At 37.7% G+C, this 851962-nt stretch overlaps 112 protein-coding genes, 5 long non-coding RNA genes, 1 other non-coding gene and 1 pseudogene across 235 annotated transcripts; 59 read left to right on the forward strand and 60 right to left on the reverse strand.

The window, feature by feature from the left end:
* Positions 1–640: 640 nt before the first annotated feature.
* LOC122395570 (roundabout homolog 2-like) lies at positions 641–26425 on the forward strand. The gene is made up of 10 exons (XM_043393243.1): positions 641–2016; positions 8206–8514; positions 19045–19198; positions 19287–19417; positions 19550–19816; positions 19905–20713; positions 20808–21038; positions 21117–21455; positions 21573–23712; positions 23817–26425. Exons 1-10 carry the CDS (start codon positions 1956–1958, stop codon positions 23993–23995), a joined length of 4620 nt encoding a protein of 1539 aa, XP_043249178.1. The 5' UTR covers positions 641–1955; the 3' UTR covers positions 23996–26425.
* Positions 26426–26562: 137 nt separating this feature from the next.
* LOC122395578 lies at positions 26563–29219 on the reverse strand. Of its 2 annotated transcripts, XR_006258983.1 has the most exons (6): positions 29040–29219; positions 28392–28535; positions 28188–28291; positions 27914–28040; positions 27677–27834; positions 26563–27587 (listed from the first exon to the last, which is right to left on the reverse strand). XR_006258983.1 is itself a non-coding variant. In XM_043393263.1 (5 exons), the coding sequence occupies exons 1-5, from the start codon at positions 29056–29058 to the stop codon at positions 27752–27754; spliced, it is 477 nt and encodes a 158-aa protein (XP_043249198.1). In that variant the 5' UTR covers positions 29059–29219; the 3' UTR covers positions 26563–27751. The 2 variants fall into 2 exon arrangements, 1 of the variants encoding a protein (XP_043249198.1); XM_043393263.1 differs by having other exon boundaries at positions 26563–27834.
* Positions 29220–29974: 755 nt separating this feature from the next.
* LOC122395572 (scavenger receptor class B member 1-like) lies at positions 29975–38916 on the forward strand. The gene is made up of 5 exons (XM_043393249.1): positions 29975–29985; positions 36230–37653; positions 37747–38021; positions 38193–38445; positions 38526–38916. Exons 2-5 carry the CDS (start codon positions 36994–36996, stop codon positions 38907–38909), a joined length of 1572 nt encoding a protein of 523 aa, XP_043249184.1. The 5' UTR covers positions 29975–29985; positions 36230–36993; the 3' UTR covers positions 38910–38916.
* LOC122395571 (kanadaptin) lies at positions 30469–35168 on the reverse strand. Of its 4 annotated transcripts, none has more exons than XM_043393245.1 (9): positions 33998–35168; positions 33704–33839; positions 33476–33621; positions 32544–33386; positions 32181–32449; positions 31954–32096; positions 31619–31779; positions 31156–31521; positions 30469–31062 (listed from the first exon to the last, which is right to left on the reverse strand). In XM_043393245.1, the coding sequence occupies exons 4-9, from the start codon at positions 33315–33317 to the stop codon at positions 30604–30606; spliced, it is 2172 nt and encodes a 723-aa protein (XP_043249180.1). In that variant the 5' UTR covers positions 33318–33386; positions 33476–33621; positions 33704–33839; positions 33998–35168; the 3' UTR covers positions 30469–30603. The 4 variants fall into 4 exon arrangements, with proteins under 4 accessions (XP_043249180.1, XP_043249182.1, XP_043249179.1 ...); XM_043393247.1 differs by having other exon boundaries at positions 33574–33638; XM_043393244.1 differs by having other exon boundaries at positions 33476–33638.
* A 1596-nt stretch (positions 38917–40512) lies between the features above and the next one.
* On the reverse strand, positions 40513–49910 carry LOC122395573 (scavenger receptor class B member 1). 3 transcript variants are annotated; one of them, XM_043393250.1, is made up of 6 exons: positions 48768–49910; positions 43141–43478; positions 41932–42429; positions 41660–41858; positions 40959–41167; positions 40513–40770 (listed from the first exon to the last, which is right to left on the reverse strand). In XM_043393250.1, the coding sequence occupies exons 1-6, from the start codon at positions 48823–48825 to the stop codon at positions 40513–40515; spliced, it is 1560 nt and encodes a 519-aa protein (XP_043249185.1). In that variant the 5' UTR covers positions 48826–49910. The 3 variants fall into 3 exon arrangements, with proteins under 3 accessions (XP_043249185.1, XP_043249188.1, XP_043249187.1); XM_043393253.1 differs by lacking the exon at positions 48768–49910 and adding an exon at positions 47560–47893; XM_043393252.1 differs by lacking the exon at positions 48768–49910 and adding an exon at positions 44079–44100.
* A 1928-nt stretch (positions 49911–51838) lies between these two features.
* On the reverse strand, positions 51839–54173 carry LOC122395574 (NADH-ubiquinone oxidoreductase 49 kDa subunit). 4 transcript variants are annotated; one of them, XM_043393255.1, is made up of 6 exons: positions 54055–54173; positions 53889–53985; positions 53597–53810; positions 53041–53471; positions 52467–52938; positions 51839–52369 (listed from the first exon to the last, which is right to left on the reverse strand). In XM_043393255.1, the coding sequence occupies exons 3-6, from the start codon at positions 53710–53712 to the stop codon at positions 51964–51966; spliced, it is 1425 nt and encodes a 474-aa protein (XP_043249190.1). In that variant the 5' UTR covers positions 53713–53810; positions 53889–53985; positions 54055–54173; the 3' UTR covers positions 51839–51963. The 4 variants fall into 4 exon arrangements, with proteins under 4 accessions (XP_043249190.1, XP_043249189.1, XP_043249191.1 ...); XM_043393254.1 differs by having other exon boundaries at positions 53889–54121; XM_043393256.1 differs by lacking the exons at positions 53889–53985; positions 54055–54173 and having other exon boundaries at positions 53597–53813.
* A 9383-nt stretch (positions 54174–63556) lies between these two features.
* LOC122395576 (ankyrin repeat and protein kinase domain-containing protein 1-like) lies at positions 63557–67729 on the reverse strand. 3 transcript variants are annotated; one of them, XM_043393258.1, is made up of 5 exons: positions 67453–67729; positions 66188–66531; positions 65677–65917; positions 65359–65602; positions 63557–65284 (listed from the first exon to the last, which is right to left on the reverse strand). In XM_043393258.1, exons 1-5 carry the CDS (start codon positions 67477–67479, stop codon positions 64731–64733), a joined length of 1410 nt encoding a protein of 469 aa, XP_043249193.1. In that variant the 5' UTR covers positions 67480–67729; the 3' UTR covers positions 63557–64730. The 3 variants fall into 3 exon arrangements, with proteins under 3 accessions (XP_043249193.1, XP_043249194.1, XP_043249195.1); XM_043393259.1 differs by lacking the exon at positions 67453–67729 and adding an exon at positions 67217–67335; XM_043393260.1 differs by lacking the exon at positions 67453–67729 and adding an exon at positions 67092–67174.
* Positions 67730–73739: 6010 nt separating this feature from the next.
* Positions 73740–76852, reverse strand: LOC122395577 (broad-complex core protein isoforms 1/2/3/4/5-like). Its single transcript, XM_043393262.1, has 4 exons — positions 76750–76852; positions 75182–75582; positions 74643–75099; positions 73740–74402 (listed from the first exon to the last, which is right to left on the reverse strand). Exons 2-4 carry the CDS (start codon positions 75554–75556, stop codon positions 74125–74127), a joined length of 1110 nt encoding a protein of 369 aa, XP_043249197.1. The 5' UTR covers positions 75557–75582; positions 76750–76852; the 3' UTR covers positions 73740–74124.
* Positions 75506–79429, forward strand: LOC122395579 (DNA-directed RNA polymerase II subunit RPB9). Of its 2 annotated transcripts, none has more exons than XM_043393265.1 (5): positions 75506–75530; positions 78160–78271; positions 78653–78852; positions 78931–79004; positions 79154–79429. In XM_043393265.1, the coding sequence occupies exons 3-5, from the start codon at positions 78724–78726 to the stop codon at positions 79341–79343; spliced, it is 393 nt and encodes a 130-aa protein (XP_043249200.1). In that variant the 5' UTR covers positions 75506–75530; positions 78160–78271; positions 78653–78723; the 3' UTR covers positions 79344–79429. The 2 variants fall into 2 exon arrangements, with proteins under 2 accessions (XP_043249200.1, XP_043249199.1); XM_043393264.1 differs by lacking the exon at positions 75506–75530 and adding an exon at positions 77468–77667.
* Positions 79430–79834: 405 nt separating this feature from the next.
* Positions 79835–82846, forward strand: LOC122395715 (hsp70-binding protein 1). Of its 2 annotated transcripts, XM_043393512.1 has the most exons (8): positions 79835–79891; positions 80029–80165; positions 80256–80328; positions 80479–80628; positions 80717–80957; positions 81146–81548; positions 81629–81866; positions 81934–82846. In XM_043393512.1, exons 4-8 carry the CDS (start codon positions 80585–80587, stop codon positions 82142–82144), a joined length of 1137 nt encoding a protein of 378 aa, XP_043249447.1. In that variant the 5' UTR covers positions 79835–79891; positions 80029–80165; positions 80256–80328; positions 80479–80584; the 3' UTR covers positions 82145–82846. The 2 variants fall into 2 exon arrangements, with proteins under 2 accessions (XP_043249447.1, XP_043249448.1); XM_043393513.1 differs by lacking the exons at positions 79835–79891; positions 80029–80165; positions 80256–80328 and adding an exon at positions 79960–80008 and having other exon boundaries at positions 80489–80628.
* Positions 82847–82988: 142 nt separating this feature from the next.
* LOC122395931 (peroxisomal biogenesis factor 19) lies at positions 82989–85355 on the forward strand. The gene is made up of 5 exons (XM_043393869.1): positions 82989–83474; positions 83775–83957; positions 84013–84188; positions 84271–84501; positions 84609–85355. Exons 1-5 carry the CDS (start codon positions 83414–83416, stop codon positions 84834–84836), a joined length of 879 nt encoding a protein of 292 aa, XP_043249804.1. The 5' UTR covers positions 82989–83413; the 3' UTR covers positions 84837–85355.
* A 128-nt stretch (positions 85356–85483) lies between these two features.
* Positions 85484–87748, reverse strand: LOC122395930 (phosphoglycerate kinase). The gene is made up of 5 exons (XM_043393868.1): positions 87491–87748; positions 86990–87338; positions 86559–86897; positions 86267–86486; positions 85484–86177 (listed from the first exon to the last, which is right to left on the reverse strand). The coding sequence occupies exons 1-5, from the start codon at positions 87550–87552 to the stop codon at positions 85900–85902; spliced, it is 1248 nt and encodes a 415-aa protein (XP_043249803.1). The 5' UTR covers positions 87553–87748; the 3' UTR covers positions 85484–85899.
* A 1842-nt stretch (positions 87749–89590) lies between these two features.
* LOC122395929 (tau-tubulin kinase homolog Asator) lies at positions 89591–102673 on the forward strand. 8 transcript variants are annotated; one of them, XM_043393866.1, is made up of 15 exons: positions 89591–89779; positions 92595–92727; positions 92848–92995; positions 93150–93364; positions 93587–93856; positions 93956–94042; positions 94184–94456; positions 94603–94789; positions 94897–95072; positions 95306–95602; positions 96846–97133; positions 97257–97524; positions 97646–98020; positions 98821–99235; positions 99318–102673. In XM_043393866.1, the coding sequence occupies exons 1-15, from the start codon at positions 89772–89774 to the stop codon at positions 99370–99372; spliced, it is 3195 nt and encodes a 1064-aa protein (XP_043249801.1). In that variant the 5' UTR covers positions 89591–89771; the 3' UTR covers positions 99373–102673. The 8 variants fall into 8 exon arrangements, with proteins under 8 accessions (XP_043249801.1, XP_043249799.1, XP_043249794.1 ...); XM_043393864.1 differs by having other exon boundaries at positions 89592–89779; positions 92533–92727; positions 94897–95225; XM_043393859.1 differs by having other exon boundaries at positions 89592–89779; positions 94897–95225.
* Positions 102674–104665: 1992 nt separating this feature from the next.
* On the forward strand, positions 104666–108382 carry LOC122395932 (protein germ cell-less). Of its 2 annotated transcripts, XM_043393871.1 has the most exons (9): positions 104666–105040; positions 105143–105266; positions 105351–105447; positions 105537–105906; positions 105986–106255; positions 106376–106435; positions 106554–106772; positions 106853–106943; positions 107024–108382. In XM_043393871.1, the coding sequence occupies exons 1-9, from the start codon at positions 104895–104897 to the stop codon at positions 107153–107155; spliced, it is 1509 nt and encodes a 502-aa protein (XP_043249806.1). In that variant the 5' UTR covers positions 104666–104894; the 3' UTR covers positions 107156–108382. The 2 variants fall into 2 exon arrangements, with proteins under 2 accessions (XP_043249806.1, XP_043249807.1); XM_043393872.1 differs by lacking the exon at positions 106376–106435 and having other exon boundaries at positions 104667–105040; positions 107024–108379.
* A 2494-nt stretch (positions 108383–110876) lies between these two features.
* LOC122395529 lies at positions 110877–116305 on the reverse strand. Its single transcript, XM_043393169.1, has 3 exons — positions 115893–116305; positions 112110–112271; positions 110877–111558 (listed from the first exon to the last, which is right to left on the reverse strand). The coding sequence occupies exons 1-3, from the start codon at positions 115960–115962 to the stop codon at positions 111287–111289; spliced, it is 504 nt and encodes a 167-aa protein (XP_043249104.1). The 5' UTR covers positions 115963–116305; the 3' UTR covers positions 110877–111286.
* A 1471-nt stretch (positions 116306–117776) lies between these two features.
* Positions 117777–122373, reverse strand: LOC122395721 (zinc finger protein 2 homolog). Of its 3 annotated transcripts, XM_043393537.1 has the most exons (10): positions 121540–122373; positions 120970–121412; positions 120614–120892; positions 120325–120523; positions 120002–120256; positions 119684–119923; positions 119257–119607; positions 119019–119182; positions 118801–118813; positions 117777–118062 (listed from the first exon to the last, which is right to left on the reverse strand). In XM_043393537.1, exons 1-10 carry the CDS (start codon positions 121864–121866, stop codon positions 118018–118020), a joined length of 2316 nt encoding a protein of 771 aa, XP_043249472.1. In that variant the 5' UTR covers positions 121867–122373; the 3' UTR covers positions 117777–118017. The 3 variants fall into 3 exon arrangements, with proteins under 3 accessions (XP_043249472.1, XP_043249471.1, XP_043249473.1); XM_043393536.1 differs by having other exon boundaries at positions 117777–118813; XM_043393538.1 differs by having other exon boundaries at positions 117777–118813; positions 120970–121474; positions 121540–121591.
* Positions 122374–122916: 543 nt separating this feature from the next.
* LOC122395739 (protein dopey-1 homolog) lies at positions 122917–138309 on the reverse strand. Of its 3 annotated transcripts, none has more exons than XM_043393575.1 (25): positions 138047–138309; positions 137187–137421; positions 136727–137004; positions 136496–136661; positions 136243–136432; positions 135999–136174; positions 135648–135923; positions 133948–135505; positions 133616–133878; positions 131932–133498; positions 131551–131861; positions 131252–131453; positions 130763–131164; positions 130544–130680; positions 130313–130469; positions 129855–130226; positions 129639–129777; positions 129323–129494; positions 129039–129250; positions 128808–128960; positions 128507–128702; positions 128017–128028; positions 127457–127624; positions 127274–127385; positions 122917–125173 (listed from the first exon to the last, which is right to left on the reverse strand). In XM_043393575.1, exons 2-25 carry the CDS (start codon positions 137240–137242, stop codon positions 124970–124972), a joined length of 7479 nt encoding a protein of 2492 aa, XP_043249510.1. In that variant the 5' UTR covers positions 137243–137421; positions 138047–138309; the 3' UTR covers positions 122917–124969. The 3 variants fall into 3 exon arrangements, with proteins under 3 accessions (XP_043249510.1, XP_043249511.1, XP_043249512.1); XM_043393576.1 differs by lacking the exon at positions 138047–138309 and adding an exon at positions 137878–138009; XM_043393577.1 differs by lacking the exon at positions 128017–128028 and having other exon boundaries at positions 138047–138308.
* LOC122395743 lies at positions 125660–127248 on the forward strand. Its single transcript, XM_043393581.1, has 2 exons — positions 125660–126001; positions 126595–127248. Exons 1-2 carry the CDS (start codon positions 125935–125937, stop codon positions 127131–127133), a joined length of 606 nt encoding a protein of 201 aa, XP_043249516.1. The 5' UTR covers positions 125660–125934; the 3' UTR covers positions 127134–127248.
* A 22-nt stretch (positions 138310–138331) lies between the features above and the next one.
* Positions 138332–146197, forward strand: LOC122395742. The gene is made up of 7 exons (XM_043393580.1): positions 138332–138368; positions 142187–142824; positions 142926–143218; positions 143333–143476; positions 143552–143666; positions 143757–143934; positions 144010–146197. Exons 2-7 carry the CDS (start codon positions 142612–142614, stop codon positions 144141–144143), a joined length of 1077 nt encoding a protein of 358 aa, XP_043249515.1. The 5' UTR covers positions 138332–138368; positions 142187–142611; the 3' UTR covers positions 144144–146197.
* Positions 146198–149527: 3330 nt separating this feature from the next.
* LOC122395740 (acetylcholine receptor subunit alpha-like) lies at positions 149528–193369 on the reverse strand. 3 transcript variants are annotated; one of them, XM_043393579.1, is made up of 14 exons: positions 192966–193369; positions 183624–183667; positions 161350–161467; positions 159638–159777; positions 159453–159497; positions 158177–158286; positions 157865–158045; positions 155334–155449; positions 155085–155253; positions 152921–153057; positions 152531–152650; positions 151155–151337; positions 150867–151080; positions 149528–150661 (listed from the first exon to the last, which is right to left on the reverse strand). In XM_043393579.1, the coding sequence occupies exons 3-14, from the start codon at positions 161399–161401 to the stop codon at positions 150464–150466; spliced, it is 1665 nt and encodes a 554-aa protein (XP_043249514.1). In that variant the 5' UTR covers positions 161402–161467; positions 183624–183667; positions 192966–193369; the 3' UTR covers positions 149528–150463. The 3 variants fall into 3 exon arrangements, 2 of the variants coding, with proteins under 2 accessions (XP_043249514.1, XP_043249513.1); XM_043393578.1 differs by having other exon boundaries at positions 152492–152650; XR_006258994.1 differs by lacking the exons at positions 149528–150661; positions 150867–151080; positions 151155–151337 and having other exon boundaries at positions 152512–152650; positions 152921–153116.
* Trnan-guu lies at positions 174895–174968 on the forward strand. The gene has a single exon. It is a non-coding gene; the product is annotated as a tRNA-Asn (tRNA).
* A 1768-nt stretch (positions 193370–195137) lies between the features above and the next one.
* Positions 195138–197413, forward strand: LOC122395845 (dynein regulatory complex protein 9). Its single transcript, XM_043393743.1, has 6 exons — positions 195138–195298; positions 195366–195467; positions 195557–195827; positions 196061–196267; positions 196328–196459; positions 197213–197413. The coding sequence occupies exons 1-6, from the start codon at positions 195138–195140 to the stop codon at positions 197411–197413; spliced, it is 1074 nt and encodes a 357-aa protein (XP_043249678.1).
* Positions 197414–200298: 2885 nt separating this feature from the next.
* LOC122395639 (GA-binding protein subunit beta-2) lies at positions 200299–203679 on the forward strand. 2 transcript variants are annotated; one of them, XM_043393388.1, is made up of 8 exons: positions 200299–200517; positions 200912–201014; positions 201097–201255; positions 201337–201534; positions 201602–201938; positions 202033–202305; positions 202380–202657; positions 202743–203679. In XM_043393388.1, the coding sequence occupies exons 2-8, from the start codon at positions 200952–200954 to the stop codon at positions 202998–203000; spliced, it is 1566 nt and encodes a 521-aa protein (XP_043249323.1). In that variant the 5' UTR covers positions 200299–200517; positions 200912–200951; the 3' UTR covers positions 203001–203679. The 2 variants fall into 2 exon arrangements, with proteins under 2 accessions (XP_043249323.1, XP_043249324.1); XM_043393389.1 differs by having other exon boundaries at positions 202425–202657.
* A 3162-nt stretch (positions 203680–206841) lies between these two features.
* LOC122395587 lies at positions 206842–222230 on the forward strand. 4 transcript variants are annotated; one of them, XM_043393274.1, is made up of 17 exons: positions 206842–207781; positions 208778–208962; positions 209092–209288; positions 209381–216315; positions 216410–216627; positions 216702–217005; positions 217097–217275; positions 217351–217537; positions 217627–217859; positions 217936–218338; positions 218434–218542; positions 218612–218948; positions 219015–219059; positions 219126–219242; positions 219312–219414; positions 219985–220890; positions 221035–222230. In XM_043393274.1, exons 1-17 carry the CDS (start codon positions 207637–207639, stop codon positions 222066–222068), a joined length of 11637 nt encoding a protein of 3878 aa, XP_043249209.1. In that variant the 5' UTR covers positions 206842–207636; the 3' UTR covers positions 222069–222230. The 4 variants fall into 4 exon arrangements, with proteins under 4 accessions (XP_043249209.1, XP_043249210.1, XP_043249207.1 ...); XM_043393275.1 differs by lacking the exon at positions 221035–222230 and having other exon boundaries at positions 219985–220088; positions 220288–220430; XM_043393272.1 differs by having other exon boundaries at positions 219985–222230.
* A 3180-nt stretch (positions 222231–225410) lies between these two features.
* LOC122395681 (SAP domain-containing ribonucleoprotein) lies at positions 225411–227453 on the reverse strand. 2 transcript variants are annotated; one of them, XM_043393465.1, is made up of 7 exons: positions 227028–227453; positions 226700–226796; positions 226554–226615; positions 226185–226418; positions 225974–226102; positions 225823–225894; positions 225411–225685 (listed from the first exon to the last, which is right to left on the reverse strand). In XM_043393465.1, exons 1-7 carry the CDS (start codon positions 227076–227078, stop codon positions 225584–225586), a joined length of 747 nt encoding a protein of 248 aa, XP_043249400.1. In that variant the 5' UTR covers positions 227079–227453; the 3' UTR covers positions 225411–225583. The 2 variants fall into 2 exon arrangements, with proteins under 2 accessions (XP_043249400.1, XP_043249401.1); XM_043393466.1 differs by having other exon boundaries at positions 225412–225685; positions 226703–226796.
* A 2581-nt stretch (positions 227454–230034) lies between these two features.
* LOC122395627 (ribosomal biogenesis protein LAS1L) lies at positions 230035–232939 on the forward strand. Its single transcript, XM_043393362.1, has 6 exons — positions 230035–230274; positions 230623–230715; positions 230794–231127; positions 231240–231427; positions 231499–232493; positions 232572–232939. Exons 1-6 carry the CDS (start codon positions 230222–230224, stop codon positions 232853–232855), a joined length of 1947 nt encoding a protein of 648 aa, XP_043249297.1. The 5' UTR covers positions 230035–230221; the 3' UTR covers positions 232856–232939.
* Positions 232940–233286: 347 nt separating this feature from the next.
* On the reverse strand, positions 233287–236871 carry LOC122395646 (transmembrane protein 135-like). 2 transcript variants are annotated; one of them, XM_043393405.1, is made up of 9 exons: positions 236321–236871; positions 235737–235867; positions 235132–235258; positions 234875–235029; positions 234540–234795; positions 234285–234452; positions 234076–234216; positions 233817–233983; positions 233287–233633 (listed from the first exon to the last, which is right to left on the reverse strand). In XM_043393405.1, exons 1-9 carry the CDS (start codon positions 236465–236467, stop codon positions 233519–233521), a joined length of 1407 nt encoding a protein of 468 aa, XP_043249340.1. In that variant the 5' UTR covers positions 236468–236871; the 3' UTR covers positions 233287–233518. The 2 variants fall into 2 exon arrangements, with proteins under 2 accessions (XP_043249340.1, XP_043249341.1); XM_043393406.1 differs by lacking the exon at positions 236321–236871 and adding an exon at positions 236009–236130.
* A 2358-nt stretch (positions 236872–239229) lies between these two features.
* LOC122395670 lies at positions 239230–240684 on the forward strand. Its single transcript, XM_043393452.1, has 2 exons — positions 239230–239708; positions 239868–240684. The coding sequence occupies exons 1-2, from the start codon at positions 239541–239543 to the stop codon at positions 240642–240644; spliced, it is 945 nt and encodes a 314-aa protein (XP_043249387.1). The 5' UTR covers positions 239230–239540; the 3' UTR covers positions 240645–240684.
* Positions 240685–241027: 343 nt separating this feature from the next.
* On the reverse strand, positions 241028–242173 carry LOC122395687 (protein SGT1 homolog). Its single transcript, XM_043393478.1, has 5 exons — positions 242046–242173; positions 241849–241959; positions 241535–241736; positions 241251–241450; positions 241028–241168 (listed from the first exon to the last, which is right to left on the reverse strand). The coding sequence occupies exons 1-5, from the start codon at positions 242085–242087 to the stop codon at positions 241061–241063; spliced, it is 663 nt and encodes a 220-aa protein (XP_043249413.1). The 5' UTR covers positions 242088–242173; the 3' UTR covers positions 241028–241060.
* Positions 242174–245485: 3312 nt separating this feature from the next.
* LOC122395697 (protein asteroid-like) lies at positions 245486–247233 on the forward strand. The gene is made up of 4 exons (XM_043393492.1): positions 245486–245545; positions 246017–246196; positions 246274–246499; positions 246593–247233. The coding sequence occupies exons 2-4, from the start codon at positions 246132–246134 to the stop codon at positions 246785–246787; spliced, it is 486 nt and encodes a 161-aa protein (XP_043249427.1). The 5' UTR covers positions 245486–245545; positions 246017–246131; the 3' UTR covers positions 246788–247233.
* A 2876-nt stretch (positions 247234–250109) lies between these two features.
* Positions 250110–251571, reverse strand: LOC122395689 (protein asteroid-like). Its single transcript, XM_043393480.1, has 3 exons — positions 251459–251571; positions 250907–251389; positions 250110–250813 (listed from the first exon to the last, which is right to left on the reverse strand). The coding sequence occupies exons 2-3, from the start codon at positions 251369–251371 to the stop codon at positions 250619–250621; spliced, it is 660 nt and encodes a 219-aa protein (XP_043249415.1). The 5' UTR covers positions 251372–251389; positions 251459–251571; the 3' UTR covers positions 250110–250618.
* Positions 251572–255097: 3526 nt separating this feature from the next.
* Positions 255098–256846, reverse strand: LOC122395692 (protein asteroid-like). The gene is made up of 5 exons (XM_043393485.1): positions 256787–256846; positions 256136–256315; positions 255832–256057; positions 255592–255738; positions 255098–255511 (listed from the first exon to the last, which is right to left on the reverse strand). Exons 2-5 carry the CDS (start codon positions 256198–256200, stop codon positions 255431–255433), a joined length of 519 nt encoding a protein of 172 aa, XP_043249420.1. The 5' UTR covers positions 256201–256315; positions 256787–256846; the 3' UTR covers positions 255098–255430.
* A 2645-nt stretch (positions 256847–259491) lies between these two features.
* LOC122395659 lies at positions 259492–261321 on the forward strand. The gene is made up of 5 exons (XM_043393431.1): positions 259492–259684; positions 259938–260339; positions 260418–260622; positions 260705–260920; positions 260993–261321. The coding sequence occupies exons 1-5, from the start codon at positions 259615–259617 to the stop codon at positions 261240–261242; spliced, it is 1143 nt and encodes a 380-aa protein (XP_043249366.1). The 5' UTR covers positions 259492–259614; the 3' UTR covers positions 261243–261321.
* A 4915-nt stretch (positions 261322–266236) lies between these two features.
* On the forward strand, positions 266237–271454 carry LOC122395603. Its single transcript, XM_043393300.1, has one exon. The coding sequence runs from the start codon at positions 266580–266582 to the stop codon at positions 270471–270473; it is 3894 nt and encodes a 1297-aa protein (XP_043249235.1). The 5' UTR covers positions 266237–266579; the 3' UTR covers positions 270474–271454.
* A 9-nt stretch (positions 271455–271463) lies between these two features.
* On the reverse strand, positions 271464–288115 carry LOC122395595 (intersectin-1). 2 transcript variants are annotated; one of them, XM_043393288.1, is made up of 37 exons: positions 287808–288115; positions 287633–287688; positions 287246–287399; positions 287019–287167; positions 286706–286933; positions 285173–285271; positions 284579–284749; positions 284418–284441; positions 283863–284027; positions 283384–283744; positions 283088–283301; positions 282865–283016; positions 282669–282791; positions 282453–282591; positions 282051–282365; positions 281605–281970; positions 281368–281537; positions 281087–281288; positions 280586–280870; positions 280308–280418; positions 280029–280124; positions 279896–279904; positions 279578–279715; positions 279370–279493; positions 279073–279237; positions 274760–274890; positions 274559–274665; positions 274419–274491; positions 274139–274345; positions 273983–274066; positions 273757–273912; positions 273529–273675; positions 273212–273452; positions 272951–273025; positions 272647–272721; positions 272200–272373; positions 271464–272120 (listed from the first exon to the last, which is right to left on the reverse strand). In XM_043393288.1, exons 2-37 carry the CDS (start codon positions 287652–287654, stop codon positions 271969–271971), a joined length of 5604 nt encoding a protein of 1867 aa, XP_043249223.1. In that variant the 5' UTR covers positions 287655–287688; positions 287808–288115; the 3' UTR covers positions 271464–271968. The 2 variants fall into 2 exon arrangements, with proteins under 2 accessions (XP_043249223.1, XP_043249224.1); XM_043393289.1 differs by lacking the exon at positions 285173–285271.
* A 1658-nt stretch (positions 288116–289773) lies between these two features.
* Positions 289774–309030, forward strand: LOC122395634 (organic cation transporter protein). 4 transcript variants are annotated; one of them, XM_043393372.1, is made up of 11 exons: positions 289774–289909; positions 289982–290107; positions 304737–305427; positions 305531–305834; positions 306042–306300; positions 306540–306708; positions 306794–307027; positions 307437–307651; positions 307749–307930; positions 308256–308392; positions 308468–309030. In XM_043393372.1, exons 3-11 carry the CDS (start codon positions 305285–305287, stop codon positions 308583–308585), a joined length of 1761 nt encoding a protein of 586 aa, XP_043249307.1. In that variant the 5' UTR covers positions 289774–289909; positions 289982–290107; positions 304737–305284; the 3' UTR covers positions 308586–309030. The 4 variants fall into 4 exon arrangements, with proteins under 4 accessions (XP_043249307.1, XP_043249310.1, XP_043249311.1 ...); XM_043393375.1 differs by lacking the exons at positions 289774–289909; positions 289982–290107 and adding an exon at positions 291932–292135; XM_043393376.1 differs by lacking the exons at positions 289774–289909; positions 289982–290107 and adding an exon at positions 300158–300236.
* Positions 309031–309329: 299 nt separating this feature from the next.
* On the forward strand, positions 309330–312934 carry LOC122395618 (DNA replication licensing factor Mcm3). 4 transcript variants are annotated; one of them, XM_043393335.1, is made up of 12 exons: positions 309330–309556; positions 309620–309732; positions 309846–310054; positions 310303–310433; positions 310511–310749; positions 310872–311114; positions 311193–311556; positions 311641–311945; positions 312015–312165; positions 312244–312538; positions 312650–312677; positions 312736–312934. In XM_043393335.1, the coding sequence occupies exons 1-12, from the start codon at positions 309485–309487 to the stop codon at positions 312932–312934; spliced, it is 2349 nt and encodes a 782-aa protein (XP_043249270.1). In that variant the 5' UTR covers positions 309330–309484. The 4 variants fall into 4 exon arrangements, with proteins under 4 accessions (XP_043249270.1, XP_043249268.1, XP_043249269.1 ...); XM_043393333.1 differs by having other exon boundaries at positions 312244–312677; XM_043393334.1 differs by having other exon boundaries at positions 309846–310018; positions 312244–312677.
* A 349-nt stretch (positions 312935–313283) lies between these two features.
* Positions 313284–323010, reverse strand: LOC122395596 (sodium leak channel non-selective protein). The gene is made up of 29 exons (XM_043393290.1): positions 322776–323010; positions 322326–322459; positions 322060–322245; positions 321762–321985; positions 321417–321691; positions 321092–321339; positions 320611–321000; positions 320284–320475; positions 320089–320226; positions 319804–320010; positions 319527–319723; positions 319281–319403; positions 319048–319221; positions 318779–318958; positions 318418–318670; positions 318169–318336; positions 317829–318037; positions 317626–317746; positions 317437–317570; positions 317193–317358; positions 316740–316934; positions 316425–316642; positions 316090–316313; positions 315864–316000; positions 315647–315783; positions 315414–315570; positions 315222–315341; positions 314985–315159; positions 313284–314894 (listed from the first exon to the last, which is right to left on the reverse strand). The coding sequence occupies exons 2-29, from the start codon at positions 322428–322430 to the stop codon at positions 314716–314718; spliced, it is 5232 nt and encodes a 1743-aa protein (XP_043249225.1). The 5' UTR covers positions 322431–322459; positions 322776–323010; the 3' UTR covers positions 313284–314715.
* On the forward strand, positions 316914–318778 carry LOC122395705. Its single transcript, XR_006258990.1, has 3 exons — positions 316914–317311; positions 317483–317583; positions 318378–318778. It is a non-coding gene; the product is annotated as an uncharacterized LOC122395705 (long non-coding RNA).
* Positions 323011–323286: 276 nt separating the features above from the next.
* Positions 323287–331955, reverse strand: LOC122395601 (multidrug resistance-associated protein 5-like). 2 transcript variants are annotated; one of them, XM_043393296.1, is made up of 24 exons: positions 331463–331955; positions 330631–330725; positions 330422–330571; positions 330196–330354; positions 329981–330128; positions 329649–329882; positions 329391–329564; positions 329160–329307; positions 328924–329072; positions 327917–328027; positions 327286–327428; positions 326753–327211; positions 326549–326675; positions 326334–326479; positions 326120–326247; positions 325873–326060; positions 325501–325777; positions 325255–325408; positions 325049–325177; positions 324678–324954; positions 324437–324602; positions 324107–324290; positions 323831–324023; positions 323287–323746 (listed from the first exon to the last, which is right to left on the reverse strand). In XM_043393296.1, the coding sequence occupies exons 2-24, from the start codon at positions 330708–330710 to the stop codon at positions 323480–323482; spliced, it is 4191 nt and encodes a 1396-aa protein (XP_043249231.1). In that variant the 5' UTR covers positions 330711–330725; positions 331463–331955; the 3' UTR covers positions 323287–323479. The 2 variants fall into 2 exon arrangements, with proteins under 2 accessions (XP_043249231.1, XP_043249230.1); XM_043393295.1 differs by lacking the exon at positions 327917–328027 and adding an exon at positions 328435–328545.
* An 802-nt stretch (positions 331956–332757) lies between these two features.
* Positions 332758–338590, reverse strand: LOC122395653 (heterogeneous nuclear ribonucleoprotein H2-like). 2 transcript variants are annotated; one of them, XM_043393420.1, is made up of 9 exons: positions 338052–338173; positions 337327–337594; positions 337072–337215; positions 336140–336278; positions 334818–334990; positions 334533–334726; positions 334300–334419; positions 334114–334213; positions 332758–334028 (listed from the first exon to the last, which is right to left on the reverse strand). In XM_043393420.1, the coding sequence occupies exons 2-9, from the start codon at positions 337583–337585 to the stop codon at positions 333943–333945; spliced, it is 1215 nt and encodes a 404-aa protein (XP_043249355.1). In that variant the 5' UTR covers positions 337586–337594; positions 338052–338173; the 3' UTR covers positions 332758–333942. The 2 variants fall into 2 exon arrangements, with proteins under 2 accessions (XP_043249355.1, XP_043249354.1); XM_043393419.1 differs by lacking the exon at positions 338052–338173 and adding an exon at positions 338503–338590 and having other exon boundaries at positions 332759–334028.
* A 183-nt stretch (positions 338591–338773) lies between these two features.
* Positions 338774–346131, forward strand: LOC122395690 (MOB kinase activator-like 1). Of its 2 annotated transcripts, XM_043393482.1 has the most exons (6): positions 338774–338974; positions 339637–340009; positions 340895–341061; positions 341131–341358; positions 341429–341592; positions 341667–346131. In XM_043393482.1, the coding sequence occupies exons 2-6, from the start codon at positions 339996–339998 to the stop codon at positions 341745–341747; spliced, it is 654 nt and encodes a 217-aa protein (XP_043249417.1). In that variant the 5' UTR covers positions 338774–338974; positions 339637–339995; the 3' UTR covers positions 341748–346131. The 2 variants fall into 2 exon arrangements, with proteins under 2 accessions (XP_043249417.1, XP_043249418.1); XM_043393483.1 differs by lacking the exons at positions 338774–338974; positions 339637–340009 and having other exon boundaries at positions 340881–341061.
* A 157-nt stretch (positions 346132–346288) lies between these two features.
* On the forward strand, positions 346289–347493 carry LOC122395707. The gene is made up of 3 exons (XR_006258992.1): positions 346289–346397; positions 346879–346984; positions 347378–347493. It is a non-coding gene; the product is annotated as an uncharacterized LOC122395707 (long non-coding RNA).
* Positions 347494–348270: 777 nt separating this feature from the next.
* On the forward strand, positions 348271–359531 carry LOC122395625 (fatty-acid amide hydrolase 2-B-like). Of its 5 annotated transcripts, XM_043393358.1 has the most exons (13): positions 348274–348402; positions 348474–348586; positions 351374–351556; positions 354985–355164; positions 355467–355686; positions 355942–356159; positions 356269–356380; positions 356451–356608; positions 356743–356880; positions 356960–357055; positions 357137–357304; positions 357415–357597; positions 357666–359531. In XM_043393358.1, exons 4-13 carry the CDS (start codon positions 354991–354993, stop codon positions 357780–357782), a joined length of 1584 nt encoding a protein of 527 aa, XP_043249293.1. In that variant the 5' UTR covers positions 348274–348402; positions 348474–348586; positions 351374–351556; positions 354985–354990; the 3' UTR covers positions 357783–359531. The 5 variants fall into 5 exon arrangements, with proteins under 5 accessions (XP_043249291.1, XP_043249293.1, XP_043249292.1 ...); XM_043393356.1 differs by lacking the exon at positions 351374–351556 and having other exon boundaries at positions 348271–348402; XM_043393354.1 differs by lacking the exons at positions 348274–348402; positions 348474–348586; positions 351374–351556 and adding exons at positions 352805–353094; positions 353707–353874.
* Positions 359532–359633: 102 nt separating this feature from the next.
* On the forward strand, positions 359634–370778 carry LOC122395643 (fatty-acid amide hydrolase 2-A-like). The gene is made up of 10 exons (XM_043393393.1): positions 359634–359876; positions 362865–363037; positions 363393–363612; positions 368872–369089; positions 369173–369284; positions 369356–369654; positions 369768–369866; positions 369933–370100; positions 370176–370358; positions 370419–370778. The coding sequence occupies exons 2-10, from the start codon at positions 362870–362872 to the stop codon at positions 370509–370511; spliced, it is 1560 nt and encodes a 519-aa protein (XP_043249328.1). The 5' UTR covers positions 359634–359876; positions 362865–362869; the 3' UTR covers positions 370512–370778.
* Positions 362877–363393, reverse strand: LOC122395704. The gene is made up of 3 exons (XR_006258989.1): positions 363272–363393; positions 363054–363178; positions 362877–362986 (listed from the first exon to the last, which is right to left on the reverse strand). It is a non-coding gene; the product is annotated as an uncharacterized LOC122395704 (long non-coding RNA).
* Positions 370779–370940: 162 nt separating the features above from the next.
* LOC122395641 (fatty-acid amide hydrolase 2-B-like) lies at positions 370941–374288 on the forward strand. Its single transcript, XM_043393392.1, has 10 exons — positions 370941–371123; positions 371663–371838; positions 371976–372195; positions 372555–372772; positions 372858–372969; positions 373035–373333; positions 373429–373527; positions 373594–373761; positions 373833–374015; positions 374086–374288. Exons 2-10 carry the CDS (start codon positions 371671–371673, stop codon positions 374176–374178), a joined length of 1560 nt encoding a protein of 519 aa, XP_043249327.1. The 5' UTR covers positions 370941–371123; positions 371663–371670; the 3' UTR covers positions 374179–374288.
* Positions 374289–374644: 356 nt separating this feature from the next.
* Positions 374645–385035, forward strand: LOC122395640 (fatty-acid amide hydrolase 2-B-like). Of its 2 annotated transcripts, XM_043393390.1 has the most exons (11): positions 374645–374919; positions 380559–380751; positions 381155–381327; positions 381778–381997; positions 382568–382785; positions 383118–383229; positions 383293–383594; positions 383764–383862; positions 383935–384102; positions 384167–384349; positions 384551–385035. In XM_043393390.1, exons 3-11 carry the CDS (start codon positions 381160–381162, stop codon positions 384641–384643), a joined length of 1563 nt encoding a protein of 520 aa, XP_043249325.1. In that variant the 5' UTR covers positions 374645–374919; positions 380559–380751; positions 381155–381159; the 3' UTR covers positions 384644–385035. The 2 variants fall into 2 exon arrangements, with proteins under 2 accessions (XP_043249325.1, XP_043249326.1); XM_043393391.1 differs by lacking the exon at positions 374645–374919 and having other exon boundaries at positions 380421–380751.
* A 195-nt stretch (positions 385036–385230) lies between these two features.
* Positions 385231–400432, reverse strand: LOC122395605 (myosin heavy chain 95F). 4 transcript variants are annotated; one of them, XM_043393303.1, is made up of 20 exons: positions 400312–400356; positions 399736–399904; positions 391999–392192; positions 391154–391227; positions 390841–390970; positions 390604–390768; positions 389939–390351; positions 389782–389793; positions 389350–389609; positions 389123–389280; positions 388897–389061; positions 388472–388695; positions 388182–388373; positions 387106–388089; positions 386896–387035; positions 386769–386804; positions 386548–386668; positions 386355–386472; positions 386058–386273; positions 385231–385722 (listed from the first exon to the last, which is right to left on the reverse strand). In XM_043393303.1, the coding sequence occupies exons 2-20, from the start codon at positions 399762–399764 to the stop codon at positions 385571–385573; spliced, it is 3783 nt and encodes a 1260-aa protein (XP_043249238.1). In that variant the 5' UTR covers positions 399765–399904; positions 400312–400356; the 3' UTR covers positions 385231–385570. The 4 variants fall into 4 exon arrangements, with proteins under 4 accessions (XP_043249238.1, XP_043249237.1, XP_043249240.1 ...); XM_043393302.1 differs by having other exon boundaries at positions 386760–386804; XM_043393305.1 differs by lacking the exon at positions 399736–399904 and having other exon boundaries at positions 386760–386804; positions 400312–400432.
* Positions 400433–403407: 2975 nt separating this feature from the next.
* LOC122395644 (zinc transporter ZIP3-like) lies at positions 403408–421749 on the forward strand. Of its 9 annotated transcripts, none has more exons than XM_043393399.1 (8): positions 403408–403839; positions 407803–408057; positions 408463–408630; positions 409033–409194; positions 409271–409435; positions 409548–409755; positions 409901–410027; positions 420272–421749. In XM_043393399.1, exons 2-8 carry the CDS (start codon positions 407831–407833, stop codon positions 420547–420549), a joined length of 1335 nt encoding a protein of 444 aa, XP_043249334.1. In that variant the 5' UTR covers positions 403408–403839; positions 407803–407830; the 3' UTR covers positions 420550–421749. The 9 variants fall into 9 exon arrangements, with proteins under 9 accessions (XP_043249334.1, XP_043249338.1, XP_043249332.1 ...); XM_043393403.1 differs by lacking the exons at positions 403408–403839; positions 420272–421749 and adding exons at positions 403857–404019; positions 415164–415595; XM_043393397.1 differs by lacking the exon at positions 403408–403839 and adding an exon at positions 403860–404019.
* Positions 421750–421884: 135 nt separating this feature from the next.
* On the reverse strand, positions 421885–424589 carry LOC122395698. The gene is made up of 3 exons (XM_043393493.1): positions 424268–424589; positions 423460–423582; positions 421885–423374 (listed from the first exon to the last, which is right to left on the reverse strand). Exons 1-3 carry the CDS (start codon positions 424426–424428, stop codon positions 423197–423199), a joined length of 462 nt encoding a protein of 153 aa, XP_043249428.1. The 5' UTR covers positions 424429–424589; the 3' UTR covers positions 421885–423196.
* A 505-nt stretch (positions 424590–425094) lies between these two features.
* LOC122395655 (probable pyruvate dehydrogenase E1 component subunit alpha, mitochondrial) lies at positions 425095–427781 on the reverse strand. 2 transcript variants are annotated; one of them, XM_043393421.1, is made up of 7 exons: positions 427570–427781; positions 427387–427404; positions 426787–427023; positions 426490–426708; positions 426172–426420; positions 425841–426089; positions 425095–425762 (listed from the first exon to the last, which is right to left on the reverse strand). In XM_043393421.1, the coding sequence occupies exons 1-7, from the start codon at positions 427618–427620 to the stop codon at positions 425577–425579; spliced, it is 1209 nt and encodes a 402-aa protein (XP_043249356.1). In that variant the 5' UTR covers positions 427621–427781; the 3' UTR covers positions 425095–425576. The 2 variants fall into 2 exon arrangements, with proteins under 2 accessions (XP_043249356.1, XP_043249357.1); XM_043393422.1 differs by lacking the exon at positions 427387–427404 and having other exon boundaries at positions 425096–425762.
* A 427-nt stretch (positions 427782–428208) lies between these two features.
* LOC122395636 (amino acid transporter AVT1B) lies at positions 428209–431573 on the reverse strand. Of its 2 annotated transcripts, XM_043393383.1 has the most exons (8): positions 431431–431573; positions 430507–430627; positions 430334–430446; positions 430117–430249; positions 429881–430015; positions 429714–429823; positions 429409–429615; positions 428209–429323 (listed from the first exon to the last, which is right to left on the reverse strand). In XM_043393383.1, the coding sequence occupies exons 1-8, from the start codon at positions 431567–431569 to the stop codon at positions 428620–428622; spliced, it is 1662 nt and encodes a 553-aa protein (XP_043249318.1). In that variant the 5' UTR covers positions 431570–431573; the 3' UTR covers positions 428209–428619. The 2 variants fall into 2 exon arrangements, with proteins under 2 accessions (XP_043249318.1, XP_043249320.1); XM_043393385.1 differs by lacking the exon at positions 430507–430627 and having other exon boundaries at positions 431431–431543.
* Positions 431574–432331: 758 nt separating this feature from the next.
* LOC122395594 (DNA-directed RNA polymerase II subunit RPB1) lies at positions 432332–439315 on the reverse strand. Its single transcript, XM_043393287.1, has 9 exons — positions 439176–439315; positions 438325–438594; positions 435581–438242; positions 435304–435509; positions 434553–435212; positions 434095–434483; positions 433896–434014; positions 433617–433805; positions 432332–433502 (listed from the first exon to the last, which is right to left on the reverse strand). The coding sequence occupies exons 1-9, from the start codon at positions 439251–439253 to the stop codon at positions 432361–432363; spliced, it is 5715 nt and encodes a 1904-aa protein (XP_043249222.1). The 5' UTR covers positions 439254–439315; the 3' UTR covers positions 432332–432360.
* A 263-nt stretch (positions 439316–439578) lies between these two features.
* On the forward strand, positions 439579–441088 carry LOC122395651 (pre-mRNA-splicing factor RBM22). The gene is made up of 3 exons (XM_043393417.1): positions 439579–439718; positions 439798–439851; positions 439926–441088. Exons 1-3 carry the CDS (start codon positions 439665–439667, stop codon positions 441051–441053), a joined length of 1236 nt encoding a protein of 411 aa, XP_043249352.1. The 5' UTR covers positions 439579–439664; the 3' UTR covers positions 441054–441088.
* A 775-nt stretch (positions 441089–441863) lies between these two features.
* On the forward strand, positions 441864–444264 carry LOC122395649 (histone acetyltransferase KAT8). 2 transcript variants are annotated; one of them, XM_043393414.1, is made up of 7 exons: positions 441864–442189; positions 442684–442943; positions 443025–443115; positions 443197–443324; positions 443408–443638; positions 443718–443962; positions 444037–444264. In XM_043393414.1, exons 1-7 carry the CDS (start codon positions 441997–441999, stop codon positions 444254–444256), a joined length of 1368 nt encoding a protein of 455 aa, XP_043249349.1. In that variant the 5' UTR covers positions 441864–441996; the 3' UTR covers positions 444257–444264. The 2 variants fall into 2 exon arrangements, with proteins under 2 accessions (XP_043249349.1, XP_043249350.1); XM_043393415.1 differs by having other exon boundaries at positions 442008–442056.
* Positions 444265–445062: 798 nt separating this feature from the next.
* LOC122395668 (D-aspartate oxidase) lies at positions 445063–446749 on the reverse strand. Of its 2 annotated transcripts, XM_043393450.1 has the most exons (7): positions 446492–446749; positions 446300–446423; positions 446063–446208; positions 445835–445991; positions 445481–445765; positions 445279–445403; positions 445063–445198 (listed from the first exon to the last, which is right to left on the reverse strand). In XM_043393450.1, exons 1-6 carry the CDS (start codon positions 446674–446676, stop codon positions 445290–445292), a joined length of 1011 nt encoding a protein of 336 aa, XP_043249385.1. In that variant the 5' UTR covers positions 446677–446749; the 3' UTR covers positions 445063–445198; positions 445279–445289. The 2 variants fall into 2 exon arrangements, with proteins under 2 accessions (XP_043249385.1, XP_043249384.1); XM_043393449.1 differs by lacking the exon at positions 445063–445198 and having other exon boundaries at positions 445276–445403.
* A 226-nt stretch (positions 446750–446975) lies between these two features.
* On the reverse strand, positions 446976–459142 carry LOC122395589 (trichohyalin-like). Of its 3 annotated transcripts, none has more exons than XM_043393278.1 (18): positions 458975–459142; positions 458220–458356; positions 457704–458132; positions 457338–457418; positions 457123–457273; positions 456536–457015; positions 456180–456449; positions 455898–456115; positions 453140–455820; positions 451711–453067; positions 451223–451592; positions 450750–451142; positions 450332–450670; positions 450033–450177; positions 449520–449952; positions 448797–449418; positions 448307–448709; positions 446976–448216 (listed from the first exon to the last, which is right to left on the reverse strand). In XM_043393278.1, the coding sequence occupies exons 2-18, from the start codon at positions 458254–458256 to the stop codon at positions 447917–447919; spliced, it is 8709 nt and encodes a 2902-aa protein (XP_043249213.1). In that variant the 5' UTR covers positions 458257–458356; positions 458975–459142; the 3' UTR covers positions 446976–447916. The 3 variants fall into 3 exon arrangements, with proteins under 3 accessions (XP_043249213.1, XP_043249212.1, XP_043249214.1); XM_043393277.1 differs by having other exon boundaries at positions 457704–458135; XM_043393279.1 differs by lacking the exons at positions 456536–457015; positions 457123–457273; positions 457338–457418; ... (1 more) ...; positions 458220–458356; positions 458975–459142 and having other exon boundaries at positions 455898–456101; positions 456180–456274.
* A 153-nt stretch (positions 459143–459295) lies between these two features.
* LOC122395677 (alpha- and gamma-adaptin-binding protein p34-like) lies at positions 459296–461060 on the reverse strand. Its single transcript, XM_043393457.1, has 6 exons — positions 460707–461060; positions 460378–460547; positions 460197–460311; positions 459971–460126; positions 459766–459882; positions 459296–459703 (listed from the first exon to the last, which is right to left on the reverse strand). Exons 1-6 carry the CDS (start codon positions 460768–460770, stop codon positions 459528–459530), a joined length of 798 nt encoding a protein of 265 aa, XP_043249392.1. The 5' UTR covers positions 460771–461060; the 3' UTR covers positions 459296–459527.
* A 246-nt stretch (positions 461061–461306) lies between these two features.
* LOC122395650 (26S proteasome regulatory subunit 6B) lies at positions 461307–463491 on the reverse strand. Its single transcript, XM_043393416.1, has 6 exons — positions 463226–463491; positions 462946–463038; positions 462439–462772; positions 462170–462373; positions 461832–462096; positions 461307–461757 (listed from the first exon to the last, which is right to left on the reverse strand). Exons 1-6 carry the CDS (start codon positions 463256–463258, stop codon positions 461439–461441), a joined length of 1248 nt encoding a protein of 415 aa, XP_043249351.1. The 5' UTR covers positions 463259–463491; the 3' UTR covers positions 461307–461438.
* A 2499-nt stretch (positions 463492–465990) lies between these two features.
* On the reverse strand, positions 465991–468230 carry LOC122395867 (protein aurora borealis). The gene is made up of 7 exons (XM_043393776.1): positions 468062–468230; positions 467682–467967; positions 467329–467626; positions 467184–467269; positions 466903–467100; positions 466605–466824; positions 465991–466520 (listed from the first exon to the last, which is right to left on the reverse strand). The coding sequence occupies exons 2-7, from the start codon at positions 467955–467957 to the stop codon at positions 465991–465993; spliced, it is 1608 nt and encodes a 535-aa protein (XP_043249711.1). The 5' UTR covers positions 467958–467967; positions 468062–468230.
* A 3368-nt stretch (positions 468231–471598) lies between these two features.
* Positions 471599–473122, forward strand: LOC122395695 (protein asteroid-like). The gene is made up of 4 exons (XM_043393490.1): positions 471599–471658; positions 472130–472309; positions 472387–472612; positions 472706–473122. Exons 2-4 carry the CDS (start codon positions 472245–472247, stop codon positions 472898–472900), a joined length of 486 nt encoding a protein of 161 aa, XP_043249425.1. The 5' UTR covers positions 471599–471658; positions 472130–472244; the 3' UTR covers positions 472901–473122.
* Positions 473123–476558: 3436 nt separating this feature from the next.
* Positions 476559–478084, reverse strand: LOC122395696 (protein asteroid-like). The gene is made up of 4 exons (XM_043393491.1): positions 478025–478084; positions 477374–477553; positions 477071–477296; positions 476559–476977 (listed from the first exon to the last, which is right to left on the reverse strand). Exons 2-4 carry the CDS (start codon positions 477436–477438, stop codon positions 476783–476785), a joined length of 486 nt encoding a protein of 161 aa, XP_043249426.1. The 5' UTR covers positions 477439–477553; positions 478025–478084; the 3' UTR covers positions 476559–476782.
* Positions 478085–480674: 2590 nt separating this feature from the next.
* Positions 480675–502221, reverse strand: LOC122395611 (lutropin-choriogonadotropic hormone receptor). 4 transcript variants are annotated; one of them, XM_043393315.1, is made up of 13 exons: positions 501825–502221; positions 487743–487814; positions 487572–487643; positions 487309–487377; positions 486726–486869; positions 486354–486494; positions 486214–486279; positions 485905–486048; positions 485754–485825; positions 485247–485539; positions 484818–484934; positions 484540–484734; positions 480675–484352 (listed from the first exon to the last, which is right to left on the reverse strand). In XM_043393315.1, the coding sequence occupies exons 1-13, from the start codon at positions 502058–502060 to the stop codon at positions 482956–482958; spliced, it is 3018 nt and encodes a 1005-aa protein (XP_043249250.1). In that variant the 5' UTR covers positions 502061–502221; the 3' UTR covers positions 480675–482955. The 4 variants fall into 4 exon arrangements, with proteins under 4 accessions (XP_043249250.1, XP_043249249.1, XP_043249251.1 ...); XM_043393314.1 differs by having other exon boundaries at positions 484818–484994; XM_043393316.1 differs by lacking the exon at positions 487309–487377 and having other exon boundaries at positions 484818–484994.
* Positions 502222–503757: 1536 nt separating this feature from the next.
* Positions 503758–513166, forward strand: LOC122395600 (tyrosine-protein phosphatase 69D-like). 2 transcript variants are annotated; one of them, XM_043393293.1, is made up of 11 exons: positions 503758–504075; positions 505866–506171; positions 506257–506844; positions 506922–507215; positions 507293–507552; positions 507631–508378; positions 508457–508703; positions 508789–509800; positions 509859–510146; positions 510540–510968; positions 511050–513166. In XM_043393293.1, the coding sequence occupies exons 1-11, from the start codon at positions 503985–503987 to the stop codon at positions 511128–511130; spliced, it is 4344 nt and encodes a 1447-aa protein (XP_043249228.1). In that variant the 5' UTR covers positions 503758–503984; the 3' UTR covers positions 511131–513166. The 2 variants fall into 2 exon arrangements, with proteins under 2 accessions (XP_043249228.1, XP_043249229.1); XM_043393294.1 differs by having other exon boundaries at positions 508801–509800.
* Positions 513167–520004: 6838 nt separating this feature from the next.
* On the forward strand, positions 520005–521843 carry LOC122395671. The gene is made up of 3 exons (XM_043393453.1): positions 520005–520999; positions 521130–521399; positions 521571–521843. The coding sequence occupies exons 1-3, from the start codon at positions 520643–520645 to the stop codon at positions 521841–521843; spliced, it is 900 nt and encodes a 299-aa protein (XP_043249388.1). The 5' UTR covers positions 520005–520642.
* Positions 521844–522228: 385 nt separating this feature from the next.
* On the reverse strand, positions 522229–525080 carry LOC122395664 (TBC1 domain family member 10A). 3 transcript variants are annotated; one of them, XM_043393442.1, is made up of 5 exons: positions 525035–525080; positions 523751–523880; positions 523090–523663; positions 522747–523016; positions 522229–522673 (listed from the first exon to the last, which is right to left on the reverse strand). In XM_043393442.1, exons 2-5 carry the CDS (start codon positions 523861–523863, stop codon positions 522560–522562), a joined length of 1071 nt encoding a protein of 356 aa, XP_043249377.1. In that variant the 5' UTR covers positions 523864–523880; positions 525035–525080; the 3' UTR covers positions 522229–522559. The 3 variants fall into 3 exon arrangements, with proteins under 3 accessions (XP_043249377.1, XP_043249376.1, XP_043249375.1); XM_043393441.1 differs by lacking the exon at positions 525035–525080 and adding an exon at positions 524583–524992; XM_043393440.1 differs by lacking the exon at positions 525035–525080 and adding an exon at positions 524264–524574.
* Positions 525081–525105: 25 nt separating this feature from the next.
* On the forward strand, positions 525106–528392 carry LOC122395616 (metacaspase-2). Of its 2 annotated transcripts, XM_043393331.1 has the most exons (7): positions 525106–525373; positions 525467–525595; positions 525693–526032; positions 526113–526931; positions 527017–527262; positions 527842–528176; positions 528251–528392. In XM_043393331.1, the coding sequence occupies exons 2-7, from the start codon at positions 525555–525557 to the stop codon at positions 528390–528392; spliced, it is 1923 nt and encodes a 640-aa protein (XP_043249266.1). In that variant the 5' UTR covers positions 525106–525373; positions 525467–525554. The 2 variants fall into 2 exon arrangements, with proteins under 2 accessions (XP_043249266.1, XP_043249265.1); XM_043393330.1 differs by having other exon boundaries at positions 525110–525373; positions 527017–528176.
* A 232-nt stretch (positions 528393–528624) lies between these two features.
* Positions 528625–538264, reverse strand: LOC122395621 (eukaryotic translation initiation factor 2 subunit 3, Y-linked-like). Of its 4 annotated transcripts, XM_043393345.1 has the most exons (9): positions 538095–538264; positions 537092–537155; positions 536871–536981; positions 530130–530363; positions 529877–530035; positions 529553–529782; positions 529326–529470; positions 529062–529231; positions 528625–528989 (listed from the first exon to the last, which is right to left on the reverse strand). In XM_043393345.1, exons 1-9 carry the CDS (start codon positions 538164–538166, stop codon positions 528753–528755), a joined length of 1422 nt encoding a protein of 473 aa, XP_043249280.1. In that variant the 5' UTR covers positions 538167–538264; the 3' UTR covers positions 528625–528752. The 4 variants fall into 4 exon arrangements, with proteins under 4 accessions (XP_043249280.1, XP_043249277.1, XP_043249278.1 ...); XM_043393342.1 differs by lacking the exons at positions 528625–528989; positions 529062–529231; positions 529326–529470; ... (1 more) ...; positions 529877–530035; positions 530130–530363 and adding an exon at positions 532820–534805; XM_043393343.1 differs by lacking the exons at positions 528625–528989; positions 529062–529231; positions 529326–529470; ... (4 more) ...; positions 537092–537155; positions 538095–538264 and adding exons at positions 532820–534805; positions 536353–536474.
* An 856-nt stretch (positions 538265–539120) lies between these two features.
* LOC122395620 (dihydroxyacetone phosphate acyltransferase) lies at positions 539121–541997 on the forward strand. Of its 2 annotated transcripts, none has more exons than XM_043393340.1 (6): positions 539121–539590; positions 539713–540123; positions 540210–540717; positions 540790–541088; positions 541190–541443; positions 541539–541997. In XM_043393340.1, the coding sequence occupies exons 1-6, from the start codon at positions 539299–539301 to the stop codon at positions 541863–541865; spliced, it is 2091 nt and encodes a 696-aa protein (XP_043249275.1). In that variant the 5' UTR covers positions 539121–539298; the 3' UTR covers positions 541866–541997. The 2 variants fall into 2 exon arrangements, with proteins under 2 accessions (XP_043249275.1, XP_043249276.1); XM_043393341.1 differs by having other exon boundaries at positions 540082–540123.
* Positions 541878–543538, reverse strand: LOC122395672. The gene is made up of 5 exons (XM_043393454.1): positions 543094–543538; positions 542765–543014; positions 542514–542697; positions 542284–542453; positions 541878–542199 (listed from the first exon to the last, which is right to left on the reverse strand). Exons 1-5 carry the CDS (start codon positions 543213–543215, stop codon positions 542053–542055), a joined length of 873 nt encoding a protein of 290 aa, XP_043249389.1. The 5' UTR covers positions 543216–543538; the 3' UTR covers positions 541878–542052.
* A 2092-nt stretch (positions 543539–545630) lies between these two features.
* Positions 545631–550548, reverse strand: LOC122395617 (serine/threonine-protein kinase D3). The gene is made up of 13 exons (XM_043393332.1): positions 550047–550548; positions 549409–549690; positions 549171–549302; positions 548867–549072; positions 548508–548787; positions 548279–548436; positions 548107–548168; positions 547919–548048; positions 547712–547844; positions 547464–547646; positions 546648–547394; positions 546479–546564; positions 545631–546418 (listed from the first exon to the last, which is right to left on the reverse strand). Exons 2-13 carry the CDS (start codon positions 549671–549673, stop codon positions 546305–546307), a joined length of 2496 nt encoding a protein of 831 aa, XP_043249267.1. The 5' UTR covers positions 549674–549690; positions 550047–550548; the 3' UTR covers positions 545631–546304.
* A 325-nt stretch (positions 550549–550873) lies between these two features.
* On the forward strand, positions 550874–557191 carry LOC122395598 (bifunctional glutamate/proline--tRNA ligase). The gene is made up of 13 exons (XM_043393292.1): positions 550874–551025; positions 551394–551576; positions 551661–552073; positions 552154–552505; positions 552590–552761; positions 552853–553254; positions 553327–553780; positions 553863–554108; positions 554196–555458; positions 555718–556119; positions 556194–556585; positions 556680–556823; positions 556925–557191. The coding sequence occupies exons 1-13, from the start codon at positions 550983–550985 to the stop codon at positions 557088–557090; spliced, it is 4632 nt and encodes a 1543-aa protein (XP_043249227.1). The 5' UTR covers positions 550874–550982; the 3' UTR covers positions 557091–557191.
* Positions 557192–558143: 952 nt separating this feature from the next.
* Positions 558144–565147, reverse strand: LOC122395872 (reticulocyte-binding protein 2-like). The gene is made up of 15 exons (XM_043393783.1): positions 564534–565147; positions 564316–564449; positions 564110–564211; positions 563900–564024; positions 563636–563819; positions 563451–563554; positions 563257–563373; positions 562926–563041; positions 562770–562818; positions 562435–562617; positions 562097–562346; positions 560965–561978; positions 559804–559970; positions 559421–559580; positions 558144–559310 (listed from the first exon to the last, which is right to left on the reverse strand). The coding sequence occupies exons 1-15, from the start codon at positions 564628–564630 to the stop codon at positions 558144–558146; spliced, it is 3969 nt and encodes a 1322-aa protein (XP_043249718.1). The 5' UTR covers positions 564631–565147.
* Positions 565148–566290: 1143 nt separating this feature from the next.
* LOC122395590 (DNA polymerase zeta catalytic subunit) lies at positions 566291–574330 on the reverse strand. The gene is made up of 19 exons (XM_043393280.1): positions 574017–574330; positions 573760–573907; positions 573494–573680; positions 573336–573429; positions 572777–573256; positions 572476–572707; positions 571222–572385; positions 571097–571160; positions 569713–571024; positions 569469–569619; positions 569038–569400; positions 568775–568963; positions 568375–568687; positions 567976–568294; positions 567638–567886; positions 567441–567554; positions 566958–567376; positions 566651–566879; positions 566291–566580 (listed from the first exon to the last, which is right to left on the reverse strand). Exons 2-19 carry the CDS (start codon positions 573896–573898, stop codon positions 566407–566409), a joined length of 6192 nt encoding a protein of 2063 aa, XP_043249215.1. The 5' UTR covers positions 573899–573907; positions 574017–574330; the 3' UTR covers positions 566291–566406.
* A 375-nt stretch (positions 574331–574705) lies between these two features.
* LOC122395700 (guanine nucleotide-binding protein subunit gamma-1) lies at positions 574706–575711 on the reverse strand. 2 transcript variants are annotated; one of them, XM_043393496.1, is made up of 2 exons: positions 575551–575711; positions 574706–575457 (listed from the first exon to the last, which is right to left on the reverse strand). In XM_043393496.1, exon 2 carries the CDS (start codon positions 575418–575420, stop codon positions 575208–575210), a length of 213 nt encoding a protein of 70 aa, XP_043249431.1. In that variant the 5' UTR covers positions 575421–575457; positions 575551–575711; the 3' UTR covers positions 574706–575207. The 2 variants fall into 2 exon arrangements, with proteins under 2 accessions (XP_043249431.1, XP_043249432.1); XM_043393497.1 differs by having other exon boundaries at positions 574706–575444; positions 575551–575690.
* Positions 575712–575890: 179 nt separating this feature from the next.
* On the forward strand, positions 575891–578624 carry LOC122395637 (T-complex protein 1 subunit theta). The gene is made up of 6 exons (XM_043393386.1): positions 575891–575953; positions 576020–576231; positions 576561–576863; positions 576971–577615; positions 577701–578141; positions 578247–578624. The coding sequence occupies exons 2-6, from the start codon at positions 576172–576174 to the stop codon at positions 578433–578435; spliced, it is 1638 nt and encodes a 545-aa protein (XP_043249321.1). The 5' UTR covers positions 575891–575953; positions 576020–576171; the 3' UTR covers positions 578436–578624.
* A 239-nt stretch (positions 578625–578863) lies between these two features.
* Positions 578864–580442, forward strand: LOC122395678 (putative hydroxypyruvate isomerase). The gene is made up of 6 exons (XM_043393459.1): positions 578864–578955; positions 579180–579415; positions 579503–579614; positions 579695–579867; positions 579949–580068; positions 580130–580442. Exons 2-6 carry the CDS (start codon positions 579217–579219, stop codon positions 580315–580317), a joined length of 792 nt encoding a protein of 263 aa, XP_043249394.1. The 5' UTR covers positions 578864–578955; positions 579180–579216; the 3' UTR covers positions 580318–580442.
* Positions 580443–581701: 1259 nt separating this feature from the next.
* On the reverse strand, positions 581702–588248 carry LOC122395660 (palmitoyltransferase ZDHHC2). 3 transcript variants are annotated; one of them, XM_043393432.1, is made up of 10 exons: positions 587519–588247; positions 586977–587003; positions 586786–586880; positions 586591–586711; positions 586298–586521; positions 586015–586144; positions 585785–585911; positions 585052–585138; positions 583722–583852; positions 581702–581939 (listed from the first exon to the last, which is right to left on the reverse strand). In XM_043393432.1, the coding sequence occupies exons 1-10, from the start codon at positions 587664–587666 to the stop codon at positions 581929–581931; spliced, it is 1101 nt and encodes a 366-aa protein (XP_043249367.1). In that variant the 5' UTR covers positions 587667–588247; the 3' UTR covers positions 581702–581928. The 3 variants fall into 3 exon arrangements, with proteins under 3 accessions (XP_043249367.1, XP_043249369.1, XP_043249368.1); XM_043393434.1 differs by lacking the exon at positions 585052–585138 and having other exon boundaries at positions 587519–588248; XM_043393433.1 differs by lacking the exon at positions 581702–581939 and having other exon boundaries at positions 583711–583852.
* Positions 588249–589332: 1084 nt separating this feature from the next.
* Positions 589333–592002, reverse strand: LOC122395663 (sphingolipid delta(4)-desaturase DES1). Of its 3 annotated transcripts, none has more exons than XM_043393436.1 (7): positions 591723–592002; positions 591250–591331; positions 590857–591033; positions 590295–590434; positions 590003–590216; positions 589632–589843; positions 589333–589572 (listed from the first exon to the last, which is right to left on the reverse strand). In XM_043393436.1, the coding sequence occupies exons 1-7, from the start codon at positions 591834–591836 to the stop codon at positions 589432–589434; spliced, it is 1080 nt and encodes a 359-aa protein (XP_043249371.1). In that variant the 5' UTR covers positions 591837–592002; the 3' UTR covers positions 589333–589431. The 3 variants fall into 3 exon arrangements, with proteins under 3 accessions (XP_043249371.1, XP_043249373.1, XP_043249374.1); XM_043393438.1 differs by having other exon boundaries at positions 591250–591400; positions 591723–591847; XM_043393439.1 differs by lacking the exon at positions 591723–592002 and adding an exon at positions 591413–591440.
* Positions 592003–592681: 679 nt separating this feature from the next.
* LOC122395630 (tyrosine-protein phosphatase corkscrew-like) lies at positions 592682–598129 on the forward strand. Its single transcript, XM_043393365.1, has 12 exons — positions 592682–592859; positions 593614–593736; positions 593852–594046; positions 594207–594369; positions 594473–594585; positions 594699–594970; positions 595049–595128; positions 595205–595372; positions 595435–595611; positions 595694–595910; positions 595999–596150; positions 596234–598129. Exons 1-12 carry the CDS (start codon positions 592846–592848, stop codon positions 596399–596401), a joined length of 1842 nt encoding a protein of 613 aa, XP_043249300.1. The 5' UTR covers positions 592682–592845; the 3' UTR covers positions 596402–598129.
* A 1229-nt stretch (positions 598130–599358) lies between these two features.
* Positions 599359–600740, forward strand: LOC122395662 (arginine-hydroxylase NDUFAF5, mitochondrial). The gene is made up of 3 exons (XM_043393435.1): positions 599359–600109; positions 600181–600365; positions 600454–600740. The coding sequence occupies exons 1-3, from the start codon at positions 599496–599498 to the stop codon at positions 600738–600740; spliced, it is 1086 nt and encodes a 361-aa protein (XP_043249370.1). The 5' UTR covers positions 599359–599495.
* An 88-nt stretch (positions 600741–600828) lies between these two features.
* On the reverse strand, positions 600829–601811 carry LOC122395693 (ubiquitin-fold modifier-conjugating enzyme 1). 2 transcript variants are annotated; one of them, XM_043393486.1, is made up of 4 exons: positions 601542–601811; positions 601283–601414; positions 601037–601204; positions 600829–600965 (listed from the first exon to the last, which is right to left on the reverse strand). In XM_043393486.1, the coding sequence occupies exons 1-4, from the start codon at positions 601662–601664 to the stop codon at positions 600888–600890; spliced, it is 501 nt and encodes a 166-aa protein (XP_043249421.1). In that variant the 5' UTR covers positions 601665–601811; the 3' UTR covers positions 600829–600887. The 2 variants fall into 2 exon arrangements, with proteins under 2 accessions (XP_043249421.1, XP_043249422.1); XM_043393487.1 differs by having other exon boundaries at positions 601487–601626.
* A 2357-nt stretch (positions 601812–604168) lies between these two features.
* On the reverse strand, positions 604169–605113 carry LOC122395703. Its single transcript, XR_006258988.1, has 4 exons — positions 604975–605113; positions 604819–604875; positions 604649–604755; positions 604169–604571 (listed from the first exon to the last, which is right to left on the reverse strand). It is a non-coding gene; the product is annotated as an uncharacterized LOC122395703 (long non-coding RNA).
* Positions 605114–605256: 143 nt separating this feature from the next.
* On the forward strand, positions 605257–606685 carry LOC122395679 (haloacid dehalogenase-like hydrolase domain-containing protein 2). The gene is made up of 4 exons (XM_043393460.1): positions 605257–605392; positions 605633–605932; positions 605993–606203; positions 606433–606685. The coding sequence occupies exons 1-4, from the start codon at positions 605298–605300 to the stop codon at positions 606598–606600; spliced, it is 774 nt and encodes a 257-aa protein (XP_043249395.1). The 5' UTR covers positions 605257–605297; the 3' UTR covers positions 606601–606685.
* A 2743-nt stretch (positions 606686–609428) lies between these two features.
* LOC122395622 (WD repeat-containing protein 48) lies at positions 609429–614576 on the reverse strand. Of its 5 annotated transcripts, none has more exons than XM_043393350.1 (13): positions 614498–614576; positions 613366–613630; positions 612290–612506; positions 611963–612175; positions 611590–611885; positions 611333–611518; positions 610935–611252; positions 610748–610850; positions 610513–610678; positions 610203–610394; positions 609847–610114; positions 609633–609757; positions 609429–609562 (listed from the first exon to the last, which is right to left on the reverse strand). In XM_043393350.1, the coding sequence occupies exons 2-12, from the start codon at positions 613411–613413 to the stop codon at positions 609695–609697; spliced, it is 2070 nt and encodes a 689-aa protein (XP_043249285.1). In that variant the 5' UTR covers positions 613414–613630; positions 614498–614576; the 3' UTR covers positions 609429–609562; positions 609633–609694. The 5 variants fall into 5 exon arrangements, with proteins under 5 accessions (XP_043249285.1, XP_043249284.1, XP_043249283.1 ...); XM_043393349.1 differs by lacking the exon at positions 614498–614576 and adding an exon at positions 614219–614264; XM_043393348.1 differs by lacking the exon at positions 614498–614576 and adding an exon at positions 613695–613867.
* Positions 614577–614823: 247 nt separating this feature from the next.
* LOC122395629 (splicing factor 1-like) lies at positions 614824–622575 on the forward strand. Its single transcript, XM_043393364.1, has 9 exons — positions 614824–615160; positions 615457–615609; positions 616154–616229; positions 618141–618293; positions 618366–618472; positions 618535–618701; positions 618776–618934; positions 619018–619295; positions 619377–622575. Exons 1-9 carry the CDS (start codon positions 614959–614961, stop codon positions 619930–619932), a joined length of 1851 nt encoding a protein of 616 aa, XP_043249299.1. The 5' UTR covers positions 614824–614958; the 3' UTR covers positions 619933–622575.
* On the reverse strand, positions 617440–641909 carry LOC122395624 (stromal interaction molecule homolog). 3 transcript variants are annotated; one of them, XR_006258985.1, is made up of 13 exons: positions 636430–637163; positions 635297–635436; positions 635109–635228; positions 634909–635021; positions 634722–634837; positions 634478–634647; positions 634248–634391; positions 634002–634169; positions 633651–633915; positions 633397–633471; positions 626801–627795; positions 623308–623313; positions 617440–617450 (listed from the first exon to the last, which is right to left on the reverse strand). XR_006258985.1 is itself a non-coding variant. In XM_043393353.1 (12 exons), exons 2-12 carry the CDS (start codon positions 636635–636637, stop codon positions 627305–627307), a joined length of 2010 nt encoding a protein of 669 aa, XP_043249288.1. In that variant the 5' UTR covers positions 636638–636691; positions 641803–641909; the 3' UTR covers positions 622711–627304. The 3 variants fall into 3 exon arrangements, 2 of the variants coding, with proteins under 2 accessions (XP_043249288.1, XP_043249286.1); XM_043393353.1 differs by lacking the exon at positions 617440–617450 and adding an exon at positions 641803–641909 and having other exon boundaries at positions 622711–627795; positions 636430–636691; XM_043393351.1 differs by lacking the exon at positions 617440–617450 and having other exon boundaries at positions 622711–627795.
* LOC122395619 (protein cramped) lies at positions 636799–641215 on the forward strand. Its single transcript, XM_043393339.1, has 11 exons — positions 636799–636900; positions 637780–638288; positions 638416–638679; positions 638749–638952; positions 639031–639221; positions 639319–639816; positions 639880–640041; positions 640122–640265; positions 640345–640674; positions 640758–640868; positions 640941–641215. Exons 2-11 carry the CDS (start codon positions 638078–638080, stop codon positions 641043–641045), a joined length of 2220 nt encoding a protein of 739 aa, XP_043249274.1. The 5' UTR covers positions 636799–636900; positions 637780–638077; the 3' UTR covers positions 641046–641215.
* Positions 641910–645198: 3289 nt separating the features above from the next.
* Positions 645199–650416, forward strand: LOC122395673 (ETS-related transcription factor Elf-5-like). The gene is made up of 7 exons (XM_043393455.1): positions 645199–645654; positions 646994–647102; positions 647399–647656; positions 648349–648393; positions 648467–648538; positions 648607–648802; positions 648865–650416. Exons 1-7 carry the CDS (start codon positions 645613–645615, stop codon positions 648974–648976), a joined length of 834 nt encoding a protein of 277 aa, XP_043249390.1. The 5' UTR covers positions 645199–645612; the 3' UTR covers positions 648977–650416.
* Positions 650139–653194, reverse strand: LOC122395638 (protein arginine N-methyltransferase 3). 2 transcript variants are annotated; one of them, XR_006258986.1, is made up of 9 exons: positions 653083–653194; positions 652494–652847; positions 652265–652434; positions 652038–652196; positions 651787–651974; positions 651486–651712; positions 651011–651370; positions 650708–650927; positions 650139–650275 (listed from the first exon to the last, which is right to left on the reverse strand). XR_006258986.1 is itself a non-coding variant. In XM_043393387.1 (8 exons), the coding sequence occupies exons 1-8, from the start codon at positions 653093–653095 to the stop codon at positions 650818–650820; spliced, it is 1581 nt and encodes a 526-aa protein (XP_043249322.1). In that variant the 5' UTR covers positions 653096–653194; the 3' UTR covers positions 650614–650817. The 2 variants fall into 2 exon arrangements, 1 of the variants encoding a protein (XP_043249322.1); XM_043393387.1 differs by lacking the exon at positions 650139–650275 and having other exon boundaries at positions 650614–650927.
* A 43-nt stretch (positions 653195–653237) lies between these two features.
* Positions 653238–659320, reverse strand: LOC122395626 (fidgetin-like protein 1). Of its 2 annotated transcripts, XM_043393359.1 has the most exons (5): positions 659205–659320; positions 658877–658957; positions 658203–658258; positions 657974–658130; positions 655961–657901 (listed from the first exon to the last, which is right to left on the reverse strand). In XM_043393359.1, the coding sequence occupies exons 4-5, from the start codon at positions 658117–658119 to the stop codon at positions 656098–656100; spliced, it is 1950 nt and encodes a 649-aa protein (XP_043249294.1). In that variant the 5' UTR covers positions 658120–658130; positions 658203–658258; positions 658877–658957; positions 659205–659320; the 3' UTR covers positions 655961–656097. The 2 variants fall into 2 exon arrangements, with proteins under 2 accessions (XP_043249295.1, XP_043249294.1); XM_043393360.1 differs by lacking the exons at positions 658877–658957; positions 659205–659320 and adding an exon at positions 653238–653306 and having other exon boundaries at positions 656098–657901; positions 658203–658536.
* Positions 653494–655880, forward strand: LOC122395873. The gene is made up of 9 exons (XM_043393784.1): positions 653494–653525; positions 653885–654036; positions 654227–654479; positions 654548–654676; positions 654893–654995; positions 655072–655195; positions 655268–655418; positions 655493–655621; positions 655705–655880. The coding sequence occupies exons 2-9, from the start codon at positions 653920–653922 to the stop codon at positions 655878–655880; spliced, it is 1182 nt and encodes a 393-aa protein (XP_043249719.1). The 5' UTR covers positions 653494–653525; positions 653885–653919.
* A 73-nt stretch (positions 659321–659393) lies between the features above and the next one.
* Positions 659394–660665, forward strand: LOC122395699 (cytochrome b5-like). 2 transcript variants are annotated; one of them, XM_043393494.1, is made up of 4 exons: positions 659394–659679; positions 659837–659965; positions 660037–660091; positions 660180–660665. In XM_043393494.1, the coding sequence occupies exons 1-4, from the start codon at positions 659560–659562 to the stop codon at positions 660245–660247; spliced, it is 372 nt and encodes a 123-aa protein (XP_043249429.1). In that variant the 5' UTR covers positions 659394–659559; the 3' UTR covers positions 660248–660665. The 2 variants fall into 2 exon arrangements, with proteins under 2 accessions (XP_043249429.1, XP_043249430.1); XM_043393495.1 differs by having other exon boundaries at positions 659399–659679; positions 660037–660095.
* Positions 660666–660802: 137 nt separating this feature from the next.
* Positions 660803–669367, reverse strand: LOC122395609 (transient receptor potential protein). The gene is made up of 18 exons (XM_043393310.1): positions 669238–669367; positions 668225–668450; positions 667510–667654; positions 667234–667329; positions 666934–667076; positions 666389–666590; positions 666104–666274; positions 665560–665794; positions 665155–665307; positions 664755–664900; positions 664427–664533; positions 664136–664269; positions 663795–663924; positions 663511–663706; positions 663225–663389; positions 662912–663134; positions 661747–662166; positions 660803–661649 (listed from the first exon to the last, which is right to left on the reverse strand). The coding sequence occupies exons 2-18, from the start codon at positions 668377–668379 to the stop codon at positions 661072–661074; spliced, it is 3399 nt and encodes a 1132-aa protein (XP_043249245.1). The 5' UTR covers positions 668380–668450; positions 669238–669367; the 3' UTR covers positions 660803–661071.
* Positions 669368–673027: 3660 nt separating this feature from the next.
* LOC122395691 (FMRFamide-related peptides-like) lies at positions 673028–676672 on the reverse strand. The gene is made up of 3 exons (XM_043393484.1): positions 676609–676672; positions 673697–674100; positions 673028–673634 (listed from the first exon to the last, which is right to left on the reverse strand). The coding sequence occupies exons 1-3, from the start codon at positions 676609–676611 to the stop codon at positions 673475–673477; spliced, it is 567 nt and encodes a 188-aa protein (XP_043249419.1). The 5' UTR covers positions 676612–676672; the 3' UTR covers positions 673028–673474.
* A 3870-nt stretch (positions 676673–680542) lies between these two features.
* On the reverse strand, positions 680543–683565 carry LOC122395680 (dehydrodolichyl diphosphate synthase complex subunit Nus1). 4 transcript variants are annotated; one of them, XM_043393462.1, is made up of 5 exons: positions 683437–683565; positions 682964–683284; positions 681750–681869; positions 681402–681651; positions 680543–681287 (listed from the first exon to the last, which is right to left on the reverse strand). In XM_043393462.1, exons 2-5 carry the CDS (start codon positions 683256–683258, stop codon positions 681197–681199), a joined length of 756 nt encoding a protein of 251 aa, XP_043249397.1. In that variant the 5' UTR covers positions 683259–683284; positions 683437–683565; the 3' UTR covers positions 680543–681196. The 4 variants fall into 4 exon arrangements, with proteins under 4 accessions (XP_043249397.1, XP_043249398.1, XP_043249399.1 ...); XM_043393463.1 differs by lacking the exon at positions 683437–683565 and having other exon boundaries at positions 680543–681077; positions 681174–681287; positions 682964–683417; XM_043393464.1 differs by lacking the exon at positions 683437–683565 and having other exon boundaries at positions 682997–683417.
* Positions 683566–685318: 1753 nt separating this feature from the next.
* LOC122395592 lies at positions 685319–694390 on the forward strand. 3 transcript variants are annotated; one of them, XM_043393282.1, is made up of 3 exons: positions 685319–691485; positions 691965–692014; positions 692516–694390. In XM_043393282.1, exons 1-3 carry the CDS (start codon positions 685741–685743, stop codon positions 692589–692591), a joined length of 5871 nt encoding a protein of 1956 aa, XP_043249217.1. In that variant the 5' UTR covers positions 685319–685740; the 3' UTR covers positions 692592–694390. The 3 variants fall into 3 exon arrangements, with proteins under 3 accessions (XP_043249217.1, XP_043249218.1, XP_043249216.1); XM_043393283.1 differs by having other exon boundaries at positions 685319–686900; positions 687297–691485; positions 691965–694390; XM_043393281.1 differs by having other exon boundaries at positions 691965–694390.
* Positions 694391–696239: 1849 nt separating this feature from the next.
* On the reverse strand, positions 696240–712590 carry LOC122395614 (high-affinity choline transporter 1-like). Its single transcript, XM_043393326.1, has 14 exons — positions 712351–712590; positions 709553–709634; positions 707861–708079; positions 705290–705397; positions 704485–704713; positions 703850–704078; positions 703401–703638; positions 702597–702703; positions 702420–702523; positions 702220–702350; positions 701883–702160; positions 701109–701753; positions 700430–700626; positions 696240–700235 (listed from the first exon to the last, which is right to left on the reverse strand). The coding sequence occupies exons 3-14, from the start codon at positions 708030–708032 to the stop codon at positions 699959–699961; spliced, it is 2715 nt and encodes a 904-aa protein (XP_043249261.1). The 5' UTR covers positions 708033–708079; positions 709553–709634; positions 712351–712590; the 3' UTR covers positions 696240–699958.
* LOC122395706 lies at positions 700642–701192 on the forward strand. The gene is made up of 3 exons (XR_006258991.1): positions 700642–700839; positions 700916–700977; positions 701085–701192. It is a non-coding gene; the product is annotated as an uncharacterized LOC122395706 (long non-coding RNA).
* Positions 712591–718244: 5654 nt separating the features above from the next.
* LOC122395874 lies at positions 718245–728828 on the reverse strand. The gene is given in 11 exon segments (XM_043393785.1): positions 718245–719067; positions 719162–719352; positions 719577–719755; positions 719867–720111; positions 720662–720783; positions 726814–726902; positions 726977–727172; positions 727324–727618; positions 727700–727860; positions 728124–728323; positions 728586–728828. Coding segments are annotated over 11 exon segments (2049 nt in total). The 5' UTR covers positions 728653–728828; the 3' UTR covers positions 718245–718763.
* On the forward strand, positions 723199–726762 carry LOC122395635 (heparan-alpha-glucosaminide N-acetyltransferase-like). 6 transcript variants are annotated; one of them, XM_043393378.1, is made up of 13 exons: positions 723409–723499; positions 723651–723751; positions 723903–724092; positions 724166–724293; positions 724449–724555; positions 724633–724742; positions 724808–724905; positions 724979–725086; positions 725207–725480; positions 725559–725856; positions 725926–726050; positions 726147–726330; positions 726414–726761. In XM_043393378.1, the coding sequence occupies exons 3-13, from the start codon at positions 723961–723963 to the stop codon at positions 726590–726592; spliced, it is 1743 nt and encodes a 580-aa protein (XP_043249313.1). In that variant the 5' UTR covers positions 723409–723499; positions 723651–723751; positions 723903–723960; the 3' UTR covers positions 726593–726761. The 6 variants fall into 6 exon arrangements, with proteins under 6 accessions (XP_043249315.1, XP_043249314.1, XP_043249316.1 ...); XM_043393380.1 differs by lacking the exons at positions 723409–723499; positions 723651–723751 and adding an exon at positions 723199–723270; XM_043393379.1 differs by lacking the exons at positions 723409–723499; positions 723651–723751 and adding an exon at positions 723291–723357.
* Positions 728829–730782: 1954 nt separating the features above from the next.
* Positions 730783–734544, reverse strand: LOC122395665 (uncharacterized protein C630.12). Of its 3 annotated transcripts, none has more exons than XM_043393443.1 (8): positions 734409–734544; positions 733506–733655; positions 733085–733294; positions 732814–732976; positions 732602–732733; positions 732400–732534; positions 732091–732322; positions 730783–732019 (listed from the first exon to the last, which is right to left on the reverse strand). In XM_043393443.1, exons 2-8 carry the CDS (start codon positions 733520–733522, stop codon positions 731847–731849), a joined length of 1062 nt encoding a protein of 353 aa, XP_043249378.1. In that variant the 5' UTR covers positions 733523–733655; positions 734409–734544; the 3' UTR covers positions 730783–731846. The 3 variants fall into 3 exon arrangements, with proteins under 3 accessions (XP_043249378.1, XP_043249379.1, XP_043249380.1); XM_043393444.1 differs by having other exon boundaries at positions 733506–733638; positions 734409–734522; XM_043393445.1 differs by lacking the exon at positions 734409–734544 and adding an exon at positions 734025–734294.
* Positions 734545–734605: 61 nt separating this feature from the next.
* Positions 734606–739554, forward strand: LOC122395633 (transmembrane 9 superfamily member 3). The gene is made up of 10 exons (XM_043393371.1): positions 734606–735033; positions 735279–735474; positions 735563–735685; positions 735766–736010; positions 736101–736340; positions 736476–736760; positions 736882–737090; positions 737166–737312; positions 737397–737480; positions 737565–739554. Exons 1-10 carry the CDS (start codon positions 734947–734949, stop codon positions 737707–737709), a joined length of 1761 nt encoding a protein of 586 aa, XP_043249306.1. The 5' UTR covers positions 734606–734946; the 3' UTR covers positions 737710–739554.
* A 621-nt stretch (positions 739555–740175) lies between these two features.
* Positions 740176–741771, forward strand: LOC122395702 (stress-associated endoplasmic reticulum protein 2). Its single transcript, XM_043393498.1, has 3 exons — positions 740176–740457; positions 740901–740973; positions 741064–741771. Exons 1-3 carry the CDS (start codon positions 740374–740376, stop codon positions 741099–741101), a joined length of 195 nt encoding a protein of 64 aa, XP_043249433.1. The 5' UTR covers positions 740176–740373; the 3' UTR covers positions 741102–741771.
* Positions 741772–741951: 180 nt separating this feature from the next.
* LOC122395682 lies at positions 741952–743335 on the forward strand. Its single transcript, XM_043393468.1, has 5 exons — positions 741952–742208; positions 742333–742589; positions 742650–742821; positions 742901–742999; positions 743158–743335. Exons 1-5 carry the CDS (start codon positions 742160–742162, stop codon positions 743277–743279), a joined length of 699 nt encoding a protein of 232 aa, XP_043249403.1. The 5' UTR covers positions 741952–742159; the 3' UTR covers positions 743280–743335.
* Positions 743336–743582: 247 nt separating this feature from the next.
* LOC122395875 (putative malate dehydrogenase 1B) lies at positions 743583–745754 on the forward strand. The gene is made up of 6 exons (XM_043393786.1): positions 743583–743729; positions 744073–744386; positions 744484–744773; positions 744849–745036; positions 745117–745252; positions 745311–745754. Exons 1-6 carry the CDS (start codon positions 743583–743585, stop codon positions 745508–745510), a joined length of 1275 nt encoding a protein of 424 aa, XP_043249721.1. The 3' UTR covers positions 745511–745754.
* A 414-nt stretch (positions 745755–746168) lies between these two features.
* On the reverse strand, positions 746169–749334 carry LOC122395669 (eukaryotic translation initiation factor 2 subunit 2). The gene is made up of 6 exons (XM_043393451.1): positions 749154–749334; positions 748290–748550; positions 748050–748206; positions 747335–747522; positions 746966–747250; positions 746169–746857 (listed from the first exon to the last, which is right to left on the reverse strand). The coding sequence occupies exons 1-6, from the start codon at positions 749169–749171 to the stop codon at positions 746813–746815; spliced, it is 954 nt and encodes a 317-aa protein (XP_043249386.1). The 5' UTR covers positions 749172–749334; the 3' UTR covers positions 746169–746812.
* A 640-nt stretch (positions 749335–749974) lies between these two features.
* On the forward strand, positions 749975–764800 carry LOC122395612 (protein spire). Of its 3 annotated transcripts, none has more exons than XM_043393318.1 (15): positions 749975–750225; positions 752289–752621; positions 753865–753896; positions 753979–754102; positions 754225–754382; positions 754467–754688; positions 754960–754989; positions 755461–755724; positions 755873–756014; positions 760192–760328; positions 760410–760668; positions 760782–761092; positions 761179–761427; positions 761489–761775; positions 762090–764800. In XM_043393318.1, the coding sequence occupies exons 2-15, from the start codon at positions 752294–752296 to the stop codon at positions 762331–762333; spliced, it is 2787 nt and encodes a 928-aa protein (XP_043249253.1). In that variant the 5' UTR covers positions 749975–750225; positions 752289–752293; the 3' UTR covers positions 762334–764800. The 3 variants fall into 3 exon arrangements, with proteins under 3 accessions (XP_043249253.1, XP_043249256.1, XP_043249255.1); XM_043393320.1 differs by lacking the exon at positions 749975–750225 and adding an exon at positions 751470–751634; XM_043393321.1 differs by lacking the exon at positions 754960–754989.
* A 1426-nt stretch (positions 764801–766226) lies between these two features.
* On the reverse strand, positions 766227–774508 carry LOC122395608 (polycomb protein Asx-like). 2 transcript variants are annotated; one of them, XM_043393308.1, is made up of 8 exons: positions 774217–774508; positions 773953–774137; positions 773535–773794; positions 772302–773423; positions 771934–772215; positions 770917–771738; positions 770461–770700; positions 766227–768909 (listed from the first exon to the last, which is right to left on the reverse strand). In XM_043393308.1, the coding sequence occupies exons 2-8, from the start codon at positions 774134–774136 to the stop codon at positions 768493–768495; spliced, it is 3327 nt and encodes a 1108-aa protein (XP_043249243.1). In that variant the 5' UTR covers position 774137; positions 774217–774508; the 3' UTR covers positions 766227–768492. The 2 variants fall into 2 exon arrangements, with proteins under 2 accessions (XP_043249243.1, XP_043249242.1); XM_043393307.1 differs by having other exon boundaries at positions 773953–774508.
* Positions 774509–775458: 950 nt separating this feature from the next.
* Positions 775459–781322, forward strand: LOC122395610 (retinoblastoma-like protein 1). 3 transcript variants are annotated; one of them, XM_043393311.1, is made up of 8 exons: positions 775459–775626; positions 776159–776690; positions 776775–777071; positions 777608–777706; positions 777864–777961; positions 778033–778416; positions 778545–779930; positions 780114–781322. In XM_043393311.1, exons 1-8 carry the CDS (start codon positions 775489–775491, stop codon positions 780297–780299), a joined length of 3120 nt encoding a protein of 1039 aa, XP_043249246.1. In that variant the 5' UTR covers positions 775459–775488; the 3' UTR covers positions 780300–781322. The 3 variants fall into 3 exon arrangements, with proteins under 3 accessions (XP_043249246.1, XP_043249247.1, XP_043249248.1); XM_043393312.1 differs by having other exon boundaries at positions 778036–778416; XM_043393313.1 differs by lacking the exon at positions 777608–777706.
* Positions 781323–783817: 2495 nt separating this feature from the next.
* Positions 783818–785097, forward strand: LOC122395666. 2 transcript variants are annotated; one of them, XM_043393447.1, is made up of 4 exons: positions 783818–783861; positions 783938–784012; positions 784136–784721; positions 784786–785097. In XM_043393447.1, exons 1-4 carry the CDS (start codon positions 783851–783853, stop codon positions 785080–785082), a joined length of 969 nt encoding a protein of 322 aa, XP_043249382.1. In that variant the 5' UTR covers positions 783818–783850; the 3' UTR covers positions 785083–785097. The 2 variants fall into 2 exon arrangements, with proteins under 2 accessions (XP_043249382.1, XP_043249381.1); XM_043393446.1 differs by having other exon boundaries at positions 783818–784012.
* Positions 785098–785185: 88 nt separating this feature from the next.
* Positions 785186–789048, reverse strand: LOC122395657 ((Lyso)-N-acylphosphatidylethanolamine lipase). Of its 5 annotated transcripts, none has more exons than XM_043393430.1 (8): positions 788850–789048; positions 788419–788616; positions 787954–788030; positions 787649–787855; positions 786632–786961; positions 786437–786554; positions 786164–786350; positions 785186–786092 (listed from the first exon to the last, which is right to left on the reverse strand). In XM_043393430.1, exons 3-8 carry the CDS (start codon positions 787985–787987, stop codon positions 785856–785858), a joined length of 1113 nt encoding a protein of 370 aa, XP_043249365.1. In that variant the 5' UTR covers positions 787988–788030; positions 788419–788616; positions 788850–789048; the 3' UTR covers positions 785186–785855. The 5 variants fall into 5 exon arrangements, with proteins under 5 accessions (XP_043249365.1, XP_043249364.1, XP_043249363.1 ...); XM_043393429.1 differs by having other exon boundaries at positions 788415–788616; XM_043393428.1 differs by having other exon boundaries at positions 788411–788616.
* A 2477-nt stretch (positions 789049–791525) lies between these two features.
* On the forward strand, positions 791526–823194 carry LOC122395645 (synaptic vesicle membrane protein VAT-1 homolog-like). Its single transcript, XM_043393404.1, has 7 exons — positions 791526–792638; positions 809423–809552; positions 813541–813756; positions 819368–819516; positions 819587–819746; positions 820160–820586; positions 820719–823194. Exons 1-7 carry the CDS (start codon positions 792334–792336, stop codon positions 820742–820744), a joined length of 1413 nt encoding a protein of 470 aa, XP_043249339.1. The 5' UTR covers positions 791526–792333; the 3' UTR covers positions 820745–823194.
* A 1863-nt stretch (positions 823195–825057) lies between these two features.
* On the reverse strand, positions 825058–832440 carry LOC122395597 (CD109 antigen). Its single transcript, XM_043393291.1, has 5 exons — positions 832279–832440; positions 831938–832110; positions 827490–831716; positions 827132–827412; positions 825058–827039 (listed from the first exon to the last, which is right to left on the reverse strand). Exons 2-5 carry the CDS (start codon positions 832105–832107, stop codon positions 826837–826839), a joined length of 4881 nt encoding a protein of 1626 aa, XP_043249226.1. The 5' UTR covers positions 832108–832110; positions 832279–832440; the 3' UTR covers positions 825058–826836.
* Positions 832441–832566: 126 nt separating this feature from the next.
* LOC122395631 (la-related protein 7) lies at positions 832567–835226 on the forward strand. Of its 5 annotated transcripts, none has more exons than XM_043393366.1 (6): positions 832567–832696; positions 833002–833308; positions 833390–833736; positions 833825–834712; positions 834781–834925; positions 834991–835226. In XM_043393366.1, the coding sequence occupies exons 2-6, from the start codon at positions 833068–833070 to the stop codon at positions 835140–835142; spliced, it is 1773 nt and encodes a 590-aa protein (XP_043249301.1). In that variant the 5' UTR covers positions 832567–832696; positions 833002–833067; the 3' UTR covers positions 835143–835226. The 5 variants fall into 5 exon arrangements, with proteins under 5 accessions (XP_043249301.1, XP_043249302.1, XP_043249303.1 ...); XM_043393367.1 differs by having other exon boundaries at positions 832680–832735; XM_043393368.1 differs by having other exon boundaries at positions 832691–832725.
* LOC122395688 (H/ACA ribonucleoprotein complex subunit 1) lies at positions 835222–836232 on the reverse strand. Its single transcript, XM_043393479.1, has 3 exons — positions 836093–836232; positions 835770–836010; positions 835222–835691 (listed from the first exon to the last, which is right to left on the reverse strand). Exons 1-3 carry the CDS (start codon positions 836230–836232, stop codon positions 835410–835412), a joined length of 663 nt encoding a protein of 220 aa, XP_043249414.1. The 3' UTR covers positions 835222–835409.
* Positions 836233–842794: 6562 nt separating this feature from the next.
* Positions 842795–844296, forward strand: LOC122395694 (protein asteroid-like). The gene is made up of 4 exons (XM_043393488.1): positions 842795–842854; positions 843326–843505; positions 843583–843808; positions 843902–844296. The coding sequence occupies exons 2-4, from the start codon at positions 843441–843443 to the stop codon at positions 844094–844096; spliced, it is 486 nt and encodes a 161-aa protein (XP_043249423.1). The 5' UTR covers positions 842795–842854; positions 843326–843440; the 3' UTR covers positions 844097–844296.
* A 3763-nt stretch (positions 844297–848059) lies between these two features.
* Positions 848060–849094, reverse strand: LOC122395674 (annotated as a pseudogene).
* Positions 849095–851962: the final 2868 nt, after the last annotated feature.

The following is an 851962-nucleotide window of genomic DNA, read 5'->3' on the forward strand; positions in this document are numbered from 1 at the left end:
TCAGGAGTGGACATGGCTGTGTATCTTCTCTTTATTCCCTTCATACGTATTTTCCCTCCCGTTTCCCTACCCTATTATTGTTGTCTTGTACATTCTCTTTTAAATTGGCTGCTACATCGAGATACCTTTCGTATCGAAAAGCTCGCGTTCGCTTTTCATTATTTCTCTATTTCTCTACGTAATCGTCTCTTTTAATTAGAAACCACTTGACAGCGCGAGCACTGTAGGCTCCCACTAAATCAAAGTTAGAACGGCTACTACCATAATGGATGTGCGCGCAAGATGTAAATCATCAAAATCTGCAAAACTGTAGAAGGCGATTTTAAAAAATCTCATACCAATGGATTTGGAATAAAATGCTCGTCATTTTTTAGAAGTTCATTGTGAGACCGAGACCGAGACCGAGACCGAGACCGAGGCCGAGGCCGAGTCCGACTCGACTTGGGCCGCCGAAAGCCGAACCGAAGTTGAAGCGTAGCCGAAGCAAAGTCGAAGCGTAGCCGAAGCGTAGCCGAAGCGTAGCCGAAGCGTAGCCGAAGCAAAGCCGAGAACGAACGAGGATACTCGAACGTAACCGAAGGGCCGCGTGGTGTTCGAAAAGAATAGCTGCACCCACAGTCGTGACTTGACCGTCGCGTTGGTCGGACTTGACGATGGTGGAACGGTCGTTTGGTTAAAATTTCATTTATATTCGATTGCAGAGGCACGCAGGCAGGCAAGCAGGCAGGCAGGCAGGCAGGCAGGCACGCACTCACGATCCTCCTATTATTTACGATAATAAAAGTGTGTTGGTTGATAGAAAAAAATGGCAATTACAAGGACAAGTAGGAATAGCTTTCGTTGGATAAACCGAGAAGCGACTCGTATCGTAACGATCGGTCAGCAAGCGATCGATTTTCGAAGAAATGCTGTTGTACGAAGAAACGGAAGAACCGATGGCCCGATTACTGACTCGACGGTATAAGAAAGAAAACGAGACCGACAGATACAGGCGTAGATTGCAAAACGTATTAACCGCCTCGAGTCAGCAGTGGTCGTAGTTACGTTTGTCGGTGGCAATGAGGACGCGCGGCTTGGATCGATGAAAAAATTAGAATAGCCAGTGTTCGTTGGTAAAGAGGATGAAAGTATGCTGCTAGAAGCAGGACGTCGTTCGGTGCGTTGGTGCTGATCTCCGCCCGCCGTCTTCTTCCTCCTATCGATATGTGCCTACGTGCATGTATGCGTGTTCTGGTCGTGCGCGTACTTTTCTACACGCGCGTATAAACGTTATTTCGAATACGTAGAGGCGGGTGTTGGTGCGCGGTGCGTGTGCGTGGATGCCTGCGTGCGTGCGTGCGTGCGCGCGGCCAGGGCTCGGCGATGTCAGAAGTTCGTCTTACAAAAGCGCTCGTCGTCAGTTTTGTCCGATAAGAATGGGATTGGTGGTGATTGGCCGACAGCCAGTGCATTGACGCTACATTACTTTACGCGAGAATATACGCGAATACATAGTGAAACGTGTACGCATACACGCGTACCTATTCTACGTACACACGGTGGCATGTAGGTGGTGCGTGCGCGTGGGTGGCTATGTATTCGGTATGATGTAGGTATGGGTGCGCGTGTCTTGTACATACGTACGTGTAGTTTGTGGTAACGTGTAATGGCATGGAAATGAGGCGCTCGCGAGTGTCACCCCGAAAGATACGCCTCTCGCCTGGAAAGCTACTCTGCTGTGCTCCAAACTCGAAAGGAGAATCCTCTCGCGAGTGCTCGCTCTTACCGGTTTAACCTCACCACCGGCATCCTCGACGTGCGTGCTTTCTTTCATTCCGTTAACCCTTATTTGGTCTTGGCCGAGCAACTTTCCATCAATCTTCGACAACATGCGATAACATCCAATTACAAATAATCGAAAAGGGTCTCGTTCGTGATTCACGACATCCCGGAATCTTTGGATAGCGGAAAGAAAAATGCGCAACGAGTGGCTAAGAAACTTGATCGCGATAGCAGTTTTCGCCCTTATGGTTCATGGTAAGTACACGCTCTCTCTCTCTCTCTCTCTCTCTCTCTCTCTCTCTCTCTCTCTCTCTCTCTCTCTCACACTCTCTCACTCTCTCTCTCTGCCTTTCATTTCCTAACGCTCCTTACCACGTTTCGACTAACATCGAAACTTTCAACCTTCCTTCCCTCCTTCCATCGACGATTCTGCTCTTTCTTTCTTTCTTTCTTTCTTTCTTTCCCCGTTCTTCCATCATCTTTATTCTCTCCTTCCTCTGTTCTCTCTACCCTAATCGCTATAGACAGCTGACTGACATAAAGCGACAAAGAAACCGGCGATTACGTTTCATTTGCTTTTTAATAACTGGATGATAGCGACATCGATTAGCGACATTGGCCATTGTCGGTTTTACCGACAGTCGTCTTGCAATATTTTATTTTTATCTTTTATGGAACAGCCGCAATAGGGTATTTTTTCCCCCCGATTAATCGATACGTTCGAGGTTTACCGTAAACGAGTCCCACGAACGGATATAAGCGACAACGAATAAACTGACGCGTACGGTTCCAACTATCGTAACAATGAATCTTCCGTTCGCGAGCTGAACTCGTTGGTACGGACTTGAAGACAAAAATCGTATATGTACAGTCAGGACAACAGCGATTAACAGCAATAACAACCAAACTTGTTATTTATCGACGTTGTTCGCTTAAAAAGTGACACGTTGTCTAAGAAACAGTTAAATATTACATACTTACGTTTACACGAATGTACACGGTTGTGAAAATTGGTTCCTCGACGTTTAATTCCCTGGTCTCTCTACAATAAACAGAGAAGAAACAAGGCTGTGTTAGCTTGCGACGATTCAAAGGATATCGTCGTTTATTCTTCTATAACTTGAAAAGTACGAGAATGTGTCAATTTACCGCATTATTTTCATTGAAAATAGAACGATACCATCATCAAGTACTTAACATTTCTTCTTTTTTTTCTGTCTCCATTTAACATCGACAGCGGCGGGATCATTAGCGACAAGTTTAACGAAAAGAAACTAATCGAACCGCCTGGAGTCAACGATTCCTCGTCATTCGGGATAAAAATGTTCAACAAAAAAAAACGAAGAAAGAAAGAAACGTCGGTGGATGTATACGTTATGTTGATGTCTTTCAGCGAATGCAAACCTTGTAATGCATAGGTACATACTTGTAATACGTCAAATAGAATAACCGATACATCTTATTTTTTCTATCTTTAAATCGAACAAGCACGCGATAAACGTCTACAAAACATCCATTAGTGCACTTTACCTTATTAAGTATTCGCTCTAGTCATTGAAATTTTGAATATGTATGTATGTTATTGAAACGGGAGTTAAAGATGCTTCCGTACATTGTTGTACACTTTTTAATATCAGAAAAACAATATATGCGTCTTGATGTTAAAAGAAATGTGTGCGTGTGTATTTCTGCGAGAAAAAGAATACGTAGATACACATGCGCTCGCGTTAGCAAGTAATATGTATAGCGCTAAGATAACTGAGATTTGTCCGTTTGTACAGTGTGATATGTAATTGAAGGTGTAGTTACTACGCGTGATAGAAAATTATAAAAAATATTAGTAATCCGTTTAAATACTACCATTGCTGTAACTTGGAGGCCATCTTAGTAAACGGAAGATGCAAGAGAACATGATCGTTATGAATGTTAGGTTGCATAAAATTGAAAATCGTAAACATTCGGTCCTCTCGGGAGAAACTTCGAGTTGGTTGTCCCTTGGGGAAAAAGCACAAACGGCCGTTAGACATTGGTTGGTCTATTTTCGTGGATGGAAAGTCTTGCGAAGATAACCGAGTTTGGCCGACGTTAAACGAAACTATTAGGTTATATGCGATGCTGTGCAATGAAGCGGGCATGTCTGTGTATGTGCTTCTAGAATGCTTCGAGTTAAATTTATTTAAAAAAGCCTCGTTCGATTACAAACAATACGAGTAAAATGCACTAAACTCTCTTTCGTTGTACTGTTTCGATGAAATTTTTTTACGAAACTCTGCAATAATATTCGATCAACCACCAACAAGGAAACACTTTCATTGAAACTCGAATGAATAGATTCTACCATATCGTGGGATAAACATTGGATCTATATTTCTATGTAAAGAAATAGAAAAATAAAAAAAATTCTACACACTTTTCGTTAGTAGAATCAACGAATTAAAGAATCATATATTGAAAGAATAAAACAAGTAGTAAATACCTAGCTTTGTTTCAAATTCGTTACAGATTATTTGTACATTTCCATTTTTGGTAAATTGGACTCGGTTCTAACGTCGATCGTATTAATATTCTATCAATTTATTAGCAGGTTTCTCACAGTTCATTACGAAACGCAAATATCGGTATATCGGAGATTTATTTCAGTATCGAGGATGCTTTTTTTTATTGTTGATCGACTCTTTGTACAAATGTTTTAACGGTTAAAGCGATAGTATCTTTCATCGAGGAGAAAAGAAGTTACAAACGAACAAAAGAAAGATCGTAAAATGTTTTTAAATTCCACATCTGTCGGCGATCATCTTTCTCCTTCTTTGTCAGAAAATTCGACTAGGATGCCACGTTGTGGCGTATGGTATCGTACCATACCGACATCGTGCAGTGCTGTGCGCGGCACTCGCAGGGGTGAAACTGGACGATCGATAGCCTCCGTTCGCAAGACAATTTCTCCTGAGCTCGGGAGAGAGAGAGAGAGAGAGAGTGAGCGAAAGAAGGGGGATGAGGGAGGGAGGGAGGGAGAGTGAGAGAGAGAGAGAGAGAGAGAGAGAGAGAGAGAGAGAGAGAGAGAGAGAGCACGCTAAGTAAGGATTCCTCCGTTAGGTATAGCTATTTTTGGTCAAGTCTATAGCCCGAGACAAATAAAGAGGAGAAATAAAAGTAAAGGAAAAAATTAGTCGAAGCAGAAATAGAAATAAATGATCGATTTTTTCCGATTTACGGAAAGCTGCCCTCGATACGTTGCGATCGTTTTTATTTTATTTTTACTGTATACGAGTTTGGACAGTCCTGCTGGGAAAGAACTAGCAGGGTGTGTCGGTCGAACCCTATTCGAGGGTTCTGTGCGTCTTATGTTTCCCCTACGTCTCAAGGAATTCAATGGTTATTCCCGTTTCGTCTTCTACCTTCCCCTCTTACAGGAATATCCTTCTTAGGGATAGAATGTAATGAAACTGTTCCTTTCTCCGTGGTCCCTCCCATTTCCCCTTCTTTCTTCCACCGTTTCTTTCTCACTCTCTCCATCCCCCTTCCTTCTCCCTTTCCCCTGTCCCCTGTCCCCCGTCCCCCGTCTCCCGTCTCCCTTCATCCAGTTGTCAATTACTTGTGTTGCATATGCAACGTATAGTTTGCGGAAGGAACTCGTAAGCACGTTTGTCTACGCATACACTTGGTGTTAGTATACATGTAAAGAAACAATGACAAGAGTATACATATTATAACGTAAAGATCGAAAGATACCATGATCGTTTCCGTAGCTAGAAAGATCGAACGGTAGCAGATCGAGACACGATCCGCGTGATCCTTGGTTGATTTTTCAAACCGTAGTCGGCTCGGAATATTTGCGCGAAACAGTTGCGTTAGTTATGGACGGTTGTATTGCGTGCTAATCGATTATAAATAGTGACGAAGAAACCACATTTTCAGAGTCAGAGAGTGAAAATGATAGTCCACGGCACGATAATGGTTTTAGAATAGGACGATTCTCGCGACGGTTTGCTGTGGTATGCTTTTGGAAACTCGCCAAATGCAGTTTGGTAGTTCGTAATATGTATGTACTCTTGGAACTGTACTCGGTTCTCCTTCGCGCTGTTCTTTCCATTCGTTTCTGGTTCCTTCGACCTTCGTACACATTCTTAAACTGTTTAAATATACGTGTACTTGTGTATATTCCGTCTCTCGTTTCCATATTCCGTGCTTTGTCGTTTCGAACTTTCGTAAAGGAGAATCGAGAACTCGTCCAAGGAAATCGTACACGTGGTATTTCTATCGACGTTAATTATTCCTTAGGTCGGATCTATTATTGTTGGATCGTTATCGAGGAGTAGGTAGTATCGTCCGGGCTAAGACGAATATAGGGAAAATGCATGGGAATAACGTGCGTGCGGTAGAGAAGAAAGAAAGAAGAGAATACATTTGGGAAGCAGCGAGGAAAGAACAGTAGACAAGTTTAAAGGATAGTAAAAGAAAGCAAAGAAACCAAGGATAAGAGATTCAAGCAAAGGGAAAGAAAATAGAAAAGAAGAGGAAGGAGAAAACGGCAGAACTGGTAGAGCCAGCCACTAAGGGCAGCGGAACCAGCAGAACCAACCAACAGAGTCGAAGCAACAGCGGCAAATCAATACTCGCGTCGCAATCGCGAAGCCGTATGCCAAGTCATCGTGCATTCGAGCTTTCTACGCTTCTTTAATCTCGCTGTATTATCTTTATCTTCTATTCGCTGTTTTGAAATTAACGATCGAAAAATCAAGTATGTATGATCTCAGACGGTATCTCGTCTACGGCAGCATGCAAACAATCTACAAAACACTACGATTATCGCAAAACACACTGTACGACGCGTGTAGCGGTATAGCTATTTATTTTTATTTTAGAGGAAAATTCGAAATACGTTGTAAGACTTATCGAATCGAATATATAGCGTATATGTAATTGTTTGGCGCAAAGTGTGACAATGAGGAACCGAGAGCGGTAAAGTTAAGAGGCCGCGCGCTCTTTGGCTTTTCAACGTAGACGTGGCTGACGGAACTTAGGGCCGCGGTTAAACTGTAAGCGATAGCCAGTAAGTACGCTCGACTGTGACGCTTTCACTGTGACCACAAGGCTTCAGGCTGCAACAAAGATACACTGCTCTGCTCGACTTTAAACGCGTTAAGCATTCTCGTTTGCCCGTGAAAAATAATATTTATTAAATGGGATAAAGAAAGGTTTGTTTTATTTCAAATATTTCTGTTCCGGACACGTTCGATGAAACCGGAATAGCGCCGTTTAATAGAAAGTGGAACAGAATTGTAAGGAAGAAGAAGAAGTTTAATGAGCGAACGAAGGAGGCCAAAATACAAGAATCACTGAGCGAAGAAACGGTACAAGCAGTGAATATGATGGAATACAAAAGGAACGAGAGTGACAAGGCGAGTTGGGAAAGCTGGTTGCCGAGATAGCTTGATTCGGAGGAGGTTAGGACTGAAATGAAACGAGGATGCCTCGGGCCTACGGAGCGCAAGAACAGCGCGTTCGTCCGAGCTTGCCGAGTCTGTTCAACAGCGAAATATGAAAACTCCGGAGGCGATTTTAATTTAGCCACAGCGTCTATTGTTTCTGAGCGCTGAGTCGGGAGCACAAAAGAAAACTGTATGGATACGTGTGCGCGTTCAGTTTTCTCCATCTCTCTCAACGAAAGATCATGGGAGATATGTATTTTAGAGGATGCCTAAAACATTAAATAGAGAGACAGAACGAACTCTCTCCATTGAACGAAACACATGCTCGCTCTCTCTCTCTCTCTCTCTCTCTCTCTCTCTCTCTCTCTCTCTCTCTCTATCCTCGGATTCTCGAGCAAGTTTCGTCGATCGATTTACCTACGAAAGTATAGAATATTCGTTGGAAATACTCTACATATATGCGCACGCACCGTTCGGAATGCCGAGTAGCTATATCTACGTTCTTACAGACGCGAAACATTTCTCGAGTGCTTTTGCTTCGGACGTCCGAGTCCGAATGGGATTTGCAGACTGCGCGAAGCGATCGTAGACAATCGTGGTTTATCGGTCGTACCACCTATACCTATACCCATTCCACAATCCCCATAGCTATATCGGAATAGTTGAAATACCTTGGCGTCCGAGCGCGAACACTGAAGCTGTTTATGTCGCCGGCGCGTCTATCTTCGTCGCCGCCGCGTACTCAAACATCTAAAAATGGCTATATGGTACAACGTAGAATCGTGGCATAGAACATGTAGGAGGTGTATATGTATACCTAGTACATATTCGCAAACAAAGTCGCGCGCAAAAGGTTAAGTACGAAACGGAAATGAAATTAAAATAAAGAGAAATTTAAAGATAGAGACGTAAAGTAAAATCGTATCGGAGGAGCCCGTAGCGCAGCTACTACATATCTTCCCACAATGGCTATGATCATACTCGAGATACGAATCGCTTGGAATTATTTTTTCAGGGCAATTGAGATCACCGCGCATAACGGAACATCCGTCGGATATAATTGTGGCGAAGCACGAACCGGTAACGTTGAATTGCAAGGCGGAAGGTAAACCCCAACCAGTGATCGAATGGTACAAGGACGGCGAACTGGTTCAAACGTCACCGGCAGATCTCAAATCCCGTCGTGTTCTTCTTCCTACGGGCTCTCTTTTCTTCTTACGGGTGATGCACGGAAAAAAGGAGCAAGATGGCGGAGTTTATTGGTGCGTTGCGAGGAATCAAGCTGGCTCCGTTCCGAGTCGAAACGCTACCCTCACTGTTGCAGGTAAGCTAACCAACCCAACCTATTACTTTATTTATCTGTTACTCTATTTCACTGCTTGAATCCTTCGATCCGGGCACGATGTTTCGCGAAATAAACACCACAAGTGCCGAGCGTGTAACTGACGATTCGCCGATCGACTAAAAACTCGAATCCACGATTTAACGAACCGACTCTGGTATACGTAGATAGATTCGCTCTACGATACGGACGGTATGCACGCATTCTATCCATACCGCAAGTCGAACTACTTTTCATTCGTACAAAATGGGAAACGAGTAAACCACGTTCGGGCAAACGGAGCCGAGTTTGTTTAGGGCCGATCGATATTCCCGCTGGAGTAGCACACCGAGAACAGAGAGATGCGAACTCTCTTCAACGTTAAGCACACCTACCTACGCATCATCTTAACGAATCGATCGGTTCGATTCGAATTTTTAACACGGTATGCCTTTTCACAAATTTTACATAATGTGCGATTTTAATAGAACGTCGCGATCAAAAGTTATTTTATTATTCAGATATTTAATCATATAATGTATATATTATTATAACGTTTACTTAATACCGATCTCTGATCCTTCCCCAGTGGTAGTCCCAATCGGGATCAGGACCGCCAGATTTCACGTTTAAAGTTCCGCCCGTACTGAATATTTTTTCTCATTTCGGGGGTATGTGTATTCACCAAAAATGATTCTAATTGATCTTCGCGACCAAACACAATTTTTTCCCGAATGATTTGATATTTTTTAATAACTGTTTAACGAAGCCACGGTCAAGAAATTGATATTCTTCATTTTCGTCTAATTTCCCTCTCTAGAATCTCCCATTAAAATGTTTCCCAGGGTTGGCCGAACAAACGCTCCGTATACTCGCGATCGCGATTTCTGTTTCGATATAGCAGTTTATTGTTCCGATATAGTTGTAAGTATTACATGGAGTCGCTTTTATCAGGAAAGCTTCACCGACCCACTTGTAAAACTTTCACGAAGAATAAGAGTTTTTAGTTTGCGTTGGTAGCCGTTACACCGATATACGCGTATCGCACGCCTTTGAAATTCGGCCAGCGGGTTTTTTAATTGCAAAGCTGTCGGTCGTGTCGACGACGGCCGCACGAGCCCAAGAACCAATAGTCGAGGAAATGGTTATGTCGCGATGGAATATTGCAGATATATGAAAAATCGTTAAGGAAAAGAGAAATATGCTGGGAGGAAGATCGAAGAGGAAAAAAGAATGTAGGTACTGTAAGAGAATGAAATGAATGAAACGGACGGAAAGAGCATTGGTCCGAATTTTGCCGCCTATCCCTGCGATATACGCGCTCGCGCTCGCGCTCGCGCGCGACTACACCTACCTATACACCCATACACACCTATGCCTATGGTATGTGTGAGGAAGAGTGAGACGAGAAGGGGGAAGCGAAGGAGAATAGAAATCGATACGGAGCTGTATCTACGTGGAGCGTATGCTCGGCCAACATGGTGCTGTGTTGCGCGACGCGATGCGGATATATGTATGTATACCTTGCCATCGTGCGTATTAACCCAATATCTATACCTCTCTCTATCTGGCTTATCACATGTACACGCATTCCTATAAACACACTGTTCAATAAAATCATCTCCGACGATTATTCGTTTGGTAATTGGTGAAAAAATGGAAATGTCGACCGAAACGGTAGTCGATTTCCCGACAAGCCTATCGTTTGCCGCGACGTTTCTCGACGATCATCATGCTTTCCTCACCTTTTTTATCCTACTCGTATTTTCTCGAAATTAACAATCTCGTATACCTGATATTTAAATCGTATTTTATAATTAATATTTTCCTTTTTCCACTTATCGTCTTTGTAGTTTGTTAAGAAAAACTACGTTTTACTCGACCGAGGTTGAATTATTTGCATTATTTCCATAGGACGCGACGAGCCGCGTTACGTCCTCTTCCCTATACGTATGTATGCGCGTATGTCTCCTTTTTCATCGCATTTTCATGGTTCATGGTTCATGGTTCATGGTTCTTCTATCTATCCGATTAGATTTTTCCCTTTTTTCGTGAAGAAGAAGTATTGGCGCGCAACAGATAAAGATCGTGCGATTTAATCGCGTGTTTCGGTACAACTACATACACGTTCCGAAACACCTTCCGAAAACTAGACGTGTTTACGTTTCACACACGTTTCTAGTTATCGCGTTCTTGTTACGCGGTACATATTTACCGTTCATCTTCGCTACTCTGTTAATACTTGTCGTTCGTACTGTGATCGACTTGTCGGTAAAGATGGCGATAGCAATGGCGGTAGACTCAAACGGCAGTTATGGCCGACTACTATGAATAAGCCTTTGTGCAACGGGCACGCCGTTCCACGACCAACTTGTACCGAAATAACCTCGTTGAGAATAAAAAAAGTAGAAAAAAGAAGAAAAAGAAAGAGGAAAGAGGAAAGAGGAAAGAAAGATCGTAAGTGAAAAATAGTGAGAGGAAATACATCAGACGTAAAAGTAAAAAGAAAAGTATGTACAAGGATTATTCTCTGGCATTGTAATCCATGTACGTATTTAGTTGGAAGCAGAGAGAACCGCATCGCGAACCGCATCGCGAACCGCATCGCGAACCGAATATTACAGAAATATGAGAATGAAAAATGATAAATTGTAAACCGCTTGAAATGGAATCGATTAAGATTCGTCGGCTAATTTTTCCGTAGACTATCGGAAGATAATACGAGTCGAGGAGAATGTGTGTTGAATTGGTTGGACAGATTCGAGTTGCTTGGGTACCAATCCGGCGTTTCTCTTTTCTTCGATTCTCTCCTCTGCCAAATAACACCTATCCATCGTTTACTTTGAACCCTCAGCTATCCGGGAGCCCATTCGGGTCCCTCGTTCGCTCCATCCACCGCGTATCGATTAGCTGGACGGCATAGTACACCGCTGGGCTGTGCCAGGGTTACTTCGCATGGCTTTTAGAGGAAAAGAGAGGAAGAAAATGGGAGCCCGAGGGTTAGACGAGTTAAGAGACCGAGGGGTGCATAGAATGAGACGGATCTAGACCGAACAGAGAGAAAAGACAAAGGCGTTATAGCTTTTAATCCCAATGGAGGATGACGAAAACGAAGACGACCACGACCACGACCACGACGCAATGATGTTGCTCTATACCAACGGATTTCTTCGTACAAACTACCGACACAATAAACGTTTCCACTTATTCGCATTCGACAAAGAAAGACAACAACGGTCAACCGATACGTAGGTGTAGTCGTTTTCCGTTTAATGCTTACGTATCTATGTACGTACTTGCATACATATATGATAGTTGGTTCGCGCGTTATTATACAGTATGAAAGGAAACCACCAACTCTGACCCGTGTCTTTCTCTTTCTGTGTGCACGAGCGTAGCTACTCTATCTTACCATTACCATTACTTTTTTAAACATTATCCTGTTGAATAATATGCATCTCGAGAGATGAAAAATAATACTAATATATTATACTAGCCAATATCTTGCTTGTGTTAAATGTTTAATCAACCTCGTGTTCGTTTCATAGGACTAGATTCAAGTAGTACCCTTTGTTCCTATTAAATACAAAAGAACGAGACCTTTTCACATCGTATATACTACATATGTATATGTATGTATACGTACAGCAATCCAACTTCCGTTCCCATTCTTCCTCGCATTCCGAAGAGAAACATATAGTTTTGTCCATGGACGTATCAGAAAATGTGCATGCTCCACGAACGCGGCTAAAACTCTACAGACGTACAGATTATATGTATATTATAAGAAGATTATAAGAAGAAATTTACTTAAATATTCTTGGTTCCTCTACGCACAAATTTCTACAGAGCATAGAAAAACAGCATCGATAATCGCAAACTATAATCGCAAAGTATAAGATGGTATATTTTTATCTTTTTTTGTTTGCAATTGTGCGTGGTAAGAGTGGTTGCGTTAGGAATCGGTGGCACTGTTAAGACCCGTTATGCAATGTCGGGCAAGTCACGCTGCCGACCAGTCGCCGACGACGCGACTAAGGTACAAGCTACAAGAGAATACAATATGGATTCGTACGCATCTGGTCGCCGGCGCAGCGCACCGCGGCGCCGGGCGCCGAACGTCGAACGCCGGGCGACGCGGCGCGGCGCGGCGCGGCGCGGCGCAGCGCAGCGCCGAGACTGACTTGATCCTGATCGCTGGTCAACTTGTCGCCGGCAACCACGTGCATATGAACCCATACACGTATTCTCTTGTACTTTCTGTACAACAATTTCTATAAACATCCGTCCTATGTGAACTGTATAATATACGTATACTCGAAACGACCACCTTCGGCTTGAATGAAAGCCAGCAGAGTTAAAAAATAAGCAGTGATCGGGATGGGTGACGCGAGTAAGTACCTACATCGGTGGTTACAACGTTGTAACCAAGTTACTTATTTACAGGCTTTAATTTACGAATAAAAGAATGAAAGTTTATCGGTCCCCGTCGAGTAAGAGAAAATATGTAGTGAATAGGATCGATAGGAAGTTATTCCTTTCGCAACCAACTCTTTCGACGAGTCTGGCCGTGCCGTGCAGTAAGGAACAAACGCTGTCGAAACAACGGCTCCATTCAATCCCAATGGTGTACCTAAGTACATAGTAGGTATTTCCGGCGTGGACAGCCAAGTTTGCAAGACATAGTCTGAGGGTCGCGGCGCATACAAACGTTTATCGCAAGATGCAATCTACGAGCAACGATAGATATCGAACAGCCGTGTACTCATTCATATTCGTATTCGCATACGCATTAGCATTCCTATATCGCATTCGCATTCGCATTCGTATTCGCATTTTCGTTCAGTTTCAACACTAACATCTTTTAACGACACTGTGCAATTTTTTCTAATTTTTCTAATTTTCTTCACCATCGATACAACATTTTTTTGCAAAACAATACCTTTTAATACCATGCATGGTTTTCGCGACGATTCCATGTAAACGGCAAAAAACTTTTAAACGAACGATCGATTCGAAACTCTTTCTTCTCCCGATCGTATATTGATTTTCTAGTAGTTTCATGGAAGAAAAACGAAGACGGCGTTCTAGGTAAACACAGTATAGCAGATATCATTGAGGGAGTATGCGGTAAGCGCATTTATTTCTCCGTTCGCGTATGCACCACGTACAAATCTCGTTTCTGTCTAGTGCGCGATGTTCCACGGTGATATATGTGCGTGAGTACGTCCAACTGCCACGCCTACCGACACTACGGTTTAATTGAGTAATCGAGTACCCTTGCGACGATGCCTGAACGGGGAGGAGAGTCACTTCCAACCCTCCCTGATCTCGTTCCATCGTATACCGTTCTCACCACCACCACCACCACCACCACCACCATCCTTCCTTTTCTCTTTGGCTCATCGCGTACCTTTCACGACGAATATTTTTCGAAAGACAACAATCAGATTGATCTTTTTATTTAAAAGCTTCGCCCCGATCGCGAAATCGAGCTGCTTACTCTAAACGGGCTATTCGAATACTTGTTTTCGGATCTTTCCTTTTCGATCCGTCGAATTAGCGGACATTCTAGTGTGTATGTGTGTGTGCGCGTGTGCATGTGGAGGGGGGGGAGACACGTATATCGGAAAGCGAGGATTGCTCATCCGTCGTTTGTAAGCTGAACGTAACGAAACGAAACGAAACGAAACGAAACGAAACGAAACGATGCGAAAAAGAAAGAAGGATATCCGAACGTAGAGAGCAGTTGAAGAGAAAAAGTCAAGGGAAATGTCGAGTGTAAGACCAAGAAGGAGCGTATGGATGGCGTGAGTTACACCGCTCGTGTCCGGTTTAGGGGAATCAGAGACTCGATACGACATAAACCAGACAGAAACAATGTAATTTAAATGGTAAGCGAACAGTCTATGGTATCATCGTATAGGTAGGAGGTATACATACGTACATAGGATACACCCTATGTAACGCATATTTTACCAAGGTACAGACGGTCTGCGTGTTAACGGAATTTCGTGAATTAAAATACGACGGATAAATCGAATCTGCTGCGCTCCCGTGTTCCTTGACGCGACTTTCGACAAACACAAACGCAAAGCGATGATTATACGATGCGAAGATTAGGTAATTATTAACAAACTGTAAAGAAAAAAAGAAGGGAAGAAAGAAAGAAAGAAAGAAAGAAAAGCAACAACTGCAAAGTACAACTCTATTAATAGTAGATGAGAGAGTGAAAAATGAAGAGTAAAAAAACGAAACGAAACGAAACGAAACGAAAGATGCGTTAACGTGTGCCCTATACATATAATATGGATACATGTAAGATGTACGTATCGTACCCGTATCGCACGCGTAGATAGATAAGTGTTGAACTGCTCGACTAGAAGGCAACTTTGACCATCCACAGCAATGGTTGCCTATCGAATAGTAGTCGCACGGGGGAACGAACGCCGCACGCTCGCGTCTATTTATATCGAATCCGTGGGCATACCGGACCAGACTGGCGCGTCGCAGCGACTCTGGTGCGCCGACAATTCCTGCGACAACATAGCCACTCTTAACCGCCTAAAGCACAGGATAAACTTATCGCGTTACCTACTAAAAATCCTTAATAAATTTATCATCGTTGTGAAATTTATATGCGTCTTGGTATTTTATCCTAGTATGCTGATCGTTGACTCACTTTCCAATGCGACTCTTTCTACGTGTATGTGTCTACTTTAATAGGTAGATGGATGTAAGTAGAATGTAGCGTGCATCTACGAGAAGATGGCCAGGGAGTATGTATACGTATACTCGCTTCTCTCCGACTGACCCCACGATTTTTACGCTCTGGCAGTTCTTGCCTATGGGTTCTCATTAGCACGTGTCACGCGACCGAATGCTGCGCCAAGCCGCGCCAAGCCGCGCCAAGCAGCGCCAAGCCGCGCCAAGCAGCGCCAAGCCGAATCACGCCGAATCACGCCGTTTCGGCCAATAGCAGAAACATCGCGTCATACAAGAGCTGAAATTATTAGACTTTGCTCTAGAGTAGAGACTTTGACACCAATCGCCTGCATTCCTTTCTCTAGATCATCTAGTCTGTCCCAAAGTCACGGTGTATTCGATTGGAGGAATAACATTAGAGAAATGTTAGATTATAGCAATTCGGAGTCATACCACCGATCCGAACGCTGTAGACGCGGCTTGAAACAGATTCAATGTTCCCGCATGTACATCGTGTATCGCGAGTAACAGTTTATTCCGATTCCCATAGATAAATGTAACAAACCGAACGAAGAAAATAAACGATAAGAGAATCAAGAGGAATATAAGATGGACGCAGATTGCTCGCATCATCGATCGGTCTAATCCGCGAGCTAAATGGATCGGCTGGATATAAATAATAGCCGATTAAAATACAAATGGCCACAACCTGGTAAACATTTTTGCTCTTGTCAACGAGAATGTGCGTTTAGTAGATAATATGGTTGGAATAAAAGAGAATGATCTTTGTACACAGGCTAAATCGAAATTGGAGAGCCACGCGATAAATGTACCAACTACTCGTAGCTACTTTTACGGCTACCTTTGTATGGATTCGCGATCGACCACCCGTATACGGATATACCTACTCTCCGTATAGTTACACATCTATATATATATATATATATATGTATATATATATGTATATATGCATATATGCGTATATGTGTGTATATGTATATGGGTACACAGACAGCGGTCAGTTCAGTTAAAACCCGCGGCAAGGCATCGAGCGGCCGAGCGTGCAACATGTAAGCAGGCTAACGTACACCCATACGGAGATATTATATCCCTGTGGGCATTTGCATTCAATGCTCTTACCTACCGAGCGAGTATCCCATCTACGTAGCCACTGCCACTGCTGCGCCACTGCTGCGCCACTGCTTCTCGCCCTTTCTAACCGGTCCTTGTACCATTGTGTTTATTTATGCACTTTAATTATATCGAATATGGTACTCTGAGAACACTAACGCCAGAAATTTATCCCTCTCTCTCTCTCTCTCTTACTCCCTCTCTGTGCGCGTGTGCGTGTGTTTCTTACACATCGTCGACGCGCAAACGCCTACACGCATACGATTTCTTCTTATCAATACTACATCGAATCGATTCCACTGGAACTGTAAACGCAACTAGGTGCATGTAAGTACTCGTACATTATAGGAGAAACAATCGAATTCTTACGTTTAATCGAAGAACCTTCCAAACATTTCTTTCTCTTCGTCGTGTCGAATGTTTATTATTTTCGGACCATGATACCGAAACGCGTATTTGATTTTACATCTTACGTATTCCTTTATTTTTACTCTCGCGTTGCTCTTTGGTTAGTAAGTACATATTTATCGAGAACGATACAAATACTCTTGCGCGAGTTAGTGAACGTGTGTTGCACGATTCGCATTGCGATAACATTCCACGGTTTAACCACATTTTCTTCAACGTTCGACAAACTGCAATAGTATATGCAACGATACGATGTTGAAACAACTATTATCGCTGGAGCTGAAACACGTTATTATATGTTTACTCGAGCACACCTACTTTTCGATAAGTTCGTATTATCTAGAAACAGAGTTTGCAACGAGTCGTTGGGCGATAGGAATATTATTAATAATATTCTTTCGAGTGTTGATAAAGTTAAAGAATATTATTGTTGCGTTGGATCTGTATCCGTGTTGCGACAAGAGGTATCCCGTTTTTCAAGGACTCGTCTCGCGCAGATGGTGCTACTCCCGCACGGTCTAACAGCCATAGCCGTTTGTCTGTTCCATGGACGCGTAGCGCGCGAAGGGTGCACGCGTGCAATCTGCTGTGCCGTGGCGTGGCGTGGCGTGGCGTGGCGTGGCGTGGCGTGGCGTGGCGTAGCGTGGCATAGCATGCCATGGCGCGCGGCTGCTGCTCTCATTAGTTGGTTCCTGCGGCTCGCGAAAACCCCCGGGGGGGGGTCTACGCCCGACAAGGGTGAGAATGGTAAAAAAGACGAAAGGGGCGAGACGGGAGATCCAAGAACCCTTCAATTCTTTCGCTCCAGATCTAGCGTCCGTTAATTGGAGGTTGTTTGACTACGCACCAGCTTCACCCCTATTCTTCCTTTTCAAGCCCCCACTTTTTTCGCCCCATCTCTCTCCCCCTTTGATCCAAGATTTTCAAGTACCTACTAGCCGTTGTCGTCGTCGTCGTCGTCGTCGTCGTCGTCGTCGTCGTCGTCGTCGTCGTCTCGTTAAAAAAAGAAAGAGGAAAATCGACCTCAGATTAGGCCGCTTATCGTATTTCGTTGCTGGTAAAAAGCGTAGCAACGATCAAGCAAGCAGACATCGAACAAAGTGAAATATTACGGAGAGAGGACAACTAACACGAGCTGATAATAAACCCATGTATTCAACACCTATCGTATACTCTGTAAGTAATACATAGGCGGTGTGCACACGCATACCTACAACGCACGATCGATCGGTTAGTTTCGATCAGGGGTCTTTTGTTCGAGGATAAAACACTGTATGGATGCGAGTCGAAGAGTTAAACGAGGTATTCGCATTCCAGGATTTGGAATTTCTTTTGAAAATGTAATGATGAAAAGCCGTTCGTTCGAGACCCTACCACACACACGAGCTACAACTGTGTTTGCACGACGCTAACGATGAGCAAACAGAGCGGAACGGCTTCGCCGATAGACTGCCTAGTCGTGTGACTCATCATTCGACCGGAGACCGAAGAGATCAAAGAAAAAGGACTACATAGGACGAATTTGCTCTTGCTGTTTCAAGATTTACCCTCGTTCTAATAACGAAACCCACTCTGATGACAAACGTTCCGGTATTAACACGCCTCGCACATTGCATCACCAACTACCACTTGTACACGCATACACTATACCGTACATGAAAAATTAGTAATTTCTAAATTAGTAAATTTTCGAACAAACACTCTTAATAACTTGATACCCTGAGAAATGTTTAACCGTACAAGTTTTATATGAAAATCCCAATGTTATTATCAACGAAACTGAAAACGACCAGAAGAACGCTCCTATTATTTTTATTGTAGAAAAAGTACCGGTAGCGAAACGGATGGCCAATTTCCCGTTTCCCGTTTCCCGTTCCCCGTTCCCCGTCTCTTCCCTTTCTCATCGATTTCTCATCGATTTCTCAAGGAATATGTAGTTGATTCCGTATTTCCATTCGCATCTTTTAGAAACATTCTTGTAACTTTAAACGCGCACTAATTTTCTTTCCAACCGTGGTGGTGGTGGTGGTGGTGGTGGTGGTGGTGGTGGTGGTGGTGGTGGTGGTGGTTGTTGGTTACCGCATATTCCCCGACACGAATGATCTTTATCGCTTAGGAAAAGGATATAGGATACTTGGTAAGCTTTTTCTCGTTGAAAAAGTCTATCTCGCAGTTACTAAAAATAAAAACGTTCCTCGTGGTTTGGTGAGCGGTGATACGTGATACGTTTGGAAAAATGTTAATCGATCGGTTGCTAGTAATATTTCATCAAACGTGTCTCTGTTGCAGTGCTAAGGGACGAATTTCGAGCAGAACCGCAAAATACTAGAGTCGCGGCTGGAGAGACCGCTTTGTTAGAGTGCGGACCACCCCGGGGTCATCCTGAACCGACGCTGCATTGGAAAAAGAACGATCACATGATAGATTTGGATGCTACGAAACGGTAGGAATAGAAACACGTTCCGATAAGATTTTCAAAAATTTCGATATCGAAATGGCGGCAAAATGTCTGATAATGAAATCTGTTGTAGAATCAGTTTGGTAGACGGTGGTAATTTGATGATCTCGGATGTCAGACAAACGGACCAGGGAAAGTATCAGTGCGTTGCCGAGAACATGGTGGGCGTAAAAGAATCCGCAGTAGCAACTTTGACAGTTCACGGTAAGAGAGTTGTACGTATACGTATGTGCAGGCGTTGTGAGAGCGTGGACGAGGAGGAGGAGGAGGAGGAGGAGGAGGAGGAGGAGGAGGAGGAGGAGGAAATATTAAAAATATTTTTCATTGGTTCGTTAGTGAAACCGTTCTTCTTATCGACGCCCGGCAATCAAACGATTCTAACGGATCAGACGGCTGAATTTGCTTGCCGCGTAGGCGGCGATCCTCCACCCGAGATACTTTGGCGACGAAACTACGGGAAAATGCCGATCGGCCGAGCGCATATTTTGGACGACAAGAGCTTGCGTATAGAGAAAGCGACGTCGCAAGATCAGGGCACGTATATTTGCGACGCTAAGAACGGCGTGGGTGCGATATCGGCTAGCGCAACTTTGACGGTACATTGTGAGTAAGAATCGGTAAAATTTGCGAGCGTTTCTCGTGCCATCGAACCACCAGACATCTTTTCACACTGATTGTTTTTGATCGTTAGCGAGACCAGTGTTCACGAATTTTCCAAAGGACGAGGTGGCTGGTATCGGATCGAACGTATCGTTTTCCTGCGCGGCCCGCGGTACGCCTAAACCTTCCGTCTTTTGGACGCGCGAAGGCTCTCAGGAACTAATGTTCCCTGGAAACGAGTATCAGGGACGTTATAAAGTTACGGAAGAGGGAAACCTGCACGTGAGAGGAGTCGTCGGGAAAGACGAGGGGCACTACGTGTGCAGCGCGATAAGCCAAGCCGGTGCCAGTACGGCGACCGTTTTCCTTCAGGTGTCGTCCGTCGAAGAGGCCCCGCCACCCATTATCGAGATAGGCGCGACCAATCAGACATTGGCTCCGAAAAGTGAAACTTGGTTACCGTGTCGCGCGTTTGGAAGACCGGTACCAAAGATCCGCTGGTACAAAGACGACCAATTGGTGCGAGTCGATGCCGGGGATCGATTGACAGTCGCGAGCAACGGGACGCTTTCGATAAAGAATCTTCAATCGAGCGACAACGGAGTGTACAGTTGCGTCGCTTGGTCCGAGTCCGGGAACGCGTCGTGGACCGCGAGCTTGACGGTTAGCCCGGAAGCGAGTCATCAGGCCGGTATCGCGGTGCCAGATGTATCGAGTTTACCCGAAAACCCGAGCAAACCGAGAATAGTGAACGCTACCAGTAACACGGTTACGCTTACGTGGAGTCCGGGTCACGAGGGTGCTAGCAAGATAATCGACTACACCGTCGAATATTATGCGACCAATCCAAAAACCGGCTGGATCGTTGCCGCGACCGGAATTACCGACGACATCTACACCGTAAGCATACCTCTCTCTTATTTAACAAATCACCATCGCCTCTACCAACCAACTATCTACATACATCGTGTTCGGATACCTTTTTCTTTGCAAGGTAACCAATCTGAAGCCTGACACGAGTTACGCGTTCCTGGTTCGTGCTAGAAACGGTCATGGTATTTCGTTTCCCGGTCCTCTTTCGGACGTTGCGCGTACGACTAGCCTCGACCAACAAACGATTCCACAGACCGAACTGATTCGAGCTAGAGATCGACTCAACAGCGAGATTCTCTACTTGAAGGAGGTTCAACCTTTGAGCAGTACCAGCGTCAAGATCATATGGGACGTAAGTAGAAATTAATCTTTCGAAACGTTTACGATAGACGCGAGGCGAGTCTTGTTACTTCATCTCCTCTTACTTTAGATTCTTGGAGCTGCCGATTTAGTCGAGGGTCTCTATATAAGGTACCGACAAATGTCCGAGAAACCAGAATATCGAATGGTTACGGTACCGAATGCCGGCGCAACCAGCTACGTTTTAACCAACCTAAACAAGTATACGCGGTACGAGTTCTTTCTAGTTCCGTTTTTCAAAACCATCGAAGGGAGACCGAGTAACGTAAAGTTGGCCACCACGTTGGAGGACGTACCCTCCGGTGCGCCCGAAAACGTTCACGTTGGAATGATAAACGTCACCTCGGCGTTCGTTCGTTGGTCTCCGCCGCCGAAAAGCACGCAAAACGGCCAGCTGATTGGATACAAGGTAAAACGATCCTCCGACCGACCGACCGACCGACCGACCGACCGACCGATCGATCGATCGATCGATCGATCGATCGCATATGCGCGCTACTATACTATTATCCCTATTCCGTTTCAGATTCAAATCAAGAGCAACAGCAGTAACAAGATTTTGGGTCAAATGTCGTTGAACGCATCGACGACGTCGGTGATCATCAACACCTTCACGACCGGTGGTCTGTACACGGCACGCGTCGCCGGATTAACGCGCGAAGGTCTCGGCCCGTTTTCCGCACCGACCGTTTTAAACATGGATCCGGGACAACTCGCACAGTTGCCACCGCGAACAGATCCGAGTCAAGGGAGTGCTTCGGTCGTCGGTGAAACTTGGTTTTTAATTTTGATGATAGCGGTTGCGTTGACCGTTATCGCCACCTTGCTGGGTGCTTTTTACGTACGACGGAGACAAACGATGAGCAAACAACTCGGACATTTGAACGTTCCCGTTGGTACAGCCAACGACATTTGTCAATTGAACAAAGACACTCTGTGGCTGGAACGCGGATGGAGACCGAGCAATACTCTTCAGGCTTCCGCCACCGACAAAGACTGCGAGACGAAGCTTCTTAGCAATCAGAATCAAATCGGACTGCCACCCGGAATCGTCGGAATGACGGGCTCGGAATACGCCGAAGTAAATTTAACGACCTTTTATAACACGAGAAAACAACTGCAGGCTCCGCCGGAGCCCTATGCCACGACCACGCTTTGTATGCCGACCCGTAGTCCGGACTCGATAGAAACTAGCGGCCGAAAGTCCAATTCGAGCGATTCCTGTCTCAAGCCTGACTACTCGAGTTTGGATTCCAATTTGGACCGAAACAAATCGACCGTTTCCCCGTGCAGCGACAACGCCAGCAGTGTTTACAATGCGGACGATACCGCGGAACCGCACAGAAGAACTCATCAGTACAGAATGCCGTTACCCAGTGAAAATCAACCACCGAATTGGTGCGATATGATACCGCCCCCGCCAGAGCATCCATCCTCGTTCGAAGGATCGCTTGGTTCGGTCAGAACGCATTCGCATTCCCATCAGCATCAACACCAACACCAACCTCAACATCAATACCAGTACCACCACCACCATCACCATCATCATCATCAACAACAACAACAGCAACAACAACAACAGCAGCAGCAGCAGCAGCTTCAATATCAGTACCAACATCAACACCATTACCAGCAACAGCAACAGCAACAGCAACCACAACAATCGCAACAATCGCAACAATCGCAACAATCGCAACAATCGCAACAATATCAAACTGCATTTAGCCCGCATCTAGGGAAAAGAAGCATCAACAGACAAAACGATTTAGACCTGATGACCGGTTCTGGATTAGCTTTGGGACTAGGTTTGGGTTTAAGTTCCAATTCGGGTTCCGGATCTGGTTCTGGTTCTGGGTCTGGGTCTGGGTCTGGGTCTGGGTCTGGGTCTGGGTCCGGTTCCGGATCAGGTTGCGGCTCTGGTCCCGGATCGGGTAATTCTCAAAGTCCACCGAGTCCACCTGTTAGAACAGCAAACAATTTAGGAGGCTCGGGAACAGTTTGGAACGGTTCGAGTCAGCAACAGCAACAACCGTTCGACGGTTCCGTTCAACAAACCGGTAACGTTCATCCACAAAGCAGATATACCAGTTTACCGCCGCAAACGAATCCGCCGCCGACGTTGCCAGCCCTTCCGCAAGGATTCGATCGTTACGAGTACAAGACTAATCAAGAAAATGAATACGAGAGCGGTTCCCTTTTGTACGCCCAACGGAACGGCTCGCCGTTGGAAGACTACGATTCCACGTATTGTCGCGTGAACCGAACCGATTCTCGTTCCGAACAATCGATCGCGAACGAGGATATCTATCGACGAACCGATCAAGACGCCTATCCACCGGAGAACCTTTATCAGCCCGAGAACGAGGATTGGGATAGAAAGTCCTGCGATTCGAACGCGCACTCGGACATTTGTTGCTCCTGTTCCGAGTCTAGTTGCCTTTACGAAAACGCGCTCGAGTACAACGATCAATTTACTTCGACGTCGGCAAATTGTTTACACGACAAAGCCGGCTCTCGAAGCAGAAGCGGTAGAAGTCCACGCAGAAGAAATGCTAGAACCTCGTCGCCCACTTACAGCAGCGGCGATAGCAATTACTCTTGTATTCCCACCAGACAATCCGGAAGTATCAGCTCGCAAGAAAGGTTGAGGCATAACCGCGGTAAAGGTCAGCATACCAATATCCTTTTCTACTTTCTTCGATACAACCTTCTCTCTTTTAAATATACCTTATTTTCACTCTATCTCTCTCTCTCTTTCTTTTTCCGTCAGACAAAGTGCCTAGCTTCTCGAGAATCGCCGGCTATCCTCAACATAATTCCACGGGATCGAATACCGTCAGCAGTGCCGGCAGTCAAAGGTACAACAAGCTAAACAATGTCTTCGTAGGTGGTGGCAACTCGAGTACTCCAGCAGAGTGTAGTCGGCCGGCCGACCTTCGCGATGGCTGATATCACGTGTTCTCAAAGCGGAGAATCGCTGCTGAACAACCTCTAACGTCGAAATAATTTACTTCGATCGCAACGAATAGAGTCGTTTTGTTGCGATACTCGAATATCGCGGACGCGTGTACTACAAAGTACCTATCGATCGCGTCCTCGACATCTTCAACGTTGAACCGTTGACCTCGGTACCACCATCCGATTCCATTTCGATTCCCATTTCTTTCGTCTCTCCTTTCCGACACACTTTCAAACCTTCTATTCACAATTTTATCTTTTTCGCTAACCCCCTTGCCCCCTTGCCCCCTTGCCCCCTTCCCCCCTTCCTATTGTGCTTTTGTTTCTTTTTTTTCCTTCGGTTAAGACTTTAATCGGTCGATTCGCACCACCCCCTATCACGATCATACGATAAAAGATTCTTTTCTTTTACTCGGCACACTCACTGCCCTCCCCCCTCGAATAAAAAGGATACAAGGATAGAGATAAAAGAGAAGAGTGCGCGAAAGTCGGGAAGCGAGAATGTTTTAAACGATGGACCGTACGAACAAAATGTGTGGGTTTAAAAACATTGGAAACATCCAAGTGTAGATAGTTTTTTGCCAACGAGTTTTCAATTATAGGTGATCTGCGTGGACGTGCGCTAGTTAGAGCTTCGATCCAACGTGACATTTATTTTTCAATAGATTATGCGTTCTCGCCACCAAGTTCCGTACATATATTGCTTTTTAACGATATAACGTTCCTAAACTTTAAGGAAAAGTCTCAATGTGTTTATCGCGAAACAGAGAGAGAGAGAGAGAGAGAGAGAGAGAGAGAGAGAGAGAGAGAGAGAGAGAGAGAGAGAGAGAGAGAGAGAAACAATTGACGCGCGAATCTCCTAAAACGCGCCTCTTTATAACGATACGTGCGATCGACTATACACGTAAGTAGTATTAACATCGTATCGAACAATGTTTTACAAGCTGTACGCGCAGTGTTCTTTCTGTCGAGTTTAAGTAGCCGTAACCGCTGATTTACGTCTTTTGGCGCGAACCTCGCAAATATGTACTACCAGACCCGCCCGCCCTCCCTTTCCTCGACTTCGATTCGATTCGATTCGTTTCATCGTAACGAAACGTCGAATGACGGGCAAATGTTCATTTTTTTACGATAGCCAACGCCAACGGAATTACGGCAGCTTAACGAGATACGCACACGGATAAAGGTTCGAGTAATTTCGAAATCGTATGAAAATTGAACCTGATCGAACGTAGAATCTTTAAATCACTAAGTGTGTTCTCGATGTAGCGAGACGACGAGTTCTCGAGCCAAGAATCAATCCCACCAGCGAACGATACGCGAACGAAGTAAACGGGATGACAACAACAAGTTAAGCAACAAGCAAGTCGAGTCAACGACACTCGCCGCTATAATCGCTATAATCGCTCAAATTTCTTGTAATTAGTGGAAAACGTTTTAAAGAAGAAAAGGAAAGCGACAGGGATAATTGCCTGGTTAGATGTCGTTACTACATATTTAGCGAAACAGTAGTTGGTTATCGATGTGGTTAGGCGTGAAACGACGCGACTGACGGACGTCGAAAACACTGCCGGGAGGGAATTATCGATTCCGAAATATTTCGTCAAAGAATATAAAGATAAATGAAACTGTAAATCAGCCACGAGTGTAAAAGTTCGAAGAAGATAAATTAAACAAAATGAAGAAATTTTCATGAATCCGTAGCGTGTATAGATACAAGTGTAATCCATCCAGACGGGCGAGAAGTGAAAAATTTAATTAATTGATAAGGGAGTTCGGTTTTGTAGCGTGTTTAGACTAGAACTCGATTCGGTCAACTATAGCCACGTAGAACATACATATATATATATATATATATATATATATATATATATATATATATATATATATTTTAAGTAACATTCACCGTAACAATATCCCAACTATCTCTCCATATATTATACATACATAGGTCTATATTTCGACTGTACGCTGAATTTGCCAAACTTCGTTCAACATTAATGACGTAAGTGGCCGTTAGAGAAATACCTATACATATATGTAGGTTCTTCGGGAGAGTGAACGCCCCTAAATCTGTACATAGAGAGTTGCACTTCTTCATTCTTCATGGTATGGAAGAACGGTATGAATCGATAGTAGTTACATACTTAGGTACTGAAAATAATCCGTTCGAGGTCGAGAGCTCACGGTATTTTCGTTACGCGAGAGAACGAACCTTCGTCACTTTACGCCGAACCATCCTACTAATTTGCGAGAAAAAAGTAATACGTTATTTTTATAGTTTATCATCCTCGCACAATTCTTACGATGGTTCGCGGCGCCATTTGTATCATATAACGCGTAACGTCGTAATTCCTCCAGGTTTAACAGAAATAAAACGCCGCGTAAGCATTTATTTACGCGATAGTTCTTTTCCCATATCTTCATTTTTATTTACCATTATTTATATACCACTCTCGATCCCACGCGTATCATGATGCCTGCCCGCCTCTTACCTTCTAACCACCTCATCACCCACTCTATCCAAACTGATCCTTATTCTTTGCCCGTATGTTATGGGGCACTTGGTTGTTCGCCAACCGGACGATATCTAATTAACCACCCATTAAGAATTGGAACGGGGAACAGAGTACAACGAGAAACGTCGATATTCTTCCGTTTGTCAAACTGCCAAATTATACATATATGTATGTATAACCCAGACTGATTCGTATCCTTAGAAATAAATTAAACGATCAATTTGACGGGCGACACGCGACGCTTCGCAAGCGATTTCATTAACGTGTCTATCGGTCTTGCCAATAGCGACTAACTAAATCTCTTACGAAGAGACTATCGCGAGATAGATCAACATTTTCCGTTCGTTCGCCGAGAACGTTACCGATATCGTAGACATGTCGGAATATGTTACAGCTACGACATTAGCTACGATCATTATCGTCATATCATTAACTTTCGAATCAAACGATCCATGTGGATAAAACGTTCCGCGCACTACGAGTCGTCGATAAGTTACAATTTTAGTTGCATCTTTTAGCTCCTAAGTCGATATCTAAATACGAAGGCTGACGAGTGATTTAGCTTAAATCTTCTTTACATTTTGTAAATAAAGCGCATAAGAAAGAAAGGAAGAAACGTTTATCGATAAACGTTTTCATAGGCAATAACTTATTTATTATTAGACAAACACGGATAATTGTCCAGTTTTAACGTCGATCAATTAATACAAATCAGTAATATACGCATACACGCAGAGACACGCGCGCACAAGTGTAGATAATTTTTAAAATAACGATCATTATTGTCAACTACCGCATATACATATAAGGCGTACAAGATATACGGAGACGTTACGTAATATAGTATCGGTAACGATTATTAATAAAAAATAACGTTAAAACCTTGACCATTCTACCAATTCTACCAATTCTACAAATTCTACTTCTACCAATTTTACCTTCCGCTAAAATATTCAAACGGTTTTCGATGAAATCGCTGCTACCGCTGATGATTACCTTTTCACTTTCTTTCGTTGTGTGTTGATCGCGCGTTGCCCGATCGAAAAAATAAAACGAGAATACATCTACAGAAAATTGTTCGATACAAGGTAATGTTCAAATCCTATCAACAACTTCTCTACAAGTATAGAATTTTATTGTAACAAAGGATTACCTTTTCACAATAATTATCGATGCTATCGACATACAGTTACAAAAGAAAATGATTCGAGTTTCGGAATAGTTTTAATTATCCGCACCCACCGTTCCCGCAGCAGCTGCGCTTTGGCGGTCGATACCCTCTGGAACCGTCTCCCATTAACGGATTATAGTCTACAAAAATTACATACTGTACTCTATAACATCTATACCGCTTCGACGTTGCCATCTTACGATTCCCTCGCCTATGTACCTTTTTTTACCGATTTAGCTTTATTATTACCAACGGGGAACCGATCGTTCGACTTGTTCTCTAGTCCTTGACCCGCCGCCAAATTGATATCTATTAATCTAGATTGTCCATTCTGTTCTTTTTTACACTGAAAGAACAAATTTCTTTTTTTTTTTTCTTTTCTTCTTCTTCTTTCCCCTAACTGTTTCGCTCTGATAAATTCGATTGCGCTCGGCGACCTTAACATTTTTTTAATTTCCTTCTAAATCCAAGGTATATGTAGTTTCTAAATTACCTCTTTTTCTGCTAGCGCAGCCATACGTTTCTCGTAATAATTCTGTTGCATTCTTTGCCTCGAAGCTTCCAAAGCCGACAATCTTTCTTGATAAAGATCTGTATCTACGTACGTACGTACAAATAAATTAATATTTTCATACGCCGCGTAAAATAAACGATACAATAAAATACTACAAAGGATTGGCGTGTCCGGTTTGCTTACTCTTATGATACTTTGCGGCATAATCCTGTTCGTCCTTTCTTAGTTTCCAATTTCTATATTTTTCCCAAATGTATGGAGAAGCGTACCAAAAGGAAATTGCAATTGCTGTCACGTACCATCCCACAGGCGCGATATAAGCCCATGCTGTCCAATATTTCAGATAAAATTATATTACGCGCAATAAAACCATTCCTATCTAGCAAAAAACGTTAAACAAACGAATCAAACCATCGAGTTTATACCATTGTACCCCTTTCACACACGTTACATGTACAGATCGATCGCTTTACAGAATCTTCAAATATACCGTCTCGATAAGAGAAAATCCGACAAATAACCAATACTTTTTCAACTCTTTACTTCCCAAAGTAATATCAAACGAAAGAAGAATGCCACGTCCATAACCTACTATAAACCAGAAAAGTACAAAACGTAAACACCCTACGCTATAAATATCCCAACAAGAGTTCATTCAAATGTAAAGAAACTTAATTTGTTAAAATAACGTCTCTCTGGTAACGTCCAAACATTTTTAGGTTATACGTTTTGCGTTTGTTCCTCTGACATATACATACACATATTATATATATATATATATATATATACACACACATATACTCATCCCTGAATAAGATATTTCAAACTGACCATCACTGATGTAATCCATCTTCTAACTTTATCGTTTTTAAGTAAAATCAAAAATATCTGATACGAAAATGCATCGAGTGCTCAAACTGAAAATACAAATATTAGGAATGACTTGACTGATCAAGTGTTCCCAGATGTAGCACCATTTTCGCGCACGCGCGTTCGAAAACGTTTGCGTCTTTCATGCATAAGCTATGCAGCATAATCGGTATTACGACCATTAATAATTGCGTAGTTTCTATGTTCTACGCAACTTGCATCGAAACCTGTACAGATATGTAATTGTAACAATTCGTAGCGATAAGTTTTTTAAAACGTTTATAAATATTTCATACTCGGAAATATGTAACCGCAATTGAAACGCAAAATATATTAAAAATTTATATGTGTCGCTTATTATAATAAATATACTTTACCAATCCTTATTGGCCCATTCCAAGTTGACGCGTTTTGAATTCTTCCAATTGCAATGGCGTTGATTGCGTGCCGCCAACTTCTCGTCTTCCATTCCAATTCCAATCAGAGAGAGAGAGAGAGAGAGAGAGAGAGAGAGAGAGAGAGAGAGAGAGAGAGAGAGAGAGAGAGACTCCAACAGAAATAAAATGCAAATTAAAATCAAATGCATTATAGTAAACATACCTAATCATAATTAAAGAATAATTCGACTTGAAATAATATGTACGAGATATGGAATGTTGTTTAAAGAGATACGATGAATCGACGCCGGTTAGATATCGAAGAAAACGCGCGAAACCCGATTCCGTTTTTCTCACAATTCCAACACAATTTCCAGTGGACATTTATTAATATTAGACAAAGACGCCATCAGAGTGTAATGGAAAGTACATAATAGTGGTGATGAAAAAGCGTTTAGATATGAAAGACAAATGAAACGTAAGTACGTAAGTACTTACTTTATTAGTCGAGAAACTATTGTGATACGTCCGTTACGCCGAAATCCACAGACAGAACGAATAACGACGATCTTGAACAATTAGCAGCGACATCGCGAGAATTCGGCGGTGGGTGGAGAAAGGTCCGATTGCTGCGATGCTGCGATGCTGCGATACATTTCATGTTTTTCCAAAGGAAACCTTAAACCTCGAGTCTCGAATAATATTCTTGATACTTGTGCTCGAGGTTGCCTCGGGTACAAACTACCACTCTAAAATATTCCAGACGAAAATTTAATTAGAGGTAGTGTGACCGGACATCGGCATCGACAAGTTTATTTTCAGTTCAAGTGTTTTCCCGGAGTTACCGTCCTTCCCGAAACCACAACCGTCGCTCGTCTCTTAAGTACTACCGAAAGTAGACAAGATCAGGTGTAAGATTTACTCGTATACCTCGTCTGTGGTAGTATCGTGGTCACAAGTCTCTTGGTACACTACACATATACATATATATTTCGTTTGCTTCTTTTTTTCTCTTTTATTACAATATTGTAGATATCACGAGAAATATTAATCAAAATATTACTAACTATGTATATAATTAACATAAGGGGAATACATTGTATAAACGAAGGATATTTACAATATGTATTGTAAAATTGATTTTCGTTTCAATAACCGTATTTTTCGTTAAGATTTGTTTTTCCATCACCTAATTGATCTTTCGGCGGAACCCACATCGAGTAATTATCCGCGTAAATCTCGTCTTGATGGCAATTCGCTGCTTGTCGGCGTTTCTTCGTTGTTTCGCCTTCATGCTTTTCTAGTTTTTCGTTTCTTCTCGGAGATTTATTTATAGTAATGGTGGTAGTACTAGCTGCAATATTTGTAACAGCAGTAGCATCGACAGTACTAGAAATAGGGGTAACAACAGTAGTATTACTAATAGTAGAAGCCTGTGATTCGGGGCTTTCCTTATCGATCAAACAGGAAGAATTAAATAATAGCTCGTCTTTCTCATCAACGTCCGAGTCTCCTTCAGATTCAATTTCCATTTCTCTGCCCGAGATTGTACCAGATACTGGCAAGTTATTATCTGTATCTGTTATTTTAACACTTCCTTCTTTCGTCTACGCAATATGCAATGAAATTTCGGAATAGGATTATACGTTTCAAACGGAATGTTTAACAACGATGAAACTTTGAAACTCATTATTGCTTACCTTTCTACAGTGTTGAATTCCGCTTGCTTTCGATGACGTTCCTTGCGAAAGATTCGACCTTCTTTCCCCTTCATGTATCGTTTCATCTTCGGTTATATCATGATAAATAAGAGCTGGTAAATTTGCCGGTCGTGTCAAGTTTAATAATTTAATTAATCCCGCTTCCTCTTTACGAAGAGTTTGTAATTCCAGTTTCATCTTGGCAATATCGTTTTTCGTTAAAGCAAACGAATTTAAGCTTGACATAAAAACATCCAACGCGTCCTCCTCTGTTGTTTCTTTCTTTGCATTATTTTCATTTTGCCAAGTTTTTATTAAATTTGACAAATGTGAGATTCGTTTCGTCACTTTTGTATGTTTTTCAAGCTGGAAAAATACGAACACGAATAACATTTCTATTTGAATTTCGATCTTTGTAACAGATAAATGATAAAATGGACAGAAAATTTAATCATCGACTCACCAACGAATCGTACGTTTCGACTTTTTCTTCCAATTTACCAGCCAGTCGCATTCTCTGCTCGCGTTTTTTTTCTATCGATCCTGTCCTATCCAAATAATTATCTTCGTCCGAATCGTAATAATCTTCTGCTTCCCAATTTCTTGTTTTCCTTTTCCTCGCTTCTATACACAATTATAATTATGAAATTAACGATCCATATTTATGTTCCGCGTGAAAATGCTGTCCAACAATCTCTAATAACTTTCTAATAAACTTTTCAAAGATCTACGTTTCTATAAAGTCTTTTCGTTGTTCAGAGGGCGTAAAATATACTAGTTTTTAGATCTCGGCCTTACCATGGTTTGCTTGCCTTAACAATCCATACTTGTCTAAGATTTTACAGGCTTCCAGCGCGCACTGCACAACAGATTCTTTTTTTTTGCCTTTGACAAGAGCTTCTGCTCTCACCGAACGTCCGATAACTTCTTCCATCGGAAGACTATAGTTTGTTTCCATGAAGAGATTACATATTAAAAATACATATACATATACTATACGACGTATCGTAACGATCTATACTTACTCCACCCAACATAAAAATTGCCCAGGTCCTTTCTCTTCGGTTTTATATTGCAAATCGTATCCTTCTCTTTCGAACCAGCCTCTTAGAGTTTTCTTAGGATCCTCCAAAACTAAATTCTCGTCGACGATGCAGGCATAAGGATTTTCTTGTAAATCTGTTTCTTCGTCCGCATCCTCTCCCATACCCCAATCAATACCATCGCCCTCTTTTTCATCTACGGATGCTTCCCCGTTCGTACCCCGTTTTTCTAATTCCAACGCTTTCATTTCCTGAAATGTAATTTCTCCTTATTGGAAAGACAGCCGGTAAATTAAACAGACGTTGAATGTTGAAAAAATAATATAGAAAAAAATTAAAAAATACTTTTAATTCTGAAACGGTATATCGAGATTCTTCCTCTTGATCGTCCGGTGGTGCTTTTAAAATGTATTTCCTTTGACTACAACCAAACCTAAGCATATGACCACCCCGTACCCTTACGTAAACATAAGGTTTTATAAGATTTCCGTTCCAATATGTGCCATGAGTACTTCCCAAATCATAAACGTAAAATCCTTTCGAATCATCCTGGTCTTCGGTGGATCTATATTGCAAAACAGCATGATATCTCGAAATGGTTGGATGTGCTAGGGATACGTGACAAGAAGGCAACCGTCCGACGATGTAGAAATTTTGTTCGGCGAGCGAAATTGTCTCTAGGATGACTCCAGATTTTAATACCTCCATTTCATAAACCTTTTCCGGTTCTCCACCCCAGGAGGGTTCTACGTATGGAAATGGAGAATCGTTGGAATGTTCTTGAGGTATCGAAACATGGTCCGGGCAACGAATGGTAGTTTCATCTATCGAAAGTAATGATGTTTTCGAAATTTTACCTACTGGCCGAGAACGTTTGGGACTGATAAGTACGGTCGGCTTTTTGAATGTAGCGGTATTAACCGTATTGTTTGTATCCTCCGACGAATCGTTTGTATAATTCTCGGTAGAATTGACAATGTTTTCACATTTCGACGCTTTATCGGTATTTATTTTACATTCCACTTGACTTTTATTTTCGTCGTTCGAACGATCTTCCGAAGGAAATTTCTTCTGTTTCGATTCTACCGCTAATTCCTCGATGTTTATTTTCGTTTCCATGATTATCGCCGTAACTTTTAAGAAGAAGAGTAGAATGCTGCTTTCCAATGATCCAAGGAATTCTTGTTACTTGAAATACGTAAAAATTCTTTAAAAGAAACTTTCTACCAAACAACCTAGATGATAACATGAATAGAATAGAAACAATGTCCACTAACCTCACTTATACTTGTCAAAATCATGTATACAGTAGAGTAGATGGATCGTATTACTAGATGGGTCGTGTGTGAACAGTAAGTAAGTATGTAGTATGTACCTTGATCGAGCAAAAATGAATATCGTACGGTCCCCGGCCCCTGATTGGCTGTTTTCGAAAATTCTCTAGAAATTTGATGAAAATGAATAATGAATAATGAAATGAAAGGAAGCTAAAGTGTAAAACGTACCTAGATCCTGATGACAGGTAAGAAAAAGAACAGGTAAACCGACTCGATTCGTCGCATGTCAATTTGCAGATTATTGAGAGTTGGTGTGTATGACGCGCATCAAGCGCGCATCAAGCGCGCACCACGCGATACATTTCTTAAACAAATAAATAAATATTATGAGAATGTAGATGAAAAATAATAAATTATTTTTATTTGACACCCAATTGGTCACACTTGTCTGTGATTATTAATCATTTATACAAATTTGTTTGGTTTATTTTGTAGCAGATACATATGTAGGTACCTACTTACTCTTTATAGGTTATTCATTCATATTGGTGATAACGAGTGTTGTAATCTTGTACGTATTATAGGATATACATATCTTACAAGTCGTGTGCAATTCTCGTCACGTTAAGCGCATTTAATTCAATAATAAGAAAATGCGAGAGATACTGCTATTTCTGTCTGCCGTATAACTTGTTCGTTTACAGTTTACAGAGTAACAAAGACTAGATTTCTTCACACGTTGTTACAATCAATTGCAATGCAATTGCAGTTTACCAATGCAGCAGGAATCTAGGGATCGAGCATTCTCTCTATTCACTCTGTAATAGTTTTCTAACTTGTGTTTTCAATAGACAATATTATGGATACGCAAGTATATGTATTATCGATGATAAATTAAAAAAAAAAAAAAAAAAAAAAAAATTAGAATAAACGATTTGTGTCGAAAGCTGTAAAAAAAGTAGTATTGAAAAAAAGAATTGTTGCAGTGCAAAGGATTAAAGTTATCCGAAGAGATGACGAGAAAAAAAGAAAAGGATGAGTTTGGTAAAAAATCGGTGTTTTGAAAAACACTAATGGATAAATAATTCGTAAGTTTGTTAAAAATTGGCCAGTCCCGGGCCTGAAAATTCTTAAATCCGTTACTGCGACGATCGTCCACGTCGAGGCGCCGCAGGCTAGCAATAGGCGTGACGATATGGCGCATCGTTTGAAAATCCGTCACTTGGGTGTTGGGTGTTGGGTGTTGGGTGGTGGGCGTTTTGGGAAATAGAGATATCGGGAGGAAAGGAACTAGTTGGCGTATATCTCGAATAAACGCGAGTTAACGTTGCTCGTAGCTTGTAAAACGATCGGAGAAACGGAGGTATTCCGGTTTAACGAGTTTCAAATTATACGTACTTGTGTATGTAAGTACACGTATCGTACGTAAGTTTTTCGACTCTCTGGTTTCTATAGCAGACTGAAAATCGCTTGAACGAGTTCCTTGCGTAACCGTAGCACAGCGAATAAGAAACGCAGTTACAGAGCCTCGTATCTATCATACGACTCGTTACGTCTGCGCGTAAAAGGCAAACGACAAACAGCAGAGAACGCGCGGCATGTCAGCGTAGAAGCAAGCGGGTGAAAAGGGCATCTGCCAGTCACAACATCGAACGGTCTCGATAAAATCGGATCACAGGCGTTGGAGCGCATCGAGACGAGATGAAACGAGCGCGCGCGCGCGAGCGCACGAGCGCACGAGCGACGCGACATGCGTCCCCTAACACTGACTTCCTACTTGGAGATTTCTATCGACACGATAGACGTTCGTCGCGAATCAACGAGATCTTTCTGTCGAAAAGACTGGCAAAAAAGATTGGAAAGAATTTTTCAATATGGCATGAATATTACCGATATAAGCATAGAGGTTTCTGCGACCGTCGATTTGAAATTTGAAATATAAATTTGATAATTCAAAATGGCGAATCCAATATGACCGATTTGTATAGTAAACACTTTAAATCGTTCCATGAAAATTAATAGAGGATATAAGGTTTGTTTTCGCTGCAATGCCACTGTGAAGGTATTAAATGATCGATAGAGAAAAGTGTGAAAGGATCCAGGCGAATTTGTAACAAGTAGCCGGTAGATAAAAAAAAACTATCGAAGAAAGTAAATTTTGTAAAAGGTTGTATCGGAAAATTTCAGAAAGCTTGTAAAAGAGCTAGAAATAGGTAATAACCATGGAACGAAAAAATAAATAGATTTTTCGGGAATTTTATTTACAACAGCTAATATATGTATATGTAAAAAGGTATATAAATTATTTATCACTGGCATCGCTGTAAGTCTTGCTTGTACTTGAATCTCTCGACGAAGCGAAGAGAACCAAAGCCACATCTTTTGCGTAAATAGGTGCGAAATGTTTGAAAATATCCGAAAAGATGGTTCGAAGGTTTGATCTCCTCGATCGAAGAATGGGTTACACTTTTGTATACCAAGTTTCATGCAACTCTAATAAACGTACAGAATCGGTCATACTGGATGAAGCGTTTTATATTGAAAAATGTTTATGTTAGATTGGCAAACGGTTGCCTTAATAAGCCCGATGGAAAAATTTTTTATGGAACTCTGGAAACTCGTTTTTATTTTTGGCCAGCTTTTGTTATTTCGTCTTACGGATTCTGGGATAGTTGTAATTAGTTTGAAAATATTCGATGGAAATAGTAGTAATACGCATAATAGGTAAACTGTAAAATTAAAAATGAATTTCAGTGTTTGAGAAGCCTGTTACGATAACCGATCGAACGTTAACTATGTTGGCTATGGTGAAAACACACAGCACGGTAGGTAGGTAGGTAGGTAGGTAGGTAGGTAGGTAGGTAGGTAGATAGATGCGTCGACTGTAATGTCCAAGTTTAAAGGAATTGTCAAGTTGAAAGAACTACTTTTGGTCACCGTTTCGCTGGAAGCACAGTTATCTACTATAAAGAAATGGTTGTTTGGTAAAAAATGAGCAATAAACGTCTGAACGGCGCGGCGCGGCGCGGCGCGGCGCGGCGCGGTGGGCGGCAAGACGATACTGTCGGTCTCGTCGTTGGCATTTTTCCGTCCCGGAACGATAAAATGAGCGATCGAATCGCGTACGCGCGAGGTACATATGTGGAATCGTGTGTTTTCGTACGATCTGCGAATCCCGAAGGGCACGGGAACGGCCACGGTATTATAGAAAAAGGGGAAGAAGTGAGCGGCTGTAATGTCGGGGGGAGAAAGAGGAAATAAAAGAGGAGGTCGCGACGAACAAGAGGATTGCCAGAGTGTCCTAAGTTTGGTGGCGAACGAGGGTCATCGCCGCGGCGGCGAGGTTATCGACGAATCGAGAAAAGGTGGGGAGATTTTTGTGCGTCGTGGACGTATTCGATGGAGATTGAGTAGTAGGCCGAGGAAAAGGCAAAGGAACGCGATCGGAGGTGGTGGTATTTGGTGAAAATAATAGTAAGCGATAGGCGCGCACGTCTCGTATCGAGTCCCCGTGTAAGATGGAGAAGAAGAGGTTGGCGCGTGCGATTCGGATCGGTTTGGACGGAGCGAAGAAGAGGCGGGTTCGTTGGTCGTACGGGCTGGCCGCGATAACGAGCATCGTGGTGTTCGTGGTGTTTTGGTTCACGAACGTGTTCCGTGACGCGATTCTCTCAAATTTGGAGCTACGAAACGGTACCCCGGCATTTTTGCTGTGGCAACGACCGCCCGTCGGACTCGCGTTCCACGTCTACGTGTTCAATTACACAAACTTGCCAGAGTTTGAGAGCGGTAACGCGAGCAAGCTTCGAGTGCAAGAAGTCGGTCCGTTCGTCTATCGGGAGACTCTGAACCGTTTAAACGTGGTGTTGGAGGATAACGGTACGGTGACGTATCAAGAGAAAAGAAGTTATCGATGGATGTCCGGCAAGTCGGAAAACGAAACGGTGATCGTGCCGAACGTGCTGTTGATGTCGACGCTCGCTTTCTCGCGAAATCTACCGTACGCGGTGCAGCTCGCGTTGACGATGTTCTTGTCGGGTTTGCGGTCGAAAACGTTCCTCGAGCTACCGGTAGGCGAGTACCTCTGGGGTTACGAGGACAAGCTGTTTCAGGTGGCCAAGCCGTTTGCCTCGCTCAAGCATCATTTGCCCTTTGACGAATTCGGCATTCTCGCATTCGTACGTATCGGACGGTTTGCTTTTCTACCGGCACGCCGCGGACCATTCTTCGCTCGCTCGCTCGCTCACTCACTCGATCTGACTGGATTTCAGAGAAACGGCGTCAACGAGGACCGTATCACGATGAACACGGGCGTCCAGGATCTTGGAAACATTGGGATCGTCGAGCGCGTAAACGGAGAGAAGGATCGTAAAATCTGGGGGGACGTGAGATGCGACAGAGTGTACGGAACCGACGGCAGCATGTTTCCACCCCGGTGGATCGAGCCTCCGTACGCGGATATCTACGTTTACGCGAAAGACATGTGCAGGCAGATTCCTTTCAGTTACGAGCGCCGCGAATTTTCCAACGGCATTCCCACATTGAGGTAACCGCAACTACACATACTTTATGATTTCCCTCTTTCTCTCTTTCTCTTCGCTTTCTCTCCGCTTTCTCTCGTTTCCACCGACCCGGAGACGAAAGAAAGAAAGAAAGAAAGAAAGGAGGAAAGCTGCGTGTCGTTGATGGAAACGTTTCATCAGTTCGATGACCATAGGTACAAAATATCGAGCAACGTTTTTACGTCGCCTCGCAACAAAGACTCGTGTTTTTGCCCGAAGGAATCGTACGATTCGATCACCGGAAGATGTCCCCCGCTCGGGACGTTCAACATTTCCACTTGTAAATCCGGTGCTCCGTTTATCGTCTCGTTCCCGCACTTTTGTTCGGGCGACGAGTCCCTGTTCCAGGCTGTCGAGGGACTCACGCCTCGACCGGAACACCGCGACAGCTTCATCGATCTCCATCCGGTACGTATTATTTGTTACGCGGACCGAGGTACGCGATATCAAGCTGTGCTCTACTCACGATGTGCCGTTACCGATTTTAGAGATTGGCCGTTACGGTCGCCACCAGAATCAAGTTTCAGTTGAATCTCGAAGTACGGAAAGCGACCGGCGTGCCGTTTGCCGGTAATCTGCAAGACGGCTCGATTCTTCCTTTGATCTGGATAGATTCCGGAATAGAGGAGCTACCCGAATCTGTGCAGGATATTCTCTATCGCGGCCATTACCTCGTAAACGCCGTCGAAGCTGGATTTCAGTGGTGCAGCTTGGTCGGCGTGATTCTCTCTTGCGGAGCGTTCGTTGCCGCGTTCAAGAGAGAGGAAGAAACCGAGGGTAAAGCGGAATCGTCGCAGCATCAGCAGAACCAGCCAATCGGCCAAATCGAATTCGTTCGAACGCGACATTTTTCCGACACGCTTCCTCGTTAACGAGCCTAAAGAAAACGCACGCGCGACTTTACCATTCCGTCGTTGGACGCAACAAGACAAGAGTGGTAAATTGATACGAAGCTGAAGAACCAGCGTAACCGTTATCGGGCTAGTCGGAGCAACCAGAGGGACGACATTAATCGCGTCGGTCGATGTGTACGCGATTATCGAGCCACGTGGCTGAATTACGTTTACGTTTACGTTTACGTACGCGTACGCGCACGCGTACTTACGCCGTACGACTACTTATCGAGACAAGAATCTCGACGTCTTGGATCGAACGCAACAACGCAACCACGTACATACATGGACGAATAGACCGTTTCGCGATGTTTCTTTTTACCAAGACTGATAACCTTACGTTGCATCCAACTACATTTTACAACATACCAGATAACCAACACCTTTTTTCTTTCCTTAATCGCGCCGCGTATCACGAATAACGCAAACGATTCGACTGGCCCGTTCGGACTAGGGCCTGGCGGCCAGACCGCATCAAAAACAACGACCAGATACCTGTCCGACTTTTTTATTAATTTCAAAAAAATCCTTTTAAATAGACCCGAATTACGCCCGATTTCCAAACTATTTCGCTATTTTCCTAACTTTGTTCGCTTCGTCGTAGAAAACTAAATTTTTCCAACAACCTAACCGTGATCTATCTCTAGTAACGCATTTATAACGAGATACATGTACAGAAACGGATAATGGATAACAATAATATCTCGCGATCGCTGTCGGATTCGTCGAGGTTCGCGCGCGCAATCGAGTACACGCATGTACTTGTATATACATATACGTATCTGTCTGCTGTCTGCTGTCTGCTGTCCGTCTGTCTGCCTGCTGACTCTGCGCGCGCGCGCGTGTGCGTGCGTGTTCGTGTGCGCGTGTATGCGTGTGCGTGTGTCTGCATGTATATATACATTTATATAAATATACGTGCACGTATGCACGTATTGGACGGAACGATTTTGTTGGCTACTCTACTTGGCGAGCAAATATGTACAGCGCATCGGTCCTTGGAACCCGATCACCACCTCGCCTTGACCACCGTGCGCAATACTCGAAATTTATTAAAACTCGTTCGCCAACTGTTATTATATCGTCTACTATCTTTTCCCAATAATCTTTCGTCTCGTAACTTGCAGGTGAATATATCGAGGCGTCCGAGGATCGCGAGGATCGCGAGGATCGCGAGGATCGCGAGGATCGCGAGGGTCGCGAGGGACGCGATCGTAAGCTCGAGAAACGAAAAGAAAACGGAAATAAAAGTGAAATAAAAGCGAAACTGAAGAGATGCGTGGTCGCGTAAGTTTATTGCCGTTACGCGCAACAAACGTTGGCGTCGACTCGTTTTTCACCGCATGTTTATTGAAAGTTCGCATCGATTGTTGGTCGTGAACCGTGAATCGAAAGACCAAGAATCTATCGTGTATCGCCGCGCGATATTCGCGTTTCCTACCCTTGTCGAGATCAACGGGAGAGAAAGGTACGCACGCGTGCACTACCCTTATCGAGACGCGTTTCGTCGCGAAGCGCACCGGTCGAGGCGGAACGTGGACTTGCGTTCACGATCGGAAGCACCGCCGCTCGATCGTGCATGCTACTTGGAACCCGAGGAATTCTGGAAAGCTGGATTCAGTTGACCGGTTTTGCCAGCGTTCGCGTTCGACGGTAACGGATTGCTGAGGTGGAGTTTCTCCTGGCGCTTGGCAGCGCGGGCCAAACACACGAGCGCGCCTATCAGAACGATCGCGCCAATCGCTGCCAGAGCTCCGGATACTGCCGCTCGAGCTATCGGTGGTACGTCCACGGCCATCTTCATCAGGCTACGCATCTCGACGGGAAGCTCGTCGATGCCCTGTAAACACGTTGCAGAACACACGCACGATGGAACGTGCCGTTAATAATATGGGGCTAACCGCGGGAGAACGGTGTCGACTGTCGCGCGAATTTTTTACACTTTTACCGATACGAGGTAAAGATAATACACGAGATAATAGCTAAGAGTAAAGTAGAACTGTTGTAGAAGCAGGGTGCAATACTCACGTCTTCGAACCACATTATAGGGAAAACGATATCCGGAAACGAGGCAACCTGTTTGATATCGCGTACTTGGCTAACCGCCAAATTAATCTGAATCCTCGCCTTGGCCCTCAACGCCGTACCCATCATCGGTTGAACATCGATGTAAAACTGATGCTTTTCCTCGATCGGTGCCGATATCCCGGTTACCGCCTCGCGGAGAGCAGGATCCGCTGAAAGGTAGTTTCCTCGTTACGTTTTTCTCCATATAGCCCTTCTAAGGGAATCGCAAGGGTACGGTGGACCGAGATACGTATTTGAAACGAATCGAAAATCTTTTAAAAGCTTCGACGCGAAAACGAAGATTTTCCTACGACCGTGATTGTGACAAGTTGTCGTGGTTGGTTTGCGAAAGCGTGAATCGCATAGTCGCGTATTCTCAACGAGGACGATTTCGCCGGTGGAAAAGTTCTCACGACTAGCGTGAGCACCACCGCAGGCCGTTGGAATACGTGGGAAACGATATTCGAAATCTACGGACCGTTCCGTTCCGTTCCGTTCCGTTCCGTTCCGTTCCGTTCCGTTCCGTTCCGTTCCGTTCCGTTCCGTTCCGTTCCGTTCCGTTCCGTTCCCCGTTTCCTATTATCCCTTGTAAAATGTTATCAGAGAGTGCGTGCGATGAAACCAACAACCGGACGATATCACGTTATACGTGTGTACGTTACCGAGGTAAAAGTGCGGGAAGCTGATCAAGACCGGTGATTCGTATTGGCACAGAGAGGCGTTGAAGGTTCCCTCGGGAGCGCAGGGTGGTCCCGCCGGGCAAAAACATCGCTGAGATTCGACCCTGCTCGGGGAGCCGAAAGCATCCTTGGAAGGGACGAATCTGTATCCAGGAACTCCACCGGGTGTGGTCACTTCCTCCTGAGAATTTAAGAGAATATCGTTTCGAACCGCGATTCGGATACCAGAGAGAATTTCATCCATCATCGATTACCTTGAAGACCAGAGGCAAAGCTCTGCAGAGATCCTTGTCAAAGACTTTGAGCACCGTTTGTTGGTTAATGCGCGGAGGGAATATACTGCCGTCGCTGCCGGCGATGCTGTCGCATTCCGGAGTGGTCCAATGACCAAGGCTGCCCTTTCCGTTCCATTTGTCGAGAATTCCATACTTGGTGATGTCCCTTTGGCCGGTGAAAATGGTAAACCGATCGGGCATCGTCGCGTTTTTCCCGTACAGCAATCCGAATTGATCGTAAGGAAGTTTTTGTTCCTTCGGCACAACGTCCTTGGCCAACTTTAACAACGGATCCTCGTAGCCCCAGAGCAACTGACCGATCGATACTTCGACGAACGGCTTTATCCTCAGAATGTCCATTATCGAAGCCATCGCCAGTCGGAGAAAACGCGCCGCGTGCTTCGACTGGCTGGTCGCCGATAGCATCGGCACGTTTGGCACTACCACCAAATCTTCCTCCGAGCCGATCGATTTTTCCTGCAATTATCATCCTAAGTGTCATCCACACACGGTCGGCTAAATCGATCCATGGTCGCCGATGTAATCGAATAGCAAGACAAACAGACAGATACATAGATAGATATTTAGCTGGAGGAGCACGCGTGCTTATCGGCGCGACGCACACCGTGCTAGCTACAACCTAGTATCCGATCGTTTGCGCTCTCGTTCGACCCACATTGTTTCTCGTAACAATACTGGGAACGAGGTGTCGCGGCGTCGCGCGTCTCTCGGAGAATCGTGCCACGTTGGCCAAACTCTATTCTACAGCTTTACTTTTAATTCACGGAAGCGCGTTGCTCCGCTATTACGATATTACTCAACTCGCGTATCGTTACCTAGCACCGTTGCACCGTTGCACCGTTGCACCGTTGCACCGTTGCATCGTTGCGTCATACCGCGGCAACAGAATTGTTGCTCCCCAAGCTTTTGGGTCACTCCGTGCCAACACTCTTTCGAGCAACATTCTCGCTCGCACGACGTTTCCATAAACGTATCTCGCTGCTGTCGTAGCAATTTATCGTACGTAACAGTGTGAAGCGCGGCGACGATCGTTGAATCGATTTCCAAGTTTCAACTGGCACGCAAATCGAGAAATTGTTGAAGGAAGAGTCGAAAGGAAAGGGGAGAAATAAGCAAAACGTAAACTAGTAGAACGACCAAGTAAATGGAAAAAGTCGAAACGCTTACCGGCGAAAAGGCGAACCGTTTCTTCACTTTGTACGACACCGTATCGTTCTCGTTGAATTTCACCTCGACCTTTTCCCACTGTTGCGAGTAGACGTAAGGGCCGAGCTCCATCAGCACCGGTTTCTCGCCATCGTTTAAAAATTCATCGGCATTCGTTACATTGTAAATGTAGACGCTCAGCTGAGGCGAGAGAGGAGGCTCTCTCCACCAGTCGAACGTACGACCACCCTCGCGGAGAGCTATTTCTCTGTTCATCAGAACGTCGACAAGTTTTGGAAACACTGCCGCTAAAATTGCAGCCACGATGATCATCAGAGCTCCAACGGCTACCGCTGCCCCTATAAACAGACAAAAACTGTACCTCTGTGTCGAACGACGACAAAAACGGCTCTATCGCTCCGGTGCTTACATACGTATCAATTTAGAAATACATAATGCTATCCACACCGAAAATCGGAAAATGTACAGATTTTTTTGTCGACTTTTGTCAACTTCCTCCTCACCACCACTCTACGTTTTCCAACCATATTATTACTATTATTCTTGTTATCGTTATTATTACTAATGTTTGTATCGCGCCGCATCGCAACGGAGCGCGCGCGCAAACACGCAACGAAAGAAAGTTGCCGTCGCGATCGCGTTTGCTTTCTATCGTGTCGCGTTTGTTCGCTTCCGGAAGAATCCTTACGTTTCACGTTTCGACCAAGCTTTTCCCTCCTACTATTCGCTATTTGCTTCTCTCTGCGTCTATGCTCTCTTTCTCTCTCTCTATCTATCCATCCATCTTTCTCTTTGGTCCACTTTTGTTCTATTTTCTATAAATTGTCATAATACCGAACAACCAGCAACAAAAGTACCCTTTGTCGATCTAGACGATCGAAACGTCTAATTTTACTCTCTCGTTGTTGGTATTAATCAGAGAGCGAATTGTTTCTTACCACCCATTGCGGTGCATCGAGTCTCGGATCCAGAAATACGAAGAAACCCGTTCGAAAACGTTGCCCTTCTTGATAAACTTGCCAGCAACGCACGCAACGCACGCAACGCACGCAACGCACGCAACGCACGCAACGCACGCAACGCACGCAACGATTACGAAACATCGATACCTCGAAATGTCCGTGTCGTCCGAGGCTCGATTGTTCTCGTATTACGCTCGTAGGTACTAGGCTCGCGCTCTCTGCACAGAGTTCGATGCAAAGAAATTCGAGCAACGACTATACCGGCGATTAATTTTTCGATCACGTAGTTTCAAATACTCGTACGCCTCACCGTTCACGAGTAATCGACCTTCGTAACGAGCGATCTTACTTTTTCAAGTCCGACGAAGGCTTCGAAAGTGGTAACCTAGACCGCGTTTAGACCGACTCGAGCGACGATCCGTCGTCGTGTCGTCACGAAGATTTTCGGTTCGCTCGTCCGTCGCAATCACGGCGAATTATCTGCCCGTTCCATGTCCCTACGCACACAATTTTCCAAGCATTGAAATTCGATGCAAATAGCGCACGAGCTTGAAGAAAAACCGACGACACGACGCGATCCGATCGAGAATGCAAAGCACGATTTATCCAGCCGCAAACGTCACGCGGCCGACCTTACAAAATCCTTCGAGCCGGTGTCGCGACCTCGAAGCTACAACTTTCCACGAGCGCGACGCACGGCCAAACAAATCCGTCCCCGTCCGACGACTCAATTTGCAAAATGTCCAGTTTCGCGTCGAACGAGACAACGATTTCGTTTCGTAGATTACGAATCGAGGTAAGTGAGTAAAGACCAGTGAGCCGACCGACCGACCGACCGACCGACCGACCGACCGACTATCGATTACGTCGCGAAATTCGCCCGGATGAAACGCATTCGTCCAACGATAGAATCGTTTCGAAACGTCGATTATCCGAAAGGCGTGTCGCAAGTAACGCTAACGTCGCGTATGCATTCGTCGTGCAGGGCAATGCGTCGTCAGCCGATGTGGAAATTCCAACGAGACGGGTCAATAACGATTTCCCGCGTCGCGCAACCATGCTCGCCGATCGGACAAATTTTTATCGCTGGCTCGGTATCGGCAACGACAGTTGCCGTTCATCCTCTACAAACGATCCACCGTTAGCGGCGTCGGCGTCGGCTCGGACATTCGTCCGTCGAACTCGCTCGCCGATTATCGCCAATCAGAAATGGAACGTCCAACAATCATCGAGCAGTCGGTCGTCGAATAATAACCGGCGAACCCGAATAAATAAAAAAACCGGTCGCCCATGAATATCTCGTAATCGTAGCCGGTTGTTGGATAGCGTCAGAGGACACGGTAGATGATTGCAACGAGCGAACCGCTGCGCTGCTTTCAAGTACAAGCGCTGTTTACGGATAAAAGGATCGCGCGCGGCGATGCCTTCTCTGCCTTCTCTGCCTTTTCCATACTCGACGCGCAAAACCAAATTTACCAACTACATATGTACATATTTCTATCAACGGTCAATATTTACCACAATTTTATCTTTCATTCCAATTCTCTATATCGAAAATGTTGCAATTTTTTTATATCCTTGATTGAACTATGACATTTATCTATGTTACAGGACACTGGAACATCGTAGCTATCTCTATGTATATTCCATAGAGATATGTAACGGAAGGAAAAAGAAAAGAAAAGAAACCGAGAGCGACGATAGTTTGTTTAGTTCGGTTTGAAATGATTGGCGAGGATAAAATTCGTAAAGGATAAAGAGGTGCGCGCGCGAGGCATGAGAAACAGCAAGGCATCGCGGCACGACGACGGTCGATCGGTCGGTCGGTCGGTCGGTCGGTTTGCGGTCAACGAAGAAAGAGGGCCGACCGGACAGCCAGCCACGAGCGGGTTGGTTCGAACGGTCGGTCGGTCGCGCGTTTCAAACTCGCGCGTCACTAGCCTCCTTACGTAACAATCGATTTCGATGGAGAGACAAATTACGGTTTCCGTGCTATTTCGTGAAAAATTGGAACCAAATCGAAACGAAGGAACCAATCCGTCGATTCGAAAGAAATCTTCGCGGCGAGTTTCGCGCGGAACACACAACTTTCGTCGCGCTCCCGTTCTCACAATCGTCCGAACAAGAGCTGCAGCTGCTGCGGCTGCGGCTGCGGCTGCGGCTGCGGCTGCGGCTGTTCCAACTATAAGGCTGAATCGCGCAACCGAGTTCGTTGGATCGTTGTCGACGACGCGAAACATCTTACGCGAGGAGAACCGTCCAACAATTTGTAGCGGGTAACGGCACGCGTACGCAGGCCGCGCGTATATGCGCGGTACTACGCCTTTCCTCGGACTTTCGAACGCGCATCTTGCCAAGAGGAACAAACCGCATTTATGTTCTTCTTGGACGATTTTGCGTCGGGACACCGATACACCGACACTTTTAAATCTTACCAGCTTCCCTTTCGCGAACCGATTACGTTGTTACGACACAAGCTAATTCGTCCACGAAACAGAGTACCGATAGGTGAAAGCGCAATGGCCGCGAATTACCGGTCACGACAGTCTTCTACCCTCGTCAAAAGACCCGAAAAAATTTTGTTTGCTCGGTTCGCGTTCCCGTTCCCATTCCCGTTCCTGTTCCCGTTCGTTTACGCGTAAAATCTCGGCGAGAATGGAATTTTGTACGGCACATTCCAAGAGAGCGAGCGGCGGTTCACCTTCGCCGTAACACGGCCAATAAATTATACCATCGACCGGACAGAAAAGACCGTTTGGCCAGCACTCTTCTCGGCACGCGGCGGCTCGAATAATTCGCCAACGACTAAGAAATTCGGTTTTTTCCTACAATGGGAACGGACGTTGCAAATTGAAAGTAAATTCGTCGGAATGGTTGCAGGATTCGGCAACAGGTGTTCGCGTACCCGAAAACGCTTATCCTCCTGTTAAGCAAGTAAACGCGCACGACCACCACCGTTGCTCCGATATTCGACTCGAGAGGAATGCAACGTTCCTTCGATAATCCGTATCACGATATGTTGCGCGCGTGGAACTTGGTACGAGCCTCGTTAGAGCGAAAACCTGCCTCGGCAGTTTACCACGTTGCCACGTACCTACACCTATTCTCTTTCTCTTCCCTTCTTTTCCATTCCGTTACCTTTCTTTTATTCTTCTCCTTCGCCTCGACGACATTTTTCATCTATTATACTTTGCTCGCCACCCCCTCTCTCTATCTCCTCTATATCGTACACGCCGTACGCGATTTACGCGATTCCTATTCTATAGTAAAGGGAGGTAATCTTCTCTAGTCTTCTACGAAGATCAACGATCGATCGATCGATCGATCGATCGATCGATCGGAAACGGTTTAAATATTAACCACGCGTATCGTAAATTTCCCAACAAGTTACTCGAATGCATGGTTCCGCGGAGCGTGCGTTTCATTCGACTTGGAAATACCGAACCTACATACCTACCTACGCGTACTTGTCAGCAATTACCTACTCGTTATTATATAAGGCTACGCTTCCTGCTCTTACTCGGAAGGTACTTGGCGTCTAGCAAACGAAACAACCTCCACTCCGATCACCGATCGCCGATCGCCGATCGCCAATCGCCGATTCGAATCAATCCCAACGAATCTGCGGTATTAAACGTCGGGATTCCGGGTTTCTTTTCCAAACCTGACCATCCATTTGTTGTAACTGGTGCGAGAATATTTACGTGGTCGCGTTCGAGTATCGAGAAAGAACCGCGACGGTAGAACGAGACTCGTCCCGCGACTTTCCAGCTGCTCGATGCGAATCAGCGTCAAAAAGTTGCGCAACCGGTACAAACGACCAAAGAAAAATCTTGACGATAATAATTCTGGAATCACAGGTATCCTCTTGCTCGATCGTTTCTCATAATAGTATCAAAGTTCGCTTTCTGACGCGCCAACAATATCCGGAGGCTATGCAATTACGTGCGCGCACTACATTAACTCTCCTAAAAATGCTACGTCGCGTCGTTGCGACACTCACGCGACAATTATTTTTCTCGCTATTCTAATCACATAGTTTTCCTCGATCGGGAGCCGCCACGTCATTCGATACATGGAAATTGTACGTGGACACTTTATGCGTTAAAAATTAGCTGCTCGGTGGATACAGACAGCAGCAGCGTGCCACGCCGCACCGGCTAATTTCGTATCGCTCGATCGCGTTAGCTTTCGCGCGCATCGTCGTTCGGACAATACCTTCGATAGATATCTGGATACGTAACAGAGAGAAAAAATCGGTGCGTTTACGCTCGAGAATCGCAAACTCAAAGTGAAAGTAACAAAGACACTGGCCTCGTAAATGTTTGCCTTTTCGTCGGGAGGATAAGCTCTGGCTCGAGTTGCGATCGAGAACGTCAACGAGTCGTCGTCGGTTGATCGTTACGTAGCGACGGTGATTCATCGAGTGGGCATACGAGATGACACGTTCATCAAATCGAATTAACAGCGTACCAAGTGTGACGGTTCTGGCGCCGGTAACTGCGTTAATCATCTCGTTAATCTACCCTTCGACTCGACTCGACTCGACTCGACTCGACTCGACTCGACTCGACTCGACGACGTTATCCGATCGCTCGAAAAAACTACGTATCTACGTACCGCGTACGGTATATGATCTTTGTTACATTTTTGCATTTTACTCACACCATCGTCTGAGGAAGCCGCCTTGCAGTTTCGCGCAAATCCCACGATGTACCCTCATCTTGATCAATCACCGCGGCGTATACGCGTCCACGTATTCTTCTCGCTACCGTTCGCACACGCTCCGCGCCCCTCTCTTCTTTCACCCAAACGACTGCACGCGTTTCCTGCAACTCCTCTCTCTCTCTCTCTCTCTCTCTACTTTATATTACACGTTCGCGCCTTTATAGCGCTTTTTCTTCTTGACGATTAGTATTTGCACTTTTCCTCGTCGTCCTCGTCGTCGTCCTCGTCGTCGTCCTCGTCGTCGTCCTCGTCGTCGTCGTGATCGTCGTCTTTGAGTCGATCGTCGTTATCGCCGTACAACTCAAACTTCCCGACCGCGTTTATTCCCGCGGAAGAACGAAGCGACAGGGGCGGTGGTACGAGGAACGACGAGAAGGAGAAAGTCTATTCTCCTTTCCAAGCGACAAGTGTGCCACTGGTAATACGTCGACGAGGAACCAACGATACACGCTCGATGCACGATACGCGTTCCAACCACGAAACCTAACACGGCCAAACGAAACGGTTTACTTTTATCCACAGATGAAGAAACTATCGAAACCGTTTTTAGCCGCGTAGACGCACACGCGTCTGAAACGAGCACGGCGCCGAGCCGACTCTCTGACCACCTTGGTTATGCTTTCCGCCAACAATCCGCTCGGTCCTCGCATGCGCCCACGCGATCAAAACACCAACGATCCGTAACAAGAAAAAATACGCGGCAATTACTCGCGGATTTCCGATTAAACTTTCAAACCGATCGAACAACGATCCGTCGCGTCGGACCAGAGAAAACCAACCATCTAACGTCGAACCGGGCGAAAAAGGAACGCGAGCGAAAGCTGATCTCCTCGCGAAGAAACGTATACAACGGAATGGAATGGAATGGAATGGAAAGGAAAAGAAAAGAAAGGAAAGAAATTAAACGAAACGAAACCAAACGAAATGAAACGAAGCGAAGCGAAGCGAAACGAAACGAAACGAAACGAAACGAAACGAAACGAAACGAAACGGAGCAGAACAAAGAGAAACAATCGCGACGACGTTAGCTAAAACACTGCGCGACGATGACCAAACGAACGCTACTCCGTTCCCGCACCACTACAGTTCAGGTGAACGATTTATTATTACCCCCACTCGCCGCGCGTTACTTCCAACTTGTACGCTCCGAACGTTTCATCGGTTATCCGTTCCACCGGTTCCTTCTATTCTTCGCGTTATAACCTTCGCCTCCTCCCTCCCACCTTCGCACCACGTACTTACACTTTGCCACTGCCTAACCGACCACGCCGCGACAACTATGTATCTAGCTACTCCTTTCCTCCTCCTTCCTTGTTTCTCTTTCCTTTCCTTTCCTTTCCGTACCCTGGCTTCTCCCTACTCTGCTACCGTTATTGCCATTTCCTATTCTCCTTTTATTTCACCTCCTATCCCTACCCACCTTCATCCTCACCACCTCGCCACCTCCCTCGATCCTGCCCCCTCCCACCGCAGAACCTACACAGTTCATCCTCTCCTTCTCCTCACCCTCCCATTACCTCTGTTTCACCTTTTCCTAACATTATTCTCCGTCCATCTTTCCTTTTAACCGTCGCGTCACCTCGCGTCGCGTCGCCCCGCCTCGCCTCGCCTCGCCTCGCTTCCAATTCATTCCCTTCCTACTTTTTCTTATTTTACATTTCAAATATTTCTTCTGCCTCTGACATTCTTTCAATCCATCGTCTTCGCCTCGCCTCGCCTCGCCTCGCCTCGCCTCGCTTTTAACCAGGCAGAAATTCATTTAAACGCCAACAAACCTTTACAACTATATGTATAATACATATACATATACGTGACAATACCTAATAATTCATCAAATATTTCTTTTACGAAAACATTCTTTAAACATAACTTTTCTATATTAAATTTTATTACGCTTTACCAACACCTAACGAGAAACGTTGGGCATTCCACTGAAAAGATTCAAAGTGACTCCATAAAAATGTTCGTATAACAAATACTTAATAAATTACTTCGTGTCGTTACGTTACGAAACTCAGTCTGTGTGTAACGTATTGCGAGAAAAAACGACAAAAAAAACAATTTAAAATTCTTTATCCGATTCTCGTCTCATGACTTGGTCGTCACGTGTCTCTCATCCGTGTTTGCACGGATTGTTCCGAAAGCCCCCGAAATTACTGCCGAAAGAGCAACATAGTGCGTACACCCACGCGTCATTTCACCACAGATGATACACCTTTCCGAATTATTTTACCTCTGATTCGAATCGAAACGAATATAATGGGAACGATAATCTACGTCAGCCGGGAGGGTTGAGGGTTGAGGGTTGAGGGTTGAGGGTTGAGGGTTGAGGGTTGAGGGTGGGGCAGGAAGAAACGCGCCAAACTGTTACAGCAGCGATTTCAACGGGGGCGAAACCAAACGACGCGTTCGTTGGCGCAAACAAACACGCAATTGCCGTCGTGTAATTGTGTAACGAATGCACTGCCCTTGCTCGAGACACGACAGGATTACGGATAACGACGAGAGCCTTGACCTCTTAATTGGAACCTAATCCCTGTAATTTCGTGACACGAAAACACATTTACAGACAATTTTATCAGTCTAGACTCGATCGCGGTAATATCATATTAGACGTAATATTCGTGATTGTACAAATATTACGCAAGGACCGCCGTTTAATCCCGTTGACTCCGAGAATGGCATCATTATCGTTACGAACCTTTTTGCTACCGATACGCCGATACGCTGGTACGCGTGAGAAAAATACCCGTCCCTCGACAACTCATCCTTAATAAATGCAACCCCGCCGTCCACTTACCGCCAACCAGCCCTTTAAACAAATTCAAATTAATCCCCGATCACCGACTCACCGACTCACCAACCTTTTCCCCCACAAAATACCACCATCGCGACCATACCGCGACCATACCGCGACCATACCGCGACCATAAAGAATCGATTACGCGGTCAGAGCATTGCTCGCTCGTCTGCTCGTTAACGTGACTTTTAAATTAATACATTTCACGCAAGGAAAGAAATACATTTTATTTCGATTTTTATCCTCAGCGCATTAAAACTGCTCTGTACAAAAACGAATTACTACAGAAGGATAAACTCGTCTCGTCGATATTATTGTCTCGGGGATATTTGTTCATCTATCGATTTCACCGAATACTACATCCAGGGTACCGATAATAGCTACCACGTCGGCGAGAAACCCACCGGGACCAATGTGACGCAACGCGGATAAATGAGCAAAACCCGGAGCTTTGATTTTACACCTGTAAGGCTTACTGCTACCATCGCTGACCAGATAAACTCCAAATTCACCCTTTGGCGCTTCGATCGCTGTATAAGTCGCACCTGGTGGAACTTGAAACCCTTGCGTATATAATTTGAAATGATGAATCAGTGCCTCCATACTGTTTTTCATTTCTTCCCGTCTCGGGGGTACTATCTTCGCATCGTCGATCCTTACTTCACCCGGAGGCATCTGATTCAGACACTGATAAATTATTCGCAAAGACTGTCGCATTTCTTCCACGCGACAAAGGTATCTAAAATAAAAGAACCGCGACCGGTTAACAACACGCACACCATTAACTACCAACCAAACGGATGGATACGTCCGTTCGGTTCGATAACGATCCTTACCTATCGAAGCAATCCCCGTTTTGACCAATCGGAACGTCAAACTCGACGAGATCGTACGCGTCGTAAGGCGTCACTTTCCTCAAATCCCATTTCAATCCCGAACCTCTCAACATCACGCCGCTGAAACCCCAATCCAACGCCTGTTCGACCGTTACCACGCCAATGTTTTTCGTACGACTGGTCCACACTCTGTTCGATGTCAACAAATCCTCGACTTCGTCCAGCCGTTCGGCGTATTTCGAAGCCCATTCGTATATATCGTCCATCAAACCCAACGGTATGTCCAACGAAACACCACCAGGACGTATGTAAGCAGCGTGCATTCGCGCGCCGCTTACCCGTTCGTAGAATTCCATTAATTTCTCCCGTTCCTCGAACAGCCAGAAAAATGGCGTCAGAGCGCCAATGTCCAATGCGTGCGTTCCAATTCCCATTATATGATTCAAGATTCTTGTAATTTCAGCAAACAGAGCTAGAAATTTAAAGAACCGTCCCAACCGCTAAATACCAATCCCAAAACCAATATCGTACTACACCGACCACCACCGATACAAACCACTTATACTTTACTTACTTCTGATATACTTTGCACGCAGAGGTACCTCGATGTTTAGCAACTTTTCGATAGCCATGGAAAAGCATTGCTCGTTGCACATCATGGAAACATAGTCCAAACGATCGAAATAAGGTAATGCTTGCATATACGTCTTATATTCTATCAACTTTTCGGTACCACGATGCAAAAGACCTATATGCGGATCGGCACGAAGCACCATTTCTCCGTTCAATTCGAGGATCAGTCGTAACACACCGTGCGCAGCAGGATGTTGCGGCCCAAAATTTACAGTAATGTTTTTAATGTATGACACATCGTCCGGAATAGGTTCGACTGTATTTGGAAATAGCCACTGATTCTTGCTATCGCTGTAATATATTTCCATACTCTTCAACGCCCCCGCCATGTACTCGGGATCAGGCATCCATTGGTGTCCATTGCGCTGCTGACTGTAACGTTCGTACCATTTACTTCGAGATACCGTCTTTTCTAGGTTAGGACACGATTATGTAATCGAGTATCTACATCGCGCAATTACATTTGATAGCTCCGAAACTCGTTACGTTAACATCACCTTCCGACGCTTAGCGGAGTTCCGGTCCTGCCAGCACCGACAAGTCCTTTTTCCTTCCATAATCCAACGAATCCTCTTCCGGATCGTGATACAGACGTCAATAGTCTGGCGGCCATCGCGGACGATCAGAGCTTGTTATACCCACTTACGACCACAACGTACCCGTCGATCGCAACGCTATTTTCCTCTTCCTCTTCCTCTTCCTCTTCCTCTTCTTTTCGTTGTTATTATTAATTATTCCTATTATTAGTATATAGCCAACAGCTAACGATTCAACAAACACATTACTTACCCCGCTTACCCCGCTTTTCCCTACCGTTGCGTCATCGACGGACGACCCTTTTCTAGTTTCACTACCAGTCAACTGTTATTCCTCTTTCTTATCGATTCTGCACCATAGAAAAACCAACCTTAGCTACGTATTTCAAAGATGGTGCAGTGGCGCTGACGGCACTCACTGAGATCACACCATTCCCCGCGTTTCGATTCTTTCGATTCTCGCCCTCCAGAGACAAGCTACATAGAAGAGTAAGTACTTACTTAGACGTGTAACACCTTATGGAATTACCTAGCCCAATCTGACTGCCATACCGACCTGAACATTCCGAGGAGATTTTAGCGTCCTCTTCTCACGGATAGCGGTCAGTTGAGAAACTATTCACTGAATCGGATCAACAGCCATCTACCGACGGCTGCCTAGATCAGAATTTTTAGCACAGACGCGGTACATATACACGAGTAAGTAGGTACACCTTTCACCACAGACGAGCTATACGAATAGACCAACTAACCCAGCCCCCCTTTCACCTAATGGAATTTTTCGGCCCGAGTTTATGGGCTCCCCCCGGGACCCCATTACCATTTTCCTGTCACTCGCAACGTTATCAACAGATTTAGAAATTAACACAAGAGGAAGCGAGACAGAAAATAAAATTACATAAATTTTATTATTTTTGAACGGAATGAAAGCTGTATGGTCCAGAATTGAGCATCGATCGATTAATTTCATCGGAATAACCAATCGATCGAGATTATTTAAAGATTTCAAAATTATTAAAATACGTAAGGATCTCATTGATAAATACATACACCGGAAATCCTCTATTATTTATTTTCAATTCTAATATATTATTTATTTAAAAACTAACTCGGCAAGAAACGTATTTGCGACTCGAAATCAGTGTTATCGGACCGCACACCAGCACGAACAAGCTATGCGCAACTATAAGAAGAACGCAGCCATTAGCTCATATTATTTCCTATCTAATTAATAATTCTATTAATTACATAGTAAATAATATGACCCAGGTCTCACCACGAGGAGGTTGCTGCGACTGGGAGACCCGCCCTAGCCTCGCCCCAACCACCCTTCCTTTGGCGAGGAATTCGAATACCTATCGAATACCTATCGAATACCTATCGAATACCTATCTAAGGGAGAAGCTATCGAAGAGTTCGAAACGAGCTAGAAAAGTCGAGTTCTTAAAAGAACTGCCCAATCAAGGGACGAAGAACCTAACAAAATGTCAATACATGTCAGATGATACACATGTTTCCTAACAAACGAAATTTAAATGTGCAACTGCACCTACGAACTCTGATGAAGAGATCGAAAACCTAACAAAATGTTGATACATGTGAAATAATCCAACACATGTTTTTTTTAGAAAGAAAATTGGTGATGTGCAACCGCACGTACGAATCCTGATTAATAAAGTACCTATATGTATGTACTTTATTATTAATTGTTCCTTCTTAATTATGACAGTGCACATAAGAAGACACTCAAGACCCAACCAGAAATGTGCAACTGCACGTATGGACCTTGCACATTAAAATACTAATATGTACCTTAATATTAATCATCCCCACTTAAATTTACGCACGCGTTTCAGTAGTATAAGTATAGTAATAAAACGCTGGAGAACGCTTATATCTACATATACATATACATTTCTACTTATATTCTAACGCAATATGTGGAAACGAAAAAAATACGAGGAAATATTTTCTTCTTTATGTCTTCGTCAATCCCACGATGTTTTTCTAAAACATACACTCATATACAATAAATATAATATTTTCTTCTTGGTGTTTTCGACAATCCCATGATCCCATTATCCTGAAACAAAAACTCATATCCAATAAAATATATGTATAACTCATATAAAACAGAGAAATACGACAAGATATTTTCTTCATGGTGTCTTGGTTAATCCCACGATGTTTCCCTGAAACATAAATCAGACAATATATGTATAGAATTGTATGAAATATTTCTCTAAAAACTATCAAGATGGAATCCGTGTATAATTTTCAATTCCATTCTTCGATAATTATACATATGTATATCCTGTAACAAGAACTTGTTCAAAGGATTAATAGCTGAAATGAAAGTGTATTAGTGAAGAGAAAAAAAATGAAATTAATATTTCAACTAAAACTTCCACGAGTAAACATTGATATAAAAAAGTTTAAAAACATAAATATTACGTGCAATTGAATGAAAATTCGTCTCGATGTTAAGATAAATATGAAATATATTGAAAATTTTATTCATTCGTTACCGTAGACTTTATTTTTCGTTTTCTTTATGAAATAAACAATTTTTCAAGACGTACATGTACATTGCAATAATTATATTTCACTGTATTAAAAACTAAATTAGGTTCATAGAGAAAAGCAATAGCGAACGAAAATGTCGATTCTACGCGGCAATTAACTCTCAATATGAAATATCCAATTGCAATTTGCATTACCCTTTTGATACAAGCATTCTATTTTCCATCGATTAATTGTTCAATGATCGCGAACAAACTTTCATTTATGCAAAGAATACAGAATCTTTATAAAAAAATCCACTATTTATAAATAACAATTAGGTTGAAAAGGTTATTATATCCCGTAAAAATGATCAACTCTGATAATGAATAATTGGTGATACATATACCTACATATATTATGAATCATGAATTTAATCTACGACATAAAAATATATATTAATCAAATAGACAGGTTTTAACACGTTCTGAAAAAAGAAATAATTGGTCTATTTACCCCAGTACTTTCAAGCAGTATTTTCATTGGCAAACATATCAAGAAAAGGATATATTTCACATAGTTGGGGTATATTTTCCACTCATAAATTAAAAAAAACAACCCGTGAGTGGACCTTTCTTTCGCAACGCTAATTTATAAAATATAAAAGTATACGCGAGTGGTGCTTATTATTCGTAAAATGAACCACGCAGGGTTCCTTTATTAATTAAATCGCGTGCACCCGTATTCAATCATGCGCAACACTAATTTTAATAATGACGTTGAGCCATTCGAGGCTTTGCAGAATCCCAGGTTGCTTCTTGATGATCCTGGTGCAGTGTGCAGCGTTTTGGCCAGCTTTTGGCCATTGGAACGCAACTCTAATTAATCAAAAACGCGACAAGTAAAGATCGCAACGCTAATTTATAATATAGAAAAATTCCAAACGCGATTTCTAACGATAAAAGCAACCGCGAATGGTGATTATTCGCAACGCTACCCTGAAAAGTAAACGCGAAAAATAGTAATTCGCAACGCTAAGAGCAAACCGATCGGTTAATTCGCAACGCTATTCTTAAATAACGATAAAAGCAATCACGTATGGAATTCGCAACGCTAACCTGAAAAGGAAACGCGAAAAATAGGGATTCGCAACTCTACGAGCAAACGCGATTATTGTATATCCGCGACTCTATCTTTAATGGAAATATATTTATGTTTCGCAACGCTAATGCAAATCGCGTTGCCCAAAAACGCTGGATCAGGTGCTGGCGTGTTCGGTTGTAGCTAGAAACATACATGCACACGATAATCTAACTACATCGAGCTACTTCAAACTACGATAGAGTGGCACATATGGGGATGATGTTAGACGTTTTAAATATCGCAACACTACGGGACAACAACGCGATAAATCAACAATCGCAACGCTAATTTATAATAGAAAAATTCCAAACGCGACTTGCAAGTATAAAAGCAACCCGCGAATGGTAATTATTCGCAACGCTACCCTGAAAAGCAAACGCGAAAAATAGTAATTCGCTACTCTAACAGCAATCGCGTTTACTAATATGTACTTCGCAACGCTATTTTTAAAGCAAACGCCCGGTTCCTAGGTTTGCACAAAGACAATCGCGAATCGTATTTATTCGCAACACTGATATATCAACGCGATAAATATTTGTTCGCGACTCTACGAGCAAACACGAACATTGTGTATTATTCGCAACTCTAACTTGAATCAGGGGCTATTGGTACATGTACATAGACATGTACTGGCCACAAAATAAACTAACTACTGCTAGTACTACGATTGGGGTAGAATTTCGGCATTGAAAATATCGCAACTCTAAAGAAAAAATCGCACGATTGATCAAGATCGCAACGCTAATTTATAGTATGAAAATTGCAAACGCGGTTGATGTCCATTATATGTATGTATGTATAAAAGAGTAAAAAAGCAACGCGAATCGTGATTGTTCGCAACGCTACCCTGAAAAGGAAACGCGAAAAATGGTGATTCGCAACTCTACGAGCAATCGCGTTTATCGATAATTCGCAACGCTACTTTTAAAGCAAACTCCCGGTACATAAGTTTGCATGAAAAGAATCGCGAATGGTAATTATTCGCAACACTACCCTGAAAAGGAAACGCGAAAAATAACAATTCGCAACTCTAAAAGCAAACGCGATTATTGGATATTCGCAACTCTATGTATATCATAACCGCGAGTTATGGGGAGGGATGGCTGGCATGTATGGTGCAATCGTGTACCATCAGGTACATGCATACGTGAGCCAGTCAGAAAAATAAACAAACTACAACTACGGACGAGTTAAGTGACAAAGTAGCAATAGGAATGACTTTCCATCCTCATCCGAGGATGAAGATGAAAAGCCATTTGTTGTAGCCCACTCTTGAAACTGTTTGTCAGGGCCTCTTCGGCTCATCGAGAGCCTTTTCTTTCTTCGGCGGTCCTGCCGATGCCTGAAACTTACGAAAGACCGGGCTCGAGATTTCGTGCGATACGTAGTCTTCCAACAATATACGAATCGTTGAAAGAGCAAACGTGGTCATCTCGAGCGGGACGAACGTTTCGAAAGGGACCTGATCGCGAGCGCGAGCGCGAGCGCGAGCGCGAGCGCGAGAGAGCGACTTTAAGAGTCGCGCGATTCGAGGAGTCGAAAATAAAGCCGAAACAAACAGCACAAGTGCGCAACACCGTTTGAATCAGCAAAATTTTATACTCTCGAAATCGTAACTACAGGAACAGAACTGCCACGCGAAAACGCGCCTACCCGATCTACGTATAACTAATGTGGACAGTCCTGCCCTGACCCTACCTACTTAGATTAAGCACACACACCAGAGAATAAGTTACCTACCTACCTAACCCTATATTTAAAAAATTCCAAAACTCAGTCTCTCAAACAAACACTCCACGGTTCTCATTCACAATGTCCGGGCGCGACCTAAACTAGAGAGGACTCCCCGGGGTTCCTCCGACACCCGGACATAACACTTCATTCATACTCTAAATGTACGTACCATTTCTGGAATCGACTGACAAAGCTAGTGCCCATTGCGTACTTTTATTATTTATGTAAAACATTTTAATATATCTGATATAGTCTTTATTAAAATATACTCTATATGTATATGATCATATAAGATCGAAAAGCTAATTCATTATGCATTTTACAATATCATTGTCGTGTATGCAATACAAACAATTGCCAAGTAAATAATAACTATAAGTTATCGAATGTTAAAAAATTCTGTATCTGAATTGTAATGAACTTTTGAAACGATGCACTTCCACATCCTAACCACAAACACACATATGTGGACGGTACATCGTGCACGATACACTAGCATTGTCAGTCGCACGGATAAATTATTATTAGAAATGTTAGAAACTAAGTCATCGTGCCCCGTTGCCTTCGCTCGTGCAAATAACACTTGGGCATGTGCACGAACTTGGGCAACGAACACGGAAAAGTATCCTGAAAATCCTCACTAGAAAAACTGGTTATTAGTAATTAACTAAACGGTATCTATTCTCAATTAAAATGACTCGACTTGTTATATGTGATATATCAACAACAGAGTACGTTAATATTGAAAAATATTATTATTCAAGACAAATTTCTAACTGAAATTGAATTGTTCAAAATGGAAGACTTTAATAAAGATATCATAATAAAATAATTTACTTTGGAAATTGAAATAAGTTTGTTAAATTATTATTAAAAATATTCAATTATCCCTGGTCGTTTCTGTCGTCAAAGTAAATTTTTTAAAAGATGAAACTAACATGCATGTTCGTTTGATTTGAGAAACGACCAGTCGCGAAATGCCTTCTTGCACGTATTAATTCGTATTCTACTCAATTATATAATTCATATCAAGTTGTGTAACATTTATTGGTAACATTAAAAAACGCGAGTGCAAGAAGACCCTAGCCTACACTAGAAAAATATAACAATTGATGTTGCTACTCGCGGGTATTTTTCATACCCGCGGTCACTTGACTCGTCAAACATACCAAGTATACAACTGGTCACCCGTGTTGATTCGGATCTTTCATCCTACAACATGATTGGGTACCAGAGGAACACAAATAGCATGCGACTCACCAGTGATGAACTTGTGCCTCTGGGATCACTGCATAATGATTGCTGCTGCTGCTGCTGCTGCTGCTGCTGCTGCTGCTGCTGCTGCTGCTGCTGCTGCTGCTGCTGCTGCTGCTGCTGCTGCTGCTGCTGCTGCCCACAGCATGGAAGTCATCAAAGCCCCCTGCATGCTCCTGCTATAAAGAATAACAAAGCAATTATAATCTATTGTTGAAATTACAGAGATTTTTAATTAACAAATTTATAAGTATAAATTTATACTTACGTTGTTCGCTCGTGGTCCACCGCCCGATACTCCCCGAGTGCTGCTGCTGCATACCAAGATCATGTTCAGAAACTGTAAGAAAACTGTAAGAAAACAATTAGAATCTATTGTCAAAACTGTAGAGATTTTTAATTGACAAATTTATAAGTATAAATTTATACTTACATTGTTTGCTCGTGGAGCATCGGCCAATAGTCCTCTTCGGTGATGCACCGACTCTAATTCCGGTAACGAAGAGTTTAAATTTCAAATTGAAAAAATAATTCATTTGATTGGAAAGTATTAAATTAGATTACCGCGGCCGAAGATTCAAATCGGCGAACAAATGATTCTATTATCGCGATTCAGAAAACAAAAAGAGCCACGATGCTCCGTAAATAATTTAATACTACGTAAGAAACACTGCTTCTATTCTCGCGTTTGCCTAACACCGTGAACGATAACGAGCTTGGGGTCACTTTGCCCCGAGAAACAAACTTGTTGCTACGTACGATCACTGAATCTACCGGCCGCATTGCGCGCGGCCAACAAATTTCCTGGAAAGAAAACAGCTGAAAAGAAAGGGAGAGGAGACAAGAAATACAACGAGCACATCTGTGCTTTGCCTATCGATTTTCTTTTTTCTTCTTACTAGAGTTCGTCAACGAAAACACTGCTTGACTTACAACTGCTGTATACATAGTTTGTCCCGTACAAGATCAATGCCACGAAGGCGAAATATTCTCAATGAGAATTTCAACGATAAAATATTATTTACCAAAATAATTATTCAATTTATAAATATATCACCAAGTTTCATAGTTAGAGTTGTAAACATGATCATGTTTACTTTACCGAACGTTACAATATCCCGTAATTTTTATAAATATTCCGATATTTGCAAGAATTAAAGTTCGTTGGTTATTTGTGCTCGAATAGCATATTTCAACGCCGCGGTTACTACATTTCCTTAAACTTGCATCGAAATATATGTATATGCAAATTGCAATTACAACGATTCATAAAGAAATATAAACGATCGATTAAATAAATAACACTCGGAAATATTAAATCGCGATCAGAATACAGTTAAATATAAACTATGTATTCCAATTTATCGTCGATATCTACCGACGCCATTTCTCTATACTTCGATATACATACATATATCGAAGTGGATAAAAAGTTTGTCAAAGATTTTCATAATTTATCTTAACAATGGCCGATTAAAAAATTAAAATCATGCTAGCAACAAATAATGTAACAAAGCAACAATAAAAATGTATAAATATTAATATGAATGTTAATTTTTGTTATAATTGTTTAAATGTTACCAATATACATATGTACCCTCAAAAATTTCTCGACTCGTCTGCCATCTGTTATATGGTGTCGTTTACGCGCCAATGAAACTTCCCATGGCCTCGAATTTCAATCAGAGACTGCAACAGAAATGAAATAGAAATTAAATCGTAATTAAACAATAATCGATAATAACGAAGAAATATTAAAAGGTTAGAAAGACGTATGTACCTCGTTGGTCGCGAAACGCCGACACGTCTTAGCAGGTTCCAACAAGTCTTATTATTTCTTCATTTCGAGTTCCAATATGAGACTGTAACAGAAACGAAATAACGATGCATTAAAGTACGGAAACGATTATTAGAATAAAGTTATGATTAAATCGAAACCGTATTGCAAGAGATCGTAAGTAGTAATACGCGAGTAGTAATAGAGGAAGGATAAACAGGTTAGAAATACGCACCACGGCCGCGAAACGCCGATACGTCTCGACACGTCTTGCTACGTTTATTTTCAAAGTATCAATGATGGCCGTCCGCTATGCTCGGCAACGCTCGCGAATTACGCGGCGGAGTGGGGGAAGCTCCGATGTCTCGCGAAGCTTGCATTACGAACCCGACCGATGCCTGAGACAGACACCGCGGATAGAGTGATTTTAGCTAATTATTTACAACTTTAGCTAGTCAAGGAAACGCGAATAATTAATTCGTACTTTGAAACTCGTATGCATTTACACGCAACTAGTCTGCTGCCCTTTCACACTGATTCAGTGAGTTTCTCAACTGACCGCCATCCATGAAAAGAGGCCGCTAAAATCAGCTCGGAATTTTCAGGTCGGTATGGCAGTCAGATTCGGCCACGAAAGTCGATAAGATGAAAGATCTACTCGTATACCTCGTCTGTGTTTTTAGTAGCCTGTCGAATGTGGTGGAATTTTCAAACGACCATAACTCGTACAATAATGAATGTATTTGGTTGAAATATATTTATCAAGTAGAGCTGATGCACATACCTAGAGAAATCTATTAGACAACATTTCCGTACAGCGTGAAACAAATTTATTAGAAATAAAAAGCGGAATTTTTCCGAAAAATCGACAAGGCGTAGGTGCTGAAATTTTTCAGCGGAAAAAAAATGTTGAAATCGTTCTGGAAAAATTATTTTTGGCTGCGAGGGTGAATCATTTTACAATAATTTTTGGTCAATACACATACCCCATAGCGATATGCACTTTCGTTCGAGATGTCTTTTAAAATCTTGACAAATATTAGAATAATTTTGTTACGAGAATATCAATCGCTGCATGTGAACTCCATACAGAGTACTTGAACAATTCTAAATAAAACTCGGCATTGTTTAACATTCGAACGCAATAGTTTGAACAATTCTTAATAATACGTGGTATATAAATAACAAAAGGGCTCATCAGTATGCGTAAATAATAATTTTTCGCGAAATAATTTGTCCAGCGGACGGGTTGAGTGGACGGGCTCATGTGGTGACTTGTATATCTCATTCTCACGGGGGACTCGAAGGGTGGCGGGACTTCCGGGATCATCCTAGGCTGACCAGGGGCAACCAGTACCGATCACTGCTAGCTACTACTGGCCAGTTCTGACTAGCGCTCGTACCACTATGTACTGACCCCGCTCTGCACGTATCTCGTTCCTTGCGCCGATCGCTGCTGATCGACATCGCGTCGTATCGCGTCGTATCGCGTCGTATCGCGTCGTATCGCGTCGTATCGCGTCGTATCGCGTCGTATCGCGTCTCCCTCGATTTACCTTCATCCATTTTTAAACGAAATAATTACTTTGTACGAGTAAAAGATCGAAGGAACATTGGTTCCTTCTAGTTTAGTAATCTAGCTTGTAAGAATGTAAAAGGGAGATCGATGGGGAAGTTTGATTCTTCCATCTATCTCGCTTCGGGTTCTCCACTCGCAGCTACCTCCTCGTGGTGAGAGCTGGTAATCGGTGTCGGCCACGATTACCAGAAAAGTTATTCTTCGTGGGTGAGACCGAGCTACGATAATGGCTGCGAATTTCCAATTGTTTCTGTTGTTATATACATATAATAAACGAATTGAAATTTATAGTTGGCCAGGCGTTTGGTTAACCATTATGTTAGGCAGGTTATTTTTATTTAAAGAGAAATTCTTTTTAAAATTCTTTCCCACTCTGTTCGTTGGTTGTGCATCTTTCATTGGTTGCAGTTTCCGTAACGGGATGGGTACGGATGGATACGATAAATCTGTATAAAGCATTCGAAGGAACCTGATCGAACATTGTTCGAGTGATTGTTTAGGTCGAATAAAATGTTGTTTCGAAATTGGCATGGGCAAGAAACCGCACCGACATACGTGCTCGCAAAGTATTTACAATTTCCTCACGTGTACAATGATTGGCAATGATTTGACGCGGGTCACCGTATCGAGGCTGCTATTTCGAGGATAGAGAATAAGGTAGGGTGAGACGAGATAGTTGAGAATGAATCGACGTCACTCTCGCGAACCAGCATACCAGTGATTGTAATTTCGTACCGTTGGTATGCGCCAACGTATTATAATCGAGGCTGACAATAGATAGATAGATAGATAGATGGTAAAAGTTGGTCCGATTTTTCTCTGTTGTTATCCTGGCTGACATTAATAATAATAATAATAATAATAATAAGAAAAGTGAAATGGTCGGTTTATTTAGACCTGTTGGACAGTTGGACCATACGAACGCGTGTCTATGCGTAGAGATAGTTGTAAGTAAAGGTAGAAAAGTACCGGTTTAATAATATGTATAGAATAACGCGATAAGATAACTGGTGGGTGGGTGGGTGAGTCGGTGGTTACGGTGTTGATCCCGCGAACGGACACGTTTAAAAAAATGTTGCGTGTCCCTGTTTCGTTGAAAATGTTCGTTAATGAAAATCGTAAAGAAGGTAACGGTGCAGCGACTGAGGTAATTGAAGGTTACGAACAATTTTTGGTAACTTGGTGCCGCATAACTTCCGGACTATTAATCTGGCTTGATGAGTCAAGGGCAAGGGGGTTCTCGCCGCTTCCATGACCATCGCTTTCTGTGCGTCCGTCAGACTGCTCGATCTTCGTATCATACAAGGGTCGAAACTTTCGGCTGCTTCCAGCAACGCCTTGAGCAGTCTTGGCTTGTCCGCGGTGTTTTGCAGAGAGTTTAGTATACCGTGTGGATCACGGAACTGCGTCTTGATGACAACTCGTGCGCCGTATTTGAGCAACAGAGCCACCACTTGTACCGACGGGTTCTCGTTCGAAGCTACATACTCGGCGAGCACTGGACGCAACGCAGGGCCTTCGTCGCTGCGTATCACCAAGTTGGGATCCGCACCTCGTTCCAGCAGCATCGAGAGGATCTTGAGTCTGTTTGGAATGTTGTCCGCGCAAGCGACGTGAAGAGGCGAACCGATGATCGGCGAGGTCGCGTTCACGTCCGCTCCTAAATTCGAAATAGTCGATCGAGTAACGTTCGCGTCGAGTCGAGTCGAGTCGATGACCCGAAAATCAACTTACCCGACATCAAGAGCATTTGGACGATCGAAGGATCCCCCTTCAAAATAGCGAGATCGAGAGCGGTGGGTTTTTGATAGTCGGCCCCGAGGTCGAGGCGAGCGCCTTGCTTCAGAAGCAGCTCGATCACCGCCGGATCTCCGCCGAGGATCGCGTAATGTAGAACCGTCCGATAGTCGTGTCTCGCATCTGCCATCGAATTAACATCCGCACCGTAGCTCAGTAACAGCAACACAGAAGATATACCCTAACGAACATGTATGTACATGTAGATATGTAGATATAGTATAGGTAGAGTATTTGTAAAATATTTTCATTTACCTGAGGTAGTCTCGCGGCTTTCATCAACGGCGTGAGTCCCGCGCGATCTCTCGTGTTTGGTTGAGCTCCAAACGCCAACAACAGTTCCATACACTGCAGGTCCAACGGCGAAACCAAATTTATCTCCGATCCGAAAAAGTACCTTTTATTCGGATTCGCGCCAGCTTCCAGCAATATTCTAGCTACGTCGACGTGCCGGTTTCTCAGGGCGAGTCGCAGCGGTTCGTCGCACAACGTCGTCCTAAGCATATCTATCGTTGTTAATCGCGATCGATCCGATCGTTGCTCGTTCGTCCGGCCGGCCATTCGATTTCTCTACACCGTAGTAATTTATAACACAGCCCGGAAGATCCTTGATACGTAAGTACTAGTTGGCAATCGAATGTTGCAGGCAACGCGCGATCAAGATCGAACGATAGAAAATTTGGTGTCTGGTTGCATGAAATAATATAATAAAAGGGAGATGGAATGTTCGGAGATCGATAGCCGGGGTGATGGATGGCTGGCGTACCTGGGAAAAAGCTCGCCGGTTTCTTGTCGATGGTCGACTCTGGCACCGTGCTCGAGCAACAGCTTTACCAAATCCAAGTAACCGTGCTCGGCGGCAAGGTGCAACGCCGAGTATCCGCACTCGTCGGTTGCGTTTATGTCCGCGCCGCGCACCAACAACAGCTGGGCCGCCTCCGTGTACCTCTGCCACACCGCGTAATGCAATGGCCTCAAACCCTGAGTGACGGGCTCGTTCGCCTTTGCCCCGCATGCCAGCAGGATACGAATCTCGTCGAGCGGTTGCAAACGTATTATAGAGTCGGCTAGTTCCCGTTGCAACGGGCTGGCAGTGCATTCGGATGGCATCTAAACGTCGGGAACGAACCACGTGAAACGAAAACAAACGTGACAAACGTGACAAACGTGACAAACGTGACGATCGTTACGATTACAATTATTATTCCCTGTAAGCTCGAGGAAACGCGACACAGTATACTCGGTCGGAAAGAAACATGAACAAGTAATTGTTCTAATCTACAGACAGTTTGTTTATCGTTTAATAGAATTTTAGCTATTGCCGATTTTATCCTGTATATCGAGAGTTCCGATGGAAACGGTAAGTTATCTACATGTTTATTCTATCCAAGTATACAGGCGCTCGCTCGCTCGCTCGATGACGAATTTCCATGGAATCGTCAAACTCGCGTCGCGTAGCGTAGCGTCGCGTCACGTTACTTCGTAGAGTCGAGATCTCGATTGAAACCGCGTCGAGAAGCCTGCCAAGGCAGCGACACAATTTTGGCGATGATATCGGAACCGCGGCCGATCGAGAACCGTCGAACTGGCCTATTCTCTTTTACAAACGATCCAATAGATCTACAAATGTTCCCCGTCTCTGGTTAGTAGATACTTTTCTTCCCACTTTCCTTTCTTTCGAAGAATGTTGGCCAAGTTTAGTAAACGACGATCCTACGATTCGAAATTGTTCGCAACGATAGTTGTAAACGCATCGTCGTCGCGTACAGATGTACTCTCGCGCGGAAACTCGTACGAGTGTCTGGTGCGGTCCGTTGGAATCTCGAAGCCGTTAAACAGAAGCAGAACACGCGAGATTCTACTCGATACGTTACGAGGAAAGAAAACGCGTGCCGTGCGCGCGACCGACCTAGTTCGTTTTCAACAAGTTCCGATTCATCCAACAATTGTCCCCGATCCTAACATTTTTCCGGATGAAAAATGACGTTTGACGTTTCTCGACACGCTCACTGTTCATCGTTGTTTACTCACGGCGAATAATCTGCGATGCTCCAACATATAGAACCGGTTGCGTTCAGAACTGTCTTGTTCGTCGGAAACTCGGTCCTATTTAAAGCTTCGAACGGCGATTCCGCCCGAAAATAACACAAAGGGAACGCGCGGGAGTGTGCGCACCAAATCACCCGCTCGCGACAACTGCGCAATTTTCGCATCGAGTCGACGCAACGTACATACGTTTGCTTAGCGCGCGCCGCGCAGCGCCTACCCCGCCTCGCCTCGCCTCGCCTCGCCTCGCCGCGCCCCGCCTCGCCTCGCCACGGCCCTTCACTCTTTGTATTCCCAATTTGCTTAAAAATCGCTGCGCAACAATGGACTTTTGATCCAATGGCTTGAAAAGATGCAATCGTTTACCGGCGAAGCGCCGCATGCGAATTCCGCCTACGCGGACACAATCGACTAAAGTTTCTTGCGCGTCTGAATCAACTGCGAATCCAGAATACGAGAATCTCGCCCCTCTCGTGATTCACTCTCGGCTTACGTTCTACATATACATACATACATATACTATGCTAACATAATCATCTTTATTTTTATATTTTTTTTACTAGTACTGGTAGTATTTCATTGATAAATATACACGGATCATTATTCGATCAAATTGAAATATCTTTATTTATTATTGTATACTTTTTCATGTGATCGCACGTACGCATCGACGATGACAAGGATAAACCAAACTGGTTTTTTAAAAGAATCAAACGCGTTCCTGTTTTTGGAAGTACTTTTATTAAGAAATACTTTGCACTTAATAAATGCCTTATACTCTTAATTCACTTTAATTATAATAATAATTATTGTTATAGCATTGTCCTATCTTTCTACTTAGAAGCATGCTTCGCTAACACACGTTACACGACCCTAAAATTATAAGCAATTTTTTTTTTTCTTAACGTACAGCTTATACGTAAATCAAACAACAATACTTTAATTTCACGAAGCCGACAAGTGCAGAGTTTTCAATGGAAATCTTCGCAACCTACGAAAAATTCTGTACATAAGTGCATATATGTTGCGACTCGAAGAAACATCGAACGCGTTACTGTTGCTGCTGTGACGTTGATTACCGAATCATCTCGCGCAAGTAAATCGACCTATACTCTGGATATTATCGTAAGCTTCCTCTCGAAATTCGATCGGTAATCGCTGAAACAACGACGCTCGACGCCCGCCGCCCGCCGCCCGCCGTTTACCTATACCTTTCACGTTCTGCGCGTCTTTATCCTTTCGGTGCCGTGACAAATAATCGTACAAACAGATCGTAATAAGAAAAATAAATACAATTCGATACATTATTTTTCCTTTCCTGCGTGCGTGCGTGCGTGCGTGCGTCGCATTATCGCGGTTCAACCGAACAACACCATGCAGGGCTTCGCAGGACATCATATTATTTACCTATATCTGATGCTAACTGTTAATTTATCCATCTACCTGCGACGCGTATATGCGTATGTTGATCGTGCGTACATTTCCGACGTCTATCGCATCAAATGGTGCCGTCTTTCGAGCGGAAAGACGCTCGTCGCGGCTCCTCCTTTTAATATCATTCGTATCAAACACGTCTATCGAAAGACGGCTCTCGCTCGAGACGATATTACATAGTTCGTACGTAAGTACACGCAACCGCCTCTTAACGGTCACGTTCAATTTGTTAGTCTTAAGGAACCTACGTTTATAGAAAATTGGACTTTTCATAGGTTTCTGATTTCGTCGAAAAATATCTATAGAACGTTCTCCACGATTCTAACCCGAACAAGGAACCGGATCGATCGGTCGATTACTTTGGTACGAAAAAGATCGACCAAAACCGTCATATATGAATATATGTAGTATGAATCAATTTTTTCCGCTCTCTTCTACTATCGTTACACATTCATGCACCCACTCGTTCACGCGCGCGCGCACACGGACACACGGACACACGGACACACGGACACACGGACACACGGACACACACACACACACTCTCTCCCTCTCTCTCTCTCTCGCAAGCATTATATTTTATCATACAAAAATGAAACATTTTATACATAAGCGTGAAACGAATGCACAATGCCAGAATACGTTCAAGTAAAATTGTTCAATTTTATAGATTCTGTTTGAGAATAAAAAAAAAAAGGAATCAGAAAAATATTAGAAAAGACAAAAGACAAAAGCCACGTCGCAGAGTGGATAAAACATTAGAACCGATCGATCGTGTTCCCTGCTATTCGCAGAATAGATTTGATCTCGGTAACTGTAAAAAGAAATCTTAATTATAGTGATCGATCGATCATCGTAATAGGTATAGTCGCAAATTCTATCTACAAATAATAATACCGCTTTAAAAGTGTAGTCCGAAGCGATAACCTAATTAAATATAACATAAACTGCCTCGAAATGGCTACGATCTACGTATTCCTAAGAAAACGGCTATAGTAATAATAGTCGTCAAGTGTCGTCCATGCTTCTTTGATTGTTATTTAGTTACATATTTTAAGGGCATTATAATTCACGTGAGTATGACACGGATTTCCACTAAAAATATTGTTACATACGCTGAGCATTACTGACTTAAGCACTGTACTAAGTTCACGTAAAATGTATCGTTATTATTAGAAAACTAATTATTCTTCATTGGTTTGAAATACTGGTTTTTAATAGATCTGTATAAAACCTTTGTCAACTGGAACTCTTTGAACGATGATTCGCGCGATACGAATTTTCAAGCAACAACGCTGTACACCGGTGAAAAAATTACCTCTCGTCGCTTTATTCGTTATTTCGGCAAAATTCTAACTGCACGCGCAACGCTCGTTCGTTTATGATTTTTTTCTTTTTCTTTATCTTTCTCTCTCTCTCTTTCGCGCTCTCTTTCTCTCTCTCTCTCTCTCTCTCAACTTGCTTGCAAAATCTCTCGACGACCAAACGACGAATACGATAAATGATTAGCAGAAAATTGGAAGGCAGACGTAAATGGGATCAGGGCAAAGAAAGAAATGTGAAAAACGGTCAACAACGCAGTAAGGAGACGGGAGATAAATGACCGAAAAGGAACAAAGGGAAAGTAAGAAAACCGCATAGCAAAGGATATTTGTACGATCTATGCGATCTTACACGGATTAAATGGAGAATCAGGAAACACGTCCGTGAGTCAACTGTTCTAATCTGTCTGCTGCGATGCGAATTCGCGCGAACGAGGTGGAATTTTTAGACTCACTGTGTACCGCGAGAAATCAAAAGTTCATTAAGTTTCCTAACCTAATTTAGTCATTCTTTTACACGGTATCCTGTATATTGTCAAGTACAAATAAAGTCAGGATTTATCACGAGGCCAGAATAAAAGGCAGATACCTTATAAATGGTAGGACATCGTCTGTACAACGGTTTACATCGATTACGTCCATTACTCTTCTCCTTTTTTCCATTCTTTTGTTTTTTTTTTTTTTGGGTTTTTTTTTTTTTTTTTTTTTTTTTTATCTGGCACTCTCCTATTTTAGGCTGTTTCACGATTACGGTAATTTGTTTTGCTGGTTTATTGCATTGCATGGAAAAATATGGCTTTATCCGAATGCTATTTAACAAAGGCAATACACTGTACGATTACGTTACATTTCTGTGTTTGTGTTTGTGTGCGTGTGTGTGTTCGTGTGTATGCGCGCGCGTATAAATATACTACACGTAAGTACGCGCGCTGGTGTATATGCGCCGTTCATCTCAATATCTAATCATATAATCTTTCAAAAAGGCAGATCCAGTATTCATAAAATTACCGAACCCCGTATTTCATAGCTTTTATGAAAACTGGTGAATTTATACGATCGATTATAAATGTTCTTTCTATGTAACTAGCATGTAAAAAGCATTACGTTACGTGTGTGTCTTGACCGTTTCTTTCCGGCATAGTCTTTGATCAAGCTAAATTGTCAGTTTTTTAACGAGCACCGGCTCTTCGAATATCGAGTGGCGAGTGGCGAGTGTCGAATGTCGAATAGTCGAATGTCGAATGTCGAGTGTCGAGTGTCGAGTGTCGAATGTTGTCGAATGTCGTCGAATATGGCGAGTCGGGTATTATAGAGTCTCGAGTTACCGATATATGTATACATATTCGTATACAGTAATCCTCGTTTGTATATCACCAATTTTTACCCATGCTCGGCAACGGGAATCATCCCCTACGCTCTTTTTCTTTATTCAACCTAACCACCACCACCACCACCCAACATACGCGATCTACAATTTTTATCCATTATTGAAAATGATTATTTTTAGATTTATCATTATATTTCCCATTTACGATATTATCGACGGATTGGTTTTCCTCTACAATGAAAATTCTATTTTAAATTTAACTTATTTCCAACGTGTTTTAATTATACGTTATTCGAAACGTTTCGGAAAAACTTCCTATTACGTATAATTTTAAAATCGATTCAAGTTCGTGTTTCGACTCACTTCCATTGAGGAGGGGGGGGGTAAACCTTGTCAATAATTTCCTAAAGATGCAACGAAAAATATAGAAATTCAAAGTTTCGTTACTGGGTAACTCGTCATGCGCCCAAGTCTTACCGCTCTCGACTGTCGACCGCAGAGACTCATTCCTTCTTAGTCTATCTAGCTGACGTTACGTCCCGTTCACTCGCGCGATCCCTGATCTCAGCTCGAGAGAGAAAAAAAAAAGAGCTTTAGAACTGGACAAAAAAATTGCTACCTTTTACGAATTTATTATATATATATATATATATATATATATATGGAAACAAGTGAATCCGACTCAGTGGGATACACGCAAGGATTACTGTACTACACGGTGCATATTGAAATATGTGCGTGTATACGCATCGATAACTTACTTACATACTCGCATACTCGTCTGTATACGCACGCACATACAGACGCGTATATGTGTGTGTATATACATGTATGGATAAATATATAGACACACACACATAATAAAGGCAGATAGAAGACACTTTACACGACAAAGTAATCCTCTGTGTAACAGATCCAGATTTACAGTATAATATAAGATTCAACGCGATTGCGGATCAATCGCGTGTTACCAGTCTTGAACGTAGTGATTAATATTCATTCGCGGACCAAGCCTACGATTTCAACGTAGTTATCATAAGTATTTCGACCGCAAATTTCAATTCTGTCGTTTCCGTCAATTTCCCGTTGAATAAAAATAAACAAATCTGCACACGGCGTAATACATTCTATTCGAGTTTCATAAGGAAAGACCAAAAATTGATACTCGAAATTCTGGATTGATTATAGATTATACCACGGGTTCATCGAACGAGTAACTTAACAAATACATACACGTTATACTGGTCTGTCTATGTCTATGTCTATGTCTATGTCTATGTCTATGTCTATGTCTATGTCTATGTCTATGTCTATGTCTATGTCTATGTCTATGTCTATGTCTATGTCTATGTCATGTTATGTCCTATGTCTATGTCTATGTCTATGTCTATGTCTATGTCTATGTCTATGTCTATGTCTATGTCTATGTCTATGTCTATGTCTATGTCCATGCTATGCATATGTGTACGTGTGCGTGCGCGTGCGCGTGGTGTGTACTTGTACGTTGTGTGTTTGCGCGCGCGCGCGCAAATGTGTATATGTAATGCGGTTTTATTTTTTCTTTTTTCATTTTGTTTAGTAAGTAGACGTTGGTGGCACATATTTGTGTGGGTCTATGTGTCTGTCTATATATATACACATACATACGTGCATACATACATATATATGTGTGTGTGTATATATATATATATATATATATACACATATACGACGTAATAAAAAAGAACCTACCCTACGGATACGCATTATCAAAAGATTTTCGAGCGGTCGTAAAAATATGCTTCGCGTGACGCGTTCAATCTTCTCTATGAACCGTGTTATGTAAATCTGTTGTAGCAATCTGTGTATAGGACTCAAAAAAATACCTCTCACGCTATCCATGTACGCAAGGTGTATGTGTCACTAAGTAGAAGAACGGAACACGGCCCAAAACTGAACCGTACGAGTGACATTCGAGCGCCGCATCGACACTTGTTGCCTTTTCTCTTTTCTGCCCCCGCACACACACACCATGTCGCGATAGAAAAGAAATGAAACGAAAATTAATCCAATGTTACTCGTTTAAAATGAAATAACGGAATAAAAAAGAAATTCAATTCTCTCGACGTCGAGCAATAATCTCAAAACATTGTGAGATTCTGTTCGTACTCTCTCTCTCTCTCTCTCTCTCTCTCTCTCTCTCTCTCTCTCTCTTTTCTTCTCTGCTCTTCTCTGTTCGTCTCGATGCTGCGTTCGAAAGTTAGCGTATGGCGCTTATATACACGGAGCCGAGCTGTTCGAGACTAAAATATCGTGTCTATCGTGTACGATACGTACACATTGTCAATTATTTTCTATTAAATTACTATCTTCTGTAAATGCAATAAATGTATATAGAGTACAATAGAGCAGCGAAAACGCACTCGCAGTGGATATGCGTGTTTCGCGAGTTGTGAATGATCCAACGAAAAGCGGATAACTCGGTGCGAGTCGATAAGGATGGGAAGAATGACAGTCTGGAACAGCTCCGATACGGCAATAAAAAATTTGTTCGATTCAACTCAAGTCTAAAAACTCGCTATCCCTCGTACAGCACTACGGTAGGCTGGAGTTTAGGCTCTCTGGCAAACGATAATTCATCATATGATATGGTGGACTCGCGGGACTTCCCGGTTGACTGTTCATGCCAAGATTACTTGAACCGCGACCGCGTTTTCGCCTTTGCAATATACCTTTTCTAACCATATAGAATCGAATCGTACTTATCGGAATTTTGTACTTTTCCGAAGCAACTTGAAACGTCATACCGCGTGCCACCATATCCGAAGCTTGTTTCAATTCTTCTTCCGAACGTCTTTGCCGTCTCTGGTAACCTGGAAACGAAACGCACAACCACCGATCAACAAATCGTTTCCACTTGTTCGATTCTTACCCGGTTTCATTCATGGAATTTATATCGTTCGAATCATGTCCGATGGAATCATGTTCTATGTCTCTTGTCTAAAGTAGACAAATAATAGAGGAAATTTCTACTTTATACTCGAAACAAATATTTTCCAATTTCGTTCGTCTCGCATTTTTTTACCCAACCTCGACCCCGTTTTGTTTCTTACCTTCGATTGCAGGAAATGGACTACTAGGGTTACAATTACTGCTTGGTACCATACTGATCGAGTATGGCTTGACACCCTGTTGTTGAGTAAATTGCTCGTCCGGTTCCATCTTAACCATGCCCTGAGTTTCGGTTAAAGTTGCTTCGCAAGCGCTAAGTGCTTTTTCCAAATGTTGCAATGCTTCGCTGTGCTCCATAAAATTTGAAGAGTTCGGATTTTGCGAAACAGGCGTTGCGCTGTGCGATGGAGCGCTTGCCGTGCTAGATGCAGCAATCGTCGTAGCCTCGAGAAAATTAGTATTTGAACCACCATCGTCCGACTGAGTTTCCTCGCATATGAAAGAGGGCTTATCCTGTTGCGAAGTTGTCGACGGGGTAACCGGAGTATTAGAGTCGCACTGCTGTGAGCTACTTTCGCTTAATGAGTTATCGTTTCCTTGGGTGGACAAACCACGGATCTGGCAATCAAGTTGTTTTGTAACGATTAATTAAAATTAAACTCGTCTTCTCTCTGATTCGGAACAATCATTTATTTCGTACCTGCAATACTTCGGCAGCCTGCATTAGTTTACCCAGTTGCTGTTGCTCCACGTATACTTCTCCACGATACATAAATTCCACCAAAGCTTGAAGTTCCCACATTCTCATGTCTCTCAAAAAGATAATAGGATGGGTGCATGGTATTTCTAGTAATAAACGTTCCAAATAATCGCTACAAGCCGACAATACCACTTTGTGACACTTTATTGACCCTCCGTCGCATGCCAAAGTGACATCGACGAATTGTTCTGAACTTAAAAGTTTTGGAAACGCGCTGTGCATATTTGATTGATGAGAATTCCAGGAAACGCAAAACTGCTGCCGATCCCCGCCAGGATAATTACCCGGGGTATGTAAGATACTTCCACTTTCCATAATAGTATCGTTTTAGAACAATTTTCCTGTCAATATCAATACATAGTTCCATTAGATTTTAGCCACAATAAAATATCTAGTTTTAAACGATCAAATAAGAAAAGCCAAGTCACGGCGACCACCTGGTGCCGATAAAACTATCGATTGTACGTGCACCGCGTATAAGATTAAATTTCATTCGTTACCACCCACCCAAATATTTTTATTCTACCGCCGAGTAATAGATTCGTGGTACAAGTTGGTTCGCGCGATAGCTAAAATATGGTAGAAACCATTCTTTATGTATAATTTTAATGCACTACCAAACTCTCTACTTTTTTCATATACGATTAACTGGTCGTTAAACTGACAATGCTTGTTACCGTTAGAAAATTATCTTCCATAAAAATTTTATAATATGTACATTTAAATTTCCATGCAACAAAGGAATGCTAAATGCACGGATCCAACTACCGTGTTAAACTGTCATCTATCGACAAACAAAAGGTTTCTGGTTCCATTCGAGGTAATATTCCAAGAAAGCAGAGAGAAATAATGACAGAAATCATTCAAGAATAATGATATTAAGCAATAAACAGAATGGTAAAAAAATTCTAATTAAATGGAAAAATGAAACTCGATTGAAGAAACGAATATCAAATTCGTATAAAATAATATACAATATGGCTGTGTTGTCTACGAAAATTTAGTATTAACGATACGCATTCGAGTACGCGTGGAGATACATTAATTGTATAGAGAAATTGGTAATTTCATCCTAGTTAAGTGCGATTACAACGCAAAAAATTAACACGAAAAAGACTTGAAAAGAATTTCATAGCATTATAGAAGAGCGAACGTGCAACAAAACAAATCTGTCGTACGTAATGTTTAAGTGAATTCTTCGATAAAAAAGTTCGAATACAAACTCTAGTTACGCGGCGTTTATCGTAATCACGTGTTCAAAGCGTACCAGCCGACAGGTTAACCAAAAAATATTCGATATACGCGGAGATGTATAAAATTTTTTTGTCAATAGAAAAATGGTGAAATCTTTGTGGGAGACGCTGTCGGCGTGAATGCCATCACCCCCCAGGAACGCCTTGAACACAAGTTTGCTCTTTCTTCTTACTTTACGAAACCGAATCCTACAAACTTCAAGATTCCGGGAATAGAATGATAGCACAAATTTTACGATAAATCATTTCACTTACGAATATTCAGCTCCGTCGACTCCTCTTAGATTTTCGCGTCGCTTTCGGGAAGAATCCCTTAAGAAAACATTCATCCGCCGAGATTTGCACTAGCTAGGGGAGCTCAAACGGAAGGGTGGGGGTAGTAAGGCTGGGGGTAGCTTAGTGAACACTAGCGCACCTCTTGTCTTTCCTGAAAACTCTTACGAACGTTAAACTCCCCGATTCCATACCAAAAACCCTTCCATCTATACCCAACTGTTATCTATACAAATCTCTATTATTACAAACCGCAAACCCACAATTCACTTCACATTTTCCAATTCTGATCAAATAAATAAATAAATAAATAAATAAATAAATAAAATACTTTGATTCTTCAACGTTTTACAAAAATTTTCATTTTTTTCCTTCACATGATAAAACTAACGACAACCACAACCCCATTCATAGTTTCCACCGGATTTAATTGGAAACAAAGAACAATAATTTTCGACAAATTTATACCTTTTCCATTTATATCTTTATCTTTCTCATTCCCTTACCGACTTTTTAGCAAAATGCAGTGAAAGTACACGCACAACGATTATAACAGGAAATCCTTTTCTCAGTTTTCATGTAAACGTACCAAAAATTTTAACCGTTATTCGTTCAACAATAAAGATAGACTGCGTGTAAATAGAATCGTATGATTGCGACAAGTGCTTATTGCCAGGGGAATGTTCACCGAATAACTTTTTTACACAAATTATTAGTATGTATATAAAAAAATACAGTCATAAACTCTTGCAACAATTTTTTAATGGAAGTAGTTTTTCGACCATTTGTCGAATTTTTGTCTTGTTCTGACATTACGTCAACTTGCTGCTATACATGTAACAAAATATCCTTATTTGGCTAGGTGATGTTGACACAGTGGACGTATTAGAAGCACGTGAGGTAATTTATTTACATTCACTTTATCTTTAAGTCGAACGGACAAAGGTTAAGTTAGTCTTAACCTTCTATTAACGTTTGTCTCGAAAAAATGGACATGGAAAGTTTATCAGACCTCTTTTCATTGAACTTTCGAATATTTCGTTTCAACCTTTTAAACCTTCTCAAGCTTAAATAACTATCTTAAAAGACAGTTCGTTCCGACACGCGTCTATATAACTGTGTAGTTAAAGCATGTTAAAAATTAAAATATTTCATTGCATATATATATATAATCTTTTTGCATGCACAAGTAGTACATAAAGTTTACTGGTTTTATATAATTCGCAGCTAGTGGCGACAGAATTACAATTTTGTTAATTTCATTTTTCCACCATAATTAGTTTACGGTCGATTTTCTCACATTTGGATAAATTACCGATTATCCAGTCCGTCGACTAAATATTCTTTGCCAGATAGCGGCACTAGTGAGTGACTATACTATGATGTTGCCAGATGAGTCGGGCTTTTTCACGCATGCACGATGAAAACAGTAACGTACATATTCAACGTTATGGAAACCAATCGACTGTTTTGGCGGGCTTTCACGCATGCTAGCGACAGACAGGTAAGATCTGTCAAAAATATTTAAAGTTCCCAAGTATTATTCTTCTTATTCCTTTCCTGCTTTACCTTTTTCTTTATATGCTTATTTTATATAAATCATAGTAATGTTTCACGTAATTTTACAAGTAAAAAATAATCATTTAATGAGAAAATTTGCACACGTTCCGTCTGGTAGCATTGCTTCCCGCGCCAGTCGTAGCACATTATTTTTCCCATCACGAGTGATTATAAATTGTGTATTTGTGCGTGTTCGTTCGCCGCGGTGTTGTTAGAAGCGACAGGTTACGACCTACGACTTACGATTGGAAAAATCTGATTTAAGTTAAGCTAACAGAACTGATTTGTCGACGGTTTTCCTACCTATTTCTGTTATTACCTACAGAACACTCGAAAAACCATTAAAAATTTGTTGAACGTTGTAAATAAGAAACAAAACTAACACACGTGTCAAGTATGTCGAAAATAACTGGATACGATACGCACGACGATGGACCAGGTTTCGTTGGGATCAGATTTTGTCAAGAATGCAATAACATGTTATATCCCAAAGAAGATAAAGAAAACAAAGTATTGATGTACGCTGTAAGTATAGTATATCATTTATACTTTAAATTTAACCATAATCTTGAATATTCTCTAATACTCTAATATTCGTTTCAGTGCAGAAATTGTGATTTCAAGCAGCTAGCTGACAGCAATTGCATTTATGTAAACAAGATTATGCACGAAATCGAGTAAGTGCACACGACACGTAAAAACATATCTATATAGATTTAAATATAAGAAAGAGAGTTTACAGCATTCTCATTTTGAGAGCTTGCGCGAATAGACCTTAGCAATGCGAAATTAGCATTTATCATTGTTTTCGTCGTTATGATTTCAGCGAATTAACGCACATTGTAGCAGACGTTATATCAGATCCTACTCTACCAAGAACCGAAGAACATCCTTGTCCAAAGTGTAACCATAGAGAAGCGGTATTTTTTCAAGCACAGACCAGACGAGCGGAAGAGGAAATGAGGTTATATTATGTGTGTACTAATCAGCATTGTTCTCATAGGTGGACGGAATAAACCTTGAAAAGCAGTTGACACATTTTTTTTAAATCGTATAGATTTCAAATAAAATAAAGAAAAAATGTACCATAACGAAAGGAGAAGCGCAATAAAATATGAATATTTTTATATACACATTTCGGTTCTTTAGCAATTATTATAATAACACAATATGGCTACATAATAAGATATTAAAGTTCAAAAATTTAGATCTATGTAAATAATATTGTAATTTTATAATCATCAAATTTTTCAGAGATTTTTACCGTTATGCATACTTTACGGTGCCTAAACCGAATTAACCGTTTTTCGAATCTTTTCTCTATTCATTCGTTTGTTGTTTGTACGTTTCGCGTTATTTAAAAGTTCACTAAACAAATTTTCCATAAATTACCATTATTCTGTTTTGTGTATACTATATTAGGCAACAACAAAATAAACTATTTATCGTCGAACCTACCCTAAATGGGGGGAAACAATTATAAATAAACCGTAGTTGTGTTTGTCCGTTTGTTACTATTGCGTCATAGAAAAATGACTGGAGGCTTTTCGATGAAATTTTAAACGTATGTCCAAAGTATACTAATTTCAACTAACATAATATAATAATGATAATATCGTAAAATGCCTGTCGAAAGGGATTGCCAGGAACACCAACTATAAAATCTAAATTTTACATATATGTACATACTTGTTTTCACAGGAAAAACATTTGTGACATAGTTTGTTGGAATTTAAATTTAAAGACTGTTTTGTTGCATACTGATCTTCGATACACAGAACAAACTTCACCTAAGGAAACTATTGCCAGGAAAAGTTTAAATGCTGACGAAATCGCGGGTAATATGTAGTATTGAAATGGTTAAAAGTAAAATACTTTTCTTTCTTCGCCGTTTAAATGCTTATTGTGTAAATATAAATTTGTTGTAGTTGATTTCCGTTAACGATTCCGTCCATAATCAATTGCTGTGTGTTACACCTATCGCTTATTTGAAGGTTATAGGTACGTAAGTAAGTAAGTAAGTATGTATGTATGTACGTATGTACGTACGCGTGTGAAGAGAAGTCGTTTACGTCACTAATCGCTAATTTTTCTTTACTTATTCTTCGACGTATCATAATTTTTTACCATTAATTTTCTTATTTCGAAAAGAACGGATCAGGTAATAGAAGTTGATGGTGAATACGGGTCGAATTCCATAATGCATTTTTGTTATCGCATCGGGTGTACGTTTGCTTGAGGAAGGTTTATCTGATTAATGGGTGCATCGCTTACTACAAAAGTTGCAAAAAGAATGGAAAGGTACGAGAAACTTGTTTACAATCTGGGGACTTGCCATTATTGACAATTGAGATTAATTCCAAGTTATATATTTACAAAATTATTTCAGCTCTCGACGTTTGGACACACGGGACAGAACAGAGGAACAATCGCGTGCAAGCAGCAGCGCGAGACCATTATCGATCGAAGGACCTAGAAACGCAAACAATACCGAAATGCAAGCACTTGTACCAATACCGAACCAACCTAGACAGCCAAGAAATTTACAGGGACTACTTCGGTTTGCTATGGAAACGAGCGATTCTCAAGGTTCCGCCAATGCTACTACTTTTAATCCAATGGACAAAGAAGTAAATATCGCTGCTACGATCGGGCACTTTCTATATACAGCATGATAAAAGTAAAGAGTGTATAACTTTTACGATAGATGGTATTTGTCGAACAAAAGCAAAAAATACCTAAAAGTTATGAACCCCTTTCTTTTATCCTCCTGTGTATCCTTGTATATTTTTTTATCATAATCGATACATATTTACAGAAACGACAATTTCTGGAAAATATGTTCTCCTCGTTATCTTGTAACGTGACAGAGGAATTGCAAAAAAACATTAAAATTTTATCGAATGTTGTTGACCTTGGGCCAGACGATGATACATCGCAATATGAAATTGCTTTGGAGAGCATTGCAGATTATGTAGATAATACAGATATTGCTAATGACTTTTATAAAATAGGAGGCTTTTCTATATTTGGTCCATGTTTAAATTCTCCGCATAGTAGCATCAGATGGAGAACTGCAGATGTAATAGCCGAATTAGCTCAAAATAATCCCTTTTGTCAAGAAAAACTTTTGGAAACTGATCTGTTTCCAATATTGTTGACAATGATAGACACAGATCCGGCAGAAGCTGCCAGAATCAAAGCTCTGTACGCTATATCTTGTAAGTAGATACTTTTCACTCTTGGAAGATTTCTAATTATCTATAGTTTATAAGATCTGTAACTTGTGTATCGTATATAGGTATAGTTCGTGGGCATCTCGTATCCTTAAAATACATGGATATAAATGACGGTTATTCTGTTCTTTTGAGAGCTATGCAAAGTCCAGTGAAAAAACTACAAATTAAATCCGCTTTTTTTTTATGTTCTCTTTGTAACAAGGAAAACATGAACGATTTAAAACTTACTTTGGTGAATATGGGTTTAGTTGAACAAGCAACTGGTTTGCTAGCTACAGATGGTCTACTTCCAGAAATTAGGTACATATGTCTCATTCTGTTCCATGCAATGGATCGAAATATAAAAAAGTATTATTTGTTGTTTCAGAGATCAACTGTTGAATATTCTCGATGGCTTAACCAATGACGATTTTCACCCTGCCTTGAAAGAATGTAGACGTCCGGAACTTTACCTGCAATCCACATTAGATCATTGTATAGAAGATTTACAACAAGAGGAGAATTCTGATCAAATAGATACATGTTATCGGGTGTTGAGGAAAGTCTTTCCCGAACAAGATACAAATCAGGAAAGATAATTCAAGTTTATAACAATACTGTCAAACATTTCTCTAATATTTTTAATATCATCGATAGCTTTGAAAATATTCAATCGAGTCAATTTAAATGAAACATCCTGTATAAGCTTCATAAATTAATTGGTATTTACATTTTGTGTAGAAAAAATGCAAAAAAGTCATCCATCCAAATTCCAGAAACAAAGAAATCTCCTCTTCTCTTTAACGAGTATACATATTCAACGTGTCTAACATGATACCCGCGTTACCGATTATAATTTTTTTGCCGTTGGATTTTCTGTACAGCAAAACATGAAAGAAGCTGGTAATTGGAATTTTGTAGAATAGGGAGCTTTTGATGCAATAACAAATCCTGGTATTACCATTTTCTCTTTTTCTTTATTGAAATTATATTTCTAGATTAATGTGTTTTCTTGTGTTCAATTCTTGTCACACCCTACTCAATCTAGGTATCAAAAAAAAAAAATCCAAGTAAATCTAAAGAAATTTAGGAAGTTAGAAATAATTATCTACAGTGAAAGTTAGTTGATTTCATGCATGTTGGAATGTTCATCTGTCATTGTTAGACAACTCATTTAGAGACACTTTTTTCATTATGGGTACTTTGCTTATGTGCGCCTACATAGGTCGGAAAGTAAAAATGCCTGGGCAGAGTCGAGAATCCAAATCGTATGCCGTTGACGGGAGGTCGGATTTCAGTTGTGTGGGAGCGAGAAGGCAAATGTCACCCTTTCTCTCTCGACTCTCACGAACCGGTCCGAAATTACTTCGGGCAGCTTCGGAGAATCGAGAAAGGGGGCATGCGTCTGGTTGCCTTTGTCGTCTTTACGAAACTCCACGAGCTCACGTATGTACGCGTATCTGGCATTGAAGAGTGTGCACCTCTGGGTGCTTTTCTGGCATCACTGGTGGAATAGTTTGATGTGTTCTCGAAATTTCATAAACTTTATAATGAAAGATGTTGTGTGAAAAATACAGTATTGACTAAATGCAAATACTATTCTTATTATACAGAATAATGTGTTAATTCCATTGATCGATATTATGTGTTTATTTTGCGAAAATTTAAACAAAATAACAAAACGTTGAAGATTACAAACGATAAATTGTAATTTAGATACGTGGAAAATAAAGATTTTGTTTGGTTATTTTCTTCTAAATATATATAAATAAAGACACAGATATATGGTAATAAACGCATAGTGTTTTGATGCGTGACTTTTGTATCGTGTTTAAAGTTATTGAGATTAAAATAAGAAAACGATAGATATGGCCGACGAAAAACTTTCGAATCAAGTAGAAGATCAGGAATTAAATGATTTATTGGATAGTAAGTAACTATTACATTGTACGATGTATAATGTGATAAAAGCATTTGGGGAATTTTAACCTTAAACTCAAACGTACAGTATTATAAAATGTTTTCCTTCTTTTTATTTTCCAGCATACTTATTAAATGAGATTTACATAATTTCTTCATAAAATTGGGAAAATGGGAGAGTACAGTTATTTTAAGATGTTTTATAAAAATACGTCAATGATTTGCATAACCATTTCCATTACATAATCCAGAGGAGATTTGTTTTGACAAAAAAACAAGATTATTCTACATGTAATTATAATATTTTAGGTGCTTTAAAAGATTTTATCAAAGAACAACAAGTAAATAAGGATGATGCTAGCAAAATAGATACTTTAGAGTCTACGACAGAAAATAATTCCGTTGAAACTGTAGAGGATGATTGGACTACAAATTTCATGAAAGATACAGCGGAGCAATTTGAGGAGCATCTACAGAATTTAATTAAAAATGGTAAAAAGTTTAGAAATATTAGAAAGAAAGTGTTACTTAAAGTTTTATTTATTAGGAAATGAAAGCGAATTTGGAGAATTTGTTGAAAATTCTTGTCGAAGAGTGGCGCAAACAATTGCAAGCGCGATGACGGACGAAAAGAACGCCGATAAGGATAGCGTGAGTACAGATTTTCAATCTGCCATTACACGAGCATTGAACGATCTGTCGGCAACATCTGAAAATTTACAGGTAGTTAAAAATTTGTATGGAGCTTTGTTTAATTTAATTACTCGTGTGTTTTATGGATTCTTTTATAATAATATAATAATAGAGCGAAGCTGATTTATCTGAAATGCTTGGACAAGCATCTTTGGAGGATAATCCTGGTGCTATTTTTTCAATTATGCAAGGGATGCTGCAACATTTGTTATCAAAAGAAATTTTGTATCCGTCATTGAAGGCATTAACGGATAAGTATAGAGAATGGTTCGAAGAAAAGAAAACAACTATATCGTCCGGTGATCTAAAAAGGTTTAAGAAACAGTTAGAATTGATGCAACAGGTAAGTAATGGTAACAATTGTAAAAAAAGGTTCTCTTTTATTGAAATTTTATTTTAGAACTAACAATTAGTACTATTATTAAATGCAAGTTTCTCTTTTTACGTTAGATATGCTCTGAACTCGAAAAAGAGAAAGACGAAGACACGGAAGAAACAAAAAAAAATCGTTTCGAAATGGTGGTATCGCTTGTGCAAGAGTTGTTAGGGTATGGACGATTACCAAAAGAACTTGAAGGAGAGCATGCAATGCCTTTTCAAACTGATGCTGAAGGCGACCCTATTATTCCCGCGTTACTTCGTGGTATGGAGTCGCCACAAAATTGTCGTTTGATGTGAATCAATTTTCGTAATTATTTAACTCGCGGGAAGAAATTGTACATTCTTATTGTATGTGAATTTGATAAGCGGGAAACTAATACATTATTATTCTGAACACTGTTATTGTCGAAAAGAAATTGTGTTTGTGTGTATGTCTATACATGTATATATATATATATATATATATATATGTGTGTGCGTGTATATTTATTTTCTGCCTCAACGGCTAAGACAAGGATTTGGTTTTATACATATTTAAACATATCTACTTGCTTACCTCATTCTATTCTCACCCATCGTATATTACACTTGCGTAGATTTCACACCAACTTATTATACATTAATAACTTCACGAAATTGAATTTGTAAATAGAAACGGACTTTCTACACGGATTTGTGTAATCGTGCACATATTTATCTATATGTTATACAATGCATATATACATATATTCAACCATACGTATACATGTATAAATGGATATACATACTATATATAAATGTTATTAGAATGGTATTATTTCTAGATCCATTTTTTGTATTCGTACGTTCGGACACAATACGATACCTACCGTTGTTACATGCGGAGAAAAAACATTTTGTCGTTTTGAGTAGAAATTTAATGAATGCAAACTTGCAGAAAATTTGCAATAACAATTCTTTTTAAGTATTTAAATAATTACACTGAATACTTTATTGCAGAAGGTATGTTTACATTGTATCGCCTATGCATAATATGTTACTCATATAATTATTGGTAGATACTTGGTCATTACGATTTTCTTCTTTTCACGGTTCAACTATTTAATTGTACGGTACAGTTTGAAAATATTACACAATGGGGTTTTGATACAATTTGATTAGAAAAAAATTCAATGGCAAGTAATTGTACGAAAAGGTAGCGTGTGGTAGCATTCGTTATTTCGATGCAAAATCAGAAACTACTTTTTTTTTACTTATCTACGTCACTGTAGAATTATTATTAGATATAAATACCAGCCTGATAATTGAACATAGTAAACGTTTTTAAAGTCTAGATATCAAGTAAATTTTCGGAATCCAGACGTTGCTAGTTTGATTCGAATTACAGCGAAGAAAGTGCCGCGACTCCCGGTAAAACTTTTCCTTCGAGAAGTTCTAAGCTCGCACCGCCGCCAGTGCTTACGTGGCTTACTTTATCCTCAGTTTTCCATTTAGCAGCGCACGTAGCTGTGTCACCACCTCCAATTATGGTAATAGCACCTCGTGTGGTTGCCTCTACAACATTATCCATGAGGCTTTTTGTACCTTTACTAAAGTTCTCAAATTCAAACACGCCTGCTGGACCATTCCATACAATCACTTTTGCTCTCTTGATTGGTTCTGCAAATTGTAGAAGAAAAAATATTCTTGCAATTGTATCGAAATTGTCTAAAATACATTTCAGGAAATAAAAGAATGCCGAGACTCGCCGCTAAATAATTCTCTCGATTTTGGTCCAACGTCTAAGCCCATCCAACCGTCAGGAATGCCGTTTTCTAAGTCAGCCGAACCGACAACTGCATTTTCCGCAAATTTATCCGCAGTAACAAAATCGACAGGTAGGTGAATTTGAACCTTATTCTTTTCAGCTTTCAATAATAAATCATTAACGATTTTTGAGCCCTCTTCGTCAAATAACGAATTACCGATCTAACGTGGTAAACATTGCACATTAAATTTTAGCATTATGAGCGAAACAAGATATCGGTGTGTTACGCGTACCTTCATATTTTTCGATATTTTTAAAAAAGTATATGCCATTCCACCACCTATGATCATTTCGTCAACTTTATCCAGCAAATTGTTAATCAGTTGTATTTTATCCGCGACCTTTGCACCTCCTAGTATCGCCAAAAATGGTTTTTCCGGATTATCCAATGCTTTAGCAAAATACTCTAATTCCTTTTTCAAAAGGAAACCACTTGCTCTTGTTTCGTACCCTTCTCCGAGCATAGAACTGTGAGCACGATGGGCAGTACCAAAGGCATCGTTAACATATACGTCCCCTAATTTCCTTAATGATTTTCTAAATTCTGATACTTTGTCTTTATCTGCTTTTATCTAGAAGAAAAAGAGTTTACAAGTTATAACAGAATCTAAAAATATATCCATTTGTACAGATATAGAACAAAAGGATTATACAAATTGCTTACTTTACTCCCATCGGGTCCGACTCCCTTGCCTTCTTCTTCCACGTGAAACCTTAAATTTTCAAGCAAAATAATAGTACCGGATGCAGGATTCGCACAAGCTGCTTCAACCTCGGGTCCAACGCAATCGTTCAAAAATAAAATCTCTTTTCCTAGTAAAGATTTTAATTCCTCCGCGATTGGCTTTAAGGTATATTTCATGTCCGGTTTCCCATCAGGACGTCCCAGATGAGACATTAAAACAATCGACTTTGCTTTTTTTTCAAGAGCATATTTCACTGTATCTAATGCAGCAACGATTCTCTGATTATTTGTTATTTTGCCATCTTTCAATGGCACATTGAAATCCACCCTGCAATGCCAATACGAATATCAACTTTTTCTTTTTGTTTCTGCTTCTTACGTATCGTTTGTAAATTGATGATTCATCGTCAGTTTTTTAACACTCTATCTTATTTTAAAGTTAAATTGACATTTTCAAAAGTACAATTAAAAAAGATGTACCGTATGAGAACACGTTTATCCGTAAGATCCACTTTATCGATGCTGAGCTTATTCAACGCCATGGCTTTGAAATTTAAATATATTGACCTTGTTTCTATTTCACCTTTAATTTCCAATACATCAATAACGTTCCCTAAATGTAATGGACCGTGTTTGGCGTACGACCTAGTCACAGAATTCTTGACTACCTTTCTAAATCTTGTATCATCGATATGCTTCAACTCGACAAAGTCAAAGTAAGGTCGACGAATGTAGCGACCTCCTATAAATTTTCGAGCCGCGCGCATCGAACAGCTGTTCTATACATACACGTAACTATCTACCTAAGTACCTACTTACATACTTGCACTTTATCTCGTTAGAGCGCGGAGTGGATACTCATACTTACCTATGTATGTACATTTAGTGAATTTAGCAAACGATTAGCTATTTTCTATTAAATGATACGTAGAAGCAGTGAAGCAAGGAAAGAGAAAAAGAAACAAATGAAAAATACGATGTCGTGAATTTCGAGTGTGCGTATGCATACTTATGTATGTATACACGTATAGAAAAGAATCTGTGCGAATACATATGAATTATACGTACATATATGTATATTGTAGTTTTGTTTTGTATATCAGGCTTAGTTAAATTACGCCATTACTACATTCATTTCCCTACATTTTCATTAATTTTAACTATTTTAAAAAAGCAAACTGAAATACATAAGTACACGTATATGTGTATTGTTCATGAAGATTTTATTTGAATTTTACAAATGTATGATGGTGTAACGAATAGAAGAACATTGATGTCACGAATACAATAATCGCACGATCTGTTTTTAGGCATATCATCGTCTGTACAAATATGGACTATATTCCATAAACAGTATGTATTCGTTCAAACGTCTGGTATTCCGGTATTTCGTCTGACCGATGCTATTCTCGATTCTGGCGCAGTCGTGCTATCGTTTATCTGATCTTAACGGTAAGGCGGAGTAGATGTAACCGACAAGCATGAAACGAAGGTGAAAATTATTAACTTGCATGTAATCGGTGCAAGTAGTGCAATCTAGCTACCTGTCGCTTTCTTACTTTTTAATTATATGACTTTTCAATATTCCGACAGATGAGTAGAAAAGCTTTCCTGATCCTGATTTCATTGTAAAGTTGTCACATCGTCAACCTGTATGAATCAAGTGGCTGAATAAGTATATCCGAGGCTACTTTAACCGATGCCGTACCGAAATAACATAACTTTGCTGAACGCGAAGGCGGGATACGGAAAATATAGCCATGTACATATACATACGTAGTTACTTACATACATGTATATTCTCCTGCGAGAATTTCGCGACAATCATCTCACTTTTAGAACTCGAGATTAATCACCTCTGACTGCGACCCTTGATTTTTCTAGACGCTGTAGTATACCAAGAATTTCAACAATTAACCTAACTGAACGAAATTGTTGTCGAACGTATCGAAGATGGACGCAAAGGCGTTAGTAAACCGAGGAAGAGACAAGGAGTGGACAATTGAGGGTGATCGGGTGGCAGTGTAACGCGGTAAGGTAAGAACCAAGGTCTGAAACGTGCGTACAATGTTTTTTGTACAGGGACCGCGATCGGTTCGGTTGAACGAGATCGGGCGGTTAGTGGAGGGAGACGATCGAGAGAGAGAGAGAGAGAGAGAGAGAGAGAGAGAGAGAGAGAAGGAGGCGATGGAAGAAAAGGAACATCACGCTGGTCGTGTCAGTCCAATGCAAGTGGAACGCGACGACTCCCCGTGTTCTTGCTCTGGCTCGTTCGAGAGAACTTCTTGGGTTACCGGTTCGTTTACCAATCCGTCTTGTTCTTTTTTGGATCGGGAACTAAATTTTACTCGATCGTTGTTTATTGTGTCCTGCATGGGAGGGATCGTGGAATCGTCCACGATAGTATACCTATATCGATTTTCTCCACCTTATCGAACCGTTCGTTCGTACCTTGTGTTCGATCTTGATCGACGCGCCGATTCACCACCATCACCACCGCCGTTGCTACCAGCACCACCTTTGTTGCCGCCGCCGCCGCCGCCACCACCACCACCACCACCACCACCACCACCACCGCCACCGCCACCGCCCACCGCCACCGCCACCGCCACCGCCACCGCCACTGCCACTGCTACCGCCACCGCTACCGCAGTCGCCGTAATCATTCTACTCTACGTCATCTTCGTGTAACCATCTTCCTACTCGGCACGATCTTTTCATTGCCTCTAATTATCGTCCAGTCCCTCTCTTGTTCGGAACAATGAAATGGTACGTGATGATTATCTTTTTCGAGACATTTATAGTCCATGATTCGACTTTCCAATCCTGCCTTTTTCTCTCTCTTTGCGATTGCTACCTTTAACTCGTTTCTTCTTTCTACTTATCTATTCATTCATAATTTTCGTAAAAACAACGCATGCCGAATTGTGCATGCAATTTTAATACACTGCACAACGTACTTACACGAGTGTGCACCAATATTATATGCCTATACATGTTTCTTTTTAGGCCCTTATCTCGTAAAGAGTTTGTCGGTAATAGAGGAAATACGAGTCGAAAGTGCCCGTTTATTGACATTCGGTCGATCGATTCAGGAATAATTCGCACAACTGCTAAAAAGTTACGGGGCAACGGTGCTACTTAGAAAAGTATGTACCTACCTTGGCGCGGAGAAAGATGTTACTTTGCGTATTATATGTATACACATACAGAGTGGGGTCGTTTAAAAATAGATGTTTAAACTTAAATTATGCCCTCTGGCGAATAGAGTTAGTAATTTAAGCATTTCGAAATTTCATTACCCATCACTTATACAACCTATTCTCATCGAATATACTATGTATAAACGAAAAGTACGGCTAGCCATTACCGATTCGAATTAATATCCGTCTATGCAATTTTAAATCAAAACTATCGTTGTACATATTTCAATCATGTCGTAGATAAATATTAATGGGTTCAAGTTAATTAACGCGTTGGGAATCAAGTATAGTAGAAACTTTAAGAAGCGTTTCTACATACCGACAAATAAGACGAAAATCAAGAATTACGAAATTCCGTTTCTTCTTTTTTATAATTTGCAACAATTATAGTAATCATTCCAATGCAAAGCCTAAAATGCAATTTCATCATTCGTGATTTTCAATGTCTTACAGACTATCAAGAAACATTCTCTTTGTAAGAATAATATCGTCGCGTTTTTACGCAAATACTGTACTATAAAACTGTATTTGAACGTAAAACACGACTCTGACTGTAACGATCTGAAGCTTTAATAAACAGATCTATTAAGAAAGTTTAAGTTTACTGCATTTTATCGATTCTGTTAGTCGCGTTGGTAGCTGATAATTGCTATAGATATTTCAATGTTTCGCTATGTCGATACTTGACGATTTCGTCGAAATTATAACAAATTTCAAATTGTACCAACAATGAAAGTGAATAATCGCGATTGCTCGCCATACCATTAATGCGCGTGATGATAGAGTATACTAAATATTCATACGATGTGTGTGATGTGGAAATTTTCGTAATTTTATTTAATAACAAAGTGTCGTGTTGAACGTGTCAAGACGGCGAATGAACCTGATCAAATATACATACATATGTATAAGAAAACAAAGTGACGGAAGAGTCGAGGACAACGAAATATGTAGGGTACCTATCGAATGCTTCTGGCTACAACGCTTGCATCTAACTGATTAGACCGTGAAGTATTTCAGATGTTGGTGTGAAAAGAGAGAAAGGTAGGCATCGATCGAGCATTCAGGTCGCTATCTTGCGGCGATTACAGGCATTACGAGTGTCATGGTACGAAATCGAAAAATGGCTGTTCGTTCCATCGGTGTTTGACGTGAAGTAGTACAGCTCCCACGGATATTTTTCAATACGTCTTAGTCGTCGCGAAGAAAGTGATCACGGAGGTAAAACGAGCAGTGGGAATAGAAACACAGAAACAGTAAAATTACGAACAATCATAGTAGCGCGCAGGAGAGAGAAATAGTTGAAAAGAGGGGTAAGGTTTGGCGGCGAGGGAGGGAGTAGCGTTTGGCGTGCGGCGAGGGGCGAGGGGCGTGGGGCGTGGGGCGGGGGCGGCTGGGTTGGGGGAGAAGGGTAAGGTTGGTTGTGAGCGGGAGAGGGTGAGCAAAGGAAAGGAGAGAAAGAATGACGGAAAGGTGAGGAGAAGATAGAGTTAAACTAGCTGGAAGGGGAAAGAATAGTGATACGAAGTATCGGAGAAAAAGGGGAAAATGAGAGATGCGAACGGAAAGTGCGCGATCGTGACGGAACTACGCGCTGTCTGAGAGAAGATCACATCGTGAAGGAACGCCATCAACGATTAGCGAACGGCATTGTTAGTAAAAAAATCAAATATTATTTATGTGGAACGGGTCAGTGTGCGTGCGAGGATTTAGGAAATACTGCACAAATATGATGAAAAGTTGCAATTACAGCAAGTATCGAAACCAAAAGAGCAGAGCTATTTTTTTCTTTAGCGATGCTTTCTCTCTTGGTTCAATTGCTTGGCTCGGCCTTGTTCGGTTGCGCTCGTGTTGATTAACGCGAGTTACCGCAGGTTAGCGACTCGAAACTATTCAGGGTGCGAATATTAAGAATAAACTCGCGAAAGAAGAGATAACGAAATGTGACACTTGGTGGCGCGGGTCAAACATCGTTTAACGATGGATAGAGCAGACAGACACTCGTCCCCTTCGTACCAATTGCACCCTTCGCTCGCACGCAATCATGGCTGCCTAACACAGGGCGTCCAGTATCGACCAATTTGCTATCGCAATACCGCTTTAGGTTAAAAACCTAACCTATCTCAGATTCGGGGCGTGTCGCTTGTCTCACGTTGACAGCTAGTAAGCTCGTTGTGCCGGGTCGCTTTCTCACTCTGTTTACTAACGTTGCCATGATTTAATTCACTCGTTCTTCTACCTTCGTACCAGTTCTTGTTCGATCCTGTCCTCGTTTCTCGTATACCAACAAGAACCCAATAGAGGCTTAAACATTTTCAGAATGCGAGTAATTTTTCCAAGTTTCGACGAGCCTCGTATAAGTGATCGCTCGCGCTTTTCAGGCATCCCGATCATTCTACCAATTTGCTGTCGAGGAATGTAGGCGACGAAAGTACGGACCAGAACAATAATATAACTATGACGAGTGAGGATTTGTTACAGCCTGGCCATGTGGTCAAAGAACGCTGGAAAGTTGTGAGTCGGTTTTACCGTTTTAAATTTTATACTTTTTCTGTTTCATTCCTAGTAAGTTTAAGTGAATGTTTTTCGAAAATGAATCAATCAGTTGTGCAACTAATCCTTGTTATTTCGTAGGTTAGAAAAATAGGAGGCGGTGGATTCGGTGAGATTTACGAAGGCCTAGATTTAATGACAAGGGAACAAGTCGCGTTGAAAGTTGAATCGGCTCGTCAACCGAAGCAGGTTCTTAAGATGGAAGTAGCGGTATTGAAAAAACTTCAGGGTTTGTTAAAATTTTGTTTCATTAGATAAGAAAATATGGTAAAATTATGGTACTTGGTTTACACTAGCGTATTATCTATGAATCGATTTAAGAAAGAGAAATTTATTCAAAGTACTTGTGCTTTTTCATTGATAAATGTATTCGTTTGTTGCAGGTAAGGAGCATGTGTGTCGATTCATTGGTTGTGGTCGCAACGATCGATTCAATTACGTTGTAATGCAATTGCAAGGCAAAAATCTTGCCGAGTTACGTCGTGCCCAGCCACGAGGTGCTTTCTCACTGTCCACTACTCTTCGTTTAGGAGTTCAAATTCTTAGAGCAATAGAAAGTATACATCAAGTAGGCTTTCTTCACAGAGATATTAAACCAGTAAGTGTACTCTGCTTCATGATTTTTCTTTGTGCTAACCGATTCTCAGGAAACGTCAGGTTATAAAAAATAGTGTAATTTGTGTCCTTTTCACCCGTTAGTTACGTCGTTAAGTCGCGCCTATTATTTAACAGCAGATATCGACGTTGCGTAAAGATAGAATTGATAAATTAATCGCGTAACTGTTAACGGCTCGTTTCAGAGACGATATTATATTTGCAGTCAAATTTTTCGATCGGACGACTTCCACATAATTCGAGACTAGTATACATGTTAGACTTTGGTCTAGCTCGTCAATTTACAACAGGCACCGGTGAAGTGCGACCTCCTCGCAGTGCAGCAGGATTCAGAGGCACCGTACGTTATGCATCTGTGAATGCACATAAAAACAAAGAAATGGGCAGGCACGATGATTTATGGTCATTATTTTATATGTTAGTGGAATTTGTCAATGGTCAACTTCCGTGGCGAAAAATAAAGGACAAAGAGCAGGTAGATACGTAATTGAGCGACTCACAATTATTTGATAACGTCTGTTTGGTAATAAGAAAATTGAATCGAGACGATAATACATTGTATTCTTTGATGTAGGTGGGCCTTATGAAAGAGAAGTACGACCATCGTTTACTTTTGAAGCATCTTCCGTCAGACCTTCGAGTTTTTTTGGACCATATTCAGGTATGCGACTGCGAAATAACGTAAAAGTAATATTTCATTGAAACTTGTTAACATTAACGTAGGCAACGTTTAAATAAAAAATTCTCTCGAATCGATTCATCCGAGTAGGTAGTAAACTTTTTTTCTAAATGTTCTTTTTAGAGTTTGGAATATGCGGCTGAACCGGACTACGCAATGCTAGCTGGCTTGTTCGAGCGGTGTATGAAACGGAGAGGCGTGAAAACTAACGATCCTTACGATTGGGAAAGACCATTGATGGCCAACGAAAGTTTACCGACTACGAGATCTTTACCTACGGTTACTGCACCTCCGATGTTGACCACAGCGACCACGATCAATCAACCACCGACTACACCAAACGTTGACACAAACAATCAAGAAAACGTCGAACCCGACAACAGAAAGGAGTTAGATGTAAGACGAGATAACGGTAACAGTGCACAGGACCGACAATTGCGTAGAGATTACTTGTTGGTGTATAAACTGCGTACGCTGGACGTATTACGATGCATCTAGAACGATCGGTTATTTAGTATTATCACGTTGTTTCTTTTTTTCAGGCACAAATGGATTACGAAAGTATATGCAGAAGAAACAAACAACGTGGGGTGGAAGGTTCTGCAGTGCCGTTTACATCAGCCATCAGCAATCATGGACGAGATAAAAATTGTAATGCCACGATACCTACGATGGATAATACTCATCAACAAACAGGACAGCAAACTGTTGTTCCACCAACGACGCAAGGTTATCATTTTCTTTTTCCTTTCCCTTTCTTTACGTGAATTTTCAAATATTTTTTATGCTTGTTCTTCTTTGACTTGGTTTTATCTTGGTTGTTGACGTATATGCAGGTTCGCCTAAAAAAAGGCGTGCAGTTTCGATGGCTGCGGAACCGCAAACGGGTGTGGTGACAACGGAAAAGCCAGTCGACAATGAAGGGGACGCATTGATGGCATCTGCTCGTTCTGCTTCAGAAGTTCCTCGCAATAAAATTGGTGCGAATGCTGGAGCGCCATTAAGGAAATCGGCAAGTGGTGCAACATTTGCTCGATTACGGGTAACGCCTGCCCCGGAACTAACACCCGGCGAACCACCCAGTCCTCGCGTACAGACCGAAGTCGATGCTTCTTATTGTTCCTACGACGTTACTAACACAAAATACGTTGGGAATCAAAGCCCTGTACGTGCGAAAATTGGATTTACCCGATCGAATCAGTGTAGAATAATTTAGTTGGAAAAATGGTTTTTATCTCATAACAGGTCACGGAGCAAAGAGAACCACTGAAAAGAGAACCACGAAGAAGGACAGACGGACGGCAGCAGGCAAGAGCTAGTCGTGCTGCGATAAAAGACTGCTCTATCACCCAATTTGCGCAGATAGATGACGATAATGTATCGGCGTTACAACAAGTAACTAAAGGCGGAGGTGGGTTGACATTGGCCTCTCAGTGGAAGTCACAATTCGACGAATCCGAGGAGACCGACAATGAATGGAAAGGGGAGAACTTGCAGAGTCCCGAGCACAAAGGATCCAACTTGCCAGCTATAATTCCGCAGGTAAGCATTTCAAGTAGTCGCAACGATCGTTTTTCATAGTGATGGAGAGAAAGAGAGGCGGCAGAGGAAAGGGGGAGGGGGGGGTCAAGTCGAATCTTTTGAGAATATCTTTAAATTTTTGATGAGGTGTAAATCCGGTGATATACATACGTATAATTCTATTTCATTCCCTTGATTCGACGTGCACGCGCGCGCGCGCGCACGTGTGTATTGGAATGGTTCTTATTTTATTCGACCTCGGAATATTTTTGTTCTCTCCCCAGAATTGTTCCAATGTTTAGAAGAAGATAATTTCTGTACACAGGCAGGATGACATCGAAATAGGTGGTTCCATTTTGGCAACGTATTATACTAATCCTAAGGATGAAAAAAGGTCATAAGGTACTTACATACGTAGTTGGGAAAATTAATTTTTCCGATATACGTTTAAACACGCATTTAAAAAGAAAGAAATTACTGTAAATTATTTACTCTTGTAACAATACAGGCTTCGCATTTACGTTTTATACATATGTATAATACTAATTTATTTATTATTCATGTTTGAACGACTCTTAAAAAAAATATTAATATAAAATTTGTCTTATCGATTATCGTAACATCGATCTAGCAGAATCATCCGAGGTAGGTAGGTAGATAGATAGATAGACGTGCGCGGCGTGCGTGTGTACGTGTACGTAATAAATTAAGAAACTTGTCGGAATCATCTGGAATGCAGAAAACTTACGAATATGTTTGATATTCTAGCCACATCTGGCCAGTATCGATGTCCTCGTTTGATGCGCCTGTTACCTGCCACAGAACCAAATCGACCTCCTTATCTATCGTCGTTACAAACTTTCTACATTTTTCTGTATTTTCTATTGTTATTTTTGTCCATTTTCTGTCTCTGGTGCTCTGTGAAATGTTTAGTTTCAAGTAGAAATTAATTCTAGACTGCCTCCCGAAGTTGCGAAACGTCGCGCGACAAAAATTTGGCGAGGCACATGTATTTAGATGAGATGATATCTTCCAATTAATTGATCGTAGTTGTTAGAAAACGCATGCTTTATGCTGTTTGAAAATAAAATTAAAAGGATCGATCGCGGACAATCGAAAATAACACTTGTGTAATAACACTTTGTTGTTCGGTGATCAGGTTCGACGATTTTCAAATATCTTTCCGTCCGAGTTGAATGGCGAACACACACCTTGACACACCTTGAAAAAAAAGATACAGGATGTATACAAAATTTCTATACAGTCGACAGTTGTCAGTGATGCTGTGACAACCGCATCTTCAGTGCCTGCGTCTATCGATGCGAAAACAATGGTGGTTCAGTCTGCCGCGTCGGTTGTGTCTCATCAGCACTCAGTAATACCGACTGCCCTATCTCGAATAAGCGAAGATTCTCCGAAGCCTACGGTTCTTCACAGATGTTTAAACATCGCCGGTATTGAGAAATATCCCGAGCTTCAGGGAGCACTCCCGCGTGCTTGGAGCGTTCCAGCTTTGGCTCCGCATGTTCGTGCTTACCTTGAAGCACCGTTGGTTCGTAAATAATCAATCTGTTCACATAATATTAATATTTCGATCGAACGAAGAATAAAAATGTATCGCGAACGGCGCATCGGTATTTATCGGAATGTCGAATGCGTGGATTTTGATTAACAGGTTCAACAAGCGGCGTTTGACGATTTGTTGTACGAAGTGGATGTGATGAGAAACATTGCTACGCGTTACGACGAACCAAGAGAAAGTCCTCCGCCGCGGCGAGCCAGTGTACCGGCAGTTGCTTTCTCGCCACCTAATACAATGCCTAGTACGCCTGGAGGAGAGGAAGAAGAAGAAGCAGTAGCGGGAAGATTGGAGATAAGGGTAGTAGATGCGACAGGTGGTGCTACTGTTGTTCAAACCACCGCCGATAGGGAACCGTTGCAAAGTAGGTATCAATTATTTAAAATATTCCATAATAACAGCATCGTTGCAACTATCCGTTCTAAATAAAAGGTTTCTCTTTCTATGGGATACTACTGATACATAATACTAATCTGATTTAATAGAAAAAATGACAAACGGTACAGCGGATAGTCCAGCTAGTCCTAATCCAGGATTGGAGGAACCATCGATATACGATGATGCCGTTGAAAATCGGGTACCTGTCGATGGTGCCGGGCATAAGGGGAACAGTACTATCACTGCCTCGACCACTATATCGAATATAGTACCACTTCGTGAATATAAGGACAATAAAGAAAAGGATGGTTCTTGTAGGACTTATAATACTATCAGTAAAATACCGATTCCGGTTAAAAGTCCTAGATGTTCGCTATCAGAGTCCACTCCGGAAACGAATACTCAGAATACCAGGACTTGCTTGGGAAACGAAATAGAAAAATCGTCCACACCCGCGGCTATAACCAGGGAAAAAGATGCTAGTTAGTAAGATTTTTTTAGCTTAAACAGTAAACGTTACGATTCTCCCTTGAATCCTTATGCGGCGTTTAACATTGTACCATTTCTGTTCGACGAGTTCCAAAAATTTCACAATTTTTTGGAACTGATAAAATTCAAGCAAACAAAGTACGATCTATCTTCCGATGGTCGTTATTCGGAATCGTTACGATGTGAAATTTTAACAAAATAAGAGCAACGTTCCAACCGAACGGTATTTCGCGCGTAACGTTATGAATCTTCGTGAATCGTAACTTGAACAAAATCATTCCACAAAGAGATTAGAAAATATAACACTGTGCAGGCAAGTAATATCACGATACCGTTCGAATTATATGATAAAAGATTAATATATCGATATCGTTACTTTCAACTTGTCATACAGTGTTTGGTTTCTTTTATAGTACATACACGTAAACGTACACATGGACACGTGCATACGTGCACGCATACATGCATACGTACTTACATACACACATACGTACACACACACATACGTACATACATACATGCATACATACATACATACATACATACAGCATAAAAAATACAAGATAAATTTTTCGATAAAAATGTCAACGCAGTAATGTCCATGAAGTAGAGTAGTATTCTTACGATTATAACCGATGAGAATAGAAAAAAGAGAAAAAGGGGGAGGAAAAAATGGGAAGCCAGCAGGTGTTTTGCGCTTCTTCGTTTTATCGTATATTTATTTTGGAAGCTGATTTGTCGCGATTGATGCCGGTTATAGCTTCGTAGCAATACTAACATTGGCAAATTTTAGCTATCAAAGGCAAACCCTTGACAGTGCATTGGGAGGCCCGGGAACTACGACGCTGCGCAACTTTGCCCGACGCACGACCGACCTTTTCACCTCTAACGTCCTCTAATCTGACGGAAGATGAAAATTTAACCGGATGCACGCCCGCATTACGTCGTCGAAGACAAAGCGAGAAATACGTAACGGATACTAGTCAACTGAATTTGCGATTCCAAAGACCGCAACGCAGAATCAGGCCGAATTCCGAAGTACTGTCTAGATTTTCACCTAGAGGCGTACCTTCGCATCTGTTGGGAGATGCGGCTAAACGAACGGAAGAGAGCAGCGATAACGATTCCGATAGCAGTGGCCCTCCGAATGCTCAACCTCCGCCACCTCCCAGCTCCTTGCCACCTCACGTTGCAGAAAACAATGCTAGGTAATTCAACATTTTTTTTTTATGGATAATCTCGCCTCGCCAACTGTCGTATACGTATGTACATGTATAATTGCAACTACAGATGTCGCAGATTTCGACCCATACCGGATACTACAATAGCCAGCAGAGAATCGTGAGGTACAGCACTTATGGGAAGGAAAACAAGTGTTCGTTTCGATTACGATCTGCAGAGTTTCGTAATCTGCTCGTTCGAATCTTATTACTTCTTTCTACGTAGGTGAAAGAAAGTATCAGTTTATCGGCGAATCAAGTGTAAGCCACAGCATAAAAACTTGTTGAAACTTTGGTCAAGAGAAACTAGGAAAAGTCTTGACGCGCGAGAAACCGTTGTTGCAATACCGGTTGCGGTAAGATATTACACGTTTAGGGAAAATTACTACGTCTTTACGAGATACGATCAATTTTCATCCTTTTTCCGCGTCCCATAATCTAGCCATTTTTCTGATCGATTCTATCCGTTGCTCGTCTGCGCATTATTTATTTTCGATGCAGAATTTTATTGAAAAGTGGCGGCGGTTACGTAAATTGGTGGTGCTTGAAACATTACACTTCCTAGTCTATAAATGTGTCTGTTAATATGAAAAATATTATTGATGTGTAAATTGTGCACGTTATCAAACTACGATACAAGATCGAAGCGGATCGATTGTAGAAAAGTTGTCGGGAAAGTTCCGTTCACGGTAAGAGAAACTCTACACTTTATTCCGGGTCTCTTATACAATGTATTATCCTTGATTCCCTTAAAAGTTTAAACGTCGCGTCGTTCGTTTCTCTCTCCGTTTCGTAAAACATCGAAGTCTTGTTGTTTGCGCTTAACAGATATCTACAGAAATTAAATATGTTTCGTTTGTCGATGGATATTATTCGTGTTAGGTTATTTAATGAGAAAAGCAGAACAATAGTTGGTGCCAATTCCGTTGAGTATTTTCTGGGGCTTTTTAAATAAAAATAATGTACGCGTAAGAAGAACCGTAAAGAGCACGATCTATGTATATCGCGGATCGAGATATAACCAACACGTTATTGCGTTCTATTTAAAGTTTTTAACGTGAATCGTTTGATCAGAATGCTCTACCAAGAAATAGATCTCTTTGAAAAACCACCACACACACACACACACACGCACGCACGCACGCACGCACACACACACACACACACACCACCATCATAGTTGACAAACGATGGTAACAATGTCAACAATGATGGCAAAGAAATTAATAACGATAAAATTAGTAACAGTTATATTCTGAAAGGTAAATATATTGCTCGAATTATTGTTTACTGGATGTATCGCGCGATAAGGAAACCGCTTACACTAAAGCTGCTGAAAGAAAAAAAAAGATGAATCGAAATACATACGATTCGTTTATGCGTGCAGTCGATTCAAGACATTTATTGTCATAAAGTTTTAAACGACGAAACAACGTGCGAATAAATAAGTACTCGAAAAAGCTATAGTTGGTTATATATATATATATATATATATATATATGTACATACATATATATGTATGTATAATTAACGCGTATTTGTCTTGCACTTCCCGGTAACGTGATTTCTTGAAACAATTACGAATCCGCAGTCGAAACGGAACCTAGTGATGCATAAAACAAAACTAGTCAAATAGAATTCTTTAATATTCTATTACTGAAACCAAATTTTCGCATAGAGTTATACATATTGTATTTGTACAAAGTAGTTAAGGGTTTATTTTGTGCAATGATCGAAATAACGATACGATTAAATAGGTTTAAGTTTGGGTCTCGAAAATAATTTCGTGAGAGAGAAAAAAAAAAAGAAATGTGGAAAATGAAGGAGTAAAAATACCAAGTTATCGTAGGACATGCGATGATGTCCATACGAGTGGTACGAATCTGTGTACGTAGATTGCTACATGTACTCCCGGACGCTCGTTCGATGATACTTGAGAGATTACGGAAAAATGTTTCTGCAGGCATAAAAAAAAATTAAAAAATGACGATGGCAAAGCGCAAACAAATGAACTCTGTGTAAATCGGTAATGGATCTGTAAGCAAAGATCAAATGTACGTTTGAATGTAAACAAACACGCATAATACAGCTCATTGGACGTATTCCTTATTTAAATTTGTAATCGAGAACGCATCGTAGGATACTTACTTATACGTCTTAATTTGAAAGTTCGCACCTTGACGAAAATAAAGAAAAACAGTTTTTTGTTTTTAAAACTATGTAAGAAGAGGTTATTGATATTAGCATACCGACTAAACCAAGTGCTGGGTGACAAACTCTGATGAAAATTTACGAACCGCAACTGTTACTAAATCCAAATAGGGAGAAATTTCAAGTTTATGCCGAACAGTGTAGTCCCGGCGATCATTGAGGTTGTCGGCAACTCCCAGGATACTAGTCGACGCCTGTCCGTCGCGCGAGCTTGCGACAACTTTATTCATCGCCGGTCCAACTACCTACAGTCCTACGTAGGTACACGCGTTTCAAATAAACTAGCTCATAGAAACTAGATGGCATTTTTACCTCTTCGGTACGATCGACTGATAAATACTCGTTGCTTTCTCCATAGATCCATATTTCGAAATTAATCATACCATGCTTTACTTTCTAATTTAAATGTTGTGTATATCATAGTTATACCGATAAAATAATACAGTAAAATGTATCTTGATCATTTAAGGGGAAAGTCACCTAGCTTTTCAACTTTCCCATCTCCTCTATGGTGCGTAGCTTAATCTCACGTTCGCGTGTGCGAAAGCCCTTTACGGCTCTGCGCGACATATGTAGATCAGCACAGAATCATTTATATCGCATTGTATGCATACATATATAGTGACCCGATGAGCCGCCTTAGTCACGCGAGAATCGCTTCAGTGAAATGTTTAAATCGTGTAGAAACAGGTATCGTATAGCCCCCTGTTTAACTCATTATTTTAACAACATTTTTTCGAAAATGAATGAAGCGGAAAAAAAAAACTGCAGAAAGAAACAGCAACGTTTACGCGGTCTATCCGTGCATTGGGGGCCTTGTAGACTTTTCTGGCTATACATACTATGAGATAAGCACACCGCTATTTTCCAGTACGCGTGGCTAAAAAAGGCGGGCCATCTGGTCATTAAAATTATGCATATATCGTGTCCCCCTCCCCCCTATGCCAGAATCGTGTATGTGTGATATTACAATTCCACAATCGTCGATCAAGTTTAAACTATAATCGCTATTGTTACCTAATGTACATATTTTTATCATAAAGTTTCGAACAAAAACAAACATGCAACGATTCAAAATATGTACATTTTTATTGTAAAAAAATGAAAGTTGTCACATTTACGGTTCTAGCATAAGAAGGGATGATAACGTACCGCCGAATTAGCACTGATCGCATACCGCACTAGTGGAAGGACTTTAACGTTTCGAAATATCTAACCTCTGAACAATACATATATTACACGAATCGGTATAAAATAACAATGTTCTAACAATAAGTTATGATATATGTAAAGTATATAAAATAGGCTACTCAAGAATTAAACTATTATTTACTAAATATATCTTATTATGTTCTAACAATTAATTCCGATACATGTAAATAATATTTTGAATATTTTAGTTAAATAACAGAAAAAGTAACCAAGTGTTATCCGAGACTAGAAAACGATTAAAGGAAATTTTAAATAAAGCAGGAAAGTATGATGTTATTATTACGAGGCAGCACTTGATCCGAAGTGGTCCGTCAAGCTCGGGTAAGATTTTTAATGCATTTACAAATCAAAAACAAACAGTTGCATACAGTTGTTCTCGAGCAGGATTCATGGAACGGCAACGTCAGCCCATTTAATAAACTTACTTCATAGCTGATTATTTTTAAATTCAAAAGTACGCGCCACCTTACGATTCTGCTACCATCTACGGCAGAATGCCCAAGTTTGTTAAGAAATAGTTCGTCTGCCCCGACGCTGGATGGCGCCCCAACACACGATAGATTGAAAAATAGCTGTTTCTTTTTATTTATTTATCTATTAGGAATAGTCGAGCTGTCGAGCCTCTCTTAGACTTCCTTGCGTCCCTTTTGGGTAGTACATAAAATTAACATTTTTAATTAGTACCTCGTCTGTGGTAGTACCGTGGATCGCATACCGTGGTCCTTCGCACCTCTTGCGAAGGAACCGTGGAATAACATGATGCGAGATCTAAAAATCAAACACCCAATTCTTCCAAGTGTTTGTTATCATCGATGCGTTTTTATTCCATCGCAGAGGTGCCAGAAAAGCACCGACGGTACCCTACTCGCGCATCCTTCGAGAAAAAATATATGTGGATACAAGTGGAATTAAAACTGTTAATTTTTATGTACTAACCAAAGGGACACGTAAGCCTAACAGACGGTTTGCTATTGTTAATAAACAAATAAATAAATAAACACAAACAAACGGTTATTTGGCCATCGATTGTGCGTTTGGGCGCCATCTAGCGTCGGAATAACGAACTATTTCTGGACAAACTTGGACGTTTTGCCGTAGATGGTGCCACAATAAATATCCTTCCGCCATTATAATGTACCACTACTTTTAATGCTCCTACTGCTCGTTATTTTGATAATTACGCCTTTCCTGGGATTAATATATGAACTTTTAGAGTTTAAGAATATAGCCGGGACATTTGGCAAGATTCAAGGATACCTGTATGCCATTCCTGGGATTAATTTACGAACTTTTCGAGTTCAATTCTCAACTAAATTCTCTAAGATTTTCCATTTTTCACATCACGAACCATCGTCTATGAATATTTTACTCCGATTTGCTGAAAATCTAATCTAATAATCTGCGTTACGCTCGTTAAATTATGCCCATTTCATTGATTGTTCGATCTGTATAGTTTATGCTATACCCAACTTATCGGCATTTATAGTAATTATTTAAATTTAGCATCGAAAGTTTCGAATAAAATTATCGTGTTTCATAATCTTTTGTTTCCATTACTCTTTTATTTTTGTTTCTTTTTCTATGCTGTGATAAGAATAGAGTTGCACCGTATGTAACGTAGATTCAATTAAAATACACCGGTGAAATGATGTTACGGCGTTCGGTTCCATAAAATTATTTTTTTCAAGTTCGTATTTGTACAAACATATCTATCGATACTATGTATTTGACTAGAAACAGTCTCTGAAACGGTGGGATAACGTAGAACGAAACGCTTTGTACGACTACGATAGCGTTGCAATACGATACAATATACATAATCCTTTTAAGGTTAACATTATATGTATGTATACAATATCGGTCACTTAAAAAGTGTCCAATTTCGGGAGAAGAATCGTGTGAGGGATTCTGTTGACGAATAGTGTGGTGTGACTGTATCGTATCCCCGTTTACTGTATCATCATCGCGCATCTATCGTTACGTCACGTGTTTACATGTTTATACATGCGTGGTGTGGTGCGGTGCGTTCATACTTGGACACGCTACAGGGCAGGCTTTTACGGGACGGGATACCTATGCAGTCTTTATTCTCTGCATACTGAACGCCGTGGTGTATTGCGTATGTAGGTACAGTTGTCCTCGTTGCAAAACAATGTCAAGGATTCTTAAAGTTTCATCGATAGTCAGATCTGAAATTTCGCATTTTTATTAAAAACGTGGCAAAATGGGAAGTTATGCGAGTAGAATTGCGTCCATGTCAAACAATGCGGTGCATTCCGTGTACCGTGGTCGTAAACGAAAGTGCATCGAGGAAGATGATTTTGATTCCGAATCGGATTACATCGATCGCACTCTTCAAACGCCGAAAAAGTACGCGTGAACGCAATTTTTCATCAACAATTCTTTATAGCTATTGAATTAATGTGTTGTCAATGGTGGTACACGATGTTTTATTATGTATTTTTTGTTTAGAAGAAAATTACTGACAACAGCACAATACATATATAAAACATTATTTCAAGAAGAAAAAGGCAGCGATATAACTGTACTCGTGTTAGGGAAAGCATGGAGATTACACAAAGTATACATCAGTCAGGTAAAGTCTTCTCTTTGATATATATATATGTATGTATATGTATAATTCCTTTGTATTAAATACATGCGTGAATTGTTTTTTCAGAGCCCATATTTCGCGAGTATGTTTTCAGGGTCTTGGAGGGAAGCCAACGAATCGGTCATTAGCTTAGTAATCGCGGATGCTAATATCACATTGGATTGTAAATGTTGCTAGTTATACAAATTTGCTGTTTGGATAATTTGTAAATTATCTTATTATTAGATTCCATTTAATTCTAAATATTTTCAGCTCTTCTGACAGTGTTTGGTTCCTTTTACCAAGACGAAGTCAGTTTGGAACCAAAAGATGTCATATCAATTTTGGCCACTTCCACGTTATTCCAGTTACAAGGACTGATCGACCAATGCACGGACATAATGGTGGAGACGACGAATATAAAAACGGTTGTTCCTTTCTATAATGCAGCTGTATTGTACGGTGTACCAGTGGTGAAAGCTGCGGCCAAACGTTGGTTGGAAGTAAATCTCTTGGGATACGGATGGTTACATCCAACATTTTTAAAAGAAATCACACCCGATCTAATGGCAGAGTTAATCGCTAGTCCCGAATTGATCGCCATGCAAACAGAGTTTTGCATATATATGAGGCTACGAGTATGGTGAGTAACGAAACGCAACAAACGAGATTTATATGTATATACGGTACCGTTTTTGTTATAATAATAAATTCTGATCCAGGTTGTTTATTCATGTGCATAATACAGAAGAAACGCTTCAAATCGACGAATACTTTCGAAATCACAAGTGGACGAAACCCTTCCTTACGACGGAAGAGGGGAAAAAATTTGCAGCACCTTTTAAAGCATTGAGAATGAAATATCTTTTGTTACACGACCAAGATGTTAAAGTTCTATATAGTGATAATTTAATACCGCACGAATGGTTGCATAATGCATATAAAGAACAATGGTTACATTTATTAAGAATAGATGCGAATAAGGATCAAGGGTAAGTTGTGAAATATATATAGTTTCTAAATATATCTCCGATCTATGTTTAGGACGTTGAACATAGTAGAGATTCCCGAATACGTGTATCCTTTTCTCCCCTCTTCCTTTTTGTATCCAGCTTGACAGGCCGAATGATCGCTCTGAAAAACCTACTTCTATATTTGTCGACCCACTCTAGGTATCTATCATCATTTTTCTACTCGTATTATAATAGCGCGGTAAAAAATGTAATTGACAAGTAAAAATATCGTTCGGAAGATGTTAAAGCACCACGATATTTTTCTTTAACATCGTAGACCAAAACAAATGAGCGAGGAAGAATTTTCCCGCGAATGTTACCGTTGCGGAAGGTGCATCGGAGAAGCTGGCGTACATATTTGGAGATGGACAGCATTTCAGTTTGGATTAGATTTGGTTGTGTACTTGGACAGTACCACTTTGCGGCTTAAAAGAAATCATAGGCTAGATACGGACCACGTTATAGCTAATCATAACATGCGCAATATAATTTTAAAGCGAGTACCTCCTAATCATTCCTAATCAAAGTTCATTCGTAATATTTTTTAATTAGATTTAACAAAAATACTTTTTACAGAGTAAGTTTAATTTCATTGGATGAACAACGTCAAGAAAAACATATTCAGAGTTCGGGTATGCTCAAGTTATCGCTTCACAAAAACCAGGAAGTAAGTAATTCCCAAATATTACTCTCTTCCACTCTGAATGTATAACATGGCTAAAAAAAACAATCTATTTCAAATTATAGAAACAACTGATGACTTTGGATAAAGAACTTACTTATCCATTGTATATATCGGTAAATATGCAAGTGGTAACACCTTTGGTATCCACGGAAGAGGAAAGTTCGGCCGATATAATCATATACTCGGATACTTAGCACTCTGAATCTTCGCTATTCCTTCAATTTTCAAAACCATTCAACCCCAATAATTGTACGCTTATTTCATAATCCGGCTGTTTTTTTTATTTCATAACGATTCATTTACGAGTAAGTGTTACTTAATAATTAATGCTTCTTGATTGAAAAAGAAAGAAAAAAAAGAAAAGAATATTCGGATCTACGTTTAGATTTCGCGAGATACCAATTACTCGTTAAAACTTGCAGAAACTAAACATTTTCTAGTCGACCGATCAGATTCGCGGCATTAGTACGAAGCAACTCTTACTTGTTTTAGTATATGTATACTTTTTAATAGTACATCCCAGATACTTATTTTCTGTTAACGTAAACTTAACATTTATATAAATAGAATTACGTAAAAGCTATTTAAAAAGTTCCAACTGACGGGGGTGATGTGTAATGTGCTAAATGTTTTAAAACAAAAGTTACTTGATTCGCGACATAGAGGGGAATTAAATTCAATCACGGGGTCGAGAGTATTAAAATTCTAAAACGTTATATTTTTCCTCCCAGAAAAATTCAACTAGGAAATATCGTACGATACGCCACAGTATTAAAGCCATTTGGTTTCACTGTTTGTGCATTTATACATATATTTATACCATGATGTTGATACTGATAACGAGTTGGATTAATCCATCAATTTCTCATACTTGGCATTTTCATACGAAAGAAGGATGAATGAAAGAAAAACAAGTTGATCCGCGCAATTCGAAATCGCTCGATTCGCTATCGAAATGTTGGACCTTTGTGCCTTGTAAATACCAATCGAAAGAGAATATTCTGTATAATAAACGAGTGCAGGTACCGTTTCACCGTTCAATGCCACCAACAATTTATATACTTTTAGTTTTCGAAACATTTACTGCACAACATTTTCAACTAAACGACGCGTAACAAAAACGTACCTTCGATTCTGTAACCAACTTACTCTATGCGGTGCTAACTCATTCTATAAATGTAACATTTTACATTTTTACTTACTATCTATCTAGGGATAATTATATACGAAATTATTCGGCTTAGGGATTAAAAGAATTTTCTACACTCGACTCGACATGCGTTATTAATTTGAAATTAATATCTCGATGAAAAAATATAACGAGTTTTGTGTAGTATCTTAGTGCATTATGATTTATTCCTTACCTTTGTCGTGCCTGGTATTTCATTTGCGGAGATAAAAATGATTTCGTACAAATTGATCCACCGTATCCCATCGTGTCCCAATTTTCTTCATCGTCACGGATGGATTTAAACGAAAGTTTCCTCGCTTGAAACCATAATTATTACTTACAAGCAACATCTAAGATAAATAAAAATAAATATAGTTTGACATTTTAGTTGTTTATCAAATACCTCGGAAATTTTGGTAGAATAATTATTATGAGGGAAGGTTGTGCGAGTCACTCATCTCATCGTTGATCTACATATTCATTAATATTCAAATCATCGATCGATAATGTAATTTATCTGCGCAGTCGCGACAATACTCGAGGAGTTTGCGTTTATATTTTCATTTAAATTATTTCCATCTTTCCTTGTTTCTTTTTTGGTAACCATTCAACACTTTATTGGCAGAATATTCTCTGTACATAATGATCGATGCGTACAATGCAATATTGATACATCATATGGGCAAGTATTACAACGAAATTGAATAAATTTGACGGAAACGTTCTTTTGATACCTTTCAGAGGATGCTTGGTATATTTTGCTAATTGAACACAACATACATACATACATACATACGCATATGTATGTATGCATGTGATAAAAAAAAAACAAACATATTAAACGGATGATACAATATTTTCCTCGTTACCGTTTTCTCTCTCACTCTCACTCGATATGCTTGGGATAGGAGGCAGTGTCGCCAGTAGTTTCGTTTTACTGAAGTATGTTGTTGGGTGATTATGGTTGGACGATATGTACGAAGCGAGTTTCATAACGAAGGACTTTTTACCGAACATAACAAAGTACTTTTTACTATTTTCTTATTTTTCATTTTTTCACTGATTCTAATTATCTTCGTTTATTGCTTTGAACGAAACATGCATTCTCGTCCCTAAAACGGGTGGGGAAAGAGGAGCATAAATTGAACGTGAATATATTATGTATGTAAGTAAGTAAGTACGTGGAACTGCTTTCATCTTTGAACGCCATTCTTCCGAAGCAAGCTGCGTGACGCGTGCAACTTTTTACTGGACGTGTATGAAAAGAACGCGAGTCAATGGTTTTTAAGGATTTCAAACTCCGTGCTTGCTTGTTCGTATGCTCATCCGCAGTCCGAGGTGAATCGAAATTTAATCGAAACCATCAAGCTCGTTTCGATCTCTTAATCCCGTCTCGTAGTCCGTTGTTGCTTTTACCAATAATTAACGATAATAAAAAACACTGTCGTACAAGAAGAACAAATAACAAGAATAAAAATAATAATTACGTTGGTAATAATAGCAACGATAGCCGTGGTACCGACTGTAATGGTAGTAGTAATAGCAACCGCAATAATAGTGTAACGATGATGGTGACAGGACACGGTGACAACAGCGGCAGCGGCGGGCGATTAATTTAGGTACTGCGGTGAGACATGTGTTCGTTTTTTTTGTTTTTTGTTTGTTTGTTTGTTCAATAAGCGTTCTACTTTACCCTCTACATTCTCCATCGACGATTCTACAATCGTTACGATTGGTTACACCTCTGTGTGTATGTACGTTATTTTTTTTCAACGTGTTTTTCATGTTTTTTTTTTTGTATTTTAGTTTTTTCGCTACGGTCGAAGAAGTAGTAGCAACAGTCGACGTCTCGTGAACCAACTATTTGTAAAGTTTATAGCGTTTTGTTTGACGCGCGTACACGTAAGTAAGTAAGTACCTACTACACAGGAGGCACACGCATCCACGCAGCCGCGCGAACATATTCACGTATCACACAGGCAGACGGCAGACAACAGCCAGCAGACAGACAGACAGACAGACAGACAGACAGACAGACAGACACACACAAACGCGCGCATATCAGTTTTCCTTACGCGAGCTTTCGCTACCGTCTATCGTTTACGGACAGCATTTTATTGCAAAAAATCAGCGGAACACGGGTCGCGATCGTAACGGCAGAACCGTCGTTTTCTCGTAATTACTTGGCAAAATATACATATACGCACGGACGATATGTATTTCACTTGCAGTCCCGCGTACACCAACGATCGACAATATTCTTGTCGCGATAACGCGCGTTCGCGACAGCGACCCGACGTTACTTCTCTAAAAATAAGCTGTAATATCCTTCTTGCGTGCAATTCCATTTCTGCTTTCTTCCCCATAAAATATAATATATATTTATTTCTCTGTTTCTGCAGCAGCGTACAAACGTGCGAATGTATGTATTCGCGATGCCGCTACTCGATATATATCTATTTATTTATTTATTTATTTATTTATTTATTTATTTATTTATTTATTATATATTATATCCTTGAGGTTTTAGTTCTCGTAGGTATTTCAATTATTTACTTTCTACGCTTATACGAGAGACGCAGGGTGGTTTCACGCGGAGGCCGTGTTTCTGTGTGTGTATGTGTCCTTTTTTAATTCCCCTTGGAATTTTCTCCAAGAATTTTACTACTCGAGTACACTGTTGCATATTGTATCTGGCAGTTTGTATCACCGTTACGACTACTGTTTTATAATTTGACTACAGGTTTGTTGTTCTTGTTGTTGTTGTTGTTGTTGTTGTTGTTTTACGAATTGTTCGAATCCCGGATCCGTTGTCTTCGTACGTTGTGCTCTTCCACTCTCTCGATTGAGCATCCGGTGTCGAAAAATAAGAGCGACACATCGGTGATTGTTGACTGTAACCAACTCGTTAACGATCACGGTTCCCGAGTCGTGTTTCGTCGCTAATTTTAATAAGAAGAAAGAAAAGCGTTCGATTCGATGCGCGACGCGCGTTCTCTGTCGTTGGAGAATCGAACCGATCGCTGTCCAATATTCCTCGCGGAGCGTCGTTTGTTATCAGGGACGAGATGGAAATCGGACGAAAACGAGTTGGGCCGGATCCGAACGGTCTCTATATCGAATTAGGCGTCGTCGAGTGTCGTGTCCGCATCTTTTAGGCTATGGAAAAGTAAGGGAAGGTTAAGATGGGTATTGCGAACGGGTAAGAAAGGAGGAAACTCGGCGCTGCGAGTATCACCGCGAACAGAGACGTAAACGGTAGTAAAAAGGACGGCGTGCGGCTTTCGGCCGAGTTGCAGAGATCACCGGTGCATGAGCAGTAAAACGCCAGAACGTCGTGTGTGCCTGACCTCCTCACACATTCGGCATTGTCCTTTTCGTCCGAGAGGTATCCGCAACCTCTGACAACCCTGATTTTCCCGTACACTGAAAACCGATTAAAATCACACGATTACGGTTACGGTTACGGTTACGGTTACGGTTACGGTTACACATCGAATATCTATCGATTATTTTATTTAGTAATATTTCTTGCAGAGTTTCGCTGTTGCCGCGGTCAAAATTATTAACAAGACATTATTTAGCTTTCTTTTCTTTCTACATATAAGCCACATATAAAATATAAAGTCTTGATCAGCTGTATTTCTTTTAACAGAGAGAATCAGAGAGATTCTCGCATATACATATGTACATATGTAGGTGTTGGTGTTGGGTCGCGAGTGTAAAAGGCAGTGCCATACCTGGGTAATTATTTTTGCTACCTAGAGAGGTTGGAGGTCAGAGGTTTTAGGGTAAGAGGACACCGCAATGCAGTCGATCGTTTACCCTTATTCGACAACAAATACCGATGCACGATGATCAAAAATTTCATTCTTTTCCAAAGTATTTTTTTCCATATGTATAACTTTTTACGTTTAAAATAAATTCCCTGAATAATTATGCACGACTCTCGAAATTTACTCTGATTCTCGATGTACCTTTTTGGCTGATCTTTCGACAGAGAGAAGGTTCCAGATGATTCAGATGCTCCAACCGTGGTTGAAAACTGCAGTTCACGGTTCCTAGACTGTACGGATCGAATGGATCGCCGCACCTTGGATCGTATTCGCTGTTGCATTGGTAGCATATTATTGCTTCACCTGAAAAACGAGTAACAGTTTGTTAGCATATTATCAATTTGTACGTTCGTGGAAAAGCTTGGACGAAAGTAAAAGTTCGAAAAAGGAGTGTATGTATTTACAACGAGCCACAAAATATCGTATCGATTAGGATAAGGTAGGTCAGAACATGGAAGAACCGTTAAATCTATATTGTAAGACGAGGCTGCCTACGTTCTACCACCTTATCGCTACAATTTTATCGAGAAAATTGTTACTTTGCGTGAGTAGCGTGGATAGAAGGCATAGGGAATTAGAATCGGATTCTAGAAAGAGAAACAGTAATCTCAGATTAATTTAATAACGGCAAAGCTAAGTGACGTCTTTTGTATCGCTTATTTGATCTATAAATGCGAATTACTTGTCGTAAACAACCCGGTATATGACAAAATATAATTCATAGGGGAAACATAATCCGATTATCTAATTATTATACTTTCTTTTTTTTTCTGTAGAAATGAAATTATGTGTGCTAATGGATGCAGCTTGTTATTCCCTATAGAAAGAAAAAGAAAATATCAAGGAACATTCGACTCGTTCCAAGACGGAGTTGGTTTCACGCTCGGTGTAGCAAAGTGCCGGTGATTGGCTACGGCCCTGCCGCGTTGTGACGTCACAACGCAACCCCATTCACCCTCCCAACGAGTCCGGTTACAGCACCAGCTGATATCGAGCAGGAAGACCCCGACCAATGCGCGCGATGACCTACTGATACACTCACGAGGAAATAGAACTGTAGGTTGAAATACGCTGGACGAAATTTCTACAAGAACCCTACTTACTGTTCTCGACTGTTGGTTCTCTATCAAATTATCAACAACTTTTCTTCTTACGTCTCTTACGATCGGATAGTATTACAGCGTTTGTTTAGATTCATACGCTTGAATCGAAAATAAATTACCTATTACAGTGGAAGAGAAACGAGAAAGGAAATCTTTACTCCCCTATACATAGTTGCTAACTTTTCAACGACAACCGTGTACGTAACATTTCGTAACAACTTCGGCCTAAGATCGGTCGAAAGAGTTAAAGAGTCGCTGTGACATAAAGGAAGGCTTTGTACCGCTTCATCGACAAAGGTGTGAAAACATTGATCAGGAGTGTGAAGGCTCCCTTGAATGACATTTGAAAGCACGCGAGACGTTCGATCAGCAGTAAATAGGGCAAGCCGGCTGGGGTAGCAGACGGTAGGGGCGAGTCGCGTGAGGAACCAACAAGCGCTGCGTGACATTGCGGATCCTTATGTAATCGACAGAAACTGAAAACGAACGGTTCGACCGAGCTCGGTCTTTCTCCTTTACACATCCGCGGCGATCACGATCGAACGAAAATCATTCTATAGAATCCGAATGAAAAATACACTCGAAGGACTTGTACTTATGTAGGGTACATATGTTTCGCTGTTACTCGACGATCCAAGTTCGTCTAAAGATTTCCATTTTTATCAATTGCTACTTTCTTTAGAACATTTTTACATGTCACGAGAAACGTTTACCGATACTGTTTCCGCACCTTTTTATCGACAAATGATCCATCGATACGTTGACAATTCTAAAGTACCTTTAATCACTAGTACCAGTCTGGCTCTTTTCAAATAATGTTGACCAGTGAATTGACCGAACAATGGAACATTGTCTCGAAATTTAATTTCGAGATTCTGTTTAAAGTTTTACAATGGTTACGTAAAAGAACCAAGGTACGCAAAGGCGCTACGCGGAAAACCGAATTCCTTTGGAAAGAAACTGACGAGTTAAAAGTCAGCTATGTACGTTTGATTGTCTGGCAGATAATATTTCTATAGTGGTCCATTTATTTCTCCATCCAGGTTTGCTTCGTTTAGTTTTCCTTTTTACCTGTACAATGAATGAATAAATAAATAAATAAATAAATAAGTAAAATAAGTAGTTTGAGTAAACGGTGGCAAGATGCTGTGTTTGCGTTGGCGCGACACAGCAACGTGGATTTTATTAAAAATTCGTCGATAAGGCAAGGTTAACGCGAGAAACGTCCCCTTGGTCACGGTACCACGCGGTGTACGGAGAATAGAATTCGGTGAAGGAGAGTATGAGAGAATGCAACGGGAGAGAGGGGAGAAAGTGGGTCGCTCGATAACCCTCTCGCGGAAACCAGGTTCTATGAACCAAAAATTCTAAATTTCAACAAACTGCAGCGACCGATAAAAATCATTCTTGTATTAAATTGCCCGCCATTCTGCCAAACCCCCTCCTCGATCTTTTCTTTTTCAATTTCCATCAACGCAATTCCGTTCTATCGTTTATTACTCGGCCTGTTTCTCTCTGGTCCACCCTCCAACTGTGCCCTTTACAAACTTTGTCGCTTTTTAATTTATCCTTTCATCCATTATTTCTGCGAATAAATAAATGTCCAATCGCAAGTTATACATATGTATACCAAAGTTTCCTTCCATCTCTTTGGTCAACATTTTCTACCGCCACTGTTACCACGTTTTATAAACTCGACTTGTACTCGATTTTAGTAACTTCGTGTAAGTACTAGATCGAACGTACTTACATACCTGCCGTTTCATATAATTTTACCATTCCGTGCGACAGAATCACAGCTTCTGATTTCCGTTGACCTGTTTCCTTTCCACGCGATTTACCTTTTATAATTAGATTCAATTTAGAAATTGAGTACACTTGGTTCCAGGCAAACGCCGGGAAGTACCACAAGTGCTCCTACCATCGTACGAGTTCCCTGACGAGCATTCGGAACACCGTAATCCTCTACAGGGCAAATCCAACCAGCACCGTCTTCCTTCAAACTAATTCTTTCTCTCTGTTCGCGATAATTTCCATTTTCTTCCCTCGAGACACGATCAAGTCCAATTTTCGAGCTTTCATGTCGTTTCTGTGCAATTAGGGGGGAATAGCGCGCGAAAACGAGACGGTAGACGATGCCCATGTTTTGAGATCAGCGGCTGCGAACAACGAAACCTCTATCGTGGTCTTTATGTAACCCAAAATCAATATTGCCACCCTTTTGGTATCTTTTTCTATTGTTCGCGCAACTTTCGTCTCGTGAACGGGACACAAACGATTTTTAACGCGCGTAATAAAGTGTAAAATGATGATGGCGCGTCGAGACTTTTTCGTTACCTGTACAGATACGGGGTTAGTTTTCTCATCGGTACCGCATTGCGCTCCAACTTGCGCGTCATTTTATTTCATGTAGATAACGGCCGTTTTTCCTTCCCCCGAGTAGAAGATAAACATCGATCGACGACATAATCGTTTTTGCTCGCAACGACTTTTCGACTGTTTGTTTCGCAAACAACTTAAAAGCACGGATGAGACATGTTCGAAAGAAGACGTTAGATATTTTACGTTTTAATTATGTCGACCGATGCCAGCGAAAGATTGGAAAGTCGCGATGCGAACTAACAAAGAGAACATTCCGATACATCGATCGGTAATTCAGAATGCAGATTGGAAAATAGGTCGCTAAAGCAGGATCCGATTTTGTTTGGCCCGCAGTTACATAATGCAGATTCGCCAAGATAAGAAATTTCGTGTATTGCCACGAGTTAGACGCAATTAGAAACGAAAAGAAAGAAAGAAAGGCGCGAAAGGTTTCACTCACCGTGGTGGACGGACGAAAGCAGGACCACGAGGACGAGGGCGACGATCGGCGTGAGACGATTTGCAATCATGGTCACAATCACCGGACCATGTGCTTCAGCCAATCGCGTTGCAGTCAGTCACTTCGGACGTGTTGCCTCCACCCTCGCTGCATGGAAAGTTGGCACGCAATCGGTGGATCCGATCGGTTGGTTAGCTTTCGTGTTGCAAATCCACAACGAGAATTTAACAGCGACCAAAGAGAATAGTTGAACGAAGAATGGGGAAAATTCGTTGGATGGCAGTGCTTGATGTACAAGCAAAGTGCTCTTCCCTGTTTTCCACGTCCGAAATGACTGAACGAACGCAACGGACCTTCTTCTTTCTCGCGTGATGCACCGTGCGTGATCGCGGACGCGTCGCGTCTGACGAGAATCCGATGGGTTTCCCTCGGCTATGCGGCAGATCTGCCCCCTCTGGTTTTTCCATGCGCTTTACGACTACCCGCCGTTCACCACCGTACCCCGCTGCCCGTACACAGCCAGCTTTCGTTACCCCACGTATCCTCGCTATTCTTTCACTATTCTTTCTCGAAAATATTCCGATTAACGGAAATTACGAAACAAACAATCATTTCGTTTTTATCGAAAATTAACATTCGAACAATCTATGAAATTTTCCGATTCAACGTTCAAATTTCTCTTTAGATATTTACAATTTTTTCTCCCTTCGTTTAAACATATCGAGACAGAATACTGCGAGTGAATTTTTTCATTGCAATTTCAATTACTGTTTTCTGTATGCCCGGTACCGCTTTACTACCATATTCTGGTTCATTTCGATACATGATAAAGTTCAAAATTATGTAACAGCTTCAACGATTGTCGATATCAGTGATTGTAATTTTCTGCGCAGTTTCGTGTACCAGCATTCTAGACGTATTTCCATTTAAGATGTTCAACAAATAAACTCAACATACTTTTAGATTACAAACTGTGGTTCGCCAAGTAGTAATGACCGATTATAGCCAGACAGCTTGCAATAGCCAGAGTTCGATGTATGTAGGTACATACCTACTTAGGTGTAGTCGGATATACTATACGAAATATATGTATGCGAAGAAGACATATTAAGACATACAATCTCTTTGTTATAAATAATAGTTGTTTATTTATCGCATACTGTGTCCAACATATTGTGTTGTGGGCTCGAGATTTCCGGTCTCGCCCACACTGCACATTTTACCGCAATATTGAAATAAGAATCGCTTCCAGTAATCGTTTAGAACTTGCTAATTGTGTGAACAAATCTGAGGAAAGGTACAGGAAAATGTAAATAAAAAGCATGGAAAATATGTATCGAGGACGCGCCCGGCCATGCTGCGCTGCGCGCGCATGACTTATGCGGCGAGTTTACACAAGCTGCATGCTTATGCTCCATGTGAGCTTGCAGGCAGTGTGGACGAGCCCGCGAATCTCGACCCTACGATATAGATACTTGCAGCGTCATCTGTCACTGCTTTTTTATACTATGTATTTCAGAGCTTCGTCGATAATGAGCTTGAATATATACTACATGTACATATGAAATAAATATTAAAAATATTAAAAACAATAGTATTTCACGAAACGGTAAACAATTGATACAAGTTAAATCAAAATTATACGTATCTGTGTGAACTTGGTCCATTTATAAAACCGTACAAAATAGGTAAATTTTTACAACAGAACATTCTTGTTCCGTAATAAAAATTTATTCAATAAGCGTACAGAGCTTTTCTTTACAGCGATTTTATTGTAAATACACTATATATAAAATAAAATAAAGATAAAAATGTACAGCGCGATTACAGAATTACTTGCCGACTATTAATCCCTAAGTTTCTATACAAGAAGTCAACGTGGATATTATGAAATGATAGTTGAGTTTTATTTTTTTTTTCTTTTTTCTTTCTTTTAATTTCTTCAATTTCACTAAAGAAAAGGAATGTCTGACGATGCTAACGAATATACGAACAGATAACACGTCTATATGATTTCGTAAAACTATTTGCCAACGAGATATACAATATCTAATACGATATTTTTCTCTTTTCGGCGTTCATAGTTGATTTTACTAAAAAAATTTGTGTAGGACTGACACAGTACTTAAACAGGCACGTTCAGTATAAGTACTAATCCTATTCCAGTCTCCTATAATAAATGATACTTAAAGTTTATTAAAAAGTATATCTCATTCAAAACAATTTATATTTATTTACGAATGTATTATATATATTTTTTCGCTTTTTACGAAATAGAACTACAAAACGTTGTTTAAGGCCAATTATTTGATCAGGAACTAGTATGCCAAATTACAAAACAATACAGCTTCAGCACGAAACCGATAACTGTTATATACAGCATGATTCTTATAAAAAAAAGCTGACTCCGTCATTTCCGAACATTGAGGAGATATTAAAAACACTGTTGGCAAAAGATACATTCGAATCGGAGGAGACCGTCGTATAGTAGAAACAGATTTTTTTTTTTAGATAGAACAGTCAATGATGTACACAGTCAATGACGACACCCCCCTCTCGTACGAACATTTTTTACATCAACAAACTTTGTTAATGTTCTCAAACTTCGGAAATAATCGTATAGGTTATTCTATAAGATGACCATAAATATTTTGTATATGAACAAAAATTACCACATCAACGAGGCATAGTTTATGGTATAAGGACCGTTTGGCATATTAGAGCTAGTAGTAACTCTTATGATTCAATTCTCGTGCTCGTCAAGGTGATCTGTTTTAATATGATGCGTGAACGTGTACTGAGTCGTGAATCGTTTTTTACAATATGGACATTGATACGGCATCAATGGATGCGCAGATCTCAAGTGTGCGACTGCTAATTCTCGTAAAACAAATGGAGACTGACATACCCCGCAGCGATATCTAAAAAAAATAACTAATATTAATATCTGTAACGATAAGACCACAACCATCTTAAACTACATATTTTCCAACTCCATACCAGTAGATAATTAATCGTTTGAGCACGAGACCTTTTCGACGTAAAATTATAGTTGCTTGACACTCGCTTCGTTGCGCTACGTCTTTTTCTCTACAAAATTTTCTACAGAATCAATTAAAATCTTACCCGCCAGTTGTCCTAATGAGGGTTCGTTTGACAGGAGCCGGTGTACTTTCTTCACTTATCTCCACTTTTGGTTCGATAGGCATTGCATATTCAACAGATGTTTGAGGACTTAATTTTGGCATAGCTTCTTCTTCCACCTCCGCTTGTATTTCATGCTTTCGAACCTATGCAAACAAAATAGAAAAACGGTATTAAATGTACAGGGTAATTAAATCTAGGGAAATCTCGTAAAACTTACCGTCGTATGCGAACCTTCCATGTGTACTCTCATATGAGAATTCTTTGATTGAAAACTACCGAAGGATGCATTGCACTTGGAGCATTTGTACCTTTTACCGGTATTCAACGGTCCAGTTTTTTCCAAGGACTTTGAAGGAACACCCTTTTTACCAAACAGCGTGTCTGCCGTGCATTGATGCGTCAACATTGACACTTCTTTGAAAAATATTTTATTACACTTTGAACAGTGATATGTTTTATCAACAATGTGTGTCTTCTGATGTATTTTGTATGTATTCTTGTCGGTGAATGATTTATTGCATACACTGCATATGTACATTGGCACAGACTCGTTACGTTTATGAGACATCTGTCAAGTGAAATATATTAAAAATCATATAAAAAAAAAAAGAAAAAAAATATATATATGAATAATCGACGCATACCTCGTGTCTAAATAATTGCCATTTCTCCTTGAAAGATTTTTTACATATGTGGCAAGTAAAATTCTTGCAAGTGTAGTTGTCTGAATGCGTTTGCAAATGTGTTAACATTGTAGTGTGATCGCTAAACCATTGCAAACATATTCCACATCTTGCCACGTTCTTAAATGCACTGGTATTTAGAGATGCATTGTTTTTTGCAGATGGTTCATCGTGATTGGGAGTATCTGTCCTTTCCATCATCTACAAATCACAATGTTCAAGTATATTTTTATGTGAAAAACGATGTGTCAATTGCGTTTTAAATAGATAGAACCGAACCTCCGAATATGTTCTGGTTCTTGTACGAGTTCTAGCGACCCTCGCTTCTCTGGCTTCTCTTTCAGCATTTAATGCTTCTTCTTGTTCGACGCTAGCCGTAACAGGAGACATTGTAGGCTGTTGGCTATGTTCGCTCATTCTGTGTGCTGCTAAACGTATAAAAAGTCCAAAAGATCGTCCGCATATATCACATTTATGTCTCTTAGGTTCATGGGTACGCATATGATTTGACAATGCACTTTGCTGAGTACAGACCTGCATACAAAACAGAAAAAATATAATCTATGCTTAATACATTAGTAAAAAATATACGCGTTTCCTACCTTTCCGCAAGTAGGGCACGTAAGCGATTTGCTAGCTTCTACAAAATGTTCTCTCTTCACTTCCTTCGAAGGTTCCTCGGTTTTCAGAATTGTCACTACTTGTTGTTCTACCGCCGATTGTGCTGTTTTCGTCAACGTGTGGTTACTAACTTCGTGCAATTGTGTATGATTCTGATAAGCTTCTACGCTTGGGAAAAATCTAGAAAGAAAATTTCATACGATCGTACGTAACAACGAAAATTCAAACTACAGCAATATAGCCATAGATGGACGAAAAATAAAATACAACCTATTGCATAACGAGCACCATGTATTGGTCCCGATTTCGATTGCTTGACCTAAATGATCGCGTAGCCTGTGTTGCTTTAACATTTCCCAGCTAACAAATTGTCTATCGCATTGATCACAATCTTTATCGCTTCTATAAAAATCTACTGTCACTTTCAAATGACTGGTAGCTTCGTGTTTAGCTAAATCTTCTACCAACTCGAAACACATAGAACATTTTCTACACGTGTATTTTCTTGGACAATGTAATTGCATATGCTTCACTAAACTCTCTTTCGTTCTGTAATAAATACAAAATTAGTAGAAATGATCGTTTGCGTAATTAGCGAGTAATTATTTACATTAATAGCAACTTACTTGTAGTAACTATTGCAAGGAGCACACCACCATTTAGAAGATAGCTTTTCCTTTGAATTTAAATCATTTCTATCATTGATTGTTACTCTACCCATTAGTACCTGTTCTAATATACTTGTTCGCTTTTCTTCCCTCTTTACCTCTACTTCTTGTTGCGAATCGTTATTCTCTTCTTTCAACGAATTCGTAGTATCTTCCACTATCGCGTCCGTCTTGTACAGCTTGCCTTTGTCATTGTAAATATTAACATCGGTTTCTAATATCGATTCTGTATTCATTTCCTTGATCTCCACTTCGCAAGGTACTTCGGGTAAAGATTCGATACAAGCATTTGGATGTTCCTGACTAATATCTGTTGGCGCAGATGGACAATCGACTGGCAGCGAGGCTGGCAAAGGTACTAAAGGTGGCGGTGCTCTTGCTTTCTCCCTCCACAATTGCGCCTGAAAATTGGAAAATCGTTGTTCAGGCATAGAATTATATCTTCCGACTCAGTCGAATGAAACTGAAACAAAGGTTCTACAGTATGCGTGAAAATATTAATTTAAATATATATTAATTAAAAGATACCTGACAAGGATCGGGCGAGTTTTTCATTGCGTCTAAATAAATTTGAACAGACTCGATATTCTTATACGATAATAACTTTAAGTGCATGCTTTTATAAACACTCAGACAATATTCTCTAAACTCATAAACGTCGTCCAGCCTCGCGGCACAGAACTGACATATTTGCTTTGGCAGTGGATCGGTTTTATATACTAAGACGGGTAGACAGGCACGTAACTTTTGCGCCACTTTACGCTGCACTCCCTCATTACCGAAAATTGACAGCATTTCATTTTTTTCCTCCGAGCATAATCTGCAAGCGTTCTCCCACTTGTTGGGCACAGCCATTGTAAACAAATACCAAACTGTTACTCCTTACGAGTTTTTAGTAGCTCGCGAGAAGAAGGATCAGCGATACCAGTTTATTACCCGCAGTCACGTTTATGCCAGAGACTTGGATCGCGATACACGATCAGTCTCGAATTAGGTTAGTTGGCAGTTCGCGACAAACATCGGTCTCAATCTTATAATTGGGAATAAACGACGCGTGCATCTTCCTCGCGGCCACGTTACACGTGCCTTTGACCAAACTTCAGCGGGAAATTTTCGATCTGTGTACACGGAATTTTTCTTTTATCATTCTACTTTCACCTTACGCTGTTTCGATCGTTTGGAACTAGCCTTTCAAGTGTAACGATTCAAGAGAACCGGTTCCCACACGTAACCGCTTATGTGCATGGATATTGCTTAATACCGTTGCCAATCACATATGCACCATCCAACTGTCTTCTTCGGTCCTATGGCTCGCATTTTTCTTTCCCTCTGATTCAGTCTTATGCGATCGCGGTGTTTTGATAACTAGAATAGTGCTCGAAAAACCATCCCCTTCGATGCTTCACGCATTATCGTTGCCGCGTATGATTCAGTAGAGTCCTTGAGTAATTTCTTTTTATCTGTGTACACTGTGGCGAACACGACGCATCGTCGATGTTTGGACACCGTGACGAAATGTAATTTAAAAAAAGAATAAAATTTGTAAACTGTTGATTTTACGAAGATATTCAATATTAATGGCGTAGCCAGGATCATTGATCGTCGACCACGAAACGCAATCAATTAACGAGAAACGCGGTCGATTTGAATTCACCAGTCGTTGCTCGATCTTCTTTATCATACTTGAATTCGTAGTTGGTTTATTATAAGGTACCATTCGTCGATCCCTCCTGAAAACAATCAATAAAAAAAATTATGCAATGATTGGAAAAGTGTTTGCGAATTGTGTAATACCGTTGAACGTTAATTTATTGTATAAATTTACATTATTTCAACATTGCATATCACTTATTTGCTCTTGCCAAAACTTTTACAATCTCAAGTTTTACAAGTGTTGGATTCACGTATGGAAATTATTATTAATTATCAACAAAAAGCTAAGGTCTTAATATAACGAATTATTTCTCTTGTTCCATACGAAAATGTTACATTAGATAATAAGTTAACAGAATGTGTTTGCTAATGCTTTATCTTAAAATTATATACAGGATGTAGTAAAAGCTTGATGCACCATTTTATTGAGCGATTTTAAATATTCTGTCAAAGGTAGTTTGACCGCGCAACTCCATGTCACTCAAAAAATGGAACATGCTTTTATAAGAAATGCATTAAAAGCCTCACGAAACGTGTTTTACTCCGCGCTCAATGGATCGCTTATCAATGTTAAAATAGTATTAAGAATTGCGAACAACATGAAAATTAATACGTAAATATGTTTATTTAACGCAATATTTTTAATGAAATATTATGTTAAAAAGTTGATTTTTTTAGTTACACCTCGTATATGTATATAACAAATGCATATCATCCTAATTAGTAGGTATTCACACGGTGTACAGTGTACACTATATAACCAATCAGTATACAAGAGCTTTTTAAAAAAAAGTAACAAATGCTGCCAGTACTTGCTTAACAAGTATTAACTATAAAATCCGATAATACTTGTTCGCATAGATGTATCTTTGTTTTTTTATTTAATTCTTTAATTGCATAGGGTGTACAATAATGCTTGTGTATACGCATCCAGTTGATTTGTTTTACATCTAGCAAATGTAAAACAGCGATAGAAGGCGGTGATAATATATTAGCAGTTACACAGCATATACATGATAAAATCAAAATGGCAATTCTAGCGATAAGTACTTCATAAATCAGTTCATGCTTTATAAATCGTTTATGAATTTGCATGCTTCCGGAATCTATAGCGATCACATATAGAAAAATAATTTCACAACAAGTTCCTTTTTGTTGATTTTCTCTTAGTTACATATGAGTTAACAAATCACATGTGCAAAAATTATAGTATTGATAAATGTTCTCGTTGGATACCAATAAATCTAGATTTCCATTAATTATACATACGTATATCGAGCGTGTACAGTAAATAATACTGGTAAATTGAACATTTAACAGAACGTGGAAATACAATGAGTTCTAAAAAAAACAAGATTTGTTTTGAAGATTTGAGAAAAAAAGACACAAGAAAATATTCCAAGAAATAAGTAATATAATATTCGCACATGCGATATGCGTAGAAACGCATATTCTCTTCCTCTATTTGTTCATATAGAACGTTAAATTTCTGGATCTAATTAACGTTTCCAAGTACGGTAGTCGATATCTTTCAATCTTTGCACTTTAAAAATCACTCCATTTACGTACTGACGTCTAGTTAACATTTCAATTACAAAAACGTAACAAAAAATGTTAAGATTTATCAATATAGACGCATTATTGTACGATCGATCCTTCGTATATGTATATGTATAATAGATTTAATAGTTTCTCGTTGGACACACTTGTATTACACTCTTTACGAATTTACGTGTAAATTGAAAAATAAAAATAAAAATAAAATTTCGCTTTCTTCTATTATCACTCCATCACTGTTCCTCTAAAATTCCACGATACCAGAAAAGAGGGATGCATACGATAAACATGGAACAGATAACTTTCAAAATAGTTGAAAAAATAACAGTTTCGATAAAATATGTTACACTGTACATATTTTCTACAGATATATGTATAATTAAATCAGGCTAGCCTGACATATTGTATATGTTGATAACTATTCACAACCGAATGAGGAGACAAGTTTAAAGCTTAGCTAATAAAAATGAAATATTTCATTCGAATATTACTAGGTATATGTTACATATCCTTTACATTACTCGATTTGCGATGTACAAGTTTATGATAAAACCACATAGGATTGAACAAGAATCTAGTATTCTTTTCAACGGGATTATGTCTTTTCAGTTGATCGTACGTGTGGTTTAACAGCTCGCATTCGTGTATTTTAAAAAGATATCAAAGAATAAAAGGTGTCTGGATGCTTTTTCCACCTTTATTGTTTAAGAGTCGTTCGTCTCGTCTATGTTGCGGGTATGTATTCCTACTACCTTGCAGCTGGCATCTTCTCAAGGAAATCTTGTTCGATCACTGTATCCAACTGTGTGATATTCAACGGCGCTTGTGTGTCGCTTGATCTGCGGCTAAGCGCCGTAAAAAAATAATGCAGATCTTGCAACGAACGAATGTTGTTTGATGTTAAAAGAAGTTCACCGGGCGCTGCTTTCACAAAACTCTGATCTTGTTTGTACTGCAATAGAATTCCACGATTAGAATCTCCACTGATCTTCAAACCATGCAACAAGCACTTTTGGCATTACCGTCGTAATGCGTTAAATGCTTAATACTCGGTCATGCTATTTATAAATTAAAACCAACCAATACAATTTTAGGATAGAAAAATTTGTTAAAAAAATACAGACAGTAGAATTACTGTTTATAAAGTTTACCATCTATAATGCTATACAATAATCTATAATAAATAATAATAATTTTAAAGATAACATTTCGATTAGCGACGCGTGTAGAAATATTATTTATGAATCGAAATTTTACATTGTAACGTTGAGTATAATTCAAGCACTGATTTGTTGGAGTACAGGGTTATTGGCTTGGTCTCAAAAATAAATCATACATACATATATATATATATATATATACATATACATATACATATATGTATATGTTTCACATGCTGCCAAAATAAGTATTTCATCAGTGAAAGCAGTTCAAAGCAGCGCACACATTCTGTCTATCGAAAGGAATAATACAAAATAGAAACTAACGGTAAACTAAACGCTTCTCTTTTTAATTCCTATAAAATTGCAAAAACATCAAATACTATGAAACGAAAATGAATGTTTGTAATATAATCCTAACTTTAATGCAACTTGAAAGATACTTAATTGTTTCTGATTGGGACAGATGTGCAAGTGAAGCTACAGTGTTAATTGTATGCAATAATAGTGAAAGATCATATACAGTTCACAGTCAGTCAGTCTGAATGTGGCCATGGCAGTGACTGGACTAAGAACAGTTGCTTACTTAATCTTTCTTCTTATAGTAACGATAAATGCTCGTAAGTGTTGCATGTAATCAAAAGAGAGTTTTTTCAATGTCCAAATAAATGCGTGCTTAGTGTCGATTAAAAAGAAACAACACACAGCAAAATATTTTAACTTTTTTTTTTTTTACCAAAAAAGGTCCACTTATATATATTACATTTTCACTGCGCTAGTAATTTTTAAAATATTTAAACAATTTCCAACCATACTATTTCTTTTTATTTTCATTTCTTTGTATTTAATATTTTATCATTCGACGTTTCATCCTAAATTTGTTAAGTTTAAACATTTCTTTTTGTATACGTTGATATTTTTTTAATTAGTTTTTCTTTTTCTGCAATACGAATGAATATATATATATATATATATATATATATATATGTATATAGAAAAATAAAAAGGCTGCGAATAGTTAAAACTTCACCACTTTTAATGGACTTAATTTAAGCTGATTGGTAGTAATTAGCAGAAATTCAACGGTACGAATCGCTGAACACATTAAGCCATCTATTTTCATTTACATTACTCGTTTGCAGAACAAACATGTTATTGCAATACATTTGTTATATTAATAAATAAGGTAATTTGACGAATCGCATTTTTTTAGAATACACGGATGATTCTGATTATAAAGACTTGGAATTTTACGAAGAAATGCCAATCGGTTACGCTGGGAATTTCGAGAATGATCACCTGAATATCGTTCAAGACGATTATTATATTTTGAATGAGTTCGAAGACGCGGTCGCACGAGGACGCAGATGCGATGTTTGTCCCGATATACGCGATCTTGATTTTCCCTTCAAACTCGTCGATGATTCTCCAAAGAAGGGAAGTACACCTGACACGCAATTAGATTGGTATAAACCGGAAAGAGTGTATCGATATACGAAACACAGAATTCCCGGATACGATTACGAAGAACTTGATCATGTGTTTGCAAAAAAGCCTCAAGAATGTGACGATAAATCTATTTGGACCCACTGTGTTTGTCGGTTCACATGTACCGAACCGGATGTGGTAGATTGTTATACACCGTGCAGAAGTGGATGCGAATGTAAAGAAGAATATGTGTTTGACGAGAAAGCGAAACGATGTATGTTGCCGGAAGAATGTCCAAGAGTAGAGGATTACATCGACGTATAAATGATTTAAGTTACGTTAATCATATTAAAAGGTGCACTGCTTTGGCTGCGCTTTCACTATTGTCAAACACTTTGTACGAAACAACAAAGTATTAAATTTACATTAATTTTGAATAAAGCAAAAGTTTCTTTTAAAAATACCTTGCTGTCCATTAATTTTGCTATTCTCGTAATATGCGGTACAAAATCAGAAGATAGATTATTGTTTTCCGAAGATCCTGCTGCCGAATCACCTACAAATGCCCACCTATACCTATATAAACGTTAAATTGTTTAATAAATTTGTTTGTCATGTGCACGATACAAAACTGTTGTTTCACTTACATTTGAAATTGGGGAAGCCTATGTGCAGGCAAAAGTAATGCTAGATCCAGCAATTTAGCAGCAGCAAGTTGCAATTGCAACCAATGCGGATGGCCATGTGCCTGAAGTCCGTTACTGGCGTTTACAGCCCATGAAGAATCCAAAGCTGAGAGCAGTTTTATGTGCGAACTGTAGAAAAGTAGAGAACATAATTAAAAAAAGAGATACTTCCATTGACAAAATTCGACAATTCGTTTCCTAAATACATAATTTTAGCATAATTGCAATTAAAAGCGAAAAGACAAAACAAACATAAACCCCTTAAATTACTGTAACTACTATTTTTCAACACTACCAAATGTTCCTCGAGGACGTGATATTATTTTTCAATTTTTTATTACGAAAATTTACTATATTACGTGCCCCTATCGAGAACAAGGTATCTAAGAATTTTTATAACGTACATGTTTGTTAGCGACATATTTTATGATACAAAAATAACTGTTTTAATTCTTCGATATATTGTTCCGATATTGAAATTTCACGTGATGATCGTTAATGCGCAAGAAGCATTCAATTACCTGCCGTGACGACTGATGGTCCCAACACCAATCAATTTATGGAGGCATCATAAATTCCACCAAATTGCGGATACCGAAACAGAGCCAAAAACAATATGACATTAGGTATTATTAATGTTAGTAAGGAATAAATACAAACAATTTTATTACAGCATAGCACATTATACGCTAAGAAAAGGTTATACGAACTGTCAAAGGAAACGTGGAAAATAAACGATAAATGTCATCTAAACAATTTAAAAAAATAATATTGAATTTCAATTAAGTTTTAACTTTGACGTATCAAAATTGACTTAATCCTCATAAAATCAGTATAGCAATTTGAATAAATGTGTTGCAATCTGTTGTACAATATTTAACTTAACTATATTAAGATTTTCGTTTAATAACTTTTGAATCGATGTCGTCGAAATATCATGCATTAAAAGCACCAAAATCCCAAAAGCAGAGTGATTTCAATTAGTAAGAATAATAACGGTTGTTACTGTACCTAAATTCATCGCTGTCCGCGTTCAATTCTTGTTCAATATATAGGAAGACTTGAACAAGCTCGCTGACTATTACCGGCCACAAGGAAGTAGCGTGTTGCGGTGACATTCTTAGAAGCAGTACTCGAAAACAAAGAAAGACTTGTGCCTGAATTGAGGGTATCACTTGCGGTAAACGCAGACTGTCCGCTAGTCGTTCTAGGTTTAAAAGGAATAAGAAAATTCGATTGTACGTTGCGTGATCCTTAACAGAATATTTACCAAATTTTATCTTCGGTATTTTTATTCTTGTTAACGTCTTACCTTGAATTTCAGGCATGTACTTGTGATACTGATCCATTTCGCTGCAAAGTATTACGTACGCCAGCCTTTTCAAAAGTTGAGCCTTTTGTTCGTACTCCTGCTCCTTCGAAGAGAATATACTGATACCGCTACTTTGAGCCATGGAAACACGATCTGCGACAAAACAGATGTCATTAATGAAACATGTTCGTCGGACGAAACCGCGTTCAAGTGATTGTGCAAAATAATTACTCATTAAATCCCGGAAGGTTGTATTGTCATGTGTCATTAAATTATCTATAATAGTCCGCCAATAAGGTAAACATGCCGGCGTCATTTGAAAGAAGGCAGAATCTAGTAGAAGATCCAGTACATCTTTACGCCATGCTTTTCTCGTGTACTGGTAGCCGGATAAGGAACTCAGTAGCTGAGAACAGGCCGTGAACGAGGCAATGTTTTTTGTCCTGGAATTAATGTAATTAATAGAATGCATCGGTATGAAGAGACGCGTTACGTTAAATACAGATAAATCTTACGAGTGATTTTTAAGATACGGCGTAACATTATACATAAGATTGGTTAATAATGTTACTACGCGTTCCTTTTCTTGAGAACCGTAACTAACATCTAACAAGGGTGCTAATATTTCTGCCAAAACTGCTTGAGCTTGAACGCTAAACGCTGCGTTAGGCGGTGTGCCAGGTGTTACTGCAACAATAATATTCCGCTTGATTCGTACATCAAATTAAGTTTAGTATGCTAAGGCAATATCGCGTTAGTAATAAACAAAGGTTCCGGTTATCGAGCAAAATTATAAAGAAAATAGGTCTAAAAAGAAAGCATATTACGCACCAGTACCGCTTTTCCCTTCTTTACCTTCCGAAGATCCTTCAGTGACCTCGAAGGCGTCTTCCCTTACTGCCAAGTTTCTTCTTAACCACGTGGTTTGTTCTAAACATGCTCCTGCTATTTGCGAGCATAATTCAACCAACTAGAATATTGAAAAATTCAATTACGTAGCGAGCAAACATTCATTACTTGCATAATAAAGAGGGAATAAAGTAGTACCTTTGCCGACACGTCTTGTAAATCCCGTATATCTTTCTTCTCCTGCATAGGAGGACATTTCTGCACGTACTCGTTTAAAATTGCCAACAAAAGAAATTGAGCAGGAGCCGTTAAGGATAGGCCGTCTTTAAGCAAACCCAGCAAAGATGCCCAAGATTCGATAAGGGACTGAGAAGTGTTACTCTGCATATATACATAAAGTAATTCTAACACGGAAACTTCCAACGAAAAGTCCTGCTTCACGCCATGAATAGGAGGTGGAGTCTTAACAACTTGATGCACAGTTTGAACCAAGGTATCGATAGGCATCACGCGGATCGCGCTTACCAAGTGAACCATAACTTGCTGATTTGGACAAGCTTCTGGCAGTACCTATAATACGGAGGTATAAAATACAACATTATTTTTGTATGCGTTTAAAATATGTTACAACGTTTCAAACACGATAATGTAGCTACCTTTTTCGAATTGCCAGAGGGTTGTCGTCTTTCGTGCCAAGCAACAGCAATGGCGGCCAAAAAGTTCACTCCATGATGGAAAGATATAGGCGATAAGAGTTCTAAAAGTTGATGCTTTACTATTCTCGGACTACCCACTACACAGCTGGCCTGTTCACTAAAGTTTTATCAAAGGAAATTCGTTAACGTAACGTTCAAAGTAACGAACAACAAATATAAAATGAAACAAACTTGTCTTTCGTTGCTAACACTGCTTGCCAAAGAGTGGAGAGGGATGCGATTATGCGTGGCAGGTGACTTAAAGCGGTTCTTCTAGCATGTTGCTGCAGTTCGTTTGTGCCGTTCTTATCCTTGGACGCAGTAAGATCCTACAAGATATACATAGATAATTAATTAATAATACCGTGCTTGGTTAAAAACATTCCGAGAACGTGTATATTTATGGCTTACTGGGGAAAGCGGACTCGGCATGAACACGTGAATCAGATTATTGAATATCTGACCTGGATTTGCCCCAGGTATTCCAGTCTGAATTGTACCGCTTAATGGCTGATTAAATGAAAAGCCGATTTGCTGTGACGTGTCCAATAAGCAGTAATGAAGTAAAAACGTTAAAGCCTCTAGGTGCGTGACTGTGTAGTCCGCTGGAAGGCAACACTCGACAGTGGTGCTTGTGTCTTGCAACTTTGTAGCAGCTGTTTCTTCGGCGATGTAATACGAAGCTAAATGCTCGATGTTGCAACACAATTGGTGAATAACCGATGTTACTATTCCCGTTAAAGAAGATCCCATGAATGGAAGACTCGACGTAACAAGAGTCGTCCAAAATTGATGCAAGTGTCTCATATGGTCCTTTAGAAGAGAAATAATCTCCCTCAATTGTAGCTCTTGATAGTAAAAATAATTCAAGGAGCAATAAAATTAAAATTTAATGCGTACCAATTGTAAAGCGCTAAGTATACTAGCAAGGAACATCGGTTGTTGTGGAATCGGCGCACCGGGTATATATTTTAAGCTACTTCCCATGATATTGGGAATAGATTTTGTCGGAGTATTCGAGGTTATCACGGTTGGTGGGCATATTTCTTCACCTTTCTGATTACCGCATTGATGTTCCAACATGATCAAAGCCAACAGTAATCTTGAATAATAATAATAATAATAATAATAATAATAAAATTTTCTGAACGTAACACACGACTATTAAACATATTTGTTATTTGTAAATTATTCGTCACCTCAGTAATTGTATTTGGAAAGCCTCCGTGTGGTCGCTCGCCCTATATTTGCATTTATTTAGATCGGTGTCTGTGATTGGATCGTTAAACGAAATTATTTCCTCGGTAAACGTAACCACTTCCTCGTTTTCCTTATGCGCATTTTTCATGTTCATCACGCTAGACACAAGACAGTGGAGCGCAACTTTTTGTACTTTACATTTTGTAAGTAGATCAACTATGTAACAACTGAAACCCTTTCCAGAGTCGCGAACGATAGGAATTAACTCGGAGAATATTAACGTTAATAATTCTGCACTCGCTAGTTGCACCTATTTAAAAAAGAAACGATTTCGACAACAGTTTGTAAATGAATAAAGCATGCGTTTAAACTACAATCACCTGTCGGTTCCCTGAAATTTCTTCGTGCGTGAGTCTCATCTGTCCCAAATTGGGATAGTAACTTCTCGCAAAATAAAGGCACACGCTAATTAAAACTTCTAAATACATGCTGCTTCTATAAGCAGCTATGAATTCCGTGTTCACTATATCCCCATGAAAGTTTCTTCCAAATACACTCTTTCGGTGTCTGGCTAACAAATTTAACAATGTTGTGTTTTTGGTCGCATTGGTTACACCGGTTGTTGCAGCACAAAACAAGTACATTCTGGTGTTGGTCAAGAGCTCGTTGCGAAGAGTCCGCAACGCGTACAATGTTCTGGTTGAGTCGTAAACTCCGCAATAAAGTAGCATATGCGAATGAAGATTATGTACGCCAACTCCATAGTTACGATTCGTTTTTGAGTTCTGATACGCGGACTCGTCGGTGTTTTTAGACGTTTCAGGGACATCGCACAATTGCATCACTTGATCGAGCACTTCGTTTAGAATTTCCTCAACCATGGTGCTGCTGCTCGAATTACTGAAGTATTCTTCCGCGGTTGTGCTGGTGTCCAAGTCACCTTCTTCGTCGTTCATCGTCCAGCTAGGTACTTCGACGTTTGCCTCGAAGCTTCCAACCTCATGAACATCGTAATTTGTCGTGAACTCGTTTGTACTATGATATTTACCCTTTATGATAGTGCCTGCTATTTCTCTAGAACTGCCTGGCATTATAACAGAGTCTTTCTTCGGTTTCGCTTGTTTATTAGTGATCTCGGGACTGCTAGAATCAAAGCTGTTGGTGATAGAGTCCAACGATGAATTAACTTCACCGTTCAACTTTTTAAATCCGTTCTTGTCCTTGGCTTTCAAGCTGGAGTTGGTAGATTCGAAGAGGCTCTCGTCCAAGCTAGCGGTCGAACCTTTGTCGAAATCTATCTTCTTGAATCTGGTCGCGTTTTTCAATAACTCTGTCGTTAGGTTTGCCTTCTTCGTGCTGGGCAACAACAACTCGTCTTCCGTCAACGAATCGTTGGAATTTTCGTTGGAATTTAACGATAAGGGATTAACGAACACGGATATCTTCCGGTTACCGGATATGCTGGCCGGAACTTCAAGTTCCTTCATGAACTGATTCCTTTCGGTCACGTACTGATTGCAATTCTCACCGGCAGCTAGCGTAGTCACGGCAAATATTCTCTTCACTTTTACGGGGTTTATGGCTTTTTTCTTTTTTTTACCCTTCCTCCATTTTTTATCTTCATCCACGCTATCGCTGACGTGATATATCACATTCCCATCGACCGAGCTGATCGCATAAATTTTTGCCGCGCCTTCCGTATCATCTTGTATCTCAGATTTCTCCTCGATAGGGTCGTTCTTCGTCAGAACAGTATTACTGTGTTGTATACTGACATGAAGCACGCTCATACGACAAGTAGATGGATCTAAAAGTATTATCAGTAACGGATCCACTATCCGCGAAATGTCTCCCCGCATTAAAGAATGCAGAAGCCACGATTGGGCGTGAAGCTTCAAAGGAGAATTATCTGCGAGTTGTAGATTATCTAGTATCTTTAACAATGACCTGTAAAATAATCCGTATTAGTATTAAACGGTCGATAAGAATATACAGAGAGATACTGCGGAGGGAATTTGTATAAGAAGACCGGTATTGTGCCAATGAAACTGTGTGAGAACTTACTGATCGAACGATCTCATACAGCCACGTAGTCTGGGATTTGTCTCAATTTCTCGACCAAGGTGCCACAAAGTGGCGAATCTGTTGAACGCTTCTATCCTCTTTTCTATGTTTTCTGCCGTCAGCGCTGCCCCTACCACATCCTCGACCGCGTCGCAAGAATTGTACAACGCGTGATGCAATTCGTGTAACAGTTCAACGCATCGCATTCTATATTTGTGAACGGGCAATTCACCGAGGTGGTGCCACAGGGAATGTGCCAGTACCTTCGAGAAGTAGATTTTAAGCCCTTGTCTTACGGTTAAAGGAGAATGATTTAAAGATCAATTGAATACCTGAAACACGTTGGTATATTGCATCAAGTAAGTAATATGCCATTGCTTCAGTAGAGGTACCATGATTACAGCCGTAACTCCTTCCCCGCTCTTTGGCTGAGTTTCGATATCGTTGTGAGCTTTCAGTAATGCTATTAAATCCAGCAACGTGGCAATACTGGTCAATTGCAGAGCTGGTTGCTTTCCCAACCAGCAACTACAGACCACCAATACTTTCAACCAATCCGGCAAAACAATGTTTCCTTTCGGTTCTTCTTCTACTAGCAATCCATCACCAAAATGAAAATACTTGGGGAAAGTGGATAGTTCGACGAATAAACTTGATGCGATTCGTACGGGTTCCTCCCATTCTGTTTGCGAGACAGAATCAACGTACAGATGAAGAATATCTAAACGCTTCGAGTCTTCTATCACAGACACGTCTTGACCGAAGAACCCGGAATCTTCCATAGATAATCTAGAGTTTAATAGAAGCTCTAAATAACGCATTCTTTCGTCAACGCTCTCCCTTGGTAGTAGTATCAGTAAATTATCATACATATCCTGTAACGTTCTTTCTTTACTCAGCACTCTATTACTAATTAGTTTAACGTAAAAAGTCTCGTACTGTCTTAAACATTTTTCTAACATTGTGTGTTGTGCTTGAAACGCCGGGGACGGACCCCTGCCTAAGGACCCTGTGGAACCCATAGTGCTATTTTTACTCGACTGCTTTAACGTAGTCAACTGATCCTTGGTTGGAGAAGTAATATTATTCGCCTCTATGTATCCGGTCTTTATGTCGTCCATACTTTTATTTCGCGGTAAGCTTTTAGATTCTTGGCTCACTACTACCGAAGTATTAACGCTGTTATCTTGAACAGATTCGGTCAATTTTGAGGTACTCTTGCTAGATTTCTTTTTCGATTTTTTCTCCGATCTTTTAGCGGCACCTCCCGAGTTTGCTCTTCTCCTTGGACTAGGACTTTTCTCGGAAAACGAACCACTAGATGTGTCCGGTTTATTTAGTTTACTATCCGACTGACTCTTTTCTAAAGGTATTGCGGTTAAGGAATTGTCACAGAGCGATGTAGCGGTATTAACGTTCGGGGTTACGTCTAATTTCGTTTCTAACTCGTTTTTCTCCGTATGAGTTGATACCACCGTCGGTTGAACTTTCGATAAAATTTTTGCGCACAATCTAAGACTCCTTGAAATCTCCATAGGAGACAAAAGATCAATGTGATACATGAGCTTACTGATGATTTCATAAAAAAGACCAGGCAAGTGCTCTGAGGGGGTATCTATAAATGCATCCAACGACACTGTTTCGAGTAGGAATTCCGTTAATATACATATTTCCATAAAATTTGGCATTCCAGTACCCACAGGCTTTACTGCAACGTCTTCTGGCTCGCATTTAGAGTTTGTCCTAGCTCGGCAAGCTTGTTCAAACAAATATCCACAATGTATCCAAACGTAAGACGGTTCCAATGTTGAAAACAACAAGTTTGCTGATTTCACTACTTCGTTCGTTTTTGGTACTCTATTCGACTGTCCGCAAGCATTATAAAATGTCCTGTTGGAAGAAAATTAATTTACATACAACTATACCTCCAAGTACGCGGACAGTGGAAGGGAGTGTAAAAATTACAAAAAATTTTCCCGCGTATTTCAAGGGACAACTATACTATAGTAGTTTGAATGGTCGCGCGTCTTACCTAAAAACTTCAAACAAAATATCATCCAGAATTACTGGGCCGATATCTGCTTTCTCTAATAACGAGACTAATATTCTGTATGGTTTCAAATCCTGTGGACTCTCCTCGCAGACAGATTTTAATAATGATTTTATGGCCTCGACTAACATTTCTTTCGAGTACATGTCAAAATAGGTGGGTGTATTTTCTGCAGTTTCCGTAGAGACCGTAGTAACAGTCTTTCTCTTTAAAATAGATGTGCTTACTTCAGTGCCCAAAAGCCAAGCAAACAATCGCCTATGATATATGTAAATTTAATGCATAAAATATCGAATGCGATCTTTCCGTATGTTTCTATTCTCTTTATTTTACCTATTTAAACTCATGTCTCTTCTTAATATAGTAACAAGAGCAGCTGTGACTAGCGATACCATACGTTCATGCGTTAATTGACTATTATGCACGGGAAAACCAATCAACAGCAAATCCAGAGCACTTCTTTGTACCAACACAGAATTGTCTTGTACTCCGGCACACAGAGCAGTAACCTAGTTAATAATTTCAACGATAATACGTGTCAAAGTACCGAGTACGATCGAAATTTTGCGTTACTTACCATAATATTGGTGTTTGTGCCCATGATGTACTTTTGTTCTTCCATTGGCAGCTTTTTATTGAAATGTACCAACACAAATGATATAGCAGGTAGTCGAATTCCAGAATTTGAAGCTAAACAATCCCACAAACAAGCATAAAAATGTTCCGGACCTACTCCTTCGCATACCTTTTCAAGCAAGGAATTGGTTCTAAAAAGAAAATTCTTATTAACTCTCTCTCCATCTCTCGCTTGTTGTTTTTATCACCAATACCTATCAAAGTGGTCGGAACCATCCTCTAGACCAAGGAGAACGCCGCTTAAAAATCCACTCAGACCAGGCCGTAATCTCTCTCCAAGAGGCACAAAGTGCGTTTCGTACACTGTCAGCAAAGATGGTCTTACATTCATAGCGGCATGACCCAACAGTGGAAATAAACCTGAGAGAATGTACGTTAATAACAAGTATGAAATGTCGTGTATCGTGTTACGTTTATCGTCTTACCGGCGCTATATATGAACAGTTCATGACTTAATCTGTTGGTGCCCATACATTTGAAAATAATGTCGTAAGTTTCTAGAGCTTTTAAATGAACACCCGAGGGCAAAGCAGGATGCATACATTGCGCCAATCTTTTAGATATTTTAATTCTTCTAGGAATAACTGGAAACTTCATATGACTTAGCAATACTTTGTTCAATTTTCCAAGCGCAGAAATTAAATCTGCCCATTCGCTGGTATATTCAAAGCTCTTCAGAGCTTTGTCAACGGCGGACACATAACTGCATAAAATAGACAAAGTTCATATATATTAAAATTTAATAGTTCCTTGAAAGAATTTATTCGACGAGCAATAATTTTAAAATAGATAACACAGCTTATAAGCTCCAAGTAATTATTCGTTCGACGGTAGTTTTCTATGATGACGGAAAACATACATAAACGGATGTAGTAATCTACTTACACTCTATATTTAGAGTCCTTCATAAGTTCATACTCTTCCAAGGCAATAGATCCCATTGTTGCTGTTTGGTGTTGCAATTTACAATAAAAATAGATTATTTATCACTCTTGCACAATCCGCTTTACATTTTCCCAGTAATGGTCAATATTACAAATGATTCATACAAAGCAAGTTCTATAGAGGGATTTTCTTATCACACAGCACATTGTGTTTAGATAACAATGGATTCCTTTATCTGAAAAGAGAAATTCGTTAACCTCTAGATACAGTGAATTTCGATCGTACACAATCTTTATCGCGCGCGTTTCCTCTATACGAAAACTTTGCACAAAATCGTTTTTTATGGATAAAAATAATCGTCGTGGTTCGAACATTGACTTGTTCGACAATTTTGTCGCATTAATAGTACATAGTTGGTTTTATCGTGTTATTAAAAGTAACCATATCACCATTTGTAAGTACCATATGATCGACGAGTGTTAGATTTTTAAAAACCAACGAACGAAAAAACTACACCAAACGAGATAACTTCTTTCACGACCACCAGCAAAAAAATAATGTCCGAGCAGAGTTTCGGAATAAATTGTAAGGAGAAATTTATAACGCGCACGGTATAATGCATTTATTCTCTCCGTGTTTATAAGTTCACAGTTATCCGCACTGTATTAAAAAGATCGCTATATCGTCCTACATGATAAGTTAACGTCGCGACGTCTAAATATCTCGGTTCCGAAGGGTGAGCGTGTTGTTGGAAGGTGGGAATCTTTAGGGTACCGTTCCGTTCAGAGTACAAACAAAACAAATAGCAACAAAAATAGAACGAGATCCGTGGTCGCATATCGGTCGAAGAAAAAGCTCACCTCCTGATGTTGACATTTCGGATGTACATATGTGTTGTCAAGGGTGAAGGTGAAAAGCATTGGCCAGACGCACATTTTTTTAATTGTGCATGCACACGGTCATCGAGAAGCAAACGGTGGCCGTAACGAATCCGCGAGAACAGGTTCGATAATCCTTCGAACGGATCGCCACAGGCAGATTCGCAAAACTCTCCCGTCAAATCAGCTTTTCCATCGCCTTTCGCACGTATTATTTACACGCCTACGAATGTCTGAAGTTGGCCGCGCTCGAACGGAAACGCAGATCGCAGATTCGACCGCTAGTCGTTAACCGTTTGCATATGTAAGCACGTAAGTACTTACTTACCTACACAGTGATTGCAAAAGTTATATTCAAACACTTGCTGTTGCAAACCGTAAATCATTACCTGTAGATTTCAAGATATCCTTACCTATGACGAAGCTCATGAATGGGCTAACTTTAAAAATAATAAATTTAATAACGTTTGGTTAATAATTTGCTGCGTTACGAGAACAAAAGTATCGCGTAAAGCAGTGGTTCTTTACGCTGTTTTCAAGTTCGCGAACTTGTAGATATTCTATCCGCTTTATCTTTTTTTTGATGTTTTGACATCACGGTAAATATTAAACTGAAATAAATCTTTTGATTCGATTTTTATCCCGATTCACGATCATTTCTTATCTAATATAAATTCTATGGAAGATGCGGACTTGGCCAGAATTGAAATTGGAAAAGTCCCAGAGAATCCTCTTGGTACACTACATTTAAGTAAGTCAGAGTTCCTTAACATTGATTCAACTAACATTTAAGAACGTTATTCCAAGAAACATTGTATAAAAAGGGTGAGTAAGTACCGTTAGACTGGCAAAAGGGGTTCGTGGACAAAAAAAAAAAGGTTAAGAACCACTGGCATAAAATATCGCGCGTGACGTAATTCAAAAAGGGGAAACTCGTTTATCATTTTTGATCGATGCTATCGTACGTATGAAATGTAGTTTTCTATGAAACTTTTAAGTATGTAACCTTCTGAATATTTTAATGCTATATCTAAATGGATTTTGCCACGCTTTTCCAACGAATTAACTTTTTTATTTCAGTCTAGTACGATTCGAAAGTTCTGTCTTTCTCGTCGTTGAACAATTCATTTTGAGAAAAATAATTGAAACGCTAAAAACCAGAATGTGACAGAGAACATTATAGAAGGGCAGTACCGTCAACACAATGCTAAACACCAAGATCATTAGAATGATTAGAAAAAAGGCATGGTCGCTCAATAATAAGAGAAAGAAAGAAAGAAAGAAAGAAAGAAAGGATTGAATGTTTATAAAAAGTAATACAAGATGCAAAATAAAATTATGCCATGAATCTCTGCAGACTAGAAGAAATTACTAATCAAATATATTAACAATATATGTATCGAGATTATGGTATTTTTATTAAACAATAATTTACAATTACATCTGTTTAATCAAAAATAATTTATGATACATAAATTATACTTTTTTGCTTTTAGATTTTATAACTAAAATGGGCCTCGAGAACCAGGGCATTGGCGCAAAACTAGTTAGTCCACGGAAAACCTTAAATTATAACGCAGATTTAATCAGTTAAATAACTGTAGGATAAAAGACATTAGAACCGCTCAGCTTAACGAACACGATAGAATTCAAGAATATAATGTTAGTAAACTAATTTGTAACTCATGTTTTAATACTCACATTATTATTAAAATTAACGACGTAATGGCTACATTTTTATCAAGTCATATATTTATTGTTAATTGTTTATGGTGTTGCAGAATGCTTATCAATTACAAGAAGATAACGGACATCTGTGGAAAAGACTGCTCGATGGAAGCGAGACAATATCATCTGAATAGGAGTCGGACATGCAACTATATGTACATAAAAATAACCCAAATAATGTTGCGTATATATGTTTTAGAATAATGTTTAATTTATTTATAAAACATGCCATCAAGATTTCGACGCATATTTTTATTTAACAAAGTTAGAAATGTGTAAAACATTCCTTATATTTATATCGATGAAAAATGAAAATCACAGTACATACATATATTCCACGCTTTTTATTTAAATTATCCCCTACCTATCCCAGTAAGTAATTCCTTAATTTTTATAAATTCTAAAGTTAAAAATATTATTCGAATTTAATTAAGTCCTTCAACCACTTCTCTATACGTTATTTCATGTAATTAATAAGTTATAAACAATTTATTTCAATATTGCGCAAAAATGTGCAAAGAAACAGTGTCGCCATCTAATATCAGGGTTTCGAAGTCAAAAAATCGTCCCAGGATCACAGAATGTTAGTGGAGGTATCCGGAGTACAGCTTCCCCCACTCCTCCTACTCTAGATACACACTACCTTGATTATTCGTTAATTACTCCTTTCCTGGGATTAAAATATGAACTTTTAGAATCGAAGAATGTAGTATAGACCCTTGGCTAGATTCAAGGATAGTTTTTGGAACCATTCCGCCAGTAATTAAGACGTTATTAACGAATATCGGAAGTCGGAACATTTACGGCTGTATCACCGTCTGCTTTAATCGATGAATTATCCATTTTTCAATTATAATACCCATATTTTGGCTAGTAGAGAACCAAGTAGAGATCCCTGGCAACATTCAAGGACCGATTTCGTAGCGCTCCATGCTCTAGTTAATTAGTTATTAGCGATAGATCCCCAAGGTGTCCCGTTAAAATGTGAAAAACAGTGTCCCGACTTCCGATATTCGTTAATAACTATTTAATGAGTCGTAGCGTGGTTCTAAAAACTATCCTTGAATCAAGCCAAGGGTCTATACTATATTCTTAAACTCTAAAAGTTCATAATTTGTTCCCAGGAAAGGCGTAATTAGTAAATTAACGAGCAGTAATTCATGACAAGCGGAGAATTATCGATTGTTGGATAGTGGCGCCAACTAGTGGCGAAAACAGCGTACTATGGGCTTCTCGGCTTCGAAATGAATTGTTGCTCGTTAATTTACTAATTACGCCTTTCCTGGGAACAAATTATGAACTTTTAGAGTTTAGGAATATAGTCTAGACCCTTGGCAACATTCAAGAATAGTTTTTAGAACCATGCAATGCTCCATTAAACAGTTATTAACGAATATCGGAGGTCGACCCACGGTTTCTAACCTTTTCACGTGACACCTTAGGGATCTATCGTTAATAACTAATTAATTAGAGCATGGAGCGTTGCAAAATCGGTCCTTGAATGTTGCCAGGGATCTCTACTTGGTTCTCTAATAGCCAAAAATATGGGTATTATAGCTGAAAAATGGATAATTCATCGATTAAAGCAGACGGTGATACAGCCGTAAATGTTCCGACTTACGATATTCGTTAATAACGTCTTAATTACTAGCGGAATGGTTCCAAAAACTATCCTTGAATCTAGCCAAGGGTCTATACTACATTCTTCGATTCTAAAAGTTCATATTTTAATCCCAGGAAAGGAGTAATTAACGAATAATCAAGGTAGTGTGTATCTAGAGTAGGAGGAGTGGGGGAAGCTGTACTCCGGATACCTCCACTAACATTCTGTGATCCTGGGACGATTTTTTGACTTCGAAACCCTGATAGTAGATGGCGATACTGTTTCTTTGCAGATTTTAACACAACTATAGGTCGTTCACATAAGTAAGTACGTGAGCTCGTATATATATATGCATTTTAGCAGTTAGAATTCCTGATATTAGATGGCGATACTGTTTGTTTGCAGATTTTTGCGCAATATTGAAATAAATTGTTTATAACTTATTAATTACATGAAATAACGTATAGAGAAATGGTTGAAGGACTTAATTAAATTCAAATAATATTTTTAACTTTAGAATTTATAAAAATTAAGGAATTACTTACTGGGATAGGTAGGGGATAATTTAAATAAAAAGCGTGGAATATATGTACTGTGATTTTTATTTTTCATCGATATAAATACATATAAGGAATGTTTTACACGTTTCTAACTTTGTTAAATAAAAATACGCGTCGAAATCTTGATAGCATGTTTTATAAATAAATTAAATCGATGAGTAATATATAATAATTTTAACAACATTATTCTAAAACATACATATATACAATGTACATATTTATGTTTTTCAGTGACATCAGTTTTATCAACAAATGTAAAATGTAAAAAGTCGAATACTCTCGGTTTTGTAAGACTATTCCTTAAGGATTAATTACGTAAAGAAATGTGAGGAAAGGTACTTAGAGGAGAGTCTAAATAAATAAAAAGTATGGGAAACTAGGAAATAGTTAATTAGGAAATATGTATACATAATAAGTATGTATAATCGAGGGAAGAGTGGAACGTCGTGTGCCACTGTATGTACTTACGTGATTGATCTAAGCGTAGTGTGGAAGAAAAGAAAAAATAGTGGCAGTCTATTTTCGAATAGAATTATTTTCTACCATTGTCATCGAATAATTCACTATTTGTAAAACAGTTAAATGTACTAGGTTAATAATTTATACGATCCGAGAGATTTCTATTTAAGCAAAGCGTGGATTTGAGAAGCGTTAAAATGCTGGAGGAGGTTACAAATAGTTGGGCCATTGGCTTGCACTCGTTTCTCGATGTTTCGCATTTCACACCGATGGTATCAAATCTGTGGGATAAAGAAGCATTTAACGTGCAACATTTAAATGACCCGAAAATAAAAAAGTCTGACGTACTTCTTGGTTATCTGATTCTGTTCTGGGTGATTTTGTACCTTATGTACGAAAAGTGCCTTAATGTAAGTTCTCATATTTGGTACTCTGAGCTTACACGTTATCCTGTTATGTTAATTAATGAACTTATCGATTGTGTGTTTTGTTTAATTTCATTTATTAACAGTCTCTGCTTCGACGTATGCGTGTTTCGTTGATGCAAAGGAGTAGACTAATCGAGGCTGTGTGGAATTGTGGATTTTGTTTTGGTAGCATTTGTTATCTGAAATCATCTGCGATCAAGAATACAAATTTCTTCTCGGAAGGGCGAGAAGCAATGTACGAGGAACTGGGTGTAATTTTACACAAAAGCTTTTATTTTCATCGAGCCGGGTTAGAGATTTTCTGTCACGGAGCTTGGAGAAAAGGCTGGGCAAATTTGCTGTTTGCATCGTTTGTCATGAATCCTTACCAAGAAAAGTAAAGGACCATCCATCTTAATAAAACAAACGGATATTTTCTCATTTGACGGCGCATCTTTTAACATTTTGCTTTATCGTTCGAATCGTTTCTTACTTTATATGTTTTTTACAGATGGTGTACGATAGTAAGCACTTTCTTATTTTACAAAGCAACCGACACCATCGTAGTTAACGTTTGTCGAATTTTATTATGCGTATCTCACTTTAACGGAAGGAAGTTGCCCAAATTATTATTCTCCGTTCACTGTTTTGACTGGTTAGTGCGTTCTCAAGTACAATTCTTAAGTAGAACGTTTGAATAAAATATTTTTCTAATAAATCTTATTTTTAGGATATATTTGTATGTACTATTTGTGCCTAAATTCATGTTACGATTGGAAAAGACTAGTTACGCACGGGCAGAGCTTGGCTTGTACCTGTGGTTTATCGCAGAATGTATAGATTCGGTAATACGATCGTACAGATCATTTCAAAATCACGATACTTTTTTATTTAGTTTGAAACTATTTTCGCTCGACGTAATGTTTTGTGTATAGGTGTGGCTGAGACTTTTAGGATATGCCAAAGCTACTCATTGGCTAGAAATTTGCTTATTTCCTCCTCCGACGCAGGAAGCAATCGAGCTGGCAGGAATCCAAAAACGGCATAGAGATTCTTTAAAGAAATCGGTTAACAGGGGATCAAAAAAGACCGAACTGTGGCAAACTATGCTCTGTAAGTATGCCGCGACACAAAGGTTGCACTTTGAGACTCTGTGAACGTTGGTAACAACTTTGAAATCAAATTTAGGTGCAGTTGCGATTAAAAAAAAATTAAAAGAATTAAACAAGCAAAGCAAAATAATTCTGAATCGACGAGCGAATCGTCTGCCGAAATACAATCACCCGAAACAGAAACAATGGAAGAAAGGAGCGAGGAACTGATGAATCAATAGCATAATAAGTATTAATAAAGCAAGAATATTGGTAAGAAAAGCAGTAAAAGAGATTTAATTTGTTTCTATAGTTCCTATAACGTACTCGAATGAATTTTTCTCGTTACTAAAAGTTACGATTTTTATTTCAAATTTATACGATTTATTATATACATATGTATATTCTGTATTTACACTTTGCATTAGTAATTAAAAGACAAAAAAAAAAAAAAAATGAGAAAAAACAAGCGCAAACGATTAAAGAATATAAAAGGGAAGAATTTAATTGAAACATGCATAAAATCGTATCTTCTTTTTAATACAAAAATCAAATTTATTTGAGAATTTTATAGATATACCTGTGTATGTAGAAAGTTCCACCACATACATGCTTATGATCTAATGGTACATGTCACGAACAATATGTATCTGACGCCCTTTACAGAAACCTTTTTCAAGAATCTCGCGATTGGCACAACGTCTCGGTAACATTATAATCGAGTTTACGAAACGTGCATTCGTATCCGAGTAAGTTGACGAAAACAGTATTTTACACGATTGACACGTTAATGATTAATTTAACTTTGAATGGTTAACGATTATTCACACAACATGAATTTCTTTATAAAATTCTCGCTCGGGAAATGACTTGCGGTGGTAATGCAGGATAAATGTAGTACAGTTTGCACACGCATATGGTTCATTCTCTTATCGTTTAAATGTTAAGCTAGAGGCACGATATGTATATCTACATAGCGAATAGATAATATGTCGATACTATTTCGCTCTTGGTATCGGTATTATTTATGAATCGAGGCTCCAAGGAATAATGTGACTGACTGCGAGGTATAGCGTAAAATGACATGGGCTGTTAAATAAATATCTTGCTTGCGACAGCAAATTAAGGATATTTAGAAGCGTGTCTCTTAAGGAAGATTGAAACGACGATGCTAATTGCGCGTTAAATCGTATCCGAAGTATTGCGTATTTGCTTTATGTCAAAGACGGGGAAATTTTTAATTACTCTGCTTGTGGATGTAAACGCAACGATTCTGACCTTTACGTTATTTAGTCCTTAAATTGTAAATAGAATATTAACTTTTTAACCCTTTGTGATTTAAAATAAGCTTCAAGTTACTCTTCCGAAACAAGAAACTTTTCCATTTCTATATTTATTATGTCTGTACTGATAAACCAATGCGACGAAAGAATGCTATAAGACGAATGGGAAGTTAAGTTAGCAGACTTGAAACGAATAGAAAATACTATCGATCAATGGTCCTTTATTTATTTATGGATTTGTGTGTAAATGGTTTTTATTATTATTTTTTATATGGATCGTAAGAAATTGAAATCTATTACACGAGACAAGCAGATTGCGAGGGATTCAAAATTGGGAATCTAAGCTAAAATGTCTCTAAGAAATCCAAGCACGACTCGCATCCATTATAATAAAAAAAACGTGATTCAAGTGACACGTTATTCCTAGATATATAAAGTTTTATTTCCGATCATTCTGGACTGTGTCAATAAAATATAGTACATGTATTTAGGCTGAATTGTTCCACGATGTTATACAGTTTAATGAAAAATATTATAAATGAATATGGTTCGAATAAAGTTGTATTCAATACGCTTCCAGCGTGTACGCCTCGATAATATCGTATTTCTAAAAATTGTTAGAACATTTGGTTTAGAAACTTATATGTAAAATGTTTGTATTATACAAATGTATAATACAATTTTCTGATTCGATAATAAGTAAGATTAAAATTATTCAAGCGACCTTACTTTTACGACGCATGTCGTTCCCTTGTATTTAAATAGTTACATATCATTCTTTTCTTTTTCTTTTTGCAAGAGGAAATTGTACCTCCTACAGCACAGAGTTTCTCAAGGGAAGTGTCGTACGAAATATTGTAGTTCCTAAATATAAACAGGACTGTTGTTGGGGCCTCGTAATTTTTCATTTAACAGGCGACATTAACAAACGATACAAATGTTTCTTCTTTTTCTTTAGCTAATTCAAGGTCACTTTTGATCATTTTGAAAATTTTTGGAAAAGAATATACGTACAACGAAGCTATACATATACAATGACCTTGAAATGACGAAACGATCGAAAACGAAGGCAGAAGAAGCTACGAGAACCAAGATATTTCTTACTCTGTCTGTACCGTATTAAATTAAATTTATCTTCCTTGATACTTAAAAGTGAAAATATAGAATTTTATTCAAAAGGCACAAAGTGACCTTGAAATATCTATTAACATTGGACTTTGAACAAAAAATGGTAAAGTCCTATTGCAGTCCCTTGTGTCTCCTACCTTTTAGCAGTTGTTTAATTTAACACTCGTCTTGAGACAATCTGCATAATAAAATCAACGCATTTTTAGTCACATTTTTGGCTGAAAGTATCTTGAAAAGAGTATACATGTAGGTACGTATACGTATACTGAAACGATTACGAAGAAACGAAACTGTGTAAAAATTGATGGTAAATATAGAATCGAATCGATGGTAAAACATTTAATCATAATGTTGATCGATTGTGCGCTACACAGAACCCGGTTACTTGCTGCGATGATTAAAGACTACGTTTAATACAGCAACACTTCCTCTCCCTGAATGCGTTGTGAATTCGAGTGCTGAATAAGGCCTTTTCATGTGAATGACGACCGTTAAAAGTTCAACACCATTTATAAAATTCCAACTTCTATGTGAACAATGTTTATCGATGGTCTCTCGCGAACGATAGACACTTTGTCTGTTTTATTATGTTAGTTTTATAATCGAGCTTATAGACACACTCACAAAATATCTTGCCATATTGTTTTATCGTGTGTAATGGTTATTTATAATATTTATATATGTTTATCGTTAAATTGTTTTAACTTACGTTGAATAACTATCACTGCGTTTACTTCCGTAATAACGTGTAATCGGTTTTCTTTTTTTTTTTTTTTTTCTTTCTTTTTTCGTTTCTTTAATGACTTGACACATTCACGCTCTCTCAAACGATAAAATAAAGGGAGGTCAAAAAATGGAAGGAAACACAACGTCCACGTGTGTAAAATTCGTACCGATTCGATGACCACCACAAGTTGATTTCTTTACGTACAAACTGAAATACATATGTATTTTTGTGACTTGTCGGGTGTACACGAAGCCTGCTTCTCAATTTTCTTGTTCCAAGCAAAATGCTTTTTTGGATTTTACAAACGTTAATAACAATAAGGCTCTGATAATGTATACCATGCGTTAATTCATCAACTTGTCAGAGTGACGCGTAAAAAATGTTTAAAACGTTTCTATTTGTGGTAGGCATTCGTGGTTCGTTACGCACAGAGAATTGAACCGAATCAAGTTTCCAAGGCTGCAATCGGAAAAGTCGATCGAAAAGCTCTGCGATCTGTAGCCGAAGAATACCAATCGAACAAGTAACGGATCATTGCTTTGCCTGTTTTAAGACATATCGTGACTACTCACATATACTTTGCTAGCAACTTACCAATCGGACTCTAATTCTTTTTTTCTTTTTTTCTCTTTTTTTTTCCCTTTTTTTTTTTTGAATGTCCATTTTGCTATTTTTCGTTTGGCGAGGGCAGCAGCGAATCGAAAGAAAACACGTGATTTATCTGCCCGCCGAAAGTAAATCGTAATTTCGTACCATAGGAAGACAATAAATTATTGGTAACGCGATCGTACAACAAACTATTACATGTTTCTTTTTTTTTTTTATTTTTACCTCTTCCTTTCTCGTGCACGCTGTGTAAAATGTCTAATAAACGTCCACGGTTCGTCAGTGGTGCTAGAACGAATACGATTACGAAAGTTACCTTATTACAAACATATACGTATATATATGAGCAATAAAATTTGAGTCGGTTAATCTTTCTTAGGCCCAACCCGTCTCTTCATTTTTTTTTTTTTTTTCTTTTTTTTTTTCTTTTCTTTTTTACTTAGTTGACGCACTCTGCGCCTCGCGCGGATGTAAGATATTTAGAATTTGTAATTTCGATAGGAGACAACGCGCGCCTTTGTTCCTTTCCCATTTTTTTTGTTTCTATTTATTTTTGTGAAAATATGGCCCCATTGTTACAGGCTCGATGTAGGTTTCGGAAACGGTTCGATATTCTCTTTATTTCTCCCATCCTGAGTCTGCAACAGGCTTCGTTTAATTCCATGCCATCTACATTTATGATCGTTGATCCTTTCGCGTGACGCGTCTTATAATATAGTTTTCGCATCGTCACGTTTCGCTCACGGTTCGTCGATCGATCGTTCTCTCTTTAAAATCCCGTTTCGATCGATACTACGAATGTAAAATATAACGTTTCGGTCCCATGTTTGCGATTTTTCCTCTCTGTACAACGAGACGCGAAATTTCCCCGGCGCGATTCCATCGGAAAATTCGTTTTTCTCGTGGCAGTGGTCACGGTCGATCGATTATCAGTTCCACCGCGCGCGAACCACGTTTCGATAATAAATTAATAAATATAATATTATACAATATTACAGTTCAATTTTCGTTTAAACGGCCGTTTTCCTCTATGCCTAATATGTATAATCAATCATCCCTGACAACAACCACGAGCGCAATTCGTTTCACGGATTACTCCTCACAAAGAATCACAATTGTACTGGCATAAAATTGAACCTCTTTTTAGATCTTTTCGTATTAATTCTACAATGTGTAGGTACGTGTTTCGACAACCTGTTCTTTCCTATACTCGTAATACCTTGTGTTTAATCTTTGTATCTCTTATTTCATCTGCGTTATTAACAATAAAATCACGAGCAGGAATGCAGTTGCTTCCAACGTTTGCGGAGGAACGTATTTCTTGTTCTCTGTAACTATCATCCGATCAAACTTTTTATTTAGGATATAAAATTAGCGGAGAACCACGCGGGGAGAAACGATAGGAATATAATATTTATACACAGAGCCTTACAAAGCTATAACAAGGCCATAAACGAACAATGTAAAGAAACTGTCAGCGCAAATCAGAGATCAAGAAATCAGTTCAATTTCGTTCTCTGAAAAATTCTATCGTTTTCGCTGTTTACACTTTATTCAATTTCTCTCCACGTTTACCGCAGAGATACATACGTACGTAGTAAACTCTCCGAGTGTTATCAAAATTAAAAATTATGTAGTTTGAATATAAAATACACGTAAGTAGGTAGGTATGCAACGAAAATAAATATTTTAAATTGCTGATCACGGTTAGTCGTCAATCAAAACCACTGACTTACAAGGGGAAAAAATCAAGATTTTTCTAAAACGAACCAAATATATTGTAGAGGGGATTGAAAGCAGAAGCCGGCCTATCATCGTTTTGTTAACACTCCGAGAGAATCGAAATTCTTTTCTATTTTCTATTTTTTTAATTTTCTTATAGTTCCGTGTTCTGGCCGCCCGCCACCCGCCACCCGTGTGCGTATGCTGTGAGAATCGTTGCCGAACAGGCAAACAACCACGATTAATTGGCCGTTAATCGCTTAATTCACGCGAAAAGTCACAGACTCGTCGATTCTCGAGTCTTTCAGTCGTTAACACCAGGGACGAGAAACCTCTGTTTCGTTCGATAATACTTAAACTGCACCGTAAGAAAAAAAAAAAAAAAAAAAAAAAATTGTACGATACAAGATTTTGCAAGAGGACGCGATGGATGCAAGGATACGTTTGTCGAGATATCAGACTTGACCGGTTACGCATTAGAAAATAAAAATATTTAGCGTCTCGTTGAAAAATATAAACGATTCTTAAGAGAATGAAATGAGCAGATCGACACTCGTAACCGAATCCGATCGGAATAATCTTTGAATAATCCTACTCGAGGCAAGAACAAAGCTAGCCCGTTAAGGTCACTTTCTCTATCGGTGAATCGTGTTGTACACCGTCGGTTTGCTTCTTCGAGAGACAGAGAGCACGAGAATCCGTAGATGTGCGTTTTCGATCTTAAAAAATCAGAGTCGAGTGGAGCGAGTAGCAGATTTTCTACAGATCGGTACAAGGTAAACGAAATAGTGACGCGTAATTTTGTTCTGCCTCGAGTATGGTACCTTGGAACCAAGTTTTCCATCAGTTACCGCTGTTGACACAGTTTGTAGAAGGTATAATATCGACGGTACGAGTACACCAAAACGATGGACGGTACACGTCCGGGTATTACCTATTGGTAAAAGTTCCTGGTCAACGTGAACGCATTTTATATTCGTTCCTTGCGCGTTTGCGTACATACATGTTGTGTATGTATGTGTTTTTTTCTGTATGTACGTGAGCATGCGTTGTACGTGTAAATAACGAAAATTAACAATTGTCTCTCAGAGGCTCGTGACGATGTGTGGCTTGGCAGTGGTGGAAGCGATCTCGGAGAGTCGCACGTCGATGGGAATGCGATCGTCGTAGAGCGTTGGCGCCTGGAGTATGATACCCGCCGTACCGACAACCACGGCTAGTGTAAAAATCCACAGGAACAGCCTGTCGAGAACCATCGCGACGTACTTCCAATCTTCTTTCACCTACCATAAGAAACGATCGTACGATCTAGTTGGCCGATTTGCCCTTGAAATTGATGCAGGGAATCTTGAGGAAACGTGTCTTTCTAGCCGAAACTTAACGACGAAGAGTAAAGGCTTGAAACTTTGATGCGGTGTAACTTATTTGTTTGCTAAGAAGAAGAAGAAGAAGAAGAAGAAGGAGGAATTTATTTTTTTTGTTACGTACTCTGGTGGAGTCTTCTTCCCTCTTGGTATGGTCGGCAATGAAACGAATGCCTTCGATGGCCTTGTACAGTTCTGGGCAGTGATGCCAATGATGAAGGGTGTTGCAGAGAGCGTCGACGCTCTCCTCGGTGGGGAGTTGCGGCGGAGGGGCTGCTGTGGCCGCTGGTGATCCATGAATGCGACACGCGCTCCCCAAATTCACCGCTTCCAGTTCCCTGGTGAACAAACTTCTTTAATTTCATTCGCGCAACATTATTATTCGCGAGTATCGGTGCGCAAGTGGGGTTACCGAGGGTGTAATTCGTCCCGCGAATCGAGACTCGGGAACAGAACGGACGATTCCACCAACTCCGACGCCGAGGTCTCCACGAACAAGGATGGATCCCGCAATTCGAGACCATTGCACGTTCTGACCATCACGCGTTGACCGTGATGACCGGCCATGCTACGTTTGTCTATCTGATACTGCGGCCTGTTGGCGAATTAAAGAAAATGTACGATTACAACTGATGGCTAAACTGGGTAAGTGTAATTGTTTTGCGGTAATAACCAAAAGCGGTTATCGTCAAAGCTTCTAAATATCAAAGTCGAATAGTTTATGTACATGTTTCGGAGCGTGAAGATATTGCACCGACGTTGATAACGAGGATCAAGCGATCGCGGGTGAAATGGGTGAATTAATAAAGCGAAACAATTTACTAATTATTTGAAAAGGTATCCAATTACCTTTTAACAAACTACGATGATCTACGTGATGTTTAAAGATAGATGCCGATTAAAATTATGCATTTTCCATGCAATATCCGATAAAATGGAAACGGCGTTAAAAGGCGTATATGTTTTTTTTACTTTTTCGTTGTTATTTTGTCTGGAGGAAAGAAATACGGACTGAAATACCAATGAAAGAATAATAGTCGCGTTGGCACGAGGTTGAAAGTAAAACACGGCACGCGGCCGGCGAGCACATTTACATACGTTAGATCGAAGGCTGACTTTGAAACGAGGTCTGCGTAGCTGGCTGGATCTTGTCTCGTCGCGTATTGTAAAATTTGACCGCTTGTTAATTACCAAAGAGTAAATAATTCACCGTTAGCCAATAAAAACCAGCAGCAGTTTCAAAGCATTCGCATTCGATGCGTCGAGGTGATGAAACGATCGTAAACAATGAAGAATGATAGCGAAGCGGTGTAAGTAACAACGAGTGTAGCAGGTACATATACACACGTAAATATGTATAATCGCATACGGTAAAGTGAATAGAAAGATGGAGCAAAGTGTACTGGTGTACTGTGCAGAACGTTTCTATGGAGTTGTCGAACAACCGGCGTTGGCGTTTAGGTACACGATCAAACGTTTTAAATGTTTCGCGATTCTCTTTCCCTTTTTTCTGTCGGTTCGAGTAAAATTAGGAGCTGGTGTTTGCCGGTGGTTCGCAACCCGGCCGTAAACTGTAGTTTAGTGAATTAAAGTTGAATTCGGTGTGTGGGTAGATGGTTGTGCTAATGGTTGGAGACGCGACGTGACGGTGGTAACAACGTGACGCGCGAGGCCACTAATGAACGTGTTCTAATGCTGGTTGGCAGAGAGCCAACGGCTGGTCCAAATGCTCGTAAAATCATATCTTGCCTGGAATCGTAATCGGTTCTCTTCGAAGACGTATTATACCTGCGCATCGCCAGTAGTCTTGGCAGAACATGGATAAAAACACGACGGACCCACGGTGCCATCACGTGCGTCTGTGGCGACCGGAAGTGAACATTGAGGACTACCACGGTTACGCATATACTGAAACGTTACATCAGACGTGTTAATCGCATCTAAAACTGTTTCGAAAGCAATTGTCTTTGGTTGTACAGTTTAACCGATTGTTTGGATCCTTTTTAACTTTTCGGGATACGTATATTCTATCGGTACGAACGAGTTTAAAGGTTGTAGGAAAGCCGTGGTCGGTCGGTCGGTCGGTCGGTAGGTCGGTAGGTCGGTAGGTCGGTTTGTTTCCGTAGTTGGTAAAATTCGTTTATTCGTTTTGTTTTAGATATTGATCGATGGTTATACCTGAAGGTGTCTAGGATCATGGTGAAAAGGACGAATTTACCGAGAAGCGGCACCACGAGCGATGTGGGCGGGATGATTTCGGCCAGCAGAAGGAAGAACACAGTCAGCGACAATAAAATCGAAATTGATAGGCTGACCTGCAATTGGAGAAAATCGATCGTCTTAATCTGCTGTTGACGGGGGGGGGGGGTCGAGTCTGAAAATAAAGGAACAATAAACATAACAATAAAAAGAGAGGAAATAAATAAGCGAAACTGATCGAAGACGACGTGTTTGGATCCGATTGCGAATTTGAAGAGCATGCTCGAGAAAAGCTAGCCGGCTACAAAGAGACAAAGAAGAACCCTCGAGGTTAAGTGCGACGAACAAAACGTTCCTTTCATTCCCTCGTGACACAGTGTATTGTATCTCGAAACGTGTTAAGGTCGTGCCGTGCCATTGCTTTTTCTAATGTCAGCCAAATGATTTACACGGAGAACGCGGGAGGGAGAACGGGTTAATGAAATTTCTTCTTATCGACGATACACGATGCAACGTTTACTTTTAACAAGTACGTACACGCGTACAGCGGTAAAATTGATTCGGTCTGTACGGTACGGTATGTATACATGGCATACAGTATGTGTCTCGCGATACAGACGCTTAACAAGCCACGATTCAGTCAATAGTAGAACGTCTTGGGGGAGGGAGAGTTTGTATCAAGATACCCGGGGGCGTGTTGCAGGTACGCGATACGCGAATATGGATCCACACAAATGCAATATGTACTCGTAAAGGATAGACACGTAACACGAGATGAAAGTCGGTACTCGCGATAGCTGGCTGTAGGTTTCGAATCGGTAAGCAAACGAGAAACGGAGGACAAAGGCCGATTCGAGAGGGCATTGTTTCGACTGCATTGATCTACAGTAGCTACCGGAATTGGATTCAAAGGCTGATTCATACCCTGTCCGCGGCTACATTTTTCGGATCTGATATTTGCGGGCTCGTACCGTCACCTCTACCATGTGTAGGTACTTGTTGGCGATACGTTATCGGAAAATACCGATAATTTGCACGGGAGAGAAAAAAAAAAGCCAACGTTTTAGTAGCGTGTATCAAACAGTTTCGATACACGCTGACGCAACACACAACCAGCTGTTATTTAATGACAAGCAAGGTTCTGAACGACAAAAAAAGGTGTCTATTTTTTATAAAAAAAATACAAGTATACACGAGAATCCCCCTTTAACACGTTGATCGCCACGTCGCACACACGCACACGCACACGCACACGCACATACAGCGTTTCGTCGAACATCGTCAGCCGACTATAGACTATCAACCTAGAAGCGTATAATAAATCATCAATGTATCTATCTATATGTATGTATAACCAAGTACTTATGTATATCGAGGTCGTAGAATCAGCGTATGAATTTCGGCCGGAAGTGAACACGTGTTTGTAAGGGTCGGTTAGAAGGTGCGGATGATGGGACGGTGACATCCGACCTTCTCCCTCCATCGGATATTTTTTTTTCTTCAGCCTGTTTGCCCTTTGCTTGGCTTTTTCGAGCCAGAACAATACGACTGAATTATAGAGGCGTGCACTGCGTCGAGTGGGTATCGGCTTGAGGTCAAGAGTCCACGAGGAATGGAGGCCGAGCGGCATTTAGAGGTTTGCATTCCGACGGTGGATTTTGATATTTGACCCTCTCCAGCTGGAATCCGTTCCGATCGAACGAATCGGCTTCCCGCGAAATACCCCCGCGATCCGATCTTTACCCGGCATTCTTAATCGGATATTTTCCCACCCGAACCATTTCATTTACTCGTTTATTCGTTACTCGCAGATTCAGAATACGTTCTGGACAAGTTCTCCTCCGGAGCACCGACAAACCCTTAACCCTGTTTCTTCCATGTACCGTATGTTTGGTAATCTGACAGAGCCTGATGGACCCACGTTACACGTACGATCAAAATTTTTCATCGATAACGAAACAATGACGTGGTCCAACTTGGTACGGTTATTTTTTGTCGGTATTTTTAATACAACGCACACGGTTTACGAGTAAATGGGTCCTTTGTCCCGTCTATGCAAATGGCGCGGCCCTTGACGCGTTTAAATAACAAAAATGCTGCTAGATTGGCATTCTTTTCTAGATTAACGGTAGAGCAAACTCACCTTCTCGCCACTGTCGCTTGGCAGATAGAAGACCAACACCGTAAGGAAGGAGATACCCATGCATGGTATTATAAGGTTCACGGTGTAAAATAGAGTCTTCCGTCTCATGGTGATGTTGAAGGTGATGTCGAGGTAAGGCTCGTCGCAGCACGTGTAAAACTTTTCATTTCTGAAAATGAAAGGCAATTAACGCAAACAACATTTATTTATGGACGTAGACAGCCAGGAGGAACGAATTGGTTCGCTTACCTCACGGCTGGGACTTCGAGGATGTCCCACTCGACGGAAGTATAAAATTCCGACAAATCTACGCCGATATCGACGACGTTGCTGCCTTGGATTTCGTCGGTATGTCGAAGATCGACCTGCGAACGATCGCGCGTACAATGAGAAACCATCTTTGATTAAATGTATGAGCACATGATCGAGGAATTCCCACTCAAGGAGGTCGATTTTTTACAACGGAGAATAGATCGTAGTATAGAAAATGTAACTTTTGCCCGATCATATTCTACTTTATTCTACTGTTTTCATATTATCGATACAGTCGACGAAACCTTATCGTATCGGGTTTTACGATCAGCTTTATGGCTTTACGGGAGAAAAAAAAATCGAGTATTTATCGCAACGGACGCACTGTTTCGATTACCGGTTGTGAATTTGTAAATGCATGGCCGTTTCCAAGATAAAGATCGCTGGGAAATTGACATAGCCGTGTCAATTAGTTAATCGAGGAAACTTGTGGCATTACGGGTGCGATTATCTCTGATACACTCGTGGGACGGAATGCAACTCGATCATGTTCCTGATATTCGTGTCCATTTCTGCCCGTCAAGTCCGAGTTAACGAGATTCCCGGCAAACTGCGCCGGAATTCGAGACACACACACACACACACACACACACACAGAGAGAGAGTCAGAAATATGTATTATTGTTTAAATGAAATTTGATCTACAAGAAACTTGACGATCATAATTCAAGCTTTAATTAACCGTATCTATACGTTCCGAAATTTTATAACCATATCACAATTTAATAACCTATTATCGTTATTATAATCGGATATCTTTAATTACGATTCACGGTACGGAACGGTTTTACGTTCACGGATGTCGTACGGTGTGTGTATCCTGGCTCGTTGTTAAAACCATTCGGCGTAATCATCGTATTTCGTACAGCTGATCGATCGATCGATCGATCGATCGATCGGTATGTGTGCTTCTTATTAAACGCACTTGATGGATATCCTGTTCTCGTACGCGTACGATGACGCATGGACAACATTGCCCATAACCCTCCCACCCACACACCCACACACCCACACACAGAGACAGACAGACAATGCATTATTCATTCTCGCGTCTAGATATTTTGCGCGACACTACGGAGCAGATCGTAGCACATCGAGGAGCAGGAGAATCGTCGGGGAATAATAATGCGAAACGATCGTTTGCGTGCCACTTGTAGCTTCTTTACAGCAGCTGGTGCATTCCTTCGTCGGTGAATGAGCCATATTCTGCGAGTTTCCCGGAGATCGATTCTACGTGGCATATTATCCATGATCGACATTGTCGCCCGTATTGTTGCGCGACAAGGTATTCCTGCACCCAACGAGCTTTTACCGATTTTCCGACTGGAATTTTAGCTTTAAAGATAACTAGTCTTCGCATACACTCCTTCAAACTGGAACAAAATGATAAAAAGATCGTACATCGTATTGTAAGGGGATCCTTGTAAGCAGGCTTTGATCTTCGACTTCCTGATGCTTTTAACGAGTCACTGGAGTCAACAATGGTTGGTAAACAACGAGGTTAACACCAAGATCACCGATTCAGTCAACACCAACAAATGTACGACCAACGAAATACATTCACTATTGTACGAGTTGTTGTTCTTGTTCTTCTTATTATTATTATACTATTATGGTCGCATGAAAATTGGACCATTTTAAGGAACAACTTTTCGAATATTTTACTAAAAAGAATGTAATACTGTACGAAAGATTGCACCGTCATCTACGGCAGATCATCCAAGTTTGTTGAGAAATAAGTAGTTTCTTGTCTTCGAGGCTAGATGGCGCCTCAAGTATGTGTCATCGAAAATTATTTTCAATTATTATTAATCATTTATTTAATTTATTTATTAAAGCTTCGTCATTGATGTCAAAATGCCCACGGTGATAATAATAATTAAAAATGTTCGAGGTGCGATCCAAGTTATTATTCTTTATATATATTATACTATACATATATGTACATATGCATGAAATTCCGAGAAAACAAACAAATAAAATAAAATAAAATAAAATAAAATAAAATAAATTTCAACATCTACCCCCTGTTGATCGCAAGACTGATACGAGGTAGATCTGTGAGGAAAGAAGACGTGTTACCGATCGGTCGAGCGGCGTTAGGCGAAAAAGTAAGTGCAGCGGCCGCGTACGATAAATTACTGCGTGTATCAGGGGGACGAGGTATGTACATATTAATCATTGGAAATTTATGCGCGTTTCGTTGAGCGTACATCCGATCCGTGGCCGCGGCTCAAGAGTTTCATGAACAGCGATAAGCCGAGCGTACTCTATTCGTATAACGCGCGCAATAACATGCAAATAAAGAAAAATGTCCGTTGATTAAGGAGTAAAAGTTTTAAAGCAGAATATGATCGGTAGACATCGAATCAATGATTACGTCTGGCGATTCATCCTTTGACCGGTAGAACAAGGTAAAGGTGCCCAAGGGGTCGAAGAGTAGAAGGAAATAGGGACGAAAACGTTACCTGGAAGCCATCGTAAGTCCACGAGCCGAACTTCATCACGCACGTCTGCTCGTCGAACGGAAAATATTCTACGTCGATCTCGCAGGAAGACTTGTATATCGCCGGTGGCTTCCACTCGACCTTCCCCGTGTAATTTAAGGTCGCCTTTGTCGCCAGGGTGACTTCGAAATTACCGTCGGCACTGTCGGATCGAGAAAAGAAGAAAATCGGTGCCAGCGGAAACGAAATTTGTTCTTTCCAGAAGGAAAGAATGTTGAGAAATGTCATCGAAGAAAGAAAAGTGAACTGCATAAGAATAAGGGATGATCTTACTTGTTGTACAAAACTATATCGGGTCTCCATATATGATCGGATGGCACGTGCAGCATCTCCACCCCACCATATTCTTTTGGATCCCATTTTAACTTGTAATCGTACCATGACTGTAAGTAAAATATTAAAACAGAATTATTTGCTATTGGGTTCGGGCTGTTGGACGTCCCCGGGAGAACGGCTGGGAGAAATTTAAGTTTGTTACGACGAGGGGAGTCGTCGCAAAGTTTACTGATATTTGCTGGAAAGAGAAAATAATGACGACGACGGTCAGAGATAAGAATAACAGAATGTGAATGTGATAAAGTCCACGAGTCGAAATAGGAATCGTTTTCGAAAATAGCAAGTAATTAGGATTCTTCCAAGACGGTGGAGGAAAATGGGCGTAGTAGCGTGGTAAAGGTTGAAAGAAATGAAATCTGCGAGGAAAGCGATCGAAATTGACGAGAAGAGATCCTCCTCTTGATCGCGGTCGAACAACTCGTAGAGTGTTTTAAAGGAGAAACTATGAGTGAAAAGAGAACGATTCGTGTAATTGTATGCCGTGTGCCCGTGACTCGCGCTCTGATTATCGTGCAGCGATTCGCTCTTTCAGCGTTTTCCGCGACGAATTGTTTCTGTCGAGCGTCGGCTGCCATCGGTATAAAGCCTACTTTGTTCGCTTTGTGCCGAGCAGTTTTGACGTCTCTCAGAATCCGCGTGGATCAGATTTCCAGTGAAATTAATTAACGGGAAAGGAACGACGAATCGTGCCACCGATAGGATAAACGTAAACTGTAACGTATCAGTTTCTACACGGTGTAACGTATTATTCCTCGTGGTGTTATTCCGCGACACACATTTTTCTAGCAAAGCTGCTCGTAGACGCGACGCGGATCAAGTGTTTGCGCAAAGAGGCAATGCCTGCTGCTGCTGCTCGGGGATAATTATCGAGAGATTAACGCTCGAAAAATGTATAAAAATGTGTGAAACGGGAGAAACGGGAGAAACGGGAGAAACGGGAATCCCTGTTACGTAATATGTATCTAGCGTTCGAAGGTAGGTTGCGTGGTTCAGGGAACTTATTTCGCGACTGTCCAAGTTTCTGGCCGATTTTTGTTTCACCGGCTGCGGTTCCCCGCGTCCGTTTACAAGGAGCAAACATTTAACCGAGGCTAAGAAAAGGAAGCGAAGAGGGAGAGGAGGGAGAGGAGGAGTGTGAGGGGACGAAGAAGCAGGGAGAAAGCAAGCTGGATAAAAGCAGAAAAGGCTGTCGCTGTTAAATCCACGTACATACCTGTTCGACCCACAGGTTCGTCGTCATGATCTGATTCTTCAGGTTCTGCAAATAAATGGAAGAATTACGGACGTACTGTGTTTCGCCTTTATTCGTGGGACTGTTTAATCTCACGGCGACTTAGGTATATGTGTCCGTAATTTCTCGAGTCTCGTCTGCCATCGTCGGATAATTTTGAAACTCACTACGTCGATCAACTGCGAGAGTTTGAGCTTGATTTTAACGGTGAGGGCGTCTGTGACGTTGACCACTGGACGAACCAGCTTGTTGTAGTTGGACAGGAGGTCGTCGTACAGTCGCTTCGCGTCCGGATTTCCTGAGCATCCTGAAACAATCGCGTTAAACCACGATGAACCGTGTTGAACGGATCGGGCAAAATACGGAAAGGTATGCAATGCGTTCGTCCATTATCACAGTTGCGACGCGTTATCCCGAACACAAGTAACCCAACGCGCTATTCATGGAATAAATAAATCCAGGTTGCAGGGTTCGAGCCAATGTTCGATCCCAGCATTCGGCAACGCTGCTGCTGCCGCTGCTCTTGTTCTTGTTGCTGTGTCTTACTGTTTACACGCATCGATTACTATCAGCCATTAGCCGGACCGGGCGTAGTTTCAGGTCGACTCGAAACCACTGATTCTCATTAACGCACATACCCTTGACAATATTATTGTCCTGGTATCGTTGCTCCACGGACTCGGAGAGAACTGTGAATACGATAGCTATTGGATGAAAGTAAATCTTTGTATTCGATCGTGTCTTGTACAGAGAAATTACAATATTTATTGGCCAAGCTGCCGATATGGAAGAGATTAGATCTTTCGAAAGTTTCAAATGCTGGCACAAGCGACGTGGGTGCTGTTGACGCGAAAAAAGTGTAGCGTTGTACAAGCCTCGACACGCGAACCAAACAATTTACATTTGAATAGTACCGAAGCGAGTACGGTGATGCATATGCAGCACCCGTTATGTATATCTTATACGATAGTTATTCGTTCTGCGATTAAATTTGCTGGTTATTGTCCGGCGCTGATAGGCTTCGGTATACGAGATCAGCCCCCGACAGCTCCGCGTATTACAAAATCTAGAATAGAATCTGTAATCGAAAATGTAAATTGGATAGAAACAAGGTGGAACGCGATGGACGAATTTAACAGTTTTCCCGGTAACGATCGAGGGGCCGAATATGCTCGGTAAATAAAACTTATCTTATTCGCTTAAGCGAACGCGTGCGCGCGCGCGCACGCGGTTTCATTTTACTTATCTAGCCAGAAACGATCCTATCCTCTTTGCCCGAGTAGCTACGATCGCAATCTACTTGCCGGAACGGAGTTTCCCGTTTCGTCCTTCCTCCCAGCTACGTACAAAGCTACTTTGCTCGGGCAAATGATACGCTTACTTCATCACCAACATCCACTATACCCCTCGAACCACCTCCTATTTCTCAAATAACAATAATAATAGAAACAATGTAGATTCGTTTCACACGGACAAAGCGTTAACGTACCTCCAACTTGTTCAGTTTGCTCGTTTTTTCCCTTCGATCCTGCATCCACGGTACGAAAGAGCACAAAGCATTCCAAGCACGAATCACGATAGTTCCGGGTCGAGAGTTTGAAATTATTATTCCGAACGGATCTCGAAATATTTCGAGCGCGAAAACGCGACCACGATGGTTAAGAAATTCAGTTTGGAAATTTAGCGCGTTGGTTACTTGATTTTACGCGTCTAGGAAAGACTAGTGATTTCAAAGCATCGTTTATTACCATCGAGTTTGGATAACCTTCCGATTCGATGGGTGAACTCATCAATTTTGCGCCAACGTAAACGTCGATATAATAGAGGCGAACAAACAGTTCACGTGGCCCTTATTGTTCGATAGATTTATCAAACTTACCTGATATGAGCACCAACACTATCCACATGATCCCCACCAGGCTCTTCATCATGTCATTGTGTCACGTCCAACTCATTTCTTCTCGCCTCCGTGCTCTCCAGACCCTTCAGTTCTAGCACTGGAACAGGGAAAATGTTGTTCGATGGAGTATACCGGCCGATGCGCCTTGAATAACAACTTAAACATTTAAGCGGGCACGTTTTTCCTGATTAATGGACAACGACGACGACGACGACGACGACGACGACGACGACGACGACGACGATCCATCCCGCGGCAGCAATGAAACTTTTATTTTCATTTACTAGGCTGCGAACGCAAACTCCCACGGGTTCCTCAAAGATCGAATAAAAGGCTATTTATAGAAATATTCGGCACCGAGTGATACGGTAAATACAAAGTGGCACGGCACGTTCGCGGTTGCGAGCAATGATTTATCAAACGACTGATTACTATAGTTTGCACCGAGACTATTTTTGCGCCTACGATACGATGGTTATCGGTGATTAATTCACTTTGCTGGACATTGGTAACGGTTTTTCGCTCGAGCAGATAAGGAATTCAATTTTCTTTTACGGCGGGGTCAGATTAATTTTATCGAGCGAGCAAGCACGGAAGCGCAATTCCCTAAATAAACGCGTCCTGATCGTCGAACCGAAATTTTTAATTAATCTCCCTGCTCGATCGTGAAATCGTTTTTCCCACGGTGCGCTCGAGAGACTCGCGTTTTTACGCGACCGTCCGCGCTTATCTCTGCCAACTTTCGTCCCGCGGATTTATGGCAGCTCGTAAGGCTCCTGATCACGTGATTTCGGATCTCCGGCTAAAATTTTCATGTCGAGTCTCGTAAATCTTCGGGCACTATACCTCTCGGTATAGCTCTCCGAGCTAAGAGAGAAGAAACATACATACAATGTATCTCTTGAAATATCGTCGAATCTACAACCCGAGATACATTACCAGCTTTGCGCCCGCGGACGCGTGCTTTCCTTTTCAAACTTTAATCCGAATTTTGTTTAAAGTCGATACCGTAATTAATACCGGAGAAAACGATTATTTACGAAAAAATGCTGGCTAGTAATTACGCAAACATCTTGTATAAAAATTTAAAATCTTTTTCAATTAAATAAACAATTAGTGATCAGTAATAATTGTTGCGTGCAACGGATAGAGGATGACATGCCCTTTAAATTGAGTGGTCGAACAAGCCGATAGCTTAATTAGTTCCGGAGATATAGCGATTTTAATTTCGCGTCGATACGGTGGCTAGTTCCGGAGATAGGGTTTGTTTACGTTTCGTTGTGCGCTCGCGAGTTCATTGATCCCGCGCGCGCGTCAATAGTAAACAGTGCGTAGTAAATTCTTGGAAATACTACGCCCGAAACTAGGTCACGACAGTCACGTACGTATGGTAGGTCAGTGCGACGCACGTGCGACCGAGAGGTCCGACGCGACGCGTCACACGGAGACAGAGATAGTCCAATTAGAAAAATTACCTTTTACAGAAATTGCGATATCTCGAAAACGGAAAGTCGGATCGTCAAAAACAAAAAGCCATTTTAAAGGGGAGGCTTTGCCGCTTCTAACAGCATCTCAAAAATTAATATAGCACTAGTAGTTTCGGAACTACGCGCGTCTAAAGTTTTAGTATTTTTAGTACGATTTATTTGTAAGTGTACACGATCAAATACATATTTTCTAATCATTTTAATAGATATGATGAGTGTCGATCGGAAAAACTATAGAGTTTCTCCGATCGCGTGGCCGTTTCAAGTAAAATTTCGGAAGAAAGGGGCGCGGAGGTTCCATAATCGGTTCGTTCGATCGGTTTCAAGCAACCGTTGCACCGTTGCACCGTTGCACCGATGCACCGCACTGTTCCGTTTCATTCCGTGGCATGTAGTGCCACGTGGACCGCAGAACTGTGGCTACAGTTGGTGCGTTCTGCACGCCTACAGCGTCCTATATCGCGAAAACGGCACACCAAGGTAGAATTCGTATTCGTGCAACGATCTCGTTGATTTGTTGCCAACTGCAGTTACAATTTTTTTCACTTATCCGTTTACATAACGTCGCCGCCGACTCCGCCGCCGCTGCCGCCGCAGTGGCTGGTTGGGCGCACAATACCGTTCATAATCTCTTCAACGATAACGCATTCTACCGTTACAACGTTCTCGCGATCGTCGCTCTTTTGATTAAAATTAACGACGAAATGGCGCAACAAAATTAAAAGACACGCTCGTAGTCCGGCGTTCGAACGGTATCCTCGAAGGGAGGCGAAAGAACGCGAGAACGATTCACGGCGTTGCTAAGCAACGCATTTTACGCGATGAATAAAATATCGCGATCAATAGATTTCTGTAAATAAACTCCCATCCGCCGATAGAGTATCTTTATCGAGATAGTCGTGGACGCGAAAATATTTCCTCGCCTCGCGCCTCTCCGTTTAGACGGCGAACGTACCCGTCTATTATTTGCGATCAAACAGCGACCAGATAATTGTAAATATCCGTTAACAATACGTCGAGCCTTGGTTTCATCGCGTTGTCCGAGGGATTTTTCCGTAATTGACGTGTGTTGGCCGCTCGATAACGCGTCTACGGATGCCGGACACGCGTTAAAATGCGAGCCAACTAAATAATGGAGCGATAAAACGAGACGGCACGACACGGTGTAAATATTATTTCGAGGCGGTTGTTTGATGGATCGGTTGTGCATCGTCGTGCTGGCAAAGTTTAATTACCCGCAGCCCTCGATAGATTTGAAATATTTAAGGAATCGTTCGGTTTCACGGTCTTTCCTTTTTCTTCCATTATCGTCGATAGGAATTTCCCAGACGAAAAGGACTAAGGGGAATGGAAGCGCTTCGATGACGGACCTTCTTTCGTTCGCTATCTCAATTTATTCTTTTGAAACGACCTGCCTCGGAGCGTCGCGTTGCGTCGCGTTGAGACGCCGCGCCGCGCCGCGCCGCGCCGGGGCTTTAATCCGCTTCAACGACGCTTCTCGCCTTTTATTCCCGGCCGAAAAAGTTATTTCTGCGACGTGACACGCGATCGATAAGCGCCAAACTCGTGTCTCTGTCCCGCTCGCGCCTCGAGCCTGCTTAATTATTCGCTGTGTTCGCTCGAGTCTCGTCGTCCACGCGCGATCGGAGCTTTGACCCTTTAGCCAAGCTGCACACATTCATTTATTTCTCTCGTTTCGAGTTTCTCTTACGAACAAAACGACCGTCGATAAATGCAATCGATGCGACCTAGACGTACCAATTAATAAATACGTTTACTGGCAAGCCTGTTTGGCTGACGAAAAGTAATTGAAAACCGAGAAATAATCAGCACCGGATGGGGTGGCGTTCGGTTGGTTCGAGTGCTCGAGATTCCGACAAAGTTAACGTAACGAGTTCCCTAGAATTCCAGAATGCACGGAATGATGGTGTGTTTGCAAAGTTCGAAGGTCACGAGAGTCCCAAACTCTAAAATACTTGCAATTCTCGGGACCGAGCTGGTACGATCCATGAAATATAATTTTCTAGCCTCGGCCCTCCCTCCCCTCGACGAAAAAGCGAAATTACTTGTACGTAAATTCTGAAACGATTTCGAAAGGAGGAAATTTCTTCTATTAACTCTGATTGGCCGAGTTTCTAGGGGCCGTCCCCGTTAAATCCAACGAGGGACTTTTGTTTGGAGGAGCTTCGAGAGAGCTTAACGAGTACAGAGAGCAGGTATTAGAGAGCTTAGAGTATCAAATAGCGATCAAGAGAGCCCAGAAAGATGAAGTTGGAGTTTCGAAGAGAATCTAAGAGTATCAGGGTATAATGACGTCAAATCGTGACGTTATTAAATACATTTTTCATCGTTTGCTCGAATTTATTCCTTGGAAAGAGCAACGCGAAGCTTTAAATCTACAACAACGTGTCTTTAAAACGTTTCTTTTATTAGAAATCGATAAGTAGCTTTGAAGGGTTAGGTCGATACAAATTCACGTTTTCAGCCGCTTCGTCGACGAAAACCGGGTGTTCCTCGTTCTTATTATTAACTCGTCGAAGCTGTTAGCGGCTCACGAATCTGATTCAAAGCTATCGTCGCATCTTTGTATCTCGCCGATGAATACGCTTCGACGTTAAAATCGCGGGCAACTTGTTGCTGAATAAATTCACCGGGCAGCTTCATTAATTTTTCTTGGTTGGGGATGTTTCGACGATTCGAGGTAGTCGGATATACGGTTTATCTTCACCCGGAATATGCTCACCTTAACGATCGTTTAAATACCGATGAAAAAGGAAAGGGGATACGTGTCAAAGGATCTACAAAAAAAGAAAATAAACAATGAATAAAATCGTAGAAAAAGATATTTGAAATAAATAAATGAACGTTTAGAATCGATTCTATCGCGAGCACGAGCGAAAATCCTTTCGAGAGAGCGATCGAATAAAAGTAAATGGCAGAAAAATTGGGACAAAAGAGAACGAAACGAATCGGATTGATCAAGTAACGCCGATTACCCGCACGTTTCCGGTCGAAATTGGACGATACGCGTGCAATTGAATCGCAAACGATACTCGAAATGCCAGCAGGTACTCGTTACTCACTGCCGAAATAAAATTTATGAATTGAATAATAGCGCCGGCACATCGTCGCACCGTCGCGGGAACAATTAAATGCGGCGCGATTCTAGGGCCGCAGTGCGGTTAAATATCGCGTTTAGTGGACGTTTAAATCTGGAGGAGAAAAACCGGCACGAGAAACGAGAACTACTGTTGGCTAAATTATGGACTTTGCGGAGAATTCCGCGTTGCAAATCAACGAGAGCTGGATTCGAATTTTCTTGGAACCTTTCCGCGACTTTCACGACCGGCTATTTCAAATAATTACTTTTTCCATTCGTTAACTCTATAAAACCACTATTCGTAGAGAGAATCGGAGAATAAAATGTAACTTTATTAAACGGTTCGATAGAAGAAGGTACAAGAAGTTGGTCGTCGATTCGCTCGATACTTGATTCCCACAGCGTCTTCCTCTCGTTCTTGTCTAATTCTCTTTGATCTGGTAATTGCTTGGCAGCTTGGGCTAAACGAGGAGATCGATGGAGCTCGTTTCCATCTAGCTTCTTTGTTTAGTACTCAACAATCTCGACTGTAAAACTGACGTACGAAAGGAAGATGGATGGAATATTAATATTATCGATTGTCTTCGGAGGTCTCTGTCGCCCCAACCTCCTCGTGGCGAAACCAGATAATCAATCTGTCTATATATTTAAGAGAATAAGGAAGATTTTCTGACCAGCTACGTGGCTCGTCGTTCGTCAAGTACCGCAAGTCTAGACGAGAGAAGAATTTTTTCGCTATCTTTTTACGTAATGTTTCTGTCTCGTCGCAGTCGCGAAAGAAATCCTGGTTCCCATGAGTCGAAATGCCCCAATGGCTATACCAACTATACCAACGATTCTTGCAGTTTTATTCCTCGTTGGAAATAAAATTCGACCAATCGACCTAGTACCTATATTTTTATGAAACGCTATTCGTGTTTACGATCGGAACTTGGTTCCGTTAGTTTGCCATTAGCTCCGATCTCGTATTTCTTCCCGTACAGCCAACACCGTAATAAATAAACTGCTGGTTAATTATTCGAGAGCATGAAAGCGTCGTCGTAGAGAGATAAATCTACCATCGAGGCGTCCCCCCCCCCCTCTCTCTCTCTCTCTCTCTCTCTCTCTGCTGGTGTTTTCGACTGGACGAAGGAAACTAGTGGTCCGAGAGGAAACCGATCGAGCTAAAAAGCACACTCACAAAGCCGCAGGACGACTTGTAATCACGACGGCTAAACAGAGTATCGACAAGTCGCGGTCGATAGACCTTTTTTTCGTCCCCGAGACACTGATGGATGAAGGTCTTGGGGCCGGGGCAATAAATCATCGGCCATCGGTCGATCAATCGGCACCCTCCACGATAAGATGACGCGCGTTCATTCTTAGTTTCCTTGCCCCGATTGTCATACAAATCGCGTGGGATAACGCGTGAAAAAGTTCAAAGATCGCTTCTCACAATATCACGACAGAATTACCTTCGACGGGTTCGAATCGATCATTATATGCTATATGGATATGTTGAGTCTCTTATCACGACGACATCAAGTACAATATAAATATATTGTAGAGGAAAAATGAAGAAAATATTGTGCGCGTCGCGCGATATATTCTTAACGGATCTCGAAAGAGTTTTCGCACGGTTTGCGCCACCGAACCAGAAAATTCAGTTTTACGAAAACAGAAGAGAGAGAGAGGGGATAAGCGAACGGTGGGTGGCGGAGAGGCGAGGCGAGGCGAGGCGAGGCGAGGTCGTTGCCACCGTGAAACTTTAGATCCGGCGAGGACTGGTCGAAATTTCGGATTCAAGGTAAGGGGGGACCTAATAATTAATGGCAAATGGATACTACGCTACGTGTTTCGAGGATAAAGTTGTACCGATCCGGATGGTTAGTTGGGCGCGCGTTTGGATATGGTATAAAGACGATAGCGAACCAGTAGATTCTTTGCACGCTATAAGAGAATTTCTAAACAACGATTTTCCAAATCGTTGGATTGGACGGACCGGACAGATACACCACGGCTAGCTCGTTCAGCCAACCTTACTCTGCTCGATTTCTTTTTGCCTGGATAACTGAAAGATGATGTTTACCGTGAGCAACCAACAACCCCGCAAGAGCATGACCATGCAAGAGAGAATAATTAGGTCTTGTGCATCCATTTCATTGGAAAGAATCTCACACTTTTAAAGGACGCTTTAAAGTCTTACGGAACAGGTTCAAATGCTTCTATTACTGGCCAAGGTCGGCATAAATAAGAGAACTTTAATATTATATCCGATTAGCTGGTACGCCGTAGATTTCGAGGCACGATAGGAAACGGTTTAAAAAATGTGTCTGCGGAGACGTTGAGGGGGATGACTTTGGAATGGATCGATCGTTGTATTTTTTAATAGCTGAGAGTGCGCGAAACTCCAGCATGTCTCGCAACGTCTGCAACACTCGTACGCTATTACGTCTAAACGTAGTTTATCCGCGTGTTTGCGACGCGGAGAGAACGCGATCGAAGAGAACGAGTCGCAAACGTGGCGGAAAAATCGATCAAAATGGAGAGAAAAAGCGAGAAAAGACGATCCAACGGCAATGTTCTTTATTCGCGAATAATTGAATATCAGACAGGAATGGAGGAAGTCGGTGGAAAGGGTGCAAGGTAGAAGAAGCGATATTCTGTGGGAATTCTGGCATCCAGAACCATCGGGCCACGGCTGCCGATCGGGATCGGGGCCAGGCTTCACGAGAGAACGCTTCTCACCAGCACCGGAATCAATTCAACTGCCGGCTGGTTCGGCTCATGGAAAATTAAATATCCACGATCTTCTTCGACCTCTAAGCCCAACCACCTCCCAACCCCCACCCCACAACCACCACCACCACCATCACCATCACCAGCATCCTTCCTTTCCCTCTCCGTTCGGTCCAGAACCTCTGAAATTTGATAGAAAGACGCTCGCGATCTTATCGATAGATATTTCCGACGAGGAGGCGGCGGCGTCTTTCGAGTCGATCTCTCGGATCATATTACCAGCGAGAACAATACTTTGAAAAATTCTTTCTCTTTACTTTTCCAACTACTTTATTATACTTTTCATTTAATCAAAATGTGATTGCTAGAAAAGAACAGACGTTCCAGCGAAGAAAGAATTTGTTTCGTCTGCCGATTTCTATCACGGAAACACGTTTCTTTCTTTGGGTTATCGGAATCTGGTGACGCAAAGGGCTTCGAACCACGATGAAACAACACGAGTACCATCCTTCGTCCATTAAACGTACTTACTCGATACCAGATAACGAAGTATCAAATTCCGAAACAGATACCTTGTCGTCGAAAAAGACGATTGGCGGACGAGTTTGCTCACGAGGGTGTAAAACGCGAGAAAGAGTTGTACCACGTGCCGATAATATGCAGAATAAGTCGTATTGCGACCAAGAGGACGTAAAAACAAAGCGTCGAAGAAGGAAGAAGGGAAAAGGTAAGGCAGGAGCGGTCGGTCGGTTTGCAAGTAGGTCGCATCTCACGGCTCAATATCACCGAATACTCTTTTGTGTCCTCTTCTAAATTGGGTTACGAGGGTGCCGCAACCGTTAGCTGTTGGCTGCGGCTTCTTCTTGCTTCTCCAGAATTTCAATACCACCACCAATTTTTCCCACACGATTCGAGCCTTCTACTTACACCGTCCGTCCAGTTAACCCAGACCTAACCCAAACTCTTTGAGACAAAAGTGTCCCGAATAGGAGATATCAGTTGACAAAGTAGTAAAGGATATACATAGTTGGTTGGTTTCGTTCCTCGGTCGGAGCAAAGTTTCGGCTACTTATTTTCGACTAGGATATCGTGCAGCGTCAATTTGTTGGTCCTCGTGATGCGAAAGAGAGGGGATACGCGTATTCGGTTCTGCGGAGGATATCGAAACGGTCGAAACGGTCGAAACCGTCGAGAATCAACGGGGCAATTCGATCGGGGAAAAGTTAGTTTTCGGCCAGGGGTGGGTCGATGGTACAATTAGCCGCGCAAAGTTTAACTTGCAAATATGGAGACGGTAAGGTAAGTACCGGGTCAGATCGATTCGTTTCCGAGCGTCCAATTAATTCCCGGTCACGGAAATTCCGCGACGAGACGCGACGAGACGCGACGAGACGCGACGAGACGCAACGCGTGGTGAAATTCAATTTCGCAGGATCTTGACGCTGCTCGCCGATGATCCGTCCCTCTAACAGGGAAATGGAATGTTAGTTTAATGAGATGCGCCGGAACGAAATGTCACTCCCGGAATAAAGAACCGGCCACGGGAAAGTTTGCCTGAATCATTGATAACGATGCCTGCGGGAACGTTCCCGCGGGCTGGCTTTTTTCCCCTCGTTCGCAAGATCAAACCAATTTCCTCTGGTTTTAGGAGCCACGGCCTGCCTGCCTGCCGGTACCTTTTCCCGTTGGATGCGTCTACTAATAAGGAACGGGAGAAAGAAATTTGTCCTTTTGCTTCGAACGGACCGGAACAGAGCGGCTTTCAATTCGAAACAAACGCGAACCTGTGTTGCGTCGCGTGTAAAAGCGCGATGCTATACCGTTTTCGAGTTTACTTGCACTTTTCCAGCTGGAAATCCCGATGGTTATTTTTTCGCTACACGTATTGTCGTTCCTACGGAGCGCAACGTTTTCAATTTTTCTGCCTTTTGTTCAACCCCGAGGGAAAATGCTACCAAAAATATAGGGAAAATCGTAAAAAAACATGTTACTTTTAATCTCTCCCGCTGTATTAGTCTACTCTGCTGGGTACGGTATTTACGCGACTATGAAAAATCGACTGGCGCGAATACGGTTCCAGGGGGATGGAAAACAGGAGAAACGGTTCAACAGCTCGGGCGAGAGAAAAATCAGGCAGGAAAGAAGCGACCGGTAGATATTTCGCAGCGTATTATTCGTCAGCCGGAGCAAATAGATTCTCGCCTCTCCCGCCGGATAAAGATTTCGTATCAAATATTTACTGCGGGACGATAAAGCGACGAAATACGTCGAGAGGTACGCGTCACGTACGGATGACAAGAGAAGAGGACGACGACGACGACGACGACAAGTTGAAAGTTTCGAGTTTGCGAGTGCCGGGCTGGCTACAGCTTTACGGAGCAGCTTCGATGCTTCGCTTTTCGTTATCTCGCGACGTGAATAATGAAACGTGAGAAACGCGAAGAGGAGACAACCAGAGCACAGCGTATGCAAAGAACCTGCTATAGAACCCGCGATCAACGTTACAATAACCGGAACACCATTTATCAAGCTTATTTTTAATTTCTTTTTTTTTTTGTTTGCTCTATCGTTTGTTTTTAAGTACCGATAGGACGCGCGCTATGCGCGTACAGGCAGAAAATGCTCCTTCGTTCCACGAGGATTCGTCGAGGTTCCTCGACTTTCGAACCAGTTAAATTCCACGACGTTCGTGTCCGTTGGATTGAAAATCCTAATATGTTCGTATCCCCCATCGACACCAGGAACGTATTCCAAGGTCCTCCTCCTACGATCGTCCTCGGTGCACGATTCTGTCCTGGAATTCAAAGGGCATTCTGAACGTACGGCATACGCGCGCATCTAGGCCTCCATCATATCCGCTCGACCGATCCAATAAACGACCGAATCGATTCCGTGTGTCGAGCTATTTCGCCTGACCGTTATCGATACCAACAAACGAACGAGACCTTTTTCTCTACGTGTTTAAGGGTGTTTCCCTTTATATACATATAACGGTTTAAGCACGTGGGATTTACTAGGTTCGAAATATTGCTAGAAATTCTAGTTGGAAAATTGAAACGAGTCGCGGTGGTGTATCGTATCCGAGTAGAGCACGAGTAGATTCGGTATAGGATTAGTTTGGTGTCGTCGAATCCGCGGCCAACATGCGCGATCGGTTCGTTTACTCGATCGACGACGAGTCGCGTGCGGTCGAGGAAATTGCGTTCGGACGACACCGGGCACGGGCTTCAGGAAATTTGCCAAACGGCTCGGAATCGCCAAGTCCCAACGGCGAAAGTGACGAGAGGTTGCTCGACCAGCGAGAACCACCGTCGCCCCGGCGACGTTTAATTGGACGATATTTGCCGAAACGCGTGTGTAATCACCTGTTGCACGCAGATACCGGCCCGTTAATAGCCTCCGAACGAAATAAATTCTCGTCAGACGGGGTACGCGCGCGGACCGATCGGTTGCGCGAAAATCGTCCCCTCTACTTTCAACAAACGCTACTCTTTGATTGTTAAACAACAGCCAGCGCGCGTCTATCTTTGTTCGTCGACCGGTGTTCCGGGGGAGGGGCCAGGGAATGCGTCTCATAGAAACCTGAACCGAGTCGCAGGAATGACTTTTCCATAGGAAAAACTAGTAAAAATGTTGACGGAAACACGCTTCTCTCGTTTGACCTTCTTTCCAAGTTACACAGCCCTTCTTCCGTTGCTCCGGTTGCTAGTCGGTTTCCAACTTTACGACGCTTTGCGCGCGTACCTTTCTTCCCAACAAAACAGACCGAAATGATTCCTAATGCATTACGAAGGTGTTTACGTGTACGCGCATCAATATCGTCCAACAGATACGAAACATGAGCTATAAATAGCCGAGCGGAATCGGTTATGTCACGAGAATTATTCAAACACGACCAACGGCTATGAGATACGAACACCGTCGCGACGCGACGCGACGCGACGCCCCAAACTTCTTTTCCTGAATCGATAACAGTTACGTAAATAACGAATCGCAATATCAATCGAACCGAACGACGAAACGGGAAAAGGGACAAAGGGTAAAAGGGTAAAAGGGTAAAAGGGGGTTGGCTGAAGCACGCGTCACCGAGTTGTTAGAGTATACGTTAAGGTGCAAGTATTTCTTAATTAGTGGCAAGCCTCGAACGAGGTGTCTCGAGCCAAGTCGCCAGCCGCTCCCTCGATGCCGAGCCCCTTTACAGGCTGCTCGTAGATCACGATTTGCTTAAAGTGTCTTAAGGAACTTGAGACCGATGGAAGCGTCGACGATAAACGGACCCGCTTATGGAAGAGAGAATCTCGTTCGTACAACGCTTCTCTACGTCGATATTAATCGCAGGATTTACTCTACTCTCTGCGATCTAAACATTTTTCGAGCACGTGCCACTGCCACTGCCACTGCCACTGCCACTGCCACTGCCACTGACACTGACACTGACACTGACACTGACACTGACACTGACACTGCCACATTCCGGATACATTCGATATCTCTCTACGTTAAATATACGTAATTTAACCAAAGTTGAACGCGTTATTGAAAAGGTATATCGTACAACGGAATTTCTCGGGCAAAATTTGAAATTACAATGAAATCACGACGTCCCGGAATTATTTCGACCATTGGAACCGACGACGATCGCCGGAAGCGCGGATAACGAAACTCCGTCCTCCAGTCGATATCCAATCGTCGAATTCATCCAAGGCAAGAAAAAAAAAGAAAAAAAAAGCTCGTGGGAACGAGACACAACGAGTCGCGTCCAAGTAGAAAATAGAATGCAGCAGCTTTGTATTCAATTGTTTCGTCCATGTTTGGCTCCGACGAAAAAGTTACCCTCTGACGGCGTCCAAAAAAAAAAACCAAAGAAAAATAGGGGCTCGCAAACCGGTGAACCATGCCCGGTAAATATCGAGGCCGAGTTGGGAAAAGTTTATTCACGAATAACGAATGCAACCTCTCGATCGATTCGTAAACTACCAACTTTGATCTATCGATGAATCTTTCGACTAATGTTCCACGCTGGTTTACAAGCGATTCTAAAATAAATAAAGAAAACTGTAGAAAATAAATCTCAATGTCCAGAGAAATTGCACCGCGCGTACACGGTATTGGTTCGTTCGTGCGCTTCGGTGCTTTTTTCTCTTTTTTAGTATGATGCGCCGTCGATTGCTCGACAATTTTGCATATCGAACACCGGTGGGTATTATTTGAGCGTCGACACCGAAAAGCTCGTATTTCCAGGCTCTCGTTGACGGACAATCCATCAGTCGCGGTCCGCCCGGCCCGAACCAATGTGTCGAACCGTGAAACCTCCTTTTGTAAACACGCATTTTTCCACGCTGCGCGAAATACCACGTACGCACGGTACGCGGAAATTGTACATATTTTCGGGGACACGGGGACGATAAGAATCTGGCAAGGCCGTCGTCGTGTCGTTTCCAACGGAGGAAAGGTGCGCGCAAACGGCCGCGCATTTTTTTTCACTCGAATACTCCGAGTTAACGATAAGGTCATGCTGACGTCGAGATAAGGAGACCCCGATTGGGAAAGATCGCGTGCTCGAGAGAATACGAGCCACGAAACGTAATGTTATCAGGGGGCACACAACAGCTGCACTAAATTTTTTTCGCCGACAGCTCTAGTTTTCAAACGATAACTCGTACGAGCACGCGGACCACCGGCTTAACCACCGATGCCCTATTAAATAATACGACACACTTTGCCTTACCAACGCAAACCTGAAAATCATTTGAAACAATTTTTTTCTCGAAATAACGTACGGTTTTACATTTTTGATCGTTATCGCTATGCGGTGTTGTTTCTACGTCCAGATACATATTCCTTTTAGCGTGCAAGAGTACAGAAAGACCAAGAGAGAGTGAATTAGAGTCGGTAACGGGGGAGGGGCCAGGTTGCTACGCGAGAGAAAAGAAATTGCCCAGAAGCAATCTCTTGATGGATTTTCTGATTAAATGTCCCACGCAGCAAACCACTCGGTGAGATGCATATTTTTTTCGCACAACATTCGATAATTCCGGCCAACAATTTCCTTCCGTATCCGCTCGCGGCATCGTCTTTTCTGCGCCCTTTGACATTACAAGGAACATTTCCGTTCTTCCGTCCTCTCGCGACGCGTTAATTTCGCGAGAAACGCGGAAACAGAGATAATAATTTCTATACGCATACACAGTTTGTTTTTTCGAGAGAAGAGAAACGTGTGCCTCCGTGGCGCAATCGGCTAGCGCGTTCGGCTGTTAACCGAAAGGTTGGTGGTTCGAGCCCACCCGGGGGCGATTGCTTTTTTATTTTCCAATTTTATAAATGGAAACGCAATAACAACATGTCTGATTAGTTACGTCCGCAATTAGATCGTTCAAACGTATCGAAAATATGATATTATCAAATTCTCGTTACTCGTGCTCGGTCCACTGTACGCGAATATTACACGATCGCACTTTACGCGAATGTTGTAAAATTCGTTTAACGCGGATAAAGCTTTCGACGGCTGTATCGCATATACGAATACTCTATGTATCGATACAGCTTTATGAAACATTTATGCGACAGTGGCGCAAATCTTCTTTTATAAGCTGCGTTCACCGTTGGCTGTCGTCGGTACGTGCACTCGTAACTTTCATTCTACGAGACGTCTCGATCATTTTCATTTTTTAAAATCATGTTTCGCAGCGATGGAACATCGATACGAAGAATGATTTCCCCTCTATGAATAATATCGATAATAAGTGTACGTACGGTACTTGTTTGAAAAGGTTCGATAAAACGCCTTAATTCCGAATATATGTACATAATTTTGAATGTAGTGCAATGACTAGACAATTACACATATTTGATGGATAAACGCGTAGTTTGTGGAGACACCGCTAGATGTCGACCTTTCTCGCTGGCAAAGATCTACTGCCGAGGCAATATCTCGGAAGCGAAGGAACGTCTCGGCAGTCATTCAGTGGGTGTACTACTGATCGATTTAGCAGATGATGAAAATGGGAAATGACTCGTGATTAAACTCCGCTCCCTGGCATCTATCACAAGCAACGACGGATGTCAGAGGAATTTCTGATGCTAAATCTTTATTTTATGACTATTTATAAAATTAATTTCCTTCTCTATCGTACAATCTATTGTTGTATTGGCTTATGGTCCGATCACGCTTATCCGTGTAAAATGATTGATTTCTCGTAAATTTTTTAATGTCAAAGAAAAAAGTAAATTCAAGCAAGCGTCGCGACGACTTCGGGGCACCGTGGTACACCTGCCTGTATTATATCGGTTATGGTGAACCCTTCCTCCGACCTCATTTAACTTTCAGCTGCATCGGAAAGGACGCTTTACAATTGCGAAACATACATTTATCGCAGCAGCCATGTCTCTCTCTATACTCTGCATCGATAACACCACGTAGATCGTGCAAGTTTCATTTCAAACTCCGAATCGAAACATTTATTTTGCTCTAATAGAGCTATCGTTGAGTAAAAGGCGTGCAACCAAAGTAAACATTTAATATTTTCAGGCCTGTTGAGTGTTGTCTAGCAGAACCGCGGTATTAGGAAAGGGGTAATTGACCGTTGGCCACCGATAGGAATTTTTTAGGGAAAAGCAAAGGTGCTTGTGCACGCGGGTAGAGCAGACCAAGGTGGAAAGTGATTATCGTGAAAAAGAAGATCGGAAGCAATCGTGCCAGGTTCGAGAAGCCTATCGGTAAGCTGCAGGCGAAATTGTACAAGGTTCTAGCCGTTTTTGCAATACACCGGGGCAAAGGAACAGAACGAACGAACGAACGAACGAACGAACGAACGAACGAACGAACGAACGAACGAACGAACGAACGAACGAACGAACGAACGAACGAACGAACGAACGAACGAACGAACGAACGAACGAACCTTGGACCCCGTGTATAAACCCTTTTGTCCGTTCTAGCGAGAAAGGTTCCGAGATTCGGTCTACGCCTACGGCCAAACGAAACCTAAAACTCGCGTTTTAGTTTTTTGTTCGTCCGGGTGTAGAAAGTGGCGTAATATAGCTGGTCCTTTTCTTCTTCTTGCCGATCAAACGACAATTTCCCACTCGGATCGTTACTACGTTTTTAGTTGGCCGTAAAATGGGCAAACAATAATTTTCGTCCGCGTTTCCTTCAAGACGATCGTGGAGACGACTTTAATCGCATCTCGAATCCCACCACGGGATGCTTTAGCACCCTCGGGATACCATTATCGTGAATTAGTCCGCTTAAAAGTTGCTTCAAAGACCGGGACCGGCGGCTTATTGTTGGACCGGTCCATCCCGAAGCCGTTGTCTTAATTTCGTTCCAGTTTCTTTGTGCTCATGCAGAAACTAATTATCGATACTTGGCCAGTTTCCAAACTCCCCACAATACCCTGTCTCTCCTTATATTCAGGTAAATCCACCTTTCGCTTTCTCTCGTCTCTGTGTTAATATATTTTCATACGTATAACGTTACGTCGTCTCGTATAAATTCATTTAAAAGATTTTATATTCGTTTAAAGTTGTTTGATCCGATAATGAAAATAGTTTGAAACTTGTCTCTCAAAGTCCCCAACAAACTTGCACGTTCTTTCCGTTCTCAATAAACGTAGAATGAAAAATACTACGAACCTTGCGTCTGTAACAAAATGATGTCGAGCATCTTTGAGAATATACGCGAAGAGCAGTCGTCGGTGTTGGCCTGCCTTTCGTTTTTAAATTGTATAATTTTAATTACGACGAGCTAACGTCTCCGTTGCGTTGAATAAGTTTCTTGAAACGCGAATATTACGAGCAACACTCTCGATGGGTTTTATTTACCGAACCAGCAACGCGCAAAACGGAATCCTCGACGAATACTACTTATTCTTAACGAGTTGGCCATTCCGAGAAGCAATTTATTTTTCTCGTCGTCGGAAACGCGTGTTACATTCGAGCTCCGTTTCTGATTGTCTTTGCTCTCGTTGTATTCATGCCTTAAAAGAAACAAAAACAGGCAGTCGTGTGTTGACGTCGAGCAACGTTTCAAAATCGGCTGCTCGAAACACTAAGAGTTTCGGGATCGAAATTGGAAAATGTAGAGAAAGAAAACCGTATTCGGTTTATTGGACAACGATGCCGACACAAGTTTCGTTCGAACGGTAGAAACGAACGTTTCCCGTAACTAAATTTACCGCGATATTTGCGGTCGCGTTCCTCCTATCGGTTTTCGGACGAGATTCACCGAATCGACGAACCCTCTGCTCTCTCCAACAAAAATTCCACCGCTTCGAGTCCAAGAGTAACAACCAGGGAAACAATTGGTCCGTACGTTTCTGCAATATTTTCGAAACAAACAACCTGCTCGTAGACCAAAAGTCGATTTACTTATGTGTTTAAAAGCCGCGGGTGAGTATCGGCAAAAATTGTGTTGCATGTCGGCGAGGAGGGAAATTGAAGGGCCAATTTCTAGCGTGGGGCCCTTACCTCTTAACCGCGATATTAAGGAATGCCGAGTGAAGCTCGACACAAAGCCAACGTCGAGCGCGTCACGTATGAAGTTGAAGCCTGATAAGAAAAATGAGAAAACGACAGCGGTTTGCGCGGCTCGAAAGCCCGCAGGCTTCACTTTCCACGGGAAAATCAGGAGAGCGCAACTTGAGCGACAAATTGAGTTTAAACCCTACAGAGACCGAGCCCTTCGCCTTTCCAGGATACATATTTCCGTGAGGAGGACGGGGGTGCTAAATGGAAATGTACAACTCGATATCACCGGATGGATGCGGTAAACGTCCCCGCGTGACCAATTTCGATAGAACGCGTCACATGGACACCTTGCTTACGCGATCCTTACGTTCCTTTTTCTCCGTTGCTTGGAGAAAAAGGGGAAAAACAAGAAGAAGAAGAAAAAAGAGGGAAAATCTCTTGGGAAATTGCACGACGCGTCGATTAAAAAGGAACTTTCTGAAAGTAGCCGACAGTTTTAAGATTCGTGGCGTATTTTAGTCGACTAGCAGTGCTCGAAGCGTTTTACGCGAGACGAGCATAGAGACTAGCCCCGAAGAGGCCAAGTTAAGTTCCCTTTATCTGTTCCGCGTAGCCGCCCGCTCATCAACGATGCTGCAACTTTGCCTGTTTCGCAGATAACGAGACCAACTTTCGGCTACTCCGCAGGTAGTCTAGGTGATAGATGGATCATTAGGGAAACTAGTCTGACCCCGGTTATCATCGGTTCGCCCTGATAATCCCGCTAGCCGTATCGCTCCTCTAACCTCGTCGTCCGTATCAGGACACCAGTTTCTCTACTTACGGACGACCAAGTAACCCACCAGACCACCGAAAACAGAGATAATCGTAAAAAAATAACGACCTACTTGATGAAATTTCATATTTCATTCCAACCAGATATACATACGTAGGTACTCTTTTTTTCTTTTCCACTGAAAGCGTAGCGTGTCTACGCTCCCGACTCCACCGAGCATGATCCACGGAAAAGGGGCATGCGCGCGCGGGCGCGTTTTCGACTAAATTTCGCCGGCAATTCAATATCGATCGCTCGGCGTTACGATTCATAAGTTATATTCGCGCGTTAGCGCACGCGATGGAATCTACAGGAAATTATTACCGTTCACCGGACTTGGATTCGCCGGCCCGACGGAACTTTATCCGACACCCTTTGTCCCGCGTACTTGCTACCGAGCCGCGAATTTTCCGGATAAAACACACTGGCCGGGTCCGGAAAAAATCGGATCCCCGGGGCGATACGAGAACGCTGCGCCTGACAACCGATTAATTCTTTCCTCAAGAAGAAGCGATCTCGCGTTAGAGAATCCCTAAGAGACACCAAACGGTTCAGGATATTCCCACGAATCTCCGGTTAACTCCCCGTCTATCAATTTATCAAACTTTTCCTACCGAAATGTGTATGTAGCAAAGATCAAACGAGACGATCATCCACAGCTTCCACTGTTCGGTTACAACAGTGTACAGTAGGAATGGGTATACAAGCGTCGGTAGGTTTAGCGTTAATAACGAGAATATCGTACGACTGGGTCGCGATCGTTACTAAAAAGAGGCATCGAAAAAGATGGAGGACGAGTCGCAGGACGCCAAAGTTCCGTGCCGGGGTGTTTCGCTCGACTAAACTTGACAGGATTCTCATAAAGCAGCGGCGTTTTAAGGGCGAGACTGCCGCCAAGAGGAAGAAAACTTTTCCATCTGCTGTGAATATTCGCGCTCGAGTTGTTTCCTTGTCCCCGTCCGGGTCGGGTCTCTGGGTTCCTCGCGATACTCCGTTTTCGTCCTGCCCTCCCCTTCGAGGAAACACCCAATCGAAATTGGAACAAGACTTTGTTGTCCCTCCATTCGACGACGCTAAAATTACCGAGGTAACGGCGAGTTATCGACCCGTAACAACAATTATTTCGTTTCGAGGAGAATTCCGAGCGCGTCGCGTCGCGTCGCGTCGCGTCGCGTCCTCTGTTATTTTGCGCGTGAAAACGACCGTTCCTTTCCTCCGCGTTTTTCTGTTTTCCAATTATTCGTCGATAAACTCCACAGGCCGTTCTTCGTCGGGCAAAGATAAACCCGAACGATCCTTTGGCGAAACATAACTCGGACAACGTTCCGGGCAAAGACAACTTTTGATCCTTCTCGAAAGATAACTTTTACAATCTTCGCGAGAGAATGGCGTTCGCCGGAAGATAAGTTTCACCGGTTCCGCGAAAAGATAACTTGCGGAATTTCCATAGGAAAGTAACATTTCGAAAGAGACAAGTTTCGTCGTTTCGGCGATAAAATCCGGCCCCCGGACATGGCATTTCCGCGAAAAGGTGTTTGATAATCTGCGAAATTTTCGAGCGTCTGACAGCTCAACTGGTAGCCCGCGATACCTCCACTTCCTACCTACAATTTACGATAAATCCTCCCCTTGGACCGTATAGCGATAAAAAATAAACAAGGACTTTTGAAAAGTGCGTTTAGTTACAAGTAATTCTGTACCGTAAAATTTAAATATCGAGATAATATTTCGACGCAAAGTTTCGCCGAGAGAAACAAAAAATCGAATTTCCGTCTGGACAAAGGACTGGCCAGGAAAAACAGCGGGGGCTAAATTGTCGACTGGCTCGCGAACAGGTAAACTCGTTTTCCCTTTAAAGCAAATTGCCTCCATAGGCGTTAACGTTGACTGTTGTAACGCGTGTAACGACGTCTGGTCATTAGGTGGTTTTGCCCGGGGGAATCCGTAACGAAACCGAGACCCGAGCGACACTGTTTAACGCCCAAGACGAAATATTCCGCGCTCGCTGTCCTTTCAAAGGAACAAAGGTTTCCGACCGGTGCGAAAACACTGCTGGAAACGCGTCCACCGACCGCCTCCTCGTTCCGGTCGGACCAATTTAAAAAAGGAATAAAAATTGCCAACAGACCCCGTTGGATTTCGCGAAACAATCGGGCTCGTCTTTATCTTGGTCATTATAACAAATTTATCCACTCGTTGAATCGTTGTCTCGAGAATGAGTAGGAATTCGGAGATACGTCTATCGATGAAAAATGATTGTAATCGAGCCGTAATCAGGTAACAGGGTGTAGAAGGTAGTATCGCGAAACGTAGAGGCGAGGCGAGGCGAGGCGAGGCGAGGCGAGGCGAGGCGAGGCGAGGCGTTTGTCGATGGCTCGAACGATCTTGTCCTTTTTTTCTCGCCAAGCATCGGACAGCAGTTTGCAGATAGCGTTTCGCATAAACGAGAAATCGATCTCTCATCGATGGCCAGACTCGATGGCAATTATTCCCGGCGAAGTAGCGCGTTTCCGGCAATTTTCGTGGACTGGTACACGTCGTCTCGGTTCGAGCAGCGTGGCCTGATGGGCTGTGGGTGCTGCGAACGGTCGTGTGTTTCCGTGTACGTGTGCACGCGTGTACGTGTGGGTGGCCCGATGAGGGCGGAGGGTCGTCGCTGTAAAAGCAACGACCGGAGCTGACCTGAATCCATGGTTGGGGCGATGAAAAGGGAGCAACAAAAGCTACGCGCGGGACGAGGACGAGAGTGAAAATACGGAAAATAGGTCGTTGTGCGGGGGGCCACCTTGTGGAACTATTTTGCGGAACGTCGATTCCTGAGCCCTACTACTACCTGCCCGAGCAACCCAACAATCTACAACTTTCATCCGGATTGTTGGATGATAACTACCCGCCCCCTTCTTCCATTTTCTTTCCTCTTTTTCAACATCTACGATAAATGGATTTTAGAGGATTCGAGTGTGCAGTATCGTAGGCGAGGGGCAGCCAGCGAGAGGAGCAACGATCGGGAATCGATCGAGCGTATGTTGAAACCGAGTGAAAAAATCGAAAGCTGACGAGAACGGAGCAGCTTGGAAGGAAATGGAAACAGGCGAAGATAGCTGTTCCCAGGATGTTGCACCGAATAATAGAATCGAGCGCGGAAATTGCGTAATTAATATGTGCTCCAATTAAATGCGCGACTCTGCGGACCGCTCGAGGGTTTCCATACTCGACCAACTATTTGTCCATTTCGACACGACCCGCGGATAATTATTTCCAGGGGAGAATGATCGTTTATCGGGGAGATGGGGGATCGTTATCGTCGTTAAGCGTCGTCACCGGGCGCGGCGATCTTGTTCGGAATAATCATTCTCTATCGAGGCAACGAGATCAAACGAACCCCTCTTACGTCTAAATCGAACCTGGGACAAATCGAACTAATCGATAATAAGGAACCTATCGAACGAACCGATCGTTTTGATATTTTTGTTTTACGGTAAACGTACGCGTTTAGTTGGAATGTTTCGATAAAAACGGCCCCGCGGGCCACAATTCACCAAGCCGCTACTTTGAATTAATGCATCGTGAAGCCGGGCGGACGGACGCGTGGCCATACTCGGAACGCTCTTCAACGTCGCTCCTCGGCATTTAAAGTGACGTTAAAGTCGAAACGATGCAAGTTCGCCAGCGCGGGATCCTGTTACGGAACTTGCTACTTAATAGTTTGTAACGTTGATTTTCGCGGGAGAAGAAGAACATTCTGATGCAAAACAGCCCCCGCGAGGCTCCGAGAACAGAAGCGAGAGACGAGTTTGTTTGCGAATGAAAAAATTTGCCCGCGTCTCTGGCTCGCGGAGAAACGTCAGATTTGAAATGTAGTTGGAGAACTGGTGGTTCGGACAGAATACAATGTCATTTGGTTTCTAGAACTCGCGTTGCTCCAAGGATCAGGAAGGACAGGACGTGTCTGCCGGTCGATGACACCCGTCGTGTCTCTTATTTACGGAACGAGCAAGTGTCATCGACACTGTCCACTCTGCGCGTAAAGTGGCAATCGATGTCTGGAGCGCAAACTACGAACACGCGGCTGCGTTTTGTTGGCAGCTTGAGCCACGTGGCTCGCCGTCGCGATAACTTGCTCGTCGTTTATTATCAGTCGGCCGTTATTTGACCCTGTTCGCTTGGAAATTTCTATAATTTTCTTATCCAAATACGCGACTATGTACCACTGTACGCGAACAAATTCTGATCAAGTTTTGCTACCCTCGTGCCTCGCGAACCCCTTTGAAAGTATAATTCCGCCGGTCCGTGAAATCATGCCGATGCTCGTTCGGCCTAATGGGGGCGTCCGCGCTTTTCAATTTCTTCGATCAATTTCCTCTCTCCCATCGAGCGGTTCTCCCTTATTCGGATCCGTTACCCTCAACCCGGCAACAATTATTCCTCAAAGATACCACGCCGGCCAGCCGATCGACGATCGGAAAAGAAAACAATCAAGACTCTCGCGGCCCTTTTATTCATCACTCTGTACATTTTATTGTACGGGGAGAAAAGACGCTGGCCAGTCGGAGCGAGTCGGAATCGATACGACTATAAAGTCGGTTTTACTGCTATTACCTGGTCAGGTATACGAGTGCGTAAAGGGATTTTACAAACGACTAGAACGAAAAACTGACTTTCTTACCGTAGGCTGAGTCGAAACGCGAAACACTGCTATTGGACGGTCACCTGTAACAGAGGGAAATATATATATATATATATATATATATATGTATACTTGCATATTCGCTCAACACGAGCAAATTTCATTTCTTATTAATTTCAGTCTACTCTGTTTTCGTTTCAAACCTCTGTTACATTTTACTGCATTCTAATGAAACTTTATACATATACGGATGGACGTATCGTACGCGTCGTTTGTTTTTCATTTTTATCCAATATTTATCGTTGAATTTAGGATAGAAATACAATAGAGGAGATAAAGCAGGCCAGCTGCGTAAAAATGGACAAAGCTGCACCGTGTGCTTTGTCGAGGAACAGACCACGTAACGATGATGTTGGTGCCGTGTTACGATCGCAATTTCACCGACCATTACCCCCGCGTGTAATGCGTTCTTCGTGATATAGTGGTTTATTAAGAACGATGCGGAACATATGTAGGTGCGTTTTCCGCGAAAACGAGAGAGTAATCTCGTCGTCGGTTTTAGATTTTGAGGAAATTTCCATTTCCCTTATGCTTTTATCCGCGGCCCCTGTGCAAATTCTTCCGTCGACAGGCTAGAAAATATCGCTGCGCCATTGTCTTTTCGTGAGCGCCGCTGTTCTATACAGACCCGGTGGGTGGTCCCATTGTAATCGACGCATCGTTCAACTTACTGGCAATAACGGCAAAATGTTTCGGATAAAAATTGAAATGCATCAAGAATATTACGTGGCAAATCGGTTTGCGCTCCAGATTCGACGCACGGCATACATTTTAAATGATAAAAGAAAGAAAATCAATCAAGATAAAAGCACCCGAGCACTGGACACCTTCGAGGACCGTTGCTCGACGGAACAACGACCGACGACCGACCGACCGACCACGTTTCAACGTAAACTGTAGGAATCGAGAAGAGGAAACGAGGGTTTTAAACGTTAAAAAGGGCAGAAAACTAGTAAACTGAAAGTGATTTGGTACGCGCGCGACACACCTTCTATCCCCGATCAAAGATACGAGCTTATATTTATTGCGCGACAGAGAAGAGGGGAGGGAAAAGGGAGTGGAATAAAATCGAAGCAGTCCCAATGCTCGAGCAGATTTTCTATTCAAGAACATGCATGCGCAGCTTTTCGTCCTAATACAATGTGCCAAGCTATGTCGCGTATAACGCGTCAAGTCGGCCGCGGGATCGATATTTTTCATTTTCTTTTACATCTCCTTCTGAAATGCGTTTTCCGAAAGGACCGCGGCGAAAAATTTTTTACCAGGTGTCCGACTCCGCGCTTTCTACTCTGTTCTATTTAATGTTCGCTGTGGATCTAGTTCTTTTCGCAGGCAAACGGGAGCATTTTAATTTCCGCCAAGAGAGACCCAGCCAGCCAGCCAGCCAGCCAGCCAGCCAGCCAGCCAGCCAGCTAGCCTCTTTCTCGCTCTCTGGCTGCATTATTTCTACGAAACTGATTTCCGTCGCGTCGGTTCCTACGTGTTATTTAGATTAACCGCCTTCCTCGACAGGATCAGAGCCGCGCGGCGCCTAAACTCGCCGTGCAAATATATTCTAAAACCTCTGTCTCTGGCTGCTTGCCTCTCGGCCCGTTAACAGCTCCCATTAGTCCTACCTCTCTTCTTTGCTAAATCAATGCGGACAGTCGTCCTCCCCCCTCGCACTTCACTCCAAATCTGTACACACGGTCCTCCCCCCGCCCACCCCCCACTGCTTGAGTACGCGAGCCCAAGTTTTTCAATTCGGTAACGATTTAAATATCAATTTTACGCGCGCCCTTCCAACAGAAATTTCAACCCGACCGGGAATATTTATCACCTGAAACTTTTACCTATTGAATTTTAACAACATTGTTGCACCGTCAACAATACGTCCATTTTTATCAATATTTATACAGACTGTTTGAAAGAACACATACTACCTACCTCGACCAGAGTAAAAATCCACTTTTATTGCCTACGATTATCTATCGTTTCCTAAACAAGTTGCTTTTTACGCGAAACGACAAAAGCAAACCGTTCAGAGTTGTTTGGAAGGTGAAGCACCCGCTGTGCTCGACTAGTAAAATTGCAGCGCGTCGTCTCGTAATTAACCAAATCCAAAGTATCCTTTCGGTTTTAACCGCATCGCGCGAGTCAACGAGGCGTCTCTCTCCGCGTCTTGGACGCCTTTTCACACGGAAAACGCCTCCCCCCCCCCCCCCCCCCGCCCCACCCCGTACCCATCCCGTTGGAACGCGCACAACTCTCCCTGGCAATTAATAGCAACGGAAACCGGCGCGCATTACTCTTGCCTCTCCGATTAACGTTAGACAATCTCGGTAAATTCGAGGAGAACCTAGTCCCAGAAGCTTGCGATTTCACGGCAACTTTTGACATTTCGACTTTGAACCCGTTAATATCGGTAGGCAGAAATTGAGGCAGACGCGCCAACAAATAATGCTACACGATCCTGTGTTAATTTTACTCAACACAGTCATATTCTTTTTCCACCGAAGAATATTGTACTTTGATTTAATTAAAATCATCACTGGCGTACAACGGCATCAAATTATGATGCTACTTGTATAATCGAAAATCAAATGTCGGACCACAACTGTCCCCAAACTACTGTTTGCTCTGCTGCCAATGACGTCTGACCACAATCAGTCAAAACTACTGAATTCGTGCCGCATTGCCGCGCCGCGCCGCACCGGTGCAAATGTCTATCCGTTTGCACAACACCTGGCTCCAACACACTCTCGCCCATTAAACTACTGCTATTCCTACCGCTATTCCTCGTATTACAACATTTTACAACAAATAAAACAAAAGTATATTTAAAATGAATTAAGTACTTTGCAAAAATGAATCAACAAATGGAAAACGGCTGTTTAGAATTCAGTGAAACATGAAAAAAATAAGTACGAGTTGTCTCCAACGACACAAGTTTCTTTATCTCGTCCGTCCGGACTGTTTCCGCGTAGTTTGTTAGAAAATATCGCCAAGACGTGGAAAATCAAGTCCACCGAAAAAGAATTTCTACCGTTATTTAATTAAACTGTTGCAACTCGTCCCGAGTTTCAGTTGCTCGACACGCAAACTCGGAATTCACAATGTAACCACACGCGAAACCGTCCCAGCGCAATTATTCCTGTCGGTCCACTTCTCTGAAACTTACCAGTTCTTTGAAAACCAAGACAAAAGTCTCGCAAAAACGAAGCAAAACAAGAGAAAACCGAGAGGAAACGAGAAACAGAAGAATAAAACAGAACGAGAAAGAGAATCAAGTTCCTCCCTTTAACCTTTTCAGCATGTAATTTTTCACTCACGAGCCTCTAACTTCCGTCTGCCGGCTATTGTATCTTTTATTTAATTGAAAATCAACCGTAAAAAACTGACAATTCGCTACTTTGCTACTTTGCTTATCCGACTTATATTCTTCGCAACAAGTCAGTCAGCAGTGACGTCGATACTAGAAACCATAGCAATTTTATATATTTAAATTGTATTACTACACTAGCCACGGTTACGTTTATTAAAAATGAAAAAGGACGTTTTTTGGTGACTAGATATACCCCCGAAATCCTATGCACTTTCGAGAAAAGAAATTCTTTCTCGGGGATAAAAGGAGCCCTGGTCGTCAAAGTCGACGGCATTATTAATTTAATAATTAATAATGAATTTAAAATTCGAGCTAATATATTAAATTGTCACAACTGTTTAACTATCAAGTAAAAGTTAAAAGTGTTGGATCAGGGGATTAAACTAGGGATAAATGTAGGAGAATAGAGTAAAATGGTGTGTGCGGTGGATGATTCCGGAGAAACGAAAGAGCGTGTAGGAGCGTTCAGAGTCGCGTGCCACGGTTGGCTCTGCGCTTTTACGCGAGGTCTGTGTATTCGGAACACTTGTAGCAGATAAACTGCAGACAAGAGGGTTACGGCAGACTTTCTCCCAAAAGCTTTGAGCCTCCGTAATGCCTCTCAGGGGAGTGCGCTTTGAGGTATCCATTGTGACTTGCTAAATTTCTTCTTGGCTCGAGTTTGCTCGAGAGTAAATTATCCGGGCTAATGGTGAAATTAACCCGCGTCGCCTTCAAGGCGTATTCGACGAGCGACCGACAGCGCAAAAAACGTCTTTAAAAGTGTAGAGGTTCCTTTTTTCGAACAAGACGCGTTACTTGCGTGTTTCAAGCTAACTGACCTGTTTCTTTAGCTTCCAACAGAGATACCGACACGAATTTCTCCGACCTCTTTTATTTCATCTTTACGCTAAAGAAGAAAATCCTTTTCGAATTGCTGGTGTTCCGGCACGAATAATATTCTCGCGAAGCAATCGGTATCAAGATCAGGGCCACTGTAATCCTAACGATTTCGAAACGCCTCGTCGTTATCGGGACTCTGAAGGATGCTCTCATTTTAGTCAGCAGCGAAATTGATCGTCTACCAGTTTTACGATAATAACCGTTTCTTTGCGAATCTGTTGGCTATTCGACGCTCAATTTTCCACAAAAGTTGATGGAAATTATAAAGAAACGTTGCTCGTGACGGAAAGGCAGGCAGGCAGAGAGGAGAGGGTGTCTTTGGAAACGCGATTAAAATTATTAAAAACGGGATACAGGTTAATGGAATAAAAAATCCTGGCAAGCAAAGGAGCATGAAAGACGATAGAGGGAGGGGTAAGTGTCGTCCGGCGAGGAAAGAGCAACTTTATTACGGCCTTGTGTCGCTTTATGCAATTACGAGTGGTTGTCAGGCCATCGTGAAAACACGTCGTTCATCTTGTCGTGCTCGCGCATACTTGCTCCCCTCTCGTTCGATGTTTGTGTAATCCAAGTCGCTTTTGTACACATTTTACCAAGAGGTAAAATAAATTCGGTTGGTCGAACGCGCTTCGCGCAGATTAATTAGCGGACCTGACTAACGGGGGGGATACGCGAAATTGAAAAGAGAATTTGTACACGCCGGTGATAAAGGAATATTACTCTGCTCGTAAATTCACCACTTTAATTACTACTATTTCGATGGCGAAAGTGTTGGTTCGTGCGTGCAAAAGGTCCACCGCTAATATTCCTAGTATCGGTTTCGTCTAATCGAGCAACTCGTTAACGAAACACGAAAACTAGAAAAGATAACGAGGTGATCGTTACTTTAATTTCGATTATACGTGTAATAGCATTTAAACGGCCAGCACGATTGCGTTACGAAGATTAAGCAAAGAGGATCGTAATAATTCTGCGACGATACCGGTGTTGTGTTTGGTCGAAGTCGAGTCGAACGGGAAATTCTATGCTGGTTTAAAATGAAATCTGGACCAAGCAATAGGTAACGAAAAGGGGTAGCACGAGTTTGAAAATTAATGATTTCTCCGTAGCGTAACATACGCGTATCTCTAAACGAAAGAGGAGCAGAGAGTTTCATAGACACCGATATCGAGGAGGCTCTTTTAAAACGTTGATCGAGTTTCTATGAAATCGGAAGGGCTTCAATAGGTATTATTATGGCATAAGAGGAGCGTGGCCCGTAACGACAGTAATTCCCGCCGGTCGATAAGCGATTGTGGCGACCTTAAAAGAAGGAAGATAAGCAACACGTGAAAAATCTTTTCGACGTTCACGTGGCATGCGACTCGTCCTCGTCGTCGTCGTCGTCGTCGTCGTCGTCGTCGTCGTCGTCTCTTATCAAGAGGACTTGAGACTTGCAACTCTTATCGCGTTCTAAATGATGGAAAAATAGCGAGGAACAATCTATTTTCCTTTCCTGAACATCAGAATCATCCGATTCCTGTGGAAGCACTTGTCTAGAAAATTATTGAAAATGAAAATATTGGCTGTCGAAGAAGAAAATAATAGAAAAGTAAGGCCAGTTTAAGACCAATGTCTTTTCAACGAAAGATCCAACGAATCGGATATAATATTGCACGAGAAAGCTTCCTACGAAAATGTGTGTCCCTTATCTGTAGTGTAGAGGAATCTCGTGAATCCGAGATTGCATATTGTTTGCTAAGCAAAACGATACAAACATGGACGATATTTTTACCGTCCCTTTGTGTCCCGCGATTGGCCAGCATTCTTTACAAGTTTCTCGCATCGTACGCACCCACGATACACATTCTTCCCACTCTTTCTTTGAGATTCGAAAGGTGGTAGCTGGTGCTGTCCTTTGCGAAAGGAAACTTTCGACGAAATAAATGCTCGAAACTACTCGAGGTAAAAATCCAACCGAAAAAATAATTAATCTGTTGGTTTACGATGAAAAGAAAGATTCGAGGTGGCCGGGGTAAAGAAGCATGTAATTCTCAGGCTTGCGCCAAGCCCCGAATTCTCCCGTCGTTCGAGCCCCTACGCTCTCGGAATAGTTAAGCAGCAGGCTGTTAGCGCAATACGGAAATGTATGCGGACGACCCGGGGACCAGTCGGATTCGCTGCGACACCCTGGGCTCAAAGAAAAACTTTAATTATCGCGTTTAAAAGTCTGACGTCTGGGTAAAACGAGCCGACCGACTGACCGACCGACCGACCGACCGACCAACCGGCTTCACTGGAAACTACTTCACCCTTTTATTTCGGAATTCAGCTAATATCGGGCTGCCAACGGGCACAGACTGCTCGGCTTTCATCTTCTGGGCCGAGTAACTTTGCAAAAATGTCACGCCCCACCCTTCCGTTAGACGTATCCTTTGATATTTCGAGACTTTTGTCGGATATGCTGGGCTAGCAAAGAAAGTGATTCGGTAATCACGTATAACCATAGCTTCTTATAAAAGTCTACTGGGAGAAGCAAAATTTCGTTGAAGGGACGGAAGCGCGACGATGGGCCAAACAAGCTAATCGAAATTGTGTCTGAAAGAAAGAGAGATTAAAAGGTTTCCGGTGAATAGGTTGTCGCTGGAAATGAAAAGCTGCACGAGGCGGATAAAGGAACTGGGTTAGATTAGGTCGGTCGTAACGAGCACCAAAACAATAATAGCCCAGGTTGGACCGAGTCTTTGATTGTGCGTATCAAGTGCCGTCATTCATTGCTCCTATCGATCAAATTTCTCAACTGGCAAAGAACAAGGATCGAGAAAAACGCGTTCCTTCTTCTGATCGATTCTGCTTTCCTTTCTACTTGGAAATGGGCTTGCCTGGAGAAAGGCAACAGTATGAAATCGGTCGAGACGGTAAACCGAGTCATTAGCACGAGACGACTGTAAATGCAACTAACCGACAAGGATAGCCCGAGCCACTCGAGTCACTAGTAATTCCGGCAATAAATTCGGCAACGACGTTTAACCAATCATCACGAGCGTCGGCCAGGGAATCGGGATTACGGTTAGCAGCACGTGACCAGCGAACCAATCGCAACACCGCCGCTATGTATACTATCCGTGTAAACTGGGTAATTAAGGAACTTGTGCTGGGAACGACGGATGCTTCCGACACGCGTTTATGGAACAATATTTAATCGTTAGCGCGAAATATCAGGCTTCTCGCTCGACGCGATCGAGCAACTTCAATGTCGATAAAGTCTAAATGCCCGTCGAAGAACTAAATTCCATTCCTACCTCGCTAATTCGGAATAAAATCACGATATTTTCTTCTTTGCGAAAAGGATTCGTTCGTATCGAGCATTCTGCCCTTAAACTTGAAATACTTGCTCCCTAAATTCTTCTACTTGGGTCGTATTTACGGCTTAAACGGATTAACGGAGTAACAGTGCCGGGCAAAAAAGCAATTCGAACCGCGTAAAATAATCCTTTAAAGTCGGCCGTGCTACACGTTTAATAATGGTGTACTTAATACGCGACAACGGCCGTACCTGACGCCTCTGTAAACTAACCACTCAGCCACGAGTCGCGGCATCGTTAATTAGAAACGCGGTAAAAAAAGCGAAATTTCCCGCGCAGAACTCGTGCGATCGGAACAACCGAAACGACGCGTCGCGCCGCGCCACTGTCTGATCAATTCGATCCCATACTACTCGCGTCGCTATTTCCCTACATCTAACGGACGACGCCTAAATAAATGCTATCGCTTTTTTTTTTTTAATAACATATCGTCGAATCCATATCGATTATGCTACGACGCAAACAACACCCTATACATATACTATGCTTCGATATTTCCAACGGCTCGATTATTTCACAAATGTGCCGAACACTCGCAAACAGCTCGACGATAAAACATGATTTTCGATAGATTAATCGCTAGTTAAACGGTACTCGTGATATTCAATTACAATCTGCTTAATTATTATGTACGAAATAATAAGATCGTAAAAAGAATAAGGGTAACGATTCTAAAAAACATCGAGCTTCGTTATTTGTTTCTCTGTGAAGAGTACTCGGCAATTAACGACCTAATTAATGTCGTTAATTAAGTTCAAGTATCGATGTCGCGCAACCGACAAGTATAAACAGTGGGAGAGGGTGAGACGTATGCGCGGGGGATGGGGGATGGAGAGGCGGAGGAGGAGATGAAGAAGAAGGAGGAGGAGGAGGAGGAGGGGAAGAAGGAGGAGGAGGAGGAGGAGAAGGAGGGTGTAATCCAAATACATTGGCTTTCTCGCCAACTTTCGAACGTTCGTTCTTTTCGCGGTGTAAACACGAAAGCGTTCCAAAGACCCAGTAAATAGGTTAGCCCTGACAAAATTTAGGACGCCAAACGTCCAACTACAGGTCCGCAAATCCAGTGCAAAAAGAAAAACACTTTGTTCTCCGTATTTACCGCGCGAAACTGTCGTTCCAAATTAAAAATAAGATATTTTCGTGGTTCGTCTGTTTGTGTCGTGCACGCGTTCAGAGGAATCCAACACACGACATTGTTATCCTCGACTGGTAAATTAAGCAGATTCACAAGTAAACGTAATGACCGTACTCACGACCGTACTTTCTCAGTCTCGCGGACGAAACGGAAGGGCGGTTCAAAGATTCGTAACTAGGTTAATCTTGATAGGTATAGAATTCCCTGCGGGATTCCAAAAACAGCAGCAGCAGCAGCAGCAGCAGCAGCAGCCTCTGAAACGTCGATAGATCGATAATCTCTCTCTGATTCGCATTGAGCGAATACATCTGTATTCGTCGAGATCGAGAAACGAACGTGACGGAAGGAACGATCGCAGAGCCACGGACGACGACGTTACGCACTTGGACGTTGCGTACTTCTCGCGGCACTCCTCTCTCCCGGCGTTTCAAACGTTTCGCATTTTCGCGGCATAAACACGAGGGCGTTACAAAGGCTCGCAACTAGGTTACACTCGACAGCATTCGCGACGGTAGAGAAACGCGGTTATTCGAGCAAACCACGCGTACATACGCGATACGAACAGAGAGAAAACAAACTTTCGTTTGGCTACTTACCCGCGAGACAGCTGATCGAGACTGACGACGTAGTCGTCGGCAGCGTCGGTGACGGTGACGATGACGATGGCGATGGCGATGGCGATGGCGATGGCGATGGCGGCGGCGACGATGACAGGTTATACCCTTTGATTCCACCGTGATCGGGGATGCCTCTCGACAGGTCGACACATCGTGGTATCATACGCGACTGTAACAAGGCTACACGACGATACGATACGATACGATACGACGCGACGCGACGCGACACGACACGACACGACACGACACGGCGGAACTTTACGCGTTATCGAACCGAGGATCGCCGAAATAACGCCACTCACTGCACCGCGTTCGCCACCAGCGTGCACAAACGAAACGACAGACGACCGTACGATGACAACGACCACGACGACGACCACAACGACGAGAACTTTGCAAAGGCTAAGAAACGTTTCGCTGCTTCTACCACCGACACCGCCCTCGCGCCCCGCCACACTCGCGGCGACGATGCGCAATCGCGACGCCGCCTCGAGTCTGCGCATGCGTACGCGTACTCGCTACGCACCTCTGTTCAAGTTCTAGTCCGCGATTAGAAATTCCCCTGCACAGCAAAACTTTTCAGAAGCGCATTAGATCCCGCAACCGATGTTTCCGACGTGTTTCTCTCACCTGCCGTCACACTTTGGCTTTTGCATTTGTCAAACTTTGCCCCTAAGGCGGCACTTTATTCCCGTTACTTGAGCCGTTTGAACAAACAGATAATTACAATCGCGTCGCGTAGCGTTAACGGGCTGCTATTCTCTACCCTAGACATTCATTTTTTACGCATTTTTTGAGTAAACTCATCAAACAGCAAAATGAAACCAATCTTTGTACCAAACTTTGGCTGGAAATTAGATATACATAATTTCAAGTTGCCAGAATCCATCAGTCTATTGTGCATACGTCTTATCTACTGGTTATCTAAAAATTATTCCATTTACGAAAATTACCAAGGTTTTTAAGTCTCTTTTGTCCTCCACATTCCCTAAGCGATACCACGATACACGAAAGATTCTCAAAATGAACTGATTTCGAATCGACTGCGACGAAGCTCTCAGATAATGCAGATTCGATTAAAACCCGTCGAGTAGGGAAAAAGTTTTTCAATCAGAACGGAACGTGCTCTGTGGGGGACTTTCTTTCCTCGTTTACTGACTCGCGGAGGAGAGACAATTGGCGAATAGGATGAAGAAAAAAAGTTGTCCAGTATCCACAGGATGATATCCTTTCCAATGAATTCTTCGGAGGCAAACTTGGACAAACAAGAAGATTTCCACGACATCGTCGACTACTTGACAGTTAATCGATTCACCGTCTGTCGCGATTATTGCTCGATTTAGATGCTTGAAACTTGCACCAGCGAGAATCATTGGCAATAAGAAAGAGCCTCTTCTCGAATCGGTCGCGAAAATTAATCAACAAAGACCATGGCTTTGAACGAAACCGTTTTAAAACTTGTATTCCATACAATATGTATATTACAATCTGGCGAAAGTTTTCAGATAATTAAAGTTTTAATAGGCATCGCGTAAATAGTTTGGTGAACCGGTGTAAATAGAAACGGATGCTTGGGCGTCTCTCGACTTTCGTTTCCATGGGTAACGTGTGCCAATGGATCAAACCGTATCACGTGTTTTAAAGCTCCGCGAGCCACCTTCATCGAGCAGCATTTAGTTCTGTCGAACCGCGCCGTATCACGATTACTTTAACAAGGAAGTTCGGAAGTTTGATTTGCGTTCGTAACTTGTTTCAAAGAATTGTAAAAGTATCAAGGCGCGATGGTATAGAAATAGTATCAACGAACGAGGTAAAAAATAAAATTGCACGATAGACGAAATTAGAAAGTAGGCGGAATAGCCGTGATCGAGGAAACTTTTACGCGAAGGCACGTGATAAATTAACCAGTCGGTTAAACTGAACCCGACATCGTGAGTACCTGTCCGTTGGATACGTTCAACGTTACCCACTGAATACTAAAGATGAAATTCTCTGCCCTATCTAACCCTCGTTCAAGTTTAAGTTGGAGAAACTACTCTAGTTATTTATCGTAGACTGTCAATTGATCGATTTAATAGAATTTTAAAGGTTAAAGCAGGAACGAAAGCGGCAAGGAAAACTGCGAAACTGGTGAAAAACCTTAACGCTGGAATGGCGACATTCGCGAGAAATGGTTGTTCGCAGCTGTCCCCCGCGGAACGGGCATCAATTTTATCAGCTCTCGACGAGTACAGAAACGCGCTGATCATTTACCACAGCACTCTGAACGAACCACTGAAACACGATGTTGACTGCATTTATTCCAATACCGAGTACGTTACCAATTGTAGCAATGGCACCCGATAAAAGATGAAAACGTTGCGTGTACGCGTGTTGCAGTGACTTGGAAATATCGAGTGAGCAACTCAGTCCCGACGAGATCGCGAAAATCAAAGATCTAGAAGGAGAAGCTGCTGCGTCCGCGAAACTTTACGAAACCAGGTTCAAAGCAGACATTTAACTTATCGCGTTAGCTGGTTTAGGAAATTTGATTTTTTCTTTACAACTGACACGAAAACGATGTTTCCCAGCTCGTGTATAAGAAACATTCTAGAGGAGCTGAAAGAAGAGATACGCAAACGGGGAACGTTCAAAGTGTTGACCAATGAGGTCGAAAAGTTGATCGCGCGCGAAAAAGAGGAAAGATTTATCATCGCAGAAAGCGAAAAGTTGGCAAATGTCGCGGCAGAGTTGCAGAAAACGGACGACGACGACGACGACGACGACGACGACGACGACGACGAGAGGATCGTCGATGAAGAGAAGCAAAAGGATATAGTAAAGAAACTCGCCGAGGAACAGGTATCGTAGAGGAAAGTAAAAATTTCTATAAAACACCGCGATGATAATCCGAAAATGGAATAAATCCATAGAATTATCACCGCGATGTTTAGACGTTATATTAGACCGGGATAATATCGGCAAGGTGTCCGAAAATGGACCCACGTACGAAATATTGGATAATTCTGCTAAAACACGTTCACGTTGATAGTTTTTAATTCAGGGGAATGGTAATTTCGCGTTTAAAACAACAGAGAGACGTAGAGAAAGAGAAATTAATTGCGGACGTGGAGCTGAAATATGTTACCGCCTGGGAAAAAGCTAGATACGAGCAGAACGCGTTGCGCGGTGACATGGAAATAGAAAAGTTGCAAGGGATATTAAACGACTGCCGCGTTCGCGAAAGAAACGACCAGCGCGTTCACAACAAACTCACGAAATTTCTAATCCAACAAACGGTGGTAAGTACATAGGATTAAAAGGTTGTAAATTAATATATGAAATCGTTTTAAAATCCACAGTCTTTCAAAGAGAAATCCAAAGAATTGGAAAAACGATACGTTCGAGAGAAGGAAATGTATGAGAAAGAGATTCGCCAGCTACGCTGGGAGATCAAGTCTCGTCGAAAGGAATTGGAAGAACTTAAAGAAGAGGTACCATACCAACTTTTCCCAACCAAACTTTTTATTCCCGCCGTAATTATTTCTATTAATCGAGTTAATCGCGGCAGAATTATATTTTTTTGAAATTCTCGAGTCCCACCGAGTCTTGTTACTTATTAAAAGAACAGCGACAACATCAACCATAACATCGAATAACCGAATGAAAATCACAACCTGTTGGAACAGTGAACGCAAGTTGTACGGATATTTTTCCGTCGCGAGTGCATATCGGAAATAAATTAACTCCAATATAACATAACCAATGTCACAAAACGCATTAATGACCCGTTGATTTACTGCATCGCAGTCGCGTTAAGCCTATTGGAAATCAAGCTCAGTAGCCCCTGCTCCTGTGAGCTTAACATCTACGTGCAATGCGGAAATTCTGCTGGAAAATCGATAACTCGTGTCAAGAACCTGTTTCTGGCTATTCTAAATCACGTGAAATTCCTAAAGCGCCAACAACACTCGCGATTACGTGCCATCTTATCTTTTAAAGCGGTTCTTGGCTATTCAAAAATAATTCTTTTCTTTTTTTTTCCTTCTTCGCTGGACGAGTCTAGAACGAACAAGTCGGAACTGTAAAAATACGGTTACGCTCGAAAGACAAGGGTCAACGTTTCTTATCCATCTGTTTGCTCTTTTCAAAGTCTCTTGTTCCACCCCCGGCCCCCGCCCCAACCCCCTCTTCATCGAATCGATGCTACCGCGCAACGTTTAAGCAGAGCCGTAACGTCGTTGCAGTATCGCCATAACCAGAAATTCATAGACACGTACCTGGCGGAAAAGGAAGCGCTGAGGAAAGAAAAGGAGCAGAAGGAACGCGCGCGAATAAGCGCAATCAGGATTCAAGCTTGGTGGCGAGGTGTTATGGTGCGCCGGAAGTTGGGACCGTATCGACCTGAAGAGAAAAGAAAGAAACGATCGGTTAAAACAAAAAAATGACTCTCCTTTCTTTCGGATACCCCTTAATATTAAAGCGCAGAAATACGCAAATCTCACTTTACGAAACAATATTTATTCCATCTAGTATCACGATATATGTATGTATGTGTGCGCGTGTGAAATAGTAGACGTAATTACATAGTACTTTTAATTATCTATATAAATAACCTTTATGTACCTCTTCGACTACTACGAGTACTTACATGTTACACAAGTTGCAGCGGCCAAGTAGGATGATTTGTAAATCGCAGGTCTATCGATCGATTCTCCTTAAATAAAGTTATACAATATGTTTAGATTTTCTTGAAATTTTATCGTGAAAACATCGTGCAAGATGCAGGTTTTGTGTTTTTATCTATACGTGTGATAATTATCACCCTGCATCTGCGTGCACGATATTCGTATAAACTGGAAATATAGGAAATCTACGTAGATACGTACAACACTGGGTTACGAATCGTTTTGGTATTCGGTCTTTGGTTAAAGATCAATCGATTACGATGGATAAAAAATCAAAGAAGAGGACCGCCCCGGCCCGGCCCGGCCCAGCCCGACCCGATCCGACCCGACCCGACCCGACCCGATCCACCCCGCCTCCTCGCCAAACCCATTTTCGTTGGACGATCCACGTGAAATAATCATGATTCCTCTCGTTGGTCGCGTGATACGGAACAGAAGGACGGTCACCAACCGGGTATATTGTTCACGCAAGAACCTCATTTCCCGTACTGCACTTCCTGGGATCCTGCAGTGTTCAGAAACCCCGCGCGAAACACCGTAATAGTGAGCGTGGCTTGCCGCCCCGCCGTCTACCACGTACACCACATACTTACTTACAATCTACTATTACAATGATTGAAGGCTTTCAGCACTGTCTTCAAAGGTGACGTATATTATTAACCGAGTACAAGTTTGCGTTTCAAGCCAGGGTGAAGGTTTTCTTCGGAGAAACTCCTACTACGTTGTTACCACTAAAAAAAAAACAAGATCGAATATTATAAATCGTACGATAATTAGGGTAACAAAGAGTACAACTTGTTGTATCATCCTATAAACCTACGCAAAAAATGTATCATTACAATCGCTTCATTCTGGTAATATGTATCCCCTGTCTATGACCTTGTACGATAGATCGTTCAACGCAGGACCGTTTCTGAATTGATGGCCAGCCAACATGCAAACATAATATCGCCACCTTTGCATTAATTTAACATTATTTAATTGGAAATTTAATATGCACCGTTTTATTTTTCTCATATCTACATACATACAAATACATACTATTTGCGAAATTCTTCCATTTCTCGGCAAGAAGAAAAATAATATGGCGCCCGAAATACACGATAAAGAAGTAATGTGGGTAAAAAAAAAAAATTTTCCCAGTCTCATTTGACACTCGTCACCACTTTTGCGCAGGCAAAGTTCTTGCTTCGGCAGCCGACAACGACGAACCTTGCATTTTCCTTCATGAGAAATTCACGAACCCTCTAACCTACTCTGTTTGAAAGCATGCAAGCTCACCTCCGTGACCGTGCTACCAGCCACCTCCTTAGATTACGATATAAGGAATGGTTAACGCGATGTGGCGATGCACGCACCCAATAGTGCAGTCCACGTATGTACACATACACGATGCTGTCCTGACCCACCTTTAATGCAGACTGCGTCATAATTCGTGACTAGATCAAACAAAAAATGTCTAAAAAATACGGGAAATATATGACTTGGAGGCTACTTTTGTAATAACCGGCACAAATAACGGACCTAACCTCTCCAAAATAATTTAGTTAATATATGAACCTATCGATCGATTCTCGGATATTATCAATTGTGATAACGGACCGTAACCAGCAATCGATAACCGCTCTACCTAAACTAGTTATCCTTCGCAGGGAGCACACGCTGGTGTATTCCTTACGGGTATACACGTATTGCATCCCGAGAGCAGATCGGACAAAACTGGACATCCGCGAAAGGAAAAGAAGAAGAAAAATACGTACCGAAAATTGTTATGCATGCTAGGCTAAGAGATTTTTTAAAATGATTGCATATCCTCATTTTATCGATAACTAACCATTCCCTTTCGACTTTATTTAAACTACTTTTTTTAAGAAACCACTTTGTTCGAGGCACATAGTAATTTTAGACTTTCCTCGTCACTTAATTAAATACTAAATAATAAATAGTAATTAATTATATACTAAACGATCAAGCGTATTACGGGCAATCGATTGATAGTACACCACATTCTTCGCCGCGAAGAATCAAGTCGCTTCGATTCAATGTCGTTGACCGTGAGAAACGGAAACAAATCAACTTTAACAATTTATTCGTTCATATTTTATTACTTTTTTTTATCAACTATAAATCAGGCTGAAAAGATAAATCTTTGCTGATTACTTACCAGCAATTAAAAAATAGATAAAAATCCTTCCAATTCTATGCAAACGATACTCGTATTGTGTATTTGTAGAGGAAACCTGTGTGCTGAACAAATATGCATTGTACCATTACATAAAACAACAGAGCTTAACGTTATTCTTTTCATTAAATATTTTCCATTTGTACCAATTATCAAGATTGAATTTTTACATATTTCGGCAGTCACTATCTTCGTTATACCCTACATGTTACCGACATTAGAATTGCTCTTTTAATTATTTCGAAATAAATTCTGCAAAGAAAACTTTTTAATGTAACCTAACCCTACTTAAATTTAATATACATATACCTAACCTATTTAATATAACATGCTTCCTACGTACTCCACGATGTGGCGCTGTAATTCGTCATGTTGTCCAACATATTTAACCATTACCCATTATTACTTGAAACAAACCGATCGAAATCCAGTAAATAAATAAATTATTCTGTATGAAAAACAAAATATTTTGCCACAAAAACACATTAGTATTGATGTCGGGGACCATTTACTTTGATAATAAAATTGTATTAGGAATGGCGCCAAGGTGTCGCCATTTTCATGAAACTTTACCAAGACGGTAAATCGAGAAGGCTGTGGGTAGGAACAATTCCTTAAAGGGAGTGTGTGTGTCGGAAAACAGAAGGAAAAATCGCTAAAAAGCAAGAATAATGTACTGGCCGTAAGTATATCCTCCTTCCATGCTATTTTTGGTCGATTTGAATTGCTTTTGGGCACAAAACACGGGGCCTATGGCATGGGACTTCCGTTTAATGAACAGGAACAGGAAGTTCCTCACAATCTGAAATGGCAAAATAAAAACATCCTGTACTGAAGAAAATTTCGAAAAATATACACGCTACGTTTCCAAACAAGTAGGCAAAACCGAGTAGATTGCATCGATTCTCTCAAATTAAAATTAAATTTTAATATTTGCGACCTACTTTCGATTCCGGCACCTCAAGGTCGAACAGTGACGAATTACTCAAAGTGAAAAATGGAATGGTCACAACTAGCCCTATTTATTTTGAAAAAAGCCCAAATGATATCAACTGTTATGGATCATTTGATTTTAGAGTGCATCAAAAAGAATAGGATTGAGTTCAATACACAAAAATGCAAGCTGAAAGTATTTGCACTAATGATATTGAGGGTCTGGACTCGGACACCCTTATTCCTGTATGTACATATCTTCTGTTCTAACGATCCTTCTTATTCGTTATTCTTTATCCACGTTCTTTAAACTATAAATCTTTCTTAGGTTGAAATTCTTTCCTGCGATGTTTCCCATCGTGCGAGATCCCAAGATGCCTTATCGATAGTAGAACTAGGAAAACAACTACTTTTTAGCGCAAAATATGGGGACACGGATACCGTCCGTGATCTAATGTGCAGAGGTGCACCGTTCACTACAGACTGGGTATGTACTTAAACAAATATTATTGTTGTAAATCAAATAATTTTACGATAATCTAATATTATTTAAAAAACTTCTTGTTAGCTGGGTACCAGTGCATTGCATTTCGCTGCACAAAATAATCATACAGATACCGCAGAGGTTTTGCTTAGAGCAGGAATTTCAAGAGATGCAAGGACAAAAGTTGACAGAACACCTTTACACATGGCTGCGTACGAAGGCCATCACCAGATGGCACAATTACTTCTTAACTATGGTGCAGATGTTGATAGTAGAGACATGGTAATTAAAATAATAATTAGATAAATCAACTTTAAATAATATAAAATAACGGAAGCAACATTTCCAGTTAAAAATGACTCCTTTACACTGGGCAGTGGAACGAGAACACATAGAAGTAATGCATGTTTTATTGGAACATGGAGCAGACGCGAATGCTACTAATAAATTTGACAAAACACCGATTAGTCTTGCTTTGGAACACGACAGATTGGATCTGGTAGATATATTGCAACAAGAGAGGGAGATTATAGGCATTAGAGCTCATCAGCAAAGTCAAGTGAGTTCAGCGGAACTAGAAGTAGCAACACATAATTTAATACAATTAGAATCCGAAAGAGAAGAAGAACAACAGAAATTTGAATTGTCGCAACAACAATCACAGCCGAGAAGGAAAATAACACAAGGTGTGATATTTGATCTCTAAAAATATTATTTTAAAGTTTCTGTGTTGAAAAATAAGGGAAAAATCGATTTTATTGATTTCTATTAAATATTTAGTTCAAATGGGAAAGAAGTCACGAATGATCTTCCAACAAATTCATGTTGGACCGAATACAGATGCCGACCATGAAAAAGAAGTCGAAGACATGGATGAAATTGCAAATGCAAATAATATTAACAGTAAAAAGCGTAAAGATGTTACAACTGTTGGAGGAGCGAACAAACAGTTTAGGTTATTAGAAGCTCATGGAATCACAATGATACCTGTAGATAATGATTCTTCCATTGTAGAGAATGCCATGGAAAGTGGAAGAACAGTCGTTTTGACAGGTAAGAGATACTGAAAAGCGATGTAAATTTAATTATTTACATTCGTTTTTGTTGATATTAATTCGTTTCCGCAGAGGCTGGTAAACTTGCTCTAAACTTAACAAGAAACTCTTCGATAGGAATGAAGCGACTTCAAGTTGCTGGAAAAAAAGGAACCCCCAGGAAAGTGATAGCGATTAGAGCAGATCAAATTTTAAGTCATAATACACCTACTCTAACATCCAGAGGACCAAATATATTAAAAAGATCTTCTGTGGACAATAAGGCTGGAAAGTTATTCATTTCTTCGATTTCTAATACTGCACCCGTATCAACGCTTACACAATCTAAAAACTTAATTTCTTCGCCAGAGGTACGAAGCTAAAAATTAATTTAATACGATAACCTTAATAAGAACTCGTCGAATTAAATGCATTGATGTTATATGATACTAACAGAACAAGATCATTAGTTCTCCTACCAAAATGGCAGAGCCAATAATTCTACAATTAGATGATGATATAGAAGAAATAACCGAAGATGATAATACTGATAATAATGAACCAGTTATGGACATTGCCATACTGAATAGACAATTGGCAGAAGCACGAAGACAAGCAGCTGAGTACCGTAAGCGACTTGAAAAGAAAGAAGAAGAAGCGGAAATATATAAACAACAACTTAAAAACATTACAGCGCAAAGAGCATCCAAGTGATTTTGTATGAGTATATATTTTGCATTAAGCTTAATTTTATAAGTAGCCCTGCGTTTTCTACAAAAAGCTTTTTATGTGTACAATTTTCAGCTTCATAAAGCTCAATTGGAAATTGTATCCCTATACCTTAATGTGTTTATTTTTCATTACAAGGCATTGTAATAGTACTTACGCGAGCTTACCATTACTAACTGCTTGTTTTTGTAAAGAGTACTTGTAAGAATCTACAATAATTTTCAACTGTATTTCACAAATACTCTCGATACGCATCAGAAAATTTAATTTTTCATTTTATAGGGCATAATCGTAAAATATTTAATATATGCATGCTTTGTAAAAGCTACATATGTTACATGTAATTGAATCAGACTTATGAAATGTTTAATTTGCTTTCCACATAATGTCTTGCAATAAATTGTAACGAAACTTCTGTTTCAAATAGTACCATCAATTTCAGAACAATTCAAATAATCTCTTTGCATTAGTTTAATATTTATTACGTTAAATAGTTTTGCTTCAATACTATTCGTGAACAATATTTCTTCACGCTTGATAAAATTTTCATACCGAATACATGTTGCACGCAACATTGAAACAAAAATCAATATAAAAAAGTAAATAATAGATACTAGAAAAAAAAACACGTATTTTTAACTTGTACATGATCTATTTTGTACATAGAAAATTTTTATATACGTCGTAAGGTTGCATAATATTGGAAAAATGATTATGCAATTTTCATAAATAACTAGAATTGTATAAAAAAAAAAAAAATTAAACAAATAAAAAATTTCTATAAGCGTTTTAAAATTTTAAGGACGAAACGTAAAATAATGAATGTTTATTAACTGTTTATATTTTGTAGAGGAAAAAGTTAATGATATTCGGTAAAAAGTTTATCCTGTATATCGCTTATAAAGAAGACTAAGATTCGAAATTGTAAAATATTGAATTAATTGAATGCAAATTTTTCCAACAAGTCAACAAAACAAGTACCTTTTGATAAACATTATATCGAAAACACAAAATGTGGAAAGCAAATGAGTCTCAAATGAATAGATTTATTAATGATGTAAAATAAATCTTACTTAAAAAGTAGATTTATGCATTATTTGGATACTGTTGTCACTTTGTATATGTATTTTCGTACAAATAAGGTGATTTCATTCCAAGTATTTCCTCGAACGGTTCTGCTGCAATGAACACGTACACAATTTAAACGTGCTACGAACAGATGAGAATAATGTCTTCTTCTTATCTAACAGCCTTTCTGGTGCTATGTATTCAACTGATACCCTATTATTGAAACTTCTAGTTTAAGGACACATGACAAATAGAATTATTTATAGCAGACGGAAGAAAGTAGTCTACTCAGGTAAAAATGATGCAGTGTATAAAGTATGAGAGGGAATTGAACAGTATCAAACATCATCAAATACAACCAATAACATAATACTAAGACTTTTTCTAGTAATATATGTTGTAAATACAAACATTTATACATACGCTAATAGAAGTTGTTGATGAAAAGTTAGGAAACTTTCATTCAGAAATAAACATTTTATATTTCATGAATTCTTTGTATTATTATATCATTTAACCTTATGAAAATTGGTTTTGTAAATTACTATTAAAATATGTACTGTGTCTTTGACCGAGTATTCTGAAACGATGCTATAGATTTTCGAATTGTAGATTGAGAAGTATTAATTCCATCACGAGATTACGACGTATATACAATGTTAAGCTTGCGATTGGTGGAATGAGACTGAAAACGCCATATTCTACCTATTAGAAATTGCTAATGCCATTCCACCAATCGAAAAACTTTACGTCTTGCGGACAGATTCAATGCCCCCTGTATGTACGCGAATGATTTCCATAATACTATTTATGTATAACTTCCATGAATCAGACAATCGTTTAGAGATTTAATCAAGCATTTGTAAATGCGACACTACTGCAATAAAGAAACGCGCATGATATCAGTGTTGAAGAAAAAGGTGAAAGATTAGAGTTCTTTTCAGTAATTTCAGAAACCATAAGTGAAATCGATAACTTTACGGGAATATCTCCCGCGCTATCGAATTGAAACATACTCGTGGCAGCACCGTCTATACGAAAAGTTTCATATTTTAAAAACTTTGCTTATCGATCTGTTCGATGGATTTCCGTTTCGCTTACCGTTGAAAGGGAGGAAGATATTGCTTGGAACGTTCCTTGATCGTGAGAAGAAGAAACGATACATGAGTAATGGTCGCGACTAACGATTCTATCGTTTACTTCGAACGTAATGGTGTCGACAAAGAGTCTCGTCTCTACGATGACTATAGATATACATATACGTTTGTTCGTGTTTCTGGCTGTTGCGATCGATCGCAGCAGTAGCACAATCTCAGCCGCTGTGAAATGTCGGCGTGTTTACTGTGTTTGATGTATAGCGCCGTTGAGTAGAAGGCCATGTAAAGGCTGTCGTAAACAGTGTGAAAATCAAAACGCAGCATAAGTAGGTACATGCTCGTGTGTGCTTGCTACTTTGCGCTTGTTTGGTAATTCATAAAAATCGCGAGTGTCCGCAGGGTCGGTAAGGATAACAAACAAAATGTTCGTTTCTGTACTGGGTCCTGATCGATCGAATCGTTACCACTGCTATTCAAAGTTGCACAGAACTATGTACGCAGAACTACGTCATTGAACAAGAGCGTCGTTCGGGGGAGCCTTGAAACGTGCGCTTGACGTTCTATCGTAAACTTTTCGCGCTCTTTCGATGTAATCGAAATTCAAAGGTACACACAACGAACGAATTTCACCTATAGATCGCTGATTGGTACTAATTAATGAAACGGTACTTTGGCGGGATTTTTGTGAAACAGAAAAACGTTGTAGTCGGCACATTCAAAGATGGATAAAATTTGGAATAGGAACATTTAGAATATTGTATTAACAAAGTAGACGTCATTATAAATGCAAATTAAACGATATTTAAAATGTAACATGAAAACAGGAAATAAAATAGCTTTTTGTAGAATATACTTGTTTCGTATTCTGAAATATTTTATTATACATTTTATATATTTTAATTGTTAAAAATGTACGTCTTTGTTGTGTCATACGTACACTCTTCAAGCCCACCCATCTCGAACGTAACGTAAACGTAAAACAGATTTTTCGAGTTGGCAAATATCGTGTTATTTCATTTGCATTTATTTCGATGTTTATTTTTTTAAATGACAATAGAAATACTTTTATTTCAAATAGTATGAATCAGTAGTAGTAAATTAATTATTTTAATTTGACGAATATGAAAATTTACGAAGGTCAGAAGCTCTTTTGTGCCATTGTATGCTACCTCGTGTAATTTTCACGTACATTTAGCCCTGTATTTTGAACACCTACGTTGACATTTCATATAACCATTTACGGATATTGAATTAATTTTTTTTGCAGCATCACTGCCGAATTTCGATTCATTAAGAAGCGATACGAACATTCCTGTTTTGAAAGAAATGTTAAATATCGAGCTGATGCCACTTACGACAAACCGATGTAAGGTGTGTTAAACGCACAGCGTTGGAAGAAACACCTTCCCCTTTAATAGGAACGACCAACAATCAAATATCGTTCGTTATCGCATTGCAAATACATATTTTCAAAATTACGACGTTTCGTAAACGTTGACTTATAATTTTGAAAGCAGTATTGTCCAGCTACGGATTCGGAATAAAAAAATTTGCCGAAAGAATAGTTTGCACAAACGCGGCTTAAAGGCTTGCAGGTAATCGGGTATCGTGTCGTGACAGGTTGAGAACCCCCCAAATGTTTCGTAGCCCGGACTCGGAAGGCGATGTCCAGTGCGCCGAGCTGCAAGGAAGGGGACCGTTTTCATTGTGTGGTCGTTATAGTGGTTATTATTTCTTTGCTGTTAATATATCCTGTGATTCGGTAGTAACGTTGATTTTTACCGATAGAACGGCAAGGTACGAATAACGTATCCGGGGAATGCGATACCCCACGATTACGTGCATCGTTATTATTGCGCCCAAAGGTGCGCGCGCGCGCGTCGCGCGTGCACACACTACATTGTGTATATTATACTCGAGAGGCGCAACGATCTCTATGCCTGTGCATCTGTGTGTTTGTAGTTGAGCACCGTGATATGTGGAAAAGTGCGAAGTGAGAACTAAGGGGAGTAGAGGCGCGCGCGAGAAAGTATTCGTTTTCTTGAATCGTCTAAACGATACTAAAACAAAGTGGAAGTTTAAGAAGGCAACGTAACGTCGCGCATGTATGTACAATTTCCTCGGTTCTACGTTTCTCTGTCCGCTGTCTTTCTGATCTGGTTCCTTTGACGCGTGTGTTCGTTCGTGTCCGTTTGTGGTTTTGTTGCGTGTGTGAGTGGCAGGTAGAACATCAAGGTATATAGCGAAAAACAACGAAGCGGGAAGCGGCGTCGGAACCTTCGAAAAAGACCGGCATATTCTATCGTTTCCTGACTGCATTAACGTTTTCACGTACGAGTTTGTAGCTCGACTACGGCGACTGGAAGCAATTTCACGAAAATGCGATACGAGTTGTTAGGCCGCCTAGCGTAGTATATCGCCTAGCGGCGACGGGCTCAGAGGGAAGCGGCGGAAAAATGGCGTCCGATAACGAAGCCTCTTGCGCGAGTGACCCAAATTTCGCTGTGATCTGTTCGTTTCTCGAGTGCTTTGGCAAGTCCTGCGGCATCGTTTATCCTGATATCTCGCGCCTTCAGGAGATGCTTGAAAACACGCAGGATGGTGAGTAAACTCGAGCATGCATACGTGTATGTATAGAAAAGAGAGAGAGAGAGAAAGAGAGAGAGAATGATTGACCCGCCCCCGCGAGGCCAAAAGTCTTGCGTGCGATATTAGTTTTTTCTTTCTACGTTTCAACGTATTTTTCCTACCATTTTTCGCATCATTCGATTCGCATCATTTGCTTCTCAGTTATTTTCGGATCGATCGTTTTGCCTGAGTAAACACGACACTCATGACTCTGTTTTCATCCTTTTTTTTCCCCACTACAATTCGAGACCGTTTCCCACAGATCTCTTCTCTTTTCTTTCTTTTCCTTTTCTTTTTTTTTTTTATAGCTTTGTTGAGCCGTAACTAGGCAAGTGCAGTGAATTAATGATGTGCAATAGTCACTTGTATTTACGATTCATTGATACGCTCGAATAATAATATTATTGACATTCAAGTTTGATTTGCTCTGGCTCTGTTGTTATTTTCTCCCGTGCTGCCACCTCCCTTGTTGTCAATGTCGGTTACACGTGATTACGAGTTATGAATCGCGCGTCGAATTCTCAATATGTATTGTATTTGAATTTTCATTATATTTAAAAACTTTCATATTTTGAGATTCAAAGCTTTCGCGGCCCGAGTTTATAATCGAGTTCAAGGTTTTCGGATGGATACCTTGAACTTGAACTTTCATATTTTATACGAAACATTTAACTCATTATTTAACGAAGAAAGATATCTATCAATGTACCATTAATCGATATTTATATTTTTAGTCGTATGTAAATCGAAATGTTATATTAATAAATAAAATTTTCGAATTTTGTACCTCTCACTTTTTTTTTTTTTTTTTTTTTTTGAATACATTTCGTTTTTGCATAGTGCAAATTTAATGCAAATTAATGCAAATTGTATCCTTATTTTAGATTTAACTTCATTATAGATGAACATTCGATACCTTTTACGCATACATTGATTTATCTATATTTACAAATAATTTTTTTATTGTAGTACCACAACAATTGATAGATCTGCACATAAAATTATTGCGTAAAACACGTAAAACAGTATCGCCAGAAAAGTGGGAACGAGCATTGGTTAAGTTTTGCCATACGTACTCTAATCAAGATGGATGGGAACTCGAACGTTTTGGTTACAAGAAAGCCCGCATTGCTGTCAAGCTACGTTTACTTAAAGTATATATATATATTATTACTTTACTATGTTCTCCGATCTACTAATTAATTCGCAATGATAAAGATTAAGTAAAGCTTAAGTTATAATTTGCAAATTGAATTTATTTTGTGAAATTTTTATTATTGCAGGTACTTTTGGAAACACAATTTGACTTGAATCAAAAATTTAAAAACGAAGTAAATAAAGTGGCAGCTAATGAGTTACGTGTGGAACCATTGGGGAGAGATAAATCTGGTTTGGCGTATTGGTGTCAACTTGACGAAGAGTGCAATATAAGGGTTTATAAGGAAGATATAGATGAAGAAAATTGGGAACTTGTAGCCAAGTAAGTCTTTAATTTACATACATTCTACAAGTTTGAATTACTTTTAAATATATTTAAATATAGATGCTTAGTTAACATTTTGTTAATACCAGGGATCGAGAAGGTGTTGTTACTCTTATAAATACCTTATCGAACGGAGAGGTTGGGCCATTTCCAATCAATGAAGATAGCAATAGTTTCGAAATTTCCGAAAAACCTATTATCGATACAGGGCAGATTACGTCGCCAAGTCTGGAAGAAGAGACTGTGCAAGAAGATGGTATTCAAATTCAAGTTTCAGATATTAAAAAACTAGAGAAGATGGAAGGAGATAGTGGAGATTTTGAGGATGAAGACGAGCAGGACAGTAACGAAACGGATAACGTTGAGGAAGAAATGGAGGCTCAGGATGTAATAAACGATGAAAGTTTTAAACAAAATACCGAAGAGGACGATTTCCAGGAGGCTATGAAAGTAGAAACGGTAAAATCAAATTATGTTGAGATGCCCCTCTCAGTATCGGTATCATCTCTAAAACTTGTAAATGGCAAAGTTGATGTATCGTCGGAGAAGAAATCAATTCCATCCCAAGAAAAAGAAGTAAAGACATCTCAAGAAACAACAGTTAGTTCTGTTGCATCTGATACTAAACCTATATTTAAATCTGAAGAACATGCAACAGTGAATGCTTCAAAAGTTGACGCGGAAGAGGCAATACCTCTTAAATCAATCGAAACACCTGTTATTACGTCTCCTCTTAAGTTGGTAAATACCTCTGAAATGAAACAAACGCACGAAGAGAAGGAAACAGTTGGTATAATATCCGTCGGTACTGCGTTGAATATAACAAAAAAGCACGAAGATTTAATGGAAAAAGTTACAAAACCGTTCGAAAAGTTACCTAACAAAAGTAATCATTCTTTTCCATCTACAGACATGCCAATAACTCATTGTAAATTATCTGTGAAACCAATAGATCAATTGGCTGCAAATCTTGTGAGGATACAATCTGAGAAACATGAGAAACCAAACACAATGAAATCGTTGGAGAAAATTGCTGAAAATCTAGCGAAATCGGGAAGTATTGTGGGAAACGTAGTAAATGGAGACGACGATAGATTACCACAAGATTTGTACGCAAGAAGTCAAATGGAAAAAGCCAATGCACTTAGAGGACATAGAGGTATGGATTTGTCTACATCGCCCAGAGGCTGGGAAGGCACTAACGAACAAAATAAGCCCATGGATTTCTCCGGAATCGATTTATCTAGTCGAAAATTTAATAAAAGTATAGACATACCCTCTTCTGGTTACAGAACGCAAGATTTTCAGCATAGAGAAATGGATCTTAGCACGAAAAAGTTAAATAAACCAGAGATTACGAACTTACCGTACGATGCACGGGCTGTGATGATGCGCAATCATGCAATGGTAGCAGATTTAAGTAAAAGACAAATGTCATTCCCTACTTATGACATGTCGTCTGCTCCGTATCATAACACTGCGAGAATACCTAGTAAAGAAGATCACAGATTACCAAGTTATGCAATACTTCCAGATCCTAGTAAAATAACAGCTTTAAGGATGAACACGACACCGGTGAAGCGTTCGTTAGAGGTAGACGATATGCAACAAGATATGTTAAAAAGAATAAGAGCCGATGTAATACCGATCAGAGGAACTATGGACAAAAGATCAATAATTGCTTCTAACTGGAGAGATGAAGTTGGCGAGGCTATCGAGGAACCGATGATGATGGTCCAAGGTGAAGGATCCGGGAGTGACTGCGATTCAGTAAATCCTGCTCTTGGCGAAGCGATAGAAGAACCCATCATTTTTTTTTATGGGGAAGGATCTGGCGAAGAATGTCAAACAGGTAACCCTGGGGATGATACAACACCGGCTGACAATAAGGAAAGCAACGAATCAAAAAACGAAGCTGACTCTGCCACTTCATCTTTATCATTGAATAAAAACGTAACTAAAGATAGTCTTATGAATCAAGTGTCCACGGGATCGTTAGTAGCGAATAAAAGTAACATAAAATTGAACAGAAATTTCCCACAATCTAGCGATAATGTAAAGAATAATTGCCAACTTGTAGGCTCCACGCAAGAAAAGCCCAAGTTCAAACCAACGTTGGGTATTCAAATCATACCTAAAAATTCCAGCAGTTCCGTGAAAAGGTTATCAAGATGGGATGTCGGAAAACCAGGAGAAAAAACGGAATGCGACAGTAGTATCATATCAAACGAAAGAGACATATCACCGAAGAAAAATGAAACTGAATGCAAAAATTCCGCCAGAGGAGGCCAGGATGTTAAGGTTGTCCGAAATTCTATAAATACCGAAGATACAACCTTTCAAGAGAGGAGTATGGAATCGGAAGATCCAGAAGAGAAAGGTGCAGAAGAGAATTCCACCGAACAGAAACAAGTGTCCTCCATGCAATGCGATTCGTCCATGTATTTATGTCAACCAGACACATCGGAAGCCTTTAACTCTTGTACAGAGGTAACAACCGCGACATGTTCGATGAATGAAAAGGACACTGTGGAAAATATTTGCGACTCGGACAGTATTGGTTTGCGCGACATGGACACTTTAGAGAAAGTGGACAATGAATGTAACTTGGCAGCCTCGTCTCCGCCAAGATTTTTTTTTGGGCCTAATTGTATTTCGTACACCTCAAAGTCAGAATTATCCGACTCGCAATCCGATCATACAGTTTCAACAACTATACAATCTAAATCAGACACGTTGCAATACGAATGCGTTTCTTCCTCGAAACCTGTCGATGATATAATTACTTCCTATAAATCGGACGATTTTGACGTGACACAAACAAATAATAATTCATTGAAAATCAAATCGTATACATCCAACTCGAACAGTTCACTCTGTGAAAATGATAATAATAAAGATAAAATAGAAAATGTTCAAGGACCAACTACAAACGCATGGGAACAAACAGTTTCTTCGAAATATTCTGTAGAACAATACTGTGCAACGGCAGAAACAATTCTGTCTAATTCGGAATCAAAACTAAATTCAAAATCCTCCGGTACCGTTATTACACAAGATCCTACTTCTAGCAGTGAAAATACAACAAATGAATTTTCGAAGCCGCAAGAGAGAGAAATATCGGAGAGAATTTCGCAACTTCATAGTACGAATAATTCGTGTAAAGATGATTTAGACATGAAGGTAGACGGTATACTTGTAATATCATCTGTAACGCAATGTAACTTACCTATTGAATCGGTGCAACATAAGGCATCATTAGAAGAAGAGTGCAATACGTTCGAGGAACAACTGGAAAGTGAAAAATCATATCTGGAAAATAATGCTGTTAAAGCTGTTGAAATTCCAATTTCCTGTTCCGAAGATAAAACCGATGCATCGATACTTAAAAAGGTTGAATTAAATACAAATTTGGTGTCTGTTAATAATTCGTGTTCATCATCTTTTATCCAAAGTTCGCAGTTGGAAACAGAATATGAAAATAACTTTTCCGTATTGAATCATAGAAGCGAAACAGAATGTTCCACTTATCAAGAAGTGAATAGTTCGGCAGAGAAAGAGATAGAACATGTTTCTGAAAAAGAATTCGGCTCGCCTGCTGAAACTTGTAGCAAGCACAGCGAGAGAAACGATAATTTTTCCGAATTCGATAGCCAAGAGGAACGATCGATAGACACTGACAATGAAAATATGAAAAACCAAGTTGGTTCCGATGCGGATTCAATGTGCGTGAATTATGATAAAAATAGCGAAAGGATCGATGCGTTAACGGATGTCGGTACGCAAGACGAAGTTTCAGGAGATTCCGAAGAAATGAAAGAAAAGACACTAGTTGATTCCGTTATCAAAAACTCAGTGCCTGATATTAATGCTGAATTAGATTTCGCGGACAATTCTACCGTTACTAGTTCAGAATCAATCGAACAGTATAACAAAGATGCATTAGTTCCTACAATAAGTAGCTCAGACGATGTCTGCATTCAAGATACTTCATTCCACGAAGGTGTTAAAATGCAATCACATTCTGAGAAATCGTCTTTTAAAGATGAATGTCCTATGTACAATGTATTACCAGAGATAGTACCTGACACAAATAATTTTAAACCATCCAAATCTGATGTTGTTGAGACTACAAAAGGAATAAATTTATCTAACTTTGTTCAAGCTGGAAATGAATTTGCGGATTGTATACCGGAGAACCAAAGTTCCTGTGTTGATCAAGAATCGAATAAAGATACGATCGTTAACAATATTTCATTGGAACCTGTTAAATTGCACGAAGAAAAGATACGTTCCCCTGAATCTTTGTCGCTGGATAAAAATGCTCGCGATACTTTGTCAGAATTACGTTCATTCTCTGGCGAAGAGAATGAAATCGATGCATTTGATGTTCCTGAAACGGAGAAACCGGAGAACATCGTAGATATTGAGGAAAAATCTTTTGATACGCAGACAGAGTCTACAATTGGAGAAAATGATAATAGAAATCGGTGCAAAAATGTTAAAAGTTATATCAAAGAAAATCAAAAGCAAGATTTAACAAATAATCCTGAAGAAGAGAATGATATTATTGACGAAGCAAAAGTTGAAGAATCGAAATTGGATCGGTCGAATGTTGCAAGTCCGGAAAATTCTCAAGAATCTATTAGCGAGATCAAGCAATCGTTAGTACCCAATTACGACGACAGCAGTGATTCCAACGATGGAAGCGACGATGTTTTCGAATCCGTTGAAACAGAATCAATCGAAACTAAAAATAAGAACTTTGGTAATTTAGAAGAAACTGTGGATAGTAAAGAGCCAATCGAAAGAGATAGTCTTGAAGAACCAACTACAAGGAAAGAGGAAACGTTGCCCAATAAAGTACAAAATCCGATCTTTGATTATCAACAATCGGATTCATCGATAGAAAAAAATAATATTAGAAAAGTGACGAATGAAGAAGCTGAACGTAAACAAAATCAATTTAGTAACAAGGAAGAAACGGCTGGCGAAGAACATAATTGTACTATTGTTCAACGTGATTTAAACGTTAAATGCGGCGGCATGATAATATCGGTAAACGAAAGCAAAATTATTAATAATTCAGATGATAATAATACTGTCACGGATTTGACGGTTCCTTCTGAAACTGATCCTGAAAATCTATATAATAATCCATTAAACAAAGAATGTATGAACTCTGCGTTAAGCAAAACAAACAATTTAATAGACGCCATGAAAATTGAAGAGGAAAAGAAATGGTCGGTTTCGATTGCAGAGAAAGTGGAAAATTTGGTTTCTGAACAAAGAGGGTGTGATTCTAAACCGTTGCATAAAATTGGAATCCTTCTACAAACTAAAGACGGCATTGAACCCAACGATGTTAGCAATCAAATAGCTAATGCAAATTTCAAAGAACAACGTTCAAAGCTTCTCGCGGAAGAAAAATTTGTGGCAACTTTGGATAATGATGTTAAATTTATTAAACCTGAAGAAATAAAACATGTCGCGGAGGGGCATTCGAATGTGGAATCGTATAAGAAATTAAAAGAACTTTCCGAATTTAACGAGAAACAAAATAAATTCGACATGAATACGCACGAAGAAACTCATAAAAATAAAGAATTACCAGAACGCGTCGATGCGTCCGTTCGCTCGATAACCATGTTACCGCTGAAATTTGACAATATATCCTCGGGTATAAATAAATCGGAAATATATAAGAATAATATTTCAACTATGTCGGGAGATTTCAAGCCTATGGATAATTTACAATTTGTAAATTTTATGTCGGAGAAGTCAGAAAATTTGAACACCGTAGAAAATCATGAAAAGCATAACGAATCGCATCATATATTGAATAAAACCGTAGAACCTCTCCCTGAAAATGTTCCGAGTGTAGTGAATGACGGTAAAGTAATATTTAGCGCGCAAGAACTAGCATCGGAATCATCAGCTGTTGGAAAAAACGAAACGAAAAAAGAAGCTAGTAATAAGAGATTAAGCGAAGTCTCTGATATTAAAGATGTTCCTCCATTAAAATCCAGACCTCCGTGTATAGAATCTAATGATCAATTATTAGAAAATTTTACAAGTTCCAAAGTGCAATTGGATAAAAATTTGGATAGTTTTAAAGGAACGGCGGAAGCGCCGGTTAGCGAAGCTGAAGTAAGCGAGGACGGGTTCTCCGATACAGATGTAACGGAATTAACGAAAGACGAGTCAAATACATTTGCCAAAGTGGCGGATAACGTATTGAACAAAGTTCAAGGAAAAAACAATGTTGAAAATGTATCGAAGGAAAAAGAAAACTCGGAAATTCAAAGTATCGAGATAAAAGAAATTTCTTTGTCGTCGGACGACTCGATCGGAGCAAATAACGAAACTCTGTTCAATACTGCTTCCGAAGAAGTTGATCCTTTGGCATGTACCGATGAGGATACATTAAAAAAGTTGGGCGATGCCGAGCAGAGTGACGTATCTGTACCTAAAATAGGCTTACGAGTTAAACCTGTATCCGAGCTTATTTACGAAGGATGGAAATTGGATTCTACAGAGTCTCCAAAAGTATCGCGTAAACGGCGTAACAGTTCTCACGAGTCCAACTCGGAAGATGTCGGAATAAAACAGGAGGACGCAGATATGATGGGAGGTAAAAGAATAAAGTTACGCGGGAAACGTATCACTGATAAACAATTACGGAAGTCTGTAGAGGAAAGTCGCGTGGTGACGATAAGCTCGGAGGACGAGGCTGTGAAATGTAGTACCGCGAAATTCGAACGAGAGGAACTTAAGGATGCTAGCGATGACCAAAGCACTGCTCATTCGATCGTATTTGAAAGAAAAACAAGGGGGCGTCCCAGAGGAAGACGAAGGCGTGGCTACAGAGGAAATGCACGTTCGACTCGAACGAAACATCTTCAATATCAGAGTAATCAAGTTCCCGATGAAGTATCGCCCGAGATTCATCTTGATAGGACACCACCTGATAACGATGTCAATTTGAATATGACACCGATTTCGCAAAAAAAACGAAAGAAAAGTAAGGGTTGAATCTGTTTGTTCAGAGGGTTTAAAGTATCGAGTAACGACGGTTTCGTTCTATTTAGCTTCTACAACCAATCAACTTTTTATAGGAAAAATGGTTTTGGGCCTCGAAGTAGGAAGAGATATTGCCGAAGTACATTCGGGAGCAGCACCGGACGAAACCCCTGTTAGACAGTCTCGAAGAATAGCGCAATTAAAGATCAAGGAAGAAGCTGATAAACGAAGAATCGAAGAAGAAACTTGTTTGAGCGAGCGGAAAGACAAGAAAGATTCCGCGGACTTGAAAAAGAAACGCAAGAAACAAAAAGTACATTTTCATTTTTTACCAATTTTTAAGTAGTATATTATAACATGTTACGCGACGATTGTAACTTTTTTTAGATGGAAAGCGAAGAGGAGATCATAATAAAAGAAGTAGAAAAGGAGAAAAAGTCTAAAAGGAAACGTCGAAAGAGGAAAAAGAAGAAGATGTTGGCTAAATTTAACGAAGCACATCCGTGGCAGAGTTCCTCAGGTTCTAGTAGCGACGAAGATAATGAAAATGACGAAGAAGAAGACGAAGAAGAGGAAATGGAGAGCGAAGGATCTCTACTTTTTAAGAGCGATCATGAGTTCTCGCCAGAAAGTGATCTTGAAAAAGATCAGGAATCTGAACCACTAAGGAGAGCCAGAACTGCTCAGAAAGGTACTTATTAAACGATCACCTGCAAAGTGAATGTACGCAACGTGTTTATTTAAATAAAAAAAAAAAACCATAAAATTTTGCTTAATCGTAGCTCAAAGCGATGTCGAAGAAGCGGACGATGAATATGCTTGTCAAAAATGTAGCAAAGCAGATCATCCAGAATGGATACTTCTATGTGATTCTTGCGATAAAGGCTGGCACTGCTCTTGCCTTAGACCCGCGCTGATGCTCATACCCGAAGGTGATTGGTTTTGTCCTCCGTGTCAACATGTAAGTCTGTCGCCTTAATACAACGTTCGAACAATTATTCTACTTAAAATTTACAATCTCTAATGTTAATTACAGAATTTACTTGTGACTAAATTACGAGAAAGTTTGAGAACGTACGATCAGTTGGCGAAAAGGCATGAAAATGAGGTTTTAAGGAAAAAAAGATTAGCGTTCGTCGGTATAAGTCTAGATAATGTTCTTCACAAAAACGAGTCACAACGTCAGAAAGGATCCAAGGCGTCTAGTCAAGAATCTGATAACGGTGATTCTTATATCTTTCATAATACTTGATTAAATTATTTAATTTATTAGAGAATTACCATCAATGTATTATAATTAATTGTTTTATAGAATCTTCGTCTGCGTCTTCTTCTTCGAGTTCGGAAACGTCCAGCAGCGATGAGAGTGAACCTGTGTACCAGTTACGTGAAAGGCGATCTGCTAATAGATACAAATTTAATGATTACGACGCAATGATTAATGCTGCTATTCAAGACGAAGTAGAAGCCGTTCAGGGAGCTGGGAATCAAGGAAGAGGAAAAGACATTGCAACTATAGTTAACGCGAAAAAAGAAGAAGCTGAGGTAATATTATTCATTAGGTACTTTCTGGACCGACCACGTTCGCATTTTAAATGGTTTTATCAAAATTTGTGTCCAGCTTCATTTTAAAAATGAGATATTAAGCGGCGAAGAGATGATGCAAGAGAACAAAGATAATATCGAGAAGAAATCGGAAAGGGACAGTGACGAAGACTACAAAATTGAGGGAGAGGATGTTATCGACGCGGAGGAAGAAGATCATAAACGAGTAGTAAAAAAATTCTTGTCGCGTAAGAAACACCGTAAATTAAATAGTCTTGATATAAGCAGCGAGGATGATCCAGAAAGCGACGAAGACTTTAAAGGCACAAGTTCAGAAGAGGAGGAAGATTTTGACGATCATTTGACATCTTCCGATGAAAGCACTTTTGCTGATACAAAACGACGTGGTAAAAAAGGAGATTCACGATCGGTACGAAGAAGTACCAGAGCTCGAACTATGCGTTACGAGGAAGACTTTAGTGAGTATAATAAAACAATTTAAAACTGTACATTTGTTTCTATTATAATATGTATAATATAGACATGTTTAAATAATGGAATAATTTTTTTATAGTCGATGATGATAGCGAAGAAAGTGATAGGCCAAAAAGGAAAAAATCTCGATCTACATGGGATTCGGATAACGAAGACAGTGATAATTCATGGCGACAAAGAAAGAAAAAGTAAGATATCGTATACCTCATTGTTACAGAAACAAATTAGATCATAGACATAACAAAATTTTATTTTAGAAGCAAAACTATACCGATGTCTAGGTATAAAACATTACCAAAAACTAAAAGCAGAAAGAAAAAAAAGAGAAAACGTATCATCGAGTCAGATAATCAAAGCGAAAACGATGAATCGAATGACGGATCAAGAATCGAAGGACAATGTGAAACGCAGCCAGAATTAGAGGACAAGGAACCCGTGATGGGTCAAGTATTGGATGTCAAACTTGAGAATAGAAATGAAGATAACGAGAACATGACCATTAACGAGATGAAAGATTTAAAATTGGATGAAACGAAAACAGAAATACCTAACATATCTGCCGCTGTGGAAGTAGGGCAGCAGAAAAAAAAGAAAGTAAGTTTAACGCAACGTTTGCATTTGATTTTTATTTTTTAAATTACTTCGCTTAATTTATTGTAGGAAAGTACAGTGAAACCAAAGAAGACCACAACCATTCGAAGAAAAGTATGTAACTTTTACTTAATTATTTCTTGATATAATCCGACGTTAAGAGTTTAATTACGCTTTTAGATTATTTACGGTGGCCTTCCAGACGAAAACAAACCAGAAGAAGAGGAAATATTAAGTAGACGAACTCGCGGTAGAAAAATAAATTATCAAGAAGAAATCGCGACGGATAGCGAAGAGGTAATAAATTAAATAATAAATAATATAACACGACTATGTAAAAGCCCTACATACTTTTATAACGCTTAGGAATTAAAAAAGGCATTGCGAAGAACCGGTGAAAGCGAGGATGAGTTTATTGTGAACGAAGGCGAAGATGTAAATGCGGATATTGACAAAGGTTCAGATTCAGGTAATTTCTTAAAACATATTAACCGTTTGAGTCTCGGGGATAATTTATAAATAAAACCGTGTCGAATAGTGTCACGCGACGCGATAATGCTTCTCTTGGTTGGCAAGTACCAAACCAATGCAATAATGCACGATTAACTTGTCCACAATTCATCCCCCCAATCAATCCCTTCCACTCAGCGTCTCGATTAATTTATACTAATTATATTTGGTTTCGGTATCGTAACAAGCATGCCGGTATTATATCGAGTAAGTTTCGCTGTTGGGTCCGAAATTTGGTAAAAGTTAACCGTGCACTGCTTTATCACTAACCGCATTAAGAGATGAAACTTTAATATGTGGAAAATGTCAGAAAGGTCTCTATACGCGTACGTTATGCTTTGACTCGTATGAATTGAAATAATTACATAACGAAAACTTTGTTGCAAGTAGGATCCAAGCGCACCGTCAGTTGAATCTATTGGGGTCGGCACTTTTCGACATGGAACGGCATCGGCGCGATCGCGTTACTTGGGACTCAAACGGTTAATATCGAGTACAAGTATACTAACATTGAACGTGTATCTTGCAGGTGACATTTACAATCCGAAAAAGGATGGTCACAAATTAAAAAATAAATCGCCAAAAAGTAGGAAATCGAGGAAAAGCAAAAGTCCCGGAGCTAAACGAAAAATGGTAAGCGATGGAACACCAAAACAGAGAAAAAAACCTGGTCCAAAACCCGGTAGTAAGAATAAAGCACGAAAGCAAAACTTTTTGGTTGGTTCTCTAATTCATAAAAAAGATGACCAAGAAGGGGAAAAGGATATCATGGCTAACGTCATTGACAATCCTATAGGAGAGATAGATTCAAAAATTGATGACAATCTTTCAGAAAACGTAGGATTGACTGGTACGACCATGTCGGCAGCAGGTTCATTTACCGGGGATGTTCCAGATGGTTCCCTAACAGGACTCGGGCCCGGTGAATTAGCCGACTTGGATGACGAACAGTTAGAACAGATGATGATGGAAGACGAAGAATATGGTAGACGACAATTAGAGCTCGCAGCTATTGAAATAGCGAAAAAGAAGAAGAAAGAAGAACGAGAAGCTAAAAAGTTGGAGAAGGCGCGATTAAAGGCGTTAGAAATATTGGCGGCTGAAAGGCAACGTGACCCTAATGCACCGGAAGGAATCGATGGAGAGGTACCAAAGAAAAAAAAAAGGGGTCGTCGGAGTAAAGCTGAAATTCTTGCAGAACAAATGCGCAGAGACGGGGCTCCAAGCCTGAACACCACTACGCTACCTGTCAATGTGCCGCAGAACGTACCGAGTAATATATCGCCTACTATTACTCCTAATATATCTACCATCATGACGCCCGAGGCGGAAAGATCGAGCGAAGGACACATCCCCATGATGACAGGACCGGATGGGCAACTTTTCAGTCCTGACTGTTCATCGATGAAACCGAAACGAAGAGGACGCGGCAAAGGTAAAAAAACTCTTGCGCTGGAGGCAGCTAGAGCCGCGGAAGCGGCGGCGAAGTCAGTCGCCGATATTAGTTTAATCGGTATGGGCACCGACTCGAATCCGGAGATGAAACCTGGTGATATACCTAACGTACTTCCTACACCAGGTAGTAGTACCTCTGGATCGGCTCCGTCCACACCACCTGCCGGTATCGTTACGACGCAAGGACCACCATCTTCGCAGACACCGACTTCGCAGGCCGTTTACCCAACGTTACCACCCAACAATCAACAACAGTCTTCCGTTATTACCAGAATGCTTCAATCTCAGCCCGTATCAAGTAGTCCGCAATCGTTCTCCGCTGCGGCCGCGGCGATGGGGCACAAATACTTTGGAGGACCGAACACAACAGGTCCGATAATAGGTGGACCTAGAACGGGTTACGAAATGCAACCGCGCGGCAGGATTCCTTCGCCGTACAGACAAGCGGGTCAATCATCCATGCCGCCTCACTTTGCAGCTGTGAGATCAGGAACTCCGCCCATGCGAATGCGAGTATCTGGTCCGCAACTCTATCATACGTCTCATCATCCGATGGATCCGTCACCGTCGGGCGGAGGACCGATATCGATTAACAATCGAGATCGTAGTTCTCCACTCGGGCCCGGACCCGCAATGATTCCACCAGCTGCCGGAAGTCCTCTGGCCAAAGGTGGTCCCACGCCTCCTCCGCCTCCTCCTTATGTCAGGGGGCCTCCCCCTTTGTCCAGGTTCACAGACAATCCAATGGGTCCCAGGCATCAAATGCCACCATTCACAAACGCTTCTCCGGTTAACCATAGTATGCAACAACCCTCGCCACCTCCTAATCGACCGCCTGGCAATTTCTCCCCGTATCATCCGCCTCCACCGCCAAACTATCACTACGGTGCCTATCCACCTCCTCCGCCGATGTCCACGGCAGACGATGCAGCCGCGTACCAAGGCTCTCCGTATCCCGCGGATCATTTTTCGTCTCCTGCGGACAATCAACCGCCCATTCAACCGCCACCACCTCCCCAGCCTCCGCCGCCTCAACAGCAAGCGCATCCAAACGATGCCGGCGCTGAAAGTAAACAATACGACGAGGAAGGTTCCGGAGAATTCGGTGGTTTGGTATCATACTTTAGTAGCCAGAGAGAGGACGATCTTGATTCGTAGCATGAATGAGATCTTGGCCAACCCTGAATCGTTAGGTAGGATGTGCTGAATTACGAAGGCGTATTTTAACGGCCCAGGTAAGATCGCAACGTTTGCTCGAGAGGAACGAGTACAAGAGAAACATAAAAGAAGTTTAGTTACGTGTAATGTAACCGTAAATTTAAACAAAATCTAGGTATATATCGGGGCATTGGAATGTTTGAAATAACGAAAGAAAGAGTATTTGCGTAACATTAAAGATAACGATAACGATGTACGTTCTAGCATTATTTTATACTAATACGTACTGTAATGTTTTAAATCTTAAGAAATGCGTAGAATTAGAATCGTCTTCCTCTTTGACCTCTTAAGCAAACAGTTGTTTGAATTCTTTGCACTTTCAGACTAAAAAACGAAAAGAAAAGAAAAAAGCCGCCGAAACCAAATCCAAGGTTGGCCAAGCGAGAAAAAAAAGGGAAATATACTATATCGCTAACAATGGAGCCTATTTCTTAAGGGTTATAAGCTTTTTGTAATTAGTTCGAGTTTGATTAAATTTATATGAAGCAAACGACCACACGCTAGTAGCAGCGCAAAATGAGAAAGGAAGAACAAGAAGTTGCGTTACGCTAGAGGAAAGTTACATAAAGATCTGACCAGAATTTTAACTATTAATCTATTAGTATCCACAAATGAAATTCGTACACGGTTACATCCGAATCCGTCGTAGGTGTGTAGATGTCCTTTCCCGAATAAACGTTTGCTGTTAATGAAGTCGATCTTAGTAATAATCGGAAAAAATTATTTACAAATTCGGACTATGCGCCGTTGTTACATGTATATATGTAAATATAATAAGTCCTTTAGATTATATTACATGTATTATATATATATATATACACACACACAAACACACACAGGGCACACGCGTGCGCACCCCCCTCCACGCGCGCGCACACGCGCACACACACACACACACAGAGACAGAGCAGCAGACAGAAACACACACAACACACAGTCACGCAGAATACTATAAACTGAATTAGTGCAAAGGGCACAAATGTAATATTTAAATTTAAAAAAAAAAAAAACGAAAAGAAAACGGCATCCGATTATAATAAATTAACAAATGGTGTGAAGACTACTACTATAATTATTTATAAAGAAAAGATTAAGAAATTATGATAGGTAGTATAATATTGTATTTTACAAATTTTACTTGATAATTATATTAAAGAAAAAAAAAAACAAACATTGAATATATAGTTATATTAGAGAACAGGAGGCTGCCAAATCCAATTTTTTAAAAATGAGGTGTCGAGAGGGGGGAATTTAACGAAAATTAACATGTCAAGCATGTAGATAATCGAAAACTAGTTAAAAAACGATAAAATTTTTATTCTATTATAGCGTGCAATTACAAATACGTAAATATATGTATCTACATGCGAATGATAATTTTTCTAGGCATGTGCAACCATATTGACAAAAAATAATAACTTCTTTTTGTTTTCGAATGACTTTTTAAAGATATTTTTAAGTTTTTAAGGAAAAGGTAAATGCATATATATATATATATATATATACAGCATACACACAGAACTATATATGTAATAAAGTATAAAGAATTAATTAAGATATATTATACGAATATGTCGTATTATTATACGTCATTATGGACTTGACGCAAGGTCAGAATTGCTCGTGCCTAAAAGCACAGCTTGAAAAAATTTATTCGTTGAATCCTTTCCTTGGATATTAAACTTTCGAGGAAATTTTAATGATGCTTAAAGATCGAAAAATGGGTGAAAACGAAATCAATTCGATCGAGTGATTCACTGAACAGATACAATTGTGTACATAACGAACAGATATATTTACAAAGGGAAAAAATAGAAATACTATTTTTGTTTATTTAGTTTCGTTAATCATACAACAGCCTCCTGCTCTTTGATTTATCAGCAAAGCTGGTAGTGTCTTTGCGCCACAAAAATCGTGTATCTGTTTAGTTATCACACATACGTGCATACCTAATATAAATAGAAGTTATATAAATAAAAAGAAGAAAATACATTATCGTAGGATTAGCTGCTTGGGATAGTTTCCTTTACTTCGTCGAACGTTTAATAACCGAATTAAACGATTATACACCATTACACGTCGTATAATGTAATAGAGAGTTTACTACTGCTAATTTTATTATTTTTACACCTATACGATATATTTCGGTTGTATACTGTTTAATGTACAATCTCTATTGTCTTCTTTAATTGTAACGTGTGTCTTCGGACCATTCGTTCTTAGGGTGCGCTTCAAGGAAAATACGAATTCCCGTATGTCTTCGTTCGATCGAACGTTCGAATGATGATTAGAATCGAATAAGTTTCTATAAAGTATTCTTTCGTGTGATTCGTGTTTTGTCACGTACCAATATTAAAATCTAATCTGTTTGATAAAAAAAAAAAACAAAGAAAAAAGAAAAAGAATGAAGAAAAACCGTGAACACTTGTGCAAAGGAACTTGAAAATTGTTCGATATGTCCGAAGACTCGTTTTTTAACAGACTTTTAATCCCGCTGAATAAAAACTAAAAACAGAAAATAAAATATACGCGACTTGGATTTTTCCAGATGATGTATGTATGTACAATCGTATATATTTTTATTGCTTTTATGCACGGCACGTCCGCATTTAGTGGAATTTATATATTTCGTACGAAATATTTGTGATATAACACAGTGATTCGATCTCAAAACGAACGATAAACGTTTCAAACGTGATCTATGATAACTCAAAAGAGATGCGTTAATTTTTGCACGTATACCAAACATTTTCGCATTTACGAGTGTTTCCTTGAAACGTAAACCGACGAAGTGTCTTGTCGAGACAACAGTAAATGTGGTGCAGTTTAGCTTTTCTTTTCATAAGGGTCTAGACCAAACGCAATTATTATATTACATGTTGTAGCCTAAATACAAACATTTTGTAATAAAATTCAATATATTGAAATAATATCATAGGATGCTTTCCTCTCTCTTAAAAGCATTCGATTGTTGACGCGCGTCAATGTCGAAGCAATTTTTATTTATTTATGTTTTCAATTGTATTACCTTGTAGTAATATGAAACCATGATATTACAAGTATGCATTTTTTCCAGTCAATTATTTATTTTAAAATGAATGTCAGAAAATTTGAACTCGTCTTAAAAACATTAATTTTTCCCATTATAAATAGGAAAAATAATATCATAACACTGCATGTTATCTGTTCATTATTATATAATGTTTTAAGTAAACTTAAATATAAGTATAAAAGTATTTTCACAATTTCTTTTAAAACGAATGCACGTGAAACATACTTCGAACAGACATTCAGCATAATGTTACACTGAAAAAAAATCTTGGATCCATTGTGCAAAGTATTTTATAACAAATACGATGATCTTTTATTATGTATACAATGATTGTAATGAAAATAAGAAAACTTTGAATAAGTTTTGCAATCTAGGTTGCTGTTTTGGTATATAACACTGAATATCATTTAACAATTTTAACTTTATTGTGAAATACTTTCTCAGTAGAAGGTTTCACTTCACCAAATCTGGCTTTCCTTTTTTCTATTCTGGCTTCCAATTCGGCCTGAAACGAAGTACGATTACGAGAGTTATATATACATACATACATACATACATACATATATATATATGTATATGTAGTACGTATGTGTTTAAATATAATTTGACGTTATAACATTTCTATTTCATTCAATTTAATACCTTTTCCATTAAATTAGAAACAGATGTGCCGAATCTTTCTGCCCGTTTCTTTAAAACATCGTACGTAGTATGCTGCAAATGCATATAATAAATTATGCACGTCTAAAGCATGTACACAATGTTTCAATTATAATAAAACAAAAATATATACCACAGGTGTTTTTACAGAAGCAGCCGACTTGTTGTTTTGATTATTAATACTGAATCTTGCGGATCTAACTTCCTTTCTAGCAGCCTCCGATAGCGGTAATCCAAATTTCTTGGCCCTCATTTCTAGTCTCTGTTTAAATAACATAAATTTCATTAATGTATTATCTTCCGTTTTCAATCTGTATACCCTAAAATAAAATATTAATTATTACCTCTTTGATACCAAGCTCTGATAATTTAATAATTTTTCTTTCCGGTGGTGCCGTTTCGGTCGGTTTTGTATCGGTTTCAATTTTTTCTATCAGGTCATTTTTAATTTCTTCGATCACTGGTTTACGATTTAGAACTATCTTTTTTGCACTCATATTACTCTCTGTAGATAATTTTCTTTTTTCATTTGCTTCTTGCGAATCTGGTTTACTGGATAGCTCTTCTATTTCTTCATCCTACGTAAACAGAAATATTCTCCACGGTTACATCATTAATGCTATATTAAATTTATATTAAACTATCACGAGCATTGTTACATATTATTTTTCTTTTTAGCAAATTCAAATTAACAGTTTATCTTAAATACTTACGCCAAGAACAGCATCTTCGTCTAAAATTTCTTCTGCCGTTTCGTCCAAAGATAATGCAGAATCTGACAATGAAAATCACAGTTCTATCAATATTTACTTTCTACAGGGAAAAATATGTACTTAAAAACTAATTCAAAAACATATACCACCATGTATTGCTAGCTGAAGCCTCTCCACCAGCTCATTTTTGTTACCAGTTGTAGGAAGACCTCTTTGTTTTAATTCAATTTTCAAGTCTGCAACCTATTTAATAACACTCGTGTTCAATTCTATTAAAATATTATTCTAGAACCTTAATAAAATATACAATTCCTACAAGGCACGACAAATTTAAAGCATCAATTATTTACGAATATTTATATGTATAACATATGAATGAAGTTGTTTTAGGCCGTGAATAGAAAAGCTTTTTCGCCAAATTTTAAGGTTAATTTTCCGGGTGTTTAATATATCAACAAAATGTACATAGATTACCTTCATTTTTGAAAGTTCCGTGAGCCCTTTTTCGTAAGATGAATCAGCCATGATGCATTTGTATTATTTTATTTCAATAATTCGTTTCGGGTCTCGATTAACATGTCAGAAATTTTCGCAGAATAGTTGTTAGAAATCAGAGAGCAAATCAAACCTAACTGTACACACTAGAAAACGTAGAGAGTTCAATATCACTACTTTCGTGACTATGACTACTCTCTGATCAACCAAGTTTCGATCACGAATAAGTAGATAATAACTGAAAAGATGAATTATAAAATACCTGACCGAACATGAACGGTCCAACACCACCTATTTAAAAAGTAAACGTAACTTTTATGCATCAACTATGTTCGGTTATTACTCAACTTTTAAAACGTCTCTATACGTGAATTTTTCGATACGTCAATTATTCAAATTGGGTTCTATTAGTTTCTGTACTTGATCTAGCGAGACGAAAAACTCGCATAAATTGTACAACCATGTGATTGAAACCGAATTTCATTGGTCTGCTGTGTTTTCGGTTAGTGTTTCCAGATCGAGCACTAGGTGCACTGGGAACTTGTCATTCCACTTTTGCACACCACGACTAAAATAGTATTTATCTATATCTCAAAACCATAGTACACATTTTCATAACATAATCATAAAGAATATTTTACACATAGTGTGCGAAAGTGAAGACGAAGCCTTCGATGCTCATCATTCCACTTGGCAGATAGACCCTTGCCAACATTCAAGGATACTTTTTAGAACCATTCCGCCTGTACCTAATTAACAAGTTATTAACGAATATCGGAAGTCGGGACACTGTTTTATGCAACACCTCAAGGAACAATTGCTAATAACTAATTAATTAGAACATGGACCGTTGCAAAATCGGTCCTTGAATGTTACCAGGGATGTCTACTTGATTCTCTAATAGCCAAAATATGGGTATTATGGTTGAAAAGTTGATAATTCATCGATCAAAACAGACGGTGATACAGCCATAAATGTTCCGACTTCCGATATTCGTTAATAACGTCTTAATTACTGGCGGAATTATTATATATTATTCACCAATTTAATTTATTTATAAAACATGCTATCAAGATGTCGACGCTTATTTTTATTTAACAAAGTTAGAAATGTGTAAAACATTCCTTATATTTATATCGATGAAAAATAAAAATCACAGTACATATATTCCACGCTTTTTATTTAAATTATCCCCTACCTATCCCAATAATTCCTTAATTTTTATAAATTCTAAAGTTAAAAATATTATTCGAATTTAATTAAGTCCTTTAACCACTTCTCTATACATTATTTCATGTAATTAATAAGTTATAAACAATTTATTTCAATGTATTGCGCAAAAATCTGCAAACAAACAGTATCGCCATCTAATATCAGGAATTCTAACTGCTAAAGTGCATATATATATATACGAGCTCACGTACGTGAATGACCTATAGTTGTGTTAAAATCTGCAAAGAAACAGTGTCGCCATCTAATATCAGTGTTTCGAAGTCAAAAAATCGTCCCAGGATCACAGAATGTTAGTGGAGGTATCCGGAGTACAGCTACCCCCACTCCTCCTACTCTTGATACGCACTACCTTGATTATTCATTAATAACTCCTTTTCTGGGATTAAAATATGAACTTTTAGAATCGAAAAATGTAGTATAGACCCTTGGCTTGATTCAAGGATAGTTTTTAGAACCATTCTGCTAGTAATTAAGATGTTATTAACGAATATCGTAAGTCGGAACATTTACGGCTGTATCACCGTCTGCTTTAATCGATGAATTATCCATTTTTCAACTATAATACCCATATTTTGGCTATTAGAGAACCAAGTCGACATCCCTGGCAACATTCAAGGACCGATTTCGTAGCGCTCCATGCTCTAGTTAATTAGTTATTAGCGATAGATCCCCAAGGTGTCCCGTTAAAATGTGAAAAACAGTGTCCCGACTTCCGATATTCGTTAATAACTATTTAATGAGGCATAGCGTGGTTCTAAAAACTATCCTTGAATCTAGCCAAGGGTCTAGACTATATTCTCCAATTCTAAAAGTTCATAATTTGTTCCCAGGAAATGCGTAATTAGTAAATTAACGAGCAGTAATTCATGACAAGCGGAGAATTATCGATTGTTGGATGGTGGCGCCAACTAGTGGCGAAAACAGCGTACTATGGGCTTCTCGGCTTCGTAATGAATTGTTGCTCGTTAATTTACTAATTACGCCTTTCCTGGGTACAAATTATGAACTTTTAGAATTTAAGAATATAGTCTAGACCCTTGGCAACATTCAAGGATAGTTTTTAGGACCATGCTATGCCTCATTAAATAGTTATTAACGAATATCGGAAGTCGTCCCACGGTTTCTAACTTTTTTCACGTGACACCTTAGACATTTATCGCTAATAACTAATTAATTAGAGCATGGAGCGCTACAAAATCGGTCCTTGAATGTTGCCAGAGATGTCTACTTGGTTCCTTAATAGCCAGAATATGGGTGTTATAGTTGAAAATTCGATAATTCATCGATTAAAGCAGACGGTGATACAGCCGTAAATGTTCCGACTTACGATATTTGTTAATAACGTCTTAATTACTAGCGGAATGGTTCTAAAAACTATCCTTGAATTTAGCCAAGGGTCTATACTACATTCTTCGATTCTAAAAGTTCCTATTTTAATCCCAGGAAAGGAGTAATTAACGAATAATCAAGGTACTGCGTATTAGGAGTAGGAGGAGTGGGGGTAGCTGTACTCCGGATACCTCCACTAACATTCTGTGATCCTGGGACGATTTTTTGACTTCGAAACCCTGATAGTAGATGGCGATACTGTTTCTTTGCAGATTTTAACACAACTATAGGTCATTCACGTAAGTACGTGAGCTCGTATATATATATATGCACTTTAGCAGTTAGAATTCCTGATATTAGATGGCGATACTGTTTGTTTGCAGATTTTTGCGCAATATTGAAATAAATTGTTTATAACTTATTAATTACATGAAATAATGTTTAGAGAAGTGATTGAAGGACTTAATTAAATTCGAATAATATTTTTAACTTTAGAATTTATAAAAATTAAGGAATTAAGGAAGGCCTGCTACATTGTGCTACAGACACATCGACGCGTCCAAACATTTAGTCGAAAAGTTTATCAAGTTTGTGATTGCACGTGAGTAAGTATGGTGTTTTCTGTGAAAGAGGAATGTATGAAACAAGTTCCATGGTTTTCACTGTAAGTACAAGAATAATTCTGTAATAATGTTCACAGACTATCGATCATAAATATTATGACACTTAATTTCGTAGAAAGTAATCGTAGGTAGAATAACCTTCATGGGATCATTTCGAAGATTAAAACTCTCCATACGTTTCACATTCCTAAATTATGGTTTCTCTAATGCCTTTTTATGAATTATTTTCGGAAATAACCATTTTCACTTGGTCATTATACTCAAAGCGTGAAGAGACATTTGAACACATTGGTTCAATTATTGTGAGCATTACAAGCAAGTGTCATTATACTTATGATCAGTAACGTGTCGTATGATTTTCATTTAAAAGTTCAATTTACATTCTATAGAACCGAATGGTATGAAGTGTATAAACAAATTTATTCGAACGACACGGTTGAGCAAACCAAAGCATGCGATACGTTGCTTGCATGGAAAGCAAGGTAAAGTAATATTTCATCTTTATTTTGAGTTTATAATACATTGTGAAACATAAGGTAAACTAACAGAATGAATTTTAGGATGCCAAAATTACCATTAGGAGTCGATTGTACACTTTCGATCGTGCAAGTGTGTCTTAGAGATCGTGAATGGTCACCCAAGATTAACAATGGGGAGTTGCCGATTAGTTATGAAAATGATTTGTCCCTGATGTACTCCACCACCATAATGAGATTTTTAAATCATATATCTAACTTAGGACACACAAAGCACACATCCCTGTTTCAAATTGCCAAACAGCTAAATATCCCAGAATGGATAGTGAATTTGAGGCACGATACTGCTCATGGACACCAATTGCCATCCATAGGTGTATTGAGAATAGCTATAAATATATTATTAACTTGGTTGCATGTAAGTATTTATTTTTTTAGCTATGTACAAACTTCCTATCTGTGCAATGATTTTGAATATAATTTCTTGTTTCCATATAATCTATCGATTGTATTAAATGTTATGTTTAAAGGAAGAATATTGGGCAACCGAAGTTAAAAGAATGGAACAATCTATGGTCACTGGCGAGTCTGTAAAGGAAGTCGAAGAAACTGAAGAGATACAAGAATTTAGTGACTTGATTGAACTTTGGACCGCTGTTAATTTGTATATTCATGCGGGATACAATTTAGTATCGGATATTCCAGATCCTCGACTCAAGTACATATAAATTTCAACTGCAACAAATTAATTACAATACATTTATAATGACAAATTGATTTTTTTATTAGGGAAACGTTACAAGATCTGCATTTGTACGCCAGCTCCTTGCTGGAACAAAATAACGAAAACATAGAAAACGATAAAGATAATTATAGACAAGATGCTACCGATGGTATAAAAAAGGACAAAAAATACAAATTAGTGACCGCAAAAGTTATTCTTCTGTCCGAAATCTCTAGATATCTTAATAAAAAATCCATCCCCAATAAGAAGGATATAGTTTACAATGCGCTTCTCAATTCGGAAGCTTTTTTACCAAGCAAAGATATTTTGCAGATTTTCGTTCAAAAGGAAACAACTGTAACTGACTTGGAAAATCATATCTTACCGTTAGACATGATATCATTTTGGAAAGATATTATATTTTTATTATATGAAAAGGAAATGATGGAAACCATAATTCTAGAATTACTAAATTTAATGAATAATGAACAAGTAACTAAAGATAGAAAACTATTAGCTTCTTTATGGATAAGTTCTATATGTTATAGTTTTGTGAAATTAGATGCCGCCCATTGTATAGCTCGAACATTGGAATACGAGTTACAAGTCGCAGAAAAAAGATTACCACCAAAAACTTTTCAACTTAAAGTGAAGGAAGAAACGGATCATACTTATCCACACCTGAAAGATGTTTTCTGGTTTAATTTATCGAGCGTAGTGTTACCTTGTCTAACCGACGTAAATTTTGTTTTAAAATTTATATTAAACGCAAACGAGTTGTCTATGAAATTCATTCTACCCATGTTAGAGTTAACAAGTCCAAAACTAGACGAAGAAAGAAAACAATTATTATTAAATTTAATCAACATTAGCGTGACAGGAAATACAACAAACGATGAAAATTTCACTCAGTATCAAAACATTTTTACTCTTAAAGATATTTGTAATCAACATGATCGTATCCTAGATTTAGATAACGAACAGAACAAATCTAAAGGTACAACGTCTCATTTTTTAAGCGATGAAAAGGTTCGAACTCAATGTTGGAAATTACCGTCTAGTGAGTACATAAAATTACGTTTTTATTTAATAAAAATATTTACCATGAATATGATACGAAAATTGAAATTTTTTTTAGCGAATTATCATTGGGTGAATTGTCCAATTGGTTTACTTCCTTGGCAAATTGATTCCATGCAAGTTTTAAATCCTCTTAAGAAAATATCACAGAAATACAATGTTTTAGCTTTGGAGTCTGAAATTACTCCTGGAATTATAGATAGTAAAGATTTGAAAATGAAAAGTAAAATTAATTGGAACAATGTCCTGAGGAAAAAGAAACGTTCGAAACGGAAATACGAACGAAGGAATGCAGACATTATAATAAATAGAGCATTAGAGACTGCCAAAAAACAAAAATAATACATTAAATTTCTATTCAAATATTTTATTTATAAATGTTCGTAGGAAATGTGAAAACAACAAACAAGTAATTCAACGATGTATTCTTATAATTTAATAAATAAATTATATAATTCTATCAAAATGTACTAATATAAAAAATTCTTCAACTACTTATTGTCTACTTTTAACTAATAAATATACATTTCTCAATGTTGCAAATATCAAATGTAATTTTATACATGAATCTGTATGTACATGCTTTTACAGATATCTACAGCATAATACAATTTATACACTATTATTCCATAGAACCCACTTGTTTTAAGTAAGTTTCTCATCTGGTATATACTATGTATATACATACTATAAATGTATAAAAATCACAAATTAAATTCGTCGAAATATATATTTCCAACATTGCTATATTAAAGAATAAAAATTTTTGTTTATCACAATATGTATATAAAATCTTGGCATCCCTGGTACACCCATCGTATCATAGATTGAACATTTGGTACACAAATTAGTTTTAACAAATTTCAACCAATTGAATAAAATTCGTCCAAGTATCGTAAAATTTATGACACCGTTTGTTTCTTTGGTTGTATGTTTTCAACATATATAAACAACAAACATATCTATACACAAACAAAATACAATATACCTTCTTTCCAATTCTAATTAAAATGAGTAGACTTTCTTATTAGTAGTGTTGGTTTTCCTGAGCACTTCTGCAAGATATTTAGTCGAGTGGAAACCAAACTGATCCAATGGTATTCGAGACATTACCGCTATTCTGCAATTTTATAAAAAAACGTTGATAAAACCATAAAATTGTATCTTATTATTTTTTACTTTTACTGTGTATCAGTGAGGCCTTGTTGTATAATGCCCACTCGATAAGAAAACGAATTTGTGATCTGCGCATCTTTTCCGTTCTAAAAGTGATGCTGTTTCTTAATACGTTTATAATAATTACCTGTCACCGGATATATTGCACAAAAACTTCCAATAAGACGGTCGTAAAAGTTGTGGTTCAAGAATGGCTACATGAAAGAGTACCGCCGTACTAAAGCAATATAATAAAATTACAAATCCCTTTACTTCAGGTACAATTTTCCTTTCCACGAGATCATTCCACAACAACTGAAGAGAAATTTTCATATGATAAAGGAAAATTTTGCACATGGAATAAAAGTATCAAACATATGAATTAGAAAACTATCTGTAAGAGATACCTGTAATGCTTTCCACATAAAGTACAAAGCTACGGTACTATTATTGTAAGACGAAAATGCTAGACCACCTATAAATCCTGCAGGAATAGCATAATAGGAAGAATCTTTTTGTAAAAATCTCCTTAACGAACAAGATACTAGCTGAAATAAAAACTGTTGTAATAAAACACACGGAAATAATGATACAAAGATACAGAATATAACAGTACCCTATAAAGTCCTGAAAAACCTCCTAAAAACACAGCCAAATTGAAGTTGTTTTTCTTTAAGATTATAGATTTTATTAATTGTGGTTTTTTAAGTAACTTCTTAATTTGAAAGATTAAATTAAGCAATAACTGAGCACTTAAACCATAGCCAAAAAGTTTTACACTGCCCTGTAAATAAAAATATCATTAATAAACATTTAAAATTTAAAATTTTGTATAAATTCCTGTTTGATATTTATTTATATACATAAATACCATTAATATATAATAAGCACAACCGTGAGGATGTGGACAGGACACATGTTTGCCCAGACCTTTTATTGCTTCGATAATCCTCTTATAAACTGCAAGGGATTTCATGAATATATTCTCTTTACAAAGTTTGTTAGTTTTATCACGTTTCTGTTTTAAACTTTCTTTATTGCATTTAGTAGCAGAACTCTGTAATATATTAGCTTGTGGGTAGTTCTCTTGAAGGGATTCAGTCTCCTCGTATTTTCCAACGACAAATCTAATAAAGAATTTACACATATTTAAAACTGTTGGCAATTTCATAATTAACGCAAATACCATAAAATAAGAGTAAATACCTAAGTATTTTATATACGGAATCTTGTTTATTTGTTTTGGATCGAAGAAAGTAAAGTAACACTGCCGTGCTTACAGCAAAAATGTACGTTTCGCCCTTTGGAATCGAAGAATAATATCCCCTGGCTTGTCCCATTCTGAACAGAGTTTCTGTTGCCTAATAAGGAATGCGATAATTAACATATTTCTGAAGTAATGTAGATTTTCATTATGATATTACCATGATGAGGAATTATGGAATTAGAACTAATCTACTCACAATGTTAGATACGTATAAACATAGTAGAGTACGTCGAGATGGTCTTTCAATAAGAATAGCCATCAAACTAGACAGGAACGATGGTAGAAATGATACAGTCAGCACATTAAAACTCCCAAGTATTCGTCTGAAATATAAGGTTTTAAATAAACACATGAGCATATTGTAACGAAAAATATGATTGCATCAAACGGATATAATAAATAAACTGTTAAATCTATCTGCTGCATACCATGCAAAATCATGTTTTTAAAGACTGGTGCAGAAATATAAATATCATCGAAAGTCTACATACACCTAGCAAAGTGTCCAAGTTTAACATTGCTTATACTTATAATAAAACTTTAAAATGAAATTTCTCAATAACAAAAACCCATTTTAATGAACTATACGAGGTTCTTATCGTTTAATATTAATACCATAAATTATACCCGATCTTAAAAACAATTTCCACGCTTATAAATTCTCTTTGTAAGTACTGAATTGATTTTTCAAATCAAGGGTATTAATACAGTTTTATAAAAACAATTTAACATGTACTCTTTGAGTGGCAAATAACTTGTTTGCAAGTCATGTGAATAAAATTAGAATTAATTTTAACACACCTCAGGCTACAAATAAACATAGAATACGAAAAGGCACTCCACGAGAGAAAAGCGGTTGACTGTAAAATACCCGATATTGTTTTTTCGACATCCTTTTTCGTTGGCATCTTTCTTCTCATTAAAAACGTAACCTAAAAATATAAACGTAAAATATTAAAGGAAACAGAAATCGTACGAGATTCATGAGATGAATATCACGGTGTTTTAGTTTAATACAGGATTTGTTCATAAAAAAAACTATAAGTCATTTTTAAATTAAAAGATTGACAAACCATTCCCCTAAAAAATCCGTCGATACCAGATGTGAAATGTTATTTGCCAAACGACCATCATAAATCATTATTCGACTAATCGTAAGCACTACGACACTAGCATACGTTTGAATAGTTTCCCTTGCGTTACGAGTAATTTTAGATGGAAAACAATAATGAAAAGGTATTTTGAAATACGTTTCTACTATAGGAAAGTTTGCGTATTTATCCGTGCGAGATAATTTCTATAATCGTTACATTTTTGTATCGAGAACAAAGTATAAAAAAAAAAGAAAGAAAGAAAAATAAAGAAAAAAGAAACTGTAAACATACTACGTAAACAGTAGAGTATATCCTGAGGCTCTCTTGAAGGGCATGCAGACCGAGACCGGCTGTTGTACTGATACAATCATCTGTCCAAGGATGCGCATATTCTCTGCAGGATGCATTTATAAAGAATTTGCTCAGTTGAGAAGGCATTCTTCGGGAATCAACAAACAGTTTCTTCCGAGAGTCGACTCTTTGATCACGGAAACGTCAATGTTGTTGTAATTGTTGCATACAGCAAAAATCTCAGAATGACACTTCTCCTGTCACTGTTTATTGCTGTTCATTTGATACCATAAAATACTTTTGTTGGTCCCATTTTCCTGGCCGTAGCTACACATCAATTTAGAATTGCGCAACGAGAACTTGAGAATTAATCCGATCGCGAACCGGCAAGGCTGTATGTATCGATTAAAGATATTTAACGTGGATTAGATAAAAAATTGGTTTGTTTTAAACTTCGGTCTCTCGATGCTGATCGTCAACGCTCGCGATCGTGCACGCAGATAAAAGAATCTCACGGCGCAGTGCGAGAACCCGTGCGACCTCGCCGACCGCTCGTCACTGACTAAAGCAGACACTCAGACCTCAGACAGTGGTCAGTGGTGCAGAAATCTTGATTCTAGCTAGCTGGCTCGCGTTATCGAGCGACCTTAAACCTTATTTCCTAATGAAATGATAAAAAAATGAAAAAAGCATTATAATAAGACAATTTTAAAAACGTGAACGACTTTGAAAGCGAAAAAGAAAAAGTTAGTTACAATTTTATTAGAAGTTGCCATAAATATCACAGAGGTATTAACGTATAATATATAATTTACAATGCAAACATTTGGTGCGTTAAGAATTGTATAAAACGATACATGAATTGTTCGACAATGCACCGAGTCTGCATTATAAATTCTATTGTTTTTAAAACGACAAATTGCTCTTTCGGTAAATTTCTGATTATAGCAACAGGGATCTGTCATGTCGATTCCAATTATATCGGAACACACTCTACGAGAGACGGTAACTTTCTAATTGCATTTCCGACATACCGTTACCGCGAACTTACTTGATGCGGAAGTGCACTGAACTGCAATTACCGTGACGAAATGAAGTTTATTAAACGACAAGATATAACATTCAATACCTCATATTTAATAGTAATCGCCTATAGATAAATAATAACTAATTGACCTCGTGTATGGCATGACCAATCGTCTGAACTTTGGAGCGTGTCCTGAAACTTTCACGCTGAAAGCGAGGCCTGTTCTTACACGATTCATGCATTTGCATTATTACATAATGTATGCTTTCGTCAGATCGCCAGTCGTTATGAAAAATCGTTAAAATATACCGGCTAAAGATATCTCCATCAAATTTTCACGAAGCGAATCTTCAAACTCGATTTTCTTGAAAACGAAACTTGAAATGAAATAAAGTTAGCCTATGTGTTTTAAATATTTTTTAATAAGGAATTACCTGCTGCATGTCGTTCACGTGACATTACATAATAAATGAATTAATAAATATTCAAAGTGATATTTATAAAGGGGTAGGTATACATATCGCCATGATCTTTCAAACACTTTCGATAGTCAGACGAAAAAATGTTTCAGACAGTTTCTAGTCAGCTGCAAATTTTATAGAATATGTGGTTTACAATTGTCTAAAATCAAAGTTTTAGTCTCGTAAAAGATGAAGATGATCTTGATCTTTTATCGAAATCTACTTCATGTTTCGTGTCCATTCGCTCTCCCCGTAGTACCCATCACGTTTATATCGATATATGTACATACTTCCGAATAGTATGTACATCTCTTCGATCGACATGAAATTTATAAAGGTGAGGATTCTAAATATAAAATTAAAAGTTTAACAAATAAATAGTTGTCGATCGGAGAGATTGTACAAATGCCAAGACTACAATTTTAATAACAAATGAAACGTTTAAAATTTGTATTTTATGCCTATAAATGTATATGTAACATATTAATGAGAATTGTCTAACGAAAACAAGACGAACCTCGAAATTGACCTCGAGCCATATGAGGCTTTAATCACTTCCAATGTCTGTGACCTAGTTTACATATCGTATATTTGGTACGCGTATAAAGTATCATTCACTCGGTGTAAACGATGGTGAACAGAGTTAGTATGGTTTCACCCAATACGACTGAAAAAAACACGGATTTGAGGAGCAGTTCAAAGAGTAAACTTATAGGCAAAAGTGTAATTTAAGTTCAAAATACGAAGGAAAACGATCTCTAGGATATCCTCCCGCCATCTTACAATGGTCTATTACTAATGCCATTTGTTTGAAACAGATACATAAGGCATGAAAGCAATGAAATTTGCGGCAAAATGCAAATGCATATACCTTATGACATTTTAAACGCCCATTTTAAAAGAACATAACTCCATTCAAGTTAAATATTTTCTAAATCTTAGAATAAAACATGGATCGTATACCTAGTAAGCAATTTGTTGATACAGGGACAGGGCAGATTGGCGCCAAATTAAATGGCGCGAAACGACAGATCCATTAGCAATCTGTCCTCTTATTTGATTATGATTTTATCGTTACAATCTTGCTGCTAATAATGGCCAACTGTTTAATGGCTAGAACAGAGCGGTAAACCCGCTATTGTGACGCCATAAGGCATAGTCCACGGCAATCCATGATAAAATTTTGAGTTTGCTACCAATCTGCCATCTGTCAGCAGTGTTGAGTAAATTTTATTCACGAATAATGAGTATTAATTTTGGATTTATTTGTAAACAAACTTTTTCTCGTAGCTTTACTCGCCTGAATGTTGACTTGGAAAAATCTGTTATTGAAATGTAATTTGAAAATTACATGTTGTCGGCTGTGATGATCACAGTGTGATCTGTGACTAAGTAACCGTTGAAAACATGCCTTTACCTAGTTTTGGATCATATTATAAGTAATATTACATTTTTATGAAAGAATTATAGATAACATTGTTGTAGTATCTATGGAAAATGTTTTAGATGAAAATTTAAAGTTTGTCGTATTTAATTTATAGTGTACATACATATTCATTTAATTGGTGTCTTTCCCCGAAATGTTTTATTTAACAATAATGACTTTTTCACTGTTATTTTACTATCAATAATACTTCTTAAGAGATGTTCTACACACTGTAATATCTGAATAAAATCACTGATTTAGATTCTATTAGTTTTTATATGATTCAAATATATATATATATGTACAATGGCAGAAAAATTTCGATCGCTAATAAGGGTTATAGCAAACGAAATAAACAAATACCGGTTGTTTAATAATGCAACTTTAACAATCAATAATGTTACTGAAAGAGCACAAGAAAAGTTAAGTAATATACAAAATGTAGTTGCTTCAAAGTACGATGTTGTTGCAAAGGTATTGTATTATTTTTAAATCCTTTTATATACTTTTATATGCTTAATTTAATAAAAATTTAGCGATTACAATTCGTAACAAATTTTCTATTCTACTATTTCGTAAATAATTATACATAATATGGGTGATAATACTTTAAATTTGTTTTATTTATTTTAGCAAGTCTCTAAGGATATGATGATAATACAAAATTTAAATGCAGCAAAACTAGAGCCAAGTCCATTGCCAAAAAAAGTAGTTAAATGGATGCAATGGTATCAGCAATTAACAGGTTTGGATTCAGTCGAGCTTGCTAAGCATCAAGTAATTTCAGCACAGGACAAATTATTCAAGTGTCAAGATGAAAGGAGGAAACTGAATCGTCAAGCAACAATAATAAATGATAAATTAAAGGAAGTGTACTCAGAATTGATTCAGACTAAACGAGACGATCCAAAATATGTGCAGCTGACAATTATAGAAAACAAAAGTTTACAAGAACATACAAGAATCGTATCGCAGCTTAATTTATTGGAAAATGATGAAAAAGATCATTTCACCCAATTAGCAACAGCTATAAAAGAATATCACGATAGCCAGACAATGAATGCACAGAAGTATAAATATTTGTCTATACTTGCATCTGCTATATTAGCAATTGTATCATTAGCTGGTTCAATGATATACAATAATAAAAGAATAGCAAATGTCAGAAATGTTATAGCAGAAGCACAAAGAAGTAATGAAAGTGCTCTTCAAAGTAATTTTCAGTCACTAGAACGTAATATGAATGCATGGATTTCTCAGCTTGTTGAGAATAGAAATAACACGAAACAAGATACAAATTTAGCCATTGACGAATCAGATAAAATCCTTTCCAACCATATATCACAAGGTTATGTTATATTGGGATTATGTATTGTTGGTGTATACATAATCAGAGCTATAACAGGATGAAATGATATAATAATTTACATTGAAATTTAGTAGTGGGCGGGTCAGTGAAGTAATACCTGCCAAGTGTATAGTTATTGTATTTTTGTCGAGTTCTTTCTCATTGAACTGGACAATACATTTGCATACAACTTAAATAATTTTACAAAAAATTTAGTTGCATTTATTATATGTGACTTTTTTTTAACTTTGTGTAAAGAACAAAGATTACAATATACCAAAAAAATATGCTCATGTATTTGATAAACTGATAATTATTTAACTAATTAACCTTTTGATAGACAATGGAATACCTGCAGTGTAGAAGATATGAGTTACATATTTGTACTGCAAACATATACGAAATAGTTTTATTAAAAATAAAATCAAATTATTTTGTTAAGTAATAAGTAATTTAAATAACAGTTATGTTAATTGGTTTACACATTCCAAGGCTTCCATTCCATACCATCTGGTGGTTTGCTTTCAACTTTCCCTTTGCCTACTTCGGACCAGTTAGTACTTAAGACTGTACCACCAGACTCTTGCTATTTTTAGAAAGATTATAACATTAATAGTTCTTGTCAAACTTTCAGTTCTATCAAATCCAATTAAAATTAAACTACTTACAAAAGATTTATTCATCGCACGCTTAACTTCATCCGAGCTGTTGCCATATATTTGTTGAAACAATGCATTTAAAGCAGCTTCTCCTTCTGGTTTTTCTTCTGCTTCTTGTTTTTTAATTTCCATTTCCATCTTATTCCAATCGCGTGGCTTCTTACAAGAAGTAGGATATTTTGGTGGTTGATTACCAGCTTGTAGAATTTCTTTAAAAAATATAATTTTGTTTCGATGTTATAATTTACAGGAAACATTACACAAGTGTAGCCACAATACACAGTCTAGTTTACCTTGAGGTATAGGTTGCGGTAAGCTTTGTTCGACTGGGTTTCCTTCCAAGACATTCCATCTAATCCCATCTTGTTTCTTCAACTTGATTTCTATTTTAGATGGAAATACTTTATGCAGGCACTGATCTGGTACTATGGGATGAGCTAAATCTAACTCCAGACTATATTCATTTCCCGATGGTAACAAAGCAGACACGCTTAACTGAAACCAAACAAAAGATTATAGATTTACTTTTGTTAATCTGATCAGTAAATACGTTGCATAGACTCTATGATAAAAATAGACTTTTTCTACAATCAACCTATATTTTTACCGTGTGTTTCTCACAGACAACTTTAACGTTTTGTGCATTCTTCGTAAGAATTGTAACTATGACATGGGTTTCCGTTTGATACCAATCGTACCTTGTTTTTGGAATTGGCATCTGTAAATATACGAAATTTTTATCTGACGTTTGGACATGTTTGTTTTAATCCTTTTCCTTTCACGATAATTAACTGTAACACTTACTTCATTATTGTATACTTGAGTAAAAGTTTCTTCACCAGCCATTCTGATTTTTAATAATTATCATCAGTCTAAATCATTTGAAAATTTAACACAAAATTCGCGAACACCGCACTTCTCGAAAGTTCACGAAAACTACGTGCCAGGAGCGTAACAAGTAGTACCAATACCATAAAACCGTGATCAAATAAACACTTGATAACATAGGATAGTTTTTTGAAAGATTTTATAACTATTTCGAATATATTATAATAGATATAGCTACTAATAATTTTGTAATAAACAAGCGTAAGGGTTTAAAAGTAAAATCAAATAATTTCAAATATGTATTTCTATACGCATAAGTATATACATAATTGTTTATAGCTAATCAGAGCACTCAAACTGAACGTACCTGTAATGTCCACCGATTGAACTGTATAACAAATTACGAGACGTTATCAATAAAATACGGAATAAATCGCGCTGGAAAGAGAATAAATGTCTTGTTCTAAAATAAGTGTACGATTTTACTGGACATTGTTTAGAAATTTAACCAAATTGAATTCACTTCCGTCGAGGCATTTGTGAACGAACCAGTGATGCCAGAAAAGCACCGTCGGGTGCACACTCACACATGCCAGATACGCGTAATTTCGGACCGCTTCGTGGAAGTCGAGAGAGAAAGGCTCACATTTGCCTTCTCGCTCCCACACAACTGAAATCCGACCTCCCGTCAACGGCATACGATTTGGATTCTCGACTGCCCAGGCATTTTTACTTTCCGACCTATGTAGGCGCACATAAGCAAAGTACCCATAATGAAAAAAAAATTTTGTAAAATTTATTTTACGGAAATACACGTTTTAAGACCTCCTGATCATATTTTAATTATTGAAAAAAAAGAAATTTTTTTTTATTCCCATGTATGAGCACACATATGTATATTATTAATACGATTTTTGAAAATAAATAAAGTAAAACTTATCTCATTGAAATTTTTTGTAGAAGTTGAGCTGATGAATACCTAGAAAAAAGTATTAGACAACATTTCATTTTGATTAAAAATCAAATTTATATTGTTTTAAATTCGCAGCCATTAGCTCGGTGTTACCCATAATGAAGAAGTTGTTCTTCAAAGGTAACACCGATTACCAGGTCTCACCACGAGGAGGTTGCTGCGAGTGGAGACCCAAAGTGAGATCGATGGAACAAAGTTCGATCGACCTTCCTTTTTACACACTTAGAAACTAAAACGACGCAAAAAAAAAGATGCCAAGTAATTACTTTTCTAAAACAAAGGAGGAAGCTAAATTGTGGGAGACGCGACACGACGAAACGCGACACAATACTGCACAGTGCAGTAGGAACATGAGGTGCGACACGTACCGAATAGCGGGTCAAAAGGGGCAGCTCGTTACCTCTTAGCAAGTCCAATTGAAGGGGAGGAGAATCGACGCACCAGACACGGGTTCCCCATTTCTCCAACGCGTCCTGCTGGGAGCCCGTAGGACCCAACCCGGGACGTCTGACACAGGAGAGAGATCCTGAGTCGGGGCTACCGCAGACAGGAACAAGTCCCCTCTACGGCCGATGACTCTTTCCCTAGAATTGTCTCACCAGAGGACGGCAACCGACCCTTCGAACCATCTAAACGGCCGATCACTTGCTTTTTACATGAAAGCAGCGGTGACCGGAGCTAGAAACGGGGAAACGAGACTGGAAAATAAGCTATTAATTAATTCATTACTTGGCAATCTACGCAGTAAATAAAATAATATACAATGTAAATTGAAAATTAACGTCGTAGGTGGAATTGAGAATTAATGTGAATTAATAAAATATAGGAAACATCGGAAAAACAAGGAAAAGAAGGAAAAAGAAAAATTCGACGTTAATTTTTACATTCGCGCCGCGCCTTAAAATTAATCGGCTTACGTTTAAATCCCGGCCGATGAATCCGACGTCATCTATTGATCTCCTCCTCCTCCTAGAAATTGATCTGGTAAAAAACTCAAATAAAAATTAGTAGTTATGTGTGCATGTAGACAAATAATAAAACCTAAATAACAAATTAATTTGAAATAAGGAATTGGAACAATCCAACGAAGTAAATTAACGAAACGAATCATTCGAAAAAAAAGAAACCAACGATGTGTACTTTGAATTATAGATTAATTTTGAAAATTAAAAAACCAACGAAGCGCAAGACGAATAACAAAATAAATCGTAAAAGAACAAACCAACGATGAAAGCGAGACGAAGATGGAATAGAATAAATTGAAAAATATCAACCCAACGATGGTAATTAATATAGATAAAACTAGATGAACGAAGAACCCAAATATGAAAATACCTATATACATAAAAATGCAGAAAAACACAATATTTTCATTAGTTATATTAATATTAATTGTATCTATACCAAAACCAAAGGGTGATCCTTCCTGGTCAGCATCGCAGAAGATATCTGAAACAGAAAACAAAAACGCGTGACAGTACCCCCGGCGGTTCCAGGAGTACTGAAAAAATTTGCCCAGCTGTGTCCACTTTTATGCAGTCAAGCCAAAGAATCAACGAGCCAATCAGCAGCCAGTCCGCTGGAGGCGACCATCGCCCGTGTTCCTTGAAACGTTATAAGAGCCCCCTGAGGCCCTCGCGCGGGAGTTATCTCCCAACCACCAAGCAAGACGGACCGCATCGAGATGAAGAATTTAATTGAAGATTTACATTCGATCAAAATCGAAGATGGCGGCCAAGAAGATGTTTCACGAGCAGCGGCCAAGGGACAAAACCGGTCTTTTTAAAGACCAAGAAAATCTCATTTGTGGGAACAACTTATGCAATGAACTGAACAACTTTTATATTTAACAACTCAGAGACACTTTACATCTCTGTTTTGTAACAACTTTTATATTTAACAATTCAGAGACACTTTACATCACTGTTTTGTAACAACTTTTATATTTAACAACTCAGAGACACTTTACATCTCTGTTTTGTAACAACTTTTATATTTAACAACTCAGAGACACTTTACATCTCTGTTTTGTAACAACTTTTATATTTAACAATTCAGAGACACTTTACATCTCTGTTTTGTAACAACTTTTATATTTAACAATTCAGAGACACTTTACATCTCTGTTTTGTAACAACTTTTATATTTAACAATTCAGAGACACTTTACATCACTGTTTTGTAACAACTTTTATATTTAACAATTCAGAGACACTTTACATCTCTGTTATGGAACAAGTTATGCAATAAAACTGAACATGGTATATTTGCCTATATGTATAGGAAGGAAATTCGTCGTTAGTATTGTCGCCCGTCAATGCACTTAATTATGCAAGATCAGTATACTATCTAATTTTATTTTTTATTATACCGGTTTGTAATATCGTAAAGATCAATGCAAAAACATTTATGCACAGCTCTTGTATTTCTTTGATTTATCCAAGTAGTCAAAGTATAATATTTAACAAACTTTTGATTCAAATAAAATAACGAATGACACAAGAGTAAGTACCTGTTACATGCAACCTATGTATAAATGCATAATAACTAATATTGATATACGCATAACGAACTTAGTTTGTGATATGAAACATTAAGAAAAGTGTAATTTAATAAATAGGTTTCAAAATGGGTATTCCAGGTTTAACAACTTTCATAAACAATCGTTCAGATCGTTATTTGGAATATTTCGAGCTACGTGATACGTATTTAGTTATTTAGCTGTCAAATATATAATTCGTACAAGTGCAATTGTGTTTTTGGCGGTGATTACGATAAATACGCTCAACGAGTATCGGATTTTTTTGACGATTTGTTAAAGTGCAATGTAGTACCATTAGTTTTGATCGATGGCGGTTGCGAGGATAAGAAACTGCAAACAGTTATATCTAGAACTAAAGAAAAGATTCGTACAGCATCATCTTTTTCTCCGATCTGTCAACAGAAAATGAAATTTTTGTCCTTTACATATTTAGGAAGTTTTCAAAGATGTTACGAGAAAGAAGAATGTTCGTCATGTGCAATGCTTATTCGAAGCTGATAATGCTATAGCTACTGTAGCAAGGGTATTGAATTGTCCTGTATTGAGTTATGATTCAGATTTTTATGTGTTTGGGACATTGTACATACCATTTGATACATTGGACAATTACACGGTGAAAAGTCCATCTGGAAATGGTTACACGAAACGTTGTAAAATTTATAAATTTGAACACTTATTAAATTCTTATAGAGGTCTAAGTCAATCTACACTGCCATTAGCTGCAATATTACTAGGCAATGATTATGTAAAACATGGTACATTTAAAAACTTCTTTCGTTATTTAAAGTTACGACGAATAAGAAGAAAAAGGTATAGTAATCGACAGTATTGTATAGAAGCAACTTTACAATGGTTGAGCAGGTTTTACACCTTGGACAGAGCAGTCATTGGAATACTATGTAGATCACCTAAAACCGTAAGACAAAATATATTAAGCATAATAGAAATCAATATAAATGGCTATACAAATGCATCTGCAGAAATACTTGTTCCATTGGGGTTTTTACAGGAATATGCAGCTCGTGCCACAACACGTTCCATAAACAGAATTTTTAAATTTGATGGGGATGTTAATAGTCTAATGTACATAGAAGAAACTGATAAAAATGGAGACTTTGAATCAGCCGAAGAAGAAGAAGAAGAGGAAGAAAACGAAGTTGAAATATTAGACATGCTTAAAGGGGTCAGAATCTGCTGCCAATAATGCACTAGCTAATATACCTAATTTGTTTGTAGATGAATTTCTTATGGGCAATTATCCTGCATATTTCATGGACTTGTTGGTTCGACGTTTATATATTTGTCCTGTACAAATAGAGGATTATTCCTATCCATTGAGCAATGTAATAAGTTTAAAAATTATTAGAGTTATATATGCATTTCTGTAATCAGGAATGAATAGAAAGAGAGGTTTCATGAAATACATGATGAGAGACTGTAATAAAAAGCTTAAATGTTACGAACTAGAAGGCACTGACACTAAATTTTCTTCCCCATTACTGTCCCTATCTAATCTTAGAGAAGTACCATTAACGAGTCCAGGATTAAAAAATAATGTACAAACATGCGTCATTGATTTTTCATTACCATTTGAATTTAAATTCAAGTTATATAGACACAAATATATAAGCAAAGCCCATATTGAATGAAAAATTGACACGTAAATACACGTTTCAAGACCCTCTGATCATGTTTGACATAAAACAATACTTTGGAAATAAATCGTTTGAATATAGTTTATCGAGTAAGATCTTCGAAATTATTTTCAAACAATTTATTTTCTAATTGTTCTACTATTTGAAATAATAATTTTTTGATCTTATAGCAAAGAACGTTTACTTAATATCAATTCAATAAATTCAATTTGTATTTGTTCAGTTTTATTACATAAGTTGTTCGAAAACAGAGATGTAAAAAGTCTCTGAGTTGTTAAATATAAAAGTTGTTCCAAAACAGAGATGTAAAAAGTCTCTGAGTTGTTAAATATAAAAGTTGTTCAGTTTAGTGGTTCCCACAAATGAGATTTTCTTGGTCTTTAAAAAGACCGGTTTGTCCTTTGGCCGCTGCTCGTGAACCATCATCTTTGGCCATCTTCGATTTTGATTGAATGGAAATCTTCAATTAAATTCTTCATCTCGATACGGTCCGTCTTGCTTGATGGTTGGGAGATAACTCGCCGATGAACGGCTCAGGGGGCTCTTATATCCTAGGAGCACGGGCCCTCACGAGTGACCGAGCGACATCTGTGCAATTTTGATACATGAATTGTTAACGAATTGTCCCCCAACATAAAATTAAAGAATCATTATTTCGATAATGAAATACTTATAGGTATATATAAAGCATTTCTACATATTCTCCGTCGAAACACGCGTTGTTTGCAACTTGAAACATTAAGATCCTTCAATCCGTTCAGAAGTTATAATGTTTTAACCATACGCATGAAATTTCGAGCGAACATTTCTGAATCTTTAAAACATTATAACTCTTGAACGGATTGAAGGATCTTAATGTTTCAAGTTGCAAACAACGCGTATTTTGATGGAGAATATGAAGAAATTGAATATTGAACAACTCAGAGACTGAACATCTCTGTTATGGAACAACTTTTATATTTAACAATTCACAGACACTTTACATCTCTGTTTTGTAACCACTTTTATATTTCACAATTCACAGACACTTTACATCTCTGTTTTGTAACCACTTTTATATTTAACAATTCACAGACACTTTACATCTCTGTTATGGCACAAGTTATGCAATAAAACTGAACATGGTATACATATTTGCCTATATGTATAGGAAGGAAATTCGTCGTTAGTATTGTCGCCCGTCAATGCACTTAATTATGCAAGATCAGTATACTATCTAATTTTATTTTTATTATACCGGTTTGTAATATCGTAAAGATCAATGCAAAAACATTATGCACAGCTCTTGTATTTCTTTGATTTATCCAAGTAGTCAAAGTATAATATTTAACAAACTTTTGATTCAAATAAAATAACGAATGACACAAAATTTGAGTACCTGTTACATGTAACCTATGTATAAATGCATAATAACTAATATTGATATGCGCATAACGAATTTAGTTTGTGATATGAAACATTAAGAAAAGTGTAAATTAATAAATAGGTTTCAAAATGGGTATTCCAGGTTTAACAACTTTCATAAACAATCGTTCAGATCGTTATTTGGAATATTTCGAGCTACGTGATACGTATTTAGTTATTTAGCTGTCAAATATATAATTCGTACAAGTGCAATTGTGTTTTTGGCGGTGATTACGATAAATACGCTCAACGAGTATCGGATTTTTTTGACGATTTGATAAAGTGCAATGCAGTACCATTAGTTTTGATTAAATAAAATTAGATAGTATACTGATCTTGCATAATTAAGTGCATTGTCGGGCGACAATACTAACGACGAATTTCCTTCCTATACATATAGGCAAATATGTATACCATGTTCGTTTTTATTGCATAACTTGTGCCATAACAGAGATGTAAAGTGTCTGTGAATTGTTAAATATAAAAGTGGTTACAAAACAGAGATGTAAAGTGTCTGTGAATTGTGAAATATAAAAGTGGTTACAAAACAGAGATGTAAAGTGTCTGTGAATTGTTAAATATAAAAGTTGTTCCATAACAGAGATGTTCAGTCTCTGAGTTGTTCAATATTCAATTTCTACATATTCTCCATCAAAATACGCGTTGTTTGCAACTTGAAACATTAAGATCCTTCAATCCGTTCAAGAGTTATAATGTTTTAAAGATTCAGAAATGTTCGCTCGAAATTTCATGCGTATGGTTAAAACATTATAACTTCTGAACGGATTGAAGGATCTTAATGTTTCAAGTTGCAAACAACGCGTGTTTCGACGGAGAATATGTAGAAATGCTTTATATATACCTATAAGTATTTCATTATCGAAATAATGATTCTCTAATTTTATGTTGGGGGACAATTCGTTAACAATTCATGTATCAAAATTGCACAGGTGTCGCTCGGTCTCTCGTGAGCGTCCGGGCTCCTAGTATATAAGAGCCCCCTGAGGCGTTGATCGGCGAGTTATCTCCCAACCACCAAGCAAGACGGATCGTATCGAGATGAAGAATTTAATTGAAGATTTCCATTCAATCAAAATCGAAGATGGCCAAAGATGATGGTTCACGAGCAGCGGCCAAAGGACAAACCGGTCTTTTTAAAGACCAAGAAAATCTCATTTGTGGGAACCACTAAACTGAACAACTTTTATATTTAACAACTCGGAGACTTTTTACATCTCTGTTTTCGAACAACTTATGTAATAAAACTGAACATGGTATATTTGCCTGTATAGGCGAAAAATATACAAATACAAATTGAATTTATTGAATTGATATTAAGTAAACGTTCTTTGCTATAAGATCAAAAAATTATTATTTCAAATAGTAGAACAATTAGAAAATAAATCGTTTGAAAATAATTTCGAAGGTCTTACTCGATAAACTATATTCAAACGATTTATTTCCAAAGTATTGTTTTATGTCAAACATGATCAGGGGGTCTTGAAACGTGTATTTACGTGTCAATTTTTCATTCAATATGAGCTTTGGTTATATATTTGTGTCTATATAACTTGAATTTAAATTCAAATGGTAATGAAAAATCAATGACGCATGTTTGTACATTATTTTTTAATCCTGGACTCGTTAATGGTACTTCTCTAAGATTAGATAGGGACAGTAATGGGGAAGAAAATTTAGTGTCAGTGCCTTCTAGTTTGTAACATTTAAGCTTTTTATTTCAGTCTCTCACCATGTATTTCATGAAACCTCTCCTTCTATTCATTCCTGATTACAGAAATGCATATATAACTCTAATAATTTTTAAACTTATTACATTGCTCAATGGATAGGAATAATCCTCTATTTGTACAGAACAAATATATAAACGTCGAACCAACAAGTCCATAATATATGCAGGATAATTGCCCATAAGAAATTCATCTACAAACAAATTAGGTACATTAGCTAGTAGTGCATTATTGGTAGTAGATTCTGACACCTTTAAGCATGTCTAATATTTCAACTTCGTTTTCTTCCTCTTTTTCTTCTTCTTCGGTTGATTCAAAATCTCCATTTTTATCAGTTTCTTCTATGTACATTAGACTATTAACATCTCCATCAAATTTAAAAATTCTGTTTATGGAATGTGTTGTGGCACGAGCTGCATATTCCTGTAAAAACCCCAATGGAACAAGTATTTCTGCAGATGCATTTGTATAGCCATTTATATTGATTTCTATTATGCTTAATATTTTTTGTCTTACGGTTTTAGGTGATCTACATAGTATTCCAATGACTGCTCTGTCCAAGGTGTAAAATCCGCTCAACCATTGTAAAGTTGCTTCTATACAATACTGTCGATTACTATACCTTTTTCTTCTTATTCGTCGTAACTTTAAATAACGAAAGAAGTTTCTAAATGTACCACGTTTTACATAATCATTGCCTAGTAATATTGCAACTAATGGCAGTGTAGATTGACTTAGACCTCTATAAGAATTTAATAAGTGTTCAAATTTATAAATTTTACAACGTTTCGTGTAACCATTTCCAGTTGAACTTTTCACCGTGTAATTGTCCAATGTATCAAATGGTATGTACAATGTCCCAAACACATAAAAATCTGAATCATAACTCAATACAGGACAATTCAATATCCTTGCTACAGTAGCTATAGCATTATCAGCTTCGAATAAGCATTGCACATGACGAATATTCTTCTTTCTCATAACATCTTTGAAAACTTCCTAAATATGTAAAGGAAAAAATTTCATTTTCTGTTGACAGATCGGAGAATAAGATGATGCTGTACGAACCTTTTCTCTAGTTCTAGATATAACTGTTTGCAGTTTCTTATCCTCGCAACCACAATCGATCAAAACTAATGGTACTGCATTGCACTTTATCAAATCGTCAAAAAATTCCGATACTCGTTGAGCGTATTTATCGTAATCACCGCCAAAAACACAATTGCACTTGTACGAATAATATATTTGACAGCTAAATAACTAAATACCTATCACATGGCTCGAATTATTCCAAATAACGATCTGAACGATTGTTTATGAAAGTTGTTAAACCCGGAATACCCATTTTGAAACCTATTTATTAATTTACACTTTTCTTAATGTTTCATATCACAAACTAAGTTCGTTATGCGTATATCAATATTAGTTATGCATTTATACATAGGTTACATGTAACAGGTACTCAAATTTTGTGTCATTCGTTATTTTATTTGAATCAAAAGTTTGTTAAATATTATACTTTGACTACTTGGATAAATCAAAGAAATACAAGAGCTGTGCATAATGTTTTTGCATTGATCTTTACGATATTAAAAACCGGTATAATAAAAATAAAATTAGATAGTATACTGATCTTGCATAATTAAGTGCATTGACGGGCGACAATACTAACGACGAATTTCCTTCCTACAAATATATAACCAAAGCCCATATTGAATGAAAAATTGACACGTAAATACACGTTTCAAGACCCCCTGATCATGTTTGACATAAAACAATACTTTGGAAATAAATCGTTTGAATATAGTTTATCGAGTAAGACCTTCGAAATTATTTTCAAACGATTTATTTTCTAATTGTTCTACTATTTCAAATAATAATTTTTTGATCTTATAGCAAAGAACATTTACTTAATATCAATTCAATAAATTCAATTTGTATTTGTATATTTTTCGCCTATACAGGCAAATATACCATGTTCAGTTTTATTACATAAGTTGTTCCAAAACAGAGATGTAAAAAGTCTCCGAGTTGTTAAATATAAAAGTTGTTCCAAAACAGAGATGTAAAAAGTCTCTGAGTTGTTAAATATAAAAGTTGTTCAGTTTAGTGGTTCCCACAAATGAGATTTTCTTGGTCTTTAAAAAGACCGGTTTGTCCTTTGGCCGCTGCTCGTGAACCATCATCTTTGGCCATCTTCGATTTTGATTGAATGGAAATCTTCAATTAAATTCTTCATCTCGATACGGTCCGTCTTGCTTGATGGTTGGGAGATAACTCGCCGATGAACGGCTCAGGGGGCTCTTATATCCTAGGAGCACGGGCCCTCACGAGTGACCGAGCGACATCTGTGCAATTTTGATACATGAATTGTTAACGAATTGTCCCCCAACATAAAATTAGAGAATCATTATTTCGATAATGAAATACTTATAGGTATATATAAAGCATTTCTACATATTCTCCGTCGAAACACGCGTTGTTTGCAACTTGAAACATTAAGATCCTTCAATCCGTTCAGAAGTTATAATGTTTTAACCATACGCATGAAATTTCGAGCGAACATTTCTGAATCTTTAAAACATTATAACTCTTGAACGGATTGAAGGATCTTAATGTTTCAAGTTGCAAACAACGCGTATTTTGATGGAGAATATGTAGAAATTGAATATTGAACAACTCAGAGACTGAACATCTCTGTTATGGAACAACTTTTATATTTAACAATTCACAGACACTTTACATCTCTGTTTTGTAACCACTTTTATATTTCACAATTCACAGACACTTTACATCTCTGTTTTGTAACCACTTTTATATTTAACAATTCACAGACACTTTACATCTCTGTTATGGCACAAGTTATGCAATAAAAACGAACATGGTATACATATTTGCCTATATGTATAGGAAGGAAATTCGTCGTTAGTATTGTCGCCCGACAATGCACTTAATTATGCAAGATCAGTATACTATCTAATTTTATTTAATCAAAACTAATGGTACTGCATTGCACTTTATCAAATCGTCAAAAAAATCCGATACTCGTTGAGCGTATTTATCGTAATCACCGCCAAAAACACAATTGCACTTGTACGAATTATATATTTGACAGCTAAATAACTAAATACGTATCACGTAGCTCGAAATATTCCAAATAACGATCTGAACGATTGTTTATGAAAGTTGTTAAACCTGGAATACCCATTTTGAAACCTATTTATTAATTTACACTTTTCTTAATGTTTCATATCACAAACTAAATTCGTTATGCGCATATCAATATTAGTTATTATGCATTTATACATAGGTTACATGTAACAGGTACTCAAATTTTGTGTCATTCGTTATTTTATTTGAATCAAAAGTTTGTTAAATATTATACTTTGACTACTTGGATAAATCAAAGAAATACAAGAGCTGTGCATAATGTTTTTGCATTGATCTTTACGATATTACAAACCGGTATAATAAAAATAAAATTAGATAGTATACTGATCTTGCATAATTAAGTGCATTGACGGGCGACAATACTAACGACGAATTTCCTTCCTATACATATAGGCAAATATGTATACCATGTTCAGTTTTATTGCATAACTTGTGCCATAACAGAGATGTAAAGTGTCTGTGAATTGTTAAATATAAAAGTGGTTACAAAACAGAGATGTAAAGTGTCTGTGAATTGTGAAATATAAAAGTGGTTACAAAACAGAGATGTAAAGTGTCTGTGAATTGTTAAATATAAAAGTTGTTCCATAACAGAGATGTTCAGTCTCTGAGTTGTTCAATATTCAATTTCTTCATATTCTCCATCAAAATACGCGTTGTTTGCAACTTGAAACATTAAGATCCTTCAATCCGTTCAAGAGTTATAATGTTTTAAAGATTCAGAAATGTTCGCTCGAAATTTCATGCGTATGGTTAAAACATTATAACTTCTGAACGGATTGAAGGATCTTAATGTTTCAAGTTGCAAACAACGCGTGTTTCGACGGAGAATATGTAGAAATGCTTTATATATACCTATAAGTATTTCATTATCGAAATAATGATTCTTTAATTTTATGTTGGGGGACAATTCGTTAACAATTCATGTATCAAAATTGCACAGATGTCGCTCGGTCACTCGTGAGGGCCCGTGCTCCTAGGATATAAGAGCCCCCTGAGCCGTTCATCGGCGAGTTATCTCCCAACCATCAAGCAAGACGGACCGTATCGAGATGAAGAATTTAATTGAAGATTTCCATTCAATCAAAATCGAAGATGGCCAAAGATGATGGTTCACGAGCAGCGGCCAAAGGACAAACCGGTCTTTTTAAAGACCAAGAAAATCTCATTTGTGGGAACCACTAAACTGAACAACTTTTATATTTAACAACTCAGAGACTTTTTACATCTCTGTTTTGGAACAACTTTTATATTTAACAACTCAGAGACTTTTTACATCTCTGTTTTCGAACAACTTATGTAATAAAACTGAACAAATACAAATTGAATTTATTGAATTGATATTAAGTAAACGTTCTTTGCTATAAGATCAAAAAATTATTATTTCAAATAGTAGAACAATTAGAAAATAAATTGTTTGAAAATAATTTCGAAGATCTTACTCGATAAACTATATTCAAACGATTTATTTCCAAAGTATTGTTTTATGTCAAACATGATCAGAGGGTCTTGAAACGTGTATTTACGTGTCAATTTTTCATTCAATATGGGCTTTGCTTATATATTTGTGTCTATATAACTTGAATTTAAATTCAAATGGTAATGAAAAATCAATGACGCATGTTTGTACATTATTTTTTAATCCTGGACTCGTTAATGGTACTTCTCTAAGATTAGATAGGGACAGTAATGGGGAAGAAAATTTAGTGTCAGTGCCTTCTAGTTCGTAACATTTAAGCTTTTTATTACAGTCTCTCATCATGTATTTCATGAAACCTCTCTTTCTATTCATTCCTGATTACAGAAATGCATATATAACTCTAATAATTTTTAAACTTATTACATTGCTCAATGGATAGGAATAATCCTCTATTTGTACAGGACAAATATATAAACGTCGAACCAACAAGTCCATGAAATATGCAGGATAATTGCCCATAAGAAATTCATCTACAAACAAATTAGGTATATTAGCTAGTGCATTATTGGCAGCAGATTCTGACCCCTTTAAGCATGTCTAATATTTCAACTTCGTTTTCTTCCTCTTCTTCTTCTTCTTCGGCTGATTCAAAGTCTCCATTTTTATCAGTTTCTTCTATGTACATTAGACTATTAACATCCCCATCAAATTTAAAAATTCTGTTTATGGAACGTGTTGTGGCACGAGCTGCATATTCCTGTAAAAACCCCAATGGAACAAGTATTTCTGCAGATGCATTTGTATAGCCATTTATATTGATTTCTATTATGCTTAATATATTTTGTCTTACGGTTTTAGGTGATCTACATAGTATTCCAATGACTGCTCTGTCCAAGGTGTAAAACCTGCTCAACCATTGTAAAGTTGCTTCTATACAATACTGTCGATTACTATACCTTTTTCTTCTTATTCGTCGTAACTTTAAATAACGAAAGAAGTTTTTAAATGTACCATGTTTTACATAATCATTGCCTAGTAATATTGCAGCTAATGGCAGTGTAGATTGACTTAGACCTCTATAAGAATTTAATAAGTGTTCAAATTTATAAATTTTACAAACGTTTCGTGTAACCATTTCCAGATGGACTTTTCACCGTGTAATTGTCCAATGTATCAAATGGTATGTACAATGTCCCAAACACATAAAAATCTGAATCATAACTCAATACAGGACAATTCAATACCCTTGCTACAGTAGCTATAGCATTATCAGCTTCGAATAAGCATTGCACATGACGAACATTCTTCTTTCTCGTAACATCTTTGAAAACTTCCTAAATATGTAAAGGACAAAAATTTCATTTTCTGTTGACAGATCGGAGAAAAAGATGATGCTGTACGAATCTTTTCTTTAGTTCTAGATATAACTGTTTGCAGTTTCTTATCCTCGCAACCGCCATCGATCAAAACTAATGGTACTACATTGCACTTTAACAAATCGTCAAAAAAATCCGATACTCGTTGAGCGTATTTATCGTAATCACCGCCAAAAACACAATTGCACTTGTACGAATTATATATTTGACAGCTAAATAACTAAATACGTATCACGTAGCTCGAAATATTCCAAATAACGATCTGAACGATTGTTTATGAAAGTTGTTAAACCTGGAATACCCATTTTGAAACCTATTTATTAAATTACACTTTTCTTAATGTTTCATATCACAAACTAAGTTCGTTATGCGTATATCAATATTAGTTATTATGCATTTATACATAGGTTGCATGTAACAGGTACTTACTCTTGTGTCATTCGTTATTTTATTTGAATCAAAAGTTTGTTAAATATTATACTTTGACTACTTGGATAAATCAAAGAAATACAAGAGCTGTGCATAAATGTTTTTGCATTGATCTTTACGATATTACAAACCGGTATAATAAAAAATAAAATTAGATAGTATACTGATCTTGCATAATTAAGTGCATTGACGGGCGACAATACTAACGACGAATTTCCTTCCTATACATATAGGCAAATATACCATGTTCAGTTTTATTGCATAACTTGTTCCATAACAGAGATGTAAAGTGTCTCTGAATTGTTAAATATAAAAGTTGTTACAAAACAGTGATGTAAAGTGTCTCTGAATTGTTAAATATAAAAGTTGTTACAAAACAGAGATGTAAAGTGTCTCTGAGTTGTTAAATATAAAAGTTGTTCAGTTCATTGCATAAGTTGTTCCCACAAATGAGATTTTCTTGGTCTTTAAAAAGACCGGTTTTGTCCCTTGGCCGCTGCTCGTGAAACATCTTCTTGGCCGCCATCTTCGATTTTGATCGAATGTAAATCTTCAATTAAATTCTTCATCTCGATGCGGTCCGTCTTGCTTGGTGGTTGGGAGATAACTCCCGCGCGAGGGCCTCAGGGGGCTCTTATAACGTTTCAAGGAACACGGGCGATGGTCGCCTCCAGCGGACTGGCTGCTGATTGGCTCGTTGATTCTTTGGCTTGACTGCATAAAAGTGGACACAGCTGGGCAAATTTTTTCAGTACTCCTGGAACCGCCGGGGGTACTGTCACGCGTTTTTGTTTTCTGTTTCAGATATCTTCTGCGATGCTGACCAGGAAGGATCACCCTTTGGTTTTGGTATAGATACAATTAATATTAATATAACTAATGAAAATATTGTGTTTTTCTGCATTTTTATGTATATAGGTATTTTCATATTTGGGTTCTTCGTTCATCTAGTTTTATCTATATTAATTACCATCGTTGGGTTGATATTTTTCAATTTATTCTATTCCATCTTCGTCTCGCTTTCATCGTTGGTTTGTTCTTTTACGATTTATTTTGTTATTCGTCTTGCGCTTCGTTGGTTTTTTAATTTTCAAAATTAATCTATAATTCAAAGTACACATCGTTGGTTTCTTTTTTTTCGAATGATTCGTTTCGTTAATTTACTTCGTTGGATTGTTCCAATTCCTTATTTCAAATTAATTTGTTATTTAGGTTTTATTATTTGTCTACATGCACACATAACTACTAATTTTTATTTGAGTTTTTTACCAGATCAATTTCTAGGAGGAGGAGGAGATCAATAGATGACGTCGGATTCATCGGCCGGGATTTAAACGTAAGCCGATTAATTTTAAGGCGCGGCGCGAATGTAAAAATTAACGTCGAATTTTTCTTTTTCCTTCTTTTCCTTGTTTTTCCGATGTTTCCTATATTTTATTAATTCACATTAATTCTCAATTCCACCTACGACGTTAATTTTCAATTTACATTGTATATTATTTTATTTACTGCGTAGATTGCCAAGTAATGAATTAATTAATAGCTTATTTTCCAGTCTCGTTTCCCCGTTTCTAGCTCCGGTCACCGCTGCTTTCATGTAAAAAGCAAGTGATCGGCCGTTTAGATGGTTCGAAGGGTCGGTTGCCGTCCTCTGGTGAGACAATTCTAGGGAAAGAGTCATCGGCCGTAGAGGGGACTTGTTCCTGTCTGCGGTAGCCCCGACTCAGGATCTCTCTCCTGTGTCAGACGTCCCGGGTTGGGTCCTACGGGCTCCCAGCAGGACGCGTTGGAGAAATGGGGAACCCGTGTCTGGTGCGTCGATTCTCCTCCCCTTCAATTGGACTTGCTAAGAGGTAACGAGCTGCCCCTTTTGACCCGCTATTCGGTACGTGTCGCACCTCATGTTCCTACTGCACTGTGCAGTATTGTGTCGCGTTTCGTCGTGTCGCGTCTCCCACAATTTAGCTTCCTCCTTTGTTTTAGAAAAGTAATTACTTGGCATCTTTTTTTTTGCGTCGTTTTAGTTTCTAAGTGTGTAAAAAGGAAGGTCGATCGAACTTTGTTCCATCGATCTCACTTTGGGTCTCCACTCGCAGCAACCTCCTCGTGGTGAGACCTGGTAATCGGTGTTACCTTTGAAGAACAACTTCTTCATTATGGGTAACACCGAGCTAATGGCTGCGAATTTAAAACAATATAAATTTGATTTTTAATCAAAATGAAATGTTGTCTAATACTTTTTTCTAGGTATTCATCAGCTCAACTTCTACAAAAAATTTCAATGAGATAAGTTTTACTTTATTTATTTTCAAAAATCGTATTAATAATATACATATGTGTGCTCATACATGGGAATAAAAAAAAATTTCTTTTTTTTCAATAATTAAAATATGATCAGGAGGTCTTAAAACGTGTATTTCCGTAAAATAAATTTTACAAAATTTTTTTTTCATTATGGGTACTTTGCTTATGTGCGCCTACATAGGTCGGAAAGTAAAAATGCCTGGGCAGTCGAGAATCCAAATCGTATGCCGTTGACGGGAGGTCGGATTTCAGTTGTGTGGGAGCGAGAAGGCAAATGTGAGCCTTTCTCTCTCGACTTCCACGAAGCGGTCCGAAATTACTTCGGGCAGCGTCGGAGAATCGAGAAAGAGGGCATGCGTCAGTTTGCCTTTGTCGTCTTTCCGAATCTCCACGAGCTCAGGTACGCGTATCTGGCATCATTGGAACGAACCAATCTCCTTAAATATTGTCAAGAACGTTTCAAAATTCAACGAAAACGAATTTAATGTGTTAATAAAAGGAGGCAATAACAGTTCTCGTAGAAGATGAAACGACCAATCGAGGCAGTTATCGAAGAAGTAATTACAGATCCATCCAAGGTTCAACCGATCATTGGTATTAAACATACGTTCATTAAGAACCAATGTAACTAAGTTGACGCGTGTTCTGCACTTCTTTGAATAAAATAATGTTATGAAATTATGAGAAAATATAATTTTTGGACAGTTTGAAATGAATTTATTTTGAGTGATCATCAATTGTTTCTGTAAAACGGACTTTAAAAAAACTACTTTCTGAATTTGCAGTGTCGTATTCTATACAATTTTCACGCTTTCATTCAAGTATTTTATCAACAATCATTTTACAGTTAATTTCCAAAACGGTGAACTTAAAGATGACGAAGCCAAGAAGATGTCGTGCGGTCTGTTTTATGACGAAAAGAAAAGGAAATCTTGCTTGGCTCTGTCAAATGGACAGATTGTTTATAGAGGTTATAAACCCGACATGAGTCAAGATTTAATGCGAACCATGCTCGTTCTACATAACAGAGAAACAGGAAAGGTCAGGCTTGTTCAAGTTGAACGTTGGCAAGTGACTCCGGTGCTGGAGAAACCAGTATTGGATAACAACAAGATCACAGAAGATGACAAAATTGCTACGTTAAACAAAGAATTTGGTTCGAAGAAAGTAAAACGAAGAACGGAACAAAATGAAAAACTGAGAGTGAATGTAGATTCTGTTAAGGAGCAATTAGAACAAACTGTATCAAGTAAGAACTTGTTTGTTCAAAAGTTCAGGCATTATAAGGTGAATTAATATTAACGTTCTTTCAAATGTTTCCTTCCAGATGTCGATATCGATAGGACAGATTTGTCGGTACAGTTACTAGACAATGAATTCATAATGAATAAAGCTTTGCCAGAATGTAATAGAAGTGCTACTAGCGTAAATGATGTATATAACGCATACGATATTATACCAGAGAATAAATTGGAAACCTTGTATGAAAGAGCTGCAGAAATTTTGAACGATGATACCATAAGTTTAGAGGGGTATGTTTTTGGAGATTAGTGATTTTTCTTTAAATATTGTTAGTTTTGGTATATGTTAACTAGTTTTTTGTTACATGCATAGGAAATCAAAGTTCTTTAGTAGAACATTGAAATATATACAGTCTGATCCAGACAATATTAAGAAAGTAGCGTTCCTAGTTTATGTACAATCAGTCGTGGCATGGTTAAATATGCCAATGAAAGATGCCAAGAAGCGAGGCATTGAAGTTTGTCCAGCTTCTGCGGAAGTGAATTTGTATATAATAGAAACATATAGTGTTCAGAGTACTCATGGAAGGTATGAAAATATACATAAATATAACAGACATACGAAACTGAATTCATGTAACCAAATTAACATAATTTATAGGTTGAGACCAACCAGTGTAAAAGACAAAGGAGTAATACATTGTATGATTTTGGCTTTGATAATTTATAACTTTGTACTTGATATGGAATTATTTGCAACGATATTTAATCACCGGATGGGTTTGAAGAAATTAACCGACCTTGCCAAAATCATTGGTGCTGTACCCAACAAAGAGGACAAAAAAATTATCACTCTAAAAGTTCCATTGCCACCACCGGTATCTATTGTAAAAAAGGGAAAGAAAAAGTAGCTGTAAAAAGCGTATAATATTTAATAGAATATCATTTTATGAATAAAATATGTTTAATCTAGTACTATCCGATATCATAAGGAACAAATTTTTTAACTCGAGTAAAAGTCTGTTTATAAATAAAGAACTGTTTTTATAATTTATCGTTTTGCATTGTCTTTGCTATATTCAGGATTTTGCAAAAATTCCTATGCTTTATACCTGCTAACCACGAATAATTTAAACGGATACTGTATTCGAATGTAAATTGCTTTCCTATGTTGGATAAACGTTCCAGAAAACAGGAACACAAAAACAAACGGCATGGAAATAACTTTAGGACGCAAGGAGAATCACGACGAGGCGAGGAGAAAGCAAAACTGAGGCAAATAATTACATTTGGATAATGTGTAGGTAATTCGAAGAATGTAGAAATAAAAGAAAAAAAGGGAGATTCGACGATTAAACAATTTCAACATGATCCTAGCGTCTCTTGTGTTTAACGGAGGGTAAGGTCGAGGAAACTGGCACGTTGGCCGGCCCTGAGCGACTCCCCGCAATGTGGGTCGTCGTCTAACTGTTCCACGTACCGTTCCGTCGACTCGATGCCGTCCATTAGTCAGATCCAACTTCTTCTCTTTCTCACCTCTATCATCGGTAGCCGCGAAATGACGGAGCATCTCACCTCGCCTCCTTCCTTCCTATTCTATCGATAGCCACGATGTCCCGAGGAATCTTTCGCTGATCGATTCGTCGAGAAAACCTTTGAAAGTTTATCCCTGTTCCTTTGACTTTAACAGGAAAAATGGTAGGGAGATCCGTGAAAGGGAGGATGTCTTCCGAGTCTGACGAAGAACGCGACAATTCTGTAAACAGAAAGATCGATACAAACATTTAAAAATATTCTGTTTGTGCACAACAAGTTTCTTTCCCTCGCGTCATAAAAAACTAGTAAGCAGATTCCGCAGATGCTGACGACCTTTGTTTCTTGTTAGAATTAGAATACAATGTCCGACGTCGGATACCGAGTTCTGTTTTTAAATAGCTAGCTGGAATTAATTCAATTATTTTCTCTTCGCCTTGTTTAGTGTTTGTATACGAAATAGATTCTACCCGTATAACGAATAAATAAATAAAATTTCTTGGAACATTTCGATAGCAGTGCATTACTTTGATCATCGCTCGGAGAGTGAATTTCGTTAGATATTTGTAATCCGTTAACGACGTACGATGTGACCAGCAGCTACGCAATCGTATCGAAAGTTTTTCCATTGCATTGGCTGTTTGATGAAATTGAACTTATTAAAATTCAGCGATGTACTTTCATTCTGTGTAGAGTGACGTCGACCACGGGAGAATCTTCCTGAAGCGTCTTTTTCTTTCGTCGGAATTTCCTCTTGTTCTTGTACCATTTCGTCCACGGCCCTTCCACCACTTTTCGCTTCCACCACATCGTCTTCCTTCTGCCATCCGGTCGTCGATGCTCTTCAGTCGACGTGTGACCTTCTATCGCATCGACAGATTTCGCGGACTCCGTTGCCTTCGTCGTGCACGCGGCTCAATTTATTTATTTTATTTATTTTATTTATTCGCGAAGAAGGGAACCGGTAGTGAAAAGGGAGTTGACACGCATGGAGCAGTGAGTGACCCAGGAACTTCTGACGCGAGGTCGTTTGGAGAACAGTCGATCTTCTCGTCGAATCCAGGTAATCTCTTCTTTTGATTCCATTGTCATTCCATTTAATTCCTCGATGATCCTTCTCTTCCATAACTTGGATCAGAGCTGGTCAGAATTATAATTGAATTACTCGAGGAATTCTAATTAAAAACGAAAAATTTCTGAAGCAACCCAGTGTAGCATTGTCAGCTTTAAAGTCTATTTTTCTAGCACCTGTACAATTGTATCGTTTCTCAAATGAGATCGTACGTTTTGTACTTGGCGGAAAATTATAATTCTATCGTACGGATTATCAAAATTTAGGCAGATTCGACATGATCTATAGATAACATCGATGAACAGAATACTCTTCCAGATAGCGAACAATTAGAATATTCTGCAATCAGTTGTACCGTTATAATTAGGACGAGTTTACGCCGCGTTGAAACTCTCAAACCGTTTCACGGAAGAACGTAAAAAAATCCGCGCGATAAGCGGCGCGTTCGAGCGCATGAAAAATTGAATCTCGAACCGGTTGCTTGCTCTAATTTGCATCGGTGAGCAAGAATCGTTCGATCGAGAAGAAATCGCTCGATAAGCTGCTCGGCGTAAAATAATCCTAATCGACGGTCGAGATACGATCGTGTGATTCATGAAATAGAAACGTACGTAGTGTAGGTAGCGTTCCAATATCGGTTTCATTCAAGATATTCAAAACTTATATAAATTTGGTCGTCCAGCAATTAATAATGAATAAAAGAGGTCGAGAGAAGGAATCTCCGAATGGTCCAAGATTCTTCCGTGACGTTGGTCACGGAAAAGCGGATGATTCATGACCCTGTACCCGAAACGGTCTTCGAGGATGAAACCGACGACAAAAAGTGGGTCGTCTCGATCAGCTAGTACGCACGAGACGTTTCTGTTTCGTGTACCAGTCACCGAGTTAGGAAACTATGAGACGGTCACGGTCAGGAGATACGAATATTATGGTCACGGATCGTGAGAGACCTTGGGAGGTTTCAGAGACCCTGAGAGAAGAGAGTCGTTGCTTGCTTCGGGTCGTTGGACGTGTCCGAGTTCCCTCTTCCTGCCTGCCCACGTAAACAACGTTTCGTTCCTTTACCTGTGATTATTTTTAAATTTCTTGTTCTCGACCCTTGTGCAAAAATAAGCCTTCTCTATGTATAATTATGTATTCTTTTAAATTCCAAAGCAAATAGTTAAATGTTGATTCGACGCAGCTGAAACAGAAATAAATTCATTGGGTACTTTTGGTCGTTTTTAATTTTCAAATTGAAAAATAGAATGAAACTAAAAGAAAATAAATCGAAGAGTACAGCAATTGGAATAAGTGGGTCAAGGAATGAAGGACAACGGTTTAAAAATTACAGCGAGAAAGTAGAACAAATTACATTTTACATCTTATAGTTATTACTTTAGTAATTCTAGTTCAACTCGAGTCGAAATTACGTGTTTCAACGTTCTACGATACAAAGAGATTCTAGTAACTAGGCCAGACTATAATTCCAAGAGGCAAATTTATTTTACGACATAACTTTTTTCCAATTGCATCGATGCAGTCGATTTATTAAGTAGTTTCAATTACAAAGACCGAAGAACGTATAAAGTTAAACAAACTACGTTTTACAAATTACAGTTATTACTTTGGTAATTCTATTTGACCTAAAAACGCGTGTCCCAATATTCCACGATATAATCTTGACCATTGTCGAAACACGTTACTCGCGGTTGGAAATATGCCGGTGAAACTAATCCTCGGTGACACGGCGGAATTTCCTCTTGATCATTCGTCTCGTCTCCGTTCGCGACAACGAAAGCTCGCTCGAAAGTGCGAGTAACGAAATGCTAATGCCAAATACAGCGATCGAGATTGCGGCACAACCTCGACAAAAGCTGCTGGAATGCCATAAGGGAACCGAACCACCGACGGAGACGAGAGAGAAAGAACGGAAGCGAAAGAGAACGAGAAACCCGTTACGCGTTGGAACGCCGATTCCGCTTGATGGAAGATGTAGCAGCATGTCCCTGTTTATTATTACATTGTGAAGATGTTTCGCCACGGTCGGGGGGATCCGTTAATTACGGCCAGAGGCTGAACGTGTTACTGACCAGCAATTACACCGGACAGAGAACGATTACTACTGTACGATAGGACGACGATTTCATTTTTACACGCAATCGAAACGGCAAATTTTCATTGCAAATTAGATCATTAGCATTGTTACGCGTCTACGCATTCTCAGAAGGAATACAATTTCCTTTTTCAGAAGAAGAAACGAAATTTCTCAACAACACGCACTCCACGCGCACGCACGTAGTCTACCTTCGAATTAATTAATTAAACAATTAATTTTTGATAATTATTTACAAGTTTGATGTCTCATACCTACTTCTTTAGAGTTCTTAAGAGTGTTGAAGGAAGGATGCTGGATCGGTGGGATATACGTATTTTAGTAGGTATAGCACATCCTTTTCTTTCAAATTATACAGTATGTATGTATTTATTTCACCTAGTCCATCGTGGAACTTTTTCTTGAACAAGTATCTAAACGTTTATTAGTCCTCGTCCAAATTCTACTTGTACCGGATTGTACATGGTTTATTTTTTTTCGTAACGAAGCCACTTTATCTGTAATTAATTCAGAACAAAAGAGCGATAAGGTGTTATATTTTAATTGATTATTTTTTCGTTCAGCGTTTGTAAACATTTATTTTACCATCGAAAAATGAGACCAGGAAATGGGACATTATTTCTAACGTTCGAATTTGCTCGTGATGGTTTCATTCGACGACTCTGATGCAGATTACACGCGAGAACCGTTGACGCGTTTACAGTAACTTCGCCGATGGTACAACGTGACAAATCCGGTGGGCGTACCGTGAACCCGTGAACACGTATCCCGCATGCACGCTCCTCACCATGTCCAGATATACATTAAATGTAGGACACAAGGGACGGTACTCCTTTCCGGCCCCTTTTACTTTGCCGTACCAATAAACTCGTAGCCCAGAAAACAACAGGTCACACGAACATTTTCAGTATCGTAAAGCTTAATTTCACGACAATTAAAACCACGATTGATAATAAATTGTATTGTAAATTAGTACCAATGTACGATTACTACATTTGTAGAAGATTACAGCAGTTGATTTTAATTATAAAATATTCTTAATAATACGAGAATGAAATTATTCGAGCTGAAAACAACAAGGGTTACAAAGATCATTCGTGTTTGTTTAAATATTGAGGTAGTTGATTAATTTATCAAGTAATGACCTTAGTCCACTGTTACCGTTCTGAAAGGGATTGCATTCCTCTGTAACGCTGCGTCTGGCCATTTAGATGGAAGAAACTATATGTGTACGGTTATCCATGTATGATGACGTCATAATTGTCAAGTCACCTCCTGTTCAAAAGTATGTTATTGCTCGTAAAAGGTGATCCAATGTCTGGACTATACGCTGTGAATTATAATTTTATTTCTAACAATGGACACTTGACCTTTATTATAAACGGTATTGTAGATGTATAGAATCCAGTGTACCGGAATTATACTTATTGTACAAACGTGCAGTAACCCTATATCGCATTTTCGTAAACACTTGTATACAGCAATGGGTTCTTCCCGCCTAGAAAGCCAAATAAAATATAAAATAAATAATGTAAAACTGTTTCAGGTATGGGGAGAATGACGCGATACGGTCCATGGACAGTCGTGGTCGCATTGGCCTGCTTGACGGGTACGTCGTCAGAGTACTTGATGGGCGGTCACATGGACAACAGTCCACCGAAGTCCTTGTTGGAAGAGATCGAATCTTCCCCGGCTTTGGCGAGGACGGCGCAGCTGGATGACCTTGACCTGGATCTCGATGCAGAGGAGAGCACCGTTGCCGTTCCGACGTCGAACGAAGAAGAAGCGTTGCATTATCACCTTCCGTATCCTTTCGCCTTCAACGGGGGCAGACCATTCTCCCTAGAAAAGGATCCGATTACCGGGAAGATCGACTTTGAAAAGGCGCCTCCTGTAAAAGCTCTGAATTACACCAGTCGTTATCAAGAACACGCCAACGACAACGAACAGATCGACGACAAAGAAATTTCCAAGGAGAATATCCCCTATACAAAAAAGATAGAGAACAAAGAAACTGTGGACGTTAGTCCTAACGAGATCAATCCTTACTTACCCAATTTCCACGATTTCCTCAATCTTCCAGTCCAATACTCGTCCGACAAATACGGCAAAGACAAGTATCCGTTGATATCCAGTTCCTACGCGAACACAAAGGTTCAAAGTGGCTCGAACAGCTACAGCACCTACAATCATAAACCGTATCACGGTGAAACTGTTCTCTATTATCCTACCAGGAAACCGTACATACCTAAAACGACTGTGTCGACAACGCCAACGTCTCTTAGAACGACGACGCCGTCCACGACCACCACTACCAGCACTACTACCACTCCTAGGACTACAACGACGACCATGGCGACGACTACCACCACGACAACCACTCCGCCCTCGACTACCGTTTCCACTTCCACGAAGACGCCTGCTATAACCACTTGGAAACCTCATGTAACCACACCAAAACGATATATGGACGTTTTGGACGATTACGAAGATATTCTTCCAATAGAAAAACTTCAAGCTTCCATGTACGGCAACAATCACCACGGTTCGAACAACATAGTGCACAATCGAGATCCACAGATGAAGCCGCCTGTGAAGCAGGACGAATACATAGACGGTTACGAGGATTACGAGATCAACGACGAGGAAGATATAAAAGATTACGTTGCAACGAAAGAGACGACCAATGTCGTCGTTAAGACCACCACCTTACCCACAACAACGTCGACTATTCAGAATGTAACAACGACCATTGGAACTCCAGAGACTAGTCCTACTACTACAACCACAAGTAGTACGCCTGTCCCATCGCCATCGGTGGTACCTTCTTCGGTTGTCTTCACACCTTCTTCGAGCACTTTTCAAACTAATCCAGTAATGTTCCAAGCTCTGTCACATCGTCCTGTAACTTCGATGCCTTTGGACAACGATCCCCGAGTTCCATCGGCATTTGGAAATGACAACAAAAGGCATGGAGTTGCGGATAACGTTATCGTCAATCAAAGTTACAGACCGAATCCTATCGTTAATCAGAGGCCAAGCGAATTGGCCGGAGAAATCCTGGTAGAGAGTACCAGCAATATCGTGATACCACCTGACCAGGACACGGTGTCGTTTGTCCTGGGTAATAGGCAAAACGTTGAAGGTGGATATTACTCGTTGGGTACGGCCATTGGGGAGAATCTTTATGGCGGTTCGTCTGGAATCGACGCGTCTTTCCGGCCTCTTTATAATTCACCATCCGACAAAGGTAATTACGATCTGCAAGACCATCGTGGGAATATAGGCTTGCCCTCGGTATCCGTACAGGATAGCAATCCCATGTACGCTGCTCAGACATGGAGACAGCCGAATCCTTCTGCCATCCAAAAGCTGGCCAACGAAGTAGAACCTCCCAGAACTCAAAATTCGTTCGTGATGGGAACCGTGCACCTGGAACAGACGGACGAGAAAAAAGATGACAAAGATGTAAACTACGTGGTATTCCCCAAGGATGAACCCAAACAACCTGTCGAAGAGCACATCGTCGTCGTGAACGAAGCCGACGGCACCGTACACGAGATCACACCTTCCCCCACAACGAGCAAACCCGTGAGGTTAGATCCGGCAGTGTCGAACGAGAAACATCTTCCACAACTTTCGGAGAACCTGACTCCGCCAGCAGAACGACCGAGGCCGCCTTCGCAATTTTATTATCATTATCATCACGGCGGCACAACGAGGCCCGATCATCCGAGACCGCAAAGGCTGCCACTGCCGTCTCGTGGAAAACCGACACCGCCTTCGTCTCATCCTCCTCCGCCTGCAGATCTAGGCATACGAAGACGTCCTTACTCGCCTGACGCTAACCTGCCAAATATTCTGCCGCAATTTCGGCCGAACGCGAAAACGTCGCATGGACACCGTGGCTCGGAGACGATCGGCACGATTCCAGCTGGACAGGCTTACCCTGCGAGAATAAGGCCGCCGGTGCAGTCTCATCCGCCTACGAGAAGACCAATGCCGCCGCCGCCGCCATCATATCTTCAAAGATTGAATCCTCCTCCTCCGCCGATTCACGCGCTCAGAGTGGCGACTATGGCTTCCACCAAGTCCGAGAGCGTGGTTCCCCCTATGGACACAGAACCAACGGTTAAGAGATTTCGTCTTCCAGCGATACCGGCCACCTCTAGAGGCGAGGACGATGTCAAATCGGCGCAACGGTTGCCCGGTCAGAAGCTGCGCTTGGAAGAGGAAGAGCGATCGGACCGTTACTCCGAGGAGCCACCCCAAGTGCCCCCGAGACCTCTGTTGTACCCTAAACGAAGAACGGCGGACCCGCCACACGTTGCGACCCTTCAAATGATCCAGCAACACGGCGAGTTCGATGAGGACATCACGGAACCCAACCTACCACCAATTGGCACAAACGTGAACGACGATTCGGACAGGATCGTGATCGACCAAGACGCGGACAGAAGAAAGTACGACGAACGGGAAACGATGGCGGAGCCACCGGTCTACGTGGTCTATCCCGTCAACACTGCGGTGAATATACACCCGGATGACTCCAGGGAGAAGGACGAGAGCGTAGTGGTGGGGACACGGGGTCCTCATAGACCTCTTCCACCAGATACGCTTCTGCAAGACAACGAGGATCCGGAGATAGACGAGGAACCGAGTCCGCCTATTCACAGTATATTTCGTGGACGACCCGTGGCGTCGGATTTCCCCTACCTCCTCGAACGTCCAGATCCCTCGATTCTTATCAGTGGGATGAGGGAGACGCCACTCCTGGTTCCCAGTGATCAGCGCCAAGACGAGAAGCCTGTAAAAGTAAATAACGATGAAAAGGAGGAAAAGGATACCAGCGTGAACGTTATACCTTATCTGCAGGACTTTGTACCGTTTCCAGCGAGGAAAAGCGAACCCATCTCGGCGACGCTTCATCGCTCACCATCTCCGCCGTCATCCACACCTATTGCTTACGTATACACGCCAACCGCGCAAGCATCTCACCGTCTAGAGGTGGACGTACGAGACGAGGAGGGCTCCAAGAACGATGGTAACGAGCAGAAGCCTATCCTGTTGCCGTCGCAACAACCGTCTAGTTCCTCTAGTTCGGCACCCTCGCCGCAGAACTTCATGGCGCCGTTCGTTGCCAGCGTTAGCGCCGAAGCTCCCTCCAAGAATGGCTGGAGCGTGGTCGTTGTGGAGCCTGCTATTAATAGGAAATCAGACGACGATCGTGGATCGTCCGAAGACACTTCCGACGCGGAAGAATCACAGACGGAGAGAAACGAGTTTGACGCTGAGAACTTTAAACCACAGCTGTTTGGCGGGTTTAAACCAATTTACGAATTTCCCACGGAAGACGTAGACAGGCTAGAGCGCAGGGAGTCTATCGACGCGGAATCGGAGATTCCAGAGAATCTTCGAGATTCCGTCGATCTAGCTGTTTGATGTAAGAATAGATTTATCGTGTAGGAAATATGTTACTCAAACAAGCATAATCTTAGTTTCGAGTATTTCGTTGATCGTTGTCACGCTCCTTTTGGCATTACCATCCTATGCATAATTTTTTCGTTAAGATATACAATATTTATGAAGTAATGCTAATTGGAACATTTTTGTAAAGGAAGAACTAAATATCTCGAAACTTGGTGCATTGGTGACTGGGAAGATTTGTTGTCTTCGTAGGGGATCGAAGTTAACTATACAAGTCTGAATATTCATACAATTTTTTTTTTTATAAATGTCACTCATTGAATTCGAAGAATAGGATTAAATGCAACTGGGTCCAAGAGTATACGTTTGGACAGAATTTTAAATTTATACAAATTTAATAACAATGAATCTGTTTATACTCATCCGTGGAACATTGTTTTATGCGCAACATGTATAATTAAATGGGATCCAAGTATAGACGCTTTCAAAGTATTATTAAAGTACTTGAACCCTTTTTGCATGTAATCCTCTTAAATATAATCAGAAACACTTGAGACACTCATCGTACCAACAAATCGTTATATTAATTTGTCAGTTTTATTGTTAAGCTCCATAATAATTTATAAAATCTCAATTGATGGAATACACGTCGTCATACTTTGTACATGTAAATTCGAATATGTTATGCATTTTTATGCACAAGTCAGCGCAAATAATGTACATTATACTATTTATTTTATTACAGCAGTGTTTTTCAAACTTCATCTTGCAGGAGAAAAGTAATTTTATATTTCATTAAAGAGTATATTTTTTCTCTTTTCGAGAGCTTACGAATTCTTCGTAAGTTCGCAGATCACAGTTTGAAAAACACTCTATTAAAAAATTGTTAACGTACTTGAAAGTATGATTTGCGTTAATAATTACACTTATATAATAAGTATTCATGTAATAAATCATTTTTAAATTATATGTTCTATTCTTGTTTTATTCATATTAATGCCCTTTTTTAATGCTCCATATTTTGTACAATATATTTAATACAAAAAAATAAATGCTTTTTTGTTATATGCTACGAAAGCTATAATAACAATATGAGTCTTTAAAATAACAAATATTGTACTCCTCCATGTACATCGTACGAAACATTCATTCATTTATTACATAATACTGTAATTCAACAAGAAGCAAAGTAATCATTGTTATTTGTTGAATTTTATACGATATGCAAGATGTAAAAAATAAACAAAAGTACCTTTGTTTTATAAATTAACTCTCAGAATTGCCTTGAATACTAGAAAAACGTATCAAGTAACATCAATTCATCAATGTTTGTAAAGTATAATAAATAATCTTATGTAAAAAAATGTTTTTTTTGTCGCGCCTTTATCAATTGTTACTAAAATTGTTCAGTTAGATTAAGGCAAGAACTTTCTTCTTTGTATAAAGTACAAAAATATACATTAGAAACTTGAAAAATCTTATTTACCTATAAACGTAAACAAACGTCCACTTATCGATTGTTAAACAGCCGTAGATCCAACTTCAACACGACGGTTCCATTTTCAACTTCATGCAACCGAATACGTTTCTGAATAGGTCCACACGAGTCTCTACTGTCTCTCATTATGTCAGCGACCCTTATTTCGGCTCGGCCAAGAAATTCTGCGAATAATATTTATCGAATTTTTTCCATTGCTCGTCTTGTCGTCTATTTCTAGTAAAATTGACCGGTTAACTTTACCATCGGGGCTATAATAGCCTTTATCAAATACTGTGATACACAAAGTATCTTCAAGTAAATCCTTTACTTGAAATTGCATCGATGCATCCCACAAAGGACAATCAGTTCCAGATACGACACCTGTTCTCTCTTCTTGCGAACCCATACTCACTTTGCAGAATGTATTACATTTGCCTAGAAAAGTTATTTGTTTAAATTAGTAAGAAAAAGTCGTTACTGTATTGTAGGTTGAACACAGACTTGAACTCAACTTGTGTTTGCTGTTAATAATTGCATAAGTAATTGCGCGTGTAGAAAATTAGAAATTCAAAGCAAATGTATGATGGTAATGTTACTAAACTTAATGTTATTATATAGTGCTATCAAAGTGCTTTGTGTGTTGTGAAAAGTGGAAAAGCAATTCGCTTTAATACTCGTTCAAAACCGCTACACAATATAATTTTTTACCTTTTTTGGATATAATTAGATCCTCGGCTTCTTCAATTACTAACCGAAGTCTACCATCGGGTGGTCTCCTGCGAACTATAATCATGCCAGGTTTTTGTTAGTAAAAACGCGTCGTGCAGTTAGATGATGTAATTGTGACAGCGATGATATTCGATGATTTCTTTCCTCTTGGTAGATGGTTTTATGCCGTTTCTCTAATTATGTCATGCTTATATGTATAGAAAAGAATCAAGACCACCAAGCAAAGCAATAAGAGCACACGCACAGAAGAAACCAAACACCTTAAGCATACACAATCGCTTACCAGGTATTGTCTTTAAATTGAAGCCTTCAAGCACTGTAACGAGAATTCTGCCACACGCTCCGAACTGCGCTTGTTCTGTTTACTCATACATATTACATGTTATTATGTGACAAATTTACTATAATTAACTTTTTTTCATTGATTTTAATAAAATCGAACTTAAATATGTAAGACTAACATAATTACACAAAGATAAATAACACCAAATGAACCATGATTTGTCGAATACAAATATTTCGAAACAATAAAAATTGAACTCACTCGATCGTTGCCTTTGCAAGCGTGTTTTCTCATTTTCCGAAAACTTCTTTTTTGCATCGGTAATTCTTCTGACCCACAGGGAACATTCGCTCGAAGATGGTGCCAGCAATATCATTGGTTTCTTCTGATCTCTTAACCTGAGTATCTTGGTCGAGTTTTCTGTACCTTCGCCCCAACTTAAGCTAAGGTTTCCATTTGTGTCTGAATCTCCTAGTAACGATAATTCATTTAGAAATATTGGCTGTTAAACAGAAATATTTCCATTAGTATCGTCATATTATTATTTATACATATATTAATATTCCACTAGGTAGTACCTTCCTATACATCTTAAATTTCTGATGTTCGTTTCGATCGAATGAAAATTGTTGCCCATAGAAGACAGATTTTTTGGTAAGTAACGGCTGAGCAAATAGCAGGAAATCATTTGTGAGAAATCCAACAAGTTCCTTTCCACTTTTTGCCTAAAACACGCGCGAAGGATAACATTTCATGTAAGAAGCATTTCATAATACAAAGAAACATAAGTTCTGCTCTAGGAATACCTTATGAAGTATACCAAAGTGTAGAAGCTTCCGTGGACCTAAAGAATTGGTCAATGAATTAAAAATAAGTTGTTCTTCAAGACCATCGCAAGCCACGTGCGTCTGTAACCATTCTAACCTATCGCTGTTTTCTTTTTCTCTAACTCCCTCGTTTACCTAGGATTAAAATAACAAGTATTTATATTATAAAAATTTAAACAGAATTCTTTATTTTTTTAAACGTTACCTGAGTACAAAATTCTTCAGCTTTAGCCAATGCTTCTTGAAGATACTGTCTGTCAGGATGATCAACCGAAGTGTGTTCTAAAATCTAGAATGATTATGACAGATATGGATGACGTAAAACGTGAAACAAAATTAGCGATACAAAAATGAAATATACTTTGCCAATAATAAGCGGATACTTTGTTATCCTTTGCATTGGTTTTATTAAAAATGAACTTAAAGGCATTCCTTTCGTGCGTGGATCTTGTTGGCAAGTATGTGCAACTTGAACAAATTCTGGTACAGTCTCTGTCAATCGTTGAAGATAAACAGCAGCAGATATTTGACAGCTGCAGAATCTGATATAAGCTGACATTCGCGGTATCTAAAATACATAATTATATGCACTGGATTGCATCGTGAAATTAAATGAAACATAAGAATAAGCTGTTACTTACATTTTCGCATAAAATATCTCCAATCATTCTTACAACTTCCCCTTCGCTGTTATCGCGTCGTATTCTCAATGTTCTAAAAAGAAAATACCCATTAAAAAAATGTTCTTATTTTGCACAAAGTATCCGTAAAATGTTAAAACCTCAAAAAGTTGTCGTTACAAGCAATAATATCCCTCCAATTAACAAATATTTTATCCACTTCGTCCACGGTTAAAACTAGGCTTTCGATAAGAGGTTTCTCAAAAACCTGTAAACAAAATTTTCATTCTTTGGTTTCTTCTTAATAAAATAAAGAATCGAGTACAAAGTATAGAAAATCATTTACTAAAACTTCCAACTACCTCGTGTACAAGCCTCATGTCTTCTATATATGCTTGCTCGGTTGTAATAAGCTCTTTGATGTATTCTTGACGTTTTCTTTCCATTGAATCCAATCCACCCACCACTGGTAGATCAGTTGTCATCTCATTAACTACACATAAAATTTATGTAATAATTTTCTTTATCATTTTGGTATCGTTGCTTCTTAGATGTACCTTGTTGTTTTTATTGTACAAAAGCTTAAACTCATACGTAACAAATAAATTTTATACTTTTTGACAAGTTTAGAAGTCTTTCAAAGAGAACGTTACAAAATACAAATTAACATATTTTGTAAAATAATAATATAGTTATTTAAATCGATTGTTGGGTATTACCAAATAATACAGAGTTGTTATACACAACGATACTTTACAACAGACAGATACTTTATTTCAATCAGCAGTTTTGCGAACACGTCTGTATATGTATGGATATGTGTACATATGTATAAGAACGGTGTGTATATGCATGTGAGAAGATTTTGAGTATATTCACATGAAGTGTGAACAAAAGTCTGTAATAAATACACAGTGATCTGAACTTGTTCACATCCGTACAGTGACCTTCGCTCGGAAGTACGCCACACGCAGAGATTCGCAATGAGATTCGACATTACAACAACCAAACAATATGGATATTTTGCAAATAGTAACAATCTTAAGGATGTAGCACTACACAAGTATCTCGTCTAAGAATAACCAGTTGCATAACTTGCTTTACACATTATCAACATGTTTAGATAAAGATTACAAGATTATGGGCGCATCTAGAATATTTAATATTAAGCACACAATATTCATTCTTACGATCAGGCATATTTATACACCTTTCTTGCAAAGAGTCATATAGAACGTGTAAAAGGATTAACCAGTGTATAAATATGCTGGTCTACTGTGCGCTTGATTCTTGCAGTTATTCGAAACTAGTTATTCCATCAAGTTCCTGATTCTTTCGATGGAATGAATACTAAACATATAAAATATATTTACTTATTTGTTCAAATAAGTATTTAAAATTATTTCTTAATTTTTAGAAAACGGGATAATCAAATATTTTATACATTGTTTTGTATATATATATAAAAAAAAAAATTATTTCAACAGTAATCGTTAAAGAAAAAAATCGTCAAACGTAACATCCTTAAATAATAATGATTAGGTATCCTATTCTTAAATAACGTAAACTATCATATTCAGGAGTAAATTGATGGAAGAACTGGTTTACGATAATATAACATTACTTAACAAATCATTCCCACCAGTGGTAATAATATCTATCTGTAACTTTTATGATTGTTATTACTGATATTTTAATGATGATTTAGGCTCTATAATAAAAGGCTGCGAAAAAGGAGCACATCATCTTTCATCGTGTATTATTAGATGGATTAATGAAAAACAAATAATAACTATATATAGAATAAATAAATAGGAACAACAGATTTGGTTAAACACATTGAATTTAAAAGAGAGCAATATTTTCATTCCCTTTGTAAATATTCTGCAAGAATATTAGATCTTTGAACGACTTCTATGCTTAGAATAAAATTTTGAATTCAAACAAAAATATAAATTGTATGATTATCCTAAACTTCGAGACTGAAGGAGTATTCATTATATATTATAACAGATTCTTCACCTGTTTTCATGGCAAAGCGACAATTTAAACAATATATTTAACTAGTGATTATTCAACAACTCCTTCTCCCTTTACATCGAAGGCAAGCAGAAAAATGATGTTTGGTTGCTCATATTTCAGAATGCTGTGAAACATTTGCACTAGGCCTTGGCGCGGTGTGTTATAACTGTACAAACCATCTGTATTGCGCACCAAATGATATGCTACATACAGTGCTTGTAAAAAAAGAGGCTGCATTGAACATTTCTCAATGCTAAAGTCTTTTTTAAGAGCACTGATCACGGAAATTCAGGATTACTATTAACAATCTGTGTATCTACTTTCTATTGGCCTAACACTTTAAGCCCGATGTTAACAAACTTTACGAATAATTTGTATTTACTGCAAATTTGGTGTGTTTGTAGGTTTTTATTTACACATAAAGCTGATCAAATATTGTTAGAATATACGTAGAATAGTACGAATGTTTTACAGATAAGGTAGCTTAATATTTATTGTCCTTGCTCTTAATAGAAAGTACTTCCGTTCTACTACAATTTCTATCATCAAATATAATTCCTTTTATTCAAGCCATTCTTCAAAATCTTTTCTTTTTTACGAGAAAAACATCATTATCTATGAAAAAATGAAATTCCGGGCTGAAAGTGCTAGTACAAATAAAAACTGTAATTAACCTTTTTCTAAAAATAGAACGTCTTAAATAAATTTACGTTTGATTGACATATTAAGCATTGGTGGTACTAGATACTATTCTAAGTAGATAAACAAATTATATACGTCGACTTTTAAGTTTTGTCTTGGATTAAAGTAGAGGGCTGAGGTAGAATTTGGTGCACATGTCAGGTGGTCGTAATCATAATTACGATATATAACTTGTTATTAAATATTTAGCGCTCTCGCGTACGCACATATTTATAAATACTGCGCAATAATATTCCCGTCGAAACCATACATAGAGGTTTTGATAGCGTGAAGGACAACGATCGATAAAGACGCATGGTAACAATCTGAATGACAATGAAAACAAAGGAACGAGTAGGACCCCGCACCAGAGGAAAAAGACTTGCAAAAATTCAGGGTAATATAGAAACGAAGAACCAGCCCCTGAGTCTTTCTTTCACAATACTTTTTCTCATTTCTATGCTCACTGTCTCCACCGATAAGACTTGTTGGTGTTGTAACACGTCGCTGGTGAGCGTAGAGTCTGCTATCATTCTTATTGCACTTCAGATGATTTTATTTTAGCCTGCAATGCTGCGGTGCTGCTCTGCTATCCTTTATGCTGCATTTCAAGCAGAGGCGAAAGATAACAATTAGTAAAAAGGATTTACTGATTCTAGATATTGTGTCAAAACGATAGTTGTTTAAATTGCTTGAAGTAGCTATTTCATTTTTGAATACCAATATTTAGTAATATTAATATTACATGGATCTGTTTGAGGATTTTATAATCTAGCACTTTTAAAAAGTTGTACAGCACAAACCAACAAAGAGTTTTTAACGAATAACATAAAAAGTTTAAATCACAATTGCATAATATGTCATTTTAATTATCACCTGATGGATTATCTAATTATTTCATTTACAATTTTTTATATATACATTACTAACACGGATATAAATAATGAAAATTATAACGTTATAAATGTTTTTGATCATAAGATATGTTACATGACATTTAAAGGTATATATGTATAATTCTTATTAATTATATGTATGTATACTAAATGTGTTATAGTGAAACAAAGTAGCTACCTCAAACGGACAGACGGACGGACAGGCAGGCATGCAGGCAGACAGGCAGGCTGTACAATAGAGAAAGTACGCTTCTCTAATAATTTATACCACAAACTACTAGGTATAAATAGACCAGAAATGAAATAACAATTACTGTACAACAAAGATGTACCGCTTTCCAAGCCAAAGTGCTAATTTTAATGCAGCCATATCAGAGCAGAAAGCACACACAACAGCTGTTGTGAATAATATTTGTCGAAAGAAACACGCTCTATCTAGAAAACTGTCACCAATTAAGATCAACTCTTACAACCCCATAGATGTTCATATCTAGTGGAATAGGATTGTATAGCTTAATTCTATTCATATATTTTATACTAGCATTCTTATTTATGCCTGTAACCTATAGCTAATTTCAAATAATAAATAAAAAGACAACTATTTCAACATGAATATCGTTGATGCAACTATGCAGTACATTTATAACAACATGTTTAAAAATACCTATGTATTAAAATAAATTAATACAATAACATTACATGTAAATATAAGATATACAATTACATTTGACCAATAATAGAATTATTTTTTCATCGATTATTAGTATTTAGATTATTTATCTGCTTTTACTAAACGACCGTCGTAATAAATTGTTTCTTTATATTACTAAATTTTGGTAATCGATACTACCAAAACATCAATTTAATTCTATCTTATAATTACTGATAAGAAATAAACCTGACGGTCGTCCGTCTATCCGTGTATCACAGATTTAAATTATCTAAAATTGTGTTTTATAAACACTTACGATTGCTACTAAAATAATGATATTTGCTTAAGAACAAGTTCTCTATTAAATTCATCAAATTGAACGTTAGACTATGAAAAAAAAAAAAAAAAATATATATGTACTTACACATAGGAGATACATAATTACTGGGGAATACACCAGACGCGCCATTCAATTCGCCTTTCCACCATGCTGCCTCATCTTTTGCAAGCACAATTATAGCGTCACCTTTTTCAAAGCTTAGTTCATCTTCGTTTTGTGCCTGATACGGATATAACGCCATAACACGCTCTGTATCGACAAAGTAAATTATATTATTACACCTTATATTTATTACATTTATAATCGTGATCGTCGATTGTTACTTTGATTAAAATTTGTTCAATACTATATGGAACGATGTAAAATTTAAGAGCTGCATACCAACGCTTGGATCTGTAGGAGATTCTTGATATCCATGAGAAACAGGTGTACTTCGATTGCTACTGGTTAAAGGCTTAACATAAGATGCTGGGAACCAACCAATTTGTCTCTTCTTACCACGTGCCTATAAGAATGGCATAGCGTATTGTAACTATTATAAAAATTTCTATATAATTATAGAAATACGCTTAACAACATAGTATTGTACCTGTAATTCCCCCTCCCACCAACCACTATCAGTTTTCTTGCGTACCATTATTAACTGTCCTTTTTGTAAGTCTAATTGCTCAGAACTAGTAGCTTGGTATGGTGCAATAACTTGTACAATTTCAGGTTTTCTTCCTCGCTGTATTAAGGAAAATATGCGTTATAAAAGTACATTGTATCATTACTACTATTATTGATTTTATACATTATATGTATTAAAAATCAGAATTGTTTCTTTACAAAGTTATAGACTACAAGTACTGAGGATAAATCATGGAATTAAATAATTGGCAGGTGTATTTTCCAAGAGGTAAAATACCTTATAATACTGTGATAGCAGGATGCCAGCAATGGGAATGAAATAAGAAGCAATTAAATTTAGTTAAATAACAAACGTTCTACATGTATTCGAAGATTTTACGCACACAATAAGCGAATATAATATTAATTACCTGCTGTGCAGCCATTGCAGTAAAGTCTGGCAATTCTGCCCTATCTTCTGCGGCTGCTCTTTCATCTTCAAGCTGCTCAGCAGTTTTTGTCGTTTGCTAAACATGGATATACACGCATCTAGCTTATTGCGAATATTGCAATCTAATTGTTGACGGTATGCTTACAAAGTCAAGTCTACTTAGCGTTTTATAACATATTAACTGTTTACGACACAGATTGATTAATATGTTTCTTAAGTAACTACAAATTGGGACTGTTAAAATAAAAATATTACAAACCAATGGTTCTTGGGCAACTGAAACATCCGCTTCGTTACTAGTTGTGGTTGTATCTGCAGTCGTTGTAATAGTTGCGATTGTTTCAGGCGCGTTAGTAACAACAGGTGTACCCTGATCGATGTTATGCACGATGTTAGAATTTTAAAATCACCACATAATTTTCTAACAGACTTACTACTTTTTGTAATACACATTAACATCAAAGTCACAAGCTTCAGACTTAATTATAAATTCGTTGTGTTAGGAAAGTAAAACAATTACAAAAACAATTAATATACCTGATCCGGAGCATCACATTTTTCTACATAATTGGCAGGGAAAATTCCATTCCTATCTCCAATAGTGCCTGTCCACCAATCCCCTTCCTTCTTAGTGACCAGTATAATTTCTCCTTGATTGAATGTTAAGTCTCCAGCTTCAGCAGAGGTATACGGATACAAAGCAATGTAGTACTCGTTGAGGCCATCAACCACTGCAGCTTGATTAGTAGTAATTTCTTTCACGTATGATTTGGGGAACCAACCCTTAGCTTCGGTACTAGATGTACCATACCACCAATCACCCTGATCAATGAAACAACATCTATATAATTCAACCCTCAAATACAGTAGTGACCAAATTAATACCAATGCACAAAAAAAGAAAGTCACACTGCAATACACTGAATATGTGAAAGTATATGGTTCAACCTTTAAAATGACCCTAGAAAGATTGTCGTACAATCGGTACGACAGTCAAGACAGTGTATGTACTACAAACGATATATAATTTATATTAACCTGTTGTTCAATAACATTAACAATATCTCCTTTCTCGAAGGTAAGATGTTGTTCTGTCGCAGGGCGGTACTGAAACAAAGCTGTTACTTGTATATCGCAAGGTGTGCCCAAACCAAGGGTAGGTATGATGGGTTCGATAACAGGAGGTTCACCACCTAATGATCCTGCATCGGATACGTTCTCAGGAACTTCAGCGATTCCTCTGTAATAAATTGAAATAAAAAATATGATAATTACAATTATTTCGTTAATTAAGTTTAATTTGTAGTTGATCTACTAACTCTAATGTTCTCTTTTCCACACTATCTTGCTGTATAAAAGCATTCTCGTTTCCGTTTCCGTTTCCGTTTCCAACATCCACTGGTTCCACATAAGACTCAGGGAACCAACCTGTGTAGCCTCGAATTTCTCCAGCCATCCATCCTGGCTCTGCATTCTGAACAGGTGGTACCTATTTCAAGAGCAAGTTAATTTTCAGCTCTTTATACTGGTTTATTATCTACTTTGACAATAGTTACCAAGATAATATCGCCAGGTTGGAATGATATTTCGTCTTGATTTCTGGCTACAAATTCATACAGTGCCCTGTATTTCATAACACCTGGAGTAGTTTCTTCCACCTCGTTAGTTGTAGCAACATCGTCGACAGGCCAATCGTTACCTGTTCCTGTAGTATCGTTCCAAGCAGTATCGCTCCACGCAGATGTGGTGTAGTCGGTACCAGTGCCAGCAACACCGCAACCTCGAAGTTCTAACACCTTTAACTTTTTATCTTCAAACGTAACATGAAGATTCTTACAATCGGTCGCCAAATTTTTCATTTGCGTCTTAATATCTTGCAGTTGACCATTGTTATTTTCTATATCAGCCATCTTAGTTTCAATCTATTGATACGAATAATCATTATATACAAACAATTAAAATTATTAATTTTGGGACAGAGCGAGAATGTTTTTATATATACCTGTTGTTGCAAATCAGCTATCTTATCCTTCATTTGTTTGAGAGTAATTTGTTTATTGTCGAACGCCATTTTAATAGCTTCCTGATTTGCGGATTCCATGGCCGAGTTAACTTTGTTCTTTGCTTCTATGCGAGCTTTCTCTTGACTCAAAGCTAACAATCTTTGGTTCTGTTCACGAAGTTTATTCTTTAAGGCAGCCATCTCTTGCAACTGTGCGTCACGCGTTGATCGCATACCATCGATGGTCGTTTTCACACCAGAGACACCCACTCTAGTGTCACAAATCTTTTGCGACAACTCCTTCACTTTATCATTCTGTGCGAATTATACCAACAAATTATGTAAAATAGATTATGTACAATAGATACTAATTGCTTTAACGATAACTTGCTTAACACTTACAAGAGTTCCAAGTTCGATAGTTAGGGTATGATTTTTTGCTTTCAACTTAAGCAGTACATCTTGCTCTTTTTGCCTCTGAGTTTGAAGTTCCTGCGATTTCTGTTTTTCCCATTCTAATTGCCGTTGCCTCTCCATTTCCCTGCGAAACAAAGTAAGCTTATTAATAATAGAATACCATGCTTCATTTTCAAGTACATTAACATCACTTTAACTTACTTTCGTGCTGCTTCCCTTTGCTCTTGTGCTCGTTTTCGTTGTTCCTCTTTCTCCTGTTCAATCTCTTTTTGCCTTTGGAGTTGCTTTTCAATTTCTGCTTGTCTACGTCTCTCTTGCTCCAGTCTGTATAATCATTGCTTTTTTTTTTCCTCCTCCTAATACAAAAACACTTTGATGCAAACGAAGATCAACTTACCTAATTTTTTCTTGTTTCTCTGCCTCCTCTCTCTCTTTCCGTTCACGTTCTTCTTGTTCCTTACGTTGAGTTTCTAACAGAGCTTTACGTTTCCGTTCTAATACGGCTTGGCCTTTTTCAAAGTTTTCTTTACGCTTATCTTCAAAGGACGTCTTTAAAACGATAATCGTGATATATGAAACGTGATTTTTCCAATGAAAACTTGTAAAAATATTAAATTTACCTGTGGCATACCAGCGGATGGATCCACATTCTCTGCTCCAGACTGCGACAGCGTCAAACTACTTTGCCGTTGACGTCTGAACGCAGGTGGAATAAGTTCTATTGGAAGTGTGCTAGGCATTTGTTCACCAAATTTAGCTATATCGCATAAATGCATCGCTAACACAAATTCATCGCAACTCAAACGTCCATCCGAATCCATGTCTGCTAGCGCCCTAATATACAACCATATTCTTTAGCACTAGGAGTTATTATTTCAGTAATTATTATTTCACATATACGACTATATGATTATACCATATTTGCGCCAATTGACGTTGATGCAACTGCGACTGCACCATAATGTTTCTGGCTTGAGGACCTGACAGAAATCCAGACCGTGTCCTGTCCCAAGTATTAAACAACTGGGTATATTTTAATTTTGTCTGATGAGGTACAGCCCATTCTACAGACTGAGGCGAACCCACTGAATGCTGACTATGCTGTGAATCAATCGAACCCACTCTATCTATGCTTGGTGGACGTGCTGTTGTACTCAGTGGTGTACTTGTAGATACTGGTGTCTGAGCAATTACACCGTTCACTAATGCACCACTTACTGCGGGTCCTGACACTAATGGTAAACCTACAACTGGAGGAGATGTCATCACACCAGTCCCTAAAAAAATACATAACTGCTACAGAAGAATAAAACGTTACATAAACATTTTCAGATAACAGGTTTAAATTGTGCAAATTAATAAAAATTAGCAAAATATATTTAAAATTGTACATACCAGCAGGTATTGGTGCAACAGATGGTGCAATAGTAGATCCAGTTGTAATTGGAGCAATCATACCAGCACCTAATGGTTGCATCTGCATTGTTTGTCCCATACCAAAAGCAGCAACTGGAGTTGGATTTGTATTTAAGGGTGCGATTGGAGCTACTGTGGACATACCTGTTAAAAAATAAAACTTTTATTAAAACTATTTACTCCTGGATGGATAGTAAGTAGCCGGAATACAGGAGTTAACATTAAGAATTGTGTAATCATGAAGTTAGTAATTATAATTATATACTTTGGTTATCTACACACATAATTTTAAGAATAATTTAGTGAATGTTGTATCAATGTAGTATGACTTTCTACGTAAATTACATATCTATTAATACTACAAAATAGCATAATCTCATAAGAATTATATATGTTAGGTCTTCATCCGTACGATCATATATTAATAGTTACTGTAAAAAAGACCTGAATATAATTTCTTATCAACTGAAAACACATGAAAAATAATAAAATTATACTTTCTACAAAACTCATTTGTTAGCGTGTTAAGTGTACCTGGTAACTCAAGATCAAGTAAATCTGTAAAGAAAGAATAAAAACATCATTGACAACTTAATAGACTGCCTAATTTAAACGTGTCTGTACAATAAAGAATGAATATTAAAGAGGAACAAAATGAAATAAAAGTATAATAAAATGGGCGTAACTCTACTTACCTATAGCAGAAGTAGTCATTGGTTGTATTGGTTGAACTGGAGGAACAACCGTTGCAGCAGATATAGGTGGAACTTTTACGGGTGAAATTCCAGCCGCGACAGGACTATTAGGAAACGAAGGAGGTGCAGGTTTTGGCGGCGGTCCACTTATAGCAGGAGTAAAATTTGCTCCTGAAATTGTATAATGTTAATCATTTGTGGAAAAAATTAAATTATTTTAGTCTAATTCTATGAAGTACAGTGCAAAATTAATGAAAAAATATAACATATATTGGAAAATAAAATAATAGTCTACCAACAAAAATAACGTAACTTCAAGCTACAATTACTCGAAAGCTCTGCAATAAATACAGAATTAATTTATAATTGCACATATGCATTGTTCATGTAATGTGATAGAATGATCTTTTTTAATATGAAGTGTTTGTTGTAATGATATATGATATGATAGAAAAAGGAATCATTTCTTTCTTCTAAAATTCAAGTATAAAAATACAAGAAACTATTGTCTAAGTTTACATGCTGTCTCATCTATGGTATTTTCAAGGAAATAGTATGTATCCTTTTAAATCTTCTTCGTTCCTTTAAACATACCAATATTTGTGGGTGGAGCAGGTCTTTGAGGAGGACCACCACTGGGAGTAGTGGTAGTGGTGGTAGTAGTAGTAGTAGTACTTGCAGAAGGCACGATTCCTTTTTTTTGCAGCACAAATATTATATTAATGTATAACTGTGGTATAGGTGTGACCAAACACATTAGAGAAACAACAGAACGATAAATATGTGTAGTTAACAAACAAAGCTATTGCTGCGACATTGATTATATAAAATTACATATTTTTAAATTAAAACATATATATATTGTATATATACAATCGCAAGAATTTCATATTCATAACCACTTATAACACGATATAGGATGATACATCCATATTAGGTGAATACACACATACAAAGCATGAAAGAATAAATGTGTTTGTGTTCTTAGTGCACATCGTATAATAGGTATGTGACATATGATATCATTCTATAAAAAAACTACTACTTTGACAATAACATATAAATTATTATATGCATTTGTATAGACGTCTTCATCATATTGTATTTTTTATCACAGTTTGTTTTAAGAATTGTTTACAAATTTTCAAGCTGCCATTAATTTACATCTCTATTGCAAGTTACATTAAATATAGTACATAGTCTTATATTTCTCATGCAAAAATGAGTCTCTGCATTCAAAATTTGAGCGTGTGTGCCATAACATATAATACATATATCATACTGCTGATTATACCATTCAATATAAAAAAATTGTATGCCTCAAAGAAGAATCATAATATTTTGATAAACCTTAAATCAATGAATCGAAAAGAAAATAACCCAGATATAATCATTCGTACGCAAACATTCAGTTCTTGTAACATACCCACAGAGGGTGGTGCAGGTCGAGCAGGTGGCTTTGACGCTGTGTGAGTTGTGGCATGTGTAGTGGCAGCCACATTCTGTCTACTTTGTCGTGATGCTGTGTAGTATGATGCGTAAGTAATATAATGCTAAATAATGCTGTTTGTTAGTTGATATGTATTTCGCTTGGAATGACCATTATAACGAACAATAATAGCGAAAGTAAATATCAAATATGACAGGAAAGTTATTTTTATCCAGTCTTAGCAATTAAATATTTAATTATTACAGAAAATATCAACTATAAAGTAAACTATGGCATAACGGTATTTTTCGTGAAATACAATATTCAACAATAGTGTAAGAGTTTAGACGAATCCTATCATAATTTATATTATTTTCATGATACAGTAGAATATCAATTATCCAAATTAATCGAGAGATACACATGTTTCGATATTTTTACCACTAACTTTTTGCCACTAGAATCTCATTGCAATTGTATAAAACTGTTTACTTCGGTGTCAATTTTATATTATCATTGCAAGTAATTTTTTCAAAACAATATGTAGGATGCAATAAAAGGTTGGGACAGTATTTAAGGAATGGATCGGAATCATCATTTTATATCCGATTTATACAAACATGATACTCGAGGTATCCAGGTACCCTGGTTATTGAACAACCAAGACCATTTTAGTTATTGATATAAGAATTAATTACCTGGCAAGGTCATTGGTGAGGCAGGTCTAATTCCATGTCCTGGTAGTGGTCCATTTGATGGTGGTGGACCTATAAGAGGACGTGGAACAGATCCACTCATGGGCATTCCACCAATCAAGGGTTGCACCGATACTGGCGGTGGTCCAGTTAAATTCACTAATGAAGCGACATTATTTTGTTGTGGAATATTGGCAGCTCCGTTTGTTAAGTTTGTCGCATTATTATCACCTAGACATAAGTCATATAAAAAAGTATAAATATAATTATAGATTAAAACAACCATAACTCTTTCTTATCTCCTCTTTATACTCACCGTTAGAAAGAACTTTTAAACTTTCCACCAAAATTGGTGGGAGTGTTTTTGGAATCTCAAAGCCACGTAACTTTAAAGTAATTAATTTACATGCAATACTAAATTCATTTATATCCATCTTGCCATCTGCATCTGCATCCGATAAAGCCCTACACGATAAGAGACACATTATATATGACACTTGTAAAAACTAAACATAAGGGAATACAATGACAAAATATTAATACCATATTTGTCCAAGAATGACAAGTGGAAGCTGAGACTTGAGCAAAAATTCTTTTGCTTGATCTCCAGTAACAACACCATTAATTGGTTTTAAAGATTCAAATTGCTCTTTGTACCTTGCAAGTTCTCTGGGTTGGATTAGCCAGGGATCCAAACCTGAAAGAATTGACATCTTTTTTTTATCTTTCTTATAACACCTAATCAATGGATTGTTTCTGAATGAAAGTACCAGTAATTACAACTTAGTCTAAAGTTTAATCAATAATATTTAACAAATTAAAAATTATCAACAGCTTTTGTATTTTCTCTATAAACAGTTGCTGTCAACATGACAGATGAAATGAACATGGTTGTTAATTTTATTGTAGAGAAAGAAAAACATGACTTACGCAGATTTTGTTGGGTGGCCATCTCTGTTCACCCGTAGGTGACCACCGACTTGAATCTGCAAGGTAAGAAAAACGTGACTTACATGGAAACTTTTCTAGAAAGTCGGACAAGGAATTTGTGATTTCAAGGTTAGGTCACGGTGATTGATCCTGGCAAGAATGACTCGAGATATACCTCACGAGAGAAGAATTGTCGAAACGCTATCAATTTAGCGTGGATTCAATCACGAACAAATCCAATTAACCAAATAAGCGCGGGATCGTGAACTTGAAGATTGATCGGGGCTCTAACGCACACGTATAAGAGCAGGACTTTTTCTCACGCCAGTTGTACAAACATACGATAATGAGCCGCTTCTCTTGCTCATGAGCCCTCCTACAACTTTACGAAAAGAAATTCATGATTGTGTATCGCGATTTTAGCGATCCTTTCCCGAGAGGGCGAATCGTAAAAATTCCAGAACTCTACCGACGATACGCGGGTCGGCCCACACTGACTGACGTACATACGTCACTTTCACGACCTCGGTTATTTCCGGGAATCTTCGGTTGGAATCGATAGCTTGTCCGAAACCATTTCGTTGATCTTCGGTAGAGATCGCCACTTCCGCAACCCTTGGTTCAAATTTTCTATACTTGGTGCACGAGGCAGTAGGAAACATTTCGTTCCACATACATAAGAGTATTTGATAGCCAAGATATTGTAAAAAGTAGGAGAAGTGATAAATCGTTTCTGTAATAGCTTACAATTTACTCTAAATATGATTATTTTTGTACGAAGTAAGTCACTCCGATTAGCTAATCTCCTTGAATCATTGTCTACGTCCGAAACGGATCGTAATTGAAATTAAAGAATAAATTTTCCTAATAGGATAATGGGATGTCAACTCTACATTTCGACTTGCGAGAAGTTAAATAAAAGATGGCCAATCGGAATAGACGTGAAATGCATACAATAATGCAAATACGATGTACCAACAAAATTGTGACACTTTTAACTCAAGAAACCAATATGCTGTTTGTCTGGTTGAAAATCGAGTCGTATGTTGTAACCCAAAGCAAGACGTATTTGAGAATTAACAAACTTATCGAGATTTGAAGTGGTAAAGACACAACTCAATGGAAAAGAATTGTTCTATCGACTAATCGATATTCGTCAGGTAGGAAATTGCCTATCGAAAGTCTATAGTGGTGACACCACGTGCGATACTCGAAATGTACTACTTTTGTATAGTGACGAGCAGTTTTATTGATTTGAGCCCGAGTTTAAGTTAGGTACTCGAGTACTCGACGCTATCCCGTAATATCGGATATAATTAGAGTAGAACGGTTACAGTCAAATACGATTATTATCAGAGATATTTCGAATATTACGGAACGTTTGTTACACATTTGCTAGAGACATCAAGGTATATTTTCCGATCAACGTTATTTAGTTTTCTTTTTCGTTATAATGATGCCGATACGTAAAAGTATCACCTATATTTATTAGTGATACAAAAGAATTATAATTGATGTCCTTGAAACAAGTTCTAGTAAAGAATCCTAGTAAAATTAGGTAAAATATTTTTCGGAATTTCTGCAACAGCGCCAAATGTCAATGTACATTTTTAACGGCCGGAAATGTAACTACTTCTGAACCTGGTTCTCCATTCTCTATGGATAATAGTTTACTACTATTTTTATTTGAAGGTAAGTATGTCCGAACAAAAATGATCAACTTGACAATTATGAAAAAAAGAATAATAAGTTGGATAAAGTACCGAAGTGGCACAGTATACTTGAACAGTTTTTATTCTCTCGAATAGTTTTCAGGTACTCTACATGTCAGATTTATTCGGGTATTAATGACACTAGTGATGAGTAATGCGAATTATACAAAATTACGAGTGGCCTGTGCTTGACACGTCCTTGGCTGTATCTGTTTCGTACCCACTGTAGATTGGTGCACACGACCTGGAAATTATAAAGCTCTATCTCATTGTCAGTTAAGCGCGTGCGAACATTCGAACGGGAACGGACTGTGGTGAATCGACTTACATATATACGAAAATCGTTGCCGGAAAGCATGGGAACGGGTATTTCGTGGACCGATCGATATTATCCAGTATCGTTGTTCTTCGTAGATTTAAGAAAAATCGGAGATTTATAGTTTATAAACATTCGGCGAAAGCACAACCTGAATAACGATCATATGCATTTTTCATGATCGATAGCGTACAGTATTCAAATATCGATACTGTCTTAAATATCACGTTGTAAACATTTTAAACACGAGTGCGTTTTTAAATCTTGTTTAAAGTGGCAACTGGACAATGTGTTAAATGGAATTTAAACAATTTTTTACAGAATGACGTGTTGTTCGAACTAGTAGAACGATTTTGTGTGATCGGTGATCGGTTGCAACATAGTTATGCATAATGAATGACCGTGCAACGAGGGACGAATCGAAAGTTCATCAAATTAGTGATCTAGGTAAGCCCAATTACCTACCTAACGTCATTTTTTTTACCGCGTTTAAAAGGCGAATCTCTTCATAGTTGCGAACGCATTTTAATACTCTAATTGTAAAGGTGTATTATGGATGTAAATTACATACAGGGTGTCACGTCATTATCGCCCAGCATTTGTCTTGGAAGTGAATGGTGTGAATGAGAACTAAGATCGAAGAGAATAGGTCCGTTTCTCTAATTTAATACCCTTTTCTGAAAAAAAATATAAGCATATACATACATTTATGTATACATATACTGAAAGTATAAAAATGCTATCATTTATTTATTTATCTAAAATAATATGCTAACAATTGTGCAAAAACGACGGTATTTAGCTAAAGCGACTTGTTTAACCTAACCTCAATTATCATCAGTAATGTTGATTAACTTAATTTCTTTATGTAATTTTAAGATTCATCCTTTTACAACCATAATACATACAACGTATCTGTTTTTAATTTCATTTAGGTTAACAAAGTGTTCAAGTGTTTCGCGGAAGTGTTATCATTATCAAATGTTTACTTATCGACGAAGCTCTGAAATAATTCCAATACGAGAGAAAGTTGCGATTAAATTTTCAACGTACGGTGGCGTTAAATGTCAAAAGTACTTGTAAGTTTCGATTGTATTCGTGTTATCGTAGTCACGTACAAATAACTGTAAATGGATTTTTAAACGAAAAGATACATTGATTATTATATCTGACAAATGCATTGTATGGTTCGGAAGAATTTAATCAATTTTACGACTGATTCTTTGTACAGTACGACGCGTTTGACGACTACATCGTGATGTTGTCGCACAACCAGACTCTAGTCCCATTCAGAACATGTACATACTGTTAATGTGAGGCGATTACGCGTTTGTCACTAGTCAATGCCAATCGTTTCGAGTAGAGCTGGTAGCGTTCCACGTTAAAGCTTTTACGGTACGAATTACATACATGTATGTACGAAGCCACGCCAAGGTAACTAGCACGCTAATCTATCCAAAAGAAAGGGGTAAAGCACATGTTACTGTGACTGTAACGCGATTCGAAAAAATGGTGTCTCCTCGACACCATTCGAGGTATTCCTATCGATAGTGTTTTAGAAATAAATTACGAAAGTATTGTTTTCGTTAACTATCATTATTTTATTTACATTCATAATGCGAATGCTTCTGTTTTAGTTCAATTGATTTACACGAGCTAACATTTTAAACCAGATGCAATCATAAATTTCTCTCAATGCTATCAAATGATATTATATGCATGAGTCAATATGAGTGAATATAAAACTTGACAAGAGGTCAAGTGCAAGTATACAGGGTGAACCACGTAACTTGTTCACCCTGATTATATTCATTGTTAGTTGAGTGACCTAAATCATTTTTTATTGTGGGTAATATGGTTTAAAGCGGCTAACAAATTAGGCACGTATATCCCATGAGTCATATTCTTTTTATTATTTAATGTCGCTTTTAGTTTTGTTTTAAAAGAAAGCCCTACATTTATCTCGAGAAAATATTTTATCACGGCCGCTTGATTCGGCTGATAACCACTAAACAATAACCAAGAAATATATACGAGGAAATATACGGTTGTAAAGGTTATTCGTAACTAAATGATAAAAAATAAAACAAGTTTAGATCGTTTCACTAACAATGAAAATACTGATGGTGGACAAGTTATGTAATTCGCCCTGTATAATGCACAATATCAAAGTGCAAGAGGTCAAATATGTACGAAACTACAAAAAAAAGAAAAAATAAATAAATATTTGTTATTTTATGTACAGGAGTATACAAGAGTACACACATAGTAGTGTGGCGGATGTTCGGTATGTAATTCGTAAATCGCCCGGGCTGCCATCTTTCGATGGCTTTGGAAAGCGTTCAGTACCACAGGGTCTTCGACCTGTCCTCTACTTCGTTCGTGTATGTTTTTTGACGTTTTGCTGTGTACTGTAGACCCGTGAAGCATCGAGTGAATTACCGAGAGATCTGCGATCCCATGACAAACTGACAGGTATTACAAGGCTGACAAACATTTCACACGCGATTAAAACGACCAGCGATTTCACCTGTCGCGGAACCGTCTCTTTTCAGTTCGTCAGGCTTTATCGATTAACTGTGCATATACGATCGACCGGCGTGTAGTCGACGCCGGGTCAACTGGCCAACCATTAAAACACTCTTATGAACGATCACTTTTGCAATCGTTGATCGAACAGCAGCTGGTAGTCACACGTGAAGCGTTTCGGGAAGCAATATTGACTAGCGATATCGCGTTAATCGGGTAATTATATCATTGATCATTTCTCTTAAATAATTTGGGTCACCGGCACGTGAATATTGCGCGGGCGTCTGCTTGCTGAAATTGACAACGCGCCTGCGCGCGATACGAAACGCGCGTGCGGGAGGATATCGTATGATTAAAGCGTAAACAACATGGAAACATCCGGCTTTAAACAGCTGTGGAATTGAATTAATTTTTCTAAATTATAAAAGAAAACAATTTATTGATAAAAAATGTAAAAAGAATTTTTGGATTTAGAGGTTACTTGATTTAATGGAGAACATAGTATAGTAACATTTTGTTGGTTCCAAGTGGAAGCGCCAAAGATATTTAAAGGACATTTATTTTTTTTTAAGCGAAATGATACATTATTTGATTTATCTTCTAACAGAGTTTCGCAAGACGAATATCATGACCTATAGTACAAAGCTATCCAGGGTCACTAAAAGACTGTTACGAAGAGAAATATTTTCTTTCAAGAGACAGGTGTAGCAGTTCAGGAATTTGCATCTTTGCATTCCAAGTTCTAATTTAAGTATTCGAAATGTTGACCTTGAACGGCAATACATGTTCCGAAACGTTTTTCTTATACGGTCGTTCGCAATATTTTCCTTAGTTGTTATTTTGCTATACGCTTCTTACGCTATACATATGTATACGTGGCGTGACCTTGAATATTGCAGAATATGTAAACAAACAACATTTCAGTATGTCGTAATTGCATTTTAGTGACCATGAACGACCTTGAACTTTAGGTCATTATATTCGTTTTACAAGTCTGTATTAGAAGGCAAATGAAATAAATATTCAGTCTTTACTTATATATCGTAATTTAGTGATAAATTTTTAATTTTTTCCTATGAAAAAGAACAAGTTGATGCGTGTCGAAGTATACTTTACGTCCCATCTTTAAAGAATTAACAAATAATGCTTATTGAAACAGCTACTCTCGTAAGTCATATATCATACTATATTTACAAACATATGTGATATTTGAATGAAGTGATACTATAAGCCCCGCAAAGCCAAAAAGACGTGTCTCAAGTGTTTGTTTCTTTAGATTTTGCATCTGAATCACCCAGGTTTTCTTACATGTATACTTTAATTATGTTACCCTTCGTCGTAAGCGGAATTATAAACAGACGAAGTGAGAATTGCGATGTATCCGGAGATAAAAGATGCTCGCTGTTTTTTTCAGTCAGCTTGAGAATAAATAATACGAGTTTCGGCGAAGAGACACGCTAACTGGAAAACAAATTTCGTAAAATTCAACTTTCAAGTCTTTCAATATTGTTCATCAAACAACATGCTATACACCATCGATGCCTTTAAACTCTGTGTGTGTGTGTGTGTGATCGTTTGTGTAACAGACTATTTAAGGACGTAAGTGTTGTTTACTTTACACGTTTAATAGCGTCCCTATTGAAATGTCAGCATATTGACGACAAACAACTATAGGAAGTTAAGTTAACATAGGAAGTTAAAAACCTATATATCAAATAAATAAAACTAAAGCTATCAGGCTGATCCATGCAATTGTATCAGGTCGTAACTTTGTTATCAATGCAGTAAGAGAAAAATTTCTAATTAGAATGATAACAGAGTTATGACACGTTACAATTACATTGGCCACCCTGTAGATGAAATTCAAAGTAATCAATGTAGAGAATCAAATTCTAAAATGGGACACTTCACCTTGCATTTGCATTTTCAGCCGTTAAATTACTTCACACGGCTAGTCGTATTTCTAGGAATGTTGCGCAATGTAAAGAGATTTCTATTCAAATAGTATCTATTCTCGTACATTTATCCTATTTTGTCTCGTGAGATAGGCCGTTAAGCGCCGGATAATAATAATTCAAGCATTTATAAGGTCAACATCGCAATGTAAAACAAGCAATTATTCTGTTGGTGTTCGTGCCAGTCGCTCAACTTGGAATTAAAAGTACGCAAAATATAATGCTTACGCGAAAGATAAAAAGTTCCTTTTTAGAATGTATTTATCAACAGGTATCAATTAGTCACTTTATTTTCAAAAGCTCGTCTCGGTCGGTGAACATTTAAATTTACAAAAAATTTATCTCAGCTTGAAATACTACCATAAACGTTGTTGATAAAATAGTTTAATAGCAATTGACTTTACGTTTATTTTTATCTGACAAATATCTTACTCAAACTTATTTCAACGATTGGTTGAACCCTGTAAATATTTATCAAATGATCTGCTAAAATTTTATTTACAGTGAGTCTCAAACTTATGGGTACAGGCAGCAGTTGAATAGGACTAGGTACAAAAATTTTAATATTTTAAAAAACATAAAAACAAAGGACGAATAGAAAGTAAAGCAGGCGGGTCGCAGCAGAAAGAAATATTATTAATTTGAACGAAAAAGCGTTTTATTATCCGTAAAGTTGAAGAAATTCTAAAATAGGTGCTCCTAGAATAAATGCCCTTCTTCGGGATTTCTGCCACAAAACTGTATCTGACGAAACAGCCCGAAAAGTACTACGAAGTAACTAGTACTATTAATGGTCCCGTTGCCAGGACAAAAACGGCTTCTAACTACAGTTGACAAAAAGGAGATAACAATTTATTTTTATACCTTTATGATTTTCATCGCCGGCTGGTTATTTAAACTTGACGCTATTTTATTATTTTTTTTCAGGGGCCTCTAAAAACTAAAGCTTATCGCGAATCACCAACGACATGAAATCACGTATCGTTAGAGGTATCCATTACATTTTCAATTTTCTTGCTTTGTTAGCAGGGAAACCATATCTATGTAGTAGATATTGGGAATTATTATTATCATCAATGTTTCATATGAATTTGAAAAAGAACATCATGGTATGCCTAAAGGAAGTACTGCTACTACCGAAAGAACTATTAAACGTTAGTTTTGGAGACATTACACGAGAATCACCCCTTAAGTTTACGTAAAATGTGGCGATTTTACTTTCGTAACGCAAAAACTGTTATGCCGGCAATGCGAAACGAGTATTGTATACGTCGCGTCGCGTCGCATCGCATCGCGTCGCGACCGAACGCATAATCGAGTGACTCGGATCGAGGCGATTTCGCGCACGATGCCTGTATTTCTGTCGTGAAATTCCGCAGAGGGGGATGTGAATGCCTTCGGCAGCTGTCTTGTTTCCTCCGCGGGTGTAGTTCAGGAGAGCGCCCTTGCAAGGACAGCGGCCTTTCAGGGCTTTCAGGCCTTTCGGGGCGAACGTTTAAACGAAGCAAACAGATACAGAGGCAAGTCAAGACGAGTATAGGCAGGAGTCCTCTCGCCTCCACGCCGCGATCTCGCACTCTCTTTTCCTCTCTCTCTCTCCGCTCTGTTCGACTCCATTCTTCCTTCCTTTCATTTAACCCTCCCTCTCCCTTTCCTCCTCTGCGGCTCGCAGGAAACCAGTCGCGATTTTTCACGCGGTGGGAACTAGAAGCCGCTCCCTACTATAAATAGCCTTCGAGTTCGCTCTCGAGCCTCTGGTCTCAGCCTCCAACGGCGATGGGAGTAGCTAAAAGGGGGTAGCCGTCCATGGGCGCCGACGCACTGACGTTTCACGATTATTTTTTATCACCTGCGATCCTTCTAATTTCTCGTTCCACTTGTAACGGTTACGTTTCCCTTCTCTTTTTTTTGCCGCCTCCAATCATTCGGACGGATCCCACGGTGCCAGTTTTCACTGGAAAAAACCTTCGAAAATTGTATTTACCCTCGCCGATTATCGCCCTCCCTTGTAGCATTAGGACCGATAACGGAACTCCCTAAGATACAGAGTCCGAAAAAAGTATCGCATACTTTAAATGTAAAGTTATTGCCATTTAATGGCATCGTAATGGTATCAGAGTAGGTAGAAGAATGTATCATTCAGGGAAACAGGCAATTGTTCACATCGTATAAATTTATTCGTATATTTAAATAATTAGTGTAAATTTAATGCTATGGTATAGTAACTATCAAAAGCATTTTATTCTATAAACGCTGAAACTTCAACGGTGGTAATTCCGTCTCGGAGGATGCACTGATCAAAGATAAGGAAAATAACAGCAATATTAGAAATTGTTCGTTTCCGTGACACGAATAGTAACTGTAAAACTCGAGCGTTACGAGAAAGCGTCCGTGTCTCACAGAACCTCGAGAACCCCTACGTGAAACAGTATGCGGTTCACGTGGTGACGCGTTCGATAATGCCAAGTGTTTTAAGCACTACATTGTTCCATTTTCAGAAAATATTTTAGATTTTTCGTAACAGATTTCGTAGATTTTTCTATAACGGCTTAAAACAATTACTTTCAGAGCCTTCTCGAGCCCCAAGTTCGTTCGATACTGTTGGGAATAGTGTGCGTTGGACATTTTTTCTCCCCCACTCTGAAGAAAATTCTATCGGCGCCCATGTAAGTCACGACTTTATATGCGCAATAGGGAGGGGAAGAGCGTTGGAATTTTTATGAAAGGAAAAAAGAAAAGCATCGTGCCTGCGACCAATCGAAAGGACAGCCACTGAACGCGTGGATAGGTGTCGAGGAGAGAGGGAGAGAGCCAAATAATTTGGAGAAAATTCTATAATTCCATTGGTCGATCGTTTAATCAACCATAATTAGATGGAATTGCATGGAATTGCAATAATTATATACCTCCCACGAAATTCTTTGGCAAAATTAAAAAGAGAACAAAATTCATTATCGAACATACATATGTATAATGTGAGGCCAGAAAAGTTTCCCCGAAATGTGTATGTTTTTATTTTTGTTACGTGTCTACGTTTTTTACATGTACGTAGGCATGCCCAGTTTAAACAGAAAACAATTGAAAACACGTTGTTTAAAAATTAATGATATACTATTTGTTTTCTTTTTTTTCTAGTGACGTTTATCAGCTGCCAGCGTTAGATTCTATTGTAATTGAACGCGACTTTCAGGGTTGAGCGTCGGCTAAAGCAAGCGAGCATTAAAGAGTTAACATTGATTAGATATCCGTTCTAAGGTCAACCCACTATGAACTTTCTAATGTCCGTTCAACTCAAAGACAAAGTGAGGATAAACAAAACCACGTGATTCTGACAGGATCGTATTAACTAAACGAATTCCCCGAACGGATACAGATACGATAGAATTTGTCAGGAATCGAGAAGGTTCTGAAAACAATCGTTACATAAAGGTTCTGTCCAAACCCTGTGAGAAGATGATACCTTACATAAGGAGCTTACTTCTATCTCCATAGGAACAGTGTAAATTACAAAGTAAATTAATCTTTCTTAATTCGGCTATTTGTGTCTTGCGACATTCTGTAGAAACGATCAATTGAAGCGTACTTCGGTGCATCTTAGTTGACACCAATTAAGATCCCGATATGTCGTTCATCAAGTCATTGAATCTCAATGAATCTCGATTCGAATGATAATATTTAATATTCGTTACCTTTTTCTACTACGCACGTAACACGAATAGTACCAAAGATAGACGTAGGACACGTTGGCTTACAATTAGTGTAGTTGGCAGATAAGGATTTTGATAAAATGTGTTGTCCTTTACCAGTGGCGAGCATAATATTTGTTAGTTACATACGCACACAGGCTCGGAAGGCAAATATTATTGCAAAAGAAAAGTGACATCTTTGGCATAAATCAAACCGACCTCACAATCAGGATCGTGAAATGGTAGAGGCGGAAGGGGCACGTGCCCTTGGCTGGCGTGTTATAAGGGCGCCGACAGGGGTCTTTAAAATTAAAGAAACTATTTTAACACTTTGTTACAGGTGATAAATATTCAATCGGCACGACGAAAATGCTGAGAAAACTGTAGTACGTAAGGAATACAGTTTATCAAATTAAATAACAATCGGTTGAACAAATTGAACATGGATTGATACCGGTTGCGTTTACTCAGATGTTCCGCGTCATAAGTGAATAACATATCACGGAAACAAAGCGACTCGAATCTGTTCGCTTCCATTCTTTTTTGTTTTACTTTAGTCACGTTTGGGAGGATATTATTGCGAGTGAGTAGCTTCTTATTGTTTTTTGAAAACGTTTCGACCAAATATTCTAGTGCTTGTGGCCGGCAGTGTAGGTAGATGCGTCGAAAAAGGAAATAAAGCGGAATATACCATCGGGTTCACAGTGGGAACGATGAAGTTGCGATTTGCGGGGCAATCAATGCTAAAAACCGGTTGGCCTGAGAGCATAATGTTTTTGAAATCAATTTGCACTTGTCGGGAAATGCGCATGTACATATACATATGTATGTATACCCTGGGTTCTCCCTTTCACGCTGGTCTCCCGGCGCTCTCTGCGAAACTCGCATAAACGCACACATGCTATTTATAGGCTAGTGTAAGGCTGATTAATTCTTTCACGGATAGTCGCGGCCTGTCTTAAAGTTCCACGGTAGGCACGTATAATAGGAGAACCGTAAACCGAGGCGGGACGAGCGAGCGAAGGAGCTAATAGGTGGTAATCGCGAGACGGGGAAAAAGGGAAAACAAATTGTTTTTTTAAAATAGTAAACGAGAAAGTAAACATAGTTTTAAAATTTAAACAAATTTGTTACAGACGGTCGAAAATCAGTCTGCGACGATTATTCGTTCGAACGTCCAATGGTTGAGCTCAGACCCAACAGGTTTACGGCTCCCCAAGAGTCTCCTCGGTTAATGGTGTCGCCAGTAATAAAATAATTTCTAAAGCGCGACGGTCTCCACGGCTCTTGCTTGCTTACTTTTGCGCCACGATCATGCCTGAATCATACCACGTTTCTCGAACGATTGTCCCATGGCACAGGCATTTCATTCACTTCCAAGCTATAGCCAATAAAGTTTCACGATCCTCGAAATTACCCGCGTCTGATTTACGACACTACGATTCTATAACTTTCAGACACTGACTGCCGACTTTAAAATTACTTTACGACACGTTATAAACCGTAATTTGTTGGATATGTTTGTTACATTTGACAAATATTGTATTTATGGGAGAGAAAAAAATAAGTCGAACGATCGACGCGAGCGGAACGAACGTTCCCCGAGTTATAATAACTTCAATTTCGTTTCACGAGCGATTCGCAACGAACTGGGGTAACTATCGCGCATCCGGTAGCGTGGAATGTGCACTTGCGCGTTTCTTTTAAATATCAGACGAGATAAAGTACCCTTAATACGATGGGGACATAATATGGCGTCTGATCCGGCGCGTTTCAGTCGTGGCTGTAATGTTTTTCCTCGGACGAGCCTGTTGCAAATTACATCTCTTCGACCTCCTTTGTATATGTGTACTCGTCCTTCGCGGGGATCGCGAATGAGCCAAGAATTGTAATTTACAAGATCTCCTCGTCCTCTTTGTTTTTCGCGTTTCCCGCGGCCACGCTCCATTGAATAATTTACATTTTCTTGCAGCTTCTCGAACGATTTATTCGTTTTCCGCTGGGTCGCGCATTCCTCGAGCACCGAACAGCCTCCTGTAAGTGCACAGAGAACAAGAGACCTCCCTTGGGTAGACAAAACCTTTGTGCAGAGCCTAATTAACTACCACACAAGAGTATTTCAACGCTTACATTTCTAACGCTAACCGGCTAAATGTAATACGTACGTTAAACCGAAGAATTTTATACACATAATATGCCACGTATAAATGATTTGTGGCGGTAAAGTAGTTTTGAAAGATTGAGTTTTGGGACTCTGTTTGATCGGAACTCTGGGTAAATGTCTTTTTCGCCCGTAGGATCATGCATCACTGTTCAAGCCCTTGCGTCGCATTCTACAGCGGTTCCGAGCCTCCGTGAACGACCATAAAGGCCTGCTGGAATACGCGACAGGACGACGCGCGGTCGGTATGTTGCGAATGCAAGCGGTCACTTTCTATCTTGTCATCGTTTTCACCACTGTTATTGGCTGGATTCGCACCATCCGTCGAAACATTCTTCGATCGGCTTAGCATTGGAACAGAACGACGCGGAAACAAAGTCATTTTAGACAAACATCTTCATCGACAAACAAACATTTACCCTGTTTGAAAGTTACAAAAGTACAGTTTCGCTTTTTGGTTGCAAATAATACTAAAACGTAGGACGTATCGCATCATTTAAGTTTGTTAAATTTTATTTTATTTCTGATCGTTGAAAAGGTATAAGGTAGTTCCTATAGGTCCGGTTGTGTGAAACTCTTTGTACGTATACGTAGTTGTTAGGTCAATGGACTTTACAGCTCTTGCATTATCATATTTCAATGAACCTCCATTAACGTGTTCCAAGTTTAACAATATTCTTTACTTACGATCACATCTTCTTCCGGATTTTTAAAGGCGAGGTTGATTTTAATAAAAAATCAAATTGCTATCTTCTTATTGCGGAGTGTAGTTGAACTCAATCATTATTAAATCCGTTGAAACGCGGACCCCATCGATGTCTACAATTAATTACTCTTGTAATTTCCTTTGCAATCCAAACCAGACATGGATATTGCTGGCGCCTGGTGCATCGGACAGGCGCAGAAATTCCTGTATGCTTTCATTGAAACGCTAAGCTACTATATTTAGAATCACATTTATTTAAGCTATTTATATACTCATTTCATTCTAAAAAAAAGCATACATTGCGTGTACTATGTAACAGTACGAGTAGATTTACTATTTTCGCTCTATTTATTGTCGTCCCCCCTTCTCCGTTCATTACCTATTTTTGCCATAATCTATTTCTGCTGTACCTTCTCTTCGTTCCTCTATTCTGCATTGCGTGTAGAAGAAATGCAGGATATTCGGAATACTAGTTTCGAACGAATAATTACAACAGTGGGTGGGAACAAATAAAACTTGATAAAATAAAAATAATAATTCATGCTGAAATAATTCTAGCCCCGACCATAGGCAAACACACATGTTCCGAACAAGCGTGTAAAAATTAAAGCCAACAATTTGGAACGATTGGAACTGTTACAAGACTCGTAGCAAGTTGTTTGTGTCGTAAAGTGTCGTGAGGTATGAACAAACTTGAACAAAATTATACGGTATACGTTTGAAGAATTACTTGCAATTAAATCGCACGTTAAAAAGTTTAGGTACGAAGCGGTTAAGAATCCCTGTGTCGAGGTAACGCAACAAAAGACCTCTCGGATACGACGCAAGAAACGTGGTTTCAAGCTCTTCGAACGACAAGACCTCGGCGAAGTTGTTCGGGACGCGTTCGTGGCCGATTTACCCCTTTTGTTCCACCTTGGCTAGGTGAATCTGGCAGCAACTGAATCGCTTGATCCATCGAAGAGCAACAGGTTTGCTGGCCACCGATGGGAATGGGCCCGTGAAGAGACGAGGGAGACTGAGAGAACGAAGCATAGGTAGAATCTTCGGCCACGACCGAGTCACCGGTATTCGAGGCATCCATTTAGGCCGCGGCGCCGACGGCGAGGGTAGGAGGCCGTTGGTGGGAGTCGCCGTTGTTAGCGATGCTGATGACCGTGACGGAAAACCGGGGGCCAACGACTCGACTGCTCGCAAAACAACGTCTACAAGATTCAGTCAACACTCTACAAGACCACCTAGGGGTTTTCCAGCGATAGAACTTCCAATTCTCATAACCACCATATTTGTTATTTTTTAAGAAAGCTTTCTCGATAGAGACTCTTGAGTTTCCCTATAATTTTCACTAGCTTGTCCATGCGTGCGATAGATATTAGTACACTCGATGTTAGGAAACAGACTTAGGGTTTGATGGAGAGCGTACCGATACTTTTTCTACTCGCTGTGTGTGTGTGTGTGTGTGTGTGTGTGTGTGTGTGTGTGTGTGTGTGTTGGGAAGAAAAATGGCTAGCAACGCTTTCGAGGGGGACACAGTGTATAAAAAAAAATAGAGGGATCAACGACACTCTATAGCGCAGAAATAAATATTCACGAGGACTCGGTGCGTTGTTAGTAGTATATGTGTAACGTAATTTGTGCGTTCGGAATACGCCTAAAAACGTTGGTCTGCTGTATAAACGATCGTGGTCGAAGCCTGTTAATAGAGAAAAAGAAAAGCAGGGAAACGCAAGGGTAGGAGGAGAGGGTAGGGGTGTCGTTCGGCGATGGTGGTGGCTGCCGGCGCCACTGGCACCGTCAAGGAAAAGTCATGCACACTTCTGTTCCTGTGTATTGCTGGCCAAAGTGAACCGGTGCCGACGCCGACAGTCGTCGTCCGTCCTTCGTGCGTGCAGGTTCGTTCCGCGTTCATTCATCAGCCAGTGAGACTGACAAGTGTAACATCGCGCGACCCGAGTGAATTCGCCACCGCGAGGGGGAGACTTTCTTCCGCGAGAGAGATTCGATCGCATATTAGAAATCCATTTACCCGTATCCGTCTCGGAGCACGAGTTTATTCGTCGCTACGTACATCGCGAGCACATTGATTGCTGTTGAGCTTCTGGGACAGATACTCCCCCGACGAAAGAGGTCGTTTGTACGTTACCCTTGGATTACTCGTTACACCTATCTAAACATTCTTCTAACGCGACTTGATCTGTTTTGTCACAATTTGATCGTTTTTACGACACCTTTAGCTATTCGTTATGGATGTTCTGGAACGCATTTTACCAAATGACAAGGGACACAAACTAGTAATTATTATGGTAGACAGGGCAGTGCTTTTACGAGTATACCGACTCGAGGCATCGTGAGGAATGTGATTGTTTCTTGTTGAGAAATAAGTTTGTAAATTACTACGACGAAGCTTCGTTTCATTGATATCGTTTCAACTGGATGTCGTAGTTTAGTAAAATCGAATAGGCAGTATCGGGCAAAAATTGGGCAATGTTTGAGAACGGTGTCATTGAGCGTTAGGATTTCTGATGACCATGAACGATTTAAACAACTGCCAAGCTAAAGGAGGGGATAGATGAATTTCATAGAATGTTTGTGAAATGTCGTGGTGTGGGTTATTGACACAAGAGTGCGATGGCCTTGAATCGTTTGAAAGCTCGTGGTTGATTAATTTCGATAAAGTAAACTGCTTCGTGGAGCCATGGTTTAATGATTCGAGCTACAGTTATTTTTTTAAACAAAGATGGAAAACCTGTTGCATGGTTTAACGTGGTCCATCTTCTTCCGACCACATCTTACCCACAAACGCAATGCCAGCGTCGTGCCAGTGTTTTCAGAATTAAATATAAGAGACCGAATACTCGACAGAAATTTTTTACATTTCTTTTTTCGATATAAAGAAATAGGATAAGGGATGTGAAGCAAAATTGATAAATGAAGGGATATTCCCTTCTAAATTAAAGGACAGTGACGTTCCCCGGTCAATGCGCGACACAACGTGCACTTTCTTCGGGAAGGATAAATGAAATTGCGTAAGAGCGTCAACTCGCATACATATGTATGTATGTACACAACGCCTACGATCCCGTCGAGTCGGTTTATTCGTGTAAAATAGCTGTACGTACGGATCTAATTTGTTCCGCGTATATTCACGTCCAAGTCGAGCACGTGCGTGTTGTATGTACTATACATATACACTAATCGATGAATTTCAATTACAAATCCACTGGACAGAGATATTAAAAATTCTTATCTAGGTAAACGTTTCGAATACCTAATTAGAGATAAACAACTGCTTATCCGATACTCGTTAACACCTTGGTAGCCGCATTTTTCACACGATAAATTTTCAGTGAATATCGCAGTGTATTCTAAACCAAAAGTTGACGATCGATTACGATAGTTTCTGTTTTCCGACGTGCCGTGATTCTTTTGTTTATATTTTATTCGGTCAAATAGACATTTAAATACCCGTTGTCTACGCGTTGACACTCACGACAGAATCACGTGCCATCGCTTAGACAGATTCCAATGAAATTTTTTAGATAATAGTAAATGATTCTGTAACTTTCAAGATATAATGATATCATAAAGCATTTAAATGGGTTTTAAGACTATACGTATGTATAAGTAACGTTGAAAAATAATTTAATAATAGAATAGGTATGTACCAGAAATGACTGCATACTGACTTTAGTTTTCCGAGATATCAGCAAAAATGTGTCCAATACTATGCGCGTATCATATTCTGCTTCTTACAACATATTTGTTGTTAGTCTGAGGTTTTTCGTAGTACACGTTACTCGAGTCAAGTATTATTTACCTGTGTGTTATTACCCGAGTATGTGCATATGTATACACGACGTGTTATTCTATCGTGATTGTACAATTTTAATCGTTGAGCAGATCAATTAACACGGATGAATGCACACAAATGTAATAAAATAAAAATTGTCGTGCTGTAATGATTTATCAACACTGGCACTTCTGATCAAAAAGATGCTCGTCTTTATCATTAAGTCGTATCTTTATTTTTGAATTTCAGGTTGAAGGAAGAAAATCTACCTGTGCTGTAAACACGAGCCAATCAAGAAATTTCGTGCCTAGCGGAAGCCATCTTGCAATTAGCGTGAAAAAATACGTTCCACATTCCAGAATTTCCCGGTGGTGGGCCTTTGTAAAAACCATCCCCTCCCTGATAAAAATGTCTACGCGTTAGAAGAAATGACAGGAATCGTAGAATCTCGTTTCGAGTTACGAATCAAGAGCAACTAGAGAATCGTAATATAAAACGGGAAAACGAAGGAAAAGGATAGTGGAAGTTCGGACATCTTTTCTAACACCACAAGTAGATTGTGTGTTTTTATGAGGAAAGAAGAGGGTGCGAGTATTTTGAGTTGGAGATTCGTGGATCGGTAATTGGATTCCTGAGCACAGGATAGGTCCGAGGGCCTACTCGAGGCAAGAAATCATTATCGCCATCGAAACGGATTCGACGAGAGGAATAAATTGGTTGAGGAGCGCATCACCGAGTGAAAGGACCACGGGGACTAGAAGCCGTAAACGCAGAAGAATAAAAGGCATTAAGGAAAAATGGCGTACGACGATGTCATCCTCCGTATGGGCGAATTCGGTCGTTATCAACGCAGAATCTACCTCATGCTCTGTCTTCCGGCGATATCTTGCGCCTTCCATAAGATCGCCGGAGTTTTCCTCAGCGCGAAAATGAACGCTAGGTCAGAATCGATTTACCGAATCGGTTACTCTATGTATAATCTCGTTGAACAATAATGATTACTTGTATCATGGTTTGTACTCAACTATCGACTCTCGTTTTAGATGCATGCTACCACACGAAAGCGTGGAGAACGCCACATACATGTTACCGCAAAGCGTGATGAACGCTAGCTATCCATGGGACTACGAACTAAAAGGATGGTCACAGTGCTACAGACATGACGTTAATCAAACAACGATCAGCAGGTACGTCGATACGTCGAACGACAGCTACGTCGATACGTCGACCGACGACTCACCTATCCAAAAACCCTTTTCCCCGAATGGTCTCAACACCCAAGGACTATTACCGTGCGAAGGATACGTCTACGACAGAAGAAAATACAAAAGTACCACTACTTCTGAGGTACGTCTAGCATACGTTTCTTCTTTGTTACTTATTATTTTGATAATCGACCGATCAACAGTACTTACAAGGTTCTCTAACATCTCTTATTGGAAAACCCTGTATAATTGGCTCCATCCGACTTATTGTCTCTACGTTTAACGATCGTTCGACTCTATCAGTGACGAGTTAACGTATCAAATTACAGTTTTGTTTGTTTATTTTCAGTGGAACTTAGTTTGCGACAGGGCATGGTTGAAAGCTACGGGGGATTCTTTGTTCATGGTAGGAGTCATGCTTGGCTCGATGATTTTCGGTGGTTTGTCCGATAAGTATGGGCGTAGACCAATTTTCTTCCTGTCTTTAGTCATACAGCTGGTCGGTGGTATACTAGTCGCTGTTGCACCCGAGTTTATTTCCTACGTTATCTTCAGATTGATAGTTGGCTCAACCACTAGCGGGGTCTTTTTAGTCGCCTATGTCATAGGTAAATCGTTATTTGATTAATAAAACGTTGGGCCGAGTAATGAGTTCATGAAAGTCTGAATCCATATCATTAATTACAGATCATAGAAGCGTATAATAATACGAGTTAAATTATTACTCGGCCCAATAAATACCCAATTTCTATAATCTCTATGAATATATCCATAATATTACATTCGGTATTATCATCGTTCGATATTGTAATGATACTGTAACACTGAGATTAACGTTGCTGTTTAGCCTTAGAAATGGTAGGTCCAAGGAAGCGTTTAGTAGCCGGAGTCGGTTGTCAACTATTCTTCACAACTGGGTACATTCTCACTGCTGGTTTCGCGTATTTTATAACTGACTGGAGAATGCTACAAATCGCTATCACTGTACCGAGCATTGCGTTCCTTCTTTACTGGTGGTGAGTTAAATATTGTTTTTCTCTTTTAGTCCAACAATCTTGTCGATTTGTTTCTTTGAAATATTGCGTCGTTAATATTTTCCAGGTTCATTCCTGAATCCGCGCGATGGCTGTTGACTAAAGGTCGCGTGCAAGAAGCGAAAGATCTCCTGCAAGGCGCATCGTTGGAAAATGGCGTGGAGATGCCGACCGAGGCACTGGATACGCTTCTTAATAATAATAGTGACGAAAGTGCGCCGGATTATAAAAAACCATCATTGTTCGACCTTTTCCGATATCCAAATTTGAGGCGGAAAAGTATTTTACTATTTTTCAATTGGTAATGTTTACTTAAACTCAAAGTTCACTGGGAACTGGGGAACTGCCTCCCCCACCACATTGTATTTGATTCCTCCCGCTGCTTAATCTCACTTCGTTGCCAGAAAACAGTGAAAGAGAAATTACCTAACTACGTAGTAATAATGTATGGCTGACAAGAGTATTAAGTATGGGATACGAAATACGTAGCTCTGGACTTGCGCGATTAATTTGTTTTAGAGTTTTCCGCATAAGTCGAATTGTGCAAATACAGTGCGGTGCATAACTATACTAGTATTGCATAAATTTTTCTGTTTTTCTTATACATATAAAACGTAATGCACCTGAGAAAGCGATTTTTAGTTGTTGAAATGTACAAAAACTATTGCTATTATTCAAAGCGTGATAACAAAATCTCGCAATCTTTATAGGCTTGTGAACAGCGGTACCTATTACGGATTATCCTGGCACGTATCCAACCTCGGTGGTAACGAATATGTTAATTTCGTGATTTCCGGGTTTGTGGAAATACCCGCATACACGTTTCTAATTTTCACTTTAAATCGTTGGGGAAGGAAGATTATCTTATGCGGGTGTATGTTAATATCCGGAGTGGCGTTGCTCGCTATCCTATTTGTACCTGCTGGTTAGTAAAGAAAATCAGCATTTTATATTCTTTTTAACGACCATTACTTTTATAAAATAATTTTAAGCCCAGCTGTCGCGCTCGTGAATGTTTCTAGACGCTCAATGGCTTGTGGTGTGTCTTGCTATGATCGGTAAACTCACCATCACATCGTCCTATGGTGCTATTTATGTTTTTACTGCCGAACAATTTCCTACGGTCATTCGAAATGTAGGTCTCGGAGCGAGTTCAACTTTTGCTCGAATCGGCGGAGTAATTGCCCCATACGTCATTCATCTGGTAAATAATTTACATTTGCAACACACACTGCTCGAAACAATTAGATTGTTACTGAATATAATTGTTCTTATACACTTATTAAGCATTGTTACTGAACGTAATTTATACATATAGCAAATTGGAACTTTCAAGTATCTAATATAAATTTAAGTAAATGATCTACTTACTCGTAACGACTAAGTATTATTTTGAGCAGTGTATATAATTTTGTTGTCACGTGTCTTCTTCTTGTAAAATCAAATACGAATTGAGGACATATTTCACAAGATTTAATTATTCTTTTTGAGTATTTAACGACGTTCTAACGATCAACGGGGTATTTCAGTCTGAAATTTGGATGCCTCTACCATTTGTTATTTTTGGATCGTGTGTCCTCCTTGGTGGAATGCTGTCGCTTCTCCTTCCAGAAACACTGAACAAAAAGCTGCCGGAATCCATACAAGACGGCGAATTATTTGGAAAGTATGTTGGTTTATAACGTCTCTAATCATTTTTTACCAATGTTCCGATTCTTACCGTTATAATGCTTTGCTTTAGGAAACTTTCGAAGAAGAAGAAAAAACAACAACTAGATATAGAACAATTAAACGAAGTTGACGTGATAAAGCCATTGAAGCCGCAGGAGAATGGTGTTCACGAGAAGCAAAACGGATGACATTAATTTCCAAGGAAAACGTCGATTATGCTCAAAATATGTATTTGAATCCTGTCTGACTGTATTTTAGGCACCCTTGCATATACGTGTCTAGTGTATACAAATCTCAGCGTGCCAATTGCAAAAGTGCATTATCGAATCCTATTGGACTTTCGAACTGCATGTTTATTAATGTAGGCAATTACCGAACTAAGGGACTACGGAAACCTACATTAATTACTCAATTTGTTTTTAACATATCGAATGCAAGACGGTAGCGTTTGCCTTCTGTTTATACGTACACAAAATACATACAGTCTATGTAATTAATAGCACACACAAATTCTGCCAGCGAACATATCATTTACTCTAATTTTTGAGTGTCGTTTACGTGTTAAGTGCCCTTGAAATATAAACTTGTAATAGCTTCTTTGACAAATTTACGCGGGAAACGATTATATTTTCACGCGACAATCGCAAATGAAAAATACAAGGACTTTGACATTTTAATAGTTCTTTTATACATTGCAGAAGAAGAGTTCTAACCCTTTATTTTCCTTTGTGATTCGAACAAATTTGAAATCTTACATACGCGACAAAAAGATTTCAAATTTTTAAACGAAGCGAATTACACGACATCTTACGGAGAGCGCGGTCAAACTCGTTTACCGTAACGACAGTGAAATGTCGATGTTTTGAAATATATCGAATCTCGAATGATTCCGTTTCGTTCCGTGTTCCGTTCGTCCGTTGCTAGGTTATCTCAGTTACTTGTTATTCTCGTGCAAGCCTGAGTACCGGTCTGCCGTGTGGTAACATTGTTCCCGCGCAAAATATCGTGGGAGCACGCCGAACGTTTAATAGTTTAACGTTAGTGTTATTTAGATTACGTTAGAATACCAATTTTAATCGAAACAGAAATGGATAATGTTGATAGAGATCAGAGACTCGAAGAGATACAAAGGGAGTACTTGGATTTTTTAGATGACATGGTAAGTTGATATAAACGTTCACTCTTCGATTTGATTTGCTTGTTTGTTATGGCTGTTCCTTAGGAGGATCAAGGCATTTATACTACTCTCGTTAAGAATATGATCGACGAGAACAAACGCAGACTGTTAGTCAACGTTAATGATTTAAGAAGGAAAAATCCCACTCGGGCAATAAGGTGAGCATAGTAGAACGGGTTCACGTATTGATGTTCCTTGTCTCCTAAAAATATTCCAACCACGCTGACATTTACGCTATCGTCTACAGTACTGACTTCAATTTTTCTTGTAGCCTGTTGAACAATTCTTTCGAAGAACATCAAGTTTTCCAAAATGCGTTGAAGCATTTCGTTGGGCACATTTACACAGATTATGCAAAAGCAAACATAGATTTTTTTATAGGATTTGAAGGAAGTTTTGGAAATAAACATGTCACACCGAGAACTCTTACGTCAAGGTTTTTAGGTAATTTGGTATGCGTGGAAGGTATTGCTACAAAATGTACGTTGATGTTACATATTTTTGGAAAATTTGGCAAACATGGGTGGCACAGTAACCGATTCGCTTGTTAAACTTTATAAATACGAATAAACTAAATCTAATTCTCATCAATTTGATTGAAATTGTATAGGTAAACATTGAAAAAGATTCACATTTTGTGCCAGCCATATTTTTCGAGTTTGCCAAATTTTATACACAAGTTTTATTATAATTTGGTCCTGTTCGATATGCATTGTAACTGTCGGCAGGCTCTTTGGTGCGACCAAAAGTTGTAAGAAGCGTTCACTATTGTACCACAACAAAGACAGTGATAGAAAGAGCGTACACAGATATGACTTCGTTTGATGCATTTCCACAATCTGCTATATATCCAACAATGGTAATTAATTGATGTACATCGATACTTTCTAAGAATAAAAATCGTGCATTTTAATTTTAACATTATTAAAAATATAGGATGAGGATGGTAATCCTTTAGAAACAGAATTTGGTCTTTCTGTATACAAAGATCATCAAACGTTAACTATACAAGAAATGCCGGAGAAAGCACCCACTGGTCAGTTACCACGAAGTATTGACGTTGTTTGTGATAACGATTTAGTGGATCTTTGCAAACCAGGGGACAGAGTACAGATTGTTGGAAGTTTCAGGTGTATGCCTAGCAAACAAGGAGGATATACAGCAGGCACTTTTAGGTTTGTTAATCGAAAAATGCGTGTTTGTTCTTTATTTTTTAAAATCTGGTCCCTGCCTGTATCAGAAAAGCGTTGCCGATCATCCGAAGCTACTTGAACATAAAGAATATGCTTTCTTACAGAACAATTTTAATTGCTAACAATATCATGCAATTAAGCAAAGATGCTAATCTAGCTATTTCTCATGATGATGTGGCTATGTGTAAAAAACTTGCCAAAACAAATGCATGTAAAAATATTTTCGAGTTACTCAGTAAATCATTGGCACCTACTATTTATGGACACGATTATGTAAAGAAAGCTATATTATGTTTACTACTTGGTGGTGTTGAGAAAGTATTACCTAACGGTACAAGATTAAGAGGGTAAATATTTTTAAACTGTATATATTACGAAAACATTTTTAAAGTAGTAAACAAAGGTATAAGCAGTAATTTTTACAGAGACATTAATGTTATGCTAATTGGTGATCCATCCGTTGCAAAATCACAACTTCTACGTTATGTTTTGTGTACTGCACCAAGAGCAATACCAACTACTGGTAGAGGATCTTCCGGTGTTGGATTAACAGCTGCTGTTACCATAGATAATGAAACGGGGGAACGCAGACTCGAAGCTGGTGCGATGGTATTGGCAGATCGAGGAATCATTTGCATAGATGAGTTTGATAAAATGTCAGACATTGATCGAACAGCTATACACGAAGTAATGGAACAAGGAAAAGTAACCATTGCCAAAGCTGGAATACATGCCAGCTTAAATGCACGATGTTCGGTGTTAGCAGCTGCAAATCCAGTTTATGGAAGAGTAAAATCTGTTATATTGAAATTACTTGTTTGATTTAAAAATTGGTACATGTTTGATACTTAATGTGTGTGCACGTATTTGCAGTATGATCAATATAAAACGCCAATGGAAAACATTGGTCTCCAAGATTCGCTGCTTTCACGTTTTGATCTACTATTTGTCATGTTGGATATAGTAGATTCCGATCAGGATCAAATAATCAGTGATCATGTTGTAAGAATGCACAGGTTTAGGAATTCGACGGAACAAGATGGAGAAGCATTGCCGTTTGGTGCTAAAGTAGATGTGTTAACCACTAAAAATCCAGATCAGATTTTTTCCGATGATACGGAAATTCAAGTTTATCAAAAATATGATCCTTTATTACATGGGCAATTACGTTCAAAAAGGTACTTGAAAATTAGTGTGCGATTTCACAAATATATTTTCATTGTTAAACGCAAGAAATGTTTTTTTAGCGATCAAATTTTTACTATAAATTTTATGAGAAAATACATTTACATCGCTCGTTGTATGAAACCAAAACTTACGGAAGAGGCTAGCAACGTAATTGCTGCCGAGTATTCAAAACTACGGTCAGAAGAATCAGTGGAAACCAATGTAGCAAGGGTATTCGATTTACATTATTCATTTAAACGATCATTACGCTTAACCGTTTGTTAACAATTTATTTTTCTTTTAAATCAGACTCAACCTATAACAGCTCGTAGTTTGGAAACGTTGATTCGATTATCTACGGCACACGCAAAGGCTCGTTTATCAAAGAACGTTACAGCCGAAGATGCTTACGCGGCGATAGAACTTGTAGAGTTCGCCTATTTTAAGCGAGTATTAGGAAAAGAAAAGAAAAAACGAAGGCGGCACGATAGCGAAGATAGCAACACGGAGGATAAAGAATTGGAGAAGAAAAAGAAACGTACGAGAAAAACGAAAACACCTGGAGAACATGATCCTTATGACTTTGATAGCGATGATGCCGATAGCCACATCGATGAACCAATGATAGTCACCAGATTACAAAAAGAAACTGTGTCAAGTTCACAAAGCCGATCTGACAAATCGTCGGCGCCAGATTCTGATCAAACTATGTTAGAAACCCCTGCAACTATTACCGAGGAAAGGTATATATTTAAACTCTGATAATATACATATTCATTTATACGTATTGTATGATTTCAGACTGAAAGTGTTTAGAACGCTTCTTCACAAGTTGTTTCAACAAGAAAGGGCGCAATCGCTTGCATTATCAAGAGTACGCGAATTCATCAACAGTGAACAATCACAAGAGTTTACCTCGGGTGAAATTACTGCCGCAATTAATAAAATGTCCGACGCTAATCAAATAATGGCTGCAGATGATAACATATTTCTTATGTAAATTGTATTCTGTAAGTCAGCCATATTGTATTTTTTTACTATTTTAACATTGTAAATTTTTTATAAAATTTTTATAAAAAATATTTCAGTGAGTATTCAACATTCCAATAATTAATTTATACTTGCAGGTTTTTTAATTTTTTCTTTAGATATAAGGAATTGTAATGACTGAAAATAATTGTATCTATTAATATTTATTATCTTTCCATGTTACAGTACAACACATTGGCACATAAACTAGCAACAGTGATCAACATTCATTACAATACTGTAAACAATATTGTTTACGCCTCTGAGTCTTTATGTTTTGTATAATATATATATATATATATATAATCAACTCATTACGTAACTATAAATAGTTGTGCTGTCTCTTAGGCATTTGTTTTTACACGTAACTTGTTCTATCTACGCTTTCATTATTTTGTTAGAAAACTTGTTAGCTTTGTAACATCGTCAATATGTTCAGCTTACTAGCTAATTTTATGCCAGTGATCGTATTTTATTATTTTTATAACTGTTTAATCGTGTTACAAAATCTTGCCAATTTTTAATTTTTCAAAAATTATAACGTATTTACTTAAAATCAAATTCTATTTACTTATATTTGTATGTTTAGTGATATTTACTTTGAATAATATGCTGACGATATTATGATTTAATATGTTTCTTATACGAATAATTCGTATGATAAAATTATCATCATTGAATGTATCATAGGTGTTTCTACACCTATGTCCATAACAAAAACACTACAACTATGGTTACAAACAGATGCAAAAAGCTTTACACTGCCAATATTAAAGTCCGCTACTTTCTTATCATTATAATACAGGCCTTTAGGACGTAATGGTTTCTGTTATAAACGAACGAATTCATACCACATTTGAATTATTTTCATTTACATAGATAGATCAATCTTTTAACAACCGAGCTATTCTTATTAGAAGAGAAATCAGCATTTATGTTTCTTGTACTTACAGTTGTCCTTGACAACATCGATTTGATTAATTTTAATTAGCACTTCCATGGTTTAACATTTTTTATTGTATAAAATCTATTGTATCTAATTCTAGAATTCTTTAAAAATTCCATACCTCAACACCAATAAATGACACAAAATATATAGTATAACACAATTAATAAATTATTTTTAATATATCTAAAAACACGGTGTACAATCTACAAAACATTAATCTATGTGGAACCTGAGTATTTGTTGTAACAAGCTGAGATAAGAAGGACGAAATTAACAACTTGTGCGCTTACAAGATACAATAATGATATTATATAGTGCAATAAGAAATGTAAAACCAAACTGATATAGTACACTTCCCTTGCGCAATAATACAATTATTTATACATTCTACTAAAAGATAACGCAGTAAAAAATTAATATTTCAACGCAAGAACACTATATCATAAAATTGTGCAATAATACTAAAAAATTATAGACTTAAGAAAATGGAAAATCTTTTGAAATGTTTAATCGTATTACAGGATTCACATCTCTGCCCTATGGTCAGATTAAAGGTGCTTTTTCGAAGTCCTCTTTTTAACATAGATGTTTCAGGCACGTATTTATACCTTTTTCCTTCAACTGTCGTTTTAACAAATTGAATCGTGAATTTTTAACTGTATATGTATAAATAAAAACGAAGCACACGCAACAAACACATTTTTAATTTGATTTATATTTTGTCAAGTAGTCTGTTAAAGACATGTGCTTCATTTTTATACCCATGCTTTTCATTTATGCGTATTAAAAAAATGCAAACATACTTAAACCTCATCTTCGCTAGACTCACTGCTGTACGCCAATTGTTCTTTCCACCATTCTCGAACCTCTAGTATAACGCTGGAAGGTTTTGGTACATTCGCCTTCGAATTGAAAGCTTCCCGCTGTTGCCTGGTTTGCTCTGTGTTTTCTGTGAGATGTGGCAAATTATTTTTTGCCATCGCTTCAAACGGAAAACTCATATTGGAGAAACGTGTGATGAAAATAGGTACGGCGATAGTTAAGATACATGTATGTAGAAAAAGAAACTTACGCGGTGGTCTATTATTTCGTTTTTTAGGTGGTACGTTCTTGTCTTTTTCAGACCTAATCGACGCGGGATCCGACAATGTTGGAGTTAAATATTTTCTGCCTGATCCACTGCCTATACTATCCGATCTTGGAAGAACTGCTGGCTTCTTTGCTTTGTGCTTAGACCCGTCGGTATCCTATTTAACGAAACACGTTAATGAAATTCTGTGGAAAAGAAAATTGGTAAACTGAAATTTACCTTTGTTTCAGTTTCTTCCTCTTTCTCTGCCTCCTTTCTTTTTTCTTCCGTATGTTCTTGTTGTTGTATAGGCTGGTCAGTATTGGCTCTAAGACCGGCTACAAGACTATTTTGTTGCTTCTACCATACAAAAATTACATTTGTTTTACTTATATTATAAAGGACTGCTGTATACTTTATGCATAAACTCACCCCGCTTGCTCGAATTTTTTTTAAACAACCCTCTAACCAATTTCTTATCGTTTGTTTAGCAACCTCTTCTTCGATGATGTATTCAAACTCCTCTCTTGCCAACAATTCCTCGAGTTGAAGAGCTTTTCGTATATCGACCGAACGATATGACAACATACTGAAGAAAAGAATGAGATATTGGTATGGAACTATTAAAATGGGAGACCCTGTAGATAAAGACGATGGTAACTTACTTAATAACATCATGGAAAGTAACGTCTTCACCATTGTTTAATTTTTCCAACTCGTAACACATATGTTTGAAGAGCAGTCGATCCTTTTGCGGATCAGTCTCTAATCTACCTTTCAACAGCCGTAAGATAAACTTCACCTAAAGCAAACTAATATATCATTACTTCTAGTCTAACTTACAACGACTTATCAAGCTAGTAACAATTGTTTCAGGCGTACCCGTTTCACCGGTATGACACCTTTTTGGTGATTATCGACGACGTTCCAGGTGTTTTGGAAATTCCTAATATCAGCGTACGACAATAAAGCGTCTTCTTCGTTAGAATAAAATAGAGAGAAATTCTCCATAATAATAGCTGCCGCAAAAGGATTAGTTTTTACATCGTAACGTAAGAGAGTTACGTTTGGCGTTTGTTTGTTGACGAAGAGGTCGGTTAGTACTTACCCACCAGAAGATTTAAAACAATGTATGTGATAATGACGTAGAAAGTACAAAAATAAATTAAAGAAGCATGAAAATTGCCGCAATCGGTCTCCCAATAATTAGCAGCCGGAGTGCAATACGGCGGTTGTATCATGCAGTCGTGCATTATCTTATTCCAGTCTTCTCCTGTGACGATACGAAAGAGCATAGCAACGCCGGTCACGGGTGATTCAAAATTGGCACGCCTAAATGGTAAACGTCTCTCTTAGAATCACGTTACGCCAAGAACGCCTGTTCTGTATTATCATTTCATTTTAATATTGTCCCTAATTTGTTTCAGGATTATGTAACATTACCTTCCTATACCTTCACCATACTTTACTGTTCCAAAAATGATCGTGCCTGCTAGGGCGTAAAAGAAAACAAGAAGAAACATGCCGAATATAATGAAGAAACTTTTGCAAACGGACACTCCGACTGTCAACATTAACATTTTAAGGGTTGTATGTTTGCCGGTGATGGTGAAGAATCTAAGGATCACGACCATGAAGCCGATTACGTACGACAAATCGTTCTGTAAGAAATCACTCCTGTCATTATATCTGTTTGTTAAAATTTTATATAATTCATGAAACGTTGAACTAATCATGAATTAATCATTACCGACATACCTTCATTGTACAATGAATGACGATCCAAATAACACCGACGACTGTCACGAGCAAATCATATCTGTTTCTTCTGGACTGCCAATAGCCACGTGGTGTAAAAGCAATATTTTTCATGATCACTTCCACGAGGAAGATCAGTGTCAGAATCGTGGACACCGTAGCGAGTGCTTCCGTGTGTTCTTCCTCGATTCTCCACTTAGGAAAAATGGAAAAAAAAATAAATATGTCGTTAACGCAAAAAACGTGTCGGTTTACTTTTACCACGGTCTAATGGTAGCCGGCAAGGAACAAATGATTCAAAGTAACAGCCATTAAAATCCTTTTCTTCTTAAATGGTACTTTTGTATCATGATTTTGTTAAATGTTTTTAACGGTGTATGTTTTGTTTTGTTGTGTTGTGTGTTGTCGTTATTACTGCTACGGGGGAAAGAAAATGAAAAATATCCAACTCACGGAGACACACAGAAGAGCACTGTTTATGATTACCATAATCGCAATGAATCTTTTAAAACAGATATTCTGAGTGATGTCATAGATAAAGGCTCTGAATTTCTTCCCATCTGGTCTGGGCGGTAAGTGCAACGGTTGTGCGATTTTCAATCGCTTCTTTAAATCGCACCTATTCAAGCAACAACGTACATTCGTTTATATGTTATTCGGAATAACTGAACTGTTAATTAATTGACTGAAATTTTACCATCGTCTTTGATCGACTGTGAGTAACGCGGTTCCTTTATTTTCAGAATAATTGGCAATAACGACACCAACGAACAGAGTCAGACCAATCATACAACCCAAAAAGATATAGATGTGTATATAAATAGCGTGGACCTAAAAAATCATTGTAAGTATCATCTGCATTCTTATGGTTTTGTAAATGACTTACGGGTCCAAGAGCTTTGATAAGAACATCTCTAACGTCTAACCACCCTTTAAATGAGAGTACTTCAAAAAGTGTCATCAGCGCATGACCGATATTGTCGAAATTAAACCGTCTAGGATTGGCCCTAAAATATATCACAATATACTTAAGAATCTCATTACCCTGAGATGGGCTTGGACCGAATATCTTTAATTTGACATGCCTACCAAACACGTGGCACCAATATCGATGGATAACTCTCGTTTTGGCCTGGTCGCAATTTCATTTTCGTCACGAATACTCTTCGCATGAACACACCAACGCAATCCTCCCGTTTCAAGATGGTCGGATCGTTACATCGAGCTAATCTACCCCCATAAAGCTGTACACCGTAACTCGCAAATATGAACATCAATAGGATCAATAGAGTAGACACCTAAAAAAGCTTCTTGTTCAGTTTTTGTCGATACTACTCCTCGCAACGGATGTTAATCATTGCAAATTAGGGGGCTGTCGATTCAACGAATAACAGAGCCGAACAATTGATTTTAAATAAGAATTATTTACCAGTAAGATCTCTTTGAAACCCCTACATAATTCGTAAACGACTTTTCTCATGTGCGGCACAAGAGTAAAGATCCTCAGTGGTCTGACGCATCGTAAGATCATGAGAAGTTGGGCGCCAGAATTCGCGGGTACGCTTTTCGGCATCCAACAAAGGAACACAAGACTGACCTGAACGATCGCCGTTATATTAATATAAAAAAATGTTTCAGAAGCTGAACAAGAAAAAGAGTTTATTGGGCGTGAACGTACGACATAAATAAAAACGTCCAGAACAGAGGCGACGTCTTTGATGTAGGCCTTTGGTGTGAAAAATAATCCGTCCGCCAGAATCTTGAGCGCTAATTCGATACTCATGAAGATAACGAAACCGTACTCGGCGATTTGCAATGCGGGAACTTCCATGACGCGATACCGTGGCGTCTCGAACATCATAGAGATGCAAGACATCGTGGTAGCAAAGATCATTACCCAGTCCAGGTACGTGACCAAGCCAAGGAAGTTACTAAAAAGCGTGTGTGATTATTGGCGATTGTCAGGTTCTTCTACGAACTTCAAGCAACAATCTACTGCGTGTCATGAAAGAGCAGCCATGTTAAATAGGGGCACTTACTGCAGGCTTTTATACTGAACTTTTCTCTCTTTTCCAGTTAACGGATCTTTCACGTTCGTGTCGTACCGCGCGTAAACGAGCGATTGGCAAATTTTGCGAAATTTACTCTCGCGCGGTACCGCGAACAGCGGAGTATCGAAGAACGGGTGATTTTCACGCAAATCCTCCTCGCGTTGGTTTCTACAGGGGTGCAATGTGGTAAGCGTTCAATCTTAAAGGTGTGTAAAGTGTTAAAAACTATAAGAAGGTGCATAATTCCCTTACTGTACCTTCGCATCTCTGCCTGTTGCCTTTTAGCTTGTAGCAATTTAATGTCCAAATCATGCGGTCTACTGCGCGAAGAACTAACTCTGTTTATACCTCCGATATCACCGTTCTCCATCAGATGCTCGTAGGTTTGCCTTAGCTTGATCGATCCACTACGGACACTTCTTCTGGTCGATCTGTGACAGTAACGTAAGTATAAGGATCACGTGATCGAATTATTTTTAATTAGTCTTACTTTTTTTGTTCGATGCGCAATTGTTTCGCACTGTTTACAGTACCCTGAGGCTTCAAAAGGCCCTTACCCGGTACTGGTATCATAGCTGAATCACCTAATAACAGCCTCTGATTGTTGGAGTCACTGAAGAATTAGATTTTTTTATTAAATGTTTCCGTAAACAGAGGTTTACCATATTTACCATATTATTTAAGTATGTACAGATACAGGATAGAAAAGTTTACGATTATTGAATCTTATACTTACTCTATAATGTAACTAACAGCCGCTTTTTTAAGATTAATGACAACATTCCTTACTTTCGGTGGATTATTTAAAATCTTTACCGGGCGTTGTTTTCTGTATACCATTTTTGAATCAAAAGTTTCGTTTACTTTCTTCGCCCCTTCGTTCTCTTCGTTTTCCATTTCGAATACAAACTGTCGCATGAAGCTTTCGCGTACCTGAATTAGAACACATCAAGTATCAAGTATACGTATGCACTTGTGCTGTTTTATTTATGATAAATGTATGTGATACGTACTTTTGGAAGACTGAAATCTGACGGAACTTTATGTAAGCACGTCATTTGAGGACTATCGGGAAACTTTTCAAAAATTCTTAATCTGAATGGTAGGGTTTCTTTAATCTCTGCACTTTGTTCGCGAAACTTTAATTGCTTTAGCTTCTTGATATCTTCGTCCAGTTCAAGATTATCCAAAATTACAGCGACGAATAAACTTAACACAATCTTTAAAAATCCAGTTGAGTGAGTATATAGCCGATATGTAATTAAATAATCGTAAAAATATGTACGTATACTATTTACCAATGTGACAAATAAGTGGTATAAAATGAAGTACACGGCAACGAAAGGACCCATTGTCTCGTGTGTTCTGAGCATCGTTTCGTCCATTACATCGACCCAGGCTTCTTGCGTTAGGATTTGAAACATAGACATGAATGCCTGAAAGATTTTTTATCAATCATCCGTACAGAAAACATGTCTGATTTAATACGTTACCTCTGGGAACGTCTCGAATTTCGTGAAGTCACGGAGAAAACAAAAAAGCTGCATAGAAATACTAGACGATATAACAAGTAGGCACATTGTAAAAATTATAAGGCTGCCCAATTTCTTTCCAGGTCCAAATATTTTATACACGAAATCTTCCAACATCGGCGATGCTTTGATGAGCCTGACCACCCTAAGCACCTAATACCGAAATAATATTGTATCAATTTCAGACTGTACCTACGTTAACTTTTAACTTTTGTTCTTGTTGTTTTTCCTTTTCTGTAATCGTATACTTATTGTGTTTCAGAACCGAATGAAAATGAATGTAGAAACCTGAAAATATGTGAATCCAGAAGGATAGAAGAACGGAATGATGTGTATGGTTGTACCAATTGCCAGCAGCAACTCGAATTTGTGAATCGAATGCTTGTAATAACTTCGGAATCCCAGGCACCAAATTTTGAACAGCGTTTCCAGATTCAAGAATGTCGTGAACGCAATCTCGGCATAGTAATAGTTGTGGTAGTAGGTGTGCCTTGGCTTTTCGTCGTGCTTGAAGCTCATTGTCGCGGTAGTGATGCCGTTCGCCAGAATCGCGCACATCACTACCATCCGAAAATGAGGAGATCTCAGAATAGCGTGGCATACAGGAGAAGCTAGTCCGCCGTGCTTGTTTTCATCCAGCGTCACCAATTTCCAGCCGTTGTCGTCGCCGGTCAATATCTACAAAGTTAACCGCACATTCTCATCACTTGTATTAAACATTAATATTTTCATTTACAATGTGCACTTTGTATATCGTTGTAGGACTGACTTGTGACGCTGTACTGTTACTGATGTGCCCCCTGACGCCCCACATCTGTTGGAACTGTACTCGTATCTCGTTAAACGTTTCCGTGATAACTGCGATGAAAACGTTTTTCACAAGCCAGGCTAAAAAAAATATCATTGTACTGAAGTATAGAACTGCTCGCCAAGCGGGTAGACTGTCGATTGCACGGTACATAATAAAAACCCATCCTTCTTGCGATGCAGCTTGATAAACAGTAAAAATACTCGTAGCTGAAAAATAGTAAAACATCTATGTAATTTATCTCGTCGATCACGAGACTTGTTTAAACGTTAACACAAGATCGTACCAAATTCATCGAAACCGTTGAAACCCATTATATACTTTGATAACTCGAGCTTCATGCAGGTCATCCCTTCTGGACATTGATATCCTGATTCAGGATCGGTCGAGCAAAAGGTGTCAGGAATCGCTAAACTGTTTATCGTAATGTGCTTTGGGTCGGTGGTATTGAGAACGCAATGATTTTTCAGTTCGCCAAAAAATTGTACGCCCAAAAGACCGTAGAGGGACATGAAGAAAAGGAAGAAAAGCGTCACGTTGTATATCTGTTGGCTCGAGCGTCTGAAAAAGTGAATGTGCAAGCGTAGAAAATATTAAATTGAAAATTTAACGCGAATTATCTTTTACTTACTTGAAAATTAGATTGATTCTAGCTTTCGGCATGGAAAACTTAAGGAAGACTCTTAGGAAGCGTATCATAATTAAAGGTCGTGGTGCCCGTAATATCGAATAGTAACTAAACTTTAAAACAAAAGCCAGCATTTCAAACATTTGTAAAATTACGGACAACCAGAGGAAGACCACCATGCTCCCATCGAATTGGCACCAATGATCTTTCAAGTAAGATTTGTCCCTCTGCAACATATTTCTCGTTCGATATTATCTTTTCAAAAGTATATCGTAAAAATTTTAGAAAGTCTGGTGGTTACCTTCAGTATACCTCTAATATGCATCTTAGCCATCATTTCAGCAGTAAATAAAAACGTAACAACTAAATCGCAAATAAATGTAACGTACTGAAGGGGTGGAACTTTTTCAAATGTCTTTGGAGTGTTCGAACAGACTGATGCTAAAGATACCAGGGCGCAGAACCTCATCAACCTTCTAACCCATAACTGAAACGGTTAGATAATTGTTATTAAAAATTAAATCACAAAAAGTGTTAAACTAAAATTAATTATTTTAACTAGATTACCTTATTCACCCACTCTATGTCAGCGCTCTCATTGAGGGACTCCTCTGGCCCATAATCGGCCAAGACGGGTTCCCCCTTGAGGCTCTGCTTGCGCCCCAGCATCATAATAGGTATTATGTTCGCAATGGTGAGGCCTGTAATTTAAAATATTTATTTAAATTAAAAAATCCGCGACTAACAAATGTTCGCGTATGCAATAATCTTTTCCACGGTATTAATAACATTGTCAAAACAATTGTATTATTGTCACAAAGTGGTTGGCAAAGTATCGTTGAATCAACACGTTCAAAAATTTACAAAATGTTTTACCGAACCAAGCGTGTACAATGATCGATTCTGTAAACTTTTAAAAAATATAAATAAGTATATGTGTTAAATTACGAAGCAACATCGAAACACTTGTAAGTAGTTATGTCTGTAAAAGTAATTTAATCGACCACATTGACCTACCTTTTGTTTAACAGTTGGCCAACGAGAAAGATTACCTTTACGGCAATTCATATAGACTACATCTCAGTATAAAACAACGATAGAGCTTAACGTGTGATAAACATTTTAGTGCTAACAACAAGCTGGTGGCATGGCGGTGAACATTTTTCGATCGAGCTCCGAGCTTTACAGCGATAGTGAAAGCACTGTGAGCATGAGCAGTTGCAGCTTCGTTCCGAACAAATCAATATTTCAAATCCCCGAAGAAACGCGCGTTGTTCGACGCAGCCCCGAAATGGCAAAGTTTTTTTTTATTTACAATTACTTAAAAACGCATCGTTTACAATCTCTCGTTTAAAATTTTTCTTCAGCGGTATATATATTATGTACTTATGTCGCTAAGTAAGGTACGAATAAAACATGTATATAGTTAATATTTTTATTCCAAAAGAATTTTACATAATACCATAGTAAAATGCATTATAGATATATTATGTAAAAAAAATAATGTAGTAAAATGAATGTGGCACAAATGCTTATCGATTTGTAGCAAAGTCGGGCAAGTTCTATTCGGGAGTAACAAATTAAAATCTAAGGGTAATTCGTTAATTCGTTCATAAATTACAAATTTTTTTAAACGTTATTCGTGAATAAAATTTGCCCAATTTTGACTTATAGTCAATACTTATTATTTCTATATAATATTATTGTTAATGCTATTAGAGTCAAGAAGATTCATTCATGGACTTGTCTGCTGAGGCCAGCATTTTTGAAAATTCCGAGTTTGAATTGGACAGGAGTATAGACGGTGCGTCAAATTCAATTATTTGGCCTCTCTTCATAACGATAATGCGATCGCAAGAAACAACAGTCTTTAAACGGTGAGCTATCGTTAATACAGTACAATTTGAAAACTCGTTTTGTATTGTACTTTGTACAGCGACTTCAGTTTCAGGATCAACAGCGGCTGTTGCCTCGTCCAACACCATTACCTATAATTTGATTTAATAAATTATGAAATCAAATTGTCATCCAACACGATGATGATTAACAAACAAAATAAATGCATATCATACTTTGGTATTGCGTAAAAGGGCTCTTGTCAAACAAAGCAACTGCCTTTCACCGATGCTCAAGTTGTTTCCTCCAACTTCCACAAACGCATCCAATTGTCCCGTCATAAGTATTACCTTTTCTTTCAATTGAGTTTTCTCTAAAACACTCCAGAGTTCAAAGTCACTATGTTCTTTAAACGGGTCCAAATTTGATCTGCAATAAATATAATTACATATGTTAAATAGAATCTTTAGACAATTTCAGAATGACATCTTTAACCCTTTAGATATACTTACCTTATGGTTCCGCTAAATAACACAGGATCTTGAGGAATTATAGATAATTTACTTCTAAGTAAGTCCAAATTTATTTTAGTTATATTTACACCATCGATTTTAATCCTTCCGGCGCATATGTCGACTAATCGGAATAAGGCAACAATGAGAGAACTCTTCCCAGCTCCTGTTCTTCCCACAATACCTAAAATTCATTTAATTGTCAAAGCAAAGACTCGCCCGCTTTCTAGTATAAAAGAATCTCCAGGGAAATTCAACATAAAATTGTTAAAATAGAAGGTTCAGCCTTTAAAGTAACACTAGGAAAAATACATTTTAAGTTACGCTTACCAATATGTTCTCCAGCTTTAATAGTAAATGAAATATTATTTAATACAAGCGGTAGGTCTTTTCTATATCTCAATTGAACTTTATGAAATTCCAAATTTCCTTGAGTCGGCCACTCGTTTGGAGGTTCATCAGCGGCTTTATCGAAAGTATTTTCCTTTTGTAACGTCTGCGTCACAGTTATTTATCATTTAATTCGAAAACTTTACAGTTTCGTTGTAACATAAAACACACATTTGCTTACCCTTAAATAATAACTTATTCTTTCAACACTTATAAAGCGTGTTTCTGTTTCTGCCATTAATCTTACAGTGTACTGGAAGACACCCGTCATTTGCATGGAGTATGCCATTGCTAGGCCAGCAAGGGCTGGAGATAATTGATTTCTGAGCGCTATCACAAGAAATGCAGTGATCGAAGCAGAAGCGATTGCCAAACTGTCGAGTCTCGAGGCGGACCATCTCATGGCTGATTGACACAGGTAAAGACACAAATTGTTTAAATCAAACAGCTCTTCGAATCTGAAACATAAAAGCTCCATTACCTGATCTTTGTCGTCGATGATCAATGCGATGAAAGACGACTGTAACGTATATGCAATTTTAAGGAACATACTTGTTTATAAATGCTTCTTCCTTCTGAAATGCATGAATCGTATTCAAACCGTGTACAGTGGTTGTAACAAAACTTAAAACGGGTGATCTCGAGACACTTTCCATTCGTTTAAGATCCCTCATTGCTACTCTAAAAAATGTTTACTTTTCATATATTTGAAACGAAATATATTATGCGATATCGTTCTAGAAATTTATCATCCTTACCGGAACACTTTACTTATATAGAAAAAGACGGCGCCAAGAATAATTAACGGTAAACTGAACCATGGTAGTATCGAGCATATGAAAATAATTGCAAAGCTACAAGTAAAGATATTCTGCACCATGTTCTCTATAGAAATCGGTATGTAATGATCAACTGTAACAGGAAGAATAACAAACGAGCATGTGAAATTATTGTTACGTTTAACAGTATTTACAGTATTATTTTTACATTTAAAGTACTTGTACCTTCGTCTATGTCTCGACTAAATATATTTTGTATTCTTCCACTGGGAGTAGTTTCAAAGAAAGTTAACGAGGATTCGATCATTTTTTTAAATACTTTATTGTGCAATGTGGTCGATGCTGTTATCGTAGTATATGTTATAACTAAACCACGCAACAGACTCGTGAACAAAATTGCTCCAATGCAAGCACCATAAATGTTTTGATAATAGGCGAAGTCAGGGTTATCGTTCAAATTGTCCGATGCTATAGTTTCATTAGTTTCCGGATCGATAATGTTCTTAAAAAGAAAGGATAAATATGAAATAGAAATGTATTAAAAAAAGGAAAAAACAATAATGTATGTGGACGTATAAAAATATGAAAGATATTTACTCCACCGCCAGCTTTGATCCACGTTGCTAGCCACCAAGTACTAAATACAGAGCTCCCAACGCTTAAGAAAAGTGTAGAGAATGCTAAGACAGCCACGCAATAACCACCTGCAGCTTTTATATATGTACGATAAGTATGCGATTTCAAAGAACCCGTTTCCACCTTTTCTTCTGTAGTTAGAGATGCTCCTAAACGATTTAGATTTAATATTTTTAAATTCATAATAGGATAAATAATTAACGCGTACCTTTTTTAAGTGTTTTCTGCGATGCCTCTACGTTCTCGTAATTGTTATCAGAATTAGATCCTACGATTTGCGTTTTCAAATGGTTTCCAAAATTCTTACTTTCTATGTCAGTAATTGTTGTGGACTTTCTACCGAATAAACTCAAGTTAAGTTAATCGACATTCTTCAAACCGCAAACTTGACGGTCAGAAAATATAATTTGCACAACACATACTCTTTCGTGTTATCTTCCGTTTCGAATAACGCATTGTTCACCATCGCGGCATATTCTTTCTTCAACTGCATGAGTTCATTGTGCGTACCTTGTTCCACGATGCTACCATTGTTCATTACAAAGATTTCATCGCAATGCTTCAAAAACTGTAATCGATAAAGGATAATTGTTATTAGTTATCCATGGTTCAGAGTACACAACTATTTAAAACTTACTTGGACTTGATGCGTTACGAAAAGAACACATTTGTCTTTGAGCGCGCCGAGAATTAAATTCTTAAAAATATAAGATCCCACATGAACGTCTACCGCGCTTAATGGATCATCCAAAACATAAATATCTCTTAAATAAGAAAAAACCAACAGTGAGTGTTTTTTAAATATATAATTCTTTCCATTCGGGTATAATGAAATAGTCACCTGTTGGCGTAAACTGCTCTTGCAAGAGCAATTCTTTGCTTCTGTCCCCCAGAAAGGTTTATACCTCTTTCACCAATTTCAGTTTCATCTCCACCCGGTAGCATGTTTATGTCCTCTTTTAAATTACAAACCGTCAATGCTTGATAGTATCGTTTAGCGTCAAACTGGTTTCCAAATAATATATTTTCTTTAAGGGTTGCATTAACGATCCATGCCTGCTGACTAACATAAGCGCATGAACCTTCTCTCAGAACGTGTCCACGAGTAAGTTTCAATTGTCCTAAAGCAGCAAGCAGCAGACTAGTCTTTCCGCTTCCTACTTGACCACAAATACCTATCAGTGCATTTTTTGCTGCTCCAAATTTAATATCTGTAAGTACTTTCACATATTGGATTTCGTTAGAAGGTGCATTCAGTTTCTCCAATTCAACTTTCTCCCTCTGGTTAAATGAGATTTTTCTAGAAATGTTAACATTTTAACGAAACGATCGATAGTAGAATGATAGTAGAATTTTAATAACAGAGAAACTCACTTCTTCTTATTGATATTTTTTGATTCATTAGTGCATGAGGTGGAATTTTCATAAACGAATGTACCATTAGTGATAGCTATGGCTTCTGATTTCACAATTGGTTTCGATAAATGGCATGTATATTCTTCTAATAGCAATACACTCTGCACAAATATCGCTGATTGTTAAAGGTGTACAAAAAAATACAGTGGTATAAAACTAATATGTCATTTAAATAAAAGCATTCTCCAAAAACAAATTTTAAACAGAGTTTCTTATAAGCAAGCATTATATTTAACGTTTAATATGTTGATTTTATAATTGGTGCAGCATAAATTTATATTAATTTGTTTAACATGCAAAGCGAGTTCCACATGCGATATGGGACACCCTGTTTGAATGAACATTAAATAATTGCACAATCATCAAAGCGGCACAATTAAAATGAATTAATTTGCAAAGCTAATGTACAATAAAAGCAAATTTAAGCTTTACAAATTAGGTCGTCAACTTCTTATTCATAGAACTAAATCCATAAGAATTATATAACCAATGCAACTATTATATGTGCAATATAGTGTCATATAAAATTATTCTATAGTTATGTTATTATGGTTAGTAAATATTAACAAATATAGGCAAAAATAAACACCTGCAATCTGTTGAATACTATGTTTGATTCAGCAATGTTAACTAAGGCCACTTGTAAAAACATGAAAGAAGAACGAAATTGAGTATTGAGTAATGATACGAAGGGAAATACCTGCAAAAGTAATATATCATAGTTTAAAACGACAATGTAAATCACTAACTGTTAATGTATGAAACACAAAGGTTCTCTGAACATAGTGCTGTACATATTAATACAAGGGAAAGGATTAAGAGAGAAAGCAATTATTTTATACTGATTTCCATGACATGCAGCACTTTCCCCTTTACACCTGCAACTGTGATTAGAAGCTCTTACTATTACATTAAACTCCCCTTAAAAAGTTAGGTATATATTATTAATAAAAACAACTCTTGTGCAAGTCGTGTTACTTTTTTCCAGCGATTTTATAACACTTCGATTAAGAAGAGTTTTAATGCACGATACACGAGAATAATAGATACAAAAATCCACCCTCTAAGTTGCAAATTAAATCATAACTTGAATATAAATTTTGAAACCTTGAATCTTTTAAGAGCAATACGAGCGTCGATAAAATATCGTGTAGAGTCCTTAATCGAGACGAGTGCCTGTCTCAGCATATTTCCAAAAAATGTTGCAAGTGGGAAAGCCTGCAATATATATATATATATATATATATTCATTTAAGTACTTCTCTTAATCGTGCGAACTAACTACTCATGTGAATTATGCCAAGGAGCAGTTGGCAGTTTTCACATAGATTCTCACGATTACCTATAGTACTTAAACGATTAAACATCTTGTAGGGAGTAAAGCTCCTAGCGATTTAAATATTGTTTGTGCATTTTCTAAATTTCCTTTAACTTGTAGTTAACTTGTTCGAAATTAATTATTCTAGTATTTTTCCAAAACGATTTTAAACAACTGGTTATATCAAACTGTTCATATTTCATGATAAAGTTGAATTTTTTAATTGAACTATAACAATGTAATTATAAATTCCTCAGTTTTTAAAGATTTATGTATACCTGAGCTGCAGTCAAACTACTGCCTGTAGATAAATGAGCTAAAAATGTAACAATTGCTGATATTACAGGTATAGCTGACGTTAAAGAAATAGCAAAACTTTGAAAGTATACAATCTTATGTAACCAGTGCTCTTCCTTCCTTCGTATATCTGAAAGATAATGATGATAACACGTTAAAGGATTATGAAAATCAACAATAGTATTTGTCAGATGTTTCTAAAAAATACCAAGCATACCAAGAAGTTTATGACTAAAGTATTTCTCCCATGAACACATCTTAATTAATTTTATACATTCTAAAATTTCGTTCGTCAGATTCACTCGTTTGTCTGTAATGACAACCGTCTTGGAACGAAAATATCCGACTATGCGAGAAATAAGATACTATCGAAATAAACATACATTTATAGCGTTATAATAGTGTAGTTTTAGACACAGGAAAATTGGTATAAAAATTTGTTACTCACCTGACAAGGATAAAATATAAGAAAAACGAATATTCCGAGAATGGCTAATGGACTGAATATCCATAATATATAAATTATGCCGCAGGTAATGATTATTGGACCACTAATTATCATAGGTCCATAAATGATTACATCGAAGAGCCTCTGACTATCGTTAGTAAATAAATTAGTTAACTAAAATTATGAAAAATGACAGATAATAAATCAGAGTAAAAGGAATTCTTAATTATATTCATATAACGAACGAATGAATCTTACTTCTCCTGAACTTTTATTTCCAAGGTTATTTAATCTCATGATTTTCTTGTACAAAAGAGTAGTACAAGCAGACTTTAATCTTAACGCTGTTCTAATATTTGTATTCCAAGTCCATGTAAAAAATAGCATTCTTAAGAAATCACAGCATGTTAGCAATACTGCCCATTTTATGCCAACCCACGTATCCTCTTCCGGCGATTGAACACGTTCCAATACCTTTTTCATTAATATCATCTAAAACAAAAACATTTAATCAAGTAAATCGTGAGAATAATGTCAACTTTTACACGATACGAAGAGTCTAACGATTTAGATAAAAACAGATGTCATACAGGACTTATAAATCCGCAAATCGTAGAACATATCAGTAAGAACCAAGCTATGCATATCCTCGTTCGAACAAATCGCCAGGCAACGATTGCAAGTGACGCTGAATGCGGGCCACGTTTATTTAACTCCTCTTGCCAAAGTACCTCTAATCTAATCATGAAATTGTAATTTGAATCGTATCTTTCTATTGCCAGTTACATTAACATAATATGCTTACCTCTGTGCATTGTATTTGCAAGACTCATAAGACGAAATACGTGGTATATCTTGTATGGTAATACCCTTCTTGTATGCTCTCCATACATATGGCGTTATCCAAGTATAAAAAATGTAGGAAAATAATCCAGCACTGTCCGCTGGCATACTTTCTTTATTCCTAAAATATGCAATAAACAGATTCTTTAGAAACAACTTTTTAAAATATAGATTCATTCCATACGTACTGTTCCTCATGACGTATTGGTATAAGATTTCTTAGAGCTGGATTATATCGACTTATGTTAGACCTGCGAATATATTCTACTGCTATTTTTGGTGAACGTGAATTTGCACTAGGAAGTAGAAAATGCTGTCCTTGATCAGAATCATTGTATCTGAAAAAGTATTGATTTCTTATACACATTCAAGAAATATAAAAGCTATCGTCTTGTACCTTTCTCTATTGATATTTTGGATCTCGTTATCCTCACTTTGTTCATTAATAACAACATTATCCTCAGTCTTGTCTTCCATGACTATGTCCTGGTACTGTAATAAATAGAGTTTGAAATAGCATTAAGTAATGCAATACAATTAAATTACAAACTAATAAATTTATAATCGTATCCACGCGTGATTATCGTTACAATAAACGTGCTGTTATTAGCTTTCGAAAAATAAAAATAAAAATCGTGTTGTACATTCGTTTCTTCTATACAGTTACTACCTTTATTGCCGTTGACGCTTAAACCAGAGGGGAAAACATTAATTCGATCAATTCAAGACGTTCCGTGAACAACACACGCTTCAATTCGCTCGACGCACGTAATGAATATTATTCGTGTCGGATCTCTGATAAAGAAATCTAATCTTTTCTAATCAACGATAGGAACGCGGTAAAACCAAACAAATATATATTACGTACATTTCAAATGTCCGCCTTGTACGGCCTGCTCATTGTGAATTAAAAAATTCATTAAACGCACACGACGCGGCCGTAAATTAACCTGATTCTGTTGACAATATTGAGATTTCTTAACGCAGCGGCGAGAGACGGTGCCTTCGGTTCCATGTTTTCGAGAATTTGTCTTCCAGAAACAACCGAGTAATGTAAAAATATCGACATTACTTTTATTAAAAGTACGCGGTTGTGTGTAACTGTCAACGATTGACACTTCTCATAACAGCATTTAAATCTTTCAGGATAATAAAGTTAATTTTTATACTAACGAACAATGTAATCGTTCTCGTATAAAAATTGATGCATAAACAATAAATTTACTTACGTTTTACGTTAAAAGTATAGATTTTGATTCTGAACTGTGTCCTGTCATACAGAGCCTGATCCTCACGCGAACTCGAATTACATTACTTTTGATGTCAATAATCTCCATTTACATCGAGGGTACCCGACTCCTTTCTTTATGCGTATGTTCTCTTAAATTGCTCAGCTTTAGGCTAGTTACTTACTCACGCACACGAGTTCAAATTCAAACGACGCTGAGATTGCCTGAGACGTTGTCAAGGAAGGTAGACCTTCTATTCGGTTACTTTTGTTCGTATCGGGAACAATAGTGAGAACAACGAGATCGAACGAAGCAATTAAATGTTTTTTTCTAAAAGACAGTTCCGAAACGTCAATAATTGCTTTTGATGACACATAGTTTTGACAAAAATATTAGTCGCATACAATGATCCACAAAACTTTTTGACGTATGATTTAATTACAAGTAGTTCCACAAATGTATATTATTTAAATTTGTCACAAGTCTTGATATACAAAAACCTAACAAGTGTAGCCTCATCATTGTGAAACTTGTCATAAAGAGCTTAGACTCACTCAAACTCGTCATTGTACGATAAGGGGTTAATAACATTTTTATATTAAGAATCTACATATATGTATGTATGAGCAACATTTGCAGACGGGAAACGCATACATATATGAGTTCATCGGCCACATTGATAATTCCACGCTGTGCATATACATACATATACATATGTACATAGATACGTACTTACATACGTCGATCGTCCGCAAAGGATTAATTCGTATTTACAGGACGTTCTTTCGAAATGTAATTACACGGTTAAAGCACAATTCTTAATCTTTTTTCTTTATGTAAATAAAACATTTATTATATGGAATATATGTATATGTATACTGGTCCATGAAAGTCTTCGTTCAATTAATAATAATACGAATTTATATTAATATTTCATTTCATGGGAGGGTAACTCTTCGCATGAATTATAATGTCTATTATTAGCTATGATCGTAGATAACGCCAATGCTCGATCAATGACAAGTTTCAAGTAATAGTGGGGATAACCACGGAACATTATGCGAGACGACATTACTGTACTCTGTATAGTGTAGCATACTGAATATCTGTGATAAATATTTCTTTGTTTGCATTTGTCTTCCAAGGTGTCCAATTTAGTATGTGTAAATGACGTGTAAATAAATTTAGTTAGGGTCAATGGGTATATGTATATCACAATAAGAGACCTTTAATTATGAAGATAGTATTTATTGTTATATTTTATAAAACACAGGTCACATCAAACATACACCATTCCTATTAATTTCATATACAAGATAATTTCTAAGAATACATTTAATCTTTTGCAAACAGGTTTCTCTCTCGTACAAAATATAAGGTCCTAAACGAATACAGGTATTCCCACATTGTTTACAACATTTATTTTCACAATAAAAGATAACGGAGCATTTTATCTTCTGTTAACTTGTACACAGTGAAATATTACATGCATTTTGAAGTAAATATTCTTAAAGGGACTTGTAAAGCTAAAACCGTTACAAGTAAAATTGACTCGTTCGAAAGCAGATATATCTTTTGTAAATGCCAAGAATGGAATAACGTACAACAGGATTTTAATACATGCTGAATAAATTTTCCAACTATTCTCCTTCGTGGGTCTTGTATGCCATTAAAACGAGATACAAAGTTCTCGTTATGTTTTTCAGACGAATCGTATTTGATAAGGTTAACGTAAACTATGTAAATATAACTGTGAATTATTATTCAGATAAATATATTACAGTATGAAATAATTGCCGATGATAGTTTGCATTCGATATAAACTATATTCTGCACGAATGCAAACGTATTATTCCTAACTCTGCCAATAACTTGTTGTCGAAGCTTTTATTAGATAATTTATAAATATTCTTACTTTATGATATCATTAGAATTTGGAACACTTTTTGTGAGGTTTTTAATGAAACAGCGGATATACAATGCATCGAAACGATGAAACAGAAAGAAAAAAAAATATCAAATGATTTTCCTAACTTAGATCTTTATACGGTAAAACGAAATTAAACTAATAAATTTATATAAAGTGTCTTTTACGAAACGATCTATACTTATAATAACTGAAACGCATGTAATTTAACATTCAATGTTTTCGTAAAAATAAAATGAAAATGAAAGAAAGACGAAGTAAAACATAATAATGAATTCTGGCCAATCGAACTTATCTTCTAAATATAATTAACTAATCAATGTCCACTGATAATACTTCAGCGTTATTAGACCCGAAACATAAGTTTTTACGTTTTGTTTACGATTAATATGTGTATGTACTTCATAAAACGTAGTGAAATAGTATTAATCAGTTTCTAATTAAACGCAACACAGAAACCAAGTTTCATTGTGACGATATTAATTCAGTGTGATAAAAGTTTGATTTACGAAACATTTTATCGTCGATAGCGTAAGAAACGCGACATCCGACCTCAAAAACTATTATAATTATTCCCTCCTAGCTGAGAGCTGAAACCTCTGTTTGGAGAGTAGCCGGGCCTGAAGTTATTACCCAAACCTAGTAATACAGAAGACCTCGATATTTATCAAAGCGTAGAAACTGGGATAAATAAATAATAAGATACTTAAAAATAGAAACATACCTCCGCAGAAATTTCCAATACCACCCAATGACATTCCACTCGATCCACCAGTTGAATTTAGGAATAATTCAATGTATCTGTGAGACATGTGACTCTTATCCTATAATACAAGATTGCAACAATAAAACAAACAGTTTGATGGATAAGAATCTGTGTAACGATTACATTAACATCTAATGAACAAACCTTTGACATAGCTTTAACAGCCTCCTCGTGAGATGTAAATTCTACGTCTGCTTCTCCAGAAGGACGACCTCCATTTTCGAGAATAATTCTAACATTCAATGGCTCGATAGGTCTGAAGAACTACAATCAAATAATAAAACTTATTATAGTAATATTAGGAAACAATTTTTCTGCTCCAATAATGGCTTAGATAAAAATTGTAATAAATTCATTAGTTTTGTTTAAAGACTTACATCGGCTATATCTTGTTCTGTAGCTTTGAATGGTAAACCACGCATATGTATACTGTGAATGCCAGAATTACCACCCCATGTGTCACCGCTTCCTCGAAAGTTTCCACCTTTCATGTCTAGCCCACCTCGCATACCCATGCTACCGCCACGGGAATCAAAATTGTTACCACTTCCCCAGGGGCCACCATCAAAATCTATACATGTATTAAATAATAATATATAATACAAGATTTCCCACTTTAGTTTCCCCTTTCTTGCGATGTAGGAAGATGATAAATATATTACCTCTGTTTCTGGAACCTCTGCCGTTATTACTAAAACGGTTCATTCCACCGAAACGGGCACCTCGATCATAGGGAGCCGGTCTTTGATTAAAGCCACCCATTGGACCGCCTCGCATTTTTGGTCCGATGCTAGTGTGCACTTCGGATAAACTGCTTCGGAAGATTTCGATGTATCTGTCAAGATTGGTAATAAATCATTCGAATTTATATATCAACATTACCGCCGTTCATATTCGGCTGCCTTCCAATAGGGAAAGTTCGATACAAAAATATCAATGATCACAAGTTTGGATTGTTTGTACGAAGAGAGAAAGAGAGAGAGAGAGAGAGAGAGAGAAAGAGAGAGAGTGAGAGAGAGATATATAAATGGGAAATACGAATCTGAAATAAAGATTCTGCTCGTAGCAGGAATAAACTTGATTACTGTGTAATTATAAAAAAGAAATGATTCGAAGAAAAAATCCATACTGAAGATTTTGTAACAGATTAACTGTTCATACTACACCTCCACGTATTTATTAAACATCTGTAGATACCCTCCCACGGTGACATTGCATTCTGATGTACTTATGTCACCCTAGCCTGTGAGACGCTGATGATCTTCAGGTATATGACAATTACAATTGCACTTTATGCAATTTAATAAAATATAAACAGATACTTGTATCGAGAGAAGCGATACCATTAAAAGAAACATCAAACTATCATAACAATAAATTATTTCCGTGCAATAACGAGCTGTAACGTTACTAGTGAATTTATTGAAATTGTGCAAAGCCTTTGAGCTTGAAATTATTCTTTTGCATAAAACGTACAATTGTGCAATTGTCAAACAGTTGTGCCAAATTAGATCGATGATTACTACCTCTGTAGCGCCCACCCATCCTGGGTTAGCCCTACCCACCTCCCATGGGATTTGATGACGACGTAAGGGGGTACCTCCCGCCCGGCACCCACCCACAGGTTTCAGTTGGGCCAACAGTACTTTCGCTTACGAACGACTAACTTCCTTTTTGTGTTCAGAGGGAAGCAGTTTCTTTATGCTATCAATTTGTTAAATGCTACTCGAATGTCTTCAAAATATTTATTCTAATGAATGTAAATCAATAAGTAAACGAACATTTAATGATGTAATTCATAGAATATCAATTTTAAGAACAACGTCTCTCGGTTCGTTAAAAATGTAATAAAGAAACTGCATCTGCTTAATAACTTGTTCCCGCTATTTACTAACAAAATTTATATACCTACATGTACTACAATCATAAAATGATATTGAAAAGTCATAAGTATACCCAAACCCAGCTAGCGTCAGTGCCCCACCTGTGTCCTATCTTTTCCTTGTGTTTCTGCAGAGCGCGCTCCGCAACATCTTTGTTAACAAATTGAACGTAAGCCTCCCCAGTACTGCGGCCCGTGTAGTCTGTCGGTAGTGAAATTCCGTTCGGCAATATCTCCAACCCTGACCCACACATAATCAAACATCGACATTGTAACGTAACACCCATTATTAATTAAAGTATCGTCAGTTTATAAAAACCCTTATAAAGAAGCAAGATTTTCAATATCCTTTGCACAATACGTGCAAAATGTCTCGCTCCAATAATGTATTTTCTTTTAACAAATTCAACAAAACTTGTACTGTGCCGAAGTTAAGAATTAAGTACTGCCTTCAAAACACAAAGGTATATTATAAATAAAATATGAAGCACATGTAAATCATAATGGAAGTCTTTCAGTCCAGGGCTAGTAGAACATAGGAACTTTAGCCTTCAATCTTAAATCTTAACTCAGGCTGTTTGATAATTACGAAACAAAGGGACAGTGCTCGAGACGGATATAAAACCAATTTCGGAATTCAAATTTATTAATTACTGAGCCAGTATGTAGGAAATAAATTTTATTATTACACACCTTACACCTTGCACTTGAAAAGAAAGATGTATTTAACGTGGATTTTCTTATTATTATAATTTTACGTACCTATGTTTATACTACAACAAAACGGAAAATAAAATAATGTTAGTTTGTTTTCAGTTACCATGGAATACATGTACACTATATAACCATCAAAAGCATTTGGTCCCTGTGGTTCAAGACTATTCATTTAAATAACAAAAATCATACAAGAGGGATATAATTTGATCGAAAGAATAAGGATATGTTGGTTGTAACAAGGTTTAAGTGAATTTCTAATAATAGATTATAATAAAAAAATAGTTCTACTACAAACTCATGTATGGTGTACAAAATACCTGAAAAGAACTGTGCTATTTCTTCTTTGGAACATCCAAAGGGCAGGCCACGTAGTCTCACACAACCATCGTCCATAGCATTTTCTAGATTAAAACCATTTCTCTTGACTACCCATTTCATTTCACCCCTTTTTGCTTTAAAGACTATAACCAAGTTAGAAAACTCTATTAGTAACATTCTTAAGCATTGTAATACTCACAGTATTTTTAATACATTTGCATTAGCTAGTTATCCAAACATTGTACACGGCTTACCTTCTACGTAACGATGACCCATATGATCTCTATCTCTTTTACAAGCCTTTTGTATATCCTCCGGTGTATCCATTTCTACATAAGCTTCTCCACTAGGACGGCCTTCTCTTGACATGGTCATGTGAACACCAGTTTTACCATTTGAAATAGAGCAATCACCAAAGAATTTCATAATTTCATCAACAGTGGTAGACCATGGAAGACCACGTAATTTGATGACATAGCCATCATCGTCGTTATCTCCGCTACCATTTGACATGACTATAATCTGAAATAAATGCAAATATAGTTCGATACTTTCTTTGAGTTATAAGATACCAGCATAAATGAAAATGAACATTATTCGGTCGTCATTATTTATCATGAATTACGTTTCTTAGAACTACTTCATCACGTGTAATTCAGTTAAATAATATTTCTATTACAAATATGGTTCTTTGAAAGAACACCAGTTCAGAAATCTGAAGGTCATAGGCATACCAAAAAACTTTATAATAAACAGAAGTATGATGACATGTGCCATCCGATTTAATACTATTAAACGTAGACAGTTTAAATACACGAAAGGAAAACGCAAAAATTTTAAAGCATAGTAGGATGAAAATTTCTGGAAAAAAAATGTTTCATTATAGGAGAATTTATAATACCGCTAATATTTTACTAAAGGCTTTCTGCAAATTAAATTTATTTGTTTTTGGAAATTTAAATATACCGCCGATACTTACAGACTTTTCGTATCGGACTACGAAACAGAAGAAATTACAAATTAATTTCAATTGACAGCAAACGGTCGGCCAACACCACGCTCTACAAAACTACCAACAAAATGGCGTCCGTTTCAACGTTACTTAAGGCTGGCTCACAAAATCAACGTGATATTACGTATATCGACGTAAATTTCATTGCATAAAGAATTCTTTGTATTTTACTATGTACAAAAGTCTATATTTTATCCACAGCTACCTTAACGTAATGACGTATTCAATAATAATTGTCTTTACAGTTTTCGATGCCAGAAACTTGAAAGATGTAGATTTGTACCTCAAAATTTACGAATGTACTGGATACCTTAAGTAATTTTAGTTTTTAAGAAATTTAAATACTACGCATTATTAATTATTCAATGAATTACATTATATTCATAAAGTTAGATATTATTGTCAGTAAAATACTTACTTATGTTTTGCGAAGGCGACACTTGCCAATTTTTGTGAAACCGATTTTCCATGCGCATGCGCCTAAATTGACCAATAAGATTTCTAAGTGATGACGTGCTTTGGAAACGAAGCTCTAGTGCGCATGCTCAGCGAGGTTTGCCACAGTAGAAATTCTTATTACGTAACAGTCGCGCGGGCTTCGTTCACGGTGTAAGTACAAGTTATGTCGTAGCTCCGTTATACTTTGTTATATCTGGTGTATTATTTATTAAAATATTAGGTGCAGACAAGTGTGATTATGTCTTTACAAAGAGCATTGAAATACAATTATTCCGTATGTAGTAATAGATTCCGTGCATTTTAGTGCATCGGTGCGACAATTTTTAAATCGCATGTTTGGATCGCGTTGGATAGGTCAACGTCTTGCACCAAAATTGCGGTTTCCGCGATCATCCGATTTAAATCCGCTTGACTTTTTTCTTCGGAGTGCGGTAAAGAAGTTAGTTTATACTATAGTAAAGAGCATAACTGTATCAGTAACCACGAGTTTCTTATAAATCATTTTTTATTGCTATTAGCATTACAGTTTAGAAAAATTAAACATAATAGGAACATTTCGTGCGAATTAAGGTATCATAAATAATTTGTTAAATTTACGAAATTTCTTTTCTTTGCCTCTAATAAGAAATATTCACTGATACAGTTTTGCACCATGTTGTAGCAACAAAGTTAAACTCAGTGTTTCAGATGTAAACATTTACTTATACAATGCCTTATGTAGCAGTGTTTACATGAAGTTTGTGCACAACTTAATACACAATTTACTGTTGATTTTCAAACGAAAAAGTTCTCTTATATAATAAATTACGGATTATCAATACGTTAAATTGTAAAATGTTGTTATAACTTGTTCGATTGCTTCTTTTAATGGAACAAATATTTATTACAAAGTTCAAAATAACAGCATATTTACAAGCGTACTGTGACGACGAAGGGAAAGCAAGACTTGGTAATTTCCCCTCGCACAGCACCAATTCGTGTTTTACCGAGTATTCCTAAACCTATCAAAATGTCGATCTACGACAATAATTTGTCCCATTATATTGATTGTTCTTCATATAATAAAATATTTAGATAATTGTATTTTAATTAGAATCATATGATCTGATGTTAAATTCTGACGAAGATATCGTGTACAGTAAAATGTTGTAAATTGTAAAGTTAACGAAAGTGGTTGATGCGTCTGCGGTCACGTCCAAGCAGAGGTCGTGACTGCATCTAAAAAGGTGTTGTCCCGTACGGCAGTAGAACGATTGAAGTCGAGGGATCGCGGAGAAGGTAGTTGACAAAACGTCTATCGTACAATCGTGGAAAGTGTATGGTGGATTTAAAGGAGTATCGTTCACAGTTAAACTTCATAGTGTTATACGGCCCGAAGAAAATCGACGACACGCGAAGACCGTGTATAATCGTGAATCGAATATCAGCGACAGGTCATCGCACGAGCGCACAATGAGCTTCCTATTGTAAGTTGTTTTTTTTTTATTTTTTCCTTTCGAGTGAAAATCGACTTTTCCCCACCCCCGGTACGCTTTCGTGATTCCGTTTCGATCGTATGCGCCAGAAAACAGCGAATAAGCAGGTGCCCGTAGCGTCCCGTGAATTTGTCGTTTGCTATATCGTTAAACTTAATCGCTGACGACGAATGACAGCGTAGAAGCATCGGTAATTTGTCTCAAATAGTGACAGAAATCGCCTCCGTCAGTTCCATTTCCTTGCCTAAGCTCGGCTAATTTGGGTTCCCGACCCATTCCGCTCGAATTCGTGTACATCGCGATCGACCAATCGGCGAATACCTAAAAATAGCGCGATACCACGATTTCTTTAAAAAATTCATCGTTTTCCTCGTATGGTTTTTTACCCTCTCCTTTTTTCATCGCTTTCACTCGTACTCTGTTTCGTCATACGTCAAATTTATCGCACGGACATTCATTATCAGCGAATCGTGCCGCGGAAGTAAAATTTATTTCTTCTTTTCCTTTTTTTTTTTGCAACGTCTTTAATCGTGATTGATATCGATCGATTTCCGTATATCCGCCCTAATCAGAACTGAACGAAAGATGGCTCCCAATTAGTAAATAGTAAACAGTTTACGTTGGTTTCAAATCTAATCCACTGAATTTTAATAAAATGCAACGGGAATTTTACTTTATTTTCATTGTTGTGCAAATTGTATTGTTTATAAAACTGCCATGCAATTTGTATGTATTTAAATAAATGTAGAACTAAATATAAGCAGAAATTTGGTGATCCTTATCGTTGTTCAATGTCGTTGACATTGTCGGTACAAAATGAGTTTTTGTAATATACTTTGAAGTTGTTGTTAAAAATGTTTTCATGGATCTGTTAAGCGGAAGCAGGTCTTCAAAAACCTTTAAGCCAAAGAAGAATATTCCTGAAGGAACTCATCAATATGACTTGATGAAACATGCAGCTGCTACCCTAGGTTCTGGGAATTTGAGACTCGCGGTTATGCTTCCAGAGGGTGAAGATTTAAATGAATGGGTTGCGGTAAACAGTATGTACAACATTATACAAACACGCTTATGTTCTTTGCAATGGTACCATTAATCATTTATTATTTCAGCTGTTGATTTTTTCAATCAAATCAACATGTTGTATGGCACCATCACAGAATTTTGTACAGAAGAAAGTTGTCCCATCATGTCCGCTGGACCAAAATACGAATACCATTGGGCTGATGGACATACTGTCAAGAAACCAATTAAATGTTCAGCGCCAAAATATATTGATTATTTAATGACATGGGTGCAGGATCAGTTAGACGACGAAACATTGTTTCCTTCAAAAATTGGTAAACCATATTGTTTTGTCGAACTGTTTTTACTTAAAATATAGAACTGACAAAAGTTTTCATTGTCTAGGTGTCCCTTTTCCAAAAAATTTCTTGTCCATTGCTAAGACAATATTAAAACGGCTGTTCAGAGTATACGCTCATATCTACCATCAACATTTTAGCGAAGTTGTACAGCTCGGCGAGGAGGCACATTTAAATACATCGTTCAAACACTTTATATTTTTTGTTCAGGTAAGGGAATAAAGTTAAATGAATTTTTAAAAAGAATTTCTAATTATTATTCTCTCTCTCCTTGTTTATTATAGGAATTCAATTTGATAGAGAGACGAGAATTAGCGCCGTTACAGGAATTAATAGAGAAATTAACGGCGAAAGACGCTCGATGAATGATCTCAATCGTCATCCGAAAACTCCTCCAAAGAATCTCACCCGTGCTATCTTTTAACAAACGTGTAACTGCGCATGTTATATTTAACTAACCCAATCATTGCTAACGCGATCACTGCCTCGAATCAGGATTAGCTGATCATACGACATTTTATTCATTTACGAGAAGAGAAGTGACTGATATATGTTTCATAACGAACCACGGATTTATTAAGCAGAAAATGATTCTCGAAAAAAAGCTAATGTTTTGGCTGTTTACGAAACGGAAACGGTAACATTATGGTAATGATTAAGAGGGTGAAGATTACTAATGTAGACTTTTGTAAAATAGTTATACATCCGATACGCATCGTAGTACTCGTATTGTTTTATGTTTTGAAAAGTGAAATATTTTTAATTAATCGAGGTTGACAACAACGTTCTCAAGCTGGAGAACGTGCAAGTCAACGTGAATCATACACGAAGAGATTAATTCATATCGGCTGCAGAACAGATATAGCTTTGTAAACTGTTCAAACAACGATGATACTCGGTCTTGCGCTTCTATTTTCATCATTCGATATTCCATCTGAACTATCGCGTTACACAATTCTATTACCCCTTTAAAAGTATCGTCGCTTTCCATGATCGGAGCGATAAGCTGGTTTATCCGATAACGAGAAAACAAAAGAAAAGAATGCTCTCGATCGTATTTTTAACTAGAAACAGTTCAAAACGTTGCGTCTTCGTTGTCGAATGAGTTGAACGAATCGGAATATAATAATGTTTATATTACGATACTGCACATTGTTGGTATATCAAATTATTAAGTTAATATAATGCTATTATATTACTTCATAATATGTAATTAGTTTAGACGATTATCGTGTTAAGCGCTTAATAGAAACTATTTATAGACTTAGGAATTTTATACGCACTACATTTTATCCTTTATACGAGTGAGTTTTGAGTCTGTTCTATTTTAGAAAGCATATTATATTTAAGCCGTTTACGTCGTATTATTGGAAAAAATGTTTGATGATTTTTATCATCTTTATCTAGAAATTGTTTGTTTGTTGAATATGTGAAAAATTGACGCGCGCGTTGACGGCATTTCCCTTAGAGAACGGAATCATCGATTCACGGAGATAGTCATGATTTCACGGTTTAGAGTTAATTCTCAATGGATGCAGGGTATCCCAGGAAGAATGGAAAGGACAAACTTTTCGCATACATATAATAAACACGTGCGACGTGTGTACTTACGAAACAGTACACGTTCTCATGGGTTACATTTCGCTATTAAGAGCAACTTGATAGAGATATCAAATAGGATATATTCGTTTGTAGCGCGTTCAGCAACGTATGTTTATTCTCTCGCTTATAGGAGATGAGATGTTAATATATATATATACATATATATATATATATATATAGTATATCTTTATATGCATATATAAAGATGCTTACTGTTTCCACTCGTGGCGAGCTATACCGTTGCATTCAAGTATTAAATGGACGCATTGTATCCGCTTGTAACGATAGAAATACTTTTCTGTTCACACTCTGCCCTTTGCTGTGATGATCAGAGTTTTGCATTTTCACGTAACGTGCAACGCTTATGCGGAGATATGAATTTAAGTATACCTTCGTACTGCTATCGATATAAATTGCAATTGTTTAGAAAGAAGAAGAAACGTAAAAGCGTTTCGCCTTCGCGTTGGGGGGGGTGGAAAAATTGTCATTTTTAATTGTTGGAAACGAATTTACTTCCATTCAGAGTGTCCCGAGACGGAGTATCATGTGAAACAGTTGCTTAAACGTAACGAAATTTGTTCTTTTTTTCAATGTTTCTAATTTTGCATTTAATATTAACTCGGAAACATTTTTCAAAGTAATTTCAAGACCATAGATCAACAATATCTTGATACTTGATAATTATTTCATGGAACATTTGTCTCGCAGCAGTCTGGATATCACGATCCAGTAAACGCGAAGTTGGAAATTAAAAAGAATTCACGAGGCGTTCTATCTACACACGCGTACACACAAGAAATGTGCATGTTGCATTTGAAACGAGCGTAGGAACAAATGATATATTTTTAAGCGTCCGAGGACCGAATACACGAGGAATTTTATTTGTTTTCTCGATCGGCGTTGAACGTATCGTGACACCGTATGTAATTCATGTGATACTATTTGATGTCAATCGCGAGAGGATCAATGAGAAATTTTACGAGGTCCAGGACTAATATAAATGTATTTTATTATAAACGATCGTAAAACGAGTAGCTTTGATAACGATGATATTTATCGACGATAGCGGAAGGGGAAAGAAAGTAGGTACGAAAGGAAACTGAAGAAAGGTCCAGACGATGGGGTTTTTTTAATGAATGATGATGGTGTTTACAGGTGCGCTGAATGTAAAACGTATAAACAAACAGTAATAACAATAATAATAATAGCTCGTAACGACGATAATGATTATACTCAGTACTTAAGGATGAAAACAGGAGTTGTACCTTGTAGATACATTTTTCTCGCAGAAGAAACGATGTTGCGTCTTTTAAAAGCGACCTCGTCGAATAGTTGTGTTTGCTATAGAAGTTATTTCACGCAGTAACACTGTTATGAATTACAATTAGTATTATTAATATTATTATTGCTATTTATACACGTATACGTACCATGTCACGGCGCTAAATGATCATCCCTAGCATTCGGATATTTTCACAATGTAAACTCGGTATGTTACGTTTTCGACTGATCTGTCGCAGAAACTGTTCTCTTTTTGGGAAAAATATACGCGATATTTTAGTAAACAGACCACTGGTACAGAGAATAGTTTCGAGGATCGAATTGTCGTCGACGTTATGTTTGTTTCTTTTCGGGTATATGCTGGGCATCGCTGGAAGCTCTTGTTTAATGCTAATCGAACCATTTTAATCCTTTTAATGAGATTTTACAATTAGTTACAAAACTACACGAGTCTTTCATTTTAATTTAAAAGAAAGACGAATTAAGAAATGTTGGAAAATTGTGGAAATTATACAATAATGATCTTAATTATTAATATTATTTACAACAGAAAATATGTTCGTTTTTAACCAGACAAACGCTCGTGTAAAACTGTATTCGAAGTCCAAAAATTTGGGGTCAGGTCGCAGAAGTAATACGAAAAGAAAGAAGATAAGTTAATGGGGGTATACTACTGTAAAACGCGTATTTTTTATAAACAAAGCAAACAACTATACAACTTTATTTTGTTGAAATTTTCTCAAAGTAAAATAATCATCATTTCTTAATTGATTCTTAATTAGGACGAATTTGACTGTAGTTAGTTATCAATTTTTGAATGTTTTTTGTCATTTTTGTGAACTAAAAAGATAGGAAAGGATCAAGGAATTTGGACACAGGATATTGCACATGTAAACTGTTTTTCGAGCGAATGTAAAAAAGAAACCAATTGTTTAAAAGATTTACAGTAGAATACCTTCATAACAAGACAAGTTTATGTTCGAAATTAATTTTCAAATGGCTTTCGTCGTGCAAAGAGCTTTCAGAAAACTGATTGTCCATTCGTTTTTTAATAACGCTGGTGATATACATACATATACATATATATCTGTGCAATGTAAATAATATTTTTCTCAAATAAACGGAAGCTGACGCGTAACCAGGACACAACGTTGCGTTCTTTGCACTCTCGTTATATTTCATTGTTTTTAGTTTAAAAATCGTACTGGAACCTTATGGGATATCAAAATGCACGCGTACCCGGGTAATTAATTGTACTTATATTTTAATCCGTGTGATTTGCACGTACTCGGACATTCCTAACCTCTATTTTACGAATCCTCAAACACACGGGTATCTATGTGCTTGATGCATCTGTATTTTAATTCGATTATAAACCATAAAAATAAAACTGCATATCTAACAGAAATACATAGATTAACGTTTGTTAAGGTAGTAGGGGTAACAAGTAAATCAGAAGATACAATTACGAATTATTTAAAAATAGTTTTATTTAAATAACATTGTATTTTGATGTAAAAACGTAAAAGTATCGACACTTTTTGGCAGTAGACAATTTCTTTCCGATGTAAGAATACTCTCAGCCATTATGCTACCAACAGATGTACCTTAGTTTACCATGGTTTCGCCACGACATATTGAACGAATCCGTGTACTCACGGATAATAAAATGCATAATTGATGTGTATTCAGAATGTGGATTCTGTATACATTGACGTTACCTTGATAGTTACAATAAATTTCAGATACATCTGTCCTGTAATTTTCGTTCTTCCACAGACGAGGTATTCGACTAGATCTTAGATCCAATGTATTTTTCCAGCCTATTTCCCTGGGGCTCTCGAGCCCCATTACCATTTTCGTGTCACTCGCAACGTTACCATCAGGTTACAAACTTGACCGCAAGAGGAAGTAGAACAAAAAATGAAATTACGCGTATGTATGGCTTATTGTGCCGATTATCCGGAATATCCAACTAACGTTTATTCCTTTATTTCCTAGGCTTGAGACACAGTCCTGCAAAGTGGAACATCAAAGTGTAAGGGGATCCTTGTAAAAAGGCTTGAATTTTCGACTTCAAGATGATTTTAATGAGTCATTGGTTCCAGTGAAGACCAAGGAAATGCCAAGAGGTAGGACCAATGAAATACATACATTCACTATCGTAGGGGTTATGGTCGATTAGTTGGACAAATTTTTCCAACTGTTCGAATTTATTTCTTGAAAGTGCGTAGAAATTCGGGGATATGTGTATTCACCAAAAATGTTTGCAATTGATCCCCGCAACCAAAAATAATTTTTTTAAAAGGACTCGAAAATTTTTTTTTTACTGAAAAATTTAGGCACCTACCCCGTCGATTTTTATTTTTAGTACTTTTGTTTAACGCTCTACAGAAATGTTGTTTAATACTTTTTTGTAGGTATCCATGAGTTGTACTTCGTAAATAAATTTCAGTGCAACACATTCGCTATTGTAGGAGTTATGGTCGTTTGAAAATTGCGTTTTTAATCCCTTCTACAGCTGTCTCCTCATCAATACCAATTCAGTGAATAGTTTCCCAAATGACCGCTATCCATGAGTAGAGGCCGCTAAAATCTCCTCTGAATTTTCAGGTCGGTATGGCAGTCAGATTGGGCCGCGAAAGCCCATAAGGTAAAAGGTCTACTTGTATAGCTCGTTTGTGGTTCTTCTGCATACCTACAATGAGTAACAAAAATGGTAACAAGTTTTAAATATCGTTAAAAAAGACATCTATTATCGTTTTGATTATTAAAAAAAATATTTATTGTATTTCAGCGTAACTTAAAATTTCTATGAGTTTTACAACGATTATATATTATACTGAATTTTATAGTTGTAGCTACTTATTCGAAGTTCCGTGTTTACATTCGGTAATCTGGGGTCAAATATGTTTACTCTTTCTAAAAGTAAAATACGACGAAAAGCTAAATGTTTCCATTTTCACCACTGGTAAATCTTGTAACGTTTTAGTAAAGATATTGTATAATATTTTTAATTCTATATATATAATGGCTGAAAAATCGTCCCTGTTAATTTCTATAAATAGATCGGGGTTTAAAGAAATAATTACTGTTCTTGTCTGTCCAATAGTTACACACCGAACAATTTCCTCTGACGGATGATTACGTGCTTATTATGTTAGCGCGGGAATCGCCATGGAGTTCTGCGTTTCCTTCCTCCTACAGTTGTGTCGTAAGTTTGTTTATCAACCCGAATTCCGTTATACTTTAAGTAATGCAATCTCTAAACCACTGTATGGCATCACAAACTCCAGTCACACCGTTGTTTGCAAGACAAAGAGTGGTGCAACGATGATCTCACTTTGGCAAATGATAATAAACTAAAAATATTTAGTGAATTTGCTTTGTGCGTAATCAAAGAAGAAACATTTATAAATGTAATTATTATCTATGTGGGAAATGTATCATAGGCCAAGAGTGACTCACAAAGTAAAATATCAAGCTGCGGATGTATCGAGCGAGGAATAAAATTACGATGACTTGGTCTATTATTTCTAGGTATATAAAAAGATGTTAGAATGGAAATAAAATAAGTTTGCGTCAAAGCGTTTTAATATATGCCGTCGATGATTACATCGATCATTTAGATTGTAAATTTCGTCGAGAGAATATAGAAGAGCGCCGATAACGACCAATTTATTATAACGAAGACATCGTTAGTATCATTGTTATCGTTATTATCAAATGTATCGAAAGAGAAAACGTAGGAGGCACAGGTTCTAGCGATTTCCCCAAGAAAACAGGAAATTCTACGGACTAGAATATCTATTTACGAGATATTTACTTGAATGTACGTACAATATCTATATATATATATATATTGTTTTTTTTTGGCGCGAAAGAGTCAAGAAGCAATTAACGACCGTGCAAAAACAGTAGAACGCTTCGGAGGTATGGGTAAGATTGGACGTGGAAGGGATGGAAGTGGAAGAAGAAGCAAGGAAAAAAACGAATCGTACGGATTTCCATAATGACAGCGTCGAAAGAAGTTAATTTGAATAATCGTTGATAATCGTGGCATATATAGTATGACACCAGGACGGTAAAACGTAACGTTGTAAGCGTTGAAAAACGAGACGTAGAGTGAAATACGAGGTACAAAAATTTTTCAGGGGAATCGAACGCCCCTACTTTGAACAAGGATGAAAACCGTTTTCTTTTTGTAGTTGCTCGGCATTGAGGTCGAGACGAATCAGTCTTGAGCTAACCGTTGGACGCATCCGGACTCAACGCAACATCCATCCGTCGTCGCGAAATCCACGTGGAGCCTTTCATCCTGGTAAACATTACAATAGTAGCGATTCTTAACGCTTTCGTTTACAAATAATTAAACACAGATTCGAATCGTCTTCAAAAATATGTTCTTTGGGGATTGATTCATTAATTTTCCATGTATTAACCCTTAACTGGTATAGCAGGGTATTTTGACAACAACCACATTTATTATATTCACTAATATATTTGGAGGCATCGAAATGCCCTGGGATACTATCATGTCTTGTAAAGATACGATACCAGTTAAGGGTTAAAAAGCGCCCGTAACGTTATTAACGAATCAACCTTCGCTAGAATCGATCAATTTGTAAAAAAAAAAAGAAAATTCCGAATGATTCCGGATGGTTTTAGAACCTGTAATAATGGTAGTAGTATTTATTGTTTCTTTTCGGATTAGAAAGGTTGCGTTCCTTTTTGGAGCTTGTAGGATAAACTCCCTCGATAAATGTTCGCGCGTAGCGGTCCCGACATCAACTGTACTACTCGTTTTCGTCCGCGTCTCTGTTCACTTTCGTCGGAGCGTTTCCATGGCGGAGAGAATATCACGTTGGAATCGGTTCGAGAAAGCGTCGAAACAGGGAACCGTTGCCGTTGGCCCGGACGATGAATTCGGCCGTCGTGAAAGTTATTCAAAGTTATTGCGCCAGGCGACACGTATCGTTTCCTCGAATTCTGAACCGTGAAAAGCCAGGCGATCGTCGTGACGGTCGGTGGAGCAGTCCGGCAAAGGATTATCGCGGTTAGGCAAGTAGGTACTATGTATTTTCACGTTACGTTACGGGCCAGTGTTTCTCATACTTGGTAACCGACAAAACAACATTTTTCCCTGCTCCTCGAAAGGTGTGTATTATTTACTCTTTAACGCTAGCATTAGTCCTAGCGAGTCCTTGACACGCGCTGTTAATCAATTTTAATTTCGTTTCTGATGATTTTATGGCAGAGAGAAAAAAAAGGTCGGTCTCCGGGTCAATCGGTTTTTCTGTGCAAGCTAAAATTTATGTGCCATGTACTATGAAATCTATGCACGGTATAAATTTGCACGGACACTTTGCAGATGCGAGCAGATTAGAATAACGTTTGCGACACGCTGAGAGCACTTGACATTCCGCGCATCGCATCGTGTGACTTTTAACGCTTCGACCACAAACCACACACGCGAATCCGAGTTTTATAACCATTCATTTTCATCTCCGGCATTGAACGTTCATTTTCCAACAGAAGAATCGTAGTTACGTTCTTCTCTCCTCGCCAAGTTTAATGTCGAAGACGTTATTTAGGTATGATCCGAGCCAACGATTAAAGCTCATTATTTTTTTAAAAGTAAAAGAACAGCCTTTCTTGAAAAGATATATCGATCTATTAAATGGTATTAATTTTGTTCAGTGAGAATATTTGGATAATCTTTTGCTAAATGGAACGAATCGAAGCTGAGAAAGCAAGGTAAAAATACGCGACAACGAATGTTAATTGAACAGATAAGCAAATTGTCGATGAATAGTGAACGAAGGTGCACAAAACGGGCAGTAGAAGTTCCAAGAAAACCAATAAAATCGAACGCGCGGAAAGGTTTCCTCTTTGGAGTGCTAGAACGTTAAACAAGACGCGGTACGGACGCTAAAAAGAATGTGGCTGAGGCTGGCAAACAAGATGAAGAGGCTCGAACGAACGAGGGAAGATACCAATTGAACCGATGAGCTAATCAACGAACCGTGAAAAGACCTCGTCAATATGGTCAACAGATGTCCCATAAAATTAGTAAAACTAAATATACGATCCTTGGTCGATAAGAACGTAAACACTCCAAATAGGGAAGTGATTCGCATGACGGAATTGCTTAAAACAATCGTGATCGAAGACAGCAAACAAGAAAAAAGAAACATCCACCGAATGAGAGAAGATTTATTTAAAATAGTATCTGGAATATATTTATACAATTTTATTGGAAAATTGGAAAACTATAGTTTTAACGAGGCGGCGTATAACAGGAGAAATCGTAAAATTATTATTTATAAATAATATTTTGATACCATTAGGAACTTTGAATCGTTCTATTATTAAAATGCACACAGTTTCGCGGATATCGAGCCTAATCAAACGTGGAAATGGAAATGGAAATGGAGTTATTAATTTTCAGGGACGACATTGAATTCCATTCGGTTCGAGATAAGATACGTAGCCTCGATGTAAGGTCGAAGAGGTTAAAAGAGAGAGTGACGTAAAATAACAAGCATTAATTCAATTAAGTCAATGATACAAGTATAATTAGGTACTTGTCGATAAGATAAACAAAATTTTATTTATCGAGGTATTATGTCTCTTTTGAGTATCTTATGATGAATCGAACGATGAATTTAAATCAATTACTCCGTACAATGTTTTAAATTCGTTTCTATCGGTTACGTTGAACGACTTCGAATTTCGATATCGTTAAGGAATCCAGCCAAAATTTAGCGATTCTGAATCCAATTAGGATTAGGATTAGGAATAGAAAGATACTTTTTTGTACATTGAAAAACCGTTCGTTCTTTTGTTTTGCTTTTATTCTTTTCTCATAAAAATAGTTTACGGTAGAGAAATGGGTCGGTCGTCTTTAAACATTTTCGTAGAGAAAGCGTGTGATAAAATAACAAGTGTACGCGTGAATTGTTAATTATTTGTTTCACTGTATAGTTTGAGCAAATGTCGAGAACATCCCTTGGCCATCGGCGCGCCACCGAACGTGTTAACCGGTAGATTTTTCCGCCACCCTGTATGCGACGAGAATTTAAATACGTAATTCCTTTATTTGCAGACTTGCAACACGCTGGTCAACATGAAAAATACTTGGTTCCACACGGTTTGTCCTTCGCAGTGCGTTAATAAGGTGGTGTAACTGTTGTTAGTTGACCTAGACTCGATAGAACTTGGACGATGCGCACTTTCGGATCTATCGAGCCGTTCTACACTTTCACGCTGGAATTCTTTACAGTCCACGGTAGTCTGAATATCGGAATACACTCTTCTTAATTACTCTGTCGTCTTGCAAACATTCACAATACATTTTACTGGTAACAGAATCAGTCTTCCATGGTTTTTGTATGATAAAACGTTTTGGCGAATACTATAGCAGCTTATCGGCAGCTGCGTTGCATTCGTCCAACACCAACGTATCAACACTCTTGTTAGAGTTCGCCATTTCAAAGACCTAATCTCCGTAGTAGACTCGGAAAGAACCGATACTGTCTAGTTATCTCTCTGAAATATGTAAACAAGCATAAAGTTATTGATAAAATATTCCATGGAATGTCCAACGGAGAATGTTTGTAAACAGAATTGAAACTTACATTGTTTTTTAATGTATACAGCGAATCGAATTTAATTTTTTAACTACCCAGGACAAAAAAAATGTTATTAACCAGTCTCGTTTAAAAAGCAGTTTACAAATACTTTAATTACATACCAAGAAATGCAGAATGCTAAAATGCTTCCTGCCTGTTAATGACAGCTGAAAAAGTAAAACGAAGGGACGATCGTACGCTAAATAAGATAGTAGAAAGATAGAATTCTTAGAAGAAAGACAAGAAATGGAAATGACATTGCAATGATTAAACAAGAAAGCCACGTGTTTGGGAAAGTGCGAGTTTAGAGTGGGTTATTTCTAGGGTGGGTGTTCCCACCAATCGATCATGCTGCTACGCTCTACTGATCATATCGGTCTCCTACTATATCATTTAACCCGAGTCCAGAAATGAAATCGGCAGCTCGCATAACCATTTCAATGGTGTAATTATATCTTGATAAATTTAATCGAGCTACTAGTTTCCAATCACAGTATTTCCATGATAATTTAATTTTTTAATAAATCGTTTCAGAAAAGAATAAAAACAGGGCAAAGAGAATAGAGCATGGATCGTTTAGAATGGATCTCTCGTTGGATTTAACCCTTTGCACTCGTATGCAACCACGACTACGGAAAACATTCGGTTAACGTTATATTTTTCCGTTTAAAACTGTTGATAATTATATGAGTTGTTTCACGATACTAAAATTTGTCATTTAACGCTTGCTCTAGGTCAGTTTGGAGATTTGAATCGTCGCGCGGACGATGATCGATACTCGAAATCGGTCGAAATCGTTGTTCGGCGGCGCAAAGTACTCGTTCCGCTCGTTGGACTCGAGGAGGAAGGTCGATTCTCGATTCGTTGACGACGAGAAGCCAAGTCCCAATAATGTTTGATTCGGAACAAAAACATCCGAGTGTCAATAACTCCGTAAACGCGGCTGTCAATCGGTTCTGTGGCCAGCGTGGTGTGTAGAAGGTCGATGACGGATTTCACGAAACGCCCCACCATGATGGTTTTTCGTTTAAGTATGCCAGCCGCGTACGGGGTCCGTTTAGTCCGCGCCGCGACCACTCAAATGATATACGATCGCGAAAGGTTCGACTCGATCTATCGGAACGATTTTTCGCCCAACTGTCGACGATCGTGCGCATCTTTTTCTCGGGCTGATCCGATCGGTGACCCGCATCGCGTAAATAGAAATCGAAACTTTGGGGTTAAGAGGTACCTTGTAAATTAATAGAGAAAGGCAACCATTTTTTATTTTCTTTTTGCTTCGATCGTCGACAGGGTTTTATACAACTTTATACGTACATGCATACATGTACTTATTCGTGTCGCTAAATAATTATACATGTAAAGCTCACGACATAGTAGCAAAAGGCGAACGCGACTTCGGGCCTAAATGAGTTTGCGAATCGTGTGATCTATAGATCAGTGTTTCCCAAACTTGGATCCGCGTAGAGGGGTCTTGTAAGTTTATTCGATGATATTAATATATTAAATTTAATTTCTCGAAATTTGCATACGTGTAGATCGAATAAAATCGTTTAATTTAATGCTACTGAAGGGGTTCTCAAATGTTTATCTTTATCGAGAGGCGGGGGGCTTGAAGTTTGAGGAATGCTGTCATAGATGATTCGAAATGACTGTGAGAATATTGACGCAAGGTTTTTCTACGCAGGCGTGTCGTTACGTTCGATGATAATAAAATACGCGTTGATGATACAACGGTGTCAATGGACAACGCGAACAATAACAATTCCCCGTCCTCGTCGTAACGAGATATTCGTTTTAATGTCAGTGCTCGCGCGTGGCTGTCTCTAATGACGTAATCTCGAGTCGGAAGCGAATGCATCGATCGGCGAAAAAGTTTCAAACATCGAACGATTGGTCGACCAAGACAAAAGACATGGAGCTCACGTTGTGCATACTGCCGATGCTGTACGCGAAGCTTATAGCGAATCATTCGGTGAGTTGCCGCCACTCGTCGAGGTTTATGCACCTGTGTATGCACCAACTTGTACATTCGGAACTAAAGTAATTTATCATTAAAAAAATAAAACAGTTGTTTTGTTTAAGAGTACAATAATGATTGCAAGAAACAAAATAATTGTTTTATTTAGTTAGAAGGAGCAGAGTAGCGCAGATAGTATTTTAAACGTTGTTGTACTCCTCCCATCTAGAGAAAAAAAAATTGTTTGCTTATCCTCGGTTGACGTGCGTTTTTGAAGAAAAAAAAACCGACAATTAGCTTGGACGCGTTAGGTATACACCCATCGAGGAAATTACATTGATTTTGAAATTGCTCTCGATCAGAAAGTTAAACGCGTCTGATAAAACCGGATTTCAAGCGATCAAGTACCAATGTCTCATTAATGGACGACCGGAATGCAGAAGGACTTTTTCAACGCTGCAAACACGATAAAAATTGTCAGTCACGTTTCATTTCACGTTAAACACCCGTTGGGTAAGGATTGCCGTTGAACACGACGGCTCGAGACATTGGTAATTAAAATTTAAACGAGTCTCGAGCTCGTGACTCGATCTAGTTTAACGTTGCATTCACGTTCCTCGAGAGTTGTAAACAAATCTGGTACCGATATTGAAAACTGCACACCGGCCTTCGACTATTATCGTAGAAAAATCAGACTTTGCAAAAAAAGAACAACAATTATTTACTATACATCCATGAAATTTTCAGATCGTTTCTTCGTCGAACACTTTACTAAAATCTCTATGCAGTAACGAGGGATAATGAGAAGCATTTTCTCGCCAGGCTCTTAATAACTATAGCCGGTGTACATCTTAAACAACGTAAATTGGTCGGTGGTGTTGGTTACTTTGAGGTTTACCGCGACGTTGAGGAAATTATCACTCTGGTGTCGAAACTTTCACATGATCGTGTTGTGTTAAAAACACACATATTAGTCGCTTGAACAACAAAGTTTGCACACTTATCAAGCATCCATCACTTTCCCCGAAATTGTATTCTACAGTATTATAATTTCTATGCATTTTGTAATAATTTAATGCATATATGTATATTAATCCGATACATATATTTCTGTTTGCATTGCAGGGCACGATGGGTTTGTTAATTCAGAATATAATGAAATTCATTTTCTACGTATTGTCGTACCTGGCGTTGCCCTTCTACGCGATACCACACTTGAAGAAACGGAAACTGTTACCACCGATTCAGAACGACCTCCTTTTGTACTCGGCCACGGAGATTGCTCGACGAATTCGGGAAAAAGAAGTAAGAGAATCGATTTTCGAACGCCAAGTAAATTTCCATTAAAATTTCTTCCGATCGTAATCTTGGTCACTTGGAGCCGATCGGTTTTTGTTCGAGATAAAGTTTGCACAAACAATTGCGCATCGAGGATCACTCAGAAATGTATTAGATCATGCAACAAACCCATTGGCGATTTTTTATAAAAATATTAACGCATTGGCGACGAGTAATTTAATATTACTATTACTCGTTGCACCATTGCGCGTAGAAATTTCAACGATTCTCACGAGGATATACATGTAAAATGTTTATTATGCTCCCAGGTTAGCAGCCAGGAAGTGGTCAGAATCTATATCGAGAGATGCAAGGCCGTAAATCCGATATTGAACGCGATCGTGGAATCGCGATACGAGCTCGCCATTCAAGAGGCGCGAACCGTCGATGACTTTTTGGCGCGAACGAAGAAGAAGAAGGACGAATTGGCGCGCGATATGCCTCTTCTCGGTGTGCCCGTGACCATCAAGGAGAGCATAGCCGTGAAAGGTTCCTGCGACTCTTTTTCCTACTTTCTATTTCGCCTGAGAGGCACGCTGACCTAGAAAAGCACGCATCGAACGGGTCGAAAAGTAGCCACACGTATCGGAAACGTATCGTGATTTCGTCCTGTGGTTCGGGATCGGTTCGAACTTAGCCTCGATCAAATAAGTAGGCGTAAACGAAACCGATTGCCAGAGTCTCTTATTAAATTCTTTTATAAAAGAAGCTTGGATAATAAGAAACGAAATTGTATATTTTCAGGGATGTCCTATTCGGTCGGCGTGCTGGAAAAGAATCCAGAAAAAGCTAAGGAGGATGCCCTCGTGGTGAGCATGATACGCGAGGCAGGCGCTATTATTCTTCTGGTTAGCAACACGCCGGAATTGTGCTTATTCTGGGAAAGTAACAACAAAGTGACTGGTTCCACTTGGAACCCCTACGATTCCAACAGAATCGCTGGTGGTTCTTCGGGTGGCGAGGTTCGTATCTTTCGTCTTTTCCATCTAAACGAGTTTCCGAGAAAAACATTTAAGATAATAGCTATAGCGATCAATTTGTTTCAAGTTTGTCGTGCTTGTTTTGTTCCAGGCAGCTCTTCTGGGCTCTGCTGCGTCCATGGTGAGTCTTGTGTCAGATGTTGCAGGCTCTGCGCGTTATCCAGCCATGTGTTGTGGAGTTTTTGGTCACAAACCTACAGCTTGTAAGCGTTGGGTGCAAAGAATACTGTTTTAGAAACGATTGGGAGGAACTTTGACTTGTATTCGTTGTAGATTTGGTGTCTTGCAAGGGCCACAAACCAAATTCCATGGACAAAGTTTGGAACGACTATTTCACATTGGGCGTGATGACTAGATACGCGGAGGATCTACCCCTTATGATGAGTCTTATAGCTCAAACAGAGGAGGGCCGTCGTCTTTTTAATAAAAAGGTTAAAAAAAATATCCATATTTCTATAAGATGGTGTCCAGAGGCATTGTGCCCCGTTTGTCAAAGTAAAGGAAATTTTGTGTCCTTTTCCCAATAAAAAAAGATTCTGATCAAGTCTCGAACACTTTTGCGCAGGTATCTATGACGAGCCTCAAATTCTTCTACTTGGAAGATTGCTGTACCGCGACAAACAGTATCAGCCGAGACGTAAAGGAAGCTATTCATAGGCTGAAGGCGTACATTGAATTAACATATGGCACCAAAGTGCAAAAAGTATGGAATTGTTTTAAACGTGCTCGAGTTAGCGAATATCATTAACATTAGATTTACGAGATAAACAATTCGTTTCCAGGCACCATTGACAAACATGAAATATGCATTCACTATGTCGAGTAATCTACTGCTGGACATGGAGGTGGACGATGTTAAGAAGGAATTCGACGGTTCGGTAAGCGATTCTCAGTAAGAATATTGATTGAAGCCTCGATTTAGAAAGTACGTTGATCGAGTAAATTATAAATAAATACAGACTTTATGGAAAATCATTGTGGAGTTCTTGAAGTACATCTTCATGTCGTCGCGGTACTCTATGGGATTGTTATCATACATAATGTTGAAATGGGTGCACGGCAAATTTCCACTGAGTCTTCGGGAAGCGATGCTTGAAAAGAGAATATTATTGAAGAAGCAGTTCGAGGTGAGTTACACTCATTGTTCATCCAAGATACGCAAACTATAATGTATCTATAACAGTTTGTAGAATAGTAATTTAACTGTATAAAAAGTGAAGCGGTTTTGCGATTACAGGATGTTCTCGGCGATAACGGAATACTGATTTTTCCTACTTTCATAACACCGGCACATTATCGGTACCAATCGTACAACAGGGTCGCTAATTTCACTTACATGATGATTTACAACGTGTTGGGACTGCCCGTGACTCAATGTCCAATGGGACTGACCGACAGCGGTTTGCCCGTTGGCCTTCAAGTAATTATTCTTTAAATATCGTGCAACGTTATCGTATTATTACATTCATACTTCATGTATTGTTACAGATCGTAGCAAATTCAGGGAACGACCACCTGACCATCGCCGTAGCAAAAGAGATCGAGAAAACGTTCGGTGGCTGGCAGCAACCACCTACCGCCAAAGTCTACTCCAACAAAATTTGATGATCCCCACGCTGCACGATAGAAATTCAAATCATGTAACCTCGAACAATTGTACGACGCGTTCCGTGCACTCAACGATGCGAAAATAATCGCGAGCGTTTCATTCTTGGTTGAATCGATTCGAATAATCATCGATCATAACTGTAAAGAAAGAGGAATCTTTCGCTTTTTATGCTCGACGAGCAATCACGGTACATGTTTTAGTGCTCTGTACAGTACTCTGTGAGTATTTATACTATACATATAATTCCAAAGAAAAAAAGAAAATGTCTTTCTTTGTTGAACATGAACGAAGCTCTGGATAGAAGCTCTAGTTATTGTATAGTGGAAAAAAATGTTACGAATGATGCTATAGCAGATGCGAAAAAAACTATTTTTATGTAAGTTGTAAGATGTATTTATATCGTTAGGGAGCGTTGTTAGTTGCGAGTGTGCGTGCGACTGAATAATGATACGTAAATGTTTTCATGTCTGGTTCTACACGTGTCGAGAAGAAGATGACGAAATTCTGACCAATAAGAGCGAGCTTCGTTCTTTCCATGGGCGTGTAAATTCACAACCTCTGCGAGGGTTTATTAAAAAATACAATTATGGAATAAAGGAAGGAATTGTTTGAAGAAGTGGCCGAGAGTAAACCAGTGTCGAGCAAGAATTGTTTCTCAAAACTTATATTGTTTCTGTAACGGTACACTACATCGCGGAAAGATCCACAGGCAAGAGAAAGAGGTAGCGACTCATTGTCTAAAAATACGTGAATCTGTAGAATGAACACTTGACGTAAAAAACTGTCGTTGCGATAACGTTTAGCTCTGGAAGTGAGTCGGAGATTGCTATGAAACAAAATCTAAACATTGATCGACCAATTTTTGTGCATTAATTAATCGAAATTCGAGTTGCTGTAACTTTGTGAGAAAACACCGAACGACAGTCGATTTGGGCTCATTTTAAAAGCTTGAAATACATATACCGAGAAGGCTTAGCGTTGTTTTAGAGACAAGAAGGAGCCCCGATAGAGTATTAACGCATCGTAACGTAATCTGTAACCTTGAACAATGGAATCTATGATAAATATTGCGAAACGTTAACATTTGCAGCACCTTTTCAACTTGTGACATTAAAATTCTAGGCATAATGTAACGTGAATGTTAACTAAAATATTTCTCTTTAACGGATACAGGTTTCGACGCGTAAAAACCGTTGACGCAATAACCGTGACGGTATTTACATTAAAGACAGAGACTCGTCGTCGAATTGTTTGTTCGTTGGAAAACATTCGACAAATAGAAACTAAATAAATGTACGTTAACGTTCTATCGGGCCTTCTTGTTCTTCTCTCAAAACAAACGTTTTCACATTTTTCTATCTCCGGTAAGTTTCCTCTCCCGGTCAGGAATTTCGTGAAGTTGTATAGTCGATATTTTAAGTTGGTCTACTTTCGGGATACGTTCTAAATTAAATCGCGATCCGTGACGCGGTGGCAAACACAAATAAGTTTTATTTACACGTTATAATTCTTCTGTAGTATTTGGACACGTTGAGCGAAGGCACGATGATGGATAGTCTGTTCCCTGGTGTGTTTCATGCGGTCCAAATAAAGCGTTGCAAGCTTTTTTTTATAAATTAAATTACCCACGGGGTGGCAGTGGTCTTTCAATCTGAAATTGATTACTTTTTATTGTCATTTGGATGTCAGTTGTCGAAATTGAAAAATATTTGTTTAATGGTTTGTAAGTAAACGTAAATCCACCCTTCTGCCTGGAGCCGTCGTGTTCTCCGTGGCAAACCTCGCGGTGATCGCGAAATGGTCACGCTTTCCACAATTCCCTGTCAGTGGGTTCTCAGATTCCGTGGAAGGAGGAAGTCGAATACTCCGGACGGGGCATCGAAATATTAGTCGGGTATGCATCCGGTGATCGTTCGGTCGTGATAGATTCGGTCGCTATAAATTCGGAAAAATAAAAAAGATCTAATCGGGCGAACCGTTTCGAAAGTATCGCCTTTAGTTGTGGGAACAGTGTTTGGAACTCTCGTCGGGAAACTCGAAGCGGTCCGGTCCAACTTCATATTCTTATAAGGAAAAGAGAAAAGCACGAGGTACGATCGAATACGGAACATTTTTTATTTCTGACTTGATTTTTTTTTTCTGTTTCGAACGTTAACTCGAATACTTGTCGAACTAGATTTCGTTCAGGCCATGACCAAGTTTACCCCCGCCGAATTAATAAAGTTTTCTTAGTTTTTTACACGAGAGTTAATGGGGGTTCGAATAATCGACATTATACTCTATTCTATAGAAGCAATTTTAGCTATACGTGTTGTATAGTCCTAATCAGGTTATGATTTAATTTCTCTAGAAAACATTAGTATTTGTAAACATGAATTGTAATATTTGAGAAAAGCAGAACTTTTGAAGGAATAAAAATCGGGGCTAAATCGAGCCTCCAGCCTCGAGTGTGTGTGTGTGTGTGTGTCGGAATAACACGTATTCCGAGAGTCTAAATCGGAAATAATAACAAACCAGGATGTTCAAAATATTTGGAGATTTAAACGCAACGGAACACTATGCAGCATAGTGAAATGCACGCATGCACTCGATGAATCTTCAACGTCGATTTTCTTGAAAAGTTTCCCACGAACAAATCGTATTCTTTCCTTTCTACTTGGCTCTTGTTCACAATCGTCTACACATACGCGTATGTATACCAACTATGTAAATTTATTTCGTTTCCATATTTTTCGACCGACAAAATTAATTCTTCCATTCGATGAAAATTTCATTCGAACAAACATCCGGGGGTCAAACAAATCGAATCGGTCGTTTTACGTAATAATACGTGGCAGGGACTGAAACGCGTTCGAGGAACCGAGAAAAGGGCGTTTAAATATGGATTGAAAAATTGTTTGTTCCGCTTCTTTTCTCCGGAGGCCAACGAAAGAGTTTCGATATTTTCACAACGAACGATTTTAGATCCAACGTTAGGGTAATAATCGTTAGCTATCGCTTCCTAACATAGTTTAACCATGAAATTTTTCCAATGCCAACTATTTCGTTTATTAACGTGTTTGTAACAAGCGTGCTACTACTCACGTTAAAGTAAATAAATAACTTTATTTCGTAATGGAATTATGTAATTCTTGCTGCTGAAGAAGCAAATAAATTATGGCATTATTGAAACCGAAAGTCGATCTTATCTGTGGCAAGGTTATTCTCTCGACCTGTACGAAGCACGCATTTCTTACCGAGTACAGACATTTTGTTTAAAATTATTATGTGTAATTAATATACGTGATAACCAAAAGGCTGCTCGATCGAATTAAATCGGTACACGTATTCTCAATAGCATAGATGCACGAATGTCCTGTTTCGTAACAATTAACGATCGTCAATCATCGATGCACGAACTGGCAATAAGAAACTGAAACGAAATCGATAAGCAAGTCGAGGAGTTTAAACGAACCAAGTGTAGGTCAAGTAACGTAGCAAGGCTCCTCGCAACCTTCCGAAATATTAAATTAAATGCTTTCGCGATCGGATCACTGTGATCATGCTAGAGTCCCTCGCTCCTATGGGGCTTAATAATATTTCACAGATATTATATTTCTTCGTCGAATTATCGGTTATCTTAATTTACTTCTATTAATGTACAATTAACATATACGTACGTAAAAGAAACGTAGAAATTAGGAATATGTGTTGCAGTGTCAGGAGGGGATGTTGCCGGGGTGTCTTCTGACAGGAATAGGCCTGTTTCTAGACAAGTTTAATATAACAGTAGAGTACTCGGTCTTTGTAGATCACTTACAAATGCTTCAATATTAACGCCAAAGGCACAAACTTGTCTAGAAACAGTCTTACTTCTATGAGAACACCCCGCTAACCTCCCCCCTTGACAGTGCAACATATATTCCTAGTTTCTACGTTTCATTGAGCACATACACGGTTTCACATCCCATCAAGCGTAATACACATTAACTTCAGACTATGTATACTTCAGCCTAATTAATAATACAGTGTCTAAAACTTATTATTCTCATTATTATTGTAACTAAAGTAGTGTCTACATAAAATGACTGCATAGTTTATCCGTGATGCTCTCTGTCTATAAGTTGAAGAAAGCGTGACCCATCGGTGGTACACGATTTGCACAGCCACCTACGCTCTCTGGTGGTAAAACGCCCAAGTTTGTCGTGGAATAGTTCCTATCGTACACGCTAGATGGCGCTCATTTGTCGACCTCAGGCTCCCTCTGGTGTTAAAATGCCCAAGCTTGTCGAGAAATCCATCTAGCGTTGGAAGAACGAACTATTCCACGACAAACTTGGGCGTTTTAACACCAGGGGGCCAGAGGTCGGTAAAAAGCGCCATCTAGCGTGGACGATAAGAACTATTCGGCGACAAAGTTGGGCGTTTTGCCGTAGATGGCGGTGCAAATCGTGTACCACCGATGGGTCACGCTGTCTTTAACAGGGTAGACAGAGAGCATCACGGACAAACTGAACGGACATTTAAGTGGGCAAGAATGCAAACCATGTACTTACCCATGTTCTTTGGAAGCCTAGCATCTGTATTTGTTCAATAAACACAATGGAATATATCGCCTCGATACCTAATTGGTTGAACCAACAAAATAGCATCAAGACACTATAATCTAGCCGAGGCAATGGCTAGAGTTGAAATCATATGTACTATCATTTCTCTGTTTTAATAATAAATATATATTTTACAAGTGTTTTATAACAAGCGTCGTGTATGGGAAAGTAATACTAGTAACAGCGTAAATAGAAACACGAGTACCAATAGATACCAGTAGTACTAACAGAAATAATTTAGATCTTTAATTTAAGTGAATCAGTTTGTATATAAGATTTCGATATACGATGGAATCAAACGAATCGTGTGGAAGTGGATGGGTTAATGATGGGGTAATCATGTAATTACTAGCAACAGTTGCGCATGTCAAGCCGTGTAATTTGTATTTCGTTACCGTCGTCGCCACGCTTTCATTGAAATAACTTCGTTAGAATCCAATATCCATTTATTAGAGTACCCTCTTAAAAGAATTATTCTTCTTTTCGTAATAGGAAAGATGATTTTGGCCAACTTGCTGAGTCTGCTTCTGCACGCGTTGTACTTTATTTCCTGGCCTTTCTTCAAACTCGTTCACATCAGGAGACGGGCGAACATACCACCGATTAAGAATCCTCTGTTAAAAGTTAGCGCAACCACGTTAGCCAACAAGATTAGAAACGGAGAAGTGAGTAGACATTTACCATTAATCGTTGTGCAAGAAAATTTCTATATTTCATGGTTATTGATCGTCGTTGCGTCATTGTTGAAGCACGGTACAAAATCTTCGTTTAGACCGAATCCTCGATTATCCAACTTTCTACAATATCTAAAACATTAATGAGCCGTATTATTGTCTTATTTCTATTCCCCACTAAAAATACAAGTTTTCACAAGATCTGTTATTTAAGTGTATACTGACCCAGGTAAGTACCTCGAGTTGAGTTTTCTGACAAGCGACGAATCCGATTCTTCGGCATAAAACGCACAGCTATTGTACGGAAATAATCTTCGAAACTTTTTTTTCTTTCTCCGATGAACAGCTTTCCAGCCAGACTGCGGTGGAAGCATATATCGATCGTATCAAGGAAGTAAATCCTTTCGTGAACGCTGTAGTAGAGGACAGATTCGAGGCGGCTATAAACGACGCAAAAATTTGCGATCAGATGCTAAAGACGGGCCAAGTTACCGCCATTATTTTAAAAAAGGAGAAACCACTTTTTGGAGTGCCAATTACCATCAAGGAAAGCTGTTCCATTGCAGGTGAGACGCTCTCTTTCAAATAATAAATATCTAGAAGTTCCTCTGTAATCTCTACATTCGAGAAATATCGATGCTTTTATCCAGAGCTAAGGAGAATGCGATAAAAGTACATGCGATGTTGCTCAATTGTTGTTGTACGTCGAGTGCCATATCATTTCATTTTTTCACCTCCTCGGGATACATTTGTTCCACTGCTATTATCAAACAACGTTTAATGAGTTCGCTGTCTGCAAAAGGACATTGTGATTTTGCAATTTCCAATGCAACAAGATAGCTTGCTTGAATATGGGATTCGTGAACGACATAATTCCAATTCTACAAATAAAATAACCATTTAACATACTACTTTGTGTATCGCACAACACCGGTAATGACAAAATGTTATAATCAAGTTTAAATAATTTACCTTGTCGATCAGATCTTCTGTTTCTATCAGTTTGGCTTTCAATCGTTGAATTTCCAACAACCGCTCGTCACGGGAGAAATGTGCATACTCGTTCGCATGGTATCCATTGTAGTGCCGTTGAATATTACATGACTTGTTGACCATAACAAACACTTGGCGTAACCCTCGTACTTCGTAAAGAAATATCCTCCCACGAAGGATCGAAGTAACGAATGGAATCTGAATGTTGTCGTTTTGATGTAGAATGTTCAGCCATGGCTTTATGTTTCACTACACGCTCTTGGTTCTGAATTAATTTCACTTTTCTAAAATATTTACTTGACTCCGATCTCTGACCAGACCGCCATGATGCCGCCATTACCGGCTAATAACACAGACCTGCGCCGCGCAAGCTGCGCGTTGAATATGTCATCAGCGAAGTACTCAAATTGAATAAAATTGGGTTCCTTACGATTCCTTGAAATTCATCGAAACTGGAACAATATAACAATTTAGCTAAAGATTAAATTGCCGTTGCTATATGCCTGGTAATTTGATCTCTTAACGCCTTTAACATAGAGCCAAGTACGACGCTGCCCTCCACTGCGCAAGCGTTAAAAATATTGCCGTTCAACATGGTACCAGAGGTGCCAGAAAAGCACCGACGGTGCCCTACTCGCCATGCCAGATCACGCGTACGTGAGCTGGTGGAGTTACAGAAAGTCGACAAAGACAAACTGACGCATGCACTCTTTCTCGATTCTCCGAAGCTGCCCAAAGTAATTTCGGACCGCCTCGCGGGAGTCGAGAGAGGAAGGCTCACATTTGTCTTCTCGATCTTGGACAACCGACTCTTGGCCCCAGCTGAAGCATGCTGACCACACCTGATACTTCCGACAACGTATAACGATTACTACTGGTTACTGCCAGCCTCTCCCAGCCTCTACTGGCCTCTCCTGACCTCCACTTATATTTCTGACGACGTATAACAATTACGACTGACTTCTGCCAACCTCCGCTGGCCTCCGCTGACCACTGCTGACCACCCCTGATGCTTCCGACAACTTATAACGATAAAAACTTGCCACTGCTTGCCCCTGTTGGTCTCTGCTTGCCACTCCATGCCTCCGCTAGCCTCCGCTGGCCTCTGCTGACCACCACTGATGCTTCCGACAACGTGTGACGATTACTACATGTTACTGCTTGCCCCTGCTGGTCTCTGCTTGCCTTTGCAAGCCTCTGCTGTCCCCTGCTGACCCCCCCCCCTGACCCCTACTGACCCCTGCTGACCACCCCTGATGCTTCCGACAACTTATAACGATAACAACTTGCCACTGCTTGCCCCTGCTGGTCTCTGCTTGCCACTCCATGCCTCCGCTGGCCTCTGCTGACCACCATCGATGCTTCCGACAACGTGTGACGATTACTACATGTTACTGCTTGCCCCTGCTGGTCTCTGCTTGCCTCTGCAAGCCTCTGCTGTCCCCTGCAGACCCCCCCTGACCCCTACTGACCCCTGCTGACCACCCCTGATGCTTCCGACAACTTATAACGATTACAACTTGCCACTCCATGCCTCCGCTAGCCTCCGCTGGCCTCTGCTGACCACCACCGATGCTTCCGACAACGTGTGACGATTACTACATGTTACTGCTTGCCCCTGCTGGTCTCTGCTTGCCTTTGCAAGCCTCTGCTGTCCCCTGCTGACCCCCCCTGACCCCTACTGACCCCTGCTGACCACCCCTGATGCTTCCGACAACTTATAACGATTACAACTTGCCACTGCTTGCCCCTGCTGGTCTCTGCTTGCCACTCCATGCCTCCGCTGGCCTCTGCTGACCACTGCTGACCACCATCGATGCTTCCGACAACGTGTGACGATTACTACATGTTACTGCTTGCCCCTGCTGGTCTCTGCTTGCCTTTGCAAGCCTCTGCTGTCCCCTGCAGACCCCCCCTGACCCCTACTGACCCCTACTGACCCCCACTGACCCCTGCTGACCACCCCTGATGCTTCCGACAACTTATAACGATTACAACTTGCCACTGCTTGCCCCTGCTGGTCTCTGCTTGCCACTCCATGCCTCCGCTGGCCTCTGCTGACCACTGCTGACCACCACCGATGCTTCCGACAACGTGTGACGATTACTACATGTTACTGCTTGCCCCTGCTGGTCTCTGCTTGCCTCTGCAAGCCTCTGCTGTCCCCTGCTGACCCCTACTGACCCCTGCTGACCACTGCTGACCACTGCTGACCCTTGTTAACAACTTCTGCCATGATATATATGTATTAAAACATTGTATAATGTAAATCTATGGCAATAAATGATATAATTACAAAGAATACTATGTGTTCTCATCATCTTTTACCTTTCTTTCCTTTCCTCTTAGTTATAAGACTCCCTGAAACTCCTTGGCTTCCCTGAACACACTAGGAAGTCCTAAAACACCTCGGAAGCCCTGAAAATCAGAACTTTGCTAAAAATTCAGAGTTTCCAAGACTTCCCGGTTGTTTCAGGGCTTTCCAGCTGTTTCAGGCTTTCCCAGCTGTTTCAGGGCTTTCCAATTGTTCCAGGACTTTCCAATTTTCGGGATTTCAAAAATTAAAAGCCGTTTCAGGGGTTTCCAGCTGTTTCAGGACTTTCCAGCAGTTTCAGGACTTTCCAATTTTTCGGGATTTCCGAAATTAAAAGTCGTTTCAGGGTTTTCCAGCTGTTTCAGGACTTTCCAATTGTTCCAGGACTTTCAAATTGTTTCAGGACTTTTAATTTTTGATTTTAGCAGCAAGTACGAGAGCTGGACACGTTGGGAATCCAATTTTAACCGGAAAACGGTCTCTTAAAACTAAGGCAATGATTTGGAGAGGAAAAGAAAGGTAAAAATGATGATAACAAATAGAATTCTGTTAAATTATATCATTTATTGTCATAGATTTACATTATACAAGGCTCGAATACTTATACATCATGTTAGAAGTTGATAACAAAGGTCAGCAGTGGTCAGCCGTAGTCGGCAGGGCCAACAGAGGCCAGCAGAGGGATGCAGAGGGATGCAGAGGCATGCAGAGACAAATAGTAATAGGTATACGTTGTCAGAAGTATCAGGGGTGGTCAGCAGAGGCCAGCGGAGGCCAGCGGAGGCCAGCAGAGGGATGCAGAGGGATGCAGAGGCATGCAGAGACAAGTAGTAATAGGTATACGTTGTCAGAAGTATCAGGGGTGGTCAGCAGAGGCCAGCGGAGGCCAGCGGAGGCCAGCGGAGGCCAGCAGAAGCCAGCGGAGACCATCAGTGGCAAGCAGGGGCCAGCAGGGGCAAGCAGTAGCAAGTTGCAATCGTCATACGTTGGTGTAAGTATCAGGAGTGGTCAGCAGGGGTCAGCAGGGGTCAGTAGGGGCCAGCAGGGGTCAGTAGGGGCAAGCAGGGGCCAGCAGGGGCAAGCAGTAGCAAGTTGCAATCGTCATACGTTGTTGGAAGTATCAGGAGCGGTCAGCAGAAGCCAGCAGAGTCCAGCAGAGGTAGGCAGGAGTCAGTGGTAATCGTTATGCGTTGTCAGAAATATAAGCGGTGGTCAGCAGAAGCCAGCAGAGGCTGGGAGAGGCTGGCAGCAGCCAGTCGTTGTCGGAAGTATCAAGAGTGGCCAGCAGCGGTCGGCAGAGGCCAGCGCAGACCTGTAAGAAAACTCCAAAACACATATAGTCATACCTAGTACCTCGTACTTTGTACCTTATTACTACTGAGGGGACAGGGGGTCAAAAAACAAGCCCACGATCTACCCCACGATTATTACGCAGTATATTCGCGAGTGTGGAGGTGTAGCCACACGTAGGTTAAAGTTACAATGATGTTACGACGTCTTTACCCGACTGGTCGTAACGCGTCTCTAACAGGGACTCGGCTAGAACACGTCTAAGACAGACTGAGCCTATGACAATGCCGTCGTTAATCAACTGGCCTTGAACGCGTATCACGGACTGAACGTAACGAAGTCTTTAACAAGACTGAGTGTCTTTCCTTAACCTAATAGTAAAGGGGGAGAAAAGGAGACAGGACAGAAAGACGAAAAAACGGAAAAACGAAACTAGAAAATACTTAGCGTAGGGAGCGTTTAGCTAGAGTGAAAGAGAGTAATGAAAATCAAGGGGCTCGCCAAGTGTTTAACAAGACGATGAGACTTACACGAGACCGTGGAAAAATCGAGAAATGGAAAGCTTAAAACTATCCTAACATTCCATTCCCATTCATACCCTGGCAAGGGCGAAGTGGCTAATACAATGGCCGCTACACTGCTATAGGTGAAAAGGTGTATAACTGGGTAAAACAGTTTTACGACCCGTGAACTCAAGTTAGTCACCAGTGGAGGCATGTAGAGACCAGCATAGACCAGCATAAGAGAAGTTGTAATCGTTATACGTTGTCGGAAGTATCAGATGTGGTCAGCAATGGTCAGCAGTGGTCAGCTGGGGCCAAGAGTCAGTTGTCCAAGATCGAGAAGACAAATGTGAGCCTTCCTCTCTCGACTCCCACGAGACGGTCCGAAATTACTTGGGGCAGGTTCGAAGAATCGATAAAGAAGGCATGTGTCAGTTTGCCTTTGTCGACTCTCCGAAACTCCACGAGCTCACATACGCGTGATCTGGCATAGTGTGAGTAGTGCACCTGGTGCTGGATCTGGCATCCCTGCATGGTACAGAGGCGTGATTAAATATGAATCAACTAAAAGCTTTAGAATGTCTTACACATTAATAAATATGTATAGTTCGCAAACAAACTCACGATACAAGTACAATTTGTTTCTTAATTTTTCTCCGTAGGTATTGCAAGTCGTTTCATTCAAGTTTCACAAGTAATTGACAAAGAATTTTATTTTGAATCAGGAATGAGTTTAACGGGTGGCAACTTGAAGAGGAAAGGAATGAAAGCTGACGAAGATGGATCGGTAGTAGAAATTGTAAAAAACGCTGGAGCTATACCCCTATGCGTATCCAATACCTCTGAACTCTGCTCAGGATTACATGCGTCCAATTTCATTGTCGGTTCGACTAAGAATCCATACGATACGAGGAAATCACCAGGAGGGTCGTCGGGCGGAGAGGTAACATCGGTATTCCGACCGAAATAAATTTCATTTTCCATAAAATTTCATGACTCCAAGTCAATTAGTTCTCTTTCTTTTAGGGCGCGTTACTCGGCGCAGGAGCTTCTCTGCTTGGAATTGGCTCGGACTTCATCGGTTCCATAAGAATACCGAGCCTATTCAATGGCATTTTTGGTCACAAACCTACTCCAGGTATGACCAAAGTTCTTAAAACAAGAACTCTTCCCATCTCGCTTTAACAATGTGGATTTGGCTGTTCACAGACATTATTCCCATCAAGGGACACTTTCCAATGTCAAAAGATCCTGCGTTCCAAAGAATGTTGGTGCTCGGCCCGATGGCGCGATACGCCGAAGATCTTCACTTGGTCGTCAAAATACTGAGCTCCAAATGCGAGAAACCGTTACGTCTGGACGAGCCAGTGGACGTGAAAAGTCTCAGGGTCTTTTACCTGGAAAATTTCGACAGTTATTGCGGTACAAAATCAACTACGTCGGACATAAGACGAACGATCAAAGAAGGGACACGTTACCTCGCTGAGAACGGTGCACGCGTCCAACACGTAATACTTTTATAGAAATATATCAGTAAATTTCATTAGAGACCTTTCGTTGGAAAAGGATCTGATTTTCTCGCTTCCACAATTTCCATACTCAAGGCACGAATGTATTTCAGTTGTCGCAGGACTGGGTACACGACGCGTTCATATTCCTGATGTCTTTTTGTGGCGATCTCGAGTTCCCCGAGGAATGTTTCGACAATGAAAATCCCGAGGTAAACGATCAATTTTAAAACATTCTTCTGTACAATAAACATTATATTGTAAATTCACCTCCACAGGGAAAGAAGAGTGCGATGCTTGGACTTATAAAGGCCATGTTCGGTTTGTCGGATTGTACGTTCGATCTCGCCCTTATACGACTGCTAGACGACATGCACGGATTCGTTCCAGTCTCGAAGATAGAACACTATAAAACCCTTAGAGAGGGCATCCGTTCCAGACTCAATGTACGAGAAGACATTTAACTCGATGGACTCGCGTTGCGTTTAGTGAATTTTCACGATTAATTAACGCATTTACAGAATCTGCTGGGCAACGATGGAGTATTCGTGTGCCCCACGTTTCCACAACCGACCACTTATCCAGGCTTGATTCCTTTTAGAACCGACTGCACCATTTATTGCGGGTTCGGCAATATGATGGACTTACCATCAACGCATGTCCCGATGGGATTGAATAACGACGGCCTGCCGATTGGATTTCAGGTAACTGTCGAATAAAATAAAATTCTTAATTATTAAACTGGCAAAAAAATTGTATTTCAGGTGATGGCTGCATCTTACCAGGACCGTCTTTGTTTAGCTGTCGCCAGAGAATTAGAAAAAGCCTTTGGAGGCTGGGTTCCACCTCCTAGCTGAATACCAACTCGATCGATACTCATACTACAAGAAAGGAACGTTATTAAAAAGCACCATTTCTACCAATAGAGACTGCGAGCCAAATTATTTAAACGAAAATAGCATGGACCACGCTGGACCATTTAATAATATTCTTTTACTTACAAGTTGGATTACATCTGTAGAAGAACAACGCAACGTATGCACAGTGTCAAGTTCATTCTACAAAATAAAAAGAACGAGTGTACGATCGAATAAAATATTTTGGTATTTTTCCTCTTTACAAAACTTTTAAAACCGATATTACTTTATGCACGGCCCTCGTAGAAATAAATCTTCCCGCTTACGAGCAACCAACACGCGTTTCTCGACGCACAATTATTATTTATTAATAATATTCGCGAGTCAGTGGAAAGCCAACACGTCCAACACAGATGACGTAAAAATGTATCTGTCGAATATTCATCATCAGTCATCCAAGACAATTCGATCGGATCGGTAGTCAAGATCGCGGCGCTAAAGAATGGTTGTTTCGCGGTAGCGTGGACTGCTTTAAAAATTAATATCGTTGGAAACTCGAAAGGATTCAGTCTATTCCAAACAAGTATTCGAAACAAGAATAGAGAATACAAGGTAAGATTTAAAACTGGATTTACAGAAGAAACGAAGCGAATCACATCGATTGAACTAGTTTTTATTATAGATTACGAAACAAATTCTACTTTTTAAACTCGTCCTAACTTTACACGGTTCGCCAAACTTTCAAATTACTGACAAAATTACGCAACTTTTGCCGTCTGATCGGAAAATTGGTCTCTATTGCACGGTATTTATTGTGATCGGATATTCATTATAAACTAATAAATTTCGCATTGCGTAAGCTCTCCCGTCAACTGTTTCGTCGTTACAGAAAAAAAATATAAATACCTATAAGTTGAATTTGCATAGTCTGGACAACTTTGGACTTGAAACATCAATTTTTTTACCCGGTTACGTACATTTAAATAGCTGTTGTACTATTAACGAAAGTTAAATATACAGCTCGTCTTCAGTATGCCACGTTCAATTCGATAAATCACAGGAAATAATTTCATCGACTGGGCCTCTTTTTGGAAGAAATACGTATTTCTACTGCAAGAGACTATAAACTCAAAGAATAAAATTTCTTGTAGCAGGGAAAATGTTTCGGAACCACCTGATAACGATTTTTATGTGGCTCGTGTACTCTTTTTTGCGTCCTATCTTCGCCTACATTTACTCCAAGAAACGAAAGAGTGTACCAGCGATCAGGAATCCTCTGCTAACTTTCAGTGCCGTCGAACTGGCAAAGAAGGTCAGACAGGGAGAAGTAAGTGCGAGTTTTTTTTAATTATTTTACTAGTAAATACTCGTCCAACGATATTAACATTTTTCGAACGAATAATCAAACACGCGTACATCGATCACGGTAATTAATGATCTCTGATATCGTTGCATTCGCGATAGCTTTCTAGTCAAACTATAGTGGAGGCATACATCGAGCGAATCAAGGAGGTGAATTGTTTCGTGAACGCAGTAGTGGACGAACGATTCGAGGCAGCCATAAACGACGCGAAAGCATGCGACGCGAAACTAAAGTCTGGAAAAGTTACCGCCGCTGCTCTAGAAAAGAGTCAACCGCTTTTCGGAGTACCATTCACTGTCAAGGAGGCCTGTTCCGTTGCAGGTAAAAACGCTTCTATCGCCAGTTGGTTCCTTCTACAATTAATACCTATCAGTGTTGTAAATGTCCTTATCATTATACGGCTATATAAAATAACTGACTTATGAACTGTAGTCTTACATATGTACGACAGAGAATTCATAATATATTTCATTACCATTATTTAATAAATCTTACTTGTACATGGATGCAAATATGATTGCTTCCACGTGGCCATCTGGTATATCATCTCCATTGCTCGCTTCCAAAGATACCAAGCGAATTTTCGACAGCATCTCGATACCGATCCTTTAATTAAAAAATACAAATTATTTGATAATGAAAACACGAAAATCAAATGACAAGAATTTTATCGAAATTAGGATTGAGTTACACGGGAGGGAGCTTGGCGAGGAAAGGGATGAAAGCAACGGAAGACGGATCAGCGGTGGAGTTAATGAAAAACGCCGGCGCTATTCCTCTGTGCGTTACCAACACTCCAGAATTCTGCCTGGGCACTACGTCCACGAATAATCTTTTTGGGACAACCAAGAACCCGTACGACACGAGCAAAACATGCGGGGGCTCGTCGGGCGGGGAGGTATTATCTTACGAATTGACTATCCAAACGTTTCCATCGATAAAACGTGAATGACTCGATTCAAAGGACACTTTGCTTGTTGCAGGGTGCACTGATCGGTGCAGGAGCGTCCGTGCTTGGTATCGGTTCGGATATACTAGGATCGATAAGAATACCAAGTCATTTCTGTGGTATTTTTGGTCACAAACCTACGCCCGGTACGTTCAAAAACGATTTAACGCAAAAGTTCTGTCCAAATAACGTCGATTCGGACGTTTCGCAGGTATTGTCTCTACCCGCGGACATCTTCCAACCGCTGAAAACAACGCGTTGCGTTTCATGGCTGTATTCGGCCCGATGGCAAGACACACGGAAGATCTTCATTTGGCTATGAAAGTATTGTCCGCCAACTGCGAGAGACCGTTACGATTGGACGAACCGGTGGATGTGAAAACTCTCAGAGTATTCTACGTGGACAATATCGATAGCGTGTTGGGCACGAGATCCACTACGTTGGACATAAGACGAACGATTAAACTAGCGACAGATTACCTGGCGAAGAACGGTGCACAAGTTAAACAGGTAATAATTTTACAATAACATTTTACAGCTTGTACAAGTTCTAGCTAACTCTTCCAACACGTCACGAAGTTTTCGTTTATGTTCTCGAATTTCAGACGTCGCAGGAGTGGGTACACGATTCATTCTTGTTCCTGCTGACCTCTTTTCTCTCCAAGGAGAATCCCGAAGAACTCATCACGGATAAATCGCCCGACGTAATGCTCACGCTGTAACATTCTTTTTACAGTGTAGCAACGCATAATTTCTAACTTGTTTCGCAGGCAAGGAAGAAGCTGTTCCTCGAATTGTTAAAGGCGCTCGTCGGATTGTCGAATAATACGCTGCAGTTCATATTCACTGTTCTATTGATAGAGTTTCATGGATTTATTCCCCGCGCGGCCGAAGAGTATTATAACGCGAAGAAGGACACCATGCGTGGGATCATTAACGTACGGGAGTACATTTCGTTTTATCGATAGAAACAATTTATGCGAATATTCGTTGATCAATGTGGTTACAGAAAGCTCTTGGTAACGACGGAGTGTTCATATGCCCCACCTATCCGCACGCAGCGAGTATAGCGGAATTAACATTCCTCAGGAACGATTGCGTTATTTATACCTCCAATTGTAATTGTTTGCAGCTGCCATCGACGCACGTCCCAATGGGATTCAATGACGAAGGATTGCCAATTGGCTTTCAGGTACTTTATCTACCATATTTCTCACAGACTTGCTTAGGACGACGGGGAACCATTAAAAATTGTGTTTCAGGTGATAGCTGGATCCTATCAGGATCGTCTTTGCTTAGGAGTCGCCAGAGAGATGGAAAAGGCATTCGGTGGTTGGATACCACCCACCAGCTGAGTTTCTCTAATTATTCGTGTGACATTTTCACCTAGAAAAACAAAAAACACTACTTGTTATTAGTTATGTAGTGAAAATCATTGTTTTCTTTACCTACTCATAGACCAATACTGTAGATTCACTATTAATTAATTATATATTTAAATACCTTTGTTACATGACTATTCAGTTCAAACTATCGAAAAATCAAAGACCTGAAGGTCAATAAAATTTCCTATCCTAAGGAAACGTTCCAGAAGCTTCGAATTTTTTCATTTCCATTGTCTTTTTACTAAACAGTATACATATATTTTGGGTTTCTATAAAGATTACGAAAAAGACAACCGAGAAATACCGCTACAGTACCGGCTATGAGTTAGTTAGTGTAGTGTTAATTTCTTGTGTCAGAAATTTTCAATGACCTCGAAATGGTACCGCCACGGACGAGGTATACGTACACCTCGTCTGTGGTACCGCGTCGCGCGATTTTTCATCAGTAAGTTCTGAGAGTCCGTGGGCGAAGGAAGTGGGCACAGATGGCGCGACAAAGTATCGCTCGAGTATCCGTCAACAGTTATCGAAGACTATTCGAACGGATCGATGATTGAAATCGCGTGGAAATCGAAGAGATCGATGCGTGGTAACGTCGACCGCTCCGAGAACACCAAGATCATCGATTCTTTGCGGAAACACTGTGAACCATCGATCGAGTGCCTGCAACGATCTACCTTGCACACGGAAGAAGAAGAGAAAAGAACACAGGTACGATCAAGTGTCCACAGATGTCGCAAACTTCTACCCCAAATACACTTTTCGATCTATAAATCATTATCGTTAGAAATTCTAATCAACTATTTTCTTAAAATTAATTACCGATATCTTTTCCTTGAAAGTTTCATTAGTTAAGAGGACACCTCGATATAACACCGAATCGTCTGGATGATCGATTATCTCAAAGACTGCTTCAAAATCATTTTTATACTCGACCGCTTTTCCTCATTTTCTAATGAAAATTCGAAGAATTCGAATCGTGTTTCGCTGTTCAGAGATCCGACTGACACGTGGAATGGTTCCCGAGATACATTACTAATCGAACGAGGTTGAAGGTCGAAATTTCAAGATTGCCGTATCGACAAAAAAAATCTTACATTTTTTTATCTAAAATGAATATTCATTTGAGAAAACGCTGATTAAGATAAATGCTCGACATCGCGTCGAGTCGGCAGTCACGTGTCGTTCTGCATTTCTGTAAACGCTGGAAACGCATAGACGGCAAATCATGCAAATCGTCGATCGTCCGTCGATAATTGCCGCAATTTTGTTAGACGTCTACATATTCAACGCGTGGTACACACAAGATTACACAAAGTGTATTAACGATCGAGTGATAAGAATAGTGTCTTGATAAACGAGTGACAATTTCAGAGATGAAACTTTGGCGATGAAAAATACCAACTAATTCTATGATCTCTGTTCGATCTCATAATGGATCAAATGACAAGAACTGTTTATCTTTCGTCCGTTATTAGAAATGGGTAACTAGATAAGAAACGCGTCTATCTCTGATTTCAAACAAGAAAAATTCTCGAGTTGTACGATCGATGATCGAATCAAGTTTTAATTAATCTTGATTGTTTAATACCTCGTAGCAACAAATTGGTTCGATAACATTGCTAGCACGATTGCAATCGGTATCTGAAATTATAACTTTAACATATAAATACCACAGTATATCAATGTTAAACTGGTGAAAATTATTATGACAACAAAGTAGAAACTTGTAGAAAAGTTAATATGTGTAACGAGTACTGATAAGAGGTACTAATAACCGACTTATTTCTTTAAATAGAAATTTTGTTAAAGAGCTACGTCGTAAGATTCTTTAAAAAGATATAATTCCGTACTCGTACACATATTCGCGTGGACGTGGTTTTAACAGAGAATTATTGGCAACATCCGAACCGGAAATAGGGGACCATGAACCCTAAGAAGCCATAACTTCGAGCAAAGACCATTCGAACGATATTATACATAGATCGGAGTAGACAAATAAATAGATAGATCGATGCATGGATCATTCGCGTTGACGCGCGTTTACGAAATACGCTGTTTTTTTGGAAATGTACGATTTTGACGTCAGAATCCTGTTCTCTTACACTCTCGCTCTGTTATTTCCTGGATTTTGAAACGCATTAGAAGAAAGGAATGCCCGAGGCGCGCGTCTGTTCGTCGTACGATAGCAATAGCAACACGTGCACGTCAAATATTCGTCAGTTATTGCATATTGTTACCAAGATCACGTAGAAATTGTGGAGCGAGATCCAAGGACGAACCAGACACGTGTAGTCTTCACGTAGAGTTTACGTAATCACGAATACCACGCTCTTGGATCGATATAATTGTTGGATTATTAGATATAGATGTAGTTTCTACGTTACTAGAATGAGAAATGAAAGCAGAGCGGTGACCGTTTCGAATTCGAAATTTTAAACCGGACATTTCCAGCGTATTAACAGCGAACACATACTCTAAAAAGATAATTCATATATCTAGACAGTAGTCTAGATATTCTAAATCAGTGATTCTCAATCATTTTTTGGCTCGCGGCCCCCCCGTTTTCAACTTTCACTCTTGCACCGATGATCCATCAACGATTTGCTTCCCGCACGATTAGCCTCGATCTTTAATTACAGTTCGGTTTATTCGTTACCAAATTTTTAACGGCTACATCACGTCCCGCTCTAATTCATACAAATTTTCACGACGTTTTAAATATTTTTCTTATCACAGATAAGATTGCATTTCGTTCAGTTACGTTATGTAAGTAATCGTGATACGATTTTACAAAAATTTGGTATTACTGTTAACAAAAGTGTTTAAGAGCTTTGTCGTGCTTCTCGAAATAATCTGTTTTACTTTTTGGATTATGGAATCGTACAATTGTGTTACCGAAGAGGTTCGTTTCAAGTTCAAAACAAAGTAATTTCAAAGCAATGCCTGACATGACGCTCATAAATTATATTAATTATTATTATTATACTACAAAGTACACTGGCGCTAAAAGCGCAATAAAAATAATAATAAAATAGAAAATAAAATACTGTAAACAATATATTGCTACGATGCTGACTATATTATTATTGTTTAACGGGTATAAATTTTTGGAGGTAACTCGCCAAAGTGTCCTCGAAAATATAAATTATAGTCAATGCTAAATAATCACAAGTTACTCCCGTTCAAACTGTTTGGTAGATAATTGTTTAAATCTATGTTAAACGATACAAGGATCAATAATTAAATATTGTGCACATACATTGGTAGGACCAAATGTTGTCTGGTAAATGATCCATCCTATAGACTGCGGTTATTCACCACCGAGTAATGTCCGTTCGCAAGAAGAAGGCCAAGAGTATATCCTCGCACTAGTTTACTAGTATTTCAGATCCTCTACCGTCCCACGCATAATTGTTACTGACAGAGAACGGTGACGAAGATCGACAGCAGGTGACCTGCGCCAATAGCGACAATGCAAGCGATGGTGGGGTAGTAGTAGCTAGTAAACTAAACGAGGGTGTAAACCCTCGTTAGCGTTTATCCTCGCGGGTCCTTGACCTTTGTTTTCCATGGACTCCTCCTGCTATGCAATGTTCTGAAATAATGTATTATTTCATTCGGCTACACGTTACCTGAAATAACTATGCGTTAGTTTGTATGAACGTTAAAACAATTTTTCAAACGCCATTTCGTATTTTGGATTTACGGTAAAAGAATTTTTTGTTCAAACAAGAATCTCCTGATTAACTTTTCTAGCGATAAAATTGTGCTAGCGTATCTTGCTTATACGTTTGTATCCGTGAAGGGAATTTTATCGTTCGCAGCACCGAATTAGATCTTTCAACGTCTTTTTTCCCCTAAAAATAATCTTCGTATTAACACTGCAAATCCATTTATCGCTCGATAATGGCCACGGTCCGTGACGAGCTTAGATTATCAAGCGTTTCGAAATATTCTAAGCTCGGTTCTATGTATGCGGGAGAGATTTTATTAAATCATCGGACGCATAGTAAATACAAAATAAGAACCAATTGGCATTATGAAACAAATAAACCGTTGATTCATAACACGATACGAGCATGATACGCAAATATTAAACAATCGTTGCATCGATGCGCATACCTCGGATACGACAGAACGAAATAATCGTAGTAATCGTTCTGTCGATTAACTTTCGTTAGTATTCCACGATTAATTTCATCCCAACCTTCTTGTCACATTGTTTATAAATCGTCTGTTTTCAGGCACGTGTATCTTGGTAATTCTTCTACGCTTGCAATATCGCGTATTGCATACTTATATCAGTGTTTCTCATACTTATCGCTGAGCCCCTCTGAAAATGAAGGAAAACTTTTAATCGACACTCCACGGTAAATAATCATTGATAATAAAGAACCAAGCTTATCATTTTAATTATTTCTAGTACTATGATGCCATTTATTATGCTCTCCCCCTTCTAGTATAATAGTGAACCAAGTTCTAAAGAAGTATAACACAAATGGGTACTTGAAATGAAACGGAAAGTGAAACAATTTTATATAATTAATTCTAATAATTAAAGTTCACAGATCGTGTGAGGGAAAATGTTTCTTTTTAGACACAGTAATTATCCTGTCCGCTGAAATGATTCGCGTTACGCCTCGTTAAAGCCACGCATCTCCACTTCCATTCATCAATCCGACGCAAGAGTCATCGTACACGTGCTGTGTTCCCCAATGTCACGGTAAAATAAGTTTGCATAACCGGTTGATATTCTTAGGAGACACGTGCCAGTACAACAGAACGTAGTAAATAGCCAATAAATTATTGCGCTGCTGCGATCACCTGGACCGACTAAAATATAGTTAAAAATGGAATCCGAACGTGTTCCGATCCGACAAACTCGTTAGTGGTAATCTGCATGAGTTAGCACGTTATATCATCCGTTCAGGCATATACTTTCGTACTAATGCAGTTGGTAAAATGAAGAAAAATATACATAGAAGTCGACCTGTATACACGTACAACTATGTACATTTATATTACGCCTAATCGAACCCTTAGATACGATGCAACTTTTAATCTCAAGCGATCCGATAGAGCTTATCGTCTAACACTAGATCTACCAAGAGGGTCAAACAACTTGTTTCGTTATTTGTATGTAGTATATTAAGTATATTACCCATTCAATACTAGTATTTATAATACTATTGTGTAATATACTAATATTTATATAAAATAATATGAATTCAAAAGGATCATAAATACATATGTATAGAGAACTTGCAACAGCGTTATTTTATGGACTCTGTGAAAATAATAGATGTGAATAGAAAAGATAAATACACGACTGACCAACAATTACAAAGAACTAATCATTGGCTGGGCACCTTCCCACCGAAGCATGACTGGTAACGAAAAGCAAACTCTATTGCAAAAGAAGCGACATCGCTTACATCAAGCGAAGAAAAACCAGTCCCTTGCCAGGACCTCGTAACCCAGATACAACGGCACTGAAAAAAAAGAATGCAACAAGATTTGAATCGCTGCCAAAAGACCAAAAACTCACGGTGTAACGCAAGATTATCATCGATCTCGATACGATAGTAATCGAAAAGAAAAGAAATAATGTCCCGACTAAGAACTGGGAAATTTATGGGAAAAATCTAGATTTTTCACCCCGATCGTACTGGGTTGTGACTTGAAACAATCGAAGAAAGAGAAAGTAATATACATATTTCCTGAACCAGCTAATGGTAATTCACATCACGAAAGCGATGTCTATCAATTACGTTCACTTCGCTATACTTAATAAGAGATCTCTAGCTTCGCATTCAATGTCTCGATCACTTTCCCCGACGAAATGGACATTCCTGGCGTTTCCAACGAACATAAAACTATTAAGAAAAGAACAAAGATATTAAGTTCATTAGGATACCGTCGCGCATCGGAATTTTAGATAAACAAAAATCCACAGAATTCCTCATAAATGGTGTTATAACGAGACATCGATAACGAAATAAAATTTTGTTTCTATTTTTTCGTCGTATCTTCTCGAGAGCGTATTCAATGGATCGGCGAGGTTTTCCCGATAAAAATAAGTCCAAACACGGCCTCGCTCCAATTATTATTTGTTATGCGTAATACGAAACACTTTCGAATTCTGCAAGTACACGGTCCTTCGAATAATGTCGTAACGCTCGCCGATTCAATGGTAATGCTCCCGTAAATGTATAGTGGAAAAATATAAAATGAAACTTTCAATGCTGGATGAAATTCGATCACCGAGGTGATCAGCATACTCTGCATGCTTTGGCCTCTCGACGCTGCATCGATAATCGTCGACACTTTGTATGTTTCCTTAAAAGGCTGGCCGCCTGGTAAAGCCAGACCAGTCTGCCTCTATATTTGAGGAAGAGAAGGTGTGCCTGCTGGTTCGCGGATTCTGTGTCTTTGAAGAAAACCATCGGTTGGAGCGACCGGACCGGAGACACGACGACCAAGAGGAATAGTGGGATCTATCCTTCGATCGGTTCGACTGGCCAATAGATTCGGCGCCAGGTACATCTAGTCCCCTTTCTAGAACAGTGGTTCTTAATCATCTTATGCTCACCGCCACAGCATGTTAAAATAAAACATTTCATTCATATTATAATTAACGAAATTATATGCTGCGTTTAAGTCTACTTGGTGTTGTTTACCAGCAATACTCTACTGAATTTGTAGACCAGACAAAAGGCTGTCGGATATAAAGTGTAAACCCCTTTTTAGGTATTGTAAAAATGTCCACTTTTAGTGTGTGTTTTAGGTAAACTGGAGTCGATACTTTTAATTCAACTTCCACTTTAAATTTAAAGCTCTGGCGGTAATAGCCTAAGAGTGGGTTAAGAATCATTGTTTGCAAGGGAGAGAAACGTTTGAATACACATGAACAGTTTATAGATTGGTGTTTTTTTTCTAACAGAGAAAATGATTCTGTCCAACCTGACCAGTATACTTACACACCTGTTGCACTTTGTTCTTCGTCCTTTTCTGCTCCTCATTCATATGAAGAGACCACCGAGTATACCGCCGATCAAGGATCCTCTCCTGAAAGTTAACGCGAGCACATTAGCCAGGAAGATCAGGCATGGAGAAGTAAGTGCATACTTTTGTTATTCAACCGTTCATCATGCAAGTCACGTCATTATGCTCGACTCTTGTTGTTTCTATTATGAAACGTTCAATTACCATTAACGTATCGTTGATATTGCAATCTTCCCCCCCCCCCCTGCCCGAAAGTAGCTTACTTAATAAATCGTACGCCAGAAACGGGCAAAATTGTTATCTAGATAATCGCTCCTCGGACATTTGCAAATGTTTACCAGTAAACGCGTGTATCTTGGAAGAATGACAATGTTACAGTTACGCGGGTACCGAAGCCAGTGCAATAAAACTACGCTAAGAATTGATCGAAGTCCTTTTTCCGTAAGAAACGCGCATCGATAATCAACGAACGGGCAATATCTCTCGATCGAACAAATGAAAAAGAGACGTTAGTCCAATTACAGCAATCCATAATTTGTAACTCTGTTGCACTGGGAAAAGCTTTCTAGCCGGACTGTAGTGGAAGCATATATCGAGCGTATTAAAGAGGTGAATCCTTTCCTAAATGCAGTAGTAGAGGAACGATTCGATGCGGCTGTAAACGATGCGAAAATTTACGACGCGAAACTGAAGACAGGGAAAGTTACCGCCGCTACGCTGGAAAGGGAGAAACCGCTGTACGGAGTACCAGTTACCATCAAGGAAACCTGTTCCCTTGCAGGTAACGCTTCCACTAGATCAAACACGCCAAATTGACTTTCGTCACCGAGCCGATTTGCCATTTACAATTATCTCACAGGGCTTACAAATATATTTTTTTTTAAAATAGTTCGTCAAATGAAATTATCATCACGATTGAAATAGGAGTGGCAGCGATAACGTGGGCCAAAGTTACGAAATAATAGAAAAATTAAGATAATGCTTGTGAATCGGTGAATCGAAAAAATATCGAACAAGAACATAATCAACATGTTATTATTCGTAATCAATGTTTCGACCTTCGGTTTGGGTATTCTTTTTTATCAATTCCCACGTGGCTTCGACCAAACACTAGCTTTCTGTTGTTTGTTTTTTCTTTACGATTGAAATACTCGCGTAAAAGTGATGTCACGACCTCTTCGTGTGGAACCATTTCTAAGATTACTATTCTTATCGGACAAATGATACAAGGATGTGCCAATGACGTACCGGTTGCTGAGATTATAAACTTTACAAGCAATATACGTAGAACACACGTGACGACTGGAAATGAGCGGAATTCTTTTCTAGCTTCCTTTTTTTTTTAAATCAGGAATGAGCTACACGGGAGGCAGTTTGTCCAGGAAAGGAATAAAAGCTTCGGAGGATGGGTCGGCGGTAGAAATGCTGAAGAACGCGGGAGCCATACCTCTGTGCGTTACAAACACCTCCGAGTTCTGCACAGGAATTCATACCACGAATTACCTTCATGGCGCGACAAGGAATCCATACGATACGAGAAAATCGCCGGGAGGATCATCGGGCGGTGAGGTAATACCATAAGGAGGGCTCCTACTCTATTATTTATTCTACCACAAACCCACAAAAGAATCGACTATATCTAAATTTTCCTACAAAAGCCTACGCCCAATCTCTTTCCTCGACCTATGAAAATTTAGTACCTACTGCAGTCAAATTCACTCTAATAGATTGGTATCTATTCTGAAACCGTAGGATGACGTGTTTTTTTTTCTTCTACTATGCTCTGGAACCTGCAAAATAACAAATAATTAATATTTTGCTTAAACTGTATATTGCATTTTTTATTTATTATTTCATGGAGATACTATACATATAGTTTGCAGCTTCGTTGATTGTTTCAGGGAGCTTTGCTTGGCGCAGGAGCATCCGTACTTGGGATTGGTTCGGACGTACTGGGCTCCATAAGAATCCCGGGTCTCTTCAATGGTATTTTCGGCCATAAACCTACTCCAGGTAAGAGACGACCGGAGGTGGCAGTAAAAGGTGTTAAAAATTACTCGAACGCTTTGTTCGCAGGTATTATTTCTAGTCAGGGACACCTACCGAATTTCGGAGGTTGCACAATCGAAAGCATGTTGGTGTACGGTCCAATGGCGAGGTACGCGGAAGATCTTCGCTTGGCTATGAAGGTATTGGCCTCGAAATGCGATACGTCGTTATTACGCTTGGACGCCCCGGTGGACGTGAAAACTCTCAGAGTGTTTTATTTGGATAATTTCGACAGTTTTTGCGGGATAAGATCGACCACGTCGGACATAAGGGAATCGATCGAGCAAGCAACGCGATACCTCGCGGGGAACGGTGCGAGTGTCCAAGAAGTAATAATTTTGCGCAAAGATCTGAAAATTTGAAATAATCTTACAAGTAAAAGTCGCGGTTGTGGGATCGTAAATTTTTCAAATCGAAAAGATTGAAAAAATTTGACGACCCCCACCAGGTGCGACCAGGTCTCCTCGTTATTCATCGAAATATCGTTTTGTATTGCAGATGTCGCAGGAATGGGTAAGCAGTATATTCATGTTCCTGATGACTTGTTTCGGCGAGGTGCAATTACCCGAATTACTTTTGGACCCTAAATACTCCCAGGTAACGGAGAAACCTTCCGTTTGACTCGATATTTCTTGGATTTATCATCTAATTGATAGCTATTTCCCACAGAGAAATAAGACGCCGTTACTCGAAGTCGTAAAAGCTTTGTTCGGTTTGTCGGATTACACGTTGACGCTCGCATACGTCCAACTAATGAGGAAGGCACGAGGATTTATTCCACAGTCCAAGGAAAAATACTATCAAGAGCTTCGGGAGGATATCCGTCACAGAGTAAACGTACGAGAGCACATTTGTTTGAGAGCGTTGAATGAATATTTATGTTCGATTCGTGTGCTTACAGAAACTGCTCGGCAATGACGGAGTATTCATATGCCCCGCGTTTTCCCAACCGACGGACTTGCCAGAATTAATTTTTCTTCAAACCGATTCCGTCGTTTATAGTGCATTCAGTAATATGATGCACTTACCGTCGACGTACGTGCCAATGGGACTGAATAACGACGGACTGCCGATTGGATTTCAGGTAATTAATGACGAAAACGATTATTTTTTTAATAACAATCCCTTAACATAATCTCTGTTTGCTTACAGCAACGCACAGAGTTCATTTTCGCTAAAATCTGTACAGTTAACTTACCACGATTTATCTCCCAATCTTAATTCCTTGTTTGATTTACAAAAGGATTAATTTCGAGTAATATTTTTCGAGTTTTCTCTGTTTCAGGTGATGGCCGGGTCTCATCAGGACCGCCTTTGTTTAGCAGTTGCTAGAGAATTAGAAACAGTCTTCGGTGGCTGGGTACCTCCTCCGAACTGAATTTCTATTTCGTCGACATTGATTTCTTTTTTTGTTTGTTTTTTTTATCTCGAACAAACAGAATACTCGTATTTCATTGTTGCTGATCACTGTGATTTTTTTCAATTAAGTACTATTTCTTTGATATAAGGATGGCTTAGCTGCAGGAGACTGTTAAAAAAGTGTTATTTTTATTGGAAAACAGGTGGAGTGAATGTTATTTATTTATAATCACTTAACTGATACACACCTTTATTCATCGCGGCTTCCTTTATAACCGCACTGGCGTACCTACAATTCGCATTGAATGTGCAATAACATAACTTATGAATAGTAAAATTATCTTTACTAAATAAACCAAAAATAGTATTTTCAACGAAGCTTTATATTAATCAAAGGAACAACCTTCACGCCTTTTCCATTGTAAAATACATAAAGGAAGTTTATCTTCAAAGTCCATCGTTTTTTTTTATATCAACCTTAATACCATAAATTAAATACAAGGCGTACACCCTTAATTAAAACCGTCGTTCTAAAATGATGAAAATAAATTGAAATTTAATGAGATCTTTTCTTTCACGAATGTTTCTTTCCCGCCTTGCACCATGCTCTTTTAAGCGATTACAAAAAAATTCTACGTTTCAATTTAGACTTTATCGCGCTAGGAATCACCTAATTCTCGTAAACAAATCCGAATACTGTATATTTTACAACGCACCGAGCACACAGAGTCGATCGATCCATAGATCCACTATGAATCCGCTCGGCTGCTCTACTTTCTCGTGACGAATCAATAACATACTCGATAAACATACATACAGAATTTCTAAGGCACTGTGCTGTGGATACGCCATCGAAATGGCTCGATACCGAGAAAAATACAAAATTCGTGATGTATACGTGTTAAGAGCTATTTTCGCATATTCGACGAACGTTCCAACTAACTTCTCATTTCTTACGATCGCACGGAGGAATGTACAGTTTACCCCCGTGCTTTTCCCATTCACGATTGAACTCGTGTTCCAACACCTCGGCACCCCGTTTCCTAGTCAACCCAGTCTCGTCTAGGCTCAATTCGCACATTTGCATGTCGTCGATACCTTTCACAGAAATTTATTTGCCTTTGAGAACTCAACACAAGTTGTTTGCTACAAGATCAAGTGCAAGGATTTGTGGCAAGCGTGAGAATATTTGCTCCCTTTTCCAGCGAGAACGTCCAAGGCGAGTAACGATAACGTAAACAAGTGCGTAACAGCGTCCAAACACCATTAATGACTAGCGTAAACGTGAATAAGAGGACAGAGTTTGATTGCAAGAAAAGCAGTGCTTGAATAAGAGAGTATTGTTTCGTTCGTGTAATATGCAAGATGCGATAGCATACGGGAGTAGAAGTAATGTGTAATAACGAATCAAGCTCAACAGCTTGGAACTTTACCTGCTACTAGTAGGATTGGTGCTTTGTCAGGATGAAGTTCCATTTGTCTTGCAACGTATTGGCCGTCGAAATGGGCGTACCACCATCCTCTTTTACCAGATGTGTGCGAATTGTCTTGCTGTCCTGGCGCAGAAGGTCGCACGAATGGAATTCTGAAGTATCGCTGCGAAGACTCTACTATCGATTGCTTAATTGGAGTTCTCGGGGTTTTAGCAGCTAAAAAGAATATTAAATCGATCGCATCAAGATCAAATGAATGGTGAATTCAGGTCTGTGGGATTACGCGAGCACGCTTACCAGCTTCCATGATGGATCTCGGTGCTCTTTCGTTTTCGTCCATTGTCGTTCTCCTGCGATTTCTCGCTTTCCAGGCGTGATAAACTTTTAATCTTCGGTGGAACTCGTGACGACAAGCCTACCGAAAAAATTGCATCACCATTCTACGAGATTGTTAATTGTATCAATTTAAACGATTTCAAACAATGTCCACCTCCAATAATTCGATGTCACACGATGTATTTATAGCATCTCGTAATTCGGAGTACTTCCACTTGGACAAGTCGTACTTTTTATTAGCCATGGCTGCCTGATTATTGCGCACTTGCTCTGACCTATTATTTATAACGATATTAATTAATATCAAAGCATAGTAATTACCAAAGCATTCAAACGAAGAAATAAATCTCAACTTATTTACGATACCTTGCTAACCTGTTGTTGTTCGATGGTACTCGTATCTCGGAACCGCTACATATTCAAACAAAGTGAGAAATTATTTGCTCGACTTGTATACAAAGAGCAACAAATTCCAAGCACGCAATATTTTATGAAACAATACCTTCGTACAGGCGGTGGTGAATCTTCGACCTGTCCATTTGATTCTTGGGCCAGTCTAACCGCCAATTCGTGATCTCTTCTCTCTTGTTCCAGTAATTCGCGATATTTGTTCTCTTCCATTGCTTCTCTCTCCAATTGCGCCTTGAGAACAAGTAAACAAATCAGGTGATTGTTTAAAGATAAAATTACTTCGTAAAGGAAAAGTGCATACTTGAAGCGCTGCGGCAGCTTTCTGGTCTTCTACTTCTTGCTTCCTCTTCTGTTCTTCTTCAGCCTTTCTTCTCGTCTCGATGTCGTGTTTCTTTCTCCTATTTTCCTCCTCTTCCCTTATCTTTCTTTCCTCCTCTTCTTTCCGCTGCTTCTGGAGCTCCAATTCTAGCTGGATCTTCCTCAATTTCGCCTGCTCCTCGGCAACCTTTTGCTGTTTAACCATATCCTGCAACGACGCCATTTGTTTGTTCACTTGATTCACCGAATTAGTATAGAGCGAATCGATCTCCGCCGGTCTTATTCTCGTGTTGTCCTTGATCTTCTTAATCGCCGCCTCCAAATCGTTCTTCAGTCTCTGTATGTCGTGCATCGACCTGTCACGATTCTTCAACTGTTTCGACGTCTCCTCCATTCCGATCAGCTGCGTCTTCAAATTTCTTATCTTCAAAATTCCCTTTATTCGAGGCCGATGCTGCTTCTTGGCTATGTACATCCTAGCTGTTTTCTGGAGAACTATTAGATGCTGTCTGCGATAAATAATCTTATTCTTCAATTTGATCACGGAAAGGGCGCAGAATTGCATTTTGTTCCATCGAGATTTAAGGAGCCATTTCTTCACGTTCGCCACCAATTTCCTCAAGTTCTCCGGATCCGATTTCATAATCTTGTCGAACTCAGCGAACTTTCCTGGTTTAAAGAACACTCTGGTGATTCCGAACTTGAAGTCTTTCTTGTTCAGTTTCAAGCTGTGAAGCAACGCCTCGCAGAAAAACCTAGGTTCTAATTTAGCCAACTCCGGTGGCAGATAGGATTTGTACATGTTATAGAGTTCCTGGAACGGAACTCTGCTGGGATAGCCGTGCTCCATCAGCTCCAACACAGACGTCATCCCCGAACAACGTAACTGTCCCAAAATACTATTTCCGTCGAACTGATGGGCGACCATGTCGTTATTGGGTTTAATGCAACGTACAAAATTTGTTCCCTGAAAAAGAATTCCATTGTAACACGCCGATCGAAATCACGCGACGAAACGATAATATCTAAATAAACACGCCAGGAAAAAGGAATCGTTACATTGCTCTTTAATTTATCCATTAGCTCCCCTAATTGGGTTTTGAATTTACTACCGACGCTAATGAACGTAAGTTTCCCTTTCTGGCTCGAGTTGTTGGCGAATTGTGTTCTAAGGAATTTGTTGTTGCTCTCCTGAATTAACGCTTCCAAGGAAGCATGCAACGCGTCATTGTTTTTCTCGATAAACTGATTCTGTAAGTATGAAAAGAAAAAAAATATATGTCTGATAGTAAAGTACACACAATGACAGATGTTACGTACGTACGTACGTATATTACGCGATAACGTACCGTTTGATAACAGACACCGCCGGCGTAATGGCGGATCACAAACCCTTCGTCGTCTCGCAACTCTCGGTGAGCCTTTAACCGCGAAGTTCTCGGCAATGTTATTCTGAAATGACCGTTCCAAACGCGATGGACTTCGCTGGTGAAATGCGCGAAACTATGAGTCGGCAATTTTGATTCCTCGTCCAACAAACTAAACACTCCCATATTTTTCGACTCGATTAAATCTGAAAATGCAAGAAAATATACATAAATATACGTTCGATTTGTGCTGAACGGTCAAGGTGTTTTATCTATAGTTATTTATATAGCTTGATAATATATAAATATCTATGACTTCATCAACTAGATAAATTATCTATTAATAAATAAGTCATAATTTATTAACAATAAATTTTATATTTATATATTAATAAATATTTATTTACCGATGCAGTCTTGATTGTCGACGTACGATATCTTAGGTACGTTAAGAGATTCCCTCGCGTAAAGGTCTTGCTCGTACTTCAAGATCCTCTCGTTGAAGAACTGTTGTAGCTTCTCGTTGCAATAATTGATGCAGAACTGTTCGAAACTATTTACCTTGAAATACTCTGCGAAAACGTGAGAACGTGGATTAAAACGGTCGAGAAACACGGTAAAACTGATACGTACCAAAACCTGCGATATCCAAGACACCAATATAATAACTCGAAGCTTGGAAAGGAATGCTTTTGTTAATACGACCTACAATATGATCAAACAGTTTGCTGTAAATGGCTTTGGCCAGAGCGTCCCTAGCATTGTTGGCTTCGTACACCTTCAACGGTACCCTGAAAACGTTGCACGTAATTACGTACTTTTCTTCTTCCGTTTTTTACACATCCTTTTCATCGACTTACATGATAACCGTTCCCTTGATACCACCGCGACTAGTCTGCATGACTTTTGAGACCAAAGCTTGCCTGAGCTCCTCAGGATCTACAGCCAATAACTTGGCGGACATCAGCACCGCTTTCTCGGAGCTGGCGCATATTCTGGATCCACCTTTGGTGTCCTCAGGATTGTCCTCGAACATGATATTTCCAAGATGAAGCACAGCGGCCACCATCGTATAAATTTCCATTCGTTCAGCTTCGGTCAAACCAAGCCGCGTTAAGGCCTTCATGAAAGAAAAGATATTTTAAAGTATGCAAAAGAAACGGGACACAAAAATTTTCGTCGTTTCTTGCAAGAATGAAATGAGATTCTGAAATCTGCGATTAAAAATGAAAAATTCGAAAATATCGAACAAGATGAGCGTTTGATGATTGCTTATTAAACAATCGAATTACCGTTGCTCTTTCCTGCGTTGCAAAAAATTATCCAATCGGCAATAAAGAAGAGTTTAAAAAATTTATTAATAAGAATTTTGTTTGTCAAAAGATAAAAGTCAGTCAGGGTGAAAAGTATATTATATTAGTATCGATGGAGTATGAGCAGGATGTTTACCTGATCAATGGCATTGAATCCTTCGACATCGTCCAGGATCGGATCGTGCAAACTACCTTTTATCATTTGATCGCGGCTCTTTTGCACGTCGTTCAGTTTCTTCGCCGACTCTTCGTTGCAAAAGTATTGCGTGCAACCGTTCCTCAGATAGTGGAAGTCATCCGGTTTCGTAATTCCGAGTTTCGCGCGAAGCTCGGGAGGAGCACCAGCGCACATCATATAGAAAACGTGGTAATTTCTTTCGTCTGGGCTCTGAAGACAGACCCTCGACTTCTCCAGGAGATAGTGAGATATATAACCGCCAACGACTTGGCACTTCGAGTCAAAGTGTACCTCCATGAATTTACCGAACCGCGAGCTGTTGTTGTTCCGTTTAGTCTTTGCATTTCCAAACGCTTCCAATACAGGATTCGCTAAAATATATATCAAATGTTATCCAGGTTGCTAACCACTGGTTTAAAATATCGATACACTCGTACCGGGTGAATCACCGCTCGGATTAAAAGATCCGTTAATAGATTCTAATTTACGAATGAATTTACAAACGGAAGTTAGTTTATGAATGAATTAAATTTCTGTACGATGAATAAAACATTCACGCTTTGATTTATCGTAGTGGAAATATTAAGCAGACTGCGATTGTTAATTTATGTATGTGTATTCACCGTCCAGAATTTTCTGTTCGATCGGTCCAGCCGTCAATCCCCATAGATCGCACAAATACCGAAGAAGATACTTTGTCGACTCGGTCTTTCCAGCTCCGGATTCGCCGGAAACGATGATACTCTGCGACTGCTTCAGCACTTTCATATCTCTGAACGCCTTGTCGGCTGAAAAATAAACGCCAAACAGCATTTTAGTAAATTAAAAATACGAACAGCAATAGAGAAGAATATATTCACCGATGGCGAAAACATGCGGCGGCGTTTCTCCCAATGACTTTCCTTGATAAGCTTTGATCGTCTGAGGCGAGTATAGATCTTTCACTTCGCAGTAAGGATTTACAGCGATTAAGATATTAGCGACGTAGGTCTGTCAAAAGTGACATAACATTACCCATTTAACAAGAACACAGACAACGTGTGACTTTGTTGCAATTAATATTTATTACAGTGGCGCATGTAAAGTGCTAGGGTCTTGTAAAATGCTTAAAAACTATTATCTCTTCTTCTAATGCCCTCCATGATACACTGCAATCTACATAGAATTACTCACGTATATTCTATCCTTGAAATAACGTGTTCGTATATTGTTCAGTAGCGTGGCTTCGTTCAGGTACATCAGAGCACCTGGAGACATAAAAAAACAGAGTCAATCCGAGTGAAAGTGGATTTTAAAAAGCGTCCTCGACGGGGAAAATTCAAATCACTTCGAACGCGATTCGAAACTTAAAACTCTTGGCAGTCTCGATGGTCTTGAAGGTCTTGATCGTGTTAGAAGTCTTTAAAAGTCTTAATCGTCTTAGAAGTATTCGCGAGACGTCTTAATGAGTATTCAGTAACTTACAAACATGTTTATCACTTTTACATATGCATGTTTCGCTGGCACTAAACAGTAAAATAAAGTCTGACAAGTTCGATTTTAGAACTGGTAGTACTTGTATCAAATTATTACTTATTAATCGTGTCCTTTTGTAAAAATACCATCTACCATATCACAGTGAAAAAGATAAGTTTAACAATCCAATCTGTAAGATGGAAATTGATATGGACGAAGAATACAAAACAATCGATGACTCATAGTTTGATCATTGGACAAAATTCCCATTAGAATGGATTTCGGTAATTGAATCGCATCGAGGCCAGAACACTTTGACCAGACTGAGCGGATGCCCCAATTATGCCAAGTTTTACAGTTACCTTCATAATCAGTTTCTTCCTTAATGTGTGACCCAAATAAACGACTATCTTTTCATACCGTTTGGCGCGTTATATCTGGCCAAGTCAGGAAAAACATGGATTTAACGTAATGTGTAAGAACATTATTTAGGCTCCATTAGACTGCCAAAAAAAAGGGGATCCATGGAAAGGAAAAATAAAAACGAATCGCTAAAAAATTACAATTGTCTTCGACGTCTTTGGTGTACTCCCCAGCGGGGTAAACTTCATCCAGCGGGCAGGTGCGCTGTGGATATTTTGGGTTCAGTGGTGCGATCAGCGCATCCCCGTCGACCATATCTATGAACTTCCCAATTATGAAACCCTCCTGTGGGTCTCGCACCCACACCTGCTGGTTCTCCATATCGATCCACGTTCTGTAACAAAACAAACGGGAAACGATTAAGTCAACGAAACTGTCGACATCGAACAAGAATTTACATTTTGATTTTCGTTGCATCGTACGGTAGAACCTCGATCAACGCGCGAGTGTCTGGTTAATTCGATAATTGAACAAGTGGAGGGGGGGAGGATCGGTAAGCAACAAGTGAGAATGGAAGGTGCAGTGGGGGTAGCATATGTAAGGCTACTACTCATTGGATCGATTACCTCGATAATTGCAGGCACGATTTTCTGCAGCAATCGAGGTTCTATCGTACCTCAAGATCGATGAACGACCACCATTCGCGCAACTATCGAACGGTAAGTTCGGTGCGAATTTATTCGATCGAACCGCAGCGAGCAACTAATAACACGCATTTCGTTCTGCCAAGTTTATTCCGTTAATAACGAGCGTTATTACCGGTTACACGGCAAACAAGAACGACGATTATATTTATATTTGCGCAACAATTGCGTACGCTTAATTACGCCAACATCGCGTGCGAATTAATTGTGCAATCCATTATGTTAACGAGTACAAATGTCTAGAAATTCGACCAACGACGCGTCCGGTCACTTTCACGCGAAACGCAGGAAGATTTCCGGTGAAAGGAACAGTCTTCGAGTTTCCGGTCGCAGAATTACAAATGCAAAGGGAAATTCCATAACCGAGTCCCCGTGACGCGAGTGGAATTCCTGATGGCCGTGGAAACGCGTTTCTTGCTGTTCTGGGAAATAATACACGATACCAATATAAATATTATAGAGGGTGTCGCGTAATTTTTCACGTTAAAGAACGAAGAAAAATTTGCAGAATCTATTCGACCGCCAACGACTATCTTTATGTAGAATTTTACGTATATAAATGTTTGAGAAGTGTCCTATTCGAGCATGGTCGAGGCTACTCGAGCCGTGGCGAAACTGCTGAATCACAAAATTCTTTCGAGTCGAGGATCCGCGAAAGTCAAGCCCGGGCAGAGAAATTGGTAGAAAAATAACACGGTTCACTGTCTCGGCGTTGTTTCCGTCTCGCGAAAGATTAGTCGCCGCGATGGCATCGGGTTGCACCGTATTATTGATGGAAGAAGCATCAAAAGTGCCGGCTTTAATGCAGCTCGATAGGGATTTAAAGCGACCCTCGAGGGAACAGAGGCTGCTAATGAAGGACGTGGCACTGACGCCAGATTCAAACTGCGTGGGCCGCATGACCTCAACTCCTAACTTTTATTCGGAGATTCAGAGCGCGGTTCTTATCTCATATATTTTTCGAAACCCTTTTTAACCATTGCATCGAAGCAACGTTACCTGACGAATTACAATTTTGGTTCATGATCTCACGCGTCACCGACATTCACAACTTTCTTAACTGTTATCGTGGATCCTCGACTACCGTGATGCAACGTTCTCGTTCAAGGTATCGTAGATTCTCGAAATTACTGAATATTTATCTGTCGACGCGGCGTTATCGCGACGAAGATAAAACCGATGAAAGCAACGCTCAAAATAATCACGCTCCGACAATTGAAAACGTATGTATGTATAAGACTGCTTTCTAAAAACAGTAAATAATATTTTTAAAATGGTATCGTACAAACTAAAACCGAAATGAATTTCGGAACGACGTTAGCTAGGACGCCATCGCCATGACACTGTTACGTTCTCGTCGGTGTATGCGTTCCTGTCATTGAACCTCTTACCGATACTTTCCAGTATACAGTATATTTAACGGTACACGTTGGATCGCGTGTCTTATTGCGATACAGTCGTAAACTTCGTATCTCGCATTGATACGATTAAAAACTCAAAAATTTATAAACTGTTCATCGATGATAAAAACATATACACGTACATATTGCTATACGAAGATTGTTTTGCTCCTTCAACGTGAATCAGCCGATAAGAAAACATTTCAAGACAGATTTATCCCTTCGACGTAAATGTCAGATAAAAATAACTTCGAATGCAATATCAATCGATCTATGTGACAACTTTTCTGAAATACAGAGATTATCGGTTGAATCATGTTCATTGTAAATTGAAAACCCTATTTTTCGTAAAACGATCTACAAGTAATATTACATATGGTACAAATTGCGGCTTGAAATTATCATTAATTACTTTTATACGCTTTGCTAGTGTATTTTTACGAAGAACTAATAAATAAAAATTGTCAACGGTCGTTAAATTGAACGGAGAACTCGTTGCAAATATTAATCGTTCGCATGGCTAATCTAGAAAGCGCGAGAAAGGAATCGATTCGGGTAGTTCCCTCTGTCGTCGCATTCCCAGCATCCCGTTAGGAGTATCGTAACGGTAAAAGCAACCGGTAGATCCTTGCATCGATCATTGAAACATGAACCGAGATTGTATCGCGTTCGTCTATGGATTTCTACGTATATTAGTTGGAACGACGGTTAATTAAACAGTAAATTGAATAACTATTCCTTTTAATGTTTTTAATTTCTGTATCTACGTAGCAAGAACGATCAAAGATACGAGAGAGTTGGTCGGATCGGTTCATTCACCTCGTGCTTTATAGAAAAACGGTAATACGCAGCTGTCGCATCTTTGTTTCTGCAAGATCATCGGCCTTTCTCCGATGTTGTGTAATAATACGTACGGCTAAACGAGAATTTCTTAAACTATAGTTCGCGTACCTCAGGGTCGCGATAAACCTCGTCGAGGCTCGAGAACATTCCGACAAATATCGAGTATGATTTTTATTAAAATTAGAAGGAACGTTTAACCGGAAATCCAATGCTTAAAAAATCGTTGCGGTACATGGTTGATGGACGTTTGTTTATTGGAATTTCACGACGATTTTTTGTTCGCCGTGGAAAGGAACGGCCGACAGTGCGTCGAAACGAAATGAATGAATCGGGAAAGGAAGCAGGAAGCAGCAGGTGGAGCCGACGCGATGCGACGCGACGGTCAGGAACAGGGAGACACGCGTCAGTGGTCACGTGCTTCCCGACGAAATTCAAGCGTGGAATCGTGGATCACAAAATGGGAAAAAAAGGGCACACTGTAACAGAAACGGGAAAAAAATGTTACACGAATAATACAGTGCTGGACGCGTGCTCTTTCGAGTACGGAATTAGCAATACGTGGCGATAATTTAAACGTACACACTCACAAATGCAAAGCAATCTACAATTGCATGTCTAAGCCGAACTACCCTCTTAATCCTTTTAGTGCCAAACGACGATATATCGTTGCGTATGCGATGGTTAGGTGCCTAAATTTTTCGGTGAAAAAAAAAATTCCAAATCGTTCTAAAAAAATTATTTTCACTTGCAGGAGTCAATTACAATCATTTTTGGTGAATAGACATACACCTGAATTCCTACCCAGTTTCGAGAAAAAAATTCGAGTAGGTACTGAAATTTTTAGACGAAATTCAAATATTTAAAATCACACTAAAAAAATTATATTTAGTTACAGGGGTCAATTATAATCATTTTTGGTCATTACACATATCCCCGAAATCCTACGCATTTTCGAGAAAAAAATTCGAATAGGTGCCTAAATTTTTCGGTGAAAAAAAAGATTTCAAATCGTTCTGAAAAAATTATTTTCGGTTGCGGGGGTCAATTACAATCATTTTTGGTGAATAGGCATACCCTCAAAATCCTGCGCGTTTTCGAGAAAAAAAATCAGTACGGGCTCCACTTTAAACGTTAATAACTTTTTAACAAAGCCTCATATTTTGAATCGATTACTTATTAAAAAATCATTGAAAATCAAATACTTATACTTTATGCTACGTGACCTACATAAAACTGTGACCAAACAATGATTATTCTTATGTGTAAATATTATTTGTAGAAGAGAAACTTGTTTCTATGTTTTGTATCATATTTTATAATTATATTATTTATATGATTTGCAGTAAATATCATTCTTAGTTTGATTTTTATGAGCTTTTTCTCTAACCATAACAAACTCGTCAAATTGGCTCGGTATTCCTCGCATAGGCACCCGTTTTTCGCACTAAAAGGGTTAAGAACCACCGAATCGACTCGTTGTTCTTCTCTAGCATAGTCTAGCGTAGTTCTGGACACTTTCCGTAGCGTAGTTCGGTTTAGTCACCGCGAGAAAGTAAGAGCCGTCTTATCTGTCGTCATGGTCAACGAACTCCGGATAGCTTACCGCTTCACCATCTGCAAATACACTCATTACGCATTACGTCCACGCGTTGCGTAGCCATTGTGATTAGATGTTACGCTTACGCCCGTTTCGTAACCATTATTCGGCGAGACGCGACCGGATAACGCGTGCAAATCAATCGACACGATCGACTCCACGCATCGATTCATTCGATGAAACTAGAACGGGGGATGTAGGCCAGTTTCCACAACTTTTTCGACTGCAATAATTCGAAATGGAAATGTTATTTTGTTTGTTAAAATTCTTTACCGTTCGGACCGTTATTATTAACGAGACGACGAAACATGACGAAAAAGCCGAGGAAGGAATCTCGACAACGGACTTACAATGCAGATTACATTAGAATGGCGCGTTGGCACCTCGGACCATAAAGCGCGGCCAACGACCCGTCTCCCTGGACAAAAAGGCAGGATCGAAGAAAAGGGAAATCTCGATACTGGAAATACGACATCACGGCATCCACGAGCATTCGTACATTTCGTTTCTTCTTTAACGTTTCTGATGGAGAAGAGGTCGAAACGAAAACGTTAATTTTTTTACAATTGTAAACTGTATAACGTAGAATTTGTCTTGGTATTTACTTTGCGAATCTTAACTTGAGAATTGATCTTCTTGGTTCCATAGTGAAAAGTCCTGTTATACCCACAAGTGTAAATGGTTTTTTTTTTTCTATCGCGGATCATGTACAGACGCAACGAGCGCAGAGTAACGTCCATGACTCGTTCGTTAGTGCCATCGTGCACGGTGGTATCATTTCGCAGGCAGTTTAATATTAATTGGAACAACCTTCGCGCGATCAGCGTCATCAACCGCTTTCAGCGATTAGATTGAATCGTGGGATGTGATTTTGAGCGTGCAGTGGCACACTGCACCATTTAATCTCTTGCACATAGAAATACACACGCAGAGAGAAAGGGACTCGTACTGCATACTTTGATTTTAATTTATGAGACTGTCTCTTATCGACTGAGAAATAGTAACCGATCTTGATATAAACAAACACGTCCAGTAATGGGAAAATGTGTCCTGGTACGAAAATGACGCACATAGATTCGATCGATAAAGTTGATTGTTCAATAGTTAATTTGCATCGCCGGAAGAGGTCCTCCTGCCGTCCGGTGTCGTTTCGTTCGCATCGTCGAGACAATTGCAACCGACGAGCGAGACTCGGCGTTACATAATCGCGGAAAAAGGATCGTTCGTGAACCGATATCGTGAGACGAGAATCATGTTGTCGGTGACTCATGCGACTGCGATCGCTCGACCGAGGATCCCGGTGAATCGTTTAGCCTCGGTTCTGTGTCACGATTAAGGACACGCCGCGTTTTTCTTTCGTAATTAATTCATCGGCTGATCGAAACCAGCTTCGTTAACATTTCACGCGCGTACGTCTAGGAACTCGACGCGCGATCCTCCTTAGGCTTAATTAGAAAAATAGAATACGAGTACAAATAACGATGTAACGAACTGTCAGTTTAGAAACAAAGATGGCGCTCTATGTTTCTGGGGCAATTCCCAACTACATACGTATTACGTTGCTTCTTTAACAAAATGTTCCTCAAACTATAATCTGTGCCACTCTGGGGGGGTCCAAGTAATCGGAATGATTAATTATCAGCATAAACGTTTCGATCGTTGATTTACGGTGGGATTCCATGCACGTAAATATCACGACAAATTGTAGGATATTCGCTTTCCGATTGTCTGAAAAGAAAATTTCATTCTATCAAGTTCAAGTTTAACAAACGCTCCGTTAATGCTAATTTTAAAACCAACAACACAGTGTTCTCGAAATTATACACAGAGAGTCGATTGCGTCGATCGCTTCGTGCCAGTATGTAATACTTTAGCAAACATTAAGTAATATGGTATTACGATACGTATAAATATCAACGATTTGAAAACTGATAAAGGCCAGACAGACACACGCAAGAGTAATTATACGGGTTCTCAACGTACAGCGAAGACACGTGATCAAACAAAACAGAATTTTGTAACTCGATAGCGGAGGCAGGTGTGGTTGTAAAAAGAACTCATTGTTTTTAAACGAGTGGTTCGTAATCGCGGAATACACGCATCCTCGCGCGTCGGTAGACGAACCCAAACGAGCTTTCATCACGCACGAGGAGCCAGGATTTTCTTCATTTTTTCTCTTTTTTTTTTTTTGTTTGCTCGTACACAGAAGGATTCACACGCTAATTCACTGGCACTAAATCGTCCGCGTTCGTGCACCTGTGCACCTATGCACCTTTCCGTTCCACTCTCCTAATCCCTCTTACAATTGCAAGGAAAATATCGCACGTTTTACATCGTCGCCCGGCGAAACAATAACACAATACGTGCCACACGGTTGCCCGTGTGTCATTCTCCCACTCTATACCGGGTGTCTCGACCTAAATATCTCTTACAATCGTGACGATACAACAAATATATTTTCCATGCAATTTAAATATCATCGAAAGAACATTAGTAGTTTTTAAAACCTCATAGATATCTCAACACCCTGTACATTGCATGCATTGTAACATAACCTCGATACTAAATGACTATTGCCTTCGATAATACCGATCGTTTCCATAACGCATTGCACGTGTTTCCACCTACGGAACGTGCATTAATTGATGGACGATTGTCAATGAAATAATGATAAACGGCAGCACGACGTCTTAATCAGGAGTTCCTGTTTGCTTTTAACAAATAAACCACGCCTAATACCCAGGCTAATTGATGCTTGTTTCGACGCTGCAAGAATGATTTAATTAAAGATTATTTCTCGCAAGATAAACGATAGAAAAATGAAGTCGTTTAGATGTTAACGGTTGGCAAACGTAATTTGTTCGCGCTACAAACTTTCTGAGACACTCGTCTGTTCTCTGTTCACAGGAAAATTTTCACGGACGATGCAAGAAACTGGCGTGTATCATGTTCTCCTAACCTAATTAGTGCAAGAAACAGCTAATAACAGTTAAGACGTGGAAAGGCGTGACAAGTTATTTAAATCTCAGAGTCTTTCGACAGGGAAAAATATCTATTCTCATTTTTCGTTTCTCAATTTATCCCATCGAAATTGTGAAAGAATAACCGTCGATAACAATCGATCACTTTGTTTCGAAAGAAAGAAGATGTCGAAGGAATTATTAATTATTTTATCGTTTTCGAAATATTGCAATAAAGATATAATCACGTTCAGCGATTATACATATATATCACGCGCGGCACAGGTGAATAAATAGCAGTAATAACGATAACGCGAACGGCGACCTGACGTACGAAACATATGTTGCTGGATTTCTGCCTCTGGTTAAACTTCTGTTCGACACTTTTGGACACGCGTTGCCTAACCGTAAACATAAACAGGTAGATACATACGTCAACGCGCGTAGAGTGACCGACGACATCGTTGTCCAATTAACAATTATCCAAACTGACACACAGAGCAAAACGATCAAAACTTTACGTTGATTCCTTCGCCGATTACGATCCCACGGCAGGGTTCCATGGTCGAAGCGCACCGAACGTCATCGTTAATGCCATTGCTCTGTGTAATTTATTTTAATATTACCAAACCGAGTGTCACCTTCCTGAATTACATAATAGCTTCCTATGGAAACCGGTGTGCGTTTAAGCAAGCACGCGTAAAGGACAATTTATCGAGACCAAGCCTGTGAAGTTTACGAAAGAAAGGTTTTAAATCAGAGAACGTTATTCGTGGCAAATGAAAACAGTTTTTTACCGCCCTTTTTTTTAGTCCGTGTGCACTGTGCAGGTTTACACTCGACGAGACGACAATTTTCGTAAAGCCTGGCGAAAGTACCGTTAGATCGAGAACGCGCGGAAAGAAAATATTAAGGTTTTTTTAAATGGTCGTGCGAATACATCGTAGGACTAACAGGTGCACGCGGAGAAAACCGAAGGATGCATGCGTTACAATATAGAGTTACTCACCGATTGAAAGCACGACAGCTACGATACGACCGGCACCAAGTCCGACACACAACTGGTTGAACTGGTGCTTCGGTGCATCGCGTCGGTTCCGTAGGATCGGGAAATTTCGTGGGGTTTCGGGTTTGCCACGCGGCAAATGGCAATCACCTGGCGAATCGCGAGCCTAGAAAATTTACGCGCGATTATTATCGCAACAACAGGTGGTTGCAAATTGAAAATACGACGCACCGTAATCTATTTCGTTGACAAAACGCATCGATAATCGATAAATTGACTCATCTCACAGGAACGACATCGTTCTGTCGTTTGCAACCTTCCAATGCACGACATTGACAAATTCTGCTTTCAAGGACGTGAAATATTGTTTCCAAATCTCATTCGTTTAAAGATTCTAAATATTTTCTGTAGTTTCCGAATGATTCAGCTTCAAATACCACTTACGTTTTGTTGTTTTTTAAATTGATCTATTTCAAGTCGCGACATTCTGCAATGATGCGTTCGATTGTTTTACTCGATATTAGAATTTCAAATTAGTTGGAATGTATTTTTAGTGCAAGGATATGCAGGTAACGATTGTAATGTAACACTATTTATGTAACACTCATAAATAGCAATGGCTTTAAAAAAACGATAACGGTTTTTAATAAACTACATTGTTACGATACGTATAACACATTGCGTCAATACAGTAGCGACATCTGCGGTAACTCGTATACCAAATTGCCGTCGATAAAATAGAACGCACAAAGCATGTGGTTTCATACGAATGCCGCATTTCTAAATCTGTTGGTAATGTCGCGAGTGACACGAAAATATTAAATTTTTAAACGAAATTGGAAAGTTTCAAATCGTTCTAAAAACATTATTTACAGTTGCAGGGATCAATTACAATAATTTTTGGTCAATAGACATACCCCCGAAATCCTACCCACTTTTGAGAAAAAAAAATTCGTATACCTCGTCTGTGATAATGTACTGATTATCGTTATTTTTAAATCAATACTTCATAAAATGCAAACACGAGTATATTTCAAATTAACTTTGTAAATGTAATGAACCGTGCACAGTGTATTAACCTCGAAGAATTGTAAGCGTCAAGGCATAACCGGTATGACTTTCGATATGCAAAAAACTAATTCCATATTTTATGACGTCGTAAAAGCTTTGTCGTCATTTCCTTAGACAAACCATCCACGAATAAGTGCATGGATCATTGAGTGCTTCGAATTTTTACCGATTTCTAGTTACGGGCATTTCTTCCGCCTCGCGTTCTCCGAAAAAATAACTTTCCCCAACATTATGCTTATTCTGAGAATCGAAACTACAGATCGATCAAAATGAACTGGCCAAATAAGTATTTTTATAGTTTTCCTTAAATGAAAATTAAAAAATTGTATTCCATTCACATATTTCAGTTTCACTCTTATCTGTGTTACTATGCAATGCTATCAACGATACTATTGTAATCGCTTGGAAAGTACTTACACGTATCATATCTCAATTCCATTCTCGAATCTTTTATTTTCTATTGTTCCATCCCCTCCGCTATATGTATACTCCATTAACATACATAGCTATCCGTTTAAAAAATCCGTTTACACGGACCACGTTCTCGTTTTTTTTTTGTTCTCGTCTATCTCGCGTTCCGAATAGCGTCGCTATCGGCGTCCATCTGTAAAATATTCGCATGCACCAGATTTAAGATTCTTTCTCGCGTTCGATACGATTGAAACAAGGCTCGCAGGATGTCTGTATAAACTGCGCTTTCTCTGTCCCCTATCCAAGAGTAAATTTCTAACAAGACCATTAGAAGACCGGCTTGCTTCCGTGAACAATGACCTCCAGACGGAAGATTCTTGCGCATTTGCGCTGAGGTGCGCTCAAGCGAAGAAATTCTTCTCGGCGCGTAATCGCGTGTACCTGACATGATTAACGATCGAGCCGCGTGGGCGGCGATAATTTAAATAAGGACTCGTTGCGTTTAGATAATCTGCGACGGAATTTATGATCGTTCGTTGATAATGACAGCCTCCAGACCGGATCGAATTGCTTCGAACATTCAAGTCTTGATACATCTTAATGCCTTAATCGATCTTAAACGTCTTGCTCGATCTTAAAAGTCTCGATAGGTTTTCAGGCCATAAAACGTCTTGAAAATCTTGATTCTTCGCTCAAGTCTTCGGTAAGTCTGAAAGATGCGATTGATTTTTAATGTCTTGAATATTTTGCACAAGCAAATACTAGAATTTGTACATCCACGATCTTTCTTTATATTGTTTTTTAAAGTGTATTTAACACGTACCGGCGGCTATTTAAATTTTGATGATTGGCTAAATTTTTAATTTTCTTACAGACAAACAATTAGCATCGCTGTTCGTTGGTAATTCCATCGTTACACGCTGACGTAATTTACGCGTCTGAAGTAGGATTCTTGCTAGTCCATTAACCGACAAATGTTCACGACGCTGCAAGAGTATGGTAATAATGTAATTACACGGACAGAGTACGATGGAAACGATTGCATCTGCGTGGCAAGATTATCCGAGTCCTTGTTTGAGTCACCGTTTTCAAGTTTTATCGTAAAAGTCTAATAATATATAATTGTACAACGAATGGGGAAACTACGAAACGCGACGATATCGATGGTCATCGTAGTCGAATAACAATACATAAATAATCGTAGCCGAACAATGTGTATATCGTTTACGATCATTTTCTAAGAAGCGACGTGCGCATTTTTTCTTGCAAAACAGGTGTAATATTATAATTCGTCGGGAGTATTGTGTTCATCATTCCCATTTATACTAAGTTGCCTTACAACGGTGGAAAATCAGGAATAAATATGAGAATAATTCCACGCGACTGACACTACCATTCAATGTTGGTGTATCTATGTATTGTAGTAGTACGTATATTGTGCGTTCGCGTCATTCTCTAATGTTGATCGTTAACGTGATTTCAATAACACTGACGTACGAAATAATTTTAACCCTGGAACACTATACTGCGCCTCCTACACAATTTTATTACGTCCTGATCGTCAATAGATTGCAAAATAAAAAGAAACTGATTCTGACGAAAGAAGAGATCTGTGAAGAAACTGGGAAATAAGAGACTCGAGAGTTTGGAATAGCTAAAATTTCTCGCGTACGAAGTATTTAGAAAAGAATAGCTAGCGGCCTTGAAATATTTGATGCTGTTTCGTATTACGCGATGCATCGTATTTCTGGTATGCGTTCAAATTGTCTCCAAGAATAAGCCTCGAACGAAACAATTCGTTTCTTTATGGAAAATCATCCCCTCTCCTTTGTCGAGTATTATAAACGTAAACGTTCGAACACGCGAGTTGGTCTTTTGTAAATGAAAGAAGAAGATAAGCCAAGTTGGACATGGACCAAGCTATTTACGAACACCTGACGGCTGCACGCGTGACCGGGGTGAATCGTCGACCGAACCCATCCCCAGGATTCCCCGGAGCGGAAAAGAGTCGCGCATACACGTAACTAGCGAGGGAATCCCGATAAACAGGTACGAAAGTTTCCTCCACCGCCACCGGTTACTCTCTCTTGCAACGCTTCTGTGTTCTTCATTCACTCATCCGACTCAGTGCGTTGTGGTTCGCCGCGAGCGGTGCCTTTCAAAGCCATTCAGACTTGGCTCGTCCTCGGAGTTCCTGTGATAAACTGCACAACGAGACAAATAATAAGGGTACATAGAAAATACGTTTCGAACAATACATTATAGAAAATCTCGGTTTGAACAGTGCAACGACCAACCGTGCCCCTTTTCGAGTGGAGTTCGAGAGGAAGATTCGTTCGTTGCGTTCTCAAATTTATGAGAACCCGCGCGTGACAATGTTTTCAATCCTCTTCACCGGGCGTCGATACTCTCATTGTGGCGAATACTAAAACTTGCAAACGTTCGTAGTTCTTCGGTCAGTAGTGGTTAAATTCTTCTATTCGATAACTAATACCTGAGAAAATGTCTCTGATCGTAGAACAGCTTGATTTATGCCTTTTCAACACTCTTCAGACACTTGTCAGAATTGGGAAAATTATTCATGGTCAGCAGATCTTCTAAAAATTAAAAAAGAATTTAATGAAATAGTACAGTTAGAGTACCTTCGATGAATTGTTTGTGTTCTCGATCAACGATTACCAATATTGATCAGCTGGGGATCTACAGTTTGAAATGTGATTCGAATCGCTGATCAGCCAACAGCACACCGGGAGTTTCCAGTCGGTCAACCAGTTCGATGAGTTAATTCTAAAATATATTTGCTGAATATGCATGCCCTGAATTCCGATGCTCGAGGATCAACAGAGAGATTTTACAATATTCGAAAACATTCTTCGTTGTTTAATGTTAGAAATCTCAGTTCTTTGTTAGCAAAAGCGTTCTTTAAACCCTTCTTCGATCCTCGATCATTTGTTAAAAACGTATCGGTGAAACAGTTGTCATCTTAATTGCTACAAAGTGCTTTGTAATAGACGATGAATATAACAATAGACTACGCAATTTTCGTTTAAATATAGCTTCCATTCCAGTGTTTTACACGCTTCTATACTTGGTAATAACACAACAAAAACTGGCAAAGTTGTTACAAAACAAATATGTCGCGTATGCAAGAGATTTCATCTCGCCAAAAAACACAATGGAATAACAGGGAAGTAATCGAATAATAGCTATTCGACGTGTTTTTTCACGAGTAGTTTACGACTAATGCTTATCGCTTAAGATCAATTAACCAACTACATTATCGTTCGATCTTCGACTTGGACGACAGTTTCATCAAGTTGTTCCAACGAACCGTGAATCATCCGACTGAGTCGTTTCGAAAAGAACTTTTGTCGTCAGCCAGAAAATTCATACAGATTTTAAAATTCAGCGTCAAATTATTTTCATCGATTCGTTTTCTTGCAGAAAGTAGCTTCAAGGGGCGGGGCGATTCTCCCACTCCTTCCACTATCACGTGTTGCTGGTGTCCTCCCCTCCAAATGGTCCGTCTTGTCTCGCGAAACAATGGAAAGCCACTCCCCTAAAATCAGCACATCGTTATCCGATCTTTTGCAAGAAAACGAGTGGTAAAATAATCTAATTAGGAATTTTAAGATTAAAATGTTCTCTTTCTAACGGGTTTCTCGGGCGAATTTCTGAAGTCCAGACGCGTAGATTCGTCTCCGGAGGACATGGCCAGTGAGTTTTTTTTCACACCCTGTACGCGGAGACGTCGACGAGAAAAGGGGCATCGTGTGCAGAAATTACGGGAAAAAACGTCGTTGGAACTCGTAACAGTTCGAATCGATTTTTTGGACGATTATGTGGACCCGAAACAGGTTTCGCGGACACGTCTGCGGCCAGTGGACACGGTCGTTGGTCAACCAGTGATCCCAAGCCCTTCGATCGTCGTTGTCGAGTTCTCGAGAAAAGGCGATTGAGATCAATCGAACGCAGTGACTTCAGACATTGCAGTTTACCTTGGGTTAAACGCAAAAGTCATTATTCCCCTCTTTGTTCTCACGTTGCCAAAGCAGCATAGCGTGCATACTTTCACTGCACTTCAGCCTATGGTGGGTACGGTGTGTTGTACCATTATACCATCCGTTTCGGGCTCTCCTTCGCGCTGATACCGATCTTAACGACCAGTCGATCGGCGTTGGTCCGAGAAAAATACAAAAAGAGAGAAGAAAGGTGAAACGGCGTATTGTGCTTCCGAGAAATTTCAATTTCAAAAGGAGAACATTCTGGCCCGCTCGGTAAGCCCGGGTCTCTAATAGCACGCGATAAATGGAAACGTGCCTTTAGAAACCTTCGCGTAACGCGACTTACGATTTTACTATCGCCGGTTAATGCACGTTTACGGGATATTTACGATCCACGGTAAAATCGATACGGAAATTCGCATCGGGAATGTTTCCTTTTCTAATATCAAAGGTGGCTGTCGCTTTGCCCAAATACTGGCCTAGTCGACCACGTGCCGTTAGGCTGCTCTTGCGAGAAACAAGGAAAAGATATCGAGGGTCTTCGCTTATCTTTGTCGATTGCAACCCATTGTCGTTCTTATCGCGCAGGCGAATTACGATTCCGATGATCACAAAAGACAGCATCGACGCTATGCGCAGGCTCTCTCTCTCTATATATACGCTCCGCTGAAAAATGTATGCGATTAGAAGTGCCTGACTTTCACGGTTATACCTACGATCTAAAGTGCTTCTGATTGGATAATAACGGGTCGAGCAAACAGGTGTCGCGATACATTAACGCCACCAAGTTCGAACGTTCGTGAATTTAGTATTACGGTGAGTTGGTAACAACGTGTACGGAATTTACCATGGGAACTTGACCGACTAAGGGGTACAAGAGAATAACTGTCTCTCGCGAAAGGGAATTTATAATACCGATAGAGACGATCGAGAACATATTTAGATATACTTTGATATATTGATATATAAGATTCACTTTATCATGCATTTAAATAAAAGTCGGAGACGTGTTACTTTGTATCTAATTGCGATGGCAATTCAATAACTGTCCGTTTCAATCACATTCCAATACCGATGTACATACGTCCTGCAAAACGAAACGAAGGAAAAGAGAAAATGAAATTATAAACTGACTTGCCAGAAGATAATTCTCTATGGGTTTTCACTGTAATTAAAAATTAAAACTTTTCATCTATCATCTCCAAGTCCGTCACGATCGATATATCAATTCTAGATTGCGTAACGTTCTCACTCGTATCGGACACATAATCACCGTCTGATTGGATACGATATTCAATATTTAATGCTATTCTTATAACAAATGCACTTATCTTTGTTATAATGTTGTACTATTGTTTTCAAAAAGATGATTTTAGAATTTAGAATTTAAATTTCTAACCTTAAGGTTGTTACTTTTCGTTTCGATACGTTTCTCGTAACATCGATATGGGTTGAATGTATGTCTTCTTTGTTGTTAAAATATTTGTAAATGTTTAAGATTCCGAATAAAATTTCTGTCCCATTCAAATCGTTCGCAAGTTGTTTGCGCGTTTATTTTTTGTGAAACCGGATGGTGCTAAACCTTGAGTGGATCGATAAAGCGCCTATCAGATGTTACCTAGATAAAAAAGAAACCTTCGTTTCCTGAGAATACTTATAATTTTAATCATAGTGATTGATCGTCATGTTCTTATAATATTAATTCATTAAATGATACGACGACGGAGTAAGAGAATAGAAAAATAATTGTGTGCATGCAATACGTTGGAGGAATAGAAATTAAAAATATCATACGTCACGATCTTACCGACATATAAAAAGATTGATCGTGTTTGCACAGACGAGGTATACGTCTGCGATGTTTGTTCGTCGGAATCATCAAACATCTTCGTATCGCGTCATCGTTCAATATTTAAAAAAAACATTCGCAGAACTGTTTGAATTTTACGCTAGAACTTTTTAGCATTGATTGGCACGCATATTATATTTACGTATTTGTTGTTTACAGAATACCTTGACCGTCGATAAAGGGAACCATGTCTCCGTTGGAAGATAATACGCTGGTGCAAAGACTGATGACCACCACCGCGGACACGCAACAGGAACAAGTTGAGCACAACGACGACGCGAACATGTCGAGCGTACTAATTGCAAAAGGTGTCACTATGATCATCTTGTGCGTAGTCAGCACGTGCATGGGCATTCTACCGATGCAAATGGCCAAGTGTTTGAAATGGAACACTGCTGGTGTTGTTAATCCCAGGTATCAATATTTCCCATCGTGTTTACTCTTCATCGTTTCCCCCGACGCAACAAATAAACTTTCAAATTCCGTTCAAACTTTCAAAATCCAGGAGTATCGAAAATAGCGTTGATCCTTTGATCGGTATCTTGTTAGGAATCCTTCTGTAATTGAATCGATAATCCAATTAAATCTGTGTCACGTTGAACGCGTTGAAAACATACACATTTAGCACGAGGTTTGCAAACTGTATTATCAGCGTGACGATCTTAATGCCACAGACACAAACGAGGTGTACGACTCGTAATGCAACTCGGTATTGTTCGGTGTCGTAACAATTTCGAATACGACCTCTGTGACGTAATCTCGTATTACGAAAACTGCAGTTTAACACGGGTCGATAAACTAGCGTTGCACCGATGGTAGGTCGACGAAATTGGTGGGCCTGCTTCTGGGATTCGGCGGTGGCGTGCTCTTCTGCACGACGTTTCTGCATCTACTGCCGGAAGTGAAGGAAGGAGTGGAGGACCTTACCGAGAACGGGAAACTTCCTGCGCTTAGCTTTTCGTTGGCCGAAGCGCTCACTTGTACCGGGTGAGTACAATTAAAATTATTCAATTGTATTCGAAATAAATTCCACTGTATTGTTTCTGTTATTTCCAGCTATAACAGTATTGTTATTCCTTAATATCCATCGTTCGTTCATACGTGTGAACGAACTGAATTTAATGAAACAATTGACCGCATTCGGTCATACTATCCCGTGTATCTAGTGTCTGGTAATCTAATCTTAATTCCTCCTAATTTGTGTCATTAAGCTTCTGTTTCAAGTCCAAAAGCATTTACTTGAAAAAACATATGTAACACACAAAGATAAATAGGAGCGTTCTGTTTTTAATTTATTAGAAACGTGTTACCAAACCTTACGATCCTCTTCGGTAACGAAGATATTCAATTCCATGGTAAAATTTTAGCTGTAACCGTGCTCTGCTTTAGATTTTTCATCATGTACTTGGTCGAAGAATCGGTGCACACGCATTTGAGGAAAAAGCAAACTCAGAAGGAGGCCAATTCCCAGAAAGACGTCAGCAGGAGTACAAACGAGCTGGTCGAGAATGGGCAAACACTACCGAACTGCGTCAGCGGGCATTCTCACTTGTAAGAATAATATTTATTTATTCGTTGCCGATGGTATGCAAATTATAGAGGTATTAACGTTACTTGGTTGTTGCAGTAACGGCCACCACGGTCATTCCCATCATTTGCCTGTCATAATGAACGAGGAAGACGACTTTGTCATAAGCTCGCTACGAGGACTATTGATAGTTCTCGGTTTATCCGTGCATGAATTATTCGAAGGACTCGCCATTGGGCTGGAAAGTTCATCCACTTACGTTTGGTACGTATATTGCCGTATATACGAGCCGCGATAAGATTTCATCGGCGAAGAGCAAATAATGACCAAACGCTGATATTTGCATGGCGGGTAAAAATGTTGATTTCACTTTCAGGTACATGTTCGCGGCGGTAGCGGCTCATAAATTCGTCATAGCGTTCTGCATTGGCGTGGAACTGATTGCCTCCAACACCAGGTGGTATCTTTCGGTCGTCTACATCTGTACATTCGCGGTGGTTTCTCCTATAGGAATCGGCATAGGAATGTTCCTCGTTGGTGGCGAAAGTGCCGCTGCCAATGGCATACTTCCGGTCCTGCTGCAGGTACGCCTAATGCTTTTTTCACTTTCCAACCCATCGTTCAACGCTATGGAATAAAATAGTCTGTTTATACCTACGATTAACGTTGAAATACCAACTTTTTTTCCAACCTTTAATCGTTGTATATTGAATAATATTTATTTATTAGGGTCTGGCGTCTGGCACTCTACTATACGTCGTCTTTTTCGAGATCCTCCAAGAGCACAGAAGTGGCATCAACCAGTATCTGTCCATTCTCGTCGGTTTCGTTCTGATGTTCGGATTGCAGCTACTAAGTAAGTAAAAAATTCGAATATTAGTCAGATGTCATCCAATAATCTCTAATTCTATTCGTATCTGAACGCTACCGATAATACATTTACACACGAGCTGCTAACAAAACGCGTCCGAAAAATGAAAATGGCGAATGGCCCAATTTTGGCACAGACTAGGTCCAATATCGATCACGCTCGACGCCTTCTCTTTCTACGAACTAGTAACGTATGACTTTCAACCGAGATATACAGGGTGTCCAGTTAAGCATCGAATAAAATATTAATTATAAAAGTCCACGCGTGTGTGAATTGAGAAAGTCATCGATAGGAACACTTATCATTTAAGTTTCAAAGGTCTCGATAAAGCTTAACGAACAAGAAAAGCGCCTAATCTGGCGATTAAAGCTTCACCGCGTTGATTGAAGCACCTCTGTTCGGGCAACGGTAAACTTAAATAAAATGGCGCATTTGGGATCCATCGGGGCTCGAAGACTCGAACTCGAAATTACTCGCTCCGCGCGTATCGATTACCAAGTACGGTCAACAGTCGGTTATCGACGGTCGACGCACACAATTCGAACCTAACGTAACAAAACAATGATATTGAGGTCAATGATCGAAATGATGTGGCTCGTAGAAGACGGAACACGAGGAAAACTCGCTTCTACTTATCTTCTTGTTATCGCATACAAAAGAAATACGCTCCGCGACAAAAATATATCTTGTATCGAGTAATCTCATAAACAGCGCTAACTTTGATCTCGTAAAATAATATGTCAAACTGATTCATTGCCAACAACATTGCCAGTTTTTTTTTAGAATCGCAATAACAACGGAGCAGACTTTTGAACAGAGTTTAATCTATCGCTAATTACGTTCGAATATTTATAGCTGGCGCAATTAACAGTGGAATTTATTGAAATGTTTACTACGACAAAGTGGCGCGAGCGGCGGTTGCGCGATGAACGAATTAACCGGCTGATTTACCGCTGATATTTAATTTCCATTCGATCGAGCGTTCCGTTGGGAATATAAATCGCAAACCGCAAGAGAATGTGCACGGGCTGGAGCTCGTGGCTAGGAAAGGAACGCGACTCGTTCAGCGAAACCTCTGCTTTTTCCGCGCCAATGATTCAACTCCGGGTAACCATTGCCGAAGTGCCTTTCACCGCAAATCAGATTCATCCATTTATAAGCAAGCGCAGCTAATTCATGGCCGACTCGGGGCATTTGCGTGCAACTCGTAAATCAAAACCAACTGAAAGTGATATTCGATCGAAGGCTACAAAGTGCTCGAGGAATTCTGCACTGTGGAATTCTGGACACTAAATGCTACATTCCACAGATGAGATTTTAGACTTTGGACCAGTGGCCTTTAACCTTTCGTAGCTTACGTTATTTTAGAGAGCAAAAACCTGGCACGGCTGAATCTTGACATTTTAATAAAGAGATAAAAAACGAATGCTTTTAATTAGCTTTCCGGAGCAATCTGAATACTATTTTACTCTAAATGTGCTATAAAACTCTTCGATATATTTATGACCAAAAAGTATGATCACTATCTTCCGCGAATCGATTGAAATATTCGAACACGTTTACGACACGTAATCCCTGACTTAATATTTAATCGAAGCTTAATCGATACTGTCAAATTAGTCTAATATAATTAATAATCTAACATTCCGTAAAAGTAGATTAAAATCTGCGAGGAACGAATCGAGCGTTTCCCGTGTAAGCATAGTCTAAACATGTTGGAACACAACGTGTGAAAAATGACAAGGCTTGAAAGGTTAACACTTTCCCACTCCGTGGCCATAACCGTAGATATAACTGCCAAGTCTGGACAGATAATATGCTTTTCATAGCAATAAACATTGTGCCTTCCCTTCTAAATGCTATCTATCGTCGATCCTCGGTCACGTTCCCTTCCTTTAGAAAGACTTTCGCATGAATCATACAAACGATATTTGTTTCAATTAAAAACTGTTTCGAGCGAAAACATTTAACAAAAGAGAACGTAACCATTGCTCGCCAGGAGTCACACTTTCGAGTTACGACTTAATATTATGTATTTGCTCGTCTTGCTTTTCCCGTGCAACGCATCGAGGAACGCATCGTTTGGCGCGCGCCATATTTTTCTTAAGTAATTCGTTGCGGATTGCACGATATATCGCGCCTTATTCTTCTACGAAACACGCCATACAGAGACGATTCGGTGTGTACATATAAATATACAGGGTGATACAGCTGCTTCTGACGATGCTTGGAAATTTCTGTCGGTGTTTATAATGAAAGGACAGTCTTAAAACTAGACAACTGATCGATAGTACGGTATGTCCTCGAGTTGCGCGGATTCCTAGATATACGGATATACTCCCACTCGCGCCTCTATACGTATTTCACGTACGTACATGTGTTTTCGAATACGAGTTCGGTTACTTCGATCCTTTGAAACTGCAGTCGCCATCACGAGCGATTTATCAATCAAGATAATCGATCGACACCTGGAATCCAATCCCACCGAGCCGCTGCTGCTCGGGAATCATTATTTGTTTTCAGTATCGGTGTGTGTCTTTTGGACCCCCGATGAACTGCAACTTCCTACGAAAAGTTCAAACAACTATTAAATATTCCGTTTAAATACCGTCGCGTGTCGCATCCGACACGTGTTTACGATACACATATGTGTTATAAAAATGGTACATATCGTTGAATTATTTTCTAATTTCGTTTCTGTAGTCTCGAGAGTCGTGTATTATATTTAATTGATCGAATGTTATGAATATTGGTGTTGGAATATTTTCCTGCGCGAGTGTATAGTGCGAGGGCACTGTATGTACATAGGTACCTGGAAACGGCTCGTGTTGGCCTCTATGTACGAGACGAACACCAGCGTGAATCAACGCTCGGGGAAGGAGAGAGATGGTTCTCGCGTGTTGGTAGGGAAGCACAGAGCATGGAAGGGGTAGAGAGCAGGAAACGATTCGGCTTGGACTATGTAAGACGCGAGGGGATTGAGTCGAGTCCCCGACCAGCCCCGGAGTACCCGATTCACCGTCGTACCGCGTGGAACTATCGTTACTTCGACAGAGTTGTCGCGAGAGTTCCCTCCAGTTCTCTTTTCCGCTTCGCGGAAAGAGAAACCGATCGAGAACGACGCGGAAAGTGGGATCCGTCGCGGCCAGGATCGGTGCTCGTCGAACCGAGCTGTGTAGGTACTTGGACCGGGTGCTCTCAGTGTTCAGGATCTTTTATAGTGCTTCAACATCCTAACAAAGATCGTAATGAGAAGCAGAGTAATGGTCTGTCGCGAGAAGAATCAATGTAAACTGTACGGAAATCTATCGTAACGCGTGGAACCGTTTACGTGGACTCTTGCCTGAATGAAATGATTTACGCGGGAAGCGTTCCAAGTCCAAATCCTTCGAGATCGTTGCAGAAAACGTGGTCCGTCGCGATGGAGCACAACTTCCGGATCTTCTTTGGAATTTTCTAAAAAAGAAATTGATACATAAATTAGTATCATTGTTTACCAGATGGAATCGTTTCGTAATCTTTCAACGTGCTCCCTTCTGATCTATCGTGACATTTTCGAAAAGGGAACTCGATAGAGATTTACGTGGGAAGCGTGGTCTGTTGTGAAAAGGATCGGTATTAATCGAACGCTGTTGTTTCGTAACATCGTGTGGGTGGATCGATGGAACCGGTGATAGATCTTTCGAGTCTTCCTCGGTATTACTGTGAATCTTCTATGGGAGTTCCGGATCAACGGATAAATAACGCCATAGTAGGAAGTGTGGTCTGTGTGATTTACCATCGGTGATCCATCAGAGTCCTTCCAAGTGTTCTTTCAAATCTTCTTTGCAGTTTTCTGAAAAAGAACATAACGGACGTGTTAGAGCACCTAGAGAAAGCTTTCGAATGTTTCTAAATACAATAGGCAACATCAATCTTGGAGACAAGTGCATAATCTTTGGCTTCGAGTTCTAAAACCACTCCAATCTATGATAGATAATATTGTGTTTTGTATTCTAAATTTATTATCAATCTCGAGTCAAATGATCAAAGAATATAGACTTGTTTGGAACATTTTTAAACAGTTTCCAATATAGAGATTGTTGCGCCAAATGATTCTATCGTGAGAAACATCAGCGTTGATCACACGGAGTCATTTCGTAACTCGTGGAAACATAGATCCCACCATTCCTTGCCTAGTTTTTCTCGTAAATTGCTGGAAAATTTATTCAAAGAGTCCTCGATCGAGATCGTCTTGCCAAACGCGGTTTATTTCGTAGAGTGTTATCGTCCATCGAACCAAGTCGTTTCGTAACGAGTGGAACAGCTATAGTGGGCCCGAGTCATTCATAGATCAATCAAGACCTTCGTGGGGAGTATACAATATTGCAAAGAGGATGATTGTTGTTGAAACCTAATCATTTCGTGAGGATCGAAACACCCGCAGCACCTCCGAGTCGTTTCTAATCTCTGCGCGAGTAAATGATCTCGATAATTATTTGGAGAAGGATTGAATCGCATTACCCGCAGCAACATATTAATTTACCTCTATGAAACGGTAGATTGCATATCTCTGTCGTTACCTGCAATATACTAAGTGACATTACTTGATAATTTAAGAGATAAGTAGTTGAAGTTACATAATTCGTGCTATGAATATAAATCATTGGATATATACTCGAGGTCGTGAGATTTTTTAGACTTTCAATACAATTATCGAATAAGTTGGCCTAATGTTTCGATCTACCATCGTAGAAGAGTAGATTAATTTTGGTCCTCGTCTCGCAAAAGCTTTCAGCGTTAGTGACGCGTCACTCGTGCGGCATTTACACTTTCGAAAGGGAAAAGTGAAACGTTGTAGCACGTGTGTGGTCGCCAGTCGCGGAAATTTATCGCCTCGGTGTGTTCGCGATGTCGTCGAACGATAACGTCGCCTTGCACAGTATCCGGCTTCCGCAATTTCGCGCGATAATTTCACCGAGTATTACTTTACTGATAATAGAAATTAATAATATTACAACTGCGCCTGTGATCGAAATAGAACCCACATCTACACACGATAGTTTGAACGTTCCGTACCTTCTCGATCGAAGCACTATACAAGATATTTACAGAGTCTGAGATCGTGGTTCCTCGTTCTAGGTTCCTCGAGTGTGTAAATCGCGCCAGGAGCGTCTTAACGATTCGCATAACTGTACAATAACGGGCATTAATGAGCCTCGTGAGCTCGAGCGAAAGGTACCTTAGGTATCTTTCCGTTTCAAAATCGTCGTACGCGTCAAGTGAAAAAGTGGCCGCGCAGTTAGTCGTTTGAATAAACAGAAAAGTGGAGTGTGGAACACCTGCGAGTCGGAGTTTGAAGGCCGACATGCCGATCGGACGAAGACGCTTAGGCAAAGGATGCAACGAACAAATTAACGGAACGATTTGAACACGCTGGCCGTGCCAACCTAGGGATTAGGTTCGAAACGATGACGTACGAGCATCGAGACTGAGGAGCCCGAAAGATCGAAAGGCTCATTCCGTTCGATATCTTGGAATATCTTTGAGCAATTATTGTCTCGTGACAAAGGATGGAGGAGACAACAACGTCCACGATTCTACTTGTGGCGAAGATAGGGGCGATGGTGGGTCTGGGATTTGGATCGTTGATCCTTGGCATGCTGCCTTTGATAGTTGGAAGGTACAGGATGAATCATCGTCAAAAACGACACCGCGGGATTTCGAGCAATTCCAGCACTTGCACGTCGACTTCTGTTTCGAACGCGTTCTCGTCGAGCGTCAACTCCGCGTCGTCGACAACGGATTCGCAAGTACGTTACGCATTCACGATGCTATTAATTAGAAAATGTTCGAGATAATCCTCAACCAATACGGTCAATCGAAACGTTACAAAGTTCTTTTCGCTCGAAAGCTCTAACTTGGACGGTACTGCCTCTCTTCTTGCGATCGAATCGGAACTGTCATTTGATTTTGATCAAATTTTAAGCGCAGAAATAAATAGCGTGACAAAATAAACCGTGAACGTCCCGTCCTCGAAAGTTTTCTAATTGTACGATATGTGTGACTTTATGTTCCTGTCCAATCGATGTTATGTACCATCGTCCTTATTCTATTGTGTTCCTTTGTTTCGTAACCATCGAACAGTGTTGTATTCGCGCGCTTTGTTTCATCGACGATCATCGTTTAAACAGTATACAACGATTAAAATTTTGCCACGTTCGCGAAACGATTGTAACTGTTTGAAAATATAACCAATATATTTACGTAATATTAACTGTATAAACACGAAATTTGGGGCGTGTTTTCGAAAGGTTGAGCACCACTGAAATACCAGATAACCGATATGACCGACATCTAGCAATTTATACGTGACGTTTATTCGATCGAAGAGCGAAATTATTGTCTGTTAGTTGTGAAATATTTAATCATGACTTGTAAGATTTATTCTTTATTTTGGAATATTCATCTGGCTAAAAAATTTCACCCGACTCCGGCTTTTAATTGCACAGCTGCGAATCGCTTGTACCGACAATCGCTGAAGTTTAAGAAACGTAAACAATGGCGGAGGCGATTCCGTCGCTAAAATCCATAACGCAGGTTGGAGCAAGAAGCGAGACAGTACCGTGATACATAGTATTACTTTAAATCGTTTCCTATCAACATTCATTTACGTTGATTTTTACATTTATCTACGTTGAAAACGTTTCAATGGAAGACCCACGAACAGTGTAGTAGTTTAGATAATTTCATACACCGAGTCTCACGAAGCCTAGTACTCTATAATTACCGTCAAACTGACTTATACGTATGAATAACTAAGATTTAACCGTATCTGTTGAGGGTTTATACGTCTCGTCCAACATTCGGTGCACCTATTCGTGGCGTTAATTTCTAAATAATACTAAAAACGACCTAAACGTTCTCTTAACGTTGCAACCGAACGAGATTTGAAAAAGAAGAGTAACCAGATCGGAGATCGACGAAAGATCGTAAAAGAAAAACGGAGGATAACTTGTTATCCCTAGGGTCTTCATACGTCGTTGTTGCTGTGCTTCGGCGGGGGCGTCCTCCTGTTCACCACGTTCCTGCACCTGGCGCCGGAAGTTCGCGCCAGCGTGGAAAGACACCAGACGAACGGTCAGCTTCCGACGCTTGGCACGCTGAGTCTCTCCGAGTTGCTCTTCTGCGGCGGTTTCTTCCTCGTCTACCTCGTCGAGGAGGCGGTGCACGCGGCGCTGACGGGCAAACCCGAGTCCTCCGAGGCGTTGCTCTACAGAACGGTGTCTGTGCGCAGATGCAACAGTCAGACGGGCGCGTCGGCGACCACGTCGACCGGCTCGACCACCACGGTGTCCACCACCACAAAGTCCACGTGGCGGGAGGACAACGACGAGTCGCTGGACGACACGGAGTCCAACAAACGATCCGGCCATCGTTTGGAGGATCATCGGGACGGCAAACACGATAAGACGCTGCCAGCGATATTTATTCTGTCGTCGCCGACGGCCCTCGCGGCCGATCGTCGTCGGAACGACGCGGAATCGAACAACTACCCGAGGACGAAGCACGGCGAGCACAAACATACCGCGATAACGAAGAACACGTCCGTCCAAGGGCTATTGACCGTTCTGGCGCTATCGTTCCATGCCATCTTCGAGGGACTGGCCGTCGGGCTGGAGCCCTCTATCGGCTCGGTGGTCTACCTGGCCGCGGCTATAGCCACGCACAAGCTGGTCATCTCGTTTTGCGTCGGTATGGAGTTGTACGTGGCTGGTGCCTCCACCAGAACCACCTTAGGATACCTGACGATATTCTCGATGGTGACGCCTATAGGCATCGCCGTCGGTTTGGCTCTGGGCCACTTCAAGAACGACAGCGAGAACCTGGGACCGACACCGACGATACTTCAAGGAATGGCTGCCGGCACGTTGCTCTACGTAGTCTTCTTCGAAGTTCTGGCACGCGAGAGAGCCAACGAGAAGAGCGGGCTCCTGCAACTGTCCGCCATAATCATCGGTTTCATGCTGATGTTGGGCCTGCAAATCGCCAGTGAGTGTGTTTCCCAGGATTATCGATCATCGAGCATAACAGCTTCGTAGGGTAAACGTCTAAAAAATTATAAAACGGTTCAGAGCCAGAAACGAAACGTAAATAGATTGGTCTAAATTTTTTTAAATAATCTCCCATTACGAGCCTCGAAAACTGGTTTTCTTCGAAACCTTTCACCGGCTCCTGACGCGGAATTCATTTCTCGTGACGTGATCGGGATACGATTAACGAACTTGTTGGCAGAGTTTTCGTTTTTTTCTTCTCTCGCGACCCGTCAACGTCGGTGCAAACCTATCGCAGGTACGTCCTTGATACGATCACCTCCCACGTGTTACTCGTACTCGTGGAAACGACGTCTAGCTATCGATTTACCGAAAGGCCGAACAGCAACGTCCAAAAAGTCACGGCCACGAGGACCGCGAAGAAATCGAGTTACGTTGGCCGTCGACGTGCATCGATATTTCTCAGCCAACTATTAATTTTCAGTCAGCTTTTTTCAACCCTCGCGTGACTCAGGCTGGGTTCCCTCGGACCCAATCCAACAATGTCAGTCAAATGGCAGAGCCAGACGGTTTCAAGTTTTATCGGTAAAAAGACAAGGTTTCGTCTATCTAGGTAGATCCGTTCCACTCGATCGTTATCTGGTAAACGGACAATTAAATCTCTTATCGTTTCCTGCAAGCATACAAAGATTAACTTTCATCGCGCGATGCATTGTCACATAAGGGGATCTTATCAGGGAGACTAAAATAAATCGACGATACCGACCCACATTTTTGTGAAGCTGTTCGGGAACGGAAACACGATCCGTCTGTTGGTCAGTGACCGTTTCTCGTGTGGGTACGCGAACGTTTATGCAGAATAGTACAGACAGTTTGCGTGCCCGTTCCCCTTAAAGAGACGCCTCTAACCCGTCTACGCGTCTGATTACGCGAATTTACAGATTAACTTTCCCTCGCTCCTCCTCCTCCTCTCACCAACCTCTGTCTCGCTTTGATTTCCTCTTTTGTTTCTTTTTCCTTTTCGCGTCGCGCTACGACACTCCAGAGCACGACAGCTCAATTGCAATTAGGCTAATGACTGCTCTGGTATCTCCGCTATACACGCGCTGAACTTCTGCTTCGTGGCATCGTCGTATCGTGCAGGAATCGTCGCGACGAGCAGCGACAATAAAACTCGGATGTACCTATTAACCTATTAATTCACGAAAAGTACGTGATATCGTTACTCGAGATATTTCAGACGTTACGATTACCGACTGCGAATCGCCGCGTTGTTTTCACGCCACGAATTCAATTCCAGAGTCACAGATTTTTATCTATCGACCGTGCGCAGGTTCTTTATCGTCCACGATCGAATGCATATTTAACGGTCTGTTGGAACGCGATTCCAGCCCACCTTAATAATAGTAGACGAGTTACTCGAGAGGTCTAGGCTTGGGAGACCTAGAAACACTTGGTCGTAACGGATACCTTTGCGGAAGTGTCACCCGTTACGCAATTTGATTTCACGGTGTAAACGTTGCGATATACAATTCAGGGAAAAACAAACGCAATTACGAAATTACTAACCTACGTGCAACCCGTTCGGTTTGTTTACGTTGCCGGTCGTTAACCTCTTCGTTCGTCCCACTGATGAAAATCGCTAATGACACACGCAATTACATTATCTTACAATCATGTAGCTGTCACGTTCGTTTCTTCTAAAATCTCGATTTCTTGGAGGTAATCGTAATTACTCTAACGCAGACTCACCAAGATTTCGTCTTGAAAAAATAATATGCACGTACTCGAAGAACAGGTTATCCATGGGCTTTCTCCATCCATGGCAATGACCCCCGACGTAGGTCGATGAACAATCCCGACCGACTTTCGACCGCATTCTCGGCCATCTATCGTATTTCGATGTACATGTAATTGTTATTCTTGAAAAAGATTCATGAAAAATTACCTTTCAAATCGATGACCCTTGCGAGCTGCGCCCCCTATACGGCCGGTCAATAAATTAATCGGACGCTGTTATAGCCGCGACATTACCATCTATATTTTAACAATTTACCAACCGTGGATTTTTTTTGAACTACTTTCTAACTTATCGATGAATAAATTACTAGACGAATATGTTAACAAAATGTTGACATAGAAACGCAATATGTATGTATTAACGCACTTATTTGAAAATACATTTTTTGTTTGCAGCTGCTCATTCTCATTCGCATTCGCATTCGCACGGCAGCCATTCACACGTGCATGGACAAGAGGATGAACATCACCACGATGACGATGACGATCACGAGTTGGATTCCCACGAGCACAAACATTCCAACACATCCAGCGAACGATTACTCACGGACACGATCGGGAGAGTGACGGAAAACATCGCGGAGGCGTTTAGCAACCTTTTATCCGCCTCGATGAAGGGTGTTCCATCGAGGGACGGTAACGAAACGACGATATCGCGTACGGATCGCAGCTAAAATTTGCTCGCGCGAGGGTGGATCCCTTGACCGAGTCACCGATAGTTCCTTCGTGGGATACGAATTCTCCCGATCGGTACTTACTTTCGGGAACCAATCGTGCTACTTAGAATACACACCGATAGTTTCTTGGGCAACCATTCGGTCGAACGTGATGGCGAAAAGTCTCTATTAAAGAAGAAGGACAGTATTATGAATTTATTCGAGGCGGGAGAAAGCAAATAATGAATATATGTATACTTGAAAATTTTGAGTCGACGTCTCTACTCGAAATTAGGTAAAAATATCGAAAGTCTCGCCACGGAACATCGATTGGGCAACCCTGTGTATCTTGTACGCTATTATCTTCGATAATAGAATCGTGATACATGTTTTTTTTTCTTACACGACCTAGTACCGCGGTCACGCGTTTGTGGAACGAAACTTTCGACTTCGGTATTCGACTTGGACTAGAATAACGTCTCGAATATTTACTCGAAATTTTCGTGTATATGCACACATTCTTACAGAATAATATGTATATTCTCGCTCTTGTGTGTATCGTATAAGTGTTCCATTTAACGTAATTCAACGTGGACATTTACGAAACACTATAGAAACGCGTGTAAAATGATCACGCGAAGGGAGAAACTGTTGCCAATATCTTTAAAGCGGTAAATACATGTGATACGATTCACGAGAACATCGTGCGATCGCGTTACTTATTCTATTTTTTTATGTAATATAGACTGTATGGTATATCCATATCGATTGCTACCTTTTATACTGTAATTAGGAAAATCTTAATTGTTTGTATATTTAAATACGTGCATATATGTATATGTATAATGTGCATATTGCATGGTATCGTAACGAAATGAATTTGTATATTTTGCAATTATCGGATGTCGATTCTTTCGCGTTAGAAAAGATCGAGTATCAAAATACAATGTTAAACTGTGAATAGCATAATTTCGAGAATGATAACACTGTCGGTAATGTTTTAATGAAATTAGATGTTTGCAACTTCCATACCGTTTTCCTACCGAGCTAAGATACGTCGCGTGTCGTCAGGAATGATAATACAGTATCATTAATACGAAGACAATGGAAGTCGGATCAAAACATGAGAAACTACATTCTACTACTGTTTGCAATTCCGTTCGTACCGCGTTTATCTTTTTATTCGTATACAAATCGCGTTAACGTGACAGGTACATCGTTATGTTTAAATATGTTTTAGTAACAAACGAAACGATAAATAAAAAAAAACACACACACACACACACACATTAAACGTCATTAAATTATTGTAATTGTTGAGGTAGGATTTTTGTTTTAAGATCAACCAAGGTATCTACTTTGTACCTGTCAATATTTATATGTTCTTCATCTAATTTAATCTTTGATATTGTGTATGATACATAATCAACTAAGATCAGGAGCTTCTCAGAGCTAAATACACATCGTACATAGGTTCATTATCATTTCCCGTAGAATAACTATTTAGTTTGTAACTAAAACTGCACAAAACTTGAGTTATCTGATCATAGAAACTGTTACATATTTCGAATGCTTATTATCACACTTTTATTATTTATTATCATCTTAAACACAGTATTGTGCGAGTACTATTATTCGAATGTAGGGTATGACTGGTTTCTATGTACAATTTATCCTTCAGCAAATAATATCTTCATACGCTATTGTACAACTCTATTTTGTCTACTGCAAAACTTAATAATAAATTGTAAAACTTTGATAAGAAAACAATGATGCTTTTCCTCATTCTTAGTAGTATGCGAACATACTGATAAATACATCAGTTTGTGTTTAATAACAGAGTTTATTATACAAGTGATACAATATTATTCAGTTTTGGTGAATGCACTTTTCTATGCATTTGTAAGATCGCACATTAATTAAATTTAAATTAATTCCGAACAACTTTCTTATCAACGAACCGTGCAAACGCACAGCAATAAATATAAATCTGTTACAGTTACGATTATACGAAAATAATTATAATACGTAATTCTTCGTTTGCAACAAAATCGTTTAATTTGTTCTGTTTCGCAATATTTAATACAATTGCAAACAAATGTGCACATACACAGCACAATTACTACTGCTATTCAATTATTTGGATAGGCATATTGTACACCTTATAAAATGCATAAATATTATAAAGCCACTTCAAATTCAAAAATCCAGCTTTGTTCTTTTCCCATAGTTTTGGTCACTGGATACATAAGTCACAACTCCGTATGCGTGTACGGCAGTGCTAATATATAATGTGAGGTATATTTTGCAATAACAGAAATCACTTTTCATTATTTAGACATTCCATGTAAATTCTAATAATATTTTTGCGCCTACGAAGTACCTATCAGATCTTGCCAATAACGAATCAAGAACAAAAACAAAGTAGTTAAAGATTATATTGAACACATTTTGACCCATAATCTTCTGCCATTTACGAAGCAAAGACTATACAAAATGTAGAAATTTGTAGACATTTAAAAATTCTTTGCTTAACGTTACATTTTTTTTTTTTCATTTTTTTCTCTTACTCTTGGTTCAATCCACTATTTCATTACATTATTGCAAATTTTTGTATAGATGCATTTAATACACATTGATGGTATGTTAATAATGAGAATCAAATCTACTTCTTTTGTACTTGTTCATCGACAAAGTTCAGATAACTAGATCCAACTTTGATGAATGCAAGACCAGAACCAATACCAGTTATTGTACACACTGTAGGATTAGGTGGTACAACAGACCGTAATACTGCCCATACTAAAACCGATCCAAAACTCAGCAATACAGCACCAGCAACGCTATGAAAAATAGAATAATGTATAAATGTATTGGTAAGATTTAAAGTATCTGATTCGTTCAGAGTATCGAGATAATATATCTTACCTATATGCAATTCGTACACTCGTAGGAGCCTTATTCATATGTTCACGGGAATATATGTATGTGCTGATACCAATTAGAGCACTACTCAGTAAAATGTTAGTGATGTCTTTCTTTGGAAATACCCTACAAATATACAGAAGTAACAATACTATGATGTAAATTAAAATAATTGAAAACAACTATTCTCTTTGCTAAACAATTAACGAATGAATTAAATTCTCAGGCATGCGATGCATAAGGTTATATACTAAAATAAGAAATATGTATAGTAAAGAACATTGTATCAAATATATAACTTGCAGTGTATTATTTAACAAGCGTATGAAATTTAATAATTTAAAATGAAAGTTAAAAAAAAGTATGGTTAAGGTTATTCAAGAACTCGATGCTTCCAAACAGAGTTCAAATTTTAATTGTTTATAAAAAAGATAACTATGATTAACATCATTAGTCAATGTTTAGATTCATCCATCTGATATCATCAAAATCTTCAATGGCATAGCTGTAGCGTGTTTTTGCGAATTAATAATCGTTTCATAGAATGCAAAATCGTATTGTCACGAGATGCACGTAAATAGGTGAAAAAATCTAAAAAAAACCGATCACGATATTTATATTTTATGTAATTATGTTTGTTCAAAATGGCAACGGTCGTCATTTTGATGAAAATTACAAAATTATTCCGAAAAAATGTATCACTGGAACGTACTGCCCAAAGATTACGTAACATTCTGTGGACGAGATAACTGATCATGCTTAACATTATAGGTTAATGTATAAGAACAAAGTAGATTGTTTGCTGTCTTACCTGATGACAAGATTTGGATTCATCACATTGACCGACAATGCGCTGTACGAAGCAACACCGAAAGCCGGGACGTAAAATTTCTGGATGCTAGACTTTGTAATCGGTTTAAGGCCAAGCTTTTGCAAAATTGTGCAAACGTTTGCGCTTCCTGCGGCCGCCATTGCTCGTTTTGCCTAACTTCTACGGTTCGGTTTTCGTGAATGAACTAGGTACGTTTGATAAACTATTTGCGTTCGTAGCTCGTGATTCTACACGGGCGAGATGTTTACACAATTCGCACCGAACTCGATTGGGACAAGGATAGAAAAATGGACTCTCTCGGTGTGTTCGTAAATGCATTCGCAACTGCGAAGCGTGTTCTAAAATCAAATTACGAATCGTTACGTCGAGCTACAAATAAAGGGTATAGCTGAGTAAAAGGGTCAAATGTACCCTTGAACCAAATTTTACATACGATAGAGCATCAGAAAAAAACATTCTGTGCCAAATTTCAACCCTGTATCTTGTTCGGAAGGGTAGTTATTGGGAAAATTCGGATTAGCGAATTTGTGCCTGTTTCCCCTATTTAATAGAGTACGAAAATTACGATAAAAATTTGATGCATTATGATTATTGAGATACGTGTTTGAGAAGTTTTTTAGATTCCAAATTCTGGCACAGAATGTTTTTTTCTGATCCTCTATCGATGGATCCATCGTATGTCAAATTTGGTTCAAGGGCACATTTCACCCCCTTATTCGGCTATACCCTCTTCAGCGAGTTATAAACAATGTATTTTTATTTAATTTCAAACGAAAACTTCGATTTCAATTACATGTTGTATTACTTTACAAGTACTTTACAGTAGTTCATTTCAGATTCATTTGTTAACACAAAATAACGAGCAACGATGGTGTAATTTGTAACGAAAATAAGAAAACCCATAACGTACATACGTGTATTGCCTTTCTAAATGACTTTATACATTTACTGTTTTGATCCACAATTGCAAGTGTATTATTTACATGAAAGATCACCGGCTATACGTTGGCAGTGGATTATTTATTAATCGGTCTAAGACACTGAATTGATCACTTACAGTACTATTTATCTATAAATTAAATAAATATATACTATGTATACATACAACTGAACCGTAAGTGGTAAACGCAACCGTTATCCAAGAATTTGTTATTCTTTACCTAAATTCAGGAGAATATCCCCTAGGTCTTCTGTACAAACTATGAGCTTTACCAGGGATAGGTATCATTATCATATACGAGATTGACATGTTTTAATTCGTTTGGAGTTCTCTTTTCGTGAAATTTGTTTAAGCATTAATAGCTGGGCCTAACCTCGTGTGCGACAGAGGTTTGAATGGCGTTATATTACGAATTTCTTTTTCTAAATTATTAGCATAAATGTCAGCGGTAAGTTCGTTTAGTGGAATTTCACTGTCCGCCTTTGCAGCTTTCACAGCATCATCTACCATTTTTCTTATTTTGTTCTCTAATGCCTGAAAAGGACCCCACGAGTATTAAATGCAGTAAAAGTTAATTCAACGGGAGATGTACAAAACATTGATGAAACTTACTTTCATTTCTTCTTGCGTGACAAGATTAGAATTCAGGATTCGTTCTTTGAAACCAGTGATAGGATCTCGAGTCTGCCTCACTTCTTGTATCTCTTCTCTTGTACGGTAACTGGTTCCAGGATCTGACATACTGTGACCACTGTATCTATACGTTTCAGTTTCCATAACAAGCGGACCTTTACCAGATGTGCAATAGTCTATAGCAAATCTCGTAGCTTCCCTAACTGCCAGTACATCCATACCATCCACCTACATAATTCATCCGATTAATAAAAGTAATTTGCACGATTATAGTACAATATATTTGTAATTATTCTCTTTAAGAACAAACCCAAATTCCAGGGACATAGTCTCCTCTTGTGTAATATTCTGTACTAGCGGAAGAACGTTCCACGCTGGTACCCATACCGTATCCATTGTTTTCGCAGACAAAGATACAAGGAACGTCCCATAACTTTGCCATATTATACACTTCAAATAATTGTCCTTGATTAGCTGCACCATCTCCGTACAGAGCAAAGCATACACCTCCGGTGTTCATGTATTTTTGAGCAAGGGCAATTCCAACTCCTAACGGTACCTACAAATTAATGGTTTTAGTAATGCTACAATGGTAGACAATCTAACGGTTCTAATAATTAATACTCACTTGAGCACCAACAATCCCATTTCCACCATAGAAGTTTTTAGCATACATGTGCATGGAACCACCTTTACCCTTTGCATTACCTCCTTTTCTACCAGTTAATTCTGATAAAACACCAATCGGTTCTATGCCCATTAAATAAGTCCAACCGTGAGCCCGATAGGCAGTGATTACAGAATCTTGTGGCCTAAGAGCTGCTTTTATACCAACCGCGCATGCTTCCTACCATAAACACAAAAACATATACTGGTAGAAATGTTCATTGAACAAAAGTTTTGAAACTGATAAAATGATACTTACTTGGCCAGAATATAAATGGCAAAAACCTCTGACAATCTTTTCCTTGTAGAGGTTTCCAGCTGCTGTTTCCATACGACGGATCGTGTGTAAGTTTTTATAAAGATCTAAAGCTTCATCCCTAGTAACATTAACACGATTGGATGGCCCGCTATCCAATTTGTGTAACCGGAAAGGTTTGATTTCATACGTAGCTTCCGTGGCATAATTATTTTTCTTGTTAAAGAAATAAGACACCACCTACAAACATATAGAACTTCCAGTCATCTATATTCAACCGTACGCACTGTAGTATATCACACTTTTATAATTCGCAAATATGTGCAAAGAAAATTCATGTAAAACAAAAAAAGGATGCAACATAAAGATAATCCAAATTCATTTTTTTAAAATAATATGTTTGTGGAATCGCGTGAAACTTTAACGACGCGTTTTAATGCTTCTAATCTAATTACGCTTGTTCGAAGAAGGACGAACTCGTGAAAAACAATTTAAGGTAGAAAATGAAAGAGAGAAGCAAGAAAAGTTCAACAAGGTGCGTCTCGCGAAGTATGAGAATATTGGTAATAACAAACACATCGGTAAATCTTTGCGAATAATTACCTCATTCCAGCTCCCGAACTGGCGAGACACCAGGAGATATAAAAAAAACAAAGATCAAGCAATCAATTGCAAGACCCGACCAAAGATCGTATGATTAGAAATTATAACAAGACCCCTGGCATGGAACGTGTGGGCAAGTAACTAGCTAGAGGTCATTTGTCGTTCGTTGGATTATGTACTTACGTTTCGTTTTGACGTTTGCGCGCCTATGTTTCTGATACAATTTGGTATCATTTTTAAAAAATGTCTCTTCTTTTACCACGATCGAGACCGAACGAACGGAAGAATAGGGAATCAAAGTTAACACACAAAATGGTTCCGACGAGGACAGCTCATTCGTTTGGCGCGGACAGTATCGTAAGATCTGGTTCTTAAACGTCACAAGTTCGATGTATCCCCTCCACTAGAAACATTAAAAGAAATGTTGAACTGTGTGACGTAATGAGTCGTTCACAACGATTATATTATACAGAAATAAACTTATAATTGATACGCGTGTACTCGAGATAAATTATAATTTTCCAAGTATGATATCGAAATATAAAATAATTTTTATCTACATTAATAAGTTTATTTGTCATGATATTAGTATTTAGGTATTAACATTACCGAGCAACTTAAATAAAATTGATTCGATAAGTAATGGTTTAATTTAGAAACTTGTCTTCATGTAGCATGACAATTTCGCTGTACCAACAGGAAATACATATGTACATATATGCCATACACACATACACACAGAGATACCTTTTCAAGGTAACCTTCGTGATTAAGAATAGTTCATCGAATCAGCTGATTTTAACACTGAAACACGTGGGAGTTATGAAACGACTTTATATATTCTTCTAAATTTTATGGAACGAAACATGAATGTATAGATATAAAGAACATGAAATTTCAGAATAAGTAAATTTATCAACGATATGAATTTTGTATAGATAAGAATTTGAAAGTTCATATGTTTATCAGTGCGAATTTTTATCAGTACCTTGCTGCTATCTAGTGGGCATATCTGAAAGTTTGAAGCCCGCATCAAAAATTTCAAATTACATTTAGAAAGAAACTTACTGTTACACAAAGTTGTTCACACAGATTTAATTAATAAAACATTTATGTATACAATAGTAAAAAAAGTCTCTCGTGCACGTATTGATTATACTTATAATAATCATGCAGAAAATCATGTGTAAGTATCTTAATTATCTTATTTTTATCACTGTGAAGTGATCTTATCTATGTAGGATTTTGTACAACGGTAGCGTTTACAATGCACGGAGGCGTGAATTGTACATAACGTACCGTATTTTTAATGTTAATATACGTTGAAGAAATGGTGACGACAATACCGAACAATACGATCAAGTAACCGAACCAATTGTGCCATTTTCGAAAAGTGCAATTTACAACTTCCTTCGAGGCTGGTTCCTCGGAAATTGCAATTCTTCTGTAGGTTTTAAAGGGTCGACTGGCATCTACGAATATCATCGGTTCACTATTGTGATTTTGTCTCGTCATTGAATATTCTTCGTTGATCTCTCCTCTGTTCCGGGAGTCATTTTCATAACCCGCAACCTCGTCGAACTCCTCAAGATCGTCATAATAAACGTACGAGTATCGATCGTATTCGATTTCAGGCATACTTAGAACGCCGTAATAAACCGATCTAGAATGAATTCTTGGATCGTCTGTTATATCTTCTCCGATACTCCGGCGTCTCTCAGTGGCTGAATACACTTCAGGGGTTAATGTCCGCATAGATCTCGCTTTTAGAGCAACAGCTTTCGAATACATCAGTGGTGGAAGCACAAAGACCAACGGCCCCGTCAAAGATCCTCCAATTAAAGCCATTACGATGTCGAATCTTGGTACAGATTCTCCTACAGCCACCCCAAGGAAAACGACGGCTGACCGTATCGCACATCTTTTCCACCCGAAAGCTGTTACAAAAATGTTTGTAATACAGCTTATCTTTGACATTAACGCATAGCTATATTATAATTTACTGTCTTTAAAGTTTTTTACATCTCTGGATATTCCATTGATCCTCTAAATCTTGAAAAAGAGCGGAATGACCTATAGCGCTAGACAGGCAGAGTTGAAGAGCAGCAAATAGAATAGCCGCGCTCATAATAAAATTTCCTGGTACCACTTGTAGAACATTAGCCGTTGTACTGCCGCCATACTTCCAAACAGCCAAACCAGTAGTAATGGCGAACAACGAACCGCTTACTGCAATTAATGATTTAAATTACTAATGCAATGAATGCTACAGCAGGAAATAAATGTTAGGTAGATGGAATTCTACTGTGTCTTGGTCTCATTGTTACCCAAGAACGAAATTACAACAGCTTTATTAATGTCTTGAGAACGACGCATATCCACTTGTACGGTCATTAACGTCGGGTGCACATCGAACTGAAACGCCAACATGCCGTATCTGAAAATAATTGATATTAAACGAAGTAAAGAGAATCAGTACTTTTATAACAATTACCCAGAAATAAATTTGTCCCAGGAGGGAGAAGTGGGCACTGGTGTTGCATCAAACTCTTGATCATCGACAATTATACACCACCATATCAGTACTGCTGTCAGTATAACCATCGTGCAAGAAAACGACACCAACAATCTGCAAGTAATTATGAAATATATAGCGAGTCTCAAAAACATTTAAATAGTTTTGGTCAAGATATAGAAGTTGTACAAAAGTTAGGAAAACTATTGGTTTACTTCATATCGCGTGGACTACCAAGCCACATAATTGGGCACAAAACTACACCCACAACCAAAAGCCAATAGCAAAAGGATAGATCAAATCGTTGTCCTGACACTTTCAATCCAAACAATTGTAAATTTTGCGATGCTGAAATTTATTAAAGGTATTCATGATCAATACAAGTGTAATTAACTGGTTCAATGATAAAAGTTTATATATTTGAGAACGTACCAACCAGTAGATTAGGTATACTGCAACCAAAAACGGTGAGATCCAGAATTATAGCGACCAAGGTCTTGGCCCGTGGTCCTAACGTCAATTCAGTCACAGCAGCAAGAGGATGACTGCAAAAGAGATCAAAATAAAATCAACTGATATACAAATAAATAAAAATATAATCTCACCGATTTTTTCGTGAAATTTGCGGATCGAGAGTTGTCGCGATTATCCACGATTTTCCAAGGAGAACGGCCGTATAAACTTGCAAGCCCAGCACAACAAGAACTAGGGGAATCCCGTATAAACCTAAATTACATAGTATGAGCATTTGTTACCATCCACTTGCGAGTCACTTGAACAAATCCTATTTGCGAACGGCCAACAATTACGTAAATATGGATCGCATTAATGGTCATAACGCATAACAGCTTAGGTGTATCAAATAAGGAAGTCTTTTAACAAGTTAACCAATTGTATTTCCTTTAAATAATCAATTCTTTCACACAACGTCTCGCGCATTCTTTGCATAAAACCTTTCTCATAATCTCTAAATAGTAAATACAAGTCAGTTATATAAATCGGTTGAATTTAAATAAAAATATTATATCATACATACAATCGACTGTGTGTATGTATATACTATATATCTATATTAATAGTACAGCTTACAAAATAGTCGAAATACATCAAATTGATGTTTACAAGTATGTGAATCACAAAAGAAGGTGCACAATAATTAACCCGTAAGTACTGTGCAAGAATTCCAAGGACCTGGTACGGTATTTGCAATGCTCAAGTTGTCTTGACAAATAAATGTTATGTGTATATGCTCATATATTATACCTTTAGTTTGAATAAACAGTATTTATAGCGAAATTTCATATTTCTTAAACAAATCCTCAGAACTCTCATACACTATGACCCGTTAAAAATTAGGTGCACGGTAATTACGGATTAATAAAGTTATTCGTTGAAATGGTAATGCATTTTGTTTAAAAAAAAAAAGAAAAAAAAAAATAGACTTGTCTCGCTGAATGTTCATAATTTTTTTAGTACCGGCGAGCCGCCAGCTGTTTTGAGAACATGAAAATAAAAGGAGATAAACTTACCGCATTGCACGATCGCACGCGGCAACGCGATGATTGGAAAAACGCCGAATATGTCGATAACGCATAATGTGGCGAACAGAAGCGACAGATCCGATTTAGCGTCTCTGAAAAGCAGCAGTGGCAGTCTCTCACGATTCATAACGAGAAATAATTCACACTGTTCGACATCGACGCGGAACTTGAACCGGTTTTTGTGTGCGGTGGCGAGTACCACGCAAAGCGTAACTCGATATTCTATCGAACGCAAATGGCTTAACCAGACACGATGAGAGCAACCGAAGAAGACCTACGAACGTCCTTGGCGCAGTCCCGAGTAAAATTTATTTAAAACGAAAATACGAAATAATATTTCCTGCAACATTCTTTGAAAATAACCGTAAACATTAACGTTCTCGGCCCTTATATTCGAATCCTCTTCAAAAGTAATAGATCATCTAGAATAACATTTAATGTTTAATATTAATTTAGTTTTCTTTTATAAAACTACTGTAATTACTATTATGAGTTTTGAAGAGGAATCTAATCAATCGTAGGGTCGAAAACATTAATATGTAACTTTTTGAAGTTAACAAGCATTAGTAAACAACAGACGTATTTCGTGTAAATTGATCAGATTCGCTCTAATAAAACGTACATTCAGATTTACCATCGTGATCGTCCATCAACTTCTGCTCGTCCAAAGTATTTGTAAACGTTCCTTAAAACAAAATGTTCCTCTTCCTCGATACTTAAAAAATGAAATATCTTTCAACCTATGATCAATATAAGTGACGATTAAAAGAATTGTGCATACATTTATACACTAAATATATATTTACGGTCTTAGAAAATTCAGAATCGCAGCAGCAGTAATTACAACTTATCGCGCTTATACCTAGCCCATAGTAAATGATTAACATTAAAGATCCATAGAGATATGCGTAATACTTGTTAATCGTCTGTTTCGTAGGCTGGCGACGCCGGCGAGTAAGTAGGACTCGTCGGCGAGTATCCAGGCACAGGCGGAGAATACGTTGGACTCGTTGGTGAATAACTTGGACTGGTCGGTGTGTACGTTGGACTCGTGGGTGAGTACTTGGTGCTCGATGGTGAGTATTGAGGACTCGTCGGTGAATACGTCGGACTAGTGGGTGAGTAATTCGGACTGCTGGGCGAGTATCTCGTGCTCCCCGATGCTGTGTGTTGCGGTGAACTCGGTGAATAAGATGGACTCGTTGGCGAGTAGGTCGGGCTCGTGGGCGAATACGTTGGACTGGCTGGTGTGTACTGTGGCGAGGTTCCAGCGAAGGATGGCGACGTGGGCGAGTAGCTTGGACTCGTCGGAGAATATTTTGGGCTGCTCGGCGAGTAACTGGGACTAGCGGGCGAATATTGTGGCGAACTAGGCGAATAACTGGGACTCGTGGGGGAGTACGATGGAGAGGCTGGTGTGTAATTCGGCGAGCTCGGAGAATAGCTTGGGCTCGTTGGCGAATAACTGGGACTCGTCGGTGAGTAGCTTGGTGATGTTGGTGAATACGAAGGACTCGTTGGCGAATAGCTAGGCGAGGTTGGCGAGTAACTGGGCGAGGTTGGCGAATAGCTGGGCGACGTTGGCGAATACGAAGGACTCGTTGGTGAATAGCTGGGCGAGGTTGGCGAGTAACTGGGCGAGGTTGGCGAGTAACTGGGACTCGTCGGCGAGTAACTTGGCGACGTCGGTGAATACGAAGGACTCGTTGGTGAATAGCTCGGCGAGGTTGGCGAGTAGCTGGGCGATGTTGGCGAATACGAAGGACTCGTTGGCGAATAGTTTGGACTGGTGGGCGAGTACGTTGGACTCGTAGGCGAGTAGTTGGGACTCGATGGTGTCATACTCGGCGATGTTGGTAAGTAGGCGGGCGACGTAGGCGAATAGCTGGGCGAAGCACCGCCCGCTGGCGACATGGGGTACGGACTCATGCTGGGTCCTGGACTTCCTGGACTTCCCGGTTGAGGTGAATATGCAGAATACGCGGGTGAAAGTCCAGAAGCATCCGATGCTCCCGATGGCGAGAAACATGCACCTCCTGGTGTCATACCGCTACCCAGTGCTGTGAAAACAAGTACATTTGTCATCGATGAGTTATGCCAAAGAGATTTTTTTTATGTACGATTCGGCATAAATGATCCTATTATAGTATAATGTAACAATGTGACGTTTGTACCAGGTGACATGCTTGAAGCGCCATAGCCAGGAGTAGCACCCATCCAAGGTGTCATTTGAGGACTCATACTTGGTGTGGCAACGCTACCGAAGAACATTCCAGCGGTACCCATTACACCAGCTCCTACTGCCATCGGTATTTCGATACCAGCTTTGCATTTCTCGGCGTCCAGTAATAAATCAAAGCACCCTTGAAGAAGATTAAATAAACAATATTGGCTCGATAAAAATTTATGATCCGTTTACTAAATTTAAATACGTTGAAAGATCGAAACAATACCTGTTCCTATGCGTGGAAGTTGCCCCATAATAATATTTTCAGACACTCCCCTCATAGGATCAACTTCTGCGTGAGATGCTGCGTCCAATAAAACGTCCACCGTTTCTTCGAAAGAACATCTGAAACGAAGTGGAATATATAAATTTATATAGAATATTCCAATACCAACCGAAAATTCTCATACTTTCTAATAAATTACCTCATAAGAGCGCCAGTATCCTGTCTGTTAATTCCGTGACGAGTTATAGCCATCAAGTGTCCTTTGGCGGTCATAACGTCACAAAGCAGAGCAAGATGACGGTAGTTTACGTAAAGACCATAGAATTGCAATACAGCGTTCATTTCTTTCTCTACTGATTTTCTCACAGCCTCTATACCCAACACTTGGAATATTTCACAAATGTCGTTACTGAACGTCCTAACAGGGTCCACGTCTCTTTCGCTCAATACTTTCATTAAACTTGTTCCATCAGTTTCTAGTAACCATTCCGCTATCGCTTTAAATTCACCGGTTTCCGTGATAACGATGCGTTTCTTAGAATCAGTTTGTGGTAAATGCATGTACACTTTTCCAATGGCTTCGATGCCCTATAAAAAGATTCGATATTCGTAAACACAGTAAATGTTATATTCCTGGTAAAATTGATTAATGCATACTTGTAACGTCATATCGCTCAGCATATTCGCCTCGATACATCGCAGAAACATATCGTCTTCCATTTTGTCTACAGTCTCTTCTACGGTGTCTTGGAATTTGTTGTCGTCGCTGTTCATTATCCTAATTCGTAACACTAATTTTTCGGCGTTATCGTCGTTGAAAATGCAATTCAAATCGTCCCCAAAACCGGCATTGATCTTTTCCGCGATTTGTTCCATAGTTAACTTTTTGTCGGTCATTCGTTTCCGGTCTAACTCGATACGGAGCAACCACGGCGATATTTTGGTCGGATCGAAATCGGGCATCTCGTAGTAAACATTAACGAATTCTTGATCTTCGGCAATTACGGTATTCTGCGGATCTGGATCGTAGTAAATTGCGGTATTTGCCGTGACCTTTCTCAGCGTCGTGTGCTCCAGCCGACAAAGCACATTCTTTGCCTTTTCTGCGTCCCTCGCCGCAGCTCCTGTCAGGAACACCGTCAACGAAGGAGCCTTTGGTTTCTTACTGATGTTTATAATTTCCTTCAGCCTGGGTACACCCAGAGTTACGTTCTTCGACGATACACCGGCAAAGTGGAAAGTGTTCAATGTCATCTGAGTGGCAGGTTCACCGAGTGACTGAGCAGCCAAAGCGCCTACCATCTCGCCAGGCGATACCTAAAGATATATATTACACGTAGCATGTGAAAAATACCCAAAAGAATTTTACATTTAACAAAAAACAAATTTTAAATAAATTTCTACAAACTTGTGCTTGCTGAAATCTTGTTTCAATTTCCCCGATAAGCCATTCGAAAGCTTCGCTGGACAATCTAAACTCTTCGGAAACACACTTTGTACATAAAGTAGATCTAACTAAGCATTGGAATAACAGAGTGGCGTTTTCGTTCGCCTGTTTACTGAGTCTGTCGTCACCAGCCACGATGATACATTTCTCTAGGAGATCCTTCACACCTGCAAACCAACTATTTTAGTATTTACACTTTTAATAATACATTTTTTGACAAAGTCGTTGTTTTATTCACCTTGTATAACTCTCATTGGACTAAGATCGGTAGGTGCCCTTTTATTTATGTGGAATATCTTCTGCACGTTCCAAATCATCCGTTGCAGATTGCACGGCAATACAACTTTCGATTCTCCGCTTGGGAATATCTCTCTGAGCACTCCACGATCCTTGTTCAATTGTTCCCATTCCCTTTCCAGTTCGGAGATCACTTCGCCGGATCCCATCATTTCTCTGACAATCTCTTCGTTAAAAATGCGACGAAGGTAGCGTTCGTTCGTCGGATCGAACTTGAACTTCTTCTCGAACGCTTTGTTGCTCAGCTTGATAGTGGGTAAGTTTTGGAACTCTACAGTTTCGCCGCATAAACCGTCCTCGCCGTAACGCAACTGAATCAGCTGTCCCACGGAATTCCTAACCGTTCCGTCATAATGCACCATTACAGACTCCATAGCCTTTATCAAACGACGCTGAATGTATCCAGTCTCTGCAGTTTTTACAGCAGTATCGATAAGACCCTCACGACCTCCCATAGCGTGGAAATAAAACTCTGATGGAGTCAGACCGGCCAGATACGAATTCTCGACGAATCCTCTGGACTCGGGACCGTAATCGTCCTTGATGAAATGCGGTAATGTTCTTTTACGGAACCCGAACGGAATACGTTTACCTTCAACGTTTTGCTGACCCACGCAAGCAATAACCTGAGAAATGTTAATATTGGATCCCTTCGATCCTGACACCACCATAGCTTTCAGATTGTTGTATTCGGTCAAAGATTTCTTCGCGGAGCCACCAGTCTTGTCACGAGCGTCGTTCAAGATTCTGTTCACCTGATTCTCGAAAGTCTGCCTCAAAGTGTTACCGGGCGTAGGTTCCAGCTCCATATTGTGAGCTTTCTGTATCACCTCTATTACATCCTCTTTGGCTTTTTTGATCGCTTTCTGAATTTCTAAATAAGTCTGCGGATCGGCGATAGTGTCGCCGATACCGATGGAATGACCTTCTAGCAGCAACCAGTTATTAATCACAGTCTGAATATTCCCGTAAAACCGTCCGCAAACCTCGTGACCTAACTCCAACATACAAATGTGAAGCAAAGAACCTGCCGATGTACCCAAAGTCTTCTTGCAAAGTATACCCATCACGAGTTCTCCGTGTTCTACCATTACTTTGGTATCACCAGGTGATATCCACTTGTACGGACCATCGTCTTCCTCGTCCGGATGCGTGCTATGGGTTCTGATCATGTTCACATTACCCGGTATGATCAGTGAGAAAATTTGTTTACCGGTCCATAATGGCTTTGGTTTCAATATACACGGTTGAGGCATTTTACCATCCCAGCTGGGCAAGAACATCAGAATGTTCATCATTTGTTCCTTTTCTATAAACACGTCCCTTTTCGTCATTTTTCTCACAGCGGTAAGCGTGTCCTGTACAATACCCATAACGGGTTTGTTGGCTTGCGGCGTGATAATCTGACGCGGCGTTACGTGAATGTTTTCCACTTCTGCGCGCGTTTCCATCGATTGCGGAACGTGCAAATTCATTTCGTCGCCGTCGAAATCGGCGTTATAAGGCGACGTACAACTAAGATTCATACGGAATGTACTCCAAGGGAGAACTTTCACCCTGTGTCCCATCATACTCATTTTGTGCAGAGTCGGCTGACGATTGAAAATCACTAAATCGCCATCACGGATGTGACGCTCTACTCTATATCCACATTGTAAATGCAAATCGGATGGTTTCGGGTGAAATCTTAAATCAATCCTTTCACCATTATCCCTGACGATGTACTTGGCACCCGGGTACTGTGAATTCCCTCGTCTGACGAGCTCTTGCATTTTATCGATATTAAAAGGCGTCACAATTTCAGGGAATGTTAAATTCTGAGCAATACTTCTAGGTACACCTACTTGATCGATCCGCAAATTCGGGTCTGGCGTGATGACAGTACGAGCAGAAAAATCAACACGTTTACCCATCAAATTTCCTCTTATTCTGCCTTCTTTTCCCTTCAGTCTTGCTTTTATAGCCTTCAACGGTTTACCTGACTTTTGCATTGCTCTTGGCATTCCCGGCATATCGTTATCGACCAACGTCGCTACATGAAATTGCAACATCTTTATGTTCTCGGATATAACGTGTGCTGCCGCTCCAGCCTGCTCGTTTCTGATCAATTCGTTGTTCGATTTTATAATATCCGCGAGTTTATGTGTCAAATCGTCTTGATTTTTCGCGGAACCGTACATAATGACTGCCGGTCTAACCGATAAAGGTGGAACAGGTAACACCGTTACAACCATCCAATCCGGTCGAGCAAACTTTGGGTCCATACCAAGAATAAACGATTCCTCGTCCGTAATATGTTTTAAAATTTCCCATGCTCTTTCAGCGGTAAGCGCTATTTTTTTCTCTTGCGAATCTTCGTTCACGTGTTTCCATTCTGCGGTAACATCCAGACCCGATCTTCGAAGATTAGGTTGATACCTGCCACAACCGCCATGCCCCGGTTTTCTATCCGGAGGTTGTTGCTCTGGATTCTCTTTGTTAATATCCATTTCGTCTCCACCCTCGCAAATATTTTTACTTTTACATAAATCGTAAACGAACGTGAGACGTTTACGCGACTGTCCTTTAGTTTTCATTACAATTTCTTTTATTTTTGGATTGTGCTGTAAATAAACACATAATTATCAAGACTAGTAATAAAATATGAAAACATACAACAAGCGTATACTCATAATCGTGACTTACTGGACTAACAAGCAGCTTTGAGCAATAAAAACATACGCATCTCAGAATTTTGATTGATTTTGTTATAAAACCAACATGAAAAACTGGTTTAGCCAAATCTATGTGACCAAAATGCCCTGGACATTCTGTCATGTTACCGGCGCATGTCTGACATCTTGAATTTCTATCGATGACACCCTGCCTTGGGTCCATAAGTCCACCAAGCTTCGGGCGACCACCCTCCATAGTTTCTGGAAAGCGAATGCCGCCATCCGTGACTGACATCCGACGCTACACAAAACATATAAAATTATATACAGTACTAGTTATTTTATTTTAGGAAAATAATACAATTATGAAGGAAATATGTATCTCGGAAACAATTTTCATATAAATTTAAAACTGCTCCTTTCCTAATATATCAGAAGTAACATAGGTATTAAATCGTAAAAGGAATAACAGGGCATAAAATTATTTATCATTCTAATCCAACAATATTGCCATTTATTATAAAAATTATATGTAAAATGGTACAAAAACACATAGACTCGTACTGAATCTGATCATTTTTATTCTTCGTTAATGTTTAACTAAACACGATGATTTGGTGACGACATTCGCATTGAATGATAAAAATTGCAGGATAAACACTTCTTATTTGCGTGTATTATAATTTTTTATCTTATTTCCCGTATGTATAGGTGTTCTAAACAAAAAGTACACGTTGAAAATCAACACGCGCGTCTGTTTAGAAGTAACATCAAATGCCTTCTCACGCGATAAGATTTCACAAAATGTCGACTGGCGATGAATTAGTTTCGCGTCGAAAATCACATTTTTCACGATCACTCGTTTACAAGTAACGAACTTACTATCTCATCGGGAGAAAGTATGCCAAATTGGACCCTTTTCACCGTTCGCAGAGGCGCTTTAGAGTCGGACGTGGCCATTTTGCAACGAACACATAGAGCTTCTTCCGCGGCCTTCTGCGTCGCGACTCCCTTTAACCGTTCTTTCCCGATGGAAGCATCTCCCACTCCTGGCGGTATCGTTCGTTGCTAACGCTATACTGCGCGGTAGAATTTCCAACTACAAAACTTATGCACGTGTTCCTAAATGCATCAAACGCTTACCTCAAGCCGAATTTCTATTTCGCGTTCAGCAAGCGATGACCAAAAATAACTACCAATGTTTTGTGTTGCCATCTATCGTCATTGAATAGTAAATATTAATGTCCGCCCGTGTTGTTGATTAATGATTGATTCTATTTACGATCTTCGTCGAAGGTGTGTGTATGGCGTGTCGCTTTGTTGTGATTTGTAACGCGAATGTAAGGTTTTTATGTAATAAAATAGATTAAAATGGCTACGTCGAAAACAACAAATACATATAATAGACAGAATTGGGAAGATGCTGTATGTATTATCGAGTTCATAACACGACTTTGAATTCATTAAAATAGGATATTTATGAACGCATTCCGTTTCATTTTAGGAATTTCCAATACTATGTCAGACTTGTTTAGGTGATAATCCATATATTCGAATGGTAAGTCAATTGTATTTAAATTAAAAAAATAATCTACTTATCAATTATCATGATAAATTGTTGTTTTTTCATAGACAAAGGAAAGATATGGAAAGGAATGTAAAATTTGTATGCGACCATTCACAGTATTCAGATGGTGTCCTGGTGCAAGAATGCGTTTTAAAAAGACCGAAGTATGTCAGACTTGCAGTCGTTTAAAAAATGTGTGCCAAACTTGTTTGCTCGACTTAGAATACGGATTGCCGATTCAAGTACGCGATGCGGCTCTTAAAATTAAAGATGATTTGCCCAGATCAGATGTAAACAAAGAATACTACGTACAAAACATAGATAGCGAAATTGGCAAAATAGATCCGACATCACCGGCAGGTGCTGTTGGTAAATCAGCAGCAGCCAGTGATTTATTAATGAAACTGGCAAGAACAAGTCCTTATTACAAAAGAAACAGACCACACATTTGTTCCTTCTGGGTTAAAGGAGAATGTAAAAGAGGAGAAGAATGTCCATATCGTCATGAGAAGCCTACAGATCCTGATGATCCATTGGCTGATCAAAATATCAAGGATCGTTACTATGGAGTAAATGATCCTGTCGCGGATAAATTAATGCGTAGAGCCGCAGCCATGCCCAAATTAGATCCACCGGAAGATAAATCCATCACAACTTTATATATTGGCAATTTAGGAGATGTCTTGACGGAAAAGCAATTACGCGATCATTTCTATCAGTATGGAGAAATACGTTCAGTAACGATGGTTCCTCGTCAGCAGTGTGCTTTTATTCAATACACTCAGAGAAGTGCTGCCGAAGCTGCAGCAGAAAGGACATTCAATAAACTGATATTAGGAGGAAGAAGATTGACTATTAAATGGGGACGTTCGCAAGGAAGACAAACCGTATCTGCGGCCGAAGCAACTAGAGAAATTTTGGAACCAGTACCAGGTTTACCTGGTGCTTTACCACCACCACCAGAAAACATAGGAAATAACTTCTTCAACTTACAAACCACACCTGGCATGATACCACCAATGATGATTCCTCCTCCACCGGTTGCTCCTCAATTTATGTTTCCACCGCAAATGGCTGCTGCTGCTGCAACACCAATTTTCCCACCAGGGACTACTCCGATACATTATCCGAGTCAGGATCCATCAAGAATGGGTGCATCACAAGGTATAGGAAAACCTTGGCCTGAAGAATAATAACAATGTTTAACTTTTCATTGCGTGTAATTATAACAAACAATATTGTAAAAATAAATGTCTTTGACTTTCTTTTAAACTATTTGTATTCAAAAATTTGTTATTTACCCAACTGACTTTATTAATTATTTAAATTTCAGAAACTAATATAAGTAATATTGAACGAAGATAATAGTCGCTCATTTTTCAAAGTATAATTATTAGATATCCTAAGTTATACCACGTTTAAAGTTCCGACGTACACGATTATCAGGTTGCCTGTTGCTGGGGGTGTTATAATTATAATTTCTGTTGTTGTTTCTAAATAAAATGATTTGACTCGGTGTGGTTCTATTTCTAAGGCAATAAAAGGATTATAATAATGGGACTTGTTCTGATTTAATGCTTTGTTCTGGCCCCTTGATCCATTTTTTTGTGACATCAACAGTTTCGAAGATTTTTGATTGGGTCGATTTAAATGGGTCACTTTGTATGGAATCATAGAGAATAGCAACTCTCCATATATAGAATATACAGGTTAAGGGTGTATTTGCATTTAAATTGACGATTCTGACGACGTGTGCAAAGAATAGCTACGCTCTCTTACTAATCAAAAGCAATCATGAATTACTATGAATAATCACCGTGATTAGGAACGAGCGTGAACGAATCACGAGTGATTCACAAGTAGCAGTTCTAACTATCTCTATTTTGCACGCCATCTCTAATTTGAATACAGCTTCGATGTTGTTGAAAAAAAAAAAATAAATCGTTATTTCCGGCAAATGCGCTTTGAACGATCTAGTTACTTTACGTATGCATTGTGTAGAATTGTGTATACGGCGTAGAGAATTTCATGGCCGTATCGGTCGTCGTTGCATCAGCGAGTGCAATGTTCATTTATTTACGAGCGTTTTGCAGTGGCGAATATCGTCTAACTGACCAGTGATTTATACCTCGTAAAATGGCCGAGTCGGAACAAAGGAGTAAAGAGAATTGTACCATGGGATCTAAGGAAACGATGGTAAAGCAAGAAAAGCGTGAGAACACGTTGACGAATGGCGGGAAGGGTTCCGGCGATGACGCGGACAGCCTCGAAGAATTGCCTCTCGATATAGGCGAACACTATCTCGTTCGCAGATCCGACGATTCTTGGCGTAAATATATTATTATCACACGTTATGAATAATTTTTGTATCGCGATTATGTTCAGAATCATCTAAAATTACTAAAAATAATTCGAACGATTTTTTTGCATCTTGCGTTTGTGTTTGTATTGCCGGCTTTTCTCTGGTAAATCGTACTTGTTTTGAAAACATTATGGCGTGTCATGTACAGTTTGAGCCAGTATCGCTTTAGAAAGTAATCCAACACTGTTCAAGCTCAACGATTAGCTTCATTTGAACGATCTATTTCATTTTTTTATTACTGTTTTGTGATTTTAATATCTCGTAAAGAATCGAGAACGCATAAATGTGAAATACCGAATAAAAATAAATGTATTCGATATCTTGTAAGTTGCAAGTAATTTTAAAGGGAAATGAATTTTTATACGAAATAATTTGATGTACAAAATTATTCAAAACTGATACAACAAAAATAAAAGTTATTCTGAAATGTTTTTTTTTTTTTTTTTTTAATTTTTGAACAGACCCTGCAGAAATTATACAAACTCGATATAATGAAAGTGAAGGTCACTATGAATACTATGTGCACTATGAGGGACATAATAGAAGATTGGATGAATGGGTGCCAAGGGACAGAATCATGTCTAGTAGATTTGACATGAGCGATAGAAGCTGGAAGTGTGGAGATAGAAATTCCAGTACAGATTTATTGGCAGATTCCACAGATCGTAAAATTACAAGAAATCAGAAAAGGAGGCACGACGAGATCAATCATGTACAAAAGGTATAAACTTTTTTTAAATTACATATCCTGAGCACATTCTTTCATTACTAAAGCTTATCATTGTATTATTCTGAATTATAGACGTATGCAGAAATGGATCCAACAACAGCAGCTTTGGAGAAAGAACACGAGGCAATAACAAAAGTCAAATACATTGACAAAATTCAAATTGGTAAGCATTGATCTATTTCTTTTCTATTATTAAAGATTATGTGTGAAAAGGGTCTCATTATTTTCAAAAGTTCATTTCCAGGAAAATATGAAATTGATACTTGGTACTTTAGTCCGTATCCAGAAGAGTATGGTAAACAACCTAAACTATGGATTTGCGAATACTGCTTGAAATACATGCGTCTCGAGAAAACATACAGATATCATATGGTATGGAAAATATTAGCGTTTCTAAAATATTTGATATTTATCGGTAATATCTTAATTTAACAATTTAAATGTCTTGATTTTAGAGTGAATGTACTCACAGGCAACCAGTTGGAAAAGAAATCTATCGCAAAGGCACATTGAGCATTTGGGAAGTCGACGGTCGAGAACACAAAATATATTGTCAAAACTTATGCTTACTAGCAAAATTATTCTTAGATCACAAAACTCTATATTTCGATGTCGAACCGTTTCTTTTTTATATCCTCTGCGAAGTTGATAAACACGGAGCGCATTTGGTTGGTTATTTTTCAAAGGTACTTTTTATCCGTTTATTGTTATGTTTGTAATTAATCTTTGATGTATGTTATCTCATCGTACGTAATTATTTTTCAGGAGAAAGAATCGCCCGACGGTAACAACGTCGCTTGCATTTTAACGTTGCCACCGTTTCAAAGACAAGGATACGGAAAACTTTTAATCGCCTTCAGCTACGAACTGAGCAGAATAGAACAGACTGTCGGTAGTCCCGAAAAGCCATTGAGCGATTTAGGAAAATTGTCATACAGAAGTTATTGGAGCTGGATTCTTTTAGAAATCTTGAGAGATTTTCGAGGCACTCTAAGTATTAAAGATTTAAGGTAAAGTCGCAAGAAAGTTACAACCATCGAAACAAAGCTTTGTAAAATCAATAACTTCTGGTACAATTTTGCAGCCAGATGACGAGTATTTCACAGACGGACATTATATCGACGCTACAGAGTATGAACATGGTAAAGTACTGGAAGGGACAACACGTAATTTGCGTAACGCCTAAACTGGTCGAAGAGCACATTAAAAGCAGTCAGTACAAGAGACCGCGGCTGACTGTGGACAGCACCGCGCTCAGGTGGGGAGCACCGCCTCGGAAAAACGTAAAACCTGGCAAGAAGTAGTGAAAGTCCTTGCCAACGTGAGATTTCACACGTTTAATGAACACTCGAGGAAGCAACTATGCGCGATAGTTTGCAAAGATGTTCACGAATTTGTTAAACATCTTGTCCAATGGTACGTCACGGTCTGCACTAAATACGCATTGTATGTGCGAAGTCTCGTATCTGTTTGGAAGATGTCACGGGTGAATACATTGATTTGGCTTCGTTGCTCCTTTCAAATGTAGAGGCGACGTAAGATGTTTCAAGATTTTGCTTAAAATCTTCTTTACACAGAGCGGCGTGTTCTTGCGCGTGATTTCTAGCAGATGGTTAAGCATACAGGTTGAATTTCGTAACTTGATCATTTGAAATAACTTCTATATTGTTATAAAAAAACTATTTCAAATAAAAGTTGCATGGTATCAAAGGGAGAACGTATAGTACAGTAATCAGTATTTTGTTACTTAAATTTTTTACATTACCTATCAACGCACCATGTTAGATGAATTGCTTGAAATCACACATAAAGACACGCTACGTGTAAAGGGGGAGGTTTTATAGTTCTGCTTTTTTTGGGAGCATATTATGAGAGGAACGAGGTTATACTGAAATACCATGTATTCGTTTGGCAACGAAAGAAACACTTTAGTTACGTTCAAAATTTGTCAACTTTAGCGTGCGATTACAATCGGAATGCGAGTGTATCGTGTTGCACGTAAAAGTTAACATAATTATACCACGCAGTATTAGCGCGTATTAACGATTTTCTTCTGTAAATTCGTTAATAAATCGCATATATTCACGAACGATTATTTCACGTAAAACGTCCCCGAGTATAATTACTTTATTGGTAAGGATATACGGATACTCAACTTGGATTGTCAAACTGCGTGAACAATCAGCGAATTTGGACAGCTCCTGATACACACATCTTGAATGGAACAGTTTTTAAGCAGTTTGGACCTACGCGGTATGAAAAATTACCGAAAATTAGTCTGGCGCAGAATGTGTTAATGGATTTTATAATTAATGTTGTGTATTACTTGTTCATTGATTATAATTTTGCAACAGAGGACCCATGCATTTCCCTTGCTAATGTCACGGCGTACTTGGCAGTTCCAGGGGCTGTACATACTCCGTATCCACCGTGCCCGTAATTATGCACCAGCTGTAACACACATATCGTCGGTGATAACGAGATTGAACAAAAAATTCAACGGAATAAACCACTCCTCTGGAACTAACAATGGCTTTGGATGATCCGTTTGTAATGTGCTCGGCCTCTACTCTGACATTGTTTTCCCTGTGCGGTCTCAGACCGACCTCCTCGCGTAAAACTGTGGCCCTTTTTAGGGCTGGCACGAAATTCTCGCATCTCTCGCGAATTGCCGCCGATTCGTGTGGGCAGAGTTTCATATTTTCGGAATCGAAACTTCTCGAGCCACCGAGGGTGACCGTACCATTAAATCCTGGTATAATGTAAGTGTCCAACTCGCCGTAAAAGAATGTTTTCAGCCACGGTGCCTCTACCTAGTGATTTTATAACATTTACAAATTAAACCTTTGTTAACGTGAAACAGGTTTCTAAAAGGTTCGTACTTTGATTACTTGGCCACGTATAGGAACAAGACGTCTATCGTTACACAGGGATCGTGCACCAAAACCTGTACAATTTATAATCACGTTCCAGTCTGTAGCCAATTCTGCAAAGGAAGCCAGTTTTTTAATCGCCAGTTTTGCTCCGTTTTCTTGTAATCTGTAAATATGAGAAAGTTTCGTAAGTTTTATTTTAAACTGTAGCATTGTTCGACGATAAGAATTAATTACTTTCTGCGTGCCCATGGAAGGTACAGTCTACAATCTGTAAGGAGAGTCGTGAAGAACGATCCATATTTCCAGTTACCACCAACCAATTGAAACTCCTCGTTCGTAGTTCTCCTGTATACTGGCACCAAATTCTCGATCCAGTGACTCTGTTACGAAGTAGAGAGAATAAAGAATTATCAATTTTATTTTATGTACATCGAATTTCTGTATGAAAAAATGTTTTTAAAATAAGTAAACCTTAACGGTTTCCGGAGAGGAGTTGGCAAACATGTAACCGGAGATACTTGTTACTCCAGCGAACGAAGCTTCGTGCGTTTTACGGATATCATCGTAATATTCGTACGAGTCTTGTATCCATTCCCTGAAAAAGGATTTAATTGAGAAAAATAACAATCGTTTAGTGAGTTTATTGCATCCGACATTGTGCACCTGGTTATCTTTTCAGTTGGTCCAGAGTACGAAGAGCCGACTCTGAATATCCCGGCAGCAACATGGCTGACGGTGCGATCAAAGTCTGAAGCAAAAACCGTAACTTGGGCATTACGTAATTCTCGTTGCAATTGCAAAGCCGTTGTTAAACCGACCACTCCGCCTCCAACGATAGCCACTTTCATTATTCTATTTCCTTCGAACTAAAACTTTACCTCTTATCGGTTCTAGTTAAAATATATTGAACTGTATGGTTACAGTTATTCACAGAGACTGAATTGTTTAGACCGATGCATCGAAATACTTTGCATTACCAAACTCTTATCTAAGTCGAATAAACTTTTTTATTAAGCGTACTATATTTATCAATACAGATACGCCTTAATAATACGGTTCGCGTAAGCTTCAATGAAAGCACAGCATTTATTAAAAGAATTACGTTTATTTTTAATACAAATCGATATCCTTCAAAAAGTTGTGGGAATTCAGATAACTATGGGCAGTTGAACGTCTTTCTTATTAATGATGAGAAATATCGTTTCGCATAAAGCAGAAGAGCATTCACGAAGTAAAAAGAAACGATCCGTGTTCGAACAATGATCGATCGATATTATGTACAGAGAATGTAAAAATTTAGAGAACTAGTTGATTAAGCTCAGCTTCATTTTATTTAATTTATATTTGCCTTGTTCATCGATTAATATGAAATTTGGTCTAATCGCATCTATTCCCGCGTTATGTACAGGCTCTTTTTTTCCGCAAATAGAATGAGCTTTAATGAAGAGAAAACAAAGAGAGAAAAAAAAAAAAATGAATGGAATTGCATCAAGACCCATTATTCAACTATGTCTAAGTTGAAGACAGTTCGTGGTAAACTATAAAAGTAAAATATACAATGATAAATTCGCCTTTCACGAGTACCATCTTACATCTTCAACAATGTAAGGTGCTATTAACAATCGGTCTTAAAAAGTCCGAGTCTCACGTTATAAATTACACTCGCGTTAAGTTTACAATTTCCATTGTATTCGATCTCTTTCTTTTTTTCTTTTTTTTTATCGTATCGAAAATATATCGTACGTAACACGAATTCATCGAGACTTGGACGCAATGGAACACTTCGCACCGAGGATAACACGGTTGTATCGCGAAAAATGAAGCTATTTACAGAAAGCGAGAACAACCGATAAAAATTGTTGCTAACAATAATACAGAATTTTCCGTAAGTCCCGCGCAGAAATTTCAACGAAATTCGGCGTCCTGGCTGGCCTTCGTAACCAAGAACCACCTCACGTTCTCGAGTTCCATTTTTTTTTCGCGCGGAGAAACGAATCTATTCGTGTTGTGTTCAATTTACAAAGTTTAACTTAAAGACGTCACACACGTTGGCGTGTATATCATTTTCCTTAAAATACACGAAAGATCTTACGCCTTGCTACATGGTTGTATCGTATAATTTAGAGGAGGAGGAGGAACTAAAAGTGGCAAAGGAGTGGGGGGTGGTGGAGCTTGAGCGGTGTTCGGGGTCGCAGGCGTTGTCACTTGAACTTCGCTAAGTCGTGCCGTGGAATTATAAGCGGAAAGATAGCTTGGCCAAAGGTGCGGCGGCGGCGGTGAACCAGGAGGTGGCGGCGGCGGGGAACGATCGTCCAGCTCGTCCGAATCGTCCATCATCATCGCCGTTAACGGAGTGACGCGCGGCTTCTTCAATTTTATTATTTTTACCTGACAAATATCACTCGTTAGACTACTGATATCAAAAAGCATAACCAGAATTGATATGTCCAACGCAATTGAAAAATGGATGAAACAAACCTTCACTTTTTTCTTTGCCTTCGGTGGTCGTGTTCTCTTTTCTTGTTTCCTACTCTTTCTGGAGCTCGACCTTCGAGTTCCATCTCGAGTAACCACGGCTGTGGGAGGCGGAGGGGATGGCATATCTCCTTCACCGCCACTGGGACTCGTACCTTCTCCAGGTTTGATTCCATCCGCGAACTGGACCGACTTTTTACTCTTTTGTTTTTTCTTGTTCAGTTTCACCGACCTCGATTTCGTCTTGGTTTGAGCTTTTGATTTCCAAAACTTATTGTCACCAGTTTCATCCTTACTGAGTTCATAGTTTCTCTCTATTTCCAACCCTTCTCTGTCCCCGTTGTCTTCGCTCTCATTTTCAGGAGTAGATAAATCGTCCAGGTTACCATTGGGGACCAAGGATCTTCTAAAACGTAAACATATAATAATTAGGAGCATTGGGAATCAGGACGAGATCCCTGAGAATGTTCAGAATCTCGATAGTTTCGCATACCTAAAACCATGAGCAACTAAAATTCCCTTTAAGGGCGGTGGTGGTAATTCTGGCCACTCCAAGGACTCCATTTCGACTTGGATTTTGCTAGTTTCGCTCGTCGTCGCCACGGCAACTTCGTCCACTTCGTTTCGTTGATTGTTTAATCGCAACAAAGTCTTCTCATCGTCTTCCTCCTCCTCTTCTTCGTCATCTTCTGGTTCCTCCTCATCTTCCTCGTCGTCCTCTACCTCGGCTTCTTCTTCCTCCTCCTCCTCCTCGTCCTCATCGGCAATCACGTCTTCTTCTTCCGCAGCAGCAGAGGATGTAGCAACTGGTTCTTCTTCTTTATCGGAAGCTGCGGAAGATGTTTGCTGCTGTTCCAAATCAGTTTGTTCTTCGGCTTCTCGAAGAGCTTTCAGGACAGCCGGATCCAAGCTCGAGGTCTTTGGTTGACCTTCGTTATCCGACTGACGCGAGTTATTCTTTTCCAACAGTCGAAGTGCGCGTCGATTGATCCGCTCTATTCGCCTGCGTTCCTTCTCCTTTCTCCTCATCTCCCGCACTCGTTTGCGTTCTTCCCTTTCTTTGCGACGGGTCTCGAGAATAGCCTCGTAATTATATACTGGCTGAACTGGTGCTTCTACGGAGAAATAATCAAACGAACAAACAATAAACAATAATACAGAGTGGAGTATCTGAGACTGCTCTCATCCGGATGACTGAAACTTTCAATCGACTTACTTGGAAGTGCAACTTCTGTTCTGGGGAACGTAGTCTGCGGCACTGGAATTGGGACCGGAACCGGCACAGGTACAGTGAGAGATAATGGGACCGGTGACAATGCGGAAACCGGCGTTGATGTACTTAACACGGATGGAACTGGTACTGGCATAGGAACTGGAACTGGAACAGGTACAGAGATAGGAGGGACTGAAGGTACCGGAGAAGGCTGTGGTACTGTCGCGGAATACATCATCCCTGCTGGTTGGTCGACCGACGAGGATTGCCCACCACTCCAGTCTAACGATGTCGGCACAACTTGAAGAACATTACCTACGCGTACAACTTGGCTAGAACCTTGTACAATGGGAGCTGGTGTGGAACTTGTTGGCTCCCTACGTACAATTGGAACTCCATTGAAGTCTGCTGGTACCACTTGCAACACGTTGCCCACCTTTTAGATATATTTAATATAAATATGTAAACCGTAGATACTAAACAAATGAATTCTGTATTAACCCATTTAAATCTTACTTGTAACACTGTAGGTTGCTGACGATACAGCATTTGTTGTTGCGGCGATGATGGATAACACAAGTTGGAATTGTAATTGTCAGGATAATCGTTCATCACTCCCGCGCTGTCTTGCTGTTTCTTAATTCCCAGCTCGAGTTCCAGTCTATAATAGAAATAATGAATATATCAAACGAGTACAAAGCGGAGAATATGGTTTTGTTCGGTGTTGGGAGTAATCGGTGTGCAGGTTTGGGAAGCAGTGGAAAGGAAGGCTGGTGAATACCAGGGTTCCGAACACGACACGACGTGAGGATTACCTATCGTCGAGGGACAAACGTTTCGGTGAACTCGTCGTTGAGTCGTCGATACACGGCGGATAGGTTAAATTATTCTCGCTATAGTAATACTCGTTCCCAACTTCGTTCTCGTTTGTATATTGGAAACTAGATGCGACTGTTTCCATATTGTCACCGATGTGCATTTCCGAGTGCAATACGGCCGAGTCGGCCGTAACTCTAGGAAGTCCGGACACGGATTGAACAATGGTTTCTATGCGTCTACCCCTCTCGGCACAGGTATTTAGATTCCTACTATCGTGTTCATCCTTCCTTTCCCTTGAGTTTTCGCCGACTCTACCTCGTCCCAGAGAGGGTGATCTGAATTGACAGTAAAACTGCTTATCGACCGTCCAACACGAGCAACGATTAACATTATCAACATTCTGTTAACATTCACCTGGAGGATTGTAAATGTTCCGTCATTCTTAACCCGTGATTGGGACTCCTCATTCTCGATCTCGAGGTAGATCTAGTCCGCGATCGCGATCTCGATCTGGATCTCGATCTTGATCGCATCATCGACCTAGACCTGGACGTTGATCGTGAACGCGATCGCGTTCTTGATCTAGACCTAGTACGCGATCGCGACCACGATCTCGATCGCGATCTAGATCCCCGTCTGAAGCGATCGTGCGATACTCTGGGCGGTGAGCGTCGCAGTCGAGGCGGAGAACGTCCTCTCGACGGTGGAATTTTTTCAGTTCTTCGAGCATGCGCATGTCTGTCCAAATCTAACGAATCTCTTTCTTTCTCCCATTGCCTGTCTCTTCTTGTACTAGATCTGCTTCTCCTGTTAAAGTAACACAATAATTTTTAGCGTTAAGAGTGTATAACATGGACAGGTTTATTGCGTTAAAACATACGTAGTACCTTTGTTTGAACTTTGCCATGGAACGAAGAGGACCCTCCAAGTTATCTCTTTCGATACTCTCCTCTCTATAGTATGCTTTCTCGTCATAATCGAGATCCAATGCTTGGCCATTGGCGTAAGAGTCCAACGATTCGTTTCCATCGTGCGACACCACGTTTTCAGATTCGTATGGCCAAAATGACCGATCGACTTCTTCTGCTCTAAATCTACCCTCTCTGTGCCTGTCGGGATCTATGTTTCTTTCCCTCAACACTTCCATAGGATCGTACGGTCTTCCCTCTTTCTCTCGATCCCTTTCCATAGGGTCATACTTTCTCCTGCTCCAATCATCACGATCTCCTTTGGTGGGTCCATACTTCTTGAAGTGGTCTAAAAATAATCGATACAAATCCATGAGTATCAAAGTCAAGCAACATTGGAAGGAACAAAGGAAGAATGGTTAGAATTTGGAAGAAGATGGGATGAACCGTGGAAAGTTTAAGTATACCTTTGTTATATGGTGTAGCGTTGGGTCGCGAAGGACTCCGCATAGGTCTTTCTCTCCTATCGTCTGTCCTAGGCCTACCACATCTCTCTTCGTCGATTCTACCAGGTCGTTTCTCCCTGCTCGAAGAGGCGATCGATTCATCCTTCCTCTTTGGACTCTTGCTTCTGCTTCTACTCCAACTACGACTATGACTCTCGCTGTGGCTTCTCTCTCTCTCCCAAGAGGTATGTGGACTAACGCTTCTTCGTTTTCTGCCACGACTACTCGAAGGACTGGATCTCCTTCTACCATCAGAGTAGTCCTGTTTCAAACTTCTGCTATCTCTTCTGTCATTTCTATCTCTATCATCAAATTTCCTCTCCCTCCTCTCTTTGCCTCGATCACTGACTCGTTTGTCGTTTTCCTTCTTACCAGGACTTCTCTTTCTCTGCTCCCCGATCAGCGATCTAGTCTGCGTTTCCGTATCGCTGACATCTTTGCCGCTGGATCTCGGTTTCTTAAGCTCCTCCGCTTTGTCGATCCCCTTATCGCTTAATTTGTATTCCCCGACGCGATCCACATCGAACTTTATCGAACCTGGTGACTCCGACTTGGTCGTGATCGAAGTTTTCACCGTTATGGACAAGTCCTTGGAGTCGACTTTAACATCGGTGACGGTGGTCTGCTCCGTAGGAACGACGTTACAGGCGGACGTGTCGGTTGTTTTCTCACATTCGATCATAAACTCGTTTGAAGGGTCCTCGCAAGTGACGTTGTTCTTCGCGTCAATTTCCACAGTGTGCGATTCTCGCAATTTCTTCTGGATCGTCAAAAGAGCTGCCGCGTGCTGTATGGGATCGTCAGAGATCAATTTCGTTTTCACGCGCTCGTTATTACGTCGTACCAACAATTGTTTGGGGATCAGTTTCAAAGCTGCTTTCCCTTCGGTCGACTCGTCCTCTTTCGTGTTAGCAGATGATGCCACTTGAACGTTCTTCGCGATTAATTTACCACGAGATTCGTCCGACTCGTACTCGGCGAATATGTCCATTCGCAGTCGTTTGTAAGCGTTCGTCTCGAGACATGGCTCGTTGATCGAAAGCATACCGGGCAACACTTCAAACTCTTTGTTCACGTCGAATTTTTTTGGAGTCAGTTGATCCTCTGCTTGCATGCCCAGAAGTTCCTCGAACTCTTCTTTCGTTACTGTAGACATCCCATATTTGTCTTCTCGATACTTTATCTGAAGAGGTATGTTGGAAACAGAAATTGATTCTTCGTCGGACTTGATCGAAGTCTCCCTTTTCAACTTGTCCGGGGAGAAATCTTCTTTCAGATTTAACGAGCTCGAGTGTTCTTTCTCAAACGTTTCCATATCCTGAAAAATTAGCAATTACCAAATTGTGTCTATTTTAAATAATAAATACGTATGATAAATATAAAAACATACCTCGGATTTTTGAGACGGTGCTGGAGAACTAGGACTATATAATTCAATATTCTTCCTAGTCAACTTTACATCCATTTCAAACATGTCTTTTAATTGTTCTACAGCCTGATGTTCCTTTATAACCGACGCAAGCGCTTCTTCCTTCGTCTTTTCGAAGAATATGTCCCTTTGAGAACTGTTCTCCAAGTTCTTTATTCGCGAGTTGCTTTTGATAAGCTCTTCCGTGGCCCAGGATGATTCCAGCAAGTTCACATCTTGAGAATTCCTTGAGAACAAATCAATAATATCTGAATTCTTTGACATAGACTTTCTCGATTGTTGATTAACCATACAAATGTCCTCATCTTTTATCTTGTTCTTAGGTAACAGCGAATCACAACGTTCTAAGAATATTTTATCAGTTTTACATTCGAATTTGTTTATAGTTGCCCATTCTGCGCATTCTTCTTCCCACATAACAGGCGCTTTAAGTTCGATTTTTTCCTCAGACTGCGACGCTATGTCCCAACGACTCTTCTTATTCTTTTTAACAGTACTTGTCTTTGTTGATGTATCTATGTCGTTATTAGCTGTAATTATTTCTTTGTGAATATCAATCTTAGGGATGTTGTCTTCTATAGTCTCTTTTCTCTCGTTCTTTTCTCGCAAGTACGATTCCTCCTCGATGTCCCATTCGTCCCTTTTTCTTTTAGTTTTCTGTTCCATAAGAATCATAGCTTCCCTTTCACCTTCTTCCTGCTCTTCCTCCCAGATTCTCATCGCGGAGAGTCGATCTTGCCTCTTCTTCGATTCTCTTGAACTTTCCTTCTCTATAGAGATGTACGTGTCGGTTTTTTTATCGTAACGAACTTCTTTCTCCACTTTTTTCGAACCGCGGGTAGATTTCTTTTTGTTGATCGACAAGTCCGGCGCAGCCTCCAAGCTATCCACTTCCCAATCATCTGCCAATAGCTGCCTTTTATTCACTTCCCTCTCCAACTGCGTCAAAGACAGGACATTTAGAGTATCAAATTCAGTCTCTCCCCATTTCTCCTTCTTCGACCTGTCCAACTTCTTGGACAACTTTGCCTCGTCTTGCATCATATGCTGCGACACTCGTTCACTTTCTTTCTCCCAATCGGCTAGAAATTCGTTGCTATTTTTCTTCTCCTTCTCTCGTTTCTTTCTCTTCTTCGCGTCGTTGTCTTCTTCGATTTTCGATTGTCCTTGCACGATTTCCGTACCGATGCTCGAGCATTGCTCCTTCAGCCGTTCGTCCTTTTTGATTCGCTCATCCTTCTTACTTCGTTCGTCTTTTTTCTCCATCTTTTTAAGATCCTCCACCATTGGATTTTCTATTTTCTCGATAACGCTTTTCGGTACCCTGTCTGCCTTCTGCGGCGATATTGTCACAGAATCCATTTCCCAATCCTCCAAATATCTTTCCTCAGCTTTGCTCCTTTGACCCTCGTCTTTGCGAGCTTTGGTACACGCGCTATTCTCGATGATCACTTTACGCGCCAGCTCTTTTTCTTTCCCCCAAATGTCACGTTTCTCCGTGGATCTCTTTCTAGACTCGACCTTGGCCTCTTCCTTGATCTTCTTCGTCGAAACACGCGAACGCATCAGCTTCGCGCTTTCCAGCGACGGAGACTCCAAAGGCGACTTTGCTTTCACTATCTCTTCGTTGTTAACCTGCTTCTTCGTGGTTTCCTGTTTCTGTTTTGACTTTTTGCTCACAATTTTCTTTTTCCTTCTCTCGTCGGAGGAATCGCTGTTGCTAGAGTCGGAACTTACTTTTCTTCTTCGTTTTTTCTTCGTCCTGGCTATTCGTTTCGCTTTCTTCTTTCGCTTCTCGGCCTTTCGTTTCTTCTTCCTTCGTTTCTTTCGTTTGTCGTCGGAGCTAGAAGAGTCGCTGCTGCTACTGCTGCTGCTGCTCTCGCTGCTATCCGAATCCGAGCTCGACTCGTCGTTCGCTACCTTTCGTTTCCTTCTCCTACTCTTTGTTTCTTCCTCGGAATCCGAAGAGCTCGATGTGCTAGACGACTCGCTACTGGAAGTCACCTTCTTTCGTCTCTTCTTCTTCCTCGTCTCTCTCGAGTCGGAGTTATCGTCGCTAAGACGTTCCACTTTAATCTGAACATTCTCCCAATCGCTGGGAATCGATCTGGAATCATCCGTGTCACTTTTCTCGCGAATCTCTTCGTTGTCTCTCGCGCACTCCTCTACCTGAATGTGAGAACTGCTCAAAGACACGTGATCGTCCACGGCTTCAGAAATTTTCTCCAAATTCTTCCGACTCTCGTCGCCTTTAATCGTCTCCTCCTCCGCTTTGCTTGTATTGGCTTTATCTGAATTTTCAGTTATGTCATGCTCTACGAACGCGAAATTATTGTCCTCCGGTAAATTCGTTTCTATATTAAAGTCGTGATAACTTAACGACGAAGTGGATTTGGTGTTGATCGCTTTTGGCGAGTAGTCCTCCGATGTTGGAATATCGGTGCAAACCATCTTCATGAATTGTTCGTACTCCGAGGCCAATTTCTCGTTGCCTGCAGATTGCAGCAACGGTGATGTTGATTGTCTATCGTCGTCGTTTACTTCTTTGACGTTAAACGATTCGCTAACTTCATCGATGATCTTTTCGTTGACGGTAACATCCTCCTCTACTACGCTCGAACGCGAAGAAAATGCCTCTTGTTCTGAAACAAATTTTGTACATTATTGCTTTCACCCCAAGAGACTAAAATATGTTTTACTATTATCTTAAAAAGTTTACCTTTTTCTGAAACAGCTTCGTCCGTTTTTACTTCGCTCTCTTGTTCTTTCTCGGTGTCGTTGGTTAACCTGTCCTCGTCCTCGCTGTCCCACTTTGATCTAGGAAGTTGCACGCTAATAGGGAACTGCCATTTAGTCTTCTCGCTGAATTTACACATGCCTGTTTTCGGATACCAATTACGGACACGCGACGGCTTCTCCACTTCTTCCGCGTTATCTCTAGAATTGTTAGGATCTGAATGGGTAAAGGAAAACTGAAGAGGTAAAAGACATTTTGATATACCGTGTAAAATCTGCTTCGCATATCTCCCGCATCTTTTCACGGCGATCGGCAGCGACGACTTGAAGAACCTGTTCGCGATTAAGAAACAACGATATGCGAGGATTTTCGCAGTAAAGTAATTGAGGTCTTCCTCGTTTGGTCACTCTCACTGATTCGGGAGGATATTCTTTAGGTCCGTCGAGTCCTTCAGCGGTATAAGCGTATCGTTTCGAACGACAATTGTTTAACAGTAACATTTGTTCGAAGTAACGTTGATAATCCTCAGCTATTCTGTAAAACATATTTTTCAACATTTATTTATTACATAAAACATATATTTCAAGTACCATACAAGTGAATTCAAATATCTTTCAAACCTGTTCTTTGTTGATCGTTCCGAGTAATCGCGTCTTCTAATGTTGATAATATCGTCCATCATTATACCACACTTTTTCAGCTCCGTCCACGAAGAAATCGTTACATCTTTCTCTTTTCCCTTGTCTTTATCTTTGTTATCTTTCTCTTTTTTCTCTCGAACCTCTGAACTCTTTTCTCTTGAAACGCTTCTCTTTTCCCTAAAATTCTCCTTTTTCTCCCTCGTTACTTTTTTTTCCTTTACGTCATCCCACCTGTCTTTTTCATTATCCTTTTTATCCCGTTCGTCGTCTTTTCTATCTCGGTTTTCTTCGTATTTACCAGTATCGTCTCGCTTATCTCTATCATCTTTTTTATCTTTCTCTTTTCTACGCTGTTCTCTATCATAGGAGGAGACCTTATAATACCGTTCTTTACTTCCGTTATAATCTTTCGTTTCTCTACTTATGCTAGTTTTTCGTTCTTCTCTACCGTATCGCCTCCTTAAAAAAAATTCTAAACATCATCTGTGCTCAGCAAAAAATGTAAGTAGTACAATCACATATAACAATGATTGCAATACTTGTAATATAAAGCAAGATTTTTATACCTCTCGGAATATTTATTTTCTATCAATGACTTTAAAGCACTTTTACGAGAAACACTAATATTATCTTGTCTATTTCTGTCTCTCATACTTTTTACATTTTCTAATAAATTTTGTCCATTTCTATTTGCATAGCTATCTTCTTCTAAACTAGCTGCAAAGAATATAAATTATTGTAAATAATGAATCCTCCTCTTACATATTATGCGATTAAGTACCTGCAGCCATAGCTTCTGCCAATAACATTTTACTTTTAGACTCTTCTCGTCTAATTTCTTCAATAGCCAGTATCTTTTCTTCTACATAGTTGCATTATTAAATAATTAAAATATACACTTTGCTAATGTTAGAAAATACATTAACACGTTCACTATCCAGGCCTGAGAGTGTGGATCTACTCACACAGTCCAAAAAGTAACAAGCTTATAACAATAACTGCTTTCTTTTGCTAAACAATATAAACTTCTTTTTTTGCAGATTTCTAAATGAAAAATCTCCTAAACTATATATAGATCAGCAGATGTCTAACCCGCATATAGGTCAGTGGACTGTGAACGCATTAAGTTAAATTCATTTAACGATACCTGTTTTTTTCTTTAATTTCCCACTACTTGAATGACGATTATGGAACTGTTGCATAGAGTCCGAATCCATACTTAACCCTGCGCTTGATTCATTTTGTAAAGACTTACTATCGCTTATTTTAGACTTGGAACTTTTCGCAGAGTGAGTCTGAACTAAATTGGATTTATTTGGAACCTTTGGTAGCACGCTGAACTTATTGACAAATGCCATCAATCTTTTTTTCGCTTGTACTTTTCCTAGCACGGGTTTAAGCAGTTTAGGACTTTCCAACCTGGGCGTGTCTCCATCGCTGACTTGACCTTTCGTGCTATCCGGTGTTTCTGGCATTTGTATGTCAAGCAAAGATATTGGAATGTCTGGTGTTGGTTCCTCTGGAGCATAAGCATCCTCCGACTGTGACATTGTGTTAATACTTTTCTTTTCGGGTTCTTCTACGTACAAAATCATATAAAAATAATAAAAAAAAATGATGCTGGTACACTAGTGGAAGTAAACAAATCATCAAGAAAAATTACCTTCTGGTGAATTGATCGCTATGTCTATCTCTGTCATTGACAAGGTCTTATTTTATCGCATATGTAATTGTTCTTTCAAGCAACTATTGTAAGTATCGATGAAAATTTTATTTTTCATACTTAATATATGTTAAACTCTAAAAAAACAAAAACTATGTCATTTACACTCTCATCGGAATACATTATAATTTTTTTATAACTTAAACGTTCAAAAACAATCAAATTTCCTGCGCATGAAATTACTAATCGCATAAGTAACTTTTTTATCTTAATTTTCGCGTGTTGCGAGTATCGTAGAAAATAATTCATATTCGTATAAAACAAGATTGATACATTTTGAATGCAAACATTCACATGTGCATACACACACAAGAACCTTGTTACAAGGAGCAGTCATATAATCCACTTAATCATCAATAATAGCAATTTTCATTCCGGATTTTCATAATAAAAGGTATTTCTGACACAGTGTTAATAGACGAAATATTGAAATAGAAAACGATTCGAATCGTAAAAATATATCTTGTTCGAGAAAATATGAAATAAAGCAATGTACTGTAATATAAGGTGTAGAGTACTTGATTTTCACATATATTTACTACGACTAAATACCACAAAGGAAACACGCTTATTCTTAGCGGTATCCCGTAAAACTGTCACTGGCCAATAAAATACAATTGGATCGCGAAGAAGTATTAAAAACGAGAACAAAATATCACACAGTTATTCTGTTATCGGTTGTTACAGTAACTTACTCCGTGCCAAGCGCTAAGTAACCGACGAATACATGTTGTCCGTAATAAAAATGACAATATATTTCGCGCGTCACAACTCGAACGTTTCAGCCGTGCGAACGTTTTTAATTCCACTGTTCCGTTTCTGTGCTCGTCCAAGTCAAACGGAGCTACTGCGTGAAAAGCGTCAGACATTTTAGTCAAACGGCAGGCCGGCAACTATAGACGCTCGTGTATACGGCAAAAAGCAAGGATGCCAATAGATGAGGAATAAACAGGGGGGTATAGTAAGGAAACATACGTAATTTTATTCGTCTTGAATAAAAGAGATTGTATAGCGTAGTGTATTGAAGAAATTATAGTATAGATGTAATTCATATACAGAATTTAAATGTATATTTGATACATGCAAGACTATGTTATTTTTTTTTTTTTTCTTTTTCTATTGTTATAACGATTGGCTTTATTATTGCGCTCAATTCAGACCAATATACCAGAACAGTTCTATCATAAGTCATAAGCAATTATGCATGTGTGGTAGGTATCTATGCGCATTATATAATTAATGCATAAATTAGTTTAATTCAGTTTCTGAAGGGTCACCTCCCATCGCTTTCCAGAATGCATTAACTAATTGTTCAGCTGCTATTCGTCTTTGATTAGTCGGTAGTGTTGCAGCATGTTCTTTCATAGCCATTAATTGACTAAATAATTCGCCAAAATCTGTATTTTCTTCCCCCATAATTCCATCTGAAATAAAAGATTTACATCAATTTAAAACGCATTTTTTAATAAGTTTGTTTCCAACTGACCTAGCATGTTCTCCATTGAAAATATCTCTGTGACATCCTGAGACAATCTGATATTTTCAAATTGCTCTTCAACTTCATCCATGTCAGAGCCTTGATCTTCCGTACTCGACGATTTCCCTACAAAATAAAAATCAATGATACATTTTACATCGTAAGGAGTTTAATATCTTAATGTCTAGACTCAAGTGTAATTTTTATTGAAAACCTTTCAGTATCATGTTGGGCCACGTATGAGCATGTAAAGCTTCGATAATCCTTTCAATGCCATATTTGTTATGTTCTAAATCAGCTTCCGAAACATCTGTATCGGGTCTATTTAATTCAATTAATTCAAACTTCTTTTGTAAACACCATTTTATTACTAAAACAAAAAATATAGAGTTAATGTTCTATAATATAATAAGATTTATAGTATAAATAAATTATTATACCTTTGTCTCTGATAAGAACATCTGTTATACAATTACAAGAAAATAATAATACTTCTGCTTCCATTAAAGAAGTAATCAAAGAAGACCATTGTTTTAAATTGTGTTCTGCATTTTCCTGAGAAAGTTAATGGCAAAAATCATTTGTCTTGTTAAAAGTTCTCTCTAAAAATAAGAATCTTACTGCCTGCGGATCATGATGCACGATCAATGCTTCTACGCCGTCGATCGGAATACCTGGAGATGGATTTTCTGTAACACACACTAACACTTGTGTCCTGTAATACTTATTCTGAATATTCCATAGATAATACTCAAAATAGTCGTGATTAGATAATCTCTCTGCTCCTATACCTGCGAAATGAAAAAAAGAAAACAATTTCTGTGATAAAACTTTTATTTAGATAACAATTATATTGTTTGAGTATTTGTTTGACAAATTCGACGTCTAATTTATTTGTTACTTCACGAAAATGTTGTCGAAAAAGAAAAAACACTGAAACATCAACTTACTGGTAGCAATTTCGTTAGCTTTTCCTTTTTCTGTGCTGATTATTAGTAGTCGTGGCAAATTCATCGTAATACAATTTATTTGCACTATCAAATACGAATGATTTTAACAAATTATTTACTATCTATTATTTTAGGTTATGTTTACATGTCTTAATAACGTAAACACGTAATACACTATTTAAATCAAAACGGATCACTTTTATTTAATACACAGCGATATCTTTTCGCTGCGTTTAATAACCATAAATTGAATTATTTTCAACATTGATGCGATGTTATATTTCATAACATTTCGAAATGGACGACCACAGTGAAGGCGTTTTTTGTTGTTTTAGCCATTAAGGACTAGGAGTAACTTTGACCAAGTTCATACAGTACGTTACAGTTCCGACAAATTCCAATTAAAAAATGTAACTATGCTGTTCAACAAATCGTATACATTATAATATCTATATTTAGTATAAATACATAAAAAAAATAATTGACATATGGATTGCTAGTGACACGTAATATGTATAACGTCAACTACGTTTCGCGCACATAAATCGAGAGATGCGACTAAATTCCAATGGTCAGGAAAAATAAATACAAACACACACATACGCGCAAAGATGCACACACAAAAATTGTGTAAACGTGTATTGATTATTCGATTCATAGTAATACATTAACTTGCAAATACATATGGAGCCATAAAATATAAATGATATATACGAATATACTTCCACCGTTTTATTTGTAGAACTCGTGCTCGTATTCGTCCTTTTTAATGTTGTTTTTGTAACCCTTCTCGAAATCTTTCGCCAACACTATGTAACGATTCTCACGAACCGCGTGCATTCCTGCTTCCTGGCAAATCGCGTTTATATCAGCGCCAGAGATTCTATCTGGTCGTGCCACGTAATCTTCGAGGTCCACCTCCTCGCTTAAATTCATTTTCGCAGTGATCGTTGAAAAGATCAGACGTTTCTGTCGGCGATCGGGCAAAGGAAATTCGATCTTTCGATCTAATCTACCAGGACGCAACAAGGCAGGGTCCAATGTATCCGCTCTGCAAAAAGTAAAGGCGACTGTAACTGTGCAATATCATTTATTCTTTCAATATCAAAACTACGAAAGTTTTACCTATTTGTAGCCATTATAACTTTAACGTTAGTTGTCTGATCAAATCCGTCCATTTGATTGAGCAACTCCAACAAAATACGCTGCACTTCGCGATCAGCTCCTGTTTGAGCATCAAATCTCTTTGTAGCAATAGCATCAATTTCATCAACAAAAATAATAGCAGGCGAGTTTTCCTTAGCTAAACGGAAAACATCTCTGACCATTCTTGGCCCTTCGCCCAAGTATTTCTGTACAAATTCAGAGCCTACTACGCGAATGAATGCAGCTGAAAAATATAATAATCGTGTCCGATCAATCTGTACAGGAATGTATAAAGTTATGAATATTATAATTTATACCTGTAGTGTGTCTAGCTACTGCCTTTGCAAGCATAGTCTTACCACACCCAGGTGGACCATACATTAATACACCCCTAGGTGGGTCAATTCCAATCTGTTTATACAACTCGAAATGAGTAAGAGGCAGCTCTACTGCTTCTCTGATCTCTTGCTTCTGCATATCCATACCTCCAATATCGCTATACTGGATATCCGGCTTTTCGTCTATAAAATAAAATAATAGATAGATTGTTTTCTCAATTGGAATTCTAACAGTGATAAATATGTACCTGCTTGTAACATAGAGATGCTCGAATCAGCTTCCGGTGGCAGAACATCTACCAGAGCATTGCTATGCTTATGAAGCGCCACGCTAGCAGAAGGCTTCAACAATTCTCTATCGATCGTAGACAGAATACGTACATAATAATTAGAGCCTGTGGTAGAGCCTATTATACCAGTATTTTGGTCTACAGCTTCTAAGAACTGCCCGATAACTAAAGGCACGCTCTGTATGCGCTTTACTTCTTCTTGAGCATGCAAATATTCCTTCTTCAAGTTACGCTGTTCATCTTTGATATATTCTTCTTGAACCTCAAGAAACTCCAACATTCTCTGCAGTTTCTATTAAATTTAAAATCACCGTCATAAAATTCTAGCTCGTAATAAATTAAATATAAATAAGCAAACATACCAAAGTACAATACTATACTTTGAGTTAAGTTGTAAAACAGACTTTTTTTTGTTTTTATTTGGTGAATAAAATCATGAAATAAATAAATATCGTTGCTTTATACCTTATACTTGGTGTACAAATCTTCGACATCCAATTCATCCCCGGCACCAGTATAGTGTCCAGTTACAGGCTTACAATCCATTTCTCCAATATCCTACAATTATATTATACAATTTTAATTTAATCGAGTAACGAAGTGAAGGAGTACAATGAACATAGTCTAGACAAAATTTAATTTTAACAACGAATTGAGGTTACGATAAGCGACGTTAAACTTAAATATGATTTAAAATCTTTTCTTCGAAATTAAGGGAAAAATACACAAACAAATATAAAAATACCTTGTCCGGGAGAATAACACTCATTTCATCCATTGTTTTACAAAGATCCCAGACAATTAAATCTCAATCGAACATACGAATTAACGAATGACTTGAAACTTTTGAGCAGATTTACTTCGATGATGGCATTCGTCAAGGGTGGCTACCATTAACTACTTAACAGAAGAAAGGAACACGATAAAGAAGTGTGTCAAATGTACAGATAAAATTTTTACCAATACGAATTGTTACTTTAAACTTTATATTTGAACTGAAATTGTTAATTTACATTACTTTATGCATATACACATCACACTATCTTACGAATCGTTATATCGAAAAGACCAAATTTATTAGTAGTCCCTAAAATACTGAAATAAACTCCCTAGATCCTTATATTTGAATATTTTACGATCAGTAGTAAAACCTAGCTAGATAATTTCTCTTAAAACAGCAACAGTCATTTTAGTCCATAGTTGTCACAAGCAAGAATCTAATTTTTTGCCATTTTATATTGGCATAGGTATTTCAATGAAAAAATATGTTATATTGATGTTACAAGAAATCTTTGACTCACTTCAGTCGAACATTATCAGCTATTTCAGCCAATTTCAATCGTTGAAGATATTTTTCGATCTATTGTGTGTTGGGGCGCCGTCTAGCGTTGGGGGAACGAACTATTTCTCGACAAACTTGGACGTTTTGCCGTGGATGGCGCCACAATAGATATTTTCCCGCCATCGTAATAAATCACTGCCTGGTAATTTACTAATTACTCTTTTCTTGGGATTAAGCAATGAATTTTTAGAGTTTAATTCTTTACCGAATCCTCTGACATGATACCCTTTTCCTTTAAAAGGAAAATCCAATCTACTCTACGCCCATTAAATTAAAACCAACCCAAAGACAACATAAATCAGAGTTCGTACGAAAAATTTAGCAGCATTTTTTTCCAATGCAAATGCTACCAGGACACGAGGTATTGGTGCATCCGGTCTGTTCTGAAAAAGCCTGCTTCCGTATCATGAACTCTGGACGGACAGGTGTTATGTCGTCGAAACCTTTACGTCGAGCTTTGTCGACGTTGAATTCTCTCTCCTCGACGTCCGTGTAAGGGATTTTCGGTGGATAATTCGGAGGAATCACCTCCGCGGGGTACCCGTCCCTTCGAGACAGTTCTCTGCATACGAATACGAGACCAGCTATGTTCACCGGTTTCGGCGGCGTATCCAGTTCGCTTTCCTCGAACACTTTGTCGGGCAAACAAAATTTTGTGCTCTCCTCCGCGGCTCTTCTTTCGTCCTCGTCTTCGTACAGCACTTTCGTGCACAAAAACTCGTTGAACGATCCGGTGTTCTTGAAAAGCATCTTCTGTTCGACTATCGAAAACATGTTGGACGTGTACGTGCCGAAGCACGTTAACCGTAAATTCACAGCAATGAAGCCGGACGGTTGATTTTCCTCGTCCACCATACCGAAGGTGTTGTTTATTTCATATGTCTTGGGCAAATGATAAATGTCGTTGCTCGCCATCATCACGTGATCGCAGAGACAACCTGACATCGGAATTTTTGAATTTCCCAACGGTTCTTTCACCACCTCCTCGGGACATATACGAATCTCCTTGATTCTGTACACGTCCAATAATAAAGGTTTCGATCGTAGCCTCTCTACCAATTCACCGGGATTCCTGGTGAAAATGTACAACTTGCCAGCATTGAAATGAACGTTACGAAAGCCAGCTTCTCGCGATGCTTCTTTATCCCTCTCCGATTTAGTTAATAAAAAGTCGGTTTGAAATATTCGAAACAATGGCATATCTGCGAATTGCATATCGACGCCCAACGAGGAGGGATTTACCTTGTTCAACTTCTCGGCGTACAAACTGACATAGTCTACAAACACTTCCATGACATATAATTTTTCATCCTTCAAAGAGGCACACTCTTTGCGATACGTGTCCATGACAACGAAATGACTTTTGTTAGAGTTTTACGGAAATAAAGATACAAATATTAGTTGACGAGATTAGTTTTAAGTACTTATAATTTTGGAGACGATGCTGGCCCAAATGATCGATCTATTTGCAAAAACAATTGAATTCGTTTGATGGAGATTCTCGATAAAGGGTTCGATCAATCACGTATAGCGAACAAATAAAATATGAGACATTCTTTAGCGAAATTATGGATGTATATTTAATTTTCAGGAATAACACGATCAATAATAAATGTATCCTTCACCACATTGAAATTTATACATTTTACTTATTCTTATTTGTACGTTGCTTTGTCCCTTTAATCAGCTACGATACGTTTTAATACAAAATGTCATATTTTCCATACTTGTACAGTCTTTTAATGAATTAAAATAAGATTGGATGTGTAAATTCGAGGACACATTCAGTCTCTTGTATCACACACGTTACGCTTGATCTTCGATCGAATACATTAATACAAACATTCTTATTCGCATTCACTGAATATACATTACAAATTACACATGGCAGTGAAGAACTAAAAATGATCAGTTGTTTACATTTACAAATTTTGCTATATATTATTATCTACTTGCTATAAATTTTAACTAAAAAACAAAACATGTCAGCGTAATAAAATAAAATCGTAAATATAAAAAGATCGTGTTCTTAAATCGCAATTGTACTATTACATTTATACAAATATAATACGTTAACTGTAAAATTTATTATATTCAATTATTTTTCGACTTCATTAACGATCCTTTAGTTGTTCATTTTGATTTCATTCCTAAAAGATAGCAATATATTATATTTTATTATCCCATTCCCTGTTCGTCCTTGACGGTGTAGAGCTAAATATATTCTTTATGTTTTCCTTCCAATTGGATAGGCGGAAGTCGTCGTCGGTCGATAAAATCTCATCTCCCCAATATGCTTTTTGTTTCACAGGCGTACAGTTGTAACTATCGGTAATGTTTATTGTATTGTTTATACTGCACGTCTGATAACCAGTATCTTGTACGGAATTAGAAACGCTTTGCTGATCAGAGATACCTAATGTTCCATTAGTTTGTTGCAGTATGCAATTTTCGTTTGTATGCATCTTGCAAGAATCAGTTAATTGTTTGAACACGTTAACGGTATTATGTTGTTTAAAATGATATTCGGGTGCTTCGGTTTTCTGATACTGGTTGGAATGATTCGAGCTCTTCGATATAACTTTTGTCTCTGTTAAAAAATCATTGATTTGAACACACGTGGAATTACTATTAAAATGCACAAATTTCTCCATTTTATTTTCTATTACTCGTTCATTGATTTCGTTCAGAGACTCATCTAAGAATTATAATGTACAATTATTACTAAAATAATATTTTCAAGCGTGTCTTAATTATAATATTAAAATTATATAATAATTACCTGGAGAGAGGTCCTTGGAATATTCTTTATGAATCGAAGAAGATTGATCTATGCTCATCTCTGTGGTAAAATCTAATCGAGCAACCGAACGAGATTTTGATCTCATACTTTCATCGAACGTGTTACTCTCTGCAGTTTTTATAGGAGATATATTAGGAGGTGATAAATTCCCAATTAAAATTTGAGATGTTTCGTGTTTGTTATTCATATTTTCCGAATGCTGTAGAGAAAAATTTTATTAATAATTTCTTCACGTCCATACACATTATATTAATGTATAGATAAGATTTCTATTTACCTTTATCGGAGTTCCGTGAATTAACATTCCACTTTGTGGAGGACTAGAAGACAGTACCAAAGATCCATTTACTTGCATAGGAGATAAGTAAACGGAAGTTTCGTTTTCGTTGTCCATATAATCGTCATTATTAAAGAATAATTTTCGTCTCAATGAGTTGTTACTCGAATTTGCATCATCGCTTTCAACGTTTTGTTCCTAGCAAAAAAAAAAACAAACAAAGCTTACCAACGAATATAGAATTACGTTAAATCGATCCTACGTATCAATTTGTTCTTTACTTGATTAAATGTAAAATATGGTTTCAACGCTTCTGCAACGTGCGGCGGCAATTCCGATGGTAACGACAATACTGTTTGACACCAACCTGAAAATAAGTTACAATTACAAAATGCAAAACATATCTGTTCGTTTTTATGACAGTACCATCTTTCTTTGATCGGGAAGACTCTGAATGCAAATTGCTAGAAGCTCTTTTGGGAGTATCTACTTTTTCTTTTATTCTATTGTTCTTTCTTTTTAGTTCCCACGGACTGGGAATAATTTGATTCTCCTTGAAAAATCGATCGATGGCAGCTTGAGCTTTTATCTCAGTTTCTGGATCTATACAATTTATCTGTTGCGTAGGAAATTCTTCTATTTTTGCTGGCTGTATCATGGCCAATTCGTCCACGCTCCATGTAAAGTCTGTATGTTGCTGGAATGGACTGGAAACCTGTGTATCCTAATAATGATTATGCAGGTTATCATAAATTAAAAATTCTATTTTAAAGAATTACCTTGCTAAACACGGTTGGGCTAATCACAGATAAATGCAGTCTATTAGTTAAATCAGTCTCAAATGGATTTCTTGCTATAAATTTTGTTAATCCAGATGGCGGAGTTATATGGCTCGGAAGAACAGTGAAATTGCTCATGTTACTTTGATACTGTGCATGTCTTAAATACGTATCACGTTGTTTCACAGGTGTCTCAAACGATACAGGACTTTGTACTGGTAGACCATCACATTTGTTTCCATTTTTTATCGGAGTTGACCACATTATTTCATCCATTCCAAAATAACTACAATGATTTTGTTGCATTTAAACTAACTTTAAATTTCCTTCGAACATGCGAAAGGATTCGTTTAATTGTAGAAATTGTTTAGTACACTTACTTTCTGTGTCGCCGATTAATCAAACTCTATTTTCGTAACTCGTTCTTTCAACTTTCGTCTATCACCGCGAAAAAGAAATATCGATGGTTCACGAATTTGTTTTATGAAATTGTGCCTCTCCTGCCGTATTTTGAGCATACCGATTTTAAGCTCGTTACATTGCCATAACTCGTCGACTTGTTTACAGCTTTGAATTATTTTAAACCAACGAACTGCAATCATATGACTATACCATGGATTACACGTTGACGAATGAAGTTCGAGTGAGTTCGAACTTTGGTCAGGCACTCTCAATTTTCCGAATAATAAAATAAATGTTTACAAATATTTAACGAAAAAATTATTTCCGATTTGCCAATATTTTTTCAACATTTAAAGACTACACTTTCCTTTTAATAATATCTATAAATTTCTACAAACAGTATAAACCTATCGTCCAATGCATTTTCGTGTCACATGTGACGTCATCGATTCAGAAGAGAATTGGACCGTAACGCTAACGGAATGGGCGGGAATTATTATTAAAATTGGTGAATATCAATTATTTTAAATATCACCTTGATTTTTCATTTTGGATCCCTTTTTCCATGTAACAAAATAAATATATTACTATATGTATATCTTCCGTATTGTAGATATAAAGACATTGGATACAGATAATGCATCGAACCAGTGATGCCAGAAAAGCACCGTCGGGTGCACACTCACACATGCCAGATACGCGTAATTTCGGACCGCTTCGTGGAAGTCGAGAGAGAAAGGCTCACATTTGCCTTCTCGCTCCCACACAACTGAAATCCGACCTCCCGTCAACGGCATACGATTTGGATTCTCGACTGCCCAGGCATTTTTACTTTCCGACCTATGTAGGCGCACATAAGCAAAGTACCCATAATGAAAAAAAAATTTTGTAAAATTTATTTTACGGAAATACACGTTTTAAAACCTCCTGATCATATTTTAATTATTGAAAAAAAAGAAATTTTTTTTTTATTCCCATGTATGAGCACACATATGTATATTATTAATACGATTTTTGAAAATAAATAAAGTAAAACTTATCTCATTGAAATTTTTTGTAGAAGTTGAGCTGATGAATACCTAGAAAAAAGTATTAGACAACATTTCATTTTGATTAAAAATCAAATTTATATTGTTTTAAATTCGCAGCCATTAGCTCGGTGTTACCCATAATGAAGAAGTTGTTCTTCAAAGGTAACACCGATTACCAGGTCTCACCACGAGGAGGTTGCTGCGAGTGGAGACCCAAAGTGAGATCGATGGAACAAAGTTCGATCGACCTTCCTTTTTACACACTTAGAAACTAAAACGACGCAAAAAAAAAGATGCCAAGTAATTACTTTTCTAAAACAAAGGAGGAAGCTAAATTGTGGGAGACGCGACACGACGAAACGCGACACAATACTGCACAGTGCAGTAGGAACATGAGGTGCGACACGTACCGAATAGCGGGTCAAAAGGGGCAGCTCGTTACCTCTTAGCAAGTCCAATTGAAGGGGAGGAGAATCGACGCACCAGACACGGGTTCCCCATTTCTCCAACGCGTCCTGCTGGGAGCCCGTAGGACCCAACCCGGGACGTCTGACACAGGAGAGAGATCCTGAGTCGGGGCTACCGCAGACAGGAACAAGTCCCCTCTACGGCCGATGACTCTTTCCCTAGAATTGTCTCACCAGAGGACGGCAACCGACCCTTCGAACCATCTAAACGGCCGATCACTTGCTTTTTACATGAAAGCAGCGGTGACCGGAGCTAGAAACGGGGAAACGAGACTGGAAAATAAGCTATTAATTAATTCATTACTTGGCAATCTACGCAGTAAATAAAATAATATACAATGTAAATTGAAAATTAACGTCGTAGGTGGAATTGAGAATTAATGTGAATTAATAAAATATAGGAAACATCGGAAAAACAAGGAAAAGAAGGAAAAAGAAAAATTCGACGTTAATTTTTACATTCGCGCCGCGCCTTAAAATTAATCGGCTTACGTTTAAATCCCGGCCGATGAATCCGACGTCATCTATTGATCTCCTCCTCCTCCTAGAAATTGATCTGGTAAAAAACTCAAATAAAAATTAATAGTTATGTGTACATGTAGACAAATAATAAAACCTAAATAACAAATTAGTTTGAAATAAGGAATTGGAACAATCCAACGAAGTAAATTAACGAAACGAATCATTCGAAAAAAAAGAAACCAACGATGTGTACTTTGAATTATAGATTAATTTTGAAAATTAAAAAACCAACGAAGCGCAAGACGAATAACAAAATAAATCGTAAAAGAACAAACCAACGATGAAAGCGAGACGAAGATGGAATAGAATAAATTGAAAAATATCAACCCAACGATGGTAATTAATATAGATAAAACTAGATGAACGAAGAACCCAAATATGAAAATACCTATATACATAAAAATGCAGAAAAACACAATATTTTCATTAGTTATATTAATATTAATTGTATCTATACCAAAACCAAAGGGTGATCCTTCCTGGTCAGCATCGCAGAAGATATCTGAAACAGAAAACAAAAACGCGTGACAGTACCCCCGGCGGTTCCAGGAGTACTGAAAAAATTTGCCCAGCTGTGTCCACTTTTATGCAGTCAAGCCAAAGAATCAACGAGCCAATCAGCAGCCAGTCCGCTGGAGGCGACCATCGCCCGTGTTCCTTGAAACGTTATAAGAGCCCCCTGAGGCCCTCACGCGGGAGTTATCTCCCAACCACCAAGCAAGACGGACCGCATCGAGATGAAGAATTTAATTGAAGATTTACATTCGATCAAAATCGAAGATGGCGGCCAAGAAGATGTTTCACGAGCAGCGGCCAAGGGACAAAACCGGTCTTTTTAAAGACCAAGAAAATCTCATTTGTGGGAACAACTTATGCAATGAACTGAACAACTTTTATATTTAACAACTCAGAGACACTTTACATCTCTGTTTTGTAACAACTTTTATATTTAACAATTCAGAGACACTTTACATCACTGTTTTGTAACAACTTTTATATTTAACAACTCAGAGACACTTTACATCTCTGTTTTGTAACAACTTTTATATTTAACAACTCAGAGACACTTTACATCTCTGTTTTGTAACAACTTTTATATTTAACAATTCAGAGACACTTTACATCTCTGTTTTGTAACAACTTTTATATTTAACAATTCAGAGACACTTTACATCTCTGTTTTGTAACAACTTTTATATTTAACAATTCAGAGACACTTTACATCACTGTTTTGTAACAACTTTTATATTTAACAATTCAGAGACACTTTACATCTCTGTTATGGAACAAGTTATGCAATAAAACTGAACATGGTATATTTGCCTATATGTATAGGAAGGAAATTCGTCGTTAGTATTGTCGCCCGTCAATGCACTTAATTATGCAAGATCAGTATACTATCTAATTTTATTTTTTATTATACCGGTTTGTAATATCGTAAAGATCAATGCAAAAACATTATGCACAGCTCTTGTATTTCTTTGATTTATCCAAGTAGTCAAAGTATAATATTTAACAAACTTTTGATTCAAATAAAATAACGAATGACACAAGAGTAAGTACCTGTTACATGCAACCTATGTATAAATGCATAATAACTAATATTGATATACGCATAACGAACTTAGTTTGTGATATGAAACATTAAGAAAAGTGTAATTTAATAAATAGGTTTCAAAATGGGTATTCCAGGTTTAACAACTTTCATAAACAATCGTTCAGATCGTTATTTGGAATATTTCGAGCTACGTGATACGTATTTAGTTATTTAGCTGTCAAATATATAATTCATACAAGTGCAATTGTGTTTTTGGCGTTGATTACGATAAATACGCTCAACGAGTATCGGATTTTTTTGACGATTTGTTAAAGTGCAATGTAGTACCATTAGTTTTGATCGATGGCGGTTGCGAGGATAAGAAACTGCAAACAGTTATATCTAGAACTAAAGAAAAGATTCGTACAGCATCATCTTTTTCTCCGATCTGTCAACAGAAAATGAAATTTTTGTCCTTTACATATTTAGGAAGTTTTCAAAGATGTTACGAGAAAGAAGAATGTTCGTCATGTGCAATGCTTATTCGAAGCTGATAATGCTATAGCTACTGTAGCAAGGGTATTGAATTGTCCTGTATTGAGTTATGATTCAGATTTTTATGTGTTTGGGACATTGTACATACCATTTGATACATTGGACAATTACACGGTGAAAAGTTCATCTGGAAATGGTTACACGAAACGTTGTAAAATTTATAAAGTTGAACACTTATTAAATTCTTATAGAGGTCTAAGTCAATCTACACTGCCATTAGCTGCAATATTACTAGGCAATGATTATGTAAAACATGGTACATTTAGAAACTTCTTTCGTTATTTAAAGTTACGACGAATAAGAAGAAAAAGGTATAGTAATCGACAGTATTGTATAGAAGCAACTTTACAATGGTTGAGCAGGTTTTACACCTTGGACAGAGCAGTCATTGGAATACTATGTAGATCACCTAAAACCGTAAGACAAAATATATTAAGCATAATAGAAATCAATATAAATGGCTATACAAATGCATCTGCAGAAATACTTGTTCCATTGGGGTTTTTACAGGAATATGCAGCTCGTGCCACAACACATTCCATAAACAGAATTTTTAAATTTGATGGGGATGTTAATAGTCTAATGTACATAGAAGAAACTGATAAAAATGGAGACTTTGAATCAGCCGAAGAAGAAGAAGAAGAGGAAGAAAACGAAGTTGAAATATTAGACATGCTTAAAGGGGTCAGAATCTGCTACCAATAATGCACTAGCTAATATACCTAATTTGTTTGTAGATGAATTTCTTATGGGCAATTATCCTGCATATTTCATGGACTTGTTGGTTCGACGTTTATATATTTGTCCTGTACAAATAGAGGATTATTCCTATCCATTGAGCAATGTAATAAGTTTAAAAATTATTAGAGTTATATATGCATTTCTGTAATCAGGAATGAATAGAAAGAGAGGTTTCATGAAATACATGATGAGAGACTGTAATAAAAAGCTTAAATGTTACGAACTAGAAGGCACTGACACTAAATTTTCTTTCCCATTACTGTCCCTATCTAATCTTAGAGAAGTACCATTAACGAGTCCAGGATTAAAAAATAATGTACAAACATGCGTCATTGATTTTTCATTACCATTTGAATTTAAATTCAAGTTATATAGACACAAATATATAAGCAAAGCCCATATTGAATGAAAAATTGACACGTAAATACACGTTTCAAGACCCTCTGATCATGTTTGACATAAAACAATACTTTGAAAATAAATCGTTTGAATATAGTTTATCGAGTAAGACCTTCGAAATTATTTTCAAACAATTTATTTTCTAATTGTTCTACTATTTGAAATAATAATTTTTTGATCTTATAGCAAAGAACGTTTACTTAATATCAATTCAATAAATTCAATTTGTATTTGTATATTTTTCGCCTATACAGGCAAATATACCATGTTCAGTTTTATTACATAAGTTGTTCCAAAACAGAGATGTAAAAAGTCTCCGAGTTGTTAAATATAAAACTTGTTCGAAAACAGAGATGTAAAAAGTCTCTGAGTTGTTAAATATAAAAGTTGTTCAGTTTAGTGGTTCCCACAAATGAGATTTTCTTGGTCTTTAAAAAGACCGGTTTTGTCCTTTGGCCGCTGCTCGTGAACCATCATCTTTGGCCATCTTCGATTTTGATTGAATGGAAATCTTCAATTAAATTCTTCATCTCGATACGATCCGTCTTGCTTGGTGGTTGGGAGATAACTCGCCGATCAACGCCTCAGGGGGCTCTTATATACTAGGAGCCCGGACGCTCACGAGAGACCGAGCGACATCTGTGCAATTTCGATACACGAATTATTCACGAATTGTCCCCATACAAAAAGTTAAAGAATCATTATTTAAATAATGGAATACTTATACGTATATATAAAGCATTTCTACATATTCTCCATCGAAATACGCGTTGTTTGCAACTTGAAACATTAAGATCCTTCAATCCGTTCAAAAGTTCTAAATTTTTAAACATACGCATGAAATTTCAAACGAATATTTCTGCATCTTTAAAATATTATAACTTCTGAACGGATTGAAGGATCTTAATGTTTCAAGTTGCAAACAACGCGTATTTTGATGGAGAATATGTAGAAATTGAATATTGAACATCTCTGTTATGGAACAACTTTTATATTTAACAATTCACAGACACTTTACATCTCTGTTTTGTAACCACTTTTATATTTAACAATTCACAGACACTTTACATCTCTGTTTTGTAACCACTTTTATATTTAACAATTCACAGACACTTTACATCTCTGTTATGGCACAAGTTATGCAATAAAACTGAACATGGTATACATATTTGCCTATATGTATAGGAAGGAAATTCGTCGTTAGTATTGTCGCCCGTCAATGCACTTAATTATGCAAGATCAGTATACTATCTAATTTTATTTTTATTATACCGGTTTGTAATATCGTAAAGATCAATGCAAAAACATTATGCACAGCTCTTGTATTTCTTTGATTTATCCAAGTAGTCAAAGTATAATATTTAACAAACTTTTGATTCAAATAAAATAACGAATGACACAAAATTTGAGTACCTGTTACATGTAACCTATGTATAAATGCATAATAACTAATATTGATATGCGCATAACGAATTTAGTTTGTGATATGAAACATTAAGAAAAGTGTAAATTAATAAATAGGTTTCAAAATGGGTATTCCAGGTTTAACAACTTTCATAAACAATCGTTCAGATCGTTATTTGGAATATTTCGAGCTACGTGATACGTATTTAGTTATTTAGCTGTCAAATATATAATTCGTACAAGTGCAATTGTGTTTTTGGCGGTGATTACGATAAATACGCTCAACGAGTATCGGATTTTTTTGACGATTTGATAAAGTGCAATGCAGTACCATTAGTTTTGATTAAATAAAATTAGATAGTATACTGATCTTGTATAATTAAGTGCATTGTCGGGCGACAATACTAACGACGAATTTCCTTCCTATACATATAGGCAAATATGTATACCATGTTCAGTTTTATTGCATAACTTGTGCCATAACAGAGATGTAAAGTGTCTGTGAATTGTTAAATATAAAAGTGGTTACAAAACAGAGATGTAAAGTGTCTGTGAATTGTTAAATATAAAAGTGGTTACAAAACAGAGATGTAAAGTGTCTGTGAATTGTTAAATATAAAAGTTGTTCCATAACAGAGATGTTCAATATTCAATTTCTACATATTCTCCATCAAAATACGCGTTGTTTGCAACTTGAAACATTAAGATCCTTCAATCCGTTCAGAAGTTATAATATTTTAAAGATGCAGAAATATTCGTTTGAAATTTCATGCGTATGTTTAAAAATTTAGAACTTTTGAACGGATTGAAGGATCTTAATGTTTCAAGTTGCAAACAACGCGTATTTCGATGGAGAATATGTAGAAATGCTTTATATATACGTATAAGTATTCCATTATTTAAATAATGATTCTTTAACTTTTTGTATGGGGACAATTCGTGAATAATTCGTGTATCGAAATTGCACAGATGTCGCTCGGTCTCTCGTGAGCGTCCGGGCTCCTAGTATATAAGAGCCCCCTGAGGCGTTGATCGGCGAGTTATCTCCCAACCACCAAGCAAGACGGATCGTATCGAGATGAAGAATTTAATTGAAGATTTCCATTCAATCAAAATCGAAGATGGCCAAAGATGATGGTTCACGAGCAGCGGCCAAAGGACAAAACCGGTCTTTTTAAAGACCAAGAAAATCTCATTTGTGGGAACCACTAAACTGAACAACTTTTATATTTAACAACTCAGAGACTTTTTACATCTCTGTTTTCGAACAAGTTTTATATTTAACAACTCGGAGACTTTTTACATCTCTGTTTTGGAACAACTTATGTAATAAAACTGAACATGGTATATTTGCCTGTATAGGCGAAAAATATACAAATACAAATTGAATTTATTGAATTGATATTAAGTAAACGTTCTTTGCTATAAGATCAAAAAATTATTATTTCAAATAGTAGAACAATTAGAAAATAAATTGTTTGAAAATAATTTCGAAGGTCTTACTCGATAAACTATATTCAAACGATTTATTTTCAAAGTATTGTTTTATGTCAAACATGATCAGAGGGTCTTGAAACGTGTATTTACGTGTCAATTTTTCATTCAATATGGGCTTTGCTTATATATTTGTGTCTATATAACTTGAATTTAAATTCAAATGGTAATGAAAAATCAATGACGCATGTTTGTACATTATTTTTTAATCCTGGACTCGTTAATGGTACTTCTCTAAGATTAGATAGGGACAGTAATGGGAAAGAAAATTTAGTGTCAGTGCCTTCTAGTTCGTAACATTTAAGCTTTTTATTACAGTCTCTCATCATGTATTTCATGAAACCTCTCTTTCTATTCATTCCTGATTACAGAAATGCATATATAACTCTAATAATTTTTAAACTTATTACATTGCTCAATGGATAGGAATAATCCTCTATTTGTACAGGACAAATATATAAACGTCGAACCAACAAGTCCATGAAATATGCAGGATAATTGCCCATAAGAAATTCATCTACAAACAAATTAGGTATATTAGCTAGTGCATTATTGGTAGCAGATTCTGACCCCTTTAAGCATGTCTAATATTTCAACTTCGTTTTCTTCCTCTTCTTCTTCTTCTTCGGCTGATTCAAAGTCTCCATTTTTATCAGTTTCTTCTATGTACATTAGACTATTAACATCCCCATCAAATTTAAAAATTCTGTTTATGGAATGTGTTGTGGCACGAGCTGCATATTCCTGTAAAAACCCCAATGGAACAAGTATTTCTGCAGATGCATTTGTATAGCCATTTATATTGATTTCTATTATGCTTAATATATTTTGTCTTACGGTTTTAGGTGATCTACATAGTATTCCAATGACTGCTCTGTCCAAGGTGTAAAACCTGCTCAACCATTGTAAAGTTGCTTCTATACAATACTGTCGATTACTATACCTTTTTCTTCTTATTCGTCGTAACTTTAAATAACGAAAGAAGTTTCTAAATGTACCATGTTTTACATAATCATTGCCTAGTAATATTGCAGCTAATGGCAGTGTAGATTGACTTAGACCTCTATAAGAATTTAATAAGTGTTCAACTTTATAAATTTTACAACGTTTCGTGTAACCATTTCCAGATGAACTTTTCACCGTGTAATTGTCCAATGTATCAAATGGTATGTACAATGTCCCAAACACATAAAAATCTGAATCATAACTCAATACAGGACAATTCAATACCCTTGCTACAGTAGCTATAGCATTATCAGCTTCGAATAAGCATTGCACATGACGAACATTCTTCTTTCTCGTAACATCTTTGAAAACTTCCTAAATATGTAAAGGACAAAAATTTCATTTTCTGTTGACAGATCGGAGAAAAAGATGATGCTGTACGAATCTTTTCTTTAGTTCTAGATATAACTGTTTGCAGTTTCTTATCCTCGCAACCGCCATCGATCAAAACTAATGGTACTACATTGCACTTTAACAAATCGTCAAAAAAATCCGATACTCGTTGAGCGTATTTATCGTAATCAACGCCAAAAACACAATTGCACTTGTATGAATTATATATTTGACAGCTAAATAACTAAATACGTATCACGTAGCTCGAAATATTCCAAATAACGATCTGAACGATTGTTTATGAAAGTTGTTAAACCTGGAATACCCATTTTGAAACCTATTTATTAAATTACACTTTTCTTAATGTTTCATATCACAAACTAAGTTCGTTATGCGTATATCAATATTAGTTATTATGCATTTATACATAGGTTGCATGTAACAGGTACTTACTCTTGTGTCATTCGTTATTTTATTTGAATCAAAAGTTTGTTAAATATTATACTTTGACTACTTGGATAAATCAAAGAAATACAAGAGCTGTGCATAATGTTTTTGCATTGATCTTTACGATATTACAAACCGGTATAATAAAAAATAAAATTAGATAGTATACTGATCTTGCATAATTAAGTGCATTGACGGGCGACAATACTAACGACGAATTTCCTTCCTATACATATAGGCAAATATACCATGTTCAGTTTTATTGCATAACTTGTTCCATAACAGAGATGTAAAGTGTCTCTGAATTGTTAAATATAAAAGTTGTTACAAAACAGTGATGTAAAGTGTCTCTGAATTGTTAAATATAAAAGTTGTTACAAAACAGAGATGTAAAGTGTCTCTGAATTGTTAAATATAAAAGTTGTTACAAAACAGAGATGTAAAGTGTCTCTGAATTGTTAAATATAAAAGTTGTTACAAAACAGAGATGTAAAGTGTCTCTGAGTTGTTAAATATAAAAGTTGTTACAAAACAGAGATGTAAAGTGTCTCTGAGTTGTTAAATATAAAAGTTGTTACAAAACAGTGATGTAAAGTGTCTCTGAATTGTTAAATATAAAAGTTGTTACAAAACAGAGATGTAAAGTGTCTCTGAGTTGTTAAATATAAAAGTTGTTCAGTTCATTGCATAAGTTGTTCCCACAAATGAGATTTTCTTGGTCTTTAAAAAGACCGGTTTTGTCCCTTGGCCGCTGCTCGTGAAACATCTTCTTGGCCGCCATCTTCGATTTTGATCGAATGTAAATCTTCAATTAAATTCTTCATCTCGATGCGGTCCGTCTTGCTTGGTGGTTGGGAGATAACTCCCGCGCGAGGGCCTCAGGGGGCTCTTATAACGTTTCAAGGAACACGGGCGATGGTCGCCTCCAGCGGACTGGCTGCTGATTGGCTCGTTGATTCTTTGGCTTGACTGCATAAAAGTGGACACAGCTGGGCAAATTTTTTCAGTACTCCTGGAACCGCCGGGGGTACTGTCACGCGTTTTTGTTTTCTGTTTCAGATATCTTCTGCGATGCTGACCAGGAAGGATCACCCTTTGGTTTTGGTATAGATACAATTAATATTAATATAACTAATGAAAATATTGTGTTTTTCTGCATTTTTATGTATATAGGTATTTTCATATTTGGGTTCTTCGTTCATCTAGTTTTATCTATATTAATTACCATCGTTGGGTTGATATTTTTCAATTTATTCTATTCCATCTTCGTCTCGCTTTCATCGTTGGTTTGTTCTTTTACGATTTATTTTGTTATTCGTCTTGCGCTTCGTTGGTTTTTTAATTTTCAAAATTAATCTATAATTCAAAGTACACATCGTTGGTTTCTTTTTTTTCGAATGATTCGTTTCGTTAATTTACTTCGTTGGATTGTTCCAATTCCTTATTTCAAATTAATTTGTTATTTAGGTTTTATTATTTGTCTACATGTACACATAACTATTAATTTTTATTTGAGTTTTTTACCAGATCAATTTCTAGGAGGAGGAGGAGATCAATAGATGACGTCGGATTCATCGGCCGGGATTTAAACGTAAGCCGATTAATTTTAAGGCGCGGCGCGAATGTAAAAATTAACGTCGAATTTTTCTTTTTCCTTCTTTTCCTTGTTTTTCCGATGTTTCCTATATTTTATTAATTCACATTAATTCTCAATTCCACCTACGACGTTAATTTTCAATTTACATTGTATATTATTTTATTTACTGCGTAGATTGCCAAGTAATGAATTAATTAATAGCTTATTTTCCAGTCTCGTTTCCCCGTTTCTAGCTCCGGTCACCGCTGCTTTCATGTAAAAAGCAAGTGATCGGCCGTTTAGATGGTTCGAAGGGTCGGTTGCCGTCCTCTGGTGAGACAATTCTAGGGAAAGAGTCATCGGCCGTAGAGGGGACTTGTTCCTGTCTGCGGTAGCCCCGACTCAGGATCTCTCTCCTGTGTCAGACGTCCCGGGTTGGGTCCTACGGGCTCCCAGCAGGACGCGTTGGAGAAATGGGGAACCCGTGTCTGGTGCGTCGATTCTCCTCCCCTTCAATTGGACTTGCTAAGAGGTAACGAGCTGCCCCTTTTGACCCGCTATTCGGTACGTGTCGCACCTCATGTTCCTACTGCACTGTGCAGTATTGTGTCGCGTTTCGTCGTGTCGCGTCTCCCACAATTTAGCTTCCTCCTTTGTTTTAGAAAAGTAATTACTTGGCATCTTTTTTTTTGCGTCGTTTTAGTTTCTAAGTGTGTAAAAAGGAAGGTCGATCGAACTTTGTTCCATCGGTCTCACTTTGGGTCTCCACTCGCAGCAACCTCCTCGTGGTGAGACCTGGTAATCGGTGTTACCTTTGAAGAAAAACTTCTTCATTATGGGTAACACCGAGCTAATGGCTGTGAATTTAAAACAATATAAATTTGATTTTTAATCAAAATGAAATGTTGTCTAATACTTTTTTCTAGGTATTCATCAGCTCAACTTCTACAAAAAATTTCAATGAGATAAGTTTTACTTTATTTATTTTCAAAAATCTCCTGTGGTTTAATATCGTAGTTATTCGTCGAGGATGTTGTCTCCGTTTCTCAAGATCCGACGAAATGAAATACTTGCAACTTGTTTTATCGTAATGCACAGTTTTATTAGAAAAACGTTATTAAATAGTTCGGTTCGGACACATACGCAAAAACGTGTTCGTCGAGTCGACGAAACGACACTCAAAAAGTGGATAAATGGACATAGCAACGGTTGCTATGAAAACAATGGAAACGATCGCGCGAAGGACGAAATAACGCATTTAACAATAGAACGAGCCCGATAAGTGGTAATACTATAAGCGTCTCTACCGCGTATAAACATTTGCACACTACAGGATGGTCACCTAATTACCACCGAAGGGTCACGGCAGTTAGAGAAAAATTTCGTCGAAGAAAGATCGCCAGATTTAGAATGGATCATCATAGTTCGTCGAACTCTTTGCGTACTGTTATGTCTATCTTGTTGCAATAGAGTAAACGTTGGATGACTGCAATAAACGATCTACAACGACACTAACACACCAACGAAATTTTTGTTAATATCCAAAGCGTTTTGTTCGATTCAAAGGCCTTTGCTGTACTCTTCGTCGAAAACTTTTCTATAACTTTTACAAGCTTAGGGACACTTAGGTGGCATTAATTACTTGGCCATCCTGTATAACAATCTTATAATAATTTTTAGGCTAGAAGGATCTAACTGTAACCTAACAGTTAACTAACTTAGCTGCACTCGTTAATCGTTCATTATCACGGTTAATGAACACAACAATTACTTGGTATTACGATGGCCCATAAATTCTTAGAGTACTTTACTCTGACAATAACTATTGTTTAAAAGTTACGATTCGTTCGACTTTGTTAATAAATTCTAGATGAACTGTAAAAATGATTGTGATTACATTATTCCTAATAATTATTCAAATAAATCAGTACTCTATTCCGATTTATTCTGTATTATTCGTAACGATCTAACTGTAGACTTTTTATGAATTAATAATTAATTACATACGTTATTTTGTTGGCAGTACTTCGTTCTACATTCGTTTTGTAATATTCAGTCGTAACAAATTCATGTAATATCGATGATTACTTTGGTATAAATAGGTAAATACTTTTTTATGGAAGTTGTCAAAATTAATTTCGTTGCAACAACTCTATTTACAATATATTTCTGTAAAGCGGCTAGAAAAGTCTAAAAATTTTTGTTAAATTTTAATTAGTTCGGTAAAAATTTATGGACCACCGTACTGATAAACAAATATCGTCGTTTAATCGCCAGAGAAGTAATCGTTTATTACTAGTATTGCGGAACTTGTTCACGAATCGTATGAGGGGTCCACGGAAAAGCTGATAACTGCAAAAACTTGACATTCTTCATATTTTCCGTAGACTCTTCATGCATTATGCGATCCGATTTTCAACTGGAAATCGGTTACACGTTTACAGGACGAATTGTACGAACCGTCAGTCTTATAATAACGCAAACGCATCTATTAATAATCGAAATACAACGGATCTGTTCTTCGAATACCGATCACGCGTATTTTCGAAAGAAGCGCTCAAACATCCTGTCAGGCCGAGTAATTTTTTAAAAAGAAAAAAAAAGTAACAAACATCGTGTGTCCTTTTAATTTGTTAATAAATACTTTATCGCTTTATTCTTAATCCGAAACTATATATAACGTCAAGTTTCTTGTCGCGGATGTAAACTTACGATCTTCGAGTCCGTTTTATGCTAAAATCTCCATAGAAATTGACCAGTCTAGGAATTCAGTTTTCAGAGATACGTCCTCAATTTGTTTACACGTTAAATTAAATCTCCGTTATCGTCGTATTAAATTATTATGCTACGAAATATGTTGTCCGGTAAACGATTCCGAATGCTTGCAAACCTCTAGACGATATTCCATAGAAATATAGGTCGCACAACCAGTTTTTCATCGATGACAGAGGTTTCGAGCCTTCTGAAAGGTTATTGTTCGTTGACGCGTAATGATCCTCGGTAATATCTAACGAACGTGACTATTGTATGCATCATATCTGCACGTGTAACGGACGGTCACTGAAGGTAGATTGGTCTTTTGCTATCGTTGGCTTGGACCGTCTATAACGTCTACCAAAACTCGCGCGAATAATGGTACAAAGAGGATGCAAGTAGTTTCGTTATACTCGTTTCAACGGGTTGTCGGTGTGGTTCTCTTGGCCGCAAAAGCTGTTTTGACTATGTCGAGAACAAACGATGCTCTTAGAGAAAACGCGACCACTAATATGCACAACTACGACTCTCGAAACGCTTAATACTGAAATCGTTCGGGAGCAAAGAGACCCGATTCCAGTGGTCCATTACAAACGACTCAGTGTCTCTAAATCTGCGGCGTATTTTCGTCGTCCTGTTGGTCACTGGTTTCGGCAGCGGATGGTATCGTCGCGAGTAGCCTGACAGCTAGCCTGCTAGGCGATCCCGGTGGTTCTGGCTCCTGGATCGCCAGCTGACGGGTCAGTCTTGGCTTCGACCTGGCCGGTCTCGGTGTATTCCGCGCGTTTATTTCCAAGGACGCGCTCGACCTGGAGATCCTCCATGTGCTGGTGCTGGCAGTGGTGGCCGAGCCGGACGAGTCGTTTCTGGACGAGCTGAGGTTCGAGTCCTGGGATGGTTTCCTGGTGATCAGCCAAGACGAGGCTCTCCTCTTCGGGTCGAGGAGTCGCAACGGGATGCCGCAATGGTGGGTCTGCCTCCAGGAATCCGATCTCGACGAGGAGAAGTTCTCGCTGGAGGAGACGGACGAGGCTCGTTTGTGCTGCTTCTGCTGGATCTCGGCGATCTGATAGGCGTACTGATCGCTGCGCGTGTGGTGAGGACGCGTGTTCTTGGCGCACGGCCACAATATCCTGGTGCCCCATCGTCGGTAGCCGGAGCACTGCCCGGTCTCGAGGAGTCTCGCGTTACAGGCGCACGGCGTTTGATTGTCGCGCGACGACCTGTCCACCAGGCTATTAGTGTTCACCGGTGTCTGCCGGTTGCTGAAGTTCGAGCTGTGCCGGCATCTGCCGATCCCCCTAGTCACCCTAGACTCCTCGATCGCCTTGCATATCAGCACGCAGTCCTTTTTGAACTGCTTGGTCAGGATCGCGTATAGAAACGGATTGCAGCAGGAGTTTAACGGCAGCACGAACACCGCGAACACCTTCGCCTGTTCCAGAGAGACCAGCTGCAATCCGAACGTGGCCGTCAGGGAGAAGAACGCTATGGGGGACCAGCAGAGGAAATCCGTGAACACTAACAGCGCCATTCGCTTCGCTATACGGGAGTCGTTCGAGTTCCAGGCCTGGGAGCCCCTGATCGCGCAGTACATTTTTAGGTAGCATCCCATCAATATTAGGAACGCGACGCCGTTGATCAGCATCAGAAAGATCACGTACGTGAGCGCCGCGTTCCCGTTCGTCTCGAACGGTAGACATATCGCGAACTTTCTATAGTCCGAGATACCGAACAGCGGCAGGGTCGCCATCGACAGGGCGAAACACCATCCCACGGTCATTATGTAGCCCGCGTGCTTCAGGGACAGCCGTTTGTTCAGGTGCATCGCGTGCGTTATCGCATAGTTCCTCTCCAACGTGATCACCGCCAGGGTGTACACGCTCAGCTCGGAACTTAGCACGCCAAGGAAACCAGCCAGCTGACAACCGGCTGACATTTGCCAGGGAATGGCGTACATTCGAAACTCCCCCAGGGTGGAGGCATCTACCACCGCCAAAAGACCTGCAAAATAACCATAACTTTAGCATTCTATCGCAGTTCTTTATGGGATCTTATGATTTTTTAGACGTTTCGGTCGTTGTGTCCCTGACGCTATGCTATTGCAGTCGATCATCGGCGAATTCTTGTACCCGTCCTTCTCAGGTAGTCTGTACCAAGGAGGACTACTAAGATATTTCCGTCCACTGACCTAAATAAATGCCCATGAAAAAGTCCGCCGCGGCCAAGTTGCAAACCAGAAATCGTGGTACGTCCATTTTGCTCCTGGAGAATATTAATACGAACACCACCGTCCCGTTTCCAAGCATGGCGAGCAGAAAGACCACCCATACGCCGCAACGCAGTGTCCACCAGTCGAATAGATCTTGACACGGCAGAAAAGGGCCTGAAAACACGCGCGTATGAACGATAAAGCTTGACTATTTAACGTTTAATCTGTATTGGATTAAAATTGGTAGAGAAACGTACCAGGTTGAGGTAGGCACTGAACGTGAAAAGGCAGTGTCTGAGCTGGCACCGTAGCTCTGTTCTGCTCGTCAAAATAATCCTCAAGATATGAGGGCAGGTTACCAGGGTACGTAAAATCTGAACCAAAGTTAGCCCAAAGTTCATTTATTTGCGAGCCGAATTTGTCGGTCATGTTATCTAAACAAACGTCATCACTTCAGTGCTGCAAAGTCTCATTCTGTCGTTTTAATTTCGATGAACGAACAGTTGCTCGAGTGTATCATTTGAGAAACTGTTCCTAGAAGTTCGGTATACAGTGTACCGTTAAGATTCTGATCAAGATAGTTGCAATACCGTCAAAACCTCGAACAGTATCAACCACAAGGCACCTGATAACGAAAGCTCGACGAATCTCAACAGAGGAACCGTTCGGTTCGACTAACTACTTACTGTGCTGCGGCCAAATATCGGTAAAGCTCGAGTTCCACAGACTCATGTCGAACTCGTTGTCAGTGGGGAACAAGATCGACTCTTGGACGGAGGATTTAGTCACCGGGTCCTCCACTTCCAGGGACAGAAAGGAACAACAGTGATAAGCGTAGGACAGCACCATCGTCTGGACACGTGGAAATCTCTCAGGCGATGGGAACTCTCTCAGCGCTGGATTGTTGAACGTCTTAAGGTGCAACAATCCTGAGAGTCCCTGAGTGGGCAGTGCAGGGAACACGTTGTTCCCGAGATTTCTAAAAAACGATAAAACCCTTATCTGCGGATGCTGTTCTCGTTTGTTCGATCTCTCGCGCTCTATCGCTATACGTATTTAAATAAATCCATTCTACGTTAATTTGATCAAGGATGCACTTTCGAACATCGCGATCAACGATAATAATTTCATACGCAGCGAGGCCGTATCGTGACTTTCGTGTTTCTTGCAGCCTTCGTGAGCGCTATACTCACAGGTCCTCGAGATGCTTGGTCTCCTTGAACGCGTCGGGGTGTATGTACTCGATGTAGTTGCTCTCCAGGTCTCTGAAACATCGAACCCTCTTTTTCAAGACGATAGCGTTTGGCCATCTTTGCGCGAGTAATTACAAGCGACGGCACTTACAACACCTGCAGCCGCGACAAGCCAGTGAACGCGTCGCTCAAGATCATGCGTAGCTTGTTGTTCGACAGAAGGAGGTCGTGCAGCATCAGCAGCCCTTCGAACGGCTCGTCCAGCAACCTGGAGATCCGATTACTGGCCAAATCTCTGGAAAGGAAGCATTCGTTTGGACTTTTTCTTTCGTTCCAGCGCCAAGTCGATTACATTTCTCCCCGACGTGATGAAATTTAAATACGAGGCTCGTTCGCGACAAGCAAAGGGACCATGTTTCGATCATGTTTAATAACAGGATTTTGTCGCCTGTATACTTACAAAACTCGCAGCTCGCTGCAGTTTCTTAGATTCGGTAACTCCGTGAGGTAATTCGACTTCATATCGCTGCAACGAGAAGGTAAAATCAATCGTCAGATAGGTCGTTGATTCATCATGTGGAAATTCACGCAATTACTCACAGACTTTTCAATTTCGGGCATTGCTTGCAGAGATCCGATGGAACGTTCGTCACTTGCGCGCGATCTAATCTTAATATCTCTAACGATCGCGTTCCATTTAGATTCGGAAATATCCGCAATTCCTTCAGATTCGAGAGGATCCTGCAAAGTTTTTTAAGAGAATAAACAATTGTCACGAGATCTACATCGTGTATATTTAGCTTAAAACGAGAAACCAGTTAATTAGTTTGATTTGTTTTGTAAACAAATGGCCGTTTAATCGCCAGCATTATTTTTAACGACGGCAACGAAATTCTCGCGCAATCGTTACCGACAGTTGGCCGTTTTTAGAAACCGATAAATCTTGACTCCCGAGGGACTGTCTATACTTACAGTTTGCGGAGCTTTCGTAGATTCTGAAAAGTATTCCGGTGTATTTCCTTGATGGGGTTTCCGCGCAGATCGAGCGACAACAGATTAGTGACGCTTTCGAAAACACGTTCCTCCAGCTTTTCGATACGGTTGTTCGAGAGGGACCTACGGAATCGGACGGAACATAAACGAATACGATTGTCTCGGTATTCGCGGCTTTGGTCAAAAAGAAAACAAAACAAGGGGCGGTAGAGACATTTTCTATTCAACGAAATCGACGTATCTTGGTTCGCGGTGAAATTCTTATTCGAGGAAAAAAGAACCTCGATGTACGATTTATAACGACCATCGCCACTTTGCATTGTATCTTTTTCTTTATCTTTTTCAAAATACCATTCAATTTGCTGAAAGATTCAGTGGTTGGGAATTAATGGAAAGATCGAGACATCAAAGGTAGAAGAAAGAAAGAAAAAAAAGAGATAAATAAAAATTGATTCAATTTTATGAAACGCCGCGTGGACGCAATTCGACGTAGGAAGAGTGGTTTCATAGAATGTAAAAAAAAGTTGTCAAATTACATTTTACTTAATCGATGCACACTTACAGGTCTTCAAGGCCAGAGAGGTTTACGATCGCGGTCGGAATTTTTGTTAAATAATTGTCATCGAGCTCCCTACAAAGCAGACAGAATTACAACATTTAACAATCGCGCGGACACTCCTCGTGATCCCTTTCATTCTTTTTTTTTTATTTTTTTTGCAACGGATCTGGCTTTCGTTTGCTCAAGCGAGAACAACGGGCGGTACGAACACACAACGATCTAACATTTTTGCAAGGAACTGTGCGATTTTTTTGCGAAACACTCACAATACTCGAAGGCTCGTCAAGTTTGTGAATGCATCGTCGGCGATCGTGTGCAAACGATTTCGTCGGAGTAATCTGAAACACACGAATTAATATTTCTGCTCGTTGAACGTTCTCGCGCAGCACGATGGATTCGTTCTCCAAAAATAGGGGCTGAGACACTTAATTACTTACAACACTTCAAGACTGGGAACTCGACGGAAGGCACGGACTGGAATGTCTGTTATGTTGTTGCTCGTTAGGTCTCTGGAATCGAGAAAAATGTTTAATAATACAACTCCATTATTTCTTACAAGGTTTGTTACAAAATATATATTATAAGTAGACCGACGATGAATCTACGGCTCGGTTTATTCAGTTTCCTCCGATCATATCCAGGAAGTTTCCAAGAAAAAGCGCAACTTTGCCCGAAACTTTTGATTTCGAGAAAACTTGGAACGAACAGGAAGAATGCTAAAACAAAGGAGGAACTTTTTCCCTGTGGAAATTTACCTTGGCGGTGAGATAACATTCTTCGAAGTGGAAAAATATTTAAATTCTACGAGCTTCGTCAGAATCGGAATCTTCGTATTAGAAGTTTCAGACGAGAAGATTTATTAAGAAACACCGTCTTCTATTGGCTTCTTCGGGGTGAAGAAACGTGTGAAGACTTACGTTCTTTTTTCGGTATAAGCTGCCTAACATTTGGCCTTGATAAACTGGTAACAAGTTGCATAACAGTACGTAGATTTAAACTAAAACTTTGAGAGACAATAGAAAAATGAACTTTAATTTTTCATCTTACACCGATATAAGAAATGATTGGCTAAGAATTTACCAACGAATAGCAGGAACGTTCGAAACAACGTTACCAGTTTTTTTTAGATTTTATTGCCCATAAAAGCAAAGTCGAACAAAGTTTCATTTTTTAAATTCGATACCAGATGGCCATTGTTAACATTGTTAGCCTATAATAGCCTCTAATCTTTGAGCAAATAATGATATCTGATAGCGATTTGTTTCTTATTCGTCGAATAATGAACCGCCATCAATTTTTACACCTTTGACAAGTTATTTGTTAAATGTTAACTGTACGATAAGAAAGGGGAGGTCCGTTTGGGATCCGCGACTGCGAAAGCTACGTGGCCGTTTCCCCTGAAACGAGTGGAAGCGAGAAAAGGGGAAAGCAAGAGGAAAAACCCAGTAGGAACTCGTAAACCTGGAAATTTATCGGCTACCGTCGCTACGTCCCACATTTTCAAGTGTGAACCGTCATTAAAACTGCCCCGACAAGCCCTCTCTGTTAGCTTCTCGAGTTCGCAACGATATCTGAAGTAGATACGGGTCGTTTAACGACAGACCGTATCTACTTTGGTATTCCTAACGTGTAGCAGACAGAGTATACAAAAATTACAAATTGTATAAGGTACATTTACGCGGAGGTGCTTTTCAACCAAATAGAAAAGAGTTTTATCGAGAAAAACGTTTAAAATCGAGCCTTCTCGTGGACATATTCTGATCTGAAGCTCTCGGGGCAGGTACGAGCACGTTGATCTCGTTTAAACGTAAACCCTGGTCATTCGTTGACCAAAACTTTAAACTGTTTCTGTTTGGACAACCACCCCAGAGGGTTTTACCAGCGAATCAACCGCGTTATCCACCGACGCGACTGTGCATCAACAGCAGATCCCGGAATACACCGCGCGATAATTTCGACCAACGCACCCGCCCCCATAAACGGACGACTATGTTCCAACAGTAATTCTATATTCGTCGCTTTCAAGTGGCTGCTTACTCGATATCGGCAAAATTTATGTGCCCGTTAAGAGGTAACCAGCGCGTAATTGATACTGTAACTACCGTGACTACGTCGTCTGGAAAATCACTTTACGGCCGGGGATGAAATAAACGTCGGTAAACCCTTGGACGACCGCGCGATTTGTTTCCTAATCGTCTCACGTTGTTACAAAAATCATGACGATTGTACATGTCTGGAGTTTTGGCCATGGGTTCTACGAACTCGATAGTGTTTATTATACAAAGCTAAGAGTTGGTCGCTAGGGCGAACTGCGGGTGAAGTCACAGTCTTGTAACAGATCTCTTAAAGAACAGAACTGAACGCTTAGATATACCTTTTTACGTATCATTTGATAACAAGTACATTCTAACAGTAATTATTGTCGTTTCTAAACTACCCTACAAGACTTAAAACGCTCTCACGGTATTGTATACATTGACACGAGTTGTGCAAGATATATCGAGAGTACGTAGCGAATTAAAGATCATGAAAACAAAAGTTTCTCTCGCGGAATCATGTTAAATCTGTTGTTTGTTCCAACGAACCACAAATTGCTGGCGATCTCGAAGCAAACGTCGTTCGTGTTATTGGTCAGTTGCGTTTAAAGAAATATTTCTACGCGTTTTCGAAGAATTCTATCGTTCCATGTGGTTCCAGTATGGCCAAGCACATTCCTACACATTGATCGCGGTACCGTACGCACGCGCAACGGTTCCTGTATAGTTATGGAAGAAAACGAGTCTTTTTAATACCATCATCGACCTCCGCATCCACGTTGGGGATCCTTTGGTTAATCTCGATCGCCTCGTAGAGGTATTTAGAAAATGACCAGCTAATATACAGGTTTTAAGACCACGCGTTCGCTTTTCGAGATAAAATTGTTCGCGATAACGTTTTCTCAGTTCCGGATGGAGAGGTCAAGGTCATTTCAAGGTCACCAATTTTTTTTTTGCTCTCTTTCTCTCTCTCTCTCTAAGTAAATTCCAATTGCAACGATAAAAATTTGTACGAAATCGGAACAAACGGCTACTAAATCCTCTCGAGTATCGTCGACAGTGGTTAATTCGCGGATTTCGCGTGATTCATAGGGACAAGCCGCGAAAAGCTCGAGGCAGATAAATCGTCGCAGTGATTTCCATAACACGGTGACTTTGATACAACAAACTTTCCGATGAGAGCGATAGAACGTTCGATTTATATTATTTAGTTTACGTATAGGAACAGATCTCACAGAGATCTTCGCAGAGATATTTCGATCGAAGAAAAACAAGGATCTTTTTCTATAAACGGATAGCTTGGAACTCGATTCTCGTTTATCAACGCGCGACATTTGTCGAAATCGGTGGGAGGGACGTGCGTGCAGAAAATCTGTAAAGATAAAAATCAGCGAACCGTGCATGAATCTCAACTAACGAGACAACCGAGACGACGGGGATCCAAAACGAGACAACGCTCCGAACAAGAATATTCGGTTCGTTAACGAAACTGATAATTTTCTAGCGATGAACCGAGCGCGTTCGCGTAATATTTCTACGACGAAGTAACAGTAATAGTTTATTTTTATTGGAACGCGGGGGGCACGAGGGGCGCTATAAATCTAGCCTGATAAAATTAACGTCGCCCGACCACGAGGCGCAAACAAGACAAAATTAATATACTTGTCACGATGGTACGACGATGGTTCGAGATTAATTAAAGAAATTTACTGTATCGTGATTGAACCGAGATAAGTTTGCACGATATATTTTAAGGGTAAGGAAACTTGTAGCTCCTTTAAAGATTAAAGTTTCAAGTTATCGTTGATCCGAGACGCCAAGAATAGAATTCTTTTTTTTTAACAAAATTGCACACTCGTAACAATGGATACGTTTCCCACTTGTGAGATTTACGTTTTCCTCCAGCTGCCCGTAGATCTGGGTTAGACAACGTATAAATAATTAAGTACAATACCGAGGTTTTATCGAGTCTTTATGCTAATCGATGCTGAAAAGTTCGTAACGGCTATCCCCGATTTGTACCGCGAGCCACTTTATCCGTCCAATTATTTCCCGGATAGCGGGAATATCGGCTTCCGATATTTATCGTCGGTCGACGGGACAAAATGCCGATTCGATTCGGCGACCGGTCGCGGAAAAGTCGCGTCCGTGCGACGTGCCCTAGAAAACATTGCGTGAGCGAACCAGCGAATCGGGTTACCCCTGGGAAAGTAATCCTTGCGTCTAGACACGCTGAAATTTTCACTTTCGTATCGGTTCACCTGAAGCAACGCAACATTTTCATCGACACGACGCGATCTCACGCGCGGGGCAACCGTTTCCGGTTCGATCCTAGAACCGACCTTCGCATTGTCGTTCTTTTCACCCTTCGAGTATCTCTTTATCTTGGAATCGATGGCCACGAACACTCACCAATGGATTTCATTTTACAGGCATGGCAATCAACGTATTAACCCTTTCAGTGCCTTATTCTTCGCATTAGGAGAAAGCTCTGTCTAAAAAAAAATTTATAAAACATTATAAAGGGTTTAATTTTATTCCAAAAGCATTTAAAAAATTATTTTTGGGTTTAACCCTTTGCTCCAGAAGCCTTTTTCGCTCGGGCGAACCAGCAACTCGACGCTACTTTGTGGCGGAAACGAATGTATTCTGGAATCGTCATATTATACAGGGTGTTCGACCAACGAGGGATTCTAGAGGCCAAAATAAGACGAAAATTAAGAATATCAGTTTCTTCACTGAGGCCTCGTTAAAAAGTTATTAACAATTAAATTAAAAAATTTCAAACCGTTCTGAAAAAATTATTTTCGGTTCCGGGGGTCAATTATAATCATTTTTGGTCAATAAGCATACCCTCGAAATCCTACGCAGTTTCGAGAAAAAAATTCGAGAAGGTGCGAAATTTTTCGACCAAATTAAAAAGTTTCAAATCATTCTGGAAAAATTATTTTCGGGTGCAGGGGTCAATTACAATCATTTTTTGTGAATAGACATACCCTCAAAATCCTACGCAGTTTCGAGAAAAAAATTCGAGAAGGTGTGAAATTTTTCATATTTTATAATTATGTTATTTATATGATTTGCAATAAATATTGAAATGCAATTGCCATTACTTTATTCTTTCTTTGTTTCGTAATATGTTGCTTTTTGAATTTTGTAAATATCATTCTTAGTTTGGTTTTTATGGGCTTTTTCTCTAACCATAACAAACACTAAAAGGGTTAATAAGTCTTCACGTACTTGTAATTAGACTTTTGGCCAAGGACATCCGTTGTCGTTGCCAGAGCCTATTAATCATTATATCCCGGCGTCATTAAGTTTTTCCAGCGATTTCGCGCCTGACCGAATAAACATCGAGGGCGAAGGACTCGATGAAAATGGAGAAGGTTTCATTGATTTTTCCGACTACCGCGATGCACGAGTTGGCTCCGATTGGCTCGAGTTGGCTCGAAAAAGCAGTTTCGAGTTTCCCGCAGCTTTTAAAAGTCGCTGGGATCCTGCTCGAGCTGCTTAATTGCGCCATCGAAGTAAATTCAAACGCGATTCTTCGGCTTGATAATCGAATCGTTCCACGGGTCCGTTTCTACAAGCTCTCGATCGTCGACGAACATCAACTTGATTAACTTGACGTTGAGTGCTCCTTTGCATTCGTACCCGGATAATTAGCATATCTTCCGACGAACGGTCTTCTACTAGAACCAATTAAAAAACGTAAGATGATAGCTAAAGTTGTTGCAAACGAAATTTCAAAACTTTTCTCTTACATGGATATAAAGTATTAATAAGAATAAAACATAATATTTGCATCGAAATGGTATTTTAATTCGGTTCGTTGTCGGAGTCGATCTGAATAATCTACGATATCCCTTTATATTCGTATTTCAATAATAGCCATATTTTATACAAGAACCAATCGTAAATCGTTGCTCTGACAGGAAACAATGGGAAAACCAAACTTGTTACAAATCAAATTTAGAAACTTTTCCGCTCGATAGAATCGATACATCGACTGGTACTGTTCCGGTTTAAATATCTTACGAAACAGGAGAAGGTTTATTTGCCTCCTAGAAAATAAAACGAGTTTATCAGTAAGCATTAAAATAATACTATAGTATTAAAAAAGTTACGATACCCTTGGATAGAAATTATTAAACTTCTCGATAACGATCGATCGTGCACAGGATAACCGAGAATCGTTTACTTTTACTACGGACCCGTAAAACGAATATGTACTATATTATTTTGCGAAACGACGCAACATAAAGGGGAGACAGTAAACGACGAACGACGTCACGGGGAATAAAGTCATGATGAAAAGTGGCGAGACGTCGGCGAGGAGATACCCTCTCGAACGTAAACAGAATTCCAGAAAATTTTCATCCGGATAGAAATTTCGAAAAAGCATACACCACGACCTGGGTACTCGATTTTTAATCATTCAAGGAAAAGGAACGTTTAATCGATGTTCGAGGAGTCGTAGGTGTACGTACCAAGGTTCGAAACTCCGAGTAAGAGAGACTTTTTATTGCTATACCGATTCAAGGATGCGTGGGTGTACCAAGTACCTGTGTATTACGTTACAGAAATCTTGATACTGGGAATAAACGAGATTTTCAGTCGACAGTCAAGGATTCGTGGCTTTTGATTTTTCTGCTCGATATTGAAGGATTCCTGAATTTACAAAGTTAACATTTTAAAAGGTTTCTCGACAGCGTTAAATAAGAAAAAGAGAAGCAGAGGAAGTTCCGAGTTGGTAAAATATCGTACGAAGAACGCGTTGTTTCCATCGGTATAAAATTCAACGGATCCATGGAAAATCCCTCGTTTCTTTACGACCCATCGCTTCTTTTCATGGACGCGATCGAGAAGTTTGCCAGCGATATAAAAACACCGGTATGACAGAAATCCACCGAGTCTCGCCACGAATTTCTGTTATCTATTCAGACTGGCTTCGCGTCCGAGAAACGAACGAAACAAACACCCCGTCACTTTGTTCTACTTTCTTATTTTTAATGGAAGAACGACCGAATGTTACGATGACGCGTACGGTACTCGTCACGCTCATCCGATCGGATTAACGTAAAAATGGGTCAATGTTCCGACGAGAATACGCGGAGAGAAAAATCGATCGAAAATAAATAACAGGAATCGAGAAAACAATTAGTCAAAACAGAGGAAGAAATCCTCTTCCTGTACCGTATTAAATATCGTATCGTAACCGTGTAGAGAAGAGAATCGCCGGGTATCGCGTTTTCTCGTAAAGAAATTACGTCGAGCACCATTGACATAGTCGTACGTTCGTCCTTTCATTGAAAAGTACTATTCAGAAACTCTTGACCCAATACTGTCACTGTTGCTCGTAAAATCCGAGACTCGTTGACGTAGTAATAAGACTCGTATGCCAGACACTCGACAAATAAAAGCGCGCTGGTACACGTCTTTGCACTACGCTCTACGCCCCGAAACTATTATATTTATAAATTTATTCTTTACAGCGGTCTGTGTACGCTTCTTCGAATACGAGTCTCGGCCCCATAAAAGGGGGGAATCGCTTTATTTACCCGACCACCTCGAAATTCCCGAATCTCGTCTTTCACCGGATATTCACGTATCGTACACCGAACCGTCTCATTCCCTTTTTCCGCGTAAAGACATCGAATCCCCATCTGATATTCGAGTCACGCATCCCGCTCGGCATTCCGAGTTACTTTGTTACTGTCCGAGAAAGTTTCGTTCTCGACTTTTAAATACAATGGCTGGAACGTGGTACTCGTGCCACCAAATTTCTTATTCGACGTGATAATTCTGGCGGAAAAACCGGCGAAAAGCGTTTCCACAGAACATCCCCTTAACCCTTTGAACTCCGAATTATATTCTAATTTTGTTACCAGCGGCTCCCAATGCTTTTAAGAGTTTTATTTACACTTGTTAGGGAATAATCTTCCTGTAAGTTGACAATGATGTGTATGTATGTATGTATGTATGGTGAAAGAGTAGTAGTTGAGGAGCTGAAAGAGGCGTAGAAGGTAGATAGGAACGTGGAAGTAAAAAGTGTTAAAGAGTACTAGAAGAATTCAAATAGAAAGGAGAATATTACTTAAAGTTGTTTATGTATTAATCACGTGTATTGAATTTAATAAAGTATTATTTATGTTAAAAGATAATTCCGAGATCTGAAATTTATTTGAACACTGTTGTTGTATTTTGTAATTTTCAAGTGTACGATATCTGTTTGGTTTGGACTCGACGAAGGAGCTCCTGAGATAAAAATTGATGTCACACTCGACATAGGAGTGCAAAGGGTTTATACGTGGTTTTGCATCGCAATTCGAACGTATCGAGTGCCATTTCGCGAGAATCCCTTCTTCCATCTCGTCGTACGAACGTCGGCGCAATAAATGCAAACCTTTGGAGGGTTCTGCGGAGTCTCGAAATTTTTCTCGTGCCATCCCGGTTCGAAGGTCTGGCATTATCACGGATGCCGCGTTAAAATTCCGCCCCCTCGAGCGTGAGTACAGATACGAGCAGGGAAATGGCGGAGTGTCTGTCGTTTCCAGACGCGGGAAACGTTTCGAGCTTTTCTCGCAAACGGAAACACCATCAGCTTCGATTTCACGCGACGATACTTGTTCGCGATTCCTTATCGTTTATCTCGTGGTTTCCAGCTGGATATGCCGATACTCTGGAACAAGACCCGTTTATATACTTGTTAGAGCGATAAAATGTAACAGTGATTATTAATAAATAATCATTAGAAAACTGAATCTAACAGTGAGAAACACTGAACATTCTCTGCATACGAAGACCGTATTTAAACACGATACAGGCAATGGTTTCTTTCCTTTTTAAGTGGACGCCAGATTTTCTTTTAGGAGATCTTCTTCTTCAGTTTTAACAGAGTAAAGACGTCCTTCCAAACCACAGAATAAAGTTCCATTCTTACTTACAAAGTGTACTGTGCTTTTTCACCCAATTCCACTAGCGCGAATGACAAGTGTTTGCGTTGGAGCAAAGCGTGGGGGCGTATTTCGCAGAATGGTTTCAGTCTTACGGTGGATTCGACGCGTGATCAATTCAAGCGATCGTGGAAGGAAAATAACGAAATATTTCCAACGTGTTTACACATTTTCGTCCCACGCCTGCACAGATTTACGATTCTCATCAAATCTATTTCTCTATGGGTGAAATTTAACTATAGTTCTTCGTAGTGGACGCCTAAGTGGGGGAGGGAAAAGTTGGTTTTCTGGGCGCGTTCGGTGGACCACCTTCGTGCGTGTCAGTTGTTACGCGCTGCTAGCTGCATCAAAGTTTTAATTGCAACCAACTTTCACAGCCAGTGTGGAGGTCGAGAGTTTACGACAATATTTTCTGGTCGTGCCCAGCCTCGCGGCGAATCTTGTGCAATTTTTCGGGTCAACAAGCCGACGCTCGTTTGACTAAAATTGGACTATGCCTGAGACTAGGCGCGGCGAAATTTCCTTCCCTGTCGATCAAATTCAAGGGCAATTAGAAAAGTGCAACGTTAGAAAAAGATTAGTTTATCATTGTGGCGCGACACACGGTCAGATCAACGGAGACTAACGATCCACGATAGGAGGATGATCTTTACGTAACCTTGAGTACGAAAAATCCAGATAATAGGCTATTTTAAAATCAAACTAATCTTCCTAATAAACTATATGAAAATAAAGATCTTGTAAACGCGCGATCGCTGCTGAGGAGCGTCGCAAACTCGAAACGAATTTCTGTTGCGCGCACCCTAAGAAAATTGATGTATCCGGTACAGATGCGACACGAATATTTCCGGATTACCGTCACTCGATTGGTCGACATTCCTTCGACTTGGTCGCGACGCTTTTCTCGTCCCTGATACCGCGCGACGCGAATTACGAACGAAGAATGCAGATTCTCGTTACATTTTTTGCTTTCTTTTGTTCGTAGAATGCAAATTTCTCCCGCGTTCCGGAATTTCCGTCGACCTTCGCTAACCCAGGCCACCGTTCGTTTCGACCCATATTACGATTCGTCAAACGGATGGAATCTAGCGCGGAATCCAACGTTCCGATATCGATCTTTGCAAACTCCATAGACGATAGACTATAGGAAAAAGTATATGCAAAACAAACGATACATATTTAATTACTAGACTGCGGATATTTATGCATTTATGCAAGAATATAAGAAATACTTAAAGTAAGATACGAATTATTATATCTAGGGGTTGAGACAACCCTCTACTAAAGCTCCAATTTCATTAATTTTATTAATAAAAGTATGAATTTGCATGAAGATCCGCAGTCTATTAATCACGTTTAGCCATTACACGATCATCCGCCGGTTACGTGACTCGTTTGCGTTACAGTTTCGTCCGTTTCGGTGTTTTACAGCGGACCGTCCTCGAAACAATCATATACGATAATAATAATATGTCGTAATATGCCTTTTGCGTGCAAGCAAATGAATCGAATTTGGCAATCGTCGGTGGAATTACTTTCACAATAACGTCATGTACGCGTGACCCGCGTCGAAACCACGACTGGAATAGTTAATAGCTTTCCTCGGTGCTTCTAGATACGCTCGTACGATCGAAAATCAAGCTGTAACAACGAGTCTACGAAATTTCTATCCTAGGAAAAAAAGTCACGCGAAGACTGTGCCGTGACCTGGCCAAATTAACCTGGAATCTTGGTTAATTATCATCGGCCATCTTCGAAGACCAAGCAAAGCGTAGAAAATTATACGCTCACTCGAATGTACGAAACAATTTTTTATTATAATATTGTGTCGCGACTTATTAGATGCTCGAAGAGGTTTCGGTGAACATTAAAGTCTGCTGTCCAGCAGCATCAATTTGTTAGATGTTTTAGTTTGAAAGATTTCGTCGCTTCCGACTCGAGCTGGCAGGCAGCTGTTGGGGAAAAAAGTGACACGCGAAACGTGCCATGGGGCAGGCAAAAGGGTTAATGGTCTCGTGTGTACACGGAAACGTCGCGTCGCGTCGGTTCACCTCGAGAGAGGGTTCGCAGGAAATAAGAGAGTTACGAGTCGGCATACCATTACGAAATTCCAAAAAGAAACGAAAGGGAGGATCCATCGAATCCTGATGCGTATTACGCAAACATTGAGATCAAAGGGAAGCTTTTCGTCGAATTTCGATCTTAGGCATTGCCATCGGAAGAATCTATACCATACACATAGGTGGTGGTCACGATCCATCGACAATCAACGTAGCAACTGCACGTTACTTGTTACAAGAAATTATTTCTTAATCCTTTTAGTGCCGAACGACGATATATCGTCACATAATCATTTTTGGTCATTACACATACCCTCAAAATCCTACGCATTTTCGAGAAAAAAATTCCTTACCGAAAATCTAATTAGGTGCCTAAATTCGACGAAAAAAAAAATTTCAAACCGTTCTGGAAAAATTATCTTCGGTTGCGGGGGTTAATTACAATCATTTTTTATCATTACACATACCCCCGAATTCCTACGCATTTTCGAGAAAAAAATTCCTTACCGAAAATCTAATTAGGTGCCTAAATTTGACGAAAAAAAAAATTTCAAATCGTTCTGGAAAAATTATTTTCGGTTGCGGGGGTCAATTGCAATCATTTTTGGTGAATACACATACCCCCGAAATCCTGCGCATTTTCGAGAAAAAAATTCAGAACGGGCTCCACTTTAAACGTTAATAACTTTTTAACAAATCCTCGTCATATTTTGAATTGATTATGCATTAAAAAATCATTCTTAGTTTGGTTTTTATGAGCTTTTTCTCTAACCATAACAAACTCGTCAAACTCGGCACTAAAAGGGTGAATAAAAATCGAAAAATAACGAAAAAATCGTATTCGCGGCGACCCGCCGCGAGAGAATATCTAGACCGAACGATAAGTCGAGGAAAAACCCGAGTGGACATTACATAAATTTTCCCGAAGGAAAACCCGTTCCTGGCAATCGTTCAGCGATCAACAGTTGCTCCATTTATTACAGAAAGACAGTTCTACATCAGCCCTTTCAACGACCGCGATATCGTCGCGCGTTGTCGGCGATTAATCTCGCTCGCGCGAAGAAAAATAAATCACGTCGCTTTAAAAGCACCGGCCCGCGTGCATCGTTGCAACCGTTGGAAAATATTTATAGAAAACCGCGGGTAGGCCGATGATGAGGCCTGGAAAATACTGTGCGCCTATATAAACCTTTCATTCATCCTCCGACGATTGTAAAACTTTATCGTTAATTACTACCACTGAAGCTCTTTGCGCTACAGCTACGGGGAATGTACATTAGTTGTATAGTAAATACATACTTATAGAATGAGAAAGGGTCGTCGATAGTAAAACCGAACCCACACGTTACAACTTCCGAAAGAATTACGACTCCTTGTAAGCAAACGCGACTGGATACTGTCTACGTATCCCTCGCAAACGAAACTTGTATTTCTCCAAGCAACAGCTAAGAAATAACTTGGGCAAATGCTGGTCACAACGAACGACGTATAATTCCAACGGATGCATACTTCCATGTGATTAGATTCTTGATCAAATTCCCGTTATGCTTCTCACTATCTGAAACAGCGTAGAACTTTGTATTAAACTCTTGAAAAATGGATTAGATCTGGGATTACAGACCTAATTCTCCCATAAACGACCAAAAAAGCAAGTCGTTTAATCGTGGAGACAGTGATAATCGAGAGACCGTCGACAGGTGACGAATACTTCCAAGAATAAAGGAACGCGATACGCGTGACGCAACCAGGAGCATCTCCCGAAGGCAAAAGGTATGAAGCATAATCCGTACAAGTACGATGACGCCGCGACCTACATACCTGGAGGCTGATTATCCTTCTTGACAGTCGATATTTTATAAAACACCGTTCAAGATCAACGAAAACGACAGAATTTATGCAGAGGCATTCTGCAGCTTCCCTCGAGGATCCCTATCGCTTCGAGATTTATCAAGAAACGGAACAACGCGAGAAGACAAATTTCCCGATTAATTTCTCAGACCTCGTAGAATCGCTGGCAATTATCAGCCAGTTGCTGGGCCAAACGTACACCTACAACTGACCATCTGCGATGAAAGTATTTATTATTATGCGAGGATTTCGTATATAAACTTTTTTGTCGAATAGTACGGTTCAGTTTTCGATATACATATGTATACCGCGTGTGTGATTTTATCGTATACCTTGATTTACGAACCTCCTTGTAAAATGGGCGTTTTATTGCCGCGCCACTTTTCCTATACTTATATTTTGCCACTCAATTTCAGTCGTAACACCGATTTTAACATAATTTTAATTTATGTCGTTTCTTGTAAACGTGTTACATCGCGACACTTAACGTCGTAACGTCGTGGGATGCTACTTGGAAACTGTTGGCGAAAAGACAAATTTTTAAAAGCGATCCGTGTAAATGCTTGGTCGTTCGACGTGTAATCGTGGGTAGAAAATTGTATTTTTATTTCAGACCTTTCGCCAAAATTTTGGCCATCCTCGGTGGCAATCGATGATAACCTCAATACCAACACGATACTTTTAGAGATAATCAAATCACGCAAGGTGTTCGGCAACAGGTGTCAGAAACCGCTCGCTTTACGCGACTTCTGAAATTTTTAGAAAATCATAAGGCATCCATTTTGTATGAAAAATATAAGACTATTGAATCTATAACCTCCTTCGTCCAAAGATCATGAGATCTACCCCTGGACGCATCGCTACCAGAGTGTATTACTCTCGAAATAACTAGCCCTCTGATCGTTATCAGAGTCATGAAAAAAACGAGTTCAAGAGTTCCTCCGGAGTCTAGGTGGCATAAGGAACTTTTCTCTTGGATCATACTTACCGATGGAATCTAATACGACTCCCCCAGGAAAAGCTTGGGCTTTAATACATACGGTGAACCACGTAACGTCGTCACCCTATATTATTCTGTTGTTCAAGCAATCCTACTTTTTAATAAGACACGATATTCCTTTCTTCCCAAAACAATTCCACGTTTTCTTCAATTTTCTGTGAAATTTATTATATTTTATTCAAATGGAATCGACAAATACGTAACACTGCGTGTCTTGCGAATCATGGTCGGTAATAGAGCCATTAGTACGCGTTTCATTGATACGTTGACAGGTATTGCGCGTGAGTAATGCATTACCGGCATTAAAAACTCGTATGAAAGAGAAGAAAACTGAACGATGCTGTCCATTCAAAGATAAATGTCCGTCATTAGCGTGCGACCGTTATTAAACCAACGTGCGACAAGATGATCGGCGAGTAGCGTGCAAACTGTCAATTTACGTATACCAGAGACAAGGAAATAAATAACGATGAAATTCGGATTCGCTGACCCAAATTTTTAACAAACTTTACATCGTTTCTGATCACGATTTTTTCCCGCGTAAACCAATAGTAGCGTTATCGAATGAAAAGACGTATCGTTCAAGCGCATTTGTTTGTAAACGGTTTTGGTTACTTACAGTTTCGTTAGATTCGCGACGGATGGAAGTACAACGGCATCGAGGGGCTCCAGGATGGATAGGAAACCAGCCCCGCGACAGGTGAACTCCCGTCCATCGGCAGTTACGTTGCATGTTTCCAGGACGGCCGGTCCGCGCGAGGATCCGGGTTGCTCTTCGGCGGAGCAAATCCGGCAGAGGAACATCGCCAGGATGACAACAGCAGCAGCGGTGCCGCGGCAGGACTGCGTGCACATGCCGGCCACCTTGAATAGTTTTTTTCCTTCCACCGGAGTCGCCGCGCCCAGGACACGTTTCACTTCACCGCATCGTATCAATCGCACATCGGTATCCCCGCGTCCTCTCGACCTTCGAGAAGACAATCTGCTTGTAATCGCTATTCCTCGACAACGGTCAACTATAGACGATGCGCGCGCCCACTCGATAAATGCATCCGTCGTCCGCGAGATACGTTTACCGACTGACAGTGCGGCTCGAGCTACGTGCTGCGCTCTGCGCCGATTTGCCCTCTCGCTCGCACCACCGACCCCCCGCCACCTGCTACGATCGTCGCCCGGAGCCAATCAACTTTCTCCGCTGAATCCGAGCATCTATGCCATCTATAACAGACCTGCGAATCCCAATTCTATAATATACATGTGTGTACAGCGATTCGTTTGATCTTTCTATCTTTCCTTTTAATTCGGCGATGATTAATTTCTTCTTTGATGGCGTCCGGTGATTTTCAACCGTCCGATAAGCGAATTCGAAGGCCATGCGTTCTTATCATTTTTCTTTCTTTTTCCGCTGTCGAATTGGTACTTGGTTTTGTTTTATGCTCGAGAAAGGACCACCTGGATCGATACAAATTTATAATTATTAATATTTCAGTTACCTACCATATATTTTTACTACAAATTAAAAGCATGCATTACGTTGAATAAAACTGCTACAAGTTTCAGATAAACTTACTGTTTTATTTTATACTTTCATCTTGACATTGAAAACGAAACTTTAATAAATAAATTAAATAAACGAGTAATAATAATTGAAAATAATTCTCGATTACACATACATGACGCGCCATCTAGCCTCGAAGCAACCAAGTACTTCTCGACAAACTTGGACGATCCGCCGTAGATGGCGGTGCAATCTTCCGTACGGCAGTACATTCTTTTTCGCTATAAAAATTAATTTTCACCCAAAATTTATTAACCTAATCCAGGCTGACGTTCATAATAATGTATATTACACTTAACGCGATATGAAACTATGTTTTATGTAATCCGAAAAACACAATGCACGCACAGCAATCACGTCTTATCAAAGAGTTTAAAATTGTATAAAGATAGCATAGCGTACTGTCTATAAGATGTATTCAAAATTGTTCTCGGTAATTTTTTTTTTAAATAGTTGTAGCAAAGACGAGATATGGAATAAACGTTACTACGTGCAACGTTATTTTCTGTCGCACGGATTGGGGCACAGACGAGGCATAGGATAGACTATGCATCTTGCAGAAGTTTATGTTACACGAACTGAAATATCGACTTGGTAAAAAAGCAACGGTTCGATAGCCAATTGACTAATTAAAATCAGTAAAGTTAATAAACGTAGAAAAGTATTTCCTCCTTTGCACGGTGTACAGAGTCGTTATCAACTATTTTAAATTTGTAGCCATTGGTGGTTATTGGAATAGTAAGTTTCGAAAAGTATATACCTTATATCTCGCGACACATCGGATTCTTCCATTTAAAGTGTCATCGGGTTTGCACTCGAGACAATTTCTCGTACTCCGGGCAATCTTCGCCGTTATCGACACGCGTGTCTGGACGTGGAGGAAAGCCCCGACGGAGGGCAGTATCAATCGTTCGCATTTGGCGGCGTACTGTTCGCCGAGCACCTACGTATACAGTCGCATAATGTGATTCAGTTTCACTAGCACTATTACGGGGTGAGATTCGCGAAGTGTGTGCCCGACGAGCATCTCTAGGAAAAGTGCGTCGCACGTAAGTGCGGGGCGTGATATGAAACAGTGAATCGAACCCGTGATTAAAATGGACAGGCGACGCTAGTCGCACGTCATGGGATTGTGAAAGGAATCGTGAACGTAGACGAAGGTGGCAGGAAGTGGGAAAAAGGGCCAGGGATACAACGCTCACGCCCGGTTGTCACGACGCCATGTTTCCCCAAAGTGGTCTACCGATGTCGAGTATCCTTTTGATGATACTCTGCTTTTTCGTACTTATCGCCGCCGGCCTTGACGAATCCGGTAAGTTTCGTGAACGTTCTCGCGAACAGACTCACGATCGGCTTGAACGCGACGATAGCTTCCTCCGCTCTTTCGCATCGAACGCCGCACGAACGATGCAACGGACGTTATACATAAGCGAGGTAGTTACTGATACACAATGTGCTGCTTGTCTGTCATTCGTCGTTCTTCCGTTTCTTCTTCTTCTGTTAAATACTTTCTACTTGAAACGAGTAACGAGACAACGGCACGAACGAAAAATCAAACAGGCCGATGGATGGAACAGGCGTGCGTAAACTTACCGCCGTACACGATTGATTAACAACAGAAAAAGATATCGAATGTCACCAGTGTACATATCTTGATCGTTTAAATCATTTATCATTCGATGCACCCTCGAGTTCTATCCTCTCCTCTATTACGCTGTCATTATTTATATTTGAATTTCACGGTCCATCAGTTCCTAGAAAGATGATAGAATTAATATATTGTTGCGTGTAATGTACATTCATCTTTGTCGTTTTATGGGTTCAGATCGATCGATGCAACTTTAAACGATAATATGATATACCTATATATGTATAATTTTTTACAAGATTATTCAAACTTTATTTGTTGTTGAATTTGTCATTCACTGAAATTTCTTTCCACTTGCAAGTCGATTTCCGCTACACAACACGTTTTGTACGTTCGTACAGAAGGAAGTAAATATGTTTGTTCCGGTACTTGATTCAATATAAACATTAAATTATACCAAATAATAATTTTCGATTACCAATTTTTAGAGTACGAGAAGTACTGATTTAAAAAATTTTGTTTTTAATTTAATTGGTACTAAAAATTAGAAAATATAAATTATTTTAATAGAAAGTTTAATAACTTAGAATGTATAGAGTGTAATCGAAAGAAGTACAATTTTTTAAGTACAAGTTAACAGTCTTTTTTAAAATTATGTACATGCTCTATTTTTAGGTATTAAATACTTGAATATTTGATATGTTTACGTTAATTTGTACCGCAAAGTACGATATCACGATATAATTTTTACGGAAAATAAAAATGCTACATTTGCTATGTGATTATCGTAAATTTACGAAATGTTATTTTTCTATTTTTCACAAACGAGTGATATATGTATATATATATATTTTTTTTTTTCTTTTTCGTCCACAACATAATCATATACTGTTATATGTAATTCAATAAAAATGACATCGTTCATTTAAACATCGATACTAATACGACAATACGCGTTATACTCGTTAAAGAATTTACAAGACGTATATGTATGTGTTTAACATTAAATATAAAAAAATACTTATAAAATAAAATGAAACGATTTAAAGGTTCATTGTTTTTTTTTCTTTCCCGCGCTGTATGTTAATTTACCCGCGTTAACTTTCAATTAATCGATAAATTTGAGATATATTAAACAACTTGCTAAAAGTTAAATGATAATTTTTTAATCGTGAAATACGTTTTAGCAAAATGTACTAAAGTTCTTTAGTTGTTTCGAGCATCAAGACAAAACTTAGCCAATTTATACAACTATGCTGCTGCAGTTTCAATGAATTAACGAGCTGACTACTTAGTTCATTTGCACGTTACATGGGCAAAAAGTTTCTTTTTTCTCCGAAATGTATACGAAAAATCCAAAAATAAAATAATTTTTACTAATCTTTTACTCTTATTCTTATTGAGATTTCTATTCGAAATATCGATAGTATGTTAAAAATTATTAATCGTATTTTGCTTAAAATTTCGATATAAGTTTATAATAAAAATATATTTTTTTACATGTTCATACATAGGTGTAGAGAAAATAGACACAGTCGAAAGAAAAAATGAAAATCCATCGACCTTAGAAATTACAGCGTCTCAAGATTTAGAAGGCATAGAGGCTGGCAGTACACCTTCGCTGATATGTAAATTGAACGTCCTGGGTCAAATATGGTGGACCAGTAATGGAAGAAACCTCACCACGATTAAGGATTATGAATCTGGGGGACGTTTGGATATTAAACAAGCTAGTAGAAACGATACAGGAGATTATAAATGCGTGGCACAAACTGTGGATGGAGAATTACTGGAGAAAGATGTTCATATCAGAGTTATTGGTAAATACATACAGATTATCGTAATTGTTATAAACATAAATATTTTATCATTTACACCCTTAACAAAGGATTGCTTTTACTCTAGAACCAGGTAGAGTAACAGCCGGAGAAGACATTAGGGCCAAAGTAATGGAGGCTGCTAACTTAACGTGTCACATGCATGGTTATCCATTGTCCCAATTTACTTGGTTAAAAGGGAACAATTCAGAAAGTACAGAACATTTAAAAGAACTTACTACTGTTACACAGATAAACGAAACATACACAATATTGACTTTAGAATTTACAAGTTTAACGCATAAAGATAATGGAACGTATATTTGCAAGGCACACGATTACAATGGCGAAATTAGCGCTTATAGGCACCTTTTTGTAATCGACGTACCAAAAGTCAGCATCGATTTTATGAAAGCTGTCGGTGCTGGAAGTATATTTTTAAACTGGACTGTAAACGACGGCAATGAACCGATTAAAAAGTATTTTATTCAACATATGAAGAATGGAACAGACCAGTATCACTATTACATTGAACAAATTGGCGGCGGTAATTCGAGTTACGTTTTGAAAGGTTTTGAAAGTGGTACCGCGTATCAAATTGCAATTAGTGCTACCAATGTTGTAGGTGAATCACACGTAAGATTCGATCCTCGTTGGATCACTACGCTCGAAAAAGGTTTGGAATGAAATATTTTCGTCGTACGTATTCTCGTTTTAGCCCAATGAATATCTTATTGCCAAAATCTGTTGCAGATCCTATATTTGTGCCAAAAGTTTCTGTTAATGGTGTCACTGAGAATTCAATTACAATAGGCTGGACAGTGCCACCGTCTGATTTAAAAGAACACGTTCATTATTACAATTTAATGGCTACTCACGGGGAACAGAAAAGGGAAGCAGTATATCCAGCGCAACCGTTCACTGTATACGCATTTGTTGATCTTGATCCTGCGACTACGTATAATTTTAGTATCGCTGCGTGCAGCGAATATACAAAAGAATGTGGAAACTGGAGCACCGAAGTGAATGGCACTACTCTAGACGGGGGTAAAATTAATAACCATAAACTTAATGGCACAAGCGTTCTAAAAAACTAAAAACTAATCACTTGGTCTTAATTGTAGTGGCCAACCCTCCTCAGAATCTATCCGTTAACTGTCGATTTGATAACATAAGTAGCTCTAGTTTTATCTCCATCACGTGGATCCATCCAGAAAAGCCAAACGGCGTTATTACTCGCTACAATATACAATTAACCGGCGTTGCTAAATTTAAAAATGATATGGGTCGTTTAGACATTGATAAGTGGGGACCACAAAATTGGAGCGTTTATAAAAGGAACAGTACGCATTTCAATCAAATACCGCCTAATACAAATTACACGGTACATATTTTGTCAAGTTTTTTCTAAAGATTAAGGCGTTTGTACATGGGGTTATAAATGACAATGTTTTTTTTAAAGGTCCGTGTACACGGTGTCACTAGATCGCGTACACCAGGAAAGGACGCTGTTGGCAATTGCACCACGCCAGTTACCATTCCAGACAGAGATAGCTTGAATATGCGAACATGGCGTAAAATCGAAAATCAAGGTAAACAGTTATTTAAACTGTACCTTCCACGTATTACGGAAAGGAACGGCCCTATTTGTTGCTATCGAGTTTATCTGGTTAAGTTAGCGCCACAGAAAAGCGTTACGGATTTACCACCACCCGAGGAAATTGGTGTATATTCGTATCATTACGCTCACAGTTCGCCTTCCGGGGGTGCTTACGTTGCCGAAACATTCGACAGCGATCGATTAATATCAGAGATTTTCCTCGGCGACGGCGAATCGTTCAACGGTAGCTCTATGTGCGACAAATGTATCGGAATTCGGCCAAAAGCAGCTCCGCCAGTATTACATTTTGTTCCTGAAATTCAAACAACTATAGCAACGCTAAACGCAACGCCTGCGACAACTATAACACCACCACCGACGACTACAACCTCTTCCCCGACAATAAGCATTACTACCCAAAAAATAGAGACAACGGTTCCGAGTATAATGAACGGCAACCATACTGAGAATGTAGCGAGAAGAAAACGAGAGAATATGGCCACTCAAAAGATAAAGAGCACCGACGGATCTTCCGAACTACCGTCGTACAACCCACAGGATGGCTCTTTGGATGAAAAATCTAATTACACCGGTTTCATCGAAGTTATTGGTATGCATAACATTTGTAATAAAATTCTTAGTATCCGCGTCTAAATTAGTAAACTGTGCAGCAAAATTTATTTCATAGTATTTGGAGCCCAGGAGGATCAACTTTTACCAGCCTACAGCAATTATTTCAATCCTCTTTACGGTGGATTGGATCCTGGGACTATAGCTTCGTCCGAAGTGACTACACTCAGCGTCATTCTACAAATATCGGTTGCTCTAATATTGATCATCATTATTCTTCTTATCGCGCTTTGCGTGTTGCACAGATACACGAAACGTGTGCAGCAAAGAGGCGAAGAAATCATTACACTAAGAAACAGTTTCAGGTAAAAAAAAAAAAGAAACGTTAAATAATTCATTTGAAAAAATGCTACTATACTTGAATACCTAATAAATGCCGTTTTCTGGTAGGCATCTGTGCAGAAGTCTCAGAGGAAGACATCAGCTTGTAGCCGCGAGTCCACCGGATATGCCCCCCATTCCTAGAAGCGAGCTGCTTCAGTCGTATCTCGAACGACACCGAGATTCCGATTACGGATTTCAACATGAATTCGAACTGCTGCCGGATAGATTTACAGACCGTACCACGAGAGCATCGGAAGCACGCGAGAATCTGTACAAAAATCGTTATCCGGATATAAAGTGTTACGATCAGACTAGAATACGATTAGCCCAGATGGATGGTATTTGCGGATCCGACTATATAAATGCTAACTTCGTGCTGGGTTACAAAGAGCGCAAGAAATTTATATGCGCTCAAGGCCCGATGGAGAATACTGTTTGCGATTACTGGAGAATGATTTGGGAACAACATCTCGAGCTGATACTCATGCTGACGAATCTCGAAGAGTACTCGAAAACGAAATGCGCGAAATATTGGCCGGACAAAGGAGAGACGAAAAACTTTGGAGACATCACCGTGGAACACATTCGGGAGAGGGCTTTCTCGGACTACGTTGTGCGCGAATTGAAAATGACACGACTCGGCGAAAGAGACGCGCGCACTATCGTTCAGTATCACTTCTTAGTTTGGAAAGACTTTATGGCGCCAGAACATCCCCACGCGATATTGAGATTCATAAAGAGAGTGAACGAAGCTTATTCGTTGGAGAAGGGACCAATATTGGTGCATTGTAGCGCGGGTGTAGGACGAACGGGAACGTTGGTCGCGTTGGACTCATTGTTGCAACAATTGGCTGAAGAAGGTCAAGTCTCGATATTCAACACGGTCTGCGATTTGAGACACCAACGGAACTTCTTAGTGCAATCGCTTAAACAGTATATTTTCATTTATCGCGCGTTAATGGAAATGGCGCAATACGGGGACACGGAGATTCCGGCTTCTCAGCTGAAAACTTCTGTTGCGAAATTGAGACAGAGGGACAATGGCAAAGAAAAATGTAGAATGGAAGAAGAGTATGATGTGAGTGAAGAATTTACATTAATAGATTTATTATGCAACTTATATATTGTGTTTGTAGAAAATCAACTCTGTGTTGGAAGATAGAAAATCATTCTCTGTAGGTGGAGGCGAAGAAAACAAAAGCAAGAATAGAAGCGAATTGATAATACCGTACGATAGAAATAGAGTTATTCTTACGCCTGTTCCGGGCAGAGAACATTCAACATACATAAATGCATCGTTTATCGAAGGCTATGACAATTCCGAATCGTTTGTCATAACCCAAGACCCTCTAGAGACCACTATAGCAGATTTCTGGCGAATGATTTCTGAACAATGCATTTCCACAATAGTAATGCTATCCGATGTAAGTAAATTTTTCCTCTTTTATTTTATTAATTCCTTTGGATCTCTTTGTTGCGTAAAAGTTGGATATATGGCACGCAACTCGCTTGTTACAAAAATTATTAATTTTTTTTTTTAAAAACGTTACACAGCATTTGAACAATTCATAAATATATTTTAAATATTATTAAGATTCGATAATTCCGTGCAAAGAGAAAGAGATAAGAACAGTCGGGTGAAAAATATTTCTGTGTCTCCGACTTTCGATAATAAATATCAGTATGTAAGTAATGTTTGAAACTAATTAGACTTTTGTAACGAGGCGAGTATCTGATACTCGTTTATTATCGTCGACAAACAATTGTTCCAAGGCGGGGGAGACGTAGCGTTAGTAAAATAGAAAACTTCATTTCAGCTAAACGAAGGTTCGCGAAAATGTCCACGATATTGGCCCGACGACGAAGCTGTGTACGACCACATAAGAGTTAGATACATTCAGAGCGAGAGTTGTCCATATTACACTCGTCGCGAGTTCTGTGTTTCTAATACGAAAACCGACGAGAATGTGGTTGTGACGCAGTATCAGTACCATGGGTGGCCGACGGTAGAGGGAGAAGTACCTGAAGTGACACGCGGTCTTATAGAACTTGTAAATCAAACGCTTACAAACGGTACTGAATCGAGCGGGTCATTGGTTGTTCATTGCAGCTACGGGTCCGATAGGAGTTCTATGTTCGTCGCTCTTAGTATATTGGTTCAACAGCTACGAACCGAGAAACGCGTAGACATTTTCACGACGACAAAGAAGTTGCGTTCTCAAAGACACGGCATGATCAGCGCCTTTGTACGTAACTTACGTTTGACGTTATAATAATTATTGCGGTACCCGTGACAATTAAATTTAATATTTGAATCAATGTTCCAGGCGCAATATGAATTTCTCCATCGTGCTATCGTCAACTATTCGGATCTTCATAATTTGGCCGACGACGAGCCAGCATCTTAATACCATGAAACGTACGATTGGAAAACCTAAATAATGTTTGGTGAACAACCGCGTAAAAACATTTCACGTACAAAAAGTGTTTGAAAACGTATAAATGCTCAAATGAACGTATATTGGGCCAACCAAAGAGATCACTAATGTATTGGTGAACGATCACAACATCCATGAACTTAGACTGACATGTATGTGCGCATAAGAAACTATAACCCCTTTGAGAATTGAACAGCTTATGCACGGACTGTCTAATTGTGCGTACCGAAGACATTTTACCTGTATGACACGGAATAAGCAGCAAATGGCACACATTTTCAAACCGGTAGGATAAAACTGAATGCACAATTGGTTCTATGGAAATTTTGCCAATTAAATTAACCATTGGTCGGTTAATTGTTACAAAGTGCAGAACAGTGATAACCTTCGTGATACCACGCCCTCGACAACTGTTGTAAAGCTATCCGAATAACTCGTTTTTATTGATAATATCGAGAACAAAAAAAAACAAAAAAAAACAAAAAAAAACACGAAATAGTGTATTAAAACTTCTTGTGATCGAAATGGAACATTCTATAAAAGCACTGACACAGCAAAGTAAGTGCTTTTTTTAATTAACAAATATGACTATTTGGTGAACTAGTGAAAAATCGAGCATGTTTATAAAACGTACGAACATTCTGACATGTGGACCATATAAGCTTATCGATTTAATATTTGATCGTGTTCTTTTTTATTGTAACAGTCGTATAATATATTCAAGCTCAATTTTGGAAATGCAAATTGCATTACTACTTTGAGATTATGATTTATAGAAACTGATTAATCTTTATGTTGCATATTTCTTTGAACGCGATCAAACATAGGCGGTAAAGTTCATATGGTTCAAGGCCGAATAAGAACTCTTGTATTCTTCCAAACATTTCTACCAACATGTGTTGTTATTCTACCGTTCAATGTGACAAGGAGAGGTCAAACGCTACTATGGTCTACCTTTCATTACAATATACTAATGATATCACGCACGTATGTGTGTAAGTTTATTTGTAAGATACGGTGTCATATACATATGTATAAGCGTGTGTTTCACACGCCTGCGCTAATTTTTCTTCTAAAGAAAGACTGATATTCTTATTCAGTTTAAACTGCGCGAAAAATATCTGTACCTTATTTGTATTACATCAGAACTGCTGCAAATCGTAATACACGGGAGAATCATTTTTTACTTTTTCATACATGATGAGAAAATTAGGGATATCTGTCTGTCTGTATGTGTGTGTGTGTGTGCGCGTGAGTGCGTGTATGAGGCATGCCCGTAAATGTGCTTTGTAAGACACCAACAAAATGTTGCACGTAATTGGAGGGCTTACGCGGCACAAAAGAAGCTACATTTTTACTTGAGAATACTAAGAGACATGGACGGTTCTCAGATTAATCAGATTCAATTTCTATTACCCAAGTTGAATCAAAATCAGTTGGACGCTCGAGGTCATTCGATAGTTAGACACAATTTTTTATTTTCACGACATATCGGCCTGCCCCTATTGCGTTGAAAGATATAACACAATAGAATAACTAAACGGTGGTGTAGTCTCCCAGTGACCTTGAACAATCATCTGCATCTGATCCAACTTGGTGCATTGAGTTTCAGAAATTTTTTTTTAAAGTAGTTCGTACAAATGCCTAACATTTTTTTAATAATTTTTCTAATAATTAAATGAAACTATTTCAGATGCAAGAACTGCCCGTAGCTCTCGGTATTCTATTTTGCAGTGAATTATATCGAAACGAAAAAATAAAACTAAGTTGATGCGATTAATGTAAACAAGGAAAGAAAAAAAAAAAATTAAACCTTTGGAATACGGAAATTATGGAAATCAGTAACATATTGTATTCCTTTGCACGCTCGTTCATTTCTAGTCAAGTTTTAATTCTGGCACGTGCGCTGCTAAGCCGTTCATTTACGGCAAGGGACAATCACATTAAATTTTACATCACATCGATCGGCAAACATTTTTTCTTTCCTTTTCTTTTCTTTTTTTTTTTTTTTTAATCAGTTTCATTCCATTCTGTGCTAATGCATATTCCCAACTCGATGTATATGTGTGTATAATCAGCTTATTACACGAGAACTAATTAGTTTGCTAGTTCGCGCTTCGATTATGTTGTAATCGATAGAATTCTAAGAGATCTATATTCTTCGTCTGTAACGATATCATTACTATCGCCTGTCGCTGTTGCTTATGTATTAATGAACGATGTGACAATATTTGTTTTTATACTCATGACACACTTGACACGTTTATAAGTGTCACGCATAAGTATGAAGTGCCTATGAATTTCCGCCTGCTTGAGTTCTAACATAAAGTTGCTATTTACGGAACGATATCTGGCATTAGTTTCTTTTTTTTTAAGTACATTTTAGTTATGACTTTATAAACGATTTCATTGGGCATATTTACAATCGCTAAGCAAGCATTCTTATAATCAAAAATATTTCACGCTACTTTTGTTCAAATTTTTGTATTTGTACATAGATATATGTATATGATTATTTCGATAGCACATGGCATTATGATATTATTTTTTTTATTTGCATTCACTCTGTTCATATTACATTGTTATTCCTATCATGGTGGAAATTCCTACACATTTTGTCTGATACCATACTCTCAACAAATCATGTAATGTAAACAAAATTTTCTGTAAGTTAAATTAACGCGCACAATACGCATACAAAAATCTAACAATTAATTTAATATTATCAACGATACGGACACATTATTGTATGTAGGAAAGACTAAACCATTTCTTTTCAAACAATCTCAGATCTTTCTTATATTTTCCGAAGCAAAATTTACAAGCACAGCGCCTTACCTGTAATGGACCTGTTTTAATTTATGTTGTTATGTTACTATCAGTGAGAAAATAAGTGATGTTTAAGTACAGAACAATAACTGTTATTTATAGAATCTGCGATTTTATTATATAATAAGAATTATACGCAGAATTAGTAATTGTGTTAAATTCTTATTTCATAAAGTTGAAAGGTAATTTTACGCGCATAAAAAATGGGTGACATAGAATGATAAATGTAACCGAGCATCGCTATAGCATACAATTTTTTAATTGTAATAGTTTTGTAATTAGTTACACATATCATTCTTGTTATGCATTCCGACCTTACAGTATGTGTATAAAGAAACATCGATCTTTTTTACAGCCAGTGTATGAATCAGAAGCATTAAAAGCATTGTTGTAAATTAATCTAAATGACAAAATTCTAATACAGTTTAATTGAAAGGAAAGATTCAAATAGAGAGCAAATATATTTCCATTTTTTTTTTTCAACTACACTGATATTTCAATTAGGGTAGTAACTTGTTATATTATTAGGTGCATATTGTGAAGGTATCTCAGATATAAGTTAAAGTTAATGACAATTTCGTATTAGCATTTTCTTGCAAAAGAGGAGATGTTACAATGGCACGCGTTATACAGTGCTATGTTAATGCGTTAACTTTCATTTAAATAAAAAAATTCATTAAAAATTTAATTAATCATGGATCTGAAATGAACTTTAACTCGTCTCAAGATAAATGGCTTTATATAACTGGCTAGGAACATGTAGTGCAAATTATAGTGGAGCATGCTCTGTAAGAACATGTGCGTGATGTCTGTTGTATGACTAAGAAGTTGGTAAAAATAAAAAGGAGACGGCGGTTTTACGATGGATAGTCATTCGAGTGAAATGTATTAAATACTCTTGTGCCCAGAGAAAAAGTGATTAATGGAGAATATTGTCACCCTCGCGTTAAAGATGTCATTTATGCTAAATGCATCTTCATGCAGATAGTACTGAGATGAACTATTGTAGAACTTTGTAAATTATGCAATTGCCGTGGCAATGAGTTAACGATATTGTGAATATGATTGTGCTGCATTTGACAAATAATTATAAAACACGAAACTGAAATAAATATGTTTACAGAAGAAATTTTCTATTTTAAGGGAAACGCCTTTGACCGTTATTCGACTAAGTAATTAGTTTGCTTTCTCTACCATAATCGTTGGAAATGTCAATTGCAGCAGCACAAACTTATTACACTTGGGAGAAAAAGGTAAGACTGGCCAAGCATAATAGAAAACTGAAAGATAAACGTCTTCGGTTTGCTAGCATATTTGCGTACGACGTTCTATTTTGCTTGGAGGTCGGAAAAATGCTTGCATTCAAATCTTTTTTACAATTTTGATACACGAGACGAATTTTGAAACGGTATTGAATAAGATCATCATCATGGGCATTTGATATGCTTATACGTATTTAATTTCCATAGTGCTTTAGCCATTACTTGTATTTTTCCATCTACAGAAACATATTTAAAAAAAATATCTCTTTTGTTGCGTCTAGTGCAACATGCGTAAAGTATTATTTTAAAATAAACTCTGGATGAATTGTTATATGGAACTAGTAATACATGTAGGTTTTGAATTCGAGATTTAACTAAAATCGATCTAACAGTTATGTTCAGATTCTAATGTATTTGTTCGATGCATACACCTAATAGATGTATTTTATGTCTAATATGTATAAATTCAGTGGCACCTACTAACGTTCCTGTGATATTCTATGCGACTGATGAGTTTAAGATGCGATTAATCGCGATCCTTAATTTTTTACAACTGGCGATAGAGGCCAGTTTTTTATATAATCAATCTTGTACTTTTATATGTAATTTCGATTTATCGCTAATTTCAGTAATCTCCGAAAACGATCTTTACATTTGATACGGATATACTTGGATTTTTAAAAGACTTTATCGAATATTCTCATCGTATAAATAATACGTGAAAATAGTCCGATACCCACCACCGTTGCATGTATTATGCACATTTACTCTTACGAACAGTGCTGCGATTAAAACTGACAGAGTTTGTTAAGTTTTATTACCGCTGATCGAACACATATACACATATAGCATCAGTCGGGTACACGAGGCGTCCGATTTAGCCTAATTGATTTGGATTTAAATATTTACACACTATCAAAATATGAATACTCTACGATTATTGACCGATAAGATACGTATGTATTACTCTTTCAGTGTAAATAGCGGATAGCGTTATGAAAGCGTTTTATAGCGATCATTTTTTAAACGATAGATACTCAAAGCAAAAGAAGAAGAAAAAAACAAATGACGTTTTTCTTAAAAACCACACATTGTATAAGGGTATTTAATTTTGGTCTGTAAGCAAGTAAAATGTATCTTGGAAAGGACGTTTAATTGAAAAGAATGAACATGCAACGGTCAAAGAGAAAGATACAATGTACTTTCCAAAATACGTCTAATTTTACAGACCAAAGAACATCACCCAGTATATATTTTATTTTCTATTTTTATCGATTAATACCTTGTCGTCGAAACGTGTTTACGGAGAAAAGGCGTCGATGATTTCGTAAAAGAATACTAGGTAAAAGTATTATCGAAAGTATTCTTTGATTAAATAATTAGTTGTGATTTCGCGTCGGGTTACAATGGCATTGCTTGCTCCGTAAATATAGCAATAAAATATTTTACATAGCCTATAGTTATCAACCTGTATAGACTTGTTAAATTAATGTTCAGAGAATAGTTTGCGTTTTTTTTTTATTTAACTGACGGTCCACTCGTGTCAAATAAACATTCTGAACGTTAATGCATGAATAATGTACCGTATTACCATGTACAAATACGTAGGTTCTGTTGTATACTGTATGTGAGGATGTGCTATAAATTCCCGTGGTTTCATTTCATTTTAATATATCATAAGGTATATATATATATATATATATATATATATTTATCGTCGAGATTAATTACTCTTAGCGCGATTAATAATGTTTTCAAACGATTTGTTTCGAACGATCGATTGTGCGTAAATCTGAACAGCTCACTTTCGATTGCATTTTTTTAATTTCCAATATACCAATAGGACAGTGGTCGCGTTATATCGCCGCCTGGTCGACTTCGACACGCGTTCTCCACATATGGGGAGGGATGCAGACTCTCGAGCAAAATGTAATCCGATTACATCCAATCACACGGTAATTACCATCTGATGGCAATGTAATCATAATCGTAAATGATTATACCGTGTAACAACCGTTCAATTACCGCGTGATTACAATTAAATTACAGTGCAATTAGATACACATATACATATGTATAATCGGATTACAATTACAGGGTGTTCGGCCATCCCTGGGAAAATAAGACGAAAATCAAGAATATCAATTTGTTGATGGATAAACATTTTGGCCCCTGAAATTTCCCATTAAAATTTTCCTCAGGGGTGGCACGAACATCCTGTATATTTGATTTTATTTTTATATTATAATGGTTGGGGGAAATTATGTAAATTAGCGGTTTGGGGGTAGCGTATGAGAATGATGAGGAACTCGGCCCATTTCTGAAAATCTTCCTCTCCTAGATAGTTAGCTAGCCTGCGGCGACATAACGTGACTTCGCTATACTCCGTTCAAACGATAAGATTAGAAAAAAGTACACCTCGGTCTATTTTTCACCGCGATCCGGTAATAAAAAATGAAACTATTTAAATTGGATGTATCAGGAAAACGGCTACAAACGGCATTCCATCTGGTACGCTTGGAACCGATACGATTTTCCAAGCTTTTGTATCTTTCGAGCAAAAACGAATTACACGAAAACCGTAAACGTTCTGAAACGAAGGCCTACCACCGCCGTCTCCGAAAACTTATTTGTTGGCTCTCGATAAACTAGACTTTAGACTTTTGTAAATTACTTTAAACGTTAAGACCGATATAGATCGAAGGAAAATTGCCGCGCGTTGCATTGCCACATTATGTTCGTATACATAGTATAATATAACGAAAGGAATTAAGATTAATTACGTGTAGCCTTAGATTTTGTATATTTACTTTGAGGAGGAACGTTATGCTAAAGATGAAGTGAACAAAAAAAAAAAAACAAATATATATACGTGTAACGACAATGATCATTTGCCGATCTCACGGGGCGCGATTTACGAACGTTACGGAACGATGATACGTAACCGCGCTGAACATCGAATCATCCTTTTTGTATGAAAACAACAAAATTGTAAAACGATATCGGTAACGGTGCACTCGATGTGAAAGGAAATACAAGACACAATAATGAGCCATACACGCGATTTGAGCTCTCCCCCTCCTCCACCCCTCAGCCCCCATTTATTCCTGCCGTTACTTCTTATCTCGACACGAAAGCTTACGGTACACCACGTTAATGTTCGCATGACGCAATTCTAACCATATAAATAAATTAACATTTTTCGTGCGTAATTCCTAGACCAGCCAAGAACCCCACAGATTTTTAACTCGACGTTGATTTTTTTTAACAGACCGCGAAATAATACGTGTATCGAATATCGAGTAATCGCGTACAATGATTGTCGTCAATCAGTGTTGAACATACTTTTATACAGATAACGAATAACGTCGATCGAATACATTTTTGTTTTAATATAAATTTATTCGATCGTAAACGAACGATGAAATAATATTTATTCGTTCGCTGTCGTAAACGTGTACGTAAACGGTATTTTTTATGTATTACGTACACGCGGATGTGTATGGTGTATATATGTGGTATTTGTGGAGTTTATGTGTATAGTATACATATGTATATGTGGTATTTTTGATGTCTATGTCTACGGTGCATATCTATAATGCGTTAATAAAATTGAGACTGGTAATAATAGCTAAATAATCACAGCGAACGAACATAATTAGGGAAAATCGTGGGTTGTCATCTAACGGATCTACGCGGATCCATTCAGCGAACCGCGATTCCTTGACCGTTTGTTGTATGCAAATCGTTCGCCATAAAGTTAAAGTCACCATTTGCATAATCAACAATAAACGTGAAATGCTACGAACAATAATCTTAAATTTCTCGATAGTAGATACATTTGTATAAATAAATTAGTAAGAATTAAGCATCACCAACGGAGTGTTATCGCATTATTTTGATTTTTAATTAGCCATTACGCGAAAAATGAATTAAATATTAGAAACAATAAGAATATTGTATATTCAATCCAATTACTTTGTGCGATGAATTTTTATTGATACGATACGCTAAAAGACCGGATGCGAGCATAACGTGTGCGCTTTGTCTATACCTATTTTTGCTGTGCAAGTTTCCTTTTAATGACGGAGCAACGGAGAAAAAAAAAAGAGAATCAGGTTTCTGGTACACATTTTGATCAAACGAAGTTAACGGTGAAGTAAATCGCACGTCTGAATACTTCCGAGCGAACGACTATGTCAACCTGAAAGCAACAACAGTATAACAAATTATCGTCTCATCGGTACAGATACGTATTTCCAGCGAACTGTTGATATTCACTTTACCGTTTCCATTTCGCGTACGAATCACGTAATAATCGTTTCTGTCGGCAAACCTTTGCGTAAAACCAGAACAATACGATTACAATACGGAATAAGAATCAAGTAGGAACCTTCCTTCTCAGTTGGGCATCAATGGTCTTTCAACAATTACGTATTTTGAAAAACTTACTCGTACGGTGTTTGTTCAAATGTGAACTCGGTTTTGGCCAAATCCATTACATTCCTGGTGAAATAAGTTTATCTCGAGATTCTCTGTTATCCTTAGAGCACTCGTACACCCTGAAATAATTAAACAAATGTTACGTGGTTGATATTGAGTGAACATTTTGCGCAAAGAATATAGAGATTTAAATACATACATACATTTTTATCAGACTATATTCTTCAAGGAACAATTGACTCCTGATTATAAATGAAATTTTATTTCACCTATAATTGTATGCATATTCAAATACCTAATGCTATTTTCGACGGTGTATTTTATCGCGAACGAGGCGCGCTAAAAATTCCAAGCTTCAACCGGAAATGCGAGGAAAAAAATATTTATGTCGCGTGTACGGGAAACATATGGCAAGTTTGCGGGTTTCTGGGTGTTCTTACATGTACGACTTAAGAGAATTTCTCGATGGTGGGGAATAAACTGACCGAGCGAGGATGTTCGTGCAGTTCATCCCTGGTAGTAGAATCGCGAATACGGTCTGATCCGAATCTTCAACATCTACGTCATACGAACTTTATAATACGAAATATTTAAAAGACGAACAAATATCTACCGTAACGCGAATCGCGTATTTCATAGAGAAAAAACAACGTGTACGTTTAACAATCAATTATTAGTAAAATACAGTAACTTATACCTAGTTAAACAGAAGATCAACGTCGCAACATGTAGATCACTGACCATCGATCATCAACAAACAATGTGATAACAGTGAACATGTTTGCAACGGCGGTTTTAAAAATTCCGTAACACAAATATGGAAAAATTCTTCCAAGGAACAACTCCATTATCGCGCCGACTAATGTGTATCCAATTTTCGATCGTATCTTTAATAACAAAATTCGTGAATTAAAATGCAAATATATTGTAAATACTGATAGATACAAAATGAACGCACCTCGAAAGATGAGATTGATTTGTATCGTTTTAATATTACTGAATCCAGCCGACGCGAAAACACAAACGAGTGGAGAATATCTTGAAAAAGTGATGATCGAGCTTCAAGACTTCAACGTTCCTCCCTCTGTCAATATACACGACAGACAATCGTCCAACAATGGCTACAACAATATGATTTATAAAGATAAAAGCAAACAGAGTTACGTGGTTCAGAGGATCAACATGAACTCGAGACAGAATATTCAAAAATATAAAAACCAGAGCTTCCCGTATTATAACGTTTTACCTAGTGATAAAATTGATCTAAATCGTGCTGGTTCGGAGAATAGTCTGCAATATTATCAGGTGAACGAAAATTATTATTATTTTTTCATTAAGGCACGAGAAAATGTTAAAAACAAATGATTTTTAGATGTGAAATTTATATTATTATGTATTACCTGTAGGACTAAAACGTTTTCGATTGTCTTTTCAGTCGAATGTTCCTAGTATTACGAAAATGCAGGAACCGGAAGTGCTCGGATTTACGCGGGCAGAGCTCGCGGCGATGTATAGAAATGCATTGGAAAAAGGATCGAAGATCAGTTTGTCTTCCCTAAGCAATGCATTATCTATAGGCGAGATGCCCCAAATCGCTGAAACTACCATGGAGTTTCCAGCCAAGCAGCCATTTTATCAATATTATTTCTTCCCATTAAAGACCTTCGTGTCAGAATTAAAAAAAGATCACGGTTATAAGACAATTGTAAGTAAACGACCATAGTTCATTCCTTAACGTTTCTGCATACAATATTCCTAGTCTTTAAAATGTTGTGTTTATTAAATATCGTAATACAGTATACGTAAAATCAAAGAAAATTCAAAACTAACCGTTACTCAAATTTTCTCAATGTCACGTTACCATCGTTCTTTGTAGCCTGCCCCTGCATTCGACAATACGGAAGCTGCACAAACTACTCAAACGCAGTTATCGAATCCTCTTTTCGTAGCTATAAGTACCTTTATTACCATGGCGATTGTATTCATGATGAGCGTTCTATTTTTACCGAAACTGACTCAATTCGATATACTGCATTCGCGAGAAATTCAAGACGACTTTTTTCACATATCGAACATCGTTATGAACGCTATCGATCGTTACGATCTCTTGGAGAAATTTAAGGAACACCACGTGGACTCTGTCAGATAGTGTACAGCATATGTAATTAAATAAATCCTTTGATAATACATGTAGCAGGATAAGGAGAAAAACAATTGTTAATAGAACAAAATGGTAATAATCGTTAATGAAAATTAATTAACATATTTATAATTATAATGCCTAGATTAAAACTTGTAAGGTTGAAATGGAAAAAAAATAGTCTATCGGAATATATTTGTAACATGTATTTAATTACATAATTTGTTATTATTTACTTAAATTTTAATAAAAACAACATTTAGCTAAACAAAACAATTTCAATTCGATAACATTATTATATACTAAACTTTATTCTTAAAAAATGTAACCTTTTACAATTTTTTTGTACATAAATATCAAAATTCGTACAAAGTTAATAACTAGAGATACGCTCAAAATAATACAAGATTAAACATTACTATAAACAACTACAAATATTGTGCATCTTTTTCTAATTCTGTTATCGTAGAGAAAATACGGATAAGTTATTTATTTTATCTATTTGGGGAATGTGTACTCACGTATGACGTATTAACGAGTTATCTAAATTTTTAATAAACAAGTTAGGTACTTTTTAAATTTTGCTACGTCTACTTCTACGTTTTGCAAAAGTATAGTTATATAAATTTGATGAATCGTACAATACGAAGAATATAAAGGAAGGCACACTTTGGAGTAATACCTGTAAGCTCGGTACTCATATTACATGTTATTTTCTCCTTCTATCAATCTGTCCAATTGGCTGTAGAAGGAGGAGCTTGTTCTGCTGCTTTTCGTTTTAGTACTTGACGTTGATGCTCGTATTCGAAATCTTCTTCGGTTAGATTTAATTTCCGAATCTGTAATGTTATGTTTGTTTAATAAAACGTGCATATAAAAAAATTATATATTTGTACAAGTGAAATATCCTACCTGGTAAACCAAAGTCTCTTCTTCCATAATATGCTGTGGAGGATTTCTTAATACTTGAAGGGTTTCATAAACTGTTGGACAACGCTTAACAAGAGATGTGCGACCTAAACTACCTTTTAACAATACTAGCCCAACTTTGAATATAACTTTAACCCCTTCGCAAAGAAACATATCCCACACTCGTAGAATACTTTCCCATGGCAGTGTTCGTGTATAAACGCATAAGAACCACTCTGTCATATACAAAATTGGTTCCATTTTTTGTTTTTTCTAAAATAATGCGCAACAATGAAATAAATATTCAGATTTCAAGTTGTACGTGCAGAAATTAATTTATACCAACCAGATGTTTGTAAGCGATAGGAGATACTCTTTTGAGCAAGGCAAATAAAATATCTCCATCGCGCAGTAATGTTTCCATCCCTTGACTATAGTAACCGATTAGGTATTTGTCACATATCGCAACAAGGCACCAAAATGCTTGTACCGCTGGCATGTGCATCAGCAAAAATGCAGCAATAGGTGCTTGAGCTTGACAATAGCCAACTTTGCTATTCAATATCGAATATGCTTTCAATACTTTAAACAATTCTTCCTGACCAGGTGCTTCTCCGATAAACATCACATGATGTGGAAATTGTCGATGTAGATCCTTTTTAATATCATCTATATATTTTGGATCGCCAGATCGTTCTACCAATTCTTCGAATAAATTTGGATTTGTGTCCATTAACAGTTGACCTCCACAGAGATTTAACCATGCACGAAGTCTAACGGAAGGTGGTATGCCCTTTCGACATCTTTCCCGAACTTTACGATAATTTGCATTCATGAAATAACTCCAATTGTTTAACATCTGTATCCATTTTCGTTCCCTTCGTAACATTACCTCAGGTGGTATTCCTTGTTTCCCAAGGCTAGTATGTCACATAAATGTCAATGCAAAAACACACATTTACTTGCTCGTACTGTATTTTAACATCAATTATTTTTTATAATATTACCTATCTGTGCTACAGTTTGAATCCTGAAGGAAACCATGTCGATCAATTTTTGACCCCTCGAACTTATCACTCTCAGCCTCTGCATCGCCATTATGCGATCCTGAGGACGCCATAGCATCTTTCTAATCGTCTAAAGTAGAAATATAAAATTGACCTTCATAATTTACAAACTAAACAATATTTATAAAAGGACAAAAAATGTTTCTCAACAGTACAAGAATAAAAAAATAAATATATATACATATATATATTTATGTTTTTCATTTCATGTAATAAGTAACACTATTTATACAATGTTATTTCCTTGCCACTGTGAGCATAAAAACATCACACATTAAAAAGTTAGTCAATGTTAGAAATCAATGCTTTTGAGATTTGAAAGATATGTACATGTCAAATCTTCTGTCACTTAATAAAATGAATGTTTAATTTCCGTTTTAATAATATTCATTATTTTGGTTATTATCTGAACATTGATCGGCATATTTTATGATCGCAGTTTTTATCACTTACAACATTAGAACATAACGAACGAGGTAGTATCTCTACGCGCCTCGCAATTGACAGTTGACAGTTGATTGCCAATGAAATCCAAAAAATTGTACGATCATATTTCAAGATATCAATGTTTCATACATCCTGTGATAAAGCACCGTTTTGTAACGCCTAAAAGATTCGTGCAACGAATACCAATCATTTGTACGTGTCAAGGAATAAACCTTCTTGATAACTAACATAAACTCAAAGCTGTATACATATTCGTACAATTATTTACTTTCACATCATGACATTAACAACGAGTGGGCGCACCATGAGAATCGACTATGCCTACCATCGGTGATGTGTAAAAAATTCATCGAAGAAACTGGACAGAACGTGCTGTACATCAACAAAAACCATGATATTTTACTTCTGTCGTATTTGACAATCACGCTCTTCATATCAGCTAAAATTGATTATTATATTTCAACGCAATGGAATTCTTTTTATTGCCAAACATAGTTCTCTGATACTTTCTTGTTAATTGGACAATTCCGTTCAATCATTCACGATTATCCAATAGAATAAGTGGACTATAGGTAAGATAACTGAGCTTTAAATAGTACAATGAACGCAACTATATTTACTTTTCCGAATCCCACTTCATTTGATCTTAATTTGCTTGAGAAAAAATAAAACAGTGATTAGTGGACACAAGACATTAAAAATATATTTGAAACCGATAGTTTTCCTTGGCAAAAGTAAATTTTATCATGAAAATAGAAACAATGTATAATCACATACAGTAATTCGTGCTGTCCAAGGGGAAAATCACCAAACTAAAAGTTCCCCACTGCGTAATTCAATTCCCTATAACAGAACAAGATGAAACACCATTAAGGCATTTACATGTTACGTTGTTCAAAAAATGCATACATGTATAAATAAAATACATGTGTATTGTATTTTATTAACACAATTATGTATACGTACTTAAATGTCGTTGATTTTGTACGCATTTTTCTTTAATATTTCTTACCGGCATACTTCGAGTTCTGTTATATGGTACTTGCAGTTCAATTGAAAAATACAGATACAATTAACAGTACTAATCGGCATTGAATAACAATATTTATGCCATCCGTAAGTTTTATCATTGAAAACTAATTGTTGAAAATAGAAATTACTTATGTATATTTGCAAATTTCTACAAGGAGTTTAATACATTTTTAACAGTACAGGTAATAAGGCTATGATACGTTTTATTAACAAAATAGGTGGATGAATAAAAATTATTTTGTAATAGTGCGAAAGCAACAAGAAAATGACAGAAAAAAAGAAAACATTACCTCCCAATGTATTAACGTAAGTTTTCCTGTACATACAAACATTTTAATATTTTCTAACAACTGTCACTAATGTCAAACGGTTTAAAAATACTTCAAAAATTGTTGTTTCACAGTGCAGAAGAACTACTACACCACAAAGGTATTAAGTACAATGCTTGGGACGAATATGAAAAGTCAGTTAAAACTCTTCCAAAGACTGGAAGGAAACAATTTGAACCAGATAATTCTTGGTTACAAAATATGCAAATTGAAAAGGGTATCAGATCTCGGAAAAATTTAATAGCCGTAGAAAGAGTGGATCGTATTTCGCAATTAGCCAGTGCCGAATGGTTGCCACTGGAGAAAAAGGCTAAAGTAAAGAAATTCTCTGGTCAAGATTGGAGTAGTTTTGGTCTGGAAAAGAACGGTGCCTTCTATTTAATACCAGAAGAAGCATTATTTCTTTTAGAAGCTGTATGTTACCATAATTTATAACCAGAATTGGATTGTTGTCTAACATGGCAGAGAAAAAGTAAGACACTATTTTGTTTTAGAACTGTTTGGAACTTACATGGAATGATGTACCATTATCCATTCAACAAGCTTATGAACTTTTAATTGATAATGTTGAGTGTTTAATAGAGGAGTATAGAGTTTATAGCCAATTAGTACGTTACGGCTATCGCATACAGCGCTTTGTTTACGATTCAGAGAAAAACATAAGAAGCGATGAAAGTGTTAGTATGAAACGTAAAGTGATTGTAGAACCAGAAAATGGCCTTTGGATGACCGATACTCAACAGCAAATTAAAAGTTATTCAGACACACATAATGGGAAATATATTGGTTGTCAAGAAGATACTGATTTAGATAGTGATGATTTTTGTGCCAAAACTTGTCAAGATGTACCAGATCGTGTTGATATATTGGAAGATGTATATAAAATTGTAGATGATCTTCTTTGTACCATAGAAAATATGGAAACTCAAAATGCAAATACAGATTCTGAAGATGACACAGTGGATTGTATAAAATTTGATACTAATTTGCAGGGAGAGAAAGGTAATCAAGATAAAAGGAAACGAAATTCTAAAGTGGAAATTATATCGGAAGAAACCTTATTAGGTACTATTAAAATTGTCACAGATCCTATGAATGATCAAACAAAAAAAAGTAATTCAATGGCAGATTGGCGATCGTCGCGTATACAACGGAATGTCAAGTTGTTACCCAAAAGAACTGACAAAGTATCGTTATCCAATGATATTGCTATACTTGATTCTAATACAAAAAGTTCTGAACATAGATTAAGTAAACATAAATCATCCTCACCGCCTAAAAAGGAATTGCAAAGCAAAAAGTCAAAACATGAAGTAAGACGTCTAATACTTATAATCATAATATTTGTAATGTTAAGATATCAAAATGAAGTATTACAATTATTGTCTTTTTGATTAGGTCATAGAACTTTCCGACGATGAAATTCAAGAAGTACCGCAGCTCATGACGCGAATGGGCATATTAAATTTAATTCCAAATATCGCGTCACAACCCACAATTACAGTGAACATTTCACGAGGTTACATACCACATAGTATAAAACCCTATAAAACTGTTTATCATTACGAAAATGCACAATTACGAAATTTACATCAAACAGATAAAAGACTACGACATGATAAAAATTTTAAAAATTCAAATAATGTAAGTCAGAATATTCTTCAGTGCAATAATACATCTGCGAACAATACTACCAGAACAAATACCAACGTTGCCACATATAATCAGAATTTAGCAACAAATGTACATAATATTTTTGCACAAAATTACTTCTCAATGGAACGTGGACACTATACAAACTTTAACGCTAATTACATGTACAATAATAGAATGCCATTTGCGTTTGGCCAGAATTCATATTGGCATCAAAGAAATACCACGTTTCAAAATGTGTTTGTTGCTCTTGAAAATCATAGTGCAGCTATTCACCAAAATAGATTTATGTCAGTACAAATGAACAATTTCTCAGTACCAAATGTGAGTAACAATACGACGAGAAGCTATTTTAGTCGAAACCAGTTGTACCATAATTTTCATCAAAATAGTTTATCGTCACAGAAATTTTATCAACATAGAATTGTAGAAAATACGTCAATTCATTGTAGTATAGGTGGAAATGTATCATACGCGGAACCCCGTCAAAAATATCATCCACGAAACCATTATAGAAATTCAAACACGTTATCGAATTATAACGATGAGGTTTATCAATCGTCATTCAAGACACTGCCAGGATTAACTTCGTGGTCAGAGTTAAAAACTAAATGGCGCGAAGAAAAAACAATCACTATTGATGATGAAGATATACAAAAAGACACGATCGAAGATTGCGACGAAGTGGAAGTGGTTAGACAATTACGGAGCCCGCTTGTTGGTCCAAAGAATGTAAATAATCTGGAGGAGGTCTTTAGTAAACTTAGAATAATCAAGTCCGCGCCTGAGAAGACTGTAAGAAGGAAGAAAAGTAAATACAAGATATCGTATAACGTTTATTCTAATACACAAATTTATAGAAAAGCAAAACCTGGCCCTCCACTTTACCGAGTAGTTGTAATAAGGTAACTAACTACTTGTTATTAATAGTATTATTTTTGTGTCGTTCGAAACTAAACGATTTTTCTTTTTATTATAGGCAAGATGATCCGTTTTTACAGCCAATTGAATTACACCGTTTATTACAAGACGCGAACAAATCGCCTATAGTATTGGCCTGTGTTTCAATGTCAATTTCTTACATTCAACCAGGATTTGTATCTGTACCTAATTTAACGTAATTAAAATAAAATATTTAATTATAATTATTCATTTTTTTCAATATATTAATTTAGGCAAATACTCGATAGAACCAATTTTCAGTTAATTCAAATATCTATTCACATTTTACATTGAATTACATACAGAAAGGATCAAATTATCTAACAAATAATATAAGATATCACACGTTAATACAATGGAGAACAAAACTTTTTGTTACAGGATAGGAATTTCAGGAGCAATGCATTACATTGTACACAAATAATGTGTATTTCATACTTTATTTATAAACATTTCAAGCAACATTCTCCGTTGTAGATATTAATTTCCAATTTTTTTTATTCTTACCGATTCTCGGCTTTTTCGTAACGTTTGTGGAATTATTTTCGATCTATAACCGGTTCTATAGTTTGCCCTCCGCATATCTGACCCCATCCAATCAAACGCCAATGTTTTTCGACACGACGCGATAACGCGATCTTTTCGTCGATTTCCGTACAGACAGGATTCGTCAGGCTAATTTTAGCTAAATCGGCACGAGTGGCTAATACACGTCCTCCGGTACTTAGCGACCCGATATTTACCAACAGCACTTCATTTCTCGATAATTTCGGTACCTATTGTCGAACAGTATTTATTGAACCGTTAATATCGATGAAATTCAATATCTTTGATATGATGGATCTTACCCGTGCTCCTTTTTTGTCACCCTCTGTTCTCACTCCTAATAACCGCTTAAGGAGATAATACGATATTTCAAGTTCAATAAATATTTTTGGTAAGGCCCCAACAGCTCCCAAAATTTGACCCACTAAACGATCCGCTCGACACAACGTTGGTTCAATTTTCGTCCCAACACCTTGGAATTTTATCGTATAAAGATAATATCTATTTTCTTTTCTCCTAAAATGTATTTTCTTTATACGTTCGTGACGGTGTACAAAATTACTTACCGATAAGACCACCCGGGACAGCAAACTGCAGTTCATTTTGTTCAGCGAATAACGATACTATCCGTGAAAATATAGGCCTGCAGGTAAACTTTCCTTCGCTGTCTTTCGATACTAATCCAGGTCGCACTTCAATTTCCATACCCACCTGCGAAATATACGTACAATAAATGTATTAAGCGCGGGTGTATAATACGAAGACGAATTAGAAAACTATATTCTTAACATACTTTTAATACTCCCCTTAAAATACTTCCTCCAGCAACGCCTCCTTTCAGATCATCTACTTCACAGCCAGGCTTATTTACGTCAAACGAACGAATTACAATTAATCTTGGCTCTGAAGTAAAATCTCTCAAAGGTACTGGAATCTTTTTTGTGATATACTCGCACAATACTTCGATATTGTATTTCAATTGTGCAGAAATTGGTATCACAGGTGCTCCTTCAGCCACTGTACCTGATTAGAAAACAAAAATACAATTTGTTCGTTAGCGCGCATTCAAGAAAATTGGGGGCAATAAACCAGACAATTATTATCAAAACTATAATACCTTGCACAAACTTCAAAATTTGTTCGTACTGCTCCTTTGCTTGAGCTTCTTTCACCAAGTCTATTTTATTTTGTAAAATTACGATGTGTTTCAATTTCATGATTTCAATGGCAGCCAAATGCTCCGACGTCTGTGGCTGAGGACACGATTCATTGCCAGCTATAATCGAATAATATTTTTTTATTATTAATATAGTCTGGATTGTAACGTTACAATATGTAAAATGTTACGAAAGGTATAAAAAAAAATTTACCAATTAAAAGTAAAGCTGCATCCATGACTGCTGCACCGTTTAACATGGTTGCCATAAGGATATCGTGTCCTGGGCAATCGACGAAAGACACATGGCGTACAAGCTCAAACCGTCCAGAACAAATTGGGCGCAAACAAGGAAATGAATCATCTTTACTTGAGCCTCCGGATATGTAACACCCTGGTCTTGGACATTTTTCGTTGTTGCATTTGTAAATCTTTGCATTTGCATACCCTAAAACAAAAAAATTCATAACGTTGGATACCTTTTTTCTAATTATATTTTAATGTACACTTCCTTGGCTTGATAAATAGTTACGATCGGATAACTGAAACGAATTCGAATTCTAGCGTTTCAATTATTCGAGGAAGGTCGAGTCTTTGTTCCATAAATTAACCATTTTATCTTGGGCTACAGTTGAGACCACGCACATATTTTTCGACGAAGAAATATAATATGATGAACTGAAAATAGGCAAGATATAGTAACAGCGAACAAATTTCATATTATAATCGAGAACGATAAGCGAAGCGCCTAAAATGTGTCATCATCATAGAGATGATATGAAAAATATACAAATCCTGTTTCATTTATTCAGAAAAAAATCGCTTCGGTTATTCAGGGATTAAAGATGAAATCCAGAATGAAAAGAGAGTACCTTAATACGATATTAACGTTCAGAAGCTCGATAGAAGAAGAATGAGACTTTGTATGAAAGAAATCAATATTATTGCATTAAAAGAACAACTATCGATGTAACAATTTACATTTATTTGTTGTGCATTACATGTACATAACGAAGCATCAAATGTTCCTATACACATAATTTTAAATAATTTAAAAATCAAAATATTTGTATTATAAGTAACCAAATTTTGAAACATTAATACGACAATTAAACACATCAGAATAATTTTTTAACGACAGTAATAAAAGCACTCAATTCTAATCTATTACAGGCTGATCGAGACATTTGCAACTTTTGAAGATCAATTTCGATAAAGCTATTAATTTATAAAAAATTAAAAAATTTTCGAAATTAATTTTTCTTAACTTCGTAAACATTCGTAAAATATTCGGGAATTGTTGAATCATTGAACATTGATAATTTTCAATATGGTTTAAATTGAACACTGTGAACTGAAATTTAAATGACTACACACACATACATGTATGAAAAACTTTAAATGCAAAATGTTGAAGTATTATCGAAATATACACAGTTACATAAGCCTTTTGTTTAGTTCTAAATAAGACACGTGTAGCGTCCTGCAATACCAAGCTAAATTGTACCATTTTGTCTTATTTTATTCAAAACTTATTTACTACATAATATTAATATAATGCGTATTATAGTTAGATACTCTAAAAAATTAGATGGTAATTTGACGTAATGATATAATATTATAGTTTCACAGAAACATTATTACAAAGGGCATAGTAGACTATAACAAATTCTCGATACGAAAATACGTACTAATGACAAAGAATGCTGATTAAAAAAAAAGAAGTTTTATAAATTCACCATTCACAGTCCTAACATTAGATGTAAAAATGGTATAAAACAAGCATAACAGTGTATAGCGACTCACACAATTGATCAGATAATTTGCGAATCTTAGAAAACTTCGCAATACGCGTCGGATAGACACGAAAGAACTTGAAAAATAGACAAGTAATGGCAACGAGCATATCACAATTATTTGGCACTCAAGTTTGGCAGTGACCGCATAATCATCATTTATGTATCTACACGTAGTAATATCATTTACATTTAAAAAGAAAAAGAAAGAGGGGGGCTGAAATATCATGCAGAAATAACAAACAATTCACAACAAAAAGGATTGAATAATATATAAAACTCCATTAAATATCTACAGGGTTTATTGTGTAGTTATAGCTATTTTTAAGCCTGGCTTGAAGAACTTTGAATTGTGAACCAACGAAAGACGACTTGGACAAATCTTGAAAAGAAACAGTGTAGAAATATTATAAATAGTGTGTTGAGACATTCAAGGGATAATGGAGTTTTAAAAATCAATCATAAAATTAAGAATATATAAAATATTCTAAACCTAAATTGTACAATACAATGAATGGAATTTTGTTTTTTTATTCTAATTTTTCCTTTTGTTTCTAAAATAAAAATGTACAAATTTAAAAATCATTCAATCAATTATGTTGGTCACTGTAACTGCACCTGTATTTATTGTTACGTTACTCTAAATGGTAACATTTCGTTTATTTAATAAAAATAATTGGTCTTTTCTCAAATCATTCTTATATAACTGCTTGTGAATATAAACAATCGATCTCCTTTATCTCAACATTAGTATAATGTATAGAGAGCCACAGTAATTGTTTATACTTAAGTGCATTCAATGATGAGCAAGTTAGCTTGTGTCTTAGCCAATGAACATATGTATTTGTGACATTAATTTCATGATAAACAGAAACTATGCAGAATTATAAAGTATCACCTCCTATTTGTCTCTGAACGATTCCTTTATCAATTACCTCAAACATATATATATATATATATATATGTATATATATGTACTCCTCAACATTCCAAGTAATATAATCTGTATTAGCATTCTTTCTTAAATACTCTGATCCGTGTATCTAATATAATTACATAATTCATTCAATACTTAAACTTATTACATAGAAAAAAATGATGTCTGATAAAAGTGAACAATAAATTACAATTGTCGACTTTCATTTCCTAGTAACAAACAAGTTCCTTAATCCTGGAAACAATAGATAGTTCTCAATAAGATTCTTAAAACAGTTAAAACTGAAGTCAGTAGTCACATAACATTATCTAATACTTATGTAATGTGTTTAAAACAAATATCGCCTACAATTCCGGGCACCGCATTTGCATAAAGTTTTATTATTTGACAAGTCGGATTCAGGTGTATCTGGTCGTATTTCAAACTCTTTTTGAGATTCCGTGGTAATGATATTTATATTTAAATTATTTGTCATAGATACATCTTGTCTTATAGAATTTTCGCTGTTTCTTGAGGTCTGGCACGTGTAATCAAAAGTAATCTCTTCGTTCTTCTTGATATCTCTGGTCGCGAATAAGGCGAGCTTAGGGAGATTAGGATCAAGACAATTGATCCAAACGGCATAAACCGCTAGGTTCGGGTCACAGGAATGATTAATGAAATGAGAAACGTTGCCATATACGGCAGCGTCGACGGTATAAGGACACTGATCTTCAGTCTCGTTATAATCTAAATCAAAGAGGTAAGTTCTACCGGCGGCGTCGTATTCTTTACCACGTTTCTCAGCTTCTTCATTTGTGATAACTTCCCCGACGTATTGAGTCACAAAAGATCCCTTTTTAATCGTTTGTAAAGTTTTTACGCCCCAGCCTCTATCATTGATAGTTCTAAAAATACAAAGCTTCATCTCGGTACCACGTTGCACCACTCGATTCATGCACCCGATGTCGCAAGTGCACCGTTTATTGCATTCATAAATCGGCGTCCCGGGTGAAACTCGTATCTTGCATGTTGTGGTATATGGGCAGTATCCGTCGTACTGAGTAAAACAACAATTTGTCTTGAAATTGCAAGTGTTACATTCGCAGCCAATAGGTGGATCATTGGGTATTACCACCCCTGCACCGGGTAAATATTCATCTATATAATAAAAATCTTTAGGCGCTTCTTCTAGGTCCACCACATTCTCCACCCGTATGAAGGGTTTCCCTTTGGTGATATTGTTAATTTCGTTTTCCCAGACATTCAACGAATTCAACTGCTTTTCTCTCGTGTCACAAATTGACATATAAAGAATACAATCTTTTACAGTCTTCATGTTACCAACTTTAGAGATCCCCTGCTGTTTTAAGAACTTTTTTATAGTAGAAAATAATTTAGTTTGTTCTTGAAAAATGGACGTCATCATTGTCCCCTTATATCTAAGTTTCCTTAAGAATTCATCGATGTCTTCATCGTTTGGATAAAAATTCACTTTTTCCTTGATACAATTGAGCAATCTCAATCCATCCGTCTCAAAGTCTTCTAATATATCCATACAATTTATTAAATTCGATACTGGTTCCCAGCTGTTGTACGCCGAGTTCCAATTCTTCCACTTGATTAAATAATTTAACTTCCCATCCTCTTCTCTTTTCTCAAGAATCTTTTCTACTTCCCATAAATTGTTTTCCGACGACAATGCATTTTTTCGATTTTTACTATCGTATTTCATATCCTTCAATATGATCCTTAATTCTTTTAACTTAACGTTTCCTAAATTGTACTGTAGTTGCAACTTCTCGATATCACTTTTATCATTAGTGCTAGTACTATTATTAATGTTTAATGTATTCAGTCTTTTACTTTTTACGCCAGTTTTTAGACTCTTAAAACGATGCAAGTCTTTTCTGTCTTCGTTCTCGTTTTTTATCTCTTTTCCGATTTTCTGATTGAAGGAGGCATTGCTGCTACATAAACTTCTTGTCGATGTATCATGGTCGTTAACATTTTCCGCGGAAGAAATTAATTTCTGTTCGTACTTCGGTTGTTTGGCGTGAGGTTGAATGTTTCCTGGAGAAGCTGGTCTTTTTTCATGTTTAGAAGACATACGATTTTCGCTCATCTTGCCAAGAGTGTCTTCTTGTTTCCCTTTGGTACCGTCCCCTGCACGAGCGTCTGTAATACCAAACATTTAAAAGATGTCATTCTTTTTCGTCACATTTTCCCATATTTCGTTTAATGTGTATTATCCTGCCTCCATTTTTTTTTTTTTTAGTATTAATGTATCACCTTATACTCTGAATATCCCTTAAATCCTCTTCGTTCTTCTCTTTCATTTACTAAGCAAGATGTACAAATTGTTTAATCATTATTGAACAATCGATATAATTCATAGAACTTTTATGCAAAAGAAGATTCCTTGCACAAACAGCTCCTCGTGAAGTTATATATTATTGTTTGAAATTTTCAACATTTGATTCAAAAATATTAAGTATACATTAATTGTTTTTATCTTGTTCGATTCATACAATATAATACGAATACGATACAGGTAACTCATCCTCAAAGATAAATAGAAACTACTTGACTAAAGCACACCTTAAAAATATTTTACCATCACGACTACATTTCTTTAAGGATGCTATAGATTCTTTTTCATTGCTTTTTAATAAATATTCCTCATAAGTTTAAAACTACTTTTATATATATACATATATGCTTCAACATGTTTGCTCTTTCTATTCGATTGAAATACCATGTGCCATAAACCATGCTATATTTATTTAGCATTACCAAACTTTATTTTTACAGATATAAAATAGAAAATTATTGCTGTTTTGTATACGCGATATTAATTTCTTACAAGTATAGATATGACACATGGTAATAAACATATAAAAAAGTATTACTTTCAGGAGTTTAACAAATAAAATTCAAATTAATTTCAATGCAAAAGAACTATCTTTATTATTTTTGAAACAAATACAATGGAATTACTTAATACATCGAATAACGATGTGCTATTATAAAAATTGGTGCAACAAATTCTTCAAGCGCAAGAAATATTGTAACGTAACGTAATTGAGAAATTTTCTAATATATGTAATAATACTTACCTTTATTCGAGTTTCACTTTATAATCTAAGAAACATTATACTTACATTCATAACTTCTTATTGAAAGACACTTTTTATTTTGGTCTCTTCGAAACTCTAATGATTTTAAAACAACATATTAAGGTATGCTTTAATCAATAGATTTCAGCTTTTTAATTTCATTAACAATATCTGCTTGCCTTAGAGTATTTCACTATATATTTATTAATGGCGTTCATTGTTTGTAACGATTAATAACAGCCATTAATCAAATTTATTATATGTTATGATTTATGATAATAACATTACCACTTGTAAATTGAAAATTTCAATTTACAAATAAAATCATTATTTGGTAATAAATGTGCTATTGGCGTCATATTTATACATCAGAATTATTTGACATTACTCGAATTTTACCGCCAGGTCTAACCCTACTTAATTTCCGAAACAATTTCTTGTACATATTAATAAACACATATTAATATGCAGCTATAAACTGATCGTAAAAGCATAATAATTACGGTCTATTTCAAACATTTGTTTGCTGTTACAAACAACATTTGTATAGAATTATAGAATAAAATTATTTGAAAGAAAATAACAGAACCATGTTATTATTATTACCTCAAGGAAACTAAACAAAATGTAGATTTTAAATCAAATTCCAGAATAAACGTGATTTTATAAGTTCTCAAACATTTCTTCAATTACGAAACGGACTTCGACACCCGCGATCCGAAAATGATTACTTTACAAAATGGCGACAATTTGTCATACCCAGCGCCACCTACACGACAGAAATAAACACAATCCTTTAAAACTTATTACAAAAATACAATTACAAATATCTAAATATAGAAAAATATGATTAATTGAAGTATTACAATATTTAAGTCACTTTCTATTTGATCATACTTTTATTTGGCATTCTTATAAATACTCAGCAAATTGGTTGCTAATCATATAAATAAAACCATCAGCCAAAAATAGATGATATGGAAATTAATGCGTTGAAATATTTTTAATAAATCATATTTAACATTTCTATAATTATTTTCATAACTATTATCGTTTCATTACTCATTTCATCATCAAAATAATATGTTGTTTCGAGGTTGATATAAAAATTTCAAACTACTTACCAAGTTTAATTGTAATGTTCCTTTCTAATTCATTTTTAAAACGAACAGTCTGTACTCCTGATATGGCTTTAACAATTGTGGATTTTCCATGCGCTACATGACCAATAGTACCTGTACAAAAATTTCTATTACATTTTACAATACATGTACCTATTCTTATGTTTTAATAAATTGTTTAATATTTGTCAAATAATTTTGTAGACAACACATATCGTAATTACCAATATTAATTGTTGCTTGTCTACTGATGACTTCGGGTGATAATGCAGTCAATGTACTAACATCCTGTATAATAAAGTAATTTTGTAAATTTGTATCTTGAAAGTTCTAACATTTATTATTTTATTAGTAATCGTACATTTAATAGCTACAATTATATTAATAATACATATTTTTATTTATGATTATAACAAATAGTTTTGTTTATGTTAAACGCTTAATAAGTCAAATGCAATGTTGATCCTTGGGAGCTAATAGTATGAAATTTAAAAAATAATACTTTGTGATTCATTTTGAAACATTTTAAACAAAAATGAGACTTCCCACTAGCCTATGGTTTAAACATAAACACATTTTTAGTGTTTACACGATGCCTAAATGGAAAATAAAACAAAGTTAGCTTCACATTTAATGCGTCAATAAAGTTTTAAGGATTCATAATTTGTTCGACATTATTTAATTATTCCATTAATTCGTAACATCAATTGTAAAACTGTAATTTGAAATAAAGATATAAAAATGTACTTATGGTAAATTATAAGTACGCCACACATTAATTCTATATAAAAGAACATCCTATCAAGTGAAAACTGGCTTGTTTTATTTACATATATTCTTTTTGGAAAATAAAACAAAATGGTACAAATTACAGAATTATATATATTAATTAAATTGATACAGATAGCACAATATAATTAAATGGTGATACCTATATAAAGTATTTTGAAGAATACATAACGTAATGTGACTGACTTATTATGAAGTAAGTTCACATGTCATTAATTATTAGAAAACAAAAAAAGTAATAATAAAAAAAATTTTCTGAACAGAGCATATATTTCGAATGCGATACTACCTTTTTTAAACTCGTATTCGTGACAATTTTCATTCAAATTGACACAAGCGAGGTATACTACAGTATGCTAACGATAGAAATTGAGGTTATGAGAAATATGACGAAAGCTTGACAGAATATGAAGACACATTGATACAAATAGTACTCACTAGCTTCGAAAGATCTTGTTTATAAAGATTTGGTTGACCGGTAGTCACCCCCAAGCGTTCTTCACCACCCATAATCACCAAGTCAGTACTTGTAACACGTAAACCACGCGAAGAACACTTCAAAAAAGGCAATACCTCATTTAAAAACAAGAATACAGAACAGACTACCAACGAATCCTAAGTAGAAATGAAGCCAAAGAGCGCAAATAGCGCCAAATGGAAACTTGTCGAACTAATACAAAAATGCATAAAACGTTTTATCACCAACAAAGAGACTTTAGGCAATTAATCTTTACATATACAGACCTTAAAAACTTTCACCAAAATGTGAAATCACAAATTATGTCTTTATTTCTTTTACATTCTTTACATGTATTACATAGTACTCTATGTAATCTATGACTTCTTCGTTGATTGCTATACAACCTACAACGTACAACGGCTGTTAGCAGCCAATGGCTGCCAACCGTTAGTTTTTGGCGGGCTTTAGTAAAGTGATAAGAACAGATGACAAATAATGGTTGAAACAATATGGTAATTAACATATATGTACAAATAAATTTATCCAATCGATGAATAAAATTATTAATTAGATAAATAATTAGTTTGTTGTATTTATTCGCAGTAATTTCTATCCATTTGTTTGTTAAATATTTGCAATTGTAATTACAAGCTTTAGTGAATTTTCATTATCTTGATCGAAATCGTTTAAAAAATGTCCAGTAATTTTATGTAAATATAAATACATTTTGAAACTGATCAAGTATTTACAAAGAGATACATAAAATAAGAACGTTATTATCGACTACGATCAATAAGACAGTGGTGTTAACAATTAATAAATAGTGAAATCATTATTTACTTAATTAGTAACCTTTGAAATTAAATATCTTTGTAAAATACAAATTTTGTCATACATAAAATTATAATAAAAGTAAAGGCAATTTACAAACTACACTGTAATGTGTACATCATACATATGTATAACAAGAAATCTACATTGTGACCTATGGACGCGCAAATATATGTTACATATATACGTGCTGAAGTAGACGGTAATTGATGAGGAAAATTGAAGTAATGTCATTTGTATTAAAAATCGTTAGAAGCTGATTGTTTTGGCTTTATATTATTAGCAAGATACTTATACATGTTAGACGAATTTACAGGCTAATGAGATTGTTGTAATCATTTTATCTTTAAAATGGAACAGTTCCCAGAATTTGTAGACTTACTGCTTGCAAGAAGAAAAGATTGTGATAGTTTATGGGTTTCTCGACCTATGATTCCATTGCTACCGCATAAGCTTTCGCCAGAATCCAAATATACCAGGAAACAAATGATTCAAGCTGTACTAAACAATGAAAAAGTTAAGTCGACGATAACATCTTTAGCTGCAATGTACAAACTAGACACAAATAAAGTCAGAAAAGAAGCTCATATGATGGTAAATGAAATGGCTGCTAAAGCACATTTGGCTACCGTTCGTTGGTTAGGTAAATCTTTAATTTTATATCATAAATTATAGTCCCATCTATTCGTCGAATTAATGTATTTGTCAAAAAGGAATAAAGGAAGGAAAGATGAGCATAAATTATAAATGAGTTTGGATTTTTAGGTATAATTATTACAAAAGTTGTCAAGAGAATCTTTTTGAGCATTTATATAAATGAAAGTGCAATACACAGACTAAAAAAGGAAATGCAGATTTCTCAAGTACAATACGTCTATGCACCTTCTCATAGAAGTTATTTGGATTTTATATTACTCTCGTACATTTTATTTTCCTATGATATGGCACTTCCAAATATCGCAAGTGGAATGGATTTTTATCAGATGTTTATAATAGGAGAATTATTAAGGAAAACTGGAGCTTTTTATATGCGACGTAGCTTTTCTACGGATTTATTATACAAAAAAGTATTTCAATCATATGTTATGTCTCTTATACAACACAGTGATAGAGCGATTGAATTTTTTATCGAAGGTACTCGAAGTAGAAGTTTAAAGAGTATAGTACCAAAGTTTGGTATGTAAGAAAGTACTAATTTCAACATAATCCTGTCATAAACACTGATCGGTAAAACTATAATACTAAAATGGTTTTACTTTCAGGCCTTCTTTCGACCATCTTAGAAAGTTTATTAGAGGGTGGTGTACCTGATATACATTTTATACCTATAAGTATAAATTATGAGCGACCACCGGAAGAATTATTATTTGTATATGAACTTCTTGGAGTGCCAAAACCAAAAGAATCAACAACCGGTCTCCTTCGATCTCTATCCATTTTACAAAAGCCTTATGCTTATGGTTGTGTCTATTTTAGCATTGGCGAACCTATTTCTGCGTGTCAATTTTTGAGTATGGAGCATCGTAAAGCAAGAGTATTATCACCATATACAAAATTATCGTCATCCGTCAATGAGAGATTGGGCTATTGTATAATAGATTCGCACAAGAAAAATACAATTCTTATGCCTTTCAATGTAGTTGCTTTATTATTCAATGAAAGAAGTCAAATATATCCCGATGATCCATACACATTGGACGTTTTAGTCGATGATTATTTGTGGTGTAAAAATCTTTTACATACATTCGATGCTACGATACATACAAACAGGTAAGGTTCGTTTGAAAAAGTAGTAGTACTATATATTTGTGTTATATTTGTTATAGACTAAATTTTATGTAGGCCAGTTGATATAAACAATACAAATACAAGTGAAATAAAAGAAGAAATATTAAATACTCTGAAGCCTCATGAAGAATTGCTTGTATTTGACGAGTCAAAACTTTTAAAACTCAGAGGAAGACACAGAGCAACAAAGTTAAAGAATAATATGTGTGTTAAAGGACATACCTTGTCAGAAAAAACTATGCAAATAGCTGTATCAGTTATTAATATTTCACTTTATTTAAATCCTACTTTATCTTTCCTTATAAAGCCAGCTATTGCCACAGTATTAATAGGAATGAAAGGTGTTGAAATCGGTAATGTTGAAATCATTTAATGCATTCATAATTCTTTTTTTTTATATGCATTAGAAGAGATAAATTTAGCATTTTTGTATTATTATATTATACATATATAGGAGCTGCTTTCAAACGATACATACTGCTAAGAACATTGCTTAGCACGGAATTTGCAATGCCTTTAATAGAAGACGAATCTGTAATAAAATCAGAATGGAACGAGACATTAAATCTCTTATTAAGTAAAAATTATATAAGTATTCAGAACAATACATATATACAAGGACAAAATACAAAAGTATTTTCACTTTTACATAATGTAATCTTGCCATTTATAGATGCAATATATATTACATGTCTTGTCTTGTTTGAGGTAAAAAAAAAGAACACGTATTTTCATTGCATTCTATACTTGTAACATTACAGATTTTCAAAGTGTGTATGGCTAATCATTTTTTTCAATTGCAGTGGGATGAATCAAAATCAAATTACATAACAATAAAAGTAGTTTTAATCGAAGCACAGAAGCGAGTAGAAAAAGCATTCCGTGAAGGAAGTACATGGGGAAAACATCCATATACGTTATCTCTTGATTTATTTAATACGACAATAAATAATCTTATAGCACAAGGTATTCTAGTACCAAATGAAAGGCCAAATACATACCAGGCTGATAAAATTCGATTGGAATCAATTCTTGTTCAATTGCAAAGTCTCTCGTTAAAACGACCAGTGGGCTCGTATTATAACATGATATTATCTGCGTTACTACCAGCTGTGCAAGCTAAATTGTAAAATTAGCCTCTGTAAAAAGAAACCTTAGAAGCATCTAGTATTATAAATCAAATTGAGCAAGCCAAGGAGTTCCTTGACTGTGAAAATTTTTAATGCAATTAGTGTTAGAGTTTGTCTAGTTGTTAGATGATTGTTTTTTTATTATAAATATTGATAAATTATTTATTACGATATAGTTATGTGATTATTAAAAATTACGGAAAAAGCTGTCTACGCCACTAAGTATTTTAACCATATCCTCGTCGAATGAGTTTATGGATTTCTTTCTTCTGCCAAGAAGCAGAGTAGGGCTAGTAGAAGGCGATGGTGAATTGTTCATATTTCTGAATAAAAGCTGGAAAAAATTAACACGTTAAAGAGTAAATACAAATCATTGTTCGTACTACTACACGTCACAAGTAATTCATTAATTAATTACCATAACTAATCGAACCAGGTATACCGCAAATGTAAGAAATGAAATAGCCATTAATGCACCTTCTATGGAGGGGAATCCTGTGGCATGTTCATGATAATCGTAATTATGATCATAATGATCAGCGCCTCTTTTCTCGCGATCGGCTGTTACAGTCTGTGCTAGTTGAGACTCTACAAAAAAGTTACTTGGCTGTATTCATGGACTATTGTTCATACATGATATTTCCTTACCTATTTCAGTCATTAATGTTTTTTTAAATGACCTTAAAAATATAATTTTTCCCTCGCTAGTTGTAGATTGCGATTTTAAAATGCGATGGACATTTTTAAGTATATCTACTGGCAAATACTTCAAAATATCCGCATCATTTAAAGTTAAAGTCTCGTTAAAATATCCTTCGTTCATGTTTTCTTCCTGAAAGGCGTATATAAAATATAACATAACATTTTTAAATTTAAGCTAATAGATATTATTTCTTTACCTCCGCCGTTGAGAATTGCGTTTTTTCATCATATTGTTGGGTAGTAGTTATAAACGCGTCTTCTTTATTCAAATGTTCATGAATCACAGGCTCGCTGATAGACTCTTTCAATTTAAAAGTGGATTCGTTACCCGCTATTTTTACCGCGGTAAAATCATTATGAGCTATATTATGATACTCGTAAGGAAACTGATTTTCCGTATATATGTGAGTAAATTTATCGAAATGATCCTGTTTCAAGGAAGGCATTCTACGAACGAAGAATGCAACGTTTCTAGTTAAAACATTTTTATATTTTTTATATTCTAGTATAGTAGTTTTATACTCACCTATATACCTTTTTTTCGTTGGAAAATTGTGGCATATCTATCCATTCTGCTAAACTAATTTTCCATAAGACTATTTCAAAATATAACGCACTTGTTAATATACTTGTTGATAACATTTTCATTAATTAAGTAACACAATCTTGTTTAAGAATTCGTTCACAAGAACATGAGCGTAATAATATCGAGACAATAGAAGCGTAAAATAAAAATTCATCCGTTGTACAAATTTAAATTAAGTAAGTAGGAGAATAGATTGTGAATCTCGTTTAAGTTATGCGACGACTAACTGGGAACATGCTCGGACACGTTATTATAACCCACCAGCAGGATGTTATTATTTCAAGCAGAAGTTCTGTTAGAATTAAGGAGGGCAAGACGAAAAATTACGCTTGTGTTGTAATTACATCAATTCACACAAATTTTTCTGGGAACTAGTATAGATATATTAAACTTATACACGTCACAGCGAAATTAAAAGAAATTATATACAGAATGTTATAAAGCTTAATATCATTGATAATTTCTTTATTCGCATTATTATAATAAGTACAATAATGATTTAACATTTCAATATTTTTTATGAAAATTTCTTAATTCCTCTTAAGATCTAAATCTGTTATAATTTATTACTGTCCTTTCTTTTAAGTACTTTTTGTTTGTTACTTAGTTTGAACAAAATGTATTGTTAGTTCTTGTAAAATTGAACATCTGCGTGAAAATTAAAAAATATATGGAACATATACAAATAACTGTCTCTACTTAAATTTAGTAATAAGTAAAATATAATATATATATTTATAGAACATTCTATAAAGGAAATGTTTCAAACATATGTTACGTATCAAATTATTACTGATACCATATTTCGTACGAATAAAATATTTTAAGTACAATAATACCTTTTGACATTGCACAAGTTTTTCTACACATAAGTAAAAGTATAATATGTATGTCTTGAAAATTTATTATAAAATATAACTTATGTTGTCTTCAAATCTAGACTTATATTAACAGTATTGACTGCTCCGATCTATCTCTTTAATTTTATGACGGTATATAATAAAATATTTTTGAATTCCAAAGATATATATTATAATAAACACATTATATGTAATTATTTTATAATAAGGACTGAATATAGGCCATGTATCGTACACGATGATTCGCTATTAAATGAATGAGTGTGTATGTTTTGTAAAAGTTTAATATAAAATAAAATAATCAATCGAATATTTTGTAATTAGAGGTTTTAAATAAATTATACATATGAGATTCCGTTAAACGACCAATTTATAATTAAAATAATATTTACGTTATAGAAAATATAAAAATATGATAAAAAAATTACGTTCAAAATGTCTGTGTACCACCGGGCAAAGTAATAATTCTCATTACAACATCAAATATTGCTACCCAAGAACAACTCAGTCTTTGTAAGATAATTGATTAAGTAAGAAGAGATTATGTTCTTTCTATATTTAACTATTAAATTTGAGATGAATTATTTGCATACAGTATGAATTTTTTGTTTTCTTATTATGTATGTAGTTAATCCTATCGTTATAATTCACTAATACTAGTACTTAGAAACATTGCAAAAACATTGCTATAATAAAAAATATTAATAACTATCATATTGATATTATAATTAACATGCTACTGATTTTTTTCATAATAAATTCTCTAGCCGCTTGTTATATATTTATTCAAATTTTAAAGTACGATATTGTGCAAAATATATTTCCAAATAGTAATAACAATTATCATTTCATAAATATTGAAACTGCGACTTGTCAACTAAAACAAGTAAATACAATAAAAGGAACGAACGCATTAAAAAAAATATAGTTTATTTGAGATTTCTTTCTCCGTTTTACGTTGATTCTGGAATGTTCTTTCTTTAGTTTTAAGAGTATAATAAAATTGTAAAAAAGTTATCGTTCAACAATAAAATGGAATAGTAAATATATCTAAAGTTACTTGATAAACAATAATTGATGAGTTCCAACAAATATTGTTCACTATATAGTTTAATACGTAATTTATCACAATAGCAATTATGTCAGCAACACTATATAGAACATCTTTTGGAATATTTATAATAAATTTCCAATTATTTGAAATGCACTTATTTAATCATTAACTTATCTTCCCTCTTATGATCAATAGAGATGAATGTTTGCGTAATGTATTATATAAAGTTTAAAGCATTACAAAACTACAGTTTGTCTATATTATGAGCGCTACAATCTTATTTAATATTTTATATCACACAAGAGTAAATTTATTGTTGTTTATAAGTTTTCTTATTGAATTATGTCATTGGAAAAACAGACTTTAGTTATAGACATCGAAGCTTTCAATTTCTAAAATCAGATATTTTTTTCGAGAGAATGCGAAGAGTAAATGTAATTTTATGTAGCATAACTTTATATAGAGAGATCTAATCTATAAAAATTTGAGCTTCAAGATAGCTCCTATAATAACTTCATTATTCTATTAATTCCAGAGAAATTCCAAAAGAGTTACTTGCCTTAAATTTAAGGAAAATGTGTGCAATTATAAAACATACTACAATTTTCTATATCAAGCTGAAAAATATGGTGTATCATTCATGCTAAGAAATTAGCACTTACAAACTACATGTGAAATATTATTATGCATTGTGAAGTGTATTAAAATGATGAAAGAGCGTAGATTAATTACTTGTCCCATAATAAGAGGAACAATTTTAGTAAACGTCACGACTGTGCTATATATGTGTATATATATGTATACTATCTTATGAAATGTCCCTTGTAATTTGTTACTATGATGAAAATTCACAGTATTAAAACATTGAAACATATTCAATCTCAGTATTAAAGTTCCTTCTTGAACTTTTATACATAACATTGCTGCTGCTGTTTTTTTACAATCTTTTGTTCAATTATCTTACATATTGCAGTCTGATTAAAATGTTTGTAACTAAGTAAAATTCTTACCTCCTATGTAAAATATTTTGGAAGATACGCTCATCAATGATGTGTTATTTATTATCAATAATCTAACATTTAAAATGAAAGATAAAATTGTACTCCCTTTTATGAACTTGTTCAAGTCAGGCACGAATAAGACGCCGTAATGTGGCTCGAGCAGAGTGAGCCCAACTTTTATGTATTGACAAATTATTTGGCAATGTTTCGATGTTTATAATAGGCGAAGAGTTCTGTCATGTGCGCTGATTACTATATGCCTGCCACCGAGCATCATCGCTTTCGTGAGTCAAATAACGATATCCCACTTTTGCCTCCAATTCTTGTAAATCGCACCACGTTTGATAATCCTAAGAAATATAAAAACATAGTTAAAATCAGTCCTCTAATTCGATTCTATGAATACATACTTGTAGCCACGTGTGTTGTAAACTCTTATCAACAGTATAACGTTTTCTTTGCTTTACTTGTAACAAATTATTAATTAAGTCAATCGCTGGAAAAGAGAAATACATCAAACAATTTTTTAGCATTAAAAAATATTAAAAGAAGTTTATTTTGGATCGTTAAATTACACACCATCGGATGAGATTTCTTGCCAAGGAGTAGGTGGATACATGAAGGCAGCATTTTGAATTTGTTCATTAATATCTTCTTCCTCATTGAATGGGAATGTACCGCTTAGAGATACATAAATAATCACACCAACACTCCACATATCCAAAGATCGATTGTAACCTTTATTTCTTAAAACTTCAGGTGCTAAATACGCTGGAGTACCAACGACACTTCTTCTGAAGCTTTTCTCTCCTATAATTCTTGCGAAACCAAAGTCACATAGTTTTACTTGCGTGAACTCACTGTCACTACTCAGCAACACGTTCTCTGGCTTTAAATCACAATGTACTATATTTTTGCTATGCAAATGTTTCAGTGCTACCAATATCTGTGTAATTAAAAATTTGGTTACTCTTTCGCTAAGACGGCCAAGTTCTGAACTCAATATCATTTCTAACATGTCGCCTTTTAATTTTTCCATAACAACAAATATTCGTTCTGGAGTTTCGAACATCCGTTCTAAATTAACAACTCCGCTATGTGAAAGATTCTGCAGAATAGCAACTTCGTTTTTAAGTTGTGCTTCCTGTTTGGTAGGAAAACGCAACTTATCGATAACTTTTATGGCAACTGCTCTACCACTTTTACGATGAACACCACCATATACTATACCAAATTGACCAGAGCCCAATACTTCATCCGGATAGATCTCATATAATTGAGACATATCTGTAATATTTTCCTCTGGTTCTGTAGACTGTTTCTGATCTAAAATAATAATAAGTTTCAGATAAAATTATTGCGTGTACACATAATAACAAAAATAAAAATACATACTGCTTGATACAGTAGTTACAGGCATAAGTGCTTGTCTAATACTAGTTTCCCATGATCTAGCTATATGAGCTCCAATACCACTCTCCGGAGAAGAAACTTGACTACAATTATCCCCGTATAAAGTATCTTCTCCAACATAATAATCAATATTGGCAGTTTTTAACTCAAAACAATGCATTGTACCTAAAATATAAACATTCTAAATATTTTTAATATAAGGAGAGTTGAAATAATTATTAAATACGTACTTGAATGAGATGTCTTAGCAGCTTCAATGGATATTATTTCAACTAATGGAATTTCTTTGTAATATTTGGAACTACTATCACTTTGAAACAATGTTATGGCTTTTGTGTCAAGCCGCCAATAATGTTTCCTCTTCTGCAAATATTTAAATTCAATTTTGTATTTATTTTTAATATAATTATTTTTATATGCGTGGATTAATTATTCACCATTGGATCACGGTTTGTAAAATGCACCATCCAACCTTCTTTCAACACTTTTGAACCACGTCGTTTTGTGTGTTTTACACTTTGCACTATACGCATTAAAGGAATATTATTGCTTGGTGTGGAACTGCAACTATTAAAAAAAAAGTTACACGTAATAATGATATTACTGATAATAAAATATAATTTACCTCGATGGTCTTGACTTTTGAAATTCATCGTAAATAATATCATCACTGCTTGGAACTTGATCCTATAAAAATAATCTAAATAAATATTATTTATTATTAAATATCTTTAAAAATTAATTTATTATCAATAATTATATAACGTAAAGATTTTCTATTATAAAAATATTTGTACAGTGTACTCCTCTGTCGCTTTTGATTCGTCTCTCGTAAACGAGGAATGTTGAGGGGGTGATGGAGATTCAGCATCACTATCACCATCACCTTCTTCATTTCTACCATCGCATTTACCTTCTGGTTCACTGCCAACGCCACTATCTGGATATTCGTTACCTACATAAACATTTTCTTTAAAACCGTTTCCATTAATTAGAACTAGACAATGAAATATAAACAAACAAAACCTGTATTGTCGCGTGGATTTTCTCCAGTACAGTCTTTAGGTATTTTTTCAATGCATTTCTTGTGTGCATTGTACTGACAATCTTTGCACTGTAGGCCTTGCTTAAATAAACCTTTTAGCAACTTTTTACAGTGTCCACATACAGTTGGCCTAGTATATGTGTGCACTACAAATGTATGTGGAATCTTTATACGTGCTGCAAGTTCTCGTTCTACCCAAACTGGTCTTCCTCCAAGCGAAGGAGAACGGGTTTGTTTCGGAGCCATTATACTTGGTATTGTCTGAATACAGGAGATTATTATTTTAATACATCAAACTAACAATAAATAATTATAAATTACATATTATATAAAATTTTACCAAAGTACTATTATTTTGGCTCACGTTCGGTGTATTATTTGTACTATGATTATCATCGCTGATGCTAGTCAAACTACTAGTAGATCCTTGACTCGGTGATCTCGGTACATTCAGCATTGCCGAACTACGCCGTCTTTGACTGGCATCATGTGAGCAATTATTAGGAATTTTAATAACACATCTTTTATGGTAATTCATTCCACAACCTGAAAATTAAAATATATTAAAATTAAGGTATCAATTTGCACGATACAATTTTAATTAACCGAAACAACAACATCACTGTATTTTATATTACATTTACCTTCACATTTTAGACCTTGTCGAACAAGACCAAATAACATTTCTCCACAAAAATCGCAGAATGTTGGAACTTTATACGAATGAACAGTTAAAGCATGAGGACGAATGGGAACTTCTTCATTTGGCACTTGTGCTAGAATAAAACCAAATTACCGCTTACTTTATAAATAAACTTTTCTATCTTTGTTTTTTATTTATGTTATGGCATTTATATTATACAATATAAACACAAAATTTACCAGTTAAAACAATTTCCACCAATGCCTCGTCTACAACTTCTGTTGCATTTGTGATAAGTTGTAGAATATTAGTAGAATTGTAATCATGCTTAAACAAAAGCAATCGTTCGAACAAATGATTTAAACCGTGCTCTGGACATTTAGCATTTATAAAGTCACAGGCGAATTCTTTGAGGGTCTTAAGAGTTAATGTGCTGCTGTCGACCGTAATAGTGTCACGAGTTAAACCAAATTGAAACAAAAATGTTACTTCTGGTCCCTCCATGTTATCTATATTATTATCTGTAATTCATAAATGTATTAATAAATCAGCATACAATGTATGTACTTAACGTAACATATGAAGATTCATTTTTTAATAATAAAACAATAATATTTTAAATACAACCGTTACGATTTCATTTTTCACACGGAACATATAATTGTTATTTTTGTCGCAAATTATACGTACGCTAACAACAAATAACAAATTAATAACGTTAAACTACTTTGTGAAGATGGAAGTTTTCAAAATTTGTAATGCACTCGAACCATATGAATTTTCAGTACGCAAGGAAAGAAAAAAAAAAAAAACAGTAGCACCTACGGCGACCGATATAGTCTGAGCGTTTTGTTTAAATGAAAATTATCGTACGTACATTCAAGTTAATCGACAAAAGATGCTGTTATCAAGGTAGCCGTTTCTTTTTCCGATCAAATTAATATCGATAGAATATAATTAACGTGATAACAGATCCCACAAGTGTCACCGAGGAGCGTCAAATCCATGCCTGACACACATTCGTTGATGACATTTTACAGTTATCTCCAGGTGACCGACCCACCTTCGCGTATACTTCTGTCTGTTATTCTTATATACCGGACTGCTTACGTATGTAGGTGTAGATTAAATTAAACGAATCAACGTTTCACATCGTTTAAGATACCGTTCGACATTTATCTAAAAACAATTACATATAAACCGTGCGAAAATTTAAAACGAATCAATGAATCGACTCTTTTATATACATATGTACATATCATGTATCCTACAAAAATCTAGTACTGCATACTTGTTACCGCGGATTATTAAGAAGAGGATTCACATTACGCTGCGATTAATCCAATCAAAAGCAAAGAAAAATAACTGCATAGGGAAAAGCGACGAAGAAAGTGGGAAGTAGAATATTTGAGTTTACATTTAAATTTAGACTCGATATTGAATTTTTTATTCATTCGAATTAGAACCACTAATTTAGTAGATAAGAATGTATATATATATATGTTACTTATATCTTCTTGAATGTATATATTAATTATTTTTTAATAACCCAATATTATTATAATATTAAAAATTAATTCAAGTACTTGAAAATTCTAAGAATTGATTTCTGTTGTAAAAATTGATTGGATATCTTAGCCTTTCGTGCAATTAATGATATTGTACAGAAAACTCGTCATACATATATCTATTCAAAACTGGACACGATCAGACAGGATCCGGTGTAATCGAGCACATGGATAGGCGATTTTAACCTACGTGGATGAACATATTTATGAATTTCAGTATTTAAACTGAATTTTTACGTATAAAAATGATTTATAAGCTTACAATTAATCCAAGAAACCCTCCAACAGGTAAGTTACGTTATAATATATGCGGATTTCAAAATTTATGGTGACATTAAATTGTTTTAATAATAATTTTTTAAACAGATATTGAAAACATTTGCTGATTAAAATGAAACATACAATATTGCTTTTCTTACAAGCGATTTTGATTCTACCTTATTTCTTTGCACATGTATATCAACAACAATGAATATCTATCGTGGAATGTATTTTGAATAGTTAAGAAAATGAGTACATATGTTAGGAAGTCTGATGTAAATTTAAATAAAATGTCGTGTTCGAATGATGACACCTGAAACATCCTGTATTTCAAGGATTATTAATGTACTTTAAATATATAATAATATTAATAGATGTGTTTTTAATTCATACAGATGCACTGATAGTAGCAGAAGTAGTTAAATCTCGAAATAAAGAAACAATCGAGGTAGTTTGGTGCAATGATTGGAAAGGCAATGGAAATGTCCAGTTAACGGATAGCCAAGGTAATGTGCTAGGCGAAAGGAGCAATGATGTTGGTCGTTACTTTGCTAGAACTACACATACAGATCTTTATGGTAAGTTTATATATATTTAATATATTTAATTTCATGCGTATCAATCATAATTTATCATTTGTTTCTATTATATACTTAACTTAGGTGGTGTCAGTCCTCGTGAAAAAACCGAAGTTGATCATTGGTTGTCTTTTACAATTGGATTTTTAGAATCTCTTCCATTAAAGGAGAGTGCATTGCAATATTTAGATAATGCATTAATGACAACCACTTGGTTGGTCTCTAAAAAATTAACATTAGCCGATATCCATGTATTTTGTGCTCTTTTGGATAAGAAATTTTCTCCAAAGTTTGAGAAACAATTTGCCAACATAAGTAGATGGTATAAACAGATACTTTCATTGCCTGCTGTTGTAGAGGTATTGTCCTCGATTAAAAAGAACGCCAAAATGTCTGTTCCAAATGATTTGCAATCTGAAAAGATTGCCAAGAAACAAATTGGACAAAGAAAGCAAGAAGGGAAATTCATTGAGTTACCTGGAGCAGAAATGGGTAAAGTGAGTAATTAATTCATCTTGGTAACGGTACTTTTACATTTTGAAGAATATTTTTATAATTTTGTTTACTTTTATAACAGGTTGTAGTGCGTTTTCCACCAGAGGCAAGCGGTTACCTGCATATTGGTCATGCCAAGGCAGCTTTGTTGAACCAGTATTATGCGGAAGCATTTAAAGGGCAACTTATTATGAGATTCGATGATACAAATCCTGCAAAAGAAAATGTAGAATTTGAAAAAGCTATTCTAGAAGATTTAAAACTACTGCAAATCAAACCAGATCGATTTACACATTCTTCTGATTACTTTGATATAATGCTGGAGTACTGTACTAAATTAATAAAAGAAGGAAAAGCATATGTGGATGACACTCCCGCTGAAATAATGAAGGAACAACGTGATCAGAAATTGATGTCATCGAATAGAAATAATTGTAAGTTAAGAAACTAATATCTCTAAATATCCGAATGAAAAAGAAGCAACTAATTAGAAATGTATTGTGCATTTATTGTTTCAGCCGTTGAAAAAAATCTGAAAATATGGAATGAAATGCAACAGGGTACTTCCAAAGGTCAGGAATGTTGTGTAAGAGCAAAAATTGATTATGAATCAGCAAATGGATGTTTACGAGATCCAACAATTTATAGATGCAAACCAGAGCCACATCCTCGAACGGGAACAAAATACAAGTATCTATTAGATATCTAAAGCTTTGAAAGAATTAATAAATGCACAGATTTTCTACCAAATTTGATACAAAACATGTTCTTTTCTCTGTAGGGTGTATCCAACATATGATTTTGCTTGTCCTATCGTTGATGCCATTGAAAATGTTACACATACGTTACGTACAACAGAATATCACGACAGAGATGTTCAATTTTATTGGATAATCGATGCCCTGGGATTGAACCGTCCTTATATATGGGAATACTCTCGCTTGAACATGGTTAACACAGTTTTGTCTAAAAGAAAACTAACTTGGTTCGTTGATAAAGGTTTGGTCGATGGGTGGGATGATCCGCGTTTCCCAACAGTAAGAGGAATTTTAAGGAGAGGAATGACTGTCGAAGGATTAAAGCAGTTTATAATTGCTCAAGGTAGTTCACGGTCTGTCGTTTTTATGGAGTGGGACAAAATATGGGCATTTAATAAAAAAGTAATCGATCCCATTGCTACTAGGTATGCCATAACATGAAACATCAACATTTATATAAAAATATAAAAATCATTTGCATAACGTCGTTCTTTTAGGTATACTGCTATGGATTATGATAAACTTGTACCAGTATATATAGATAATGCGAAAGAAGGCTGGATGACTGTTCAGAATCATCCAAAAGATCCATTAAAAGGTACTAAACAAGTGTTAACAAGCTCATTATTGTACATAGAAAGAGATGATGCAGATATGCTAGTCGAAGGTCAAAATACAACCTTCATTAATTGGGGCAACATAATAATAAATAAAGTTGAAAAGGAGAACGGTGTTGTTAAGAAAGTGTTAGCACAATTAAATTTAGAGAATAATGATTATAAAAATACATTGAAAATCACATGGTTGGCAATGCCTTCTGATAAAACTGACAGTGATATTAATACGGTTAAACCAATCTCATGTTATGCTGTTTACTTTGATCATATTATAAATAAACCTGTTTTGGGAAAGAATGATGTTTTCACAGATTTTGTTGCAAAAAATACAAGAGTAAGTTTTCGCTTTTTACAGTGGTTATAAATGTACTATTATGTAATTTAAATTTATATTATAAAATCTATAAATATTTTAGACCGAGGTACAAATGCTTGGAGAAATGGAATTGAAATGTGTGAAAGAAGGAGAAATAATTCAATTACAAAGGAAAGGATTCTTTCGATGCGATGTGCCCTATGCGCCAGCCAGTCCATTTTCTTCTAGGGAACAGCCTTTAATTTTATTTCATATACCGGATGGGCATTCTGTAAACACAACAAAATCTGCATCGACGGATACTGCTACACCAATCATTTCTACGAAAGAGTCCTCTCAAAAAAATGTATGCACGATTTCATAATTTCATAATCGTAAATTAATGATATATGTGTGTTTCAATGTCTGTATTATTAATGTTATTATATTGTAGGATACGGTGCAAAATGCAAATCTACTGAATAAAAGTATTATTGATCAAGGCGAGAAAGTACGTAATTTAAAATCCAAAAAAGCAGATAAAGCTACAATTGCCGCAGAAGTAAAAATTCTTCTGAATTTAAAGGCTGATTATAAAACGTGTACTGGAACAGATTGGGTACCAGGAATGGCTTCAGATAATACGCCACAAACAACGTCCATAAATTCTGACAAAAAAAAATTATCCCAAGACACGCAGCAAGAAAGTAAAGTCAAAGAATTACAGCTAAAGATAAATCAAGAAATGCAACGTCTTTCTGATTTAATGGCAATATATAAAAGTAAGACAGGTGTCGATTGGGTAGAAACAGAAAATAAAAATGTATTGACAGAATTGAAAAAAGTAAAGAAAGTAGACACGAATTCATCGAGTACTGCTATGCCACCAGGACCTCAAGAAGCATCGGCTGATACAACAATTAATAGCGAACAAATATCTAAGGAAATAGAGAAACAAGGGAACAAAGTAAGGCAGATGAAAGCTTCGAAAGCAAAAAAAGATATAATTGATCAAGAAGTGAAGTTACTTTTAAAATTGAAAAGTGATTTCAAAGCTGCAACTGGCGAAGAATGGAAACCGTCTACTACTCCAGCAACTAATGTAAAGAAAGAAGAAATTAATGTCGATAAACTCTCAGAGAGCATACAGAAACAGGGAAATGAAGCATTAAGTGATAGGACATCTAAAAAGAAGAAAAAAGAAGATACTTCTAAGACTGGAAAACAGAAGAATGATTTGAACAAAGAAACAGTTAAAGCGAAAAGTGTAAAAGATTTAGATATTGAAAAAACTGGAACGAGATTAGGAATAGAAGCAAAGAAAGAAGAAAATTTCTTTAAATGGTATTCTCAAATTATTACTAAGAGCGGTATGATCGAATACTACGACGTGTCAGGCTGTTATATACTTCGTCCATGGAGTTTTGCTATATGGAAAATAATAAAGGAATACGTTGATAAAGAAATAACAGAATTAGGCGTCCAAGAATGTTATTTTCCTATTTTTGTTACACGTTCAGTGTTAGAGAAAGAACAAGCTCACATAGCGGATTTTGCACCTGAAGTCGCGTGGGTTACAAAGTGTGGAGAATCAGACTTGGCGGAACCTATTGCTATAAGACCGACATCGGAAACTGTAATGTACCCGGCCTATGCCAAATGGTTAAAATCAGGCGTCGAGTTACCTCTGAAACTTAATCAATGGAACAACATAGTGGTAGGTGTTAAATGAAATTGACCGAGGTACAGCAAGCGAAAGAATCGACTTGGGAGACCTGTCGTCACTTACCCCGACAGTTTGGATGCTTGGATGAGAACTGCGTTCAATAAAAGTAGTGGTGTGATGGAGAAAATAAGAGTTCACGTTCCTGGGGTATCTCTGTCCTTAACAGAGTCGATTTTTTCGTTTCTTGAACCTTGAACGTTAAATTTAAAAAGTTATTGGTTTGTGATTAAAAATACCAATATTATTACAGAGATGGGAATTCAAAGACCCTAAACCGTTCTTACGTACGAGAGAATTTTTATGGCAGGAAGGCCATACCGCATTTGCCACTAAAGCCGAGGCAGATGAAGAAGTAATGACAATTTTAAATCTGTACGCCAGAGTATACGAGGACTTGTTAGCAGTTCCTGTTGTTAAAGGTCGTAAAACTGAAAAAGAAAAGTTCGCCGGTGGCGATTACACCACCACGGTCGAGGCTTTTATCCCAACGAACGGTCGTGCGATACAAGGAGGAACCAGTCACCATCTTGGACAAAATTTTTCTAAAATGTTTAATATACAATTAGAGGGTGCCGTAGAAGGAGACGAGAAGACATTCGTCTATCAAAATTCATGGGGCTTAACGACTCGAACAATTGGAGTTATGATAATGGTATACATTCCTTTGTCTCGACATAAAAATATTCAGCATAAAAATATTTAAAAAGCTTTACATTTTACTCGTAGGTTCACGGAGATGATAAAGGTTTGGTACTACCACCAAATGTGGCTTCTATTCAAGCTATCATAGTACCGTGTGGTATCACAGCAAATACAACATCTCAAGAAAGAGAATTGTTGTTTAAGGAATGCAACGCATTATTTCAGGAATTGTCGACGGATAAGACGCTCAGAGTAAAAGCTGATTATCGTAAAAATCGTACACCAGGTTGGAAATTTAACGACTGGGAATTGAAAGGTGTACCTGTTAGAATCGAATTAGGTCCGAAAGACTTGTTAAAGAATCAGGTCACATTTGTACGCAGAGATACTTCTGAAAGAATTCAAGTCGATAGATTAAATGTGCTTACAGCGTTACGTACGGTACTGACTAATATACAATCAAGTCTATTTTCCAAGTATGTACTTTTATAAATAGGTTTTATGTACAATCGTTAATAATTAATAACGACTTGGTTCGTTGATATAAACGATTAATATTCTTTTCAACAGAGCAAAAATAAATTTAAACGAGCATATCAAATGTGTAGACAATTGGAATGACTTTTGTACAGAACTCAATAAGAAGAACATGCTGCTATCACCGTTTTGTGGAGACTGTTCATGCGAAGATAATATTAAAGCTGATAGCGCACGGTATCTAAAACAAATTTTTACATTAGTAATATTTACTGAAATGGTTTTACGACGCGTGTTTGTGTTTATATATGTATATGTCTATTTCTTTATATCTGTAGGGAGGAGACTGGAGAAGAACCTGAAGCATTGTCAATGGGTGCAAAAAGTCTTTGCATACCATTTGAACAACCAACCACATCAAAACCACTCGATACACAAAACTGCATTTATCCCAGTTGCCAGAACAAACCAAAATTTTATACGCTTTTTGGTCGTAGTTATTAGACTCCTTTAATGAAAAAAATTGAAAATAATTAACACACCGAAGATGACTTCAGAGAAGACAATTTTGGTATATAATTTCAGTGAAAAGTGTATTATATTTCTAATAAATATAATATATTCGCTTTCTTATTTATCCGTTGGTTTGCAACATTTTTTGTGTACTTCATAATTACCATTTAAATATATCTTTTGAACTTAAAAATTAATACTATATAAAGCTAGTCTTAAAGTTCTAGTTCTCGAAGTTTTTTCTTTATCGAATAACAAACAGGTTCCTTTCTAAAAGTTTACGTTAAAAGTCAAACTATTTTTCAAGTTCATTGTAAAACAATATTTTCTTTTTAAAACGTAAAACTCTTTAGACAAGTTCCAATACAGAATATGTGCAATCAATGTTTGTAAATTGAGTATTGAATTAGTAATTACAACTATTTTAAAAATGTATACAATATTCAAAAACATTGAGAATTAATTTATGATATATTTAATACTATAATTAATAAAGATAAATTTCATCGTCTTCACGAGCCTCTTCTCCCTGTACGCCGCAACAATTCCCGAGCAATTAAACTATTATCGAAACTGGAACAATATTTGCTGTACTTATGTAACAGTACCGGGCGTGGTAAGTAAGATTTCGACTGGAATCATAATACACGGAAAAAAGAAATATCCGTAACATATGCAGACGCGACCACCATAGCGTCAAAAATTCAAATTTCATTGTATATGGAATTGAATGTTTATTGTATGAGGATATACGGACAATTTTTTCCATTTACTATTGAAAAAGTACAATAACTAATTATAGTATTTTTCAAAATAATAATACAGTAAATTAATTACATTTATATATTCGCACGTGCGTTTTTACAAGTTAGACAAATAGTTTGTAATATTACAAAAATTGTAGATACTACGTACAAAAATTTTATGCTTATTATTATATGTTACTAGTTCTTATAAATGCAGTTTTTCCAATGACTTGTTTAGACTAATACTTTTAGAAATTTTAAATATATTTATTCTATATACATACATATTCATATTACGTTACCTATTTAAAATATATTGTTTTTCTAAATGACAACGCTGTAAATCACGTTTTTGATTATTAAACAACGATGAACTTTTATTATGTCTTGTGCCTTGTAGTACATTTTCTATAGTTATCGTATCTTCGATTTTTTTGTTATCTTCGTTTGTTTGATTTTTTAATTCTACTACTTTATTTATAGGCAAGCTTAATGTAAGATTCTCAAAACGGTTTGATTCATCTATTGCTGAACGTTTACCACGTTTCGTTGATATATTAATTCTTTCTGCTATATCACTGCGTTCCTTTAAACGACCTACTTCTTCGAGACATCGTTCGTCGCTCTTTTTTTTGCATGTAAAGAATAAATCTGGATTATCATCGATGAAGTGTTTTATCTTTTTTAAATCAATACTTATTTTGAAACATGTTTCGATCATATTTCTGGTCTTATTCTCCGTTTTACAGTTTATATGATCTTCAAAACGTAACGTACGTTGAACCAATTTCGTGGAATCAAAAGAATCGTTTCTTATACCTACTTTGACGCTACGCTTTCCGGCTATACTACTTGTTATATGATCAGTATTTAAACTTTGAATATTTTGCATTATATCGCTACTGTTTCTAAAATATTTTTCAGTAGAATGTGCAGTCGCGTATGACGTTACATTAATACGTTCTTCTACATCAAAAGTACTCTCAGCGTTGTCAATCATATTAACGTTATTAACTAAATTCTCTCGATTACGCCATTTATTATCCTCTTCGATTACCTTAGACGCGTTGTATGCAAAATGCGTTGAATTCCCATCTTCACTTTGATTATTACTATTTGTAGAGATAATTGAATTATTTGTAATTAAAGTTGTACTCGTAATTAAATTATCTGCAATACTTTTACAAGGTGCTATTATTGGATCTAGATTCTCTTTTGCATCGTCACGATAGTTTTCGGATTGATCATTAATAAGCGCACCGTACTTGCTCTTGTCTTTATTACAGAGAGGCGAAAGTCGATGTAAAATATCTTCCGATCGAAAATTTGAAGAAGTTTCACCTTGCATTTTGAGAACTTTTTGTTGAACAGCCTTTCGTATAGATGCATCAAATTTAGTGTTCTTTTTCGTATTTGTTGTACTTTCCATATTAATATTTACAGAGAACTTATTGTACAAAGTCATCTGCACACCAATTATAAAGCATATAAATTATCTGGTATAAATATCTCATATACACCTTATATAATCAATGATAATAAATATACATATATTCAATGAAAATATAGTGCTACCTGTAGATTATTCGTATTATATACACGAAACTTTAGGTCACGTAAACGTATGTATTCCGGTATTAATCGAGAGTAATTATATTCAGTGTTTCTGTTCCTTCTTTCGTAGAAAACATCGTTGTACGTGGCATTTGATGTCCTATGTATTGAAATGGTTGCCCTACAATTCATAGAAATTGTTTATATATTCGCAATGTACGATCAAAGTTTATAAATTACTTACCAAATATTTTATCCGTATGAGAATATAAAAAAAAGCGTACAATTTAATATATACAGATTGATCAATTTAGAATATATTCATGATACGAATAAATGTTACAGATAAATGTTGAACGGTTTTTACATGCTTAGTTGTGTTAAATATAATTTATAACACTTACATCTCCGTATCGTTTTCTGATTTCCGCTGATCCGATCTGTGTGGTTTATCCGATTGTGGCTGGAAGTGATCCAATTTGATACATTCTTCTGTATCGATTCTTGTAGCCTTTGCGAAGCTTTTATATCCTGATTTAGCAGCAGGACTGGTGCCTGCATCCCCGTCACACTGTTAGAATTCCAAGTTATACATTCAAGAAAAGGTACGGGGAAATGAACACGAATAGCATAAACAAGTATAGCTTAATAACAAACGTTTTCATAAAAAATGTCTAAGTCCTCTTTAGTAGAATAGATTACATAAATATAGTATTTGGCCTGGTCACTAAAAGCAATCACAAAGACTAATATTATTATATCAAAAGATTTATTTGTGTCGTTGAATTATTACAAGACCAAGATTCTTTTCTTTTTTTTTTTTTAATTCTTGAAGCCAAATATTGCTTATACAATTGCTTATACTAAAGAGGACCTAAGTTGTCATTAAAAATGTTTATTAGTAAACTATACTTGTTTGTGCTACACATATTTATGTTTGTTTCCATAATTTGACAAGTAATAGATATTATTTGTTAAACAAATTGGTGATACCAATATCCCCGTACCCTACTTTTCAAGAAATTAACCCTTAAACTGCAGTTCGTAACAATTGTGTTTACATTTATTTGTATTAATTAACTAAAGTACTAGAAATAAGTACAGTATCTTCTTCATGATATATTAGGTCATTCCATAAATAATATTTCATATATATTCAAGAAACAAATAAATTATATTTTGTTAACTCTTAATCGAAACGTATAGTTTCCTTTGCTTTCTACAATTTTTTGTAGACTACTACTTAATTTATTAATTTATTAAAAACTACATATGGAATAACTCAATAATACTATCTAACTAAAGTACATGAAAGTAAAAGAAATGGTGTATTACATAAAAAACGTGCATCTTAAGAGAGCAAACAATTTAAGGGTTAATAATTCTAATATTAATTTTACAACATTATTCATATTTACATATAATATATTGCACAGGGTACAGAGCAAAGTAATTAAAATTCAAACACTTCTATACCTTTTCGTGCAAATAATATATAAAAAATATTTCATATTAATGTTATTGCGTTCATTTTTAATATAAAATAGGCAAAACATATTACTTACATTTCTTGTGTATTTTTCAATTTTCCTATTTTTGGGTATTGTATTCGTTTTATCCGCATGTTCGTTACATGCATTTGTGATATTATTCTCGACTCTTTTTTTATATTCTGATGAATTTGTAGGTATATCACTTACATCACACGATATGCCCTTTCCCACCGTAGAGTGTTCTGTATTATAGGTATGTTCATTTACTGAATAATTATTCGTATTATAGGACTGTATCGTTTGTATGTGTGACCGATCTCTGTTTATCATATTAGATACAGTCGCAGAAGTTTCATTCTTTTTATTATTGTCAATTTGTAGATAATTTTTAGCAAACGTAGAGGTTGAAACATTATTTACAGACGCAACCGAGCTTTCAGTATTTATAGTATTTTTAAACAGAAGAGACTGTTGCTCTTCTTTTTGCGTATTGAGGTTTCTTCTTATTCTTTTAGACATCTCTTCGGGCGAAGTTGTTGGATTCATTGCAGTATAGTCAAATTTTCTTTTTAAATGCGATACCAAACAATCATTTCGTGAGAGTAAAGATTGAGATACTGAATTATTATTTAACAATTCATTACTATTCTCTGATCTCGAGCACTCAATATTGTTGTTCTTTTGCTTTTCCGTGGCAGGCGATACATTTTCAAATTCTTCAGGCGTCAAAGACATTACATTTGTAATTTTGATTTTCGAAAAAATGTCCATAGGTTTATGTTGAGTTTCTCGGTTCAGCTGTATCGTGTCATTTAAAATATCAGATTTTACAACACCTTGCGAAACGTGTTCCTTCGCAACATCTGCAGTAACATTTAAGTTACTCGTCAAGAAATTATTATCATAATTTTGCTTCAAATTATTTTCTTGTACTAATTTCCCTACTGTAAGTAGACCATAATTTCGTATTATACAATTTTCTTTTACTTCTGTGGTATTATTCTTAGATGAAGATAAATTCTTTGTTTCAGTTCCATTAACACTAGGGATAATTAGTGTATCGTCTAGCGAATTGTCATTAACAATCTATAAAATATATGTAAGCATCATTATGAACATATAAATACATGACACCATCGTTGTATTTTATATACTTAATAGAACAATTTAATTAACGGGGTATTTAAATGACCTTACATATTACCTCTATACTATCGTCGTTATCGCTATCAAGCATGATTACAGTATCATTTGATGTAGTTGATAATGACTTGGAATATTCAGTCAATAAATTAACAGGTTGAGTGCATTTGTGGAATATATCATCTTTTAATAATTCTGATTTAGTCATAGAAGTTCCTTTAGTACTTGTAGATTCTTCTGGATGCTTCAAATTTAACATTGTACCAATTTTTATACTAGTTCCCTGCTTATTACTGTTGTTCAATTGCATCCTGGTTAACAAAGAAATATATTTCTTTTATACATAAAGAACTTCAATATAATACACTTAAATTGTAGTCATTATGAAGTTATAATAACATTTGCAATTCTCTAGCTGCTTTAAGTTGTTGTTTTATTTTAAATGTCTGTGGACCAGGACGTTGTTTCATAGTAGACATATACGATGTAGAGCTAGGAACTGATACATTTGACGTAAGTGGTACAGGTGATTCTTTTCCAACAGAAATATCACTTTCACTATCTTCTGAGTCACAATCATTCCTAATCAAACAGTTTTAAATATATAATAATTTCCTATTATATCCAGACTTGAAAACTACTAATGTATTTACTGTTTCAATTTCCTATTAATATTTTAATAATCTTAATTATCTAAAATTAATTATCCAAAGTCGAAAATAATCAATACATACTGTAATGTACTTCCAGTTGAATTTGAATTGGTCGTTTCCACGGATTTACCTACAAAAAAGGAAAAATATAATAAAACGTTAACAGAAAATTAATTTCTAATTAAGTTTATCGGTAAGTTTTATTAATAAAAAATGTATTATTTATTTATTACTTACCTAGTATAGATATACAGTCTAAACATTCCCAAACAGGATTCGCCCATTTTAGCTGTCCACAAGCCATATGAATTCCTTGGGAACCACAATTTCGACAAAGTGCCAACTCCCACTTTCTATCCAAATATATGTTTAAAAATGTAATAAAAGAAATAAAAAAAACGTCCTGTTTAATCATATAGGATGCTTGTTTCTATATATAGCACAACTGGAAAGAGAACGATACTACATGAATTATGTTTTCAACTTATTTTTTATCCGTTACTACTTTCCAGTTGTACCACCAGTTACAGAACACCTTATACAAAACATAGAGCATATTTTCACTTACGCGTTAAAACTTGTATAGTTTCTACCTTTAGGACAGAGACATATTGGAGCATCACAACGATCATGTCTATGTAAAAGTTCCTGAAACGCATTTGGCTCAAGTTCCCAAGAAGCATCTCTGAACAAGAATTATCTTATTAATCATTGCTCTCGATTCATATAATATAAAATATAGAAAATTAATTTTTCACTTACTGACTAGGAACGAAAATACCAAACTCTAGCATTGCTTTTTGAAATGTTATCTTATCATTACACAAGGGACACTTAAAAAAATAACCAGCACTCACAGCAAGTTGCTAAAACAAAATGTTTGTACTTTTTCATATGCATCTTTATGTGCTTAAAAAAAAATCAAACAATTTACATTAGTTCCTTACTTGAACACATTTTCTATGAAACCATGCATTTTTTTTACAACATGGTGCCCATATGGTATTAACTATATCACCCGAATTTACGCTATCATAACAAATGTAACATTTCATATCACTGGTGTTTGCCAATTCGTTTTTTATCTGAGGATCTATTTTCTGTTTCGGTCTATGGTGTTTACAAAATGACCTAAAAGATTATAACACAATATTTACACATTTCTAAAAAACATTAAACTTTAAACAAAAGACGAATCGAAAACTATTTACCTAAATTCACCAAAGAACTGATTTAAGGTTCCAGCCCTTAGCCCACAAGGATAATGAAATATTCGTTTACATTTGGTATTACAACATCCTAAAGTAGCACCATTTTTTTTACAAAACGAACATACCTTAAAAAATAAAAACATACATTTCAATTATGATAATTTGAGTTTTCTTCTCCATTTTTCTAGTTATATTTACATAATTATTTACCAATCTTTTTCCTCTACGAAGTTCTTTACGTATATCTAATGCTAAAAACCCTAAAATGCCTTCGTTATCTCTCCCTTTTTGTTCCATGTTTGATGATAAAAGCTACAAATTGTTAAACATATTTAAAACACTCGTATACATGCCACAGTGTCTAAATTTTTATCTAAATATTTATTTATATGTAAATTGTGTTGTAAAGTTTATACCAAGCAATAATAATGGGTAACAATATCACCATGTGTGTAGATCTTTCCGAACTCTAGTTCATTGTCTTCCGATAACCCACAGAAACAGCAAACGCTACTGCTAGGTAATTTATTACGCCTCGACATTGTATCTACTAAAAAAATCCATCACATAATGAATTTACAATAAAATACATTAAGAACTAACACTTAATATTAATTAAATAAATTCAACATACATGTAAAGCATGATACAATATATAACATTGTGTTACGATAAGAATATCTGTGCGTTTGATTGGTAAAACAACAGTAGATATTCATAATACTAAACATGTGTAAATAAGTAAAACGATCATTATACGTACGAATTTTTTGAATGCTCTTTCGTAATGCCGTGATAGACTTTGACGGAAATTATATATTAAAATTATTGTATAAACTTTTTTCTGTATGAATACATGTTCAACAAAATTTCGATCGCAATGCTTATGTTCATATTGCGATTTGTAGAATGTCGGCGAAACGAATAGTCATAATGATGCTAATTAGATACGACATTTAACGTAATTAAAACAACATTTGTTTATGAATAACACAATCAGCTAATCTACATAGAAATGATAATTTCTAAATTTCAATAAGTTTGACGATGGAATCGCTTATTTATCACTTAATTAAAAGTCGTTATTTTCAAAATAACACTGCGCGGGAAAATCATTTATAAGAGATGACACCAAATGCAATTTCTAACAAAAATACATGTATTTTAATCATGATACAGATTTTGTATCCACATATTTTTCTAATTTAACGAGTAGAACTTCATTTAATTCAACCGATTAATTGAAGTTTCCAGCAAAAAGCATGAACAACTACTCCTCTTCTACGGGAAATCATAAACTACTGAATACCGATAGGTAACATAAACAAAATAGAATGATTCTAGTAATGACCTTTCCAAAAGTCAACACTAGAGGGCTAACAGTAGCAAAATTTAAGGTTAAATGATTCTAGGGGTTTTACTGATACCTTTGCAACTCCTCCAATAGAATGTTCGTTCAATGCAGAATATGAAACCGGACACTAGGCGTAGTGACGATAGACGGAACCTTCGGTGCACAGTCGACCGGGAACTCTTCGTTCCACCATCTTTCATTATGCCGGATCACGCGTAAATGAACTCGGTAGTTCTCGTACAGTTTCGGAGAGCCGACAAAGGCAAACTGATGCATGCCCTCTTTCTCGATTCTCCGAAGATGCCCGAAGTAACTTCGGAGAGTCGACAAAGACAAACTGATGCATGCCCTCTTTCTCGATTCTCCGAAGATGCCCGAAGTAACTTCGGAGAGTCGACAAAGACAAACTGATGCATGCGCCTCTTTCTCGATTCTCCGAAGATGCCCGAAGTAACTTCGGAGAGTCGACAAAGGCAAACTGATGCATGCCCTCTTTCTCGATTCTCCGAAGTTGCCCGAAGTAATTTCGGAGAGTCTCGTGGGAGTCGAGAGAGAAAGACGCTCACATTTGCTTTCTCGCTCTTGAACCAAATGTTGTTAACCTTACCTTACGGAACTATCGCTAATAACTAATTAATTAGAGCGTGGAGCGTTGTAAAATCGATCCTTGAGTGTTGTCAAGGGTCTATACTAGATTCTTCGATTCTAAAAGTTCAGATTTTAATCCCAGAAAAGGAGTAATCAAGGTAGCGCGTATCAGGAGTAGGAGGAGCGGGGGAATCTGTACTCCGGATACCTCCTCTAACATTCTGTGATCCTGGCACGATTTTAGCAGTACGAATCCCTGATATTAGATGTCGACACTATTTTAGACACTTTTTAGCGCAATATTAAAAAAACATATCGCTTCCAGTAATCGTTTATAACTTATTAATTACATGAAAAATATGTAGAAAAATATTTGGTTTAGTTATAAGGGATTATGAAACTTTAGAATTTGTAAAAAGTAGGAAATTATTGAGAAAAGTAGTGGGGAATGTAAATGAGGAACATGTATTAACTGGTAGCACAGGACCAGTGCCCAGAGGAAATTTAAATAGTAACAAAATTCGATTGCTCGAGATGTATTAGGCTTCGAGCTATATGCAAACCTCTATTGTTTTACGTTCCTTTCTTCTGTAAGGAGAGTTTCACCATTATAAACAATATTGTTCAAGTAAGGTATTTGAATGAGATCTCTTCGAGCTTGAGCTAAACGATATAAAACCGGGCAATCCAATGATTCGCATTTTGCATCCTCCAAGTAACCAGTACAAGACTGACAAATCTAAAAAAAAGATTTAAATAAACATACAAAAACTTATATCTATATTTATAAAAGTTGTACATATATTTACTGCATTAAGTCCGGAATGAGTTCGTTCCAGCCATCTCATTTTCTCATGCAGAATAGTCACTGTTTGACTTGAATTTGTCATACACTTGTTGCAGATATCCTTCTGCGTTTGATCTCCACAAACGACACACATGACGGAACTAAAAAATTGTCGAATAGTTGACTTTTGATTATCTGTAAACAGACTGACTGCTTTATCAAGCGTTTGTCGATGGGACATTTCCCTGTGCCTGGAACAAAGTGTAATTTCAATCTTTAGAATAATGCATTGTAAATTTAAAAAAAGAAAAATTCAGCATCCACTGTACCATGTATTGACATCAATCCCGACTAGGTTTAAACATCGATTAAGGGGTGGTATAATCACTTTCGTTATATAATATATAGAATTTGGATTCAAGCCCTCATCTAGAATCACTTCCATGGGAGTTCGCACACAGTGGATAAGCGGTTGATTTGGTGCGCCTGCTACTATAACGTATCGTACTCGTTCTCCTGTACGAGGTATTGCTCGAGGATCTTTCCGAATTAATCTTCGTGTTAATTCTAACGCGGGTACGCAAGCACTGGCTTTATAGCCTCGTAAACCACGAAATTCCTTTGCAAATGTTAAATCTTGAATTGATATTTTTTTGCGTAAAATTTTATCAAACTGCCTGGTGACATACAGCTTTAATAAGGAAAGATCTTTAGTATCGAATAAAATCTTCAATGATTTCTCGAGTATCTAACATGTAAAATAAGTACCATTAGTTATATTTTACAAAGGGACTTTAAATTATTCAACTTACTTTAGCCACAGCCGGGCAACCATCTCTACGGACAGTTTCAATACCCTTAGCTAAATATTCGGGTTCTTTTTGTTCGAGAAATTCATACATGTAACCACAATATCTCTTTTTAGTCTAAATATAAAAAAATTTCTTAAAATAACATTACATATTTTTACTAATCTATTAAATACTAATACAGTAAAGTAAGTTATTACTTGTAGTATGGATGGTTGTAGAATTTTTTCAAATTTAAGTTTTATAGGTGGAGGGTTAGCTGCAGTGACAGTATCAGCAATTTCCGCTCCGATAATAAATGCATCTTCTCTTGATTTTCCAGGCAAAAGGATAAATAACGAATCTGTATCTCCATAAACGACTTGTGCTCCCCATTTTGGCGTAGATTCTACAATTTTAATCGCTCGTTCTAATGTTTCTCTGCCTTTACTAACGACACTGTCTCCAACCTGTAATAATAATTATAATTAATTTTATACAGAGTGGAATAGAAATTCTGCGCATCTGAAATATTTCAATCACTTTTAAATAAACATACTTCGATACAGGGCATTCTTCCACTAAAATTAGCAGCCGTATAGCCATAAGTAACGTTTGCAATTAATTTCAGACCTAATTGTTGCGAATGAAGAACACGTTGCAACACACGATTTTTATTTCCATGGATTTTCATGGATTCTTTTACCATTAGCCGTGTATTTAAAATTTCTGTGAGCATACGCGGCAGTATTCCTAGTCGTACTTCTGGTTTGACAAAAGCTACCCCGCAAGGCGTGAAGTTTATTTTTCCTTGTAATTTTTCCGCGGTACTTTTTGTCACTTTTAACGTAGCTGCGCCAAACTCAAACGGTTCGTGGCTAGAAACAGAAAGAGGGAACTATTTGTACATTCATTTTGTTTCTAATGAGAAAGCTAACAATGTTAATACAATACTTACTGGCCAATATGTTCTATACGGCCTAAACAAGTAGAGAAACAATAATTATAAGCAATAATAATGCTTGGGTACAAGCTTTGAAAATCAAGAACTATCAATGGATCGGTATAAAATGCAGATTTTGGTTCCATGATAAGTGGTAGGGATTCAGGTGCTCGCATTTTAGCTCGTTGTTGCACGGATGGTGAGATAGGAATGTAATTCAATGGTTTTGCAAGTCTCAACATCATCGACTCGACTCGAAACTGAGAGCCTCGCGAGAAAACTTCGTAAAACTGTATTCCAAAAAGTCGTGCATGTTCACATGTTCGTCCTACGCATTTATAAAGTATGAAATAGATTGTAAAATTGTACGCAATGTCATTTAATGGAAACTTATCATATAATGAATAGTACGAACCAATAATATCAAGCTGTATCAATATTCTCAGCGTACCAACAACTCTCGTAACATAATGCATTATAACTCTCCATTGCATCGTTACATTTTTATGTTTCCACCACTCAGTTAAAGTTTGAAAAGTAGGACACGAAATTCTTTCATGTAAAACGTTATACATTATATTTTCAAATGTGTAATTCAATAACGCTATAAAAAACATGGATATGATTTCATAAGTTTGTAAATTTTTCATGCTTCTAAAACATATATACTTATTTTACCTATTTCATGTCGCATTATTCTCCAAACATCAAGAATAATTCGACCAGGTATTTTTGCATCATATAAATTGTCTTTGTCTGATGTTTGTCCTTTATACGTAGGAGTAACGTTTGAGATTCTCGAAATCTGCCATATGAAGTCATTAAATCCAATATTGGAAGCTCTCTGCAGAATGTAACCCCACGAAAGGGATTCTATCTCCCATCCGACTAAAATATCTGGATCACAGTGTCTAATCAATATTACAAGACTTTTTAATAAATCCTCTTCGCTCGATACGTATGATGTAGGGCATGTAGTACCAATTGAATAAATGGTTTTTAATTTTGAATTATCTGTACAAGAATTTACAACAATGGCACCTGAAACGATATTATTACTGTTAATCACGAATCTTAAAAACATTCTAAAATAATATTTTTATGTATACCATGTTCCATTTGTTCGGTATGTGAGGATAATGGGACATCGTTATGAATAGCATAGAATATTGCTTCGATCGAATCATGTTCTGGATCAGGAAGAAGTTTGTCACGTGAAACAACATGCACTTCCAAAGATAATAGTGTTAGATATTGATGCTGTAATAATTTAAATATGAAATATGAGGAATATTTAATATAGAAGTACTATTTCGTACAGGAGAGAAATTGAATTTCAAAGTGAATATTTACCACGGATAGCCCTCTGGCATTTTGAAAATTTTCGTCTGCGATGTTACCACTATGTTCTTTGACAGTGTATTCAATCTGCCCATACGAAACTCCAAAACGTTGCTGTGTATCATTATTTTTATATAACAATGGATTTTCAAGCATTTTTTGTAAAGAATGATTGGGAGTATCATTAGATTCTCTGGAACATTGTGAACTATTAGTAATTTTCAACTCTTCTCTTCTATCTTTATTATTATCAATGATCGTTCTATTAACTGTACTATGTTCTTCGATATCAACATGTTCTATTATATTTTTATCACAATTTGAGTCTGATAAATTTAATTTTGTCTTCTTGGCATTGTTTATAATACTTGAATTATTTTTTATTTCTGTACTTTTATTATTTCTTTTTAATAAATATTCTTTGGCCCGTAACCAAGTTTTAATGCTTTTTGCGGTCGGTGGATGAATAAGAGGCTGAATTGTTACTGAATTATATCCTGCAAGTACTCTTTTTATATCAAAAGACTTTATACTTGCTCCGGAAGGATAAAACTCATTTATTTTAATTCTACGCCAAAGTTTAATACCTGTAACTCTGTTCAAGCTAGATTTAAATGAAATCAAATCGTTAATGTTCTTTTTATTTGAATTTTCTTTTTGTTTTATAAGATCAATTTTATTACTAAAAAATGGTCCGCTTGATTTACATTTTGAAATGTCATATGTTTTCATGCTGTCTATAATTCTTTCTCTGCTTGGTGGATTAAATCTCGTAGTAATAGTCACTAATTTATCTTTTGTAATATCACCTACAGTTTCTACACACACAGAACTGAAATTGTTTAATTCTGATTCCAATTTCTTGTTAAGATACTGCGTATACATCATATTACAAATATTTTCTTCGTCTTCAAGGGGTATTTCAAATCTTTCTTCTTCGTTCTCTTCCGTTGAATCATGCGAAAGATTCTCTAAGTATAAATCTACATTACTTTTGGATACATTAAGTAACTTATGTTCACAATTTATTTTCTCGTCCTTCCTTGTGCACGTTATTACGGAACATTTATGATTAGCAAAACCATCGTTTTCAGATGATTTATTTGTTATTTTTTCTGCTAAAGACAAATGTTCAGAATGACTTTCATCAATATCATCCTTCATAGGATCGATTTCCTTTTCATTAATATTAAAAAAACTTAATCGTTTACGAACCTCTTTATTAGTTTTAGGTGTAAAATGTTGTACATACTTTGTTTCTAATGTATCATATTCCTTTTTCTCTGAATCAATAAACGCCTTATTTATATTTATACTACGTGCACTAAAAATTCACAAAAACCAAATGTTTAGTTAAACTTTTACAAAATAGAAATATTAAATTTAATACACTTACATATCGTTACATTTATCGAGGCACGGTTCGTTAATACTTTCACATCTGTTTCTTTCAGAGTACACTGAAAAATATGACACACATATATAATGCATGTCTAATTATAATAAAAGTACATTACGTACCTCGTATTGTCTCAGAAGGCAGACCATAAACGTTATCATAAGGCAAATTCATTTCTAATTGATGTCTATTCCGTTTTGGGGTAATACAAGTTGATTTTGAACTACATGGTTCATTTCTTGTAGAATAATTTTGTTCTAAATTTTTATTTGCTTTTGGAGATATTATCTTTATATTCAGCGGAGAATATTTCCTTGATAAAGAATGAGGACTTTGTAAGCCTCTTATTTTGGTTGGGGTGCACTGCGATTCATTTTGTAATAAATCTGAATTGATTTTATACCGTTTACTAGGAGACTCCAAACCAGAGTTTTCAACTCCCAGCCTCCGTTTTTTCAATGTAGGATTAACAACATTAACTTCATTTTTAGATTTTGTGCTCGACTTATAAGCACAAATGCGTTTTTCTTGTCTTTCAATGGTAACATCTTGATCTAATTCAGAATCAGAACTATCAACAGTATTACCATCAAATGCCGGTATATTGAAATGTAACTCGTTACAATAAATTTGTTTAGAATAATTTTCGTTAATATCCGCTGTACGCTTTAAACTTATACAATTAATTAATGATAATGCATGTTCTACCTCATCTACATCATAAACATCTAAATCTTGATGATCTAATTGAGACTCATTTAACATTTTCCCAGAATATGCATACGATACATTTTGTTCGATAACTTGCATTGATTTCCTTTGTTTCCTTTTATATTTATGTGTTTGTTTTTTACTCGATTCAATGAGCATTGTGCAACCACTTATTCCCTTCTGTTTTTCTAATTTATTAGTGACCAAATTTTTTGATAATTCTTTTCCACTTGTTAAAAGCAAATCATTTGAACCATCATATTGTGGAAAATCTGATAAAAATATCTCTTTAATATCATCTTCGAGCGTAATAGCTGTTTCTTTGCAATTTTCAACTTCAGCTATACTTGATTGACTAGGCGATTTAGTAACTGAATTCCACGAACTAAGACTATTTAAATCAAGGCTCGTAATATTTAGATCTTCAACTTCGTCTTCATTATCCTCTTTGATTTGATCGGTCAATATAGAATACTGAGAACCCAACATACTATCATCATCTACAATTTTTTCTTCTTCGCTCGATCCTGCTAAATTAACTAACATTTCCAATAAATGTATATCTTCAGCATCCACTATAAATAACATACGTTGCAATTTTAATAAAAAAAAAATTATTCATAATCCTGAGAAAGATTTATTTACTGTTTGATATTATTACTTACATATACTAGCCTCTATGCTTTTATCTAGAGATAAAGTTTGTTTCAATATATCAGAGTTATCAAAACTTAGGAGCTGGTTGTTCAAACCTATTTCTCTTTTATTTCCTTCATTTACTGTACATAATTTGAAATGATCTAACACGGACGAAGCATTAATTGAATTATCTTCATTTTCTACTTCTAGAGGATAACTGAGTGTATTTGATGTTACTGATGATGCAGTTTCATTGATCTGAACATAGAAGCAAATTAAAATAGATTAAAAGAATTCCTCGAGAATTTAAAATACCTGTTGCTATACCTGTGAAATAATTTGTAGCCTTTGTTCTAATCTTTTCTCTTGATAAATATCGTTATCTGTTACAGTATAAACTCTATTATTAGACTTTGAATATAATAGTTGTGATTCAGCATCTTGAAAACCTGCAGCTGCTCTTCTACATTTTTCATTGCTCCAAATTGCTGCAATACCAGGATTTAAATCTAAAGCATTTTTTATTTCTTGCCTATTGAGTATTTCAATTGCTTGCGCATCTACTTCCAATTTGCATGTACTCTGTCTAACGACAGATGTAGGCAAATACATTTGTGAATTGGATAAAGATGACAAGTTTTCATCCTGGAAATTTTCTTTTGATTCTGTGCATGTACGTTGTCTATGTTTAACGTTCGTTAAATTTATTAAACTCATACCATAAAGATTATAGTCTATCATAAATTGCAGAATAAAAGGAATATGAGCTTCGTATGGTTGCAAATTTTGATTAAGTACTGTGCCATTCTAAAATAAAATATTAATTACCATCATGAGACTCTCTTTAGCGAAGAACACTATACTTATCAATGCAAAGATTATTTACCTCTAAAAGATTAGCTGCTCGCTTAACCATTACTGGATTATAAAAGTAAATTTTTAAAAATAAATGTTCTTTCTCATGAAATCCGTAAATAGGACTGAAACAAACATTTCATATAATAAAATATATTAACATAGACAATGTATGTAATGTTCTCTTACATTCCAGAAACTCTTTGAACATTATAAACATGTTGAGTGCTAGACGTTGTTGATCCCAGAGATGCATTGATTGCAGAATCTATAGCTGTAGCTAATTTATACATGAAACTATCGATATTGTCTTTTATTGTACATGGCACATAAATGTATGGAAACACATTGTGTATATGTAAACACGTTTTTATTCCTAAATATAACGCAGAAAAAATATAATATTGTAATTACTTTTTACCAACGAATTCCGTTCAAATAATATTGCAATTTACCAAAAGGAGTAGAGCCAAATATTCTAATGACTGGAACTTGTCTAATGTCTGACCCACGAAAATGTGAAAATGTTATGTCCATATCAGGTATAGGAACCGATTGGTAACTATCTAACGTTACCAAACTAACAGAGAACATGCTTGATGTCTGTAAATAAAATATTTGTTTATACTTGGAAAGAAAAAACAAATAAAAATACTTTATTGGAAACTCATACTCCGTAGTTATGTTTTATGAATTTTAATATATTACGTACTTTTTAGTACTTCCTAACGATTCCTACATAGTCATATAGATAACACATGAAAGTCAAGGTTATGTTTACAGTTTACCACCAATATCACATTGCAAGTTATTACATATTGTAAATACACATATTTTATGTTTTATCACAGCCGACTCCAGTACTAGCTATGCTAAATGAGAAACAATAAAGTAAAATCTTTCTTCTTAAAACGTTTAAAATTACATCTACTATTAAGGTTATTACGATACGTTTTCATGTCCCAATAAACTGTCTCGACAGTGTACCGGTTTCTCGACTATATTGTATACAATTGAATATTATTATAATATTTAATTTTATTCATATTATTCACGAAATAATAAAATTTGTTGCCAGAAAATCAAAATTGTACGTCACTGCCTATATACTTTATACCTACAATTGTACATAAAATTCACTCGATACACAAGATGGCGGACACTTTTGGGACCAATATATATATATATAATGGAGATACAAATTCAAAGTTTATATTTATAACATTTTTTTATTTTATTACAATTCAACTTTCTTAAGTGTTTTGTTGTCTTTTTTGTATACTTGACAATATAAATTATATAAATGTATATTTATTTTATCATACAAAAGACATTTGAAATATTTAATTCTAATAATGATTTTGTAAATATAATCCATAAATAGATTATGTTAACATCAGGTATTTATTTGGTTGCCATTAGTACACATAATTTCTTAAGAATTTTACAAATTCAACACTGTATAAAATAGTCTCTCAGTTTTATGAATATATATATATATATGAAAAATATTTTGTGTATATGCATTTTTAGGCTGACAAAATGGCAACAACTCGGACTTGCAAACTGTGCCTGAGATTTTCCTCTTCACAAACACATTCGTTACATACAAAAATAGATGCATTCACGTATACAAGCAATAATAACGGCTCTAATTTATCAAATTAACTCAATTAATCGAAAGCCAGAATATTAACGATGCAAATACTTTCAATGTCGACTTAATAGTACAATAAATTAAACATATCCATTACAAAAGTCAAATATTTCGTACACGAAAATAATAAAATAATTGACAATTTTCTATTCTTTTTCATGAAAATATTACACGACGAAGTCATAAAATTTGAATAGTTAATTAAGAAATATAAACGATTCTTCTCTTCATTTTAAACACGCAAGCTTAAAAAATGGTACATGAACTTTTTTCACGAAAGGGATTAGACTTTTGCGATGAAAAACCAACCAAGAGACAATCCTCTTGTTCATGCTCCGTTATGTACTTCATAATATCCTCCACGGCTTTGCTGACTGTGATTCGCTTCAAAGCTGCTTCACGACGCAATTGCTCCGTAGTGTGACGTTGTTGTTGCAAATTCGTGATCACCATATCCATAACAATCGTGAACAACAGGATATTCTGTTAAACACTTCTAAAAAAATAAAACACTTTCTTTGAGTTTCCTTCTATCATTTTTTGGTAATTTATACTTTTAGAAATCTGATAATTGTAGAACCAAACTTACGGATTTTACTGCAACAGTTTACGTCAATATGTTATATCTTACAATACTTTATAAATAAATTCTATTCTTTCCAACAATTCTTAAATCATATCAACGTTTTACACAGTTTCACAGTGCGAGCCTATCCCTTAAGGCTGATTCTCGTAAAGCAATGTTTTTATAAATGACGCTAGTTCTTTTGCAGAAATATTACTATTTATTATTTTCTACAACAAATCTGTTATTTGAAAGAAAACAGAATTGTTTGCCACTTGTGGATAAATTTCTTTAATAAAGAAAAGTACACACGACATTTGTGATTTTGTACGTACTGTGGAAATAATGAAATTAGGAAAATTATAACACCTTCGTCCAATTCTTTAGTCCGGCTACGCCATCACTAGGGATAATCTGCGGTTTCCATGTATGTTTGATTATCTATGAAAATGAACCATCGATGTAGTAAAATTTTAATAATTATCGCCTGCAGGTGTCACTTTAATAGTTGGTTCTAAAGAAAGATCTCGATTCTTTATTATTTTTTGACGGAAAATTGAAGCAGCTATTCTACCCTATCCACATTCCACGGCTATCAATTGTGAGTCGCACGCCGGATAGAGATCTTTCAATTTTGTAAAAAAGATGGCTATGCACATACCAAAGGCACCGGGCATGGCCCAAATGCTCAAAGAAGGAGCCCTTGTAAGTTAAAAGTATCCTCAATAAAATGTTGCATACATAATTTACATGCCTTCTCATCATGTTATGAGACCATGGTCAAATAACGTTTTCTCGTTGAAATAAAGATGATACAACATTTCGCTGAACGTTACCTTTTATGGACACAATATATTCATCCCACACTTATATTTTTTATAACACGTTAAAAATATTTTAGATGAGTTGAAATTCCATGGTTCCCTCGTGTCTGGGATTATTTAGTATTTACTTTATTATTAGTATTAAAAATTTTAGTATTTAATTATTACAGAGCAATATACACAATATTTATATTACTATCTTTCAATTAGTATTTTTCAGGTTTGGAAGAAGCTGTGTATAGAAATATATCAGTATGCAAGCAATTCGCACAAACTGTAAGGACTGCTTATGGTCCAAATGGCATGAATAAAATGGTTATTAATCACATTGAAAAATTATTTGTTACTAATGATGCTGCAACAATCGTTAATGAATTGGAAGTTGAACATCCAGCTGCTAAATTGTTAGTCTTAACATCAAAAATGCAAGAAGCGGAAGTTGGTGATGGAACAAATTTTGTTATAATATTTGCTGGAGCTCTTTTAGAAGCTGCAGAGGAATTACTTCGTTTGGTAAAATTTTTAAATATAATCATTGACATTAATATTATAACAAGTTAACTTAATAGTTAATAGTTATCAATTGAGTACAAAGAATATAAAAGTATCTTTTGTAACAGGGGATTACTACATCTGAAATAGTTGAGGGATACGAAGCTTCGCTAGAAAGAACATTAGAAATATTACCAACATTAGTCTGTTACGAAGTAAAAGATTATCGAGACGAAAAAGCAGTGAAAGTTGGAATTAAAACATCTGTTATGAGTAAACAATATGGAAATGAAGATCATCTTACTTCTCTTATAACGCAAGCTTGTGTATCAATTTTACCAGAGAAAACTACTTTCAATGTAGACAATGTGCGTGTCTGTAAAATACTTGGAAGTGGCTTGTCTAGTTCTGAAGTTGTACAAGGAATGGTATTTAAACGACAAGTTGAAGGGGACGTTGCAAAAAAGGATAATGCCAAAATTGCTGTTTATACCTGCGCTGTAGACATTGTGCAAACTGAAACAAAAGGAACAGTATTGATAAAATCAGCCGAGGAATTGATGAAATTTTCTAGAGGAGAGGAATCCCTTCTGGAAACTCAAATCAAAACAATTGCTGACAGCGGAGTCAGCGTGATAGTTTCAGGAGGAAAGTTTGGTGATATGGCTTTACATTATATGAACAAATATAATTTAATGGCTGTTCGTATACCCAGCAAATTTGATATTAGAAGACTGTGTAAAACTGTTGGTGCTACTGCACTTCCAAAACTGGTAGATAATTTTATTTTATCTCTCTGCCTCGTTTATACTATTTATATCTCATTTTGTCTCTTCACACGATTATATTTATTTTAAGATTCCACCGACAAAAGACGAATTGGGATATGCAGATTCTGTATGCATTGATGAAATAGGAGAAACCATGATAGTAAAGTTTGTATTAAATGACAAAGAGAGCCGTATTAGTACTATAATTGTTAGAGGATCCACCGAAAATTACATAGATGATATTGAACGTGCTATCGATGATGGTGTTAATACGTTCAAAGGATTAACAAGAGATGGAAGATTTCTTCCTGGTGCAGGTGCCACTGAAATTGAACTAGCTTCACAACTTATTACGTATGCAGATACTCTACCAGGTTTAGAACAATACGCGGCACGTAGATTTGCAACTGCTTTAGAAATATTTCCAAAAACCATAGCTGAGAATAGTGGATGTCATGCTTCTGAACTTTTATCAAAACTTTATGCTGCACATAAGGAAGGCAAAAAGACTTATGGTTTTGATATTGATGTATGTATTTAATATTTATATCTAATTTTTTTGTTTTGTGTAATTTTGCATTAACGAACTTCTTTGTTGATCAAAATAATATGTATAACAAAAAATTTGTTCCAGCATAAGGGTGCAGCTCTTCTTGATACAGTTGAAGCTGAAATTTTAGACTTATACATAACAAAAGAGTGGGGTTTAAAATATGCTGTTGGTGTTGCATGTACTGTTCTTAAAATCGATCAAATTATTATGGCAAAACGTGCTGGAGGACCAAAAGTACCAGGTGGAGGTGTCCGTGACGACGACGAGTGATAATATATATGTCACTCAGCTATTCATTAATTCTTGTATTTAATTTATAATTTTGCATTACGTTGGCTTTCAGCGCATTAAACACACTGTCATACAAAAAAAAGTATTTGTAAAAATGTTAACATACTCGTCTTTGTATTATGTGTATAATGTTGTACTACTTTACATTTTTTAATGAAAACAAATTATCTATGAACAATATTGATATGTACATTATTTTATACTTTCCTTAAATCTTAAATCTACTTAAGTTTGATATATTAGAATATAATAAAATTCTAAATATTATATATAATATATATTTTCATTATTTTCACTACCATTGCATACAACATTTTAAAAGATAATGCTATGAATGAGACAAAAGTTGAATGAATGTATGTGAAGAACAATTGATAAATTATTAGACTTTATTTTTATATTATGCAATTTTAAGTACAATTGTGGATAGTGATTCTTTAGGAGTTTTTCAAATTTTGTTAAAAACATTAAATTTTGCACTTGATATTTTGAAATAGAGGTTAGTATTGTAGTCACTTAATAATTCGATCCTTTTTCTTATTAAGTATTGCATAATTGAAAAAAATAAAATTGTATCTATGTATTCGTATTTGGACATGATATCAAACAGTAATTTTTATCTATTGATATCTCAATAATGATTATTTCACTTAAGAATGATAAGGAGACTTATATAATTATAAAGAATACTAAATCGTTAAATAATCTCTTCGTTAAAACCAGTTATAATTGTGGCTTTGTCTGAAAAGGAGGATTAAATATGACTAATATAAAATTCGCCACCAATTTATCCTTTATGTTTCTGGAGTCACCATCAATCATAGAAAGATATCAATTGGCAAAAGAAGCTGGTTTTAAAGCTGTGGAAAGTGGATTCCCTTTTGGTTTTACCATTAAAGATGTATCAGAAGCAAAAAAAAACGCAGGCGTTGAACAAATTCTCATAAATGTTTTTACAGGTATTTAATAATTACAATTCTTAAAAAGCATTACAAGAAATTATTTAATGAATAACAACTTTTTTTTAAAATAATTCATTATAATAGGTGATGTATCAAAAGGAGAACTGGGATTTGCAGCAATACCTGGAGAAGAAGATAACTTCAAAAAGAGCATTGACTTGACAATAGAGTATGCAAAAGCTTTAAACTGCAAACGGTAAAAAGACTGTATACACAAACAAATGATCTTTTGATAATGTTTTAATGTTTAGTATATTTTTTTAATTTTTTTAATAGAATTCATATAATGTCCGGTAAAGTCGGTCAAGTAACACCTATTAACAATGCTGTTTATGAAAAAAATCTTCGGTATGCAGTTGAATGTTTTCAAAAAGAAGGAATTATTGGCCTTATTGAACCTATTAATAATATTACAGTTCCAAATTATTACATGAATAGTTTTCAAAAAGGTAACCACTTGTCGGAGAGTAAAAAGGATTTTTAGCAATATTAGTAATTATTATGCTTATTAATATAACATTTCTATATAGGCCTAGATGTGGTAAAAAGGATAAATAGTCCAAATTTGAAGTTGCAACTCGATGTTTTCCACCTACAACATATTTGTGGCAATATTACAAAAAATATAAAGGAACTTCTGCCCTACATAGGTACCTGTTGCATTTTAACTGTATAAAAACCTGGACAAATAATTTATATTGTAATTCATAGGTCATGTACAAATTGCTCAAGTTCCGGACAGACATGAACCCGATACTCCAGGAGAAGTAGATTATAAATACGTCCTTACCACCTTGGAAAAAGAAGGATATAGTGGATATGTTGGTTTGGAGTATCGTCCAAAGTCATCGTCTGTAGAAGGATTAAATTGGATACAAAAATATGGTTACAAATTATAATAAGAAATTTTAAACATTTGTTGAAAGTTTCCACCTATAATTAGTAAGTAATTATTTTATTTCTTATTATTACTTAAGAGAAGAATAAAGAACCTTTTACGAAAACTGCATACATTTTTGCATTACAATGTATGTCGTATGTTAACAATTTAATTATTATTATAAATGTTATATACATAACGGAAGAAATAAACAAAATTTCGTTTCGCAATAATACTCCTTGTTAATACATTGAAAAATTCCTTTGTGCTAATTATGTAAAACTGTTGCATCGATTAATTTTTATCTTTTGATTTATATCGGACACAAAAACAAACTATTACAAAAATGTTAAATGCTAAGAAATCTATAATAAGGCGGCGTACATTAAATTTATACAATTATATAATCATTTATGCTCTACTTATTATTCAATAAATTTATATATGTATATGTTGTTCTTTAATTAAACAATAGTTAATATTGAAATAGCAATATTTAATGGACTATCCTCATTATAGGCCTATAGGCTTCAGAAAAAATAATTCCATATTTTAAGTACAAAATTTTTAAATTGTACTTTATAAAATAGTTACAATAACATATTAGTATTAAATATATAAAAAAAATAAGTTTCTTGTTACAGCAATAAATTAGTATTGAAATAATGACGATTCACTTCAATAGATATCAAAGAACTGTTTTAGAAATCAATAATCACGTTAATACTTTAAATCTTTAAAATTTACATTTGTATTTTGGTTTCAATATAGACAAAATGCAATATACTATACAGTTGAAAGAATACTTCCAATATTGTACTATGTTGATAATTACATTACAATATTAATAATTTCTAATTATTTTTTAAAAGCCACAATACTTCTATCGTTTTCCAGTGTTCTTACTTCTTTATTATACATTTTATTAAATTCTTGACAGTAATTTGTTTTAATAGATATAACAATTTACATTTACCATCATATCAATTCTTTTTTTTTATATTCCAATAACATAAGTTTTTAAGACTAACTTAACATTTGCAAAAGAGGCTATTATGAATTACAATAATAATTACATATGCTATTATACGTATTAGTAACTGCACCATTAACAGTGTTGTACATACAAGAAATATTAAAAATGTTGTGCAAATTATTTTGCATTCTAATTATCCTAATAATTTCTTTAATACATAGAATATATAGAAGACTATGAAAGTTTCAATGTACAGTAGTGAATGTGATCTTAATATTAACCCTTTGCATTTGTAAGTAAAATATTGTATCCAGATAAGAATCTAAATATACAATAACAAATGTTATATAAGTAAATCTATAATGATAAAAATTTATTAAGAGATCTCGAAAGTAACTAATAAGTTACTTCATTAGTATTTGTTTCAAATCTTTGTAAAGGTAAAAAAAAAAAAAAGAAATAAAAAACACAAACAAGGTTTGATTGCAATAAAATGTCACAAATGCATAAGATTTACATAAAAACTTTGAAACTGAATTCTGTTAGTCAGCACCAAAGATATGTCTGCAATAAAGACGAAGAAATTATAATTGCTGCATCAAACAACTTCAGTTGTATCCACTAGCGGTTGGTTAGCATCTGCAGCAGAACCTATTATAGCAGTGCTGTAAAATATTATAGTATGATTGTATCAAACAAGCATTTATTATGTAAATATATTTATAACATTTCAGATAATCTTGAAATTTATGACTTTATGACTTTAGCAATAAGCAATTATGTACTAGTAATACTTGCGTTTCATTTGCACAAAAACAGTGTTAGATATTACTTATTGTAAGCTACAAAAACATGCAACAATACAAAACTCAATTTTGCCTTGTACGATTTTAAAAGTTTTTCTATGTACCATGACACAAACAAATTTGTATTTCTGCTATTTCATCCAATATATATCTTATAAAGAATTTTGTTGTACCAAAAATTAATTTTTCATAATTGGAGTAATGTTTTTCAACTATTTTGTATCTGTACTATACAACATTGACATTACCTATCCACTAATATTACATTTCTATACAAGTGTGAAGCTGATTTCCTAAATTTATCAATAAAATTATTTACACGTTAGAAACTATGTGTATTATAGTCAAAACATAATGAGAATTCCTAAATACATCTACTTTATTACTACTTGTTAAATGACAATAGATTATGCTCCTTCCTATTATCGTTAAACATAATAAATAAATAAAGTTACAGCGGGACATTCTAAAACAAAATTGTAGATTCTTTATTTTATGTATCAAGTATCAAATATTTTAAATAATGATTATTTATGATTTTATATTGTAATAATTCTAAGTATGTTAAAGTATGTAATAAATATAATATAAAAATGTGCAATAAATCTATAAATAATTTATTACTTTTATAGTAAATATGCATAAATTAATCTTACAGGACAAAACATATGTACCTACAAAAATAATTCTACATTCATGCACTGCAATCAGTTTTAATAAAACACAGATTAAGAATAAATTAAGTATTAATTGTATAGAAAACAATCCTTCGTATACTACAAATGCATAAAACGTTCTAACTTTACCAGTTTATTCTTCTTTTCTTATTACAGATTTATCTAACAATAGACAGTAGGCGTGGCCAAACACGCTGTATTATTTTTAAATATACTTTTAGTTGTAATTCTCTATTTATCTTTTTATTGTATAAATTACATGTTTGTACCAAGCATCATAAAAAATGTATATCCTTTATAAGCAATACTCTATTTTCAAATATACATGTAGTTGAGTTTTGACTGTTATATTGAAACATTGAGTTATTTTTTTTAGGAAAAAGATATATAATGGAGATTATACTTACATAAACTATGAGTTTATAATAAACTCTTTATCGATCGAATTTTTATAATCAGAATATTTTATGCTGTCAAAAAAAGAAAATTATTAAAGCAGTTAAAATTTGTTAGCAAATTAATCCTTGAAAACTATGTACATAGTAAATTTGTTATAATTTAAGACATTAATGATATCGATGTGCAAAATTTTAATAATGTCCATATCTGAAAACTTTTACTTTTAACAATATATGTATTTTTTTTGCCCATATGTACTTTAATTAAATCAATAAACATAGATAGTAATTTGTGCATATAATATTTAAAATACTCTATAAAATTACATTCCCCGTGTGACAATAATGGTAACTTATTAAGAAGAAAAATGATAGTTATAAGTAAAAGTTGATATGAGCGTGTAGAATTACTCAGAAAATTGAACAACATATTTTCTTCACGAATGTAACATAGAGAGTAATTGTGGCTAACATGAGTTTTGTACCAGAAATACTTTAATATGTATTTGGACAATATGTATAGACTAACGCACTGCCTCAACATAGGGATTCAGACTACACAATACCTGATTGCGACCCATAGGGAGGTGGAGAGTCAAGCTCGGTCTCATCACCCCACTGTTGGGTAGTATGCCCCAACAGAGTATGTGTGTCTTCATTGCACAGCCGTTCAGGAAAGTTTACCCCATCGCCAAAACTGTAACCCACACCCTACCTTCTACTTGATGTAATCCCATTCATACTCAGAGGTAGCGTAACTAATTGTATCTGAAAATCTATCTATACTAGAAAGTAGTATTTTGAACTTGGAATTTTACATTCTATTTTATTTATATAATATATTTTTCAAACAAAATTAGATGTTAATCTTTCAATATCGTACAATTATTTCTTTGTACATTTATTTCTAATTTATTGTTTTAAGATTAACAAACATCATAAAAGCTAACATTAAAATATAGTTACGCCACTTCTAACGGTTAAATTTAAATTATCAGTCTGTAAGAACCAGATGCACAATACCTCATAAAGTTGTAAGAAATTTATACCGATATATGTGATTTAATTAATGCACAATATGATGCATCTACAAAGAAAAACATGCATTAATAAATATCAATTTAAAATGAAACTAATACCTATTTCTTAAAGTCCATCTCAAATAATGATTATCTGCAGATTAAATACAAGGGTACAAATTTAATCTTATCGTAAACAGTAATATAAACAATACTCGTTTGAATAAAAAATATAACAATTATTAATTAAAATCGGAATGTATAAAATTTGAATAGAAATAACAATAAATGCAGATGTCATATAGGAATTACATTCTTTAATATACTAGTAAGTATATTGACTAGAATTTTCGGATTACTTATGAACACGTCTCGATAAATTACGAAATACATGTATGATTGATCAATAATCAATGATAGCAATAAAGTCCATATTTATAGTGCGCAAGTCATAATTTCATTAGTTTAATGTTATATCAAACAAAGATATCAATGTTAGTATTAATCCAACAAATTTTATAAGTGTAACAGCTACCCTTTATGATACAGTCGTGTATTAGGAAAGAAATAAAGACACAATGGAAATAAACAATCGCATGCATCCAGGAAGCAACATGTACGCATCTTCATTACTCTGGAACTCTACAAAATAAATGAAAAATGAAAAGTTTTTAAATGAAAGATGATAACATTCTATAAAATAAACATATGAATTTAAAGAAAAAAAAATATGAAGAAAATGTTTTGTTCGAAAAATTTTGTAATGGTAATTGGTGTATTGTTCGTTTAAATATGAACTGCCTTCTAATCGATAATACTAACGAGTTCCATAGTAAAGTTTATATGCAGCTTTACTTTAAACTTCTATAATGCTGACCTGTTTCGAGTACTTCCCATGGAGTCGTAAGTATTGGGTGGGCCCTGATGTTGCGCGCGTACTGGATAGGTGACACCATTTCCAAGACTAAAACACATTTAACGCACCCATCGCGATTTAACGGTAATGCAATTACTATTGTGTCGTTGTGTACTTATTTATGAAAGAATATGAGATAAACTAATGCAATATAATGAAAAATTAATTTAGATATATCTGATTTTTAAGGCAGTTTATACAATTTTATACGATACACATAGTTCTTTATTTTTACCATTTTCTTCACTTTTATATTTCATCTGTGAAATGATATCTTCGCAAAATCATACCAGCACATCTAGTCGATTGAAAGTGCATAAAAGAAAGAAAGAAACAATGCAATATGTGTGCACTACAAGGTTGAAATATCTCCATATTTTTATGTACTGTTCTCTATACATGATCACATTTAGTAATGAAAGATAATAGATCTTTTTTACAGTACGTGATGCCTAACATATATCAATTTACACTAAGTTCTACACTGTACTATGTACGCAAACGTGTACATATGCCAACATCCACTACATTAAAAAAGCATGTAGTATAAGTACTTTGATAATTGTAGTACTCCTTCACATTTATATTGTGCAAATGGTTCACAGTTTTATCAGATTTAAATTTCTTATACAATTAAAATAAAAATATAATATTAAATAAGTTTGAAATTTTCATATCATGTTAATGAACCTACCTAGTAAAAATAGGAAGGAACCACAATTTAGCATTATCACCAAATACTTCTTGGAAATTATTGTACTTCCCAAGACTAAAACCATCTTTATCCTTCCCTGTACGAAACATTGGTGCTGTAAATGCCTCTACAAATATATTACAATATTTAATAACAAGTATACAATAACCAAACTTTAAGTATTGTATAATATGTGAAAGAACTTTGAATATATAAACTCTTTTAATTACCTAATGTAGACCTATTATGTAAAACAAGGTAGCAATGGTATAGAAAAAGGGAATTTAGGCTAACTGCAAACATCAGTGCCACAAAGAATAAAAACAATAGATGAAATCTGCCCATTCCATCCAATTCTCCCTATATAATAAATATTCATATTTAAAAGTATAAAAAAAGTAGTAAACAATACTATTTTACAATATATAATGATATTTTAAGCGCAATTAAATTAATGACTAAGGAAACTTTTAAAATTTATTATGTAACGATTACATAATAAATTGTACTTACTTTCCAAAAACGTATGAAGTATTGTAAAGTTGTAGCAGTAATAAATATACAATAAAGAAGAGCATATGCCAAAAACAACATGAAGAATTTATAGTTGTGAAAGCCTACACAGTTGTTTACCCATGGGCAGTGATGATCCATTTTTAAAACACACGTTTTGCACACATTACAATGGTGTGCTCGATCTGGCTTAATTAACTGACATTTTTTACAGAAACGTATTACTAAAACAAGTAATTTATATAAAGTACATACATTTTCTCTGCATATAAGCGAATGAATCTATAGTGTACCTCCTTTAATAGTGAGATTTGTAACTGGAAGATCTTGTGCAAATCTTTCTAAGATCTGTCTCTGTACTTCTTCTGTTTCGGCTTGTTGAAATTTTTCCATTTCTGCATCTGGTATTCTAAACTATACAAAACACCATGCCATTAATATATTACTTACGTATAGACATTATAATAATTGTATATACAGAATCTTACCTTGTCTGGTACTTCTATTAAGTCTGTAAATACAGTTTGCCAATAGGACCACAAAAATAATAGAAATAGGATGTGATAGAAAAACAAGTAAAAGGCTATCAACAAATAAACATAACAGAATTAATGGTAAGTCAATACATTTTCATTTTTTAAAAATATGATTTAAAAATATTTATAAATATTATACATACCTTTCTGAATATAATTATCTATTGTATCTAAAAGAAGAAAAACAAAATATTAATTTTATACTATTAATTTTAATTCTAATTTTTCATTTCATCGTATCGATAAAAAATTTATTGATAAATATGAAACATTAATTCAAACAGAAAAATTACTTAAATATACTAATTATGTATGATAAAATAAAAAATTTTAAATATGATAAAAAAATCATTTATGAAAACTATTGTACATACACACATGTTTTGCAAGAAACTCCTCCTCTATTAAAATTTAAACTTAAACAAAAAAACATTTCATATCCAGCTACTTAATAAAAGATACTTCCGCACAATTCGTGTAAAGTATTGTATAGTACAATGTTTTTTTTTATGTTCCGTTCAAACTAGCTCGTTATAAACAAGGAATAAAGCGAAAATAACATAATATTAATTTTTCGAAATTATGTTGGTCGTTAAAGAATACTATAGTAACAATAATAATTAGTATTATTACTGTAACATATAGTCTGTAATCAAGGGGAAAATGTTCATTTGGAAATACTTACAAAAGCATAACTGCACCACATAAGCATAATACGACCACACGATAATTGTAAAGATGAAAATAACTGGTATCCAATTCAAGGTTTTCACGCACCACCAACAAGATTCGTTTTGCTTTCCCATTCTATTCACTGTCTTACAGATAAACATTTGTGCACGATTACACCGTTCACGTATACGTTATTTTTTCCATAATCTGACTGATGCACCATTGCAGACACCTTGCATAAAGCGCATAGACGCAATCGGAGATTCCTTCGGAACGAGAAACCATTGTACAATAAACAGCCGAATGTTACCCTTGTTATTATTTCCTTTTTGTTATCGCATTACAAATGTCGATACATATGTATCTATTTACGAGAAAATGCGAAACGCGAATAACTTTATTCCGAACGGAAACGATACTTTATCTTAGATTCCGTTTTCATACCGCACGCTATTCAAATTGATTACGTATAGGTATCTTTGTTTTAATTACTAGATACACAGTTTACAGACATAATAAGATTGAACTTTTGCGAAATATAACTTCATTGATTCTTATTTGAATCGATTAGTTACAGAGTTGGCTAGTAAGCGTGAAAAACTTTTAAATGCCATGGTTGTATCGAACTCATCGACAACCATTTTTTTTTATTTCTTCGTGTTACCACTATTAATTAGACATGAAAAGTTGTCTAAAAACAAAACACACTATTAATAAGCAAGACACACTATTTAAAAAATATGATTAAGAAATGCTTAAATGCTATATAACGAATAGGAACAGAGAAAATGTGGGTAACCTATTCTTTGCAAAAAAAAAAAAAGCATGATGCAGATCCGTATAACGTCACTTATTGGTCAGCATGAAATAGATAGTTTCATTACTAAATATGAAGTGACTGAATTACTATTTCTGGATACGAAACTAAACCAATTGTTTAAAGTTGGTAAGTTAGATATATAAGACATTATAATACATTAATTTCAAAATGTTACACTTTGTAAATAATGAATAACATGTTAAAAATTAATGAATTTATTAAAGTAGAATTATTGAAAATGTTAAAAGGAACTTAAATGTTATTATTTTAAATAGAAGACTATACCGTATAAAATATTCAATGTTACTATAGCACAAATTCTTATTTAAATATAATAAGTTCTACTAGCATTAATACATACAAATTAACAATATTATTACTTTATTGTTAGTATTTAAAATAACAAATTTATTTCCTTAACATTAATTCTTCTAAAATAATATAACAATACCTTTGAATACGTGTAATTATAGTTAGATATATAGTTTCCTTTATTACATTTAAATTATAATAAGCATCATAAAATAGAAAATTTTTTACTAGTTCAGTATCTTTCACTTACACTTTAAATATATTAACAACATACATACACATACACACAAAATGTGTTTCATTAAGTCTATTCACCTGAGAGTCTGTGTCGTTTAAAATAATATACGAAAATGTTATTTACAAAAATTGTCCATAATAGAATCATCCTTACTATATTATACATTATTTTTAAACCATACAATTTTTGTAAGTAAAGTTACGCATATTATTTGAAATAACAAAGATATTTAGGTAGACAGAGTCCATGAAATACACTGTATTTAACAGGTACAGCAGTTTTATAGATTTTTTTAATTGGAAGTACATCATTGTATAAATGATTATATTTTGGCATTACAAATTAAAAAAAAAAATACTAATATTTGCATTTATAATTTTTTAACTTAATTGTTGCATCTGTTTAATATTGAAACAAACATAGCTTTTCAATTAATACTGAATATAATGTAATGAATAAATACTAATATTGAATGTGTTACATGTGCATGCAATTTTAAGTTCCAGATGTTAATTGTTAATTATTCATTTTTTAATAATATAAAATTTTCTAAGATTTATGAAGATAGCCCCCTATGTTTTCTCTTCATCCTTGCATATGGACCTATCTCAGGATCCATAACAAAATCATACAAAACAGAGATCCAAGAAGTATGCTGTGGCAAAGTATCATAATATTCGGAAGCTATACGTTTTACCTGTAAAAAATATAAAAATATTAGAAATTTTAACCATTTTTAAATTGATTTATACTTACATCTGGTAATCTTGAACCAGGAACAGCAGGAAAATCATGATGTTCATTATGATATCCAACATTAAATGTAATCCAATTTAATGGACCATAGTAACTGTACGTTTCAAAACCTTTGGCATACATATAATGTTCTGATATAAAATGACCAGCTACAGGATGCAAACCCATTGCCATTACTGATCCAAAAAGTAAATAGACTAACACTTTTCCACCTATATGATTACATTAAATGTAAAAATATAGTATTGTTTATAAAATACAACAATTATATCATTGTTGTATTTTACTTTTTGTAATTATAATTTAATGAAGTTGAATTTCGTTTATTTAAAGTAATACAAAATAACTATTCTACTTTTAAACAGACTCACCTAAAAAGTACCATACCAATGCATCAAATGTGAGTTGTATCGCTAAATTTATAAATTCTATTAATGTGGGTGCTAGTGGATAAACAAAAAAAGGTCTAAATGCATAAAAAAATGGTTGCAAACATATCCAACAAAACTTTCCAAATGTTGTACAGAATAATTTGGCTTCCAATAATGTTGGTAAATCGGTATCTAATACTTCGTCTCCTTGATACTAGAAATTATTTATTAAAAAAATGATTAACTTGTTTAACAGAATATAACGAGCAGTTTATGTTTTACTTGTACTCACACGATGATGTATAAGGTGATACTTTTTAAAGCTACTAGATATAGGTATACCTATAGGTAAATTAGCAAAATACCCAAATAATCTATTGGCCCGAGGTCTAGAATGTCCGAAGGCAAGATTATGTGCTATTTCATGTATTGCTGGAATATAATACTTATATATTTAATATTTAACGGTAAAATGTTTATTATAAAATATGGAATAAAATATATAATTAAAATGAAGTATCTAATATAAGAAAATTATATGAATAAATGGTATTTACATAGAAATGAAAAAATGCAGTGAATTTATACTATGATACTATCAAGTATTTTATGTTAAATTATATTTATTGAGAAATTATTAGACTTGTTAGATAAGCAGTTGATTAATCAGATTTGAAATGACGTTATAATCAGCAATTACCGTTATACTCTGATAAGGGTCTTTGTTTGTAAAGCAGGCTTCTGTGGAATCATTGTTAAAAAGTTTCCTTCTGCTGATTATGATATTAGTCATATGTTATAATACTGATTAAGAATTTTGAGTTTAAATTGAATTATACAGAGTTTATGCTTACCTAACATAAGAGAATGATTAATTACACCTCCAAAACAGTATGCTAAAAGCAACATCATTGGATAGTTTAAATCTTTTACAATAAACATGGTTATTAATTGAATTAAAACCATTCCTGTGACTATCCATTTAAACATAGGATCATATCCAAACAATTTCGTTATTTGTGGATATTTCTCTGAAATGGAAGCGTATTTATTATGATATTACCAATGCAAAAATTTGTAATAATTTCGTAGAAACATGTGTACGTGACATTTCCATAAGTGGAAAGTGACCGGTGTCCTTAACTTTTCCGTATTATGTTACCGATACTTATTAGATAAAAATCTTACATTGCCAGCAAAATGAATGTTAAGGAATGGCAAATATACTATATTATTTATATTTTTACCTAAAATTATTTTACGACGTGATGCATGCGGTTCTTCCGTATAAACCCATTCGAAGTCGGTCTTCGTAACGTGTTGACCCATCTTCGCATGGAAAATTATTTATTAAATGTTTAAACACTCGCTAACTGTCAATCGAATGACATACAGGAACTACATTCATACAAACGATCATGCAAAACTTCAACTCTTTCATACCCGGCAGAACTGACAATAAGGAATGGGTTATCATTTAAGCACTGATTACAGTACGACCTATTACGCACTGAGTACAGTACGACCTATTGCACCTTTTTGCTGTTTTAAAAGAAAGTTACCAGCTTCAACGCCAATTAAAACTCCGTCTCGTTCAGACAGAGATCCAGATTGGTGCTGGATCTGGTAATTTTCTTTTAGAAGGAATATTACCTGTACTATATACGTTAATGCTATTTTTATATATGTTACAAAACATAGAAAAACAAAGTTCACGTACTTTATTACGTCTTGCTGAGCAGGCCTCATTCCATCTTGTTTCCACCTTTTGTAAACAGTGTTTACCGAGCACGACTTCTGTATGCACCCACCTTGAGAACATAATTACGCCCATTGCGCATACTGGTTGCGCACACGAAGAACAGAATCCGCCATCCAAAAGATGGAGGGAAATAAAGTGCCAATATTTCGTCTGCGTTGTAACGTCTTTCGTTTGTTTTTAGTCTCTTTTATTCTCTCTCATTCCGTTTTGCACTTCTTTTTGCAGAACAGAGTAAATCAGAGATGGTAGGGAGAGCATCGCTGATCTTCTACGGAATAAATACTGTACTATGTTTTATATACAATGTTATTTTACATACATATATTATTTTATATGCGAATAATAAATGTTTTATATATTTTTACTCGTAGCTATGCAAGATTTGTTGGTATAGATATATCTTTAGATTGATTGACTGGGTAATTATTTATTCAGATAATGATCAAGTCGATAGAGACCAGTTAACAGGAGGGTATATGAGAAGTAACACATATGAACACACATATGAATTCATAAATATAGTATTTTAGACCCTATGTAGACGGTGAATGTTGGATATTCTCAAATATGGCAGCCTCTGTATCGGCACAAAGCCATCCTATGCTTGTAAGGTCCGTACCGCATTCAGTATATAGAGATCAGTAAGCATATCCCACTTCAAACGCGGGATGAATTTAATATAAAAAAATGTAATATTATTGTAGAATTTGCGAGAACTGAGTGCTGTTCGTAGTCCTCTGGTGGGAAATTAGGGAGACGGCACTGCAATTACGCGTTATGTGACGATGTCACGTAACTAAATAGATCTATACATAAGCAGTTTTATGGAACCGGCATTATGTTTGGATGGCTCGTCCACTTCAAAAAGTGTCTACTCTAAAGAATGAATATCTATGCCAAAATCTTTTAGTGCTTTCGTTTTTTTTTTCTCTGTTTTTATGCAAAGTGAATATGTCAAAGACCGTGGTGATGTGCAGTTAGTGTTAAGTTAAAAGCAATTACAATTGCGAATTACAAGTGCGAGTATCGATGAATCGTTATGAATTATTAATAATCAGATGGTTATAGTTGGAATCACGACATGGCATCTCGCAGGTGAGGCACGTTTTTCTACTTGCATAAAAAATATGTAATTATCATAATTCACGGACGTTCGTTGAATAGGCCTACTTATTTATCAGTGTTAGCCGCGGATTAGTCAAACACACTCAGAGGTAAGGTATGCGCACTTAAATCGTTTAACACTGTTAAATCTTTGATATCCAAAAATGGATAGAATAATTCCAATTTCTGTGAACATCTGTCATACATATTTCCAAATATAAATACTTTATGTTCAGTTATTTTCATATAATGTTCGTACTGTAAAACGTAAGTTTCATATTGTTTACATGTTATTTCTAACAATGTTACACAACGAATTATACTACATTTTATGATAGTTTTTAAGTAATTATTAATGTTAGTACTTTTAATTAAAATAATATTACTGTTATAAATAAATTGTATATGGTTTAACGAATACCATAATTACGATTATATTTCCAAGTTATTGATTGCTATTAACTATTAATTAGGTATATGATAAATGCATACTGTGTCCACCCTGTTGTACCTATGGTATTTCATGTTGTATTCTGATTCTTGACATTTATAAAAACTAAATAATAATGATATGATTTGTTTATAAAATATTCTTTTGTTTAAATCAACATAGAGTTAGATAATTCGAATAAATTGTTTAACTCTATTTTGTATTGTAGAATTACTTTATTGATAGAATTTTGAAAAAGGCAGCAAGGAAAAATTTATAATCTTTTATACAATAACACGATAATATTTATTGCAGATGGTTTCATCCCAATATATCGGGTTTAGAAGCAGAGCATTTATTAATGGAACGAGGTTATGATAGTTCATTTTTGGCACGTCCAAGTTCATCTAATCCTGGTGATTTTACGTTATCCGTTAGGTAAGTGTATAATATATTACATAAATTAATTTTTTTATATATTTTTTCATGAAAATTATAATATCACATTATGTAACATTGGAAATTATTTCCAATCGATTTATTTCATTTTCAGACGAAATGGAGAAGTAACTCATATTAAAATACAGAATACAGGAGACTTTTATGATCTCTATGGTGGTGAAAAATTTGCAACTCTCTCAGAACTTGTACAGTTTTATATGGAAAACGGAGGACAGTTACGTGAAAAAAATGGAGAAATTATTGAACTAAAATATCCTTTAAACTGTGCAGATCCAACAACCGAAAGGTATTCATTTATGTGAAGCAAAATAATATGACATAGTCATTATTTTCATAATAAACATTATAATAAGTTTTGTTATGCATTGGTACTCTTTTTCTTGTTACTGTTACTTCAAATGCACGCATATAGCATGGTATGTGTTAATAGTAAAATATGGGTAAAGGTGGTTCCATGGCCATTTATCAGCTAAAGAAGCAGAACGTTTAATGCTGGAGCGAGGTAAAAATGGATCATTTCTGGTCCGTGAATCCCAAAGTAAACCTGGTGACTTTGTATTATCCGTGCGTACAGACGATCGTGTTACACATGTTATAATACGATCTCAGGTTAATTATATTTTATATTTTATCTTTATTATGTATTTATTAATTTATTACAACTTAAAATTGAAATCTACATCTTGTTACTGAAAAATTATAAATATTGTAGGATAATAAATATGATGTTGGTGGAGGTGATAAATTTGATAGTCTGAGTGATCTGATAGAACATTACAAACGTAATCCAATGGTCGAAACAAGTGGAAGTGTTGTCCATTTAAGGTAAGAAAACATAAACATTTATTAAGTTGCGATCTTTACTTATTGACTCACCTTATATGTATATGTAGTAGGATATATATTTTCTTATTATACGTTTATTTAATATTTTCAAGGCAACCTTTCAACGCTACTCGTATAAATGCCAGTGGTATTAAAAGCAGAGTGAGGCAATTACATAAAGAAAATGGTTGTTCAAATGGATGGTTGTGTTGGAATGGAGCTACAGGTAGTAACGAAGGTGGAGCCGGCCGTGGTAAAGGAAAGGCTGGGTTCTGGGAAGAATTTGAATCTCTACAGCAATTGGAATGTCGACACTTATTTTCAAGAAAAGAGGGTCTACGTCCTGAAAACCGTGCAAAGAATCGATATAAAAATATCTTACCATGTAAGAATCTTCCGGTTACAGTATTGAATTTCATTATGCCTGTGTATAAACTTTAATTGCTAAATTATCATTCTGCAGTCGATCACACAAGAGTGCGCTTGAAAGACGTTGATCCAAATATTCCTGGAGCTGACTATATCAATGCTAATTACATTAGGGTAAATCTAACTCGATGATTCAATATTTAACTTTGCACGTGCATATTGAAATTTGTTCATGTATAAATATTTATAGAACGAGGAGGGAGATGGGCAAACTAGTGGAGACAGTGGATCGTTTACTAAATGTTACATAGCAACGCAAGGTTGCCTCCCAAATACAATACCAGATTTCTGGTATATGGTATACCAAGAAAATACAAGAGTAATAGTTATGACCACCAAAGAAATGGAGAGGGGAAAGGTATGTTGTTCGAAAATATATATTCGCATTGAATTGTAAAAATATATATACATACATTCTAGAATAAATGCGCTCGTTATTGGCCAGAAGAGGGTGAAGTTGCAGAATATGGTGGCGAATGGAAAGTTCGTGCTTTGTCCCGTACTTCAACGGCAGATTACACATTACGGGAATTTTTGTTACATGGAAACAAGCCATGTTTCACAGAATCCAGAAGGATTTATCACTATCACTTTCAAGTACATCATTAGTATTATTTTTAATAACTCCTCGTGTTGTTAAGTAGAGTAAAACTGATTGCAACGACGATGTTCTTTTCAGGCATGGCCCGACCACGGTGTTCCATCAGATCCTGGATGTGTATTAAATTTTCTTCACGATGTTAACGCAAGACAAGAATCAATTGCTGGTTCTCTTGCTTCGGGTGGTCAAAATGTATCTAGTATAGGACCAATTCTTGTACATTGTAGTGCTGGAATTGGTAGGACTGGAACATTTATTGTTATTGATATGATTCTTGACCAAATCAAGCGGCATGGTAATTTTAATAAATTATATTTGTAATACTAATTTTGTTCTTCATTATGTTTTTCTCTTTTGTAAGATTTTGGGTATTCTGTTTACAGGGCTAGATTGTGAAATTGATATTCAAAGGACAATTCAAAGAGTCCGTTCTCAGAGATCGGGAATGGTTCAAACTGAAGCACAATATAAGTTTGTTTATCTTGCTGTGTTACACTATATTGAAACTGTATCACAACGAATGCAAGCAGAACAGGTAGTTACATGGAAATACTTTTCATATGTGTTTTTATAATCCCTATACGTGCATTTATTTTTAATTTATTATTACCTTTACAGATATCTCTTCATCTAGGAAGAGAATATACTAATATACGCTACAAAAGTGAAACAAATGCTACTACAAATATGGGCGATATACCGGTTCCTACATGTACTGCAACAACTCTTCCAACGTCAGCACACTTTACATTACCCACTCCTATTAATAGTTTGAGGCCAAAGTAACTATCGTTAACATCATTAATGATCGAGATTTTTCAAAAGCAATGAAGAGGCTTCGTTACTCTTATCACATGTGGTTTTCGACTTTGATATTATTTCTATAATGTGCTTTATTTGTAAAAATTTAATTTTCATTTTACTGAATTGTTTTTAATATTTTTCAAGATATGTATAATTGTAATGTATTTATACACAATGCATGGTCTTAATGTCTAAACTGTGAATATACTTACTGAGCTGCATTATTCATACAAACGTAAAAGATTATATAATTCCAATATTTCACGATATAATATTTAAAAGTAATCAGGCACATTCTACAAATTGTATTATAGAAAAATGAAAAATATTTTTATTGCAATTTAATCGCAGTGCTAAATAATATAAAACATTCTCGAATGCAAAAATCTTAGTAATAATTATGACAAATATAAGAGAGATATATAATTGCTTTCATATCATTATTTCGCTATCTATTAGAACTGTATGAGATCTCGAAACGCATAACAGGACAATTCTAAATATTCGAAACAAGATAATTGTAAATATTCAAGATAGGACAAACCTAATTGTCTGGTAGGATCTGATTTCTTTCGAGAATTCCCAATGTAAGCTTCCAAACTTCTCGGTTTTTGAGATGCTTGGAAGAAACGAAGTCTTGATTTGTATTTGGGTTTCGTTTCGTCTCGAATATTAAGGATAATATTTTTTTGTCTTGCTTTCTAGTGGGATCCCAAACAGATCTATTATCTATGCTCCATCGAATATTAATTAGATAACAGATTTATCTCAATAGTTATCATTTTTCATGCTTACTTCTAAGGAATATTGGGAAAGCTTCTTTACTACATAAAGATTTTCCTGGATATACAACGAATTTCCAGAATTATTCTAGGTTTCAGGTGTAATATTATATATTGTGCCTCAAAATATATTGATATTTGCTTTTATTGTGATTAACTGTACAAATTTGTTTAGTAATATTTAGGACTGACTTTTATATAGAATTTTTCTTTTAATATTTTTTTTTCTTCAAGGATGTGAAACATTTGTTATTTTTAAATTTTAATATGTTAAAGGCAGAATGTACAAGGGTGAGATACATACAATTTTACACATTATTAAGTCTACATGGACGATTTTTGTATCGCAATTAATGTTTGTTACTTTTTAGTAATTGTAATTAATTAAAGCATTAATATTAATATCGGAGTTCGTTCAATCGGTTGTAAAAAATATGTTATATTGAACAATGAAATTAAGAAGGTCAGAACCAACAGACATGAAAATTAAAGTTTAAGTCTATATGTACAAACGTTTACAGTTTCTTAATATTTTTCATTTATTTTTGTACAAATTGGAAATAATTTTTTACCACTATTTGGTTGTAAAATCAATTGTCACAAACTGCGCAACATTTACATTAGTAAAATATATCTGAAAAATACTAATAACCGAATGTTTGAAATAATGTGTAAGATTGGGGTACAGTTCATGTTTCATTTGTTTATATGAACATAAAATAAAAAATCAGATGTAAGTGATACTGTAGCGAATGTGAAAATTATATACATGAATATCATTATCGTTTAATTTATATGTACGCGATTGGTGATTATAACAAAACTTTGATCATAAAATATACATCTGAGTGGGTTCTGCCTTGCAAATTGAATCATAAATTTAACATTTTTAAAGATATTTTATTACATTATTATGAAACCAAATATTCAAACAATTGCTTTATTGATTGTATAATATATAGTTTTTAGAATTGTTAAAGTAAATCTGAAAATTATATTAATTTTTTTTTTACACGATATTATACAATTTTGACAGTTTTTTAAATGCTACTTATTTTGTCATTAAGAAAATAATTTTTTTTTTTTTATTTAATTAATATATCACAATCTCAAATTTTTAAATTTATCTATATTTTTATAATATATGATAATTTTTATTCTTTCCAACGTAGTAAGTATTGTAGTACTTTAGCGCATATATTTTTAAACACGAGATAAACAATGTTGCATTTATTATCAATTTTCACCTCGTTCGATATACTTTGCTTCTTTGAGAAACGTAACATGCAACCATTGGATATTATTGTACTTTATTACTATCAAAGACATGTGATAATAACTGTGGCATTAAAAGTTTTGTTATCAAATTCTATATTTGCATTGTCATGTAATATAATATTCACATTAATTATACTTTTAAGGCTTTAATTTTTATGCACATCTCAAATAATATATCTCATTAAGTATTAGAGATTTATATGTTCAAATGTAGATAACTTATGAATTTACCCTAATAATAATAAACATATGCATATAATATGAAACGAATATATAATAATTTATTCAACTCTTGAAGGCAATTAATCGTTAATGTGCAAAATTATTCTCTATCAAATATGTTTTGTTACTCTTTAAAATCTTGGTATATTAATTATAGCATTAAATACTTAATTATAAAAACAATGTAATAATAAACTGTTATTAGGAAGAAAAGATGTTATTCCCTTAATTAATTATTGTGGACCAATGGTGTTTCACAATAGGTATTCATTTGTTTTATATGAATATGATTATATTAATTAGTAGTTTAAACGTTATTAAATATTGTTCTTTTGCATTGCATGTTTTTATTACAAAATCTTATTGATAGATGGAAGAGTACGTTCACTATCCTGATACTTTTACTTATGTAAATTGTTCTCAAAACGACTGAGAAATAAGAAGCGTCGAATATGCTTCATTGATAAATGGCCAAGATTATTTTTCTTTATACATATACGGAGGGCTAAACACCTTTGCTTGTTTTTGTAAGAATGTATCTTACAAAACTACCGAACAATTTATATAAATAGAAATACATCTAATTAGGAAGTAATTTATATTAATATAAGTTTAGATCTAAGTTATCGAAGGTGTCTCAGAGGTTATGTCGTACGTAAATATTGTACGATATACATCGAGATCAATTTAAATAAGCAATTTCTTGATATTTGTAAAGAATTTTGAAAATATATGACTGAAATATTATCAATGTGAGGATTACATAATCGTTTGAAGCAAAACACATCGAAAAAATGCTAAATTTTCAAAGAGTTCAAAAGCTACATGCACCGTTCAAACGTTATGCATTTCATTTCGAGCCAAATATTAACAATCGAATTAATAATGTTCGTAACATAGTTAACAGTGTAACAAATTTTACACTACCACCGGACAGTATAATGAACGTTTTCGACAGAAATACAAAAATTCTTCAAAGAGAACGCGCTGCACAAGCTTCTGATACAAAACTGTACGACTACATTAAAGATGAAGTAGGTTACAGACTATCTGATAGAATATTTGATATAAAGAGAAAATTTAATAAAGTGCTAAACTTAGGATGTGCTCATGGTCATGTATCGAAACATATTTTGGCAGAATACGTAGAAGAGTTAATCCTGACCGATAGTTGTCCCAACATTTTAAACAAAGCTGAAACTATAGAAGGAATTAAAGTAACCCGAATACCTATGGACGAAGAAAATTTTTCATTCGAACCAAACAGTTTAGATTTAGTGATCAGTTCGTTGAATCTTCACTGGGTGAACGACTTACCGGGTTGTTTTAGAAATATCAACAACAGTTTAAAAAATGATGGGGTCTTCATGGCAGCTATATTTGGTGGAGATACGCTATACGAATTAAGGTAATCTAAGTTATACGAAAAGACATTTAATCGGATTTGATTACATTCTATTTGCTATGTTTCCTTATCAGGGGTTCCTTACAATTAGCAGAAATGGAGAGAGACGGTGGAATTTCAGCACATATTTCACCATTCGCACAAATTAGGGATGTTGGATCATTGTTAACAAGGGCTAATTTTACAATGTTAACAATTGATACAGATGAAATAGTTATTGGTTACCCAAGCATGTTCGAGTTGATGTGGGATTTAAAAGGTAATAGTTGAGATTTTAATGTAGTTAAATTTTAGTAAATATTTGGTAATATGCACTTTTTAGTTGATTTATATATCTAACTTTATAGGGATGGCTGAAAATAATGCAATACGAAATCGTAAGTTACGATTAAATAAAGATACTATGCTCGCAGCTGCTGTTATATATAACAAGCTTTATGGGAAAACGAAAGAAGATGGTACACCATTCGTACCTGCAACATTTCAAATAATTTATCTATTAGGTTGGAAGCCAGATCCGTCGCAACCAAAACCTTTAGAAAGGGGTACTGGACAAGTATCGCTTAAAGATCTACACAAATTAGATGAGATTATAAAAGAAACTAAGAAAGTTAAACTAGATGAAGATAAGTAATTGTAAACAATAATATTAATAAATATTTACATCAAATATAGAACAGAATATGTTTCTTATATAAATCATTTTGTTAATTTTTTTTACAACAGATTAGCAAATAAATCAATCTCAGTTAACAATTAAAAGAATACATCGTATAATATCTTAGTTAATTTTTTCCTTATGTACTATAGCACCTCTTTCTATAAGATCAGGGATTTCAACTGCCAACCATGGTCCTAACTAAAATATATAATTATTTTTAAATTATGGAAATAATTATTCAATGATTTATTATGAACAAAGAACCTTACTCCAAGTGCCATGGCATGAGCAATTCCAAACTTGGGCGCGTTTCGTGCCCATAAAGGCTTGAAATGATCGGTGAGACAAATTTTTCCACCTCTATACATTTTTGCAGTTTTACCATCTAATTCTGGCAACGCGATTTCAGGTGCCGTTACAGGATAGGTAACAGGTATCTAAACAAATCGAACGAACAAACAATATCACAAACTTTAAAGCTTTGCTTAATATAATAACAAAAAAGAGTTACTTGCATCAAATTCGACTTCAAATTCATATTTTAGCAAGTTGTGTATGTACCAACATTTGCCAAACCATCGTGTGCCTTCTTTATTAGATTCCAAACGAAACCAATCGTTGTCGTCTTTTTTGTTATTCGTTACATACTGGAAATTATATAAAGATTACTTTAACCGAATGTCACATTATTTATGGTAACATTAAAAACGATATTTTACGATGTTTACTGTAATGTCAACCATATGGAACGCATTGTTTACGAATATGATTTACTTTGATTAAAGCTTGATATTCTTCTTTTAATCTTTGCACCCATAATTCTTTATCTCTAGGACTCGCTTTTGTTTGTAACAATGGAATGTTACTTAGTGTCTTCTTCGTTGATTCATCTACCATTATAAACTTTTATACTAGGTTATATTATCACCGATGACAACAATGGATTGTAATTTGTATATATCGTTTTAAACTATAGGTTATTTACGAGTAGAAAGACTCTATTTCATTAAACTTTGTCCAGCGAAACGAAAAACTCGGATAAACAAAACCACGTGACATGCGAAAGAACTAAAATGGTGTCACAAATCGCATGTCGTCTAGATATAAATTACAAAAAAATGATACATATTATTAATTATATGTAATAATGGTAGTATTCCAGTGACAGAGTCAATACGTGACAAAATATAAAAATATGAAATAAAGTAATAGAAACAAAAATATACTCTAACCTAATGTTACCAGATTGTGAACTAGGTGCACTGGGAAGATGATGTTAGACGAAGCCCTCGGTGCACCGGGAAATGAAATTCCTTATATTTATATTAATGAAAAATAAAAATCACAGTACATATATTCCACACTTTTTATTTAAATTCTCCTCTACCTATCTCAGTAATTCCGTAATTTTTAAAGTTAAAAATATTATGCGACTTTAATTAAGTTATTCAACCATTTCTCTATACATTATTCAATGTAATTAATAAGTTATAAACAATTACTGGAAGCGATTATTATTTCAATATTGCGCCAAAATGTGCAAAGAAACGGTATCGCCATCTAACATCAGGAATTCGTACTGCTAAAGTGCATATATATATACGAGCTCACGTACGTGAATGATCTATCATTGTGTTAAAATCTGCAAAGAAACAGTGTCGCCATCTAATATCAGTGTTTCGAAGTCAAAAAATCGTCCCAGGATCACAGAATGTTAGTGGAGGTATCCGGAGTACAGCTACCCCCACTCCTCCTACTCCTGATACGCACTACCTTGATTATTCGTTAATTACTCCTTTCCTGGGATTAAAATAGGAACTTTTAGAATCGAAGAATGTAGTATAGACCCTTGGCTAGATTCAAGGATAGTTTTTAGAACGATTCCGCCAGTAATTAAGACGTTATTAACGAATATCGGAAGTCGTGACATTTACGGCTGTATCACCGTCTGCTTTAATCGATGAATTATCAATTTTTCAACCATAATACCCATATTTTGGCTATTAGAGAACCAAGTCGACATCCCTGGCAACATTCAGGGACCGATTTTGTAGCGCTCCATGCTCTAATTAATTAGTTATTAGCGATAGATCCCGAAGGTGTCGTGTGAAAAGGTTAAAAACCGTGACCCGACTTCCGATATTTGTTAATAACTATTTAATGAGGCATAGCATGGTCCTAAAAAGTATCCTCGAATGTTGCCAAGGGTCTAGACTATATTCTTAAACTCTAAAAGTTCATAATTTGTTCCCAGGAAAGGCGTAATTAGTAAATTAACGAGCAATAATTCATGACAAGCGGAGAACTATCGATTGTTGGATGGTGGCGCCAACTAGTGGCGAAAGCAGCGTACTATGGGCTTCTCGGCTTCGTAATGAATTGTTGCTCGTTAATTTACTAATTGCGCCTTTCCTGGGAACAAACTATGAACTTTTAGTGTTTAAGAATATAGTCTAGACCTTTGGCAAGATTTAAGAATACTTTTTAGGACCATGCTATGCCTCATTAAATAGTTATTAACGAATATCGGAAGTCGGCCCACTGTTTTTCACATTTTAACGCGACATCTCAGACATTTATCGCTAATAACTAATTAATTAGAGCATGGAGCGTTACAAAATCGGTCCTCGAATGTTGCCAGGGATGTCTACTTGGTTCCCTAATAGCCAAAATATGGCTATTATAGTTGAAAAATTGATAATTCATCGATTAAAGCAGACGGTGACACAGCCGTAAATGTTACGCCTTCAGATATTCGTTAATAACGTCTTAATTACTGGCGGAATGGTTCTAAAAACTATCCTTGAATCTAGCCAAGGGTCTATACTACATTCTTCAATTCTAAAAGTTCATATATTATTCCCAGAAAAGGAGTTATTAACGAATAATCAAGGTAGTGCGAATCAGGAGTAGGAGGAGTGGGGGTAGCTGTACTCCGGATACCTCCACTAACATTCTGTGATCCTGGGACGATTTTTTGACTTCGAAACACTGATATTAGATGGCGATACTGTTTCTTTGCAGATTTTAACACAATGATAGGTCATTCACGTACGTGAGCTCGTATATATATATGCATATTAGCAGTTCGAATTCCTGATATTAGATGGCGATACCGTTTCTTTGCACATTTTGGCGCAATATTGAAATAATAATCGCTTCCAGTAATTGTTTATAACTTATTAATTACATTGAATAATGTATAGAGAAATTATTGAATAATTTAATTAAAGTCGAATAATATTTTTAACTTTAAAAATTAAGGAATTACTGGGATAGGAAGAGGAGAATTTAAATAAAATGGATGGAATATATGTACTGTGATTTTTATTTTTCATCAATATAAATATAAGGAATGTTTTACACATTTCTATCTTTGTTAAATAAAAATATGCGTCGAAATCTTGATAGCATGTTTTATAAATAAATTATATTGATGAGTAATATGTAATAATTTGAACAACATTATTCTAAAACATATACACAACATTATAGGGGTTATTTATGCATCAGAAGTTATTTTTAATTAAACAGAAGTTACTGTAAATTATTATTTGATAGAAATGCCATACTTTCAATGTTGTTAATGTACTTGATTACTAATTTCTTCTAGTCTGCAGAGATTCATGGCATAATTTGATTTTGCATCTTGTTTTACTTTATATAAACATTCAAAACCCTTTCTTTCTTTCTCTCATTATTGAGCGACTATATCTTTATTCTAATTCTAATAATCTTCATGTTCAGTGTCCTCCTATAATGTTCTCTGTCAAATTCTGGTTTTTGATTATCTGCATCCGTGACCTAGGATGAGAATATATGATTTAACAATAATTCATTTTTTCAAGTACTCTATTTATTTCATAATAAAGTATACCCACTTCCTTTAATAGTTGCATGGCTTAGCAAGGTTACACACAGTTTCCTTTGCCGCTACATGAATTTCGCTAGCTCTTTGAGACAATTGAGCATGCTGTTGACATTCTACCTACAAAAATAATTGTATAAAATAACTGTTCTCTGAGATTTGTAAATGTATTAAAAATCTCACCCAAGCTTGACCGGCCCCTTCAAGTGCCTGTTGCTTTTTCAAAGCAATTATTTCGTCCTATGTAATGAATGATTTGTGTTGTATTAATTTAATAATGCACAATGGTTGAAACAAGATCAGAGAGTCTTAAAACGTAATTGACTTATGTGTACTTACATCCATAGGTCGAAAGGTAAGTAGAAATGGCTGGGCAGTCGGGAAATTGCGTTTCGAAATCGTATGCCATTGACGCGAGGTTGGATTTCATTTGTTTCGCGTGCAAGAAGTAATGGCTCACGTTTGTCGATTTGTCTTCTCTCTCGACTGCCTCGAGATGGTCCAAAGTGCATGTTGTGGATCTAGAAAGAGTATCTAGAGTGTCTAGCATCACTGATAATGAATTCCTGGTACACCCAGTGCCGGGACTGATAACACTTGCATAGCAATGGCTATGTAAATTGTACGGCAATGACAACAAGTTATCGAAAAATGTGAAAAGTATGGCGAAACAAATACGAATGGTACTGATCGACCTCAGTGGAACATTGCACATTGATAACACAGTGATCCCAGGTGCAGTGGAAGCTTTGAACAGGTACCTTCATTTATTTCGTAAAGATGATCGAATGCCTCGAGATCATCATGGTAAACATCGTATTGCGTCGTCTCCGCTTATTGGCGCGCTTCGAATCCAAGCAGATTAATTCAAAGTGTTAAAAGTTGGAAATAAATGTAACAAAGGCTTTCAATTTATGAATTCTTTTCTCTTTTCTGCCGGATCAGATGACTCGTTCGGTTTAAATGTTACATATCTTTTTTCTTAATTACTGCACAGACTTCGAGACGCCAACATACCATTGAAATTTGTTACGAACACAACGAAAGAGTCTAAGAATGTTCTGCACAACCGATTGACAAACCTCGGCTTCGCGATCAAGAGAGAAGAGATCTTTAGCTCGTTGGCTGCTGCAAGAAGATTAATCGCCTCCCGGAAATTGAATCCGATGTTGTTGATCGACCCTGCTGCCAGCGAAGATTTCGATGATTTGGTGAAGAGCAATGAGAGGGCAAACGCTGTAGTAGTCGGCCTGGCACCGAATAAATTTCATTACGATGCATTGAACGAGGCATTCAGGTACTTGCATTTTCTGGAAATTTTCGAACAAAGATAGACTCTTATTATATTTAATTTTAGATTATTATTGGACGGTGCACCGCTCATAGCGATTCACAAAGGACGATATTATAAACGACCTGATGGTTTGGCTCTTGGACCAGGCGCCTTTATCTCTGGTTTAGAATATTCCGCTAATGTCAAGGCGGAAGTTGTCGGCAAACCGACAGCGGAATTTTTCAGGGCTGCTTTGGAAGATGTACCACCGGAAGATGCGGTCATGATCGGCGATGTATGGAACAGAATTTCTATAAAATGTATTATTAACAATTATGCATGGTGTCATCAAATACCGTAAAGAAATGATTATAAAAAAAATTGAAATTTGTTACAAAAGAATAGTTCAGACTCTGTTAAACAAACTTTTTAACGTAGCTTATAATTCTTTGTACGAGACATTTTGTACTAATTTTGTTACTACAATTAAGTTTATGATTATTTAACCATAGTGATTTTCTTAGGATGTTAGAGATGACATAGCTGGTGCGCAAGCTGTTGGTATCAGGGGTGTATTAGTAAAAACGGGAAAGTACCTAAAAGGAGATGAAAATACAATCACGCCATCCCCTACAAAAGTATGCAACTCATTCGTGGAAGCCGTGGAACATATTCTTAGAATGGAAGTCTAGACATTTTTACTCTGTATTAGTATCTAGTTAGGACCGCACGTGTATAAGTTATTCTGTATTAAATTAGATGTTTTATTTAAATATTAATAGTTCCATAATGATTTACATGACCTGGAGTAGTTTCACAATATAAAGTAAACGGTAATTACAAAGAAATCGACGATGGTCACCGATGATCTGAAACATTACATACCGATAATTATTCCGTTCTATTAAACCATTGGAAAATAAGTTCTATGACATTCTGTATTGTTTATAACGAAGAATGGATAGAAACAGAGGACATTACAAACATTAAATGAATATCGTCTCATCGCATGATCAGCTGTAGAAAAAGTGTAGAAAATTTCATCTACTATGATGCAATGACATTACATTTTATATAAGTATGTTTATAAATTATAATCGAATCCAAATATTTCTAAATGCGAGACGATATTTTCTAGATTCTTATGTCGCTCTAAATACGGAAAGAATAATCGTTGTAAATCTGAATAGCTACTAATATGTGGCCTTAGATAATAAATATATTACAACTACTTCATTTAACGAGTTTTTCATTGAAAGCATGTTTACAGAAAAAAATTTAGTCTCTCTTTAAAAGGAATTGGTGCTCTGCAAGAATTTCTTTTAGTACAAAATTTGGCACCATTCTGTTCTTTTCTTTTTTTTTTGTTTTTTATATGCGGGACTAACAAACTTTTTACTTCGAAAAAGATTCACTGCCCGTTAATAAAAAGATAGGGTATATAATTAGTTTTGATTTTAAGTTATTCTCACATTTCAAAAGTGTAATTATAACTTCTTCTTTAAATGTTATACATTAATACTTCCATTAATGAACAATGTTATTTATTTAGTGAGGAAGGCTCAGTTATAATTTGTATGAATACTGTATGAAATGCATGTCACGTGTCTAAAACTAATATAATATTACCTACGCGTGAAATCGCTCAACACTAATAAATCTTCACGTCTCTCTATCGCATTATCCAAGTAATAGATAGGAATTTAATTTACAATACGAAAAAGAACTTAATGGAATTTTTTCACGCACAAGGAGCAAAAATAAATTATTAGAAAAATCTTATTTAATAATTAATGCTTAAAAACACGAGTGATCGACGAGCTTGTTGCGCCTGGTATTATAAAAATAAATGGTAAAATCTACGAATGAAAGTTATAAATGTATAACTAAACCACTGTACTTCGACGAAATATTTTCCTATGATTATGCATCGCAACGGTGTAACTTACAATTGGTATTATTTCAAAGGACCAATACAATCGGTTCATAATCGAAATGCCCTCTACAACTTATAATCTATGATCAGGCACATGTTGATTTCCTGTCGTAATAACGAGGGTCATTTTAAGAAAAATATATGTCAGTTAAAAAGAAATAATAAAATGCGAGAATAATTATACCACTAAATAGTTGCAAAAATATACATGTAATGCTGATATACAAACATAAAAATGAATAAAACTTAACTAAAAAAAACTCTACAGTATTTTTGGTAGCCACTTTTTACCTTAATCAACATGTCATTGGCTCGAGATAAATTGATCATTGAGGTCTAACAAACATATATATACGATCGAAGAAGAAAATTAAGTAGCGGTAAATTATTCCTTAACGTTAAAGATCGAATATAACAAAAACTTATTAAATAAATACACTTATAACATACAGTACGCAAGGCATTAAAATGTAACAATGGAATAATCTCTAGATTTGTTAAAAAATTGCTTCTGTCATTTTGATAACACAAAAATTACAACATTTAGGGCCGTATCGATAAAGAATAGTATATTCTATCTGTTTTTTTTTCTTCTTTGAATAGAAAAATCAAGCGTTCATCCCAATTTCATAGAATTGGTGTAAGACCAGTTTTCAATTTAATTTATACAGCCCGCCACCGCGATCAGGGGGACGTTTACTTACAGTCGCATTTGTATATACAATTTATAGGATTCTAGTAGAGTGAATATTTTAACATAAAACCAACTACATACTCTTCTTTTTTTATCTGTACAGTTGTCACCCAAGGTCAAATTCTGCCAGTGTAGCTATATACGTTCAACTGATAACTATACTGTATTTATATTTTTCTTCTCATATGAAACATCGTTATATATCTCATAAATACAAATTTAATTAATGCAAGTTCCACTAGAAACAGAATTTGACCTTATTACACACAAGACAGGTATACTGTTATCTCCTATATTATTAACAGGAAATATTCAACTGTTAATTTGGCTGCTCAAATGTAATTTGATTAATAGTAAATTGACATTTCCTTCTTCTCTTTATAGTTTGCATCCTTTGTGATAACAAGGCAGGTGTGTGGAGTACTACTAACGCACGTTATAGAATACATACATTTCATTTGTTCAATAAATACACGAGTTTCTTATTCGATTGAAAAATAAAGTAGTACTACTTATATAACTTACGAAATACGGCTAAGTGGAATTAACACAGAAAATTTGAGAAGCATCGTGTGAACATGGCATTTAGAGATAAACGAAATAAATAATTTCCTGGGCCATACGATCTGTCCCTTACTTTTTGTGCTTAACTTTTTTCACTGGTACTTTTCAAGTGGGAAGACGATAAATGGCTGACGGTAAGCATTTAATACTGTACACCCAGGTACGAAAAAACATATCTCTCTAAAAGTAGACTAACTGAAATTAGTATTTCACGTTGTAGGGATGAGTTTGGCCTCAGGATATAAATATACAAATATGAGCAATTTATGCTAATACTTCCACACGTTATTGCCTTCAAACGCATTCAGTTCCAAGTACTCTGTATGTAACCTGGCTTCTCTACTCGTCTTCCGTTGCAACGTCTAACGAAACGTCCATCGAAAATCGATTCAACATTTCGCGAAGAGGAGGTAGCGTAAGTTGCCACACTCTGCAACTAGTCCACATGTCTTCCGTTACTCTGAAATGTATTTGTTCTATGCAGCAAATTATCAGAAGACCCGAACAACGAGAAACAGAAATATACTTACCTTACCATAGTAAAAAACCAAGCACATGTCAGAGATCCTTGTTCTGATGTACTCAGCCCTAACTATTTTACAGGCCGATAATGCAGCGTCAAGTCTGCTGCATTTTTCCAGATGAAATGTTTCACCTAAGAAATGTAACGTTACAAACATAACTTGAGAAATTTGTAATTTTAAATAAATAATCGTGGATCGTTTATAAAATTTTAAATCTTACTGTTCTTAAATCCATGGAAGGATCTAGAACTTGATCATTGCATAAAAGTTCCACTTTTTCTTCGGCCAGCGAAGAGTTATCAGCGTTCGAATCTGTATTTGTCCTATCTCCTGCCGGGGAAACACCGGAAACCGTGTTCCCAGTACCCGCTACCGTGTTTCCAGCACCTGCTACCGAACCTGAGTCACTTCCTGCACCAAGCACTTTATCACAAACGTGTTCTGCCACTTTACGAATTTGTATAAAATCATTTGCGATTAGACGATCCCTTGAAATATAAAAGAATCATAAATTTTGAAATTAAAAGTATATTATTTGATGTAAAATCTGTAAAGGCATTTTATTTATTGACATACTTCTTTAGACTTTTTACACCAGACGTGGCATGTGGAAGAAGATAAAATGGTGTTTTAGTAAATTGTGGAAGATTTTTGTCCACAACAATGTTAACAACCCATGCTGGTACAGTTTCGTTTAATAAAGCTCCTTCTGTTTCTCCTGCGGCATCTCTGACTAATAATCTGTACAAAGTCCTTCCACCCACTTCGCTAAAACAAAATTTCAATCGATACGTTTAATGAATATATTTCTTTTCGAGCAAGTAGAAAGATACTGTGATTACACTTACTATTGTATTCACCATTAACATTTATAATTGTTACATACCTAAATATAACAGGCGTATGACTAGGTACTGAGAAGTATGGATTTCCTCCTTTTGTATGTATAGGACCATTGCTATCGTTACTAATACCTTCGTTTTCATCATCAGCGTGCAGCGGTCTCCACCAATGTTCAAGCAACGCTTGTAGCAAGAGATTTCCATAATTCACTGATAAAAGAAAAATGAATACTTAAATAACAGCGAAGAGAAAAACATTTGTATTAAGAAGAATATTACCTTTTGGATCAACCGCATCATTTTCGGCAAGACCAGTTTCTTTTGCAGAGACCCACGCGGAAAAGCAGTCACTCTCATCTTGGCCTAAATGAATGGTCAACATCTACAAAAACGCAAACATATATTATCTTTGATATTTTGCTTCTATGAAATTTTATTGGCTTTAAAGAATTGTAAGAATACAAACCCCTGTTTTAAGATCTACGTTGAACCAATTTGGAACATACACCATTTTATTTCTCTTCTTTATTTCCTGTTCAAAGTCTACCCTTCCTAAATCTTCCACTTTACATGCCTTTAATACATCGTACAATGCTACGTTCTCTTCTGTATCTTTTGTTAAAACGTGTCTTCGATCATTTAACACGCGGTAATGCCGTATTGCAGGACCACCCAAAATCTTTTGCGCAGGTTCTGTATTTCGTAAAACATTTGAAGTTACTCCGCTGGCAGAGTCACAGTAGTCTCCGATTCCAAAGTCTTGCCAATCCTTTTGACTTATCGACTGCAATTAGTTTTTAAACATTCAGTTATGTTTACAACCAATAGATATTTCATTTTATTTCAAATATAATAAATCCTTACCCAATTATTTATAGTAGATTCACTAGTTGCCACCCAAATACTAGACTGATCGGGTGTCATAGCCATTTTTAACACGGGTGCCTTTTCTTCGCATATAACGGTATATCTTTCAGGGTAACTTAATTCAGTCATTACAACTCTCTTATCTCTACCTCCCGATATCACATGGCTAAAAGTGTCAGTCGCCTAAAAATTATTTAGCGATTCTATAAGTCTGTTTCTTAATAAGGAGCATATGAAGTCAACAAAAAAATTACCAATAACGCCCAGACACCTTCTTTATGTACTCTAAAAGTTTGAATACACCTTTGTTGTCCCAATGACCAAAGTTTAATTGTTCCATCGGAACTAGCAGACAAACATTGAGTACCATCTCTATTCAATACTAACGCTTTAATATTATCCATATGACCACGAAGTTTCATCAATTTCGAACAATATCTTGGATCCCACACTCTTAAAACTTTTTCCGTGCTACCACTTACTATAATTGTCCCAGTCTGATCCATGGCAAGGCTATATATCGAGTCTTTATTTCCACTAAGGGATGATGCTGTAAAATATAAAAATATTATTTAAAGGATAATTTAACAGCAAAAGCAAGAGCAAGTAATTAATAATTGTTTTTACTTGTTACAGTGTTATTGCTCGCTGTAAGAGCAGTCAATGTATTAACATCCCACAGGAAGATCAATTTATCTAAACCTGCGCTTGCAACTTGCTCCCTATCTTTAGCATACGCTAGAGCTTTTACATAATCTTTGTGTGTCCGTAATGTGGACATGCAGAAACCTTTATGCGCATTCCAGACTTTTACCGTTGTATCAGAACTGGCTGATATTACTGCAAATTATTAAATTATTTATTTTTTCAGTCGTTATATCGCAATTAAACGAAAGCTTGAAACATAATTTGTTCAAATACATTCGTTCAATGTCATGACAGAAAAATACATACAATTTTTGCCACCACAACATAATACTATATCATTGACCCAATCTGTGTGATGTTCCATCGATTGAATATATGGTTCCTTCATATTTTTGCAATTCCATATCCTTATAATACTATCTCTACCTGCGGAATAAAGCCTATGCAAAGCTGGATCATACTGTAAAGAATTAACTCCTGCTCTGTGTCTTTTTTCCACTTCGTCTCTAATAACCATGGACACCTTTATCAAATACAGAAAACATAACATAATAAACATTTGTTTAGTTATATCGTTTTAACAAAATGCTTTCTTAAATTCATGAATGAAGATAATTATATATGTTTATTGATTTATACATCATGAGCTTTAACAAACACATTGACCAACATGGTCCAATTACCTCGTATCCAAAATGTTAATGTTTATAATGTAATTCATTAAAAAAAGTTGCAAAGCAAATAGCAAATACCATTTTTATACCTGTATTTTAATAATTAAGTAACTTTACTATGACAGTTTAAATATCAAAAGCTCTTTAGATGTCACTGTTTACAATTTTCGAGAATCTTACCCTTGGTTTAACTTTGAATAACATATTTAATCGTTAAATAATTCCTACATTAATTATTATAACTATTGTTTCATAGCCCGAGTGTCCAATTTGAAGCAATCGACAAGAATTGTTCGAATATCTCGATTGTTTATAATATTGTAAAAATATGAAGTATTAACAGGAAATTGAGCATCTTTCCGCGAAATTAATGCACATGCAAGAAATTCCTTTCCCGTTTGTATAGTATACGACTAACAATAAAATGTCAATGAACTCGCGTTACGCTTCAAAATTCAAACTTCGGAAAAATGGCATTTCACATACACCGACCAAATAGATCGATGGATCTCTGTTATTCAATACGCGTTTGATAGATTTTTTTTGTCAACGAACGTAGCAGCAGCGTTGCTCAAAATTCTACCATCCAGTACCGGTTCGACGAATAAGTTTCGTTTGGTTTTGCGAGAAATTGTGTGTTGAAACGGTAACTGGCACAAGGAAATCATTTTACGGGAGAAGAAAAAAATATTTCGAACAAGTACATACCTGAACTTTCTTTCGGGCGCTCTGCCCGCCTGTCTTATGAGCTGCCATTATATCGCGAACTGTTTCGTAGCCTCGCACGTAAAAATAATCAAGGAAAACATTCAGGGTGTACGATTATGCCGCGGCACATTCGCGTTGCAGTGCGTCAAAACCACGTAGTAGTTTCATTGCCAATCACTCGTCGTGCCTTGCGATATCGTGGAGAACTACGTTTCTCACGCTCGGAAAAAATAATCCAGTGCACATCACGCTGAACCTTAAACAGCTGTCAAACGTTTCTCGATAGCGGTTGTTCGAGCACATTCATGACGATTGGATTACAGACACACCATAGCGTTCCAATGCCGGTGTCAATAGGCCCGAACGTTACACGCGTAACGTTACATCACGTTTCTCGAGTGTCAGCCAACGGTCCGAGTCCATTGTTGTGATTGAATGTAATGCCGGATGTATCGTTGCTTGCACGATCGAGCGGTATGCTTCGCGATTTATTTCACCGGCGTAAAATGTTCACGAAACGTTCGGCAGATCTATGCGTAAAACGTACGGCGGCAACGCGAATTAAAAATAAATTTATGAATTTACAGAATTTGGTATCCGGACAATTACATTCGATATTTCGCGACCAATAGACGAACGAGATACAACCCGTAAGGTGTGGATCACCTATATCGACTGGCCAATGAAAAATAACAAATACGTTGCAGCACGATGCATTGTTCTTTGGAAATATCTTAATTGTTTATTCATTACGTGTTAATAAGATGTATTCGGTCGATCGGTGTAGATTGCTTATCTCGTTAAAAAGTTTAGGTATCTACATTAATAAATAATAATATAAAGACAAACGAACCTGTTCATGTACACAACAAAATAGTTATTGGGGTCTAGTCTAAAAAATGCTTCAAAACTAAAATCGGTCTGTTGTCTAGTAACACTGTTTAGTACCAATACTATACGAGCGCAGCGTTAAACTAAAAATTCTGCGAATCTTGTTCGAAGCTACTAAAGAGTATTAATCTATATATAAAATGGAATTACGGCAAGCTGATATTTTTTTAAATCTTTCACAACAGTAATGACATCACTGCTGCTTGTAGTAGAATTCGTACTCCTTATACTATATGTATACTCACTATTCGTTACAATTCTTGTTTCTCAAACTGTGAACTTCATGCTCCATGAAAGGCACATAGATTTTACTCGTAAACACTAAAACTTTGCCAGTAGAAGAAAACATACGATCGATGGAGTAACATGTATCACATTTATTCGATTTTTGAAAAATTATCGACCTTTTCCCAATTAAACATCCGTTTCTGAGTTTTCTTCTGGCGAATTCTGCGTGTAAAGCGACCGAAGATGTTCGAAAATTCATCGAAGCGCCATCTGGCGGGAATGTTCTTGACTAATTCCAGTCGAAAAGCAGCATCCGTCTCCGGTACGCCCATGAAAATAGTAAAGGTGTCCGTCAGTCGATTTTCGCCATTTTTCTAGTGTATAAACTTTTATCCGATTGTGGGAAAAACGTTCGTGAGCTGGTAGACGCGCAGCTAACCCGACGTATATGACGTCTCTGGCATATTTTGCGTCATGAATCAGTCACGAAATTTTACATCGTTGTTGAATCCAAGTTACTTACAAAACGCGCAACAAAATGCTGCGACTGCGAACGCGGCTGCTGCTGCGGCTGCAGCAGCTGCCGCGGTTAGCGCCGCGATTGCGAATGGAACACAAATAAATCCCAATTCTCCTAATTCCACGACAAACAACACTAGAAAACGAGAAGCGGAAAGTACGTTTCAAATTGGCCTCATTATACATTGATTTCATTCCATTGACGTATTGGGCGACCCGATTTCACGTACACAATTCGCTTAATCATACTGTTTCACATAACGAGACCTGTACACACCATTGGCTTTTACTTATCGCTTTTATGCGCGTAACATTTACACGTTGCATAGTGTTTAATAACTTGGCTGTTTTTATTTATTTTTAAATGTTAGAACGTGCGAGACCTAAATGTAATAGAAAACGTATTTATATTTCACGATCTAATTCCTAGTAACTAACTCACAAATATTCTAGACGATGGTAAGCAGGAAAAAGAGTCGAAAGAGGAACGTAGGAAGAGGAGGAAAACTAGATGGGGCGGTAGCGAACATGACAAAACTTTTATACCAGGCATGCCTACGGTTCTTCCAACAAACCTCACTCCTGAACAGGAGAAGGCTTACCTCTGTAAGTTTATTCTCTTTGTTCCTTTAATTGTTTCAATGTAATTATATTGTTATATATAAATATATATATATATATATATACACACGTATATGAGCAGGAAATGATTTAAGAATCTTGCTTCTGCGTATAAATTACTGAAACCTAATTTATAGTACTGTAAAAGATGTAAGTATGTATGTATAGTTCAGTTTATAATTGCCAGAGGTAATTGACCTTTTGGAAATTTTGAAAAATGGCTGGCAATATGGAATTGCCAATTTTGTCGAGTAACTAGTAGACTATTACCAAAATTTATAGAATTTTGTTTCACGGTAATTCATTAAGTAACCATATAGAGATAGATTTTTTTTTTATTTATGAGAAAAGGAATATGTGTATAAAATTTATGGGAACATTTACCTCAGGGAAATTTGCAGAATATTAGACATAAGCGAATACTCTACACTTTTGAAACATGCTTACATTATAGAATGTATATGGTTATGGCACATTGGCAATATCTAACTGTTGGGGTTTCCGCCCCCTCTAACCCGTTGGTTTACAGTTCAGCTGCAAATTGAGGAAATCAGCAGGAAGCTACGCACTGGAGATCTTGGAATTCCACTTAACCCTGAGGAAAGGTTTGAAAGAAACTTACATACCAAAAATGACCATTACATATCTACAATACCTATCTACTGACCATTCAGCAGCCCATAAATACAGGGGCCTTATGATATGGCTCTGATACAATTAGTGTGGGATACTGATGTCTGTTTGAAAAGATTGGGCTTGATTAAAGCCACCACGCAGCACAGAAGATGAATTTTGATAATATTGGTTTGCCCTAATCAATTTCTTTTACTAATTCATTTTTATTAAACACTGCTACAAGAGGAGCTCTCTGTTAGAAACTATAATTACGTATGAAATATCGATCACTTGGGGCAATAGATAAAATGCATGCTAGCGTAAATAATTGAATGTTAAAAAAACGTTTTCCGTTTGAATTTATTAGGCACACCATTTTCAAATTTAGTATCATCGATATACTTCTTTGCACACAAATAATTGCATAGCGTATGTTTGTAAATTTTTTATACAATTGGATCTCTGAATTAAAGTACAATTGTAGTAGCAGTGTTTAACATGCAGTGGGTATTCTAGTCCATATATTTTTTAAATAGTTATATTCTTGCACATATAGGGAAATTTTAAGGTGTTCCTATGCAGACTGTTTTATTCAAATTTTGATAGGCTCATTATCGTATCTCATGACCGTAAAGTATTTTAAATTCACGCTCCTAAGAGTAATAAAGTGATAAAGCAATAAAGTTCATGTATAGGGCACCTTTATAGATACTCTTCCTAATTAGGCTGCTGTGATTTGCACGGCATTTTAATTCTGTTGTTTAATTTTACAATGCCACAGGAACATATCTTCTTAAGAATTAACTACAATAGATTTTTACTCTTAATTACAACTTTAATGAGCAGATTTCAGGAAAATAATAAAATTGATAAAATTATAATTGCTAATATAAGCATAATATTATATAAAGATCAATTTTACGTTACTTTCAGGTTCAACTTAAATAAATACACATTAATTTCTCTAATAAATTAATTTACTCCAATAGGTTTAACTTTTCTGATTTTAGCTGGAACCATTATTTTATATTATTGTGTTTCATTAGTATTATACAGCATAGTAGGATATACAAGCTATTATTAACTAACCCAAAAAAATTGTTTCCTAATAATCACAGGATCTATCTTAGCAGCTGACATCATACCGATATCTGCCGTGCACAAACGCGCAGTATTCCAGTGGTTGCCTACTGAATAGACTTGTAGCAATGCTACATTTAACACTATATAATTTTTTATTCTTTGTTTCGATACTTTGGCACTGTTGGAAAACTATTAATATTGCTTCTTTTTACATGTATAATTGCAATCTATTGATACAAGGAAACCAACAGTTTCATTACTTGATTACTTGGACAAATATAACAGAATATTTGTATCTTTCTTTCAGCATTACCCAACTAGATTTAGAATTATCAAATATTTCCCTCATATATGAATAACAATTATTAGAATTCTATAATCTTTTTATTGCAAATTGTTCACTTTTTCGATCCAAGATTTTAAAAAATTATTATATATATATACACATGTGTGTATATATGTATACTTGGTAAATTATTTGATACAAACATTCATATTAAATTGATTAGATGAGAACGGTTTAAAAAAAGCTAAGACTTGCTTTTAAATGTTACGTTGCAAAGAATATTGATTTTCCAACATGGTCAGAACGTATCCCATTTATAAGAAGTATATGTTAAATAAAGAAATGACTAAAGCCTAATGAGTTTGCAAAGTCGATTAAAATATTGTCCCAATTTCCATTTTTCTGTTAATAATCAGCAGTTCTTTCCTCACTTAATCACACTTAATCATAGTAGGATCAGGTTGCTTGTATGCTAGTACCATCTTGAAGCAAACTTTGTATCTTGACGAGATCTTATTTTTTTATTTTGCAGATCTCCGTCCCCAGAACCCATTTACAGTAGCGATGGTAAACGGTTGAACACGAGAGAATATCGTACTAGACGTAAATTGGAAGAAGAACGTCACAATCTTATTCAGAAGATTCTCAAAATTAACCCGGAATTTAAACCACCGCCAGATTACAAGTAAATATTACACTCTCGTATACATACGTGATAAATGTGATACATGTTACATCTACCATTTATTATTTCCAGACCCCCGATAATACGAGTGCACGATAAAGTAATGATCCCTCAAGAGGAACATCCAGATATTAATTTCGTTGGTCTGCTTATTGGTCCCCGTGGAAATACATTAAAATGTAAGTAAACTTAACAAGATTATATTGTCTGTATCTAAAGTATTATTTTTATGATATTGCAGCAATGGAGAAGGAAACCGGAGCAAAGATTATAATCCGTGGCAAGGGTTCTGTAAAGGAAGGAAAAGTTGGAAGAAAAGACGGGCAGCCTTTGCCTGGCGAAGATGAACCTCTTCATGCCTATATTACCGCTAACAATCTGGACGCAGTAAAAAAGGCTGTCGAAAGAGTACGTTGCGTTCTTTACTACAATCGAGAGCATTTAACACGCGTATTTTAATTAAAAATGTTCGTTCAAAACAGATCCATGAAATTATACGACAAGGTGTGGAAGTACCTGAAGGACAAAATGATTTACGACGTAATCAACTTAGAGAACTGGCATTACTTAATGGAACATTGCGCGAAAATGACGGACCACGTTGCACCAATTGTGGCGCATCAGATCATAAATCATGGCTGGTTGGTATATTAATTTTTCAACTTGAACACACAGCTCGATAACCATCAGATCGTTTGCTTAATTTTTCTTTTTATCGATACAGTGCCCTGATAAACCGAACGTAACGAATAACATAGTATGTTCGAGTTGCGGAGGGGCTGGTCATATCGCGCGCGATTGTCGATCCAAAAGACCTGGACAAGGTGGGCCAGCTGCCGCAGGAATGGGAGGAATGGGGCCAGGTGGCGATAAAGCAAAAATAGACGAAGAATACATGTCCCTTATGGCAGAATTGGGTGAAGGCCCGCCACCTGATAGGTCCAAAAGCGGGCAGCCGCGTCAACCAAACCCGAATCCTAACTATCCTGGTCTCTTCGATAGGTGAATTTTGTTTTTCTCACATTCTTTAAAGCATACAAAACTAACTGGAATAAGCTACAAGTTCAAATAATTGTATTTTAGACAACAAGCACCTCGTGCTTTAATGGCTGCACCTGCACATCCGCCACCTCAGATGATGCAAGGTGGCCCGATGATGCCACCACCTGGAATGGCTCCACCGCCGTGGAGCCAAGGAGAAGTAAATAATATGAACGGTATGAACATGCAGTGGCAACCACCAGTCAGCATGCCCCCTCCCCCTGGTGTGATGCAACCACCTCCACCACCACCTGGTTCTACGTCTCAACCAAATATCCCACCGTTGATGCCTTGGATGGCTGGAAACAATCAACCACCGCCCCCCGGGCAAATGCCACCAACGCAAATCCCACCGCCAGGTATGGGTATCCCGCCATGGCAACAAGGACAACAAGGACCAATGCGTCCACCTCCACCCGGAACAGCCCCACCGCCAGGATTCCCAGGCTGGCAACCGCAACAAATGGGCGGATGGCCGCCGGCAGCCCCTGTTCCACCACCTCCTCAACAACAAACGCCGGCCCCGCCTGGCATCGATCTCAATACTTTGCCCACATTATTGGCGCAACCACCACCGCCACCCCCGCCAACTAGTTAGTGTAAAGAATTATCCGTGCATCTAATCGAATCTTCTTCATACGTACGATAGAGAAATAATATTAACGGTCGTGTCAGTAAATAGATTGTAATATCGAACCGAGGACAGTCGACTGTTATTTAGTTCGAACGACCCGAAAATTTTAAACGATTATTTCCTCCTACGCGGCTTTGTCTTTTATAAGTGGAAAGGGCTCGGCCAAGAATCAATTTGTCAGCCCACTTGACTGATCATACAATTTGTATAAAGAGAAAGAAAAAGGAATGGCTTTAGGTTTGCAACGTATCGTTACGACTTCGACTGCGTATTGTGCTCAGCAAAAAAAAAGAGAAAACATCTATTGTAGTTTTGGTTACCATTATTTTCGAACTAATTGTGTGTACCTACAGCTTTCTTATAAGTGTAAATGTAAGTGATACGCCAAACGCATTTTTATAATGCCCCCCCCCCCCCTCTCGTCCCCCCAACCCCCTTGAAGTACGATAATTTTTACTTACACGTTTCTCTAAACACAATATATCGTATATATTATAATTAGAATATAATTTACTTATATTCTGTGAGTAGTATGTATAATACTATGTACACCTTAGTGCATTTTCTGTCCTGTACAAGTATTTGTAATCAATTTCTGCTTCAGTGTATTACCTACCGTGGACGTGAATATTACATGATAAATTTTTGCAAACGAAAATACGTTTTGCTATTGAGCTTTGTATATAACTTTCTACAACGTGTAGAGTAACTGATTAACTTACGCGCGTCACAATCGTCACGATTGATTTTGTATTATTTTGATCGATATAAAAACGTGTGATTGTAAAAATGTTAGGTAATACGATGAAGCATCCAATTTTGTTTGCTTGTACACGCAATAGAGTTGTCAATTTTAACTATGACTTAGATTATTTATATGTTAGTAGAATTTGTGCAGTTTTTTCACTTCATGTTCACGGTCCACCAACTACCGAAACATAAGTATGATATTGCAAACGTCCAAGCGCAATAATTTCGTATTCACCGATTCACTATCACGAATAAGACAATTTGTTGGAACCGTAAATTATAAAGAATCTGCTTTATATGAAATAACATTAGTATTGTGTGTTATGTTAAGAATACAAGGAAATAGTTTGTGAGACTTTATGATAGCTGAATGTGTATGTTAACTACACAATAAAGGTACATACTATATTGAAAAATACTTCTTTTTTAATATATCTTTATGTATAAATGATATCGAGGTCATATAAGATCAAAAACGAAAGAAACATTTCGAGTATTCTATCTAAAAAAAATTGAAGATCACCTTCGTTCCTCGAAAAATAATGTGAACATGCGAAATTGGTATAAACTGTCCTATTTGCTATACAAAACTAAAATTTTTCTCTTCCATTTTTTTCCTCACCCCATAATAGTTTCAATGAGAGATTCTAGAGACCAAAATAAGACGAACTACGCACTTTCGAGAAAAAAATAACTTCTAAACGGATTGGAGAATTTTAATGCTTCAAAATAGGAACAAAAAAAGAAAAATAAAGAAGCTGATCACTAACACCCTTAACTGCGTTAGGAGATGGAGCATGGAAAAGAAAGGGTTTTCATCTCTATTCGGAATGTCTACACTTAATGGGAAATACAACAAAAAAAAGTGGTAAGTATAGCGGTGAGATGTAGGTTTTGTTAAAGTTGCTTACCCCCCTCCCTCTCTGCAAACAAAACATATCATAAGTCAACCAATCTTTGAATATTTCTATCATAAACTTTAAACGCTTTTTTCTTGAAATCGTATTTTTGAAACATGTTGACACGGTAACTCGAAAAATTAAAATTCAATATGTTTTAATGTCCATAACTCAATTCTTACAATACAGAATGCTTTCTGATTCGTCTATTTTTAGAGAAGCAGAAGTGCCCGTGATCATGTCAACATGTCAGGCATATTTTTTAAAACACCTCCGTAGATATATTTCAATAACTCCTACAATTGTTAATATTTTTTATTGAAAAAAAATTGTGAGTACTCTCAAAACATGTATCAATGTGTGACAGAGTCGTGGAAAATGTAATCCGATTATATTGACCAGGATACGATTTCGCGTAATCACACGGCAATTTCTGTCCAATTGTCTTCTAATGATAATTACAAATCTTTGAAGCGTGTAAAAACAATCTAATTACTTTGAAATTACCGCGTGATTACAATGCAATTACAGTGTAACTATGTATAGTTGTATGGCGGCGAATGTAATCTGATTAGATTTTGCTCGACTTTGGTGTTGAACTCTCTACACACGTGGCATCAGTTTCTCAGAATTGCCTAACGACTTGCACATCGTGTTACAACGTCGAGTAAATACTTATCACATTATCTCTTATACGTAGATACAAGTTTCAGAGAGTTCTATCCTCACCACATTTAAGCTTCTATACATATTCAGGATGAGTGAAACTAAGAATTGCTATTTAAAATATCTTGTAACTATTCATTTTTATTAAAAAACGTTTTAATGGACTTTGTTCTTTTTGAAGATCCTAGCAAGATGGATGGAATCTGTTTTTTTAATGTAACGTTTTCTAATCAAACTAATAGATAACAAGATTTATTTTAGATAACAGTTCTTATCGACTCATTCTGTGTATTAAAAAAAAAAATAGGATCAGAAAGGAAGAAACAACTCCATCCTGTATTGACGTTCGTTGCCACGCGTGGCTAAGGAACGAGGGAATCACATAACGATACGTAACAAGAAAGCAATAATAAGTTAATTCTAATTCTCTATCCTCTAAAAGTGAAGTACAACAAGGTGTCGCGATACTATGTATGGTCGAGACATAAAAAAAAAAAAGAAAAAAAAAAGAAAAGGAGAACGACGCACGAGTTTTAAAAGTCGGAACGCGATCATAAAAATGCCTTTTCGAGTCGTGACAGTATCTAAATGTACGGAGTAAGCACAATTTTCGGTCTCCATTTTCACGAAGTTGTAATCCCCTGAGGTCTTCCCGTCGGGACTCGAACGACAAAGTTTTCGAATCATACGCCGCTGATTATACCTAATAATACTTGGAAGTTTCTTAATACAAATTCATCTAAAAAAAAGTGAACCTTAGTAAACGTAGCCTTACAAGTTATTGCTTTTTAACGACACTCTATTTACAATTCCATCGGATCTCGATACGATAAAGCTGCTGGACCTCAAAGGATTAGAGTCGTAATCCCACGCAGGATCGGCTATTGGATGATCCCATAAATTTATTTTGGTACAAACGTTAGTGTAAATAGAAAACTTTCGTTAAAAAGAGTCAGATGTATGAAACACGTTACGAGTTTGAAGATGAATAGTGTATTACAACATCCATAGAATTGGAGCTAACTTATATCTATAAACGAGCAAAACTTGCTCATAGTCGTTTAAGAATAAGTTATTAGAACGAAATTCAACCTAAACATTGGATGATAACTATTCTAAATCGAGTATCTCCAAAACTATGGACACTGACGAAAATACTTCTTTCTCGAATAGTTACACGGTTCAGAAGGGACCATTTCGTAATGATTTCTTTCTTTATTAACTGCAATTGCATACGCTCGAATTGACTTTTTAAACTCGATTACCCTGGCTAATCTTTATACATCAACTACGACATAGTACTATAACTAAAAATAGACCTGATAAACGAGAGGTCTGGGAATTCACGTTTACTCAGACTTATTACTTATTTATAACATGCATGATACGCTTGTAAATTCAGCGATACCACTTTTAAATTAGATTCTACTATCTATTTGCGTTCTACCCAAAAATAGCGATCGAAGATCCTAAAATTGAATTTGCTTGATTAAAAAGTACGATCTCTAGGAATTATGGAAGCAAAAGAAGGGCATCACAGCCATAAAATGGCGTCTTCTGAATCGTGTAATCTTTGAATACCGCGTAAAATTATGTACGTTCTTGTGCAACAAACACAAACGAGTTATTCGTTTTGAAATACTCTCATCGTTCATGGGATTACCCGATAGTATTTAACGAACGTTCCTTATCGTATAGGTTTTATCGTCTATTTTGGAACACTTGCGCCCGCGGTGCACACATTTCCAACAATCTTACAAACGTACAAAAAGTTCCGGCGCGACATTGTTTCTCGATTAGGTGCGGTTTGCGACGGACGTCGTTTCGTTGTCGAGGGACTCGCGCGATTCTTTTTCAACGATGCAACCAAACTTAGATAATGGAACAAATCTGAGCGACGAAACGGGGGGGGAAGAACCCTCGATGAAAGAGCGTCGAATTTGTGCTCAGTCTGTACAACGATCAAAAGCATAAAAGAGCCGGTAAAAAAGGAACAAGAAACAAGAAGAAACAAAAAGATTTATGCTAATGACTATCCTAGTGTCATCGAGGAAAAAAAAAAAAGAGAGAAACGGAAAGCCATGGTGCATTAGAATTTTGTTTTGCGATCGAGAGCGCGCCTCGAAGGATCCAACGCAGGGATGGGCGATCGATTCATCGTCGGGTTTGGCTAAAAGCTACCCGCTAATCGGGTCGGAAGAGAATCACAGAGGCATCTTGTAAGATTAAACTATGCTCGCGAGTTGTCCTTCGGAAAGTGTCGTAGAACGAGATGCGTATCCGGTTCGTTCGTACTTCTTTCAGAAGGTTTCGCTGACGAATTAGGCCGTGTGTCGTCGTGGGAGGACACGGAAGATGAAATCCTTTCGGTGGTCGCGAGTAACTTACTGGCCATTCGACGAATACTGATTGAGAAAAAGAAAGGACGAAACGAAAGAGGAATGGAAATCCATAAATAATTGCTTTGTCGAAGAAGAGACTTGGATATTGCTATTAAATTCAAGCTAATGTTTCTACATATACGTGAAAAGACTTCCTAAACAAAAATCGATGATCAGTTCACCGAGGCGAGTCGCTGGATACAAAATATGCACGTGATATAGCGTGTGAGAGAAGCAACTGCCATAATATTTTTGTTTTTGAAAATAGAATTCGCAAATAATCGTGAAACACCTCGAAAGGATATAGTAAAAACGAAGAAATGCATATTGCGAAGAAAATATGATTTTTAATTTTGAACTGTACATGTTCTTTTTTTAAAAATATTATCATCGTCACTGACTCGACTCGGTGACCGGAAATTGGATATTCAATCCACTACACACCGTGACAGAACTACAGAGGCGATTCTAGTAGAATGGAGAACTAATAGATGACCAGTGAGCCTTCCTCCCAACTCTGCAGAAAAAAGCATAGTCACTAAGAGAGATACTACAATGCTACGTACTCGGAGCATCATCTTTGTACAAAAGCATCTATTGCAGATGATGTATAAAGCGACCTGATAACCAGAAGATCATGGACATTTAGATTCAGCTACTTTAGAGAGACGCTATAACGCTACAGAATTAAACTACTAAAGAACGGTAACGAACAGAGATTCTTTTAGTATAGAGAGACGTTGAAACCAAGGTCATTCGAAGCCTGAAACGTCTGCTGATCGCTGCAGGTACAATTTCAGATATTGTTCGAACGGAAATGAGCGCAGGAGAAACTTCCGGAAGCTTATAAACTAGAATACAAGGGCCAACTTGTTCAACTTTTACACGATAACCAAATCACGAATGATCGACCATTTGTATAAAACTTGGGCAAGTTCGTTGGTACAAGGTTAAGGGCGTATTGCGGTTTAGAATTGCCGAAAAGTGTTTTTATTTTTTATCTCTGGAATCATATTAGCCACGAGGATGCTTTTCCTTAAAGTTTCATTATTTTTTCTTCCAAAGAATAATGTGTACAGTCAAAGCATCGGCTAACGATTTTCTTTTTAAAAAACAACAAAAGAAGCCTAAAAAAATTGCACGTCTAAACCAGAATACGTCTTGATAAAAGAATTAATAGAGACAGAGAGCGGCGTAAAGGGGTTATGCAGGGAAATTGCCTGATCGCGCTAGTCTCGTCGCCCACCCCTGAGCCAAGGTATTGTCTTAACTGAACAATTTCGGCATCGCGAGCTTAACAATCTAGCTACTTAGGTAGGACGTCGCTTTGGCGGTGTCTCGGCGAACTCGTGACACGTCGACTCGCGTCACAAAGTGGACGAGGATTTGGCAAAATGGGAGCACACCGGGGGTACCAGAAACACCCTACGCGACAGTAGCCGAGTGGAACACGATCGTCGATAGAAATCTAACTCTTTCAGAGGGTAGAGGGGGCTGGCCCAATGATCCACAGTCCCTGTCTGTTCGATCAACGTTCTTACGTATCGACACACTACTACTACATTATTTAATTGGCCCAATATCGGTCGCGCGCTTGCGACAGCGACTCGATCATTCGTCCTCCGATATTATTTAATCTTCTATCAACGCAGACTTTGCTTATCAACATACACTCCTTTCCAACGTGCTAATATAATACACCAATGTACAAGATCGTAGGACGATGGACGATAGATGCACCGTCTGCATTTACAGAAACTTTTGATTTTAACTAAGGAGAATATTCTGACCTAGAAGTTTGAGAAAATCAATATTTTCTTAATGTATATGTCCATAGAAAATGGTAGTAATTACGTTTTCTAAACATCGTGTAAGAAAGTCTTTCTTTTTGGCCAGAAATTTCTAAAAAAAGGGTTAAAAATTGAGCTTCTAGATCAGGACACCTCCTTAAATTACGGAGACCGACACAACTATTTCGTGAAACTCGTTTGTCTACTCTGGTGCCGTGCAATATCTTATGAACACATTGTACAGTTTGTAGAACGATAGTTGCATCCTCCGTAGTTATAGAAGCGTTTAACATTTGAGCAAACTTATACTTGTCGATGCAGCTATCCGCCAACGTCCTCCGTAAACAAAGATACACGAGATTTGAAATCTACCGGGATTGATCGTGTCCTGTCATGCATAAACTTTGGAAAAGAAGGAACATTCCTTGCCGTTTGAATATCGTTGGACAAACGAAAGGTCGAGCTTCACTAACTACTAATTCATTGAATCACGCGGACGTTCCCCGTGAAAGTTTATGCCCTTTTATTTATACACGCCGTGGCCTTACGATCCTACGATATTCAACGAATCTCCCAGAAGTAAGCGACCAAAGAACCCGGATGTTCCACCCGGCTACAAGCGTCACATCTATCGTTTAATACCGTATGCGTACGCGTGTTGTCTCCTGCGCGCGTATTTGTACATAACCGGCTGTGATCTAATCGCTAAAATCAGTGATCGACCGGTTCTCGGAGATTAATTGTTAAGTGCACGTCGCGATTTACCAACTAATCGTAAGAGTTAGCGTTAAGTAAAGGAATAAACGAATGCACGATTAGGTTATTGACTAGCATAACGGGACGAGCATCATCACGTGACTTTAGTTTTGTTCTTCCTGAACGGCGGGAACTGCGGGAACTTTCTGCGCCTTCGTTTCAGCTCGTCGTTGTCGGTGGTGGAGTTGGAGTCGGTGGAGAGCGTCTCGTCGTCCACGGACATCAAGGTCGGCAGCTCCCTGAGCTGCGTCCTCTTCTGACTGCTCGTCTGCATCGCCGTGGCGGTCTTCTGGTGTCCTGCACGGTCCTGGGCCGACGTGTCCAACGAGTTCTCCGAGTAAGAGGTCTTGGAGAGGAACGCCGAGGTGGTCTTCTCCTCGGCAGCTAGAAGCATATTGGTGTCTTGGCTGTAAGAACGAACGATCCCGGTCTTCTCTTTGCTGAACGACTTCGCGAGATCCTCGGTACCGTCGCCCACGGTGAAGTGCACCACGTTGCTCTCCGGCGGCGTTTCTTTTCCCGTCTCGCTGCTGGACGAGTCGGGCGGCAACGACGATTCCTTCCACGTCAGGCTGTCCAGGGTACCTGCGGATCAGGACGAACGTCATCATGGAGACAGGTACTCTAGGTGGGCGGGTATCTTATGTGTGTGTATTTTTTTTTTTGTTTTTTATCGATTCTTTCTTGACAGATGCGTCGTGAATCTCTTGGAACGGAGTTAATCTACTTCAGGTTTGGTGTTAGTTTCTCTGGGCTACCGTTGATCTATAGATCTAACCGGTTCTTGCAAACAACATGGCCGGCTTCTAGTTTCCAGATATTCTCGCGTTCGCTGTATCAAACTTGTCTCAAAAATATACTTGTTTATTTAATGAAACGTGAAAAGAAGCGGCACGAACTTATGTTCTAAGTTAATATAATAATACATACACAAGGTGGTTATCGTTTCTGAGATATTACGCTTTCAAATTAATACCGATTTATATTTCATCGAGTATAATTGCATGTTCCAGACGCAAATGTAGCATGATCGATAAGACGTCCGCCTGATAATACGGCAGCGCGAGTTCGAGTCTTGTTAAATTAATTTTTCTAAGACTTTTTTTTTAATTGCTATTTTGAATGTACGAAGTACAAGAATCTGGATGGTACCTGGGCCACCTTGTATATGTATGTATATTCTTCGTACATTATATTACATGTAATTGAAAACATTTTTCAGCCGAAAAAAATAAAAATTATAACATTTTTTATTCATACGCTATTGTTAATTTTGCACTGTTTTCTCTTAGAGAAAGAGGTACTACTTATTTATATTATTATTGTTAATTTTGTTAGTGCAACTACTAGTAATTTTCATGCTTTTTTTCGTGAAAACCAATTCCGTGCAAGATTCGAGCTCCACAAAGGCCGGGAGAAGAAGAAAGAAGAAAGAAGAGACCAAGACGAGACACGATGGTCAATGATGGTTTATATAATTCTAATATTTAATTGTATCCTACTTATTTAAAGATCTACTGAAACAACCATACCGAACGGTTTTACATTTACGTATAGTTGTTTACATTAATAGTCTGTATATCCGCCAATGCATGGAAATTACTAGCAAGCATCGGCATTCGAGATCACAGAAATTTTACATACTTAGTTTTACACATTTCTTTTGCGAACAAATTTTCGTTTAAAAAGGTAATACATAATAGAACGATCGATCATAACAGGATGACGTTCTCCGCGGCTTAACTCGTACAAACAAGGCTCAATGATTTCATAATTTCTCGCATATGTTGCTTGATTTATTGACTGCGAACTACAAATTGTACACAATCGTCACGAGGTAATATGTTGCAATAACAGAGACAACGAATACAGGCTCTTCTTTATTGTTTCTGCGTGCAACGTTCGATCGGTAAAATGTTTAGATATACAGTTTAATCGTCAGTCGCAATAGTAATTTCTTTGGGCTTCGTAGAATAACATTACTCGCTTACAAAACGGATTCGACGAGATTGCGTATCGTTCCAGCCAATCTGCCACGAGCGGAAAGACGATAGTACATCGATGCTCGAAAACGTTGGTCCCGGAGTAAAATCCGCGGTCGAATACAGTCGAATCTAATTTTAATTGATTCTAATATTAATCGCGACGCGGCTGAACGCGTGTCCCCGGATAAATAGAATTCGTTTCTTGGCATGATAGGTCGACCGCGATAAACTTAACCAAAGTCCCGGATATCAGAAACTATTGTTAAACGGTCACGCTTAATGATAAAGTTCAAAATTAGTTGAACATCGTCGCGTTCGTTGGGCGTGGAACAGCTCGGAACCGAGACTGATTCACGATCGAAATACTTTAATACTCTGCCAGTTAATTTTAAGTGAAAAATCTAGAGAACGACGCAGCCCTGATTCTTAACGGGTACCGAAATACAACCGTCTTTAACGCTATTTTTACCCGCGGTTTTATGCATACCTATTTCGACCAAAAGGTGTCTCTCGACACCCTTGCATTTGGATGCAAATAACTGTTAACTCCTTGATGTACGACTTAATAACAACTTTAATATCCTGTTATTCCAATAAAAATTTTGAAAGGTGTCAAACGCCTTTGGTAGAAATAGTGTCACACGTACGAGACCGATGACTCAACGCGTGAGTCACGCAACGTATCATTCGTTTAGCCAATGACACACCATGTGAGTCAAAATAAAATTGCAACGAATGTTGCAACTATTGAGGTCTCGTTATAATATGTCGGTGTTATTTGTCCTGAAACGAATTAGCTCATAAGAATTCTTTACAAAATGGGCTCAGACAACATTTTTACAGAACACTTACCGAATATTCAAAGTTGAAAATATTATTTCCGTTCACTTTTATGTAATTTTTCGCAATTTTGTCGACGAAATTCGATATACCTGTACTTCGTAGCATAGAATCATAAGCTAATAACTTAAAAATTTATAATAGGAAAATGACGTACCTAGGGGGTTAAGATATCTTGTATATCGATAACCTTTAAAGAAGATTCTTGAGGAGAGTATCTCGATTACACACCGAGAATCAAATCTATATTAATATGGCATTCTTCGCTCGAAATTATTTCTAGAATTCACTGGCAAAGTGTTTTATTCGTATGTATTTCTCGAGAACCACGCTACACCATCCCACTTCTTACACCACAGTTAGCCAATAATCGATTATTGAAATTGATCGTTACAATCGCACGTAACCCATTATCGGTTAAAACAAAATGGCTATTCTTCGCTGGTACTAAATTAAAATCATTAAATATTCCTTTTTTAGATATTTATAACTTATAACTTTCTCATTGCTTTGAATTAGAAAATAAATTTTCAGAAATATATCCTTAATTTTTTAAAAACGTAAAAAAAGAAATGTTTAATGTTTTCGACGGTTCAGAATAGCAATTAACTGATTCAACGATGGCTGCAAACGACTAACGATTATTTTAATCGACTGTCATCGTGGGCAATTAACGATTAATTTATTCGTCGATCTTCGTTAACGATTAACGACTGATGTAATCGCGACAAGATATTGACGATTATCAATCGTTACATCGATTAAAATTTATCCAACAATATCATATACGCAACGAAATTGCACCTTCGGTGGCAGATGCGAACTACATCGTGCAATTAAGATCGAATTGCGACTCTCTGTTCGCTTTAATTTGAACTATTAATAAAATCGTGTTGTGCAATGGTTTTCAGCTAGCCTGGCAAAATGAATCCATGCAATTCGAGAAATAAGAAAACGTCTGACCATCGGTCGATTCGACAAAAATCACAACAATCCTACTAAAGGAACTAATACGACGATACATTTATGTTTAATACATTAAGTCGACAATGTCGACACTTATCAATAATACAGTAACAATTCGGCGATTATCTTGGCACTTGGGCGGTTTTTATATGTCGCTTATGCGCGAAGATAGAAACTATAAATGAATCTTAGGATTAAACGTTCCCAATTTTGGAGACAACGAACGAACTTAAACCGATCATCTTTCGACGATATGGATCTGGCGATCCAGATCCACGAGGAATCCAAGTCGTGGTCGCGACACGAATTAACCTCTATGTCGACAATTAAACGAAATAATTGTTACTTGGTTTTCAGATCTTCGAACTAGTATAACGTTTGTTTGTTAATTTAATGTCACTAAATTAATCATTCCGAATCAAGCCCCTTCGCTTAAAAAAATTGATTTATAATAGGTTTTTATAATTTATCGTAATACAGGGCTCACACGTTGTCGACTAGAATCTCCGTTTAATTTCAATGCTATTAAACAATCAACATTTTATTTAACGAAAGAACGAAATTTCATTCCCACTTCGAACTATACTAATAATTGATGACAACTTCTGTAAAAATTTCAACAAAATTCCACTCTTATTCGTTTGATTGATACATCATAAAAATTTTAGTTAGAAAAATATGTCATGCTTTTCTCCAAAATGTTATTATCCTAACATCTTATACTCTGTCCAAATACATGGCTGCGTAAAAACCATTTTTAACAATAAGTTAACAATACGTTAAAAGATTTGTCGTCGTTTTTAAAGTCAACATGCTTCTTTCTGAACCTCGACAAATCTCGGATTAGGAAAGGGGAACATTCCAATTATAATCCTCCCTTTTCCTGCACACATCCTAATCAGATAAATTCGAATTCGTAAACACTACCTTAGCATAAAGAACTTTGGTTGCAAACATTGCATTTATGTCACACATTACTTCATTATATACATTTACCTTAATGTATTATAGTCCTCAAATATAATAATTATGCAATAACCGAACAATCAAAACGACTTTCAATCGTTTTTCTACAAATGTTGAAAGATTTAGATTGTGTTGCTTCGTTAATCTTTTTTTCAAACCTCAAAGTAAACTTTCTTCTTTCCCTAAAATGAAATGATACCAAATAACAACATAATGAAAATAATACTAAACGTTGCAATATATGTATAAGTACAATTTGTCAATAAATCTCAGTACCACTATGTTCTACGAAAACTATGTTACAAAAAATTATCATAATTGTCGATCGAACGATTCAAACAATTCTAAAATATTGAAAAATTATATGTTTATACAAATTTATTCTAACTGGACCATAACTAACCGATAATAACATTTTAAACAAGAGGCTACAAAATAATGTATAAAATTATACCTCTAAAAAACTTAAAAGAGAATCTATAATCAGCAATTATTAACCATTAAGGAAATTGTTACAACTAGCAACATAATCCTAATCTACGTTTACATTTTTATCATAAATATATATTTAATAATTAGCAATACGTATGTTTCACCTTCTTCTATTCAAAAGTTTTTTAAAACCTCTATTATTCATAAAATTGTTTCAGGAATAAATGTCTCGTCAATAATGTCTACGTTTCTTCTCATTTTAAATATATACATTTCTATGCATATTTTTCTCCAAATCATTAAATAATAATGTTAGTAACAATCGCCATAGAACTCTTTTTTTTTAATATATTAAAATATAGATCTCATTGTAATGTGTGACATTAGCTATACGTATCTTCAGTAGTATTAATGACCTTCACACACACCCTCGATTACTTCTTTGTAAGAACAATAACTTAACACCGATAACTGGAATTGCATACGCTAATTTTATGGTGCGTTCGCGAAAACGTACGAAAATTACTGGTTTCAAAATCAACTTACTTTCTTTGCGAGACAGAGAAATTTAAGGCAACGCGTGAATTATATTTTGTATAATATTCGTATTTTGAGAAAACCTATACTTCAAAATTTCTTGTAAAAACTTTTCACGGAAACCTGCACGTTATAAAAACTTTCGTAAGTACTCGATAAACTCGTTAAAAGTATGTCAAGAGTTTTCGTAAAAATTAAAAATTTAATCTGTGCAAGAATACGTATAACCATTTAATTTTTCATAAATGTTTCTATCATATGGTGGTCTATTAAAAAGGGAAATTAATTTCACAGAAAAAGCCTAAATCACTACCAGGAAGACAAACGAGTTAGTAGAGATTATCGATGGTATATAAGATACACAGGTATATAAGTGTCATATAAAGTTACAATAGTATGTACAAATTGAGCACTGTTATATATCAATCTATATGCTCGTGGAAATCCGTTTCCAGCTTACCTGCGGCACCGCATGATGAAGACGCGTATACTGAACTTGCTTCGTCGTCCAAGTCATCTTGGCTACTAAGTCGACCTGTAAACATCAATTGCAAACGATTATTTATACATATTTAGCATACTGAGACAGATCTGTGTAATGAAATCAATGGGAAATGTTAATCTATCCAAATGAAAGTATCGCGTTATTAAAATTATTTTTAAGAATAAGAACCACTGAATAATATTAGGGAAAATTATTTTAGAGTTAAATACCTCTGAGTCCAAGACCTCGACCGTTGGGTGTTCCTCTGTAGAGAACCGTTTCTAAATAGCTTAGACCATTGTTATTGATTATGTTAAAGCCACATAGAAGTTCGATTTGCTTCCAACGATGTACTCTCTCCTGCAATTCTGCGGTGACTTCGTTTAGCGCTGTTCTTGCTTCCACTATACTTTTGTCAACTTCGTCGATAGATTTTCCATGAGTGGAAACGAATGCGCCGACCAAGCTCGATCGTTTTTTTCGTAGTTTTTCGCACTGGTGGGCACATTAAATAAAAACAGGTAGTCAATACCTACTTTGTAACAATACGAGTTCAAAATTCGAGAAATGTAATATCTTACTGCTTCTCGTGCTTGCTGCAGCTGTTTTTCTGCCGATATCTTTTTTTTCGTGTACGCCTTATTCTCAATTTCATGTGTTAATTGTAACCAGTGTTGTAGTCCTGGAGGAGGGGACCAACATCTATCTTCGAGTTCACCTTCTGCGCGTTGCAACTCATTTTTTAACATCTACGAGGTAGAAATTAATTAGACCTCTAAGAGAATGATTTTCAATTGCAGTAAAGACAAAATATACAGAGTACTTGCCTCAATTTCTGCTTTTAATTGAGAAACTTCAAGATCGGAATACGAGGCATGCAATCCCATACTTTCGTCTTGTAAGCGTTTCTCTAAATTCTGTTTCTCCGTTGTTGCACTTTCCTGTTCCAATCGTGCCCTCTCTAATTCTTTCTATAAATTTTTAATATGCAATCAAATTCGTACACTGAATAGAACGTAGGTGCATATGAAAAGAAACGCGCAGCAGGGTGACGTACTTGCAAATCTTCAAGCGCCAGTTCTGCTTTATGCAAACCTTCCATGTTCTTCATCATCCGATGCAAATGTTTCTGCGAATTTTTCTTTTGCTGATACGCGTACCAGTACCCAATAAGTGCTCCAAATAATAGCGTAATCAATATCAAGTCTTTGATGCTATGGCCAGTATCTACAACATGGAACATTATTTTGAACGGATGCCATAAAATAAATTAAAGAATGTTAAATACAAAACATTCTTACCTTTTGGAGGTCCAAAAAGTACTACATCCATAGCTTTTAAGGCAATTTTTTGTTTATGAATAGGATCTTTGATCCCCAAAACGTTACTCAGATAGTGCATGTTGTTTACAGCCAACCTGCAGATTAAGCAAACATTTACGCCAACCTTCAATCAATTAGCAAATAAAATATACTTTGTAAAACAAACCTTGGAAGTGTGGCACCAGTTACACGATGTTGTATAAAAGTAGGAACATATTGAGGAAGCTCTACATTAGATGTCAGCCATTCGGACGTCTGTTCTATAGTCCAATTGTGAACCTAGGATGAAAAATTCATTGATGCAATAACTCTCAGTTATAGGAATTTGAGAATAATGCTGGAGAGAAATGTATTTGTTGACAGTACCTCAGATCTCAACCAGGCTTCCCAAAGTTCTCTAACGCTAATGTGCATGTCATCATTATGATGGAAAGCCCTCTGTCTTCTCTCGTACCCAGCTTCATATTGTAACTCTTCCCTCAAAAACTACAAGAAGGATCTCATTTTTTACCGTTTGGAACATAATAAAATTTATATAGAATCGATACACTTACATCGTCTGATTCCGAAAGGTCTACATTTCCATTGGCATCGTCGTCTAGTTGACTGTGAAGCGATTTGATAGCTTCTAAACCTAGTCGATCATGAGAAGCCAGTGTAAGACAAGCTAGGTCATCGTTACAAGTATCGGAACCTGTAATAAATTGAATAGCCTACGTTTGATTGTATGTGTTTATGATTACATTTAGTTTGTTATAACAGGTATCTTTAAACGAAATTGTATCCTGACCTGTTAAACATACATGATAAGCTTTTTATTCAATTGTATCAAAGCAAAAATTACAATGCAATAAATGCATTCTGTTAAATACAAACATGGTATAAGTAACAATGCATATAAATGTTACCATCATTATTGAACAAATACAAGATTGATCCTTGAATAATTATATCGTTTCTACGATTATTTACTTGTTTAAATATGAGTTTTTATCATAAACACATTTATGTTTTTTTTATGTTTTGCAAAACCAACAAAATCAACCAAATAGTACTTCATACTCGAAAACATACAAATAAAACTGTCTTTACAATTTTAGATGCATACTATTACTAATAACAAACAACACAAATACCTTTTTATAAAAATAAATTAATATTTGCTCTATCGAAATGTTATTCTTAAGCATAAATGTACGAATAAAAGCTATATACAGACACATACAGGCATATCTACAAAATCTAAATAAAAACTAGACTTTTATGACGACACACAGTGGCTGACAAGTATTATCTAAGACACGTTTATGTGTTTTCCATTTTGCCATTGACATTCGACACCAGTTGCTGCAAATATATTCTATTAACAGCAAAAGGACTGATAAAGGTGGAACAATACTTCCATCAGTTCAAAACGTGTCCTTCCTTGTCATGGAAGAACATCAAAGCCTGCCATGACAGCATAAGGAAAGAAGAAAAGTAAGATGGTTTTAGCTGGCAAGGAAATGTTTCCGACTGGCCAAAATAGTTGAAAACGACTATATATTCGTCAACCATCAAGCATCTTGACCAAGAAGGCTACTATCAAGCACATTTAGCAGCCCGTTAAGAAATAACGCAACAAATGCGAAGCAAGCAACGTTGACGCAAGGGATAAACATTAATAAATTATTGTAAAGAGTTTTACCAGCTTCATGAGCTACAGCCTGTGCCAACCCATCTGTGAGAGTGGCAGAGAACGCTGAGACTTTGGAATGTGAGCTTCCGGAGGAGCTAGACTGAAAGTTCGGGCTCGCATCGAGGGCCCCGCCGCTAGCATCTACAGTGTTGCAACACCAATACAAAAAGTGCAGCCCGAACAGTACAATCACATCACTAATCACGGATGCTCGCATTTTAAGGTTAGCTGCACCTTGTCACTGACACCTCGCGCCCCCCTTGCGCAGCTGCTACAAGTCAAATAAAGCCGAATACTCTTGGCCCGTTGTCACCTTTGACGTAGACCCGTAATAGTGAATATACTCAAGGTTACAGTTATCAAAACCGGGGTGGCGATATAATTTGACGAGTGCATAACACGCGCGACTGAACCACAATATTACAGCAGCTCCGTAGCTAAGTTGCACACCGTTGTTACTGGTTCCATCAATGCCGACAGGTTGGTCAACGTCCGAGATCTCTTTTTTAAATAAATCGATTGATTTATTAATTAAGTACACTACTCCACCAAGTCGAGTTTTCCTATCAAGGCCACTGCCCACGAACAACGTAGCGAAAAATAATTAATTTAGATTGGAAACAACATTGGTGCACATTTCTATCTACAAACAAATGAGAATTCGCGATTGGCCGGGCGCGCAATCCTTCACGCGATCTCATTGGTTGGACGTTGCACTCGCGGTCGGCATTGCCAGCGCCAATACAGCGCGAAAATTCTTTCTTTGCTTTATTTTTTACACTTTCGTGTTCGATACAAAATGATATTTTTTTTGCAGCTACTTCGACGTCCAATATTTTTAACAACACGTCCAACTTTTACCCGATATGCCTTTATTTTTACGATGACGCACATGAAATGGTCTTTCCAAGCATCATTTCAAACATTTTTTTCATATAAAATAATATTTTATTGATATAATAATGAATCAAACTTAAAAATGAAATAAATTATGTACTATTTGCTACACTTAAAAAGTATACCTTATCGTGTAGATCTATTTAAATATTTTCTTGACAATGTCCAATACGCGACACAATCACTTGAATATTTAAAAGATTCTTGAAATTGCGTCGACTGATGACTTTATGATATCTATTACTGTTCACAATAACGCAATCAACCACTTTCTCGTTTATAAATTTTGTATCATGCAAGTGTTCGATCTGTTCTTAACACGATCGAGACTGTATCGTTTGAAAGATCGCACTGCAAAGTAAATATTATCGTACTAATTCGATAAATGCAATATCGTTGCATCAACTATTTCATGTTCTAATCGCGTGTATAAAATTAAATAGAAATTATTATTTTTTATAGTTGTTGACAACACGAACTTCAAAATTGTGTCTTTACGGCCGTTCGTACGACATGAATGAAACTGCGTCTCAATACAATAATAAATCATTATTATATTCGTTTTACAATCACACGATAGTATCTGTGCAATTTTTACGAATATAATGATACGGGGCGTTGTTATGCGCTATAGATGTGATTTTTGTAATTAGAAAATCTTTACAAAAGCCATATCCAATGCTGAAAATTTGTAAGATTTTAACTACACGAAAAATCGGGACTGAAGACTGTCGCAACAGGTACTTGTGAAAACATTAGAATGGAGAATAATTCAAAAAACGAAGACTATGACAATCAAGGAACTAGTACAGTGATAAAGAAAGATGAAACTTCTACAATGCCCCAAGCTGTACAAAGTTGTTCCGATACAAAGGCACCGATAGATTCTAAAAATACTCAAGTTCGCGTTGTTAGGGGTAATAAAAAAGTGAAATTAGATGTTGGCGATAGTAATAATTCTGAAAAGAAAGGTTTGTCTTTTCTTTATCCATATATTTGCATTTAATCTAATCTTTTAGTTATATAACAACTTTTACGAGATACGATATGCAATGAAATAATAAATAATCTATAGCTGGTTTATTTAACTATGTTTAGATTCTAAAGACGAAGAAAATAATACAGAGATAAAGGTAAAGTCGATCAAAAGATCTTGCGAATTATGGTCTATGGAAGACAAGAACGACTTCTTCAAAGCCTTAAATGAATTTGGAAAAGATTTTGACGCGATGCAAAGTTATTTTCTATGTCAGGGGAAAAAAAAAGGTCTACCAGACGTTATGATAAAGAACAAAGAACAAATAAGACACTTTTATTATAGAACGTGGCTAAAAATTTCAAAACACTTGAAGTTTTCAGAAGGTAACTATTGTGAAACACTTCTGATTTACTTTTACGAACCAACAATAAAATAAATATTTTATTTTGCAGATGTGAAAAAGACTTCTCAGGAGTTATATTGTCTAATTAATTATGGTGAACTCAGAAGAAAATTACCACGAATACATGAAAAAATACAATTAAAATTAAACGAATTAGTTTATTGGGGATATACGCAAGTCAGGCTTAGAGGAAAAACTATGAGAATTAAAACACCTATATGCAGAGCACTCAGAAAGCTCAATCAATTGGAAGGTATGCTTGATATATTAAATAAAATGTAACCTATTGTAGAAAATTAGTAACATATTTAACATTTTTATATTTACATAGATTGGCAGGAAGAAATTAAATTACCACCACGAATAACAATCGAATTGAGACCTCGTAACAATATGGCATGGTGGCAAGTACAAGTATCTGCAATGAATCCAAGAGTACGCATCTTATTACCTATACAAAGACGTTTGTCTAGTTTGTTAATATTTTTGCAACAAAGATGGAGGCCCGCAAAATATAATACAGTATCCTTGCTTCAAAGTACACCATTGATGTTAAGGTTTCTTATTATACGTTTTACAATAAGAAAGTACGAAGAAAGATCCTATACGCATAATGTAGGCTCCTAATCTAGAGAATACTATCATCAGTGAAATGAAGGATATTCGACTGTTACGAGTGGCACCTCCGGACGGGTCCAAAATTACTTTACCAATGGTGAATATTGGAGAATATCTTACCAGTAAGAGCGTCAGTTTAAATTCCTACGAAAAACGTATGGGACTGAAAAGTTCTAAGATGGATATGTTAGGATCGGTGCAATGTTTAAAAGGTGTTGGGAAGAAGGGAATTAAGAAAACAAAGATAGACAAGAAATCTGCAAATCAATTGGAGGATAATTGCACCTTGCCAGATAATAACAGTGATGTGGATGTGATAGAGCCTGGCAATAATGTTTCAGAGAAATCGTCGCTTCCTAACATTTCAGAAAAGTTAACGCTTGAACAACAACAAACGAAACCCAATAGGTTCCCAGGAAGGGAAACGATCGAAAGAATTCGAAAAGGATGGAACGTTGAAGAAGCGAACACTATCACCATAGGAGACCTCTTTTTGATGGTATATGACTTTCTTCAAATTAGCTTTAAAAATGTGGTGTTTCTAATTTTTTGAATTTTCTAGTTTGGTCGCGAATCTAAGATTACTCTAGAGTATGGGTGGGATTGGAATTCACGAGAACAAAATGCTGGAGAGGCTACATCACTCAGTTTACGCGACGATAATTTATGTTTAACTTTGCAAAAGTTATTGTCGATAGCAAAACACAGTTACGGGACGAACAAAGTAAGAGAATGTTACATACTGTAACGTTTTCTAATAAATACTCTGTCCTTTCAAGTGTACTAATTGTTGCTGATATTTAGGTGTACGATAATAGTTCTACAAGTAACGAAACTGTAATTTCATGTCGTATGGTTTCAACAAAGGAATCGACCTTTAGAAGACCGCTTATTCCACAAACTTATCATAAAATTGGTACGCCAGATGCTTTTAAAACACAGTTAGACGTAAGTATTTATGTCTGTGTTTACATTTATTTACTGAAACACAATTATTAATAACGTTACCGTATTTTATGATATACAGAAGTTCAAGACGCGCTTCTCTAAACGAGGTAGGACTGTAAGGCAAAAAAGTCTTGTTGTACAAAGGATGTTGCCAGTAATATCTGCATCAAGTACTTCGCCAGAAGGTTTAACACCTAATTCTCAAGAGACAATTAAACCAAATGATTCTCCTTTCAATAATAATGATCAACAAGACGTTAAACCGCCGATGATAGACGTGAGCGAACCAGAAGAGAAAAACTTTTTAGTTGAACTTGAAGTGGCGAGAGATTCAAAACCTACGAATTCGATCATAACTAGCGCTACACAAATTCTGAAAGAGGGTGATCATCAATGGTTGAACAGCGAAGTCAGTTTTTAATTCTATAATTTGCGATTTTTAAGCAATGCGTAAGTTATACTACGTTTGCTAACACGGAGATTGTATTGCAGGTAGCTGACTTCTCGTTAAGTAGTTTTTTGGGCCAACTTGAATCTCCCATAAAAGTCTCACCAAGAAGCCAAAATGTGGAACATATAGAAGATATTCGACCATCGTCCGATGTAAATACTAAAAACGTATTAAACATTGAATTAATATTCCCCTATATTTACAACATTATATCAACGTTTCAGGTTATATCGCATATGCAGTGTCTGATGGGAGAAAATAGCGTAGATTATCTGGCGAAATTTGCAAATCTCGCATCGCAAATTGCATCGGATGAAAATAAAAAATAAGAATAGAAATAAATTAGTCAAATTTTGTATATCTTTGAACGAGGCGTTTAACAGTTTAAAATCTAAACCCGATCGTATCTTGTAATCGATGTGTATAGCGTTATTAGAATTGATTTACATATTTTACTTTTTGATATTTCATTTACAGACCACATGAAACAATAACAACGAAACTGCATATAACCAATGAATATAAAACTAAGTTGAAATACAACAAATTTAACGGCATATAATTTATATGTACGTATACAAAATACCGTTAAATTTTCTTGTATTTCTTGTAGATTTCATGTTCTTTCGTAATAAACAATTTACAAAACATGTCATGCGTTTCTACGTTAAATACCTAAACAACGCTATTCCAGAAAATATTTTTTATATTTATAAATATTTCATTTTACTTGTGTTGAGAAATATTTATAGGAGCCAGCTTACAAATGTATTAGGAATACATTTGCAGGTGCTATCTCTTATCCTTGTTTAATCCACGAAGATGACGTGGTGTCTGTTTATGGAATCGTTTAGGCAAGTTCTTGACATAACTACGTTCACGACTATGTTACGTGTAGGTAATTACACGAACTGAATGAAGTAAAAGTAAATTTATAATTTTCTTTTACAAGAAGAAATGCAGTCTATTCTAGAAATCTTTTCTCGCTTCTTGGAAACAACGATTGGCTATGCTCGATTCGCAATCGCACAGATGCATATTCATCATAGTAAAAAAAAAAAGAGCAAAATGGACGCAAGTACTTACACGTTAACAAAATTCTGTGAACTGGCACTAAATTACTATCAAACTGTTATCCCGAATTTTTGAAAGCGTTTTAACGCGCTGGTATCTATGAAATGATGATCACAAGTGATGAGAGGGAATTATTCTCGAAGACTGTACAATATGATTCAACGACATAAAAAGAATACTTTGTTTCGATGATAATCTGGGAAACAAAACTTGTTATGATTACGATGATCGTTATTACGATATCGTAACTCGGCACCAAAGTATTTAGAAATGAAAATTCGAATTGAGAAGCAAGACGCTTCGATCGGTATCGATCGAGACGCTAATTTCGATCAGAAATTAGGCATACTTCAGAAAATCGCAAGTACGCGCGCGGAATATGGTGGGAACGATAATGAGTGGAACATCCCGAGGATAGTCGTGTTCTTGGAAACACAGTGCCTACGGTCTTTTCGACGGCGTGTTGCGAAAGACGTAAATGATTCATAGTGCCCGCGTCCACGTGATCTCGTCCGCATGCACCTATCGTGCATCTGTGTTTGCAGATGTGATTTCCTTGGACGTGTCTAAGCACCTTTCGCGGTGAACTGATTTTGCTCGTTTTATCGATCACAAATGCTGAATCGTCGACAAAGATATTATTCCCTCGCGAGAAGAAACGTAACGCTTCGTTTCCCTTGGACCATGTAAACGCTGACAACGTCTTGATCATTCGGTATCATTTTTTCTGATTACCAAGTTTCATCAACATAGATAAACCGTAATTTTGAAAACGTATTAAAAGTTTCACAGGTTTTTCTCGAGAAGAATCGTACGTTAGACGGTCGTTTTGGTTAAGAACTTTCGATTCTAGTTTACTTAAAAAAAAATCGTGAACCTGTTTGACAGTCCGATGTGACCTTTCCCGTTTCGAAACGCATTCAATTACGCAGACGTTCGAGTTACTACGCTGCACGGATAAACATTTTGCCGTAACATGTCGGGAAAAAAAGAAGAAAAAGATACCACTTGGCTTCGTTCTAAATCTTCTTTGCTCCTTTCATTCTTTCTGTGTATGTCGTCTCAAGATACTCGGGGATTTCATTGATGTCTTTTGTTTACGGTACGTGCGCGTTGTCTGAACGGGATTTCATTTTTGTGTTTACGATCTTTCGTATTTTCACTTTGTACGACGTAGACCAATAGATGGACAGTGTGTAATGTTTGCATTTACATTTGCACGTACACGTAATTATCGTTCAATGCACCAATCTATGTATATGTATGTAAATACGTTGCACGTAATCATACAATACTTTAGTTTCTTGTCACACGTAATGATAACGAAAATATTATGTTTATAATATAGACATATTGCATCGAGTGCTGCGACCGTAATGAGAAGAATTAATAAATAGATTCCAATACTTTGGAAGGATATGAATTCAAATGCAATATACAGTTTCGAGAAATTTCAAGGCCGTGCATTGCAATTTGCGCATCAATGCGTTAAAATATTGACTATCGACGCTGAATGACCTGCTTGCGCGCAGCACGAAATTTGCATAGGTTATAGTTTATTCGTAAGTCAATTATGTACTGTTCGTCGCCAAGTAATTTTCTGATTGTATTCGGATAAGAAAATGAAAATTAATGTGGCGACGATGTTCCGCTACCGATTAAAGACGATCACGTGCTAGACAGCATTTATAATTTTATGTTTATAATTCTGCGGAACATTCTTCACGTGGTGCATTATAATTTCGAATGATTCTCGCGCCAAGGTCAAACAGATAAACGTCTCTGGAGATTTGCAATAATTATAACGAATTGTCTCGTGCACATTTGCGTCGATGATGTTAGATCGTGGTCTATTTGTTTATATTTTGAGTTATCGATGTTCCTTAAAATAGGATATTACTTTCTTAAACGCAAGCGACGAGGTTATGTTTTGAATTCTTATAATAGCTGATGACTTTTGAGGGAAGTAACCCAAACCGAGATAGTTAGAAACCATATCTAAAATGATGTGGCCGTAGATAGGCAGAAAGTATTATCTTACGTTTTTGGTTTCCGGTAACGTCGGCATGCAGGAAATAAAATATACCGACACCGAGAAGAACATATGCAGTTTACGAAATTACCGAAAGCATACGTACGAAAACCTGATCGGAAATTTAAATGCAGCTCGAAGCGTCGCGAGTCGCCATGCATCCTTGGAAATTGTACCTACTCGAACGCGGATGGGAAAATTCTGTTTGTTATTTCGAATAAGACTTTATTTTAATTTTTATGAGAGCACGATGATTCACTCGAACGCGTACGAGTCTGGCCAAAAAACAAGATGTATCTCGGACGGGCAAAACAGGTTCGAAAGTTCTGGAATTTTTCAATTCCTCGTCAACGAAAAAAATAAAAGAAATACGAAACTCGGATGCGTAACCGTTGTTCTTTCGTTTCTTGAGATCATTTTATGTTTCGAAATGGCCAGCTAATCGGTGAACCGATATAAAATCGAAGCTTGACGCGTCAACGACGATTGCAGTTCTTTGAATCGGTTATTGGTAATCTTTAGAAGCGTACGGATCGCGATTATGATAAAGACCGTGTCCTTCTCGGTGTGGAAACGGAATAAAAAGAAACTGAAACGATATAATATAAAGTAAAACGTAAGATTATGGTACCACCGATGTTTACAATCCGATGTCGAGACATTGTGGCGCACTATAAATAAACGAGTCCATTGGCGTCGTCAGTAAAAGTACTCCGGGCACTCGTGGCTTACGAAAAACCGAAAGGAAATAAAAATGTCGATTCGCGCGCAATAATTAGGTAGCCATATTGGTAAAAAAACTGTCTCTTGATCGATAATATATATGTATATCGAATTCGATCGGTCGATAAGTGGACGGTGTAGTTTCCGCGTATTTTCGAATTCTATTTTTGAATCGCACGATATCGTATCGCGAACGGAACTCATATTCCAAAAAAATTTGGTATTCGTGTCGAACGTCAAAGCGTTTTATCCGGCGATCGAGATTCATGTGTTCTATTAATAAAATTTAAGAAAAAAGAATGTACCGGCAAATCTCGAAACGTTTTAACGCCATTGTCGTCGGCATTTTCAACGATTTATTTCGTTGCTTATTTCGTAATCTGTCGCTTTCGACGAAAGTTTGCTCAAAATATCGAAACTCGAAAGCGATTTACATCTGTTCGAAGCTAGATAACCCTTAAACTCTTGACTTAAAAATTCCTGATAACGGATACTTGAAAAACTGTATAGTAGTTAATTATGTATTTCTACGATAGTTGATTGCTAATTATTATAGACGAAATAAAAACTATCGAAACAAAATGCCTCGAAGCCTAGATACATTGAGTTTTATGTATTTTCCGCTGTTTTAGATTTTGTAATTCGCGTTGCGGATCGTGTAGACCGTCGCCAATGGAGTGTAGTCGCAATTATTGCGTCAACAATCGCAGTCTGTGTCGTTAGCGATTGGCCAGTCCCGAAGAGCGGGAAATCCCCGTTGAAACCTGCTCTTCCGCGGTTGTCCGTCCCCGCGGTTCTCCCGCTGACGTCTTTCGCGTCACCGCCAACCCCGTGCTTCGTCAGAGACATTCCGACGACTGACGATTAGTATCGCGCTGTACGACTCCGTCGCGACGTCGTGATTTTCCCAAGAACACTTGGTGCCAAGTTGTCCACGACAGTGATGCGCGTTCATGTTTTTCGACGATACGTGTGACACGCGCGTTTAGTGACAGCAACGTTTAAATGAAACGCTCCGTTTGATTCCACGTTACTTATTGTTCAAAGGCAAAGTGAAATCGAAGGGAATGGATCCGTTTGACAGTCTCGACAGGTCCGATCTGTCGGAGGTGAGTCGCAATTCAAGCGGGAAACTTGTTTGCTTGCTTATTCGATCGCACGCGCTATTTAAACAGTTGCTATCCGTGCGGTTAGATTTCCATTGTAAACGCAGCGCGGTTCGCATAATTTTTCGCTTCTTTTATGACGGTGTTTGCTCATATCGTGTAAAATAATTAAATACGAGCTCCACCTGCGCACTTTCATCGTGGAAAAGCATACGGTAATAAGTTGTGAGAAATAACGGTAAATAAAAAATGGCATGTTTTATTTTACCGTGACGCTATTATGGCCGAAAGGCAGACGTCTGCGTAAAATGGCAACAGTCGGAGGTGCGATAATTTCAGCGGCGTAAAACGAGTGCATTTGTAGATTGCATGGAGACCATTTCTAAAAATGTAATCGAATTTGGTGTACAATATTTTTGATTAATATATTTACGCGGTAATCAGCCGTATCGTATGGTACAATACAACGTACGGACGTTAACGAAACTGGCGTGTGGATAAAAGAAAAAAAAGAAAAAAGAAATATTAAAAGCTTTGGACAATATGAGATTTCAGTAACGTCGCTGCTGCGTGAAAAAACAAACGCGTTTACGTTGTAAAGCGACTCTATCGATGTTCGAACATGTTTTAACATATCGTAACGATATCAACGTGCGAATTCAATACGATGAATATCAAATTGCTGTGTTAATTATACGTTATTATGTTGACATTGTATCGCAATATTGTCTGCCTCTAGGCTCGTAGCATACGTTAATAAATTGCACGTTAATTCCAGTATTAACAATGTACCTCGGATGCTAGCGTTGAAACGTTACTGCAACAATTTATTCTTCTCATTACATTGCAATTTATCCGACCGTCGATAGGTAAGTGCTAAAAGAAAGAAAAACCATTGACGAAATGAGACAGAAACAGAGTTGAATTTGTTACGATTTAATTGTTATTCAGTAACCTGTATACGTATATCGATTCTTCGATTAATGATGTCACTATCGTTTGATACACCGCTCGAACATCGTTTAAATAGCCTACGGGCATATGGTACTTGAAAAAAAAAAAAGTTAATAACGTTTGAAAGAAAGAACGAACGGTCTGTGGTTATTTATCGGAAATTGCAAATACCTGTTTCCGTCTATATGTACATATATTCCACTTATAATCACGATGTAAATACGTCTCTATTATGCGCATTCAAACGTTCGAAAACAAGCTTACAACGATCTCGTTTTTCTGTGCCGGCGCGTTAAAAAGAGAGGACACCAAGCGTTCGAAGACTTGTACAAGGTCATTAACGACTTCGTTTCGTGTTCGTTTGTCATACGATATGTTTCGGTTGCAGGTGTATCCGTCGTTCACTAATCTCAATGACCACGATGACGATCACTCTTTATTGGACATGGACGAGGTGCCGAGGAAATGCGAGTTCAACCGAAAGAAATGTAGCTTCGGTATGCCTGAAAAATGATTGTTAACGCGTATTAATATATCTGGATCATATTTCTAGACCGATGTACTTGATATTTCTGTTACACCAACAACGATACGTTGGCCATACGAGATAGTACATATTTACCTTTTAACTTGACCGAATACTTGAAATTCGAACTCGGGTACTCGATCATGGAATAAGAAAGGGACTAGGGGGGATGCTATAATTCGTAGATTTTCCAGTTCTCTTACAAGTTCTTGGTATCGCTTAAATTCGTCCACGATTAATTTTGTTTTGTGATCGTGCATTGGACAGGTGACGATAACAACGAGGTGATCGATGGTACCGGTTGGTCGGATAAACCTATCAGAAACTGGTGTCAAGAGGAGACAATAAATTGGCTAATGTCTGCCGCGTCTTACATCGGGCAACCGTACAGTTTGATTCAGCACAGTCTCGCGGTGCCAGGAAACGAGCTGGTTACCTTCACGAGAAACGATTTTATCAATCACGATCCCATATACGGAGATCGACTTTACGGCCTGCTCCACTCTCAGCCCAACTCGAATCTGCGTATGTAACTACTACTATGCGACTCACCGATAACGAGTGTAGTAGATTACTCGTCGAATAAACGAGCCGTTTATTTTGAAAGTGATCCAACTCCATTTTTCAATTTTATCCGGTTACCATGGTTACACGTACAACTTCATGTTATTTATCAGTAAAGCATTTCAGGTTGCTTATTTTCCGAGCAAATACGATAATTCTTGAGTAATAAGTTTTCAGAGTTGTAGTTTGAAAGTGGCCCAACTCCATCTATACTTAAATCAAGATATTTACTATTGATAATGTCGGTAAGCAGTGCCGAAGGTAATTTTAATTAATTAGTATTTACAAGTTAATCTCGATTTTTGGACAATTGCATTGGTTGAATAACCAGTACGTTTAATTAATACAAAACTTAAAATTTAATATTAAATTTTAGAAATTATTTCACTCATGGGGAAGAACAGAACAAGACTGTTTAGTTCAGGTAGCGAAGAAGAAATGGTAACTAATGATTTAAAAAAAAATTCTGATGGAGAATCAATAAACTGATTTTGATTTGAATCTTGATTTGAATCTTGATTTGAAGATAAATGGACTTAGGCCACTTTCAAAATAAACGGCTCAAATATCGGGTCAAATATTTTTTTTACTATTTTAACACTTTCTCGAAGGAGAAATTTGTTCAAAAAGTAAATAAATAACATTGATTGCAGTTCCATCGTTCGAAACCATTCACCCTCCTTCCAACAACGCATCAGGTAATGAGTTGTTTGAATTTCAATTACGCGTGCAATAAATTTCTATATATATTTAATTTCATTCTATTCGTAGACGCAGAATCAGACAACAGTATCGAAGTCCCAACCAAACAGCTGCTGAGGGTATCAAAACCGAAGAAAAATTGTGAGTATCCGTGAGCGAAAATGTTTCTTTGAACAAATTTCAACAACATTATGTAATTCTGCTTCTAGCCACTAGCCAGGGAAAGCTTTGGGAGTTTATTAGGGATTTATTACGCAACCCCGAAACGTGTCCCAGTTTAATTTGCTGGGAAGACTATTCGCAAGCGAAATTTCGATTCGTTAAAAGCGACGAAGTCGCGAAACGATGGGGCTCGCGAAAAGGAAACACGAAGATGACGTACGAGAAACTTAGCCGAGCCATGAGGTAATTAATAAATTTGGAAAAATACGTACAAAGTGTTACCAAACGTCTGTTCTCTTTTCCAGATACTATTACAAAAGCAAAATCTTTCTACCTGTACTTGGACGAAGGTTGGTCTATCAGTTTGGACCTAATGCAAAGGGCTGGCAGACTGAGAATCCGAATTTTCGATATTAGGATTTTACGGATTCCTTTCAAGTCTCAACCCTTGTAAAAATTGTACAGACACTGAAAATAATATTTGCGATCGATGAATTTCACGTGCAGGATACTTTCAGAAGATTTGTACAGAGAAGAAAGAATATTGAAAATATTTTGATACCGGGGGGAGGAAAAGTGTTAAACGTTGGCTCGATTAAGAATGTTAAAAGACTAAAGAGAACAGATCTAGTATTACAGGTGATACACACGCACACGCACACTGACTAGGTGTAAATAATATAAAGACAGTATGAATGAACAAAAATGTCGAGATTTTTCATATTATTGTACGCATGAATGAGTAAGTCTGTGATAATAAGCGGAAAGCGAAATACGAGTGCGAATTGATTTACTTTTATATAAGGTTTTCATAGTGTATTTAATTTTAAGCATAATAGATCGTTTACTTATGTAAAAGTATACATATAATCAAGAAAGACAATAATTCTCGTGACTTACAATCAAATAAATTTGCTATTACTTATTCTTTTTTTATATCACAGAGTTGTGTTATGTACCTTAATTTGGAAGCATTCGAGTGTCTTTTAAATCGACCCATGGCTAACGGTCAGCTTTAAAAGAGGAAATTAAATTATCTTACGAGTAACAAACGACACAGTACGATCTCGTTTATTTTTCTCCTGGAAGAAGAATATAGTTGAACTCTGTATCGTTTGTTTACAAACTATGGAAGTATGGAATATCAGATTTAATTCGTATCGTATCAATGCACCCTAATTAACAGTTAGTGTCGATAACTGGATACTTATTCCTACAATAGCGCATGCAAAAAAGCTTGCAGATATTTATATTGACAGAAATTTCAAGCGATTCGAGTACTTGTCGGCAAGTATTTAAATACTGCAATTTAAGATACAACGTTGTATCGTGGTCGACAAGATATACAAGCTAAAGGCATGCACAATTTTATTTTAAATCGATTTGTAAAAGATATTTAAGGCTGCTGGATCGCGTTTTGTTTCAGCGAACTCGATTATCGTTGTTTGTATAATAAGACCGTAGTGAAAATACCGACTGCACTCGTACTTGACTCAACTTTGCAATATGCATATTAAACGCTACAAATTGCAGAACCAACGTGTGAAAATATTCAACGTATTCTTATCCAGTTAATGTGACTATACAAACCCATTTTTTACTCGACAATTTCTCATAAACGTTCAACTGCTGCCATTATCCGAATCGATCAAGTATTCATGCAACCGGTAACCGTTACTACTATCGCAATAACTCTTCTTACAAAATTCGACGGAACTGTAAAATAAAATACTATCGCTCACTTTCCTCAAAAAGTGCCTAATTAACCTGGAAAATTTCACTTTTAGCTTAATTATAAATGTAAATTTAATAACTATCGAAAGGCACGAATCGTAAATAACCACTATCATGACGTATATACGTTACTTGAGACGGCATTATGGAGAAGAATGTGCGTTTATGGTCGTATAAAATAACTTACGGAAATAATCGGTATGTATCTTTGGTTATGAGAAATACCATAAAATAACGAAAAAAGAAAATGAATCTTATAAAGATCGTTCGTTTATATTCTTTATCTGGAAATCAGATTACGTGATTTCTACTTTTAAGAAGCTTCGAAATTGTAAAGCGGTAAATATTTTTAAAAAAGTGTGAATACGCGTTGTTGTTATGCTATAGAAATCTTTTAAACCGCGCTCTACCTACCTTATGATAGTCATCAACAACGTTATGACCGACAAGCTGTTCTGGACCCTATGTTTTTTGTATTTGGCACTTACATCTATCGTATGAACATCGAAGCGTGCATCGAAGCCTCATTCCAGATAATAAACTTGGCTAGTATTTTTAATATTGATTGTAATAATAAGCCCTCGAATATCCCTGATATGTCTTCGGCAAATTATCTTACCATTTAAAACCTCACCTATAAAACACACACTTGTAATTTTCTTTTCCTTCGTTTCACACGTTCGAATTTGCAATTAAAAATAATTCTGTTTAATTTACCTTCGGTGATGCTAATAGGCTCGCTCAACGAAAATACTGTTTGCTTCCAATGTGTTGGCGTCGAGTGGGGTCCCGTACTGAAATGAACTGGATTGTCCAAGTCGAAGAAGATATCAAAAAAGCCGACAATTGCTGTCAACGATCCAGTCTTCTTTACCGTTAATTCAAATGGCGATGCAAAATTCACACAATCAGTCGTTACTTTGTACAAATCGAACGCTTGAATTTCAACCGTGCTCGTTATCAATTCGTCGGCGACACAAATTTCAATGTTCGGCTCGCGAACAACTTCTGCTTTCATACAGCTCATTTTAAATCCATACACGTTTGACCAATAGTCAATAAGTTCGACGTACCTTCCTGTAAAATAAAGAATTTTCCTATACAATAAGTTAACAATTTTTTTTCTTATTTCTAGTCATAAGATTGTACAACAAACTCTACACATTTATATTTCTACACAATTAGTACGTACTGGTATCTCCGCTACCAACGATATTGAGTGTACATCTGTTGGGAAGAAGTATTCCATCGGGTGCCAAGTAATGATCCCTAGCATATATGACTGTGTCGAGCATACCTTCGTACAAGAGAAAATATCCCATCCATTCGGACACAATCGCATCAACTTTCTCTTCATCGAGATTAATGTCCTCGAGGCGACCTTTTTTTAAAGTGATAATATCACTCAAATTGTTTTCTCTATATCGTGTTAAAAATGTGAACGCTTGAGTTAAATTCGCAAACACTTGGTTATGCATAAACGTTCTACGTACCTCACTATATCAATAGCATGATAGATTACATCCGATTGATCGACGCTGATAACTTTGCGACAGCCAGTTTTTGCTGCAAACATAGACAGGATACCAGTTCCGCAACCAACATCTAGCACCACGGAGTTACTAAATCTATTTGCATTCGTTAGCAATGCGTCGCGGTAACTTTCTGTTCGTACTTTGTCCTAGAAAAAGATGGTACTCGTACAGCTATAAATTTTGACTTAAAGTAAACACCGTTTACTTACCGTCAACATCTCATGATGTATAGCAAAATGACTGTATGTATTAAAATAGCCTTTGTCAACGTTGTATTTAGGATTACTGGAGGAACTAATACTGTTGTTCCCATCAGCATCGTCGTCTAGTATCAGCTTCCGTATTTTCTCTGACATTTCATCTATTTGCTAAAGTTTAACATTATTAGACATATTTGTCGCTTGTTCTACAGATGGTAAGATCTCTGTACAAGTACCTGTTTTGCCATAAAACATGCTAGTTCACGTTGCTCCAATTGTGCTCTCAGAGTTTGAATTGTTTTTTGCAATTCCACAAAATGTGCCTCGGATAATGTGACACATCCGTTCTCTAAATTTACGGTATACGCTATAGATTTTGTTGTTTTCTCTTCTAAATCTTCGATATCTATAAGCAAACAAACATCGAATCAATTTATTAATTCGAGAACGACTATTCAAACTTACCAAACATCAGCCAAGGGTCATCTTCTATGATAGGCCTTAAATATTCGTCGTTCTCCCATGTTTTAATATTTAATGCATTTAATTGGTCGGGCAAAACATTTTTATGCCGAATAAAGTTGATCAATTTAATATAGGAATAAGTGTCTAAAGAATGTCTTGTTACAAAATTCTTCAAATCGAATCTATGCGATGCAATAAGGTGCTCCAGTGCCGTGGAAAAGTTGTTTGTAACCTCGTTACAAAAAAGGCACGGTATCGATTCAAAATCTTCCGTGATTTCATCCCAATCATCTCCACTGTCGTCGTCGCTCCTTCCATCCATTTCACATTCGTAATCAGTTTTCAATGAAACAGCTAGCAAACAAATGGAATTATAAATAATAGTGTACCTACTATTAACTGAATTTTGTTAAAATAAAAAATTAATGGACTGTACTTATTTTGTCCTTCACACAATTGTTTAAATTAACTCTAAATAGAATTTCCTAACAAGGTATCACAGACTATTGACGTCTAATTAAAAAATATCAATGTTAACGTTAATTGTACAATGACTTTAAGAAAGCAAGAAGAAAACTTTAATTCATACCTTTCTCTGTCATTTTGCAACAATAATCACGTCGAATAATACGTAACAAATATTGATACTCGATTAAGAGTGTTTAAATTTTTTCAAGGTTAGAGATCCGTATTCGTTCGATTCATTCGTACACGTGTAGAAGCAACCGAAGCTTCTTGCTTAATGTTCCGTATCGCCTTGTAGCTCAAGTCAATAAAAAAGCCTTCGTGTTTGTGTAGGTGGTCCTCCTTAAACTAGAATTTAATATTTTATTGATTACACTCGGCACCTGAGAGTACTTGACCTTTCAAAGCTTTTTTTTTTATCCACGTTTTTTGGCTGGCACTGCAAGGGAATTGGAACACTTTCTCCGAAACACGAAAGCACGATACACTGCCAGTGTTCTATTCAATTAAAAATAAACAACAGAACATAAACAGTTCGACGGAATTTATTAAATACCGTCCAAAAAGGTTTTGTTCCTTTTATGCACTATATGTTGTAAACACTTTTCGGGGAATCATACGATTACTATATACGAATAATGATCACGCTATGTACACACACCACAACTACATATTTAAAGTTGCTCGAGATTTGATATCCTCGCCGATATTCTATTAAAAATATAATACATTTTATTGCTTAGCGTAAGATACGAATAAACAATGTTTACAAATATTGCGTCATAAACAATGTTTATTCTGGACTCCAGTTATCGAGAGATATGTTTACTGTTTCGAGCAACCATGGGATTATTTTTCCGCTGATCGGTCAATGCTATTCTGTTTTAACAAAACTTTTAACAAAGAAAATACACCATCGCACACAGGTTTGCAAGGACCAAAGGCGAAACATCACATAAAAATGTATTTCCCTCTCGAAATATGGGAGCATATATTTTTGTATGCCGATCCAGTGACGCTTACAAATTTGAAAACAGTTTCTAAGAATTGGAATGTGATCATTAATAAGATCTTGAAGGTACATCGCGTATTACCTGAAATTACATTTTTACTTTTTCTTTGTTTACGTACACTCGTACACGAAAGTATTCGAGTACTTGCATTTATAATGAAATATACATATATGTATGTATGAGTCTTGTATACATATACCAGACTGGCTCAAAAAAGTAATGATCATTTTGATGTTTATTGTTAATTAATTATAGGAACATGATCATTGGTACAAAATATGTAAAAGAGAAATACCGCAACATTTATGGAGTACGCTGTGCGAGACATTGAACCCAAAAAAGTTCTACACTGAATTCCATGAGAAGTACGATGCCACTATATGGATGGCAATGTACAAACTATGGATTAAATGTAAAAATATAATGAAATGGTCCACGCAAAGCAAGTATTTCGAACCGTTATTGAAAACATGTCCTACAGAAAACATCACGTGTGTAGATACATCAGGTAACAGTATGTATTTTCAAGTAATGCTTAAAATAATATTTAATCATTAAAATTAATATATTTTGTAGGACATTTGTTAGCTATTGGAACGAGCGAGGGATACATTTATTTTTATGATATTAACAAATTATATAAAGGCTCCATATATATAGCTGATCATATGGAATATGTACATAGCGTGCAATTCATTAGAGATGGTATTTATTGTTTTTAATAGGGGTGAAACACTCGAAACCTTGAAACTTTTTGTTATTTTTATGATTCAAAATATTAAAAAACGTAAGTTGTCGGTACTTGTGAAAAATTGTATAGTATTTAGAAACTTAAAGAAAAAATTAGGTTTTGAACGACCTCTAGTTCATAAACGATTAATTTCACGAACAACTTTTAATGAACAATTTGCACCTTTTCAGAAAAAAATGTTGTCTGTATATCTTGTTCTATAAATGATCACATAAGTTTCTGGGACGTTAAATCAAAGAACCTGATTGATAAAACACGAGGAGAACTGATTTGGTACGGCTTAAAGAATATGAAATAATATATGTAAAATAGTTATTCTAGACATTACTAAATATTAAATATTTAATAGTACAAGTTACAGTTATTGCTATATTGCCATGCATAACACCATAGTCACCGAAGGATCGATACCGAGGACAATATACGAATTTAGGACAAATAGTATTGTTGCTATTGGTGCAGATAATAATAAGGTAGTAATTCAGCAATTATTCAAAAATTAAAATTTCAATTAAATTTAATTCAATAAAAATGTTATAATTAAGGTACTTTTCTATACGGAAGAGGGACTTCTTGTAAATTTAAGGTTGAATACAAGCAACCAAAATGATGTAAATTTGACGCACATTCTACCACCAAATATAGAAATTCGTCGATACTACATATTTAAACCGCACACAGTAGTCTGTATCGCAGGTAAAAAGAAACTATTTCCTGTTAATTAAATATTTTAGCACATAAAGTTTATAAAAAATGCTTAACAATTATAGAAAATGGAAACCTAGGTTTTTTAGTGCAAGAGAAAGAATGGATAGTGCATAATTTGTTTCCAATTTTACACGGTACTCCTACTGCGGTATTGGTGTATGCCCATGTTCTTATCGTAGGTTTAGATTCAGGTAATTGACCAATTTTTAATAACCGTTATATCTATAATTTAAGATTATTGCAAGTCGAGCCAAGTATTATTTATTATTTTCAGGAAATGTTCATATATATCATATAAATAATTTTGAAACGATAAATTTCAATACTATAAGGTCGAAAAAATTAACTCTCGATTTCACAGCCGTTATATCATTGAACATAATCGTCCATGTTGAAGAATTTCTAGTAGTTTCTTACGAGAAGAAAATCTACATCGTCAAATTTACATGATACACGCCTCTTATGCAATATAAATAATTATGTATCGTTTTATCGTTTGTTAATTTGAAAGTGTATCGTTTGAAGAAAATTTTCTTCCTAGGACAATAATTTTGTACCAATGTTATTTTAATTTAATATATTTATTACGAAAATAAATGCCCACTATGAAAATATATCGTGTCATTTTCTTATTTTCCTGCGATTTCTTTAGAATTTTGTATCATACCTAACAGTTCTGTGCTATTCCGGTTCCATATATAGCATCCCACTCAACGTAAGCTGTTAAACTCGATTCAGACACGCTAGAACGTACATGTATCAGTGCTTCCTTAAAGTCATCGACTGTTACCTGTCTAACATCTTCTTTCCTAATATTTTCCAATTGACTAAACGAAATACATCTGATCGGTCCCATGCTAGCTTCTTTGCACAAATTACACATATCTGCCCCTGAATATCCTTTCGATTGTTGGGCTACATGGTCAACATCTTCTTCCACAAGATTGTGTGGTATTGTTTGCAGTAAATTGTTTATGATTTGTTTACGGGCTTGTAATTCTGGTAAAGGAACATAGAGCCGTTTAACGAGTCGTCTGCGTGCTGCTTCGTCCAGTTCATGCGGCCTGTTTGTCGCTCCTACGATTAAAATACGATCTTCATCCGCAGTTGCGGCTCCATCCAATTGCACCAAGAACTCCGTTTTCAATCTTCTGGAACTCTCGTGTTCGGTTTCAGATCTCTGAGTGAGCAAAGAATCTATTTCGTCTACGAAAATTACCGATGGTTGATAAACTCTGGCAACAGCGAACAACGCTCTGACCATTTTCTCTCCTTCTCCTATCCATTTCGAAGTTAAAGAACTCGCGGAAATTGAGAAGAACGTCGATTTGCTCTGCGAAGCTATGCATTTCCCTATTAGCGTCTTCCCGGTACCCGGTGGCCCGAATAATAAAATCCCTTTAGGCGGTCTACGTAAACCGGTAAAAATGTCAGGTCTCAACATAGGGTACACGACCACTTCTTTGATGATCTTCTTTGCATATTGTAACCCAGCTATGTCGTCCCAAGAGATGGTCGTCTTGGAGTCCATTATTTCGTTCCTTATTAACTCGACCATTTTAGGATCTATGTTTTTCAGTCTTTCGTCTTCCAGTTCCATCGTGTCAGTCTCGTTATTGTACATGTTGTCTTGAGCATTCGTCGCTTTTTCCTTTTCTCGTTTGAACGGGCAAACAAACTGGGAATTGATCGTTACTTTACCGCCTAAAGATTTTTTCGGAGCTGGCTTGTTAGTTTTCATCTGTTGCACGCTCAATTCGTCCCTAGCTGTTTTGAAATAATTTGACTTGGCTTTCGACACTTCGGAATCTTGTTCGATGTTCTGAACTTGTGATTTTAATTTTACATTGTTTTTATATTTGCTTGGTAGTTCATTATTATTCCTAGGCATATCGAACGAGTCTTCTTTTACATGTTTAAATTTCGTTTTAGGTTCAAACTTAACGAGTCGTTGTTGTGTAAAGTTTTGATGTTTCTGATGTACAGTGTAAGATTTGGGCATCTGCTTTTTAATATGGTTAACTTGCGAATTACTGGTTTCGTCTGTCGAATTGCTCGATGAAAAGGATTGCTCCGCTTCGTATTGAACGTTATCTCTGAGTCTTCCTTTATCATCCGTACTCGAACCTTGATTTAAATTCGATTTTGCTTTAACACTGATTTTCCTATTTCGCTGACACGTCTCTTTATTTTTCCACGCAGTTACAATATTCTCTATATGCCTATCGTTAAAAGCTCTTTCGCTACATGGCATTGTATTGTTGTCTTGACACGGTAAAGGTTTCACAAAATTAAGCGCCGTATCTACATCGTGCAAACCAGATTTCCACGTCAGTGGATTGTTATTGACTTTTGGTATTTCAGCCTTAATCTGTTTCCAATAATTATTTATACCATTCTTGTTTTCCATTAAACTCTGATAATCTTCTAAGCTTTTTCGAAGCAGGCAAGCTGCCATGTCTTCTGATTCGCTATAAGGTGTAATTTATTTATATATTTATCCAAATAGAACAAATATCCTGCAAATGTATTACAAAACTTACAACCGTTTGGCAGTTAAATACTTTACGGCAAGACATCTGCGCTCGATATCTGCAACCTCTGCATCATCTTTGTTGGCTTGTGAAAATTTTAACAGATGATACGCCGCTAAGAAATTATCTTTTCCCTTGTTAACTGCAGCATCCATGGTGGCCGTATCTATTTTTAATACAAAAATTTAATTACATATTTTTTATATAAAACTTTTACAACAAAAAAGAGTTTTCTTACCTTTATGCCATGAAGAATGTGATCAAATACTGTGTTTAACTCTCGCCTAACAGATTCTGGGTTCATTTAAAATTATACACACTGTTTATTTCAAAGTCATGAAGTTGTGGTTTCTAATAAATAATGACTGTTAGAGTAAGTAATAAGTAAAAAATCACTGTTGGAATAACTGGTAGAGTTTGTGTTAAAGCTTCGATGCAAATAACACGGACAATAGTTTATAATAATTCACACATTTCTATACACAAACCAACATAACCTCGCCGGTAACACCTGACGATAACAACAGATAATCGCCAAATGAATCTAAAAGTGGGAGTGGGGGAAAAGCACGTTGCGGATAGCGGTCATTTTTAAATTTCGAAACCTTTCTTTTAAACATTCCTTATGAATGGACACTAATACTTTTAATTTTCAAATAATATCAGTCTTTAAGAATGTTATAAAATGGCGAGTACACCATTTAACTATTGAATATTTATGCTTTTTATGCAAAATTTAAACACATGTTGAATGTATCTTTAGATATGGAAAACAGGCATGACGGTTTACGTGTCAATAAAATTGTATGCTCGACCGACTCATTGGACGGCCCACGACAGTAATTTTAATTTTTGCATTGGGTTTCCCCTGGGAAATTGACCGGGGAAGTACAGTAATTTAATCGTACATACGTTACGAAACAAACGTTGTCGGTTATCTATTTTTTCCTCTTTTTCGACGAGTCACGTGATTAACTGCTACATCTATTCCTCCTAAACATAAAAATCAACGTTAATAAAGATTTGTCGTTCTCGCCAACAGTTACATCGAATTGAAAACATACTTTGTACAAAATTTAGTTTATTTTGGACATATCGAAATTATCCAAAATATAAAGAAAAAGGAACAGAACGATCAAGAGAACTTATTGGATAAATATTACGAAATATAATTTCAATTTATCGAACATTATAAACTCTAAATACGAGATGTCTCATTGGGATTTCTAGAAATACATACTTTGTTTGTAAATAGATAACGCAACAGACATTGCGAAATTTTCCTTATGAAATTTTATAATTGAATAATAATCGACGACGTGACAGAAGTTATCTGCGTTTATCTACGTATGTGACACTGATCACAGCCACCACTTTGTCATTCGGTATTTCCTCGTGCTTGATTAGTATCGTTCGTCGCACACTGTTTTTAACCGACAGTCGAGCGCGAGGTTTCGAGCTCGCAAGTATCGAGAGGTCGAACTCGTTTCGGCTAGAGTGCATCCGATGCATCGTTCGACTACTCGGGACGTATTTAAATTCTGTGCGCCATACGATTCAACATTCGCGATTGTTAAACATTATTCTTCGAGAAAATGACTGTACTTTCACGGTATACCTTGAAGGAAGTAGCTCAACATGATGGTACGGACGAAGCCAGTACCTGGACCATCATCCACGATCTAATATACGATGTCACCAATTATAAGGCCAAGGTACGCAAAAAATGGAAAACATCGAACACTTTGACGTTGTTTGCATTCAAAATACGTTAGTTTGTTTTTGTATTTAAGATGCAGTAAGGAAATAGAGTAGTGGGTGTAGGCAAATGGTATAATCTTTCTTTTAACGAATATTTAACATCGATTTCAGCATCCTGGCGGTGCAGAACTGATCGATGAATACGCGGGCCGAGACGCGACAATCGGATTCGACGATTTTGGACATTCTTCGGACGCGAAACGCATGCTAAAGGACTTCCTCATCGGAGAACTAGTAGACGTAAGAATTCAAACTATATCAAGAAACGTATTCTAACTTTATTCACTAAAAATGTTTCTGTTACCCCTCAGGAAGACAAAATGGCCAACAAAAAGAAGAAAAACACGAGTTTCAATAAAACGAGAAGAAAGTACTATATCCGTTTTTGTACATTTATGAATTAAGATAAATATTGAAACATAACGGGCTTAATTTTGTATTTTTTGTATTGAAGGACGTTCCTGTCAGTATTATGTGGAAGCTGCACGCGGGAAGATCACTGAACGCCCCCAGATTCGTTAAGTTATAGTAATTTATTTCCTTTTTTTTACCACTAACATACATATCGAACTAGTTGTAAACTTCTACGTAGAATAAGAATTTCTATACGTACAAGATGTTTTTAAAAAAAACCGATTTCTAAATCCCTATTGAATAATGGACGCTCGAGAATCGGATAGAGTCGTGAAACGTTGGCAGCGCGTTAATTGTACACGAATAAAAAGATGAATCAATCGATGGATCGATGGGCGAATGGTAATTTATCTCTAAGAGTGTTCAAAAGTATCACCTTGTGTCGACAAAATGGACGACGAAACCAAACACGTTCGCACGCGTCTTTTTTCATTTTTTATCAGATTTCGGCTTGTATATACTTCCATTAATATCTGAAAAAAAAACAAACAAACATTGTAAAGTAAAAATAAAAAGAATAAATATGAAATCGATACATCCTATTATTTATTAATCCTTTGAAGCAGCGTTCCTCAAACTAGGGTTACGCGAGCTCATCGAAGAAAAAAATATTGATTAAAACTTCATTAAGTGTTTGAGAGCCACTGCATCAAAGATCCCGAATAGTTGTGTCGAATCTTTTCAAGGCTATCGGATAATCCGATCTGGATCATTGGTTATCATCGATCGGGACAAGTTGCGTATTATCGTAAAAATAGATACGAGAGTAACAAACATACGTGAACAACGCGACATGCTCTGTAAATCAATATCGATCTCGAAATCGTAAGATCAAATCGTCTAGCGTTCGTTCGACCGATAAAATGAAGAGATACGGTAATACGTGATCGACTTCTATAAGATTTGGTACCCAATAATGAAGGTTAAAAGATTCAGATCCATCCGCCCATTATTTGGCCAGTGGCCTTTGATTTTCCACGTAGCTTCGTAGTGGCGACCGGTACGTTGTCTTCCGGTGGGGCAGATTTTGCCGCTTCACCGCCAGACTCTTTCTTCTCGTCCCCAGCCTTCTTATCCCCACCCTCCTGTTTCTTTTTCTCCTCTTCCTTCTTCTTCTTCTCTTCCTCATCTTTCTTCTTCTTTTCCTCTTCCTTTTTCTTCTCTTCCGCCTCTTTCTTCTTCTTCTCCTCCTCTTCCTTCTTCTTCGCCTCGTCGTTGTCGCCTTTCTTCTCTTCGGTCGGTTTCTTCGCATCTTCCTCCTTCTTCGATGTCTGGCTGGTTTGTTTCGCGGCAGCAGCTTTCCCTTTGGGCGATTTCGCGGCCTCGTCCTCTCTCGGGTCCTCCGGGATCGGGGAGGGCGCCCTCACTTCGATGGACACCGACTTGTCGCCCTTGTCCAAGCTCCCGGTGCTGATCGACTTCAGCAAGCTCTTCTTCAACACCGAAACAGGACGATCTGGTTCTTGAATGCTGACCCTCTGGGTCCGTTCTGTCCCTTCCTCCTTCGCTTCTGGAAAAACAACAAAAATATTACAATATTTATGTGTATTATCTTTTTACGAAATAATTCTCAACGAGTCGGTGATATTTTAACATCTAGCAATCACCTTCTTCGCCTTCTTCCGGGCCTGGTTTAATTCGACTCATCATGAACTTTGCGTACGCGATTCTGGTGGTTGGCGAGACCTCGGTCAGATTTGGATTGTAGTCGACCAGACGATTAGGGTCCAACGAGGCCAGGTCAGAGTTCGTCTGATGCGGCAGTCTACGAATGCTGCGTCGTTTCATCGTCGCCTCGCTGGTGCTACCAATCGGATCCCTCACGATGGTGTTCTTCCGCACGACAGCGTTCCAGTCCTTCTTCTTGCTTCCGCTGCTCTTCCGGCCGATCGCTTTCGCGATTTGACTGAACACGTCCTTTGGCTCCTTCTCGCTCTGGATCACGGCGTTCACGATCCCCTCCACTATACCGATCTGGAAGTCCTTCTGAAGACGACGTTCCATCACTCGACCTTTCTTCCCAGATACTGACGAACAAAAAACAAACAAAATAAGAATAGCGGAATTCCAAATTGTCATGAGGAGATATTAATCATGATTTTTAGTTTTAAAGAATCTATAGTAAGGGTACCTATGGTATCTATGGTAAGGTTCGACCTTTCTTGCCAGATACTGCCCGAACAAAAAACGAAGATAATGTTTGAAAATTTATTTAAAAATAGCGGAACTCCGAATTGTCATGAGGAGACATTAATAATGATTTTTATTTTTAAAGAATCTACAGTAAATAAAACAAAAAATTTACGACAATTACGCAAATGGTAAAAGGCTTTTATTTTCGTATCATTGCGTTTTTATTGTCCGGGCAGTATTTTATCGCCCTTTTGCGTTGCTTGTGTGTCTTAGGGCGGTTAAAGATATCCTTGTAACGGTACACACATCAAGGTAAAACTACATGGTGCACCTTTCTCCGAGATAAACTATTCATGGAACAGTCGTGGTATACAGCGAGGTAAGCCTAAGTGGGACTATCGAGAAAGAAATTACTACGCTATGAAATGTCTACGGAGTATAATATTAAATTAATACAGCAGGTTGAGTGGGTCGTGCGGGAGAAAGGAGCTTACGGGATTAAAATTGTTTTATTAAATGACCGGGCGATTAGACACGAAGCCGAGTCGACGGAGGTCTGTAATATTAAGACTTTCGTAAATGTTGATCGTTCTGTGTACGAAGAAGACTATAAAAACTCGAAGATAACGTAAAGCTCACAAGCTGCTTCCTGTTTGTCAAACTGCGGCGTCCTCATTCCGTTCTGCCGTAGGATATCAATCAGCTCGTAACGCAGGGAGGAAATGTCCTGTCTGATTTCGATTACGTCGTCCTCGGTGATGCCAAAGTCGTCGCGTTTTCTTTGTTCGGCGGTCACGTAGCGTCGTATCAGCAATCGCATCACCGTGTCGTGCCTCGCCAGTGCTTTTTCCCGCGACTTTTTCTACAGATCGGTTTTAAAATATATCAACTAATTTTACAAATAACTGAACCTATACCATATCTATTTGGATCGATAAAATGGGGCACGTACGATCAAAGATCTCGTTTGACGGCCGGTTTTTCCGCACGTTAGAATTTTGTTGAACGTTTTGCCAGTCGGAACCATATTGAATGGAGGAGGCACCGTGTCACCATCTTCGAAGTAGCTCATCCACAGGTGGCTTCTCGCAAACTTCCATTCCGTGTCGGCTCTTTCCTGAAAGTGAAAGTCACATGGATAAAATGCAGATAAAAATGTAGTTGCAACTACAGACACTACTCTGTAATTGGAAAGAACGCTTTGTCTACTCTGAGTGTCGTGTAAATGGTCCTCGTACCGAGATGATCTGATAGGAATTGGACATCATAGCGATCAACATGTTCAGCAGGACGATCACGTTTATCACGGAGTAGGAACCGAACATGAGCAGTGCCCAAAATCTCGTGAAGCTCTTTATCCCTGTCAGATCGAAGGACATTAGGTCTACCATGCCAAAACTGGCCCAAAAGAGCGATTGCGACGTTTCGAACAAGCTGAAAGCGTTTACAGAATTGTTCACCATTTCTGAAACACGTCGCATTATAACTTTAAACTATTTTCAACGACAAGTTTAATACGTACTTTGCGAAACGTCTCCAAATGGAGCAGGCCTTCTCCTGATTGTCAAAGTCCGGCAGATCCGGGAAGCCTTTTATGCTGTAGCATTTCATCTTCTCCAGATCCGCGTAATACCACATCAATTGGTTCATTCCTGAGTTTTATGGAAATAATAAATAATAAATATTTTTAGAAGATAACTGGGTCTCATCGATAACAATTTTGATACGCGTTGGTGATTTCGATGGGACCAGAGCTAGCTACACCCACGAATGTGACGAAAGGTAGCGTCTCCTGGGTTCGAACGGTGCGGCATACTTGAGGGAACATGAACGATGAATAAATGAACGTGGCTGGATACTCACCGCAACCGAAGGCGAACAACACTAGCGTGTAGATGAAGAAGAACTTGATAATGTCTATTATCATTCTCCCAAGGGAAATTTGGAGTGGTCCAAGGTGGGGGTTCACGCTGAATATGTGGACGAGCTTCAAAAAACTGAAAACACAGATCATCGATCTTGAAAATTACGATCTATCGATTCTATCTGTTCCTTTTTCAAAGGTGTGACAAAATGAAGTAGAAAGCGTGAAATAAAAGCGTCTCGTTCCCGAGTTGACTTGACTAAATTGGAGGATGAAGAAGAATGTATTACCTAAAAATCATACCGGCGGCGAAAGCTCCCTCGGAAAGAAGCATAGGATCGAAAGCATGCCATTGATCTCTGGGGTACCAAGGATCTACACCGCCCCAATATTCCCTCTGTTGAGAGTACAGTTTCCATTAGTAGATTGATAACTATGAATCTGTGTCGATTCGTTTCTGTTAAATCACGTTTTTATATGTGTAACAAGAGCTTTTCACATTTTCTTAGTTTTTATTACGAGGCAAAATAGGATCTACGTTACTCCGTAACGGATGAAGCGATCTTGATTCACCTTGGCAAATATTGTATTTATAAAATTAGGAATTAGAAAGCGTACTTGAACTATAATCCAAGCCGTGAGCCTTAACACTACCCAGATTACGTAAAACACGTTTTGAATAAAGTCCACCACGTTCCATAGATCCGATACGTACTCCAACAACCCGTCCGACCATAACGATCTCATTTCGCCCGTGACCAAACCTGGAAAATTGAAACGTGTTACATTACGGTGGATCTTGATTACACTTGCACAAGATTCATTTATCGCGCCCTTTGGCCGTGAGAAAAAAATTTCCGTGAAAATACAAATTGAAAACAACATACGCGTTAACTTAAAACAAATGATTTATATTGATTTTTATATTTTAAGTCAGAGAGAAAAAAAATCAAAGAAAAAATGCAATTATTTTTTTTTTTTTTGGGGGTAAAGAAAGATTTAATTGGGATCTGTTTACTGATTACGTAGATGACGACGCCAGATTCGACGAAACCAGGAATACAGCCGCGTTCTCGTCTCTTCCATTCAGCCAGTATCTCGTGCAACCAGGCGTTCCCGAATAACTCGATTACCAGGTACTCGATACGTTGAGACGCCATCCCGAGCAGCACTAAGGCAAATTTCAATCTGTTCGAATCTCATTGCCCCTCATAACGAAATTACCAGCGACTAATTCTTTGTCTCGCTTCGCGCATAAGAACAGCCAGCCAGCCACGCGAGAAATCGATGGAGAAAACTTTGCGTGAAGGAACAATTCCTTTTTAAAAACCACTAAAAGCGAAGGAAATAAATGGCTGCCCGTTGGCCTATGGCGTCGCGACACGGCGTTTAATTTTCTGAAGAAAAATCAATCGCTCCTCACTCAGAAAGAACGCGTACGACGAAGAGTGGCAGATGAACTTGACGAACGGTTTCTTCATGAACAGACCCATCGGCGACGTGGGCGACAGCATGTAAATCGAGCTGTAAACCGGGAACATGGCGCCCAGTTTTCCGATTTCTATGAACTGCCCGATCATGCTTTTCCTCCTGAAGCCCGGCAGACCGTCGTACCAGATCGCAGCCAGTAATTGTTGCACGTTAGGGTGGGCCACGAACTTCAAATTCAAGTATTCATTCATGAGTTCGTTTACATTCCTCTCGAACGAGATAAAAAGATACGTGCAAACAATGCCCGTAAACAAAGCGTCGGATAAAATAGTATTTAAGAATTTATTTCCCGCGAGAGCGTTGCATTTATTGGAATTCGAAATTCATTGTAAATATTTATTGGCACCGCGGTGATTGGAATTCTCAATTGAAATAATAATTGCGACCAAGGTATCGGAAATAATATTCCCGGTGTTCGAGTCGACGTTGATGCATGATTTCAAATGAGTTATTTTTTCTTTTCCCGCCGCTTGTACCTGTTTCTGTTTGTACTTGATGGCAAGCTTGAGCCGATCCAGCGTTTGTCGTTCACCGGGTTCCCAGTTTTCGCCGTGTGGATTGTAATTCAGCATTATTTCCAGCTCCAGGGACGTGCGTGCGTGGTCCAGCAACGATGTGGCAAAGTTTTGCGTCTGCTCCCGCATCTCCTGCGACCAAACAACGTTCGACGTTCGACAAATTATTTATCAGCCTCGAAAATTAACTATTATTTACAAGAACAACGTGTCGATAGGTAAAAGTCTTTAGTAAAGGTAGATTACATTGTACTCGAAACGAAACTCTTGCTCCATTTTACTCAATCGTCGTAACTCCCAGGACAGTTCGAAGGCCGTTAAAAGGGGGTCCCTCGAGGATAGAGCGATCAAAGATGGCGACGTGAGAGCACGATAAGCGTTTATTCGAGCCTGCGAGTGTCTCAGAGAGTCCTGCTCGCTGGATGTCACGCACTCGTCGCAGCCACATCTACCACACACCCATAAATAACATAAAATATCCGAAATAACAACTATTATCTATGAAAGTTTAACAATTATTATTACAACAGCGAACAATGGGAAATTGGAAAGATTTTACGCTATAAACGTGGCCACGTTGCACGCTCGCACGTTTTGATAGCACGTGCCAGTTTTGCAATAACATAATTAGCACTCTTAATCGAATAACCCCGTTGTAAGCGACGAACGAGTATTGACACGAAGCCAAATAACTTTGAATAAGCCAAATAATTGGTCGTCTTCGATTTAAGGTTTTCGGGTTAACGCAGCTTTAGACGACTATAACAAACGTTTCTTTTTCCAATCTGTACCTGGCGTCGTGAGGGGTGGGGAGCGTCGCGCCACGATCAAGAAGTATTTTCAAGATTTCGTAGTTGTTCTTGTGCGCGGCCAGGATCAACGGTGTTATGTCAGGCGTAAAGTTGGACGACGATCTGTCGACAGCTTCCCAACTCTGAAAGAAATTGCAAACCATCGAGGAACATTTTGTTTTTATTTTTATTTATTTGTAAACGAGAGGGACTTTTTAATTTTCGAGTTTTCATCTCGTTGACCTTTGCTCGACCGATCGAAAAGATGATCCATCGCTACGGTGAACTTGTTAAACTCACGTAAGGCTGCCCAGGCGTGTGTGTCCTTTCTTCCCATTCTAGAAGGATCTCCACAGCTTCCACGTATTCTTCCTTTATGGCGTGTAAGAGTGCATCCTGAAGAAAGAACGAGGAATTATGTCCGGAATGTGCTGTGCTTTTAAAGACGCAGCCTTGGCGGTGGATGCTTTATCGAGAATCCACGTCGCCCCCCCCCCTCCGCTTCCAATACAGGGTGTATCTTGTAACTGGGACGATTTCGTTTCTCGTTATTACGCGTAAACTTCTGTCGATTACCTTCACTTGGATCCCGAGCTCGAGGAGCAGATTAATGAGCTCGACGTTCTCGTTCTCGATGGCGGCGATCAGGGCTGATCGATCCAGCGGATCCACGCAGTTGATGTTCAAGATCTCCGGATGATCCTTATTTTCCTCCAACAACCTGCCACACGATAACGTTTAGCAACACTCGAGCTTAGTATACATCGGTCAAGTCCAAGTACTTGAGTACTCGAAACTCATTATTTTGTTTTAAAACAGTCAAGAGTTATCACTAGACTGCGGATCATGCAAATTCATATTTTTATTAATAAAATTCTCAACCCCTAGATATAATAATACCTTACTTTAAGTATTTCTTATATTCTTGCATATTAACTGAATTCTGTAGTTTGTTGAAAATTAAAATGTTCCCATAAATGCATAAACATCCGCAGTCTAGCTATCACGCTACATAAAAATGATTTCATTCGTTAATCTGTTACGATATTCTGCATCGAACTCAACGATCGAAAGATGTATGTAGAAATGGTTACACGTTGTACAAGATCACTTGATTATTCTATCAACGATCGTGATTAATGATAAAAGTGTAGTCGATATGGTGGGGAAATTTGTGGACAACTCGATCGTCGAGGGATTGATTGTTCGTGGCTCGGGATCAGATCCTCAGCGTCTTCTCTTTTTCGCGATCTTACTGACGATTTATCTTCGCGGCAGCTCGAAGGATTACCTTTTGACAGTGGCACAATCACCTCGTTCCGCGCTTAGCAGGAAGTGCTTCTCAACTGGGCCAAGAGCATAGTCCTGGGGTGGGTTTAAGGATTGCTCCGACGGCGCTCTGGCTTCGTTCGCCAGAAGATTCTGCTGCGACTCGGACGGATTCATTTCCCCTACGGCTGTGTTTATCGACGGGCCCAGCAATTACCGCGGACTTGGTTCATCGATCCTAGGAACACCTACGTACGTCGAACAGACACTAAATCCTAAGCAGTACACGCGTGGGACGGCCGTTAATCTTACGCTATTATTAGGTCGGTACAACCACATCCTTTTTCCCCGCGTTTAAACTATGGCCTATGATTGGCAATTGTTGTACGCCAGGTCCTCGACTCGCGCGATCTTAATTCGTTCAAAGAGTTTTCCACTTAACGCGGGTTAAAAAGATACCGCATATTTTTTCTCAAACTTATTTCTAATAAAGACTAAAACACCCTTGCTCTGATAGAACAAAGTTTTACCGCGCCATTAAGAGATAATGATACAGTTCGTTGGAAATGGCGATACAAAAAAAGTTTGGGAAACAAGTAGAAGTAACTCCAACGAACAGGGCGGACGATACAATAAAATTTTTCCGCCTTTGCTTCACTGAACAACCAACTTCTGGTATAATATAAAATAATTGTAGCAGAAATTGTAAGCAAGACGCTATCTTATTATTTACCACTGTTTAACGCGTCGAACGTGCTCAGCAAGAAGAATTTTTAAATTCATTTGCATTAATAAACGGTTTAATTATAGTATATATATATACACGACGGTATTAACTATAGCTGATAAATTCCTGGAACAAAGCTTTCCGCCAAAATGTCCGCGTCCGGTTCCGAACGTTGTGCGTTTAAGCGGATAACAGTGTAAATAAAATATTACCGCACTAATGTACCGATAACGTTGCTCGATTTGAAAAGGTAATCGTAAATGTTAAACGCGTGGGGACCCTCGAGACCTAGTTTCCGTTGGAAATACCTCGTTACAGGTGTCGTTTAACGGGAACCCATGGCACCGTCCCAGCACTGGTACGCGACGGGACGATCGGGGGAGCTGGATACCCTGGACGAAGCGTTCGTGGCCGGCGGTGAAACTTGGCGTAACGTTCGGGCGAGAATAAAGGGAGAAACGGTGCGTTCACCAGCTCTACATAGTTCGGTGAAACCTTAGGACGTCGGTCAGCTGGGGCATGGGATTAAGCACAAACACGTGGGTCGAATCGAAACGAACGGAGCCGCTCGTGACCGATCGTCTGCCTGGCTGCCATCCTGGGGCATCACATTGCTCATCCACGTGCACCAGAACCGTCCAATCTCTCGCATAAAGCTTCGTTCCCACAGTTGTCCCGAAAGTGATTACAACAGAAGTTAAAACAGTACTTGTCCAGACAAAAGTATCTAATACTGTCAAAATGATAAGTTCTGGAAAAAAAAGAAATAACATTTTACAGTAAATAAATGTTCAATTTTTAGAGGTAATACTGTGTATTATGGATGGCAACAAATTACAGTAGTTATTCGGTTTCTTCATAAATATTTCTGGTTGTTCGCTCATCCGATCCTGAAGGATGAGTTGCAGATGCGGTTGTTCAACGGATGGAGATCATCTTGATACTTGAAAGTTTATTAATTTGGTATGGTTCACAGATGTTATGAGTAGACTGCGGATGTGTATGCATTTATGGGAAATTTTAATTTTCAACAAACTACAGAGTGCACTTGATGTGCAAGAATATAAGGAATACTTCAGCAAGATACGAATTGATATATTTAGGGATTGAAACAACCCTCTACAAAGCTCTTATTTCGTTAATTCTATTAATCAAAATATGAATTTGCATAAAAATCCGCAGTCTAGTTATGAGATATGTACTCACACTAAGACAAATGTTCAACTATTTCAGCTTCTACTCCTAGGTAATGTACTTTGTATAATTTACTTTGTACAATAATTTAAAAAATGTATGATATAACAAGACGTTTATATTGTAGCTCAAACGTATCAGGATTGAAATCAAAGGTGAACAGGTCGAGTCCTTTCCTTATGTACAGTTAAGCAACCGGGTGGCGTCTCCTCGTCGTGTCTGAAACAGAATTACAGTTTTTTTCGTTGAACAATCGTGTCCCTTGAGCGCTAGTAAGAATCAACCATAATTCTTTGGATTAACGGATTGGGTGTAGGAGGGTGGAATGAATCGCGGTCGGCCAGTGTCGTCCCGGCCTCATTATTCTTCGTTTGCTTGGCCAACCCTTAACCGCGTACGACGCGCTGCTGTCCACGTTTTGCCGCGATTTTTTCACGGGTTACACGTTTATTTCGGCCGGGCAGGTAACTTTGTATTACGTGATCGAGGATTGAGCTTCTGGACAGACGGGGACGACATAGTTAAACGGTAACGAGACGAGAACACCGAAGGGACTCGTTTCTTTCAATTTTCTATGGAAAAATGGAGCTGGGAATTGCTATTCGAGGAGCGTTAGCAATTACGTTAGATATGTACAGCTTTTCTGTTAATCTTGGCATTATTTCACCGCGAGGGATTAAGACTAGCTAGCAGGTCTGATTAGTCGTAGTACAATCTCCTTTCTATAAACTTTCGAAGGAGATTATGCACTATGAATAATCAGCTAGTAACATAAGTAGAATTCTTTCCTTTCTGATTCTATATTTATTGGTTTAACGATTATATTTCTCTCATACGTTTCTTTTGATTCGTATAAGTTGTTCAAAGATATTTTTGATACTTTGATACTTTCTTTCTACTTTTGATAGAAAGTAACAGCGTTCTTACAGAAATTTCGTCCACTGTAATATGTATATCGAAATTGGAGTTTATTCGGAAGTCTTGTGGCCAATTTGCTACAAACTTGCGAGAAGGGTTTACGTGTTTCAACTGACGGGAGTAGTCATGGCTCGCGTGGGGTCAGACAATGTATACATATTACTCGTGTAGGGTCGGACTTAAAGTGGACACCTTTGTACGAGACAAAGTAGGATCCGTGGAAATTGTAGGCAAAAGGGAAAAGGTACAGAACGTCTGAACAGGCTCGCATAAACATTTGGTTTCTTTCGTAATACACACAGTGCCAAAATAAACTGAACGAAACTTGGGATTTATTTAATAATAAATTAATTCTTGTTATATTTCTTGTGATATTTAAAAATTTCTTACATTTCTTACTGAGATATTTGTTTTAAGAATATAATTGTTTGAGAAATACTGATCTAAATTACGTTCCATTGTCAGTGGTAGACCCGGGCGCGCGCCGTCTAATTTTCACGTAACTTATCTTTCACCAAATATTGTCGTAATATTCCAAGCCAAGGACTTAAAGCACTTAGCTTTATTAATAGAGTAGCACAACATTTTAATGAGGTAAACACATTAAGAATGCTCCACTATTCTTCGACCTGTCCTAATTTTAAGTATCGTTCGTTGGTCTCGACTTCACCCTCGTATTTATACACCTGTACATCATGCATTTTTCATCCCTCGTTAATAACAGCAATGATCTGTTCTTAAACGGATTATGCAATGCCAAGACAAAAGAAAATGTTCCAGAGCTGTACAAAATAAAAAAAACCTGCCACGATAGAACAATTGGAATTGGTGACAAATTCTAGTTTATCTTATGGTCCAAGGGGCGGGGGAGGGTGGAGAGAGGTTTGTTTTATGGAGAAGGGTAAAACGCGCAGAAACAACAACCACGTTTCCAGCCACTTTTTTTTCCTTTAATTTATACGCGTGTATTAAATTTACATTGATTTTAAGAACGACGTTTAGGTTACAGACAATGCGCAGTACCGTAATACTAACTCTTATCGTAATTGAAGGCTGCAAAGGGAAAGGGGATCGTTCGCGAAAATTGAAACTGTTCTTCCGTCGACGCGTCGACCGCCACGGCAGTTTTTCGTGAAAAATAAAAGTGTTCTATAATTGAATCATGTACATGGTACTTTGCAACATCCCTAACGACAGTAGCGTTATTTACAATTCTACAAGCGTCAAGTTTCTTTCGGTGTAAATGATTTTTCAACGCGTTGCAAGTTCAAAGGGTCGGTCAACAGCGACCACCATGGCGGTCAACCTGTTAAATGAACTATTGATACGTATCGATGACAACGCTACTTCTACAACGATCTTACGCACATCTATTTGCATTTGAACGCAAATAACTTTGAAGACAATTGTCGAGCACACTATTTTTACGAAAAACGATTAAAGTTGGAAACTCGAGCGATCGTGGACCACGCAGCCCCCGTTTCTCTTTGCGTCCAGCAATTTAAAAAATGGAACGACGAGAGGCTCGTAGTCGACGATGACGACGCATCGTCAGCGTCGTCAGCGTCCACCGAGCCAATGATTAAACCTTTATATGTACACTGAATACGCGGTGGAGTAGGTGGATGCACATTAAGGTACCCGGAAGAAATGTCGTGGAGCAACGTTACTCGTTGACCCGATCGATCCGATCAACGAAATCCCCGATACCAATTACGACTGATCTGGTTGTATTTAGTTTAAGGCGAGAAATCGTTGGGCTGCTCGACGTACTCTTAACCCAGACCTAACACCTTCATTTGCGAGAGTGGTACATTTTACTACCACTTTCTTTTATCTTTGTTTAAAAACTTTACTGCTCGCGAAGAAAAAGAAAATGGGCATCGAGCGTAAGACACTGCGTAATAAAATAATAAAAAAATGTTCGTACAAACATACCTATGTCCTACTCGAGTTTCTTTTAATTTTCAATTTTTGGTGTTCGCGTCATTATTAGTCAGCATTTCTTCGTAAATGGCGCTACTAACAACTCACTAGGATGGCAATAAAGAACGGAAAAATCTTCGCTGCCTCGGAAATGCCGCGTTGTCGTAGCGCAATGGCTGAAAAAAAAAGAAAAAAGAGAAATTCCAGCATCGAATCAATTACTCCGAGAAATTGCTAAATGATAAAATAAAGTTACAAGCGTCTACGTGGCTCGACCGCCTCGAGGAAGTCGCGGTCGATGCATTTATTACGGTACGGACGACAAAAAGAAAGGCGAATCGGTCCATTCTATCCGGGACCAGCGATGAAAAAGGAAAAGGTTGATCGAATCAAACGAAAATGTAGAGCGTCTCGGTTCTTGGTAACTCGATACAGATCGGCCGATAATAACGTTGTCCACGGTGATTTCAGATTCTTCGAACCCCGTCGACGCGAATCCCGACGATTTTACTCGTGCTTCGGCTCGACGTCGTTCAGGATGTTGCATAAACGCAGTAACCTCGCCTCGTACGGATGGAACTCCTTCGTCTCGTCGTTCGCCATCAAATCGGAGCACATCGCTGTCATGTCGATCTCCAGCGGATAGACCTGCGTGTTCCGGCCGAATCTGTGGAACAAATTCGTCAGATTCGTTTCGTAATAAGCCCCTTTTTCATTTGCAATGCTTGCCTGATGAAGTTCAAGTCGTTTCTTCCCCGTTTAAACTCCCTGTTGGCGGCCTTGTAGCTGGAACGACCGAACCTGATGACGATGTCCGGCGATTTCCAGCGCGGGTACCTGTTCACCTTCGAGCTGGTGTCGCCTTCGCCGTCCATGACTCTCTCCGTGTTGACGTCGCCGTCGCTGCGACCGAATCTGATGAAGGACGAGCCAGCGTTGCTCCGTCGTTCCTTGGAGTCCGGATCGTCGGAACGACCGCTTGTGCTGTGTCTCTTCAGGACGTACTCGAAGTCGTTGGGCGCGTCCTTGAAAATCTTCAGGTTCCCGTCGGCTCTCAGAGGCGTTAATATCGACGATGACACCAGCATGCAGTTGCAAAGAAAAGGCAGCACGTAGAGTGACGATAACACGCTCTTCGAACAGAAAATTAAACGTTATTTACAGAATTCTTTAAATTCCCAAACAAGTTGTAACAATTTCTTTGAAAAGTCTCTTGAATTATTAATGAGATTTTCTAAATTATTTCCTTGGTATTATATCGGTACAACAGGGACAATCGATGAAATTTAAAGTCGTAATAAAAGTGAAAATAATAAGTACGCCTCTGTAGTCACGGCTGATTACGTAACGTGGTAGAAAATTGATAACGATGCAGTTATATAAGTTTCGAGAGTGCAGAGCTTTCCATTGAACGAGAAGCACAATACAATGTATTCGTCGAGACCCAAAGAATCATCGATCGACTGTTCCTTTTAATCGTCAACTTTAAGACCAAGTATTCCGTATCCTTGGAACAACATCCAAACTAATTTTATTTAATTGTCCATTGTTTTTCTCTGATAAAAAATTAAGTGTCTTCCAAGGTTGCACCGATGTAGCTCAATGGCTCTCGAAGATCCTGCAACAGGTTTGGTTACAGGTTCCTCGAGATTATTGGACACGACACAGTACGCGCCGCGGTAAATAATATTGGCGTGTTATTAGCAGTCTTAACAGGATGTTTAGTAACGCCACGGTATACCGAGCAAGATTAATATAGTGCGTTACGTTACTTTAATTAACCCCGTGCACGGTCACCCTTTATAATGGTCGCCTCGCCTACGAACTGGCCACCCGTTTCTGCTAAGAAACAGATTTACGATGTCAACCGCGAAAAACCATATTAATCTTTTTGTTATTGTTCTTTGCCACCAACGACTTCTTCAGAGACGATTACATTATATTAGAATATCAACGGACAAACTATTGGTCATTGTATCCGGATGATATTATACAGACAAAAGAAAAGGGGCGCGAGAATGAGGTGCGAAATCTATTATATTTTCCTTTCAGTTCCTTTCACGAGCATTTTTTCCAGATTGTTCTCTCTATCGTTTTCCCCTCCCACCTTATTCTTGCCCATCCCCTCTTCTAATCTCTTTGCAATTTAGCAGAATAAATCGTAAGTAGAAACAGCGAGGTATGGTCAGACGAATGGGGAACGAGTCACACAATCACTGAAACTTCCACATTCACCGTAACGTATGCATTTCTTGCTCGTATCGTTCTAATTCTAATCTCGTTTCCCCCGTTCGTAATTTCAACGAGATGATACAATAACATCGGTAAGAGCTATTCAAACAACGAAAGAATAACGTCACACTTCGAAAGACAAGTATCGTTAACGGCGTAGCGGTAATTTCAAATTTAATCATTCCGCGAATTTCCTCTGCTCTTCGCTAATTGCACGGGTTAGATTTCCGCGACGTATTCTCCGCCGTGGATCGTATTAATCGCGTTTCGTTCGCAAATTAGACGATCGTTTCCTTTCTTCCGCGTTCTGTTCGAAGTGAAATAGTTAAAAATTCTCCTCAGCGGCTCCACACCCCGTTTTCTGTCTCTTACTCGTAACTTTGTCGAATAAATTACGTGGAAGAAGAGTCGTGCGAGTAACGCTATTTGCCAAGTCAATTTTCTTCTTTTAATTGCGTTTCATACATCTACAGAGCATAACACCTTTTCTTTAAAACTTTACCCTGAACCACGACTCGATACAAATTCATTATGAATTGTTCGTAACGAGAATGTCCGTTTCTAATAAATTACCCGAAAATCAGTTCGATTAAGATCGAATTAAATCGTAAATGGAAAACAACGTCGATTAATGCCGTCGTGTTCGAGCGCGCGATGTTTTAATCGAATCGTATTAATTCCTTCGATGTACATACGCGTTATCGGAGCGAACAAATGTAACGAAACGATTTTTATTTTCATTAATCGTCGAAATCGGGTGAAAGGAAAACAAGATAATTAAAAACAGTACGGCGTGACGTTAACAACGCGAGGTACGAGGATACGATTTGGTTACCTTACGGTGTTGTTCATTTTCAATGTCTCCTCGTCGCCTACTATCATCTGGCAAATATTTACCTATATTGATTTTAGTTTTGTTCCCTTCTACACCCTGATCCACGTGAAAACAACCAGAGGCAACGTAATACGGTACAAGGAGACCCAAAAGGTCACGAAAATTTGATTGGAAGCTGAAACGAGACGAATCGTTCAGATCCTCAGATCCCTGCAATGCTCACCCACTACCATCACTATTTTATCTCAGTTATGTATTTCTAGTTGAAAAATTCTCAACATACGAGAGAGCTAGTTGCATACTATTTCTTATTCGGTTATTTGTTTAATTCTAACATTGCATCTTTGTTCACAAAACCGATTAACGCGATAAATCTGTTCGGAACTACCGAACGATAGAAGCACGGTGGTTAATCCGCGGAATGGTGGGCGAAAATGTACGAGAGAAGAAAGTACCACACGCGTCGTAACTTGGAATTTCGAAGAGAAAGCGTGGAGAAATGTAACTGCGAGACTATCGTCGTCACCAGCGTCGGAAGGTCGGCGTGGCCGACGCGGAAGATTGTAGCACTCACCATGTCTCAAGTGTTTTTGGGGTTTTGTGCGTGGACGAGTGGAGCTGGGGGGCGGCTGGTGCCCGGACCGGATCTCGAGTTCCTCTCGCGAGTTCCGACTGGTAGCGAAAACAGGGACTAAATACGCGGGACGACGACGCGGCGTCGACGACGTTTGCGGCCTGTTGGTGGTGGAACGAGTGTCCGGGGTTAGAGATGACACCCTTTATATAGAGGGAACGTCGGCGCATCCCCCGTACCTCTCGTCCACGGCACAGAGAGACGAGATAGCCTCACCTGAGTTATGATTGGCCGAGCGTACAACACGATACCTCTACATTATTTTGATTCAATTACACCGTCAGGCTACCGACCTACGTAATCTCCTTTATTATTTACGATGCCCGGCGAATAATAATCATCATCGGGCCACGAATTAGCGACGTCGGCGCCTTACCGACGATGATTTCTTCTTAAGCGGTTTCGGGATCCTCGACGATGCAAGGTCCAACGATACTTTCTTCTTAATGGCCGCTTCAAACCTGAAATGATATTTCTTGTTTAAACCAAATCGATCTATTCCGTGTGTATGGAACAAGGGACATTGCCACGTTGTATGGTTTGACTCTAGCGAGATCGTAATGGTTACATCGTCGGAATAAACTCACGACTAAAACCTTTATTTACGACTCCGTGGTTTCTTCCTATTAATAAAATAACTTAGACGCAATGGTAGCTTTGACAGAGGATGTCGAGAGGGCTAGTAATTCTGGGTGTTTACCCCTTGGTGTGGAGCAGCCAAGGGTAGATTAAATGCTTATAATCTTCGGATCATGGTGGTATAGGCGCGAAGCTCGGGGTACGTCGAAGCGTCGAGACGCGAAGCAACGCTAATTGCCTTTCCTACGACGATGCTTATAATCCATTCGCGCCTTAACAATCCCTGAGGAGAACATCTGGCTACTGTGCGTCGACTAGAATTCCACAATTATGCGTATGTATCTATGTATACCGCTCGCCAACTCTAAAAGTTGGCCAAGATTTAAAATTAGTAAGCAATTTCTCAATATTTAGCAAGTGCTAAATTGACTAAAAATTCGTATACAATGTTGAACCTACTAAACACCATACTGCGTGCGAAAAACTGTACGCTCGGTGAAATAGTCTTTCGTGACTCGGGGACGAAGTGCAACAGGTAGAAGCACTTGTTTTCTACGAGCTAATCTAGGTCACTCGTTTCCCATTGCGAGACAACGATCGCGTCACAGCTGCTAAGATTTCGTTGTTTATTTATTATACAAGATTTCTAAGACTTGTTTTATAAATTATATATATAAACAATTTACAGATATTTAGAATTACATACCGTACATCTCCTTATCTCGCAAAGATAACACGTACTATCCCAGACGAAGTATACGAATACATCTTTCGTGGACCAATCTGACTGCCATATCGACCTGACAATTCAACATAAAAAATCATAACTCCTGAACGGATGGGAGGATTTTAATGTTTCAAAAGGCAAACTACGCGTACTGTGGTGAAGAATATGTAGAAATTCCAAAACTTTTTTAAAAAAAAATTTTTAAGAAAAATCGACAAGGGGTAGGTGCCTTAATTTTTCGGCGAAAAAAAAAATTTCAAATCGTTCTAAAAAAATTATTTTCAATTCCGGGGGACAATTACAATCATTTTTGGTGAATAGACATATCCCCGAAATCCTACCCACTTTCGAGAAAAAAATTCGAATAGGTACCTAAATTTTTCGGCGAAAAAAAAAATTTCAAATCGTTCTAAAAAAATTATTTTCAGTTGCGGGGGTTAATTACAATCATTTTTGGTGAATAGACATATCCCCGAAATCTTACGCATTTTCGAGAAAAAAATTCTTTTCCGAAAATATAATGTTGGGCCAGAGATATTTCCTCGGAATTTCATGCGTATGTTTAAAACATCATAACTTTCGAACGGATCGAAGAATATCAATGTTTCAAAATGCAAACAACGCGTATTTTAATGAAGAATATTTAAAAATTCCAAGAATGCTCGAGAAGTTGTTTCCTAACCTCGTAAAGTGAAAAAAAGGTGTCATTAAAATGGTTCAATTTTCAAACGACTATAATCCCTACAATAGTGAATGTATTTCATTGGACCTACCTCTTGGCATTTCCTTGGTCTTCGCTAGATTGTTAACCTTAATGTCAACCTCATTGTTGACCACCTGTGACCATAATCCGACCATTGTTGACCATCGAATAACCAATGACTCATTAAGACCATCATGCAGTCGATGATTAAAGCCTTCTTACAAGAAGCCCCTTACAATTCGATGCACGATCTTCTTAACATTTTGTTCCACTTTGAAAGAGCGTATCTGAAAACGAGGAAATAAAAGAATAAATGTTAATCGGCACATACGCGTAATTTTACTTGAAAATGGTAATGGAGGGTTCTAGAGCCCCAGAAAAATGGACCGAAAACATCGAATATAAGATCTACTCGTATACTTCGTCTGTGGTACTACAGGTTTTCCATATTTCGTTAATACAATCCGGAAATCGTTCCCCATATTGTTTTATATACTAATTATGCGACGAAGAAGTGAAAATTTAAAAGAGATCGAAAAAATGTTCAAATTGATGTACTAAAATTAAACATGAAATCTAACGATGAAGTTTCCGGCGTTACCGTATACTACAGATATCGTGTATTAATATAATCGTTGTACTTGTTGCATAACTTGAATACAATAAGGCTCGTTTCTCTCTCTAGCTCAAAAGAGTACGTCGTATAAAGGAGTGTATTGTCGATGAAAGAGATATAAGTAATAAACTCGTAAAAGCAGTAAATCTAACTCGGTAAATTCTGCAGCATTATTGCTGGTCAGCGATCACGAGAAACAAAATTAACAAGTTTCCCTTTTCAAGAGGATTTCTTGTATTCGATCACGTTTGCTAAAGTCTGAATAACTTGAGGCATGCGAAAAATACCTTTTTCTCCCATAGAAAAAAATTCAGGGTTAGGTCTGGGTTCATATCTATATTTAAAACGTCATAAAGAAAATTAAGCAAAAATTAAGTGGTACATTAATTATTATATATTAGTAGTAAGCTTAAAAATAGGGAATCTTACACATAGAAGGAGAATTGGCTATGCTTAACGGTCACGAACGAACATCCCGCCATAATTGGCAGATACTGTTTCGACGATGATCGACGATTAACGAAGGGCAAGTAATCTCGTGTATCTTCTAATAATTCTTTAGAAATGTTCAGCAAGAAAAATGTAAAAGCTCCAGTAACTTTTAACCACTTAAAGGCTATTATACCTCGCGTTTTTTCGTATACGTTAGTCGACTTTTATTCGTTAGTCCGCTGCGTACGTGGCGCCGCCTTACGTAGGCGTGCAACGTACAACAGTAGAACAATATAGTATACTTTATCTTGAAAAATGTTTGGTTTCCCGGAGTCGCCTACAAATATCGCTGAAAGTATATAATCCTGTGTTAAACCAGTGAACTTTGCAGAGTCGTTGTCTTGACCACCCTACACAATCGTAGACAATCCAATTGTCATCCATGGATCTCAGTAATCCCCATAAAATTAAGCGTTAACGAATATTTCACAGTTTTATTGTTCCTTTAGGTGGATTTCATTTAAAACAGTGACACAAATAATATAATAATATAAATATAACGATAAGGATTGTTCAATAAACATCAAACGGACAATTTGTGCAAAAGAGAACTGTTTTTTACATTTTTAGGAATGTTAACCTCCACACTAGGCATTTTTTTCCCAACTAATATACCACACAGACAAAAGTAAAAAATCATTCGATATAAAAATATTCACGTGCATAGATCTCACGAGTAAATTATCTATATACATGGAATATATTTATTTTACTGACAATGGTGGGAGAAAAATGTAGAAGTTTTCTTGGTTTTGCTTCAGGTCTTTTTCATTTCCATCAAGCACAGATTCTTCCGACCATTCTTCTTTAGACAGTACAAAGAGAGGATACAAGAAAAATGATACAAGTTAAATTCTGAAAAATCTACTTGTACAATCAACTAACATTTAATTCACTAATTTACGCATATCGGATTTGTACTTATCACATTGAAAATAACACTTTGTTCCTTTGGAATCGTGTAATCTGTCAAGGGGATTTTCATCATTTTTCTTCTTGTTTCTGCTGAAAGAACCATTCAAATTTAAGAAAAAAAAAAAAACATCTTTCTTTGTTTTATATCAATATTTTGTAGTAAGGTAACTGCTTCATTTTACACAATTGGAAAACGTTTTCAAAGTTTTGCGGATTCCTCTTCTCTCGACGATGGTGAGAATATCTTCAACATAAGAGCTAAACTTCTTCTTACAGACACCCATTTAAAATCGGCTCGTAAACGACACTTGTATTACACAAGCTGCAAGTTCCTTCTTTATTATTTCACTAGCACGTAATCACTTATAAAATAGTATCTGTAAATTGTTTTAAATTCAGTCTTTGTTAATCGTCTTATGATCTATTTCTTGTTTCATTTGTTTTTTGTTTTGTTTGAAATACGAGAACTTTACACAAATAAGAATAACGATTCCCGTTATTTCCCGTATCGTTGCTCGTATTTACTGTACTGTTCTAGCAGATACACGAAATCCCTCGCGGACAGGCTAACGTACAAAGGTAATGTGCTGAAAATAAAAAGAGTGCATCGTTGAATAGAAAATCCTGGGGGCATAGAAAAAAAAGATGTATCAAATTGTAAAAGTATAAAAAATATATGAGTAAACAAGCTAGAAACGTACAGAAATTCCGTTATTCGCGTTTGCCATGGCAAAACACCATATGTGGTACAAACGCGACCATATATTAACCCCAAGTCAGGGTCAGGAACCCCTCGTGAATTTAATTTTTCATTAAGCAAGTCAGTATCTATCTCTTCTGACTTAATTGTTCCCGTAACAACGGCTTCAGCCAGCTTCTTGGTTAGTGTTACTATTTCTTCTTTCCCATTTGAAGCGGATAACAAAGATATCCGCGTTTTCGGCTTAGTTCCTGCAAGTAATGAACAATGATTAGTCGTATGTAACATATACCTACATTCTTTTAATATACGTTACATGTACAAAAAATATCTTCTCGCTAAAACGTACCGGTTACTCCGTTTTGCGTAAATCCAACGTTTGGTTTGCTCCAACTGATATGCTCCAAAATATCGGGTCTTCTTTTTGCAATTTCATATTTTAGGAAACTTTCGTTTCTGACTAAAAAACCTACAACAAACATAACAATTGCATAAAAATTTAAACGTCATGTGCTTTTCCGACGTAATTATGCAAATTGTTAATAACACATATTTATACTATATACTTTAAATACAATTTGAAAGAAATACAAGTTACTCCGGTTGTTTCCAAGAGTGATAAATTTAATAGTACAATATCGGAGTTTAGCATAAATGATAATACGCAACACCCATGAATATTCAGTTTATCTTTGACTGCAGATAGTAACATGTGTCAAACGTAACACCACACTGTTCCAAATACATAAAAACAATGTTAATAATTTCATACTTTTCTTTAGTAAGATAATTTGAAGAATTTCTTAACAATTATGGTATATGCATTTTATAGAGCATCGAAGATAGATCAAAGAATGATTTGAAAGTATGCAAAAAATGCAAATATTGTTTTAACAAAAGGATTATCAGTTCATTATACATTCCAATGCTACGCAATAATGAAAATGCATTTAAACAATGTTTTTCTCATTAAATAAAAAAAATGCTGAGACTTGCATAAAAAAATGAAACGGAATGAGAAATATAAACACAATTCTTTGCATAATATAATCAAACTAATTCAAGATTAAGGTTAGAATAAACGAAACATGACAAACATATTTCTGCAAGGTATAAATGGTACCAATATGTTGCCGAGTTATTACATGATTATCACTTTTACCATAATCATAAACAACAACATTTTTGAGAGCAAAGTTATGTTATAAACGTTTCAAAATTTATAAATAAAGCTATTACTTATCGTCAAAAAGAATACAACGAACATACATTTTCATTAAGCATTTTTAGATTTCTTCGAGCTGGAGTTCTTTAAAATTATGACTTAAACTGATAATCCTTGAACCTCTGCTACAAAATGCATAACCCTTTTATGCTTGAATATAAAATTCAGCAACCAATGGAAGATATTTATTGCTATGCAAAACCTGTTTGATACAGATACAACATCATGTTCAATATTATCAGACATGTGTTAGAGCTAGAATGGAAACGACATTTTATAAAAGTGATTGCATTATCGACAGCAATTAGAGTAAACAAACGAACAACAATCAACGTTACCACTGATATCAACGAAACTGATGTACGGTATACCGAGGGTGATGCACCAGCCGATTATTCGCACACAGTCTAATATAGTGTCCTCCTTCGCGCCGAAAATAATCACTATGTGCCTCGGCAATTTTTTCATTCTGCTCGCAGCACGCACCAGCCATTCGACTTCTGTCCTTAGATTTTCGCCGTACCAAATCTCGATACACTTACGATGAAGGAACATGCAGCAGTTAGAAACCGCGGTAAAAACATCGCAGAAAAAATGCGTGAGTACCAGTAACGTGCGAAATACTGTGAACATAGTGTCTTCCTACGACCGTCGTTGATCTATGTAACATAATCACGCGGAAATGACAAGAAAGAGAAAATTTTCAAAACTACCCGGTGAACGTCACAAGAAAGCTCGTATACTTCGCCGCTGACTCGTCTAGCAGACAATCGTCTCACGTGCACCTACCTACACAAGATAAGTAACGTACCTACATACGCACGCACTCTTTCGTCGAGTAGAAACACTAAATTCTACGACTTCATTTACACCGTAGTTGCTGTTAGTAGTAGAACTTTTAATCACTGCGTTTTGTTTCGAATTTTAGTGTGCGTTGCGATCCAATCAAAACTGGTATTTTATTCCGAATAACTATTACGAAAAACCAAAATTTTCAAGCATATCGATTACGATTTTGGTTTCCCAGAAGCATCAGAAGTAGTGACTCGAACTATTATATCAGTTCAATAACTGTTACTTTTTCGTTTCTAATACGATACTATATCTGTTCTGTAAATATTGCTTTTAAGCCTTCAACAAAATAATCTATACTAGAATGTTCTTCAATTTAGTTGTAAAAGTTTTTTGTTGTGAAATTGTAAAAGACTAACCGTCAATCAAATTTATTACCGATCAAAAAGAAATTAGGATTCGAATCACAGTATGGTATTATCTGATGCTGAAGAAAAAAATTTTCGTATGTAACTATTCGATTGATTTTATTTACGACGTGAAACCTTGAACGAAAAGGTTAGAACAGGACATTGTTATCTGGTATACCACCGAACCTGTTATTAGTTTACTCAAAACAACGAGTTTTACGTTTATCTAAATAGTAGGAGGACCATAATTGCATCACTTATGGATATTACATAGGTAATTTATCTACTTCGCTTTTCGAAAGAGGTCAAATGATAAAAGATTTTATCAGTTAAGGTGGCATGTTTACCATATAGATAAATACATATTGCCATATAATATGTATAAATAAAATAAAATGTTCCATGTTAATGTGTAGCAAGGAACAAAAAATAGTTATAATATTTACCGTTGCTTTAGAACTTAAAATATTATAATAGTGAGTGTAACAACATTCTGGAATAGTTGATTCATTAACCCATACATTTTTAAGTTAACGTCATCTAAAAAATCTTTGTTCATGCTACTATTTAATCAAACACAAAATTAAATTAAAATTATCTGTTTCAATTTTTTATAAGGGACCCAAAAAGTATTGAATTTGTCGTAAACGTAACATTTTCTGATTGGTGGAATGATATCGGTGTCTTCCAATTGGTAGAATGTGGCGTTTACAGTATCATTCCACCAATCATTTCGAAGAAAATCCGTCTGTGGATAATAATGGCAAGCAAAACTTATTTTCTCACGTATTTTCAACGATTAATAATTCATCATTCTTGAGTTTGTTTTTATTTTAGCGTAAAATAACCGTATATTGAAAACATTACTCATTTTTCTCTTTAGAATGTTTTCTAGTGATTTTCTTTTTCAAAGCCTAGTAATGTCCTTTATTCCTCTCTCTCTCTCTTCATTACGACGTTATCTATGTCTGATTCTCGCACGTGTTCCTTTTGAATTTTTCACTTATCGAAATGCATTGAATTAATGGATTACTGCCCATTAATCTAATTTTTTTGTTTTTGCTAATAACGTCACACAGTGATAGTTCTTTTCTGCATTTTTTCTTTTTTTTCTGAAAATATCGGATTTCCGCGTCTCGTTCAATTCCCGCGCAATTTTATTGCAAGCAATGCGATATGTGAATCATAATTTTCTTCTCCATGACCGCTAATTTATACGACCGAACTTCTTTCAAGAAATTTGGAAAAGGAATAAGAATTTTTCAGGTATCTGGCTTTATTTCACAAACATCAAAAGTAGTATAAATGGATAATCTTCAATTGTTGTAATAAATACGTTAATCTATTGTGAAGTCAAAAGAAGCACCATCTAACGTTGCAATCGTGCTACACTGAAAGTTGTTGAGAGTGTCTAAAGGAAAAGATGACGCATTTCATTATTTGTACGATATGAATGGTATCTGCGTCAAGTTTAATGAATTAATTCCGTTGATTGTACAAATTTGTATCAACACACAATTTTAAATATGTCACTAATGGCTAATTGATTCGTAATTTGTACGATTTTATATGTGACGAACTTGTGAAGAAATTATTCGTAACAATTGAGAAGTAATGTCGTTATCAGTGAGAATACGTACGAAGTAATTTCTTTTCTGATGGATTGTGAACATTGTGACGAATGTAGTATTTTCATAATATCGTAAACTAAACAAAAAAGTTATTGATTGACGATTAACGTTACTTAAACTGACTTCACGGTCATGTAAGTACGCCATTAATATTATCGTACAATGCACTTGTACATTTTCTTCAAACATTGTTACACTTTAATGGAACAGTATATATTTATAATTATTTTGAACGATTATGCAAATGCATAATATTTAACGACATAGTTATATTGAACAAAAATGACAGATTCTATTGATAAAGCATTGTATATGAATTCTGATGAAGAAATATTCGATACATATTTTCTTGGCTTTGAATCTTCTAATAAGAATAAAGTAAGCATGCCATTGACACCAAAAAAGCAAAGATCTAACGATATGGACATGCTTATAAATGCAACAGAACATAAATCTTGTGTTCAAAGAACACGATCCAAGTTGATTGCAAACAAGAGTCAATTAACGAATAAAAACAGTATTGTAGATTCATTATACAAGTTATGTAAGCCAGTATCTATAAGACTTACAAAATTATCCGAGTCAGAAATAATGAAAGCCTGTAATCCAAGTTTGTCTAAAAAATGTTCAAGTGAAATTCATAATAGACATAAACATGAATGGAAGAAGAAAGAGAATGTCTTGAGAGCAAGAAGAAAAAATACTTGCTATAATCAGATGTCAAATCCATGTGGCTCGAATAATAATGTTCGGGCTCAAATTGTAGCAGTTAATAAGAGACAGACATTTAGTAGACATAAACGACATACGACGAATATATTGAAAAGCATTAGACAGCCACAGATAAGACTACATAAAATAGACAGGGTGATTGATAAAATAACAAAGTCACTTGCAAACACAACTTCGAATAAAGTATTCATTGCAAATGATCAGACACAACAGTTATCATTATGTAACAATAGGGATACAAATCCTAAAAACGAGACAACCGAAAGTTCAATACTCAACCCATGTTTATGCAAAGACACGCAAACCAGTCATCAGATCCAGGACAATAGTAATAAAGTGCACAAGATTAATGATAAGCAGACATTGAAACGTAAACCTGAGATTGTACACGATATACATTATAATAGATGTAGCGATGAAAATGTAAATAAGGACGTATTTAACGTTACTCTAAGAAGAACAAAAAGATTCAAGTTAAATTCGTTAAAGGAGAATTTGGACACTTTTGTATCCACTGAAGAGCATGAATCGATTAGCAAATCACAGGAAAGTATCAACAAGTTACAGACGGAATCGAACCAAAAAGAGAATGTTCCCAACAAATCAAATAACTTTTTAAGCAATCAAGCGAAGAACATTTCGGAGGATACATTCCAAGAAAATGTTCACAATGTTGCGGTTGAAAGAATGGAGGGAGATTGTGTTTCCAGGTATGTGCCTTTAGAGATAGATTTTGTACATACCACAGAAAATAATGTTTATTCAAAATTGCAAGAAAACAATACTGTAAATGAGGAAGTACCAATACTAGAAAGCAATGAAATCCAAAATCAAGAGTATCAACTATGTACTTCGTACAAAGATTTAATACAAAAATACAAATTATTCACAGACTTAAAGGTCTGTTTGATAAAATTTGATTTTCTGGAAACTTCGTTTAATAATAAATACTCAGTCACAGAAATTGAGCAATTAATGAAAAAATATATTAAGTCTTTAGTTTTTAAGAATTCTAATGTTGTACATACAACTGAACGACCTTTATTGTTTGACTCGATCGAGTTTGAAGATTTTATCATTAAATCTGAAAAACCTGATGATTTTAGTGTAACTGAAAGTATTGCACCTGTACCAGTTAGTGCAAATAATTGTCAGAATGAAAGTGGCTCGATCACCGAAGATTCAAATTTAAATAATAAGATGGAAGCACAGCAGGATAGATGTCCAAAAAATCAAAGTGTTTCCAAAAATCATACAACATCCTGCAAAGATGTTCTTTCCGAAGAAGAATATTCTACAAACGCATCGTCTTCTCCAGCAAATATTTCTACCAAAGGACCTGAAACTTCTACTCTGATCGAAGATGCTGTTTATACAACAACATCAGAAGGTGTATCTAATAAATATTCTTTTACAAAATCCGCTAACAAGATATTAAGTTCTTGGACAGAAAAATTACAGAACACATGGTCTCGCAATGATAAGTTTGAAAAATTACTTAGCACTGTTAGACTTTTAGAAAATACAGATGTCAATAAACCGAAATTTGGCATTGGCAAAATTAGCGCTTTTAGAGATGATAGCTTTATTTCAGGAAATAAGATCTCTCGATCTAAATTGCATTCTAAAAGTATGAGTTCCGCGAATTACGAAATGAATCTGAACGAAAAAACTAATTCCACTAAAATTTTTCCAAGAAAGTGCAGGGAATTTATAGACAAGGCAGATAATGATAAAAACAATATATTTTCTGGTATGTATAAATGCATATTTTGCGATAAAAATTTTAAAAAGTATCCTGTTCTGCAACAACATCTATCTGAACATACACCAAAACAGAAAACCATTTCCGCTGGAAAACCAAAAGAAACAGAATTATTGCACTCTTCTAAAATTACTCCGCAAGTGGTATCAGCGATTAGTAAAAATAAACATAAGAAAAGGTTACAGTGGAGGAAACTTAAATCTTTGAAGGAGACGAACGAGTGTGAGGATACTGTTTGTACTATTTGTTTGCAGAAATTTGCATCAAGAGCTGCATTGGCAGCTCACATTTATACGCATACAGAGAGCGAACTGCAAGAAGCGTATAAAGTTCAGAAAGAAAAACTGGAAAAATTACAAGAAAAGCAAGAGGATAAAAATGGTAGAGAATCAGCTATCGCGAAAGAGAAGAAAACTAGAAACAACGCAAATGGTAGCATTAAAAGATGCTCAAAAATTGAGAACAAAAAGGATAAGAATTGTTCAGAATTGTCGGTTAAATATGTGCAAGATAGTTCGGTAACGGCACATTCGGAGAATAAAATTCTCGAGCCAGAAAAGCTAACTGATAAGGATGAAACGAGCGAACCGATCATCTTAATTGAAAATGAATCGAGAACAGTTCAGACGTTTCCTCTGCAAAATAAGTCGGAGAAAGAGAAAATTAATAAAGTGGCTAACGTTAAGAAGAAATTCACAGTATGCCAATGTCACAACAAATCAGAAGTTAGTTTAAGTTATTTGCAGATCGAAGTAATTCTTCTTTGTCATGTTTGCAGAGTATTATTTCGAACGCTGGAGTGTTTTGAGACACATTATCGTCTTCCCGAATACGTAGCTTGTAATAAGAACTGTGTGGACAGTGGTCGATCTCCAAACCTGTTCTGTGCTAGTTGCGGTATGTCTTGCAGTTCGGCCGAAGACGTGCGCAATCATCTAGAAACACACTTTCGTTTTAAGCAAAATTGTACGATGGACTTTCGATGCAACATTTGCAAGGTTATGTTCATCGGAGTTGGATCCCTTTTTTATACCCATTGGTCAAAACATGCAAAGGATCCATTTTGGATAGCCAGCGAACATTCGTTCCCAAAAGCTTCGGTGATACATTTGAAATCAAAGAAAGATACGTTTATTCAAGTGGCAGAAAACATCTGTTGCAAATGTAGGTTACCTTTTATTACCGAAAGTGATTTAAAGGAACATGAACTGGTATGCAAGATACTTAACTCGATTACGAATACGTGTACTGTACAGAAGCAACCAACGTTACGCTTGATTTGTAGTTTATGCGGTGGTATTTATTTTGATAAGGTAGAATTATATAAACACATGAGAACCAAACACAAGTTTGGCTTCACGCCTCAATTCATATGTCTGACTGTCGCGATGTCAAAGAAAATATACATTTGCAGTATTTGTATGGAAGCAAACAACAATATGAACAATTTCGAAGAACATTGGGTTGTACATAATACGAATCACCCATATTTCCTTTGTACGTATTGCGAAACGAATTTTAATACTTTGGACTCTTACCTAGAACACGCCAAAGGACACGAATCCAAAATGAAAGAAGACATGCTCTCTTGTAGAATAAACTATCGGAAATGCGAATTTATTTGCGAACCCTGTATTATTGGTTTCGGGTCTAAAAAAAGCTTGACCGATCACCAGCAAGCTCATAAAGTATCGCGTCAGTCAATGAAACCTATGAATAACGAGACATTAGGTCAGAGAAGTTCTGCATCGACTCCAGAAACAAACAATGTTTCTAATGAAAAGGAAGAAGAGAAATCTAAGAAGAATGAAGTAAACGTAGTTGCTGAGAAATCCAGCAGAGATATCGATAAGGAAAGATTAGTTAATATATTGGAAGGAAACGAAGAGGATTCCGAGAATGAACTAATAATAGACTTGACGGACAATTCAACAGAAGTTTGTGACAAATTGACGAGGAAAGACAAAACGAAAGAAAAACAAATTGCGTCTACTCCTGCATTAAACGTGTTATCCGATCCGCGAACATGTATGATTTCTAAAGATACCGAAGTTGGTGCATTAGTTAAAAACACAGTAAAGCAGAAACCTTTGCAGAATGTTGTAACAACTTCAGCAGTCTCCGACCAAGTAACCCAGAGCTTAACAAACGTGACAGGTGTTTTACCTTCCAAAGATACAGTAACTTCAACATCTTCACAGAACATTGCTTCGAATCAGAAAACATCCGAAAGTAATGCTCAAGTAAACGATACCAATAATTTACAATCTGTTACACCGGTGAACAAAGATAGTTCGTTAACGACGGATGCTCCCTTAAAACCAAAGCAAGGTCTCTTACGCGTGAAAACTATCGCGGAACTTACAGAGAAAACAAATCCTATATATTCGTGTTACTCTTGTAATTGTTCTTTTAAATGTTCCGACGATATTATGCAACATTTGATCATGCACGCGACCCAAAGTCAACAAATCGAACAGAAGAAAGCTAGGAAAAGCAATCCAATTCCTTTGCAAATAGTAAACGAACCAGGCGGAACCAGTAACTTGGTTAAAATTGCATCGACGCATCAAAATCGTCCAGTTTATCAAATACCAGTAACCAGCGCCCTGGAATCTACAAAATCTCACAACGCAACAATAATCGAGAACCAACAGTTGCAATTGCAATCGAACACGAATCGAAAGGAATATTCGCACTCTTCTGTGCAAACTTTGCCACCGGCGTATCATAAAAACTTACCACCTTGTAACATTGTCCAAAGAATGGTCGTACCGCGGTCTTCGATTCAGAAGAAAGGAGTTACCATAAGAGCAGTAACACAAATACCGCCTTCGGCAACTTGTTCCGACATTCAATATCAAAACAGTCAGAAGCACCAAGAAACATCCAGAAGCAAACCTAATTTAAACTCGACTACCTTGGCATTGCCACAGTTGCAAGCAGTGTCTATGATCACTTCAAATAATAGTAAATACCAAAACAAATGCCAAGTCCGTCCTGAATACAATGCAAACAATGTAACAAGAGTGTTTCTACATAAATCACAATTTCCTCGCAAAGAACAGCAAATGAAGAACGAGGCGGTAGTAAGTAAACGCTACGTTGGCAATCCGGTAACAACGAACAAAGTTAATTTCACGAGTAACGGGCAAACCTTGAAACAAGGTCTACTGCAACCTACTCTGAATCAGTCAAGAGCAAACACAGTTACCACAACAGTTTTACACGAAAGTCCCAGCTTTGCTACAAACGATCCGAATAACTACAATCAAATGCCTGTACAAAGCCAACAAATGGTACGTGATCGATCGGTAGTGGAAAATACTACCACTTCTCAACAGTATAAAAATTCCACGTCTGGCGGAGTGTTGATAGTTCAAACTGCACCTTCTATATCAAATATATCAACGATCAATGTATTGCAGCAACAAGTACAACAACATCAACAACAACAACAACAAACATATCAACCAGTGGTTTATAATAATTCTATAGTAACTATGGATCCATACATGCAACAATCGCAGGTATATTGGATGATGCAAACCAGTGTTTCTCAAACTTTACCTTATACAGACCTCCAACTTGAAAACTACTATTGGCAACTTAACTAGAGTGTTGCATAGAAATTGAAATTTTATCGCGCTTTAGGTGCGAAGATCATTTTATGTTTAACGCAGAATCTGAAAATGAGACTCGCACCAGGAACGGGTGATATCTCTTGAATCTAAGTTTGACGTAATTGAGTTATTTCAAACACGTCATCGATGAACGCAGGACACGACAGTTAAAAATTAAACAAAGCCGACCCCACAATATTGGGTTTTACAATCAGAAAATATATGGATTCTCGCCAAAAAGGCAAAATAGGGATATTATATAATGTCAGTTTTTTTTTTCAATTTTATAAGAATGAATTTCAGTTTGAGAAACATTGGCGTAAGCAATTGCACTTAATCAAATTACTCGTTTCATTTAACATTGATATATTATTCTGTATTTACAGAGCGTAATTAATTATACCGGATCGAACAATTACGAGGTGGTGTCTAATCGGTATGTGGCTCCAACTGACGAAGACATTGTAATCTATGACGCTAGGGAACAACTTTCAAGGCAGTTGATTTGTTCTTATTGCCCTACACCTGTTTCCTTTGTTTCTAAAGAATCGTTTAATCTACATATAAATCAGTACCATAAAATTGTATGCGATATTTGTGGTGTGACTTTGTATAGCTTCAACGAACTGAATATTCATAGATCTAAACATCAGTTTATCTAAGAGACGCATAAATTGTAGAGTATAGAAACAGATTGCGATAGAACCGATATACAGTGCTTCCGCGTTAAATGTGCGTTACTCGGGACCGAAGAGGTACATTTATCGGAAGGGCACAACGTTCTTCGTGTTTTGCTGCTCGTGCTGCGGGGCTGAATCCAAAAAGAGATTATCGTTAGGAATCTTATTTTTATCTGTTTTTATTGGAGCTCGTAAGGTGAAAATTTTGTCTGTTAAATGTCCCATAACTTATGTTTTAAATAGAACTTGTTTAAAAGTTTCAGACTTTTCGAACGCGACTTTATTGCGCAGACGCGAACGAGAGTGGATGTGGTGGGAGTAGTTGGACGATAGAGGGAGCAGCGCGTGGCGCATTAGTCCGACAGCTCTGCAGCGGTAAGGTTGTGTCGATGAGGTGTGCGAGGTGTGTGTGAAAATGGTTCAGGCTCGTCTTATTTTAAAGGTAAATAAAGAATTATTGCTATTTGCCTTATACGGAAATACAATACTTGCGGAGAACTGAAAATTTACCATACTTTCATAACCGCGGCACTTCGGTCCCGAGTTTCGTTCAATTGTTCAATCATTGCTGTATAGTCGTACCCTGATTTAAATTTTCGCGGCTTAGTAGCGACACACTAGACATTTGTTCGAATAATCAGATTCTTATTCACGTGCTTCGTTGTATATATATTTAACTATAATTATAACTATACGCTAAACTTTAGCTCCCTAGTCGCTTTTACTATGGAAAACCTATTTACCTCGTGTGAAATGTTTATCTCAACTTAAGTTAGCTATTCTGGAACTATTTAGTACGTAAATTCGGGGTACGACTGTACTTGAAAAGAAGAAACGTTTCAAATTGGTATGTTTTAACAGAAATTGCTCTGCTCTTTAAATACGGTTCTCGTCTCCAACCGAATGCGATTCAAAAAGTTAACTTTAATATTAACGTATTCATATATGAACATAGTTACGTATTCATAAGCGCCATATACACGAATAATGTAGTTCATGTAGTTATTTGGATAGAATCTCTTATACGGGTTGTTCAGTAATTCGTGTAAATACTCGAGTAGTTGAATCTAAAGTAACTAAGTGTGATATTGTTTATAGATTCAGCTCTTTAAGTATTTGCATGTATTTATAAAATACCTTGTATATCCTGCTATGTTTCTACGCAAGAGAACCACGATAGAAATTTGTATAAACTTGTGGCCTATTTGACCTTGTTTTTAAGTTGTTCATTGAATCTTGTATTTTAATTCTTTAAATGCTTCCTGTGAACATCGGAGTACTAGGTGATAGATTATTGACAAATAGAAGATGAGACAGCCACTGGTAGGACGTCTTCAGGCTTACGTTTAGATGCAAGGTGGTCATTGAAAACCCATTGTGAAGGTAAATAGGTACAATGTGTTCAAGAAGAAACTAGCTATAGCATTTGTTACTTTTTTTTTTTTTTTTTTTGTAGAACCTTCTCTGTTACGATATATCGAATGAAGTGTGTTTTGCATACGTATGATGTGCGTGTGTGATTATCGTTTACATTACGAATTAAGTAATATAATAAGTAACGTATGCAATAATTTTTGTACATATTTAGTAAGAAAAAGTCACACGACCTGGGTGGTCTCTCTGTTTGTTTAATCGTCGATTCTCTTTTACTGTTTCTATTTTAAGATAATTTTAGTTACGCAAAGAGTAATTTTTTAAATTCGTTTGAAACGTTTTCCTGAATTTACGAAACCCATTGGTATTGCCTATGTTTGTTTTAAAACATATTTAATGAGTAATCGAACAATAAATAGGACGTGTAAATAGTATGCGTTGATCGAAAACGAAGTACTGTTGCGTAATATCTGCGATGGATATTTTTGTATTATACTAAAGTGTTCGTACAGTGATTGTTATCATGTTCACTCATTAACTTGTATCTGTCAGCACTCGATAGGCTGTCTTGCGCGATCAAACCGTTCAAAGAATTTCGCAACAGACTACGACACTCAAAAGTATTCCTGCTAAGATTTTATACAAACCATGTGTCTATTGTTTATGTTCCCATTTTAATTATAAGTAACAATTATTTGCATTATCTTATATGCGATTTTAAAATCTTTCAGAATTCAATTAACACGTTAAACGACGTACTGGACATATACAGGTTTTTCACTCCAAATTGCCTTTTTATCTTTTATCTTAATTTTATATTATGTTTTGTCTAAGTATTACTACATACATGAAATACAATTTTTATTAAGAATAATAATAATTTTACATTGAATTTTATATTAGGATAGCTTAAAGAAACAAATTTTTATAAAAAAATTTGGATTAATTTAAAGAAAAAAACCTGTACTATTAAAAAATATGTTAACGCTATATATTGATTTTATTGAAACATTTTCTGTACTCCCACATGCTTAAGTAGAACGTGTAACAAAATTATGTCGGTGTTTTACGTGTCAATAATCGTTTAATTAGCTGAGAACCGATGTTACTGAAAGTATCCTATATGCGAAGCTCTGGGACTTTGCAAGATTAAATGTTTCCTTTATATACTGAATTATATAAATGAATAAATATTTATCAACACCATTTCTCTGCGTTTTTAGTCTTAAGTGGAGCTGAGTCGAAACGTAATATTTAAACACATACTTTTTCCTTGTGTTCCTAAAAGTTATCAATAGTGACATTTTGAAATTTGAAAGGGTTAATAGAGCGTAGAATATTATTTTCTTCTTCTTCTTTATTTATTGCTCAGCCATTATCGACGATAATGGAGACAGGGAAAAAACAACTTCTCCCTTAATTTTCATATAATAAATCGGCAATTAAAAAATTCAGCCGCCAGGTTTTATTCGTAATTAAATGAAATGCCAATAACAATAAATATTTACGATACACGTGTACGCTTGTCTCTTTTATTCGGCACTTTGAGCGTTTTATCATTTTTTTTATATTTTTTTCTTTTTTTTTACAGTGATTGCCGTCTCGATGAGAAATACATTCAATAATCGTGACGATCGTTACGAGCGACGAGAAGAAATGGACTTTGTTAAGATTAGACGTCGTTCTTTCCGGTATATTCGTTGCTCGTAATGGTCGCGCGAATGGGACGAAATGTTTTCGACGCGTATTATCAAAAACATCGATTAGAATTTCACACAACGCTCGCGTTATCGGACGAAAATCGATTGTTCACGACGTCGTAGAATATTGCTAGAGAAAGATCGCGTGACTTTGTAGATACCCAACGTATAAAACCCGAACGACGACGCGAAATATTCGATTTTGTCCGTAATGCGTATTAGCGTTTCAAGCCCCATATTTGTTAGAATAACGCGACGCCAAGGGCTAGACGATTGTTAGAAAAATTAAAAACTTGTAACTCTATGCGACTCGCGGAACATCCGATCCAAATTAAATCGTAAACTCTTTGTAAACGGATATCGGGACCATTAGTTTCGGTGAAAAAGTTGTGTTTTTGATAGGTCGTTGACATTTAAGAAAATATCGACGATAATATTTTGTACATTGATACGAAGAATCGTTAAAAAGAGAGAGTAAAACCTCTAGGTACTATGGATCGTATGGACCCACGGTTAAATATTTCTCGTCTACCATCGTAAACATGTGTACGCCCCTATAATTTTCGACGTTTCTTTCGGATCACCCTGTATCGAATAACGTCGTCTTCAAAGAGCGAACGGATTCGTGTAAAAATGAAAATACAGTCTCCCGATGAAACGGACGAGAGTGTTTACGACACGTTCTAGTATTGGATTATTCTAAGTCTGCAATTGTCAATTATAATTATTAGCGACTAGACGTGATCCAAGTGTTGAACTTTACGCATACTGTACAATCAATGGCGGATCTAGAAGAGCTCAAACTAAGAGGGGATACAAAATAGATTTCACGGATTCGAATTTCCCATGTTTAGAAATTAGAAATAAAAATATATAAAAGTTTTCGTGATTATTCAACGATGGTATATCCCTATTTGTTTTTTTATGAATAAAAAGGGGCTAAAACTCTTACGCTTAAGACCTCCCCCTTGCATCCGCCATTGCGTACAACCCCGTGTGAGCGATCGAACAACGCACTTGTAAATGATTTTTATAGTTTCGAATGAATGGCGGACGTAAAATATTTGCCAGGAAACGAATCTTTGTGTTTTTATTCAACGAATGGATCAATTTACTGTAAAAAAGAAAATTTGTCACGGTTCTAATCGTACTCCTAACAATGCGGATAGCTTTTAGGAACATAAGGAAAAACTAAGCGTTTAGATTGATCGTTGCGTTGTTCGATTGACTATCGTTTAACTATGCTCGTCGTGGGTTGTATTCGATTAATCTTATCCGTAATGAACGGTCCTTAAGTTAAAGTAAGCCTACACAATCGCTCCGCGCATTCCTGTCGCGAACTTATAATACATTTCTCGTTTATCCTATAATTTGGCACGTGATTCACGTAACACAATTCACCATTGTGTCTTAACTCGAAGAACGAAAGTTTCTCGTACTCGTTACAAATGCAGTACGCGATACATGTACAAAGCTGCAACTTTATTGGAATTTACTTGCTTAGAAACGAAAAGAAAGATGGCTACTCGTGGTCGCGACTATGTATTCGCGCGAAATAGAACGGAATATGCCAATTGATCTACGGTCGAATGAAACTGTAAACTTTTCACTTTTAAATTAAGTTTGTACATTAACACTTTCATTTTGCCATTAAAGTTCAATTTTAACAGTTATTTTATGTTTGATCGCTACTATACAGAGTATTCGACCACCACTGGGAAAAATTTTAATGGCCAAATTCTAGAGGCCAAAATTTTTATGTTAGCCTCTGGAATCTCTCATTAAAATTTTCCCCAGGGGTGGTTGAACACCCTTGTATACTTGGAAAAAGGTGTCCGTATGTTTCTACAGTCTCTCATTAAAAAATTAATATCTCAAAAGAACGAAGTCTTCGTTATAACTCGGAAAAAAATCACGCTTGTAGATTAGTTCGTAAATGGTGCATCGTATCCACGAAGATTCTTTCGTATAAAGTGTACGAGTCGCAAAATACATAGTCGGAACAATGTACTATAATTAATCCTACCTTATCGGTTAAGTATCACTATGAAAGTCCGTAGCGGCCATTCACGAGGCTTGCCCTCCAGGAAACGATTGCTACGTCTCGAATCCTTTTCGTAAGTGTTAACAATACTGATATAGGTCTTCGACGTTTGTCTCGCGATTACAATTGTTTTTATAATTATTATTCGTACAAAATTTGTGGAAAAATCGACGTCCTGGACGCGTGGAGTCGACCACCGATCGCGAAAAGATAAAGACACGGGGACTAAGAAAAATCGGGCACGTTTCGAACATCTACGCATAGTAGTGCCTCGCTTATTAATCGTTCTCATCGCTGTTTACAAATTGGACAAATTTTTCATTCGTATCTTAGCGTTCGCCAACAAATTTTTCAAATTGAAATGATTTGATCGTAAATAGCGAGGCAGTACCGCAATTTCTTTTTTTTTTACACTTCATAAAAAGAAAATTACACGATTCTTGATTATTCTCGGAAGTATGTACAACGTGTTCGATGTAAGTTGAACGAAGAAGGCGCGAGGTGAAATTATTGCACGGGAATTAATTATGTTGGAAGTCCACTTTGTACGATTTCGTTGATCCAGTCGATCGAGATCCACGATTAAATTATTTCACATAACGGGTGTCGAGAGACGGACAAACTTAGGAATATATTCGTGTAATTGATATTTTTGTTTGTTGTTGGAAATTTTGCAAATATTTCTAATGGACATTGTAAATGTAAACTGTTTATTTACACCTCGACTCGTGGATCGAGCGATCGACCGGATGCGTGGGCGTCCATTTACGCTAAGAAAAATCTTTATCCGGTGGTATTTGAGCCGACGGAGGTACCAGCGATTTTATTGTTTCTCGCTATCGTTACACCGATTAATTTCGAGACCTCCGTATATACGTAACTACGTTTACAGTAACCCTACAGACTAGACGTATTATCGGTGGAAAAATATCGTATTTTGTTGTCGGAATATCATAATTTAGCACGTAATACATTGGACGTTCTATATCCAGCAGCTTAACCCTATCCTCGCGAGTACGAGAAAGTAGGTTGAGCGACGGAAACCCTTGACCCACCCTCTGACGCGTTTCCGGTCGGAAGAAACAATCAGTTTCGTTCGAGTACTTCTCTTCGATGGCAGACATTAAAATCTTACGTATTGTGTTTCAGAGTTTCGGTGGGAAGTGGAACACACGACCGAGAGATCGCAGGGAACTCGAAATCTTTCTTCTGGCCGGAAACGAAACCAAAATGGCTTCGAGTAAGCGAAGCTCGTGCTGCTGCTTTTATTTCTCACAGCTAAAACGTTGTTATCAACTCCGTATATCTTCTCTCCCTTAAACTGGACATCGGAAGTGGTGGCGTTAAACATTGCACACCATCTAATCACCTAAACTACCTCGTACATAATTACCTAATGCTTAATCGTGTCCTTTAACGGTATCGTTGACGCGTACACGACGAACTGGCCAAAGGTCCTCGATCTCTTTCGCGAATCGATCGTTCTATCTACACGGAGTCACGCGAAACGATGACGTCCGTTCGTGATTTGTACAAAAATTAATTACTTTCTGAACAGGTTATCGGTCCGAAGAAGATTGATCTAACCGGAAGAAAACAAAACGACCATCGAGGCTGTATCCATTCTACCGTGGATGCCGCATCGAATCTCTGTTTTTGATCAGGTTACTTGACTCGAAGTAGGGAGAAATTTGAGACAATTAATTTGGTAGAAGGATACAGACTTGGTCTCTCTTCTACAGAGCCTACAGGATGCACGGTTATCGAGAACCTCGGTGTAAGATTATTATTACGACTCGAAAACGCGATTTGTCGCTTATCGTTAGATCGAAATTACATTGGCAGTTTTGTGTTTCAGAACGCGATGATGGAAAATGGATTCTTCTCTCGAAAGCACTCTGAAAAATGCAACGAACAAGGATGATCCTCGAATAAAAATTCCGTGGTAATTGTACGTGTAAAAAATCAAAATTGTCCACTTTTATGTTTGTCTAATACGACGGTTTGAATAACTTGACCGAGCAAACCGAGACTGGACAAACAAACGCTGTATGTATTGTTTCACGATCACGTTAATGGCTACGAGTTTCCGATCATCCGCTAACTAAAATCTTACGCTACCTTAATCGTAAGTTTATGCAAGTTTGCCGAAAGTTTTCAGGGACAAACGCCGACCAGCTGTTTGTAATTGGACGGGCAAGTAACCGACACTGCAACTCGTACGGTTTCATGATTCCTTAGCGAGTCATTCTGCGTTTCAACAAGTTCCAATCTCCTCTAAATTTGTACACGTATGCTTAACAAGTGCTCGGAGAATGATTAATCCTTGCCCGTGGCCAAGATGGCGCCGCAAACAGAGCGACGCTCGTTCGCGATAGTCCCGAAAAGTCCCAACGATTCCTTCCTCTCCAGTGATCAGGGTTGTCGTACCAAACATAAGTAAATCTAGTACGAGATAAAAAACGGGTAGTGGTGTAATTGTGCGACGGTTAAAATGTAATAAAAAAGGGTCGGAGTTGTAACTGATCAGGCGGGATTCGATTGTCCTCGGTTCATGGTCCTCGAACGTTGTCCTGTTGTTCTCAAAACCTACTGACCGCTTCGTCGTCGGTCACGAAGTAGTTCGAACTCTTCACGGCCGAGCTGTACATGTTGTACGTGGGACTGCAAACGACCAAACCGGTCGTGCAACCGCCGAGCTCTTTCTCGTTGGTCACGGAACCGTGACGGGCGATCGTCGATGTCCTTCTATCCTTCTTCGCGAGTGTCATGCGACAGTCCTCGGGACGCAGCGGCATCGAGGGATAGGTTGGCTGCCTGGCCAATGTCGTCAGGGCTCGGTCACCCGTGTCGTTGAAGCTGCGCAAACGTTTGAAAGCAAAATCGGAGAGAGTGTTCGTAGAGTCGCTAACGAGGCCAGGAAACCTCTAGGTTCTAATCCATCAGGTGAACGGAATAGAATATGCTACCAAAGTGGGACCATTTGCTTTGGTACCGGCTTCTTCTCGAGCAAAACCGTTTATTGACGTAGCCAATTTGTTTATTATAGATACCTGTGGTGCCTGACGATGCCTCTCTTTATTCTACAGTGCTCGTTTCCACCCTGACCCTCCAGCGCCGTCCCGTGGGTCTTGCAGGCCTCCACCCCCATGGGAACGGGGGATAGCGAGCCAGGCCCGTAGGAACCGCTGCTCTGTCTCCTGTCCAAAATGTGAACGAGCTCCACCGACGGTGTCGGCGAGAACGTGCCCTACGGACACGGTAATGGAACAAACGTGGTTCCCCGTTACCACGGAACTACGTCACCATTTGCTGACAAACGAAATACAAACGCGCAAAACGGTAACGAAAAATAGGCAGGAACAGTGTTGCCAAGGGCATCCACCGTGGGTCAGGAAGTTGACAAACTTAAAAAAAACATCGTTTACTAGCACAGTTTAATAAAACAACGGTACAAACAAAGGTAACAGGATGGATACAAAATCATAAAGAATCAAAATTTTCTGTGTAAATAAAACTATTCGTTGTACTGTTCTTAGAAGAAAACCCTGAAAGGAATACGCCTTAGCGACGCTCACGGCTTTTATGCGTTACATGTTGGGTAAATATTGTCTCAAATAACGAATAGAATTCGAGCCAGAGTCGCTAAGACGGTCCATCGTCCGAGGGTTGCAGAATAATCGTTCATTTTGTTTTTAAACGTTACAGACACGTCACGTCCGGCTCGCTCACCTGCAACGACGGTCTCCGCAGTGTCCCACCTTCCATACCAACCAACTTGACGCCCTTGACGTTCTTCTTTACCCCGATGGTGGTCAGCATGCTGTCCGGGGCGTTTTGGAACTCGGCGTTGCTCCTCTCCACGATGCCGATCCTGTCGATTTCCCTGGTCTTCTCGACGCCCATCGGTACGTCGGTGGTCCTGGTGTAATGAGGACCCGGAGTGAGAGGGACAGCCACCGTGGAGCTCAACGGAACGGCGGTCATGGCCACGTTGTTGCCTGTGGCGACGACTGGCCGATCGGTAGGCAACATCATCGAGCCACGCAGGTTTCGAACGCCGAGAATTTGCCCCCGGGCCATCTCGTTGCTCTGTAACTGGGTGTAGTGAGTCGGCGTGGGAATGGGTCTGATGCTCATGGGCCCAGGATGCATCGAGTTGCGAAGGGTCTGCAAATGCTGGAGGCTTTGGTTCGCCTTCTGAACGGCGGACCCGACGTTGTTCATCCTCGTCATCTCTTTGTCGTAAGGATCGCCGCCTACGGTCCCGGTGTCCCCGCGATCGGTCATGTCCTCGACCGAGTTCGTGGTCGTACGGTCGTCCTCGTAGCTCCCGGGACCGACGCCGTCGCAGGAATCCATTCCTGAGGTCGATTTCTGAGGAACGATAACGTGTAAAGAATGTTTTAAAAGTTCACAGTAATAACAACGGTTCGAAATTTCTATCCAGGTAACAATTTTGACCATCTCTGGTATCTCGAGGTATCGTTAAAAATGGCGGCTCACATTGACGGAAGAAGTTTCCATCAGAGCAGCACCCGAGCTGCTTTGCACGACCCCCGATTGGTCCTTGGATTTCCCAGGCGAGTAAACACTGAGGACGTCGCAGCATCGAGGAAAGTAGCCCTTCCCGAGAAGATTTCTGGTAAAAAAACTGGTGATCAGCTGCGTGAACAGAGCCGCCAACATGGCGCCCGTGCGAAACGGAAACTTTTGTGTCTGCGTTTCCGTGTCGTAGAACGGGTACTCGATCAATGCTGGCACGCCTAAACCCTTTTCTCCTCCTGGAACAACCGAGTTATTAATTGTCATCAAATTATATTAAAATGTTCGTTTTTCTTACCGCAGAGGCGCAAGACAACGGCCACGAAGTATCCGGCGAGGCAGCCATAAGTGTCGACCAGAGATGGCCAGTGGATCACCGTTAACAGTTGTGGGAAGAGCACCACGTAAATAAGATCGGAGCACAAGTACCTGAAACGAACGAAATCGTGTTAATTGGTGGTGTTGAACAATAATAGTTGGAAACTTGCAAGAACTCACGACAGATAATAAACGCTGTCCACCGTGAGCGCGATTGCGGTTGATAGACCCGTGAACACGATCACAGAGATCCTGAGTATCCAGCCCAGTTCCCGTTCGGTCGCCTGAAACGCAACACGACCAGGAAAGAACAACGATCTCGTTAAATTCCTTTCAATGGATGTTCCTGGCACTCACCTTCGGTCTCAAACTGAGTCTGTAGACGTTCCTGGAAAACATAGAACTACTGGCCAATATACCCGAATCTGCTGACGACATCACCGCGGCGGAAATTGCTCCCAGACCTGACAATCGATCGCGAAATACAAAAGGTGATTAGATTATTATTGTTATTGTCATTGTAAATATATTAGTAAGAGGTTTGACCCTTTGCACTCCGAATTGTATTTCAATTTTGTTACCAGCAGCTCCCCAACGCCTTTAAGTGTTTTATTTGAAATTTACCTGTTAAAATATCTGTTTTATTTACACTGTTGTTGTGTTTTGTAATTTTCAAGTGTACGGATATCTCTTTGGTATGGACATGAAACAATGTCGAGTGCATAGGGTTAACGACATGCTTGATAATCCCTGAAATATTTTTAAAAAAGAATCAACTTATACAGAGAATGGTAAATGCTGGGTGTCACGGGTCACTAAGAATTCTGCGTTCGTTCGTGGGGCTCATTCACTCTTCTCCACGCGCATATGCGTCTCGAGCTTTGCTCTTTACAGTCACTCGACCTGGTTTTTCAAACAATCTAAAATACAAGGTGCGGTGTAATTCATGGTAGAACGCGGAAAGAGGATGATTGTTCGCGACGGAATGCGCTGAATTACTTTTGTAATCGCGATGGAACAGTCCGCGGAGAACCATAGTGACCGGGACGTAGCAATGTTAAACAATTATTCTTATTTGCCGAACGACAAGGGTTGATACAAGAGGAGAATGTATAGAAATATTTTAATCGCGAAACGAGCCATTTTAGGGATGCAACTCACCCACGAAGGAGACCCATTGAGGTGTCAGGTATCGAAGAACCATCGGTAACGCCGCGTTTCCATCGTTCACCAGCAAACTCATGTTAAATCCTTCGATCAACGACCAGTCCGTAGCACGGGCCACCACGCCAATTAACGCCGACGGGAAAGCAAGGATTATGCATCCGAACATCGACGCTATTGAGAGCGTCGTGGCGACCGACGTGCTCCTCATGCTTAAGATTCGTTGAAAATAGCTCTGAAAACAACATGTAGCCATAAATAAATAATGGCTCCAACGATTATTCTTTGAATAATTTATTTAAAACTTTACAATTTTAATCGAACAATGATTATAAATAATCTGACAATAATCTTTTTTCAGGCGTGCAATTGAGAAGCAAAGAATAATTGCGATGGCATCCGGTATACATTGTGCAACATCGAAATCATCCATGAACGTTCGATACCTGCCAAGAGATTCCACCGAATACCAGCAACAGCATTCCATCCACCCATTCGCCCAGGTCTTCGTTCCTTATTTCCCCCAACCATTCGCCCGGCGCTAAATTCTTCTCGAAGGAAACCGCGGGATGCAGAAGAGAGAACGGAGCAGCCACCCCTAAGCCGATTACGATGCAGGCCAACTGCAAAGCATCCGTGCACGCGACTGAATATAATCCACCGAACATAGTGTACCTGCAATTGAGGCGACACTGAACCCATTCGCCTTGGAATTTCAAACCAAACTGTACGTACACGCTATACGGTATTATAGCAAATGGAGGAAAAAATTAGTTCTCGCGTCGATTGTGCAGGCTTTGACTGCTCGAATAATTCGTAAATCAGAGTTAGAGTCCGCTGAACAGGTGTTAAACCAACGTCCAACTTTTAACCCTCTGCACCCCGAATTATATTTAAATCTTGTTACCAGATGCTCCCAATGCTTTTAAGTGTTTTATTTGAAATTTAAGTGTATATCTCTTTGGTTTGGACTTGAAAAAATGTCGAGTCACATTCGACATAGGAGTGCAGAGGGTTAAGCAAACGTTCGAAAGTTGGTCCAAGCAGGAATTTAAAATTCTCGAATAAAATTTGTACTCACACGCCCGCCAACAGCGCGGACGCACAGACGCTGACGTTCGGATCGACGCCGGCGACGACGGCCAACGAGCTGCCCAGGGCCCTCAAAATGGCCGCGCACCAAAACAGATCGCCGCAGAGCGTCGGAAGGAACAGCAAGCCGCCCACACCGGCGCCGTATCTTTCTTGAAACGGATCCAACATGGTCACGTGCTCGGCCTTCCTCATTGGCCGCACGAACAGCACAGCACCTACGATTCACGTTTAAAATCGCTGCTGAAAGGACGACCTTTCGACACCCTCGAACCCTTTAATCGCCACGCTCTCCTGGAGGAATTATTCGAATGGAAATAATATCCAAAAAACAGCCTTCCGCTGTTAATTATACAGAGTTTTCCGTTCTTGGTAATACCTCGTGAAAAAAATAATTTACGCGCTGCTGAGAATCGTCCCCTCGACTTGACCTAATACTATTATTCTTGGCTGTCGGTCCTAGACACCGCGTCAGCGTCAGCTGCTTGCAGACGCGGCACGAGAGCAATTTCGATCGATTTCGATCGTATCGCGGGTGGCTGCCTTCGGAGAAACGTTGTTCGCGTATTTAGATGCGCGCTGGTTAGAAAAATAAAGTAAAGGCCTCGATCGAGGTCTGGAAGGACGGGATATATTTATCTCGCGATGTCCTCGGCCTTGACAATTTCAAAGCGTCCGTGTCTTGATCGATTTGTCACCGTGGTCCCCTTTGCACCCTCCAGGTGCGTGGCAGTTAAAGGGTTAAGGTTACACCAGACGCTAATGCGTGTTCCGATGGTCTACCGATGGCGTACCGAACAGCAGGCTGAGGCTGTAACCGAAGGGCACTTGACACCAGGCCAATCCTCTCGTGAACATGACTTCCGCGGTCCCGTTCACGTAGGCGCCGCCTACCCACGTGGCTTCGCATGAAAAGCACGGTGGTTTTTTCGATTAGTGCTTCGATCGAGCGAGACGATCGCTCTTTCGAGGGAAAATGTTACGCGCGGGTCGAGGCCGGTGATCTGGAAACGCTTCGTGAATTATCAGTGGACAAAGGTCGAGCAGCCGATGGCTGGGACAGTGTATTGGGGAAAAACATTGGGTTTTTTCTTCTTTTTTTTTTATGGGTCATATAAAGGATCTTTCAATCTTCATCAACGATTTTGATCTGCAATTTGAACTGCAGATTATTTATGTGTATCTAGACACAGCGTCATTCCGTCCCGGCCATTGGTTGTTTGAATAATGAAGAAATAAATGAAACGAAAGAGATATTTATGTTAGCTATTGGACACAAGTATCAGGATAATATTTGCAAAATTTCAACTCGATCCAACAGTGTTACTTGTGTCTAATATCTATTAAGATGTTATCTTCGAAACTGAACTCCAACATAAATATCTCTTTCGTTTCATTTGTTTCTTGCATGCGTTCGAACACTCGTGAGCCACTGTACGTGTATGAAAAGAGAAAAGGGAAAATGGGACGCGATAACGATCACGAAAAGCGTATCTGTAGGCGTGTCGCGGCAAAGCTTGTTTCGACGATCCCGTGGATTTTTTTCCCCAACCGCGGGGCGTCTCTAATGCTGACCGAGCGTCGCGGGTAACGCGAGTAAACGGCGAAACGCGTGCTCCGCGAACCCTTCCATCGTGGGTGGAGCCTTTCGCCCATTCAGAGTCGAGAGCAGAGAGACGCGGAGACGAGCGTCCCGTAGAATAGAGATAATTATGCCTCGGTAGCGTATTTTCCGTGCCGCGTTTTCACCGCCACCCGTTGGGGTAGGGGTTGAGACCGGGGGCGTCCATTAAGGTAATGGAGGGACGCGGAAAATGATTTTCACCGCAGAAATGGGGCACGGTTGAATCGTAAGACGAATCGTTGGGTGACGCCGCGGACGGGCACGTCCGACGGAATGAAAGCGCGTAAGCGAAAGGAATAAACGGGACAAAGGGATGACGAACTATGAATAAACGTCCGATGCGAAGGGAACGGCCGACCGAGAAATGCAATTGACGCGGCGAGACAGCGGGATTTCCCCGGTGTCCTACTGCCTGCTGGTCCGCCGATAAAAAAACACACAAAAAAAAGGGGCTGAAAGAAGAGAAGGCGTCCTGGCGGATTTTCCTCGTTAAGTTGAAACGTTCCACATCGAATTCGACGATCGTTCGCGCGGTTAACGTAATTGCGTGGTTCACAATTACGACGATCCGGGAATTGTGTTATTGTACATCGAGAGGGTGTCTGTGACTAGGATTTTTTTTGTTACGTCGATCGAGACGAAGATGGGGTGGAAATGTTTTGGAAAATATTTACCAAGAAATCTCGAGAACTTATTGTATCGTGTCATAAGTAATTGCCCGGTTCTTCAACCCTTTGCGGTCCGAATTATATTTCAATCTTGTTACCAGATGCTCCCAATGCTTTTAAGTGTTTTATTTGAAATTTACGTTAATTAAAAAATATTGTATTTTGTAATTTTTAAGTGTATATCTCTTTGGTTTGGACTTGATAAAATGTCGAGTGGGACTCGACACAGGAGTGCGGAGGGTTAAAAGAGTTACGGAACGAGTAATTAATCGAAGGAGTAAATTGATTTAAAAATCACGCTCGAACGATCCTCGTTACGTAGATCCGCAATGAGGACATTTGTTGTTTCAATAGGATGGGTAGGATTTCAGAACGATAATCTCATAATCCTGGCTGGGAATATTTGCGTTGAATCGAGTTCCTCTTTGCATGGATTAGTAGACTTATAGTTTCAGAAAGAATAATTCGATTCTGGAATCAAATTCTGATAATCCTAGCCGGAGTAGATCTATTTTAAACTCGACCCTCTCCTAATAACTGGAATATCTGAACCGTATATAGATTTATGATCGAAACTATTTCCATGGATCTTGATTCGATAAACCACGCGATTTAAACACTGATCCAGCAATGGAAAGCAATGTATTTATAAAATGAAAAATATGTAATATTTTCAATGGTGATATCAAAACTTATGCAAAAAGAAAATGCATAAATTTAAAAAACAAGTGGAAGCGCATATTGCATTTGCATAGAATGCAAATATACCTGCTTGTCCCAGTTGCTATAATCACCTAGTATAACGAAGAACGTCCGTCGAGTATCCATCCCCAATTTTGTGGAAATAAATTTTGGAAAATTTCACGGATCAACCATTAAACCGATTCTATCAATTAGTTTCTAGAGAAGCCATTTTTGGGACAGTTACTCTTGTTCAAGTTTTTCTCGCGTATAATTTAAAAAACGAAAGATTTTACCCGAAGCTGATGTTTCTTTCCGCAGTACGGTCCGCGTTTAGCGTTGTAAATGAAAAATGTGCGGAGCAAAGGGGTAAAAGGCGTTTCTTTGCTTACCAATTAGGGTGAAAACACCAAGAAGCGGGCCGAGGCCACGATTCGCTAGCATCATGGCATCCTGGCCTTGTTGATTCTTCTTCTCCTTGATGACGGCCGCCCATATGCCGACACCCAGCACAGCCACGTAAAACACGATCACGCCAACTATACCTACCACGTACACCCCCATCTTCGCGCCTTTACTTTTGTCCTCTTCTGGGATAATCGTGCGCTCCCCTGCAATTAAATCGCTTCGAACGTTATCCATAATCTCTGTGTTGCACGCTTGCAATTGCCCTTCGCCACATAAACGATACAACCGGTATAACAGAATTACAAGAGTTTGATCAAGATAAATAAAAATTAAAATGTATCTAATTTCATAAGGGAAAGCTCTAAAAAATGCTTAAGCCGTTGGCCAAGAAGATTCATTAATTAACAGGGTGGGGGGGGACGGACGACCGCTAATTGCATGCGTGTTTCGAGGCGTGCAAAGCTGGGGTGCGAGCATCTCTTCGTTCACAAAGACCCATTCAACGCTGGAATCTGTTCGACACTAATTTTCCGGCCCCCTTAATCAGTATCGACAGAACAATCCTGACACTCTTGATTGTTCTCCCTTTCAGGCCTCTTGTACCGCGGAAATGACGATTCGTTCTCGGTTACTTATCAACGAACCGGTTTCAGACTTTGACGCTTACGACAACGACAAAAGAGTTTGCAAAGATCGAAGAAAAAACAAAACTTAACGAAGAATAGAGTCAATAAAATCATTCCGTAGTATCGTCTACTTGTATCGCGTTTCTTCCTTTATGTAAATAAAAATGGGAAATAATAATGGTGAATCGAGTGGGAGGGAGATATAATAATAAAGGGACAAGACAGGAGAGGAAACTTGAAATTTAATAGTGTAGAAGGTACAGAACCATATTCATGGTAGATTCATTAAACTGTTCTGGTAGATATCTTGATTATTCAACGATTTCTACTAATATTATTCTGTTAATAATATTCTACGGCAATGGATTCGTCTTTGATATTCGTTAAAGAGTCCAACTCGAATCTTCTCTATCGACGAGCAAGAATAAATGCCAAGTTGAAAGAAATATATTCTACGGGGCGTATCGAAGTTTAACTTGTTCTGATTTTGCTTTTCACAGGCTTCTGGATGTCTTGAATAGGGTTGGTAAGAGCCCCCGGTGCTGGATAAAATACAAGAACTCAAGATTCGTCGATAAAATCATCTTATCCTGTTCGTCTAAAGGAAATAATATTGGTACGCTTCGAGGATCTATATTTGAACGTTTGCAGATTGAACAGACTTTTAAAAAGAGAATTTAATTTTCAGAATGGTGAACGGAATCCGGGAAAAAAGCTGTGTAAGCGCGTTATTGTATCGCTAGTTGGCCGATTTTCGCGATCGTCGGTGGCGCTTGAGGTATTGATCGTACGGCAGAACTGTATCCAATAAAATTCGCGCAGTTTGGTTATCGTTTTGAGGGGAAGGTTCGCGGAGAGCAAGCAACCAGGCAGTCAGGCACGGGGACACGTAGCAAAAGTTAAAGCTCGGTAAACTCGTTCGGGGCAAACGGTGGAAGAGAGCTAATCGACCGCGGTGGCAATTGCAGCATGGATTAAAATTCAAGTGTGGCCCAGATATCGGACACGTTGGGTCGTCGGGTCATGACCCGGCCGGGACGGTGTACTCACATAAAGTTCAGCCGATCCTCCGCGCTCCTCTCGCACGGCATCATTAATTCGTATCGGCGGGCTGCTCTTTTTTCGGGTATATCTGAAAACCGTACGCGAGAACGGGGAAAATTGAGAAAACCACGCGTCGGCGTTGTTCCAGTTCGCGTGACCGAGAGCGGCACACGGTCTGGGCTCTCGATGCACTCGATTTAATCGAAAGACGAAACACGAAACCCGAAACACGTACACGCGTCGACATTTTCTCTTTCTTTCCCATCACAGTTCGATATTTCCGTTCCATTTCGTGCGGCAAAGCCTTCCGTCGCCCACAAAAGCAACCGACCGAACTCCACGTTTTAGAAATCCTTATATCTCTAAACACTATTGATTTTAAATCAATTTATGGGGGCTTGAATGATAATTATTTAATTGAATAAAACTGTTCGAGGCTTCCTTCGTTTGTATATTTATTAGAAAATAATTTCTCGTCGCGGCAACGTTTACATTTCGTTGGTAATGGGAAAAATTTAGTTATTCCATCGAATACCGGTTAAATTGAATCTGAATTCGATTCCGCGGGACGGGTTCGATTCTTTTTCTTTCTCTTCCGCTATCCCCTTTCGCGAACCAATTAAAACAAGTATATCCGGCATTTACATATTCTACCCAATCAGAAACATCGCATTAGAGCTTTCGAAATACCTAAAACCAGCAATCGATAAATTTACCATTCGATGCTGCAACCAATCCGCGGAGGACGCGCGTTTTTCCCCCATTGATTGATGGAAGGAAAATTTAAAAAAATAATGCTTTTCTCCAATATTCATACCCTCGTAATTATTGTGCTCGGACGATCAATGTTTTTTAACCAGACACATTTCATACTAAAATGTTTAATTGTGAAACATTTAACAGGGTAAAGAGTAATTAGCTAGATAAATTCGAAACGATCGTAGCTACCGATTTCTTCGGAACGTAACGCTAAATAAACATTTGGAAAAGTGTCGAAACGAAAAATTCTGGAGTAACGCGGTTACCCTTAATGAGTACGCGAATCGGTCCCATCGCCGATCCGAGAACAGAGAGTGTCGTTCGTTACCCGAAATTGCTTACTAATTACGTATAACGAAAAAATAATTAACGAGCGGAAAACGAGCCCGGGCTCGAGGATAAATAGTCCGGGTAGCTCGTTACGAATTTGTTCCTGTCGAAAAACGCGAATGAATCGGCACGGATGAAAAGCGTTTTACAGAGTCTGCAGCCCCGACGCGCCCGCGGACCGGGTTCTGAAGAGATCGAGCAGAATAAAGAAACGAGACGACGAAGAAATACACGAGAGCCGGAGGTTTAAACGACTCGACCGAGGTTAGATGTTTAAGGGCTTGTCGGGGCTGCTTTCTCGCCCGGGAAATTCGTTGCTCCATTGCTTGAATATTTTCAGGTCGAGGTATAGCTGATCAAGTGATCACGGATGTTGTTACCGCGAGGCGACGAGAATAAAGGCCACGGAAGAGGGGGAAGAGACCGAATCAAGGGAGAGATTGTTTATGACACCGTGGCATAGAATGCTCTTTAAGCTCGTGAAATGGTCGAGCGGTAATCGAGTCTCTTGAAACAACCAACGCTCCGGAGATAAAAGGCTAAAAAGAGCTATCATTTTCTAGACAGATGTTTGCGACGATGTATATCGGAATTTGCTTGTTCCTCGAGGTCATGGTTTTCAGCGTGTATTTAAGGTATACGGTATAGAACGAAGGTTTAAGACTATCCTTTTATTTTCAATTATAATTAGCAACGACTCTGATTGTTCTTTCGTAAACCACAAACGGGGAATTATAATCGACTCGATCGAAAGTAGATAGTATAAAGTTATTTTATCGAATATTAGGGTGTCGTTCAAATATTTTCTCCGCCATTTCTTTCCGCTTTCAACCGGAGAAAGGACACACAATCCACCCCGAATGCGTGACTCACCCTTCGTACCTTCGTTGATCCTATCCTTAACGCATTCTGTACTCGCGGAACTGTCAGCGTGCATCGCAATCGACGGAATGGACATTTCAACGAAACGGAAATTATCGATTGCGCTAAATGTAGTTCGACAGCAGACCTTAGCCAATTTTCAAATACCGTTAGCTAAAATACTGTTTAAAAAAGGCACGCGTTTGCCTTCCGAACAAGATATTATTAGCATCTAGATAATAGATCCTAAGATGTCCTTTTACCAAACTTTTTATATCAAAGAAAGTAATCTACTCTGATTACACTGGTCAATAAATCGTAAACAATAATTCGTACACTTTACGATCGTCTTCCTGTTTTCTATCGTCATAGACATTATCAAAGTAAAACTTTCAGACAGAATAATAACCACGTTTCAATTTATTCCTCACAGGACCAACGATCTCTCGGATCAACCAAAATATTAAATATCGTTAATTGATAAAAACTGGAGGCACGTTTGCGCTCTTGAAATTAGTAATCAGAGCCCCGGAGCCATTTTCTAGAGCAATTACCCGTTCAGTTTAAATTCATCACGAGGTAAAAACAACAAACTATTCAATAACCCATACATATTCGATTCTAACACGGATTACCGGCCACGATAAGCACACGATGCTGATTCGAACAAAAGGAACGCGTCGTGGAGTGTACGATTTAAAAATGAAAAATTTTTCCAGCTCTGACGGACAGTCATCCCCCGTTGTTAACATCCCCAAAAGCAAACCTATCCAAGCTCGATCCTACGGAGCCAACAGAGTCCCCGATTTACCCTCCGATCGAGGGAAGGAAGAAACGTAACGATGGCGACTTACCCCGGAACACGCCTCTCACGTGAGAATCCTCATGCTGGCCTCGACTCGATTCTCGAACTCGAAGGAACTCGAGGAACGGAATCCTACGAGATGGATGGTTCTCGTAGGGAAGAGGACACGACGGACGAACGCTGGCAAAGTGGAAATCGTCGCCTCTGACGGCACGCGGATGCTTTTAACGGCAAGCGTACGCGAACAGACGGCGGCGTCGGGAGGGAGCCAAGCGTACGACTGAATCTACTCCAGACTCAGCATCCCGTACGGCTGACACGATCTGCGCGCTGGACCCGCCACCTTGCCAGGGGGTCGTGCCGCAGAGGGAGAAAGATAAAGATAGAAGCTGTCGAGGAGGGTAACGTTCGGCGGAGGAACGGGACGAGGAAGACCAACGACTCGCGATATAGACAAACCGAGAAAAATTATAGACCAAAACACCCACTCTCTTCCAACAAAACGATACCACATGCTCCACTATATTTTATTCAATCATCATCGTTTTAATGAAATACCAAATATTGTTGTAGCTATTTTACCTTGAATTCTGCAAAGAGACCGAGCGTCGGATAAAAAGAGAACGGAGAAAGTTGGGAAAACTTGTGGCGTACGGACCCATGAATAGAAACGAGAAAAAGCTTCGAACGCGGTAGGAAGAATTATACGATGCAACGAGATGGAGAGACGCATGGATACAAGAATGGAGCAGTGGTACTTGAATGTTATTTTCAACCAACTACTTGCTAGCTTCTGAGGATAGCAAATGTTTTCAAGCCTCTGTAACTTGGTTGTTTTTCAGAATCGAAGTGAACGAGTTTGTACTCATATTTTCGAAGCCTGTTCCCCCGGAAGGAAACGAAATAAAAAAGAATCAGAACTCCGAAGCGGCGGTGGCGGATGGATCGAGGATAGAGGATCGTACGAGCAGAAGGGGCGGTATAGAGGCGGCACGAATTAAGAGGGCCAGGTAGAACTGCAAACACAGAGAGACACGACAAAGGGAAAGATCAAGGGAAACTGCGACAGAGGAGAGCCGCGTTTAAACAGAGAAGAAGGTACGAGAGAACGCGTAATAGAAGCGACGACGGGAGGTCTAGGAGCGCGAACGGGACGGAGACCGAGAGCATTGTGTGTGCAGAAAGAAGCGGGGTGATCGCGAGTTGAACGAGGGGTTGGAAACCAAAGGACAGAGACACCGAGGGAGGGATAGAGAAACCGCGCGCAGAAACAGGAAGAGGAACTGCTAGGAACAGCGGGGTAAAACGATAGTCGAAAGTCTAGGTAGAGAGAGAGAATGGTAGAGACAAAGCATGCCGGGATAGAGTCTAGCGAGAGCAAAGAGAAAACTGGAGAGATTCTAGGAAGTGGGGGGATGGACGTTGAATCGAAGCAAGACGGAGACGGAAGTAGGAACAGGCTGCTGGATGGGACAAAGACAGGCTGAACGAAGGAAAACAGAGATACTAGGCTAGGGGTAGCACGGAGAGGGTGAAAGAGGGTCGAACGCGGAGAAAGATAAAAGGAAGACCGGGGGAGGTTACGATGATGCAAATAGAGAAGGGTCGTACGTTGCGATAGAGGGAGAGAGAGGGCCCGAAGGGACGCGTGCACGCATCGACGAACAAGTGGAAGGATGAAAGTAGCCAGACCAGGCTCGAACAGATTTTAGAGCGAGGCTAGCACCTCGCTGAGCGAAAACTGCTGCGAGGAGAGTGGAGAAAGCGCAACGACCGCGTGCACGGACAACACAGTGTGCTAAAACGTCTGAAAGACGGACAAACTACTAGTAATATACGAGGGATCCATCGATTAATGCCGTTTCAAGGTAGAATACCGATGGATCTACTAGCAAACATAGGTCGAAACCGCCATTATCCCCCCGTCCTTTTTCTTCGCTCGTCTCTCGTGTAGAAAAAAGAATCTAGAACTCCAATTCCTTTTGATGAAAGTAGAGAACAAAATTTATTTAATTCCGTGCACGACCTGAGAGATTATAGATCCTTTAATTTATGGAAGAGTTGTATAATTCTCCAATGCGATGCGATGATCCATATCTGGGAAAAGAGTCCTCGAAATTGGAAATGTGTATTTTTTAATGACAAATTTAACTAGACTTGATCCCTCCAGACTCTTAGATACCATGTTTCATCCCCTAGATATGGACCGTTGCGGATAAGAAAGACACGCTTAGAATATATTTAAATGATATCTCGTGTTAGACAGTTTCTCTTGAACATCCTTTTACCGGCGAACGAATGAATCGCCACGTTCTCGTTGGTAATCCCGTAACTCGTATAAAATGTTGTTCGATCTCTTCAGGTCGGAGCCTCGGATGAAACACGACGTTGACCCGTGCCGTGAGTCGAAGAAAGAGCCGTGGACGCGATACAGTACGGCGGAGAGGGGTTGGACGGGGATTGAAGACGAGGAGGAAAGACGACTCGCGGCCAAGAAGCATCTCCGGCGTAAGACGGGGGGCATATGTACCTATGGCGGAGCGCGCGCGCAAAGATCCCCTCGGCCCCGGAAACGGGAGCCTCGTCGCGAGCGTGTTGGCGCAAAGGCGCAGAGGGCACGAGGGTGAGAAAGCGAGGAGAGGAATTAATCGGCGCGTTAGCGACGATCGGCTGGACGCTGGAGAAAAGAGAGGAAGAGCGCGGAAAGGACGACGGAAGTCGAGGATACGAGATTAGAGAAGTAGAAAAAGAAACGGGAAGACGAGAACGCCTGAGAAGAGGATAGGTCGGGGAGAGGGGTGGTTCGGAGGATAAAGGACGACGACGACGACACGGGGTTAGACGTGAGATTTTTTTAGGGAAAGAGACGCGAAACGGACGAGGACCGGGATGGCGGGTGGGAGGGTGAGAGGGCGAGAGGGCGAGAGGGTAGGGGGTTGGCAGCGAGAGCACGGTGAAAATAGAGAGGGGGCAGATCCACGTGCGGGGGCAGTATTGATCTGTTCGCGCAAACTCCTAACTCCTGGGTACGCTCCACGGCCAGTAACGCCGACTCCCACTCTATTTCCACTTCCGCCCTCGCCTGCGACCGTCGGCCCTATTCGCGGCTTCCCGAATACCCGTCGACGCTGAAAGTGCTCCACCGAGTTCGACTATGACCCTGGTCATCGTCCTCCGCAACCTACGCGAACCGACGCACACACAGACCACGGTGTTCCATTCGCCGCGTAAACCAGCGGTGGTCACGATGCCAAACAATCTCGCGCGAACCCGGGGGCCTCTCCAGCGACGCTCGGTGACCAAATCTTTCGCGTACAGGCGAATCGAATTATGTCCAATCATTATTTCACTGTAGAAATTCGAAAAGATAAACCTTGCTTTCATATACCGTTATCTTCCATCTCCAACGAACCGAAGCGTGATTCTAACGCATTTGATCAAACTGTATCGAAGCTGGGCAAAATTTATATCTGGATAAAAATTTTAATCATGGAATGAAAGTCGAGTAATCCTTTTGGATGTTACTCGTCGAACAGAGACTTGATTAATAAACGACTGTCAAGAATTTCTATAGAAATACTCTTTCCATTGTGATGCTACAGCCGGATGCTTAGGAATTGAACGTGTCGGTATTAATGGAAGTATATCATTGGATTAACTTCGTCGCTGGTAGTAGGGGTCATGGTACACGTAGGACATTTATAGTAATGATCTAGATCAGCCGTGGACGGAGCCTGTACCGCTATTTTGACCATCCATTTGGCTTGTAACGACGCAATTCCACGCCAAGGGGATTTCATAGTGGTAGGCCAATGGTGTTGGCAACAACATCCGTTTCAATGTTATTTTATAACCGTGAGAAGATCGAATCGTCCAAACAGCTGGAGATCAGCGTACGTTATAACTAATTGCACCTCTCAAGACCGCCAAAGAATTACCCTCTGGCCATATCGTTTTTCACTTGTCAGCGACACTGTGTATTTTGATGTAGTCGAGAACGATTTAGAAAACAATAGAATATTTCACAGTACGTGTTTGTAATACCGATTTACGTGAAAATGGAAGACACGCGACAACACCAGCTGGCGTTCTTCCGGATTCCGGCCGAAGAAACACAACGCGAATGATAGATCGGACACGCTTTATTAGTCGCTCGCGAAGGAACGTAGAAACCTACATTGGGGATAAGTCTGCGAGGATATGTTTGTCAAGCGGCTTTGCAAACTCGATGGCGAATGCTCGGCTAGAACATTCGATTTTCTTGAGTTCGAACCGTTCCGTAGAAGCTTTGATTTTAAACGGCTTATAACGACTTATACAAATAAGAATTTTCCCCAACTCTGGTAGACTACGTCGATACAGTTTGATCAAAGGGATTCATCAAAGATGGAAGATAATGGTAGAGGAAAAAAAGAGTCTTTTCGCTATTTTGCGCGTAAAAGTATCGGGGGAAGATGTTCGAAAAATGAATACATAATAAGGCGTATGCTTCTTTATTCAAAGAGATATTTAAACATTCTGCCATCCAATAACCATTCTCCGAGCCGTCCCTGCATTTAAAATATCTCATCAAGTATTCACTTTCCGAACACCTTCCTTTAATGCTTTTATTCTCGAAACGGAGAGAAGAATCGACCTACCCGAAAAGAAATATACGGATTCCATCTAAAAAAAGAAGAAATTGCAACTCCATTGCACAGTTTTATATGATTCAGTTGAGCAAAAACTAAAGCTGGTTGAAATTTATTAAACGTCGCCTCGATTTTACCGGAAATGCATATGTATAAGAGCTTCGATGTAATTTTAAGCCACGACGCAACTGCAAAATGTGTGAAGTAAATTAGTCGATGGAAAATTTTGTTTATAAGACCTTCGATGACCTAAATCGACGCTTTGTTTTTGACCCCGATGAGGGTGAAGCGAAGGAATTTTATAACGGATAAGGTCCAAGGTTCCGTCGCTTTTTCCTCGTGCTCTAATTATTTTTATTATCGAGACAAAGTTTTTGAAAAGGTCAGGTTGTTAACACGCATTTTTATGGGATTTTCTGTTTGGAAAACCAATCGATTTCCATGTTAGAATACCCATCGGGTACGAAGCGAATGCCTAGCTAATCGCTGCAATTACGTTGCGTCTGCGTTTAACCAATTTTCATTGTCTACAAGGGGAACAATTTGAATCAGTTCGACGGTGATGATCGTTGTCTATTACGAGAATAGCCTTGTCTGGAAATACGATCCGGAGACGTCTGAGCCATGACACTGATCGAAGAAATCTCGAGTGAATCCCAAACGTTCTAGTCCATTTTAAATGATTTCCAAAATCACAAATCTCTTTTCTAAAACTACTCTCTGTCTCTGGCCATATGTCATCCAAGTATTACCAAGCATTGGTTCACGGTTTCCCGTGAAGGAGGATTTTTTTTAGCCTAACAGTAATTGGTGGCACATCGCTATCGCTTGTTTAAAGTTAACGAGCAGTTCGGTGCCGAGAGCCAATTATACATATGTATACTGATGGAAGAACCTTTAGGGACAAGTAGTCGAGAGATTCACGGGAAATGTTACGCGAAACGAAGATCGGAAAAAACGGAAGAGAGAACAGGAACAGAAGATAGGCATGAAATTGTAGATCAAGATGAAGTGGCACCGCCGGGATGTTCAAGAGAAACGATGAAACGATGAAACGATCTTTAGAGAAACGCTGAAGAGGAGGAAAAAGAAGATTCGTCCATCGGTGTAGAAATATTCCGCGAGTTAAATAATTCCGGTCGCTGAGAACACTTTACGAGTATCTTCCAATTTGTAAGATCATTTCCACGCGTTTAAAGGAAACTTCTGATATCAGAAAACAATCGCTTCATTTTGTTTTTTTCTTAAAAATGTTTATTTAATTAGTCTTTGATTTTCGATATTAAACTTTAACGATTGAATTAACGAATCAAAATAAGAAGTAAAAATGGTAAATCGTCGTCGTAGTTAACAAAAACAAAAATAGTACGATTATCGATAATAATGTTATAAAAATTGTATCTGCCGCGCTCTGCTTTTAAACGCTTCGTACGAAAATTAAACAGATAATATTAATTTAACGTAATATACATACACGCACAGTCGAATTACGATTATCCTAACAAATGTATAATAAATTAGCTATTAATAACGAGAGCCAGGATTATCTACTTAAAATAGCGCGCGACAACGTGGGCCGATGCTGAGAAGATTGAGCCATCAATGCGTTTTCATCCATTTATCACAATTAAACGACCCACGTGGCCGAAGAAGCGTTTCGAACGAACAAACTATTTTCTGCGCATTAAAGCACAGAACCTACGAATAATTGAGCACATAATTTGTTCGCTTATTCGCGTCGTCGTTTGGTATCAACGGTTCGTATAAAATTAAAAAAAGAAACAGAGATCTCAAAAGAATTACTTCATCGTACACTGTCATTGAACGTTAATTATTTTTTTGTTTTAGCGAAGAAGACCTCTCTGGTCAACGTGGACGTCAATGAAGGCATTTGCTTCTGATTGTTCTTGGCTGGATTAGTGTGACTGGACGTGCAATCGTTGGCGACCGTACGCGCCGTTATCGTCAACATTTTCAGCAAATCGGTGGTCTCCCAATATTCCTGTATAACTTTGCACAAACACTGTATGTACCATGTGCCGTACTCCGCGTCTCGCCACGAAGAGAAACCTGAAAACACCGATAACGCAAACGTTATAAATTGTTCGTTACGCGAACGTCGCAAGCCCATTTATCTTTGCCTCTGATACGCGGAAAGTTTAGCATTTCAATCGACTGAAAAATATTTGTAAACGTTAAAATGATTCGTTGTACGCTTTCGACGTTCACCGATATGTAAATTCGTCAGTTTGTTAAGCTCGTATACGACTGGTAACTTTACCTTCCACTGTACTGTAAGCGAAAAGGAAGTCCGCGTGCGTAGGGATTTTGTAAGGTATTGTAGCCGCCGAATCTGTTTGCGATGTATTACCACTTGCGTAAACCATTGTACCACCGTCGTATTTTGAGCCTCGACAAGCCTGCAAACGATCGAAACAATCATTCAACGTTAGATCTACCAAGAGACTCAAAACCGCTTGTTTTCTCATCATTTTCAGTACATTTATTTCTTGGAAAAATTTCCTCGAGTTTCGAGAGTTTCGAACGATAAAAATAAGAAGACGTTTCAAGGTTTCGAGCGTCCCCCGTCCTCGCTTTAAATATGACGTTTAATCGGGACAGCAAAGGAGAAATATTGATTTACCTGGATGAAGAAAAGCTTCGGTTTTCCAGCAAGCGAGGCACATTTATCCGTGGTGAATGGCGCCCAGAGTTTCACTAACGAGAAAGCATAGTCTCTCGCGTGTATCAGTCCGTTGGTCCTCCCGTGCGTCAGTATGAAGATGCAAATACAATCGCTGTCGTTGTGATCGTCCTTGCTCACTACCATCGAAAGAAAAAGAACGACAGAAAGTTACCGTACTACAAAACGGATAATTTCAAATTCTTTTTTTTTAGGAGAGACGCCTTCCAATGAATTTTAATAACGCTTACGTTCTATCATCTTCGTTTCGATGTCGTCGTAAGGAAGGTTCGAATGATCTATCACTGTGAAGCCTAGATTTTTGAAGGTCTCCGCTATCGTTTCCACGTCGATCGTAGATCCTTTTCGTGGCTGAAGCATCTCCGAATCGAAGGTATCGTGATTCAGTATCACGCATTTTCCACGCATTTTGTGATCCATTTTGTAGAAAATCGCGTCTTTGCTAACCGGTAACTTAACGATGACCGGCGACTTGCTGCAATAAAAAAAAAAAAATAAACATTGTGTTTATTCGCAAATTTTATGTCTATAACGTTTCTTTCTCTTTTTCGCGCGCAAACAAATTTAAACAAAATAAAATAATAACGCGTTACTCGTTCGCTAGTAGAGTTCAGTTTCAAAGGGATGAGATCAACCTTTGTAGATCGCGTTACGTTTCGTTTTCGTTTCATTCTTTGTTAATTCGATCAAGAAACTGTTTGTTGTTTGGATAGTTTTCAAGATTCGCCGTGATCAATGAAGACAGGAAGATCGTTACCCGGCGCCGATCAAACGGAATTGATCAATTGTCGTGCTCACGGTGGAACAAAGGGTTCGCGGGATCCGTTTGATCCGTTCATTAATCTCTTCAGGCCTGCTGTACATTGTATTGTACCTTTAATAACGCCATTTACCGGACAACCCTATGTTATTACATCGATTAAATTCAACGTAAATTCTAACAAATTATTTTTTATAATTCTGTTACTTTATACTCGAACGACTTAAGTTTGTTTATTGATTAACGATGCGAACGACGCTTTTACCCTATAGTGTACTCCTTGTGATCGTCATCTTCGTATGTACCAGGCATGTAGATAACATCGGTGGAGTGCTTGCGTTTCGCCATCTTTGTAGCCCGTGGTCTTGCTAAACAGGAGGAAGAGCCCTAAAAGTAAAAAAGATATTTCTGAAAACATTAAATTCTTACGAATATGGTCATAGGAATACAACTGTGTTTTCGTTACTTTCCAAGAATTAATTTATTCACCGATGACTAATGTTATCGTTTGTTTCAGATATGTTATATCCGTGACTCGATCGACGCAACGGGGAAACGCATCTACTCTCGCTGACCGTGACCCGATTTCCTACGATGCGGTGTAATCAGACGGCTTGGTCTAATCTGCTGAGGATCATCGATTGCCGATGGATCATAAAATTTCGCAAAAATCGGATAAACGTTGAACGAACAACGTGTCAAATCAGATCGATAAAACTAGGTTTTTCCCGAGTTTACCATCGAGCAATGAAAATCGAGACAGAATTCTTCTATGTATAGATGAAAATTTCGATCGAGGTATAAATGATAGCGAAGGGTTCGTCCGTATATCGACACCTTTGATAGAAGTAGCGTTGATTGAACTTTTCTGTTTTCTTTGTTCCATGATTCACCGACCGTTTTTCCTTTCTGTCGTTATCTTTCTAGGTCGTTTCCTTATCTGGATGAAACTGCTTTGTTTAACCGCGACGTGCATCCTGCGTTCCCCCTCGGATTTTTCTTCGGGGATTCGCGAGTTTCTTGACAGCAACGTGGCCGATAACGGCGTAAGAAAACTCGGATGAAGTGCAGGTAGTTCTAGATCTAGAAGCTTCGGGTCGCGATAACGAAGAATTAGATCACGGAAGAACAAAGGACGCTCATCTTACTCACGCTGATATCTTTGTCGATGATCGGGAAACACGAAACCGCGGACAAAATGGACTCTAACTGCGGGAATACAATTTCGATATAAAATCTATTCCAATAGAATACAAGGCGGACACTATAATTACTGTACGACTTATTTTCACAAAGTTACGATGGTCCAAATATTGGCAACACTTATGACCGACAGTGTACACCGAGTCATTTGCTTACATTAGAGTTTAATGACTTTACAAGCGACGAGACAATTTCCAACGTGAAGGCTCTTCCGCTAGCTTGTACGAAAGAGCTCTTAATTCTCGATACCGACTCTCGAGAGTAAAACTGTCAAGTGAACACTGTGCATAATGATTAAGCGCACGACGCACCCTTTGCAAGAACGATCGAGTATTCTTAAGAGATTGACGCTCGATCATCAGGGACATCTCCCTCAGTGTACCACGCAGAATTATGCACTTACAACACAAACAACAAGCGTATTTATATCAATTCTAAAGGACCTAAGATCAAGTACAACTTTAACAAACTAGATAGGAGCCAATTTACTCGAAATGTGAAACTTTTCTTTTTTGGCATAAGGGGAACAATATGTTCCCATTAATTGGACTATTTCAACAGAAGGCAACGCGTTACCTGATTGTCCACTGCGTCGAAATTGCCCATAGTGTGGAACCATCGGTTCGAAATATAGACTATAGTGGTCCGGGTTAAAGTTAGTATACAGAACAGAAGACCGATCATCGTATACACTCGGTTTTGCTAACTGATTCGGATATCTGACCGTCGACTAAGGGGACACGAAACACACCGCAGTTTTATCAGTTATTATCGTGCCTCCGATATTTATCAGAACGCGTTGCCTAGAGAAGCATTTTCTGCTCATAGTCTCAGTTAGGTATCATTTTTTAACGGACTCAGGATGTGGTAAGCGAGTAACGAGTCGAAAGTCGCTCCCTTTTTACTTTTCCTTCTTTTTAAAATAATGCATACATGTAAGATAAAAATTTTGTAACAACCCTAAAGGGTGATAAACTGATGGTGCTAATTTGGAAGTATTCATCCAGAAAAGAACAAAATTTTATCTTTATTGCCTGATATATACGTATATTAATCTTGCGCGCGGTTTTGTCAAAACATTTTTAAACTCTCTATACTAAATTAGCTAGCATAGAGTTCTATGGTCGTTACTACTTTAATTTAAAGTATAGATATTGGTAAAATGAAATCTGGTATTCTGATGAATGTTAGGGGACATTGCAATATTACACAATATTTAGATTAGATATTTTTATATTTTCCACTTGAGATTCTTCCATTCTAGCTACATCTCATATTCATCAAAATGTAATGTAAATAAATACACATTCTGACGTCATAGATAGAGACTGCCATATTTATGACGTAGATCCATTTCAGCGGGAGTTCAAATTCCTGGATTTCAATATTGTTTTATTACCAGCACTTTTAATTAAAAAGTTTTCTGTCGTTAACAGTAAAAATAGGAACAAATTAATTGTATGCATAATCGTCATTGTGCAATTTGGCACAAAGAACTTATACAGGTCACACTCGTCATTGTACGACAAGGAGTTTAAGTAGTTTTAAAATATACTAAAAAAGCTAATTTCATTTTATTTTAAGGGGTCCGTCAAAAGTTTGTCTCTCTTGGAAAAGTTCTTGCAAAGTTGGAAAACATTGGAATACAACAAGCTTTCGAATTCGGCATGTGTAAGTACGTATATCTACCACTACTACGAAACGCAACGAAATATCGCTACATCCGTCATGTTTCACGCACAATATAACGTTCGATAAGTAATTGTTCGTTTTACGCTTAAATTATGCAATTGCATCATTCGGGGCTGCGCATTTAACGATACTACATAAATTACATTGTTTTCCAAATAACTCGCGCTACATTCTCTCATTTGTTTCAAATACAAGGCGGCTGCGCTAGGTGCGTTCGTCGTATGTGTGTTGTTTGTCTTTGTTGATCCGTAGCGATCAAAACATTTCGTTTAATCACGTCCTGTGATTGAACAATCGTCATTGTGTCTATTTGAACGTGAACACAGAAAAAGTTTAATTGCTCGTGTATTTTGTTAAAGTGTCTCGTTAATGCCAAATACACGGGAAAAAGAAGAAGAAAATCATACACTCGATTACGTGACAGCGTTCCTAATTGATGGCGAGATAAATTTTATGCGAGGTCAAATCCATAATCTCAAAGAAAATCAAAACACATATGTCGTTGCTATAGAAAATATTCTTTTGGAGCTTTAATTTTCCATTTTAATTTTAATGTTTGTATTGTAAGACTATTGTCAGCCAATATATCACATATATTTTTCTTTTTTCAGTTTGACCTAAATAATTAATGAAAATAAGGTATATACGTTTGGACATATATCTGTCAAGATGTTAAACTTGACTCTCGAGCCTTGCATCGATGCAAATGCTACACTTGGAATAGACCAAGCTTGTTTTTATATCTTAAATTTGTACAAATACCCTGTTCTCTTTTATTCGATAGCATGGGAAGCTTATTGGGTATGCAGTCACATTCTTTTAATGAAATTACTGCATTTTATAAAGTCTATGCATACTGTTAAATTATTTATAGGGCAATGGCATGCTACATGCTACCTTACCACCACAGAAAAACACAAGTGTAGTGGTATCAACAAAGTACCCGTTACATATATATTATGGAGTTAACGAATCGTCATCCGGATACCTAGAATATTGTCAGTAAGCATCTTGTCTTTTAAAATGTCTAATAAAGTATATGTTAGACTCGTACAAGATTTCTGTCATCTTTGCTGTCGTGTATCGATAAACAAGGCATAATTACCTTCCCCTAACAATTACAATAATCTAATGTATTTATTTATAACATTTCCCAGCACAACATATTCTTTCATAGAGCATGGTAGTTATGGATGGAATATATCTTCCGGAAATAACTGTTCCGATATTTATGTAATACGCGAATCAACAGGGACCTATCTTCGTACGTTATATTTTATAATAATAGCCTTCCGTGGTTATGATTAATCGTGAAATATTAATAATTAATTGCTGTTACAGCAATCTTTGCAGCGTTCATGATGTATACCCTACTAGCTATTCTGTGGACAACATCAAAGGTCATTGTGCGAATGATAAGGGGGAAATTGTCGCCTGATAATGTACACGACGTAGGTATCCAGTAATGGATTTAGTCGTAGCAGACTTTAATCGTTTCGTTTGTTTTTACCAACAGGATTTAGATAGACTTCAAGAAACAGAAAATACAACGCATTCAGTAATTAGAACAACAAAATCTAGTACTAGAATACATTCTGTGGATACATTTAGAGGGTAATCGTATATTCTTGTTCGTATCCCATATAATTAGTTTCTTTCAGCTATGATATTACCTTCATTGTTACAGAATATGTGTACTGTTGATGATATTTGTTAACAATGGTGGTGGAAAGTATGTCATGTTCAATCACAGTGCATGGTTTGGGCTCACTGTGGCAGACTTGGTGCTTCCTTGGTGAGTTATTGCATGCTCGAAAGATAATTGTTGGAAACCGTTGTAGAAAAATTCTAGTCGAATATGTTTCAAGAACCTAAACTTGTATCGTAACAATTTTCAAGCCCTAGTTGCTTGCAGGTTTGCATGGATTATGGGACTGACGATAGCAATATCAAAACGCGCAGAACTTCGCATAGTGGCTTCGCGTACAAAAATATCCTTACGTTGTCTTCTACGATCGGCGATATTAATACTAATCGGGTTAATGTTGAATTCGGTGCAGAATTTGCATTCGAAGGGTACGATGGCCTCTTTATCCAATCTTCGTTTCCCTGGTGTCCTCCAATTGTTAGCTGTATCATACTTCGTGTGCGCCACGCTGGAAACAATCTTCATGAAACCTTATTCTCAGGTTTCTATAAAAATTATTTTCATAACATATAGATTTTTATATTTGCCCGACGAGTATCTGCAAAAATAACTTATTTAGGATACGTTGCTTCAGTTTGGCCGCTTCGCGTGGCTTCGAGATATTCTGGGAAGCTGGCCGCAGTGGTTGATTATGGCTAGCATTTTGACTATTCACACTTTACTAACGTTCTTCCTACCTGTACCCGGTTGCCCAACGGGATACCTCGGACCTGGTGGAAAATACGACCATCGCGGAAAATACGAAAACTGTACCGCAGGCGCAGCTGGTTACATAGACAGAATGATCTTTGGAAATCATATGTACTCCAAGCAGAAAAATATTATCTATGATTACATTTCACCTTACGATCCGGAAGGTATGTTGCAACAGTTAGGCATTAAGTAAAGATAGAATTTTTAATACATATTAATGTCGACAATTACAGGACTAATGAACACCATATCGGCTATATTGATTGTTTACTTTGGTGTTCATGCTGGCAAGATTTTAATGTTTTACTATCAGTGTAATTCCAAAGTAATTAGATGGTTGCTGTGGGCAATTGTTACAGTAAGTAATTTTCTTTCTAATTGAAAATAGAAAAATAAAAAGCATTAACGAAGAAACCCTTTCATCGAGTCGGTAAAATAAAAAACTTATTCCCAGGGTGTCGTTGCTGGAGTTTTATGCAACTTTAAGACGCAAGGAGGAGTAATTCCAGTCAGCAAGAAAATGATGTCGTTGTCGTTTGTTCTGACAAGCTCTAGCCTTGCTTTCTTATTGTACGCAGTTCTGTATATTCTTATCGATTATAGACAGTACTGGAGTGGAGCTCCGTTTATTTATGCTGGTATGTAATATTACGTAAAGTAATTTTAAATATTTCTTTTCCAAAAACTTGCATGCACGCGTCACGTATACCGTTTGTTAAAGGAACAAATCCAATTTTTCTCTACGTGGGTGATACATTAACGAAAGGCTTATTTCCGTGGTCATGGAACGTACCTTATCACAGTCACTCATCCTTTCTGTTTATGAATTTATGGACGACAACATTATGGGGAATAATTGCATATTTTCTTTATTGGAAAGATATCATTATAACTGTATAAAAGTACATGCACCCGTATGGTATTATAACGCACGAATATAAAGGTATTCTGATATAATAATTCTCTTAGCTGAAACGCTTATTTTCAACATTGTATTTTACGTTTATAAATAAAAGTAATAAATAGTGTAATCTTTGTGTCGATTGATTTTAATAGTTGGGTAAAAAGAAACGTAGTAGTGTAATTAATAAATTATAAAAATATATACACATAATTTATGCGTTTCTGTCCTTTGGTTCTTTGTACGGTAACTCCAAAATTCGAAAAATGTCTTCTTCGGATGTAATTTTTTCTGCCTTTCCAGGTACTCCTGTAATTAACTTGTAGCTTATCAATGTATCCATATACGTTATCATACTATGATCATGTAATAAATTAACGTACCTTCGGGTGTGAGATGTTTCAATGTATATTCGTTCAGGGTGTATTTTTTTTCCAAAGCATGTGCCCTCATATTTTTGTTGAAAAGGTCGCTTCCAGTGAAATAAAGTACAGCACAATAATACTGATCATAAGGCGCCAATATAATATCAAGCCTTCTAAATGGTTTCCTGTTATCGTCCGGAACGCGACAAACACCCTAGAAAAACCTCATTTTTAAATACAACGGAAGGCAAGTATTATTATCGAAAATTAGACCCTGCCAGCTCGAATACATTGTGTATCTAACTAGAAATTTTTATGTTTCAAACTAACAGCAGATAAGTTCTGCAACAACAAAATCAACGTACCATAAATTTTGTTGATCCAAGAGACAGCGTATCGACAATTAATTCTTTTTTCTTGAGGCATTCGACAACGTTCTTTAAAATTGAAACTTTTGTCTTTGATTCTTTTTCTTTAGAAGTATACGTCGGATGCGTCAATAAAACATCAATATCGCCGCTTTCTTCTTTATTACGCCTATAACTTCCACATATCGTTACAATATATTCATTGCTCAGTTCCGTAATAGCATCTTTCATAAGTTTTTCGAGTTTCTCGATTTCCTTTCTCGGAATTCTTTTCTCAAAGTCTTCGAAATACCTGTACGAAAAATTTATTATCATAGAACGAATAATCCCGAACGATTAATTCCGTATACATTATTTTATCGTTTCATCGTACTTGAGACCTAATTTTTGATGATGATTAAGTTTGTCCGAGGACTTTTTTAAATCATCCAAAGACTTGATACCAGCATCCACTAGTTCCTTTGCTTTTGCAGGCCCGATACCAGATACGCGTGTTAGCAAATTAATTGCAACATTGGTTTCGTCCTTATTGATCTAACGAATGAAATACGAAATATAAGAATTTATGCAGTAGCAATCTATACATTACGTATTATTTACCAGAAAAAGTTTGTACTTACAGTTTTCTATCAAAGTTTAATTCAAGTAAATTTAATTAATAGTAAAGTAATTCTTTACGATTAAAATTATTATATTGCAAACAAGTTGTAGCCGTTCTAAGCATGTAGTATAAATTTGTACAAACTTTTTCCAATGGCTAATATTACATTAATAAACGAATGAATTAGGATAAATACAGTTTCCAGTTTTTGTAATTTTCCAGTGCTAAGAAACTCGTCGATCTTTTTCCCAATTTTGTCTCCAATTCCGGGTAATTTTTTTGCTGCATCGCCACTTTCTATTCTATGAGGCAAACTGCTTAAACTGCCAGCTGCTTTGCGATAGGCATTGTATTTATAAATATTTTTGCTGACATTTCGTTCATAATTTGCCAATTCTGTAATATAATTTTATTATATATTTTTACATGTTTGTTATAAAATTAATAAGAAATTAACAATCCTAATATTTAGCCACATCGAACGATTTTAAATTGTAAATTGATAGAATGAAGATCAGAGATTTCCTAACATTTATTATTACGAGTACCTGTGTACCCACATATTTTTATTAAAACTAGCATTAAAGGAAGAAAAATAAGGGTAAAAGATTTATGATAGAAAATAATAGAAAATAATAGAAAATGCAATGATATATACCCATCAAAAATTCACATAAATCTTGATTTGGATTTTTTACATTATCACTGGCTTTTCGTTTCCCCATCGTACATAATAAAATTACACGAAATCTCCGCAAAAAAACCCCATTTTATATATCACTCGCTACTGATTAATTTCTTTTGACATTACGCTTCATTTCATCATCAATAACAATCGAATCAGTATTGCGACGTTCTTGTTTGTCAACAAACAATTATTATTTACGCTGAAAAAGTGCAAACAAACGGTATCGCCATCTAATATCAGGAATTCTAACTGCTAAAGTGCATATATATATACGAGCTCACGTACGTGAATGATCTATCATTGTGTTAAAATCTGCAAAGAAACAGTGTCGCCATCTAATATCAGTGTTTCGAAGTCAAAAAATCGTCCCAGGATCACAGAATGTTAGTGGAGGTATCCGGAGTACAGCTACCCCCACTCCTCCTACTCCTGACACGCACTACCTTGATTATTCGTTAATTACTCCTTTCCTGGGATTAAAATAGGAACTTTTAGAATTGAAGAATGTAGTATAGACCCTTGGCTAGATTCAAGGATAGTTTTTAGAACCATTCCGCCAGTAATTAAGACGTTATTAACGAATATCGGAAGTCGTGACATTTACGGCTGTATCACTGCCTGCTTTAATCGATGAATTATCAATTTTTCAATTATAATAGCCATATTTTGACTATTAGGGAACCAAGTAGACATCCCTAGCAACATTCAAGGACCGATTTTGTAACGCTCCATGCTCTAATTAATTAGTTATTAGCGATAAATGTCTGAGATGTCGCGTTAAAAGGTGAAAAACAGTGGTTCGACTTCCGATATTCGTTAATAACTATTTAATGAGGCATAGCATGGTTCTGAAAACTATCCTTAAATCTTACCAAGGGTTTAGACTATATTCTTGAACTCTAAAAGTTCATAGTTTGTTCCCAGGAAAGGCGTAATTAGTAAATTAACGAGCAACAATTCATTACGAAGCCGAGAAGCCCATAGTACGCTGTTTTCGCCACTAGTTGGCGCCACTATCCAACAATCGATAATTCTCCGCTTGTCATGAATTACTACTCGTTAATTTACTAATTACGCCTTTCCTGGGAACAAATTATGAACTTGTAGGGTTTAAGAATATAGTGTAGACCCTTGGCAACATTCAAGAATAGTTTTTAGAACCATGCTATGCCTCATTAAATAGTTATTAACGAATATCGGAAATCGAGTCACGGTTTTTAACCTTTTCACGCGACACCTTAGGCATCTATCGCTAATAACTAATTAATTAGAGCATGGAGCGCTACAAAATCGGTCCCTGAATGTTGCCAGGGATGTCGACTTGGTTCTCTAATAGCCAAAATATGGGTATTATAGTTAAAAAATTGATAATTCATCGATTAAAGCAGACGGTGACACAGCCGTAAATATCCCGACTTCCGATATTCGTTAATAACGTCTTAATTACTGGCGGAATGGTTCTAAAAACTATCCTTGAATCTAGTCAAGGGTCTATACTACATTCTTCAATTCTAATAGTTCCTATTTTAATCCCAGGAAAGGAGTAATTAACGAATAATCAAGGTAGTGCGTGTCAGGAGTAGGAGGAGTGGGGGTAGCTGTACTCCGGATACCTCCACTAACATTCTGTGATCCTGGGACGATTTTTTGACTTCGAAACACTGATATTAGATGGCGACACTGTTTCTTTGCAGATTTTAACACAATGATAGGTCATTCACGTACGTGAGCTCGTATATATATATGCACTTTAGCAGTTCGAATTCCTGATATTAGATGGCGATACCGTTTCTTTGCAGATTTTTGCGCTATATTTAAATAAATACCGCTTCCAGTAATTCGTTTATAACTAATTAATTACATTAAATAATGTATAGAGAAATGGTTGAATAGCTTAATTAGATTTGAATAATATTTTTAACTTTAAAATTTACAAATATTAAGGAATTACTGGGGTAGGTAGAGGACAATGTAAATAAAAAACGTGGAAAATATGTACTATCATCTTCATTTTTTATTAATGTAAACATAACGAATGTTTTACATTGTTCTAACTCTATTACATAAAAGCATGCCTCGAAATCTTAATAACACGTTTTATAAATAAATTAAATCGATGAGTAATTGTATTTTGCACAAGATTATTCTAAAACATTTGTGGTATACGTTTTTAATATGATTTAGTATGTATGCAATATATAAAATATTATGTTGATTTAACAATTTCTGTTGTATTTTACATTTTTCGATTACTAAACATGTTAGTTCGATGTATCCTTTTATGCATCGTTTTATAAGTTGTAATTATTATTTATTAATGCAAAAAATAATAGGTCAAACTTCAACGTGTAACATTTATTTCTGGCAAACAGATATATATATATAAATAGTTCCTTTTAAACGGAATCTTCCTCAACAATATTAAGTACTATATTTTAGTATACGACTATTATCTGTCATCTTTTTACAACAAAATACCGAAACTTAGCACCGTCAAATTAACTCAGAATTGCGTCAAACTTGATGTATCGATTTGTTTTTAAATATGGATACCAACCACAACAATATTACTCTTCAGTTTTGCGCCCAAAGTTAAAAAAAAGGTGGTTGCTGATTCAAATCCCTGTAGAACTAATTTTTTTTACACAATGTATGCAAAGTTTGACGCAATTTTTAAGGGTGGCAAGTCTCGATGTTCCACTGATAGATAAACAGTTAAACTATAGCAAAGTTGTTATTATATCAATCTTATAAACGATTCAAAAGAATACTATGTTATAAAGTACGACTTGCAAAAAAAAAAAAGAGAGTAAATTATACAGAAGCAATACTGTATCAATTGTATAGATATATCATAAATAAAAATTTACATACAAGTTTGGCATCACTTCACGTCTAAACTGTACTAAAAGTTAATCAAAAATGATTTTCGGTGTAAAGTTTGTATGGATTTACTAAAAATTTTAATTGTTCATTCTTTAAATGTCGACCTCGATAAGACTGCGACATTTAGGAACACGTTCTAAGTACTTTTATTTATGTACGGGTAGTTAAGTCTTGTTCGTTTTTAAGAGTCGAACCATCAAGTAATCGTCGCATTACTTTTTTTTTAAACTTGACACAGATGGTAACAGAATCACATGTATTGGACGGATCTTTGTACCTCATTTCTAATGCCAAGTTATCGTAGATATTAAATTTTAAAAGCTCGAATTGTACGTATGCCCTCTATTATATCGAAGACATACGGCTATAAACCGCGTGACTTTTTAAACAATAACTGGAAATGAAAACGAAAATGCTGAAGGCAAGAATGAATATTCCAACAAAAACATAAATCCACAGTTGCGGAAATCTTCCTGGTAACCATAATATCGTGAATTCTACTGTTTTCTCTTGAGTATCTAAAAACAAGGAAAGGATTAATAAAACATTAACAAGTTCATAGTCGAGTACGAGATCACAATTTTTCTACCAATATAAGCTAGTCCATATCCTGTATGAGGTGTACCCATTCTGTACGAACAGGTAGGCATTTGCACTTCGTGAATGTCGCCAACATCCATTCTTAATTGATATAATGGTGTCTCGTAGGGGGGTAAAATCCAAATCTCGCTTAACTGGTCTGTTGCAGTGTCCAAGCTGATATGCATTGCTTTATGCTCGTGTCCGGTAAAAATAATTTGAGGAGACAATTCTTTCAGTACCTATTACCAGCAATGTAATTATTAACGAAAACGAACGTCAAAACTACGAGACTAATCTTATAGAAAAATCAGCTTACATTTTGGACAAAAGTACCTGGCATGAATAGTAAAGGCATATGACTGAACACTATATTTGTTGTATTTCTCTCCGCGTAATCGTTCAGAAAGGCATCTTTCGGAGCTTCCGGCATGCTGTGTGTCAATCTGTTCACCTGATAAATTAAATAAATACGTTACAATTTGTCGGTACAATTTCGGTTACCATATAAATTTAATTACCTTGAAAAATGTCACCGACTTATAAACTAACGTGTCCGGTTGAGAATACGCAAAGTTGAATCTATTATGAATATTAAACGAGACTGCATCCTCTTCGCCTCCGATATCATTATCACCGGGTAAATAAATTTTCTGAGAAGAAAAACATGTCTGAGTATAGCATAGCAATGACCATGCATACTGAACAAGTTTCATGATAATTACAAGTATACCATAATATGATCAGGCATTTCAAATATGGAATCTAATCTTTGTTTGTATTCCGTAAACGATTCCTCGTTGGCAATGTGACCTTCGTCCATAAGGTCTCCCAGGAATGCGACGACGTGAGGCTGAGAATGGTCCAAAGCTCTTGAAAACGTTTTCTTCAAGTACCTGGAAATAAGACACTGTGGAACAAAACCGAGGTGAATGTTTAAAGTTTTTAGAACAAAGTCAGGATTTAAACATAGTTGATAGTTTAATCAACTAATTCATTCGTACCTATCGCTATCCCATCGTGCTACCAATGCACCAAAATAATTTTCAGACGTTTTACCCAAGACCTGTGGGTCGGCAACAAGTAACACTTTAACGCATTCCGAACACTCTCGAACGGACCATTTAAACTTCTGTACATCGTAGACTAGAAGTTCGTTATATGCTACGGTAACCATTACTAGAAAGCCAATGGCAATTGTCCTATTCTTCAATCTGTAGAATAAAATTTATTAACGAGATCTTAACAACTGTCTGCCGGTTAACCAGTTTTAAAATTGTTGTTGCAACTAAAATATAGTGTCTAAAAACTATTAAAGAAAGCGAGGAAGAATAAAAACAATAATGAATCGCTTTCTTTCTCACCATTTATATAAAATTAGGTAAAAAGCAATATACATGTTATAACGGAATAAGTTTGTTTCACCTGTTTCGTCGTAACATTTCGAAGATTTTTAGTGTCGTCTAATAACATTAATTATGTTATAGCCGAAGTAGATCAGTACATCTTTCGGCATATCGTTCGAAGAACAACGAACCGTTGACATCGTTCCGTTTTTCTATGGCATGCGATAATCTAATTAATTAAAGGTTGCACGATTAGAACAAACAGATTCTCTGGTATCTTATACTTGCAATTGTTTTAAAACAATTCGAACAACTACGTCGCGACAATCATTCGATCTTGGGTTTTATATAACCTTAGAAAAGTTGAAAAGTTACATACGAATCTTGTTTGAATCATGCATCATGCTTGGTTTAAAAGAAAATCGATATTTATGAAGCGCTGCATATTCACTATAGATGGAGATAAATACTATGACGCAACGATTGGTTTTTTAAAAATAGAATCTTACAACATTTTAAACTCGAATGATAGACCGATCGTCTATAATTTCACTCCACTGATTTTATTATTTATTTATCAGAAATTCAATGCCCTTACTGGTGAAACAAAAACAACACAGTAACGCAGACGTATATATCGTTTGTGATACGACTCTAAAAATCTTTGTTTTTGTTTACAAATTCGATAATTAAGAAAGAACAATGGGGAAACTATTAATACCACTCCTAATCAAATTACTGGCATCCCAATTATTGTAGTAGAATTCTGAATATTCAAAATTATTTAAAAGTAAAATACATTACTACGTGTATTCTTAAGAGTCAGCTGAAGAAATAAGAGATTAGAAAAGAATTATTTACTATAATTATATTATGTTATGCAATTATACATATGGATTAGAACAAATGATAGTAAGGGTATATTTGCATTTAAGCTGACGATTCAGATGACGCGTACAAAGAACAAATTCTGCTTTCTTACTAGTTCGAAGGGATCACGAAAAATTACGAATCACTGTGAAAAATCATTGCGATTAGAAATAAACGTGATCGAATCACTCGTAATTCTCAAGTAGCGATTCCAACCATCTCTAACGTGTGACCGAAGTGAACTGTAGTTTGCACTACAGTCTCTGTAGTCTGTCTGCAGTCTGCACTGTTTGTATTGTCTATCAAAATTGTTACACGGTGAAACGTTCGTGTGATCTAGACTTAAACCGAACGTATTGGAAATAGTTTCCTATCGCAATGAAGAATCGCTGATTTCGATCAGGACCTTAAGAAAATCGATGGAAGTGCCATCTAATGTGACAATGAGCGAACCATTCTTAACATCTAGCGCGTATTAATGCTTACGAGTGTCACCATTGAATTTTAATACGTGTCTACTGGTGTCTGTCCGTCCGGTGTTTCTGCTACGTTGATCACGTTTCGTGAATCTATGGAGTGTTTGTATTGTCGGATATCATTAAATTTCTGTCTGTAGTAGCATAAGGCGCCTAGTGCGCCTTCCCGTCACGATGAACATGTGTCGGGTACGATGGTTATTCCACTTTGTGGCGCTTAGCCTACTCCCCTTTGCCCATTCTGACGAGCATACTCACATCGTAAGTATTCCGAATTTACATATTTTTCAAATGTTTAAGTTGCAAAGATATTGTAACCACATCCTTGTCGGCATTACGACACTTGTATTCTTTATCGTCGCGATTTATCTTTCCGATACCATTCCATGAAGAGTAATCACATATTTCTATGTCTAATTTATGCTATCTTTAAAGTAAAACATTGTTAATCACTCATTAATTTCGAACCTTATTATCCAATAATTTATCCTTTTCTTTTTCGTTAGTACGAAGATAACGACGAGGTTGTACTATGGATGAGTACGGTAGGACCATATCATAATCGTCAAGAAACTTATTCGTACTATTCGTTACCTTTTTGTATGGGCACCAAAAATGTCATCAATCATTATCACGAAACCTTTTCCGAAGCATTACAAGGCATCGAACTTAAATTCAGCGGCTTGGAAATTGAATTTAAGGGTACTTAATGGTTTTATTAATTGACATTAAATATTGGTTTCATTTTTACGTATGTTCTAGTAATACTTTATATTTGCTATATCTACAGCCGATGTTGCAAAAATGGAATATTGTCAAATAAGATTATCCGAGGAGAGTGAAAAAGCTTTTATATATGCAGTGAAGAATCAGTATTGGTATAAGATGTATATGGATGATCTACCAATTTGGGGTAAATGCTAAAGTTCATTTCCTTCTCTCTAACATTTTACCATTATTTGAACCGATGTTTCTTTTAACGATATTCATTAGGAGTTGTGGGAGAGCCAGAAGAAAATAACGGGGTTGTATCTTACCACATTTGGACGCATAAAAAATTCGATATAGGATACAATGGAAAGCAAATAGTCGATGTAAATTTAACCAGTGAAAATAAAGTAAAATTGGTGCCAGGTGCAGCTATTTCTTTTAGTTATGAAATTAATTGGAAAAAGAGTAATGTTAAGTTCGAAGACAGATTTGATAAATATTTGGATCCTAACTTTTTCCAACACAGAGTAAGCATCTTTGTAATTTCAAAAATGTTGGTAACAAATTCTAAGGTTCGCATTTAAATCCTGCCATAAAAATGATTTTTTATTTATTAGATTCACTGGTTCAGCATCTTCAATAGTTTCATGATGGTGATGTTCCTAGTTGGACTCGTTTCGATGATTTTAATGCGTACCTTAAGAAAAGACTATGCTAGGTACAGTAGAGACGAAGAAATGGATGATATGGAACGAGATTTAGGCGATGAATATGGCTGGAAACAAGTTCATGGGGATGTATTTAGACCAGCTAGCCATGCGATGCTTTTTTCAGCTCTTATAGGTGCAGGCTATCAGGTAATTAATTTCATTAAAATAATCAAAATTATATTCAATTTTCGTAAAGAAAAATTGTTCAATTAATTTGATAATTGAACGTTTACGTTTCATAGAACGATTTGAATAATATCTTAGTAATTTATTTCATCGCAGGTGACAGTTGTTGTACTTAGCGTTATTATTTTTGCTATCCTCGGAGAGTTATATACGGAAAGAGGATCAATGCTATCTACAGCAATTTTTGTGTACGCTGCTACATCACCCATAAACGGTTATGCTGGAGGAGGTTTGTATGCTCGCATGGGAGGACGTATTTGGATTAAACAGATGATACTCAGTGCCTTTATGTTACCTCTCATCGTCTGTGGCACTGCATTCTTTATTAACTTTATCGCGATGTATTATCATGCTAGCCGCGCTATACCTTTCGGCTCTATGGTAAGTGATATAAAACTTTCATTTGTACGTATTGTACATGAAAGTATTCAACTATTGAAATATGTATATTAATACTTTGTATGTTTTCCTGAAACGATAACAAAAATAATTTTATTTACAGGTGGCAGTTACATGTATTTGTATATTTGTTATATTACCATTAACATTAGTCGGAACCATTTTGGGTCGCAATTTAGCTGGAACACCGGACGCGCCATGTAGAGTTAATGCAGTACCTCGACCTATTCCTGAAAAAAAATGGTTTATGGAACCACTGATCATCATAATGCTTGGTGGTATCTTGCCTTTTGGTTCAATATTCATTGAAATGTAGGTTTCATCGCTTACGCGGTAAAGCATCATGGATCAAATAAAATGATACTTTTGTGTTGTTTCTTTTTTCAGGTACTTCATTTTTACCTCATTTTGGGCATATAAAATCTATTACGTTTACGGTTTTATGTTATTAGTATTCGTTATTTTAATGATAGTAACCGTTTGTGTTACTATCGTATGTACATACTTTTTGCTAAATGCTGAAGATTATCGATGGTAAGAATTTTCTGATTACTAATTATCGAACATCGCTAAATAATGTTCTTTTTTTAATTCACTTGTATTTGTTCCTTTTCATAGGCAGTGGACAAGTTTTTTAGCGGCAGCCTCAACTGCTGAATATGTCTACGTGTATTCCTTTTATTATTTCTTTTTCAAAACTAAGTACGTTTTTACCACATTTGCCTCATTACAATACGATAAATATAAATTTATTAAAAATTTAATCACATTACGATTTATTTTCAGAATGTATGGTCTCTTCCAAACAGCATTTTACTTCGGTTATATGGCATTATTTAGCCTTGCCTTAGGTATAATGTGTGGAACAGTCGGTTACGTCGGCACTAATGCATTTGTACGAAAGATCTATTCCACGGTCAAAATAGACTAAAGCATAACTCTAGTGTAATGTCTACGCTGTGGATTTAAAAAAATTTGAAGCGTACCGGGTACTGCTACTCCTTCAGAAGTAGGACTCTTCTTCTTCCGGTAGTTTTAATTATCTACATCGATCATGGCCCGCGAATCACCCCCCATAAAAGAAAACCTTTAAATCGACATCAACCAATATCATTAGAATGAATATTTTAAAGAATATTTCAAATATTTCGTCATTGAGCATCGATGTAAACGTATCGTAACGACATTTTCAATTTAAGCAGACAATTTATTTCTTCGAAGTTGAGTCCTATAACAGATAGTGCGCGTCTCTGAAACGAATTGTTTGCCAATTCAAACAGTCGCGTATATTATTCGTCTCACGAGTCACAGTTCCATATTATGTAAAATGCAGGTTTCAATGATTATGCAACTCTAGGATCACTATTTTACTTACAACTAACTATAAATATTGCTCAATTTTGCTGGACACTGCTGGAAAAATCGCAAACTTTTTTTCAGCACGTGAATTCGTGCATAGAAAAATACAACAGAATTCTGAGTTTAGAGACATTATGAAAGTTTCGGTGTGCTAACCGCTTGATACGTTTCTCATGCCACAAATATTAACAATTTCGTTGGAATTATTCAAAACATGAAGGTTAAACTTACGTATTGTAACAAAAAGTAAGAGAAAAAAATTAAAAATAAATTCAATTTGTACATGAATTGTATATTATAATTTCGAAAAAAAAGAAAAAGAAAATATGTATTCAAAGTGTGAGTACTTTAATGCTAGTAGAACAGTGCCTCGGTTGTGTGACTCTAGACTGGAATTTTTGATAGTATAAAGAACGACGCTCGATTTCGACGATTAATAATAACATGAATTTTTAGATAAGCTAGATGTTAGATCGAAGTAAGAACGTGAATATAAGAAATTTTTTTACCATTGGCTTTCGTACTATACGCCACAAACATTTCGTTCAGGTGGATTTCCTTCGTTACGAACTTGTGAGTGCATTGGTAAAATGTAAAAATATCGTGAGCCTATATCCAGGAAAAAAAAAAATGATTCTTTTGATAGTGATCCTCTTTGTGCGGATAAATGTCTTAAGTTCACATTAATCGACACAGAAGCATCAATATTTGAACGAAGGGGATTGAAATTTGAGGATCACAGTGAACATCAGTGAGGATATTCAAATGAATATACAGTTTGTTGTTAGTCATAGCAATTCTAAGAAATATAAAATTTCTACGTACAACAAGTTTACTGTCTTTTATTAGTTCATTGATCCTGACATTATAAAATTTTATTCAATTATTTCGCACACATACTTTGGACAATTTTTACGATTAAAACGTTACTGTATGATAATGGAAAAATCTGAAATTCGTATATTATTCCTAAGTGAGTGAAAAATTCCATACTATGAGGTGTTTATTATACAATTGTAAACACTTAATCAAAGCATATAAAATTTCATATACTAATGCACTCAATTCTTCTATTGTTTTGATGTATAGAATTTTATATTATCTTACAACAAAATCAGTATTTATCTATTTAATAATGTAAGTTTCTTTTCTAGTAATTCTAAATGTAATCGTTAAAATTAATTGCTGTATACTTCTGCTACGACTGCCGTTCCGCGTTTTAACATTACACTTCGTTTTTAGATACATTACGATCATTTTGGGATTCAGCGGGCCTCGTCGCTATTTCTACCCTGTATATCGATTATAATCATTACTTTTTCTTTTAAAAGATATCGTAATCGAAACGACGGACTGTAAATAAAACACTCGTGCACAGAAATTTCAAATTCAAAGTTACAATTTTCATTCTACAATGTTGTAAATAAAATGCATGCTTGAGAGTGTGAACAAAATACGTTTGGAGTTTTTAATGTTTATTTCTTTTGTATTTTAAAGAAATGGAAAATTATATATTATAAGGAAATAATAATCACAACTTGATTATTTTAAAAAAAGTGTAATTATTTGCCGTACCTAAAAATGCCGAATTTTGAAGCAAGCAAATTTAGCTATCATATTGGAAACGATTGTTACTAAATATTGACAAACCTAAGCAAAGTAGTAGATATAATACAAATGACGGTGAACAGTACAACTAACTAAAAAATTAATAAATAATATTAATAATGATTTCGTACTAGCTTCCAATAAATTTGAAGAAACTTCAAGGTATTTCTAGACCACTATGGAACATTTCAATTATTGTGTCGTAAAATATGAAAGTACTACGTTGCTCAACATTCTGTCGCGTAAATTGTTACATATATTAATTAAATATATCCTTATAACGTGTATAAGGCTATATAAAAACGACGTAAAATTACAAAACAATGCAATATGTATATTGTTGCTTTGTATAGTTTCGTAAGAAATTGTATAGTTACCGAATTGACTTAAATGGTGCCACTGTGGCACTAAAAGCCATTCTGTCGAACAATGTGAGTTATTCACGTGTCAAAGCGCACACGTTGACGCAGGCAGAGAGCCAAGCGTGCTGTGAACATACACACCTGTTCACTGCTCCGAAAACTTGACATATTGAAGAGCAAATACAGCGACAAAAGTAGCATTTCAACTGTTGACCGCTTTCTTCCTAATTTTCTTCGAGCACCTTCGGCGAACGAAAGTAGCAGAAATGGCACCGAAACAGAGAATGCGCATTGCTAACGAAAAAGCCACGAAAAACATTATGCTTCGCGGAAACGTTCCGAAGTCGTCGGTAAGTTATTCAACTTAATCTTTGATAGAATTCGTTTAATTAATTATCGATCAAACGGAATAACCGAAAGATGTAAGTCATATAAATATATGTAATTGTCAATTTTTTAATTTGAGGTTATAAACTTCGTTACCTGTAACAAGTTTTAGTCGCTTGTTACGGTAACATTTAACACAGTATTGTCACATCATATTTCTCAGTTCTCCACATTGCACACAGTTTTAGATTGATCATTCCGATAACGTACAAGTCTGAAAAAATTATTTAACAATTTCGAACATAATGATGCAATAAAATAATATTTGTACCATATGTAATGTAAACACATGGAACAGTCTTTGAATTAGTTTCCTAATAAATCCGAGTATTGTATATTTCGTTCATTGATAACAAACTTAAAGTAAAAAACTAAATAAATGATTATCAAAATTCTTGCATCGTAGAAACCTCAAGATGAAGGATCTCCGGTCGGACCATGTCTACTAGCACTTTTCCTTTTTGTTGTATGCGGTTCTGGTAAGTTCCACCGTACAACTGTTTTTTTTTTAATTTGTTTTTCTTTTTAAATTTATTTCGAGTGTATAAATGAAATTTTTTAATTTTCAGCTGTATTTCAAATAATTCAAAGTATTAGAATGGCTTAAGAAAAATTACAAGCACACAAAGTTAAGAAAATATTGCCGTTACTGTTAATATGAAAAAACTGTCTGCAATGTATTGGTATACAAGCGAGATTAACAGACTGTTTTATTGCATATTTGTAAAAATGTAGGCATTGTAATGCTGTTGACACAAATTGAATTCAAATTGTCACCGAATATTATTTTTCATTTGCTACAACTTGAGGGATTTATTTATAAAAATTTAGCATTTATAAACATTTTTACTTCGATTGCATTATGTATCGATTGTGTCGATGAAAGAAGAATGCATTTAATGAATTTTGTTTAAAAATTTCAGATGAAATATTGCATATTAAGTGCAGTCATTCAACGATTTTAATTTTATCAATTTGCACAGTGATTTTCATGTAGCTTTCCATAAGAAATGTGAATTCTTCCATCGATACATATTATAGTAAATAATTGTATATACATATAATCAATTTATCGTATGGATTCATTAATCAAAGCATTCCACTGTAAGCAGTTGGTAGCTTTTGGTTGCTATGTATTTTAGAGGCCTTAAGAACATGATAGGTCCTTATATACATGTAAAAATATATATAATGTCAATGTAATTTATCCTAATGAAATATTTGCTACTGACAGTTCATTGTCTCTTTTAATAAATTATATTATGAATAAATATTAACTATGTGACTTTTATTGTTTGATAATAATGATTAGTCTACAGAAGAAATATTCGACTGAAATGAATTTAATTATAAAGATCTATAAATGTTCGTTTTCCATGTAAGTAAAATCAGATTGTGAAAATCTAAGCAAGGTAAGTGTATTTTTCGTGGACTACGAGAAAATGAAGTTTAAGAAATACTGTTTTAAAATACCAGTGTTGCCAATAAAATTCCCTAGTTTCGTAAACGTTTGATTGTCGTTTGGTTCAAATTGAAAACCTGCGATGAAAGAAACTGACAAGATTGATTTTCTAAGGACGAAAGCATTATTAAATAGTCCCATTTTATACACAAAATACGTGCTGAATATTTTAGAAACATATTTTTGAGGAAAGTTTTGCTGAAATGGCTGGTATATTTAACTTATTTGGCGGAATTTCGGATCTTGATAAAGGTACAAATAAAAGCTGGAGGTTACATCTTTGCTGTTATTGTTTTTATGATATTATGTTTAAGTATCTAATAAATTTTATTTAGTACTAAATAAAAAACAAAATTTAGAAGAGTTATTCTTATAGGTCAGGTAACAAAGTCATTATCAAGATCAAAAACTTCTCTTGGAGTAAGCGAAACTTCTGTAAAGAGTTTTAATCAATTAAAACCAAAAGGATTATCGATTAGATCTAGCTCGGATATAAATGTGTCAGCTAGTCTGTGTTTGAACAATTCGAATCAAGATGTATCTAATAAACAACAAGATTGTTTAAAACTAAAACCAACACAGTCAAATAATGGTAGCTGTTCATTGTCACCTCGAAAAGAATTTCCAGCAAAGGTATAAATAGTTGATTTTATATATTTTAAATAAAATTTAATATATTATTTTTTCTTGCAGAAGCAAAATGATAATCCTATCGAAATTAAAAGAAATGTAAAACATTTAACATCACAGAAAACATTTAACGATCATATCTTCAAGAAACCATTAACACCAAAAAAGTTAATCACAAAGTCGTATCCTGAACCAGAACGTCTGGCCCCGTATTATGATGAACAGTCTGAATTTGGTATGAAAATTAATGTTAATAGTTTAAGAGAACAAAGAATTAAAATTTGTATGCAAAATGTGTATGACTTTTTTTACAGATAATGTCTACAGAAGAACCATAGAGAATGATTTTAAGGAATTATTTTTGAAGAAGGAAAACGAGATGTTATTGCACGAAGATGAAGGATTTGAATCAGGTATAAGTGGAAGAATAGTATACTGTGTGTCCCATCTAACTTTATCGTCTGATATAATTTGCTTGTTGTTGTATAAAAAACAAGCGTGTTATTCCCAGTGATACAGTTAGGTGGGACATCCTATATATTAATATACCAAATATCAATTTTGAATATAGATCCGGAACCGCTTGAACTCGAATTACCAAAATTGCATCTGTCGTCTGAATCAATTGAAGAAGAATATAAGAAATGTTGGATTCCTGATTTACCAAATATATCAGACGACAATGACATATAATACCAATACTATAATGATTTTTTAACCGACTTAATACTACTTTAAAATTTTTTGCAGACAGATTATAAGTAATATAAGTTTAAATTATGTTTATTGTGTACACATAATTGAAGTATCATTATGAATATAAATTAAGAATTAAGATAAATGATAATGTGCCTTAATAAATATATTATACATAAATAAATTATTCTGTATATCTAATTATATGGTGTTGCTTTTTTCCATTACTAGACACGTTCGAAAGTCTTCAAAGAGTTGGCAGTTTACTCGAGCATCCTTCAATTGTTAAATATAAAAAATATGTCAGCAGAGAGATGCATGGTTACGATAGCTGGCATTTTAGAAGACCATGTTTTCAATCATATATGTTTTATAGCCGAAAGTTTGTCTACAATATTACCTAACTTTTGTTTCAGGAAAATTTGTAAAACATCAATCGAATGGAAAGTAAGTTTGACATCATCCCTTTCAGAGATAATACGCAGTATAAAATTTAATTTCTAGGTATGGTTAAAAAAGATTTGTGCACATCACGGCTGGTCTCATACTAAATCTCCTTTAATATGGAGAGAAATTGGATTGACTTGTACCCATATTTATTATATCGGAGGTAGCTATCAGTTTTGGGAATTGTTGGATAAATATTACAACGTCACGTCGTATTTAACTAGAGAAGATCTTGATGCTTTGCAAACTGATTTTATATTTGTAAATAATTTGTAATATTATCCGTAGAAGAATTTTGCAAATTAATTATTCCAATTGGATTTATTAAATTTCCTTCACACAGGCTTATGAAGCGGAGAATAATAAATGTAAGTGTTTGGATGTACAAACAAAACGTCGTCGAATAATGATAATTGGCGCGGGAAGATCGATGTGCCCAGATTTGGTTTCCGAATTGATAATGACGAAAGAACTTTGGTTAACTCACGGGGTTGTTATTAATTTATACGATGAGCCAGGTTGTTTTTTTAAATTGAGAAGAATTCTTAAAGATTCGGAAGGAATTGGCGGGGGTTTAAATGCAGTGAAAGTTTTGGACAATATACCCGATGGTTTAAACGACTGTGACACACTGATTTATCTTGATACATTATCAAGGTAAATAGGGAAATTAAGTATTTTAATATAATCTTATTTTCATATTATTGATTGCTATTAAAATACTGTTTAATGATATCGTACACGTTTTATTTAGAGAAGAATTTGAAAGAACAGACAGCTGGTTGCAACGAAATTATACGTGCATAAAAGAATTATCTATGCAAATAAATCAGTATGCACCCTTACACATGAAAGTAATTTTCTGTTCAATGGGACCTACGTGTTTTTACGTTAATATCATGCATGAGCTTGTTAAAAAATTACCGAAAACAAATATTGTTGCTGTCAGTTCTCATTACGGATTGGAACTTGTATATCCGTTTGTTAGTTCATTAGGTTTCACCTTACGAAATTTTGGTTGTCCACCTGTTTGGGGATATTTAGGTCGGTTTGCACTTTATCACAAAGAAATTAATATTTCGTTCTACACACGTGATAATGAATTAAATTTAATTGTAGGAATTAATCAGTTTGTAGATGTTCATCATATGATTCAAAAATGCGATATTTATCGACCCAACAAGAGAGCTATAGATTCAAATGAAAATGTAACGTTACCAGTGGGAGTACAGCGTTCAGAATTAAGATGGTTCTTCTATTTAGCGCAAGACAAAATAGATCCTTATGAGAATCATTATGAACGTAAGGTAAACAAATTCGAACACTTTTCACTGTACAATTATAATATAATACAAATGCCTGTACTCATTTATACGTATATGTTTAGTCACTCCTTCAGTATCAAGTTGGTAGATCGGAAGATTTTCAAAAGTGTAGAGCGATCTGTGATCTTTTGAAATTATGGTACAGCAAGGAAGAATATATCGGGGATGAAATTATATCGCTAGGGATTTCTTCCGATGGTAATTGTAGGAACTAAAAATTTATAATAAACGCAAGCATACCTTTTTTCTTTTGTAGGTTCTTTTGGCATTCCAAAGGGATTAGCATTTTCACAACCGGTCTATTTAAAAGTATCAGGAGATCATTCGCGAGTATGGACACCTTTCACAGATTTTCCAATGCCACACATGCCGATCGAAATATTTCAAAATCTTATAGACACTGCTATTATCGTGAAGGGAAAAATAACGAAACTGAAAGATAAGTTGAAAGAATAATATTTCATTTATTTTACATCGGGCATTTTTTTCCGCGTTCCCTTCGATTACGAGGCCCCCCTCCCCCCGTCCTCCATTTCGAAAAGCATCGGTACATACATGCATATTTCTCTCGACTGAATATACGCCCATTTTTGAATAGAAAGTATCAATTTTATTATATTATTTAAATACATAAATACCACAAAATTATTCAATTTTAACTTAAGTATTCCAGCTGCCTGTTATAATATACATGTATAAACTATTGAAATTGCACATTGTTGGTAATTGGTGATTTGCTACTTAAATTTTATTTAAAGTCTGAGCAATTGAAGCAAAAGAAAAATTGTATAACTTACACTGAAATATAAGTTCGTTAAAAAACGTTATAATTAATCTTAATAAATATGAGTATTTTTACATTCCTATTGAACGGATTAGAAGAATAGTGATAACAGAGCTTCTTAAGATAATTTTATTACCTAGTAAATACAATTGAATAAATTAGCTAAGAGATGTTACCATTATAATTGGTTGAAAAAATTATTACACTTTACCATGATATTTCTCTAAAAACATAGTTAGTTATGGGAATAATACTTTTTGCCATACATAATAATGTACTTGAATTTAATGTTATAATTTTTTTTTTTTTTGTATACAGAAAATGATATAACAAATTATTATTACCTGCTTAAATCTATTGTTAACAACTGGTAATCCATACCATTTTCCACTTATTTGATAAATTCTTTATACAGGATTTCACGTCACAATGGTAGACAAATGGATAAGCAATGCATTTCGTATTAGAGTGTCATTGTTTATATCATTATTATTCAAATCGTGACTATAGATTATTATGTTTCTTGAAAATTATTACATATCAGTCCTGCAACGGAGAGTGCGTAAAAACTTCGAATTCAATTAAATCATAAAACTTCTTTTACGTTTATTTCAGAACGAATGGTATGTTAGAAATTTTGAAACCAAAAACGACAAATTGAAAAATTTTAGAGATCAAAATTGTAAATACTAAAAATCTTGCTAAGGAAAATTGTAGAAAAAACTTTGCTAAGACATAATTTTCACGTAATATCTTTTTGTCTGTGAAGATCGATGATAAAAAACACATTGTATATTGCATATTTCACAATCACTTTTTAAAACTGACGTTGATCAATTCGTACGAGTAAAAATAGGTGTTTGGATTGCACGCCGTTACAATAGGTACAGTAAAAACAGTATTCTAACACAAAAAACTCTGACAATTTGAAAATTATGCTACAAAATTGATAGGTGGGACAATGAAAAATTTGTTTAGGCAGTTTTTGCTCGAATAGCAGCACGTTTTCCAGTGACGGCCTGAAAGAAAAAATTCATTGTTATAACACGCGAATAAATTAATAATCTTTAGCTACGAGTTAACTTCGTAGGCGGAAGTAAATGTGTTCAAGTGTTAGAAACACTTACCTGGAAGCCAGATTTTATGCTAGCTACTGAACATCTTGATCCACAGGTTTCACACTGTAAGAAAAATAGTCGAGTATCTTTTTGGAGAATGGTATCTGGCGAACGACAGGTGTGACAGGTAACATATTCTTTAATGTATCTCCTAAGAACATTTTCTATTTGTTTTTGTTGAAAACGGCCCTTAATAATAAGTTGACTATTTCCATCAACAGAACCACTAGTTCCTAATTCAGCAAGTAAAAAATCAAGTAAATGTTTTTGTTGCCTATGAAGCGTTCTGCATATCTGAAATAAAAAGTTGCAATATCAATTGGAAAAACAAGTTCGCGATTTAAATATAGTTGGTAGATCGTTGTAACAAGTACTTACTTCGGTGAAATTAGCAAAAGATGTTTTCTTGGTACCTATACGTACTACTTGAGGGGGACGCATAACGAATTTCTGTTTCTTTCCAGCAACCATATCAGGGTTTTTTTCCTTCATAATGTTGAATACTCTTATCAGTAATTCATCATACGTATAATCTCTATCCGATCCGAACCATAAACTTGTTTCTTCTAATAGAAAATATGATACTTATTTAGTGCATGTTCAGGATATAATAAAATTAATGGCAGATTTATTAATGAGATTTGTGTTTTGCTTCATTAGACGAACTACACTTTCCTTCGGACTTCTTTTAGTTTTATATTAATTTTAAACATTAAAGCAACACCAAACAGTTTATCAAACGTAGGTTGTTACTTATGAAATATTATGCTTCATTTCCATAACATATATTATTATTTCCATAACATAGAAAAATTGTTCTGTCGTTTAAAATGCATATACAAATACAGTAATGCCTTGGATATATTATTGGTACAGAGATATATACCACTTTTTCTACCAGAACGAGACTTTCGAAAGTATAGAAACAATGTATATACTTGTGATTGTTATATGATATGTATAGGAAACAGCAGACATATCCCTTACCATACTCTGCACTTCGCTCAGATTCAGTGCAGCATGTTAACAAATAATGAGTAACATAAAATTAGTTACCCGAAGCTATGACATTCTTTTACTATATAATATTTACCATTTTCTTTATCTTCAATTTCTTTATGCTCTTCTTCCGCTACTAGTTCATCGAGATCTTTCTTTTTCTTTTTCTTCTTTTTAGTTTTCGAGAAGTCCATATCCAAATCAAAGGTATCATCCACTGCAACTTCTTCTGTTTGTTGTTCGATAACATCCTATCAAGATAACAGCATACATTTATGTAAGTATATATTTACTTCGCGTATTTAAACATTACTCTGTATATACTTTTTTTTACCTCTTTTTTAGTATCTGGCAAAGCTGCGTCCAGTTCATCTAAATTAAATGCTTTTTTCTTCTTCCTTTTTTTCCTTCCAAAATTTTCTAAGTCCAATGTATCATCATCTTCCACCAATGCAGGAGGATCTGGCTCCTGGTTTTCTTTGTCACCAGTGATTTCTGATGCATACCCCATATTACCACCTTCATTGAATGCAGCATCAAGGTCAAAGTTAGTTTTCTTTTTCTTCTTTTTCTTTTTCAAGGTAGGATCGAATACCTAGACATTTTTTAAATAATTCATGTAACTTTATTCGATCGATAAAAATTATGACTGACTGACCGACTGACATCGAATTAAAGTAATTATATGTACTAATTTCATTGATTTTTTTTATAAAAATGCAATATATAAAACTTAACAGTTGACACATTTTTGTACCGATATTCGGTAATAAGTATCAAAAATTTTATGTATATTAATTAGAACGTTGCATCAACTTTACCACAGATTGCTTCATTTTATAAAATGTATCAAAAATATTGCAATGCGATACAAAAAACATTAAATTCATAATACATAAAGGAAAGACATAGGAGGTGTGATATGTCAGAAGGTATTACATAGAAGATAAATGTATAATTCTCTTGAATACTATCCACATGGCTTTGAGGTTGGAATCCGTAAAGCCGCATTATTTTTATGTTATGACAATTTCGCTGGAGAATGTTTTTTTATGTGGGTGGGAGCTTTATTCCCTTATATGTGGATTATGGGGTATTGTCAAAAAATTGAAAAGTATGTCAAGATGACCACGCTCCCATGCTTTTCCAATACGACATGGATACCTCTCTAAAGACATTTTCCAATATTCGTACGTACCGAATCTTCTTCAGTCATTTTGGATATCGCTTTAAATACTTTGGCGTTTATGAGAAACTTATCAATTTGTTGGGTTTTCTAAACACGGATGAACATTTTAATTGCACGAATCCTCAATCCTTTCGTTTGTACCACCTATACAGTGCATTCACGTCTTGTTAACGAATATTGCATCAGAAATTCGACTTTTAAGTCCAAAGTGTAATTCACACTCCCGAAAGGTTCAACGAAGCTAATGTTTCGTTGTGTGCCTTGATAAGCTTTCCTATTGGTCGATCGTGGATTCACGCTAATGAAACACGATGCAACTGCATTAGGTCATTAAACTCCATCGAGTAATTATTCCATATCTTTGCACAAATTTTCAATCGTTATCGTATTCTACCGGCCAACAAAAACAAATTTTTCAAATACTTAGCGCCAACTTTCCAAACATAGGGATATGTTGTTTCTTAAAATTTTCAACCGTCTATAAATATGTTTTGTTTAACAATCCTTAGATTTATCGTATTGTAAATTAAAACACATATATAAATAAGTGCCATTATCTGGTTTGTTTTGCTGTAATTATCTAAACGTACTCGACCTATCCTTATCTGCTGTTTCGACTACGTATGTCAATTCGAATAACCAACATATATGTACAAACGATGCACATAGAACACCAGGAATACAGGTTATGGATCGAATGGTAGTTTATCGTAATTCGTACTACCGGTGTTGCTACAATGCTATTGAATAAAATATGCATGCGTGTACGTTAAATATTTCGTTCGGTTAAATTCTACGATGATCGAGGCGGTTGATTATGGCTGTAAATGTACGATGAGCAAAGTGTCGCGTCGAGTCTCGATTGTCAATGTGCTTGGGGGAAAATTAATATGATCCATGTCAGAAGCTGCGAGCGGAAAGTTCGATGTGAAAGATCACTCGTGCGTGAAACGATTTTTCACTCCGTCCAAAATAGTTATACGAGTGTGTCTACGAAACGATGAACAAAAAGTGATGTGGTGAAAATCTCGTCGCACGTTTCGTTGAAGATCATACATGTCAACCGCCTAAATAACCAAAAGTACGTATCGTATTCGAATAATACATTTCGATAAATTTCGTTTTAGTTTTGATTTATTTATAATCCGCGTAGTTTTTGCACGGTTCAAATCGATCGATGAATCAATTAAAATATTTTCCAATACGTTGAAAACCGTTATCGGTGGTATTCGAAGTAATACTGCAATGCGAAAAAACTTATTCCGAACGGAAACCAGTTGCAAGCAGTCATTCGGTTTAAAGAAAGTTAAATAAGAAAATGTTTTGAGAAATGTTTCATGCCGCTAAACGATCACTTAATATGTTATTAATACATGCAATCGGTGAATCGAATCGATATATTTTTATCTTTACATAAAATTGTTAATTATTTATGTTAACTAATTAGGCACGTTTCGTGAAATTTCATGTAGCAACACGAGCTTGTGTACCTATTCTAAAAGGTATACTACAAGTGAGTGATATAAATATGAACAGTTAACCTTGAACTGTATCACAGAACTTTTGCTTTATTGATCGTTTTTTATGTGCAAAATATAAGATAGAAAGTCAAAGAAGTGATTGATAAATCCAATGGATTATTTGGGGTATCGCGGAATAATATTCTGAAAGGTTGCACGAAATTCTAGTTCAGGTGTAACCGATACCTTTGTCAAAGAAGCAAAATGCACGTTTACGCATGATACGGCTATCCTATGTCGAATTATCGTATCTTATTGTCTACAATTTTTCATTTATGTGCTAATAACGTGCACGTATGCACATGATCGATACTTTGGACCGACGCATCTAGATTTTTGTTCATTTACAAGGACGAATATAGAAATAACTATTGACAATGCAATTGAACACGATTTTGGTTCGCTTCCTTGCAATTAATATCATACGATATTCTGTTTCTTTTCTTCTTTCGAAGTCGGTTGTGCGGAAAAGAATATTTAATTACAAATATCGAAATTTTTACGAAATCGAACAAAATTTGCCCGAATTACAAAAATAAACGTGAGAATAAAGGAGTTTCCAAGTAGATTAGATAAAGAGTTTATCAGTAACTATTCGCATTTTTGTCGGTTTCGTCAGTTTTCATGTATTTTTAAATAGTTCAACTCGTTGGTAAAGGGGGCGTACGGTGATCACGATATATGTACAATGACTATTATATCTCTTAGTACTTGTCGCTGTTGTTGAATGCGTGACGACAGATAGTAATAAATATTTATCTGGATTGTATGTAACACTTAAGAGCATCGAGGATAAAGAAAGATACATCAGTCAGCTCGGTTTCGTTTAATTCGAAGTACGTGCGTGAACTGATACCTATGGTCGTCGATTAGGATAATCCTGTAGTATTCGAGGAATCGTGAAGGTTTATTTACGCGGGAAACGATGTCACTCGACACACGTCAAAAATAAAAAGGCGGGAAAGGAAAAGTAAATGAATTTACGTACATTTTTGTCTTTTGCATTAAAGATTGTTACAAAGATCGACTGTTAGTGCTCGAAGATCGTGTAAAAGTTTTAAAGAAGGTAGATCTACCTTGTACATAACCCTACGCCGTTCGAGGAACCGTGAAGGTTTATTTACGCGGGAAACGATATCGTGCCGACACACGTTAAAAATAAAATGGCGGGAAAGGAAAAATAAACGTATTTACGTACCTTTTGTGTCTTTTGCATTAAAAATTGTTACAAAGCTCGACTGTCAGTGCTTGAAACTTTCTTTTAAACTTGTTTTCTATTCTTTGCCTCGTATTATTAGTTCAATTAATTTCTTCGATGACTTCATCAATTGTACCGTTAATCTTATCGTTTTCGGGTCAATTCTTTATGTCATTTTCGTAAGAATTTTTAGCCTGTTATATTTGTCCTGTAGTGTGCTATCAGTACATGCTAGTTATTTATTAGGCATTAACAAATGAAAACCAATATATTGTTCTGTTTTTGTATATAAACAAGTATTGTATTTTAAATAAAAATACATACAGAAAGAAGTAGTACAGGCAATTGTTGTAAATTCGAGTTTAAATTTTTGGTTCGATTTCTTTTCTGGTTTTTAAAGAAAGATATTTTGATGGATATTGACAGATAAAATGACGACGCACGAAAAAAGCTCGACGTCGTACGATGACGACATTGAAGTCTCGGACGACGAAAAGAAAATTACCGAAAGTACCGAGGAGGATGAAGAAAGAACAACGAAGAGATCGAAGTGTAAGCTTGATGCCAATGGCCGGCTGAATTTGAAGGATATTTTATTATCGTTCAATGGACCGGTCAGCCAGGAACAGGCATGGGCATTGTGTTATCAAACGGCCAAAAGTTTATCGCGTCTACCGGACAGCAATTTCTATGAACTCTCGGAGTTATCTCAGATCGTCCTTCACAAGGATGGTGATGTTTGGCTCGGCGATCTAATCGGTAAGATCATTTAATCTTGATCTTTCCAACAATAAGGTTTCCTTATCGCTGTATTATTTATTTTCGTCAAATGATTCAAGATATTAAGTACACATGCGCTGTGTGTATTACTCAATCTGGTATATTGTTTGTAAACTATAATGATCGTATTATACAATATACACAGAATGTTTCTTTTAATCCTTGGACGTTCGACTCGAGGTTTCTCAATTTCACGAGCTTACTTCCTATTAATATTGTTATTTATTAAAAATCAGAACTTTACCAACTCTGAAATAAAGTCTGCATGGGTTCAAAGGTATGTACCTTGGAGCTGGTAAACTGTTAACTTTGGTATCTATGATATCTCTTGGTTTTTCTTTTTTTTTTGTCAAAGACACGACAAGAGCCAAAGATAAGTGTTCATTTCCAAGGAGCACATATTCTGATAAGCAACAGTTTATTTGTAGAGTTATATTTTACATTCTTTCAAGGTTGTTGAACATTTTTTCGAAATGAAATTGACATATCGCGACCTTGAATAACAGATATCACGTTTATATTATATTTTATTTCAGAAGATGTTAAATAAAAATAAATATCGCTGATCTTTGAGTCGCGTAAAATATGATGAAGAAAAAAATTTTTTATCAGAGTATTTGCCTGTATACAGTAGTTGCAATATAGTTGAACTATATACCTTAACTATATTCACAGCATAGGCATAATATAATTGCTTAATAAAAATATGTGGCATAGTAAACTGTAGCGTAGTAATTTGTACAGTATACTTGTATATATTACAATACATTTTATTATAAACGTTTTAATTAATTGTGTTAATAACGTAGTATAATGTATTGTATATATGTGCATGATGTGTAAAATTTAAAACTGTCGCAATACGATGTTAATAATTTTGTTAAAATTTGTTGAAAAAGTGTGGCATAGATGTATAAATCCTATAACTCGTCTAATATTTGCAAATGGCTTGAGACACGCGTTTTGTCAAGTTTGAATGTTTGAACAACGATACGAATTAATTGTTTGCACGACAAAGTTTTTGATAAGACTATTAATACTACATTTTGCGATATTTTGTTAAAAAAAAAAGAGTAATTTGAAGTTATCGAACTTGGCGTAAAATTTATAATTTAAAGTATATATAAATTGTAAGTTAATATAAAGTTTATTTATAAATCGTCCAATAGTTACAAGAAATATCGATACGTGTTGAGTTTTTTTAATTGTGTTTGTGTTACAGAATCGAAGCAACCCCTGGTATCCGAGGAAAAGGTAAGCAATGAAAAGTAGAATCTTTACAGGAACACCGATCATCGATATTCAACGAGAAAAAATACGTTTCCGTTTGTTGCAGGCAATGTTCTCGTTAGGTATGATGATCTTCAAAGCGCTTGATTTCGGCCTAGACGAACAAGAAGAAAGGCCTTTATCACCAGACCTAGAAGGTCTTATAACGTTAATGACTAGCTCAAATGGAGGTAAAATGAACTATCTAATGGTGAATAAATTACCTGTTCAGATCCATTAAATCTCTTGGTTAAAGTTTATTCATTCTACTTTGTCTTCGTCCAATAATTAAATTATTTCGTTTGGACCGTAGAATGCGAAGGGGAAACCGAAGAACGTCCGCAGGAAACAGACGACGAAGGCATCGAACGAGATTCTAGCGATGCCGATGTAGATGATTTTTTGTCGCAAAAAACTAGCGACACGTACGAGGAGAAGGTGTCGATGTATTCGTTGAAAAATGTAATGCAAGTACGTGATGGAAATTCTGCATACGAAATGTACATATTTCTTATAGATAAATGTCCGTGTAATAACTCGTATATTAATTTATAGTTATGTACCAGGCATATGCAAACTACTGTCGAGTCTGCCGAAGCTCATTATAAGGCCGTGATACGGGCGTTTGTAGCAGAGGCTTTAGAACTGTCGCAATTTTTGGACACAGTGGCAACCGACAAACTGCAAGCGAGCCAAAGGGAATCCATCAACAACGATGGCAATAAACAAAACTCGATGTCCGTCCAGAATCTCGATACGCTGGATTTCATTGACTGGGTAAGGTTCAAATAATAACGACACAAAAAAATGTATGTCGTTAAACTTGAATTTGCATTTTGCGAAATTGAAATAAGCTCCGCGACCGAGAATTAATCGTTCCGCCATAAATTGAAGGCACATTAAACGAATTATCGTACAAGTACGTGAAAGTACGCGTGATGGTTCGTCTAAATGGATCGACCAACATTACTCTGTCGTATAAAGTCATTTATCATTTTGCAGAGATAAGATATTTGAGATTTATTGACTTGACTCTCTACCGTTATAGACTGACATTAGGATCTGGCGGGCTATACAAGTATGTCATCGTCAATAATTATTTGCGCATGTGAAACGAAACTGTTATAATTTAGCGATGATTATTACCACGAAGCATGTAGCACGATTAGCGATAATTTTTAGCACTGTTTTGAAACGTTTGTTTTTAAAATCCTCAAACAATATTATTGCACCCGCTATTTTATAAATGCATGCATTTTCACTGACTTTCGTTACAAGTAGGCTAATGGGGGTAGGGTATCTTAAAGAGTTGCTCGACTTTAGTTGACAGTTTACTATTATTTATCACTATTATTCTACCCGAAGTAACATAATTATTGAATTATTTTAGATAATAGTTCTTATTGACGCACCCTGTATGTATAATAGGTACCGATTGTGCTTAACGTGTTTAAAGACACCAGAGATGTTTAAAAAGATTTATGCAAATCACTTGTTTACGTTGTATATAGATATTTACTGTTTCTGAACGCTTGGTCGTAACCGATAGGCACGATTTTGGGTACAAGTGATCCAAGAGTTAAGGAAAGGAGTAAAACTGAAAAAGGTAGAGGCCAACTTGGGTTCGAAGAGCACGACTCGTGGACGCGGAAAGGGGGCTGAGTTTGAGTTAACGCCGTACGAAATCTTAATGGACGATATTCGAGAGAGGAGGTACCGTCTTAGGAAAACACCGTCGCCGACGCCACATTTGCGAAAAGACGCTCACGCTATTATTCTGGAATTTATTCGAAGCAGGCCTCCTTTGAAAAAGGTAATATTTAATTCCCAATTCCGTCGACGAGAATTCTTCTTTCTCCCCCATAAAGAAACGCGTTGCTCGTGCGTAAAATGATGCACAGAAACGATTGTACGATACGTAACATTTTTTCGATAGACTTTAGTGATATGATTCTACGCAGGCCTCCGAGAGACAACTGCCACCGCTACAGAAGAAGTGGACTTTACGAGAATTACTTATGGAGAGCATAAAAAAGCCACCGAATTTAAGATCATCGCGGAACCGATACGTTCCCAAGAACGAAAGAACATACCCGCAAAGTGGTAAGTTACGTTCTCTGTTCACTCGCACGACAACGATATCTGCATGCGTTACGTGTCCCGCTGCTTTATAAAATACATCTTCGTTCGTGTACGAATGTTCAATAAATTAATATAAACCGACCTATTAACATTTACATTTTGTGCATCGACGACTGCGGCCAACGCACGCCGAGAAATCATTCGCAAACATTAATTGCCGAACGACGTGGTACCTCAGTAAGTCTTCCCGAGCTGATTGTGCTATGCTGTAAGTTGCAAATAAAAGTGTCGACAAACATTTTCAACCATTTTTAAGCCAAGATTCGAACAGCCCAAACGCTAGTCGTCTCTTTATGTTCTAATTTTGTCAGAGACCGTAACTGTTATTACCTAAATTTTAAAAGTTATGGCATAAGAATTAATATCTTTCTTTAAATGATTTTGGTTACTGATAACCATTATTGTAAACGGAAATATTTTTTGGTTACTGATAACCATTATCGAGGACCAGAATATTTTTTTGGTGACCAAAAAATATTTCCGTTTTCAATAACGGTTATCAGTAACCAAAACAGATAAATATTAATATTTTTTAATCATTTAATTTTTCGGAAAATTTATGCAGTATTTAACGAAGACTGACATTCGTTTAAATAAAGATTAACTTTTTCTCAATGATTTTTTTCAAAAAAATTTAAAAAATAACTGTTATTTCTGGTCTCTGAATTTGATATATCTGTAAAGATAAAGAACACCTAGACAGAGTTTCGCGAACTATTGTCTTGTTTCCTCGGTGTTGCTCGATACATGTATTTTTCATCGGACGGTAAAGAAAATGTCCGACCATAGCCGAGGGTCAACAGTGCACGCGTACACTCGAAACGTTATGGACCAATGGCTCATACACAGCCACGCGGCGCACACGTGCGGCTACATTTTCAACGAAAATATATCTAACGACGAGTAACCATGCGCGGGGACGCGAAGCATGCGCCCGATTCCGCTACAAGCCTCCGACGTTCAAGCGTCCCTTTCACCCCCTAATCTCGAGAGTACAGCTTGGAAATTCCACGCAGCGCGACCAGAACACCCGGTATCTGTGTCTTTATATTTTTATAACGATACTCCCTCTCCAATGCTTGCATCCCGACATTCCCATAGAGTCGTCCGAATACTCAATTTACGTTCGTCGATCGGACGAATCCGAGCTTGTTACGACAGTGTATACCAGTGGTGCACAAAGTCCGGTCCACGAGTCGATTCGATCCTCCCTTCGAGTTCGTAATTAAAATATTTCAATGCACAATTCTCGACTCTTCAGTCTTCTCATACATTTTAAACAACCGTGACACTGTTCTTAAATTGGAAATACATTTACGGTACTTCCGGTCCCCTTACTCGTTATTTTATTCGATCTCAGAAAGATTGTGCGTCGCTGGTGTACACCGGATTCGATCGTATACGTCTGTCCCTATCCCGAGGAAAACAAAAGACTGTTTTCTTAAGTTATCTTTCTCGTGCGTCTCCGCCGGTGTCTCGATCGGTGTTTCCATAAAGGGGTTGGGTTTGAATGAATCATGTTTCGCAGTAGGCAGGCTTAGAGCGTGGTGCGAGCCCCAGACCGACCGCGATCAATAACCGAAAGGCGCGCAAAGGCCGAGCCTGACGTCGGGCCGGAGAGTAACGTCATCGTCGAACAACGAGGCGGATGCGGGTGATTCTTCGCTCTTTCGTCGCGCGTTGTTCCCTGCACGCATCCCTGCACGCGGCGCGGGGTGAGGGGAGGGTGAACAAAAAAACGTAAGATTCGGCACTCGAGGCGTGAAATCGTACGGGGCGTCGAACGGCGTGTCGTCGCCTGGTAAAGTCGAGTGCGTCGAGAAAGAGGATAGGGACACTAACGAGCACGTGTACTTGATGTACAGTCTGTACGCGAGGATCCACGAGCCATCACGGCCGCACCAGCTATCTACGAGATGATCGAAAACACGAACGGATGAACGTGGGTAGACGGCAGCCCCGGTGAACGCTGGTAAAACCGCGTGAGAATCTATCTGACATCGACATTTTTATTTTTCGCTTCGTGGACGACCGGATACCGTTCACCGAATCGTCGTTGACAAACCGAACGATGTTGGTTCGCAGGCCACGGGCCGTCGACGAGTCGGGGCTGAGGATCGCGAGAGATACCACCAGCCACCCGTTCGGTTCGTAATCGCTGGAAAATTTACCCGCCCCGTAAAGTAATCGTGCAAGACGAGAGAAACATGTGTTGAGAGAAGGTGGGGAAAGGAGGAAGGAGCGAGTAAGAGGTTGTAACTGTTGGGTGGTAGCTGGCGAGTGTTGGTCTGGGATTATCCCGCATGATAGTCTTGGGTGAAGTTCCACCGTCGAAGCCGGAGCAGGAACAGGAATCCGCGCAGGATGTGGCGGCTCAGTGGTTGCAGACAGAGGACCAGACCAACGCTACGAGCACGTCGACGACCGCCACGGCGATCACAACAACGTCACACGCGGCGAACGTGCCTGTTACGATGAGCAGAAGCAGAACGAACGTGCCGCCGGTCCCGTTGCCCAGGCAAAGAATCGGCAAGCTTGAGATCAGGATACCGGGAAACAGGAATCGTAAGTCGCGTAGAAGGCGCGTTACGGTCGCAGGTAATCATACCATTCATCTTCTCTTCGACCATCGCGACACGGGTAATACGTAATGAATGTTGCCCGATCGACGGTATCTTGCTACGGTAGAGTTATGGAATACCCGAATAATCGGCATATTTATCTCGATTTTTGCCAATCTCGAGTTTCAAATCGTTCTGGGAAAATTATTTTTAGTTACAGGGATCGATTGTAATTATTTTTGGTCGATAGACATACCCCCGAAATCCTACCCAATTACGAGAAAAAAATTCAAAAAGTGGATGAATTTTTCGACAAAATTAAAACATTTCAAATCGTTTTAAAAAAAATATTTTCAGTTGCGTGGGACAATTATAATCAGTTTTGGTCAATAGACATACCCCCGAAATCCTATCCACTTTCGAGAAAAAAATTCAAAAAGTGAATGAATATTTCGACAAAATTAAAACATTTCAAATCGTTTAAAAAAAATTATTTTCAGTTGCAGGGGTTAATTACAATCATTTTTGGTCAATAGACATACCCCTGAAATCCTATCCACTTTCGAGAAAAAAATTCTTTACCGAAAATACAATGTCTGACCATACCGTTGATCTATTCCACTGAAATTTCATGCATATCTTTAAAAAATCATAACTCCTGAACGGATTGAAGGATTTTCATTTTTCAAAAAGCAATCAACGCGTATTTTGGTCAAGAATATGTAGAAATTCCAAGAATATTCGAAAAGTTATTCCTTAACCCCGTAAAATTAGAAAAACCCCATAGGTAGGGTCCAATTTGCAAACTACCATAACTCCTACAATAGTGAACGTATCTCATTGAAATTTAGTGTGGAAGTAGAGCTCATGGGTACCTACAGAAAAGTATTAAACAAAATTTCCGTAGCGCGTCAAACAAATTTATTAAAAATGAAAAACGAATCTTTAAGAAAAATCGACGGAGGGTGGGTGCCTAAATTTTTCGGCGAAAAAAAAAAATTTCAAATCGTTCTAAAAAAATTATTTTCAGTTGCGGGGGTCAATTACAATACTTTTTGGTGAATAGTAATACCCCCGAAATCCTACCCACTTTTGAGAAAAAAATTCGAGTAGGTGTGAAATTTTTCGACGGAAAAAAAAAATTTCAAATCGTTTTGGAAAAATTATTTTCAGTTGCGGGGGTTAATTACAATCATTTTTGGTGAATAGACATACCCCCGAAATCCTACCCACTTTCCAGAAAAAAATTCGAGTAGGTGCTAACTCCGACTTTTTAAAAAATGAGTAAACAGTAACATTGTTTCTGTGCAAAATTTTCAATCGAAGAAAGTTCAAGGTCGCAACTGCGGATAGGATAATTCTCTATATTTAGCTTTATGCGCACGGGCGCCACGTACGGTTATGCATGACTCAAGATTTATTGAGGTACCATCACTTTGCAAAATGTATTTTTTCCCTCGCGGAAGAATAAATCAATCATATGCCATATTCACCGATCATCGGCATACATATGGTTGTCCTTTTTAACAATAATAATCTATCTGGTTAAAGTCTTTTCGCACGAATGAAATTTTTAGATCAAACCCAAAGTAGCGCCGAGGTCAAAGAAAACGAATCACCTACAGCAGCACCAAAACCACCTCGGAGGGATCTAGATAGTTCAAATTCTACAACAAGCAGACGGAAAGTGATACCTGTGGATTTTGACTTAAAGGTTTGTGACTTTTACATCTTAAACAGATCTTTCCTCTAAAAAGTACTGCTCCGGACTAACGTTCTTCCTCCTAATAAACAGCTCGACGCAGAAGACGAGGACGATGACGAAGATTACAATGAGGAATTTACGGTAACAAGATTCGAAGAGGAGGACGAAGCAACGAATTACTGGCAACTTAAAGAGGACTACTCGTTCGCAGATAGAGGCAGTGCTCGCAACAGGCATAAAGATCAGAGAGATGATGACGAAGTAGGTTCTGCTAATCCCTGGCGAAAGACGGGAGGACTTCGTCTGACGAGAAACGAGTATCACCGATTCTGCGACGCTCAACTCGAATGTAATTGTCATTTGGCTAAAAAACTGTACCACGAATTCCACAGAATGTTATCGCGCAAGGGATCAATATTTGACACTTGATATTTTTAAACCACCGGCAATTTTATTTCGCAGCTTACGACCTTGCAACGCAATGCCCATCCAGAAGAGCGTCGGCTCGAAAACACGCGGCCAAACGCAGCATAGCTCTAACAGCACTGACCGGTACCACTTCCCTTCCTCATTCGAGGCCGCAGAGTCGTCAACACGTAGGTGTAACAGAGTCGACGTTGAGTCAGGGCCCGAGTCCTAATATCAGCTTGAATCCTAGTCCAAGTCTGAGTCCTCAACCAAGAGCGAGACAGCCGCGACGTTCCCAAACAATTGCCGTAGATACAAAAGATACAGAGGAACAACCTGAAGACTGGCAAGATGATAAAGGACAGGTAGGAAATACGTTGCGACTATCTTGATCGGTGATGGAAGGAGAAAGACTAGAAATAGTCTCCTGAGGGAATGTTTCATTTTCTAGAAACCTACGTTGCGTGACATGTTCCTGGATGAAAGACTTTCTCTGACTCTTGAGGAGATCGTGCACATACGTAGCGTACTTACAAAAGCTGAATTGGAATCTCTACCTGTAGAAGGTCGCGTGAAAGAAGACGTGGAAAAAAGACGCGTCTGTTTCCTTTGCCTAAAGACTAGATTCGGACTGTTGGGTCCTTGGGGGCAACGTTGTCGTTTATGCGAGAGGACCGTATGCGTAAAGTGTTATTCAAAAGTAAGTTCACGATTTAACTGGCTGAATTACCTATGTTTTAATCAAACGTTTAATATTTTAGATGCGAATTCCAACGGAACATTTTGCACACGTTCCTGTGGTTCTACTGTCACCTGGTCTTCTTCTTTCTCCGTCATCCTCGGAACCGGATACCAGTAAGAGTTCCTGGCTTAGAGGCAACGGAGCAGCTGGATCTGCACCGGCATCACCAGCCTCTAGACGCAAAGACTCGTCGCTGAAGAGCGTGACACCTTCATCCACGCCGACTACTACACCTGTTTTGATACTTACACCGACCTCGACGCCGCCTTCTCATGCCCGCAGAGAAATGGACAACCACGATAAGAGGTGATTAATTCGTTACCGATATTTCAATGAACATTCATTTCTTTACATTAGCGTGGGAAGGCCGCACAAGTGCGTACAAAATTTGGAAGTCTCGTCTGACATTTTAACACCGTTTCTACCGCGATTTTGTGCATACTTCCAGCGAAGAGCATAACTGTACCGATAACCAGGGAAGTCACGTAGAGACTCGCGCCCCACTCCTCAATATTTCTCGTGCTGTGCCGACAGAAATACCCTTCCGTTCACACCATCCAGAGCTCATCTACCCGTAGGAATTCTAAAAATTTAAGTTAACTTCAAATTCTGTGACGCAGGAGTTACAAAAGCAGCGGTAGTCCAGCCAATGTACCGTCGCCAAAAGCGTTCTCCAGTTTCACTAGTCACAGCCCGGAACAACGATTGGCCGCGGAACGATTGCGAGGGGTCTCCATGGTCGTGTGTCACGATTGTCGCATAATGGTGATACAGATAATTAAAAGTTCAAGAACAACACGGGCTACGATACGCAACAATGTCATTTCGCGACTTACTTTGAACCTTTCGCCAGCCTACGTTTGAAATTCTTCCCACTATTCCCATTCTCCCCCCGCCCCGAGAAACCGGATGTTCCATGCACCAGATTTCTATTGGAAGAAGGCGCGTCATCTCGTTTTTAATTCTGATAAATGGGTATAAAATGCTACAATGCCAGTAAGTGAGGCACGTAGATTAGATTCCTTCTCCTTGTACCAATGTCTTGTTCTCGTTGTACTGTTAATATTCTATGAATAGTTGTCAGCATCTCTCTAATACAACGAGCATATCAGTTGCTATGAATTGTGATCGTACTTCAAAGGGTCAACTGTTATATTGGTTCTAAAAAATCATTATGCAACGATGATAAAGCATTATATACAATCATTTACGTTTAACGCGGCTCTGAAGCAGAGTTCTTTACAAGTAATTCGTTTCGTTCCTGCTGTGCAGTTATCTGAAATGATGATTAAAAAATTAACACTCAAAGTAGTATTTTTTTATGAAACAGATAGCATCCAATTATCGTTTATAACAAAATTTGTTACTATTAAAGAAAGTGGGCCAGGAAGCTTTGTTTGAAAATTGAAGATAGAAAATGTTGGAGGTAGAGTGAGCAAAACAAGAGAAAAAGAACAAAAAAATAGGTCTATAATATTTCATTAATAAATGGTGGAACTTGAAACACGAGGAATCTAGTACGAGAAACCGGCATACAGTGGCATCTAATATAGTCTACGTACCTACATACAGGCTTATATCTAAGTAGTATCGTTAATGCATGCAAATTTGAAAAAAAATTATATAATTAGAGTCGAATATTTCATTATGAATGGCTAAGGCTCCATTTTGGTTCGCAACGGTGGTGAACTACTTTTGCTTCCTAATTCAATGATAATTACTATAGCGATAATCTTAATAATAAAAATAATTCTAATGCGCTATGTGCATTCCCAGCTCATAAAAGTTGGGAATCCTTGTTTAAGTTGATCGATTATTTCAGGCACGAATATTATGTATGTTTGCTTCCACATTGTTGTGAACGTTAAATTTAAGTAATATCGCCTTTAAATTAAAATTCAGTTGAGGGAATTTTCTGACGGGGATCAGTGAGAAAAATAAGTAAAAATGTTGATACGCTAACGTATTCAATAAATATACACGTGCCAGAACATCTATTTCATGCTATTATGTTCAAGCGATTGCAAGTTTTAAATCAGTACCATTATAATTTTTTTGAATTTCGATTTAGAAACGTAAATGTTTGCATCGTCCCACATTTTTTGGTGTTTAATTTTTATGCAACGTATGACTGTTTATTCTGTCTAATTGTTAACATCTTTACTTTCGTTAATAATCCAATTAAGGCGAGAGGTATGCGTACATAAGTCCACGTATTTATCTAGTTAGAGAATTAATCAAATACTCTAATAACACCCAAAGATATTTTTCTTTGCGTCCGTGTGACCATCAGTTTTACAACCTAAGAAATATTATTTAATTTACAGAGTCAAAGTCGGATGCACAATTGTATAATATGTCTGTGGTGATAAAATTCGTTAATTTAAATTTTTGTATAATCGTGATATTAATTTATTATTTTATATGTTCGATATTTATTATAATTATTTATTCAATGGAGGTATTTCTCTTTAGACTGTATATATAATTGTGGATATATTTTGTGGGTTTAGTATGAATGTGTAGTGTAATCTCCTTACTTTATCGTTTGTTATTATTATTTATAATATTACTCATTTGTACAAAGTTTAATATTAAGTGCTGAAAGATACTTTGTTCCCTTCTGTATTTAATTATGATTTTTGAATGAATTAATTGTACGCTGAAACCAAGTCGTGAGGCGGAAAGGGAATGCATTATGAAGTGGCTCTTGTTGCAGTCACATTTATAGGGAATTAGTACAATGAAGTGGCTGTTCGCTTGTACAGATTAGTGCTGTTAAAGAGGAAATGTACAAACGTAAACCGATAACGATTCAGAGTACAAACGAAGAATGCAAATTGCGCTATGATTAAATGCTGGGTACGGTCTAGCACTGAATTGTATATGTAACAGTGAAAACTATAAATTTGTTGATATGTAATGTACATTGGTGAATTCTACAAATGAGCGGATTGTTTCGGTTGAAATGGAATTAATTTATTTTTTTAGTCGCAGGTAGATTCCCAATGATTTTCAGCAAAAATCAAAATAATATACTTCATAGTACCTTGAAATAATGTATAATAATAGATTACTGAAAAACGAAAGCTATGTAATGAAGTATCCCTCAAACATTTTGTGTGGATATGAACACGAACCCGTAGAACATTACTGTAATAAAATTAAAACTAGAACTTGTCACAACAGAGTCACAACGGCATGACATTACAACAAGGTGTAAGAGGATTTAATATGGAAAATTATTGATTATATTAATTTATCGTTTTTTATGTGCAATGTATATGTATACCAATGAATGATCATTAGAAATCTTGTTTTTATGATGAAAGTGACCAAAATATATTTTATTCCAATCCATTACTCAAAGTGTTATCTCCAAACAAAAGTTTTACACTTTATTATTTTTTACTCTATTGTAATTCTTAAAATGATTACTCTTTTATGTACAAGATGATTTTTATAAAATGACCGACGTAAATATCTAAATGTCTAAATATCTAAATTGGTCTATTTATAAATATCCTCCTGTACATTGTAATATACCATTCGTAAAAATCAACATTGAAATATAACGATTAAATTATAAAACACTTTTAAAAAATGATGAAGACTGTCAACGAGTTATTTTTTTTTTATAATATATACCGTTCAAACTGGAGTCGCCGTATGTATATCTATAATAATTGTCAGTATAAAAGTCGATTCGAATATCCTGCGGATAAAAGCAAAGAATGTCAAATAACACATCGGTACAGATTATAATTATTATTGTATAAAATGAGATCCCGTAAAATGTATGAGATCATCAGTATTAACATTTCTACATCTTCTTATTATTAATATTTAGTTATCAATTCCTTGAATGATCGAGACTCCAAAATATTCGAATCGATTGTTCGAAAATATTCCGTATGCCTTTTATTCTTTTATTGCCATCGAAGCGCCATCGAATTTAATTTAAATCAGTCGAAATCTTAATTAATTAGAAAATAAAAAACCTACATCGTTACCTATCGTTAAAAAATCTTATTTCGAAGATCGTACAGTATCAATCATTCTTTTGAAACGGATGTTTGCTGCGCATCATCTATAAAATCACGGTAAAAAAAAACGAAATGTTTCGTGTATGTAACTTACATGTGTAATTAAAGCAACAGTTCATCGACAATTGATTATTTAAATTCGCATTATTATCTTTATAACGAAATTTAATCAAATCTCGCACTATATCTTGCAAAACTTGCTTACCAATTAATTAATATAACGCACACACTAAGCCTAATTTCGTACGATGCATATAAAAAATAATATTTACATGTAATACTGACACGTCACAAAATTTTCAATGGATTTATTGAAAGAATTGAAACTTATGCTGGTAAACAATTACAATATTGCATAGCGGAAATTCCAGTGAGAAACATTATCACAGCCGTTAAATTCTATTAGATGCGTACGAGAAAATAGAAAATCACATTGATAAAAAAAAATGTCGATAGTGTTTGTTCAAAATATAAGAATATAAGAGAAGTTACAAGAAAACAAGATTATGCAAACAAATGCATAAAGTATTGTATACATTATTAAAATTCGAATGTAATACAAATACGCTTTAAAACACGTAAACATTAATTCATAGATATAAAAGTACTTGAACGCTTGCAATAAAAATGTTTTAATAGACAAGATTAAGATTATAGATTGTATTTACAAAATTTGAAGAATATAATAATGTAATAATGTGTGTTGCCGCTTGTAAAACATTTATTGAGAATCTAAGCTAATTTGCTACTTGAATGCGTTTCTGACTTCCATAAAGCTTAGTTTTACAATAACTGTTGTATTGATTTTCTTCAAACTTTGCCAATGTAATCTTGGTAATTGTGTCGTTCAGTTACGGTACAATATCGTCTCTAAAATTCAGTATAACTTACATATTCTGTTCCTTACAGTGGTCGGCTGCAAGAGTTAGAATACTAGTGGAATTACCCATTCTATGAAGAACGATTGCTTTCTCAATGATTCAAGTATTACGCTGCGAAGCAAATTTTTATGGTAAGTCTCTGCTTTATCACGTTAATATTTACTCATAATTCTCGTAACGAAGCTCGGAAAGCAATGAAAATAATGTCATGGTTTTAAAAGGAATACTCACAATCTGACTTAATGCTACTTTTTAATTTCAGCACTTTTAAATATAGAATATCTTTGTACATACACGTAAGTGGCTATTGCTGTTTTCGACAGGTAATATGTTATCGTTTAAAGTACGAATTCAGTGCGCGTTAACGTTGCATCGCGATGCAGAAAGGAGTTTGTAGGTAGCAGAAGTGCCGTGCAAACTGCATCGGAGATATTAGCATTGACGTTTCCGTTTCTGCTCGATCACCACATGCCCGCAACGCTCACGATCGCAAAATCCGCACTTTAGTCATCCACGTACACTGCGCATATTAAACGAATTTACACATTAAACGAATATGATTTTATTTACATTTGAGCGACAAATACACAATAGTTTTCTATCGAATTCGCAATAATACTACTTGTCTTTATCGATGATTCCAAATTAAACATATCGATACGAAAATTCAATGATACGCGCGTGAACGTAACTCTCGTCGTTATGCGTTGGATTGAAAATGGTGATGATATTGTATAACGTGTAATTAACTCCTTTCTAGCGAAATACGATCATGTTAATTATGCTTATGACAGACACAACGATCGTGATCCAGTATTCGACTACCAGTTGCATAAGAAAATAATACGACAGATTTAGATCCTTGCGAGTCTGTCCATTAGGTAAAGAGGAGTCGTACAACTCGCGATAATGTCTGATAAACATACTTGAAAAAATGATTGTTCGAAATGTGAATTATATACATAATGCAATCTCGGTCGTGGAACTGTGACTGGTTTACTTTTTCTTTTTTTTTTTTTTTAATGTGTTCTATATCTCACTCGTGACGTTTAATTTCACACTAACGCGAAGCAAATATAACGTATCCGATACTATCTTAGAGAACTGTTTACAACGTAGTGAGAGGTAAAGCTAAAATACGTAAACTCTACACTTTAATATCTAATCAGATTTTGTCATTGTTGGCAATAGATTAATAATAATAATAATAACCATCGATATTCATCCAAAGATATTCCTGTACAGAATGTTCTATAGCAACTTGTTCGTGACGAATAGAAATCTGTTCGCCGTATTAAGAGATAAACGATTGCAAGAGAGCATGTAAGAATAATTTTTCGATATTTTCAATAAGTTCCAGGCCACTGTATACAGAAATATCTTCCACGTAATAAGAATAAACTTAATTTTCGTTAATAAATAAATAGTAAAGACGCGTATTAAAGAATGTGATGTTTACTGGAAGACGGTATTAGAGTCTGACTGTAAGAGATTTATCTTTATCTTATTAGACAAAAGGACGCGAGAATACAGTTGCAACATTTCAATCACTAAGATAACCAAGGTATCCGCTACCTTTTATTCCCTAAAAGAACTATCGATTAAAAATCATTTATAAAAACGATCAAAAACATCGTTCGGTCAAAAATAATTCTGTTAAAAAAAAAAAAGAAACAAATACAATAAAATGATACACAGCAAAGATATAAAAAAGTTCTTGTACACGATAAAACACCGATCAATACTGACAAATGATCACCAAATTAAAACGATTAAAAGAATTTCTAAATAATTGCAACTATATTCATCGATCCTCTCAACTACGCAAACCACCGTTCACGCTAAAGTGCTGGACAACAAACTCGGCTGAAACATGAAATCTCATCTATTTGAAATTCATGCATATATATATACATATATATATATATATATTCACGGTTTTCAATTCTTATTTTTTTTTTACAGTTTTTTCTTTTTTAATAAAGATCCGAAGAAACAACGACGCCTCTAATATCTGCCTCTATTTCCGTAATTTGATACTCAGCACTCTCGTCGCACGGCTCTAAATTTATACATAAACAATCGGTGAACAATGATTAACGTATCAGACAGGTAGCACAAATACGTTGAGGCCCAATACAGTCGTCGTGACAAAAGGCGCCGCACTGCCGGCATATTACCATAGCACCTCGCATGTTACACTCGCAGGGGGGTGGTGGATCTCCGCCCATTATCATACCGGGTGCTCCAGGTTCGGCGCCACCACCTCCTCTGCCATCGGCTCCCCTCGCTTTCAAAGTTACGGCTTGATGCGAACCCTCTCCAGCGCTGGCTGGTCTACCGCGCACTAAATGCACCCCGACTCCCATTCCAGCAATCTGCGGAGGCAGAGGCGGAGCGGAAGACGCCCTCGGGGCACTATCTCCGACGCCTGTCCTTTGCACGAGTATGTATTGCCCTAATCCACCCGTAGTCGTGGATCCTAACTGCGCTACGGTATTGCTCTCTGGAACCTAAAAATTTCGTCGTGTTAACAACTAGCAGAGCTCCTCCTTCTTTGTTTTTTTTTGAGTAAATTTATAACTTTGTTCACATTGCAATTTAACACGTTGACCACCGTTTTTATGAAATAGCGAGAATATTTTAGAGTAAAGCAACGACATACTGATTCGGGCTGGGTCATCAACGTGTTAATATTGCTACAATCATAACGGAAAACACATGACTTTCATGTTCGATAGACCCTAATAAATTACAGTTAACACTTTAACGGCCACTGTCACGTGTACGTGATTTTGCTGTTTCAGTCGCCATATCATACTCATTATAATATCTTTACATTTATAATTCCTTATAATGATTCGCAATACTCTTCGCATGAGACGTGTAGCTATCAAAGTGTTAACGATAAGCCTTCTTCCGTTACCCTTACATTTTATTATCAAACGTAAGTATGCGAAACGCATCGGTCGAATATATTTTTTTCGTTTCACTTGTTGTTCAGTTTCATAATACTATCCTCTCTGAAACTGAAGATCGTAATATCGTCCTCACTATTATTAGAAACTCAAAACTAGTAAGAAGAGTTATTTATTTGGGTACCTGTATGATACAGTGATCATCACAAACCAACCGCAAGATTAGCACTGTACACACAGAAAAATATGAAATAGTACATGATACAAGCTTGAGTTTCTATTTTATACGAGCGATTTGTATGAAAATTGCAAGAATAAATAAATGGAAATAAGCATGTTTGTGTTTGTCTAACGCGGTGTTTCTCAACGGGACTTATATGGCCCCCAATGAGCCATGCCATTTTTTTTTGTTGGGAGCCATAAGTAAGAGATATGCAAATGAGATGCCATAAAAATGTCTAAGTAGCTCATAAAAAACATTATCAAATTTTATAACATTATAGCTTGATAAATATATGACGTCACTTGTTAATAATTAATATTCTTATTCGAATTTGACTTTATCAAGTTCTTCGCCTATTATTAAAAACTTGTAACCATTTCGACATTATGATTAGAGATGAATTTCAACATGTACCGAAAGTTTTTTATTCTACGTTTTGAATTGTTGTATTTTCTTATATATTTATAGTAAATATATGATTTTTACTAACGAAAAGAAACCACAATGGAAGGGGGAGAGGGGGACAGAAATAAATAATACTTAGAAGTGGGGCATACATAAACCAAAAAAAAAGATTAAAAAACACTGTTCTAACTTACTATTTTATCCAAATTTGCATTGCGTTGAAATGTTCCGAATGTTATGAAATCCTTCATAAACTTTTCAGCTTAATAGCTTTTGCATACGCTTCTAACTTATGGCAGTTTAATATCAGTAACAAGGTACTTGATAAAAAACAAAGTTGTAAATATGCTCAAATTGAAAGTTCTTACATATCTATGAATTTTTTAATAGTCTTTTAATTGATGAAATTAGCATTTACGACGATTTATGCGAACTATACAGTTTTAAAACGAGAATAAAACAGAAGAAAAATAGTGCAAGCTACTACAATATGAAATTTTTAAAGATATGTGTCGTACCTCTGCTGACGTAGCTTGCCGCGCTGTAGCGAACACATGTCTCAGCATGACCGCTTGCGTTTTATTTTGAGTTTGTTTGTTGTGTTGTATTGTTTGTGGTGGTTTTTGAGTTTTGACAGTCGTAATTGTACGACCGCCAGATTTATTGGTAGTAAATGCTCCATCACCTCGGGCAAGTAAGCTAGGCGGAGGTTTTAAATGAGCTTTCAACTGATCTCTATTTGGTGAGCTTTGTATAACCTGTAAAGATAAAAAAACGTTTACGTTTACTGGAATAGTGAAAATTACACGTGTTACTAATTTTGTTTTTTTTTTTTTGGAAAATCCAAAGAAGAGGAATTGAAACATTGAATGAAATTTTCAAATATTATATCTTTTGAGCTTTGAAAATAAGTATCGTTGTTTTACTCTCCAGGTTCTTAAAACATTGTATGATATAAATGTGTCTTGAATTACCGCTTGACATATTTGGTAACTACGTTCCAAATTAACAGCACCGGGTGGTTCTTTCGTGGTACTACGAGATCTGCCCCCTCCTTGTTCCTTATTATTATTTCTAGAACCTCTCTGACTGCCTTGATTGGTAGAACGCGACGATCTCGAGGATACCGCGACCGTTGCTCCAGGATATTGTTGTTGTTGTATGGTCGCTACGACTTGTCGCGGTTGTGCGGGTGTCGATGCCTGGTGTTGAATAACGATAGTGTTTTGAGGACGATTCTGAGGCTGGACACCGATCGTGGCCGGCACGGTATTCGGTACTTGATTTTGCGTCACGTTGCTCCTAACATTCCGTGCATTGTTGTTTTGTGGATTTAATTGGACCTCTTCTTGCGTTCTCATTATGTTCACTTGCGAATTTGTATTTTGTTGATTCGGAAGTTGAGCAGATATCGGTGACGTGCTATTCAAGGGCGGGGCAACGTTTTGATCAGAATGAAAACTAGTTTGGACGAATCTGATAGATTGCAATTGCGGGAAAGCAATGATGGGTGAACTCTGAGACTGAAAGTTCTTCATAATACAACTTGTGCCCGGCGTACCGATTGCGAGACTTTCTGACTGAAACGGGGTCCCTTGAACAACTGGTAATTGGATACAGTTGACCGATTCCACGTTTGAATCCGCATTGATAAACTGTTGTGATTGATTCGTTGAATCAGTTGTAGTAGGCGTGTCGTTACATTCGTCCTGAGTAGTCACGGTAATGTTAGCAGCCACAGATCCATCTAGAGCTGCAGCAACTAATGGCCACGGAACTTGAAGCTCTTCCTGTGTCTTCGCAAAGTAAACAAAACTTCCATTAATATTCTCTTCTCGTAGTTTAGTTAATATATACACTCATACACACGAAAGTATGCCCAAACAAATATGTCCTAAATGGTTAAAGTTACACGGTTTCAAGTCAGCTACAAACGTTCGAATACTTTCGTGTATGAGAATGCGTGTGTTTATATATACGTATATACTTACTCTATTGTTATTATTAATATTATTAACCGTTGGATCTACCGACCAACTACACTCTAGCATTTCAGAACAAACATAATTATTAGCCTCTCGAAGAGCTTCGTCTTCATTTCCGCCGTTAACATCTTGCTGATCTCTAGTGGTCTCTGGCTGTACCGAAACTACTTGCGTTTCAGTCTCTTCTCTATTGTTTGCACCCATCTCCATTCCATCAAGAATAGGATACATTATTTCTTCGGGGCATCCCGAAATTTCTTCATACGCTTCGCGCATTTCGCCCCTCACCTAACAAAAAAAAAACGCATTAACATTTTTGTACGATCGATTGAACTTATGGTTTTCATTTTTGTACAGACAGTATAAGTTTTCACCTCCAATTCATGAATCCGTTGCAACGTTTCACTATCGATCTCCATTCCTTCGGGGATCTGTGATTCGCCGTCTGTTGGATTCTCATGAGAAACCTGAGGTGTTTCAGTCTGATTGTTGCTAATCAACGTAGAATCTTCTATAACAATTTCTGTCGATCTAACTTGATCGTGCGACGGTGACGTTTCGAGCATTGTTGTTGTTTCACAATCAGAGATTGGATAGATTTGTTCCTCGGATATTTGAGACATTTGTTCCTTTGATATTTGAGGTATTTGATCTATTGGAGTTTGAGGCGTGCATTCTGTCGATATTTGAGGTGCTGTTTCGCTAGGCGTGTGCGATACTCGTTCTATTTGTTCACTGGGTATCGACAATGTACTTTCCTCGGGTAAAAGTTTTGTATTTTCTTCTGTAACTTCAAGTATATGGTCTTTCATTGACTGGAGATCCTTTTCGCTTTCGGGTAAGTGAATTTCCTCTTCGTACGTGTTCGATATATTTTCCTGACAAACTTCCGTTATTATTTCACTCTCCTCGACCATATCTTCCTTCTCTGGATGCGCAATAACTTTTTCATCCTCTTCCGCTTTATCCGGTTGCATTTCGGTATCCATTATTGTTTCTACAGAGCTCATGTTTACGGATTCTAAATGTTTTTCATCTATTAATGTATGCGTTGTATCATTATATTCTGCCGGTAGTAATTCTTGTATTCGTGCAGTTTCATTCATTTCGTCTCTATTATCTATGCTAGTTTCAATTTTACAATTATCTTCTTCGACTTTATCTTCCGACATAATAATAGGACAAGGAGTATCCAATGTAGGTGTATCCACATTGGATTCCAAACGAAGTCTTAAACTTGAACGCGTTACAGCACCGCTAGATCTTGATTCCGAAATACAGTGGAGACCCGATCTAAGTTTCGGCTCGCGTTTCTCACCCCATATTGGTTCGAAATGTTTCACTTTCCACGGATCTAATTTATTCTTGTCTCTTTCAGCTTCCATCTTCAATCGTTGTTGATTTTCTGGAGTAAATTCTCCTTCCGCCAAGCGTTTACGCCATTCCAGACATGCTCGCGCAAAGAATTCATTGTTTAATCCGGATGTGGCGGCATCCTAACAGCAACAGACAAAGTATACACTCACAAAAATCATATTCGTTTTGAAGACTCGAAAGAAGAACATAAATATCGATATGCTATAAAGAAAACATATTGTCAACGCTACCTGTCTATCTACAGCAGGCAAAAGTTGCGCAAGTTTTCTTTGATACAGAGGTGGTAAACCTTGAAAGGTATGCCTATTTAAAAGAGCACGTAAACTTGTGCTTGCTAGAATACTCGCCGGAGACTCGAGATCTACAAGACCAGCCTCCAGCTGCGCAGTCGCTGACAATCTCTTCGTCGATCGTCTACGCCCAGACTTTAAACTAAATCCTGGCAAACTAGCCAGGACTTCTCTCATTGTGGCAGCAGGCTCTTCTGTAGCTATATTTATTTAAAGGTACGTTAAAATATATAACACGAATACATGCATATAGATACACACAGATAGATTTTTATCAGAGTGTCAGTTTTTAATGTAATTTACATACACGTATCTATTCGTAAACAATGTTTTGTATCAGTCAAAACAACCGACTCACTGTTGTTAATGTGCTGTACATTGTTGACCGGAGATGGTGGATCGTTCGGTGGAGGTGGTGGTAATGGTTTAACGACAATCCTTGGCAGAGTACGAGAATTGCCAGCTGCTATGGTTGTGTTTTTCCTACGTCTTTTGGCCTGTTGTCGTAGTGCATGTTTGATAACTTTTTTACTGTGCACCATGCTAGAATAGCCAGAACAACCTGGACTAGTTTCACACCCTTCACTTTTGGCAAGTTCTACATCTGTGTCCATGACAGTACCTATACTTCAGACATTGCCGAGCGAAATGCCGGTGAATCGAACATAAACCCACGGTACCGCTCTGTTCGACGAAACGATTTCGTAATGATTTATTTCATATTGCGGCAGAAGGTTCAACAATACGATTATTTTCTCTCCCTCAAGAAATAAACAATCTTCAATAACAGCACCTTCGTGACATTTCGAAGCAATCGAAAATGAGTGTAAACGTTTCACGCAATATCTTTTAATTCATGTCGTTTGAACGGCAATGTACACACAAAACCCCAGCGAACATACAAATTTCGCTGTTTCTCAATCAATTGGCAAAGTGCCATTCGGAAAAACTCGCAATGTTCCGCTTCTATCAGCCATATTGTATTTACATATTTATACCATAGAACACCATAGTACCATAGATATTAAACTTGATTTTGATAGTTTTTACTATTCGTGTTAAAGTTATCTTTAAGAAAATATTAAGTTAAATTAAAAATGACGGGGAATCTATTATGCATGAGAATATGTAAAACCATATTGGATAGATGATTTACAGTACTTGAACCAGAACGATACTTTTGGAAAGAACGAATTAATTCTTGCATAGAAAACATTTTACTTTCCGTGAGATATGTGTGCAAAGTACATTTCCTTTTTGCAAATGATAAAAGTGGACAAGCATACTGATCGAATATCGCAAGGCCAATGAAAAACGAACATTTTAAATATGTAGCGAGGACGAAGAACTAGATTTTTGATTGGACAGTTTACCCCCTCCGAATAAAAGTTCCGTACATTCTACCAACGAAATATCAACTTACTTCCTAATTTTGTTCATTTCATCATACACGCGAGTACGTGTATAAATAGTAAAACACATATAACGTTGCTTCGAAGTATAAAAACTATTCTTAAAAATTATACCGGCCGTTCTAATGCCATTGTTTCGAAGATCAGAAAATTCATTGTATTGGTCGGTACCCAGATTCTTTTCAACTGAAAATTTTCATATTCCATCCATACGCAAAAATGTTTCGACTGATTTTTCATAACGGGTTATCGTAAGGAGGATGTAATTGCCGGAGAGACAACTATTTTCGTGCAAGATTGACCTAAGGATTTTTTTCTTATAATTGCCGTTCTACATTTCCCGCCAACATGGCAAATATGGCGGAGCTCGTGTCGTTTCCCGCCAAACCTTCGCGGAGCTCTCGTATGGCGCACCTCGGTTCGGTATAGCGGTATAAGTTGGTCGTGTTTTCCTACGGTTTTCCATCAGTTTCCCGACAAAAATGGGGCAGTCGGACGACATTGAAGACTCTACTTACAGTAGGCATCAAGATTTGTGTCAGAAATTGAATATGGATGCGACTGCTGCGTCCGAGGCCTGGAAATCCTACGAGTCTATTCGACAAAATTATACTCTCGAGGTACTTTTTTGTATTGCCCCGCTGCAGTGGCTATTTCAAACTGTGTTTGCCTGGCCGGATTACGCGGTAGAATTTCTTGATATTTCAACCACGAATCGCGAATGCAACGCTTTTCGGCATTTATTTACGACGTGTCGGTAGCTTTGACTTTTCAGAACAATGTACGACATTGTTGAATTCCACAATTTGTTTTAGTCCAACGGCCGGGCCGGACCAATTTAAAATAATAAAAGAGAACGTTCATTGAACGTATCGGTTTTCAAATGCAATAAACGTCTTTACGTAACAAGAACGAATTCACGAAAAGACTACAAATAACTGTTTGTACCCCTATTATTTATACTTTGTACGGCTTTGATCGTTCTAAGTATCATGAATTGTTTTCTTCATAAAAATCTTGCTATACAGTTTATTTATGAGAATGTACTTTGTAATTTGTGTGAAATATTTAGGAAAATATTGTTTGTATGTACGTATGATTATACTTGGATATGTATTTATGTACTAAAGGTTGTATTGTAATTGTTTTTAGGGTGATCAGTTACATTGGATAGGCTGCGCATTGTATGTAGCATGCCGCAAGTCTTCTATACCTACTGTTGGAAAAACAGGCGCTAACGTAGAAGGCAATTGCGTGTCATTGACACGTCTGTTGCAATTGTGCAACCTTCCGTTAATACAGTTTTTCACAAAAAGCAAATCTTGGGCAGACATGGCCAACATGTCGCAAGACTTTCGCTCAAAGATCGAGAAGCTGGAAGGAAACTTTTCCGTTTCTATGGTCATATTTAAAAAGTATCAACCGATCTTTACGGATATATTCAAAGATCCAGCGGATGATATTTCACGACCACCGAGATCCAGACGGCACAAAGCAATGCCTTGTACTCCCGCCAGAGTATTTGAATTCTGTTGGACATTATTTATTTGCATAAAGGGAGCATTTCCAGATATCTCGGACGATTTGGTTAATTCTTATCATTTACTTTTAGTTTGTTGTGATCTTATATATAACAATGCTCTGTTGGCTAATAGGAAAGACCTCTTAAATCCTAACTTTCCAGGTAATAATATATGACTTTCGAGTCGAATAATTCAACGTTATTGTTTTTATTCGTTTATTTATTTATTTATTTATTCATCGACAGGTCTACCTCATAATTTTAACGATGAAAATTATACCCCGCCACAAACAGAAAATTGTATAGTTAGTTTATTGTGCGAACGTCACGAAGCTATTGCGGTTGAAGCTAAAGTCATTAAGGAGTATTACCTGAAAAATCATATCAATCAACTGTTCAAGGAAAGAGTATTGCGCGGAGATCAGTCGAATTTTTCTGGTATTTTAGAAGCTTTAAATTTTGATGGTAACAACAAAGCTATCAATAAAGTGTACGAACAACATGTACTAAGTGTTGGAGACTTTGATGAAAGAATTTTCTTAGGTATATATATTTTTTTAACTACTTTACGTCTATAGATTATCCAGCTTTTAACGTTACTTATTATTAACGGATTGATGCTTGTAAATAAAACAAAGTAATGCTATAAATTGCATGCTCGTATGCTTTTGATTTTTATTATTTTCTGCTTTGAAAACTAATAATATAAACTGCTTTCAAATTATGAATTCAAATATTCTGTGCACAACTTCATAGTATGTTCTATATTCTTTAAATTATTCTACATTGGTCAGCTAATATCAAACCAACGATATACATAAAATTAGAATATGTATAAACCGTAGTTTTATTCTGTTACGTATAAATTGGTATTTATCGATACAGAATGTTTTTTTATTCGTGTAAATTAATTTCTATAATATTCGATCAAGGTTATCTTATAGATCTGCTTTTGTTTCTTGATTTGCATTTTTTAATAAAGGATAGAGTATTTAGCAATGTTTATTTTGTCTGTTAATAATTTTTATTTCTTGCTGTTAACCATTTTGTATTCGCTTTGCCTTGGCTATGGTTTAAAGCTGATTGGAGACGAATCAGACTAAATGGAATATCAAGCTTGGAAATAGTGGGAGAAGATATTACTTATGCTAAATTATTCAAACGTATTTTTTTGAAAGGTAGGTCTATAACAAATAGGATGCTTAACTATGCTGTGATAAATAGTAGTAACATTCATCGAGAACATCAATGCGAACACAACCTTATATGTAAAAATTCGCATAAATCGAGGATTTATATTTTACTATAGCAATGTACGGTTTCATTTTGTTTCAGGTCAAGATGCTAGTAATAATATTGGCTCCCCTACGCAGATGATGAATATTAGCGACCTTCAGGAACAATTTCAATTAAAAAGAGAACAATACAGTGGGGTAAGCGTTGAAAATTTGTATCCATCCGTTCTATTCGAGAGTTAAATTTCTACTTGTGGACATTTTTGTAGCAGATACAGCATTTGGCTCCACCCACTCCATTGACTGGTCGCGGTTATCTTAGACCAAAAGATATTACCAACGTGACACCGGTATCTACTGCAACGCAAAGTGTAATTCGACTGCAAGCGATGCTGGCGGGTCAAACATCGCCGAGTGAAAACTTGTTGCAAATTTTGAACAGCTGCTCTCAAGATGTAAAATCACTCGTCGAGGTGAAAGTTAAAGAAATTGGGGAACAGTTTTGTGCTAATTACAACAACAGTACGAACGCTAGTGAAAGTACTTCAGACTTTGGAAAGAAGAGACTTTACTTGGGTCAGACTCTGTTCTATAGACTGCTAGAAATGATTTTAAACGACGAGAAACGCAAGAAACCAAATTACGATGTAACGGTACGTTGAACGATTGCTTAGAACATGTTTTAACATACAAATATTATACCAGATTCTTAACAAGTAAGCGAAAACGTACTAAAACGAACATTACGCGTATAAATAATATTTATATTTATATGTTACAGAATCTTCTCATGAACGAGGTATTTATTCAGTGCTTATTTGCTTGTTGCTTAGAAATTGTTATTTACTCGTATAAGAGTAACGACAAAGTGTTCCCGTGGATCCTGAATGCATTGAATTTGGACGCTTACTACTTTTATAAAGTAATAGAGATCATAGTCAGGGCCGAGGATCAGCTGTCGCGCGATGTCGTGAAACACTTGAATCAAATAGAGGAGAAGATTTTAGAGTCGCTGGCGTGGCAGAGCGACAGCCCTTTGTGGGGTGCGATTCAGTCGACGACAGAAGGTGTTCCAAGCTGCGAAGAGGTTTCATTGCCAGGCACGTTGGAGACCGTTGACCCGAATATACCTGGACAGCCGGTATTGAGGAGAATCGCATTAGATCGCGGTACTCATCACGACGTGCAACAAAGTCCCATCTCGTCCGCCTCGGAAAGATTTCAGTCCCCCGTCGCGGCGTCCGGTATAGCAAAGAAACGTCTGTTCCCCGACACCAGAATTGGCGGACAGAGCGTGTTACGGGTAGGGGGCCAAAATGTCCTACCATCGAAAGTTTTAACCATCTTCGGCAACTCGCGGATACTTCAGCTACCTGAACAAATCACGGTGCCGAGGTCATCGAACGCGCCTACCACGAGTACACCGATACAAACCGTAACGATGAACAGGGAACCAGCGAAACCGAAACGAACCGGTTCCGTGGCATTGTTCTTTAGAAAATTTTACAATCTCGCGAGCGTGCGAATGCTAGACTTGTGCAGCTCGCTGGAAATAATGGACATCGACCTGAAGAAAAAGATATGGACGATCTTCGAGTACTCCGTGAAAGAGCGAACGGATCTGATGAAGGACCGACACCTCGATCAAATTTTAATGTGTGCAATTTATGTAATATGCAAGTTAGCCAAAGTAGAAAAGAATACATTCACGGAGATCATGCGGTGTTATCGATTGCAACCGCAAGCGGAGTCGCATATTTATAGATCAGTGCTTATCGTTAAAACGCCGTTCAACGAGCCGCAAGTCAACAACGACGAACCTGGCCCCAGAGACGTCTCCGATCAGGAAATGAATGTGGCGCCACCTACGCCCACGAACATGGCTGGAACGTCGCAGAATTTCGGCGAGGAGACGCGCGGCGACCTGATCAAATTTTACAATACCGTATACGTGCCGCAGGTTAAAGAGGTGGCGAACAGATTGGGGCTGTCGCGCGGAAGCGTGATGAATTTGTCGCTGAGCCCGTTGCCAAAGGGGAAACCTCTGGCGAGTTCTCCCGTGAGACGCGTCACCGGTAGTATTAAGACGCGTACACTGGACCCGAAAGCTATTTCGGCCTCTCCGGCGCCGCAACTTAGTTATTGCTTCAGTCGTAGTCCGGCCAAGGTAAATCAGAATTACATTTTTACCTCATAAAATCCAGAGAGAAATGTTTCTGCACAGAATCGAAAAATTATATACAATATATTAATTTGTTAAGTAAAATTTAAGCGATCTTTCAGTACAAGAAGTCATTTTCTTGCTTCACTTATTATACGTAGAAACTTGTATAGATTTTTATTGTTTTAGGATTTGGAAGCTATTAATAGGATGATGATCTCTGTTGACCCGAAGCGATCGGTCGGCAAGCGATTATTATCGGACGACACCGACGTAGAAATGACAGAGGGAAGATCTCCCATAAAAAAGACAACTGCGTTCGTCGCACGCAAATTGGAGAACATCATTGGAGAACGACGTACACAAAATCAATAAGAAACACGATCGAGCATCGAATTTGATTATCGAGAATCGTAAATATATGGGTAACGGAAAGAAAATGATTAGAAAACAAGTCGCGTTGTTTCCGTTTGGATATAATTTTTCTTTAAAAAAAAAACAACAAACGAGTAAACGAAACATGTTTAAAGTTGAATTTTTTTTTTTATTTCTTCTTGGCTGTGTAGCTTAAAATAAATGAAATATTTGCTTCTCAGGTATGATTACGTAAGAGACAGAGAAAAGGCCTGTATAATACCTAATCGTATGTAAGGGTACGATATTGTTATATTGAGTAAAGCCAGAATTTTATTTCCAGTTTTTAACTTTTAGTAAACGTAAGAAAATAGAACGAACTGGGCATTTTTTTTTTCTTTTTTTTCTTTGATTTTGATATTATTTGATGACGTTTAATTTTAAAATATATTCTATTCGCGCCGTGTAAGCGATTCGTTGTTACTTGATAAGAGGTAGAGTTTTAATATCACAGTCGTAAAGGAAAGTGCAAACAAAACTTCGAAGCTGGTTTAAATTGCACAGAATTACAAGGGACTGCGAAGGTGTTGCTAAGAGTCATTGTTTGCGTTTCACTGGAAATGATTCTGACTTTTATTGATATCACTGGATCAATGATATTTTGATCGAGTTCTGTACTCTCTCTATATATATATATATGTATGATGAGTTTGTAAAAGTTACGGCCATAGATGGTAAAAAGACTCTATTTTACCAGTAGATTTAAGCATGCTGAAAGACGACACAAGCTCTTGAAGCATGCAAATACGATTTGGGTGATATTTAATTAAATTTACTAGGCATAAGTTTGAAGCTACAAAATTTCAACGTTTGATCGTCCAATGTATTCTTGGTCTTGAATGTAATAAGTTATTAGTGTCTTTCGAGATATTTCGTTCGTTCGAGAACTGAGACTATTTCAGATCTCGGTTGCACGTAATGCGTGTATTAGGTATAAGTGTTTTTCAAATTTGTCTTTTGATCTCATTAATCTGTCTTTTATTACCAAACAATATATATATATATATATATATATATATCGTATGTATGTATATATATATATATAAAAATTACCATTATTATTATTATTATTATTATTATTATTATTATTATTATTATTATTATTAAGACAAAAAAATGACATTCAAACGACTTAGAATCGAGAAGGAGGTTTCTTCGCATTTCTTTAAGAAATCTTGTACAGTACAGAGCAAATTAAATAACAAAGTTATAAGTAAAAATTAATTCCCTCGGACAGAACGTCATAGCATATTATTCATCTTCAAATTCTTTCCAATATCATCGTCGATCGCATAACAATTCCCTAACTATACATTCGCAAAATTTTCAATTCGGCGAGGAAGCACTATTACTGAGACTATGTTCTCCGTTACGCAATTATGGCAGTTCCTCTAACAATATTTCTTTTTAAATGAAACGAAAGTGTAAAGAGTTTTATTGGCTTATAATAACTACTAAATAGTCTATATGTACATAGTATTGTAATTCGAAAGTAAATTAGAAAGAATAAAAGTCGAAAATTTTATATATTACACCTGCTCTAATATAATGTTAACAATAATATGTATATTGATAAATAATTTAATAATTTCTTAATTTTTACAAATTCTAAAGGTTTATCATCCCTTATAACTGCTCCATAATATTATTCGAATCTAATTAATAAATAATTAAGTTCTCCAAACATTTTTCTACGTATTTTTCACGCAATTAATTAGTTATAAACGATTACTGGAAGCGATAGTTATCTAATATCAGGGATTCGTACTGCTAAAATCGTGCCAGGATCACATAATGCTGATAGAGCTATGCTGCTACTCCTGGTACGTACTACCTTCGTTATTTAATGTAATTAATTAGTTATAAACGAATTACTGGAAGCGGTATTTATTTAAATATTGCGCAAAAATCTGCAAAGAAACGGTATCGCCATCTAATATCAGGAATTCGAACTGCTAAAGTGCATATATATATACGAGCTCACGTACGTGAATGATCTATCATTGTGTTAAAATCTGCAAAGAAACAGTGTCGCCATCTAATATCAGTGTTTCGAAGTCAAAAAATCGTCCCAGGATCACAGAATGTTAGTGGAGGTATCCGGAGTACAGCTACCCCCACTCCTCCTACTCCTAATACGCAGTACCTTGATTATTCATTAATTACTCCTTTCCTGGGATTAAAATATGAACTTTTAGAATCGAAGAATGTAGTATAGACCCTTGGCTAGATTCAAGGATAGTTTTTAGAACCATTCCGCCAATAATTAAGACGTTATTAATGAATATCGGAAGTCTTGATATTTACGGCTGTGTCCCAGTCTGCTTTAATCGATGAATTATCCATTTTTCAACTATAATACCCATATTTTGGCTATTAGAGAACCAAGTAGACATCCCTGGCAACATTCGAGGACCGATTTTGTAGCGCTCCATGCTCTAATTAATTAGTTATTAGCGATAGATCCCTAAGGTGTCGCGTGAAAAGGTTAAAAACCGTGACCCGACTTCCGATATTCGTTAATAACTATTTAATGAGGCATAGCATGGTTCTAAAAACTATCCCTGAATGTTGCCAAGGGTCTACACTATATTCTTAAACCCTAAGAGTTCACAATTTGTTCCCAGGAAAGGCGTAATTAGTAAATTAACGAGCAGTAATTCATGACAAGCGGAGAATTATCGATTGTTGGATAGTGGCGCCAACTAGTGGCGAAAACAGCGTACTATGGGCTTCTCGGCTTCGTAATGAATTGTTGCTCGTTAATTTACTAATTACGCCTTTCCTGGGAACAAACTATGAAATTTTAGAGTTTAAGAATATAGTCTACACCCTTGGCAAGATTCAAGGATACTTTTTAGGATCATGCTATGCCTCATTAAATAGTTATTAACGAATATCGGAAGTCGGCCCACTGTTTTTCTCCTTTTAACGCGACATCTTAGGCATCTATCGCTAATAACTAATTAATTAGAGCATGGAGCGCTACAAAATCGGTCCTCGAATGTTGCCAGGGATGTCTACTTGGTTCCCTAATAGCCAAAATATGGGTATTATAGTTGAAAAATTGATATTTCATCGATTAAAGCAGGCGGTGATACAGTCGTAAATGTCACGACTTCCGATATTCGTTAATAACGTCTTAATTACTGGCGGAATGGTTCTAAAAACTATCCTTGAATCTAGCCAAGGGTCTATACTACATTCTTCAATTCTAAAAGTTCCTATTTTAATCCCAGGAAAGGAGTAATTAACGAATAATCAAGGTATTGCGTATCAAGAGTAGGAGGAGTGGGGGTAGCTGTACTCCGGATACCTCCACTAACATTCTGTGATCCTGGGACGATTTTTTGACTTCGAAACACTGATATTAGATGGCGATACTGTTTGTTTGCAGATTTTCACGCAATGATAGATTTTAACAGTACGAATCCCTGACGTTAGATGGCGACACTAGTTCAAACGCTGTTGAGGGCTTTGTCCGGCATTAGTCATATGCGGCGTGTGAGTGCATGTGTAACAAGTATGTATTTTTGTACCAAACTACAAAGCGCGCGTTTATTTACAATAAATATAATAAATAGACATTTGTTTACCAGTAGCAGAAAAGAGAACAATCCGTCGAAGCAAAGTAGATTGATAAACAAATTATTACAGAAAAGTAAATATGTTAAGTAAGTAAGAACTAGAAATATACTCCTTAACCTATACGTAAGTTTTGTTTTTGTTTTTATTTCGTTTACGAATTGTTTGAAACTTACAAAGTAACTATTATTACATAAATCAACAAATTGTAGAGTTGGTAAAGACGCTTTTAGCGTTGGTGAAACGGCAGAAAGGGGACCTTCCATACATACAACACGAAGGATGAATGTTTTGAATAAAATTTTTATGCAACACGTTACCGATTTAATGTCAACCGGAGAAATGAATTCTGCTCTTGTAGAGAAAAGTATAGAAATTACAGATTTAAAAATAACCGCAGATTTCAAACTCGTTAATGTATTTTGGATCGATAATAGTACGGATACATCCGATACGGAAGAAGTATTACGTAGTTGTGCGTTTCGATTAAGGCACGAGTTAAGTCAACTTCGTATTATGGGCAATGTACCTCCTATACAGTTTGTAAGGTGTAAGCATTACAATAAATTATTAGAGCTAGAAAAGAGATTTGCGACTGCAGATTACGGAGAAGATTATATACCTAATATATATCCGTTTGCTGTAAACCATATTGTTACGTCTAAAACGTCTGCTAACAAAAATGACAGTGAAACGTCGAGTACAAACTTAGATAGTACGGACGATGCCTTCTACATAACTTTACCAGTAATGAAACACGATGTATTCGGATTGGATCATTCTAGAATAATGACAAAGGTATATCGTGTGGTCGAGAGCTATCAATATTTATAACAATTTAAAGCTACATTTTCCTCTACAGATTAAGGCATCGTTACTTCAGTCGAAGAAGTTCAAGTTAAAACAAGCAACGTGTGTACAATCGGACGTGACTTCTTCTGAATCTCGTGTACAAAATAGTTCAGATTACCTTACCGAAAAACAACAACAAGAACAATTTTCAAAATTCTTAAAAGCAAAACGAAAAGAACAAAAAATGAAGCATAAAAAGCGTCTTGATAATAATGTTATTTATGATCTTAACGAAGAAAATGAAGATGATTCTGATTATGACTTTGATATAGATTATAACGAAGATGAATATGAAGAGAAATTTTAAATGTCTGCAAAGAATCTGTCGTGTATAAAATAATTATGTATTATTTAATACACACGTATACATGGAAATAGTATATATTATGAGTAAAACATTGATGACTAAGTGTATTGCATAATGGTTTTTTATTGTAATGTACACTTCTATGAACAGAAAACGAAATATGAACGCTGTCTACGTATCTACATTAAAGATTTCTTTTATTTTATGCTTAACTATACATAATGTACAACTCAACTTCTCTTTATTACACTTACGTAACGTAATTTACATACCAAATTTATGTAAATTGTTGATCCCACGATTTCGTTTGATTTTATTTGTGATCAGCAAGTATCGCAATTACCGTTTTCTAAAGTATTCGTGTAACTTAAGAATTTAGATTTATTTGCTACTAGTCATTCTCCCCGCCTCGAAATTTATATTACAATATTTATAGCCATATTTCTTCGAAACAAATCGAGCTCTATAAAATAAAATCGAAATCTCAACGTATCGATTAACGCTTGAAAAAATGTTTGTAAAGTCAACAGGACTAAAGTACGAATTGATTGCTTTTGTCCCCAAAAGCGGTTAAGAAGTTATAGACAATAGAACTAATATGCTACGATATAAATTAGAAATTAAATTATAATATTAGTGATATAAATATTAATTAATATGCGTTGGTATGTTGCAGTTCATGTACTAGTTTAGATCACACAGAATATGCAGTCCGTTCGACTGCACGATGACATCAATAAATTCGAATTAACGGAAATATTTTATAATAAACTTCAACTAGATCGTGTCTGTGACGTATTTATTTCTTGTTCTTCTTCGGTTTTCGAATTAACTGGTTCGTTCGCTACAATGAGCGAGATATCTTCTTCATTTAAAGGTTTACTATTTAGACGAACATTCGATGCTGATAATTGGGGTATTGTGTCACTTAAATTACATGCTTCTAATACATATTTATTGAAAATTTCACTTTTATCCGCATAAACATGATGACCTGCTCCTGTTATCGCCTAGAATTAATCAACATATGTATTTTATGCGATGTAATATTTACAATGTTATTAACTTTTTCCTTCAGTACCTGGACATTAATGTAAGACGATGATTTGGCTTGTTTCAGTGTTTCCCAAGATGAATTGTCTACCCATGACCGACTACCATATAACAAAGTTATTGGAATTTTTGAACTCATTTTATCCATTCTCCTTACGATAGGATTTTTGGCCCAGCCAAAACCTTGCATCATTGCGTGAAATGCACTTTCACCCCTATTTCGAAGAACATATCATTTAAATTTAGCATAAATTTATTATATGCTTCGATCAATCTCATATTTTATAAACTTAAAACTTACGATGGTGTTTGGGCATTGCACTGATGTATGTACTGTGAAATTACGGCGGTATCATCCTTTAACATAGGTGCAAATTTCTTTACAATGTCTGGTCTAGTTTTCTCAATTAGCCACTGTCCTAGAAAAGACAATATTTCAATTACAACTAGAACCGTATTATCCAGTACAGAGGGGTACGTTGCAAATGTTACGAACCAAATGGACCAGCTACTCTGACTGCCCACAGTGGATTTAATGGTTGCACAACGTATGCTATAACTTTCACCCATAATGGTATAGGTTGTCTCGAAGCTGGTTCTACCGGTCTTTCAGGGAAACCCCATGGATCCGCAAGAATAAGATGTTTGATCCTTTCAGGATGCTGAATAGAATACGATGCCGCGAGGAAGCCACCCATAGAGTGACCTAACAATACAAACTTTTCTAATTGCATTTCCCTCCTCCACTCTTCGATGGATCGGACTAGTTGGTTTTCAGCTTCTTGTGCTTCATTACTAAAGACGGGACGACTACTTCTACCGAAACCTGTATCGTGGAAAATCGACGATAAGAAGAAAGGAAATCAGCGAGAGTGATATTCGTTTTGCATAGGTATGGTACGTAGAAAAATAAAAAGTTACTAATGAGAATATATCTGGAATTAGGCACGATACTAAAATAATTAATTTATGCAAAAAGCGTTTGGTAGTACTTTCGATTTTTTGTCATCTTTGTTTTTGCAGTGTTCTTCAATTTTTGATCTTTCCTAAATATACTTGAAAATATAGAAATCTAAACAAAATTAATGATACATAAATTATGAACTTGGAAAGACAACGGACGCAAAAAAATATTGCAATTATATACCGTAAGAGATAGAAATCTTATAACAAAAGCATATAAAATATGCCGATAATGAATTGCAAAAATGATTTTCAGAACATACTACATCATCTATTTTAAAGATTGTAGATGATTCCAAAGTCCAATCTTAATCATCTATGAGTCATGCTTGATAATTGCATTCTCGAACAAAGTGTATCTCTATACACAACCTGTATAATATCATTTAATTGTTGCATTACCATAATCAAGGTATTGGAAAGTAAAATAATTTATACAGAGAAATACTCTTTATGTTTTATAAGTAGCAATGAAATATTATCTGCAGATCCTTTGTTACTACTTATTAATTCCAAGAGTTTCAAAGAAAATTTTATTCTTTTCATTTACCTAATATATCGATAGCATATACTGGTCTTTGGGAAGCCAATGCATCCAAATTTAAACACCATAATGCTACTCCAGCTCCCAAACCATGTAACAAAACAATTGGTGTTTTTGGTGATTCCTCGTTCAAAGAAATAGTCCATATTTTATCTGCTGTTCCTACAACTGGTCCTATATCCACATACCACCCACGATACGTAGTCTTTAAACCTGTAATTTAGTAAAAATATAATCAGAAAAACTATGGTATCTATGTTGCATTCCAAGTTGTTTTTTTAAAGTGGTAAAAATATTTAAACTAAACTTACAGGAAAGAATTTTTTTCTCTGCAGCACGTAACATACTTGACGATGAAACAGACCACCTAATCCATCCCCAAATCCAGCTAAAAAAGATACAGATATTATCTATAACATTCTGAACAATAATAACAAATCGCTTAACTGTACATTTTGCATGTTAATAAACTCACACACTTAGGGTAATCATTTTCATTCTTACACGGACAATTAATTATTAATTTAATTATCCATACATTTGATTTAACAAATTGTTTGATATATACAGTATATGTCATTAACATGTATCGTTATATTATGTAGCTTGATAATGTTACCACGTTATTTTGTTACGAATTAAATCATAGAACTTGAAAATTGCCTTGCATTGCACAATAATGCTGATAAGCATGATAAATATGAAATGTGCGTATGAACGATCAATTTACGAAACTTTTGATGCACGAATTTAGAAAAAAACGGTTACCTACGTACAAGCGCTTAAAACAAATATGAAATTGCCTTGACTACAGATTTTTATTGGTTAAGATTCTTCGTGCTAAAATTGTTTCGGTGTATGACCTTGAAATACGATCACATGCAGTATATCACTCCTTTTCTTCCATAATAATTTTTGTATCTAACACATATATTTACGTGTTAAAATCATCTTACGACACTTGTAATTATTATCTGCAATATAAATCTACTCTTCATACTGACTTGGCTATACGATTTGAAAACGTCAAAAATAAATTTATTCTTAACAAAGAAGAACGTTAAATCGTATTAACGTGGTGCGATGAAAACGTGTGCGGTGACAGTGATGTAAATTAAACTTGAAAAATAATGAAAAATCGATAAGAAATGTGAATAGAAGGAACAGGTACAAATGACAGTTACCAAACGATTGATTTAACACGTACCTTTGCGATTTGACAATTTCATGATCTGCCATTAGCTTTAGAAGTATTTTGGTTATTCTTTTACTATGATTTCTTTGTTGACAACGTGGAAAAACAGTACGTCGTCGTACCTAGTTGATTCTATTATCTAGTCAGTGTCGATTCGAGTATACCGATTGCTGAAAAATATATGAAAGGGTGGGAGAATCAGCTGATACACAAACGAACTGGTGAACTTGTGGTTGTCTTTTGTAAAATTGTTGTACTATACACTGTTACTCTTATGTGCTCCAAGAACAGATAACACTTTACTACGTTAATTTTGTTTCATTGCACCACGTCGTTCCAGTATATGGAGTATTAGATTTAGTAACGTTAACATAACCTAACATTACTGCGGTAAACTTATACTATAATTGTTTTGTATTTGTATTACTCTAATGTATTTTAAACTTATTTATTAACTTATAAGACACGACAGTTTATGAGAATAATAACTGTTATCAGGTAATTATTATAGTACGTTTGTATGCTACATATTACCAGTATTCATTTTATAAAAGTATGTAATTTATTTATATTTACGCGTACTGATAAATATGAATGTTACAGAGAAACAGAAAAAAGACTATTATTTTTATAAATCTTTTTTACTTTAGAAGAACGACGATAAAGAATCTTTCATCCATTATTGTCGGGAAATGATTTGAGGTTAAAGGTCTATGCATTTGACAGTAATTAGATTACAGTGATAAAAGTATACGTAAATAATAATTTAAAAACTGATTTCAGTCATTTCAATTTGATTTTCTGCTTAATACAACGATTTAAATATTTCTAATGTAGTTGCATTATTCACAAAATTAGTGTTTCTTCTCATAGTTTCGAGCCATAAATTCGAAGGCATCCGATACGTTTTATCTTCGTAACATGTAACAAATAAAGTGTAAGTGTAACACAATGAAGAAAAGAATGCCAGACAAGGCATTTTATAATGATCAGAGAGCCTCTGTATACAGGGCTCTGGGTGCTTTTGGCTCTCCCGACAATATGAGCTATTCATCCCAATCAGCACATCCTCATTGCACTCATGCATGATTCTCATTACTCGGTCCAATTGTTTCGGGAATTCAAAGTTACACGATAGCCGACGGATTGCACTTCCACTCTTCTATCTTTCAAAAACGATTCGTGAACGAAATAGAGGATAACATTGACATTTAGAGGAGATTATTACCGAGTATTTGTTTTTTGGGAACATTTAAAACAAACAACGGTGCGTTACAAACATGTAGAAACAGATCGATCGTACAAAGAGTGTGAAGTGTTTGATCAGTCGATAAATAGAAATCGATAATTTTGTTTGATAACGAAAATATGTTTTAAAGTCGTAAATTCTTCTTTATGTCGAAGAGAATTCTTGAATTACGATCCTACGAAGTAATAAGAGGTTATATAAAAAATCTATGATAAACTTATTTGGTTATACAGAGACGAACAATCAAAAGGATGTTCGCTTCTGTACTTTTCCCAAGAGTAAGACTATTATTTTTATCTCGTAGACAAAACGTATCGGAGATGTAGGAAGAGTAGTGAGCGTTTACATTTCGAAAGGCGCGTTCAAGGAAAGGCAGGATGTGAACGGTGCTTGTGTGTATATTACGATATGACGCATAGCATGCGTGGCGTAAGGATACACGTGCAGTTCGGGCGTCGTCTGCTGACACTACTTTTCTCTCTGCCAGTCAGAGGAGAGAATTCTAAACGAAACGGGCAATTTCAGAACCAAGATTGCATGTTACATTACGTTACTGCGTATTCCTTTAACACTGAATAAATTAAACGAGTTTTTCTTTATAAATAAACGATTTGAATTTTTATCGATACCGCTGTCAACAAATTTTTATATCGTTTACTTATCATACAGATATAACGTACGTATTAAATATAATTTCAGTCTCTTCTTAATATTCTTGTACGAATGGTATTCCGTTGATCGTTGTCCTTTCAGTTATTTTTGTAATACAATGAAATTGATGCCAAAACCCGATCGATAATATTCATACACAATTCGAACATTGTTTACCAAGATTGCTAATGCACGAGTATGTGTATCGGACATTCTCCATTGTTCTTCAACGACGACGCAATTAGCTATCAGCAGCAAAGAAACAAACCATTTTTCTTCGATGTATTCATACTAAATAATGATTCATAACGCAAAGGCGTGTCCGAATTCCACATTTTCTCGTTGCTTCGGATTCATTTTTACACGTATGTATCTTTCTAAAGTTTTGATTGCAATTAATAGTTACTAGTTTTGTATAATTCATTTGTATAACTTCATTACATATGATACAATGCATATGTTTTGTTAGTAGAAATCGCAGAGGTTATATCACACTGTAATTAATAATATTATTAAAACTGTGTAATCGTTTAAGAAAAATGACACCAACCATCAGCTACACATACGTGCCTTTAATAATCAGTTATGATATACGATATCCTTTAAGAGTGACCTCGATATTGCGATCAACGAGGAAAAATCAGTTCATTCGTGCTTGACTGTTCCTTTTTCTTAACTTTTCACAGTTACATTTGTTGCGTTAGAAAGCTCTGAAATTCGAAATCATATTTTAACGACGTAAGATTATGATATATCGTAATTGAATGCAAAATAATAGTTGCACTATACCACGTATATACATTATTTAGTTTCGATTACGAGATGTCAGTTGTTTATTTAGTACATAAATATATTCTAGAAACTCAAATGATTTATTGTCCGATCGACAATGATTCAACATATTGACTCTGTCTGGGAAGATACCCAATGTATTTCGGAACTACTTTTCGTGGAATAACGTGTTAAAGTAACGAATGCCGTTTAAAATGCATAAAGAATATCGGAGTGTCGATCGATCGTTGAAAATCGCAGTCGAAGATGCGTAAGTTAATACAGATTTAACAAGAGAGGGAGGGGACTATTTTTTAATCGCGAAGAGCAATGTTCCACGACTCGCGGCACCTGTCGTACTATGCGCGATGTAGTTTAGCGTGGCGGCGAACGGTGGGGCGGAGAGCGACGCTCCTATTGGTCGAGTGAAAGGGGCGCGCGGTTGCTAAGCAACGGCAACACCGCGCGCGTCACCGGCCGGCATAGCCGGCACGAAGCGTTCCTGGCACTGTGGCGGAAAATTGCGCAGAACGACGTTGACTCTCGTCGGGTGCGAACGCGCTACGGTTTAGATACGCGGTAGGATAGAGACACACACCACATACGTACGCACACACACACACACGCGCCGAGGCTTTTTTCCTTCCTCCTTTTTATCGTCGACCAGAGAGAGAGAGAGAGAGAGAGAGAAAGAGAGAGAGAGAGAGAGAAGGAGACTCATTTTAGCTTTGTTTTCGGGCATTATCGGAACGACCTAAGAACAAAGGGGAGAAGGCAATTTTGAGCAGTCGTTCGAACACAGTAAAAAAGAAACCGAGAAGAAAAATGGCAGAGGACAAGAACGAGACCAGCCCGAGCGCGGAGGGTGAAAAGTCACCGCAGGAAGCGGCACCGGCTGAGAAGCAAGAAAAAGAAGAGCCAAAAGAAAGCAAAGAGGAACAGAAGAAAGTCGAGGAGAATGGCGACGGTGAGAAACCCAAGGAGAACGGCGAAGAGAAACCCACGCCAGAGCCGAAGGACATGCGGGCTATAGTACTGAACGGTTTCGGCGGACTGAAAAGTGTCAAGGCTCTTAGGAAGCCTGAGCCCACCCTTGCCGAGGGAGAGGTCCTCATTCGAATCAAGGCATGGTAAGTAATTTATTATTCTTGTTCGTTTTTCGCATCGAACGATCCAGCAGTTTCTCGCGGCACCGGACGATTTTCATAAAGTGATGTTGATTATTAAACCGATGGAACCGTCGAGCCGTCGCATCAAATTGTGACAGCCATATTACCGATCTCTTTGATCTTCCGGTATTGCTGGTGACTTTATTAATTATCGTCAATGGATTCTGTCGTTTTGCCAGTGAAATCTGACCGGAAAGAAAAGAGGAAGTTAATTAAGATGGACGTAACCTTAACGGAATCGAGTCAAGTTCTGATAGAGTCTCGTCCTATTTCGATATCGAGTAATTAGTGCATACTGTATATTAATAAGGTTATATATGTATATAAATATCATGAATTTCGTACAAATTATTGATAAAATTAATAATCGATACACGCGTTCGATTGAAACGATTTGAAAAGTGTACGCTCGCTGAAGCTGCTCGATCTGGTTCGATTATCCGTTATTCGTTTCGACGAAGGTGAATCGCCGGGAAGAAAATAAATAGAAAATACATCGGGGTTTCGACCCGAGCAAACAGACCGTTACAACACCATTGCATCTTTGAAATTTAAGGCGTGGTATCTGTTCCGAGACGCACTGTAATTAGAATTTTATTTCTATGTTACGAGACGGATGAGTAACTTTGTAACGGACGCGAAGGTATTTTAATAAAAACATTTATATCGTACGTATGAATAACTAATTCGCTATTTTTCGTACGAACGGTTACTATTCATAGAAAATTATAGTCGGTTCTTTAAACGAAATTTCAAACGAAAAGGTTACATTTCGTACGATTTAATACAGAATTTAATACGTTATTCGTTAATAGAGAAAGCATTATTAAATCTGTGTGGTAAATAGGCGGTTACATTTATAGAATACTTATCCATGCGTTTAATGTTCGTGGATGCGTTCGCAGGTACGCAAAACGAAGTTTGATAAGTCGTTTAACTGCGTCTCCAACGCACTGCGTACATTATTGAGCGTCTGTGTGATATTTTTCTGCCTCTTCGTCTCTAATGTGGATCTTGGATCGTGCCTATATGCACGATACACGCATGTGAAAGTTAATTGAATAAAATTAAAGCGTTATTATGATTATGGATATATATTACATCGGATGTTCCAGAGCTTCGGTAAACCGCGTCTGATGGCTCTACGTGCTATCCATTAATTTAGACGTGGGAAAAAGGATTATTAGGTAGACGAGTATGCTGTTAATGCATGTACTTTGAACAATATTAGGGATCACTATATTTAATGCATTATATTCACTCGCTGTGTCGTTCGTGTAATTTATTGCAGCAAATGATAGTTTTTTAACCTGATTTTAGGGTATTTAAATATTTGCGATAATAAATTTCGTGGCCCTTTTTTCGTAAATATCGAAGGAAGAAAAGTAGTTAAAAAGTTTCTTGATATCTTGGTCCTAGTATAGACGAAATGATGTTTTCAGTTATAAAGCATTGACCTTGTCTCGAAGCTTTTGCTTTTAGAAAGCCATGTGTATTCGTGAAATCCGTATCGCGAGCTGCTTGCTCGCTTTGCGCAGGACTCTCTTCAACAGTTATGTTACGAGACGCAAAAACTATTCGACATATGTTCTGTGAATCCTGCGTCTCTCGGTGTTTCTGGAACGTTACCTCTACATGTAACAGTTCCATGAATTAAACACTTGAAACAGTTCGTCGAACGAATCCTTTAAACACACTTTATTTCGTTCGAATAAAATAATTACTTTATGTTGCGTAAACGAACGTACCTCGTCGCGCCATCTACGTTTCAATTTCGACATTGTCGTCGTACCGAGCGCAACTTGCTAGAATAAAATGAATGCCAATAAAAAGAAATGCCCACTTTTACTAGGCATAGAAATTCTTTTGTAGAGGTCTCTGGTGTCTGTTCGAAGAGGGATTTTTTTTCTTTTTTCTTTTTTCTCGTCGAAGAGATCGGGCTACGAGCGAGGGAAAGAGAGAAAATGCGTGTGCCGGGGGAGCATCGAATTCGCCAAAGGCGTGCGGACCTTTTCACGCGTGAGTCACGTTTCATAAAAGCGATTGGGATTGATGAGAAAATAGCCCCCATAGAAAGATATCACGCTGCCAATGCTGGCTCGAATGAATTTGTCTGCACGACTACAGAGGCGTTCGTTACGCTGGCACCCCTGCTCTATACACGACGCGCCCAGAGAAGTGCCCCGTTTCGACGTGGACATTAGCGAGCGGTACTTTGACCGATTCAATTGACGTTTGAAAATTTTTTGACGAAACGAAGTAACAACTTTCTTTTTTTTTCCCCCTCTTTATTTTTGCGCCCGCAATGTAATCAGCAAAGTCGGGCAAAATTTATTCCTGAACAACGGATGAGTACGTTGGATTAATTGGTAAACCAGCTTGTCAATAACGTGTTTCTTTTTTAATTACAATACTTTCCTCCTTTATAGGTGGGAAAGGAAAAATTGCGGGAAGAGTAAAAGACAAGACCGAGTACCCTTCTCGAGTAAAAATAAATTCTTCTAAAGGTTTCTTGCACAAAATATTCTTCTAAAGGATTTATTTTTCGATTTATATACGCGTACTTTGTTAATTTTAGTTTTATCGCAAGTTGGAAGAATTGATTGTCGCGGTAGATAACTACACAGGGCAATAAAACATCAAAAATACGGTAATACGAGGTTAGTTTACAAATGTGCGTCATCCCTATAGAATTTATGAAGCACGATGATGGCAGCTTGAACACTTTTCTTCGTTAAAGCCATTCTGGTGATTGCTGTTTGAAAAAAGTAGAAAACTGTTTCTATATCGTATCGATTGGGTAAATAGAATAATTTTATCGCGCAACAGATGTAATCTCCCACGTTTCCCTCGATTTTCACTCGACTCGTGAAATTCATTTCCACAATAATCTGCATTAAAAGTAAACAGAGTACTTTTTCGCAAAAGTTTAATTAATTGCACGCTCGTTACACGCGAAGAGGCAATATCCTTTCCCTGTCTCTTGTTTTCAAATAATCGATAACGCGGCGAAGGAACTTTTATCGTTTATCGCCTCGTACTTTTTTTCTTCTTCTTCGTACTTTACTCGTATTACACTTTTAAGATTCTTCGTTATAGATCGCGATATCACGCAGTAAAAACAGATTTTACTTATCGCCTCGCTATGCTTGTAAAGCCTATTCACCGCGGCGAAAGTTCCAGAAACTCTATCGGACCACACAGCAAACCGAATCGAGTGTCGAGTCTGTGTTTAATCGACAATAAATCTTTTTTGTTTGAGGAAATATTGTAAAGGTTCCTAGTAATCGATGCTTGAAGGATCAAGAGTATCCCGTGAATAGTGTCTACGCTGCAAGATAAGCAGTGAAAATAAATAATTCTCGAGCGGTATCGATGGCTGGAACTGAATAGAATATTGTAGTACCAACAATACAAAAGTAAAAAAGTAATCGACAAACAATGGATGGATAGTAAGCACACTACCGTTTCAGGGAAAAAACAATTTCGATATTTTCAATTTTTTTTTATTTATTGAAATGTTATTCAGAATAAAAATTCTCCGTACCTGTTTCAGGAATCGAAACCTACATATTAAAGCAGTTTTCAAGTCCTGCTGTAACCCCACAAGGACGAATGCACGATTTTCGTGCGAAAGTACTTGCTTTCGCCAGCGATCGTGCTTTTCGTTAAGAAAATCGTAGTCGATTCGTGCGCAAGATGAAAATCTACGCGATTTTCACGGTGAACGTTGCACGTGAGTCAGTATGTAACACGATAATTCATCCGCGTGCTTTTCTAAGATGCAATTTTCCACACGTTGGCCACACGGTTCGCGCTCGTTCCAGCTAGATTGTGTGTCACAAGTGAAGCGTGTGATTCACGCAACGAGACTGATTCTTGATATCCCACCTCGAAACATAGCCAGGCAAAATTCTTATTTAATTGCTTTCCAAATTTTCTATAAACAAATATTATTATATAATTTATATATAACTATACAATATATATAACTTTTAAAGTAGAATTAAAGCGTTAATATAGAAGCTTAACTTTAAACAAAAAATAAATAATTAAAAAATTTGTTAAATAACTTTCATTCATAAAAGTTTATCGTTTCGTTCGATGCTTGGTTCGAAACACTCGAGTACGGCCATTATAAAAATTAGCAAGGTATTTTCCATTGGAATATTTTTAAAAGTACATTCTGGTCATCCCTGTGCAGAATTAACGTGAGTCAGTGACACGTCCGATTAGATTAAAGTACGTTCAACTTCATTTATAATCGGCACGAAATTGACCTCGTTTCACCAGTTATTTATAAAATATATATTTCACTGTGTAAATTGAAAGAGTCGCTAACAAAAATTGTGATGTATTCGAAACGTTTCTGTTGCGTAGGATTGATCGCTCGAGCTGTGTTTCAAGATTATCAACAATTTTTAAGTCCCCGTGGAGCGAAAGGGGCAAAAGCTTAGCAGATGTCTGGCAGGGAAAGCGTTATTTTTATACTGATACCTATAGGACGGTGTTGTGCGCGTCTTGTACAGAAAAATTGGTAGTAAAATCCCCGGTCTGAAATGGGGCTTGGGCCGAGATGAGATTACGGTATATCGACTGTTGAATGGTATCCGTTCAGTTTCCCATAGCCGCGATATTAAGACCTCGTTAACGTGATAAACCCGTCCAGTCAGATATACTATAATGCTGCCTTTCATTAAGCACGCTGAAAGGTTGCCTGGTAAACTTGAGCCATTAATGCCGAATATCCCTCGGTGCTTCCTACACGTGCATACATATGTACGTAGAATTCAGAATGCATTCTGATGCGCTAATCTTCTATCTAATGTACAGCAGAAAATCGAATTACATTTCTATGGAATGTTCAGATAACTCGAAGTTTGTTGTTTGTTAAAATAACGAAAGCTAGGTGTTCCTTGTGTCACTATACACGTAGTCGAAGCTGGCGCTAGAAGAAATTGCGGAAGTACATCTGTAGATACGGGAATTGGGGAAGGGGATGGGATATACAGTGTTTGCTCGGCTCGTATTCAAATATTAGATCGGTAAATATTGGATATACACACATCTGTTTATCCGCGCGAAACTTGTACACTCGCCGATATATATAAATGCCATTATAATTTATAATCGGGCTTTTTCTTCTACTCGTCGATAGAATAATTATATCCGTCGTGTTATCGTAATTAACTAAACGTTCGCGATAAATACATGCGCGTTTGTTTATCGTAAACGGCCGCTGTAACAGTAACTTAATAGCTTTCGATATCTAATTAATGCTCGAATGTGAAATATCAGCCGCCACGATCGTTGGGAATGGAAATCAATTTTAAACTATCCCGTTTGCTAAATCAGTTTTAGTTGTTAGGATTACGGTAAGGAGATTAAAACGTGTACTTTGCTGGCTATCGATCAATTATTTAAACTTTACGGAACAATGAAAAGGCGCCAAAGTCTCGCGAACTTGTGTTATATTTAGTAATTAGTTTCCGATCGATCTTTGAAATATCCTGTATTCTCAACGTTCCGTGTACCTGTCGCGTTTGTTAAATTACTCGAAAGAACTGGACGTTTTCTTGCAGTCTCGGAACAATTAAACAGCGAATAGTGAAAATATTTGTCCACTGAGAATTTTAAGCTTAAAAAAAAATCTTGATCCCTCGGTTTTTATTGGAATGGCTCGATAACAACAGGACAGTCGCAATTTGAGGTGAATCACCTCGAACAGGTATACCTGTGTGCACGCACCGATAGATCCATGGGATGTCCGTATTGATCGAACCACACCCGTATTTTCTGCGCCCCTCTCTTCACATGCACGCGAATACACACACACACACACACAGGCGTACGTGCGTGCGTGCGTGCGCACGAAATTCATGGAACACCATAGACCTTCCCCTCCCCCATGGTTGAGACAAACGCAGCCTTTCAGACAGGGATTTCGAAATTCAGCAAATTCTCCTTCAAATGCTTTTAAACTCCTCCAAGCATCTTCCTCCTTCTTGTCGAGCTTCCGAAACTTTATTTATACCATAAAGATTGATAATGTAGGCTCTAAATGTGCAGTAGACACAAAGTGCAGTTAGCAAAGTAACTTATCATAAACTTTCTTATCCTGAGTAATTTAAAATTTTAATATAAAAATTTTCTTTGCAGGTGTCTGCTTTTTCTTTTTTTTTTTTATTGATAATTTAGCCAAAATCTCACTCTTTCCGTTGGAAATTATCCATAACGATGAAAAAAATTCATAGAAGAGAGGGGAATAAAATGTACGAGTATAAAAAATATACAATGAAAGATAGAATGAACCGTAAGACGAAACTGTCATCTAAATTGAGATAAGAGAAAGTCCCTGCATCAGCGTATCGATGATCCTGTCGGTAACGCGTTTAAAATATTTTCTTTTCGGTCGATAATTTTACCATTGGGATAGGGTTTCCATTTCACGGGATAATTCTTCGTGGACAGCGCGTAAAAGCGAATCGGTAACACGTGGAATAATTACGGCTAACGAATAAGTAGAAATGCTCGAAAGTACAGCGTAAAATGTTTCTTGCTGTTGAACAGAAGCGACACTTTTGTTGACATTCCGCTATTGCCACACTCGTGAGTCACAAAAACAATAACAGCTCGCGTTTGGACCCGCAGCTGTTCTTACCGTTTCAATTCTTCGTGCCTACATCTGGTCGGTCATATACCGGGTCACCACGTACGTTACCACTCGTTAGAAAGTTTCAAAAGAACGTGTCGCGGCTAGCTAACTATATTTTCGCTTAAAATTTCCCCACGGTACAGATTAATTCGCAATTAAACGCCAATGGCAATCAACGCGTTAATTACTTTGTTGATGCATATATATATATATATATATATATGTATACGTTCTATTAATTTTTACGTTTGAATTTAATTGTTCGATAGATGGCTTATAATTGTGACAGAAATGTTGACTTATTTTTTACATATTTTCGACTTAGCATATACGTATATTTCATTAGTAGAATGTGTTTTGAAAGAAGCGGTACATGGTCTTTGTGACTAATGCCGTTTAATGAAAGTGATGCTTAATGGGTTCGTTAATTTTCGACACTTATCGTGTATTGACTTTATCGTATCTACGATCACAGAAGAGTAAGTGTCCCATGTAATTAGACGTAACGTGGCGTGCTTATACATGATTTATTATATGGTTGCACACACGGTAGTGCTCGCTTTCACCTTTGTGTGCACTTGTGTCGTTGATGGACCCCGTGTGCTTCCGTTGACGACTTAAAGTAGCTACCACACTGTTATCGTCGTCGACGTCTGCTCTATTACGCGTTAAACAATTAGAATAATGTACATCTGTTTCTAATTACATTTGCAAAGAATGTTTGGCGCTTATGTTGTTGACGCTTCGTCGGTAAAATCGGTCGTTAGCATCGCTGGATAAAAGAATAATCGCCCGATCGGATTTAATGGATCAGGATTCCAAATGGAATTTTTCTTCATTTATCCAACGATTACTCTCGTCCGCGTATAAACCGGTGAAAGCTGTTCTCGTAGAAACCAACGAAGATATTGGCTTTGTTTGAATAAAATTAATGGAAAGTCTTCTGGTAATGAGTACAACTGGACAGCATTAATTTCTTCCATTTGTGGGAAATGCAGCACGCTAAACCACGCCTATTTCTCTATCTGAGTTCTAGTTGCCGCGCGGATGAAACGCGCTAGATATCGTGTATCATTGTGTGTTCGAAAACGTATTCCGATACACGTGACCCAGCATCGGTGTGTCCATGACGCAAGAACAGTGGCATTGAAAAACCTTAAAATACGTGTAAAAAAAATTATTTTTTAATTAGTTCGAATAAAAAACGTTGGACCAACCGTGAGACGCGTGACGAAAACTGGCAACGGGTCACCCTATACGTACAATGCAATCCGTTTCGCTGGAGACTCACGCACACCTAGGTTAGCTCGTAAAAGTGTGGCTGGTCGCATCGAGGCCGATAAAAAGCAACAAAGAGCTCCTATATCGGTATTCTCGCCCCGTTTGAAAACAATTGATAACACCGCGGTGACGGCGGGGTCATCTATCGTGCAAAATAATTACCGCCCGCCGCCTCGTATATTTTCTCCGCTGTCTCCCGGCTTCGTGTTTTTCCATTCTTTCTTCCGCCCGCCATGTTGACCTTCGTGACGTTATACGATCCTGTAAACCAATCTGATCTTGAAAAAATCATCTACTTTTCTTCGAACAGACTGTTCTCTGTATCTTACAAATTGCATAGGCTCCGCGCAATTTTTGGCGATCATTCGTTACGTGTCTCTCGACGGAATAACATCGAACGGCGCGTAATCGTGTTATACTATCTTGTCGTGTACGCATTTTGTTTTCTGCGAGTCGCGAAATCAACTACGTTAAACTTGTTTGTTACCCATACGCGTTACATATATTCGAAGCGTCAGAAGATTAAGAGTTCGCGATCGTTTCGCCGCAATTTAACAATTGATACATCCGTTAAAAATAGTGCCTCAATCTGTGCTCGACAACGAGCAAAAACAAAGAGTCGCGATTGGAAAGCGACTCGTAAACAAATCGCGGACGTTACGACGCCTCGCAGCATCTGTCGCCGTATACGGGAATTCGGAATAGAAATCACACATAACCTCAAAGTATTCGATTCTCGACATCGGGACCCCTGATACTATTCTAAACAGACTACCAAAGTACACAATCGATTTCGAAATATTTGCTAATTTTTATTATTAGAATTTATCTAAGATCGATTGTTATTTAACTTTCCCAAGGCGTATAGATTTCAGTTCGATAATTTTGCCCATTGTCGATCACAGATCGTGCGTCTGTCTGCTCTCTGAAGTTGGTCTTGATTTGCTCGTTGTTCTGTAAACCCGTGCGTATGCGTTTCGCTCATGAAATACGACCCTTTGTACTAATAATCGTACTAGTCGCGCGACGTCGCGCAAACTCCATTAAGTCTAGTTCGCAGCACGCGACTAATAATATCTTACGCCTGTTCGAATAACATGCCAGCAGGTATTTGTCGAGCAGAAACTCTCTGTGTTAATTAGTCGAACGTAGGGAGGACGAAACACGTTGATCTCGAAACACTCTTTCTCGAGGGAACAATTACGACGACAGATTGTCTTGCAGAGTATTCTTATACGTTACTCCGACGAACTTATTATTTAAAGTACTTTCAGGCGATTGCTTTAGAAAATTCTATGAAAGTCTTACGCGCAATAATTGGGGCTAATGCGTATCTACTCGGAAGCATATTAATTATCTCGAATTAACAACGTGTCGTCCTGGGCGCGCGAGTCTCACAGCGATGACTTAAGAAAAGGGAAACACATCATAACGTCGAGTACCTAATTTAATAAAGAGTGTCAGAAAGAACACAAAAACTCTTGATGGTCCGTAAAATTGGATTATCCTGCATTCTTGGAGGATGAGACACAAACAAATATTTCTTTTAATTGTTTTTACTCGACGAGGGGAATAAATAGTGGTAGGTTGGATTTATTAGTTAATTTTAATGTTTTATTCGTGTCCGATTATCGATAACGTAGATGATCGATAAGTGTATCGTTAACGAAGGTTACAAGGCGGTCGGAAACTTAACCTATAATCAAGAGTAGCGTCTCCATTGAAGCACAAGGTCTCATTATGTCGACCTGTACAGGAGCACGTAGGAGCAGCTATTTATTTATAGACTATGTAGACGCAAGACGAGATCAGCGTGTCTCTTCGGTTAGAAGATAAACGACGGTTGAAAAGAAATTAGCCCCGGCGGAAAGGGCACGTCGAATCGATTATAGTACGGTTTTAATTCACGGGTGCCAGAGTGTCGGCGGGCTTCCACGGGCATGGGCTCGCTCTCTCTTTCTACCGAGGTACGTAACGCACATTTTTCTCGGCCGATAGGCAGGAATTACCGCAACGAGCGTCGCCAGACAACCGGGCTCTATACACTTTCGCTTCGGGCTCAATCAGCGGCCCGCCTCGATACGTATCGAGTCACGCGAGATTCGTTGCATGTGATTTCGTTGTACGGGTTATAGTTTCACCGGCGCCTCGATGTCTTCACTGACGATCGATCGACGAGACACCGCTGCAGGTTCTGCAGGTTCACCTATCCCCAGACGCCATTTATCACGTAACAACGTGTGTAATACCAATTGTAACGACGACGACGCTATTGTTTCTCAACGCGCCAAGCCGACCTAACCTCTCTTTTCGCTCACGGGAAAAGATGGACTCGCGTACGCGCGACATCGGCCGTGAAGTGTAACGGATTAATTCATTATTTGCTTTCCAAAACGATTAAACTATCGAAAGTATTCGAACATATAATTCCCCGGGTTGAAATAATCGAGTCGCGAGCTTGGCTCTTGATTCGTTTTTCAGAGTACACTCTCTCTCTCTCTGTTTTTGTTTTCTGAAAGCTCGTGTTCTCTCTTCTACCTTTGTTTCGTTCTTTTGCTTCCTTTTACGTCTCCCTCGCTCCCCTTTTTGTTATTTCACCTTGTGCCCCCCTCCACCCCACCCCCCTTGCTTTCTCTGCTCATTCGTCCCAGTGTCTCTCCGCGTTCGGGTTATCCCCTTTTATTCGTGCACATGGTGTGTGCGTGACCCTGGGGTGCGTCGTTGCGTGTCGTCCGTCCACGATGGCGTTTGTTCCTTCTCCCGTACAATTGGCCTCTGCCAAGAATGGAGAAAATTATTCCCCTCAATTCCGCGCAATTTAAAGGAATTAAGCGATCGCGTAGCGAACCTCTCGCCCCTGCTGGGAACAACCCGGTTGCATTCGTTCGACTTGCTTCAACGTTGAAAGGAGATATCGTTTCCGATGGTTGCGTCGATATTCTCGAGAAAACGAGCCGATTTCCCCAACCGAGCGACAGAGAGAGGGAGAGAGGAACAGGGACGGAGAGACACCCGGACCCGGTTCCATGCGGTTGTAAATTTACTTTCGCGGGAGTAAGAAATGTTGGCGTAAACTTCTGCAACTCTAAATTTCTATAAGAACACTAATATTGCGATGGCAAAAATTATTCATTATATTATTATTTGCAGAACAGTCTTCCTCTTAAACGTACCTTCGTACCTTGGAAACAAACAGAGCCGTTACAGATGCTCCCGATAAAGAAAACATCCTGCGTAATATACATAAACAGCAAAACAAGAGGAGTGAATTTATATGCGTAAATTCAGTAAGCGTAAAACAGTACGTAGGTGTCTTAACTTGGTGTTTACATAGAGAAACTGAAAGTGCGTTACATTATTTATGTTGTATTATTCGAAACGTCATCTAGGATGTTCCTGTACCGGTAGATAAATTTTTATCTACGCGAAACTTTGTTGGAATTATGAAAACGGAAATAACGGTAGCCTGGTGAAAAATGTGGCCAATCGTTTGGTGTGTCGTGTTCGCGTTACGCTTCGAAGGGCACACGGTATATGCACTAGGAAGGAAATTAACCAATTCTCGTTAGGTAACGCGAATGGAAACTTTATTTTCGTGCGATCGCGATGTCCCGCCGCTGTTCACGATCCTCCTCTGGTGTTCTGTCCTTTGCAGCCCGGTTTCTCAAATATTTGCTGAGCGCCACTCGCCGTTCTCGAGCGACATTGTACCGCTGTGTTTATTTCTGACGGCGAAAACGTAAAAACGTGCAGCGCGCGACAGCCAGTTAGAAGTTTACGAGCAAAACCCGAACACAGGGAATCTTAATATATATAATAGGTAAAAATATAAAATACTAATTATTTTTTGCTTGTCTTCGTAGAATGAATGTTACACCGCAGCTGATCTTCGACGAACTATAATTGTCCAGTTTATTTGCGGCTGGTGTATATATGAACGAAAGAGAATGAAATTCTGGAGGAATACTCGTTGGATACATCATCGTCGATGATTCGAAGCAACGTACGATAAATCATGGCGAATGTAATGGTCGATTAAATATCTTCCCGTGAATGAAAATGTTTCGTGTCACGCGATCGGCGTTAGATCACGTACAAGTTATCCGGTCGCCGGCGATAGCGGCAAATGGGTCGAGGCGTCGAGCTGAATTTCATTACGCTGAATCAAACACACCGCGAGCCAAGTTGTTTAACGTTTTCCGTCCGGTTCCCAACCTGTTGGCATCAGCAGAGATGGGCAAAATTCTTATCCGGATACGACTGCCTCGAACAACCGATAAAGGATCGAATCACGTTACTGGTCGAATTAAAATTAGAATTTTATAGCAAAGCTCGATGAACGAAACTAACAAAGTTCGTCGTTTTGTATCCAGGAAACGTGGTTCTCCACGAAATACATATTTCCAACTTGTGGATGCAGTGATGCGTGTCCGCGGTCGGAATTCGCGCTTTCTCCCAAAAAATTAGCACTCGCGTTTTATTACCAATTTTGCGCCGTTTCGTAAATTCAATTTCACTCGCCGAATATGGCGAAACAGCGTAGTTAAAAGTTGTCTGGTTTAGGTGGCAGTTTGTTTCCAAAAAACCAGTAGCGCGGGATTTTCACTCGGAAAAATTTTAACGGGAGATTCTAGAGGCCAAACTAAGGCGAAAATCAAGAATACCAATTTGTTGATGGCGGCTTTGTTAAAAAGTTATTAAAGTTTCAAGTTCCGCCCGAACTGAATTTTTTTCTTGACAATGTGCAGGTTTTCGGGGGTATGTTTACTCACCAAAAATGATTGTAATTAACCCCCGCAACTGAAAATAATTGTTTTTAAACGATTTGAAATTTTTTTTTCGCCGAAAAATTTAGGGACCTATTCGAATTTTTTTCTGGAAAGTGAGTAGGATTTCGGGGGTATGTCTATTCACCAAAAATGATTGTAATTGACTACCACATCTGAAAATATTTTTTTTAGAATGATTGGAAAAATTTGTTTTTTATCGAAAAATTTCGCACATTCTCGAATTTTTTTCTCGAAAATGGATAGGATTTCGGGGGTATGTCTATTCATAAAAAATGATTGTAATTGACCCCTGCAACTAAAGATAATTTTTTTAGAACGATTTGAAATTTTTTAATTTTGTCGAAAAATGTCACACCTTCTCGAATTTTTTTCTCGAAAATGGGTAGGATTTCGGGGGTATGTCTGTTCATCAAAAATAATTGTAATTGACCCCCGCAACCGAAAATAATTTTTCCAGAACGATTTGATATTTTTTAATTTAATTGTTAATAACTTTTTAACGAAGCCTCCGTCAACAAATTGGAATTCTTGATTTTCGTCTTATTTTGGCCTCTAGAATCCCCCATTAAAATTTCTCCCTGGGGTGGCCCCGAACACCCTGTATATTTTCGCGCGAATTTATTCCGAAAGTCATCGCGAAGTGAAAACTTTGGGGCCCCGGATATTATCAAATATCGAGAACTATCAAAAATTCAGAAGGAACAACGTCTAGCTCCAGACTCTGTCTTTCCGGTGTTTCCGCGAAATCCATTAAATCAGCGCCATTTCCTCGCCAACCTGCCGATAAATCCATCCACCCAGCGCGTGAAATTATTACGTTTCGTCGTCGGTTTTCGTGCATTCGATCCAGCGTTAAACGATGCCGAAACAATGTGCGTCGTTTCTGTCGATTCTGTCGAACAAGAGAAGCTTCTTGCAGCGACGAGACGGTGGCAAGACTCGATAGAATTGTCTGTTAATCGAACACGATACTTTTTTTACCAATCGCGTCGATCGATTACTGTTAAAAGTTTCCCCTCCATTGTCCAACAAATTGCAAGGAAAACTTGAAGCGTAGCTCGAGGAGAAGGTAGGATCTATTTTATTCGTGGCGATAGAAACTAAGATAAAAGAATATACAAGTGCAAATTGAATTTTATATAGTAGAACATCGTTGCGTACTCGATGTTGGAACAATGACGAATTGCTAATCTCCATTTAACCTTGTTCTCTTAGTTTGCTGTGATTCACCAGCCAGCAGGAAATTACGCGAGTGTCACGAAGCATCGATAAAATTTCACGAAGTCTCTCCCGCGGAAAACACGCTGAAAGAGCGGAGAATTGATAGGCAACGTTTCCTAGAGCAGCGACGATGGCACAGTCACGGTATAATCGTGTATCGCGGAAAGTAGCAGGAAAAAATGAAGTACCCACCTACCCAGTTACTTACAATTAACCATCTAAACTGTTTCAAGTGCAACAAAGTTTCTTTTAGTAAAAGGATCTCTGTTTTCACAAAGTTGGAACAGTTGAAGTTCGAAGTGTTCGAAGAAGAAATTAAAAGGTTTCTTCATGCCCTCAAAAGTAAAAAAACGTGGAGGAAATCGTCGTCAGCCACAGGAGAATGAATCTCAGCGCAGAGGATGTATCCCTTTCCTGTCCAGAGCTTCTTCGTTCTTACGAAGTTGGGGTACAAAAAACCCGTTCCCTCGTCGGTTTTAGCTCCGTTTCGAGGGCCGAAATTCCAGCAAAAGTGTTACGAATGCTTATCGTAAAAGACAAAAATAGAGCCTCCTAAGGGGGGGGGGGGACAGATTTTCATGGTTCCGGTCTCGGGTAAAGTATGGCGAATGATCGTGTTTCGAGGGAGAGCAAAGCGAAACGGAAAGATAGAGGGATAGGAGAGACACATCGTACGAGAGTGACGCGTGAATGTACGCGTGTGTGCATATAGATTTCAGAAGGGGGCTGAAATAGAACGTTTTCAGGCTCCGAGCAGTCCACGCGACGGCCGCGTTTCTCGTATAAATACACGTGTGCGGTTACCTTGGAGGTTTTCTACCCTACGCGGCGCGAACCGACAGACGGGGAGGGTACGTCCGAGGCGCCACGACGCCTAGACCCGATGCCTGGCGTCGCACGCAACCGTCGAACGTTTTATCAAAAGATTCCTTGCCTCGACGCCCCGCGCTTGTTTGTACTTTTTCCTGGAAAAAAAAACCCCCGAGAGCCCCCGCCATTGCTCACGAATATTTTATCTTCATCGACTGTTTCTTTTCCCGAACTATTAGTACCGCGAAGTAGTAGAACGACGCCGAGAGACTAAGGGGAGAAACGCGTATTTCCGTATCTGTATAAAACAACCTATTACGCTCGATAGTTGATACCTATTTTTATTCCCTATTATTACTATATAAAAAATTAAGATTATTTGTATCGTATAGCGTCGAGAACCTCTCCGATTTCAACGACATTGTGATATTACGAAGGTCAGTCAAGGTCAGGGCAAAGGTCACGGTAGTAGATGGTACCGATGCGATTAACATTGATTGTCGTATCGCAGACTATAGCTCGTGGCACGCAACCAACCGGAGAAATGATAAAAATAACAAATTGTCAGTTCCTCGAATCCAAGTTGTTATACAGGGTGGGTGGTAACTGGCGGTACAAGCGTAAAGGGGGTGATTCTACGCGAAAAAATGAGTCGAAAATATGGAATAAAAATTGTTCGTTCGAGGCCTTTGAATTTTGATCTCCCTGTAGATCGTTGTCTCGATGGATATTGTTGCAATTTAAGTTCAAAAATTAAGTTAATAAACAACTCCATGACACTGGAAGTATTTATCAACGAGAACTTCGATCGAGACAATGAAACGAACGAAACATTTTTATTTTATATTTTCGACTTATTTTTTCGCGTAGAATCACCCCCTTTTCGTTTGTACCACCCTTTACTTTTAGTCGAATAAGAAGATACCACGACTGGGCAAGGGATCTTGTATACTAAACGGTATCCAGACGGTATCCACCCCTTCGCGTACCGGATGTTTTAAAAGATTGCGCCAGAAATTAAGGGCAACCGGAAGTGTGCTCGCGTCTGTACGAAAATACGAGGAACGTTGAAAGAAAGTGACTGGCGAAGACAAGCAAATCGGTGTACATACTTGTAATGGTAACTCACAACCCTAACAGTTAGCTGGGGACAGATTGAACGCGAGTCTGGAACCAGTGGGGAGCGTTTTACGAATTTTAGCACGTCGTAAACTCCATCTATATCGCCATAATCATTCAACAAGAATTACACGTGCTATGGATTTTCCGAACAGCCGAAGAATTTTCTGTTAATAACTAGACTGAGGATCTTTATGCAAATTCACATTTTTATTAATAGAATTAACGGAATAAGAGCTTTGTAGAGGGTTGTTTCAATCCCTAAATATAATAATTCGTATCTTTAAGTATTTCTTATATTTTTGTATATTAAATGCGTTGTGTAGTTTTTTGAGGATTAAAATGTTCCCATAAATGCATAAACATCCGCAGTCTGTTAATAATAAACGGAAAGAGCGTTGTCTTTTATTCATAAGATAGTTTGTACTGTCGTGTGCGTAATTGCTCGTTTGTCGCGGAGCATTAAAAAAATAATAAGCCCCCTGGATATCGGTTTATCGATCGTGGGTTGCATTCACGCGTACTGTATATCGCCAACTTTCATATTCAGGCATTTCGTAACACGCAAAGACGTTAAACGTCCTCTTTCACGCTTCGCTATAGCGTACCAAAGAGGGATGACCGATTTCAAGTTTAAAGAACCCAAGCAGGATTTCTTTTAAGCATTTTCGTCCAACGTTAAAATGTTAAAAAAGTTATTAAAGTAGCAAAGTTATTCGGGTGGTCAAGATTAAGTGTCTCGCCTCTTTGTACGCGTACAAATATTTAACCGGAACACACGTATCCTTAAGATATATTTGAGTAAAAATCTGTAGAACTGGTTACCGATTACGTCGACGCTAAACGCGAACGTGCTTGTCTGTTTCCAGTGGATTGAACTTCCAAGATCTGATGGCCAGACAGGGCGCTATCGATTCCCCGCCGAAAACTCCTTTTATTATGGGATCCGAGTGCGCAGGTGACATCGAGCAGGTTGGAGAGGGCGTGGAGAACTTTAAAGTAAGTAAACGAGCACGTTGCATCGGCTAACAAAAATTTCACCGGTTACATTACCTGGCTTTAAACATTTTTTCTTTATTAATAACCGCTGCTTGCAAATTTTTAGAAATATTTTCCAACTGCCTGAACCAGATTTTTTTATGGATCCCCCACACACACAGGCAAACTGAAAAAGCGATATCGTATTTTAATCGCAAACCAGATATTTGCTTTATTTGACTGGTGCAAATATTTATTTTTCTGCCCGCCAACAGGTGTTCGAAGGTGTTTAAAAACTTATATCGTTGGTAAATATCTAATTGTGATAAACAGGACACATGTATGTAGACATTCCGATTTTTGAACGGCCATAACATCTACAATAGTCGATGGGTAGCATTTTTAAACTTTGACAAAGTTTTTTTTTTTTAATTTATCCATGATCAATTCGTAACCAACAAGGTTTTTTACATTTATAGTGAATCGCTATTATATAGTGTTCGAATACACTAAATTGTACGTATTTGCCTACTGTGACGATATAATTTTAAATTTATTATTAATGTAAAAGTGGGGAAATTTCCAAAATTTCATATCGTTCTAAAAAAAATATTTTCAGTTGCGGGGGTCAATTACAATCATTTTTGGTCGATAGACATACCCCCGAATTCCTACGCGTTTTCGAGAAAAAAATTCGAGAAGATGCCTAAATTTTTCGGCGAAAAAAAAAATTTTTAAATCGTTTTAAAAAAATTATTTTCAGTTGCTAGAGTCAATTACAATCATTTTTGGTCAATAGTCATACCCCCGAAATCCTACCCACTTTCGAGAAAAAAATTCGAAAAGGTATTAAACGCCATTTATTTCACAATTAAATGGTTGTTCGGAAGTTTATACTAATTTAGAAAAACATTGCAACGTTTATATGTTAAAGGCTCGCGGTTTCGAACGTTCAAAGGCTGCTCGATAACGAGAGCCACTTGCTTTGTCGTTAATAATTCCTTCCTGGCCGTCGAGCCTCTCCTAGAGTAGCGTCTATGAATTCTTTATCAGCTAGTCAAGAGAGTCGTATCTTTATGTATAAAATACATAACTCCGTTGGTCCATTAAGCGGATTCTGTTAAGTATCGAATCTAGAGTGGCGTCAGAATTTTTAGACTTGACGTCAGCGGGGGATCTCAGAAGATGGACGTAGCCCTCGAGCATATTTTTAATTAAAATACCAACTGGGCCGGAAGACGGAAAACGAAGGAATTTACTTTGAATTATTTCAGCTTCGTTAGAATAGTTGAGAGATGCCTTTGCGTCTAGCATACCGGGAGCTTGGGACATTTAATCAAATGGCCTATTCAATTCATTTAATTTTTCTTTTATTTACAATTCACAATTCTCTCCAAGAATTATTTAAAACAGTTTCTTAAATATATTAGCTCAATTTCGTAAGCTGGTACGTTTAAAAAAAATCTACGATAAAGGGAGGGACGGTATCCTCCAGACAAAACATCGCTGCTTTTCTTTTCTGGTTCGCGTAATATTTTTCACAGAATTGTGAGTCTCCGTAAAATGTTAGACATCTTGCACGAAGATGACCGCGGAGAAATCGATAGATTCGTCGAGGAGGATAAGAGTACTTCTCCACCCTCTCTCTCGACAACAATTTGTAATCAATTATCATATCAAACGGTTGTTCTTTGCGCCTCGTCTCTCCATTATTTACCGATGCATGTTTCATAGAATCGTTAGTGTATATACCACTTGAAACAGAATGTCGAAACATGCTCTTAGCTGCGATAGAACTTGCAATTGTCCACGGTAACTATGAAAAGGAAACATGGCAAAAGATAGATCCTCTCGCCTACGAATTTTTCCTTTCCTCGCTGGAAAAGGAAGTTCTATAGCCCGGTTCTAGTTCCAGGAATCACTCTTGTAGGGGAGATTATCCCGTAAAGGGAGGAATAAACGGCACGAAACGGAGAGAATCGAACCGTCCCGTCTTCTACATAGAAACGCGACAATGCTGAGAATTCGTGGAAGTTTCCGGGATTGGGGGAGGGGGGGTGGGGGGTGTCGAGTCAGGGCGCGTCCACTACGTAAAAGGAAATTCGAATATTCCATCTTCACAGTGGCGGTTCTCGAGGGAGACTATGCATCGTGGCAACTTGAAATATCCATTTTGCAACGTTTTTGATACGTTTCAGACAATTCGATATCAACGATATATCGATAACTAGACTGCGGATGTTTATGCATTTATGGGAACATTTTAATCCTCAAAAAACTACAGAATGCACTTGATATACAAAAGTACAAGAAATAATTAAAATTAAATACGAATTATTATACTTACGGGTTGAGACAGCCCTCTGCGAAGCTTCTATTAATAAAAATGTGAATTGCATAAAGATTCGCAGTCTATCGATAACTTATGGATGATCGATGGCAGGTGCTCTCCACCACCGACCGGAAGTTGTCAGCAATTCTAGACCAAAGGGGGGGTGGGTAGCTATATCCCCGTAACGAATTTTACGGCGTTCGAGCAGTCGTGATGTTTACCCCCCGGCCTTGAATTTTTCACCCAGTAATCTTTCCACGAGGGTGGAGACCCCCACGGTACTTTTCCGAGTCCGTGACTCGAAGATTCCGCCCGGGAAAAAACGGTTCCTCTCCTCTCCTCGGGCGTTCGCTCGGGGGTGGTCTATTTTCGCGACTCGCGAAACTCCTCGAGGTCACGCGGGAGGAGAAGGGGGGGGGGGTGAGGGAGAGGCCAAGTTTAAGGCTTAGGGTCAGATATCCGAGCAGCACGTGTAAACGACCTGCTAAGGGAGAGGGAAATCTACGTAGTAAAGCTCTCAAGCGTTTCAACCTCTCTCTATCTCTCTCTCTTTCTCTCTCTCGTAGCAATGGCGCGCCCAGAAACTTACAAAACAGAGGACCTTCGGGTCAACGATTGTTAACCCTGCTTTGGGGTCTCCCGAACACTTTTACACTACCGTGTATTGTTTTTTTTTATTAATTTTTACTATTGTAGGATTTAAGGGGGGGAACCTCATGTAAATGGCCTGTTTTTCAAGAATTTTTTTGCACAGATTCATTTAAAATTTGAAGTATCATTTATTAACGTTATAATGTAAAGAAAAATATTTTTTATAAATTTTAATTATTAATAACAATGGTGCAATGGTGGCTTTCCTACCAATTTAAGCAAAACAAAAACATGCTCAAAAATTTCATTTTACATGAGGTTCCCCCCTTAACGAAGAGGATTTATTTGAGGGACAAATATACAAATCATATAATTATAGTAAACGAATTTGTAACACACAAATTAATAATCAGCAACAGAAATTGAAAATTAATAAATTAAAATCACATTAATTGACAACACAAATTAAAATCCCTTCTTTCTTCAACGAAACACTTTCGACACTTTTGCACGTAAATTAACATCGAACAAAACTACAGCGTGGCACAAATATTCGATACAAATCTACACTATTATCAAAAAATATATATCTATCATATTAAACTCCTGTGCACTTTCGTAACTTTCAAAATATGGGTTACAGAGAAAACTTTTATACATAAAAGTTGCATGGTTCGAAGGGATACCTATATACCAATAACCTCGTGATCCTCAGATCGTGAACATTGTTGTTTTATCCTTGGCTCTGGCATCACCTGGGGGTAATTGGATTCGAAAAATAACTAGACTTCTCTTCATTATCCGAGTCTCGAGAAGAGTTGTTTGATCGAAGTATACAGTGTTTGCAAGGACGTTGTTTTCCTTGGGGTTTCTCTTACATACAGTCTATTGCTCGATTCCCCCTAGAGATGCAACCCTTGCCTCCTCGAGAGAAAAATAGGTCAGAGAATAGAGAAGTTTTAACGAGATACCTGACGATGGAGGCTTTTGAGGCTCGTGAGGCTTGGCACGATAAATCGTGAGCTGATCGAGGAATGCAGTAACGGTTTTTATCGCGCGTTGAGACATTTGGCTACTTATTTTCAGGTGGGCGATCGAGTGGTCGCGCTTCCTGATCACAAAGCGTGGGCAGAGCTCGTTTCGGTACCAGCGACGTCCGTTTTCGCGTTGCCACCAGGAATGAGCTACCTCGACGCTGCAGCGATCACGATGAACTACACTGTTGCATACATTCTGCTCTTCGAGCTGGCCAACCTGGCGCCCGGGAAAAGTCTACTGCTTCACAGCGCCGGGGGCGGCGTGGTAAGTTCCCAATTATTTATTTTAAAACTTGTAATTCGTAATCTTTATATCGTTACTGAAGTTGTTGCACGTTTCCTGGAGTCTAGATTCTTTTGAACGGCTGATATCTAAAAAATGGATCGATTAGATGGGCCTCGATGAACATTAGAAGCACTTCTGCGCCGAGTCCTGTTTCTTGGACAGGATTCGCCCTTTATTTACCACCCATGGATCTAACGCGTTGAGTCTGTCGACTGGTTTACCGGATTTCGAAACAATACTTGCACCGGATTAGAGATCTACTCTCATTGGATTACTCCCGAGAATAATACGTCTCTCTTACTTGTTCGTTTAATCCTTTGCACTCCTATGTCATCAGTTATTATCTCAGGAGCTCCATTTTTAAAGAGATATCGTACACTTAAAAATTACAAAATACTACAATAGTGTAAATAAAACAGATATTTAATAGAATTTGTTTGCTCCTCTACTTGTTTAAATTGCTTTGCATTATGTTGGGAGCTGCTGGTAACAAAATTGAAATATAATTCGGAGTGCAAAGGGTTAATGGAAGGTAAAATAAAACGCGAAGGGATATAGTTCTCCGTTACAAACACAGTGATCTCTCTAATCTCTGTGTTTGTCCTTTTTTATATCTTCTTTATATGCATATTACATGTATATGAAGTAGTACAACAAAAAAAGCAAAATAAGAAGCGCGTAAAAGGCGAGGCCAGGCCTAAAGTGCCGCTATAAAACTCAATCTCATATTAAGTTGGGGTCTAATGGCATCGCGGAGCGTTAAACTTCTGCTTTTACAGCGCGCTACTAGGCTTATTATTATTAGACTGCGGATGTTTATGCATTTATGGGAAATTTTAATCTTCAAAAAGCTCCAGAATTTAGTTAATATTTAAGAATATAAGAAATACTTCAAGCAAGATACGAATTACTATATCTAGGGGTTGAGACAACCCTCTACAAAGCTCCAATTTCCGCAGTCTAATTATTACGATCGTAGTAAACGATTTAAAAGATAAATTTAAATATATTCGGTGTTCGTAAACGCGCTCTAATTATTCTATTTCCGTGTGCCCGCATCCGTGTGTTGCTTCAATCAATACCGATTCGTTGGCTACTTAAAGGTTAAAGAAAAGAGGGGGGGGGATAATATAATTCGTAAAAGAGATAAATTGAAGAGGGAATCGGCGATTGGTAAACGTAAACGAGATATGCAGGGTTCGAGTTTGTTGGCCCGCGAGAAAAATCGCCACCGAGTGATCCGTGAAAGCGGGACTCTTTCTCTTTCAATGTCGCCGAAGGAGAAGGCAATGGCTGGGGGGGGGGTGAGGAACGTCGGGATCAATACGGCTCAACAGGTTAGACTCGAAGCTAACTACATCGCTCCCGCGCAGCCCTGTACCGTTCGTTGGGGAAGTTGAGACGACGAAATCTGCGGGGGATGCTGCTACGGAAGAGCGAGAGAGAGGAGAGGACACGCTGGGGGTGTGAGGGTTGCCTGGCAACCCTTCGTTCTCTCATCGACCACCGTCACGGGCCGCGCCCGTCTGAGACCACACCACCACCGACACGTGCTATCCACTCTGCCCTTAAGCTCCGTTCACACGACCGGCTTAATTCGATTTCGCGTCTCCGGCTTCCGAACTCGAGACCATTGCTATTCGAGGGTGTTGTTTACCCGGAAACCGAGTCTACATTCGCTCGATATACTCGTCTATTGTCTACCAATCGTTTTAACTTGTATACCAAACGCGCGTGATACCTCTATCGCTCGATTCTATGAATTTTATTTTAGAGACATGTTCTATTTTACGCTAGATCGTTCCCTAAACGCGTGACTTCACCGAGGCAACATGTAGCTTGCGACGAAACACAATTTTATCAAGGCAACATTTAGACAAATTTTAGGAAATCGACGTTATGTAGACACTTGACACGTGTATTTGCCACACATTCGTTTGTTTCTTTTACGAAATAAAGAAATGATATTTGATATTGATATTGATTATTTGATATTGTTTCGTCGACAAGTAGCATGCTACAGGTCGCATAGTGTTGCCTCGGTGGAATCATACCTTTAAGAAGCGTTTCTTAACTTTTGCTCCCGTGTATGATCGATGTTTTGGTTGCACATTTTTTTAGGCGTAGCATTTAAATATGAATAGCTTTGCACAGGATGTCCTACTTAACTCGAGCACCTTAAATATTTCCGGTTGCTTTCGGGGACACGGCGAAACATTGCGGGAACAGTTTTTGGTTCGAAGGGGAAACTTGTATTTCAAGGTTGCTTTTTACGAAATTGCAAATTGTCTCGAACGCTTTTAATCGTTTGAATTTAAACGCGAGAAAGTTTAAAAGAAGCCAGGTTTTATTTGATTTTCGTTGAACCGGTAGCAGCGTGATGCAATTAGTTCGGTGTAAAGAAAATTGCAAAGTTGACCCGTTTCTACGACCGCTGGAATATATGCAACCCCTAAACTAATTAAATACACTCTCGCGTGGATACCCATTGTCTGCGGATTGCTTAAACTTGTTACGCAGTGTGTGCACGGCAGAGAGCTGGTTAAATTCGGGTTGACGGCGTTAACGAGAAAATCTTACATTTCGCGCCACTGATTCAACCCTTTGCGCTCGACGTCAGTTTTTATCTCAGGAGCTCCTTTTTCAAGTCCAAACCAATAGATAACAAGTAACAAACACGATCGTTTCGATAGAAAGCTTTATTTTTAAGTTTTATTTTCGTACAACCAGAAGGAAAACACAAAGATTGTGTATAAAACAAAAAATTACCTGAACGAAGAAGAGAAATTAATTTTGTTTAAATTGCCCTTTTTTTTATTAACGTAAATTTCAAAAGAAACACTTAAAAACTCTGGGAGCTGCTGGTAACAAAATTGAGATATAATTGTGAGTGCAAAGGGTTAATATAAAAATTGTTATTTTATTAATACTAAAGTTTAAAAAATGTTTGGAGACCGTCAGTCGTGTGTTATAAATTCGAGTGGACGCATCGTCGAGAAAATGTTCCGTTTGAGGTATCCGACTTAATTACAGCGCTATTGTTATTCGAGGCGTTGTTCGTTAAATAATTAAATATGCAGTCGCGCGAATGCCATTGTCTTCCGTTGCTTAAACTTGTTACGAAGTATGCGCGGTACAGTTTGTAAAACTCGGTAGACGCGTTAACGAGAAAATCTTTCCATTCCGCGTTTCTGGGATTTCTGGGTTCAAGTATTATTATTTAGGAAGCTGGCTAGCGAGTAATTAAATGTATATTCGCGCGAATTCCTCGAACTTGTGACTCGCGTGTATCGAAGAAATTTTATTAACCCTTTCGTTCTGACTGTATCGCTTTTGTTAACCAGGGGTGATGGAAGCTTCTTTCTTTTTTCATTAACTAAATAGTATAATGATTAAGGTGTTATTAACAGCTTCTAGAAATTAGGAATTGTAAACATAGAGGCACCGAACAAATATGGCGACTGAAAGAATGAAACTCTGGCTAGTAAAGTCACGTACGCGTGACAACAGCCGTCAAAGCGTTAGCAACGAAGCAAATTGTATTTCTTGCGTTGAGAAAGGCGTTTGGTTGTCCCGCGGAATGGAGAATATGGAGAAGACGGATCCCATTCGCAGCGTACAATGTCGGGGCGTCGCGACGCCGTCGTCCCGGTAAAACCGTGCGGTCGGGGGCCACGAAAACCGCACTTTTCTTCCCTGTCGCGGTATATATCATCCGGGAAAAGACGAGGTTCCCCGTTGGGCAAGCGAGTCACGTCCGCGGGAAAAGCTGGAAAAAGCACTTGACTCGAAAAATTACATTTCTTGATCACGTCGGATTTTTCCACTTTCGACCACCCGCGGAACTCATATTTCCCCCTCTCTGTCTACCTATACAGTTATCTAGTTTCTGTGAACTACAGACACACGCAGAGTCAGAGATTAAATTTTGATCGATATATTTAACCTCCGTTATATATACATATTCAGTAACAGGCCGATAAACTGATACACACAGTTTGCACGAACGAGGTCTTGAGTTATACGAGCGTTTTTTTACCCGGTGCTCTGCGTTTTCCAACGCGTTCGTATACAGCCTGAATAGTTTTTTTTCCCCCCCCATGCAGCACGCGACGCCATCGTAAAAAAAAAAAAAACGCTTATCTAACCGGGGAGCTCAAAGGTCTTCCGAGAGCACGTCCTTGTTTTCAAATTTCTTCTTCTAAAGTAGTATAGAAAAATATACTTCGAGACAGTTTTGGACAATATATAACACGGTTAACGATTTACAATTATGTTTACAAGGTAGTTACACGGTTTAATTATAATTTATGATTATGATTACACAGTAATTGCATAGCAATTACACGATAATCATAATCGTAAATCGTTGTTTGATTACACGTTGCCCAACGCTGCTTCCAAAGTATTTATCGTTAAAAGAATGTTCGTTTTATGAGAATAACCAGAATGGCGAGAAATAACTGGAAATAACGATAACAGGCAGATATCCTATTTAATAGAAGCAACAAGTGTTGTACATTGTATCGTTTTTAAATGAAATTTTTGCTAGAATAATGTTATGAAACTGGTACCAGATTATCTTTTGTAGTTTGCATTTTATTTCTATTCAAAGTTCTCCAACTCTTATTGGAAGATCTCTATATATACAGGGGGTGATTCTACGCGAAAAAATAAGTCAAAAATATGGAATAAAAATTTTTCATTTGAGGCTTTGTTTTCGAGAAAATCGGCTTTGAATTTTCGCTGTAGATCATTGTCTCGATCGAAGTTCACGTTGATAAATATACTTCCAGTGTCATGGAGTTGTTTATTAACTTAAATTGCAATAATATCCATCGAGACAACGATCTACAGCGAGATCCATTATAACAAAACATGATCAAGTGCACGTGTACTCAGCGAAAATTCAAGGTCGATTTTCTCGAAAACGAAGCCTCGAACGTAAAATTTTTATTCCATATTTTCGACTTATTTTTTCGCGTAGAATCACCCCCCTTTCGCTTGTGCCGCCAGTTAGCAACCACCCTGTATATTAATTGCCAGTTCGACTAATTATGTCATGGTTCTGCCGCGGTCGTTATCGTCGATCCAAGAGACGAATAAATATGAAAGAATGTATATTTCCACGGCTAGTTGAGATGCCCCTTTTATGACGTACAATTTGGAGCGGCTTCTTAACATTCTGGCCCGTCCTCCGCTCCCTTTCCCTTTTTGCTACCTTTTGCCTTTTTTCTCCCTTAAATTCTTATGCCTCTTTCCTGGGTCCTCTTTGGTTCACCGGGGCCCACAGGATCGGCCGTGTTATTGGGTATCGAATTCTCTCGACAACGCAGGCCAGGCCAGGCAGACAGAAGAGCGGTCAGCTCGATTCTCGGAAATAATGAATGCTGCTTCTGTTGAAAACTCTCTCCACTCCCGCTTCGTGCTCAATTTTTACCCCTCTCGAGGAAACACTCGAGGAATTAATGGGGTTACGTGTTTTAAGAGAACGCTGTAGAGTCTTATAGATCAGGATCCAAGCACCGTTGTTTACGTGTCTGCAAGTAAAGCTATTAATATTCATTTTAATCGGTTCTTTCTGTTTTAGGGTCAGGCGGTGGTTCAGCTTGCAAAAACCGTCAAGGACGTGACCATCTTCGGTGTGTGCAGTAAATCAAAACACGAGGCTCTGAAAGCCGCTGGCACTATCGACCATCTATTGGAACGGGGCACAGATTACTGCAACGAAGTCAGAAAGTAAGCGTGGCGACGCCTGGTCGGGTGTTTTTTAAACTACCTTATTCACTTGTCTCGATTCTTATCGCAGGATATCCCCCGAGGGCGTGGATATAGTTCTCGATTGCCTCTGCGGCGAGGAATGCAACAAGGGATACGCGTTGCTGAAACCTATGGGGAAATACATCCTTTACGGGTCTAGTAATGTGGTCACCGGCGAGACGAAGAGCTTCTTCTCGGCGGCGCGATCAGTACGTGATGTATACCACTCGATTATTCTGTTACCTTTCGCAGAGATAGATGTGCATCGTTTCTCGCGATATTACCCACCCTCCCTGGGGAGCCAGACTGTGTATTCCAGAGACAGGCATAATTGAAACACCCGTTAAATACCGAGCACGATTACATCAGGTCAATCGGAATGTTCCGTCCGTTTTTTTGCAAAAAGTAAAGGTTTTTTCCCATCTTTCTTATCTGGCTGAAAATGCAAGCATATCCTTTTATACTTTTATGCGCTGAATTTTATCGAAAGATGTCAAAACTGAAAAGTTAACCTCTCCTTAGACGTTACGATCAACGACAGTTCTAGCTTCGGCTACTCGACACCAGATGGACGACGAAACTTTACGGTTAACCTAATATTAACGATTTAATCGTTTTCCAGTGGTGGCAAGTGGACAAGGTGTCGCCCATAAAGCTCTTCGACGAGAACAAAACGCTGTCCGGATTGAATCTTCGTCACTTGATGTATCAGCACGGCAGCCACGCGTTCGTACGACGAGCAGTGGATCGAGTGTTCACTATGTGGAACGAGGGTAAGATAAAGCCGATGGTGGACTCGACGTGGGCATTGGAGGACGTGCCGGAAGCCATGCAGAAGATGCACGATCGCAAGAACATCGGCAAGATCGTTCTGGATCCGAGTCTGGAGCCCAAGCCGAAACCGGCGACGCCCGCAAAGGGAAAAACGAAGGACAAGAAGGCGGCGAGCCAAGAGGAGAAGAAAGCGTCGAGCGTGGAGTCGGAGGAAGGCGAGAAGAAGAAGGAGCCTGAATTGACAAACGGAACGTCCGAAGACAAATCCGATAGCGGTAAATAAGGAATAAATTACTCATTGATCGAAAGATTAGTCGTCGATTGCTCTTTTTAAATCAAATATATTAAACCACTACCGTTTGACTTCCCTATCTTAAATATATTCAGTATTCTTTCTTTGATTTTAGATTCGAAAGAGAAAGAATCGAGCTGAATCAGCAGTAGCTGATTCGATTATGCGTATATATATTTACATATAAATATATATATAATGCAAAAAGCGAAACTGATATTCCACAAAGATCAAGGATCCTCAGATAAGTACTATTTCATTATTAAAAAAAAAGATAAAAAAACGGATCATCTGCAATTGTTGCCACAGGTCGTGGAAGTTGAATTTGATCCGAACGATTTATTGAAACGATCTCCGAAACATCGTACGCGGATGACGAATTTTAACTTGTTCTTCGATGAAAGGCAAACTGGAATTAGAATCGAGCGACGTTTTACGCGAGTGAAATTAATGAATTTTTTAAAAATATGTCTGGTTTCGTTGAAGTGGGCATTCGTTTGAGCTCGATCGGATTTAGTAAAACATGGCTCGTTTCCTTCCAGGAAAGAATATCTGCATGCTTCTGTTCTCCTCTCGTTTGTTTGCGCTGTGAGTTCGAGGGAATCGTGAGTGAAAGTGGTGCAAAAAAAAATGGAAAAAAAAAAAGAGAAAGAAAGAAACACAAAAAAAAAGGAACGAAAAAATAAAGAATGAGTAACACAATCATCCCCCGTGTGCGAACAAGAAGGAAACAAAGATAGAAACAAACGACAACCAAATACAAATATCAATTTCGACGCGGTCCACAGTAGTTTACAGAATATAAAAGAACTATTATTTTTATTTTTTCACACTGACCAAAACGAATTGATTTCACATAGAGTGAACGCTTGTTGCACGCCAGATTCGTTGGGCAGTCTATTTAAAAGGTAGCGGATTGGTTTTATTTTTTAACGTGTTCTTTCGACGATTTTCATCCACCGGACTACTCGTACTTATCAGAAATATCGAGAAAATGAAAGAAAAAGGAGGAAAAACATTGATAAAAACCGCCCAACGATCCTGCGCTGGCCAGCAAATCGCTACTTTATTTACTCGCATTGACTACTATTCGCTGCTGCGATACATATATATGCAGTAACATTTTACACTACTATAATAGTACCATTTATTGTAATTTAATAGAATATGGTAATCTAATTGAGCTTTGAGGGTGGGAATTGCGTAGAGAAACGATAGAAAGAGTGAGAGAGTGAGAGTGCCCGCCTAAAAGCTGAAAGGAAAAGCGACTGTATATTACTCTTTTACGCGTGTCTCCTTTTTTTTACTTTTTATCAATGATGTTTTTACTCCCGTCTTTTTTATTATCAAATATTGTCAACGCTACACCACCACGTAGTTTGAAAGTTGTTTTTTAACGAGAGAGGATGGTCTTGTATTCCTCTTAATCATTTTAGATACGTGTGTCTCTAAATTCTGTGAAATCGATAAATATATCATAATTGCTACTGCCATAGCGCCCGGACACAGTCGGCGAGAACGTTTGTAAAGAGAAAAATCGACTTTTGCAACGATTTACCAACGATACGCCTCTGTTGCCACGATAAATCGTTTGTCAGTTTAAAAAATTTTCCATACAAAAATAGGGTAGCGTTTTAAAATAATAATTTTACTTCTTTTGACTATAATTCTTTCAGGCTGATGTCTGGGAATGAATCTCATTTCGATGATCTATTCGTAACGGAGTACCTTCCAAAATGAAACCAATTTGTAAATCGAACTTTCTAATTTATATTGTCGAGTGCAGATCTGAACGGTTGCATGAGAGGTGCACGCTAGCGCAATTTATTTGTTGAATCGGAACGAACGAATGTTTTAATGATGTTGAGAGGAAAAAAAAAAAGAAAACGATGATGTCGCCGATCTTTGTCATCTTATTAGGTGAAACTCGAGATTTTTACCTCGAACGATGAAAAGAAAAAGGAAAGAAAATAGATGGAAACGGAATGAAAACGGCTCGGTAAAAGAGCGGCGCGTTGATGCAGAGTAAAATGCATATCTCTCCGAAACGGTTGGAACAATTTTTATGTAGCTCGATTCTGTTAGAATTTGATACTAGCTCTGTATACCGATATATCTATATTATAAAAGATCACTATAACGAAAAGTTGCGGACGAGGGGGAGCTATACATATTATATATAAATATAAATATAAATAAATGAGTAAATAATTAAAGTAAGCCGACGAACGTGTCGTCTTCGTGGGTCGTTGTTGGTCGACGCGTAAAAAAAAAAAAAAGGTGTAAGAACTATAAGATTTATTAACTATATTAACTACTATTACTGCCGTATCGAGTCTCTCAGTCCAAAAAGTACCACGGAGTACTTGCAATCTCATCAAGAACTTATATTATATCGATTTCTGTAAACGAGAAATGGCAATGCAAACGAGAAAAAAAAAAAAAAAAATGAAGAGTAGGGAAATAGATAAGCTCCGCGGAGTAAAAAAGGTTGACTGTGGCTACATATTTTGAGACATCTTTTAAACACGTAAGAGTACAGCCGATGATAAATTAAGTTCGACACGACGTAAATCTCTCTGCGCGAGAAACAAAAAAAGAAAAAAAAAAAAAAACATGGTACACGTTTATTCATATACACGCGACGATACACATCATATTGTATATTTTATGTAAGGCTTTAAATGTTTCATCAAATAACTCTATTATATTATAATATATCTATATATTTGTATCGATCGTTTTCCCTATCCTGATTATTGGTTTAGGTCCGGAATATTGTATCAACGTCCTGGAATGTCTGTAATTAATATCCGGCGTACATTCCGAATTAGTTAATCTTGTCGAACAACTGTTACCAAAGAGGTACGCGTGCAGGGTGTTTGCATCGCTATTGTCTAATAACATTCTTGGGAATGAATGGCATAAAAAAGAATTTTACTATTTTTTTTTTTACAAGAAATGCTACGATTATTGGAACGTTTTTAAACCAACGCATTTCTTATAAAAAACAATCCCAAATTATTCCAGTTATTTCGATGAAAGATGTTTAAGCGATGCGAACACCTTGTATATAGGTCATTGGCCAGCATTGCTCATACTAATGGTAACAGAAACAAAGAACGAGGGAAACTGTTTAAGCTGCCTTGTGTACAGAACTGCTTTAAATTGTCACACGAAACGACACAGCAGCTCGTCATAAAACAATCGATCCAACGATCTTTTTGCATTTATAGCAGCCGGGCCTTAGTTACAGACACGCACTTTCGAATCTTTACCTCTCGATCTTGTTCGAAGCTAACATTATTTTTGCGCCGTTCGACGTTTACAAACTTGTTCCTGCATTTTTTTTTAAGCGAGAAAACTGACATTTGTGCTCGGAACACTTTCAGTACTTATTTCTCGAATCACAAACGTAATCTAAAGCAAGATCAAGCGGTAGAATTGCAGAGATCGGTCGATTTTAATAGACTGTTCGATATGTTGTTCAGCACTCCGAGCGAACCCTCGTCTTACAAAAGAAACACGAATCATTTTACGGCCATCTTGACCTAATGTAATTTAACGTGATGAGCAAAAGTTAATTTGTTTGTCGAAAAAATTGTATCCTTAAAAAGAAAAAAAAAAGATGATACCAAACGGCAGATTACAGGTTATTTAACTACGATCGAACGAAGGGTTCACCGATAATAGGACCAAATGATATAATTCCGTTGCCCCGGATAGAAAAGATGCGGTGACGTGTAACGATCTTTTTTCCCCGACTTTTTTTACGTATTTTTTCCGTTAACCGAGACCTAGCTGTCATCGTGGGAGAACAGGACCTACAGTTTCGCAACGTGATACATCATATAATTATGTGTAAAATTGTAAAATTCGTCTTGGGGGGGTCCAGGCGAAAGGGCACGTGTTTTCTTTGCTCCCCGGAATGTTCTTTTGACCCTTCCGGATACGCCAGAGGGCGCTCGAGAAGGAAAACAAAACATTTTTCGCCTGTTCTCCGAAAGCTCGATATATAGATTGTATTTTTGGCTTATTATTGTAAGACTGACTATGTTGCTATATTAATGATTGCTTCGAAAATATGTACAGCTGTGTTTGGCTCATTCATCCTAGTACTTGTCCTCAGTTCTTCTGACTTATTTGACCGGTCGTTTTTCTACGTCGAACCTATCCAACATGTGCATAAACGCTTATGGCCGTTAGGAAAATATACCGAAAGTGGTACCAACATATGCAAACATACACAGACTGTTCATTTGAGAACGTTACACCTTAAAAAGCATTTGATTATAAATATCTAATTACTTATTGCCTACCCATTTCAATAAATATAAGTTTACTGTAGAAGGGTAATTTACAAACGAGAAAAGGTTGTTAAAAGTATTTTTATTGTTTATCCGTATAAAGGTTATAAAACTTAAAAATATATTCAACACACGTTAAATGCTTCTCTCTCGTTAATAGTTTAAATATATTTTCGGGCGGTTCGCACGAGCGAGAATCAGCTTTTTACAAGATTTAAGATTATCAATAATTTAACATGCACGTAGATATGTTATTTTATTAGAAAAATTAGAGATCCCCGTTTCACGCGTATCTAAAATATACGTTGACTACTCTGACAAGGAATTGCAGATGTGCTTGTATTTTTCAAACTCAAGTTAGTTATATCGAAAATTGTTTCAACTTTTATGCAGTCAACGTGTTAAACATAGGTATAAAACCGTGATCTCTATTAAAAATCGTTGCTGTACGTGCCCACACGTTAAAAGTGTTATTATTAATAGTACAATAGTACAAAGCAGACTTCTTTAAGGACGGTATATTGACGCTATATGCGCTACGATACTGTTTGTGCGACAAGATTTCTTTTGAAAAATCTCCAGTAAACTTCAATATTTAACGCAAATGTTGAGTATATTAAGTTTAATTTTTAATAAAGATATCAACCGATATCTCAGTTTCTAAAATTCTGTCGCACGTTTTCAAAGTATCGGTCATATAACATTCCAGAAAACTTACTTAAGAGTTCATATTGTAATCTTAGAATAAATGCTACTTTACTAAAATAGATCTTTGATGTTCGAACAGGCAAATCACACTATACAAAAGAATAGAGATTCTCTTTGTAGAGGCAAACACATTTGGACGAATACCTCGTAACTTTCGCGCTAAAACGACATTAATGTCGAGAGTTCGTACTAACCTACTATTTACATATTACCAACCAGAACCAACAGCAACTTTTCCTAATCGAAATCCTTGGATTCACGAATTGTTCAAAAAACGTCATCAAGGCACAATTTATGTATAAAACGTATAAGAATAACATTCTATTGTTTTCTAGCGTCGAATGAATTTGAACATAATTTCATAAATTGTTAAGAAAAGTTGCAGAGAAATCTTCACAAAAGTAAAGTTGTATACGTTAGATATAGTTGAAGTAGAAAATGAGAAAAATTGTTGTTTCCAATGAGAACATTACCAGTACTTGGAAGTGAAACTATTACAAGTTACCGTGTACTCTATTTTTAGATGCTTTAAATATTCTTTTCATTCTTTACTACTAAGAAGAACTATAAAAAGTTTTTCTTTTTGGTGTGACACGCTTATTGCGCGAAACTCGACCTCGACTAAATTTCATTTGTACTTGAGATTCTTTGCCTCCTAGAACACATTTCTGTAACTGCATAAACGGTGAAAAACATTGAACAAATCGATACCTCATCGACTAACAACATTAAATTACATAAAATATCAGACGCTTTAGTTTAAAAGACGTATAAAAAATATGCATTTAGGACCGTATAGATCTCATCAAATTGCGCTCGAGTTGTACATACATACGCGCTGAATATAAAATTTTCGATATACATTATAACAAATAATAAATGGACGGATTTATATCGTAACTAGGCCGATAGAACGTTACAAAAAAGAACAAAGTACGAAGTAAAATTAGCTGGAACATTGGAAAACTCGTGTTGCTATCTGTATTATATGCAGATACTGTTCCAGCTATGCACCAAAATATTTAATCCGCAATTAGTAAGTAACTCTTCTGTCGTAATAGTAATACTTGTGTGCTCTTTAATAAATTTACGGACGGCATTGTGGAATGATGTAAGTAGAGAAAACATGGCAATGTTGTATAAAACGTAAAACATGAAACAGAAGCGTTGTTTCCTCTCTTTCGTTTGAAAATTTGTACGCGATATTACGTGTCGAGACTAACCAACGCTAAACTCTTGTGTTCGAAAATAGCTCGTCACAACAACCAGAAGAGAAACCATGATCAGGAGACTTGTTGGCATGGCGAACATTGTGGCAATATTATAAATCGGACAATATGGACACTGAGAGCTGCCACAGACCTCGCATATGTTCAACGTGTACGTGGAGAGAGCATCGAATATCGTTTCGTTGAATCGTTCTGAAAATAATTTAACAAATCAATCAGATTGAATGGGATTTGAAATTTTTGGGAGGGATGAATCGTGTTGAGTTAATCGTGCATTACTGTACCTGGCGAATAATAATCGTAGACTCTGATAGGATGGTACCGTGACATATTTGCAACCGGATACCATCTCTCTATCGTAAAGTTCACGCATGTTTCCTCTTGATCTAGATAATCGAAGTAAAAGAGAATCTTCTTCTCTTGGAACCTTGCCCTTTGAAGGTTTCTCACTTGTCTCGATAGAATATACCTATCCAAGGTTTGCTGTTGGATTATGTAACCCGTTGGTATGGCTACGTCCAGCACTGCCATTCCAGAACGCGAAGACTCCTTTATATTCATCCATCTGTTAAAAAAATTAAATAGATAATAGATTCCCAAAAGAAAAAAGAGGAGACAACAACGTGGAAATAAATATTATACCTCTGACAACTGAGATATGAAATGTGAGACTGATTTCTGCCATGGAAGTTTGCTCTGGTGACCAAGTCGAAGGCTTTGACCGGTGGTTGGGTTTGGAACTTGGCAATGTCTACGTTGTATTGTACAGACATTTGCAGAATCGCGTATCCAGCACCTTTTGCTTGTACTTTGACCGTTCCCCATGCTTCTGGTATCTCAATCGTTTGAAGCCTTGCCAGATTATTATCGTTAACATACAACGTTTTAGTTTGTCCTGGGAGTGCTGTAGCTTCTACGGTCACAGTCAAAGAGCTAACGTCTCTGATTCTGGACCTAACCGTGTAATCCATTAAAGCTTTCAATGCCCACGCAGTGTCTTGAGTGGAAGCCCAACCACCGTCAGTTAGTCTCTGCGCGTTCAACCATTTTACAATAGGTTCTATCATCGTTTCCTGTCGCGCAACGTGAACCAGAAGCGCGTACGCGGTGGTTTCAATATTCTCGGAGTCGTATCTGTACGGTAAACGCGGCAGAAGGAACGGTTTCTGATTTTCAAGCTTGTAAGGAGGAAGGGGCACTTGTTCCCTTCCCCAGTAAGTCAAACCTCCTTCTCTGCGCGCGTGTCTGGCCAAGATATTGAAAGCCTGGCCAGCGATAGAAGCTTTTGCCAACAGCAGAGCATACGATACTATTGATATTTCATACGGGTTTCCGCGATCTTCTAAAAGCTTCAAATTTCTTTCCAACCATTTAACCGCGTGAGCAGCGCTTACAGCGACCTGGGTTCCCAAACCTTCGGGCAAATCTTTTACGCTTTGCAACGTGATGAGAACATGAGCTGTGAGGCTGATGTTTCTGTGTACTATTATGTCATCCACGTAATTCAGAGAGCTGTTCATTTTTCGATCCGGCAGCCACGTGACTTCGTAAAACGATCCGTCTGGCGTTTGGTGTCTCAGTAACCAGGACACAGCCTGGGCTATCACCTCGGGATCTATGTACAAGTAATTCTCCCATTCGTAGAAACGAGCTTCTTGCAAGATGCGCGCGCAATACGCCGTCAGCCAAACGCTAGGCGCGGACTGGTTCCAGTCGCTACGGAATAAACTGAAGGAACCATCGGGATTCATGAACGACAGTTGTCGCTGGTAGCCGATATTCATGTAATAAAAGCTTTCCTTCTCCTGTGTTCGGTTACGTTGGTTCACCAAACGCATGTACAGTATCGTGTACAAGTTGGCTGCGAAACTGAACATGTTTTGTTCGGCACAATCCATAGGAAGATTTATGAGACTGGTAGCATTGACGGGCATCGTAGGAAATATTGGACCGACGACGTCCCCGACTACGCTTATCACCGCCTTGTTCGATCCAAACACGTAATAGCGATTTTCGTTGTACGGTATGATCGGAGTTTCCGTGACGTTAACATGCATGTACTGGAACACGTAAGCACGATTACTCAGATCAAGTAGAATAGACTGATGTCGATACTGTGGAACACCATCAGCTTCTACGTGCAAATTACGGGTAACCGAATCTCTTCCAATTACAGTGGTGGCGTAAATGTGTACTTTGATGTCCCCGAGCCTGACAGGTACAATTGGCAAGTAGACGATAGCAGCATCCTGCGCAGGTATCCAAATGAAAAACTGATGTTCGCCAAACGACGTACGAGGTTTGTACGATTGCACGATGCCGTTATCCTCGACGTGAACGAATTTGTAATCGTTAGAACCAGCCAAGACTACTATTGCCTCGATGTTGTGGCACAGGTAATTGAAAATGGAAACTCGGATACCGATTTGCTCGCCTTGACGACTATGAGTAGGCATCTCCACGTTTATATAAAACGGTAAGACACCCATATATTCGAGCGCCTTTGGCAACATACCAAAACCCATACTAGGCGACATACTGAACGCAGTCACCATCCAATGAACCGGTCTCCGCGGTACGTCTATATTAAATATGTACCTCCCGTGAGGACCAATGTTGATGTCTTTCCATAACCAAACGTTTTCGTATTGTCTCTGTACTCTGTTGGACCTCCACTTTCTGAACAACGCTATTTCAGTGTTATTTCTGTATTCGCAAACCGCTTCGTCCGTGCCATCCTCGCAATCGAATGTCCCGTCACATTTTTTCTCTAATCTGTAACACCTTCCGGAAAGGCATTCACCGTATCCTTGAGTCTGATTGCAATTATCTGGCCTTCGGTAAACAAAAGCATCTGTAAAAACAATTAATCCAATATATTCGAAAGTTCTGTTTGCATCTATGCCAAACGTTGAAGACGGATAGTAGACTACTTCGTCCGGATCGCCATCGTGGTACAACCAAGTATGAGAATGTGTACCGTTTGTTGCCTCGTCGAAATGTGCCATTTTCGTAATTACATTAGAGTACGTTATTTCGTTTCCAGCTTGCATAGTGAAGAAGGATCGATCTATACCCGACAGAGCAACGTATGCTCCTGGCTCTCCGTAAATAGCTACTTCAACATTCTCACCTGTTCTAGCTTTTTTATCGTTAATGTACACGGTGAAATTATTACGTGAAATACCATTCACAGAAAATGTTAGCGAGTCCGCTACAACATTAGCATACTGTCCGATATGATACACCATGATAGTTGAAACAGGAGCCATCTCTGCACTGAGGGGAACAGCAAACGTTTTTATGTTGTGTTGCATGTTGTCCTGCCCGGTTAAAAGTATGATACCCTTCGCCATGATAATGTAGTTAAACGTATCGATATAGAAGTTTGTTTGAACGTGGAACACCATGTATTCTCCAACTTTAGGCTTCTCCGTGGATGTTGAAATTTTGATATGTTGTTGATTTGGGGATTCATGGGCTAACAGTAACAGCTCGGTTTGCGCCTTAGCTCCCTCTCCGTCTGTGAGAAAAGCATAAATTTTCATAGAAGCTATATCGTTCAAAATATATTGGGCTTGATCTGTATTCTGTTCGAGCCCCAATTGCCTCCTCAGATCGATCTTCGTGGACCAGACAGCCGCGTTATCCGCGGATACCTTTAAAAATCGAGTCTCCATGGTTCTACGACCACCTGTTTTCATTTCGATGTCTGCACGGATCTCCACCGTTGCTCCCCTCAGTTGCGTGTGCCTTAATGCGGAATTGTCGTGAAACGATGCCACTAAATTTATAGAAAATGGCATCGACGGTTTAAAGATTTGCGGCGAACCGCCTAAGAATCGAATCTTTGATGTTGAATTAAAAATACGAGCCGTCGAATATCCTGTGATTACCTCTTCCAGAAACCTTTCCCCAACGGTAGCGACCACGGTAATTTCCACACCGGTCGCGGAAGGTGCGAAGGTCAATAGCTCCGACATTGGGTATCGAAAATGGTACGTTCCGTTGAAAAATCTCAGAACGGGTACTGTATCTTCGTAAAGCGATGGTATTTTCAACCAAGACGGATAATATTCGTCGAAGTAGAAATACCTTTCGGTTGACTCGGAAGCAACTTCTTCCCGTGTTTTATCCACGGATCTGAAGCTCGCTTTCAAGGTCAAGTTCCCTCTGACCGGTGCACCGCTGGTATAATTTGCTTGAACCGTGCCGTATATGTAAGGATCGTTATCGAAGAAAAATGCAGGCATCGTAACGTTCACTTCGAAGCGTGTCTGATAATATTCCTCTATCACGAACGCCTTTTCTTCCACTTGACCTTGCGCTATTACCTGTATAATCCACTCTCCGTAAACGGGCTGATCCGAGAGCTGATACGACAGGGACACTGTACCCAAGTTACTCTGTCTACTCAACCAACGTCTCATTATTCTCCTATGTGGATCTAACATGTATACGTCGATAGGATTATTGAACGCTTTAAGTTCGGTATTTATGGGTATAGTCCTGAATCGTACAGTCTCTCCCTGCATGTACACAGGCTTGTCCAACTGAATGAAAATAGTCATTGATCTTTGAGAGAATGTGAGTTTGGTCTCATTTACGAATGCCTGACCACCGGTTAAACTGTTGTACATTCCTTCCACCCTTAGCTTATATTCTCCTCCCACTGAAGTAGATGGCATCCTCATCAGTAGGGTTTCCGGTATTCCTTCTTTCACTTCTTGATAGTCGGCAGCAATTTCTGCACCATTTCTTTGAATGGATGCATGCACTGTCATTGGTAGTGGGCTGTATAAGACATTTACAGCCACCCGGTAGGTTTTACCAGGTCTTACCATTCGGGATGCGACCACAAAATATGTACTATAAATAAAATTATAAATGTATATTATTATTTTTCAAAACATGTAATAAAAATTAGTGTTCATTGCCAAATAAAGCCTACTCTCCAGCCACGTGCATTTTCGACAAAAATTTACTCGTTAAAGCTTTAAACGTTCGGTGTGTAAACTAGCTCGATAATTCATACCGGGATCAAACTTTCGAGTCATTTTTCTTAATTAAACGATATTTATCAAACTTACGCTTCTTTTATTATAATACTGTCACTTGGATTTCCAAGATTTCGTGGTCCGAATCCAGTTTGTTCTCTGTCATCGAATCGATTCCACGGGGAACGCGTCGATTCGTTTGGCTCTTGCGAGAACTGACCGTTCCCGCAAGCAAAGGTTAACGCCAAAATGCAGAGCCACATTTTCTGCAACATACAACGACTGAAACGTTCACGATTGTTTGCAAACAACAAGAGCTGTCATTTCTTCGTTAAAAAGAACGCCGAGGAACTGTTTGGCCATTAATCGCGGGCAAAATCTACGGTCAACGCCCAAAATACGCGTTCACTCGCTGGCATTTCATTCTCGCTTACCTCGCTGGATTAATTATGTTTTTTTTTTCCCCCCAATCAAATCCACGTATCACGATCGATCGCCACTGATTCACACCTGTGCATTAAAACTGTTAATAGAACGTTCCGTAAGAAAATAAAAATAAACTTTTGGGCCCGTTAAATGCACCTTTGAATAGATTTCATGACTTGTAGGAGTGGTCGCCCAAATACACTCCACGGATGCCAGACGGTGCCCCTTTCTCACACTATGACACATGCCCTCTTCTTCGATTCTACGAAGCTGCCCGAAGTAATTTCGGAGAGTCTCGTGGGAGTCGAGAGAGGAAGGCTCACAGTTGCCCTCTCGCTCTTGAACAACTGAAATTCGATCTTACGTCAACGGTTTATGATTTGGAATCTCGACTACCAAAGCATTTCTACTTTTCGACCTACGAAGGTACACATAAACCAATTACCATAATGAAAGTAAAATAACGTAATATTTTGTTGATATATTCCCGACAAACGGACCGTTCACCGATCGGGTTGATTTATACGTCGTTCGATCCGCCTAATTCGGTACATTATTAATATGCATTTCATTATTTGCGGAAATTCGTCATTTTTGTTTAGACAAAAAAAAGTAAGGTTAAGTATATTTTGACAGGTTCGCAGGTAGAAACAAATCACTGTCGATCGGTAAACGGTTCCTATATTAAAAATAAGTTCAAAGTGTCTAGTTAACATTACATTTATTTGTAGGTATTGAATAGTGAATGAAGTCGTACAGATTTGTTTAACGTTACTTTTACAAATTTGTGAGTAACAATGGTGATGGAAGAACAGCAATCGGATATGGAACTAGACTCGGAGAGAATTCCTGTTCCTCAAGTGCAGAAGTTAGGAACAGTGGAGACAGTGAATAATGTCACAAATATTTCACGAGGGAAACCCAGACTCAGAAAAAAAGCGTTACACGCTGCAATACTTGCGCAGATAGAATTTTATTTTAGCGATGCAAATTTAAGCAAAGATCGATTTTTAAGTAATTTAATTCAACAAAACCCATGTAAGGAAATTAAGCTTTATTTTATTTTTATTGTACAGAGAACTTCTTTATAATTTTTTCTTGCTTTTTAACATTTTTCAGACGTCGACTTAAACGTTTTTCTCAGATTTAATAAGATTCAAGAATTAACTACAGATGTAAACAGAATAACCAAAGCTCTACAAGCGTCGACGATGTTATCATTGTCCGAAAATGGAACAAAGGTTCATCGCATAACACCAATAGTACCAAAAGAAAATACAGACGACTGTACAGTTTATGTACAAAATTTACCGCCGGATACAGATCACGAAAGATTGAAGTCATTGTTTTCTCAGTATGGTCCGGTGGTGTATGTTTCATTACCGCGGTACAGGCATAATAAGAAAATAAAAGGTTTTGCATTCGTGGAATTTGATACTCCGGACAGTGTTAAGAAATGTCTTAAGGTAAAAAGAAATGAATCAATTTCGAAATAGAATACTTTGATTTTAGTTGTTTTGTATCATCGAATGAGCTGTTTACTTGTTTTTGTAGGCTTTTCAGAAGAAAGGATGTGTATTGCCTTTACACACTGCTCCCAATGAACTTTTAAGCATTACTACTTTCGATACAGATGAAAAAAATGTGATACAAAAGAAAAGAATAATAAATTCAAGCGAAAACAACATATATACAACAAATACTATTAAAACTGAAGATTTGCAAAATGTTGAAAACTATGAGAAAGGACATGCAACTGTAGACAATACTTCAGAGTTTCATGAAAATGAAGGTAAAAAGAAGGCAAGAAAGAGGAAGCACAAGGATACAGAAATGTTACAAACAGATGGTATGGAAAAACAAATAGATGCTGAAGTAATATCAAAATCCAGAAAGAAAAGTTCGAAATCTGCTACTGATACGTGTAGCGATGAAAAGCAAAGTGATATTTCTTTAGATATTATACCAGCAGACTTGATTAAACAAGAGGAAGGTATATCTATAAAGGAGGAACAAACATTGGATAATGGTGATGATAGCGAACAAATGATAACCGAAAATAGTGCAACTGTAGCTGTCGAGGAACAAGAGGATACAAGCGAGAAAAAAAAGAAGAGAAAACGCAAAAGGCGAAGCAAAACAGAGGACATTGGTTACAATATGCAGCTACAAGTGATTGCTAAAAAAGACTGGAAACATCTTAGAAATAAATACTTGGAATTACAGAGAAGTAAAATGAAGCAACTCAAACAACATTTGAGAAAAACAAGATGGAATCAATGGTGTAATTATGAGAAAATTAAACCGGAGAAAGAAGAAAACGACGAGAAAGAAAAGGCGACCAAAGAAAACAATGAAAATACGCAACGTTTCACATTTACTCCCGGAGTTATAGTTAAGATTAAATTGGATACGCCATGTACAGATCCAAAACAATTTAAGGTATGTCGTAATTAGTGATAACTAAGAAAAACAAAATTCAATTTATTAACGTATTCGAATTATTTCAGATGGAATTAAAAGGGAATAATTGCATAAAATACGTAGATGTTAAAGAAGGTTCTTTCCTTGTTTATGTGAGATTCGACACAAGTGATGCTGCGCAAACGTTCACGCAAAAATCTAGCGAAGGACAACACCCAACGATATTAGATGGTAATGATATTGTACGTATTTACTTCATGAACATAATTTGATCGCTTTAATTATTTTTTGTGCAGGCGAAGAAGAAAAATTATATTGGAACAAAATCACATATGATAGAGAGGAAAAGTTGGGTAAAAAGGTGAAAACTAAACAGAGAGGTAGGACTAAGCTATTAAAAAAGGCGGAGAAGGAACTCGGAAAACATATTAAGTTTGATGAAGTGTAAAAATAGAAACATTATTTTCTTATGAAATATGTTTATTTGTATATAAAACACGAGATGTTTTTATATTATAAATGTCATTGCAGAACCATGAATTATAAATATTATTTAACAAACTATTGGTGAAAATAAATCAAGTATTACTTCAATTATATTTGCCTTTAAAATAATACATACGATTATTCATAGTTTTGTCTTCTTAATGAAAGTAATGTATTCTTATTACTCGATATTGTCTTTATATAAAAATTCATTTAAACTTTCAGTTATCTACCATTTTCCCCTTCCACGACCTCTACTAGAATCGTTACGTCGAAAACCTCCTCCACCGCCGCGACCTCCACCACCTCCTCCTCCGCGACCTCCGCCGCCTCCTCTACCACCAAAACCTCCACGTCCAAACGATGGTCTACCTCCTCCGACACGACCACCACGTCCACCCCCACCTCTCTTCATTCCTCTACCGCCAATGCCACCTCCTTTTTTATTTTCTCCAGGAGGTTTAGGCAAAAACCTTTGTAAAGGTAATAATTTTGCAGGATCTATAAAAAGCTGAAATAAAATCAAACAATAATTATCAATAATACTATTATCGCTAAATCCAATTTACGTACATAAGAAGTGTCATACCTTTACATCCTTTTGGAAGCTAGATGCTCTTATATTTTCCGATAGCTTTATAGAAACATAGTAATCTCTAATGTTACCAAATATTTCATCTATTTTTCCAACTTGCTGTTTATTTTCTGTATAAATGGGAGCATTAAAGAAAGGCACTTGTTCTATGTCTACTTTGGCAACAAGATCATCTTGGACTGTCCATGTAAAGTGACCCAAAGATGTTACTTCTTCTGGTGGACCCTGGTCGTACCTAAATATTATGTTTATATAGAATGTAAAGATTTTTAGAACGGTTTACACGTCTTCGTGGAATAAATAAATATAATAATTACCCCCTTCCGCCCCTATCAAATCCACCGCCTCCACGACCTCCGCGAAAACCTCTTCCACCACGAAATCCACCACCGCCTCCACCTCTTCCAAATCCACCCCCGCCGCTGCCGCCACCACCACCACCGCGACCTCGAAACATTTTTCTATGTTACGATTACTACAAAAATAAATTATAATTAATTTTTACATCAAGATTATACGATAGGAAATCGTACGAGTAAGCACGTGTCTAACCTATAAAAAGATATGCCGGTCAGACAACAAAATTCTTATTTCTATACACTTATGCAACTACTATAAATTGCACGATACGTCAGTCATAATTCTAACTCTATATTCTTTATATAAATACTGTTACAACACGTTACTAAAAATTGGCGGCATTTCATTGATTCGATCAAACACGTTTTACAATGCGTACAGCGTGCGACAATGTTCACGCAAATCTACACCAAATATGCTATACTGCGCATGTGCACCGATTGGCCGTTGATTTGTGGTAGTTATTAAAAATTCATTCTATCTCTAACGTAAGTCCAAGTTCATTCGAAACTCGATCACACCTATCTCGTGGTTTAAAAATATATAAAAATAATTTAGAAATACCAGTGTTAAACAAAGTGTGGTAGATTTGAGCGAAATAACCAATCGAAGTTCGAAACGATCTTTCACGTTCTACCGTATTAAAGTCTCTAGTCCAATAGTCTTCAACATAACCTAGGAAAGATTTGGCGTTAGCGATTATCCTTTGTTACTTCCCTTTCGTTCATTTTGTTACGACATATCGTCCGAATAGCCATTTTATTGTTAGCCATGTCGAATGAGAGAAAGCAATTTTTAAAATGCGAAGTGATACGGCTGTCGATCGATGGAAAGAAAACAGCCGAGATCGCGACAGAGTTAAAGATCTCGGAAAGAACAGTGAGGCACTATATAAAAAGGTATCGGGAAATGGGCGAAGAAGGGTTGGCCGATCGTCGTCGCTATAATGGACCGCAGCGCAAGACATCGGAGGAACAAGACGTTGCAATTGTCCAGGAAATTGTTAACAATCCCTTCGAGAGTGCGGCGAGTGTGTCTCATAAACTTCATTTGCCGGTATGCGCGAATACCGTGCGAAGACGTTTGCGGGAAGCCGGTTTCCATTGTCATCGGCTCACGCGTAAAGTGTTGTTGTCGCAAACGCAGTGCGAGGACCGTACAGCGTTTGCGTTGCAACAGCTGACTGTGTCGCAATCCGAATGGGATGTAACAATTTTCTCGGACGAAAAAACGTTTTCTTCGACCGACAGTACTGCGGCCCACGTATGGCGACCGGACGAAGTCAGCAGATACGATTCCAAGCATGTCGTACCGCGAAGAGACAGCGGGCACGTTACTTGTGCGATGTGGGGGTGGATAAGCGTTCACGGCCCTGGTGAACTCGTTGAAGTATCGCCATGCATGAATTCTTCTGAATATATTGAAATTTTGGAGGATGTTCTTGTGCCTAGCGTTCGTGCAATATATCCAGAAGAAGAACTACCAGCGATCAGACTGGTCCAAGGCAATAGCGCTGTATATACTTCCCCGTTGGTCCAAGAATGGTTTGCCGAACATCCTGACATTAACGTAATACAATGGCCTACCATGTCACCAGATTTAAACTTAATAGATAACGTATGGGCGCATATGTTTAATTCTTGGGGATCTGCCGACGTTGCAACAACCAGGGAATGTTTGGTAAACCAGGCGATGTGCGCGTGGGAAGACTTGAGGAATGAACCTGAGTTTTTCACTCATTTGTACGAGTCTGTCCAAAACCGTTTTCATCAAGTGATTGATAGGAACGGTCAGTGGACCGATTTTTAAAATTACATTTTTATATAGTTTCTCACTGTCATTCTGAGCCGTGTTTTTTGGACTTTGCTCTGGCTAACTATCTTCTGTATGCTCCTTTTGCAAACTGGCAGGTACAGCATAAAAATAAATAGAATATTTGTATTTCCCTTTGGAAGAAAATAACTCTAATAACTAAAGAAGTATTTAGATGTAAAGTTTTCAAACGAACATCCTGTGTATAAACACAGGCTTATCGGTACTTTACACGTGTCGTATTGTATGTTAATTTTTCAGGTAACAAGTATCTGCATGGCCTGATACAACAGGCAATGTTCTTTAAAATTATTCGACATAGCAGGCTGAACCATAAATGGCCTTGTTCAAAGCCGACAAATGTTTTATGTTGAAATGACTTTCTGAACGCTAGTACATACGTATTTAATAAATGATACTTTACTCGATGCACTGATAACCTGCTTTAAACTAAAAAAGTAATATACTATGATATTAGTTAACTGTATTGTGTAGCTTGTGTATAGGTTGTATACTAAAAGAGAACTTGTTTAAAGCGTAGGAGGCAACCGTGTCATGCATACGAGACTTCTAAAGGAAAAGAATCTTTAAAGGCCTGGATACCTTAAGGGATTATGTCGCTTTGATGGCGACAAAACAGAGGGTATTTTTATGAATCTTTTGTAACAGTAAATATTTGTTCAAGATGAATTTTCTAACCTTAAATTATCTTTACTTTTACGCAGGAAAGAGAAAATATTCAGGAATAGAAAACTATAAGCTAGTCTTATTTTTTTTTTACAAGTTTATTAACTATAATTTTTTATTTGAAATGATTCAACAAAAGCCAACATAATTGATTTACAATTAACAATTATCACCCAAGACTTAATTTGTAATATCTACAATCTCGCAAAGTAGTTTGAGGTATGAATGTACGTATGTACAAAGAAATGTTTTCCAACCTTTCATTTTGTTTTATTGAAAAATTTATTGTTATTTTAGATAACTTCGTGACAATTGAAGAGGATCGTTTGTTGTTTACGTGTTGAGGCTACAGAATACATTAATGTTTTACTTTGTATAACATTCAGTGCATAGGTGTATGATTAGGAAATTTTGGATATTATAAAACAATTTCTATGTATGGTATTAAACCTTTCATGCTTTAATCACACCTGCCCTTTTACATACTGTTTTAAAACGGAAGAAATGGTCGCATTACGCATTACATTGTCGTGAACAAAGTTAAATTACGATCGTGATCTGATCGCTAACCTAAGACGGAGGTTAATAGTGTCTTCTGACAAGAATAGGACTGTTTCTGGACAAGTTTGGGCCTTTGGCGTTAATTGTGAAGCATTTATAACTGATCTAAATTACCTAGTACTATATCGTTGTATTAATAAATAAATTAAAATTTGTTTTCGATCGTAAATAATTGGAACGCCATCTAGTGTGTAAAAAGTAAATTATTTCGCGACAAACTTGGGCGTTTTATGGTAGATGTCGTCTTGATATATGTATATAGATATACATTGAATAGGTAGAGTAGTGCCCATTTTAATATCCGCGTAATCCCCATCAGTGCCCGTTATCCGAGCGTGGACACTTAAGTGGGCACTATCTAATGATTTCGTGAAGTTGCATCGAGTGCTGACCTGACCTGACACAGAGATGCCAGAAAAACACCGTCGGGTACACACTCACACATGCCAGATACGCGTACGTGAGCTCGTGGAGTTTCGGAAAGACACGACAAAGGCAAACTGACGCATGCGCTCTTTCTCGATTCTCCGAAGCTGCCCGAAGTAATTTCGGACCGCTTCGTGGAAGTCGAGAGAGAAAGGCTCACATTTGTCTTCTCGCTCCCACACAACTGAAATCCGACCTCCCGTCAACGGCATACGATTTGGATTCTCGACTGCCCAGGCATTTTTACTTTCCGACCTATGTAGGCGCACATAAGCAAAGTACCCATAATGAAAAAAAAATTTTGTAAAATTTATTTTACGGAAATACACGTTTTAAGACCTCCTGATCATATTTTAATTATTGAAAAAAAAGAAATTTTTTTTTATTCCCATGTATGAGCGACCCGACGGTGCTTTTCTGGCATCACTGACTTCATTCAACTTCGGGAAAACGATAAAGAACGTGAATAGGAGCCATTTCAGAACATTTCTGCATCTTTAAAACGTTATAACTTTTGAACGGATTGGAGGATTTTAATGTTTCAAATTGCAAACAACGCGTATTTTGGTGCAGAATATGTAGAAATTCTAAGAATATTCGAAAAGTTGTTCCTTAACGTCGTAAAATGACAAATTGCTCAGAAAAATTGTCAATTTTCAAACGATCATAACTTTTACAATAGTAAAACTTATCTCATTGAAATTTTGTCTAGAAGTTGAGCTGATGAATACCTAGAAAAAAGTATTAGACAACATTTGATTTTGATTTAGATTAAAAATCAAATTTATATTGTTTTAAATTCGCAGCCATTAGCTCGGTGTTACCCATAATGAAGAAGTTTTTCTTCAAAGGTAACACCGATTACCAGGTCTCACCACGAGGAGGTTGCTGCGAGTGGAGACCCAAAGTGAGACCGATGGAACAAAGTTCGATCAATCTTCCTTTTTACAGACTTAGAACTAACGCATGACGCAAAAAAAAGATGCCAAGTAATTACTTTTCTAAAACAAAGGAGGAAGCTAAATTGTGGTAGACGCGACACGACGAAACGCGACACAATACTGCACAGTGCAGTAGGAACATGAGGTGCGACACGTACCGAATAGCGGGTCAAAAGGGGCAGCTCGTTACCTCTTAGCAAGTCCAATTGAAGGGGAGGAGAATCGACGCACCAGACACGGGTTCCCCATTTCTCCAACGCGTCCTGCTGGGAGCCCGTAGGACCCAACCCGGGACGTCTGACACAGGAGAGAGATCCTGAGTCGGGGCTACCGCAGACAGGAACAAGTCCCCTCTACGGCCGATGACTCTTTCCCTAGAATTGTCTCACCAGAGGACGGCAACCGACCCTTCGAACCATCTAAACGGCCGATCACTTGCTTTTTACATGAAAGCAGCGGTGACCGGAGCTAGAAACGGGGAAACGAGACTGGAAAATAAGCTATTAATTAATTCATTACTTGGCAATCTACGCAGTAAATAAAATAATATACAATGTAAATTGAAAATTAACGTCGTAGGTGGAATTGAGAATTAATGTGAATTAATAAAATATAGGAAACATCGGAAAAACAAGGAAAAGAAGGAAAAAGAAAAATTCGACGTTAATTTTTACATTCGCGCCGCGCCTTAAAATTAATCGGCTTACGTTTAAATCCCGGCCGATGAATCCGACGTCATCTATTGATCTCCTCCTCCTCCTAGAAATTGATCTGGTAAAAAACTCAAATAAAAATTAGTAGTTATGTGTACATGTAGACAAATAATAAAACCTAAATAACAAATTAATTTGAAATAAGGAATTGGAACAATCCAACGAAGTAAATTAACGAAACGAATCATTCGAAAAAAAAGAAACCAACGATGTGTACTTTGAATTATAGATTAATTTTGAAAATTAAAAAACCAACGAAGCGCAAGACGAATAACAAAATAAATCGTAAAAGAACAAACCAACGATGAAAGCGAGACGAAGATGGAATAGAATAAATTGAAAAATATCAACCCAACGATGGTAATTAATATAGATAAAACTAGATGAACGAAGAACCCAAATATGAAAATACCTATATACATAAAAATGCAGAAAAACACAATATTTTCATTAGTTATATTAATATTAATTGTATCTATACCAAAACCAAAGGGTGATCCTTCCTGGTCAGCATCGCAGAAGATATCTGAAACAGAAAACAAAAACGCGTGACAGTACCCCCGGCGGTTCCAGGAGTACTGAAAAAATTTGCCCAGCTGTGTCCACTTTTATGCAGTCAAGCCAAAGAATCAACGAGCCAATCAGCAGCCAGTCCGCTGGAGGCGACCATCGTCCGTGTTCCTTGAAACGTTATAAGAGCCCCCTGAGGCCCTCGCGCGGGAGTTATCTCCCAACCACCAAGCAAGACGGACCGCATCGAGATGAAGAATTTAATTGAAGATTTACATTCGATCAAAATCGAAGATGGCGGCCAAGAAGATGTTTCACGAGCAGCGGCCAAGGGACAAAACCGGTCTTTTTAAAGACCAAGAAAATCTCATTTGTGGGAACAACTTATGCAATGAACTGAACAACTTTTATATTTAACAACTCAGAGACACTTTACATCTCTGTTTTGTAACAACTTTTATATTTAACAATTCAGAGACACTTTACATCACTGTTTTGTAACAACTTTTATATTTAACAACTCAGAGACACTTTACATCTCTGTTTTGTAACAACTTTTATATTTAACAACTCAGAGACACTTTACATCTCTGTTTTGTAACAACTTTTATATTTAACAATTCAGAGACACTTTACATCTCTGTTTTGTAACAACTTTTATATTTAACAATTCAGAGACACTTTACATCACTGTTTTGTAACAACTTTTATATTTAACAATTCAGAGACACTTTACATCACTGTTTTGTAACAACTTTTATATTTAACAATTCAGAGACACTTTACATCTCTGTTATGGAACAAGTTATGCAATAAAACTGAACATGGTATATTTGCCTATATGTATAGGAAGGAAATTCGTCGTTAGTATTGTCGCCCGTCAATGCACTTAATTATGCAAGATCAGTATACTATCTAATTTTATTTTTTATTATACCGGTTTGTAATATCGTAAAGATCAATGCAAAAACATTATGCACAGCTCTTGTATTTCTTTGATTTATCCAAGTAGTCAAAGTATAATATTTAACAAACTTTTGATTCAAATAAAATAACGAATGACACAAGAGTAAGTACCTGTTACATGCAACCTATGTATAAATGCATAATAACTAATATTGATATACCCATAACGAACTTAGTTTGTGATATGAAACATTAAGAAAAGTGTAATTTAATAAATAGGTTTCAAAATGGGTATTCCAGGTTTAACAACTTTCATAAACAATCGTTCAGATCGTTATTTGGAATATTTCGAGCTACGTGATACGTATTTAGTTATTTAGCTGTCAAATATATAATTCATACAAGTGCAATTGTGTTTTTGGCGTTGATTACGATAAATACGCTCAACGAGTATCGGATTTTTTTGACGATTTGTTAAAGTGCAATGTAGTACCATTAGTTTTGATCGATGGCGGTTGCGAGGATAAGAAACTGCAAACAGTTATATCTAGAACTAAAGAAAAGATTCGTACAGCATCATCTTTTTCTCCGATCTGTCAACAGAAAATGAAATTTTTGTCCTTTACATATTTAGGAAGTTTTCAAAGATGTTACGAGAAAGAAGAATGTTCGTCATGTGCAATGCTTATTCGAAGCTGATAATGCTATAGCTACTGTAGCAAGGGTATTGAATTGTCCTGTATTGAGTTATGATTCAGATTTTTATGTGTTTGGGACATTGTACATACCATTTGATACATTGGACAATTACACGGTGAAAAGTTCATCTGGAAATGGTTACACGAAACGTTGTAAAATTTATAAAGTTGAACACTTATTAAATTCTTATAGAGGTCTAAGTCAATCTACACTGCCATTAGCTGCAATATTACTAGGCAATGATTATGTAAAACGTGGTACATTTAGAAACTTCTTTCGTTATTTAAAGTTACGACGAATAAGAAGAAAAAGGTATAGTAATCGACAGTATTGTATAGAAGCAACTTTACAATGGTTGAGCAGGTTTTACACCTTGGACAGAGCAGTCATTGGAATACTATGTAGATCACCTAAAACCGTAAGACAAAATATATTAAGCATAATAGAAATCAATATAAATGGCTATACAAATGCATCTGCAGAAATACTTGTTCCATTGGGGTTTTTACAGGAATATGCAGCTCGTGCCACAACACATTCCATAAACAGAATTTTTAAATTTGATGGGGATGTTAATAGTCTAATGTACATAGAAGAAACTGATAAAAATGGAGACTTTGAATCAGCCGAAGAAGAAGAAGAAGAGGAAGAAAAGGAAGTTGAAATATTAGACATGCTTAAAGGGGTCAGAATCTGCTACCAATAATGCACTAGCTAATATACCTAATTTGTTTGTAGATGAATTTCTTATGGGCAATTATCCTGCATATTTTATGGACTTGTTGGTTCGACGTTTATATATTTGTCCTGTACAAATAGAGGATTATTCCTATCCATTGAGCAATGTAATAAGTTTAAAAATTATTAGAGTTATATATGCATTTCTGTAATCAGGAACGAATAGAAGGAGAGGTTTCATGAAATACATGATGAGAGACTGTAATAAAAAGCTTAAATGTTACGAACTAGAAGGCACTGACACTAAATTTTCTTACCCATTACTGTCCCTATCTAATCTTAGAGAAGTACCATTAACGAGTCCAGGATTAAAAAATAATGTACAAACATGCGTCATTGATTTTTCATTACCATTTGAATTTAAATTCAAGTTATATAGACGCAAATATATAAGCAAAGCCCATATTGAATGAAAAATTGACACGTAAATACACGTTTCAAGACCCTCTGATCATGTTTGACATAAAACAATACTTTGGAAATAAATCGTTTGAATATAGTTTATCGAGTAAGACCTTCGAAATTATTTTCAAACGATTTATTTTCTAATTGTTCTACTATTTCAAATAATAATTATTTGATCCTATAGCAAAGAACGTTTACTTAATATCAATTCAATAAATTCAATTTGTATTTGTATATTTTTCGCCTATGTAGGCAAATATACCATGTTCAGTTTTATTACATAAGTTGTTCCAAAACAGAGATGTAAAAAGTCTCTGAGTTGTTAAATATAAAAGTTGTTCCAAAACAGAGATGTAAAAAGTCTCTGAGTTGTTAAATATAAAAGTTGTTCCAAAACAGAGATGTAAAAAGTCTCTGAGTTGTTAAATATAAAAGTTGTTCCAAAACAGAGATGTAAAAAGTCTCTGAGTTGTTAAATATAAAAGTTGTTCAGTTTAGTGGTTCCCACAAATGAGATTTTCTTGGTCTTTAAAAAGACCGGTTTGTCCTTTGGCCGCTGCTCGTGAACCATCATCTTTGGCCATCTTCGATTTTGATTGAATGGAAATCTTCAATTAAATTCTTCATCTCGATACGGTCCGTCATGCTTGGTGGTTGGGAGATAACTCGCCGATGAACGCCTCAGGGGGCTCTTATATCCTAGGAGCACGGACCCTCACGAGTGACCGAGCGACATCTGTGCAATTTCGATACACGAATTTTTCACAAATTGTCCCTCAACATAAAATTAAAGAATCATTATTTCGATAATGAAATATTTATAGGTATATATAAAGCATTTCTACATATTCTCCATCGAAACACGCGTTGTTTGCAACTTGAAACATTAAGATCCTTCAATCCGTTCAAAAGTTCTAAATTTTTAAACATACGCATGAAATTTCAAGCGAACATTTCTGCATCTATAAAATATTATAACTTCTGAACGGATTGAAGGATCTTAATGTTTCAAGTTGCAAACAACGCGTATTTTGATGGAGAATATGTAGAAATTGAATATTGAACATCTCTGTTATGGAACAACTTTTATATTTAACAATTCACAGACACTTTACATCTCTGTTTTGTAACCACTTTTATATTTAACAATTCACAGACACTTTACATCTCTGTTTTGTAACCACTTTTATATTTAACAACTCAGAGACACTTTAAATCTCTGTTTTGTAACCACTTTTATATTTAACAATTCACAGACACTTTACATCTTTGTTATGGCACAAGTTATACAATAAAACTGAACATGGTATATTTGCCTATATGTATAGGAAGGAAATTCGTCGTTAGTATTGTCGCCCGTCAATGCACTTAATTATGCAAGATCAGTATACTATCTAATTTTATTTAATCAAAACTAATGGTACTACATTGCACTTTATCAAATCGTCAAAAAAATCCAATACTCGTTGAGCGTATTTATCATAATCACCGCCAAAAACACACTTGCACTTGTACGAAATATATATTTGACAGCTAAATAACTAAATACATATCACGTAGCTCGAAATATTCCAAATAACAATCTGAACGATTGTTTATGAAAGTTGTTAAACCTGGGATACCCATTTTGAAACCTATTTATTAATTTACACTTTTCTTAATGTTTCATATCACAAACTAAGTTCGTTATGCGTATATCAATATTAGTTATTATGCATTTATACATAGGTTGCATGTAACAGGTGCTTACACAAATTTTGTGTCATTCGTTGTTTTATTTGAATCAAAAGTTTGTTAAATATTATACTTTGACTACTTGGATAAATCAAAGAAATACAAGAGCTGTGCATAATGTTTTTGCATTGATCTTTACGATATTACAAACCGTTATAATAAAAAATAAAATTAGATAGTATACTGATCTTGCATAATTAAGTGCATTGACGGGCGACAATACTAACGACGAATTTCCTTCCTATACATATAGGCAAATATACCATGTTCAGTTTTATTGCATAACTTGTGCCATAACAGAGATGTAAAGTGTCTGTGAATTGTTAAATATAAAAGTGGTTACAAAACAGAGATGTAAAGTGTCTCTGAGTTGTTAAATATAAAAGTGGTTACAAAACAGAGATGTAAAGTGTCTGTGAATTGTTAAATATAAAAGTGGTTACAAAACAGAGATGTAAAGTGTCTGTGAATTGTTAAATATAAAAGTTGTTCCATAACAGAGATGTTCAATATTCAATTTCTACATATTCTCCATCAAAATACGCGTTGTTTGCAACTTGAAACATTAAGATCCTTCAATCCGTTCAGAAGTTATAATATTTTAAAGATGCAGAAATGTTCGCTTGAAATTTCATGCGTATGTTTAAAAATTTAGAACTTTTGAACGGATTGAAGGATCTTAATGTTTCAAGTTGCAAACAACGCGTGTTTCGATGGAGAATATGTAGAAATGCTTTATATATACCTATAAATATTTCATTATCGAAATAATGATTCTTTAACTTTTTATGTTGGGGACAATTCGTGAATAATTCGTGTATCAAAATTGCACAGATGTCGCTCGGTCTCTCGTGAGGGTCCGTGCTCCTAGGATATAAGAGCCCCCTGAGGCGTTCATCGGCGAGTTATCTCCCAACCACCAAGCAAGACGGACCGTATCGAGATGAAGAATTTAATTGAAGATTTCCATTCAATCAAAATCGAAGATGGCCAAAGATGATGGTTCACGAGCAGCGGCCAAAGGACAAACCGGTCTTTTTAAAGACCAAGAAAATCTCATTTGTGGGAACCACTAAACTGAACAACTTTTATATTTAACAACTCAGAGACTTTTTACATCTCTGTTTTGGAACAACTTTTATATTTAACAACTCAGAGACTTTTTACATCTCTGTTTTGGAACAACTTATGTAATAAAACTGAACATGGTATATTTTTGCCTATATAGGCGAAAAATATACAAATACAAATTGAATTTATTGAATTGATATTAAGTAAACGTTCTTTGCTATAAGATCAAAAAATTATTATTTGAAATAGTAGAACAATTAGAAAATAAATCGTTTGAAAATAATTTCGAAAGTCTTACTTGATAAACTATATTCAAACGATTTATTTCCAAAGTATTGTTTTATGTCAAACATGATCAGGGGGTCTTGAAACGTGTATTTACGTGTCAATTTTTCATTCAATATGGGCTTTGCTTATATATTTGTGTCTATATAACTTGAATTTAAATTCAAATGGTAATGAAAAATCAATGACGCATGTTTGTACATTATTTTTTAATCCTGGACTCGTTAATGGTACTTCTCTAAGATTAGATAGGGACAGTAATGGGGAAGAAAATTTAGTGTCAGTGCCTTCTGGTTCGTAACATTTAAGCTTTTTATTACAGTCTCTCATCATGTATTTCATAAAACCTCTCCTTCTATTCGTTCCTGATTGCAGAAATGCATATATAACTCTAATAATTTTTAAACTTATTACATTGCACAATGGATAGGAATAATCCTCTATTTGTACAGGACAAATATATAAACGTCGAACCAACAAGTCCATAAAATATGCAGGATAATTGCCCATAAGAAATTCATCTACAAACAAATTAGGTATATTAGCTAGTGCATTATTGGTAGCAGATTCTGACCCCTTTAAGCATGTCTAATATTTCAACTTCCTTTTCTTCCTCTTCTTCTTCTTCTTCGGCTGATTCAAAGTCTCCATTTTTATCAGTTTCTTCTATGTACATTAGACTATTAACATCCCCATCAAATTTAAAAATTCTGTTTATGGAATGTGTTGTGGCACGAGCTGCATATTCCTGTGAAAACCCCAATGGAAGTAACCAAGTATTTCTGTAGATGCATTTGTATAGCCATTTATATTAATTTCTATTATGCTTAATATTTATTGTCTTATGGTTTTAGGTGATCTACATAGTATTCCAATGACTGCTTTGTCCAAGATGTAAAATCCGCTCAACCATTGTAAAGTTGCTTCTATACAATACTGTCGATTACTATACCTTTTTCTTGTTATTCGTCGTAACTTTAAATAACGAAAGAGGTTTCTAAATGTACCACGTTTTACATAATCATTGCCTAGTAATATTGCAGCTAATGGCAGTGTAGATTGACTTAAACCTCTATAAGAATTTAATAAGTGTTCAACTTTATAAATTTTACAACGTTTCGTGTAACCATTTCCAGTTGAACTTTTCACCGTGTAATTGTCCAATGTATCAAATGGTATGTGCAATGTCCCAAACACATAAAAATCTGAATCATAACTCAATAGAGGACAATTCAATATCCTTGCTACAGTAGCTATAGCATTATCAGCTTCGAATAACTTTAACAAATCGTCAAAAAAATCCGATATTCGTTGAGCGTATTTATCGTAATCACCGCCAAAAACACAATTGCACTTGTACGAATTATATATTTGACAGCTAAATAACTAAATACGTATCACGTAGCTCGAAATATTCCAAATAACGATCTGAACGATTGTTTATGAAAGTTGTTAAACCTGGGATACCCATTTTGAAACCTATTTATTAATTTACACTTTTCTTAATGTTTCATATCACAAACTAAGTTCGTTATGCGTATATCAATATTAGTTATTATGCATTTATACATAGGTTGCATGTAAGAGGTACTCAAATTTTGTGTCATTCGTTATTTTATTTGAATCAAAAGTTTGTTAAATATTATACTTTGACTACCTCGATAAATCAAAGAAATACAAGAGCTGTGCATAATGTTTTTGCATTGATCTTTACGATATTACAAACCGGTATAATAAAAAATAAAATTAGATAGTATACTGATCTTGCATAATTAAGTGCATTGACGGGCGACAATACTAACGACGAATTTCCTTCCTATACATATAGGCAAATATACCATGTTCAGTTTTATTGCATAACTTGTTCCATAACAGAGATGTAAAGTGTCTCTGAGTTGTTAAATATAAAAGTTGTTACAAAACAGAGATGTAAAGTGTCTCTGAATTGTTAAATATAAAAGTTGTTACAAAACAGAGATGTAAAGTGTCTCTGAGTTGTTAAATATAAAAGTTGTTACAAAACAGAGATGTAAAGTGTCTCTGAGTTGTTAAATATAAAAGTTGTTACAAAACAGAGATGTAAAGTGTCTCTGAGTTGTTAAATATAAAAGTTGTTACAAAACAGAGATGTAAAGTGTCTCTGAATTGTTAAATATAAAACTTGTTACAAAACAGAGATGTAAAGTGTCTCTGAGTTGTTAAATATAAAAGTTGTTCAGTTTTGGTGTTCAGTTTTGGTGTTCAGTTTTGGTGTTGTTCCCAAATATGAGATTTTCTTGGTCTTTAAAAAGACCGGTTTGTCCCTTGGCCGCTGCTCGTGAACCATCTTCTTGGCCGCCATCTTCGATTTTGATTGAATGGAAATCTTCAATTAAATTCTTCATCTCGATACGGTCCGTCTTGCTTGGTGGTTGAGGGATATCTGCCGCGGGCCCGCCAGGGGGCACGGTTTTTATAGAACTTCTTGAAGCCGGAAGACTGCTGACTGGCTGCTGATTGGCTCGTTGATTCTTTGGCTTGACTGCATAAAAGCGGGCACAACTGACCGACTCTTTTCAGTACTCCTGGAACCGCCGGGGGTACTGTTACCCGTTTTTCTTTCTGTTTCAGATTCTCTGATTCTGCGATGCTGACTGGTGTCGCCGATTGGTGTCGCCGATTGGTATATACATACATATATTTATATTCATATAATTAATACCATTATTGTGTTTTCTATTTATATATAGGGATGTAATATTTCGTTGTTGTGTTCCTCTCTCCAATAATTCATTCAATTGTTTTTTCTTTCAGCTTTTATCTACATATATTACATCGTTGGGTAGATATTTTTCCAATTATTCTGTTCTTTATTTTCGACATCGATGGGTTGTTATTTTTCGAATTATTTTGTTCTTCATTCTTTACTTCGTTGGGTTGTGATTTTTCAAATTATTTTGTTCCTCATTGTCTTTCATCGTGGGGTTGTTATTTTTTTAATTATCCTGTTCTTGGTTGTATATTTGTATTTGTCCCTATATTTATATTTGTCCCTATATTTGTTCACATAATTAATTCTAATTTGTGTCTATAACTACTAATTTTTATTTTAGTTTTTATTCAGATCAATTTTTAGATAGAGGACGACGGATGCAAGATTCATGCGTATTACCGTTAAATTTAAGGCGCGGCGCGGCGCGGCGCGAATGGTAAAATTAACGTCGAATATTTCTTTTTTTCCTTTCCTATGTTTCTCAATTCCCATTTTAATCTCATTAATTCCACCTACGACGTTAATTTTCTGTTTATATTGTATATTAGTTTATTTAATGCGTAGATTGCCAAGTAATTAATTAATTAACAGCTTCTTTTCCAGTCTCGTTCCCCCGTTTCCAGCTCCGGTCACCGCTGCTTTAATGTAGAAAGCAAGTGATCGGCCGTTTAGATGGTTCGAAGGGTCGGTTGCCGTCCTCTGGTGAGACAATTCTAGGGAAAGAGTCATCGGCCGTAGAGGGGACCTGTTCCTGTCTGCGGTAGCCCCGACTCAGGATCTCTCTCCTGTGTCAGACGTCCCGGGTTGGGTCCTACGGGCTCCCAGCAGGACGCGTTGGAGAAATGGGGAACCCGTGTCTGGTGCGTCGATTCTCCTCCCCTTCAATTGGACTTGCTAAGAGGTAACGAGCTGCCCCTTTTGACCCGCTATTCGGTACGTGTCGCACCTCATGTTCCTACTGCACTGTGCAGTATTGTGTCGCGTTTCGTCGTGTCGCGTCTACCACAATTTAGCTTCCTCCTTTGTTTTAGAAAAGTAATTACTTGGCATCTTTTTTTTTGCGTCATGCGTTAGTTCTAAGTCTGTAAAAAGGAAGATTGATCGAACTTTGTTCCATCGGTCTCACTTTGGGTCTCCACTCGCAGCAACCTCCTCGTGGTGAGACCTGGTAATCGGTGTTACCTTTGAAGAAAAACTTCTTCATTATGGGTATCACCGAGCTAATGGCTGCGAATTTAAAACAATATAAATTTGATTTTTAATCGAAGTCAAAATAAAATGTTGTCTAATACTTTTTTCTAGGTATTCATCAGCTCAACTTCTAGAAAAAATTTCAATGAGATAAGTTTTACTTTATTTATTTTCAAAAATCGTATTAATAATATACATATGTGTGCTCATACATGGGAATAAAAAAAAATTTCTTTTTTTTCAATAATTAAAATATGATCAGGAGGTCTTAAAACGTGTATTTCCGTAAAATAAATTTTACAAAATTTTTTTTTCATTATGGGTACTTTGCTTATGTGCGCCTACATAGGTCGGAAAGTAAAAATGCCTGGGCAGTCGAGAATCCAAATCGTATGC

This window comes from Colletes gigas, unplaced genomic scaffold, assembly GCF_013123115.1.
Source record: "Colletes gigas isolate AHSC1104 unplaced genomic scaffold, ASM1312311v1 Colletes_gigas_Sc00006, whole genome shotgun sequence".
Classification (NCBI taxonomy): Eukaryota; Metazoa; Arthropoda; class Insecta; order Hymenoptera; family Colletidae; genus Colletes; species Colletes gigas.

Coding starts and splice junctions, on each gene's coding strand:
- LOC122395702 (XM_043393498.1), top strand. CDS start 740,374: ATGGCACCGAAACAGAGAATGCGCATTGCTAACGAAAAAGCCACGAAA. Junction 740,458..740,900: donor GAAACGTTCCGAAGTCGTCG/GTAAGTTATTCA, acceptor CTTGCATCGTAG/AAACCTCAAGATGAAGGATC. Junction 740,974..741,063: donor TTTTGTTGTATGCGGTTCTG/GTAAGTTCCACC, acceptor TTTAATTTTCAG/CTGTATTTCAAATAATTCAA.
- LOC122395573 (XM_043393250.1), bottom strand. CDS start 48,825: ATGAGGGTACATCGTGGGATTTGCGCGAAACTGCAAGGCGGCTTCCTC. Junction 43,479..48,767: donor CGGCTTCCTCAGACGATGGT/GTGAGTAAAATG, acceptor GTCTGTTTATAG/GGGCAGCGGTAGCCGTTGGA. Junction 42,430..43,140: donor AACGGTTCGCCTTTTCGCCG/GTAAGCGTTTCG, acceptor TGATAATTGCAG/GAAAAATCGATCGGCTCGGA.
- LOC122395605 (XM_043393302.1), bottom strand. CDS start 399,764: ATGTCGTCGGTCACTCTACGCGCGTTGAC. Junction 389,281..389,349: donor ATCAAGGGAACGGTTATCAT/GTAAGTCGATGA, acceptor CAACGTTTTCAG/GGTACCGTTGAAGGTGTACG. Junction 389,062..389,122: donor CTTGGATATCGCAGGTTTTG/GTACGTATCAGT, acceptor ACGTTTTCGCAG/AGTATTTCAAGGTAAATAGT.
- LOC122395931 (XM_043393869.1), top strand. CDS start 83,414: ATGGCCGACGAAAAACTTTCGAATCAAGTAGAAGATCAGGAATTAAAT. Junction 84,189..84,270: donor CAACATCTGAAAATTTACAG/GTAGTTAAAAAT, acceptor ATATAATAATAG/AGCGAAGCTGATTTATCTGA. Junction 84,502..84,608: donor AGTTAGAATTGATGCAACAG/GTAAGTAATGGT, acceptor TTTTTACGTTAG/ATATGCTCTGAACTCGAAAA.
- LOC122395743 (XM_043393581.1), top strand. CDS start 125,935: ATGGCAGTGACTGGACTAAGAACAGTTGCTTACTTAATCTTTCTTCTT. Junction 126,002..126,594: donor TATAGTAACGATAAATGCTC/GTAAGTGTTGCA, acceptor GCATTTTTTTAG/AATACACGGATGATTCTGAT.
- LOC122395635 (XM_043393380.1), top strand. CDS start 723,961: ATGTTAAACTTGACTCTCGAGCCTTGCATCGATGCAAATGCTACACTT. Junction 724,093..724,165: donor TAGCATGGGAAGCTTATTGG/GTATGCAGTCAC, acceptor AATTATTTATAG/GGCAATGGCATGCTACATGC. Junction 724,743..724,807: donor CGCCTGATAATGTACACGAC/GTAGGTATCCAG, acceptor TTTTACCAACAG/GATTTAGATAGACTTCAAGA.
- LOC122395695 (XM_043393490.1), top strand. CDS start 472,245: ATGATTCAGATTTTTATGTGTTTGGGACATTGTACATACCATTTGATA. Junction 472,310..472,386: donor ATACATTGGACAATTACACG/GTGAAAAGTTCA, acceptor AAATTCTTATAG/AGGTCTAAGTCAATCTACAC. Junction 472,613..472,705: donor TATGTAGATCACCTAAAACC/GTAAGACAAAAT, acceptor GGGTTTTTACAG/GAATATGCAGCTCGTGCCAC.
- LOC122395610 (XM_043393311.1), top strand. CDS start 775,489: ATGGGGCAGTCGGACGACATTGAAGACTCTACTTACAGTAGGCATCAA. Junction 777,707..777,863: donor CAAACGTATTTTTTTGAAAG/GTAGGTCTATAA, acceptor ATTTTGTTTCAG/GTCAAGATGCTAGTAATAAT. Junction 777,962..778,032: donor AAAGAGAACAATACAGTGGG/GTAAGCGTTGAA, acceptor ACATTTTTGTAG/CAGATACAGCATTTGGCTCC.
- LOC122395634 (XM_043393372.1), top strand. CDS start 305,285: ATGGCGTACGACGATGTCATCCTCCGTATGGGCGAATTCGGTCGTTAT. Junction 305,835..306,041: donor AAAGTACCACTACTTCTGAG/GTACGTCTAGCA, acceptor GTTTATTTTCAG/TGGAACTTAGTTTGCGACAG. Junction 306,709..306,793: donor GCGTTCCTTCTTTACTGGTG/GTGAGTTAAATA, acceptor AATATTTTCCAG/GTTCATTCCTGAATCCGCGC.
- LOC122395662 (XM_043393435.1), top strand. CDS start 599,496: ATGCTAAATTTTCAAAGAGTTCAAAAGCTACATGCACCGTTCAAACGT. Junction 600,110..600,180: donor GATACGCTATACGAATTAAG/GTAATCTAAGTT, acceptor TTTCCTTATCAG/GGGTTCCTTACAATTAGCAG. Junction 600,366..600,453: donor GTTGATGTGGGATTTAAAAG/GTAATAGTTGAG, acceptor CTAACTTTATAG/GGATGGCTGAAAATAATGCA.
- LOC122395930 (XM_043393868.1), bottom strand. CDS start 87,552: ATGGCGTTGAATAAGCTCAGCATCGATAAAGTGGATCTTACGGATAAA. Junction 87,339..87,490: donor GATAAACGTGTTCTCATACG/GTACATCTTTTT, acceptor TTGGCATTGCAG/GGTGGATTTCAATGTGCCAT. Junction 86,178..86,266: donor ATCGAGAGAATTATTTAGCG/GCGAGTCTCGGC, acceptor TACAATTTGCAG/AACCAATCAAGAGAGCAAAA.
- LOC122395578 (XM_043393263.1), bottom strand. Junction 28,292..28,391: donor TGCCGCAAAGTATCATAAGA/GTAAGCAAACCG, acceptor GTACGTACGTAG/ATACAGATCTTTATCAAGAA. Junction 27,835..27,913: donor AGCTAAATCGGTAAAAAAAG/GTACATAGGCGA, acceptor TAATTTTTGTAG/ACTATAATCCGTTAATGGGA.
- LOC122395651 (XM_043393417.1), top strand. CDS start 439,665: ATGGCTACGTCGAAAACAACAAATACATATAATAGACAGAATTGGGAA. Junction 439,719..439,797: donor GACAGAATTGGGAAGATGCT/GTATGTATTATC, acceptor GTTTCATTTTAG/GAATTTCCAATACTATGTCA. Junction 439,852..439,925: donor ATAATCCATATATTCGAATG/GTAAGTCAATTG, acceptor GTTTTTTCATAG/ACAAAGGAAAGATATGGAAA.
- LOC122395600 (XM_043393293.1), top strand. CDS start 503,985: ATGTTTCCCCAAAGTGGTCTACCGATGTCGAGTATCCTTTTGATGATA. Junction 506,172..506,256: donor TGTTCATATCAGAGTTATTG/GTAAATACATAC, acceptor CTTTTACTCTAG/AACCAGGTAGAGTAACAGCC. Junction 508,704..508,788: donor ACACTAAGAAACAGTTTCAG/GTAAAAAAAAAA, acceptor GTTTTCTGGTAG/GCATCTGTGCAGAAGTCTCA.
- LOC122395616 (XM_043393330.1), top strand. CDS start 525,555: ATGACAGAAAAAAAGAAAACATTACCTCCCAATGTATTAAC. Junction 526,932..527,016: donor GCAAAAAGTCAAAACATGAA/GTAAGACGTCTA, acceptor CTTTTTGATTAG/GTCATAGAACTTTCCGACGA. Junction 528,177..528,250: donor TACCGAGTAGTTGTAATAAG/GTAACTAACTAC, acceptor TTTTTATTATAG/GCAAGATGATCCGTTTTTAC.
- LOC122395693 (XM_043393486.1), bottom strand. CDS start 601,664: ATGGTAGATGAATCAACGAAGAAGACACTAAGTAACATTCCATTGTTA. Junction 601,415..601,541: donor AATATCAAGCTTTAATCAAA/GTAAATCATATT, acceptor TATAATTTCCAG/TATGTAACGAATAACAAAAA. Junction 601,205..601,282: donor AATTTGAAGTCGAATTTGAT/GCAAGTAACTCT, acceptor CGATTTGTTTAG/ATACCTGTTACCTATCCTGT.
- LOC122395587 (XM_043393272.1), top strand. CDS start 207,637: ATGGCGTCCGATAACGAAGCCTCTTGCGCGAGTGACCCAAATTTCGCT. Junction 217,276..217,350: donor TTTGTCCTCCGTGTCAACAT/GTAAGTCTGTCG, acceptor TGTTAATTACAG/AATTTACTTGTGACTAAATT. Junction 218,543..218,611: donor TGGCGACAAAGAAAGAAAAA/GTAAGATATCGT, acceptor ATTTTATTTTAG/AAGCAAAACTATACCGATGT.
- LOC122395592 (XM_043393281.1), top strand. CDS start 685,741: ATGACAGATTCTATTGATAAAGCATTGTATATGAATTCTGATGAAGAA. Junction 691,486..691,964: donor CATACATGCAACAATCGCAG/GTATATTGGATG, acceptor CTGTATTTACAG/AGCGTAATTAATTATACCGG.
- LOC122395619 (XM_043393339.1), top strand. CDS start 638,078: ATGGAGAATAATTCAAAAAACGAAGACTATGACAATCAAGGAACTAGT. Junction 639,222..639,318: donor GGCCCGCAAAATATAATACA/GTATCCTTGCTT, acceptor CGCATAATGTAG/GCTCCTAATCTAGAGAATAC. Junction 640,869..640,940: donor ATATTCGACCATCGTCCGAT/GTAAATACTAAA, acceptor TCAACGTTTCAG/GTTATATCGCATATGCAGTG.
- LOC122395609 (XM_043393310.1), bottom strand. CDS start 668,379: ATGAATCCGTCCGAGTCGCAGCAGAATCTTCTGGCGAACGAAGCCAGA. Junction 664,534..664,754: donor CGGCTTGGATTATAGTTCAA/GTACGCTTTCTA, acceptor TACTCTCAACAG/AGGGAATATTGGGGCGGTGT. Junction 661,650..661,746: donor CCCGGAAGAAGGCGAAGAAG/GTGATTGCTAGA, acceptor TTGTTTTTCCAG/AAGCGAAGGAGGAAGGGACA.
- LOC122395932 (XM_043393871.1), top strand. CDS start 104,895: ATGGGAAGTTATGCGAGTAGAATTGCGTCCATGTCAAACAATGCGGTG. Junction 106,256..106,375: donor GATGCGAATAAGGATCAAGG/GTAAGTTGTGAA, acceptor TTTTGTATCCAG/CTTGACAGGCCGAATGATCG. Junction 106,436..106,553: donor TATTTGTCGACCCACTCTAG/GTATCTATCATC, acceptor TTAACATCGTAG/ACCAAAACAAATGAGCGAGG.
- LOC122395638 (XM_043393387.1), bottom strand. Junction 652,435..652,493: donor TGACCCTTGGCTGATGTTTG/GTAAGTTTGAAT, acceptor GTTTGCTTATAG/ATATCGAAGATTTAGAAGAG. Junction 651,713..651,786: donor CATGCTATTGATATAGTGAG/GTACGTAGAACG, acceptor AACACGATATAG/AGAAAACAATTTGAGTGATA.
- LOC122395671 (XM_043393453.1), top strand. CDS start 520,643: ATGAACGCACCTCGAAAGATGAGATTGATTTGTATCGTTTTAATATTA. Junction 521,000..521,129: donor ATAGTCTGCAATATTATCAG/GTGAACGAAAAT, acceptor TTGTCTTTTCAG/TCGAATGTTCCTAGTATTAC. Junction 521,400..521,570: donor ATCACGGTTATAAGACAATT/GTAAGTAAACGA, acceptor CGTTCTTTGTAG/CCTGCCCCTGCATTCGACAA.
- LOC122395571 (XM_043393245.1), bottom strand. CDS start 33,317: ATGGAAACGAAAATAAACATCGAGGAATTAGCGGTAGAATCGAAACAG. Junction 32,097..32,180: donor CAATTTTTATGTTGGGTGGA/GTAAGTATAGAT, acceptor AACAAACTATAG/TCTTCCGATGGAAGAAGTTA. Junction 31,063..31,155: donor GAATTCAACACTGTAGAAAG/GTAAGCAATAAT, acceptor CATATTGCGTAG/ACGAAAGAAGGAAGTGTTAA.
- LOC122395697 (XM_043393492.1), top strand. CDS start 246,132: ATGATTCAGATTTTTATGTGTTTGGGACATTGTACATACCATTTGATA. Junction 246,197..246,273: donor ATACATTGGACAATTACACG/GTGAAAAGTCCA, acceptor AAATTCTTATAG/AGGTCTAAGTCAATCTACAC. Junction 246,500..246,592: donor TATGTAGATCACCTAAAACC/GTAAGACAAAAT, acceptor GGGTTTTTACAG/GAATATGCAGCTCGTGCCAC.
- LOC122395699 (XM_043393494.1), top strand. CDS start 659,560: ATGACTGTACTTTCACGGTATACCTTGAAGGAAGTAGCTCAACATGAT. Junction 659,966..660,036: donor TCATCGGAGAACTAGTAGAC/GTAAGAATTCAA, acceptor GTTACCCCTCAG/GAAGACAAAATGGCCAACAA. Junction 660,092..660,179: donor GAGTTTCAATAAAACGAGAA/GAAAGTACTATA, acceptor TTTGTATTGAAG/GACGTTCCTGTCAGTATTAT.
- LOC122395624 (XM_043393353.1), bottom strand. CDS start 636,637: ATGCGAGCATCCGTGATTAGTGATGTGATTGTACTGTTCGGGCTGCAC. Junction 635,022..635,108: donor AAGCCTGGTTGAGATCTGAG/GTACTGTCAACA, acceptor TTTTCATCCTAG/GTTCACAATTGGACTATAGA. Junction 633,916..634,001: donor TGCAGCAAGCACGAGAAGCA/GTAAGATATTAC, acceptor TGTGCCCACCAG/TGCGAAAAACTACGAAAAAA.
- LOC122395673 (XM_043393455.1), top strand. CDS start 645,613: ATGGATCCGTTTGACAGTCTCGACAGGTCCGATCTGTCGGAG. Junction 647,103..647,398: donor CCGAAAGAAATGTAGCTTCG/GTATGCCTGAAA, acceptor TGCATTGGACAG/GTGACGATAACAACGAGGTG. Junction 648,803..648,864: donor AAACTTAGCCGAGCCATGAG/GTAATTAATAAA, acceptor TCTCTTTTCCAG/ATACTATTACAAAAGCAAAA.
- LOC122395576 (XM_043393258.1), bottom strand. CDS start 67,479: ATGTTGGAGCATCGCAGATTATTCGCC. Junction 65,918..66,187: donor ACCGGCGAGCTTTTTCCCAG/GTACGCCAGCCA, acceptor AGATATGCTTAG/GACGACGTTGTGCGACGAAC. Junction 65,285..65,358: donor CCAAATGCTCTTGATGTCGG/GTAAGTTGATTT, acceptor TTTCGAATTTAG/GAGCGGACGTGAACGCGACC.
- LOC122395611 (XM_043393314.1), bottom strand. CDS start 502,060: ATGTGCACGCAGTCCTGCCGCGGCACCGCTGCTGCTGTTGTCATCCTG. Junction 486,495..486,725: donor CTACGAAAGCTCCGCAAACT/GTAAGTATAGAC, acceptor AAAACTTTGCAG/GATCCTCTCGAATCTGAAGG. Junction 486,280..486,353: donor TGCCCGAAATTGAAAAGTCT/GTGAGTAATTGC, acceptor TTCTCGTTGCAG/CGATATGAAGTCGAATTACC.
- LOC122395627 (XM_043393362.1), top strand. CDS start 230,222: ATGGTGTTTTCTGTGAAAGAGGAATGTATGAAACAAGTTCCATGGTTT. Junction 230,716..230,793: donor TTGCTTGCATGGAAAGCAAG/GTAAAGTAATAT, acceptor AATGAATTTTAG/GATGCCAAAATTACCATTAG. Junction 231,128..231,239: donor TATTATTAACTTGGTTGCAT/GTAAGTATTTAT, acceptor TTATGTTTAAAG/GAAGAATATTGGGCAACCGA.
- LOC122395625 (XM_043393354.1), top strand. CDS start 352,885: ATGACGGATTTCACGAAACGCCCCACCATGATGGTTTTTCGTTTAAGT. Junction 353,875..354,984: donor AGCTTATAGCGAATCATTCG/GTGAGTTGCCGC, acceptor TTTGCATTGCAG/GGCACGATGGGTTTGTTAAT. Junction 356,881..356,959: donor ATGGCACCAAAGTGCAAAAA/GTATGGAATTGT, acceptor ATTCGTTTCCAG/GCACCATTGACAAACATGAA.
- LOC122395630 (XM_043393365.1), top strand. Junction 594,586..594,698: donor GGAAGTGTTGTCCATTTAAG/GTAAGAAAACAT, acceptor AATATTTTCAAG/GCAACCTTTCAACGCTACTC. Junction 594,971..595,048: donor ATATAAAAATATCTTACCAT/GTAAGAATCTTC, acceptor ATCATTCTGCAG/TCGATCACACAAGAGTGCGC.
- LOC122395529 (XM_043393169.1), bottom strand. CDS start 115,962: ATGATTGCAAATCGTCTCACGCCGATCGTCGCCCTCGTCCTCGTGGTC. Junction 112,272..115,892: donor GCTTTCGTCCGTCCACCACG/GTGAGTGAAACC, acceptor CTCGTTTTTCAG/GTGAAGCAATAATATGCTAC. Junction 111,559..112,109: donor TCGAAAGATCAGCCAAAAAG/GTACATCGAGAA, acceptor ATCGGTTTTCAG/TGTACGGGAAAATCAGGGTT.
- LOC122395644 (XM_043393394.1), top strand. CDS start 415,595: ATGGAGGAGACAACAACGTCCACGATTCTACTTGTGGCGAAGATAGGG. Junction 415,835..417,049: donor CGTCGACAACGGATTCGCAA/GTACGTTACGCA, acceptor TGTTATCCCTAG/GGTCTTCATACGTCGTTGTT. Junction 418,074..420,271: donor GTTGGGCCTGCAAATCGCCA/GTGAGTGTGTTT, acceptor TTTTGTTTGCAG/CTGCTCATTCTCATTCGCAT.
- LOC122395574 (XM_043393255.1), bottom strand. CDS start 53,712: ATGGCCGCCAGACTATTGACGTCTGTATCACGATCCGGAAGAGGATTC. Junction 53,472..53,596: donor ACTCCGCTAAGCGTCGGAAG/GTGATGTTAACG, acceptor CGAACGTTACAG/TCAGCAGCGCAATGGACACC. Junction 52,370..52,466: donor AACGGGGATTGCTTCGATAG/GTAAGGATCGTT, acceptor CTTTTATTTTAG/ATACCTTTGTCGCGTGGAAG.
- LOC122395603 (XM_043393300.1), top strand. CDS start 266,580: ATGGGGAGAATGACGCGATACGGTCCATGGACAGTCGTGGTCGCATTG.
- LOC122395650 (XM_043393416.1), bottom strand. CDS start 463,258: ATGGATGAAATGAGTGTTATTCTCCCGGACAAG. Junction 462,773..462,945: donor ATTTGTACACCAAGTATAAG/GTATAAAGCAAC, acceptor TAAATTTAATAG/AAACTGCAGAGAATGTTGGA. Junction 462,374..462,438: donor CATCTCTATGTTACAAGCAG/GTACATATTTAT, acceptor TTTATTTTATAG/ACGAAAAGCCGGATATCCAG.
- LOC122395577 (XM_043393262.1), bottom strand. CDS start 75,556: ATGGAAAGTGGAAGTATCTTACATACCCCGGGTAATTATCCTGGCGGG. Junction 75,100..75,181: donor AGGCTGCCGAAGTATTGCAG/GTACGAAATAAA, acceptor CTTGATTGCCAG/ATCCGTGGTTTGTCCACCCA. Junction 74,403..74,642: donor TCCATTTCCTGCAATCGAAG/GTAAGAAACAAA, acceptor TTTCGTTTCCAG/GTTACCAGAGACGGCAAAGA.
- LOC122395665 (XM_043393443.1), bottom strand. Junction 732,323..732,399: donor CAGGTACTTTTGTCCAAAAT/GTAAGCTGATTT, acceptor TGCTGGTAATAG/GTACTGAAAGAATTGTCTCC. Junction 732,020..732,090: donor ATATGGACTAGCTTATATTG/GTAGAAAAATTG, acceptor CCTTGTTTTTAG/ATACTCAAGAGAAAACAGTA.
- LOC122395594 (XM_043393287.1), bottom strand. CDS start 439,253: ATGGCCACGTCCGACTCTAAAGCGCCTCTGCGAACGGTGAAAAGGGTC. Junction 435,510..435,580: donor TCCAATGAGAGTTATACAAG/GTGAATAAAACA, acceptor GTTGGTTTGCAG/GTGTGAAGGATCTCCTAGAG. Junction 434,484..434,552: donor TGAGCGATATGACGTTACAA/GTATGCATTAAT, acceptor ATCTTTTTATAG/GGCATCGAAGCCATTGGAAA.
- LOC122395570 (XM_043393243.1), top strand. CDS start 1,956: ATGCGCAACGAGTGGCTAAGAAACTTGATCGCGATAGCAGTTTTCGCC. Junction 8,515..19,044: donor CGCTACCCTCACTGTTGCAG/GTAAGCTAACCA, acceptor TCTCTGTTGCAG/TGCTAAGGGACGAATTTCGA. Junction 23,713..23,816: donor GAGGCATAACCGCGGTAAAG/GTCAGCATACCA, acceptor TTTTTCCGTCAG/ACAAAGTGCCTAGCTTCTCG.
- LOC122395929 (XM_043393859.1), top strand. Junction 95,603..96,845: donor TGCCAGCTATAATTCCGCAG/GTAAGCATTTCA, acceptor ATTTCTATACAG/TCGACAGTTGTCAGTGATGC. Junction 97,525..97,645: donor CGATAGGGAACCGTTGCAAA/GTAGGTATCAAT, acceptor CTGATTTAATAG/AAAAAATGACAAACGGTACA.
- LOC122395653 (XM_043393420.1), bottom strand. CDS start 337,585: ATGTCAAATGGTAGCGGAGATAACGACGATGATGGCTATGTCATCAAA. Junction 337,216..337,326: donor GGGTCATCGTTACGTAGAAG/GTAAGCCGTGTA, acceptor ACTTGGTTATAG/TCTTTAAAGCAAAAAGGGGT. Junction 334,214..334,299: donor CTGTTAAAGCTATGTCAAAG/GTTTGTTCATTA, acceptor CTTGTATTATAG/GATAAGAGTCACATGTCTCA.
- LOC122395678 (XM_043393459.1), top strand. CDS start 579,217: ATGACTAATATAAAATTCGCCACCAATTTATCCTTTATGTTTCTGGAG. Junction 579,615..579,694: donor AAAGCTTTAAACTGCAAACG/GTAAAAAGACTG, acceptor TTTTTTTAATAG/AATTCATATAATGTCCGGTA. Junction 580,069..580,129: donor GGAACTTCTGCCCTACATAG/GTACCTGTTGCA, acceptor TGTAATTCATAG/GTCATGTACAAATTGCTCAA.
- LOC122395636 (XM_043393383.1), bottom strand. CDS start 431,569: ATGAATCGTGAGAGACTGCCACTGCTGCTTTTCAGAGACGCTAAATCG. Junction 430,447..430,506: donor CAAATTTCACGAAAAAATCG/GTGAGATTATAT, acceptor TCTCTTTTGCAG/TCATCCTCTTGCTGCTGTGA. Junction 429,324..429,408: donor TCAATGGAATATCCAGAGAT/GTAAAAAACTTT, acceptor TTTTTGTAACAG/CTTTCGGGTGGAAAAGATGT.
- LOC122395688 (XM_043393479.1), bottom strand. CDS start 836,232: ATGTTTCGAGGTCGCGGTGGTGGTGGTGGCGGCAGCGGCGGGGGTGGA. Junction 836,011..836,092: donor TTTGATAGGGGCGGAAGGGG/GTAATTATTATA, acceptor CATAATATTTAG/GTACGACCAGGGTCCACCAG. Junction 835,692..835,769: donor GCTTCCAAAAGGATGTAAAG/GTATGACACTTC, acceptor ATTTTATTTCAG/CTTTTTATAGATCCTGCAAA.
- LOC122395694 (XM_043393488.1), top strand. CDS start 843,441: ATGATTCAGATTTTTATGTGTTTGGGACATTGTACATACCATTTGATA. Junction 843,506..843,582: donor ATACATTGGACAATTACACG/GTGAAAAGTTCA, acceptor AAATTCTTATAG/AGGTCTAAGTCAATCTACAC. Junction 843,809..843,901: donor TATGTAGATCACCTAAAACC/GTAAGACAAAAT, acceptor GGGTTTTTACAG/GAATATGCAGCTCGTGCCAC.
- LOC122395677 (XM_043393457.1), bottom strand. CDS start 460,770: ATGAATTTGCCACGACTACTAATAATCAGCACAGAAAAAGGAAAAGCT. Junction 460,548..460,706: donor AGCTAACGAAATTGCTACCA/GTAAGTTGATGT, acceptor TTCATTTCGCAG/GTATAGGAGCAGAGAGATTA. Junction 459,704..459,765: donor TTCAATGGAGAACATGCTAG/GTCAGTTGGAAA, acceptor CTTTTATTTCAG/ATGGAATTATGGGGGAAGAA.
- LOC122395614 (XM_043393326.1), bottom strand. CDS start 708,032: ATGGGGGTGTACGTGGTAGGTATAGTTGGCGTGATCGTGTTTTACGTG. Junction 705,398..707,860: donor TGGTGTTTTCACCCTAATTG/GTAAGCAAAGAA, acceptor TTTCATGCGAAG/CCACGTGGGTAGGCGGCGCC. Junction 704,079..704,484: donor TCCGCGCTGTTGGCGGGCGT/GTGAGTACAAAT, acceptor CCTCAATTGCAG/GTACACTATGTTCGGTGGAT.
- LOC122395601 (XM_043393296.1), bottom strand. CDS start 330,710: ATGGAAGACAAGACTGAGGATAATGTTGTTATTAATGAACAAAGTGAG. Junction 327,429..327,916: donor TAGTATTCAACAGATTGCAG/GTGTTTATTTTT, acceptor ATATTTGTGCAG/AGTGTATTGCTATTAGAAGA. Junction 325,178..325,254: donor TATATAAGTAAAGTGTTCCG/GTAAGGATGATA, acceptor AACATTTTTTAG/AGTAGCAATGAGGGATCTTA.
- LOC122395649 (XM_043393414.1), top strand. CDS start 441,997: ATGGCCGAGTCGGAACAAAGGAGTAAAGAGAATTGTACCATGGGATCT. Junction 442,944..443,024: donor AGATCAATCATGTACAAAAG/GTATAAACTTTT, acceptor TCTGAATTATAG/ACGTATGCAGAAATGGATCC. Junction 443,639..443,717: donor TGGTTGGTTATTTTTCAAAG/GTACTTTTTATC, acceptor ATTATTTTTCAG/GAGAAAGAATCGCCCGACGG.
- LOC122395633 (XM_043393371.1), top strand. CDS start 734,947: ATGAACATGTGTCGGGTACGATGGTTATTCCACTTTGTGGCGCTTAGC. Junction 736,341..736,475: donor TTATAGGTGCAGGCTATCAG/GTAATTAATTTC, acceptor ATTTCATCGCAG/GTGACAGTTGTTGTACTTAG. Junction 737,313..737,396: donor AATGCTGAAGATTATCGATG/GTAAGAATTTTC, acceptor TCCTTTTCATAG/GCAGTGGACAAGTTTTTTAG.
- LOC122395660 (XM_043393432.1), bottom strand. CDS start 587,666: ATGTTTATCTGTAAGACAGTGAATAGAATGGGAAAGCAAAACGAATCT. Junction 585,912..586,014: donor ACATAATAGGTCTACATTAG/GTAATTAAAAGA, acceptor ATATATTTGTAG/AGGCATTTACAGCACCAATG. Junction 583,853..585,051: donor ATGGGAAGTACTCGAAACAG/GTCAGCATTATA, acceptor TGTGGGTTACAG/TTTTGGCGATGGGGTAAACT.
- LOC122395692 (XM_043393485.1), bottom strand. CDS start 256,200: ATGATTCAGATTTTTATGTGTTTGGGACATTGTACATACCATTTGATA. Junction 256,058..256,135: donor ATACATTGGACAATTACACG/GTGAAAAGTCCA, acceptor AAATTCTTATAG/AGGTCTAAGTCAATCTACAC. Junction 255,739..255,831: donor TATGTAGATCACCTAAAACC/GTAAGACAAAAT, acceptor GGGTTTTTACAG/GAATATGCAGCTCGTGCCAC.
- LOC122395690 (XM_043393482.1), top strand. Junction 341,359..341,428: donor ATTGTTTCCTTCAAAAATTG/GTAAACCATATT, acceptor TTCATTGTCTAG/GTGTCCCTTTTCCAAAAAAT. Junction 341,593..341,666: donor ACTTTATATTTTTTGTTCAG/GTAAGGGAATAA, acceptor TGTTTATTATAG/GAATTCAATTTGATAGAGAG.
- LOC122395646 (XM_043393405.1), bottom strand. CDS start 236,467: ATGCCTTCTCAACTGAGCAAATTCTTTATAAATGCATCCTGCAGAGAA. Junction 235,259..235,736: donor ATGTTTATTTGTAGCCTGAG/GTGTGTTAAAAT, acceptor CTTATATTTCAG/ACGAATACTTGGGAGTTTTA. Junction 235,030..235,131: donor GTTTATACGTATCTAACATT/GTGAGTAGATTA, acceptor ATTCCTTATTAG/GCAACAGAAACTCTGTTCAG.
- LOC122395655 (XM_043393421.1), bottom strand. CDS start 427,620: ATGATACCAAATTGTATCAGAAACATAGGCGCGCAAACGTCAAAACGA. Junction 426,709..426,786: donor GCCATTTATATTCTGGCCAA/GTAAGTATCATT, acceptor TGTTTATGGTAG/GAAGCATGCGCGGTTGGTAT. Junction 425,763..425,840: donor TCACGCAAGAAGAAATGAAA/GTAAGTTTCATC, acceptor GGTCCTTTTCAG/GCATTAGAGAACAAAATAAG.
- LOC122395626 (XM_043393360.1), bottom strand. CDS start 658,119: ATGGATGCTGCAGTTAACAAGGGAAAAGATAATTTCTTAGCGGCGTAT. Junction 657,902..657,973: donor TATTTAACTGCCAAACGGTT/GTAAGTTTTGTA, acceptor TACACCTTATAG/CGAATCAGAAGACATGGCAG.
- LOC122395689 (XM_043393480.1), bottom strand. CDS start 251,371: ATGAGAAAGAAGAATATTCGTCATGTGCAATGCTTATTCGAAGCTGAT. Junction 250,814..250,906: donor TATGTAGATCACCTAAAACC/GTAAGACAAAAA, acceptor GGGTTTTTACAG/GAATATGCAGCTCGTGCCAC.
- LOC122395740 (XM_043393578.1), bottom strand. CDS start 161,401: ATGATGAAGAGCCTGGTGGGGATCATGTGGATAGTGTTGGTGCTCATA. Junction 155,450..157,864: donor GGACTTACGATGGCTTCCAG/GTAACGTTTTCG, acceptor GATCGTTCGCAG/GTCGATCTTCGACATACCGA. Junction 150,662..150,866: donor GGGAAGAAGACTCCACCAGA/GTACGTAACAAA, acceptor TTCTTATGGTAG/GTGAAAGAAGATTGGAAGTA.
- LOC122395617 (XM_043393332.1), bottom strand. CDS start 549,673: ATGGAGGGACCAGAAGTAACATTTTTGTTTCAATTTGGTTTAACTCGT. Junction 548,788..548,866: donor GCCAAAATAATAGTACTTTG/GTAAAATTTTAT, acceptor TCCTGTATTCAG/ACAATACCAAGTATAATGGC. Junction 547,395..547,463: donor TGTAACTACTGTATCAAGCA/GTATGTATTTTT, acceptor TTATTATTTTAG/ATCAGAAACAGTCTACAGAA.
- LOC122395645 (XM_043393404.1), top strand. CDS start 792,334: ATGGCAGAGGACAAGAACGAGACCAGCCCGAGCGCGGAGGGTGAAAAG. Junction 819,747..820,159: donor TCTTCTCGGCGGCGCGATCA/GTACGTGATGTA, acceptor ATCGTTTTCCAG/TGGTGGCAAGTGGACAAGGT. Junction 820,587..820,718: donor CGAAGACAAATCCGATAGCG/GTAAATAAGGAA, acceptor CTTTGATTTTAG/ATTCGAAAGAGAAAGAATCG.
- LOC122395595 (XM_043393288.1), bottom strand. CDS start 287,654: ATGGCCACCCAACAAAATCTGC. Junction 284,750..285,172: donor TGCTCCACCCACAAATATTG/GTATGTTTAAAG, acceptor ATACAATTTCAG/GAGCAAATTTTACTCCTGCT. Junction 273,676..273,756: donor ACTTTGGTATACTTCATAAG/GTATTCCTAGAG, acceptor CGCGTGTTTTAG/GCAAAAAGTGGAAAGGAACT.
- LOC122395612 (XM_043393318.1), top strand. CDS start 752,294: ATGACGACGCACGAAAAAAGCTCGACGTCGTACGATGACGACATTGAA. Junction 761,093..761,178: donor GGCAAGATGATAAAGGACAG/GTAGGAAATACG, acceptor TTCATTTTCTAG/AAACCTACGTTGCGTGACAT. Junction 761,428..761,488: donor GCGTAAAGTGTTATTCAAAA/GTAAGTTCACGA, acceptor TTAATATTTTAG/ATGCGAATTCCAACGGAACA.
- LOC122395691 (XM_043393484.1), bottom strand. Junction 673,635..673,696: donor AACGACTTGAACTTCATCAG/GCAAGCATTGCA, acceptor TTTGTTCCACAG/ATTCGGCCGGAACACGCAGG.
- LOC122395681 (XM_043393465.1), bottom strand. CDS start 227,078: ATGGCTGATTCATCTTACGAAAAAGGGCTCACGGAACTTTCAAAAATG. Junction 226,797..227,027: donor CGGAACTTTCAAAAATGAAG/GTAATCTATGTA, acceptor GTTATTAAATAG/GTTGCAGACTTGAAAATTGA. Junction 226,103..226,184: donor CAGAGCTTGGTATCAAAGAG/GTAATAATTAAT, acceptor TTATTTAAACAG/AGACTAGAAATGAGGGCCAA.
- LOC122395698 (XM_043393493.1), bottom strand. CDS start 424,428: ATGGCGGCCGCAGGAAGCGCAAACGTTTGCACAATTTTGCAAAAGCTT. Junction 423,583..424,267: donor AATCCAAATCTTGTCATCAG/GTAAGACAGCAA, acceptor GTATATTTGTAG/GGTATTTCCAAAGAAAGACA. Junction 423,375..423,459: donor AGTGTACGAATTGCATATAG/GTAAGATATATT, acceptor TATTTTTCATAG/CGTTGCTGGTGCTGTATTGC.
- LOC122395621 (XM_043393342.1), bottom strand. CDS start 538,166: ATGGGTGGTGAAGAACGCTTGGGGGTGACTACCGGTCAACCAAATCTT. Junction 536,982..537,091: donor ACAAGCAACAATTAATATTG/GTAATTACGATA, acceptor ATTTTTGTACAG/GTACTATTGGTCATGTAGCG. Junction 534,806..536,870: donor GAACATTACAATTAAACTTG/GTAAGTAGTTTG, acceptor TTGGTATTACAG/ACGCTCGTGCAGGGGACGGT.
- LOC122395739 (XM_043393575.1), bottom strand. CDS start 137,242: ATGGGATCTATTGCCTTGGAAGAGTATGAACTTATGAAGGACTCTAAA. Junction 131,862..131,931: donor AAATTTCAGGGAACCGACAG/GTGATTGTAGTT, acceptor TTTTTTAAATAG/GTGCAACTAGCGAGTGCAGA. Junction 130,470..130,543: donor GTGTTAGCAACGAAAGACAA/GTTTGTTTCATT, acceptor ATAAAACTTTAG/TGAACAGGCCAGCTGTGTAG.
- LOC122395696 (XM_043393491.1), bottom strand. CDS start 477,438: ATGATTCAGATTTTTATGTGTTTGGGACATTGTACATACCATTTGATA. Junction 477,297..477,373: donor ATACATTGGACAATTACACG/GTGAAAAGTTCA, acceptor AAATTCTTATAG/AGGTCTAAGTCAATCTACAC. Junction 476,978..477,070: donor TATGTAGATCACCTAAAACC/GTAAGACAAAAT, acceptor GGGTTTTTACAG/GAATATGCAGCTCGTGCCAC.
- LOC122395631 (XM_043393366.1), top strand. CDS start 833,068: ATGGTGATGGAAGAACAGCAATCGGATATGGAACTAGACTCGGAGAGA. Junction 833,737..833,824: donor GTGTTAAGAAATGTCTTAAG/GTAAAAAGAAAT, acceptor TTGTTTTTGTAG/GCTTTTCAGAAGAAAGGATG. Junction 834,926..834,990: donor ACACCCAACGATATTAGATG/GTAATGATATTG, acceptor TTTTTTGTGCAG/GCGAAGAAGAAAAATTATAT.
- LOC122395598 (XM_043393292.1), top strand. CDS start 550,983: ATGATTTATAAGCTTACAATTAATCCAAGAAACCCTCCAACAG. Junction 552,762..552,852: donor CGAACGGGAACAAAATACAA/GTATCTATTAGA, acceptor TTTTCTCTGTAG/GGTGTATCCAACATATGATT. Junction 553,781..553,862: donor TTGTTGCAAAAAATACAAGA/GTAAGTTTTCGC, acceptor TAAATATTTTAG/ACCGAGGTACAAATGCTTGG.
- LOC122395672 (XM_043393454.1), bottom strand. CDS start 543,215: ATGAAAATGTTATCAACAAGTATATTAACAAGTGCGTTATATTTTGAA. Junction 542,454..542,513: donor AACATTAATGACTGAAATAG/GTAAGGAAATAT, acceptor ACTTTTTTGTAG/AGTCTCAACTAGCACAGACT. Junction 542,200..542,283: donor ACCTGGTTCGATTAGTTATG/GTAATTAATTAA, acceptor AATTTTTTCCAG/CTTTTATTCAGAAATATGAA.
- LOC122395700 (XM_043393496.1), bottom strand. CDS start 575,420: ATGGATATGGTGATCACGAATTTGCAACAACAACGTCACACTACGGAG.
- LOC122395715 (XM_043393512.1), top strand. CDS start 80,585: ATGGGTGCATCGCTTACTACAAAAGTTGCAAAAAGAATGGAAAG. Junction 80,629..80,716: donor GTTGCAAAAAGAATGGAAAG/GTACGAGAAACT, acceptor AAATTATTTCAG/CTCTCGACGTTTGGACACAC. Junction 80,958..81,145: donor TTAATCCAATGGACAAAGAA/GTAAATATCGCT, acceptor ACATATTTACAG/AAACGACAATTTCTGGAAAA.
- LOC122395663 (XM_043393436.1), bottom strand. CDS start 591,836: ATGGGCGTAATTATGTTCTCAAGGTGGGTGCATACAGAAGTCGTGCTC. Junction 589,844..590,002: donor ATTGGTATGGTACTTTTTAG/GTGAGTCTGTTT, acceptor GTAATCATATAG/GTGGAAAAGTGTTAGTCTAT. Junction 589,573..589,631: donor CTGGTTCAAGATTACCAGAT/GTAAGTATAAAT, acceptor TATTTTTTACAG/GTAAAACGTATAGCTTCCGA.
- LOC122395867 (XM_043393776.1), bottom strand. CDS start 467,957: ATGGATGAAATAATGTGGTCAACTCCGATAAAAAATGGAAACAAATGT. Junction 467,627..467,681: donor GCCCAACCGTGTTTAGCAAG/GTAATTCTTTAA, acceptor AATCATTATTAG/GATACACAGGTTTCCAGTCC. Junction 466,521..466,604: donor TTCCAAGGACCTCTCTCCAG/GTAATTATTATA, acceptor TATAATTCTTAG/ATGAGTCTCTGAACGAAATC.
- LOC122395657 (XM_043393426.1), bottom strand. CDS start 788,881: ATGGCAGATCATGAAATTGTCAAATCGCAAAG. Junction 787,856..787,953: donor AGAGAAAAAAATTCTTTCCT/GTAAGTTTAGTT, acceptor ACTAAATTACAG/GTTTAAAGACTACGTATCGT. Junction 786,093..786,163: donor CGTCTTACATTAATGTCCAG/GTACTGAAGGAA, acceptor GATTAATTCTAG/GCGATAACAGGAGCAGGTCA.
- LOC122395679 (XM_043393460.1), top strand. CDS start 605,298: ATGGCGAAACAAATACGAATGGTACTGATCGACCTCAGTGGAACATTG. Junction 605,393..605,632: donor GCAGTGGAAGCTTTGAACAG/GTACCTTCATTT, acceptor ATTACTGCACAG/ACTTCGAGACGCCAACATAC. Junction 605,933..605,992: donor GCATTGAACGAGGCATTCAG/GTACTTGCATTT, acceptor ATTTAATTTTAG/ATTATTATTGGACGGTGCAC.
- LOC122395664 (XM_043393442.1), bottom strand. CDS start 523,863: ATGGCGTCCTCAGGATCGCATAATGGCGATGCAGAGGCTGAGAGTGAT. Junction 523,017..523,089: donor CTATCGCTTACAAACATCTG/GTTGGTATAAAT, acceptor GCATTATTTTAG/AAAAAACAAAAAATGGAACC. Junction 522,674..522,746: donor AAGAGACTTTGGTTTACCAG/GTAGGATATTTC, acceptor ATAACATTACAG/ATTCGGAAATTAAATCTAAC.
- LOC122395640 (XM_043393390.1), top strand. CDS start 381,160: ATGATTCTGTCCAACCTGACCAGTATACTTACACACCTGTTGCACTTT. Junction 381,998..382,567: donor GGAAACCTGTTCCCTTGCAG/GTAACGCTTCCA, acceptor TTTTTAAATCAG/GAATGAGCTACACGGGAGGC. Junction 384,350..384,550: donor GACTGCCGATTGGATTTCAG/GTAATTAATGAC, acceptor TCTCTGTTTCAG/GTGATGGCCGGGTCTCATCA.
- LOC122395659 (XM_043393431.1), top strand. CDS start 259,615: ATGAAACGACCAATCGAGGCAGTTATCGAAGAAGTAATTACAGATCCA. Junction 260,340..260,417: donor ATTAGAACAAACTGTATCAA/GTAAGAACTTGT, acceptor GTTTCCTTCCAG/ATGTCGATATCGATAGGACA. Junction 260,921..260,992: donor GTTCAGAGTACTCATGGAAG/GTATGAAAATAT, acceptor CATAATTTATAG/GTTGAGACCAACCAGTGTAA.
- LOC122395845 (XM_043393743.1), top strand. CDS start 195,138: ATGGCGACATTCGCGAGAAATGGTTGTTCGCAGCTGTCCCCCGCGGAA. Junction 195,468..195,556: donor GCGAAACTTTACGAAACCAG/GTTCAAAGCAGA, acceptor GATGTTTCCCAG/CTCGTGTATAAGAAACATTC. Junction 196,460..197,212: donor TGGAAGAACTTAAAGAAGAG/GTACCATACCAA, acceptor ACGTCGTTGCAG/TATCGCCATAACCAGAAATT.
- LOC122395643 (XM_043393393.1), top strand. CDS start 362,870: ATGATTTTGGCCAACTTGCTGAGTCTGCTTCTGCACGCGTTGTACTTT. Junction 363,613..368,871: donor GGAAAGCTGTTCCATTGCAG/GTGAGACGCTCT, acceptor ATTTTGAATCAG/GAATGAGTTTAACGGGTGGC. Junction 370,359..370,418: donor GCCTGCCGATTGGATTTCAG/GTAACTGTCGAA, acceptor ATTGTATTTCAG/GTGATGGCTGCATCTTACCA.
- LOC122395637 (XM_043393386.1), top strand. CDS start 576,172: ATGGCTATGCACATACCAAAGGCACCGGGCATGGCCCAAATGCTCAAA. Junction 576,232..576,560: donor TGCTCAAAGAAGGAGCCCTT/GTAAGTTAAAAG, acceptor TCTTTCAATTAG/TATTTTTCAGGTTTGGAAGA. Junction 577,616..577,700: donor CTACTGCACTTCCAAAACTG/GTAGATAATTTT, acceptor ATTTATTTTAAG/ATTCCACCGACAAAAGACGA.
- LOC122395597 (XM_043393291.1), bottom strand. CDS start 832,107: ATGTGGCTCTGCATTTTGGCGTTAACCTTTGCTTGCGGGAACGGTCAG. Junction 831,717..831,937: donor AGTATTATAATAAAAGAAGC/GTAAGTTTGATA, acceptor TTTTATTTATAG/TACATATTTTGTGGTCGCAT. Junction 827,040..827,131: donor CTACGATTATTATTCGCCAG/GTACAGTAATGC, acceptor AATTATTTTCAG/AACGATTCAACGAAACGATA.
- LOC122395670 (XM_043393452.1), top strand. CDS start 239,541: ATGGCAGAAAAATTTCGATCGCTAATAAGGGTTATAGCAAACGAAATA. Junction 239,709..239,867: donor AGTACGATGTTGTTGCAAAG/GTATTGTATTAT, acceptor TATTTATTTTAG/CAAGTCTCTAAGGATATGAT.
- LOC122395680 (XM_043393462.1), bottom strand. CDS start 683,258: ATGTTCACAGTATTTCGCACGTTACTGGTACTCACGCATTTTTTCTGC. Junction 681,870..682,963: donor CAGTTTCGTTGATATCAGTG/GTAACGTTGATT, acceptor TGTTTGTTGTAG/GTTTTTTAGTCAGAAACGAA. Junction 681,652..681,749: donor TACGCAAAACGGAGTAACCG/GTACGTTTTAGC, acceptor CATTACTTGCAG/GAACTAAGCCGAAAACGCGG.
- LOC122395620 (XM_043393340.1), top strand. CDS start 539,299: ATGGAACAGTTCCCAGAATTTGTAGACTTACTGCTTGCAAGAAGAAAA. Junction 539,591..539,712: donor GGCTACCGTTCGTTGGTTAG/GTAAATCTTTAA, acceptor TTGGATTTTTAG/GTATAATTATTACAAAAGTT. Junction 540,718..540,789: donor GCTACGATACATACAAACAG/GTAAGGTTCGTT, acceptor AATTTTATGTAG/GCCAGTTGATATAAACAATA.
- LOC122395873 (XM_043393784.1), top strand. CDS start 653,920: ATGTATTTCCCTCTCGAAATATGGGAGCATATATTTTTGTATGCCGAT. Junction 654,677..654,892: donor CGTGCAATTCATTAGAGATG/GTATTTATTGTT, acceptor GCACCTTTTCAG/AAAAAAATGTTGTCTGTATA. Junction 655,622..655,704: donor TATCGTAGGTTTAGATTCAG/GTAATTGACCAA, acceptor TATTATTTTCAG/GAAATGTTCATATATATCAT.
- LOC122395579 (XM_043393265.1), top strand. CDS start 78,724: ATGTCGAAAATAACTGGATACGATACGCACGACGATGGACCAGGTTTC. Junction 78,853..78,930: donor ACAAAGTATTGATGTACGCT/GTAAGTATAGTA, acceptor TATTCGTTTCAG/TGCAGAAATTGTGATTTCAA. Junction 79,005..79,153: donor AAGATTATGCACGAAATCGA/GTAAGTGCACAC, acceptor TTATGATTTCAG/CGAATTAACGCACATTGTAG.
- LOC122395629 (XM_043393364.1), top strand. CDS start 614,959: ATGAATCAGTCACGAAATTTTACATCGTTGTTGAATCCAAGTTACTTA. Junction 615,161..615,456: donor TAGAAAACGAGAAGCGGAAA/GTACGTTTCAAA, acceptor CAAATATTCTAG/ACGATGGTAAGCAGGAAAAA. Junction 615,610..616,153: donor ACAGGAGAAGGCTTACCTCT/GTAAGTTTATTC, acceptor GTTGGTTTACAG/TTCAGCTGCAAATTGAGGAA.
- LOC122395618 (XM_043393333.1), top strand. CDS start 309,485: ATGGATAATGTTGATAGAGATCAGAGACTCGAAGAGATACAAAGGGAG. Junction 311,115..311,192: donor AACGGTACAAGATTAAGAGG/GTAAATATTTTT, acceptor TAATTTTTACAG/AGACATTAATGTTATGCTAA. Junction 312,678..312,735: donor GCAACTATTACCGAGGAAAG/GTATATATTTAA, acceptor GTATGATTTCAG/ACTGAAAGTGTTTAGAACGC.
- LOC122395721 (XM_043393536.1), bottom strand. CDS start 121,866: ATGGCTGTGCCCAACAAGTGGGAGAACGCTTGCAGATTATGCTCGGAG. Junction 121,413..121,539: donor ACTCGCCCGATCCTTGTCAG/GTATCTTTTAAT, acceptor TCCAATTTTCAG/GCGCAATTGTGGAGGGAGAA. Junction 119,183..119,256: donor TGGAAGGTTCGCATACGACG/GTAAGTTTTACG, acceptor TTGTTTGCATAG/GTTCGAAAGCATGAAATACA.
- LOC122395668 (XM_043393450.1), bottom strand. CDS start 446,676: ATGAAAGTGGCTATCGTTGGAGGCGGAGTGGTCGGTTTAACAACGGCT. Junction 446,209..446,299: donor CCTCTCCGGAAACCGTTAAG/GTTTACTTATTT, acceptor ACTTCGTAACAG/AGTCACTGGATCGAGAATTT. Junction 445,766..445,834: donor TACGTGGCCAAGTAATCAAA/GTACGAACCTTT, acceptor TAAAATCACTAG/GTAGAGGCACCGTGGCTGAA.
- LOC122395666 (XM_043393446.1), top strand. CDS start 783,834: ATGCGGCGTGTGAGTGCATGTGTAACAAGTATGTATTTTTGTACCAAA. Junction 784,013..784,135: donor CAGAAAAGTAAATATGTTAA/GTAAGTAAGAAC, acceptor AACAAATTGTAG/AGTTGGTAAAGACGCTTTTA. Junction 784,722..784,785: donor ATTCTAGAATAATGACAAAG/GTATATCGTGTG, acceptor TTTCCTCTACAG/ATTAAGGCATCGTTACTTCA.
- LOC122395682 (XM_043393468.1), top strand. CDS start 742,160: ATGGCTGGTATATTTAACTTATTTGGCGGAATTTCGGATCTTGATAAA. Junction 742,590..742,649: donor GAAAAGAATTTCCAGCAAAG/GTATAAATAGTT, acceptor TTTTTCTTGCAG/AAGCAAAATGATAATCCTAT. Junction 742,822..742,900: donor TGATGAACAGTCTGAATTTG/GTATGAAAATTA, acceptor CTTTTTTTACAG/ATAATGTCTACAGAAGAACC.
- LOC122395572 (XM_043393249.1), top strand. CDS start 36,994: ATGGAGAAGAAGAGGTTGGCGCGTGCGATTCGGATCGGTTTGGACGGA. Junction 37,654..37,746: donor AATTCGGCATTCTCGCATTC/GTACGTATCGGA, acceptor ACTGGATTTCAG/AGAAACGGCGTCAACGAGGA. Junction 38,446..38,525: donor GCTTCATCGATCTCCATCCG/GTACGTATTATT, acceptor TACCGATTTTAG/AGATTGGCCGTTACGGTCGC.
- LOC122395669 (XM_043393451.1), bottom strand. Junction 748,207..748,289: donor TGCCAGATACTAAAAAAGAG/GTAAAAAAAAGT, acceptor TTATCTTGATAG/GATGTTATCGAACAACAAAC. Junction 747,523..748,049: donor AATTGAAGATAAAGAAAATG/GTAAATATTATA, acceptor ATTTTCTATTAG/AAGAAACAAGTTTATGGTTC.
- LOC122395590 (XM_043393280.1), bottom strand. CDS start 573,898: ATGTTCTCTGTTAGTTTGGTAACGTTAGATAGTTACCAATCGGTTCCT. Junction 569,620..569,712: donor ATGCCAGAGGGCTATCCGTG/GTAAATATTCAC, acceptor AAATTATTACAG/CATCAATATCTAACACTATT. Junction 569,401..569,468: donor TACCGAACAAATGGAACATG/GTATACATAAAA, acceptor ATATCGTTTCAG/GTGCCATTGTTGTAAATTCT.
- LOC122395687 (XM_043393478.1), bottom strand. CDS start 242,087: ATGGCTGGTGAAGAAACTTTTACTCAAGTATACAATAATGAA. Junction 241,960..242,045: donor CTCAAGTATACAATAATGAA/GTAAGTGTTACA, acceptor GTATATTTACAG/ATGCCAATTCCAAAAACAAG. Junction 241,451..241,534: donor ACCGCAACCTATACCTCAAG/GTAAACTAGACT, acceptor TATTTTTTAAAG/AAATTCTACAAGCTGGTAAT.
- LOC122395589 (XM_043393277.1), bottom strand. CDS start 458,256: ATGACAGAGATAGACATAGCGATCAATTCACCAGAAG. Junction 456,116..456,179: donor TGCGAAGCAGATTTTACACG/GTATATCAAAAT, acceptor TAACAATTCTAG/AGATAACGCGGAAGAAGTGG. Junction 455,821..455,897: donor CGAAGCTGTTTCAGAAAAAG/GTAAACTTTTTA, acceptor AATTTGTTTCAG/AACAAGAGGCATTTTCTTCG.
- LOC122395608 (XM_043393307.1), bottom strand. CDS start 774,208: ATGGACACAGATGTAGAACTTGCCAAAAGTGAAGGGTGTGAAACTAGT. Junction 772,216..772,301: donor AACGGATTCATGAATTGGAG/GTGAAAACTTAT, acceptor TTTTTTTGTTAG/GTGAGGGGCGAAATGCGCGA. Junction 768,910..770,460: donor GGCAAGCTACGTCAGCAGAG/GTACGACACATA, acceptor CGAAATTTTTAG/GTTCCAGAGAGCAATACCGT.
- LOC122395875 (XM_043393786.1), top strand. CDS start 743,583: ATGTCAGCAGAGAGATGCATGGTTACGATAGCTGGCATTTTAGAAGAC. Junction 743,730..744,072: donor AAACATCAATCGAATGGAAA/GTAAGTTTGACA, acceptor TCCTTCACACAG/GCTTATGAAGCGGAGAATAA. Junction 745,253..745,310: donor GCTAGGGATTTCTTCCGATG/GTAATTGTAGGA, acceptor TTTCTTTTGTAG/GTTCTTTTGGCATTCCAAAG.
- LOC122395639 (XM_043393388.1), top strand. CDS start 200,952: ATGCAAGCTGAAAGTATTTGCACTAATGATATTGAGGGTCTGGACTCG. Junction 201,015..201,096: donor ACTCGGACACCCTTATTCCT/GTATGTACATAT, acceptor AATCTTTCTTAG/GTTGAAATTCTTTCCTGCGA. Junction 201,939..202,032: donor GAGAAGGAAAATAACACAAG/GTGTGATATTTG, acceptor TTAAATATTTAG/TTCAAATGGGAAAGAAGTCA.
- LOC122395641 (XM_043393392.1), top strand. CDS start 371,671: ATGTTTCGGAACCACCTGATAACGATTTTTATGTGGCTCGTGTACTCT. Junction 373,528..373,593: donor TCACGGATAAATCGCCCGAC/GTAATGCTCACG, acceptor CTTGTTTCGCAG/GCAAGGAAGAAGCTGTTCCT. Junction 373,762..373,832: donor CCATGCGTGGGATCATTAAC/GTACGGGAGTAC, acceptor ATGTGGTTACAG/AAAGCTCTTGGTAACGACGG.
- LOC122395742 (XM_043393580.1), top strand. CDS start 142,612: ATGCTGGAGGAGGTTACAAATAGTTGGGCCATTGGCTTGCACTCGTTT. Junction 142,825..142,925: donor TGTACGAAAAGTGCCTTAAT/GTAAGTTCTCAT, acceptor ATTTATTAACAG/TCTCTGCTTCGACGTATGCG. Junction 143,219..143,332: donor ATGAATCCTTACCAAGAAAA/GTAAAGGACCAT, acceptor TGTTTTTTACAG/ATGGTGTACGATAGTAAGCA.
- LOC122395622 (XM_043393350.1), bottom strand. CDS start 613,413: ATGGCAGCTCATAAGACAGGCGGGCAGAGCGCCCGAAAGAAAGTTCAG. Junction 612,176..612,289: donor ATGTTGTGGTGGCAAAAATT/GTATGTATTTTT, acceptor AATAATTTGCAG/TAATATCAGCCAGTTCTGAT. Junction 611,253..611,332: donor AATCTACTATAAATAATTGG/GTAAGGATTTAT, acceptor AACTAATTGCAG/TCGATAAGTCAAAAGGATTG.
- LOC122395872 (XM_043393783.1), bottom strand. CDS start 564,630: ATGTTTAGTATTATGAATATCTACTGTTGTTTTACCAATCAAACGCAC. Junction 563,820..563,899: donor CAGTTCTTTGGTGAATTTAG/GTAAATAGTTTT, acceptor ATAATCTTTTAG/GTCATTTTGTAAACACCATA. Junction 563,374..563,450: donor GGTATTTTCGTTCCTAGTCA/GTAAGTGAAAAA, acceptor ATTCTTGTTCAG/AGATGCTTCTTGGGAACTTG.
- LOC122395596 (XM_043393290.1), bottom strand. CDS start 322,430: ATGATGCTGGGGCGCAAGCAGAGCCTCAAGGGGGAACCCGTCTTGGCC. Junction 319,724..319,803: donor CAGATTTCAGTCTTCCAAAA/GTACGTATCACA, acceptor GTTCTAATTCAG/GTACGCGAAAGCTTCATGCG. Junction 316,643..316,739: donor TCATTCATTGTACAATGAAG/GTATGTCGGTAA, acceptor GATTTCTTACAG/AACGATTTGTCGTACGTAAT.